The sequence below is a fragment of the Ambystoma mexicanum genome, chromosome 6p (genome assembly GCF_040938575.1).
Source record: "Ambystoma mexicanum isolate Mex_15411 chromosome 6p, UKY_AmexF1_1, whole genome shotgun sequence".
NCBI lineage: Eukaryota > Metazoa > Chordata > Amphibia > Caudata > Ambystomatidae > Ambystoma > Ambystoma mexicanum.
This window is the reverse complement of record NC_090935.1, coordinates 355517629-356604853: the sequence shown is the minus strand read 5'-3', so window position 1 is coordinate 356604853 and position 1087225 is coordinate 355517629. Positions and strand designations below refer to the sequence as shown.

General features: G+C 46.3%; 1 protein-coding gene across 1 annotated transcript; it reads right to left on the bottom strand.

Annotated features, from left to right (window-relative positions):
* Window positions 1-148694: 148694 nt before the first annotated feature.
* IL7R (interleukin 7 receptor) lies at window positions 148695-711714 on the bottom strand. Its single transcript, XM_069627128.1, has 8 exons — window positions 711544-711714; window positions 544706-544853; window positions 447909-448069; window positions 395910-396058; window positions 373562-373730; window positions 219855-219939; window positions 177638-177713; window positions 148695-154001 (listed from the first exon to the last, which is right to left on the bottom strand). Exons 1-8 carry the CDS (start codon window positions 711662-711664, stop codon window positions 153474-153476), a joined length of 1437 nt encoding a protein of 478 aa, XP_069483229.1. The 5' UTR covers window positions 711665-711714; the 3' UTR covers window positions 148695-153473.
* Between the last annotated feature and the right edge of the window lie 375511 nt (window positions 711715-1087225).

Sequence of the window (1087225 nt, the reverse complement as noted above, 5' to 3'; positions counted from 1 at the left end):
AGTTCACAATATCTTTATTCATGGTGCTTTGTCTCTTTGTGTGATGCCCGGGTCGTCATTTCTTCTATCTGTGAGCCTGTCCGGGTCCCTGTGACATCACCATTCGTCTTCCATTAAGACTCTCTTGGTTTCTTCCGAGACAGTATTTAGGCACTCTTCATTTCATCTCATTTGCTGGTAGGGTTTTCTTAATGGATACCTTACTGTCCATGGTTGTCTGGGTATCGGTACTTCAATAGGCGTTGCTCTTCTAATAGGTACTGGGCAGAGCCCTACTGCGGCTCTCTGCTGTTTTATCTGCTCGTCATACGTCACATATTTTGGTGTGAATGTTCCTGGTACTTCAAAATGGGCGACTGGAGTGCAAGCTTTATTTGGGACCTCCTCTACACTCCCCCCTCTGGGCGATTCATCGACCACTTTCACCTCTGTCTTTGGATCCATCTTACTCGGTTCTTCTGTATTTATCTTCACTCCATCACCTGGGCTCATTCCTTCTTCATCTTCTGGATCTATACATGATGGTTTGAAGAAGTGTCTTTTTGAAGTCCATATGTTTTTTACTCCTTTCAGGCTTCCTGCTGTTCTTACATGTTCGTCTTTATTCCATGTCATTAGTTGACATCGTTCATTTGGGCTACAGTAAATCCATCATCCCACAGAATTTCTGTGCTTCCTAGGATAGAGAAACTTTGTTTCTTCTGGTACATGAATGCTGGCCTTCACAAAGTCTCTTATTTCTTCATCAGTCAGGTCTTCCATCCTGGCTTGACATCAATCATGATCTTAATCCCTAGGGCTTTTTTTGCAGTCTTCTGGCATTGAGAGATTAGTATCTTGATAACACAAAATACTAGCAATATCATCACTAACAGGGCTCCCAAGAACTTGAATGCATCTGCCATCCATTGCGGGACCCACGAGAATAGTGATCCAAACCAGCTGTCATCGTCAACTTCATCCGTTTCATCGATCATCTGGTTCTGCAGGTTTGTCAGCATATCTATGGCTTCCGTTAAAGTTCCATTCTCCTTATCGTGAGAAGGTATAAATGTGCAACATGATTCTCCAATTTTTGCCCAAACTCCTCCGTCCATAGCTGATACAATTCCTTTGCTAGACTATGGGAAAAATCAAATGAAATAACACCTCAGTAAGTCCTTTTACTGTGCATGTTCAAAGTAAGTAAGCTCCGAGTCCACTGCTCGGATTTGTTTCAGTCCTGAGGACATATTGTATGCTGGTCAATTATGAAGAATAAGGACAAAATAACAACAAATGCAATAAGTGAAGCCCTTGACACTGGTTCCTCATCTGTCCCTCGACGGAAGGTTTTTAGAATCTCCTCAGATAGTTCTGCTGATGGTTAGAGTTCCACTTGGAGCACAATTCCATGCAAGAGCATGCCCATTTGTGCAACATTAGCTGGATCTCTGATGAATTTGAGGACGTCAACATCGATCGGTCTCCCCACTAGCTCTGGAAAGTCAGTGACTAGATGAAAGAGTACATTGTGAGCTAACCTGCTGTCTTCTGGTGACAAGGCCATCCGTCCTGTTTTGCTGAGGTTCAGGATTGTATACTCTCTCCTTAATGTAAACAATGTCTGCGCTGTCCGTTCGCGTGGAGTGTAATTAAGATCAAACTTTTATTTAGGAGTTGGCTTAAGAGTTCTGTATTTGTTGGATCTCGAACAAATGTGAGTGTGTCTGTTGTTCTTCCGACAAGATTTGGACAGTCTTCGATTATACGAAAGAACAATTTGTTGATAAGCTCTTTAATTTCCGTCTGTGTTTGAGACATTTGATTCTTTCTCACTGTACTCACGAAGTAAGAGAAATTGTTCGGCAATAACAGTAAGCAATCTCTTTATTGTCTTTTCGTTTTCAGGATCTTGAAGAAAATCAGTGATACTGGTGAGCCTTCCCACAAATGAAGAGTATGATATTTGCACTAGATTAAAATAAGTATCACATCCTTTGTGATGTCATTACTGTGGGACAACAAAAGTGATTCAGAATAGGGTCTCGGTGTGGAATGAGTCGGGATACTGTATTTGTTTCCAATGTAGGTGTCCTTGGTCAAAATTTGACATTCTTTTCTCATCAAGGCTTAAGCAAGCCTCTGTCCAAAGTTCAAAGTCAACAGACTATGTTGTGCCTGATACATGCAATTTTCTTCTTCATCCTGCAACTAGGATGCACAGAGTGTCCGTTTTTATGTCCTTATCCCCTTTTTTGCTTAGAGGAAGTTATGTTATGTTACTTTGCATTTATATAGCACCTTATGTAACATTGGTATGATCTCAAGGCGCTGGTAGGTTGAACGCCCTCGGGAACCGTAGTTCAAGTCAGTAGAGAGAGAGAGAGTCATAAGGTGTGTGTGTACACCGGATATGTGTGCAGCAGGTGTTTTGTTTTTTTGTTTTGTTTTATTCGCATTTATATAGCGCACAACAGTCCGAGGACATCATGGCACTTGTTACAGTACAAAGCTTAGTTACACGGTCATGAATCATACATATGTTACATAGTGAGCAGTTTGAGCAGGATAGCAATATATATACAGGTTTATAATATAGTTATATTACATTTGTGTTTATGTTACAATATACAAGACAGGGGTAAGAGTAGGAGGTTGCGTTACTCGTAGAAGAGAGTGGTCTTGAGGTTGTTGCGGAAGACAGAGATGGAAGTTTCAGCTCTGAGGGTGGCAGTTTTGGTGCAATGTATGAGAAGCCTAGCCCTCCAGCTGTGACTCTCTTGATGCATGGTAAGTGTAGCTGGTTAGTGTACTGAGCTCTGGTGGGGCGAGTGGAAGTGGTTCTTGATATAGCTTCAGCTAAGTAGGTTGGAGCGGTTTTATTAATGCATCTGTGTGTGATGGTGAGGATTTTCAAGGTAATGCAGTCTTTGACCTGAAGCCACCGGGCTTCACGTCTGGCATGAGATATATGGTCTCTTCTAGGGATGCTCAGTGCGGCTCTTAGGGCATTGTTTTAAGTGGTTTGCAGTCTATGAATGTTCTTGGCGGAGGTGCCAGCTAAGAGAGCGTTGCAATAATCGAGTTTGGCGCCTATGGTTGCTCTAGTGTGGCACTCGTATGATAGCTGCTTCTTAGCGGTAGGTGTGGTGGTTGGGAGATCAGGCGTATGTGTTCGTTTTGGCAGGGTGATACCATTCTGATTCTGGCTGCATTAGGCCTGAGGAGAACACATAGGTTGGCCGGTGGGCAACCATCTGTGTTTATTTAGGATGCTGTGGATTATGTGGCAGGTGTTGGTATGAGGACAGCTATACCGAATGTGTCATAGTATCTCTGTGTTCTAGTTGAGTGGTGGTGTATAGAAGAAAGTAAGCATGGTGATGTGATATGGTGGTTTTCAGTAGGTGCTTGTGGTCGAACGCCTTCATGCTCCAAGCATTCCAAGCACTCCAATCATTCTGTGCATTCTAACCGTTCCATGCACTCCAAACGATTCCATGCACTCCAACCGTTCCATGCATTCCAGCTGTTCTTGTACAATGTGCATTCCATGCCCTCTATCTGTTCCATGCATTCCATCCATTGCATGTACTCCCTCAGTTCTATGCATTCCATCCGTTGCAAGTGCTCCCTCAGTTCTATGCATTCCATCCGTCGCATGTACTTCCTTAGTTCTATGCACTCCATCTCTTCAATCAGTTCCATGCACTTCGACCGTTCCATGCACTCCATCGTTCGCACTCTTCATCCGCTCCACACTCTTCATCCGCTCCACACTCTTCATCTGCTCCACACTCTTCATCTGCTCCACACTCTTCATCCGCTTCACATCCTTCTTCCGCTCCGCACCCTTCATCCGCTCCCATGCACTCAATTCGTCCCATGCACTCCATTCATCCCCCGTACGGCATTCGTCTCCCGTATGGCATTCGTCCCACGTACCCCATTCGTCCCACGTACCCCATTCGTCCCACGTACCCCATTCGTCCCACGTACCCCATTCGTCCCAGGCACTTCATCTGCTCCACGCACTTCATCCGTGCCACGCACCCCATCTGTCCCACGCACCCCATCTGTCCCGTGCACCCCATCTGTCCCGCGCACCCCATCTGTCCCGCGCACCCCATCCGTCCCATGCACCCCATCTGTCTCATGCATTCCATCCATCCCATGCATTCCATCCATCCCATGCACTCCATCCATGTCATGCGCTCGATTCGTCTATTCCATTCGTTCCCTTCATTCCATGCACTTTGTCATTTCATGCCATCTATCCGTTCCATGCACCCTATCTATTCCGTGCCCTCCACCCGTATCATGTACTCTTCCTTTCCATCCTCTCGTCCACTTTATTCCACTAGTCTACTTCGTTCCTTTCATCTATTTCATTTATTTCATCTATTTCCTTAATTTTATTGACTTCATAGTTTTCGTCCACTTCACTCGTTCTATTCAGATTATCCGTTTTTAGTTTACATTAGCGGTTATTAGTTTTCGATTACTCACTCGATTCATGCTGCTGGATTGTTATGTATGATAATGCAGCTTTGGGCTAAGGTCATTGATTGCTGTTATCGAGTTTGAGTTAAGAGTCGATTTTAGGGGAAGTGCCCTGTTTTCAGTAATTTGCGGAATGACATGAGGTCCTCGGTGAGTCGGATGTGAGGGGGAAGTGCGTTCCCCAGAGTGGGGGCCAGGGCTGAGAATGATGATCCACCTAACCTGACTGAGTTGGTTTTTGGTATGACTAGGTGGGCGGCAGAGCTTGATCTTAGAGTGCGTTGAGGATGGTAGGGTTTTAGTTTGTTTTGAAGGTATTAAGGTCCGGTTTTATGCATTGCTCAGTGAGAGATGCATAAGGTTTTGAAGGTCACCCTTCGGGCAACCGGAAGCCAGTGCAGAGTTTTGAGCGCTGAGGAGATGTGATCTCTTGAGCCAAGCACTAGTAGCTGTTTGGCTGCAGCGTTTTGTGCTCTTTGCAGTTTATTCAGTTGGTATGCGTGGACTCCGAGGTAGAGGGGGATAGCACAGTCTAGTCTTGACATAACAATTGATTGGACCGCGGAGAGCCTGTTGGGAAAGGAGAGGTATGGAAAAATGTGCCTAAGGGTTTTTAGGTGGTAGTGGCAGGACTTGGAGACATTGTTGACTTGGAGCGAGAGGGCTAGCGCTGAGTCTAGGGTGCATCCAAGGTTTTTTACTGAGTTTGAGGGTGTCTGGGAATTGCCCATGGCGCATGGCCAGGGTAGCGGGTGCGGAAGAAGTTCAGTGTTGCTGCATACCATGATTTCAATTTTGGAGCGGTTTAGCAAGAGGTGGTTTGTGGTCATCCAGTGATCAATGTCAAGGAGGCAGGAAGCGAGGTCGGGTTGGCAGTTGGGTATTGAATTCAGGAGTTTTAGGATTAGTTGTGTGTCATCGGCGTAGTTGTAGCACAGGATAGTGTACGAGCGGATTATTCATGGGAGGGTGGACATATAGGGGTTAAACAGGAGGGCTGATAGGCATGCTCATTGTGGAACTCCAGTGTTGACTGGTCGGGCGTGGGAAGCGTAGGTGGAGAGTAGGGTTATTTGGTTCCTATTGTCAAGGAAGGATGCTATCCATTTGAGAGCGATTCCACGGATTCCCAGGGAGTGGAGGCGGTCAAGGAGGATTGAGTGGTTGATTGTGTTGAAGGCGGCGGAGAGGTCAAGAAGGGTTAGCGCGGCACATCCTGCAGAATCAGCAGTGTTTTTAAGGTCATCCCAGATTGAGGTTAGGGTGGTTTCGGTCCCGTGTCGGGCTCTGAAACCTGATTGAGCGGGGTCTAGGAGATTGTTAGCTTCGACAAAAGCATTTAGTTGGGAGTAGGCGGTTTGGTCATTGAGTTTGGCAAGGAACCTGGTGTTTGAGATGGGGCAGTAGTTTTTGGGCTCGAGGGAAGTTTTTTTTAGAAGAGGCTTGACATGAGCAGTTTTGAATGCATCGGGAAAAATTCCTGAGGCGAGGGAGTCGTTTATGATGGTTCTTGCATGCTCTCCTGCGCAGGTAGATGCGAAAATGTCTTTGAGTGTTGTGGCTGGGCAGGGATCCAGCGGGGATCCGGATGGTTTGCGGGCAGAGAGAAGTTTGAGAAATTGGTCAGTTGATATTGGAATGAAGGAGTTGAAAGTCAGTTGGGTAGGGGTCGCAGGCGGTGTGATGGCTGTAAGGGTGGGTGAAATGCCTGGTGGGAGTAAGAGAGCTAGTTTGTTGGTTAGAGTGTTTGTTCTTTCGAGAGCTGTGGTGTAAAAGTGTAGAGAGAGTGAGTCGCACAGTGATTGTGAGGGGATGGGAAGGGTGGTGGTACATGATGGTTTGGTGAATTTGGCGATGATTCTGTGAAGTTCTTTGCTGGGGTTTTTGCAGTTTAGGATTCGGGAGTTGAAATGGGCTTTTTTAGCTTTCCGGATTTCGGCCTTGTAGTGGCGAAGGTGCCGGACCAAGGTGGATCTGCTCAGGGCTGTTTTGTCTTTCCGCCATTTGCGTTCTAGGGATTTATATACCTGTTTGGTGGTCTGCAGTTCTGGTGAGAACCATCTAGGAAAATGGCCAAGGCGAGGTGATGGTTTGCAAGTGGGATTAGTGAGGTGTTGAGCCATGAGTCAAAGGCGTCAGAGGTTAGGAGTTTATTGGGTAGGCGGGTGGGGGAGGAGTTTGAAGGAGTGCATCTACTAGGTCAGGAAGAATTTTTTGTTTCTTCCAGCATTTGCCTAGATTCAGAGGTTCTGGTTCGGGTAAGGGGTGCGGGTTGGGTGAGCGAATGGCAAAAGAGACAATGAAGTGATCGGACCAGATGATCGGGGTGGAAGGATTTAGATGTATCAGGTTGTGGGAGCTGAAGATGGCATCAAGAGTGTGTCCTTTATAGTGAGTCGGCTCGTTTATGTGGGTATGGAGGTTAATCACGTCTAGGCCATCAACCAGAGAGTGGGTCATAGGGTTGGTGGGGATGTCCAGCCATATGTTGAAGTCCCCTAGAGGGGTCAGGTTGGGATGGTTTAGTTGGAGAGTAGCAATAGAGTCGCAGAGGGTTGTTTGAGAATTTACTATCATAGCCAGGGGGCCTGCAGCTGCAATATTACACACGTCACCCTACACGCATTTCGCGGGGATCATCCCATCTTATCAGGACGCTACTCGATTTAACGAGTAAGAATGACCTCTACCTTTCCACTACTTATCATTGTGCTCCTTACCTGTCGGGTAGCCGCGCATAATTGTCTGAGCTCCTTATTTTTATTGTTACTCTTTAGGCGATATATTTGATTGAGCCAATGCGGCGCCATCTGTTCTCTTTGTGATTTTGGGCACTATTATTCAGGGTACGACCATGCTATTCTCTATTAGGTATGTGCCAGCACTTTATTCATTATTTTATTACTGCCATTTTTCATACACATGATACTTGACATCAGGTTTTTTCTAAATAGGAGTCCATTGCAAACTTGCCAACTTCATTCATTCACGGTAAGCTCTTCTCGGGTTATTATTCCCTTGTACTTGACTACCATCAGGGTTTACTGCTCCCCCACACATGGGCATTCCATCAATCATTTATTTTTGGTACTCCTCCTCACCTGATAGATCACAGGTACATTGATTTCACTTACGGGCTCACTTGCCTTCATATCACTCACCTATTTAGACGTTAGCTCTAATCTCTACGCCTAAAGACTTATATGCTATTATAGCTTTCATTTTTGATTGAGTACTCCGATGTGCGTGATTTTCTTTCTTTCTCCTTCCTTCCTATCCCAGTTTCACCTTCACCTTTCCCAATTCATGTCTTCTTTTTGTGGCCGGTGTTTAATCTGCATGGGGATGACATTGGTGAATGAGGCATATACAGGATACGTCACTTATGTTGATATATATGCATATACAACCATAATCACTATATCAGTATTCATTGCGATTTTGTTTCTCCTTTTTGTGTAGCCTTCACTGCTCCGAAAATTCTGTTCTTCCCTCCCTACCTGACATGGTATGCCTAATTCTTTCTTTACATTTTCATTGGATTTTCACATATTGTCTTTCTGTTAATGTGACATGGAAAATGTCCAATTCTATATGTATTGTTGGTCAATGTTATTATTATTTTTTCTTATTTCTAACCAAATTCAATATTGTTTTGTTAACATGCACTCATGACTCATGCCTATATTCCTCTGAAAGGCACAGGAAACCCCACTCTCCGGAAGAGGGTATTAGCAACAGAAACTAGTCTCAGAAAGAACATCCAGAGGATACAGTTTGAAATTCTCGTATTAAGGATTTTATTAAACCTAATACATTTATTATTGTGTGAGTTTAATCACAATTTTATTTTGCACTCAAGCAATTATTTATTTAACATAGCAGCAAAATTGTTTAAAAACACATCATAATTCCATAAAATTCATACTCTTGAATCATTCACACATTTGTCCTCAGCCATACAACATACATCAGCCCATTCGTACACAACATCAATAAGTACAAGATAAAAACACATAAGAAATATCACAATTCATTCACAATCCAATTATTGTACAAAAAATATTTTGTGAAAAACAACAAACAGCATGACCACAGTGATTCTTGTGGGTGGTCAAAAGTTCGAATAGGCAAAGAATGGAAGATCTTCACAAATAGCCTTATCCACAATTTCTCTACCGGTTTCGACGTGTTAACGTTGTTTGTGTTACGTCTTCATCAGGAGATAGTAATATATTTTCTAAAAGTAGAACAAATATAAAAACATAAATTTCCCTAAAGGAATATATAGACAGTGGTAAAAGAGATGTGAAGAAGTGCAAATGTGTAAATTCACCGTGCTCAAGTTTAGAGTAGAAGAATCTACTGCTGTCCTGCTCATGGCCCCGAATATATATATATATACCTGGGGTAAACAGAAGGCATCATGTAAGGAGTGCTACCAACCGAAATCAGTGTACCCAGGCAGGGCAGGACTAGATCAAGACTCAAAACCAGCCAATTGTGATACAAAAAATTATACTCAACCCACGCACAGAGTGGCAACCCAAGTTGGAAAGTCTATCTAATTTAAAGACAACCCCAAACAAAGACCTTGAAAACACCAATAAGAGTCAATCCGTGGCGTGTATTTGTACAGAACTGAAACCGCTGTCATGAAGATTTGGCAGCCTTCCGATTAGGGATCCTGCTTTTGCAGAAGAATGCACTTGATACTTCAATCTATAGGGTTAAAATAAATTAAGAGAATCAGAAAGCCTCTATCAAAGAGTTGTGGGCCATAACCTACATATGAGGTTGCAAGATCATGCCTATATTCATCATACTATGCTGGACAACTGTTTTGATTATTTTCTTTTGATATCTTATCTAATTCAACATTTGTTATGTTATATTTTCTGTAATGTTTCATACCATTGTCACTTGATATCTAATTTTGATCTTATTACTCAGCCTTGAAGCCGATCTGTGTGTCGAAACACGTGTCGGCTGTTCCTGATCTTATTAAAACATCAAACTATTATTGCAGTTGTTTAATGTAATGGTGTAAAGCGCAATTCCACCCCTTTTTCACAAAATTATAGTACCAGTACCAGCCTGTGTGGATAGGTTGGCGGGAGTAGGACTGCTGCTTGCACCCCACTATGAACATCATTTCTCTTAATTTTGATAAGTGATAGATAGCGCACGGGTACCCTGTTGCGAATCCACAATTCCTGTTCACTGATATTATCCATATATTCCAAGTTCAACTATACCACCGGGTGAGATTATTCAGTTTTAGGTTTAACTAAGCTACAGGGTGATATTTATTCACCTATTCTAAGTTCAATTATACCGCCGGGTGATATTATTCACACTTTCTAAGTTCGATTACACCAGAGGGTGAGATTAATCCCGGTTTTAAAATTCAACTATACTGTAGGGTCAGATTGTTCACAGTTTCTGAATTCAACAATAACACAGGGTGAGATTATTCACAGTTTAAAAGTTCAACTATATGACGGGGTGTGATTTATTTACCGTTTTCATGTTCACTATACCACAGGGTGGAGAATATTCAACAGTTTCTAAGATCAACTATATCGGAGTTACTATATGTACTTTCGGAATGCAACTAGATCATGAACATGCTATTTAAGCAGCCTTTCTAAAAGCAACTAGACCACTGATAAGGTATTGGGTGGACTTTGTGAATGCAATTCCACCACAGATATGTTATTGGGCGGATTCTCTAAATGCAGCTACACCACAGATATGCTATTAGGTGGACTTTCTAGATGCAATTACACCACAGATATGCTATTGGGCGGACTTTCTAAATGCAGCTACACCACAGATATGCTATTTGGCAGACTTTCTAGTGGCAATTACACCACAGATATGCTACTGGGTGGACTTTCTAAATGCAATTACACCACAGATATGCTATTGGGCGGACTTTCTAAATGCAGCTACACCACAGATATGCTATTAGGCAGACTTTCTAAATGCAACTACACCACAGATATGCTATTAGGCAGACTCTCTAAATGCAACTACACCACAGATATGTTATTAGGCACACTTTCTAAATGCAATTAAACCATAGATATGTTATTAGGCAGATTTTCTTAATGCAAACTAGACCAAAGATGTGCTATTAGGCAGGCTTTCAATGTCCAATTTAAGCCACAATTTGCAAAAAGTTATTTGTCTTTATTTGGCTGGTCATGTGTCCTTCTTCCTCGTCATGGATCTCGTCGGCACGTGCTGTGGTTTTTCCCCGTCGCTAATCGATTCCTTTTGTTGGGGTGCAGGCAGGGGCCGGCCTCCTCCAATGTAGGGTTTGATATTGTCCAGAAAAATCCAAGCTCTCCTGCCTTGTAGTTTCACTGCGTGTGGAGTGCAGTCCTCCACTGTGAAGGGACCATTAAATCTTGGCTTGTCCCACTTTTTCCTTGTATGGTTCCTTACAAGGACCGTGTCTCCAGGGAAGATGGATGGTATATAAAGTCCTTGAGCTGCGTCTGTAGTAGTATCTCCTTCTGTGTTCTGTGCTGCCCTGAACCCCTTTCGCCGTCGCTGCAGCTGGTCTGAAATTACAGTAAGGCAAGATGTCATGCAGTTCAGGTAGTTTTGCATTTCAGACCCTAAAATTTCTCCTGTTGATTGGGCATCACATCTAGCTCTATCTCGGGATCTCAAGGGAGTTCTCATTCTTCTTCCTGTCACTATCTCGTGTGGCGTAAGATAATGGTCAGAACCGGGTTGGTTCCTAAGTGCATACAGTGCCAAAGGAAGTCAGTGCAACCATCCCTTTCTTAGAGTCAGCTTCAATTTGGCTAGCCTTTGCTTTAACAAACAGTTGAGCTTCTCACAGATTCCGTTACCTTGCAGATGAAATGCCAATGCAAACTTGTGCTTTATTCCAAGCAGCAAGCTAATCTGTTTGAATGTCTCGTTTACAAAGTGAGCTCCATTATCTGATCTCATGACTTCACACACCCCCCACCTGGGGAACACCTCTCTCACAAAAAATGTGGCCGCACAGGTGTGTACAGGGACCTGCCTCAATCCATATAGAGAATGCACACACCACAACAATTAAGTATCTATACCCATTACATACACCAAGTGCTGAAAAGGCCCATTTGGCCTTGGGATGACTCCTCTCATTACTTTTAATGTGTGCCCAGCTGTGAATTGTTGGCATAGTATACAATTTATTATAAAAAATACAACTTGCTTGGCTAAATTCAGTATGAACCAGTCTTCTGCAAGTGTTGCTGCAAAATTTTCTTTTGTCATGTGCGCCTGATAATGTAACTGCTCCAGCGCTATTTTTAATAGGGCTACAGGCATCCTGGTTGGTGCTGTATTGTCGGCACAAGCTGTCAGAGGGGTTTAAAGAACACCCTCGACGTTTCCAAAGGTTCTTTTCTTCCTGTGGTGCCTCCCCTTGGAGTTCCATTAGCTGTGTTTGCCCCGAATTACTGTAACTTTCAGGTGCAATCCGTGTAACCATCATTCGCTCATTGGCAGGGATAACTTCCACTTCCATGATCATTTCACTTTTGGATGCCATATGCTTGGCTCCCGTGTCTGCTGCTTGATTTCCACGTGCGATAAAGGGCCTCATTACACGGAAGGCAGTGAACCATGGCGCTATTAGCGCCATGGTTCATGGCGGTAAAATACCGGCACCGCCTTGGTGGAAAGGGGAATTACCGCCCCATTCCAAGGTTGGCGGGGCGGTAATTCCCCCTTCCACCATTGCCCTTCCCCATTCCCATTTTTGCCCCATAGGGCTCTATGGGAATGGGGAAGGCGTTAATTACGGTGCCGCAAATTGCGGTACCGTAATTAGCTCCACTGGTCTCTTTGCGGGTTGGTTTTTAACGCCTGCAAAAAGCAGGCGTTAAATTCCCCAACCCGCAAAGGGACCTCGTAGTAAGGCGGTAAGGATTTACCGGTACCGGTAAAAAACTGGAACCGGAAAACCCTTACCGCCAACCGTGTAATGAGGCCCAAAATCTGTCCCCTTCGTGTGGGCGGCACATTTATGACTGCTATTCCTACTGGGAGCTGTAGTGCCTTGATCAGCCTGTCCAATAAGGCTGCGTGTTGCACTGGTGTGCCATCTGCTCGGAGTTAGCCCCTCTTTTTCCAGTGCGCTAAGCCTGCGTGCACTGTTGATGTCACATAGGCGAAGTCACTGTACACCGTTACTTCCTGGTCTGCGTGATTCTCAATGGCGAGTATCAATGCCAATAATTCTGCAGCCTGTGCTGAATTGTGGGATGGTATTCATGCGCTAATAATTACTCAGAATTCTCCATTTGCTGTGTGCTTCATTACAGCAACGCCTGTATGTCTTTGTCCATCACTTTGATCAATCCTCGAAGAACCGTCAATAAAGACGATCTCTCCTTCTGCCAAGGCATTTTCTTTCACGCTGGGAATTTCATCATAGAATTCTTCATAGTTCGCACACTCATGTATTGGCTCTCCTTCAGTGACTGGCTCTGCTATAAACGTAGCTGGGTTCACTATCTTACATCGGACTACCTTAATCGAGGGATTTGATATGATCACTTCATAAGCAGAAACTCTCTGAGATGTCAATGTGCCCTTCGGTTTCTCTAGAATGGCAAATAGCTAGTGCTCAATGTACAGTGGAGCATCCCATCCCAATGATTGTAGCCTTCACTATGGCGAACGCTGCGGCAGCTAAACTTTGTTCACACAGGAAATGACCTCTCATTACTGGGTCCAAATTTCCACTGTAGTAAGCCTGGGGCTTGTACCCCAATGTGGTTCTCTGCGTGAGTACTGCCGTCATAACGCTGCCATTCGTGTGTGAAAACAGGTAAAATTCCTCTGCATAATTGGGAATCCCTAGAACTGGTGTTGTGCAAATGGCTTTTTTGAGTTCAGCAAATCCTTTCTGCATGGTCTCAGACCATTCGATCTTTTCTTTCGTTACTTGGACCTTCTTTAGGGCCTGAAGTAAAGGCTTAGTGTAAGAGCTATATTCGAAGACCCATGCTCTGGCATAGTTGCATAGGCCTAAAAAGCTCATCATCTGTTTTATCGTGTGTGGCTTAGCCGTGTTCAGTATGGCTTCAGCCCTTTCTGGGGTCACTCTCTTTCCCTCATGTGAGATCAGCTGGCCTATGTACAACACTTCTTGTTGACCATATTGTAACTTCTCCTTATCAACCTTATATCCTTTATCAGCCAGTATAGTCAATAGCTGAACGGAATCGTGCCTGCATTGCTCTTCTGTTGTACTGCAAATTAAGATGTCATCCACATATTGCAGGACGACACTTTTTAGTGCAATATTGCTCAAGTTAATCTGCAGGACTCTGTTAAAATCATTGGAGACTCACAATACCCCTGGGGTAGCCTTGTGCTTTTCAGATGCATCTTTCTGAATGTAAATGACGTCAGATCTTGTGAGTCGCAGTGCAACGGGATGGAGAAAAGTGCATTTTTCAAGTCAATCACTGTGAAATATTATGCCTCAACGGGTATATTACATAAAATTGTAGCTGGGTTAGGGACTAGAGGGAACTCAGCCTCAACAATATCATTTATTGTCCTCAGATCTTGGATTAAACACCAAGACCCTCCCTTTGATTTTTTGATTGGATAAACTGCGGTATTGCATGACGACTCTGACGTCTCTAAGATGCCTTGCTCCATCATTGCAGTAATTGTCTTAAAAATACCGTCATCTGCCTCTCTGGACATGGGATATTGTCGGGCTTTTGGTAGACTTGCTCCTGGTTTCAGTTTAATTTTCACTTCTCAAACCCCTTTCAAGAGGCCTACATCATAGGGGCCTGTGGTCCATATTGAGACAGGCACCTGGGCCATGTCGTCATCAAAATATTCAGGACGGTTTTGTGCCAACATCATTCTCTGAGGCACTTCTCTTTTGATCATTTTTACCCAAAAGGTAAGACTCACTTCCACCATTGTCTCGCCCCCATCTTCTTGTTCTTCAAACAAGTCATCATCGGTGACGTCAGTCAATCGATATCCTTCTTCAATGGTGATTACTGCACACCATTGTCGGCCCTCGTCATCATAACCATCAATCAAGGCCATTCTCCCTCGTACTGCAGCTGTGTGTTTCATCAAGGGAAATACTTGTCCCTTTTCCTCGTGCATCGGTATTCTTGGTCTAAATAAGAACTCATCTGGGGTTCTCATGATTCTGTCTGCAAGACCTGGCTGTCCTGCCATAAGCACACGCATACCATATGAGAATAGTTCTGGCTCTAATGGTATAGCCCTCATGGCTGTGTGTCCCTCGGATGCTCTGATTATTTTGCATACGTTTGAATAGTGCATTCCTGGAGTTGAGCATACTATGGCCTCCTCTGTGAACGAGATTGTCATGTTTAACTTTGTCATTAAATCTCGACCCAAAATGTTTACTGGGGTCTGACGTGAATATAGTAAAGGCACATTCATTTCACATTCTCCTATAGAGACTGGAAGTGCATTTGTGAAGGGAACACGACTTGTAGCTCCTGTGAAACTCTGAGTATTTATGGCCTCACCAGACAATGAAAACTTGCCTTCACGTATGCACGAGCGTGTTGCACGCATGTCAACTAGGAAGGAATATTCTTTATTCCCTATAATGACATCCACCCTAGGTTCCCTGTGAGGGTCTGGTGTCACTGATAGGATAGAACACATCAGGGTTCCCAGTGAGCTGTCCTAGTCCATATACAAATTTGGCCCACTGTGTGCTGGTGGATTTCCCCCATTCCCATTGTTACTTCCCATTCCAGGGTTCGTGGTCTGCCCTATGCTCATTGTCTGTGACAGTTGCATCAGTGCCTGTTGGGATTGTCCTTGTGGAAAATTCCCCATGTTCTGAGGTTGAACACCTTGTTGTGCTCCTGGTGCTTGTTGTTGCACCGTGTGATTTTGTGCAACACCCTGCTGTAAAACTGCAGGTGGATTCGCCATCCCTGCTCCTGTCCATTGGCCGTTCTGCATCATGCCTTGGTTTCTGCATGTGCACGCTAAATGCCCTGTCATCCCACACAACCAACATACTGGCAGTGGTCGGATCATTTGCCCATTTCACATATCTTGATTGCCATTTTGCAAATTCTGGAATCCTCCTTGGTTATTCTGAAAGCCTCCCTGATTGCTCTGCCATCCTCTTCCTCTAAATCCTCTTCCCCGTGGGTAAAACCCAGTACTGCCCTGATTATTCTGCTGTGGATTAGTCACCTGCTGCATGCTCCATTCAGCTGCGCTAGTTATCATGGCTCCTTCAAGAGCATATTTTGACCATTTCTTCTGCACCAATTTCGCTTCCTCACCCTTTCGTGCAGCTTCCTTTTTGTGATTCTTTTCTTGCAGCAGTCTGCAATAGTGTGCGATGGTCAGCTGTATTTCTTCCCAAGGTTTAGCCTTGATTCCTACCAATTTCTTGAGCTGTTTCTGTACCGGCTCTGGCAGCCCTTGGCACAATATATGGTAGAACACAGGTATAGATTTCATCCAAGAGTCTCGAGTACCCATGCGTCTTGAAAATTCTGTATGTAAATTAACTGATCCTCAGACTTCTTCATTTTTTGTGTCATTATAGCTCCCATATCGGAAGTGTCTGGGTAAAGCACTTGTAGCGCTTTCCATACTGCGGCTCTACAATTGTTAAATGGAGCTCCGTCATGCGCGGTGTTAAGTGTGGTTACACCAGGGTAGCCTGCTCGTGTCCACACATCGTCTGCTCTCTCACCAAGTATGGCAATTAGGAGACCTTTGATGTCCCCTATAGCTAGCGTGTCTCCTCCTGTCATTTTTTCCAACTCGTGTATCCAGTTTCCGGCTCCCAATGTCAGCATTGGAAGCTTATTCTTCAAATGTTCTCGATCATGTGTGGCCATGGAATATATTGTGGTCTTACTCTCCTTTCTCGAGTAACAGAAATTGGGAGGCATAGTTCTCTGTCTCTCTTCCCTCATGGTTCTTCTATCTATGGCAGGGGTAATATTTCTGCATCGTCGCCTGCCTGGTAGGGACCTAAGTCTGTCCACATAGGGTGGTGAAGACACCCCCCTCTGACCGTGAGATACTTCTTCATGTTGGTCTGACTGCGTGGCTGACTCTGATGCCCTCGGTGCAGACTCACTAGTGTCTGACCATCTTATTCCTTTTTCCCTTGGGAGTCATCTTTCACTTCGTCTCTCCTCCTCATTTTCCTTGCGCTCTTCCCTTTCTGAGTCAGACATTGTCTGTGCCCAACTCGTGCCACTTCTCGTGTCTTCTTTGTTCCTACTTATTTCTAGCCTATCCAGGGATAGCTCTCTATTCCCTCTACTTCGGGAGACATCCTCAGTGTCATACAGCTGGGTGCTCTCCAGGTGCTCGTCTTCCCTCTCCCTTTGGGGTATTTGTTCTAGCCCCATTTCATCATATATTCTATCGATTGTTTCTCTGATGCTTCTGGTGTCGAAGTCATCCTCAATATTCGCCTAGACGTGCCTGGTACTGAATCGTACACAGGAAAGAATTCTTCTATATCTTCCCAATCTCCTACAGGATCAGGTTTTTTAACCTCTCTCCCCAGATATTCAAGATCGCGTGCTCTCTGTCTTCGCTTACGTTCTACATCGTCATCGAATTCTTTGAGCTTCCTCGCCTCTTCTCTAACCCTATCTTCTTCCTTTTACTTTTCATTCCTAGGTTCATCTGCCCTTTGGATTTCCTCATCTCTTCATCTCTTTATTGTTTTCTCTCGTATTCTTTGTTCTTCCTCTAACCTTTGCTGTTCCTGTCTGTCTTGATCATTGGCTGTTCTTGGTTTGCGATGGAGCTGTCTTTCTTGCTCTTCGTGATATAGTTGTACTCGCCTTTGTCTGTCTTTCTTTCTTATTCTTTCATATCTTAACTCCTTCTCTTTCCCCTTTCTCTGTACATCATCTAACCTCTCCTTTTGTTTTGTGTCATCAATGCCTTTGCCATCAAGTTTCAATAAAATGTGCCCTCCCATCCATTCGTCTTTTGCAAATGCTATCTCATCAGTTCTGTCTTCGTTTCCCTTCTCTCTCTTTGTCGAGAGATGCGCTTGTCTGTGCTTGATTCCTTATTTTGTCATCACGTCTCCCCTTGTCCCTTGGGACTATGGAGGTAATATCCTAATCCTTATCTTTCCCTTGATTCTCGTCACTACTTTGCATAGGTGACTCATATGCAGGGTTGCAATACCCCGTGGCTGCTTTAAGTTCTCTCAGCGGGTGTAATCCCTCGTCTTTACTTTCTTCAGCTTTTGGTTCGGATGGGGGGGGTGGCGCGGTAGGCATTTTACCCCCCTCTGTGCATACATTAAGTATCCAATCTATTGGCGGCTCCTCTCCCTTCTCTTGTTCATACATTTTTCAAAGTTCTAAAATAGCTAGGCGTTTGTCTAACTTTTTGCCCGTGTAGGTGGCATGCAAATATGTCGTCATATGTTGCAAGACAGCTTTAGATAAGGACCCACCTTGTGGCCATGGCATAAACATTTTGTGGGCGGTTCCCTTAACCCACTTGTCGACGAGGAGAGGTAATTACTGACGGGCCCATTGGTCAGCACTCACCCTCGAAGACTAGTAATACAAGATAGCTGCACCATGCGAGGACAGAGTGCAGGATTCACATACTCTGGCAAGAATCAATAATCAGGACTCAGTAAATTGGCAAAGGGAAGTCTGTTTAATGATACATACATCACCTTATGGAAATCAACAGCATCACAAACACCTTCCTCACCCCGACTTCCCCGAACTTTAGTCAAACAGCCTCTTTTATGGGCAAAACCCGTCATCATTGACGTCTAATTGTACAAAAATTCATCATGCAATACAATTGGTTGGGAAAGGTAACTTAAGTATAGGTGCTATATCTGTATATGGAAATATAGCATGCGGATTGGTTAACTCTTATCTGGTGGGCGTCTAAGCCCATCCCTATACAACACACGTGATTGACGTCACTACAAGTACGACATCTCATTTGTTACAGTGCCTATAGGACCCTAGATTACATGGTCCCTTCTGATTGGGCAAGTTACACCCCTAAACATAAATCCCCACTTTTAATTAGCAGCATGCAGAATGGACACCCATGTGCCTGGTGTCCCAAGTTTCCCCCTTCCTCCCTTCCATCAATCAGTGGTTTAGGGCTATGTGTCAATTAGTTGGCTGGTTATGGCCTCGGATCTGTAGTCTCTTATCAGGACAAGTTATGGCACCCTGGAGTTCTGGATGACATCAGGCGGGGGTACATCTTCGTGCCTGTCTGGTCACGTGCTAGTGCACCGTGAATCTGCTTCAGTTTCCAAACTTTTGTGCATTTAATTCTGTGTGCGCTTAGCCACCTGCATGGACCTCTCTTAACTTGACCTTCACGGGCGGGCTGGTATGCTCTGAAGTTGGAGCCTCGTGAGCTCATGCTCACCTCCCCTTCTCTGGTTGACCTCGATTTCCCCGGCATGAGCCATCCTTTGTTAAGTTTCGATCCCGCTCCTTTCCTCAGCTTGAGCCTGGATATGAAACTTGGCCAGTCAGGCCTTGGCCGCCTGGGAGTTCTTCTGTTTATGCAAAATGGAGTCGCACGTGTTCATTGTGCTGTATTGAGATAGATGTATACAGTTGGCGCTTGCCGCTCTAACTTCTACTAATCATTGCAAGCAGAATCGATTTCTTAGCATCTTGCGTTTCAAGCTTATTTACACATATTCAACAGGGTGGATGCTTCCGTCTTGTCTCATGGCACCATTCTCATACGTTTTTCACAGTATCTCTCCCCTTTTTCCATTACAATTGTCCTCGAAGTTATCAGTACTGGCATGTAAACTTTCAGTACTCCTTCAGTTCATTCTTGGAGTTGCTCTGGTCCTCGTCTCATCTCCACTGGCCTTCCATATGACTTTCAGAGTCTCTTCATGGACCGTGTAGTAGGCAATCTTCATCGTTCCGTATCAATGGCTGGTTTGGTTGTCTGGTTGGGTACCGTGCTGCCCAGGGTTGCCTGGTTATGGGTATTTCAACAGGTACTGATCTTCTAATGTACACAGGGCAGAGGACCATGGCAGCTCTTTGTTGGTTCAGCTGCTCCTCGTACGTCACATACCTTGGCGAGTACTTTACTGGCACCTCAAAGCGAGGGGCAGGGGTGCAGGCCACGTCTGTGGTGTCCTCTACATACTTTGTACTATATTTCTTCAGTTTGGGTGCGTGTTTCGGCAACTGTTTGCATAAGTGTGTCAATAGAGTTATGTCTTCCATGCTTAAATCTGTTCTCTTTCCTCGTATATAACACTTGTCAACACTTTCGCGTGACTTAAACAGTTCCAAATAAGACCGAGCACTGACACCGCAAGCTCCAATCCCGATTTTTCACAAGATGTTATACCTTCTATTTTACTCAAAAAACATCAATTCATATGCGATATTATCTCAGCTATTCAATCGCGTAGAATTGAAATCAGTTTTCTCAAGGAACATTTTTCTATGTATGACGTCACAACAAAAAACATGTAAGGCAGACGCTTAACAGACTAGACGAACACCAGCTGGTCACAGGTATCTCTGCCTCTAATCATTACCCCTTCATGGAGCTTAAACGTACCCCTTTCACAGCGTCTTTAATCACAGTGGTAGTCTATTTGTTCCCCTTTCTTTGGGACTGACTATGGGTACATGTTTCTTCTAGCCGCTTGTATTAAAGGCGTAGGAATAAGGCGAATCCTCTCACTTCTCGGGCGTCTTCCCCAGTAACCTCTCTCTTCTCGGGTGTCCTCCCCGGTAATCTTTATTTACTTATTTATTTAATTATACTCAAGTCATTATACCCATATATATACATATATTATATATATATATATATATATATATATACATTCTTCTCTACTTCTAACTATATTTTGTTTTCCCACCTCCCTCTGTTACCTTTTCCCTTTACTTGTTCTAAAGCATGCACTTTTGCCAAAACACTCAATCTTTTTTTACTCACCGTTCTCATATTTCCTCTCTGGACCCTCGGGATCACCGCCTTCGTTACCGCCTTCTTCGGCTTTTCACCCGCTCAGCTGCCTGTAGGAATGGGAAGGGATAATGTTGGGAACACGGGTCCCTTCAGACCCTGGTCTGCATTTTTTTCTAACCCTACCACTGTCTACGGGGAGCTTGACTGTCTACTCGACCGAATGGCAAAGGACTCGTGATATTGCCGAAGACCTAAAGTTACTTTATGTCGACGGTGAATGGGTGTCTTATCCTAATCAATAATCGATAACCATCAATCTCTTCTACCAAGTGTACTCCAGAGACCCCCGGTCGGCCCATAGAGCCGAGGTTTGCTCCGAAGTACTTTGAGACAAGATAGCTGCACCCTTGAGATGGATGGGGGTGCAGATGTATTACTCCAACACCAATCAATAAGGACAACTCAATGGTCTGGCAAAGGGAGTCCGTTTAATGACAAGTACAAAAAACGGGGAGTCTTGGAAATCAGCAGTGATGCGATCGTCCTTCTCGCTTCAACTCCAACGAACTTCATACAAGTTGTAACATTTATACTCAAAACTTGTCATAAATGACTTGTAACACTAAAAAGTTAACATGTAATTCGATTGGTTAGGAAAAGGTAACTTTAATATAGGTACTATATCTGTATATGGTAACGGAGTGAGGGGATTGGGTAAACACTGTCAGGTGGGCATCTAAGCCCTGCCTTCAAAAATTACTACTGAAAACGTCACAACAAGTACGACGTCTCATTGGTTCTACTAACTATAGGACCCTAGATTATTTGGTCCGTTGTGATTGGGTTGGCACCAACCCCATACATTTTCTTCCAATTCGCTTAGCAGCACGCATAATGGTCAGCCAGGTGCAGAGTGACCCTTAGTTACCCGGCCTTTCTCCAATTAAGGTTACAATCAATCATCGCTTCAGCAACTATGTGTCAATTATTTCACTGTGGTTGGCCTCGAAACTGCATCTTCTGTCTGGAAAAGTTCTGATATCTCTGCCTGGGCGGATGCCAAGCGTAGGTGTGAACCCATTCGCTCTTCTCGCTCAGCTGGTCACATGCTTCCCACACCATGAATTTGTCTAGTTTCTCTCAATTTGTGTATTTGATTCTTATTTAGCTTGCCACCTGCCTACGCCTCCTTATCTTGACCTTTCAGAGACAGGATATTCTGTTCTTAAGTTTCAATTATATGTAGCTACTGTTCGTTCCTTCTATTGGTATGACCTTGGCTCTCCTGGCAGGAGTTGTATCTGCCGAGTTTCGATTCAGCTGTCTCTTCTCGTTTTGCTAGAATAGGAATCTGTGCTCATTCAGCCTTTAGTAAACTGAGTTGATTCTGCTTTGTTTGCAAAGTGGAATATACTTATATTAAAGTACTTAGTTTGAGGTAGATTTATGTATAATGGCGCTTGCCGCACTATTCTGTAGGTTTAGAGATTGTGCATCGACCTCTAGTAAAATATCCTGAACGAGACAGAGGGGTCCCGTCTCTTCATGATTCAATCTGGGATTCGGTCAGGAAGTCTTCAAGAAAAAGGAGGGTCTTTAAGAATGTTCTGAAGTGCAGCCACCTTGTCCTGTGAGGTCAGTCCAGAGTTTGGGACCCATGAGCCTCTTTTTTTACTTCCACTGCGAGTGCCGTTTGATCAAATCACCTGAACACGCCCTCTCTTTGCCAACCTAAGGTTCCATTTGGCTGACATTGGTGGATTTCTGAGATCAGTTATTTCAGTCCCTTCCCCAAGAGAGCATGTTCAGTGCTGCACCTAATCTTAAACTGCACTCTGGCTTCTATTGTGAGCCAGTGGAAGGCTTCCAGTCCAGTCATGACTTGATGTGGCCTATTTATATGAGAGAACTGTGGACATCATGGTTCGTCTGTTTTAAACCAATTCAAAGTGATTCAGGGATATCTTTCAGAAGACAAGCATATCGTGTGTTTCAGTTGTACAGTCTCACAAATAGCACAGATCTAGTCGAAGAGATGTAGCTTTTTTGGCAGCATGTAGAGCTAATGGTGGCTATTTCTTATGATGACTTTTATTTTAAGGCAGCATTTCATTCTTGAGTCAAAAGCTATCTCCAAGTTCCTTTTGACGTCCACTGGTGGGGTGCATTGACTTTCAGAAATGTGGGTCACCTGAACATCTGTTTTTCTTCCATTGAGACAAGTTCAATGAAGACCATCCAATCATGGATTTGTTGATGGAGCACTGAAATGTTGTGGTTGCTTTCCTTGTATCATGTAGTCAGATCAGAATTTGTATCTCGTTGGTATACCATTGGAGCAAGGATTTGAACATTTTCCGTATTAAAGGCATTGGCCTTATGTGGCCGTGGGTATAGCTACAATACTTGCTGTCCCCCCCTCTTCCCCTTTGGTAGGTGACAGGATTTTGTTGAAGATGGACCATGTACATGGAAGGCCATGTCTGTTTAAGGACAGATGCAAGCATGTCAATGTTGACCCAGAAATCTTCATGGTATTTTTTAGCGTGTATAGGATGATGTGGTAGTTGACTGTGCCAGGAGGAATGATTTTGTGGCTCTCTGAGCCTTCCACAGCAGGGAGATTTATTTGGAAAGATCATCTTATCAATGATCATTTGCTGGTCCATCCAGAACTGTTATGCGATGGGACTTTGGTCATCATTATTTCTTGTATCCAGCGCGTGCACATGATTATAAGTAAGGCCCTTGCCCTTTGAGCGCAAGAGACCTCGAGGCTCTCCTCTGGCATGGATATCACTCATACAGTACTCAGCTGGTTCACTTCCTCCTCACAAACCAACAGTGTGTCCTAATGACATTGTCTATCCCCTGCACACTCCAGGTTTCCATCCTAATACCCAACTTATACATGCAAATGTCATATGGAGCCCCTAGGATTTCTGCGTTCCAAGAAAATCATTACTCTTCATAAATGTGCCAGTAACATTCTTGGAAGTGCCATCAGTCTCAGCCACCAACCATCGTGACATATATGTCTACACAGTATCTTAAAATCAATCCTAAGAATACACAATTCATCCTGATTAAAGCCAAATACCAGCCCCTAATAAAAAAAGATGCATTACCCTCCACTCTCTCTTCCATGGCTGAGTTTCTGCAAGTAAGCATAGACCAGACGTGTTATCCAAATTACACAAACAACAAATAAAAGGGAGCTTTGGTAACAGCTTTCTCTCCCCTTTGAAGTGTCAGCTAATTTCTCCCCTTAAAAATATCACTCCATGCTTCGAGCCCTGGTCTGACACTGATGTCAGCAATGTCCTCCCAATTGGTGTCCCCAACTATATTATTGCTTCCCTAAAGCCCACTTGGTCTGAGACCAGTGCAAACTCAATTGTGCCACCCCCATGCTCTCCCTTATCGCTATATTACATTTCTAGTTCTTGTGCATTATCTTCAAAGCCCTGCATACTAGGGCGTTCGAGCACAGCAATCAGATGTAGTCACAGACTCCTCAAGCTCTGCAACCCCTGTGACATTATCCCGTAAAATAAATCGGCACCACATTTGAAATTTGCTGCATTTGGCGGTAGATACAGGCAGTGTTGTCTTGTGAATGGTACCCAGGTTGCCTCCATGGTGGGGATCGGAGGGATTCTCATAGACCAAGCTCAAAGCATTGGGCACATCCTTCTTAAGCGGTTCCTGATGCTGTCGCTCAGGAGGGGCCATGGCTATGGTGCCGGGCGGACCAAGGTCCCCGAGCAGGCCCCCCTCCTCTGCTTCGGGGAGCAGATGTCATCCATGCAGATGGCTCCGGTGCAGGTGTAGGATTGGAGCTGGTGGAAGGCAGCGATCTGAGCTCCCTCATTGATTGTGCAGTGCTGTAGGGTTTGCACGGATCAAGACATCACAGGGCATGATACAGATACACGGCTGTGTCCTGCAACTCAATATAGCAGGAAAGGAAGGCGTGCTTGAATTTAGGTCTGGCCCATATCATGTTAATGTAAAAGGTATTTGTACAGTGCAGCATCACCACCGGAGTGGTCCCCAGGCACTCTAGCGGATCTGAAAAGGAGGGTGTGAAAAAAGGGGGAGTGGGTGGGTTAGTAGAGTGTAGTGGGAATAGTAAAGTGAGAGTTGTGATGTCCTGTTGGCAGCTTAACTTCAGTTTGCACCGTTCGCCGAGCTTAAGTGTGGTTTTCGGGTCTGTGCGAATTCCCACCTGCTGCTGTGCCGGATTATGTGTTGTTAGTCTGTTGTTGTAATGTGATGAAGTACCTACAGACTGCTGTGCAGAGAGGTGGTTGTGTGAGTTTCTGTATGAGAAGTGTATGCAGAAAGTTGAGGTTTTAGAGTTGCGTTAGAAGGTTTTCCTTACATCTTTGTCTATGATAGTGGGAGAAAAGGCCTAGATTTCACAAAACGGTAGAGAGTGAGAAAATACACCTAGATTTGAGATTCCTAGATGTTAATGTTAAATGATATTTATATTGTGCAATATCACCACCGGAGGGGTCCCCTGGCGTATCTGAAATCGAAAGAGGTCGGGCGAGTCAGCAGAACCGAGCAGGAGAACAGCAATATGCCGGGATGCACAACCAGCAGCATCAGTTCGGTCCACACCGCTCAATGAGCTCAAGTGTGCCTTTTCACAGTCGGTTGCCGTCACGTGCCGCTGTGCGACACCATGTGTGGTTTGTTTTGTTTTTGCAGTGTTGTAAAGTGCATGCGGTTTGTTGTGTTTGGAGGAATGGTTGTGTTTGGTTTGAGTATGATAGGTGTATGCAGAGTTGCTTGATGTTTAGTAGTGTTGGTTAATGGCATCACTATCTCGATGTGGCGCATGTTAAACTTCCCAATTCTATCTAGATGCGACTCGTGCAAATCTTCACAGTTCTCTAGATGCGGCTAATGCTAATCTTCACAGTTCTATCAAGATGTGGCACATGCTAATCAGCAAAATTCTATCTAGACATGAGTCATGCTAATCTCCAAAATTCTATCTAGACATGAGTCATGCTAATTGCCACAATTTTATCTAGATGTGAGGCATGCTAATCTTCACAATTCTATCTAGATGTGACTCATGCTAATCTTCACAGTTCTATCTAGATGTGATGCATGCTAATCTCCAAAATTCTATCTAGATGTGACGCATGCTAATTTTCACAATTCTATCTAGATGTGACAAAAGGTTATCTTCACAATTCTACCTAGATGTGACGCATGCTACTCTTCACAATTCTATCTAGATGTGATGCAAGGTTATCGTCGCAGTTCTATCTAGATGTGACGCATGCTAATCATCACAATTCTATCTGGATGTGACACATGCTAATCTTCACAGTTCTATCTAGCTGTGACGCATGCTAATCTTTAAAATTCGATCTAGATGTGACGCATGCTAATCTTCACATTCTATCTAGATGTGACGGAAGGTTATCTTCAGAATTATATCTAGATGTGATGCATGCTAATCTCCAATTCTATCTAGATGCGTGTCATGCTAAACTCCACAATTCTATCTAGATGTGATGCATGCTAACTTCCAAAATTCTATCTGGATGTGAGTCATGCTAATCTCCACAATTCTATCTAGATGTGACGCATGCTAATCTTCACAATTCTATCTAGATGTGACGCAAGGTTATCTTCACAGTTCTATCTAGATGAGATGAGTGATGATCTTTGAAATTCTTTGTGGATGTGGTGCATTTTAGTCAATTCACAATACTATCCCATCCCTACATACGTGCCATATGTTGATGGTGTGTTGAAACATCGGGCCCAGGTCCTGTGTGGGGTGGTGGAGTCTATCATATTGTGGTTTGGGTTTTGAAATGGTTAATGATGGTACACAGTTGGGTGTGCGGGGTGGAGGAAGGGTCAGTGTGCTCTGGTGTTTCATCTCTGCAATGGTTTGCACTCGTTTTTGGGTTCTGGTTGGGCGACAGATACACCACGTTCAATGGCTGTATGGTGTAGGGGGGACTGTTGGGATGTAAGGGTTGTGAGTTATGTTTAACACATGAAGATATTTCATTTCAAATGGTGCAATACACTTTGACATACGCTCTGATCTGGCCGTGTTTATTTTGACTGAAATGGCCCAATGAGTGTAGGTACTGACAACACGTTTCACTGCATGTACTGTAATGCCAATGGGCTTTGTGACAAAATTAAGTGGGAACCGTGCTGCAGCACATCAATAGGCAGAAGCAAGCATGTGTATTTATCCAGGAAACTCACAAGTGTGCATTTTTCTTGAGAATCAACTAGAGTAGGGTTGTTCATGCCAGATTCACGAGAGGTTCCAGGGTGGGTTATGATTATGGTCCGGAATGGTATTCCATTTGACTTTAAGACAGTGGTTCAGGACACTGGGGGAAGGTGTGTGCTAGTGATTTGGAAACTATGCTCCCCACCACCTGGGATGTGACTCTGCTAGAACTTCATAGTTAGTTACCCATGCACATGTTGGATCTTTGGATGGTGGGTGGATATTTTATCGATATAAGGGATAGGCTGAACAAGTTCCCCGACACAATAGGCGGGGTCCAGACCAAGCTCAGTATCTTGACAAACGCACTAGGCTTAATAGATGGATGGCGACCAAATCCACCCCGCCGGTTGAACTATTCCTTTTATTATGGAGCACTTCTTTCCCTGTTGCGAATTGATTATTTTGTGTGCCAAATACAGATGCATCGCATTCTTCTACTGTGCAATATCTTCCACGAGGATATCTAACTATTTCCCACTGTTGCTGTCTGTGAGCTGCTGGAGTTTGAACCCACATTACTTGGGGGCTCCAGAGGTGATGAGACAGCTCAAGGAGAAAACCTCAGATTACTTTGCGGATAAATTCCTCCTCAGTTGATGACCCGAGTGGTCTTTGAGATCAAGGCGGTGCTGCATGCAGAATCGGTCTCGGTGCTTGCCGCCAGGGAATGGGATAGGGTGGGTACTTTCGTACAGCTGGAAATGGATCTGCTAATGTTGGAGCAAGATTTCATATGTATACAAAATAAAACTTTGATTTTCCATTTTACTGTAATGGTTTGGCTATAACTCCTGACTCTCCATAAACTACGGATGTTCTCTACCTACCTACCAAACTAAGGTGCTCGTCATTTGTCAGTGAAAGTCCTAAATCAGATTCAGTCCACTGTCAAAAACAAATCTATCCTGACCCTACCACTATTAGAACAACAAAAGCACAGAAGAATGACTCCCTTCACCTCTAAACTGGGTTTTCCCCAATTCAAGTAATATAGGATTCGTAGGTAACTCGTAGGGTTCGTAGGTAATTCGTAGGTACCACCACTCTCAACAAATCATATAGTTCAGTATACTGGATACTTCCAGGTTTCATTGATTTGCTCTGCTTGCTTTCTCTTTTTCTTTCTCGTTACTCTCTTTGGCTCTGATTCTACTATTTGTTATGAATTTACTTTCACAGGATGCATCAGCACTTTTGTCTGTATTTTCACTTCAGTTCCTCCAGGCACTTATTGTCCAAGTTTTACCTTTACTGGGAGGAATATGACCATTCCAGTAATGATTCTCATTCTCTTTAAATGGTCCCAATGCTTTGTCTTGACTGGGATGAGTATGAGAGTTCCAGTACTAATTCTCCCCTTCTTTATAGATTGCCAATTGTCTTGACTGGAACAAGTAAGAGCGTTCGAGTAATTATTCTTGCTTCGAGTAGGATTGTTATTTGTACTCTCTTCGGTCCTCATCCCGGGTCTTCCGTTTTCCCTGTTAACTATATTCTGTGGGGATAATGCCACCAGGTTCCTCAATGGAATGGGGCTTTCTTCTTCTTGTGTCAGCCTACTAGCCTTTCCCGGCATATCATGGGCAGCTTCTCTGCTCCTCTGACGATGCCTCGAGCCTTCGACTGTTCTGCAACTGTGATACCGGTGTCATTTATGGACCTACATGTCCACTGTGTCTCGTTAGTGGTCCCACCACCACTTTTCCTCCTCTCCGACTCAGAACGTTATTGAGCACATCCTCTCTCCGGTTTGGTGTTCTGCGCCTTTTCCTTTTCCCAATGCTTGCGGTCATCGGCTTTACCTGCTTCTCTCTTTCATGTCGGACGCTGCGTGTCCAGAGCTCCTTCAGCGGGTCTCAGCCAGCAGATTTGAAACTCCCAGGCTATCTCTTGTTTCAGGACCCCGCCTCTTAGTTTGATGATGTTCTTAGTGGGTTTTCCTGGTTCATTGTCAGTCCTTTTCTTACAGATTTATACTCTCTCTGTTTCCAATTATGACCTTCATCCCAGTTTTGTTTAAGTTTCCTTTCATAGACATTAAGGAGGTATATGGTTGAAAATAACAAATCTTGACTTGTTCTTCATAACTTCCTTCATAAGATGTTATTGAAGACGGAGTACTGGTACGGTGGTGAGGGAGTTCCTCCAGGATTGGGAGAGCTTGTCCCCAGCGGGGAGTGTAACGCTCACCTGGCTCCCACGGAGGCGCTGGTCTGGTCTGGGTTGCTGTGGCCTCTTCAAGCGTGATGCGCAGAATTCGGACCACCGATTGAACAGGACCCCCAAATCTTGCTTGTCTGGCCCGTAGGAATATCCTTCTGCAGATGAGAAAGGGGATTAACTGTCTGCTGAATAATGTGCTTGCTCCCCCATTTCCCCCTTCGTTCTTCTCTGACTTCCTTCAAAACCCCCGGTTTAAGCTCACCTTATGGTTTGGAAGGATGAACTCTCCATCCTGCTTCTGGTGCAGGGGCACGCGTTCGTCCAGTTACTTCACTGGTTTTCAGAATGGCGCTGGCAAATCCACTTGACTTTACTGAGCGATATGCCGTAAGTATGAAGATGCAAAAGTTCAAGTGTGAGCCTCCTTTTATGTTGTCTTTTTCTGTCCTTTATTTCAGGTGCAGAACAAAGCCGATGCGTTGAGGGGTTAGATTGCCGGGGTAAAAACAGGTGAGTTAGTGATGAGGGCGACCCCTCTAAATGCCTTTATAATTCCCCAGTAATGTCTTTTGTCCTTTCCCCATAGGGGCCGGGGTGCGGTACGTGCCAGAGATGTGGCGCCGACCCGAGATGTGGAATGGTTCACCAAGAATAGCCGGTAAGTAATATGGCTGAAAACTCGGCTTTCCTCTTGTGGTCCCTTGCTCACCTTTTGTCTCTTCTTCTCTCCCTTAGGTGCTGTGCAGAGATGTGGCGACCGGCACTGAGAGCCGCAATGGAGCCGGGTGGCGTCTCGGGAAAAGGTGAGTGAAGCGTGGCGCTGCAGCGAGCAACGCAGTGCTTTTAAATGGAAGTCTTCCTTCAGGAATGCTGGCGTGAAGATTCCGGATGCAGGTAAGAAGGTTGAAATAGTTCTTGGTTTTCACCTTTCTCTTCTCTTATTCCCTTACAGGTGTTCCAGGTTCGAGGCGGGCGTGGCTGGAGTCCAGGTGCAGGAGCAGACACGGTGAGCGTTCAGCTGCTGGGATGCAGAACAACGCGAAGCACGTGTGGCTGTCCGGGCGTGGCTTAAATAGCCTTGGAAGAAGTTCCAGGTGAGTATTCTTCCACAGCCCCACCCAAGTAACAAAATAGTTTTTTCAGAAAAATAGTCCCTCCTAAGCCTCATTTGGCTTGGTTCTTCATGCAGCATGGTCTGCATCAGGTGAGTGTGTAGCATGGTCTGCTTCAGGTAAGTGCACCAAACACTTCCCCTTATGAGCCTGGCGCCAACGGCGCCAGGACAGAGTCCAAAGAGCCCCTATAAAGGGCCGCTGGGCTTTTACCCGGGGGCGTGATGCCTGCTCCCGGGGGTGCTGGGCCTGGCCTGGTGCTCCGGGGGTAGGCATCATGACAGGGAGTCTCTCCCCGTGAGGTCCCACTTGCCTATACCTCTAGGCAGGCTATTGCATAACAGGCTCACCACCCTAGCCTCACAGGGAAAGGCTCCCCCCTGGGGAGAAGTAACCAAATCCCGTAATTCATCACACACCGGCGAACTGTGCCTGCTATCGGCTGATCTCCCTATCAATATTGAAACAAAAGTATCATAACTTATCGTAAAAATCGTAACCCTCACTGATACACCCCGACTAGAGCAGCGTCTTGCGAAATCAGGCTGCCCGAGCTCAACATAGACTGGGTGGGACATATTCCGGACCCTCTCGCAGTGGTGGCAATTGATTTTGAAAACTCTGTTTACTGGGTGTTTACCAGTGCCAATGCTGACTAAAGTGGGTGTTGGACCAATATTTGTTCAGTGGGTTAAACTGTTATATGAGCTCCCAATGGCGGCGACACAGGTTAATGGGTGGACCTCTCATTATTTCCTGTTGGAGAGGGTCATGCGGCAGGGGTTTCCTCTCTCTCCATTGCTTTTTATTTTGGCCATGGATCCATTGCGATTTGGCTGTGTGCTGATCCCCTTTTGAACAGGTTTGTGTGGCTGTCCGGGAGGCAGGACCGGGTGTCGTTATATGCTAATGATTCGTTAGTGTTTTTGGGGGAACCACGTATATCCTGCCCAAGAGTTATGCATTTTTTGCAGATCTATTGTCTCCATGTCAATTGGAATAAGTCCATTTTATTCTCAGTCCAGGGAGGTGTAAGGGTGCAGAAGAAGACACGGGACACAAATGTGGCATGCTTGTTGGTACAGACTTTTATTTAACAGAAAATAAGGAAGATCCCTGTCTGTCCTTATAACTAAAAGGGGTTTCCCTGCCTAAAACAAAACTAAGGATGGCGTCCGATTGTCCTTCGTCCCAAACCTATTTCCGTCCCTTACACTTCAAAAGAAATCTATAAAGTAGGCTGCACCCTGACTCCAACAGGTGGACTCTTCTTCGGGATGACTTTAAGCAGTTCATGAATAATGGGGGAATATCGTTCTTCCCTTAGCCTTCACTAGGCTTCTCTGTATTATTCCACACAGATGGAGAGGTTTCTCTCTTCCTCAGACCTTCTCAGGTGATTTGCTTATAGTTCCAAAAATAAGATTGGGAAGGTATCTCCCTTCCCCAAGCCTTTTTTAGACTCTCTTTCGATAATATCATTATTGTCTAAATTTCTACCAAAGAATATATCTTCCTTCCTCTGGTCTTCTCCTATGTTGTGCCAAAGGATCTCTTTCTCTTCCTCTGGTCTTCTCTTGCACTATTGACTGGATTTCTGCCAAAGGATATAGTTTCCTTCCTCTGGTCTTCTAATAACTTGGGCCAAAGGATCTCTTTCTTTTCCCCTTATCTTCTTTTGACTTTTGTTAGAGAATCTTTCCCTTCTTGTTTGTTCCTCTTCTGTCTTTTGTCAAAAGGCACCCTTCTCATCCCTTGGCATAACTAATCAAATCCCGGGGTACCCTTTCCCCAGCCGCCCTTGCTTCTACCCAAACTTGGAGGCTGGCCAGCAACTCATGTTTATTAATCCTATTACTATGGGGATGGCACCTCTTTTGACATAGGACACGTAGGACATCCTTGCTCATGCCTTTCACCGTCTGTGTCAAGATTCATGGTTACTAACAAATACCTAACAGTGTTCTTAACGTAAACTGCAACTGTACATTTATCACTGGGTGACTAAGCTGCGTGCAAGGCTCCAACTAGATCGGACCGTCTGCCACCAATGTGACAATTTCTAACCATCAATCGGCATCTTTAATACACCAGAATGAATCTGAACAGATTGGAATAAACAAGCATACAATTAAAATTAGAAAACTCCTTGTCAAATTTTGGTAACGTGGATGGAATGGCCGGCTTACCTCCTCCAAAGGTTGGGATCATTGGCTAGTTGCAACACAGCGAAAATACAATTACTGTCCAATGATAAAAGGAGTGTCCAGTGAAAGTTGGATACAAATATCTACTTTATTATTATCATAGCAGACAGTCTAACAGCGCTATGAAATACAGCCCACCCTGTAAACGAATGCAGGGGACAGACAGTTTCAAAGAAGGAAAAAGGATTCACTCTGGATACTGACTGGCAGATAGTTGGTATGGTTAATAATCACAATACTTTGTTAAGCTTTTTTGGCTTTAGCACAAAGGTGTAAAAGGGTCTTAACATTTCTCTCGTGGCCTTTTTCTAAGGACCAGGGGGACAGAACCACAATGTACGTTTTGCTGTAGGAGTTCTTTGTGCTAGACTGGGTTGAGGAGGTTTCATAGCGCTTGCAGGCTTCTGTGACAGAGTTCGATACAGGAATCAGCTGCTGGTATCAGGCGGAAAAACGGTTCGGTGAGCGAAGCTGGATGACGGCTGCAGACTGGCCTTGATGGTTGCTCAGAGTCAAGAATCGTCTCAGTGCTAATCAGCGATGCTAAAGCACTGGTCGAGAAGTCTTGGGTATCTTTAAGCAACAACTGTCATTGTTGCAGTATGTTGCGGTTCGAGGAGCTCGACTGGCTTACAAATGTACTTTAAGGTGGATGGCGATAGATGCTGGTCGAGGCACTGCTCCCAGCTTCTTTAAGGGCTTGTATCGTCCTTTAAGGTGGGCGGCCCACAGCTGTGGATTGTGTTGCTGGCAGCTGCCTTGTCCTTGATTTTAGGTTCAGAAACCTTCTGGCACTTCCTATCCATGACGCTTTCTGCAGAGCCTAGCAGGGCAAGCTATGTGCTGGCTGGGTACCGGTTCTGGAGTAGCTGGAGGTTCTCTGAGTTCGTTTATCCCTCTGTTCCCTGGGGGAAGTTTATGAGATGGATCTTGCTTCCCTCTTTGGATATCCTGGTCTTCCTTCACTGGCTCAAGATGTAAGGCAGACTGTACCTTCAGCCAGGGTCCAAAGTTGAGTTATTCTTTCTTACTTCTTGTGAAGCTTTCAGATGATCTGCCAAAATAGTGCTCAGCCCTCTTTTAAAGCCAAGTTGGCCAGAGTGATTGGTGTAGGCTAGGCCTACCTTAGTGAACCAATCCTGGGGTCCCTACCAACAATATTCTGTATGTGTGAGGTCATTACCAGAGTGCTTTGCAACAAGAAAGGTAAAGGGATAAAAACAGGAATAAGGTGTGTCCCAGAACGAATATGGCGGAACCCTTCTCTCAGAAGAAAGAGCTCTGGGCTTACTCTCTTGTGCTACTAAGTCCCATCCATCTTCCTGTCTGTCTCTCTGGTTAATTGTCCTCCCTGTGTGGTCCATGTTAAAGCGGCAGGTTTCCCTTGAAGCTGCTGAGAGACCAAACTCTTTGGTTCCTGCAAACCACATTTTCATTCCTTATGAATGGGGTCCCCCTGGCGGGTTGGCCTACTGTAAAATCATACCCAGACATGACAGTTCACTGCCATCAACTCTGAGAGGCATGAGTTGGCTTCAGGTTGACACAGTTACATGTAAAAGGTTTTTGGGTTTCCTGTCTCCTTTGTTATCCTCTGCAGCCATGCCCCGTGTGGACCTGTTTGAAGTACCTCCTATTGGTATGATCATCGCTGCCACCAGCTGCAGGGCCTAACAAAAGAGCAGGACAGTTGCATGGAGCCTTTGTCAGCTAATCAGGCTGACCAGGGCAGGGGGAAAGTTGGTCCTCCACCTTCTTCGGATGACATTGTGCCCAACTTGGCTGTCACATTCCAACTAAATATGACAGGGGCGGACTGTGCCGGCAGGTGGTGCCCAGCCCGGAATGCACAGATCTTTGCTTTTGTTGCGGTGTGAGCATACGAAAATGTGGCTGGATTAGCCACACGCATTTTCCCGAGTTCAGTCTACTATCATTCCATTTAATTAAAACATTTTTTTAAAAAAGGCCATTCAAGCCCATGCCCACCATGCGGATGGTCGAATTCCTCACACTTGGTATTTTCCTGTTATGTGGGTCCCCGACCTTCTCAGCTTTGCAGTGTCTCTTACTCAAGCCTGGTTCTCTAACCTGCCAGGCCTTATTTCGCATGTACACATCTCTCGGTTTCTCAGTGTTCGGGTCCCACAGCCCATTCTCAGTTTTGTAATGTCTCTTAATTAGGCCCTGCTCACTATCCTGCCAGGCCTCTCTTCGGGTCTCTCACTGGTAGTCTCTCACCGAATAGGAAGATGATACTGCACTTCCTCCCAACCACAGCCTCAGTGGTCTCCCAGTGCCTTCCCAGACCTCCTCTGTGTACCTTTCAACCTTCCTCAACGGTTCCAGTATTCGGCAACACTGGCAAGCTTCTCCGACTTCCCCTGTGCTCTCGCTGTCGTCTCGCCGCTTTTAGCGGCTTTGACACACTGGTTTCTCCCTAAACGTCGGGTCCCCCTGGACCACTCAGATGTCTGTGTTCCTGCCCCCGGACGTTGGGTTCCTCCAGTCTTCGCGTAAGTCTTGGCTCTTCTCCACCTTCTTGTTCTTTGCCTTCTTGTTCCAGGCATTCAGGTTTGCAGCGTGTCCACTTCGCGCAGCTTCGCTTCCCAGCGCTTCGCTCCCCAGCACGATGCTCCTCTGGGGCCGGACTGACACTGAGGCGAGTTCTTCGTCAGTTTTTATGGCAGCTTGACTCTCGAGTCTCAAATAGCTAGCATGTTTGTATTGGTTCTGTATAGGGCCTTCATTGCCCTGTTCTCCCTTGTGTCAGTACTTTTGTTATCATCCATATTCTCTTTTCCTTCACTCTTCCTCATCACAGTTTCATCTACCTGATATACAGGGTTGCTTAGCATGAGTTAACTAGCAGAAGAAAGAGGAGACACAGAGGGTTGGGGGGGGGGCTTGGGCCCTATTCATGCTGTTCAATGAACATTGTCTGGAGGTATGGTGGTTAACATACCACGTTCTCCCTCGATAGTCTTCACCTCTCCCGCAGCGGGGGTCCCATCCCATGGGATCCTCCCACTGAGTACTACGCCCAGGGGGACTATATGGTAGATGCCTCAGCTCTCTGGCCCTCCAGGGAAGAAGTGAAGACATTGGGGAGTTCATCATAGAGGCCATAAGGCGATAACGTGGGATTGCAGAATGCTTGTGGCCATGAAGTCATTAAATACTTGGACATCCAAATATGTTGAGATCCAAAGTCTTTTTTCAAATATAACTTGTTGCCGATCAGGGACAGGTGCTGCGCAGACACCAAGTTTTGACTGGCTTTCCCCCTTAAGCTGCTTGGATGCGCGGCTACGTTTAAAATGATGACCCTCCCTAGATACCTGTATGTCCTCCAGTACACCGGAGTGGCGATATCACAGGGCGAATTTCATAAGTTTGAGCAGGCTTTGAGGCAGCTGCTTTGGTGCTTGTCACAGCCCAGGAAGGCAAGCCATCCAGTACATCCACCATTGGTTAGCCCTCTAAGCCCTACGGTCGATAGGGGGCCTGCGCTGTCTGTAAATGTACCAGTAGCTACAAGCCCTGAGACACCTTTAATTCTACCATTCCCTGTTCCTCAAGGGAGGGACATATTAAAACCTGTTCAACCTGAGCATATTGCACCCTCCCAATGGCCTGTGCTTATGGCCAATATTGCTAACAAGCTTATCCTTTGTAAGGAACCTTTCGATCTTGGTCTCTTGGTGGACGCCATAAATGATTGGGTAGCGGCTCTACGGCCTTCGAAGGTAAACTCGGCCTCTCAGACCCAATGGCCTCTTAGGGGGGGTCTCTCCCACGTGAGCCCGAGGGCAAATACTGTCTGTCAAACATCTACACAAAAGAAAATGATTGACCAAGCCATGCAAACGGAGGTATGCACCAATGACACTTTGGGATCCGTTGGGCCACCTCTGCTAGATAAGGAAAGAGCAAAACCCGCCACCGTAGACTCTACACAGGAGATTCATCCACTTTCATCTTCACAGGAGCCAAGTGGTGACCCTAAAGTGGTTACTCAGCCCATAGCCATGAATGCCAAACTGAGAAGGATATCTTCACGCAATCTACAAATAAAAAAATTTACAAATGCCATCATCAAGAAATTAGAACCTCTCTGACTTTATAATGGATAAGAGAAACGTTATTATCACCAATATTAAAAAAAACTAAAGAAAAGGAGTCTAGAGAATCGTTGCAACATAAGATTCTTGCTTGGCTGCGCCAGAAAACGGGCCCAGGTGTAGTCAGACTCAATTATTTACTGATCATTAAAAGGATAGACCTGAGCGACTGGTGCTCACAGCCCAATAGTGACTGTATTTTAGTGGGCTGTGGGATGAGCTCTCTACCCGCCTATCCTAGACGCTGCAAATACTTGCCTAAAGGGTCATCGAACTGTAATTTAATTCTCTAATTTCAGCTCATGGTACTAGCCATATGTATGATCGTTTGGTTTATTCTCTTCTACCTTGAGCTTTTCTGTTACTGTTGTATATTTGTATCTTTGTCTTTTGAGGTCTACGCCCTCAAGCCTTTGGGTTAATAGGTGCGCAAAATAAATAATAAACATAAACAGAGACATAAACATACCCTCTATACCTGCGTGTGGGAGGGCAGTATGGTCTTACCGAATCTCCCAAAATATGAGTGGGCCTCCCAGTTGTTGGTCGCCAATATCTTCACGTTGATGCATTGTAGTCGCATATTGGTGTAGAACTAGACTGACGGCCCATGCTGACCTCCTTCAGGCACTGTATAATACTGCCTTTTTTGCACGAATACACATTGCCTGAAGACAGGTGATTTGGGTCAGGGAAGCTGCCACCAGAGCAGTGGGGCGGGCAGGGAAAGTTACCATGAAGGCCTCCCTCTGGAACAATAGGAATTTGCCAAAATACAGAACCTGGCATTTGGAATGGTCTGGGTGAGGAAGAATGTAGGGGTGTGCTGGCGGATGGACAAATGCTAACCTTTGCAGAAATGCAACACATGTTTCAGTTGAGATTAATTTCCTTATCTCAGATTCAGACATGCTATGCAGGTACAATTTACTAGTGGGAATTATGAGTGCCCTGAAGCGAACCCCTTGGAGGCTAACATGGAATTAATACCAAAAAAGGCAATTTCGATCCTGTATCAGGTGGTAAGCAACTTTATCCGCCCCCCTGTCACTAGGTTTGTACAGAAACGAGAAGGAGATGTCGGTCCCATTGATGCTAAGGATTGGCAGGAAGATCTGATGGCACCACAGGAGGTGGCAATCCCAGCCAGATTCTGGTTGGTTCAGTTTCAAATCCTACACAGGGTTTATTATGCTAGCGATGCGCTGTTCAAATGGAGTCGGTCTGGGAGCCCCTATTGTTTACGCTGTAATGGGACAGTTGGCACCTTTTATCACACATTTTGGTTATGCCCGAAAATGTGTACATTTGGGCCATCAGTGCAAAGGCGCATATCTCGAAGGATTGGTCAGCTAATGCCGGATGATCTGAAATTCGCCTTACTGGACATATGGGGAGAATCATCCTTTTCCCGATAGGAAAAGCTTTTCATTGCAAATGCGATGATTGTGGCCAAGCGCAATATTGCAATACATTGGTGGGCAAAGGAATTGCCTAGGATTGCCCAGTGGGAACGGGACCTAGATGATTGCATCTCTATAGAAGGATTCATATATAGGACCTTGGGGGTGGGGGTACACGCATAAATTAATTAGGATTTGACATCAATGGGGGAATCATGATTCATTTACTTGTACCATTGTACTGGATTATAGGGGCCTTGCTCGATTTTCTTATACCACTGCAAGGTCTGTGTGTCCAGGTTACTAACGGTTTTATGTGTTTGGTGTCGGGTAACAACGTTACCTATGTTACCTTAAAAATCAATAAAATAGAATTGTTAAAAAAAGCCCTACATACCAGCAACCGTTATTATCTGAGCGAGAAGCTGTCCATAATCTGAGAATTTTGCACAACGCGCAGCTCCAATGTGATGACTCAAGAGACAAACAAGTCAGACAAAGATAAGACCAAGAAAAAGCCCTTCATTGCCCTTGGTCCTGCATTCTGAAACTCTCGGCCATCCCACCTGAGTCTCGCTCCCTCTCTACAAACATTACCCTCAGCCCGGATTACCAATGCCTCTAACCCATATGCTTGTATCGCTTATTATCAGTGGTCAAAGTAAGTGGGAGCAAGGCTCCTCTGCTTTTTTGTTTTTAAATTGTACTGTTCCTATACTTTTATTTTAAAAAGAAACCGCTCTGAATGGTTTAGTCTTAAAATAGAAGTGTAGGAAGAAGATGAAACTTGGACAGCACGGAACATTCCTTTAAACAGCACATGTGTTTGTTTGTGGATTTGGATTGTGCGTGAGAGGGGGCGTGGTGATGGGGTTTGCGGGGCGCAGGGGCAGGCCAGCAGGGAACATGATTCCATTACTTCTTTTCATACACTTCGATCACAGCTTTTATCGCCCTCCTCTCCTCGTCAATATATTGATCGCCGTAACACCTGTAGACTGCCCAGTGTGATGCCCGCGAGGGCTGGAGGGGCTAGGCCTCACTGCGTGGCGCGCGCTGCGCAGACAAATGGACGCTGACACTTTTGGCAGTGGTGTCAGAGCGGGAACTGCCTTTCAGCGGGCTCCGCGCTCGTTTTTATTGACGTGTCCACGTGACCGTGGTCACGTGGACATCACATCCCTCACCAACTTTTAGATTACTGTTTAAACATGAAAGAAAAAGAGCATTTGCTTTGACATGGTCGCAAACACATTGACGGGTTCTCACTGGCCTCTTCACTGTTCGCCACCTCTTGCGTGTGGGAGGAGGGTCACTGGCCTCGTTGTATGCTCAGACCCTTGACTCTGCTTTCCTCCTCCTGTGTTAAGGTTAGTCTCTAGTCCCTCACCCAGGTCGAACGTATACGCCGTTGAGGACGTAGCCTTTTAGCTTCGTTGACGGTACTGGGTGCCTGCGGAGTGCATACCGCTCACTCCTTTCTCGTTGATGGGTGTGAGGTGTGGCCTGACTTCTCTCTTTTCCTGCTGGAGAGGGTGGAGATTCCGGGCTTTGTTCTTCTCTCTGACTTTCTTGGGGTTTATCTGTTTGTGTGGGTTGGTCTCTTCTTGTGCTGTTCCTTCCTTGTCCTTCTTCCCACATCATCGGCAGGACTTTCTGGAAATGTGAGGCGTTCCTCAAGACTGACTCTTACCCCCGCGTGGCTGATACTAGGCCATGCTCTCGCCGGGACACTGTCCACGGTTCTGATTCATAGGGCATTGACATCTTTCCTTTCCTGTTCCGGGTCCTCACCAGTACTGTGTCGCCGACTTGAATGTCACTGGCCACTGCTCCCCTGGACAGGTCCTATCTGGCATTGTGTAGCCACCGTTTTGTCTCTGTTTTCCCAGTCAGCCGAGGTCGGCTTCCAGGAGTGGTGCATGGGCAAACCCCCTTGAATGGGGACCTGGAACATCAGGTCTGCTGGGCTGATGTGTGTCGATGAGTGTGGCGTGAGCCTATATGTGCGTAGGAACCTGTAGAGTTCAGGGAGCTAACTGCGGCCTTTGTTCTTCGCAATTCGAATGGTCTTGTTGATGGACACCATGAATCGCTCCGTGTCTCTGTTTGCTTGTGGCCAGTAGGGCGTGATGTGGTGGTGGCGTATTCCTATCTCCTCCGTGAAGCGCCGGAACTCCTTGCTGGTGAATGGCGGGCTGTTGTCGCTGCGGATCGCCGACGGAACGCCATGTGTCGCAAACATTTTTTCTAGGGCCGTGGTGACCGCTTCCACCTCTGTGGAGTGGACAGGTTCCACTTTGGGGTACCTTGTGTGCTCATCGATCGCCACCAACAGGTAGGTTTCATTGGCGACAGTGCAAAAATCGATGCAGATGGAGTCCCACCTGCGGGTGCTCCGCGGCAAGCATTCCATTGGCTCTGGTGGTCCAGGGCGACGTGACGACCGGCAGGCTTTGCAGGCTTCTAGCAGAGCTAGTACTTTACGCTGCATGTGGGGCAGCCAGGTACGTGATTTAAGGTATGCTAGAGTTTTTACGACCCCCTGGTGTCCTTCGTTCACCAACTGGATTGCTCTTTCATGCAAAGATACAGGAAGTACCATCCTGTGTCCTTTCAGTATCAGTCCCTCTTCTGAAATGGACAACTCGTGACGAATCCCGAACAGCACGTGTAACAGTTCTTGGGCTGACTGTGTTCTCCCAGAGACAGCCGACAGAAAGGTTTTCCATTCTCCTGTCAGGATGGCTGTCTTTGCAAGTTGTAGGCATGTGTCGCTCTCTGTCTCCGACTGGATTTCCTCCAGCGTCATTGTCCTCGGTCCGGCAAACTCAACGATGTGGCAAACATATTCTTCCGCGATCTTTGCCGCCTCTCGCTCCGACGCCGTGGCTGGTCGTGGGTGGCGTGACAAGTAGTCTGCGGGGTTGTCGGCTCCTGCACGATACTGCACATGTAGGTCAAACTGTTGTACTTGCAGTAGCCATCTTTCAATCCTTGCGGGTGGGTGTGGTGCTGAGCCACTAAAAATGGGGATGAGGGGTTTGTGGTCTGTGAGTACTTTTATTGGGTGTCCAAGAATATACACATGAAAGTGCCTACACCCCCAGACAATGGCCAATGCTTCCCTCTCGATGTGAGCATAATTTCTCTCAGCTGACGTGAGCGCTCTTCTTGCGAATGCAATAGTGTACACTGTTCCATTTTTGTCTTTCTGTGTCAGCACCGCTCCTAGCCCCACGGGGCTGGCGTCCACAAGCAGTTCTGTGGAGCGGTTAATGTCAACAAATGCCATGGTGGCGTCACCGGAAAGTGAGTCTTTAATCTTCTGGAATGCCTGGTCCTCCCGGATGCCCCACTGCCACGTGACCTTGGCTTTCATGAGCTCCCGCAGTGGAGCGGCAGTCATGGCGAGATCGGGGATGAACCGGCCACAGTAGGTCGCTATGCCTAAGAAGCTTCTCACTTCAGAGGCGGTTGTGGGGGCATTAGCATTTTTGAAGTCACTAACTTTACTGGGGTCTGGGGAGACGCCTTGTTCATTAAACACATAGCTGAAAAAACCAATCGACTTCTTGGCAAATTCGCATTTTTCCTCATGAAGCGTAAGTCCTGATTCTTCCAGGCGTTGCAATGTCGCCGCCAGCCGGGCCAGGTGTTCTTCCTCTGTTCTTCCATACACCAGGATGTCGTCACTGATATTTGTGACCCCTGGCAGGTCCTGGAGCACTCGGCGGATTTCATTTTGGAAAACTTCCGCTGCTGAGGAGATTCCAAAGTTGAGGCGATGGTACCTCCGGATCCCCAGGTGAGATGAGAATGTGGAAGGGGAATGTGGAAGGGGACCCTCCTGTGTCTCACTGCTCTGGGTTCAACCGTCGGGTAGATGTGGCGCTTCACCGACTGGCCTTTGAGGCATCCAATGCCAGTGAAGATTTTCTTATGCTTTCTGAGGAGCCGCTCGATGTTCCCCGGCTGGACTGCCAGGTTGAAGTGTATGACCTCGAGGCGGTCGGCCGTAGTGCAGCTGAGCAGAGTTTCGATGCCGGCATCCACAACGTAGATCCGGGTCTTGCAGCTGATGTCACGATGTGAGAGTGTTGTTTTGAAGTATCCCACCACTGGGAGGGGCTTCTTGAACCCGTAAGCGTAGAGCAGGACTGAACGCCGCCGAAGTGTCGGCCGAGGCTCGAATTTGTTGAACCTGGACACTAGCATGACGTCACGGTGGCCCCGGTGTCTATCATCATGGTGACCGGGACGTCTCCAACGAGTACTGTGCATCGGCGAGACTTGGCTTTGTTGCGTTCGTTGTTGCCCCCTGGCTTCACAGCTGAGATCATGTGCACCTTTTCTCCTCTCCGGTGAAGGGACCGTTTGGTGTAGTTTGGAGACATTTCTCTGCTGTACTGACTCTCTTCGCTGCTGCTCGCGCTGTCTGTTTCCTCACCACCAATGGCCCGGGCGCGCCCGCTCCTGCTGTATCGGGCCCTCTCTTTCGGTCTTCTTTGGCGGTGCTGTTGTCTCTCCGGGTGCCGGGCAGGGCCCCGGTTTCCTTCATTGTCCCAGTGTCGCACGGTGGTTTCTTTGCGGTTAGCGTCCCTGGGCCGTCTGGAGCTTAGGCACACCGCTGCGTAATGATTTACTTTCCCACACTTGTGGCACGTGGTGCCATACGCCGGGCATGGTTCTCCCCGGCCATGTCGTCCCCCGCTCCACATGCAGCCCTTCGGTCTCGTGCTGGGTGGTCCTTCTCGTGGCTTGTGTTGCCGCGGGGCATTGACTGTTGGGGTGTTATCTATCGACAGGTCTGTATCTAAAGGCAGGCGACTTATGATCTGCTCCATTTCCGCTGCATGTTCATCGGTCCGTTCTCGTAAGCGTCCCATGGCCAGGATGGTGTCAAGGGGGAGGTCTTCTTAGGCGAGGACAGCGCGCCTTAGCTTCTCTGAGGACAACCCGTGAATGACTTGTTGCCTTACTGCAAACTCTTCGTCTGGGAAGTCACACGACAGAGCCATTTCTCTCAGCCGACTGTGGAAGTCATCTATGCTCTCCTGTGGTCGTTGTCTGGCCTGGCTCATTTTGAATCTCTCAAAATCGTGGCTGGCTTTTGGCTTGAATTTTCTCGTGAGGACCTCCTTGGCGGTCACGTAGTCATCGTCTGTCCCTCGGTTTGGCAAGGCGTTGAAGATGCGGAGGGCCATGGTGCCTAAGTTGAGCATGAGGAATGCTCTCTTCATCTCGTCATCTTCGATCTTGCGGGTGTGTAGGGAGAGCTCAAACTGTTGTAGCCACAGCTCCCACCGGAGGCCAGTGCAGGCGCCAAAGGGCTGAAAGGGTTGCATGAACATGCCCAGTCTTTGCAGCGTTGTGATGTCGTCCGTCATGGTAACTCTCGCCTGGTTCTGCGCTTGTAGATGGGTGCCGCCACTCGTCTTTGACGCTTGTGACTCCGTGGGTCCTCTTGCTCTTGCTGGGTGCGGTCAGTATACTGTACTGCAGCAGTGGTTCAGTGGTGTGTCTTGCCTCCGGCTGTTTGTGGGACGTGTCTCTGGTGAGCTTTCCTTTCCTCTCTTCTGGGTTTCGCTCTTGTGGCTGTCTGCTGGCTTGGACTGTAGCTTCCAAGGTTGTCACCGTTGTTGGGGGTGTTAACCCTTGTGTGTCAGCCTTTTGGATGAATGGTTGTGCACATGTGAGTGTGGCTGGCTGTCTCCTCGTATCGCTCGGCCCACCTTGGTGTAGCGACCCCCTTTGAGATGCTGCTGAGTCACTGGGGGGGTGTGGTGTGGCCTTCACGATCGTATGCTGCTGCTCGTTTCTTGTGCAGGTTGGGCCATGCAGGGTCTCTTCCTGTGTAGCAGCGTGGGGCGGGCGCGTGGCGCTTGCGGCTTGGGCCCCCCCTTGCACCCTCCTCTTTGTGATTGTGACTACAGGTAGGGCGCCGCACTTACTTGATGGCCTGCAACGGCAGGCGGCAACAGCAGGCGTGTGGGTGTTTATTTTTTTTCTCCTGCGCTCCCCGGCTTCACTGCCCGGCGCAAGTGTCTCAGCGAGCCTGGGCTGCCGGGGGAGCGTGTTTCCCCCTGCCTTCTTCCTGGCAGGTCTGCGAGATCCCGCCTCGTCGCCAGTGTGATGCCCGCGAGGGCTGGAGGGGCTAGGCCTCATTGCGTGGCGTGCGCTGCACGGACAAATGGACGCTGACACTGTTGGCAGTGGTGTCATAGCGGGAACTGCCTTTCGGCGGGCTCCGCGCTCGTCTTTATTGACGTGTCCATGTGACCACGGTCACATGGACATCACATCCAGCTCTGACTTCTGATTTGTCCTGAAGTTGGGTCTGTTACTCCCCAAATACAGCTATTCAGTAAAAACATATGTTTAGTGAATTCTGTTATGGCATATAATTGGGCTGGCGAAGGGAACAATGCTTAGAATCAGTTCTGTGGTTATGAAAGTAAAAGTGGCATCCAAGATGAACAATATCCAGAAACTGATGCAATGATTAAACATGACCACAAGAAAGCACTACGTTACCCAGCAGTGCTTGCAGCAAGCCAAAGTGGCCATTTTGTTTTGGAACACAATCATAGTAAAAATGATTTTTAGTAAGCACACACATCAAGGTATACAACAGATGGTTATAACAAAAAATCGTATCTAAAGTAAGTTACAAGAAAATAAGTAAATGAAAGAAAAAAGGCCATTAGTCCAACCATACTCCCGGGATCCATTCTAGTGTACACATGGCATCTCTGTTATTCCTCCTCCAGTGAATATGTTCCTCGTTTGCTGGAAATAATAAAATCCCATTCTGTCCACAAGATTACGACAGAGATGCAATTGCAGCTATTTATGAACTCTATCCATGTGAGTGTTGTTTTCACTTTTTGCTACACGCAAGCAACTATCTCTGGGGTGATTTTGGTAACAGTAAATATTGTGGTGTTATGTACCTGTTCCACGGGCAACACCAAGGGTAACGGGTCGCGGCCCCAGTTAATGGCCCGAGCGAAGCGAGGGCCATTAACTTTGGCCCAGGGCTGTACCCCCCACTGTTGCCCATGGAATGGGTGCATAAATCCCTTAGCACCCCGGGTTACCAAAGTGGCAGCTCCCGGTGCTAAAAAAAAAGAATTTTCATTCCTACAATGGGACGCCACGCACGTCCCGTTGTAGGAAGGAAGATCCTTTACCAACATGGCCACCATGGAAAGGGAAGGCAGGGCTCCATACAGATCCCCTCTTTCCCTTTCCATGGCGGCCGTGTGAACCTGAGAGGAAGGTCTGGCTGCAGTGGCAAGAGCCGCCGCAGCCAAAATAAGATAAGTGGGGGCCAGGGGGTTAATAAATAAAATAAAATGGGTCCGTAGGGTGAGGGGAAGATGGCGGAGGGGAGAGGCAGCCGTCAGGCAGATTAGAACACGGGCTTGTACCGGCTGTTTCCAGCCCACGTTCCTAGCCACCTGATTGGCTGGCTCCCCCGCCTGGGGTGCTAATGCTAACACCAAATACAATTAAGTTTATTGTTAGGGGAATACCATATTGTATAAATTGTAAAACCACTGGGAGATTTGTTTTAGCCAAAATGTGATTATGCTCCAGCAATTGGATGATAAACATTCATCTGTGGGAACACATTTCACATTTTGCACCCAGTGCAAATTTCCAGCATGCTAATCTGGAGTGTTAATCCAATGCGAAGCACAATAGGTCCTTCCTAGCATTTAATATTCTGCTCCTGATTTTATTAAAAGTAATAATATAGGTCAACAGTGAGATACATTGTTTTTATGTAATGGAGATATTTTTCAGGAGGGATCAAGCTCACATGTTAAGCGCTCAACTCTGGCATGGGACGGGCCGACACTCAGCCCTTCATCCCACCGAGTTCGATACATTAACTTCGATAACAATACCAGTTAGCGCTTAGAAGCAAATAGTCGTTCTACATAAAGTGCTATGTAAAAACCTCATGATTTTATTATATCAGGCACCCTCCCATTAAGCACTTGACCAACAGATCCGTTGGAATTTTCCAGCAGAGCATTGTAAAAATGTGAGGTATCGGCAGACTTAATATGGGAGATTAGCATTCAGTATGAAACATTACATATCAGTCATGTGTTGTGGTGAGTCTGTGGTGAGTCTGTTATGGAAGGGAGATGTTGAGTGTGATGAGTCTGGTATGAAAGGGAGATGTTGTAATGTTGTATTGTCTTGCCACTGGCCTGGATGCTTGCTGTAGAATGTTGGTGCATGAATGCAGCTCAGGAGAATGTTGGGTGGATCTGTGTGTGAATGTTCTGTGAGTGTCAGTTGGGGGCCTGAGCTGGGTTGAATGGATGGCCGGTGGGTCTGCTCCTTTGTGAGTGATGTTTATACCTTCCCATGTCCCTGTCAATGTCCACGCGCGCTGTAACTATAACAAGAGTAACTGGAGCAATGTACAGATTGTACATATGTAAAATAAAGCCTTGCCTGGAAATAACTTAAGTCTCCACAGCTGGTCTGTGTGTCCGGTGTGACTAATAAGAGACATCTCTACATCATGGGAGCTTTTCTGGCATACTGTGTCCTGGTATATCCTTTCTGGTTCGGTTTTTCTAAACCTACAGGTAATATGTATATCCCCAGTCATCTTTCCACAAATGCAGAAGAATCATTGCTAGGAACGGCTGGACTGGCTGAATAAAAGTGAGAAATGCACTTCTGTCAATATATGTATTGAACCTTCTTATTTGTGGTCGTTGTCCGGTATATCTGTCACTGCAACCCGTTGGTCGCTGTGGCACCGATGGTAGAGAGGAACTCGACCGTTCCATCATGCTGTTTTACAGCCGAATGCAGCAGTCTAGGTGATTTCAAGATGGCCGCTTGCATTGCAGCGTTTCCATTTGTACCGGCAAACTCACAAAGCGCATTGCGTGGAACCCTCTTTGCTCCCGCTTTCAGGGTAAGATGCTGTGTTTTCTTTCGTTTCTCTTTCTCCTTGCTTTCCTTGCATCCCTCTTGATTCTCTCTTCAGCTATTTCCCGCTTGCCTCCGCTTTGGCACGTGCTTTTCTCTTGCGCTTCTGGATCTTGTCACTATACCTTTTGAGATTTCCCAGCTATGTGACAATCAGCTACCATTTACAGCGCAGATGCTGTCGGTGTCTTTGGGATTTCACCAGTCCTTCTTCTTCAAGACCTATAATTGCCTCCCACTACATACTGAGGGGTTTTATGCATTTGGGCTTTTCCCTCAACAATCTGGACAAATGCTACCTGTCTGCCACTTTGCCCTTCGTGTTTCCACCTACAGGAGGTCATAGTGGTGGCAGGTTAGGATAGGCCTTATCTCTACAAGGATAGACTCTCTGACAAGGCAAAGAGCAAAAAGGCAACACTCAAGACTTCTTGCAGAGGATCCGACTCATCAGACTCAGGTCCGAATTTCCTTCTGATCAGCAATTGGTCCTACTCAGCCATCTCAAATTCCATCTAATAGTAATGATTGTATTTGCATTATTGCACGGTTAGTGTGAGATGTTCCCGTTCCATGCTCCATTTTCCCTCATGAATGCAGTCTGGTTTACGTGCCTACCTACAACTGTCCTATCTTCGTTAAAGCACTCAAGGGTAGAGACGCTCCATGCACTGCTGTTGTACAGTTTTTGAAATGGAAACCATTATCTAGTTCTCAAGCACAGTGAAAGCTTTGTTAACAGGCGCATCACATTGCTAACCTAAAAAACCTATAGTAATGTCTACAGGAAAGAAAATGCCAGATAACCTTTTTTGTAGCTGTACAACAGCAGCATTCCAAGAAGCGGGGTTACCTGGACATTTTGCTTTGTTATCTGGGTCAGAAAACCGACATTTGGTTAAGCAGCATTTTGATTGTCTGGCACCATAATCTAGATTTTGCTGTAAATACAAATACAAAAAATACAGATCACTTTCCTCCATATGATATTTAAACGAAACAGCATGAAAAAGTGAATATGATGGAACAGGCACTATTTCAAGCACATTTTATTTCGTTTTGCACAAGTGAGGGACAGGCAAATAGATGATACACAGGTTTCTGTAGTGATTACTGCAGGGAGAGGAAGTGAATTTGTTAAGGCAGTCTTGAAGGCCTGGAACGAAGAGAAGTTCTTGATCACAGGAGTAAGGGAGGTCCAGTGGAGAGGGGCAAGGAGGTTAAAGGGATTATTGTAGGAGGAAGTGCAGGGCAGGGAAGGGACTGACAGTTGGAGGAGTTGGTGGGATTGCAGTGTGCGACGTGGAGGGCAGCGGTTGATCGAGTTGTTTAAGGATTTTTTTTTTTTATAAAACATTTTATTTTCATTTAGTCATAACATAGACATGATAGGCCAAAACCAAAAGAGAGGCGCAAAATAAAGAAAAGAGAAAGGAGAAAAGAGAAAAAAGAGGCAGCTACATCAGATGAGGCCCACATGACCCATTCAGCAGTAGTAGTATATCATTACCGTTCACAGGGGACACACCTGCAATTCACAGTGTGAATATTCAAAAGGGCATCTCTCAAGGCCACACGCCTCAAGGCCCTCCCTCCTCCCATGCCGCCCATATTTTAGAGGCTTTGTTGGGACAGCCTCTTGCATTATAGACCCGTCTTTCAAACATAGCACATGTGTCCATGTCTATCGCCCATTGCTCCATCGTCGGAGATTCGGGGACTCCCCATTTTTGTGCAATGTTCCGCTTCATCAGGGCCGTCGCCGTATGCAATAAGAGTTCTCCCCATTTATTCAGTTCATACTCCCCTGGCGCTCCCAGGATTAGGACCTTCGGGTCAAGTTCTATTGAAGTGGAGAGTATCCGGGTCAGTTCCCGACAACAGGCCCCCCAGAAAGTTCGGATGCGGGGACAGGACCACAGAATGTGAAAGAAGGTCCCCTCCTCGTTCCCACATCTAAGGCAATTCGGGTTTGTTGCCCTCTTCCATCCAAACAGTGCAGTTCTAGGATAATACACTCTATGTAGTATTTTAAGTTGCACTAGTCTGAGTCTCGAGGAGATGGCAGTTTCCCTGGGGTGCATTAGTACCCGTATCCAGTCCTCAGGGTCAATGTTCCCTACATCTGTTTCCCACTTGGCCTTTAAGCTGATCAATTCAGGAGTCGCAAAGGATGTAATGGCATTGTAAAGAATGGATGTGCATTTGGAGGGGATGTATTCAGGTAGAATGTTACGTTCTATAGGTGAGTACTCCGGTATGCTGTCGTCCAGCGCTATGTGGACTCTTAGGGCATGGGACATTTGCATATGGTGGTATCTTTCGGTGTCAGGGAGTCGAAATCTGTGCTGCAGGACCGCAAACGGGGCAAGATTCTCACCGCTAAGAACATCTCCCACTTTCTGTATCCCAGCTCTCACCCAGCACGGCCAAGGTTCGAACCTCGCCATTTCCCTCAGGTTGGCATTTCTCCATAGGGGTTGCGCCGCTGATATCTTGTTCCCCCATCCCACAAAGTTGTGCACTTGCCTCCAAGTGGTAGTGATCTGTGCCCTCATCGTTAGTGGGGAGGATCTAGGGGGGGTGTCGTACAGTAGCTGTAGTGGATCGGTGTCATGCATGGTTGCCACATCGGCCTTAATGTGGGGTAGTTCCCGGTCCCCATGCAGTAGGTCATTGACCACCACTAATTGTGAGGCCCAATAGTAGGTCTGAAGGCGGGGCACTCCGATCCCACCCTCCCAGATCGACCTCTGAAGTGTAGCCAGGGCTATGCGCGCTTGTCCACCACCCCACAAGAGCTCCCTAAGGAGAGTTTCCACCCGGCCAAATTCGGCCCCCGAGATCTGCAAAGGGGCGTTCTGAAGGACGTAAAGGAATCGCGGAAGAGCCAACATTTTAAAGAGAGCGGCTCTACCCATGAGGGTCAGGGGAAGAAGCTTCCAGTGCTGTACATCATTAGAGAATCGATCCAGGATTGGCCTGAGGTTATGCCTGCTATAGCCAGTTAGGTCCGATGTGATCCAAATCCCAAGGTATCGGAAACCAAGCTGTTCTATTTGATAAGGGCATTCCTGTGGGTCGGGCTGTTCTCCTCCCTTCACTGGGAAGAAAACAGATTTCTTCCAGTTGATCCTTAGACCGCTAAATCTCCCATATCGGACAAGAATCTGGGTCACTATGGGGCAAGCTCGGGCAGGGTCTCCCAGGTATAACAGGAGGTCGTCCGCATATAAAGATATCCGGTCCTCATGTCCCTCTGGCCATCTGAATCCCATCCAGGCTGTGCTCTGGCGAAGCCATATAGCCAATGGTTCTATCGCCAGGGCGAAGAGAAGGGGGGAGAGGGGGGACCCCTGCCGCGTGCCACGTCCCAGTCGAAAGGGGCGAGAGGTCCACCCATTCACCTTGACCTCCGCCCATATATTTGTATACAACAATTTCACCCATCCCATGAACTCCTCCCCAAAGCCCATACGTGCCATGATCTCCCAGAGGCTATCCCATCGGACCGAGTCGAAAGCCTTCTCAAAGTCAACTGCCAGAAGGGCAAGCGGAATGTCAATGGCGGGAGCCCTCTCTAACGCTAAATGGAGTCGACGCAGATTCATTCGGGTCGATTTGTGTGGCATGAAGCCACATTGGTCCGGGTGTATTAGGGTATCGGCCACTGATTGTAACCTATTGGCCAGGAGCTTGGCGAGGACCTTAGCCTCACCATTGATTAACGAGATCGGCCTATAGGAGGCACAGTGTTCCTGGGGCTTGCTCGGTTTGGGGATGACCACGATGGTGGCCTTGCACAGATCCTGCGGGAGAGCGCCCTGTTCCCGGGCTGACAATAACATTTTATGGAGAGATGACGCTATGCTGACCCCTCCCAGTTTCTGCCACGTCTCCACCGGAAACCCGTTCGGGCCTGGCGTCTTCCCGGTCTGCAGCTGGGCTAGTGCGTCAGCCACCTCGGTCTCTGAGAGATCAGAGTCCAGCCTCACCCTTTGTTGTACTGAGAGAGTCGGGAATGGGATGTCATTTAGAAGGGACGGGTCCAGCCGCGAGGTCGGAGCCCGATAAAGTGTTTCATAAAATTGGGCGAAAGCCTCAGCTATCTCTGCATCCGACTGAAACCTTTCACCCCGTGAGTTGACAATCTCACGAACACATCGTTGTCCCTCATCTCTCCTCTCCAACCAGGCTAGCAGTCGGCCAGCTTTGTCTCCGTGCTCATAAATTCTGGCTCTGGAGTCCCAATGGGCTTGTTTAGCATTATCTAATAGGAGGTTTCGGAGCCGCTCGGTGGCTCGTTTAAGGGAGAGCTGGGTCTGCGGGGATGGGTCAAGGGTGTGCTTATTCTCACATTGGGCCAGTTCACCCTCCGCCTCTGTTACTTCCCGGAGCCTCTCTCGCCTATTATTTGCCACCCAGGAGATTAAGGCACCCCGCAAAACGGTCTTATAGGCCTCCCAAACCACCACTGGATCCTGTTCTCCGTTGTCATTAATTTCAAAATACTCGGTAGAAACTTCAGTGAGGTGATCAACAAGTTCAGGGGAACCCAGATAGTAAGTATTCAGTCTCCATGTCCTAGGGGGGGAAACACCCCGCGTGCGGATCTCCACCAGCAGAGGCGAGTGGTCTGAGATGCCCCGGGGAAGGAATTCCGCCGCCGTTGCCTTATAGAGATCTGTATGTGGAACAAAGAGATAATCAATTCTGGAGAGGGAACCGTGGGCACCAGAGTGGAAGGAGTATCCCCTGACGTCCGGGTGCAGTTCCCGCCATACATCACCCACGGCCCAAGGCAGAAGCAAAGGTAGAGAGCTTTGTGGGGGTGTCCGGGTTGCGATGTCTGAGATGTGTACGTTCAGTGGAATTGCACATGACATCATTAAAGTCTCCACCCAGAAACAGCTCTGAGGGCAGTCAATTCGTCCAGTAGCTCCTGCCCCAGTCCGGGCGGGGAGTACACCGAGACGAAGGCGACCCTTACGTTCCCAAGCGTACCAAGGATCAGCACATAGCGGCCCTGTGGGTCTTGCTCTAAGCACTGGAGGGTGAAAGGGACACGTTTATGTATGAGGATGAGAGTGCCCCTGGATCCCATTGTATATCCCGCATGGAAGGCAGCCCTGTAGTTTGTGCGTTAGAAATGCAAACATTTCGAACCCGCCAAGTGGGTTTCGGATAGCAGGGCCACATCGGGGGAGTGTCTACTGAGAATATGTTTAATCAAGCGCCTCTTGATCGCCGAGCCCATCCCATTTACGTTCCAGGTGAGCACCTTGAGAGACTTGGGATGTTCAGTCGGAGTCGACTGGGGTTGTAAAGGTGCCATCTAAGGACTCACACAAGAGATTGACCAGGTGTATTCCGAGGAGGGCATCCCCGTCAACAGTGGTGTATCGCAGTATGTGCCATGAATACTGAGTGATGTGCTGCCTGAACCATTTGTAGCCTCGTGTTGCCGTGAACTTCAACTTCAACAAACCTCGGAGCTTGCGGAGACGCGTTGCTCCCGGGGTAACAGTGAACCCATTGAAACTTTCCTTTCCCACCCCCACCCCATACTCCACCCCAACACGAAGTACCTGTCGCCCCAACATCGCTGACCCTCAACAACGTAAGGTGACAGCCTTACAAACCCTTGTACAGATTAACACTAGAAGAAGTTAACGAATGGAGGGGGGGAGGCCCCCGTTGCTTTCCCCACTTGCAACGGAAGAAGTGCCCCCGCAGACCGCACTATTAATGACCTAGACAACTTATAGCAGTGCTGTGGTACTCTCCCACACCCCCTGCAACATCAATTTGGGCGTGCTCCCGCTTGTGGGGGCAGACCCCTCCGTAAGGAGCAATCCTGTTCAATCTCCGGCCGCCGCCGGTTGGTTTGGTGAGGGTGGTTGACCCGGATCCGGAGGATGTGGAGGATGTGCCGGTGGTGGTCTAGGATTTCTGTCCCTGTTGGGCCGGGGCGCCGACCAGTCCCCCATCTATGTGCTGCTCTGCCCAACGCCAGGCCTCCCTTGGGTCGTTGAAGTGGACTGTTGTACCCCTGTAATATATTTTCAGCTGGGCCGGGAAGAGCAGGCCGTACTTGACTCCCATCGCTTGCAGCTGTCGCTTCAGCTTCTCAAAGGATTGCCTCGCTTTCTGGACCTCACGGGTATAGTCCGGAAAGAAGGCTATCTTGGACCCGTTGAATGTGGTCGTGCCCTTGGTTCGTGCGAGGTGCAGCAGCGCGTCTCGGTCTCGGTAGTTCAGTAGCTTTGCTATCACCGTTCGCGGTGGAGCACCAGGCACTGGTCTGCCAGTGGGCATTCGGTGTGCCCTCTCTACAGAGAAGAATTTAGAAAAGGATCGTTGGTCGAACAGGTCCATCAGCCATTGCTCCAAGAAAAGCTCCATACAGGGGCCTTCAGCTTTCTCGGGGATACCGAGGATGCGGATATTATTGCGCCTGGATCTGCCCTCCCCTTCTTCGACTTTGGCTTCCAGAGTTTTAAGTTTGGCGGTGACTCCTTGGAGCTGTTGTTGTATTACTTGCAACCCGTCCTCCGTGTTGGAGATGCGCTGCTCCGCCTCCCCAGTGCGTGCCGATAGTTTCTGCAGGTCATGTCGGAGGAGGGACACGTCGAGACTGATTCCGTCCATCTTTTGCTCCATCGATGAGCGGGAGTCCGCTATAGCTGCCATGACATCCCTTAGGGAGAGCCCAGATGCAGAGTCCTCTTCGACCGACGGCAGCAGTGGAGTGTCAGGAGGTTGCGATGGGGGAACCGTATATTGGTCGATTTTGTTTTGCGTGGCCGGTCTTCTAATCTTGTCTTTCCCCATGGTCACTGCCTCACGGGCGCCCTCTTGCACACTGGTTCAGCCCCACCAGGACAGTTGCGCTGGGTTATGAGCGCTGCCCACACCTTCTGTGGACGCGGGCAGCCCCCCCGACCGAGGCGGGTGGGGGGAAGGGAAGGGCGTAGAGAGCCGGGTGGCAAACTCGTGTCAGTGGATGTGTTGGCCCGACCACCGGCGCTAGGGGGTTGTTATACCCCGTTGGGATGGAGGCCGCGTATCGGCGTATCCCCACCTTCTGTTATTAGATCCTCGGTGCTTGTAGTTCCAGGGGGGGCAGGAGAGACCCGAATGGCCCCTTCGGCTGCAGCAGAAACCCCCAGCCGTCTCTCCAGGCGTTGCCCGGCGGCGCGCCCCAGGGCCGCCTTCTCCCTCAACGTTATCACCTAGTATCTCCCAGGGGTCGGGGGGAGCAAACAAAGCCTCGCGGAGGAGTGGGCCCCGCCGGATGGTTCAGCCCGCGCAGCGGGCCAGCAGGTTTCAAGATGTCTGCTCTCGGGGGGGAGTTGTGTCCGGTGCTCGTGCCGGCTTCTCAGGATGAAGTCGGGTTTCGGGATTCCCAGCGAATTTGGGGTCTCCCGAGCAGGCGGGATGAGTCTCGCGCAGGGACCCCCCAGCAACAGCAGCAGGCACTCACTGGCGGGGCCGCCTCGGCAGTGCACGGAACTCCCTCGCAGCGTTCAGCTGTCCGCTCCTTTCTTCGATCGGGCGGGCGGCTCCCCTCACAGGTTCCCTCGGGGGGCTCGCCTGCGCCTCCAACCCGCACAGGCACTCTGGCTCTTCGTCCCCGCCGGCTACGGAGATGCAGAGATGACCCGCTCCTCACCCAGAGCGCACCCCGGCGGCCATCTTGTTTCCTCCGCGGGCCGCACCGGCGTTCCCCACATTCGCTGCTGTCTCCGCAGTTCCTGGGTGTTTCGGGCTGGAAATCGCCCCAGATGCGCTCCAGGGTATCGGGCACTGGGGGGGCTTATCTTGGGGGTCCCCCAAGCACTGCAAATGGTCGAATGTAGCAGGATGTTGGGCCGCGGTCGCGGGAGCTCGGGGAGCACACGTCTACTGCATCGCGCAGTTGGCCACGCCCCCATGAGTTGTTTAAGGATTAAGGAGGGACAACTCATGTGCACCTTTGAAAACAAGATGGAATTTGAGGGAGGATCTTTGCTTCATGGAGAGCCATTCCACACATAGTAATTGGGTGGAGGTGGGAGAGGAGCAAGCGAGGTTCAATTGGCTATGGGTTGTAAAGTTCAGGAGGTAGCGTGGAGGAGTCCAATAGGCAGCCTGGAGCAGTAGTCCAGCTTACCAAGAACAAGAGTAGAAATCAAGGTTTTGGTGTTTTGAAAGGTGAAGAGGAGCCTGGTCTTGTGCATTTTCAAGAAGGTGATGTGGGCCATAGGGCCAAAATAGGTGAAGAACTGGATGGCTTTGAAAAATGACCCCGATGTGAGCCTTGTGGCTACAGTAAGGAGTTCAGGGGCTAGCACATGGAAAAAGGAGATGGGGGTGGGGGGAGCCAGTGGAAGCTGGGAAGAAGATGCCCTGTTTCTGGAAAGCTGAGCATTATGCATCAATGCGCCTTTCAGTAGCGGAAAGATATGAGAGGACAGTTCATTGTTTTGAAGGAGCAATAGAAGACGATTGATGTCACCTGAGCCAATAGATGCAAGCAGAATCCAAAGTGGGAGATCAGTTTGTGGACCAAGGAGGTGTAGGGATTAAAGATAAGAGGAATAAAGATGGATCAGGAACGTACTCCCACAGGGAAGAGGTGACAGTGTTCCAGGAGATGGAGAAGGAGCAGTCAGAGGTAACAGGGAGGCGATCTAGGTGAGAGCAGTGTCCTTGAACGCAATGTCAGAGAGAATGAGCGAGAGAGAGCAGACATGAGTGGGATGATCAACAGTGTGGAAGGAAACTGATAGACTGAGGAGCATAAGGATGGAAAAAGGTTGAAAGTGATTAGCATATGTGAGGAAGTTTAACACATGGGGGAGTATAATTTCAATGGAGGGACTGCTTTAGAACCCAGATTGAAGGTGGTCACACAGTGCATGGAATTCCAGGTAGAAAGAGATGAGGTTGAACACCCACTGCACATTATATAATTTTGGAGTAGTGAGGGGCAAGGCAGACTGGTTGATAGTTTGCTGGGTTGTCTAGTAGATTGGGCTAGGATGTGGCTACCTTATAGCAGGTTGAGAAGATCCCAGAGGCAAGTAATTTGTTAAGCAAGGGAGAGAGAAAGGAGCAGGCAAATGAGCTGTAAATGCTTAAATCTGTCTTAACCACAGATAAAAAAACAATCTATACTGCAGAACAGTCCCATTTGATTTTATATGTACATATTGAGGGTTTAGATGTGACCCCTCCAGGCAAACCTACTGCTGCCAAGTTGGTTCCTTCACAGCTCAGCAAACCTCCTTTCGGCATGATGGGGAAAGCCCACCGTAACTTGAAATGAGTTAATTGTAGCTAGCAGCATTTAAAAAAGTGGAATATTGAAACGGGATTATAAACCTGAAGTGGCAATCCAGATAACTAAAAGCTTCAACTGTTTGGAAAATGCTAATTTTAAGGAGTGGTTCCATGGATAGTGCATGGCGCCCTTCCAGTGGAGTCACCTAAGAAGGGCATCGGCATCGGAGTTCTTAGGGTCTTGCCAAGAAGAGAGGCACAAATTACCTCCCTGATAATTTCAGGGCAGGATTAGAAAATTTGCCAAACATGAAATATATACAATGCAATAACACACATGTGATATGGCTTCATTCGGACCCTGGCGTTAACCAAGGCGCTATTAGCGCCTTGGTTGACGCCGTTATTTTCCGACTCCGCCATGGTGAATCCAGCTCGACTTGTTGCTTGTAGCCCAATGTTACAGTGGGACACCTAGGAGAAAGGTCACTGCGGAACAAAATTAGGTTGGTTTAGGTATGAACAGCTAAATGTTGCTTTGCGGTTTTCATGTGGGCAGATCGTAAAGTGATGGGGTGAGGTAAGCCGCTTGATATTGTTGCGGTGTAGTACTTTGGGATGTGGCCTGGGTGTTCCTGGGTGTGCGCTTGCATTGTTTGCATCTAGTCAATATCTGTTACTGTGTGTTTGAATGTTATGTTATTGCATGGAGTGCAGCATTGAGCAAGGAGGTGGAGGCTGTGGAATGGTGTTTACGTGCCGGTTGTTGCAGGGCAGAACCTAACTTACTGCACCACAACTCTGTATTTAATCAACCTCTAGGCACAGAGTGCCGCTTGGAGTGCGTGTTGAGTGTGAGCAGTCAGCAGCAGTCTACGGAAGGGAGTGATGTGTGTCTTTGGAGCAGAGGAGTAGTGTGATTACTGTGCCTCTGGTGCACAGTTATCTCCAACAATGTATGCTCTGAGAAGTCGACTGGCTTTGGAGTCGCAAGGAACATCATTCCTACCAGTGCTACCTTTTGCTTTTCTGGATGCCCAAATGGTGTCTATGTTGTCAACTTCAAGGTTAGCAGAAGGTGGTTCAGACCGTGACATCAGTGGAAGTAACAGACGCTAAATCTGTAAGTCAAGCTGCCACTGGCCTTTTGGAAATGAGTACACCTCAAATAAAGGTGTTGGGAGAGGCCTTTAGTTTACTGAGTTATAACTCTATTTTAGAAGTGATTGAGAGCAAGATACTCCATGAGAATAAGCCTGGATCACTTAGGGAAAGGGTGCTATACCCGCATCAACTATCAGCTAATGCTGCACCTGGGTATGATGTTATAGCAGGAGAGGTTTCTCACAGTAACTGTCATGTTTATCACCTTCTCCTTCGCTTTATGCTTCGGAGAGTTTGAAGCCCTTTGATCCCTCTTCTTATTCGTATCAACTCACGCCTCGCCAGCCCATTGGTAATGATTTAAATGCACTTGGCATGTCCTCGTACTGCAGCTCAGTTATGTATGCCTTACATTTTCCATGAACATCATTGATCAAGTTATATGAAATTATCGGAGCAGACTTTAAGTGGCAGGAGCACACGCTTACTGCCATTGTAGCAAAATGTACCTTTCGTAGAAGGCTACATATATGCTAAATCTTTTTTTTTGTTTATAAGATTTTATTTTATTGAAAGCATGATAGGAAATCAACAATCTCGATGATAGTAAGAGGCAAATAACTACAGTGGTTAGAGAATATAAATGAGAATGTATATAATCGCAACTATTTAATGGTGAAGGAAAAATTCAATTGAAATAGATACTTAAAGAGAAAAGGAGAGAGAAAAGAAAAAAGGAGAGAGAAATATATATATATTTCTGAGGCTTGTGGAATCTGCTTAGATCACATGCTGTGCATAGGCCGACATCTAGTGGAAGCTGCGGAGTATTACAGTTTGTTTTTCGAAAGTCGAAAATGGGCGTCGACACAGGCGTGCCAGTAATACTATCCCTAGTGTGACGTCCACTGTACCCAAGATCCCTCACGCGTGTAGGATCCTCAGATTGTTTTTTTCCGCCATACTGGTCGGAAGCATCTTGCTCAACCTCGACGACGGCTGGAGAAGTCATCGACCGTCGACTGCTGCACGACGGATCTGGGCCTCGGTAGGCCGCTGGCCTCGGCCCGGGCCTAGTAGGCCGCTGGCCTCGGCCCTTACAAGTAGGGAGAGTGGGGGGTGGTACATACTCTTCACTCTTGATATATAGTTACATTTATATATATATTCCTACACTTAGCAGCCCGCTGCCTTAAGGTGCGTATGGAGGGTACCCCTTTTCAATTCTGCCCCAAGTGCAATCGCAAATACCCTTGGGTCGACAGGCACGCCACGTGCAATCTCTGCTTGCCGAGGGATCACCCCGAAGCGAACTGCAGAGCGTGTAGTAGGTTTAAACCTAAGACACTTAAGGACCGTTCGACAAAGCGTTGGGCCCACCACGCCAGGCAGGAGGCCATGGCAGCGGAGGGCGCCTTCAGCGATGGCAGCGACGCCGTACTTTCGGACGGCGAGGGCATTACGGCGTCGAAAGACAGCCGACGAGCGCAGGTCCCCGACCTCGGAAGGTCGTCCGGCAAGGCGGCTATGGGGAAGACCCCCGGCGACGCAAGCGCTACACACCTAACACACACTAAACACACTAAGACCAACCGGACCTCGACGACGTCGACTTCCCGGAAAGAGGCACAAAAAGAACGGTCCGACTCGGTGTCCTCTGGGCGCTCTCGATCGAGATCGCCTCACGACGCAAGGCAATCATCCACTCTTGCCAAAAGTGCCTCGCTACACACACTAACGGAAGTTCGATCGTCGGGAGACGAAGACGACTTCCACCCCCAGGCCGCGCTCCAAGATACCGTGACCGCGGTTAACATCAGTGAGAAAACATTTTTCCACGCACGGAGAAGGGGGGAAACAGCGGAAAGCACAGCCTTCCACCCCTGTAAAGCCTAAGCAGACAAGCAAACACAAGTCTACCCTTGAAAATAAATCACCTGCTAAAGTAATACCCTGTTCCAGGGAATGGTCCAGTGAAGACATAGACAGGGTTATGTCTAGGATGTCTTCCTTGGCTGATTTTTATGATAAGAACCCAGAACACTTTCTTTCATATAACCCAGAACACTTTCTTTCATATAACCCTCAAGGGGCCACACCCTCAGGCTCCTCCGATCCTATCCCGCTAAGTAAAGAGCCCCGGGTCGAAAGACCTGAACCCTTCAAGGTTCAGCCTTACTCCACTCCATATTCTACTCCACTCCCCAGTTATCAGGGACAAGTTTTCCCTGAAGAGGACCAGGAGTTTGCATTTATGGAAGAACAAACCGGAACAGATTACTATGCAGAGGATGAGGACCTGGAGGAGGGAGAAGATGAGCAGGAAATTTACAGAGTAGATTCCCCAGTACAAAGCGAAGCCCCAGTTACTGACTCTCCAGTTGATAACCAGCCCCTCCTTAACGAGGTTCTCGCTCGAGCAGCGGAACACTTCCACATCGACACCCACGGTGTACAGGAGGAAAGGGACTTCGCGGAGGAGTTTGTAGGAGAGAGAAGACCGGTCGCTCAGACCATCCCTATCCTCAAATCCATCCAACGAAGAATAGATCCTTCCCTGGTGAATCCTAACCTCACCAGAGCTGTCAACCCCAGAATTGAAAAGATTTTCCGGGCAGCCCAGTCTGACCCTCTGTATATAAAGGGACATCTTAAACCAGATTCCCTAGTGGTGACCAACACTAGAAAGAGGGCTGGCACGCCCTTATCTTCATCAGAAGCTCCTCCCGACAAGGAGAGCAAAAAACTTTACGGGTTTGGCAGAAAGGTAGCCTCAACGTCCGCCTACCAAGCAAGGATTGCGAATTCCACCACCCTGTTGGCTAGTTACAATTGCCATCAATGGGAAGAAGTCGCGGCGCTCATTGCCTCTGCTCCAGAACCATTAAAGGGCCAGCTGGCTCGGATCTCGGCAGAGGGGAGAGCCGTGTCTGGTTGCATTTTAAAAGCAACTTTCGACGCCGCTGACAACGCAGGGAGATTGATAGCAGAAGGTACTGTTATCAAGAGACATGCGTGGTTACGGCAGTCGGGATTCAAGACAGAAACCCAGGCTTCTTTAATAGACAAGCCAGTGGAACCCGACCTATTGTTTGGGAAAGCGGTCGAAGACGCACTTAAAAATGCCAAAGATGAATATGAGACTCTCAACAACCAGCAGTCTACCCAGAGTTACGGCAGGGGTAACAAGAGAGGTCGTGGAAGAGGCAGAGGCAGCCCCAACAAGGGCGGGGGCACGCCTCCACCAAAACAGTGACGCTCAGTTCAGGGTCCCTTGCCACGCAACCCCAGTAGGGGGACGCATTTCCACCTTCACCCAGGCTTGGGAAGGGATCACCTCAGACAGATGGGTGCTGTCAACAGTATCCGCAGGATATTGTATAGAACTACTGCAGCGTCCCCGGAATCATCCTCCACGACAAAGAGTGCACTCCCTAGAGCATCAAAGGATCCTTCTCGAGGAGATCGCCATTCTGCTAGAAAAGGACGCGATAGAACTCGTCCCAGGACACCAGGTAAACAAGGGTATCTATTCAACTTACTTCCTTGTGCCAAAGAAAGATTTGACAATGCGCCCAGTATTGGACTTACGGCCTGCCAACAAATATGTCAAGCCCCAAAAATTCCGTATGACCACGCTACAAGAGGTAATCCCCCTCCTAAAAAAGGGGGATTACATGGCAACCTTGGATATGAAAGATGCTTATTTTCATATTTCCATGCTCCCAGCGCACAAAAAGTACTTGCGCTTCAAGGTGGACAGTCGCCACTACCAATTCAAGGTACTGCCCTTCGGGATAGCTTCAGCACCAAGGGTATTCACCAAGGTACTGGCGGTGGCGGCTGCACACCTACGCAGGGAAGCAATCCCGGTGTACCCTTATCTGGACGACTGGCTCATAACGGGGGAAACCCCAGGAATTTGCAGGTCAAACATTCAGAGGACTATCGACCTCCTCCACGAATTAGGCTTCTCCATCAACGAGAAAAAGTCAAGTCTGGTGCCAAGCACCTCAAAACAGTTTCTAGGAGCTATCCTAGATACTCAGAAAGGATTGACCTTCCCTTCGGAAGAGAGAATTCGGAATATACTTCTACAAATTCCGCATTATCAGTCAGGTCAACAGATAACAGTACGCAAAGCTATGCGGTTACTGGGCATGATGGCGTCATGCATTTACCTGGTCCCCCACGCGCGTCTGCGCATGCGTCCCATGCAGGAATGGTTGGCGAAACAGTGGTCTCAGGCAAGTGGTCATTGGGACGATCTAGTGGTCGTTTCGCCAACACTCGTACAGAGCCTACACTGGTGGACAAGAGAGAATCTCGCAAAGGGGAAACCCTTTTACGATCCCGAAGTACAAGCCGTGGTGACTACAGATGCATGCCTGACTGGGTGGGGAGCTCACCATCTCCACCACACAGCTCAGGGTCTCTGGTCTCACTCAGTAGCCAAGAACCACATCAATCTGCTAGAGCTTCTGGCAGTATTCCGAGCGCTAAGGGCGTTCGAGCCCCATCTACTGAACTTGTCGGTGCAGATCAGGACGGACAGCACGACAGCCATGTTCTATCTGAACAAGCAAGGGGGGACTCGTTCGCCAAATCTGTCCAAGCTTGCCCAGAAAATATGGATATGGGCACTCAGACGGAACATCTTCCTGTCATCGCAACATGTTCCAGGGGAGCTCAATTCCCTAGCGGATGCTCTAAGCAGAAACTCCCTCCCAGAAGAACACGAATGGGTCCTTCACAGAGACGTAGTAGAAGATCTCTTCTCTCAGTGGGGTTTCCCCACTATAGACCTATTCGCCACAAGCGAAAACAAACAATGCCCAGGATTTGCATCCAGGTTCCCCCAGCCGGACTCCCAAGGGAATGCCCTGTGGATGAACTGGTCAGGGATGTTTGCGTACGCTTTTCCACCAACTCCTCTCATCAGGAAGGTGGTGTACAAGATGAACAAGGAATCTATGACGCTCATCCTAGTTGCTCCCATGTGGGCGAGACAACCATGGTTTCCACACCTACGCAGGATGGCGGTGTGCGAACCCATCAGACTCCCAGCCTGGTACAACCTACTGTCCCAGCAACAGGGTCAAACAGTGCATCAGGAACCCAACTCTATGAACCTAGCAGCATGGCTCCTGAAGTCATAGAGTTTGGACATCTCAAATTACCACAGAGGTGTATGGACATTCTAAAGGAGTCCAGGAAACCAAATACAAGGCACTGTTACTTTGATAAGTGGAAAAGATTCGTTATCTGGTGCCAGAATAAACAAATCAACCCGGTTGATTGCACTCCTTCCAACGTTGTGACATACATGCTCCACCTGCTGGATGCAGGGTTGGTTTTTAACTCGCTGAAAGTACACCTGGCAGCCCTCTCGGCTTACACCACATCCCATAACAAGGTCTCGTGGTGGAAAGTACCAGTGGTTAAAGCCTTCATGGAAGGAGTAAAGAGACTTCACCCTCCTATTTCGAACCCACCGCCAGGATGGGACCTCAACGTGGTGCTAGCTAAGCTCATGGGACCCCCATTCGAACCCATGCATAAAAGTAGTCTCAAACACCTGACTTATAAAACGGCCTTCTTAGTAGCCATTACCTCCATAAGAAGGGTCAGTGAAATTCAGGCTCTGTCAGTGCAGGATCCTTTCTTTACTATCCACAAGGACAAACTGGTTTTACGCACACACCCTAGGTTCTCACCTAAATTCATATCCAAGTTCCATGTAAACCAGTCCATCGAGCTTCCGGCTTTCTTCCAAAACCCGCAAAGCTCGGCTGAGGTGAAACTACACACCCTAGATGTGCGTAGGGCGGTCCTATACTATGTAAATAAAACCAGACCGCTAAGGAAAACAGATCAACTGTTTGTCTCCGTAGCTACAGGCAGAGAGGGGGATCGCGTCTCTAAGGGCGCTATCTCGAAGTGGATTATCAACTGTATACAGCTGTGTTACTCTCTTTCTGACAAGACTCTGCCTTTTACGCCAAGGGCCCACTCTACTAGAGGCATTGGTGCCACTCTGGCTTTCATTGCAAATGTTCCCCTCGACACCATTTGCAAAGCGGCTACTTGGAGCTCTATTCACACTTTTACTCAGCATTACTGCATTGACACTCATTCCAAGACAGATACACAAGTGGGACAAGCGGTTCTAAGACACCTGTTTGCTCATGACCCTTCTCACATCCCACCTCCTTCTTCTGGTACTGCTCGCTAATCTATGCACAGCATGTGATCTAAGCAGATTCCACAAGCCTCAGAAGGGATACATTACTCACCGTAATCGTATTTCTGATGCTTGTATCTGCTTAGATTCACATGCGACCCACCCTTCCTCCCCTCCGAGAGAAGGCGCATGATTACTTGTAGTCTTACCTTTTCTGTCTATCTGCTTGGATTATCTGTACTCACGCTACTCCTCATGCTTCCTCATGTCAGAAAAAATACAATCTGAGGATCCTACACGCGTGAGGGATCTTGGGTACAGTGGACGTCACACTAGGGATAGTATTACTGGCACGCCTGTGTCGACGCCCATTTTCGACTTTCGAAAAACAAACTGTAATACTCCGCAGCTTCCACTAGATGTCGGCCTATGCACAGCATGTGAATCTAAGCAGATACAAGCATCAGAAATACGATTACGGTGAGTAATGTATCCCATATATATATATATATATATATATATATATATATATATGTACATGAAGTGACGGGATGAGGAAAAGAACAGACTGAAATGCTCAACATAGATACTTCTGGTAATGAAATGTAAAGGTTAAGCATTTGCATCATTGAAATAGTGAACAAAATATTGCCATTTCTGTTCATGTTTAACAGAGCGTGAGGGTGAGTTAGCATTACATTTTTCTATTCTATGTACATCACATATATTGTTCCATCATCCATTGATAGAGTTCTTTGTAAAATATTTCCAGTTGGATGCAATTGAGCAAATTGCAAAGAGTATGACTAGGTCAAAAATGTCAAATTATGTTTTAAATTTCCCAGAATTAATTGCTAAACTTCCCAATAAAATGTTACTGAAATATAGGGGAATTGACATTTTGAAGATGTGTTGCAGAAAGGTCAAAAATTGGTTCCAAATGGATTTTAAAAAGGAACATTAAAAAAAGATATGACTAAAGATTCCAGTGGTTGATCGACAAGACCAGCACAAATCATCATTAGATTACTTGGATATAATGGGCCTGATTCATGGAACGTTTTCCTATGGGATTGCACCATTATAAAACACTTCCATGAATCCCAATGAGTTTTTTGTGTGTAATAAATTCTCTATGAGTAAAGAAATATAACGTTTGGGTTAGGTTTGCTGAGGGAGATAACATTTAATGTTTGTCCAAATTTTAGATCATAATTCAAATTCAAAGTGCAAACCACAGTCTTCTTCCCATTGCAGGTCAGATGTCCACTTAGTATCAGGGAATCTTTCTCCTCTTCATATTTTATAGAAGCAAGTGGCTTTGACGATATCCAGAGTTTCAATGAGACATAGGCCCTCATTCTGACTCAGGCGTTAAGGGGTTTACGGCGCCGTAAACGGCGCCGACCCTTAACGCCTGATTACAAGGTTCCCTTTGCGGGATGGCTTTTAACGGCTGCTTTTTTGCAGCCGTTAAAATCCATGCCGCAAAGGGACCTTGGCGATAATTACGGCACCGTAATTTACGGTGCCGTACTTATCGCCTTTCCCCATTCCCATTATGCCCTATGGGGCGAAAATGGGAATGGGGAAGGGTAAAATGGGAAATGGGGATTTACCGCCCCACTCACCTTGGAAACGTAGTTTACGCCATGGTGGTAAGGGTACGACCCAGGCGGTAACTTACCGCCTGGGTCGTAATGAGGGCCATAGTCTAATAGGATCGGCTACTAGTTCATCCAAATCATTTCTACTTCTAGCCTCAAGACGCACATTAATAAGGCTGAGATATTGATTAAGAGGAAGTCTTGGAAATTAAAACTTAGATTTAAAGTAAGGATATCACCACCTATGGCTATTTGATCAATAAACTTAATGCCTTTCTCAATCCAAGTCTATTGTTTATAGTTATATTTTTATTAAACCAAATACAAGGAGAAAAGATCTTTGGAGGTTTATTAACATGGTGAAATAAGAAATCTTTTAAGTACAAGTTAGTGTAACATATTGCTTTGGAAAAGCTCATTTTGGAGCCGTTAAAGAGGTATATGACATCTTTGATGTCAAATGGAAACACTAAAGCTCTTTCAACAACCAACCAAGCAGGATGATTTAGGGTATCATTAGAAGAAAATCAGTCCTTGGCAAGTTTTAAAACAAAGGTTTTATGATAATTCTTAAAGTCGGGAAACCCAACACCAGTCCAATGATATGAGTATTTGAGCTTCTTATAAGCAATCCCTTTCCTTTTCTTATCACCCCATAGGAAGTTAATGCGTATCTTGTTAATAGATTTAATTAGGAGGCTAGTAGAGGGATATGAAGCATTTGCAAATTGTAAAGAATCACTGGCAACAGCATCATGTTAATGGTCTCCAATCTTCCCCACCATTTTAAATATAGGGGGTAAAATGAGGTTATTGAACTATTTAGTTTTGATATTTGGTTTTGTGAATTAATTTTGACCATTTGAGCAAGTGAAGGGGCAATTGAAATACCTAGATATTTAATTGAAATTGGATTCCAGCTGAGACCAAGGTGAATACAATCTTTTTTCATGCAATAAATGTTAAGCAGAAGAATTTCAGATTTATCTTTATTTAGCTTATATCCTGAAAAGTGAGAGAATAGGTCAATAGTCTCAAGTAGATGAGGAAGAGTTGTTTGGATTTTCTAGGAAGATTAATATAGCATCAGCATATGCAGAAGGTTTGAATAAGGAGCTACCACAACTAAACCCTTCTATTTCTTTATTTCTGCGTATTAATTATAATAGGGGTTCAAGAGCTAGGACAAATAAAATAGGGGAGAGGAGTAACCTTGTCTTGTACCTCTATGAAGGGAGAAGCATGTGGAGAATTGGCCACTTATAAGGATGAGTGCTTTGGGATCAGAATATAAGGGTTTAATCAACTGAACATATCTATCTCCAATTCCATGCATTTCAAGACCTGGAATAGAAGTCCCATTCAACGCGGTCGAAGGCTTTTTCCGCAACTGTCATGTAGGAATTTATTGGATGGTTCTTTTTATTTATGCAATGGATGAGATTCCTAAAAAAAGTCTAGTATTAGCAGAGATAAATCTCCCTTTAACAAAACCAACCTGATCAAATTTGACTAACTTAAACATAAAAGATTCTATTCTGTTATTTAAGATTTTTGCAAAGATTGTACAATCAGAATTAATCAGTGAAAGTGGCCTATTTTCTTTTTCTTTTACATTTCTAAAGTGCATTAAGCCCGGAGGCATAGAGGCGATGTTACAATCAGCTAGAACAGAATATGAAGCTGATGTACAGTCCAGTTAGATGGATATAGTGTTTGGCTGGCCCAATGATAGGGTGTATTTGTGGCCAAGTGTTGTTAGTGGAATAGAAGAGTTTTCAGCAATCTACGAAAGGTCCAGTAGGATTGTTCGGCTCTCATGGCAGGAGGGAGAAGGGTCCACTGTTTGGCAGCCATTGGGGGGGGGAGAAAGCTGGAGCCTCCCATGTTTGCTTGTTTGAATTTGGGTTGGGCAAGGCAGTGTGTGTAGCCCATTCTCGTAGGTCTAGAGGAGTCCACTTTTGCACATTTCTGGGATAGGTGGGGGGCATTATTGAAAAGGCACCTGTGGGTGATGGACAGGGTTTTGAAGAAAATCCGTTCATGAATTGGGAGCCAGTGTTTTTTTTGTTCTTTCAACTGAAATATGTTCCAGTTTAGGGATGTTTAGTGCAGCTCTTAGTGCGTTAATTCGTATAACCTGCATTTTTTTGATGTTGCTGTTCAAGTTGCCTGCGAAAAGGGCATTACAGTAGTCAAGTTTTGAGCCAATAGTGGCCCTGGCGAAGGTGAAGCAGCTGCCCGGTGAGAGAAAAGGCCATGCTGCATTGATTAGTTTAATAGAGTAGTAAAACTGCTATAGTTTTTGGGTTGTTTGCTATCCATATTGTGTTTAGGAAAAATAACTAGGAGTGCTTCGTTAAAGGAACCTTCTGATGTACCCACTTTAGAGAAGAATTTATATAGTGTTTCTAGTTTTGGTGAAAGAGCGGGAGAAAAGTGTGAAAAGAAGTCCATAGAGAAGCCATCAGGCCCAGGAGCTTTACCCTTCTTAAGGTCTTTAATAGCTTTGGTAATTTCATTAATGTGAAGACTGCTTAGATCAATATTTGTTGTATGAATGTTTTTTTTTTAAACCTCTCTTTATTAGTTTTCCAGTTGTATACCAAATAACGGCTCAGGCAATGTCGATACAACTCTTCAAACAGAAGATCAAAAATGACAAGCAACAACACCCCATCTAGGAACAAACCCCCCCTTTTATCCTCCACCCACCCCTTCAACTCCCACCAGGTCGCTAATGCATTCAACAGAACATATCCAACAGACAAGAGTTTCATCTAGAATACAATGACCAAGACTATCTTCATAAAGACAATGAGCCTGATATTAATAGGCCAGCAACTGGCGAAGATGCTGACCAAGGTTATAAAGTCTATGTTCTTCGACTCCGTTCTTGGGTGTCTTCCTCATTATCCTGCGCCAGGAGGGCACTCACAGAGACCAACTCGCGAGCCATATAGCTCCTAAAAGAGTGCCAGTAGTCCTTGGGTCTACTATTAAAGGAGAGCGTTTGGTTGTATTGCGACTCTCTACGCTCATACATCGACATGCAGTTCACCCATTGATGCATTGACGGGACCCTAGCTGACCCCCATGCCCGTGCCACCAGAGTCTTGGCAACCACCCAAGCCATCCCAAACAGTTTTCTGTCACTGCTTGCAGGTAGATCTATCCACGATAGCACCCACGTTTCCGGAGTGAAAGGGATCATGGTCTCCAACACCCACCCATCACCTCAGCGACAGCACCCCAGAAAGTCTGGACATGGGAACAGGACCAAGCTACATGGTAAAAATCTGCGGGGGACAGATGACATCTCTTGTACTCCGAGGACCGAAGGGGAAACAGTTTATGCAAAGACAGAGGAGAATAATACAGTTGATGCAAGAATTTAAAGTGAATAAATCGAAACCTGGTGTTACTAGAAATCAACTTAGTCTGAGCAAGTATGCCTTCCTACTGATCGTCAGGTAGAGAACGAGCCATACAAGCTTCTCATTTAGACCGACAGGAGGTAGAGGAGCCCCCAAGCTCCCGAACCAGACAATACAGGGAAGAGACCACTTTTCTAGAAGAGGGAGGGGCCACAATATACTCTAAGATGGGGCAGGTCTCTGGTGCATCCGGGAAGCCAGTCCATTTCGATTTCAGTACCTCGCAAAGGCAGAAATATAACAACTGGGTAACCAGAGTCCAGTCACCTCTCACCTTAAGGTTTTCCCAAGTTATGAATTTCCCTTGTGGTGCCACATCGCCCAGGTTATGAATGTGTAGACTCTGAAAATGCTGAATAAAGATGTGTTCAAATGTAAGCGGGATCCCACGAACCCTATATATGGCCATCTTGGGTGAATACCACGAGCCCATCCCCACCAACTTCGCCAAGCTGTCCCAGGCCCTGAGCGTAATCTCCAATGGCTGAACCTCTGCCCTCAAATGGCGCTCACAAACAGCCCAAAGGTAACCTCTAAGGTCCTCCATTTGAGCGATTGACCTCTCAACTGCGAGTGTGGCAGGTCGTTCGTTGGGGACCACCACCAAATCGAGTACTGGATCTGTGCCACTAGGAAATAAAGGTACAGGTTAGGGACATCAAAACCCCCTGGGCATATGAACTGTACATTGAGCGCAGGGAAATGCGGGATCGTTTCCCTGCCCAGAGCAATCTAGTCAGCATAGACCCCACTCGATTCCAGAATGATACCGGGGGCCATACCAGAACTTTATTAAAAACATGCAATAGTTTCGGTAAGTCAATCATTTTGATAAGGGAGATGCGGGCCACCTGGGAGATGGGAAGCCGAACCCAAGAATCCACCCGGTGTTCCAGATGTTGCAAGGTAGAAACATCATTTTCCTGATACAAAAGTGCAGGGGAAGTGGAAACCCTGATACCCAAATAACGGATCCCCTGTGGACACCATGCGAAGGCCTCTCCCACATCTTGAGGGGTAACTCCCGGTGTAAGTGGGAGTACCTCCGACTTGGACCAGTTTATCTGTAGCCCAGACAGGGCACCAAACGCAACTATCTCCTCCATCACGGGTTGCAAGTTTATTCGCGGATGTTTTATGTATAAAAGCATGTCATCTGCGTAGAGTGAGATGATAGATGCATGTGACCGGAGTATCATACCGCGATGAGAGTGGAATTCTCTCAATACACAGGCCACCGGCTCAATAGCCAGGGCAAACAGGTGAGGGGAAAAGGGACAGCCCTGTCTGGTGCCCCAGGAGGGATAGATGGGGGCGGATTGAACCCCGCTCGTGTAGACCCGTGTCTGCGGAGCCGCATATAGAAGGTGAATCCAGGCTAGATACGTAGAGCCGATACACGAGCGGCGCAAGACCTCGAACAGGAAAGGCCACTCCACAGAATCAAATGCCTTCTCTGCGTCCAAGGCTACCACCGCAATCGGGACCTCTGGGTTCACATTGTGCATCATAGTAAATAATCTACGCAGATTGTTCTGAGTGGATCGTCCAGGAATAAAACCGGCCTGGTCGGGAAGGATTAGTGCTGACACGTGAGGGAGAAGCTGATCTGCAAGTAATTTAGCGATGATTTTTTTATCAGTGTTTATCAATGAAAGTGGGCGATAAGAGGGGCATCGCCTAGGGTCTTTATTGGGCTTAAGTAATACCGTGGCCAGGGCAGTACGTGTAGATTCCGGGAGTACCCCGGAGGATGCAGCCTCCTCAAACATTTTACATAGGTGAGGGATGAGCAAATCCGGGTAAGCTTTGTATAATTCAGCTGATATCCCATCCGTTCCCGGGGATTTCCCATTCGGAAGAGACATAATCACTCCGCGAAATTCCTCTGCCGAGGGGGCGTTCATTAAGAAGCCCACCAATCTTAGGATCTAGCCAACCCAGGGCGACCCTGTCGAGAAAGTCAGTGATCTCGTCATGCCCAGCTGAACCAGTAGCGGTATATAACTGCTCATAGTATTGACGAAATACCTAATTTATCTCAAGCACATCCCTGACCAGCGAGCCACCCTGAGATTCCACCTCTAGAATAGGTTCCAAACGATTCTCCTGTCTGACCGCCCAGGCTAGGGTCCTACTCGGACGATCCCCCTCCCTGTATCTCGCTGCGGCCACAGGGTCGCCCAGGAATCTCTCCTCGTCATCCATCAGGGCCCGAGCCTCCCGCCTCCTCGCTGCAAGAGTACTTTGCAGGTTTGGTGAATCTGCGTACCTTGAAGGAGCTCCAGATCCCTAATTTCCCTCTCCTTGCGTGCCAATGCACCATGAATACTCTTCAGTACCCCCCCCTGCGACATGCACCAACCTCGCAGAAACACCTTAAAAGTTTCCCAAACCACCCTCGGACTGGGAACTGACTCAGCATTAAATTGAAAAAACTCTGTGATGGCCTGGCGAAGCTCCTCCCGGAACACCAAGTCTTCCAACGCTCGGGCGCGAAACCTCCAGCGAAGCAGCCTAGGATAAGATGTGGGTCCCTTAAATTTTACCAGCACTGGGGAATGGTCCGAAAGGGTACGCAGGAGAATATTCGCCCTCACCACCCCGCGGGCCAAGCCTGGGGACATAAACACATAATGAATTCTGGACAAGCTCCTGTGTACAGTAGAGTGAAAAGTGAATTCCCGAGCATCAGGGTGACACCGTCGCCACACGTCAAACAAGGGGTAATCTACTATAATGGATTGCCATTTTCGCACAGCGTGGGGAACCGACCGTTGAGTCGATGCAGACCTGTCCCACGTTAAAGTCCCCTGCCCACACTATCTGTTCACCCGGGAATAGCCGTAGATGCTCCAAACACGTTTGAAAGAAATCGGGAGAGTCGTAGTTAGGGCCATAGATGTTAATAAATGGTTTATAGTGATAATTTCAAAAACAATAATGTCGAAAGTCATTATTTCGAGAAAAAAAATGTCGAAAAAAAAAGCTGCATTTTTTTTTAATACGTTTTTTTTTTTAAATGGGGGGGTTCCCCCCACACCCCTTTTTTAATTTTTTGTTTGTTTTACCCATTTTTTTTTTTACTCCCGGACCCCAAAATAAATATATAATTAAAAAAAACGGAATTCGACATTTTTTTTCCACATTATTTTTTCGACATTTTTGTCATTCGACATTATTTTTTCGAAATTATGACTGACTACCTTAATAAATATCATAGGATGGTTCGCGATCTCCCCAGCCACCAGCAAAAATCGTCCCTCCTCGACCGCCACTTGTTTGTGAAATTTAAATCTTAAGGAGCGATGAATGTAAGTAGCGATTCCCCGGGAATGCGTGGAGAAAGAAGAGCCATACCTATGTATTCCCCAGCCGGAAAGGGCAGGGAGCTTGGAACCCCTTCCCAGGTGCGTCTCTTGTAAACATAACATGTTAATCTGATGATTCCTGGCAAAGTTGGATATGAGTCGCACCTTTTTCGCATTCGTGAGGCCCCGAATATTCCATGTAAGCAGAGTTATGTCCAAGAGGACAGGGGTAACCGGCCCCGAGGGAGAACTCATGTCAACCACCAATGGGCAAATGTCAAAGGAGCTGCAGTCGCCAAAATATTAAACGGGGCACAGCCACGGGAAGACCCTGTCTGTCCGGACACAACCAGAGAGTCAACCCCACCAACAAGAGGGCACACCCCTCCCAATCTTTGTGTGATGAATATACCAAGGCGACCACACCGGAGCCATGAGGGAGCCCCAGTGGTTGTGTAATCAGGTCAAAGTTAATTACTTGATAAGTAATACCACCAAATGACTTCCTGCTGGATTCTCCGTCTGTGCATACAATAATCTGGGAAACCGCCCCCACCCAAACAACACCCACACAATGCCAACAAAAGAACAAACCAAACCCCAATCCCCACCCTCCACCCACGCCAGAAACCCCAATCTACTGGCCCCCTCATCCCACCCACCACCCTAAACCCCACAAACAATATGCCAGTCCAGGCTAAGTGGCCACTGGGCTCAGGGGGAAGCTGGCAAGCTGGCGGCATCTGCGGCTCATAAAGCTTGGAGGCTCACTACCCTGGTTACACGTCACATTTCGATCACCCACCATGAGACAAGGTTAGATGGTACAGTCACAACTCAAAGTTATGTTTATATAGCCATCTCACAGGACCCGCCATGCATCCTTGAGCGGCCCCATAAGCACACCAATTTGCTCTCATTCAAGGGGACATCGGAGCAGGAGGCACGGGGTCCGGAATGTTCGAGGCGAACCTCTCGGCCGCCTCAGGGTTAATGAAGAAGGACACCTTACCCTCATGCACCACCCGAAGTTTAGCAGGATACATCATAACATAGCGGACCCCCTTCTTCCGCAACATGGCCTTCACACTTAGAAATGTTTTCCTCTGATCCTGCACTTGCTGGCTAAAGTCAGGAAATAATCGAATTGTTGATGAACCCCATTGTAGGATCTTCTTTTCCCTGGCCACGCGTAACAGGGTATCCCAATCCCTGTAGCTGAAGATTCGGGCTACAATTGCCCTTTCTGGGGCCCCCGGTGGCGGCCTGGCCGCCAATGAACGATGGGCCCTCTCAACCATAAACATGTTTGAAAGCGGCGGATCGTCCAAAACCTCCTTCAGAAGCTGTTCAACAAAAGTTCCATGTTGTCAATACGAGTGGACTCAGCCACCCCAGTAATTCGTATATTGTTCCTCCTTGATCTTCCTTCCAAGTCATCATTCTTTGCCGTTATTTTCTTAACAGCTTGTTGCAAAGAGGTCACCTTTCTTTGGAGAACGGAGATCTTGTCCTCCCCATCCCCAATCCTCAGCCCCGCCTCGGCCATCCGACCGCACAGCTTCTCGATTTGTATCGCCGATACATCCACCTTACAGGTGAGAGCATCGATCTTAGCTCCCAGACGGTCCGTACTCCCCTTAAGAGCCAGTAGGGTTTGATTTAAGGCAGACATGTCAATATGAGCAGCCCCAGACTCCTCTCCCTGGCCGGCCGGTACTATGCCCATCCTAGGGGGATAAAGGGGCACCACAAACAGCGGTCGCTCCCGAGCTGCACCGGCCCCAGACACAGGGAGGGTATACTCTATAAAACCAGATATTGCCAGACTTAAGGGCGTAAAAGCTCAACTTGAGGGCAAAGGTCCCAGCTCCCCCCGCAGCTACAAAGACAATCGCGAGCTGCGCCCCACCCTGCCGGTATATCGCCCAGACAGGTGGGGGGGGGGGGTGGTGCCAACAAACAGCCCGCAGACTGTCCGGCAGGAGTCCAATCCGGAGGTGTTGCAGAGAGTACAGAGGCCAACACCCAAAAAACAAAAAAAACAAAAAAGGGGGGACCTCCACGGAGAAGGGCGCACTCCACTACACTCCAAAGAGGGGGGCCAGGAGGGTATCCAGCCACGTCTTCTCAGAGTCGAATTGCACTTTAGGGAATGTCATTTGCCATCAGTCCCAACAATCCTGAGACTGCGCCACAGTTCACTGGAAACCACCACCAATAGCACATAAGTGCCCACAGTCCCACGCTGCTATGAGGGAGCTCCCAAAGCACAGGCGCGGGGTATTCACCAGGGGGCCACTCCACTCACCTCCATGGGGGGCCACAACCCCCAACCCCCACCGCCTCCAACACACCAGGCAGGCGATCCACCGACTGCCAAGCCCGCGGCTCCAAGCCGGGGTGCCAGCGCCACGGAGCGGACATCAGAGCCGGCACCCGGCCTTAAGAAGGGAAGGAGCAGGCACCGCGGGACATGTCCTCCTGCCCGAGCACCGTCCCCCCCCCAAGCCGCGGCCACAGCATTCCCAGCAGCGGCCGTGGCAGCCCAATACACAGGGCTCCACGAGGCGGGGGGAGGGGCACACCGGGTCCACACGGCTGAAGCGGCCCAGGGCTTCAAGGCCTGGCACTGCGATCCTCCGTCCGCCACAGCCCCCGAGCCGCGGTCCACGTCTTACCAGGGTGCTCTCCCACGAATAGAAACAGGATCAGAGTCTCCACCACAAGTATATCGGCTCCGGTGAGCGAAGGATCCTCAGCCCCCAAGCAGACGGCTCTCAGGCCGCGGCCATCAACGATGCCGCGCAACAGGGCCCCCCCCCGTATGATTGTTTTTTAAATGATCGAAAAGAACATTAAAGTCAATATTAGAGTGATTGTGTTCTGAGGAATAAAGTTTTCTATACAAATTGGTAAATACATTCATAATATCTGTAACAGAAGTTACCACTTTGCCTTGTTCATATTTAACAGCAGAGATCCTGGTTCTTTCTTTCTTTTTTGGTTCTGAGATATGAAGCAAGAGCTTTGCCTGCGTTATTAAATGATTGGTAGATTTTGGATTTAAATTTCAGCAGGACCCCAGAGGCTAGTTCCTTTTTTGTTAATAGTCAAACGAAAAGCAAGAATTTGTCGAAAGAGAGTGTCACCTAACACCTTCCTGTATTCTAGTCCATTTATTCTGTAGCAATTCTGGTACCTCTTATCACGTTTTCTTAGAACTTTTCGTGCTCTATCCTGAGGCCTCACAGCCTGCTTCATCATACCTTTCCCCCCCAAGTGACTGTTCGACTTGGCCCCAGCTGAAGCTCCCTGTGTCATCCCCAGCACCCTCAACCCCTCCTCCACCTGTGAGACAATTTTTTCCTCACTCATTGCCCAATACGGAACTGCAGCCTTGTCGGGTAGAGCCACCTATACCTCATTTTCCGCTTATTCAGTTCCTCTGTAAGTGGTCTAAATGTTCTGCTTCTCGCTAGTGTGGTTTGAGACAAGTCATCGTACAGTTGGATTTCACAGTTCCGTACATAGATCTTTCCCTTCTTCCTTGCAGCTCCCATTAGCTGTACTTTGTCTTTGTGCTTATGCAACTTCACCAGGATATCTCTGGGCCTCACTCCTGGATCCACCCTTCGAATGTCCGCTTTGTGCGCTCTGTCGGTCTCCATGTTATGAGCATGGTCCTCCTCCACCAGGGTTTCAAGGTGTTCTCGGACACAGGCTTCCAAGCCTGTCCCTTCCACTCCCTCCCTCAGGCCTTTAATGTGCACATTGTCCCGCCGGGACCTATTTTCCAAGTCCTCGCATTTTTCTTGTAGGGTTCTAAGGCGTTCCTCCGTGCCCTGGAGTTGCTGAGACCATTCTTGCCCTCTTGCATCCAGTTCTGTTGCATGCTTTTCCATTTCTAGCACCCTTTCCCCCAATGAGTCCTTCCTGTTATTTGCGATGGCCTATGAGAGTTCCTCCCTAATGCTTGCTCCTACTGCCTTGACCGTCTCCGTGAGCTCCCCCTTGAATTGAGCGAGCACTGATAGTCGATCCTCCTTGGTTAGCGCCATTTCCCCGTCCGTTCCACCTGGAGCCCTTCCGAAGGTGACTTTGGATTGGATGTGCCCCTTGTGTTGTCCTTCCTTTTCCCGCTCTCCTGGGTGTGTGCTCTTCTTCTTAGGGCCCATCAGCATTCCATCCCTCCATTCCCATGTGCTCCCTTTCCCCGCACTTCTCATTGTTGGGCTCCTCCTTTACGCTCTCTCCCAACTTCTTTGTGCGACTCTGCGCTGCCTCCTGCACTCTGCTCCTTGGCTCTCTGTAGGGATTAGAATGCCGGTATCTGGTGCTCCCAGCTTCGCCCGCCCGGCTGGGTCCTCCTTTAACCCCCCGTGGGAGCCTTTTCCACCGCAGACCCCGTACCTCTAGCGGATCCTTACCGCTCTTCTGAGGCTTTCTCCTGCTGTCTAGGGGTGCTCCCCGCTCTCATTCCTTGCAGCGTGCCACCTCTGAGGTGCCCACTTTTCCACCTCTCACAATGGGCAGAGCCTTGCTATTGTCCACCTCCAGGTAAGGGCTCCTCTCCACCGCCCCACAGCCCCTCAGCGCTCTATGCCTTCAATCTTCCTGCCCGGCCTGCAGAGCTATGTTTGCTACAGTAGGGCCAATGGCTGTGTCTCAGCCCACTCTCCGCCGGCAGTAGGTTCCACTGGTCCCCCCCAGGGGAGCCCCTTTATGGTGCTCAGCTCCTCTCCCAATGCGCGGGCTCCCCTCCTCGTGAGCAGGGTGAGGCGCCTGCCCAGCACATGGGGTAGCCTCTCCGATCTCCCCAGGGGATCCCCTTCCAGATTGGGCCCCTCTCTCCCTTGCCTCCTCAGGAGTATAGTCCAGGAGGTTGGGATTTCTGTCCCACCTGTTCCTCCTTTCCAAGATCACCCGCCGCAGCACTCAGCTCCTCCTCACCTGGTGCCCGGAGGTGTCGTCTCATGGCCCGCTCTCTGCCTCATTGGAAGGAGCGCCTGCGGCTCCTCATTCCTCTCCCTCCTTTGCTGGTGTTCGGGCCCCTGCCGTTGGAGTGCCGCTCTGCTCTGCTTCCTCCAGCGCTCCCCCAAGGCCACTTTACCGGCCCCTCACCTCACCCGCACACCACTTCCTGCCATCTCTCCCCACAGCACTCCTGTCCTCCGTGGTGCTCTCCCACGAAGCCGCAGGCCTGGGCAGTATGTGGGTCGGGCCACCCCCATTTGCCAGGATTCTCCACTCCGCCCCTCTCACACTCCTGCCAGGACCCCCTGGTTGGATCCCACCGCCTCACGGCCTCTCTGTGTCACTCCTCTTGAGTCGGCCGCCTCTCCTGCTGACAATTGGGTCCGCCCACCATTTTCTGCAGCTGGCTACCGCGGCTCCCGCACTTCACTCGCCCCTGCCCTCGTGCCTTCCCCGGGACGATGCACTCTCCCGGTGGTGTTTCCCTTCTTTCCTGCTCCACTCTGCCGCAAAAATAAATGTGCTTGGTGATTTTAGAACTGCTTTCACAGTGGTTCGGGACAGAGCTCTGCAGTTCCACAACCGCTTAGCACGCCATCTTGGCCACGCCCCGCCATGTCATACATTTTAAGGTCATAGTTTAAAAAGAGACAACAATAAACAATTTTACAGTGAATACATACTAGACCTTTGCTTCAAACCTAGAAACTTCACTTAAAACCAATAAGAAATAAGTAAAAGAAAAAAGATCATGGGATTTGTACTATTAAAGAAGAAAGAAAAAAGAAAAAAAGTAGTAAAATAAAGAGTGTAAGGAATATAAAAAGTGGAAGCATTGTAACCACTACCAACAGGGTGTCATGAAAACAAAGAGATAAAAAATGGTATTGCTCAAAATGAATCCATCCTTCAGGTATTGAAAAATCAGGTGAGATAAAAAACAAAAACAGAATGATCAGAGTTGCAATGTCAGGTGCATAAAAGGTGTGTAGGCGCATCCAAAAGTGGAACAAAAGGGAGGTCAGACAAGAGTTGTTGCCCGATCCAACAATAGTTATTAAAGTTGTCAGTTCGTGAGGCAAAATGCTTAGAGCATATTCTTAACGAGATTAGAAAAACAAACAACGGTGAAAACTAAACTAGAACAGGCAATATATCAAGTTTGGGTAGTGGTCCCAGTATCCGTTGCTTCAGTGTTTTGAAGTCTTATGAAATTCTTTCAGTTGGGTCATGGAATGACAACATTTTGCCATTGATGGTAACTTTAAAAGTACAGGGGCGGATTAGGCCAAATCTCGCATTAAGTTGTTTGAGTGCATGGCAATAAGAAAGTAATTCCTTTCTTCTTTGAGCTGTGATTTTTGATACATCCTGTGAAATGAAAATCATGTGTCCATTCCATACCAGGTGGTCGATTCTTTTCGTCTTTTCTAGAATCAATTGATGCTGCGTATATTCAAGAAGCAGATAAATAATTGTTCTAGGTGCATTTCTCTTGTGTGAGTCTGTTTTCTTGGGCCCAATTCCGACAACTCTTTCTGTATTGTGGACAATGGATGTATGTAAGTTCAGAATGTTGGGCAGATTTGTCTTAAGGAATAGGGCAGCATCTTCACCCTTCACTCCTTCTGTAAATCCCAAAACACGAAGGTTGTTTCTGTGGTTTCTGTTTTCTAAATCTTCATTTTGCTTCTGTAGTGTATGAATTGATTGCCCATGCGGATGACACGAGTGGCAAAATTTTCAGCCGCGCTAATCCTTTTCTCAACCTCTTCAATCCTACTTTTAGAGTTTGCCCATCATTCATCAATTTGCTGGAGTTTAGCATTGGTGTTCTCCATAAATGGTTTGAGTGCTCTTATTTCCAGAATAATTGATTCCATATTGGATTCCAATAGAGTTTGAGCAGGAGGAGGGGAGTCACTTTTTGGCCTTTTTAATGTGGCCACAACTGGCGTCAAAGCTTCTTTAGTGGCAGTGCTTTTTGCTTGATTTCTTTGTGAGGCCATAATGACAAGTAGCCAGAATAAGCAGAAAGGCAAGTGACACACTGAGTGGACTCGAAACTATTTTTCATTCATTATTTTGGCTAAGTCTTAATAGCACAAGGTATCCCATATATGGCGCTTGAGAATAGTAGTAAGTCAGCAACACAGTGTCACAATTGCTCCAGCACCTCTCAGGAGTATCAACAGTAATTAGGATATAACATTTTTTATATGTGTAACTCCCTTACTATTTGGTAATATCTTTGCGAGAGAAAAACATTCATAATGAGAAATATTGTCTCATGAATTCTCTCAGCAGGAGATATGGAGCAACTACCAGCCTCGTGGAATGGAGAAAGTGAAAACTTGCTGCTTTGGGTTTAAAATATATATAAAACAGTACCTTCCAAGACATAGATTGATGCAGTAAATGCCTTTATTGGATACATTGCCAGTGTTGTGGTTGAAAAAGCACTTCTGTGTGAAGGGTTGAGCCAAATGTCTGAAACGACCGGACGCTCCTGAAAGGAAATGCAGCATCGGCGGTAAACCAACTCCGGTGCGTAGAGCCTTTTTTCTCCTCCTTTGCGAAGGTAACGAAGTCAAGCTAAGAGCCGCTCCAGAGCCGACATAAACATTAGAAGAAGGTACGGGGCAAAATTCAAAGTAAATCTTACGGAAAAGCCTCAGGGAATTCATATATTAGGTGAAAGGAGTGGTAACTCTTGATCTAACCCGCCATTCCGTATGGTGCCTGGCCATGCCCCCATATGCTCAATATAATGAGAGATGGGACCAAGACAGAGAAGCCATGGAGAGAAAGGAAAATGAGCTGAATCAAGACTCTGTATTGATGGCAAAAGGTTCCTCAGTGTTAAGCGTGGATGTGAGTACCTTGGTGCAGGAGGTTGTGACTGCCAAGGTGGAGGATAGAAATATATCAAGACTGGTAGCATCAACAAGAATGAAGCAAGGAAACAAAGTAAAGAAATATAGAAAAATGTCAAATCAGGTGCTAAACCGAAGACTAAAGGCTCAAGAAAATGTTGGCAGAAATTGAAGGCCTCATTAGTTAAAATGAATGAAATAAATGAAAATGAGGCTCCAATGGAAAGTAGGCATGTAGATGATGAGGTTCATGTATCTATCAAAGAAGTTGCCATGGAGAAAGTCAATTCAATGACCCAAAAGCAGGGGAAAAAAGGGAAAAATCGAAAAACATAGAAAAATGTTCTAATTTGATTACCTCAATTGAAAGAAGTGGAAAGGGTGGATTTGGATTATGAATTAAGCTTGTTTGATGGAGCACTCTTGTGAATTGATGGATGACCGATCTAATCCTGCTAGTTTGAAAATGACATCACCTCAGAAAGAGGTACCGGGAACATTAACTGGAGGAATTGGGGACACACTAGCTTCATCTAAAGGTCAAGTAATAAAGCCACCCATCCACCCAGCACCAATTTCCTTACTTTAGATGAGAAGAGACACTAATTGCTAGCCAATTGGGGTTTATTAGCTATGGATGAGAAAGACGTGTTGGTTGGAGTGAGTGATGTAAGAGCTATGATGCCTCTAAGGTGGCTTATGCAGGGTCTGCGAAAGCCGAGGCCCAAGTTAGTAGAGTAGTGGGAGTTAATGTGGGTTGTGAAAATAATTATGTTTTGGCCCCTAAGAAGGTATTAGAAGGGGCAAGGACAAAAGTAGAGAATAAAAATCATAGTGGGGTTCAGTTAAATGTACACACATTGGGGTCTTATCACTGTGAGTCTCAGGCCAAAAAGGCTCTGAACAAGAGATCAGTAAGCTCACATGTTGTCTATTTGAAGTGATTATTTAATGATGAGTATAATACACTGTTAAATAGACCTAATGTGCTGGCGCTTTTTGATGAGCTACCACGCTTACATCGGTAGCTTCAAGGGACATAATGCAAGTTGCATTTGTTGATGACCATTATTTGGGATTGGTCAAAATCTATTGTTTCTCTAATATAATAACAACAACCATGTTAGATGAAGCGGAATCATTTTCATCCATGGGATATGATATTTTCTTTGGGGTAAACCACAGAAATCAGAGATGGGATTAAGGGTCTGATGCTATGGCAGTATCAAATGATGGGGTAAACAATTGATTTGAACCATTAACCATCCACATAAGTGTGGAGGAGGGCGCTGAGCATGGTGTAAAGGTGCCATGGGTGGTGAATGTTCGGTTGAAAAAGTTAGAGATTGGTCGACAATAGTTAATGCCCTACATTCAAATAGTTCCTAAAGCAGGTTAGGTAATTGAGATGACGAGATCCATCATTTAAGCTTTATCTCATGGAACTCTAGAAGCCCCTCATATTTTCTGCAGTCCTCTAATAAGGAGATCTTCGGAAATAATGTATCTGCAATTTGCTTGCCGGAAAACCACGTTAGTAGGTGTTCTTATCATTGACGGGTTTATCACCAAGTTTATTAGAGCACAGAAGGGCCCCTTAGGAAGACCTTTCAGTGGCCTTCTGTGTGCTGCTCATGTTAATATTCGAATAACAGTGGAGGATTGGGAGTCTGGAAGACCAGATATTCTAGTGCTTCATTTAAATTGGGACAAAACGAAGCCAGGCACCTTAATAAATAGTTTTTCTGCTGAATATCTATTTGAAACCAGCTAGTGTGAAAGTGTAGAATTCCTTGGCTTCAGTGAATGAGATATTAGAAACGTGACAGGAACATTATGCAGTATACAATATGGTGCGGGGTGACTTCAACAGTGAATGCTTGGATGGCCTTTCTATAGTACCCAGCAACATTCCGAGGTTTGGAGAAAATCAAGAGCAAGAGGCAAATACATTAATGAAACATTGGAGGAATGGTGCATACTACTCATAAATGGTTGTATTAATGGTGATAGGCCTCCACATTACACATGGCAGAGGGAAAATGAACATTCAACCTTGTTTGCATCTATGGACTTGATATGTAAATACAATAGTCTAAGAACCTACAAAAAAACTATTCAGTGAACACTGTCTCTTGAGTTTAGCTACTATCTTCATATCTCATTGAATAAAACTAAGGAGAGATAAAGACTGCAAGGTTGACATTAGGGAAAATAACTATGCGGTAGTGTGGCGGCCCAATTTAGTGAGCATATTCAATGATATAATTGCCTCAAATGTGGAGGTGTCTAAAGGATTAACGCCTACAAAGAGCTTTCCAGACAGATGCCCGGATATATTTATTAAGTAGCTTGTGTGAGGAAAGGAAGGATAAAGGTAAGAATAGTCAAAGGCCACATCTTTACTGTTATGGTGAGGAGGTGAAGATGAGAAAAAGGAGGTTGCGTCAAGAGAGCTGCTGGGACCCGGCAAGGAAGAAGATGAGAATTGCTCAGTTAAAACAAAAATTCAAAAACTGGCTTAAAGCGCATGAATGGTTAATGATGCAGAGAGATGTGAAAAAGATGCTAAGGAACTTGGGTGAAAAAGATGAGAGTATCTGGTCTGTGATAAAACCTGTGATGGGGTAAAACCATTTACCCGCACAGTCAATCTGTATGTAAACCGGTGAACTCTGGTGGCCGTCATGTATGTAATACGAAGGGAATTGAATGGAAAATACCATGTTTAGAGGAGGACATTGTAATGATAACTAAGAAATGTAAAACCTCTGAAGCCTCGGGACTGGATGGGCTGGCCAACATGACCTTTAAGTCATGCCCTGAGTTACGGGCAAATGTTTTATGTGCTCTATTTCAAAACATCCTGCAGGAGAAGCATATCCCAGAGTCATATTATAGGTGTGTTCAAAAAGGGACATAGGCTGAACATGTTGGAATAATGCAATGTGCGAATTTCAATCATGCACTAATTTCAGTGGGGCCACTGATTTCAACAAAGACGGTGTGCACCAGTTTAAAATGTTGTTAAAATGAAAGCATGGGTTATGTGAGTTAGGATATTAGTGTTGATGTGTGGCATTAAGGGTTAACTAAAGAGTTTATTTGGGGTTTAGCATAGCGTGGTGTAGTGTAGTGTGTTAACAACCTTAACCACTAACTACCAACACTGCTAACAATAACTAATTATAATCCTACTGACATTAGTAAGTAGACTGGGGTTAGAGTGGGTTTGCCTAGGTCATATCCCGTGCTGCAGGCTGCAAGTGCATTAATTCACACTGCAATTCTGAACAGCAGTGTGCCTTGCAGACTTTAGATTCAGAGCACATTGGAGATTACTCCTCCTGTAGTTCAGGGAGTCTTGAGTCTATTAAAGACACAAAGGCAAGCATTATGCTTCAACCTCCTTTATTTGTACTCGTCCAGAGGATTTAAATCCCCATAGTTCTTTTAATAATGTTTTTAATTTTAAACTTCAAACAGAAAAAACATCAAAAACTACACATCCCATGAACCCCATTGTCTTTGGTAGTCCCATGCCTATATCCTGCCTCTGGCCTCCATGTGCTACTTTCTGCCCAGGTCCTTTGCTCTGCTTTGATGCCTGCCAACTGACATCCTGAGAAAGGCAAAAAACATTCCAAACAGAAAACAAAAATGCGCACTTGGCTGGGACTGAACCGGTACTCCTCGACAAAGGATCTCCTCATGGCCTGCTCTGGCAACTCCATCCGCGCCACTCCCGATCTCAGACTCTCAGCTATTCTTCTGGTCATCACCTGTCAGAAAAGACATGCATTAGGGAGGGTCATACGATGCAATGTACTATAAACATATGATAGACATTATTTCATAACTGATCACCAATTCGTATGCGTCGCCGGATGGGATAATGCTTGCCACTGTGTCTTTTATATAATCAAGACTCCCTGCGCTACAACAGGGGTCATCTTTATTCTATGTCAAGGCAAGAGTTATGCTTGTTCAAAGCTACTCACTACTGCCACTGCCACACTCACTATTGGCTTAAAATAAAAGTTCTTACATTTGGTGTCGCTGGACCAATCCGCTGCCTTCAATATGTCTTGAAGACTCACTCCGGCTCCAAAAGCTTTAGATGCGTTGAAATCCCTAACTGAATGCGCCCCGATTTGCGCCACATTAATGCCTGCAAAGGACATGATTTCCCGTACTCATCTGGCTATATTCGCTGTTGCCACCGCCTTAAACGGTGTCCTGTGCATAATGAGCAGTTGCAATACTCCTGCTGGTCTCCCTTCATCCGTCCTTGCCTCGTATTCCTTGATACAGTTGGCAACGCACACCTTAAGCTGATCAAGAAAATAGGGATATAAAATAACCAATGAATGTTTCTTGGTCCATTTGCAATGGAAAAGGTTGCTCCCGCCGGAGAGTAGATCTTCCTGTACACTTTTAGAGCTTTTACATCGGACACTCTCCTACAGGACACCAGGCACAGCAGCATCACTAACTTCCCCGAAAGCTGCTGGCCTGACAAATCCTTGTTACGCGCCCAGTTTACAAACAGCCGCAAGACTTTGTTGACGTCCCATAGTTGCGTGTATTTAGGGATGGGGTATGCTCAATTTAATGCCTGCATCAGCCTCACCACTGCAGGGTGTTCTCCCATAGTGTCTCCATCCAACAGATTGGGCCTCATTAGGACCCTGGCGGAGAGGGTGTTACGCCAGCGTAGTGCATGGCGTACCTCTCCGCCATACTACGAGTTCCCGTAGCGCCATGGCGGCCTTTTCCGCCTGGTTTTACCAGGCGGAGAAAACCATGGCGCTACGGGACCTCGTTGTTAATTACGCCACCGTATTTTACGGTGGCGTAATTAACTCCTTCCCCACTCCCATTATACCCTATGGGGCAAAAATGGGAATGGGGAAGGGCAGAATGGGGATTGGGGATTTACCGCTCCGCCGAGGTCGGAATGGGGCGGTAAATCCGCCAACCCCCATGGCGCTATCGGCGGCTTTCCGCCATGCTTCGCGGTGCATTTAGCACCGCGAAGTCCGCCTGGGTCGTAATGAGGCCCATTGTGTCCTGCTCACATTTCTGACCTATAGACTCCTACGGTTCGAAATGTTTTACCACCTCTAGCTAGAGATGCTAGAAAATGTAGCACTTTCACGAAAGGAGCTGAAACGGGATGAAGGTTGTGCTAGTGCACCATTGGCCCCATCTCCCCCATCTTAACTCCTGAGCATAGAGCTGGTCTCAAGTCGAGGGTACACACGGCGGGACAGAGTCCACCCACTTTATTCAGAGGCTAGACTCAGTCCCCCCAGCTAAAATGAGAAACATTGAATGTTCTCTTTGAATTTATGAATTAAAGACAACCTCATGGATCAAACCACAGTCGTCAGGTTTGTAAGTCGGACACTTCACTACTACACTATATAACCAGATGAAGAATAACAAACAATGAAAGGTGAAATTTCGCATTTTGGTACTGCAAATATCAGGGAAAACAATTGTATTGGTTCTTGGAGTTTAAAACATGCACAGCTTTTAACATTTTCAAAAACACTATTAGAAGAAAATATCCTCTCTTGGTTTTGTGTGCGTGCTGATTTTATGAAAGGCAAATTACATTCGTTCTGTGCAATTTGGGTTGTTATGCGAAGCCAATTTAATGAAATGTGCATATTTCCCCTTGATGTGCTGATTTCTGGCGACATCGCATCCCATTGCGTTTGTTGAGGAGTACCCCCACTTACAGTTTTAGGACTTGAGCTCTAGCATAGAGGGAGCCCGGGATTGCTTGATAATCTCTTCAGCTGTACTCGAAATGCCCAGCAGTCTCCATCTGCTCCCGATACCATGCATGCTGGCAGAGTTAGTTGCTCCAACATCGTCAGTGGATGATAATTGCCAGACAGGTCTGACAGGAGATCCACCTTGAGAGGAAGCTCTTGCGGGAAATCCGAAGATTGCTCCATCAGAACTGGAAACTACACTCGCTACTTCCAGTTCAGGGCTATTAGATGGCTTATGCCTTCTCTCTCCTGATCTTCACTATAACCCTGCTAACATCATGAAAGAGGGGAAAGTGTTGTGTACTGAACCCGACCATACTTCCCCTTGTGCTTCTGGGTCCAGTCTCCAGCTGAAAAACATTGGTAACTGTTTGTTCAACCTGGGCGCAAATAGGTTGGTGTCTAGGGGACCCCAGAGGGCTGCAATTCGAGTGAACACCTCTCTGTGAAGCATCCAGGCACTGGAGCTGTGCCAGAGGAATATTGCCAGAAAGTCATCATCAGTTCCACTAATATTCGCGACCATGTGCCCCCAAGGTGATTGATGTATCGGACCGCAGATAAGTTGTCCATTCTGAGCAGGATGCAACACTCTGCCTTGCCCTTGGTAAAGGCTTTTATCGCAAACGGGCCTGCAATCAGTTCTAAGCAATTGATGTAGAGGGCAAGCTCTTCCTGCAACCATCTGCCACATGTCTCCAGATGGCCGTACCTTGGTCCCCAGCCTGCTCTTCTGGCGTTGGCCTCTTTGACGAGCTCTGGGAGGCCTCCAAAGATCACCCACCTTTTCCAGGCTTCCATGTTCTGAAGCTACCACTCTATCTCTAGCCTCCCTTCTTGATTCAGGGGCACCAATTGATGGTACCCCAGGCCTTCTTGCGGGTGGCAAATGTTCAATCTCTGAAGGGCTCTGTAATGCAGGGGGCCTGGGAAGATGGCTTGGATGAAGGCTGCCAGAAGTCTGACAATCCTTGTTAGAGCTCGAAGAGATATTACGGACTTCACTAACTCTGCTTATCAACTCTTTCTTTATTGCTCTCATTTTGGAGCTGGCAGCTCCAGAGTCGCTCTTGTTGTGCCCACTACAAACCCCAGAACTTCTAAGCGCTACCTGGGGACCAGCCCGAATTTCTCTCGATTTATCAGAAAACCTTGTGATGCCAGGAGCTGGGATGCCCACTGCATCTGGATGATAAGCACTCGCTTGTCGTTCACTAACATAAGAATATTGTCTAAGTACATGATCATGCAGGTACCTCTTTCTCTCATGGCTGCCGCCACCAGCCTCATGACCTTCGTGAAAGCACAGGACCCTGAGGCCAGACCCAATCGAAGGCATTTGAATTGATATACCTGTTTGTCCCATGGCAATCGGGATTGTCAGATAGGCATCTTTCAGATCCAACCTCACAAGCCAGGTTCCCTATCAGAGGATTTCTCTGATGTGGTGCACTCCTTCCATCTTAAAGTGGCATTGTGTTATTTTAGATTTATAACTGGTCTCACTTTGTCTTTCCTGTGTACCAGGAACATGTTGCTTATGAAGGCTGTCGCTGCCTCGTTGCTGCACTCTATTTTGCCCTTGCTCACCAATTTCCTTAGCTCTTTTTATAGAAGTTTGTTCTCCTCGTGCACCTGTGTGAATTGCTTTGGTCTGGTGCGCTGTACTGGCAGCGTCACAAACTCTAACTGAAAACCTACTACTGTCTGTAGCAGCCATGAATCACTTGAAAGCATTTGCCAATTTTGAAAGTATAACGGTGTCCTGCCCTTCACTGGAAGATAGGTTATTGCGCTTCTCACCTGACTGAGCTCCTGGGTGGCGATAATAGCCTTGCCTTCTGCCTCCTCGGTTGCCACGTCTTCACGCAGGGAAGAATGCGTCTCTTTGACGGGACTCCCAGTAATGGGCTCTTGGGTTCTGGGGCCTTCTCTGTAAGTGAAAGCGACCGTCCGCATGACTTCTGCTGTGACCTTTCCTGGCAAAAACTCTTGAGGGGAAAATCTCTTTAATGCATGTTTGTGCCTTCTCGAGGGCCGTATACGTGCCCACAATTCTTGCCATTCATTCGCAAAGGCTTTGCCAAATAGAAAACCCTGAGCTGTCTCAACTGCCTCGTAGGATGCCAGATCCCCTAGTTTTTAATCTATTTTCAATAGTAGGCCTCTCCTTCTTTCGGATGACAGGGCGCAGTTTGCATTCCCTAGGATGCATACTGCCTTTAACGTCCACAGGCTCCCTGTTATCATTGGCTCTTTCCACTAGGTCCATGATCTTAGCAATGTGGCCCGCCATCTCCAAGACCTTCTCCTGGCAACACTGCCAGGCCCGTTGCATGCCCTTTCCAAGATCTCTGGAGGCTTTGGATATGAAAGTAATCATTTTCGGGTCTAGTTCTGGTGTTTCTGCCACTTTACCAGGTAGCTCCGGTCGGGGACTCTCTGAGCGCATCCATACTTTCACCTGCTTCTCGATAGGTTTGCATACACTTTGGGTCATGTACGACGCCAATCTCTGTACCAGCAGCAAGTCATTTGATCTTGGGTGCGCGATAGACTCAGGGTCAGACATGTCCCTTAATTCCTGTTTGGGCTCCTCCAAATGCTTCTCTTTGACTTCTGGGAGGATATCAATGTCCCAATACTTTTTTAAAACTAAGTATTAGATCTGTCTATTTTGCAGAGAACATTTGGTCCTGGCTCCAGTGAGTACAACTCACTAGTGCTCAGGTGCCTGAATTGGGCAGGCTGAATGACACGTCCTCTGGGATGGGGGCGGGAGTGGGGCCCTATGGGGATCAGCAAATATTCAGTGATCACAGCTTCAGTTGACTGTTGAGTGCTCACTTCCCCGAGCTGTAGCAGGACTTGCAGTCTGTTCCAGGACTGCCCAGTGCTATATTGCTGCTCTGTGCTGGAGGAGCACCTTTAATGCTCTCTTCTCTGAGCTGGAGCCTATTTATCTGGCTATTTTGAGCTTTTGGTGCTATGCTATGTAATGCTTAGTTACGAGCAGTGCAAGCATACTGCCGCTCTTAGGCTTGTGTATAAAATGTTGTGTTCTCGGCCTGTAGCGCTGTGAACAGCAGGGCTGAGAGGCTCTTACAAGTGGAGAACAGAGCCTGTGTGCCGGGACATTTTCTGCTTGTATCACACAGACAACGCCTTGCTGCTTTCGAAAAAGGCCCCTTTAATTGTGCCTGAGCATGCGTAAGCGCTGTGGCTCCTGCACTTGGCTGTGTCTTCCACTGTCTGGCCGCAATGAAATTGAAATGCTTTGCCTGCCCTCGGGATGATGGAACAATGAGATCACCTCAAAGAGCGCAGCCGGTTGCCCTAGGAGTGAGTTAGATACTCACTGGTCCAGCTGCGCTCTCTAGCATTCAACCTGGAAAGAAAAACTCATGCCTACGTATCGCGACATGCCTAAATATATAAACCCAATAAGTCCAAACTGCCAACAATGCATTTCATACGTTGTGCGGACCTAGCGTTCCAATTATACACATAAATGCATGTTACATTCAATGTAATCATTTAACAAACCGATATTCCCTCAATGAGTGGAGCTAACAGATATCTCAAGAACAGAAAAAGGACCTGGGCTCATGGAGGCCAGAAACAGGATATAGGCATGGGACTACCAGAGACACTGGGGTTCATGGTATGTATAGTTCTGGATGTTTTTTTCTGGTGGAAGTTAAAATAAAATGTTATTAAAAGAAATATGAAGTTTTAAATCTGCTCAAAGAGTAGAATTAAAGGAAGTTTAAGCATAATGCTCGCCTGCGGTCTTGACATAGAATGAGGTGGCAGAATGTGTGCATGAAAGAGCTATTTCATTGTTTGAGCTGGTGCAAGCCAGGAAGCAGAGGATGTCATGTTGCACTTTTTGTCCGGGCTCAATGAAATATTGAACAGGAGTGCTGTCCAAAGGTCATTGTAGAAAAGGCTTGAAAAGGCTTGACAGATACTGGGGGGGGTTGGCCGAAACGCGGGTGGTGATTGACCAGAAGCTTCATTCATGACCTCATGATAGAATGCATGAAAATGGGTGGAAAAAAAAGTAAAGGACCTTTACGAAGATATAGGCAAAGGGGAGTTGAAGGAAAGAGAGCTTAAAAGCTGGGGGGAGGAGTAAGAAAAGGGCGGGCCACAGACCATCCTCAGGCCCACTCACAAGGCCTTTCTTCCTTTCCTGTATGGCGTTTTGGAGAATCAGGGTCGCATGCTATAGGCTCTCTGGCACTCCACTACCATCACTATGCCCTGTGCTGGGAGTCTGCATGGCCACAACATCATCTGCTGTTCTGTTAAGTTAATTTCTGCTGGGCAGGAGTATTACCAGCTGTGGCTCTGTGCCTTTTCCATAATAGCCGCCACCATTTCCATCAGCTTGCAGCTTTTCCTAATACTGCTCCACATGCCTACCTTCCCCAATGTGGATTGGCTGCATTTTAAACTATGTGGTACCATGCACAGGAGATTGCAGGCGAAGCTGGCCCCCTCCTAAGGCCCACTCACAAGGCTTTTGTTTCTTTCCTGTCTGGCCTGTCCAGCTGTGACCAGGGTGACAGCCACCCCCTTCACAATACGATCTCTACCTACCCTTGTACATCTGCTCGCTATCCACGCAGGCACTGCCATGCTCTTACCTAAATGCTACCTACCAGTGCACATAGGCTATACAGGTAAGCGTGGCTGCCGGTAATCGCTTGTCTGCTCACATCGCCCCTCGCTGCTTATTTGTGTATCCATAAAGTTTCCCACAAACTCTGCATTGCCGGCACTTTGTTGTCTGTCTTGTTGTCTGTCTTTTGCCCTCCACTACCATCCACAACGATCTATGCAAAGCGTTGGTTGCTGCAGCCAGATCATGGGCCTCATTATGGAGGCAGCCATGCCCTTATTAAGGGCATGGCTGCCTCCATACTCGTAATGATCTTTCCCCCAGCAAAACATTGCAATAATCCATCCCAGATAGGATGATGGCTCTTGCAATGTTTCACCGTTTTGATCAGATATCAGAGGTCTGATTTTTCTTAAAGGTTTTAGGTAATAATGGGTATTTTGTATTACTCCATTTACTTGAGCCTCTGAACTAATGAAGCAATCCAAATAGGCACCTAATGTTTTTACCTTAGGTAACGTTTTTATGAAGCTTCCATCTAGCTGGAAGTTATCATACCTAGGATCTAATTTACTTCTTATATGAGTAGAGCCAAAGATCAGCAGCTCCATTTTTGTATCATTGAGACACATCCAATGTTTTCGCATCCATTGTTTTATGTGGGATGTATTGACCCACTTCGCTATGCTACGCGGCATCACCCTGCCAGTGATGGGGAAAGAAGCAGCAACAATGGCGGCAAAACCCTTGTGCGCACCAAAGACCGACAAAAACCTACAAAAACCTACAAAAACTGTGTGCTTCAGCACACAAAAAGAGGGATGCACAACCTGCCACCCATGGTGGATGTGCAGTGGGATAGAGCACACCCTGCAAAAATGTGCTAGTGGACTCCATGACCAGCAAACAGAGTACAGAGAGAGAAGGAGAACTTTGCAAGTGAAACCCAAAAATGTGCCTACAATGACATTTGATTTGTTGCTAAAAACTCCTAAATGCTGGTACACAACACTTCTCCACATTCAAAATCTTGCCTGGTGCTAAAATTCATGTATCAAATGAAGCATTGTGAAACATACAGAGTCTGAAAACTGACAGCCTCTATGCCAAAATCTGGGTGCAGTACCCGGGACTACCTGAATGACAGCTGTCAGAGGAGTACTGAGGAACATAAACAGGATTGTTGCCAAAAAGAAATACAGATTTTAGTTGTGTTTTTCCCACAGATTTTAAGGCCAAGAAAGAAATGTATTTATGTTTGATGTAACAAATTTGGTTTGCTGGATTTAAGAAGTTAATTAGCCTGGCCGATGCTGCAAGAACTGGAAAAGCAGGTTTTTCTCCCAAAAGCCTTCCTCTCAGCAGAAACTCACTGGGAGGTGTTAATTGTGGGTTAGAGCAGAATCTTGTCTACAGAAAGCGAAGGAACAATGACAAAGCTTCAGCCCAGGAAACTGGAAGTGTGAAGGGGGTTGTAAATGGCCTCTGGAAGGAACAAACAAGGAGGAGGATGCCCTGGACTGCAGGGAGACAGAAAGGGGCAGACCATCTGTTGCTAAAAATGAACAAAGAACCATTTTAAGAAAGACTCATAACTTGATGTTCAAAATGGTGACAAATACGACAGAGTTGTTAATTTAATTTCTGGCTGCACGTGTGAAGAGGCGGTAGAACTGCGTGACATGTGCTGGACAGGAATGGCAATATATGTGGTTTTGATGCAAAATGTATTCCTGTTAAAATTGTGAAAATGTACACGCATATCCCTATGTTAAACACGCACATTTGTGGAAATTTGCATAATATTTGGAAATTGTGTTCATAGCAAAAAGGGCAAAATTCTGTAGAAAGTGGAGACAAAATCCCACCGCTGCGGCGTTTTGAGGAATAGCTGCTACGTAAAATATGGCATATTTGTGTGTGATTTGTATAAAGGTGACCAATGTAGAAATGTACATTTAGTATCAAATCCGATTTTGAGACCAGTGGCTAAAGGGAGGTCTCTGAAGGCTGTTAAGCAAATTATAAAATGTGACATCATCTGGCCTTGATCCAATCACTCAAATTGCAAGGCGGAGATGAAGTGTGGTCCTATCCCAGCTCACAGGGGCACGCTTAGCTAAGCCGGCCCATACACCCCCTTTGTGAGGTCATTTTAAAGGATAAATAGAGACAGCTGACAACACATAGGGACTCACTGATCCAGCCACTTTCCACTTTCCTGATTCTGGCGAAGCACTCTGATCCAGTATCCTACATCCAGCTTTAAATATTCTTCCAGATCCAGATGCCAAATCTCTTGCCGGCAATAGAGAACTATTGACTTCCAGCAAGGCCCAAATCCTCAAATTTATTCTCTCCACCCAGTAAAGCGCAGTGTGGTGTGACAAGGCCTTTTGAAGCAGTATCCTGAAATTCTCTGGCTTGCCACCACTAGGCTTGCCTGAGGAACTTGCAATCCTGCTGATTAAAATACCCACAGACTAGGAGGGTAGATCCTGTGCAAATCTGGTGACTGGCCTCGCTGATCCAGTACCGTGCCAAATGTGCTGTCTTTCCTAGACCAGACCCAATCCATGACCAGAACTGATGGTCCAATTAAAAAGCTTATCCTGGGAGTATTAATAGGAAGAACGGTGGCCCACAGTATAATTAATTGGCCTTATCCCTATTTCAAACCTATCCTCTCTTTCATTCAGAATCAGTATCGTTAGAACTATCTTTGCGCTGACCCTTTTCTCATCTGAAGAAGTCGAGTTTCCTTAGCAGGCGGGTCGCCCTGATCAAGTGACTGTAAGATCCCTGTGTGGTATTTGCTTCTTCATAGTCATCCCCTAGTGTAATCAAACCCATTTGTCATTTTCAAAAGTGCATTCTGTTCTCCATTCTCGCGCCTATTTTACAAAAACAACCTTTACTAAAACCTTGATAACTCCCTCAATTTTTGTGATAGAAACAAAATACTTGTACCTAACATCCATAGCTATCCATAGAACCCAAAACATTTCAAAACAGTGCGATTCTCCCGTTATCGTGAATATCGCACACAGAAAAGTTTCCCGCGATTTTAAAAATCAGAAAGGTTTACATGTCTGAAATAGCTCTAAACTGCTTCCAACTTGGACTTTAGGATTTCAAATGTTTTCTTTGGACTAAATCATTGCTTGTGCTTGTGTGCAACTGTTAAAAGCGGCTCCCATAAGAATTTAGAACAATTTAAGTATTTTTGACCACATTTGTTGTTTTTGCTCAGTCAATTCTAAAAATAATTTAAAAGCCGTCCTGACAGCTGAAAAGTCAATTTCGTTTTTCTCTTGTGTTGAAGGGGGAAAGTGGGACTGATATTCAGTTTGATTTGTGCTATTCCTGACTACATGCCCTCTCCTCCTGTCTCTTTACATTGCCTATTGGGGGGATGAGGAGTGTTGCAGGGGGAACCTCTAACCATAGTGCTATCTGATCTGACTTGGGTGTGTGCCAGATTGAAATCACTTACATTTACTATTTTCTTTGCTTGTGCTTGTGTGCAACTGTTAAAAGCGGCTCCCATAAGAATTTAGAACAATTTAAGTATTTTTGACCACATTTGTTGTTTTTGCCCAATCAATTCTAAAGATAATTTAAAAGCCGTCCTGACAGCTGAAAAGTCAATTTCATTTTTCTCTTGTGTTGAAGGGGGAAAGTGGGACTGATATTCAGTTTGATTTGTGCTATTCCTGACTACATGCCCTCTCCTCCTGTCTCTTTACATTGCCTATTGGGGGGATGAGGAGTGTTGCAGGGGGAACCTCTAACCATAGTGCTATCTGATCTGACTTGGGTGTGTGCCAGATTGAAATCACTTACATTTACTATTTTCAAAACTGCATTTAGCATAGGGCTATCCTGTTCATAGTCTCCAGTCAGTTCTAGCAAAAGCTGAGTATCATCAGCGTAATCCGTAAACGTGACATTTGCATCCTCCAGCAGTCTGCACAGAGGGTCCATGTACAAGTTAAACAAGGATGGTGATAGGCATGCCCCCTGTGGCACTCCACAAGTAATGGGTGCAAAATCTGATGACATGCCACCCCAGTGGATAGCGGATACTCTGTCCATCAAAAATGATTAAATCCACTCTATTGCTCTAGGTGAACAATTTCGACTTTCTCCAGAGCAGCCTATACAATGTCATGTTCTAGTAAGTTGAAAGCTGCTAATAAGTCCAATAGGACCAGCATACCGCTTTTGCCTGAGTCGACTAAATCTAGCATACTTGATTGCAGATCTAATAAAGCGCTTTCCATGCTATGTTGTGTTCTGAAACCAGATTGTTTAGGGTAAAAACTTTTATTTTGTTCCAGAAGGTTCTGCAATTGTTTGGTCGCTATTTTATCCAATACTTTCAGTAAAATGGTATATTAGTGATTGGAAGCAGATTGGCACTATCTTCCGGACTTATCTATTTGTTTAGATAAGTGGAGTCACAGTTACTTTTTTAAAATGTCTTTAGGCACCATATTGTGGTCGAAAGAAGCATTTATAAAGCAAATCAAAAAGGAACCAAAAATAGTGTTATGTGTAAACATCCACTTAGATGGCATACTGTGATCCCGGAGGCAGCTATTCGTGAGAGAGAGTGTGCATGAGATGAAAGAGTATCCATCCAGGCAGGCAGAATCGTCAGGCACTAAGCTCTTGGTGAGTATAGTTTGAAAAAAATGAGAAAATATAAATTAGAGCAAACTCATGGTCTAATTAATGAAGTGTCAAACTAGACACAAAAGGGGGAAACCCCATGTGTTCTCTAGGCAGTCTGCAGCACTGCTAAAGTTTATCAGTCATACTGTCAAGGTTGTGTATAACAATGCATGTGGTCTGCCAGGTTTGCTAAGGAGTAGCTCGTTTTGCTGGATGCGAAAAAGAAATCATTGCCTTGGGTGGGGAATGTTAAGGAAGTTTATGCCAATATAACTGTGAGTATCAATGAACTGATAAATTATAAAAACAGTGTTTTTGCCAAGCTGTGTTTAGATCTTTCTTCCTGTTTCTTGCATGTGTTCAAGCAGATGCAATCCTGATGTTTTTCCCTGCATTTGTTTTTGTTTTGTTTTACTGAGTGAAGATAAAGTGCCTGAGGGCATAATTGTGGAAGCTGTGTATGGTTTATTATTGTGTGACCTGGTTATTTATGATATATAGAGTAGAAGTGTGGTGCATCCAGTATAGTTGATGTGAAAATGTATTGTGCCCAGCGTAGTGTAAAGCCTGACATTCTGCTAGCCAAAGATCCCAAATTAAAACATAGCAGTAAACAGACAGCCAATGAACTAATTCCCTACACTGTAGCAAACAAGAATCCTAACATCGGACAATGTTGGCTAAGTACATTTGTTAGGCATGGCACTTTATAGTGGGGTGTAAGCGATATTCAATCAACACTACAGCTAAGTCAAAGCCTAGTCTGGGATGCTGAGGAAAACCCTTATTGATGTATTTTTATATCCAGTTCAGTACTCTGGATGACAACCCTTGTATAACACCCCCCTCTTAGAATCCCCCTGACCCCACTGAGCCAAGAAGTAGGTTTGTTTTGCAAATTAAAAGGTTTATTTGAAAATGTAAACAATATATATATATCACACTTCTATAAATAAATTGATAATGGATATTACACTTGTGAATATGAGCAGTAGTCAGCAAGAGGTAACTTATGAATAGCAACAGAAGAATAAGGTGGGAAAGAATGCTTTATATGGTTCAAGGAAATGCAAGGTGGAATAAAATGCAGTACAGAAATAACTTGTTATGATTTTAGCAAAAGGTAATATGATCACTTTTTCTTTTGACAATTCACTCCCCCCCTATGCAATACAAGAAATGGAAGGAGAACACACAGTCTTCAAGAATCCCAACAAATCACACTTTATAATGCAATACACAGTTCCAGTTCCCCCAGCAAGCTTAGAGAAAACAGGGATGAGTTTTAAACACAGGCGAATTACTTTAATGTGGTTTGCAAGGAAGTGAAAAGGTGCTAAAATTGCTTTTATTTCCCTCTAGAGGTTCAGGGTAGGTGATGGCTACTTTATATTAGTTCAGGCTCACTTTAACAATACTCTATGAATGATTAGCGGATTGCAAACGAATTTTAGCAAAGAGAAGCAAAAAGCTGCTGATTTCCACAGATGAAGAAATCGGGCCAAATGACAAATCGCGGTAAATTTCACGAGAGCGAGTAGGAAGTCAGTTCTAGGTTCGTTGGAAAGCCTAGATTCTAAGCTTTCAGAAGAAAGTTAAATCTCGTTCCTAGCACAAACGGTTCCGGAGATACGGATGATTTAATAAAGGTAGATTTTCTGATTTAAAGTAAAACTCAAAATGACAGGTGACAGCTTGCAGCTGCAGAATTGACAGGTGACAGTTGTGCAGCTTTAAAAATGACAGATGACACGATTTCTAGGAGGCTGTTCTAATTAGGTTAAAATAGCTTGAATCAGATTATTTTAACTAAGAGATTGGGTTCTGCACAGTTCTGGTGGTACTCACAATATATTTTGGGCAGGAATGGGCCTCGCCACGGATCTGGTCAGGTTTTGGACTGGACTCGGGTTCTGGTCTCGGCACTTCACAGCGATCTGGGTCAGCTCTCTGGATACAGCGGCCTGTGGTCCTCTGGATCTCTGGTCTGCTTCCGGTCCGGATCAAATGGAATCTGGATGTAACACTGCTTTCTGGGTACTGGCAAAAGTTCTTGGCACAGAATTCAGACAGCTCGCCCGGCTGTGGAATAGTTTGCAAATGATTTTAAGGATGCTGAGGCCTGCTGAGAAGAGTTCTCAGTTTGTGGGTTTAGGCCCTTGCTTTAAGTTCTGAAGTAAATTTCTGGTCTCTGAAGATTGATGAATGTGAAGTCTGGAGTCTCTTGGCAGAGCGTCCTGCAGAAAATGGAATTGAATGTCTCTACCTGTCCCAGCAGTCTCTTTTTATGTGTTTTGGAAAATGGGTGGAGAGGCTAGCATCCCTAAGCCTGCCCCTCTCTTGATTTGATAGGTCAATAGATTCTTTGGTCTCTGATTTGGGAAGGGATAGTGTGTCAGAGTGATGTCATTTTTATGACCTGCAGAAATGACACTCCCCTGGTCAATGTGCACACAAATCTATTCCTGATCCAAATACATATTTCCCAGGTACACAGTTGTTTGACATCACATACACACATCATATATTACTAAAGATAGTCCCTGTCCCAACTCTGGCGTTTCTAGGAGCTTGCATTCAAAAATGGCAACTTATTTTCGATTTTAGTGGGTTTTGCAACATTGGTTTTTCATCAAAAATTATACAAAGGTACATTTCCCTACCTCATATATCCCAGTAACTTTCCATGTCTCTAGCTTAAACACATTGTCTACAATAATCATAATTAGCGGGGTTTTGCCCCAGAACATGGTACAAATTGGAGTTTGCACTCAAATCATGAGGGCATTTTTCAAACTAAGACTCTCAAAGTTGTACATTCCTGTCATTTGGTTACAATAAATTATCACTGTTTCTATAAACTATATATTTGTTGCAATTCAACTCCCCAAAGTGTTTCGGTCCGCCTCTAGAAGTCTGGCTGGGTCAGTGATCGCATGTCTCTCCTTGCTGGCAGAGGGCTGTTGACAGGAAACACTCAAAATTAACATACCCCATTCAACAGAAAGAGCCTTTTGTGTGGGCTCCAGCAAGCTGCCTGGAAGTCTCTCCTCAATCAATCAACAGGGTCATGTGATATCCTGCCTCCTAGTGTGGGAATCTCTGAGGTGTTAAGGTTTCCCAGCCTCTTGGCCTCTGGGAACAGCAGGTGGCTATATTTTCAATTAACCAACAAGCTTTGAAGTCCCTGCTCCTCTTGCAACTCCTAAATACAGTTTCCCTGTTAGCGTTTAGACCGCTAGCGCCACCTTGGGGAATTTGTCGGTACTGCATCCATTTTTGAGTTGTCTTGAATTACTGCATTTCAATAGAATGGTCTTTTGCTTGACAGTATAGGACCCTTGCTTAACATTGTTTTGATGGCATCCTTACAGTAGAGTGGTGATGTGGAACCCCCCACAAGAAGGTTGTATCTTTAGAGTGGTCTTGTGCCAACTGCGCAATTCTCCTATTCTGGCGTGAATGTGGGCGGCGATAGCTCATCCCCACATCCACCCAGTTTATTGACTTAGTTTGTCCTGGGATAGAATAATGGGTGGCGACAGCTCATCCCCACATCTACCCAGTCTATTGATTCAACATGGGTCAAAACCCTTGACAAATCCCCTCGCCCGACTGCGCTTTGATTCAAGTCGAGGGAAAGTCGGGTGCAAAGGAGGTTTTGAGCCCTTGCGCTGGTATGCCCGCATTATCTTTTTCCAATTCTGTAGCTGGCACAGTTCAGCATCTTTTCCTCCACCCAGTTGGATCGATCGGTTCTCCTCGCCGGTCCTGATGGGAATATTGGGCGGTACCCCAGGCCCCTCGGGTCTCTGCTCCCGGTCCCCGGATCGTCCTCCTTGGCCAGACTCCAGGTTTTCTTTCTCCTAGGACGACAAAGGAAAGCGGCAATACCTATTCGTAGACATTTCGTCCCCACCATTGATATAGTGGGGTGGCATATACATTTTATAATCAAAACATTTGCGTTCTTATTTTAACAAAAACAAGATACAATTATAAGACATTTTTTTTTCCAAATCATAATATTTTAGAGACTATATGTGGGATATTTTAGGGTTGGAATTGAATTACTCTGGAGCGGTCCCCTCTGGTGTTGCAGAGGACTCCTCCAGTTGTTGCAGAGTGTGCCTGGGATGGCAACACTTTAGCTGATTTATATGTACCCACTTGTCTTCCCCCTCTGCCGAACTGCCTTTCGGGATGCGGATCTTCCATGTAGGCAAGAATTTTCGCTGTTTGGCCTGGTTCCTTTGAAATTGTATAGATATACCCGATCACCCACCTTATATTCCTTTCGGGTAGTTTTTAAATCATAGTGGGTCTTTATGCTCTCGGCTGATCTTTCTAGATTCCGCTGAGCATAGGCAAAAACATGCTGAAGGTGTTTCCTTAAATTCTCCACATACTCATGAGTTGTGGAGGCATTTATCAACGTTTGCTCTTGGGTTCTGTAGAGCAAATGCTGGGGAAGCACCATCTCGTGTCTGGTCATCAACTCAAATGGTGACATTTTAGTTGCAGATGAAGGGGTAGATCTGATGGCCATTAGGACCAGAGGTAATCGGATATCCCAACTTGGCCCAGAATCTGCCACAAACTTTTTTAATATGTTCACAATGGTTTGGCTGTATCTCTCCACTGCTCCAGAAGAAGCTGGCCTGTAAGCAATGTGTAGCTTCCTTTTAACCCCCAGTATCTCCCACATCTTTGTCATTACTTCACTGGTGAAGTGGCTACCTCTGTCTGACTCATTTCTTTGAGGTAGACCAAAACGGGAAAAGATGTGGTTAATCATCAGGGCAGCTGCTGTTTCTGCCTTGCAGTTTGGGGCTGGGAGACATTCCACCCACTTGGTAAACAAGCATGTAACGGTCAACATATACTTGCTTCCTCTAGACGAGCGAATTACAGGGCCTACAAAGTCGATTTGCAAATCTGACCATGGCAGTGTCATCCGCCTCTTTTGGAGAGGCGCACAGTGTTTGAGGGATGATGGCTGAAATTGTGCACACACAAGACACCCCTTCAAGTATTGTTCGAAGTCCTGCCCCATGTGTGGCCAGTATGCAACCTCTCTTAAGATTTCCAGTGTTGTGTGAAATCCCCTATGACCGGCTGTGGCCGCATCATGGGCGTGACTTAACATCAGGCTTCAGAATGAGGTAGGAACCACCCACTGATCTTGGCCAGCTTGGGATTTCCTTACCAACAGCCCGTCTTGGATCCGGAACATCTTTGGACATTTCATCAACACTCTTAGGTCCTCTTTCCCAATGTAATCGGTATCCGTCAGGGGAAAGTTCTCAGGGTCCTCAATGTGTTGGTAAAACTTACCAATTATTGGATCCCCCTTTTGAGCCGTAATCAAATCAGCATCAGGGGTCTCCTTACTCCATTGTGCAGTTGAAAGATCATTGTGAGCATTCCTCTGGGACCTAGTGATAGCAGTGACCTGGAGTTCCCCCAACAGGGACTCTGTTTCTATTAGATCCCCTTGGATGGCCCCGGTTTTGGCAAGCTAATCAGCTAAGTCATTTCCAGTTGTTTTGTCTGGTCCCTCTACTTTGGAATGACCCTTGATCTTTTTCCAGTAGATGGTCATCCCATTCGATGTGACCAGATCATCAATGTTTTGAATTAACTGAATTAACATGTTTCAAGGGTTTGTTATTAGCACATAACATGCCTCTGGTTTTCCAGTTAACCAGGTGCTCCACAAACCCGTTCTGTACATAATCCGAATCTGTGATTATGACCAGTTCGTGGAGTTGATGTTGGACAGCAGTGAGGATGGCCTGATGCACAGCCATCAATTCTGCCACCTGAATACTTCGGGGACCAATTTTGTATCCAGCGGAGGGTTCTGGAAACTCCTTCACCCATGCATTCCCTACGCCGGCCACCAGTTCTTTCTCCCCGTTGTTGTCAACATGGTAAGAGCATCCATCCACATAGACAGTGGGCATTCCCTCACACTTGTCTTCTTCAAAGACTTTGTGTGGGGAATTGAGGTATACCTCCATGTTGTCCTTGATTTTTAGACTTTCGTCCTCGAGACAGTTTTCTCTGGCACAATCATGCAAGTCAGCCAGACCTTGCACGAGGGGACTCTTCTTGTTTTGGCCATATCTGACCTCTACAGGAAAGCCTTGCATTGACAGAATCCAGGAAGTAATTCGGGAATTACTCACATTTCCGGCCCGGATTCTGTCACTTTGGAGATATTGCAGAGGCTGGTGTGGAGTCTCCACTATGATGTGTTCCGCCTGGATAAACGGGCGGTAATTCTTCAATGCCCACACCGTTGCCAGGAGTGCCTTCTCACAATCGTTGAATTTTTCCTCCACAGAGGATAAAGTTTTGCTTGCATAGGAGATTACTCTATTGACCTTGTCATGCTTTTGGTATAATACTGCCATCAAGCACGTATTAGAGAACCCTGTCTCCAGGAAGAACTCCTTGTTTCTGACAGGGTAAGCTAGGCAAGGCGCTTGTGAGAGGCTTCTTTTGAGTTGTCTTACTGCCTCCACTTTCTTCTCCTAGGGACAGAGACCCTGAGGAGTAATCTCATGCCCCAAGAAATTAACACGGGTTCTACACCACTGTGCTTTCTGAAAGGAAAGTTTTGCTCCGGTGGCCCTCAACTGCGTCAGAACATAACGGATCTCCGCTATGTGTTCCTCCACAGATGAACTTTTGATGAGGACATCATCTACATAAGCCAGGTTACCCCTCGCACCCAGGTCGGGCATGGCCTTATGTAAGAAAATGTTGAATTCATTGCCGGAGTTGTGGTATCCGTAGGGAGTCCGGGTCCATGTGTACTGCTGGCCCCCAAGGGTAAAAGCCAGTTTGTATTGGTCCTCCCTACTGACAGGCACGGTCCAGTATCCATTGGTCAGGTCTATTGCAGTGAATACTTGTGACCCTTGAATCTGGGCCAGCCCTTGGTCAATGTAGGGCAGAGGCCAACGGGAAGTATGGACCCGTTTGTTGAGCTCCCTAAGGTCAGCGCAGAGTCTCCACTGGCCGTTTGGCTTCAATATTCCCAGCACCGGATTATTGAAAGTGCTGTGGACTGAACAGATTATTCCCCAGGACTCAAGGTTCTTAATTATTTCAGTAAGGGACTCCATGGATCCGAGAGGCAAGCAATATTGCTTCACAAACACTGGAGTCATGCCAGGGTCCGTGGGAATTGTTGTTGTGTGGATGTCGGTGCGACCACAGTCATATGAGTCTACCGCAAAGAGATCTTGGAAATCCAAGAAAACTTGTTTCAACTTTTGCTTCTGTTCCAGAGTCACGCAGGCATCAGCTAGGTTGACTCTCTCTTCCACCATCTGCCTGAAGCCTGGAAAGACTTCTGGTTTGGCTATCTCCGCGGCCTCGTCCAGCTGGGTGGAGAAGTCCCTGGTCAGAGTGCTGATTTGGACTGGAGGCTTCAGGTGGGAAAGGCAGCCCTCATGGACCTGGAAAATCACCTCATCCCTCCTGAAGTCAGAGTCACATCTTCCTTACCATAAGGGCAAGAAGTGTACACCAGGAAGTTCCCCCCATGCCGGGTGAAAATCCTGTCTGGTGTTGTATTGTCCTCACTGTCACTGTCAAAACAGTCCTTGGGGATCGGTCCTAACAGTTCATTTCCTAAATCAATGGAGAAATGTCGGTCATCAACCGCCATTCCAATAATGGTGCCTGCGGCTAGAGTAATACTCTTTAAGTCGCTGTTATCCACCTCTATTGGAATGGTGTCATGTTCTATGTTGACTAATGATGTTGGGTTCACCCCTAACCCTTGCTGTTGGAGAGAAGCATTTAGATGAATATAAGCATCAGGGTTTTTCAATTTTTGCCCTCTTTTAACTTTCACTTCCAGGGAGAATTGTCGGGTCCTTTCTGGGATGGCGACTTCCTCTTTAAGCTGAATTTCAACTGCATAAGGTAGCAATTGAGCTGACCTAAATGCTTTTTCTTGATCATCAAAGCCCATGGGATTATCCGCTAATCGGGACCAAGCTTTGAAGTTTATTAGGTCCAAACTAATGGCAAAGCGATTGAGAATGTCACTGCCTAAGTAAAAGGCGGCAGTGACGTCTCGCACGACCCAACAATTATGGACTATGCTCTTGTTGCCAATGGAGATTTTGAGCATACACCTGCTTGGCAGGAGATGTTTGGAATTAGGTGCTTCCAGGTCCATTTCCCATTTGTCTAGCAGTTTGAATGTGGGACTGGCTGGATCTTTTGGGAGTTGGCGGAACATGGCTACGCTGATGAAGCTCTTACCGTTGTTCACACACACTCGAGCGAGAACAGAGTCCTTCCCATCATTTAACTGAACAGGGATGAACAACTGCTCTCCAATTTTCTGAATATCAGCCAGGCTCTGAGCTGATTTCACATCTTCCTGGACTATAGGAGTGAGAGTTTCTGATTGTGGATTAGTAAAGAATTTCAGGGTGTTTCCTTCCAGCGTGGAATACCACCTTAAACTGGAAGGAAGGTTGATTTTCAGAAATAGAGAGGACCCCCATCACCAGTCTGTTGTCCTACTGCTATTACTGTCACGTCTGGAATTTGGTTGTTCTGGAAGTGAAATTCTACTTGGTCAGATTTTTGTTCAACCATGTGGCAGGTGCCGTTTAAACTAACATGGTTGACACTCTGTTTTAATTTAATTGGTCGGCTAGTCTGGGTCCAGAGGACCTTGTTTACGCAATCTATTAGGGGTGACAACCTTCTCAGGAGATCATTCCCTAGTAAACAAGGGGTGCCCTCTGGAGTTACGACTATGACCGGGTGTTTCACCTTGTGTCGCCGAATTTTAATGTCCAGGTCTGCAGTCCCCTCAACGGGAATTTCCTTCCCGTCAAAGTTCTGCAGTTGTCCAGGAAGAGAGGTGAGAGGAATTCGGTAATTCTCCCCCCTTCCTGCATTTAGTTCATCAAAGGCCCTTTTGGACAGAAGGGTAGCTTGGGATCCAGTGTCCACCAGTGCCGAAATTGTACCCTGCCCCTGTACTTGTACCGGGGCATAATATCTTCCCTCCTTCTCCTCAAGGGGGCACAGATAATGCACATTTTTGGACAACTGGTAGGATAACTTTCTGGTTTTGGACATTGCTAGCGAAGAGATTTGGGCAGAATTCTGTGAAGAGCCTGGGGAATCTGAAAGAAAAAGTTGGCAACTGGAAATGGTTTCGGGTTCTGGGCCGCCCCCCCCCCCTTTTTGGAGGCCGTCATCAGGATGGGTTTGACCCATGGGATTTTGGTATTGTCGGTTCTGGGATGAGATGATGGGCGGTGGTAGCTCAGTCTCCACATCTCCCCAGTCTGGATTGGAATCCCTTGGGACCCATTTTTCTTTGGGAGGAGTTCCCCCATCTCTAAAGGAGAAGATCCTTTTCCCAGGATCCTCTGAGGATTCCTCTCCCTCAAATTGGAAGATCTGTACCTCCTCCACAAACTGGGCCTGTTTGGGTATTTTGTTTCTCTTACCCCCCCTCTGCTCCTTTGGAGGCAGACTTTCAGGGGCAGGAGATTTCGTTTCCGGTTCCTGGGTTTGCAGGGGCTGTTTACAAGTGAGGAAGGAAGCTTCCTCCAAGGCTTTACACCCCCCTTCCCCTTGTGCCTCCTCCCTGGGAACCGGAGGGTTATCAGGGTGCTGCCCCCGTCATTGTTCTGGGGCACCGGGTCCAGAGTTTGGGGCATTCTGCGGTGGCATGCTCATCTGAGGGTTCTGTTGAGCCCTCAGTATGTGACCCAGATCCCGTGCCATATTTTGGACCTGGCGCTCAAGTTGTGAAACCCGCTCAGGCTGATATGGGGCTCTATTTTCTCCCCTGGGCTGATCCTGGGAAGGGTAGCTATCCCTTCTCTGGTAGTACCCCTGGTTGGGAAGATTTGGGTACCCCTCCACCCTTGGCCTCCCCTCTCCCGGATTAGGTTGTCTGGGCTCAGGGAATTGGGGAAAGAAGGATGGATGATTTTGGGGCTGGAAATTGGGTGGATACCTGGAGAAAAAGTTCTGCCCAGGATTTGATGAATTTCTGCCCTCCTGGGGTAAGCTAGGAGGGAAGTTCCCCGGGTCAGGTGCTTGGCTGGATCCCCCCCCTTGGGCTGGAGGAGTCCACACATAACCCAGGATTGGTCGGTTTCCCTTGTAGTGGGGACTTACATAGTCAGGGGAGCGGGGGAACCCATTTGTGGGACTACCTCCTCGACTCCCTGTCTGTGACTGTGAATTATTTGGTGTAGGCAGGTTTTTAGGCCCCCCATCTCCAAATCTAAAACGGGGGCAACCTTTACCTCTGCCACCTTGGCAGCAGCAGGGGTGCTGTTGGTTTTGGGTTTTTTTGGCGCATTATTTTTTATTTTCGATGGACTTCTGCACCTCATAGATTCGGGTAGCCTGTTCAATGACCCAGTCTAAAGATCTTTTCTCATGAAAATCTCTCACGAGCTGGGTCATTATGTATTTGGGTAAGGCATGGAAAAACGTATTGATAAATTCTCTGCTATCCGTACGCACCCTTCTGGTGGTCTGCGCAAAAGCACGCTTTAATTCTTGCACAGACTCTTGTGGGGCCTGATCCTCCCCACATTGCAAATTGTAGGCTGCCTTGCGAGCCTCTTGAGAATTTCTGTGCACAGAAAAATGTTTCAAGATGGCCGCCCTGTATGTGGACCACCTTGAATGGTTTTGATCCTCTAGCCCCGCAAAGAAACTGGAGTATTCTGGTGAGAAGGTCCACTTTACATATTGAATACAGCTTTGGCTGTCCTTCAAATGGAAAGTCTCCATCATTTGCTCATAGAGCTCCAAGTGTTCCCAAACAGAATACTTGGCGTTCTTATGATAAAGCGTGATGACACTCCTTATTGCCTTTATTTGTTTCAATGGGTCCTTAAGCAAGGCCCTTTTTGCCTTATTGGCCTTTTTGGTTCGGGTAACCCTGGTCCATTCATCCTCCGACTCAGCAGCGCTGCTCCCAGAGGTGCTCGTCTGATCTTCCAGGTTTTCCCGGATTCTGCGAGCCTGGGAATGGCTGGCAGAATGTGGGGACCTGGTCTCCTGTGTCCTGTGACGCTCAGAGGAGTCTTCAGATCCCTCCTTGCTACCAGGATTTGCTGGGTATCCCCCCACTGACCTAACTGGGCAGAGGTTTTCAGGCTGCCCTTAGTGGGCCTACTCTCCTGGGGTTCCCCACTAAATTGCACTGTGCTTGGCTGCCCATACCCGGATGCCCGCCCCTCCATTCCTGGGTGGTACTGGCCTATGAGCCCCATAGTTTTAGCTGGATAGTAATCTGCCATCCCTGTGGCCCCGTGCTCATGTGTGCCAGGGAACATGGGGGTGGCAGAGTCCAGGGACTGGTAGAGGTGATGGCCTCTGGCACTAGGGCTCCTGAGGTTATGCTCAGGAGTTTCTCTTTCCCAGCGAACCGCATCTCTATCCGCCCCTGTTCCCTGTTGCAATGCAAGAGCCTGCGCTTTCAGTTCCTTAGTTAAGGCCTTACTAGACTCTATCAGTCTCTCCTGCATTGCTACCTGTTGCTGGAGCCTATCATTGTGCTGACAGAGAGCCTAATTTTCTCTCTGTGCCTCCTGATTAGTCTTGGAGTACTGGGCAAGTCTCTGCTGCAGGAGGGTTACCTCCCCAGTCCCATCCCTACTGGCCTCCTCCTTTCTTGCCAGAGCCTCCTCCACCCTCCTGGTGTGATCTAGCAAGCCCTGATGCTCTTTTTGGAGGTCACCCAACCTCTAGAGGGCCAAGTGATTTTCTTTAATTTTTCTTTTTAAATGGCAGACTTCCTGGCCTAAGGTATCCCTTTCCTGACCAAGAGCCTGCATTTGTGACGCCAGGTCGTCCCTCTGCCTTTGAAAGGCACCAGCTTTCTGGCGTTCTTCATCAAACTCTGCCTGGGTATCTAGGTCTTTCAAAATCAATTTATTGCTTTCCGCTTTCTCTGTGTCTAGTTGGATTTGCAGGGTGGCTACCTGCTCTGTGCATGCCCTGTTGAAATTGATCTGTTGCTCCAGCTTTTTCTGGCTCTGCAGTAAGGAGTCCAAACTGTCTTGGTGCTCCTTCTGCAAAGCCAGAATTTTGGTATCCTGGTCTGTCTTTTCCTGTTGCAGTGTATCCATGTCCTCTTTTATTTTAATGATATACTGCCTACTATCATGTTCTGACTCCTGGCTCCTCTGCAGCCTCTGCTCAGAAGAGACCAGGTCAGATTGGGCCTTTTCTAACGCCATCTGTTGCCTATTTGCCAGATCTTGGCCTTCAGCACATTTGTCCTGCATGGCTCCCATATATAGATACAAATATGCCGCTCTCCTGGCAATCTTATTGTGTTCATCTTTGGCCTTAGAAGCCATATATAATTCACTCAGGGCCACATGTAATGGACCCTGATCTCTCCATCTATCCGATCCTGTTTCAGTGACCTGTTGCGCGATTGCCTGCAACCAGACCGTTTGGTCCTTGTGAGTCCACTCACCTCTCACAAATAGCTTATGTAAGAAGTGCTCTCTGGCTATTTTCATATCTACCAAGGTCGTCATTCTGGAATTTTAGTTCCTTCCTGACTTACAGAAGTTTGTATTTTATTTTGCAAAACAGACCGTTTCCTTAGAGCGTTCCTTTGAGGGATGCTTTCACAGTGTAAAACAGCGTGGTGATCTAACCGGATATGTGTATCTGGTCAGTTGGCACACTGTATTAATTTGCACAAGTGGTAAATCTAACCCAGAATATCCCGGCTCCGAGCCCCCACTTTTGTAAGCGATATTCAATCAACACTACAGCTAAGTCAATGCCTAGTCTGGGATGATGAGGAAACCCTTATTGATGTATTTTTATATCTAGTTCAGTACTCTGGATGACAACCCTTGTATAACACCCCCTCTTAGAATCCCCCTGACCCCACTGAGCCAAGAAGTAGGTTTGTTTTGCAAATTAAAAGGTTTAATTGAAAATTTAAACAATATATATATATCCCACTTCTATAAATAAATTGATAATGGATATTACACTTGTGAATATGAGCAGTAGTCAGCAAGAGGTAACTTATGAATATGAACAGAAGAATAAGGTTGGGAAGAATGCTTTATATGGTTCAAGGAAACGCAAGGTGGAATAAAATGCAGTACAGAAATAACTTGTTATGATTTTAGCAAAAGGTAATATGATCACTTTTTCTTTTGACAATTCACTCCCCCCCTATGCAATACAATAAATGGAAGGAGAGCACACAGTCTTCAAGAATCCCAACAAATCACACTTTATAATGCAATACACAGTTCCAGTTCCCCCAGCAAGATTAGAGAAAACAGGGATGAGTTTTAAACACAGGCGAATTACTTTAATGTGGTTTGCAAGGAAGTGAAAAGGTGCTAAAATTGCTTTTAATTCCCTCTAGAGGTTCAGGGTAGGTGATGGCTACTTTATATTAGTTCAGGCTCAGTTTAACAATACTCTATGAATGATTAGCAGATTGCAAACGAATTTTAGCAAAGAGAAGCAAAAAGCTGCTGATTTCCACAGATGAAGAAATCGGGGCAAATCGCAAACCGCGGTAAATTTCACGAGTGCGTGTCTCGCAATTACGGAAGATACGGATGATTTAATAAAGGTAGATTTTCGGATTTAAAGTAAAACTCAAAATGACAGATGACAGCTTGCAGCTGCAGAATTGACAGGTGACAGTTGTGCAGCTTTAAAAATGACAGATGACATGATTTCTAGGAGGCTGTTCTAATTAGGTTAAAATAGCTTGAATTAGATTATTTTAACTAAGAGATTGGGTTCTGCACAGTTCTGGTGGTACTCACAATATATTTTGGGCAGGAATGGGCCTCGCCACGGATCTGGTCAGGTTTTGGACTGGACTCCGGTTCTGGTCTCGGCACTTCACAGCGATCTGGGTCAGCTCTTTGGATAGCGGCCTGTGGTTCTCTGGATCTCTGGTCTGCTTCCGGTCCGGATCAAGTGGATTCTGGATGTAACACTGCTTTCTGGGTACTGGCAAAAGTTCTTGGCACAGAATTCAGACAGCTCGCCCGGCTGTGGAATAGTTTGCAGATGATTTTAAGGATGCTGAGGCCTGCTGAGAAGAGTTCTCAGTTTGTGGGTTTAGGCCCTTGCTTTAAGTTCTGAAGTAAATTTCTGGTCTCTGAAGATTGATGGATGTGAAGTCTGGAGTCTCCTGGCAGAGCGTCCCGCAGAAAATGGAATTGAATGTCTCTACCTGTCCCAGCAGTCTCTTTTTATGTGTTTTGGAAAATGGGTGGAGAGGCTAGCATCCCTAAGCCTGCCCCTCTCTTGATTTGATAGGTCAATAGATTCTTTGGTCCCTGATTTGAGAAGGGATAGTGTGTCAGAGTGATGTCATTTTTATGACCTGCAGAAATGACACTCCCCTGGTCAATGTGCACACAAATCTATTCCTGATCCAAATACATATTTCCCAGGGACACAGTAGTTTGACATCACATAAACCCATCATATATTACTTAATATAGTCCCTGTCCCGACTCTGGCGTTTCTAGGAGCTTGCATTTAAAAATGGCAACTTATTTTCGACTTTAGTAGGTTTTGCAACATTGGTTTTTCATCAAAAATTATACAAAGGTACATTTCCCTTCCTCATATATCCCAGTAACTTTCCATGTCTCTAGCTTAAACACATTGTCTACAATAATCATAATTAGCGGGGTTTTGCCCCAGAACATGGTACAAATTGGAGTTTGGACTCAAATCATGAGGGCATTTTTCAAACTAAGACTCTCAAAGTTGAACATTCCTGTCATTTGGTTACAATAAATTATCACTGTTTCTATAAACTATATATTTGTTGCAATTCAACTCCCCAAAGTGTTTGGGTCCGCCTCCAGAAGTCTGGGTGGGTCAGTGATCACATGTCTCTCCTTTCTGGCAGAGGGCTGTTGACAGGAAACACTCAAAATTAACATACTCCATTCAACAGAAAGAGCCTTTTGTGTGGGCTCCAGCAGGCTGCCTGGAAGTCTCTCATCAATCAATCAACAGGGTCATGTGATATCCTGCCTCCTAGTGTGGGAATCTCTGAGGTGTTAAGGTTTCTCAGCCTCTTGGCCTCTGGGAACAGCAGGTGGCTATATTTTCAATTAACCAACAAGCTTTGAAGTCCCTGCCCCTCTTGCAACTCCTAAATACAGTTTCCCTGTCAGAGTTTAGACCGCTAGCGCCACCTTGGGGAATTTGTCGGTACTGCATCCATTTTTGAGTTGTCTTGAATTACTGCATTTCAATAGAATGGTCTTTTGCTTGACAGTATAGGACCCTTGCTTAACATTGTTTTGATGGCATCCTTACAGTAGAGTGGTGATGTGGAACCCCCCACAAGAAGGTTGTATCTTTAGAGTGGTCTTGTGCCAACTGCGCAATTCTCCTATTCTGGCGTGAATGTGGGCGGCGATAGCTCATCCCCACATCCACCCAGTCTATTGACTTAGTTTGTCCTGGGATAGAATAATGGGCGGCGACAGCTCATTCCCACATCTACCCAGTCTATTGATTCAACATGGGTCAAAACCCTTGACAGGGGTCATTCTGTGCTGTACTGGGCACGCTTTGAATTGTCTTTTGAATCATTGTATTGTGTGTCCGATAACATTGGTACACTGCTGATATGACAGGAATTAAAATAGCTGATCTCAGCGCATATTTATAGAAACCAAGTTTAATGCGTTCCAACTTGGACATCAGAAACTATCTCGGGTTGGCAAGAGCAAGTCGTCTCAGAGCTTGACCAGCAGTTTGCAGAGGGAATGGTATTACAATCATGTCGTTGAGCTATTTCAGACTTTGGACGTTCCTAAAACTCAGTATGTGAGATTTTTCCATCTCACAATGGATGCCAGTTCTGTAGCTTTATACAAGGTTTCAATGAACAGGAGAATTTATCATGGGAAGATTTTGAAAGAGAGATTAGAAAGCACCATATACTATGACAGCGCAGTTAGATGAATTGCCATGCCACTTCTTGTAAAACCTAAAAAGAGCTTTTTCATGTTTTCATGTGGCCTGTGATACAAATTCAGCAGAATTCAAGACCACGTTCTTTTACGGCCTGCAATGATAAGTGGTCTCTCAGCTAGCTTGTGAATTCACTAGAGAAAGAAGCTTGCAGTGGATTCTTGATCAGGCAACCATCATTTTTGAGGTAATTTCACATGACTGTAGAATTAAGGAGTCAAAGCAGCAAAAAACTAAGGAATCTGCCGATGCAGTGTTAGAAATTAAATCTGGGAAACACATGCCATTAGAGACTGCTCAAATAAAGAATGATACACCACATAACCAGAAGGGCATGGCCATGCATGGAAAGGCAGCACCATCCCAGGAATGTATTTCAATTTACAGATCCTAGCCAGAGATACATGTACATTAGTCCTAGCTAATTTGGTAATTCGCTAAAGGTGGGGTTTCGCTATGATATAGTAGGGTCTAATTTCACCCAAACTCAAATATATAACTGGCCATACCAGCATTGGGTGACTAAAGTAGGTTTAACCCTTCTACAATGATATATGGAAACCTGACAAGGACAAGATATGTGGATAGGTTTATGGAAAATGAAAATCAGCAAAGTGAACAGTATCAATCAAATGAGAGGAAAAATGTAACCTATAGTCCTTGCCCCTATGTTCATGCCTCCCCACAGGTAGTCCATGGACAGAGGATGGTCTCCCCACATTTCCAACCTCCTTTGGTTCTTTGGTCCGGGCGTTTAGGGGAAATACTAACAGGAATCAGTCTCCTGAAAGAAACCAAAATAGGCCTGACAGTATGAATCTGACTGGCTTAGGATTCAGACCGGCTTAGGATTCAGAGGGATACTTTTAGGGATCAGGACAGATTCCAATGCTTGGAGGTACAAGTGAAATTGTTAACTGGGCAAATAGGGAGACTATGTCCAGGACAAAAACAGCAGCTAGTCGGAAATGCAGAATGTCACAAGTGTGACATTGCACAAGGTGGTAGCAAATGACTAATCAGTCCGGATTCCTGTACTGAAGGTACAAATGATCCACTATTGTCCGACAAAGTGAATTGCTTAGTGACTTAAAATTAAGAAAACAAGCAGATGATGGTAGCACAGGAAATAAAAACACACACAAGAAAGGAGTCTGGTTTAATTTAGAGTTTAAGCAAACCATTCAGGTGTGTGAAGATGAGATAGAAGGAAAGTGAAATGCAAAGGAGGAACCCAAAGACAATTAAAAAAAATATATGCAACATGAATATGATGAGACATATTTTTTTAAACAAATGATACCCAGTGACCAAGTTAACCATTAATGGTGCACTCAATGCCTCAGCATTAAATGATACCAAGATTAATTAAATAATGGGTGAAACCAGAAAAACAAGTGATAGGTTTGTATTACCTGACCATTCTAATAGTGCTCATATCTCCACAGAAATTAAAGTTACCCAAAAGACATGTGCAGGTGAGTTCCCTGACGAGTATTTTGAGCAACAGCCATTTCAAGAGGCAGATCTGACCAATGGTACAAGAGCAGGTAAGTTTCAAACACAAAATGCTGATGTTCTGCCAGATGATGCTAATGAAAACACAAAACTGTTGTGTGCCAGAGTGGAGGTAAGTGAAGGAAATTAAAATAATATGGAAAAAGCAATAATGGAGTGGGCTGTAAACACAGGTGGCCCTGCTTTACAAGGGGGCAAATCAGTGGCAGATCTCCAAATGAATTTTCAGGACAGAAAAATGAGAGAAATATGACAAATTCATATGTCCTTTTGCTTAGCGAAAAGCCAAGCAGGCCTAAAGAAAATACGCCCTGAGATTAGCAACAATTCACACTTCCTATGCATATTGGAAGAATGTGAAGACAGGTATTATGCCCCCATTACAACTGCAGAGCATTGCAATGTGCTTGCAATGGTGGTTACAGGCGCAAAGGCAAATGTGATGTCAAGGAAACTATTGGACAACATAAATGAAGGAAGACCCCCACAACACATGCTGAAATGGAGACAGATGGATGGCCCTGTGCACAATTTCAATTAGGAAGAAATACTGGTGGAAGGTGCCACTTAAGTTGTCATCAAGGTAGGGAAACATAGGATGAGGCAAGAGGTGGTGATCACGTCCCTAGAGGAATACTCATTCCTATTAGGGACACATTGTCTGAAGAGATAGTCACCCCTCAGTGAGGGGGTAAATGGGGTGCCTTGGTCTTTGGCCAAGAAGCCCTTGAAACCTAAAAAAGCAATGAGCCAGGTTAGCAATGCAAAAGAATGTCACACCATTGCTAGGTCAGAAAGACAAGTATCTTCAGAATGGCTGTATACCTAGTGTCGTTCTCAGTTGCCAGGGCGAAATGCGAGGAGAAAAAGAAAAAAGAGTCATTAGATATTCACTTGGATCCCAAGAAGAACTGGCAAACACAGATAGATGAAAACACATTGCAGTTTTGTCTAAGTGATGAAGACTGTGCACAAAGTGAGGTCTCAGAGTCAGATCAAGAAAAGTATATTTCAACAATTGTAGAAGTATCCATCAAAGGTCAGGCCTGGATACCGGTGCATGTGAATGTGCACCCAGAAATGAGTGAGGCAGTTTTGGCCCTAGAACAGGAAAGGAGTTTCATTAATGAGAAAGTGTTCAAACAGTGAAGAAATACCAAGTTTTAAAAGTACTAATCAGCACATTTGTGGCTTAGATGGCCTTGAATTGGGGCAAAGAATTGTGGGAAGATGCATGCTGAACATCACAATAGGGTCCAAAAGCATACATCACAATATAGGGATTGTAAGCGAACCAAAAGCCAAATTCTATTTGGGAAATGACATCATGCACAGGATGTGTATGGTTCAGATTTCCTGAATCAAAAGGTATGGTCTAGACTATGTGGATCAGCACCTGAATTTGAGGACAGAAGGCAAGCTTACCACTTTGCACAAATAATGCCATATCCAGTTGAGCTGCAAGTGAAGAAGGATGTTACCATCCCTGCATTCCCAAGGCAGTTAACAATGGCATTGAAGTACAGGAAGGGACATAAATTGAAGGAGCCTGATGCATTTTTGTATCTCAATGAATCCATGAGACAGCTGGGGCTAGAAAGTGAATACACACCTTTGGTGGAAGTTGGGAATGGTCCCATTTGAATTCTGGTGAATAACAAAGGATGTCAGGACGTTCACTTGGAAGAAGGTACACCATTAAGTATGGCAGTACAAGAATCACACTAGACCGCAAATTTAAACAACCCAGTCATTGGGAATATTCCTGAAAGTTATGTCACCTAATAGGGTGAACTGTCTGAGTCTTTAGATTCTAAACCAAAAGGGATTTTTGTCACAAGGGCAATTGCATCTTATTTCAGGTGGATGAACATGAGGAGGAAAAACAGCACATTGAAGTAGAGGCTGAAATGCCCAGATACATGATGGTGGCGTCTCTCCAAAGGGATACTGCCACGCAATTAGACGAGAGTTCAGAGGTTCCTCCTTTGGAGGATTATCCAGAATTTTCTAAAATGGTTGAGGAGCAAATTCAGACGGCAAATGCCTGTACCAATGAAGAAGAGAAAGACCAGTATTTATTGAATTTGCCAAAGACGCCGATGATTGTGGCCGTGATGACTTGCGTGTTGCTACACTGCCAGAAGGCTATGGTAGGGAACCTGTATTTGTGTGACAATATAGGCTACCCTTGGCCTGTTTGGAGTCCTTGGCAGAAATAATAAAAGATTTTGAACCCAGAGGAATCATTAGATCATTAGACTCATTTGCAGTATCTCAACACGCACATATTAGGTGTGCTGAATCCCAGTGGCCAATGGCGCTTATGTGCAGACTTGAGAGAACTTGAGAGAACTAAATAAGAGGGTGCCTGTGTCAAGGTGGCTACTTCCATTTATTAATCAAGGCCTTTCAAAGATTCAAGGGTCAAAGATCTTTACTACCTTGGATCTTACTGCAGGGTATTGATGTGTGTTCCTAGCCAAAGATATGCAAAATCTATTTGCCTTTTCGTTTAATGGACTACAATATGCATGTAGTCATACCCCGTTTGGCTTTATCAATAGTGGAAGTGAGTTTGGGATCTTCCTGAACAAAGTGCTTCCAGATGTAGCCGAGAGGGGAACTGTGATCTATGTGGATGATGTCCTGATAAAAATCGAAGACATGAAAAGCCATTTCAATGAGATTAGACATGTGCTGAACCAGTTACAAAAGGCACGGTGGGTGTGCACTCAGCTGGGCTTTTTTTAAAATGTTAAATTAAATTGAATGATGGTAGATCAACCTCTGGAAAATGTGTGGGGCTAATCTGCACACATTTTCCTATGCCCACCGCACGACATACACATAGACCCGTGTACTCTGGGTGGACACAACCTACAGGCGCAGTCCGCCCTGTCATATTTAGTTGAGATCTGACAGGTGTAGTACACAATGCATCTCCAGAAGGGGGAGGACCAAACCTTCCCCCTAACATGGCCAGCCTAATTAACTAACAAAGTGTGCTCTAGCACCCTGAAGTGTCTTTTGTGCTACATGGAATTACAAATAATGATCTAAAACCAAATAATCGGACAGACTCAAGGAATATAGCAAAGTACTTCTTCATTCTCATTTAATAAAGTCGGGAGACCTGATGAACATCGGACTGATGCATGCATACTAACACAGTAGCTTGATTACAGAGAAGTCTTATCCCCCAAGATGCGTCATCTATGACATAATTCTATGTGGCAAAATACAAAACCTACCGAGGGAAGGGATTGGTTAAGGGAACATATCTACGTATAGAACATATATGAATTTGTACATTATTGGCTACCCCTTATCTGAGGGCATGCCTTGAACTACCTCTAAACACGCATAGTACTGATTGTAGTTGACAAAATAACAGTGATTGGTCTATGCAACATTGTATGTTAGGTTGCCCCTCAAACCCACTGATTGGTTGGAATACTATCCCAACCTTGGGCTTTCGGCTCTTTAGCAGGACGCATGTGAAACCAAACTTAGGTGTTTGAATCCCATTAGACTATTCCCCGTTTTCCCAATTAGTTCATCATGTCTCATCGGTCCGGTCGTAAGTCGAAGTCTGCTGTTTGTAGTTGACCTTGAAGCCTGCTCACTGTTCTGGAACATTCAAGGGAGTGTGAGCAGACCACTATCTTTGTCTAAGGCTTAATGAATAGCCCTTGTTCTCTTCTTCAAAATCACATGTTAGCAGACCACAAATTTGTCAATTACGACCTTCTTTTTACTGCTATTTGATTCAATTATGCAGGGTTCACTTGCTCCTCTTGCCTTCTAGAGACTTGCTCACTCTACCTCACATGAACCTTGCACACTTTTAATTGACCAACAGTTGGCTCCTGCTAATTCATCTTCAATCTTTGAGGAACGTCTCACATTCAGAGCTTATCCATGTAACTCCCTTTGTGCTCTGTGCTTATTCCTTAAAATAGCATCCTTAATTCTGGGCCATGCTTTACTCATTGTCGGTTCTGCACACCGAACTATTCTTCCAAGTCTCCTGATTCTACAGCCGGGGTCTGTCTCTGAGGTTGCTTTGGTTGATTTCGATATGAGCCATTGTCCATTTTCCTATTATGGCCACGTTACATATTCCTCTATAGCAAGCCTTTGTATGTTTCCTTTCTACCTTGCGTTCCTTTCTACCTTGTGTTACTGCGTATTTACAGTTATTGGCCAGTATGGTACTTCATCTTCTCTTTATTCATGATTACTTTACCTTTAGGCACATGTTTCTCTTGGTGCTTCTGTTACATTGTTACTCTTAAGTATCTTCATATCGTTTCAGTATAGGTTTATATATCTTCTTCATGACATCACTTTGTTGTCGTCAGATTTCACTTACCGTTCAATGATGTCCAGAGGTGTATGCTGACATCCTTCCATGTAACATCCTTCCACACTTTCAGTGCGAGGGTACATTCTGTATGGCTTTCTGAATTTATAATGTCTCTCATACACTCAATGTGGTATGGGAACAATACAGGGCGACTAATTTACTTGTCTTCTCCGAATATTTCAGAATGATGGCGGTGAGGGGGAAGGGAACTAGTGAGAAAGCATCTACCTGCTCCTCTACAAAAGGCTCCATGGATCTGCCCTGTCCTTTTGTTGAGCCCTGTAACTGGTGGCATCATTCACATACTAATCACAGTTTAATTTAAACAGGCCCAAATGAGACAGGAAACCCCAACATGCTTTCATATTTTTGTGTCAACCTGAAGCCAACTCTCCCCCTCAGTATCGATTGACAGTGAAATGTCATGTCTGGAACTGCATGTTTACAGTAGTCATCCCTGCAGGGGTGTCCCATTGAGAAGGTAGGAGTATGTGGTTTGACAGAGCCAGAAAGTCTTGTCTTGCCACAGCTTCAAGGGAGACCTGCCGCTTCAATCGGGGAACCACAGACGGCTCCATTGACCAGAGGGACACTTTGATCCACAACAGACAGGAAGATGGGTGGGACTTAGTGTTACATGTTTTCACCCCATTACCTTTTCTGTTGCAAAGCACTCTGGTTATGACCTCACACATACAGAAGATTGTTGGTGGGGACCCAGGATTGGTCCATTAAGGTAGGGTTAGCATACACCAATCCCTGTGGTCCAATTTGCTTTAAAAGAGAGTTGCGCCTCTCTTTTGTAGATCATCTGAAGGCTTCACCAGAAGCAGAAGGAATAACTCATCATTGGACCCTTGCTGAAGATACAGTGCTCCTAAGATCCTCCGCCACTGAAGGAAGGCCAGGACCTACAAGAGCAAGATCCCTCCCTTAAACATCTCCCAGGGAACAGAGGGAGATACCAAATCCAGAGGACCCTCCAGCAGCTCCAGAACTGATACCCAGCGATCACACAGCGTACCCTGCTAGGTTCTGAAGCAATTTTCCTAGGTGGGAAGTGTCAGAGAGTCTCTGACCAAACCAAGGACAAGGCAGCTACCTGCAACACTTTCCTCAGCTTTGGGCCATCCGTCTTAAAGGACATCATAAGCTCAGTAAAGAAGCTAGGAGGATGGCATCGACAAGCATTGCTGACATCTGCCTTAAAGGACATCTTCGAGCCAGTCGAGCCCCATGAGCTGCAGCCGACTTCACTACTGACTGCTGTTATGCCGCTCTCTCTAAAGCCGTCTTTGATGCCTCGACCAGTGATTTAGAACTGCCGGCCAGCAGAGACAATGATTCCTGACCCCGAGCTGCCGTGTAGGTGAGCCTGCAGCCATCCATTCCAGCTTTGCTCACCCAATTGCCGCCGCCTGATACCCGCAGCTGTCTCCCATCTTGAACCCTCTCAGAAGCTGCAAAGCACCCTGAAACCGACTCGAGCCGGTCGAGCACCAAGAACTCCTACAGCACAAGGTACATTGTGATTCTGTCCCCCTGGTCCGCCTCTGAATGCCTTTAGTGACATTTTACGACCCATTGTTCCCTTTGTGTTGAAACCAAGTATCCATCAACATTGTGATTAATTAATACACAGACTATCTTCCTGTCAGTATCCAGAGTGCATCCCTTTTCCCTCTTTGAAACTGTCTGTCCTCTGCATTCCTTTATAGGGTGAGTTGTATTTTGTAGCGTGCTAGACACGTCTGTTGTGATAATAATGTAGATATTTTAATGCAACCCTGACTTGACAACCCCTTTTATTATTGGGTAATAATTGTATTTTCGCTGTTTTGCAACTAACCAACGATCTACAACCTTTCGGAGATAAGCCTGCCGTTATGGCTATATTACCAAAATTGGATAAGGAGGTTTATAATGTGTTTTTGTTTCCAATCTGTTTGGATCCCTTCTGGTGTTCTAGAGTTGTGGGGCTGATTGATGGTTTAGAACCCGATATTCATCCACAGACGCTTGTGCCCCAGAAGTTGATTTGTCACAACGAAACAAGGGTTAAACCCATAAAAGAAAAAGGTTGAAGCTATCAAAAAATTAAAAGATCGCACAAATCTGAAGGGTTTGAAGAGTTGATTAGGGATGACAAGCTACAATAGGAAATTCATTGAAGGATATGCAGAAATCACGCAACCATTGAATAAATTACTGAGGCAGGGATTGCCCTGGAAATGGGGAAAGGAACAATCTGAAGTCTTAGCCAAATTTAATGATTGTGTGATAAAGGCACAATGTTTGGCTTATCCAAAGAAGAACCAAGATTTCTCTCTGGAGATAGGTTTCATAGATCAGTGCATGTCAGTGATTTTATATCAAAAGCATGATTCAACTAACAAAACCATTGCGTGTGCTACCAAGGCATTGTCACATTTACAAACAAAATGTAATAAATGTGAAAAAGCCCTTTTGACTACACTGTGGGCTTTACAGCATTTCCGCCCTATTATTCAGGGAGAACAGGTGATTGTTTAAACTAATGATCAGCCCCTGCAATTCTTGCAGATTAAAAGAATCGGTACTAAGTCAGAATATAGTTTTATTTTATTTGACCGCACAGAATGGTCTTTCTAAATCGATCTGCCATGCCCCTGCCGCACACAAGTGCACGCAGTGGCCATCAGGCAGATTTTGTGTGCAAGCATGTGTTTGGAATGGAGCGTGTCGGCCTTGGGTTAAGTCCTGGGTATTTTCATTTGCTTTTCTGATGCAGAGGTTAATAACACGTTTTAAAACAGGAAGTGGAGCAACAATTGTGAATACATCATTCTGCCACGCGCCCCCCATTCTCTAGTCATCTACCTTTTCGCTTTGTACTTTTATCTCGTTGTGCTCGCCATTTTGAGTTTGACAGCTGGTTTCTGTCATGTGAACGTGGGCTGGGCCTGCCAGGCACACTCTGGGCTCTGGATGACATTGCATGAGGGCGCGCACGGCCTGTCAAGACAAACTGGAATGCACTACCCCCTTTAGACATGCTTCACAAACTGTAAGTAGATATTTAATTTATTTTCAAACACATAGAATGAAGAAAAGTGTTTTTAAATATGAAGCACAACTAAAATATACAGTTTCTGAAAATTTACTCAGTACTGAATATCGTTTTTAGATCTGAAGGGTAATGTTGTAAGCAACTCTTCTGAGGAAGTCTGCAACGTTGGCCTCTGAATAGCTTGGCAATATGTTCTGCAGCCTTTTCTCGTGATTGCTATACTTTTTTGTTATGTATGAAGATCCTCCACCTGCAATATTTTACACAAAGTTTCATTCTTTTCTATAACGCCTCATGGTGTATTGCTTCACAAATACGCCATTGATTGGGATTTTGCACAGCGAGAGCCTTAGCGAAACATGAATGCCATCCCTCCACTTTGTTGTTTGTTATTGCTGTGTTTTCTAACACAGATTCACAGCAGTTCCATGTGTCCGGCTTGTACTTTGGCTCACGCCATCTTGTGCGTGTGTTTTTGCCAATCTAAGTAGTGTCCACATTTTCTAAAATACGCTCTAATTAAACCTAATTTGTCTGGAAAAAAAACTGTTTGCACCAAAGAATCGTATATATTCTTCACAGCATCCGGTGGTACGAATGCAACCCCACAAAGCATTTTCATGATAAATTCAAATTCATCATTTGTTGTGTATTCAACCTGAAACCCGTATCTTTGTATTGAACGCCATACAGATTGAGTGAAGTGTAAATATCACCCTTGTATTACAGTGCCTGAGTAAACTGTTTGCAGTCCTTTCATGGCAGAGTCCATTTTCACCCTCTCTGGCTGTTTTAACAATGTTAGAGTTTTTATTCCCTGAAAAAATTCCTCGTATGTTATTTTTAGGTTGTTCGGTAAAAGTGCATAAATTAGTTGGTATGTTTCCTTATGAATTGCTGCATGCACTGTATAAACTTGCTTGAACGGTTTTAGGGCAGGTTTTAAAAGTTCCATCAATTTGCCACACAGCACTCTCACCTAGATATAAACATTTCTCCTTGTACTAGAAATTAATATTTGTCCCATCTTCAGTATTGTTTTGTTTTTGAAGGAAGCTTTCACCGGTCACTGTCAACTGATATTTTTCCGGTATTTCTACATCTACCATGTTGGCAAGTACCTTTGGTAACCCATATGCTGACTGTCTCCTCTTGTTTATTGTCCTTTTCAATAAATACGAATTTGGCTTTCCATCTGCCACGTGTGCTGGCATATTTAAGCTTATCTCAGACAGTATTGTGCTACAGTTTCTTTTTGACTCTAATGCCATTTTTCTTATAGATTTAACATGTTTTTTACTTCAATTTTCACGGTGATTGGAGCCTGGTTGTGGTCTTTTACAAACATTAATTCATTTTCATGTGTCTGTGCTCTTCCCCAATATCCTTTTCTTCTATATTCGGTACATTTCCACCCTTGTATTTCCCCCCGCTCCTTTTCCTTTGAATATATGTTGCCTTCATTTATTAACTGAGGCTTTCCCTTTTGTGAATTAATAAATTGAATTGGCATTGTTCATATTATTTTGATGTGAAAACAATTTAAGGGCTTTTAATAATCTCTTCAGTACATATTTTTCTAAAAGTGTTTAGCAAGAATCTTCTAAACTGACTTTTCTTTTAAAACTGTTCATGGCACTTCAGAATTAGAATGTTGGCTTTTGCAGCATTCTGTGCTCTTCTCATTTTGCTACTCAATGAAACAAATGCTGTCTTCAATTAGCTTCTATCAATGTTTTAGATTGATGGATGTGCTCCATTAAAATATTATGACCTAAACAAATGTGTCCATTCTAAATTGGTCTTTAGTTCATCAGAGCTTTTGATTAGGACTTTTCACATAGAACCAAAGAATCATATCAGGGAACTTGGCCAAGTCAAGAATTACATCATGGACATTGGCATTGCAGGGATTCCCAGTAGAAGTGAGATACGGGCAGAACAAAAGGAAGGCATCCAGTAGCTCAGGGGTTGGCAGATTTGCATGACTGTGCAGCTGTGGGTGCTAGCGAGACAGATTTGACTGAATTTGAACAATCACTGCACAAAGCCTTCGATGAAGAAGTGTGCAGGAATCTCCCAACTGCGTATGTGGATGGGTGTGTATACCATGAAGCAGTGTGATCCTGAAAAGGAATTGGTGGCAGGAATAGGGAATGTGTGAATTAAATGTAATGGTATCCCAAGAGTGAGCATGGGGCTAGGTTCCAAAAGTAGTCAATTGGCAGAATTGGCTGCAATTTACAAAGGAATATCCACAGCAATAGAAAATACTTTTAATGACATAGTTTTGGTTACCGATTATGATTATGCCCGAAACAGTTTTGTAGAATACTTACCGGGGTGGAAGCTGAGAGGAATGGTCACATGTAATGGAAAACTTCTCAAACACAGAAAATGTATTTAGGCCATTGACTATCTTGTTTCAATTAATGAGATGAAAATTAACTGGAGGAAAATTCAAGGTCACTCCAGAATACCAGGGGAAGACAAGGAAGGGAATGGCAAAGCTGATTAATTGGCCAAAATTGGAGCAGTGATGGGGGATATTGTTTCCCATGGAGCATTTGCTCAGTGAGATCCAAGTGGATTTGATAACATGTTCCAAATCTCAATTAGCAAGCGATTAGCCCATGGTGCATTGGAGATTTGATATGCCTAATCAGGATTTTAGCAAAGTACAGAAAGAGGATACAATCATAGGGCTCTTGTACAATAATTTGTTAGATTAAGAGTACCATCCTTTAATAGATGTGGACTGCAAAGTGAGAGAAGAATTGAGGGTGTTCTTAAACAATAAAAAGAGATTTCAATTGGAGGATGGACTATTGGTTCGAGAATCCATTTCAGGTCAGATCCAGTGGGTGGTTCCCATGTCATTTAGGGTGTTGGTGCTACATTATGCTCATGATGCAATAACAGTGGGACACAGAGGTTCACAGATAACATTGGAAATATTGAAAGAATATGCTTATTGGCCACATAAGTCCCAAGATGTAGAGTTGTATACCCGGGGGAGCTTGGTGTGTGCACAGTTTCAGCCTGCCTCCCGAACACATAGAGCACCATTAATGAAAAGAGGTCTGACACTAGCCTGGTCAGATTTGCAGATAGATTTCATTGGCCCGGTCCAAACATCAGCATGGGGAAACAGATACATGTTAACAGTTACCTGTTTAATGTCTAAATGGTTGGAGTACAAAACTGACACCTAACTACAGTACACAAACAGCGGCTACTTTATTGGTGAATCCTATATTTGCTAGGTTTGGTTTACCTCAAAGAATAGAATTTGCTGGTGGTAGTCATTTTACTAGTGCAGTGATAACTAAGATGTGGCAAGATTGGGAGTAAAACGAAAGCAACATATCTTTTATAAAAATTGTATTTGGGTAAAATCTTGAATTAGCAAAAATCAACCTTTTCAATATAAAAAATAAAGAAAAAGAATTATAAGCATACTAACAAAGGATAATACAAACATAAGATATATAATTACATTCTCACAAAAAATAGATTCAATCAATTTCAAAAAAATATTATCCTAAACAGTCCTTAACTTCAATGACTTTAAAATCAAAACAGTATCCATCATTCAATTCAATAGAAAGTTACAATGTTAAAAAGCCTATAATATAGTAGTTTGATTAAATTGAATTCAATGAATTCACACATTTTTTATATCCAAAGGATTTGCTATACAGTTTTTAGTCACATTATTTCCAACCTTAAAATACAGATCAAATCGTTCATCAGTTCAAGTTTGTAAATACATTTAGACAATTGACCAAGCCCCAGACTGCAAATGCAATTTATGTATTCTGTAGGCTCACAATATTTGCAAAAGGACATCATTATCAACTTCACAAGTAGAATACACACACACACTGTCCCAAGTGCAACATTCTGAAAAATGGGAGTCAGGGGCTGTGCAAAAACATATGGTTTCATGTCTCAAGTTCGTCTTGTGCACCACAGTACCTACACTGAGCGGTTGCCTTTAAAACCAGCTCTCAGCGTGCCATATCTTCCCTGGTTGGTAAGATGATAAACCTAAAGCGCCTCAATTTAGCTCTCACAAACCTGTTCGTACATAGCAGAAGATAAGAGGGTGTCATGCCCAGTTTTTTGTGTTTCTTTTGTAAGTGGACAAGAGAGGTGTACTTATGCAGATTTTCAATTGTGACATTCCAATCCGCCTGATATAATACACACTTAACTTAACCCGGCCTAATTAGCAGGTCTTTCTCATTCATTTCTAAGCCTCTAAGTAGAACGTGACAGTATGTAACAAGGTGCCTTATTGTCTCATTCTGAGCTTGAGTGATTACATTTTTCATGTCCCCATAAAGTGACTGTGCAAACGGTTTACAAAATTTAGGAAACATACATGGCAACTTCCAATTCACTCTGGCTTGTGTAATATAATAATGCACAGGTGTAAAACCTGCTCCAAAACCCATATGCATAGCTTGCAAAGGCAGGATAGTGTTTAAAGCTAATAGAGGCATGTATTGAGTGCTTGCAGACCTGCAGTATAAAAGCATCATGGCGCTTACATGCGCAGTCTGGTAATACGTTGACAATTACAGTGTTTAATGACGGCACAATGTGCTCTCCTAACACCCTGTTAATTATTAATAGAAATCCTGTTTACCTTTAATGTAAACAATCATGCAGCAGCAGTAGCGGTGGTTCAAACACTACAAAGCAGCCAGAGTAAACTATTGAAATAAACTCCAGACAATCTGATGCAATTTGGTTCAAAATTATATTTGTTTGTAGATGTTGGCCAACTGGCCTAAATTAAACACACATTGCAACTCCAATGTCCTAGATTAAACATAAAGGGTGACTCTAGTGTCCTCTATAAGCGTCGGCCAACATGTCTAATTTCAACACACAATGTAACTCCAGTGTCCTAGATTAAACACAAAATGTATCTCCAGTGTCCTTTTTATGGTTCAAAACTATGTGTGTTTCTTTCTTTATTTTATTTATTTTGACATTTATAAAGCGCACCGAACCCAGAGGCATCTGGGCACTAGATTACATAGGATTGGTGGTTCCAAAGGTTACATGCATAGGTAGTTAACAGAGGAGAAGAGACTGTAGTTAGTTACATACATGTATGGTAATAAAGTAAGTAGTATACATGAGCATAAAGTCTGCAGTTAGTTTCAACCTAAGTGGTAACAAACAAGAATTTTAGTTGAGAAAGGTTGCCAGGTGCAGAACAAATTGTATGATTTCAATTCCTCTGGATTTCTTGGGAGAAGGGCCAGGTTTTGAGGCCTTTGCGGAAGGACCAGAAGGATGGATCTGACCTTAGAACTAGGGGGAGAGCATTATATTGTTTGGCCGCAATCACAGGGAAACTGCTACCTCCAGCTTTCTGATGCCTGTATCTGGGGATGGCAAGAAGGTGTGAGTAGGCAGGCCACGTAGGTCTGTTAGATTGGGCGTTGGTAATTTGTCTGGATAGATAAGTCGGGGCACTATTAGATAAACATTTGTGGGTTAGAGATAGTGTTTTGAACATGATACGTTCTCGGACCGGGAGCCAGTGGATATTTTGTCTATCTTAGGAGACATGGTCTTTTTTAGGGATTTTGAGTGCTGCTATTACGGCATTATTCTGGAAGATTTGTAGTTTCTTTATATTACAGGAGTTGGAACCTGCAAAGAGGGGAGTTACAGTAGTCAATCCTGGAAAGTTTGAGGGCTCTGGCAAGTGTGATGCAGTTGTCAGTGGTCAAGAAGGGCCTGCAGGCGTTGATCAGTTTAGGGATGTATGCTGCAGCCAATGCGATTGCATTTACTTGTCTCATTAGGGAGAGTGTGGAGTCTATACTCCTAGGGTTTTTACCTATTTGGCAACAGTGATGATGTTTCCATCGATAGTAAAGGATTTGTAGGAGTCAGAGATTTTGTTTAGCCGAGAATGTGCACTAATCCAGAATAGCCCAATTTTCTCATCATTTAGACAAAGTTTGTGTTGTGCAATCCAGGCCTGAATGGTTTGGTAAATTTTGCTCAGTATGATTGAATCTGTGTCATAGTTGCTGATGATTGGTAGGATGATTTGGGTGTCATCCGCGTAGGTGATATAGGTGACACCCAATTTGTCTAGGAGGTCAGAACGTGGCTTGGTGAAGATAATGTAAAGTGTTGGTGAAACACAGGAGCCTTGAGGCACTCCAAAGGTGACTGGGGCTGGGGGTGGCTGCAGCGGTGGTGGAGAACACTTTCATTGTGCGGTTGGACAAGAAGGACTTAATCCATGTTATGGCTTTGGTCGAGAAGTGAGCAGCTAAGGTGACGTGTTGGTAGAGTATTTTGTGATTTACCAAGTCAAAGGCTGCTGAGAGGTCAAGTAAGAGGAGGATGGCCATGTTACCCTCGCCTTTAATTTCATCCATTTGAATCATTAGGTCAGGAAGGGCTGTTTCCATTCCGTGGCTGGGACGAAAGCCTGATTGGCGTACAGTTGGGATAGGGTGGTAGTTGGTGGGAACGTTGGCATCTAGAGGGGGCTTATTGAGGAGCGAGAGTACCCAGGCTTCTTTTAGGTTCTCTTGCACGTTGAGAAAGATTTATTAATCAACACTGTGATGAAGGGGGCAAGCTCTTCTGTGCAGTCTTTTATGAGAGAGGCAGGGTATATGTCTCCTTGAAATCTAGAGGGGTTCAAGCCTTTGATATGGTAGTTTCAATGGTTGGGACCAGTGTGAATTCAAATCAGAGAGTGGTGTTGGGCTGTGTGGGCCGCTGGTCTAGTGGCTGGTTGGCTGATGCGAGTTTAGTTTTATTTGCAGCAATTTTGCTTTGTAGTAAGGAGATTTTGCGAAGTAAGGGCGTTTTGGATATTCCAGCACCATGGGAGGTCTTTAATGCAGTTATCAGCGGGGGGAGCTGGCATTTCGAGTTTGCGCAGTATGGCAAAAAGCTCTCTAGTGCCTTAATTAGCCTTTTCAATCCTCCCATTGTATGTATCATCTTTAGGTTGAAGAATGGCTTGTTTATATTTTTTGGATAGGGCATTGAAGTGCTGTTTGTACTCATCTGAAGGTATTTTCTTTCCAGGTATTCTCAGCCATTATTTTGAGGAGCGTAGGGCTTTGAGACTAGGGATGTACCAAGAGCTTAGTTGGGCTATTGGTTTGGGTTTGCGGTTGCCCAGAGATTCTGCTTTGTTAATGGCTTCTAGGAGAGTTTGATTGTATAGCGTGACCATCTTTGTAGGGTCAGAGTTGGTAGGTGCATAGTCTGTTAAAGTTTGTAGCTGGGGGAGTAGGTTGTCTGGAGTGATGTTGCATGAGTTTCTTGAAAGGGAGGCCCAAACTGGTAGAGTCAGGAAATCTAATTGTGCTATATCATTAATGGTGAATGGGATGACATTGTGGTCTGACCATGGGCAAGGATTGTTAGCTAGATTATTGGTGTTGCAGTTGAAATCTGCTAGCCAATCTAAGAAGCCTTGGGCTTCAATAGTGTTGGTGAAGGCTTGTGCCTGACGATCGGAAAGTTTATTAAAGCCTAGGTTGCTGTCTCCCAAAAGGATGATTTTGGAAGCGGACTTGGTGTTGGTTGAAAGGAGTTGCACAATGTCTTCCTCGAAGCAAAGCAGGGAGCCAGGAGGTCTGTAAATAAAGTGGATAGTGAGGGTGGCTGTAGCTGATAAAGAGATTGTGGTTGAGAGCAATTTGCCTGACGTGATAGTTTGGCCAGGGACTTCTTTGATAGGTAGGTGGTTTTTGCAGATGATAGCTACTCCATCTCCTTTGGATTCCAGTCTGTTGGTCAAGTAGAAATGTTGGCCAACTGGCCTAAATCCAGCAGACGATAACTCCAATAACCATAAAACTCCAATGTCCTAGATTAAACACAAAGTGTGACTATAGTGTCCTTTATAAGCGTTAGCCAACTGACCTAAATTCACCACACAATGTATCTCCAGTGTCCAACATTAACTCATTAGAAAGCATGTGCTAATGTTTCACTCACCAGGGCTTTGCCCAGGTAATATTCATATCAATCGGTCAATGATAATTTCACATTGCAGTTGTAGTTCTATCACCACAGTTTTAGAATACATTAGAGCATGCGATAATGTTTTGCCCAACCTGGCGTGGTCTCCGTAATATTTATAACAATTGGTCAATAGCTGCAGACGTGGGATGATGGAAAACAAAAACAGTGAAGTATAATGCTTCACTGTTTTTGTTTTCCATCATCCCAGTTTCCTAACACATATCTGAGCAATTTTTTAGATCCTACATTCCTCCTTTTAAGACATGTTTGCACATTTAAACAATTATATGTCACATTCTTTATCAGTCTCCTGTCCTCATATGTTTAATATCCATAAGGAACCAGGAGAGAATAACAAATTGTTTAGTGAGAAAGACAAAGGGACAAACAGTTAGTTCTCAATGAAACAGTATTTATGTACCTAAAGATGAATATCAAATTACATTCACTAGAGGATACAAACTAAAACAACTCAGCTGTTCAACACCTCCCAAGTAAGATGGCATATTTCATTAGAGCTCGAATTAGAGCTAAATTCCACCAAATACAGATATTACTGTATCTCTTTCCCAAAGTTCCAATTTGATGTATTAAATAATTGTTCAAATTATTCAAATGTACGTATCTTACCTAGCTAAGATGGTATCACAAAATGTTCTTAACATTCAACTCAGTTAGCATCAATTCTTTGGACAATCACTATTAGTTCATTGTCCTATGATATGGAACAAATCTTAATTAATATGGTTATAAACGAACTTGGTACTTATCACAATTTAAGATTATCCATAAATTATAAAGGGCGTTGGTCTGATTAGTAGTAGAGCATGGCTGATTAACTGTTATAGGGTGGCCAGTATACACCCTTAGTCCACTATGTTCTGCATCACAGTTTCCATGAGATTCTGTGAGAGGGTTCATCTCAAACTTCAAGAGCCAAGAGTTACCTTGTATCTATTTTCACAACTTCTTTTTCAGCACTGATTCTTCTGATGTGTTCACTGAACTTCTAATTTGAGAAATCTAAAATGAATAAGCACTCACCTAAATTCATGGCAATTATCTGTGTCAGGAGGAGCTGCAGCAGTTAGCAAACTAGAAAGCCATCGAGCTCTGTGCACAAGAACCGATGTTTATCAGCAACATGTTCCTGATTCACAGGAAAGAGAAAGTGACACCAGTCATACATCTCAATGGTGCAGGGAGTGTGGTCCAGACGAGAGAAGCATATGCAGTCCCTGATTAGAGGGGTGCCAGCCAGAGAGACCGAGAGAGGCCGGTCTTCAAGCTGAGCTGGGTCCTGGGCATTGGCTAAAAGGAACGTGAGACTGTGCTCTAAGTATCTGTAATCTATAACTTGCATTTCCTTTCCCCTTTATATGCTAAATTGATGTATTTTTTTAAGTTTATATGCTAAGTTTATATGCTTGAATTATTTTCTCTCTGGCATGTGTTCATGGCCGTAGCATGAGACTCAAGCTTTGGTCGAGCAATGCCAGCAGGCCCATTTCATATCTAATAAGCATAGCAGGAATACAATTCAGTAATTTCAGTGCTCTCCCCCACAATGAGCCTTCCAGCACTGCTAATTTCTTCCTCTCCCAGATCCAAGGCTACAAAGTCTCTATTACATTTAATAGTTTGGGCACCAATTTTGCCTCATAAATCTTCACAGCTGGACCTAGGGAGAACTTCCTAAACTTGTTGTTCACCTTCACCAATAAAGATGACAGAGCCATGGTCTTGTTCTTATAGTACTCCCACATGCAATATTTCATCAGCCTGCTGAGCACCGGAAGATATGATATATTTTATTTGTAGCGCATCTAGACACAAGTGTTTCAAGGTGTGCCGAGGCAACGGGGAACAAGGGAGGACAGTACAACAATCTTACTAGGTCAAGTGACATTGAGATTATGCAAGTTCGGGCAGAGGGAAGGTTACAAGTGCAAGGGGAAGGGAAGGAAGAGAGGTGCAAGACATAGGCTCAAGACATAGGAAAATAGTGCAGCCAACAGATGGTGGTGCAGGGGTTAAGTGCAGACAACAAGTGTTGGATAAGTGCAAGTAGGGGGACTGTAAGGATGTAGAAACAGACCCCAAGTGCAAGGTTGCCAGGAGACAGTGCAGGTGTGCAGCTGGGAGGCCAGGGACCTGGGTCAGTGATTCAGAGGGTGGCCAGGTAACTAGTCTATTTTCAGACAAGAGATCAGCATGGAACTGGAAGAAAGAAGGCAGAAGCAAAGAGAAAACTCTTGAGCTGCTTCCGTAACCGGAGATGGTTCTGCTCAAATTTCAGAGAGGCAGGGAGGATATTCCAGAGGGAGGTACTGGTCAAAGAGAGTGATCTGCCCCAAACTCATTGCTTAGAGAAGCAATTGACCCTCAGGGAGTTAGAGGTGGAGGAGAAAAGAGCTAGAGAAGGGAGATACTTCTGAAGAGAAAGCTGGAGGTATTTTGGTCCCAGGCCCCAGAAGTCCTTGTGAATAATGCAATGGTCTTGAATTGTATCCTTGCAGCCACTGGGAGCCAATGGAGAGATTTCTGTGCTGGAGAGATATGATCCTTGGGCTTGAGGCCAAGGACAAGTCTTGCAGTCCTGTTCTAGATGAGCTGCAGGGGATGGAGAGTAGAGGAGGGTAGTTTTAAAAAGAGGCTGTGACAGTAGTCAAGTCTAGAGAGCACCAGAGCTCTGGAGACAGCGAGCTTCTGGGGGAAGGAGAGGAAAGGAAGAATACCTCTGAGGAGGTGCAGTTGGTATTTTGATGTCTTAGAGATGTCGGAAATGTAAGGGGAGAAGGAGAGGGTGGAATCAAAGATAACACTGAGGTTCTTAGCCTCACAGGTGGGAGCAGGAAGAGGGCCAAGCGATACAGGTATTGCTTGAACAACCAGGGAGAAAGGTTAGACCCATGGGGACCACTACATGTGGAGAGAGAGATAGAGGAGAGGAAGGACCCAGGTTGGACCTTGGAGGGTTGGTCAGAGAGGAAATAAGTTAGCCAGGCCAGAGCCTGATCAGTGATACCAAGATTATCACAAGCCGGTTAATTAGGTTATCCACCTGTTTTATTTGTGCTTCATTGATGGACCATTTATGTTTTGATTACACTGTGTTTAGCGGTTAGTTCCAACACGTTAGTTTTCATTGGATTTACTTGAAGCCCATTTTTGCATGCATATTGTGCAAAGGCCTTTAACACTCTCTGGAGTCTCAGCCGTGTACAGTCAAACAATAGATAAACGTCTGCTTAAGACAACCAAGTGTATCTCTCAGTGCCCAAAGGCCACTGGTCTCAGGTCATCATCAATGTTTGCTATAAACAGATTAAAGAGGCAGAGTATCAAAACACAACCCTGCCCCAAATCCAATTTCATGTTGATTTTCCTACTTAAAACCCATTCATATTCAATGTGACTTGGATATTTGATGAGTTATGGAGTTTTATATGGATATTCAGCAGCTCATCCGCTAGACCTCACACCACAACTTGACCCATAGACTTAGGGCCTCATTACGAGGCCGTCGGTAAGGGGTTAACAGCACCGGTAAGGATGCCGGTGCCGTTAACCCCTTACCACCGCATTTCGAGGTCCCTTAGCGGGTCCCAATAAGGCCGGCTGGTTTTACCAGCCGCCCTTTGCGGGAGCCGTTAAGGGACCAGGGAGCTAATAAGGGGGCCGCTATTTGTGGGCCCGTTATTAGCTCCTTCCCCATTCCCATTGAGCCCTATAGGAGCTCGAATGGGAATGGGGAATGGTTTTCAGAATGGGGATTTACTGGGTCCTCCAAGGTTGGATTGACCCGTTAAGTCCCCATTTTGAGAACCCAGACACGACTTTGGAGGCAGCCATGGTGCTAATAGCCCCATGGGTACCTCCAAAGTTGTAATGACCCCCTTCATCTGTCCAGTTGGTCCAAGGATGACGTGAGGTCAACAGACGCCATATAGATAGACTCATATTTTTTGCTCCTGACCAGGTCCTGGAAGCAATGTGACAGGTATCCATTTAAAGTTGTCCCATGCCCCCGTCTGAAACCAGTCTGATTTTTCTGGATGATACATTTCTCCTCCGACCATCTTTCCAACTGAGAAAGGACCAGGGATGCAAATATCATACTATCTGCGTCCATGATCATGATATGCCGAAAGCTACACATCTCCAACTGGCCATCTTCTAGTGGTGGTGTGGAATGTTGCAACTGATCAATAATTGACATTCTGAAAAAATGTGTAGCTGAAGCAGGGTCTAGTTGGGATGTGCGACTCTCTTTGGTATTTATGGCCATTAGGGTGACACCATCAAAGTCTATAACTCTCAGCCCACATGAGATCATGACAGGTAGGAAAATGGTTTTACCCCAACACTTGTGGTATAGGACTAATGAGCAAGTCCTGGTAAATGCATCCACAATTCATGAGTCTGTGGAAGAACTGAGAAAGCATTTGCAGCATGCATTTGAATTTGCACAGCAAAACCTCATTTGTCCTGTGCTTCATGTTCCATTTTTTGTCTTTTTTGCACCTTGATCCTTCGGGCTGCGGCGCTATATTCAGAACTAACTAAATAAATAAATAAACCTGGAAAGGGAAGCTGAGGGTGCCAAATCCGTTCTAACAATTTGAACAATTATGAGCTTGGAGTGGGGGCAGGGGGGAAATGCTGGTTTTACCACCAATAGAAAATCAGTAATTGTAAATCAGTATTTTTCACTTGAGATCTTTAAAATTAGGTCTTTTCACATAGAACCACCAAATCATACTATGACAAGAAATCATCTTTTAGGGAGTATGAAGTAGGTGACCAGGTGTTTAAGTTTAACTTACTTTGCGAAAGGCAAGAATAGAAATGCCAAATTCATGGTGCCCTGGCGTGGTCCATTCAAAATTGTGGGCAAGGTTTCACCCGTTGCCTACAGAATAATGATGATATAAGCAAATCTGGCTGTGGAACAGTTTGTCCAGATTAAACCATTCCACCTGAAACATGAGGGTAAAAGATTAGAACAGCCTGGTGAAACCAGTAGAGAGTAGGATGTGTAACGGTTCCATCAAAAGCAAGGTCAGTATATCAGTGGTAAGTAACTCACACAAGGGATGAAAATAATTCATCGGAGCAGGCGTGTTGGGTGTAGTGTGCATGAAAGTATGAATGAAAGTTGTATATATTCAACAACAAGAAAATTTGTAAATGAGCATGTTTATGGTTGTTTTATATATATATTCAATGAAAAAACTTTGTTAAAGGGACGTTATGGTTAAGTTGCGCTACTAAAAACATACGAAATTCTGTGAAAAAAGTTTCTTAAAGGGACGTTATGGTTCCAAGTAAAATGGAAAACCCCCTGAAATTCACCAGTTATGGTAAGCTAAGCAACCATAACTCGCGCCACCACAGTGCACTGCTAAGACTTACACCCAGGAAATCAAAGATGACATCACAAATGCCATTGATGACATCACTGATGACATCACATGTGCATTAACTTTCATGAAAAGTCTGTACATGGGATTCTTATGGTAATGCTAATAAAAGTAGTGTCAAGGATCATTGGAATCAATATCATGAGGTACATAGTGCATTAGGCAATGAATTAATCCAAATAGCATTGTATTATGAAGTTTTTTCCAATATACTAAGGTACACATGTAGTAACATAGGCATAGTTTGCAGGAGACATGATGGAGATGCAATTTTAAAAATCTTGCCATGTTAAATATTAAAATTATAAATGCTTTCTTATTAGAGTTTTGCATACTGTGAAACATTTAATAAGTACCTAATAAAACCCACTTACTACATTATTGCATTACTGCACACAAAACACAAACAGAAAACTACACATAAAAATATGAGCATATACAGGGAAAGTGAAGTAACCTAACTGATTATCTTCATGCACAGAATTGATTGCTGTGCTTCAAAGCTACTACTTCCCTATGTATAACTAACACATATTGTGACTAGGCCCTAAGGAAAGTAGTGTAGGTGCAATGTGTACATATATGAGCATATCCAGGGAAAGTACAGTAATAAAAAAAACAACAGAACTATAAGGCAGTGTTGATAACCTTACTAATCATCTTCATACATAGAAAGCATTGCTTTTTCCAAGTCTGTGTTTTCTCCTTTGTATATGTTTCATATGCTGTGAGTGGACACTAAGTGAATTACTGTGAGTACATATTTGAAGTATAAGTCTACAAATATAGTACCTTTTAGAATGTTTAGTTCCTGACTGTTACTGGCCTAGATATATCAGTAAAGGTAAAACGAGTGAGCCAGACATGTGATGTCATCAGTGATGTCATCTATGCCATTTGTGATGTCATCTTTGATGTCCAGGGTGTTAGTCTTAGCAGTGCACCATGGTGGCGCGAGTTATGGTTGCTTAGCTTACCAGAACTGGCGAATTTCAGGGGTTTTTCAGTTTTACTTGGAACCATAACGTCCCTTTAACAAAGTTTTTTCACTGAATTTCATAGGTTTTTATTAGTGCAACTTAACCATGACGTCCCTTTAACAAAGTTTTTTCTTTGAATTTCATAGGTTTTTATTAGTGCAACTTAACCATAACGTCCTCTTAAAAAAGTTTTTTGTTGCTTATAAATTTGCTCTTGGATCCCAAAGTTATAAGCCACTGTGGGTGTGATATGCTGCGGTGGTTGTGGCCCGGGCATAGAGTCTTGGGAGCATGGCCATATGCCCATGCTCCCAAGACTCTATGCCCGGGCCACAACCACCGCAGCATATCACACCCATAGAGTCAAACATTTTAACTAAGTCATATGAGCACTTTTAATGTCCGCTAAGTGTTCTTAGAACAGTTTCAACTTACTTATGAACAGTACGGACAGGCATAGCATCCTCAGGACACCCCCATTTTGTTTATTTACGAGCATCCCAGGACACATGATGTGTTCTTAGAACACTTTCTACTTACCTGCGAACAAAATGGACAGGCACACCGTCCTCAGGAGACAGCCGTTTTGTTTATTTTCGAACCTTTCAGGACACCGCGTGTGTTCTTAGAACAGTTTCAAATTGCCTGCAAACAGTTCCGGACAGGCATACAGTCCTCAGGACAACCCCATTTAGTTTATTGACGAACATCCACCGTCCTCAGGACACCCCCATTTTGTTTATTGACGAACATCCCTGGACACATGATGTGTTCTTAGAACAGCTTCAACTTGCCAGAGAACAAAACGGACAGGCATACCGTCCTCAGGACACAACCATAACGTCCCCTTAACAAAGTTTTTTCATTGAATTTCATAGATTTTTATTAGTGCAACTTAACCATAATGTCCCTTTAACACATTTGTTTTTTTCTGAATTTCATAGGGGGTCATTACGACCCAGGCGCTAAGTACGCCAACTTTACCACCATGGTGTAAACTATGTTTACACCATGGTGGATGGCGGATTTACCGCCCCATTCCAAGGTGAGTGGGGCGGTAAATCCCCATTTCCCATTTTCCCTTCCCCATTCCCATTTTTGGCCCAAAGGGGAAAATGGGAGTGGGGAAGGCGCTAATTACGCCACCGTAAATTACGGTGGCGTAATTAGCATCATGGCGGGTTAGCGCCGTGGATTTTAACGGCTGCTAAAAGCAGCCGTTAAAATCAGAATAGGCGTTAAGGGTTAACGACGGCGTTAACCCTTAACGCCTGGGTCGTAATGAGGCCCATAGGTTTTTGTTAGTGCAACATAACCATAACGTCTTTTTCAATGGATGAAGACCACTAGCATCCTAGGTTCTTAAAGTGGGAATGCGGGGTGGTAAAAAAAAGATTTTTCTTCCCAAACCGGTACGCCTGCGCCGTACTGGTGTAGGAAGGTAAATCTTTTACCAAGATGGATGGGAAGGTGGGTGTATAAAAAGAACACAAAAGGGCATTGGCGGGGGGGTGGGAGTGACCAAGAGAGAGACACAGGGCATGAGCGGGGGATGGGGGGAACAGGAGAGAGACACGGGGCATGAGTGGGGGGTGGGGGGAACACGAGGAAGACACGGGGCATAAGCGGGGGTGGGGGGGTACAGGAGGGAGACACGGGGCATGAGCGGAGGCTGGGGGAACAGGAGAGAAACACGGGGAATGAGCAGGGGGTGGGGGGCAACAGGAGAGAGATACAGGGCATTAGCGGGGGCTGGGGGTAACAGGAGAGAGACACGGGGCATGAGCGGGGGGTGGGGGAATGGGAGGAAGACACGGGGCATGAGCAGGGGGTGGGAGGGACAGGAGGGAGACACGGGACATGAGCAGGGGTGGGGGGACGGGAGGGAGACACGGGACATGAGAGGGGGTGGGGGGAACGGGAGGAAGACACGGGCATGAGCAGGGGGGACGGGAGAAAGACACGCGGCATGAGCGGGGGTGGGAGGGACAGGAGGGAGACACGGGACATGAGCGGGGGGTGGGGGGAACGGGAGGAAGACACGGGGCATGAGCAGGGGGTGGGGGGATGGGAGAAAGACACGAGGCATGAGCAGGGGGGTGGGGGGAAGGGGAGGAAGACACGGGGCATGAGCGGGGGGTGGGGGGGTACAGGAGGGAGACACGGGGCATGAGCGGGGGATGGGGGGAACAAGAGGTAGACACAGGGCATGCGCGGTAGGTGGGGGGAACAGGGGAGACACAGGGCATGAGCGGGGGGTGGGGGGTACAGGAGGGAGACACGGGGCATGAGAGGGGGTGGGGAGGACACAGGCACACCACGGGGCATGAGCGGGGGGTGGGGGGACACGGGCACAACACGGGGCATGAGCGGGGAGTGGGGGAGCCACGAGCACAATACAGGGTATGAGCGAGGGTGGGGGGACACGGGCACAACACAGGGCATGAGCGGGGGATGGGGAGACACGGGCACAACACGGGGCATGAGAGGGGGTGGGGAGGACACAGGCACACCACGGGGCATGAGCGGGGGTGGGGGGACACGGGCACAACACGGGGCATGAGCGGGGGTGGGGGGGACACGAGCACAACACGGGGCATGAGCAGGGTGTGGGGGGAACCCAGGCACAACAAGGGGCATGATCGGGGGTGGGGGGGACACAAGCACAACACGGGGCAAGAGCAGGGGGTGGGGAGGACACGGGCACAACATGGGGCATGAGCGGGGGTGGGGGGACACAAGCACAACAAGGGGCATGAGCGGGGAGTGGAGGGGACAGGAGCAGAACATGGGGCATGAGGGGAAGTGGGGGGACACGAGCACAACACGGGGCATGAGCGGGGGGTGGGAGGGACACGGGGACAACACAGGGCATGAGTAGGGGGTGGGGGAGGACACGAGCACAACACGGGGCATAAGCGGGGGTGGAGGGGCACGAGCACAATAAGGGGCATGAGCAGGGGCTGGGGGGGACCCGAGCACAAACGGGGCATGAGCGGGAGTTGGGGGGGGACACAAGCATAAAACGGGGCATGAGCGGGTGGTGGGGGAGGACACGGGCACAACACGGGGCATGAACGGGGTGGGGGGACACGAGCACAAACGGGGCATGAGCGGGGGGTGAGGGGACAGGAGGGAGACACGCAATGCTGCTGGTGTCTTACTGTGCAGGCCGCAGATCCCGCTCTTCGGCCCTCCGCAGGCCTGATGCAAAGATAAACTAAGATGGCGAGCGTCTCTGAAAATAGACGCACTGCACGCTTCACCGCAGCCAATGGAAGAGCACGTCAGATGTCTGCGGACATCACGCAAGCTGCTTGCCCAATCCCTGTCCTGTCCGCGGAGCGAACAGGGAAGTGTGTCCACGGACCGAACACAGATATCATTAATTTTTTCTGACCTACTTTTTGGTCATTTAAAAAAAAACTACTGGCCGGATTTTCACCAAATTTGCAAAAGCACACTTTCGGGACCAAGCCGCTGCTCTTGGTCCAAATTTGCTGAAAATCTGTCCAGCGGTTTGAGCTGTAGGCGTGAGCAAAGTTTTTTTCCCTATGGGAAAAAAAAATTGGGACCACCCTATAACTTTGCCCCCCCTGGACCAAACCTCACCAAACTTTGCAAAAAAAATCAGAGTGGCCCATATACTTGGATTCGTCCAGGGGGAGCGAAGTTAAAAGCCGTCCAAAAAGTGCTCTTCCTATGGAAACAGCAACTTAACCTCACTACTGTGGCCATGTAATATATAACATGGCCTGCGGTAGCGGCCATGTAGTTATGGTTAAGTTGCTAAACCCATAGGAAGAGCACTTTTTGGGTGGCTTATAACTTCGCTCCCCCTGGACGAATCCTCACCGAACTTTGCTGAAAAAATATATGGCCCACTCTGAATATTTATGCAAAGTTTGGTGTGGTTTGGTCAAGGGGGGGCAAAGTTATAGGGGGGTCCCAACATTTCTTTTTTTCCATAGACTGAATGGAGAAAAACTTTGCTCACGCCTACAGCCCAAACCGCTGGACGGATTTTCACCAAATTTGCGGCAGGAGTGGCGGCTTGGTCCCGAAAGCGTGCTGTAAGTACTGTAAGAACATGTGAGAATAGCAACGTCTACACATGTAATACCTTTTGAATTTTAAGATTTTGACTGTCGGTGAATAAACTCACCTGGCCTAGATATGTTAGTGAATATAAAAAGGGGCTAGACATGTGATGTCATCAGTGATGTCGTCAATCATATTTGTGATGTCATCTTTGATGTCATGGGTGTTATTTTTAGCACTGCACGGTGGTGGCGTGAGTTATGGTTGCTTAGCTTACCATAACTGGCAAATTTCAGGGGTTTTTCAGTTTTACTTGTAACCGTAACGTCCCTTTAACAAAGTTTTTTAACTGAATTTGATAGGTTTTTAGTAGCGTATCTTATCCATAACGTCCCCTTAACAAAGTTTTTTCATTGAATATATATATATATATATATATATATATATATATATATATATATATATATATATATATATATTTATATTTCATGTATTTGTTTCCAGGTAATTGGGAAGGGGAGTTGGACATGAAAAGTTATTTTTGCTTAATACTTAACCTGTCTGTCTCTCTCCTCTGGTTTAGACTGCTAGCACGTTTCATTCATGAGCCTTTCCTGAATGAACTGGAGCCCCCTGGATGGATGAACTGGAGCCCCCTAGAAGAACAAGAGTCCTATGGATGACCTGGATGGAGACCCGGGACCAAAAAGGGGGGAGAAGATGGAAAGAGACGGGCAAGATCCAGATGACGAGATGGGCATATACAATTCTGTTATGTGTGCTGTGACATGGACACAGGCCTCTCTGGCAAACAAAGGCAATTTGCAGACTGCCGGGGCCAGCATTTGGCCTGGTGGTAGATAAAGAAGTGCTAACTTTCCATTTTGTTTCTTTCTCTGGAATTTGTGTATGAGATCCTCATTTCTATATTCTCTTTCTTCTGTGCAATTCTTAATATGGACATTTGTCGCAACATTTATTGCAATTCCTTCCTAGGTATGGACATTTGCTGCCTACATGGACATTTGATAGTAATTTTCTGCAATACATGAACAATTGTCACCATGTTTGAAAAAGAAAAATCTCAGTTATTTATGCTTCAATACCAAGCAAGTCTCATGATCACATGGTTAATGACATGAAAATTGGCGAAGGATGGATTCATTTAAATTTCTGCGAAATTGTTGCTGATTTATTGTTAAGTTATAGTCAAGTTTAAAAAAAAAAGAAAAAGGTATTTTTAAAACACAATCTGACAAAGTTGTCCAAGAATCACATGGGTTGGTGAGGTGTAGATAGGACTTATGCTTCTGCAGAGGCCTTTATTTATTCAGGTCTCTACAGAAGAAGGGGGGAAGATGTTGGAATAATGCAGTGCACACATTTCAAAGGTGCACTAATTTCAGTGAGGCCACTGATTTCAACAAAGACCGTGTGCACCAGTTTAATATTATGCTAACATGACAGCATGGGTTATGTGTCTGAGTTAGGATATTAGTACTGATATGTGGCATTGAGGGTACACTAAAGAGGGGGTTGATTTAGGGTTTAGCATAGCATAGTGTAGTGTAGGGTGTTAACAGCCTTAACCACTAACTGCTAACACCACTAACATTAACTAATTATAATTTTACTGACATTAGTAATTAGGCTGGAGTCAGAGTGGGTTTGCTTAGGCAATAGCTTGTGCTGCAGGCTGTAAGTGTATTAATTCACATTGCAATGTTGGCTTAGGAAATAAATACGAAAATTGAAAACTGAACAGCAGTGTGCCTTTGTGACGTTAGATTCAGAGCACAATGAGATGGCAGAATGTGCACTTGAAAGAACGATTTCATTGTTCAAGCTGGTGCAGTACAGGAAGCAGAGGATGTCATGTTGCCCATTTCATCCGGGCTCAATGAAATATTGAACAGGAGTGCTGTCCAAAGGTCATTGTAGAAAAAGCCAGACAAGGTTTGAAAGATACTGGAGGGTGTTGGTTGAAAAGTGGGTGGTGATTGACTAAACGCTTCATTCATGACATCATGATAGAATGCATGAACATGGGTGGAAAAAACAGTATAGGGTCTTTATGAAGATATAGGTAGAGGAGAGGTGAAGGAAAACGAGCTTACAAGCTGGGGGGAAGGAGTAAGTAAAAGGCTGGCCACAGAAGGAGGGAGAATAGAGGGAAGAGAGGAAGAAGACAAACAAAATGTAAGGAAATAGGATGCTGACAGAGTTCAGCTAGGCCGTGAGATGTGTTCACTGCAGTGGAAGGAGATGTAATAAAGTCTCTTATTAGTCACACGGGACACACAGACCAGCTGTGGAGACTGATGTTGTTCCAGGTATGCTTTATTGACATAGTATATACAGTTCCGGTTACTCTTATGTATATACAGTAGTATGGATGATAGGACATAGACAGGGATGGGTAGATACAGTACACAAGAAGGCGAGGACCCACCGGCCATCCACTCACTCCAGCTCAGGCCCCCAACTGACTCACTCGGAACATTCATACACTGATGCACTCAACATTCTCCTGGCTGCATCATACATCACATTCTATTGGCAATCACTCCAGGCCAGTGACAATGTACAGGACTATATATAACATCTCCCTTTCATACCAGATTCAACCACAACATAACATCTCCCTTTCATACCGGAAGTACCCACGCGTGACATCTCCCTTTCATATCAGGTTCATACACACAAACATCACCCTTACATACAGGATGCAGAAAAAACCAGGCAAACACATATCACTCGCCCACTCATAATTCTAACCACAACCAGAATCTCACACAGATAAACTCCATGTAACAGATGGGGTGCTCCTGGCAGCACCGGAGTTCTTAAACTTAAAACTATTACTAAAAGAACAGTAGTAAATACTTAACAATCACTTAAACTTAAAACTATTACTAAAAGAACAGTAGTAAATACTTAAAAATCACTTAAACTTAAAACTACTACTAAAAGAACAGTAGTAAATACTTAACAATGACTAAAGCTAAAGTGCGCACTATATACAGGTTATGTACATCTGCCGGCAATTTCAAACTTTTTCCTGGCACAACCCTTATTCAGTCAGTTGGCCAAACTCTTTTGTGGCGCAACCCTTATTCAGTCAGTTGCCCACTTAAGTATCTCACATTAGAGCGTACGCATATACCGCCATTTTATTTTTATTATGGCTCTAGTGGTAATTTGAAATTCTCACACTAGCTTCAATTATCTCCAAGACTTATTGGTCAGTACACATTAACTGGAATACCCTGCACCGCGACCATGAACTGCAACACGTGCGTCATGGTCGGGATGAGACAATAACAGTGGGCCACAACATTACACAAACTGAGCAAGACAACGTCCCAACGTCAATTGCAGGCTATCTAATGTGTCGTTCATCATCTCTCCAACGGGTAAATCAGACCCTTAACACCATAACCATAGCATAGGTTGTTCAATCACATAAACATTAGTGATGGTGAAAAATTGAGAAAAGAAAAAAAAAAGGCATTCATTATTCTGTGAAAAAGGAAAAAGAAAAAAAAAAACATTCATTATTCACTTCGTGCTTAACAAATCTAAATGGATTTTTCCATTTATACTGCTCATGATTTGCATTATATCCACCATTGTGAACTCTAATTGTGGTGGTGGCTTTTCCAGATACACTAGCAAGATTGCTGCATTACATTACATCACAGCCAGCATTGTCAATTTCAAGATGATTTGCAAAATTCACTTTAGGTATAAGTCTACTATAAGTAGTGGCTTGATCAGGGCCACGCACAAAATGTAGCTAAACCCTAATCAGCAGCAATCACACGTATCATTAATAGTGGCTACAGCAATTGCACGTATCATTAATAGTGGCTAAACCTCTGTGAAAAAGGAAAAAGAAAAAAAAAACTTTATAAATGATCACGTTTGCATTATTGCCAAAAACAATTAAATCCACAATATTGGTGCCGAAGGAAAACATCCTTTCCTGTAGTTTCTTTTACAGATGTGCCGCACCCCCACGTTGTGATGTCAGTTCCGTGGATAAATAAAATAGTGTCTTACAAAAGGTTCCTTTAAGCGCCCAAAACCAATGTTTTGTTAAAGGCACGCACTCAGCATGTCTTTGCTCCATTAATCCAGCTTAACACGTAGAAACGAAGCTGTCACGCATCACAGACTTTCATTGTTCGCATTCCATGGATCACCATCACCCACTGAATTCCAAAACACGTCATCATTCACTTGAAGGGCTGGAAGAGGACAGACCTCGCTGGGCCTCTGATGTTAACTGTCTTTCCGCGCAGCATTTTTTGAAATTCAGGTCAGATCCTAGATGTGATCAAGCCCCAAACTTTATCCACATAACAGGCATTATTCAATACACGCGAAATACTTGGCATATCATAGAAAATGTAATTCATTACGGACTGCGCACTGCCTTTCCGGTATTGATTTCCACAGTTATTATTCCGGGTTTATGGAGCTCTGGGGCCACCTGGTGGGTTGTAGATGTACTGAGTGGTTAAATATTGCAACTGTAAAACGCTCCCAATGAAGCAACTGCATTTCATTGACAGATGCAGTGTTTTCACATAGTTTAACGTACAGCTGAGCAGCAAAAGGTCAATCCTCAACTAGCAGGGCCTTTTTTGTCCCCATTAAGATGTCTGGGGCATATTCCTCCTTTATGTGCACATTTCCATGGGGAACTCTGGGGAAAGTGTTGGTTGCTGGGGACCTCCCTCCCAGAGTCAGTGGCACATTATAAATCTTTAACCCTACACAGCTGGGCAGGATGTTTATTTTTGAGTCTTTGGGGGAACGGTGGGTCACTCTTAGGCTGCTTACCCCCCACAGCTCTCCTTACTGTACATTTTTGTAGCTGCAGCTCCTCAGTTGCACTCTGTCCTTTTAAGTTGCATTTGTCCATATTCCTGGGTTCTTCAACTCTCGTCGCCAATGTAATAAAGTCTCTTATTGGTCACACGGGACACACAGACCAGCTGTGGAGACTGATGTTGTTCCAAGTATGCTTTATTGACATAGTATATAAAGTTCCGGTTACTCTTATGTATATACAGTAGTATGGATGATAGGACATAGACAGGGATGGGTAGATACAGTACACAAGAAGGAGAGGACCCACCGGCCATCCACTCACTCCAGCTCAGGCCCCCAACTGACTCACTCAGAACATTCATACACTGATGCACTCAACATTCTCCTGGCTGCATCATACATCACATTCTATTGGCAATCACTCCAGGCCAGTGACAATGTACAGGACTATATATAACAGGAGACTGGTGAGAGAGCGAGAGAGAGAGAGAGAGAGAGAGAGAGAGAGAGCGAGAGAGCGAGAGAGAGAGAGAGAGAGAGAGAGAGAGAGAGCGAGAGAGAAAGAGAAAGCTGTAATCCCAGAGTCAGCTGTTCGTGTGAGAGATAGAGTGTCAGTGAGATGAAAGAGTTTCTAGCCGGGCTGACAGTATCGCCAGGTACTAAGCTCTTGGCCAGTATAGGTTAAACAAAAAAGAGAAATAATTAATTAGAGCAATCTCATGGTCTAATGCCGACACAAAAGGCGGCACACCCATTTGTTCTCTAGGCAGTTTGCAGCACCGCTAAATTGTATCAGTCATACTTTCAAGGTTGTGTATAACAATGCATGTGGTCTGCCAAGTTTGCTAAGGAGTAGCTAGTTTTGCTGGATGCGAAAGAGACATTATTGCCTTGGGTGGGGAATGTTAAGGAAGTTTATGCCAATATAACTGCAAGTATCAATGCACTGATAAATTATGAAAACTGTATTTTTGCCAAGCTGTGTTTATATCTTTCTTCTTGTTTCTTGCATGCGTTCAACGAGATGCAATGCAGATATTTTTCCCTGCATTTCTTTTTTTTCTGTTTTGCTGAGTGAAGATAAAGTGCCTGAGGACATAATTGTGGAAGTTGTGTGTGGTTTATTATTGTGTGACCTGGTTATTTTACGATATATAGAGTGGGCGTGTGGTGCATCCAGTATAGTCGATGTGAAAACTTAACGTGCCTAGCATAGTATAAAGGATGACATTTTGCTAGCCAAAGATCCCAAATAAAAACATAGCAGTAAACAAGCAGCCAATTAACTAATTCCCTACGCTGTAGCAAATAAGAATAGTAACAAATTCTATCTCCCTTTAGCATGCCTCGAGCAACATTTTTTCAGTCCTAATATCAAAAGAACTTCAACATTGGGCTTCAGCTGTGAAGGAAATTGACAAATTCCAATTAGGATTTCGTACGGATGTGGGCACGTCTCTAAATGATTTTATTCTGTACCTCTGTGCATCGCAGGTGGAGAGGTATAAACAATCGCTACATGTGGCTTATTTGACCTAACGTAGGCATTCGATAAAGTAACTGGGCAGATTTTATGGAGTAAATTATATTTTGCAGGTTGTCCACAATATCTGCTTAGTATAGTCATGGTTTTGGATGCAGAGACCAGGGTAAGAATGTGTCTGACATTCCGAACCTTTCCGCCACGTCTAGGACATGTAAAGGTGCAGTAAATGGCCTATTATCATGATTTGGTGGTCCTAGAAACCTCTATGCGGTTCCAACGGGCACTAAACGTAACAGCAGATCATTTGAAACAGTTAAAGCTTGACAATAATGGACATAAAACAAAAATTCTTATTATGAGCCCAACACACACTAAAAGTGGGAACATTTTAATTGGATGTTGAGCCAAAAAAGAGTTCAAATCACTGAGAATTGTAAATATCTGGGGTTTGATCTATTAGCAAAACATCATGGAAAGACAGAAATAAATCAAAGGATGAGTTCCTCTGTGAAAGTCATGGCTGCACAAATGAAAATGATGGATACACGCTTTGGGCGGTTCTCTATTTTACCTGTTATTAAACTTTATAAGTTGAACATTTTATCAAAACTAACTTATGGTGCTGATCTATTACTGACTGTATTTGTTTGGGAAAAACATAGAGGTGCAATATGGTGCAGTGATTTCAGGCTACCTAAGGGAGTTCCTATGAGTGCAATTAGACACAAACTTAGCCTTCTCTCAATACAGTCTAGGATTGATTGGAACAAAAATTACAGTTTCTACATAGAATCATGAATCCTCATAGGAAGCCCTTATTTGCTTATTTACATGTTCTTTTTTTAGATACATTCTGTAAGGTTTTGAATAATTGTTTAGACGGGTGCGACACCATTCTACAGGTAGTGACTCCATCATTGATGATCTGATCCGGACACCGTTTAAATGTACAACGTAATTGGAGCGTATGGATTGGATTGTAGATAGAGATGGACTTTGGAAATCTAGCTTCTTTTCCATGCAAGAATGGATGTAAAACCTTTTAATATTATCTCACGTTGTCTGATTCGCAGTTTTATTAGGTTTAAATTGAACCTGTTATTAACGAAGGAAGTGAGGGGTGCTAGACAGAAATTACGCTTGAGCATAGGGTCTGCCTTTTTTATTAAATCGTTGGAATCCTTAAAACATTTATTAGTAGAATGCGAAGTCCTATCTTTGATAAGAAAAAAATGGTTACGCAAATTTGTGCATTGGGAGGAAAGATTGTTGACAGATAATTTTTGGTGTCGCATACTGACAGGGCATCAAATTTCGCTCACCATAGTGGTGCTAGCGTTCATTAACGAAATGAATATCCAGGGTTATAATGTGTAAGTAAATGAGAGTATATTTTATATAAGTTGTAAGATGGGATTTAATGAAATAATAACTAGATTTTATCAACGTTGTGTCTTTTTTAAATCAGTTTTTTATGTATGAAGAATTGTATCATTATTGTATTGTCTTATGTGTTCGTTAAAGTATGTAATGCTGATTGATTGTGAAAGGTTTTGATAAACAAAATCACAATAAATAAATAAATTAAAAGGCAGAGCAATATTATTGGGTTTTATATAGGACAACTGTTGCCAATATCATTGCATCTTGGCTACTGTAGGAAAATGTGTTACTGGGATTTATACTGACCTGCACTGCCATTGGTATGCTCTCCAGGCGCTCTGAAAGTGGGGTGGGCTAGGGACGGGAGTGCCAGAGGACAGAAAACACAAGAGCATTTAGCTGTTGTGTTGGGTGCTGAACAGAATTACCCCGAGCTCTGAATGTGCGTCTATTCCTGGGTGTCCAGAGGGGAACCTTGTGTTTTAGAAATGCAAGGAGCACTTGTTGGGACCGATAAGTTGGTTGGAGGAGATTAGCGGTCTGATGGAGGTCTACTGAAAGTGGTGTTCCATGTGTGTGGCTTAGTTATTTGTATTGCGGGATGGAACATCAAAATTGTGCATCTTGGTGCAGGAAGCAGTCAGTCGTGAGTTCAATGGGCACTCAGGCATTCATGTAGAGTGTCTGTGCCGATGTCCTGGTACTTGGCCATGTCTAGCAGGGTACTTGTAAGAAGATATCCTGAGGTACCATGGAATGTGCTTGTGTTCCTAGCAGCATACACTATGGAGAGCTTGGTGCAGAACTCTAATTTGGAGAGTGAGACCTATGGAAACGAGAAGCAGCGGACAACAAGTCGAGCAGGATTGCCGTGGGGCTGCTTGGAGCAAAATGTTACAGTGGGACACCTAGGAGGAAGGTCACAGAAGAACACAATTAGGTTGGTTTAGGTTGTGAGCAGCACAGTATTGCTTTGTGGTTTTCATGTGTGCAGATCGTAAAGTGATGGGGTGAAGCAATCTGCTTGGTATTGCTGTTGGGGTGTACTCCATTGTGATGTGGCCTGGGTGTTCCTGGATGTGGGGCTGCATTGTTTGCATCTAGTCAGTATCTTGTACTGTGCGCTTGAACGTTATGGCAGTGTGGGATGATGTGTGGTGCTTATGTGGAATCTGTGGTTTGTGGTTGGTCTGGTCACTCTGATGTAGTCTTCAGTGGTGTGTTCAGAAGTCTTCAAAATGTGGAATTCCCACTAACTAGTTATAATTCACCCATAGCTAGTAATAGAAAGTGTGCTGTGGGTGCAAAATTGAGGGGGTGAGTGACTATGCCTTGCTAGTAGCTTGCAACTTAAAAGGTTTACCCCTGGTGAGTGGTAATGCAGGCTACGTCGGTTGAATGAGAAGGCCAGTAGGGTACACTGCAGATATGCGAATTCAACTATAATAGTTGAAATAGCAGGGATCAAGGATCACCTTATGGGTCCAGAGGATTATTTAAGGGCGATGACTCTTACCAGGTCAATGAAGGGGTTTATATCCAGGGTTAAGAGAAGTAGAATGGGCTCTCCTGTGGTCCCCCACTATGCATGGTGGAAAATCCCTGCCCACTCCCTTCTTTAGGTTGTGAAGCTCACTCGCTGAGCTTTCTTTCTGTAACATGGGGTGGATTGACAATATTTTCCATTGTCTTTTTAAAATATGTATTGGATAGTTAAAGAGCAGGCTTCAAGGTACCACCTGCATAACAGACCAGACAAGGTGGGCAACACTGTAGTCGATGCTGCATATACCAGACCATGGCCATCCAATGTTGTGCACCCATGCCCCCCCGAGGACAATGGCTTGGATCGCAATGTCGACAGCGACAATGTGATTAGCTCCATGTGCAGAGTGCATGATAAGACAGATTGAACTTTGAAAAGGAATAATGTAGCTATTCATGTCTGTACTTGAAACACAATCTTCGAAGTAGTCATCTCTCTATCTTGCCTTAGTCCTAACACAAATAGTTCAATCCCCAAAATCACCCTACCACCCTCTGTAACTATAGCGGTCCACGGCCAATTCTCCAAACTCATTGCACCTTCTGCATATCCTGAACACACTCCTGTTGCATCTCCAAACACATCCTACCACCCCCTTCGTAACTCAGATTGCACTTAAAGCACACACAACACCTGTTTTTCAACAACAATCCTCTGAGGTCCAGTGTTACTTCCTCTTCTTGCATTTGTGAGTGGTGAGATTTGGAGCCAGTGAAATATATGAATGCCTCCTGGACCTCGCTGGGTACTGTGGGTGGAACTGGGACAAAGAGAAGAAAGCAGCACTTGAGTTGGTAGTACTGTTCCTGCCAACGTAAATTCCCTTTCGTAAGGCATACTCTTGGCCCATGACATGGGATTCTCCTTCCCGGCCTGCCTGTTTGACTCCATAGACTCTGGGTTTGCCTCACTGGCCTTACCCAACTACTGTTGCTTTGCCATTTTTGCTGACCAATCCAATCCAATACCTGGGCAACCAATTGGATGACCTCCCCAGGCACTTCCGCTTTCAAACCCACCTCCTCCTAAAATGATATACCACCATCCAGACTACAAAACCTTTAGTTGTCATAAATCTGGACCCGTTAGAAGCGAGTAGCAAGGGTGAGAATCTCTGCATGCGGTGAGCCGTTGATGTGTGGGTGATCCAGGGTTAGCGTACGGTTGTGTGGTTCCAGTAGATGGTCAGAGTTTCTGCATCTAGTTTGTGGAGATACACACCGGAGGCCTGTTTCTCCTTAGCGTCAGTGCACTACATGCACCACCAAATGGTAGATGAAGGTATCTCCAGTGCGGCACAGTGAGCCCTCGCAACAGTATGAATAATTATAGAAGAAAACACTAGAGGAAATAAGGACATATATAATGATACACAATGCCATATAGTTAAGGCCAGCACCAACTAGTCCAATATTTACATTTATTGCGATACATCTCGTGCAAGCAACCTGCAACTAAAATATATATATTGAACCTCCATAGACTTCAGTTATTGCAAGCACACATGAGTATATTATTCCAAGCAGCACAAAGTGATACAGTTCATGCAAGGGAACACGAGTACAAGTCTAAGGAAAGTCAATATTTAATTGCAAGCTGTCAAGATGAAGATGAGTAACGAAGATCAGTGTTGTACTGCTAATGCTGGCCACTACGGCTACTGTGAATTTCAATGTTATAAGTAATAGGCCCACAGATATAATATGCAATGCAACTCGAGGGGATATAGCGAATGCAAACAATCACTGGTAAACTGTACTATGACACTCGGCGGGATACAATGAATGGAGGACACATCTAGTAGGACTTTAGCAGCCATCCAAAGAGTTTGCAAGGAACTGTGCTTGTCACTAACTGTCAGGGTGATTAGCAGCAGCGCATGACAATCTTGTGTCCTGGTGGCGATGACAAACATGATGGGTTTCACGACAGTGTGATGTTGGCCTTGCTCCTGTTTGAGGAAGTACACATGCTTTCTGTGCTTTTCCATTCTTCAAGGCTGTGCTGTTTTCAGTTTGTAGCATTGTCCAAAATCTGAGATTGGGGGAACATGTATACACTATGGTATGTCAAGCCAGGAGCAGAGAACATGTTGTGTTAGTGTATGCTTGGGAGGCTGTGTGTGTGTGAGGTGTCATGTGCAAGACTGCAAGAGCAGTAGTAATAGCAGCAGTGCAGCAGCAACAGCAGCAGCAGCAGCAGCAGCAATCCTTCATCAGGAAGAAAAGACTGGACGCCTAGTGCCGCTGGTTCTTGTAGTTCCCCAATTCATAGATTATGTGATGAGACACACTGGGCCTCATTACGACCTCGGTGGTAGCCATGCCGCTATTGGCCGCATGGCTGCCACCGAAATCGCGTCCGGTTCTGGGTTCCCAGAATGAGGAATTACCGGGCCATTCCGAGTTCGGAGGGCCCGGTAATTCCTCCTTCTATGAACCCGGACCCGGACCTTCCCCATTCCCATTTCAGCCCCCATAGGGCTGAATGGGAATGGGCGAGGGAGCAAACAATGGGCCGATTACGAGCGGCCGTTGTTTGCTCCCTCCTCCCCTCGCGGGACCCGTTCTGCACGTCTGGTAAAACCAGGGACGGGGACCTCGTAATCAGGCGGGACAGGGTTGACGACGCCGGCACCTATACCGGCGCCGTTAACCCCGTCCCGTCTGGGTTATAATGAGGCCCACTACATTTACAAAGCAAAGTTATGCGCCAAATCACTGGTCATACCATTTCCCCCTGCCCGGATACTCCTGGTCACAAAGAAACACAAGATGTAAAAGCCCCATGCCATCTTGTTGTCACATTTTGAAGAGCTGTGTGCAATAGAAAGGCCTGTTGCCCCTGATGTATCTACTGGCCCTCCACTGATTATATCTCTGAAGGCAGTGCCAGTCTTAGTGGCAGCAGGGTCCCATGCAGAAAAAGAACAATTTGGCAACTCCCTTCCCTCCCGCCGTGCCCCTGGTCAATTGCGGCATGGGGCAGGGGGGCAGGAGGGGGGTTGGATGCGCCAAATGTTTATTTTCGGTGGTGGGAGAAGGCATCCTTTTTAAATTAAATGCGCTCACGGGAGCGGGCTCATTTAACAACAATAGGGTGTACCCTAGTAAGATAATCATCTCCCCACTCCCGTGTGGGAGCAGGGAACTAATCTAATAAAAACTGCCCGTTCCCGTGTCTCAGCAGGTAGGTAATTTTCTCAATAGGGTGCCAGCACCCTGTTGTTAAATGCGCCCGCTCCCGCAAGCGCATTTAATTTCAAGAGGACACGTCTCCCACCATGCCAGCTCGGGGTAGCCCTTAAAAGGCTCCCCCCAGCTGGTGCCCTGCGGGACTAATGGCACCCCGGGCGGTCGCCGGAGCCGCCCTTCCCTAAGACCGTTCTGTCTGGAGACACGCTGTAATGCCCGCAGTGGCATGTAGGCGCATGCTCACACCAGTCCTGTGCCTGAGCGTCTTCTGCTCCTAGAAGCAGGCTTGAGGTACATGCGGAGGTAGTGCTTGTGAAGTCCTCCTTTCCACTGTATTAACATCAGTGTACATTCAAGTAAAGCTGCTGGTATTCACCTGCATAGCTGTGTTATGTGCTACACAATAAGCATTGTCATGGGTGAGTAAACGTTGTGTCTGGATCTATCGCATCTGTATGGAGGAAGCCAATAAAGTGAGTACTGCGGGGATGTGTCTTCACACCTCACGGCTTTGTTGGCAAGAGGTGCTTCAATATGTGGGATGAGCTTGTACATGGTTAGAATTCCTGAAGAGCGAGGACTCTAACCCATAGGGTCCTTGAAGAAAGGTCTTAGGGATCACAAAGAATGTGGCAGTGTACCTGACAGGGGATTGATATGGCATCATATGATAGGTTTTAATACCCAGAGGTTTCTAAGCGCTGACCCGGGGATGGAACCTGTGTTGCTCCGTGCCGTCTTGCTTCCAAGGCAAGCACGTTGCCGCTGAGCTATCCTCCCAAGTGAAGCGTTGAGGAGGAGGGACTTCATTCCAGAACTGTGTTCTGCATAACAATTTTAAATGGCCATTTTCTGGCTGGTGGTAGACCTCTAAGACAGTCATTTTCCAATCCTGCACAGTGCTAAAACATATGTGAACACATGCATAAAGGCTTTCGACATGTTTTAGCATTTCAGTTTTTACCATGCTGAGCTGGGGTGTGGAGCACATATTGCATTAACACCAGCATTTGATTTTAATGCTGGGTTGGAGGCCATAGTTTTAGGGAATCTAGGTTAAATGGCCCCACCATGCATACACGGGTGGAGGCATTTCCGGTCGCTGCTGTGTAATTACCATCAGCTTGAAAATGACCAGGTAAGAGCAGCTTCAACGAGGGAAGGACATCTATGTCATATTTCACTCCTGTTACAAATGGCCGATTTATATAACACTAGCAAAGAGTATGATCACACTCTCATCTATTGTTGAAAATCAATGATCCTGTAGGCCCCTGTTGAGAGTCGCTTATTGTTTAATGTGCTCTGCACTGGGAAGTTAACTGCACTGAGAATGGGCGGGTGTGACTGGCTTACATACTCCAGGGCAGACGTGTAGGGGAGGTGAGAGTTGGCGTGCAGCAGCATGATGGGACCTGCTGTGTGCTGTCCCCCACCTGTTGCCTTATCCTGGCGTGGTGCAGTGGGTTGTGGTACATTGCGAGGCAGATATCTCGGATATGACGTATCCTAGGACATTGAAATGTGGTTTTCAGGGTCCTTTTAGGACCTTGGGTTTTGTTCCTGGCATCGAGACATTTAAAATGAGCTTTGGCCGATTCTACTACAACAACATTTATGATTGCGTTGCAGTGCAAGTATCTCTTAAACGGTGCATGCTAGGTCCTTGAAATGTGGTTTTCAGACCTTGAAGATGTGTTCCTCACGTCCAGACGCTTAGAATTAGCTGTGTCTGGTCCTTCTATGACCACCTTGATGTTTCGCTGCTTCCAGGCAATCGTCTCATGTGTGCAGGGGCTGAAATCTGGGGCTCCGGCTGAGGTATCGACATGTAACGTAGCCAGTGACGTCCGGAGGCTCCTCACAGGTAACTGTGCAAAGTCTGGTGCAGATTGGTGGAATGGAGTGGAGTTATATAAGGAACAAACAAACAGATTTCCCGTTTTATATATATAGATTAGCACAGGGGAGGTGACGTCATCAGGAGTAGGACCCAATCTCACCAAACAGCGAGCTAGGAATGCTGGCCTTACCTCCTGGTCCACTGATCACGATTCCTATTGTGCCGCTCTTGTGCTGGCGCCCCTCCGCACGCTTGCCCAAACCTTCTCCCGTGACCTACTCACCTGCCTCTTCCTGGCCACGCACTCACCTGCTGTAGCTCATGGGCCTCTGAAACAAGCTGCCTCTGGGGTCAGCATCTCATCCGCATGGCCGCCATAAAAGGGAGTGGTTGTTATCTTACGAAATGGCCAATGTGATGTTTAAAAAGAAATGCTATTGGACCCTGGTAAAGGTGGAGGCTTTGACACACAGTAACAGTGCTGGGGCACGTGTAGAGGCCTGGGCGTGGGCACCAAGCTGTTACCAGCAAGTAAGATCCCCCTCCAAGCAGGTTATTGCTTAATTAGAACATTGGAATGTTGACTGTAATAATGCAGTGGCAAAAGGCATTAAAGTATTCGGTTCCAACCTTCAATGGGCATCTTTTGTCTTTTTAATCAGAACATGCTACCCCCACAGAAGCAGTAATACCTCACTTCTATGGCTACTAACAGCAGCTAAGGTCCACAGGCCCTTGTTAAAGTCCTCGCTTTGCTTGAGTGTAATAACTTGGAGAAACTTGTGATGGCCCTCGGAATGCAGCATTTCCGCTTACACAAATGAATAGCATATGACTAGTTGAAGTATTATGCAACATACATGTTGACAAGGTCTGTTCGAGCACCAGTTAGTCCTGTTCGGTCACCTGGCTGTTTAGGCACCGTCAGCAGTAAAATAAGGATTATAATAGAAAAGGCTGTTTTGACTCTTTAGAACCTCTTGGTGCAGCCGGCGTGCTTTTGGTGCATATGTACCAGCGCTATGCATGAACAAGACTTGTATAGGTACATTTTGCCAATAATTGGAAGGGGTACTTTAAGCTCATGACGGATTTCAGGGGACATTCTAAAATCTGTACACACTGACCTCATTGAGGATTGCTAGTGGGTGCAAAAGCCGCCATTGTGACGTATGCTTCTTCTTGGCGTCCAGCCATAGCTGTGTTGTTGAGCCGCACTGGAATTTCCAGGTTTGGATTCAAGTGGCTGGACCTGATCTGACCAGATGCTGTACCAACATCATTCGATGTGCGGATACGGGCAGTGTGACTAACATTCGACTGTGCAACATTGGGGCAGCTACCCCCATGCCCCTGCTTAGGAGAGTGTTCAAGTGCATAGAGTGTGCTTTGAGTACTATCTCCCAGGGTTGCAGTGAGAATGCCAGCTGGCTGAAGCATGCCAGGTGATTTCATAGGCAGCCTCAGGCTGCTGTTAGTCCTGGAACCCGGCTGCACCTCCAGGTCTTGTCCAGTTGAGTTCTCTGCTGGAAGGTCCATGCCTTGGGTATCAATGGGCTCCAGAAGACACTCTCTGCGAACTTTTGCCTGGATTCCATCCACTTTATGAATATGAAGATCTTCAAAGTGATCAGGGTTGAAACTTGCATCAAGGTCCTGTAGAAAAGGAATAATAGATTACATTATTATCACTGATCAAAAGTTGGTGTTTTTAGATTCCTGCATGCATATTACCATCATCGACTTTATTTAATATTTTGACTTCTCTCTGCTGATTCCCAGTGGCAACATTTGGCTCTTGTTTTGGACAACAATTCACATCGGAACTAGCCAGCATAGTCAATGGTGAGGGATCATTGGAGTTGTAGTTCAAAACATCTGGAGAGCCAAAGGTTGCAGACCCCAGATCTAGACCTACTAAATTACACACCACACAATAGGGTCCAAAAGGAGTAGTGCCTGTACTTGAGAGTTTAACTTGGTTCTTTAGGGTGTGGTGCAGCGTGGGGGTAACTCCATCATAGAGAATTTACTGACAGATCTAGGTGTGATAGTGTAATTCACATTCAATTGTGAGTTTAACACCAGAGCTATGGATTGCAAAATAAGTTACATGTACAAAAATGCATATTTAAACAGAGATTTCAGCGTCAAGTGCGCCACATTGTATTTCTGGAGCAATGCACACGTGCACGCAGATCTTTCCGTCCGTTATCAACTAGCAAATCAACTTCTTAAATGCACTATTTCAGCATCAAGTGTGCCACATAGTATTTCTGGAGCAATGCACACGTGCACACAGATCTTTCCGTTATCAACTAGCAAATCAACTTCTCAAATGCACTATGATCTGCTCTATTCCCTGGAAGGACAAGGATGCCACCAGTATCTGTCACACCTGTAGTGGCAACACTCCTGTCGACCTGACAGTATGGGTGATCATGAGAGAAGGGTGCAGCAACATAGCATTAGATAGACTATAACGTGTTGCGTAGGATGGAACCCTGATTCGTGAATGCGCTTGCCACTAAGGGCCAGTTGCAAGCCAAAACGTCAAGTACTGTCTTTGGAGTTCATGGACTCTAGGGTTTAGCAACGTATCCGTGTGTGGATGATAGATTGCAGCCCTTTGAAGCTATCCCGTAGGCATAGTGTGTAGTTTGTTCTTAGAATCCTTCATAGTTACATGCAAGTAGATCAGGTCTCATCATTTAGATCAGGTTTCGAGCAGCATCCACCAAGCTCCCGGGATCAACTGCCCGTTCTTAGGTCTCTCTCAGGCCCCTGTCCCTCGTGAGGTGCCCTCGAGGATCTGGTGCTAGAGTGGAACATTAAGGGGGAGGGGTAGGTTGCTTGGTGCAGTCGGAGAGCAAGCTGCTCTCTTGCTCTTTCTCTCCACCTACGGTGTCATTATTATCAGCAGGGCATTTATTGAGTGCAGACTTCACTTCGAGAAACAAATGGAGCACTTTGCAATCGTAGGGGGAAGAACATGGTGAGTGGAACACAGAAACACGGGAGTGGGGAGCTACTACAGGGGAGGGGGAAGGTGGGCCTTTTTTCATCAAGGGATCTGCAAGCAACCAGGAGAGGAAATAGTGGGGATCACATCACTCAGTCTCAGGAAGGGTAGGCAGTACAGGGTGTGTGGACCTAGGTGTTAGAGAGGAGACATTCCTTGAGAGGGGGGTCCTGAGCTCCTTCCTGAATTGTAGAAGTGGGGGGTGAGGGTGTGAGTCTGATGTTGATGGAGACGAGGGTCTATCTGGTTCTTTTCTTCTGGTATCGGCAGAGTTCAAGTCAGCACATGTCCTTTTTTCGGGTGGATCCCAGGCCTCTGGAGATGCTGAGTTTCCCAGCGAGGTAGCTTGGGGATTTGAGGGCGACAGCCTCGTAGATGATGCAGCAGGATTTGAAGATGATACAGGCTTTCAGCAGGGGCTTACATCACCTACGCTACACATGTCCGCCGCCCCCTTACAACACGTGCCAAGAGGAAGTGGATATGACATCACACCGGCAGCACTGCAGGACATAGTCGCCAACTCCACACCAGGCTGGGGAGTTTTCTGGAGCAGGCACACTGCAGGTGCTGAAGAGAGCCGAGCGTGTTTCCGGATTTGGAGCAGAAAGGAGCCATGACAGGCCAGACTCCAGAGGGAGCAGAGACAAGCCAGTTGCTTAGCCCAGTGAGTTGCACAGGCCCATGAGCACAGGAACCCTGTTAGTCCCACTATGGGGGCAGATAGATTTTCCCAACAAAGCAAAGACGTGGGCGACTGGCGTGCCTGGCAATGCCCCCCAAGAGTGCGGGAGCTGCAGCCAGCACCTCTCCCCAAACACAAGTGCATCGCAGTCTGTTACTTTTTAAAGAAATGAGTATTCGCACACTTTGCTTTGAGTGATTCATTAAACGTTTCAGTGTAATCAGATTCCTCATTTTTTACAGACATATCCTTCTGCCACTGGGAACATGTTGTGCTGCATACCAAGGCACCAGGGCAATAAAGAGAATTGAACACCTCTGCTTTATTCACTGCCCACATCCAGGCATCCACCTGTGCAAGGGAGGTTTGGAAGGGCATGTTTCATTTCTACGCCCTTGCCAGCGGTACGGGACATCTGGTGCATGAGGAAAAATAAGCCGCCTTCATGACATTTATAAAGCGCACAAAGCAGCCCTTGGGCATCGTGGCGCTGTTACATTAGGGCTTACTTAGTTGCATGAAAGTAATGCCTGGACACTGAGGGTCTATGCATCTACAAGCATCCGCCGGACCCTGAAGGAATGCCCCCAGGGGATGCCCCAGTTACAATGGAGAAAGCAGTTGGATTAACACTTTGGGCAAAACCCAATATGGTTTTAAAAGATTAAAGCAAAATTGAGGCATGAAGGGAGTGAAGAGACAGTGGATGACTTAGCTGCGGATTTAAGTGCCATCTTGGCAAAGCACAGCTTTTCAGGGAACGCAGAGGAGATGAAGGTGGCAATGTCCAATCAGGAGATCCAAGAGACACAGTGGCTGGCAAGGAACCCTTCATTAAAGGAAGATCTGTCGGCTGCCAGAAGAATTGAACGGATGACCAAATGGGTGGTGACTTATGTGAACACTAAATCGGCCACATCTGGGGAGGAAGTGGCCAGCTCAGGGGAGGAAGTGGCCAGCTCTGGGGAGGAAGTGGCCAGATCAGTGAACATTGGTAGCGATACAGCCGTGGGGAGAGTGCCCCTCTAAAGGGGAAGGTGGGGGTGCAAGAAAAGCCAACATGTTTTGGATGTGTGGACGTAGCCCCTGTTGCCACCTGAAAGGATTGCCTGGCTGGTAGGAGAGTATGTAGAAAGTGCAGCAGGAGGGGCCAATTTGCCAGGGTATGTAAGCCCAGTTCCAAGGAGGCGAGGAAAGAATCAGTAGGTAGTATTGAGGGGTTGGGAGGGTTCAAGGAGTGTAGCCAGGGTGTGTTGCAGGTGGGAGGAGGAGGCTATAGAGAGCAAATTCGGCAGAGATTGAATTGTGGTCGATTCAGGCTTAGCCTTTACCCTCATTCCACAGCAAATATATGTCCTGAGGGGCCGACAAAGGACTTGCCAGATATTGGACCCATGACATACTGGGGCATCCAAATTGAGACCATTGGGTTTTTTTGTGAGATTCCATTTGAGACGAGGACCATTATGGGCAAAGTGTATGTATGTGCCTACCAAAGGGAATGTTTACTGGGTAGGAGGCATCAGAGTCAGGGCCATCTGAAGCAATTCTGGGGGCCAGGGCACAGAACCCTTTGGGCCCCCCCTCCACTGAACCAAATTAGTGATACTGATGGGGTCCAGAAAATCTGTTGGCACCCCCCTTCATCACTATCACAACCTATAGCTTGGTTTGCTTCCCCCGCAGCGATGACAATAAGCATGGGTACTCCCTTACAGTTTCCTTACCCTCTCCCGACTTACAGTAATCAGAATAAAAAACACGCCTGGCATTTCATGGACATAGACTGAGATAAGAAGGCCATGGTTTCCAAGTAATGTTGCCAACCGAGAAACAAACAAATGGCTGTGGTGTGCAATATATCAATGACCACTATTAATATTAACAATTAAATAATATAGCCAATAAACTATGAGTGAAGTATTTTCTGAAGAGCGTATCTTGAGAACGAAATCACTTGCAATGGCTGAACATTCTACAATGTTTAGGAGAGAGTAATTTTACAGTGTAGGCAATATGAGATTAAATCAGTTTCCAAGGATTAAATAGATTGGTTAAGAGGTGAAGCTGGGATTTAAGCCCAATCTGCAATTTCTGTATTTAAGTACTAATTCTTACCAGAGGCAAGGTGCAATTATTTCTGAATGGTTTCACTTTCATGAAGTAAAAAATCCCATTCTGTAGAACTGACTTCCAAAGTACACAAATCAAATAAACCAAAATGATTTTTTTTAAAAAAGAAAACGATTTAGGAAAAGGCAACGCAAAATGGGAATGATTCTAGTTTCATTGCCTCCATCATCAGGAAAAGTATCTAATGTGAGTTTAAATGTTTTCACCTGGGATTTTATTGTGTTTTTTCAATCTTTAAACACGGCCAAAGTACTGTTCGCTATTTCTGATGTGCAGAAGAACCTTTGAAGTTGTACAAGAAAGCAAACCATTTTCTCTGTGAAATAAGCAGCCCTGCACATCTGCTTGCCAGAAGCCTGTGATATTGGTTGTTTCTCTTGCATGTGTGGCCCCCTCACTCAAATGGTCTACATAAAAAGAGAAATCAGGCAATTGGCTAAACAGTGCCAGCAGCATGTGAAAAGGCAAACCTATACAGTGATATACGATGAGTTGTCAGGGATCACTGTATCGTCTACTGGCAAAGTCAGGCTACGAGGCTGGAAACATTGGTTCCACAGTCTCAAATGTGGCTCCCCACCCACCTCGCTTACCTAATACCTTATTCTTATAACACGAGGCGGACGCTCGGGCTTTACAATCCCTGTCTGGAGGGACCAATTTCTGTGCCTTCATCATGTTGGATGCCATGTTCGCTTACATTGCTTTGCAGCACAATAGGTGTTACTTTCGCTAGAGTATATGCACGCCCTTGCAGGCTTCTGTACTAAGGACACAGGAAAGGTCGAGTCAGCCTCGCTGGAATTTGATCCTGTAATCTGCATATGAACTCAAATCTCTGTAATGAGTGCGTAACACACTGCGCTATCTTCGGAACCATTGTGGCACTCACATTTAGCAATATGCCTTTCAATGTTTGCTATTGCACATGATCAATATATATCCCACAGAAACGTGACAATACTACAGGAGTTGTGCAGTAGTGAACACACACACTATCAATACCACAGCTAACACAGAAAACGCATTACAGGATTAATAGATGAAAGCAGCCTGTCCTTTTCAACAAGAAATTGTGGAGCGTTAGCAGAGCCCCAACAGATTTCTTACGTTTCAACGGGCACTCGCTTCTTTGAATCAGGAAGCCACTTGGGGCTCCCTCCAAGGCGGGGGGGGGGGGGCGGGGAAGGGCGGGCCACATGCCCTTTTGCCCTCCCATGAGAACGTTTCTGAACAGGGTGGTTAGCTATGGAGTTCGAGCCAGTTGTGGCGGTGCAAGTGCAGGGACTCAACATGTCCAGACTGGATGCTAAGAGGGCCGCCAGCATGTCTCCAAACGCATCGCATTTCCAGGTCAAAGGGTTGTATGCATAGCATTGCTTTAAACAGAGGGGCTGTACCCCATAGCCATAAGCTGTGCCCATGACCAGAGGCAATCAAGACGAAGCTGTGTATTGAGCTGAGTAGGCGACGTGAGTGGCTGAAAGCAATTGTTGTGAACACGTGACCAGAAAAGCCAATAAGCAGAGGCATAGATTTCTGTGAACGATTTGGCGATTTGGGCAGACCACCATCCAGTTCCAAATATAAACGAGATGTTCCCAATGATGGGGAATGCAACACTGGTTTGAGTGGCAGCCTATCGCCAGATGCAGCGACATTAGAAGTCGAGGCCTCTCACATCCTTTGCAACCCCACGGGGGAGGGGGGAATCATTAGAACACATACCATGTGTCCTTGCTTTGCCTGCTGAGGTTAGGAATACTGGCAGACAATGTTCAATGGACCACAGAATGGATTACCTGAACCACAGCCTCCAATGAAGTCGTGAACCCCAAACACAAAGGTGAGCCCCCTGTTTTGCACTTCTGAACTGCATCCACAGGTCACCACACCAGGCTAGAAGCTTGTGGACCAAGCGCAAACCAAAGTCAGAGCAACCCCAATGCCAGGGGTCCTAATGGTGATCTTGCCGGATAACATATGGAATGTCTGGGATCCACCAAGACTACCCAGAATGAGCCCAGGACCAGTGCTCCCTTCCTCTGTTTTGGCAGAACCAACTTGGATGAAAGCCTCAACTGTTATGCCTTCCCGCCACCTCAGGTAAGAGGAGGGGACACACCACTGGGTGAGAGGACCATTGAACACAGAAACAACTTGGATGAAAGCCCCAACTGTTATGCTTTCATGACACCACAGGTAAGAAGAGAAGGGGACATACCACTGGGTGTGAGGACCATTGAACACAGAACCAACTTGGATGAAAGCTTCAACTGTTATGCCTTCCTGCCACCTCAGGTAAGAGGAGGGGACACACCACTGGGTGAGAGGACCATTGAACACAGAACCAACTTGGATGAAAGCCTCAACTGTTATGCCTTCCCGCCACCTCAGGTAAGAGGAGGGGACACACCACTGGGTGAGAGGACCATTGAACAATGAGACGAAGCTGAGTTGGCAGCGCTAGAGACCAGCAATTGTGAAAGTATTCAAGTTTGTTGACCAGTGCAAATGTCTTATAGTGCCGAAAGTCCTGATTAGTGCCCCCTCGTCTGCTCTTCATTTTTGGGGCCAGTACCCATGTCATTCGGTGCTACTGTCACTGGAGATGTGTCCGCTCTAGATGAGAACACTTGGATTGCATTTGAGCTTCATCGAGTCATTCACTGTGGCCTCTGGGCGGCACCAAAACTAGAAGAAGCTGAAAAACTGTCTACCGCTGATCACAACATCACACATCACGAGACCAACAGCGCCCCACTCTACCAAGCATTTGACAACCCAACATGGAAACAGCCATAGACCATTGACCTCAAGGTTCCAAGCCCAACATTTAACAGACCAATCCCAGCTAAGACATCAACATTGTCAGTTACCATCTGTATTTGTTGTACATTTGTCTGCATTTGTTTTGTGCTTTTGCTGTTGTCCTGAAAACTCCATATTTCAAGACAGAAATAGATCCTAGACCTACCGCAGCCAAGCATTTATCCTACGCCCGCTGTATATCTGTTCCGTTGTATACCACTGAAAAGTGCTCTCTTAGGCATCTGTAATGTTGTACAACTCTGTAAAGCGCTCTGTTATGTATCTGTATTGGTGTATAGCTCTGTAAAGTGCTCTGTTGCTTCTCAAAGCTATGTCCACGCTCAATAATAACAATAATAATAATAATAATAATAATAATTATAATAATACTGCAGCCAATTGTTTGACGCCCATGTTTGTAAATACCTAAAGAACACTGGCCAAAAGTTGACACCCAAAGCATTTAATAGCTAAGACCTATTCTCATCGAAGACGACCAGACCATGCGGTACAATGTGCACTTGTTGTGTTGCTTAAAACCCACACTCCTCTTCTTTGGTCCTGATTCTGATATAAGGGCCCAGATCTTCATGTGGGAGCAATGCAGAACCGGCTGCCGGGTACCGAGCTTTGTAAATCTGTATGCTGGCTGAGAACCCATCGGCATACTTCTCCATTGACTCCTAAATGTCCCCTGCTCAGTACCATCGCCTGTTGAGCTGGTAGGCCAGTGGTCGAAGTGTACGAAAAGAAGTAGTGGAGCTATGTTATCTGCTGGCCTGACCAAGCTCCTCACAAACCCCATTGCTGCGCAACCCAAACCCCCAAAAAACACGCCTGCTGTTTAAGGAAACGTGCAGTGCACTGCACTGAAGAGCAAGTTTCAACTTCTACCTACACACTTATTTTAAAAAGAAGCCCTTCCGGAACGGTTTCTTTTTTAAATAAAAGTATAGGAATGGTAAAACGTAATTTAAAAAGTAGAGGCGCATCTCTGCCAACCGCTCCCGCTCACTTCGATCACTCCAGTAGGCCCACATGTGTCTATCAAATAGGAAACCCCAGGTAGCTCATTATTCTGGTCAGACAAAGGGAAACCTAACATACGCCCTTAAGATACTCCCAAACGCTTCCTTTTATCTGCACCTTAAAATCCACTTACATTTAAAAGATAGTAAATGATTACATCAGGAGCTTAACAGACACCCCTGAACCTCCATCTGTGCCCTCAGACAGGACAAAGCCTAGTGCTTATATCAAGCAAATGGGTATATCAGTGCAACCTCGCCACATGTGTTTGCATTTAAAGGCCCCTGTGTCATACTCGGCCCACTGGGCTAGCAACCTGGGGTAGCCAGTGTAAAGTTCATCGTGGAACTACCGCCAGGGGGCGAAATGTACTCACATATGCACCTTGACTACAATCAAGAACTTTCCCGAAATATTCCCGGGTGGGAATTTAGAATGGTAAATAACACCAGCCCTAGAATACACGTGGAGCGCTTTTTAGGAGTGAGTAAAATAAAAATCACCTTCCTGGCGCGATTGTCCAGGCAAGAATTTCACATGGAAGGCAAATGGCAGCTTTACATTATGACTTCTGGGTGACACGCTGAATGGCTATGTGATATCTACTGCCCTCATGGTGGCTCTATGGGGGACATTCCATTAAAGAGCCCCGTCTGCCTATGTGAAGAGCAACGCGTAGCCCACATCCAAACACCTGGAGAATAAATCCTAGCAGTGATGGCAGAATGATTCTTTGTGGGGTGACCCATGTTCAGGGCATTATGTTGCCTTTGATGTGCTAGGCTGGCAACCTGGCCTGCAGGCCGCTGGCTCAGTCCAGAGCTGCACTGACTAGCGCCCCCTACAGCAGCAGGGCGCTCCTTAGTAGTTACATGGAGTCTGCAGATGGAGGAAGGGGGACTTTTACTCTGCTCCCATTTGGGAATTCGGGGTGCAGATTGGCATGGCAGGGCAGTCCAGGTCCCTCCCTCTGGTGGAAAGTGAGAGAGGCGAGCTTAAAAGGCGGAGGTAAGAAGAGAACATGTTTTCTAGGTGATGTTTTGGCCTTTAAATCAGAAGCTCGGTTTCCTCCAGGCTCTGAGGCGTATCCATTTTTCTAGGACATCTGGATCTGACAGAGACAAGTTATTGTAATAACTGTGCATGCCATCCGCATACAATGAAAGCAGATATAAAGGGTCATTTTTGAACTTAAGCTCTGTTGCGTCGCTTCAATAAAATTTGCAAAATGGAGCATAACGACAGGCGCAACCGCCTTCACGCCTTGTGTTTGCCCTCGCTTTCCTATGGAATGTGCCTGTGTTTATCAGGTTCTAAAACAGGCAGGTCCTATAGGAGTTCATTATTTTTACGCAGCACAAACATCTCCTGCTGACGCAAAACCATGTGGGATTTAATCCCTAAGGAGGCAGTCATGGCAGAAACGCGAATTCCATTCTGTGCCCCAACTCCACTTCCAAATGGTCTTCACTTTGAAGGCTCAAACCACGTGTGCTTTCAATTCACGCCTTTCGTTTATACACTGGGGACCTAGAAATCGCGCCTCTACTGCGTCCAGAAGATATTCATGAGAGGGTTCAAATGTATGTTAAAAGTTAAGGGGGCAGTCTAAGGACCTTAGGTCTTGTCAGGCATCCAGTGAGGTTCCAAGCACTTGGCTATGACGTGCGAGGTTCTTCCTCTCTCTTGCTGTTATGTGGTGCACCAGCTCTTTTTCAGTGATCGAAGTGAGCGGGAACGGCCGGGAGCGGTGTTCCACTACTTTTATTTTGTTTCTGTTTAACATTCATCTACTTTTCACGACCATATTCACTATTTTGTATAGAGTATTTGTTCATTCATGTCCTTGTGCAAGTGTAGAGCAATGCCTCACATGCAACACCTTGTCACATGTTACACTATGCTCCCGCCTACCCTCTCCCCTTCTGAGACCACAGTTCCGCTACTTTTTTCGGTACACTTCCACCACAGTTTTTCCTCCCAAGTGTCTTGGCCAATGCTGCCAACGGTGCAAGATTTACTGGCAATGGAAATCAGTGGCTGTTCATAGTTGGAGGTGGCAAAGTGTACCTATGGAAATTATCTTTGTTCGCCGTTCAAAACGTTCTACATTTTTGCAGCTTACAGACGTGGTCATGACGTCCCAATGCCAGTTGGTCTGATAGATTTTGACTACATTCACATCCTTGTAAGACTTTATGGGGTCCCTGAATGAACCTCCCCTGAGTTGGTGTTTAGCTGTGACAACCCCATATCTTTAATTCTTCACATCTGGTAAGAACTTATGGGGTCCCTGAATGAACCTTCCCTGAGGTGGTGTTTAGCTGTAGCAACCCTGAGTCTTTACTTCTTCACATCCTGGTAAGAACTTATGGGTCCCTGAATGAACCTTCCCTGAGTTGCTGTTTAACTGTAGAAACCCCTTGTCTTTACTTCTTCACATCCTGGTAAGAACTTATGGGTCCCTGAATGAACCTTCCCTGAGTTGCTGTTTAGCTGTAGAAACCCCTTGTCTTTACTTCTTCACATCCTGGTAGGAACGTATGGGGTCCCTGAATGAACCTTCCCTGAGGTGGTGTTTAGCTGTAGCAACCCCTCATCTTTACTTTTTCACATTCTGGTAAGAACTTATGGGTCCCTGAATGAACCTTCCCTGAGTTGCTGTTTAGCTGTAGAAACCCCTTGTCTTTACTTCTTCACATCCTGGTAAGAACTTATAGGGTCCCTAAATGACCCTTCCCTGAGTTGGTGTTAAGCTTTAGCAACCCCATATCTTTACTTCTTCACATTCTGGTAAGAATTTATGGGTCCCTGAATGAACCTTCCCTGAGTTGCTGTTTAGCTGTAGAAACCCCTTGTCTTTACTTCTTCACATCCTGGTAGGAACTTATGGGGTTCCTGAATGAACATTCCCTGAGGTGGTATTTAGCTGTAGCAACCCCTCATCTTTACTTCTTCACATTCTGGTAAGAACTTATAGGGTCCCACGAATGACCCTTCCCTGAATTGGTGTTGAGCTGTAGCAACCCCTCATCTTTACTTCTTCACATCCTTGTAAGAACTTATGGGGTCCCTGAATGACCCTTCCCTGAGTTGATGTTTAGCTGTAGCAACCCCTCATCGTCACTTCTTCACATTCTCGCAAGAACTTATGGGTCCCTGAATGAACCGCCCCAGAGTTGGTGTTTAGCTGTAGCAACCCTTCGTCTTTACTTCTTCACATCCTTGTAAGAATTTATGGGGTCCCTGAATGAACCTTCCCTGAGTTGGTGTTTAGCTGGTACCGACCCCTCGTCTTTACTTCTTCACATCCTGGTAAGAACTTATGGGGTCCCTGAAAGAACCTTCCCTGAATTGGCGTTGAGCTGGTAGCGACCCCTCGTCTTTACCTCTTCACATCCTGGTAAGAACTTATAGGGTCCCTGAATGAACCTCCCCTGAGTTGGTGTTTAGCTGCTACAACCCCTCGCCTTTACTTCTTCACATCCTGGTAAGAACTTATGGGGTCCCTGAATGAACCTTCCCTGAGGTGGTTTTTAGCTGTAGCAACCCCTCATCTTTACTTCTTCACGCCCTTGTAAGAACTTATAGGGTCCCTGAATGAACCTCCCCTGAATTGGTGTTGAGCTGTAGCAAACCCCTTCTTTACTTCTTCACATCCTTTTAAGAACGTATGGGGTCCCTGAATGAACCTTCCCTGAATTGGTGTTCAGCTGGTAGCAACCCTGAGTCTTTACTTCTTCACATCCTGGTAAGAACTTATGGGGTCCCTGAATGACCCTTCCCTGAGTTGGTGTTTAGCTGGTAGCAACCCCTCATCTTCACTTCTTCACATTCTGGTAAGAACATATGGGTCCCTGAATGAACCTTACCTGAGTTGGTGTTTAGCTGTAGAAATCCCTTGTCTTTACTTCTTCACATCCTGGTAAGAACTTATGGGGTCCCTGAATGACCCTTCCCTGAGTTGGTGTTGAGCTGGTAGCAACCCCTCATCTTTACTTCTTCACATCCTTGTAAGAACTTATGGGTCCCTGAATGAACCTTCCCTGAGTTGGTGTTTAGCTGCTCGCAACCCTTCGTCTTTACTTCTTCAAATCCTTTTAAGAAATTATGGGGTCTCTGAATGAACCACCCCTGAGTTGGTGTTGATCTGTAGCAACCCTTCATCTTTACTTCTTCACATCCTTGTAAGAATTTACGGGGTCCCTGAATGAACCTTCCCTGAGTTGGTGTTTAGCTGCTAGCAACCCCACGTCTTTACTTCTTCACATCCTGGTAGGAACTTATGGGGCCCTTAAATTAACCGTCCCTGCGTTGGTGTTTAGCTGGTAGCAACCCCTCTTCTTTATTTCTTCACATCCTGGTAAGAACTTATGGGGCCCTTGAATTAACCGTCCCTGCGTTGGTGTTTAGCTGGTAGCAACCCCTCGTCTTTACTTCTTCACATCCTGGTAAGAACTTATGGGGTCCCTGAATGAACCTTCCCTGAATTGGTGTTGAGCTGGTAGCAACCCCTCGTCTTTACTTCTTCATATCCTGGTAAAAACTTATGGGGTCCCTGAATGGACCTTCCCTGAGTTGGTGTTTAGCTGGTAACAGCCCCTTGTCTATACTTGTATATTATTTAACACTGTCCTGCGGATTATGAAGTGTCGACAAGCCAGCGCATCCAGTTTCCACTATAATTGTTTTTTACAATATGAAATCAACTTCTGCGATATTGATGCCTGGAAAAGATTACAATTCTTGATGGCGAACCTTTATGGCGTCATGAATGTCTCACCCCCTAATTCACTCCAGTGAAGTGTTCAGATGTTTTGATGACCACCAGTCTGTCTTCTTCCCTGCTTTGGGCAAAGAGTCTGTCCTTCACTCTGTGCTGACGATCCAAGCCTTGCCGCAGAGGGAAACGGGGTCACTGCTTCCATTCTTTGAAGCCTGTCGACAGTTTTCACAATATTGACCAGCCGCCTCTACTACCTAGGATCTCTCAGACATGTATAGCGATTACAACCTTAAGGGGGTTCCCTACTTTTCTGCACATATCACAATAGGTTGTTATCTCTTCCTTCACCTCAGACACAATTCCCATGGCCTGTGGAGTTACACGTAGTCTTTCATGATCCCCCAGCACTCTTTTAATCCGCTTGCCAAGCTCTTCCATTGCTTTGGTTTTAGGTTTTATTCAGATGCGAATATCACCCAGATACTTCTCCATAGGTATGTGGCAAGAGCTCACCTTATGCCAACTCTGTCTATTGGTCGTGGATCAGGGGATGCGCTATCACTTGTTAACGTGGCTGTAACGTAGGTTCTGGTGATGGGTGGTGGCCAGGGCTTGTGCATTTTTAGACCTGGCCATGACCTCCCACCTTGGGTGAAGATTCTTGGATTGGTCAATCTTACTTGGGCTTCAAATTGAGACTCTCACTACTTAGTGAAAGCTTCAGATTTTTCAGAATGCGCACTGCTGCAATGTTGGCGAGTGCACCCCTGTAGGGCCTTGTCACTCCCATATTGTGATAAATGCACTGGTTTCCAATGCAGCAGCCACATCCAGTTTAAATCCCTTTGTATTTCGCAAAGAGGCATCAATGGCCTTTGCCCTCATTATTGTCTGGCCAAAACCAGCAGATGCATCATGGTGGGTGCATGCCGTTCCTCATTTTAGTCACTTTCTCAAAGTCCCTTCTTCCAAGAGCAATAATAAAATGTGGGACCCTCCTTTTGGGTATGGAGCAGCCTCCCTCAGACGATCCAGTTCATCACGTCTCATTTACCCGTCATGGGAATTGAACCATGGCTACTTCTATATTAAATGCACATGGGGAACCAGCATCCAGAGAACCTTGGATACAAGTAAATGCCCTCATTCCCCAGGGGAACCAACATCCAGAGAACTTTGGATACAAGTAAATGCCCTCATTCCCCAGTGGCAACCAGCATCCAGAGAACATCGGATACAAGTAAATGCCCTCATTCCCCAGTGGCAACCAGCATCCAGAGAACCTCGGATACAAGTAAATGCCCTCATTCCCCAGTGGCAACCAGCATCCAGAGAACCTCGGATACAAGTAAATGCCCTCATTCCCCAGTGGCAACCAGCATCCAGAGAACCTCAGATACAAGTAAATGCCCTCATTCCCCAGTGGCAACCAGCATCCAGAGAACGTTGGATACAAGTAAATGCCCTAATTCCCCACTGGCAACCAGCATCCAGAGATCCTCGGATACAAGTAAATGCCCTCATTCCCCAGTGGCAACCAGCATCCAGAGAAGGTTGGATACAAGTAAATGCCCCCATCCCCAGTGGCAACCAGCATCCAGAGAACCTTGGATACAAGTAAATGCCCTCATTCCCCAGTGGCAACCAGCATCCAGAGAACCTCGGATACAAGTAAATGCCCTAATTCCCCAGTGGCAACCAGCATCCAGAGAACCTCGGATACAAGTAAATGCCCTCATTCCCCAGTGGCAACCAGCATCCAGAGAACCTCGGATACAAGTAAATGCCCTCATTCCCCGGGGGAACCAACATCCAGAGAACCTCGGATACAAGTAAATGCCCTCATTCCCCAGTGGCAACCAGCATCCAGAGAACCTTGGATACAAGTAAATGCCCTCATTCCCCAGTGGCAACCAGCATCCAGAGAACCTCAGATACAAGTAAATGCCCTCATTCCCCAGTGGCAACCAGCATCCAGAGAACCTCGGATACAAGTAAATGCTTTAATTCCCCAGTGGCAACCAGCATCCAGAGAACCTCGGATACAAGTAAATGCCCTCATTCCCCGGGGGAACCAACATCCAGAGAACCTCGGATACAAGTAAATGCCCTCATTCCCCAGTGGCAACCAGCATCCAGAGAATCTCGGATACAAGTAAATGCCCTCATTCCCCAGTGGCAATCAGCATCCAGAGAACCTCGGATACAAGTAAATGCCCTCATTCCCCAGTGGCAACCAGCATCCAGAGAACCTCGGATACAAGTAAATGCCCTCATTCCCCAGTGGCAACCAGCATCCAGAGAAGGTTGGATACACGTAAATGCCCCCATTCCCCAGTGGCAACCAGCATCCAGAGAACCTCGGATACAAGTAAATGCCCTAATTCCCCAGTGGCAACCAGCATCCAGAGAACCTCGGATACAAGTAAGTGCCCTCATTCCCCAGTGGCAACCAGCATCCAGAGAACCTCGGATACAAGTAAATGCCCTCATTCCCCGGGGGAACCAACATCCAGAGAACCTCGGATACAAGTAAATGCCCTCATTCCCCAGTGGCAACCAGCATCCAGAGAACCTCGGATACAAGTAAATGCCCTCATTCCCCAGTGGCAACCAGCATCCAGAGAACCTCGGATACAAGTAAATGCCCTCATTCCCCAGTGGCAACCAGCATCCAGAGATCCTCGGATACAAGTAAATGCCCCCATTCCCCAGTGGCAACCAGCATCCAGAGAACCTCGGATACAAGTAAATGCCCCCATTCCCCAGTGGCAACCAGCATCCAGAGAACCTCGGATACAAGTAAATGCCCTAATTCCCCAGTGGCAACCAGCATCCAGAGAACCTCGGATACAAGTAAATGCCCTCATTCCCCAGTGGCAACCAGCATCCAGAGAACCTCGGATACAAGTAAATGCCCTAATTCCCCAGTGGCAACCAGCATCCAGAGAACCTCAGATACAAGTAAATGCCCTAATTCCACAGTGGCAACCAGCATCCAGAGAACCTCGGATACAAGTAAATGCCCTAATTCCCCAGTGGCAACCAGCATCCAGAGAACCTTGGATACAAGTAAAGGCCCTCATTCCCCAGTGGCAACCAGCATCCAGGGAACCTCGGATACAAGTGTGCTCTAGAAATCCAATAAACCGAAAGATTGCAAGAAAAAAAACATAAAACACATGCACAGGTTTCCCATTCCCATCCCCTCTTGCTCAGGCAGAAACCAGAGAAATAATCCCCAGAGAGGTGCTGGCCTCTCAAGAAGTGGAAAGCGCCTTTGCAGGAAGAGTGCAATCCAGGCAGTGAGCAGTGAGGAGTGATATCAAGCCGAAATCCATTCCTACCGCAACATAAGTAAGGATATGTTCAGACTTCGACTCTGCTGGTGCAGCAAGGATAGAAACAGAAGGCAGGCCTTCTCGGTCTACGCCCCAAGAATCTGGAACCTCCTCCCCATCGACATTGCTTCTACAGTCCAGATAAGAGTGTAAGACCTTCCGCCTCAAGGAATGGCTCCTCCCGAACACATAGGTCGATATACCCTCCAGTCCCCACCATACCTGAGTCTTGGTGATCTTCTACTTGCTGCCAATTGGAAGCGCTCCCTTGTTGCTAGCTCCCAGCCCTATGATTTTAAAGCACTCTGTTGCTTCCCAAAGATAGGTCTGCACCCAATAAATACCATAATAATAATAATATTCATCATTACAATTATAATATCAAACAAATAATGGAAACACTTGGCAAAATCATCATCACACACCATTATCTGTTAAAGGCCACGTCGGGCATCTTCCCACACAAAGATTCCGCCTAGGAATCCAATGACTGCTGGAAGAGGCATCTTCCCTAAATTTGATTTCTGGCTCATGGCAGCAGTGATCCAGTAACACAAGGGTAACATTATGACTTCTGGGTGACACGCTGAATGGCTATGTGATATCTACTGCCCTCATGGTGGCTCTATGGGGGACATGGGTGCCACCGTGGTTATTAGCACCTTAGCACTTTCTCATAGCTGTAGGAAAACGTACAGATCCATCAATGTTCCCGTCATCCCAAGCCACTTTAGGTTTTTTCTCCCTGCGGATTGGGTGTGCATGTCATTTTCTATAACGCTCAACGAAGACCCTTCAAGGGGTGCAGGTATTTCTCTTTCCAGTTCAAAAGGCTCTTCTCCACTATTTGAGCATAAGGATCCAGTACCTGGTCCTTTGTCTCCCATTGAGCCGACTGTGAATCACATATTCTTAAACTACTGCTCTTCCATGGACTTCAACTCTTCTATGACTATGGCTTTTCGAGCCAGCAAGCAGACTTCTTGGAAAGTGCATGAAAGCATGTCCCTCATAGTTCTCCACTGCCACTGTGGGAAGTCTGAACAGTTAGCCCCTTAGCTGCTATGCCAAGATTGGCCCCCAATCTATACATTGAAATCTAACAGTTAGGAAGCAATACAGGCAGGTCTTGGCAAGGCTTTACTCCTCTTGTTCTCAGCAAATCCCTAAGGGCTTTCTGGTCAGTAGTAAGCCTAAAATGCGACTTCTTCAGGAGGGTATACACGCATTTCACCGCAGTATTTTTCATCAAGGGTTTTTTCATCGGCGTTTTTATTTCGAAAAAAAACTCATTGTTTTTTTTTCCTTTGGGGGGCTGGTTAAAAAATTAAATATATGGTTGTGGGTGTAAGGGAATAAAAAAAAGGGGTGCTTGAGGGGGTAACCCCCTCCTCAAAAAAAAAATGATGAGTTTTTCGAGAAAAAAAAACACCGATGAAAAAACCTGCTATGAAAAATACCGTGGCAAAATAACGTAGAACCCTCAGGAGTTGCCTGAAGATGTCTGCTTCCCTGGCACAGAGCATTGCCTACTACTCAAGTCACAGAGTTGTTTCTTTACACTTTTTTTAATGCTTTGGTATTCAAACGTAGGTTCCTTAGTCATGGCTTTATCAAAGACTTTTACCACTGAGCAGAACGAGGTGCGTGCAATAATAGAAAAGTGTTCTTCCTTGAAGGAGGAACACTTATCTTAAACTCACTATGTTCTAACAAAGAAAGAATGTTGTTTAGGAACATGAAAACCTCAATGTTTGTAGGTGCCTGATTTACGGCCTGACAATGAGCCTGGTAACCATTAGGAATACTGCGAGGGGATTCTCCTGGCACAGCCCTGTCAACCAGGAGTTCAAATGTGTCGTCAGCATCTACTGCACACATTTCCCCTTGTTTGTTAAGGCATTTCCCAGACTGCAGTACCACTTTGTAATTTACTAAAAGCTTTAGGACACTTTCATGAATTAGAAAAGCAGTAGTCTTTAAAGAAATACTGCTGCACACACTGACCCCATAGTGAGGGATTTCAGCAGCTTTTACAGCTTGAAAGCACGACGCCTCCCCTCCAGTCTTTCCACTCACTTCAGAATGGTGGTGCTGAAAATTGGAGGGCATAATGCTGGCTTTCTACACTGCTTTTAACCCAAGCTCAGCCACTCCACCTACCTTTGGAACAGTCACCCTGCCCCTCTCCGTCTTGAACCAGACCTCCTTAAGTTCTGGAAACTCCTCAAGACCTTCCTTTCTTTTCTCTTCCTCTTTCTCTCCCATGCTAACCTCCTCTGTCCTCCCCTGTTTCCCTCCTCTTCCCAACCTACTCAGCTCACTGACTGGTCGCTTGGTGCACCTCAGAGCAGTACAGATCCCAGGCTCCCCCGCCAGGCCTGCACTTGCCTCCGAGCCTCTGCACTTAGCCGGCACTTGTGCATTATGCTCCACAAGTGAGACAAACACTCTGTACGTAACCCTGTCCCTTGCCAGTCTGGGTGCACTTGTCCTCCGGCTCCTCCCCCTTCCTCGCCCTTCCGGTCTCTGCACACTTCACGACCCTGAATGGACTATGCCTAGCATGTCTGTCTGTACTGTCCTCCCTCTGTTTCCCCTCCCTAACCATGCCTAGTACTGTAGTACATTGTACCATATGTCCCCTCTCTCTTTCCTCACTCTTTCTCACGCACTTACACTAATAGATATGTCTCTGGCGAGGCATACTAGCTATTGTTGTTTGATCATTCGGAATCGTCAAGGCCTAAGAATGACGATTGTAATCCCTTGTTTCCTTTCCCGCCTTGAAGCACTTTGAAGCACTTCACTTGTGTGTAAGCGCTTTACAAATAAACAATTACAAGTACAATTACAATTTTTTGAAATAAACTTTACCTCCTTAAAATTAAACCATAAGCACACAAAGCCTTCAGCACGTACTGTAAAACGTTGGTGTCTTCTTTTAAATCCTAAGGTTCACGTTTTCTTCAAATTATTAATTACATCGCGGGCTGCCAATGTCTGCACTTCTGTACGTTTGGGTCCCCTCCACGCATTTTCAAGATGTGCCAGCCGAAGTGCCAATAAAATGTGTTGAAATAGGTGAAAAAGCCTTAGCACCTTTTGACAACTTTGTTTTACAAAGAGTGTAACTGCCACCCGCCAGGCACCCTTTGTAGGCCTCTGCCTGCTTTTAGATTGCACTGAAACCGGGCAGATTCTATAGGGTTTTACAGAACTATAGGGTTTTACAGAACTATGAAAATGTCATGCTTGCATAAAGCCATTTCGTTTTTGTAGGTGGTGCGGCAATGCACGTGGGAAACCGTCTTTGCATCCACTCTTCCTGCAAAAATATTGAGAATCCCCCTGAGCGTAAAAATAGGTTTTAGTTAGATTTCCTCACTTGCTGCGGTTTTAATATGACAGTATCGCCTGCTTCAAAGGTGGATTTTCTGGTTCGTCCACCTTCTGCCTGTGTATTCTTTGCTTTTGTCTTTTTGTTGGCCTTCTCATTCCCTGATGGGTTTTTTTGCATTTATTTGCAGTGCACATAACCCGTAGTTTTTTTTTCCAAGCGCGGATTTGGGATTCGAACCTGTGTTTGCTCAGCGTGGTCTTGCCTCCAAGGCCCGAGCGTTGCCACAGACCTATCCTCCAGTCCATTTTTGCATCTTCTGGTTCCATCTCTGTTTTTACCCCCAGAAACCCTGACTTTACACAGCGGCTCAGCAGAAGCTCTTCAGGGCTGGTTGCAGTGTGGTCTTGAAGAGTATTTCTGTAGTGTTTTAGCATCATGCAGAGGGCTAGATTAAGGAGTGCATCGTCTGTGCTTCACCTCGGTGTATCGTTCTCTTGATGGATGACATGAACCTTTCTGCCATGCCATTCGCTTGTGGACACAGAGGTGTTCTGTTGCTAGGTATCTGGCTAATCACTTGAATCCAGGGCAGGGAGGATAGCTCAGGGGCAATGTGGTGGTCTAGGTTCGAATCCCGGCCTGCGCTTAGAGACTGGTCTCTGGTATTAGGCGCATAAGTAATAAATAGATGAATGAATTCATGTCTACATAATGGTGGCGTTTTGTCAGATGTCACTGATTCTGGGACACCCCACTCACTGAAATGTTGGGCCAAGATGGTCGTTACTGATGGGTCTGCTGTGGATGAGACCTCTTTCGCTATTGGGATTACGACAAGTAGGTATTTCCCCTTTTGAGTTGGCCCTTGAAATTCAATAGCTGCCTTTTGCCATACATGCCTAGAGAGCGGGGGGCAGGTTAAGTGGCCAGGGAGAGCCATATTTCGTTGTGTATCCTGGATGCACCTGGTGACAATTCCTCTGAGCCTAGTGTTGTGGGTTTTTCGGAAGCCAGTTTGGCGCTTATTTAGCCAACTGACTTTGGCAGCCCAAGATTCCAGATGTATTAAAGACCTTCCCATCCGCATCTATAATGGTAATGGGGCGGTAATTCTTTGGGTCGGTCCGCACACCCCTCTTTAATACCAGTATTATGTATGCATTGTACCAAGAATCTGGCTATCTATTGCTGCTCACAATTTCCCTGAACAAAATAGTTAGTATTGAGGACCATAGTGCTGGGTCCTTCTTAAATAATTAATTCGAAAGATTATTAGGTGCTGGGGACCTTTAGTCACTGGCTTTACAGATAATGCCCATTACTTGGTTCTGATCTATCGCCATTTACCATTTATAAGCTCCAGCCATATCAATGTTAGCCGTCGGCTCTGAGGGGCTGCCATCATAAAAATATAGAGCAGAGAAATGGTCTACCGAGTCCTCCTCATCAACCATTTTTACCTGACTAAGTACCTGCCCACAATTAAGCCTATCAATAAATTCCCAAAAGGCCCCCATGTTTTTATCCGTTAAGATCACCATCATATGTTCAGCATCCCGTTGTAGAATTTCTGGGCTGTGGCTTTGAAAACATTTTTTAAAAGATTTTATATTTCGTTTTAGCCATCTTCTTCAGTCCCATTTTTATCACCTTATCTTGTATGGATTGATCAAAGCGCCTCGGATCTCATAAGCCTTTTAACCTGGGCAATATCTTTGTTGAACGCATGTATTGGAACTGCTCTTTTTTTAAAAGACGATTTAGCACCTATTTTCCTTTCAAAAACAAATCACAGAATATCCACCATCGATTGGTTGAAGTTTTCTAAAAATTACATTTGTATTTAGTGACAGCCATTAATCCTGCCAAGTTTTGATTCATTTTATCAATTGATCCATCATTCCATTTTACGTGTTTTTTTCCTCTATTGCACGTTAAACCTACCAGGAATCCTAGCTCTTCAAATCCTAAGTGGAATTCAAATTCCAAAAACAACATGTGGTGGTCACTCCAATTGGGGGGCAAAACTTCCATAATTTTACAATGTTCAAACAGGAATTGTTCCATAAAGAAACAATCTACCACAGATTCACTGCCTTCCCTATGCCAGGTTACCCTTCTCTGGACATCCCCAGAAATGGCCCCATTTGACATTTGCAAAACCAGAAAGGCCATCATAGTAGACAATTGATCAGCCACACCAGGCTTTTTGCATCATACACAAGTTTAAGAGAGTTAGTTGCACAAGGTCATTGTCGGGATCTATTAAAGGACAGGAGGATTAAGGTGCTCCACTAACAGCACCAGGTCCTTTTCAAAGATGAGTTTTCAATCCATTACGAACGGTTCTAAATCTATCCGAAAAATATCCAACTCACATACACCTTCGTGCCAGTATGTATTTATCAAAAGTATATGTTGGATCATTAAACCACCACTCATTGCTAATTCTACAAACAATGCACCATGTAAGGAGGAAACTAGTTGCTTAACCCCCAACCCCTGGCAATGCTTTCTGGTCACCAAAAGCCCACCCAATGAACGTTCACAACTAGCTTATTTTGCAGGTTCAACAAGAACATTATAACCTCCTTATATAGGGCAATCTATTGGCCCTGTCCCATGCAAAACAATCAAATTATTTCGTCTTAGTTGGCCCATAGCCTCAACATTGTTAAACAGGTGGCCATGACCTCTTGTATCCAAGAGACAACTTTTAAACTGGCGTCAGAGGGGGTACTAAAGTCCCTTCATGCCACCTCTACTCTTGATAGGTCCCTGAATGGCCCCCACCAGCCAGGACAAATCATCCACAGGAGTCTTTTGTACAGTCGGTATGCTGAGAGAATTCCACACTCCTCTGAGAGCCATCTCCAGTGTTTAGTTTAGTTTACTTCTTGTATAGCGCAAAACACCCATAGGCCTCAGTGCGCTGACAAAAACACAAAAACAATAATACAAACATAACATAGAAGTGCATAACATAATCAAGCAAATGGAAAGGCATCATGAAGGAAAAGGCACTGAGGCATAGATAACCATAGAAATCAGTTCCCAATAATTCTTAGCTTAGTAAATGACAACATATTGTGCAGATTTGTATTTTTGTCCAAAAATAAGGCCAAACTACTTAGACCACATCCAATAACAATAAAATCAGTATTATCAAGGGAACACCAATTATCAATCTGTATCCTCTGAAGGACTCTCAGATCTTGAGTTCTAAGATGGTTACTGCCCACTCTTTGATGAAGCCAGGCTAAGATTTTATTTTTGAGTGCCTGCCATCTCCCTGGTCATTTGTACTTTCCTGCCTGTGGGGCATACATCACTGCCCAGGCCAAGCAAACAAACCTTGGTGAGGCCTCCTGCAGGGCAGCCCTTGCGGATGCTAATTGCACTGAAGTTGCTGCATAATGGTTAGAGTGAGCCACAAGAGTAGAAACAGCAGCAGTGCCACCATAGAAACCCTGAATTCTCTGGGTTGCTCATGCAGCATCCTTAGCAGTCCACAGCATGCCTTGAAGGCAAGAGATGTCACCAGGTGTTGCCCTGGACAAGCACCTCGAGACCCAAGTCTGACAGACCAACCCTCCTAAAAAATTAGAAAGGGCTGAGGGCTGCCGTCACTAAGCACAGCAAATCCTGTGGCTGAGTGACAGCCCTCGCTTGCCATTAAGAAGGTGGTGTTTCTTGGAAGCAGGCATTGGGGCACACATGGCTGTGGCATATGCCTATAGTGCACAGGGGTGCAGTTTATGAGCACCTATCATCTTGTTATGCCTTCTCCAATACCATCTCTTTCTGTGCACATTCTAGTGCAATATGCTGTGGTCATAATGCTCGCCTGTGCATGGGCAGAGGAATACTAAGGGTTGTATGTATGGGGCACGGAATTTCAGCTGGTGACGGAACACAAGCCATTAGTAAACCTGCTGAGCCCAGGACGCACTAAGATACTCCACTTCTTCCACCCGATCATGCAGTTGTCATTATCTTAGTCATATTCCAGCTTCCTGAAGCTTCTCAAACACCTTCCTTAACATTTCATCATGTGTCTCAGCATCGTTGGCATACATGAGAAAGTACGAGAGGCTTTACGTACGTAGAGGCTGTGTCACCACACAGTGATATGATTTCGCCTCACTGGCATATGAGCCAAAACTAAAAGATGGTAATAGAGAGCATTAATGGGTGCTGACCTTTTTTTGCTTCTTACATAGGTGCTCCAAAGTACTTTTGTGATCTGGAATATGTGGCCAGACGTAGGGCTTGATTCTGAAATGATAGTCAAATGAGAATAAAACATGAAAACATGCAATTAAAATGCAACAGAACTTTGACAATCAAAGACAGAATAAAGACATAAGTTAGACATCTGTATTATACTAATACATGTATTTTGTTAATCGGTAGTCTCAATCTTTAATATCTTCCAATTATTAGTAGTGTTATGAAGGCGCTGTACAATACACAGACAGAATTGCCAAAGATCACACCTCTTGAACTCCTAAATCTACAACCAGTGTCTTAACCACCAGACTTCCCTCTGTCAACAGACTTGTACTTCTGACTGCAAGACATCACTAAACCACACCCTCTAGTGACTAGGCTACAAACTAGAGCATGTCTTCTCTCAGACGTGTGCATTCTTGCCTTTGTGCCAAATGTCTTATCCAAAGGCAGGCTTTTTACCATCTATTTTCCACAGTGGTATGGGAGATGTAGGGAAATGGGTGACAGAAGAGGTGTTGGGGGTTCCTCCTCATTCAGCATCAATGGTTGCACTAACAAAACAGCCTTGAAAAATGTCCTATCAGACAAAATTGAATCCTTAGCATGCTAAGTATGAGAGATATTCTATCCTCCTTCTCTTTAAATTCTATAAAACAAAGTCGATACCAAAGATAATCTATGGTATTGAAACTATTTTTTGGCTTGACTGTAACGACATGGACTTGCTTGAAGCCTTACTGTGACGATGTGCACTACGTCTCCCACCAGTCTCACTTTAGCCGTGATGCGATATGATCTTGGTTTATTATCTTTAAAGGTGAGATTCATTTGGAATTCCCTCCAGCTGTTTAAAAAAATTCTAACTCCACACCCAGAATTACCATTTGTCAAACTGTACGATATATATCTATAACTCTGTTGCTTCTCAAAGCTTGGCCTACACTCAATAAATACAATAATAATAATAATATATCTAGAAAGCAGAAACGAACATGTCAGAAGATGATGTATGAAGTGTATTGCGATACTGAGTAGTCTAGAATGTACTAAGGAATTGTTCATGCAAAATCCCAATTTACTTAAATGACGACTCCCAAGACTCCCAAGACACCTGTTTAAAGGTGACAATTTCCATCCCGCCCAACATTTTTCCCATTCTTCTCCTTGCACATTTCGAGCTTTCAATAGCATTCTATTTCTTTTGGGTATGTGACTTGCAAGCTCTTTCGTAGTGTATTCCCCTCACTTCGCATTCATGTCCCCACATAAAAGGATCATGTCTCGCTCAGGATGCTCCACCCACCTCACAAACAATCTATCTAAATATTCAAAGGTTCTTTCAGATTTCTCATTCCCAGGTGGGTCATAAACAAATACCACCAATAGACGTGTGCAACAAACGGATTTCTATTGCCAAAACATTACCACCCTCCTCTAAAGGAGTTACAGTCGAGGAGGGTAAGGCATGGGAGATCCCCATCAGTAGACCTCTGAGGGTCTACCCATTGGGCCGTTTGTGGCCTTAATCTGGTAGATCACATACCCATCTAAGACAAAATCTTTCAGCATCCAAGTTTCCTGTAACATAAATATGTTGAAATCTACCATTGATGAAAACGAACGCACCCCCTGAGGAAAAGTGTGAATGGCCCTGATTGTTCCAAGACAAAATCTTAGTTCAATCATGCAGAACCCCCATCCCCGGCATAATACTCTGTAACCACTTCCACTCCTGCTTATTATCAAAACCTTGACACGCAACTTTACTCGGAAGCACAGGCGTGACTTGTTTATCATTTTTGTTAAAATGTTTGCATTTATCACATACACTGTCCCCCGGTTTCAACTCAGTTTCACTGTCCAATTTGTAACCCAGAAATTCCACGAATTCAAATTGTACTCTGATTACGGATGCCGTGGCAGGAGGTGCACAGTGAATTTTTGACATATCGCATAACGTGGGCCTAAGGGTTGCAGAAAGTCTAGATCACTAGAATTCAGGATGCAGAGGGTAGGGATCTTTGTGAACATTTTGAGAAGTGCTGGTCGATTGATGACAGTTCTTTTTTTATAATAGAAGACATCTGGCAAACTGTCACTATACGCTTATCAAGGTACACCCTCAATGGCGGCAAGGATGCTGGAACAATGTTGGCTGGGGTAGAACACAACATTTTTGCGGGTAAATCACCCCTGCCTGCCAAAGAAAGTTCTGGAGCTCGAGATTTATTTAAGTTCTCATTGGTTTGGTCAGGAGCTTCAATCAATTGTTCAATTTCTTGTATAGAAAGATTATCCTTTAGAAGCCAGCTTTTTAATGTGCCCGCGTTTTGTTATCTACGTTTTTTCCTTCGGATTTCTTTCTTTTCATAATTTCTTTGTTCTTTGTGGTGCAACAACTCCAGTGACAATAGTTGAATTCAAGGGTTGATCAATTTCATTGGACTGCAATTTGTCAGGATTTATTGCCTCGTTCACTCCTTCTTGGAGACGCTTTCTTCTACGTCTATCCCAATGGATGGGATAATTAAGGGGGGATAACTCTGCTTGAGGGATTTCAACAATGACTTCCTCTTGAGATTCGATATTAATCGGAGGTGGTTGCAGGTTTTAAATAGACACCTCCTTGATCTCATCATCAGATGTGGGAAGATTACATTTTTCTATCACCCTATCCAGCCCGTTTCCATATTTTTCCACCTCATTGTGAATGCGCCCACAAAGTTTCAGAAGCACCTTCACTGCAAAGTGCACCACATTGTTTTCTGCTGTTTGATTTAAAGAGGTCTCATTGGGAATATTTGAGTGATTGTTAACACCTAACACCTCCAGACTCACTGATGGAGGTGTATCATCCATTACCAAATTAGGAGTTCCTGACAGTCTTTGGGACAATAGGGCACCGGAAAATCACCTCCATCCTTCTGCCTCAATTGACCTCCCACCTACTTGGGAGCCAATGGATGCATTAATAGAGTCTTCCAGAGTTACCACCTTCATGGGTCTCATGGAATTACTCACAAGATAGCACAAGTCCAATAGAGAGTCTATTCCATCAAAGGTGGAATGCAAACGAGTTTTATTTGCAGCTGGCACTTCATGTATATTTATATTTAACTCGCTCTGCCCAGCTGGTGACATCATCTCTGTAGCTGCTTGAAGTGATTGCTTTTGTTTTTACAGGGCCCCTTTTTTAATGAATCCGCCAGTGCTGGAATATTTGCTTCCAAAGCGGGCTCTCCAGGTGTATCATCTATTGTGCCCCCGGTAAAATAATGCAGAGTTTGCAAAAGGTCACTGTGATCAGCCAATTTGGTTAAATGTGCGCTTCTGCTGCACTCTGCGCTGTCAGGCCTGAGAGAAGGGCCGGATCAATTTCAAACCGTGGGCTTAAAAGGGACACGCTTCCATAGTCACCAGGCGGCTTACTGGCCCAAATGCATAATATTAAAGCTCACTTGCAAGCCGGTCACCTTTAAGTACAACGTTTAACTACAACAATGTGTCTTAATAATGCTGTGGGCTCAAAGGGTTAAACTCCCCCCCCCCAGTCACCACACAGTCTGAAGCCTGTGTATCAGAAGCAGCCCCGGTATAACAGGCAAACTATACTTCTATTTTGGGTTCTCGGGTTGCAGTCAGCTTTCAGGGAACACTGGTCAGGAGCTCCTGCACGGCCATCAAGAGTCCGGCCTCTGCGGCATATGCCCCACGAAACACCAAACACTCAATCACACTCCGCCATGCTCCGCTGTGGCCCGAGTGTTTGAATGTTCAGCTCCTCCTCTTCCAACTGCAATGGGGGTAAGACTCTCCACCAGGGTGTAGACTGCAACACCTTCAACACCAAACACTCGATCACACTCCACCATGCTCTGCTGTGGCCGGAGTGTTTAAATGCTTAGCTCCTTCTCTTCCAGCTGCAATGGGGGAAAGACTCTCCACCAGGGTGTAGACTGCTACAACTTCAACACCAAACACTCGATCACACTCCGCCACGCTCCACTGTGGCTGGAGTGTTTGAATGCTCAGCTCCTCCTCTTCCAACGGCAATGGGGGAAAATACTCTCCACCAGGGTGTAGGCTGCCACTAGCCATATGTATGTATATATATATATATATATATATATATATATATATATATATATATATATATATATATATATATATATATATATATATGGCTAGTGGCAGTCTACACCCTGGTGGAGAGTATATATATATATATATATATATATATATATATATAGATAAATACATACAGGGTTGCTGCCACTAACCCTATGCTAATCTTCTCAATAAGCATATTCTCTTTTTTACCACTATCAAATGCCATATATGACAGCACTCTACACCTGGTAATATCAAGTGGCAGTTACTGTTCCCGAACCAAGTGCCATTTACAAATCAGCTTTTCTTTTCTTTAACAAAACACTTGGACACAGTTCTGCTGTAAATGTACATATGCATTTTTTTTTTACTTTCAGCAAAATCCTCCTAAAAATAAACACTTAAATGCACACCATTTTCCATTTCTTATTCCATATCAACATCAAACTTTCCAACCTTTCTCATTACATCCCTTATAGTGCCACAGTTCTCCACCTGCTCTCAAATACGCATATACTGCCAAACGGCCTGAGTCATTAACTTTTTGCACAGTGCAAAGTGATTTTCCACTGCTAAAAAGTAACTTAGCACTGCCAACACAAACACGTATTCATGGTACTGTCCAAAGTGTATTTTCGTACTACAAAGTCAATGCAAACTCACTTAACAATGCACAAATTAAAGGGATGGTCTAGTAAAAAATGTTATTTAAGAACTAGATAGGCAACATAAAAAAAAATACTAGCATTCTCTTTTTTTAAACTTCCTATGTAAAATTTTGAGCTATTCAAGCTCAAAATTCGCAAAAGCAAGCACATGGGCGCACCCATTTTGTGAATTGGAGGCCCTCCTGTGCTGGCTTTTGCTTTTGCGGCACTAATGAAGGAAAAGCCAGCCAGCTGTAGTAAACAAAAGCTACCGCTGGGTGGCTTTCCTTCCATTAGTGCTGTAGGCGGAGGACGGGGACCGGACACCAGAGCAGGAAAGCTGCAGCTGAATCTCGGTAAGTGCTATTTATTTTTTTTTTTTTAAATAAGCACTAGCTGTGTTTTTTTTTTCTAAGTTTTCCGGGCTGGACGAGCCCGAACACATAGTAAGCTAATGATAGTTAGCTTTGTACATAACCTGTATGCATTAGCTAGTAGACGCCAAAGAGGTAGCTATACCTTGTTAGCCGCGATAATGAGAAATTTAGAACAGCACAAATTATACAACACTTATAACACTCATTTTACAGATCCCTACAATCACGCTACAATGCACTTGCATTCACAGTAACAGACCGAAACTAATGTCAATCACACGAGAACGGCGCTGACAGCTTGGCTGCACATTGCGTTTCAGGAGTTGTCATGGAGACATCCCCGCCCCAGGGTAAACACCCAGGGGTGGGGCGCGAAGCGTATGTGCTTTTGATCTATATAATCGCAAAAGACATGTTAGAACGGCTGTCTAATAGCCTGTTTCTTTCACAGAGACATGATTGATGTATGTGTTTCACCATGCACCTGCAACACACGTGGCTGTAGCCGTGAGTGTTGCAAAAATAAAGCCTTTGGGGCTTATTATATTGGACAGAGATAGCGCATTGAAAGCGATCAGGTAGGAGACGTTTCTGTCCTTAAACTGTGTACATAGAGTTTTGTAACGCTGATACTAAATGGCAATTTCTGTTTTTCATTCATTTTTTCTGGTGTACCAATTGAATACTCGTGGGACAAACAAAATGGTATGTGTGAATTTGTTTATGTATTGTATATAAACCATTTAACGTACTTGTATTGACAAATGTATTACTATGCTTAGCTTGATGATGTAATCAAGAGCCTATATACAGACCTGATAAAGGTTCTCACCGAAATGCATTGGCTAAATGTATATTGATGGCAAAATATGATCGCCCAACAGATCACATTTAGAATAAATCTTATTACAAAAACAGGAATGTGAATAAAACATTCCTGGCCAAAACTGCACAGATTTAACTGATGCTTTGATTTTATTAAGAACATTGGACATAAATACTCTGGGAACTTGCCACCCTCTCTAGGGGCCAACTGAGAAGCGGCAGTTATAATAAGGCAAAGTTGCCTTGTTTTCGTTTGTTTGTGGTTTAGCGGGGTTTAAACTGGCAGCTCCAGGTTAAAATTATTGAAAACTAACTGAGAGATGTACACATTGAATAGAAGTGAGTAAACATTGTGGTGCCCACCACTCCGGTATTTTTTCTAACAATATACTTAACACACTTTACTACATCACCCATAACCCACCTCCATTAACGCTTTTCCCCCCAAAAACTTCTACTACCTTAATAAATAACAAACTCTCTTACTAAAAAGTACTTCGCTATTACCACATATACCCACTAAGTTTATTTTACAATTACAGGAAAAAAGAATATTTAACAAAACAGCTACCGAAGAAAGAACACTCTTCACATCCTACAAAGTAAGTACATGAGTATAGCATGGTTACTGGTCTAATTGTAACAATGTACTTTCACTATATACTAGCCTAGAATATTCTGTTCTACTCATCAACAATGTATTTCACTCATACTCATTATATTGCAACATTCACACTCTTTCGATTCCCATCTAAACACTGTTCTTTATTCAAGACGCCCCCCATTCCTTACTTCCTAACAACACAGCTATCCCTCAACATTTTCTACACTACAATTTACTTCCTTATTATTCCATACCCCTATGCACATAGGGTCTTAATTCCAACGTAACAACTTTGAAACTCATTCCGTTCCAAATCACTAACACATATTAGCACACACAGACACACTTCTTCACCCCTTGCCCAATACATCTACACAACCATCATACCAATGTAGTAAATCACACCATTATAACAACCACTGTTTTCCGCAAAACATCATAATGTCTCTACTTATTCCATCACGCCACCACTCCCTTACTCACTAACCCAAGCCTATAACACCTGTAAATTCTCTTACTCTTCATCCTTCTCAACCACACCTATCATCCCACTTCACAATCACACACATGCATAATACATGCATAATACATGCATAAACATTGCACAATTTTCAAAACACAAACTTTCTTTTTTTCCCCAACAGGCAAAACACAACGCCTTACATAAAGCAACTCCATAGAAAACAAAGAAAGAAAAAATAGAGCAGATAAGAATGAAAACAAGACATATAGTCATCTTCCTCTGAAACAATTTATAGAAAACATTAAAACAATACAGTTAGTAAACTCGTTCAACAAAAGTAAACCAGCCACCACTAAAACAAACATCCCTTGTGAAAAATCTAAAAGTAAAAACACATGTACAAACAAAATCAGATCGAGTAATACACTTAACACTATGGGGGTAAGTCATAGAATTCAGCGCACAAGTGGCGCACGCAGCTGGCGCACAGTGTGCGCGTGTGGCAGTCTGCGCCAGCCGCGTGTGCCTAAACCCATTTCGGCACACAGCGTATTCATGGATTTTAACATCCCTAAGCAGCCGTGGCGCAGAGTGGCGCAGCAACCCTGCAGCAGCACCAGTTACGGCCCCAAACCCGCCCCGTGCGCCATGAACAGCGCACAAATCCAATACATGGCGCACAGGCCAGTGGACCAGCATACAGCCCCCCAACCACGAAAACGCATGTAAAACTCCCCGCGCACCCCTCGGAATACATGTACCCCGCTCGCGCTAGGCCAATCGCGTGTAAAACTCCCCGCGCAACCCTCGAAATACACATACCCTGCTCATTCGCGGGAAGTTTCACACGCGGTAGGCCCTGTGCGAGCGGGGCACGTGTATTACTGGGGTTCGCGGGGAGTTTCAAACGCAATTGGCCCTGTGCGAGTGGGGTACGTGTATTACTGGGGTTCGCAGGAACTTTCACACGCGGTAGGCCCTGTGCGAGTGGGGTACGTGTATAACTGGGACTCGCGGGAATTTTCACACGTGGTAGGCCCTGTGCGAGTGGGGTACGTGTATTACTGGGGTTCACGGGAAGTTTCACACGCGATAGGCCCTGTGCGAGTGGGGTACGAGTATTACTGGGGTTCGCGGGAATTTGCACATGTGGTAGGCCCTGTGCGAGTGTGGTACGTGTATTACTGGGGTTGGCGGGAAGTTTCACACGTGATAGGCCCTGTGCGAGTGGGTTACGTGTATAACTGGGGTTCGCTGGAATTTTCACACGCGGTAGGCCCTGTGCGAGTGGGGTACGTGTATTACTGGGGTTCGCGGGAAGTTTCACACGCGATGGGCCCTGTGCGAGTGGGGTACGTGTATTACTGGGGTTCGCGGGAATTTGCACATGTGGTAGGCCCTGTGCGAGTGTGGTACGTGTATTACTGGGGTTTGCGGGAAGTTTCACACGCAATTGGCCCTGTGCGAGTGGGGTACGTGTATAACTGGGGTTCGCGGGAAGTTTCACACGCGATTGGCCCTGTGCGAGTGGTGTACGTGTCCACCATGGGCAAGCCCCCCAGCCAAGCCACATGTCACCTTGCACTAGTGATCACCAACTCATGTCCCCCAGCACCCCCACCCACCCAGCATTGACGGGCACCTGCCAGCAGGCCCCCACTCATGTCCCCCAGCACGCCCAACCCCAGCAGTGAGGGGCACCTGCCAGCAGGCCCCCACTCATGTCCCCCAGCACCTCCACCCCCCAGCAGTGAGGGGCACCTACCAGCAGGCCCCCACTCATGTCCCCCAGCACCCCCACCCCCCATCAGTGAGGGGCACCTGCCAGCAGGCCCCCACTCATGTCCCACTCATGTCCCCCAGCACCCCCACCCCCCAGCAGTGAGGGGCATCTGCCACAGGCCTCCACTCATGTCCCCCAGCACGGCCACCACCCACCAGTGAGGGGCACCTGCCAGAAGGCCCCCACTCATGTCCCCCAGCACCCCCACCCCTCCAGCAGTGAGGGGCACCTGACAGCAGGCCCCCACTCATGTACCCCCGCACCCCCACCTCCCAGCAAGGAGGGGCACCTGCCAGCAGGCCCCTACTCATGTCCCCCAGCACCCCACCCCCCAGCAGTGAGGGGCACCTGTCAGCAGGCCCCCACTCATGTCCCCCAGCACCCCCACCCCCCAGCAGTGAGGGTCACCTGCCAGCAGGCCCCCACTCATGTCCCCCTGCACCCACACCTCCCAGCAAGGAGGGTCACCTGCCAGCAGGCCCCCACTCATGTCCCCCTGCACCCCCACCTCCCAGCAAGGAGGGGCACCTGCCAGCAGGCCCCCACTCATGTCCCCCCCTACATGAAGTAAAGATGCACAATCATGGCCCACTTCTACACCAAAATACCACAGCACACCACCCCATGCTTGAGACGCAATGATTTCCCAATCCACCCCACACTGACATGCCTATCTCAAGACACAAACCAAAAGTCAACTATGTACATCAACACATGTCCGTCACACACACACACACTGGTTGTCATTGATTGTGTAAACCCACATTTTCACATGCATTAACCCAATGAGCGAATCCCACACATGGAACTAAAATATGAAAATGTATTATGTACAAAAATAAAGCAATGAAATGAAAGCATAACAAAATAGCAAACATGAAATGAAAAGCATGTGCAAAAGATAAGTAAATGAAAAGTACAACCAATCCAAAGTAATCCTAAAGAAAAATAGTCAAAACTCTCCCTCCACCAACGCAAATCCAAAGGAAACATAAAAAGAAAAATCCATTGATCCATGGTGAAATCAAAAGAAAAAGTTCAAAATAATCCATTGTCCAACTATGTTCAATCCATTGTCCAAAAGAAAAATCCATTAATCCATGTTCAAAATCAAATAAAATGTTCAAATAAATCCATTGTCCAACTATGTACAATCCATTGTCAAGGGTCCATGAGCCCAAAGAAAGAAATGAAACCTACCTAAGAAACTACCTAATAAAAGAAATATATACAAATGTGTGTGGCATAGTCCATTCACCACAAATCAAAGGAAAAGGAAAAGGTAACCTAACTCTAAAAACTATTTACAATGGCAGCGGGCTAGTCCGACGGCTCACTTTTCGATGTCCCAGGCCAGGGCATCATCGAACTCCCGCTCAATGTTCTGGAGGCGGTCCTCTTCCATGGCCCGGAGGGTTCGCAGGGACGATGACAGCTTGATACGGAGTGATTTGGCACGTGAAAAAATTGCACGTCAGCGTGTAATTGGAGGAAAGGCCCTTAGCGCGTAAGCATGTCAGCACACGTACGCGATTTCATTGGACCAAAGGCCCTTAGCCCGTAAGCGCTTCTGTGACGTTACGCGCGCATGCGTTTCCCTTGTGACGTGGGCATAGTGGTTCAGCGCGCGTGAAAAAACTGCACGTCCGCGTGTGAATGCGTGTAATCCGAGGAAAGGGCCTGTACGCGGGCGTTTCCCTCAGCACGGGTTAAAGGTGAGCGGGGCCAGCAATTTGCTGTACGTGCCTTTCGTGGAGACCGACGTGTGTTGCTGCTTTGTTTTGTTTCGCGCGCCATCACAACTTCATAGCTATCAAGGACGTATCTCTTCTTTTGGCGGGGGTATTGGCTACGTGTGTTTTTCTGCATCGCGCTAGTCAGACGGTTAGTCGCGCACGCTATCTTTCCCACTGCGAGTGCCAATGTGTATCGCACCCGTTTTCAAGGTCATAGTAGCCTGCGTTTCCCACGCGTACGCGTTTTTCGTGTTACTGGGTGCCACCGCGTACTGAGGGAGGTTGATTCCATGCACATAGGCTGCAGGGTTGCGTGCACGGTTTTACTGCAGTTTTGGGGTGCCTGAGCGTTGCGTGACCTGTCACTACATCACTGGGGTTACATACAGCCTTGCAGGTGCAGGGGGGCTGTTAACATCTTGCATCCCACCCCCTTCACCCCAATTGCCCAGGTAAATTGTGGTGTACACCTCCCATTGGCACTACTCCATCTGTGCCGCCGCTACTACATCTGTGCCATGGTTGGGAGGCCACAAAAGGTGAGGGGCGCCTCAGCAGGGCGTCAACCTCGTGGCGGGCGTGGTCAGGGACGTGGCCGGGGTGACCAGGGAGTAGGGGGACTCCAGGGTGGCCGCAGAGGGGGAAGAGGCAGGGGCGCGCCACTTGAGCATGATGTTGTGCCATGTGTCGGTGCAGTCATGCCACCACCCCCTTTGGTTCCGGGAGATGCAGCTTCTGCATCTGTTACTGGCGCTCGTGTGACACGGCAGTCTGTTTCATCGACGGCCACGGGCCCAGGGCAGTGGTTGCTGCAGGTGCAGCTGTGGACACCACCACCCAGGCTCAGGGTCTGCCAGCGCAGGCAGCGTTGGCACTTGAAGAGCCCTTGGAAGATTTCCAACAGGCCAGGAGGGAAACCATAGGGCACGCAGGGCTGCCCTGACCAGACACGTGTCCCTGGGGCAGTTACGTCATCTGCTGCCCCGAACAGCTGGGTTTTGGCAAGTGCAGGGGCAGATGCACCCAACAACACCCTGGTTGTGAGTCTGCTAACTAGGACAGTTGCGGTCAATGACCCTGCCACAGCGGATGTTGCTGCGCAGGGTCCATTAGAGGGCACCCAGCTGCCACTGACACAAGTCACTCCCTTGGCTCAATCCACTGAACCCACTGGCCATACTGATCAGGGCGGCCTTAGCCAGCCAGGGTCTGCGCCACAATCCAAGAGGAGGAAGGTTGCACCTGCAGCACAGGCTGGGACCCCACACACAGCCACAACCTCCTGCACGTCGAGGAAGAAGCCTTTCTGCAACCAGGAACTGGACTTCCTCGTGGACTACGTGCGGGACCACAGCCGTGACATGCTAGTGGGTGCTAATTGTCAGACTACGGCTGCCTACTGTGATACCCACTGGAAGCAAGTTGCGGAACATGTGAGTGCATTCGGCCATGAGGTGCGCACGGCGCAAGAGTGCAAAAACCGTTGGAATGACCTCAAACGCAGCGCTAAGGCTAAGCGTGCCTCAAATTACAACTTGACTCTGGTGACTGGCAGTGGGCCTGCACCAGAGGAGGAAGACCTCACTCCTCATGAGTCACTCGTTGCGGAGTTCATACCATCTGAATCGGTCGAAGGAGTGGGAGAGATGCCGGACTTGATGCCCAGTCCAGTGAGTGTTGATGCGTGTTTGTTGAGGCCGTGTGTGTTTTATTTGTGTGATGTGTTGTGCATGACTGCCACTACATGTCACGTGTACATGGTTCTGATGTGCAAGTAATGCAATGCTTCACTAATGCATGTCTGCTCTGCTGGATGGTGGACATGTGGAGCAGACGGGGACTGTCCGCATCACCACTATTGCACCCTACTCACATGCTGGTTACCAGTATTCCCCTCCAGTCCATGTTCCAGCTCACTGGCCCTTCTGCATTTAGCTTGGGGTGACCTTCCTCTCAGCCCAGGGACAATGTCATAGCATAACTGACGTGCATGTGTCCTTGCCTGCATGCGGGTACTCTATGTAGGCATGTCCCTTGCCCCTCCACCCCCCGCTCTGCACCCCAATTCCACCTTTGCACTGGTCTGCTTCAATATTGCCATTGGGTACTTCCCTGTTCATGCGTCCTGTGAACATGCTAACTTCCAGCGGCCAATTTGCCAGACATATGCTGTGTGGTACATCCTTAGTACTTGATGCAGGGTATCTCACTTGTACTGTGCAGAGGTCAGATGCCCCGCAGGGACATGAGTGCCCATTCATACTCCATGTGCATTCCACGCATGCCCCTATGTGTCCTTGACTGGATGATAACTGTAATACAAGTCATGGGTGACATACATTGCATGGCATTTCATCAGCCTTCCCATGTCCACTGTGGCTCAGTACTGCGTTTCACACATGTTTAGGACCTGACAGTCTGTGTGTGTCACAGGCCTCAGCCTGTTTAATGGCCAATGACTCTGTCCAACTGGTGTAGTGTCTTCTTCACACGTGGATGTACTCCAGAGGTTTCATCATGTGTCCTGCTTACTGTCCCATCATCATTTGCTGTGTTGTCACTTGATTCACATGATGCTGTTGATGCTAGTCAACACTGTCTGTCAATACACAGTTCTATGTTCGGCCTTTTGATACCATGCTAGGCATCCCTGCATTTGCACTTGGTGGGAGGGGTGGTTTGCTTGTAGACATGCTACCCATTGAATGCACATTGCACGTGATGCCTGAAGTTGACCTTGCACTGCCTTCACATTTTATGACACACACATCAGTTCTTGTACATGTAGACAGTGAGTAACGTACATATTTGCTGCACTGCATTGACCCACTTCAGTGCAAACTGACACCTTTTGACATGCCTAATCACAGAAGCAATTTCAAGTTGACCCAGCATGCATGGCAGGTTCTATTTTGTGTGTGACATGTCTGCTTGATGTGTTTGGTGTGTGTGTGTGTGTGTTGTGTGCTTCCAACATGTACGGTGACCTTATTTCTCTATACTTTTCAGATGATGACACAATGGAGCCAGAAGATGGTGTTGTCATGCCAGGCCCAGGGTTGTTATCACTACAGCAACCCGGCACAAGTGGGGGTCGTGGGGTGGTAGGCCACGAAAACCCACATGTGTTACAGTCCATCTTGTCTCTGGCTGGCAATAAGTCCAGCCCTGATGACCACTCTGACGTCCATGTCGAGTTGGACGAGCATCAGGTCCATATGTCAGGGGTAAGTGATTCTGATGTGGGCACTCCTCTGTCCGCGACACCTGCATTGAGGGGTCAGACAGTCTTGGAACCTCCGCCTGTGGTGGATCGGAACGCAGGGTCACCCTCCACACCAGTCACTGATGTGCCTGGGCCATCACGCCGACGGGGGCCTGTAGTCGTGCAGCCACGGGCGGTGCCAACACAACGAGGACACCCAGTCCTTGGGTCCTACAGGGGTCAAGCCCAGCAACGCGGTCGCCGCGCACAACCACAGTATACTGAGTGGAAGCAAGACATGACTGCCAATTCTGAACGGCAGGGGGCAGCAATGGAGAACATCGCTGAGAGCATGGAGCGTGTGGCCCAATCCGTGCTCTCCCCTGCTAAGCAGGTGCTTCTCCAGCAGCAGGAGGCACGGTCCACGGCCCGCTCGCTCAGGCTGGGCATAGCGGCCTCAGACAGGGCACGCCATGCTGAAATGTCGTCTTTGCGTAAAGCAATTGCTGCTCACGCAGAGGCACACATGGAGGCCCTGAGGCAAGAGTATGCTTCCCTCAGATCCACTCTGGGTGTCCTTATGATGTCCCAGAGGGAGCGGGCAGAGGAGAGGTTTGCGCAGCTTGAGCGTACTATCTTGGCTGAGCTACATGCTTGCCGGGAGGTGCAGCAGTTGTCCAGCCAGGGCTTGCAGGAGGAACTCTGTGTTCCACATGCTACCTTGCAAGAGGAAGCACGTGTATCAGGGGAGGTTCTGCATGCAGACCTACGTGTGATCGCCGCACAGAACTAGGCTCACCCGTCCGGCAGACTTGCTGTCGACAAGGTGCAAGCTGCGGATAGGTGTGGTCAGGCTCCTGTGCCACGTCCTCCTTTCCAGGAAGAGCCAGACTCGGACGACAGTCTATCTCCCACATAGGTCGGGCTGTGCAGGTGTTGTGCCCATGGAGGTTTTTTTGTTCCTCAACATCATCGCATGTGGGTGTTGAGCAGCACCCTGTACCTCCACCCTCCTGGGTGCCTCTCCCCTCCCCCGGGTCGAATGTGGCCATTTTTGATTTTTCTTTTAGTTTAGTTAGTTTAGTTTCAATTTGATAGTTTAAAAAGGTAATGTAGGTTTTTTATAGTTAATGTAATTAGTTAATATAGTTTAAAATTGTTTGTCTATTGTGCTTTCATGTGACGGTGTGGTGCTTTGTGGCTTTTGAGAGCATCCACTGTCTGTTCCAGCTGGGCCCTTCAAGCTTGTCTTGTGTATGTGTTTGCAGATTGGGGTCCTTGACTCACATATGCCACTCCTGCTTCCCTTATCCATGGGCTCGCAAGGATGGTTCGGTGTAACAGCCTATTACACAAGGGCTCTTGTCTGTCATATCTGTGGCATGTCTGCTGCTGTGAAACTTGTGTTAACACCCCTAGTGGGGATGATAGGGGTGTTATTGACCACTGTTCTTCATTCGCTAGATGGGGGGTTTCCTGATTGATGTGTACATTCATTGCTATTCATTGTGTAGTATGTTTATTATCTATACTGTACATGTGCTTGTTGCAATTCATGGCGTAGATGGTGTGCTCAACAGTTTGCCTGTGAAAGACGGACTGATGGTGTGATTTGTGATGTACGTCTCTGACATGGTCCAGTCATGTAATGCCTGAAGGGACACACACAGATGATTTTAAAGCATTAATCATGTGTTTCATGCACTTTCTGCAGGGGGATGAACCTCCAGACCACCTTTGCCAGCAGACATGGGCCATTGGACGTCTGGAAGCTGGACACGTTTGGTGGTGCCGACATGCGCATGTGTGTGGAAGCAGAGGCACAGGGATTGTGCTCATGCATCCGAAAACAGCTTACGTGTTTCAAGGGACTCCAGGCAAGGTGAGCAGCACAGGGGGGCCACAACGCAGCAGACCTTCCACCTGGCCAGTTGAACATGCATGCTTAGTAGCAGCACTGACGGTGGGCTTGGACAAATATTGGTGTTGAAGCGCACAATACAGCTGAGATGCGTTGGTGGACTAATGGCTAGTTGATGGGTAAGTTGTCTGGGGCACCTGCAGGGCCAGTGGCACATACCCTCCGGTCCACCATGGTCCATTGAGGCACTTGTATTAGCCATGTAGCATTGCAAGACATGGAAAGAAGCAGCTCACAGGGGCAGAGAGCAAGGGACCGACTTGTGTGCAGTGCATTTCATTACCATGTAGAATTTGACACATGCACTACCTACTTTATTTGGGTCATGGTGGAACACGACTTGTTCTGAAGTCATACCTTGCTATTTGCGTCTGGCTGCTTGCCCAGGGAACATTGCATGTTGTGTGATTCGTGACACATTGGTCTTCCATTTGCAACGCACCCAGCAGCGCATGACTTACTGCATTGACTGTGTATGAACCATCACAGGAGCGATGTTACGTATGGGTACGAAGCATCCACACCAGATTGTTTGTTTGTAGAGTATTTTGTTACTTTGGGGCATATATATGTGGTGGTGTGTTTGTGTGTTATGGGCACGCACAGATTAGTAACTGTGGCTCTCTTTGCAGCATTAAACTGCCCCTGTTACCGGACCTGAGAGTGCGCAGGCAGGAGGCCAGCACTCACCCCAGAGATAAGTTTCTCTTTGTCTTCCATTTGAGTAATTTGTTACTATGTGCATAATGATCAGGTTTGGTGTACTTGTGTATGTGTAAATGTGAGGAGTACAGTTTTGTGCATTTCCTACTTTCCCGTGTGAATCCTACTCCCATCTCCTGCCCCTCATTCCGGTTATCCAGTATAGCAATGCCTGTCCCGACTGCATATCCCTGACCCTCCTTCCCCACCAGGGTCTCAGAGGCCTGTGTGAGTTTGACCTTGCAGGCACCCCGACCACGGTGGGGGTGGTTGGTTTGTGCCACTCCTGCACCTGTACACGGGAGCTGTGACAGTACACATCAGTTTGGGGTGCATTATTCTGTGTTATGTACCACACATGGTACACATCCTGTTGTGACATTGTTTTACTGTGCTACCTTGGTTGTTACGTCATTGTGGTAGTACTTTGGCTTTGTGACGTACTGCTACTTCAAGTCATCTACTGGAGGCTCTTCTGGTTTGTTTTGCTGCCTGCAGGCTTTTTGCTTGGCTTCTGTGTTGGCCTGCTCTCAGTTCTCTTTGATTTGGTGTTTTTGCAAGTCAAGGTGGCCTCTGAGGGTGCTGGACACTTTTTGCACACAAGGTGGGAGATGTTGACAAAGGGTAGGTTGATCCTGTGGCCAGGTGAACTTCAAGGATGAAGGCTACATAACCCAGGTGCTGTTGTTTAGTGGGTCATGGTGATTTGTGAGGGAGGGGGGTGTTTTGTTGTTGACAGTTGCCTTGCCCTACAGTGTGATGCGGACCCTGACATTGTAACTGCGGTATCCTATTTACATGATGTATTCTGCTGATCAGTGCCTGTTCATGTGTTGTGTTTAGCTTTCAGGTGTGAGGGAATAGTTGTGGCTTGACATGCTGGGGTGCACACATGGTGAATGTTCACATGTGATGTGTAGAGGACACTGATGGTCACTTGATTGTACATGCATATATTGAGTGCATGTCCCTACTGACCCACACATTCGTACTATGATCCACTATATGTACAACCACCCTTCCATGTCCACATGTACACTCTGTTTGCCTTCTGGTGCCCACTGTGTCCCTGCAGCACATGATCTATGACCAATTGTGGATCCTGTACATGCGTATTTTGCTTTTTGATGTAGTTTGTCACTTAGATGTGATGCTTAGGGTGTGCGTCACACACAATGGCTGTTCACTATGCTGTGCGCTGAGCAGTGTGTTGCATGAGGTGGACACGGCACACAGAAGGTGCAGTGTTGATTCTGCTATGCACAATGTGCATGTAGGCAGGCATTCATTGTTATGTTGCAACTACAAATGTTGGAATGTATTTGGGTATGAGTTCTTTTGTGTAGGAGGTTGTTGGTCCATCATTTCATCTGATTCCTTGTCAGGCATCATTGTCTTACGCCACTTTACATTTTTCACATGTCAATGTGTACCTTATTGGTACTGTGTTGGTGTATAGCTATTGTTTGCCATGTCCTGTTGTGGTTTGGGAGGGTTTGGGTGACATAACAGTGATAGTCATGGCCTGTTTTGCAGGTCTGTGTGATTCACAACTTGCATGTGTGCCCTGTGGTCACACAGGATTGCTTATGTTTAAGTAGCTAGGAAAGCACACAATGTGGCACTTCCATGGCAACATTCTCAGGGTGGTAAGGTTGTGACAGTTGACTGTCTCTTTGTCATCGTTGATTGTCACCTGGTATGTGCCAGGCCTGTGTGCACTCCGCAGGGGTGGGACTTTAGGTGAAAAATGTGGCCACAAGCTGGGTCCGGGCTTCCTCGCCATGTGCCCAATTGTCAACTTTCAGACTTCAGAACTCTTCTGCCTCTAATTCAGACAATGCCCCCTCCTCCTCACCTGTTTCTTCGGACGTGCTCTCTTGTTGATACTCCGTCTTTCGTCGTCCTCTTCATTTCTTTTTGAAGAGATAGGGTCTTCCCTGGAGCAAAGCCACAACGGAACCCCCTTCAAAAGGGGCGCCAATGGGCCCCTCTCCGGAAAAGCCCTTGGAGAGGAAAAAGCTAGTAAGGCAGAAAAAACCTCTCGGTTCAGATATCTGAAGACTGTGAATAGTTGGTAGTTCCTCCAGCAATCAAGGGCGTCGGATGGTCCAAGCAAAGGCAGAAAGAATCAGGACGCCCGGCTCCGAGAAGGAGAAAAAATAACCGGGATCCTTTAAGGAGCAGAGAAAAAAATAACAACAACAGCTGCCTGAGAGAGAAAGCCGGTTCCGGCGAGTGGAAAGAGAAGACAGAAAGTCTAGGGAACGGCAGGAAGGCAAGGACTGCCGCGAGCAGGTAAGAACTGGCAGAGTAACAAAAACCTGCCGCGGGAAGGGAAGGAAGGCTAGGAATAGCAAGGAGAGGGAAGACAGAAACAGCGTGTTAACCCAAGGCAAGCAAGCAAGCGAATAGGTTGCAATGCGACGCGTCGCAGAAAAGGGGCGGGGTTAAATGCCGGAGGCCCGGCGAGCAAGAGAAAAGAGAACAACTAGACCCACAAACCCGGAAATAGTAAGGATAGAAAAACGGCACCACCTAATGGCCGGAAAACCTCCAAGTCCTCCACAGCCTCCATGCAGGCAGGCGCCCTCGGCGCATGACACCTATCCCCTCCCATGGGCAGCGCCTGTGCCTGTGGTTGGGGATGTGGGGGCACCACCATGTCCACCGGTACGCTCTGCCATGTTGCAACATTGTGCAGGACACATGCTGCCACAATGATCATGCACACTACTGGGGGTGCATAGAGTAGCTGCCTGCCAGAGCGGTCAAGGGAGCGAAAGCGTGACTTGAGCACTCCGAATGTGTGCTCCACTATGGCCCTGGTTGCAATATGGGCCACGTTGTATCTTACCTGGGGTGGTGTGGTGGAGATCCGGATTGGCGTCATCATGTGGTTGCTCAAAGGGTAGGCACTGTCCCCTGGAGAGGTGATGATGGTTGTGATCATTGGGGTTTGTGTATTTGTGTGTGTGTGACATGCATGCATGTACTCACCTAGGAGCCATGTGTCGCCATGCTGCCCAGCTTCCAGGGCCTGGCTCAGGGTGGACATTCTGTATATGAAACTGTCATGGGTGGAGCCAGCGTAGTTTGCATAGACAGAGGTGATGATTCCCTTTGCATCGCATACCACCTGCACGTTGATGGAATGCCAGTGCTTGCGGTTTCGGTAGATGTGCTCAGTGGCCTGAGGTGGACGTAGGGCCACATGGGTGCAATCTATGGCACCGAGCACTTTGGGGAAGTGTGCCACCCTGTAAAAGTCCTGGACAACGGCCTGCTTTTCTGCGGGTGTTCTGGGCATGTATATGTGCCTGCGGACTGAGGGGCGTGCAGTGATGATTGCACCTGGTGTAGGCAGCGTGACTGTGTGGCCTGTGAGACCCCCCACTATGGCAGTAGCATGCTGAAATGACCCAGTGGCCAAAACGTGCAGGACATTGAGCACCTTCTCCAAGGGGCTCAATGCTTGGGAGCAGAGGGTGGGGGATGTAAGGTCATCTTTCCACTCCCTGACCAGGTCTAGGATGATACGAGGTGGAAACCTATACCTGCCGTAGACCTGGTCATCAGGCATCCCAAAAAGGCTTGTCTGGGGTGAAAAAATGCGGGCCCTGGCTATTCTCCTCCTCCTGCGGTGTCCCACGATCAGTGCTGCGACAAATGGGGCATTCATCGTAGCTGTATATACGTGTTTGTTGTTTGCGCGCACTTTTATACTGTGCGCGGGACGCTTCCACCTGCCTTCGTGTGGCGGACGCGTTGACGCCTGTGCACATCTTTTGACGTGCGCGGGTTTCCCGTATTGAAATCCATGAATACGGGTTGTTTGCGTGTGTGTGGGCGTTCCGTGTAGTTCCCTGCAGTACTTCCCCAGTTACGCCTTCTTTTTCACATGTTATTCCTCATTCTGAGTGTTCCGCCCACTGTTCCGCCCACTTTTGTTGTGTGTGCCGCGCTATGTGCGCTTTCCCTGTGTGCGTAGCGCACGCCTTTTGATGACGTGTGCGCCCACGTGCGCAATGCATGGATTTGGCGCACAACCAGTGGAAAAAACGCGCAGCACCTTCCTTGAATCGAACGATTGCGCGTGCGCTTGCTTTCTCACGCTTGCGCCAGCTTGCGCTGGGATTTTCGGCGCACATTTGTTCCATGAATCGGCCCCTAAATCTTCCAATATTAGCATAGCCACAGTAAAGCAATCCAAAAAATGTATTTTACAAAACAAATTCTGCTATAGAGTTCTTAACAATCTTATAAAAACAGCTACAAAGTCCCAATCTACCCTTAAAAACTACCATAGAAAACAAATCCTCCAAGCTCTAATTGACAGCACATTATTTCCAATAAAGAGAAAGTTGTTTGTATTAATATTAAACAGAATAAAACCACTAACTAAATTAATCAAAAAATTACAAAAAGTACTTCTAAACATGCGCAATGTCAACAGAGATACCTTTTCAAATTTCTGTGACGATGAATGGATTCACACAAGCAGCACAGTGCCATGTATCAATGAAGATGCTTATAAACAAGAACAAAGAAAAACAATTGCCATAAACAATAATGGCCACGGCTATGAAATGGTAGGAGACAGCACTATGGCAAAAGAAACCATTATAGAGAAAACTTCCCCAACAAACTTTCAACCCAATGTGCCTTTTGCCCAAACAAACCGTCCAGTATACAAATGGATGGGTAGAACAATATGTATTGTACGACAACAATCCTTCAAATCTTTATGACAATTCCTAAATCACTGTGTGAAATTAAAAGTCAAGAGTAGAAAAAAAACTTTACATAGCATACACTCCTGCCCAGTCTGCATCCACACAGGACTGCGAGGATATTCATTAGCTTGCATTTCAGCACGTTCCATCACATCAAAAATGTTACAAACACACCATTCCAGTATACAAAATCTTTTTGCATAGACTATATAATGCAAAAGGTCCTGCTCTAGAACTGCAAAATGTAAATAGTATTATCCTACATGGCACTGCCAAATAGAACAGATCCAAAATAAATATTTTGGAACTGAAGTTGACTTACAAAATTCAGTAACTTTTGAAAACATTGGCGAAAACCTCACAAACAGCACCCACCTTACAAACACATACAAAAATGAAATAGCTACATTTTAAAACACATCTGCTGAAATACAGACACAGTATGTGTCTGTTTTCGCAGAACATTTCATAAAAAGAGCACCAAAATGGTAGATATGTCCTACAAAATAGAAGACCATGAAGAATCCCAATGGTTCCAAATAGCTTTATATCTAACAGCAGAAAATTAACACAAAATAACTGACCCCCCATAGCTTGCACATACTGCAATGCAAAGCTGGACAATAACCAAATGCCATCATGTGCTATTACTAATAACTTAGTCTCACTTCCAAAAGCTCTCCAAAAATGTAACTTGCATGAGAGCATTATGATCAAACAGTACACCCATTACAAGCTATAATACACCTTTAACTGAAAATGACCAAGTTGCTTCCATCTTAGTTACTTAAAAGCATTAATGGTAAAGCAGTATATTTACCATTAGATCTTAAAGAAAATGTAGAAACTCTAGGAGTACAACGGGCAATAGATCAATCATTAATTGTACTAGTTAATGGTGTACCAACAAAATATTTATTAAAAAAATTGAAACAACTACTCAACTTAAACAAAGTTAGACAAGCACTTCAATACCTTAAAGAAAACAATGAATACTACAAATATATAAACATAGAGGAAAACCTAAAACAAACCACCCAAATAATTCAAGATTCATCAAAACTGCCCAATTTGAACAGGTAGATCCTGTTACTGCAGCCAACATTTTAGACCAGTATACAATTCACCCACTGCACTCCAAAGACACCATAGAAGATACATTATAAACATATTAATTGCGTCAAGCCAAAGGCTCTCCAGTGAGCATATGGGATAAAAGTGTAAAAGCACATTATTTTCCTCTACTCTTTCCTACAGGAAAAGGAAGCAAATATGATGAAAGATCCACATAAATTAGTGCATCAGAATATCGCTCTTTACGAATGTATTCTGAAGACTCCAGATTCAGACAAAATGTAGGATACATTTTCCACCTCCTGTTCGAAAGTGAACTAGCAACGCTATGTTATGGAGTTGCACACAAACAAAAACAACAGCTTCATAAGATAAAAGACAAAGATGAAGTTTTGCAGTCAAGTATCAAAAATCTTTTGGCAAACATGCGTGGTACAAAAGAATACTGGTTCGGACGTCACGCTGATGTAGGTTGTACGCTAAGGAACCCATGCCCACCCACATGGTTTGTTACTTTAAGTTGTGCATTATATGCATGGGATGCCTTGCACGACTTCTTAGGCATTGCAAACCAAAATACAGAGGGAATAGATATAAAAACACCAGGAGAACTCTGTTTTCTTGATCCTGTTAATGTATCAAGGTACATTCACCATCGCTTCATTGCCAAGCTGCACTTCATCTGCAATAAGAATATCCCTCCACTCTGAGAAGTGGAACACTTCTTTTGGAGAAGAGAAAAACAATCCAGAGGAGCACCACACATCCACATGATTTTGTGGATGAAGAATGCTCCCAAATTTGCCCATAACAGTTATGCCACTGTTTTACAATGTATTCAAGAATACACTACCTGTGACATCCCTTCAGAAACCACAGATACTGACCTACATACACAAATCCTATGTTCCAAAAACATAATTGTGGCAAATACCGCCAAAGTTGATGAAAAACCAAAGGTAAATACTATACTAAATGTCACTTTGGTTTTCCTAGACCAGTTTCCATAACAGGACAAGTAAATAGATTAAGGCCTTCTCTTAGACACAATGTAAAAGGAAAATCCCCTAAAAATACATACACATTAAAAGGGACGAAGCATCCAACTACATCAATGATTACAATGCAATCATTGCCCTCTTGTGGAATGCAAATATAGAAATCCAATACATTGCAGAAAATTCCATTGCAGTTGCAAGATATGCCACAGCCTGTCTCACCAAAGCTGAGAAACAAGCTAAAAGACCTCTGGGATGACATATCATCTGACAAAACACTGTCACAAATATTATACAGCTTCAGTATAAAAATGCTCTCCCATAGTGAATGCGGGTGCTCCAAAGCTGCAGACGGTTTAACAGGAACCAGCTTATATGGCAAATATGAACACATTGTCTGGCTAAACCTTGGTCCAGCTTTATCCTGAAAAAGAGTACTAAAATCCTGCCACGAAATAGAAACAATAGCTACAAATGATCCCAACAGCCAGGACATTTTAAAAAATAAAAGAATTGACACACACTACCCAAACAGAAGTACTAGTTTGGAAAACATGTGTCTATATGATATGGTCCAGAACTACTCCTACAAAAGCAATGTCACACCAGATGAGACAACCCTCAAATATTCAGTCTCAGCTTGTGAAGGAAGCCTAGTACAAAATATAAAACACAGCCTAATAAATCATATAAAGTAATCATTTAAATCTCTGAAACATACAGAACTTTATTACATGGCCCTACTACAACTTTATAAACCTTGTAGAAAAGAAGAATTATTAGCTAACCATGATTCATTTGAAGCTGCATTCAAAGCAAATGAAAGCAGTATAACACATTTCAATTTCAAACAATACAAACAAAAACATATCAATCAAAACAATCTGAAGAAGACTTGTCAATGCTCAAATCACAGCTAAATGATGAACAACTCACCATTTATCTAGAAGTCACTGAAGAAATTGAACATGGTTTTACACATGAAACTAAAATGTTTAGCTGTAAACATTATAAACCTCTGCTCCTGCATGTAAGTGGTGAAACTGGTTCTGGAAAAGCATTCTTAATTAATAGAATCAGCACATTTCTACAAAACTTAACAAACAACAACCTTTCAGCTGTTGTAACAGCCCCCACAGGTTTAGCTGCTTACAACATAGGAGGTGTACCTTTACATCAACTACTGCTCCTCCCATTAGAACACCAAAACAAATCATAATATTACAAATGATCAGCAGAAGCTGCCACTGAAGTATGCAGAATTCTGAAACAAAGGAAAGTGCTCCTGATAGATGATATAAGCATGGTTCCAACCTCATGTTGGCTTTAATCCATCTCAGAATGCAAGAAGTCCTAAAACCTGACTACTAAGAACTGTTTGGAAGAAAACACGTCATTGTTAAGACCTCTTACAGTTAACACCAGTAAAAGATGGACCCATTTTTAAATCATTATGACGCAAACAATGCTTTAACACACTTGGCAGCATTGGAAATGTAAATCTCTAGCAACATTTCTGCTATAGAGAACTAACTCAAAATATGCATCAGTCTGCAGATCTCACCTATGCTAACATTTTAAAAAGCATTAGAACTGGTCTGCTTACTAAAGATACAAATTAATCCTAGAAACTAGACTAATCCATGAACTATATGGGCAAAATACATCTGCCCATGATGGAATTGGAACAATCAACTCTAAAAAATATAAAATGCATGTTGTTAATGCTAATCCTTGTAAGCTGTAGTCAATTCAATGATACACTGTTGAAAGAAGAAATGCAACTAATAGTGCATATCAGCTCCACAAACAAACTGGACATGAACAGTACGACACTCCCTATGTGTCAACAAGCAACAGCATGACTAAACAGCTTAGAAAAGGGCATCTCCAACACAGCTGGATTAGAAAAAGTATTAACTCTGTGTCTAAACTGCAGAGTAAGGTTTAGCCAATGGGGCAATTGGTACCATTATTGGCCTCCAAACATATCCAATTGAGAACAGCATTCAGTCTGTCAACATCCACTTTGACAAACTTTCCTAAGTTAAATAAATAGGCCGCAGAATAGCACGTTTTCTTCTTTTCAAAGACATCTATATACAGAGAGAACAATTTTCTCTGTCCCATGTATATGCTGTCACTATTCACAAATCACAAGGTCTAACCCCAGATCATACATTGATTGACATTGGCAGCACAGTCTTCAAAGTCTTCATAGACGGTATGAGTTATGTAGCACATTCACTCTATGGTCTATTCCTAGTTAACTTTGATGCAAATAAAGTCAATGCGGACATTCCTTGTATCCTAGACTACAACACTATGTGCACTGTACACCCCCACCTAGCTATGTACCCTATACATGAAAAAGAAACCTTTAAAAAGAACGGTAATACAAGCAGAACCTATACAAGATCTCTCAGCAATGTTGCTGAAAAAACAGAAAACTGCTAGTATATCAAATAATACAACAAAACTCTATAGTCCAAAAAAAAACTGTACATACATCAGAAGAGAAAAATACTAATGTCTCTTCTCAAAAAACAACTGCAAGCCTATAGAAAGATACAAAATTAGAACTTTCTGGTCCATTTAAATTCAGAAACACAAGTGGAGTAACTTGCTATGTAAATGTAGCAATCAATCATCTCTTCCAATTTCCACCATTTGCACACAACATTTACTTAAACAGCTCCGACCAGTTCTGTTAGAAGTGCCACAAATAATCCTGACAACACTTACAGAGTATCAGGTATAAGGCAACACTTCGACTACTGTGTAGGAATGGCAAAATACACCTTAAACACACAGGAAGATCCACAATCATTCCTAATGTGCTTACTAAAACCACTAGAAACCAAAAGAAATCCCTATGAATGAAATCTTCCAGATTTCATACACGTGGAAACATACATGCACTCTCTGCAACCATGTTTCACGAGAGCACATCCCTAAAGAACATTTTGTGTATGTATCCAAACCAAATTGTGAATCCATTCCATTTCAGCAGCTTCTCTAAAATGCAAATCATAGCATATTATGACCTTTTTGCAATTCAGACAATCGTTCCAGCATACAAATAAACTCACATAGCCAATATGTCATACTAATGCTTCTAAGGTACAATGCAGATGGTACTATAGAGAACTGTAAACTCCCTAGCTTTACAGACGGCCAAGTATCTCTTGGCAAGAAAACCTTCACAATAGTAGGTATAATCTACCACACAGGTGCTACAACCACTTCAGGCAACTATACTGTATATGTAAAAAAAACAAGTGGCTGGTTTGATTGTAACGACACATCTGTTACTCCAAAACATAGATTAGCAGCAAATCTAACAAATGCCTACTTAATATTCCTTCAACACAAATTTGCTCACTAAATTATAGTACAGTATACAGTTAGAATACACCAAAGGGTATCTAACTACATCCATAATACTACAATACTAATCTTAATATCCAAGACACTTAGAATACCCCGATGGGTATCTAATTATTTTAAAATCCCTTTCATTCTAATACACTTCAAATATACCATTATGCTTATTGTTACTGCAATACTTCATATAAGATCCAATAGTTAGAATAGCCCAGCAGATATCTAACTACTTTAAAGATACGCACTTCCAACAAACATTCTACCACACCTACACTCACAACATGTTTCAATACTACCAAACACATGTACTCTGTAACACGTATATTCTTTAAAATGTTGTACTTTTTTTAATCCAGTTTTTTTTCTCCAATGACTATATGATCATTTCAAGTCAATACAAAGGTGTAACACAAACGAATGTTGTACCAAACATAGTACTTACAATGTACTATTTATGAGGGTCTAAAAAGTAAATGTATATTTACAATTGAATGCAAATAAATGTGTTTAACACATTATAAAAATAATTTCCACAGAAAATAATCCAGAGAGTCCAACTTTATTTCCATATGCAACTAAGTATCCATACCCACTGTTATCTTTCATTTTTTTCTTCACGTACAAATTGCATCACCACTATCCTCAATTCTACTGAAATGAAATCATAAATAACATGTACACTTCAATTACATCATCCCACCATATTACTAATGCAGTATACCCCCCTACAGTACCTATAATTACTATAAACATATTACTATAGTGCGTGTGACTAGTGGCCAGAATCTTGGGGTCATAGCCTACAGCCATTCTCCCAAGAATCTGTCCACAGGTCACAACCACCACAATTAAATCAAACCATCTAACAAGTACGCACAGTACACCTTCAAATTGCAAGACTAACCTAGAACCCCCCCAATCCCACTGACGTCCCTGGACATGTGTCTGTGTCCACGTACAAGGACAGAGACTGCGGACATTGCGGCAGCAGCACCGTTTTTTTCACCTATTACAACAGTTCCATGACAGCTTTATTACACACCCCCACCCTTTCAAGGCACTCTTTCAACTACCAAATAGGTTTTCCAGACTTTTTTCTTACAGCATTGCCCACGGACTCGGCGGCACCTACAAACCCTTTTTCACCTATAAAAAAACCACCCTATCAACTTTTTTCCACTCCCCCACCCTTTACAGTCCCTCTTTCGGCCACAAAAATAACCCCAAATGCCGTTTCCAGACCCTTTGCTCAATGTGCTGTTTGCTGTTAGCGGCGGCTGTCCACAGATCCAATATGGCGACTGTTTCAAAAATTCTGATGTACCTTCCGTTTTTGAACATCCAATTAGCGAGTGTCTTTGATGCCTGCGGACATCAAGCCAGCCTCTATTTGGCCCAGACATGTCCACGAACATCGAATCGGGAAATGTGTCTGCCGACCGGACCCAGATATCACACATTTTTGTTACCTACTTTTTGGCCTTAAAAAAAAAAACTACTGGACGAATTTAACCAAATCTACAAAAGCACGCTTTCAGTACCAGGCTGCCGCTACCTGGCACAAATTTAAACAAAATCCATCCAGTGGTTTGGGCTGCACGCATGAGCAAAATGATTTTTTTTTGTCTATGGGGATTTCAAACATTTTGGGACATCCACTATAACTTTATTCCCCCACCCTGGCCCAGACAAAACCGCACCAAACTTTGCAAAATCTTTGAGGTGGCCATATACTTTTTTTTGCAAAGTTTGGCGAACGGTGCCAAAGTTTTAAGCCACCCAAAAAAGTGCTCTTTCTATGAGTTGACCAACTTAACCATAACTACAGAGCCGCCACTGCAGGCCTTTTAATAAAGGTGTGTTGTATACACTTTGAGACATTGTAGCTGTATCAGAGGTAGTAAGCTATTTAATACAATGGGTCTCATTTTGTAAACAATACAAATTGCACGCACAAGAACACCAACGTTGCACTTGTGTGTTATTGGTTCCCTTGATTGCAATTTTTAACTTTTGAAATATTAGTGGAACATGAAAGATTAAAACAGGCAAACTTGCCTTTACTCTTTTATTTGAAACGTATTTTTGTAAAACAAATGTACAGTGCTGCAGCATTTGAAATTGGTTCCTATGGAATTTACCTGCTTTTAACAGGGCTAAATGCTGTCAGATTCCATTTGAATCCATTGTTTTTTTACGCCTGCATGAAAAGCCCATGCAGGCGTACATCCCAGAATCATGTGAAGGAGGAGGAAGAGGAATGCCTGATGCAAAAGGGACATCTCTGTTGTGCAAGATAAAAGTAAGTTTAAAACAGCCTACTCCTTGCTTTTTCACATGACCGCTCAATAATTGACCCCCTAATGTCAGTGCTTTAAGTGGGATAAGAAAATGAAAGGGGAACCAACGCACTGTGATGCAATATCTGGGTGCGGACCCTTAGAAATGTCTAGCGTGGTCTCAGATTCCCAAGTACCTGAATTAAAGCAGTGGCCTAACAGTACCTGGAAGGAACGGGGGTAAAATCAAGTTTAAACAATTAAAATTAGGATATTGAGACATGAAATCAAAATAGATCAGGGAATGTTATAATCCCTCAGTTCTTCTGTCCTATGTATCCGTTTTATTAATTCATTCACCTGACAAGACTTCAATAGAATATGTTGCAAACACCAAACAATGTATTTTCCATATTAAGGTTCACCTTCCATTAGTGCTATACACGAAATAATCTACTTCCAAACAGCTAAGAACAGAGGATACGATTCTAAACATGGCTGATACTGACATCCAGTGGCGACTGCCAGTATTGACAAGCATCTTTAGATTTTCATTTGCTCTCAGTCAAAGCAAGTTGGGGAAGAGATGTTGGTGGGCCCAGGCTCGAGGGCAATTTTTGTAGTCTGCTGGGGCTCAGCCCCGGCTGGCGTTGACCCACTTATGCAAGTTATTTTGAAATAATATTTAACACTTTCACTCAGTGTATTTTCTCTTCTTGCGCGTGCTGAACTATTCTCCCACTGCTATGCTTTGTAATATTAGTTATTACAATTATATGTAACAACACCCAATGATTTGACCTCAGAAAGCTGTGTTGCCATTCCAACACGATTGCAAACCTCTCACAAGCAGAATAAATACATATTGCTGTAGCATTATATTAAAGGCAAACAGCATGCTGCACTATTGCACTATAGTGCCCCCAATCTCTTTTTTATAGAAATGCCTAATGATTCTCTGTGCTGTAGCATTAACACTGCCTCAAGGAATGCCTGGTCAGGTGCTGATAATACCATTACTCACAATACTACTCCAAACCTCTTGCAAAAGTGGCACCCTCTTGCGAAATTGCATTTTCTACCCTACTGCTAAACTATTGGCCTGTCCAATGAACCAACAGAAGGGAGCTAGAACTAAATGAATACATCAAAATGGGGATGGGCACAGAACAGCAGATGCACTGAGCAAAAGCGTATACCTGGATGCTACATGAGTCTACATGAAGAGTAGGCAATGCAATGCACCACTGTGATGGCACAGAACCCTTTCTATGTCTCTCGGATGCAAAGGATGCCCAGCGTCCTCTGACAGTCACCGCCAGTTGCGGATCACATGCCAGTGTAATGGTATGATACACCACAATCACCAGATTACTTTGAAAAGATACCCTTCTATCTGTTTGATACTGTATTGTCTCCAAGCTCTCTGTCCTGTAAGATGGGCCTTTTGGCACTATGAGAAAGCGATCAATACAGGACAGGTGTCTAACCTATACATGCCAGGACTGAAATTCCATGGGGGCACTTGTCAGATTCCGCTGATGCCCACAGCTTTCTATGTGCAGGCGGAGGCAAGTGGCCAGACACCAGTACCACAGTGCCACTAGGGGGTGTATAAAGCCGTCTATCTGAAGCAGTGGACCTTAAACCTAATGCATATTCAACATCTGTAGATTTGCACTAGTCCAGTGAAAAGTGCCTTCACCTCCAGAGGATCAAGATTGTCTATTAGTAAATCCATAATCAAAGGCGCTTCTTGGCTGTAGGTTGTGATGTATGTTTATATAGTGCTCAAGTACTCCAGTGTGGCCTCTTGGCACTGTCCTCCAGGACAGCACTGATGAGGTTATCAGAGGATAGATCTAGTGTACTGAAATAACTTTTAAGGGCTGGTGCGTGTGAAGCTGTAGACCTCCCATTAAGCATTTGAGGCGTTGTTTCCTGTGAAACCATTGATTTCTTCAGGTGTCTGCACAAGACGGTCCTTTGATGGTAACTCAATAACTAGATTGCTGATGCCACGGCAGAGAAAGCCCTGACTCATGCTAACATTGTAAACAGTGATTCCATTCTGTGCAGATTTGGAATGTCTGATGGTGTTGTCTTGAGTTAACCTATCCATGATAAATCATTCTACAGCACCAAGCAAACATTGTGAAGCACGTGACCTCTTCTGGGCCACTCTGACTACAATGGTGTGAATACCTGAATTTCAGTGGCAATACCTGACAATGGTATTAGTACCTGATCATATAATGACAATTCCAATATATGATAGCAATATGTGGCATTAAATTTAATAACTGGGTATACCATCGAAATATCTGGCAAATAGTGGCACTATCTGGCCATAGCCATATCTCTCTCATTTGCGCAAACCTTGTAGACACCATTCCCACAAGTAACTTTATGCCTGTCTTCTCCTTTATCTCAATGCCGAAATTCATTGCCTTGTATGCCCTGACTGTTTGCTCAGATCCATGCACCGCCTGAAACTTGATTCTTGATGTTTTAAACCTGATCACTGATTGTTTTTGCTGCATTTTAGTGCTTTGTTGGATAGTGGAATTAAGATGGGCCGTTAAACCTGCACATTGTTTTCAGCTGCCTTTTTATAGCCCACCCAGCCTAGTACTTAAAATTCTGCTACCTTGTGCATTTCCTGTCAAACCACAGCCTTCATCTGGCCTGCTTGGCTGCTAGGCCACCTGGTGAGTTTATTCATATACCGTGCAGCCACCCTGTCTGTCCCTCCCCGTTCCCCCGCCACTCACATCGCACTTTCTATCACCCCTATCTATTCTAACTGCTACTCTACCACCTATCCTATCCCTCTCATGAAGTCTGGAAGAAAAAAGCTTAAAAAATATCTTGTGGCCTCTAAATCAGGCCTACCTATTGCTGACACCTACATCAATGCTACTTCCGGCAGACTATTACTGACACCCTCTTTTCTGTCCCATCCACAGACCTATGGACTCCCCACATGGTCTCTATCTTCCCTCTCTCCTCTTCACCCATTATTGGTAGCACTAGATGGGAAGTGCTCTTGGCACACTTCTCATCCTCTAGGTGCATCATTAATGTCGATCACAATGGCACTATCATGACCCAAGGCTCTTAACCGACTCTTCTCCATCTTTTTTTTTTTTGTTTTTATTATTTTCAACAAGAAAAGCAGCACATGTACAGATTGTAATCACAATGAGGTGACTTAACAGCAAGAAACATAACACGTGACATTAATGGTAAATCCTTCGGAGGAGGAGGAGGATAGATATGCTGTATCGTGTGACGGTGCGGGGCATGTCTAGGTTCTCCTCGGTTCCTGATTTTATACTTATTCCTCCCATTTTCCCTATATCTTGAGGAACTTCCGGGGGCATCCCCTTGCCGTGTAGAGACTCTTCTTCTTCTTGACCGGTGACTGTCCTCTCTCATTAATGTCCTTCCTTCTCCTGCTCCTTGTCCATCCTCCTCTCTAACCTCTCCACCACCACCAGTGGCAGTACCACACCCCTGTACCCCTCCTCAGAAATCTTTGAAAGGTGGTAATCAGCTTCACTTAGCTACTTTGAACACTCATTCTGCTGTCAAACATCCCTCTGATATCTACCTCCTCCTTGAAGACTTTGACCTCGATGTCCTCACCCTCACCGAAGCAAGTTTCAATGCCAGCTCCGTCATTGCTTTTCACACTCTCCTTCCTGAGAGCTACAAACTCCTCTCCAAACCCAGGTCCAACCTGCCCGGAGGTGGAGTGGCCCTAGTTTTCTCTGAGTGGATCCCTGTTACTATCATACTATCATACCTAATCAATCCTACACTTCTCTCTTATCTCCCCCTCCCCATCTCCCCTCATTGTTCTCTATGATTTCACCTTCACCTTCCTACTCCTCCTCATCCCTCTCCTCTTCTCTCAATCCTCGACTCCTACCTTCTCTCTCCTCTCCCCTCTTCTCCCACTCACTCTTCTGGCTCCACACTAGATCTCATCTTTAATTCTACTTACTCCTCCTCCCCTGTTTCCTCTCTACCCACCTATCTGTATGATCATACTCTGCTTTCCTTCTCCCTTACTCCTTGCTCCCCTCCTCCCACGTCCTTACCCCCCTCCACTTCTTTCACTCGATGTGACCTCCGGAATTTTAACCCTTCAGTCTTCCTTGATACCTGCTCTTCGTCCCTTCTACCCCTCTCCGACTTCTCCTCTCTCCCTGTGGACCTTGCCCTATCCTCTCTGTCCTCCTCTCTCACCTCTAGTCTCGATCAACTCTATCCCCCCTCTTCTTTCCACCCTACTCGTAAGCCTTCTCAACCCTGGCTCTCCCCTCACCTCTTAGCCATGCAGCATCTCCTCCGTTGTCTTGAGCGCTGCTGGCTCAAACCCCCCACTCTCCCTAACCAAACCTACTTTTCTTATCACTCGCTATATGACTCCTAGCTTAATTCAGCTGACCTCTAACCTCCTTCACTCCCAAGCCTCTCATCCTCGTCAAATCTTTCAAACCCTCTCTCGTATCCTCTTCCTGCCCCCTCCTGTCCTCTCTTCTACATCCCCTCTCTCTCCATCTGACTTTGCTAACTTCTTCTCTGGACATTTTCTTTCTCTTTGCAAAAAAATGATCTGCTGTCCTTCTTACTCCCATCCCCCGCCCTCCTTGCACTCCCCCTCGGCTTGCATGTCTGAATATTCTCCTATCACTCCCTCTGACATTTCTCTCCTCCTAACTAAATCCAACCCTACTGCCGCCCCTTCTGATCCCATCCCTACCCTTCTTATTCCCAAGGTTTACCCCCTCTTATTCCCTATCTAACCTCCTTCTTCAATACTTGTCTCTCCACGGCCACCTTCCCTACTGCCTTCAAGCACACTACTATTATCCCTATCCTTAAGAAGCCTTTTGCTAATCCCCTTCTTGCGTCTAGCTTTTGCCCAATCTCACTTCTACCTTTTCTCTCTAAATTACTGGAACGCCTAGCCTACTCTCAACTTTCGACCTTTATCTCTAATCTCTCTCTCTCTCTCCTCCCTCTCAATCTGGCTTCCGCCCCAAACACGCCACTGAATCTACTCTTACCTGTGTCCCTAACTCCCTCCATACTGCTCGCTATGCTAAGCAATCCTCCATCCTCATCCTCCTTGACCTCTCTGCTGCTTTTGATACTGTCGACCACCCCTTACTTCTCAATACTCTTTCCTCCTTTGGCTTCAAAGGCTTAGTCCTTAACTGTCTCTCCTCTTACCTCTCCCACCGCTCATTCGCCGTTTCTTGAGGCGGTTGAATCTTCACCACCCTCCCTCTGGACTACAGCGTTCCCCAAGGCTCCGTCCTCTGACCCTTCTTATTCTCTCTTTATACTTCACTTCTTGCTCCTCTCATCTCCTCTTTCGGAATTTCTCACCATTTCTACGCTGATGACACCCAGCTGTTCCTCTCCTTTTCTTCCTTCTCCCCTGACTTACTGTCATTAAAAACTGGATGTCTTCTTATTATCTCTCTCTTGATACTATCAAGACTGAGGTCGTATTCTTCCCTTCTAACACACTTTTCCTCCCTATACCCCTCCTTCTATTCACTTTCCCCCCTCTAATCTTCCTATTTCGACACATGCCTGGAATCTAGGAATCTACTTTGATTCTTCCCTTTTCTTTACTCAGCATATTTCACTTACTTCTCGCACATGTCGCTACCACCTCTTTAATATCCGTAAAGTCCATTCTTCTCTCACTTTCCATGCTACCAAGCTCTTAATCTCCTTCCTCATCTTTTCTCGCCTTTTCTACTGTTTTTCTCTCTTTTTCAGTCCCCCCACCTCCCATCTTGCCCCCCTTAAATCCCTCTACCACCTTGCCATCCGTACCCTTTGTCTTCTCTAGCCCCATGATTCCATCTCCAACTCACTTTCCAACCTAAGCTGGCTTCCTTTCCACTCTCAACTTAAATTTCACTTCCTTTGTGTTGTCTTTAAATCGCTTCATGACCTTGCTCCTCCATACCTCTCCTCTCTTCTCTCATTCTATACCCCCGTCTCGCTCCCTTCATTCTGCTGAACTCTTCTTACTTTCTGTCCCCCATCGCCTTGTGCCTCTTCTCATTTCCGCTCCTTTCAGCTCCTTGCCCCCCTACATTGGAACTCCCTTAGTTTCACTATCCACTCCATTTTCCATCTATTCCTCCTTCTGTTCCTCCTTGAAAGCGCTCCTCCTCCCTGACACCTTCCCCAATTCACCTTTTCTCCCTCCTCCCAATACCCTCTTCTTTGTTCCTTTATCTTTTACTGTCTCCCCATGATCCCCATCCTCCGTACTACTCCCTTTACTCCCTACTCTCTCTCCCTTTTTTCCTTTCCCTCCCCCTCATTTCCTCTTCCTTCTCAAATGCAAATTGTTCCACATGCTGTTTTTCTGGTTTGACTCATGTATACTGTTATTGCTTCTATGTTCCATGTTTGATGTTTCCTTGTTGTTAAACTGTAAAGCGCTTTGGATTAAAGCGCTATATAAACAATAAAATACAAATACATATTCGTCCAATGAAGCGAGTTTCGGGCGCTGCTTTTGGTTCCACTTTCACCCCCCCCCCCCTCGAACCCCTGCTTCTGACTCTCCCTCTGACTCGGTCCTCACTTACCTTCACCTCTCCATCTCTAACACCCTTGACATTCTTGCCCCTGTCATGAGGATCCGCCTGAAGCCTGCCTCCGAGTGCAACGGTTGGTATGACTCCAATCTTGCTTCTCTGAAACCTAAGTGCAGAGTTGCTGAACGGAAGTGGCAGACCTTGGGTTCATCCTCTGACAAACTAGCCTGTGGCCTGCACTCAAGGCAATATCGTTTTTCTATCCGCTCCAAGAAGCAGGCCCACATCCAAGCCTGCACCGCTGGAGCCACTAACAACACGGCTGAACCTTTCAAAATCTGCAAGGAACTTGCCAATCCAACTGCTATCTCTACCTCTCTTCCTCCTTCCCAGGCTCTCCACACTGCCTTGGCCTCCCATTTCACATGCACAACATAGGACATCCCGTCCTCCCTCTCCACCACCCCCATCTCCACTCCCTCTCCTGCTCCCCTGCCCTTGGCTCCCCTCCCTCCACCCCCCACTCTCCTCCCTCCTGCCCATAGCACCTGATGAGGACTCTAAAGTTGTCCGCTCTATGAAGGTCTCACCCCAACAGGTGCTCCCCTGCTCCTCTAGAACCATTAAGGACAACATCTCCTCTCTCGCCCTGGCTCATGCCGACCTCTGTAAGCACTCCTTCACCGCTGCCTCTTCCCCCCTATCGCTCAAGCAATCCCTCGTGCTCCATCTCCTAAAAGAGCGGTCTGCTGACCCCTCCTGCACAGCTAACTATCACCCCATTTCCACCACCTCCTTCATGGGTAAACTCTTGGAGAAGTTGGTCCTGCCCCATTTGATCCTTCATACTGAACTTGTTGGCTGCCTCCATGACCATTAATCTGGATTCCGGGTATGCAGAGGCATGGAAACTTCTCTCCTGAACACCCGTGAAGACATGCTTGCAAATCTTGACTCTAACTCTCCTGCTGTCCTCATTCTCCTTGTTCTCTCCTCTGCCCTCAATACGGTCAACCATGCTATTCTCATAAAACAGCTCTGTGATACTCTTGGCATCACAGACCGGGCACTGGACTGGCTGACCTCTTTCCTCAGTAACCTCCCTTCCCAGTTGCAACTGGGCCCTCTCTCCTCTGCCATCTCACTTTCTACCTATGGCATCCCCAGGGCTCTATCCTATTAACGTGGCTCTTCAATATCTATCCTACCCCTCTGGCTCACCTGGTTGCCTCTTTCTCTCCTCATTTCCAGTGTTATGCTGATGACACATAGCTTTCCTTCAAACTTCCCTCCACTACCTCCTCTCACATCCCCGATTTTCTGTCCGTCATCCAGGCATGGTGTGCGGCTAACGATCTCTGTCTTAATGCCAGTAAGACTGAGATCCTTCTTATTGGGACACCTGCGCCCTGTTTCCCTCCTACACTCTGGCCACCCTCTTTGGGCCCTCTACCCTCACTGTCTTGTGAGGCCAAAAACCTTGGGGTCATCTTTGACTCCTCTCTCTCCTTCACCCCTCACATCTTGGACCTTGCCAAGAAGGCCCACTTTCAGCTTCACCTCCTTAGAGGCATTCTCCCTTTCCTCCCCTATCTCCGGAAGCTTAATGTCTCCAAAGCTCTGGTCCTCTCTTGCTGGACTACTGCAACAGCTTCTTCCTCAATCTCCCCCTTTCCTCCCTCAGCCCACTTTAGCTAATCCAGAACAGGGCTGCGAGAGTTATCCTTGGCCTCAAGTACAGGGGCCGTATCTCTACAGTCCTAAAATCTCTCCACTGGCTCCCGGTCGTCGTGAGGATTAAATTCAAGACCCTCTGCATCATCTACAAGGCTTTCTTGGGACTGGCACCACGCTATCTCCAACTTTCTCTTCCTAAATACTGCCCTGCTAGAGCCCTCTGCTCCTCTACCTCCAACTCTCTGTATGTCAAACACTTCTCCAAACAGAGAGTGGAGGACAGGTATCTCTCTTCAGCTGGTTCCTCTCTTTGGAACAGCCTCCCTGCCCCACTCAGACTTGAGCCAGTGCTCCTTAAGTTCCGGAAACTCCACAAAACCTGCTTTTCTCTACCTCTTTCCTCTTTCCCATCCCTGCAAATCACCCCACTGCCACTGAGACTGGTTGCCCGGTCCTTCATGAATCTCATAGGTTACCAGGTCCTCTACCCAGTCGACACCAGCTCCCTTCCCCACTCAGCACTGGCCTTGTGGGCCCCCTAGCAGCTGTGCATCCCGCCTTTGGGATTCCTCCGCCCTAGCACTTAGCCAGTGGCCTCCTCCCTTGGCACTATGTGGCACTTCCCTTTCGGGCTCCCACCAGCACTTGCCCATACCTTGCTCCCTTCCCTACCTCCAGTATGTCTCTTCACTGCACTTGCACATCCGAATGTCACAAGGCCTAGTAGGACCACAATTGTATATTTACTGTTTTTGCCATTGTTATTTACCTTTCCTGCTCCCTCCCCAATTGCTCAATAAACAAATAAAAAATATATTGTGGCATGAGAATATCTTTTTTAAAGCCCTTTCTTAGTAAGAAGGACCTGAGCACGGTCAACCTCAAAATTCTATTGGGGATAAGAAGGGTATCGGGTAGTAGAGGATAGTGCTGCTTTGAAACAGCAATGCTTGGGCCTGTCTGGGTTCTGATGGAGAATAATTTTTGTCTTGCTCATCACCCATCTCTTCATCATTATTGCCTGGCCAGTGGATGGGGGTGGCAGAGATGGAGACCTTGGAATTTTAGTCTCCTTTCAAGTACTGTGACTGTTGTTGTTCCCTGATCATTGTTGATCTGCACCCCTTCCTGTTGTGTCTGGAGATGCTGGGTGGAAATGAAAGAGCACCCTCCTCTGTCACACCCAGTGGATGTTCAATGTTGTAGTGCAATACCTGTGCATTTTCTGAGTGACTTGTGGAGGGGGAGAGGAACGTCAGTTGGATGATACCCTCACTTGTCCAAACACAATTCTTGCCTCCCCAATACAAAAAGTAACTGCTGCAGTAGAAATGAAAAGACCACAAGCAACATATTTCTCCCTGCCTCTCACTCAATTGGGTGCTGACAATACATCCAACTTTTGTCACCTGCCACCTCTTTGAATCTCCTCTGCCCCCTCTCACCACTATCTTCCTCAAGCTGCACCCAGGAATTGCTGGCTCGTCCCACTCCTCCTTTCAGGTGTCACCAAATGGCATGTCCCTCATTCACTCAATTCAAGAGATGAACATTGACGGGTTTGTCACCCGCCTCTCTCAATCCCTGCTGCTCTCTCCTAGGAAAATCCAGTGAGCGTGACTCTCCCGTAAGCCGCCCGAGGCTCATTCTGCTCCTTCTCCCAGGAGTCACCCAATGGCGCTTTTCTCATGCACTTGTTTCAAGAGATAGACACTGACTAACTGTATCCCCCATGATTAATCAGAAATGTTCTAATTCTGCCCAATTTGCACTTACATCTTGACACAGTGAAAGACCTGATCCCTTCATTCACTTTTAAGACTAGCAAAAAGGACCCCTAAATAAAAATAATTATCAACCCTTTCAATTATATTCTTCCCCAAACTCCATTGGAAAGGGGATGGGCTTCCTGCCTTTGTCAAAATGCGTAATCCCGGCCTTACTGATATGTATTGTCAAGGGATTTTTCCTAGTATACACCAACTCTGCCGATACTGCTCTTTGATGCTTTAATGGTGTATGATCAAGTAAAATAATATCATCTGCATATCCCATCCAAGGAATATGCTGATTCTCGGAGGGAACATTCTAGCATTTTTCGAAGGCTGAGGGTATAACAGAAATATACATATACATTGAAAAACAAACGTGCTGGTACACGCCCTTGATTCAAACCAATATTAGTATTGATTTCTTGCACTGTCTAATCTTATCTGGACAGAGGTATCAGTATAGAGTTGGTTTCATTTAAAAAAAATGTCCCATTGGGATACGCCATTGTAATAATTCGGACCATAGTTGATCGATGCAGTCAAAGGCAGCGCTGCAATCAATATAGGCAACGTACTAAGGATATCCCAATCCTAATTTGGCTCTTCCCGTAAGAATAGCAATACAAAGATGTTATGAATGGTAGAGCGGCCCTTATGGAAGCCAGTTTGAAATAGGTTTAGAAAATTACTGTTCTCCGGCCAGTGATATAGTTCTGTATAAGAATTGATGCAGAAATCTTGCTATAGAGACCGGACAATGCAAGCACTCAGTAGTTTGCAGGGTTCTCTTTCTCCCCACTCTTACGTATCGGATTAAGACGTAAGACGGACTGTCTCCATGACTTAGAGATAAAATTACTTTTAACCACTGCCAACAAAAATATACAAAATGTATGACCAATGCACAGGATTGCCTTAATTAGTGCTTTAGATACACCATAGAATTTCTCAGCCACATTATTAAGAAATGAACATACTCTTCATTGATATGCGATAAATAAAATTGTATGTGTTCCAACCCTCTTACATTATCTGCTGGCTTGTTATATATATGAAAGCTGTACCTTAACCTACACCACACAACTTCTGAGATGGGATTTATCTGATTCACTGCATATTAAGATGTTTATTTATGATGTACCAACATTTTTGAGTCATTTCTTGCTAATGTTGTTAGCATTATTTGTCAATTCACACTTTTAATAGAAAGAGGGTGTCTCTTCAACCAAATTTGGTATCGCGTTTTATTTTTCTTAATGGAATCCCTTGTTTGAGAACCCTATTTTAATTTATTTCGCAGTTAAATCTTCTCAGGGCCTGTTTACACCCAGCAATGTTTGCATCATATGTAATATTCCATTTAGTCAGGGAAATTGAATTACATGTCTTAGAGTCCAAGAGTCCAAAATGTTTAGTCAAGCTATATTATTACTACTGGGCAGATTATATTTGTAACCACTAGGACGATTAGAGTGGGATCGGGGTTGAAAGCCGGCAATCCAAATGTTCGAGGGAGAAAAGACAGAATATTATTTTACCGAAATAACCTTTCGTCTTTTCTCTGAACATTTACAACTTGGCCCCGGCACCCACACCCACCCCCACATCCCTACTTACCTTGTGTCCCTGCAACACCTGTTCCCTTTCACTTCTGTGATCAGGAACCAGTGCCGCAGGGTCCTTTTTTTTGGGATGGCTGAGTAAGGGTGCGGGGGACACCCCCAAAGCCCCCGCAGCCCCCAGTACCGAATGCTTGATCTAGTCGTACTTTTCCATCGTTGCGAAATTTTTAAACGGCCGAAGCCCCTCCAAATCATGCATTCGGTCAAATATTTTCTGACATTTTGGATGTTTCCATTAGAATGTGGACTCCTATGGACACTGTCAAAGGTTTCCTCTGACCACCCCTATTATATTGAACAGAATAATAAAAACCAATCAAATCTGAACTTACCCAATAACACGGGTATGGTGAAGTATAATGGAACAGCCTCCACGTGCATAGGAATGGCATTTCATGACATCCTCCAAAAAAACTTTCATGAAAAAAACGGTTTTTACCGCTATGATTGAGGGGGCAGTGATTACTGTTGCACTTTTCACAGCCTACACTCTCCACCTCCGGCTGAACATCCTGTGCCCTAATGGAAGGAACTGGTGCAGGGTACTAGAGGAGTTAGGTTCAGGGGACGGTGTAAGCTTCTTCTCGCAGCCACTGGTAAGGAAGGTTAATTGGAAGCCCAATGGTGTTGTTTCACAAATTGCGATGGAGACACTCCTTACGCCTTGAATTATCTAATGCAAATTGAATATGCAAACGTTTTATTAAATATAATTTTGAAAAGGTCTGGGCCACGGGTGTCCCCTCTGAGGTTCATTTTCTAAAGCCATGGCGTGTTTATAATAGAGTACTATTTGTTCGTCTTGCCTTATTTTCGTGATTGTTTGAAGCCAGAGTGAATCATTCAACCTGACCAGGCCACCTGTAGTTTGTCTTCATGGCCAAAAGAGTATTTCCTCATTCCGGAAATGCATCATGCAGATTTCAAAAGGAAAATGTAAACTGCATTTCTATTCCTGTTCGCGGGATGAAAACGCATATGGGACAGCAGCAGTGTACTGTGGTTACATGTGATTTTACCGACGGAAATTGCAGAGTGGTACATTTCATTGCGGCAAAAACACTGAAAAACGTTTTTCCATTTTTATTTGGGAGGTTTGATCCCCCAACATCCTGTTTTTCCACCCTTATAACAGCACCCCAACCCCATCCCAACCCATTTTAACCCCTTACCCCACTACCCTTTATGTCCGTGGTGAAAAGTACCACTCTGTAATGTTTTAGATGAATTGACTGGGTACCTGTACTGTTGTTCTGGGAAAGAAAAACATGCAGAAGGGGTGGGAATCATGCAAAGATTGGACATCTTTAGGAAGGGATGCAGTAGCGTATCCCTTCACTTGTGGAGAAAAAGGTTTTGAAGTTCCCACATTATTTCTAAATTGTGGATGGAGTTAAGATTATGAGGTATTTTTGGCAGTTGTTCTGCCTCATAATTGTGCAGAATGAGCTCCATTTGTTTATTAGTAAATAACAGTGTAGAAAGAAATCCCACTACTTGTAAGGAGTAAGGACTATAAAAGGAGGCGAGAAGCCAAATGACACTGGTTGTCACGGTTACTGCCATGCTAACGACAATACAATAATAAAACCTTCACACATTGCTGCTATTGTTCTCGCTATATCAGACTATTAATAATCATGCAGGTTGGATTAGCCACATGAAAAAATGAACAGCGTACCTGTTTTCCCATAGAACAAAGACGATCACCATAGCAATCAGGATGACCCCCACGGTTGGCATTATGATGGCCGCCAGCGTTAACCCTGGTGAGAAAGTAAACAAACATTTAGGCCACAACCTTTTCTTTAAAACACAAGCTTCCTAATTGTCAAAAGAGTTGGTATGAAAGCTACTCTAGAGACAGCGGTACAGTATCTCGTGGGGCTGCTGGTTTGTGCATAGCGCACACACAATATACCAATGATTAGCCTGGTGGGCAAACTGGCACCTTTCGCTTCATTGCCCAAAAATGGGTAGAATGGGCAGTGAGTTAACAGGTGTTCTCACTTGCTGTGTGTACAGCAAATACTGCACAGCCATGCAGGCAGGGCCATTTTAAGCACTTTTGGGGCCCTGGGCATGGACATCTTTGAGGCCCCTGTAGAGATTTAGCATTGTTATGTTGAGCTGTGTTGCGTGTGCTGTCACGTGCACCCATGCTTATGTCAACATTCTGTGACTGGAGTTCGCGTGAGAGTTGTGACAGCTGGAGTGAGAGGGAGAAGAGGTGGTTGTTCCGGCGGGCTCGCATTAATTAAACTTAAAGAAATCTTACCTCTCATCGTCTCCGGCTCATCATTACAATTGGCGACAAGGAAAATAGACCCCACGGTGAGCCCGCAACGGAGCACGAACCCCGACGAGAGACACGCTGGTGAGCTCCGGTGCCATCTGCGTATCCATAGTGGGCATGGAGCGCAGTGCGAGGTGCCGGTGGAGCCTGCGGACGGCTCCCTCACCAGTGGTACCAACTTCAAGAACTCCGTCCCCGCTCCCCGTCTTCTGACGGCTGCCAGGTGAGAAGGGGCGCTGTGGGATCGGGGAGGAGAGCGGGCAGGAGCCGCTATTGAGCGTGCAGGAGCTGCGATCGTGAGCCTCAATAACGACTCTGCTAATTTCTACGCACTCCACAGGCCAATATTAAACTACAAAAGAAGATAGGATTACACGTCTTTGAAAAATGGCAGCAGCAAGCATGGCTCCACCCCCACGTTTTATAATGGAGGGACAGGTGGGACAGGTGGAAGTAACTGTTTGACACTTATTTAGTGGCAATTGGAGGGGATACATTTGCTGCAGCAAGAAAAGAAGCAATACTTCTGCACAATCTAGGCACGGAAGGTCGTAGCGTATATGACGGTCTTCCACAGCCTCCTCATGAAGGACAAGGAGAAGTAGATCAGTACACCCTAGCTGCGAAAAAACTGGAAATTCATTTTGAGGCGAAGAAAAACATAACCTTTGAGAGACATCCGTTTTTCCAGAGAACACAAGATCCCAGTGAACCAGTGGAGAATTTCATTGCAGCGTTGAGATCTTTGAGTCACACATGTGAATTTGGTCAGTTAACAGATTCGCTAATAAGAGATCAATTAGTAAGGTGCACAAGCAACTTGAAGATACAAGAAAGGTTGTTGACAAAAGATGCATCTCTGGAAGGGGCGGTGGATACTGCGAGAAGTATGGAACAGACCCATAAGTACATGACGACCATGAAAGGTGAAAAGCAAGAAGGTGAAGTGGCAACTGTAGGAGGAGTCAGAAGACCGAATGTGAATAGAGAAAGTAAGTGCTACAAGTGTGGTAGCAATAGGCATATCTCCACTAGTGCATTTTGTCCTGCGAGGAATATATCTTGTTTAAAATGCAAAAAGAAAGGCCATTTTGCAAGAGTCTGTAGAGGATCAAATCAGGTACACAATATTGAACCTGGGACAAGAATGCCAGAACAATAAGAAAGTGAGAGTATATTCCAGAATTTACAAACAAAACATGTCTTGGAGATAGAGGAAGTGTCACACAAAGGGAACTCCCCTACAGATTTTTTCATGATAAATGCTAGAGTTGTAACCCTTAAGGTGGATAGTTGCTCGCCTTGGACTTTAGTATCCAAAAAGACTTATGAGAACTGTCTACAAGGTTCAATCAATGATCTTGAGCAGCACACCATAGAACCATATGCCTATGGCAACGTGAGGATTGAGATTTTGGGAAAATTTCAAGCAACAGTGGAGTACAAAGGAAGAAGATGTGAATCGGATGTATATGTGACGCAGGAAGGATTTTCCCTGTTAGGGTGGAGTGAACAACATAAACTGGGCATACGAATACAAACGAATGCGGAGGAACCAATTACCATTGCAGAAGTTGATGACAAATGGGAAAATAAATTTCCAGAAGTGTTCCAACCAGGTTTGGGGATGCTCAAAGGATTTGAGCATGAAATTCGAGTGAAGGCTGATGCAGTACCTCAGGTGCACAAAGTGAGACCTGTACCTCATGACTTGAGAGAATAATTGAAGGTTGAGATAGAGACCTTGATGCAAGAAGGAATCACAGAACAAAGCGAGAGTTCGGAGTGGTTATCTCCTATAGTAGTGGCAATGAAACCAAATGAACAAATAAGGCTTTGTGTGGACATGAGAGATATAAATAGGAACATACTTGTAGACAGGCATCATCTACCATTAATTGGGGATACGTTATCAACACTTAAAGGAGCTAAGGTCTTTTTGGTGATTGATCTCTCTCAAGCATATCACCAAATTCCACTGAAAGAAGACTGCCAGCATTTAATGGCGTTTATAACACCCTTTGGAACTTTCAAATATTGTAGAATGCCATTTGGGCTGGCTTCGGCAGCTTCGGTGTTTCAGAGAGTGATGGACACCATACTGGAAGGAATAGAGAACATTGTGAAATTTCAAGATGATGTACTTATATATGGAAACAGTGTAACTGAACATGATGAAGTGTTGTCAAAAGTGTTGAGCAGACTGTCTGATGTTGGTTTGACAGTAAGGAGAGACAAGTACAAAATAGGGGTTGATAGAGTGCAATATCTTGGGCATGAAATTGATAAGAGTGGGGTGAGACCAAAGAAATGCTTGGTGGAGGCAGTTAAAAGTGCGTCTGTACCTTCTAATAAGGATCAAGTGAGGTCCTTTTTGGGCCTTGCCGAATATTATCATAAATTCGTCAAGGATTTCACAATGGTCTCCAGCCCATTAAGATTGTTGCTAAAAAAGGGTACCAAATTTGTATGTTCCTCAGAGTGTAGTGCAGCATTTGAAACCATCAAAGATGCCATTAGCAAAGCTCCCTCAATTGGAAAGTTCGATTCATCAGATAAAGCAGTGTTGGTGGTGGATGCTAGTGTGTTGGGGTTAGGAGGGACTTTGGTGCAATATGATGTGGAAAATGAGGAAAGGGTGATTGCTTTTGCATCTAGGGCACTGAGAGGAGCAGAGAGTAAATACTTGAAAGGGAGGCGTTGGCCATGTTCTGGGCCATCACGCATTTTAAAAACTTTTTGTGGGGCAGACGCTTTGTTGTAAGATCTGACCATAAGCCACTGGTGCAATTATTTGAGAGTGGAAGGTGGGCTTTAGGTTCTCACAGGATAAGCAAGTGGGGACTAGGATTAAATGCATATCATTTTTAAATGAGTTTTCTTCCAGGAAAGAAAAAATTAGTAGCGGACTGCCTGTCCAGGTTACCCATGGAGAACAAAACAGTTAACGTGAGTGAAAGTGAAATGGAGGATTCAGTTGTAGCCGAGGTTTTGGGAGCAATTAATGAGGAAATGTGGTCAGAGGGAGAATATTCTGATTTGGAACTTAAATGGGTCAAAGAGTGGACTGTGAAGGGATGGCCTCAAAAGAAAACTTTAGAAAGCAAATTTGATGTTTGGTGGGAGCTTAAAGACGAATTGAACAATTTTGAGAATAAATTTAGTAGAGGCAGATGTTTTGTTCCCCCTGAGTCGATTAGGTTCAATCTTCTGGAGTTGGCTCATGAGGGCCACCCGGGTGAAAATGCCATGAAAAGGAAACTGCGGAAAAGTTATTGGTGGCCAAAAATTAACAGGATGCCTGAGAGATGGGTCAAGGATTGAGTAATATGCCAAGCGTGTGACAAGACCAAGGTGGTGCGAGAGACCCCATTAGTTCCAAATTCTGTTCCAATGCAACCTTGGTCCAAAGTAGCAGTGGATATCATGGGGCCCATCAAAGGGTTGGAAGGAGGTCTAACATTTTTGTTTGTGCTTGTTGATTACCATTCCAAATGGGTTGAGTGGGAAGCGGTCAAGGAAGTCACTGCAGGAGAGGTGATAACAGTTTTGGAAAAAGTATTCCTTAAAGAAGGAGTGCCTACTGAATTGGTATCGGACAATGGTGTTCAATTTGTATCTGAGGCGATGAAGACATTTTTGAGTAGTTACATCATAAAACACATCAAGACAGCATTGTATCATCCCAGAGCGAATGGTCTAGTTGAGAGGGTAAATCGATGGTTAAAAGAAGGTTTACAATTGGCAATGAGAGGGAAGCAACCTTGGAGAGAAGTTTTGAATGTAATGACATGGAGTTATGTTAATACACCACATTCGTTGACAAAGGTTTCTCTGTTTGTGTCCCTCAAAGGGAGGGAACCGGGAACCAGATTGTGTCCAGGTTGGTTAGGTGAAGCTAAGGTAGTTCAAGTGGATAGAGCACAAATAATGAAACTCTTAAAAGCTAGCCAAGAAAAGAATGTAGCAAATTTCAATGTTCGTGAGGGAGTGAGGGAACGCAAATGGAAAGTGGGAGAGGAGGTGTATGTGAAGAACCCCAGGCTAGTAAATAAATGTTTAGAGAGCAAGCATTTAGGGCCTAAAAATATATCTGCTTTCAAGAGGTCTGTAGTAATATTGGATGGAGGGGAAGTGTGGTCAAAAGGAAGGATTGCGAAAGTGCATGGGGTGAATGTGAAAGCAGGGAATGCAGAGAACGATGTGAAAAATGGGAGTGAAAAGGAAGGAGTGAGGAGTGAGAATAAGTTAGGCAATCCTGGTAGGTTATGGACTCAACCTACCTGGTTGAAAGACTATGTATCGTGAACTTATTTTGTTTCTGTTTATTCAATGTTTTGGAGGAAAAAAAAATGTTTTCTCTAAATTTTAATATTTATTTATGCAGAAATTTCTCTCTATTATGTACAATATTGTTATGTGATATGTTCTTTTCCCTTTCTAAGGGGGAAGATATGTAGAGATTTAGCAATGTTATGTTGAGCTGTGTTGCGCGTGCTGTCACGCGTACCCATGCTTATGTCAACATTCTGTGACTGGAGTTTGCGTGAGAGTTGTGACAGTTGGAGTGAGAGGGAGAAGAGGTGGTTGTGCCGGCGGGCTTGCATTAATTAAACTTAAAGAAATCTTACCTCTCATCATCTCCGCCTCATCATTACAGCCCCCCTCCACCAAACCAATGGAATTAAGTGATCAAGAATGTCTGGTCGCACCCCCCCCCCCCCCCCCCCGCCCCTCCTTGCGATCACAACCTATAATGTATAGGTTGATATTCTGCTGCCAGCATTGAAAATAAGCATGTTTACTCCCTTTAAGTCCCCTTGCAATCTTCATTCTTGCTCTAATCAGAATGATAAACGAATAGCATTTCAAGGCCAACATTAACAGTCTACGAAGAGATTACTTCTGTCCTAGTATAGACACAGGATACTTTTTTATCAATTGCATCCAAGAAGGTATGCAGCCTCTAGTATTAATGCAGAACCATATGTAAAAGGTACATGTAACCCAGTATAGACAGAACTCACAATTGCTGCCTCATAGAATGCAAAAAGTGCTCAAGCATGGATAGAGGAAGCCAATTGGAAGGAAAGAGAAAACTAACCATATTGTAGCATTTATAGTGTATGTAGATTAAAGGCTGCCTGGAGGGTGTCTGGATTCAGGCAGACTGATATTAGAAGTGGGGCATGGTTTTCAAATAGTGTTGCCGTTAGAGATCAAAAGAACATGTGCCTGTGGTGTTCAATATATCAATGCTCACTATTATAGTGAAAGCAACACCATCGCCAGTGAAACAAACAGTGTGGCTTTTTTGAAGATCATAGCCTGTGAAGGAAATTATTCCGAAGGGCTGCCAATTTTGAAAGGTTTAGGGACTGTCAATATGCAGAGATTCGGCAATACAAGATTAAATGAGATGCCCAGGATCACACATTGGTATGGGGTGAAGCTGGGATGTGTGCCAACTCTGCAATGTCTGCATTTGAACACTTTCTTTTCCAGTTCTTACCATGAAGTAAAATAATCTCATTTTATAAAACGGACTTGGAAAGTAAACCAATCACATTAGCAAACATGAATGTTTTAAAACAAAATATTATAGAAGGGTGTTTCAAGCAAAATGGGAATGATTCTAGCTTCATTCTCTCCATCATCAAGGGAAGTATATAAGTATCAGCATACCAACTGATGTGATTTAACAGATTTGATCTGTGTTTGTCTTTTGTATTTTAAAGCTTTAAATACTTCATAAACACTGGCTTGTGAAATTTTAATTTATAAATGTGCAGAAAAACCTTTGACTTTTACGAAAAATTAAACAATCTTTTGTGTACAATGAGCAGACTTTAAAATATGCTTGCCCGAGGCCTACAACATCTGGTTCTGCTACTTCTGTCTACCACCCCTTCCACTCAAATGGCCTACATAAGAAAAAAGATCAAATAATAGGCTAAACGATGCCACCAGCATGAGAGAAGGCAAACCTCACAGAAGACAGCGCAGTAATGTAAGAGATATTAGATGATTTGACCAGGATCACCATCGTCTGCTGGCAAAGCCAGGATACAAGCATGAACACTTTGGTTCCACAGTCTTGAATTTGGATACTTATTCAGCTCTTGGACTGACAGTTTATGGATACTTATTCAGCTCTTGGACTGACAGTTTATGCTCATCTTTGGATGTGATTGCCTACGTTTTAAAACACCCCCATCTGAACAAAGCAATTTCTAGACCTTTGCCACAGGGATGACATGTTAGTTTGTATAGCAACCCCTATCTGTTGCAGGTTGCAGATGCATTGCTGATAATAGCACCTGTTTTGCTGCAACACCAAGTACATATGCAGGCATATGCAGTCATAGGAAAGGCTCAGCAAGCCTTGCTGTAATGTGCTATTCTAAACTTACGTATGAACACATATCTCTGCAATGAGTGCTTAACACACTGAGCTAACGTCTGAACCATTGTGGTACTCAACCTATCAATATGAATTTCAGCTTTGGCTATTGCACATGCTCAACATAATTCCACCAGGAAGAAAAGAATGCTACATGTGTGGTGCAGTAGTGAACACACAGACTGTATACCACAGTGAACACAGAAAGCATTACATGATGAATTGATCAAGTCAGAATGTACTTGTCACCAACCAGCAGGCAATAGGATTAGAGCCTCAGCAGCATGCCATAAAATATTCTAACATGTGCTGTTCTGGTAAACAATGGTCTTTAAATCAGGCAGCCTTGTGGGGCCCCCCTTCAAGATGGGTGCCCGGGTAAGTGCCCCTTTTGTCGTCCTATAAAAACGTCTCTGCATGGAGGCACAGTTTAAACAGTAACTTGAGGGCATTGTGCGGCGCAGAAGGACTCGCGTGAGGACATATTGTCATGATTCCTGCCCCTCATGTCCCCAGCCCTCCAAGATGTCAGGCTGGAGCCCGTCCACGATCACCTACATGGCCCTCAAGGGCCTCTCCATCCCTCCAAAGACCCACTTGGAGTCAGACTTGGCGCTTGTGGCACCAGACTCACTCACTCCCATAGGATAACATTGGGGATTGGACTTGTAGTGCATTGATGGGGACAAGATGGATGCCCCCACATATTTCGATTCTCAGAACTGCAACGGCAGTCTAGTCTTTTGGGTGTGGTTCAGCCCAGAGACACCTGGGATACCCAGAGACTATTTAAGCCACGCCCAGGCTGAGAAACATGCTTTGCATTTTCTGCACCTGCAGCGTGACGCTCACTGTGTTCGGATCGGTCTCCAGTAGGCCTGAATCTTTCTTCTGCACTCAGCTCCTGCAAGAACAAGAACACCGTTAGGAACAGCCTTACCTTGCGGCGCTTCTGCCCAGCATTCATCGCTCAATCTTTTCTGCGGGCATCTTCGGCGGAGTCATTCCCATCCCGGCACGCTGCTTCCTAAGGAAAAGGGAAAAGAACAGAAAAAAGGTATTAGTAAGCATTCTGCAAATCTTTGCTTATTTTTCAATACTGTACGAGCTTCAAACACTTACCTGAATCCCAGCCGCTCTGGGGGACCTCTGTCTCCGGTACTTCTCATCCATCTGCAAGAGGGAAAAGACACTCCAGGTTAGCGTGGAAACATCTAGAGGCACCGCATACTGCGTTTACTCACCGCATTTGTTCTTCATAACCGGCATCCACGCTGAAAACGTTGTGGCACCTAAAAGACACAGAAAAAGAACTCAGTTCAATACAAATACGAAAGAGGTGCATTGCGCATTGCGCTCTCACTCACCTTCAGCGCTACTCATCTTAGCAACACGCCACCATGCCCGGACGCCGGCCATCATCTAAGGAAGGAAAGGATTGAAGTTAGAGAACTGTTCAAAAGACTCATTATACTTACCTGTCAGACTCTTGCCAGTGGAGTAGCTAGGCAGCAACGAGCCCGCATCAATCAACGCGCCCCTGCGCTGAAAGCAGGATGGAGAGCACACTATCCAAGAAAACAAGGTGAGCTGTGGATCAAAGGGAAGGTTTGGACCCCGGGGAAGAAGGGGTTCAAGCACACAGAGACAATAGGGAGTTAAACTCTGCCAATCCTGTGTTTCAGGCCCAGTCTCCAGTTGAATAGCCTCCAGGGAAGGGTTCGAGGTCGTAAGAGGTCAGAACAGGCTGAGTGACGTCCCCGTGGATACCAGGTGATCGTTACACATATACGGTTCCTGACAAAGATTGTGTGCAGTGTGACATGTAAATAATCCTATTAGCTGTGCTCTGAAAGTGCTGGCAGAATTGGTTCACGCAGCCTCAAGCCTGACTTTAAAACGGCGTCAGTACACCCCACTCCAAGATGGCAAGCAGTTTGTGTCTCCATGTGTTCTCTGAAAGGAAACACAGCAGCGAGGGAGGGAAAGTACAGGTTTGCCCCTCTGTGTGTTGCATTGACTCCCTTGCGGTCCCTTTTGTGCATACTTCTATTGTGGGATGTTTTTACCCATGCATCCGAGCCCTACCTCAAAACTGTGCAGTACTGACATGGAAAACATCATGATGGCCAGAGCTTCCCAGAAAATGCCCAGGGAAGTGCATGAAGAATAGGCTGCCACTCATTTTTGCCGATGTTATGGGCACAGAAGGGCTCTGCCTAAAACCACCATTGGACTACCCACACAGTAGTCTGAAACCATTGGGAATGGCAATGCTGATTGCCAAAAGCAACCTAGAATTGTGGGGAATTCATTTTCTTAAATCCCAAAAAGGGGTGCAGTACCAGTACTCACCACTATCAGAAAGCCGGCGTTTTAAAACCACCAGATTTTGTTTAAAACTGAATAAATGAACCCAAGGCAAGCCAAAGAAAGACTTACTGAGAGGTGGATACAATCTAAAGTTATATTCTGAACTGACTTGAAGGTTTATAACAAGACTGGCTGAGCTGTGGATTTCAGCAGTTTAAGTAAATTTGGACTGAAAAACCTAAATGTTTAAAAGAAATGAGTGACCTACTTTTGAGTGTCACATAGGTTGCAATTGTTTAAATGTCATAGTTTTAAACTTAGAATCAGCATCCTAGCTGCATATGTAAAAAATTGTCTTGACTTAAACTGGGGAACAAAAGTGACATTAGCTGGGGCCTGGCTTAAGGAACTGAATTCTGCCCACCAGCTACCCCCGACAGGAGTTGAGACTTGCACAACAGCTGTGTTCCCAGGCCTAGCTGCCCTTTTGCTGCTCCCACCAAAAGGGATATGACACTTCTCTGATTGAATTATTTGGGCTCTGCAGGAAATTGAACAAAGCCCTGTCCTGACTCAGGCAAATGTTTTATTACGGGGGCCATAAAAAGTGGCTTCCTCCTGAAGTAAAGGGGAGGAGCACTGCCTGTGAGAGCAAGCTGGCTTGGCAGAACTGGAAAAACCAGAAATTCAACCTTGTGCTGGGGGGAAACCACACCCCTGTAGCCAGAATATGGTTTTAGAAAAAGATGAATAACTCATAGAGCGGACTTGTGAAAATTATTTAAATGATACCATAATTCTTGTGATTTTTCTGCCCACATTTTAAGAGGTTTTTAGAATCGATGGCATGATCTGCGGGCAAACTAGCAGTTAAGAGGGTATTACTTAAAATGTATGCATGTTAAAAATCTGACACTTCATCAATTAATGTCCATACCCCTTGCGCACATGTGTATAAATTTGGGGTAATGTCCGATATTGCGAAACCAGTTAAAAAGTGCAAATGTCGCCATTTCTGAATGCAAGCTCCCAGAAGAGCAGATTTGGACAGGGTATAGCTCCTGTGATATGTGATGGGTGCATGTAATTTTAAACAAATGTGTACCTGTGCAAATATGTTTTTTGGGTCAAAATAGAGATTGTGTGTAATTTGACAGGGTTGGGTTCTCTGTACCATAAACAGACCTCATCATGATGACACTTCATTTCATTCCCCCAATCAAGGGGAAGAGGATGAAGTGGCCAATGACAAGTGGAGAGGGGTAGAGCCTAGTGATGCTGCACACACACCCATTTTCAAAACACATAAAAAGCAGACAGACAGGACAGATAGAGACCTTCAAATCCATTTGCTGCGGGACGTTCTGCCGGGAAAATCCATACTTTACCTCCATCAATCTCTAGAGAAAGCTATGCAGAAAGATCCAGACTTCAAATCCATCAATCTCCAGAATCCAGAGAGAGAGAGAGCTGACCCAGATCACTGTGAAGTGCAGAGACCAGACCAGAGTCCAGTCTAAAACCTGACCAGATCCGTGGCGAGGCCCATTTAATTCAAGAATATAGTGTGAGTACCTAGCAGAACTGTGCAGAACCAATCTCTTAGTTAAAATAATATAATTCAATCTATTTAATCTAAGTAGAACTGTCTCCTAACTGTCACCTGTCATTTGTAAAACTGTCACCTGTCATTTTCTAGTTGCTAGCTGTCACTTGTCTTTTTGAACTTTAAAATTTCAAATCTGAAAAACGACCTTTACCATATCGCTCATATCTCCGTGACCGTTTGTCTTAGAGACTTGCAGTAACTTTCCTCTGAAAGCTGGGAATCATGGCTTTTCTATGAACCTAGAACCGCATTCCTACCCCTGATACTTTTGCCGCAATCGCGAAAAACGCACTCGCGAATTTGCCGCAATTTGCAAATTTCTCAACGTGTGAAAACAGCAGTTTTCTTGCTTTCAGTTGCCAAAAATTCGTTTAACCTGCTAGTTACTCCTAGATCCTTGCTAAAGTGAGCCTGGACTAATATTAACTTGATACCACTCACCCTGAACCTCTAGAGGGAATTAAAAGCATTTTAGCATATTTTTCACTTCATTGCCAGCACATATAAAAGCATTTTGGGCCTGTGTTGTAAACTTCTGTAGTCTAAGCTGCTGGGGTGAACTGAATTACATTTGATTGCATTTCTGAGAACTGTGTGCTTTCCTTCCATTTCCTTGCATTGCATAATGGGGGGAGGGGATTGCCAGAGAAAAGTGATTACATTGTTTTGTTGAACGCATATTGAGTATTTTCTGTACTGCATTTTTCATTCCACCTTGCATCCATTTTAAACCATAAAGTATTGTTGCTATTTTATCCATCCTATAACCACTCATCATTGATTATAAAGAAGTGTGCTAGTGCCAGACTATCCATTATTGATTACTGCTCAGATTCAGTGTGATATTCAATTATTAAATTATAATAAAGTGTGATATATATATATATATATATATATATATATATATATATTGTTTAAGTTATCAAATAAACCGTTTAACTTGCAAAACAGAACTACTTCTTGGCTCAGTGGGCTCAGGGGGATTCCCAGGGAGGGGTGTTATATAGGGGTAGTCATCCAGAACGCATGAACTGGAAATAAAGATATATCAATAAGGGTTTCCATTCAGTATCCCAGACTAGGCATTGACTTAGCTGTAGTGTTGAATTGAATCCTCTTACAAATTGGGGGCTCGTGCCGGACGTTTGGATTAGATTTATCACTTGTGCAGATTAATACAGCGTGCCAGCTGACCAGATACACATATCCGGTCGGATCACACGCTGTGTTACGCTGTAAAGCACTCCTCAAAGGAACGCTCTAAGGAAAAGGTCTGTTTTGCAAAAATAAAATACTAATTTCTGTAAGTCAGGACAGAGACCAATTTCTAGAATGACGACCTTAGTAGACATGAAAATAGCCAGAGAGCACTTCTTACATAAGTTATTTGTGAGAGGTGAGTGGACTCACCAGGACCGCATGGTCTGGTTGCAGGCCATCACGCAACAGGTCACGGAAACAGGGTCAGAAACATGGAGAGATCAGGGTCCCTTACATGTGGCCCTGAGTGAACTATACATGGCTCCTAAAGCTAAGGATGAACAAGACAAGATGGTTAGGATAGCGGCATACCTGTACCTATATATGGGAGACATGCAGGATAAATGTACTGAAAGCCAAGATCTGGCGAATAAGCGACAGATGGCGTTAGAGAAGGTCCAATCTGACCTGGTCTCTTCTGAGCAGAGGCTGCAGGGGAGCCAGGAGTCAGAAAATGAGAGTAGACAGCACATCATTAAAATAAGATGGGATATGGACATCCTGCAACAGGAAAAGGCTGACCAGGATACCAGATGTCTGGCCTTGCAGAAGGAGTACCAAGAAGGTTTGGACTCCCTACTGCAGAGCCAGAAAAAGCTGGAGCAACAGTTAGACTTCAATAGGGCATGTGCTGAGCAGGTAGTCACCCTGCAAAGCCACCTAGATAGGGAGAAGGCAGAGAGCAATAAACTGATTTTGAAAGACCTGGATACCCAGGCAGAATTTGACCAGGAGCGCCAGAAAGCTGGTGCCTTCCAAAGGCAAAGGGACGACCTGGCGGCACAGATGCAGGCTCTTAGTCAGGAAAGGGATACCTTAGGCCAGGAAGTCTGCCACTTAAAAAGAAAAATGTAAGAAAATCACCTGGCCCACCAGGGACTGGGTGACCTCCAAAAAGAACACCAGGACTTGCTAGAGCACACCAGGAGGGTGGAGGAGGCTCTGGCAAGAAAGGAGCAGGCCAATAGGGACACAGCTCAGGAGGTAACCCTCCTGCAGCAAAGACTGGCCCAGTGCTCCAGGACCAATCAGGAAACGCAGAGAGAGAATGAGGCTCTCTGCCAGCACAATGATAGACTCCAACAACAGGTAGCGATGCAAGGGAGACTGATAGAGTCTAGTAAGGCCTTAACTGAGGAACTGAAGGCACAGGCTCTTGCATTGCAACAGGGAGCAGGGGCGGATAGAGATGAGGTTCGCTGGGAAAGAGAAACTCCTGAGCATAACCCCAGGAGCCCTAGTCCCAGAGGCCTTTATTTCTCTCAGTCCCTGGACTCTGCCACCCCCATGTCCCCTGGCGCACATGAGCACAGGGCCACAGGGATGGCAGATTACTATCCAGCCAGAAGCATGGGGCTCATAGGCCAGTACCACCCAGGAATGGAGGGGCGGGCATCCGGGTATGGGCACCCAAGCACAGTGCAATTTAGTGGGGAACCCCAGGAGAGTAGGCCCATTAAGGGCATCCTTAAAACCTCTGCCCAGTTAGGTCAGTGGGGGGTACCCATCAAATCCTGGCAGCAAAGAGGAATCTGAATACTCCTCTGAGCGGTACAGGACACAGGAGACCAGGTCCCCACATTCTGCCAGCCATTCCCAGGCTCGCAGAATCCGGGAAAACCTGGAAGAACATACGGGAACCTCTGGGAGCAGTGCCTCTGAGTCAGAAGATGAATGGACAAGGGTTACCCGAACCAAAAAGGCCAATAAGGCAAAAAGGGCCTTGATTAAGGACCCATTGAAACAGATTAAGGCAATCAGGAGCGTCATCACGCCTTATCATAAGAACGCCAAGTATTCTGTTTGGGAACACTTGGAGCTCTATGAGCAAATGATGGAGACTTTTCATTTGAAGGACAGCCAAAGCTGTATCCAATATGTAAAGTGGACATTCTCCCCAGAGTACTCGAGTTTCTTTGCAGGGCTGGAGGACCAAAATCATTCCAGGTGGTCCACCTATAGGGCGGCCATATTAAAACATTTTTCTGTTCACAGAAATCCCCAAGAGGCTCGCAAGGCAGCCTACAATTTGCAGTGTGGGGAGGATCAGGCCCCACAAGAGTTTGTGCAAGAACTGAAACGTGCCTTTGCGCAGACCACCAGAAGGGTGCGCACGGATAGCAGAGAATTTATTGATACGTTTTTCCATGCCATGCCCAAATACATAATGACCGAGCTTGTGAGAGATTTTCATGAGAAAAGATCTTTAGAATGGGTCATTGAACAAGCCACCCGCATCTACGAGGTGCAGAAACCGGTGGAAAACAAAAACCAGCCCAAAAACCCCAAAACTAACAGTACCCCTGCTGCTGCCAAGGTGGCAGAGGTAAAGGTTGCCCCCGTTTTGGATTTGGAGATGGGGGGGCCTAAAAACCTACCTGCACCTAATAATGCTAGGCCCAGAAGGTCCTCGGACCAGTCACAAACAGGGAGTCAAGGAGGTAGTCCCACAAATGGGGTCCCTCGCTCTCCTGACTATGTAAGTCCCCGTTACAAGGGAAATCGACCCATCCTGGGTTATGTGTGGACTCCTCCAGCCCAAGGGGGGGGATCCAGCCAAGCACCTAACCCAGGGAACTTCCCTCCCAACTTCCCACAGGAGGGCAGAAATTCTCCAAATCCTGGGCAGAACTTTTTCCCCAGGTATCCACCCAATTTCCAGCCCCAAAATCATCCATCCTTCTTTCCCCAATTCCCTGAGCCCAGACAACCTAATCCGGGAGAGGGGAGGCCAAGGGTGGAGGGGTATCCAAATCTTCCCAACCAGGGGTATTACCAAAGAAGGGATAGCTACCCTTCCCGGGATCAGCCCAGGGGAGAAAACAGGGCCCCGTATCAGCCTGAGCGGGTTTCCCAGTTAGAGCGCCAGGTTCAAATCATGGCACGGGATCTGGGTCACATACTGAGGGCGCAGCAGAACCCTCAGATGGGCATGCCGGCACAGAATGCCCCAAACTCTGGACCTGGTGCCCCAGAACAATGATGGGGGCAGCACCCCGATTGTTCACCGGTTCCCAGGGAGGAGGCACAAAAGGAAGGGGGGGTGTAAAGCCTTGGAGGAAGCTTCCTTCCTCACTTGTAAACAGCCCCTGGAAACCCAGGAACCGGAAACAAAATCTCTTGCCCCTGAAAGTCTGCCTCCTAAGGAGCAGAGGGGGGTAGGAGAAACAAAAGACCCAAACAGACTCAGTTTGAGGAGGAGGTACACATCTTCCAATTTGAGGGAGAGGGATCCTCAGAGGATCCTGGGAAAAGGATCTTCTCCTTCAGAGAAGGGGGAACTCCTCCCAAAGAAAAATGGGTCCCAAGGGATTCCAATCCAGACTGGGGAGATGTGGAGACTGAGCTACTGCCGCCCACCATCTCATCCCAGAACCAACAGCAAGAAAATCCCCTGGTTCAAACCCATCCTGGTGACTGCCTCCAAAAAGGGGGGGGCGGCCCGGAACCGGAGCCAGGGGAACCCACAATGGCTCTGATCTCCAGTTGCCAACTTTTTCTTTCAGATTCCCAAGGCTCTCCACAGAAGTCTGCCCAAATTTCTTCTCTTGAGATGTCCAAAACCAGAAAGTTAGCCCACCAGTTGTCCGAAAATGTGCATTATCTGTGCCCCTTTGAGGAGAAGGAGGGAATATACTATGCCCCGGTACAAGTACAGGGGCAGGGTACAATTTTAGCGCTGGTGGACACGGGATCTCAAGCTACCCTTCTGTCCAGAAGGGCCTTTGATGAACTGAATGCAGGAAGGGGAGAGAATTACCAAATTCCTCTCACCTCTCTTCCTGGACAACTGCAGAACTTTGACGGGAAGGAAATTCCCGTTGAGGGGACTGCAGACTTGGACATTAAGATCGGGCGACACAAGGTGAAACACCCGGTCATAGTAGTGACTCCAGAGGGCACCCCTTGTTTACTGGGGAATGACCTCCTGAGGAGGTTGTCACCCTTAATAGATTGCGTAAACAAGGTCCTCTGGACCCAGACTAGCTGACCAATAAAATTAAAACAGAGTGTCAACCATGTTAGTTTAAACGGCACCTGCCACATGGTTGAACAAAAATCTGACCAAGTAGAATTTCACTTCCAGAATAGCCAAATTCCAGACGTGACGGTAATAGCAGTAGGACAACAGACTGGTGATGGAGGGTCCTCTCTATTTCTGAAAATCAACCTTCCTTCCAGTCTAAAGTGGTACTCCACGCTGGAAGGAAACACTCTGAGATTCTATACTAATCCACAATCAGAAATTCCCACTCCTATAGTCCAGAAAGATGTGAAATCAGCTTAGAGCCTGGCTGATATTCAGCAAATTGGAGAGCAGTTGTTCATCCCTGTCCAATTAAATGATGGGAAGGACTCTGTTCTCGCTCGAGTGTGTGTGAACAACGGTAAGAGCTTCATCAGCGAAGCCATGTTCCGCCAACTCCCAAAAGATCCAGCCATTTCCACATTCAAACTGATAGACAAATGGGAAATGGACCTGGAAGCACCCAATTCCAAACATCTCCTGCCAAGCAGGTGTATGCTCAAAATCTCCATTGGCAACAAGAGCATAGTCCATAATTGTTGGGTCGTGTGAGACGTCACTGCCGCCTTTTACTTAGGCAGTGACATTCTCAATCGCTTTGCCATTAGTTTGGACCTAATAAACTTCAAAGCTTGGTCCCGATTAGCGGATAATCCCATGGGCTTTGATGATCCAGAAAAAGCATTTAGGTCAGCTCAATTGCTACCTTATGCAGTTGAAATTCAGATCAAAGAGGAAGTCACCATCCCAGAAAGGACCCGACAATTCTCCCTGGAAGTGAAAGTTAAAAGAGGACAATATTTGCAAAACCCTGATGCTTACATACATCTAAACGCTTCTCTCCAACAGCAAGGGTTGGGGGTAAACCCAACTCCATTAGTCAACATAGAACATGACACCATTCCAATAGAGGTGGATAACAGCGACTTAAAGAGTATTACTCTAGCCGCAGGCACCATTATTGGAATGGCGGTTGATGAACGACATTTTTCCATAGATTTAGGTAATGAACTGTTAGGGCCAATCCCCAAGGACTGCTTTGACAGTGACAGTGAGGACAATACAACACCAGACAGGATTTTTACCCGGCATGGGGGGAACTTCCTGGTGTACACTTCCTGCCCCTTTGGTAAGGAAGATGTGACTTGTGACTTCAGGAGGGATGAGGTGATTTTCCAGGTCCATGAGGGCTGCCTTTCCCACCTGAAGCCTCCGGTCCAAATCAGCACTCTGACCAGGGACTTCTCCACCCAGCTGGAGGAGGCCGCTGAAATAGCCAAACCAGAAGTCTTTCCAGGCTTCAGGCAGATGGTGGAAGAGAGAGTCAACCTAGCTGATGCCTGTATGACTCTGGAACAAAAGCAAAAGTTGAAACAAGTTTTCTTGGATTTCCAAGATCTCTTTGCGGTAGACTCATATGACTGTGGTCGCACTGACATCCACACAACAACAATCCCCACGGACCCTGGCATGACTCCAGTGTTTGTGAAGCAATATCGCTTGCCTCTCGCATCAATGGAGTCCCTTACTGAAATAATTAAGAACCATGAGTCCTGGGGAATAATCCGTCCAGTCCACAGCACCTTCAATAATCCGGTGCTGGGAATATTAAAGCCAAATGGCCAGTGGAGACTCTGCGCCGACCTCAGGGAGCTCAACAAACGGGTCCATACTTCCCGATGGCCTCTGCCCTACATTGACCAAGGGCTGGCCCAGATCCAGGGGTCACAGGTATTCACTGCAATAGACCTGACCAATGGATACTGGACCGTGCCTGTCAGTAGGGAGGACCAATACAAGCTGGCTTTTACCTTTGGGGGCCAGCAGTACACATGGACCCGGACTCCCTTCGGATACCTTAACTCCGGTAATGAGTTCAATATTTTCCTACATAAGGCCATGCCCAACCTGGGTGCGAGGGGTAACCTGGCTTATGTACATGATGTCCTCATCAAAAGTTCATCTGTGGAGGAACACATAGCGGAGATCCGTTATGTTCTGACCCAGTTGAGGGCCGCCGGAGCAAAACTTTCCTTCCAGAAAGCACAGTGGTGTAGAACCCGTGTTAATTTCTTGGGGCATGAGATTACTCCTCAGGGTCTCTGTCCCCAGGAAAAGAAAGTGGAAGCACTTCAGAAACGGAAAGACCCCACAACTCTGCGGGAACTAAGGAGCCTCCTTGGACTGACTAATTACAGCAGAAAGTTCATTGAGGGCTACGCAGAGATCACCAGACCCCTGATTCATCTCCTGAAGGGGGGGGTCAAGTGGGAATGGGGTCCAGAACAAGCCGAGGCAGTAAAACAACTCAAAAGAAGCCTCTCACAAGCGCCTTGCCTAGCTTACCCTGTCAGAAACAAGGAGTTCTTCCTGGAGACGGGGTTCTCTAATACGTGCTTGACAGCAGGATTATACCAAAAGCATGACAAGGTCAATAAAGTAATCTCCTATGCGAGCAAAACTTTATCCTCTGTGGAGGAAAAATTCAACGATTGTGAGAAGGCACTCCTGGCAACGGTGTGGGCATTGAAGAATTACCGCCCGTTTATCCAGGGGGAACACATCATAGTGGAGCCTCCACACCAGCCTCTGCAATATCTCCAAAGTGATAGAATCCGGGCCGGAAATGTGAGTAATTCCCGAATTACTTAGTGGTTTCTGTCAATGCAAGGCTTTCCTGTGGATGTCAGATATGGCCAAAACAAGAAGAGTCCCCTCGCGCAAGGTCTGGCTGACTTGCATGATTGTGCCAGAGAAAACTGTCTCGAGGACGAAAGTCTAAAAATAAAGGACAACATGGAGGCATACCTTAATTCCCCCCACAAAGTCTTTGAAGAAGACAAGTGTGAGGGAATGCCCACTGTCTATGTGGATGGATGCTCTTACCATGTTGACAACAACAGGGAGAAAGAACTGGTGACCGGCGTAGGGAATGCATGGGTGAATGAGTTTCCAGAACCATCCGCTGGATACAAAATTGGTCCCCGAAGTAGTCAGGTGACAGAATTGATGGCTGTGCATCCGGCCATCCTCACTGCTGTCCAGCATCAACTCCACGAACTGGTCATAATCACAGATTCGGATTATGTACAGAACGGGTTCGTGGAGCACCTGGTTAATTGGAAAACCAGAGGCATGTTATGTGCTAATAACAAACCCTTGAAACATGGGAAGTTGATCCAAAACATTGATGATCTGGTCACCTCGAATGAGATGACCATCTATTGGAAAAAGATCAAGGGTCATTCCAAAGTAGAGGGACCAGACAAAACTGGAAATGACTTAGCTGATCAGCTAAACCGGGGCCATCCAAGGGGATCTAATTGAGATTGAGTCCCTGTTGGGGGAAATCCAGGTCACCGCTATCACTAGGTCCCAGACAAATGTTCACAACGACCTTTCAATTGCACAATGGAGTAAGGAGACCCCTGATGCTGATTTGATTACCGCTCAGAAGGGGGATCCAATAATTGGTAAATTTTACCAGCACCTTGAGGACCCTGAGAACTTTCCCCTGACGGATACCGATTACATTGGGAAAGAGGACCTAAGGGTGTTGATGAAATGTCCAAAAATGTTCCGAATCCAAGACGGTTTGCTGGTAAGGAAATCCAAAGCTGGCCACGATCAGTGGGTGGTTCCTACCTCATTCTGAAGCCTGATGTTAAGTCACGCCCATGATGCGGCCACCGCCGGTCATAGGGGGTTTCACACAACACTGGAAATCTTAAGAGAGGTTGCATACTGGCCACACATGGGGCAGGACCTCGACCAATACTTGAAGGGGTGTCTTGTGTGTGCACAATTTCAGCCATCATCCCTCACGCACCGTGCGCCTCTCCAAAAGAGGGGGATGACCCTGCCATGGTCAGATTTACAAATCGACTTTGTAGGCCCCGTGATTCGCTCTGCTAGGGGGAATAAGTACATGTTGACTGTGACATGCTTGTTTACCAAGTGGGTGGAATGTCTCCCAGCCCCAAATTGCAGGGCAGAAACTGCAGCTGCCCTGATGATTAACCACATCTTTTCCCGTTTCGGTCTACCTCAAAGGATTGAGTCAGACAGAGGTAGCCACTTCACCAGTGAAGTAATGACAAAGATGTGGGAGATACTGGGGGTCAAAAGGAAGTTGCATATTGCTTACCGGCCAGCTTCGTCTGGGGCAGTAGAGAGATATAACCGAACCATTGTGAGCATATTAAAGAAGTTTGTGGCAGATTCTGGGCCAAGTTGGGATATCCGATTACCTCTGGTCCTAATGGCCATCAGATCTACCCCTTCATCTGCAACCAAAATGTCACCATTTGAGTTGATGACTGGGCGCAAGATGGTGCTTCCTCAGCATTTGCTCTACAGGACCCAAGAGCAGACACTGATAAATGCCTCCACAACTCATGAGTATGTGGAGAATTTAAGGAAACACCTTCAACATGCTTTTGCTTATGCTCAGCAGAATCTAGAAAGATCAGCTGATAGCATGAAGACCCACTATGACCTGAAAACTTCCAGGAAGGAATATCAGGTGGGGGACCGGGTCTATCTATACAATTTCCAAAGGAACCAGGCCAAACAGCAAAAATTTTTGCCTACATGGAAGGGACCCTTTGAGATTATAGACAAAATCTCCCCTGTGGCCTCCAAGATCCGCATCCCCAAAGGCGGTTTGGCAGAGGGGGAAGACAAGTGGGTCCACATTAACCAGTTGAAGTGTTGCCATCCCAGGCACACTCTGCAACAACTGGAGGAATCCTCTGGAATCCTAGAGGGTACTGTCTCAGATTAATTCAGTTCTAACTTAAAAGATCCTACATATAGCCTATCAAATTCTGTGTTTCTCAAGTTTATGTGTTCCTGTCTCTTAATTTAAAAAAATGTGCATGTTCATATCTGCTGAGTTCTAAAATTTATATGCCACCCCACTATATCAATGGTGGGGGAAAAAGGTCCATGGATAGGTATTGCCGCTCTTCCTTTGTCGTCCTAGGAGAAAGAAAACCTGGAGACGGGCCAAGGAGGACGATCCGGAGACTGGGAGCAGAGACGCAAGGGGCCCGGGGTACCGCCCAATATTCCCATCAGGACCAGCGAGGAGAACCGATCGATCCGACCGGTTGGAGGAAAAGATGCTGAACTGTGCCATCTATTGGAAAAAGATGAGGAAATATCCCAGGTCTTGCGAGTCCCATTAGTGAAACAAAATGGCCATCGCAAGAGGGGGGCTTGTGGGATGTTTTTACCCATGCATCCGAGCCCTACCTCAAAACTGTGCAGTACTGACATGGAAAACATCATGATGGCCAGAGCTTCCCAGAAAATGCCCAGGGAAGTGCATGAAGAATAGGCTGCCACTCATTTTTGCCGATGTTATGGGCACAGAAGGGCACTGCCTAAAACCACCATTGGACTACCCACACAGTAGTCTGAAACCATTGGGAATGGCAATGCTGATTGCCAAAAGCAACCTAGAATTGTGGGGAATTCATTTTCTTAAATCCCAAAAAGGGGTGCAGTACCAGTACTCACCACTATCAGAAAGCCGGCGTTTTAAAACCACCAGATTTTGTTTAAAACTGAATAAATGAACCCAAGGCAAGCCAAAGAAAGACTTACAGAGAGGTGGATACAATCTAAAGTTATATTCTGAAGTGACTTGAAGGTTTATAACAAGACTGGCTGAGCTGTGGATTTCAGCAGTTTAAGTAAATTTGGACTGAAAGACACTAAAAACCTAAATGTTTAAAAGAAATGAGTGACCTACTTTTGAGTGTCACATAGGTTGCAATTGTTTAAATGTCATAGTTTTAAACTTAGAATCAGCATCCTAGCTGCATATGTACACAATTGTCTTGATTTAAACTGGGGAACAAAAGTGACATTAGCTGGGGCCTGGCTTAAGGAACTGAATTCTGCCCACCAGCTACCCCCGACAGGAGTTGAGACTTGCACAACAGCTGTGTTCCCAGGCCTAGCTGCCCTTTTGCTGCTCCCACCAAAAGGGATATGACACTTCTCTGATTGAATTACCTGGGCTCTGCAGGAAATTGAACAAAGCCCTGTCCTGACTCAGGCAAATGTTTTATTACGGGGGCCGTAAAAAGTGGCTTCCTCCTGAAGTAAAGGGGAGGAGCACTGCCTGTGAGAGCAAGCTGGCTTGGCAGAACTGGAAAAAACAGAAATTCAACCTTGTGCTGGGGGGAAACCACACCCCTGTAGCCAGAATATGGTTTTAGAAAAAGATGAATAACTCATAGAGCGGACTTGTGAAAATTATTTAAATGATACCATAATTCTTGTGATTTTTCTGCCCACATTTTAAGAGGTTTTTAGAACCGGTGGCATGATCTGGGGGCAAACTAGCAGTTAAGAGGGTATTACTTAAAATGTATGCATTAATTAATTAATGTCCATACCCCTTGCGCACATGTGTATAAATTTGGGGTAATGTCCGATATTGCGAAACCAGTTAAAAAGTGCAAATGTCGACATTTCTGAATGCAAGCTCCCAGGAAGAGCAGATTTGGACAGGGTATACCTCCTTTTGATATGTGATGGGTGCATGTAATTTTAAACAAATGTGTACCTGTGCAAATATGTTTTTTGGGTCAAAATAGAGATTGTGTGTAATTTGACAGGGGTGGGTTCTCTGTACCATAAACAGACCTCATCATGATGACACTTCATTTCATTCCCCCAATCAAGGGGAAGAGGATGAAGTGGCCAATGACAAGTGGAGAGGGGTAGAGCCTAGTGATGCTGCACACACACCCATCGCTGAGGGAGTCGCAGTCCTTGCAGTCTACCCTCCACTCTGGTCCTGTTTCCAGTCTTTCTACACCCTCCATTGAAGAGGGAAGTGCTACAAAACCACCCTCCAGCCGCGGAGCGGCCGCAGAGCCAGTCGCTGAGGGAGTCGCAGTCCTTGCAGTCTACCCTCCACTCTGGTCCTGTTTCCAGTCTTTCTACACCCTCCATTGAAGAGGGAAGTGCTACAAAACCACCCTCCAGCCGCGGAGCGGCCGCGGAGCCAGTCGCTGAGGGAGTCGCAGTCCTTGCAGTCTACCCTCCACTCTGGTCCTGTTTCCAGTCTTTCTACACCCTCCATTGACGAGGGAAGTGCTACAAAACCACCCTCCAGCCGCGGAGCGGCCGCGGAGCCAGTCGCTGAGGGAGTCGCAGTCCTTGCAGTCTACCCTCCACTCTGGTCCTGTTTCCAGTCTTTCTACACCCTCCATTGAAGAGGGAAGTGCTACAAAACCACCCTCCAGCCGCGGAGCGGCCGCGGAGCCAGTCGCTGAGGGAGTCGCAGTCCTTGCAGTCCCTGCAAGTCCCGGCAATCCCGCATGGAAGAGATGGATCCTGCTATACAGCAGCCAGTCGACTTCCCACAGACCCACTCCAGGGCGGGAGAGGGGAAGAAGAGACTCTTAAGAAGCTCAAAACCACTAATCACTACAAAAGGCAAACTCAATCCAACTCCTGGGGGGCCAAGCGTTCGATCACCCCCCACTTTCCCAAGATCACATGCCCAAAATAGGGCCAACCCCTCGGGGGGGACAACAGCTTGTAAAGCTACTTCTGAGCTCGAGCCCCCTCTACGAGCAGCGGAACTCTTAGAGGGGGGCCTCGGCCCCATGCTCCAAGCCGCAACGGACTCCGCCGATCTCCAACCAACCTTCGCCGTAGCCCTAAATGGACATGACAGCACCGGACTTTCAGGGAGCAACCTAAATTCCGCACCCCTCCACACCCGAATCAGGATGGCTAACCACAGACCTAATGCAGACTGCAAGCCTCTCCAATCGGCCTTGCTCGAGCAGCAGAATTCGCGCATCCCGCCAGCTCGCCCATCGACCGTGGCCCGCCGCCCACTGCCGGCCGAAGGGCTGAGAGGGGAAACGGAAGACGAAGATGGGGAGAGCGGCGTATGCAGCCGCGAGAGTCCAAAACAGGGTGGCCACCTGGAACCCAATATCCCGCCCACAGCACACGACAAGGCAGCTCTTACCTGCCTTCCGGAAAGCCCACCTGCGGTGCCTCCTGCGGAGGCTGGGGGCCCCAAGGTTGAGGAACCGAATGAGCGATGCGTTGACCTGACGGTGCACGAGGAGGAGCTCCCGCTCCAATGTCCGCCCCCCGAGGAGAGCGGACTAGAGAGAGTCGCCATGGGAACGCTCGGGGAGCCACTCGACGAGGCTCCACCAGTGGAGAGACTTGGAACAACATCGGAGAGCCACAGCCGCGGAGAGCCGTGGGAAGCAGGCGGCCCGCCCCCTTCAGCACCAACAGATGAATGGGCAGGCACGGAGACACAAAACAGTCCCGTTCATCCCACAACACCATCGGCAAGAGCGACCACTCCGCGCTTGCAGAAAAATGGGCCGTGGCGCAAAAACAAAAGCCCAAAAAAGAAACAACAAAAAAAAAGAGTGTAACATCTAAAAATAAAGAAACATCTCCTAGTGCCCATCTGCACGAGCTCAACATGAAAAGCTCACAACAACATCAAAGAAAAAATTCCATCTTCTTCAATACAGCAAGAAAGAGGGGATTAGCAAAAACTACAATGTGCAAAATAAACCAGGGCATGTCGGTAAAAGACTTCTTCAACCGTCTGGGAAAAAAAAAAACTCGTCACAGATGACGAAATCTCTGACGCTGAATTACTAGAAGCATTTATAGATCTTGCTCCAACCCCCAAGACGAGAACAACCGAAGAAGACTCTGTGAATAGGAAACCCACAGGGCGAGACAACCCTTGGGCCGCCCTTCAGTGCGAGAATCGGCATCCCACTCCGACTCCCTCCAGCCATGAAACAGGGCTGGGAAATAACCCGAAGGGTCCCATGGCAGTAAGCGCACTAGGCAGTTCTGCCATTCCGGAGCAACAAATCAGCGAAACGAAGGGGCGACCTCGAAATGGCACCCTCGTCCTCACAACCCCTCAAAAAACGAAGATGGCTTTGCCGACTGTGAGCCACGACAATACAAGTGACATACCAGCGGATGACTTGGGATTAGAACTACAGAGCGATAGAACCGCCAGGACTCTAAGCCCATTGAACACAATACAAAGCCCGGACATCTCAGAGTTGATTTGCCCGGGAAATTTGAGTCCAACTATCAGTCCCATTACTAACTCAAAAGGGTCAGAACCAGTAAATAGCAACAAACTTAGAATTGAGCCACAGAAGGAAGCATCGCCCACAAGCCTAGTGGCCGTTTGGACGCAGACTAAGGGAGCAAACTCCTCCACACAGACTTCCCCAAATGATAAACAAAAGAAGCCAGCTCCCCAGAACTTGCCAAATCCACGCCCATATAAAGGTCATAACCTGCCCCAACAACTTTCATTGGACGAGTCCCTCGCTACCCCAAACAAAGCCAGAAGGAGCAGTGAGGCTTCCGCCCCCAGCAAAAACGAGACCCCAGGGAAAAAACACGACACTCTGGCTTTTATGTCAGCAATAACAATAGCGCTCGCCCCCTTCTGTAAACTTTATGAAGCATTGAGTGACTCGCTGCAAGACCAGACAACGCTACTAGCAATGACACACACCAAGCTCCTATTCCTTGAAGGATATATTACAGCACTGGGAACACGCCCACTTGAAATGCCAACGGGAGAACCAGGTCGCTCTTCCCCTTTAAGGGGACAGGAAAAAGAGGGACAAATCTTAAAACCTGCTGTGCTCACTTCAAGAAGAAACAAAGCTACCCAAACTGAACCATGCTGCCACCCGATGTCCATGGGAGAAAATTTGTCTTCTGCCTTAAATCGATCCCGGGAGGGCCACTTTACGCTCTTCTCCGTTTTCTCCTCTAAATCAAAACCTTGCTTGTCTCGGATATCTGCATCAAAAGCCCACAAAGGGCCAGCAGAAGGCACTAACATCTCAAGGGCCACAAAGCCGGACAGTCCATCAAAGTCCAGGTCTTCAACCCTAACATCCCTGAGAGCAGACCAAGAAGAAATAGTCCCAACTCTCAGAGCCCCGCCGAGTCTAACTCGTGAAAAGAGACAGGAAAACCAAGGGGAGAGCGCCCTACAACAGCCCTCTGAAAGCGGAACAAGTCTCAAACCTTCCCGGGCCTATGAAAAAATGTCTGCCATTCAGCCACTAACAAACTCACCGAAATCTGTGGACGACTTCCTAAGAGACAAGACCTCTATGAACATTTCTCAGCACCTTGATTCACCAGATGAAAGCATTCAAATCGATTTAACTACAGACAAAAGAACCCCGTCCCCAAAACGACTGGCGGAGGAAAGTGGTCAAAGAACACCCGGGCATCACCCGCCCTTAAGCAAAGCACTGAGAACAGAGAGAAGAACCCGGGGAGGATCAAAGGAACTGAGTTTTTGGAAACAGCCATTAGGAAAAAAAGCAGTTCTCCCCGCGGAGGTTACAAAAATAACTCGAGGAGTGGGAAATAGCCCAAGGTCTCGCGAACGCCCAGAAGCCCAGAGAAGGCTGACAGAATTCAATTCTCTCATAAGACAGAAAAAACACAGACAAGAGCCAAAAACAACAATCTATAAACTGGAACAGAAACCCGGGAACACCAAGTACATAACCTTGAACAGAAACATGATACTCCGAATCTTCGGCAAGACTAACTCGCTAAAAAGCCTGAGGTCAGACGACCTGGCACTGGTTGAACCGTATCACAAAAAATCAACAGCAAAAGCCTACCTACATCTAAAAGCGTCATTCGTGATTAAAGACCTTGAGGTCACCAGGCGAGAACTACATAAATCCGGAATCAGGATACTAAACTGGTCGGAGTCCAACAGTGAAGCAGCAAGGGAGAGAGAAACAATAAGAAGTCCGCACCCGAATGCCCCAGACCGCTCAGAACCAAAGAGACGGGACCATGAGACCTCGTCCCGCACCCCGCGGTGGAGAAAACAGAAGCGAGTGTCCCCGCTAATCCGACACCAAACTTCAAACTACGAAAGAACTAACTTGGAAAACCGAAGGGAGTACGCATTCCTCGAAACACCTAGGCAAAATCTGAGGAGAGAACTAGTCCGCGAACCTCCATCCTACGCGGAGGGAAGAGAAATTGAATCAAAAGAGGGAACAGAAAAGACGAAGGAGCAACAGTGGCAGACAACCTCTTCTAGTCCTCCCTGCGTCTCTAAAGCATCAGAGAAACCGACCACTCAGAATTTCATCCAACAAAGAACCAGCGCGCATGTTTAATCCCAGGACAGCCAAAGCATAAGGAAGCAACTGTGGTCCTGGCTACCGAAAGCCCTTCTCAAATCACCACAAAAATAGCAACTAGCAGGGCCTAAACAGCCGCCTCGATACACCGTGGACGAAACAAATGAAATCACCCTAAAGCTGGGCTCCTGGAATACATGCGGATTCAAACATCTAACACACAAAGGAGGAATCAACTTAGGGCTGTTTGATATCTTGGCCCTACAAGAAACTTGGCTCACGGAGGTACCGTCCTTGGACGGCTTCGAAATTGTCCTCTCCCCGGCAGTGAAAAGCCGCTTGGGCAGGCCATCGTCTGGAATTTTACTAGCGGTGCGTGCAGGGAGCGGAATCAACATTTCGAAAGTCCTGGAATCATCCAAACACCATCTGGTAGTATCCTTGGAATGGGCAAGCCCCCGCGCGTCAAAAACACATCCAAAAAAAGATCCTCAGAAGGCCAAGCTCGCAGTGATAGTTGTATACTGGAATCCCCTAGTAATCTCTAACGCAAAGTTTCTCAAACTGATTGAAAAATCAATAGACACCCTATTTGTGGAGGAAAACACAGTTCACATAATAATCTGTGGAGACTTAAACGCCAATTGTCTGACCGGAAGGGAACGGTTGAGTGAGTCTAAAAGGAAGAGCTCAAAGGAAGAAAGAGGAGCCCAATGGAACGACCTCATGGCTTCCAGAGGATTCAGCAACATGGCTAAGGACTTCCCTGCTACAAATAGACCTCCGACGTGGAAAAGAATGAAAAAGTCAGCGACAATAGACTACATCTTCACATCTGCAGAAATGCAGAAAGTGATGTCCTCATTCGAGGTGATTAAAACAGAAGCTAGCGACCACAACTTACTACAAGCAACGTGGATCTCAAGTTGCAAAGACAAAAGGAGGTGGAGGCATACGGTAGAAAGTAACAATCAAGGGACCCGTCTAAGGCTAACAGCAGAAAAAATCGACCAACTAACTTTAAAATACTCTTTCTGCAATTCAACAGCAGATTACCAACCGCTGCTCAGCCCTCTCAAAATCCTCTCGAACAAGAAAAAGGAGACGGACTCGGCCAAGTCGCACCAATTTCACAAACAGGTGGCGGCCAGAAGGGCCATAATACGAAAGCTAAAAAGGTGGACGAAAAGAAACAACTCGACAGCACTGCAAGAAGAACTGAAAGAAGAAACGAAAAAATACAAAGCATGGATAAAAAGCCATCGAATAAATCTGTATCAAAAAGACTCTGAAACAATGCTGAAAAAAGGGGCGGGAAAAGATGCTAGAGACTTCTGGAAACTGCTAAATCGAGTGTGCACGACCAACTCAAACACCCCTTGCAACGCAGTAAGCGAAGAAAATTGGATAACGCACTTCACTGATCTGTTTCGAGCACCATCAAAGGCGTACCCTTCAAACCATGATGAAACCGAAACAGAGTGGATTGACGTGTCCGATAAAGAAGACATCCATGATTTGCTGAGAAAACTCAAAGCTTCCAGAGCACCTGGTCCAGACGGGATCACAATCACCGATCTGAAAACATACTCCGAAAACTGGGTGCCTTTCATAAGCCAGGTGCTCAGCAATTGTTCAAATACCAGATCCATCCCGAGGTCCTGGACCTCAGCTATAGTGGTACCCATCTATAAAAAAGGCGAAAAGTCGGACCCACGCAATTATAGGCCAATTGCCTTGCTGGACACAATCGGGAAAATATACGGTTCCCTGCTCCTAAAGAGATTCCAAAACTGGGCAAAGAGCGCCCCCTGCGCCAATCCATTTCAAGCTGGATTAAAAAAAAAAACAATCGGCCACAGTTAACATCATGCTACTTAGCATAATCAAAAGTAAGTCTCTGCAAGGATCCTCGAGAACTTTTCTCGCTTTCATCGACCTATCGCAAGCATTCGATATGGTGGACAGAGAAATGCTATGGGAGAAGTTAAAAACATGGGACTGTCCCCTGAACATCCTTGCTCCAATAAAAGCTCTTCACAAAGGAACAACCATGATGGTCAAATTAGATCATCAGGGCTTACTTTCGGAAGAGATCGCAACCAACCGAGGAGTGAAACAGGGATGCCCGTTGGCCCCCGAATTATTCATAGCTTTTCTGGGAGACATAAAAGAAGCAACCAAGCAGTCTCGATCGTTCCCTCCGAAAATTGGTAATACACCAGTCTCGAGAATGCTATACGCCGATGATATCACCCTGCTGGACAAAACTGAAATTGGTCTACAGAGACAAATGAACGATCTAGCAGAGTACATCAACCAGGCCAACTTAACCATAAACAAAGCAAAAACAAAAGTGCTTATACTGGGAAACAAAACCAAAAAAGCGACAGACTTTACCTGGAACCTTGAAAAAGTCAAAGTGGAAACAGTAAAAAACTTCAGATACCTGGGTGTAATAATAGACAGCACTCCCACGGACTCAGCGATGCAAACAGAACTCTGGAAGAAAGTACGTTCCCTGACCTCCCAAGCTAGAGTGCTGGACAAGAAATTTGGCCGCTTTTCTCGGATTCCGACAATTACCTTCTATAAAGCCAAGGTTGTCCCAGCCCTGACATACGGAGCAGCTGCGATGCCATCGGTCCCAAACACAATATGGAAAAAACTGGAGGGTTACTTCTGGAAATCAGTATTAAATCTGCCAAAATCAACCCAGATGGAGGCAATAAAACGAGAACTTGGCCTCGTCTCACTTGGCACGACAGTGGAATTGGCAAGTGTATCCATGTTCAGAAAAACAATCCTTCCCGACGCACCACCTCTTTACAAACTAATTGACTTAGAGATCAAGAAAGGCGTGTGCAGTATGATTCTGAATTGGGCCTAACTTATAAAATCAAAGCTGACCCAAATTGCGTGCACAAAAGAAGATCTCATCACGAATCCAAATAAGATAAAAAAAAAACTGGAAGAGGCTGACTGGATTAACACCGAAGAGACAGCTAAAAGAAACAAGACCTTGTCCACCTTCCCTCAAGTACCAAAGAAGCTAAATGAGACAACCCAGCTACTCAGAAGATTTCCAAACAAAACTATGAGACACTTTCTTCTAAGAGTTCGCCTAAATCTGTTACACACAAACGAGATTCTGTTTGCAAGAGGACACTCGACCTCCAAAAGCTGTCGTCTATGTAAAGCTGACTCTGAAACAGTAAGACATTTGCTAATGGTATGCCCAGCGATGCACCAGCTTCGTTTACTATATCTTCACCCGCACCTTGAACTATATACTGATAGCGAAGAATAAATATGGTGGAACCGCCTTATCAGTGGACAAAAAACAAACTGGTCGATCGCAACTGCAAAAATCCTACAGAATGCCCTACTGCAGTGCACACGCCACCGACTGCAAGCACATAACTTAAAGAAAAGAAGCCCTTTTTTGTTAAATCCAGATTTTTGATAAACACAAATAAAAAAAAAAATTAAAAAAATAAAAGCAGACAGACAGGACAGATAGAGACCTTCAAATCCATTTGCTGCGGGACGCTCTGCCGGGAAAATCCATACTTTACCTCCATCAATCTCTAGAGAAAGCTGTGAAGAAAGATCCAGACTTCAAATCCATCAATCTCCAGAATCCAGAGAGAGAGAGAGCTGACCCAGATCACTGTGAAGTGCAGAGACCAGACCAGAGTCCAGTCTAAAACCTGACCAGATCCGTGGCGAGGCCCATTTAATTCAAGAATATAGTGTGAGTACCAAGCAGAACTGTGCAGAACCAACCTCTTAGTTAAAATAATATAATTCAATCTATTTAATCTAAGTAGAACTGTCTCCTAACTGTCACCTGTCATTTGTAAAGCTGTCACCTGTCATTTTCTAGTTGCTAGCTGTCACTTGTCTTTTTGAACTTTAAAATTTCAAATCTGAAAAACGACCTTTACCATATCGCTCATATCTCCGTGACCGTTTGTCTTAGAGACTTGCAGTAACGTTCCTCTGAAAGCTGGGAATCGTGGCTTTTCTACAAACCTAGAACCACATTCCTACCCCCGATACTTTTGCCGCCATCGTGAAAAACGCACTTGCGAATTTGCCGCGATTTGCACATTTCTCAACGTGTGAAAACAGCAGTTTTCTTGCTTTCAGTTGCCAAAAATTCGTTTAACCTGCTAGTTACTCCTATATCCTTGCTAAAGTGAGCCTGGACTAATATTAACTTGATACCACTCACCCTGAACCGCTAGAGGGAATTAAAAGCATTTTAGCATATTTTTCACTTCATTGCCAGCACATATAAAAGCATTTTGGGCCTGTGTTGTAAACTTCTGTAGTCTAAGCTGCTGGGGTGAACTGAATTACATTTGATTGCATTTCTGAGAACTGTGTGCTTTCCTTCCATTTCCTTGCATTGCATAAGGGGGGGAGGGGATTGCCAGAGAAAAGTGATTACATTGTTTTGTTGAACGCATATTGAGTATTTTCTGTACTGCATTTTTCATTCCACCTTGCATCCATTTGAAACCATAAAGTGTTGTTGCTATCTTATCCATCCTATAACCACTCATCATTGATTATAAAGAAGTGTGCTAGTGCCAGACTATCCATTATTGATTACTGCTCAGATTCAGTGTGATATTCAATTATTAAATTATAATAAAGTGTGATATATATATATATGGGATACATTACTCACCGTAATCGTATTTCTGATGCTTGTATCTGCTTAGATTCACATGCTGTGCATAGGCCGACATCTAGTGGAAGCTGCGGAGTATTACAGTTTGTTTTTCGAAAGTCGAAAATGGGCGTCGACACAGGCGTGCCAGTAATACTATCCCTAGTGTGACGTCCACTGTACCCAAGATCCCTCACGCGTGTAGGATTCTCAGATTGTATTTTTCTGACATGAGGAAGCATGAGGAGTAGCGTGAGTACAGATAATCCAAGCAGATAGACAGAAAGGTAAGACTACAAGCAATCATGCGCCTTCTCTCGGAGGGGAGGAAGGGTGGGTCGCATGTGAATCTAAGCAGATACAAGCATCAGAAATACGATTACGGTGAGTAATGTATCCCTTCTGAGGCTTGTGGAATCTGCTTAGATCACATGCTGTGCATAGATTAGCGAGCAGTACCAGAAGAAGGAGGTGGGATGTGAGAAGGGTCATGAGCAAACAGGTGTCTTAGAACCGCTTATCCCACTTGTGTATCTGTCTTGGAATGAGTGTCAATGCAGTAATGCTGAGTAAAAGTGTGAATAGAGCTCCAAGTAGCCGCTTTGCAAATGGTGTCGAGGGGAACATTTGCAATGAAAGCCAGAGTGGCACCAATGCCTCTAGTAGAGTGGGCCCTTGGCGTAAAAGGCAGAGTCTTTTCAGAAAGAGAGTAACACAGCTGTATACAGTTGATAATCCACTTCGAGATAGCGCCCTTAGAGACGCGATCCCCCTCTCTGCCTGTAGCTACGGAGACAAACAGTTGATCTGTTTTCCTTAGCGGTCTGGTTTTATTTACATAGTATAGGACCGCCCTACGCACATCTAGGGTGTGTAGTTTCACCTCAGCCGAGCTTTGCGGGTTCTGGAAGAAAGTCGGAAGCTCGATGGACTGGTTTACATGGAACTTGGATATGAATTTAGGTGAGAACCTAGGGTGTGTGCGTAAAACCAGTTTGTCCTTGTGGATAGTAAAGAAAGGATCCTGCACTGACAGAGCCTGAATTTCACTGACCCTTCTTATGGAGGTAATGGCTACTAAGAAGGCCGTTTTATAAGTCAGGTGTTTGAGACTACTTTAATGCATGGGTTCGAATGGGGGTCCCATGAGCTTAGCTAGCACCACGTTGAGGTCCCATCCTGGCGGTGGGTTCGAAATAGGAGGGTGAAGTCTCTTTACTCCTTCCATGAAGGCTTTAACCACTGGTACTTTCCACCACGAGACCTTGTTATGGGATGTGGTGTAAGCCGAGAGGGCTGCCAGGTGTACTTTCAGCGAGTTAAAAACCAACCCTGCATCCAGCAGGTGGAGCATGTATGTCACAACGTTGGAAGGAGTGCAATCAACCGGGTTGATTTGTTTATTCTGGCACCAGATAACAAATCTCTTCCACTTATCAAAGTAACAGTGCCTTGTATTTGGTTTCCTGGACTCCTTTAGAATGTCCATACACCTCTGTGGTAATTTGAGATGTCCAAACTCTATGACTTCAGGAGCCATGCTGCTAGGTTCATAGAGTTGGGTTCCTGATGCACTGTTTGACCCTGTTGCTGGGACAGTAGGTTGTACCAGGCTGGGAGTCTGAAAGGTTCGCACACCGCCATCCTGCGTAGGTGTGGAAACCATGGTTGTCTCGCCCACATGGGAGCAACTAGGATGAGCGTCATCGATTCCTTGTTCATCTTGTACACCACCTTCCTGATGAGAGGAGTTGGTGGAAAAGCGTACGCAAACATCCCTGACCAGTTCATCCACAGGGCATTCCCTTGGGAGTCCGGCTGGGGGAACCTGGATGCAAATCCTGGGCATTGTTTGTTTTCGCTTGTGGCGAATAGGTCTATAGTGGGGAAACCCCACTGAGAGAAGAGATCTTCTACTACGTCTCTGTGAAGGACCCATTCGTGTTCTTCTGGGAGGGAGTCTCTGCTTAGAGCATCCGCTAGGGAATTGAGCTCCCCTGGAACATGTTGCGATGACAGGAAGATGTTCCGTCTGAGTGCCCATATCCATATTTTCTGGGCAAGCTTGGACAGATTTGGCGAACGAGTCCCCCCTTGCTTGTTCAGATAGAACATGGCTGTCGTGCTGTCCGTCCTGATCTGCACCGACAAGTTCAGTAGGTGGGGCTCGAACGCCCTTAGCGCTCGGAATACTGCTAGAAGTTCTAGCATATTGATGTGGTTCTTGGCTACTGAGTGAGACCAGAGACCCTGAGCTGTGTGGTGGAGATGGTGAGCTCCCCACCCAGTCAGGCATGCATCTGTAGTCACCACGGCTTGTACTTCGGGATCGTAAAGGGGTTTCCCCTTTGCGAGATTCTCTCTTGTCCACCAGTGTAGGCTCTGTACGAGTGTTGGCGAAACGACCACTAGATCGTCCCAATGACCACTTGCCTGAGACCACTGTTTCGCCAACCATTCCTGCATGGGACGCATGCGCAGACGCGCGTGGGGGACCAGGTAAATGCATGACGCCATCATGCCCAGTAACCGCATAGCTTTGCGTACTGTTATCTGTTGACCTGACTGATAATGCGGAATTTGCAGAAGTATATTCCGAATTCTCTCTTCCGAAGGGAAGGTCAATCCTTTCTGAGTATCTAGGATAGCTCCTAGAAACTGTTTTGAGGTGCTTGGCACCAGACTTGACTTTTTCTCGTTGATGGAGAAGCCTAATTCGTGGAGGAGGTCGATAGTCCTTTGAATGTTTGACCTGCAAATTCCTGGGGTTTCCCCAGTTATGAGCCAGTCGTCCAGATAAGGGTACACCGGGATTGCTTCCCTGCGTAGGTGTGCAGCCGCCACCGCCAGTACCTTGGTGAATACCCTTGGTGCTGAAGCTATCCCGAAGGGCAGTACCTTGAATTGGTAGTGGCGACTGTCCACCTTGAAGCGCAAGTACTTTCTGTGCGCTGGGAGCATGGAAATATGAAAATAAGCATCTTTCATATCCAAGGTTGCCATGTAATCCCCCTTTTTTAGGAGGGGGATTACCTCTTGTAGCGTGGTCATACGGAATTTTTGGGGCTTGACATACTTGTTGGCGGGCCGTAGGTCCAAAACTGGGCGCATTGTCAAATCTTTCTTTGGCACAAGGAAGTAAGTTGAATAGATACCCTTGTTTACCTGGTGTCCTGGGACGAGTTCTATCGCGTCCTTTTCTAGCAGAATGGCGATCTCCTCGAGAAGGATCTTTTGATGCTCTAGGGAGTGCATTCTTTGTCGTGGAGGATGATTCCGGGGACGCTGCAGTAGTTCTATACAATATCCTGCGGATACTGTTGACAGCACCCATCTGTCTGAGGTGATCCCTTCCCAAGCCTGGGTGAAGGTGGAAATGCGTCCCCCTACTGGGGTTGCGTGGCAAGGGACCCTGAACTGAGCGTCACTGTTTTGGTGGAGGCGTGCCACCTCCCTTGTTGGGGCTGCCTCTGCCTCTTCCACGACCTCTCTTGTTACCCCTGCCGTAACTTTGGGTAGACTGCTGGTTGTTATTCCATTGTGTACCTTGTCCCTGGGCATAGTTGCCTCTTTGTGAATTTTGGCCGCGTGGGCGACGAAAATTACTGTTCCCCCTCTGGTTAGGGGGTTTGTTGGTAAGCTGGCCAAGGGATTTGAGAGTCTCATATTCATCTTTGGCATTTTTAAGTGCGTCTTCGACCGCTTTCCCAAACAATAGGTCGGGTTCCACTGGCTTGTCTATTAAAGAAGCCTGGGTTTCTGTCTTGAATCCCGACTGCCGTAACCACGCATGTCTCTTGATAACAGTACCCTCTGCTATCAATCTCCCTGCGTTGTCAGCGGCGTCGAAAGTTGCTTTTAAAATGCAACCAGACACGGCTCTCCCCTCTGCTGAGATCCGAGCCAGCTGGCCCTTTAACGGTTCTGGAGCAGAGGCAATGAGCGCCGCGACTTCTTCCCATTGATGGCAATTGTAACTAGCCAACAGGGTGGTGGAATTCGCAATCCTTGCTTGGTAGGCGGATGTTGAGGCTACCTTCCTGCCAAACCCGTAAAGTTTTTTGCTCTCCTTATCGGGAGGAGCTTCTGATGAAGATAAGGGCGTGCCAGCCCTTTTTCTAGTGTTGGTCACCACTAGGGAATCTGGTTTAAGATGTCCCCTTATATACAGAGGGTCAGACTGGGCTGCCCGGAAAATCTTTTCAATTCTGGGGTTGACAGCTCTGGTGAGGTTAGGATTCACCAGGGAAGGATCTATTCTTCGTTGGATGGATTTGAGGATAGGGATGGTCTGAGCGACCGGTTTTCTCTCTCCTACAAACTCCTCCGCGAAGTCCCTTTCCTCCTGTACACCGTGGGTGTCGATGTGGAAGTGTTCCGCTGCTCGAGCGAGAACCTCGTTGAGGAGGGGCTGGTTATCAACTGGAGAGTCAGTAACTGGGGTTTCGCTTTGTACTGGGGAATCTACTCTGTAAATTTCCTGCTCATCTTCTCTCTCCTCCAGGTCCTCATCCTCTGCATAGTAATCTGTCCCGGTTTGTTCTTCCATAATTTCAAACTCCTGGTCCTCTTCAGGGAAAACTTGTCCCCGGTAACTGGGGAGTGGAGTAGAATATGGAGTGGAATAAGGCTGAACCTCGAAGGGTTCAGGTCTTTCGACCCGGGGCTTTTTACTTAGCGGGATAGGATCGGAGGAGCCTGAGGGTGTGGCCCCTTGAGGGTTATATGAAAGAAAGTGTTCTGGGTTCTTATCATAAAAATCAGCCAAGGAAGACATCCTAGACATAACCCTGTCTATGTCTTCACTGGACCATTCCCTGGAACAGGGTATTACTTTAGCAGGAGATGATTTATGGGACTTTTCAAGGGTAGACTTGTGTTTACTTGTCTGCCTAGGGTGAGAGGATGGCTTTACAGGGGTGGAAGGCTGTGCTTTCCGCTGTTTCCCCCCCTCCCCGTGCGTGGAAAAATGTTTTCCCTGTCCCTTGGAGGCCCCAGAGATTTTCGACGCCGGGCGCCGAGGGTCTGGAGAGGTATCTGTGTGCTTCCGTGGGGCCTCACTGGTGTTAACCGCGGTCTCGGTATCTTGGAGCGCGGCCTGGGGGTGGAAGTCGTCTTCGTCTCCCGACGATCGAACTTCCGTTAATGTGTGTAGCGAGGCACTCTTGGCAAGAGTGGATGATTGCCTTGCGTCGTGAGGTGATCTCGATCGAGAGCGCCCAGAGGACACCGAGTCGGACCGTTCTTTTTGTGCCTCTTTCCGGGAAGTCGACGTCGTCGAGGTCCGGTTGGTCTTAGTGTGTTTAGTGTGTGTTAGGTGTGTAGCGCTTGCGTCGCCGTGGGTCTTCCCCATAGCCGCCCTGCCGGACGACCTTCTGAGGTCGGGGACCTGCGCTCGCCGGCTGTCTTTCGACGCCGTAATGCCCTCGCCGTCCGAAAGTACGGCGTCGCTGCCATCGCTGAAGGCGCCCTCCGCTGCCATGGCCTCCTGCCTGGCGTGGTGGGCCCAACGCTTTGTCGAACGGTCCTTAAGTGTCTTAGGTTTAAACCTACTACACGCTCTGCAGTTCGCTTCGGGGTGATCCCTCGGCAAGCAGAGATTGCACGTGGCGTGCCTGTCGACCCAAGGGTATTTGCGATTGCACTTGGGGCAGAATTGAAAAGGGGTACCCTCCATACGCACCTTAAGGCAGCGGGCTGCTAAGTGTAGGAATATATAAAATGTAACTATATATCAAGAGTGAAGAGTATGTACCACCCCCCACTCTCCCTACTTGTAAGGGCCGAGGCCAGCGGCCTACTAGGCCCGGGCCGAGGCCAGCGGCCTTCCGAGGCCCAGATCCGTCGTGCAGCAGTCGACGGTCGATGACTTCTCCAGCCGTCGTCGAGGTTGAGGGTCGACGTTGGGGTGGGGAAGGGAATGAATAAGAATTATAATTATAATAACAGCAAAGTATGGCTAAGGCCAGGGAACTCCGCAAGATGCTTCCGACCAGTATGGCGGAAAAAAACAATCTGAGAATCCTACACGCGTGAGGGATCTTGGGTACAGTGGACGTCACACTAGGGATAGTATTACTGGCACGCCTGTGTCGACGCCCATTTTCGACTTTCGAAAAACAAACTGTAATACTCCGCAGCTTCCACTAGATGTCGGCCTATGCACAGCATGTGATCTAAGCAGATTCCACAAGCCTCAGAAATATATATATTGTTTAAATTATCAAATAAACCTTTTAACTTGCAAAACAGAACTACTTCTTGGCTCAGTGGGGTCAGGGGGATTCCCAGGGAGGGGTGTTATATAGGGGTAGTCATCCAGAACGCATGAACTGGACATAAAGATATATCAATAAGGGTTTCCATTCAGTATCCCAGACTAGGCATTGACTTAGCTGTAGTGTTGGATTGAATCCTCTTACTAGATACACATATCCGGTCGGATCAAACGCTGTGTTACGCTGTAAAGCACTCCTCAAAGGAACGCTCTAAGGAAAAGGTCTGTTTTGCAAAAATAAAATACTAATTTCTGTAAGTCAGGACAGAGACCAATTTCTAGAATGACGACCTTAGTAGACATGAAAATAGCCAGAGAGCACTTCTTACATAAGTTATTTGTGAGAGGTGAGTGGACTCACCAGGACCGCATGGTCTGGTTGCAGGCCATCACGCAACAGGTCACGGAAACAGGGTCAGATATATGGAGAGATCAGGGTCCGTTACATGTGGCCCTGAGTGAACTATACATGGCTCCTAAAGCTAAGGATGAACAAGAGAAGATGGTTAGGATAGCGGCATACCTGTACCTATATATGGGAGACATGCAGGATAAATGTACTGAAAGCCAAGATCTGGCGAATAAGCGACAGATGGCGTTAGAGAAGGTCCAATCTGACCTAGTCTCTTCTGAGCAGAGGCTGCAGGGGAGCCAGGAGTCAGAAAATGAGAGTAGACAGCACATCATTAAAATAAAGAGGGATATGGACATCCTGCAACAGGAAAAGGCTGACCAGGATACCAGATTTCTGGCCTTGCAGAAGGAGTACCAAGAAGGTTTGGACTCCCTACTGCAGAGCCAGAAAAAGCTGGAGCAACAGTTAGACTTCAATAGGGCATGTGCTGAGCAGGTAGTCACCCTGCAAAGCCACCTAGATAGGGAGAAGGCAGAGAGCAATAAACTGATTTTGAAAGACCTGGATACCCAGGCAGAATTTGACCAGGAGCGCCAGAAAGCTGGTGCCTTCCAAAGGCAAAGGGACGACCTGGCGGCACAGATGCAGGCTCTTAGTCAGGAAAGGGATACCTTAGGCCAGGAAGTCTGCCACTTAAAAAGAAAAATGGAAGAAAATCACCTGGCCCACCAGGGACTGGGTGACCTCCAAAAAGAACACCAGGACTTGCTAGAGCACACCAGGAGGGTGGAGGAGGCTCTGGCAAGAAAGGAGCAGGCCAATAGGGACACAGCTCAGGAGGTAACCCTCCTGCAGCAAAGACTGGCCCAGTGCTCCAGGACCAATCAGGAAACGCAGAGAGAGAATGAGGCTCTCTGCCAGCACAATGATAGACTCCAACAACAGGTAGCGATGCAAGGGAGACTTATAGAGTCTAGTAAGGCCTTAACTGAGGAACTGAAGGCACAGGCTCTTGCATTGCAACAGGGAGCAGGGGCGGATAGAGATGAGGTTCGCTGGGAAAGAGAAACTCCTGAGCTTAAACCCAGGAGCCCTAGTACCAGAGGCCTTTATTTCTCTCAGTCCCTGGACTCTGCCACCCCCATGTCCCCTGGCGCACATGAGCACAGGGCCACAGGGATGGCAGATTACTATCCAGCCAGAAGCATGGGGCTCATAGGCCAGTACCACCCAGGAATGGAGGGGCGGGCATCCGGGTATGGGCACCCAAGCACAGTGCAATTTAGTGGGGAACCCCAGGAGAGTAGGCCCATTAAGGGCATCCTGATAACCTCTGCCCAGTTAGGTCAGTGGGGGGGTACCCATCAAATCCTGGCAGCAAAGAGGAATCTGAAGACTCCTCTGAGCGGTACAGGACACAGGAGACCAGGTCCCCACATTCTGCCAGCCATTGCCAGGCTCGCAGAATCCGGGAAAACCTGGAAGAACAGACGGGAACCTCTGGGAGCAGTGCCTCTGAGTCAGAAGATGAATGGACAAGGGTTACCCGAACCAAAAAGGCCAATAAGGCAAAAAGGGCCTTGATTAAGGACCCATTGAAACAGATTAAGGCAATCAGGAGCGTCATCACGCCTTATCATAAGAACGCCAAGTATTCTGTTTGGGAACACTTGGAGCTCTATGAGCAAATGATGGAGACTTTTCATTTGAAGGACAGCCAAAGCTGTATCCAATATGTAAAGTGGACATTCTCCCCAGAGTACTCCAGTTTCTTTGCAGGGATGGAGGACCAAAATCATTCCAGGTGGTCCACCTTTAAGGCGGCCATATTAAAACATTTTTCTGTTCACAGAAATTCCCAAGAGGTTCGCAAGGCAGCCTACAATTTGCAGTGTGGGGAGGATCAGGCCCCACAAGAGTTTGTGCAAGAACTGAAACGTGCCTTTGCACAGACCACCAGAAGGGTGCGCACGGATAGCAGAGAATTTATTGATACGTTTTTCCATGCCTTGCCCAAATACATAATGACCCAGCTCGTGAGAGATTTTCATGAGAAAAGATCTTTAGAATGGGTCATTGAACAAGCCACCCGCATCTACGAGGTGCAGAAACCGGTGGAAAACAAAAACCAGCCCAAAAACCCCAAAACTAACAGCACCCCTGCTGCTGCCAAGGTGGCAGAGGTAAAGGTTGCCCCCGTTTTGGATTTGGAGATGGGGGGGGCCTAAAAACCTACCTGCACCTAATAATGCTAGGCCCAGAAGGTCCTCGGGCCAGTCACAAACAGGTAGTCAAGGAGGTAGTCCCCCAAATGGGGTCCCTAGCTCTCCTGACTATGTAAGTCCCCGTTACAAGGGAAATCGACCCATCCTGGGTTATGTGTGGACTCCTCCAGCCCAAGGGGGGGATCCAGCCAAGCACCTAACCCAGGGAACTTCCCTCCCAACTTCCCACAGGAGGGCAGAAATTCTCCAAATCCTGGGCAGAACTTTTTCCCCAGGTATCCACACAATTTCCAGCCCCAAAATCATCCATCCTTCTTTCCCCAATTCCCTGAGCCCAGACAACCTAATCCGGGAGAGGGGAGGCCAAGGGTGGAGGGGTATCCAAATCTTCCCAACCAGGGGTATTACCAAAGAAGGGATAGCTACCCTTCCCGGGATCAGCCCAGGGGAGAAAACAGGGCCCCGTATCAGCCTGAGCGGGTTTCCCAGTTAGAGCGCCAGGTTCAAATCATGGCACGGGATCTGGGTCACATACTGAGGGCGCAGCAGAACCCTCAGATGGGCATGCCGGCACAGAATGCCCCAAACTCTGGACCTGGTGCCCCAGAACAATGACGGGGGCAGCACCCCGATAGCTCACCGGTTCCCAGGGAGGAGGCACAAAAGGAAGGGGAGTGTAAAGCCTGGGAGGAAGCTTCCTTCTTCACTTGTAAACAGCCCCTGGAAACCCAGGAACCGGAAACAAAATCTCTTGCCCCTGAAAGACTGCCTCCTAAGGAGCAGAGGGGGGGGTAGGAGAAACAAAAGACCCAAACAGACTCAGTTTGAGGAGGAGATACAGATCTTCCAATTTGAGGGAGAGGGATCCTCAGAGGATCCTGGGAAAAGGATCTTCTCCTTCAGAGAGGGGGGAACTCCTCCCAAAGAAAAATGGGTCCCAAGGGATTCCAATCCAGACTGGGGAGATGTGGAGACTGAGCTACCGCCGTCCACCATCTCATCCCAGAACCAACAGCAAGAAAATCCCCTGGTTCAAACCCATCCTGGTGACTGCCTCCAAAAAGGGGGGGGCGGCCCGGAACCGGAGCCAGGGGAACCCACAATGGCTCTGATCTCCAGTTGCCAACTTTTTCTTTCAGATTCCCAAGGCTCTCCACAGAAGTCTGCCCAAATTTCTTCTCTTGAGATGCCCAAAACCAGAAAGTTAGCCCACCAGTTGTCCAAAAATGTGCATTATCTGTGCCCCCTTGAGGAGAAGGAGGGAAGATACTATGCCCCGGTACAAGTACAGGGGCAGGGTACAATTTTAGCGCTGGTGGACACGGGATCTCAAGCTACCCTTCTGTCCAGAAGGGCCTTTGATGAACTGAATGCAGGAAGGGGAGAGAATTACCAAATTCCTCTCACCTCTCTTCCTGGACAACTGCAGAACTTTGACGGGAAGGAAATTCCCGTTGAGGGGACTGCAGACTTGGACATTAAGATCGGGCGACACAAGGTGAAACACCCGGTCATAGTAGTGACTCCAGAGGGCACCCCTTGTTTACTGGGGAATGACCTCCTGAGGAGGTTGTCACCCTTAATAGATTGCGTAAACAAGGTCCTCTGGACCCAGACTAGCCGACCAATAAAATTAAAACATAGTGTCAACCATGTTAGTTTAAATGGCACCTGCCACATGGTTGAACAAAAATCTGACCAAGTAGAATTTCACTTCCAGAATAGCCAAATTCCAGACGTGACGGTAATAGCAGTAGGACGACAGACTGGTGATGGAGGGTCCTCTCTATTTCTGAAAATCAACCTTCCTTCCAGTCTAAAGTGGTACTCCACGCTGGAAGGAAACACTCTGAGATTCTATACTAATCCACAATCAGAAACTCCCACTCCTATAGTCCAGAAAGATGTGAAATCAGCTCAGAGCCTGGCTGATATTCAGCAAATTGGAGAGCAGTTGTTCATCCCTGTCCAATTAAATGATGGGAAGGACTCTGTTCTCGCTCGAGTGTGTGTGAACAACGGTAAGAGCTTCATCAGCGAAGCCATGTTCCGCCAACTCCCAAAAGATCCAGCCATTTCCACATTCAAACTGATAGACAAATGGGAAATAGACCTGGAAGCACCCAATTCCAAACATCTCCTGCCAAGCAGGTGTATGCTCAAAATCTCCATTGGCAACAAGAGCATAGTCCATAATTGTTGGGTCGTGCGAGACGTCACTGCCGCCTTTTACTTAGGCAGTGACATTCTCAATCGCTTTGCCATTAGTTTGGACCTAATAAACTTCAAAGCTTGGTCCCGATTAATGGATAATCCCATGGGCTTTGATGATCCAGAAAAAGCATTTAGGTCAGCTCAATTGCTACCTTATGCAGTTGAAATTCAGATCAAAGAGGAAGTCACCATCCCAGAAAGGACCCGACAATTCTCCCTGGAAGTGAAAGTTAAAAGAGGACAATATTTGCAAAACCCTGATGCTTACATACATCTAAACGCTTCTCTCCAACAGCAAGGGTTGGGGGTAAACCCAACTCCATTAGTCAACATAGAACATGACACCATTCCAATAGAGGTGGATAACAGCGACTTAAAGAGTATTACTCTAGCCGCAGGCACCATTATTGGAATGGCGGTTGATGACCGACATTTTTCCATAGATTTAGGTAATGAACTGTTAGGGCCAATCCCCAAGGACTGCTTTGACAGTGACAGTGAGGACAATACAACACCAGACAGGATTTTTACCCAGCATGGGGGGAACTTCCTGGTGTACACTTCCTGCCCCTATGGTAAGAAAGATGTGACTTGTGACTTCAGGAGGGATGAGGTGATTTTCCAGGTCCATGAGGGCTGCCTTTCCCACCTGAAGCCTCCGGTCCAAATCAGCACTCTGACCAGGGACTTCCCCACCCAGCTGGAGGAGGCCGCTGAAATAGCCAAACCAGAAGTCTTTCCAGGCTTCAGGCAGATGGTGGAAGAGAGAGTCAACCTAGCTGATGCCTGTGTGACTCTGGAACAAAAGCAAAAGTTGAAACAAGTTTTCTTGGATTTCCAAGATCTCTTTGCGGTAGACTCATATGACTGTGGTCGCACTGACATCCACACAACAACAATCCCCACGGACCCTGGCATGACTCCAGTGTTTGTGAAGCAATATCGCTTGCCTCTCGCATCAATGGAGTCCCTTACTGAAATAATTAAGAACCTTGAGTCCCGGGGAATAATCCGTCCAGTCCACAGCACCTTCAATAATCCGGTGCTGGGAATATTAAAGCCAAACGGCCAGTGGAGACTCTGCGCCGACCTCAGGGAGCTCAACAAACGGGTCCATACTTCCCGATGGCCTCTGCCCTACATTGACCAAGGGCTGGCCCAGATCCAGGGGTCACAGGTATTCACTGCAATAGACCTGACCAATGGATACTGGACCGTGCCTGTCAGTAGGGAGGACCAATACAAGCTGGCTTTTACCTTTGGGGGCCAGCAGTACACATGGACCCGGACTCCCTTCGGATACCTTAACTCCGGTAATGAGTTCAATATTTTCCTACATAAGGCCATGCCCGACCTGGGTGCGAGGGGTAACCTGGCTTATGTAGATGATGTCCTCATCAAAAGTTCATCTGTGGAGGAACACATAGCGGAGATCCGTTATGTTCTGACCCAGTTGAGGGCCGCCGGAGCAAAACTTTCCTTCCAGAAAGCACAGTGGTGTAGAACCCGTGTTAATTTCTTGGGGCATGAGATTACTCCTCAGGGTCTCTGTCCCCAGGAAAAGAAAGTGGAAGCACTTCAGAAACTGAAAGACCCCACAACTCTGCGGGAACTAAGGAGCCTCCTTGGACTGACTAATTACAGCAGAAAGTTCATTGAGGGCTACACAGAGATCACCAGACCCCTGATTCATCTCCTGAAGGGGGGGGTCAAGTGGGAATGGGGTCCAGAACAAGCCGAGGCAGTAAAACAACTCAAAAGAAGCCTCTCACAAGCGCCTTGCCTAGCTTACCCTGTCAGAAACAAGGAGTTCTTCCTGGAGACGGGGTTCTCTAATATGTGCTTGACGGCAGTATTATACCAAAAGCATGACAAGGTCAATAAAGTAATCTCCTATGCGAGCAAAACTTTATCCTCTGTGGAAGAAAAATTCAACGATTGTGAGAAGGCACTCCTGCCAACGGTGTGGGCATTGAAGAATTACAGCCCGTTTATCCAGGGGGAACACATCATAGTGGAGCCTCCACACCAGCCTCTGCAATATCTCCAAAGTGATAGAATCCGGGCCGGAAATGTGAGTAATTCCCGAATTACTTCCTGGATTCTGTCAATGCAAGGCTTTCCTGTGGAGGTCAGATATGGCCAAAACAAGAAGAGTCCCCTCGCGCAAGGTCTGGCTGACTTGCATGATTGTGCCAGAGAAAACTGTCTCGAGGACGAAAGTCTAAAAATAAAGGACAACATGGAGGCATACCTTAATTCCCCCCACAAAGTCTTTGAAGAAGACAAGTGTGAGGGAATGCCCACTGTCTATGTGGATGGATGCTCTTACCATGTTGACAACAACGGGGAGAAAGAACTGGTGGCCGGCGTAAGGAATGCATGGGTGAATGAGTTTCCAGAACCCTCCGCTGGATACAAAATTGGTCCCCGAAGTAGTCAGGTGGCAGAATTGATGGCTGTGCATCAGGCCATCCTCACTGCTGTCCAGCATCAACTCCACGAACTGGTCATAATCACAGATTCGGATTATGTACGGAACGGGTTCGTGGAGCACCTGGTTAGTTGGAAAACCAGAGGCATGTTATGTGCTAATAACAAACCCTTGAAACATGGGAAGTTGATCCAAAACATTGATGATATGGTCACCTCGAATGAGATGACCATCTATTGGAAAAAGATCAAGGGTCATTCCAAAGTAGAGGGACCAGACAAAACTGGAAATGACTTAGCTGATCAGCTGGCCAAAAACGTGGCCATCCAAGGGGATCTAATTGAGATTGAGTCCCTGTTGGGGGAAATCCAGGTCACCGCTATCACTAGGTCCCAGACAAATGATCACAACGACCTTTCAATTGCACAATGGAGTAAGGAGACCCCTGATGCTGATTTGATTACCGCTCAGAAGGGGGATCCAATAATTGGTAAATTTTACCAGCACCTTGAGGACCCTGAGAACTTTCCCCTGACGGATACCGATTACATTGGGAAAGAGGACCTAAGGGTGTTGATGAAATGTCCAAAAATGTTCCGAATCCAAGACGGTTTGCTGGTAAGGAAATCCAAAGCTGGCCACGATCAGTGGGTGGTTCCTACCTCATTCCGAAGCCTGATGTTAAGTCACGCCCATGATGCGGCCACCGCCGGTCATAGGGGGTTTCACACAACACTGGAAATCTTAAGAGAGGTTGCATACTGGCCACACATGGGGCAGGACCTCGACCAATACTTGAAGGGGTGTCTTGTGTGTGCACAATTTCAGCCATCATCCCTCACGCACCGTGCGCCTCTCCAAAAGAGGGGGATGACCCTGCCATGGTCAGATTTACAAATCGACTTTGTAGGCCCCGTGATTCACTCTGCTAGGGGGAATAAGTACATGTTGACTGTGACATGCTTGTTTACCAAGTGGGTGGAATGTCTCCCAGCCCCAAATTGCAAGGCAGAAACTGCAGCTGCCCTGATGATTAACCACATCTTTTCCCGTTTCGGTCTACCTCAAAGGATTGAGTCAGACAGAGGTAGCCACTTCACCAGTGAAGTAATGACAAAGATGTGGGAGATACTGGGGGTCAAAAGGAAGTTGCATATTGCTTACCGGCCAGCTTCGTCTGGGGCAGTAGAGAGATATAACCGAACCATTGTGAGCATATTAAAGAAGTTTGTGGCAGATTCTGGGCCAAGTTGGGATATCCCATTACCTCTGGTCCTAATGGCCATCAGATCTACCCCTTCATCTGCAACCAAAATGTCACCATTTGAGTTGATGACTGGGCGCAAGATGGTGCTTCTTCAGCATTTGCTCTACAGGACCCAAGAGCAGACACTGATAAATGCCTCCACAACTCATGAGTATGTGGAGAATTTAAGGAAACACCTTCAACATGCTTTTGCTTATGCTCAGCGGAATCTAGAAAGATCAGCTGATAGCATGAAGACCCACTATGACCTGAAAACTTCCAGGAAGGAATATCAGGTGGGGGACCGGGTCTATCTATACAATTTCCAAAGGAACCAGGCCAAACAGCGAAAATGTTTGCCTACATGGAAGGGACCCTTTGAGATTATAGACAAAATCTCCCCTGTGGCCTACAAGATCCGCATCCCCAAAGGCGGTTTGGTAGAGGGGGAAGACAAGTGGGTCCACATTAACCAGTTGAAGTGTTTCCATCCCAGGCACACTCTGCAACAACTGGAGGAATCCTCTGGAATCCTAGAGGGTACTGTCTCAGATTAATTCAGTTCTAACTTAAAAGATCCTACATATAGCCTATCAAATTCTGTGTTTCTCAAGTTTATGTGTTCCTGTCTCTTAATTTAAAAAAATGTGCATGTTCATATCTGCTGAGTTCTAAAATTTATATGCCACCCCACTATATCAATGGTGGGGGAAAAAGGTCCATGAATAGGTATTGCCGCTCTTCCTTTGTCGTCCTACGAGAAAGAAAACCTGGAGACGGGCCAAGGAGGACGATCCGGAGACCGGGAGCAGAGACGCAAGGGGCCCGGGGTACCGCCCAATATTCCCATCAGGACCGGTGAGGAGAACCGATCGATCCGACCGGATGGAGGAAAAGATGCTGAACTGTACCATCTATTGGAAAAAGATGAGGAAACATCCCAGGTCTTGCGAGTCCCATTAGTGAAACAGAATGGCCATCGCAAGAGGGGGGCTTGTGGGATGTTTTTACCCATGCATCCGAGCCCTACCTCAAAACTGTGCAGTACTGACATGGAAAACATCATGATGGCCAGAGCTTCCCAGAAAATGACCAGGGAAGTGCATGAAGAATAGGCTGCCACTCATTTTTGCCAATGTTATGGGCACAGAAGGGCACTGCCTAAAACCACCATTGGACTACCCACACAGTAGTCTGAAACCATTGGGAATGGCAATGCTGATTGCCAAAAGCAACCTAGAATTGTGGGGAATTCATTTTCTTAAATCCCAAAAAGGGGTGCAGTATGAGTACTCACCACTATCAGAAAGCCGGCGTTTTAAAACCACCAGATTTTGTTTAAAACTGAATAAATGAACCCAAGGCAGGCCAAAGAAAGACTTACTGAGAGGTGGATACAATCTAAAGTTATATTCTGAAGTGACTTGAAGGTTTATAACAAGACTGGCTGAGCTGTGGATTTCAGCAGTTTAAGTAAATTTGGACTGAAAGACACTAAAAACCTAAATGTTTAAAAGAAATGAGTGACCTACGTTTGAGTGTCACATAGGTTGCAATTGTTTAAATGTCATAGTTTTAAACTTAGAATCAGCATCCTAGCTGCATATGTAAAAAATTGTCTTGACTTAAACTGGGGAACAAAAGTGACATTAGCTGGGGCCTGGTTTAAGGAACTGAATTCTGCCCACCAGCTACCCCCGACAGGAGTTGAGACTTGCACAACAGCTGTGTTCCCAGGCCTAGCAGCCCTTTTGCTGCTCCCACCAAAAGGGATATGACACTTCTCTGATTGAATTACCTGGGCTCTGCAGGAAATTGAACAAAGCCCTGACTGACTCAGGCAAATGTTTTATTACGGGGGCCGTAAAAAGTGGCTTCCTCATGAAGTAAAGGGGAGGAGCACTGCCTGTGAGAGCAAGCTGGCTTGGCAGAACTGGAAAAACCAGAAATTCAACCTTGTGCTGGGGGGAAACCACACCCCTGTAGCCAGAATATGGTTTTAGAAAAAGATGAATAACTCATAGAGCGGACTTGTGAAAATTATTTAAATGATACCATAATTCTTGTGATTTTTCTGCCCACATTTTAAGAGGTTTTTAGAACCGGTGGCATGATCTGGGGGCAAACTAGCAGTTAAGAGGGTATTACTTACAATGTATGCATGTTAAAAATCTGACACTTCATCAATTAATGTCCATACCCCTTGCGCACATGTGTATAAATTTGGGGTAATGTCCGATATTGCGAAACCAGTTAAAAAGTGCAAATGTCACCATTTCTGAATGCAAGCTCCCAGGAAGAGCAGATTTGGACAGGGTATACCTCCTGTGATATGTGATGGGTGCATGTAATTTTAAACAAATGTGTACCTGTGCAAATATGTTTTTTGGGTCAAAATAGAGATTGTGTGTAATTTGACAGGGGTGGGTTCTCTGTACCATAAACAGACCTCATCATGATGACACTTCATTTCATTCCCCCAATCAAGGGGAAGAGGATGAAGTGGCCAATGACAAGTGGAGAGGGGTAGAGCCTAGTGATGCTGCACACACACCCATTTTCAAAACACATAAAAGCAGACAGATAGGACAGATAGAGACCTTCAAATCCATTTGCTGCGGGACGCTCTGCCGGGAAAATCCATACTTTACCTCCATCAATCTCTAGAGAAAGCTGTGCAGAAAGATCCAGACTTCAAATCCATCAATCTCCAGAATCCAGAGAGAGAGAGAGCTGACCCAGATCACTGTGAAGTGCAGAGACCAGACAAGAGTCCAGTCTAAAACCTGACCAGATCCGTGGCGAGGCCCATTTAATTAAAGAATATAGTGTGAGTACCTAGCAGAACTGTGCAGAACCAATCTCTTAGTTAAAATAATATAATTCAATCTATTTAATCTAAGTAGAACTGTCTCCTAACTGTCACCTGTCATTTGTAAAGCTGTCACCTGTCATTTTCTAGTTGCTAGCTGTCACTTGTCTTTTTGAACTTTAAAATTTCAAATCTGAAAAACGACCTTTACCATATCGCTCATATCTCCGTGACCGTTTGTCTTAGAGACTTGCAGTAACTTTCCTCTGAAAGCTGGGAATCGTGGCTTTCAGAGGAAAAAAAATCGATACTTTTGCCGCAATCGCTAAAAACGCACTCGCGAATTTGCCGCGATTTGCAAATTTCTCAACGTGTGAAAATAGCAGTTTTCTTGCTTTCAGTTGCCAAAAATTCGTTTAACCTGGTAGTTACTCCTAGATCCTTGCAAAAGTGAGCCTGGACTAATATTAACTTGATACCACTCACCCTGAACCTCTAGAGGGAATTAAAAGCATTTTAGCATATTTTTCACTTCATTGCCAGCACATATAAAAGCATTTTGGGCCTGTGTTGTAAACTTCTGTAGTCTAAGCTGCTGGGGTGAACTGAATTACATTTGATTGCATTTCTGAGAACTGTGTGCTTTCCTTCCATTTCCTTGCATTGCATAAGGGGGAGGGGATTGCCAGAGAAAAGTGATTACATTGTTTTGTTGAACGCATATTGAGTATTTTCTGTACTGCATTTTTCATTCCACCTTGCATCCATTTGAAACCATAAAGTATTGTTGCTATCTTATCCATCCTATAACCACTCATCATTGATTATAAAGAAGTGTGCTAGTGCCAGACTATCCATTATTGATTACTGCTCAGATTCAGTGTGATATTCAATTATTAAATTATAATAAAGTGTGATATATATATATATATATATATATTGTTTAAATTATCAAATAAACCTTTTAACTTGCAAAACAGAACTACTTCTTGGCTCAGTGGGCTCAGGGGGATTCCCAGGGGGGGGTGTTATATAGGGGTAGTCATCCAGAACGCATGAACTGGACATAAAGATATATCAAAAAGGGTTTCCATTCAGTATCCCAGACTAGGCATTGACTTAGCTGTAGTGTTGAATTGAATCATCTTACACTATACAGAGAGCATTACAGAGAACAAATGCAAGCGCATAGGGAATACCATCATGTGCGTGGTGGAAAGCCCCATGCAGGGAATATGTGGGGTGCACAGAGGGGTCCAGTGCCCAGGGCCAGATATCTTCCAGGGGCCTAGGGTGGGCTAGAGCGGGGAAGAGTGGGCAGCTGCAAGTGGAAGTGAGATCGGCTTGGGCTGTGAGTGGCCTCTGTGCTACTTTCAGCTTCTCAAAGAAGCATTCCATTATGAAGATTCGCATGGTAAGGGCTGCCACATTGTGGAGTCCCATCTCGGTCAGTTGCTTTTCCAACATTGGAAGGCGTGGGGCAGTGGGTGTTGAGGCAAGGGGACAGATAAGCAGATGCGGGTGGACCTGAAGAGGGGCAGGTAAGCATTGAGATAGCCTGCACCCAAGGTTATCATTTTGGCTAGAGATGTGGGGAGGCACTCTAAAGGGAGTCGGAAAACTCAAATTATCTGTGAGTGTGACGAATCAACTTCCTGGGCACCAGTGGTCCAGGGATGAATATTGGTTTCTAAACCATCAATCAGCCCCACATGTCTAGTACACCAGAAGGGATCTGAACAGATTGCAAACACAAGCACATTATAAACCTCCTTGTCCAATTTTGGTAATGTGGACGGAACAGCAGGCTTATCTCTGTATAGTTACAACACAGTGAATATACAATTATTACCCAATGATAAAAGGCACTGTCCAAACAAGGTTGTATAAACATATCTAGTTTATTATTATCACAACAGGCAGTTCTAGCAACACAACAAAATATAACCCACCCTGTAATGCAGAGGACAGACAGCTTCAAAAACGGAAAAGGGATGAACTCTGGATACTGACAGGAGGGTAGTTGGTATAGTAAATAATCGCAACAGTTCAAGGATACTTGGTTTCAGCACAAAATGAGGTATAGGTCTTAAAATGTCTCTAGGGCCATTCAGAGAAGGACCGGGGGACAGAACAATAATGCACCTTGTGCTGTAGGAGTTCTTGGTGCCTTTGCCGGAGTCGAGTCAGTTTTAGGGCGCTTTGCAGCTTCTGTGACAGAGTTGAAGATGGGCAAACAGCTGCGGCTATCAGGCGACAAACAGTTTTGCGAGCGAAACTGGATGGATGACTGCACGCTAACCTACACAGCGGCTCAAGCTAAGGAATCGTCTCAGTGCTGGTTGGTTGTTCTGAAGCACTGATTGAGGAGTCTTAGAAATCTTTAAGTGACTGTGGCGTAACAACGGTCAGCGTTGCAGTCAGTTGCAGCTCAAGGGACTCCACTGGCATGAACATGTCCTTTATGGCGGACGTTGGTAGATGCTCGTCAATGTATTTCTCCTAAGTTCTTCACTGGACCTGTGTCGCCGTTTAAAGCAGACGTTGATAGATGCTTGTCGATGCACTTCTCCTAGCTTCTTCACTGGGCCTGTGTTGTTCTTTAAGGTGGAAGGCCTAACGCTGAGGAGTGTTTGTTTGTTTGTTTATTTATTTGTAATGCGCACCAGACCCAATGGTATCAGGGCACAGAAGAGCAGGAAGAAACATGAATACTTTCAGCTTGTAGTTACACAGGTTACAACGGATATGTACAGGGATTTGCAGATGTAATACAACACAGATTATGTGTCAGTTAAATACATTCAAAAATAGGTAGCGTTGTAAAAATTACACATTTGCAGGGTTGGAATTCAACATATAATGAGCTATACAATATCTATGTACAATTAGATCTAAGGGTAATGTCATGAATCATGGAGGAGGACGGTCAAGGAGGAGTTATTGGTCCTTATCTCCAAGCCATTTAATGGTGTTATGTCTGAAGTTCAGGAAGGCTTGATCCGCCCTCACAGTGGGGGGGAGGGAGTTCCATAGTTGTGCTGCTTTGAACTGGAAGCTGCTTAACCCAGCTTTTGTCAATTTAAACCTAGCAATGACTAGGCAATTTGCATTCGCTGTCCTGGTGGGACGGTTAGTGGTTTTTCTGATGATTCTCTCCACAAGATAGCGGGGTGCAGCATTGTTCAAACATTTGTGGGTTAGCCAAGTGGTTTTGAGCAGGATTTTGTCGCTGGTGGACAGCCATTTGTTCTGTGTTTTAGCCTCTGAAATATGCTCTTTTCTGGTAATGCTTTGTGCCGTCCTCAGAGCATTGTTCTGGAGGATTTGGATCCTATTAACAGTGTGCTTACTAGCACCCAAGTAGAGGGCATTGCAATAGTCCAATTTGGAAAAAATTAGTGATTGGATCAGTGTAGTACAGCTCTCCTTAGATAAAAAAGGTTTGCCGGCTCTGATCAGCTTGCATGTGTATGCAGTGGCCGAGGCCATGGTATTGACATGTTTAGCAAGTGTGAGGGTGGAGTCAAGGTAGAAACCTAGAGATTTGACCTCTTTAGCCACTTTGATAAGGTTACCATTGATGTTAAAAGAGGTATATTTGTGACCGAGTTTATTGAGGCCGGATGTAGTTCCCAGAATGAGGAGCTCAGTTTTGTCTTTATTTAGGCATAGACTGTGGGCTGCCATCCATGCCTGGATGATGAGGTACATTTTATTTACTAAGGCCACATCCTTGTCAGAATCCCCGGTAAGCGGTATGAGAATCTGAGTGTCATCTGCATAGTTTGTGTAGGTGACACCAAGAAGGTTCCGATCATTGAATAAGGGCTTAGTAAATATATTATACATTGTGGGTGAGACACAGGAGCCCTGCGGTACACCACATGTGATGGGGATAAGGTCTGCCACCGCTGATGGCGAGAAGACCCTCATGGTTTGATTACTCAAGAAGGATTGCGTCCATGCTATGGCATCCTGTGAGAAGTGAGCAGCTGAGTCAAGGTGATTACATAAAACGTTATGGTCTACCAAATCAAAGGCGGCCGAAAGATCCAGGAGAAGTAGCAAACCTGTGATTCCCCTGTCCTTAAGTTCGTCGATCTGGGTTTTGAGATAAATCAACGCAGTTTTGGTGCATGTTGTGTCCTGAAACCACATTGACAGATTCCCAGGAGCTGATTGGACTCTAGATACTCTTGTATCTGGATATATGCCACTCAGTCTAGAATTTTAAGCAAGAAAGGCACTGTTGTAATCGGCCTATAGTTAGTAGGTATGGATGGATCAAGGGATTTTTTGTAGAGGGGAAGGACTCAAGACTCCTTTAAATTGTTGGGGATGGTACCTGATGAGAAAGATGCATTGATAAGCTTGGTTATAAAAGGTGCAAGGTCTCTCGCGGCCCCTTTGATAATTTGGGCTGGGCACATATCTCCCTGGCAGTTTGAGGGTTTAAGGGATAGGATGTTTTTTTCAACCTCAATGGTTGAGACTCTTGCAAAACTGAACCGTTGAGCCGGTTTAGTGGAATGCAAGGGAGTACTGGCAGGAGTGTCTGAGTTGCTCAAGTTGTTTTTTTTGTTGGCAATCTTATTCTGAAGAAGGGAGATTTTGTTGGTTAGGGTATTCTGTATGTTAGTAGACCAGAGTTTGTCCTTAACACAATTGTCTATTACGGGTACAGGGGCTTCCAGTTCTTTTAATATCACAAAAGGTTCCTTGGTGCTTGAGTTCGCTTGAAGAATCCTATTATTATACCTTTCCTGTTTGGTATTATTTCTTTCTTGTATAGAGCCAAGATGTTGATAAGGTTGGTTTTGTTTTCGGCGGTGGGTGGGTGTCTCCAAGTGCCGTCACATTTTCTTTTATTTTGAATTTTTTTAAACTTGTTTATTTTGATCAGCACACAGGAAAACATTACATTACAAACAATTCGGCTCTTAGTGATTTGAGGTATGGAGTAAACCAAGAGTTCAAGTGTGCTTTGGGTTTACTTTTCGTCATTTTGAGTGGGGCGATGATGTCTAGTGCTTTCATCAAGGTATTGTTGTATTGATCCACTAGAGTGGAGAGGCCATAGGATACTGGCAGTGAGTTGAAGACGGGTAGTATTAACGGTAGGAGCTTATCTACCGTTATATTCTTTTTATTCCTCGTGAGGATCGGTGGAGCTACTGAGTTGTTTTTAGCGGTTGGGAGTTTAACTGCGAGCGAGAATGATAAAAGATTGTGGTCCGTCCATGACTGTGGAGTTATGGAGGTGATTAAGGCATTGCAATTGAGTTCTGCCACCCAATCTAGTGTTCTGCCTTCGTTGTGAGTGGGCAGGGTTACTCTTTGGGTAAAGCCAAGTTCAGTGAGTACATTGGCGATAGTGTGTTGCAGGCAGCTGCCTTGTCCTTGGTTTAGGGTTCAGAGACTCTCTGGCACTTCCCACTTGGGAAGGCTGCTGCAGAGCCTAGTAGGGCATGCTGTGTGCTGGCTGGGTACCAGTTCTGGAGCTGCTGGAGGGTCCTCTGGATTTGGTATCTCCCTCTGTTCACTGGGATAAGTTTAGGAGAGGGATCTTGCTTCCCTCTTAGAGGTCCTGGCATTCCTTCACAGCCGGAAGATGTAAGGCAGACGGTACCTTCAGCCAGGGTTGAATGATGAGTTCTTCTTTCTGCTTCTGGTGAAGCTTTCAGGTGATCTGCCAAAAGAGGGGCTTGGCCCTCTTTTAAGGCCAAATGGACCACAGGGGTTGGTGTAGGCTAAGCCTACCTTAATGAAGCAATCCTGGGTCCCCACTAACCATCTCCTGTGTGCGTGAGGTCATAATCAGAGTGCTTCACAACAGAAAAGGTAAAGGGGTGAAAACATGGAATACTAAGGCCCACCCATCTTCCTATCTGTTGTGGATCAAAGGGTCTCTCTGGTTAATGGAGCTCTCTGTGGTCCCTGAATAAAGCAGCAGACCAGACTTTCTGGATCCTGTCAACCATATACTCGTACCCTATGAATGGGGTCCCCCTGCGGGGTGAACTACTGTAAACATGCAGTCCCAGACATGACAGTTCTCTGTCAATCGATGCTGAGGGCGGGTGCTGGCTTCAGGTTGACACAGTGCATATGAAAGGTTGTTGCGGTTTCCTGTCTCCTTTGTTAACCTCTGCAGTCAGGACCCATGTGGGCCTGTTGGAATTACTCTCTGATTAGTATGCAAATGACTGCCACCACATGGGCCAACAAAAGGACAGGGCGGATCCATGGAGCCTTTGTAATTTTTACTCAGGATGGTCATGGCAGGGGGAAGGTTTGGCCCACCTTCTTCAGAAGATGCATCGTGTACGCCGCCTGTCATATCCAACTAAATATGAGTAGACAGGTCTATGTGTATGTCATGCAGTGAGCAGAGGAAAATGTGTGCGGATTAGCCCCACACATTTTCCGGAGGTTGATCTACCATCATAAATAAATAAAATAGATAAAGAAATAAAATATCAATATCATTAAATTTCATTTAAAATATTTAAAAAAGCACAGGCTAGCACACACGCTGTGCAGATGGTTGAATTCCTCACAGTGAGACATATATTGCATTAAAGGTCATGCTAGGAGGAAAATAGTTGGTTTAGTTTTGCTCACCTTGTTACCTGCACCTGGCCTGGACCATAGCAGAACTGCAAAAAGTCTTAAGAGCTCTCAGTCTGAAGTTAACCATTTAAGTCAGTCGTTACAGCATTCTCCTACTCCAGGAAATGTGACATCACCTTTCTCCAGGCTCTAAATACGGGATACGTCATCGGGTGTAGTATTGAAATCTCCTCTCTTGGTAAACTGTTTATTATTTTCTTGACTAATGTACTAAACATCTTGTTTTGAATAATCACATTTTTCAGTTTTCCTGTGCATGTTGGACTGGAACACTATCTTTTTAAATATTATCTATATTAGTTTTAGACTTCTTACACACCATGAAGAAAACATTTATACAGAGAACAATAATAAACCCTGTGCTGGAATCTGTATGACTGCTATACGTTTAAGGCATAGTGCAACAGGAGGCCATAGACGCAGTCACCCAATACAAACCCGTGTGTTACCAATGTATATTTGATGTACTAGTCAAAATTGTGGACACAAGCACTATAACATAACATTAGACTAGGCTTGGTTTGGGGGCCCCTGACTGTATTGGAGGAGTGTCTGCATGTGGTAGGCCTGATGAATGATGTAATAGATAAAAGGCGTATTCCCTTGACCATAAGAAGTTACTTGAATCATCGCAGGGCAGGGACAGTTTTAAGGTTTGACTGATACACAACACACCGAATGTACTTGAAAAAACGTGCCACCACCCAGTGAAGGGACCAGCATGTTGTTTCAGTCCGTTCAACTAGGTGTCTTAGATCCTGCTGGCCTCAACACATGCAATTTGTTTTTCTACTGTTACAGACAGTAAAAAAAACAGATTGAAAAGTGATTGCCATTAAAACCTGGAGCCGCCACGAGTGGTGCCCCTCGCTGTCTCCCACACCCAGCAGGCCTGTCAGTATTTTTTGTGTCTTAGACACAAAAGGTAAGATTTTCTTTAAAGCAACATATGTACTGAACAGTTTATTTTATGAAAGTGTCCTTCTTTAATGACTGATACAGTCCTGAGATTGCTGTTTTGGGAGAAGTGTGGCGGAAACTGAAATGTATGTTGTAGGGACAGTGCGAAACATGTCTTCTATCTGTCCCTAGGCGCCATTTGTATGTGCCTTCATGCATCACTGTTACGTCTGCAGGTTAAGGTAATGTTAAAGACAATATGCGTTCAGTTATGGTTGCAATTGTCGTCTACTCAGCATGACAGTAACTGTAAGTCAGAGGTCTGCATCCTGTGGCCACTCAGATGTTTTGGACTATAGCTCCCATGATCCCTCAACAGTGACTACACTGGCTGAGGATGATAGGAGTTGCAGGACAAAACATATGCGGAGTCAAAGGTAAGTGCTAATCCAATGGCAATACGCATTGTCAACGCCAACAGTTTGGGCTTTTGCGTAGGCATGGGAAAGAAGTTTGACAGGCACAGCCTTAGTGGGGTGTCTAGTCAAATGGTCGACAGACAAATGGTCGACAGTCAAAAGGTCGACACAATTTGGTCGACAGGTCAAATGATCGAATTTTTATTTTAGTTATATTTATTTTTTTAGGTTTTCATTTAGGGAAAAAAAGTGGTTTTAATCAAAAAAAGGGGGTTGGGTGGACCCCCCCAAAAAAAAAAAAATGTGAAAAAAAAAAATAAAATTAGATCATTTGACCTGTCGACCTTTTGGTGTCGACCATTTGTCCTGTCGACCATTTAGATTCGAACATTTGTCCTACAACCCCTTATTGGTATTAACTACCCATTGTTGGTAACAGGTGCAGAATTTTGCGAGTACCTGGGCCTCTAATAGCAGTGCCTGGCAAATGCTTAAAATGTATGCACAAGCCAAAAATGTTGGCCTTGCCAATTATCGTTTTAAACAGGACTTCATTGCCTTCGCCAATGTTTGTTTTAAACAAGACTTCAGTGAAGGACACACAGAGTGCTTATAAATCGAGGGGCTGAAGGCAGGCCTGGTAAGACATTTTTATTACACCAGCAGCATATTTGCAGCTCCAATTAAGTCATTAACTCTCTCACTAAGAGTGCTTTGAACAAACACCAGCAGACACTTTGGGCCTGATTCATGGAATCGGGCCAAGAAAAGGCGCAAGGGCCGCGCACCGAGAAGGAACCTGCACGAGCCGTGGCACAGAAAAGAAAATTGCAGGGCATGCATATTCATGGATTTCAAGAGCCATTACTAGCTGCTGCACAAGCAAAAACAAGCTGTGCGAGGAAAACCCCCAACACGCCCCCACGCACTCCAAAAAGCAAGTAAAAGGATGAACACGGCACAAGCCTCCGCGCCATCCCTGACCCAGCATCCAGCACCCCAGAGAAAACCTGTGACCAAACCTCACTATTCCATGCAGCATCCCATAGAAAACGCGTGACAAAACCACACAAGCCCAGTCCGTACCCCAGCGAAAACGCGTGACAACACCTCTCATTCACAGGCCGCACCCCAGAGAAAACGTTGACCTTCCTCGCAAGCCCAGGCCATACCCCAGCGAAATCACGCGACAACACCTTGCATTCCCAGGCCGCACCCCAGAGAAAACATGTGCCCTCCCTCGTAAGCCCAGGCCGTAACCCAGCGAAATTGCATGAGAACACCTTGCATTCCCAGGCCGCACCCCAAAGAAAACGCATACCTTCCCTACACCCATTAGAAAAATGTGAACTCCCCCCTACACCCTCGGCACCCACCCTGTCCACATACCCCCCTCTGCACATGAACCACTATAGTCCATACACCACCCCAGAACCCCTCACCTGTGACAGCCCCCGCAGGCAGCCCCCGCCAGACTGGACACCAGCCCCCCCACCTGTGACACCCCCCACAGGCAGCCCCCTCCAGATGGAACACTAGCCCCCCTCACCTGAGGCAGCCCTTCCTCACTGGACACCGACCCCCTAACCTGTGACACCTCCCTGCAGGCAGCCCCCCTCCTGACAGTACACCCCCCACAGAAAGCCCCCTTTACAGACTGGACACCAGCCCCCCTCACCTGTTACACCCCGCGCAAGCAGCCTTTGCCAGACTGGACACCAGCCCCCAGCCCCTCTCACCTGTGACACTGCCTGCAGGCAGCCCCCTCTAGATGGGACACCAGCCCCCCACCCCCTCACCTGTGACACCCCCCGCAGGCAGCCCCCCTCTAGATGGGACACCAGCCCCCCTCACCTGAGGCAGCCCCTCCTCACTGGACATCGACGCCCTCACCTTTAACACTTCCCGGCAGGCAGCCCCCTCCATACGGTACATCCCCCTCAGGCAGCCCCCTCCAGACTGGATACCGGGCCCAGCCCCCCTCACCTGCAACACCATTTGCAGGCAGCCCCCTCGAGACTGGACACCGGCACTCAGCCCCCCTCACCTGTGACACCCCCCTCAGGCAGCCTTCACCGGACTGGACACCAGCCCCCAGCCCCTCTCACCTGTGACACCCCCTGCAGCCAGCCCCCTCCAGACTGGACAACAGCCACCCTCACCTGTGACACCCCCTGCAGGCAGCCCCCTCCAAAGTGGACACCCCCCATAGGCAGTACCCTGACAGTGTGACACATCACCACTGCAATGATTGTTGCTCCCCTAAACCACTGTGGTGTGACTGCACCATGAATTTCTACATTAACATGTATCCTGGAAAACCAAACAGCTGCAATAACCAGAGCTCCATCCATGAGTGGAGCATCTGCTCACACACCCTTCTTGGCCTTCATCATCCCCCAACATACACATGTGACAAGTGATTGCTAAAACAGGTACATGCTGGCCGTGCCAAAATGACATGGCATCAAAGCACAGTGACCGAATGTGGGCCCACAACAGAAGCAAACATACCAAAATGATGTGCAAGAACCACAATCAATGAGCAGGTGTGTCACAGCCTGTGCATGAGTGAGCTGGGTGGCAAAATACCTTTCATGGAACTATCACATGACCGGTCTATGCATGGGTAATGGTAGGGCAGTCAGAGAGAGCATGACTCAAAGAGACTGGTGATTTTTGCAGCGAATCAGGAATATAAATTATGTGCCACTACTGCATCCCTGTGTTAGAGGTTGACCAACACCTGAGAGAAGGCATTGGGTGATTGCACATGCTGCTGAAGGTGTATGCATGACATGTGTATTACACAGCATTAACAAAGTTAAGTGCTATGACGGTGACCATGGGATACTCTCACAGTGAGTCCACCTCCCTACACCCCAACCACAGAGATGCCAAACAGAGTGATGCAGCACAGGTCAATGTAAATCCAAATAGACAGTGCACATGCATTTGTCTGATTGACATACCACCACATGTCAGGCACATGTGCATCCTGCCATCTGCAACCATCCTAGCAACAACAATACACAAGCATGCATGCAACAACACACATGACTTGAAATGGAGAGATGCACTGGCTCAAAATAGAAAAAGCAAACAAGCCGACACACAAATGAAATGCAGGAAGTGTGGAATTTATCAAACAGCAAGATAGATATCAAAAAAATCACAAATGAAACTTAAAATTGTCCATGTAAAATTTTACAAAAAAACCCTTTATGTCTAAATAACTATATACAGTACACAAGGGGAAGGAATGTCTGAAAAGCCTGGTGAAAGTAAAAATCAACTAACAGGAACCTACATCTAAATAACTATTTTTTTTATTTTTTTTAGGGGGATTGGGAAATGTCGAAGAATCTGTTCTGGAGTCGCTGCATGTGGGGTGCAAATATCTCCCTAATCCTCGCATTGAATTCACTCCTACTTAATATTCAGGAGGAACTGGAAGCTAAAAATAAGGAATTCAATGAGTAGAGATTAGATTGATCCTATGGTATGTGAAATGATATACGGTATATGAAATGTAATTTGTATATAATACATATGGAATTTGATTTTAAGTCTGGGAACGATTTTAAAAGCTGATAAATGTGTTAAAAATGTTCTGTTCATAAAATTAAATGTATTTTTCTATTTGTTTGGAATGCACTTTATGTTGTATAAGGTTTTATGTAAACTAATCATACAACAATTAAAAAAAAAATAATAAATAAATAACTATATACACAGGAAGCAGGCTACTCCATTTCTTCATCCTCAATCTCGCTCAGTCTCTCCAACACGGCATCATCCAGTGTCACGTCCACATCCCGCAGGCGGGCCTCTGTTGTTGCCTGGAGGGCTTGCAGGGCCTCCAGCATATGTATTTCTATCCCCTCCGCTTCCCTGCAAGTAGCATCGAGGATGGCAGCCCGTCTTCTTGCTCAACGCAGCGCAACCGCTGCCCTGGCCATCAAAACCCTTGCCTCCCGAACCCGCTGCATCTCTGCTCCAAATTGCTTCACATAGTGCCGGAACACTGAAGACATCCTCACCCTGAGGTCCTAGTGTTCCTCCTGCTTCACATCTCGCTCCTCCCCCTTTCGATGGACCCTGAGATAAATAGCCTGCTGCTGCCACAGCGCCCGGTGCCTGCTTTGTCTGTACGCCCTCTGGGCTGATGACGATACTCAGGGGTGTATGGCTTGTGCACTGCTTCTGGGTACCTGCTGTCCCTCCATTGCTGGTGACCCTTTCGGTGCCCGAGTAGGCACTGTGACCACCTCAGACGATTGTCCTTTGACACCCAACTCGGGCAGGGATGTTGGCTCCATCAGACTGAGCAATCTCGGTGGGACTGGTGCAGAGGGGGTTCAGGTGTTATCTGGGCAGGAAAGCGTACCGGAGGACGACTGGTGCACAGAGAAGAAAGACCAGGAGGGGGTTGCATTAGTAAACAGCCCACGCAGCACAAACTGGACCAGGAATGTTGCAAGCCAGCTGAGGAGACAGCATACCTTATCAAGATGACGTGCAAGTATTCTAAGTGTAGCCTTCGCATCATCACGTATGAGCTCTCTACGCCTCGCCACTCTGGCCTGCAGGGGTATCACGTAGTTCTGAATGGCAACAGCAGATGATAATGGGGTGTCGGACTGTGTAGACACAGCTGACACCAGGAGCTGGGCCTGGGGGGAGGCATCCCAGCCGGCGCATACAGCTGCATCCGCTGGCCCAGGGGCAAGATTTTGCACAGGCACCTCCACGGTGGCCTGCACAGCCTCATGCCCCAGGGGCAGGACTACAGTAGGCACACCCACCTCAACACCCTCACCTGACTCCATGGGTTCAACAGCCACATCCTCTCCCTGCCAACCTGCATGACTCAGGGCCGTCTTCCACAATGGATGGCCCCTGTATGGCATCACCTGTCCCCCCACTGCTGAGTAGTCCACTACCACCTTCGCCTTCTTCGACTTACCCCCAGCAGCATTGCCCGATGGTACCAGCGCATCCCCAGCCAGCTCGCTCCCCGAAGTTGTGCTCTCATGGGGGCGTGGGCTGGGCCTTGCGTGTCTGCCTGGTGGAGGCATCTCTGCTGCCATGCTCCACAGCACTGGTTCCCCCCTCTTCATTCGATGAAACTGTGGAAAAGGAGAGACAGAACAGAAACATCAGTTTACTGCACAAATGTGTGCATGGCAATACCAACATTCACATGGACTTGACCAGTCAAGGGAACAACAATCATCCTCAACCTCCACACACATGGACATGCAATCCACATCCATGCACACGCATGCATGCCAATCACTCCAGACATTCACATCAGGCTATGTGCCACATTCACGACCAAACAATTGTGTATGTTACACACACATGCATCATGTACACATACACATGTGAACCATTATGGCCCTTTAATTGAAGTTATTAGATGGATGGGGATGCAGAATTTACTCTTACACCAAATAATAAGACCAACACAGTTGGCAAAGTATCTCTGTTTTAATCTCAATTATCTAAAACAGGGAGCACAATGGACATCAACGGACGTCCCACAGCATAATCTCAAAGCATCACATGAACAAATACACTTTAATAGTAAGATCTCGTCATCAATGACATCATACTACGAGGCGAACTAAGAAAACCTACTTGGAATTGTGGTTGGCTTAAGGGGAACATCTAGGTATACTTTCTATGAGGGATAGGATTGTGATTGGGTCTCTATAGTCAGGTGGACAACTATGCCCATCCCTAGTGCAAGTCATCTTCATTGTCATGAAATATACAACGTCTCATTGGCTCTTAAACTATAGGGCTCTTTGCTATGTGGCCCTCTATAATTGGTTGGCATGCATGTACCCTTCTGGAATATTCCACTCGCTAGCAGCACGCAAGCTGGTACCTCAGGTGTCAGTAGGTGGACTTAACCATGTCCCCCCAATTAGCCTCACATCCATTATCACTTATGCCTTCTGCCAACTGAATTGTCTTTGAACTTGGCTGTGCAAAGTATCACATCTCCTGAGAATAGAAGGGAGTGTGAGCATGTTCTTATCTTCAAGTCTCTGTGTAGCTTCCCCATTTTCTATTTTCATCCAACCCATGTGACAGGAGACCATGTTCGAGCTCCTTTTTCGCATTTAACAATATTAAATGAATAAAACTTGGCACTCATGGCATCTTTCCTTCGCACCTTAACGGGCTCATCTCGCTTCTCACGTCCTCGAAGATAGATAACCAGTTCTTGGCTGCCCCAGCCCTTGACACTGGGTCAGGCAGCCTTTTCGATTCTTCCTCGATCATCAGCTGTGTTTCTCTACTGCGCCACACTTCCAGCCTTTCTCTTCACAGGGTACTGGCTTGCTAAAATGCGATGTCGAATATCCATATTCTATATAATGGCAGCACTGCCTGCAGTCTATTCACTACGTATAGCCAGCCTTCATTATTACTAAGTCTACTTGCGTTACAGCATCTGTACAGTTATAAAACGGTTTGCATTTTCTTCAATGCTCTTCACACATGCAATCTCCATTCTGGATATAAAGGATCTATTGATTCTTTACTTCGTCATCAGATTCTATACAGTCTATTCATCTTCTCTCTTGGCATCTCTTCTTGGTGCGTCCTCTTTACTTCATGTACCGTCACCACCCTTCTCCTTCACTCATATTTACACGTCTTCAGGGATCTCCCCTAGGAGACTGTCAGCTTTTCTGAGATTCGTCAGATAGACTTTTCTTAATGGATACCTTGTCTCAAAGGATTTTCAGGTTAAAGGCATCATTATGGGTGTTGCGCATGTTGCAATTTTCGGTTCCAACATATCGGAAAAATGGGGGTGGGACTTCTGGTAGAGGCATTTGGCTCCTCCTCTACACTCCCCCCTCTGGTTGATTCATCAACCACTCCTCCATCAGTTAACACATCTAGACATCCTCTCTTGAAGAAGTACTTCTTTGGAGTCCATATTTTCATCACTCCTTTCAAAGATCTGGCTGATTTTACATGGTCATCAATGCTCCAGGTCATAAGGCTACATTAGGTTACAGTAAACCTATCATCCCACATACTTCTTGTGGTTCTTCGGATATAAGAACTTTGTTCCCTCAGGTGCTTGAATGCTGGCTTCTATGTATTTTCTGATTTCTTCATCTGTCAATTCCTTGGGTGCAAATGCTGATTTACAATCGATCATGACCTTCATTCCTACTGCCTTCTTCGCTGTGTTCTTACATTGTGTGATTATTATCCTGATCATACAGAATCCAAAAATGATCATTACCAATATTGCTCCAAGAAACTTGAAGATGTTCACCATCCATTGTGGAGTCCATGAGAACATGGATGTAAACAAGCTGTCATCTGCAATGTCTTCTACTTCATTTTCCATTTTGTTGTGCAGGATTGTCAGAAAAGTTATGGCCTCTGTCGAGGTCCCATTCTTGTCATCATGAGATGGTATGAACGTGCAACATGATGGGCCGATTTCCACACAAACACCTCCATCCATTGCTGTAATCATATCAAGGCCATATCTGTTCTGAAGAGTCATCATCCTTATGGCTCTCAATTCTTCCTTGATTGGATGGAATCACTTTATTGTAGTGTTAATCGTCTGCAGGAGCTCCCAGCAAGTGATTTGCAACCACTTTGCATTCACAATTGTCTGGATCCATGGCATAAAGATAGTTGTGAATCTCGCTGAAGTCTGACTGAACAACTTGTGGTCATACGAAATGGCATCATAGGCTTCTATTTATTTAGTTGAAAAGTAATTCTCCCTTCTTGTCCGATTGACAAATCCAAATTATCCCTTCTTTCTCATGTGGGCATCTGCTTTCGGAAACTCTCCAATGTTCAGGTCACTTTTTGGAATCACTAATGCTGGAACATGAATGAGTACTATAGAACACATTGCTCCCCTATCTTTGGGTAGCTTCATATAGGCTCTGGATCCACAGGCCCAATATCGATCCATCAGGAAGGCTGTCCCTGCTCCCATTCTAATAACATCAACTGTAGTCTTGCAACCTTTATTTCTTCACACGTAATTCTATCCCTTTCTTTGAAAGCATAAGGTTGCATTTATCAATGGGACCATCATCGGACCTGATTTATCTTCTACCCATGTCAATTATCTGGCTTGATAGCCCATGATATTAGACACGCACAATTAATTCTCTGTACTTCTAGCAGATATTTTGATTTCAATAGGTGAGCTGTGCAGGTCATCAGGCCTCCTTCCCATCCTTTCGTGGATTTCACTTGTCCATAAACTAAGACCTGTGTTCGTTCCCAACATCCAGACCATCCAGCTACTTCCAGTTTATCATGGCAATTCAATTTCTTCATCTCTGCAACGCTTTATGTTCTCTCTCTCTCTCAGGATATGTAAGCATCTTATTTTTCCATGCAGGTTCGTTTTCCATCTGCATGGTCTTGATATAATCATCCTGGAATGGAAACGACCATTTTGATCTCCATCGCAATGTGGCCCAACAACCTTGGAATTGGCCTCTTGCCATGCATGCTGCAAGGTGACCAAGACATCTGGCATTGTGCTCTGGGATTTCTCTGGCAGTTAAAGTTTGTGATGTATCCATGGCATAGGGTATGAGAGCACAGACATACCAACTCTCTTTGGATGTTCTCTCTCCCACCTGTTTCATGTGCTGATATCACATGTTATTACCCAAGTGTGCTGTACTGTCTAAATATGTCTTCATATCATCATTATCTTCCTCTAAACTTCTCTTGTATCTCCCTCTCAATTTGTCAGCAACCCATGGAAAGAACTCTAAAGCAGCTCTGCTGTGGGGGGATAACACAGAAGGTTTTGATTTCTCAGTGACAGGCAACTCTGCATGAGCTACTGGAGTGAGGAGAATTAAAGGGATTTCTGCTCTGCTTCTTATTTCTTCTAAGTCAGTGCTTGCAAAATAATTGTGAATTATATCGAAAAGAGTTCTCTGCTTGGGGGGATCCATAGGAGTTTCTACCTTTTTTAGAAGTAAACAAATCAAGAGCAGCACCTGAAGTAGCCTTTACCTCAATGGGAATTTTAAGATAGTAAAAAAAAAACAAATTGGAAGAGTAAAAAGGCACAAAGTGTGGTGACCAATACGTATATTATGAACCAACACATTAGTCCCAAACATTTGCGAAATTTTGAAATTCATTGAGCTCGTCCATTTTCTAAAATTGTACCACTTTTAACAATCCTAATTTTGCCTGTATACTACTTTAAGGAAGGAAAACGCCTATTTAATCAGGCACTTCTGGTAAATCAGGTAACTGCAGGATCTGTTTGATTATTGCAACAAGTAGCCTCCTTTTCACAAGGCCATTTTTTGGATCATTCAAAAAAGTGCATATATCAACGCTGCACCCAACAAGAGCAGGATAAGCTCTAAGAATAAAGATAAAAACAGTGAGCAAGAGCCTATCGGCATCGTCTTCTCTCAGAACCATCAACCAAACAGGTACGTAAAATGAATCCGCGTATTGTTCCCTCAGAACAGATCAACAACTTACTAAAGTTCATTTTTTCAAAACTATCCTGTGGCCCAAGAACTGAGTTTCACTCCTGCTATAATATCTATAAAGAGTGTCCGGGGCGAGCCACAGTCCAAATGCAAACTTGGATTTATTCAATCAGCAACCTTATCATCCTTCCTCCTCGTTATCGATGGAGTCTGCACATGCTGAACTTCTATTTCTTGTCTTGCTTCTGAATCGACCGTTAGGGGTACGTCAGTCTCAGCAGTATAGAGTTTGATGTTGTTAAGATGTATCCACGCGCGTCTTCCTTGGACTTTCACCACTGAGGGAGTAACATTCTCCACAATGTAAGGTCCAGCAAATCGCAGCTCATGACACTTTCTAGTAAAGTTACTTATTAGGACGGGTCACCAGCAAATAGTGTTGTACTGGTAATAGTTTCTTTGCAGGTCCGGTTGCTGAATGGTTTTCATCTGTGTTCTGAGACCGACCCCCCTGGTGCTTGAGTTGATCTGAAACGACAGAGATGCTAGCAGTCATACACATCAAATAAGCACGTAACTCATTTCTGCAGTCTTCTTGTCATCACCTCTGCTCCTCGATAGAGGAGACAAAGGCATTCTCATTCACCTCCCGACACTAGCTCGTGAGGCATGAGGTGGTGGCCTGATCCGGGCTGATTCCTTAATGCATACAATGCTAGGCGCAGGCAGTACAGCCATCCCTTCTTTAGAGTCAATTTAAGCTTTGCGATCCTCTCTTTAAGAAGACTGTTGAGTCTCTCACATATCCCATTCACTTGCGGGTGATAAGCAGAAGAAAACTTGTGCTTAACATTCAGTAATAGACTAATCTATTCAAATACTTCATTAACAAAGTTGGTCCCATTTTCAGATCTCAGCACCTCACAGGTGTCCGGACATTTCATCGACAACAATTGGTCGACGTAATTTCGTCGAAAACCAAATGGTCGTTTTTTTTTTAAATTTATATATTTATTTTTAAGGTTGTAGTTTAGGGAAATAAAGGTTTTTTTAGAAAAAAAAGGGGTTATGGGGGCGCCCCCCCAAAAAAAGGGTAAAAATAAAAAATAACAAAACTTCGACTATTTGGTTTTCGACAAAATTGGTTCGACCATTTGTCCAGTCGACCAATTTTTTTCGATGAAATGTCTGGTAACCACCTCACATACTCCCCATCTTGGGAAGATTTCTCATACTAAAAACGTCACTGCGCAAGTGGCATCAGGGTATGTACACAGACCTGCCTCAATCCACCTGGAAAAGGGACACACCACCACTATCATTTACATCTATCCATTACATATCTCATCTCCCTTTTTTCCCAATACTAGACAACCTCTCATAAATGTCAGATCCCTTGATGCACACTCAATCGAGACACACAATTGCATTCTAGAGTTCAAACTTGACTTCTTAGTGATCACCGAAACCTGGCTACATTCTGCCGCAGGTCAACAGATCACGCTTGCCGTCCCCAATGACTACACCCTCCTCAGAGCAGACCGCCCTGACGCCATAGGTGGAGGAGTGGCCATCATCCACAAAACCTCATTACTCTTGAGGGAATGTAAAACAGAAGAACTTAGTAGATATGAAACCCTCTTGAAACCCTCTATGAAAACATCAACTTACTAAGAGTTTACAGAACTCTGAGCGCACCAAATGAACCAGACATAGATCTACCTTTACTAATTACAACCTTACTTAAACCTAAAACAAAATACGTCCCACTAGGTGATCTCAATCTAGGCTACAATTACCCCACTGACAGCAAAGCGGCAGCATGCCAAAAGGCATTCCAAGAGATGCAATTCTCCCAAATAGTAAACACTCCCACCCACTCCAAAGGTAGAATCCTTGACTGGATACTCACCTTAATACCACATTATCCATAACAGATGTCTCAACTTGCACTGGTCCGACCACTGCCTGATTAAATAAACCTAGATACTGACCACTCAACCAAAACCTGTAATCCACTACCCATCCAAGTCAGAAATGCATGCAAGCTCACCCCTGAGAACTTGAACACAGTTCTCAAGAACCTACTGAACTCTAAACCACTAGACAGCATCAATTCAGAGAGTATTGCTATGCACTACCACCAATGCCTACGATTAGCAGTTGATGAAGTAGCCCCACTCAAAACCAAAGTACCCAAACCTAAACGCAGCGCCCCCTGGTTCAACAATGAACTCATAGAACTTAGAAGAGAAAAAAGAGCATTAGAACATCTAACCAGGAAAAACAACTCCCCAGAACTTCAAACCAAATTACAACAAATATCTAAAACCTACAAACTTAGTGTATTCTCGCACAAAGCGGAATCTTTCAACAACCGTATAGCGGCCGCAGCTTCCAATACTAAAGAGTTATTTACTATTATTAGAGAACTCAAATCTCCTACCCACCCCGCCAGCCCCATAATCCCTAGCAAAGCCTGGTGCACCACCATCCAGGACGCGCTATCCTCTAAAGTGACCACACTCCAAAACAAAATAGCCTCACAAAAAAACAACTAGACCTCACCTCCACGCCCCCTACCATCCGACGATGACCACTAGTTCGGAAGTACCAGAATTCCACTTTACACAAGTAACCTCTGAGCAAGTCCTCAAAACTATATCATCACTCAAGCCCTATAATTGCAAAGGTGACAGCACTCCAGCTTAAGTAGTTAAAGACTGCACCTCAACGCTAGCACCCACCATCACTAGCTTTGTGAATGAGTCCTTTAACTCCAGTGAAATACCAGCATCCATCAAAGTAGCATGGGTCAGACCCCTACTCAAAAAACCTTCCCTAGACCCAACTATCCCCACCAACTACAGGCCAATAACAACAGTGCCATTTCTTCACAAAATCATTGACAAAATAGCCTAAACCCAAGTACAATCCCACCTTGAACAAAATCACCTACTAGGGGAAAGACAATCAGGCTTCCACCCCAACCACAGTACTGCGACTGTCCTTCTGGATCTAAAAAACCAGATGGACGCTATCAGGGACTCAGCGCCCTTTGATTTGGTCGATCACGACAAACTATGCCAAACCCAATCCACTAACTTTCATTTCTCCCAGAATGCCACCACCTGGATAAAATCCTTCCTCTCCGAGTGCACTTCAATAGTAACTCCAGGAGAAGTCGCATATAGCTCCTATCCCGGTACCACTAGGAATACCACAAGGCTCCTGTCTCTCTCCAACGTTGTACAACGCCTACACTAAATTACTCTTTGCAGCACTAGATGCTATTGGGGTAATTTATACAAACTTTGCTGATGATACATAGATCCTTATCCCCATCACAGGCAACCTGCAACAGGACACTGCCACCATCAACACCATTTATTCCCATATCCAAAACTAGATGGCTAATAACAGTCTTTGCCTTAATGGAGAAAAAACTGAGATCCTCATAATTGGTTCCCCGACCAGACTCAGTAAACGCCACCCAGACTACACCTCCATAGTGATTGATGGCACACCTATCACCATTTCCCACAAAGTCAAAACACTAGGAGTACACCTCGACCCCAACCTCACCATGAACAATCTCATTAGCGCTCTCACCTCCTCAACAGCCTATACCGCCAAACTCATCACTCTAAGCAGGCCTCTCCTATCTGTGGACAACTGCCTAACTCTTGCTAGAGCCCTCATCCTAACAAAAAAGACTATTGCAACATTTTACCGCTAGGTACCTAAATAAAAAACCTAACCAAACCCCAACTCTTACAAAATAAAGCCCTTCAAGCAGTACTGGGCATCAAGGGAAGAGAACACATCTCGTAACATAGAAGAGATGCACACCGGCTCCCAGTGCACTTAAGAATCCTCCACAAAACACTAACCACCACCCACAAATGCCTATTTGATGCTACCCACACTTACCTCAATAGTTGCATTACACGCAAAACCTTGCTTAGAATACTCATATCCAATGCCAATACTCAGGTACTCATCCCACGCTTCACCACCACAAGAGCAGGTCACGCCAGCTTTCCCATCGCAGCCCCCCACATCTGGAACTCACATCCCCTCACCTGTCTAACGAAATTTCCCTACCGAAGTTTGAAAAACAACTCAAAACATGATTATTCAACAAATACTAAAACTCCAGCACCAGCTCTTTATCGGAGTTGGTCACCCCTCTCAGTACCACTAGATAACTGCAATGTCAAATGATAACCAATCTGTATATATGACTGTATTGCATCTGCAAAACAAAATGTATGTAACCTTGATATGAAAACGAAGATATATGTAACTTACACCGTAATACCCAAGGGGTTGGGCGTATAATCAAATGCAATAAATAAATAAAATAAATTAAATGCTTGCATGTCAACATAATCAAAACGTATATATGAAAAGGACCATTCTGTCGAGGAATCGCTCCTCTGATCATTCGCAGTGTATGCCCAGTGGTAAACATTTGACATACGATGCAGTTTACTACATAAAATGCAACTTGTTCTAGCAGGTTCGGTACAAACCAGTCCTTTGCATTAGTTGCTGCAAGGCTTTCCCTAGATACATGTGAAGGGTAGTTCAGATGTACAAGCGCTACCCTTAAAATTGTTACTGGCATCACCGGTTTTCTAGTGCTGTCTTGCGCCATAATGCTTCTGAGGGGGACAAGGAACACCCCCTTCGTTTCCCCAATTCCTGCTCTTCCTGCGGTGCACTGCCTTGAATTTCTCCATAAATGATTAAACCCTTCATTAACTATCATAATTGTGACTACTCCTCCTTAACATCTAGTATCAAAATTTGAAATAGCTGTGGAATATGCAACCCTTTTGGCTTTTTCCTCTGCAGCTTCATTTCCGCGTGAGATAAAGTCAATTCTCTTGGTATGTGCTGCGCATTTAACTATTGCAATGGCTACTGGGAGTTATAGTGCCTTAATAAGCCTGTCCAATAATGCTGCATGTTGTGAGTGCGATCCGTTCTGAGGTAGCCCCTCCTTTTCCAACGTGCTAGCCCTGCATGAATGGTTGACATCACATATGCGGAGTCATTGTACAATGTCACTTCCCGTTCTGCATGATTTACGAGTGCAACAATAAGCGCTACCAATTCTGCTGCTTGCGCTGAAAAGTGAGACGGTAGCCTTGCACTTGGTACAACTTCAAATACGACATTTTCTCTATGTCTCACTACAGCTACACCAGAATGCCTTTCTCCACTTGTTTGATCAATTCTCAAAGAACCATCAATAAAGAGAATTTCCCCTCCAGATAATGCATTCTCTTTTACGTGTGGTATATCATCACAGAATTTCTCGTAGCTCACGAAATCATGCACATGCTCACCCTCCACCACAGGCTCAGCTACAAATGTGGCAGGGTTCACTATTTTACACCTGACTTTTTAATCGCTGTATTCGATATGACCACTTCATACGCTGAAGCTCTCTGAGATGTCAATGTACCCTTAGGCTTTTCCAAAATGGTAAACAAAGCATGCTCTACAAACAGCATCATAGAACGTCCATTACAATACTGGTAGACTTCTCAATTGCGAACGCGGCTGCTGCCAATTACTGTTCACAAGGAAAGTGTACTTTCATAACTGGATCTAGAATCCCACTGTAATATGCCAGAGGCTAATAACCCAGTGTAGTCCTCTGTGTAAGCACTGCTGTCATGACTGTCCCATTTGTGTGTTAAAACAAAAAAAACTCCTCAGCATAATTGGGAATTCCTAAAACGGGAGCTGTACAAATTGCTTTCTTCAGTTCTTCAAACACTTTCTCCATGTCCTCAGTCCTATTCTTTCCTTCATTCACCTGTGCTTTCTTTTAGAGCCTGTAAAAGGGGTCTTGTGTTCAAACTATAATCAAACACCCATGCTCTAGCATAGTTGCATAGTCCCAGAAACTGTTGCATCTGTTTTACCGTGGGCGGTTTTGCTGTTTTCATAATCGCCTCAGCCCTTTCAGATATAACCCTCTTGCCCTCATGTAAGATCAACTTGCCTATGTACAACATCTCTTCTTGACAACATTGTAACTTCTCCTTGTCTACTTTGTATCCCTTGTCTGCTAGGATAGTCATTAACAGAATCGAGTCTTGTCTGCACTCATCTTCTGTCGTGCTACAAATTAAAATGTCATCTACGTACTGTATCACAATGCTTTTTAAATCAATATTGCCTAGGCTCATCTGGAGGACCCTATTTAAGATAGGCGGGGACTCACAGTACCCTTGGGGCAAACAAGTACTTTTCAAGTCTGGTGAAATGTAACTGACATCATGTCTTGTGAGTCCTTGTGCAACGGGATAGAGAAAAACACATTTTTCAAGTCAATCACCATGAAATATCACGCTTCTACTGTTATGCTACATAATATCATCACCGGATTAGGAACTAAAGGAATCTCTGCCTCTACAATCTGGTTAATCAGTGTCTTGGATAAATGTCCACAACCCCCCCTTTGATTTCTTGGTATGATACACTGCAGTATTGCATGATGATTCTGACGGTACTAGAACGCCTTGTTCCATCAGCTCTTAAATAGTCTTAAAAAATACTTCATCCGCCTCTCGAGACATGACCTGATTGAGGTAAAATTGCTCCTGGCTTCAGCTTTATCTTACCTTCCTCTACCTTCTTCAATAGGCCTACGTCATAGGGGCCTGTAGTGCATAAAGTGCTTGCCATTTTTGCCAAATCCTCATTAAAAAAAGGCTGGTCACAGCCGCATTATCACCATTCACTGTGGGATCACTCTCTTCTCTATTCGGATCCAATATGTAATACTCATCTCAAATATCACTTCATCATCTGCTGGGTTATCTCTAAATGTGTCCTCGTCAGTGACGTCAGTCAGTCTACACCCATTGGCAATCAGATCCCCAATGGCAATCACTGTCCTCCATGGCCTGCCCTCGTCATCTGTTCCTCTGAGCATTGCCATTTCCCCTTGCATTGTGGCTGCATCTAACTATAAGGGAATAGTCTCCCCCCCCTCCTCGTCCATATAAATTCATCAGGTTTCCTCATAATCCATCCCAATGAACTGGGTAGCCATGGTAACAGAATGCTCATCCAAAAAAGGAAAACCTCTGGCGCCATCAGCACTCCCCGAAGAGACATTTGCCCTCTGAATGCCAAGATAAATTCGCCCACATTCATATAGTGTATCCCTGGAGTGGAGCACACTATGCCTTTGTCAGTGAAAGAAATCGTCATGTTAAGTTTCGTCATAAAGTCTTGTCTCAGAATATTAACTGGTGTCTGCCGTGAATACAACAATGGAACAGACATGTCACACTCTCCTATGGAGACTGGCAATTTGTCAGTGAAAGGAACTCAACTCATAGCTCCAGAGAATCCCTGAGCATTCATGGCAATTCCCAACATTGGGTATTTTCTCTCTTGTATGCATGAGCGAGTTGCACCAGTTGTCTACTAAAAAAGAAAAAGATTTGCCTCCTATCGTCACATCAACTCTGGGTTCCTCTTGGGGTCTGGTGTAACTGATAGTACTGAACATGTCAAGTCACCCTGTGAGTTGGAGAGGGTGCTAGAGAGCCGTCCAAGATGGCGGCCTCCCTGTGAGCTCCGTGTAACTCCCTAAAGATCCTGAAGAATCGTGTGTTCCGTGGCATCCAAGCAGTCTGTAAACGGCACCTACTGACAGCCAAAATGTTCCTCCAGGGGCTCCTGCAAGCATTTCACTTGCCCTCCGTGGTTTCGCCCGTGTGCGAAGGTCTGCGAGGCCCTCCACCCCCCAACCCTCCCTTCATCTGCCCGGAGAACGTGGCCTCGCCGTAGCCGTGGGGGACTGCTGCATACAGGAAGCTGAGCCAGCCACCTCAATACGGGGCGAAGCCGTGCCTAGCCGGTGTCCCTGCGGTGCTGTGAGGAGCGAGAGACCGTGTCTCCCCGACGCCCATCGGCGCCGGCCCAGATCGCTCGCCGCGCGCAGCCGGAGCTCCTGGAGGATCAGAGGAGCCGGCGTGAGCACGGCTGCAGCGGCCGATGTGCGATCGGAGGACCGGCGAGGTCGGCTGGTCCCGCGCGAGGCTACGCTGAGATCGGGGCAGTGGACCAGCAGAAAACCAGGTACGCGTGCATGCGTCCCCACCACAGTTGCAGGAGTCCGCGACGGGCCTGTCAGCCCCTGGATCTCCCGCGATTACGGGCCGGCGGTCCCCGCGGCCCTGCAGGCCCTGAAGCCATTCACCCGCCAGAGGGAGATCATCGATCGGCTGATTGCGCAGCGGAGGCCCCAGTATTCTAGCGCCGAGCCCATCCTTGGCTCGTAATCCTGCCCAGGCAACACTGCACACAACTGCAGGCAGCACTACGTACTTACCAGACGTGGGGCCACGTGAGAAGCTCACATTGCAAACCCGTGTGGCTCCGTGCGTATAAGGTGGAGGCCATCCTACAGGGGATTATTCCATTACCCCAAAACAACGAAGATCCCACCTGCATTGCGCACCCAGCACCCAACGAGAGAACTCCGGATCAGATACTTGGCGCAATCATACCTCCAGAACCTGAGTACAGCCTAGGCCAGTCTGCAGCACTACCCAAGGTTTGCGTGAGAGAGAACCAAAAGGCGCAATCACTCTTGATTTACTGACACTCTTCCTAAGGCCGCGACACGTATTGCCTCTCCATCTCATACTGAACACTCTAACGGCAACAAGGTGATAACAATCCTGAGACCCAAGATCCGCAACGCACACCAGAGACCCCCCCAGCCTCCTAGTTACCAGAATACCCTGCGACCCTCCAGCTGTCCATCTCGGGGGTGACGCACGTCGCTCCCCTGGCGCTCCGCCATCCGTATTCAACACAAAGATGGGGAAAAATGACAGATCAAATTTTGAAGGCTGTTCCTCCGCCAAGGTGACCTCCTCAAATAGCAGACCACAATCACCCAATCAAGATCTGCCCCATGAGGCCGGAGAGCCACAAGAACTTGATATCAGAGAAATTCTGTTAGACCTCCAGGCAGGAATAGGAGGCCTAGGCAGCAAACTAGACTCCCTCTGTTCCAAAGTCGACCAACTCCAACATCAGCTTACAAACATGCTGACAGATTAGACACTGTTGAGCAGAGGGTTTCCGACCTTGATGATGGTTCATCGGCCTTAACCTCCAGAGTATCCTCATTAGAAGCACAAGTGAAGGCGGTGAGCGCCAAGAACGAAGCTCTCGAAGGACGCTCCAGACGGAATAATGTAAGGATTGTCGGTGTCAGAGAGCACCAGCCTACCCAAAAAATGGAAGAATACGTAGAGAAGATCTGCACAGATCTATTCGGAACTGAGATCCTATCCAAGCTCTTCGTGGTCGCGAGAGCCTATAGAGTCCCTAATGCAAGACCGGTCCCAGGAACAAACCCTCGGCCTATAATAGCAAAACTGCTCAACTACAGAGACCGTGATGCCATTTTGAGAGCCACCAGAGACAAAGGTGCACTTCAATACGATGGAGACAAGATTAAATTCTTCCCAGATTTCTCCCAAGCAGTTCAGGCGCAAAGGCGATCATTCACAGCAGTAAAACGAAGATTACAAGAGAATCAAATTCAGTACTCCATGCTTTTTCCAGCGAAACTTTGCATACAATACGGAGGCAAAACTCAGTTCTTCAACACGCCGGAGGAGACTAATGAATACCTAGACCGCAATGGCTGCCGACCTGCCCCAAACGATGCGAACCCCCAAAAATGAAACAGGCAGAGAAGAGATCCGCCATAAAAGACCCATTCTATCACTGGTGCAAATAGGAGATATCTCGTTATCACAAGATAACAACATCGCCGCTACGGCACAAACTCACACAGAGGTTGGGAGCCAACCTCCACTTGGAGGGGCCACTAGCGCCCCTAGCACAGCAATGCTGACTGTTTTGTTTACTGGGGAATGTTCACCATGGTCCAGTTGGGAGTTGCCCAGGAAGGGGAAGATGGGTATATCGTGGGCCTGTTGGGGGTTGCCTGCGCAAGGAAGGGATCCAGGAGTTATCAAGTTGTTCTCGCCCTACCAACTACGTTCAAGCACACAACAATTACAGATCCTCACTCCGGAACCTGTGACGCGTAACAGGCCCATCCGCACATTTAAGTTCTATTTGATCCGCATGGTTGAGGCGGCGCCAGTCCCCTCCTTTTTATCGCTGCAATTTGGGTCTACTTAAAACTGCTACTTGGAACATCCGAGGTGGCAACCAATCCTCCAAACTCAGGAAAGTTCTTCAATACTTACGGAGACACAAGGTCACTATTGCTATGCTACAAGAAACCCACCTTACACCATCAGCAGAACAATATTGGGCCCGCTCAAGGGGCTGCCATAGATACTTCTCTTCGTACTCCTCATACGCGAGGGGAGTTGCAATTTTGATCGACAAGAAAGCCAGTTTTAGCCTGATCAGCTTCAAGAAGGACGAGGAGGGCAGGTTCCTGTTAGTAAGAGGTCTACTCGCCGGGAAAGAAATAGTTTTGGTGAACACCTACGCCCCCAATGTCGACGGACCGAATAACTTTAATTGGATTATGTCAAATTTGGGTGCGTACACCTCTGCAACAATCATCTGGGGAGCAGATCTCAATACCCCGCTAGACCCCCAAATCGACAAATTGCATGGTTCAAATAGCAGAATCTCCAAGGGCAGCCGCCAGGTCACAGAGATCTGTCAGGCCTTTGAGCTTTCCGATATCTGGAAACACAATCAACCGAATTCCCAAGACTACACCTTCCACTCAGCGGTCCACAATACCAGTTCCCATATCGATTATCTACTGGTGTCGACCCACAGTCCTTACAGCTGGGGCTCCTGCCAAATTCTGTCACAACCCTCTCTGACCATTCCATGGTTACACTCGACTTTATGATAACCGAGACTCCGAAAACCCTCATGAACTGGAGATTCAAGCCTGGCTCGCTTTCAGATCCAGTCTTCGCAGATGAGCTTCGGCAAGACATCACCACTTTCCTTGAGACAAACCAAGGCTCAGTCAATTCAGCCAGCACGTTATGGGAAATGCTGACATGTTACGTGAGAGGCGTGTGCATGGCCAAGGAAAATGGCATCCTAAAACTGATTAGGTGCGAGGTAACAGAAAGTGAACAACGCATGAAAGACCTTGAACAGAAACAAACAACATCCCCAGATGTGCAGACCCATGCCGACCTAAAGATAGAATCATCAAAATTCCAAGAGACGGCTGAACGCGAGCTGAAATTCTTGGGCCGCGAACACAAGATCAGACAGTATGGGGAGGGACAGAAACCCGGAGCGCTCCTGGCCCCGCGGGTGGAATGCATCCGAGACACGCGTGGAAATCTGGCATACGCTGAAGAAGATATTGTGAGCACTTTCCACAAATTTTATCAAGACCTGTACAGTTCTTGAATCACTAGTAACCCTGTAGAGCTTCAGAACTACCTTAACGATACCGAATTGTACTGGGTAATCCATGAGGTACACGAACCACTGAACGCACCCATCACACAGGAGGAAATCACCGAAACAATAAAATCTCTCCCAAACACTAAGGCACCTGGTCCCGATGGTCTCACAGGCGAATTTTACAAAGCCCATGCATCCACGCTAGCCCCGCTACTCCTCCAAGTATACGAAGAGGCCCTGGAGCGCGGGATCCTTCCACCCACCCTCCGCGAAGCCAATGTAATTCTCATCCACAAATCCGGCAAACCCCAAGATGATTGCGCCTCCTACAGGCCGATCTCATTGATTAACCTCGATAAAAAGATTCTGGCGGAGATCCTTGCTAACCGCCTCCTTCCTCCCATGCCCGCATTGGTCCTGGACGACCAAGCCGGCTTTATTCCAGGTCGCAATACAACATTTGGTATTCGCCGACTGTTTGGAGTCATTGCTGCACTCGACCCCACGCAGCAGGCCATAGCAGTACTGTTAGACGCCGAGAAGGCCTTCGACTCCGTCGAATGGCCATACCTCTTTGCTACGCTCACACAAATGGGTCTGGGTAAACTTTTTATAAGGATGGTCTCATTACTATATAATGACCCCCGCTCTTACATCACCCTTGGCTCTACAAGATCTCCCGGAGTCAGGTTGGAACGTGGCACTAGGCAGGGATGTCCCCTGTCGGCCCTCATTTTTACCTTAGTTATGGAACCACTTGCCTCTAGGCTAAGAACACATCGAATTAATAGAGGCCTCACCCTGGGCCCACATAGATAGATCGTCTCCCTCTATGCTGACGACGTGATGCTTTTCATCAAAGATCCCCAAACTAATCTCAACCCGATCATGCGCGAAGTGATCCGATTTAGCGGCATCTCTGGTCTCAAAATAAACCATTCCAAATCGGTAATATTTCCGCTGACAATAGCTACTCCTATGTTCCGTGACGACCACGGATTTAAGTGGGAAACCACCAGGGTTCGCTACCTTGGCATCCTCATGTCGCTTAGCCATGACGAGATCTTTAAAGATAACTACGGGCAAGTGTTCCAATCCCTCCGTGAGCGCATCCAGAGATGGAAGTCGCTCCCCCTAACACTATGGGGGAGGGTCTTGTTGACTAAGATGATGATTCTCCCCAAACTCCTTTACTTGTTCACGAATATACCCCTAATACTCCCACACACATTTCTTCAGAAAATTAGAAGCTCATCCTGGAACTAATATGGGCGGGCAAACCAGCTAGAGTCGCCTACACAACGCTGACATTACCGGTGTCACAAGGCGGTCTTGCTCTTCCCGATATAGAAAAGTACTACTGGGCCGCTCAAGCTCAATTCTTAAACCACTGGTATGCCACTGAATATGTCCGCCCACATGTACAAGTGGAACGCGCCTTGGCCTCCCCTGACTTCTTAACAGCTGTCATCTTCAGCAATCTTTCAGTTCCATCAACACGCTAAACACAGTCCTATCCTCATATGTCATCTGAAAGAAAATCGCCCGTAAATACGAACTACAGATAAGATAGTCCCTGTTACTACCCATCAAGTTTATCCCTGGCATTCCCCTGACCAACGAAAAAGTATTTTTGATATGGCTGGACAAGACCAACATCCAGTCCTTTGGGGACCTCTTTCCAGATGGTATGTTCATAACCCCACAAATGATCAGAGAGAGGGGTAGCACCACCTCGCTCGATATTTTTCTTTACTTCAGGCTGCGACATACCTTGCAGGCCCACTTCCCAACATTCCCCAAACAACCGCCGACGTGGACCTTGTTACACAATGTGATCCAGGCCGCGGGAGAGGGGCGGTTGGTTTCCACAATTTACAGATGACTGCTCGCTGACACATCTGTGACCGCCGTAAGGGCGAAAAAGAGATGGGAGGCGGCCCTACATGCCACAATACCCGAAGAAGAATGGACCTACATCCTCCGGCAAACCCAAAAAGTAGCCTTAAATACCCGATTTAAGCAGACTCACTTTAATTTCGTGCATCAAACATACTATACTCCCCAGAAGAAACGACGCCACCACCCCAAAGCCTCTGACCAATGGGAAAGGTGTGGCACCCCCTCCGCTGACTTTATTCACCTCGCATGGCACTGCCCGGGAGTAGCCCGTTTTTGGTCCTCAGTTTTACAACATACGAGTGACATAATTGGTGAGGTGCTGGCCCCTGATCCGACCGTTGCTCTCCTGAGTATGACAAAACACCTACAAGCCCCAGTGAGGAAGCTGGCTTCTCTGCTCCTAGTGCTCGCCCGCAGAAGAATAGCCCTGACTTGGGGACGCGGCCCCCTTCCCTTACTCACCGCATGGAAGAAGGACATTCTTTACTGTCAAGACATGGATACTGAGTTTACACGGACCCTTCCCCTGCATGCGCGACCTCCTGATATTTGGGGCCCCTACATCAGTTACTTACTTTCTGCTCCTGATGTTGTAAACTCCCAATCCTAACCCCGCAAATCACAACGCTGATAATTGTCGGACCCCCGTGGTTCACACAAGTACTCAGCGGAACAGTCTGTCTTAAAGAACAAATACGCTGTTGATTACTCGATTCACAGATATTGGATGTGCATTGTATGTGCTACGAACGTACTGTGTTTTTTTTTTCTCTCTGTTAATTGAACCTGTAGACACAGGTCGTTACTGTATGCTTATGTTAAAACCCTAAAATAAAGTTTTTAAAAAAAAGTCACCATGTGAGCTGTCCTATTGTGGATACATGCATATCCCTGTAGCTGTGAAAGGACTTCCTCCCACCACAGTGGCACCTCCTATTCTAGGTGTCACTAACTGCCCTGTGTTTGCGTTCTGTTGTATCTTCATGGGTGTATGCTGTGACTGTCCTTGCAGTGGATTCAACTGTGATTGCTGTGCCTGTTGCATTTGCGTTGCGTGTGCCTGATACACTGTCTGATCTTGGACGACACTGTCCCTATCTTGTGAGCTATATGCTGGAGGATAAGCTGTCCCCCCTATTGAGAATTGCCCATTCTGTACATAGCCTTGGCTTCCACACATGCCCGCAATGTGCCCTGTCATCCCACATGTCCAACATAAGGGAGGAGCTCTTCTGACTAGCCCCCCTTGATTGAATCCTCCTTGCACATTTTGATTACCATTCTGCATATTCTGAAATTCACCCTGGTTATTCTGAAAAACGCCCATTCCTCTGCCTCATGGCCTAAACTCATTCCCTTCGTGGTCCATCTGGCGCTGATTATTCGCTTGCGAAGCACCCACTGCTTGTTCTATTCCCAGTCCTTCTCTGCTTGTCAATACTGCCCCCTCTATGGCATACTTTGACAGTTTCTTCTGAACTAACTTAGCTTCCTCAAGTTTTCTAGCATCTTCCCTCTTTCTGTTTTTCTCCTGCAACAGCCGACAGTGATGCACTATAGGCAACTGCATTTCTAGCCATGGCCTCGCTTCCATTCCCACTAGTTTCTTGAGTTGCCTCTGTACCTGCTCTGGCAACTCCTGACATAAAATGTGGTAAAATACTGCCACTGTTTTTCCCCACGGTTCACGCATTTCAAGAGCCCAGCGCTCCTGAATACTTTGAATGTAAGCAAGTGGTGATCGGCGGACAGAACAAGAAATACTGCGGCCAAACCCCCAGAAAGTAAATAACCAATTGAATGGCATGGATGATGCCAAGGATCTATTAAACCAACCTTCAAACTTGGATTTGGCAGCAAAGCTGGCTGTGGATCTTTCACTTTTGACAGAAAAAATTAACTCACAAAGGGGACTGAGCATATCGATGATAAAAGACCGATTGAATGCCCTTAATAATGATCAAAGCACCATTAGAGCAGTTTCCTCGACACATTTTCACCAGAGCATGGATAGAGATGATCACCAGTGAGGGGAAAAGAATGTGGAACCGACCTCGGATATCGGAGGGGTGTATGCACCTCATAGTGTCAATTGTGCACCAACAAGAGGCTTTATCCCAGAAAAAATCCCATTGGTGGGTGAAATCCCTGAGGCGGTGAATTGCTTCCAAGCCTCTAAAAGCCAGAAGGCATAGCTCATCATTTTCAGACTCAAGTATGATGAGCACCTATAGTGAGGCTGGAAGGGGTGCTCGGCATGGGGGTCCAACGTTTAAAGATGAGCTAGCGAACATTCAAAGCACAGTGATGGCCTCATTGACTGTATCCCTATCGCCTTTCTGTAAGCAGTATAAGTCAATTAATTCCACCCTTAAAGAGCAAGTTGGCCTCATGCACACATTACAGAAAAACCTGGCCAATCTAGATGCCTTTGCAAAAAACTTGAACAAAGGCTTGATAAAGAGGCCGAAACCTCTAACCAGTGGCAGCAAAGGATCTGCGATGTAGCCAGGTGGGAAACAGCAAATAAATCCTTGTTGATGGAGTTGATGGAAGCTATCATAGAGGATGGTAAATGGGTAAGTGCTCATTGGAAACCTTCCCAATATTCTTCCCAGGAGACAAAGTCTGCACCCAAGGCTCTCCAAGTGACCGAGGGCAAGCCTGCCTCGAACGAAAACATGGAGAGCGAGAATGCTATGGTTGGCTTGACGATACCATCTAGCTTAGAGCCAGCCAGGGCAAACACATTCTCAATATTCAACCCTTCCACTCTGGCAGATGGGATTGTCCATGATTGAAAAAGAAAAAATTCTGTTCTGCAACAGAAAAAAACAAAGAACCAAAGACAGGCCCCTAAAAGAAAGATGAATGGGTCTAGAACATTCCTGCGGAATATAAAGGCCTGCTACAACCCACTAAAAGAGCCGTATTGACCTGGTGATGCCAAAAGAAATCCTTCCTAAAGAGGATCCTGGTGAGAATAGTTTGGACCAAAGCCTGCGCTCTATGACTAGTGTAATTTCTATCCAGTCAGACACTTGTCTCAGTGATCTTCTTTACATTTTGGAAAATAAGGAAGATGATGGGTGGAAAAACCTGAGCGACTCTGACTGGAGGGCAATTGAGAAGCAGGAAGCCCTACTTTTGCATACGTTTGGATCCAGAAATCCTGGGGCAAAATCTACGCAACCCAAACCAGCCACCACTCACCTCACCCAGGAAGAAAAACAAAAGGCGGTCGAATTTTAGAGCCGATTGACAACAAATGTCCAAAATACCAAGGTCGGAGGACAGAAGGAATTTGGTAACACTGTGGCGAAATCTATGGAACCGCTAGTGGCCCCCTCTCTCCCTACCATGGAAGAAAAAAGAAAGGCAGTTGAATTAAAGAACCGTTTGGCATCTAAGGGTCAAAATACTAAGGCTGCAGAGCAACAGGAATTTGGCAATACTGACAGATCCCGGAAGAACTTGATGCATGAAGAACTCTCAGATTCCCCAAGAAAAACAGAAGAATTGCTGAAATTAACCTTGGTACGAATTATAACAGATCAGAAAGCTCTAATCCTGAATAGGGGAAATGTTATGAAGCTCCTCCAATGCATCCCAGCACTTAGATTCATCACAACAAATGACATAAGAGTGGTTGAATTTTCATCGGAAGATCGAGAGGATCATGTAATGCTGCAACTAGAATCCTACCTTATGGAGCGAAGTCAACGGCTGCTACCTCTGGGGTATTACATCAGAGAAAGCAGCAGGGAACAGTTTTGGATCACTCAATCTAAGAAACCAGAGTTCCATTTAATTGCTTCTGCACGTAGAAAAACACTGGAAAACAAAAGCGAGGTGGAGTCGCTATTGCCATTAAAAAGCGTGCCTAGGGAATAAATGCTGCCTCTAGTGAAGTTTATAATTAGGAATAAAGACTGTAAAATCCCACAAAAGTCTGATAACGTATCCCACGAAAACACAGGAGTAAACCAGCATGATTGGAGTTGGCTAGTGGGAGCATTAGCCAAACCTGCGAGAGAACAGACTGACAAGAAGGATCCTGCAGACCTTTTGAGAGTGGGATCATGGAACACCAGGGGTTTTGAATTTCTGGTCACAAAAGATTTGAATGTTTTGGGGGGTTATGGCATTATATGCCTCCAGGAGACCTGGTTTAGGGATATGCCGGCATGTGATGGCTACGAGGTCTTAAGGGATCCCTGGGTCGTCCCTTCTCTGGCCTCCTCACTCTAACTAAGAGTAGATCAGGGCTTCAGGGTTTGTCAACACCTCACACCCAACCCAAAAGTCCAAATTCTGTCAGTAGAGAGATCTCATTCAAACAGGATGGCTAACCTCTTACTGATAAATGTTTGTTTATCAGGGAGTCAAAGGATTGCAATCACAGAAGTTTGTGGACCGTATTATGGAGAAGGTTGATGAGGCTTTATCACAGTTTGAAAATCCTGAAATCTTGATTTGCGGTGACTTCAACATCTGGCTGCAATCAAAAGACTGCCTGCCGCTGTGGCTGGAGAGCTTAGATGGGATCATTCGTAGCTGAAGCGGAAACACAAGAACTGTGGATGCTAAATGGGCAAACTAATGGTGACTGCCCAGGCGCTCCACCTGTAGAAATGGAGCCCAGGCTGCATGCCTGGACTACTGCTTTGTTTCATCTAATCTGGGAGGGAGGGTGTCTATGTTTGAGATAATTTCACTACCACAGAATGATCATGACCTATTATCCATCTCCATACAGGTCCCGGTGAACCCACATAACCATAAAGTCATGCTTATGGTCGCGCTAAACGACGGTATGAACAGAGTGAGAATCCCTACATCTAAAGTTCCCCTCTTAACATCTTGGCTCGACCAAGGCATGGTGAGAAATGACAGGTTGGTTGAGTATGAGTGGATCTGGCGTGGTTTTAAACAAAGGGTGGATAAAGGGGGAGAGTCCATCACAGCCCTAAGCATGTCTACAACTATGACCTAGTTAGAACCCATAGGGAGTGTAGGGCGGAGGTGAGAAAAATCAGGCGGATGAAGCCAATAGACTCAGAAAAACTAGTTAAGACACGTACACAGGCCAATAAGAACTGGGCTAAGGCACATAGAGCTGTACTTGCTCAGCATGATGCAGAGTCGATGCTAAGGGCAGTTTGTGGAAAGAATTCCCGAAACATGTGGTAGCTTATCAATAATGGGGGAAACTTCAGGAAAGATCATTTGATGGGTGGTGACACGGAGGAGGGATGGATAAGACGCTATACTGAGTTATTTATGGAAAAGGACGCTCATTGCCTGACCCAAAGGGATGGAGCTTTGGATTTGATGTTATTGAGGCTAGATCCATGATTATGAAGCTCAGCTCATCCCGTGCGGCTGGGCCGGACGGGGAATCCAATAGCATTCTGAAAAGTAATACCGATGCCTCGACGGCGGTTTCTGTGTCCCTGTTTAACCAGGTGATGCTAAATAGATAGGTTCCTGATTAATGGCGTGAGGCCTTGGTTGCCCCGGTGTTCAAGAAGGGTGATAGGGCTGATCCGAAGAATTATCGCCCTATCGCCCTACTCGACTCACTGGGCAAGCTCTTTGCCTCGGTGGTCCTTCGGGATTTAAATGCCTGGGCGACTGGGTTGGGTATACTTGATCCCACACTGACTGGCTTCATTAAAGGTTTGGGGACATCCTTAGATCTATTTGTCCTTAACTTACTGAAGCAAAGGTCGATTTAGAATAAATCCACAATCTATATGGCTTTTCTCGACTTACATCAAGCATTTGATAGGGTCAATTACAATCGTCTGTGGACCAATTTGAAAAACTGGAGCTGCCCGGCTGACATCCTGGAAGCCATCCAGGCTCTATATACAGGAACATCGATACAGATTAGATTGGGAGCAGGGGACTATTGTCTAGACAGATAAAAACATTATGTGGGCTCCAACAAGGCTGTGCGCTGCCCCCCCCCACCCCCTACTATTCAGCCTCTATCTGTCTTACCTTGGGAGCTCACAGGGAGCTATTCAAGCTTTTCTGCCTCAGCTGAATGACTGTGAGCTCCCATGGCTGCTATACGCAAACGATATAGTCTTTCTTGATCAGACGGCCATAGGTCTGCAGCGCAGAATCTCAGCATTTAACGAATACCTAAATGCTAATGGCATGAAAATTAACGTAAAAAAATCTCACGTTCTGATCATGTCATCGGCTAGAAGGAATAAAAGGATGCCTTTCATGTGGAAGGTTGAAGAATGCCGGGTAGAGGTGGTAGAAAAAAATCATATACTTGGGAGTAAAAATAAATAAAAAACATAAATGAAAGTGCCAATCTGGAATGGCTGAGAAATAAACTCAGAAACCTGACCAATCAAGGAATTGCCATCCATAGGCGCTATGGGGCCTTCTCCATGATACCGGTTCTGTCCTTCTATAGGCAAAAGGTTACACAGGTAGTTACATATGGCGCTGAAACGCTGCTCAAACTGAGTGAAAAGGTGTGGCCATTAATGAAAGGCTACTTTTGGCGCAGCATATCAAGACTGCCTAACTCCCTTCCAATTGCTACCATCCGGCATGAATTGCGCCTAACCTCAATGGTATCCATAGCTTGGTGGAAGCCGATCTATTTATATCGAAAATGCATCATAATAGAGGGACCTGTCCCCTTTTCCATTCTGAGACCCTTGGATAGGCCAAATGAGAGGTCTGTGAATTTGTGGTTTGAAATAGCGCAGAGGATACTGACCAACTATGAGGTGGACATTAATCTGCTGAAGGTGAACCCCCTCAAGATCAAGGAGTCAGTTGAGAGATTGGACTGGATTAAAACGAGTGAAGCAAAAACTATTGACCCCTTGATCTTTAGATGGTGGGTAGAAAAAAAGGGGCTAAATGAACTGCCCTCTTATCTTCGAAGGTTTACCTCCGCCTATCATTGGGATCTTCTGTTGCAATGCCGCTTAAATGTTATTCCCACGTGAGAGATACTGTTGAAACACCATCAGATTGAAGTGGAGGATTTTGTTTTAGATTCTGTGGAAACAGGAAACAAGCTGAGTCACTTTTTCACATTGTGATGGAGTGCCCGGGTCTAGTTGAGTTTAGTTCCTTCCATACGGGAGTATACTTGAAAAGGATTGGAACGTTGGGACAGGCTGTTAATGGGGCAAAAGATCGGCCCGTTCTTGGGCACGCTCAAATTTGTGGATTTAATAATCTGCCTGAAGGCTAAACCCACTGATATGGCTGGCTGTAAATTGCAGACAGTAGAGGGGTAAACATGGCATTATTGGGATTAACTGCTATTAGTGGGACTTTGCTTAAGATATCTGGCCATTATTTGCTCTTTGTTCCAATTTGGGGGAGAAATTGGTTATTGATACTGTTTTTTTTTCTTCTTTGCTTTGTGAATATTTCTTAAAATGGCAACATTTCTTTTACTTGGGATGGTGGGAGTTCTATTTGTTTATACTGTTAAAGGTTTATTTTTTTTTACTTTTACCTGTTGTATTAGTTTCAAGCCAATAAAACTTGTTTTTTAAAATAAAAAATTACTGGATTCGTTTCCATTAACTCTTTTGGAATGCGCTCCATATCGCGTTCCCGCTGTCTCCTTTTTCACTCCATTTCTTTGGCTAATTCTCTTCGCTTCCTCCCCTCTCGCCTAACACTTTCCTCTTCTTGTCTTCCCTCCTTTCTCCTTTCTTCTGCTCTTCGTTCTTCTTCTTCCCTTCGTCTCTGCACCCTTTTATCCCTCGATTTCTGTGCTTCCTCCTCTTCTCTCTTCCTTTCTTGTCTATCCAGTTCCTCCACCCTTTCTTCCTTTTTTGCTGTTCTTCTTGATACATCTGTTCTCGCCGCTGTCTACCCTTTCTCTTATGTTCATCCTCTTTCAATCTTCTTTCCCATTCCCTGTCTTTTCTATCCTGTTCATCTTGACTTATTTATTTTATTTATTTATTTTATTTTTTACATTTCTATAACACACAGGCAGCCGCTGGGCATTGCAGGAGCTTAGTTACAAGGGAGTAGTTGCAGGGTTACAGGGTATTAGTAGTATACATAGCAGTTACATGTCATATAATATACATTTTCCTACAGTGTATTAGTAGTATACATAGTACTTACAAATCATACAGTATACATTTTCGTCCAGGTATAATTCCATGCTAGAAGAGTGTGGTTAAAGGTGATCAAGCAAAGATCCACGATTTTACAGCTTTTCGGAATCCTAAGTGAGAGTTTTCAGCTCGCCTGGGTGGTGGAAGGGAATTCCAGTGTTGGCCTGCTAGATAGGGGAAGCTGGCCACTCCTGCTCGGGCTCTTTTAATTTTGGGTAATGTGAGCATGTTTGTGTATGACGTTCTGGTCGGTCTTGTGGATGTGGAGAGGTGTATTCTAGCGGACAGGTATGGGCAGTTAGGTGGATGCACTTGTGGGTCAAGGCTAGGGCTTTAAAGAGTACTCGCTCTTTGATTGGGAGCCAGTATGCTTGCTTCCTAGCGGCAGTGTTGTGCTTCCTTTTGGGAATGCCGATGGCTGCGCGTAGGGAGTTGTTTTGGATAACTTGTAGTTTATCCATGTTTTTTTGGGATGTGCCTAGGAAGAGGGCATTGCAGCAATATAGTCTCGACCCTGTAATGGCTCCAACAATGGTGATGCAGTTGTCCTTGGAGAGGAATGGTCTGACTGAATTTAGAATTTTGGCATGGTAGGCTGCCGATGAGGTGATGGCGTTTACATGCCTAGTCATTGATAGATTGGAGTCAAGATAAACTCCCAGTTTTCACTGAGTCTGTGACTGGGATTCTGATTCCATCAATGTTGAAATGACTGAATTGGGCATCAAGGTTTTTGATCAGTCTGTCCTATCAGGAGCAGCTCGGTTTTGTCTGAGTTTAGACAGAGTCCATTTGTCACCATCCATGCTTGGATGGTGGTGTAGATTTCATTGAGGGTCCTGAAGTCAGTGTCATAGTCGCCTGTCAATGTAAGCAGGATTTGTGTACTGTCTGCGTAGTTGGTGTAGGAGATGCCCAGTTAGTCGAGAATGTAGAAGAGAGGATGTGTAAAGATATTATAGAGGGTGGGCGAGATGCAGGATCTTTGTGGTACGCCGCATAGTATTACGGTGGGCAAGGCAGAGGCTATGTCGGAGAAACTTGCATAGTCCTTCATTGTAGGAAGGATGAGATCCATGGAGTGGCTTCAGTTGAGAACTTGGCTGTGGAGGTTAAGTGGTGGCATAGGATATTGTGATCTACAAGGTCAAATGCTGCTGAGAGATCGATGAGAAGGTGAAGAGCAGGTTTGCCCGAGTATCTTGCATCATCCATCTGGTTTTTCAAATCAAGTAGGGCTGTCTCAGGGCTGTTCCGTGGAGGGAAGCCTGATTGACAAAGCCCAAGGAGTTTGTTGTCCTCAATAAAGTGTTGCACCTGTAGGTAGACAGCTCTGTCCTAAATGTTCAGCAGAAAGGGGACAGTGGTGATGGGCCTATAGCTATTGGGTAAAGTGGGGGTCCAAGGTATTTATTTTTTTATCAGAGGGTGCACCCAGCCTTCCTTGAGGAAGGACAGACCTTTCCCAGTGGCAAAAGAGGCATTGATGAATGCAGTGAGAAATGGGGTGAGGGTGATATCACAGTCCTTGATGATTACAGCAGGGCAGACGGCTCCTTTACAATATGATGGCTTAATGGATTTCATGATGTTGTTCATGTCTTGTTCCTCAATATTTTTGAAAGACAATGAGGTGGCAGTGTCTGCGGTTAGTGACTTTGTGGTGATAGGGGTAGTCATGTTCATCAGGTTCTGTCGGGTTGTCTGGATTTTGGTTTGGAGGGTGTTCCGTTTATTCAACATAGCTGTTTGAATTCTGTCGTACCAGGACTTGTATTTAGTGAGGTTCGGGGGGGAGGTGTTGGAGTTTCTAAGTCTCTGTAGATGGAGAACATCTCTTTGGTGTTGGATTGTGCTTCAAGGATCCTAGTTTTAACTGAGATGGCTTTAGCTTGAATAATGGCTTTTTTGTATTGTTTTGACAGGATTTTGAAATCTAGTTTAGCTGCGTCCGTGTGGGTTGTTTGCTATAGGGATAAGGCTGCCTGTTTCTTAGTCCAGAGTTCCAAGAGGTCGGCGGTGAACCAGGCATTAGTGTGGCTGGTGGGTTTGGCTTTTCGAGCTTTGAGTGGAGCAATTGCTTCAACTGCTGATTTGATAGCTCTAAAATAGCTAGCCTCTTCTCCAATTTCTTCCCTGTGTAGGCAGCGTGTAAGTAAGTTGTCATGTGTTGCAGTACCGCTTTTGACAGCGATCCCCTTTGTGGTCATGGCATGAACATTGTATCTGCTGTGCCCTTTACCCATTCTGCACTATACTGTTTGAGCTTGGGCATATGTTTTGGCAGTGTTTTACCAAATGCATCAGTGGAGTAACTTCTCCCATTGTGAAGAGTCTCAATAGACTGTCAATACTTACCAGCCTTTACACAGATATATTTTAAGAAAAACAACAAATATCTCAAAATATCACATGAAAAAATACACTTTTATAGTAAAACCTCATCATCATTGACGTCATACTACATGGCAAAATAAGAAAACCTACTTGGGATTGTGATTGGCTTAAGGGGAACATCTAGGTATACTTTCTATGAGGGATAGGATTCTGATCGGGTCTCTATAGTCAGGTGGACTACTATGCCCACCCATAGTGCAAGTCATTTTTATCGTCATCAAATACATGATGTCTCATAGAATCTTAAACTATAGGGCTCTTTGGTACGTGGCCCTCTATAATTGGTTGGCATGCTTGTACCCTTCTGGAATATTCCCCTCGCTAGCAGCACGCAAGCTGGTACCCCAGGTGTCAGTGGGTGGACTTGACCATGTCTCCCCACACAATTAGCCTCACATCCGTCATCACTTCTGCTTTCTGCCAATTGCATTGTCTTTGAACTTGGCCTTGCAAAGTATCACTGCTCATGAGAATAGAAGGGGGTGTGAGCATGTTCTTATCTTCAAGTCTCGGTGTACCTTGTGCATATTCTATTTTCATCCACCCCATGCGACAGGAGACCGTGTTTGAGCTCTTTTTTCGCATTTAACAATATTAAATGAATAAAACTTGGCACTCATGGCATCTTTCTTTCACACCTTAACAGGGGCTCCTCTCGCTTCTCACGTCCTTTGTATCTCTTAAAGATAGATGACCAGTTGTTGGCTGCCCCAGCCCTTGACACTGGGCCAGGCAGCCTTCCTCGATCGACAGCTGTTTTTCTCTACTGAGCCACACTTCCAGCCTTTCTCTTCACGGGGTATCGGCTTGCTAAAACGCGATGTTGAATATCCAGATTCTATACAATGGTAGCACTGCCTGCAGTCTACTCACTACGTATAGCCAGCCTTCATGATTACTTGGTCTACTTGCATTACAGCATCTGTACAGTTATAAAATGTCTTGCATTTTCTTCAATGTTCTTCACACATGCGATCTCCATTCTGCACATAAAGGATCCCTGGATTCTTTACTTTGTCATTATATTCTATAAGGTCTATTCATCTTCTCTCTTGGCATCTCTTCTTGGTGCGTCATCTTTACTTCATGTGACATCAACACCCTTCTCTTTCACTCATCTTTACACGTCTTCAGGGATCTCCTATAGAACACTGTCAGCTTTTCTGGGATACGTCAGATAGGGTATTCTCAATGGATACCTTGCCTCAAAGGCTTTTCGTGATATAGGCAACATTATGGGTGTTGAGCATGTCGCAATTTCAAGTTCTCAACATATAGGCAAAATGGGGCGGGGCTTCTGGTAGATGCATTTTGCTCCTCTACACATGTCATGCACACACATCAACAGAGAGTCCACAAGCAATGTTAATGTTAATGTTAAAAGACATTTGTACCGCGCACTATCACCACCGTAGTGGTCCCCTGGCGCTCTGGCGGCTCTGAAAAGGGAGAGGGGGTTGAGTTAGTGGGAGGAAGCAGGGAAAATGCAAGAGAGCAGTGATGTGCGGCCGCAGCCCGGTGGGTCCGTTGGCTGGGCCTGGGGTGTTTGCGGCCGGTAGTCGTCGTGTACTGTTGTGCAAGGCTATGTGTGTTTTGTTTTGTTGTTGCAATGTAGTGAAGTTTGTGCGGTTTGTTGTGCTGTAGGTTTTGGTTGTGTTTGGTTTTGGGTTTGAGAGGTGTCTGCAGAAAGTGAAGTTGTTAGTAGGGTTGGTTAGTTTGCATCTCTATCCTGAATAGAAGCGCTCGGCCCTGTTGCGGCTCTGTCCTGATCTGGGTCTGACTGGTCTACAGGTTCCTTACTCCTCTGGCCCCCATCTCTAACATGCTCTCTCGTGGCTCCCCTTATCCTCCATTTAGACTCTCGTGGCCAGTGCTTCTGCTAATGACAACCTCTCAAGTAGTGTGGGGATTGTCAATGTCTCTATAATTCCACCCCAACGTGGTACTTGGCGGTAATTAAAGTACGGTGTGGGCGAAGGCGTTGGTGGGATTGTCTGGGTCAGTTGACTCAATCTCCGTGTGTGCCGCCTGTGTTCCTGTCTATCCGATGTCACCCATCCAGCTGCCGTGGGCTTTACTCTCCCCGGTCAGGGATGTCCGTGCCTTTTCGGTTTAGTTATCCTTTTTTTCCCAGTTTCGTTTTTCAGGTTTAGTCTGCGGTGTTGTAGAGCCAGGTTTTTAGTGATTTCCTGAATTTTAGGTGATCTTCAGTGTTTCTTATGTGATGATCAATCATATCCTGTCAACTGTTATCCCGCTACATGACTACGTCAGACATCGAAATGCATATGTAGCATCCACCCATGAGTAATGGCCAGTCACACATTCCCATATTTCCCACATATACATCAACATCGCGCATGCACATGATGCAGCCAACACTACCTCAACTGTCACACTTGTCACACCGGCACGTCTCAGACACAAGTAACAAAACAAGTGCACAGTCTCAAAGGCAGTAGTACAACACACAATGCAACTGATGTCTCATTCAATTTACATATGGTCCAATGCACACATGGATAGCAATGTACGGGGCATGCAGGCAGATATCCGTCTCAGAGGCATACTTGCTGCAAGCCTAAGGGGCTCACTGACAATATGCAGCCACATGCACATGCACTGTAGAGCATCGCAAGACATGGATACTCACCAGTCGACTCCAGATGTTGGTGCAACTCGCAGACCTGGGTGTGCTGCGTCGGATACAACTTTGCCCGGACCTGCATGTTGTTATTCGACAGCCGGCACCTGCACGCATGGTGCACCTCCTCGGATGCACCAGTCGTGATGAAGCGCATAGTCTTGCTGCACTTATGCACATTCTTGAAGGTCCAGAATGTCACCGCCTCCCCGTTGATGGCATCCCTTATCCCGTCCCAGATCCGCTGACTTGCTTCGGTTGGCTGAAAAGGGCCTCATAATTCTCCAGGACCGTCTCCACCAGGATGCCAATTTCCCTGGCAGTGAAGTTGACAGCCCTCTGCCTCGCTGCCATGGGGTTGCCACTCTGTTCAGATGACGGGGCTAGCATGGCAACCCCCAAGGCAGGTGTGGGTGGGTAAGGTATTTCTGGAGATGGGCTGCGGAGAGGTGGTGGTGGTATGGCATGGTGGGAGTCCGGTGAATCAGCTGAGGTGAACACAGGGCCAAGGACAGGAGCATTGGCAATAGCTGGACAGCAGGCCCTCAAAAGGCAGGGCAGGTGGGAAGCAGGCACACACACTGGGCAGGCAGCAGCAGATGGCTCGGTAGGAGGCAGCTCAGGGCAGTAGGAGGCAGGTTAAATGACTCGGATCAGGAGCGTGGGTCTTCTGTGTATAATGCATGGGCAGTCATAAACAGAGTGACGGTTACTTTGCGCATTTGAAATGAGCGTGGACACGTGAAATACGAGGAAAGACCCTCAGCCTGTAACTTATGTGACACGCCCTGCACGGTGGTGTTCAGCACACCAGAATCGGCGATAGATAAATATGTGTAGAAGCAATTCCGACTGTGCATGTGAAGTGGAGTAGATGGACAAGTAGAATACTGCTATTTCTGTGGTGCCACGCAATTCTTTCACTTCTGGGACCGTGCAAACTTCTTATTTTGGTGGGGGATTTGCCTCCACGCATATGCGCGTCTACTTTTGTTTCATCAGATGCTAACGGTGTGTCGCATATGCAATTTCCATATTCTGGGTGCCCCTGTGTATCCCGTACCTCAATTCTTACCTTAATTGTAGCATTCCGGGGTTCATGTACGCATTATTTGTGTTGCTGGATGCCACTGCGTATCGCGTACCGTTTCTTTTTTTTCTGAAGCTATCCAGAAGGTCTCGCGTATGCTATTTCCCTTTTTTGGAGTACCTGTGCATTACGCATCCCGTATTTCTGTCACCTGGGAACATTTGAGCCTTGCTGGACCAAAGAAATATGTTTTCCAACATGTACACTGCCCTCTCACTCTAATTGCCTAGGACAATTGCTTGGTGTGCCTTCCATTGTTCACTTACACCTGGAACATGAGTGGCAGGGGTGGGCGGGGTCAGGGTCATGCAGCGGAAGTGGCTGTCCAAGCCCAAAGGGTCCTGGGACATGCAGGGGAAGCTGCTGTCCCAGCCTAAAGGGTCCCGGGACGTGTAGTGGAAGCTGCTGTCCCAGCCCAAAGGTTCCTAGGACGTGCAGTGGAAGCTGCTGTCCCAGCCCAAAAGGGTAAGGGTCGTTCAGCTAAAGCAACAGTCCCAGGCCAAAAGGGTTAGGGCCATGCAGCTACAGCAGCTGGCCCAGCCCCAGTGGGTGATGCCATGCACCAGGCCACTAGTGGTCCAAGCCACACAGGGTCAACGCCAACACCATGTGCCAAGAAGACAAAGACCGAACAGCAGGAACAGAATGAACCCCATGGTGTGGCACAGGACACTGCCACGTTGAGGAAGAGGAACTTTGATGCTGCAGAACTCCAAAACCTCATGGACTATGTGGCAGAGCACCATCATGACATGTGCCTTCAACCAGGGAGCATGCATACACCGTCTCAGCGTATGGTGCATTGGCAGCATGTCATGGATGAGATCAATGCCTTAGGGTATGAGAAGCGTACTGCTGCTCATGTCATGAAACGCTTTAATGACCTTACCCGTCGCACCAAGTCCAAACTGGGTGTCCACCTCGCCTCTGCTATGGCAACTGGAGGGGGGGTCACCAGAGGAGAAGGAGCTCACCCCCGCATGAAGATGCCATGAGCCAATTCATTCTACTGGAGCAGATTCAAGGCATGGGTGGCATGGCAAATTACGAGGGCACGTCCGGTGAGTTACCAAGATTGTGCATCCTGACTAAGTGTAGTGAAAGATAATAAAGATGTATGATTGTGTTGCACTTCTGCCAGCATTTGCATGACTGCCCTGGGCGAACCATGACATGGTCTACTGACTCCTGTCCAGTGTACTCAAGAGTGGATACAACACATGTGTTGTACATCAGTTGCACATGGCCGTGTGACAGTACTCATCCCCCACTAACATGGCCAGCCAAGATCTGCAACATGATACGACACAGTTCCATCTTGTTAGTTGCATCAGTGATGTCAGTCACTCTACCAGCTCTACCAGGCTAGACATGTGCTTGACTCTGAAGCACAAGTTACACTTCATGCACTGCAGGGTGTATAATCTATATTCACACATGTAGGTAGGTGCTTCCATGCTACTTAGACCTTCCAAGGAGACTACCAACACGCCTCACAGCGTGCCAGAAGTGTGTGTGCATTTTCTAGACTGTGCACATCCATGCTGCTGCTATGACAATTACTCTGGAGTTGATTTGCTCAGAGGCCTGATCCCTGTTACCCTCCCACACTCACCACACTCTCCATGGGTCCATGCTCCTGTCCCTCTTGTGGGTCACTGTACCTTCTTCCTATCTCCACTTTACAGATCTTGGCGTTACTCTTACAGTCATACGTCAACTGGGACTTTTTCCTTTTTTCAATACTTGGGAATGTTTCCATTGTGTGCAGTACCTTTGCCACTTCTACACTGGTGTGGCATGTGAAGGATGCGTACTAAGTGTGTCTGCCTGTTGACATGTCACTGGAGCCACATGCCATGGCCATTTCACAGGTATTTGTCAATACTTTGAATGTGCGTGTGCCATAATGTGCTTGCCAAGATCCATGTTTGTTGCCAATGTGTCCACTGGCTGCATGGGCCCGAGCATGTAATGATGTAGCCAGTCTGTATATGCCATGATCAGATGGCTTCTTGCTCATGGTGACATTCCCTGCATTTTGTTGCATGACATCAATGTGATACACATGTTTACTGTTGACACATTTCACATGACTCCTCATGTCTTTTTCTGTCCTTGTGCAAGTGAGGAGACACCAGATGCAGAGGATGAGGAATGGGAGAAAGAAGAGTCTGTGCCGGTCCAGACCACCAGTGGAGGACGGGGCGTGGTAGGCCAGGAGAAACCACTGGTGCTACAGACCATCCTGGGAATGACGGCATAGGACACTGACTCTTTGGACTCCAGTATCTCTGGTGCTGAATCAAATGTGCAGTCCTCAACGCTGGTGGAGGAAAGTGCACCAAGTGTTGGAACAGTTGTGGGCCATGAGTCTGCAGGGGGTCAGGTGCCTTCACAAGGCCAGTCAGTGGTTTCAGGGCTGTTTGTGGTGGTTATGATGCAAGGCCACGCTCCCATTTATTGGTTTCTGGTCCTGGGACAGATGTTGAAGGGAGGGTTGCAGTCTTGCAGCCAGAGACAGTGGCATCACAGCAAGGGCCATGTTTCCTTGGGTCAGGCAGGCATTGGTCCAGCATATGTGGGGGACGTGCAAAGCTTGGGCAGACCGAGTGGGAGCAGCATATGTTGCGTTCCACACACTGACAGGGTGCTGCCTTGGAGAGTTTAGCTCAGGGCATGGATAGGGTGGCCATTTCCATGATCACACCAGCAACACAGGTGGAGCAACAGTCGCAGGTAATGCGGTCCACATGCTGCTCCCACACACTGCACATGGAGGCCAACAGCAGGCCCAGATGGGCAGATCTGAGGTCTATGCAGGCAGGCCTGCTAGCAGAGGGTCGGGCACACAGGGAAGCCCTGAGGCAAGAGTTGTTGTCCCACAGAGCTGCAGTCTGTGAGGAACAGGCAGCCACCAGGAGACTGTTCCAAACAGAGATGCAGACATTGAGGCAGGATGTCTCGGAGGGGATCCGTTCACACAGTGATGTTATGCATGGTGATCTCTAATCCCTCTGTCTGCTGGTGCATGCAGCAGTGTCACGCATGGCCGCTGCCACTGTAGACCAGGACAGGGCACTGTGTGGTCAGCCTCCAGCACCACTACCACCTTCTGAGTAAAACGAGGATGGTGGTGCCAGCTGAGACAAGCCTCCCACCCTCCCCCCTGTCCATGATGGGTATTTTTGATTTTTCCTTTGATTTTCGTGATTTAATTTTTTTTAACTTTTTTGATTTTTCCTTTAAGATTCTTATGTTCACCCCATTCCCAGAATTTGGCTTTTTATTTTTGAGTTGCCCTTTCCTGGTTTTATTTCTTTTATTCTTTTAATTTTGTTCTTGAGATGTGCTGTCAACATCGCAAGGCCATGAGCTTTGCAGTGGTGGACATGCAGGCATGCATAGTGACGTCAACTAGAATGTTTGCATGGTGGTGCACGGGATGGCATGTGCAGGTAATTATGGTTTCTGTGTTCCATGGTACTTCACTATGCCTGTTGTAATGTCTTCTCCCATGTTGTTTCAGTAATCCGTGCTCTGGCAGTGACTGCTGTCCCGGCGGAGATGCCCTGCAGCCTTTGACGTCCATGCTCCCCATGCCCTCAACCGCGCACTGCCCCTCCTGTACCTGATTAGCAGACACAGTTCCGGATGAAGGTAATGCAGGAGTCACACCATGCCGACGCAGTCAGCAGGTAAGCATTACCACTGTCTTACATGTTGAGCACACGTCATTGGTGTGCATGTTTGCTGCATGTCTTACTTACCTTATGTGTGATTTGCATGCTGACATGCCTGTATGGTTATTTAAGTGGTGCTGATGTCACTGTGTTACCTACCTTCGTGAATTCCTCTCTGGCCGCACCTACTGTACTGTAGTGCATGTCATTATCCATCTCCAATCTAGGCAGTGTACTCCTTGATGTGTCATTTCCTTGGCCTTCTTTCTCAGTGTCATTCTCTCTCCCTCACTCTGTGGTGGTACACTGCACTCCTGGGCTGATCACAATCTATGTACTGTCACCCTCTGGCACCCTGTGTTTCTCCTGCAGTGGGTGGTCTTTGCATATTTTATGTAGAAAATGTTGTGTTGTCATGGATGTGCACGTTGTTTCTGTTGTTACTATGCATGTCATTACATTTATGGGAAACGTCTCTCGATGGTGTGCATCGTATGCAAGGCAGGTGGGTACCCTGTACAGGTAAGTGAAGGGCATTAGCAGGCACTTGTGTGGTGTTTGCATGGTAGTCTAGCACTGTCTGTGTTCACTTGGGAGTGACTTGTCTTGTGGGCCACCAGTACTTCTTAATGGGTGCATGTTTCACTGGGTGTGCTTCTGATGATGGCTCTGGGCATGGTGTACTTTCGATGGATTGGGGGGCCGCTGTTTTCACTTCTACATTCCGGGATTTCTAGCTGTGTGTGCCTTTCATGGGTGTTTGCTAGTTGATAGCATGGCCGGATGTTTGTGGCCTGGGACAGGTGTTGCTGGTTGTGATGATGTATGTCTCATGATACTTTTATTATGTGTAATGAGTGACACTTCACATCCCTTGCAATGTCATGGGCTTTATGGATCACAGACACATTTGGCCTGTCTTGATTATGGATCAACCATTACGGCGTTCAGCACAAGTTTAAAGACACAAAGATGTGGGTATTAATGCACATTTTTGGTATGCTATGTTGAGTAGCTGTACATTGGGGTTAGTGGTGTTGGTGCTTTCTCGTGCATGTACAATGCATGCTGCACTATGGTGTTAGCAGCTTCAAGTTCACCGCAGCTGGGCGCATAGTACTGCTGCATTGGATTGAATGCAGTATTTGACTATTTGTATACTGTGACAATGAAGTCAGCATTCAAGATGCTGTTTTGGTTTGGATCCTACATTTAGCATGAATTTATAATTGGTTGCTGTATCACATTGCTTTGTGGCCAGCATTCCATTTGGACATTGGCCTCTGCATTTATGCATCAAGCATGGTCCTTCCCGGAGTGCAAGAAGTGAGTATTTTTGTACTTGCATTCTAGTGGTTTGCCTCACGGCCGCACTCTACAAAATGTGCTTCCAACTTGCCAACCCATCCGCTGTTATCCTCTACACCTATTCCTTCACAGAACCTTTGTAATGCACTTGCATCTCATTAATTTTCTACAAGGCCGAACTTACTAATCTTCCTTGTGACCAGCGCTAACAACACAAACCTCCTCCCTCGGACCCCTCTACCACTGCCCTCCTCATTCCTCATTCTCCTCCTTCGATACTGTCTTCACTGAACAGGTCACCAGAGTTGTAAACTCCATGAAGGTCTCATCCAAACAGGTTGGCCCATGCTCAATCAGACATATCAAGGGAAATCTCTCCTCTATGGTCCGTGCTCTTGCTGATCTCTGGAACCACTCCTTTGCTGCTGTTTCCTTTCCATCCTAACTCAACCACTCCCTTGTGCACCCCATCCTTACAATGCCATCTGCAGAGCCTTCCTGCACAGCCACTGCACCCCCATTTCAATAACCACCTTGCTGGGGAAACTGCTTGAGAAGTTTCACCTCCCCCAAATGGTCACCCATGACTTACTTGATGGCGGTGTACATGTACACCAGTGAGGATTTCAACCTTCCTGAGCCACGGACACTGCTCTCCTGAACACCCATGAAGAATTGTTGGCATCCCTCAATTCATAATCCCCTGCTGTCCTCATCCTCCTTGATATCTCGTCTGAATTTGACACAGTGAATTATTACATCCTCATTAAAATGCTCCATAAGCGGACTTTGGACTGGCTTTGCTCATTCCTAACAAACCATTCATACAAAACAATTCTGTGCACTTTCTTCTACCCTACTTCCTCCTCCAACAGTGGCATCCCGCACGTCTTCATTCTTTTGCCATGTGTCTTTAGCATTTACATTTCCCTGCTGCAACGCTTCATTGCCTCATTCTCCAAGAAATTGAAATGCTACGCTGACGACAAACAACTCTTCTGCAAAGAGTCTACTGACACACTTGCACCTTCATTCACCCGCACCGCCTCTCCACCATCCTGGCATGGTGCACTGCAAATGACCTTGGCTTGTATGCCATCCAAAGTTGAAGTCTCCCTATTGGATCATCTGCAGCCTACTTCTTCAAATCACTGTGTCCTTCCTCCATGGGCTCAACCTCTACCCCCTCATACGAAGCTGGATATCTTAGAGTCAGCTTTGACTCCCCCATTTCATTCATCCCTCATATTCTGCATATTGTCAAGCAGTCCCACTTTCAGCTATTCCTTCTCATAGTACCTGTACCCTTCCACACCTTAGCCCAGTAATTCATTGTTACCTGTACTCTGGTTCTCAGCCGGCTACACTGCTGCAACAGCCTCATCCTTATTGTTCATTGGTCCACCCTGCTGCCCCTCCAGTTTACCTAGATTCGGGCAGCAAGACTTATCATTGTCCTCAGGCACAAAATGCATCTCTTATGCACTACAATGCCTTCAGTGGCTCACAATCTCAGCACGGATTACATTGTAATCCCTGTGTATCATCGCCAGGGTTATCTGTGACCGGTACCACTCTATCTTCAAAGCTTCCTAATCAAATACTGAGCTTCTAGACTACTGTTTACTCTGGCTACACCTTCCTGCATGTGAAGCACTTTGGTATAGGAAGGGCTGTTGGTGTAGCCATTTCCTCTGTGTGCTTCCTTCTGTGTTATAGCCCTGCTCTCCCTCTGTATTTTGAGTAGGACCTCCTTGAGTTCACAAAAAGCTTCAGCTCATTTCTCTTCTCCTCATTCTCTCCCTTTCTTCCGCGCTAATCATACAGTAGCGTGCCTGATGTGCAGGGCCCTTATGTGTCCTTGGGGCCCTGAACCCCCACATGTATCATCATAGTAACTGTGTATATACTGCACTTGCTCACGCTCAGCATCACCACGAGAGGTAGCACTTCCGTTTCTCTTTTAGTTTCTTAGCACTTCACCGCAAGCTGTTCTCCACGGACAATACCGACCCTTTTCGCTTGCCACCCTCACCTGTACACTTGCACATTGTGAACACTCGCAGGGCATAGTGGGTTTGTCTACCTTCCCAGCTATTGACATGATTAGTTTGTAATATTGATTCTAGATTTTAGCTCGGTTAGTAATTGCTTGTATAACTTACCCAGCCCCTGCTCTGTTGCCCTTTGTGCACTTACAAAGATTTGTGGTAATTGTATGAGAGCCTAACAAATGACCTATACATTTGTTTATTAATAATGTGCTCCCATGACTGTGTTCAGTGCAGTGTCCCAACTACGCAGGTGATGGCATGCCTTATCATGTCATTGGTGGTGTCCGCTTTTTGGTGTGATCAATTATTTGCATATGTGATGTCTTAACATTTTCATGCAGCCTGTTTACTGATGTGTGCATTGTGTATGTGACATCATGTAGTGAATGTGGATATGTGACATGCAGATTTGCTGCATGGCATTAGTTGTTTGTCAGTGTGTGGGTTTGGTGTGCTTGATTTGCATGCAGTGTGCAGGTGTTTGTGCAAGTGTGCTGGGGCACATGTTGCTGGTTGTCTTGTGAGTTGTTGTTTGCATGTGTTGTATGTCACTGAGGGGTGCCAGTGGGTCTTACTTTGTGTGGGGCATGTATGTGTTTGCTGCAGTATGTTTCATTTTCTTTTTGGCCTGCAGATCCTTCCATCAGGGAGTGATGGCTATTTCATGGGAGAAAATGTGACTGTCGACTGTATGCCAGGCGGACAGGTAAGATGTTCATTTATATTGATCGTTATGGAAGGTCATCGAACTTGTGGGTCAATACTGCACTTATTTTATACACCCCAAAATAGGGACTTGTTCGTGCGCATCATTCACAATCTGGGAGATGTGTGTCTATATTAACAATTGTGCTTGTTGCAGTTTGTGTACGTGTGAACGGCTGAGGCCATGTATGGCTTGCAGCTCAGACATGTTTCTGTATTTATCGATGCTTACACATTTGACCAGTATGTCACTTACTCAGATCCACCAGAGCAGAAGGGGACCTCTACAGTGGGTATGGTGCAGAGTGCAATTATCATTTTACATTACATATGAGATGGTTTTGGTAATACAGAGGTGATTTAATTGAATAGTTGGCATGGTGGTAGTGGGCTACCCCCTCTTCAATGTGAAATACAAGATGAAATACGTTTTAGTTTTAAGGGATGCACACAATGGAGCACTTCCAAGGGCACTTTCTCAGGGATGTTTTGTGGGCACAGTGGATTGGCCCATTGTCATAATTGAATGGCACCTGGGATGTGCACTCTTCTGGGGGTCGGGGGGATTTGAGGTGACATACGATTGCACACGCTGGGTACGTGCAGCCTCTTCACATGCCCTTTTCCCAACAATACACAAGTGGTGGGTCTGTGGGTGTGGATGAGGTGCCACCACCATGTCCACTGGGACTCCATGCTGTGTTGCAACATTGTGCAGGACACATGCGGCCACAATGATCCTGCAAACTACTAGTGGCGCCTATAACCCACCACCAGAGTGGTCAAGGGAATGGAAACATGACTTGAGCACTCCGAGTGTGCGCTCCACTATGCCCCGAGTTGCAATATGGGCAGTGTTGTATCTTACCTGGGCAGGTGTGTTGGGGTTGCTTATGGGCGTCATCATGTATGTGCTCAGAGGGTAGGCACTGTCCCCTGTAGAGGTGAGAATGGTTGTCATTTGTTGACAGTGTCTATTGGTCTGTGTGCAACATGCAAGCATGTGCATGGCAATTCATTCTCACCAATGAGCCATGTGTTGCCATGCTTCCCAGCTTGTGGGGCCCGGTGTAGAGGGGACTTCCTGAAGATGTAACTATCATGGATGTTGCCAGGATAGTTGGCATAGACTGAAATAATGATGCCCTTGGCATCACAAACAACGTGAACATTGGTGGAGTGCCAATGTTTCCGGTTGTGGTATATGTGCTTGAGGTGGACGGAGAGCAACATGGGTGCAATTAATGGCACCTAGCACTTTTGGAAAGTGTGCCACCCCATAAAATACCTGCACCACCGCTTGCCTTTCTGCAGGTGTTCTGGGCATATAGATATGCCGGCGCACAGAAGGACATGCTGTCATTATTGCCAACACCTGGTGTAGGCAGCATGACTGCGTGGCCTGTGAAATGCCACCCACTATAGCGGTGGTCCGCTGGAATGACCCAGTGGCCAAAAAATGCAGGACAGTGAGCTCCTTTTGCAAGGGGCTCAGTGCTTGGGAGCACAGGGTAGGTGATGTGAGGTCATCTTCCCACTCTGTAACCGGGTCTAGGATGATATGGGGGGAACATATACCTGCCATAGACCTGGTCATCAGGCATCCCAAAAAGGCTGGTCCTTGGGTGGAAGATCCGGGCCCGGGCCATCCTCCTCCTCCTCTTGCGGTGTGCCAGGATTACTGCTGCAATAAATGGTGCATTCATCGTGGCTGTATACGTGCGTTTGTTGATTGTGCATGCTTTGTATCCACTTGTTTGTGTGTGCATTAACATTTATGCCTGCTATCGCGTGGCGTAAGTGTTTCGGGATTTGCTCATAATTTTTGGCACTCCGGCGATCCCAGTTTAATTCCATGAATACGGTTGTTTTGCGCGCTTATGGGGGTGCGATTGTTTGACTGTGGAACGTTCCTCTTAATGGCCACATTTTCGCTTGTTCTTCCTCAATCCAAGTGTTTCGCCCCCTTTTTAGGTGGCTGTGCAGGCCAGGTTGGCTCTTCGCTTGGAGTATCGCACCAGGCCTTTGTGTTGTTGCAGTGATGTGTTGGACCGGCGCGGATTCCTCGGAAGTCCCAAGTAAGCCCCGCACATTATGTTCCATGAATCGACGAACAGGGACTTGTGCGCCATTTTGTGCGCAAATCCATGATTTTCGGTGCAAATAATTCCATGAATCAGGCCCTTTGAGTGCAACGTTTGATGGTTAGGCTTCAATAACGCAAGCTCAAAGATTTTCTTTGAGGCAGTGTTGTGGGCGGGGAGGCGCAGGAACTTAGTGGGATTGGCCATAGGGATTAGCAGGGCCATGGGCAGTCAATGAGTGGGCACATAACCAACAATACCTACAAGCTTTGCATTCCTCCTCATATGCCATTTCTCCCTATCTGTGCTCCAATGCAATAGTTATGGCTTAAATGTGTCACAAACGACACCTAATATCCCAAATTAAAAATGGGGTAATGTCTTCTTGCATATGGTTTTTGATGGAAATGTTTTAAAGTGCCAAAACTGTATCAGGCACTGGGTCAGTGATGTAGCACAAATCTATATTTCATTACTGTGCATCTTTGTTTTCTTTTGTGCACAGAATTATTTTCAACAGTGGAATGCCTGCTGGAAAAGCTTCAGGGGAAGCCAGAGATGTGTTCCCGAAGTTCCTAGGAGCTGCAGAGTTGTTGCAGCGGAAGCTGAGTGTGGCAGGAGCATTCGAGAGGTCTCCATGCAGAGCAGGTCTGCTTACCTCCTGAAGTCAGAGAGACTCCTTCTCCATATGGCTGAGGCGGCAGAGACTAGTTTTTTCCATGATGCCGCACATGTTGAGAGCATTAAGTTGAGGGGGTGACTGAGATAGGGAAGTATAGGTACATTGCATGCAGGGAGGGTAAACAATAGGCATGTGGTTGAATATGTCGACCAGAGGGGGGAATGTAGAGGAGCAGCCTCTCCCCCACTCTGTGGTAACAGACAGGTGACTATGCCATTTAGGTGCTGTGTCCTGCCCCCTGGTCCAATAGTGCAAATATGAGAACAATTGTGCACTCCGACAACTGTATTATCCATACCATAAACAGAAACAGTGAGGCGAAACATGTTGTGGACCAAGGATGATGGAAGTGATGTAATTTCACCTATGACATCATATTGTTGTATAAGAGACAAGGTAAACATTTATTTATTATAGAATAACACAGACATTAGGCCACACTGTGTTTAGATATGCAGGATGTTATTCACACTCAATAGGCATTTGACATCAGAAAACTGGTAGTGCTCAAGTATATGCAGGACAGTAGTTCCCGACAACAGAAATGTGACCGCAGTAAGACGTCCGTTATCTTAAAATGGACTCCACAGTTTGCCTTTCAAATGAATAAAGGCTTTAAGTCTTATAGGAGGTTACAAGTGTTTAGAAATCCTAGAAACAGAGAGTTGGCAAAACCCCAGATAAATGGTTGAGCCTCAGCCAAGGTTGACTGAGAGCAGCTAAAGACAGGTGCAGATCAGTTGTCAACATTTAATAGCAGAATATGTGATTTTCAATTGTGTGACTGATAAAATGAAACTGGCATATAGGCTGAAAGGGTTAAGGCAGGGAAATTAACCAATAGAAAACCAGACAGTTTATTTATGTCTTGAACACAGTGTGCTCAAAAGTCTGAAGACGTGCGCCATTCTAGAATGTATTTTGTTGCGTTTTAGGGTTGTAGCAGCATATTTCTGATGATTCAGAAAATGTGGAAAAAAACAAGTCATGCTAATTAGCATAGGAAGTCAAGTTTCAGGAGGTATTTATGTCCAATAGAAAATAAGTGATGTTAAACCTTTAAGTAAAATGGCCAATCAAAGCCTATTGAAATATAAGGTTCATATAAGCATAACATCATTGTGCAATTTGTTGCTGTTAGGTGTGTGCCTGCTGGACCCTGGACCACCAAGCAGCTGCTCACCATGTACATAATTCACCAGCCAGAAACCTGACATCCATTACCTTGGTCACTGTTGCTACGATGCTTGTTATGTCTCATGCCAGGGAATGTGAATGTTGGGTGGCAGGGATTCCATATGTAGCAGTTTACAGTTGCCCTTCTGGCTAGGGGTTGTCTTATGCTGTGCTTCTTAATAAATCCAGTTTGCAGCATCTCAAGTGTGGACCTTCAGTTACTTACCCATCCACAAACATTGCCTTGAATAAAATTGTGATTTATGCGGTACATAGTTGAGACATTTCCTTTTTCAGCTGTAAGGAGCAGTGATTAAACAAATATACTCCTAGCCGGGTGCCCATATGTCTCTTCTTTGCACAAGAGTATATTTATTTCCAAGGAGGGCTGTGTTATGTTCCGGCCCCGCACGGAGGCAAAACGTAGTAGGCCTCGGGTGTAGGCCTCAGTGACGCAGCTCCAGCCGGAGTGAAAGAAAGACACGACACACGCTGCTAGAGTCTGTGCCCGGAACTGCCTCCCTTGCTCAGGGGCGGGGCTTTTATTAAGACTCCCTACGTCACTGCGTAGCGGGGCGCAGGGCGGATATAACATTCCTCCTTTATTATAAACAAAACACAACAACGGAACACACCCACACAAGTAGGCTTCTACTCATGAGTATAGCAAAATACAAATGCAAATTCCCATTTACAAATTTCAAAGTCCACACTACCACACATAGTCCTTCAGCCGAGATGGCAGTGAGTGGCAGCTCTCAGGCCATATCTTCCACCCCGTGAGGTGGTTTCTACAGTCTCATCAGATCTCTCACCTTCCGCCTCCGGCTCACCCAGGTCCTGTTCGCTCCCCTGCTCCCATGTCCTGTCACCTGCATTTTCTTCGCCTTGGTGATCCTCGGGTCCGTCCTCGATCCGCGGCGACTCCTCGTCTTCTTGGGGACAGTCCCAATCAGTCCAGAGGTTGCGCGGCACCGCCTTGAACCATGACGTGTTGCGCATCACCTGACAAGGCCCCCTTTGTGCAGTTATCATGGTCCCTCGTGTCTCACGGACAGTCCATGTGAGAGTCTCGTAGCGGGAATCCATTTTGGACTTTGTCGGGTTCCGTAACATGACCACCTGGTCGCCCACCTGATGGTCGGATGGTCGCGACCTCCTCTTGGCACTCATGTTGGCATTGGCGTCCCTTCGTCTTCTGTCAGTGCGCCTCTCATCCAGCTCGTCCGGTCCTCTGCTGGGGTGATGTGGGATGGACGACCTGATGACGGTGCCGAACATGAGATCCGCTGGGGGAACGCCTGTTGTGCAGTGCGGGGTGACCCTGTAGTTCCTCAGGAAACGATAGAGGTCGACCTTCCACGGGCTGGCATTTGCCTTTGACAGCCTCAACACCTTGTTAATTGTTCTCATGAATCGTTCTACATCGCCGTTAGCCTGGGGCCACCTGGGCATGATGTGGTGATACCGGGTGTTCAGATCTTGCAAGTACTGTTTGAACTCCACCCCTTGGAAGGGTGCTCCATTGTCACTTTTGATCGTGGTTGGGAGTTCATGTGTCGCGAACATCTTCTCAATGGCCGGGATGACCACTTCCGCTGCCGTGGACTCGACCACTTCAACTTGGGGTATCGGGAGTGGTCATCGATTGCCACCAGGAGGTACAGGCCCTCTCGTAGTTTGCAGAAGTCAATGCTTATTGCGTCCCACCTGCCAGAGCCTCGTTCCGCCGATAGGATGGGTTCCGGATCTGGTGGGGCTCCGGTTATGAGGCACGGCAGGCATGTGTTGACACGTTTTTCCACTTTTTCGCCAATTTGAGGGAACCACACCCAGTGTCGATTGAGAGCCTTCGTTCGAGCCATCCCTTGGTGGCCCTCATGGGCGAGTGCCACTATCCGGTCGTGCAGGCCTGGCGGAATGACGATGCGATTTCCGCGGAGCAGCAGCCCCTGGTCTGTTAGCAACAAGTCTTGGCGGACGGTTGAATGTTCCTGTGAGGAACGCCTTTGCCTCTTCCGTCCTGTTGTGCGTGTTTTTCATAAATGACCTCCAGTCGCCCGAAATGATGGCATCTTTTACCAAATCGCAGCAGGGGTCACTGCATGTTTCCTCCGCGATGTCCTCAATGCTGACCGCCTTCGGCCTCATTGCCCGCACCACCTGGCAGATGTGTTCTTTGGTCTCTTCGGCCACCTGGACTTCCTGTGGCGTTGCCGCTCTCGGGTGCCTGGAGAGGAAGTCTGCCGGGTTGCCACATCCCGGTTGATAAAGGAGCTCAAAATTGTACTGCTGAAGGTGTAGCAGCCATTTGGCTATTCTGGCCGGTGGGTGCGAGGAAGTGCCCATGAAGATGGGTAAGAGGGACTTGTGGTCCGTAATCGCCGTGAACTTGCGGCCATACAGATACAGATGGAAGTGGCGGCACCCCCACAGTACGGCGATCGCCTCCTTCTCGATGTGAGAGTACCTCTGCTCCATCGCTGTGAGAGCACGCGACGCATATGCGATGGGTCTCTTATCGCCTTCGTTGGTAACCTGCATGAGGATGGCCCCCAGGCCGACAGGGCTGGCGTCCACGTAGAGTTGCGTCGGAAGAGCAGTGTCATAGTACGCTATTCTCGTCTCTATGGACAGAGACTCTTTGATGCTCTTGAAGGCATCTTGGCAAGCTTTTCCCCACTCCCACTTCGCGTTGAGCTTTGTGAGTTCACGTAGGGGTTCCGACAATGTGGCCAGGTTTCGGATGAATCTTCCACAGTACGTGGCCATCCCCAGGAAACTGCGGACGTCGGTGGGTGTCTTGGGCGGACTTGCGGCCTGTATGTCAGCGACCTTCTAGGGGTCCGGCGAGATGCCAGAGCTGCTGAACTTGTAGCCAAAAAAAGATATCTCCGTCTTGAAAAACTCGCATTTTTCCTTGTGGATGGTTAGGCCCGCAGCCTCCAAACGGTCCAAGAGCATCTTTAGCCTTCTCAAGTGTTCTCCTTTGTCCTGGGCGCGGATCAGGATGTCGTCACTGACATTGAGGACACCTGGGATGCCCCGGATGACTTCTTGGATGGTCTGTTGGAAGACTTCAGCTGCTGAAGATATGCCGAAGCTTAGCCGCTTGTATCTTCGCAGACCCAAGTGTGTAGAAAAACCTGTTATGTACCGAGAGTCCTTGTGTAGCTTCAGCTGATGGTACCCTGCTTTCAGATCAACTTTTGAGAAGACTCTGGATCCCGTGAGATCAGCCACAATCTCGTCAAGGGTTGGTGTGATATGGCGCTCCCTCTTGATGGCAGTGTTCGGGAGGCGCATGTCTATGCAAATGCGGACCTTCCCTCGTTGTTTGGGTTTTCGTGTGACCACCATCGGGGACACCCATGGTGTCGGCCCTGTCACCTCCTCGATGATACCTGCTTCTTCCAGCGCTTTTAGTTCAATCTCCACCTGCTCGCGCATGTGGAATGGGATCCTCCGATGTCTAACGGCCCTGGCTGGACAGACTTATCAATGTGGAGTTTAATTGTCTTTCCCTTCAGGCACCCAGTCCCGTTCAGCAGGTTCGGATGTCGCGCCAGGAGTTTCTCGACCTCTTGGGCTTCCCCGATCTGATTGACAAACTGTACAAGCCCTAAGTCCTCCGCCGCATCACCGCTCAGAAGGCATTCGATCCCGGCATTCACTACGTAGACTTTTGACGGTAGCCTGTTCTCACCGTGGCTGAGGGTCGTGCAGAATCTGCCAATTATCGGTAGCGGCTTCTTGCAGCCATATGCGAACAGGAGAGTGTCAGTGTTCTTGAGAGATGGTTGCGGCTGCAATGTCTTGAACGTGGATGTGGGCATGATATTCACCGAGGCTCCCGTGTCAATGGTCATCCATATCTGCTGGTTTTGGAGGGTGACCTGGCATTTTCGCCTCCTGAGCCCTTTCTTCTGCGTGCCGCGTCCTCGATCCAGGGCTGACATTAGGTAGACTTTTCTTCCTTTGGTCCTCTGCTCTCTGCCGCAGTCTAGTGGAGTTCCTGTGATGTCATCTCCGTCTTCCTCAGTCGACGAGTTGTTAGCTTCGACGCGCCTCGTGACTCCCTGTTTCTTCTTCTTTGTACCACTCCTCTCCTGAGGGTTCGGCGGAGGCGGTAATGGAGCGCCTGAGGAACGGCACACCTTTGCATAGTGGTCCTTCCTGCCACATGCCCCGCACGTTGTGCCTTGTGCCGGGCAATTTCGCCGTCTGTGACGCGGTCCACCACACCATCCACACTCTGTGGGCCCCGGGATCCGCAGCTGCCATCTGGGCGGTGCGTAGTTACCACCGGATTCATCCCTTGTGGATTGTCTGTTAGTGACCTGGGCCACCATGGATGACGCGAGGGCCGGCTGTAATTTGTGCAGAGTCAAACCCATGTTAGCGGCCCTGGCATGCGCTAGCTCCCTCTGACGACCCAGCTCCAGAATGCGCGTCAAAAAGATGCCCCTCTCACCCAGCACCAACCTCCTTAGTTTCTTGGAATGGATGCCATTGATGAGTTGTCTCCGGATCTCTTGCTCGACATCTGTGAACTCACATGACATTGCTAGCTTCCTGAGCCGGGTGTGAAAAGCATCTCCTCTTCCACCTGAAACGTGGTGCAGAATATGAATGTCTCATAGTCAGGATTGAGTTGCGGGAGAAAGTGAGCCGTCAACGCGTCCTTCAATCGTTGGTAGATGTCCAGGCCATCCGCGATGGTTAGCGCTTTGAAAATGCGTAGCACCTCGTCCCCCACGTTCAAAAGTAGGTGCAATCTCATCTTCCTAGACAAGGTTACGTCCTTGCACTCCATAGCCATCTCAAATTTTTGGAGCCATAGCTGCCAGAGGGGGCCAACCGAGGATGGATCCGTGAACGGATCGAAAGGTTGAATCATCGTGGTTGAGTTGCTCTGTGGGCGAGCTGGCGGTGGCAAGATCGGCAGATTCGCTGTGATTCTGGATGGCGTGCTAGGCCCAGGGGTGGACGTGCCGGTCGCCATGTCGTGTGACGTCGTCCCCTGACAGTCCCTGTTGAGGCCAACCTATGAACCCGTTGGGAATAGGGCCGCTGCCTCTCCTCCACTGTCCACAGCCGTGAACCCACGTGCGCTTTGCGTGTGCGGCAGGCCCACGCGTCGAAGAGCGGTCTCATCGGCTCGCTGGAAAAGTTGTCATTCGTGCGATGCAGGAGGAATGAGATGGTCGGGCGCCGAGCGCTCGTGCTGGTTCCCGTTTCCCTCGTCACCAGTGTTATGTTCCGGCCCTGCACGGAGGGAGAACGTAGTAGGCCTCGGGGGTAGGCCTTAGTGATGCAGCTCCAGCCGGAGCAAAAGAAAGACACGACACAAGCTGCTGAAGTCTGTGCCCAGAACTGCCTCCCTTGCGCGGGGGCGGGGCTTTTATTAAGATGCCCTACGTCACCGTGTAGCGGGGCGGAGGGCGGATACAACTGGCTGAATAGCTGATGGTAGAGAATTATGGTTGGATTTATAGCCTGATTCATGGAATTATTTGGGTGAAAAACGTAGATTTGCAGGCCTTTCTGCCCGAAAATCCCCATACTTCAAACAGGGATTTTCAGACAAAAAGGCGCGCAAATCTGCGTTTTTCATGCAAATAATTCAATTAATCAGGCTCTCACTTTCTTTACACTGCCCCCATGCCAAATAAACAATGACTTTACAGAAGCTCACTTAAAATTCAACGGACCCAAGACCACCTATTGAAGAAAGGAAAAACACCACTAAACCCAGCGCAGGAACCAGCACCAAGGCCTTTCTCAAACCACCACTTCACTACGAAAACGCTCAAAGTTCATCTGTCTTCAACATTGGGATCACATGGAAACTAAAAACCTCTCTCACAAGTCACAACACAGAGTCAGACTAATGAGGGGAATAGAATCTACACTCTCCTCGATCAAGGACAATCCAGAAAACAACACTGATACCAACAAGCCAAGTGTACATATCATCCTAGCAATCTCTGCAGCATTCAACACTATATGCATTCAACGGTATATGCCATGGAATTCAGTTAAAAACGACTGGAGTAGATGAGATTAAAGTTAATTGCACTACTCTGGAATGCATTCCTCAAACACACGTAGACAGCTAACTGCAACAATCAGAGACACCAGACTCTTCATGGACAGCACCCTCACACTCGCAACCCAGGACAAGCCATCATGAAAAGTTGCTTTTACCAACTCTGCAATGTCTGGCACATTATTACATGCTTGACCTTCCTTGACAGACATGGCGGTCATTGGCCTCATTACGACCCAGGCGGTAAGTTACCGCCTGGGCCGTGACTTTACCACCATGGCATAAACTATGTTTACGCCATGGTGGTTGGCGGACTTACCGCCCCATTCCGAGTTTGGCGGGGCGGTAAGTCCCCAATCCCCATTTACCCTTCCCCATTCCCATTTTTGCCCCATAGGGCATAATGGGAGTGGGGAAGGCGTTAATTACGCCACCGTAAATTACGGTGGCGTAATTAACTCCATGGTCCCTTAGCGCCATGGATTTTAACACCTGCTAAAAGCAGGTGTTAAATCCGCCATGGCGCTAAGGGACCTCGTACTCAGGCGGTAAGGGTCGGTGCTGTTTACGGCACCGTAAACCCCTTACCGCCTGAGTTGTAATGAGGCCCATTGCACTTGTACTACCCAGTATAGACCATGCCAACAACCTTTACTTAAGACTCCTTGAATACTTACCCTCAAAGAGCCCAAAATAATATTTCAAGGCCCCCTCTGAGACCCCAAAATGGGGGCACATCACCTCAGCCTTCTGAATACTCGGATGGCTCCCTCTTAAATAATGGATACAATTCAAAACCCTCTGTGTAGCAGAGGCCCTGAATCCACTATGAGGACAATTCTCTGTTATAAGCCAACTAAAGTGCTTCGACCTAGCAACACAGTCTTAGTAATAGTACCAAGATTCAAAGAAAGCATAACAAAGCATCTTCTTTCTCATCTTTAGCAACCAAGTTCTGGAACTCAATTCTGAGCATCTACACACAGATGAAGACCAGCACAAATCCCTCAAAACCTGACTAGTCATAAGACTTGCTTGGACTGCAACTAACACACTAGCACGACAGCTTTAAAACCCAGACCAGATTAAATCATTCTTGGACTAATCTCAATCAGCAGCCATCCCAGATTCAGATCCACTGGAAACAATGGGACATGCAACCCAAAGTACAACTGTTGAAAACATTTTAAAACATACATAAATATTATTCACATGGACCCAAAAAACACGCAGAGCAAATAACGACTGAAAGAGCAATCTTTAAAACCAGGACAAAACATGCACAATGCCTCCATAAAGAAAGATGGTGCTGGAGGCGGTGAATACAACAGCAAGGAGAACAGCCTCAAAAACCAGGATAAAGCAGAGACAGGACTCATTTGGCTTATTCACTAGCATGACATGTGACCATGCATTAGGCAAAGAACTCAGAATTTCAGATCCAATTGGGTCAGTCTCCCTTGTCCTGCCCAGGAAACTGGACCTGGCACAGTAAGAATTCTGCATCCAGATGGACAACAACATGAAATAACTGCCACTCACAGATTAACCACAGACTGGAACTCAAACAATTTAGTGCAGCATTAAAAACGGATAACTGGAGCCCTCATCAATCCCAATTTCCCTCTCCTACCCAACTGTCAGACTCACCTCTACATTCCTTATAGCCTTACACTGTATGCATAGACCACCTTTGCACTTATAAGTGATATACCTTTGAATGCCACATTACCCCCCCCCACACACACACCCTTTAAGCCTTTCTTACATTACTGCCTTCCATTTGCTCTTGGACTGTTCCCGCCGGACAACAACTACCCTTTGTCATTGCAATAAGCCACATAGAATCATACAGACACACAGTACCTCTGGCCAGTAATTATCAACTACTAAAAAACACGTGAGGAGAACCCAAATGTCCACTCCCGGAACGGGGTAGATTCCTTCCTTGGTTTTGTGAATAATAGAATTCTAAATACAGGAAAAGGTAGGAAAACGGAATAGTACCTATTAAACATCACATCTACCTCTATGTTTACAATGCAGTGTGTCAGGGAGTGGAAGCAAATTAACTTCCTAAGATAAAATTGCCCAACTACTGTGGACTTTTTTCCTCCACCAAGGGATCAACTACACTAGGGAGTATTGCTTATACATCAAGTAAATTGTGTTTGAAAGCACCCACAGGGCGACAGGGAGGGAACATGGGGGTGAAAAGAAAATATAACAGTGACAGAGAGAGGCGGTCCAATTAGGCCTTGTGAGCATTCAGTGCGTGCAAATGCAGAGAGAGAAGCGTACAAGGGGGCGAGGGGTAAGGGCTAGGAGTAATAAGGAGGCAAGGGCTATGGAGTAGGTTGCAAGCTGTTAAGTGACTGACCTTTGGTGAGTGGTCGACTGCCAATAAATAAGTGCAGTGCAGGCCTGTGATAGCACAGGCCCAGTGGGCGCCTAAGGCAAGTTCTGGGATGCTGGGAGTGGTCAGGGTCTGAAAGCGATTTGGGTGTGATGCCAGGACCCAGGAGGACACATAAGGACCCTGGTCACCAATTCCAGCCACTGTGGGATTTAGCAGAGGAGGGAGGGGGGAAGGAGGAGGTGAAAATGAAAGTCTTGAGGAGCTTCTGAAATTTGAGGAGATCCGGCTCAAGATGAAGAGGAAGGGGGAGGCGGTTCTTTAATATGGAGCCAGAAAATAAAATGCTATAATGACATACATTCAAACAATAACACAGTTACACAAAAAACTGTCACCATTCTCCGCCCACCCCATCTGCTAATGGCTTGGCACATGGTGGATTACACATCAACGTCATAAAGAGCCCCACTTTTCTTAAGGTTCAGCACACACTGTATTATCCACAGGCCTTACTATGGATGATGACGATCTTGATGAATTCTCAGCAAATAATCCTGATCCTGATGATGATACTGGAATGCAGCAGGTGATCTATGGTGGCCAAAGGGGAGGGCAGTAAAATAGAAAAGTCTTTCTGGGATGGAGGAGGCCTCTTCTATCAGGCTCCTGGTGTTAGAGGTACATATGAATAACCTTTGGGCAGGTTTAAAGTAGATATGATCTTAGGGTCCCCAAATGTCTCTATTAATACGTCACATTGTGGAATGGGGTATGCATTCAATTGTCACAGTTCATTGACTTTTTCGAAAACCGAACAGAATATCCACATCTTGCCATGTGTAGCACATACAAAGGTAAGGATAGGTGATAACCACTAACTGTGGTACTTCTCAATTACCCATAGCTCTAACATTTCCTCTACTTTGTCTCAAATCACTTCTCTCCGGGCCTCTGGCATGTAATAGGGATTTAGTCAGACTATAACTCCTTGGAGTAGGACCATCACTCTGCCTCCTACTTTAAAGTTATCTGTTGCACATTGTGGTCTGCTACCATTTCTTTGTATCTATGAGATCTTTATTCCCTATGCAAGGGAGGCATGGTGCCACAAGTAGACCCCGAAACAAGAATGCAAGTTTCAAAAACCTTTATTTGTATATTTTGAATGAGGGGTTGGGAAAACTCCTAGCTTGTCCCAATACTAAAATGGGAGTAACGTCAACCATAAACTAAAGAAAACGCAGTCATGGTCGGTTTTGTCAAAATAATATTGGCCTTTGCTATAAAAAAAAAAAAAAAACGAATGCCCGCCTTTACTCCGAGATAACAAATGGGTGAAGGGATATGGATTGGGTCAAAAGAAGGTCAGCGTAAAACCAAATGTCAGTGTGGCTGAGCAACCGTCTCTCCCCATGTTTTGCAGCACTTTGTAAGGTGGCACACTTGGCTTGGGTTACACACTCTGGCTCCAGACACATGGATGCAGTTCAAAGATCGTGGACCAGGGCTCGCTTGGTCTACCACGATCAAGTTCCTTTCTTTGGCAGTTCAACAAAAATTACCACAGTTCACAAACACGACTCAGCTTCTTCTCTAGTAGCACAATTTCACCCAGCTCTCCCTCTGCCGTGCACAGACCGCTATATCACAGTTCGTGAGGTTCCCTACCCCAAGCTCTTTGTGCCACATTCACTAGGCTCCCCTCCGTTGGGATCAAGCCTCTCTTTTACTTTTCACCATTTCACCTGGGTCTCCCTCTGCCGGGCGCAAACCTCTTTTTTACTTTTCCTCCTGTTGAAGACTTTCAAATGTGCAATGATTTTTCTAAGACCTCTGCATGACCACTTTGACCTTTCTTCTCATTTGCTTTTCTCGTTATAGCACAAAAGGTCCTTGATTCCTTATAGCTTCACAAACGTACAAAAAGAAAGTTCAACAAAATCTTCACCAAATGACACTTTCATGCAATGCCTTTGGTTACTTGCAGTTTTCACTCTTAGGCTCCCCTCAGTCGGGCACCCAATTTGCTTCCCAATTTCACGATGTATTTCTGGTCTGCGCGATATCGTAAAGACCTTCGATTGTATCGCTTCTTACGGTATAACCACTTTGCTACTTGGTATCGTGCTGCTCCTTTAACCATGAGCAAGAGTCTTTAATCGCTTTCCTCATGGTTGCCGTCCTACACGCAACCTTTGACTGCCACTTTGTTGCCGCTATAATCTTCGTTTCACACAGACCTGTCTTTCAGGGCATTCACTTCACTCACCGGCTGTGTGAACTCCTTGCGTTTGCTTTTGGCTCTGTTCCTGGAGTCAAGGTTTGAAGTTCACAGCTGGTGTTTCGCCTACTCAACTCTGTCGCTCACCAGGGAGTGTGGCTGAAAATCCGAAAACACTATGCCAGCTTTCTCTCTCCTTTCAATCTGCCTTTCATTCGCAACCTTCAGGATCCCAGGGAAGTTCAAGGTTTCTCTCCCCCTTGCTTCCGTCCCTCGGACTGTTGTCCTGCTCCGCCTCTCAACAAAAAATGTCTTTGATTCTTTAATTCTCGACTCCCAGTCCCACAATGCAATAGTCATAATGTTTCTCCTACTTCACCAGCTCCCCCCAAACAGCATCCTGGTGATTGGAGCAGTAGGATCTTTAATTAGGATGTTTCCTAGGTCAGGGTCTCACCACCTGCCCCTCAGTAGTCTGGGCTTCAGTATCTTACCATGGGGAGGAGCTTTGACTTGAGCACTGCCAGCTAACCCCAGCTGCCCCTGTTTTGGCTCCCTGGAGTCAAAGCTCCCTCGCCACACTGCAGCCTCCCCTTTACTCCGAGGCTCAGTGTTCTGGCAGTCCTTCTCCCTCCACGCCCTCCAGGGTTCCTCCAGCTGCTGTTCTCTCCCTCCGGCTTCTGTGCACCATCCAGCATCTCAGCTCGCTCCGAGTGTGCCTGTGTGCTCCACCTTTTATACTGGCTGGGAGGTTTAACAGGAGTCTGGTGTGAGTTATTGCCAGCCCTGCCTGACTCTGCCTGATCTTATTAATGGGACAACATGGAGACTGCCCATAGGAATTCATGATACAATGTTTCCTATGGGTAATCTTCATAGTTCTGGCTTGTCTTCCCTTTGTCTCTGTGATTTTGGTAAAGAACTGCAGGGAGGAATTATGGGAGTTGTAGTGCTCCCCTGTGATTAGGGCAAAATTATGTAAGGTTTTGTCAGGGTCAAGGGGGTAGATGAAGTGTTGCGGATAAATGCGTTTTTTTTGGTGATAATATCCCATAATGACAGAGGGGATGTCAGGCAGAGATGTATTGGAATGGGGGTACCATGTATAGCCCAAGGGCATTCCTCCCACAATCTCCAAGGGTCCCCTTCCCAGGTGATCCTCCCTCGCCAGTCCGCCCCCTAGGCCGGGACCCAAGAGCAATGACCCTTACCTGGCCTCCTGAGTCAGGGATCCCCATGAATAGCATGGGGGAAACATTTCAGGTATCTCACATCCTATGATCTGATTGAAGGTCAGGCTGTGTTTCAAAGTCTATGAATTGGACGATATTTATTTAATTCTCCTCCACACCCTCTTGTAGCGGTATCAAGTGATAAAATCACGGCAAAAATGTCGCTGGTAAAATAAATTGCGGCAAAACTGCTGTGGTTTGACCCGGTAAAGGTGTACTCCATTATACCATTTAATGGGTGTGGGGCATGCGGGGGTGTCCCCCACATTCTTTACATGATTGTTGCGGCAAAACCACAGCATTTTTGCCGCAATATTTTGTATACACGGCCATTTTTGCTACGATTTTAAGACATGGAACCCTTGTAGCATGCCCTGTACTTCTCTGTGATTTTGCCCTTCGCAACCTATCATGCCAAGAAAGCAGTTATGGCTTTTGAACTATGAATAGAGCCCACAGAATGAACATGTCCAATGTTTTCGTGAATTGAATTCACCCTGCTTAAATATTTATTTAAACATTTATTCAAAGGTTTGGCAAGTCTGGCAGTTTGTGGTGAGTAAACAGAGGTGATGAGAGGCTTTATTTTCAGAAGGGCGTTGATGATTTTGTCCATACATTTTGATATGAAGCTTGACCCATGCTCCGTCAAGATTTCTTTCAGGAACCCTATGTGAGAAAAGCATATAAAATGTTTCAAGATGTTCTGTATGGTGTTAGTCCGGAAGGGGACAAACTTGGGGTACAAAGTGGCATAATCTGTGATAACGAGGGTGTATCGATTTTCCCTGTATGAGAGCCCTTCGATCCCACAATATTGATCCGTATTCTGCAGATGGGTTCTGCAATGCCCAGGATTGATTGAAGTGGAGCTCTTGGTCCATTGGCAGCAAATGTTTACTGACAAGTAGTTACAAACCAAGCAGTAGTTTTGCATCTGTCAGAATCCACCGGGTTAATACAATCTGGAGAATACATGGTCTTACATACTTGCCAGATCCAGCTGAGTCACCATGAGATGGGAGTGGACAAGATCCATCACCGTTTGGTGGAAGGGTCAATATGCTCCCTTTAAACATTGCTCTACATGTTATATCAAGCTTTGCCTCTCAATAAAGAAGGGGCCTCATTTTTGTGAGCTTTTCTCATCTGCAATTAAAGTATCATAAGCATTGAGTAGACCAGGAGTCCATCAGTTTGCAGAAAATGTTAATGAAAGGGGTACATTTGATTTACCCACTCGGGATTCCAGAACTGCCTGGGCGGGCTGGTATGTAGACCCAAATCCTTTCTCCTTTCTGCTAGTAACTCTTGGTATTGTTACTTCCAGGAAGTCAGGTTTTCTCAAGATCAGCTGCTCTATGGGCTGACCCACCCCCAATTTATAGGGGTTGTGCCCAAAACTAAGGGTAAGCGTTTTACACTCGGGGGTGGACTGGTCTATGGTGAATTCTGGAGATTTCCTGGTAGGCCTCTGCACCCTTGGCCTCTTTTGTTTGGTAACTTATTTTATTTCACAGTTTTCTCATAGGGAAAGGGTTCGGCTTGCTGAAAATGTGTAATATGGGGCCACTTTGAACATAATTTCCAGGGCCTCGTTTGGTTCTCAGTCCAACCCTGTTTACACTCCCAGTATATTAACCACCTATGATCCCTGCTATCACATCAAAGGCATGGTTAGCTGTCAGCTCTGAGTTTGGTGCTGCCCTTTGATAAGCTCCCATGGGCATATCAACTCTCAAATCATTAAAGATAACAGCCCTTTACCTTGAAGGTATGATCAGCCTCTCTGTGCCGTATAAATAGTATCTCACTGACATTGGGGTAGTTCTATTTCATAGCCCTGTCCTTTCTGACATTCTCACTACATGTATCTGAGGTGCCTACAGGGTTTTGGTTGGGAAAAGCACCTATTGGATCTAGTTTTTTTTTAGACCTCTGGCTGCATCTAACCTAACAGTGTCATAACAGCTTAAAACAATATTAGGGTTATTTTTTTAGTGGAGATAATCGTCTCCATTAGATTCTCAAAACTAAGCAGAGTCTTAGATATATAGCACATAGCCTCTCCTTAGCTCAAACCTGCAGTCACATGGATTTAGCACCCAGTCGTTTCTTTAATCAGGTAACAGCCACAGGGACGTTGTGTCCTGCCAATCCCTTGCCACAATTCTTCTCCACAGGGATATAGTGCCCAGCTCTGGATGTTTAATCAGGTCAGGATTTCTTCCTAATCCAGGGTGACAGTGCTACAGTTCACTGGCAAGATGTGTGCTGCTCTCCTCACTCTCTTACTAAGGGTTATGGTGCCCTTCATACATTCATTTAAGGATATGGTGCCCTTTTCACATTCAATAAGGAACATGATCCCATTCTCACGTTTAAGAAGTGTCCTCTCCTTCACGTGGCCAAGTGTGTCGCATTCTACGGATACCCCTCAGTCTTTGCCACATATGGTGGGTCTGTCTATACCGAAGAACACATACCTCAGAAACTGTCCTTCTCACAGGAATTAGGTCTATCCCTAATCTCTCTCCTTTAGCCTGTGTTCTCTGTTTTCTTTTCTGTATGATTTTGGCTCTGGAGGGACATTCTTTCCACCTTATTCCTGGTCTTCTGTAACTGGCGTGCTTGCTCTTCTTGTTCCTCTCGCTTCCCTACCCCTGAATGCAGCCTTCCCTTCTCCTTGCTTCCTGCTTTTGGATTGGTTCTACTTTGGTATTTTATTCTGGGACTTTGGGTTAGCCTTTGCGTCCCTCTTGGCAGAAGTCCTGCTCTACTTCCATCTTTGCTTTACTTTGTGTATTCAAGCCTCAGCTCACCACAGATTCTTACTGTACACAGCAGACTATGGACTATATGTGCTGTTGGTGACAGCCCATGTGGACTCCTTTTGGGTCACAGAGACCTGTGAGCTCAGGTGGCTAGACTGCTTCCTCTTATCTCTTTCTCCTATGTGCATGTTTGGCCTTGATGTCTGTAGCTGAGGCCTTCACTTGCATATGCGACCCTAGCGAATACCTATTTCCTTAGTATCTTCAGAGAAAGCATAAACAGGCATGTTTGGCTTTCAGTCAATGTTCATGGAGAGATTACGGAATAGTATTCACCCGTAAAGTATAGATTTGTTCCTAGCCAGACAATCAACCTTATCTTGTGATTAAAGCCCATAAAAGCTTGTGCATACAAAATCCAGAAAAACACGAAACCATCTCACAGAAATATAAAATTCAGTTATAAAGAACGGTTCCACACTCCAGGATATGCAGGATCGGCTGTCACAACACTGTAGTTCAGACATGACATAGGAGTGGAAAGGTCTCTGCAGCTGCCATCCTAGGTAGGCTAGATTTCCAATACTGTAGAGTCCCCTCTTGGCCTAACGGCAGAGTCCGGGGCCTCACTTTGTCACAGTGGTCGCCCCACATTTAACTCAGCGTATCAGTTTTTAGGCTTAGGTAAAATCTATTTGTTGGCCAAAAGACATCAGCACAATAGAAGTAACATGAAAACATTATCACACTCTCTAAACCACGGGCACCACAAAGGCTCAGCTGCAGACAAGAGTGAGACCCCTAAAAAATTATTTCCCATCAGTAGCTGATGGGGGGAACTGCTGATGGTGGCAGGGAAGTGTAGAACATTGCTGCCTTACCCGCTTCCTGTGCTAGATCCCTTGTTCCATTGTAGTTAGTTTAAAATAGGCTCCCATTTTCAGGGATTTTCTTAGGAGGCAGAAGAGGCAGAGTCATCCTTCAAGCCGTGAACAACAAGCACTGACTTCCGATGGTGGATTCATCGCGTAAGGTTGAGTCGTAGCCAAGCCCTGGTCCCTCTATTCCATGGCTTCTCTATACTATAATCATGTCTCTGGTGCCTTGATGGGCGAGGGAGTACAGGTTGGCTACCTGAGGCATAGACGGGATTGCCTAACAAATGGGGCATGAAGCTAATGTAGTTGGACCCAACCAAAGGGGATCCCACAGAGGTGGTTTGTTCTGCCCCCGGCTGAGTATGGAGGAGCGACTGAAGTGGGTTCAGTGGGGTTCTCTCCTCGAGAAATGTTTTTAAATTATGAGTTAAATGGTGCATTTTACAGCACACTTTCTGTGACACATTTAGTAAAAAGCCACACAATATATAATCTGTTTTAAGGGTAAAGCTTGAAAAATATACATTGGATGCCAAGTCAGCAACAATGCACAAGAAGCATTTGCCCACTTTATACCAGTATTCTGCAAACGTAAAAACATGTTCATGCTGATTGTGCTTATAAATGCATATACTGGGGTATCTGTATGCCAGTATTCCAACACAAGAACATACTCATGTTTGCTTTGCCCATAATGACAATAATGATAAATAATGAAACCTTGGTCATGGTGTCTCTGTCAATATATGCCAATGTTCCCACATAAGAAAATATTCCTGTTGGCTTTGACCTTAAAAATAAATCCCAGGGTACGAATATGTATCTGTTTTGGCTACACAACCCCCTCCGCCATATAAAATGTCTCACCTAATGCCAGTAAAAATGCCATGCCACTGTAAGAAACCATTTCCTTGTGCGCTGCTAAAATGCAGTAACCATGTGAGAGCAATCATCATGTTGGCGTTGCCTTTAACGCCAGTAACACATGGCATTCCACATTAAGAAAACCTTTCATTGCTGGCTTCACACGTGACCCTCATGTAAGAACACTGATCCTGTTGCCTTTGCCCTAATGTCCTTGCCAGTTACACAATTTCCCCATCTGCATAGGAAAGCTCATCATCCTGCCTGATAGCCGCCACACCCTCCATTGGCTGCGACCTCGCATCTGCGAGGGTTTGCCATCTTGCAGGCCTCCCCTGCACTCCATTCTGCTCTGGAGTGCTGGTGAGTGGTGACCCCTTCTATTGTGTCCTCTGACCCCCTTTACTTTACATTTTTGCCTTGCCTGGTTTTTCTTTTCATCTGCGCTCCTAGCCCTCGTCTACCCCTTCTCTCCCCACTTCCTTGTGTTTTTTCCCCGACCCATAGCCCTCCTCATGCCCTCCATTGGCTTCGACCTTGCTATTGTGAGGGTTTGGTATCTTGCAGCCTCCCCTGCACTCCATTCTGCTCCCGAGTGCTGGTGAGTGATGACCCCTTCTCTTGTGTCCTCTGACCCCCTTTACTTAAATTTTTCCTTGCCTGGTTTTTCTTTTCATCTGTGCTCGTCTACCACCTCTTCTCCATGCTTCCTTGTTGTGCTTTTTCCCACCCCATAGTCCCCCCCGCCCGCCTTTGGCCAGGATCTCCTCATTAGTACAGCCACCCAGGGCAGCCCCGCTGCCTCTGCAGCCCCTGTGGCTATGGGCCCCGAGGCAAAGTGCAGCTCCTGCAGTAGCACCTCCAGATCATGTTTTCCTGTGTTCGCCAGTGGAGCCTGCAGCGCAGCCAACAACCAGCAGCGAGTGAGAGGGGCAAGGTGCGGATAGGGGGAACAGCCATTACTGCTCCCTATTGAACTGCCCCACCTCTCTTATTACTCCTTTTATTAAATGTGTTAGTCTGCTGCACATAGCCTATAATTGCATGTTGTCCATTCTGGCACTTAGGCCCTATCCAAAAAACTTGCACCTATGTGGTTTTGCTTTTTCTGCTGTATGTTGAACCTAGGCTTTTTCCTCTATCCAGGAAACTCACATGTAGGTGTTTTTGCTTTTTCTGCTGTATGTTGAACCTAGTCTTTTCCCCTCTATCAAGGAAACTTGCATCTAGGTGTTTTTGCTTTTTATGCCGTAAGTTGGACTTAGGCTTTTTCCCTCTATCAAGGAAACTTGCATCTAGGTGTTTTTCCTTTTTCTGCTGTATGTTGAAACCTAGGCTTTTCCCTTTATCCTGGACACTTGAATATAGAGGGTTGCATTGCTGTTGTGTTGAAATTGGTGACATTCTTCTTGCTCACCCGCTCTCAAGCCTACCTTGGCCCCCTCTGCGCTCCCCTTCCTTCAATCCTCTTTCCCTCCCTTATCACCTGATGAGGTCTCTATACAAGTTCACTCTATGAAAGTCTCATTCTAACAGGTGCTCCTCTGCACCTTCATATCTAGGACAACATGTCCTCCCTTGCTCCAGCCTTGGCTGGTTCTGCAATCACTCCTTGCCACTGGCTCCCTACTGATACTCCTCAAGCATTCCATTGAGCACCATCTCCTCAAAGGTGCAAGTGAACCTGTTCCCCTACACTAAATGTGCCCTTCTCCTCCCTCCCGCCTGAGCATTACCCTTTCCTCTCCGTCCTGCACTTCTCCTCCTCCCCCCTGTTTTCTGTTACTGCACTTGCACGCTCCGAATTGTCTCACGACCTAGTAGGAACATTATTGCTGTTTTCTTCCCTGTTCATCGCCAACATTAACTTCGCCTCCTCACCCTAATTTCTGTTACTTGTACTTGCATGCTCGAATTGTCTCTAGACCAAGTAGTAACGCTATTGTTGTCTTCTTCCCTGTTCATCCCCGACTTTCACTTCCCCTGCTCCTCTCCCCTCATTTCTGTTACTTTACTTGTACTTGCACGCTCCAAATTGTCTATAGACCTAGTAGGAAGGTTATTGTCTGTCTTCTTCCCTTTTCATCCCCAATCTACACTCCCCCTCCTACACCATCCCTTCTTTTTCTGTTACTGCACTTGCACACTGTGAATTGTCTCACGACCTAATAGGAACCTTATTGTTGTCTACTTCCTTGTTTATCCCCAATCTACACTCCCCTCTTCCCCCTCCCCTCTTTCTGTTAATGCATGTGCACGATCCGAATGTCCCAAGACCTAGTAGAAACGTTATTGTTTTGTTTCCCTGTACCTCGCCCTCCCTTGTCTTGATGCACCTTGAAACACTTTTTTGCTGTATAGGCACATTATAAATACCCAGTAAATAAAATAAATGAATCATGTTGTATTTGCCCCATACCAACAGTAACAAATGGCATGCCATAGTAAGAAAACATGTCCTTGCTAGCTGCACAACAAAGGCCCACCCCTCCCCAATAAGAACACTCATCATCTTGGCTGCGCCTTTAATGCGAGTAAAATATTCCATGCCATAGTATGAAAAGATCCAGACTGCCAGCCCTATTTCAGTACTAGCCTCGCATCCTACACCTCTAGGCAATAGCACCCATCAAGGTGACTTTGCTTTGACCGCAAATGCCAGTAAAACATGCAATGCCCCTGTAAGAAAATGTCCATGCTCCAATGCCCTCTAGTTCCCAGCCATGCATGCACACATTCATACATATTCACCCACCAGTCAGGCACCCATGCAGCTACCCACCAGTCATGCACGCATATCACTTCTCTCTGCCATTTACAGGGGCACCCAGAACATTCACAATGTATTCTTATTCACACGCACACTTGCGCCCATGCACACCTCCTTCATGCATACGTGCGTGCTTACACAGACACCCCCTCACATACATACATATGCACACTCACACAAACACCCTGAGGCATACATGCAATCCTTGCACACACGTATGCACACAGACAAAAAATATTGTTTTGCTTACCTGTTCCCCTCCGGACTCGACATGACAGCGCCTCCTCAGCTGCTTTCCAGGCCTCCAGCTCCAGTGCTCCATGCAGACAGGGACCAGGAAGCAGGGAGAACTTCCTGGTTGCTGACATGAGTAGCAGAGCCGAAAGCTCCCCCTGCTGCTCAGTTGCTGACAGTGACATCTGGAACTGCGCACACAGTGCTTCCGAATTTGGGCGAGCCTTGCACACTCAGGCCCTACCAGGGGTGATGCTAGGTCTGGAAAAGACCCGGGGCTAAGCTAATGTCAGAACTGTTGAGACTGGGGGCTAGCTAGCCTTTTGGTTGTAGCTCCTGAGATTCTATCCAGGGCTACAACCAAAAGACCAGGGGCTATAGCCCCCTTAGCCGCTCCCTAGCAACGCCTCTGGGCTCTACCTTGTTTACACCTCTGCAAGGCACTAAAGTATCACCACTTGTTGATGTGTTGAACTTTAATGCCCGCCCTAAAGAGTAGTTAATTGGGCCAGAAAGGGCTCTGATATGCATCTCTTGCATGCTGTTTCCCCTGGATTGTTGAGAAAAACTAAGCACTTGGACCATTTTAGGTCGTTTGACTGTACAGATGGTTTAGCTCTCATGGTTTGGGTACTGGGTGGAGAGGCTGGCGAGAAAGCATGCGTGTTTCATTGCCCTTTCCTGAGACCTAAACCCGGAGCTGTGAAATGCAGTGCATCATAGATTCCACTACACAAGAATAAGGAAAAAGGGCATGGAAAATATAACTAAATATTGTCAGGAAAGCCTTGGCCAAAGATAGGTTATCAAAAGCAAACGAAGACATCCATGACACATTCTTCAGCTTAACTGCACCGACATTTCAAAGGTAAACAAGTAAATGAATGCTCAAACAAAATGCATGAAGCCGGTCAATAGCACAGCGAGTAGAGAGCTTGCTTTGACATCTGCAGGTTCGAATCCCAGCAGGGCCAAACTCAGCCTTTCATCCTTCCGAGGACGATAAATGAGCACCACACACACACATGCAGGTTCGAATCCCAGCAGGGCCAAACTCAGCCTTTCATCCTTCCGAGGTCGATAAATGAGCACCACACACCTGGGTAATAATAAGCAGCGCTCAGATACGTGAGGGTTTGTAGCACTATATAAATGCTAAATTATTATTATTATCTGCTACACCACACAACTAAGAACACTAGACATTTGCACATTAAACCACTTTAAACACTCAAAACAGTTTCAGGATTACAAAAAATCTTGTAAGAGGTGATTCAGCTATTTAGCACGATTTATGTTTTGATTACACAAATGTTATTTCAATGACACATAATACCACACAATCATAAAAACCATCCAAATAAATAATACAAAAATTCAGACTTTACAAATAAACAACAGCATGACTTTTGCAAAGTCCTCTCTTTTCTCTAACCGCAACACCCTTAATCAGAACACGTAGCAGCAGCCCTAAGCCTTCCGACGGATTTCCATGCATGGCAAAGGTTCTGAGCCACCATAAATTACCACCATTGGGGTAGCTGCATTGTGTTCCAAGCCCATGGATTCATGGAGATATCTAATATGAACTTTTCCAAGCGGCAGATTCCACCAAGCAGACCTGAGTGAGTTGTGTAAAGGGAAAAGAAACAAGAAAGAAGTGCTCCTCCCTCATTGCAGTGGAAGAAAACCAATGCAAATCAAACAGAAAGCGGGTGCTTCTCTGCGATAGACATAGTATCCAGACATTGTTCACGGACACAGTCCAGCTTTATTACTATTTTATTTGCATTTATAAAGCGCACTGACAGCCCAAGGGCATTGAGGCGCTGTTACAAGAGAATGACTTAGTTACAGGTGACGTCATTGCTACTTGTTAAAAGAGGTATAGCAGGTTTGGATTATGTTACATGTTTGGCATAGTACGCTAGGATGCCCGAGGGCCGCCCGACGCTATACAAAACCAAATAAATAAATAAATAAAAATAAATAAATATACAAGACAAGGTTATGTGAATAGGAAGCAGTGATACATGAAGGACAATTCAACACATTTAGAGCCCTATGGGTCGCTACTGGGCGATTTCAGATGAACAGTCATGTTTTGATTTCTTTACAGAAGCCTAAGTGGGTTTCAACTGAAGAGACTGAAAGTTCCTCGGATGTAACAATCACTTCTTCATGAAAACATGTATTAATTTGTCCCCAGAATTTGTCCTTATGCCTCCTTACATCTGCCTTAGTTAATTCTTCAGGTAGGAGCCACATGTGGGCCAAATATAAGGGCATCAGGGCCTACTTAATTGCCTTGAACCACCCCAGATCTTCGTAACAAATCCCTCAGCTACCTCTTTCATATGGTGGGGTCCTCGGAGGCCAACATTCTGACCCAAAACATTAGTGGGCTTAACATTACATCATCATCTATATATATGCTACTACCAACTCTGCACATGTTATCACTGAGGTGGCTGATGGGGGAATATTAACCAGGGTCTAAGTGCCAAGGACGAGTATACTCGTCCTTTTTTACATAGACTTCAATAATAGCCTCCATTTAAGGGGTTAAGAAAGCATTCTCTGCTCTCTGTATCTGGAGTCAAGGGCTACATGCCTAAAGGTCAGCAGCATAGGATACTGCTGGTAAGACCTTGGCTTAATATACCTCAAAGGCAGAAAGGGATTGAATGACTCCCAAAATGGCAGGTCAAACAAAGTATTCCACCCGCAGTACAACAGCTCCCCTTTCCACCTGGAGGGCCCACAAACCATTACCCCAGAAAAGGATACCCAAATAATCAAAATACAGGACTTGCTCAAGGACCGTCACCCGCATGTAATGGATTTTCACAGAGTTTCTTTTTTCAATTATAATTATTTGGGTCTTGGGGACAATAATAGTCTATTGTTTTCTCTGGCAGTATGTTTCAACCCCCACAATAGAGTCATTAGTCGGTTCTCATTGTTAGAGCGAATAACTCTATCATCTTCAAAAAGAAGTATGGAATGTGTCCCCGCTCCAGCCCTGGAGCCAGCAGTGAGCAGGTTCATGAGCATTGGAGCAAGGATATATCTCTGCCATATCCCCTACGATTTCAAAGTCATCAGTGGTTTCCCCATAGTGGCCCATCCTTATTCTTCCCACAGTGTTCGCATCAAGCCCGCTGCCACTAAGGCTTCTAAATACACCCTTTATATCTACAAATTCTAAGTACAGGGATCACTTCAGAAGATGTACAAACCCTGATGGATGGTTTCTGCTCTCTGCGGAACCCACACTGAACCTGGGGCGAGCTACCAAATTTCACTCTCCTGGACCTGAAACCTAGTAGCAAGAACCTTACAAAACATCTTGCCTTCAGAGTCGAGAAGTAATATAGGCCCATAATTAAGTCAATCAACTTTGCTCTTTTTTGAAGATGGCTGTGACGTCTGACTTTTTCCAAGATGGTGCAATCACGGCAGTAGATGTTATTGAGGTGATGTATACAGATGCCGCAAGTCAACCGTTTGTTATATCCGCCCTACGTCCCGCAGCGCGGTGACGTAGGGCAAGTTAATAAAAGCCCCGCCCCCTGAGTGGGAGGTAGTTCCGGGCGAAGCTAAGCCAGCGTGTGTGTGTGTTTCTTGTGAGCTCTCCTGCCTAGGCCGCGCTCCAGGCCATGCGGCCTCTTGGACCGGAGCCAGCCCCTCGTGCTGGGCCTCCGGCAACAGCACGACACAACAATGGCGACGAGGAAGTGAGCGAGCATCCACGCGCTCCAACGCAAGTTCGCACGCGGAGACCACACGGTCGCTCCGTGTACATTTTTGGACACCCGGTGGGGGCCCCCACGACCACGTGACCCCCACCCCCTTCCACACCTCATCCTCAGGGGGTGGAAAAAAAAAAAAGAAAAGTTTTTTTTCACGCATCGTCCCGGTCACCACCAGCACGTCGTCTCCTGCATCAATCCATCGGAGCACATGTGCCGGTAAGACGCTGCCTCACCACAGGGCACGCACGAACCCGAAGGGCAGACACTCGGCGACCGAGCGCACGCAACACCATGGCGACTGGGCTATCTACCCCTGGACATTCCACACCGTCCAGAATGGCGGCAAACCTGTCCATGGCGTCACCACCGCCTCGCACGCAGGGAAGCTCGTCGACGTTGATCCAACCATTCGACCCATTCACAGACCCATCGTCCAGTGGGCCCAGATGGCAGCTATGGCTACAGAAGTTCGAGATGGCCATGGAATGTAAGGATGTCACGTCATCCAGAAAGATGAAGGCTCATCTACTCCTCAGTGTGGGCGACGAGGTGCTGCGCATCTTTAACTCCCTGGATGTGGACGACGGCCAAGATGCATACCAGAGTGCGAAGGACGCTCTAACAGCACATTTTCTCCCGCAACTAAATCCAGACTATGAAACCTTTATATTCTGCACGACTATCCAGGCCACCGACGAGACTCTCGACGCCTACCACACGAGGCTGAGGAAGCTGGCCATGTCGTGTGAGTTTACGAACACTGAAAGGGAGATTAGGAGGCAAATCATAAATGGAATTCACTCGGAGAAGCTGAGGCGTCTCGTGCTCAGTGAAAAGGGCATCCCTCTACAACGCATCCTGGAACTGGGCCGACAGAGGGAGCTTGCCCACTCCAGGGCCGCCAACATGGAAGTGACCCTACAAAAACTCTAGCCGTCACTGTCCACAGCGATGGTTGCTCAAATCTCGGACAGACAATCAACGAGGAGCGAAAATGGCAGCGGTTACACCCAGAACAGGTGGCAGCCTCGAGCACCAGGACCAACCGAATGTGGATGGTGTGGTGGCCAAAGGCACGGAAGGCGAAACTGCCCGGCGCAAGGCACCACGTGCGGAGCATGTGGCCGGAAGGATCACTACGCGAAAGTGTGCAGATCCGTGAAAGCGCCACTGCAACCCCCACAAGGATCCCAGGAGAAAGGGTGATCGAAGAAAAAGAAACAAGCCAGCGCGAGGAGGGTAGCAGTAGTCAACTCCTCGACGGAAGAAGAAGGAGATGACCTCTCAGCCCTACGACAAACAGCAGGCACGGAGAATGAAGGAAAGGGCCGAAAGGTGTACTTAGTATCCACACTAAACCACGGGCCAGCACAGTCAAAAAGAACCGCCAGGCGACGAAAATGCATGGTCAACATACAAGGCCAGGACATACAAATGACCATTGACACGGGGGCCTCGGTAAACGTCATGCCAACCACCGTTTTCCGAACCCTCGCTCCACGACCCGAGCTAAAATCCACAGACACTCGACTATTTGCCTACGGCAGTCGGAAACCTCTACCTGTCATCGGGAGGTTCCGCACCACGCTTGAGCATGGCGAACAGAAGTTGTGGTCGAAGATCTATGTCGTCAAGGCGGGAATTGAAAGCCTGTTGAGCGGAGATGCGGCTGAAGACCTGGGCGTGGTCAAATTCATATGCCACGTTGACGACACATCCGAGGTCGAGAACTTCCTCAGGCAACACCCCATGCTACAGAGGGGGATAGGCTGCCTCAAAGGAAAGACCATCAAACTACACATTGATCAATCAGTGCAACCACGCGCAGTAAGACACCGAAGGACACCCTTCCACATGAGGGAACAAGTCGAGAAGGAGTTAAGGTCACTCGAAGCCGCTGGTATTATTGAAGAAGTCACGGGACCAACACCGTGGGTTTCCCCGATGGTGGTCACCCGGAAACCCAAACAGCCAGGGAAAGTTCGGATCTGCATTGACATGCGCCTGCCCAATGCAGCCATAAAGAGAGAGCGACACATAACGCCGACAATCGATGAAATCATCACTGACCTCACGGGATCGTGTGTGTTCTCGAAGGTAGACCTAAAGGCCTACCACCAGTTGAAGCTACACAGAGAATCGCGCTATATCACCACGTTCTCAACCCACCTAGGCCTGAGGAGGTATAAGCGCCTGAGTTTCGGCATATCGTCGGCCGCGGAGGTCTTTCAACAAACCATCCAGGAGGTCATCAGAGGCATACCAGGGGTATTGAACGTGAGCGATGACATCCTGATACATGCACCGGACACCAAGGAACACATCGTGAGACTGAAGGCACTACTGGGCAGGCTGGAAAGCGCCGGACTCACTATCCATCGTGAGAAGTGCGAATTCCTAAAACCAGAAATAACTTTCTTTGGATACAGGTTCGACCGCACCGGCATATCGCCTGATCCCCAGAAAGTGGCGGACATACAAGCTGCCAGCCCCCCCACGACTCCCACCGAGGTGCGCAGTTTCCTGGGTATGGCCACTTACTGTGGCAGATTCATTCGGAACTTAGCAACCCTATCCGAACCACTGCGGGAGCTAACAAAGGCCAGCACCAAGTGGGACTGGGGACCCGAATGCCAGGAGGCATTTGAGAGCATAAAGGACTCCCTGTCAACGGATACCAAGATGGCCTATTACGACACGGACCTCCCGACAGAGCTATTTGTGGATGCCAGCCCAGTCGGACTCGGAGCAATCCTGATGCAGGTCACGAAGGAGGGTACAAAAAGGTTGATTGCTTATGCATCCAGGGCGCTCACAGCAACGGAACAAAGGTACTCCCACATAGAAAAGGAGGCAATTGCCGTTCTATGGGGGTGTCGACACTTCCACATGTACCTATATGGGCGCAAGTTCACGGCGATCACCGACCACAAGCCCCTGCTACCAATCTTCATTGGGTCATCGGCACACCCACCAGCCAGAATCACCAAGTGGCTGCTACACCTCCAGCAATATGATTTCGAACTTGTCTACCAACCGGGCAGCGGCAACCCCGCTGACTTCCTGTCGAGGCACCCACGACCAGCCACCCAGCAGGAAGTGTTAGTTGCCGAAGAGACGGAGGAGCACATCTGTCAAGTGGTCCACACCATGAGGCCCAAAGCGATAAACATCGAGGACATTACAACAGAAACCCAGAATGACCCATGTTGCGATCTGGTAAAAGATGCCATTTTGTCAGGCAACTGGAAAGACTTCATGTCGCACACACGCAACAGAACCGAGGGGGCCAAGGCGTTCCTAGCAGGTATGTTCACGGTTCGACAAGACCTCTCAATCACTGAGGGAGGACTCCTGCTAAGGGGTGACCGCATCATCATACCCCCAAGGCTGCAAGACAGGATAGTTGCCCTAGCGCATGAAGGACACCAAGGGCTTGCGAGAACAAAGGCACGGATCCGACACAGGGTATGGTTCCCTCAAATTGACGATCGTGTGGAGGACTTAGTAAACACATGTCTGCCCTGCCAAATAACGAGTGGACCCCCAGACCCAGAACCGATCCTATCGGCCGAGCGTGGCCGGGCACGATGGGAAGCGATCAGCATTGACTTTTGCAAAATCAGAGAGGGTCTACATCTACTGGTGGCAATCGATGATCACTCACGATATCCAGAGGTCGAGATACTGGAGTCCACCGCCGCGGAGGTGGTCATCCCGGTGATAGAAAAGATGTTTGCCACCCATGGTCTGCCCACGACCATTAAGAGCGACAATGGGCCCCCATTCACAGGGGAGGAATTCAGGTCATACCTACAGGAACTGGGCATCAAATACCACCATATTATGCCAAGGTGGCCGCAAGCTAATGGGGACGTCGAGTGATTCATGAGGACTATCAACAAGGTACTCCGAGTATCAAAGGCCAACGCCAGCCCGTGGAGGATCGACCTATTCCGGTTCCTAAGGAACTATCGGGTCACCCCCCACAGCACCACGGGCATACCACCTGCTGACCTTATGTTCGGAACCGTCATCAACTCGTCGATTCCTCATCATCCAAGTAGAACCCCTGACGACGTCGACCATGCACGCGTGGAAATGAGGAGAACACGTGCCAATGCTCACATGAGCGCCAAGAGAAGAGCAAGGCCCTCAAACCACAGAGTGGGCGACCAAGTCATCATGTTGCGTAATCCCACGAAATCCAAGATGGACACCAGGTATGATGAACTGCCATGGACCGTCAGCAATCGGCGTGGGACCATGATAACTGTCACACGGGGAGGTCGGGAAGTAACAAGGAACGTGTCCTGGTTCAAGCCCGTGCCCCAGCACCTCTGGACGGATGGCGAAGAACATCACGACGACAACGAGCAACAAAGCAGCGACGTGCCGGCGCAAGACCCCGAGGAAGAATCTGCGGGGGATTGCAGCTGGCAATCACCGAGACTGCCCAGCAGTGAGTACACAGGCAGCGAAGGTGAGCAGACTTACGAACCGAGCGGGGACAGCCCCCAAGCGAAGCGGTACAGTCTGAGAAAGGCCACGAGACCGCCTGCGAGGCTGAATGACTATGTATGCTAATTCCAGCAGCGATGACAGAAGTTTATAGTTGAGCCTGCTGTTCATGTTTATGTTTATGTTGATGTTGTTAGGTCATTTTGAAATAAAGGAGGAATGTTATATCCGCCCTACGTCCCGCAGCGCGGTGACGTAGGGCAAGTTAATAAAAGCCCCGCCCCCTGAGTGGGAGGTAGTTCCGGGCGAAGCTAAGCCAGCGTGTGTGTGTGTTTCTTGTGAGCTCTCCTGCCTAGGACGCGCTCCAGGCCATGCGGCCTCTTGGACCGGAGCCAGCCCCTCGTGCTGGGCCTCCGGCAACAGCACGACATAACACCGTTCTGATAACGGCCTGCTACTCAAAATAATGACCAGATCAAGGTTAGGGTTTCTCAACGCGGGCAGTGGTGCCATTCCTGGCAGAACTCGCCCGCCTTCCGCTGATGTTCAAATATACAGGAAAACGAAACATTTACTTTCAGTCCTGGGATGCCGAGTCTGGCAGAGGAAGTCAGTTTTCAGTGTTGATTATGATGACATAATGACAACACTGAATACAGACTCCCTCTCCCAAACGTGGGTCGCAGAACTGAAGGTAGTATGTTTGTCTTTTTTTATAATTTACTTTAGCCTTTGGCAGCTGCGTGTGTTTACTCATGGGTGCTAAAGGCAGCATTGGGGGAGGAGAGGAGAGCGAGGGAGGCGCAGGGCAAGGGGCATGCAGCACTGGTGGAGCTCAGCACACAGGCTTATAGCAGAGAATACAGCCTGTTGTCTGAGCTCCCTGAGTGGCTAGCACCCCCACCAAGGGTGCTAATGCATGCTACCATGCAACCAGAGTTTGGGGCCGATATAGGTAGCTCTGATGTGCTGGTCGAGTAGTCGCTGCGCAAAAACTCCTGTTCATGGTTCACATCTGTACCCTGCTTCAAGCCTCCAATAGCACTGCATTAAACAGCATACTGAGTTCAAGACTTTGACGGTCATTACGAGGTGGGAGGTAATAAAGCGGTAATCCCGCCTCTGCAGAATTACTGTTACTGCTGTGGTGGGGGGTGGAATTACTGCTGTATTACAACTTGGCGGGAGTGAGTACTTACCATTCATGGTAACAGTAATTCCATCCAGCGGAATTACCGCTGAAATCAAGCCCATGCCGGTAATTCCACCCATATTCTGCCCAATACATCAGCGAAAATAGCATCATCTCTGGAATTGGAAGCACGCCGGCAGCCATTTTGAAAAACTCAATCCACTCAAAATCACCATTAAGGGACTGCCATCCAAGCCCAAAATACACCTCAAACACTCTCATTGTGCTGGCAGGGGAGGTGGGGGGCCATCCAGAGGAGCTATATGGGCCACAGAAACGCAAAACATCCCCCAACGCAAGAATGGTATTTGGACCAGAATAAGGGACAAGTGGCAGCCGTGGGAAATGTCCTACAGGACTGTGCTGAAATAGGTACGCGCTGGAATGACCTAAGAACCAGGGTGCGGATGCTCGTATCCAATCACCGTAGGGACAGCGGCCACTGGTGGAGGAACTGAGGCCCCGCTGCAGCTCAGACCATTGGAGGGAGGAGAGAGTGAAAAGCATCCTCCACATGGCGGGCCTGGAAGGCGTGGGTACAGTATAGGTGGGATCCAGCAGCCAGGAAGACTCTGGTGAGTACATGAGTGAATCATGGGCAACATGCACACCAACTGCAATGCAATGGCAATGGACACACTTGCAGTCCCCCAGCCAATGCAGAAACAACATATGAAACACCCTGGGACAGGACATCAATGGGCATGGTAGGCGTTAATCCCCCCAAAAGGCACACCATTCACAATGATGTGGCCCTCATGTCAGACATACCCAAAAACCATGATACAGAAAGCATCATGGACAGTTACCCATTCACAAGATATATCCCCACTACCTCGTGCCAGCACGTTCAACACCCATGTAAGAACACATCTGCCAAAGTGCAGCCACACACTGCACATATGGCATACATGCAAAAGCTGCAGATGTCTGGGTCAAACACTCAAGAAATGCAACAAAGCAGTAGCAGTAAGGCCCTGTGTGGAGTGCTTCCTACTGAATGTCACACCAACACTCGGCTGGCTAGTAGGGCATCACTCATGTGACAAGAGAAGAGGATATGCATGAAACAACGGACCAGCCCTACATTGGCACACATTCCCTTGCACAGCTGTCAAGTACATGACAGCATAGGCCAGGCAAGGGACACATACCCAACCTTGAGATTCACACTTAAACATGATGCCACTAATCCATCATACTGCATGTTACATGAAAAAGGTCGCCATGGGGTGGTATTTCACCCCATTGTACATTGCATACACTGCATGCGAGCACACCCTTATGTTAAGACAGATTTCTGAACTCTGACCTTGTGGGCAGAATTTCAGAAGGCCAGCCTAATTTCTTGGAACAGGGTAACATTCTGGACAAGCCAGACCAATCAAGGTAGAATTTGCGGCGGTCAAGACTAGGTCTCAGGAGGGGTGAGGGTGACTGAAAGACCTCCATGAGGACACAGAGTAAAGGACACTTATAAATCACTCCCAGTCAGGTGTATATATATTAAAAATACAAATACATGTATACAAGGCCTTTGAGGTTCAACCCACAGTAATAATCACAGTAACACTTTTAAACCAACACAATCCTACTAAAATACATATATACAAGACCAAAGGGGCCGAAAGTATTAATGCACGAAATGGGTCCACAACCTAGAAAATGGAAGGAAGCAGGTAGTGCAAATAGTCTTTAGGAAGCTCTGCAACAAACACAATCGTAACTGAAAGGCAGTCCAGTCCCTAAGAAGAGGGGAGCGGTTATAGGTCAAAGTTTTGACTCAAAAGGGTCGAATAACAAAAGGGTTGAGTCAATTCGACCGGAAAAAAGGTTGAATTTTTTAAGCTTTTTTTTTTGGGGAGGGAGGGTCCCCCCTGCCATGTTCCCGTTTTTGGTGTAAAAACACCTTATTTTACCTATACTAAAGCAAAAAAATATATATATAATTGTAAAAAAAAATGCGATCCTTTTGTTTTCGGTCGAATTGACTCGACCCTTTTGTCATTTGACCCTTTTAAGTCAAAACTTTGACCAGACACCGAGGGGAGCCTATTGCCCAAATGTACTTGCAATGCTGGCACACGCAGTAATGCAGATGGGCAAAATGGGGTATCTTGAAGGGTCTGAAGCAGCTCAGGAAGGTGGGTGAGGTGATGCAAAATAAGTTCCCACTATTCGTGAAAGTTCTCCCCAACAGGGCAGAGCAGGTTCCAAGAATTGGGAATAGTTTGCTAGTTCGCACTAGCAGGTGAAAGGAGAGGGGCCCGCAAGGGCCACTTGTGTGTAAAAATGGATGGATGTGATAGGGGCCACCGGTTAGGATTGCAATTACTCACCGATCCCAGCACACTCCAGACCAAACTTCGGCAGTCGAGTCCACTTCGGTTGCAGGTTCAAATGCATCAATCTCTCGGCTCTGCGGCTTTCAGCGAAAAAGTTACAGCTTCGATTCCCAAACGGGACAGTGGTGATTTTTCTGCTCCTGGTGGATGGACCGGGCCAGTTCTGCCGTAGCAGGCTTAAGGGCACAGAGGAGCACAGCTGCAAAGAGTTTGCAAAGTTTGTCACCACGGCTGGGCGACACAGTATCCGCATGCACTCTGGTTCGGGTGCTCTCTCTTTACTCCAGACCTGGGAATGCCAAGTGTATGAAATTCGGTGTGAGAGTGCCGTGAACACAGAGCTTGCGATGTACCAAGTTTCAAGGGCCTCCTTGAAACAGCGGCAGATTCAGAGCAAAGTTCCTGCGCAAGCTGGTCAGCCCACTGGTTGGCCCAGGGTCACTTGCGAGAAGGCTTACTTGCAGGGTTTGATGAAGATGCAGAGAGTAGTTGGTCCCACTATTCCAATGGGTCAAAGTATCTTTGCAGAGCTTCTAGGACGACCAGATGCAGAGGGGTCTAGCGGGACGACTGCGTGCTCAGGGTACCAAACCTTCCAGTGGGTCACCAGCGGTTCCTCGACTCGGCTACTAAGTTTCAGGATACTTGGAACCTATCCTTCATTCAGTGAGAACTCCAGAGATGGACATGGTATGGGTGATTGGAGCCTTCTCTGTTTCAAAATCTCGTTCACGTCATAACGAAGATGACCCAATGGGAGATCTGCTCGCATACAGGCATACCATACGTGGACCAATCATGGACCACAGTGGTCCCAGGCATTCACAGCATACCAGACTCTCTGGCACCCAGGATGTGTATTGGAACCAGACAGTCCAGCCCACATCCTGGAAGCACACACACAAGGCATGCAGAAGCCCATAAAAGCTTGGCGTTTTGCAGGAGAATGCATGCCGAAATTAGGACTGACCTGGGTTGGCTCTACCTGGGGAAGGTGAAGGGGCAAGATTTCCAAAGGACAGGACAAAGAACCTGGCGTCATGGCCATTTTGGAGCCAGGCCACCTATTTGTGCCAAACGTGGTTAACGCGGTTTACCTTGCTGGGAAGGGTTAAAAAATACATGAAAAGATAAGCTGCCACCAGCCCTGTCCAAGGCACACCTGCACTTCCCCTAAAAAATCCTTCGAGAGTATTTAAGGCCTTTAGAAATGACAGGAATACCCAAGTGCACTATACTGGAAGGTACATTGTGCACTTGCAATATGTTACAGAAAAGTTGCAACATTGACAAGGACTAAGGGAAACAAAGTCTCCGAGTACTGACTGCCTGTAAGGACATGTCAGTTTTCCCATAATAAAGTGAGCAAAAAGTCCAGGGGAGTACAGAAGAAGGCTGTGCTCCTCTGGCAAAGTCAGACTATGGTCTTTAACATCAGCAAAAAGTTGGGGGGTACACAACTGGAGGTAAAATTACACATGAAATGGAAATCTTTCCTAACACCTTACACCTTCCAACAAGGGTAATGATGCACTTTTTTCTGCAGGCAGACAAGACACTGAGGTCCGCATGGAGGGCATTAGTGAGTCCGGCTCACCTGGACCACCAAGTGCAAGGAAGGGAGCAAGCCATGCCATACACAGAGAAGACATTCCCCAGAATGAGACCTCCAGAATGCCCCAGTCAAAGGGCCCTGCTGCCAGCACTTCTGGGAACACAGGTACGCCTGCCACAGTCGTGGCAGTGCAACAGGACAATACAGTGGACACTGGCCCCACACCTGCTGTCACAGCAGCACCTGACACTGGCACCATTTGCTCCTCCTCTCCAGCTGTCCCTGTGAGAGTGATGCCCCAGGGATCATCCCCCTGTCCTATGCGGTCTTCTCCCTTCCCGTTTTCTTCTTGTTGTGCCTTTCATTGGCACTATATGTAGGAAAGTGAATCACAGCCAGATGATGAGGTACCTGTTGAGCAGGAATCTGGCAGCCAAGGAATGCTCCTCCATTTCTCACCAAGGCCAGTGCCACAACACACCATGGATGACATCTGGGAGAGGCTCACGCAGATGGAGCGGTGGCAGAATATGATGGAGTGCATGGCACAGGGGCAACACACTGATACACGGCCAATACATGATGTGGTGCTCCATGTCTCTAGGATGGGTGTCCAGTGCCCTGGACCGACTGTGCCATTGTGCTGCTGCAGGTACTGCAAGTACCACCCTCATGAGCCGTAGGGTACAGGAGTTGTGTGAGCAAATGTCGGTAACCAACAAGAACATCTCCAGGGCCATCCCATTCACCCATCAGAGTGCCCAGGGCAGTGAACCGGGCAGTTCCATTTCAGCCACCCCTAATAAGGGATATGTGGTGAGCACGCCACCACGCGCTCTCAGCGCCACACCTCTCCTGCTGCCACTCCCACAACAAAGGGGGCCAAGAGGAAGAGGCAATGGACATATATGTTACACAGACTGCAAGGGTATTGTGTTGGAGATGAGGTTGTAGGGAGGGTATTGTGTTGGGGATGAGGGTGTGGGGAGGGTATTGAGTTGGGGATGAGGATGCGGGGAGGGTATTGTGTTGGGGATGAGGGCGTGGGGAGGGAGGGTGTGGGGAGGGTATTGTGTTGGGAAATGTAATACTTTAGTAGTAAATACTCGTCAACTGGAAGCATTGCTAGGACATTACTTTTTGTGCTGTGTCTTCTTCTATACATGGCAATGCACAACAGTGAGAAGTATGTGATTATCGATGAGATCTGTAATTAATGCATATTAGCTATTGCCACATTAGGCGTCCATTCTTTCCCTCCTCCCGCTCACTGTGTGGCAGCACCGCACCTGCAGGTAGTAAGTCTTCTGGAGGTGGCATGTCCTAATCAGGCTGCAGGGGACATTTCACCTAAACCAGATGTTGTGCAGTATGGCACAGACAAGAAGTATTTGTCCAACCAACTGTGGCCTGTGCATCCAGGGCACTGCAGTCCAGTGTAGGCACCAGAAATGAGCCTTCAACCGGCCAAATTTCCGCTTGATGCAGAGCCTGGTCTGGACGCGTGCCTCACTATAGTCCAACTTCTATGGTATCTGTGGAGTCCGCACGGGTGCCATCAGCCATGGTAGCTGGAGGTATCCAGGGTCACCAGCAAGGGCAAAGGTCATAGGTGATAGTCAAAGTCCATTGTGGATATGCTACCTTTTACAACAGCTTGTTAATAGATACTCTGTGCATGGATTTCACTATCACAGTACTTGCATGTGGAGTCATTTACTATTTGCTCTGTCGTGAAACAACATGCACACAGCTCATGGGCAACACGTGTCACTTTCAGGGTCTGTGATTGTCATGGCAGGATGCCATGGTGCCTGTGTTGGGCCTGTCCATTAGTCTCATGCATGTGCCTATATGGTTGATCACTCGTACCTCTGCAGGTTTGTGTTGTCTAAGTCTATACCATGATAGCTTTATATACATGGTTACCTGAATACATGTCACTACTAGTGCCAGTGTTGTATTCCTTTGGTTCAGTGTTGAAGTTTGCTGGTCCATGAATATGGAAGTATAATGTTATATTGTGGTTCCTGTGGTAATGTGTGTGAGTTGCTAGCCTGTAGGGGCAATATGCGTTGGCGACTTACTACAGCATTGTCTACCCAGTCTAAGTCTTGTAGGTTGTAGGTTGTCATTTGTGCGATCAGAGGGCATGCCCTGCATGTTCAGGGCCTTTACATGGCATGCTTTTTTCTGTTGTGGCTATGCACGTTCCCCCCTTCACATTGCTTTTCTGTAGTTCTGCGAGATACATTTGTGTGATGGCACTTGTACTTACACAATATAAACATCAGTTGCTTTCTATGCCTCTCCATGTATCCAGGCAGTGCATTATTGCGTAGGCTTATGGTATTGTGGGTGCAACCAGGAAAGCGGGCACAGCAGTGCATGATGTAGAGGTCGGGATCGCAAATCACCTGGATGTTCAGTGAGTGGTAGTACTTCCTGTTCCAGTACACCACTTCATGTACCTGGGGGGGGCTACCAACGCCACATGGGTGCATTCCAGGGCTGCAATGATGTTTGGCGTGTGTGCCACAGCATAAAACAGTGCCTTCATGGAATGCTCCTGTGCCTGAGAGGTTGGTAGAGAGATATACTGTGACACATGGTGCAGGAAGGCTTCCAGCACCTGTCCAGGCACAATTGAAAATGTTGGCTGCAACATGCTGTGCAGCATAGCCACAGAGTGCTGAAAGGTGCCAGTCTCAGGAATTGCAGGACTGACATTAGCTTTAGCAGCGGGGGCACAGCTGTTCTGATGTTAATCCCGCTCTCAATGTTCCCCTGGATTACGGTGAGCAGCTCACCTATGGTCTCCCTATTGAGGCAGTACAGGGTTATTGTTAAAACGGATTTCTGAACTCTGTCCTGGTGGGCAGAGGTTCAGAAGGCTAGTCTAGTTTCTTGGAACAGGGTAACCTCTGGACAAGCCAGACCAATCAAGGTAGCTATGGCAGGCCGTCAAGACAAAGTCTCAGGAGGGGTGAGGGTGACTAAAAGACCTCAATGAGCACACAGAGCAAGGACACTTACAAATTGCTCCCAGACAGGTGTATATACCATAAATATAAACACATTTATTACAAGGCCTTTGTACCTCAACACACAGTAAAAGAATCACAGCAATCCTACTAAACCAACACAACACAATCAATACAAAATATATACAAGACCATTGGGGTTTAAAGGATTAAAGGCACAAAATATTCACAACCTAGAGGGGAAGGAAAATAGGCAGTGCTGATAGTCTTTAGTCCCCTGCAACATCAAACACACACCTAACTAAGAGGCAGTCCAAACCCTAAGAAGAGAGGAGCCTTATGCTCAATAGTACATGTAGTGCAGGTGCACACGGTTGTTCCAATGGGCAAAACGGGGTCTCTTCAGGGGTCTCTAGCAGCTCAGGAAGGTGGGTGAGGCGATGAAGAATAGATTCCCACTATTCGAGGAGGGCCTCCACTTGAAAGCAGAGGTGATTCCAAGGTTCGGGAATAGGTTGCTAGTTCACAGTAGCAGCGGAAAGGAGAGGGACCTCCCAGGGGCCACTCATGCGTAAAAACAGATGAAGGTGCTAGGGGTCACTGGTTAAGGTTAGGGTTACTCACTGGCCCCAGGCACACTCCGGACCAAACTTCGCCAGTTGGGTTCATTGCGGCTGCAGGTTCAAATGTGACAAAAAGGATGTCTCTGTGGCTTTCAGTTCCGGCAATACAGCGAGGATTCCCAAACGGGACAGTGGTGATTTCCCTGCTCCTGATGGATGGATCAGGCCAGTTTCACTGCAGCAGGGTTCAGGGGCAAGAGGGTCACAAATGCAGTGCACCTGCAAAGATCGCTGCCGTCCTGGCGCATTCGTCTCACTTTAGACCTGGGAATGCCAAGTGTTTGAAATTCGGTGTGAGGGTGCCGGGGACACAGAGCTAGCAGTATACATAGTTTCGAGGGTCTCCGCGGATCGACGGCGGAGACAGAGCAAAGGTCCTGCGTAAGCTGGTCAGCCCACTGGTTGGCCCAGGGACACTTCCGAGAAGGCTTACTAGCAGGTTGTATTGAAGGTGCCGAGAATAGTTGGTCCCACTATTCTAATGGGTCAAAGCATCTTCGCAGATCTTCTAGGACGACCAGATGCAGAGGGGTCCCACAGGACAACAGCAGGCTCAGGGTGCCAAACCTTCCAGCGGTTCCTCGTCTCAGCTTCTTAGTTTCAGGATACTTGGATCCTATCCTTCGTTCAGTGAGAACTTCAGAGATCTACATGGTATGGGTGTTTTCGGCCTCCTCTTATCCAAAGTTCCCTTCGTGCCAAAACCGAGAGGACCCAATGGGATATCTGCTCACAAACACACACTCCATACGCGGACCAATCACGGATCACGGTGGTCCCAGGCATTCACAGCACTCCAGACTCTCTGGCACCCAGGATGTGTATTGGGGACAGACACCCCAGCCCTAGAGGCACACACACAAGGCATGCTGAAGCCCGCGAAAGCTTGGCGTTTCACGGGAAACTGCATGATCAAATAAGGACTGACCCGGGTTGGCTCGACCTGGGGAAGGCAAAGGGGCAAGATGGCCAAAGGACAGGACAAAGAACCTTGTGGCATGGCCATTTTGGAGCCAGGCCACCTATTCGTGCCAAACGCGGTTAACGCGGTTTAACTGGCAGGAAAGGGTTAAAATTACTTGAAAAGAAAAGCTGCCACCAGCCCTGTCCATGACACATCTGCACATCTCCAAAAAAAGTCCTAAAAGAGTATTCAGGGTCTTTGTAATTGACTATGAGACCCAAGTGCACTGTACTGTACTGTAAGGTACATTGTGTACTTGTTACATGCTGCAAAAAAGTTGCAACATTGGAAAAGGAATAAGGGAAACAAAGTCTCTCGGTGCTGACTGTCTTAAGGACATGTCATTTTCCCCATAAAAAGTGAGCGAAAGCCCAGAGGAGTGCAGCAGAAGGCTGTGCTCCCCTGGCAAAGTCAGACTAAGGTGTTTAAACAGCAGCAAAAAGTTTGGAGGTGCACAACTGGAGGGAAAATTACATATAAAACTGAAATCTTTCCTAACAGTTATCAGCTGAAGGCCCGTGAGGGTCCAAGTTGAGGGCCTGACCCTAAGTAAGGTTGCTCGCCTTCCATGGCATCTCCTACTCCTCCTCCTCCTCCCCCTCCTCCTCATCTCTGCACCCTGTGCCCTGGGCTGATTTTCCTGCCTCTGTAGGTCTATGCATAGTGTGAGCAGCTGCATATCCCAGGTTTCAATGGCTAGCGGCAGCACAGTGTTGGAAAGTGTGTTCGAGGAAGGCGTGTGCCTTATGTAGCCCTCTTGAGTGGATTGGTTACACCTGTGGCTTAATTTGTGGCACCTATCTGCATTTACCTCCACCTAAAAGTTGGAGGTAACTGGTTCTCTTATCGGTGGTATTACAGCTGAATTCTGGCTGTATTGCCGCCATGTCCCAACTTGTAATACAAGAGTAATACAGCTTTTGTGTTCTCAGCGGTAATTCCACCCACAGTAAATCCGCTGACTGTATTACCATCAGTGCAATTACCGTCAGCGGAATTACCATTGATGGTTTTACTGCTGACTCATAATTCGGGGGAACGGTAAATGTGGCAGAAATTTCGTTACTTCCAATCTTACTGTATACCAACAAACTTGTAATGACCCCCTTTGTCTTGTTTACCTCTACTTCTGTGATCTTGGCACTGCCACATTTGCCTCAATTTGCAACCCTATTTTCTTTCTAGGGACCTCAGATCTTCTAACACCATTCTTCTTGTCACTCTCCACTATTTGTGGTTCACAAAAGAGTGCTAGGACCGAGCCTTCTCCTGTTTCACCCTCTCTACCTGAGAAACACTGTTCCTCACACAGACATTTTCTTACTACACCAAGCTTTTTACTTTCAGCTAGTATGTGGTTATTTATCTACCCAATGACTGCGGATGGCCAGGCTAATTCCTACGACCATGTCCACCCACTACATGGCTCTCCCTGCTGAAAGTACATCCTCCTTGGATCTCTTTGAGATATCTATAACAAGCAGTAAAATGCATCCAACTGTGTGCTGGATGGGGTCTGCCAGTGTTATTTCAATTTCAAAGGAGTCTTTTGAGAGTTAATGGGTCATTTGCAACTGCAAATGAGCTACATGTGTAATGAAAATGTCTTAACCATTTGCCCTCAGCCATTTTGATTAATAAATGGCATGTGTGGCCTTGATCTGTTTCTTGCACTGAAGTGATAAAATACATGCAAAGCCGCCCGTTTTACATTGTGTGCAGGATTAGATAGGTACTTGCTATGCAGTACTATCATATGCCCAGGTACTCACACCATTTTCCACACTGTTGCTATGCTACGGCTGAATAGTACCATTATGGCAGTGCTTGGCAAATGTCTTTTCCATGCCTACAGAAAAGCCCAAACTGTTGGCGTTGCCAATGCTTGTTTCTCCTACCTTTACTTAATATTGACTCTTATCTGATCTGTCTGTATTCTGTCATGGGTCTAGGCACCTAGCAACAAACTTGTTCCACACAGGCAACCTATTTAACAAGAGCAAAATGTTGATTCAAATCAGGAATGGGAGCCTAGAGGAATTCAATCATATATTAATATTTCTCAAAAATATCAATCAGGCAGGGAGAAAAGTCTCTCCCCGCTCCTTGATCCTAACAAGAGAACCCACCCTGCATTTCAGTGTCCCTCCCCTAAACTCCTATTGCGCGAGCTTTGACAGAAATCTACAAATCAATCTGCTTAAGGACTACGAGGTAGTCGGCCCTGCATCTCCAAACCAGTTCTTTCCACTTAACTCACACTCGTTAACCTCTAATAATGAACAATAAATGATAAGTTGCTCACCGTAGTGACTAACGTATTCCTAGTCCATAGTCCCCTTTGCTCAATACTGTATGGGTGTCCCTCGTCTGACCTGGAGCCGGCATCCAAGCAGTAGTGCTTGCAGAAGGCTGAAGGTGTGGCCCATGTAGCCGCCTTGCTGATGACCTGCCACAGAACGTGCCTCTGGAACGCGACTGCCAGCGGCCTTGGCTCTGATAGCATGGACATGAATATTTGCGATGGAGGCTTTGGAAGCCTGATAGCCTGACTTTGACTCACCAAAGGTGACAAAGAGAGTCTCTGACTTGCAGAAGCTCTTGATTCTGTCTAGGTAAAATTTTAGGGAGCACCTAACATCTAAACAGTGCAGTACCCTCGGAGCTTGGTCCTTAGGGTCTGCAAAGAACGTGGGTAGCACTATCTCCTCATTGAGGTGAAACGAGGAGACTACCTTAGGTAAAAAGGTGGAGTAAGATTTAAGCACCACCTTGTCCCTATGAAAAGTAGTGTAAGGCTCTGAAGCCACCAGTGCCTGGATTTCACTGACCCTGCATGCACACGTAAGACCCACCAGGAGGGCTGTCTTAATGGTGACTAGCCTGATGTCAGCAAACAGCATTGGCTCAAATGGTGTATGTTGCAAGGCACCCGAGACTATGTTGAGATCCCACACAGGGTGTGGCTTCTTGATAGGCGGGTAGAGCCTGGTGAGGCCCGCCAGATGTCTTTTAACCACTGGGCTGGAGGATGAAAAGACCCACTCCTCTGAGTTCTGGTAGGCTCTGATGGCTGCCAGATGGGTGCGGCATCTATCTACTTGCACCCCTGAGTGTGCGAGGTGTGCTGAGAAGGCTAGCACATCGTCCAACATGCAGGTCAGCGGATCGACATCCTTTGACTCCAACCAGTGATAAAACCTAGTCCACTTGCTTTTGTACTGTAGCAGCCTGTATTATGTCTAGGTTAGCCTGTGAAAGATGCAAATGCTTTAGTGTGACCTGTTCAGGAACCACTCTGTGAGGGATAACTTCTAGCGGGCGGGGTGGATAACCGTGCCTCCCTGCTGAAATAGTAGGTGAGTGGGACCCAGCGGAGGGTGCATAGGTGGCTGATCCGAAAGACTGAACAGTTCAGACAACCATGACAATAAGGAGCTATTAGAGTAATACTGAGGTGCCGGGTCTCCCTTATCTTGCAGATCACCATGTGTACCAGGGGAGTGGGAGGGAAGGCATATGCGTTCACGTTGTTCCATTGTATCTGTAACACATAGCTGAGAGCGCCCCAGCCCTGTCCTTGCCAGGATGCAAACTGGGGGCACCTCCTGTTGGACCAGGTGGCAAAGTGATCCACCTGAGGATGACCCCATCTGTTGAAGATCCCCTGAAGGACCTGATCCTTCAACTGCCATTCGTAACTGTCCGCACCCAGACTGCTGAGCCTGTCTGCCTCCAGGTGGATTGCTGCCAAGTGCATGTTGTTTACGAGAGCCCACTTCCAAATGTTGACTGCTAGAGTGCAAAGGGGTGGAGACATGGTGCCACCCTGCTTGTTGATGTAATACATGCTGGTGGAGATGTCTATTTGAATGAGGATTGCCTTGCCACTGATCATAGGTAGGAAGGCTTTGAGAGTGATACAGATGGCCATCAACTTGAGCCAGTTGATGTGGGCCTCCTGCTCTTGATGGGACCCAACCCCATGGACACTGTGGCTGTCCAGGGTAGCTCCCCAGCCCTCTAGGGATGAGTCTGGGGTGATAGTAACCTGTGGTGCAGGTTGTCAGAAGGGCCTGCCTATCTGCAAGTTGTAGCCCGATGGTCCACCAGCCTAGGTCCTGGTGGAGATAAAGAGGGATGCTGACCAGCTCCGCCTGGGAACCCTTCTCCTGACTGCAGGATGCTTCGAAGTGTAGCTGCAAGCTCCTCATTTTGAGCCTCGAGTATGGCACTGCAAGGAGACATGCTGCCATGATGCTGAGGACGTGTTGGTACCACCATGCCGCGGTCACTGCTCTGCTGAGAAAAGGCCCTGTGGCCCTCTTGATGGCTGTGATCTTCTCCACCAAGGGAAAAACTCTCTTGGAACTCGTATCCCAGATGAGGCCCAGGAATGTTAGGCTCCAGCTGTAACATTTTTAGATTGATGGAAAATTCTAACTCGTGTAGAGTATTCATGAGGTTGGAGTAGGTGTGGTGGACTTCCTCCGGAGACCCTGCTCTGACAAACCAGTCGTCTTGGTATGGATAGACGTGGTGACCTTGGGCCCAGAGGAGGGCTGCCACTGTGTTCATTAGTCTTGTAAATACCGTGGGTGCTGAATTGAGGCCAAAGGGAAGTACCTTGTATTGGAAATGAAAGCCCATGATCCTGAACCTTAGAAAGGACCGATGGGGCTGCCAGATCGGGACATGTAGCTATGCATCCTTCAGATCCAGGGTGCACATCCAGTCTCCTATGCACAGTGTCTCCTCTGAAAGCTCTGGGGTAAACATCTTGAACTTTTAAAGATGAAGGGAAAGATTCAAGGAGGAAAGGTCCAACACAACTCTCAGGCCCGCCTGGTTCTTCTTGCGTATGGCGAAAATCCATGCGTAGAAGCCCAGACCCCGCTGGGACTTCCTCCACTGCTTGACTCTCTATGAGCGATCGAATTTCCGCCATTGCAGTCCCAATCTGTGGGAGCGGAGGGGAGAAGATAGGGGAAGGAGGGATCGGTAGGCAGTAGCCCGTGGACACTACTGAGAGAATCCTGGGGTCCGCAAACCTTGTGCGTCAGCATTGGGAATGAAAGGCAAGCCTGCCCCCCACCGGAGACACATGGACCGGGATGGGCGTGTCATGCCTTTTTCGGTCGTAAACTGAGGCTGAGAGGGGAGGGGACTGAAAAAAAACCTTGTGCGCAGCCTTGTCTTGTTTGTGTTAGTGTTGGCTCGTAGACCTTTCCGATTGCCTAGACCGTTGTTCCTGGAAGCCCTGGAAACTACCAAAGGACGAGCCTTGTCTGACCGCCGCGTCTGGCTGTATGTTTTAGGGGTGGTCTTAGTGAGGATGGACAAAGATTTGGCAGTCTGTAAACTGTTTTTCTTCTCATCCAGTTCCTCGTCAGTAGTGGAATGGAACAGGTCGCCACCCTCAAAAGGAAGATCCAGTATGTGCTCCTGGACGTCCGGGTTGAACTCTGTCACCGGTAGCCAGGCCGTCCTTCTCATGTCCATAGCGAAGCAAATAGCACAGCCTGAGGTTTCAATGTGCGTCAGCGTGGACTCCATAATGGCATGTGCTACAATTCTGGCCTCTGCCAGCTCTGCCTTGAAGCGTGCCTGGCTCTGTACCGCAAGTTCCAGAAGGAAGTCAGCGATTTCCTGCCAAAGCCTCTGGTGGTTGACAGCGGCGAGCATAGTGTCCTCATTAGACTGACGAAAATGCGGGAGCCTGCGTTGTGGGAGCTGGCAGGGGCAGCTGGGGCTGCAGCATGGGTGGGGTCGCTGGAACCATGGGCGGAGTGGCCGTGGGTGCCGGCGGCATCACTGGAGGGAGCATGTCCCTGATTACATCCATGAGGATAATGCCCATCTGCAGAGACCTCATGAGCGTCATTAACCTTTCAAAAAGCCTGTCTTCACAGGCCGGTGGAGTGCTTGGAGGTGCAGGCATGAGCTGAGACCTGGGCAACACCCTGCCTTACTGTCTGCTGGGTGTTTCTGCCCTGCCACGATGAAGGATATGCAGTAGGCCACGTGCCTGGTGCAGACCAGCCCCATCTGGAAATTCATTCCCCTACCTGTTCCCCAAAGGGGGATGGTGTCGGGCGAGGTGCCATTTTCTCTGGGCCGGAGTCCATTTTGTCAGGCTGCGCCACATGCCTGTGTCGTGGAGTTTGCCACACTGGGCCCAGCCTCTTTCAAGATTCTTGGCGGTGGAGGTTGAGGCCTACCCTGCATCTCCGGACGAGGCCTGGTAGCTTGACTGACCTCGGCTGTGTCGCTGGTAGTGCTGCGTACAAGCACCCCCTCAGACATTTGTCCAGTATTAGGGTGTAGCCCCTCAGGTGTAGACCTGGTAATAGAACCTTGCGGTCCCTCAGTGACGTCACCGTTAGGATCTCGTGACCCCTCGGTCTGCTGGCTGGTAGCTGTAGCAGTCTCAGTATCCAGCCTGGTACGAGAACCTGAAAGCTCCCTCCCGTTGGTGCGCTTCCTATGGAAGGAGTCGCTTTTGCGGGGTGCGGATGAAAAAAGTGCCCCTACCTTGGGCCTGGACTTGTGCTTGACTAATTCCTTTAAGTCCTCCGGAGGAGACCTTCCGAAGAGCTCCCTCCAGAGGCAGAGAACGTGGGGGTTAGATGTAGGGAAGAGCCCCTTGCAGGATAGACACCTGCTGAAGCCCGCTGACGACATGGTGCAGGGAGGAGCATGATGCCGGAGGACAGGGGTATCTGAATACATATAAGAAAGAAGAAGACAAAAAAACACTTCCCTGGGGAAGAGCGTGTGGAATTACTAGGCCGGATGCCTAAGCCAGGAGCGCTGGTGAAAGCGATGTATTCCTGTCGACGTGGAAAAGAGAACTGGGGAGTGGCACTGGTGGGCAGAATCAAGGGAAGCGCATGCTCCCAGGGCCGCGCCCCTGCGCCCCTCTAAATTTAACGGGGAAGACGTTTTTTTTTCTGGCGAAAAAGGTTCCATCTCCCATCCCTAGCAAGGGACGTCCATACAGTATGGCGGAAGGGGACGGGACGTAGGAGTAAGCACTAGGCCTGTTTTCATAGCTAGTCTCAGCCACAGCAAGCCTCCTTCCAACCATCCATATTACCCACTAGCCCCAGCCGAATCCATAACAGTACAGCTGATCACGCACATACACCTACTCTCACAGCCCAGACACTACCAAGGAGGGCAAGTACCAGCTCTCCCAGGTGGCTCAATTACAGCAAGACAAGGAGTAGAAGGGCCAAGCCTGCAAGCTAAACATGTATAAAGCCACTGTCCACTGCATGTCCCCCAAACCACAACTAATCACCTGTATATCTCCCGTTCCCTAAACCTTCCAGGAGAGGAAGTGTAACACTGCACCTCTGGCAGCTACACCTCAAGACATTGCAGCATAGCTGCAAGATGCTTTATCAAAGAAGAGAAGTGCATTTCTGAATGTCCTTCTCGATATCAAAAAGTACCATGGAAAAAATAATCTGAGGAAAAGCCCTGATTGAAATTTCAGGGACAATTCCTTAACTGAAAGAGACAATATGTGACCTCAAAAATGTGCAAAGAAACCCTGACACCCTGGCTACTCCCTCCCCCCTTAATATCTAGGAGCAAGCTCCACTTTGCATATACCGCCCATCAAATATATAACTCATAGTCGCAGACTACTCCTACTACCGAAATCCTGGCAGTAGACCTCTCAGTGATCAGTACAAGTCACCTGACTTTTGTTTGGTCCCTGGTTTACGTCCCGCTTTCTTTACACACTCAAAACCTGGCTGCAATTTGCATGTTCTCATCTTTGAGCTATTGTACAGGCACCCTTCACGGGGAAAGCCGCTGCCATCTGTAAATGTGCTGTTCTTCAAATTGATACAAATACAAATAAATACATATACAATACAATACCCTCATACTAGAGGAACATTTGACAACCATTATTCTCCTCCATTCTCGCTCAGTGCACCCCTGCAGCCAAATACCCGGCACACTCTCCAAGCATTACAACGATGGCATGAACCCAAACCCCTAGAAAGATCAGCTTAGCACCTTCAACACTCTACGGCAACTTTGCATAAATGCACTCGAAAAACAATTAAGTCGATCTCCCATGTGCACCTCCTGTAAACCCGCTGATGTGCAGTGGCTCACCCTCTCAAATTAGCTGATAGTCTCGGTGAACATGACCTAGACATCCTCAGCCTGCCCAAAACATTGCTGCAAGAAGCATCCTAATTCAGGATGCACATTGGTGTATTTGGTATTTTCCATGATCCTGCGCAACCCTGAGCATCTGCCATCATAACTTTACCACAAAAAGAAAAACGAGTTCTCTTGCAAACCAACTCATCGCAAACCCCCTTGCTTTCCAAATGCCTTGTTATACAATTCACGCCGGCCCTCCCCTGCGGAATCCTTGGCAGTAAGCATCATCTACCACTCTGCTAAGAGTGACATATTTGTGTGTAAGAGATGACGAAATCTCTACAACTTTTCTATTCACTGGGGCAATAATTCCTCCTTTCTGAGGTCTTCAAATCCTTCCCCTCCAACTGCGACTTTCCCGACGCTGTGACAACGCGAGATATGAAAGCAGTGGGTGCTCAATGCCACAACAATGCCACACTCCTAGTAAGTTGGTTGCATAGATTTATCGGCAGAATAGGAAACATTGACTAGTTATCGTTTCTCGGTCTTCTTTTTTAGCCCTTCTTAACTCATTGTAAATTGTGTTTACATTGGTTTACAACCTGCTATGCTTGCCGCTTGTAACCTATGATCATGCCTGTAATTACTCTCTGCATTTCTGATCTCCTGAAGTATTGTAAGCCTGTAGTAAGAAAGTATTCTGTAACAGCGCCACGATGCCCGAGGGCCGCTGCGCGCTTTATAGATGCAAAAAAATAAATACAAATAAAATTGGTTCTGATTTTAAATTGTCTTCAATTAAAGTAAAAAGAATTGCACATCACCTCGCTGTGCCATCATCATGAATGACCTCTCTACCAGCCAGCCAACCGAGCAGTTTGGGGAGGGGGGCTTTCTGGGCCAACATGTGCCACTGAAATCAGTGTGCGCCAGGTAGTTTACACCAATGATACATTATGATTCACTGAGTGTTTTCCAATTGGATTGCACCATTATAAAATGCTTCTGTGAATCAGCGGTCTGAGGCGCTTTCAAAAGCACCATTTACCACAAACATTGCTGAAAAATGCTTCCCAGGTACTGCTCAGGCTCAAAATAACAATACGCCCCAGGTACAATGGTGCAATCACGTAGGAAAACGCTCTGTGAATCAGGCCCAGTATGTCGTAAAATAAGGAAATGCAATGTGCGAGCGTGGGCCACTTTTTTGGGGGCGCTGCTCAGTGTTCTGTCCCGTCAGACCATGCGTGCGCGCACCTGCGTCACCCTGCGTGCAGAAGCACGTAGAATGTTTGCTTGCTGCTGATCGCCTGTCTGTGCACATCGCTATCAGAGGTATAACTAACCTGTCTCACGACGGTCTAAACCAAGCTCACGTTCCCTATTAGTGGGTGAACAATCCAACGCTTGGTGAATTCTGCTTCACAATGATAGGAAGAGCCTTAGGGAACAGCGGGCGGGCGACCGCCCTGGGCGCAATTATCCCCCAGGACGCCATTAGCGCCTAAGGGCGCCTGCTGGAGGGGGCAGGGGTGAGCCTCTTTCAAGGGCTACCCCGAGCTGGCGTGGTTGTAGAAGTGTCATTTTGAAATAAATGCACTCGCGGGAGCGGGCGCGATAATTACCACCCTGCTCATCGCAGGAGTGGGCACCATAATCATCTTACTAGGGTGCCACAGCACCCTATTGTTGTTAAAATTGCGCCGGCTCCCGAGAGCGAATTTAATTTTAAAATGACATTTCTCCCACCACAAAAAGAAACATTTGGTGTCTCCACCCATCGGCAAATTATTGTTTTTCTGTCCGGGGCGCTGCTGCCAGTAAGGCCGGCACTGATCGCTATAATGGTATAATGGCTCTTTCTCTTTGGTGATAGTGAAAGTGCAGTGCGCTAGTGCCGCACACGCCGTACATAAAGAAATGAATAAATAAATACCATTTTGTTCCGGCCACGTTGTTTCGAAGTGTTCCGTGTTGCTCCAGGCGCTCCAGTAGCCCTTATAGTAGTCTCCATTTGGTTTGGATCGAACTTTCACCTCGTACTTTGCGCCTCGCTTCAGATCATGCTCCAAAAGACGGACATGTTGAGCCTTTACGTCCTGAAGCTGAACAAGGAAAGATTGGCATTTTTAGACGTCCCAAAATGCTTTCAAAGAATGCGGGCAATGCAAGCAGTCAGCAAGTATTATTGGATGAACACGGGCCGTCGCCTCACATTATTGCCTTTTCACTTTAATATGCTGTTCAGTGACATATTTCTGAAGAAGACCCCATTTTTTCACATCCCATTTCAATAGCTTCCACATCGTTTTCCCACTATTGACAAATATCGCCCAGGTCATCTTAAACAAGCATTGGCAATGCCAATAGTTTTGGCGTTTACTGTAGTTCGTTGCATTTTGCATTTATAGGCACCACGGTGCAAAGAGGAGAGTGCACATTTTCAAAGGAGGATGCGATAAGGGGTGCAGAATGGGAAGGGGAATAGAGCAAAGGAGGAAGCCATTGATGGAGGGTGCCATTGATGATGAGCAAGAGGAAATATGAGCGAGAATGGCTCAGAGGGTGGGTGGGGGTAGAGAGAGTTAGTAGGGTGGGTGGGGGTAGAGAGAGTTGGTAGGCTGGGTGGGGTAGAGAGAGATGAGCATTTAAAGAGAGTTGGGTGGGGTAGGGTTGGTGGGAGTAGAGAGTGGGGGTAGGGCTTGTGGGGGTATAGATAGTAGGGAGGGGGGTGTGAATAGAGAGAGAGTGGGGCAGGATGGGTGGTGAGGGTAGACAGTGGGGGAAGGGGACTAGTGGGGTAGAGAGGGGTTTGGGATGGGTGTGGTTATAGCGAGTGTGGTTAGGGCGGGTGGAGGTAAAGAGAGTGGAAGTAGGGTGGGTGGGTGTGGATAAAAAAGAGTGCGGCTAGGGTAGGTGGGGGGTAGAGAGAGTGGGGCTGTGGTGGGTGGGGATAGAGAGTGGGGCTATGGGATAGAGAGAGTGGTGTTAGGGTCGGTGGTGCTGGATAGAGAGAGTGAGGCTAGGGTGGGTGTGGGTAGGTAGGGAGAGTGGGTCTTTGTCGAGAGATTGGCACTAGGGTGGGTGGGTGTCGTAGTGAAAGTGGGGCTAGGGTGGGTGGATGAGGTAGAGAGAGTGAGGCAAGGGTGGGCGGGTGGGGTAGAGTGTGGGGCTAGGGTGGGTGGAGTAGAGACAGTGGAGTGTGGGTGAGTGGGGGAAGAAAGAATGGGGTTAGAGTGGGTGGGTGGGGGAAGAAAGAATGGGGTAGGGTGGGTGGGTGGGGGAAGAAAGAATGGGGTAGGGTGGGTGGGTGGGGGAAGAAAGAATGGGGTTAGGGTGGGTGGGTGGTGGTAGAAAGAGTGGGGTTAGGGTGGGTGGGTAGGGGTAGAAAGAGTGGGGTTAGGGTGGGTGGGTAGGGGTAGAAGGAGTGGGGTTAGGGTGGGTGGGTGGGGGTAGAGAGAGTGGGGTTAGGGTGGGTGGGGGTAGAGAGAGTAGGGCTAGGGTGGGTGGGTCGGGGTAGAGAGAGAGTGGGGCTAGGGTTGGTGGTAGACAGAGTTGTGCTAGGGTGGGTGGGGGTAAAGAGAGTGGGGGCAGGGTGGGTATGGGATAGAGAGAGTAGGGGATGGAGAGAGTGGGGCTACAGTGGGTGGGGGCAGAGAGAGTGAGGGTAGGGTCTGTGGGGGATAGAGAGGGTGGGGGTAGGGTGGGTGGGGGTAGAGAGAGTTGTGGAAGGGTGGATGAGTGGGGCTAGGGTGGGTGTGGTAAAGCGAGTGGTGGTAAATACAGAGAGTGGGGGTAGGTTGGGTGGGGCAGAGAGAGTGGGGAGACAGTGAGGGTAGAAAGTGTTATTTCAGCACTTGAACTTTTGCAGGATTCCACATAAAAACATCTAAATTGCAAGTTAATCATATGCAATGACAACATTACTTTTGAATGTTTTGCAGGTAATAACTTTTCATCACTTATACAGCAGGAGGAGGTTGGTGGCATCTGCCAGGATTCGTGTATGCAATGGTAGTGAGCAGCGACTTAACTAAGATCAAAGGGGTATTGTTTGACTGGGTAGAGCACCATTGTGGCGAGGGGTTGATCTGGTTGGAAGTCATATTTAGGAAACTTCTCCAGAGTGATGCTGCTTATAGGGTGAACTGGATCCCTTCAATTTTCCAGTAAAGTAAAGCAAGGGCCTTGGAAGCGACCTGATGGAACAGGCTAGGCTCATCTCGGAGGCAAGATAAAATCGGGTTGACTGAAAAGACGGAATAATCCTGCTTTCAACCCAACTTCACAGCTATGGAAAAAACAAAGGCAGCTTGCCAGCCTCGTAAATCAGTGGCTTGCCTGGCTCCATCAGCCTCCCTCTGCTAACAGATCACTCCACTCAGACTTTAAACATAGTCCGACAGGCGCTCATCTGACAAAAAGAATTGGTGCATACAAATGAAAATGTAATGTGCATCTAGTTAAGTGCAGTCATTTTGCTCCTTCTGCAATAGCACGCACAGCTCCCTGGCAACAGCAGCAGGCCTGCAGACGCAAGTGAGAGGGTCATGGCCTGGCTGGTGCTTCGGCTAGTTCATAGCCAAGCATCTGCAAGTTGCCATGCCAACGTCATACACTGGTCCTGAGCTCCCCTTTCTCCTTTTTTTTTTTTTTACGTTTACAGTACCAATGGTTTCGAGGTTAGGTGGCTTACGCCACCAACGCACCAACACCAAAAAGCAATGTAAGCAGATAGCCAGTTCCCTTCTACCATGCATGCCTGCTGCTGCAGCCTGCTACTCCGGATCCCTAATCTGACATATGGATGGATGTGAATTGGGTGTGTACTTAATTATTAATGTTAATCTATTGCGATGAAATACTTAAACAAATGGGGGTCATTACGACCCTGGCGCTAAGGGATTACCGTTACCGGTAATCCCTTAGCGCCCAATTCCCATAACGGTGGCTGGAACCAACCGTTATTGCAGGACCCGCAAAGGGACCCTGGCGATAATTACGGTACCGCAATTTGCGGTACCGTAATTACCGCCTTTCCCCCTTCCCATTATACCCTATGGGGTAAAAATGGGAATAGGGAAAGGGCCATGGTGAAATGGGGAAGTACCACCCCGCCAACCTTGGAATAGGGTGGTACTTCCCCATTTCACCATGGTGGACTCGTTACAATACCGGCAGCAACCATGGTGCTAATAGCGCCATGGTTTAGCGCCGGTATTGTAATGAGGGCCAATGTTTCCATTATTACAATTTTGGAAGCATGCTCCGAAATTAGTATACTCTATATATTTCTGTCTCACATTTTAGATGTCATTCTGAACATTTCTTTGCTTCTGCCATACCTATAGTTCTCTCTATGGCCAAAACCCTCTGTCCAGTAGGGTCTCCGTGGTGAACCCACACAATACTTTTCCATCAATACGTAGATCTCTCTCCTCGGTTGGTGTCTCCCTCTGGAACAGCCTCCCTGCTTTCTCAAACTTGAGCAGGATATTCTCAGGTTCCAGATGCAACTCAAGACCTTCCTTTTCGCCGCTGCTTTCTCTCTCTCTCTCTCTCTCTCTCTCTCTCTCTCTCTCTCTCTCTCTCTCTCTCTCTCTCTTTCTCTCTCTCTCTCGCTCTCTTTCTGGCTGATGTTCTTGCCTGCTGCGTTAACTGGTTACCTGCCTCCCTCCTGACCTTATGTGGACCAGGCTCCTACATGACCAGTAGCCCCATGCACTGCCTTCCGTGCACTAGGGACTGTATCTGCAACCCTACAGTCCCCTTGCTCCTTGCACTTACTTGAACTGGCCACCCCAGTGGCACTTACTTGAGCTTTTCTTATTGCACTCTCCTTTCCCCTCCCCCTGGCACTTCTCTGCCTTCCTCCTGCAATTGCACGATCTGAATGACACAAGGCCTAGCAAGAGCGTTTGTTTTGTTCTCCCTTTGTCTCCACTTCCTTGTCCTGCCTAGAAACACTTGTGTACAGGCGCGTTATAAACGACTTGTATCATATAATATCTGGACTGTGGCTTTGCAGCCTAGGGCTGTCAGCCCAGGGTTGGAGAGTATCACAGTCTGTCTTTAAGCATCCTGGGGATTGTGACATCTCTTGGACTCTGATGTCCGCGCCCACTCCCCCACCCCCACATAGCTCTTCTGGCATTCATTGAATGTAATGATATCTATCATGAATGCATCTGATCTGATATACATATACAACCTTTCTCCCTCCATTTCCCAAAAGCATTGCTACCAAATGCTGGTGCCAAGTGAGAAATGCTGTGAATAGGACTCAATGGGGAAGGGACGGATGATAGACCTGGGGGGGTGCTAAATGATCCCATGCTGCCAGCATGGAATTTGTGGGAGGATTGATGTATGATGCTCAGGGTTTATCAGATTGGGGGAAACATGAAATTCCATACAGTCTTTCACAGTTCATAACCCAATATTTGCATGCAAAGGTCGCTTTATCGCACAATACCCAAAACCATCCTAAATAAAGAAGATAAGGGAAACCAAAGCCATGATCAGATCTCAAAACTGTGCTAATCATTTTTGGGATTGTGGGTGTCTCCCATATCATGTACACTTTGTTTGGTCCACTTGTCGGAGTGCCAGATCTACCTTGTGGGAGGGAGTGGCGAGTGGCTTGAAGAGGTATAGCAGGTGTTGGATGCTATTCATTTTAATCAGATTGATTCGACAACCCATGCGATACAATGTTTCTTCCAGCTGGTCTAGCATGTTAAGGCACTCAGAATTGTAAACTAGGATAATGACATGTTAACACATTTAAGAGGTTAGAGCAGATAGGCACTCCTTAGTAGTCCATCTTTTTGTTTTGTCACCTAAAAAAAAAACATTTCCCAAGTGTTCTCTTTCTATGCAGTTTAAGGATATGTATAAGGCAATGAAAAAGTAGGGGTTGAAAGCCTGAACAGACTATCACTCACAAGCATTGCAAGTTTATATTCACGATGTTCAAAACTTCTACAATTTGTCTATGGGGGTGTCAGAAAATGAAATGTCTCAAAAACTTTTAAACCCTTCCATGGAAAATTGCCACAGTACATTTTTGAGGCATCTGCCGCTGCATGGAAAATATCTGAAGTTTTCATGTATTGCTTCAAATCGGGCCTCATTCCAAGTGGGGCAGTAAGGGATAACGGGCACCGGTAAGGAGACCGGTGTCGGTAATCCCATACCGCCCTACTACGAGTTCCCTTAGCGGGTCCCTCCTTTAATGCCTGGTCTGGCCATGCGTTATGGACAGGACCCGTTAAGGGAAATCAGGGCCAATAATGGTACCGCAAATTGCGGTACCGTTATTAGCTACTTCCCCCTTCCCATTGAGCCCTATGGGGGCTCAAATGGGAATGGGGAATGGTTTTTTCAATGGGGACTTACCGGTCCTGCAAAGGTCAGACTACATCGGTAAATCCCCATTGATCGAGACTGGTGCCGGTACCGTTATTGGAGGCAGTCATGGCGCAAATAACGCCATGACTACCTCCAATCTCAGAATGAGGCTCATTGTGTTTTTAATTGAGTTTTGACCACTTTTTACAATAGGTAAAAGAAACATTTTTCCCGCCTATATTTCCAAATTGTTTCTTTTGATTTTTGAGTTTTTTTGCATGCATCTAGATCTGTGGTCCTTAAAAAAAATTATGAGATGGTTACGTTTATTTATATTTCATGCGTATGTAAAATGAATGCTCATATTGAATACAAACTGTGCATGTTCGTGTAGGAGATGTATATTTTGTACATGTACACTGCTATACATATGAAACCTCACATCAAAAACATATCTGACATTAATGTGAGTTTTTAATATGTATATGAGACATACAGGAGATGTCATTTCGTACATGTATGAAATGTAAACCTCTCATACACCTTCCATACATATACCGAGTCACATAAAAGTCGGACTTCATTTAAATGGGAGTTTTCATACATATAGGAGGCATATAGACACGCACAGAATGAATGTACATCTTCTGTACGAACTGTACATGTACATGCATGAGATGCACATTTCGTACATATGCTCTACTAATCATATGAAAACTCGCATCAAAGTCAAGGCTGACTTTGATGTGCGTTTTCATATGTATAAGAGACCTGTAGGAGAAGTAAATTATATACATGCATGGAATGTAAGTCTTTTAAACACCTCCTCTATGTATAAATACTTGCTCAAATAGTCAGTCAGACATCACTTTAATGCAAGTTTTTCCTATTTATAGGAGGCATATTGGATATGGGCATTTCATATGACTAAAAAGACAGACGTGACATATACGCCATACACCAGACACTTATACAACACTCATAGGCCTTACACCAGAAACACTTATGACACACATTCTTATGCCACACAATTTGACATCAGACAATTCTAAGCTACCCAAGGGTATGTCACAAAGTTACATCTGCACCACATGCTCTTATGCCACACAGTCTTACACCACGTGTACTTACGTCAAGCACACTTATGTAACTTACTCTTACACCACATGCCCTTATAGCAGCTGTTCTTACACCACACACTCTTACACCACAATGTGTGATGGACAATGGTGTATTCATCAAAATACGCGTTGGGTGTGTACATACATCTCAATATTTCAAGCTACACGAAGCATCCTTCAGCTTTTTCAGCCTAAAGGGTTATTGTGCTCAAGCACACATCTATGTGTTGCCTTTATCTTGTCTGCCAAAAACAATGCTGAATCCACTCATGGGAATAAAGGCCCTGGGCTGATACCTGGGAAAGACTAATTGTAACACTCTTGGCCTTGGGGTACTTTAGCTTTTGTGCACAAATTCCTTTCCCTACCTCAGTACTTCTGGATGCATTCCAGTCTGACAACTTGAGTTTTCTAAGGTTGCAAATCGCTTTAGTTGGGCTAGTGGGTTTGCAGTTGGCACCAGTATCTAGGCTAACCTCCCCAGCAGTTGTCTCTCCAACTCCTTCAGGCCTGACCCACATCTCTCTCTGGGCCCAGGTTCATAGTATGCTATTCTAGCCTTTGTTCACAACCTGGCTTGAAGCAGGGTGTGCCCTATTTGGTACAGCCAACTCTGCGTTCTATACTGTTGGCCCAGTTGACTTGTCCATCACAGGTTCTAACTCTCAGCTTATTCTTTCTCCTCATCCCTTGGTACAATGCAACTCTCATGCTGCAAAACCGTCCCATGCTAATCAAACTTCTAGATCCAGAGGTTTGTACCTCCTCTTATAGCTGTGTTCTTGAATCTATTGCCCAGATTCAAAAACAGGGTTAAAGTCCCATATATGTATGCCTCAATTCTACTATAGAGGAAACAATTAGTTATTCAACCTGCAAGTGATGCACTAATTCCCTAGACAATGTGTGGCACTGCCAAACACATCAACAGCTTATGTAAAGTGAATCAGTTTCCACTTATTCATTTAAAATTATTTCATTACAATGTAGTCATTTCCATAGATGCAAAAATGATTTGGGCATATACATATATATGTTAATTATTAACTTTAGTTAAGGCGATCTAATTTGATGCAACAAAACCCTTGAAATTCAGCGGATGTGATGATCATCTTAACTCAGATCCCCCCATTGATGACACCTACGATATAATGATGTGTTATTAATAATATGCCTAAGCCTAAGCCCTTTACATAGTGTATTGCATTGAGGGGGATGACTGAGATAGGGATGCATAGATACACTGCATGCAGGGGTTGGTAAACACTGGGTACATGGTTGGGTAGTGGTTGAATATATTGACCAGAAGGGGGAATGTAGAGGAGGTCTTTACCCCCTCTTATGGTAGACAGGCATATATGGTAATTAAGGACAATATTTCACTCTCCTGTACAACATTGTAGAAATCAGGATTCTTGTCTGTTTAGGAAATTTAAGTTGCCCTTATTTAAAGCAAAAAATACATTGGAAATAGGGAACACTGCACACATTTATTTAGGATAGTATAGGATATAAAAATATGTTTACATTTTGTACAAATAAACATAACATAAGGCATTAGGCCACACTATGTTTACATATGATGAAGGTTATTTACATTCAGTAGACATTCATCATTTTGAAATGGATTCCACAGTTGCCTCACAAACAAATAAAGGCTTTAAGCCTGATAGGAGTTTAAAAGTATTTAGCAACCACAGAAATTAAGTGTTGTGTGCAGAAATTGGAGTGTATTTGAACAGAAGCCAGTATGAGGTGATTCGGCAGTTTAAATGGTAGGAATATAACGTTTCTAACAGTGGTGTCAAAAGGTTCTCGATAATTAAAATTTGGCAGTGGGTAAAAATGTTATAAAAGTGGAATAACCCAATAGAAAGCCGGATAGCTTATCTAATTTCTGGGCACAGTGTGCTAAGGAGTCTGAAGGCCTGCATCACACCAAACTGCTTTTAAACCAGTTCTCAAAGTTGCAAAATGTCTCATGTTTATTGGAAACTTGGGAAAGTACCTACATTTGATAATTTGCATAATGAGTCATGTGATTAAAGCTGCCATTTTCTAATTTGGGAAATAGCAATTCATCTGAAGCAGGACCAATGAAAAATGTATTAAAAGTAAAGGTCCAGATTTGCATATACATATTGTGCAATCCTGTGAAATCCTGTATTTGCTTTAAAAGGTGTGTTTAAAATGAGCAAGCTGTAGTTCCAGCTTTTTTGACTTACCAACTGGGGCTGCTTATGGCTTACAGCTAACTGAAAATAAACCTTGCTGTGTTTACATATCCCTTGTGTAATGAGGTTCTTTTTTTAAATATGACTAAGCTAAGGCCTCCCGCTCAATGTGGATCATGTGGATTATTAGTGTATTTTTAACTTTTAATGACTTTTCCAAAGAATTTCCAGTTTGGAGACCAGACAATATTTCTGGTGACATATCATCCAGATCAGTCTAGCGAAACAAATGTTATTAGCAATAGAATTTTGGGAAACGGCAATGCAAGTAAGATGTATCTTAAGCATAGGTTGGTGACCACCATATTCTATGCATACATTTTAAATTTATAGATAATGGAGAAAAGTGTTCTCAAATAAATTCATGTTTAATATGTCAAAATTGGAATTACAAAACAAACACTTGTGTGCGTAGAATGACTTTCGAGGCAGCCATGAGGATTGTTTGTTTGTTTATTTATTTATATTGCGCACCTAACTCAGAGGTGTCTGGGCGCATTTACATGTTACATAAAGCAAGGAGCATAGGTACAATGAAATAGAAGCAAAGCAATATATACATTACATTATTATGATTAGTGAAGGCACAATCACTCAATATTTACAGTGAATACATTCAAGATATTTACAAGTGTGGTATGTAAATGCGATTAAACATTTTGAGAGAGGAGCCAAGTTTTAGTTTTTTCACTAAAACTGAGGAAGGATGGTTCTACTAATAAGGTTTCATGCAGGGAATTCCAAAGTATGGCTACCAATACAGGAAAGCTACTGCCTCCTACTTTTTTTGAGCTTGTAATTAGGAACTCTGAGGCAGTGTGTGTGAAAGGATATGGTAGGTCGTTCTGATATGTTTTTGAAGAATTTGTCAGCGAAGTATTTGGGTGCTGAGTTGGTTAGGCATTTGTAGGTAAGAGTTAATGATTTGAAGTTAATTCTGTCCTTCACTGATAACCATTTAGTATTCCGTCTGTGAACTGAGGTGTGTTGCGTTCTGGGAATGTTTAGCGCAGTTCTTAATGCATTATTTTGCAGTATTTGTAATTTGCAGATATTATGTTTGCTCGACCCTAGCTATAGGGCGTTACAGTAGTCTATTTTAGATAAAATTAATGCCCTGGCCAGGATAGTACAACTTGTGGTTGCAATGAATGGTTTACAAGAGTTGATGAGCTTGCAGGTGTATGCAGTGGTAGAGGCTGTGGTGTTGACTTGTCTAGTCTAGATAAAAAACCAAGGCTTTTGCCTCCTTAGATACTTTAATGTTGTTTCCGTCAATATTAAAAGAGTTGAATTGGTTACTTAATTTATTTTGCCTTGTCGTAGAGCCAATAAGAAGGAGCTTGGTCTTATGATCATTAAGGCAGAGGCCATGCATGGCCATCCAAGCTTGGATAATAAGGTAGATCTTGTTAAGCAGGGTAGAGTCAGTGTCATGATTACCAGTAATAGGGATGAGAATCTGGGTGTTGTCTGCATAGTTAGTGTAGGAGACACCCAGATTGTCAAAATCGTCAAAAAGAGGCTTGGTGAAAATATTGCACATCGTGTGTGAGACGCAGGAACCCTGCGGTACTCCACAGGTGATGGGTGCAGGCTTAGCTGATGCAGTTGATGAGAAGACTCTGGTAGTTCTGTTATCCAAGAACGATTGTATCCAAGCCGGAGCTTCGGCAGAAAAGTGGGCCGCTGATTTTAAATGATTACATAAGACTTTATGATCCACTAAGTTGAATGCGGCTGAGAGATCCAAGAGAAGGAGGAGGGGAAGTTTCCCTTTGCCCCTGATGTCATTCGTTTGATTTTTCAAGTCTGTTTCTGTACTGTGTTTAGGTCTAAAACCTGACTGACGAAAGCCCAGGAGGTTGTTGGTTTCAAGGTAAGTCTGTGGGCCTCATTAGGACCCTGGCGGAGAGGGTATTACGCCAGCGTAGTGCATGGCGTACCTCTCCGCCATACTACGAGTTCCCGTAGCGCCATGGAGGTTTTCTCCGCCTGGTTTTACCAGCCGGAGAAAACCATGGCGCTACGGGACCTCGTTGTTAATTACGCCACCGTATTTTACGGTGGCGTAATTAACTCCTTCCCCACTCCCATTATACCCTATGGGGCGAAAATGGGAATGGGGAAGGGCAGAATGGGGATTGGGGATTTACCGCTCCGCCGAGGTCGGAATGGGGCGGTAAATCCGCCAACCCCCATGGCGCTATCGGCGGCTTTCCGCCATGCTTCGCGGTGCATTTAGCACCGCGAAGTCCGCCCGGGTCGTAATGAGGCCCTGTATCTGTAAATAAGCCGCCCTATCTAGTATTTTCAGAAGAAACTGAACAGTCGTTATTAGTCTGTAATTGGTCAGGATGTTTGGGTCAAGATTTGTTTTTTTTAATAGTGGGAGGACCCAGGCATCTTTTAAATTGGTCGGGACAGTGCAAGAGTCAGAGGAGGAGTTTATCAAGGTCGTAATGCTGCCTCTTTAATTATTGGTGCTGGGCAGATGTCTCCCTGGCATCTAGAGGGTTTGAGAGAGGATATTATGACCTCAACTTCGTGAATAGAGACTGGGATAAATTGAAAGCATTTAACAGGTTTTGTCTGGGCCATCTGTGATTTCTGCAGGGGGTAGTCTGTAGAGAGATTACATTTTTCAGTTTCCATTTTCTTTTGTAGAAGATCGATTTTATTGAAGAGCACATTTTCAATATTAGTGCACCATGACTTGTCTTTAGTGCAAGTTTCGGTTGGAGGAGTCGGGGACTTTAGCTCTCTTAAGATGGTGAAGAGTTCTTTCGAATTTAAGTTAGCTTTGTTAAGTCTATTGTTTTAAGTGTCTCTTTTGGTTTGAAGGATCTTGGATTTGTATCTAGCTGCAATTTTACAATGTTTATCCTCGTTCTCCACAGTGGGTTTGTTTTTCCATGAAGATTCTGCACTTCTTATTTTGTTACCTAGTGCTTTCAGATTAGGACTGAACCAAGAATTTAGGTGTGCTCGAGGCTTACCTTTGCACAGTTTTAGGGGTGCTATTTTGTTCATTGCTTGTTTGATAGTATGGTTGCATAGTTCTACTAACGCTGACGGGTCAGAACTAGTATATGTGAGGTTGGTAGTAGGTTGGCGTAGCGGTAATAGATTCTCCACCATTATATTATGCTTATTTCTAGTAAGTGCAGGGGGAGCCAAGCGAATCACAGAATTGGATTGAGTACTGTGTTGTAGTATGAAAGAGATCAGGTAATGATCTGGCAAGGCACACAGTTCATTGGATATCATTTTGGTGTCACAGTTGAGATCTACTAGCCAGTCTAATATTCTTACTTTAGTATGTGTTGGTAGGTTGATACGCTGAGGAAAGCCTAGTTTGGCGATGGTATTAGCAAATGCTAAGGCCTTGTCATCTTCTGGGTCATTGAGACCTGGGTTGAAGTCACCTAGTAGTATGATTTGTGAAGTAGGTTTCCTATTAATAGTAAGTAGAGAGGTAATATCTTCCTCAAAGGTTGTGATAGGGCCAGGTGGTCTGTAAATGAGGTGCATGGTTATAGCGCATGACGCAGTAAGAGGGAGTTTGACAGTCAGGAGCTCTCCAGAAGGGAAGATGGGTTGTGGGAGGACCCTTAGTCCTAGTTTAGTTTTAGCAATGAAGGCAATGCCACCTCCCTGGGCATTCTCTCTATCTTGCCTAAGTAGGTTATCAATTTCGGGTAGCGCAAGAGATAAGGGAGGATCAGCCGCTGCATGTAGCCAAGTTTCAGTTATGGCTAGGAAATCCAGTTGGTTAGAGACAATGAGGTCAGCAATGTCTAATGCATGGGCTACCAAGGATCTTGCATTTATCAACGAACCTTTGATATGTGGAGTATCGATAGCAGGTGAGCTAGGTGGATGGCATACCGTTTCTTGTAACGTTTGGTTGTTGGTGGGAATATTGTAGAAACACTTTTGTTTAGTTCTCTTTTGATTTATTTATGTATTATTTTAATTCTTGACAGAGCATCAAATCGCCTGCAGGCCTCACAGCGCACAAAAATGACAACACAAGACAAAAAATCAAACACAATTAAAGTAGCCGGGATCAGAGAAAAGCAAAGCAAGACCTAAGGTGCAGTGAAGAAGTAGGTCTTCAGATTTCTTTTGATGTCAGCCAGGGAGGTAGAGGTTTAAAGGTGTGGGAAGAGGATTTGGCCAGATGAAAGCGGGGCTGACAGAGCCTGGCCTGTTCGATTAACCTAAGCAATCGCCCTGGGACATGTAGTTGAATACATTCTGCAAGATAACTAGGTGCGGTGGCATTCAGACATTTAAACGTGAGTGTGAGAATCTTTAAAGAGACCCTGTGCCTGATAGGGAGCCAGTGTAATTTCTTCGGGGCATCAGTGATGGAGTGCCGCCTTGACAAGCCAAGCACAGCTCTAACAGTGCCGTTTTGGGTGATTTGGCATGTGGAAGTGAAGCAAGTGCAAAGATGGAGCAAATCAGTGGCAGTATGCATGCAGAATTGGCAATAAAGTGGTTCATGGCTAGATAATCAGGTCATAGAGTAGAAGGTGAACGTTCTGTTGGGGAAACCAAAGAGGGCAAGGCATCCGTTCAAAGGAGGATGCCGATAGGTTTCCTCTCAAGAGGAGTGTGTAGCGGGACGTGGATTGGTGCACCGCACACGTTAAGTGTAATAGTGTAACTAAGCATGGACAGTAAACGGTCACGATACAATATCAGTCGACAATAGTGTAGGTCAAGCAAGGGCATTAGGGGTATCCAGATTGGCCGTTAAACATTACAGATATTATACCATCAGGTATTGGCATAGATTGTATAAATAGCAAATTAGTTTGGCGGTCTCACTGGCAATGCTATATAGCTCTATTGGAAGGTAAGAGGTTGCAATGTTGAGTCCACAGTGCACTCAGTCTAGTAAGGATTGTGTATATTCTGGATCTGATAGTACATCGTTAATCGGTAAATAGGTGGTGGCAATGATGAGAGTCGGCGATGAGATAATACATACATATTAGCAATGGCTTACCAGGGCAAACGAGTCAAATAAAATGCATATAACGATAGTAATGTCTAGAAGATGACGGTAGTACAGATCTTCTGTAATACGATGCAAGCAGCATTAAAAATAATTAGCAGTTGGCAAGGTATGGATCGGATCTGGCAGGATGCATTGGGGGAATTGTGACACTCGGATGGTCAGGTTGTTGAACCGTAATTTGCAGTGTCAAGAGTTTAAAGGCTTACCGCAAAGGCTGGTGGGCGTGGAGCATATGGTTTGGCAATTAAACGGCTGCACCCAGCGTACAGCCCACGAAAATGTTCTGTGTAGCTGAGAGAGTCATCTTGGCTCAATACAGTGTTGGGTAAGGCTAGGTACCTTATGCGCGTTGTATGCCAGTTGAGTGAATACCTCAAGGAAGCAGTGGTGTGTGCCCTGCGGCCCGGACAGGCAAAGACAGGCACAGACAGGCCCTTTGGATACAGCCCTTAGGATGTTCAGGCCAGCTTCCGCTTAACAGTGCAGAGTATTGGCCAAAGTAGAATGACACAGCATCGATCAGGCCTCTTACAGAGGCTCGTAGCAGATGGCGGCCATTTTCAAAAGTGCAGCCGGCTACGAACGTACAGATGCAGGTATTCAGACTATTGGCTTCCTGCAATCTCTTTGCAGTAAAGGCAGTGAATACGTGAAGCACATTAACTGTGTGAATAAAGGAATCGTGGTCAGATGAATCTACCTTAATTTCTCGGGTCTGGCAAAGAATGTTCAGTAGTCCCCTTCTTTCTGCATTGAGACGCAGGTCTTGGGGGAGAGGGCTCTCTCGTAGAGATAGATGAACAGAATAGTGCAATGTTGAAGTGCTTCTAAAAAGAAGATCTCAAACAAAAGAAGGTCTCAAACACACCGGGACAATATCCCTATTAAAAGAACTAGGATTTGATCCATGCTGAAGATTTGAAAATTAAAATAAGAAAATCACACTCGAATGTTCAAAATCACACTAGAATGGTCCAAATCACTCACTTTGGATCACAATTTGGTGAAGAAACATTTCCAATGATAATAGTTTAAAGAAAAGCTTTTATCTCACAGTTTTGCCGTCAAGCTATCAGAAATCCCTTTGGCGGGAAGTGCACCAGCCTGGTGGCAAAAGGAAGGTAGACGTAAGAGGCTAGAGGCTGTCAAGGGAGAGGCTTGCTGGAAACGAGCGTGAGGGAAGAAGATTGGGACAGTATAGGGTGTGCATCTTTGCGAAAGGGGAATGAGTAGAATGACCCAGAAGGCATTAGGTTTTCAATTGGATGACTTTGCACTCTTATGCCTCTGATTGTCACATTTTCCCAAAGAAATTCTGTAACTTTATTAATATGGGTCTTAATTTCGGTAAATTTGAAAGTAAAGCATTTGTCGCACACCTTCCCCTTTATCATTAGGTCCCTTTATCCCAGGCTGAAGTCAAATTAGTAGCAGTAAAATAGATCTCAGTGGTTGGCCCATTAATTGAGTCTGGTTGAAAGCATGACATAAGTTAGGATATCTTTTATTCCAGCATTCCCGGGCTGGCTGTGCCTAGGGTCCCAACCTGCAGCACATTAATACAAATGGCTGGGGTGCTTGTGTTCCCTTGCAGAAGGGATGTGATCTAGGAGCTTGGGATGGAATTGTCGCGTTTATGGTGGAATTGAGACTGATTTGATTAGGGATTTTCTCCTTTCTATAATGGCATGGGTAGGCTAAAAAACAATTCAATAGTTGGCTGCCCCTGCATCTAGCAGTGTGCATGACTAATTCAAAGCTTGTCTCTCATTACAGCCTGTTTCAATATTACCCTAATTTGCATGGCTATGTTAAAATGTGGGCCTTGCATCCGCTCTACTTAGGGACAGACCCTACACCTCACTGATGACGCAAAATGAGGCCGCAACTCTGGGGATGCTTGTGGCTCTGTGCAGAAGGGCTCAAAACATAAAACCTCCACTAAAGCCTAGTCGGAAGCCCAGAATCACTCTTCGGCAACTGTTATTTGGATTGCCTTCGCCTCTCATAACATCCCTGTCTCAACCCAACCATGTACCGACCAAGAACTGCCTTGGATTTCTGGACAGCCGTTGTCTGTCCCTTCCTATTCTTCCCCACGTAACTTCTGTAATGCTTACCCATCTCATACTTACCTCACATTCTGCATTCACTGCCTGGAATTCTATCGATCCATTCTTTTCCCAACCTCACCTTCTTTTACCCTAAGGAGACTGGCACATGCACTTTGGGTGCTATCCTGTACCGGTGGTGTCACAACCCGACTTTAGTGCGTCCCTCGTGCCGCCCGGCGTAGCCCTTATACTAACCTTCCCTCCTCCTTCATTTATCCCTCCTTCCCTCCTGGTTTTTGGACTTCTGTTACTCTGAAACAACCACACCATTTGGTAAGCCTTTTCTCCTCCATAGTCCTATTTCTTTTCAGTCCTTACTTGTGTTTTGCCTTCCTGGGGGTTCCCTTGACTAAGTTCTGGTCATTGTGCTTTTCTCCAGTGGCAGAACGTGTGGTAGTGCACGCAGGAGTCATTCCAGATCTTGGTCCCCTCAGCCCTCAGATTAGTGTCTGGCCTTCCACTCCTTCCTGTATTGTGCTGCAAGTATTGTACCATCGTCTCCTAACCCAACTTCTGCTTGTTTATGCAGCTTGCTCTGGCAACACAGGGAATCAGGGTCTCACGCCCTTTTAAGCAATCAACCCATCTGGCCTGGTGTTTCAAACAGGCAGTAGGGTGTATTGCTAGGAATGTTCCCTCGAGTTGAGGGGGTCCAGGTGCCCTTAGGAGGAGAAGAACAAGCCTGAGTGGGTCCTTAACCAAGCACCCGTGAGGTACTCCCGGTGGGTGAATATTCAAGTCTCCTGGTGAGTCTCAATTGTTTCTGGGTGTATTGTTCTAGAGGCACGAAATCTGATATTGCTTACTTAAAGTCAGATTGGAATCCAAGTAGACGCCAAGGGTTTTGACTTCCTGTGAAACTGGGATGGGGTTGCCATCGATAAGGAAGGATTTGTGTTTGCATTGTTTATTTAGATGAGCTTGTGACCTAACCAGGAGCAACTCGGTCTTATCATCATTGAGGCACAGAGTGTTGTGCCATCCCGGCCTGGATAGTGAAGTGGACCGCACCTCAGTTTTTGGTGTCATTCTCGTAGTCTCCTGTGATAGGTAAGAGAATCTGGGTATCGTTTGCATAGTTTGTGTAGGAGATCCCCAGCATGTCTAGGTGGTCAATGGGTGGTTTCATAAAGCCATTATAAAGTGTCGGTGGGACACAAGAGCCCTGAGGGACACCACAAGTAACATGTTCTGGCGGGGCAGTGGCAGGTGAGGAAAACACTCTCATGGTTCTATTGGAACCAGATCAAAAGACCTAATGAGCATGCTGGACCAGAATCCTATATTTGGAATTTACAGATGTGGTAATTGCAAACTATGCCCGCAAATAGCTTATGGTGCCAAAAGCGTTGTCTTACCAAATGGCAAAGAGAAACAAATTGTAACAGAAAATTTATAATATATGGAATAAAATGCGTCTGCAAAAAAAACTTTATATTGGGAGAACAATTAAGACTCTCAATACAAGAGTATTTGAACATCTACGAGCAATTCGGAGCAAGGATCTGAGATACCCTCTAGCTATCTACTTTTGTTTGGAACACCCAGACTCTGAAGTAGAGCAGATGACAATTTACAGGCTAGAACAGATTGCAAACTTACCAAGGGGAGGAAATAAGGAGCTACTGTTGAGACAAAAAGAAGCAAAGTGGATTTGTCTGATGGACACGTGTGACACAGGGTTAAATTCAGATAACAAACTATACAACCGGCTGTAAAAACCATTACCATTTGATTGATGTGGAAATACAGTAATGTCAAATATCTGTTATATGTCAAGAATAAGATAACCAGCACATACATTGTTGCACAAAGTACTAAACTGACAGTTAAGATAGGGAAAGTGAGGTAAAAAGGTTGTGACATCGCTAAACAATTCAATTAAGACAAAATAGTATTGCCCACTTGTATAAAGTCCATATGTTTAAAATATCTTTGAAACCGTGTTTGGGTACCTTTAATTAAGGGCAACCATAGAATAAACAGTAGGAACAGGATAATATCCAGTCCTACACATTTATACTAATCTACTGAAATCAGCCTTGAAATTCGCAGTCTAATGCGTACAAGGCCATCTAGATAACAAATATAAACATTACCTCAAAGATGGCCGCAATGCATCAGCGCAATGACATCATCGTGCACGCGCTAAATAGGCGTGATGACATCACTGCAGTGTCACTCGGCACTATAAATACCTTCAAAAATCATTGGGAATGTATGCAACAGATCAGCTGCATCGTTCCCAAGGACAATGGCATCCTATTCAAAAGAAGGTTGAAAACAACACCCTGAGGTTAGCTGACAAGGTGTAATCCTGTATCTCACCTTTATTTCTTTTCTAAAGCTAAAAAGAGCTACTTTAAAACAAGAGCAATTTGAATTGTTTACCTTTTTTGCAATTTGCCTTTTTTTCATCCTTTTTTTATCTTCACTTAGTCCCAGTGATTGATATGCTCTGGACTATCAACTTTAAGACTCCAACACATTGGAAACTTTTCGATTTGAAGAAATTTAAATAATTTTTGACGAACCTTTGAAGGAATTAAAGCTCTAAAAGGTGAGTGGCCTTTTTACTACTTAAAGGAAAAAATGGCAAATATCCTTTCTAACTAAACCACTCAGTAAGGCAGACAATGCTTCCCATTTATAAAAAAAGTAACACACAAATCTGACGTGGTTTAACTATAGCAGTTGAAGAATATAAAGAGGAGGATGTATCTTCTTAATGTACTTGTCTCTCTTTTCTTTCTCTAATACAATGTATGTTTCCTTTTCTTGTTTGGTAATTGGAGCAGATACCAATGTAACATAAGGTTCATGAATGTTTCCTTTTTATTAGATACTCTCCTGACGAGCCCTCTGAATCTAAGAGGGTGAAACACGTGTAGAGAGTTCACACTGAAAGCTTTGAAATTAAATAACAAATATGAATGTATAAACAAAAAATGGTTTAATTGGACTACTTCGGCCCTCACCTTGAAATTGAATATTTTATCATCAGTATGGAGCAAACAGGATAATAGCAACCTCCAGAAACTCCAGATCCAGATGGTTGCCTCACGCAAGAAGCGGGCGGCCGAGGAAAGTTGTTCGCAGAGGATTTGGTGATATATCAAATCGATGGCAGCTGAGAGATCTAGCAAGAGAAGAAGAGCTATCTTGCCCACATCTTTGAATTCATCCATTTGATTCTTTAGATCCAGTAGCGCTGATCCTAGAAGATTGCTAGATTCTAAGTGTGCCTGTATCTGAAGATAAGCTGCTCTGTCCAAGATTTTGAGGAGAAAGGGGACCATTGTGATGGGATGGTAGTTAGTAGGAGTGTTAGGATCAAGTGTAGGGTTTTTAGTACATCTTTTAAATTAGCTGGCATAGGGTAAGTAGCAAAAGAGGAATTGATGAATGAAGAAATTAAAGGTGCTAGAGCCTCTGCACAGTCTTTGATGACATAGACAGGGCAGATGTCCTCTTGACATCTTGAAGGTTTAATGTCTTTGATAATTTGTATTACTTCATGTTCTGAAACTGGTTTAAAATTTAAACTGTGTGTGATGTGTTGGGAATGCAGTGGCAGGGGATCTGGTGTGGTCATATTGTTTATCTTTTTTGAGATCTTGTTTTGGAGAGATGAGATTTTGTCCAGTCGGGCGGTTTGAATTTTTAGACTCCAGGTGTTGTCTTTCAAGCAATTACCAGGCATTGGGGCTGGGGATTCTAGTTCACGTAATATGGCAAAAAGTTCTCGGTGGAGGAGTTGGCTGTGTTAGTTCTGGCATTGTACGTGAAGCTTTTGGCTTCAAGTATAGCTAGTTTGTAGACTTTCGCTGAGGTGGTGAATCATACTTTGTTAGCGACTATTGGGTCATTTCTCCATGCGGTTTCTGCGCCCGTTTGTTTCTGCAGAGTGCTTTGAGGGCAGGTGTAAACCATGTTTTAAGGTGGGCCGAGGGTTTGGCTTATATTATAATGGTACGTTTCTATAGTTTCTAACGTAATGTATATGAATCAAGAATAAATATTTGTAAATTGCAGGAAAATGATGTGCCTATGAAGTCACCTTATGCCAAGCCTAACCCGATAGTTTTGTAATAAAGCAATCTCGATAAAATACACATCATCACTGCATTGTATAACAGGGCTCTTATAGGTCCTGTTTTTTTAACCAATATACCTAATTTGTTGATTTTGTTCAAAAAAGAAGCTCTTATCATAATGGAACAGCATGCCTAGTACTCTCAACTTGCCGTGAAGGAAATAATGTCATCAATGGCTGCTGTATTGCCTACGCGGTGGCCATCTTAAAGTGGCAAGCCCACTGTTTAAACCAATGATACGCATAATTATCTTAAGGAACATAATGTAGTATGAACATCCTTCTCTGCCGAACACTTACCTTTTTCAACCTATAATCCTGTTGTCAGTACATAATCTAAAATAAATATAGTTAAAGAAATTTCAATCTACGGTAACAAGTACCATATTCATATTGTTACAAACATGTTTGACAAACAGTGAGAGTCACCCACTAATGCAGAGCATTATCAGATTTGAATCGTACCTTAGATACATAGTCATTTTTAAATCGAGCATTGGCTACTTTGAATCTTGGTAAGCTTTATGACATTTGATGCACCATATGTTAAGGGAGAGCATCTTTATTTAGGGTTATTAGATCTCTGATACCTGTTTGGTTACAGAGGTTGGATACTTCTGGCACTCCTTGTGAGCACAGCATACATTAGGTCGGTACTACTTAACGTACTAATTGACGGATTGTAGGTAGTTTGGGGGTAAGGATCATTAGGTGTTTTGTTTATAATTCCTAGGAGAGAAGGTTTTTGATTCCCCTGAAGAAAGATCCGAAACGCGTTGGGAAGAAAGTTTGGATGTGACTAACACTTATTGAGAGCTATTTGTCCATACAAAAATACCTTCTTTACATTTCAAATTATGAAGACACTTTTAGAACGAATTTATGCATTTGTATGAAAAAGGTTTTTGGGAAGAATATATTTTTGATGCATGTAATTTTGCAATTCTAATTTTGGGTAAAATGTATGTTACAGCCTACAATGTCTGCTTGAGAAAAAAAATAGCTCTATGTTAAGAAAATGTGTTTCCATGTTATGACAAACATGGAAACACATGGTTACGTTAATACAAACGATTATGTTTAATTTAAATTGAACTGTACACGAATGCTAGTTATTTATTTCTATGACTTATACGTCAGTTGCCAAAGCAAGTCATTCTGGGCTTCCTACTAGGTTTTAGTGGGTCTTTTTTGTTTTGAGAGTTTGACTTTGGTCGTCTTGGATGGGCCCTTAGCACCTGAAATATGGGAAACATTTTAAATGATAAAATACATGAATAAATTTAGAATTTAGCTGTGCATCCCATATCCACACTAGAAGGGAACCGAGTAGCAGTCAACTCAGACTGCTCCTGTTTGGGGTTGGACTAACTCTGATTTGTGTAGGCATTCTCATATTGTAATGGCAGGGGGGAAATAATAAACAATAGACAGCCATACTTCTCAGAGTGCTTATGATTAATTGAAAGCATCCACCCATCATTTGTTACTTGCTTCATAAGAGAGGTAACACCTGAGCCGGATTTTCCTGCTAGGTTTGAAGGGGAACTCAACATCATGCTAAGGAAGATTACACTTCATTTAATTTAATAATTATATTGTACACAAATGAAAAATATAGATTTCCCGCCCCGGAGCGAGGGTGGGGGGGCATGGGTTTTAACGGCCCACCAGGGCCTCAGCTCGGGCTGCAAGCTGGGGTGTAAACGCTGTTTGCACCCTGGAATTTACCGAGGTGTGGATAGTTTTCTTTTTTTTCATTCGAGGGGAGATCAGCTCATCGCGAGCCCATTCACCGTCGGAAAAAAACATTTTAAAAATAAAAATATCCACCACCATTGGAAAGGAAAAGAGACTAGGTCCCTTTTCAGATGACGGCCATGGAAAAACATGTTCCAAAATGGCTACCTACTCCCTTTTCTATTACAATGGCGGTGGCCAGACGGGAGGAGATCGGGACCAGAGGCTCCGGTCCTGCAGGTAAGTTGGGCTGAGGGACGTGGAATCGGGTGATTTGGGGGATGTAGGGAGGCAACAGGGTGAGGCTCCCTGTTATTTCCCCACATTAGAAAAAAAGCGCCACCAAAGGGCCTTGGGTGGCTGGAACAGCAGCCAGGGATTATGTATTCTCACCTGCTGTTCCAGCCACATGATTGGATGGCTCACCCTCCCCGGGTGCGCATATAAATTAACAACATAGGACAGTGTTATTAAGTTCATGAATATTTTCCTTGACAGACCATCGTTTTGCCTATAAGGTATAATGAGGATGCTTTGTATATAGTTGAGACCTGGCTTTGTCCACATCTGGTTAAAGAAACACCTACTTACAATGGTCCATTCTCCATGTTCCGCGCATAGCGCTATTTGATGGATTAACTTGGTTTTCAGGAATCCATCCTGTTCCACGTACTTGATGATGTACTCTTTTGCTTTTTCTTGATATGTGACGGTTACATTGGTAGGCGCTTCAGGTTTTACTGCAAGGCAGAACAAACATTTTTCAGGCAAGACATTAAATGCTTAAATGTCAAATGGTTGCTAGTATCCAGAAAACAATATCGACAATGTCATCAATAGCACAGCTCTTGGCCTTGGTCAGTCTACTAGATGGAAAATGCATACACTGGCTGGGCTTAGTTGTCCCCATATGACATCAGATTCTAAATTTCTATATGTTTGTATATCTGTAGCATGGACGTTTAACATGAGATGTATATTCTTTTTTAATATTTGAAAGATGCATTTAAGATTATATCTATGTAATCCTTAGGCTCCAAGACTCTACTTCACAAAGAACTGGAAGGTTAAGTGCTTGGGGGAGAAAGCTGCTCACATGTCTATCCCTGCAGGTCTCTCCACGCAATACCCCGTTTCACAAACAGGACTCGCAAGGTGTAGCAGGGACTTTTTGCAGAGGCAAGGGGCCAACAGGCAGCCCCTCCATGCCCATTTAAGTTTTGGGATTCATTGGGCCTCATCACAAGTCTGGCGGTAGCCGTGCCGGTAAAACCGGCAGGCTGCTGCCGCACTTGCAAGATTTTCCAGCGCCTGGCTTGCCGGATTTACCAGGGCATTACAGTCCTGGCGTTCCGGAAAGTCAGGTGCCAGAAAAGGCAAATCCCCATTTGAGTCCCATAGGACTCAATTGGAATGGGAGGCATGGAAGCACCGGCACTGTGTGCAACAGCGCCGGTGCTTCCATGCAAGTCTGCCAGCGGGTGCTGTCCCGCCCACCAGGTCAGACCTGGCTGGCAGGCCGGCAGCCGCTTGCAGCCTCGGAGTGTGCGGATCCGATAACAAGAGTGCCGGTATGCTTACCAGCACCGTTGTTACTGGACCGGCACATTGAAAATGAGGCCCACTATAACTAGGAATTCTTTGGCCACCTTCACACATTTGGGCTCGCATTGGTGACGGGATGGGTGCAAGGAGTGCATCTGCAGTGACAGGCCTTTCATGGGTCCAGCCATTACTTTGAGCGGTGGAAGGGTACAAAGGTAATAGGCAAACCAATGCTAAACACAGACAAATGCTGCCAGGTAACTTGAAAAGACCCCTACCAGTATTTCAGTTTCCCCTACATATGTCTTAAGCATAGGGGAGAGAGCTGCAGCGATACTGCAGATGGAAGTCCATTGCTTTGTCAACCAGGGATGCACTTTGAGTTGACCTGTGGCAGACACACAGAGGATACGACCCCTCGGTGCATATAGCTGGTATGTGCTACTTCACTGAAGAATACTTTATTTGGTTGTGCCAAAACAGTTGCCTATTTAAATGTAATTATCTGAATCCACGTAACCCTCCCTTCCACCCTGCAAGTTCGCATCATACAATCAAGGGGAAAACCATATTTGTGAACTAGGGCCAATGTGTCTTTTGCTGGAACTAACTCCGGTGACCAACATTATTTGCCAAACATGATCAGTTTAGACTTACTTTTATGAGCCTCCAATGAAAAAAACACAAATACATTTACTACACAGAAATGATGCTGCGGTGCACAAATAAAATTAATTCTGCTAAAAATCAATTGTATTGGAAAATATAGAAACATGTTAAACAAAAGCATGTATTTTGAAAACGATTTGTTATAAATTATTACAATATTTTACTGAGAAAATGCATTAAATATATTAAATAATATGGAGGGAATGTCCTTCAGTATATGAAGGGCTTGGTTATAAATGTTGAAACTTTTCATTAAATCATTTTCGGCCAGTTTCTTCAGTCTTAAATGCTTCTAGCTACTAGTTGATCATATTGTGATGCTGGAAATGCATTGGAAGGACGGGGCCTCCATATCCTTGTCCTTTATTCCTTTATTATGTATGTTATGTCTTGTTTTCCGCGCAGGAGTTCATGTGGGACTCCTGGCAGTGCGGCTCTTCCTATTTTTGGTTTGGTGAATAGACCCTTGGGATACCCTTTTGGCACCCATGGGTGGGAGTACAAGTCTGAACTACTAGTGTATGTATTTGGGCACCTGTGTGTGGCCAACAGAGCAGGGTATGGGCTGGTGACAGCGGCATGCTGAATTTGACAGGTGCTCTGAGTATCCTCCATTTTGGGATGCCCCATCTCTGCCACTGGAATCAGTTGATTCCTAATAGGAAACAAGATGGCCCCTGTGGCCTCTTGCTTTCTATTGCCTGTTACCTTGTATTCCCGAAGTCTCTGGAAGCCCTGACTCTGGCCCTTCCCCCTGACTGGCTATTGGGGGGAAGTTCCATATATGGTATTGTGGGGAAGTCCAGGCCAGATAGGCTGGAGCCTTCCCGATGACTGTATGTTGTGGGTACGCCCGTGGTGTGGGACCTGGGTGAATGGAGTGTGTGATGAATACACATTTCATTTTATGGGTGTCTAGTATCTGGTGTTTGACACAAGCCCTACCCAAAACTGGAATGAAAGCAGTATGGAGTACTGAAGGGTTGGGTACTTGTCAGAATCCACATTCTGTGTTGTGAGTGTCTGGATGGAGAAGAATGGTCTGAATGCGCTGTGAGCCTGATTGGCTGCCTGACTGCCTGAATGCCCTTCTGATTGATTGGTTGTCTGAGTGTGACCCAGCAGACTGAATGGGAGACCAAAAGTATATCTGGGGGCCTCTCACTGATAGAAATCGTTCAGAAGCTGAAGTTGAAACTGATGCTTAACCTTGAAGCCCACTGGAAGAAGAAGAACTGCCGCTGCTGTCCTTCGCTAATGTGAAAGCTGCATGACTGTCAAGGTACTGATCCAAGAGAGGACCTAGCTAGGAGACCTCTTCCCGAGCTACAAGGGACCATCGTGCACCAGCTGATCTTTGCCAAAGCTCCCTGGATGTCATACCCTCGAATGGCTGCCGACCGGAGATGGGGACCGCTGTGGAATCACGAAGAGAAGTGCCTGGACATTGAAGTCCACCACCGTCGACGACCACCGTCGAGGACCGCCGTCGCCGACCGGAGCCGCAGTGCTCCTTTGCCTAAGAAAATTGAAACAAGCACTCCCTTGATCATCCTCGTCCACCGCTTTCGTCCTGCTGGTGAAAGTCAAGGCCGGTGTACAGGAAGTCCCAAGTACAGCCCGCACTCCAACCGTCCATTTTGAAGTACCAGGAACTTTCATGCCGAAATATGTGACGTATGATAAGCAAATAAACCAGCAGAGAGCTGCAGTGGGGTTCCGTCCAGTACCCATCAGAAGAACAATGCCTATTGAAGTACCGATACCAAGGAAACCATGGACAGTAACGTACCCATTGAGAAAACCATATCAACAAATGAAACGAAATGAAGATCGTCTGAGTACAGTCCCTGAAGAAACCAAAAAGATCTTAATGGAAGACGAATGGTGACGTCACGAAAACCCGGATTGACTCACATACAGAAGAATTGACGACCAGAGAATGATGTAAAGAGACGAAAACTCCATGTACAAGGGGTATTGTGAATCTAAAGTGAAAGGACAATGTCAAATATAAGAAGCTTAAGCTGGAAGCATGACGAAGATATTTGACCAGTTTACACATGTACATATGCTTGGAACCACAAGAAATCTAAGAAAATCGTACAGCTTGCTATGCTTAGTAGAAAGATGGCAAGCACCACCTATACATATCTACCTCAAACAAAGCACGTTATATAAGTATGCTTCCACTTTGCACAAGAACCAGAATTAACCAAAGGCTACTAAAGGCCACACAAGGAGAACTTCATATTTAGCAAAATTGCAGCAGAAACGAAACTCAGCAAAGGCAAATTTTGCCAAAAAAGCCAACGTCGTATCAGTAGAATAGACAAACTGTAGCTACAATTAATTGAAGCTAAGAACAGAATATCAGGCTTCAGAAAGGTCAAGATAAGAAACTGGAGGCAGGAGTTGGGTGAAACAAAAATTAAATACACAAATTACATGAAGAAGAGGCAAATTCACTGTGTCTGAATCACATGACCAGCCAAGCAAGAAGTGAGACCTTGACACCTACGCATGGCAACATGCCAGGCGAAGATATCAGAACTTTTCCAGACAGGAGATGCAGTCTCGAGGCCAACCACAGTGAAATAATTGACACATGGCCACTAAAGTGATGATTGATTGTAACAATAATTGGAGGAAGGCCGGGGGAGCTAAGGGGCACCCTGCACCTGGCCAGCCATTCTGCATGCTGCTAAGCAAAGTGGAAAAGTATGAGTGAGGTTGGTGCCAACCCTTTTACAGTGGACCAAGTAATCTAGGGTCCAATAGTAAGTAGAATCAATGGGATGTCGTACTTTTAGTGCCGTCTACAGTAGCCATTTTGAAGGTAGGGCTTAGATGTCCCACCTGACAATGTTTACCTAATCCCCTTATCCGTTACCATATACAGATATAGTACTTATATTAAAGTTACCTTTCCAAGACCAATCAAATTGCATGCCAACTTTTAAGCGTTAAACGTCAGTGATGACGAATTTTTAGTATACATGAGGTGTTCTTTATGAAGTTCGTTGGAGTTGTAAAGTGAGAGTTAAGATCAAGCATCTGCTGATATTCATGAGACGCCCCGTTTTTTGTACTTGTCAATAAATGGACTCCCTTTGCCAAACCGATGAGTTGTCATTATTGATTTGGCGTTAGAGAATTAATCTGCACCCCCATCCGTCTCACGGTTGCTACTATCTTGTCTTAAAGTACTTCTGGGCAAACCCCGACTCTATGGGCCGGTTCGTGGTCTCAGAGTACACTTTGTAGCAGAGATCGGAAGGTTATCGATTATTGATTAGATAAGACACCCATTGACCGTCGGAATAAAGTAACTATAGGTCCTCAGCAATCTCACGAGTCCTTTGCCATCCGGCTGAGTAGACCGTGAAGCTCCCTGTAGACAGTGGTTAGTGTAAAAAGTAGAATATGCAGACAGAGGTGTGAAGGGACCTGTGTTTCCCCACATAACCCCTTCCCACTCCAACGGGCAGCTGAGCGGGCGAACGGCAGGAGAGGCGGTGAGGAAGGTGGTGATCCTGAGCATCCAGAGAGGGAATATGCGAAGAGTGAGTGAAAAAGACTAAGGGCCTCATTACACCGATGGCAGTAAGGATTTACCGGTACCGGTAAAATACCGGAACCGGTAAATCCTTACCGCCTTCTACCAGGTCCCTTTGCGGGTTGGGGGAATTAACGCCTGCTTTTTGCAGGCGTTTAAAACCAACCCGCAAAGGGACCCAGGGAGCTAATTACGGTACCGCAATTTGCGGTACCGTAATTAGCGCCTTCCCCATTCCCATTGAGCCCTATGGGGCAAAAATGGGAATGGGGAAGGGCAATGGTGGAAGGGGGAATTACCGCCCCGCCAACCTTGAAATGGGGTGGTAATTTCCCTTTCCGCCAAGGCGGGGCCGGTATTTTACCGGCATGAACCATGGCGCTAATAGCGGCATAGTTCTCCGCCATCCGTGTAATGAGGCCCTAAATGCTTTGGCAAAAAGTGCATGCCTTAGAACAAATGAGGGAAAGGTAACGGAGGGAGGCGGGAAAACAAAATATAGTCAGAAGCAGAGTAGAATATATATATATATATATCCCCATATATTATATATATATATATATGGGGAAGGAAATAGTGACTCAAAAGGTGATTAAAGTAGTAAAAGCGTATACCGGGAGGACATCCGAGAATAGAGAGGATACCGGCGGGGACACCCAAGAAGAGAGAGGATTTGTCTAATTCCTACGCTTAAATATAGCGGCTAGAAGAAACTTGCATCCATAGTCCTGAATAAAAGAGCAACAAATAGGTCACCACAGCTGTTAAAGACGCTCGGCAACGGGATGAGTTTAAACTCCATGTCGGGGTAATATTAAGAGACAGAGGTCTGTGTAACCAGCTGGAGTTTGTTGAGTCTGTGAACATCTGTTTTACGTGTTATTTGTTGTGACATCATAGGACGAAATGTTTCCTTCGAGGAACGAGCATAAACTATTATGCAATTGGATACTTGAAATATTGTAGAATACAACCTGATGTTTATTGAGTAAAATAGAAGATATAAAAATGTGTGGGAAAATGGGTTGGAGCTTTCGACGACGGGTGCTCGCTCGCTCGTACTGTTGAAAGTGTTCAAGTAACGAAAAACATTAACAAGTGTTATATAAAGAGAAAGTAAACAGATTTAGGCATGGAAGACATGACTCCATTAGTACACCTGTTCAAACAGTTGCCAAAACATGCACCTAAGCTGAAAAAGTACAGTTCAGAATGGGTTAAGGGAACCACAAAAAAAAAGTTTATGCCATGGCCCCAAGGTGGATCGTTATGTAAAACGGTCCTACAGCACATGGCGACATATTTGCACGCCACAGGGCAAAAAGTTAGACAAATGCCTAGCTAGTCTAGAGTTGTGGAAAATGTACCAACAGGATAAAGAGGAGGAGCTGCCATTAGATTGGATACTTAACCTATGCACAGTGCGGGGTGAGATGCCCTCAGCGCCACCCGCCCCATCTGAAATGAAAATTGAAGACAGTAAGGATGAAGGGTTATATCCACTAAGATAACTTAAAGCAGCTACAGGGTATAGCAACCTGGCACATGAGTCACCTAGGCAAAGTAGTGATGAAAATCTAGACAAAGATAAAGATAGAGATATCACCTCCAAAGTCCTGAGGGATAAGGAGAGACGCGAGAACGAGAAAAAAGACCAGGCACACGCAAATACATCTCTCGATACAGAGAGAAAGGGCAAAAGATTGAAAGGAATTGAGGATAGAACTGATGAGATAGCATTCACACAGAACGAATGGATGGGAGGTCAGATTTTATTGAAACTTGATGGTAAAGGCATAGATGACGTGAAACAAAAAGAGAAGCTAGATGACTTACAGAGAAAAGAGAAGGAAAAGGAAAAAGTATTGAGAGACTAAAGAATCAGGAAAAAAGACAGGCAGAGACGAGAGCAGTTATATCGCAAAGAGCAAGAAAGGCATCGCGATCATAAACAGAGAACAGCCAATGATCAAGACAGGCAGAAACAGCAAAGGATAGAGGAAGAACAAAGGATATGGGAGAAAAGAATAAAGAGACTAAGGGATGAGGTAATCGATGGGCAAATGAACGTAGAGACACAAAGAAAGAGGAAGAAGATAGGGTCAGAGAAGAAGCGAAGAAGCACAGAGAATTCGATGACGATGTAGAGCGTAGCAAAAATAGAGAGCACGCGATCTTGAATATCTGGAAAGGGAGGTTAAAATACCTGAGCCAGTAGTAGGCTGGGAAGATATAGAAGAATTCTTTCCTGAGTACGATTCAGTACCAGGCACGTCTAAGGCAAATATCGAGGATGACGTCGACACCAGAAGCATCGGAGAGACAATCGATAGAATATATGATGAATTGGGGCTAGAATAAGTACCCCAAGGGGAGGGGGGAGACTAGCGCCTGGAGAGCACTCAGCTTTACGATACTGAGGATGTCTCCCAAAGTAGTGGAAATAGAAAACTGTCCCTAGATAGGTTGGAAATAAGTAGGAACAAAGAGGATGCAAGAAGTTGCACGAGTTGGGTGCAGACAATGTCTGACACCGAAAGAGAGGAGCATGAGGAAAAGGAGGAAGAGAGAAGACGCGAAAAATTATTCTCAGGAGGGAAAGGGATACGATGGTTAGATTCTAGTGGGTCTGCACCGAGGACATCAGAATGAGCAACACAGTCAGACCAACACGAAGAAGTATCTCACAGTCAGAGGGGGGGGTGTCTCCACCACCCTATGTGAGCCGGCTAAGGACATTGCCCGGTAGGCAGCGATGCAGGAATATTACTGCAATAGACAGAAGAACAATGAGAGAAGAGAGAGAGGGCTATGTGTCCAAATTTCCGTTGCTCGAGAAAGGTGGAACAAGACCACAATATATTCCATGGCTGCACATGGATCGGGAAAACATGATATATAAGCTTCCAATGTTGACATCGGGAGCCAGAAAATGGATACACTATATAGAAAAAATGACGGGAGGGAACATGTTAGCTATAGGGGACATCAAAGGTCTTTTAATTGCCATACTTGGTGATAAAGCAGACGATGTGTGGCCACAGGCAGGTTACCCTGGTGTGACCACAGTTAATACCGCGCATGACAGAGCTCCATTTAACAATTGTAGAGCCACGGTATGGAAAGCATTACGATTGCTATATCCAGATACTTCTGATGTGGGAGCTATCATGACTCGGAAAATGAAGGAGTCGGAAGACCTGTTCCTTTATATCTAGAATTTCCAAGACGCATGGGTACTCGAGACTTGTAAATCTTGGGGGAAATCTATCCCCGTGTTCTACCATATATTATGCCAAGGGCTGCCAGATTCGGTACAGAAAGAGCTCAAGAAATTGGTAGGAATCGAGGCCAAACTGTGGTCTGAGATACAGTTGACCAGTTGACCATCGGACACTATTGCAGGCTACTGCAAGAAAAGAATTGCAAAAAAGAGGCTGCATGAAAGGGTGAAGAGGCAAAGTTAGTGCAGAAGAAATTGTCAAAATATGCCCTTGAAGGGGCAATGATAATTAGCTTCAGATGGGTCGAGCATGCAACAAGACAATAATCCATAGCAGAATAATCAGGGCAATACTGGGTTTTACCCCAGGGGAAGAGGATTCAGAGGAAGAGGATGGCAGAGTAATCAGGGAGGTTTTCAGAGTAATCAAGGAGGCTTTCAAACATGCAAATTGGCAAATTGGCAATCAAGATATGTCAAATGGGCAAATAATCTGACCACCACCAGTATGTTGGTTGTGTGGTATGACAGGGCATCTAGCATACACATGCAGAAGTCAAGGCATGATGCAAAATGACCAAGGAACAAGAGCAGGTATGGTGAATCCACCTGTGTTTTTACAGCAGGGAGGAAATGGAGTTGCACAGAATCACATGGTGCAACAACAAACGCCAGGAGCACTGCAAAACTTGCAATCTCAGAATTTGATGAGTTTTCCACAAGGACAGTCTCAACAGTTGCCAATGCTACTGTCACAGACAGTAAGTGCAGGACAGGCTGCGAACCCTTGAATCAGGGGTAACACTGGTGATGGGGGAAGTCCATTTGCACAAGGTGAGACAAAATTATATATCGACTAGGACAGCTCACTGGGAACGCTGATGTGTTCTATCCTATCAGTGACACCAGGCACCAAGGGTGGTGTCACGACCCACTTCCTGAAACCCTCCCGGCAGGCCAATGGGCCAGGAGGGGTCCCGGCTTGGGCCCCCGACAAGCTTAGGCATCCTTTGCCTAGGCCCTCTTGGGGCCAGTCCTGGCGCCTTTGGCGCCAGGCTCATACTTAGTGAAGACTTGTGCTTGGGAACTACTTCATTTCAGTGCCAGTCAACATGGAGGCATCCACATAGCTTGGCTCCTTGGAACCAAGCTATGCGGTATAGTGTTTTCGGTGTGGTAGCCTAGGGACTATTTTACCTGGACTACATTCTTGATGCTATTTAAACCACACCCGACTTGGAGAACATGCTTCGCGTTACTTTGCAATCCTGCAACGTGACGCTCATCGTGTTCAGCTGCATCTGCGAACCTCGAAAGAACAGCATCTGAAAAACAAAAGGACATCGTTAATAGCAGCAGCTTATCTGTGATTCCACCGCTAGCTGCCACCCGCTCCTGCCCTCAGCATCCAAGGAACAGCGAGCCTCCCGGACCGTAGGATATGCAAAAGGAGAGAAACAGGACATTAGACATTTTACAATTGTGCCGGCAGTTTAACTCACGAGTCGCCCATCGACCAGCATCGCCTTGGGACTTCTTGCTCCGGGTGAGCACCGCAACCTACGGGAACAAAAGACAACAGGTTAGCAAAGGCAAGGCATCATAGCGCTGCGCATAGCGCCTACTTACCGCATCAAGGTGCTCTCGAAGCACCATCACCTGCCGGTGAGTCCCAATTCAGCCAACGTTCCACAGCCAACTTCCGCGCACCTAAGGAGAGAGAAAAGACATTATTTAAATTCAAGAAAGGCATACAGTATAACAGTAATAAGACCTGCGTGAAAGACTCTTAAGGGCATGCATCAGTGCAGTAACTTGATTGCACTCGCCAACACAAAGGACAACGCGCCCCTGCCAAGAAGGCAGGGCGGAGAGCACGCCAAAACTCATAACAAGGTGAGGAAAGGTCCGGGGAGGGGCTGCGGGCATACGGGGTGTTGGGAGGCTCTTACCCCAGTTGCCCAGTCTTGAACATTGCCCACCTGTTTTTCAGGCAGAACTTCTCTGCTGATTATACCTGGGAGTGACTGAGAAGGGCACCAGAGTCCCCACAGCTGGGTGGCTTCCCCGTGGATACCAAGTGAGCATAACAGAATGTGAAGCCTGCCAAACCAATCCACCTGGGCGCCATGGAAACATCAGAATTAGACCAATTGGCCCAATTTTTGGGAGAACTTTGTGCCGAGGTTCACTCTGCAAGACAGGAGACTAACGCTCTCCAAAGAGACTTATTGGTGACTAAAGAGCGTACCGAAGATATCAGCAGGCAAGTCTTGCAATCACAAGTGGGTCAGATGCCTCTACCTGGGAACAGCCCACCGATGCAAAATCCTAGCATGTCATCCACTGTCTCTACTCCGGTACAAGTTGTGTTACCAGGTACAGTTCCTTTGGCACCACCGGAGAGGTTTGCTGGTGATCCACGAAAATACACAGCTTTCATGAATCAGTGTCACCTTCATTTTCTTTGCAACCGGGAGCATTCCCAAATGACCAAGCCCGGGTAGCCTTTGTTTTATCATACCTAAGTGGCAGCGCCGCAGATTGGTCGGTACCATTGGTGTCCCATGATGACCCTTTATTACATAACTTTGGGGACTTTCAGAGGGAAATGGAAAAACTCTTTGCTCGCCATACCCGAGAACAAGCTGTGGACAATGAACTCCTTTCCCTCCAACAGGGGAATAAGGATTTGTTAACATACATCGCTACTTTCAACTGATTGGTTTCTGAAGCTAGGTGGCCTGAAAACAAAAGAACCACGTTGTTTCATCGGGGCTTACGAGGTGAATTAAAAGACGTTCTAGCTCAAGTGGTTAATCCTCCCAGAGATTGTTCTGAATTCATAGACTTGGTTGTGCACTGGACCACTGGTTGCAAGACCGAAAAGCAGACCGTTCTAAAATGGACCCTCGACCAGTGTACGTCCGACTAGAGACAATGTAACTCGAGTGCAAGAAAATACTGTAGAGCCCATGCAAATTGGAGGGGTACGACCCCCGCTAACAAAATAAGAGCGAGATAAAAGGAGACAACAACAACTATGTCTGTACTGTGGAAAGTCAGGGCATTTCCTGAAGGACTGCCCAGTGAAACCTCAGAGGAAGATTGTTGGAGCCACGGAAAAAGATGAAGAGAAGGAGTGTCAGTCGGGAAACTACCCAGCTTGGCAAACGGTTAGCTTGTCGAGTGAGGGAAAAGAGCCACCGACCTCACACTTTGCAATTCTGGTGATCTTAATTAATAACCAACGGTCGTCAAGAATGCATACCATTGAAGCATACATCGACAGCGGAGCAGTTGGGAATTATATAGATCAGGACCTGGCTGCAGAGATGGGGCTTGCCCTATGTTCCAAGCCGACTACAGACAAGGTAACCACGGTGGATGGGACAGAAATCGCTTCTGGACCCGTAACCCAGCGCACAGCCGAGATAACCTTGCTGTGCCAGGATGGACATCGGAACTTATTTTGTTCGATCTCATCAAGGCACCTCAATTCCGGCTCATACTAGGGATGCCATGGTTAGTTGCTCACAACCCTTTGATTGACTGGCGGGCAAGAAAATTAACCTTTCCCAGCGACTGCTCTCCAGCCTGTTATTACCAAGAACAGAAACCTGCTTTTGGTATCTCTACGACTCCTGAAGTGGCAACTTTGGGAGTAACTAGTACCTTGCCTGAGGTAAACCGCGATTTCTAGGATGTATTCCAGAAGGACCAAGCAAACACGCTGCCACCGCACAGGCCCTATGACTGCCAGATCGACCTTGTTCCCGGTGCTCGAGTTCCTTGCGGCAGAATCTATGCTCTCACGGAACCCGAAAACCCTCATCTGAAGGCTTATTTAGACCAGTACCTCGCAAATGGATTCATCTGCCCATCCAAGTCCCCTGCAGCTAGTCATTTGATCTTCGTACCGATAAAAGAAGGGGATTTAAGAACCTGTATTGACTACCGCGCATTAAACCAGATCACTGTAAAGAACCGTTACCCCTTGCCGCTCATCCCAGAAATTCTGGACCAGGTCAAAATTGCCCAAATTTACACTAAACTGGACCTTTGAGGAGCATACCACCTGGTGCGGGTCAGAAGCGGAGAGGAATGGAAAACTGCTTTCCGCACCAAATATGGTTTGTTCGAATATCAAGTCATGCCCTTTGGGTTATGCAACGCTCTTGCAGCGTTTCAGTATTTCATGAATGACGTTCTGAGAGGGTTGATTGATGTCTGCGCCCTAGTGTAAATAGATGATATCTTAGTGTACTCATCTTCAAAACAGGATCATATCAAGCACGTCCGTTCAGTCCTCTCCAAGCTCCGGGAACATCGTTTTATGCAAAGCTGGAGAAGTGCTTTTTTCACGTCACCGAAGTTGAGTTTTTGGGTTTTATCCTTACTCCAGGAGGCATCAGAACGGAACTGCATAAAGTGGATGCCGTTTTGAAATGGCCATCACCAACGTCAGTAAAAGGGGAACAGAGCATGTTGGGCTTTGCAAACTTCTATCGCCGGTTCATACCAGACTTCTCACAGGTCGTACACCCGATCACCATATTGCTAACAAAAAATAACAAAAGATTTGCCTGGACCGAAGAAGCAGAGAAAGCTTTTCAGGAACTCAAGAAAAGGTTCACCTCCGCCCCAATCCTGCAACATCCTCGCCCAGATCTTCCTTATATCGCGGAAACAGACGCTTCCAGCATAGTGATGGGAGCTGTCCTCTCACAAAGGGACCCAGTAACAGGCCAGCTACATCCAGTGGCCTTTTGGTCGAAGAAATGTTCTCCCCCGGAGATGTATTATGCCATCACGGACAAAGAACTCGTGGCGATCAAATCCGCCTTTAAGGCCTAGCGGCACTACCTTCTGGGGGCCAGACACACCATTACCGTTATCACGGACCACCGAAACCTGCAATACCTTAAAACAGCTAAAGCCCAGTCTTCACGCCAATTGCGGTGGGCCCTTTTCTTCGCCGAATACGACTATGTCATCTCTTTTTTTTTCGACCAGGGGTCAAGAATGGAAAAGCTGACGCACTCTCTCGTACAGGCACTGATGACTTTATATATACGCCCCCAGATCCAGTCCCCATCATACCGGAAGACAAGCTCTTGGGCCTCACTATGGCCTTACCTCAAGTTGAACTGAGAGACAAGATTCAACGAACCATGAACCCAGATGCCTTCCTCGCATGGCAAGCGCAAGGAGAACAATATTCCATTTAAGATCACTTACCCTTTTTTAAGGATTGGTTGTATGTACCCACCAAAGACTTACAACAACAAATTGTTGCTAGTTATTATGATTCCCTGATCGAAGGGCACCCTGGAATCACCACGACTCTAGCCAAGGTAAAACAGAACTTCTGGTGGCCTGCCTGGCATAAGGATGTCATCCAATATGTTCAGTCCTGCGGCATCTGTGCGCAAAACAAATTGCAAAAACAAAAACCATCCCATCTTCTGCAGCCTTTGGACATTTATCCCACTCCCTGGCACACTCTTTCCCTCGACTTCATCACTGACCTACCTCCCAGTCAAGGGTTTAACACCATCCTGGTAGTCGTGGACTTGTACTCAAAGATGGCACACTTTATTCCGCTCAAAGGCCTCCCTGACGCATCCACTCTAGCCAAAGTGTTCCTGGATGGTATTGTAAAACTACATGGCTTCACATCAGTCCTGATCTCCGATCGAGGTAGCCAGTTCATCTCCAACCTCTGGAAAAAATGTTGTGCAATGGCACAAAATGACGTCCGGCTATCCACTAGCCATCACCCCCAAACAGACGATCAGGCCGAGAGGACCAACCAGACCCTCGAACAATACCTACGGTGCATGTTACACCATGAACTAAGAGACTGATAAGATTTGTTATGGATAGCCGAGTACGCATATAACAACTCCTTGCACTCTTGTACCGGACAAACACCCTTTTATACCCTTTATGGTAGACACCCACGTACCTCAGAACTAGATGTCCCAACAAATTTGGAAATGCCAGCAGTAAAAACTCTTCACACCAACATGACTCAGGCTTTCAAAAATGCCAAAGAACATCTTATTTTCGCCAAAGAAAAACAAAAGCAATTTGCCGACCAACACCGGAAAAAGGCCTCAGACTATCGGGTAGGAGACAAGGTTTGGCTGGCTGCCAGGTTTGTACCCATCAAGGGAACCCAGACTTTTCAACCCAGGTATTTAGGACCTTACACCATCAAGGTAATTATCAATCCAGCGGCCGTCAAACTAGATTTACCACCTAACCTACAGATTCACCCAGTATTTCATGTGTCCCTATTAAAACAGATGCAGCCCTGTACATGGATTGGGACACCACCAAAACCCATACTTATTGACAGAGAACCAGAATTCAAAGTCAGAAGCAACTTGGATTCCAAGTATTTGAGGGGAAGGCTATACTACCTAGTTGATTGGAAAGGATTTGGACCCCAAGACAGATCCTGGGAACCCTGTGAAAACATTCATGCACCATGTCTGATCAGAACATATCATCACAACTTTCCAACTAAACCAGGGCCGGACAGAAGGAACACCTTGAGAGGGGCCTTCGGGGGGAGTGCTGTCACGACCCACTTCCTGAAACCCCCCGGCAGGCCCATGGGCCAGGAGGGGTCTCAGCTCAGGCCCCCAACAAGCTTAGGCATCCTTTGCCTAGGCCCTCTTGGGGCCAGTCCCGGCGCGTTTGGACGCCAGGCTCATACTTAATGAAGACTTGTGCTTGGGAACTACTTTATTTCAGTGCCAGTCAACATGGAGGCATCCACATAGCTTGGCTCCTTGGAACCAAGCTATGCGGTATAGTGTTTTGGGTGTGGTAGCCTAGGGACTATTTTACCTGGACTACATTCTTGATGCTATTTAAACCACACCCGACTTGGAGAACACGCTTCGCGTTACTTTGCAATCCTGCAATGTGACGCTCATCGTGTTCAGCTGCATCTGCGAACCTCGAAAGAACAGCATCTGAAAAACAAAAGGACATCTTTAATAGCAGCAGCTTACCTGTGATTCCACCGCTAGCTGCCATCCGCTCCTGCAATCAGCATCCAAGGAACAGCGAGCCTCCCGGACCGTCGGATCTGCAAAAGGAGAGAAACAGGACATTAGACATTTTACAATTGTGCCGGCAGCTTATCTCACGAGTCGCCCATCGACCAGCATCGCCTTGGGACTTCTTGCTCCGGGTGAGCACCGCAACCTACGGGAACAAAAGACAACAGGTTAGCAAAGGCAAGGCATCATAGCGCTGCGCATAGCGCCTACTTACCGCATCAAGGTGCTCTCGAAGCACCATCACCTGCCGGTGAGTCCCAATTCAGCCAACGTTCCACAGCCAACTTCCGCGCACCTAAGGAGAGAGAAAAGACATTATTTAAATTCAAGAAAGGCATACAGTATAACAGTAATAAGACCTACGTGAAAGACTCTTAAGGGCATGCATCAGTGCAGTAACTTGATTGCACTCGCCAACACAAAGGACAACGCGCCCCTGCCAAGAAGGCAGGCGGAGAGCACGCCAAATCTCATAACAAGGTGAGGAAAGGTCCGGGGAGGGGCTGCGGGCATACGGGGTGTTGGGAGGCTCTTACCCCAGTTGCCCGGTCTTGAACATTGCCCACCTGTTTTTCAGGCAGAACTTCTCTGCTGATTATACCTGGGAGCGACTGAGAAGGGCACCAGAGTCCCCACAGCTGGGTGGCTTCCCCGTGGATACCAAGTGAGCGTAACAGAATGTGAAGCCTGCCAAACCAATCCACCTGGGCGCCATGGAAACATCAGAATTAGACCAATTGGCCCAATTTTTGGGAGAACTTTGTGCCGAGGTTCACTCTGCCAGACAGGAGACTAACGCTCTCCAAAGAGACTTATTGGTGACTAAAGAGCGTACCGAAGATATCAGCAGGCAAGTCTTGCAATCACAAGTGGGTCAGATGCCTCTACCTGGGAACAGCCCACCGATGCAAAATCCTAGCATGTCATCCACTGTCTCTACTCCGGTACAAGTTGTGTTACCAGGTACAGTTCCTTTGGCACCACCGGAGAGGTTTGCTGGTGATCCACGAAAATACGCAGCTTTCATGAATCAGTGTCACCTTCATTTTCTTTGCAACCGGGAGCATTCCCAAATGACCAAGCCCGGGTAGCCTTTGTTTTATCATACCTAAGTGGCAGTGTCCCATGGTGACCCTTTATTACATAACTTTGGGGACTTTCAGAGGGAAATGGAAAAACTCTTTGCTCGCCATACCCGAGAACAAGCTGTGGACAATGAACTCCTTTCCCTCCAACATGGGAATAAGGATTTGTTAACATACATCGCTACTTTCAACTGATTGGTTTCTGAAGCTAGGTGGCCTGAAAACAAAAGAACCACGTTGTTTCATCGGGGCTTACGAGGTGAATTAAAAGACGTTCTAGCTCAAGTGGTTAATCCTCCCAGAGATTGTTCTGAATTCATAGACTTGGTTGTGCACTGGACCACTGGTTGCAAGACCGAAAAGCAGACCGTTCTAAAATGGACCCTCGGCCAGTGTACGTCCGACTAGAGACAATGTAACTCGAGTGCAAGAAAATACTGTAGAGCCCATGCAAATTGGAGGGGTACGACCCCCGCTAACAAAATAAGAGCGAGATAAAAGGAGACAACAACAACTATGTCTGTACTGTGGAAAGTCAGGGCATTTCCTGAAGGACTGCCCAGTGAAACCTCAGAGGAAGATCGTTGGAGCCACGGAAAAAGATGAAGAGAAGGAGTGTCAGTCGGGAAACTACCCAGCTTGGCAAACGGTTAGCTTGTCGAGTGAGGGAAAAGAGCCACCGACCTCACACTTTGCAATTCTGGTGATCTTAATTAATAACCAACGGTCGTCAAGAATGCATACCATTGAAGCATACATCGACAGCGGAGCAGTTGGGAATTATATAGATCAGGACCTGGCTGCAGAGATGGGGCTTGCCCTATGTTCCAAGCCGACTACAGACAAGGTAACCACGGTGGATGGGACAGAAATCGCTTCTGGACCCGTAACCCAGCGCACAGCCGAGATAACCTTGCTGTGCCAGGATGGACATCGGAACTTATTTTGTTCGATCTCATCAAGGCACCTCAATTCCGGCTCATACTAGGGATGCCATGGTTAGTTGCTCACAACCCTTTGATTGACTGGCGGGCAAGAAAATTAACCTTTCCCAGCGACTGCTCTCCAGCCTGTTATTACCAAGAACAGAAACCTGCTTTTGGTATCTCTACGACTCCTGAAGTGGCAACTTTGGGAGTAACTAGTACCTTGCCTGAGGTAAACCGCGATTTCTAGGATGTATTCCAGAAGGACCAAGCAAACACGCTGCCACCGCACAGGCCCTATGACTGCCAGATCGACCTTGTTCCCGGTGCTCGAGTTCCTTGTGGCAGAATCTATGCTCTCACGGAACCCGAAAACCCTCATCTGAAGGCTTATTTAGACCAGTACCTCGCAAATGGATTCATCTGCCCATCCAAGTCCCCTGCAGCTAGTCATTTGTTCTTCGTACCGATAAAAGAAGGGGAGTTAAGAACCTGTATTGACTACCGCGCATTAAACCAGATCACTGTAAAGAACCGTTACCCCTTGCCGCTCATCCCAGAAATTCTGGACCAGGTCAAAATTGCCCAAATTTACACCAAACTGGACCTTTGAGGAGCATACCACCTGGTGCGGGTCAGAAGCGGAGAGGAATGGAAAACTGCTTTCCGCACCAAATATGGTTTGTTCGAATATCAAGTCATGCCCTTTGGGTTATGCAACGCTCTTGCAGCGTTTCAGTATTTCATGAATGACGTTCTGAGAGGGTTGATTGATGTCTGCGCCCTAGTGTACATAGATGATATCTTAGTGTACTCATCTTCAAAACAGGATCATATCAAGCACGTCCGTTCAGTCCTCTCCAAGCTCCGGGAACATTGTTTTATGCAAAGCTGGAGAAGTGCTTTTTTCACGTCACCGAAGTTGAGTTTTTGGGTTTTATCCTTACTCCAGGAGGCATCAGAACGGAACTGCATAAAGTGGATGCCGTCTTGAAATGGCCATCACCAACGTCAGTAAAAGGGGAACAGAGCATGTTGGGCTTTGCAAACTTCTATCGCCGGTTCATACCAGACTTCTCACAGGTCGTACACCCGATCACCATATTGCTAACAAAAAATAACAAAAGATTTGCCTGGACCGAAGAAGCAGAGAAAGCTTTTCAGGAACTCAAGAAAAGGTTCACCTCCGCCCCAATCCTGCAACATCCTCGCCCAGATCTTCCTTATATCGTGGAAACAGACGCTTCCAGCATAGTGATGGGAGCTGTCCTCTCACAAAGGGACCCAGTAACAGGCCAGCTACATCCAGTGGCCTTTTGGTCGAAGAAATGTTCTCCCCCGGAGATGTATTATGCCATCACGGACAAAGAACTCGTGGCGATCAAATCCGCCTTTAAGGCCTAGCGGCACTACCTTCTGGGGGCCAGACACACCATTACCGTTATCACGGACCACCGAAACCTGCAATACCTTAAAACAGCTAAAGCCCAGTCTTCACGCCAATTGCGGTGGGCCCTTTTCTTCGCCGAATACGACTATGTCATCTCTTTTTTTTTCGACCAGGGGTCAAGAATGGAAAAGCTGACGCACTCTCTCGTACAGGCACTGATGACTTTATATATACGCCCCCAGATCCAGTCCCCATCATACCGGAAGACAAGCTCTTGGGCCTCACTATGGCCTTACCTCAAGTTGAACTGAGAGACAAGATTCAACGAACCATGAACCCAGATGCCTTCCTCGCATGGCAAGCGCAAGGAGAACAATATTCCATTTAAGATCACTTACCCTTTTTTAAGGATTGGTTGTATGTACCCACCAAAGACTTACAACAACAAATTGTTGCTAGTTATTATGATTCCCTGATCGAAGGGCACCCTGGAATCACCAAGACTCTAGCCAAGGTAAAACAGAACTTCTGGTGGCCTGCCTGGCATAAGGATGTCATCCAATATGTTCAGTCCTGCGGCATCTGTGCGCAAAACAAATTGCAAAAACAAAAACCATCCCATCTTCTGCAGCCTTTGGACATTTATCCCACTCCCTGGCACACTCTTTCCCTCGACTTCATCACTGACCTACCTCCCAGTCAAGGGTTTAACACCATCCTGGTAGTCGTGGACTTGTACTCAAAGATGGCACACTTTATTCCGCTCAAAGGCCTCCCTGACGCATCCACTCTAGCCAAAGTGTTCCTGGATGGTATTGTAAAACTACATGGCTTCACATCAGTCCTGATCTCCGATCGAGGTAGCCAGTTTATCTCCAACCTCTGGAAAAAATGTTGTGCAATGGCACAAAATGACGTCCGGCTATCCACTAGCCATCACCCCCAAACAGACGATCAGGCCGAGAGGACCAACCAGACCCTCGAACAATACCTACGGTGCATGTTACACCATGAACTAAGAGACTGATAAGATTTGTTATGGATAGCCGAGTACGCATATAACAACTCCTTGCACTCTTGTACCGGACAAACACCCTTTTATACCCTTTATGGTAGACACCCACGTACCTCAGAACTAGATGTCCCAACAAATTTGGAAATGCCAGCAGTAAAAACTCTTCACACCAACATCACTCAGGCTTTAAAAAATGCCAAAGAACATCTTATTTTCGCCAAAGAAAAACAAAAGCAATTTGCCGACCAACACCGGAAAAAGGCCCCAGACTATCGGGTAGGAGACAAGGTTTGGCTGGCTGCCAGGTTTGTACCCATCAAGGGAACCCAGACTTTTCAACCCAGGTATTTAGGACCTTACACCATAATTATCAATCCAGCGGCCGTCAAACTAGATTTACCACCTAACCTACAGATTCACCCAGTATTTCATGTGTCCCTATTAAAACAGATGCAGCCCTGTACATGGATTGGGACACCACCAAAACCCATACTTATTGACAGAGAACCAGAATTCAAAGTCAGAAGCATCTTGGATTCCAAGTATTTGAGGGGAAGGCTATACTACCTAGTTGATTGGAAAGGATTTGGACCCCAAGACAGATCCTGGGAACCCTGTGAAAACATTCATGCACCATGTCTGATCAGAACATATCATCACAACTTTCCAACTAAACCAGGGCCGGACAGAAGGAACACCTTGAGAGGGGCCTTCGGGGGGAGTGCTGTCACGACCCACTTCCTGAAACCCCCCGGCAGGCCCATGGGCCAGGAGGGGTCTCAGCTCAGGCCCCCAACAAGCTTAGGCATCCTTTGCCTAGGCCCTCTTGGGGCCAGTCCCGGCGCGTTTGGACGCCAGGCTCATACTTAATGAAGACTTGTGCTTGGGAACTACTTTATTTCAGTGCCAGTCAACATGGAGGCATCCACATAGCTTGGCTCCTTGGAACCAAGCTATGCGGTATAGTGTTTTGGGTGTGGTAGCCTAGGGACTATTTTACCTGGACTACATTCTTGATGCTATTTAAACCACACCCGACTTGGAGAACACCCTTCGCGTTACTTTGCAATCCTGCAATGTGACGCTCATCGTGTTCAGCTGCATCTGCGAACCTCGAAAGAACAGCATCTGAAAAACAAAAGGACATCTTTAATAGCAGCAGCTTACCTGTGATTCCACCGCTAGCTGCCATCCGCTCCTGCAATCAGCATCCAAGGAACAGCGAGCCTCCCGGACCGTCGGATCTGCAAAAGGAGAGAAACAGGACATTAGACATTTTACAATTGTGCCGGCAGCTTATCTCACGAGTCGCCCATCGACCAGCATCGCCTTGGGACTTCTTGCTCCGGGTGAGCACCGCAACCTACGGGAACAAAAGATGACAGGTTAGCAAAGGCAAGGCATCATAGCGCTGCGCATAGTGCCTACTTACCGCATCAAGGCACTCTCGAAGCACCATCACCTGCCGGTGAGTCCCAATTCAGCCAACGTTCCACAGCGAACTTCCGTGCACCTAAGGAGAGAGAAAAGACATTATTTAAATTCAAGAAATGCATACAGTATAACAGTAATAACACCTACCTGAAAGACTCTAAAGGGCCTGCATCAGTGAAGTAACTAGATCGCACTCGCCCACAAAGGACAACGCGCCCCTGCCAAGAAGGCAGGACAGAGAGCACGCAAAAACCCATAACAAGGTGAGGAAAGGTCCGGGGAGGGGTTGCGGGCATACGGGGTGCTGGGAGGCTCTTACCCCAATTACCCAGTCATGAACATTGCCCACCTGTTTCCAGGCAGAACTTCTCTGCTGATTATACCTGGGAGCGACTGATAAGGGCATCAGAGTCCCCACAGCTGGGTGGCGTCCCCGTGGATACAAGGTGAGCGTAACAGGTGGATGTCGTAATAGGGGATAAAGAATATTTCTTCATAATTGACATGGGTGCAGCACGTTTGTGTATACGGGAGTTTCACTGGAGCTACAAGTCGTGTTCCTTTTACAGACGCACTTCCAGTCTCTATAGGAGAATGTGATATGAATGTACCTCTATTATATTCGTGACAAACCCCAGTAAACATCTTGGGTCGAGATCTAATGACGAAGTTAAACATGACAATCTCAATCATGGAGAAGGGCATAGTATGTTCAACTCCAGGAATGCACTATTTTAATGTATGCTATATTGTTAGAGCATACACAGGACACACAGCTATGAGGGCTGTACCATTAGATCCCAAAATATTTGCGTATGTAATACGTGTGCTAGTGGCAGGGCTGCCAGGCCTTGCTGAGAAAACTATGAGGACCCCAGTTGAATTTCTATTTAGGCCAAGAATACCTATGCAGGAGGAAAAGGGACACGTATTTCCCTTGATGATACACACAGCCATAATACGAGGGAAAATGGATTTGTTTGATGGTTGTGATGAGAAAGGCTAACAATGGTGCCCAGTAATCGCCATTGAAGAAGGGTACAGATTGACTGACGTTACTGATGACAATCTGTTTGACGAGCAAGCAGATAGGTAAGAAACAGCAGTTGAGGTAAACCTCACTGTTTGGGTGAAAATGATCAAAAGAGAAGTGCCTCAGAGAATGATGTTGACACAGAACCATCCTGAATATTTCGAAGACGAAATGGCCCAGGTGCCTGTCTCAGTGTGGACCACAGTCCCCTGTGACGTAAGCTTATTGAAAGGTGTAGGAGAAGTGAAAATGAAACTGAAGGCAGGAGCAATTCTTCTAAAACCACAACAATATCCCATATCCAGGGAGGCAGATGAAGGAATTTATATGACAATTTCGGCTATGATGGAGCAGGGCATCTTAATGAGTCGTCATGCAATACTGCAGTTTATCCTATCAAGAAACCAAAGGGAGGGTCTTGGCGTTTAATTCAATATTTACGCCCAATAAATTATATTGTTGAGGGCGAGTGTTATGCTCACCTGATATCCCCGGCGGCGTCTGGAAGGCTATGAGATCTGGAACCCTGGATGCGCAGTTGCCCAGGGCTGAATAATGAATCTGCAATTACAGAAGGGAGGATTTGTGATAACTGTCTCTAATGGTTGAATCTCCCACCTCCCTCTGACCGATTCCCTTCCCACTGGGTTCTTTTCTCACCTTAGTTATTTGTAGGGTGAGCTATCCGTCCTGCGTTTCTTGTGCAGGGGCACTTGACGTTTGTTGGTGAGCTGCCCGAGTTGCTTCACTGGTGCAGTATGCCTTCCTTGGGCCCAGGCTTGCTGTGACCCCGAATCTGCTGGTAGGGAGGTAGGTTTGTTAATTGTAAGTCTTTGTTCTGTTTATGGTGGGAATTCGTTAATGTCTTTATCTCCTTCTTTTCAGGTGCGAAGGTCTTGATGCTGACGTGCCGGATGGAGAGGCATGTTTTCTAGGTAAGAGAAAGCGCAAAGCGCAGCGCCTTTATTGTCTTTTAAAGCTACCTGTGTTTTCTTCTTCTTCTCCTCACAAGCTGCTGTGGTGCTGCGAGTGGATGAGAGCGCAATGAAAAACAGGCCCCCGGAATCCGTTAAGGTAAGTACAGCGCTGTGCGTTTGGTTAATATTGAAAGCGAACCTGAATATGTCTCTTTTCCTTTGCGGATGTTGCTGTGGTGCTCCGAATGGAAGTGTGGCGTAGCGCGATGGAATTCAGGTAAGACTGATGGAATACAATGTTTTGGAAGCGCACATACTAGTATTGTTCTTCCCTTTCTCGTTATTGCAGGTCGCAATGTTCGAACAGCAGCTGTGGTAGCAGTTCGCCGGAAGTCCTTAAGCTAGTACTCACAGGTGAGTGATGCTTCTTCTTCTCTCGGTTTCCACAGATTGCAGCCCAGTTGAGATGCTGAGTGCTGGATGGTGTTTTCTTAGCTAAAACAGAATAATCTTCTTCTTACTCTTTCAGGATTACAGGAAGATGCTGAAGACCAGGAGCTGGACAGAGTGAGCGTCACACTGCGGGTTGTAGAATAAATCAAAGCCTGTTCTGCAGTCAGGGTGTGGTTTATATAGCCCAGGTAAAGTAGTACCAGGGAAAGTAGTTCCAGGCCTGCCACACCCAAAACACTAGACCACATGGCTTGGTTCTTAGAACTAGACTGTGTGGGTGCTTCCATGTTGGATTTAAAGTCCCATGTACATAAATGGGACCTATTTTGAACAGTCCTTCCTTCCTACATATGAGCCTCCTGCCAAAGGCACCAGGACTGGCTCCAGGAGCCCTTTTGCAGTGGTTTTAAGGCCCTCAGGGTTCTTGTGGGAGTCTGCTTGTGGCACAACTTGTACCCCCTCACAGTGGTCATGACGCAGAGTTCCCTTTAGTCCCTAACCCGACTACGATCCTATGCAATATACCTTTTGAGGCAAAATATTTCATGCCTTTTTCTCAATCCCATTGCACCGAGACTCGCAAGATCTGACGTCATTTACATTCAGAAAAATGCGTCTGAAAAACACAAGGCTACACCAGGGGTACTGTGAGTCTCCTTCTATTTTCAACAGAGTCCTGTAGATGGACCTAAGCAATATTGCATTAGAAAGTGTTTTCTTACAATATGTGGATGACATCTTATTTTGCAGCATGACAGAAGAGAGATGCAGACACGATTCTGTTCAGCTATTAACTATGTGGCTGAAAAAGGATATAAGGTTGACAAAGAGAAGTTACAATATTGTCAACAAGAAGTGCTATACATAGGTCAGCCTGATCTCACATGAGGGGAAAAGGGTTACCCCAGAAAGGGTTGAAGACATACTGAACACGGCTAAGCCACACATGATAAAACCGATGCAGAGCTTTTTAGGTCTTTGCAATTATGTCAGGGCATGGGTCTTTGACTACAGCTCATATACCAAGCCTTTGCTACAGGCCCTAAAGAAGGCACAAGTGATGAAAGAAATAAATGGTCTGAAACCATGGAGGAAGGATTTGCTGAACTCAAGAGAGACATTTGCAGGGCACCAGTTTTAGGGATTCCCAATTATGCAGAGGAATTCTACCTGTTTACACACACGAATGGCAGCCTTATGATGGCAGTGCTCACACAGAGAACCTCATTGGGGTACAAGCCACTGGCGTATTATAGTGGAAATTTGGACCCAGTGATGAGAGGTAATTCTGATGCAAGATAGTGAAACCAGCTATGTTCATAGCAGAACCAGTCACTGAAGGAGAGCCAATACATGACTGTGCAAATTATGAAGAATTCTATGATGAAATTCCCAGAGTAAATGAAAATTCATTGGCAGAAGGAGAATTTGTCTTCGTTGACGGTTCCTTAAGAATCGATAAAAGTGATGGACAAAGATATACAGGCGCTGCTCTGATGAAGCACACAGCAAATGGAGATTTTTCGAAGTGCTTCTTAGTGCATGATTACCATCTCATTATTCAGCACAGGCTGCAGAATTATTAGCGCTGATACTCGCAATTGAGAATCACGCAGACCAGGAAGTAACGGTGTACAGTGACTCTGCCTATGTGAAATCGACAGTGCACGCAGGCCTAGCGCGCAGCAAAAGGAGGGGCTACCTCCGAGCGGATGGCACGCCAGTACAGCACACAGCCTTATTGGACAGGCTGATTAAGGCACTACAACTCCCAGTGGGCATAGCAGTCATGAAATCCGCGCCCACACGAAGGGGACAGATTTCATCTCACGTGGAAATCAAGCAGCAGACACAGAAGCCAAGCGTATGGCATCCAAGAGTGAAACGATCATGGATGTGGAAGTCACAAATGTAAATGAAAAAATGATTGTCGCACAGAGTGAGCCTGAAAGCTACAATAATATGGGACACACACAGTTAATGGAACTCCAAGGGGAGGCACCACAGGAGGAGAAAACCCTTTGGAAGCGGAAAGCAGTAATGCCTATAGCCCTGTTAAAAATAGCACTGGAACAGTTATACTATCCAGCACACATGACAAAAGAGAATCTAGCGGCAACACTTGCTGAAGACTGGTTCATACCGAACTTAGCAGAGCACGTTGCATTTTTTATGGTGAACTGTATAATTTGCCAACGGTTCATGCTGGGCATACACTAAGAGTAATCAGAGGAGTCATCCCAAGGCCCAATGGACCTTTTTAGCACTTGCATGTTGATTACGTTGATATGATTCAAGTATGTAACGGGTACAGGTATCTAATTGTTGTGGTGTGTCCATTCTTTAGATGGATAGAAGCAGGTCCATGTACACACCAAGACTCTACCTGGGCAGCCACATTTCTAGTAAGAGAGGTATTTCCCTGGTGGGGTGTATGTGAAGTCATGAGATCAGATAACGGGACTCACTTTGTAAATGACGTTTTTGAACAGATTACCTTGTTGCTTGGTATAAAGCACAAGTTCTCATTGGTGTATCACTGCAAGGTAACGGAATATGTGAGAAGCTCAATGGCTTATTAAAAAAAGGATAGCCAAGTTGAAGCTTACTCTAAGAAACGGATGGTTACACTGCCTTCCTTTGGCACTGTATGCACTCAGAAACCAAACCGGTTCTGACCATCATCTTACGCCTTACGAAATAGCCACAGGAAGAAGAATGCACACTCCCCTGAAACTCCAAGACAGAGCTAGATGCGATGCTTAGCCAACAAAAGAAATCTTATGGTCTGAAATGCAAAATTACTTGAATTGCATGACATCTTGTCTTACTGTAATTTCAGGCCAGCTGCAGCGACAATGAAAAGGGTGCAGGGCAGCACAGAACACAGAAGGAGATACTACTGCAGACACAGCTTAAGGGCTACGTATTCCATCAATTTTCCCTGAAGACACAGTCCTGGTGAAGAACCACACAAGGAAAAAGTGGGACGAGCCAAGGTTTAACGGTCCCTTTATAGTGGAAGACTGCACTCCCTCTGCAGTGAAACTGCAAGGAAGAAGAGCTTGGATCTTTTTGGGTGACAATAAGCCATAAATCAGAGAATGCCCCCTGCCTGCACCCCACCGCGAAGAGACTACAGACGACGGAGAAGAACCACAGCATGTGCAGACGCGATCCATGACGAGGAAGAAGGACACATGACCAGCAGCAAAGCAATTCAAGGAACTTTTGTGCAAAAGTTGTGGCTTAATTTTGTACACTCCTCTGAGCAAAAAAGGGGATAAGGACATAAAAACGGACACTCTGTGCATCCAATTTGCAGGGTGAAGAAAAAGTTTGCACTTATAAGCCACAACATACTCTGTTGACTTTGAACTTTGGATTGAGGCAAACTGAATCAGTGATTAGAAAAGAATATGCCAAATTTTGATCGAGGACACATAAATTGGAAGAAAATACAGTATCCAGGTTCTTTCCACATAGAAACTTTGTTCGGAATCACTTTTGGTGGCCCACAGTAGCGACATCACCAAAGATGTGTTAACATATTTCGATCTAGTGCTAAGATCTCTACCCGTCACTGGTGGGGAGGCTCACCAGTATCACTGAGTTTCTTCAAGATCCTGAAAATGAAATACTATAAGGAGGCTGCTTACTGTAATTGCCGAGCAGTTCCTCCTACTTCCGGAATATAGCGAGGAAAAACCAAATGTCCCAAGCGGACGAAGAAGCCAATAGGCTTATTAATGTACTGTTCTTTCGCCTAATTGAAGACTGTCCAGATCTTGTCGGAAGAACTATAGATGTATTGGCATTTCTTCGAGAACCAGCAAATACAGAATGTTAAGTATAATCCTGAACAGAATTACTATTCAAGTTGCTCTTCACGCACACTGAAATTGCAGAAACTGTTCACAGTGAGTGAGAGCCAATAGTCCCACCTCAGCAAGGGCAGGACAAATGTCCCTGTCACCAGAAGACAGCAGGCTGGCGAGTAACATTTTCTTTCGCCTAATTGAGGATTTTCCAGAACTTGTGGGGAGACCTGTCGATGTTAACGTCTTCACATTCATCAGAGACCCAGCTAATTCTACGCAGATGAGCATGCTCTTGCATGGTATCGTGATGCAAGTCGAACTTTCTAACCATCAGCAGAACTATCTGAGAAGGTTTTAAACTTTCCGCCGAGGGACAGATCGAGAGAGTAGTGCAAGAGGTTTCACTTTTTGTTACATTGGCAAGGACACAGCATGTCTTTGGGAATGAAGCAGATCAGAGGCACCGATTGGGAACTTGTATATTTGGAACATGCACAGTAAAGAGACTTGCTGTATTATTGCCTGATTTTGACACTTCCCAGCCTAACAAGAAAACTGTGTCCAGACATAATAGACAATCCATTGTTCAGACAAAGGGGGACAATTGTTTAAGTACCTGCAACTCACAGCAGAACCCAGAAATAATATTGTTTAGAAGTTGTATTAAAAGTTAGCATCTTTCAACAGATGATCGAGATGGGGATCCAAAACAGCAACGTCGTCCTCCCTCAGGAGGAAAGACGTCCGTACCTTTCTGGAAGTAAATTCAGTAGATTGACCTACAGGGGAATTATGTATTCATGCATTATATTCATCATTGTTTTACTGTCACTGACAATCAGAACTGCATGTTTTATTGGTGCACAAAGTGTTCCAATCCCAGTGCACCACCTAATGATGCACACAGGAAGCCCACAAAGGCACCCAGACCTTACATAGTCATTCCAGTACCTAGAAGATCTGACGGTGGAATGAATGAACTTGAGATGGATTTGATTACAATGACACACATACACTTATGGTAACAAGCAAATTGAAAAGCCGGGAACAGGGTCGGCAGAGTGTGAATGTAAAAAGGTTACTGACAACCACACGCATGCAAACATTGAATGCACACACACCAGGCCTAGTGTCAATAACTTCAGAGCCACAATCCAAAGCATGGGAGAAGAAGAGACTGCCTACTATGAGAAGTTCCACTACAAGTGAGGTGAAAAGACAAATGGAAAAAGCTGAACTCCTGAAGAGACAAGAGGAGTTGGAGAATAAACCAACAGAGACAACATTAACAAGCACACATGATCCAATGAAGGGCACGAGTACAAGTTCTACACTACAGCCATATACTGGACCTATGTCAGAGTGGATAATATGGGCATTTCTAACCAGAAGAAAAAAGATGCAAGAGGACAAGGAGAGAACTGACAGACGTTTGTCTACTCAAATGGTAGAGATGAGGAAGCCTGCACCATGGACCAGAATACCTGAGAATCCTCCTGCAAGAAGAAGCCATACGGATGCATTCAGGTATGTAGTTATAGTGAACTACATGAAAACCTTAAGGATCAAGAGAAGCATACAAGGAGATGACAGTGAACTAAACGACTATTTGGACAACACAGCACACTTAGAAAACAACATCTGGTACCAGCACATTAAAGAAGTTGGAAGGCGAGTGTTCAGAGGGGGAATGTTTTGTTTGTGCACTCCTACCGTACAGCATGGGGAAGTCCAAGAACTTTGTAGCTGTAGAAATTGATGTCCAGACAGCACACTGTCTTTTACACGTAGCAATGTGCAAGGCAAGAGGCCAGTTCATGGGTAGTGATGCCTCATTGAAATGGGCAACTGAAGCAACCGATCCAAATGAGGACGATTATGTCCAGGACATAAAGACAAGAACCAATGGAAAAACGAAACACATTGTGGTCAGATATGAGAAACCTAGAGTTAAAGGAGCAGATTTCAGAAGAGAAGCAAACCAGAAGCTAAATGTCCATGGGAAAACTCCAGAAGAGGCTTGAAGTTGGAAAAAAGAGGCCAAATGCAGATTTGGGGAACAGTGCTTTCACCAGACGGATGGGGGAAAAGAGTAGTAATTTGTAGAGCCTGGATGGTCATTGGTCAATACGAACCTACCATCAACATAGTGCGAAATGGATGCAAGCCATTGTGGCCAAAGCTTGCAAAACTGCTGACATTGGTCGAAGACAGAGGAGGACCCTTGCAGATAGTGCCACTGCAAAGCCCAAAATTCTGCTTCAGGAATAATGGTACTAGAAAGATGGGAGAAAATCAGACTGTGGACAAGTTTTTGATGCTCCAGGCATGGTGCATGGAACTGCAGTAATTATGGGCCATTACTGGGCATGTGGATCCAAATCATACATCAGACTGCCAAAAAACTGGGGAGGGTTATGCACACTGGTGAATGTCCACGTTCCAGCGTTGGTGATCCCAAAGAGTGACCTGAACATTGACAGTTTCCCGAAAGCAGATGCTCACCTGAGGAAGAAGAGATCTGTGGAACTGCTCGAATGAAAAGATAGAATTACTTTTCTGCCAAAATCAGAAGAAGCTTTTCATGCAATCCCATAAAAACACAAGCTGTTCAGCATCACCTCACCAGTGTCCATGACAATCTTCATGCCAAGATTTCAAGTTGGAGCAAATACTAAATGGTTGCAGATAACCAGATGGGAGCTACTGCAGACCATCAACACAACCATAAAGGGATTCAACGCAATCAAAGAGGAGTTAAGGGCAATCCGACTGATGACTCTCCAGAACAGATATGTACTTGACATGATCACAGCTATGGATGGAAGAGTTTGTGCAAAAATTGGAGAATCATGTTGCACATTTATACCATCTCACGATGAAGAAAATGGAACTCTAAGAGAGGCCAGAGGTATGCTGACAAAGCTATAGAATCAGCGATGGGCATTAATATTATCAGGCACCAATACACCAATGATTATTGCTGTAATCAAGTTTCTAAGGGAAATCCAATAGGATCCTTAGGAAAGCAACATGTGCTGTAATCAACTTCCTAAGGGAAATCCAATGGTTCTTTAGGAAAAGTAACATATGCTTGGATTTATCTATGTTTTTATAGAAATACCTAAATCTGAGATACGTATGTAAAGTTTACCGAAATAAACCAAATACATAATAAAAAAATAAAAAATAAATAAAAAGAATCACATGATTGATGAAACTGACGAAGTTGATGATGACAGCTGGTTTAGATCATTATAATCATGGGTTCCACAAAGGATGGCAGATGCATTCAAGGTCCTAGGAGCCCTGCTAGTGATGATATTGCTAGGATTCTGTGTTATCAAGATAATAATCTCTCAGTGCCAGAAAACTGCGAAAAAAGCCATAGGGATGAAGATCATGATTGATGTCGAGCCAGGATGGAAGCCCAAAGACCTGACTGACGAGGAAATAAGAGACTTTGTGAAGGCCAACATTCATGCACCAGAAGGAACAAAGTTTCTATACCCCCGGAAGCATACAAATTATTTGGGAAGATGGGTTTACTGCAGCCCAAAAGGACAGTGTCAACTGATGATTTAGGAAAAAAGACAAACAAGTGAGAACAGCAGGAAGTTTAAAAGGAGTGATAAAGATATGGACCCCAAAGAGACATTTCTTCAGACCATCATGTATAGACCCAGAAGATGAAGAAAGAATGGTCCCAAGCAATGGAGAAAAGGTGAATACAGAGGAACCAAAGAAGATGGATCCAAAGAAAGAGGTGAAAGTGGTCGATGGAATCGCCCAGAGTGGGGAGTGTAGAGGAGGTCCCAAGTACAGCCCGCATTCCAACCATCCATTTTGAAGTACCAGGAACGTTCACGCCGAAATGTGTGACGTATGATGAGCAAATAAACTAGCAGAGAGCCGTAGTGGGGCTCTGTCCAGCACTCATCAGAAGAACAATGCCTATTGAAGTACCGATACTAAGGAAACCATGGACAGTAAGGTACCCATTGAGAAAACCATACCAACAAATGAAACGAAATGAAGATCGTCTGAGTACAGTACCTGAAGAAACCCAAAAGGTCTTAATGGAGGACGAATGGTGACATCACGAGAACCCAGACTGACTCACATGCAGAAATGACAACCAGAGAATGACATAAAGAGACACAAACTCCATGGACAAGGGGTATCGTAAACCTAAAGTGAAAGGACGATGTCAAATATAAGAAGCTTAAACTGTAAGCATGATGAAGATATTCAACCAGTTTAGACATGTACATGTGCTTGGAACCACAAGAAAGCTAGGAAATGTGTGCAGCTTGCAATGCTTAGTAGAAAGATAGTGCGGCAAGCGCCACCTATACATATCTACCTCAAACGAAGCATGTTATGTAAGTATACTTCCACTTTGCACAAGAAGCAGAATTAACCAAAGGTTACTAAAGGCCACTCGAGGAGAGCTTCATATTTAGCAAAATCGAGAATGAGCGGTAGAAATGAAACTCAGCAAAGGCAAATTGTGTCAAAAAAACCAAGGTCATATCAGTAGAATAAACAAACAGTAGCTACAATTAATTGAAACTAAGAACAGAATATCCTGATTCAGAAAGGTCAAGATAAGAAACTGGAGGTAGGTGGTGGGTGAAACAAAAATCAAATACACGAATTACATGAAGAAGAAGCAAATTCACAGTGTCTGAATCACGTGACCAGCCGAGCAAGAAGAAGTGAGACCTTCACACCTACGCATGGCAGCAGGCCAGACGAAGATATCAGAACTTTTCCAGACATGAGATGCAGTCTCGAGACCAACCACGTGAAATAATTGACAGATGGCCACTAAAGTGATGATTGATTGTAACAATAATTGGAGGAAAGCCGGAGGAGCTAAGGGACACCCTCACCTGGCCGACCATTCTGCGTGCTGCTAAGCAAAGGGGAAAAGTATCAGTGGGGTTGGTGCCAGCCCAATCACAGTGGACCAAGTAATCTAGGGTCCCATAGTTAGTAGAACCAATGGGACATCGTACTTTTAGTGACATCTACAGTAGCCATTTTGAAGGTAGGGCTTAGATGTCCCACCTGACAATGTTTATCCAATCCCCTTACTCCGTTACCATATACAGCTATAGTACCTATATTAAAGTTACCTTTCCTAGACCAATAGAATTGCATGCCAACTTTTAAGCGTTAAACATCAGTGATGACACATTTTTTGTATAAATGATGTGTTCTTTATGAAGTTTGTTGGAGTTTTGAAGCGAGAGAGAAGATCACGCATCCTCTGATATTCATGAGACTCCCCGTTTTTTGTACTTGTCATTAAATGGACTCCCTTTGCCAAACCGTTGAGTTGTCATTATTGATTTGTTGTTAGAGAATTAATCTGCACCCTCATCCATCTCACGGGTGCTGCTATCTTGTCTTAAAGTGCTTCTGGGCAAACCCTGACTCTATGGGCCGGTTGGGGGTCCCGGAGTACACCCCCGACGACCGAGGAGAATTCGCTGGTGGGTTTCCCACCACCGATGACCGCAGAGGCAATGATGACTCAACGCCCTTGCTGGGCCAAAGTTCTTCATTACCTCTCTGCGGCAACAAACACTCGTCATCGAGGTGCACTTCACACCTCTACTTGCAGGACGTTTTCTACCGATCATCAACGAGTACCGCAAGAACCGAAGCTCTGCCGCAACAACAGTATTCACCCTCTTTCTTCACCGACTCTTGATGACCGTGGCTCCTGCCTGAAAGGGAGTGCACTCAAGAAGGGCCTGTCGACGACTCACCGAATAACTCCACGAAACCAGGTACTTTCGGGTTCATGGAACCTTTTAGAAGGACCCAAGACTATATTGAGCATAATTGGACTGGGCATGTCAATATGCTTTATTTACAGGTTGCCCAGGTGGGGGGATCCTCGCACAGAACTATCTCTAGGTAACGGTAGTTAGTATTCTGCCATTGCTTGATTTAACTTGCAGTCTTTCTGTGGTCTATCATTGATTCATCTTACAATCTGATTCGAATGCTATGGTGGGACTGTTAGTTGTGCTCGCATTTCAAAGGAATCAATAGTTAAGAGTCGTACCACGTAGACCTGTATATTTTTGCCATTATAGTATTGCCAGGGTACAAAGTGTGTTATTGTGATTGTTTATGTAACGTGAACCTTATTTATATAAATACTGTGTTTTCACTAACATAGTGTGGACATTCCTTTGTGGGTGCTTGGGACTGCACTGTACTTAAGAACTAACCTGTATGACCTCCTGAGAGCTAAGCCTTGATTGCTCGTCCATTGCTACCAACAATAGAGAATCTTGGCTGTGGTGCTCTGTGCCGCTCCTCTGGCATATAGAGAGCAGGAGTACAGACTCCCCCCTCCAGTGCTTTACACATATGAAAGGAGGATCAAGACAATATTCAAATGTTTGGCTCTATGAAACCTTTCTTTGTTTCTCTGACTGCTTTCTATGTTGTCTATATTTGAATCTACATGCACACAGTGAGGTCTTCATGGTCTCTCCCTTCTATCGTGGTGAGCGACTTGGGGCCCTATTCATAGAAAAAGTGCAAAGACCCCGCAAAGTATAGTGTGCAAAAAACAGCCATGCGCATACTTGCGTGAAAGCATCTTTGCCCGTTTCCACGTATTCGTGGATTTCAAAGCGCAAAGTAACCCAATGTGCAAAGAAAACCGAGTTGCGCCTGGAATACCCAACACGCCACCACGCAAACAAAAACCATTGCCAAAGAAGAACCTTTGCACGTACGTTTGCCCCAGCATCCAGCCACCCGGCGAAACTGCTTGTGGTCCCCCTTAAATCAAGGCTCCACCCCTGGGAAACTGCTTGCGGTCTCCATAAATCAAGGCAGCACCCATGGGAAACTGCAGGCGTGGTCCCCCGTAAGTCAAGGCTGCACCCATGCGAAAGTGCATGCGGTCCTCCCGTAATTCAAGGCTGCACACCAGCAAAACTGCACACAGCCCCCCATAAGTCAAAGCTGCACCCCTTCAAAACTGCGTGCATGGTCCCTCGTAATTAAAAGCTGCACCCGTGTGAAAGTGCGTGTGGTTCCCCCGTAGGTTAAGGCTGCAACCCAGCGAAACTGCATGCGGTCCCCTGAAAGTCAAGGCTGCACCCCTTCAAAACTGCATGCACCCATGCAAAAATGCATGCACGGTCCTCCTGTGAGTCAAGGATGCACCCCAGCAAAAGTGCAGACCATCACTCCTACTCTCAATGCTTGCAAACTGCTGTCCTACACCCCTAAATCATAGCAGCCCCGACAAGTCCCAAAAATGCCCACCTGCCCACCTGACTTCCATCACTACCCCAGGCAGCCCTCTCAAGTCCCGACACCACCCACCAGCCCTCCTGACCTCTGCCACTACCCCAAGGCAGCCCCCTCAAGTACTGACACCACCCACCAAGCCCCACACCTCTACCACTTATCCAGGCAGCCCACTGACAGTACACCCCCCTCTCAACCCTATGACTGCTGCCACAACCCCAAGGCAGCCCCTCAAGTACTGACACCGCCCACCAGCCCCCCTCACCTCTGCCACTACCCCAGGCAGCCCCTTCAAGACCGAACACCATCCACCAGCCTCCATGACCTCCACCACTACCCCAAGGCAGCCCCCTAAAGTAATGATACCAAACACAGGCCCCTCTCACCTCCACCACTACCCCAGGCAGCCCCCTGAAAGTACACTCCTTCCCCCCCAAGCTCTGCTAGTACCCCAGTCGGTGCTGTCAGATGACACTCCCACCGGTCCAATGTTGATCAACAACTCACCTCAGTGACACCAGCGTGTCTCCAATATGAAGTACACCATCCACATATCCTCCTCCAACTTGAACAACTGGGAGCACTGCTGAAGAATCCATGTCCGTAGCTCATCACATGACTCCCTGGTACATCACACTCAGTTGCACATTAACAGGACAGCATAATGTAGCACCAGCTACACTGTTACCACACCATGTACATGTGACATAGTAACGAAATGGAATGCAATGTTAACGTATCATAGTGCCCATGTGCCATTGCAATGGCCCCAAAGTGCTGTAGGTGAATGCCCTTAGAGGACCCAAGTCTGAGACATCACAGATAAGTAATGTGTGTGTGCATATTAGCCTGTACAAAGGAATGAAGGAATGCAGTCAGGTAGGAAGGCAGGGGTGGCAAAGTCCTGCAAGTGACACAAGTTGAACTGGCATGTGGCTGGGTGATGTGAAGGCTGTCAGAGAGTGTGTGAGTCAAGGAGATAGGCAATGTGTACAGCCAGACTTAAAAATCAATAATCAGAGATTTCTGCATTTCAGTGGCAGATGTGCAGCATGATACGAGAGCAGGTTGTGGGTGATTGCAGATGTGTGTCGGTGGGTGCCATGCCTTAGGACGGATACAGCCACCGAATAATGAGTGCCCCGGTGACGAGTGAAGCCCACACATCCACAGTGAGGCCTCAAGCCACGTGACAGTCGTAGTTGAAATGCATTCCAAAAAAATAGAAAAGGGATTTTGCACATTGACAAAAAGAGACGGCAACCAGTGTGTGATCATGATACAGAAACTTGTGTTATAAAATGCACACAACAAAAACAAAACATGGGGAAGGCTAAAATGTCCAGGGCTGAAATGAAAATACAATTCCAAAATGAAACCTAACACTTAGAACTATATACACAGGCAGAAGGCATATATGTCCTTCAGTGCGTCCTCCAGGGCAGAGTCATATTCCTCATCTTCCGCCTGGAGACGGACCTGCGTTCTTTCCTGGAGGTGTTGCAGCCCCTCTATCATCATCCTATCCTCCTCCTCCACATCCCTGCAAGCAGCCTTCAGGATGGATGCCCGCCTCAATGACCGCCTCTCTGACACATCTCTCCTGGTCCTGGCAATCCTTGCCTCCCTAGTCCGCTGCTTCTCTGCCATCAGCTGCCTGTGAACATTTGTCCGGATGCACACCAGCTGCCGGAGCTGCCTCCTCTCATCCTGAAAAAACGTTGATTCATGTCCTGTCTGAATTGCCTCCTCAGTGTTCATTGGCCCTGCATTGATTGCCTCTGGACACTCCTTATCCGCTGCTGCCTGGCAGAGTGCAAGCTGTGCAGGTACACCCACCGTCTGTTTGACACTTGTCGGGGGGGGCACAGCACCTGCATTGGCCAAAAGTGCCAGCTGTCCAGCCACTGCCTCTCCCTGTGTTGGTGCCTGGGCAGGCACAGTGGCCACCTCATGTGGCATACTTGGGACTTCCATCTCGGGGCAGGGACATAGGCACTACTAGACCAGGCAGTGTGGGTGGGATAGGTGCATCAGTGGGCTGTGGTGGAATGTGGCATGGAAGGCTCCCTGGAGGACGACTGTGGCACAGAGGAGGAAGTGGAGGATGTGGCAATTGAACGTGGCAGTGCACAAAGACGACCCAAGAGCAGTTTTCTTGCTAGCTGACCCAGGTATTGGCACATCGACTTGTGATGCTGAGCCAGGTCCACACGAGTAGCTGACACAGAATCACAAAACGATGTCATCCGCCTTGCAAGGCCAGCCAGCAGGGCCTGCACCACATCTTGGTGGGCCCCCGGATCATAAGGAGGGCCTCAGTCTGGGTGGAGGCATCCACAAAGGCGGTCACTTCCTCAGCAGATTGCCCATGGACAGGAGGTTGTGCAGCAACCTCCACGGGGACTGCACATCCTTATGTCCCTGGGCCAGGGGTGCAGCCTGAACACCCTCCTGGATGCCCCCACCTGACCCGTGCGCAGGCTTGCAGTTACCTCCTCCTCCACCTTCACCACCCTGGATGACTCCAGAGAGTCTGCCACCCTCGATGGCCCAGTCTGCCTCTGCACACTGTCCCACACCCACTGAGGAGTCCCCAACCACAATCACCTGCTGGGACTTATCCACTGCAGCCCTGCCTGATGGTACTGGAGCTCCCCCAGCCAATTCTCCCCCAGGACAGGTGGTGCCAATGGGTACTGGCTGGGGTGTGTGCCTGAGTCTGGTGGCCCGGTCCCAGGCATTTTTTTGTTCCACAGCAATGCCTCTGCCTTCTTCATGAGCTGCAGCAACTGTGGAAAATGGGACAAAGAACATTGACATCAGTCATCAGTGTCAATGCATGTGTCGCATACACAACATTAACAGTATAAATCATGCAGCACATGTCAACCAACACAACACACACACACACACACACACACACACACACACACACACACACACACACACACACACACACACACACACACACACACACACACACACACACACACACACACACACACACACACACACACACACACACACACATGTGCATGCCGACTACTAACACATGAGTGTAGGGACAATGATGAATCACAGTCATGACACACGCACATGTCAACACAGCACATTATCGTGCGGCTTCAAACACATTACAAATAACAAGCACTGACACAACAGCAATGCCAAAGTGACACATGTATGACATGCAGTCAGGGGAATGGAAGGTGCACCTGGGGACTTGTCCACCCAATTACAGTTAGCAACATCCATCCCTGACAGCTTGACCTGTAAGCATGCAGCATTTACCAGCACACATTTCTGAAGAACAATTGCTTATGTTGTGTGGCCCAATACATACATATTGCATGAACACACATTAACTTGGCCTTCAGAAGCGGTGGGGTGGCACATCACTTCCCCATCCCATAGAATTCATTGCACCAACTTGACATTCATAGACATCCATGCACATGTGTCACTCTCAGTGGATGTGTGTAGATGGACTCACCAGCAGATTTGCAACACAGAGATGTGTCCTGCATGCATGTCCCTCACGTAGCCACAACATTGTAAGCCGGCATCCGTACTGTCCGTGCGACTGCTCCATAATCTCACATAGAATGTGAACGAGTTCAACAAGTCACCAAAGACAAATAGTGCATATACCAATGCATATACCAGAAACCTATGTCTGCCACCAATACATGCCCAGCATTGGCATGAGGCTGCATGAGGCTGCATTCCCCTGCAACTCACTGAAACATACATGCTGTATTCAGAATGGTGCACCTGCAATCATGTATGCCACACATACACTGTCGAAAGGTGCTCCACATGGGTACTTACCAGCAGCTTCCAGACGTTGTTGTTTTCTACTCGCAGATCTCGGAGTGAAGGTCCGGGCACAACCTCTCAAGGACCCGCAGCTGGTTTTGTGACAACTGGTGGCAGCCTGCATGGTACACCTCCATGCTCTGTCACGAAAGCTGCCCCTGCCTTTGCATGACTACAGGTGTTGAGGTCCTCCCATCGCTTCTTCACGGTCTTCAGTGGACAGTCTGCCACCCCCTCTGCATTGATGGCAGCCGTGATCTCTTCCCAGATCTGGTGACATCCGTCATTACTCACATGCCTTGCAGGGTTGAAGAGGGCATCATAGGCACCCAGGACCCAATCCACTAGGATGTCAACTTCTGTGCTGGTGAAGTTGGCAGCCCTCTGCTGCAGCTGGCTCCTGGATAGGTGCTGTGGTGGAGTTGGTAGGGAAAGGTGGAAGTCCCAAATTCAAGAGGTGGTCACAGGCCCAACACAGGAAAACGGGCAATTGCAGAACAGCTGGCACTCCAAGACCGTGCTGGTAGGCAGCAGGCACTTCGACTCAATCAGGCAGCATCAGATATTGAGTGATTGAGGCAATGCAGGGCCGGAGGAGGCAACAGCAATGGCACGTAGGTGCGTCTCTCATCCGAGGCAGCAGAGAACAGAGTAAAGACCCTAAGCGTGTAATTTACGTGCCACACGCTTCATGCAGCACACCTACACAGCTCACACGGCACACAGCAATGATGGGGATATTAAAGGGGTGTGACATGCATCATTGGTTGTCCTTGAGAAGATACAAAGACGGACGAGTTTCGCAGACATGCATTTGGGGGTCCTATGCAAGCTGTTTTCTTCAAGTAACATGTACCACATTTATTTGGGGGTGGGGGGTTGCCTCTGTGTATAAATGCAGATATTTGTGTCCATTTTGAGGCCTACAGTGTATCGGGAAAGCAATATCTTTGTTTTGGGGTGTCACTTCATATCGTGTCCTGCTTTTTTCTCCTTTTGGGAGCTTTCAAGGTAAAGCACACACAATGTTTGGCTCTTGGGGTACCACTGCGTATCGTGTACCAGTGTTTTTAATTTGTTTAAGCTTTCCAGGTGTCACGTACCTAATGTTTTTATTGTGATGCCTCTGTGTATGCCGTACCACATATTTATGCTTTTGGGGTGCATTGGAGCCTTACTGGACCACCTATCTACGTTGTATGTCCTTCTTATGCACTTATCATTTTTTACCATGTTGGTTTTACACAGCACTTGCCACTTGCTGGCTGCACTACCACTGTTTATTGCCTTTATTTATCCATTTTATTAATATTATTTATTATCATTTATCTGCTTTCTCCTCTGTTCCGCACTCTCCACTTCTTCCTCCCTTCCATGCACTTTTCCCTTTTTTTCCCTTTCCCGTGCAATTGCGCATTCTTAATGTCACTGGGCCTAGTAAGATTGTTATTTTTGTTTCTCCCCTGTTGCCCTCCCTTGCCTCGTTGCGCCCTGAAACACTTGTGTACGAGCGCAATATAAATAAAATATCAATCAAAAGACTGATCCCTTTCTCATTTCGCCCTGCACAGTATATTGGTGTTCATTTCTTTCATCCAGTTTGCCTGCATCATGAGTGGTTGAGCCCCAAAAGGGAAAGGGAAAGGATGGGGAGGTGGTGAGACGTCATCTGTCCCAACCCCAGGAGGGGTTGTGGTGTGCCTTAGCCCACAGGTGACCTGGAGTGGACATGTTCGGGCCTACAGGTAAACCAGCTCAGCAAGGGCCATTAGGTCCAAGCGAGGACGCCCTGCAGAGCAGGAAGATTCTCTACCCCAAGACTCAGCACAGGATAAGGGTCAGCAGAGGAAGAAGCCCTTCACTGATGAGGAGCTTCAGATCCTCGTAGACTATGTGACGGATCAGCATAATGAGATGTACTCTTTTGCCGGCTGCACCTACACTCCTGGACAATGAATGGCACATTGGCAGCATGTGACGGGACTCGTCGGTGCCTGTGGTGTGTAGAGGTGCACTGCTAAACAGTTCCAGAAGCAGATGAACCATCTCACGCGAATGTACCAAGGAGAAGCTGAGTGACTACCTGGCCTCTGCACTGGCCACAGGAGGGGGGGCAGAAGAGGAGGAGCAGCTGACTCCAATTGAAGAGGCTATGAGTCAACTCATTATCAGTGAGCAGCTGCAAGGCGTGGGAGGCGTGTAGACCTATGAGGACATATCTGGTGATTGACATTTGTGAGCATCGTATGTGTGGACAATTATGTTTAACCAACCCATATATGTGTAGTAGTACAGCTGCCTGCTATTGTCAGTGATCCATGGCCAAGGCATGTTTGCTTCGCTGTACACTTATGTCACATGGCCTGCATTAGGGTAGGTGGCTCTGTGGTTCCCATGCATGGCACATGTTTGTATGACAGTAGACATCACTGTTTAATGGACTTCACAGCAGTGCCAGTAATCGTATGCAGGGCTGTCACTAACCAAATATGAGCACAGTGCTACACTCTATAATGTGCCCCCTGACTTTCACATATCATCCCAAAGCCACACCTCTGTGTCCCGCAAAAAACACACCTCCTCAACATTAATGAGCCATTGCCACACTAGAGGGGCCCAGTTAATTTCCATTGTACATCAGGCACATGCAATGTATGATATTGAAAACACAGCAGTTGCTGCTGAGGTGCATGTTTGTTCTGTCACCTCTCACCTGCACCTACGGAACACCTTGTCAGGATAAATTTCCAAGCTGTCTGTACTGGCACACTGTGTTGTGACTAGACTGTTGGGGTCGGAGCTCCCACAGACCACTGCCCTGTGTTTTAGGCGTTGTGTTGAATGCACTTAACTTGTATATTGCATGGTGCAACACCAGTCAAAACATAGGTTGTACAGTCTGATGGTGTGTCATCATTCAAAGGTTGACAGTCATGCACCCTCCTATTGAACTGTCTGAAGACAACCCACGAGAAAGGGTTTGGGGATGAACGACACCAATGTGTACCTATCTGCTTTGGATGTCATTGATGTGAATGTTGTAATTGGCACTTTGATCATGGAGCGCTACATTCAATTCACCAGTCTGACATAAAAAGGCATGTATGTGGGGATCGCTGAATACATGAATGCACATGTCACTGGGCCTAGTAAGATCGTTGTTGTTGTGTTGTGCTCTCCCCTGTTCCCCTTCCTTGCCTAATCGTGCTCTGAAACACTTGTGTACGAGCGCGATACAAATGAAGTATCATATCATATCACATGTCAGCTAATACCATTCATCAGTGATGCACGGCTCAGTGTGCAGTCACGATGTGCGATGCAGGTGTGTCCAGCCATTGTGTGTCTTTTTGCATTGTAATGCACATGTGCATGTTTGTCAAGGTACACATGACTCATAATGTTGTTGTCCATGTGCAGGTGATGATGCATCGGATGCAGAGGAAGAGGAGGAGAAGGACTTGGAGGATGTTTTACGTCAGTCCACCAGTGGAGGCTGTGATGTCCTATGTCATGATCATCCACAGGTTCTATAGACGATGATCAGTCATGTTCTTGACTCTTTGGACTCTTCTGACTCTGCAAGTGACATTCCAGAACCAGGTGTGGATGACTCATTGAGAGACCAGGAGGCTGCCCCAATGGGCAGGTCGGATGGGTCTGTTGAGTCTTCGGTGGTACATCAGGCTTCATGGCTCCAGTCAGTGGTGTGCCCCACGTCCGCTGTGGTTATGGCTGCAAGATAGCTGGGGTAAGGGCTGGGACTGCTGCCCAATGGTGCATTGCAGACCTGCAGCCAATGACAGAGGTCCCACTGCAGCAGGCCTGGACTCCAGAATCCCACCACCGTCAGCCACGCACATGCAGGAGAGAGAATGTGGGAACAGAAAATGTTGCGTGCAGCAATCCAGCATGGTGAAAAGTTGTAGGACATTTCCGGGGACATGCATTGCATGGTCAGGAACATCTCCACACCTGCTGACCGTGATGCACAGCATCTGGCCTCTCAGGGACATCTGCAGCAACTGGTGGCCGGCCTGGAGAAGAAGCTGCATGCTGAGATGCAGTCCTCAAGGCTCTCCCCCAAGCTGGGCCTGGAGGCCAGCATCAACAGCCGATGGGCTGATTTAAATTGTCTGCAGGACTCCCTGCATGCAGCTGCAGTGACACATAGAGATGCCCTGAAGCAGGAGTTGTTGACATCTAGAGACTCCCATTGCCGTGAGATGGAGAGCTTGAGGGCTTCACTGTACAAGGAACTTTCTGCCATGAAATCCCAAATCCACGAAGAGATGGACACCTTGATGCAGATGCTGTCCCAGCAAGTTGATGTGTCACAGGTAAGCGCACATGCAGACCCTGTGGCCATTCGTGAAAAAGCGCCTCATGACCTCACTGCCTTTGGGATGCTGGTGCATGCATCTGTGTCACGGTTGGTCCTAGACAATAAAGAACAGGCTTTGGCACTGCGTGGACAGGATGCACCGCCAGCACCAGCTGATGATCCACTGCAGGGAGACAGTCACAGTCCACCCATGCCACCTCAACCACCTGTGCCGTGATATCTTTAAACCCATGGAGGGATATTTTTTTCTTATTTTTTTCATCAGTGTTGTTTCTTTTTGTCCTCTCACATGGACATGAACGCACACCCTCCCCCGCCCCACTCCAGGGTGGACATTTCCCCTCCAGTCCAAGATGGACATTTTATTTTATTGTTAACCTGTTCGGGAAGGTATTTTTCTCTTTCTTTTTTCAACCATGAGAGATGTGTTGTTGGTCTCTTAAGGGACTTATGAGTGAAGTACTGGGCATGCAGCCATGAACAGTGGTGTCAACTGACATGGTTCACTTGACTGCAACAGGATGACACATAGGTACAGGTAACAATCAGTTAATATACTTTTTGAACATATGTGCAGTTTGAATGATTTGCTCCTATGGCTGGTAAAATGCAATGTCACATGTTGTTGCAGTGATCCTAATTCATCAATTGACTGAACTCCATGAGCGATCCACCCCGCACCCTTTCACCTCCCTGGTCCCCATGCCCTCTGTCAGGCACTGGCCCTCCATTCACAAATGTGGAGGTACAGTTTCCGGTGGAGGTGATGAGGGAATCACATCAGGGCAGCTCTGTCAGCAGGTAAGGTTGATCACTGTCAATCATGTAAATTTATTTTTTAGTGTGCACCACAATCTTTGCATGCATTCTCACCCATTTGATTTTGAGCAGGTGAAGTCATTTTGTCACAGTGAATGTCAGTGCAGATGTGTGTTTGTCCACATGTATGTGTGTCTGTATGGCCCCTTGGACATCCTTGTGTGTGCAATGGTTTTCAAGTATCATTTCCACAAAGGACAGCCGACTCATGGGAATGTGCAGCATTCATCACACTTAAGCCATTGGCAGCATTTGACACATTCTAGAATAACATCCTCATACACAACCTCAATTATCTGTACTTTTGAATTCTACATTATGATTTGTTACCTCTTGCCTCACTGACCGTTATGTCTTCTAACTACCACCCTTCTCCTCCCCCCACACCCATGTGTCCTACAGGGTCCTGCAGGTGTACTCCCTGTCCATACTTCTCTTTGACCTGTGCCAGAGCCCACTCCAAGCACTTATCCGCTCACATGACCTGCCCTGTTACAATCACAGGTCTTACACACGCATCCATTCACAGATCACCAACATCTCAGCTGCTTCCCTTTACGACGGTCCCTCTGAAAATGCAGATCTGGCCATATGCCTCCATGCACTCCACAGGGCAGTTTGGCACACTTGGTGTATCTAGGCATGCACTGGTTTGCACTGGCGGCCTTTACCTGTGTTCCCCATTCAAGTCACTTGTTGTTCATTGTTGTTTTCTGTATGTTCTCTCCTCATGAATGTATTGCATGTATTGCAAATATTCAAATGAGAACTTTGAAGGCCGAAGTGGAGAAGGGTTCCATGTGAACAGCAGTTGAACATGGGTCAGTCGGTCCTAAGAAATGTGCGAGCGCTGTTCGGAAGGGGCAGGCGCGGGAAATCTGGCGTACAGAAGACCGACTCCCTAGCATCGCTCAGGGGGCCCAAGTCCTTCTGATCGAGGCTCACCCCGCGGACCGTGTTAGGCCGGTAGCGGACCCTGGCGCGCCGGGATCGGGTCTTCTCGGAGTCGGGTTGCTTGGGAATGCAGCCAAAAGTGGGTGGTAAACTCCATCTAAGGCTAAATACGGGCACGAGACCGATAGCCAACAAGTCCCGTAAGGGAATGTATTGCATGACTTTATTTCCAGTACTTGTTCTAATCCAGCTCTGTTAGTGGCTGCATAGTGTGTTTGTGTACATCATCCTCTTTCTCAACCTCTGTTAATTTGTTGTCCCTGTAGGTGTTAGCGGTGCACCCAATGATCCCCACCCCATTCCTGGAAATGTTTTGTCCAGGGTGTGTGGTCTGTTGGAGGAGGAACCAACAGCTGGAGATTGATGTCATGTCCATGAATGTGGTGTCCAACAGCGGGTTTGGTATGTGGTGCAGAATCTGGCGTTGTGGTTGAACTGACCTATTTGCGTGGATGTTGCCAACATGGGTCTATTTCTGCTTTACATGCCATGGTATATTGAGCATGTTGTTTTAGTGATGAGAAGCTGAGGATTACCCTTTCACAGGTGGCCTTTGTTTTCCACTCTGCCCTTCTCCCTCACCCCATTGTCTTTCTTTGCCCCCATGTGCTATTTTTCCATCAATGTGCCTCCGAGGCTGCCTTTTTTTCCTGTCTTTCTGTCTCTGTCTTCCTCTCTTCACCCCCTTCTCTCTGCCCTCACCCACTGTAGCAGCGCCCATCCATCCTCTCAGCTCCCCACCAGTCAGACTCCTCCTTGCTCCACAATTCCTCTCTCTCTCTCTTTCTCTCTCCCCACTAAACAGCTACACATTCATCACTTTGTGTCCTGTCTCCCTCTTGTCCTCTGTCATCCTTCACATCAGCACCCACTAACACTTGTAATGCCACTCCCCAGTTCTTCACCTCCTCACTTGGTGTCCCTTTCATGCCCCTGCATCCATGGGTGACCCAAAGGCACACATGACACCTCACGGTGGGTGGGCACAACTTGTGTGCCTGCAATGAATGGCCCGACTTGTGCCCGCATCCCAGGGCTGACCAACAACTGGTTCCAGAGTGTATGTTGTGCTGTGGTTGAAATGTGTTCGCTTCACTGCTAGTGATTTCTCTGTCAATGGCCCTCATTACGACCCTGGCGGAGTGGGTTTACGCCAGCGGTATTCGTGGCGGACCCGTCCGCCCTACTACGAGTTCCCGTAGCGCCATGGAGCCTTTCTCCGCCTGGTTTTTCCGGGCGGAGTAAACCATGGCGCTACGGGACCTTGTTGTTAATTACGCCACCGTACTTTACGGTGGCGTAATTAACGCCTTCCCCACTCCCATTATACCCTATGGGGCAAAAATGGGAATGGGGAAGGGTAAAATGGGGATTGGGGATTTACCGCTCCGCCAAGGTCGGCATGGGGCGGAAAATCCGCCAACCCCCATGGCGGTATCGGCAGCTTTCCGCCGTGCTCCAAGGTGCATTTAGCACCGCGATTTCCGCCAGGGTCGTAATGAGGGCCAATGAGTTTTATGCTGTTAGATTCATTGTTGTTCACAGGTCTGTGATTTCGACTTCGGTCGTTGACACTGGGTGCACCATGGCGGTCGAGCTACCTTGTTCCATGTGGGAGTTATATAGGCTGTCCGGTTTGTTTACTTTCACGCAATGTATGTCTTTGCAAGCTTTTAATGTTGTTTCAGGTGGAATACTATGGATGCAAGACAGGTGAATACCTTGTGCAGGTAACTTCAAGGCACTCAGGGGGGCATATCTTGAGGTGTCATTGGTGGTAGGTAGGCTTTCACTGTGTGGGGTGTTTTTCATTGCATTGGCCTGAGGTGAGCAAGTCCCACTGCATGGGTGTGGTGACGCATGGGGTTGGGAGGCTGGCGAGTCATTGCTTGTATTTTTCTATTTGTCGTGCCTGCCACACAGTATCCCACACGCATCCTTTTCATGGCGTGTATAGCCACACTATAGCATAAAGAAGAAGATCCAAAGGTAGAATCCTCCTGTCCCCTGCACACTCTCAAAAGCTGTACATACAGCCAAATTCAAAGGTAAAGACTTCTGGATCAATAGGTTTATGTTAAAATGAGACAAGAGAATAAGTATATAGTTATTATACAAGAACAAAGATTTAATAACATTTTAAAAAAATGTGTAGCCACTACAAAGTCCATAAACAGCCAACCCGTTTCGAGGTAAAAACCCCTTCTTCAAGAGCAATAACGGACTAGAGAGAAAAAGATGACAAAAGATATCAAATCAGTATTCCATATTTTCTCAACTCAGTATTCCATACTTTTTCAAGGTAATTTAAACACTTCCAAGTAAATTTCACATGTGGATATCCCAGCGTGTTATGAAGTTTATGGGTGAGTATCCCCAACACCAATAGCCTGTTGGATGTGACCCTACACCAAAGTAAGCGAGTTGTGTTACTAGGTATACCCAGAGACTAGGTGCAATGTAAATCCACTGCAAGACCACTTCTTTCATGCACAGCATGCTCTTACAAAAAGGGGGTATGGAATAGTGAGTTGAGAAAGTATGGAATACTTGATATCTTGATTTGATATCTTTTGTCATCTTTTCTTCTCTAGTCCGTTATTGTTCTTGAACAAGGGGTCTTTTTCAGGACTGAGGCATTCTGCAAGGGCAGATGGTTACTGATATTCAAGGGAACAGTGCTGGGGATGCCTGCACGCAACACCTCAGCAGTGTCGGCTTTTTTGGAGACCTACAGAGTGCAGCATGGATTGATTCCTGGGCACAGCTGGTGCAGGCACACAAGGTATAAGGTCTGAGGGGAGATGTGCATCTTTCTTAAAGCGAGATTGCTATTTTCTCAGTTCATATGACTATTTTGATGTAGATGAGTATTGTGTACATGATTTCTGTCGGGAAATGGGGTGGCCAGTCCACCTGTATGTTGTTGTGCAACAAGCATAGGGTGGCCAGGGCAGTGCTCACATGTGTTTCTAACTAATTGCATTTTGCACTGTGCCTTCTTGTGTTCTCATGTGTGTTGCTGGGGGTCTGTGTGCACATTATTTGTTGTGGGGCATGTGAAAGTGGTAAGGGATTTTGTTGATGGTATTGTGTGCTTTGATGTGTGCAACATGTACACTGTTGTTTCAACTTGCTATGACTGTGTCAGTGGTTGGTGTAGTTGATGTTATGACTATGGACACAGACATTATGCCTCTCCCAGACACACGTTCTCAGGCTATTGTTATGGGCATGGCCGATTGCCCCCAATTCATCATTGGTTGGCACCAATGATGTGGTTTCACTGTGTGTGCTCCGCAGGGGCTGTTATTCATGTGACGTACGATTGCACTAGCTGATTGCATGCAGCCTCTCCCTGTGCCCTTTGGCCGACCAATGGCATGGGTGGTGCCTGGGGCTGAGGGAGATGTCCCTCCTGTATCTCTACTGGTATGCCACGCCATGTGGCAACATTGTGCAGGAAGCAAGCTTCCACAATGATTTTGCATACTATTGCTGGGACATATAGCAATGCCACGCCAGAGTGGTGAAGGCAGCGGAAACATGACGTAAGCATTCCGAATGTGCGCTCCACTATGCCGCTAGTGGCTATATGTGCTGCATTGTACCTTACCTCGGCTGATGTGGCAGGATTCCTGAATGGCTTGAGCAGGAATGGTGAGGCACTGTACCCTGCAAATTTGTAGATGGTTGTTATTGGCATTCATTGTCCTGGACAGTTGTTCAGTGTGTAGCGTGACTGCATGCATGTGCGTGACAGTTGATCTGCTGCTACAATGATATTCTGAAGAGCTAGCTGTTGCCAAACATTCCCGATGCCAGGGCACAGTAGAGTGGTGACTGGCGGTAGATGAAGCTGTCATGTGTGCTTCAGGAAAATTGGCATTGACTTTCATGATGACTCCTTTTGCATCACTCCGATTGTAGTAAATGTACTCCATCAATCTGGGGAGGGGCGTGGCGCAAGATGTGTGCAATCAATGGCTCGAGGTACACGTGCAAAGTGTGCTACTGCATAGAATTCCTGGCAAACTCTCTGCCTTTCCTGCAGTGTGCATGGCATGTATATGTGCCTTTGCATGCACGCCCATGATGTGATGCAGGCCAAGACATGGTGTAGACACTGGGATTGCATGGCCTGAGATATATCCCCTACAATGGCATTGGTGCCCTGAAAGGATCCTGTGGCTATGAAATGTAGGGCTGTCAGCACCTTCTCCAAGGGGTGAGTGCATGGGAGCAGATAGTGGGTGATGCAAGGTCTTCCTCCCACTCCCTGACCAGGTCTAGGATGACATGGGGGAACCTGTACCTTGCATACACCTGGTCGTCTGTCATCCCGAACAGCGTGGTCCCTGTTGTGAAACTCGGGGGCTTCCACATCCTCTCCTCCTTTTGTGTCCATGTACGATGACTCCAAGTATACCTGCATTCATCATGGCTGACCGACGTTGGAATGGTGTGCATTGTGTGCTTTATACATGTTGTTTCCTTCGCATTTTGTACTTTGTGTCTACTATCAGATGGCAGTGAGATCACAAGGTTTGCGTGTGACTTTTCCCAATGTGAAGTTGCGCTTTGAAATTCTTTAATTCGGTTATGTTTGTGCTGGGATTGTGCTGGGATGAGCGTGTGATTTCTTTGCATGGCCCGGCTCGGCCCTCAACACGCCCGCATTATTCCTTGTTCTTCCTCATTTTGCTGGGGAATATGCATGTTCCGACCCCTATTTATTTCATTGCATAGGCCTGTACCACACTTTGCGTGGAGTGTCACGCACAGCACTCAACTGCACGCAAAGACGTAACGGACCAGCTGAAAGCCAAGGAAATATCTGAATTCCATGAATCGCTGAAAGGAGTTTTGCACATCACTTTTAGTAGTGCAAAAGCTTCTATGAATCAGGCCTTTGGTATTTATACATTTCCACACTGACACCAACCCTCTGGGGTTTCTTTTGTTGATGATGTTTTATGGATTGTTGAGGCATACGCAAAAACATGTATTCAACGTGTATTTGTAGCAGTGAGCTATTTATGCAACACCTTTTTTCAATAGATGCATACATCATAAGGAGGGAGGGGATAAGGGCCCACATTCCCATTTTGGCATTTATCCCAAAATCGCCCATTGTAAATATCCAGTCCCGGCGCTGTAGAGAAAGTGACGCTTCCAGCAAGGATTTAGCATGGCCATACTCCCAGCATGGAAGGCGTGGGATTTTAACGGAGTAATCACTGCAGGCATGTACAAACTTCTTATCCAAGTTGGGGGCTTAGGAGAGGAGGACGAGCGAGGGGTACAGTTGAGGATAGGGAAGGAGAAGGTCTGTAGTTATGTTTGTTATGCATTTTATATTTAAGAAGTGCCCTTCATGGGCTCACCATTGGTAAGTTTATTGCAACCCCTGGCAACTTTACATCACATGGAATACAGTGGGAGGTTGCTTGTTTGTCGTAGATGTAGTTTTTCTGGGGTGACGTGGAAGTAGGATGAGTGTGGCTATTTCGCGGAATCTAGCTGGTCTGAGCCTTATCAGTTCCAAGGGATGCGTGACTTTCTAGGTTTTAATGAAGAGTTATGTCTTCAGCGCTGACCGGAAGGTGCAGAAATCTTGCAGTGCTCAGATTTCTTTGATCCCTTAGTTGTTAAATCTGGTGTCATGGTTGCGAATGATAGGCTTTAGAACACAGGGCCATTATACTCCTCCTATGAAATCTAGGATATCATTGTAGCAGCAGATTTCAAAACGATTGTGTTGCGATGAAAAACCAGGGTTAACATCACGGGCAAACTAAAACACAGAAGTGATAGATGGTATCGACATCATTAAAGATAGGGACTAACCAGATGCAAATTAGTCTTCATCCTGCGACCACCAAACGTAGAGTCTAGACAGGACTGTTCGGTCATGTGACATATGCAAGAAATACCAGATAGGTCTCAGCCTTGTTGGGTACCATCAATGAGATACAGCTTGGTTCTGTATGACGCAGTGAGCAAGGAACTCACATCCGGCACACATAAAAAGTGATCAGTGGAAGGTTTGCAATTAATTAGTCACCTGGCATTGTTCATGACAGACAGCCTTACACGTTATGTTTTTTTTCTGCCTATCTGTAACAGAAGAAAACTGGCCATATGCAAATCAGTCTTGGTCCTATCGCTCAGCAGGAACTACCAGGCTGCATCTCCTCTGCACAGAAACACAGGCAAGCCAATGTTAAACTTTGACTTTTGGACTATTTCAGTGAAGTTCATCTTGAATCAGTATGAATAAACTAGCCTGGGCTCTAAATCTGCATGTACACTCACTCACCCAGACAAACTAAGACCAAAAAGTGATGGATAGAAGGTTTTGAATTTGGTAAGCTTCCCAGAGCAATCGCAAATGGTTATGAATAATTCAAAGATATTCTATCCAACACACATTGTTGGAAAGTGCCCCTAAAGCTGAGCTGGACTGTCCTTTGGAAGTGGGACCCTACAGAAACTTATGTAATAACTTTCACAGGATATTTGTGACTAATTGCGGGACACCAATTGCAGAGGTGAGCCACACATGAGCAGGCATGCACACACAATTACACACACACACTCACTCTCTCTTTCTCTGGAAATGATGTTACAAGCTTGATTTGCATGCAGTTATGTAATGACACAACATGCTGAAAATGATGATTCGGAAGACCCACCAAAGCACTTGCCAGCAGTTATGATTAGTTTCATTCTACAGTGTTTCAAAGTTGCTCTAACCACATCAACACCCAGATGTGGATCCCAAGCTTGCTGTGTCTATAGTCCAAATGATATGACAATGCTCACAAAACAGTGTGAAACTTAGCACTAGCTATACTAGGACATACATGGGTCCAACTCACAAAATAATATGAAAGTATATTTTTCTAGACCTCATACATGCTCGACAATTCTTGTGGCCATGGGGTTCCTTCACAAAGTATAGAGTCGTCACTAAAATGTAAAATTCATTAGACAAACCCATAATATGATTAGCTTGAAACAATAATAAGGCAAGGATTTGTAAAGGTCAAGACCATTTTCTAGATGGCTACATACAAAAAGCACAGATAATGTTTTAATCCCCTATGCCATTATTTTAGCAAAACAGTTTCATGGGATTTTGGGAAAACGAAAAGGGTCCTGAGGAAAGCATAAGAACTTGGATAATGTAAGCCTCTTACCAATATGTTTTAACTCATAATTTTCACACTGGTCTTCCCTTGTCCTGGTCTGGATGCAAATGTCACAAACGTAGTACAGGCGCAAGTAGGTAGATTTCACTCTGTATTTCAGTTTCTGCTTCATCAGCTGTATGCATGAGTCCTTCGTGGACATACCACAGCTGCAAAATAATGTAATTATTTATTTATATACAGATGGAACAATGCTCTTTTGATCACAAAAGACTACAATGGATGTGTAATCAGATTTGATGGGAAGCAGTGAGCTTCTTACAGTGGGTTGAGTTTGAGGGATATTCTGACCAGGTTGCGGAGGGAAGTAAATGGAACAGTCACAGGACAATACATAAGTGGACATAGATAGATTAAGGACAACCAACATTGGACATTTCTAAGTGCAGGTAGTTGATACGGACAGCTGTGTTCGGGATGTGACAATGATGGTTGAAGAGCTAGAGTGAAGGCAGAGGAAGTGAGGCCCAGAGGCAGATGAGAGGTAGATTAGGAGGGTAACTCAGAGGTGAGGAGGTAGGTGTTTAGTTTGGCTCTGTTCAGATCAGTGTGGACTATTTCTCAGATGTCTGGGGGAAGAAAATTCCATGCAAGTGGATCAAGAAGAGAGAAAGAGTGGAAGCGAGAGGAAGCACAGGGAGGGCGAGGAGCCACAAGGGTAGTCTGGAGGCAGAGCCGAGATTCTGCGAAGGCTTGTAGGGTTAGATTGAGGAGTATAGATACAGTGGTGCCTTACCAATGACAGATTTGTGAACCAAGAGAATACATTTAAATCTGGCCCTATTTTGCATAGTCAGATGTCCAGCCTGGTGACGGTACGAAGAATTAGGTGTGAAGTGAGGGAGTACGAAGAGAGTCCTGCTAGCGAAGTTCATGATCTTGTCGAGATGACAGAAATCATAGCTGGGAAGACCAAAGAGGATGCTGGCACAGTAGTCCCACTTAGAGAAGACAAGAGTGGTTAAGAGATGCTTGGCTTCGTTGAAATGGAGGTGCCTGATTTCCCTAATATTTAGGAGGCTGAGGCGAGCTGCTGTTCCAGTTTTGGAGATGAAAGTAGAGAAGATGTGGCAAGGTTCATAGTTGATGCTGAGGCTTCTAGCCGAGGAAGAGTAGGGGAGAATGTAAGGTGGGAACTGGATAGACAGAGGAAGAGATGAGAGAGAGCTTTTGACAGGGAAGAAAATCATCTCTGTTTTGGTAGAGTTTAACATCAGAGAGTGCAAAGCCATCCAATATTTAATGGCCGTGAGACAGTTGGAAATTTTAATAGAGACATCAGAGGAGAGTTCAGGAAAAGAGAAGAAGATTTGGGTGCCATCTGTGAAGAGTTAGTACGAGAACCCAAAGGAGGAGATTAGCGCCCCAAGTGCAACGGTGTAGAGTGCAAAGATGAGTGGACCCAACACAGAGCCCTGTGGAACACCAACAGCTAGAGGAGTGAGTTGAAAGATGATGTTTCTCCAGGAGAAAGAGAATTGGCAAAGGGCAAGTTAGGATTCAATCCAGGCAAGGGTGTGATCCCTAGAAAAAAAAGAGAATATTAAGGTGATCAGAGTGATCAACAGTGTCAAAGACAGCAGACAGGTCAAGGATAGAGGATCGGTTGGAGTGCTTAGCAGAGGCAATGAAATTGGACACATTCATGACAGCAATTTCTGTGGAGTGACAGAAACCTCTTTCTAGGAGGATGACTAAGGAATTGGTAAAATGGTTGAACACCACCATTTCAAGCACTTTAGATAGGGTGGAAGGAGAGAAACAGGGCAAAGGTTATCCGGTAGGTTCGGGTCATCACCTTGCTTTTTTAGGAGAGGTATGACTGTGGCAGTTTTGAAAATAGAGGGAAAGCAAGCAGAGTCGAAGGACAGGTTGAAGGGGTCAATGCGGTGAGAGGCCACTAAAGTTGCAAGAGACTTGGCTAGCTGAGGAGCAAGAGGGTCTAATGGGGCAATGTTGGACAAGGCGGAGGAATTGGAGTGGATTAATCACCACACAAAGAAATTTTTGATGAATACACACCCGAAGGTACCTCACTTTTATACCCTTCCTAAGATACATAAAGATCTCATCAAACCCCCTGGAAGACCAATCGTAGCAGGGATTAACAGCATACTGGAACCCTTAGGGAAATATGTGGATTACTTCTTACAGCCATTGATTCAAAAAACTAGTACATACATCAAGGACTCTACACATTTTTTACAACTCTTGAATGAAACTGCATTTAATTGCAACAACATATGCTTTACTATCGATGTTAAAAGTCTCTACACATCGATCCCACACGATTTAGGGGGTGAAGCGGTAGAATGGATGCTACTCAATGCTGAAGAGATACCGGCTCAGAAAGAATTTATATTGGTTCTTCTGGAGTTTATCAGTAACAACTCATACTTTCGATATAAAAATGAGTACTATCTCCAAGTGGCTGGGACAGCCATGGGAGCCACCATGGCCCCCTCTTATGCTAATTCATTCATGCATAAATTCGAATCTGAACATATACTACAGAATGAACACTGGTTCCCGAAATTAAGTCTCTGGATCAGGTACATTGACGATATATTTGGAATATGGAAAGATACAGAAGAGGAATACCTAAAGTTCTTCGCACATCTGAACAGTATAGATGCTCGTATCCAATTCACTCAAGAACACTCCCAAACCAACATACACTTCTTGGATGTAGACATTAAGATTACTGACACAGGATATCAGACTACCATTTTTCGAAAACCCACGGATCGTAACAATCTATTACAACGTCTCAGCTTCCATCAACCGAGCCTCATAAAAAATCTTCCATACAGCCAGATGCTCAGGGTAAAAAGATTGGTAAGTGACCCAGAAGACTACAAGCTAGCTATCCGTGAGATGGGGAAAAAGTTTCTGGAAAGAGGATATACAGAAGAGGAAATAAACATAGCGGAATCACGAGTAGCCACACAAAACAGAGAAGAGCTATTGAAAACAAAAACTAGACTGGAATCAGCTCCACCATTAGTATTTGTGTCCAGATACTCACGTCAAAGTAATTGCATTAAGTGCATTATTCAAAAACATTGGAATACTTTACTATGCGATCAGAGAGTTGAACATCTATTTAAAGAAGTACCCACATTTGCTTACCAACGGAGTCAAAACCTAAAAGATAGACTGGTTCATACGAAACCAGCACCAAAAAAGAAGCTTACAGAAAGAATTGGGACGTTTCCGTGTTTAAATTGTAGTAATTGCAGCTATGTGATGAAAGGAGAGACAATAAAACATTCACACACAGGAGAGACAATCAGACTGAGAAATTTTGCTACATGTGATTCAACCAACGTGATTTATGCTATCAAATGTCCGTGTGGACTGTACTATGTGGGTCAGACATTGCGAGTGGCAAAAATTAGGTGGAATGAACACAGATCGTGCATAAGAAACCATAATCTTAACTCAGCAGTGTCAAGACATTGGGATGAAAAGAAACACATCTTGGTCCAAATCCGTTTTGTCATCTTAGAGGTGGTTTCAAAAAGAGACATCCACGAGAATTTCCAAAAAAGGATGGACCAAAGAGAATCCTTTTGGATAGACCGGATGAGCTCCCTCTCTCCAAAGGGGCTCAATGAAGAAATTAACTTTATGTGTTTTTTGTAAAAACAATTTCTTCACTTTCGATTTTTTATCTAAGGAAGATGTAAATATCTGTCATATATCTGTTATCCTTTTGTCACAATTTATATTCTAGTTGCACTATTCCGCTGTTTGCCCTAAATTGCTCTTATGACTTAGTAGCGACAGAAAATATGTTCCGGAGCTTAAATGCTCTAGACTGTCCATCTTTATCTTTTCCATACGTTCAATTGTTAATGCGGACATTATGTCTTACATATAATACTACTACGACAAAATCTCACACATGCTGCTAATTTTCCAATCGCTACAGCTACGGCGCCAATTGACGCTGTAGACAGTTAACTACTTGCACTGTCTCACAGAGCGCTGGTCACCATGGAGACATCCCCGCCCCCGGGCTACCACTCGGGGGTGGGGCGCGAGGCGTACGTGCACCAGGACGGTCCACGACGCCTCGTACCGTCTCCATGGTGACCTTTAAAACGAAAGGTAAACTTGCACGAGCGCGTTCCCGGTAGCTCAGTCTGCAGCTACACGTCGAGCACGGCAGGAGCTGAGTAAGTACAGCAGTACTGATTAGGATTAACATACCCACGAAAGAGATTGAGGATGATTCACATTGTTGTTTAATTTATTCATAGATCTAATTGTACATACGTACAAAGACTCGAGTCCAAAGATCGGCTTGACCGAGGTATGACAAACATATGGAGCTAAAAGAAAATGATAGAATGTTTATTTACTTCAGTCAACTAATTGACATACCGTTTTGTTTTATTTTTTGCTTATTTCTTCTCCAAATGAACATGACTCGTGGATGGGTATGTGACTTTTGAAATAACTCTCTATCAATGTCTGCAATAATTGTTATATTTGTTGTAATCACTATATTTGCATATATATATACTGTCACTAGTTAAGCTAATTTTTGCTATAATACCGCCCTGAAGAAGGATTGTATCCGAAATGCATTGGCACTAAAGTATTATGGGCAATTTGAGATGAGAACTCATTGTGTGATGTATAAGAATTAAAAACTTTTATTGGCGGCAAAATATAGGAATGTGAATTAAACAATTCCTGCCAAAAGGATTTATTGGAACTCTATTACTTACATATCATGAATCAGTGACTGAATATTAGCAACCATATTGGGGCAAACTGAGATGCGCCTTTCTTAACTTAGTGGATACACTTTGTTTCTTGGAAGTTTTTTGATCATTTTGGTCCTAGTGCTACAGGACCTCTTTTTAGATTGGCAGCTCCAGGCGAGAATAAACCAGATAAACTACTAATTATTATATCTATTATTTCTAAAGGACAATCTGTGAACTACAACATGTAGTGCCCTTCTCATCCTCTTTTTCTTGCAAAAGAGGGTTCAGCCATCATCAGTAGACATATCACTTTGTCAATTTTAGTGTGACTAAAGTGGGAGATAGAGGCAGAGGATCATAGCGGAGTATGCAGAGTGTAAAATGTAGAAATTATATGATATGCTATGATAAGTCATCTATAATGCGCCTGTACACAAGTGTTTCTAGGCGCGAAGAAGTGTGAGAAAGGTCACAAGAGAGTCTCTAATTTTGGAAATGTTTGCTGCAAAGTATTCAGCTAGGTCATTAGCTGTGATAGTGGAGTTGATAGTCATTGACTTGGGAGGAGTGAGGAATGAGTTTAGGGTGTCCTGTAGATGGGGAGGGTGGTTGGAGTGAGGGTCAATGAGGGTGAGGTAGAATTTCCTTTTTGCTCCATCAAGAGTGGACTTGAGAGAGTTCAGGGCAGAGAGGTGGAGTGTCCGGTCCTCATGCGCCTCCATTTGGGCAGCAGCCAGCGTATGTCTGCGCAGAGAAGAGAGTATGACTGGGATGACCCATGGTTGAGGATGCTGAGACTCAGGGGTTGAAAGTAAGCAGTGGGAAGCGAGAGGAGAATGAGTCATATAGTATGGATTGGAAGCTGGAGAAGGCAGTGTTGGTGTAAGAGGCATTGGGTGTGAAGAAGGAAAGTGAGAACTGTAGGTCAGAGATGAAGAGTGGAATGACAGAAGGTTTACATTTCCTTTTAGTAATAGGTAAAGCAAGTGGTGAGGAAAGGTCAGCAGATACAAAGGAGATGGTGGTGGAAACAATTGAGTGATCAGATATGGATGGTGTGAGAGTATTATTAGTAGCTGAGAGAGAGGTGGAGATGAATAAGAGATCCAAAGAGTGATCCCCTGTGTGGGTAGGTAGGTTATGGACAGAGTTGAGAGCATGGTACCTAAGAAAAGACTGACGTTCAGATTTCTGATAAGTGGTTGGAGAGGGAAGATGGAAGGTTAAAGTCACCTAAAAGAAAGAGGTGATATTTAGTGGAAAGAGAATCAAGAAGTGGCCCAAGATCATCAAAGAATGGTCCAGTGGGACCAAGAGGGCGATAGATGGAGATGATACACAGTGAGTCACAATGTGGCCCTTGTCCATCAAAAAAGCTCCAATATACAGCTGTGAAGCTTATTAGTGGAAGAGATGCCTTTATTTTCTGAGAGGACTAAATTAACCCTACAGAAACTTATGTAATAACTTTCACGGGATATTTGTGACTAATTGCGGGACACCAATTGCAGAGGTGAGCCACACATGAGCAGGCATGCACACAAAATTACACACACACACTCACTCTCTCTTTCTCTGGAAATGATGTTACATTGCATGTGACCATAATGAAATCCCAACTACTGCCATTACATGACCTGTGTTCCTAAAGGCATCTGAGCCATCGGGAGGGAACCTGTTTTCTTTTTAAAGAAGGGGGCAATCCAGGGATAAACCTTGAAAAGGAACATATGTAGCCCTGTCACTCTTATTATATGCAATCTATTAAGTATGTTGTGCAATACTATTGTGTTTTCATATAACAAGTACATTTATGGGGGTTTTGGTTACAATCCTTAATTTACATTTAAAAGGGGATGTTAAATTGATACGTCACAATCGAGAGCCACCAATCCTTGACCTAAAATGGCAATGTGTACATTCTTTACCTAGCCACGTGAGAGCTGCCTTATCTCGGTTAAATACATACATAAAATTACACAAATCACTTAGACAATGACACATGGACACTGTATATTAGACTAAGGGCCTCATTATAACGCTGGTGGTAGCCGTGCCTGTTAAAGTTGAATTTTTACCGGCACCTGTCAATGAGGAATTACCGGGTAATTCCGGCATTGCCAGACCCGGTAATTCCTGCATTCCTGGGTGCCGGTGCTTGTCAGTCCCCATTCCCATTTGAGCCCCATATGGCTCAATGGGGACATCGGATGCACAGGCACCATTTACACCGGTGCTGGTGCATCCGACTTGCTGTGCTCGTGGGTGCCGCTCTACCCGCCAGGTCAGATCTAGCGGGCTGACCGGTGCCCTGGAGCACAGCTCATAATATGGCGGTCCAGGAACTACGGTACCGGCATGCTTACCAGTACCATAGTTCCCGGACCGCCATGCTTATAATGAGGCCAATAGATTTGATACGATTCTGGTTTTCCAGTTAATCAACAAATGGGATTGAAGTCGAACAAATGAGCGCACTGTAAAATTAGGGTGGAGTCAATCTAACATTTCCTTCTGGTATGCCCTTTTTATATACAATACCACAGAATATGCCAGAGCGATAGTTTCCTTCAACATGGCATAAGGTCTACAGCAGGTGCTATCACCTTATGCAGTGTTGTTTTTATTATGGGGCTTATTACGAGTATGGCGATGCAGCAAAAAAGTGTCAGTAATGGAATTACCGCCACCTTTCCCACTCTGTCACACTACGCATTTGGCCCTGGAGTGGGGCATTTACCTCCAGCATAATGCTGGAGATAAATCCTCCCCCTTTCCACTGACAAATTGGCAAATTCGGTGGAATTACTGTGACAGTAATTCCATCAGCAGTAATTCTGCAGAAATACCCAATGGAGTCCTATGGACTACAAATTCAGGGGACCACCACCACTTGCAATCCAGCAGTAAATCTGCCAGACCAAGTGCCGGCAACGGTAACTCTGTTGGGCGTTGGATTTGGTGATTTACCACCAGAATTCCACCCAACTTGTTGTGAGGCCCATTTGCAATATATGTGTTTTAACCTTGGTTGTGGAAAAAAGCAATGTCAGAGCTAGCAACCTGATAAAGAAACAAATTTGACGGTTTTAAATTTCAATGGTGCCCATTTTATTGCATATCTCTATTAATTTCTGGTAAACATTTGGTTTTAAACATTGCTAGTATGTTGGCATGATAATATTTCTAACTTGGATTTATTTTGTATTTATATTGACGGTTTTATACTGTGTGCCTAATGACAAATATGTCAAGCAAAGGTATTTGATGATATGATATGATATATGTCATTTATTACGTGCCTATACCCAAGTGTTTCTAGGTGCGACAAGATAAGGGGGCGGGGAGACAGAGGGAGGACAAGGCAAACGATCTTACTAGGCCTTTTGTAATTCAGATCGTGCAAGTGCGACATCGTAATGTGCAGGGGGAAGGGAGAGGGGGAAGTGCCAGGGAGAGGGAAAGGGGGAGTGCAATCAGGGCAGCATTGCTCTGAGTGAGTGCAGCCAGGGCAGCGCGGCTCTGGGGAAGTGCAAGGAGGAAGGGGGATGTAGAGGTTACAGTTACAACCCCTAAGTGCACAGTACGCCTGGAGGCAGTGCAGGGGAGACAGATCATGGAGGAGCCTGGTACCCAGTGAGACTCTGGGGGTAGCAAAGCAACGAGTCGGCGCATCAGACAGGTAGGTCAGCAGCGTAGAGGGAGAGAGAAAGCAGAGGAGAAAAGGAAGGTCTTCAGCAGCTTCTGGAACTTCAGCTCGTCTGGCGCAAGTTTGAGAGGGGCAGGAAGGCCATTCCAGAGGGAGGCACCTACAGAGGAAAGTATTCTACCACTCACTCTCTGCCGGAAGAAGCGTCTGTCCCGAAGGGCTCGTGAAGGAAGGTATTTTGGAAGAGCGAGGTGGATTAAGTGCAGGCCCTGGCTCGAGAAAGCCTTGTGGACGATGTTGAGGGTCTTGAACTTGATCCTTGTAGCCACCGGGGGCCAGTGGAGAGATTTTAGGGCTGGAGAGATACAGTCCCTGGGCTTGAGGCCAAGGATAAGTCTCACTGTCCTGTTCTGGATTAGTTGCTGAGGGCGGAGAGTAGAGAAGGAAGATTGAGAAAGAGGCTTTTGCAATAGTCCAGCCTGGAGAGAAACAGGGCTTTGGAGACATTGAGCTTCTGGGGGAAAGTAAGAAAAGGAAGAATACCTCTGAGGAGTTGCAGCTGGTAGTGGGCTTTCTTGGCAAGGTGCGTGATGTGAGGAGAAAAGGAGAGAGTGGAATCGAAGATGACTCTAAGGTTTTTTGCCTCACAGGAAGGCAGAGGAAGAGGGCCCAAGGAGGATGGCCAGCGAGAGAGAGGGAAAGCGGGAGCTGGGGTCCCAATGAGACGGATCTCTGTCTGGCTGGCATTAAGGCAGAGATCTGTTGGAGGCATACCATTCCTGAATCGCGGATAGACAGTCAGGAATGAGTGAGAGATGTGTGGAGGCTGAGGGGAGCTTGAAAGAGACCTGAGTACCATCTGTATAGCAGTGAAAGTTGGAGAAGGTGGAGATCAGGTGGGCCAAAGGGGCCAAGTAGACATTGAAGAACCAGGGATAGAGGTTAGAGCCCTGTGGAACCTGAAAAAAAGAAAAGAAACAGTCCATACCAAATCAATCTCACTCCTACCTCTTCATTTAGGAGTTCTCCCAATAAATTGAAGCTTAATCTCTTATAATCCCTTCGGCTAGTGGGTGTTTTGAAGGGAGAAAGGTATCATTGATACTAGTGCCACAAGCAATGAAAGAATTTAGCAGTGCAGTCACACAACTCAAAGATATGGCTCGTATGTCCCTGGTGTTAAAGAGTGCTGGTTGCTTGCATGACTTGTGCCAATGTGTCACGAATTAAGCACCTTAGAAAAAACTCATGAGAAGCAGAAATGTGCAGAAAGATTTATCAAAATACACACTCACCTGGAGGCCAACTTTTCTTACCAGACGAGAAGTAGTTTGCATGTGTCAAAACGGCCAGCTCTGTCAAGAGCTTTGACACTCTCCTCCCTGATGGCTACAAGATCCTCTCCACACCCAGATCCACTCAGCCTGGAGTGGGTGTAGCCTTGATCTTTCCTGAGTGGATTCCTGACACTAGAATTCCCACTCAGATCTACTCCTCTTTCGAATGCCTCATCTGCAGGCTCTCAATCTCTCCTAGCCACTCTCTTACTGTTGCCACTCTCTACCGGCCCCCTGGTCAAATCACCTCTATTCTCTCTGAGTGGGCTGACCTCTCCTCCTCTCTCCTGGCCTCAACCACTCAACTCCTCCTCCTTGGTGACCTCAACATTCACCTTGATTCTCCCTGTCCCTCAGCTTTGCTCTTTCCCGACCTCTGCGATTCCCTCTCCCTCTCTATCCTTCCCTCTGGCGCAACACACTCTGCAGGGCACACACTTGATGTTTTGATCTCCTCTAGCCTCCCCCTCTCTATCCCTCTCTACAGTAACCTCTCTTGGAGTGACCACTACCTCCTCTCTCATCTCTCTCTCTCTCTTCACCCCAAGCCAAGCCTACCCCAACACTGCCACCTACCTTCCTGGACATCCGGCCCATGAAGTGTGTGTTAGTCGAGGCTTTTGCTTCAACCTCCCCACCCCCACATCCTCTGGCTGACTCACACCCTGACACACTCCTGACACAGCCCTTTCTTTTCTCTATTCTTCTATTTCTGATGCTCTTGCTGCTCTTGCCCCTGTCATGAGGATCCGCCTGAAGTCCAAAGCCAAGTGCAATTCCTGGTATGACTCCGACCTAGCTACACTTAAACGTAAGTGTAGGGCGACTGAAAGAAAATGGAGGGATTCCTGCTCATCCTCTGACAAACGGGCCTGTCGCCTACTCCAAAGGCAATACCGTCTCTCTGTCTGTACCAAGAAGAGAGTCCACATCCAAGCATGACTCTGCGGCATCTAACAGCTCGGCTGAACTCTTTAAAATTTGTAAGGAGCTGGCCAACCCTGCTGCAGTCTCTACCCCTCCCCTTGCCTCTCAGGCTCTTTGCAATGCCCTGGCCTCACACTTTATCTAAAAAACCCAGGACATCCTGTCTCTCCCCTCTCCGTCGGTACTCACACACCCTCCTCCAGCCATCCCCCCACCCTCCTTCTCTTCCTTTCCTCTCTTCTCCCCTGATGATGTCGCTAGACAAGTCCTATCTATGAAAGACTCATCAAAACAGGTTCATCCCTGTTCCTCTAAAACTCTCAAGGACCACATTGATACCCTCGCTCCGGTCCTTGCCGACTTCTGCAAACACTCCTTTGCCTCAGGATCCTTCCCCTTCCCTCTTAAGCACTCCCTTGTGCATCCTCTCCTCAAGAAACCCACAGCGGCTTCAGATCTGGCAGAAGCACGGAAACTGCTCTCCTGAACATCTGTGAAGATCTGCTTTCCAACCTTGACTCTAGCATTCCCTCTGTTCTCATCCTACTCAATCTCTCCTCTGCCTTTGACACATTCAACCTTACCATCCTGCTCAACCGTCTCCGTGATAACCTGGGCATCACCGATCTGGCTCTGGCCTGGCTGACCTCTTTCCTCTCTGATCAACCCTCCCAGATCCAACTTGGGTCCTTCCTATCATCTATCTTGCTCTCCACCTGTGGTGTTCCACAGGGGTCTAACCTCTCACCCTGGCTTTTCAACCAATACCTGGCAACTCTCGCCCGCTGTATTGCCCTTTTCTGCTCAAACTTCCAATGCTACGCGGACGACGCTCAACTCATTTTCAGGCTGCCCTCGGCCACCTCCTCCACCTCTCTCATCACTGATTGCCTAACTGCCATTCAAGATTGGTGTGCCACCAACAATCTTTGTCTGAATGCCAGCAAGACGGAGATCCTCCTCATTCTCCTATCCCCAGCTGCAAGGCCAAGAACCTTGGTGTCACCTTTGATTCCACACTCTCCTTCTCCGCCCACATCGCTGATGTATCAAAAAAGTCAAACTTCCTACCGCACCTCCTCAGAGGTACTCTTCCTTTGCTCTCATTCCCCCAGAAGCTCACTGTCTCCCAAGCACTCGTTCTCTCTAGATTAGACTACTGCAACAGCCTCTTTCTTAATCTACCTGCCTTTACTCTCCGCCCTTTGCAACTTATCTAGAACAGGACTGCAAGACTTGTCCTTGGCCTCAAGCCCTGGGATCGTATCACTCCAGCTCTGAAATCTCTCCATTGGCTCCCAGTGGATGCAAGGATTAAAGTCAAAACCCTCTGCATTGTCCACAAGGCTTTCTGGGCCTGGGTCCAACATACCTTCAGCTATCCCTCTGCAAATACCTCCCATCTAGAGCACTACGCTCCTCTACCTCTAACTCCCTCAGGGTCAGTCGTTTCTCAAAGAAATGAGCTGCGGGTACATCTCTGTCTTCGGCTGGGACCTCCCTCTCGAACAGCCTCCCTGCCACTCTAAAACTAGAGGAGAACCATCTGCGGTTCTGGTGGCACCTCAGGACCTTCCTCTTTGCTTCTTCCTTCTCCTCTTCTCTCCCCTGGTGATTCTACTGTCCCTCGGCACCATGCACCTGGCCACCCTCTGTCCTCCGGGCCCAGGTACCTGCTCATCTTGCCACCCTCACGCACTGCCTCCGGGCCACCCCTTGCACTGGGGTCTGTATCTGTACCCATACAGCCCTCCCCTTTTCTTCCTGCACTTACCAGAACTAACCGGCCTGCAGCCTTAAACTCAGCACTTGCCACTTGGTGGCTGTACTCCCATTGTTTGTTGCCTTTTTATTCATTCATTTATTATTATTTATGTTTTTTCCTCCTCGCTCCGCACTCTCCTTTTTGTTCCCCCTTCCATGCACTTCTACCCTCCCCTGCCCCTCCACCCTGCACTTGCGCGTTCTCAATCTCACTGGGCCTAGCAAGATGGTTGTTTTTGTTCTTCCCTCTTCCCCTTCCCTTGCCTTGTTGCGCTCTGAAACACTTGTGTATGAGCACGATAGAAATAAAATATCAATTTCAAAAACTGGTGAGACCACGTGTAGTGTGGTGTATGAATTCTGACTAAGTCTAGGAAAAAGGGACCCAAATCAATTAATTAGATCCACCTCAATGTGGGGCACATGCAAAAGTAAAGGGGCCTCAAGGTCACCTGAATAAGAGCCATTGTCTTCCTTTAGACTCTTGTGCTTTTGCAGCCCGCCCCACATTGCGGTGGAGGTAACTAATGGTTTTCTGTAGATTTGTCCTCAATTATTTCTTTTCGGATGGCTATCCATTGATAGTGCAATGAGGACTGTACATGACATGTGCATGATGTGTATGTTTTTCACATAACATAGGCTTGCACTATTCACTCACAGCACCAATATTAGGTAAACATCACGTAACATGTAGAGAGAAAACAATCTTCACACTTAGGTGTCTATGCAGCGCAGTCCATCCAAACTTCTTTTCGTATTGTTCAGGATCAGGTCTGTCATGCCCTTATGAATTCTGCCAGGTGGGGATTCAGAAAGATTAGAAACCGCAGTAATGTGGGCCAGAAGGTTTGAGAGGAGAGACAAAGGCAGCATGCTCTTATCAGTTCCTAGTGCCTTACCTGATATCAGTCAGTTCCCGGGTATAAACACGCAGCTTCAGCTCATTTTCCACACACACACCAGGCCCTCCCACCTGGAGCGAGTAAATAATGCAAGCGAATATCCCGATCCTATTCTCAGGTCCTTGGCTATCATAGTTGTACTCAACGAGGTAAACAAGCCATTGATTGCCCTGCTCTACAAAGAGTAGAAAGAAGATGGACGGGAGGTGCTTAATAGGAACCACTAGGAACCGAACCCTGTAAAGATACCACCTACAGAGAGGGCCTGAGAGAAATAGTTAAAACAGCTGCAGAGAATATCATTAAAGACGACAATGGCCACCATTAACCTGATTAGAAAAACGTAGGTTTCCCTCAGTCTTGCTAAGCTACAAAGTAGGAGGGGATCATAGGGAATTTTTGTGAATGTTGACCAGGTAGCTAAGGTGGGGTGGTCCCAAGACCTATCAAGCGACTAAGTAGCTCTACTGTTAACCAGGGAACTCCAAGATGGCTAACAAGTTCTGAATTCTGATGGAGCAACACCCTCTAATGAAATCATGCAGTCGATCTGGGACTATCATATCATGGCCAGCAAAATCAGAAATGTTTAGTTGAATTAGGAGAAACCCATGACAAATATCATACTAGATTAAAGATGCTGACTAGTAAGTGATTATAGGACCAGGCTCCGAAGGAGGTGTTGAATAGTGTAGCCTGTAGCGCCATTAGAGCCTAGCAGTGTAGGGGTTACCAGGTGCTTGTGGGAGGTTGGGGGCTCATGCACAGGAAAACCGGTTTATTTAATATTACTGGCATGCTAACACATAAATACACTCACAATATAAACAGTTTACATGTGGCTTATCAAAGAATATACTCTTTATTGTGCCATGTTGACTTCTGCAGCTTACCAGACAATGGTATGTTCTGCATTCTGTGCGCCCCTCTGGAGGTTGAAGACATGGAATTGCCCCAGCAATCAGGGCTGGACTGGGAACCAAAAGACGCCATGGAAATAATTTTCAAAGTGGCCCCAAATTACACATTTTCAGCAATCCTAACACTTTCCCATGAAAAAATGTGGAAATACAATAATTCATCATACAAACGCGACCCAGGGTTCAGACGCCTATGAGGAAATCTCCAGAGTTCCCTATAGGCCAGTCCACTCAATGGCTGCAGAAAGAAGCGGGTGGAAAGGGGAAAGAAAACAGTCAGGACATGGGCGATCACCAGGAGGCGGTTGGGGAAGATGAGGGGAGCCTCACGCCACATGGATGCGGGATGTTCTGTGCCAGCAAGTGACTCAGGAGGTCAATGAGTGTGGGCATAGAGCAAACCCATGCTGTGAAGGTGGAGCAGAGGATGAGCGTGGCGAAGCTGGCATCTGAGGGTCGCACTCCAGTGCACCAGTGATGAGCTGTAACGGCATGCAAGGGTGGCCCCTGGCTGGAAGGAGGACAGCAGTGTACTGCAGCCTGCAAAGGCACTCAAGGTTGCCAGGTACACCGATGACTGTTGACTGGTGTATGGCTTCCTGGCCAAGGTAGGATGTGGCCTGGGCAGGGACATGGGCAGCTGGTGGGGGCGGTGAACATGCTCCTTGATAGCAGCCTGCGTCGGAATTGAGGGAGCGGCGCAGGGAGTCCCATCAGCTTTATGCAGCGCACAACTGGGTGTGGATGACCAGCTAACATGCGTGATGGTGCAGGCTCATTCCCTCCACTGTGCTGCGTGCACTGTTGTGGAGGGAGGAGGAACTTCCCATATAAGAGTGCTCCACGGCCGTCAACAGTCGCAAGCAAAAAGGTAAAGAGATATGGGCCTCATTACAAGGTTGGAGGTAGCCTTGCCGGGAAAACTACCAAGGCTACCTCCAAACTTGCAAGAAAGTCCGGCACCCGCAAATGGGCATTTACCGGGGTATTCCGCCCACGCCGGACCCGGTAATTGCCCTTTCGCGGGTGCCGGAATCGGATGATCCCATTTCCCATTTCAGCACCATAGGGCTCAATGGGAATGGGGATGCATGTAGCACCAGCACGGTTCCTTACCGTGCCGGTGTTACAGGCGCGCGGGTCCCTTTCATTCTGCCAGGTCAGACCTGGCGGAATGAAAGGTACCCGTGAGCACAACTTGCAGGTTGCCGGTCCAGATACAAAGGTACCGATAACCTTACCGGACCGGCAAACTCGTAATGAGGCCCTAGTCTAGTTGAATGGCGTAACACAAGCAGGAGGCTGCTCAATGGATAGCGCACAGCTGGCAGGCTTTTGCAACAGAATGGCGACAGGATACAATATAAAGGTTCTCTGCAGCAGCCTGGATGGCTGCCTTGCCATAGCCTTTTCTACAATGTTCTTCCCTTTAAACAGTTTTTCACCTCTCTCCAACCATACATACAGCAAGTTGTAGCACGATTGATTAGTCCCATATTGGAGGAGGGAATGAAAAGGGCCAGTGGCCATCAAGGGCTCACAACCTATGCCTCAAGGGGTTGCTTCGACCCCCAAATGGGAATAAATGTCATTCCAAAGTAGGAATCCACTTCCACCTTTAACTCAAGATTTCCACCCCTGTCAACGCCCTGAGTCTTAGTACAAACCCCACATTGAATCCAAGCTACACGATACCCGAGAAGAAAAACCTTTAAAATATGTTCCTGTCCTGCCAGAAAACAAATTCTTCTAAAGGTCTCTCCTGCAGATGACTAGGACACATCGCTAAGTACTAACCCCAATTAGAATACAAATGTATGGGCACCAGTTACATGAGACAAGTAGATACAATACGGTGGAAGAAGGATAATGATGGGGCTATAGTGTTAAATGTTAGCCCAGTGATCTCTGTGGAAGTACAGGACAAGGCGATAGAAGCATTGGTAGACTTTGGTAGCTGGCAAACAGCTGATCAGTTGGACTTGGTCTCCCCTGACTCAATAATCCTGAATACAAATGTCCAGATTATTTGTATATACAGGGATCAGGAAAGCTATTCCGAAGGTTTACCTAGATATAGACGCCAATGGAGTAACTGTTGCGGTCCGAGTAGTTATCATGGTGTAGCTACTAAGAACACCCCTGTGTCATGACCTCAAAACGAAAACTGCAGCAGATCTCCTAAACCCCACAAGCCTTTGTGCAAGTTTTTCATTTTACCCAATCTACCGTCCACTGTGTCACTGTCCCACCAGATACCTAGGCCAGGCTCTCATTCAAGGGGGCCCTGTTGGTACAGGGTGGAAGTAGGTGCAATAATGGGAGATTCAAATCCTTCTTTTTTGTGGATGCGAGGAATCCCAAGATAGGCTTCTGTGTCGAGTATCAACCTGCGAAAGCCAGTTTCTCCTCAACTATTAAAAACATGCTTGTTAAATAAAATCATCTAAAAGTCCCTACGAGATTTTGTTATGGATGTTAGGAATTTCATCATAACCAATATAGAGAAACCACGGGGGGAAGAACCAGGAGAGGACTTGAGGAGCAAGGTCTTGGCTTTGCTTTGGCAAAGAAGTGGGCGGGGATTGGTCAGATGTGAAAATCCTGCAAAGGCTGGAATATAACAAGTGGTGCGCACTAGAAGACAGAACCTGTGTATTAGTGGGATGTGGGCCAGTAATCTCCCTGTTTTTGTTAGCAAATGCAAGTACCCAAAGGCACATCGAACTTGAATCTCATTGTGAACTAGCTTTGAGTGATCAATGTTATGCCTGGAATGTAGATACTAATGATAATTGCCACTCTACTCTATTTTCTCGTCCACTCCAGTGTTATTTATATTTTTACGTTGTAAGTAATGTTTTGTTAGCGCTCCGATGCTTGCGGGCTCCAGCGCTATATAAATAAATAAATAAATAAATAAACAAACAAAATACAAAATACCAATGGAAATGTCCCAACATCTCAGAGCACTCTGTTGTCTCTCACTAGAAAGGAATCTTTTTGAAACAAATGCAACTAAGACATGTCTGGGGGGATAGGTAAATCCACAGTTGTCCAGGATCTACTATGGGAGCAATGACCCCCTCTGTAGGAAGAGTTAGAGAAAATCAGTGCTGTTGAGATAAAAAAAAAAAGTCAGTGCAACATCTCAGGAGATAATGCTTTTTCCTCTTGGAGATATGTAGAAAAGACCAGGCCTTTAATCCCTTGTATGCTGCAGCAGAAACACTATTTGTAACTAATCCTCAAAGGGGAAATAAGGGGGAGGGACACAGCAGAGCCTCTGGACAAGCAAATAGGACATGGGGAAGAATTAAGGAAATAAGGGAATAATCATTGACAAACCGAGAAGACAGGGAATATCCAATCAGAACAACTATTTTATTGTATTCTGTTGTATTTGGTTATCTATATAGCGCTCTTTCCCCATTTGTATGGCTTCAATGCGCTTTGTGATTGGAACGCCTTCGGTGACCGCAGTCAATGTGGTGGAGATTCTAAGAGTTTAGATTAAGAGATGCTTGTGTTACGTGTTTTACAATCAGAGTCAAAGGTCCTCATACCGATCTGGAAGCAAAGAGCAGAGTGACGCAGTACCAGAGGAAGACCCGGGGACTGGTGGAGAGCAGAGATAGAGGGATAGAGACACCTTTCAGTCCGTATCTCAGACACTGGGAGATATCGTAGTGAGAGAAAGAGGTGAGGAGTTTCTCAAAGAATTAAAAACACTGACGTAAGGACCTTTGACCAGGACGGTGACCCATGTATGGTGGGTAACAATTTCACAGTCTGACAACAACTCTAAGTAGGGGAAGAAATACTTGATTCCAGGAGTGTGGTATGGTACAGCTATTGGGACAGAAGGGTGACCAGCAACTAAAGGGTGAGAATATCCGAGGATGACATGTAACCAAAGTCAAGAGGGCAAAGGTAATCGCTGGTAGGAGAAGCTAGGAAGCATACTAACTGCTGCATTCCTGAAACCGTGGGTGACCATAAGGGGTTCTAGGTGTTATAGCCCTGAGACTGTGCACTCAATAAGTCTGCTGGACGCTATTCCCGTGAGACTGTATACTAGGTACTGAACACTGGGGAGGATCAATACTTCCAAAATGTGGCCCGGAGATCTAATTGAGTTAAAACATCCTAACACCTTTAGTACTTGTTTCCTACGTAGTTTATAGGACGGACCCCCAGTCTTATAAAATTACACCCACCCATAATGTTATTCTTGAGAAAATTGTTAGATGTCACTTGTGGGTTCTGTTAATCCTTGTCATGCTGTGATTGTGATAAAGAAGTATGCTGGTCGCTGGGCCCTTTAGACAGGCTTAAGCAAAGGGCTCCTAAAGGAAACCAGTACCCCTATTGTGAGAACCTTTTAGTTTGACCTTCAACACCTTTTGCTTAGTCCCAAGATAGGAATGACCTTTTTATTTCATAGTAGATAAACCCCCGATCCCAGATGTGTTTACACCAACCTCTGTTTACATTAAAATAGAGTAATCATTTGAGGTAAGGAAGTCAAGAAACATTTTCCATTTCAATTTATACTTGTGATGTAGTGTTGGGGTTGAAGCTGTGCATGCCTCCAATCTATGTATATTGCATGTGGAGTTCCACCATATTTTGTGATAAATTAGTTCCGAAGTTTCTTCCAGGTGGTTTTGATAACTTGAATTGCAATTACAATAAATCAATCAAATAAATGAGAAGTGTGGGAGTCTAGGTGATGTAGAAAGACAGCCCTACCTAAATATAAGATCTTAAATTGTTAAGGTTTGTCTAACTTAAAGATACATTTAATTCACCATACATTGTTCCAAAGTTTTTCAGTATATTTACAATCCAAAAACATATGTTTGAAATATCTTTCACAATCACAACAGTTCCAACATTTATTATCCAAGGATATCTTACACTCAAAAGAGCATGGCAGGGGTAATAAAAATTCTATGACGGAAAAAGAAAAGAGTTTGGGTTAAATTGGCTGAAACTGTTATGGTTGATGGTTTTTTCCAAGAAGACGGGTAGGCATAGCCTTCAAACGTTACTGAACAGTCTTGTTGCCATCCTTGCTGAGTTTTCCATTGGAGATTTTCAGTTCAGTCATTAGTAATTGCTTTATAAAAAAGGGAGGCTGAAAACTGATAGTTGTGCATATGATTTAGTCTAACAATATTGATTTGCCCGGAGAATTCCATCAGAAGCTGCAAGTTATCTATGATAGCATTCATTAGTAGTGAATATTGGTGAAAGAAGGACTTAGGTGTGACGAATTTCACCCTGGATTCATTGAAAGTTAGAAGGGTACCTTGATTAAAAAGTTGATGTACATATTTGATTCCTTTTAAAATCCAACTTTTACAAAAAAATTGTTTTACACTTCAGTTGGATGAGGGTATTTAACCAAATGAACTGTGATGCACCTTTCAAGGAAATAGTTGCGATGAGATACATTCTAATCTGTTTAGCTGACATGAACATTTGTGTATTTAATAATTCTATTTGTTGTAGTAGATATGTGACATTCAGATAAAGATTAGGGCCAAAACATAGTAGATTTAGCTCGACCCATGTGGAGGTGTCAAAATATTCAGCTTGACAAAACCAGCTTTGTGCTTGCTTTAGTATAAAGGCAGAATGATATTTAGTAAAAGAGGGAAATCCTACCCCTCCACACATAACTCTCTTTAGTTTACTAAGGGAGATTCTGTGTTTTTTCTTGCCTCACAAAAATTTGGCGAGGCAAGCATCAATATCTTTAAGGAATTTACTTAGAATTTAGAGAGGAAGCATGAATGAAATGTATGAAATAATCATGGAAATCATAATTTTGATGGATTGGAGGCAGTTCTAACAGATAGATATCACAGGGACCACCAGGAATCTAAGAGACTTTTAATTTTGGTTAATACGATATTCATATTTTCTTTAACGATATCTTTAACGGACGAAAACATTTGCAGTCCTAGATATTTGATTTTCTTGGACCCACATCTCATTCCAAATGGCAGGCCAAGATGTTTAGTACAATGAATATTCAGGGGAAGAATTTGCGACTTATCCATGTTTCATTTATACCCTTATTCTAGTGAAAAACATGATATTGTGTCAAGTATATTGGCTAAATGTGTTTCAGGATTCTTGAGGAGAAGGATATCATCATCGGCATAGGCTGCCAATTTAACCTGCACGTCACCAAACGTTATTACCTGGATATGTGGGTGAAGTCTAATAGTTTCTAAAAATGGTTCAAGGGCTAAAATAAATAATAGAGGAGAAAGAGGACCTCCTTGCCGTGTACCTCTACCTAGAGGGAAAAAAAGGGAGGCATCTGACTATTTATGAATGTAGTGGATTTTGGGATTTGAATAAATAACATGAATCATGGATATAAATGTTTCGTAAAGGCCATGCCATTGCAATGCATCAAACAAGTAATCCCATTCCACTCTATCAAATGCTTTTTCAGCATCCAATTCAACAGCTGCATAGGGATCGTTTGAGAGTGTTATAACATTCAAAGCATCCAAAAAGATCCTAATGTTAGATGCCAAGAGTCTTCCTTTAACATGGCCTACGTGATCTTGTTTAATAAATGTAGACACAAAGGGAAGAAGTCTATTTGCCAAGATGTTTGCCAAGATCTTTCAGTCATTATTAATTAGGGAGATTGGTCTGTAGCTTTGTGGTAATTCAGGACCTTTTTTAAGTTTAGGGAATGCTAGAAACATGGCTTCTGTGAAGGAGCCTTCAGATTTTGAGTTTGAGTTAAAGTGATAGAAACGTTTGCATAGTTTGGGGGTAAGTATTGATTCAAAATGAGAGTAAAAGTCAATGGAGAAAAGCCATTGGGTCCTAGCGCCTTGCCTTTTTTAAGCCCCTGTATTGTCTTGATCATTTCATATTGTGTTATGGGTAAGTAAAGAGAGTCAACATTAATAGCCGGATAAGTTGAGCGTGTAATATTTTGTAGGAAGGAAGAAATGTTAGGATTATTGGAAGTGGACTTGGAGGAATATAATTGATGATAGAATGTGCTAAATACATTGATGATCTCTTTATCTACATATTTTCTAGTACCATGAGAGTCTTTCTTTACAGTGATTCTGCTTCTTTCTTTTTTGATTTTGAGATAGGAAGCTAGGGATTTACTGATTTTATTGGAGAATTGAGACATTTTTATTTATATTTTAACAGGTTAGCACATGAGTATTCAGAGGTAAGTTTGTTATATTTAATTCTTAGCTGTACTATATTGAAATGAGTTTCCTTAGAAGATTCAGAGATATATCGTTTTTCAAGGATTTTTTAAATTTGGAAAGATCTCTTCGGATTTGTGTTTCAAAGCCTTCTTTTTCCTTGTCACAAAGGAGATTATTTCACCTCTCAGTTCTGCTTAATATCAGTCCCAATTATTAGGTATAGAGGTATCCAATGCTTTGTTAATCTGAAAATAATTATTGTGAGCATTGTCAGGAAGGAGCACATTTTTCCTCTTTTAATAAGGCCAAATTAAATCTCTGTCTATTTGATTTAGAAGTAGTATGGGTGTCATTAAGTTTAATATGAATAGGGGCGTGATCAGATAGGGATATACATTCTATAGAGGAGTTAATTAGGCTGGCAGCTAGGGAGTTAGCTAGAAATATGTAGTCAATTCTAGAAAAAGAGTCATTGGGACTAGAATCAAAAGTATACTCCATGTCCGACGGGTGTTGCAGGCGACAGGCGACAGGCGTCAGCAAGGCCTAATTCAGAGATAAACTTTAGTTATTGGTTGCGAGATTTTGAATTTTTAAAAGGAGATTTAGACTTTCTGTCCAGAAATGGATGCACTATTCAATAAGATTTTGTACATTTGAGTGAAGCAAACATTCCTTTTGTTGTTTCAGGAAAACAGGATCTGATGCATTATGACCATAAACATTCAGAATTGAGTAATAAGTGGAGTGAAAAGTGAAGATTCAAAAGAACCCATCTACCTGAGTCATCGGAGTCTGAGTTAATAATCTTGCAAAGTTTTTATTTATCATAATAATGACTACATTTTTATTACCCTGTGCCGCACTTGCAAAATCCTTACCCACCCAAACTTTCTTAAGCTTAATAGCTTCTAATGTTAAGAGGTGTGTTTCTTGAATGCAAGTAATGGAAGGCTTATTTTTTTTTAGATTTGAAAATACCTTTTGTCTTTTGATAGGACTGTGAAGACCTTTAACATTCCAAGATGATACGTTTATAGACATAGGGATTCAGATGTAAAACCATATGAACCTTGAAAAGAGATTAGTCGAGTGACGGGATAATGTGAATATAAGGATTTCCAAACTGTTTTGATATAATGTTCAGCAATTATAAATAGTGTGATACCCGTGGGGGAAAACCAACAGGAAAGGAGATACAAATGGAAAAGGGGATGACAAACAAGGACATGAAGATGAGTAAAAGTCGATCATAGCTCTTGATGTGCAAAAACAAAAAGGCTAACTGGAAACAGCCAAAACATCTCATGTCGAAAGCACAGAACAGTAATGAAGGTGGGGTGTCCAGCAAGACCAGACCATTGAGGGCAGCACACCTGCGTAGGTAAGCTAAGAAGAGACGAAATGTTTAGAAGACTTTACGTTGCATTATATAGGGACAGACCAGCAGTATCCATTTCATCCACACTTTGAGATTGAATGAATTGTCTTAGGTCTCCAGGATTATCGAAATAGGTGGTATGACCCTTAAAGGTCACCTTTAAGGACGCAGGATGAACCATTCCTTATCTGCATTAAGTTGTTTCCAAGTGAGATGTTTAGTCATCTTGACCTTTTTCATTATGAGCTGCACATGTTTAAAATCCAGGAGAGCATAAATAAGTGTTCTTGAGGCCTTTGTAGGATTAGTCTGAAGTTATAACCGGCCGATCCTGTCAGCGCTTTGAATGTTAAGTTTCAGTGAAGGAGGGAGGCCAAAAAGTCTAGATAGCATATTAGTAAGGAAAAGAATGGCATCCTCTCCTTCAGTTCCTTCTGGAAGACCCACAATGCAAATATGATTTCTTCTGTTTCTGTTTTGCAGGGTTTCTGAATGTTTTTGAAGTGCTCTAACCGATTTTATCTAAGTTTCAAACTCTATTTGTGATGTCTTCCGGATTACTCACTCTACACTCCACTTCAGAGATCCTAGAGTGAAAGGCTGACCATTTATCGTCCAGATATTGCAATGTATTGTTAGTTGGCTCCATAAATGGTTTTAAAGCTCTTATTTCAGTCAAAATGGCTAACATGGCTGGGTCCATACCTTCTTCATTGGGAGTGGGTGTATCACCTTTTTGCCTTTTTAACGTGCTGGCAGTAGTTGAGGTGGTGTCCTTAGCCATATTTTTCTTAGATGATGCCATATTTATTTAAAAGAGGTATTTTGTAGATGACAAACTAGATAGCTTCTGTCTCCCTCTTAATGTTATACAGCCTCTATCAAAAAGTAAGAACTTAAAATAGAAGCCTTCAAAATTGCTTAAATGCAGAAAAGTACAGTTTTTATGCAATTTTTGTAAGAATAATGCTGTGAGTTCACAAGGTACAAGAAAGGAGGGTAGTTATTTAGAACATATAGGCTTTCTGAAAGTCACAAAATACCTGGAACACTAACATGAATTAGTGTTTCCACCAGCAGGCGGTGCATACATTGCACGTTACCCGGAGCACCTGACAGGATTTTCTGAATCGCTGCAACGGCAACTCACTTCTTCACGGCCTCAGCTCCCTCTCTCCACGAATTGCAGCTCCCCAGAACAACAATTTTGCTGTTTTTGGGCTCACCTTACTCCACAATGTCCCGAAAAAGTGAAAGGTAGGAGAAAAATTACTATTCACCTGTCCATTAATATATCAATTTAGATGCGAGGAGTGGAGCTGAGGAACTAGCCCGCCATTCCGCTCAGCGGCAAGCCACCCACCCCATTCCCTTCCTTTTTTATTGCCAACTGTTTCCATGAGAGCTGCCCAAGAATTTTTTTTAATGGCCATTTCTTTTTTACCCTAATCCATAGCACTCAGGGGAGAGCATCTGTCCAGTCAATTGGTTGAAACACAGGTGGAGTCTATCAATGACCATACATGTTCTCTAAGGTACATGATTGCCTCTCCTGGGTGCCCAGCTTTTTTTCCAGCCCCTCCCATCAACCTTCCCTCTCCTCCAAATGCCTTCTCCTAGGCTGGTATGCCTGTACTGGCCCTGACTCACCCCATCTCACCATGGAGGTTAATACTATAATTGGGCTTTCTCTGTGGCTTGGAACAGCACAGGTTAAACACACTCGCCTCTAATGAGTTTAAAGAACCTATGATAAGCCTACAAGGACAAACGAAAGCCAGCACTGCTACAATTCTTTGGGACACATGTAATCTTCTGCCATTCCTGCATCATTTGAATTTTTGAGAGATTAAGACCAGCAGATTCTGGTATTTAACTGAATTGATGCAAACTTGAATAGTGGGTTGACATGCAGAATGTGTCATGACATGTCTGCCTGCCTCCAGGGATTTACGAGTAATCACAATGGATGCTAACCTAATGGAATGGCCTAAAGGAATGGAGGGGGCGACCTGGAGAGGATGACCTTTCAGAATCATGTTATTCAAGCTCTTTTGACACACAGGAAGTCAGGACCAGGAAGCCAGGAAATTCAGGGGGTGTTGGCAGCCATCATCAGGGCTCCTTAAGGCTTGCAGCCAGACAATGGAGTGTAAATAAAGGGTGTGCCTCGGGACAGCCAATAAAGTGGCCAAAGCCAATATCAACAGGCTACATGTGACATGGTCATGCCTGCTCTGCACTACTTTTCATCTACATTGCAGAGAACCACCTTTAGGACCTCTGACATATCAGGATATCAAAACTCTGCAGTGGAGGACTTGATCACAGTGTTCCTGTGATCAATCGATTTTCCTAAGTGTTTCAAATATTGGGGAATTTGTGAAGACACCCTGGATGGCTCTATTGGCATCAGAGGCCAACTTCTTCCTTTCTTGATATTCCTCCCTCCACCCATGAACATCATTTTTTTGGTTGGTGGATGGTCCTTCAGAACCTTGGCCGAGAGATGCATTCTGGCGAAAGTCCTCAGAAGGCTTAAGTTACTTACCTGTAACTATTGTTCTTCAGCATGGGTCTGGCTTGGACTCATATGCTCATGAAAATTCCCAGGTTGGGAACCCTCGGTAAAAGAAAAAACAGTTTAACTTTCACTTTAAAACTGTATTTCTCCTCTAAACCAATCACTGGCCTCTGGATCATGCTGCTCACATCCAATGACAGTTCTCTCCCTAAACCCCACCTATTGCAGCCATCTTCAGATTTAGTATACATGTTAAAGTGGTAGTTTGACCAGGAAGAACCACAGATGGGCCTGAGGGAGAGTTTGCATGTGAATCCATGCCAGACCCATGCTGGAGAACAATAGTTACAGTTAAGTAACTTAAACCTTCTCCAGCATGGGCTCTGGCATGGATTCACATGCTCATGAATAACAAATACACAGAAGTGCAACAACAACCCCGGGAGGGGGCAAGGCTCAACAGAAGCAATTAACATTTACCCCTGGAACAGACTCACCGCAAGTGAACAGGTTGCGTGACCAACTCTGGACTCCTCCCTGGAATCCCTGTCGAGGCAGTAGCACTTTGTGAAGGCATGCATGGACCTCCATGTTGCAGCCCTGCAGATGTTGAGCAGAGGCACACCAGAAAGGAACGCTATCGTTGCAGCGATCACTCTGGTGGAGTGGGCTCTTGGACGGCCCGGCAGAAGCTGGTTCACCAGCCGATGACAGTGCATGAGGCAGCCGAGAGCTATCTTGAGATGGAAGCCTTGGACAAGTCCTTCTCATGTTTCACAGGTCCTACATTCACAACCAATTGAGAAGTCTTCCGAGAACTCTTTGCTCGTGCCACGTAGAACTTCAAGGCACGAGCAATGTCCAGTGAAAGAAAGGTCCTCTCTGCCAAAGACGAAGGATTAGGGAAGCAAACAGGCAACACCAAAGGCCCATTGAGGAGGAATTCCAATGGACCTTCAGCATTAAAGTGGGTTACGTACCCAGTACCACCCTTGGTTCATGGAAAGACATTTACGGCTGCTTGAAGGATAGGGCTTGGATCTCACACACTCATCTGGCTGAGGTGATGGCCACAAGGAATGGCGTCTTCCATGAGAGAACATTGAGTGGGCCTTGATGCATAGGTTCGAAAGGTGCCCCCATGGGTCTTGTCAGGACCACGTTGAATTCCAATGCCGGGTCAGGATCAAGATCAAGAAAAAAAAAATGAGAATCTCCTTGACGAGTCTGTGGGAACACAGCGAGAATCTTCCCGGGGATCTGGTGTAGCTTGAGATGGCTGCCAGGTGTACCTTGATGGATCTGTGAGCCAGCCCAGATTTTGCCAGGGAAAGCAATTATGGAAGAATCTGTGGGGCCGTGATCTTCAGGCAGGTAATCTTCTGTGACCAGCACCACGTAGCAAAACACTTTCACTTATGGCCATAGCACTTCAGATTCAATGAAGCCCTGGCATTGGCGAGGGCCTCCCTGCAGCCCGCTGGCAGCTCATAAACTCCAAACTCCAATGCTGCAAGAGTCATGCCTTCAGGTTCAGAGATCTTGGGTCTTGATGAAGGATTGCACCTCCCTCCCTGGTGAGCAGATCCAGAAGTACCAGCAACTTGACTGGAGGCAACACTGACAGGCTGAGTAGGTCCAGATACCAAATCTGCCTCGGCCATGCAGGGGCGATGAGTATCATCTCGCACCTACACTGTCTGAGTGTGTTGATCACACGTAGCAGGAGAGGAAACAGGGAAAAGGTGTACAGAAACAGACCTTCCCAGGGGAAGGAGAACGCGTCCCCCATGCTCCTCGGTTGGTGGAATCTGATGGAAAACTTCTGTCATTTTGAGTTAACCGCGTGGCAAAAACATCGAGTGGAGGTCTGCCCCTTTTGACGAACAGACGATCCACCTAATCTTGACGAAGTGCCCGCCCGTGGCAGGAGCGCAGCTCCCTGCTGAGGGAGTCGGCAATGGTGTTCTTGATGCTTGCCAGGTGGAACGGGACGAGCAACATCCCCTGTCCGATGGCTCAATGCCACAAGTTCTGAGCGTCCTTGGAGAGCGCTTGGGATCGAGTGCCACCCTGCTTCCTGATGTAGAACATGGTGGTGGTGTTGTCCATGAAGAACCTCACCAACTTGCCTCTCAGAGATGCTAGGAAAGACTGGAGGGCCCAGAACACTGCCCATAGCTCCAGGATGTTGATGCGCAGGGGATTCACTTTAGAGGAAGCAAGACGATTGTATCTCCAATGTCTTGTACCTGCTACTATCTATGGGTTGGAAAGACTGACTATGGTAGATTTTAAATGGTTACATCGTATTGAGGGCACATTCTGGAAAAAGATGCTGAGGTTGCCCTCATGTGTTCCCATGGCAACCATCAGACTTGAACTTGGGCTGATCTCTCTAGAGTCAATGGTTTTGAAGACACGGGCACTGTTATACTTACAAACCAAGACCAGTGCTGAATCTCATTTTCTGTCTAAACTTGGGCGTGCAACCGTCAGCAGTGAAGCTAGACTGGTTCATGAATCCAGCATTGATGACGTTTTTGCTAAGGTGGGGTGGTTGCTGACTGGCACTTAGGGCCACATGAACTGAAAAAAGATGTGAACAGGAAAATGGATCTGTGGGATTGGTGGGAAAACTTTGCTCTGCACTACTATGGCTGAACTCTCCTCGCCGACCAAACGGAAATAACCCATATGCCACCATTTACATCAAACCCAAATAATATCACCTGTTTTGTACCACAAGGCTCAAGCTCTCCCCACTCCTCTACGATATTTATATGACCCCCCTAATGAAGCTTATTCAAACCCATGGGGACTGACAGTCTACAACTACACAGATGACACCTAACTCATCTTCAAGATTATGAACAATGACTCTGAGAACACCCTCAATAAATGCATCACCGACATAAACACCTGGATGATTAACAACAACCTCAAGCTAAACCCAACTAAAACAGAAATAATGATCTCCCCACAAGAAGACGGTCCAACACAGACATACCTCACCTGGCCCCCGAGCATTAGAACCCAATCGGAGAAGTCAACAGTGATAAAAAATCTAGGTGTCCTCATGGACAACGGTCTTACAACAAGTCAACACAATAGCAAACAAATGTTTGTACCGCTTGTGATTAATAAAAAAGATCCTCCCCTATCACAATTTCGCACACAGAACCCTTTCAATCATCTCTTTGACATAATCCAGAATAGACTATGCAAATAGTCTTTATCTGGGAATGCTCTAACGCCTCACCAACAAAACTGCAACGCATCCAAACTGCTGCAGCAAGACTACTCCTGAGACTAAATAGAAGAGACCACATCACACCGGCCCTAAGAAGTCTACACTGGCTACCATTAAAGAAACACATCAACTTCAAAGTCCCTATGAATTGTCCATAAATCATTACATGGACAAGGAGCCAAATTAAACCAAGCAAAAATCACCCAGTACCAACCGAGAAGAGAATTAAGATCTAGCACTAGCACTGAAACAAGACACTATGAGAAAAGAACATCCGCATGAACCGCCTTCTCCCATCTGGTAGCCAAACATGAAACTCGATCCCAAAAGAAATGAGAATGTACGACCACCTAACTTTTAGGAAACTACCAAAAACCTGGCTATTTAATTCTCCAAGAAAAACATAGGACAACTATAAAACAACCACTTTTATGAGCAGACTGTCTAACTCATAAAATGCCTGCAGCTACAAACAATAAACCGGAAGCAAGGTAACAAAGGATAAATACAGAATGAAAAACAATTACATAACTACAAATAACCAGAGACCATACAATACCAACTAAACAAATCTCTCTTCCATACATCCCCCACCTACAACACACACACAGAGGGCTAGTGAATCAACTCACCAAAACATGCATCCCTCTCTAACCAAGCTACCAACCCAATACCCTCTGATAACAAATAACTCAAACACTGGACACCACCATTGCGGACACAACACGCCAAGTGTACAAAACAAAACCCAACTAGAAACTTCACACGCAAACACACCAGTTGCTCCCGATTCTACACGCATCAACAAATGGGCACAACATGTATCTTATACTTCTTTCCCTCACTAACCAACCCAATCCACATAAGTGCCTGGAGACTATGAAAACGGCAGCAGTGGCCAGTATAAAACAACTTAACATAACATAAGATAGCATAACATTCTGCCTCTGCCTCCCATTCTGTCTGTCCCTAATAGCCTCTCCCTCCTGTTCTGTGCTGCCCTCTTATTCTGCCCTAGTCTGCCTCCTCATTCTGCCTATCCATCCTATTCCTCTCTTCCTCCTGTTCTGTGTCTCACTTTTATTCTGTCCTAGTCTGTCCTTTGCATTCTGTCCGTAATAGCCTGTCTCCCCCTCCTAGTCTGTCCTGTTCTGTCTTTCCTTTCCAGCCTGTCCTATCCTGTCTCTTCCTCCTAGTCTGCCCTATTTTTTCTCTCCCTCTTAGAATGTCTTTCTTTCTGAGTCTTTATCTTCCTCGTAGTCTATCCTATTCTCTCTCTATTTATGAGTCAGTGGGCCTCATTACGAGGTAGGAGGTAGCCATGGTGCTATTAGCACCATGGGTACCCCCTTACCGCATTCCGGGTCCGGGTTCCTGAAATAGGGATTTACCGGGTCATTCAACCTTGGAGGACTCGGTAAGTTCCCATTCCGGGAACCATTCCCCATTCCCATTCGAGCCCCCATAGGCCTCAATGGGAATGGGGATGGAGCTAATAACGGTACCGCAATTTGCAGTACCGTTATTAGCTCTGAAGTCCCTTAACGGGTCCCTTCCATAACGCCTGGTCAAACCAGGCTTTAAGGAAGGGACCCGCTAAGGGACTTCGGAATAGGGTGGTAAGGGATTACCGGCACCGGCGTCCTTACCGGTGCCAGTAATCCCTTACCACCTACCTCGTAATGAGACCCAGTGTCTCTCCTCTTAGTCTGTCCTATTCTGTCTCTACTTCCAAGTCTGTGTCTCCCTCTTAGTCTGTCCTATTCTATCTCTCCCTTCTGGTCAGTATCTCCCTCCTGGGCTGTCCTATTCTGTCTATCCCCTAGTCTGTTTTATTCTCTTAGTCTGCTTTATTCTGTCTCTCCGTCCTGTTTTGTGTCTCCCTATTCTGACTCTTCCTCCTAGTCTGTCCTAGTCCTTCTCCTCCCTCCTATTCTGTCCCTCGCTCCTACTTCCTAGTCTGTCCTCTTCTGTCTGTCTCTCTATCTCTCTCTCTCTCTCTTACTCCTCCTAGTCTGTCCTCTTCTGTCTCGTATTCCTTACCTAGACCCACTTCTGTGGCTCTCCCTCCTGTTCTCTTGCAATCTCGTTTTTCCTCCTGCTCTGCCTTGTTTCCTCTTGTCCCTATTGCTCCTATTCTTCCGCTCTGGCTCCTGTGCTCCTGGCATTCTCGTTTCATAGCATAGAAGCTCTGGCATGCTGTGCTCATTACTTGAAAGGCGCTCCTGACGCAGAGGCCACTGAGTGGCTCTTAAGTGTTATTCAAGCAGTTGGACTTGCGCCCCTCCTCCCAGGCATGGTGTCAAGCCCCACCAGGGAGGCACGCCCAACAGTTTGAAGAACACTTTGCTAGGTCATGGCTGAAGCTGTCAACTACATTATTCAGAATGTTCTGCAAGCAGGTGCTGCCTTTCTCACGGAAACTGGAGGGTGCGGCTCACTATAGAAACCATAGTGCCCCTTACTCACCATTGTATGCATTAAGGTAGACTAAGGGCCTCATTGTAGATATATAGGTAAACAATAAAAACTAGTTGAATTTTTAATTCCTCACATGTTTAAAATACCTCCTAATTTCAGGTTGGAAGTGCATTGGGTGTGTTTGTTTGTTTATTTGTTTATTCATTTGTTATGCGCACCAGACTCGTAAGTAAAAGGGCGCAGCAGTATGGAAATGCAAAGCTTACAAGGTTGCGACATGATCACAAGATACAATATTTACATGCTTACAAGATATACACAATGTACAAAATAATGGCAAAGAATAACAATGGCCTATATAGTTACAGGAATAAACAATAAACACTGTACAAAGATATATATTACAGAAATATGGCCCTACGTATATCACTTAGGCTCACAAGTAGACTAGATTGCACACATGAAGACTGGATTGCACATGGTCTTCAAATGTGACGCCGTAGTACACTATTACTGCAGGTAAGAAGTCTCTTCAGAGGTAGGCAATTCCACAACAGGTGCAGGGGAACTAAGGGTCAGTGGAAATAATGTATTTTATTGCATTTTTTCTGAAATGTAGGTAGGGTTGGTCAGCTCTCAGATCTTGAGGCAGTGAGTTCCAGAATTTAGCAGCCTTTACAGTAAAACTGTTGCCACCAATAGTAGTAAGCTTGTATTTAGGTATGGTCAGACAATTAGCATTCCCAGTTCTGATATGTCAGAGAGGTTTTTCTCTGGAATGTATCTGTAAGGTAGCTGGGGGCTGCGTTATGCGTTGTATGGCCTTGGGTAGATACAAAATACTGCATGGTATGATATGATGTGGCATTTATAACGTGCCTATACACAAGTGTTTCAAGGCGTGAAAATAACCAATATTTATCACACACAAAATTCTTTTTGTTGACTCCATGTTATAATTATTCCATGTGAGTACAGATTGGGATTTTTTGTATTTTTTTAAATATTTTTTTATAATGCACCTAATACCACCTGAGTTCTGTTTCTGACTGGATGCCTCATTTTAGTAACTATGTATTCCTGCTATTGATCCAAATACCTTTAAAAATATAGGACCATTCTTAGGTACTGTTTCTGGACAAATAGAAATGTATTCTTCCAAAATAGTGTTTCCTTGAGCCTCTTAACACTTACAAAGTGATGCACTAGGTTCTATCTTCTAGGTTCTAGTAGGATCATTCATAGACGTCTTTCAGGGAGCGGCTATTTCTAAATGTCTGCTTTAGCCCCTCATTACCACCCCACCCCACACACACAGACACGCTTGGTTTTACCACCTCCTGCAGCCACTGCGGGGTGGCTCAGGATCCTCAAGGACACATTAAACAATTGCAGATAACCAGCACAACAGCCACTGCGGGGTGGCTCAGGATCCTCAAGGACATGTTAAACAATTGCAGATAACTGGCACAGCAGCCACTGCTGGGTGGCTCAGGATCCTCAAGGACACGTTAAACAATTGCAGATAATCGGCACAACAGACACTGCTGGGTGGCTCAGGATCCAGATGGACATATAAAACAATTGCAGCTAACCAGCAGAATCAGCGATACCTCACTTCTCTAGTAATTCAAATAACGCACCCCACTTTAAGCCTCTCTACCGTTCCTCTCCTCTCTTTACCCTAATTCAACCTCTCCTGTAATATGAATACCAAGGGAAACCTTTCAAAATACTCTCTCTGCCATGTACAATTTACCTTTTCCGTCACTAAATTTTCTCTGTTTGACCAACACATCTCTTCTCCTCCTCCTTCTCTCATGTCTCTCGCCCTTCTGGCCGAGGAGGTGGCATTGGTCACTTCTACCATCCTAAATGTCTTTCCTCCACCTCCACTCTGTCTCTTCCTACCTTCCCTTCATTTGAATATCTGTTCAAATCCTTTACTTCCCCTCACGCTATTTCCTTTATAATTATCTACAGACCTCCTGGCCCACTCTCTTCCTTATATGATGACCTAGACCACCTCCTCTCTCTCATCTCTCCCTCACCCTCTCCCCTCACAGTACTCAGTGATTTCAACCTTCACCTTTGCACTTCCTCTCAACCTTCCCCTCTCCTCTCCATTCTTGACTCCTATCTCCTCTCTCCCCTCCCTACTCCTCCTACACACTCTTCTGGCTCCACTCTTGACCTTATCTTTACCTCAACCTCCTCCTTCTCACCTGCTTCTTCCTTTCCCAACTATCTTTCTGATCATGCTTTACTCTCCTTCTCCCTTACTCCTCCTCTCCTTTCGCCCACTCCCTCTTCTTCACCCATTTCCTTCTCTCGATGGGATCTCCGTAACTTTAGCCCTTCTCTCTTTTTGATACCTACTCTTCTTCCCTTCCTCCTCTCTCCGACTTCTCTTCTCTCTCGGCCAATGACGCCCTATCTCTTTGTCCTCATCTATCTCCTCCACTCTCAATCAACCCCACCAACTTTCCTCCTTCCGCCCTTCTCGCAAACCTTCTCAACCTTGGCTTTCCCCTCAGCTTCTGTCCATGCGTCGTCTCCTCCATCGCCTTGAACGACGCTGGCTTAAATCCCGCTCTCTGTCTAATCAAACCTCCTATTTCTCATACCATTCTCTTTATGACTCTTGTCTCATCTCAGCTAAACATTCCTACTCCTCTAACCTTCTCCATTCTCAAGCCTCTAACCCTCGTCGTATTTTTCAAACCCTTTCTCGTCTTCTCTCCCCTGCCTACGCCTGATCCCTCAGCTACTTCTCCTCTCTCTCCTTAACACTTTGCTGATGTCTTCTCTTCCAAAATTCTTTCCTTACGCCAAAACATTCTCCTCTCCCCTTCCTATTCCCCTCCTTCCCGTTCTCTCTCCTCCCCTTCCACTTCCATGTCTGACTTCTCTCCTGTCACTCCGTCTAGTGTTTCCCTTCTCCTATCCAAAACTCATCCTACTGCTTCCCCCTCTGATCCCCACCCCACCCTCCTTATTCCTAAGATCTACCCGCTTCTCATTCTCTACATAACCTCCTTCTTTAACATCTGTCTATCCTCTGATACCTTCTCTTTTGCCTTCAAATACACTACTATTATCCCTATCCTGAAGAAACCGTCTGCTAACCCCCTTCTTGCATCCAACTTCTATCCAATTTTGCTTCTTCCATTCCTCTCTAAGCTTCGTCAATGCCTAGTCTACTCTCAACTCTCAGCTTTTGTTTCCAGCCATTCTCTCCTTCCCCCCTCTCAATTGGGATTCCACCCTAAACACCCCACTGAGACTGCTCTCAAATATGTCTCCAACTCCTTCTTGACTGCTCGCTGCACTAAGCAATCCTCTGTCCTCATCCTCCTTTCTGCTGCCTTTGATACCGTCGATCACTCCTTACTCCTCAATATTCTTTCTTCCTTTGGCTTCAAAGGCTCTGTCCTCAATTGGCTCTCCTCCTATTTCTCTAAACGTTCTTTTGCTGTTTCCTGGGGCTGTCGTACCTCCTCCACTATCCCCTTGGACTGCAGTGTTCCCCAAGGCTCTGTACTCGACCCTTTCCTTTTCTCACTTTACACCTCCCTTCTTGCACCCATTATCTCTTCATTCAGTATTTCTCACCATTTCTACGCAGACGATACCCAGCTTTTCCTCTCCTTCTCTTCTTTCACTCCTGACCTCAATCTCAATTTATCTTCCTGCCTTACTGCTTTCACAAACAGGATGTCTTCCCACTTTCTCTCCCTCAACACTGATAAGACTTAAGTCCTATTCTTTCCTTCTAATACACGTCCCCCTCCCCCTCCTTTCATCCGCTTCCCCCCCTTCTAATCTCCCCAGCTCTGCTCATGCTCTCAATCTAGGTCTCCACTTCGACTCCTTCCTCTCTGTTTCCCAACATATTTCTCTTACCTCTCGTGCCTGTCGCTACCATCTCTTCAATATTCGCAAGATCCGTTCCTCCCTCACCTTCTATACTACTAAACTCTTAATCTCTTCCCTCATCTTCTCTCGTCTTTTCTATTGTTCATCTCTCCTCTTTGGACTCCCTGCCTGGCTGCCTCTCATCTTGCTCCCCTCAAATCCCTCTACCATTCAGCTATCCGTACCCTTTGTCTTCTTGCTGCTCACGACTCCATATCCTCCTCGCTTTCATACCTTGACTGGCTTCCCTTTCACTCCCAACTTAAATTCCAATTCCTCTGTCTCGTTTTTAAATCTCCCCATGACCTCGACTTCCTATCTTTATCCTCTCCTCTCATTCTCAACTCCCTCCCGATCCCCCCGATCTGCTGATCTCTTCCTACTCACTATTCCGCCGTCCCCATGCACCTCTTCGCATTTTGGTTCCTTTTAGCTCCTGGCCCCCCCTACACAGGAACTTTCTTCCTCTTTCTATCTGCTTCATTCCCACCTACTCCTCCTTCCGCGCCTCCTTGAAATCTCTTCTTCTCCATTCCCCACCCTGACCTCATTCCTTACCTTCACTTCTCTCTCACTTCCCTCATTTTTCCCTCCTACTCACCTTTCCTACCCTCTCCATTCCCTCTTATGCCTCCTCCTGCCCCCCTGAAACTTCATCTATATTCCCGTCTTGACTCCCTCTTCTCTTCCCTTACTCCTCCCCCATCCCTTCACCTGTTCACTGACCTAGGTAACTTGTGCTACATACTGTTTCATTGGTTTGTCTCATGTTGTAATTATGCTTCTAATGTATTATTCTTTGTACTCTTGTTGTTATAATGTAAAGCACTTTGGCGTAAAGCGCTATATAAACTTAATAACTACAAATACAAATACATCTACACCTGCTCCAATGAGCATCACTCTAAAGCTGTCTTCTGATGCCTGGGCTGAGTAACATTTACTCTACTCACTGGCATCTGCATGTGAACATACACAATCACTGTTTATTGTAATCAACTCTTCCACTTTAGAGGACATCACCATGCCCACCTAGTTATGGGCACGGCCTGCTCACTGCATGCTTTGGCTGAATAAACATAAGGCAGTTAATGTAGATTGTGTCCTCTTCTGGTATTACATGACATGCCCACTATAGGAACATTGCTTTTAATAATGTTCCATAACTGGTTGAATACAGAGTTTGCATCCAGCATCAGGGGCGAAGAGATCCCTACTCGGCCACTCGGCATTGTAACTAGACCATTTGCTTTGCAGGAACCTTCAGCGGAAGCAGCTGCATTGTCGGCCATGTTATTCCCTTTTTTAAAAGAACTGATTCGCCCAAATTCTCTATCAAATCTTGTGGGCATTACGAATGTAGCCACCCTAAATTAAAAGCTCCTTGAGTTTGAGCCTTAAAAATCTTAATTTACATTCTTGAAAGGTTTGGTAATCAATAACCGAATTTCCCAAAACTTTGATTGGACTTTGACAATTCTTTAACAATCTAACAATGTTTAGATATTAATGTCAACTGTTTGCTCATAGTTAAACCAGTGGACCCGATGAAGGTTTGATCAATAGATCTAGGCTGTTTACAACGATATATGCGTGCAGGACTTTTCTGACACCCTGACTACTGTATGAAACCTGTGCATGCCAATTACTAATCAAACTCCAATTAACTTTTCAATGATAACTTGATATGATATGATATGCTATTTATAACGTGCTTAATACACAGTGGCAGGGGAGTTGCTAGGTCTGGAAAAGACCCGGGGCTAAGCTGATGTCGGAACTGTTGGGACTGGGGGCTAGCTAGTATTTTGGCTGTAGCTCCTGGGATTCTATCCGTGGCTACAACCAAAAGATCAGGGGCTATAGCCCCCCCCCTAGCAACGCCCCTGCACAGTGGTTTCTAAGCACAGACCTGGGGATCGAACATGTGTTGCTCCGTGTCGTCTTGCTTCCAACTCGAGCACGTTGCGTTTCAGCTATCCTCCCGATAGCTCAGTGGCAACGTTACATCATAGGCAGCGTTACATCATAGTCATCGTGACACATAGTTCCTCCCAATTATTTGTATAAATATGGAAAAAGAACAGGCCATTTTAGTTAACAAGCCAAACCTGCCAAAGGGTCACCTAATAGCAATCCCCGGATGTTCAGCGCCAATTCAGAGCCACAGAGTGATGCATTGTGGTCATGCAAATTAACTGAATAGCTTGCATTTCTAGCTCTCTGTGAGATAATTGTTATTAACGGAAATGGCCTATTCCACTCTCACATTACAGATAGACGGGGCTTTTTTCTTGTATTTTCTAAAGCCACCATAATATTGATGAGGTTTGGTAAACATGGCCCAATGCCCCTTTCGCCAGGATGCCAAGCTGCACCACCCAGATTGTCACGCAATTAGGATGAAATGGTATTTGACTGCATCCTGAAGCGCTGTCAATTGTTTCACAAGGAGGAAAAAATGAAAGCGTTTCAGCTAATTTACATACCCATTATGCTTTACTCTACGGTTGTGAACTGACAGTGAATTTGGAGGCAGGGCTAGTAGTCGGCACTTTGGCATATGTTGCAAGTTTACTAAAGTAGCCTATACGTCTGTGAATACGGATGATACCTAGTTGGTTTCATTTTAAGGGATTGTCACCGCTCTCACTGTACCTCGATCACTCATCACTACACCCCCTCTGCGCCTCATAGCAATGCATTGCAACTGTGTTTTCTATGGAATGTCACTAACATTTGCATGTCTTTAACACTGCGACCCAGCTTTTATCACCACAGCTGTCTTGCGGTAATATGCTTATATTTCTATGTATTTATACATAAACACATTGAATACCAGCGCTCTTTTCATGGTAAAAGAGCACACACTAGATATCAGATTTGACGGGAAGCAGTGAGCTACTTACAAAGGAGTAATATTCTGACCAGGTTTTGGTGGGAGTAAATGGAACAGTCACCAGCGACAATATATGGAAATAGAAAGATACACGAGCAGCGGTTAAGTTTGAATGCTTTTGTGGCATAAACTATAGCACATGCCCCTGCGGTTGATGCATGGAACCTCCAGAGATTTTTATTTTCTCAACCATGTGTCACCATGGAAATACGTAAGACTCTCTCACCTGCATTGCAGATCAAATCCGCCTTCCAAACTTCCTTTAAGAAACTTTCCTTTCAAAGATACTGAGCTTTGCAAAACACACTTTGGTCATGATTTACAGAGGCGTGCAGTGGAGAAAATCCGGCGAGGGCTGTGAACATCTCAGATTTGCACCTCATACCTTATTCCTGACTCCCAAACCTTACAAATGAAGCAGATATGAGTGGTCCTAAGGCACCTTTGAGCTGATCTTTGTGAAAATAATTTCCACATGAGCATCTCAAAGATGCTCCCGGCATATCAATATTTGCTCCAGTTTTTGAATCAGAGCTAAGATAGCAGGTGCAAATCTGAGCTTCTCACTGGCATCCCCTGCTTTGCTATTGTTTGAATGCGTCCAAATTTAATATTTTAGCCTGTGGAGCAAGACCTCAAAAATATGCTACAGGGTTTGTAAATCATAAAATCAAATGCCCGCTCTATAGAATGTGAGTAGATAGTGTAGAAAAGTAGCTTCTGTACTCTTGTAGGTTTAATCACTTCGGTTTTATTCTTAGTTACATGGAAGCTGTTACATTAAGAACTCTTTACGGACACCACTGAGTCCCATCACCCAGGCAGGCTAACCACTAACTGGCACACACGCACACACACGCGCACACACAAACACACATGCACACGCACACGCGCACGCGCACACACACGCACGCGCACACACACACACACACGTTGAGAGGCAGATGAATATGTTATCCATATCTTCTGCCCCCCCAGCTCAATATTGCTACTCACTAAAATAACTGTACCGCCATTATCCCAGGCAAGTACAGCAGGGGATGGACACAATCTAAGCTGAAGATGGCACGAGTAAAACCAAACCAATGTTATGACAATCCATGTGCATGCATTAGACATGAAGCAAATGTGCACTCAACATGAATAACGCAAACACTAGGTAACACATGCATTTAGACATGCAAATTATTAACATAGCATCCATACAACATGAAGAATACTAACATAATCAATGTATAAGCTGAATGCAACATGAACGACACACAAACATAGCTCACTAACATAGAAACGCGACAGTAATGGGCAGCCTTCTTTTCCAAAATGGAAACTACAGCACACTTCTAAGTAAATGAAAGGCCTCAAGGCTTCAGGAGAACTCAAAATGCTGAAATAACAAAATACAGATCCCTGCAGAGCCCAGACAGTAGCTAGCAAACCAAGCCAAGGTTAGCATGAATAAGGGAGGTTAGGAACGCAAGAGAGAAAACATGATGTAACGATTCCCAAGATGCAAGCCACATATTCTCAGATTAATTAAGAGCACAATCAGCCTTTGTAAGCCAGGTGCAGGACAACTATAAGCCAAAAGACTCCATGAAGAATAACTCAAGAGTGTCTCCAGTGGCAAGAAAAAACATAACACTCACATTTATATTAATTAAATTCCAAATAAATGCAGGGTGAAATAATTCCAAATGTGGTCCCCTCACACATGACCCATAAATAAAGAACACTGTCTATTTATCAGCAAGGAACACAGATAAATCACCTGCCTTACTCCTTACATGTATCTTCAGACACGAGACGCAGCACAAGGCCAAATACAAAGAGATCACCCTGGCTCATGGCCTAGAAATGAGGGATGGTATCTTCTTTAATTGAAAGGAAAGCAGTTTGTGGACCTCTCTCTCCGTACTTCTATCTGGCTCATGTCTTGATGACCTGTCAGTTGTCCAAGATGGATCATTAGAAAGCCAACCAATCAAAACCCCTAGTGCTAGGCCGCCCATTACGTATTATACCAACCAATAGTTCATTTTAGAGATTATGTCTTTTTACTGTCATCAATTTCGAGGTGGTCTCAGGAGAAGCCATCAGGCAAGCATTACCCAATCTCAAATGTAACCCCTATAGAATGTATATGTAGTCACCACTATTAACAAATCCCTGTATCCCATAGGTACTGGTAACTAAGATTTCAGTATGATGTCAGTTATGACAAATATTGAATATATAAACTGCTGTTTTTCATAAGGATGTTGAGAGTGTCAATTATGTTATTCTTGTATGCTGTCTGTGCTTTCTTTGGATCATAATAAAGCTTGGTTTTTCAGTTCACTTTGTCTATTTCCGTAATTGAGTCCGGTTTGATCTGGCTCCAGAACCTCTGTGTAATATGGAACTTCCCAAGCCGTCTTAACACACAGATACCCTCTTGTGCCTGGAAAGAAGTTGTGAAGAAGCCAACAAAGACGCTACCTTGGTGCATGCTATGCCTATATCTAAGTGTCGCCCACACAAGGAGGTAACAGGTCTCTCCAGATCTGCCTATACACAAAGTGCTAGCGCGAACAAGAAGCATCTTTTCCTGTGTGAGCAGTTTCTGGTATCCATGCTGGCAGAGGTTCCTCGCAGTGGTGGACATAACCCTCAAGGCCCACTTGCAAATAAAGCTAGTGTTGACAACCCTTGTGAGCTGGCACTTCTAACTGCACTGGGATCAATGGCAAATGCTATCCAGGATGGATTGGCTCATAGGGCAATGCCATCAAGAAGAGAGAAAGTGCCAGCTGTTCAGAAGCTCAGCATTATTAAGTTGGGGAGTGAGCCAGGTAGGCACAGGAGGCAGCTAGGAGGGAATATTGATAAGAGGCTATTCTGACAAACCATTATTTGAAATGTCTGACAATAGGGTCTGGCATTTGTACTGGATCTGTCAATCAACCAAAGACTCCTCACCACCATCACCCCCCAGGTTCCAAGTTCCCCTTGCTTTGCGTGGAAACCACTCACTCTACCATGCTCTGTTGATTGCTGATGAAATATAATTCCCTAGCATACTCCCATGCACTTCATCAACAACACACAGCGAACCCGGAAACACTGACAGTATTTTTTAATGTAGGGGAAACAGAGAATGTTATGGGGAATGGGCATGATGTCCCTTGGATGCTTGCACTCCTAGTCACATTCCTATGGTTCCTATTCGGTAATACAGACGTAGCTAGTGCTGGGGGGCGTGGCCAAGCACCGACGAGGATGGCTATGTACTTTCCGAGCTGCCGCACTGGTGGCGTTACATCTTAATGTAACGCACTTTTGTGTATAAGCCTGCACATATAAAATAATGATGAGTGTACCTGCTTCGTCCCTGGTGGTCTGTGGTGATTTCCCCAGCTGAATTTGGGTGAGGAAGCTCCTTTCAGCAGCTCCGTAGGCAAGGCCCACAGCAGCATCATCTCGTAGCAACAGTGCCGTAGTTTCCTGTCAGCTGCTCGGATCGGACGCGAGGCGTGCAGTGTTCTATAATACGGTATCACGTTTTCACCACAAAACAGGCCTTCTTACTGAATGCAACCAAATGGTGGGGTTTTCACTGAATTCTAAGCAGAAAATGCATTGTATGAGCCTTACCATTATTTTATGGTCCAAAGAAGCTGTGGCCTCATATTTAGTGATACTAGAAGACTAGTGGCCTGTAACCTGTTGCATTTTTACAAAGATATTCAATATCATGCTGCACATTTAATAGAGTAGCAAGCAGCATATTAAGCTTTTGCCTTGTGAACTGATTTCTAAAGTATACTTAAGCAAGCCTGCAGCATAGGCACAAAGACTTTTACCATAGACAGACTTGCCAGGCCACGGTACCTGCATCTCATATTTTAAATCTAAATCTGGCATTAAAAAAGGTTAAATTAAGAATTTTCCTTCATCTCCATCAAAAACCCTTATAAGGCAGAAGAGTGAGCCACCTACGCCGAGGGAAGAATCACTTGACCCAACCATGCAGGCTATCCTTACTGAAATGAGGGCCTTGTGACCTTTTATGGGCGCCACAAATACCAAGCTGCAAATGCTTGATGACAGATGGTCTTGAAACAAGGATAATGGAAGTTGAAAGAAGAGTTAGTGACTCAGAAGATGTTATAAGCAAAAACAAATACTTGATACAGTTAAATCTCAGCAAAAACAAACAGAACATATGGAAAACCGCAATAGAAGAAATAACCTGCGTGTTGCGGGTCTTCCAGATGGTATTGAGGGAGATAATGCAATTCTTTTCCTCAACAACATCCTTACTAAGCGTCTGGACTTACCAACATCGGTACAACTTAATATTGAAAGAGCCCACTGTGTTGGTCCAATCAACTCGGCTCACACCTCGAGTCATTCTTTCAGAACCCTCATATTTGCATTACTAGACTACTCACATGTTATGTTTATCTTGAAAAAAACCAAAATGTATTATTAAACAACTTTTCTGGAATGGCGAAAATGTCTTCATCACCCAGGATGTCTCTAACATCGCAGCCGCAAGAAGAAAAGAACTTCTGGCACTCAGGACGGCCTTGAAGCAGTTGAACGCAAGATGCGTTTTGGTTCCCAGCGACACTTAAAGTGATCCTTCATGGTCATACCACTGCTTTTCAAAATCCTATGGAGTTGAGACACTTCATCCAAAACCAAAAGAAGGAAGAAATGGACACGTCTAGACCTCCAATCTGATGCAGAACACATTTTTATGATAAAATGGCTGTATGCAATTTTTTCTTCTCCTTTTAGCCACTGGAGCGGGATGCAGGGGTAGCCGTCTTTTTGTGGCGCTCCATCCAACCTCCTTTTTTCTTGTTGCTCAACATGGATTGGTGCCACATCTTTTTTTGATATCCTTTATTTGTTTGCTTATATATCATCCATGTAGATTTTGTTTGTACACCCATCTTCCTCCTGTGCCTCCTCCCTTTTGTTCTTTCCATATGTACTTGTGTATCCAATCTCTCATGCAAGGAAGCTTCTTATTAGGATATCTGTATTGTTCTACTGTAAATAATGACTTTCAATGTTACTTCTTGGAATGTTAAAGGTCTATATAACCCTGTTAAGAGACAGAAAATATTATCACACCTAAACAGTACTAAGCAATCGATCCCCTGTATCCAGGAATCACACCTCTCACATGTAGAACCTGCCAAGCTATAACGTCATTGGGTGGGTCATGTTTTTTCTAGCACAGCTAATGGGAAAAAGAATAGAGTTATTAATTTGGTCAACAAGAGTTTCAACTGTAAGATAATAGCGGATGAATCTGATGACATTGGTAGATGGGTTTCAGTTACAATATTAGTCGACTCTATGGAGTATACCATCTTAAATGTCTATGGTCCAACTTCGCCTGATCCCTCATTCTGGACACAATTTAAAAATCACTAATGTCGGTCAAATCCTAATAACCTCATCATATGTGGCGACTGTAACGACATTATGGTTCGTCCTTAGATAGAAAATCCAATTCAAAAACACAAAATCTCAAATGCAATTTACGAATAGCGTCTTAGAGTTAGGCCTAGCTGATGCCTGGCGGATTACACACCCTTCTGATCGAGAATATACTTTGTTTTCTAACCCCCACAAACCCCAATCAAGATTAGATTACATATTAATTCCAAAATCCTTAACAATTTGTCTCATAGATGCCAAAATTGAATGCATAACACTATCTGGCCATGCTCCAGTGCACATCCAATTAGCAATTTTGCAAAATACATGCAAGTCCAGTAGATGGAGATTCAATTCGGCCCTCTAAAAGGATTAATTATTTACACCTTTCATCACCCAACAGCATCAGAACTTCCTTCTAGAAAACAAAGGTCAAGATACATCGGTCACTAACAATTGTGATGCGTACAAAGCGGTTCGCAGAGGATGTATCATATCCTTTGCTGCAAATAAAAAAAAGAAAAACAAGAATCAGAAAATATTCTTAAACAACTCAACATCCTGGAGTCTCAATATACACACACTAACTCAGAAATAACTCTAAATGATATTATGAAACTCAGACTACAATACAATAAGCTGGTTATGCAATACTCCTGTGCTAATCTCTTGAAATACAAAGAAAAAATCTATTAATTTTCCAATAGGGCAAGCAAGTCTCTAGCATCATATTTGAAGATTAAATGGGAAATAACCAGAATTGCAGTTATTAAGGACAAGTCAGGAAATATACAGGCTGATTCATGGAATTAATGTGCGCCGAAAATCACAGCGAAAGCGTGCGAATAGCAGCGCAAGTGCAAAAATCGCAGCGCAAGCGTGTGAAAGCCGCGCATATCGATTCATGGAAGTCCGTGCCTGTGTAAATCCTGGGATGTGCTCTAAAATCGTGCGTGGCGCGCGCGGGCGCACACGTCATCAAACGCATAGTGCGGCGCACACAATAAAAGTGGGCGGAACGCGGGGCGCAACACGCGGAATGGGGAACAATGTGTGAAAATGTGGGCGTTACGGGGGAAGTACAGGAGGTAAATGCGCGGAACACCCACACGGGCGCCTACAACACGTATTCATGGAATCAAACAGGGGAAACGCGTGCGCCAAAAAAGACGCGCTAATCCGGAAACACGTATGCCAGCAGGAAGCAGGCATACGCGGCCCTGTGCAGCCTAAAAGTGCGCACAAACAACAAACAAGCTCAGACGCTATGATGAATATACCGTTCCTCGCAGGGACACAGCAGGAGGAGGAGGATAGCCAGGCCCAGAATTTTTACACCCAGGACCAGCCTTTTTGGGATGCCTGATGACCAGGTGTATGGGAGGTACAGGTTTCCATCACACATAATACTCGACCTGGTGAGTGAGTGGGAGGATGACCTCACATCACCCACCCTGTGCTCCCAAGCACTGAACCACTTGGAAAAGGTGCTCAATGTACTGCACTTCTTGGCCACTGGTTCATTTCAGCGGACAAGTGCCATAGTGGGGGGGTGTCACAGGCCACGCAGTCATGCTGCCTACACCAGGTGTTGGCCATCATGACTGCACGCCCCTCAGTCCTCAGGCACATATACATGCTCAGAACACCTGTAGAAAGGCAGGCTGCCGTCCAGGACTTTTATGGGGTGGCACACTTCCCCAAAATGCTAGGTGCCATTGATTGCACCCATGTGGCTCTACGTCCACCCAGGGCAACTGAGCACATCTATAGAAACCGCAAGCACTGGCATTCCATCAACGTGCAGGTAGTATGTGATGCCAAGGGAACCATCACCTCAGTATATGCCAACTAACCAGGGTCCACCCATGATAGTTTCATTTTCAGAATGTCACCCCTAAACCGGGACCCAGAAGCTGGGCGGCATGGAGATACATGGCTGCTTGGTGAGTATAAATGCCTCTGCACATGCATGCATGTCAGATACTGAGTAATGTCACAACCCCACTAATGATAACCATCATCACCTCCCCATGGGACAGTGCCTACCCTCTGAGCACCCACATGATGACGCCAATTCTGTCAGGTGTATCGACCCATGTTCAAGTTATTATGCTGCAACATTTGGTGCTGTGGGCTTAGAAAATCCAAGATGGCTGAAAAGCCCACATTTGCACCAGAATCCAGGAAAGCCGCGCAGTTTTTGCACACACCAAAATGGTCACCTGACCTGCCACCCACCAATGTGAGCGTGATGGCCCAGAAGCGCCATGAGCGAAATCAGTGAAAAGAAATATGGTGCTGTTCAAAATCTGTTTTAATTAATGTCAAAAATCACTAAAATCATGGTCACAAAACCACCAGACAAAAAATCCAACTTCTGGTTGGGTGTTCTACATTACTCTACTGCAGAATACACATGAATACAATGTTAGCAAGGATCATATGCTATCAAGCAAAATCCCCTTTTTGAAATGTATTAATTTAAGACAGCTCCCAAAAATGGGTGCAGTACCGGCACTTGACACTAACCGGTTCTAGCGATCTAAACTCTGACAGGAGGCCGGTATTTCAGGAGCTGAAAAGGAACCTGAGTTAGCTGGAAACTTCAAAGCCTTGCTGATCAATGGGAAGCCTTCACACCTCAGAACTCCTCACAAGAAGGCAGTCTGATTCAATTAAAAGTTCAAGAGGCCTCTGTCCATGGGAATCCTAGACACCTGCTCTTACCAGCAACAGTACAGGAGATTACATGGTCGTGTTAATCAGATGCAGAGTGGGACCCTGGTCTGCTGACCTCAGTCAACACAATAGACTCTTTCTACTGAATAGGATATGCTGATTTGAGGTGTAATTGTCAACAGTTGCTCTGGGGGAAGGAAAGACATTTGATCTCTGAGTCAAGCCAAGTTCCCAGGGGCGGGGACAAGCAAATGGGTGTACTGAATTGAGAGCAAATGTATGTTTTAGATTCTTAATATGAGAAATGTACCCACAATTTGAGACTAAGCTCAACTCTGTGGTATGTTCTGGGGGGTAGTAGCGGAAAATAGGGTATTACTCCAAATATCTGTATGTTAAAAATCTGACACTTCATCATCTGATGCCCATATTCCTTGCACACATTTGTGTAAATTCTGGAAAAGTTTAGAGATTGTGTTCTGGATGAAAAGGGCAGAATTCTGTCAGAAGTGGACACCACATCTTACAAAGACAGGGATCGGATGGTTTGGCGCTACAGAAAATATGTTAACTGGACATATAATATTAGAAAAATTGTACATAGATAAATATGCATTTAAGTCAAAAATAGATTTGTGTGCAAAGTGACAAGGGGAGTGTTCTTTCTGTATGCCATAAAAATGATGCCTGATGACAACAGGATGACTCACAACTCAGTTATCCAGTTAAAGGACAGAAAATCCTCTAGTCTATCAGGATCCTTAGTGGGTTGGGCATAGAAAGTTAGCCTTCCCACCCATTTTCAAAAGACATAAAAAGAGCCACTGAGACCTAGGTGGGGGCAGCTCTTTCCACTTTCTTGCGAAGCACTTTGACGGACGACTTCAAATTCAGGCAATATCCAGAGACCAGAACTTAGAAAACCAGCCTCCAGATCCCAGAACTTTGAAGCAGAAGGCATACTGAAAGCTAAAAGTATTCTCAGTTGGCCTTAAAATTTTGCAAACTGATTTACCCCAGACTTCCAAGGGGCACATCAGAATAAAACAGCCGGGCTGTGCTGTTTGATTCTAGCCAAGAACTTTTGGCAGACCCAGACCCAGAGAGCAGTGCTTTATCCAGAACTGCAGACCAGACCGCTGTGCAGTGCCAAGAACTTTTGCCAGAACCAGAGATCCAGACCAGCAGAGCAGAGAGAGCCACAGCTAAACCTGTTGACCAGATCTGTGACGAGGCCCATTCTTTCCAAAATTAGGAGCGAGTATCCAGCCAGAGCTGTGCAAAACCAATCTCTTAGTTTAAAATAATCTAATTCAAACCATTTCCACCTATTTAGAACTGCATAGAAATCGTGTGTCCATTCTGTGATTTCAAACCTGTGAAAGTGTCATTTGTCATTTGAATCTTACTTTATTTCTGAGAATCTACCTCCACCAAATTGTCTGTGTCTTTTGAACCACCGTCTTAGGAGCGAGATTTAACTTTCATTTTAAAGCTAAGAACCTAAGCTTTCCAACAAGCCCCAAACCGACTTTCTACATCTTATAGTTTTTCCGTAATCGCAATAAAAGCACTCGGAAAAAGTGCTGCGAATTGCAATTTGACTCAATTTCTCCACCTGTCAAAAATCGCTGTCTTTTGCTTGCAACTGCTGAAATTCGTTTTCAATCTGATATTCATTCCTGATTAATTGCTAGTGTTGACCTGAGCTAATTCAAAGTAGCTGTCACCTACCCTGAATCTCCTATAGGGAATTAAAATCATTTTTAGCATATTTTTCACTTCGTTGCAAATCACATCTAAAAGTATTTCTGCCTGTTTTAAGCATACCGGTTGCTCTAAGCTTGCTAGGGGGGAACTGGAATTTGTATTGCATTTGATTGTATTCATGAAAACTGTGTGCTCTCCTTAACATCTCCTTATATTGCATAGGGGGGGAGTGAATTGTCAAATGAAAAAGTGATCATATTATCTCTTGTTGAAACCATATCAGTTTATTTCTGTGCTGCATTATTTCCAGCATTGCTTTTCCTTGAAACCATAAAAGTATTCTCCGCTACCTTATCCTTTCTATTCTAATTCCTCACTGATTGAAAAGAGTGTGCAATTGTAACATTACCCATTGTTGATCAACATTATATTCATAAGTGTGCTATCAAATATTAAATTATTCATAAAAGTGTGATATATATATTGTTTAATTTTTCAAATAAATCTTTTAATTTGCAAAACAAACCTACTTCTTGGCTCAGTGAGGTCAGGGGGATTCAAAGAGAGGGGCGTTATACAAGGGTTTATCATCCAGATCTTTGAACTTGTCATAAAAATATATAAATAAGGGCTTCCCTTGGGCATCCCAGACTAGGCATTGATTTAGTTGGAGTGCTGAATTGAAGTCACTTAACAATTCGGAACCCCACCACACCACCTGAGGTAAGATACAACACAGCCCATATTGCAACCCGGGGCATAGTGGAGCGCACATTCGGAGTGATCAAGTCACGCTTTTGCTCCCTGGACCGCTCTGGTGGGCAGCTGCTATACCTCATCCCCAACCACATGCACGGCCGCTGCGCATGGGAGGTGAAAGGGCACGTGGTGAGGCAGCCCGTACCCAGCTGGTGGCTAATTACTTCACATAAAATCCTACCCCCGTGGAGTGCACACAGCCCTGGCACATACCAGCTGACAATCAATGATGATGACATAAGGGACAGTCAACTATCACAACCATACCAACCTGAGATTGGTCATCTGGAAGTGTTACATTGTATGCATCGCTACCTACTTAAAGACAACCAATGCTGTGTGGAAAAAAAAAACACATCCATGTCACCCAACCCCTGCCCATCTCAGCTACCCAGCACACCATGGCATGTCATGCAATATGAAAGCAACAAAATGAATGCACAACACATGACACCAGTGTCACAAAGTGCACTGTTCCAAATGTAAACAGGCCACAGACAATATGCTCCCAGTAATCAATAAGAAACAGCACACATGAACAAATACTTACCAGCAACACAGAACAGCAACACAGGATGAATCAGTGTCAAAATACGACAGTACAAAATCAAATTAGTGCAAGTCTCACAACCTGACTAAGGCAGCACATCGACCCCTTCCAACTGCAGAGTGTTGCTGTCAGGCAAATGTGTCAGTGTACTGCATACAACATGAACTGCATCTGCAAAGGAGACGGCCTTGTGAAGACATGAAGAAGGTACATGTGAATAAGGAGAAATTCATGGATGCACAAGCACATATCAATACACCATGCAGTTTTCAATCCAACAACAATCCCCACTAGGGATGTCCACACAGTTTTGACTACAGACTGCCCACACAGCTCATGGGAGCCCAATGTCACTGTGTAAATAACTGTCACTTGGTCACACCCTTTGCAAGCCCATGGAAAGGGGAAGCAGGAGGGGTGTGTGTGTCAGGAACCCAAGCATCTAACCCAAACAGAGGACAAGCCTGCGTGTGCCCAGCTGGAATACACAGTGGATGCCCACGGGAGCCACACAAGGCAACACACTTTAAAACATTTTTTTAAAAAATACATATATCAAAAATGGCCATGTGTGGACCAGGGGGGGGGGAGGGAGGCCACCCAGGAGGTTCGAGGACAGGGTGCACACCAACACCCACATGCGTGGATGTTGCAAAAAAAAAATACCTCCATGGGCTCATGGCCTGCACGGCTATGCAATTGTGGGAGAACTGCTGTTGCTCTCTTCACCCTCTGTTGCTACATCAGGAGGTGGCTGTGCTATGGGAGGCAGCCCACGTAAAGCCCTGGTATGGTCCTCCATGGCAGCAAGCATGCGGGCATGGAAGGTTTCGTTCTGGAGGATGATGGTGCGGAGATCCCCATGCAGCACCTCACGGGTGGCCTGCATTTCTACCCGCATTGCCCTGCATGATGCCCAGATCTACGCACGTGTTGCCTTGGGCTCTGCCGAGAGTGAACATGTGAGCTGCTCCAGCTGCTGTTGTGACCTAAAATTTCGGGAGGCCTCAAGTTCACCCAGAGTCTCCCTGAGGAAATGGAGTTCTAACCTCAGGGCTTCCCTCTGGCCCTGTGACTCTACAGATATGGCTTCGCGCAGAGTCTCCAGTGCCGCCCGTCGGTCCCTGTTGGACGCCAACATGTCTTCCCTGTGTGATTGGCAAATGGAGTCTGTTGCCTGCTGTTGTTGCTCCATCTGCCTTTCAGGGGGGAGAATGGAAGTGGCCACCCTCTCCATTGCCTGAGCCATCATTTCAACCGATGCTCCCTGTTGTGCTGCTATACTGTACATGGAGTTTTCCCATACAGTATTGCCTGGTGGCATACGGCCACCACGTAGGCGGGCACCACACCTGTTTGGGGCAAGGCGAACTGCACCTTGCTGTGCTGGCACTGCCTGAGGCTGCAGGATTGCATTCCCCCTCTGATCTGCTGGCCCAGGAACAGGATCAGATGTTGTTGAGCGTGACCCTGCATCTGTAACTGCCAAAGATGGAGTTACCAACACTGACATCCCCATAGAGGGGTCTCCCCCTGGTGCAGGTGGGTTGGTCAGAACAGCATCCCTCCCAGTAACACTCACCTGCGACGCCACATATGTCTCACTCTCCGATTCAGCACCTGAATCATAGAGGTCTGGGGGGGTGCTCCCAGAGACACCCCTGGACAGTATGGTCTGCAGGAGGATTGGGTTTTCACCCACCACCACCCCACGTCCTCCACTGGTGCCCGGTTGTGGCTGAGATTCCTCCTGGGTCTGCACCATCTCCTCCACCTCAACAGCATCAAATGTGTCATCACCTGCAAAAACATGAAAGACAACAAATGGAAACAGGAATGAGCACCATAGCACACACATAGGCCTGACAAGCCAGAGATCTAGTACATGAATTACACATGTCCCACATGACTATAACCCTGGCATGCATTAACTGTCAATGAGTTCGAAGGGGAGGCAAAAAGCAGACACTGAGGACTCCAAGATGGAAAAGCAACACATGTGTGTAACGCTCACCTGATTCTCGCAGAGGCGCCGGTCTTGACTGGGCGACTACCGTATCTTCAAAGGTGATGTGTAGCACCCGGTTGGCTCTTTGGGCTGGACCTCTGTGCACTGTGTGCCTGACGTGTAGAGTAAGATGTCTGCAGATAGAAAATATGGGGTTAATGAACTGGGGTTATTGGGGTGTCCCTATCTCTTTCCTCTTCTCCTCTCCTGTAGACCCCAAAGGTTAACGCTCTCACCTTAGGTAAGTGAATGTCGAGCTCTCCATCTGCCTCGGGGCAGGGTGCTGTAGCCAATTTCTTCACTGGATAGGTAGCGCAGGCCTCTTGACTTCAGAGGACTGCTGTCCGTCGTTTACTGCACGAACGGTAAGTTTCGAGTCATTCAAATGTCTTTTTAAAGTCTTTAGTAATGATGTCTCTTGTTTTGCAGGGTTCCGGTGATGGCGGATGACGGGCTGAAGTGATTTGAAGATGGAGCCCGTGTGATGGATAGAAGCGCCTGGAAGCACGTGAGTAAGCGCTTGTTGCCTGCTTCACGATGCGCTCTAACTGTCTTTTTATTTTGCAGGTACGAGTTCGGAGCGGCTGCAGGGTGCCGGAATACCCACTGGATTAGATGTGGAAAGGAGTAATGGCACGTGAGTATTAAAGTTCCCCAATGTCTTTAAACGCACCTTGTTTTGTCTTTCAGATGCGGATGCAGCGCCGAAGGCCTCCGGAGCGTGCGAAGAGTTGGTAAGCTTTTGTCTTTCAGATGCCGGAATGCAGTATGAAGACCTCCGGAGCGCACGAAGAGTAGGTAAGCCTTTGCCTTTCCGATGCCGGAATGCTAACCTGTTCTTTCTTGTCTTTATAGGTGTTGCTGAAGACTGGATTCAGGATGGTAAGCCTTTGCCTTTCAGATGCCGGAATGCTAACCTGTTCTTTCTTGTCTTTATGGGTGTTGCTGAAGACTGGATTCAGGATGGTAAGCCTTTTTCCTTAGGCCCAGGACTGGATGCAGAAGACACGATGAGCGTCCTGCTGCAGAGGGTGCAGAATAACGCAAAGCAAGATTCATCCACTGGGTGTGGTTTAAATAGCCTCCTGTAGTGCTTAGGTGTCTCCTTCCACAGCCACGCCTAAGTAAGAAAAGAGTTCCTGGTAAGAAAAGAGTTCCTGCCTTCCAGAAGAGTTCCAGTGTTCTAAATCTAGGGAGTGGCTCCAGCCCCACCCAACAGGAAAAGTAGTTCCAAACAGAAGAGGATCAGAGGCTCAACTGGCAGGCAAGTAAGCAGCATGGTCTGCTGCAGGTAAGTCCACCCAAGCATTATGAGCCCGGCGCTTCCAGCGCTGGGACTGGGCATATTTATGAGCCTGGTGCCACTGGCGCCAGGACTGGGTCCAATAGGCCCCAATTGGGACTGGTTGGCACTCGGAACCTGGGTTATGGATCTGCTTCCAAGGGAGTTGGGAAAACCCTGACCTTTTGGAAGCAGAGATCATGACAATGTGCTGCATGCTGGATAGCACTGGCATCACACATTAGCCTGTGAGTGGCATGGCCAATCCACATACATGACACATGCCAGCACACAGATGGCACATAGCATAGCCATGGTACATTTGATAAGTACAGCCATATGTTAGTGAATGAGTACTGTCACCCATCCATGTGAGATGGACATGATGAGATGAAAAATTCCAAATAGTGTGACAAAATATGCATGTTTCACACACTGCAACACATCCAGTGTACAATTATACAGTGATGGCAGGCAGATGGATACATCAATGGTTGGTCACTTCAACATGACAGGAAACGGCAATCATGTTCCACATTCAAGCAGGCCCCAAAAATGTATGTGAGCAGGCCCTTACTTAATCAGCCTGTATGGTCAAATCATTCCCATAACAAGGTAATAAATGTTGGCCATTGTGGGGTGTAATAAATGACAGAAGCATGTCACATATGTGGCATTAGGGCTGAAAAATGTGTTGCAAAAATGGGAGGATTGAAACAATCAGGCTGAATGAACACTGAAAATTCTGAACAATGTTGTCGCAAGATGACAGTTCAAGGGCAACTGCAGTAATGTGGTGCTAATTGGCTACTGTGGCCAGAAGGGATACTGTCATACCCAAATCCAAGGCCGGTAAATGGTTTGAAGGAAGCACATGGGTGACCCATACCATTCAGGACTACACACCCTCACCTGGCACTCAATCAGAACACGTCACCCAAGCAACATACACATGGATTACACAAACATGCATGGGCACTCACCGGACAATGCTTCATAATCTGGTAGGTCTCCCACGCCTTGGATCTGTTCCTCTGTGACGAAGGTTCCAGCAACAGACTCATGTTCAGTGAGTTGGTCGTCCTCTGGTGGAGACCCACCGCCAGTCACCAGAGTAGAGGTATGATTTGAAGCCAGCTTGTTCTTTGCTCTGCGTTTCAGGTCATTCCACTGCTTGTAGCAATCATCAGCTGTGCGCCTCACAAATCCAAGGGCACTAATGTGGTCCCTGATGGTCTGCCAGTGGGCCCTACGTTGACCAGGCGTAGACATGCACCCTGCAGTCACCACCATTTCGTGGATATGCGCCAACACATAGGCCACAAGTGCATCAAGTTTGGCGTCATTAAAGCTAGGCTTCCTTGACGTGCCGGAGTGTGTAGCCGTGTCTGGGGTCTCAGCCTGTAGTGCTAGAGCACCCTTCTTCTTCTTCTTGAAGGTGGTGCGGATCCTGAGTGGCTTACGCCGCTCTGGACAGTAGGGGCAGAAGCGGCGGTGGACTGGGTACTTGAAGCCTGTAAAGACACAATGACCAAAGGTCTTGGTGCAGGCATTGGCTGCAGGGTGATGTTGGTAGGACCAACGTCGGTGTGATGGACCTGGACCGACACTGTCCCGGCTGGGAGACTCGGAGCTGGGGTGGATTGAGCTGCAGCTGCCCCTGCAGCCTCCCCACCCTAGCTACTTGGGGCAGCAGATGACATTGCTGCCCCAGATCCACGTGGCCTGGTGACAGCAACTTTCACCACCACACGTGGCTTAGACTTGGTGACCTGGAAGTCAGCCTGGGAGTCATCCTGTGCCGGTTCAGTTGACAAAATGGGCCGGTCCATCAAGGGCTGAGCTGGGATGGTGTCAGCTACGGTTCCCACAACCATTGGGGGGCCCATAGGTGGCCCCGATTGGTCCTCCACACACAGGGCTCTAGGGGCACCATGCAAATCCTGGCCACGTCCCCTACCGCGCCCATCACGCCCACCTCTTTGAGATCGGCCACCTTTGCCTCCCTTACTGCTTGGTCGCCTCCCAACCATGGCACTGATGTTGTTGTGCGTATGGGAGCTGCAGTAAACAATTGTCCTGGGCAATTGGGGTGAAAGGGGTAGGGTACTAGATGGAATGTGTACCCTAGTGCTCTAGCAAGGCTGTCTGTGACCCCTGGGGGAAGATGACGGATCACGCAACGCACAGGCACCCCAAAATCAAAAGTACACGTGCACGCAACCCCTGGTAGACCACGTGCGTGGAAAAATGAACCCGCACTACGCTGTGGCACCCAGAAACACAAAAATAAGCATACGCGTGTTACACGCAGCCTACAATGACCTTTGAAGGGGTAAACAACACACGGGGGCAACCACAGTTGGAAAATTTGTGCGCGACTCACCATCTGCCTTGAAAAAGAACATGAAAAAGATGCGCATGTGCGCGTTGGCAACACCCCTGCCAAAAGAAGAAAAGAACACAGTCTGAGGAAACAGGGAGTACGAACTGGAAACGTTAAAAAGTAATCGCGTGTGAACCGACAAGAAGTACAAGAATCACCCGCTCGTTCTCCACAAAAAGCACGTACAAGAAAATAGCGTGATACTTGTACCATTTAAGCCAGCCCACACGTGCAACGTCACTTACGCGCTTACGCGCTAAGGCCCTTTCCTCCAATAGCACGGTGACGTGCAGTTTTCTCACGTGCTGATTCACTATGCACCCGTGTTGTGGGAAACGCCTGCGTGCGTAACGTCACTTACGTGCTTACGTGCTAAGGGCCTTTCCTCGGATTTAATGCTGACGTGCACTTTTTTCACATGCCAAATCACTCTGTATCAAGCTGGCCACGCGAAAACACACGGAAGACCACGCTCCTGCCCAAAAGGCCATTTTCCTGCCCCCAAGAGCCCTGAGCACGCTCCCACCTGCCATCTGCTGCTGCCTACCTACTGCCACGTGCCCTGCAATTTGGTGCCTGCACGTCAGCCATCTACAGGGGTCCAGTTGCTGTGTCCACCCCTGCTGGAAAAGAAGACTCCCGACTGGGATACCATCCCCAGGACCGAGTTGCCCACCCACGCCTGCCTCGGGGGTTGCCATGTCAGGCCAAACACCATCCGAGACCACTGGCGACCTCCAGCCAGAGAGGCAGAGGGCCACCAGCTTCAGTGAGAAGGAAGTTGGTGTCCTGATGGAGCATGTCCTGGGGCATTATGATGCCCTCTTCACACCATCCGAAGGACGGAGGAGGATCTGGATGGACATCGTGGGTGCCATCAACGCGGAGGGGGTGGTACCCCGAGACCTGAGACAGGTTCAGAAGCGCTGGGAGGACTACAAGTCCAGGACCCTCAGGAAGGCCCGGCAGAGGATAGAGCGGGGCGCCAGGGCCAGCTTACCAACCAGCAGATGAGGGTCCTGGAGCACATTCGCCCAGTGCTTTACCACCAGATCCTCAGGATGCAGGCCCATCTGGAGTCGAGCGGTAAGTGGACATGCATTGCTGTGTGAAATAGGGCATGTTGCAGTGTGCTGGCAGTCAGCTACTTGCCTCTATGTGTAACATAGTCCATATATGGATGTGTGTGAGCCGGGAAATCATGGTACTGCATGTGTGACCAGTAATGCGTGAACCAGATGGATGGTGCATGTGTTCCAATGAGACATGGGGAGCTGCATGCGGAATGCACACATGAATGCATGCCAGTCCCTGTTTTTGGACATGGGTGGTGGGTGAGAGATGGGTGCTACTCTCATGTACATGTATGGTGTGCATGTCTGTGTGTCTGAGAAGCGCGTGTGTGACTTTGAAACGACATGGATGCATGACACATGTCTGTGACGATGTGTAGAGTCACTCATGCAGTCTGGTCACTGTTGTATCCACTGTGTCTGTGGTGTACGAGCCATGATGCATGACCCTCCGGTGATGTGTGTGCATGGGGTCAGTGTGAGCCATTATGCATGCAAGTTTTAAGGCAACATTTTGGTTAAAAGAGGCCCTTGTACATGGATGCTGATGTTGATTGCAGGCGCCGCGCCTGTTTCTGCATGTGTGTTGCGTGCATTCACCCATGTGTTGTGGAGGGACAGGATGGAAGTGACATTTGACAGTGCCGCTCATGTGTTATTGCTTCCTGTCTAGGGGAATATTGTACTGTACCCTGATGCTTGTGTTCTATGTCTCCCTCTACGCAGCGTCGAGCGAAGAAGAGGGTGGAGACGGCGCTGTGCAGCCAAGCGGCGGGGATGCCTCCACCGGGCGGCGACGCAAGGCCCGGCCACCCTCCCAGGAATTGCCATCATCCGGGAACGAGGGGACTGGTGCCGCGTCTGTCACTACGGCTCTAGTGGAAGGGCCGGGTGAGCCCCCACAGGGGCTTGCAATGGCAGAAGATGGTGCAGAGACATCCAGGTTGGTGGTCTCCACAGAGGAGGAGGAGCCCGCTACTGAGCTGCACATGGGGCCTGGTGGGGGTAGTACCACTGGTGTAAGTGGTGCAGTCCAGGGCCAGGGTCAGGAGGTAGCACAGGTCACTGCGGAGGGGCCTGTGCATGTCGCTGTCCTTGACCCTCTGACTGCACCACCATGCACCAGCAGGGATGCACCGTCCCAGGCCCGTCCGCAGGTAGGGGGGAGGCCCACGTCATCTGCCTCTCCACTACCTGCAGATGAGGGGTCCCATGACCATATGGGCGCCGTCCTGATTGGTGTCGCGTTGCGCACGCGTGACATTCGTGATGACGTGCGTGCTTCCTGGGGGGAGGCCGCACGCCATCACGAAGAGCAGCATCATGACGTGGCACTGTTGGGAGGGGCCCTGGTCGGTGGGTTCCTACATGTGTCGCGCGCTCTGGCGGACCTCTCCTCCTCTGTGGAGACTATGCGCCAGTCGTTCTCCCTGCCGTCTTCCGGCCCAGATTCCACCTGGCCTGACCAACACAGCCAGCTTGGTGGAGATCCCATCCCTGCCACAGTCGGGAGTCGGCGGTCCAGCAGGGGTGGACACCAAAACAACTGGAGACCAGCAGATGGAGGATGTGCAGGCATCATCGGACAGGGCACATGGACAGCAGCGGCAGCAGCAGGCTCTAGGTGGAGCAATGATGGCTCGGGGCCATCGACATCAGAGGGGGAGGCATCGACCAGAGGGCAGGAGGACCCTGGAATGGGTATGTCTTCCGTGTGGCAGCGGTTGGGCCGGCATATAGATGCGGAGCCGCGGCGGGCAGAAGAGGCACGGCTCACAATGGTCAGGGCTGAGAACTCCATGCAGAGGGCACTGAGGTGGGCTGAGTGCCTCGAGGCTATTCGTAGGGATTTGGAGTCCAACATGGCATCGTCCCTGCGAACCCTCAGGGCCATGGAGGAGGACCGCCTCCAGGACATTGACCAGAAGTTTGATGATGCCCTGGCCCGGGACATCAGAAAGTGAGCCGTCGGACTAGCCTGCCACCATTGTAAATAGTTTTTAGTGTTAGGTTTCCTTTTCGTTTTCATTTCTTTTGGGGTGATTGGACTATGCCCCACACTTTACTATATAGTTCTTTTCTTAGGTAGTTTTTTAGATAGGTTTCATTTCTTTCGTTGGGCTCATGGACCCTTTCAAAATTGATTGTACATAGTTGGACTTTGGATTTATGTGGGCATTTTCTTTGAATTTCACAATGGGGCAATGGATTTTAATTTTTACGTTTCCTTTGGATTTGTTTTGGTGGACAATGATTTTGGACCATTTTTCTTCTGGATTTAATTGGATTGCATCTACATTTAATTTTTCATATTTTTGGACATGCATTTCATTTCATTTTTGTTTTATTTTTTTGACTTTCATTTCATTACATTGATTTTGTTAATAATACATTTTGATATTTTAATTCCATGTGTGGGATTCGCTCATTGGGTTCATGCATGTCAAATTGTGGTTTTGCACAATCTATGGCAAACAGTGTGTGTGTGTGTGTGACCGACATGTGTTGATGTACATGGTTGACTTTTGATTTGTGTCGTGATATAAGCATGTCGGTGTGTGGTGGATTGGTGAAATCACTGCATGTCAAGAGCGGGGTGGCGTGCTGTGGAATTGTGGTGCACATGAGGGCCATGATTGTGCAGCTTCCTTTAGTGTTGCAGGGGGACATGAGTCGGGGCCTGCTGGCAGGTGCCCCTCGATGCTGGGTGGATGGGTGTGCTGGGGGACATGAGTCGGGGCCTGCAGGCATGTGCCCCTCAATGCTGGGTGGATGGGGTGCTGGGGGACATGAGTCGGGGCCTGCTGGCAGGTGCCTCTCAATGCTGGGTGGATGGGGTGCTGGAGGACATGAGTCGGGGCCTGCTGGCAGGTGCCCCTCAATGCTGGGTGGATGGGAGTGCTGGGGGACATGAGTCGTGGCCTGCTGGCAGGTGCCCCTCAATGCTGGGTGGATGGGGTGCTGGGGACATGAGTCGGGGCCTCCTGGCAGGTGCCCCTCAATGCTGGGTGGATGGGGGTGCTGGGGGACATAAGTCAGTGCTCACTTGTGCATGGTGACATGTGGGCTGGCTGGGGGGCTTCAGCAGGGTGGATGGGCTGCCTGTGGGGCATGGCCAGGGGTGCAGTGTGTACCCCTGTGTTGGGGTCTGACTGCCGGCCCTGGGGAGGGGGGAGAGGGCACACCTGGGAGGACACACACTGCCAATTTGTTGGAGCACCCCCGAAATCCACGTACCCCGCTCGCACAGGGCCAACCGCGTGTGAAAGTTCCCGTGCACCCCCGAAATACACGGACCCCCCTCGCACAGGGCCAATCACGTGTGAAACTTTCCGCGCACCCCAGAAATACACGTACCCCGCTCGCACAGGGCCAACCGCGTGTGAAAGTTCTCGTGCACCCCCGAAATACACGGACCCCCCTCGCACAGGGCCAATCACGTGTGAAACTTTCCGCGCACCCCAGAAATACACGTACCCCGCCGCTCGCACAGGGCCAATCGCGTTAAAACTTTCCCGCGCATCCCGGAAATACATGTACCCTGCACCTCGCACAGGGCCAATCGCGTGTGAAACTTCCCGCGCACCCCCGAAATACACGTACCCCACCGCTCACACAGGGCCAATCATGTGTGAAACTTCCTGCACATCCCGGAAATACATGTACCCCGCCGCTCGCACAGGGCCAATCCCGTGTGAAACTGCTCGTGCACCCCCGAAATACACGTACCCCACTCGCAGAGGGCCAATCGCATGTGAAACTTCCCGCGCACCCCGGAAATACACGTACCCTGCTTGCACAGGGCCAATCGCGTGTGAAACTTCCTTCGCACCCCCGAAATACACATACCCCGCTCGCAGAGGGCCAATCGCGTGTGAAATTTCCCGTACAACCCAGAAATACAAGTACCCCGCCGCTCGCACAGGGCCAATCGTGTGTGAAACTTCCCGTGCACCCCCGAAATACACGTACCCCGCCACTCGCACAGGGCCAATCTCGTTTGAAACTTCCCACGCACCCCGAAATACACGTACCCCACTCGCACAGGGCCAATCGCATGTGAAACTTCCCACGCACCCCGGAAATACACGTACCCCGCTCGTAGTGGTCCAATCGCGTGTGAAACTTCCCGCGCACCCCCGAAATACACATACCCCACCCGCAGAGGGCCAATCGCATGTGAAACTTCCCGCGCACCCCTGAAATACATGTACCCCGCTCGCAGAGGGCCAATCGCGTGTGAAACTTCCCGCGCACCCCCGAAATACACGTACCCCGCTCGCACAGGGCCAATCACGTGTGAAACTTCCCACGCACCCCCAAAATACACGTACCCCGCTCGCAGATGGCCAATCGCGTGTGAAACTTCCCGCGCACCCTGGAAATACACGTACCCCGCCATTCGCACAGGGCCAATCGTGTGTGAAACTTCCCGCGCACCCCCGAAATACACATACCCCGTCGTTCGCATAGGGCCAATCGCGTGTGAAACTTCCCGCGCACCCCGGAAATACACGTACCCCGCTGCTCGCACAGGGCCAACTGCATGTGAAACTTCCTGCGCACCCCGGAAATACACGTACCCCGCTGCTCGCACAGGGCCAATCGTGTGTGAAACCTCCCGCGCACCCCCGAAATACATGTACCCCGCTCGCAGAGGGTCAATCGCGTGTGAAACTTCCCGCGCACTGCCGAAATACACGTACCCCGCTCGCACAAGGCCAATCACGTGTGAAACTTCCTGCACACCCCAGAAATACACGTACCCTGCTCGCAGAGGGCCAATCGCATGTGAAACTTCCCGCGCACCCCTGAAATACACGTACCCTGCTCGCACAGGGCCAATCGCGTGTGAAACTTCCTGCGCACCCTGGAAATACACCTACCCCGCTCGCACAGGGCCAATCACGTGTGAAACTTCCTGTGCACCCCGATCACACGTACCCCGTTTGCAGAGGGCCAATCGCATGTAAAACTCCCACACAGCGCGGTACGTGTATTCGGAGGAGTGCGCAGGTATTTTTACAGACTTTTTCATGGTTGGGGGGCTGTATGCTGGTCCACTGGCCTGTGCGCCATGTACAGGATTTGTGCGCTGTTCATGGCGCACAGGGAAGGGTTGGGGGCATAACTGGCGCTGCTGCAGGGTCGCTGCACCACTCTGTGCCACGGCTGGTTTTCGATGTTAAAATCCATGAATACGCTGTGTGCGGAAATGGATTTTGGCGCACGCGGCTCGTACACCAGCCGCGTGCGCCACTTGTGCGCTGAATTCTATGAATTACCCCCATAGTCTTTTCAGACAAAGAAATTATGAAGGTCTTCTCTAACTTTTACCATGAGTTATACACGTCTGAATATCCTCCTAATACAAATATTCAGAAATGTTTTCATAATATTCCCCATAATTTGTACCCCGCAGTTAACTTACAAACTCTAGATGCCCCTATTTGCTCTAGTGAAATTCATAAAGCAATAAAAGATCTTAAAAAAGGTAAAGCTCTGGGTCCTGATGGTTTTGCGGCATATTTTTTTTGCGCACTTTAATAATCTGTTGGTATCCAAACTTAATTAGCTTTTCTCTCAATTTACTCTAAATAATAAAGCGTTAGGTTTGTGTTCAGAAGCCATACTCATCGTTTTTTGTTAGCCCAATAAAGAACCTGAAATGCCTCAAAGCTATAGACCTATATCACTGATTAATGCAGACTGTAAAATGTTTGCTAAAATCTTAGCAAATAGACTTCTATCCCTATTACCCAAGCTAATGAAACCAGACAAAGTAGGCTATATCAAAGGCAGACTAGCTTCTTCAAATATAAGACTATTTTTGAATATCCTGGATATGATTCATGGCTCCACAGATCTGTATGCTGCAGTAGCTATAGATGCTGAAAAAGCCTTTCATCAGGTTGAATGAAACTATGAGGGTAATTCATAGAAATTCGCACAAAAGTGGCGCACGCGGCTGGCGCACAGCGTGCCCGTGCGAATGTCTGCGCCAGCCGCGTGCGCTAAAATCGATTTCCGCGCACAGCGTATTCATGGATTTTCGCATCCAAAACCAGCCGTGGCGCAGCGATTCTGCAGCAGCGCCAGTTACGCCCCCAAGAACGCCCTCGCGCAAGGAAAAGCCTCCAAAATCCCCAAATAATCGCAAAGGGCTGCGCTAACCCTGGACCAGTTCACAGGGCTGGCAAACAGCAAACGCCAAGCGGGGAACGTGTATTTCAGTGGTTCGCGGGAAGTTCCACACGCGATTGTCCTGTGTACGTGTGCATCAGGGGTGCGTGGGAAGTAACACACGCAAAAGCAGCGGGGTACGTGTATTTCAGGGGTGCGCGGGAAGTATCACACGCAAAAGCAGCAGGATACGTGTATTTCAGGGGTGCGCGGGAAGTATCACACGCAAAAGCAGCAGGGTACGTGTATCTCAGGGGTGCGCCGCGGGAAGTATCACACGCGATTCCATCAGGTTACGTGTATTCCAGGGGTGCGTGGGAAGTATCACACGCAAAAACAGCAGGGTATGTGTATTTCAGGGGTGCGCGGGAAGCATCACACGCAAAAGCAGCAGGGTACGTGTATCTCAGGGGTGCGCGGGAAGTATCACAAGTGATTCTATCAGGGTATGTGTATTCCAGGGGTACGCGGGAAGTATCACACGCAAAAACAGCAGGGTACGTGTATTCCAGGGGTGCACGGGATGTATCACACACAAAAGCAGCAGGGTACGTGTATGTCAGGGGTGCGTGGGAAGTATCACACGCGATTCCATCAGGGTACATGTATTCCAGGGGTGCGCGGGAAGTATCACACGCAAAAACAGCAGGGTACGTGTATTTCAGGGGTGCACGGGAAGTATCACACGCAAAAGCAGCAGGGTATGTGTATTTCAGGGGTGCGCGGGAAGTATCACACGCAAAATCAGCAGGGTACGTGTATTTCAGGGGTGCGCAGGGAGTATCACATGTGATTCCATCAGGGTACGTGTATTACAGGGGTGTGCAGGGAGCACCACATGTGAATTGCATGTGTGGGTCCTCCCAGGTGTTCCCTCTACACCCTCCACGGCCCCTGCAGGTGGCCCACACCACAGGGGCCTACCCTGCACATGTCCTGCAGGCACCCCATCCACCATGGCCATGCCCCCAGCCAACCCACATGTCACCTTGCACTACTGCCCACAAACGCATGTCCCCCTGCACCCCCAGCCACCAAGGGCAGCCTCCACCAGGCCCCCACTCATGTCTACCACCACCCCCACCCCCCAGCAGTGCAGGGGCAGCCTCCACCAGGCCCCACCCATGTCTAACACCACCCCCACCCCCCAGCCACCAGGGGCAGCCTCCACCAGGCCCCCACTCATGTCTCCCTGTCCAACTCATGTCTCCCTGTACCCCACCCCCCAGCCACCAGGGGCAGCCTCCACCAGGCCCCCACAGGGGCCTACCCTGCACATGTCCTGCAGGCACCCCATCCACCATGACCATGCCCCCAGCCAACCCACATGTCACCTTGCACTACTGCCCACAAACGCATGTCCCCCTGCACCCCCAGCCACCAGGGGCAGCCTCCACCAGGCCCCCACTCATGTCTCCCATCACCCCCACCCCCTAGCAGTGCAGGGGCAGCCTTCACCAGGCCCCCACCCATGTCTCCCATCACCCCCACCCCCTAGCAGTGCAGGGGCAGCCTTCACCAGGCCCCCACTCATGTCCAACTCATGTCTCCCTGCACCCCCACCCCCCAGCCACCAGGGGCAGCCTCCACCAGGCCCCCACTCATGTCTCCCATCTCCCCCACCTCCCAGCAGTGCAGGGGCAGCCTCCACCAGGCTCCCACACATGTACCCCTGCACCCCCAGCCACCAGGGGCAGCCTCCACCAGGCACCCACCCATGTCTACCATCACCCCCACCCCCCAGCAGTGCAGGGGCAGCCTCCACCAGGCCCCCACTCATGTCTCCCATCACCCCCAACCCCCAGCCGTGCAGGGGCAGCCTCCACCAGGCCCCCACTCATGTCCAACTCATGTCTCCCTGCACCCCCACCCCCCCAGCCACCACCAGGCCCCCACTCATGTCTACCACCACCCCCAACCCCCAGCAGTGCAGGGGCAGCCTCCACCAGGCCCCCACCCATGTCTACCACCACCCCCACCCCCCAGCAGTGCAGGGGCAGCCTCCACCAGGCCCCCACTCATGTCTCCCATCACCCCCACCCCCCAAAGGTGCAGGGGCAGCCTGCACCAGGCCCCCACTCATGTCCAACTCATGTCTCCCTGCCCCCCCACCCCCCAGCCACCAGGGGCAGCCTCCACCAGGCCCCCACTCATGTCTACCACCACACCCACCCCCCAGCCACCAGGGGCAGCCTCCACCAGGCCCCCACTCATGTCTACCACCACACCCACCCCCCAGCAGTGTAGGGGCAGCCTCCACCAGGCCCCCACCCATGTCTACCACCACCTCTACCCTCCAGCAGTGCAGGGGCAGCCTCCACCAGGCCCCCACTCATGTCTCCCATCACCCCCACCCCCCAGCAGTGCAGGGGAAGCCTCCACCAGGCCGCCACTCATGTCCAACTCATGTCCCCCATCACCCCCACCCCCCAGCCACCAGGGGCAGCCTCCACCAGGCCTTCACCCATGTTTACCACCATCCCCACCCCCCAGCAGTGCAGGGGCAGCCTCCACCAGGCCCCCACTCATGTCTCCCATCACCCCCACCCCCCAGCAGTGCAGGGGCAGCCTCCACCAGGCCCCCACTCATGTCTCCCTGCACCCCCACCCCCAGCCACCAGGGGCAGCCTCCACCAGGCCCCCACTCATGTCTCTCATCACCCCCACCCCCCAGCAGTGCAGGGGCAGCCTCCACCAGGCCCCCACTCATGTCCGACTCATGCCTCCCTGCACCCCCACCCCCCAGCCACGAGGGGCAGCCTCCACCAGGCCCCCACTCTTGTCCAACTCATGTCTCCCTGCACCCCCACCCCCCCAGCCACCAGGGGCAGCCTCCAGCAGGCCCCCACTCATGTCTCCCATCACCCCCACCCCCCAGCAATGCAGGGGCAGCCTCCACCAGGGCCCCACCCATGTCCAACTCATGTCTCCCTGCACCCCCACCCCCCAGCCACCAGGGGCAGCCTCCACCAGGCCCCCGCTCATGTCTACCACCTCCCCCACCCCCCAGCAGTGCATGGGCAGCCTCCACCAGGCCCCCACTCATGTCTACCACCACCACCACCCCCCAGCAGTGCAGGGGCAGCCTCCACCAGGACCCCACTCATGTCTCCCATCACCCCCACCCCCCAGCAGTGCAGGGGCAGCCTCCACCAGGCCCCCACTCATGTCTCCCAGCCAACATTTCACCACAATGTAGATCCCTGGCCCTTATGGTCAGCCTCCAAATGGCAAACACCCACCCGAGTATTGCATCCACCCACTTAGAAATGGCAAAAACATGACAGAAGCCCAATTGCAAGTTTGGAAATGAACACATGTCCCTCACATACACCCAATGGGTGTCAGTGAATGTCAAAACCCATATCATGATGTGCATAAAACCAATGAGATGATACTACACATTGAACTTTGACGAAAAAATATGTATTAAAAGCAACATAAATTGAATAAAAAATAAACAAACAATAATAGAAATTTTAAAAAAAAACAACAGCAGGTCCGTGAAATAATGCTAAACCACAAATCATAATGCAAAGGAAAGGTGTCCAAAGTCACAGTCCACAAAAGTAAATCCAATGGGAAATTAAAATCGAAAACCATTGCTCCATGGCGAAATCATAATAAAAATTGAAAATCCAAAAGTCAACTATGTACAGATGAACTATCCAGGGTCCATGATCCTAACCGAAGAAATGAAACCTATCTAATAACACTACCTAAAAAAAATAACTATATACAAAAATGTGGCCCATTGTCCAAAAGGTCCAAAAAAAAAGCTAAACCAAAGGAAACCTAACACTAACTATATAACTATTTACAAGGGCAGCGGGCTAGTCCGACGGCTCACTTCGGGATGTTCCGGGCCAGGGCATCATCGAACTCCTGCTCAATGTCCCGGAGGCGCTCCTCCTCCATGGCCCCGAGGGTCCGCAGGGCCGTCCACATGTTCCCTCTAAACTCCCTGCAGATTGCCTCGAGGCACTCGGCATGCCTCAGGGCCCTCTGCATGGAGTTCTCTGCCTTGACCATCGTGAGCCGTGCCTCTTCCGCCCGCTGCCGCTCCGCATCTATGGCGTGGCCCAACTGCTGCCACACGGAAGACACTTCCCGTCCTGGGTCCTCCTGCCCTCCGGCCGATGCCTGCCCCTCCGATGTGGAAGGCCCCGATCCATCATAGCTCGCGCCACGTTGCTGCTGCTGCGCCTCTGCCCGTGCACTGCCTCCTGCTGCCTGCACATCCTCCGCTGGCTGGGGTGCAGTCGTTGATGTGGCCAACCCTGCTGGACGTCCGACTCCCGACTGTGGCAGGGATGCCTCCTCCACCAGCCTGGCCGCACCGTCAGAGGCAGCTCCACAGGGCACCCAGGTGACTGATGGGTGGGAAGATGGCACGGAGGACGACTGGCACATAGGGGGTTCAGTTGAGGAGGGGGTCTGAGCAAGCCCCATCAAACGGAGGAATCCAGCCTGGGTGACCTGTCCCAGGAGGCCGACGTGGTCAACGAGCCATTCGAGATGACGTGCAGTCTCCTCATTAAAAGACTGCAGGTCACCTCGCATGGCCCGTTGACGCAACGCCACACCAGTCAGGACAGGCTCAACCCGGACCCGGATAGCCACGTCCGCAGGCAGAGGAAGGCCAGTTGTCGTTAGCTCATCCCCTGCCTGAAAACGGGTCTGGACGTAGGCATCCCTGCTGGAGCAAGATGATGCAGTGACAGGATCAGGGACAGGATTGCACACAGGCACCTCCGCGGCGACCTGTGCTGCCTCCTGTCCCTGGTCCTGCACTGCACCACTAGCACCAGTGGAATCCCCACCTCCAGACCCCCTCTCTGTTGCTTGCACGCCTCCTCCTCCACCAAACCCCCCACCAACCTGGATGACACCGTGCAATCTTCACCCAATGGGCCCTGTGGGGGCCCAGCTGCCCCTTCCGCTGCCGAGGAGTCCAACTCCGACCTCTGCCTCTTGGACCTCCCCCCGGCAGCTGCGGCCTGGGACGCGGCACCGGACTCCTCACTCCCCGACGAGATCACAACCTGGGAGGGGAGCCAGGCCTTGCATCTCCGGCTGGCGGTGCGATCCCCGCCGCTGCGCTCCACAGCACCTTCTCCGCCCTCTTCATCAGTTGACGCTGCAGACAGGGAGAAATAAAACACAGGCATCAGGGCACTGTACAATGGACACATACACACATGACAGTTGCACATGAGTGGCATTGGCAAACCTCAGACATGGCATCACAATCGGCAACACACGTCATTTCAACTTGCACACATGAGCCATACCACAGCCACATCGCAACTGCCAGCACCATCCATACACATACAACAGCATGAGCAGGCAAAGGTGAGCCAGACATCACATGCAACACAGGGAGTGCACTACACATGCACGCACACCACCACACTTGCATGCATGTGTACACCTCAGCCAACTGTCGCAGTGTTCCGATGGGCATCCATGTCACATCTGCCAATCAGGCTTCCACATCCCGCTGTCACATGCAGCCATGTTGCCTCACTGTTGCACCCTTGTCAAATACACACACATTCACATGTACACAGTGCTGATACATGCAGCTGAAAACAACATAAATGCGTGACATCACGAACATGCCCACTTACATACACATTCATCCAAACATGTGTGCCCACACAACTGCATTTGGCCTGCAAGCCTACACACACAAGCACCATCCATGTCTCACACATAACAGCCCTCGCATGTGTTAGCCTCACGGTCCTGTACACCCCCACCCATACTCGGCCCCATACAAACAGATGTGCAACCGGCACACTACTGGCACATCACTACACGCACAGCTTACAATCATGATGCATGTACACTTACCGCTCGACTCCAGACGGGTCTGCCTCTCAAGGACCTGGACGTGGAGCGCTGGGGATATGCGTTCCAGGACCCTCATCTGACCTTCCGACAAGTGGCTCCGGCGCCCCTTAGCATCCTCTGCCTTCAAGAGGCGCCGGGCCTTGTTCAGGGTCCTGGACCTGAAGTCCTCCCAGCGCTTCTTGACATGTTGGAAGTGGCGGACTGTCACCCCCTCCGCGTTGATGGCAGTCACGATGTCCGTCCAGATCTGAGTCCGTCCTTCCTTGTCGGCGCGCACACTTCCGTAGAGGGCATCATACTGCCGCCCCAGGACTAGCTCCACCAGGACACCAACTTCCCTGGCACTGAAGCTGGTGCCCCTCTGCCTCTCTGGCCAGGGGTTGTCAGTAGTGCCAGATGTTGCAGTGCCTGACATGACAACCCCAGAGGCAGGAGTGGGTGGGCAACTGGGTCCTGGGGCTGGGCTGTGGAGCGATGGAATCCCAGTCGGGAGTCTTCGGTTCCAGCAGGGGTGGTCACAGCAACAGCACCCCTGGCTGATGTGCAGGCAGCAAATGGCAGGGCACGTGGGCAGCAGGCAGCAGCAGATGGCAGCTGGGAGCGTGCTTGGTGCTCTGGGGGGCAGTAATTCGGCCTTCTGGGCAGGAGAGTGGTCTTCCGTCTGCTTACGCGTGGCCACCTTGATATGGAGTGATTTGGCACGTGAAAATCCTGCAGGTCTGCGTGTAAATCGAGGAAAGGCCCTTAGCGTGTATGCACGTCAGCACACATATGCGATTTCATTGGACCAAATGCTCTTAGCGCGTAAGCGCGTCTGTGACGTGACGCGCGCGGGTGTTTCCCTCATTACACGTGATGACAGAGCACACGTGGATTTCCACCAATTGTGTTTGAAACTTTCTGCGCACCCCAGAAATACACATACCCAGGCCAATCGCGTGTACTCTCAATTCCCTCTGATTACACGCGATGACACTCGGACGTGCAGTTTTACCACGTGTGCTCGCATATGCGATTTCATTGGCCCAAAGGCCACCATGCGCAGCTGTGACATCACGCGCATGGCTGTAGAGAATGGCACGTGTAAAAATGAAGAGATACACGTCCGAGTGTCAAAGCGCGTAATTGGTGGAAATGGCCTCATCGAGTATGCGCGTCTGTGACGTGTGTATAAAAGGTACGTGTAGAACGCCATTTCCTTGTACGTGCTTTTCATGGAGAGCGAGTGGGTGAAATCTGTACTTCTTGTCGGTTCACACGCGATTTACTTCACGGCGTTTCCAGTTCGTACTCCCTGTTACCTCTGACAGCTTTTTCTCTTTTCCTCTTTTTCCTGGGCCTGTTTCCTCAAACAGCATTCCCATCTACTGTTGTCCTGTCTCCTCAGACAGCGTACAATTCTTCTTTTGGCGGGGGTGTTGCCAACGCGCACACGCGCATATTTTTCATACTTTTGTTCCTGGCAGACAGTGAGTCGCGCACGTATTTAACATCTGTGCTTGCCCCGTGTGTCGCGTACCCCTTCAGAGGTCATTCTAGGCTGCGTGTGACACGCATACGTTCATTCTTGTGTTTCTGGGTGCCAAAGCATAGTGCAGGTTTATTTTTCCACGCACATGGTCTAGGAGGGGATGCGTGCACCTTACTTCCCTTTTTTGGGGTGCCTGTCCGTTGCGTGACCCGTCATCTTTCCCCAGGGGTGACATACAGCCTTGCTAGAGCACTAGGGTACGATTATCATCTGGTACCCAACCCCTTTGACCCCCAATTGCCCAGGACAATAGTTCACATCGACTCCCATACGCACAATAAAATCAGTGCCATGGCTGGGAGGCAACCAAGTCGTAAGGGTGGCAAAGGTGGCCCAGCCCCAAGTGGTGGCCGTGGTGGATCCAGTCGGGGACGTGGCCGTGACTTGCATGGTGCCCCTCGCCCCCCATGTGTGGAGGAGCAGTCAGGGACACCCATGCCCCCCCCTGGTTGAGGTTAACGTGGCTGACACCATCCATGCTCAGCCCTTGTTGGACCAGCCCACTGTGGAACCAGACCTGGCACAGGGTGACTCCATGGCTGACTTCCAGGTCAGCAGGTCTAGGCCACGTGCGCCGGTGAACGTTGGTGTCATCAGGCCACGTGGATCAGGGGCAGCTAGGTCATCTGCTGCCCCACGTAGGCAGGCTGGGGAGGCTGCAGGGGCAGCTGCGGCTCCATCCACCCCACCTCTCACACACCCAGCCAGGACAGTGTCGGTCCAAGTCCATTATGCTGACATTCCCCCTGACACCATCACACTTGAGCTAATGCCTGCACCAACTCCCATGCTGAGTGTGCAATCCCACGCTCCTGCCCCTAGTGTCCAGAGCGGCGTAGGACACTCAGGATCCCCACCACCTTCCAAGCGGAAGAGGAAGAGTGCTCGTCCAGTAGAGGCTGATGCCCCAGACATGGCTACACAGTCCGGCCCGTCAAGGAAGCCCAGCTTCAATGAGGACGAACTGAATGCACTTGTAGAGTATGTGTCCGCACATGACCGCAAAATGGTGATTGTTGCAGGATCCAAGACCACACCTGCACAACGTCAGGCACACTGACAGACCATTGCGGACATCATAAGTGCCCTTGGAATCGTGAGGCGCACAGCTAATGAATGCTACAAGCGCTGGAATGACCTGAAGCGCAGGGCAAAGAATAAGCTGGCCTCAAGTCATGCCGCAACTCTAGTGACTGGCGGTGGGTCTCCAGCAGACGACATAGAACTCACTCCACATGACCAGGTTGCTGGGACCTACGTCACGGAGGAACAGATCCAAGGCGTGGGAGAACTGGCAGATTACGAGGCATTGTCCGGTGAGTGCACATGCATGAGTGTGTCATCCATGTGCATGGTGTGTGTGGGAGGGCGTCTGTTTGGGTGCCAGCTGAGGGTGTGTGTGCCTGAGTGGTTCGTGTCACCCATGTGCCTCTTCCTATACATTCTTGGCACCAGCATTTGGGTATAGCAGCATCCCTTCTGCCAACATTAGACATCCAGCCCAACACCACGCCAGTTGCCCTTGGAGTGTCATCTTGCCACAACATTGTTGCTTATTTACCTCTGTTTATTCAGGCAGATTGTTTGCATACCACCACTTTTACTCGGGATTTCTCAGTCCTATTGTCACATGTATGACATGTCTATGGTACAGTGGACTGGCTTAGTTTCCTGGACATGATTAGTTTAGTCATGTCCCTGTGCTATAGGACCATTTTGGACTGGCAGCTGCAGGTTAAACATTTGAACCATTTCAATGAAAAAATCAATTATATGAGCAAACTGGACTGAGTGAACAATTGGTGACCTCCTCTCCCTCTTCACTTCATGGCTAGGGTACATGCCATCTATGGCATGTGTATTTGACCTACCAATCACTGGCCAATGTGTGATGCCACTGCTAGGCAGCATGCAGCAAATTGGTGTCATCAATGTGTGCCATCTGCCTCCCCATCACACGCAGTGACGGTGCATGCATGGGAGGGTTTTAGTCATGTGGGACATGTGTCAATCAAGTACTATTTCTGTAGCCTCTCAGCCCTAATTGTGTGCCATAGTGCTAATGACTGTTTCCATTTGTTTTCTTTTATGTCTTTGCAGGGGATGACGCACTTGATACTGCTGGGGTTGTGGAGATGGTGCAGACCCAGGAGGGGTCTGAGGGCCGACCGACCACCAGTGAGGGACGTGGTGTAGTGGTGGGTGAGAACCCACAACTGCTGCAGGTCGTGCTCTCAAGGGGTGTCTCTGGCTGCACCTCCCCCGAGCTGTATTCAGGTGTCGATTCGGATGAGACCTATGTGCCGTTGCAGGTGAGTGTTCCTGGGAGGGTTTCTGTTCTGTCCGACCCACCTGCACCAGGGTTAGAACCCTCAATGGGGATGTCAGTGTTGGCAGGTACGCCTTTGGTGGTTACGGATGCAGGGTCACACTCCGCGACATCTGATCCTGTTCCTGGGCCAGCAGATCAGAGGGGGAATGCAGTCCTGCAGCCTCAGGCAGTGCCGGCACAGCAATGCGCAGTTCGCCTTGCCCCAGACAGGTGTGGTGCCCGCCGACGTGGTGGCCGTCAGCCACCTGGCAATACCGCATGGGAGCAATCCATATACGGTATGGCAACCCAACAGGCAGCATCATCAGAGATGATGGCTCAGGCCATGGATAGGGTGGCCACTTCCATTGTCCCCCCCGAAAGGCTGATGGAGCGACTACAGCAGGCAACCGACTCCATCTGCCAGTCACACAGGGAGGACATGTTGGCGTCCGAGAGGGACAGGCGGGCGGCACTGGCGACTCTGCCGGAAGCCATCTCCATAGAGTCCCAGGGCCACAGGGAAGCCCTGAGGGTGGAACTCCTTCACCTCAGGACGACTCTTGTTGAGCTTGAGGCTTCAACAAACAGAAGGACAGAACAGCAGCTGGAGCGTCTCACCCGTACGCTCTCAGCTGAGATGCAGGCAACTAGGGCGGATGTCCGGGCATCCCGTGAGTTGTTGCATGGGGACCTCAGCACACTTATCCTCCAGAACGAGACCTACCACACCCGCATGCTTGCAGCCATGGAGGAACAGACTAGGGCTTTGCGTGGGCTGCCTCCCATAGTGCCACCACCTCCTGATGCAGCTGCAGAGGGTGAGGAGAGCGACAGCAGTGATACAGATGCTTGGGTTTTTGTCACACACACCCCTCCTGCTTCCCGTTTCCATGGGCTTGCAAAGGGTGTGCCCAAGTGACATTGACGTACATGGTGACATTGGACTCCCATGAGCTGTGTGGGCAGTCTGTAGTCAATACTGTGTATACATTCATAGTGCATATTGTTGTTGTATTGTACACTGCATGGTGTATTGATATGTGCCTCTGCATCCATCTCATCCTCCATATTTGCAGGTCCATTCCTCATGTCTTCACAATGCGGTCCACCTTGGAACTGGAGTCCATGTTGTAAGCAGTGCACCTACACTCTTGCGTGGCGCTAACACTGTATACTTGGAAGTGTTCGGAGGGCTGTCATCATCAGGTAGTGAGGCTAGCAAATTTTTAAGTCTGTAATGTCATGTTTAAGGTAGGTTGGAGGTTTTGTAGGTGATTGGTATTCTTGGTAAGTATTTGGTAATGTGGGTTGCAGGTCCTGCATTACTGTGAGCATTTCATGTGTGGACATGTTTCCATTAGGGACACTGTAGCTGGTGACACTTGGGGCAATTTGTGGGGATTAATTTCTTTCCTCTCACATTGCATGACATGCCATGGTGTGTTGTGTGGCCGGGTTGGGTGACATGGCACTGTTTTCATGTAGTATTTTGCGAGTGGGTATTCATTTCTGCAGCATGGAAGTGTCTTTTGATGACACTGCATTGGTGGTGTTTGTGTAGGTAGGGATGCACACATTGTGACACTTCCACATGAACAATCTCAGGCTGCTATGGTTCTGACAGTTGACTGTCCCTTTGTTCGTCTTAATTGTCAGGTCGAGTCATCATTGCTTATCAGATGGTATGTGCCAGACCTGTGTGCACTCCACTGGGGTGTGATTTCTATGTGAAGTAATTAGCCACCAGCAGCGTACGGGCTGCCTCACCCCGTGCCCTCTCCCCTCCCATGCGCAGCGGACGTGCATGTGGTTGGGGATGTGGGGGCACCACCATGTCCACAGCCACGTCCAGGCGTGTTGCAACATTGTGCAGGACACATGCTGCCACTATGATCCTGCACACTACTGGGGGCGCATATAACAGCTGCCCGCCAGAACGGTCAAGGGAGCGAAAGCGTGCCCCGGGTTGCAATATGGGCTGTGTTGTATCTTACCTCTGGAGGCGTGATGGGGTTCCGAATTGGCGTCATCATGTGGGTGCTCAGAGGGTAGGCACTGTCCCCTGGTGAGGAGGTGATGGGTATCATTAGTGGGGTAGTGACATAACTCTGCATCTGACATGCATGCATGTGCAGTGGCATTCATACTCACCAAGCAGCCATGTATCGCCATGCCGCCCAGCTTCGAGGTCCCGGCTTAGGGTAGACATTCGGTAAATGAAGCTGTCGTGGGTGGACCCTGGATAGTTGGCATATACTGAGGTGATGATTCCATTAGCATTACATACTACCTGCACGTTGATGGAATGCCAGCGCTTGTGGTTCCTATAGATCTGCTCAGGCTCAGATGCCCTGGGGGGACGTAGTGCCACATGGGTGCAGTCAATGGCACCTAGCACTTTTGGGAATTGTGCCACACCGTAGAATTCGAGGGTGGCAGCCTGCCTTTCTGCAGGTGTCCTGGGCAGGTATATGTGCCTACGGACTGATGGGCGTGCAGTGATGATGTTCAAGACCTGGTGTAGGCAGCGTGACTGCGTGGCCTGTGACACCCCATCCACTATGACAATTGTCCGCTTAAATGATCCTGTGGCCAAGAAGTGCATTACATTGAGGACCTTCTCCAGGGGGCTGAGTGCTTGGGAGCACAGGGTGGGTGATGTGAGGTCATCCTCCCACTCACTGACCAGGTCTAGTATTATGTGTGGTGGAAACCTGTACCTCCCATACACCTGGTCATCAGGCATCTCAAAAAGGCTGGTTCTGGGAGTGAAAATTTGGGCCCTCACTATCCTCCTCCTCCTCCTTTGGAAACCCACGGCCACTGCTGCTAGGAACGGTATATTCATCCTGGCGTATGAGCTTGTTTGTTGTTTGCGCGCACTTTTATGCTGCGCGGGTCGACATACGCCTGGTTCATGCTGGCGTACGTGTTTCAGGATTGGACCATTTATTTTTCGGCACGTCGTAGGTGAACGTGTGAATCTTCCCGCCCACCCCTGGAATACATGTACCCCACTCTCACAGGCCCAGTCGCGTGTGGAACCTCCCGCGCACCCAGTAGTACACGTACCCAGGCCAATCGCGTGTGGAACTTCCCGCGCACCACGTCGTACACGTACCCAGGCCAATCGCGTTTGGAACTTCCCGCACACCCCGTAGTACAGGTACCCAGGCGAATCGCGTGTGGAACCTCCCGCGCACTCCGTAGTACACGTCCCCAGGCCAATCGCGTGTGGAAGTTCACGCGCACCCCGAAGTACATGTACCCAGGCAAATCGCACGGCTGGGGGGTGGGGGTGATGGGAGACATGAGTGGGGGCCTGGCGGAGGCTGCCCCTGCACTGCTGGGGGGAGGGGGTGGTGGTAGACATGGGTGGGGGCCTGGTGGAAGCTGCCCCTGGTCGCTGGGGGGTGGGGGTGATGGGAGACATGAGTGGGGGCCTGGTGGAGGCTGCCCCTGCACTGCTGGGGGATGGGGGTGCAGGGAGACATGAGTGGGGGCCTGGTGGAGGCTGCCCCTGCACTGCTGGGGGGTTGGGGTGATGGGAGACATGAGTGGGGGCCTGGTGGAGGCTGCCCCTGCACTGCTGGGGGGTGGGGGTGCAGGGAGACATGAGTGGGGGCCTGGTGGAGGCTGCCCCTGCACTGCTGGGGGGTGGGGGTGATGGGAGACATGAGTGGGGGCCTGGTGGAGGCTGCCCCTGGTGGCTGGGGGGTGGGGTTGATGGGAGACATGAGTGGGGGCCTGGTGGAGGCTGCCCCTGGTGGCTGGGGGGTGGGGGTGCAGGGGGACATGTGTGGGAGCCTGGTGGAGGCTGCCCCTGCACTGCTGGGGGGTGGGGGTGGTGGTAGACATGAGTGGGGGCCTGGTGGAGGCTGCCCCTGCACTGCTGGGGGGTGGGGGTGGTGGTAGACATGGGTGGGGGCCTGGTGGAGGCTGCCCCTGGTGGCTGGGGGGTGGAGGTGATGGGAGACATGAGTGGGGGCCTGGTGGAGGCTGCCCCTGGTGGCTGGGGGGTGGGGTGATGGGAGACATGAGTGGGGGCCTGGTGGAGGCTGGCCCTGCACTGCTGGGGGGTGGGGGTGCAGGGAGACATGAGTGGGGGCCTGGTGGAGGCTGTCCCTGCACTGCTGGGGGGTGGGGGTGATGGGAGACATACGTGGGGGCCTGGTGGAGGCTGCCCCTGCACTGCTGGGGGTGGGGGTGATGGGAGACATAAGTGGGGGCCTGGTGGAGGCTGCCCCTGCACTGCTGGGGGGTGGGGTGGTGGTAGACATGGGTGGGGGCCTGGTGGAAGCTGCCCCTGGTGGCTGGGGGGTGGGGGTGATGGGAGACATGAGTGGGGGCCTGGTGGAGGCTGCCCCTGCACTGCTGGGGGGTGGGGGTGATGGGAGACATGAGTGGGGGCCTGGTGGAGGCTGCCCCTGCACTGTTGGGGGGTGAGGGTGCAGGGAGACATGAGTGGGGGCCTGGTGGAGGCTGCCCCTGGTGGCTGGGGGGTGGGGTGATGGGAGACATGAGTGGGGGCCTGGTGGAGGCTGCCCTGCACTGCTGGGGGTGGGGGTGCAGGGAGACATGAGTGGGGGCCTGGTGGAGGCTGCCCCTGCACTGCTGGGGGGTGGGGGTGATGGGAGACATGAGTGGGGGCCTGGTGGAGGCTGCCCCTGCACTGCTGGGGGGTGGGGGTGATGGGAGACATGAGTGGGGGCCTGGTGGAGGCTGCCCCTGCTGGCTGGGGGGTGGGGTGATGGGAGACATGAGTGGGGGCCTGGTGGAGGCTGCCCCTGGTGGCTGGGGGGTGGGGGTGCAGGGGGACATGAGTGGGGGCCTGGTGGAGGCTACCCCTGCACTGCTGGGGGGTGGGGTGGTTGTAGACATGGGTGGGGGCCTGGTGGAGGCTGCCCCTGGTGGCTGGGGTGTGGGGGTGGTGGTAGACGTGAGGTTGGGCCTGGTGGAGGCTGCCAATGGTGGCTGGGGGGTTGGGGGTGATGGGAGACATGAGTGGGGGCCTGGTGGAGGCTGCCCCTGGTGGCTGGGGGGTGGGGGTGATGGGAGACATGAGTGGGGGCCTGGTTGAGGCTGCCCCTGGTGGCTGGGGGGTGGGGGTGATGGGAGACATGAGTGGGGGCCTGGTGGAGGCTGCCCCTGCACTGCTGGGGGGTGGGGGTGATGGAAAACATGAGTGGGGGCCTGGTGGAGGCTGCCCCTGGTGGCTGGGGGGTGGGGGTGGTGGTAGACATGAGTGGGGGCCTGGTGGAGGCTGCCCCTGCACTGGTGGGGGTTGGGGGTGATGGGAGACATGAGTGGGGGCCTGGTGGAGGCTGCCCCTGGTGGCTGGGGGGTGGGGTGGTGGTAGACATTAGTGGGGGCCTGGTGGAGGCTGCCCCTGCACTGCTGGGGGGTGGGGGTGATGGGAGACATGAGTGGGGGCCTGGTGGAGGCTGCCCTGCACTGCTGGGGGTGGGGGTGGTGGTAGACATGGGTGGGGGCCTTGTGGAGGCTGCCCCTGCACTGCTGGGGGGTGGGGGTGGTGGTAGACATGAGTGGGGGCCTGGTGGAGGCTGCCCCTGGCGGCTGGGGGGTGGGGGTGGTGGTAGACATGAGTGGGGGCCTGGTGGAGGCTGCCCCTGGTGGCTGGGGGGTGGGGGTTGCAGGGAGACATGAGTTGGACATGAGTGGGGGCCTGGTGGAGGCTTCCCCTGCACTGCTGGGGGTTGGGGGTGATGGGAGACATAAGTGGGGGCCTGGTGGAGGGTGCCCCTGGTGGCTGGGGGTGGGGGTGCAGGGGGACATGTGTGGGAGCCTGGTGGAGGCTGCTCCTGCACTGCTTGAGGGTGTTGGTGGTGGTAGACATGAGTGGGGCCTGGTGGAGGCTGTCCCTGCACTGCTGGGGGGTGGGGGTGGTGGTAGACATGGGTGGGGGCCTGGTGGAGGCTGCCCCTGGTGGCTGGGGGGTGGGGTGGTGGTAGACGTGAGTGGGGGCCTGGTGGAGGCTGCCAATGGTGGCTGGGGGGGTGGGGGTGATGGGAGACATGAGTGGGGGCTTGGTGGAGGCTGCCCCTGGTGGCTGGGGGGTGGGGGTGATGGGAGACATGAGTGGGGGCCTGGTGGAGGCTGCCCCTGGTGGCTGGGGGGTGGGGGTGATGGGAGACATGAGTGGGGGCCTGGTGGAGGCTGCCCCTGCACTGCTGGGGGGTGGGGGTGATGGGAAACCTGAGTGGGGGCCTGGTGGAGGCTGCCACTGGTGGCTGGGGGTGGGGGTTGTGGTAGACATGAATGGGGGCCTGGTGGAGGCTGCCCCTGCACTGGTGGGGGGTGGGGGTGATGGGAGACAGGAGTGGGGGCCTGGTGGAGGCTGCCCCTGGTGGCTGGGGGTGGGGGTGGTGGTAGACATTAGTGGGGGCCTGGTGGAGGCTACCCCTGCACTGCTGGGGAGTGGGGGTGATGGGAGACATGAGTGGGGGCCTGGTGGAGGCTGCCCTGCACTGCTGGGGGTGGGGGTGGTGGTAGACATGGGTGGGGGCCTTGTGGAGGCTGCCCCTGCACTGCTGGGGGGTGGGGGTGGTGGTAGACATGAGTGGGGGCCTGGTGGAGGCTGCCCCTGGTGGCTGGGGGGTGGGGGTGGTGGTAGACATGAGTGGGGGCCTGGTGGAGGCTGCCCCTGGTGGCTGGGGGGTGGGGGTTGCAGGGAGACATGAGTTGGACATGAGTGGGGGCCTGGTGGAGGCTGCCCCTGCACTGCTGGGGGTGGGGGTGATGGGAGACATAAGTGGGGGTCTGGTGGAGGCTGCCCCTGCACTGCTGGGGGTGGGGGTGATGGGAGACATAAGTGGGGGCCTGGTGGAGGCTGCCCCTGCACTGCTGGGGGTTGGGGGTGGTGGTAGACATGGGTGGGGGCGTGGTGGAGGCTGCCCCTGGTGGCTGGAGGGTGGGGGTGGTGGTAGACATGGGTGGGGGCCTGGTGGAGGCTGCCCCTGGTGGTTGGGGGGTGGGGGTGATGGGAGACATGAGTGGGGGTCTGGTGGAGGCTGCCCCTGGTGGCTGGGGGGTGGGGGTGATGGGAGACATGAGTGGGGGCCTGGTGGAGGCTGTCCCTGGTGGCTGGGGGGTGGGGGTGCAGGGGGACATGTGTGGGAGCCTGGTGGAGGCTGCCACTGCACTGCTGGGGGGTGGGGGTGATGGGAGACATGAGTGGGGGCTTGGTGGAGGCTGCCCCTGGGGGCTGGGGGGTGGGGGTGGTGGTAGACATGAGCGGGGGCCTGATGGAGGCTGCCCCAGCACTGTTGGGGGGTGGGGGTGATGGGAGACATGAGTGGGGGCCTGGTGGAGGCTGCCCCTGCACTGCTGGGGGGTGGGGGTGGTGGTAGACATGGGTGGAGGCCTGGTGGAGGCTGCCCCTGCACTGCTAGGGGGTGGGGGTGGTGGTAGACATGAGTGGAGGCCTGGTGGAGGCTGCCCCTGGTGGCTGGGGGGTGGGGGTGGTGGTAGACATGAGTGGGGGCCTGGTGGAGGCTGCCCCTGGTGGGTGGGGGGTGGGGTGTCAGGGAGACGTGAGTTGGACATGAGTGGGGGCCTGGTGGAGGCTACCCCGCACTGCTGGGGGGTGGGGGTGATGGGAGACATGAGTGGGGGCCTGGTGGAGGCTGCCCCTGCACTGCTGGGGGGTGGGGTGGTAGTAGACATGGGTGGGGGCCTGGTGGAGGCTGCCCCTGCACTTCTGGGGGGCGGGGGTGATGGGAGACATGAGTGGGGGCCTGGTGGAGGCTTCCCATGCACTGCTAGGGGGTGGGGGTGGTGGTAGACATGGGTGGGGGCCTGGTGGAGGCTGCCCCTGCACTGCTGGGGGGTGGGGGTGGTGGTAGACATGAGTGGGGTCCTGGTGGAGGCTACCCCTGGTGGCTGGGGGTGGGGGTGGAGGGAGACATGAGTTGGACATGAGTGGGGGCCTGGTGGAGGCTGCATCTGCACTGCTGGGGGGTGGGGGTGATGGGAGGCATGAGTGGGGGCCTGGTGGAGGCTGTCCCTGCACTGCTGGGCGGTGGGGGTGATGGTAGACATGGGTGGGGGCCTGGTGGAGGCTGCCCCTGGTGGCTAGGGGTGCAGGGGGACATGTGTGGGAGCCTGGTGGAGGCTGCCCCTGCACTGCTGGGGGGTGGGGGTGATGGGAGACATGAGTGGGGGCCTGGTGGAGGCTGCCCCTGGTGGCTGGGGGGTGGGGGTGATGGGAGACATGAGTGGGGGCCTGGTGGAGGCTGCCCCTGCACTGCTGGGGGGTGGGGGAGCAGGGAGACATGAGTGAGGGCCTGGTGGAGGCTGCCCCTGCACTGCTGGGGGGTGGGGTGATGGGAGACATGAGTGGGGGCCTGGTGGAGGCTGCCCCTGGTGGCTGGGGGGTGGGGGTGATAGGAGACATGAGTGGGGGCCTGGTGGAGGCTGGCCCTGGTGGCTGGGGGTGGGGGTGCAGGGGGACATGTGTGGGAGCCTGGTGGAGGCTGCCCCTGCACTGCTGGGGGGTGGGGGTGATGGGAGACATGAGTGGGGGCCTGGTGGAGGCTGCCCCTGGTGGCTGGAGGGTGGGGGTGCAAGGGGACATGTGTGGGAGCCTGGTGGAGGCTGCCACTGCACTGCTGGGGGGTGGGGGTGATGGGAGACATGAGTGGGGGCTTGGTGGAGGCTGCCCCTGGTGGCTGGGGGGTGGGGGTGGTGGTAGACATGAGCGGGAGCCTGGTGGAGGCTGCCCCTGCACTGTTGGGGGTGGGGGTGATGGGAGACATGAGTGGGGGCCTGGTGGAGGCTGCCCCTGCACTGCTGGTGGGTGGGGTTGGTGGTAGACATGGGTGGGGGCCTGGTGGAGGCTGCCCCTGCACTGCTAGGGGGTAGGGGTGGTGGCAGACATGAGTGGGGGCCTGGTGGAGGCTCCCCCTGCACTGCTGGGGGGTGGGGTGGTGGTAGACATGGGTGGGGGCCTGGTGGAGGCTGCCCCTGCACTGCTGGGGGGTGGGGGTGATGGGAGACATGAGTGGGGGCCTGGTGGAGGCTGCCCCTGGTGGCTGGGGGTGGGGGTGCAGGGAGACATGAGTTGGACATGAGTGGGGGCCTGGTGGAGGCTACCCCTGCACTGCTGGAGGGTGGGTGTGATGGGAGACATGAGTGGGGGCCTGGTGGAGGCTCCCCCTGCACTGCTGGGGGGTGGGGTGGTGGTAGACATGGGTGGGGGCCTGGTGGAGGCTGCCCCTGCACTGCTGGGGGGTGGGGGTGATGGGAGACATGAGTGGGGGCCTGGTGGAGGCTTCCCCTGCACTGCTGGGGGGTGGGGGTGGTGGTAGACATGAGTGGGGTCCTGGTGGAGGCTGCCCCTGGTAGCTGGGGGGTGGGGGTGCAGGGAGACATGAGTTGGACATGAGTGGGGGCCTGCTGGAGGCTGCCCCTGCACTGCTGGGGGGTGGGGGTGATGGGAGACATGAGTGGGGGCCTGGTGTAGGCTGCCCTGCACTGCTGGGGGGTGGGGGTGATGGTAGACATTGGTGGGGGCCTGGTGGAGGCTGCCCCTGGTGGCTAGGGGTTCAGGGGGACATGTGTGGGAGCCTGGTGGAGGCTGCCCCTGCACTGCTGGGGGGTGGGGGTGATGGGAGACATGAGTGGGGGCCTGGTGGAGGCTGCCCCTGGTGGCTGTGGGGTGGGGGTGATGGGAGACATGAGTGGGGGCCTGGTGGAGGCTGCCCCTGCACTGCTGGGGGGTGGGGTGGTGGTAGACATGGGTGGGGGCCTGGTGGAGGCTGCCCCTGGTGGCTGGGGGGTGGTGGTAGACGTGAGTGGGGGCCTGGTGGAGGCTGCCCCTGGTGGCTGGGGGTGGGGGTGCAGGGGGACATGTGTGGGAACCTGGTGGAGGGTGCCCCTGCACTGCTGGGGGGTGGGGGTGATGGGAGACATGAGTGGGGGCCTGGTGGAGGCTGCCCCTGGTGGCTGGGGGGAGGGGGTGGTGGTAGACATGAGTGGGAGCCTGGTGGAGGCTGCCCCTGCACTGCTGGGGGGTGGGGGTGTTGGTAGACATGGGTTGGGGCCTGGTGGAGGCTACCCCTGGTGGCTGGGGGGTGGGGGTGGTGGTAGACGTGAGTGGGGGCCTGGTGGAGGCTGCCCCTGGTGGCTGGGGGGTGGGGGTGATGGGAGACATGAGTGGGGGCCTGGTGGAGGCTGCCCCTGGTGGCTGCGGGGTGGGGGTGATGGGAGACATGAGTGGGGGCCTGGTGGAGGCTGCCACTGCACTGCTGGGGGGTGGGGGTGGTGGTAGGCATAAGTGGGGGCCTGGTGGAGGCTGCCCCTGCACTGCTGGGGGGTGGGCGTGGTGGTAGACATGGGTGGGGGCCTGGTGGAGGCTGCCCCTGGTGGCTGGGGGGTGGGGGTGGTGGTAGACGTGAGTGGGGGCCTGGGGGAGGCTGCCCCTGGTGGCTGGGGGTGGGGGTGATGGGAGACATGAGTGGGGGCCTGGTGGAGGCTGCCCCTGGTGGCTGGGGGGTGGGGGTGATGGGAGACATGAGTGGGGGCCTGGTGGAAGCTGCCCCTGGTGGCTGGAGGGTGGGGGTGCAGGGGGACATGTGTGGGAGCCTGGTGGAGGCTGCCACTGCACTGCTGGGGGGTGGGGGTGATGGGAGACATGAGTGGGGGCTTGGTGGAGGCTGCCCCTGGTGGCTGGGGGGTGGGGGTGGTGGTAGACATGAGCGGGAGCCTGGTGGAGGCTGCCCCTGCACTGTTGGGGGTGGGGGTGATGGGAGACATGAGTGGGGGCCTGGTGGAGGCTGCCCCTGCACTGCTGGTGGGTGGGGTTGGTGGTAGACATGGGTGAGGGCCTGGTGGAGGCTGCCCCTGCACTGCTAGGGGGTAGGGGTGGTGGTAGACATGAGTGGGGGCCTGGTGGAGGCTCCCCCTGCACTGCTGGGGGGTGGGGTGGTGGTAGACATGGGTGGGGGCCTGGTGGAGGCTGCCCCTGCACTGCTGGGGGGTGGGGGTGATGGGAGACATGAGTGGGGGCCTGGTGGAGGCTGCCCCTGGTGGCTGGGGGGTGGGGGTGCAGGGAGACATGAGTTGGACATGAGTGGGGGCCTGGTGGAGGCTACCCCTGCACTGCTGGAGGGTGGGTGTGATGGGAGACATGAGTGGGGGCCTGGTGGAGGCTCCCCCTGCACTGCTGGGGGGTGGGGTGGTGGTAGACATGGGTGGGGGCCTGGTGGAGGCTGCCCCTGCACTGCTGGGGGGTGGGGGTGATGGGAGACATGAGTGGGGGCCTGGTGGAGGCTTCCCCTGCACTGCTGGGGGGTGGGGGTGGTGGTAGACATGAGTGGGGTCCTGGTGGAGGCTGCCCCTGGTAGCTGGGGGGTGGGGGTGCAGGGAGACATGAGTTGGACATGAGTGGGGGCCTGGTGGAGGCTGCCCCTGCACTGCTGGGGGTGGGGGTGATGGGAGACATGAGTGGGGGCCTGGTGTAGGCTGCCCTGCACTGCTGGGGGGTGGGGGTGATGGTAGACATTGGTGGGGGCCTGGTGGAGGCTGCCCCTGGTGGCTAGGGGTTCAGGGGGACATGTGTGGGAGCCTGGTGGAGGCTGCCCCTGCACTGCTGGGGGGTGGGGGTGATGGGAGACATGAGTGGGGGCCTGGTGGAGGCTGCCCCTGGTGGCTGTGGGGTGGGGGTGATGGGAGACATGAGTGGGGGCCTGGTGGAGGCTGCCCCTGCACTGCTGGGGGGTGGGGGAGCAGGGAGACATGAGTGAGGGCCTGGTGGAGGCTGCCCCTGCACTGCTGGGGGGTGGGGTGATGGGAGACATGAGTGGGGGCCTGGTGGAGGCTGCCCCTAGTGGCTGGGGGGTGGGGGTGATGGGAGACATGAGTGGGGGCCTGGTGGAGGCTGCCCCTGGTGGCTGGGGGTGGGGGTGCAGGGGGACATGTGTGGGAGCCTGGTGGAGGGTGCCCCTGCACTGCTGGGGGGTGGGGGTGATGGGAGACATGAGTGGGGGCCTGGTGGAGGCTGCCCCTGGTGGCTGGGGGGTGGGGGTGGTGGTAGACATGAGTGGGAGCCTGGTGGAGGCTGCCCCTGCACTGCTGGGGGGTGGGGGTGGTGGTAGACATGGGTGGGGGCCTGGTGGAGGCTACCCCTGGTGGCTGGGGGTGGGGGTGGTGGTAGACGTGAGTGGGGGCCTGGTGGAGGCTGCCCCTGGTGGCTGGGGGGTGGGGGTGATGGGAGACATGAGTGGGGGCCTGGTGGAGGCTGCCCCTGGTGGCTGCGGGGTGGGGGTGATGGGAGACATGAGTGGGGGCCTGGTGGAGGCTGCCACTGCACTGCTGGGGGGTGGGGGTGGTGGTAGGCATAAGTGGGGGCCTGGTGGAGGCTGCCCCTGCACTGCTGGGGGGTGGGCGTGGTGGTAGACATGGGTGGGGGCCTGGTGGAGGCTGCCCCTGGTGGCTGGGGGGTGGGGGTGGTGGTAGACGTGAGTGGGGGCCTGGGGGAGGCTGCCCCTGGTGGCTGGGGGTGGGGGTGATGGGAGACATGAGTGGGGGCCTGGTGGAGGCTGCCCCTGGTGGCTGGGGGGTGGGGGTGATGGGAGACATGAGTGGGGGCCTGGTGGAAGCTGCCCCTGGTGGCTGGAGGGTGGGGGTGCCGGGGGACATGTGTGGGAGCCTGGTGGATGCTGCTCCTGCACTGTTGGGGGGTGGGGGTGATGGGAGACATGAGTGGGGGCCTGGTGGAGGCTGCCCCTGCACTGCTGGGGGGTGGGGGTGATGGGAGACATGAGTGGGGTCCTGGTGGAGGCAGCCCTGCACTGCTGGGGGTGGGGGTGGTGGTAAACATGAGGGGGGGCCTGGTGGAGGTTGCCCCTGGTGGCTGGGGGGTGGGGGTGCAGGGAGACATGAGTTGGACATGAGTGGGGGCCTGGTGGAGGCTGCCCCTGGTGGCTGGGGGGTGGGGGTGATGGGAGACATGAGTGGGGGCCTGGTGGAGGCTGCCCCTGCACTGCTGAGGGGTGGGGGTGATGGGAGACATGAGTGGGGGCCTGGTGGAGGCTGCCCCTGGTGGCTGGGGGGTGGGGGTGATGGGAGACATGAGTGGGGGCCTGGTGGAGGCTGCCCCTGCACTGCTGAGGGGTGGGGGTGATGGGAGACATGAGTGGGGGCCTGGTGGAGGCTGCCCCTGGTGGCTGGGGGGTGGGGGTGGTGGTAGACATGAGTGGGAGCCTGGTGGAGGCTGCCCCTGCACTGCTGAGGGGTGGGGGTGGTGGTAGACATGGGTGGGGGCCTGGTGGAGGCTGCCCCTGGTGGCTGGGGGGTGGGGGTGGTGGTAGACGTGAGTGGGGGCCTGGTGGAGGCTGCCCCTGGTGGCTGGGGGGTAGGGGTGATGGGAGACATGAGTGGGGGCCTGGTGGAGGCTGCCCCTGGTGGCTGCGGGGTGGGGGTGATGGGAGACATGAGTGGGGGCCTGGTGGAGGCTGCCCCTGCACTGCTGGGGGGTGGGGGTGGTGGTAGGCATAAGTGGGGGCCTGGTGGAGGCTGCCCCTGCACTGCTGGGGGGTGGGCGTGGTGGTAGACATGGGTGGGGGCCTGGTGGAGGCTGCCCCTGGTGGCTGGGGGGTGGGGGTGGTGGTAGACGTGAGTGGGGGCCTGGGGGAGGCTGCCCCTGGTGGCTGGGGGGTGGGGGTGATGGGAGACATGAGTGGGGGCCTGGTGGAGGCTGCCCCTGGTGGCTGGGGGGTGGGGGTGATGGGAGACATGAGTGGGGGCCTGGTGGATGCTGCTCCTGCACTGTTGGGGGGTGGGGGTGATGGGAGACATGAGTGGGGGCCTGGTGGAGGCTGCCCCTGCACTGCTGGGGGGTGGGGGTGATGGGAGACATGAGTGGGGGCCTGGTGGAGGCAGCCCTGCACTGCTGGGGGTGGGGGTGGTGGTAAACATGAGTGGGGGCCTGGTGGAGGCTGCCCCTGGTGGCTGGGGGGTGGGGGTGCAGGGAGACATGAGTTGGACATGAGTGGGGGCCTGGTGGAGGCTGCCCCTGCACTGCAGGGGCGTGGGGGTGATGGGAGACATGAGTGGGGGGCTGGTGGAGGCTGCCCCTGCACTGCTGGGGGGTGAGGGTGATGGTAGACATGGGTGGGGGCCTGGTGGAGGCTGCCCCTGCACTGCTGGGGGGTGGGGTGATGGGAGACATGAGTGGGGGCCTGGTGGAGGCTGCCCCTGGTGGCTGGGGGGTGGGGGTGCAGTGAGACATGAGTTGGACATGAGTGGGGGCCTGGTGGAGGCTGCCCCTGCACTGCTGGGGGGTGGGGGTGTTGGGGGGCATGAGTGGGGGCCAGGTGGAGGCAGCCCTGCACTGCTGGGGGGTGGGGGTGGTGGTAGGCATAAGTGGGGGCCTGGTGGAGGCTGCCCCTGCACTGCTGGGGGGTGGGCGTGGTGGTAGACATGGGTGGGGGCCTGGTGGAGGCTGCCCCTGGTGGCTGGGGGGTGGGGGTGGTGGTAGACGTGAGTGGGGGCCTGGTGGAGGCTGCCCCTGCACTGCTGGGGGGTGGGCGTGGTGGTAGACATGGGTGGGGGCCTGGTGGAGGCTGCCCCTGGTGGCTGGGGGGTGGGGGTGGTGGTAGACGTGAGTGGGGGCCTGGGGGAGGCTGCCCCTGGTGGCTGGGGGGTGGGGGTGATGGGAGACATGAGTGGGGGCCTGGTGGAGGCTGCCCCTGGTGGCTGGGGGGTGGGGGTGATGGGAGACATGAGTGGGGGCCTGGTGGAGGCTGCCCCTGCACTGCTGGGGGGTGGGGGTGGTGGTAGGCATAAGTGGGGGCCTGGTGGAGGCTGCCCCTGCACTGCTGGGGGGTGGGCGTGGTGGTAGACATGGGTGGGGGCCTGGTGGAGGCTGCCCCTGGTGGCTGGGGGGTGGGGGTGGTGGTAGACGTGAGTGGGGGCCTGGGGGAGGCTGCCCCTGGTGGCTGGGGGGTGGGGGTGATGGGAGACATGAGTGGGGGCCTGGTGGAGGCTGCCCCTGGTGGCTGGGGGGTGGGGGTGATGGGAGACATGAGTGGGGGCCTGGTGGATGCTGCTCCTGCACTGTTGGGGGGTGGGGGTGATGGGAGACATGAGTGGGGGCCTGGTGGAGGCTGCCCCTGCACTGCTGGGGGGTGGGGGTGATGGGAGACATGAGTGGGGGCCTGGTGGAGGCTGCCACTGCACTGCTGGGGGGTGGGCGTGGTGGTAGACATGGGTGGGGGCCTGGTGGAGGCTGCCCCTGGTGGCTGGAGGGTGGGGGTGGTGGTAGACGTGAGTGGGGGCCTGGGGGAGGCTGCCCCTGGTGGCTGGGGGTGGGGGTGATGGGAGACATGAGTGGGGGCCTGGTGGAGGCTGCCCCTGGTGGCTGGGGGGTGGGGGTGATGGGAGAGATGAGTGGGGCCTGGTGGAAGCTGCCCCTGGTGGCTGGGGGGTGGGGGTGCCGGGGGACATGTGTGGGAGCCTGGTGGATGCTGCTCCTGCACTGTTGGGGGGTGGGGGTGATGGGAGACATGAGTGGGGGCCTGGTGGAGGCAGCCCTGCACTGCTGGGGGTGGGGGTGGTGGTAAACATGAGTGGGGGCCTGGTGGAGGCTGCCCCTGGTGGCTGGGGGGTGGGGGTGCAGGGAGACATGAGTTGGACATGAGTGGGGGCCTGGTGGAGGCTGCCCCTGGTGGCTGGGGGGTGGGGGTGATGGGAGACATGAGTGGGGGCCTGGTGGAGGCTGCCCCTGGTGGCTGGGGGTGGGGGTGCAGGGGGACATGTGTGGGAGCCTGGTGGAGGCTGCCCCTGCACTGCTGGGGGGTGGGGGTGATGGGAGACATGAGTGGGGGCCTGGTGGAGGCTGCCCCTGGTGGCTGGGGGGTGGGGGTGGTGGTAGACATGAGTGGGAGCCTGGTGGAGGCTGCCCCTGCACTGCTGGGGGCTGGGGGTGATGGGAGACATGAGTGGGGGCCTGGTGGAGGCTGCCCCTGCACTGCTGGGGGGTGGGGGTGATGGGAGACATGAGTGGGGGCCTGGTGGAGGCAGCCCTGCACTGCTGGGGGTGGGGGTGGTGGTAAACATGAGTGGGGGCCTGGTGGAGGCTGCCCCTGGTGGCTGGGGGGTGGGGGTGCAGGGAGACATGAGTTGGACATGAGTGGGGGCCTGGTGGAGGCTGCCCCTGGTGGCTGGGGGGTGGGGGTGATGGGAGACATGAGTGGGGGCCTGGTGGAAGCTGCCCCTGGTGGCTGGGGGTGGGGGGGTGGGGGTGCAGGGGGACATGTGTGGGAGCCTGGTGGAGGCTGCCCCTGCACTGCTGGGGGGTGGGGGTGATGGGAGACATGAGTGGGGGCCTGGTGGAGGCTGCCCCTGGTGGCTGGGGGGTGGGGGTGGTGGTAGACATGAGTGGGAGCCTGGTGGAGGCTGCCCCTGCACTGCTGGGGGGTGGGGTGGTGGTAGACATGGGTGGGGGCCTGGTGGAGGCTGCCCCTGGTGGCTGGGGGGTGGTGGTAGACGTGAGTGGGGGCCTGGTGGAGGCTGCCCCTGGTGGCTGGGGGGTAGGGGTGATGGGAGACATGAGTGTGGGCCTGGTGGAGGCTGCCCCTGGTGGCTGCGGGGTGGGGGTGATGGGAGACATGAGTGGGGGCCTGGTGGAGGCTGCCCCTGCACTGCTGGGGGGTGGGGGTGGTGGTAGGCATAAGTGGGGGCCTGGTGGAGGCTGCCCCTGCACTGCTGGGGGGTGGGCGTGGTGGTAGACATGGGTGGGGGCCTGGTGGAGGCTGCCCCTGGTGGCTGGGGGGGTGGGGGTGGTGGTAGACGTGAGTGGGGGCCTGGGGGAGGCTGCCCCTGGTGGCTGGGGTGTGGGGGTGATGGGAGACATGAGTGGGGGCCTGGTGGAGGCTGCCCGTGCACTGCTGGGGCGTCGGGGTGATGGGAGACATGAGTGGGGCCTGGTGGAGGCTGCCCCTGCACTGCTGGGGGATGAGGGTGATGGTAGACATGGGTGGGGGCCTGGTGGAGGCTGCCCCTGGTGGCTGGGGGGTGGGAGTGCAGTGAGACATGAGTTGGACATGAGTGGGGGCCTGGTGGAGGCTGCCCCTGCACTGCTGGGGGGTGGGGGTGATGGGAGACAAGAGTGGGGGCCTGGTGGAGGCTGCCCCTGCACTGCTGGGGGGTGGGGGTGATGGGAGACATGAGGGGGGCCTGGTGGAGGCTGCCCCTGCACTGCTGGTGGGTGGGGGTGGTGGTAGACATGGGTGAGGGCCTGGTGGAGGCTGCCCCTGGTGGCTGGGGGGGTGGGGGTGCAGGGAGACATGAGTTGGACATGAGTGGTGGCCTGGTGGAGGCTGCCCCTGCACTGCTGGGGGGTGGGGGTGATGGGAGACATACGCGGGGGCCTGGTGGAGGCTGCCCCTGCACTGCTGGGGGTTGGGGGTGATGGGAGACATGATTGGGGGCCTGGTGGAGGCTGCCCCTGGTGGCTGGGGGGTGGGGGTGATGGGAGACATGAGTGGGGGCCTGGTGGAGGCTGCCTCTGCACTGCTGGGGGTGGGGGTGATGGGAGACATGAGTGGGGGCCTGGTGGAGGCTGCCCCTGCACTGCTGGGGGTGGGGGAGCAGGGAGACATGAGTGAGGGCCTGGTAGAGGCTGCCCCTGCACTGCTGGGGGTGGGGTGATGGGAGACATGAGTGGGGGCCTGGTGGAGGCTGCCCTGGTGGCTGGGAGTGGGGGTGCAGGGGGACATGTGTGGGAGCCTCGTGGAGGCTGCCCCTGCACTGCTGTGGGGTGGGGGTGATGGTAGACATGAGTGGGGGCCTGGTGGAGGCTGCCCCTGGTGGCTGGGGGGTGGGCGTGGTGGTAGACATGAGTGGGAGCCTGGTGGAGGCTGCCCCTGCACTGCTGGGGGGTGGGGGTGGTGGTAGACATGGGTGGGGGCCTGGTGGAGGCTGCCCCTGGTGGCTGGGGGGTGGGGGTGGTGGTAGACGTGAGTGGGGGCCTGGTGGAGGCTGCCCCTGGTTGCTGGGGGGTGGGGGTGATGGGAGACATGAGTGGGGGCCTGGTGGAGGCTGCCCCTGGTGGCTGGGGGGTGGGGGTGATGGGAGACATGAGTGGGGGCCTGGTGGAGGCTGCCCCTGCTCTGCTGGGGGGTGGGGGTGGTGGTAGGCATAAGTGGGGGCCTGGTGGAGGCTGCCCCTGCACTGCTGGGGGGTGGGCGTGGTGGTAGACATGGGTGGGGGCCTGGTGGAGGCTGCCCCTGGTTGCTGGGGGGTGGGGGTGATGGGAGACATGAGTGGGGGCCTGGTGGAGGCTGCCCCTGGTGGCTGGGGGGTGGGGGTGATGGGAGACATGAGTGGGGGCCTGGTGGAGGCTGCCCTGCACTGCTGGGGGTGGTGGTAGGCGTAAGTGGGGGCCTGGTTGAGGCTGCCCCTGCACTGCTGGGGGGTGGGTGTGGTGGTAGACATGGGTGGGGGCCTGGTGGAGGCTGCCCCTGGTGGCTGGGGGGTGGGGGTGGTGGTAGATGTGAGTGGGGGCCTGGTGGAGGCTGCCCCTGCACTGCTGGGGGGTGGGGGTGATGGGAGACATGAGTGGGGGCCTGGTGGAGGCTGCCCCTGCACTGCTTGGGGGTGGGGGTGATGGGAGACATGAGTGGGGGCCTGGTGGAGGCAGCCCTGCACTGCTGGGGGGTGTGGTGGTGGTAGACATGGGTGGGGGGCTGGTGGAGGCTGCCCCTGCACTGCCGTGGGTGGGGGTGGTGGTAAACATGAGTGGGGGCCTGGTGGAGGCTGCCCGTGGTGGCTGGGGGTGGGGGTGCAGGGAGACATGTGTTGGACATGAGTGGGGGCCTGGTGGTGGCGGCCCCTGCACTGCAGGGGCGTGGGGGTGATGGGAGACATGAGTGGGGGCCTGGTGGAGGCTGCCCCTGCACTGCTGGGGGGTGAGGGTGATGGTAGACATGGGTGGGGGCCTGGTGGAGGCTGCCCCTGCACTGCTTGGGGGGTGGGGTGATGGGAGACATGAGTGGGGGCCTGGTGGAGGCTGCCCCTGGTGGCTGGGGGGTGGGTTGCAGTGAGACATGAGTTGGACATGAGTGGGGGCCTGGTGGAGGCTGCCCCTGCACTGCTGGGGGGTGGGGGTGATGGGAGACATGAGTGGGGGCCTGGTGGAGGCAGCCCTGCACTGCTGGGGGGTGGGGGTGGTGGTAGACATGGGTGGGGGCCTGGTGGAGGCTGCCCCTGCACTGCTGGGGGTGGGGGTGGTGGTAAACATGAGTGGGGGCCTGGAGGAGGCTGCCCCTGGTGGCTGGGGGGTGGGGGTGCAGGGAGACATGAGTTGGACATGAGTGGGGGCCTGGTGGAGGCTGCCCCTGCACTGCTGGGGGGTGGGGGTGATGGGAGACATGAGTGGTGGCCTGGTGGAGGCTGCCCCTGCACTGCTGGTGGGTGGGGGTGGTGGTAGACATGGGTGGGGGCCTGGTGGAGGCTGCCCCTGGGGGGGGTGGGGGTGCAGGGAGACATGAGTTGGACATGAGTGGGGGCCTGGTGGAGGCTGCCCCTGCACTGCTGGGGGGTGGGGTGATGGGAGACATAAGTGGGGGCCTGGTGGAGGCTGCCCCTGCACTGCTGAGGGGTGGGGGTGATGGGAGACATGAGTGGGGGCCTGGTGGAGGCTGCCCCTGCACTGCTGGGGGGTAGGGGTGCAGGGAGACATGAGTGGGGGCCTGGTGGAGGCTGCCCCTGCACTGCTGGGGGGTGGGGGTGATGGGAGACATGAGTGGGGGTCTGGTGGAGGCTGCACCTGGTGGCTGGGGGGTGGGGGTGGTGGTAGACATGAGTGGGGGCCTGGTGGAGGCTGTCCCTGCACTGCTGGGGGGTGGGGGTGGTGGTATACATGGGTGGGGGCCTGGTGGAGGCTGCCCCTGGTGGCTGGGGGGTGGCGGTGATAGGGGACATGAGTGGGGGCCTGGTGGAGGCTGCCCCTGCACTGCTGGGGGGTGGGGGTGGTGGGAGACATGAGTGGGGGCCTGGTGGAGGCTGCCCCTTGTGGCTGGGGGTTGGGGTGATGGGAGACATGTGTTGGTGATCAGTAGTGCAAGGTGACATGTGGGTTGGCTGGTGGGCATGGCCATGATGGATGGGTTGCCTGTGGGACATGAGCAGGGGTGCAGGGTAGTACCCTGTGGTGTGGGCTGCCTGCAGGGGCCATGGAGGGTGTAGAGGGAACACCTGGGAGGACCCACATGGCAAAATCACGTGTAGCATTCCCCGGCACCACCGAAATACACATACCCTGCTGAAATTGCGTGTGAATCTTCCCGCGTACCTCGGACTACACGTACCCAGGCCAATCGCGTGTGGAACTTCCCGCGCACCCCGAAGTACACGTACCCAGGTCAATCGCGTGTGGAACTTCCCGCGCACCCCGAAGTACACCTACCCAGGCCAATCGCGTGTGGAACTTCCCGCGCACCCCGTAGTACACGTACCCAAGCTAATCGCGTGTGGAACTTCCCGCGCACCCCAAAGAACACGTACCCATGCCAATCGCGTGTGGAACTTCCCGCGCACCCAGGAACACGCGCACATACTATTTTTCACACAGCGGGTGTCTGTGTTTGTCGATGCCCCTTTGCACCTCATTTTTCCTAGAGGGCCACTGTATGGCCCATTCATCATGGCTGTATATGGGTGCTTTTTGTTAGCGCACATTTTGGCGCACATTTTTTTTAGTCGCAGGGGCGCTACCGCCTGCTTTCTTGTGGCGTACTTGTTTGGCCCTGTGCGCGTCTTTGACCGTGCGCTGGTTTGCCCTATTCGATTCCATGAATACGGGTTGTAGGCGAGCGTGTGGGCGTTCCGCGCACTTGCCTCCTGTACTTCCCCCGTGACGCCCATATTTTCACCCGTTGTTCCCCATTCCGAGTGTTACGCCCCGTGTTCCACCTACTTTTGTGATGTGCGCCACGCTATGTGCGATTTCGCAGTGGCCGTGGCGCACGCTGTTGGATGACCTGTGCGCCGGCGTGCGCGCCGCACATTTTTAGCGCACATCGAATGTTTTTCTCGCGCACGGACTTCCATGAATGGATGTTGCCTGGTTTCCCTGCGATTTTCGCACTTGCACTGCGATTTTCACACTTTTACTGCGATTCGCACGTTTTGGCACCTCTGCGCGGTAATTTTCGGCGCACATTATTTCCATGAATCGACCCCTATATGTTTGAGGCTCTGAAGTGGCATGGCTTTGAAACCCCTTTTCTCTCCATGATTAAAATACTCTATTAAAATCCTAAAACAGCTATCTTTATTAATGGCTAACTGTCCCCATATTACCCCAATTCAGGGGCACTCGCCAAGGATGCCCCCTATCCCCACTCCTTTTCATATTAGTTCTTGAGCCCCTTCTTGAAGGAATTAGACAAAATAAGTACATAAAAAGTATACAGAGTGGTGACACACAGATCAAATCTGCAGCATACACAGATGATGTGTTATTATTCCTTAAACATCCAGACAAGTCCTTGCCACATCTTCTAAACCTCATCTCCCAATTCTCCTTAGCATTAGGATATAACATTAACACAGACAAATCAGAAACCCTACCTCTTAATGTACACTGTACTATGCAAATAACAAGGGGGGTCCTGGGAGACTCTATGCCAGACATGAGTCCTGGTTTACAAGAGCCTTACCCAGAGTCATTAGTTCACAATCTTTCACAGAGGAGAAATATCCTAAGCATATCAGTCTTTGTCCTGCCCTGTCATCAGGAGGGTGTAGCTGTGCCTACTGATGAGCTCCAACCAGACCGAAACACGTGTCTGGGGTTGCTGGTGATACTCTTGTTCAGAGGAGAATTGCCTAGCATTTCGGTGCTGGACTGCCCCAGGGCAGGACAAAGGCCCTCATTACAACCTTGGCGGAGGACCATGGTGCTATTAGCACCATGGTCCATGCCGCTAAGGTTACGATTCCGCGATGGTGGATGGCGGAATTACCGCCCCATTCCAAGGTGAGTGGGGCAGTAATTCCCCATTCACCATTTGCCCTTCCCCATTCCCATTTTTGCCCCCATAGGCCATAATGGGAATGGGGAAGGCGCTAATTACGGCACCGTGAATTACGGTGCTGTAATTAGCTCCAAAGTCCCTTTGCGGGTTGGATTTTTAACGCCTGCTAAAACCAGGTGTTAAACACCAACCCGCAAAGGGACACTTGTAATCAGGCGTTAAGGGTTAACGGCACCGATGGCGCCGTTAAACCCTTAACGCCTGCGTTGTAATGAGGGCCAAAGACTGATATGTTTGGGATATTTCTTCTCTGTGAAAGATAGTGAGCTAAAGAATATGGGTAAGCCTCTTGTAACCAGGACTAATGTCTGGCAGAGCGACTTCCCAGGACCCCCCTTGTTAATTTGCATTTTTAAATAACTTTGGGTCTCACTCTAAGTTACTAGGGGAATACAGACGTGGACCCCTTGCTCACTATTTTTAGAGAGGCACAGCTCCACCCTATTGATGAGGTCCAACCAGACCGAAACACGTGTCTGGGGTTGCTGTTGGTACTCTTGTTCAGAGGAGAATTGCCTAGCACTTCGATGCTGGACTGCCCCAGGGCAGGACAAAGACTGATATGGTTGGGATATTTCTTCTATGTGAAAAATAGTGAGCTAAAGAATCTGGGTAAGTCTCTCATAACCAGGACTAATGTCTGGCAGAGGGACTCCCAGGACCCCCCCTTGTTAATTTGCATATTTAAGTAATTTTGGGTCTCACTCTAAGCTACTAGGGGAATCCAGACGTGGACCCCTTGCTCACTATTCTTAGAGAGGCACAGCTCCACCCTACTGATGAGGTCCAACCAGACCGAAACACGTGTCTGGGGTTGGTGTTGGTACTCTTGTTCAGAGGAGAATTTCCTAGCATTTCGGTGCTGGACTGCCTCAGGGCAGGACAAAGACTGATATGTTTGGGATATTTCTTCTCTGTGAAAGATAGTGAGCTAAAGAATCTGAGTAAGTCTCTCATAACCAGGACTAATGTCTAGCAGAGGGACTCCCAGGACCCCCCTTGTTAATTTGTACATTGTACTATACATCTTATTTTCAGTCCTCTGGCATGACCTGCTGTCTTAATGGCATCAAACATCTCGGCATTAATTTCTCTGCCTCTATTAAAAATATTACCAAATGTAATACATAATCTATTCTATGTAAAATAAATGAACTGACAAACTCGTGGTCCCTCCTTTACTTGGTGGGGTACACTCAAATCTATTAAAATGATGATGTCTCCAATCATTCTATACTCTCTTTCTATGCTACCAATTCCCCTTCTTTCATTCTTTTTTAAATCTATAGATTCCTGTTTGGCTAAATTATTCTGGGGGAGAAAGAGACACAGAACTTCTCTATATAAACTCAAGAAATTACTGGTATCTGGGGGTGTTGGATTTCCAGATTTAAAAAAAGATCACATTACTTTTACTCTTAAACAGGAATAGATATGGTTCTCCTCTGAGCGATCGAATGATGTGCCCCACTGGTTGTGTCTAGAGAGAGCCATGGTCCACCCTGTAGATCTTGACGATTGCCACCTTATCAAGACCAAAATCAGATTTATCAAATGTACCACTACTATCGTATCTGCTCAATATCTTAGAACATATTTGTTTTCAAACACCCTCAAGCCCTCCCAGTATATCTCGTCATACATATGGTTTAACCCGTTAATTAAAATTAAAAAGAGGTCAATTTTTGGGAAACCATGGCTCTCTCTTGGTATTAAATATATAAATCAATTATTTGTACAAGATAGTCCTATTTCTTTTCATCAATTTGCAACCCAGTTTCATGCTCCGATTTCCTTTTTGCACCAATTCGTATTCATCATTGATGCAATGATGGATAACTATAATTCAATGATTAGTACAGATATTTTTCTTAATTCTGTGGGGTTACAATTATTGCAAAATTCTAATATCTCTGGCTCCATGTTTTATAAATCCTTCGTTGAGAACTCCTATATGGAAAAAGTGGAGGATGGCTACGTGGCGTGGCAGCACGACTGTGCTCTCCTGGACAATCCGCTACAATGGCCTAAATTATGGTATGACATGTCCAAAGTCACCTACAAACCCTATTTTTCTTCCATCACAGAGTCTTTGTTACCCCCTCGTCGCTATTTAAATGTGGCCTTATACAAAACGATAACTGCTGGAGCTGCCTGCAACCTCTAGGATCATTTAGGCATATGAGGCTAGAATGTAAATTTGTTCACTCTTTTTGGCTTAAAATATGGAAGGTTCTGAAAGATATCTTCAAAATGCAATACGAATTTCAACCAGAGGTTCTCATTTTGGGAAGTGTTTCTTTTAATGATGACATTACTGTAAAAAGATTGCTACTTGCTTGTCCTATTTATGTTAATAGCCATCAAAACCCTAACATCTAACTGGAAAAACTTGGATACGTTGAATCACAAAATGTGGTGGAACTCAGTTTCTAACATCCATAGATTGAAGAGGTGTAACACCACCACCCTGTCTCTATTATCTGAACATGAACTCAAATGGAAACAGTTCACTGAATTCTTAACTTGTCAAAATCCTGTATGATGGTCTTCTTGCTATACCAATGTTTGCACTAGGTCCCCACTCTCCTTCCCCTTACTTCCACCCTTCCTTGCGTTCATGTGCTGTTATTTTTCTGTTCTTAGTGTATGTCGTGTCTCCCCCACCCTTATTCACAACAGAAGTTCTCATTCTCATGCTTCTTGTTCTCATACTAGGCCTCTGATTGGTTTTTATTATCGTTTGATTATACCTTTGATATTCCCTTGCTCATTGCTATATTACAACTCCTTTTGTTGCCTTGTATTTTTTCCAATTAAGAATACAATCTTAAAACACAAAAAGACGTGGCTAGTGCTGGCCTGCAGGAGGCTCTGTAGAGGTCAAAGACCATCGATTAGGGGGGAGGGGGTTCTATGCACACAACTGCGTAGGAATGGACATCCACTGATTACATATTACACACAATGGACACATGAAAACAATTCAAATATTGAAAGATGGCCAAGCTGTAGTGTATATGCTCTGATCAATATGTCACTTATATACATCCCGGCGGTGCAATATAGTTACATGTTATATACATCATTATTTCTTGTGAAGGATTCTTACCAGGCTCTGAAGGTTAGGTTGGAGTGGTGAGCCTCGTAGTTCTTGAAAAAGCAAGTCAGCTCATGAGCGGGTGAAACAGGTGGCAATGGCAACACCTTCAGAAAGCATTCATATCCCTGGCTGTCAGTCTCAAGGTCTTCCGGTTGCCCTAGGAAGCAATGCATAGAACATGAACATTTTACTGAGGAACTAAATATTCTAGGGGGGGGGGGGGGGAGTATTCACGCAAAAGCACTTTCAACTCTACGCACACGAACACATTAGTGATGCCCTGGCGATACAGAAGGCCCAAGGCTCGACCCCCCTCCACGCCCCTCTGGCATTAAAATAACCACAAGGAAACGGAGAGATTAATACACTTCCCTAACACTGAGATTAGGGAGTCGCGGGAAGATGCCAGGCCCGCCCACCCTTCTGCAACTGCTTGCACACTCCTTCCCATGGAAACATAGGCTGGTCAGCACAATTCAAATAGTAATTACTGAATTCATGAATTCATCTTTTATAATACATAAGCACTTAATACGGAAGACCAGTCTCTGAGCACGGGGCCTGGACTCGAACCTGTGTTGCTCTGCGTTGTCTTGCTTCCAAGACAAACGGGTTGCCCATTTAGGGCTCCCTGTTATCCGTTTTGCTGATTTTTATGTGCAAAGATGGAAATCAATGGGCTTGATTAACAAAAGCATTTCTCCTATTTAAAAAGGTGCTGGGAATTAGGTCCAATGTGTTTTCTGGTGGTACTAGCAACAAGAGAAAGAAGGGGAAAAGAGGTGCCCATTTCTATGAGCGATGACTGACAGGTGGATGGCATTGCATGGACGTTGTGGAGCAAGGAGCTGATGCCTCTGTTTGATGCTTTTTAAATTGCCGTTAAGACGTGTCTTACGTCATCAGGAGACACGTGCAGCAATGTAGTAAAAAAAGGTGGTGGATTTCACGTGGAAAAAATACAGCAGCATGAGTGCAGAGCATGTTTGTGTCTGTTTTCATTTGAGTGGATGTGTAAAAAATACTAGGTGCAGTTTGTCTTGGAGAGCAAAAATGCATGAAGGAAATACAGATTAAATGAGACAACAAATGATTGAAAATCAATATGAATAAATACAGATGAAAATGGCGAAAAAATAAATACCATATATGATCTGTAGGCGTGGACATCCCAAGGTCCCTATTTAACCTCCCCCAGAATCATCTCGCTCCATCAAGAGCGCTGACAGGAAACTCCAGGCTTCCAAAAACAACACACGCACTTCCCACTTCTTCATCAGCGATGCTCTTTGTAGATCTTGGGCCAGCAAGCAGCAGAGGGCTCGTGTCGTGACTTGGTCACCTGCTTTGTATGAATGTTTGCATGAGATGTGAGGTAGTATGGAACGTGGAACCCTGGGACTCCAGGTGTGACAGTTAGTGGACCCGCGTATGGGAGCTCAGACAAGAAACATGTGTTTACCATTATCTCCTGCCCTACCTTCTAACTGAATCCTGTAACAATAGAGAAAGCTTCCAATATTCTACCTACCTGGGTCCAGACTCCTTTCTGCGTGGTTTCTGCCTAACTGTGGCCCAAGTACTTCAGCTCACATTAGGTGCCTTGCAAATGACAAAAAGGTAATTGTACAACCCTAAGATTTGGTGGCGAATGATTTGTTCCCTCGGACTTTTAAGTCAGTAATATTTCTCTCGGTTAATAGTAGAAGTGGCAATATATATGATTCTTTGGATTGGATTGATAGAGCATTGTTGATGGCTATCAAGCATAAAATGAAGGCGTGGAAATCTAGAAAAAAATCACACTATGAAAATTGGATATCAGATATGCGAACACTTTAATGGTACGAAAAAACACAAGCTCTGAAGGGTGATACAGAGATTGAATATGATGAAATGTGGGGATCATTTAATAGTTTGTTTATTAAAGTGTAGGACTTGCTCTGTAGGTGTGACAATGATATCGGTGGTTGGGTGGTGGGGGGTGTTTGTTTTGTCTACTGTGTTGTTTCTGCTATGGCTTATAGATGAAATGTGATGTGGGGGTGGGTATTTTATGGTAATGTAATATGGCAATTGGTAGTGGCATGTGCTATGTAGAAATCGATTCTATGGTAGTACCTGCAAATCTATTCTCACATCTATGTTCTTATGTTTTATAATTTTGTGTAAATATGTTAAATAAAGTTTGGAAACCTCTGTGAATCCATCATTTTTCTAATGTAGTTTATTCCTCTTGAAATCTGGAGAGAAAGGCTCCTAGACATAGTAGACAAAGAGTTCTTTGCCTTGCCCATCTCTTTGCTGGGTTGCAGGAATATCTTGTGGAAATATATGTTCTGTTGTGCTCTTTTCCTCTGTATTTTTGTAGATAATCCCAGATTGATTTCTGGCATAAATTGTGTACTTTGCAAGTCTCTTTATAAAGCGCGCATAACCAATTTAGCTTTCGGAAAACAGATAAGCACAGAGCATCGTCAATGGTGTCAAACTGGAAACTCGGGGAACAGGACTAAGAAACCTAGACACAAATACTGACTGCGTCACTTGACAAACCTGCTGCAAATCGGTTTACATCGTTGTGACTATTTTTGCCTATATCCTCAACTCTGGAGCCTTTGAAAGTGATTCACTTGACAGTGGTGATCATTACAAGGTGGGCGGTAAGGGAAACTGGGCACCGGTAAGGAGACCGGTGCCGGTAATCCCTTACCGCCTTATTACAAGGTCCCTTGGCGGGACCGTAAGGAACGTGTGGTCTGACTACACGTCCCTTACGGGTCCCGCTAAGGGACCAGGGTGCTAATAACGGGTTTGCAGGTCTCAAGCCCGTTATTAGCGCCCTCCCCATTCCCATTGAGCCCTATAGGGGCTCAAATGGGAATTGGGAATGGTTAGTTCAATGGGGATTTACCGGTCCCGCCAGGGTCGGACTACACCGGTAAGTCCCCATTGAACAACACCGGACTCAGACCCGTTATTGGTGGCAGTGATGGCGCAAACAGCGCCATGACTACCACCAATCTCAGAATGAGGCCCAGTGTCCTCTAAAATAAAACCGCTCATGAATAACTGAAGAGATTGCAGTGAGGCATGTGTGAAAGGTGGACACCAGTGGAAATAAAGCCCCCTACCACTGTATTTTAAGTGAAGGCCCCCATCCACTTTAGACTGAGTCGAGGGAAGTGTCTTTTAAAGAGCATTTAAAAGGGCATTTTGAATTAAAATCCGTACGAGAGCACTTTCTATGTACAAGTGTGTGTAGCTCAGGATGCAGTGGTAGGCAACAGGGGCATGATGGGATGGAGAGAAAGCGTATAGTCGTATCCTTTCGATGGAAGGAGGCAGCAAATAGATAAAAGATGCAGGGAGACATGGCAGACAGGGTGGATACAAAGGATTTCTTGGTTGGTCACCCTTGTAAATGCTGACAGTACTGAAGTGAGAGAATGCCATTGACACTGCTCTGGCGTCACTCTGCGTCACTCTGCGTCACTGTGCGCTCAGAATCATCTCCCTGTTGGGGAAATGTCCTTATTCACAAATGCCAGTCCACCTCTGAGGGTGGTACAGTGAGGGTCAGGAAAACAACTGGCAAAAAGCAAAGTAACGAGAGGAAGGGGGGTCAGAAAGACTGATGCAATAGATGGAAAGCAAAGCACTGTGGGAGGAGGGAATCAAAAGGGATGGACAAGGCATGATGAAGGTGAGGTGTTTTTTAACCTTGGTTATCTTAAACTGAAGAAAAGGGGCGACTTCCAGTTTGAAGATTACAAATAATTCTTAATTACCCTGGGCTTCTCGTTCCGACTTCACCCTATCAGTCTTTCTGAAAACTCAGTTTTGAAGAAAAGTCTTCTCAATGGTTAAAATCAGGGATGTCATTTTACCAAAATGCCAGGGGTAGCAGAAGGGATATCACACGACCCTTGACCTCTGATGACATCACACACCAAAGTGACATCACGGAAAGCGATAGAACGCAAGCTTTCACCCCCTGACAAAACTGGAAGTGGCATCACATAGCATTGTTCCTAAGTACACTATGGTTACAATATTACTGTAATGTGATATACATCACATACAAGAATGGACCACCATATCTATCATTAATATCAGTGTGTATAGGCACATATTACCAAATTACTGTGAATGCAAGCAGACGTCCAAGGCCTAATGATAATAATGTGTTATTATTTAGCACTTATGCTTAAGCGCTTTAGTTTATGAAGAACACATATCCATACAATATCACCCAACCTGTGTTGGTACTCATTTATCAACCTCAGAAGGATGAAAGTCTAAGTGGGCCTTGCAACCTGCAGATCACACACACACATCGCAGCAGCGAGTGCTCAACCCACTGAGCTATCTTACGGGCTATAGTAAAATGAGCAATTACATGTATAAATGTTCTCAAAGACAGAAAGCAAATTACACTCTGTAGTGGATACCATTAAACTGGTAACTGAGATTTAACAGCAGGCCAGTTCATCTGCAGGTCTGGTGCAAAATTGGCTATATGTCAAGCCTGCGTGGATCTACTTTCCAGGCTTCAGAGCTTGGCAAAATACATACCATTGGGAGGGTTCATAACTGTGTATTAAAGAATTTAGAGTAGCGCAGGGAAAGCAGTGCACTCACATGGCATCCCGTACTCTGGGCAATTGTTACCTCACTTGTTACCTCATACATGCAAACAAACATCCCAAACAGCATTGCAGGGAAGATAGACACATTACAACAAAGCATTAATTATGGCATAATGAAATCAAGGGCCACTTTATGTGTTATGGGCAAATATTTCTACACTGTACACAAGCTTTAAGGGACAAGGATTTTGTCAAGTGACCGAGGACACCGAGATGGAATGTCTTGTGATGATGTAACAGAGACAGAGGCAGAAAAAAACATGTTATAACTGCAACTTGCGAAAAACAAAATACATAGTCCAAAATGGATGCTTATTCTACTTTAAATGCTTTTTTGAGGTTTTTGTCTGCATTGTGGATTTGATGTGTTTAAGAACAGACTAAATCAGTGACTCACGCCCTGAAGTGTGCCTGAAAAAAACCTTTAATGAGTCCCCTGTTTTTTTAAAAAGAGGCCACAGCCAGGAGCTTCAATGTAAAAAAAAAAAGAAAAAAAAGAAAACCAAGATTGTTTTAATTTCTTTTAGGGGTAGCAAGGGAGACCACAGGGGTAGCAAGGAAGACCTCCGAGGTCGCAGTTGCGACCCCTGGCATCCCCCAAATTACGTCCCAGTTTAAAACGCAAAATTCTGCTACACCAAATGTCAAAAAAAGAGTGGGTACATGATGAATTATTCTGCCCACTCCTTCCCACAAAGCATGCTATACCATGAGTTAGTCCCCTTGAATGAATGGGCCAAGTGCAGCTCTTAATAAGCCTGTCATGAGCCCATTTCTATTTGTAGGTTATTGCTTAGCAAATAATAATAATAAACATTAAACTCTTTGTCAAGTCACTTAGACCACAGAGGCTTCAATAAAACACAATTTAGATATTACTTAATGTATTGATTTAAAAACAGCTTAATTCAACTTAGTAGTCTAAATATTAGCATTAGCATTCAGTAAAATCATATTATGTCATTCATCAATGCTTCGCTAAATAATTATCATCAATGTTCTGTATTTCACTAAATGCTAGCATTGATTTCTAAAACAATGGTATTGCAATTTTGAATCACCTCAATAAAACATTCTTGCTAGTTGCTACAAAACACCTCAGTTGCTTCTAAAATGAAAAATATTCCTCAAAACGTAGTGCAGCAACAAAATGTGTGTTGTGCTCAGTCCAGATTCCCCAACTAGTCGTCTTATTAATATGTCTATGAATATAGTTAAGTATTTTGTGTAGGCATTACGCTACTTGTCTCATAGTTCACCTTGGAGAACACTTGTAATAATTAAAACGGGCTCCTCTGATTCAGACTTAGAAAATAAGAATTGTTTTGTGGTTTTATTTTTCAAAGCTCACTACTCTTATTTTTAAATGCAGATGGGTCCTTCATTTTTTACACCTCTACAGCTGTAAGTGAGCTAATTTCAAAACATAGGAGATTCAAATCTTTTATGCTTTGCCTTTCAAAGTCTTTGTAATAAAAATGAGAAGCTATAAATGTTTCTAATGGGCCTCGTGTGACATACAGAATGTGTAGATGGAAGGACTCTCCCTGAAGCCGCTAGCTGCTGTAATCTATAATCTGTCTCAGCTGCTCTTCTAAAGGACCTCTCTGCCTGCCAGGGCACCGAGGAATCTCGAGTCTTTTTTCTTCTGCTTTCTTATCAGGGTCCGCTTTGTGACTTATATAGGTTATATCGCTATACCATCTGTTTGAGGGAAAAGTTTTTTGACTATTAGTTTAAAAACATATCTCTAATCTCTTATCACGATTTTGTTTTGGATTATAGAAGCGTGTTCACTCATATACATTTTATTTGAAACACATTTCTACTGTGCATCATTTTGATTTGTGATATTTTATTGTGAACAGGTTGGATGCTCAGTTCAAAACATCTATCCTTGTAAACTCTGGTAATTTATCCCTTTAAGGGCTATCGGATTTAAAACATATTTTTATCATGTTAAAGAATTTGGCAAAGCAACATTCAATTGCATTGCTTTTCTAAAGCGCATTCGTACATGCAAATCAATGTGATGGCTTTTGCCTTTTTCACTTGATTAAAAATCTTCGACCTGCCTGTGAGGAGTGCATGCAGTGTTTCCCCACCACTGTGGGTTCGTTTATAGTTAAACTGTGGCCTTCGAGTCTCTGAGGCATGAGGAGAAAGCAACGGAATGTTGCAGGCCCCATCTCCTTCGATGACAGCTTTATATTAGCATGTCAAGTTTTAGTACCGCCAAGCGCTATGAAAAGTGACATTGATATTAACCCTTTGTTTCCCATGGGCCAAATGTATCCAACGGGTTTTGTTCATTTATTCATGTGAAGTGTGCACCAGTCCACATATATACCCCATAGTCAGTCACCACCCAGATACTTCCTATGCCACGTTGATTTATCAAAGGCGGTATATGTAGGGACATCAATGGCTTGTATTTATCACAAGAATAGGCTAATTCATGACAAAAGGAAAGACAACAATAGCAGGAAAAAAGATTGGGGAGAATACAATAAAACGTGGAAAGAGAAGAACATACTGTAGAGATTAGACCATAGAATTAAAGGGAAAAAAAACATATCTGAGAACAGAATAGTCAGAAAATAATGTACACAAAATTGAAAAATAATGAAAATATATTAGACACGAAAATAAGGAAGAAATGGAAAGAAACACATATCTCAGGAGAGGAAGCTATCAAACTGAGCAAAGCTAGGAAAGAATTGATAACAATAAAAGGGGACAATATATTGTATCATAATGAAAAAATGAAAGAAAGCAGATATGAGAAGAGAGATGAGGGAATAGAAGGGGATATGGCAGAGTTGAGAAACGACTTGATGAAAATAAATGATCAAATGATTGTTTTACAGGCAAGGCTACCTCCATACCGGCAAGAAAATCCGGCACCCGCGAATGAGCAATTACTGGGGTATTCCGGCCCCGCTGGACCCGGTAATTGCCCTGTCGTGGGTGCCGGTATATCCCCATTCCCATTTCAGCCCCATAGGGCTCAATGGGGATGCCTGTAGCACCAGCACCGTTCATAACGGTGCCATTGCTACAGGCTTGCTGTGCTCGCGGGTGACTTTCATTCTGCCAGGGCAGACCTGGCGGAATGAAAAGCACCTGCGGCACAACTCGGAATTTGCCGGTCCGGTAACAACCGGCAACCTCATAATGAGGCCCAATGTCATGAAAAGGAGTGAAAAGATGAAAACACACTGTAGAAGGACACAGGAAAAGCACTGCATGAGAGACGGACGAATTGAAGGGAACCACCGGATAGTGGAAGAGAAAAGAAGGGGAATATGAGATGTGAGAAGAAGGACTACAAGGGCACAACAAAGAAATACCTGTGAGTAGAGAGAATGACTTGAAGAAGAGGCATGAAGGACGATAGGGAGGGAGGAAGTAAGGGAACATGATAGAAGAGAAAGAAATGGAAAGGTTTGTCTCACAGAGGGTGGGAAATTGTAACTAATGTGATAGAGAAAGACTGATGATGCAGAGCAAGGAATAGAAATGCAGAGGTTATCAGAAGAAGAATGAACAAAGGGAATCAGAAGGTGCCAGAGAAGTTACATTTAGGGAAATATAGCATAAGAGGAAACAAAATGATTAGTGTGAAAAGAAAGTAACATATGAGAGAGGAGGAAAGAGTTAATATCAGAGGCAGGAAAGAAAAAGATATTAGAACAAATTAAAGAAATATAAAAAAAAGTAGAAGATTTAAGAGGGGACAGGACTAGAAGGGAAACCGAGGACACGGGGGAGGCCAGCAAGACAACACATGTGTACGCGGCCTTCCACCAGGCTCATAATCATGTGACCAGCTCTGCCTCCTCCTGCTTTTCCAGCCAAATGATGACTACTTAGGGACTTGCTTGGTCTTTTCCCTTCCCTGCAGTGCTCCTACACCAGGTTCAGATGAGACTCCCTGGTTACGTGACCGGCTCCCCCTCCTCCAGATTTTCCCACCAAACAGTGACTGCTTGAGGGCTTGCTTTGTATCCCTCCCTTGCAATGCTCCTGCACCAGGCACAGAAGAGGCTCTGCCTCCTCTAGTTATTCCAGCCAAACGGTGGATACTTACGGGCTATGTATTTTTCCCTCCCTTACAATGCTCTTCTTGCAAGCCCAAAGGAGTGCCCTTGCCCACTGGACCAGCTCTGCCTCCTCCAGCTTACCAGCCGCCAGTACCACCTACTCTTTCTTATATATAGCATCCTCAACCCCGGAGTCCTCAGCTACGGACAAGGACAAGGACATTGGGGGTCATTACGAGATGGGCGGTAGCCATGGTGCTATTAGCACAATGGCTGCCTCCCATACCGTGTCCGTGTCCGGTCTTGTTTAATGGGGACTTACCAGTCCATTCTGACCCTCGAGGGACCGGTAAGTCCCCATTGAACAAACCATTCCCCATTCCCATTTGAGCCCCATAGGGCTCAATGGGAATGGGGAGGGCGCTAATAACGGGCTCGTGAATAGCAAGCCTGGCATTAGCGCCCTGGTCCCTTAGCGTGACCCATAAAGGACGTATGGTCCGACTACACGTCCCTTACGGTTCCCGCTAAGGGACCTCGGAATTGGGCGGTAGGGGATTACCGGCACCGGTCTCTTTACCGGTGCCTGTAATCCCTTACCGCCCACCTCGGAATGACCCCCATTGTCCGTTTGTGCCTATTATGGCCTGGAATGAGCCAAGGGCTTGTACTCCCTACTGTTGGGATGCATGTCTAATGTCCCAACCGTGGGAAGAGGTTTAGAATGCGCAAATTCTATTAGTCATGAGAGTGGAGTGGTTTTGAGCCAGTAACCACTATTTTGTATCCATCATTGTAGCCGCCATTTCAGTTTAGCTATGCAAACTACTCATGTTATGGGAAGGAGTGTTGTAGATGTAAGGTGGAGCAGCAACAGTGTTGCAGAATAGAAGGTAGACCCAGAGGCAGTGGGGAAGGCCGCAGCTCAGCAAGGTGTGGGGTGATAGGTGATAGGTTTGGGGTGATGCACATAGTAGAGTATAGAATGTGTGATACTGTTCATTTAGGATATTTTTGATTAAGTGCCAAGGAGGAGTATGCTCCTCCTTTTTGCATAGACTTACATAATAGCCTGGCACTTAAGGGGTTAATAGGTGACCAGACTAAGTGGGCAGTAAATGTTTATATAGGAGCAGCAGATGGTGAGTGACTGCGATAGTCAGAGTGCAGCCATCTTGAAGTAGACCACAATGGAAGTGCAGCGTTGAACAACAAAGAATATAAGAGGACATATGTGAAGTTGGTGTATAGTTCTGTTCAACTAAAAATATTTCTCCTTCCCCCGGTGAGTGTGCAGATGGCGAAGGTTGGCACTAATAAGTCAGGCGCCAAGCTAAGATCAAGATGTACAGCCAAAAAGCAAGCTGAGGACAAGATATATTTTAATTAGTGTGAGCTATGTGTGCTAGATTAGCTAGACACCTGCAAGGAGAACAGGGTTTACTAACCTGCCACTACAGAGGCAATGTTGGAGTAGGATGCCCAAGTGAGACCCTACTGACCCCAATGAAAAGTGGCCATTCTATGTGAACTTCAGGCAGTACATTGCCTTTAACAAATAAATAAGTGAAATTAATTCCATAGAGCAGTGCATGAGCATGTTTTTTATAAAGCAATCTGGGTCCGCACACAGATAGGGAGGATAGCCTTCCAGGACAGAGATACCTTCCAGGATGGGAGTCGCATTAGGTTTTTGACAATGAGTGAATTTACGAGGTTAAAGAGATCGTCTGGGTGTGCAGATGTGCCCGGTCTTATGATGAAGCCTTTGTTTTATTAAGGGAATGTCTCAAGGAGGTGCACATCAAACACCGTCCAAGTTGCCTTGATCCATCAGATGAATAACTAATTGCAATTTACTACTTGACCTGAGAAACCAATCATAGTGGAGTAATACATGTTGATGACATAATGAAGTCATTTTTTGGGAGTGTGCTTTGTGATTAGAAGTAGCCAAAAGTAACAATATATAGATAATGTTTAGGGTCTTTGTATAGGGGTTGACCAATGAGGACCGTGGGACAAATTGTGTATCTGATATGCAAAATAGTGGTTTTGGGTATATTAAACTGTAACTTTGTTGGTTCATTCCAAGGGTTGTCTAACTCTCCCAGCCATATTTCATGTAATAAAAACATGTTTTTCTTGCAAGACGTGCACTCTTATTGCCACTTGGATTATTGGTTATCAATCAGGTTGCGGGTTTACCCTACACTACCTTTTTTTTTATAACATCAGGAAAACATTAGAATGTGTCTCCAATGGTCACATGCCATTGCCACACTCACAAGAGCCCATGACCATCAACAATTATTGAACCCCCACTCCACAAATACCCATGTTGCTAATTAACACTCACTCAGAAAGCCCTCCACACCAGCATCACTGATCACATTTTCCACACAAACTCCATGGAATTTTTCTCACCAAAAAAAGTGTTCCCTTACAGTTCTTCACGTGTGTTTGGTGTCCTCACCCCACTCGGGTACAGCATTAAATATACCCACCACATGGATACAGTGTGGCAGTTATGCACAAATCCAATTGGTCCTGCACCATGCGCAACTGGGTGCCTATGAACTCCATGGAGCACCTCACTTGCCGCTTTAAACTATCACACAGACTGACACTTTTTATCTCAACTATCACCCAATTCACCATTCCATGTGGATATCTTGATCTCATTACTTCAGTGTCAATCACATAATCAACAAACATCTTCCTTGCTGATCGTTACTTATGAGGGTCCCAAGGCATCAAACGCATCAGGGATGCTCGCCATCATCTCACAGAATCCATGTACATAACCCAACATGTACAGAACCCCACCCACATCAGGGAATGCATACTCACCCTTGACTTCACTGCGTCTCCCATGGTAAAATGCCTCGACTTGATCCCACTGGACAGGGTGGGGGACATATCCTTCTCACATTCCTGAGTGGAGGGTAGTGGAGGGTAGTGCAGTACCATTTATCCCCTCCACCTTCTAGTGAACACAGTGGACTTAACGAGTCTGCAAAAGGGGCCCACCTACTTGACATCAGTGTACTCTTTTTTTTAAAAAAAAAAGGTAAATAACACAGGTCATGGACCACTTGTGTGCAAACAGGTAACTCCGTGCAATGTTAGTCATTTGCACTATTAAGTGTAAAGCAAAGGTGTAAAACAATGGTGTAAAATGCAGGTGTAATTGTCTGTAAGCTTTTGTTTATGCACTTCATAGTGCAAATTGAGAAATCACTGCCTGACATTTATGCCTGGCATTCATCTCTTACAATTATGGCATCCACCGGCTATCCAGCTGCTTTCAACTGGTTTAAAAAGCAGGTAGAATCCATAGGAATCAAAAGCATTTACAACAGCGTGAAAATGTCATTCTGGGGTAAATGCTTGTGCATTTGTAGGGCGGCAAGGACGGGGTGGCAAAAATGGCAATTATGTTGCCTTTCCGTGCTTTGACTTACAAATAAATGAACATGTAGAGAAGAGTATAAATTATGTGTAAAATGTTTATGGGTGCTTTTTGTGTATGCTTTTTAGTCTAGTTAACATCAATTATGACCCCCTCATTGCGTGCCTCAAACCTACCCCAATGAGTCAGCGACGGTTATCCCTTGCTTGCCTTTTTGCTGAGATTGACAACACATCAGCAGCCCATATTATGCCAATTATGGCAGTGTTTTAGGCAAATCTAAATGGAAAAAGACAAAGGGGCATACACTGCCCTGTCTTCTGGTAATCTTCCCAGCCATGTTAAAACTAGCCCAAAAAGGGGGGAAGCAGTATATCTGTGATGAAAATGAGAGCAGCTTGGACATCAGTGGGCGTAGCATCATGGAAGTTATTGGTAGTGATACTGCTAGCTTATAGGGTTTGTGGAACATCATCCAATTTGATATATTGAGAAGTTCGGAATAGATTGTGGCTGCAGCTTCATTAGCGTGCTTTACAGTGATGGGACACGACTAGATTGTGTTTGCAACTTCATAAAAATTCTTTACAGTGACCATAATGGCACAAATTGCTTTCCACTAGGAATTCTGGCATTTATTATGGACCCGGCTTCATTAAATGATTTTCACTGGGAATGCTGGTATATTTCATGGGTGCAGCTGCATACAAAGTACTTACAATGGCAGGCTGACATATGATGTGAAGCCAGGCATCATGAAAATGTCAAATGCTACTGTTTACTGCTGGTGGCGTGCCATGAAGGAGTTTTCTTCACGTGTTACCCTTGGGAACCAATTGTAAATTGTATGACTTTTAATGCATTATTCTCAATAAATGTGCTTTAAAACACACCACTTCAAAGGACTATTTTAAAGGTTTTCTCATCAGAAGCCCCATTACTTAGGGATCACTTGCTATGCGCGTTTACATGTGCTGATCTGTAGAAAATGTTAGTGCCCCTGCACTAATGATGATCACCTGCCGCCACTGACTTTGAATAGTTTGCAAGGCCAGTTCCCCCTGAGGAGCTTTCCTACCTGCTGGCACCCAAAGCTGCCTCTGCTACTACAATGTGCATTATATTGTTGCTGGCGGCACACAATAAAGGCTCGAACGTGTAGGTGCCAGGGGCTAGGTGCCACCCCTCTGGTTTCTATGTTAGGTGCACAATGTAAGATTTGATTCAAATCCTTACATCTTTCACCAAGTGCAGTCTGCGCCATGCCGCTCCGGCAGCATGATCATCATAATCAGTAGGCATGAGGGGCGGCCCAGGTCAGCGTGGCAGTCTGTGGCACATAATACACTTCTGCAAGGAGCTTTGAGGTTGGGGCCCCAGTAGAGCTTGCAGGGGGGGTTCCCTCATTTTTGTCTTTCACTACTGAGGTTGGATCATAACAGCAAGCCACAGGAACCGCTTCACATGGCCCCGGTCTAAGGAGGAGCTTGTGCAATACAATTTGGGTTTATAGTTTGGGAAATTAGACTAAACATTCTCTACCATTTTCATTTTATTAGGGGAATAACTGAAACTCCCCCACCCTAGGGTGCGCTTCGTCCCCCCCAATCCCTGGAATGTCAGCGTCCACTATGGCTCTGGGCCTCCTGCATGCTAGATGGCTTTCTTACAGGGAGCATGTAACAATGCCCATATCTGATTTGTGCTGCTGTTTATGCTGTTATGCAGCACTGCAAATATTAAGATACTGATATCTAATGTAATGCTATTCTAATTATAAACCTTGGAAGGATGAAAGGCGGAGTCGACCCTGCCTGAATTCAAACTTCTGACAAACAGGTTGAACTAAAATCCAAGCATCAAGCCCTTCACTCAGTGACATGGATTGCAGCTTCACTCAGTGGCATGGATTGCAGCTTCACTCAGTGGCATGATTGCGGCTTCACTCAGTGGCATGGATTGCGGCTTCACTCAGTGGCATGGATTGCAGCTTCACTCAGTGGCATGGATTGCGGCTTCACTCAGTGGCATGGATTGCAGCTTCACTCAGTGGCATGGATTGCAGCTTCACTCAGTGACATGGATTTCGGCTTCACTCAGTGGCATGGATTGCGGCTTAACTCAGTGACATGATTGCGGCTTCACTCAGTGACATGGATTGCAGCTTCACTCAGTGGCATGGTTTGCAGCTTCACTCAGTGACAGGATTGCAGCTTCACTCAGTGGCATGGATTGCGGCTTCACTCAGTGACATGATTGCGGCTTCACTCAGTGGCATGGATTGCGGCTTCACTCAGTGGCATGGATTGCGGCTTCAATCAGTGGCATGGATTGCAGCTTCACTCAGTGGCATGGATTGCAGCTTCACTCAGTGGCATGGATTGCGGCTTCACTCAGTGGCATGGATTGCGGCTTCACTCAGTGGCATGGATTGCGGCTGTGTACCCCTTTAATGCTGAAGGAAGGATCGTAAACAGAAGCTGACATACAATAGTTATTGCATAGCTAGTAACGAAATGTCACAGAATGTGACCCTTTATTTGCTTACGAAATATGATTGGCTAGCCGATTTTTTGCCAGCAATGTAACATGAAATGTGCTGCCACTTAAAAAAAAAAGGTTTAGCATTTTCTTGTAACCTATCTTTAAACTTCAGTAACCCTTGTTGATTTGGGTGGGATTAGCAGTTGGTTTGCTGACACCTTAATAGTCAAACGTCTCCCATCTAAACGAGGCACAAAATGTGACGCTGCCTTACTTTCCTGTTCATGTTTCCCAGCGCATACAAATTACTACCATCTCATGGATTGCTCAGCTAGACTGAGCTGTGATTCCATTGAGAGCTCGCTGACTTCCTAACAATGGACATAGACAATCTTGGAGGAAGAAATGCAAATATAGATGAAACTAATACAGGCATGGCCAGACTTCTTTGTGCAGATTTTGGAGACCTGCATCTTCTGCCTGTCGGGCCCTGAAGGAATTGCAGGACATATGATTGACCTATTCTTCATTTCACCTGACACCCTGAACGCAGGGTCTCCATGCCTTTCACGTTGTCTGACTATTTTGCAACGACATGCATACCCTCAGCCCCCACTTTGGACAAATATGCAAAACATTATCACTGCTGGAAGAAGCAATAGCTACTATTGCTCAGAGCATCCCTTACCCCAACATGATAAAGTAAGCTATTGCTCTCACTACTTAGAGATTCTCTACCCCAACAAATTAAAGTAAACTATTGCTCTCAATACTTAGAGATTCTCTTACAACAACAGGATAGAGTAAACTATTGCTCTCACTACTTAGAGATTGTCTTACAACAACAGGATAAAGTAAGGTATTGCTCTCAATACTTTGAGATTCTCTTACCCCTACAGGATAAAGTAAACTATTGCTCTCAATACATAGGGATTATCTTACAACAACAGGATAAAGTAACCAATTGCACTCAATACATAGAGATTCTAGTTACACCAACAGGATAAACTAAGCTATTGCTCTCAAAACTTAGAGATTCTCTTACACCAAGGATAAAGTAAGCTATTGCACTCAATACTTAGAGATTCTCTTACACCAACAGGATAAACTAAGCTATTGCTCTCAAAACTTAGAGATTATTTTACCACAACAGATTAAAGTAAATTATTGCTCTCAATATGTAGAGATTTTCTTACACCAACAGGATAAAGTAAGCTTTTGCTGTCAATATTTAGAGATTCTCTTACCCCAACAGAATATAGTAAGCTATCACTACAATCACTGAGATCATCTCTTACACCTAAAGAATAAAGTAAGCTTTAGCGACAATCTCTTATGGTTTCCTTTCCCTAACAGAATAAAGTAAGTTATGTGACCAAACCCCAGCCTAAAGTCTACTCCCATGTGGCCAGGGAAAGGCAGCCGCTGACGGATCCTAATCCTGGGGGTAGTATCAGGGGGAAGGATCACATGGGAGGAGATGGCTATCTGGGGGAAGTAGTGACTCCTCTAGGAGATACACAGTATTCATCTTCTTCTGAGGATGAATGTGAAATCCTCCCCAGATACCTAATGGAATGCTATCAAGGTACCAGTCCCTCCATTATTAATGCCCAAAGAATCATCTGTCATTAAAAGTAATTTAAACAGAATCAAGTTGAGGCCTCAAAGGTTCAGGAATGAAAGGTGAGAACCTTGAATTGTCATAATTCTGCCTTAATGACAATTCATCACCCTAATATGGAATTACAAACTCTTTTACACAACCTCTTCTCATTCTAACAACTCTCAGTTCATAGAGCAGCATGGATTAACTGAAAGTAACATGGAACAAACTAATGTTTCACATTGTTCCATAGACTTCAGTGCCGATAATGCTAAAAGTACTGGGACGAGGAAGAAGAGCTCTGAGGCAATGAGGATTCAGAATAGTGAATATTCAAAGGTGCAGTCTAGTTGCTGCCACTCAAAGCACCCGAGTGGGAAATTCAAAACCCAAGAAGAGGCACAGCTAGGTAATGAAGGTGAAGCAGAGGAATAAGTGCCAGGAGCATTGGAAGGCCGTGCAGGAGGCGTAGCTGAGGACGCTGAAGCCATCCGAGATGCAGGATCTACCACAGAAAGAAGCCCACCAGCAGAAGTCACCATGAAGGGTAAAATTGAGCAGAAGCAGAATTGCAGAGTATGCACAGAGAAAAGCACCATACTAAGAAAAAGTCCAGCTGAGGAGAAGTGTTTCCAGCACAGCGTATGGCAGGCCGGTGAAGTCGCAGAAGATCAACAGAGCTGTCATCGCTCCCAAAGACCGACTGCAACTTACCAGAGGCACGCAGAAGCGGGAAAGTAAGCAGACTGAACACTGAAGGACTGCGGCAGAGCCAGACAGAAAGAGGGAGCCACCGAAGAGAGAATCAGTGAGTTGGCTAAGTGTGAATTCTGACCCCAGTGCACTCCAAACAAGAAAGGTGTTACAATGCAACAATTTTGAATACCGAACAATTGATAAAACAAACATTGAAATATGCATGGATGTGTACATCACTCCACCTCCTCGGCCAGGAAACTCTCTCCCCCAGCATGCTCCCATCGAGCGTTGCTATTGGTTGGGAAGCACTTCATCTATTCACATGGAAATGATCCGGATGTCAACGCTGGAGCAACCCAACATCGAAGGACGACTTAAAAGGCCCAATTCCCTGTCTGGGCCTGTCCGGGCATGCACTGCACTTTGGGATTCGATTCTCCCCTGTGCAGCCTTTTTCACTGCTGCCCCAGGCACTGATTCTGAAATGCTCCCTGAAGATCCTTGGCCACAGCCACCGTCTCTCACACCAGCTTGTAGTGTAAGGTAAACCACTCCCCTTGTGGACCTTACACCATGCATTGTATCCATTATATGCTTGTTCTCCTATTCCCCCACTATACCCTGTAATCCACCCTACCACGATAATCTATCCATCATCTTGGTAGCCCACTACCCTCTAAGCATTGGTATCTTATCCTTACCAAAGGCATCGTATCAGACCCATGTTGTGCTCATCATCAACCCTCTCTCTCTTCCACCACCCACCCACCTCCTATTTGAAGCTCTGTACTCTAACTCATGCTATGGCATTCTCCCTACCTGATATGTCACTGCTACTTCGCGCAGAGCCTAATGTAATGACTCCTACCTGATATGGTCTGGCACCCTCGCGAGGCCCATCCTGTATCCAAATGCAATAAAAGGTAAGTTACTTCATGTCTTTGTCTTGCAGGCAGCACTTTTTATGTCTGTAACATGCCAACCTTGACTTTCAGCCCTGTGCTGTTAATACACCAATTATGTCTGTAACATGCCTAACTTGCCCTGCAGCCCTGTGCTGTTTTCATCAACCAATTATGTCTGTACCAGGCCGAACTTGACTTGCAGCCCTGTGCTGTTTTAATCAACCTATTATGTCTGTAACATGCCGAACTTGACCAGCGGCCCTGTGCTGTTTTAATCCACCTATCATGTCTGGAACATGCTGGACTTGACTTGCAGCCATGTGCTGTTATTCATTCATGTGCCTCCACACCTGATGGAGCCCCCACACTTTGTGGCGTGGTTCAGTTAGGCCATGTTAATAAGAACCGCTTGTTTTAACCTGCATTTGTGATTTTGCACTCCTAAGAAATCTGAATTTGCTGTTACCGCCCTGATGCCTGAGAGTGTGGTGCGCTGCTTTAAATGCAAAAATAAAATAAATAAATAAGGCTCCCCTCAAAAGTGTTCTTGATTTTGATTTAAGATCTCTTAAATCCTCTATTTCTAAAAACAACATTATAGTAATATAGCTGCATTGTAATGACTGCAGCATTTTTCACCAATGATACAACAACAATCAATGAAGACATGTCGGTAAAGAATTGATGAAGTCACATGTCCCACAGTTTTCAGCAAATATGTAGAATGCAAACCTCCCTTCAAATTACAGGCACAGATAGCCGTGGAGTGCAACAGAGCTATCTGCAGATCTCACACACAGACACACACATATACACACACACAAACACATAGCAGTGGAGGGCGACTGAGCTATCATCAGATCACACACAAACACACACACGTAGCTGTGGAGTGTGACAGAGCTACCCTCAGATAAAACAGCAGTGGAGTGTGGCAGATCTAGGTTCAGATCACACACACACACACCATACACACATACCCCACTGATAATACTGTCATAATGTTGGTACAATGTTCCTTACAGTGAATATGTCTCTGGCATAGCGGAGTGAAATGATCCTGTAAAAGTGTTGGCCCGACACTGCCGTGCTCAAGAGATTTGCAGATTTAACCTTTCTTCAAACTGATGTTTTCATCTGAAAAATGGAGCTTAGGTCCTAAATATGTCAAGAATCGACCATCGTTTCTTTATCCTGACATTATTGAACTCAAGAGTAAATACTGGCTGAGAAATTAACAATACTCTCACCTTTGTGTACAACTCTACCTCCAAACTGCCACCACCTGGAACTCCCTTCCACAGAACATCTGCTGCAATGAGGGCTACATCTCTTCAGAAAGGCCCTGAAAACCTGGCTATTCCCTCCAGCAACTTGAAGATCCTCCATTTCTCACACTCACCTCACGATACCTAGGCCTTTTCACAGTCCGTGCCTAAATAGTATGTTTGTTTGTTTTATTATTTATAATGCGCGAGCGTACCCGGGGGTATCAGGGCGCAGACTTACAAGAATTTTCGAAGCTTGGTTACACTACACGAGGAAAATACATAATACAAATATAGGTGCACAAATGTTATATACAATATATACAAATCAACAGTAGGCCAGCAGGCCGTAATGTAATATACAGATAAGCAAGAGGCACACGTGGTTACGATGTGTGCGTGTAGCGCTGGACACTACCTGGTTTTAGTGGGTCTCCAGTTTCAGCCAGGAGATTAACTTGGAACGGAAGTTCTGATAAGGCAAGTCTGCTCTGAGGTTTGGAGGCAGGGAGTTCCAGAACTTGGCAGCTTTTACCGGGAAGCTGTTGCCTCCTATAGTGGGCCGTTTGTAGTGGGGGACAGATAAGCAATCTTTGTATGCGGTTCTGATGGGTCTTGAGGAGGATAGTTTGTGGAACCTGTTGATCAGGTAGGTTGGGGCTGCGTTGTTGAGAGACTTGTGGGTGAGGGATGCCGTTTTTAAGAGAATTTTATCTCTGGTGGGGAGCCAATTGTTCTGTTGGCTGAATCCTGTAATGTGTTCTCTTCTGGAGATGCCCAGAGCTGCTCTGAGAGCGTTGTTCTGAAGGGTTTGCAGTTTATTGGTGATGGCGTTGGTGGATCCTAGGTAGAGGGCGTTACAATAGTCAAGGCGAGACAGTATGAGGGCTCTGGCGAGTGTCAGACAACTAGTGTCGGACAGGAAAGGTTTGGCTGCACGGATTAATTTGCACGTGTAAGCCGTGGAGGATGCAAGGGAGCTCACTTGTCTTTTGAGGGAAAAATTGGAGTCTAGATAGAATCCCAATGTTTTGACCTCCAGTCCGACTTTGATGTTGTTCCCGTCAATCATGAAGGATTTATAAGCCGGGCCAAGTTTCTTCATACTGATTGTGGTGCCTAAGATGATGAGTTCTGTTTTATCATCATTCAGGCATAGTCCATGAGTAGCCATCCATGCCTGGATGATGATGTACACCCTATTTAACAAGGCCAAATCCTTTCCATAATCTCCTGAAAGCGGAAGGAGGATCTGAGTATCATCTGCATAGTTAGTGTAGGTGATACCAAGATGATCCAAATCATCGAAAAGGGGCTTGGTAAATATGTTATATAATGTGGGGGAGACACAAGAGCCCTGAGGAACACCACAGGTGATGGGTATAGGGTCTGCTGCCGCCGTGGGAGAGAAGACCCTCATAGTCCTGCCGATAAGGAAGGATGTGATCCAGGTGATGGCCTCGCTGGAGAAATGAGCCGAGGAGTGGAGGTGTGAGCAAAGGACGGAGTGATCGACCAGATCGAAGGCTGCAGATAGGTCGAGGAGGAGGAGTAGGGCGGCTTGTCCGTTGTCTCTGAGCGAATCGATCTGCGCTTTCAAGTCAATAAGGGCGGTTTCAGTCCCGTGTTGGGGACGGAATCCAGATTGTCTAGAGCCTAAGAGGTTGTGTTCTTCCAAGTGCTTCTGTATTTGTACATAGGCAACCTTGTCCAGAATTTTTAGTAGAAAGGGAACAGTAGTTATGGGTCGGTAGTTTGTGGGTGTGGCTGGGTCGAGTGTAGGTTTTTTCAGTAGAGGTAGTACCCAGGATTGTTTTAGGTTAGTAGGGATGGAGCCAGTGGCAAAGGAGGCATTGATCAATTTTGTAATGAAAGGGGAGAGGTCGCGGGCAGCATCTTTAATGAGCTGTGCAGGGCATAGATCTCCCTGGCAGTTAGACGGTTTCAAGGACAGGATAATTTTTTCGACTTCCAGTATGTTGACTTTGGTGAATTGGAAGCGGGCTAGGTCAGTGGGTGTGGGTTTGTCCGGAATTATTGAGTTGAGGGTGTCATTCAGGGATGCTCTTTTGCTAGTGATTTTACTTTGAAGAGTCGCAATCTTGTTGGCTAGGGCACTTTGAATTTCTGAGCACCAGTTTTTATCTTTGGTGCACGTGTCAAGGGGTGCTATGGGGGTTTCTATTTCTTTGAGGATGGAGAAAAGTTCTTTCATGTTAGATTTCGCTTGGGATATACGAGAGTCAAAGGAGGCTCGTTTGGCCAGGTAGATTTCTTTTTTGTAAAGTGCGGCTAGTTTGGAGAGTTTTAGTTTATTAGAGACTGAAGGGGATTTTTTCCAGATGGCCTCGCAGTTTCTTTTTTGCTGTCTTAGTTTTTTGAGGAATGGTGAGTACCATTTGTTGAGGTGCGTTTTCGGTTTACTGGATCTCAGTTTAAGGGGGGCGATGCGGTCCAGTGAGGTGGCCATAATCTTGTTATATTCTTCAACTAAGGACTCAGGGTCCAAGTTATCAGGAAGTGAGTTGAGAATGGGGAGGAGGTCAGGGATAAGTCTTTCTACTGTCATGTTCTTCTTGTTTCTAGTGAGAGTGGGTGGGGCCTTGATGGTGGGCGGGGGTGGGGGTCTGTCGGTGGAGAGCATGAATGATACCAAGTGGTGGTCGGTCCAGGCTTGGGGTGAGATATTAGTGATGTTCACTAGGCAGTTATGGTCGGCCACCCAGTCAAGTGTTCTACCTTTCGTGTGCGTAGGTGTCATACATCTTTGCACAAAGCCTAATTCAGTAAGAGTATTAGCTATGGTACTAGCGGAATGGTCTTCTAAGTCATTGTAGCCCAAGTTAAAGTCTCCTAAGGTGAGGGCTTGAGTGGAGCTTTTGAGGTTGCTGGATAGGATGGAGTTAAGGTCTTCATCGAAGGTGCCGATGGGGCCTGGCGGACGGTAGATCAGGTAGATGTTAAGAGTTTGGGAGTTAGTGAGTGGTATTTTGACTGCTAGTGATTCGCAAGAGAGGGCGTCGGTCGAGGTGGTTAGTCTCATGGTAAGACTGCACTTGTGGATAAAGGCGACACCACCTCCTCTAGAGTTAGGGCGGTCTTGTCTCAGGATAGAATAGTTATCTGGGACTGCCAACATAAGCATAGGGCCTGCTGCTGGGTGTAGCCAGGTCTCAGTGATGGCGAGGAAGTCAAGGTTTTCGGTGAGTATTAGGTCTGCAATTTCTGTAGCATGAGCTACTAGCGACCTGGCATTGATCAAGGCTCCCTTGATATTGGGGCTAGCTTTGGTTTTAGAGATGGTAGCTATATTTTTTGAGGTAGTAGTATGGCGCTTGTCTTGTGTAAGTTTAGGGGTACCCTGGTTGCGGGAGTTCTGAAGGGTTTGTAGTGGGTTACTGGGTTGTGTGGAGGTAATAGGTCGCGGTGGCAGCGATCTAGAGTTATGTGTAGTGGACAGTGAGCGGGCAAGTGGTTCATGGATTTTGGCTAGTCTAGCTCTAAGTCCTAAGTTCCTTTCTGTGGTGGTGCGAGGGTGACTGGAAGATAGTGTCTGAGAGGCGTTTAAATCTGAGTAAGGTACTTGGTTGTTACGCCTGGGTAGGGCTGGCATGTTGGGTAGGTGTGGAGCCATCTTGGTCGGAAATGTGGTATTGAGGCTGGTCATGACGTAGGCAAGCAAGATGGAGGTGAGTAGATACATGCTAAATGGTGGGGTCGAGAATGTTATGGAAACGCTGAGTAATACCTGGTTAAGGTGACCGTGGTTGGGATGGTCTATGTAGCCCCTAGATAAAGGTAGTTGATAGGGTTGTGATGCCGGGGGTCTGGCCGTCGGCAGGCACTGGCGTGTAACAGGTATGAAATAGGCACCCGCCTTGTTTCAATAGTGTGGTCTAAATGCGACCATAGGCCCAACACAGTAGTGTGGTCTAAATATGACCATAAGGCACAACACAGTAGTGTGGTCTAAATACGACCATAAGGCACAACACAGTGGTGTAGTCTAAATACGACCATAAGGCACAACACAGTAGTGTGGTCTAAATACGACCATGAGGCACAACACAGTAGTGTGGTCACTATGCGACCATAAGGCACAACTCAGTAGTGTGGTCTAAATACGACCATAGGCACAACACAGTAGTGTGGTCTAAATACGACCATAAGGCAACACAATAGTGTGGTCACTATGCGACCATAAGGCACAACACAGTAGTGTAGTCTAAATACGACCATAAGGCACAACACAGTAGTGTGGTCTAAATACGACCATAAGGCACAACACAATAGTGTAGTCTAAATACGACCATAAGGCACAACACAGTAGTGTGGTCTAGATACGACCATAAGGCACAACACAGTAGTGTGGTCTAGATACGACCATAAGGCACAACACAATAGTGTGGTCTAAATACGACCATAAGGCACAACACAGTAGTGTGGTCTAGATACGACCATAAGGCACAACACAGTAGTGTGGTTTAGATACGACCATAAGGCACAACACAATAGTGTGGTCTAAATACGACCATAAGGCACAACACAGTAGTGAGGTCACTATGCGACCATAGGGCACAACACAGTAGTGTGGTCACTGTGCGACCATAAGGCACAACACAGTAGTGTGGTCTAAATACGACCATAAGGCACAACACAGTAGTGTGGTCTAAATACGACCAGAGGGTGTGTGACTGGTAGTAGTGACCATAGACCATCTCAGTAGAGGTGGCTAAAAGTACATGCATGCAGTAATGTCCCGGTACTTGCAGGAACTTACAGTACGTTCTCCTTATGCGAGAGGGTTCTGGTGGAGGGTAGGGTGTAAGTTGAGCCGAGTTGATGGCCACTCCGCGCTGCCATGCGCGTAACAGGCGCAGAACAGGCCTTTGTATGGCCTTGGGATTGGCCGCCGGCGATTCCGCCTGCCGGCGGTTCTTTCGAATCAAATCGAGGTTCAGCCTCGATATCGTGCCGCGATGCGCCCGGCATGGGCGAGTCAGGCACTTCTTCAGGACAGGGTCAGGCAGGCCCTGCACAGTGGCACGCTCCGTACCTGGGTCCTGCTGTGGATCCTCTGCTGGGCTGTGGGGCTGGGGGGGCTCCTGTTCTACAGAGCAAGGTAAAGTACTATTCTAGGAGCAGACTGAAGGGCCCAGATCACTCAGCAACACCAAAGGCAATGCTCCTACTGAGCCCCAAGGTATATAGTCATGCAACACTTCGGTGGACACTAGCCGCAGACACAGCCACCTACTCGCAACACCAAAGGCAAAGATCCTACTGAGCCTCAAGGTACGAAGTCAAGCACCGGTTTGGTACACCAGCAGGAGGCAGGGCCACCCACTCGCACGCATTCGCCTCCATACACCAGACTAGTACATGAAGCACACCAACTCTTCCAACAGAATGCAGCTACGACCTCCAACAAAATTCTGTCTAGCTGGACACATAACGAGCACTCGCACACTCTCTTGACCACCTCCCAGCACCCATCCACATGCCTGACCATCATGGGTAGCTTACTGGGGCACGCTCAGCCCACCATCTCCCCATCTCGGCCTAATGTGCAAACACATTCTATTTTTTCTGACAATTTCCCATAAATTGGACTCCGGCCCCCTGAAGGCTTCACCCCCACAAGTGTGTTGAGGCCATACTAATGGGATAAAGGCGCTATATAAAAAAGGACTAACTACTACTACTACTACTGCAGGCAGTACCCAACTAGTGCACCCTGTTCTAAGAACACATCCCCTGCCCTAAAAGTGCAAATCAAGACACTGGGTGCCCTAGATGGTTACCGGATGTTTGCACCACGCAGATAACTGTACCCATATGAACCTAGTCTAAGAAAAGGCATAACCGCACTTATATTACACTGCTCAAAATATTTTGCTGTGCAAGCATTCACTCATATTTAGGGAAAGATTGCATTAATAAGGAGTTGTCTGTTTCATTAGATAATCATAGTTTACCCATCCATTAACTAAGCTTATTTGATAGTCTTCCTAGTAAAATCCAAGATACCAATAAATAATAAAATGTTCTTCTACGAAGTTAAAAACAATTGATCTATATCAAAGGGAAGAATACCTTGACGAAGACTTCGTACATCAAATACAAATACATTGCATAGTTGTCGCTATACAAAAGTGCAATTACAGTAATCAAATATCAACACTGCACAACAAATAACACATGTAATATTCATTCAATGGAGTGTGTGCACACAAACACACATACACACATACTTACAAATCACATAAAAAGTACTTTCAATCAAGGGAAAGTCGGTTCAATTTCCAATACAGCTGTTCTAATCTAAAAGAAAACTTGTTTAATTAATCCAGCAGCAAAATGTTGCCACTCTTACAGCCCACGAGGCTGTCTGTTCATCACAAATTAACCATCGTTTATCCCATTCCCAAAGCACAACACATGCTGCACAAAGAAGTGGTGTATGGATGAAGAAGTGAAAAAGAAGAACTCACACACACAACAACCCATAGTAAAGAATGCCAACATACAAATAAGCAATTTGTAAGCACAAAAAAAAAATCACCAAGTATCTTTAATTTTGAATGCAACCCTTTTTAAACAATTTTGAATATACCTTCGGTGATACACTTGGAAATCACATTGTTTTTAAGAAAAAGAAGGAACATAATCAAATCAAACATGCAAAAGGTACAACACTGATCATTCAACCAATCACCCAATAAATTGGCTATTTAAAGAAATGTGTCTCTGTGTGACTGAAGAAAAAATGTAATAGATGGACATACAAGAGGGAGACCCAAACCAACCGCCACAGGGGTAAAGAGACCCCGTCTTCACCATATGACTTGCTGTGTAACTAAAGAAGATATAAAATAGATGGACGTACAAGAGGGAGGCACAAACCAACTACAACCTTGTTAAGGAGACTGCGTCCCTTGAAATAGGACTGTGTGACTAAAGAAGAGAGGTCATGGACGGACATACAAGAGGGAGACACAGACCAACCACAACAGGCATAAGGAGACCATGTTCCTTGAAATGTGTCGCTGAAGAAGAAAGATAATAGATGATATAATAGTATGGCATGAAGATGCACATTTCCCTAAAACAGATGAAGAAGCTGCCCCGAAACATGCAATGCCAAACTGTGTATAAACAGTAACTTTAAAAAGAACAGAGTTTGCAGCAGCGAACCAGGCAAAGTCCTAGCCTCCGTCAGTGACAGACGTTCACTCCACTGCAACATAGTGTAACAAAGTTACAGTAAAATATCAGCAGCTCAAATGGCGTGAGCTTTGCACATACAAGAGCGAACACGAGTACACTGGGATCCTGGAACAGTTTAACATGGGGTTCACCTCAGAAGGGACAGAAAGAATGTGAGAACATATGACATATGAACTGGTACTGATCTCCTTCTCCTCTTGTGGCTTTATTGTGCCTTTTATTGTGTGCATTTAGACTTCTTTTACATGGTATATTAATTGTGCATTTCCCTATTGTGCACGCTATATGGCATTTCAGTTACTATTTAGAGGTCTTGTGACCTAGAGGTATATTTTGCACCCACATGCTTACACAGCATGAGTCGCGTGCCGCTGGGATATCATCTCCCATCGGTCACGTGATCATGCTCAGACAGGCATGCATAGTTTCACTGCGTCCTGCTGGGATAACTGACTCGCATCAGCGCAAAGCCTGTTATTGTCTGCTGCTGCCTGCTGGTGTGTTCGATGCAGTGCGCTGGCTTCATGGGACTTGCCTTGCTGTGTGCCAGGATGGTATTACTACATTTATTACTTCTTTGGTATCTTTCTTTTCTCCTTGATAGCTGTGTATATTCTGCATAGCACGTTTTTGTTATTGTTGTCTCGCAGGGTTGTCCCTGCATAGTGATATCATGTTTGCATACTTGGTACTCTATTTTGTAGGCCCATCTACTAATTGTGATTCTATCCAGAAATAAATTCCCTGCATCCCCTCCTCATCCTCCATTTACACCCTAAACTGCCTGAACCCATTGGATCTTGGGAGTTATTTTGACTTCCAATTGCACTGCATCCCAGTCAGTCCTATACTGATCCCCCTGTAAATATATTTATATGTCTAGTAGTCCTCTTACTACGCCCTTTTCCTGTTCCTTCTCATGTGCTCTACAAAGGTCACTATTAAATACTGAATCTATTAAATGCCATGCCTTGTAAGTTCATGATTTTATGTTATCATATAGTATAGATATTTTAGCAGTTTCTGAGACATGGCTTAATGACTACTCACATCCCACTACCGCAACTGCTTTGCCGGATGAATATTCTAGTTTAGTTTAGTTTAGTTTCTTTATTTATACCGCGTGCCGAATCCTGGGGTAACCGGGCGCTGGAGACTTAGAGAAGGTTACAACATAGTAAAAACATACAATACAGACTGAGATATAACAACAGTAAGTGCAGTAGACCGGGTTACATGATGGTCGACAAAGGATATAAGGAGAAGAAGTACATTAAGCAGAATTATTGTTGGAAAGCCATGTTTTTGTTTTGGCTCTAAAAGTCCAAAAGGAGCTTTCTGCTCTAAGGTTCAACGGCATAGCGTTCCATTGTTTGGCAGGTAGGTCCGGGAAGCTGGAGCCACCTGCTTTTTTTTAGGGAGAATTTGGGAACGGATAGGCAGTGTGAATATGGCGTTCTAGTTGGTCTGGTTGATGTGTGATTGTGGAACTTGTCTGCCAGGTATTGGGTGCGTCATTGGAGCGGCATTTATTTATTTATTTTACATTTATAAAGCGCTCACACAGCCCGCAGGCATCGAGGCGCTGTTACAGGGATTGTTTTTTTTGTTTTTTTTCTTAGTTGCGTAATTGTGTTTTTTTTTTTTTTGTCTTAGTTGCGTATTTATAACGCGCTTAAACACCCAGAGGTTTTTAAGCGCGGACCCGGGGATCGAACCTGTTGTTGCTTCGTGTCGTCTTGCTTCCAAGACGAGCACACTGCCGCTGAGCTATCCTCCCGGGACAATGATGAGGGATCTGAGAGTGAGTCTGTCTCGTACAGGGAGCCAGTGTGCATCTTGTCTGATGCTGGAGATGTGGGCATGTCGTGGGATACACAGGGCGGTTCTGAGGGCATTATTTTAAAGTACCTGTAGTTTGTTCAGATTGCGTTCTGTCGTGCCGAGAAAGAGAGTATTACAGTAGTCAATTTTTGAGAGAACTAGCACTCTGGCTAGTGTAATGCAACTGGAAGGTGATAGGAAGGGTTTGCAGGCGTTGATAAGCTTATTTGTGTAAGCTGTGGGTGAGGCTGTGGCGTTCACCTGTCTTTGAGCGAGAGAGTAGAGTCTAGGTAGACCCCAAGGGTTTTAATTTCTTTGGCTACTGTGATTAGGTTGCCGTCTATGTTGATAGAAGAGTAACGGGGGTCTAGTTTGTTTAGCCGTGGTTGGGAGCCGACAAGGAGGGGCTCTGTTTTCTCGTCGTTGAGGCATAGACCGTGCTCTGCCATCCAGGCTTGGATCTCCAAGTAGAGGTTGTTGATCCTGGTGGAGTCCTCATCATAGCACCCTGATAGGGTGATGAGAACCTGGGTATCGTCAGCATAGTTTGTATATGTGACACCCAGGTTATCTAGGCGGTCAAACAATAGCTTAGTGAAGATATTGTAAAGGGTCAGTGAGATGCACAAGCCTTGAGGGACGCCACAGGTGATGGGGATGGGGAGTGCTGAAGCCCCCGGGGAGAAGACCCAGGTGGTTCGGTTGGCTAGGAAGGACTGGACCCAGGCAGTCGCCTGGTTAGAGAAGGCCACTGAGGTCGTCAGATGTTCCGTGAGGATCTGATGGTCGACGAGGTTGAAGGCTGCTGATAGATCTAGCAGTAAGAGAATGGCTAGATTACCCTTGTCCTTTGCCTCATCCATCTGGATTTTTAGGTCCAGTAGGGCTGACTCTGTTCCATGCCTTGGCCTGAAGCCGGATTGTCTGAGGCCCAGGAGGTTGTTGTCTTCCAGGTGCCTCTGAATTTGCAGGTAGTGTAAGTGACTCCAATCAAGCAATCCCACTAAGTCAGTGCCTTGTCTGGGATGCCCAAGGGAAGCCCTTATTTATATATTTTTATGGCAAGTTATAATCTGGATGATGAACCCTTGTATAACACCCCTCTCTTAGAATCCCCCTTGACCCCACTGAGCCAAGAAGTAGGCTTGTTTTGCAAATTTAAAATGTTTATTTGAAAAATTAACACTATATATATATATCACACTTCTATAAATAAATTGATGATGGATAGTACACTTGTGAATATGAGCAGTAATCAGCAATAGGTAATCCTACAATAGCACAGTTCTTGGTTACTTATGAATCGGAAAAGAAGAATAAGGTGGCAGAGAATGCTTTATATGGTTCAAGGAAAGGCAAGGTGAGACAGAATACAACACAGCAATAACCTTGAGATGATTTCAACCAAAAGATAATATGATCACTTTTTCTTGAACAATTCTCTCCCCCCCTATGCAATGTAAGGAGATGAAAAGGAGAGCATACAGTTCTCAGGAATGCAAACAATATAATTCAGTTCCCCCCTAACAAGCTTAGAGGAAAACAGGTAGAAGTTTGAAACACCTGCCCAAAATGCTTTGAATGTGATGACAATGAAGTGAGAAATGTGCTAAAAATGCTTTTAATTCCCTCTAGAGGTTCAGGGTGGGTGATATCTAGTTTATATTAGTTCAGGCTCACTTTAGCAATGCTTTATGAGTAACTAGCAGGTTAAAACGAATTTTAGCAAAGGAAAGCAAGGAGCTGCTGATTTTTACACGTGGCTGAAATTGTGCAAAATGTCAAATCGTGGCAAATTAGTCGCGCGCGTCGAGCGTAATTACGGAGGCACTATAAAATGACAGTTAAATTTCGTTCCTAGGAAAAACAGTTCCAGAGATACGGACGATTTTGTGAAGGTAGTTTTTCGGATTTGAAATTTAAAAGTTCAAAATGACAGGTGACAGTTTTCAGCTTTAAAAAGGACAGAATGACACACACGATTCCTATGAGGTAGTTCTAAATAGGTTAAAATAGTTTTAATTAGATTATTTTAAACTAAGAGATTAGTCTGGCACAGTCCTAGAGTACTCACACTATCTTTTGGACAGGAATGGGCCTCGTCACAGATCTGGTCAACAGGTTGAATGGGACTTCTGGCGGTTCTGCTCACGGCGTCTGGTCTCTGGTTCTCTCTGGTTCCGGATACATCACTGCTTTCTGGATACTGCTACAGGTTCTTGCAAAAGTTCTTGGCAAAAAATTCAAACAGCTCGCCCGGCTGTTGAATAGTTTGGTTGGTTTTGAGGCCTGCTCAAGAGGATTCAGCTTGTGGATTCAGGCCTCTCTGCTACAAATTCTGGAGTTAATTTCTGGTCTCTGGAGATTGATGGATTTGAAGTCTGGATCTCTGGATGTGAAGTCTGAAGTCTCCCGTCAAAGCGTCCCGCAAGAAAGTGGAAAGTGAATGTCCCCACCTGTCCTGCACTGTCTGCTTTTATGTGTTTAGAAAGTGGGTGTGTGTGTGGCATAACTGAGCCTGCCCCTCTCTACTTGTCATTGGCCCAATTCTCCCCTCTCCCATGATTGGGGGAAGGAAATGGATTGTCATCATGATGAGGTCTGTTTATGGGTCAGAGGATCCTCCCCTGGTCAATTTGCCCACAAATCTATATTTGATTCAAATACATATTTCCCAGATACACAAGTGGTTGACATTACATGTACATATTACAGATGAATTAAGACAGGTCTCTGTTCAAGCGTCATGTTCCTGCGAGCTGGGATTCAGAAATGACAACATTTTGCGCTTTTTGGTCGGTTTACCAATATCGGACATTTACCAAAAATTACACAAATGTGCGCAAGGAGTATGGACATTAATTGATGAAGTGTCAGATTTGTAACATGCAGACATTTGGAGTAAGACCCTATTTTCCGCTAGCAACCCCCCAGAATACACCACAGGGTCCTAACACCTCTTAAAACGTGCACAGAAAAATCACAAGAATAATGATATTACTTCTATAATTCTGACAAGTCCGTACTATGAATTATCCATCTTTTTTAAAATTATGCTCTGGCCCAAAGGGTTGTGGTTTCCTCCAAGAACATGGTGGAGTTTCTGGTTTGTCCACTTCCCCCAAGCTCAGCTTGCGAGCAGAGGCACTGCCCCTCCCATTTCCTTCCAAGAGGAAGCCATTTTACGACCCCCCTAATATAACATTTGCCTGAGTCCAGGACAGGGCTTTGTTCAATTTCCTGCAGTCTGCAGGTACCCCTCCCTTAATTCAATCAGAGAGGTGTGATCTCCTTTTGGTGGGGGAAGCAGGATGCAGCCAGGCCTGGGAAGAGTTGTTGAGCCAGTTCAACTCCTGTCGGGGTTAGTTGTCAGGCAGAATTCAATTTCTTTAAGCCAAGCTTCAGCTAAATGTCCTGTTTGTTCCCAGTTTAAATCAAACTTACAATTTTCGCACATGCAGCTAGAATGCTGATTCTAAGTTCAAAACTATGACATTTCAACAGTTGCAAACTATGTTACACTCAAAAGTAGGTCACTCATTTAATTTAAACATTTCAATTTTAGTGGTTTTCAATCCAATTTCAATTAAGCTGCTGACATCCACAGCTCAGCCAGTTTTGTTATAAACATTGTTTTGGGCTCTTCATCTTCCCAGATTTTGTATGCACACAACATTTCATTCTGCCAGATGTCTGCTGGTGTTCAGTAAGATTTTTGAATATCCTGCAATGTTTGAAATAGGCACTTTGAGCTTGCATTCAGGAAAACAAAGGTGATTTTTAGGCGCTTTTGGTCTAACACCACTGTTATTTTTCCTTTGACACCACCTTTCACCCCTAGCGCTTCCGGTCCATCATGCTGGCACTGGTGGGTGGCAGGTTAGACAACCATTTTGGTGTGCGCACAACCGCGCTGTTTTCCTGGTTCTGGGATGGAATGATGGGCGGCGACAGCTCATCCCACATCCACCCAGTCTATTGATTTAGTTTTGTTCTGGGATAGAATGATGGGCGGCGACAGCTCATCCCCACATCTACCCCGTCTAATAATTCAACATGGGTCAAAACCCTTGACAAACGCCCCAGCCCGACTGCACTTTGAATTTGAGTCGAGGGGGAGTCGGGTGCAAAGAATGTTTTGATCCACACGCTGGTATGTCCGCATCATCTTCTCCCAATTCTGTAGATGGCACAGTTCTGCATCTTTTCCTCCATCCGGTTGGATCGATCGGTTCTCCTCGCCGGTCCTGATGGGAATATTGGGCGGTACCCCGGGCCCCTCGGATCTTTGCTCCCGGTCCCTGGGTCGTTCTCCTTGGTCAGTCTCCATGGTTTCATCTCTCCTAGGATGATAAAGGAAAGCGGCAATACACATTCCTAGACATTTTTACACCAATATTAATGGTGTGGCGAACATATACATTTTATAAATCAGAAGATATGAACATATACATTTTTTTTTTTAAATTAGGAGACAAGAACATATATATTCAAGAATCACAGAATTTTATATGTTATATGTGGAATATTTTAGGATGGGAACTGAATTAATCTGGAGCGGCCCCCTCTGGGATTCCAGAGGATTCCTCCAGTTGTTGCTGAGTGTGCCTGGGATGGCAACACTTCAGCTGATTAATATGGACCCACTTATCTTCCCCTTCTGCCAAATTACCTTTGGGGATGCGGATTTTGTAGGCAACAGGGGAGATCTTGTCTATAATTTCAAAGGGTCCCTTCCATGTAGGCAAACATTTTCGTTGTTTGGCCTGGTTCCTTTGGATATTGTATAGATAGACCCGGTCTCCAACATCATATACCTTCCTGGTGGTTTTCAAATCATTGTGCGTTTTCATACTCTCAGCTGATCTTTCTAGAGTCTGCTGAGCATAGGCAAAAGCATGTTGGAGGTGTTTCCTTAAATTCTCCACATACTCATGAGTTGTGGAGACATTTATCAGTGTCTGCTCTTGGGTCCTGTAGAGCAAATGCTGAGGAAGCACCATCTTGCGTCCAGTCATCAACTCAAATGGCGACATTTTAGTTGCAGATGAAGGGGTAGATCTGATGGCCATTAGGACCAGAGGTAATCGGATATCCCAACTTGGCCCAGAATCTGCCACAAACTTTTTTAAGATGCTCACAATGGTCCGGTTGTAGCGTTCTACTGCCCCAGAAGAAGCTGGCCGGTAAGCAATATGTAACTTCCTTTTGACCCCCAGTATCTCCCACATCTTTGTCATTACCTCGCTGGTGAAATGGCTACCTCTGTCTGACTCAATCCTTTGAGGTAGACCAAAACGGGAAAAGATGTGGTTAATCATCAGGGCAGCTGCTGTTTCTGCCTTGCAATTTGGGGCTGGGAGACATTCCACCCACTTGGTAAACAAGCATGTGACCGTCAACATGTACTTATTCCCCCTAGCGGAGCGAATCACGGAGCCTACAAAGTCGATTTGTAAATCTGACCATGGCAGTGTCATTCCCCTCTTTTGGAGAGGCGCCTGGTGTGTGAGGGATGTTGGCTGAAATTGTGCACACACAAGGCACCCCTTCAAGTATTGGTTGAGGTCCTGGCCCATGTGTGGCCAGTATGCAACCTCTCTTAAGATTTCCAGTGTTGTGTGGAACCCCCTATGACCGGCGGTGGCCGCATCATGGGCGTGACTTAACATCAGGCTTCGGAATGAGGTAGGGACCACCCACTGATCATGGCCAGCTTGGGATTTCCTTACCAACAAACCGTCTTGGATTCGGAACCTTTTTGGACATTTCATCAACACTCTTAGGTCCTCTTTCCCAATGTAATCGGTATCCGTCAGGGGAAAGTTCTCAGGGTCCTCAATGTGTTGGTAAAACTTACCAATTATTGGATCCCCCTTTTGAGCCGTAATCAAATCAGCATCAGGGGTCTCCTTACTCCATTGTGCAGTTGAAAGATCATTGTGAGCATTTGTCTGGGACCTAGTGATAGCAGTGACCTGGATTTCCCCCAACAGGGACTCTATTTCTATTAGATCCCCTTGGATGGCCCCGATTTTGGCCAGCTGGTCAGCTAAGTCATTTCCAGTTTTGTCTGGTCCCTCTACTTTGGAATGACCCTTGATCTTTTTCCAGTAGATGGTCATCCCATTCGATGTGACCAGATCATCAATGTTTTGGATTAACTTCCCATGTTTCAAGGGTTTGTTATTAGCACATAACATGCCTCTGGTTTTCCAATTAACCAGGTGCTCCATGAACCCGTTCCGTACATAATCCGAATCTGTGATTATGAGCAGTTCGTGGAGTTGATATTGGACAGCAGTGAGGATGGCCTGATGAACAGCCATCAACTCTGCCACCTGACTACTTCGGGGACCAATTTTGTATCTTTGACCTTGTTTACACAATCTATTAGGGGTGACAACCTTCTCAGGAGGTCATTCCCTAGTAAACAAGGGGTGCCCTCTGGAGTCACTACTATGACCGGGTGTTTCACCTTGTGTCGCCCAATTTTAATGTCCAACTCTGTAGTCCCCTCGAAGGGAATTTCCTTCCCGTCAAAGTTCTGCAGTTGTCCAGGAAGAGAGGTGAGAGGAATGCGGTAATTCTCCCCCCTTCCTGCATTTAGTTCATCAAAGGCCCTTTTGGACAGAAGGGTAGCTTGGGATCCAGTGTCCACCAGTGCCAAAATTGTACCCTGCCCCTGTACTTGTACCGGGGCATAGTATCTTCCCTCCTTCTCCTCAAGGGGGCACAGATAATGCACATTTTTGGACAACTGGTGGGCTAATTTTCTGGTTTTTGACATGGCGAGAGAAGAGATTTGGGCAGAATTCTGTGGAGAGCCTGGGGAATCTGAAAGAAAAAGTTGGCAACTGGAAATGGTTTCGGGTTCTGGGCCGTCCCCCCCCTTTTTGGAGGCAGTCATCAGGATGGGTTTGACCCATGGGATTTTGGTATTGTTGGTTCTGGGATAGAATGATGGGCGGCGACAGCTCAATCCCCACATCTACCCAGTCTGTTGATTCGGTTTTAGGCTCCCCTGGTTCCGGTTCTGGGCCGCCCCTGCCTTTTGGGAGGCAGTCACCAGGATGGGTTTGAACCAGGGGTTTTTGGTTTTGTTGGTTCTGGGATAGGATGATGGGCGGCGACAGCTCAATCCCCACATCTGCCCAGTCTGGATTGGAATCTCTTGGGACCCATTTTTCCTTGGGAGGAGTTCCCCCATCTCTGAAGGAGAAGATCCTTTTCCCAGGATCCTCTGACGATCCCTCTCCCTCAAATTGGAAGACCTGTACCTCCTCCACAAAATGGGTCTGTTTGGGTCCTTTGTTTCTCCTAACTCCTCTCTGCTCCTTGGGTGGCAGACTTTCAGGGGTAGGAGATTTTGTTTCTGGTTTCTGGTTTTCCAGGGGCTGTTTACAAGATGGGAAGGAAGCTTCCTCCAAGGCTTTACACCCCCCTTCCCCTTGTGCCTCCTCCCTGGGAACTGGTGGGTTATCGGGGTGCTGCCCTGTCATTGTTTTGGAGCACCATGCCCAGAGTTTGGGGCATTCTGCGGTGGCATGCTCATCTGAGGGTTCCGTTGAGCCCTCAGTATGTGACCCAGATCCCATGCCATATTTGGACCTGGTGCTCAAGTTGTGAAACCCGCTCAGGCTGATACGGGGCTCTATTTTCTCCCCTGGGCTGATCCCGGGAAGGGTAGCTATCCCTTCTCTGGTAATACCCTAGATTGGGAAGATTTGGGTACCCCTCCACCCTTGGCCTCCCCTCTCCTGGAGTAGGTTGTCTGGGCTCAGGGAATTGGGGAAAGAAGGATGGATGATTTTGGGGCTGGAAATTGGGTGGATACCTGGGAAAGAAGTTCTGCCCAGGATTTGGTGAATTTCTGCCCTCCTGGGGGAAGTTAGGAGGGAAGTTCCCTGGGTCAGGTGCTTGGCTGCATCCCCCCCCCCCCCTTGGGCTGGAGGTGTCATGATGCCTACCTCCAAGGAGCCAGGTCCGACCCAGCAACCCCAGAGGCAGGTATCATTTCCCCCAGGGGAGTGCCAGCGGGCCCAAGCTGGGGCCCTTTGGACACAGTCCTGGCGCCTTAGGTGCCAGGCTCATGTTGGACCTCTGTCCTGGCGCCTTAGGCGCCAGGCTCATAAAGCTAGACATGTGTTCAAGGGTTTTAATGTGCACTTACCTGATGCAGACCATGCTGCCACATCCAGGCCCTCTTGAGGCCTGAATAGGAACTACTTTACCTGTGGGACTACTTTCCACCCGGGTGTGGTCAGGGAAGGATACATACCTGATCGGAGGAAGGATACACACTTGGAACTTCTTCCAAAGCTATTTAAACCACACCCGATCAGCAATTCACGCTTTGCGTTGTTCTGCTCCTCGCAGCTGGACGCTCACCGTGTCAGCTCCTGCATCTGGACTTCAGCCACGCCTGTCAGCATCCTGGGTCACCTGCAAAGGGAGACAAGAGACCTACCAGCTAATCTGCACCACGGAGACATCACCGACGATCCTGAAAGGGAAGACATCATTTTTAAAAGCATTTCGTTACGATCGCTGCAGCGCTGCATTTCACTCACCTTTCCTGGGTTCCTCCATCTTCAGCAGCGATCATCCGGATACACAGCCACTTCCCAGAGCCTAGAGAAAAAGACAAGAATAAGAGGTGAGAGAAGGAAGGGAATAGGAAAAGCTCAGTTTCCTTCTAAGACTTACCTGTTGGGTCATTCCCATTTCATTTCGGGTCTTGCTGCTTCCAAGCAGGGCCCCGGCCCCTGTGGGGAAAAAAGACAAAGACATTAGATGAGCGAATGCAAAAACATTACCTGAGCGCTCATCTAGGACTTACCAGATCTTTACTGGAACTGCACGTTTCACTTCGGGTGGCGCCATATCTCCGGCATTCCGAACCCCGGCCCCTATGGGGAAAAGACATCAACATCAGCGCTTTGTTGCAAGAAGTCTCCAAAGGAATCTTCATTCATCACCTGAAAAAAGACAATGAACATTATTATTTAAAGCTTGAACTTTTGAACTTGCAACAGAACTTTTACAGCGCCTTACCAGTATAATCAAGCTTACCTGAACTCCCATCCAACCTCAATCCAGTGAAGTAACTGGGTTCAACGCGCCCCTGCGTCAGAAGCAGGATGGAGAGCTTGTCCTTTCAGACCCTAAGGTGAGACTTCACGGGGAATCGTGGAAGGGTATCGTGGAGGGTTGGAAGAGAGTGGGAGGCTTGAGCATAACTCAGTCAGTAGGTAATACTTCCTTTTCACGCACAGGGGAATATTCCTGCGAGCCGGAGAAGCCAGAGTAGAGGGCCCTTCCTGTCCATCTTCAGAGTCCTGCGCTTCACCATTGAAGAAGCATCAGCACTCGAAGCCAGACCTGCGCCTCCGTGGGAATCAGGTGAGCATTACAGAACGCAAAGCCTACCCACAATTTCCCACCCGGGCGCTATGGAGACTTCCGAGACTGACCAGCTGGCCCAGCTTTTGGGGGAGTTACGGGCAGAGGTGCACTCAGCCCGCGAGGAGACTAACGCTCTCAAAAGAGAACTGATCTTATCTAAGGAAAGAACTGATGACCTAGCCAAAAGGTTATTACAGGCCCATGCAGGGCACACTCCTTTACCTAATTCCGGAGACATTTCCACATCAATGGGTTTGAGTAACCCGGTACAAATTAATCTACCTGGACACATGACTTTGGCCCCGCCTGAACGTTTTGCGGGGGATCCCAAGAAATATGCCGTCTTTATGAACCAATGTCGTTTACACTTTCTATGCAGACCCGGAGCCTTCCCTAACGACCAGACCAAGGTAGCCTTTATACTATCTTACCTCACTGGCAGTGCTGCCGATTGGTCTATTCCATTGGTAAATCAGGATGATCCCGTTCTCCAGAATTTTCAGGGCTTCCAGGCCAGCATGGAAAGATTGTTCGCTCGACACTCTCAAGGACAGGCCCTTGATAACGAACTGCTATCCTTACGACAAGGTAATCAGGATCTTCTGTCCTACATAGCCACCTTTAACAGACTGGTTGTGGAAACTGGAGAGCTTAAGGATGTTCTAGCTCAGATAGTAAACCCACCCCAGGTCTGCGCAGACTACATTGACTTGGTGGTTCAACTTGATCACAGACTTCAAAATAGAAAAGCAGATCGGTTCAAGTATGAAAACCGAGCACCGATCAAAACCCACGCTACCTCCAAGAGTACCGACGTATCTGAACCTATGCAAATCGGTGGTGTTAAAGGACCATTAACGCAGAAAGAACGAGAGAGAAGGCAGCAAATGCAACTTTGTCTGTATTGCGGGACTTCCGGTCACTTTCTTCGAAATTGTCCAGTTAAACCACTTAAGAAGGTGGTTGGAGCTACTGATAACGAATTAGTGACACCTGATTCGGGAAACGACCTAGCCCGGCAAGCGTAGGGGTCCGCTTGCCGAGCTTGAAAACTAACTCTTTGACCTCGCATTTCGTCATGCCAATGGTGCTCGTGGACCCAAAACAGCCTCAGCAGTTGCATGCTATAAAAGCATACATCGACAGTGGAGCTATTGGAAATTACATAGACCGTGAATTGGCTTCCAGGATTAAGCTTCCTCTCCGCCCGAAAGTAACCCAAGATGTCATTACTACAGTAGATGGAACCGAAATAGCCTCAGGGCCTGTAACGCATTCCACTGTTGAAGTGACACTGGTGGGTCAGGATGGACATCGGGAAGCAATCGTGTTTGATGTGATCAAGGCCCCACAATTTCAAGTAATTCTTGAAATTCCTTGGTTAGAAACACATAATCCCAGAATTGACTGGCGAGCAAAGAAGATAAGTTTTCCTGATTGTGAACCAACTTGTTATCCAAGAAATCCAGCTATGGGTCTAGCCACAGCAACTTCCACCCCTGTACAGCTACTGCCAGAATACCAAGAATTCCAAGACGTTTTTCAGAAAGAACAGGCCAACACGTTACCTTCCCATCGGTCTTATGATTGCCAGATCGATCTGGTACCCAATGCTCAACTACCTTGTAGTAGGATTTATGCTCTTACGGAACCTGAGAACCTGCATTTGCGTCAGTATTTAGATCAGTACCTAGCCAATGGTTTTATTCGCCCGTCCAAGTCTCCTGTCTCTTCAGCTCTGTTCTTCGTGCCAAAAAAAGAAGGCGACCTTAGAACGTGTATAGCCTATCGCGCCCTAAATCAAATAACGATTAAGAATCGTTATCCTCTGCCCTTGATCCCTGAGCTTATCCACCAGGTGAAAGACGCTTGTGTGTACACCAAGTTAGATCTCCGAGGAGCTTATCACCTGGTGCGCATAAAAGAAGGCGACGAATGGAAGACTGCATTCTGCACCAAATTTGGGCTCTTCGAATATCAGGTGATGCCCTTCGGTTTGTGAAATGCACCTGCCGCCTTTCAGTACTTTATGAATGATGTTCTTCGGGAACTTATCGATGTCTGCGTCATTGTTTACATTGACGACATCCTGGTGTACTCTTCTTCAGAATCTGATCACAGAAAACATGTTAGGGCAGTTCTTGAGAAACTGCGCCAGCACAGACTATTTGCAAAACTCGAAAAATGCGTTTTTCATACCACAGAAGTTGAGTTTCTCGGATTCATCCTGACACCTCAAGGAGTCCGAATGGACTCGCGAAAGGTGGACGCCATCCTCAAATGGCCATCTCCAAGCTCGGTGAAGGGAGTTCAGCGCATGCTCGGCTTTGCCAATTTCTATCGAAGATTCATTCCGGAATTTTCCTGAACAGTCCAACCCATCACCACTCTCCTAAAGAAAAACAAACGCTTCGAATGGACTCTTGAGGCCGAACAAGCCTTCCAGGACCTGAAAACCAAATTCACCTCTGCACCTGTATTGAAGCACCCGCACCCAGATCTCCCGTACATAGTGGAAACCGATGCTTCCTGTTCGGCCATGGGAGCTGTCCTGTCGCAAAGAGACCCAAAAACTAACCAACTACACCCAGTGGCCTTTTGGTCCAGAAAATGTTCTCCTCCTGAAATCAACTACGCAATTACCGATAAAGAGTTACTGGCCATCAAATCTGCTTTCAAGGCTTGGCGTCACTACCTTCTCGGGGCAAGACACACCATCACCGTAATTACGGACCACAGAAACTCATACTATTTAAAGATGGCCAAAGCTCAATCTTCACGACAACTCCGATGGGCTCTATTCTTTGCGGAATTTGATTTTGTAATTACCTATCGCCCTGGCTGCAAGAATGGAAAAGCAGACGCCTTATCCCGGATTGGCATGGAAGAACCTAATTCGAGCTTAGAACCTGTGCCCATCATACCTGAGCAAAGAATCTTAGGCTTAACTTCATTGCAATCTATTGAGGATATCCAAACGCAAGTAAAACAACTTCTAGACTCTTCAACCTTACTGGAATGGAGTCAAAAGGGTCCTCATTACACCGTTAAGGATGACTTACCCTACTTCCAGGAGCGGTTGTTTCTGCCAAGTAAAGATTTGCAAGAACTTGTTATTGCCCATCATCATGAATCTTTAATGGAAGGACACCCTGGTATCGCTAAAACGGAGGAAAAAATCAAACGCCACTTCTGGTGGCCTTCTTGGAGAAAAGACATAAAGTCTTTTGTACTGTCTTGTGGAATTTGCGCCCAAAACAAGGCCTACTTCAACCCTTGGATATTCCACCGGCACCATGGCACACCCTGTCAATGGACTTTATAACAGATCTGCCTCCTTGTGCTGGTTACAACACAATCCTTGTAATTGTGGACCTATTCTCCAAAATGGCCCACTTTATCCCTTTAAAGGGTTTGCCTTCAGCTTCCACCTTGGCCAAGGAATTCCTGGAGAATATAGTTTGCATACATGGTTTCCCTTCCATTTTAGTCTCGGATCGTGGAAGTCAATTTATCTCACATTTTTGGAAGAAGTGTTGCCAACTAGCACAAATAGATGTGTGGTTATCCACCAGCCACCACCCCCAGACCGACGGACAAACCGAGAGAACCAATCAGACTCTCGAGCAATATCTTCGGTGCATGTTACACCAATCCGAGTTTAAATTGAAAGACATCCTTTGGATTGCAGAATATGCATACAACAATTCAGTGCATTCTGGAACCGGACAAACCCCCTTTTATACTTTGTATGGTCACCATCCTCGGACCTCTGATCTAGATCCACCTCTGACCCTGGAAATGCCCGCATTAAATCATCTGCATTCCACAATAACCCGAGCCTTCAAAGAAGCTGCAACTCATTTACAGCAAGCCAAGAAAAAGTATAAAGAAAACGCTGATTTGCACAGAAGTAAAACTCCTCCTTACCAAGTAGGAGACCAGGTATGGCTAGCAACTAAACATTTACCCCTCAAGGGCCCGCGAACCTTCAATCCCAGATTCATAGGACCTTATCCCATCAAAGCTATAATCAACCCAGTGGCCTTTAAACTGGATCTACCGTCCAACATGCGTATTCATCCAGTTTTTCATGCATCACTTTTGAAGCCAGTACAACCAGGAACCCGATTGTCCAAGCCTCCAGATCCAGTTCAAATTGAAGGGGAATTAGAATTCGAAGTTAAAGACATTTTAGGCTCCAAGGTGGTAAAGTCGAAACTCTTCTATCTTGTTGACTGGAAGGGATATGGACCTCAGGAGAGATCGTGGGAGCCTAGTAACCATGTCCACGCACCTCGATTAGTACAAAGGTTTCACCGGAGATTTCCGAACAAGCCCAAACCCCCGGAGGGAAGAACCTTGGGAGGGGCCTTGAGGGGGGGTACTGTCATGATGCCTACCTCCATGGAGCCAGGTCCGACCCAGCAACCCCAGAGGCAGGTATCATTTCCCCCAGGGGCGTGCCAGCGGGCCCAAGCTGGGGCCCTTTGGACGCAGTCCTGGCGCCTTAGGTGCCCGGCTCATGTTGGACCTCTGTCCTGGCTCCTTAGGCGCCAGGCTCATAAAGCTAGACATGTGTTCAAGTGTTTTAATGTGCACTTACCTGATGCAGACCATGCTGCCACATCCAGGCCCTCTTGAGGCCTGAATAGGAACTACTTTACCTGTGGGACTACTTTCCACCCGGGTGTGGTCGGGGAAGGATACATACCTGATCAGAGGAAGGATACACACTTGGAACTTCTTCCAAAGCTATTTAAACCACACCCGATCAGCAACTCACGCTTCGCGTTGTTCTGCTCCTCGCAGCTGGACGCTCACCGTGTCAGCTCCTGCATCTGGACTTCAGCCACGCCTGTCAGCATCCTGGGTCACCTGCAAAGGGAGACAAGAGACCTACCAGCTAATCTGCACCACGGAGTCATCACCGACGATCCTGAAAGGGAAGACATCATTTTTAAAAGCATTTCGTTACGATCGCTGCAGCGCTGCATTTCACTCACCTTTCCTGGGGTCCTCCATCTTCAGCAGCGATCATCCGGATACACAGCCACTTCCCAGAGCCTAGAGAAAAAGACAAGAATAAGAGGTGAGAGAAGGAAGGGAATAGGAAAAGCTCAGTTTCCTTCTAAGACTTACCTGTTGGGTCATTCCCATTTCATTTCGGGTCTTGCTGCTTCCAAGCAGGACCCCGGCCCCTATGGGGAAAAAAGACAAGGGCCCTCATTACGACCCTGGCGGAAATCGAAAAAGATGGCGGAAATGCAATACCGCCATCGAATAGCGCTCGGTGCGATTATGACCCGTCACCGTAAAGTACGATGCCATTAGCGACACCGTAGTGAACGCCAACGCTAACTGCACCAAGTACGCGCACGCGCGCCATGCCAAACCGTAATTACCACCATGGCGCAACGGTACGCGAATTCTGACCCTAGCGGACATGTACCTAACGCCATCAAGCATGGCGGAAAGTACCATTCCGCCATGGTGAGAAGTACGGCATCGCGAATCAACCGTAAACGGCCCTACTAAGTGCCTGTACACCACTCCCTGGCCACATTGCACAACTCCTCGTAGGTGCAATGAAGTCACACAATGCAACCAGTGAAATGTACAAGTCACCCATGCATGCCAACGAACAAATGAATCCAGGGGCTCCAAGTGCCTTGTGAGTGGGCATCCATATTTGCCATGGCACCATAGCCACACTGATGCAGCACAGGCATGTGAAGGTTCAAGTACAGCAACATGAGCAGAAAAATGAGACAAACAAAAACAGGCCCCCCCATCGACTGACACCAGTGTAAGGCAACATTCAAAGCAGTATCCTGAGTGAGACTGCACCAGCCCTGTACTCCTGCCAGTAAACAAACCAACCATCAGCATAAGCATGTACCACACAAGTTGGCAGAGTGACAGAGCAGCCAGGCTCATCTCAAGAGGGGCCAATGGGAGCTGCAGGGCACAGATGGCACGAATACAGTAGCTATTCCAATGGACATGACCTCAGTCTCCCTCCAAGAAACGCACGCAAACACAGGCACCTGTGACCAGCCATAGTCTGATAATCACATCATTCCACCAATCCACCTGGCTGACCGGCATCTGTTACACAAAAGCTAATCCCCCGCCCCTGAGCATGACATCATTAAAACAGTCATAATGGCAGGCCCCATCCCTGACCTTACTGGGCTTCGTAGGCAAACGCAGCCAGTACAGTACCACGCAACTATACTCAGAAGCCGGAACCCAATGCAGATCTCCTCACAATACACCGCTCCACAAATAGGAATATGCTACATTACTTGCAAAGAATAACGCTACACGGTTAATATCAGAATAGAAATTTAATGCACCACAAAATCACCAAGCCCATACAGCCATTAGGTCATGAACTCCAAAATACATTTCAGTATTGTGGGCTGCATCCGCAATAAATGACCAGCTTCTGCTTGTGTGACGCCCTGTTCCTTCATGGTACACAGGGGCTACATTCACGTTCAAGAAGGCAACATGGAAGCGCCTAGAACCGCAGGGCCGTCCCATTAGGTAGGCACTAGTCCAGCTGAAAGGTCGAAATGTTGCTCCTAGCCACTAGTACTGCGTAAGGGCATGTGGCCCATTGGCGATCGTCCCATAAGATCGTAATGGTGCTCCACTGATTAACTCGAAGCAGCAGGTGTCGGGAGTAAAAGCCTTCTGCAGGAGTGGCATACAGATGGCAGCGGCAAAAGGGGAGGAGATACCTGTCACCCAAATGAAATGAAAAATAATAGTATGGCCATCAGAACTTGATTTGTATTACTCACTTCAATGATCACACTAAACCTACAGCCATATGCATGCTAGCCCACTCAAAAGGATTATTCCCACCCAAAATATCACTTGCGAATCACAACTATAAAAATCGAGGTGAAAACACTATTACAAACGAGTGTTTGTGTGCATGCGTCTGTTAAGACAGAATCCATTAGATGGGATTAGTAACGTGCATAGACACAAGTGTTTGAAGGCGCGTCGAGACAGGGAGGGTTCAACAAGGGCAGAAAGACGATGGTCCCACTATGGCAGCTCTGCATCACATAGCGCAGGGGAGGTGGATAGATTCCAAAAAGCCCTGTACATGGCAAACTCTCCATGAAATCATCTGTCCATGCATCCATACATCATTCCCTCATCCCGGTATGAAAACGCCTGATTATTTACTCACATAACATGTGAAATTTCCATTGAGTCTGTGCGTAATGCAGTCTGCAAAATCCACTGTGCTTCAGGCCGGAATTCCAGTGTTGTGAAGTAACATGTATTTGGGAACGTCCGGCCTTATCGTCCACTACGCTATTGCGCATCCCATACTATTCATATCAATCATAGCATTCTCGCCATGGCCCCTGTCCCAAGGACATTAAACAATAGAACCTTATATCTGCAGTCAGACCTGTGGGCGTCTCCTCGCCGCTAGCTGAAAACCGAAAGCGCTGTCCTTCGAATTCCTCATTTGCAACATCACGTCGAAAAGGCATCTGTGACCGCTTGAAATCACAAATTCATCCATGTAGTGCGGCAGTGTGTGAAAATGGCAACTGGCTTCACTCAGAAATGGGACGCCCCGCCCGTCGGTGAACCTCGGTACAGTGCTGCATGAGGGTCCACCGTTAATCGAGTACTACATTCCACTGACCCTTCACAAGTTTGTTCGCGACTGTAAAGATAGTATGTGAAACAATGGGACCATAGCAGAATGAACATATGAACCAATATTTCACTGCCATCAGGATTAAATACATGATTGTAATAGCAAGATGCCATGCGTCGAATTGCAGCGTTGTGTGCGGGACGTGCTCGCCCAAAGGGGATTGCAGCTTGCACAGGTGGAATGAATCACCACAGGTGGAGGCAATACAGCTTGAAAACACAAATTGCACACCCAACCCCCTCCCACAACCACACCCACTCCAAAATGCTACCGGCAGGACTAGCGATGTTGGCCCTGGGGGACCTGATAGCACTGCAAGTACTCCAACTTCAAGAAGAAGACGAACACCAACTACTACAACAACCGGCCGCACAGAGGAGACGCAGGAGGAGGAGGAGGGCAAGGCAGGGCCAGCAAGGCCCGCCAGCACAGCCACTACCACCACGCAGGCAGCTCGCAATCCCACGCCTCCGAGCACATCCGTTCAACCTCACGGATGAGCAGATCCACACCCTCTACCGTTTGGACCGGGACACCATAACCGCCATTGTGGACATGACACAGGCTGACCTTGTCTGCATGATAGATAGCCCAACCGCCATCCCACCCCTACTGAAGGTGGTGTCTGTACTCCACTTCCTGGCCACAGGCACCTACCAGCACACAGTCGGACAGTTGCATGGCATTTCACAGCCAGTGTTCTCACGGACACTATTGCAAGTGCTCGATGCCCTCCTGAAGCACGCAGACGACTACATCTCTCTACCACGCTCGGAGCAGGAAATTACGAACACAAAAGTGGGATTCCATGCACTTGGCGGCATACCGGGTTGCATTGGTGCCATCGACTGCACCCATGTGGAACTGGTCGTCCCACATGCCATGGAGGCCCAGTACCGCAACCGAAAACAATTTCATTCTCTTAATGTACAAATGGTGTGTGACTCCAACAGGATCATTACACATTGTTGTGCCCGATTTCCTGGATCAACCCATGATTCCATGGTCTTGAGGAACTCTACAATACCACGCTACATGGAGCGACACGCAGGGAACAGATCCTGGCTACTCGGTGAGTCTCATTTCATGCATGATAATGTGGGGTATGTGATGCGGCAATGACCTGGCAGGAAGGGGGGTGGGGGGTGCGTACGTAGCAATGTCATTCCACAAACATCCTTTATTGTCCACATACAGGTGATGCCGGGTATCCACTGAAGAGATGGCTCCTTACACCACTCCGGAACCCACAGAACCAGCATGAGGAGGACTACAACCATGCCCACTCACGTACCCGTGTAGTCATAGAACAGGCATTCGGCCTACTGAAGACTCGTTTCCGCTGCCTCAGCAGGTCTGGCGGGGCACTCCTGTACCGCCATGAGAAGGTTGCAAAGATGGTCATGGCATGTGTCATGCTACACAACATGTGCGTACGTAGAAATGTGCCCAGGCCCCCTGACGCAGAACTGCAAGCACCTGAAGATGGTCATGATGAGGGTGGGGATGTGGCAGCACCTCAAGGAGTCTGCGAGGCACAGGAGGGCCGTGACATTCGTCAGATTCTCATTGATTCATGCTTCTAGCACTCACGCCTGGTGGCTGATACATGGACACAGGACTTGTGGCACTGTGTGTGTCTGGAACATGCACAATATGGACTGTACGCCTATGAAGGCCTCGTACACAAAGATCAATGTCCACACATCTCATTGGATGATCGTGCATTGTTTATAGCATATGTGAAATTATGTTACACACCCCATCGACCCGCCACCCAAGTGAGCCCAACACACCCCCTCCACCCTCCTACCTCCCCCCCGAACACCAGTGTCCGAAGATGCTCATTGTCAGTGGGCAGATGCTATTGCAAGCCCCCTCTCCGGGTATCAGGGGCACCCCTGCCTGTGGAGCGCAGGTTCCTCCCAGATCTACGTTGGGGGCTGCCCTGGACGGAACTTGCAACGGATGATGTCTCTGCCTGCTCACGTCCATGCATGTCCCTAAGGGTTTGTGAGAGCTCAGTGAGCACACGGCGCACAGCGGCAAGTTCAGCACATACGTCTTTGGACGGCGCATGCAGTTCCCCCCTCAGGCTCTCGGTGCTTCTCTCCATTTGTACTCTCAGGCTCTCGGTGCTTCTCTCCATTTGTACTCTCAGGCTCTCGGTGCTTCTCTCCATTTCTGCCCTAAGTGTCTCAGTTGATGTTTCTATGGCTGCCTTAGTACCCCCACATTCATCAGCATGGTCCTTGAGGAGCGTGGCCAGTTGCTGCTGTTGCACGATCACCTGGTCGAGGGACTGTTGCCTCTGCTGTGCCATGGCCATTTGCGGTGGTGTCACAGAGGGGCTGGTCACCTCATGTTGCCTTGCCACAGGGCTTGTGGGGGATGGCCAGTCGTCGTCTTGTGGGTGCCCCTGCGTGGTATCCTCATGGTGTACGGGATGAAACAAACAGGGGGATTGAGACAGGTCATGGATGGATCTTACTTCGACATCCCCGTTTTCTGTGTCGGAGCATGCTGCCATTAATGCAGTGTCACCTATGGTGCTGCTGCCACCAGAAGCAGTGCCTTCTGTGGCATCCATTGGGGGGACCTGTGGTGGTGCTGTTGTGGGCATGCTGGCTGTAGGGGTGCCTGTTGAAGTTCCCTCCTGTGTGCTGCCACTTGATTTGTGCTGCTGCCGTGTCTTGATGCGTGCAGCTGAGGTGGAGGGTCTTTGGCCGTTGGTCTTGGCCCTCTTTGCAGGTGTGCTGGTAGGGGTGTCCTGGAGCTCGTCGTTTGAATCGGACCCTTTGGTGGAGTAAAGGAGGGCGAGCGTTATTAATGGGTCTGTTGAAATTGGAATGGCAATGTATCACATGCATTGGGGTGGTACCTGAGGGTGATTTGGGTCGGGGCCTTGGAGGTGGTTTCATTTTTGTGTGGATTGAGGATGCAGTTGTTTTGCAGCCTGCAGTTAGGGTGTGCCTGCTACATGTGTAGAGGGTGTTTTTAGGATTTTTAATTATTTATGTATTTAATGTGAGTTTTAAAGTGCGCTATCAGGCCAATGTATGTGGACGTTCTCCTGGACATGTGTTACTGTTGCACTATGTGGACACATGGTACTTCACATGATTGGACATTGTGGATTTAGCATTGTTTTATTTGGCCCACCTACCGGATTCTTCGGATGTCTGCACTCCTTTCTCCATCCCTCCGACTCCCTCTATACTCTCCATTCCAATGGTGGAGGCACAGATTTCTTCCCAGGGGGTCAACTTGATGGGTGATTCCGATCCTCTCCCGGTAGCTGTGGCAATGTTTCGGTTGGCAGAAAGTATGCTCCGGACGCGTATCTGCAAGTCGTCCCATCGCTTTCTGCATTGCTGTGGGTTGCGGGGTGCGGTCCCCACCGCACTTACCCGCTGTGCCACCAGGGCCCATATGGCCTTCTTGTTCGCAAGTGCCGTCCTGGTCATTTGCGTCGAGAAGACGACGGCAGCATTCTCCTGGAGGGTCTCTGTGAGCACGGTGAGTTCCTCACGGGAGAAGTGGACCTGCCGCTTGCGGTCGCACGCTTTTTTCGCTACTTTTCCCATTTCTATTGCTTTCACTAGGGTGGATGACGGGTTGGGATGTGTCTCAGAGTAGTATTTTTAATGGTTGTGTGGGAATTCTGATTTTATAGGTGTACGGCGTGCTGTTTCCCGTTCCGGGACCATGTTTTTACTTCCGTTTCCGTATATTTACGGTCACCGTACTTTCCGATTGCCGCTCATTACGGTGACCGCTAAGATGGGTGGCGGAATTGCACCTAGGGCGCCGTACGACAGCGGTGAGGGGCGTTTTGGGGACATTTCCGCCATCGCGGACTTTGCACTTCCGCCATGGCGTAGTGCTCGTGCCGGATGGGTCGGAATTAGCCGCACTTTGCTCCGTCGTGCAATGGCGGAAACGCTATTTACGCTATGGCGGTCAGGTCAGTCACTTTCCGCCAGGGTCGTAATGAGGGCCAAAGACATTAGATGAGCGAATGCAAAAACATTACCTGAGCACTCATCTAGGACTTACCAGATCTTTACTGGAACTGCACGTTTCACTTCGGGTGGCGCCATATCTCCGGCATTCCGAACCCCGGCCCCTATGGGGAAAAGACATCAACATCAGCGCTTTGTTGCAAGAAGTCTCCAAAGGAATCTTCATTCATCACCTGAAAAAAGACAATGAACATTATTATTTAAAGCTTGAACTTTTGAACTTGCAACAGAACCTTTACAGCGCCTTACCAGTAATCAAGCTTACCTGAACTCCCATCCAACCTCAATCCAGTGAAGTAACTGGGTTCAACGCGCCCCTGCGTCAGAAGCAGGATGGAGAGCTTGTCCTTTCAGACCCTAAGGTGAGACTTCACGGGGAATCGTGAAAGGGTATCGTGGAGGGTTGGAAGAGAGTGGGAGGCTTGAGCATAACTCAGTCAGTAGGTAATACTCCCTTTTCACGCACAGGGGAATATTCCTGCGAGCAGGAGAAGCCAGAGTAGAGGGCCCTTCCTGTCCATCTTCAGAGTCCTGCGCTTCACCATTGAAGAAGCATCAGCACTCGAAGCCAGACCTGCGCCTCCGTGGGAATCAGGTGAGCGTTACAGGAGGAGTCCACCCATAACCCAGGATGGGTCGGTTTCCCTTGTAGTGGGGACTTACATAATTAGGGGGGCGGGGGACCCCATATGTGGGACTTCCTCCTCGACTCCCTGTCTGTGACTGGCCCGATGGCCTTCTGGGCTGTGAATTATTTGGTGCAGGCAGGTTTTTAGGCCCCCCATCTCCAAATCTAAAACGGGGGCAACCTTTACCTCCGCCACCTTGGCAGCAGCAGGGGTGCTGTTGGTTTTGGGGTTTTTCTGCGCATTACTTTTATTTTCTATGGGCTTCTGCACCTCATAGATCCGGGTAGCCTGTTCAATGACCCAGTCTAGTGACCTCTTCTCGTGAAAATCTCTCACTAGCTGGGTCATGATGTATTTGGGCAAGGCATGGAAAAAAGTATTGACAAATTCTCTGCTGTCCGTGCGCACCCTTCTGGTGGTCTGCGCAAAGGCACGCTTCAATTCTTGCACAAATTCTTGTGGGGCCTGATCCTCCCCACATTGCAAATTGTAGGCTGCCTTGCGAGCCTCTTGAGGATTTCTATGAACAGAAAGATGTTTCAAGATGGCCGCCCTATATGCGGACCATCTTGAATGGTTTTGGTCCTCCAGCCCTGCAAAGAAACTGGAGTATTCTGGGGAGAATGTCCATTTGACGTACTGGATGCAGCTACTGCTGTTCTTCAAATGGAAAGTCTCCATCATTTTCTCATAGAGCTCCAAGTGTTCCCAAACAGAATACTTGGCGTTCTTATGATAAGGCGTGATGACACTCCTTATTGCCTTTATTTGTTTCAATGGGTCCTTAAGCAAGGCCCTTTTTGCCTTATTGGCCTTTTTGGTTCGGGTCACCCTGGTCCATTCATCCTCTGACTCCGAAGCACTGCTCCCAGAGGTGCCCGTCTGATCTTCCAGGTTTTCCCGGATTCTGCAAGCCTGGGAACAGCTGGCAGAATGTGGGGACCTGGTCTCCTGTGTCCTGTGCCGCTCAGAGGAATCTTCAGATCCCTCCTTGCTATCAGGATTTGATGGGTACCCCTCCCCCCAGTGACCTAACTGGGCAGAGGTTTTTAGGATGTCCTTAGGGGGCCTAATTTCCTGGGGTTCCCCAATAAATTGCACTGTACTTAGGTGCCCATACCCGGATGCCCGCCCATCCATTCTGGGTGGTACTGGCCTATGAGCCCCATCCTTTTGGCTGGATAGTAATCTGCCATCTCTGTGGCCCTGTGCTCATGTGCGCCAGGGGACATGGGGGTGGCAGAGTCCAGGGACTGAGAGAGATGAAGGCCTCTGGTTCTAGGGCTCCTGAGGTTATGCTCAGGCGTTTCCCTTTCCCAGCGAACCTCATCTCTATCAGCCCCTGCTCCCTGTTGCAATGCAAGAGCCTGCGCTTTCAGTTCCTCAGTTAAGGCCTTACTAGACTCTATCAGTCTCTCCTGCATGGCTACCTGTTGCTGGAGCATATCATTGTGCTGACAGAGAGCCTCATTCTCTCTCTGTGCCTCCTGATTGGTCCTGGAAAACTGGGCCAGTCTTTGCTGCAGGAGGGTTACCTCCTGAGTCCCATCCCTACTGGCCTGCTCCTTTCTTGCCAGAGCATCTTCTACCCACCTGGTGTGCTCTAGCAAGTCGTGATGCTCTTTTTGCAGGTCACCCAGCCCCTGGAGGGCCAGGTGATTTTCTTCAATTTTTTCTTTTATTTGGCAGACTTCCTGGCCTAAGGTGTCCCTTTCCTGACTAAGAGTCTGCATCTGTGCCGCCAGCTCGTCCCTTTGTCTTTGGAAGGCACCAGCTTTCTGGCGCTCCTGATCAAACTCTGCCTGGGTATCCAGGTCTTTCAGAAGCAATTTATTGCTTTCCTCTTTCTCTCTGTCTAATCGAATTTGCAGGGTGGCTACCTGCTCTGTGCATGCCCTGTTGAAGTCCAGTTGTTGCTCCAGCTTTTTCTGGCTCTGCAGTAGGGAGCCCAAACCTTCTTGGTACTCCTTCTGCAAGGCCAGAAATCTGGTATCCTGGTCAGCCTTTTCCTGTTGCAGCATATCCATATCCTCCTTTATTTTAGTGATGTACTGTCTGCTGTAATTTTCTGACTCCTGGCTCCTGAGCAGCTTCTGCTCAGAAGAGTCCAGATCAGATTGGGCCTTCTCTAACCCAATCTGTCGACTATTTGCCAGATCTTGGCCTTAAGCACATTTATCCTGCATGGCTCCCATATATAGATACAAATATGCCGCTATCCTAACAATCTTATTGTGTTCATCTGTGGCTTTAGGGGCCATATATAGTTCACTCAGGGCCACATGTAATGGACCCTGATTTATGCAAATATCTGACCCTGTTTCAGTGACCTGTTGCGCGATTGCCTGCAACCAGACCGTTTGGTCCTGTTGAGTCCACTCACCTCTCACAAATAGCTTATGTAAGAAGTGCTCAAAGGCTATTTTGATGTCTACCAGTGTCGTCTTTCTGGAGATTTGAGTTCCTTCCTGACTTACCGAAGTTTGTATTTTATTTTGCAAAACAGACCTTCTCCTTAGAGCGTCCCTTTGAGGAGTGCTTTACAGTGTACCACAGCGTGGTGATCCGACCGGATGTATGTATCCCATCAGTTGGCACACTGTATTAAGCTGCACAAGTGGTAAATCTAATCCAGAATCCCCGGCTACGAGCCCCCACTTTGTAAGTGACTCCAATAAAGCAATCCCACTAAGTCAGTGCCTTGTCTGGGATGCCCAAGGGAAGCCCTTATTTATATATTTTTATGGCAAGTTATAATCTGGATGATGAACCCTTGTATAACACCCCTCTCTTAGAATCCCCCTTGACCCCACTGAGCCAAGAAGTAGGCTTTATTTGCAAATTTAAAAGGTTTATTTGAAAAATTAACAATATATATATATATCACACTTCTATAAATAAATTGATAATGGATAGTACACTTGTGAATATGAGCAGTAATCAGCAATAGGTAATCCTACAGTAGCACAGTTCTTGGTTACTTATGAATAGGAAAAGAAGAATGAGGTGGCAGAGAATGCTTTATATGGTTCAAGGAAAGGCAAGGTGAGACAGAATACAACACAGCAATAACCTTGAGGTGATTTCAACCAAAAGATAATATGATCACTTTTTCTTGAACAATGCACTCCCCCCCTATGCAATGTAAGGAGATGAAAAGGAGAGCATACAGTTCTCAGGAATGCAAACAATATAATTCAGTTCCCCCCTAGCAAGCTTAGAGGAAAACAGGTAGAAGTTTGAAACACCGGCCCAAAATGCTTTGAATGTGATGACAATGAAGTGAGAAATGTGCTAAAAATGCTTTTAATTCCCTCTAGAGGTTCAGGGTGGGTGATATCTAGTTTATATTAGTTCAGGCTCACTTTAGCAATGCTCTATGAGTAACTAGCAGGTTAAAACAAATTTTAGCAAAGGAAAGCAAGGAGCTGCTGATTTTTACACGTGGCTGAAATTGTGCAAAATGTAAAATCGCGGCAAATTAGTCGCGCGCATCGAGCATAATAACAGAGGCACTATAAGGAGTAGAAGGTCGGTTCTAGGTTCATTGGAAAGCTCAGATCCTAAGCTTTAAAATGACAGTTAAATTCCGTTCGTAGGACAAACGGTTCCAGAGATACGGACAATTTTGTGAAGGTAGTTTTTCGGATTTGAAATTTAAAAGTTCAAAATGACAGGTGACAGTTTTCAGCTTTAAAAAGGACAGAATGACACACACGATTCCTATGAGGTAGTTCTAAATAGGTTAATATAGTTTTAATTAGATTATTTTAAACTAAGAGATTAGTCTGGCACAGTCCTAGAGTACTCACACTATCTTTTGGACAGGAATGGGCCTCATCACGGATCTGGTCAACAGGTTGAACGGGACTTCTGGCGGTCCTGCTCACAGCATCTGGTCTCTGGTTCCGGATACAGCACTGCTTTCTGGATACTGCTACAGGTTCTTGCAAAAGTTCTTGGCAAAGAATTCAAACAGCTCGCCCGGCTGTTGAATAGTTTGGTTGGTTTTGAGGCCTGCTGAAGAGGATTCAGCTTGTGGATTCAGGCCTCTCTGCTACAAATTCTGGAGTTAATTTCTGGTCTCTGGAGATTGATGGATTTGAAGCCTGGATCTCTGGATGTGAAGTCTGAAGTCTCCCGGCAAAGCGTCCCGCAAGAAAGTGGAAAGTGAATGTCCCCACCTGTCCTGCACTGTCTGCTTTTATGTGTTTAGAAAGTGGGTGTGTGCGTGGCATAACTGAGCCTGCCCCTCTCTACTTGTCATTGGCCCAATTCTCCCCTCTCCCATGATTGGGGGAAGGAAATGGATTGTCATCATGATGAGGTCTGTTTATGGGTCAGAGGATCCTGCCCTGGTCAATTTGCCCACAAATCTATATTTGATTCAAATACATATTTCCCAGATACACAAGTGGTTGACATTACATGTACATATTACAGATGAATTAAGACAGGTCTCTGTTCAAGCCCCATGTTCCTGCGAGCTGGGATTCAGAAATGACAACATTTTGCACTTTTTGGTCGGTTTACCAATATCGGACATTTACCAAAAATTACACAAATGTGCGCAAGGAGTATGGACATTAATTGATGAAGTGTCAGATTTTTAACATTCAGACATTTGGAGTAAGACCCTATTTTCCGCTAGCAACCCCCCAGAATACACCACAGGGTCCTAACACCTCTTAAAACATGCACAGAAAAATCACAAGAATAATGATATTACTTATATAATTCTGACAAGTCCATACTATGAATTATCCATCTTTTTTAAAATTATGCTCTGGCCCAACGGGGTGTGGTTTCCCCCAAGCACATGGTGGAGTTTCTGGTTTGTCCACTTCCCCCAAACTCAGCTTGCTAGCAGAGGCACTGCCCCTCCCATTTCCTTCTAAGAGGAAGCCATTTTACGACCCCCCTAATATAACATTTGCCTGAGTCCAGTACAGGGCTTTGTTCAATTTCCTGCAGTCTGCAGGTACCCCTCCCTTAATTCAATCAGAGAGGTGTGATCTCCTTTTGGTGGGGGCAGCAGGATGCAGCCAGGCCTGGGAAGAGTTGTTGAGCCAGTTCAACTCCTGTCGGGGGTAGTTGTCAGGCAGAATTCAATTTCTTTAAGCCAAGCTTCAGCTAAATGTCCTGTTTGTTCCCAGTTTAAAGCAAACTTACAATTTTCGCACATGCAGCTAGAATGCTGATTCTAAGTTCACAACTATGACATTTCAACAGTTGCAAACTATGTTACACTCAAAAGTAGGTCACTCATTTAATTTAAACATTTCGATTTTAGTGGTTTTAAATCCAATTTCAATTAAGCTGCTGACATCCACAGCTCAGCCAGTTTTGTTATAAACATTGTTTTGGGCTCTTCATCTTCCCAGATTTTGTATGCACACAACATTTCATTCTGCCAGATGTCTGCTGGTGTTCAGTAAGATTTTTGAATATCCTGCAATGTTTGAAATAGGCACTTTGAGCTTGCATTCAGGAAAACAAAGGTGATTTTAAGGCGCTTTTGGTCTAACACCACTGTTATTTTTCCTTTGACACCACCTTTCACCCCTAGCGCTTCCGGTCCATCATGCTGGCACTGGTGGGTGGCAGGTTAGACAACCATTTTGGTGTGCGGTTTTCCTGGTTCTGGGATGGAATGATGGGCGGCGACAGCTCATCCCCACATCCACCCAGTCTATTGATTTAGTTTTGTTCTGGGATATAATGATGGGCGGCGACAGCTCATCCCCACATCTACCCCGTCTAATAATTCAACATGGGTCAAAACCCTTGACAGTAGGCCACTCTGTCTAAGATCTTTAGGATGTAGGGGACGGTGGTGATTGGCCTGTAGTTGGTTTTGTTATTGGGGTCTAGGTTAGGTTTTTTTAGTAGTGGCATGACCCAGGCCTCCTTAAGGCTGCTAGGGACTGAGCTTGATTTGAAGGATGCGTTGATATGGGCTGTTATGAAAGGGGCCAGATTGTTGGCGCCTTCCTGGATGATGGGAGCTGGGCATGAGTCCCCTTGGCATCTGGAGGGTTTGAGGCCTTTGATGATGCTTTCTACTTCTTTAGTGGATATTGGGGAGAAGGAGAAAGGGTGGCAAGTGGGTGTTTTGGGGGTGAGGGATGGTGGATGGTTTGTTTTTTTTGGATAGGCTGAGCTTTTTCTGTTCGATTTTGGATTGTAACGTGGTGATTTTGTCTGCTAGGGCTTTTTGGATCCTCTCACACAGTCTGCATCTTTCACGCAGGTTTCTGCCAGTGTAGGGGGGATTCGAGTTCCCTAAGGATGTTGAAGAGCTCTTTTGTTTTGGATTTACGCTCTCAATTCTGTTGTCATATGTCTCTTTTTTGGCCTTGAGGATGGCAGTTTTGTAGGTGGTGGCTGCTATCGTGAGTTGTGTTTTGTTGGATTGGTTTGGTGTTTTTCTCCAGGTGGCTTCTGCAGCTCGTTTGGAGTTACGGAGGATTTTTAGCTCCGGTGTGAACAATTTGTTCATGTGGGCTGCCGGTTTGGCTTTGGTGAGTTTGATGGGAGCGATGATATCTACTGCTGATTCTAGCGTTTTGTTGTAGAGGTCAGCAAGTTTCTCCGCATCTAGGTTGGCGTAGTTTGCGGGGGTAAGGATGTTGTGTATGAGTGGGCGGAGGTTTTGCAAGGTGATGTTGCGGTTATTCCTGGTGAGGGTTTGTAGGATGATGATGGTGGGAGTGTTTGGTTGTGACTTCCCTTGGATGGAGAAGGAGATGGCGTGGTGGTCAGACCAAGCAATTTGCTCATTTTTAAGGATGGCCGTGGAGCAGTTGAGATCCGCTAACCAGTCCAGGGTTCTACCTTTACTGTGGGCAGGGGCTGTGATTCTGAGCTTGAACCCTAGTTGGGAGATTGTGTTTTCCAAGGAGAGCGCATTGGCATCATGTGGATCGCCGAGACCAAGGTTGAGGTCGCCTAGTAGGATGATTTGAGATCATGTTTTGGTATTGGTGGTCAGGAGGTCAGATATCTCTTCCTCAAATGTGGCGATGGGGACTGAGGGTCTGGAGAGGAGGTGCAATAGTACGGTTTGTGTAGCAGAGAGTTGAAGCTTGGCTAACAGAAGTTCTGCAGACCGGAAGCTCGGTGGTGGGGTTAATCTAAGGCCAAGTGATGTTTTGGCGATGAAGGCTACTCCTCCTCCTTTACCTATGTCCCAGTCTTTCCTCAGTATTGAGTAACATTCTGGGATGGCGAGGGATAGAGCTGGGTCTGCTGCTTGGTGCAGCCAGGTTTCAGTGATAGCCAGAAAGTGCAGGTTTTTGGCGGAGATGAAGTCTGCAATATATCTAGCGCATAGGCGACCAGGAAGCGGGCATTGATGAGGGCGCCCTTGATCAGAGGTGCCCCGAGGGGGCTGTTTGGGTGTTGTTCAAAATTTGTGCGATGTTAGCTTGAGCTTGGTTGTGCGTGAAATTAGGGGAGTAACTTTTGGTGGGTGTCTTGGGGGTTATGAACCGAGAGCCGAGTCTCAGATCTCTGTCTTTCAATGAGCATGGGTTCCAAGGAGTGGGTGGAGCAGCAAATTGGCGGATCCATTCTATGGGGCTGAGGGCGCCGTTTGGCTGGTCAATATGTTTGGCCTCGAAAAAACCCATAGTCGAGGTGTGTGAGGGATGTTGGGCTAGGGGTGATTGTGGTCGGGGTTTAGGGAGGGGTGGTATTGTTGAGGTGGAGCAAGGCGAGTGTAGCCGTTAAGGTAAGAGTGGTTAAGTAGAGGTTTGCCATGGGTGTTCAGTGTGAGACCCGGGATGTAGTTGGGTGAGGTTGACTTGGTGGCAATAGAATAGTTTGAGGTGGAGAGAGAGCAGGCTGGGTCAAGATAGGCAAAAAGGGCAAATAGTCAAAATCAGAACAAGGTACAATGGGCAGCAGGTAGGCGTGTTCAAAGTAAGGCACAGTGGTCAACAGAATAGGCACAGTGGTCAACAGGATAAGGCACAGTGGTCAACAGGATAAGGCACAGTGGTCAACAGGATAGGCACAGTGGTCAACAGGATAAGGCACAGTGGTCAACAGGATAAGGCACAGTGGTCAACAGGATAGGCACAGTGGTCAACAGGATAGGCACAGTGGTCAACAGGATAGGCACAGTGGTCAACAGGATAAGGCACAGTGGTCATCAGGATAGGCACAGTGGTCAATAGAATAGGCACAGTGGTCAACAGAATAGGCACAGTCGTCAACAGGATAAGTCATAGTGGTCAACAGGATAAGGCACAGTGGCTAGCAAGTAGGCACGTTCAAAATTCATGCTTAGGTTGCGGCAGTACAAAAGAAGGTGCATGATAAGATGCAACAATAAGTACAGGGTAGGCAGTGTGCATTGGGAAGGCTAGTTCAGCGTGAAGCGCATAGTGAGAAGCCGTGGCAGGGAGTCATGGTAGGCTGCATGTGGAAAGCAGCGGTGCGTGCATGTATACCTCATGGGCAACATGGACGCAGTAGGAGAGTTAAAATTGGGAGCAGTTCTCGGGCAACAGACAAACAGACTTAAACAATGTTGGCCGGTGCACCGGTCGGGGACAAAGGACTCAAGGCGTGGCGGGGTTATGGGAGTAGGCCTTTTTGCTCAATCATGAGGATGGGAGGAATTGTACTCACGTATGCGATGGCGGTCGCCAAGGGCGCCCCGGGGCGAACAGGGTTTAACAGGGCCTTGTGCTGAGGGCCTTCTGCGGTAGGGCCGGCGTCCGCCTGCCGGCGGCTCAGATTGGATAAAGTAGAAGTTTGTTGCTTGGTTACGCCAGTAAACAAAGGCGTGTCCTCGATTGGCGGCCATTTTCCAATGATCAGTTGTAACTCGCACCACGTGGGTGATGGCGGATTCGCCTCAGGTATTAGCGGTTTCGAGCTATTAGTGCTGCTGCCTCCAGGATGCAGGGAGGGTGCAATGAAGCTGGGAATTAGCAGGGTATGCAGGTGGGCAAACACGGAGTGCGTTCTGCAGTCGATGCCAGCAGGGTGCGGGCTTGAGGACCAAGTTGCTGCTTGTAGGGAGCAGCTGAGCTGGACATTCTATTCTACTTTCTCACAGAAATTCAGGGAAAGGCAGAGGAGTGAGCATTATTTTTCAAAACAACTTATTGCCAACCGCTGTCCCGTGCCCAGAGCTCCCCGGTTGTGAAATACTTGTGGTGGTGTTCAACAAGAGTGCTTGTAGAACCATGTATGTTACGGATATTTATTGCCCACCTTCTTGTAGCTCTTTCTTTCTCCAATTTTTCTTGGAGATAATCCTGTCTTTTATGAAAATAATCTCCTCATTGCTTATAGAAGGGGACCTCCATTTTGGTTTAATGATAATAAGACTCCTCAGGCAATAGAGCTATAAAACACCTGTACTGAACAAGACTTCTTTTTTATGCATACCTCTCCTACTCACAATCGAGGCCACACTTTAGATTAGGTAATCCCTGGAATTTTACGTCAATTAGTCCTGTAATTCTCCTAGACTGAGACCATGCTGCTATTCTCTTTTGTATTCCCCAACTGTCAGTAAAACAGACCGCAGGTGGCCAGCGGGTGGATAGCACATATCATGAAAGATATAAACTCTCTGTCAGCTCACTTGATCTAGTATTTCATGCTGTATCAAGTACCTGGGATAATTATTCTCGCACTGAGTACCTACTGGACCATTTTAATGCCCAGATTACAGAATGTATGTGTTCCATTGGTCCTTGAACAACTAAACTAATTAAGGCCAAGCATTTCAGTAAGAAATTGTTTTCTCCCGAATTGGAGGCCTTAAAAAAGACTCATATGCTTAGAACACAAATTGGTAAGCAACCAAAACTCAATAATAAGAATCCCAAACAAGTTAGAATTGTGTATGAATTAGTCATTGTTGAGGCTAAAAAACATGTGTAAGCTCATTCTATAGAATCTATAGCTAATTCTCAGAACACTTTATTTAAAATCTTCAATAATCTGAAAAACATTGTATCTCCTGCATTTTGAGTGATTAATTCTCCTTGTTGGCCTGATAAAATTCAGACGTTCTTCAGAGATAAAATCTTGAAAATTAGATATTTTATTAAATCCTGTTTTCATGTGACTAGTTCTTTGCAAGAACCCTGTAATCAATTATATATTACCATTCATATTGTTGAAGACACAAAAATGTATGACTCATCTCCTTTCCATTTTCACTCAGTCTCTAAGTCAGATATTGAGAATATCCTTACTTTACTTTAACCAATAACTTGCTCAGGTGACTCCTGTCCAGCTTCAAATGCTCAACATCCCTTTGACATTTGCTCTGCTGTATTGTATACTTATCTTTTAACAAGCGTTTGGTCGCAACTATTCTTAAACGGGCTTGGGTCATGCCTATTTCTTGAAAAAGCCTTCCTTGACTACTCAAGATTGTGCCAACCACCGCCCGATCACAATCTTACCATTTTTGCTGAAGATTTCAGATCATTCTACTTCATTCCAATTTAAAGGAAATTTGGAATCATTCCAAGTTCTGGGTGATCGTCAATCTGGCTTCCTCCTGTACAGGGGTACTGAAATCACCCTCTTAGATATTAAAGATTCCCTTTTGCAAATAATGGATTGTGCCTATGTCGGAGATCTGATGCTCCTCGACATTTCTGCGGAATTTGATGTTATTTATCGATCAATATTGTTCCAGCACTTCCAGAAGGTGGTTGGGGCATAGGATTCAGCTGTGAAATGATTTCATCATTCTTAAATAATCACACATCATGCGTCAAAGTGAGCCCCTATATATTAAGTTCATAACCAGTGGAAGATAGGGTCCCTCAGGAATCGGTGTATCTCTGATTCTATTCAGTATATGTATGTGACGCCTGTACACAAACATTAGACCAATCTGGGGGCAGTGTTCCAGAATTGCACAGATGATCCGTAGTTGGTCTTCTGCTTGGATCGGTATCCAGCAACCAACTGTACGCATGTTCAGTGCATTTTTAAATGCATTGAACGTTGGATGGCCCAAAACTAGCTTGGGCTGAATAAAGACCAGACGGAAATCCTGTTTGTTGCCTCTGCTCCCCACTTTCTGAATCATTGCTAACCTACCCCGATTTTGGACTACTATCAAACTACGAACCAAGGTCAGACCCATGAGAATTACATTTGATTCAACTCTCTCCATGGTACCTCAAATGAATCTTATTCTGAAAAAGCTTCATCAAGTTTGGCCTCTGCTCTCAGCACATCACTGCTGTGTCCTGGCCAGAGCTTTAGTGGGATCCCGATTAGACTACTACAACTCTCTATGTGTAGGGGCTTTTCTGTCCTCTACTAATAAGTTTCAGTTCTGCAGAATTCTATGGCCAGGATTGTTACCAATGCGGCCAGATTGGCAGATATTACACCTGTTCTTCTGAGACTCCATTGGTCGCCAGTTTGGAGCAGAATTTCTTTTAAATTGCTCACCTTAGCTCATAAAACTCTCTATGGATTGTCTCCTCTTTATATTAAGCAATACTTTATGTGGGTGTCTTCTTCCAGATCACAACGTTATTCGTATTGTAATTTAATCTTTTTGCATCCTACTAAATGGGTCAGAGCATTTGGCAGATCCAGTGTTGCTCTGATTGACAAGTTGTGGAATCGTCTCCCATTAGACTTCCGGAAAACAGACAGTCTTATAGTAATTCGTAGAAAATTGAAATCTTTTCTGTTCTAAATTCACATTTGTTGTTACGAATTTAATGGCTGCTGTTGGGACGAGCACTGTGACATTTTTTGGTGGTAGTGCCTCGCCTAGCATAAAATAGAAAAAATAGAAATAGAGAGACCCCCAGAGAATGTTCAAGGGAACACTATGGTGTGCAGTCGTTTTTATCTGCCCTATCTCCCTGTTAGGCGGAAACCTGTGCAGTTCCCTTAGGGACCACTGCAAAAGATTTAAGACAACAGGTGTTAGCAGTAAACCCACTTGGTAGCAGTCTGTACCACCTAGATTTACCTGGTAGCTGTGGCTGAGCAGTCAGACTTTCCTCAAGAAGAGTTAGGCAGTATGCAAAGTATACTCAATAGGCACTCAGATACAATAATACAAGCAAACACTGACCAGAGCTTTGGTATCAAAGTATATAATTATTTATTTATAAACACACAGTTGAAACACTCCAGCACTCTTATTGTAAAATATTCTAAACACGGTTACTATTATGATATATACACCCCTTCTTCCCTTATTAGAAAATCACAGTAAGACACCACTTATTTTCATACAGAGGTGAGCGCCTAACTAGATTGCACTCTACTAAGGTTGTGAAAAAGGGAGGGAAAAAGACAGAATAAGCAGGATTACACCACTCTACGATTCAGGAACACTATTAGCAAGGCAGAGAGCAAAATGTCACTGGTAAGCCAAAGTCCAAAGGCTGGGCCCACTCTAAGAGAGAGCAGAGCACCAATGCGCCCAAGATCACACAGTTACACTAGGCTTAGAAAGTCTTGCAGAGGGTTCAGAAAAGAGTTTAGAGAGGCTTAGAAAAGTTTAGCCAGGGTGTCCAAGGCTAACCCAGGTTCGAAAGCCGGGGGCTAAATCTACCCCGTACAGTCGGTTGCAAGGGAAGCCAGGCGGGACACGGTACCTTAAGTGGGAAGGATCCTCCAGCGGTGGCAGTAGTTCCTGGTAGTGGTTGCAAGTTGCGGCGTCATCCAGGGGAAGAGAAGATTTCGACGTGGAGGAAAGATGCAGGTCGTTGCACTACCAGGGCAGAAACCAGCCGTGGAGTTTTCCGGTAAACGGTGGTACCTTTATCTCGCGGTCGTGGTAAAACGTGGTATCCCGGTTGCCGGGGTGCTTAGCATGGGCAAGGCGGCCACGAGATACGTCGGGAAAGCGAAAAGACGGTGAAACTGGTTATCCCCACCAGTCAAAGGAAGAAGACTCTCCGGCGGGAGATCTCCTCTGTCGTTGGGAAAAGTGGTGAGACGGTCCAGCAAGGCTCCACCGGTTGTGGTGTCGTGGCAGGTCGGCTCAGCTTCTCCCTCGTCGGATTCTTAGGTCCTGTGGTGACTTCTGAAGTTCTAAAAGCCCTGCTTTTATGCAGCAAACCCCCATTCGCTCAGCCTAGCTGTCACTCAAACATGCTAAGTGGTGAGCCGGCCGGCTCACCACTTGGGCCAATCAGGACGGAGTGCGACTTGAGTTGCCTAGGCAACTCAGTCCAGGGTGCCTAAATTCCCCTCCACCCCTCCTAAGTACCCCAGACATAGTGGCACCACTTTGGAGGGCTTCTGTGGAGAAGCCCGCCAAAAAGTGGAACAAAGGGCTCGACTTGGGTTGGAGCCACAGAAGAGAACACAAACGCCATTTTAGAATCAAGCTTCTGTCTATCAGTAATGTGTCGCAAGGTACTGTGACCTGGAGGGTGCCTTGTTGGTTGCATGGAAGTCTTGCAAACAAAAACAAGCTAGCATTACAATCCTTAGCATTCAATGAATTTATCACTATTAAACCAGCGGATAAGGGCGGAGCAACGGTCATAATGGACACCGCCGCCTATGACCAAATGGTTCAGAATCTCTTACAAGATGACTCAAGCTACAAACAACTAGGAGTTGACCCCACAGAGGCAATTAGACAATTAACAATACCAATCTTGGAAAAAGCAAGCGCCGAAGAAGTGATCAGTAACCAAGAATATGACTTCCTTAACGCGAGAACTCCAAGAAAACCGGCATTCTATGCACTTCCAAAAGTGCACAAAGGAATTACTCCGCCACCAGGAAGACCCATAGTCTTCGGCATTGACTTAATTTTAGGGCCATTGTCACAATTCGTGGATTTTTTCTAAAAACCTGAAGTAACCAAAATGAGGTCAAACCTGAAAGGCACGACAGCAGTCATCAAACTGTTACAAGACTGACCTTTCAACTCAACTCACAAACTACTAGTAACATTGGACATTGAATCACTACACACCAGAATCCCACCGATGGCAACTCTAAGAGTCATAGAGAAGATACTACAAGAAAGAGTACCACCACTCCCGATTCCGGTAACTTTTGTGATGCAACTAGCTGAGATTGCACTGACAAAAAATGTCTTCATTTACAATAACATCTACTATGAACAAGTATCAGGAATGGCGATAGGGGCCACCTTCGCCCCGAGCCTTGCCAACCTCTATGTTGCAAACTTTGAGGAAGAAAGGATCTATCACCCCAACAATCCTTGGCTGAACAAAATAAACCTCTGGTCAAGGTATATTGTTTTTTGGTTTTTTTTTAGAACTATTTTATTAAGAATTCAGGATTTGCAAATAGATATCTCAGTAAACATGCATCACACTAAATTACATGAATCAACAATCGGTAATTTTGGAAAGGAAGGAAGAGAGAAAAAAAAAGGGTACATAATGTCATTTCAGATACACAAGAAGGAACAGGTGACACATGTCATCAACAAATCATCGAGCGCACAAAATTACAAAACAGTTGAAGCACAATGCAATACATTATAAATCAAATAAGTAATGAAAAAAAAAGAATACTTATCTACATGTAACAGTATGGCCCAGATTATCACTTAGACTAAATCTGCATTCAAGAAGGCCCCACAGATCTTCTCAAAAGTGGACCTCTTCTTATGCACAGACTAGATGACATTTTCAATTTTGCAAATATGAAACATCTCCTCCAGCCAACTGTTGACGGACAGATAATCAATAGATTTCCAGTTTCGCAGAATTAACTTCTTTGCGACCATTGCCCCTCTCAGAAACCATGTGATCTGTTGATTATTCAAAGAGTCCAAACGAGAGGTTTCTCCCAATATCACAGTCTCAAAATCATAGTCCAGATTCTCATCCAGCACTTTGTTCATTGTAGATGTGATCCCACTCCAGAAGTGTCTCACTTTCTGACACTCCCATAACATATGTTCCATCGTGCCTTGAACGTGACCACAACCCCAACAACAGTCCGATATTGCCAAATTCCATTCATTCATTCATCCTCACTGGTGTCCAAAACACTCTATTCAAGATCATAACTTGACAAGTTCTTTCACCCACATTCAAGGACATCTTTGGGATATTTCCACATATAACACTCCATCTATCCGGTGTCATCTCTTCCCCCAGACACCTAGACCAGACACACCGGATTCAATCATTTCCTCTCAAAAAGTCTTTCAGAAAATTATACATTCTAGACGCTGAGTGCTCACCTTCGCCAATCTTCTTAATCATGGACAATATTTCAGATTTGATCATGGATGGACCGTTCATAGCTCTTTTCAACTTTCTGTATTCTCCATATGTGCATCCAGACAGATCATATTCGAGTTTCAATTCACGAAACGACTTCCATCTTACTCCATCAAATAAGTCCCCAATCCTACTAATGCCTGCAGCGTGCCAATCTGGCCAGTATATGACTTTATTGTTCACTTTGATCGCCGGATTCAGCCAGATGGAGGAAAATTCAGATTTGCCTGGAGATACCTTTGTTGCCACTTCATAAGACTTCCAAGTGGTTCTGAGAAAATTCGTTAAAACAGAATTTCCATTCCGTTCCAACGGGACCGTGGAGAGAAGGACTCCCGAATCTAGAGGGCCAGAGCCCCTGGCCTCTGCCTTGGCCCATTCATCACCCTGTTCCTGTAAAAATGGCATGACATGACGTAAGGAAAACGCCTGATGATACAGCTCAAAAACTGGAACATTCAATCCTCCCCTGTCACCATGCAATTGCAGTTTCCAGAGTTTTAATCTTGGCTGTTTCCTATTCCATAAGAAGGTTTGCAAGATATTGTCCACCTTTCCTCAATCATGTTTACTGACAGGAAGAGGAAGCATGCTCAATATGTAATTCAATTTGGGGGCCAGAGCCATTTTAATTGCATTCACCTTGCCACCAATGGATAGGTTCAGTTCATTCCAGCGGTCCACTTCCGCTATCATCCTCTGCGTCACCATTTCCAGGTTTAGATTCATCATCTCTTTCATATTCATTGAAACCCAGATCCCTAGATACTTCATCTGTGTAGGACACCATCTGAAGTCCATATCTCTTAGCAGCGCACTTCTAGTCAGGTGCGAACATGGCAGAGCCTCTGACTTAGACCAATTGATTTTGTAATTAGATACAAGGCTGAAATTTTCAAGCAAGAGCATTAACTCAAGGACTGAAGAATCAAGGTCCTGGATGACCAACAATAAGTCATCTGCATAAAGCCACGATTTCTGGAAAACACCACTGTAGTTAACTCCCATAATTTTGTCATTGGATCTAATGGCCCCAGCTAAGGGTTCCATTGATATTACAAAGAGAAGAGGAGACAAGGGGCAACCCTGCCTTGTTCCCCGTTTCAGTTTGAATTTCCCAGATATCACTCCATTTGTGTTGACCTCAGCAGTAGGCTCTGCATAAAGTATTTTGATCCATCTCATAAATTCCATGCCAAAGTTCATCCTCTCCATAGTATCAAACAAGAAGCTCCAATTCACCCTATCAAGGGCCTTTTCAGTGTCAAGAGATAAAGCCACTGAATCCAATTCAAGCTTCCGGCACTGTTCCAGGGTGAGCAGGAGATGCCTCATATTCGAGGCAGGAGCTCTACCTTTGATAAAGTCAGCTTGGTTTCGATGAATCAACTCTGGGAGCAACTTCTCCAGCCTGTTAGCCAGGATTTTTGAAAGTATTTTAGCATCACAATTTATTAGGCTGATTGGTCTGTAGCTGCTTGTGTCCAATTCTGGGCGACCTTGTTTGTCTATAAGAGAGATTGTAGCATGTCTTAAAGAAGGAGGCAAGATCCCATTCAATTTGCTATTCACAAAGACCTCTCGCAAAAATGATAACACCTTTTCAGGCATTACGCGATAGAATTCAATTGGAAGACTGTCAGGTCCAGGGCATTTCCCTAAGCTCAGCCCCCATATTGCTTTTCTCAACTCATCCAGGGAAATCTCAGAATCCAAAAAGTCTTTATCGGCATCTGATCATTTTTTGATCTGTATAGATCCAAAAAACTGGTATAAACGATTCATGTCCATTTGAGATTGGTCATTGTAAAGGTCTTTGTAAAAGCGTGCAAAAGCGTCATTGATTGCAACAGGATCACTGGTCACACCTTTGTCCCCTCTAATGGCAACTATTGACCTATTAGCTTCCCTCAACCTCAGCCTGTGAGCCAATATTCTACTACATTTTTCCCCCCCTTTAATATCTACATTTGGACCTAAATATTGCAAACTCAGCCTTTTCGCTCAAAATCTTGTTCAATTCATATTTCATTTTCATCAACTGAACAGATTTCCCTGCTTCATAATTACACATTAGGTCCTTTTCGAGATATTTGATAGATGTCTCTAAATCCTTAGTCCGCTCATCCCACTTCTTTTTTCTTATGCCAGACAGTCTCATGGACACACCACGCATTACACACTTGAAGGCTTCCCAAGCAGTGTCCATTCCAACTTCACCATTCACATTAGTTTCAATATATCCCACAGCTTCGTCCACCAACAGATCCCGAAGTTCATCCTCTTTCAAAAACATGGTGTTTAGTCTCCAAACCTTAGATCTATTACTTGTGGTACCGAGAGACAGGTCCAATGAAGTGTGTGCATGGTCAGAAATGATGATGGAGCCTATTTCACAACTAACTACATTCTGAGTAACCCGACCTGATGTTATCATGTTATCTATATGTGAGTAAATGTTATGAGCACTAGAATGAAAGGTATATTCCCTCCCAGTGGGATGTTGCAACCTCCACACGTCAGACAAGCCAAAATCACTCAGCAGATGCAGAGCCTCCCTATCTATTTTCCTGCCATCCCTACACATACGTCCGTTTCTGTCAAGAGCAGGATCAATCACCATGTTAAAATCCCTACTCACAATCATATCTTTCACCCTCGTGTTCAACAGATGTCTGCCCAAACCATTGAAAAATACCCTACTGTTTATATTTGGTGCATAGATGTTACAAATGGTGAATTCTAAGTTTTGAATCTGTATATTGGTCATCAGCCATCGACCATCCTTGTCTGATTTGGAGCTGACCACTTTCCCTTGGAATTTTTTTTTAAACAAGGTCGACACCCCTCTTTAGCTCGAACTGAAAACAGAATGGAACATCTGTCCCGTCCAACATCTCTCAAACCTAGTGGCCTCCCCCATTGACAGATGTGTCTCCTGTAGTAATATAATGTCAGACTTAAGATACCTCAAATGAGCTAAAACTTTCTTTCTTTTAATGGGATTTTTTAGCCCATTAACGTTCCAAGATACTACTCTTATAAAGTCCTTAGAAGATCCACTTTGATCTGCCATTATAGACCAACTGGAATTAAGCCCATACAACTCAATAGGAAAAAGGAAAAGAATAGTGCGGTAAAAAGAAAAACAAACAAAAAAAAAAAGGAATTTAAAGAGACCAATCACGTAACTCAACAAATAAAGAAAGAAAAGAAAAACAATGTATGCAAAACTATTTCTAAAGAAACCACTACACGGAGCTGTACTGAGATTAAAACAAGTAAAAGAACTGTGTTTCCCTTTCCTGCAAGGAGCAAAGACTCCCTATAATCCAAAACCAATGAAACAATCCGATAAAATTATAACCCCCTATCTTGAAAACGTAATAACCAACTAGCAACCCTAAAGCAAGAAATAGAGCGCCATGCATAAACACCCATATTTAAAATTCCGGCAAATAGCTGCGCTAGCCGCAATGCACATCACAATTAAACCCAAACCGCGGAGACCCAAAAAAAATAAAAAATAAAAAATTAAGTGCAAATGTGTGTACTCCATGAACCTTCACAAAAACACAAATCATTCATATTCAATCTTGAAAATAGAAGCACCCCAAACAAGGCCTAACACCCCTGACTCCTTAATTGCTGTGTAAAATAACTATGGTAATAGCAGGAGAGTCTCCCCTCAATGTGCCAAATTTAGAAAGACACCACACCCCCATAACAACGCGCCGGGAAACAGCACAAGAAATAAACAATTCACTGTATATTCGGAGTTAACCTGAGGAGCAGGCATTGTTCATGTACGATTACTCCCACTCTTCTAAATCACTGAAAATAATGAACTTGGGCCCTCTCGGAGTCATTAGTTGTACACACCATCACCTGATCGAATAAATCACCCCGTGTGACACCATCCAGTACAATAATGATTAATGTAGCAGGTATATGAATCGAAACCGGCATTGTAACATCTATAAGACCCTCCAAAATTATGTGTAATTATCTTAGATTCAGGAAAAAGCTATTAAAGTGCAGTTCCACCACAACTGCCAAGTAGAACCATAACGCAGTCATGAACTCAATCCGTGTGTAAAAATTCACTAGGTAACGTATTTCCTGCCCATGAGCCGCAAGCAAAACAAGAAATCAATGTATATAAAAAAAACCCTAAAGAAGGAAGAAAGAAAATCAGGTACACATGGCCAGAAACAACATCGGCACATCTAAGCACCCAAAAGCACTTCCGCAGCATCCTCAACATACGCTGTGCAAGTCCCGGTAAACAAACACCATGAAACATATCTCCCATAACGAATAAACGCCCAAGATAGTATGAGCAACAATAGTTTTGGAGATATAACAACCCACTTAATTCCTAGAGTGATATGTCATGTCCAGCACGCAACCCACTTTCAACATAGCTATAATTATCTACGTAAAACATTTCCGAAAGTTGCAATACGAATTAAAATTGAAAACCCATTTAAGTGCCATGGTCGGCCTGCAATGCACACTATCTCGTAATAAATCCTCGCACCCAATGTGTTGATACTCCTAAAAAATCTAGCCAGGCTAAATGCAACGGCATCAGCAGAAAGATATAATAGTGCTAAGTACTGTTTCAGCTATAGAGAGAGGACTGCGTTAGACATAGGAGAACAGGACTCAATACCATAATGCAGTGCTTCCGTGCAGGGCCTTATAACATCCAAGCGAAAGCAAATGTATAGCGATATTCAGTATATTTGAGGTTAACATAACCTGCGATGAGCCCTATTAAGACATGAATAAGAAAGCAATGTTGATAACAGCGCACCCTCGACTGGACCTGGCATAAGACTAGGGAACTTGAATATTATATTATATTATATTATATAGGTTAGAAACTCAGGTTGAATGCCCCGAACGAGCCCCATTACCACATACCTTCCGACCCCACACCTTACATTGTTCCGGACACAACTGCAGGCAAGATCGTATTACACTCAACACGTTAAGGTGTCCATTCACGCAATTTAAGAGAAAAGGACCTAGAGTTCCTCGTGACTAGAACAAAACAAAACAACCCCAGCATTACGAGCACATGCGCAAGCATTCTAAAACGTTATATAACGGTAACTAGATATTGGGTGAAAATGTATTTAAATTCAGGTTATAATTAAAAAACAAATATAATATTCAACATAGCAATAAGATCAAGCGGATATGTAGCATAACATAACACTAAGCAAACAAACAAAGCATGGCTCTCCCAATATAATGCAAACACAACCGCTTATTCAAAATGAACATGCACACCTCCAAACTAACCCTTTCTAGCTGTCATTAGGACCAATATAAGCCACTTCAGGATCTTCTGTTGCTTTCACACCCGATGGAAAGTATATTTTAAATATTGCAGGTGTGACCAGAATAGCCTTTATCTCTCTTTCCTTTGCCAGTTTCTTGACTTCCTGGAATGTTTTCCTCTTCTCCACCAAATCCTTAGGGTAATCCGGAAATATAGCCAATTCTGAGGAATGATAGACCACCTGGCCCCTGTCTCTGGCAGATTTAAGTACTCTTTCCTTAGCACTTGCTTTGTTAAACACCATAAGAATTTGTCTTGGCTTAGCATTGGTTAGCTTTCCAACTCTAAAGGCACAATCCAAATCTCCTGGTGAGAGTGTACCTGGGCCATAAGCTTCAGACAAGATTTTAACCAGGGAATTCTCCAACTGACCATCTGCAACAGCCTCCTCTGGAAGCCCCATAAGCCTAAAATTATGGTCCCTGGACTTAGATCCAGCATCATATTTCTAAGCTTCAAGTCCTCCATTTCTTTTTTTATTCCGTTATACGCTCTGTAACTTCCAGAGATCTCAGAAGAAAATCCAGCCGAATCCTTTTCAAGTTGCCCAACCCTAATATCCAGGCTGGAAACTTTCCCATTAAGATCCGCCCTCATCTTCCCTAGCTCCTGAGACACCTTTAGCAGCAACAAATAGATGTCCTGGATACTGGGAGTTTCCACCATGTCAGCTTTGGTCTTCTTGGAGGCAGGGTTCTCGAGGGAATCAATCTTTTTCTTTGAGTTCATGGTATCAGTATATAATCAATTATCGGGGAGTCAGGAGCTCCAGCTTCAGCCTGCTGCCTGCTCAGCCAGCATTCCGGAATCTCCTGGTCAAGGTATATTGACGACATACTACTCATTTTCACAGGCAACGAAACAGACCTTGTCTCGTTTATGGAATGGCTCAATATGCAAAATCCCTTCCTCAGATTTTCTGAAACACACAGTACTGTCTCAGTACATTTTCTGGATCTTACTCTGAAGATAAACAACAAAACCATCACGAGCACTGTTTATAATAAGCCTACAGATAGGAACTTGCTACTCACCTACAAGAGTTACCACCCTCCAAGTCTAAAAAAAAAAAACTACCTTTTGGCCAGTTCTTTCAATACCGTCGAAACTGCACACAAGTCACAGACTACAATCATCAGTCATCAGCCCTGGCCACAAAATTGAGAGAGAGGGGCTACCCAAAACAGCTAGTAAAACAAGCTAGGAAAAGGGCTAGAAACATCCCTAGAGAAACGACTCTGGAACACCACAAAAAGCAAAACGACTCTGCCGAGCAAATCACAGCTGTGCTAAGCTTCTCACCCCTCACTAATACAATCAAGAAGGAGGTCCTTAGACTCTGGCCCATCCTGAATGTCGGCACCCAAGGACTGGATACTCCCAGATTTGCCATTAAACGACAGAAGAACCTGAGGGATTCCCTTGTGCATTCATACAAGGACACTACACCCAGACCCAACACCCTCTGGGGTACAACCCAAGCAACTGGCCACACACCCAGTGGATCATGTAGTGCATGCTCTAGCACAAAAAGGTCAATCAGCATTGAGATTGGCTGGCATTTTCCCTGGACACAGAAGAACTTTACCAACTGCAATAGCTGCAATGTAATCTACATTATAACATGTCCCTGTACCAAGCGCTATGCAGGAATGACAATGAGACCTATCAGAATACGTCTTGCTGAACATAGATCATGCATACGAACTAAAAAGACAAGTGCACCAATGGTGGAACATTTCTTGAACACCGACACAACCCTACGGATTTCACCTGGTCCATCATCGAGAAGATGGCAGTACCCACTAGGGGCAGGAGTATCCATGACCTCCTCTACAGAAGAGAACAACTTTGGATCTTCCGTTTGCAAACTGACAAGACTGGTCTCAATGAACCAACCAGTTGGCAAACACTTTCCACAATGTGAACAACAACAGTACCAGTTGGTCATCCCTTATAGTGTGGCACCCAGCTGCCCGGAATCTATCCTGGATGAAAAGCCCATTCTTTGTACTTTGCGTGTCTTGTGTGTGTCCTGTGGCATTGGTAACGACCAGAATCACATAAAACTACTGGGAGTATATGGCAAATAGATGTACTTTGAGGCCCTGCCAGCCACCCATCCTGCTGTATACCACATGATTAACAAATTGCATAAATGTACCTACATGTAATCTGTTGCAAGCATGGAAACACATGTTTACGTTATGTAAATAATTTGAATGTGTGTTTACTGCTTCTGGTGTATGATTAAGTTGCTTTATGTTGCTTTGATTAGAGTATATTTAGCTAATGCAGTGAAATTGATTGATTTTCTTTTAACCTGAAGAAATTAATTTGTAAAATACTAAAAGTATATGTATTTTTTTGTAAAGGTTTATAAATAAACCAAAACAAATAAAAAAAATAAATAAAAAAAACACATGTTCTTGGCACTGTACTGTTTCTCAAAGCATAACGCGAGTGTGCCAATATGGATGACTGATGCGAACTTTGTAATACGGGCTGTGGTAGTAGCTGTTGCCTCTTTGGTACGATCACACACAATGTTACTATGTGCCATAACATCATTCGGAATCACTTAATTCCATTCACCAACCAGGCACCCTCCAGGTCACAGTACCTTGCGACACATTACTGATAGACAGAAGCGCTTTTCATTAGAATCAAATGAAGAGCCTGACCCAAAAATGGCTGCCTGAGGACACTCCCAGACGGCCATGTTTTGGTACGCGCATGCCCCACGCAGCGGCGTCATGAGAACCATAAACAAGGAGATCTGGCTAGCCGCGGCGTAGAGAACTCCTCGCGCGCGGCCCGCCAGACCTCTTTCGGATGAAAGCAGGAGGTAAGTCCCTGCTCTAGAGAGCATTCCTGCATGCGCTCGAAGCCTACACTTCGCGTAGCAGGCGCAGATGCAATACGCTCGGCCTCAGCAAAGACAATTACGGGACCGAGTGAGCGGATCCCATCGGATGTTGGACATTTGCTGTGGGAATTGGAACGCCTTCATGCGGCCACCCGCACAGTAAACCACTAGCAATTTTTGGTTAATTAACAAGTTTTCAATGAGTGAACAAAATGCCAGTATGCATGGCGTTATTGCTTACAGTTGCATTTATAGGCGCTCCAACCCAGTATTTATAACTGTGTTTGGCCCCTAGGTCACAGGCTGCCTCACCCTTCCGTGCCCAGAACCACTGACTACATGGAAAGGGTAAGCCTCCCCTTCCATTTTGTGCACAATCAATGTACAGTGTGTAGTACTAGGACTATGTGCAAGATTAATTAGGTGGGAATGAATCTATCAAGTAATTTCCCCCCTCTTTTCTCCCCCCCTTCTTGTCACCCCTACAGGGAGAGGACATTGAATAATGCAGACCACGCTGCCATTGTAAATTAGGAGGCACCCAACTTGATGTCCCCCTAAGCCCTGAGGAATGTGGTCTAACCACTTGTAGACCACAGAAACCGGTCAGCTATTGGGAGACCTAACCTAGTGCCCGAGAAAAGAAGCACAGGCAGAGTCTTCCACATTAGGACCCTGGAGAAATAAACATTAAGGGCCCTACAAGATTCTTCAACGTAACTTTGTAAAAGAGGAACACACTGGAGAATACAATGTACTCCCTCCAGTCTTTTGAGAAACACACTCGTACCTGCCTGATGGAGAAAACCTATTAAAATTTCCAGAATTTTATCAGAACAGTGGCAGACACATAGACAGCCCAGAGTGGCTCAACATGTGTTTTTAGCATGCTAGAGTGCACCCACTTGCACATTGTAAGCCTAGGAATAGATATGTACTTACCCTAACCCACCCTAATAAAGAAACTGTGCGTTCCTGAGTGTGATCATAGTATTGGGCAACCCACAGTAGGAATACCCACAACAGTCCCTTGTGTTTTGTATTGCCTTTTACACAGCCATGACAACAATTTGCTCGGTTTGTCTCCCTCAGCGTGTGCTCTGGTGTACTTGACCATGTAATCGAATTTAGACACCCTGCCCCAAGCTTCCTGGCAGCTACTTCTGGCTTCCGCTAGTTTCAGCTCATTGACACAGAGTCCCGACACCCTGGCCTCCTTTTGACGGATATCCTCCTCCAGCCTCTCCGCCTCCTCTTTGAGTGTCCTCCAAATACCACCCGCACTAGCAATAGCCTCCACCCTCACCACCACGTTCATCGCCTCCCACAAAGTACTCCAATCTTCCACGCTGCCCACATTTCACGCCAGATACTCCTCCATCTTAATCCTAAGCCCCTCTTTGAAAACTTGATCTGTTAAGGCGTCGAATGACATACACCAATACGGTATGGGGGGCACGGACCCAGTCATTTCCACTCCAGCAACTATGGAGAGTGGTATGATATTGTCCTGCCCAGGTACTGTGCTGAGTCTATATCTCTCAGATGTGAACTACCCACAAAGAAGTAGTCTATCCTGGTATATAGACTGTGGGGTGAGGAGTAGTAAGAGTAGAATTTGTCACTAGGATGTAGTTCCCTCCACACATCTACAGGATTCATATTGTGCAGTGCTGCATTAAGTGCAAAGAGTGCCTGCCCAATGCTGTTGGCAGGCGGGAGTGACCGATCCAAGCCCAGAACTCTGACACAATTAAAGTCACCACCATAAATTAAAAAGCTTTACCGGTATGGTGCTATTTAAGCACATAGCATGTGCAGGTGCGATGGGATACCATGGTTGGGAAAGTAGGAGTTAATTACACATACCTCCACATTTTATACCTCCACATTTTCTACGTGGCCCCTCAGGATTAAGTACCTCCCTTCCATGTCTGCTTCCACCCCCAGCAAATGAAATGGCACAGCAACGTTAATCCACATGTATACCCCTCTAGCACATTTGTAGTAAGCCGCCCCATATCCCTGTCCCCCCCAAGTGTTCCTGTACTTTTGCCATTTTGCTTTTCATGAGGTGTGTTTCTTGTATTAGTGCTATGGCCACCTTTTTCCTGTTGAGGAAGGATTTCACGCGATTCTTGTGCAAGTACGTACCCAGCCCCCGTACATTGCACGTTAGTACTTTAATGTTAGATGCCATTGCCATGCATAGCGACTCCCTTCCATCCTCCAGTATCTGGCCCCCAGTCACACCTTACCCTCCCCACCACCCCCTTGCACCTTCACCACTTCCTTATTCTCCCCCTTAGGGCTGCACTGTTATAGAAACATTCTTTTCCGGTTACACTCATGCCTGAAGAAAATAAAAACTTCCAAACAACAAATAGAACGTAACATTTGCACCCAGCAGCTGATTCCCGCTTACAGTGCTCAGACGCCCCCATGTCCTCGTAGCCCATCCAGGCCATTGCGTGTGAGAAAAATAGATGTCAGAAACAGGACAACACCAACATGACCTTCAAACCCAAGGCAGGTGGCAAACCATCGCCCCTGTCCTGGCTATATCAGCGGCAGTAGTTTCAACTATCTTGTGACTAATCACAGGAACCAATGACAACAATGTCAGCAACTGCAGGGTATCCCCATTCCCACCTCCCACTTGAGGCAGTACTCTTTTCATGTGACAGGGTCTTCACCTCCATCCAGGCTGTTGTGTTCCAGCCACATAGTGACTGCAGATGGGGTCTCAAGCAAAATTGCCCTGTCTTTATAGATCACCTTAAGTCTGGACGGATACATGAGTATGTATTTGATATTTAGTTGACGCAACTTAGCTTTAATCGGCACATAAGAGTTTCTGGCTCGCTGGACCACCAGCGTATAAAATGGGTCTAGTGCTATTTTTGGGTTGTCTCTTTGTATTGCCCCTCTTTCTCAAGAGTATTTCAATATTACCTATCTGTCCTGGAAGTTCAGAATTTTTGCAATCATTGGGCGAGGATGCGACCCGGTGAGAGGTCGTTTCTGCAGAGAACGATGTGCCTGTTCCACCACAAATCCTTGTGAGAGGTTGCCAGTGCCCACTTCCTGTATTAACAAGTTTTCCACATATCTTGGGGGGGTCTGGCCCTCCAGTCCTTCAGGAATACCCAGCAATCGAACATTATTCCATCGAGCCCTCCCCTCCGCGTCTTCAGACCCGAGTTCCAGCACAGCGTTCCTTCTTTCCAGTTCCTTTAGCCTTATTTCCAGGTCTCTGGTAGTCTCGTTAGTCTCCTTCAGGGTGGCTTCTGCCGTTGTTACCCTCGGCGCTAGGTTGTTTACATCTTGTCTCATTAACTGCATATCGACTTTGACCTCATCAATTCTTGTCTCTAGAGACGACCAAAGCGCCGCTCTTGCTGTAAGCACCGGAATGTCTTTGGTGCCAGGTTCTGGTGTCCCATCCGCCGTCTGCGCTGTAGCACTGTTCTGTGGCATTTCACGTGACCTGGTTGTGTTGCCAAAGGAGTCCATGATTGTGGTTTTTTTCTTCCCTTTAGGTGGGGACATGGCACAGTTTCTGGCTTGGGTCCACAGTCTCAATGCAGTCACACAAAGTAGTGATGCTCTATGCAGTGCCTTCTTAGTTGCCCAAGCAAGCAGTAACTCCCACTTACTGTGCGCCCTTGTTAGTTCTGTGCAACAAATTACTATCTTCAGTGCCTTCAGGTGTCCTTTCTTGCAGTGTGTTCGTACACCAGCACTGCACCACTGTGGGCACCACTCCGACCAGCACCCTCCAAATGGAGTTGATCCCAAAGACAGGAGCAGTACTCCAACAGTCAATGGGGGAGAGTTCCTTTTCCGGCGCTGTGAGCCCCACCTGGTCGCCCAGGCAAGCCCTTGCTAGTTGCCCATGATCTAGTCAGGCTACAGTAATGTTAACTGGATTCACTCCCTCCTTTCAAGTCCTGAAGCTCAGCCAGCCCTGTTCGCCTGCACTCTGCCGTTCTCACCTCCTGCTTCAATGTTGCTTGAATCAGAGTTTATGGTAGTGCCCCCAGACTGGCTCGCCGATTTCCCAGTGCTCTCACCAAGTCAGCCGGTACTGTGGGCTTGTGTGACTATTATGCCTCTTTTCCACTGCGCTGTTCCTAAGGATCTATGGACCTCGTGCTGCGTGTTTTGGGTGCGATTTACTTGTTTAAGGGGCTATGTTCACACACCTGTGGGGGCCGCCACCTCCGATTCGTCCTGCGGTACTCTTCGTTGCTTTCCGGGATGTCCGCATTGTGCCACGCGTTCCCAGTGACACACGTTGGCAGCCCCCGATCTGCCAGTGCAGCAGATGTTGTTGCGCCTCTCCCCAGCCAACGGACAGATTCGACCTCGCCCATTCCCCCCCAAGGATCCGGCAATACCACAGCTGTGTCAGGTATTGCCGTCTTCTCCGCTTCGGTTCTCGCTGATCCGCCACTGCTCTGCATACAATCAGAGCTGTATGCCGGTACACCACCCAGCCAGCACTTGCATACTACTCTGTCTCGTTGTTGTTCCTTGCCATCTAGGGGATTGCTTGCTTCAAGTTCGCCCAGGCACAACTCTTCTCACGGCCGCAGTCTCCGTATGCCATACCATTGGTCGCAGCTCCTCCTCCCCTTTAGGCGCCAGCACTCGCATACTACTCTGTCTCGTTGTTGTTCCTTGCCATCTAGGGGATCGCTTGCTTCAAGTTCGCCCAGGCACAACTCTTCTCACGGCCGCAGTCTCTGTATGCCATACCATTGGTCGCAGCTCCTCCTCCCCTTCAGGCGCCAGCCGAGGTCACGTCTGCCATCTTTGTTGCGCAGGGCTGTCCTCTTGAGACTGTCTGTTTACACTCAAATCTGCTCCGATTTCCGCCGCCAACCTTCCGCAACGCTGGAGAAACGCTTCCCATAACTACAGACTGCACAAAGAAAAACTCTGCATATCAGGATCTTTGTTAGGATCGTGACGGGAGCTCCTTTCAACCTCTACCTTACTCTACCTTACTTCATGGGCTCAGACCCCGCCCCACCGCGGTGACCACCATCCAAAATAACTTACCGACCCGTGTCCAGTCCTGAGAGGGGTCTTGCATTAAGTTTTGCTGCAATCTTCCATTGAGAGTCCTTGCAATAGTGAAAGACACCAACCGGAGATCAGCTAGAACCTGCAAACCCTGTGAATCGATGACCCTCTTCCTTTGTCCTGCCAAGCCTGGGAAAGAATCGAAGTACGGGGGTAAATTACAGAGCGTTTTACCAACCCCTATGCTCCCATTATAAGTCAATGGGCCTATAATAAACCTTAATTCTAACACGTTTGGCGTTGTCATTGCTTGCTTGCGCAACACCTCTGAAAGTTGGGGCTACTTTTGGTAATTAGTTTTATTTGAACTCTAACCCTAAGAACCCTACCCTGGAACCCAGAGACCCTTACTGCACTGTTTCCTGTTACATAACTTCTGCAGAACTTTTACCTGAACTATTGGGCAAAAGGCCCCAGACAATTTAGGGCTGGACAATTTTAGTTAGGGATCAATCTCTGTGGACTTATATCAGTGCTTAATATAACCATACCTTTTCTTTGCAGGAGTTTGTGTTGAATAGTATGCCCTTTTTACAAGTTGATGTATAGATGTATATATGTTTATAAATCTTGTGTGATAACCCTATTTGCTAGTACTCATTTATCATAGATTGTTTTGGACAATAAATAATACATTTTTTTTATACATCCTGTCTAAGTGTAATTTGTGATTCCCATTGTGTGACCTCATTGTGGACCCTTTTCAAGCTCCCCACCTCTGAAGATCTTAGCCTAGACCGCCTATCACTGCTACCCAAAATGGTTTGGCTACAGCTTCCCAGAGGTGCCCCTGTCACAATGCAGGTTGGCCTTCTATACATCTGTCACCAGGCCAGAGTATAGAAAATCAGTCGTAACAGTTAATATGCTCCGTAATGGAAAAGAAAAGGGAAGCGTACAGGTCCGAGCAAGTGAAATTTGAACAGTGCTCTGGTGTCACTGCTCTGGACATAGAGCCCCTGCTGCCCAGTTAAGATCGCAGGCCCAACGACGGTGAGCTTGAAATTGAAAAATGGAAAGCAGAAGGGAAGAAGTATTTGTTTGTTTGTTTTATTTGTAATGCGCGCCAGACCCAAGGGTAACCGGGCGCAGTGAGGAGAATATGCAAAGCTTACAATGTTATGTAAAATTACAGTGTTACATAAAATTACCATGTTACAAAATATACAGTGGTAGAGGGATAAATATGTACAGTCTTAACAGGAGGTAGATCAGAACAAGAGATTGAGGAATTGCTATACAGTGAGGCAGTCAGTTATATACAGTGTTAGTATGAATATTTACACATGTGGTATATCTTAGTAATGCATATATACCTTCAGATGAAGTAACGTGATACAAGTATCTAGCAGTACATTACATATTTTTGTCATTGAGGCGTTTAATAAGATTCGATCTGAAGTGTGAAAAAGATGGTTGGTCTGATCTCAGATTGTGTGACAGGGCATTCCACCATTTAGCAGCAAGTACGGGAAAACTGGTACCACCAATTTTAGCGAGTTTAAATCTCGGGGTTACCAAGCAGTTGGAATTAGGGGTTCTTGTTAGTACTTGTGCCCCCTCTGCTATCAGCAGTGTCCTGCCCATAACTCCTGCCTCGGTGAGACTTCCATGTCCTGCTGTCTGCCCCTACCATTAATGGACCAGGCCGATGTGGCTCCTGGTAGAGCGGTTGTTTGCGCCATCCCCAAACAGTGATCCATGGCCACTGGCGAGGTAAAAGGAAGGGCTCAGAGCGACAAGAAGTACAATAAGTAATGCCCTTGCGGATCCTGGGCCGCAGACAGTGAATAACATATGCTCTGGTTTGAAGCAAAGGAAAAGAACCTTGAGTCTGTGAAGTGGACACCCGTGGCGCACAGCCTCCATCTTGGGCTGAATATGCAACAGTGAATCCTTGCTGCTGGAGACTGTGGGGCGCCCACGTCTGCCCACTGGGGCAGAGCGCTGTCCACTGGTGCACCACTCATGCACATCCCATGGCAGAATTAGGCTGAACGAATGCTCGCCAGCACTTGGCAGCAAGAAAACCTCTGGTCAAAGAAGAGCTGGAAACAAGACAGACGGCATCACTGCAGGATTAGGTACCAGTGTACTCATAAGAAGAGTAAATACACTGCCACGTTCCCTGTATGTGAATTCTGGCCAACCATGGGTCTGCTGAAGCAGTGGTGCAATACTGCTTCCACCTCACAGAGCGAGTAGCTACCTCTGACAATCCGCATGGCAATTGCAGTGTGAACTCGATCTTGGATTGGGTCAGAAGGGAGGCCTCAGGACTGGGTCAGAAGGGAGCCCTCAGGAGCAGACTGTATAAGTGGGGACACACCTATCTGCCATTTCACGTTGACAGGAAGTAAGAGTTCGCTCTTGGGCCCCAGCATGTTTTGCCTCAGTTGACAATAGATGCACCTAGCAAACACTCCAGTACGACAGTATTGGCCTAAATACAGTGTCTCCCGAATATCATGTGGACTGGGTTTTGTCTCTGTCACGTACTGTACCTAGCCCGGCAAGGAAGAAACAACCGTTCTGTGCCATAGCACCTACGCACGGGAGTGGAAGGTTCCAAATGGGAAGACACAAGTTATCAAAAGCCAACCAACTGATGACTGCCAAATATTGTACACCTGTATGGGGTTTTTGACTCACTGTCATTCTGTTCCATTCAAACACCTGGTGACGAGAGTACGAATGTGATGGCGGCAAGGAGAAGACTTGAGCAGTAGAGCGTTGGTCCTTGCCAATATGAAAGACAGTACCAAGGAATTCCTTGCAAGCACCAGGTCCTGCATGTCCCTTCGGTGTTAATTGTAGCAGCATAAATGACAGTCCATTGAGATCCAGCAACTCCCCAGAATCCCTCCAAGCAGCAGAGGATACAAGTGCAAATAGGAACTGTGTCCTGAAAAGGAAGGAAGGTATTGAACAGCAACATGTCCAAGGCTGAAACACATGAGGGTTGCAGCTCAAGGTTGAGTGCTTGTGCACCCTCTGCCTGGGGGAGGGAAAGACTGAGGGCGACCTCCTCCAGGGGAAGATATGTAATTCCTGCCTGTGGGAGTGTGGCCCTAACACCAAGTCAACAGGGTCTCGCTGCCCCACAACCGCTGCAAGGATGCGACTCCTGCTCACTGCGTGGCGCGTCTTCTCCGAAGGTGGCCTGCCATTTGTGTCACCACTGATTTTTGGTAAGGCCCTCCACCGAGAAGGTGCTTGTGCGCCTAGAAAAAGGGGGTGGGTAACATGCTGCCACCCCATTCACTGCCAACATGCAAAGGCATTCCCACCTGTGGAGCCTGAATGTGGTGCAGCCTAGACTCCTTACTTCCAGTGTCTTGCTGGCTGCCCCGACATTGAGGGACTAAGCCGATGTGGCCCCTGATACTACCAGGTGCAGCATTGGTCTCCTGCAGTCCTGCAAATGCTCAAACAGGACTCAGTAAAGGTGTTTAGATGCTGTGAGCCTGCATGTAAATTGTATGATTAAAGTGGTACCAGTTAGAATGGATGCGAAGCTGTGCTCCCGCAGTTTGTGGGCATGCTCTATGGTGCCAGCAGCTAACAATGGCTTCGTTCAGTGGTTTAAGTTTCAACTTGCCCAATGTTAATTGTGGTAGAACTGCTAACATATCACCACCAGTTTGCCAACCATGACTGCCATCCACTAAATGTGTATAGAGTGTTCGATATGTGTCATATGTCTGCGACTACCTGAGTCCCTATGTATGTATTATTGCTTTAACCTGCAATTCCCAAGTGGTTGAAGTATGGTCGTTTTGTAAGGGGGGGTGTCTGTTTATACTCAGTCACGTGTTTTGTTTGTTAAGTAAAAGGAGGAGTGCTATGTGGAAACCTCCCAATGTGTGTTGCCCTTTTAAGATGGGCATGACTGTGTCATGACCCGAGCTAATAAAGGGAGCTCCAGCAGGCATAATGGCTGCAGACTCTAAGAATGGAACGACTGAGTATGTGTCTCATTTCAGGCCCGCACTGTGTGAGCACAAGGCCTGCAGGCCAGGGTGCCGTGGGGCCCTCTTGCCAGCATGGTTGTCGGGGTCCGCACAGGCCTGGCATGGTCTTCCCTGCCTCTCCATAAAACCGGGTGATCCCCGGCAACCATCAGAGGCGCTGTGCCTCCAACTCGGGTGCTGCTGTCCCCAGTGCCAACGTGGCTTGCTCAAGTGGCCTCACCAGCCCCCATAACAGAGGCCTACTAAGCTGCTTAGCTCAAGGGACTCATTGCATTTGCGTCGAAACTGATCATCCCTTGGGAAAGCTGGACATCTAGAAGCAGTCCAGCCCTGCACCTAGAAATCTCCAGTGCTAAGAAAATTCAAACCCAAATGGGGGCTTGTTTGTGCTTCATTCCATGGACATAATTATAGGGAGGGACAGAGGGGACAAGTCCCTCCCAACTTTTGTGGCCTGCCAAGTTGTCCCCCCCATCTTTTGGCAGGGGTAGTGGGGGCCACATTGCAGCTGCAGCATCAATTAAGTAATTGCACAGTGCGAGCCTGGCTGGGGTGCCCAGCCAGGCTCGTGCTGCCCATTACATAAAGCAGGCAGCAGGGATTCCCTGCACGGCTCAGTCCCCCACCCCGAGTGGTGGCCTGACTCACAGTCAGCAGCCACTGCCAGGGTGCTGGACTAGGTGGTATTCATAGTATTCATCCATGTTCACATTTAGTGTGTTAAATAAAAAATAAAAAAAATTGGGGGATAATGTCACATTTCACTTGCATCATATAAAGCAAGCCTTTGTCAAACGATGCAAAAGGTTACCATATTGCCTTACCTTTGTTATGATTCAGTCTTCACAGACAGCCTACGAGCCATTCTTTAGAATTTTGTGGAATTGCATTCTGGTATTTGTAGTCTTCGAGATGCGGTGAAAATAACGCAACATTTGTACTCTTATTGTTTGACATATTTCAATAAGGATACTTATTAGTACTTTAATTATGATGTGTGTACTTTTCAGGTCCGATTTATAAAACAGAGTATTGTTGAAAGCCAAACGTTGTGGTGAGGCGGGGATAGGATTAGAGAGCACATTTGTTGTGATGATCTACCAGGTCCATGTATGTGGGAAGAGATGTTCTCCCTGTTCCTGTGTTGATTTTCAGGGTACAAGTTGAGATTACATGTGGGTTGACAGCATCCGCTCACTTTTTCACAGTGTCGATTCCATCCCCCTTGGGTGTTTTTGAGGCCAGCATGCAAAAAAGCTTGTTTGCCCAAGTTTTTGCCTACCAGGATTTGAACCCACAAAACCACACGAAAGTGTCTTCAAAGCACATGTCTTGTATTGGTATTTTGCTTTCCATAAAATATTTCAATATAGATTTTTGGGTTAAAAGGGTGCACACCTTTTATACTTTGCAGCAGTGTTCTGGGAAAATCTCCTCTATCTAGTTTTTTTTTTCTCGAGTATATTGATTCATTTTGTGAACGACAATGCTCATTTCTATTTTGAATTGTCTTCTAGTAGGAAAGGCAAGTTGAATTAAATTTGCGTATTACACTTTAGGATACGTTCAGTCCCTGTGCGCATGTTAATGATCCCCCACACTTTTTTCTGGACTTGAGCCCTATTGATAACATTTGAAGACCTGTAGAATTGCTTACTCCGACTGCCTCAGCACCTTTCCGGTAAATAGGCTTTGTTACGATTGCACTATCCTGCAGCAAAAGCACTTTGCCCTGTTAAGCCCAGGGCCAATCCCTGCCCTTACATCTTTGGAACGTGCAGTCGCATTCGGTATGTTTGGATTACTTACCAGTGATCTTCATTTCTCTTTGCCCTGCTCTTCCTCATCACAGTATCATCTTTTGAGGCTCCCATCCCTGCAAAATAAGCCTCACTCCTGATATTGCTACAACCGTAATATTAACAATTCAAATTCAGATATTGAACGTCAGTTTATTTGATGCCTTTGGATATTAATGACACATTTTGTGACATCATTTTCTGTGACGGCCCCGCAAATCCTAAAACCGGCCCTGACTGCGTAATAACACTGTAGTGTGGGGCTAACTTTAAGAGACTGAGGGAGTCGCCAGAAGAGGGGCAAATTTTGTGGTGCATCTTCATATTCTAATGAGACTATTCTAGTCAGCTTAAATGTTGAAAGCTGTTGACTTTCTGTGTCAGAAACACAAATTTAAGAACTGTGAGAATGAGCTGCCTTCTGTCTCCCTTGCCCTGCTCACTCCCATGTCATGCAAGTCACCCATCATGATTTCATTGCGAACAATGAAATGCATTAAATTAATTGCCAGGCCCTTGTTAAAAGTGCACTCACCCTGCCCCCCCCCTACATCCACCAAGCACTGTTTTTCAGGTCCTGTCCTGCCGTGGCAATGTAGTTCAGCCAGGTCAAGTCAGTGTAGCCCAACATTTCGGGTGTGTTGACTTTTGTGTCTGAATGAATGATAAATAATGCATTGTTTGTATGTTCTGGGTGGAATGAAGTTTGTGAAAGCTATGTTGTGTCACTGGGTGGGTGGCTGGCAGGCAGGAATGAAGATGTGTGTGGACCCATTAGAACATGATGGTTGGGGGCCCCCTGCTTAGAGCGAAAACAGTTTGAGGCACCCGTAGTTGTATCTTGATATAATGCTGTTTCCCTGATGCACCGGTTCTTCCTGCGCTTTTGTCATGTGCCTTTATGTTTGTCCACTGTGTTTTTGTTTGTGCGCCCTGATGCCTTCGGGCTTCAGCGCCCTATAAATCAATAAAAAAAAAAAGATATAATAATTGCAATGGTGACAGAGAGAAGGTTAATAGCTGCCAATTATCTCAAGGCGGCCAGCCCTCAGGGAGCTTAAACACTAAATTCCCACTGAAGAGCTCTAAAGACTTCTTTGTCAGCAGGTGGCTGATGTGGAGGAACCAGTGTTAGAAGGCAATGAGGGGATAACACTTCAATGTATCCTGTGGGAAGAGAAAATGCACTTTGTAATGCGAGCGCTGCAAAGTGCACATTTTAAGCCCCAGAACGAAAATATAGAGAATTTACTATATATTGCTGTGTTACAAGACTGCTGAGTGCTGACCGGCAACATGGGGGCAAGTACTAGGGGCCACCCCTGAGGTTCAAGGCCACTTCTATTTGAAAAGGTTGAAAGGCCCTGATGCCGTCCATGGTGAATGGGTATGAATTTTAAATGTGTGTGTGTATGTATGTATGTATGTATATGTGTGCACGAGAGGCGCTTGGCAAGTGCAGCATTTGTTTATGGGCCTTGAGAAGGCAAATATGAAATATTACATGGCTAGACTCAGACTGGCATTTTGGGGCAGCCAGTCTAGCCCTTTCTTACTCTGACGTGACTTTATTCTGGGCATCTTGACAAAGCAAGCATGGTATGTGTTATTAATTGGCTAAACTAGCATTTTTTACTGTGGTCAATGCAGTGAATTCTAAAGACACACTGTGGTGTTATAACTTTCAGGAGACTGGCGTGTTTTTAGAATTTAATTTTAAAGCTAAAATAAATTCAATAAACATAACATAACATAAAGATACACCACCAGTCTTAGGCAAGTTATGACAGAGCATCGGCAAGGGACTCTTGTGGTGATGTAGTTTAGCGTTATCCCTCAGAGCCACCATCCATCCTTCCTCCACCCCACCCCTTTCGTTCAGTTGTCATGTCCCCCCCCCAACATTTTCAGTGAAGTTACTCCACTGCTTCATTCCCTGATTGTGGAACAGCCTGGGGGTTCTCACAAGATGGGCCCCACTCGTATGCCTGTTAAGTGAGAGCTGAAAGTATTTTTGGTCCCTAGAACGAAAAACGGATCCACACGAGGTTGTAGAGGTATAGATATAGCGATGAGTTTACTTATGCAATGTTTACTCCCGAGTCTACATGTTTGACTACATTACATTCCTGTGCAATGATGGCAAGGGATGCTTTTGGCATTTCTTTTTGTTTGCAGAAAAGCACTCTGCAAAACATTTTTGGTACCGTCTACGCGCTGCCCATCCCCCAAATAAATAAATAAAAATACTAATGTATATGCTGCCCAGAATCCAATTGCAGCACAACTCCAGCAGCTGACAATGGTCATTGTTCCTCTTCATAGGGAGCAAGAGGTTCTGAAAGAGACATTCCTACGAAAATAGGAAGCTAGAAAAGTAGGTACTTTTCCGAGTCAACCTCAGTGTCTGACGTCTGTATTGCCAAATGGAGTCTAGTGCATGCCAAGTTCTTAGTAACATGGCAGCTCAGGCTGCAGTTTCCTCTGATAGATTACGCTGGCGTCTGCGTCAGCCACGGGTCACGGGTCTGTGACTGCGTGTCGCTTTCAATATGAGGCCACGACGTACACACATGGTATCTCTGTTTGCTTGGATCCTTCTTCTAACCACATGCAGGGAACTCTTGACATTGGGGTTACCTAAGATGGAGGAAACGGAGATTTGTACTGGTTCATGTGTAAAAGTGCATGCTTGTTTATTTGGAGGTGATAATATTTTAATATGATTTCATTCCAAGGAAGTGATTGCGTTTGTATACCCTTTTCACCCAACCTGCACATCTGCACATTATCGATTTTTACGGAGCCAAATTAAACATTTTATAATTCTTTCGATTGATTTGCATTGTTCCATGTAAAATGGATTGTATTTAAATGCATTTTATTCTGCATTCAATTGTATGTGTTAATTTACCTGAAATAAACAACACTGATGATGACTAATAACAAATGGAAAACTCATCTCCCTTTGCAAGGTGGAAAGAATGGCTTAAACTTTATAATGAAAGGGATGTTAATCAAACATTCCAGAAGGTTCTCAACCATAAAATCTATTAAAACGTGAAAAAATGAACACATCCGTTGAACCTGTTGATTCGTCCACCTGCGCATACATGGAATATTCTAGCAATGCGAGAGATTTCAATTTTTTATTTTGCTTTTCATGTTCCTCCTGAATTCCAATAAAGAATCATTGTAGGCCCTGCTCACCCCGGCACTTAAGTTGTCACTGACCAAGCAAATTCGGGTTCACGTGATTATCACTGAGCGGCAGTTTATACAGTGCTTTTTGCTGATCAGCCAAATTCCCAAACCTTCCCCCCACCCAGACCTGGCTGTCACCTTTTTTAATTTGAATGTGACCGTTTCCGGTTACTGCCAATTGGCTTGAGGGCGTTTCCATCAATTGTTCCATAGCGCTTTACTGGCTTTAGATGGATCATTGTTAAGGCATCTTTCAACTGCATCTCTCCCTAGTATTAGAAGAATGTGCACAGGTATGAAGTCGATGACACGCCACTGATACCTCAATGATCCCGGGCCTATCTGTAGAGGAAGATGATGGTTACTCATTGTGTGGCCCTCCCAGTGCTTTGTACTACAACTCCCATCGTCCCTCACCATCGGGAAGGCTGCCTAGGGATAATGGGTGTTGAAGTCCAAAACATCTGCAGGGCAACATAATCAACAAGCATGACTTGAAGGCATGGCTGCATTCTCCTGAAATGTACACAAAGACGACTCCTTTTAGACTATTAGAAGGGATTTTAAATTTGTATTTATTGTGCTTTTGTTTATATAAACCTTTAAAAAACCATTAAAACAATCAGAGGTTAAAATAGCATATACAATAAAATAAAATATAATTACATTTCCACATTGCTAATTCATAGCGTACATTAATTACTCCAAATCATTGCGCAGAATAACCCCAGTCTACCTATTTTAGGGCAATACTTGGTTATGGTGTCTAACTATACTAGCGAGAGAGATATCTGAGTTTCATCAAACAAGCGAGACCAAAAAAAAGGGAAGACAAGAAAGCCTCATTGTGGAGGAATCACCCTGGTATCCCGACGGTTCGGACGTACAAGTATTATATGATTTCGAGGATCCACCTGACCAGGGTTCTTACAGAATCTACGCAATGACTTGCTTCTAGAGCGGCATCTGAGATCCCTCCCGCGGGAAGTATGTTTAAGAGAAACCTCAAAAAGGTATCATGCCAACGGGCATCACGAAATTTACATAAAGAAGAGGGATATTACTCACTTTATTCTCATCTCCCTCCTGCTGACTCTTTATAGAATTTATGAACCCATTATAGTGTCCCTGATCTCAATCCAATCCTGTTGCCACAGTGTGACAGAGTGTCATATGGTGAGGGTGTAGAAGCCCTGGCTCTTTTATTTTTATTCAATTAATAAACTGATACAGGTAATTCCATCTCAGGAAGGGAAATCTGCTAATCAGATCTCCTTTTGAAATGAAATGAAATGATATTTTATTTATATCGCGCTCGTACACAAGTGTTTCAGAGCGCGATTTTCATAAACTTCATGCAAAAAGCATAGTGTACACCTGTGCCCGGCTGGATCAGTAGCCTGATCTGCAACGCCTGCTCTCCAGTGTCACGAATAGGTTCGTGGGTCACATGTGCCCGTTTGACACCTGCAGTGCCAACCAAGCCACTTCAGCTCAAAACATGCACCGTTGTTCCCGTAATCACATCATTATGAGAGTTACTATCCTGGTGGCAATTGGAAACTTTAAACATAAATCATACCTGATTTTAAGGTATCCGGCTAGTATCTCTCATAATTATTCAAGCCATTGTAAATTGATATTGCACATGTGTCAGCTCTGTTAGCTCAGCCCAGCTGTGGAAGGAGTATGTGTATACTGGCCAGACAGCCTGGTCCTGCCAAATGACAGCACAGGAGAATAGATGGCTATGCCTCTCCATTGATCCTTTTGTGAGGTCGGGTAACACCTCTCTGCAGTGAGCCAGCCTCCCAGCAGGAGCTCAGAACAGCTAGAGGAAGATTCCACCATCTTGTTTTCTCTCTTTATATCTCTTTCTTCTTGTCCCTTCTATTTCCATTGGCACAAAACACGTAAGGTGTGATGTCTGAAGGCAAAGCCCACTTGTCTCAAGAACAGGGATTGGGTCCCTTGAAGCAGGCTTGTTTTGTCCAATCACCTGCGTACCTTTACCTTTAAAAGAAGCAATCTCACACTCCTTTGATTCACTTTGAAACAAACCCCCAAGGAAGACATTTTTGGACCTCTCTTGGGAGAGTTGACTTTCTAAAGCCCTCCACCACTGAGGTGAAGAGTGTCCAGGGCAGTGGTATTCTCTGTTCCATACCCATCCCCAGGACACATTGAGGGTGACCCGCTGCTGGAACAAGACACGCATCTCTGCCAGTCACACTGCTGCCCAGGACCTCATGCTGGTGAAGGACGCATGAAAGTGTGCACCAGCCTCCCTTGCAATGGGAGCCCGAGAATAAGGGCTGCACTAGTCCCTGAGACCCCAGAGTGGCTCACAGCACCTGAGAGCCAAGACAGCCAGGATTCCGCATTTCCTGTCATCAAACCTCTGCGAGCTTTGATTCAAACCAACTCAACCACATCGAACCTTCGGGACTTTCTGGGTCTGCCTTTTCCACTCACCCAATCTTTAAACCGCTGAACTGCATGTATTCACCAGTTTGTTGTTGCAGCACGCTTACTGAGAGTGCCGTTGCCTCCGCTCGAACTCAAAGCTCCTTATTGCACCTGCCTCTTTTGAAACAATGTTCAACACGCCAGCATCTTCGCTTGGCAAACTGACCCTGGTGGCCAATCCAACCGTGACATAAGACGAGGCATCGAACCGCCCAACTCAAACTTTGCATCCAGTCACCTACATCTTCGTTGTTGAATGGGCCCTGGTGCCCTCACAATCCTCACTTCCTCGAGTGCCTCATTGAGAGCACTGCATAGAACATCACTTACAGTCACCAGCATCTTTATAATCGCACAGGCTGTCAAACCGGCCCTGGTGGCTCTCACGATCCGCCCTTCTTCAAGCATCGCCTTGAACCGCAATGAACTTCAGTTTGACCACTACTTGACAAAGCTCCCTGCCTAGAACAACAGGACCACTGCACTCAAGTCACTTTAAACTGCACGAGCAGCGCCAGAATCCTAGTTTGCCTTTGTTGAACTCCCAAGACCAGCCAAAGGTACGATTGATGGGTAACTGTCCACCTGAGCAATGTTTGGACCTTACACACTGTTTAAGTCACCATGCATCCCTTTCTACTCAAGTACTTCCCCTTCCTGCAATCACTGCGGTTAATTACTGCCTTTTCTCCCCCTGCTTCATTACTCAGAGTGCTGCATCTTCTAGCCTTACATAGTCTCTGTGCTTTCCACAGTGGTGGGTTTGTAGAGTGTTTTTCTATCTAGTTTTCTTATAGATGGTGTGTTTAATTATATAGAACATTGATTGGACATTTCCTCTATTTTGTGCTGTTCTACCTTGCTGTTTGGGTTGCTACTGGATCACATTCACACTCCTTTTGGGAGTATAGCCTTCATTCGGCCCACAATACCACAAAAGGCAACTCAGATAAATCTCTTAACTGTTCATATTTTACCTTCATGATTGGGAATATTGTTGGATTGCAGAAGTTTGAAGGTGGAGTAAGTGGTTTCCCCTCTACTCCCCCATGTCGCCCTCACAGTTTCTTCTTTACCAAAAGCGGATTCGTGCCCAGGGAGTCTAGTATACTTCTGCACGTCCCTAAGAGCTCTGTTAGCCCAATACTGGAGCCTAATTGATCACTTTTCTGGAGGGACTAAGGTTTTGAGAAAAAAAGATAAGAGGCTCCAGCGGGTTAACAGAAGTCCGAATAATATATATCCTTTTTTTTTAAAAATGCAATGGTTTCTTCATTCATGCTATAGCTTAATGTCTCTTCCAGTCAGAATTTCACAGGTAATTATGTAACTAGCATTACTGTGGTGCGTCAGTTTCTTGCCAGAAAATGGGAAATTGGGCTATAAGCAACCCTACAATGGAAAGACATAATGAACTCACAGACACCTCCAGAAACATGTTTTAAAACATAGGCAGCACGGGAAATAAGCATTAATAAACCTATAGGCCTAGCCTGGTTAACACTTTTCAAATATGGTGGCAGGATTGTAGACACTTTTTTCCTTTAATGTCCTCCTCCATTTTAAAAATAGCATTTGCTCCATTTGTTTAGTAACCAGGGGGTTGTTCAAAACAGCTAACTAATGCCCACAACCATGGAGGGACTATCCCTACATATTATTTGAAAAGTGCTAATAAACATTTAATTAGGAACTCTCATGGACCCATATAAATCATTGTTTCTTTTAATTCTATGGGCCTGCATTAATTCGCAAAACAATATTTTGTAAAAATATTTAGGCTCCTAGAGAGGTGCCTAACGCCCGCAAGAGTGTGGCCCTTTTTATCTTTGTTTGGTCTTGGAGTGGTCAACAGCAGGACGGCAAAGAGGAGGACGGGAAAAACAAAATGGAAGATGCAATTGTCCAAAGAGATGCACTTTCTGCGTCACAGGGCAGCCGACTGACACTAGAGTTCCAGTGGCACCCCCAGACATTTTTAATTGGGGTGGCCTGATGAGGTCACTAGAAATCTTGGGGTGGCACACCAAAACAAACACCTAAGAGGCAAGCGGGCCGGTGGGGGTCCAATATTTTTATACGGGTGGCTTTGGCCCCCCTTTGGGCACGCCTTGGTGGCTCCTCTGCAGAGTTCCTCCAAGATAAACCGTCAATAGTTCTGGGATCGAGGTAAAGCTCTCTCGTGAAAACTAGGAGCACCTTGAATGAAGGAAGCATGCGACTGTAGCGTTGTGTTCTCTGTTCAAGATTGAATATGTTGCACACAACCCAGTTTACTCTGAAGGCCGGAACAGTCCTTTATTAAAAACATTGTGTTTGAACATAACGAAAAGCCTTTTGTTTTAGTTAATACATATTTGTCATGTTATCAGATGCATGTATGTAGTAGTATTCGTGTTCCTAAAGTATAGGGCTGTGTAGTATGACTGGCTGCATGTGTTCCTATGCAATCATATATAATGGCCAGATAATAAATCCAAGGGACATGTTGTGTTAAGCCTGCACTGGCAGAAAATGCAATCTAAATGCCCACTTTGTTGCGTCTTTTTCAACCAGCCCTACTGCATAAGTTAGTCACATCATACCAGTGGTCTGGTTCTTTCTCACTGTGCCAGGTCTCGTTTCATGAGGTATTGTACCACAACTGGCACCAAAAATGCCTTCCAAAGCAAGCATAAGAGGAACATGCCAAATCACAGTACACCACCTGGAAGACCATCTCTAAAGGGAGGCGCGTGTTCACCACTGCGTTATGCAAGGAACCGCCCGCACAAAGCATAAAAGCCAACTTTAAAGGGAGGCTCGTGTTCACCATTGCGTTATGCAAGGAACCGCCCGCACAAAGCATAAAAGCCAACTTTAAAGGGAGGCGCGTGTTCACCATTGCGTTATGCAAGGAACCGCCCGCACAAAGCATGTAAGCCAACTCTAAAGGGAGGCGCGTGTTCCCCATTGCGTTATGCAAGGAACCACCCGCACAAAGCATAAAAGCCAACTTTAAAGGGAGGCGCGTGTACACCATTGCGTTATGCAAGGAACCGCCCGCACAAAGCATGAAAGCCAGCTCTAAAGGGAGGCGCGTGTTCCCCATTGCGTTATGCAAGGAACCGCCCGCACAAAGCATGAAAGCCAGCTCTAAAGGGAGGCGCGTGTTCACCATTGCGTCATGCAAGGAACCGCCCGCACAAAGCATGAAAGCCAACTCTAAAGGGAGGCGCGTGTTCACCATTGCGTCATGCAAGGAACCGCCCGCACAAAGCATGAAAGCCAGCTCTAAAGGGAGGCGCGTGTTCCCCATTGCGTTATGCAAGGAACCACCCGCACAAAGCATAAAAGCCAACTCTAAAGGGAGGCGCGTGTTCCCCATTGCGTTATGCAAGGAACCGCCCGCACAAAGCATGAAAGCCAGCTCTAAAGGGAGGCGCGTGTTCCCCATTGCGTTATGCAAGGAACCACCTGCACAAAGCATAAAAGCCAACTCTAAAGGGAAGCGTGTGCTCACCACTGCGTTATGCAAGGAACCGCCCGCACAAAGCATGAAAGCCAACTCTAAAGGGAGGCGCGTGTTCACCATTGCGTTATGCAAGGAACCGTCCGCACAAACCATGAAAGCCAACTCTAAAGGGAGGCGCGTGTTCACCTTTGCGTTATGCAAGGAACCGCCCGCACAAAGCATAAAAGCCAACTCTAAAGGGAGGCGCGTGTTCACCATTGCGTTATGCAAGGAACCGCCCGCACAAAGCATAAAAGCCAACTCTAAAGGGAGGCGCGTGTTCACCATTGCGTTATGCAAGGAACCGCCCGCACAAAGCATAAAAGCCAACTCTAAAGGGAGGCGCATGTTCCCCATTGCGCTATGCAAGGAACCGCCTGCTCAAAGCATAAAAGCCAAGAGCTAAAGAACTTGAGGTCCAAAGAAAAGGTCATATGAAAAAAGATACAATATTGGCAAAATTCTGAAGAAAAAAAAAGGCTATGGATAAACATATGAGCAAACAAGATACACGTCAAAGTAACTGTTTCAAATTGTTAGTGTGTTGGCCACTCTAGCAATCAGTTGTAATAAAGGTCCATCGTGACTGGGATCAAGGGCTAGGCTGGGCAGAGGTTGGGCCTTCAACAAAAGGCTACAAAAAAGTATTATCACTCAATTTGAGACTGGTTGCGGGCAATGGCCCCAACGGTTTACAACATTAAACTGGCTTAGCATAGCCTTCAGTGAACCAATCTTGAAATAATGAAGATGCACTAAAAAGCACTGCCAGAAGCCAAACCAGGCTGTGTGGTTACTGGATAAATGCCACAGGTGTGCGTGTCTGCCTGGAGCTGCTCACAGGCAGGAGCAGGCAAGTGGCAGGACGGTATCATTACAGGGTTGCATGAACTTGAAACTGACTAGGGGCTTTGGGATTTCCCAAGTATACCTCCATTCACAGGAGTTGGTATGACTCTCTGTTCCCTACCTGATCGATCGTGATCTACTTTATGTATATGAGTACACATAGCAGGACCAGCGGTGGAAGCCGACTAAGAGCGGGGTCTGCTGAGAAAGACATGTATGCATTTGCTCGACAACAATCTGGACTGCAGGAGACAAAGAACATTTCAAGATATCGTATCCAGCAACTAGAGACTAACAGCAGTTGGCGTTACCGTGAATACTTGTCTTGATTCATACCCTCCCATTGTAGTTTCCCTTGGGCTGTTCTTCTTTTGTATGCAATGTTCTCCTCTCTAGCTGGTCCGTATGTTTTGGAATTGTCAACTACTGAATACCTGCAGTCATTGCTCCTCTGCTGCACTGCTGAAAATATATGCCCATACATCCACAAAGATATGTCTTGCTTGTGTGCTCCAACAACTAGCACTCTTTATCAAGAGCAAGCACATCTTTGACTTCTCCAATCAGGCTTCAGACAGGGCACTGAAACTGCTTTGATTGCCATTTGGGAAGACCTGTTACACCAATCAGATCAAGGCCACCTATCGTTAATGGCCATGCTGGACTTGTCCGCCGCCTTTGATATGGTGGACTACTCTATTCTCCTAGCCAGACTCTCTCATATTGCTAGTATTTAAGGAGCAGCACTAGAGCCATTACATAGCTTTCTTGTCGTCAGATCACTGTGAAATCCAGACCCTTTTCCTCCACCTATCACCTGTGGTGTCCCTCAGGACTCTTCCCTTTCTCCACTTCTTTTCAATATCTATATTCTCCCACTCATGTCCATTATTCAGAGTGTTATTGTTTAATGTCATTCCTATGCAGACAACATTCAAATCTATGTCAAGGTTTCAGACCCCAAAAACACCTTCAGCCAACTCCAGATGAGTCTTGCCCGAATCAAGGCCTGGCTTGCAAGGATTAATCTCCAGCTCGACTCATCAAAACAGAGCGGATGCTCTTGTGCCCTAAACATCTGAGTGATCCTTATTGACAACATTTGTCATCATCGCCGTTTGGTCTCCCGACTACCCTAGCTACTAAGGTAAAAAAAATCTCTGGCTCATTCTAGACTCCGAGATGTCTCCAGGCAATCACATCAACACGCGTTTTTTAGGTGCACTTTCTTGAGCATTTGTCTTCTCCGGCGTGTTCTTCCTTATCTCACATAGACCGACTGTAAGCCAGTGTTTGGAGCACTGCTTAATTCTCGGTTTGATTACACAAATGCCATTCATGTGGTTCTACCCAAATACCTGCTTCTCTGCCTACAGATGACCCAAAAAGCAGCAATTTGCCTAATTCTTAAACTGCCAACACATTTTCCAACATCTGCCACCATGCACAGCCTCCACTGGCTCCCTATGCAATCCCCAATTCTTTTGAAGATTTTGTGGCTGGTATTTAAATGTGTGCTGGCCCCATCCAACCTTGCTCAATGTATTCAATTGTACCAACCATCTTGTCCCCTCAAATCCTCAAACTCCCTTTTACTTACCATCCCCATAGGTTGCTGCTCTACTAAAGGCGACGGGTGCTTTTCTGTGCTCGACCCAAAACTCTGGAACAAACTCTGCCTCTTGCTTCGGTCTCTGGACTCCTTGGCTTCTTTTTGGAAACACTTAAAAATCTTCCTTTTCTCCTAACTGAACCCCCTAGCAGGATCATAAGTTCAGGACTCTGCTCAACACCCTTATGAGAACGCCACGGTCATTTCACCTGCGCCCAGATGCAATTGACCCTACCTGGGACAAGTTTCGGTTCTATGAAATGTAAATAAATAAATAAACGGAACTTTTACCTCCAGACAAAGGAATGCAGTCTAACGTGTTGTGGCATGGCGCATCAGGCTTGAATGCAGCTGAGGGAAATGCGGTCTCCGCCTCTGAACCCTTGCTTCTGAGACGTACACTCAGCTGCCCCTGCCTGCAGTACAAGCGTGACGACCTGGTCCAATCCGCCGTAAGACAAGCACACTTCCTTAGGATATTCGTGCACACAGCTGTTTCTGCCCGAAATATACGCATGATCATCTGATAAAACATACGGCAACACAATCAAACATCCATGCGGTTGTCAGTACGTTCATACACACAGCTGTCCTGGATTGGAAACGTTGCACATGTAGTGACAACCTGGAACTGCTAGGGCTTGCTGGAAGGCAGGAAAGCAGAGCCCTTGTCTGCCTGCCTTGTAGCAACTGCTTTCACTAAAACATTATTCCCATCTACTCTTGGTACCCTGGTCATCTGTTGAGCATGATTTGACTGAGAGGTGAGGCCTGCTCCACTATGTCGATCCCTGGCCCTAAGAAGGCCCTCCTGACATGCCCACAAAGGGCCTACTTAACATAGCACTTGCTATCAGAGAGGCTTGTGGGATTGCACACGTCGGTGTAGACTAGTCCATCCATCTCAGTTAACCAAACAGAGCAGAAGAATGAAGTCTCACACCTGCCCCTTTGGATGGTCCCGTGAACATCAGAAAGGTTGACCCCACACAGCAGTAGCTGACCTTTCCTTGCAATCCAGTGAATTAACTCATATTACTCTTTATCCAGCTGTCCACCTTTAACGGGTCTGTAATTTACACACTTAACTGAAGATGTTCCGTCACTCCGTGCCTGTTGCTGATGCCACTCACTGTGCCTCGGGGTGACCGATCATGTGCAGAATGTGTGTTGCTCTTCTTTCAGCCTGTATTACAGAGCAATTCTAACCCCTATAATTCAGCCTTTCTTTCCACACCATGAAGACTGCTCCCTCACCCCACCATCTTCTACTTACCCTCTCTTGTCACGGTTCCCTCCCTCCTCAGTCCCCTACCCTAATCGCCTTAACCTCCACCGCCGCCATGGAAATGGAAGAGGGGCTCCACACGGAGCCCCGTCCTCCAGCTCCACAGCAACCATTTTACATAAGTTTGTGTATGAATGGACGGTAGGACGCGAGTGTGTGCTGCTCATTCATACAAAATTCATTGCTGTCAGCCACCTGGCTTTGCATATTAGAAACCGTAAATGCTCATAGCTATGGGTGGTTAACGGCGCAGGGGCCATCGTTAAGGCCCTCCCTAAACTTGGGCCTGTAACTTGGGTCAGGTGTTAATGGTGAAATAGCTACTTGGTCCAGGGTCCTCAAATTCATGAATGTTGATATTTAAACTATGTGTAGTTGTAAAACACAGAGTGCAAAACTGTTTTAACGATTTTGGGATGAAAAATATCAAGAAACACATCCCAGTCCAAACACCACACAGCCCTCTGGCAGCTCTGTTTAGAGATATTTCACAGAAAGCATAGATGGGCAAAACCAGAATGTAAATTCGCCCCAGCAATGGCTCCCTTTTTAGCTCCACAGATAACACCTAAAAGTTCATATCAAAGTTCTAATCTTAAGGCACTGTTAACAGTGATTTTCCTGCCAAACTGAGACATCTGTGAGCAATCATCTAAAGTCACTGGCACCCACGACCATGGAAAGATCATGGCAGTAAGTGGGATGCATGACAAACTCTTCACATGCTCTATGAAGGAAGATGGGTATTTTCATTTCTTTTCTCACTGTATTTCAGTATATACTCTGTATTAGCACCCACGGGCAGGCCCGGCTTAAGAAGTGCGCGAGCCCATTTCAACATGATGGTTCGGGGTCACTGCTTGCATAGAGCAGAAAAACGTCTCGGGCACCCGTGGGGTGCATACATGATAATGGAGACAAATACAGCCAAGGGTTAATAACTGCTGATTATCACGAGACAGGCAGCCAGCAGGCAGCTGACACACTAAATGCCCAGTGATTATCACCTCGTTGTCTTATAACAACGGGTCCTCCAAATCAGCCTCTTGCTGACAAAGAAGAATGTATAGCTTTTCAGTGAGCATTTAGTGCTTCAGCTCCCTGCTGGCTGGCCATCCATTGATATTCGGCGGCTATTAACGCCAGGGTGTATTTCTTTGCTTTAAATGTGCACTTTGCAGCCACTTCTAAGTGACGGCCTGAAGGGCTCCTGCAAATGAAGACAGTGACACAAGAGCTGCAAAGTGAACATTTAAAGCTCTAGAACGCAAATAATATAGAAAGGGACCCATTGTCGTATTATAAGGCTGCTGACTGGCAACATGGGAGCAGTTGCTGGAAGCCCCCCTGAGGCCCCTTTCATTTGAAAATGTTGAAAGCCCTAGACGCCGTCCCTGCTCACGGGAGAAGAGCAAACCAATCAAGTGGCCAGGAATACAAACTTTTCTGTATGTTAAGCCTGTGGTGAATGCCGGGCACCAGCGTCTCACCTGCAGGCTGCGTTTGTTTTGCTCACATTGTTCCCCGCACTGCCCAGACACTGTCCCTGTTACCCCTTCACACACTGCCTGCCCTCGACTGCCTCCTTGCCCATCACTTTGCACCCCATACCTCCTCTTACCTGACGTATTCTTCCCTTGCTGATCCGTCTGCCTCAAATGCCGCAAAGGATATAGAAAAGAAACTCCTTTTCTATGTCCTTGGCGTCCGTTTTGTAGTACCTTTGTTCAAGGGAATTTTGAGTGCACAACCTGTGCAAGTCCAAATTCCCTTACCAATCCCCAGCTTGCATGCCCGCGGTGCTAATAGCTTAGCGTGGGCATCCCAGTGCCTTGTCCTCCCCCCTCCTCCATTCCCTGGCCCCTCACTCCCTCCCCCTCTCCTCCCCTTATGCAACCCGGCTTATGTCATACATCACATGTTGGAAAAAACAACTCACTTTGTAAAGTTGGAAGATTAAAATGCCTCAGCAGCTTTATTTTGCATAAAGTCTTGGAGTTATCTTACAGGCGATCTGTAATTCACCACCACAGGTATACTACTCTGTGTGCAGCCACCTAGGTATCCCTTGCCCTCCCCCCCTCTCCCTTACCGTCCTCGTCCGGTGGACGCCTCAGGTTGAGCCCGGCCCTTGCTAATAACCTCTCTCTACCCCCGGCCATTTGTAGATTTCCCATGACTGCGGTTTTTCATATGCCCCCCTTTTGCTCTAGGTCTTTGTTGGGAATGCCCTGCCCCCCCCTCCTACCCTGACACTTACCCCGTGTCCTGGGTCTAGATAAAACCGGCAGCCACGCTGTGCCTCGCTAGTGTTCAGGTTCCTATACCGGCACCACCACAAGTGCCCCAACGTTACACATATCCCACATCCGTTGTTAAGGCCGACACCGCCCTCCGGTGCCGGCCCACACCTTTCTGCCTGCCTATATGTTCATCACTTTGCGATGCCTGTCTATTTTGAGTCGTTTCTACTCTACTCTGTCACCCCCTTCGTACCCCAATTGCCGCTTGTACTGGAAGCCCAATCCTATCTATGCTGCCCCCCATGCCTCCCTTCCGTCTTGCCGAGCCCCTAAGAACTTCTCAGTCCCTCTCCCCCAAGGCCTCCCTGTGAAGTTTGACCCAGTGCCCCCCTGCCAGCGTAATATCTCTTCCGGGTACCCTATCCCTTCTCCTTCCTTCCTTTCCAAAGCTTGCTCCTCGACTCACCAGGTCCCCAGTTTTTTGGGTCCCGCCAAACCCCCCATCCCTGTCGTTTCTGCCCCTCCATATCCTAGCTCCATTTCCCCCCAGAGGCAGACTTCCCAGCCCTGTTCTTCCGTACCCCGTCTCCTGTCCCCCCAGCTTTTGGTCCTTGCCCCCCCCTTTCCTTGGGACTGGCTTCCTCCCCCCTGTTCCCTCTATTCGCCTTGCCGCCCTGTCTTGGATCCCCCACCACCCTCCCCCTCATGCCCCCCTCCTTCCGTGAAGACTTCCCCTTGCTGTTATTTTGTCACCGTTACCTGACCCCCCCGTAGTCTCCTCTTGTTCCCCCCCGACCGACTTCCCTTGATGGCCTTGTTTGTGAGTTTGTTATTTGTCCCCCCCCCCCCGCAATTTTGGGCTTGGAATTGGCTCCCAAGTCCCCTACGTCCCTCCCCTTTTTCCTAGGGCCTCCCCCGAGCCTATTACTCTTGGGGTGCCGTAAATCTAATCTGTTGGCTAATCATTCCCCTATGGGTCTGCCAGTACTTCGGTAAAGGGATTGACCTGTGACACCTCCAAGACTCCCTGCTGGCTGCCGGCGGCGGAGAGTTCCCTCCAGCCTGCACAGGGCACTCCCCTCCTAGTATTCGTTTTGCTTTAGCATGCCCCCGCGCCTCCACTTCTGCTCATTCGTGTGGATGTTTGGGAGATGGGGGGTGGTAAGAGGAGGAATTGCCTCCCCTTTACCCTCTAGCCCCCACCCACGCCCTTTCGATCTGTACCCCATCACATGCATCATTTGCACTCTAACCCTTGCCACCCCCAATTCGCGGTGTCCGGTACTGCCTCCCTTGCTCCCCGTTGCACCGGACTGAGCACCACACTCCCCAGCAACTCTCTGCTCAGGGTGGGGGGGGGCTCAAAGCGAATGTGTGATGCTTCGTGTTACCATCCGGGGCCTGCTGCCCAGGTCCCTCATAGGGATGTAACGGTATAACGTTAAAGATACTGTGAACCCCTTAATTGAACAATAATAACCGTCACGTTGATTATACCGTTCATACCGTTAAGTGAGCTTTTCAATCTGATTTGGAAAGGCTTCAGTAAGCAAGTGCTGCCCAGTCTTGTCTTCCCCTGTTGGATGTGCCGTCTACCAAGTAGTTTCAGTTGGCGCAGTTTATGCTATTCCATACACCACCCGTGCCGGACACAAAATCAATATGTTAGCAATAGGAGGAATAAATACCGTGCCAAGAAGGAAAATGGTTTTTCTTTGGGTTGGCGGCTTTGGGGATTATATATTTGTAATGGATAATGTTTTTTAAACATAGGAATGGGGGATTTCCCTGGTTCTATCATTGAATTTACATGTAATAAGTCACACCGCGAAAATCACTCATCTCTGTGGGTATTCCCTGCTGCCATACCAAAGGGTAACATGTTCGTGATTACTGAACACCTTATGTCCCGTAAGTAAACTAAAGCCTGTAACGTAAAGAGAGACTGCATGTGTGTGTATGCACGCAAGCGTGTACCATCATCAGTCTCCATTGATCTGTGGTATATAGGTTACCAAGAGGGCAACATGTTCACCTTCCCCCATAGCCCGTGCCATTTTGGGTTTGTCATGCTATCTCAATTCAATGAAATGTGCATATTTCACATTGAGGTGCTAATTAATGGCGATGTCGCATTCCCTGTATTTGTTGCATGGGGGCAGCGCTATGGCCAGCGGGCAAAAGGGTGAATGCTATAACGTGGTTTGGCCCAACGCGGTGCCCAACCAGCGCAGGGCATAAAGCAAAACTCCTAATAAAGCCTTAACGTCCCCCTGCACTTCAGTATCTGATTTGCCCATCCAGAGTGACCCCATTAGACATTCCTTAAACTTGTGACATGATACTCCAACTCTCTACGTTGCCACGTGTAAACACCATTTAGCAAGCCCATGCATTCGATATCCACCATACCGTTCCTACTAAACCCGGAGCCGTTTGAAATGTGCCGCTCCATAGCTGTGGTAATGCACAACCAATCCCCTTGTTGAACGAAACTTGGAAACCCTAACAGTGGTAAGGGAACTGCATGCACTACTATCCCACCTAAACTTATCCCATGCATGCCGATTTCCGCAACTTTATAACTGAACCTGGCAATCGCTGCCCATACAAAGCTTGGCCTCTTTCGTGTGTGCATAATGGTGACCTACTACTTTACGAGCCGTAGAGCTCAGCATTGGTAGCGGTGAATGATGTACGTAGCAACCCCCTGTTACACCTCCTGCTTGCAGACCTGCCGCTGTGCACCCACCATGAATCGTTTTACCAAAAGGTGCGTTGCCACCCATAACACATTCGTGCCTCAGGGAGCGTTGTGAATGCCATAACGCTGCCTAAACCGACCAACCCCAACTCCCTCCTTCCCCCCTTTACCCTGAACGTGCAGCCATTGGACACGAGGTTTGTTGCGGGTGGGCTTTGTTGACCCTTGCATACCACGGTCCTCTCCTTTCCCCGTTCCCTACCCGTGGCGTGGAGGCCATAAATACACGGAAAAACCTGCTGCATTACATTTTTACATTTGAGGAAAACCTTCTGCCTATCGTTGAACTTACTAACACGTGGCGCGGCAGCCATCGAAATAGAACCCACATGCTGTCTTCCTTTTTTACATTAGATACAAACATGCTGCTTTTACTCGAGCCTATGAAAACGTGGCGCAGCACCCGTAAAACAAAGAAATGCAGGCCGCCCCTACTCCACATTACTACACGTGGCGCGGTGGCCATCACTTTTGGGAAACCACCTGCCTTTGCTTAAACAATTCACGTGGCGCGGCGGCCATCAAAATAGAAACCGCATGCTGCATTCCTCCAACACAAACATACTGCCTTTGCTTAAACAACACGTGGCGCGGCGGCCATCGAAATAGAAAGAACATGCTGCATTCCTCCACTCACAATTAAAATAACTGCATATAAAGGCCCGCCTGCACGTACAGCCTGTGCAGCGTGTTCCTGACTCTGGGGGGCCGTGTGATGCCCACACCCACAACATACTGTTGCCACTACTTTAATAACTACGGCGGGCGTCCTCGGAACGAAACTGCCTAAACAATTGCTCCCCACTCGTTTTATCACCCACATGCTCCTACAAAACATTATCCGTAATAAAACCCGCCAATGATGCACAGCGGTCTTCGACAAACACGCAGCAATCTTGTGTCCTGAGGGCAGCGAATTGCAAATGCATGGCCCCTTCACAAAACAGGTGTGCCGCGGGGGCCAACCCCTCCGAACCTTTTGCCTGTATGCATGCGGCCAACACGTCGTGACCTTAAAATTGACAGCTGATAACATAACTGCGGCACAGCGACCGCCCTATGCCCGCAAAGTTGCACGGTGGTACCTAAACACTTCGCCAAACCGCGTGTGACTTACGCGCCAACCAATCCTAAATTCATCCCGTTTCCATCCTATTTACCAACGATGGCCCATCTCGGCCACATGCAAACTTTGCCTGTATCCATCCGTTTTTTTTTTTTGGTTAACTTCCATTTTAACCCCCCACCCCCCAACTCACCGCCGCTCTTAACTACACGCATTTGAAACCCCCTCCCCGCAACCCACCGCCGCCATTACATATGCGGTGCAGAGCTTTACAATGCTGCCCCCTGTTCTCCCCGGTTTCCTTCAATTTGATCCCACCGCCGCCTTTTGCTACGCGGTGCATTTTGCAAACTGACCCACTGTTCTACCCAATTCCATTACCACTTGGACATAATGGCCCATCTGGTCCGCTTTTTAACTTCGAATGCTGTAAGTTGAGCGCGTGCGTCTCCCATGCTTTTCCACGGACCAGCCGTATGCTCACGCTGGGTCATTCCCACTGCCTGCTCGGTTCCCACCTTAAGCGACACTGGGTACCCCAACAAACCCCTTCCCCTACTTCGCCGCCCCCTTACTACCTCACCCATTAACGGGGACAACCATGTCTAACAAAGCAACGAGCACGCCATACTGGATTCCCAACACTATATGGTGCATAGTTGAAAAGAACTTAGACTCACCCTGAGACTCTGCCCTTTGTGCATCGCGCCATACTAACCCCTGTAACACAACATGGCCATGCGCCGAAAACCGGCGACGGAACAAACAAAGCATTTCAAATGCGATTCCATCGCTTCACATTTTTCTGTGAAGACAAGCAATTAACTGGCCATCACTTCAAATTCCGGTAACTCCTGGTAATGGTGATGGCTGCCAACTATCTACTTCCCAAATAATGCCTCCTGAAAAACCCCTTCAGTAAATGCGATACCAGCCCTGTACCGTGTATCCCTGAGCTTATTCAGCATCCAGTTTCACCGTCCCAGCAGCCCTGCTGCCACCCCCCGGCAGGACAGCCAAACGGTGGCATACATAAATGAAATAGGCATTCCCCTTTAGGACCAGCCCCCGAGGCACCTTGGCCAACCATGAGCTCATCGCTACTCCCCCTATGTTATGTAAGCGCTTTGAAACGCATTGTGTACAGGCGCTATATAAATAAACTATCCTATCGTCTATGACTCCAATATCCCCCACGGTACGGCGGCCACTCCCCCACCTTTTCCTTACTAAAGTTTCTCCAAACAAAACATGCATATTGTACCCAGCAGTGTTCGTTCGACACACCAATAGTACACAATGCCCCCCCTGTCCATCCACGCCCTAAGGAAAGTAACGTAACCATCAGTATTGGGCCTTAGCATTTTGATGTTCCCCGCACCTCCTTGCAAAACCTACTCTAACACCCTGGTCCCTGCCACCCCCCCCCCTGAGCTGTATTACTCGGCCCACCATCGTCCACACCATGTTCGTGCTGCTAACTCCTGTCCCCTCACCGAGCCAACCTGTCTCCTTCATGTCCCACCAACTAACCGTGTCCCGTTATGCTGTCTCTGCAAAACGCGCATCCCTCTTTTGGACGTTATTTCCCCCACGTCTTGGTAACAAGTTTAAACTTACCTCGCATGACGCAGGGTTGCACATTATTTCTCCCTCATTCCTTTACATCTCATTTTTCCTTCCCACAGTCTTTTCCCTACGTCGTTGGCATGCCGTCATTACCCACGCGGGCGCCCATACCAACTCTTGGCCTCTCTACCGCACCCCTGCCTTTCCCACTTCTGCCGCGTTCCCCCTGCCCCTCGCTCGCCACTACTCAGACCCCCCCACCTTACACGCATGCCGAGTACCGGCCTCCCCCACACCTATACCGCGCATAGGCTCCCTGTAACGCCCGACTACTCGCCACCTTTGAACCCGCTCCCTCCTTTCTCTTCTACCCTTACCAGACTCGCGGGACTGGAACTTGGATTCGCAGGACTGCAGGAACGCTGGACTCTTAGGACCGGAACACTGGACCAAACCCTTCTTCCTTCTGGGGGCAGGAAGGAGGAACAAAGTTAACAAAACCACGATCCGGTGAGGCAGGAAACCGAGGGAGAATGTGATGGTGTCTAGAAAAGACTGTGCCTTTATGGGGCCTGCTTCTCCCTCGGTTCCCTGCCGCGCCCATCACGTTTTGCGCGCTCCCGTCCGCTTCTGGGGGCGGGCTAACGTGTTCCTCCCCCCCATCCCTGCCCCCTGACCTGTTTGAGTCGTGGGGGGAGGAGGTAGGCTGGGCAACCCCCACTAAGGGGCGGCGCCCGCCATGCCACCTTCGCTGGCACGTTCGCCCGCCAATATGCACTGCGGTGGGTGGCTATGGCCGGTAATGTTTCCAGGGCCCGTGCCATTCATTACCCGTCGGTAATTCCCCCATCTTATTTATTTATTTATTTATTTATTTGTTGTGATATAGTTCACTAGGAACTTTTCACATTAAAACAACTCATATTACACTTTCAATACATATTTTTCATCCCCCACCTTTGTTCCATATGGCGAAGGAATTCACACCTTTGGCCCCAAACCTCAACATCCCGTACGTACATGTATATTTCTGTGTTTCTATGCACATGAAAGGAAGAATATGCAGACACATGTGATCTCATTTCAGGCATGAAGAATAGCCCAAGCCAGTTGCATTCCTTTTCCTTTAGCATGCGACAGATTGGATGCACTTTCACAGTTGTGTCCCCCATTCTTTTGCATTTGTGGCAATTCTTTGATTGCAGAATGTTTCTACATCCTTGCATCACTTGTACTTCACGGTGTTCAGTGCACTGAAACACACAAATGCCAACAGATTGCGTGTGGTGTCTGTCATCTCTCTGCATCCGTGCATGAAACCAAGAACATCCCCTAGTTATCATGCCCGCATTCCCTACTTCACGGAAAGGGTGCAAAGTACTCAGTGTACTCCTAACCCTTTCCCCTCTGCAGCCCTGCTTATTGCTCGGGGGAAACCTGCTCCTCAAGAGGAAAGAGCCCTGGCAAGGGACGTGTTGCTAAATCCCGACCTGGATCACATTTGCATAAAGGATAGAATGCGTTTCTCCCACTCTCAGTATTTATATCCGACACACAACGCAACCCGACACACTGATGTATTTGGGTCATGAAATGTCCAAGCTTTGTTAGGCACACTGCCCCTCACATAATGTCACCGGATGTGTTATTTTTAGGGCATGGCTTGTTGGCCTCCTGCTGGTGGCCCCTGAAGCGGCACCCTAGAAATGCCTTGTGGTAGCAGTGTCTTATTGTAGCAGTCCCCGTGTTGCCTTGGATGCAATACACAAATCAATCCCTGTTGAGCCTTGAGGTGTCTCGGATACATTTGTATTGATTGAATTTATAACGTGCTTTTGCCAAAGTGCCTTTGCAAACTAGATGGGTGCGGTACATTTTAACAAAGCAAGCTTTGGGACAAAAATCATCATATGATTATGAGGCAGAAAGTGAAGCCAAGAGGTGGGCCTTCAAGCGGGTACGAAAGATCTCATAGGTAGTGGAGTAACGAATGGGGATAGGAAGAGAATTTCAATGAAATGGAGCAAGAAGAGAAAAAGAGCAACAACGCGAAGACACACAAGGGGATCTAGGGACAGCAAGGCGATAGGTAGACTGGGAACGGAAAGCACAAGCAGGAGAGTAAAAGGACACAAGAGAAGAAAGATAAGGAGGAGCAAGACCATGAAGGCATTTAAAAACAATAGAAAGCAAATTAAAAAAAGGCAAGATTCAAATGGCGGAATGGACGATGTTAAAACTGAGGAAGAGATCGAAGAGCAAAGAGAAAGACCAAAAAGTAAACGAATAGCGAGTTATAAATAGAACAATGAGGGGTAAGGTGAGATGCAGGAAGTCTGATCAGGAGAGAACACCAGTCAATACGAGAGAAAATTAAAGCAGAAATAAGACGTTTAGTAGCAGTAAAAGAAAGAAATGGACGGACACGACGACGATTGAAAAGAATAAAGCGACAGTTACGAGCAGTAAGAGAAATATGAGAAGAGAAAGCGAGGAGTCAAAGAGCACGCCAAGATTCCGAGCAGATAAAGCAAAATGTAGTTGAGAAGGGGGTAAAGAAAGAGGGGAAGAAGGAGCAGGAGAAGGAGGGAAGAAAAGAACCTCGGTTTTAGATGAGTTAAGATGAAGAAAGTGAGAAGCCATCCACATTTGGATGGAAGATAGACAGGCAGAAACTTGAGAGTGAAGAGAGACAGAAAACTCAGAAGAGGAGAACAAGATGTCAGAGTTGTCAGCATAAAAGTGACAGGAGAGATCAAAGGAAGCAATGAGCGAAGAGGAATGAAGAGTGTACAATGAGAACAGAAGGGGACAAGGACAGAGCCTTGGGGAACACCGTAAAGAAGTGAAAGTGGGGAAGAAATATGGCCGGGCCAGGACACAGAATAAGGTGTGCCTCTCCTACCGTCCATCGTCCAATGTGGGGACGCCTCTTCAACCTTCATCTCCCTCATCCTCTGTGTGGGAACCACTCTGCACCCCCTGGTCTTCCACCAGCCCCAATCCATTCCCTCCCCCATCTCAGCCCCCTTCCCCTTGCCTAACCCTGCCTCCACTCACCTTGGCATCCAAACCAATCCTTCTCCACCCTACCTACCCAGGATCTTCCCTCCTCCCCTCCCAACCTTTCCTGTTACACCGCTGCCTCCTCCTGACCCTGCTAAGGCATGCCCCATTAGTGTATGGAATATTTCCTGGTAGGCAGCCATTCAGCAAAGGTGGCCTGTTGGGAAATGGATTTCATGGAAGGAGGGCAGAACAACACAAAGAGACCCAATATCAGTAGTCTAATTGGACCCACCCCCTGTGCTCTTATAAGACTCCTAACAAAAGGCAACTCATATCCCAGCTGTATGAAAAAACCTAATTTACACCCATGAGAGTCAAGTGGCCAGTGCACTACTAATCATATGTTGTATGGACCTCAAAGTCCACCGAACCCTGTCCGTCTGTGGGAGTAGATCAGACTTTGGCCAATGCATTACAAGAGCATGATACTTCCCAAACCTATAAAGTTTAGACGGATTGGAAATCATTTGCTATTTCGAGGTGAGATGCTGCAACAGGAGTTCAACATAGATCAGGACATTATATATATAAAAGTAAACAATATTCTGAACAACATTCACTTTTATGCACTTAGGTTTGAGTTTACCACAAGTAAAGTCTCCTAGATGACATCAAGGAAAAGTCAAAGAGTTCTACCTGGTATAGGGATATATCAAAAGCAACGCAGAGAGCAGGAGCTCGTACAGATTATGGCCATGGAAATAGTGTAGTGTAATTTGCTGATACAGTATAAAGTATACATGTAATCATGTAAATTATGAAATCCGACAACCAATGACCTTTTCAGCATTAAGACAGGTAATCACATTTCCTCTTCCATAGGGGTCTTCACCACCTTCAAATGGTATTTGGAGATTGTGTGGCCGCGTTCAACCCGCTCTGGGTTAACTCAACTAGTTGGGGATCAGCCTGACAGCGATAATCCCAAAAAGAACTGTAGTGACCAGATATCCTTCCCCGCCCACTCTCCTTCAATGAGAGGAGTGTGCCTGTGAACACACCCCCACAAGAAGTAGGACTACCGTTGTGTCGGAGTCCTGTTTGTGTTTACTGTAGTCCTACTTCTATGTCTATGGCCTGTCCCGTGTTTTTATTTATTTTTATCTGGTCTCCCTACAACCATTGCATTGTCTATGTACCAGCTCTTTCTGTGTTAAATAATTGAACCAATTCTTTATTTTACATATTTTGAATTATATTACTGCAAAGTTGTGCAATTTATTTCTGCTATTTTTTACTATTCATTATGAATGATTAGAGAAATTCAGTTTTGTGACTGATATAATTTTATTGTCTATATTAAGTTTAAAAAGAGGTGCCTGTAGGTGCTACACATGCTGTGATCTTGGTCATAAATCACCATGCCCTTCCCGGACAACCCCTTTCTCAACCCACCGCCAGCACCCCTTCCTCCACTCCCTCTTCTTCAACAATTCTCATCTCGACCCGTCCTGTACTTCCAACCAAATCCAACCAAATCTCTTGCATCCTTATCAATGCCATGTCAGTCTCTAAAAACAAATTTAGCATCTTTGACCTTATCTCAGATGAAAACCCAGACATCGTTTTCATCACAGAGACCTGGTTTGCTGATGATTACAAACCCATTGCACAGGGGGTCTTTCCACCCAACTACAACCTGATTGTTTGGAACAGATCAAAAAGAGGTGGGGGACTAGCAATTCCACACAAACACCAATTTCCCCTGCTTATCAAGGACACCTCATCTGGCACCACAGACTGTGAATCTTTTCTTGTAAAACTCCAACTGTCACCCTCCACCTTGCACAGCTTCCAACTCATTTACAGACCCACAGGCTAGAACAAAAGCTTTGCAGATACACTGAGCAACGCTCTTGCAACTATCTTCAATCTAGATCCAGCACTCACCATCGTAGGCGATTTCAACATCTGGTTTGACTCCCCTTCTTACATAATGCCTTTCTGCACCCACCCACACTGGAGGCCACACCTCGATGTGGTCTTCAGTGCCACAAACATCATATCCACACTGCCTCCACGCCTCCTTACATGGACAGATCACTCAGCAATTTTCTTCTCCATACCATTCTTAACTGCCAGCGGTACCCAATGCCACGCCCGGCCACCACCAATCTCCACACCTCTCACCCCACTCTAGAACAAAGTCGTTATCACCCCGCATCTAGCCAACTCTCTCAACTCACTTCCAGCACTCTCCCTCCAGTAAGGCCCCCCTCATCAAACTCTTCGACCACTGCCTCTCCAATGCCCTCACACCCCTCACACGAACAAAATGGCCCTCTCAGATATCAGGCCCCACACCAAGGTGGTACACCCCCAACCTCAAATCACTAAAAAACATCAAGTACCATCTGGAAAGGACCTGGAGAACCAACCCAGCCACCCAAAAATAAACTGCCCAAAGCAAGACTAACAATGGCCGACAGATCGGAAATCATAAAAACCAAGAAAGCATTCTATGAGAACAGAATCTTGAACTCTCGCCACCCAAGCAAGGAACTGCATAGAATCATTTCTGAATATAATTCTCCAGGTTGCTCTACCCCCACCCAAGTCCCAATCTCTATGCAATGCCTTATCAGAACACTTCCACAACATAGCTATCAGCAGACACTCTGCCATCATCTCTAAATTCGAAATAATGCCTCCGCCCATTCCCCATCCACTGCCCATTACCCATCCAAACCCCCTACCAATGCAAACCGTTGCCTCTTTCTCTCTAATCCCGCACCAGGAGTTTCACTCCTAGCACCAGGCTCCCCGTCAGGTTCCCCTGAAGATCCTTGCCCATCCAACCTCCTTAAAAACATCCTAACTTCAACTTGTGCACGCTCAATCCTTAACCACTCCCTAATATCTGTAACCTTCCCGGGAGCCTTAAAAACATCCTACATCAAACCCCTCCTCAAAAAACCTACACTCGACCAACTCCTCCCCCAGAACTAACAGCACATTTCCAACACCTGCTTCATGGCTGAATTCATGGACCGAATAGCATACAAGCAACTGGGCCATTTCATTGCTGCCACCAACCTCCTTGACCCTGCCCATTCTGGATTCAGCTTATACATAAGGTTTGTTCCCACCAGGCTTCATTCTAAAAGCTTAGGTATTTAGATTATATGTAAGCTCTTGCTTTACCCAGACCAATAAGTAGCTCTGCTATCAATTTGAAGATTTAATTAATACATCTTCATATGTCATATATTGAATAAATCAAAACCAAATTTATTAGAATCATTACTACATCAGAAAAATATACAGCTATTCAATATAAAATAGCTTCAAAAGGTCCCAAAGGACAACATTATAATACATATAATCAAATGCCAAACACACAGACATTTATTGCTCAGACAAATTGATAACTTATCTACACAACCCAGGTCTACGTTGTGAGAAACCTGAAGGTGTCTCACTTACTAGTCCCCGGGGATCTGACATCCAGGTGGCCAGGACACGAACATTGCTATTGGACCCAGTTCCTGGGAGTGGACTACTGAGGGAGGATCACCTGGATTAGGGTCTTTGGGGAGTGGAAGTGAGACACTGATGGGTGAGACGCAGTATCCCCCTTTTTATACCTTTTCCCCATCATAGCCCCTTGGGTACTCGAACACTCTACCCCCACCCCCTTTTCCGACACAAACAATTTCACACATCACAAAAGACGATGGACAAACACCAAAGCCATTTACCGGACATGTCCCAATGCCAGGGTCAGGAAAAATCAGGCAACTGACCAAAATCACACACACCTGATGGCCCTTTCCCTTCCCCACAGGGATAGAAGGTGGAGCACCAGAGCACAATACGAGCAAGGCAGACCACACAACGTGAGAGCTCACTCAGCACAGCCGTTCAAGAGGAGGAGAAAAACAAACCAAGAGGGTGACAAGGAAAGAAGCGACCTTGCCCTATCCAAGCCAGGCCAGGGAAACCTCCACAGAAGGAATCGTAAGACCGCGAACAATAGCCAGCGTGTGTTGCAGCAGATGTCAACGGTACACAAGGCCCTCCTCTGCTGATAACCAAGCCGAGGGGAGACGCTTGCAACCGTTGTACTGGCCTTGACTCCAGAGACAAGAAAAAACCAAGCGGTTCATCACAGCCGGTGAGTCGAGGGGAGAGCTGATAAGAAACCAAACTGTGTTTGAACAAAAGTAGCAAAACGGCTAATTGAAGAAAGTACACAGAACTGTTTGTTCGATATGAGAGGGGAAAACCATCTAAAGAGGAGTCAGACACCACATGGGTGTTCACTTGAGAAACCTATAGTTGAAACTACCATTACCAGAAGGCCTTGGAAATGATGTGAGAAGAGGGTCAAAGTGGTCATACGGGGGTCTAGTAAAATCCTCTGTACAGTCGAAAGTCTTTGATCGACAAATGAAGGTAAAGCTAATGGAAGTGAATCCTGCATCGTAAGAATCGTTCAAGGAAAGATGTGAATTGCAAAGGTTGGCAAGAGTGAACCCGATGGAGGGATGCCGATGAACAGGGGGCAAAGTCTGAAGTCCAAATGTACAGTGTGTTGACAAAAGTGAACCTGACCGAGGGATGTCCACAGAGAACTGTTTAAAAAGACATTAAGATTCATGAACAGCACAGATGAGATTGTGTTGAAAGCCGTAGTGAACCTGACGGAGGGAAGCTGACATTCGAGAGGAGTCTGAGCCCAGAAGAGGGGGATGTAGGGGTGAAGAACTATCACTCTAAAGACAAGTAGAAAATAACTTTTGTTTTGTTGTTTTGAATATATCAGGCCCTCGGAAGCAAGAGATTGAAACACTAACGGTCCCGATATCGCTAGGAACTTTCTGGAGATTTGAGCCCGGAAGAGGGGGGTCCAGGGGTGAAAAGACATCACCGAACTTGCAAGCAGAAAGGAACTTCTTTTTATTATTTTGGAACACATCTGATCTTTGGAGGCAAGAGACGTTTTGTAGAAAAGAGACTTAACCACTGAAGGCCCTGATAGTTGAGAGCGAAACTGTTAGCTCGTGCTGGGAAAGCTCGAGCGCGTGCTGTGCTCCGGAGTCCCACTTTGTCTAATGCTCAAAACGTGGGGTAGGGAGACCCCGACTACCGCATCCTGACTTATTATTTGTGAACACTTATTTCTTTTCTGTGAACCCTATCCCACACTCTTTGTTTGTATTTAGCGTAAGGATTGGCTATAGACTTTTCTTAGCATAGGCCCTTTATTTTGACAAGACACCAATAGGACTGCCTTATTATTATTTGATGGTCGTAGCTTGCTCCCATCTTAGATTTAGGTTTAGATTAAGAATTTTTCTAACCCGCATATACAGTTTAAACAATCTTGAACTGTGATCCCTGGTGTCTGTCTTTACTGTTGCCACCATGAGTTCCTTACAACGTCCATGATAGCACCTATAGCCCACATATGTTCATGTTTTCACAATGAATATGACACAAATATAGGTCTCAATGTTTTACACTTTGCATTAAGTCCATCTGTATGCTTATGTGGAATACCTCTCTATTATATTCAATTGGAACCAATTTTTATTTATTATATATAGCATTTCATATTTTCAGTAGAAGCTAGATCCATAACATATTCGGTGCGTAGAGGATGTTTCGGATGCGTTATGAAATTGACCACCTTCGTCAGGACCCCAGGGGTATGGAGCTCAAAAACAGAGACATTCTGAAAATCAGAACCCAATGAACTGTCAAGAATCAGCCATTTTTGTAAGTGGCAGAATATCAGCCAGCTATGAGCCCAGGCCCCCGCAGATTATCCTCAACTCACGTAAATATGCTGGCGTGATGGCGAAAGAACAGTAAATGATTGCCATCCAGTTGTAGATATGTGGGTTCCCATATATCTATGAGTACAAAATTCGTCAACGAACTCCTACCTCTTTGAATGTCTTAGCTAGGCCAGTATCGCAGCAAAAAATCTACTCTGCGCATCGCCAAGCACAGGCATATCTCTGACAGCTAACAATCAGGCTTCAGACCATTCTGAGGAATGGAGTCCTCCCTAGTGTCCATTTGGGATGACCTAAAAAGAACGCCGGACGTGGAAGGATGCGCTGTACTCATTCCTCTTGACCTCTCTGCCGCCTTCGATACCGTTAACCACCATTCTTCTAGACAGACTACACTCTTTAGGAATCAAAGACATTGTCCTCACGTGGATGTCCTCTTTCATCTCTAATTGCTTGCAAATCATGCTCCTCCACTCTTCCACCTCTGCATAATGCCCAATGCCGAAAGGGGTCAAACAAGGAGCATCCCTATCTCCCGTCCTCTTCAACATCTAGCTGAACCCACACCCTGTACGCATACACTCCCACAATCTCACCTGCTACAACTACGCAGACAATACCCAGATCATCCTCAAAATCCCCAAATCACCAGGCTCCAACCACGCTGATCTGTCATCATGCCTCTCGGATATTGACTACTGAATGATGACCAACCACATCATCCTCAATCCTGGGAAAACAGAAATCCTAGTATGTGGCCTCACTCCCTAGCCTGACCCCTCCCCTGGCAACCTCCACCTCGGTAGAAAACCTTGGATGCACACTGGACACGGATTTATCCATCTCCCAACACACCAACTCTGTATCCAGAACCTGTTTCTTTCACCTGCGCATCATCAGCTGTATCTTCCCATACCTCACCTATCCTCACCATTTCTCTGCCATCATCTCAATCATCCTCTCCCACTTAGACTATGCAAACTGCCTTTATCTAGGTGCACCAACGTTTCACGTAGGGAAACTTTAAAGAATCCAAAACGTTGCAACCCACCTGCTTATTAGCCTGCCAGAGAACACATCAGCCCTACACTAAGAGTCCTCCACTGGCTCCCTATTGGTCAACGTGCTACCTCTAAAGCCATGTGCATCACTCAACGTGCCATCCACAACACTGGTCCAGGAATTCCTCCAAGACAAACTCACTCGCTAATACCCCTCGAGGTCACTCATATCCGGTACAGCATCTCTCCTAGTTGTCCCACACTACAACGGCATCAGACTTGGTGGTTCATCCTTCTCTGTTCAAGCTCCAATCATCTGGAACTCTCTGACCCTCCACATCCGCAACATTGATAATCACTTGGCATTCAGAAAGGCCCTCAAAACCTGGCTCTTTCCTTCCTCCTCTTGAAACCTTCTCGGACACTATACTGTTGATACGCGCACAGAAGCACTGGCCCAAACCTGACAACACACCTATCCACCCAAACCACCATGATGCCAGCATTTCTCTCATTAGCACACTATGATAAACTTGCCCGCCACCATACCCCCAGACGTTTGTACATCACTCTGCCATCCCTCCGGGCCCCTCTCCCACTGCTCAGGCTCTCAATATAGGGAGACCACAGCTGGCAAGACCAGCCAATCGTGTTGGACCTAGGAAAATGACATTGATGATGAAATCTGTCCGAGTTTAGGCTATGTATACTTTGCACCACTTCTGTGGACACAGGCGCAAGGCACGGCCACACCTCCATGCACTATAGAATGAAACTATGGCTATGCAAATCCGATCTAAGCTTGCATAGGCGTCCACACTGAAACCCCTGACGTACCTCAACACCAAAATTTGGTCTAGCTAGACACACGTTGAGTCTCCGGCACTAGCATTCTATTCAAAACCACCAACAGCACCCGCCCATGTGCCTGACCTCCGGGTTGCTTACTGGAGCCTAACCCACCCACTTAATTCCTAACCTGTCAAAATGAACACACGCATCTTAAAGATGGCTCTTAGAATCTCCCATACATGGACTTCGGTCTCTGCGGGCGTTCCAACCACAAAGAGCATTGAGGCCATACAAATGGGGAAAGGGCGCTATATAAAAGACGAATACAATACAGTACAATTCAATAAATTAGTGATAGGGTCAGCAGTGTGTTCATTATGATTGCTCGTTTACAAACAAAGGTGGCTAATTTATTAGTTAGAAAAATAATTTACAAACTTCAGAACTCAGACCATCATGCCCGCAGCCTTTATCTTCTGGTAGGGTCAGTATGGCCTTCACAAAAACAGAATTTCATTTTGTGAGTTGAGCCATTCAGCAACACCAGGGTCCATTCTTCATGTCCTATCGCCAAGTGTTGCGTTTTCTGGTGAGCTGTAGTGCTTGGTCCCTGCACTGTGTTTTCGGTGATGACAAGCTACCTGATTCATCCTGGTCCATCCTTCTTCTGGGAGCAGAATTCACCTTCAAAGCATCCTCAGAACTCAAGGCTGTGCTTCCTTCATAGAACTACTTGGGTTCAGGAGTGGAGTCCAATCACCCAAAGTCAAGTACCTATGCATTTTAGTTGTGTTATGTTATTTGTATAGCGCCTACTGCCATTGATGTGGCCTCGAAACGCTGTGGTGGATGAACACCCTTTGGAAAATCGTAGTCAGAGCAAGAATGTAAATGGAAGGAGCGGTACAATGTTTGCGTACATTTATTGCCAAATTGGTGATAAGCAGAGAATGCAATAAGTGTAGTAGCAACAATTAGTGTCCATTTTATAGAGATCAGTGCAATAATCAAAGAGCCTAATTATGCATACATGTGCTTGCTTCCTGGTTTCAATAATGGCTCAGAGGCATATGAATGCCTAATAGGCAAGCAACATGCTCACAAATTGAAATACATTGAGGAGGTAGGCTTGAGTGTGTGTCATGATGAAAATCCAACAATCTGTGTTCAGTGCCTTAAGGTGTATGAATGCAGGATGAAGGAATGAGCAAAGAAGCTAGAGTGTACACTAATCAAGTAACAGACGGAGCGAAGTAGCCAATCACAAGAATGAATAGCAGTATGATTAGAGTATGACTGGCTACATAACCCCACCCCCCTCGAGCTCGCACTCCTTCCAGTGTCCCTGACTCTCCCTAGCTATCCATCACCACTGCTATCCCTCTTATCCCTCTATGGCCTGTCAGTCAGAGAGATTGTCGCTTGAGCCCGACTCTCCATGCAAGGCGAGATGGGGCAGCTGGGCACCCACAGATTCTGTGGTTACACCAGCCCGTAACCATGTGTACAAGGACCTCTTTGGCTATATATGGCAAACGTTTGTAGATTGAGCATTTCATCATTCCATTTCTGTCAATGTGGTTCATGGCTTGTGGTGATGGGGTTATTTGAACACACATAGCAAAGACATCTCAAACAGCATGATACCAACTATCCCTATGGGAACATTGAGGGTGCCCACAAGGTGAAATGTAGCAATTGGGGGGCTGTCGGCACAGTTGTTTATAGTATCAGAGAAACATTCTTAGACCGGGACAAGCAGGTCGGGGGGCAGAGGAGTGTTGCAGAGGTCTTCCGTGCATGTCAGAGAATGGAAGAGAGAGGAGGATATAGGCGTCTCCTCTCATTGAAGGGTGCCAGGGGTACCTAGTGGAATGGGCCCCATCGGTGGGTTGCACGAAATGTCAGTGAGCTGGAAAAAAGGCAAGCAGAAAAATGACCCTGAAAAGGAGGGATGTGGACCCCTTTCTGCCTGGGCTGGGAGGCATACCAGGGTGGGAACTAGAGCCAATTCTACTCCAGGGGGGACGGTGGCAGTTACGAGGGCTCCAGTCCAATGTCGCTTCCCCATGTGCCATTGTGATTGATAATAGTAGTACTCTTGATCACCTCCTAACACTGTTTCCAAATGCAGGCCAGACTTGGTCAGTTTATTTCTAGAGATCTCTAAGAACCAGCAGCCCCAGCGGCAGACCATAGAGAGAGCATCCCACCAAAGCTGTTCAAGGGACACCGAGGGTCTGATTCATAACTTGGCGCAGTGAACGTGCTAAACAGCACGATTCACATCACCAAATGAGGACACCCAGGCTCCACCAGTATTCTCGAGTGGACCTGGCCGTCCTCGTACTGCACGACAGTGCACCTTCAGGATTGCACCTGTTTTAGTTATAATGGGCACAATCCTGAAATCTCTGCAGGATTTTTTTTTTAAACATTTTTTGTTCTGTCAAAAAGAATTCATTTTCAGAATAACAAATAAGAACAAAATATAGCATTTATCTATCAAACACGCACATAGTCAATCAAAGTCAAAACATATTAAATAATTCATAACAAACTGGTTCTAAATATCATTTATAAGAGAAAGAATAGAGGTGCATGAAGGGGAGAAAAGAAGAAGAAAAGGAAGGAAGGAAAAAGAAAGAAAACAGTGAAGCCAAGCACTGAAAATGACATTTGCAATAAACTATGCAACAGACACAAGAACATTACAAAACCATTCCAAGAAACTATAAGTAACTATACATAACAGTAATATTCAAAGCTAGGGATGCATTGTTCCCGAATTAAAGTTCAGATTCATCCATAGACATCAAGAAAACAGCTCCAAATGTCCCAAAATTTGTCAATTTCATCTGTGTTTTTGTAAATGGCATTTTCATACGTTGAAACAGTAAGATGCTCCTTCACCCAATCATCAATATTAAAAGAATTACTTGATTTCCATGACTTCAATATTAATTCTTTAGCAAACATGCATGCGCACAGTAACCAAATTATCCTTCCAAAGTCAATGTCATCCAGCAAAGAAACATTGCCTAGAATTAATAAAGAAGCATTCATGGGAATCGCAATGTTTAAGACTAAACTTAATCTTTCACAAACCCTTTCCCAGAACTGCATTGTTTTGGGACGAGACCAAATCAAGTGACTGAGGGAACCTCTTGAGCACTTTACATTTCCAGCAGAGATCGTTGTCCAAAAGTTGTCTTCTGAACAACTTCTCCGGTGTTCAATAGGCCCTAAACAGTAATTTTGTTTGAGAAGCTCTGAGGCCCCAATCCAAACTCACCAGACAAGTGTTTTCACAGCACCTCCGCCAACATCTCAAGCCAACATCTTCCCCTAATTCCTCTGCCAAAATCGCTGGTAATCTTGGATCTCCTTTTCGATTAGCTATTATGATTCCGTACATGGTAGAAGCAGGGTGTGGTGCACTCGATCATATCTCTAGAGCTGCCCAATCGGTACTCTGAATATTCAATTGTGGCACCTCAACACAAGCCGAGATAATAATCTTTAGTTTCCTATATTCAGTAAACGAGCATTCTGCCATTTCATATATCTGGCCAAGTTGAGTGTATGGTATCCAACTGCCTCCTTCAAACAAATCTTTAAAGTATGTTATACCAGCCACAAACCATTCTGTCCAAAAGAGGGTCTTACCCTGGTATTTCAATGCTGGGTTATTCCATATGGAGGCATCTGGGTGCAAATAGGGATCAGCACTCATACAACTTGAAAGCTCACACCAGCAGTCTTGCAAGAATGAAGTGAGTGCGCTGGTCTTTTTTGATTTACATCTCTTAGTAGTTAGCAGGACTTTATGGTCTATTTGGGAAATCGCACCACACTCCCACAATAAGAATTCAGATTGTTCAGACCGCTCATTGTTCGAGTCAGCAACCCTGCACAAGTGGCGAGTGGAGAATGATAAATGGTAGTCTAGTAAGTTAGGCAAGTTCATTCCCCCCAATTTTAATGGGAGTTGAAGTTTCCAAATTGCGAGCCTTGGAGGCTTCCCATTCCAAATAAAGTTTTGCATAAGTCTATTGACCTCTTTGAAAATGTTTCTTGGTATCTTAATAGGGAGCATGGATAAGATGTAATTTATCTGAGGTGCCAGAATCATTTTTATACAGTTTATTCTGTCCCAGGTTGACAACTTCAAAAGACCCCACCTTTCCAAATCTGAGTCTTGGGAGGTTCCATGCAAAATGTATGGTTGGTAACTTCACTATATCCGCTCCAATCCAGATGCCAAGATATTTCATCTTTTCCGCACACCATCTAAATTGAAATTGAGCACATGCATGCCGTTGACACAGATTATTGATCGGTAGGATTTTGGATTTACTCCAATTAATCTTATACCCTGATATTGTGGAGAAATATTGAATATCTCGCATCAAGTAAGAAATTACAACAGCAGGGTCAGGAAGGGCAATCAATAAATAGTCTGCGTACAGCCAAATCAAGTTATTCCGGCCATTTCCAATTATAGGTTGAAGGTTTATATCCGCTCGTAAGCATACTGCAAGTGGCTCCATAGACAAAATGAACAGGTGAGGCGAGAGTGGGCAGCCCTGTCTTGTACCTCAATGAAGTCCAAAAGTATCAGAAATAAGTCCATTCGTCAGCACACTTGCAGAAGGGATGTTGTATAATAGCTTAACCGAGCGTTGGAAATCTTGCCCAAAGTTCATTTTTTCCAGGCACATGAACAAAAATTCCCACACCACACGATCAAATGCCTTTTCAGCATCAAGTGAGATTACCGCATTGGCAACAGGCTGATTGCGTCCCTTCTCAACGGTCAACAGCAGGCGTCTCATGTTGTCCACCACCGCCCTACCAGAGACAAAACCTACTTGATTTTCATGTATCAGAATTGAAATGACCTTTTCTAGTCGAACAGCCAGGAGTTTAGCCAATATTTTGTAGTCACAATTTATCAGACTGATCGGCCGATAATTTTCGCACCTGGTAGCAGATCTATCCTTTTTTTTCAGTACCGTAATTAATGCATGTCTCATTGTATCTGGTAGTGAACCAGACTTAAAAGCATCATTAAAAACTTCACACAAAAGCTGTAGTGCAGAATCGGGGAGGGCTTTATAGAATTCATTAGGTAGTCCATCTATGCCAGGTGACTTACCTACAGGCAGCTTTGAAATCGCCTGTTGAATATCATCCACTTCCACCCTTCCCTCAAGGCTTGCCGCCTCATCAGTTGTCAAACGAGAGAAAATATGCGAGTCAAGGAAACTCTCAATTTCTACCTTTTCACAAGCTAATTCAGAGTCATAGAGTTTTTCATAGAAGCCACCGAATAAATAGTTAATACCTTTTTGCTGCGTCTCCAATGTGTTATTCAAATCTCTGATCGCAGTAATAAAGCGATCGCTTTCAGCTATCTTCAGCCTATGTGCTAGTAATTTATATGCTTTCTCACCATTCTCAAAGTAATTAATCTTTTGCCTGAATAGGGCATAGTCGACCTGACTGGAAATGAGTTTGTTCAGTTCATATTTAGCTAGTCTCAATTCAGATTTTGTTATTTCATCTTTGCTCGCCGCAAAAAGAATATCTAGGAGCTTTGCTTCAGAAGAGAGTCTTTGGATTTCTTTTGTTTTCAGCTTTCTCTCTTTTCCAGTTTTTGAAATCAGCACTCCACGAACAAAGCATGTCAGTGCCTCCCAGACTGTCGAGATTTGGTCATCGGCAGTTTTATTGATTTGGATGAAGCTATCAATTTCCTCTACCATCTCCTTCCTGATCTGGTAATTCTTTAGAATATTAGAGTTCATTCTCCACCTTGAGGATTTAACTAGAGAGTGCTGCAAAGACAATCACAATGACACAGGTGCTTGATCTGACAGGGCACTGAGCCCAATAGCTGTATCATAGCAACTTGAATTCACCCGTCCAGAGGTCAAGAAGAAATCAATCTGAGAATATGTATCATGACACTGAAAATGAAAGCTATAATCCCTTTCTGACGGGTGCTCCAGTCAGATGTCAGCCAGGTTGAACTCCCTTATTAAACTTATTAAACTCTCCAAAGATCGTTTGCATTTGTTCAGAGTTCTGATATAATCCCCATTTGATCGGTCCAAAGCTGTGTCCATCACCTGATTGAAATCACCTCCTATTAAAATTGAGTCCATGTTGAAACTTTGAAGCAACTGAGCCACATTATGAAAGAATATGGGAGCATCCAAATTTGGTGCATATATATTGCATAGAAGAATGTCCACACCTTGAATTCTTACCAATACACAAATAGCTCTTCCTTCTTTATCTCCTTTGCTTGTAATGACTGATATAGGCAGATTTTTGCTATAAGTATTGAAACACCTCTCTTGCTGGATGAGCGTTTAGAGAAGAAAGTATCCCCCACCCATCCCCTTTTTCGTTTTTCAGCCTCAGGATCTTCCAAATGCATCTCTTGGAGGAAAGCAATGTCGCATGAGTTTGAACGTAGATGAGACAATATTTTGGTCCTTTTCACCACATTATTGAGACTGTTAACATTCCATGAGATGACATTTAGATGGTTCACAATTTTAGTGCCCATGTTACAGTTCTTATTTTGATTCATGATATAACATATGCAATCACAGTCAAAGAATAGGATAGGGAGAAAGAACAGAAGAAAGAAAAGATCAAAGATAGAGCACATGCCCCAACAGGGAATTAGACCACTAGGATATACCAGTAACGGTTACAAGTAGATGGCTCACTGTACAGATGCAGCAGCAAGGCAACAAGTAAGTATAATGTCACAAAAAACACTAAACTTTAAAAAAACACCAATCCCAAATCTCCCATCACCCCCTAAATTTTCCTACAACGCCTATCCTAAGACACAACTCTATAACGTCTGCATGTAATAAGGCCAACCTATTCACATGTATAAACAATGAACCTGGATCACTAATCTTGGAAACTACTTCCTCCTAAAATATCATTTGTGTCCCTCATGCCAAAGTTCCGGGAAGATAAACGAATAGGTTTGCCCAGAAACAATCTTTTAAGATCTTGGTCATTCAAACCCGTAGCACATATACACATCATCCTAAACACGTATGTGAGAGTGTCCACCTTTTCTGTAATTATAAGGATTACTAGATACACTTTATTTTGCCTACGGTAGTTTCCGAATAATAACTCCCATGAAAACACAGATCCCCTAGAAAGCCCATCAACCTCCCACCAATGAGCATATTGTGCATTACAGTATATAACCCATATCTGTTGCAGGAACATAACAATTAGAGAATCCAATATTTCTGTACACACAGTTTCATAAAAACCATACTAATCGGAAGCTTAGTATATAAAGTCACCATTCTTCATCTCTTATCATAAGCATCAGTTTGCACTTACAAGTTATAACATACCCCTATCCTCACAATAAATCTGCACACTGGGCCCTGCCGAGTCACCTACATCTCTGATAAAATTGCAGAATTAGGCCTAAATTCCCAGCGCACAAAAAAATATTACCCAGAACTAGTGACCAGTCCATTGCCCATTCTGGATTAAGAGCACATTAACAGCAATAACAGGTCATGGATTCTAAGCTTCCCAGGCAACAATATGATATCCAAAAGTGGGGTGGGATGAGCTCAGAACTAATTAGTTGTTGTAGTCAAAGCCACAATGAGTCCACCTGCACCAAAAATCATTTGGGCACTCTGTTTCCATGAAAACACCCATGCACATTGGCATAGAGTACTAAACAGAGGAATTTCTGGGATGCCGGCGCCATTGATTGTGCAAGGGGCTGATGCACATCTGACGTCATTTTTCAAAAATGCTGCAGAGAACACAGGTGTATATGAACACTTTCCTATACATCAAAGTAAGCAGCTTCAACGTTGCTGAATACACAAAACAAGTCTTCTTGTGGCACTCCTCCAGTATAATGGCACCAAAATGGTACCGTATATGTGCATGATTTTAGCGCATATATAAAACTGGAGCAGTGCCACAGGAATACCCTTCTAAAAAGCCAGGTAACCCATCCTAGCAACATCACATGTATTCTGAAAGTGGCGCATTCCTTCCGACTTCGGAAGAATGCGCCACCTAACAGAATAGGTCTTAAGTACCGAAAAGGTTGTTAACCCTTTTAACCACCTTTTTGGTACTTAAGACCAGGTCGAGAATCTGGCCCCGGGTATCAGCATACCCCAACTAACAGCTTAACCACGTAGAACGTCTGTGCAACATGAAAGAAGAGACCAGAGTGTATGCAAAAGACTGCCATCTGCTACCCATCTATGACGCTCACCTGCATCAGAGCCACAAATTGCAATGTGAAAGGGCTATCAGCCACGCAAACCAAACTTGCGGTTTGCCAGGTTATGGAGCCCCAGAGCAGCCATTTAACTTACACCTTAAGGACTTGGGCCCTCACACGAACTGGAATTATGTTTATAGCAGGCTGCCATTAATGACAATGATGGCCTGCATGACAGAAAGGGGTAGGGCTTAGACCCCCTTTTAAGTATTTTGATATTTGTAACACCTCCCAGGTGGGGACGACAGGGAGACATTGGCCCAGGGAACAAGAATGAGAGAGCCAATAGAGTCTGGAGTGGGAGGATATAAGGGACAACAGGAATGGGAAGTTGTGGTTTGTCTGGGTGAGGTCAGAGGAGGAGGAAGTGCCAGACCAAGAAACCAGAGGGAGGAAGGATGATGGAAAGGAGGCAGTCTGTAGCAAACGTGATGTTTTGGCTGGTGAAAGAAAGTGGTACTGTGTCTGTGCTGCGAGTGTGTGTGAAGTGTGTGTGAGTGGAAGTGGTACTAGGAGAGTAGGACGTGAGTGAGAGGTGACTGAGAAGGTGAAAGGATGGTGATTGAGAAGAAGGTGGAGTAGGTAGTACTGTAGAGGTGGGGTAGTAGGAGGCGCAGTAGTCATAATGTGAAGGTGGCAGTAGTAGGAGGAGGAGTGCAGTGGAGGGGCAGTAGGAGGAGTAGGATTAGTAGTGCTGTGGAGGGGGAATCAGTAGGAGGAGGAAGAGTAGTGGTGGAGAGGTGGGAGCAGTGGTAGAGTAGCAGGAGGAAAGGTTGGAGGTAGATCATAGTGAGAGGAACATTGGAGAGAGCGGGAGTAGAAGGGGAGCAAAGGAAGGGAGTAGAGTAGTGAAGCATTGAAGCTAGGTGAGTGACCAGAGTGATTGGAGGGCACCTTCCACTGTGGTCCCAGATTGGCGTCACCTAGATTTTTTCCTGAGGAAGTCTAGATAGATAAGGGGTTTGCCTTCAGGACATCACCTATAAGCATATAGCTTTTAGATAGTAGGAGTTACTCATCATTTGCTCCAGTCCAGGGCTGAGGGAAGCCTGCATTAAGGTGGGATCGCCCATCCCTAGGTTAGAGAAAGGTAAGGCCAGTAGGCCTATTGGAAATAAAAAAGAAAACCCTTGAACTTCATCTGGCAGTTGGTGTGTTCTTGAGGCCATCTGGGACCATGTATTGTGGTACATTGTATCCCAAAGCTATGTTTGCGCTCAATCACTACCCAAAATGAACTAAATTATGTAAGTGGTGTCGTACCTAGCTGGCAAGATAACTCAGCAGGTTGAGCGTTCGCTGTTGCATTCAATGGGTGTCCCGCAGGTCGTAGGTTTAAATCCCAACTAAGCTTTTCATCCTTCCAAGGTCGATAAATGAGTACCAACTTCTGTTGGGATAATTATTGTATGTATAACATGTTCTATGTGCAGCGCTTTGGCATAAGCGCTATATAACAAATCATTATCATGAATAAATCATTATATTTTGTCCATCATAAAATCATTTGCAGACGTGGCCAGTGTGTCTTTCCCACCCTTGACCTTGTGCACTGGAATGAGCATGAGCAATACAGCTCAACGCTTTCCCAGTGGGTTCTTTCAGTCTTCTCTTATTTCCCAAAATATAATTTTTCTCCACAGAATGTCTTTAACGATGTATGAGTGTATATTTAGTTAATAAATATTAAACATTAACTGTATACAGCATATCATACGGCGATCTAGCACTCGCTCTCTCGCTGTGTGTCTCTCTATGCTCTCTCCCTCTTTCTCTGTCTCTCAATCTCTCTCCCTCTTTCTCCCTCTCTGGGGGGCGGGTAAGTTACATTGTCAGGTGAACATTTGCTAAAGTCGCTCCAGCTGCTGCTGACAGCAAAGGGACTAGGGATCAAGCACAGATATCCTGAAGGGAAGAAGGGTGCTGTGTTTTTATGGTTACAAGTTAAATGAGAGCAGCCGGGGCAGAGACATCTCCAGAGATGGAGACCGGCCTGATGTTTGGAAACATACATTATCATAGCATAACATGAATGCTATCATCACACTGAGGACACATTGCCTGCTCAGGGGGGTGTGGATGGGCTCTGCAGGCGGTGCTGTGGTGATGACAGTTTTTGTCAGGGCTGCTGTGTCTACAACTGTATTTGTTGTTGTCTACTTTTTATTTGTTAATGTTTGTGTATAGTGTAATAAATGCATGAGTTCCTAGCACTACCAACCGACCAGTGGACAGGCTTAAAAATTAAACAATGCTTTGGGCTCCTTGAAGAAAACTTTGAAAATTGAGCATAACCCCTTCGAAGAAGGAAGGAAATTTTGAGAGGCAGCATGGTATGTATTCTCACATTGTGTATATCGGTTCCAAGGGGGTGGGCACGATTTATAAAAGCTTGGTCAATTTAATTAATTGTGCCCAGGTGTTTCACAAGTGTACACAACCAAGCCCCACTGGTAACACAATCACAATCATGAACCTATTTCTGCACAAAGGTGAACTGGGCCAGAAGACGCATGGCCCAGGGGGAGGACCAATGGCTCCATAAAAGCTTCAGGGTGCATACTCTCTGCGTTGGCATTAGGAGTTGGTAAGAGAGGCGCAGAGGATGCAGTGGAGAGAATCTGGTGGTGGAAAGCAGAAAGGGGGGCTGGTGGCAGGAGGAAGGGGCAAGAACGGGGAGATAATGCAGGAGGACGTTTTGAGACAACATCTAAGAGGTAGACTCCCTTTATGAGAAGAAAGTAGGAAGAAAGATCGCAGAAGAGGTTGCACAGCATGGCAAGAAGGAGATTGGCAGGAGCTCTGATGAGCAGGTTTGCAAGAGTTACAAGGTGGGTGGTGGAAAGGACATCAGAGAAGAGGTTTGCCGGGGGAGGCAGGAAAGATGTGTGAAGAGTGGTGAGAAAAGAGGGATACGAGGGAGCACTAAGGTGGAGGGGAGGTGCAATGTTAGAGGAGAGTACATTGGAGGAGGTGGTAGAAAGACAAGAGAAGAAACCAATAGAGTTTGTAGACAGCTCTCAGGAGGTACAGTAGGAGATACGGGCGTTAGGAGGAAGAAAGTGGATAGGACATAGAGGTTCCCTTAGACATAAGATTGCTGTGAAACATTGAGCAGCTAGATGAGTTATGGGCTTTGGGAAACTTCGATAGCATCCGGGTACAGAGAGCAAGAGAACAAAACTTTAAAGAAGGTAAGGTTAGATTGAGATAATCAAAAAAGGAGCATTGAATTCTTACAGATGAGGTAACCACCAGAAATCAATTATTGGTAAGAAGTAAGATCACTGGTGCTTTTTTAACGATTTCTCCTTTTTCCTTCTCTAAATAAAGTTGACATCAGGCTTTATTGGAACTGACAATAGGATTCCCCTTTGTATCCCCCAGATAAGCCACCACCAATAGCTGCACCAGTGAGTGACTGATTTAAACTGATTACTTTATATCAACTTCACATTAGCGGTAAGAGTGTTTGGTAATGGACAACACACTCTTGAGTAGACATTTTCTATCACTGTCACTCCTCCCAGTTTCTCTTTGCAGGCACAACATCATCTTCACCTTTCATTTTAGATTCCTCTGAAGAATGTCCCATACAAACATGGGGACTGGAACATGTCAGGTTTTTTGAAGAACTGCATTTTTTACTAATTGAAACAGTAACAATTGGGAAAATAAACAGGATCAAACAGCCTTCTTTTATATTTTTTAACCTGTACATCGGCCACTGCTGTGCCCGCTACCCTGGTTCCACCCACGATGCCATGGTCCTACGGAACAGCACACTACCAGGATACACAGAGAGGCACAGAGGACAAGGCACCTGAATAGTGGGTGAGTAGAAAAGCTGTGAAGCACATGCCCAAATGGGGGAGTACAAATAACTACGCAAAGGATGGCATGACAAGCAATTGCGAATTCTGTACTTGACCACCTCCCACACCAACGTCACAGTACAGGGCAGGGAGCATGCACATGTCGGACTTACCTGCATCCAGAAGCTAATGTACACATACAGTAGCAACTATAAACACCAACATGACTACAGGTACCACAATGCAACATGCAGTTACCAAAGCAATGGTGAAAAATGCCCACATCGCCTCACACAAGAACAACCCTGCCAGTACCACAGTCATGTGAACATATATATCCAGCCCACAATGGCGAACCGGCAGACCCAGATGCCCAGGGAGGGCCCATGGGAAACCTAGCATTCCAGATGCAGGGGTGAAATACACTGCCACATGACAGCCACCATATCAGCTGCTCGTCTCACCGACATACAGCTCACGTAACATATGCTGCAAGGGAACAGGGTGCATGTGAAGCAGAAACATTGCATGACACAAGTGACACAGCATGCACAAATATAGAATCGGCATATGACATGAAAAGAAGGCCCATTTGCATGCATACATTGTCCATTGCCCTGATATTGTGTAAGCCCACCCCCACAACTTACACCGTGACTAATGACTGTGCCTTCCCCCAAGTAGGTGACGCCAGATACCCACAGCTGCCCTGGCTAAAGCCCATATGTGTGACCAACAAACACGGCAGGATTATGCCCACAATCACAATCACAGCAAGACCAATGGGTGTGGATCGAGCATACCTTTGGCTTCCTGAAGGCACATTTTAGGTGCCTCGACCGTACCAGTGGAGCCCTGAGGTATATTCCAGTGAAAGTGGGTAAAATTGTGCGTGTGTGTGCCATGCTGCACAATATCTGCCTTGAGAGGAATGTCCCACTACCCGCTGGCATGGACATGAGGATGCAGTGCCTGTGGCAGAGGCAAATGCACACATTGGCAGAGATAATGAGATGGATGGGAGATTGGCCCGCCAGGGACTGATAGACAATTTATTTGGACACTTTAACATGGCACAAGCCATGCACGACTGTGTGACACTTGTTGCTATCAATAAACATGACAAAGGCAGAATCAGGAATGTCCTCACATTGATGAAGTTGAACAATTTTAATGTAATGAAGTTCCCCAACTAACCCCCTCCCCCCACCAATTCACCAGCACTCTATCCCCCCTCCTGCCTCCCCATCAACTCTTCAGCACACTATCCGAACTCCCACCTCCCTGCATCAACTCCCTAGCACACTAACCCCCCTTCCCCCACTAACTCCCCAGCACACTATCCCCCATCCCGCCTCCCCCAACCAAATCCCCTGCACACTATTAACCCTCCCGCCTCCCACACCAACTCCCCAGCATGGCCACTCATGGCAATTAGCGTCTCAGAGTCCTTCACAACTGTGACCTCTTTCCCCCCCTGCCAGCCCCCAGTGATTTTGGGCACAGAAAGTGCTGTGACTGATGCCTCGGGGTTCTCTGCTGTGACCCCTCTGTGGGTGTGGTTGAAGTGGAAGGGATGGAGCCTGTCCCTAGGTTTTGTTGGCATTGCACCTCTGTGCTCTTCCGGATGACCTCTGCCAGTGCAGAGACACCTTCAGTCATCTTCCTGACCCTCTGGGCATACAGTGTCAGGGTGGCCATGCTGGCAGTTGTCTCGGCCCTGTTCTGCGATGGCCCGCACAATCCTGTGGGTGGCCCCTTGAATGCTGTCGCTAATGGCCTGCAGGTATTTGGAGTGTGTGTGGCCAGTTGCCTCCATCTCCCGCTGTCTGCGCTCCATATCCTCAAGCCTCATTAACAGCATGCTGCGTGTCGGTGTGTGCTTTGTGGGAGAGGAGCTCTGCACTGGCCCTGGGCTGCATTTAGGGGAGCCACAACGTCCGGCTCAGGTGACTGTGCACGAAAGTGGCGGCCAGGGCTGCCTTGGGCCTGTGCATACTGGCGGCATGGAGGGCTATCCAGGGGGTGTGGACACTGGGGGCATGGAGGGCTATCCAGGGAGTTTGGACGCTGGTGGTGTGAAGGGCTCTCTGGGGTCTATGGCCCTTCCGCAGGTGGCGACACCGGGCTGGTGTCCCACTGAGACTGCTCAGTCACCCTGCCAGCAGGTGTGGCCTCGGTGTGTGTGCCTTCAGCTGTGGGTGCAGTGAGCCTGTGCTTTGTTGTTGTGTTACACGGCAGGACATCCATCTCATTGTAGCCCGAGCGGCCCTTTGTGGGGTGGTGGTGGCAGTCCTTGAGGGCCAAGATGGGCCAGCAAATTCCTCCTCCTCTGATGTCTCTGTCGATGCATGATTGCCTTTAGAGGACATAGGAAATGCTGCCGTATATGGTTCTCCAATGTGTGCTGGCATCAAGACACATTTTCTATGGTACAGAGTGGGACCCCACACATATGGGCATGGTTGGTCAGGGGGTATTGCATGTGGGCGCAGCATCATGGGGTTGCTTGTAGCAATGAGTGTGTGACACATGGCCAGTTGGGTTTTGGACTGTGTGTGGGGAGGGCAGGGTATCCATGCTGGGACAGCTGACATCTGGCATGCATGCTTGTGGACCTTCATGCCTCCACATCTCCTCCCGAGATGGCACTCACATGGTGGGGATGGGGGTGGTGGCTTAGTTCATGGCACTGTCATGGCTCCATGGGGCACTGCTGTGCAGCCAGCAAGGCTGCACTATGGTGCACAGTGATTGGGAGGCTGAGCACATGTTGTGCGGGGAATGTGCAATTCCCTGTGGCTTGTCTGCCATGCCAACATGGGGCAGGCCACCTGGGCCCACAACATGCTGGTGTGACTGCTGCACGGGGTTGTGATTACTCATGCACCTCAATCCAGCTGGCACATGGTGCACCAGTGCATGTGTGGTGCGCATGGCATTTGGTTGGGTCACTTGCCACACCTTCCCGCTGTTGTGACATTCAGGGGCGCCCTGGGTACCCTGCCCAATGGCTGATGTGGAGTATTGGCTAATGTGCCACCCCTCGCTCCACCCTGTAGTCATGCCCAGCTTCTGGGCCTGCTGATCTGTGTTCCTGTCCACTGGGGCATCTCATGATGGGCTGTCATTTGTGCATGCACTTGTGTTGGGGGGAGTGTTGACTCACCTCCTAGCTGCTAGCACTCGCCTCCGCACTGCTGACTCCCTCTATCCCTTAGATGTCCAGCACCATACTGCATTTCTCCTCCCAGTCGGAGAGGAACAGCGGCTCCACAGTGCCTCATCCAGTCGCCAGAAACTCCTGGCGGTGTTGTGAGTGCAGTCCCTGCACCCTGACCATCAGGTTGTTCATCTGCTGTCACCTTCTGGCAGATGGCATTCCAGATGGCTGTCTTGCGCTGTCCAGTGGTCTTCCGCTGCCGACCACCATAAAGTTCCTCACAGTGGGCAATGACCTCATCTGTGAGGACCCTCACTAAATTTAGGTTTGCACAGGCGATGTTCTGCCACCCTGCCTCTTATCTTCTCCTGGGACATTCTTGCTTCTTTACAAGACCGGATGGCTGCATGAAATGGAGATATTTAATGGAGTGTGTTTTTCTGAATGTCCGCCACAATGCTTCCCGTTCCGACGATGACGCTATTTCTCTCGGCGCTAATAGCGCCAGGATAGCCGGCGGTGGTGCTATTAGAGCCGGTTTCTCTGCGGTAACCCTTATTTTGGGCCAGGTTCCACCGGGTGCTGATAGCGTTACCGCTGGAGTCGGGGGATGCGTTCATGCCACGTTGTGATACCACTGCACAACCCAGCGCTAATGATATTTCCGCTCGGCAGAAATCGTGCCAGATTACTGCCAGACTTGTGACGAGGCCCTAATGCTCTTAAAGAAGACTGGTTCTCATTTTCAGTTATACAATGCAGGATACGTTTCTTGTTGGCTTTGCGGTACAGTGGGTATTTCAAAAGGAAATACTTCACACCTTCAACAATGTTTTGGCGAAAATGACACTTATTAGATGAAATTTGGAGACTATTGTCAGGTAAAAGAGGCCAAGGGGAGGCTGTTCAAAAGAGGCCCCTGGGGCGGCTGCACCATGTTTATCTGAGGAGGAATTGTATTCATGTCTGGCATTTCTACAGAGTGACCCAGAGTGCATTCTGGGAAATGTTCTGCAGTGAATTATGCAAATGTGGTCCTTTGTATCTATGCACATTGTGGGGGAGCCGCCGCTGTGGCATGCATTTCGTGTCCATAGGAATATGGCATGTTATGAAGGAATCTGAGTTGCTATGTTTTGCATGTGATCTGCACCTGGGTATAGGATGGCTACACCTGGCAGAGAAGGCTGGACCTGTACAAAGGCACATTGCATATGGGAGCATACGGGTACACTTGGGCAACTGAGGCTGCACTTAAAAATAAAATTTACTATAAAATACTAGAACAATTGAATAATTCCCAATTTTTAAAAGCTTAGTTTGCTGAGAATACGCACTTTTTTTTATCTCCCAAATGTACATTCTTCTTGGAAGGGTTCTCACTCAGATTAAAACCAATGATCTGTTTCTTTGGGGAGCACCAAGGTATTTTTTAAGGTTGCATGCTGGCCACTGATTGGTTGGTCGTACTGTGTTCTGGTTATGGCATGCAGAAACACTAATAATCCCAAAACAGAAAATAATCACATTTCATGTATAGGCCCTTCCCTTTAGCCTGTGCGTTGGTCACTTACAAATTCTGTCAGAAACCCATCACCTCCTGCAGAGTCTATGCACGTCTGCCTAACATCCACCTGTGTGGACAATGCGCCCTCTGTGTGATGGTGACATTCCTGCAGGACACACGCTATTGCAGTGCATGTCTCCAAATATCAGACAGTTCCTCAGCTTCTGGAGAGAGAGAGAGAGAGAGAGAGAGAGAGATTGTGAGAGAAAGAGAGAGAAAGAGAGAGAGAGAGAGAGAGAGAGAGAGAGAGAGAGAGAGAGAGCGAGAGAGAGAGCACCAGCTCAGCATGTGATATGGCAGGTAGAGGTAGTAACAACATTATAATGCACTACGCCTGTGCGATTCAGGCTCTGTAAGAACTGCTGTTTCTACTGTATTAATCCGTTCAAATTGACTCACTTTCTCAACCAGGGTAGGATAAGATGTGAAGTCATCGCTGCTGGCATTCACACGTGATCCTTAGAAAAACCTTGATGGGTGCAAACCAAATCCTGTGCTATGTAATTAGGCAGTGGACTGCAGGCAAGCCCCGAACTTCTGCAGCTGGTGCATTTACCCCGTTATCTGTCTCATGTGATTGTCACCTCTGATTTATTAAATAAAAAAAAACACACTTTTCTGCAGCAGGCACATTAAGTGCTGGTATATCCCATCCTATCGCAGCCTAGGTACTGCATGTTGCATAAGCATCTCTGTTGCAGGTGCATCTAGTCGTTCATCCTATGATCAGAACCTTTGACCTGAAACATACACATCTATCTCAGCAGCACATGTGAGCTATATTACTGACATCGAGACCTAGAGGTGACAACTACTCTGCAGTAGGTGCGTTAACCTCACTGGGCTATTTTACAGGGATTGTAGCTTAAGATTGGATGGTTCCACTTCAGAGATAGGAGGCTTATTAACTAATTTAATTAGCAGATTGGGGTATAGGAGGGGGTGCAGTGATTTGGCGCTGGGGTATACACAAACGCGCGCACACATACATATCTCGGAATCAGTAAGGTTACCTTCTGAGCTCCCATACATCTGCCCAGCAAATGCACACAGACACACACACGTTTTAGGATCGGGGCTGTGGCCTGCCTGAGACAGACGACTCCCAGCCCCTCACTGGTGCATTAGTCCGCTGAGGTTTACTGCTAAGCTTGAAGCGTGTGAACTGCATGGTAAGACTCAGATCTCCGCAGCTGTGGGTGTTGGAGTGGGGGGGGGGGGCGGAGCGGCATGAAGTTAAACGTGTTCAATGGAGACTTGTAACATCCCCTTTCCCAGACTTGAATGTCCATGAGGGGTTAGAGAATGTTACGTGTAAGACGAAGTCAATTAGTATTTAAAGGGTGCCACAAAAGAGAGGGCTGTTTAAGCAGGGATTTTTTATCATGCGGTTCTAGTGTTCTTACGTCCAGGTCAGGGGAGGTCAAAATCTGCTCTAGTCCAGTGCTGCCCCTGGAGGGTGGTCTATGTTTGTTTGTTTGTTTTATTTCTAATGCATCCAGACCCATAGGTAGAAGGGCGCAGCAGGTAGGATAATGCGAAGCTTACATCGTTACAGATTATACAGGATACAGTGAAAGTTATACATATTATACAAGATACAGTAATGGATATTATAGATATTATGCAAGTTATACAAATTATAAAGGATACAGTAATAGTATACAAATGTGCAGGACCATCGTCGTGCAAGTCGATGAGTTCCATAGAGGATGGTACGCATAATGTCGTAAGACAGAGGAGAGGTCCAAATGTCGTAAGACATGTCGTAAGACAGAGGAGAGGGCCAGTGTCAGGTCTGAGAATACTATAAACCTATGTCTAGTGGTCGTTGGAGATAAGATATTGGATGGCATTCCTTCTGAATAGTGGGTACAGCTGATCTGCTCTTAGATTGTTAGGTAATAGATTCCAGGTTTTGGCCGCCTTCACAGGGAAACTATTCCCACCGACCGTGGTTAGTTTAAATCTAGGTACTACCAGACAGTTAGAATTAGTAGCTCTCATTGGTCTGATGGAGGTTTTTTTTGTATTTTGTTCGTGAGGTAGCTTGGGGCAGCGTTGTTAAGAGCTTTGTGTGTCAAGGAGATAATTTTTAATTGAATTTTGTGGTTTGTAGATAGCCATTTGTGTTGACGTCTAATGGTGGAAATGTGTGCCCTTTTATTTATGCCCAGTGCGGCTCGCAAAGCATTGTTTTGGAGTGTTTGTAGTTTCTGGATGGTTGATTTGTTGGCGCAACTGTAAAGGGCATTACAGTAGTCGATCCTGGAGAGGATAAGTGTCCTAGCCAAGATCATGCAACTGTTGTTAGAGAGGAAAGGCTTGCCTGCTCTTATCAGTTTGCAGGTGTAGGCGGTGGTGGAAGCCAAGGATTTAAGTTGTTTATCGAATGATAGTGTAGAATCCAAGTAGAAACCGAGGGTTTTTACTTCCTTGGAGACCCTGATGAGGTTTCCATCAATATTGAAGGAAGAGAATTCCTGACTTAATTTTTTGGTGTTCATAAGTGTTCCCAGGATTATCAACTCGGTCTTGTCGTCGTTCAAGCACAGGCCATGTGTGGCGGTCCATGCTTGAACAATGAGATATACCCTGTTCACCAATTCCGAGTCCTTCCTATGATCCCCAGAAAGCGGGAGGAGAATCTGTGTATCATCTGCATAGTTAGTGTAGGTGATACCCAGAAGGTCCAGATCATCGAACAAAGGTTTGGTGAAGATATTGTATAGGGTAGGCGAGACACAGAAACCCTGGGGAACGCCACATGATATCGGGGTAGGGTCAGCTGCGGCCGAAAATACTCTCATAGTTCTTTCGCTTAGGAAAGATTCTAGCCACTTGATGGCCTCAGGAGAGAAGTGGGCAGCAGAATCCAGGTGTTTACAGAGTACCTTGTGATCGACCAAGTCGAATGCTGCTGAGAGATCAAGTAGGAGCAGGAGTACTGTTCCTCCTCCATCTCTCAGCTCGTCGACCTGAGTCTTTAAATCAATCAAGGCGGTTTCCGTTCCATGAAGTGGACGGAAACCAGATTGTCTTGCTCCTAGAAGCTTATACAAGTCAAGGTGTTTTTGTATCTGAATATAGGCGGCTTTGTCCAGTATTTTGAGGAGGAATGGCACAGTGGTAATAGGGCGATAGTTGGTTGGGATAAGTGGGTCTAAGGTCTGTTTTTTGAGAAGTGGGAGCACCCAGGAATGTTTTAAGTTGGCTGGGATAGTGCCTGATGTGAAGGAGGCATTGATTAATTTAGAAATAAATGGTGAGAGGTCTCTAGCAGCGTCTTTTATTAACTGTGCTGGGCAGGTATCGCCCTTGCAGTTAGATGGTTTGAGTGAAAGAATGATTTTTTCTACTTCTAGTGGGGAGGTTTTTGAAAAGTGAAATTTGTTGTTTGCCTCTGGTGAGATGCTTTGTGTAGAGGTGTTAGGGGAGTGCTGAAGATTAAGCATATCTTTTTTTTGTTGTATTTTGGTTTGAAGTGTATTGATTTTATTTGCTAGTGCATTTTGAATGTCTGTGCACCAGGTCTTATCCTTGGTGACTAAGTCTGGTGTGACTATTGGTGACTCTCGTTCTTTCAGTATGGCGAAGAGTTCTCTCATGCTAGAATTAGAGTTAGTTATACGTTCATCATAGGAATTCTTTTTGGCAAGGTTCACTTCTTTTTTAAAGTGAGAGGAGATAGAGGATAGTTTTACTTTATTTTCGATAGAGGGACATAGTCTCCAGGAATTTTCACTTTTTCTTTTTAGGAGTCGTAAATCTCTTAATTGGGGCGTGAACCATTTGTTAAGGTGTGCTTTAGGTTTGCTTTTTCTACGTTTGAGCGGGACGATTTTGTCCAGTGTGCTGAGCATAATCTTGTTATATTCTTCAACTAGAGTACTGGGGTCTATGTATGTAAATGGAGCCCCAGCATGAGGTGAGCACTTATGGCAGGTTGATGAGCATAATCGCTGCCCCGTAAAAGAGCCTTGTTGTTTACCGCACTATGCCACTACAGCCTGATTGCAGCATTTGTTCGAGGGTCACCAGTGAAAACCGGGACAGTAGCCAGCCATTGTAACGCCCACCTGGTTCCCACGGGGGCGCTGATCTAGTCTGGATTACTGCGGCCTCTTCTAGCGTGATGCGCAGGACCCGGAACACCGATTGGACAGGACCTCCAAATCGTGCTTCCTTGGCCCGTAGGAATATCCTTCTTATGGTTTGGAAGGTTGAACTCTCCATCCTGCTTCTGGTGCAGGGGCGCGCGTTCGTCCAATTACTTCACTGATTTTCAGAATGGCGCTGGCAAAATCCATTTGACTTTCCTGAGCGATGCGCCGTAAGTATGAAAGTTCAAAGTTCAAGTGAGGCCCACACACTGTATTGGTTAGAACACAGTCTTTATATAATCAATATTCAAAATCAACAATGGCAAATATATACAATTCTAAAGTGGTACCACCCTTTGTATTAGATCTCATTAAAGTGCATCAACAATACTGTAACAATGTCACACAGATCAATAGAGTGAAACCAGCAATAGAGATAGGAGAGAAAATAAGATGGTTGAGCAATAGGCAGAATACTGGCCTCTATCACTAGACACAGTTCTGTGTGGAGATCCCCCCACCTGGGCAACCTGTAAAATAAAGATATAGCACAAGCCCAGTCCATATATTGTTCTGCAAGTCGTATTCCCTCCTATAATGTTTTTACCCCCCAATGTACCTGGTGGAGTCGAGTTCTTAGAAGAGGCGTCGACAGATCCTTCTTGAGCGACCCCCTTTCAAGCGGGAGTCACGGATCGTCGAGAGGCGTCGAGAAGCGTCGAGGAACTCGGCGTTCGGCGGCGGGGAATCGACGGCCCTTCTTGAATGCCTTCCCTTTCAAGCGGGAGACACGGGGCGTCGAACGTCCGTCGACAAACAGGGTAGAACGGCGTCGATGAGGCGGCAGCTTCGTCCGAGCAGTGCTCGTCGGCGTCGGAGCGTCGGCGTCCTGCAGGGCAGAGGCGTGCGGGGCACCTCGGTGACAATAGTTCTGGACCGCAAAGATTGTGGAGACGGAGGCCCAGCAAGGGCGTCGAGTCGTTCGAGTCTTTGTGGTCTTCGGGTGGCGGGAAACCCACCGGCAGGTTTCTCCTCGGCGCGTTGGTCGTCCTCGACTCTCTCCGGCAGGATAAAGCGGTCGACGGTGCGGGTGAGGGAGTCCTTCGATTCGAATGTTCTTAGGCAAAGGAGCGGGCGGCTCTGGTCGTTGGCGGCACGGCGTCAAGTGGTTCCCACGGCTGGGCAACACAACTTCGACGGGCCTCCAGCGGTTACACAAACCTGCGAACCCTGGTCGACGGCAATGGACTTCGACGGCGGCGATGTCCGGGTGCTTCACTTCGATCTCCTCGGCGGTCCCGTCTCGGGTCGGCAGCCTTTCGAGGGTCTGTCTTCCAGGGCGCTTCGGCGAAGATGGAGCGGTGCTCGATGGTCCCTCGGAGCACGGGAAGAGGGCGCCTTACCAGGTCCTCTCTCGGGTTAGTCTTCGACGATTTCGGCAGCCTTCGGATCGGTCGAAGCAAATGCAACAGCAAGTCTTCTTCTTCCAGCTGGACGTCGAGGATCAGCAGTTCCAGTTACTCTTAGAGTGGAGACTCAACTCCAGAACGCTTCTGAACGCTTCTGAACGCTCCTGAACAATTACCAGTGGTGAGAGGTCCCCAGATATACTATTCTGTCTCTCATCCACACTGCTGGCACACACTCAGCAGCCAATCATACAGAAGGGCATTCATGCAGTCAGTCAGCCAATCAGGCACACAGTGCATTCAGGCCACACTCCTCCCTTTCAGACACTCACAACAAGGAATGTGGATTGGGACAAGTACCCAGCCATTCAACACTACACACTGCATTCAGGCCAGTTTCGGGCAGGGCTGTCTCAGTCTTTGTCTCTCATGCCAGAAACCAGACAACCACAACAAGGAGTGTATATTGGTCACACACTCCATTCACCCAGGTCCCACCCACAGGAGGTACCCACAACATACAGTCACTGGGGAGGCTCCAGCCAGTCTAGCTGGGCCTTCACAACAACACCATATATGGAACTTCCACCCAACAGCCAGTAAGGGGGAAGGGACAGAGTCAGGGCTTCCCAGGACTTTGGGAAAACAAGGTAACAGGCAATAGAGAGCAAGAGGCCACAGGGACCATCTTGTTTCCTATCAGGAATCAACTGATCCCAATGGCAGGGCCTGGGTATCCCAAAATGGAGGACACCCAGAGCACCTGTCAAATTCAGCATGGAGCTGCCACCAGCCCATACCCTGCTCTGTGGGCCACCCACAGGTGCCCAAAAACATACACTAGGGGTACAGGGTTGTACCCCTAACCATGGGTGCCATAAGGGTATCCCATGGGTCTATTCACCAAACCAAAAGAGAGAGCTGCACTGCCAGGGGTCCCACATGGACTCCTGGGCAGACAACATGACAGAACACACGATAAAAAGCAGTAAAGGACAAGGATTCAGAGGCCCTGTCCCTCTGATGCATTTCCAGCATCACAGTCTGTCCTTTATTTCAGGTGCAGAATGAAGGCGATGCGTCGAGGGGTTAACCTGCCGAGGTGAGTAGTAATGAGGACGATCCCTCTAGATGTCCTTATCATCGCTCTGAAATGTCTCTAGTCCTTTTCCCCATAGGGGCCGGGGTACGGTACCTGCCAACGGGGCGGCGCCGACCCGAAATGTGGAAGAAAAGCCGGTAAGTATTATGGCTGTTAATCAGGCTTTCCTTCTGTGTGTCCTTCTGCTCACCTTTTGTTACTTCCTCTCTCCCCTAGGTGCAGAGATGTGGCGTCCGATGATGACAGCCGCGATGGAGCCGGGAGATGTCTCGAGGACAGGACAGGTGAGTGAAGCGTGGCGCTGCAGCGAGCAACGCGATGCTTTTAAATTGAAGTCTTCCTTCAGGGATGCTGGCGAGAAGATTCCGGATGCAGGTAAGAAGCTTGAAATAATCCTTGGTTTTCACCTTTCTCTTCTCTTCCTTCCTTGCAGGTCTTCCAGGTTCAAGACGGGCATGGCTGTAGTCCAGGAGCAGGAGCAGACACGGTGAGCGTTAAGCTGCAGGAAGCAGAACAACGCGAAGCATGAGCTGCTATCTGGGCGTGGCTTAAATAGGCTCCAAAGAAGTCCCAGGTATGTATCCATCCCCAACTAGGTATGTATACTTCCCTGGCCACGCCCGAGTGAAAAAATAGTCCCTATGAAAAAATAGTCCCTTTCAGGTCACAGGGAGGCCTGAAGCGCGCAGCATGGTCTGCATCAGGTAAGTGCACAAAACACCTCCCTTTATGAGCCTGGCGCCTATGGCGCCAGGACTGATGTCCAACATGAGCCTGGCGCCAAAGGCGCCAGGACTGAGTCCAAAGAGTCCCTATAAGGGGCCGCTGGGCTTTTACCCGAGGGCATGATGCCTGCTTCCGGGGGTGGTGGGCCTGGCCTGATGCTACGGGGTAGGCATCATGACAGCACTCCCCCCCAAGGCCCCTCCCAAGGTCGTTCCTTCTGGAGGTTTCGGTTTGTTTGGGAAATTCCGATGGAACCTTTTTACCAGCCGAGGTGCATGTACGTGATCACTGGGTTCCCAAGACCTTTCCTGAGGCCTGTACCCTTTCCAATCAATTAGATAGAAAAGCTTTGATTTTAAGATTTTGGAATCCAAAATGTTCTTTACTTCGAATTCTGGCTCTCCAGCTATCAGGATTGGGTCTGGTGGCTTTATTAATCTGGTTCCTGGTTGTACTGGTTTCAAAAGTGACACATGAAAAACGGGGTGAATCCGCATGTTGGCTGGTAGATCGAGCTTGACTGCTACTGGGTTAATTATAGCTTTGATTGAGTAAGGGCCTAAATACCTTGGATTAAAAGTTCGAGGTCCCTTGAGCGATAAGTGTTTGGTGGCCAACCATACTTGATCCCCAATTTGGTACGGAGGCGCCTCCTTTCGATGTAGATCCGCATTCTTTTTGTATTTCTCTTTCACATGTTGCAAATGTGCAGTTGCATCCTTGAAGGCTTGAGTTATCGTAGAATGCAAATGATCCACTGCGGGCATTTCAAGGCTCGAAGGTGAGTCCAAGTCTGAAGTACGAGGGTGATGTCCATATAGGGTAAAAAAGGGGGTTTGACCCGTTCCAGAGTGTATCGAGTTATTATAAGCATATTCAGCCACCCACAGAATATCATTCCAATTACCCTCCGATTGGTGCAACATACATCGTAGAAATTGTTCAAGGGTCTGGTTCGTTCTCTCCGTCTGACCATCGGTCTGTGGGTGGTGGCTGGTCGAGAGTCTTACGTCGATTTGTGCCAGCAGACAACACTTTTTCCAAAAATGAGAAATAAACTGGCTTCCCCGATCGGAGACTAGTATGGACGGGAATCCATGCAAACGGATGATATTCTCGAGGAGTTCCTTGGCAAGAACAAAGGCTGAAGGTAATCCTTTCAGCGGAATAAAGTGGGCCATTTTGGAAAATAAATCCACCACGACCAGAATAGTATTGTAACCATTACAAGAGGGCAGGTCCGTGATAAAATCTAGTGACAGGGTGTGCCAAGGTGCTGGTGGAATGTCTAAGGGCTGAAGAAGACCGGCGGGTCTTGTCTTTTGACCTTTGTTTTGGGCACAAACTCCACAGGACATCACGAAAGATTTAATATCCTTTCGCCAGGAAGGCCACCAGAATTGTCGTCTAACCTTTTCCTCAGTTTTGGCAATGCCAGGATGTCCTTCCATCAGAGTGTCATGATGACGGGAAATAACCAGTTCTTGCAATTCCTTTTCTGGCAAAAATAAGCGTCCTTGGAAGTAAGGTAAGCCATCCTTGACTGAAAAGTTAGACCCCTTTTTGATCCAATCCTGCAAGGCTGAAGAGTCCAGGACTTGTTTTACTCGTGCTTGAATGTCTTCAAGGGTTTGTAAAGTGGTTATTCCCAAAATTCTTTGTTCGGGAATTATCGGCACAGGTTCTGAGTTTGTGTCTATTTCTTCCATTCCAATCCGGGATAGAGCATCCGCCTTACCATTCTTAGAACCGGGGCGGTAGGTGATTACAAAATCAAACTCAGCAAAGAACAAAGCCCATCGGAGCTGTCGAGACGATTGGGCCTTGGCAGTTTTTAAATATTGTAAATTTCGGTGATCAGTGATCACGGTGATGGTATGCCGGGCGCCGAGGAGATAATGCCGCCAAGCCTTAAAGGCAGACTTAATGGCTAATAGTTCCTTATCGGTAATCGCATAATTTATCTCCGGCGGTGAGAACTTTCTGGACCAAAATGCTACGGGGTGCAGTTGGTTGGTTTCAGGGTCTCTCTGAGACAGGACAGCTCCCATGGCTAAGCTGGGTGCGTCGGTTTCGACTATATATGGGAGATCAGGACGCGGGTGCTTCAAAATAGGTGCGGACGTGAACTTAGCTTTCAACTCCTGAAAGGCCTGTTCGGCTTCCTCGGTCCATTCAAAACGTTTATTTTTTCGCAAGAGTGCAGTGATGGGTTGCACCACACGTGAAAACTCCGGGATAAACCTGCGATAAAAGTTGGCAAAACCAAGCATCATTTGGACACCTTTCACTGAACTATGTGATGGCCATTTGAGGATGGCATCCACTTTCCGTGAATCCATTCGGACCCCTTTAGGTGTCAGGATGAATCCGAGAAACTCAACCTCGGTGGTATGGAAAACACATTTTTCCAGCTTGGCAAACAGTTTGTGCTGGCGCAGTTTCTCTAGGACGGCCCTGACATGTTTTCTGTGATCAGATTCCGAAGAGGAGTACACAAGAATGTCATTGATATACACGATAACACAGACATCGATGAGTTCCCGAAGGACATCATTCATGAAGAATTGGAAGGCAGCAGGCGCGTTGCACAACCCGAAAGGCATCACCTGGTATTCGAATAGTCCATATTTTGTACGGAAGGCCGTTTTCCATTTGTCGCCTTCTTTTACTCGTACCAGATGATAAGCCCCCCGGAGATCTAACTTGGTGTATACGCAAGCGTCCTTCACCTGGTCAAGGAGTTCAGGGATCAGAGGCAGAGGGTAACGATTTTTAACAGTTATCTGGTTCAATGCGCGGTAATCGATACAAGTCCTAAGGTCGCCCTCTTTTTTAGGCACGAAGAACAAAGCTGAAGATGCCGGGGACTTTGACGGGCGAATGAAACCATTGGCGAGGTATTGATCTAAATATTGTCTCAAATGCAGATTCTCAGGTTCAGTAAGGGCATAAATCCTGCTACAAAGGGGTTGTGCACCGGGCACCAGATCGATTTGGCAATCGTACGATTTGTGGGGAGGTAACGTGTTGGCCTGTTCCTTTTGGAAGACGTCCTGAAAGTCTTGGTACTCTGGAGGTAGTTGCACGGGGACAAAGGTTACTGATGCAAGATTAATCTTTGGATTTTCTGGGTAGCAGGTTTGTGCACAATCCGGGAAGGTTATGCTCTTCGCTCGCCAATCAATTCGAGGATTATGTGTCTCTAACCAAGGGACTCCGATAATAAGCTGAAACTGTGGAGCCTTGATCACATCAAACACAACTGCCTCCCGATGGCCATCCGGACCTACAAGTGTCACCTCAGCTGTGGAATGTGTTACCGGTCCAGAGGCAATTTCGGTTCCATCTACAGTGGTGATGACATCTTTGCTGGTTTTAGGACGCAGAGGGAGGTTCATCCTAGAGACCAATTCTCGATCCACATAGTTTCCTATAGCCCCGCTATCGATGTATGCCTTTATAGCATGCAACCGTTTTGGCTGTTCCGGATCTATGAGGACCATTGGCACAATGAAATGCGAGGTCTGAGAGTTCGTTTTCAAGCTCGGCAAGCGGACCCCTACGCTTGCCGGGCGCGGTTGTTTCCCGATACAGAGTTTCCATGGATTTTATCAGCGGCTCCTACCACCTTCTTGGGCGGCTTAACCGGGCAATCTCGTAGAAAGTGTCCTGAGGACCCACAATAAAGGCATAATTGCATCTGTCGTCTTCTTTCCCGTTCTTTTTGAGTTAGGGGTCCTTTAACTCCTCCGATTTGCATAGGCTCCGAGGCATCAGCCCCTTTGGGGTTAGCGTGGGTTTTGGCCCACACCCGGTTTTCAAACTTGGACCGATCTGCTTTTCTGTTTTGCAGCCTGTGATCCAACTGGACCACTAAGTGTAAATATTCAGTGCATTCTTGGGGCGGATTTACAACTTGTGCCAGGACATCTTTAAGTTCTCCGCGTAGACCTCGATAAAATAACGTGATTCTTTTATCCTCTGGCCAACCAGTTTCCACAATTAGTCTATTGAAGGTTGCAATGTAGGATAGAAGGTCTTGATTGCCCTGTCGCAGAGATAGAAGTTCGTCATCCAGAGCCTGTCCCTGGGAATGTCGAGCAAATAACCTTTCCATGCTTGTTTGAAATCCTTGAAAATCACGAAGAATCGGGTCATCTTGAGTTACCAGTGTGACTGACCAATCGGCAGCACAGCCGCTGAGATATGACAACACAAAGGCTACCTTGGTCTGATCATTAGGGAAGGCCCCGGGTTTGCATAGGAAGTGCAAACGACACTGATTCATGAATACGGCGAATCGTTTGGGGTCCCCAGCAAAGTGTTCGGGTGGGGCCAGCGTCATGTTTACAGGTAGATTAATCAGCACAGGGTTACTGGAAACCACAGGAGTGGGGTTCCCCCCGGAACCGGGTAAAGGAGTTTGTCCAGCTTGACCTTGCAAAAGCTGTCTAGCCAGGTCATCAGTCCTTTCCCTTGTTACAATCACTTCTCTTCTGAGGGCATTAGTCTCTTGACGAGCGGCGTGTACCTCGGCCCGTAATTCCCCCAGTAGTTGGGCCAGTTGGTCAGTCTCAGAAGTTTCCATAGCGCCTGGGTGGGAATTTGTAGGGAGGCTTCGCGTTCTGTAACGCCCACCTGGTTCCCACGGGGGCGCTGATCTAGTCTGGATTACTGCGGCCTCTTCTAGCGTGATGCGCAGGACCCGGAACACCGATTGGACAGGACCTCCAAATCGTGCTTCCTTGGCCCGTAGGAATATCCTTCTTATGGTTTGGAAGGTTGAACTCTCCATCCTGCTTCTGGTGCAGTGGCGCGCGTTCGTCCAGTTACTTCACTGATTTTCAGAATGGCGCTGGCAAAATCCACTTGACTTTCCTGAGCGATGCGCCGTAAGTATGAAAGTTCAAAGTTCAAGTGAGGCCCCCTTTATGCTGTCTTTCTCACCTGTGATCTGTCCTTTATTTCAGGTGCAGAATGAAGGCGATGCGTCGAGGGGTTAACCTGCCGAGGTGAGTAGTAATGAGGACGATCCCTCTAGATGTCCTTATCATTCCTCTGAAATGTCTCTAGTCCTTTTCCCCATAGGGGCCGGGGTACGGTACCTACCAACGGGGCGGCGCCGAACCGAAATGTGGAAGAAAAGCCGGTAAGTATTATGGCTGTTAATCAGGCTTTCCTTCTGTGTGTCCTTCTGCTCACCTTTTGTTTCTTCCTCTCTCCCCTAGGTGCAGAGATGTGGCGTCCGATGCTGACAGCCGCGATGGAGCCGGGAGATGTCTCGAGGACAGGACAGGTGAGTGAAGGGTGGCGCTGAAGCGAGCAACGCGATGCTTTTAAATTGAAGTCTTCCTTCAGGGATGCTGGCGAGAAGATTCTGGATGCAGGTAAGAAGCTTGAAATAATCCTTGGTTTTCACCTTTCTCTTCTCTTCCTTCCTTGCAGGTCTTCCAGGTTCAAGACGGGCGTGGCTGTAGTCCAGGAGCAGGAGCAGACACGGTGAGCGTTAAGCTGCAGGAAGCAGAACAACGCGAAGCATGAGCTGCTGTCTGGGCGTGGCTTAAATAGCCTCCAAAGAAGTCCCAGGTATGTATCCTTCCCCAACTAGGTATGTATCCTTCCCTGGCCACGCCCGAGTGAAAAAATAGTCCCTATGAAAAAATAGTCCCTTTCAGGTCTCAGGGAGGCCTGAAGCGCGCAGCATGGTCTGCATCAGGTAAGTGCACAAAACACCTCCCTTTATGAGCCTGGCGCCTGTGGCGCCAGGACTGATGTCCAACATGAGCCTGGCGCCAGGCGCCAGGACTGAGTCCAAAGAGTCCCTATAAGGGGCCGCTGGGCTTTTACCCGAGGGCATGATGCCTGCTTCCGGGGGTGGTGGGCCTGGCCTGATGCTCCGGGGGTAGGCATCATGACAGCCATCCCCAAATCCCGCGATGGTGTTTCAAAACTCAACAATGTCTCCGGACGCCGAGATCAAGGGCAAAACATCAGGGCTGTCCCGGCAAAACCAAGTTGTCTGGTCACCCTACTAGGTATCCTACCTTCACCTGGCGAAGTCATCCTTATCAGTGCTGGAAATTGACATTTCCTGTGGGAACTCCCTCTATAACGGTACTTGGGGGTGGGGGAACGCGGATTGTCAGCGATTTGGGCGGGAATGAGGGGTGGAGCTAGGTGTTTAAAAATGTGTGCGCTCCAAACATAAAACAAAGTTCATTTTGGGAACATAAGAATAACCATCAATTTATCAAATATGTCTGTTAAAATAATTGAAATGTGCTTTCCTTCTGAGCATGCAATGCAAACTGGGTATGGTGCTCATTTAATCTATCAGAATATCCACCCTGACAGTCAAATGTGTGCAAAGCATAAGACATATAGACACTGCAGCTTTGTGTGGTGGGTTGTATTTACAGGAATGTTAAATAAAGTACTTACGGTACCAACTCAGAGTCCGCAGGCAACCAATGCAGTTAAGCTCACTTTCTTGGGAATATGCCTGGTGATGTGGCTTCCCACACCAAAGTCTCAAGAACAACCAACAGCCAATGGGTGGACTGTTCAATTATGCTAGCATCATTCATTAAAACTTTCCCAGCTTAGCGCTGGTGGATGGAGGCTGCAGCCTCTCAGCAGGAGGAGTGCCGGGGCACGCCCTTCCTTGCTCCGGTGCGCTCCTTGCTCCGCGGTCACTTCCCTCCTCGAGCGCGCTTCCCGCGTGTCTTCTCGCAAGACTCCGGGCGCAGAGATCTTGTGGGATGGATTCCCCACAGGAGGCAGTCTGATTCCAAATAAAAAAGGAGACAGAGGACAGTGCAGGCTCCTCCTTCAATATGTAAGGAAGACTGGGAAGTGGAAGGAGATTTAGAAATGGTGCTCGGCTGACACCGGAGAAAAATAGCAAACATCATCTATAAACATGGCAATCTCCGGCCTTTAGGAGCCACCCCAAGAATAAGAAGAAGGCCATTTCTTTGTCTGAGTTTGAGCTGTCCTGGTGACCAATGGGCGACTTTCATATGCGGTTTGTAAAGTCGTTGCAAGCGTTCAGGGGCAGTCCAGACAGAGAGTTTCCTCAACTTGGGGGAGTTTGGCCTCTGGAAAGGTGCTCCAGAATGACACATTTTGCAAGAGCACAGCCCCGCCATGTTCCGGCCCATTTCCTGCCCTGATTATGGGAAACACATTGCCACTTTGTAGGCCAGCTCATCAGCTATCAGTGGTCTGTGCCCTGATAGCAGCCGATGCATTACCCCCTCGATCTAATGATTTTTCAAGATTCAAGCCTGGCGCCTGCAGGTCACAAACTCACATATCTGTTTGTTGTGTATTTAGTTATTGAAAAGAGGTACTTACAAAGGGCGTACTGAGGACTGGAAAAGTGCCTTTGCTGGGTGTGTATTGGGGGAGAAGCTGGAAACATACATTGAGACACTACAGGACGGACTTTAGATGTAGATTCAGTATTTGCAGATATGCAGTTATGTAATCTAGCGGTATCTGTGGTTGGCGGTCATTGTGCGGCACTGATGAAACTATAACACTCTGGGGCTTCCACCTGGTTCAGGAGGTGGTCCTTCAACCCACCTGGAAGGCAGTCACTGTTGGAATTTCCTTCATTTCAGTGGGTAGAGAACTCCAATGACAGGGAACCTTGAGAGTGAATAGTGAAAGTGTGAGGTAACACAGGGGAGATAGAGGATGCTTAGGGTGAGGAGACCTTGGGAGCGTAGAGTGGATGAGATGAGTATCGGAAGATGGATTTAGACAGGTATGGGAGGGGCTAGCCCAGGAACGGATTTCATGAATATGGACAGGTTTTGCAGGGGTAGCCACTCCATGTGAAGGTGGTGCATGGAGGTGGCCAAGGATCCAGAGAGGTTGTACAGGGTACGGCAAGCTAAGTTCGATACCTTGGTCAGAGGACCTAAGGAGCAGAGGGGGAGTCCCACGAGGAGTCCACAGCAATAGTCCAGCCTGTTGAGGACAAGTGTTTTGGTAGAGAGAAAGTTGAGGTCAGGCAATGTTTATGGCTTTTAACAGGACTTAAAGCTATTTGACCACATGACAAACTCTTTGTTTTGAGTGTGAGGGTGAGTATGGTGGCAATCTTTCCGTGGGGCTGGAGGAGAGTAATAATAGCAATTTATTGAGAACCCATTACAAAGTGTATGCTTTACTGGAACCAGAAAAAGTAAGTGTAACTTCCCCGAAGAGGTAGCATTTCATCAACCTCATAAGGATGAAAGGCTGATTTGGCTGCATCAGGATTTGAACTTGTGATTTGCATATTGTAACTCGGGATATCCTTTGACCAATGAAGAGCAATAATCGACAATCAGTAGGACAATCCTAGCTTTTCAGCCTGTGCTCCTCGCCCTGCCGCCTGCCACACCCATTCAGTGGTCCTAGCACAGGGAAGGCCACTGGTCCACTCCTTATTGGACATTACTATCACAGATAATGTTGGAGTTTATCAGGGACGTCATTTCACCAAAATAACAGGGGTAGAGGAAGTGACATCAAACGACCCTGACCTCTGATGTCATTACAGGAAGTGATGTCCTTTAACCCCACCCCAAAGTAATATCACTGTAAGCAACGGAACACAACCTTTCACTTCTTGACAAAACAGCAAGTGGCATCACATAGTATTTTTCCTAAGAACACTACGAAAAATATGGTAATAATATCACTGTAATGTGATATACATTTCATACAAGAATGGATCACCATGTGTATTGTTAAAATCAGTGTGCATAGGCCCGTATTACCAAATTACTGTGAATGCAAGCAGCCATCCAAGGCCAAATTATAATGATGTGTTATTATGTATCACTTACGCTTAAGTGCTTTATATAGAACAAATATACAAACAATATTACCCAACCTGTGTTGGTACTCATTTAACAACCTCAGAAGGATGAAAAGCTGAGTTGGCCTTGCCGGGATTTGAACCTGCAGATCACACACACATTGCACCAGTGAGTGCTCAACCCACTGTACTATCTTACCAGCTATAGCTATCTTACTGGCTATGGTAACATGAGCAATTACATGTATGAATGTTCTCAAAGTCAGAAAGCAAATTACAGTGCACTATGTAGTGGATACCATTAAACTAGTAACTGAGATTTAACAGCAGGCCAGTTCATCTGCAGGTCTGGTGCAAAGTTGGCCATATGTGAAGCCTGTGTGGATCTACTTTTCAGGCTTCAGAGGATGGCAAAATGCATACCATTGGGAGGGTTCATAACTGTGTATACAAAAATTTAGAGTAGCGCGGGGAAAGCAGCACACTCACCCAGCATCCCATACTCTGGGCACTCGTTATCTCATACATGCAAACAATCATCCTGAACAGCATAACAGGGAGATAGGAAAGAGAGACACATTGCAACAAAGCATTCATTGTGGCACAATGAAATCAAGGGTCACTTTATGTGCTATGGTCAAACCAAACATTTCAACACTGTAGACATGCTTTTAGGCACAAGGATTTGGTCAAGTGAAAGAGGAAACCGAGATAGAATGTCTTGTGATGATCATAACAGAGACAACGTAAAAAACATGCTATAAATGCAACTCGCGAAAAGCAAAATACATAGTCCAAAACGGATGCTCATTCACATAGCCGAGCCGGAGCTTGCGCCACTTTCGGGCGCTGCAGAGAAGCAGACCGCCCCCCCCTCATCAAGCAGCCCTCCGTGATGCTGAGGTAAGCCTGAGGCTTATTGTAATCAACCTCCGGCATACCCGCGTCCCGCTGCCCACATGCGCGTCGAGCCCGTAGCCCCGCGTTATAATTCTTCCAAATTACTTGGCTGGGTGTCCAACCCCAATTTTTGCTGAAAGAACGCCTCTTCTCACCAAAATTGCCCAACTAACCACGAGGCTTTCACCTTCCAAGATGGCCGCCGCCATACTCACCTAACCTGCCTGGCCCCAGGCCCCTGACGCCGCCTGCATCCATTAGCCATTAGAGTATTTGAGCACCCTATCAGAGAGTGCCGGCAGGCGAAGCCGGCACTCCCCCAAGGCACTCACTAAGGCTCCTGACCTGAGCCTGACCAGAGGCTGCCAGAGCCCAGGCCCCAAATCTCCATTTGAGTGCACCTTCGCCCCTGCCATGACAAGCGCTGCCATTACGACCACTTTAATGTCCCCTGTGCCCGATGCAACCCGACATCACGACACGTGACTCTATGATATGCATACCTGATGGGACAACTCGAAACTTTCTGTAGTCTCTAACGGCACACTTGTGATGTAATAGCTCCTGAGCGACCGTTAGATACGTGTACCTTCACTTTTCCCTACTCCTATACCCTAGCCTCACTGTAGGCCATCCATATCCTAATACCACTTTCAACGGCTCCCACCAGACCCCATTGGCCACTATCCCGCTAGATACATATCCACAGTACTCTATTTAGCTGGGCTATTTGCCACATTGCTCGCCACTTGAACCAAATCCATGATGCCCTTTTCTAACCTATGGCCTAATATTCAAAGCCTGACTGAATTTCTCTACCATCCCGCCCCAGTTGTATCACAATGCCATAATAGTCAGAAAGTGCTTCTGTCCTTTCCAGGTACTACCCATCTATATAGCTTAGCCAAATGCACTGCCTCATCTCTTGTTGTCGCCTCACTGCATTTTAGCCGAGAGTGTCTTCTCAAATCTAGGTATTGCCCCACTGCATTCTAGCCTAGAGTATATTCTCTATTCTAGGTACTGCCCCACTGCATTTTAGCCAAGAGTGTATTCTCAACTCTAGTTGTTGCCTCACGGCATTTTAGCCTAAGAATGTACTCTCAAACCTAAGTACTGCCCCACTGCATTTTAGCCAAGAGTGTATTCTTAATTCTAGTTGCTGCCCCACTGAATTTTAGCCAAGAGTGTATTCGCAATTCTAGTTGCTGCCTCACTGCATTTTAGCCTAATAATGTATTCGCAATTCTAGTTGTTGCCTCACTGCATTTTAGCCTAAGAATGTATTCTCAAATCTAGGTATTGCCCCACTGCATTTTAGCCAAGAGTGTATTCTCAAATCTAGTTGCTGCCCCTTTGCATTTTAGCCTAAGAGTGTACATCCAAATCTAGCTGTTGCCTCACTGCATTTTAGCCTAAGAGTGTATTGGACTCGCACTGTGCAACCTTGTGGCCAGACAATGATCACCTGGTTCACTCTCACCATGTTCCCCTTTTGTGTCATGCAGGATAATGTACCTTGTAGCGGCAATAACTTCATAGCCTTCAAGGATGGCCTAGCCAATCTCGGATGTCCTAGACACTACTTCATCCCTTGCCCCACACCCTTCCTACCATCCCGGCCACCCTTCCCACCAAGCTGCTACTCTCACCATACCTCCTCCAAAGACAACGGCCTCCCAGCCAACAGTATCTCTAATAAATTTCTCAATCAATGCAGACCCAGTGCTCCAGGCAGCGTCTCTCCCATTACCAAGCCCAACTATACCAAACGCTATACTAAGCCCCCCACTCCGAAGGCCCCAGAACCCTTATGCTCAGCTAACCGCAACCTTACAGCACGTAACAATAGACTAGGCACTAGGCTCCCCCCTAAAATTAGTAGGCACTCTGCCAACCTCAACACCAAAACCAATAAGAAACCGAAGGCCCTTAATAAGCCCGAACCACGGCCCCTAAAAGGAGCCTTACTCAATGTCAGATCCCTGGCGGCACACACTACAGATATTGCCGACACCATTTTAACTAATGATCTCGACTTCCTCGCCTTAACAGAAACTTGGTTACATGAGGCGTCAGGACCATATTTATCGCTAGCTATCCCTGTCAACTATTCCATCCTCAGAGCTGACAGACCTAATGGTAGGGGAGGTGGCGTAGCGATCATCTCTAAATCACCACTAGGTTGCAGATTAGTCTCCTCCTTATCACTTAAATCTTGTGAGCCACTCACAGTCAAGTTACAAACCTCTCCCACAAGTACAACCACACTTCACCTTATATATAGACCCCCAGGCCCATCTGGAGTCTTTGAAGAAGACATCACGTCGCTCATTGCTGAAAATTCCAAGCCTCTAGCACAAACTATTATCTTTGGTGACTTCAATCTTGGCTATAACAACCCTAACGACGCCCCAGCTACATCATTAGCACGGCTTCACTCAACTCAGTATCTTACCCACTCACCAGAAAGGCAGAATTATCGACTGGGTAGCAACTCTCAACTGCAACACCACCTGTAAGGACCCCCAACCTCTCACATGGACAGATCATTACCTCATCCCTCTCGAAATCAACATCAATCATGTAGCTCCTAAAAAGTGCCCCATGGCACCAGCCTGCCCGACCAGAAACAAACATAACATTACTATGAGGCCCTATTACCCCATGTCCTACCCACCCTAAACGCACTACTGGCTAATGCCGATCTAAACCTACTGGTTGACACCTTCAACGACTCCATGGCCAATGCTATTGATACCATTGCCCCTTTGAAACTACGCAAAAGTAAACCAACAGCCCACTTGAACTCGTGGTACACCCCTGAACTTAAATTACTCAGGAAACAGAAAGCCAAATTAGAACTCATATGGAAAACTAACCCATCAGCAGAAAATGAATCCAATTTTAGGAATAAATCCGCCTTATATAAAAGGGAGATAATTCGCAAAAAAAAAGATGCCTATAACGTTAGGATAGATCAGGCAGGTTCCTCCACCAAAGAACTATTTAAAATACTAAAGGAAGTAGAAAATCCCAATCCACCATTAGACACCTGCACGAAAGACAAACCCTGGTGCACCAGTATCCAGAACGCCCTTAACATCAAAATCACAGGACTCCAAGCCAAAATTGAGGACAAACAACTCTTCAGCAGCAAGTCTACCAGCCCAAGCTCACCTACACCTATCAATGCTAATGTAGGCCTCACTTTTAAGAAAGTTACATCAGAAGTCCAAAAAATCATCACCTCCCTAAAACCCTCTAATTGCAAAAGGGACAGCTGTCCTGCCCAGATAATAAAAGACGCAGCCAGAGACCTCTCCCCATTTATCACTATACTTACTAACCTTTCCTTCGCTAATAACTCAGTCCCCAACAACCTAAAACAATCCTGGGTTCTCCCTCTCCTAAAAAAACAATCACTTGACCCAGCCATACCCACTAATTATAGACCCATCACCACAGTCCCATTCCTGCTAAAAATCTTGGTCAGAGTCGCTTTCCTCCAATTCAAGAGTATCTAGAATCCAACCAACTTCTAGGTATACGTCAATCTGGCTTTAGACCTCAACATGGAACAGAAACCACCCTTGTTGACCTCAAAAGTCAGATTGATGAAATCAAAGAAAAAGGTAATGCCGCTATTCTACTCCTATTAGACCTCTCAGCGGCCTTCGATTTAGTCGATCACAAAATCCTCTGCAGCCACCTATCTATCGCAGCCCACTTTTCCCCTTCCGCCAACTCATGGATACAATCCTTCCTGGCGAACAGAACTAAGAGTTTTCTCAACAACAGCAGCAGCGGACCCCATCCCCATCACATGCAGAGTCCCACAAGGCTCCTGTGTCTCCCCCACTTTGTATAACATATTTACAAAGCCGCTATTCGACTAACTGGACCGTCTGGGTGTCACCTACACCAACTATGGAGACTACACCCAGATACTCCTCACCATCTCAGGCAACTACAACGCGGACGTCACCCGGATTAACAAAATCTTCTCTATCATTCAGGCATGGATGGCCACCCAAAGCCTTTTCCTGAATGATGAGAAGACGGAGCTTCTCATTGTCGACTCTCCCAGCAACTTGTCTAAACTCAGTCCTTGCTACAACAACATTATTATCGATGGCAACACCATCCCTATTGTTAAAAGTGTGAAAACCCTAGGCTTTTACCTTGATGCCAACACCAACCTCATCAAACAAATCAATATGACCGCCTCAGCCACCGCCTACACTGGCAAGCTGATTAGGGCTAGCAGACCTTTCCTATCTTCTAATAGCTGCCTCACACTTGCCAGAGCCCTCATACAGTCCAAACTGGACTATTGGTACAGCCTATACCTAGGCGCCAACCAATCAATAATCAACAAACTCCAGGTCCTCCAAAACAATGCACTACGTGCAGCACTCAACATCCCAAGACGAGAGCACATTTCCACAACTAGGAAAGCGTGTAAATGTCTCTACATACAACAAAAAATTGATCTTAAAACTATTTGCCTCACATACAAGGCCTTAAACCACCTAGCCCCACCGTATCTCACTAACAAATTCACCATGAAATCCGTCACCAGAACCATGACATCATCCAACTCCTTATTCCTGTTAGTGCCTAGATTTACACTAAAAATAATAGGAGGCGCTAGCTTCACAGTGTTTGCCTCCCATCTTTGGAACACCTTACCACTTAACATTAAAACCATTGAGTCCTTTCCGATCTTTAAGAAACATGTTATTGGATGGTTACTGAATAAAGAGTAGCATTTACCTCCTCTTTTAAATATCTGTGAACTTGCCGATTGGTTTAATATGCTTGTAAATTATGTAAATTGTTGTACATTGTAAATGTATACTTCATTCTTTGTAACTGCTTCCTTAAGCGCCCTTCTACCTATGGGTCTGGGGCGCTATATAAATAAATAAAACAAACAAACAAACTCTAAATGCTTTTTGTACGTTTTTGTCTGCATTGTGAATTTGAGATGTTTAAGAACAGACTAAATCATTAACTCACCACCTGAAGTGTGCCTGAAATAAACATTTCTGCCTTCTTCCTTACCAGAAGCATACTTACAGCCCCTTTATAAGTGTGGTTGTAACAGTAAAACGTTTGAATGGGTCGTAATGTAAACAAGATATGCAAAAGCATTTAGTTTACGTCACAAACCATTTTCATTCATTTGCATGGCAGAGAGGAGGGCTGGGCCGTAACTTAGAATTCCACCGCCCCCTTCCTCTCTGCAAAACAAATACACCAGAATTTGCATCAGCATGCATTTTCATGCCGGCGCAAATGATAGGGATTTTATTGTGAGGCAGACCACAGACAACCAGACCAAGAAAAAACAATCCTCTAAGGAAAAGGGCTCAGTGCGCCGCTTTGCAAGGAAAACAAGTTTATTTTGTACACAAAACGGAAAAAGGTTACAGAGGGTGACGTAGAACCCTACTTCCACAAAGCTTACTGTTAGTTCAAAGCAGTCACTGCGTTTATAAGGAGAAGAATCATCATTTGTCATGTAAGCAACATGCAGTGTTAACCCCCCAACCTCATTGGCTACAACCTATATACATACTACCAGTCCCTTATAGTCCATTGACCGATTGGCCACATCTTGATCTACCCCTGCCCTCTAGCACGTGGTCTTCTATCCCATCACCTTGGTTCCCTGCTACCTGATTGGCAGGTTGCTTGATATGTTACTCTCCCCATGGGCCTAGTCACATGATGTGCACCTGGCCGTTAACATGAGCTTAGTGGATTCCTTTGACGTCAAATTGGCCCTTCAGAATAAAGGAGTGCTTCCCTGGATCCCAGAAACATGGGTGCCCACCACCATACCCCCTCGTAGAATTAGATTTGTTAGCATCACCCCTTTCTCCGCACAGTACAAATAATGTGATGTTTCACGCCTTGCTCCCCCCTTATCAGCTGCCCCACCCCAGAGTTCTCCTGGGCCTCTCAAGGACCACACTAATCAGCTGAATTCTTGTGGATTTAGGTGTTCTGTTTGTGGGCATATGGTAGTTGAAATAGGATGGCCATTATTCTGGGGGGGGGCAGCTGTGCCCTAAATCTAGTCCATGCCTTTGGCAGCTCAAGACCTCTTCCCCAGCTCCAATGGGTTTATCCTATGAACAGGTGCAGCCCTGCCCATGCTCGGGCATTCGCATTACTTTCTGGGTTTGCAGGCCTGGAACACGATACAACTGTATTTTATCTATCAGGCCTAAAGGCCTCAAAGTTCAGTTTCCCTGCTGGGGCTCGAGATGCGGAGGTGATTCAGAACGTATTGCCATGATGTGCTGCTATTTCATCATGGCCTGCGGCAGATTAGGCCTCACTCTAAATATAGTGGTTCTCCAGAATTTGTCGCATCGGGGAGCAGGGCTGATGCTTACATTGTTATTCATTACATTTCAACTATTGTACTCTATTATCACACACGCCCTGTAGCTGGGCCTACCTACTCTCCCACAACTGTTAAAGACCGCTGCATGTGTAGGACCTATTTTGCATGTTTCATCCCCCTCCAGCCGCGCACGTTCATTTTCTCGTGCACTAATATATATTCCTCAACCTAAATCATTTGGGTGGGCATGGGAGCTGGACTTGCATCCCAACACTATGGAGTCAGTTGTTTTTTGCACCAGTAAAAACAGGCAAACTCCCTAAAAATCTATTGTAAATGCTGCCTGCCATGCTTACATGGCAGGGGGCGTTTTCTCAATTTACACAGAGGAATGCAAAAGGAGGGGCGTACAAGCGTTTACGCCACCTTTTTACACTCCCCTTTTACCCTCAGCCATGTAAATGAGGAAAATGACACAGCGGGAACCTGTAATGCTAAAAAGGAAACGTAACAAGTCCCTGTTGTGTTGTTACAGAGACTTCCAACATGGGCCCTATGGTATTTATTTTAAATATCATCTATGAGTTGAGGTTGTGTGGGATAATTACGGCATGGTGTACATGGACATAATGTCATGGGGTAAACATGAGATATTGACCCCATGCAGTGCTTTTTATGTACTCCACGGTGTATTTAGCCCAGACCATTACCTCTTGTGATTGTTGTACCGTGCTGTGTTCATTTGTAGCTCACAGTTGGTCACAATTTGTTTGCATGACAACATAGCATTTTGCAGTATGCCTCTCTGGTGCAGTGTTTCTTGGGGTGAGGTCTGACAGGAGGACTTGTGCAGCTTTGTCACGTCATCCTTTTGGGACTTGTAATGGTGCAAGTGGTCCTACGTGCGCTGTAGCAAAATGTGTTATGAAACATGTAGAACTGTGTGCAGTACAAAGTGGGCCATTTACACCTGCATGTCTTCATGGAGCACACACTCTGACCCGTGTCTGCGTCTTACTTGTACAACCCACAGTGGTGGTGAATATTGCCATTTGCACCCCCGGGGTAACATATGGGATGCTAGTGACTTTATTTTTGGGCAATACAGAGGGCATTGGCGATGCCAAATGTTTGGGCTTTTATGTAGGCATGGGAAAGGCACTTGCCAGGCACAGCCGTAGCAGTATTAACTACTCATTATTGGTAGCAGGTGCAAAATGGTGCAAGTACCTGGGCATCTAATAGCAGTGCCTGGCAAAAGCTTCAAACGTATGCACGAGCCAGAAATGTTGGATTTGCCAATGCTTGTTAAACAGGACTCCACTGGCTTGGCCAATGCTTGCTTTTAACAGAACATCAGTGAAGGACATGCAGAGTGCTTATAAATTGAGTGAAGGCAGGTCTGGTAAGACATTTTTATTACATCAGTTGCATGTTTACAATAGCAAGTAAGTCATCAACTCTCAGAAGGGTACTTTGAACAAACACTGACAGGCATTTTGAGTGCAACGTTTGATGGTAAGGCTTGGTTAAAGTGATCTCAAAGAATTCCCAGGAGGCAGTGTTTTAGGTGGGAAGGGGCACAATTCCTCTTATAAAATCATAAAACGTAACTATATAAAATATTAAATTACAATCATTTCCATTCAGAAAATCTGTTCAAAGACAATCAATTCTTTTATACCTAAATACCCAAATGTACTTCCTCATATATTGACAACGTATAACTTCCAGGCTATTGCAATACATCAACAAATGCTTGATGCTCTCGAGCGTACACTCTTCACATAATCGACAGCATCTTGACGACCTACTCAAAGTCCTTCAAGCACCAATGAGTTCGAGAGTTTCCACTATATTGAATTTGAGACAGATGTAGCTTATCACAATACAACTATGGGGGTAGGTCTCGATGTATTTGGGATAATTACGTCTTCCTAAGTAGTATTTCAAATGCATCCCACTATTCACTTTGGATGCTAAGCAAACAATCACTTGCTCCATATCATAGCTATTGACCACCCTTTTCACCAGCCCCTTAAATTTACTGCAAGTGAGGTCAAAGGAATGTAAGCCAAACATTATTGTCCAGTGCTTTATAGTTAATTTGATGCCTTCTGTGGAGCCACTTCTATACTTAATGGAGAGATGGAACTCTCTGAGGCTATTCTACCCCATGCCATTTGTATCCCCACAGACAATAGCTTATAACCAAATAATATTATTTTATCTAGTGTTGATTCTATACTGATCAAATTGTATTTCAAGTAAATATATTCTATCGGGAGACTGACCGGGAGTCTGAGGAGTTGTTTCAGACATTTACCTTGAAAGACTTTTATTGTTTGTGTAAATTGCAGACCACACATTTCAACTCCATAAAATAGTAGTGGCCTCACCTTCGATAGACATATTATTAGTAAGCTTTGCAGCGATTGACCTCTACTTTCTCAGCAAATGAATTCAGGGCCCCACCTGTTGATTAGCCGTATTGCTCACAAATTCGCAGTGTTCACTCCATTTTAATTTTTCATCAAAAACAACTCCCAGATACTTGTATTTAGCACCCTGTTCTATTTTATTGTTATTGATCTCCCAGCAGTAGGTCTTCTCAGCACCTCTTCTAGGTTTGAAAACCATAGTTTTTTATTTGTCTGCATTTATTATTAATCCATTGATTTCAGACTACACCCCTAACGCATCTGATTTAACTTGTAGACCCCAGGGGTGTAGTCAAGTATCAACAGGTCATCAGCATATCAAACCCATGATATCGCAGAACTACCAAATTTGATTGATTCAGTGCCAGGTGCAGCAACAGCCCCTTTCAAATCGGCCATATATAAATTGAGTAAAGTGGGCACAAGAATACAACCTTGTGTAATGCCCCAGGTCGTATTTAACTACCAGTGGGATCGAGTCTGATTCTCACACGAGTATCGGAATATGATCTCATAATCATGGATAAAAGGCCATGTGGGATATCCCAAGCAGCTAATTTTGCCCATAGTCACTGCCTCGACATGGTGTGAAATGCTGCACTAAAATCAATATAGGCAGCATATTCCAGCAGCTCTCTCTTCCGCCAAGTATATTCAAATAGTGAGGCAAAGATGTATAAATTATGAGTTGTACTTAAACCTATTCTAAAACTAGTTTGATTAGGTGAAATAATATCATTAGTTTTGCTGCAAGCCATATGTTCTTGTGATAGAACCTTGGCAACATTTTTAGCCGGGATGTCCAACATCACCAGGAGACGATAATTGGATGGGATAACTTTACAAGCTTTTTTATTCACAGGTATAGGAATACTGTCCTTCCAAAGAAACCAGAATTTGATCTGTGCGACTAATACACAAGAAAAAGTCAGAAAGGGCAGTAATCCAAAGCAAGGAATTCATCTTTAGCAGTGTGTTACATGTGCCGTCTGGACCTACATCTTGAGAATGTTTCACCCTCCAAATAATATTTTAAGCTCTAAAAAGGGAAACAATAACCAACAATACCTACAAGCTTTGCATTCCTCCCCATATGCCACTTCTCCCTAAATGTACATCAATTCAATCGTTTTGGCTTATAGATGTCGCAACCGACAACTAATAGCCCAAACTAAAAATGGTGTAATGTCTACTTGCACACGGCTTTTGATGGACGGGGTTTAAGGTGCCTGAGTGGAAAACTGTATCAGGCACTGTGTCAGTGATGTAGCACAAATGTATATTTCTCTATTGTGCATCTTCGGTTTCATTTGTGCACACAACTTCATGATAGATCTGTACATAATCTGTTGCATCCACATGTGTACCACAGGTGAGTGACCCAGCATCTCAAGTATTTGATTACATGTTGTATTCCGCTTCAAAACCGACTGCAAATCATGAGGCTTTTTATTCAATTTCTCAAAGAAAATGAGCTATAAAACGGACCAATTCTATCCATTTTTTTAAAACCCTGCAATTGTTGATAACCCTCCCAAACTCTCTTGTTGGGTTCAGGGATCCATGCTGTGCTTGCTCGCTCACAGGATTCAGGGAAAATATTTTTGCCTCCCCACTTTAAATGGTGAGTATCTACCACTGAGCACCACCAGCAGGCCATTGTTCTCAGGGCCGCAGACATTTTTGTAACTCTGAACAACAGGCTAAAAATGTCACAAAGAGCCTTTTAAATTAATCTTAATCAGATAACAATAGCTTAAGTATTTAACTGAAGTGCAGCATGCCATCAAAACCGTAGGGAACAAATAAAACATTCCAGTTAAACAAGGCTAAGGCATAATGTGGTCTTGTAATTAGGACTTGAATTGTCTTTGTGAATTATTTGCTGGATTTAGTATGGTGCTTAGTATTAGGGATCACCTTGTTTCCAAGATTCATTTTGACAAAATAAATGAACTGAGAGCACTCTCTGAGATAAAGCAATTGTCCAGGATTTAAGCAAGTGGGGAAGCCAGGATTATAAAGCATGTCACTTAGTTGCAAAGTCCACAACAAGCTTGCTAGGCCATGGGTTTGAAGGCATTGTGACACTAGGTATACACCTTGAGCTTTATGAGGCCAACGGCTCTAATACGGGGACTCTAATAGGACCACATTTTCTATTTTTCCAGTTGATATTTAAATGTTTTGGGGTTCTAAAGTAGAGTACATGTATGTGTGAATATACTGCATGGGGTAAATGTCTGGTATTTATCCCAGGCAATATTTTCTATGTACCCTTTGTTGTAAATACCCCACGTGTTTCCAACGTATGAATAGGTTGTATTTCAAAAATAGCGGGTATTAAAAATACACTTCGTTTTTACAATTACCTCCAAACCTGTAATGAAGCCCAAAATACCTTAAACTGTCCTTGCACTAGATGACTTATTATATTTCAGTAAGCGACCTCACACACCTCCCCCACTGTTGCATGTGATAAGGCAATTACAAGTCACAGAGGGCTTTCCTTATAAGGTCAGGGAACTCTGAGGTGACTTTACATACTTTTCTGCATCAGTGAGTACTTAATTTCTACCACAAGATTCAGAGTAGTCCCCAATTCCCACACCCCTCCTTTAATACTTGATGCCATTGGACCCTCAACGCCAATAGATGTCCTTGAGCAGTCATATAGAAATATGTGAACCAGTATATCGGAACTATATCAACAAATATGCAACCTGTAATTTGTGGCCCACTAATATTTTAAGCAGTTTAACACAAATCTGTTTCATCGCCAGCTGCTCACCTTTTTTTAAATGTATGTCTATATGCACATGACTATTTGTGTAAAACTGCAGCAGTGCACTAAATGCACAAGGTGGCATATACATGTGTTCTTATTAGTTAATGACTGAACTTCAGCAAGAAAATGTACATGCCAATCTGAAAAAACAAGAGTATTATTTCAATTCACTATTAATTGTCAGTTGCTGCTCATTGTGGCAGCTTGAAAGGTGATGCCAGAACTCCTCTCCTCGCAGGTCCCTTTACCTTGTACTAGGAGAAACCTCCTAGCTAGCTGGTGTAACAGCCTCCTTCCAAGTTTGTCAAGAGTTGCAACATTCCTCCTCCTGCTGCTGAGAAAAATCAAAGTCCATAAAAACAAGCTTTGCCAACGCCATCAGTTTTAGGATTGAGTAGGCATGGGATGGGATAGGCATTTGCCAGGCACTGCCATAATGTTATTACATAGTCATAAGCCGGTACCAGTTGTAAAATGATGCAAGTACCTGGCATATGATAGCAGTGCCTGACAGGTATCTACCTTATACCTACGCACAAGCTACAAATTATGTTTTTTGCTATGCTTGGTTTTAACAGGAGTTCAGTGGAAGGAACAGATGCAAGGATACAAGTTCTGTTATAAATCAAGTGTTTGAAGGCTCTCTTTTTTAAAATATTCGCATTACAGCAGTAGTATATTTACATCTCCAATTAAGCAATTTGTTCTAAGAAGGCTGTTTTGAAATAACACTGTCGGGCTATTTACAGCACGCTGTTTGATGTACTGCATGATAGAGCTAGCTCAAAGATTAGTTGTTGGTAGGGAATGGCAGGTTGGGGTGGGAATGGCTCTAGGGTTTAGCATGGCCATGGCTAATCAATGGGTGAGTAAATAAACAATGTCCACAAGTTGTGTGTCCCACCTCACATCCCATCCGCTTCTTATATATTCCAATGCCATAACTTGGGCGTGTAGGTGGTGCATCAGCACCACCTAATAGCCAAAACTAATATGTGGGGTGACACATTAGCATAAGGACTGTACAATACCCCTGGAAGAGACATGGGAGGACATGAACACACAGCAACATAATACCAGTCCCTTTTAACATAGGTGTGCACTCAGTCGAAGCGATTAATTCACTTGATTGGCAGAAGAACATGTTTCTATTCTGCTACAGAGTAACAATCTACTTGTAGTATTAGTTTCCTTTGATAGGAGTATAAGTACTAGAATGCAAAGTGTTGTAAACTTCATAAACAAAGCTACCTGAACACATTACGTCTGAAAAAGAGAAACTTGAGATCTCTGCAAACTGGCTACTACCTAAAAGATTTAAAGACACTCCAAAGAAGCCTGGAGCGTAGCCCCTGTTTTTAATCATTCCTAATCCTCAGGATGCAGCTTGCTGTTATTCCTGATGAGATTAAATCTGCGTTTCAACAGCAGTCAAACCAAGTTATCATACAAATGAAATATACCTCTTGGAACCATCATTCACTTATTTCATTTCGTTTTTTTTTTTTATTCAGGTAAATATTGAGAAGCCGGTTGTGGGCAGTGTGAGGTTTGCCTTTGTTATGCATGCGCGCAGATGACAAAAACACTGCAAAATAAACAGGAACCGGATAATAACAAGCAAGTGCAACCCAGCAGGAGTCTGCGTTGGGGTGCAGAGCTCCACAGGCTCTCACTCCAGACTTCTTCGGTCCTAGGGAGACTCGTCTCCTCTTTAAAATAGAAAACTGTGCCCGGAATTTTCCACCAAAGGTGCCATGTCAATCGCAAACGCTGTGCTACAGCAAACCCCAGTAACATAACATAGAACCCCACTGTTCGAGGTGACAGTTTAACATTCATCTGCATGTTGCTGCAGAGCACCCCAAACTACTAGTACAAGCCCCATAAATTACATAAACACCCTCTGTTGTCTCAAGATGCTAGTGCCAAGTAGCAGATGTGCAAGGTGTTCTACATAGCTTTACTTAAACATAAACCTTTATGCCTTATTACACCATGTGTATGGCATGCTACCAGTTTCCTGCATGGAAGTTTAAAACATATGCAGAAGCCAAAAGGTTGGCTTTGCCAATGTTTGTTTTTAACAGGATTTCAGTGAAGGACATGCAGAGTGCTTATACACCAAGTGGCTGAAGGCAGGCCTAGTAAGACAGTGTGTTTACAACTTCAATTCATCCATTCACTCTCAGAAGACTGCTTGGGCAAACACTGGCAGGCACATTGAATATAAAGTCTGATGGAAGGGCTTGATTAAAGAGAGCTCAAAGAGTTCCCATGAGGAGGCGTTTTGGGTGGGCAGAGGCAGGAATGGGTGGGAATGTCCATAGGGATTAGCATGACCATGGGCAGGTAAGGGTGGGCACTTAACCAAGTAACACTTACAGACTCTGTGTCCCTCCTCAAGTCATTCCGGGCAGGTCCTCCTTTTGTTCCCAGTCCACCCCTATTACTCCCTATCTGTACTCCAATGCAACAGTTTTGATTTTTATAGCCCAAACAAAAATGTAAACACACTAACTGACCGCCGTATAAAGGCAAAGGGAGCTTGTGGAGTCCCTTTTCTGTTCCGATGGTTGGGCCCGAGTCCAGTGATGACATGTGGAGCTGGTAGCGTTCTGCCGCAGGAAGAGAAGGAGGCGGTGGGAGTCAGTGAGCGGAATCGAGGGTGAGGCAGGGGCTGGCAGGTGACTGGAGGACAGTGGAAGTTTGCGGGGGGAGCAACCATAGAACGTGAGCTTTCACTGGTGAATAAAACCTGTGTTACAATCTGATTGGGTAGAGCATCTTCCCCTGGGTGCTAACAGGATTATGAGTAAGACCGAGAGCGTGCAGCCCTCCCCTCCATTTCTAAGACTAAGGATGGCGCTACAGAAACTTTCCTCCTCTGCAAAAATTGCCCTGATGAAAACATATAATCTCTGAATGTTTTTTTTGCACGAGTGCAATGTCTGCCCTAGTCCTAATCCGTTTGCCTTAGTGCAAAAATGCATTGACAGAATCATTGTTTTCGCACCAGGTCGATTTCTGCTCAATTGCTAATCGCACTTGCACCGACCGATGCATAGTTTCTGTTAACCCCCTTAAGTGGTTTTCTTGCCATTCTCCGCCCCATCACCGCCAGCCTGAGGTTTCTGTTAGGGGGTCACCAGTCTAATGTTCGCTAACCTCAGGCTCTTAATCATGAGGTAACGCTGCATAAAGCGGCACGGACTGAGCTCATTCATTTATGGGAGCGATGCCCAACTCTGGCCCTGATTTGCAAAGCTTTTTTTCAATGGGATTGTGCTAATGTGAAACGCTTTCGTGAATTAGGCCCTCCTGTCTTAAACCAGATCCACTGAGAAAGAAATGTCACGCAAAACACCTAATATTGTAATTTTGGGCTGGTCTCTGCTTTGGAACTGCGGAATGGAACTGGAGAAGCTGGTGAGGTAGCTCAGTGAGTCAGTGATTCGGCAGCAGCAACATGGCCGACTCAACCCTTCATCCTTGCGAGGTTTATAAATGGAGTACCATGAAACAGGCTAATCATAAAACACCTACGATTACAGCGCCTCGAAGTGGGAGGACCACGGCATGAAGCTCTAGGTGAAAAGTTGATCTTATTATTTGGCGCAGCAGCAACTCTGCCATATCGCTGCCGGAATAGACCCACCTGTGGAACAACACGATTGGTGGTGTGGAACTTGATTGGCAATTCAGCGCTGTCGCTGTGCTGTGCAACAGAAAACATCCTCACACTTCTGAGTGACAAACGACAGGTTCATTGGGCAGGAGTGAGTTTAAACTTGAGCCCTTGGGAACAGTGAGCCCTGTCAGAGCCACCATACTGGTTACTGAAACGCGATAGCGCCAGCATCCGCTTATGGACCGCGCACTGGCAGCGCGCCTTCAGTATTTTTTAAGTTTTATTGTTCCTATACTTTTATTTTCAAAAGATACCGTTCCGGAAGGGTTTACTTTTAAAGTAAAAGTGTAGGAAGAAACGAACGTCCCCTTAAACAGCACGTGTGCTTGTTTGGGGGTTTGGATGGCGCGTGGGAGGGGCCGTGGCGATGGGGTTTTTGGGGTGCAAGGGCAGGCCAGCAGGGACCCTCGACAGCTGATATGCAGTCAGTCTGACATGTCCCCAAAATGAGCAGTCCAGGTCATACCCCCACCCCACATCCTCCGCAACTAGCCGCCGAAGAGGCCGGCGCTCTTTCCGGGGTTCAGTAATGCAGGCGCGAAGCATAGCATGTTTGCAATGTTTTAATTGCATAATATGGTTTACGACCTTCACCTTTGATACAAGCAAAGAATAGAACAAACAATGAAGTACTTGCAGTTGTGCAGTTTTTGGAATGCGGCCCACAACGGCGTAGAGTTGGGTTTGCGAAGTCCCTTAGCAGAGCTACCGGGTTCGGGCGTCGTGGCCACTGTCAATTGTTCGACTGTGAGTCGCAATCACATGGCACCATCCGTAGTCATAACTCGGCGAATACAACGTGAATATTAATCAGTGCGCAGGTTTATTTCCTATGCAGCATCAAAGACCATTGCGCAGGTGAACATGAAACATGCGACGGCCTTCCGCGCAAATGAGTTTGGCGTGAGCACCTGTAGGCAGCTCAGTACATGGATGGAGTCTGGGGTGTCGGGAATCCGTCTGCCAGCATAACCCACGCCTGCTGCTACTTAACAGCAGTACGGTGAACGTGCTTGAGAGAGCCAGGGTCCTTCGTGCCTGCTTTAAGCAGAAACGTGCCAGGAAATATTGCACTACCCTGTGCCGGTGCAGAGTCTGGGAACCCCTCTGGGTTAGCTTTGTGTTGCAGTATCCGTGAGAGGTGGTAGCACTGTTGTCTGGTTATCTCGAGCTTTCATCTGACTGCAGCATAATGTCAAGTGTAAGATCCCCCTCCCTCTCTTTGCCGTGTGATGGCCTCCCACAGGCATGCACCCATTTAAGGGGGAAAAGCATCCTCTTGGAAAGAGCGGTTACTCTTGAGGGGAAGGGCCGCGTGAGAGCCTGGTATCATTGGGTGCCTTTTTCTCGCCTAATTCAGGCGGGTGCATCTGGAAGAAGATGGCTGTGTCCTGCGGCACCTAATATAAAAGGGCCCGAGTCGGACATCATGCCGTTTAAGTAGTGCCGTAACCTGGCCTATGCAACGCTCCTACAGTCACCGAGGAATAACAAGAATGCCGCCGGATTGCAGACACTTGGCACTGGTGAAAGTGGAAGTTTGCAAGGCATTAAGGTTGAGCAGGGGTTGAAACTTAAGAAATTTCGCAGGGTTGCCCCATGTCCAGTCACAGTCAAGTGTTTAAGCCTTCAGGTATCCGCCCCCTCCCTCCTCACCCCCGTAGACAAGACTCCCAACCACAATAATACCTTCCTCCAAACCTAAACAAGCGCATCTGTGGCCAAAACACAAAAACAGCCCAAACCAAAGACTTTCTTTATTATGATGTTTACTAATTATGCAATGGCTCAGAAAACCTCTGGACTCCATTCCCTGGAAGAGTCTAAATAATGGCGCTATTTTGAGATAATACTCAATCAAGACACATCTCTGACTGCTCTACCTTGGTACATCAAAAAACATAACTGCAACTCGATATATTGCAACGGAACGTTCCCTCAAATCAGGGCCCACGTTAAGATAATGTTTGAGGGCCCTCTGCCTCCAGGTGACAGTGTCTGCAGCACCTTGCGGTGCTTAAATAATTATCAAAAGAAAGTGGGGGGAGGTCTTAAAAGCTGATCAAACCCATACGTGCGCCGCAAAGTGGACATTTAGGCGCTGATTTAGAAGACGCCGTTCTTTCATAAGACTGCCAAAATGGGGGCGGCTGTTCGGGCCCATTTCAACCGAAACAATTGAAAGACCCCGACGCCTTACCTGCCTGAAATGAAAATAAGCAGACACTGCGGTCATGGGCAGTAACTTACCTTCTGGTCCAGAGCCACTCTCGCCGTGTGTGGAGTGTAACAGAAGCAGCAGCAGCAGGGGGACAGAGGTCAGACGGGCCATTGTATCTGGGCGCGTGCATGCGGGCGTGCGTGCGTGCATGCGTGCCAAAGCTCAGACGTGCTCTGATGGAAGGAAGCTTTCTCTGAGACCTTAGTCTGCAGTTCCTGCGCACCGCTGCCAGGCAGCCGCGAGGGGAAGTGCGAGCACACAGAACATGACATCAAAGGCGGCAGGGGCGGAGAGAACAAGGAAGGCGGAATGAACATCTTCTGAAAAGGGCACCTTTCCGAAAACGCTCTCAAACTCCTGTAGCAGAACATGACAGGAATATCGTTTTCAAACATTAACATAGTGTCTAGATCTGTCTCTCCCCTCATCTTCCTTACGTCTTTATTTCATTCTTTTTTTATTACATTCTTTTTCGAGTGTTTAATTTTTAGTATGTACTTTTTTGCTATCCTTTCTGTTTTCTATTTTTATATCCGGTTGTCTCTTTTTCTTTGGGTTCTTTTGATTATTCTTTGTTACTTTCAGTTTTTTTCATCTTTTCCTATAATTTTCTTTTCATTATTTCTTTCTCTTTTCTAGTGTTTATTTTATACTTTTTATTTATCTTTATCTTATCTTTTTTTTGGTTCTTTCGATTAGTCTCTGTTTCTTTCAGTGTTTCTTCTCACTGCCTACGAATGTTCATTTTTCATTAGCCTTTTCTTTCAATCTTTTGATTGTACAGATTCCCTTTTTCCTTCATCAGGCATTCATATTTTTCTTTCTTTCTTTCTTTCTTTCTTTCTTTCTTTCTTTCTTTCTTTCTTTCTTTCTTTCTTTCTTTCTTTCTTTCTTTCTTTCTTTCTTTCTCATTCAATTGATTGTTTAATTGTAATTTTCCTGATTTCATCTCTCACTGGTATGTATTTTTTCTTTCTTTCTTCGTTTCTTTGTTATTCTCTGTCTTTCTTTTCCTTGTCATTTCTTCTCTCTTTCTTTTTCATTAATTTTCTTTCACTTGTAAATATCTTTGTTTCTTTTAGTTTCTTTGAAAATTTTATTTGTGTCTCTTTCTTTCAATAACAGTACATATTTTTCTATTTGTCATTATCTTATCTTTTTATATGGTTCTTCTGATTGGTATTAGTTTCTTTCAATTCTTCTCACTGACTTCTTTCTTTCTCGTTCAAATGTCTCTTTAATAGTATTTTTTCTGTTTTCATCCCTCTTACTATTATTTGTCCTTCTTTCTTTGTTTCTTATTCTGTCTTTCTTTTCCTTGTTGTTTCTTCTCTCTTTTTCATCCACTTATCTTTTATTTGTACATGGTTTCCTTTTTTTTTCTGTCTACTCGTTTTAATTTTAACTTTTCTCTTTTTTCTTCCCACTTCATGGGCTTTTCTTTCTTTCTTTCTTTCTTTCTTTCTTTCTTTCTTTCTTTCTTTCTTTCTTTCTATTTTTTCTTCTTTCTTTGTTTCTTTCTTTGTTTCTTTATTTGTTATTCTCTGTCTTTCTTTTCTTTGTCCTTCCGTCTGTTTCATTTTTTTTATTTTAATTGTACATGTTTCTTTCTTTCTTTTAGTCGCTCTTTTCATACTATTTTTGTTTCTTTCTATAATAGTTTATCTTTCTTTATTTGTCTTTATCTTATCTTTTTGAGTGGTTCTTCTGATTGATCTTATTTTCTTTCAACTTCTCTTCTAACTGATTTCTTTCTTTCTCGTTCAACTGTCGTTTTAATTGTAATTTTTTGGTTTTCATCTCTCTTACTAGTATTTTTTCTTCTTTCTTTGTTTCTTTACTTCTTATTCTGTCTTTCTTTCCCTTGTTATTCCTTCTTTCTTGCTTTTTCATTCAATTTTACCTTTTATCTTTTTCTTTCCTCTTCATGGGGATTTCTATTGTTTTTTCTTTTTTTCTTTCACTTTTAAATTTGATTTTTGTTTTCTTTTTCTTTTTTTCTATAATTCATTTTTTTCTATTTGTCTTTATCTTATCTTGTATGTGGTCTTTCTTTCTTTCTTTCTTTCTTTCTTTCTTTCTTTCTTTCTTTCTTTCTTTCTTTCTTTCTTTCTTTTTTTCTTTCTTTCTTTCTTTCTCTCCTTCTTTCCTTCTTCCTTTCTTTCTCTCAGTTATCTTTTTATTGTACATTTTCTCTTTTTCTTTTTTCTACCTAGCAATGTTTGACTCCTTCCTTCCTTCCTTCCTTCCTTCCTTCCTTCCTTCCTTCCTTCCTTCCTTCCTTCCTTCCTTCCTTCCTTCCTTCCTTCCTTCCTTCCTTCCTTCCTTCCTTCCTTCCTTCCTTCCTTCCTTCCTTCCTTCCTTCCTTCTTGTGCCTTTCCTCTTTTTTCTTCCCGTTTCCTTCCTTCCTTCCTTCCTTCCTTCCTTCCTTCCTTCCTTCCTTCCTTCCTTCCTTCCTTCCTTCCTTCCTTCCTTCCTTCCTTCCTTCCTTCCTTCCTTCCTTCCTTCCTTCCTTTCTCCCTCCCTCCCTCCCTCCCTCCCTCCCTCCCTCCCTTCCTTCCTTCCTTCCTTCCTTCCTTCCTTCCTTCCTTCCTTCCTTCCTTCCTTCCTTCCTTCCTTCCTTCCTTCCTTCCTTCCTTCCTTCCTTCCTTCCTTCCTTCCTTCTCTCAATTATCTTTTAATTGTACGTTTTCTCTCTGTCTTCTGTCTACCTATCATTGTTTGACGCCTTCCTTCCTTCCTTCCTTCCTTCCTTCCTTCCTTCCTTCCTTCCTTCCTTCCTTCCTTCCTTCCTTCCTTCCTTCCTTCCTTCCTTCCTTCCTTCCTTCCTTCCTTCCTTCCTTCCTCCTTGTGCCTTTTATTTTTCTTTTTTTTATTGTGCATTTAGTCACGTAGAAAAAAGAAATTACTTTTTACACATTACATCATTTTTTGGAAATATAAATGAATTCATACTAATAAAAATATTGTACAAAAAGACAAAATCATGTACAATTAATCAATACAATTAAATAAAACAAGTTATATCACAGAGAAAATAAGGTCGACACAATGAAAGATTAACTAAGGGTAGTTTGGGAATAGATGACATTTCCTGTTAGCATCCACATAATTCGAAACATAGAAGCAAACTCGTGACGTGACATCAACATTTCAAAACAATCATCATAAATTAATCTTGATGAAATTCAACTCATTTAGGAGTTTTAGCAGTGCAATTGACAATGCAATTTGTTTACCTGCAGATAAACTTCGCCAAAAATCTTGTGTGGTAATGCGTGAGATGTCATGCACAAAGTTTGCAAAATATTTCTGCCTCAGAACTAGAGTGAAAGAACAAACTGCCAAAATATGTTTCAAATCTTGTGCCAGAGCTTCTCCATATAAATTGCAGTTCCAGCAAAGGGATCTAGTTTGATCCATATGCGGTTCGTCTCATTGGTCTTTATTAAGTTTAGAGAAAACCGTAGTATTTCTTGCCGCCAACCTCGATTTGGAAATCGTCTAATATAAGGGAGAACATATGAACAAGGCTTTGCACTCAAGGGAAACAATTAAATGCTTTTTAGATTGTTTAAAGAAGTTCTGGTTTTGATCCAATCGTACTTCATTAATAAACGCTTGGCTTTGTTAGGGTTCTCGATCAGAATCTGTTGTGTGCACTCACACTGTGCAAGTTTATTTTCTGCATCTTCTCGGAAAGCAAATAGAAAATAATTGGAGCCTCTGTTGGTAAGACCGTGTATATCTAGGTAGAAGCAGTGGTCCAAAGGAACAAGGATTGATCTATAAGCTGCTAACACTTTCCAACAATATTATGAATGAAGTGAGTGTAAACCAAGTTAATATCTTAGACGTGCAACGGGGAGCAACTGAGGAAGAGTTAAAGTTTGTCTCCACAGTCGTGCCTCCAAGCGATCCCCTTTGATAGCACAAGGAGTGCATTCCATTCCATACAAGCAAGAGGGAATGATTTCCTTTTGAATAGCTTAATTAATGGCACCAATGAGAATCGACAATATGAGCTTAGCATTTTTTTAATTGGCACATGTATTGATGTTAAAGCGTGTAATGATGCATTAGCTCTAAGAGTGAAACCCAAGTATTTTACCTTCTTAACTACCTGTTTTTCCTGTTTTTCGATTCTCCATAGAGATTTTGTTTTTCTGTTTAATGGGGACCCATAGATAATGATGTTGGATTTGGTCGAGTTGAGTCAACCCTAAAGAAGTGTTATCTATGAGGACTATGTCATCAGCATAAGCCAACAAGAGTACTTTAGATTTTACAATTACAGGTGAAGCAAAAGTGTGTTTTAGTACACTCAGGGCAAGATCAGCAAGGTATAAGTTGAATAAAAACGCTGATAAAATGCACTCTTGCCTAAAGCCAATGTCGACAGGTATAGTATGTGATAGATCGGATGGAATTTTTCTCATGAAGATCAATGATTATTTGCAATAGGCCTGATAGAATATGCCACGATTGCAATTTTTTCCATAGTTTAGTACTATTGCCTAAGTCAAAAGCCTTTAACAAATCAATCAACGCTATGTACGTGGAAAGAGAATGCTTTTTTTACTTTGGGCTTGCAAAGTACTGAGAGTTAGGCCATTCAAAATTGTTGAAAGCCCTTTGCGGAATCCTACTTGATATTTAGATAGGATCTGATGGCCATCTGCCCATTTTTCCAAATCCTGTAGAACCAAGCGTCTAATGATTTTAGAATCACAATCCATTAGAGCAATAGGGCGATAGTTTGCAGGGTCTAAATTTATTGCAGTTTTTATGGATTGGGATGATTATAGCTCTTGTTCAAGATATGGGTATTTCTTCAGTTTCTACTATTTTTTTTTTAAATAGTGGTGAAGATTGTAGGCCAAGTTGTTTGATTGGACCTAAACATCTCATTGGTTAGACAGTTGGGTCCAGCTGCACGTGACTTTGAGGACAAAGAGATAAAGCTTAAAACGTCACTTTCTTCTATGTGTAGTGTCTATTCTGTATTATTATCTATAAAAAAGTCAGTGGACATGTATGATGTCTGTTGTTCATTGAAATACGTTTCTCATATGGCGGCAGACAGAACAATTGTTTGACGGGCAGTTTGGGAGGAGTGTTGATTATTTATCAGTGCCCAGAATTTTTTTGTTTGTGATGGTAAAAGTATCTCTAACATATTTTGTCCATCTTTGATATGACGCAGTTGTCTATGCCCATGTGACCGGTGTTTGTAGGCATTCAGCAATTTGTACTTTTCAACAATGAAGATGCATCGCTTTTAGCTTGCAAATACTTTTCTTAAGATGTTTCTTATGCAAGTGAGTTACTTCATCAAAAGTGTTTGTGTGAGGTTTACTAGGCAAATTTGTTTAAGATTGAGGGGGGTTTAACTCCCATATGAATTTTATAAAGCTGCCAGTTGAGCCTGTTGAACTGTTGGTTCAACCCATAATTGACTAGATATTACAGTTTGTATTTAACATCTGACCCCTATTTTGAAAGGACAAAATGTGAGTTCCTTGAGTGTTAGTCTGGACGCTGTGATCATATTTCTGTGTAGTTTCATGGTTTTCTGTATGGAAGGAAACCTGCAGTGAGTTATGATCACTTTGAGAAAGAGGGACAACTTTAAATATTCGACATATAGCAAATAAGTCAGAGGACGCTATGATGTAATCTATCATTGACAAACATTTACCATTTGTCCAAGTTACTGCTGGTGGATAGTCAGAATTAACATTACCATTCAAGAAAGCAAGATCGTAGATCAAAAATAATTGTTCCCACCATTCACCATTAATGTTACTGATCGCTGAATGAGAGAAGCGCCAGGCGTAAGGTTTACATGTGGCATTGAGGTCGCCACCAATTAGTATTAAATCATCGGGATATTGAACATTACTATCAGTGAGAATGGTAGATAATCCTTCAAGAAACACTGGAAGATCAATGACAGCTGGATTCCAATAAACATTTATCAACAACAACCCTCTTGTCACATCCCCGCATTTAAGATTACAACGTGATCCTAGAATTCCCTGTATGTCGTCTCTTATACATTGAACGTAACAAAATGTGGAAATGTGAACTACCGTCAACAGACCGCCAGAAGAGTGTCCTCTTTTCTGGCATGTGCATATTGATGGAATATAGCAAAGCCGTCTAAATAGAATGGCCAGATGAGCCAAGTTTCTTGCAGAAAAATTACATCACATTTTTTACAGAGAATATCAGTGTTCATCCTATGTTGAAATGATGATGGACCATGGGAATTCCAGCTCACTAAGCTGAGAGTGGCATCGATTTACAGATGACAATCAGATGCGGTAAGACACTAAAAAAGACTTGGGTTATGATGTCTGGCAGCAGGGACAGTAGCTGGGAATTAGCCTTGTCTGTGTGGAAGTCACTGATTCCTTGCGATCGAATAGCTGCAAGTTCTAATTGCTGTGGACTTGGTGAATTCGCTGTTTCGGTAATATGGACGTTGTTCACTGTTGATCCTTGCTGGACAAGATGTGCTAGTTTTGGTTTTTGAGCGAAAATAGTAACCCCTGTATTTTTAAAGGTTGTCGCACATGATAGTAGTGCCTGGGTGCCTTCAGAGGATTTCAGAATTGTGCCTTTTCTATTTATTCTTTTTTCTAACCCTCTTCCCACATACATCGTTACACCTAAAGTATGCAAGTACTCCCTCCCCACTGTAAATATTTCTGGTTAAGTGTCCAGTCTTACTTGTATGTATCTCATCAATATATGCCCATAATATTATATTGCAATCCTTGATATACATTTTCTAAATTGTCATTTCATAAAGGTGTTCAAAGCATTGTTAACATTTCTTCATCAGTATTATAATGGCTGTATTTCTGAATTCCACACTGGAACACATGTAGTTCATGGAACACATTCCATCCAAGCTTGGTACCTTTGCAGTGGAAATTAATGTGGCTTCTCGTTGTCTCATTTTGTGTTCTTTTTCTTCTTCTCTCTCATCCATCCATATTTCTTTTCAACCTTTAAAAATGTATTTATTGGTATCTTTGGTTTACAAAACCTTTATACGTTTACATGCATACACATATAACTATACATATAAAAGCTATCAATACATTCATGTAGACATTAACCTCATTAAAAGATAAAAAAAAGTTACACATTCAATTCATATCTCTTATTAAAGAAAATTAGAAAACAAATAATGTATTATGATAATATAAACATTTTCTTTTCTCACCTAGAATTTCATAAATTATTTTAATAACACGAATCAGTGCAAATATACTATTCCTAGAAACACCAAATAGGAGAATTACACCGTCATTTTTGTTTGCGCAATACTTCTTAATCTTTATATATAAAGCTGAATGTATGTGTGTATGCTTGACCGGCTATACAAATCCACACCATTGAACGGTTCGATGTATTAAAATAGGGGCAAAAATGGCCGTGAATCAATATCAAGAGCTTCTGAAGCACAACAACAAAAAGCAGCACGACCTACCAACCAGAGGACAAGAGCAAATTTCTCCAGGGCTAATGAGATGCCAGTGCAACCTGAAGCAAGACTTGCCGACAAGAGGACAAGAGCAACATTCTACAGGGCACATGAGACACCACTCGATCAGGACACGGGCAACGCTAGTCAATTATAAATTCCTATGGATGTAACAAACGTAAATTCTGGGTCTTGCCACAATTCATAATTAAATGTTTCCAAGTTCCTAAAACTGATTGGTTCTTGCACAGTCAACAGTTTCTTTCACCTATCGGAATGCCCCTCCAAGGGCCCCAAATGTCCAACATTTGAAGCTGATTGAACCTAAATCGCTCATTCCTCTGTGAAAAGTGGCTGGAAGGGATTTTATGTACTCAAGAATAGTATCATATATCCTTATTGTCTTTAATGGAGGGATACATGTCTAGTGTCTCACTTTACATCACCCAATCTTTCTCTCTTATCTTTGCTTTCTCTTTGAGGAGATTAACTGCCAATAACCTTATTGGCATGGATGTGGAACATGGATCTTCAACTCACAGCGTGCAACTATAATGACAAGCTGCAAATGTGTATGGAATTGCTCTCTCTAAAGGGAAATTGGTAAGGAACTGTCTCTCACAAAAATCCCTTTGATACTAGAATTAGGGAATAAAAAAAAGAACAGAATATTATTCCGTGAAGAAAAGAGGAAGATTGTGGCCCGATATAAAAAAGAACTCAAATTAATTAGAAGAGAAACCAAGATCATGAGAAACCAGGAATTGGTGATGCCACTGGTTAAGAAAGACGCAGGGAAGGTCTGGTCTATCATGGGGGGATTAACACAAAAAAACACTAGTACCATAGAAGAATTCCAAATTTCCGGTGCAGATCTGGAAACAACACCTAAAAGAAAAATATGCCTTGTCTAAAAACCAACCTCAAATTGATCTAGAGAGCAGTGGGTCTTCTACAGAAAAGAAGTGCCCATGGGATCGGGGTGATGTTGTCTGGGCACTAGGCAGAAGAGCCACGTCCTCTAGGGCCCCAGGTCCAGACAACATTCCTCTGGTCATTATTAAAGAAAATTGTGAAATATGGGCTTCTCCCTTGTGGGACTTGTTTCAACACATCTAGTCCTCAGGTGAGGTTCCAGAGAGGTAGAAACAAGTCCATTACATTTTAGGCCCATAGCGCTGTTAGATTCCTCAAGTAAGATATTCGGAACACTGCTGTTAAGAGATCTTAAAAGGGAGATCACAAAACATCGACTTCTTTCTGACTGACAAATTGGCTTTCGAGCGGGGATGGGTACCCCACTCAATGCCTTTACTCTGGCCCACATGAGATCAGCAGTTAAGAACAACTCTATAACTACCATACACATGGCCTCAATCGACATGACCAGTGCATTCGATACAGTTAGTCGTGGTCGATTGTGGATAAAGCTTCAACAAGCAGGGGTTCCTGTTACTTTAGTAAATAGGCTGGCTCTGTTATACATGAACACTTGGGTAAGAGTGAGGTTGGAAAGTGGGGGTCTACGACTGATCTTGTTATGACGCATGTGTGGCTAAGACAGGGATGTGTTGTGGCCCCCACCCTTTACAACCTGTACACAGCAGACGTAGCAAAAGTATGTCAAGAGAGGGCACAAACTGAGCTTAGTACAGTTATGATTTGTGTTGCAATTTTACCACCAACTGAAGGCCCATACATGACATCAAAGTACGGAAGTTGCTCAGCATTCCCTCCGACATGGAAATGTTGCGCATTGGTAACAAAAGGTTGGGGACTCCAGAACTAGGCGTACCATCTTCATTAGTCACAACTCTCATTACATACATATCATGCAGCCCATAAGACAGATCGTGAAATGGGGTGATCAGCAGAGGGCTCAACACAATTCACAGGCCAATGCTGCATACAGGCACGTAATAGAACAGGCTGGTCGAATGGAAGAAATCCTATCTGAGAACATCGTGGCTCACAGCAAGTGATGGAGCAGGTGAAGGATGGGAACAGCAGGCTGGTGGAAACTAGTTAACGAGTTCATGTATGTGTGCGGAGGCTCAAGTCTCAGGATGGAAGAGAGGAACTGGACGATGCCCACGTATTGCCACTTAAACAAAGTATGCCATACATTGTGGACGACTCAGGCGGCCCAGCCATGCCTAACCCACGAGCCATGTAAGATGGTGTAGATTTTGGGGGTTATTATGGGGTACGATGAGGTGTCTACAAACGTAATGGTACTGCCACATTGCATGATTACAGTATGCTGATGTTACTAATGTCCAATCATGATGACCTTGCAACCGACACAGAGTAGCATGTAATTGTATGTGATTTGGCTCAGTTAATGTGCACAGGCTGCATTTACATGTGTGTTCCTTTTCTGAAGACCAGCAGCGTTCACATGTCCATGCTGCACTTGTCCATGAGCCGGTCTACCATCCTCTTCTAGCTCTTCCTCCAGGGGTATCCGTGGAAGTACAGAAATGTTGCGGAGTATGACATGTGGCAGTGCAAGGCGACACACAACACATGCTTGTACATTACAACTCCCACAGAGGCATGCCTGTATCAAACTTGAGATTTGACCCATTGACCTCTCTATGACACACTGGCCCTCATTACGACCCTGGCGGAAATCGGAAAACGATGGCGGAAATGCAATACCGCCATCGAATAGCGCTCGGTGCGACTATGACCCGTCACCGCAAAGTACGATGCCATTAGCGACACCGTAGTGAACGCCAACGCTAACTGCACCAAGCACGCGCGCGCGCCATGCCAAACCGTAAACACCACCATGGCACAACGGTACGCCAATTCCGACCCCAGCGGACATGTACCTAACGCCATCAAGCATGGCGGAATGCACCATTCCGCCATGGTGAGAAGTACGGCATCGCGAATCAACCGTAAACGGCCCCACTGACTGCCCGTACACCGCTCCCTGCCCACAAAGTACAACTCCCCGTAGGTGCAACGAAGCCACATGCAACCAGTGAAATGCACAAGTCACCCATGCATGCCAACGAACAAATGAACCTCAAGAGGGGCCAATGGGAGCTGCAGGGCACAGATGGCACGAATACAGAAGCCATCCCAATGGACATGACCACAGTCCCCCACCAAGAAACGCACGCAAACACAGGCACCTGTGACCAGCAACATTCAGAAAATCACAACATTCCACCAGTCCACCTGGCTGACCGGCATCTGTCACACAAAACCCAATCCCCCGCCCCTGAGCATGACAACATTCAAACTGTCATATTGGCAGCCCCCATCCCTGACCTCACGGGCTTCGTAGGCAAACGCGCCCAGTACAGGACCACGCAACAAAACTCCGAAGCTGGAACCCAATGCAGATCCCCTCACAATACATCGCTCCCCAAATAGGAATATGCCACATCACTTGCAAAGAAGAACGCTACACGGCCCATATCAGAATAGAATTTTAATGCACATCAATATCACCAAGCCCATACAGCCATCAGGCCATGAACTCCAAAACACATTTCACCATTGTGGGCTGCATCCGCAAGAAATGACCAGCCACCACTTGTGTGACGCCCTGTTCCCTCATGGTACACAGAGCCACATTCACGTACGAAAAGGCAACATGGAAGCGCACAGAACCGCAGGGCCGTCCCAATGGGGAGGCACTAGTCCAGCTGAAAGGCCGAAATGTTGCTCCGAGCCACCAGTACTGCGTAAGGGCATGTGGCCCATTGGCGATCGTCCCATAAGATCGTAATGCTGCTCCACTGATTAACACGAAGCAGCAGGTGTCGGGAGTAAAACCCATCTGCAGGAGTGGCATACAGATGGCAGTGGCAAAAGGGGAGGAGATACCTGTCAACCAAAAGAAAAGAAAAAGAATAGAATGGCCATCAGAACTACATTCGAACAACTCACTTCAATGATCACACTAAATCCACAGCCATATGCATGCTAGCCCACTCCAAAGGATCATCACCACCCCAAAACCACTTGCGAATCATAACTATCTATATCGAGGTGAAAACACCATCACAAACGAGTGTACCTGTGCATGCGTCTGTGAAAACAGAATCCTTCAGATGGGATTGGTAACGTGCATGGACACAAGTGTCTGAAGGCGCGTCGAGACAGGGAGGGCTCAACAAGGCCAGATAGACGATGGTCCCACTATGGCAGCCCTGCATCACATAGCGCAGGGGGGGCGGACAGATCCCAAGAAGCCCTGTACATGGCAAACTCTGTATCAAATCACCTGCCCATGCATCCATTCATCATTCCCTCATCCCGTAATGAAAACGCCTGAATATTTACTCACATAACATTAGAAATATCCATTGAGTCTGTGCGTTATGCAGCCTGCAAAATCCACAGTGCCCCAGCCCGTAATTCCAGTCTAGTGAAGTAACATGTATTTGGGAACGTCCTGCCTTATCGTCCACTACGCAATTGCGCATCCCATACTATTCATATCAATCATAGCATTCTCGCCATGGCCCCTGTCCCAAGGACATTGAACAATAGAACGTTATATTTGCAGTCAGACCTGTGGGCATCTCCTCGCCGCTAGCTGAAAACCGAAAGCGCCGCCCTTCGAATTCCTCATTTGCAACATCACGTCGAAGAGGCATCTGTGGCCGTTTGAAAACACTAATTAATCCATCGAGTGCGGCTGTGTGTGAAAATGGCAACTGCCTTCACCCACGAATGGATGGGACGCCCCGCCCGTCGTTGCAACTCGGTACAGTGATGAATGAGGGCCCACCGTTACTCGAGTACTACGTTCCACTGACCCTTCACAACTCTGTTCGCGACTGCACAGATAGTATGTGAAACAATGGGACCACAGCAGAATGAACATATCAACCAATGTTACACGGCCATCGGGTACAAATACAAGATTGCAATAGCAAGATGCCATTCCACGAATTGCAGCGTTGTGCGCGGGACGTGCTCGGCCAAAGGGGAGAGCAGTTTGCACAGGTGGAATGAATCACCACAGGTGGAGGCCATTCAGCCTGGAAACACATAAATTGCACAGCCAGTCTCCTCCCACAACCACACCGAAATGCTACCGGCAGGACTCGCGATGTTGGCCCTGGGGGACCTGATAGCACTGCAAGTACTCCAACTCCAAGAAGAAGACGAACACCAACTACAACCGGCCGCACGGAGGAGACGCAGGAGGAGGAGGAGGCCAAGGCAGGGCCAGCAAGGGCCGCCAGCACAGCCACTACCACCACGCAGGCAGCCCGCAATCCCACGCCTCCGAGCACATCCGTTCAACCTCACTGATGAGCAGATCCACACCCTCTACCGTCTGGACCGGGACACCATAACCGCCATTGTGGACATGACACAGGCTGACCTTGTCAGCATGATAGATAGCCCAACCGCCATCCCACCCCTACTGAAGGTGGTGTCTGTACTCCACTTCCTGGCCACAGGCACCTACCAGCACACAGTCGGACAGTTGCATGGCATTTCTCAGCCACTGTTCTCACGGACACTATTGCAAGTGCTCGATGCCCTCCTGAAGCACGCAGACGACTACATCTCCCTACCACGCTCGGAGCTGGAAATTACCAACACAAAAGTGGGATTCCATGCACTTGCCGGCATACCGGGTTGCATTGGTGCCATCGACTGCACCCATGTGGAATTGGTCGTCCCACATGCCATGGAGGCCCAGTACCGCAACCGAAAACAATTTCATTCTCTGAATGTACAAATGGTGTGTGACTCCAACAGGATCATTACACATTGTTGTGCCCGATTCCCTGGATCAACCCATGATTCTATGGTCTTGAGGAACTCTACAATACCACGCTACATGGAGCGACACGCAGGGAACAGATCCTGGCTACTCGGTGAGTCTCATTTCATGCATGATAATGTGGGGTATGTGATTCGGCAATGACCTGGCAGGAAGGGGGGGGGGGTGTGCGTACGTAGCAATGGCATTCCACATCATACGTTTCTCGTCCACATACAGGTGATGCTGGATATCCACTGAAGAGATGGCTCCTCACACCAGTCCGGAACCCACGGGACCAGCATGAGGAGGACTACAACCATGCCCACTCACGTACCCGTGTAGTCATTGAACAGGCATTCGGCCTACTGAAGGGTCGTTTCCGCTGCCTCAGCAGGTCTGGCGGGGCACTCCTGTACCGCCATGAGAAGGTTGCAAAGATGGTCATGGCATGTGTCATGCTCCACAACATGTGCGTACGTAGAAATGTGCCCATGCCCCCTGACGCAGAACTGCAAGCACCTGATGATGGTCATGATGAGGGTGGGGATGTGGCAGCACCTCAAGGAGTCTGCGAGGCACCGGAGGCCCGTGACATTCGTCAGCATCTCATTGATGTATGCTTCTAGCACTCACGCCTGGTGGCTGATACATGGACACGGGACTCGTGGCACTGTGTGTGTCTGGGACATGCACAATATGGACTGTATGCCTATGATGGCCTAGTACACAAAGATCAATGTCCACACATCTCATTGGTTGATCGTGCACTTTTTATGGCATATGTGATATCATGTTGTACACCCTATCGACCCGCCACCCAAGTGAGCCCAACACACCCCCTCCACCCTCCCACCTCCCCCCCCAACACCAGTGTCCAAAGATGCTCATCGTCAGTGGGCAGTCGCTATTGCAAGCCCCCTCTGCGGGTATCAGGGGCACCCCTGCCTGTGGAGCGCAGGTTCCTCCCAGATCTATGTTGGGGGCTGCCCTGGACGGAACTTGCAACGGATGATGTCTCTGCCTGCTCACGTCCATGCATGTCCCTAAGGGTTTGCGAGAGCTCAGTGAGCACACGGCGCACTGCGGCAAGTTCACCACATACGTCTTTGGACGTCGCATGCAGTTCCCCCCTCAGGCTCTCGGTGCTTCTCTCCATTTGGACTCTCAGGCTCTCGGTGCTACTCTCCATTTGTGCCCTTAGTGTCTCTGTACCTCTCTCCATTTCTGCCCTAAGTGTCTCAGTTGATGTTTCTATGTCTGCCTTAGTGCCCCCACATTCATCGGCATGGTCCTTGAGGAGCGTGGCCAGTTGCTGCTGTTGCACTATTAACTGGTCGAGGGACTGTTGCCTCTGCTGGGCCATGGCCATTTGCGGGGGTGTCACAGAGGGGCTGTTGTCCTTATGTTGCCCTGCCACAGGGCTTGTGGGGGATGGCCAGTCGTCGTCTTGTGGGTGCCCCTGCGTGGTATCCTCATGTAGTACGGGATGGGACAGACAGGGGGATTGGGACAGGTCATGGATGGATCTGACTTCGACATCCCCGTCTTCTGTGTCGGAGCATGCTGCCATCAATGGGGTGTCACCTATGGTGCTGCTGCCACCGGAGGCAGTGCCTTCTGTGGCATCCGTTGGGGGGACCTGTGGTGGTGGTGTTGTGGGCATGCTGGCTGCTGGGGTGCCTGTTGATGTTCCCTCCTCTGTGCTGCCACCTGATTTGTGCTGCTGCCGTGTCTTGATGCGTGCAGCTGAGGTGGAGGGTCTTTGGCCGTTGGTCTTGGCCCTCTTTGCAGGTGTGCTGGTAGGGGTGTCCTGCAGCTCGTCGTTTGGATCGGACCCTGTGGTGGAGTAAAGGAGGGCGAGGGTTATTGGTGGGTCTGTGGGAATTGGAATGGCATTGTATCACATGCATTGGGGTGGTACCTGAGGGTGATTTGGGTCGGGGCCTTGGAGGTGCTTCCATTTGTGTGTGGAGTGAGGGTGCAGTTGTTTGGCAGCCTGCAGTTAGGGTGTGCCTGCTGCACGTGTAGTGCGTGTTTTAGGGGTTTTTAATTATTTATGTATTTATTGTGGGTTTTAACGTGCGCTATCAGGACGATGTGTGTGGACGTTCTCCTGGACATGTGTTTCTGTTGCACTATGGGGACACATGGTGCTTCACATGGATGGACTTTGTGGTTTTGGCATTGTTTCATTAGGCCCACCTACCTGATTCTTCGGATGTCTGCACTCCTTTCTCCATCCCTCCGACTCCCTCTATGCTCTCCATTCCGATGGTGGAGGCACAGATTTCTTCCCAGGGGGTCAGCTTGATGGGTGATTCCGACCCTCCCCCGGTGGCTGTGGCAATGTTGCGGTTGGCAGAGAGTATGCTGCGGACGCGTATCCGCAGGTCGTCCCATCGCTTACGGCATTGCTGTGGGGTGCGGGGTGCGGTCCCCACCGCACTTACCCGCTGTGCCACCAGAGCCCATATGGCCTTCTTGTTTGCGAGTGCCGTCCTGGTCATTTGCGTGGAGAAGACGACGGCAGCATTCTCCTGGAGGGTCTCTGTTAGCACGGTGAGTTCCTCACGGGAGAAGTGGACCTGCCGCTTGCGGTCGCACGCTTTCTTCGCTACTTTTCCCATTTTTCTTGGTTTCGCTAGGGTGGATGACGGGTTGGGTTGTGTCTCAGGGTAGTGATTTTAGTGGTTGTGTGGTTTTAGTGGTTTTATAGGTGTACGGCGGGTTGTTTCCCGTTCCGGGCCCGTGTTTTAACTTCCGTTTCCGTATATTTCCGGTCACCGTACTTTACGGTAGGCGCACACTGCGGTGTCCGCTGTGATGGGTGGCGGTATTGCACCTAGGGCGCCGTACGGCGGCGGTGTGGGCCGTTTTGGGTTCATTTCCGCCATCGCGGACTTTGCACTTCCGCCATGCCGTGGTGCTCGTGCCCGATGGGTCGGAATGGGCCGCACTTTGCTCCTTCTTGCAATGGCGGAAACGCTATTTACGCTGTGGCGGTCCGGTCAGTCACTTTCCGCCAGGGTCGTAATGAGGGCCACTGTGTCCTTACATGGCCCCGCTGTATCGCATTTCAGAGGTGGTCTGAGGTACAAGGATTGATGTCATCAGGGAGGGTCGCAGGGGATATCCACTCCCACCTGTTTGGTGAAACATTAACAACGGTAATCTCTAGAGTCGAAGATAGTTTACTTGCAGGCATTATGCAAGTACAGACATGACATATTATAGTGTTAACATGTCACAGGAGTCGGCCTGTCAGTATAACCTAGCACCCACAGTGGTTGTCTGTGGTTGCTCTTGGGGACATCGTCTGTGACACCCAGATCTCCTGGGTTTGCAAGGGTCATGTTTGCCCCTGGATGAGATACTCTGTGTAGTGACATTTGAAAGGTGCAACATATTTATGTTCTTAAGGTACATGTGTGTGTAGCCTCTGCCTGGCAGACCCTTTCGTGTGAGCCATACAAGTAGCATGGGCAGTTTTTGGAATAGCTTCATTGTCCCTGAGGACCCTTAGCCCCCCTCCTCCCCCGCCCCACTGGCAGCCAGCCCATCTCCCATGCATTTACCCAACCATCTATCGTATTTTCCATATACATATGTTTCAGTCCCAGTGTCCTATGGAACATGGGCTGTGCCTTCCATACTATAATGCTCACTAAGCAACCATCATTGTCCATATTGCCCATTCACAACTTTCTAATCTCTGCATTTCTGGAACCCACATGATTTATTAGAGGATTCTGGCATTCCCATGTTGGCATTGGTAAACAACAGCTGAGAGTCACAGATGGTCTGGGTATTAACGCTATGTTGGCCAAATTTGTTTATGTAGACATCTTGAAACATGTGGGTTTTTTGGTGGTTCCCATATTGGAAAGTTGCCTCCATCCACCACTCCAATGGTGCTGAGAATATCACACATGGTATGGAAGCCATCCTTGAAGACCCGCTGTTCTTTCCATGTGTGGGGAACACGCACCCGCTGTTTCAGTAAAATGCCATCCACAAGCTGGTGGAATATCTTGCTGCAGGTGGTGTGTGAGATTCCTGCACAGTGTGCACCTGTACTATGGAAGAGGTGCCTGGAGTGATGTACTAACGTGAGGTGCCTGGAGTGATGTACTAACGTGAGGTGCCTGGAGTGATGTACTAACGTGAGGTGCCTGGAGTGATTTTTGCACCATATACTTGTACTACTAACCCTCATTCAATGAACTGCGCTGTTTAAAACAGTTTGCTTTTTCTTCGGTGAGCCCAATCTGGGCTTAAATGTGAGTTTTTAAAAGGTTCAACTATTGTCTTCCTTTCTACGAACCCCACAGTTTTTTATATATGTGTCTAAATCTATGATTAAACTGAATCACCATAAAATTATCTCGTAATCAATGTGTGACCTACATCAGCTAGTATTTGTATAAACTAGCGACCTGCCTCCTTCTAGCCTACCACTATTGCACGGTTGTAAAAGGGGTAGCTGTTGACTCTTCTCCTTCCTACTACGTAATAGTGTCTTCTTGAGTCAAGCCGTCCTCAAACGAAAAAAAAGGCCTCACTTTGCCCCCCCTTTCTCTTAGTTTACAATATGAAACAAGGACAGATGTAGCCTAAATTCATCTTAAGTGCACATTTGTTATGAAATACATTTTGGAGAAAAAAACAGAATTATTACAATCCGGCTGCATGGTTTATCAGGAGAGAAAGAAAATAAAAGATGCATTACTGGAATTTGAGCAACATCCTGATTCTCAAGTTAAACAGTTGACTGCGCCAAGATATGTAAAGGCAAGGAATGGTAACACTAGAACCCTACAAGACAGACTTAGAAATCTCTCTATGCTGCAACAGCATGCTAACTGGGCCTGGGTGCTTGATACAATCAAACGAGAGCTTGCAAAGCAACTGTATGGTGAAGGGGAACACTGACTTGGGAAAATCTCAATGGAACAGTCTGGAATAAGAACTATATATTTAAAACAGGAGACATTATTAACCTCCAAGAAATATAGTTGACAAATTCACTCGGGCTTGATGGCTTTAAAATACCCCAACAATTTGCACAAAAAGCTGGGAAGGTGCTACGGGCAGAAGGACTGTTAATTGCACTTAGAACCTCTAAATTTCACTCTATAATCATCATCTCTGAGAGTACACTGGGCATTTCGGCTATCTCAGGGACAAATAAAATGGTTGGAAAATAAACAACATCTTTATCTTAAATCTATATTGGAATATGAAAACTGTGGGCATAGATGATTTTTCGGAATGCTTAGGAAAATGACTGATAGGTGGGGAAACGCATGTGATTTTAGCAGGTGACCTCAACTCGCGTTGTGTATTGGATCACTCTATTGGGAGAAGTTCCCATTCTAGGGTCACTAAAAAATGTATACATTTTCTCGAAGAATGGGATATGCTAATAGCAAATGGAAATGTCGAGGGTGACATAGGGCTAATGCCAACATGGAAAAGAGGGTCTCAGACGTCACATATTGATTATCTCATCTTATCACGATCAATGCTTAAACGCTGTATATGATTTAAGATTGAGTATACGAATTTAAGTGACCATAACATACTCATGGCTGCATTTGAACCATATAAACTACAGACAAATTCTAACCAACTTTAAAATGTTGTAGTTTGTAGTGGTGAAAAATCGAATAAAAACGTTTAGTAGAAGAGGGGCAAGTTTTACAAGGAAATTGGAAGACTATATTAGTCAAGGCACCAAAAAAAGAAATCTATCTAGGTTGCACGAGATTTCATTTGGGAAAGGGAAATGCCTAGAATGCTGAGGACTGCAAAAACTACCCATGTTCATTGTTTCGATATAGTGGTATGGGAACACAAGATAAAACATAAAGCTGATCTTAAACAGTTAAGTCGAGAGGGCCATGACCCAGAAATACATCAGGAAAAAAACAGGATCCAATACGACACCATAAAAATTGGCTCCAAAATCATAAATTCCAGATGGTACAACAAGATAGTGAAGAAATGCTAAAATCCCTCATACAAGGGAATACAAGAAATTATTGGTTAATTATAAATAATGCGAGAGTTGGTCAAACTGAATTACAATGCACTGGAGTTACTGAAACAGAGTGGGGTACATGTTGGGCAGAGATGTATCATATAGCCCAGGAAAGGAGCAATCATTATATGACAACTGACCCATGGTAGGTAAATTTTGAACAATGGGATATTAAATGTTTTATCTTGAAATCCTCATCCTCTAATGCTGCTGGGCTTAATGGGCTGTCTAACTCAGTGTTTAAATTGAATGCCGATTTGTGGTCATTAATACTGACACCACTGTTTACAGATATCTGTCGAACCTGCAAAATGCTGAAGTCTTGGAAAGAGTCTATTATTATTCTGGTGTTTAAAAAGGGCAATTGTTCCAATCCGAACAACTACTGGCCTAATGCCCTTTTGGCCTGCGATAGCAAAATCTTTGCAGCTCTAATCTTGGAAAAACTGGAAATACGGATTGCTGGACCTAGACTCCACTGTGGTTTTGGAAAGGGGTTATCCACCACTTTGAATGGGTTGATACTATCCATCATTAAAGATGGCACTAGGCAAACTGGTAGGGGTACATTAGGTAAAGTATATGTTTCCATCATATACTTCTCCAAGGCCTTCGACCTGGTAAATCGTGAACTGCTGTGGCGAAAGCTGAGAAAGTGGGAGACACCTATCTCCCTGCTGGCTATCTTAGAATATATACATGAGGACACATCAGTCAGGGTTAGGATAGATGCAAAGGGTACCCTTACAGATACCTTTCCTACTGTTACGAAATCCCCTCGCCTCGGTGCCTCCGCCGTATGGCAACGCTGGAGGTTACCATGGAGACGGGGACTCCCATTCTCACAGTCCCGATTCCGTGGAAGTCATGTGACTTCACTGTCACGTTTACGGTGGGATAGGCTCCGCCCCCCTACACCTAAGAGGTGTTCAAAAGAAGCCCGCGGAGACCAGAACGCTGCTTCTAATTAGCATTACTTTACCGGGCTTACTTACCTTGTGCTGATCTGTATATTGACCTTGGAATTCCTTCATCGACCCTTCTTTGCCTGTTCCTTGGATTTGTCGACTCGGCTTCTTCGACAGTGGTCTCGTCCGTCTGACGAAGCCCTTGCCTCCGGGCCCCATTCTACACTTACCTTCCGCTGGCTCCGCAGTGTATTTCCTTATCACTGCAATCCCTTCCAGCCTTGTGCAAGCGGTGCTGTGAACTCCCAGCCGCCAAGACCCTACAGCCTTGCGCAAGCAGCGCTGTGAACTCCCAGCCGCCCAGAAATCCCTATTCATCACGTTTCATAGCTGCCTAAGAAGAACTGCTGCCTTTCATCCCTAAAGTAAGACTGTTCTTTCTTTATCTATCTCCTTTGTCAGTACTGTTGTATATTCTTGGCTTGCGCATTTTTCTCAGGATTGAGATTTGAGTTACTGTGCCTGCCCTGCTTTCCTTTGGATCAACTTAACTGGAATACTTCAACATCATAAGTGATTACTGTGCACCTGAACGCTATCCTGACCCAGTGCACCATCCCGTACCTAGTTGCGCCCCTCGTGCCGTTCGGGGTAGTATCCCATACTAATTACCTATTTTTATTTTATCCTGACATTGATTTTCCTATCTCTAACTCTCTCCTATTAGGTAGTTGCCTTTCGACTACTCTTCTTGATACCTTTGCCAAGCCTTATCAAGCCTCCCTTTCAGGTATTGTTCTCTCTTGCAAACACCGTACTTGTGTTGTGTTACCCAATCATTGCCTTGTAACAGTGTTTCCTTTTTTCCACAGCTTGGTATAGCGGTGTGGGTATCCCCGCTCTTTTGGGTAACCAATTCCTTTGCTTGTTTTAACTCTAACAACAAAGGGGTGTGTTGCATTAAAGAGCTCCTCAGGTTGAGGAGGTCTGGTTCTGGAGAGTTCAATATCTTGAACATACCAGCTTAGACTGAAGGCTTACCGGAGCTGCTCCCTCTACCCTAGTGTCCAAAGGTCGAGCAACGCCCCGACCTGTTCAACTAGCGGTGAGTAACACCTACATCCAAAGGGCTGCGACAGGGCAGTACACTGGCCCTGTTTCTATGCAATATGTACCTGGCAGACCTGGATGAGTTACTGGGTAGTGCTGCACTGAGTAGTCCTCTAATTCGAGGACAAGGTATCAGCTGGTTATCATATGCTGATGATGTGGCCCTTTTGGACAGTTCTCCAATAGGATTACAAAGATTGTTGAGAGCAATGAGCACCTATGTAAAGATGAATTACTTGATCATAACCAAAGAAAATGTCATATCATCACCTTTAGCAACTGCAGGAAGGAAACCAGTAAGGTGAAGTGGTCTATTGACAATGTCTACATAGAAACAAGGAAAGAAGTGGTTTATTTAGGATTTAACCTAAGTAAATAGTTTAATAAACAGGTGACAGATTAAAATATTGAAGAAAAATATAGACCAACTAATATCCCAAATGAAGCAAATTAATGTTAGATTCTGCAAACGTTCAATTAAACTTTTGATAAACTTCTATGTTGGTAAAGTCATTGTGAAGATTTTGTATGGCATGGAAATAGACCCAACAGCATAGGATATCTCATGGGAAAGATTGGAGGGCCGACTCTGGAAAAGGGTCCTGGGTCTGCCATCCTCTCTTCCCATTGCCTCATTGCGCTTTGAATTGGGTTTACTGTCACTTTGCTACTGGTTCAACTGGTGAGTAATATCTATGTTTGGGAAAATCCTGTTGCAAAAATCGAACTCCTTGGATGTAAATTTAAAAGATCGTATGAACAAAAAAGCATACCCCTTTTTTAATGTAATAGAGTCATATTCCGATAAACTGTTGTACGATTTGGATAATGATCGAGCAGAATAAGTGATCAATCCGCTAAAAGTAAAGAAAACACTTAAAGAAAATGATTGGATTGCCACTATAACTCAAACAAGAGGTTACAAAATATATTCAACCTTCCACTTAGTAGAGAAACCACTGGGGGACCTGCCAAAATACTGTATTCAACATACAAGATAACAATATCTAAGATTTCACTTAAATCTCCTGCCCACAGGGGAGGTAAAATATGCCTGTTCGAAAAGGGATATCAATGATAATAATAGGTGTATTCATTCTAATGATCCAGGAGAAGTTGAAACTTTGCAGCATTTATTGGTGGAATGCCCTAACCTGGCCGAAAGGAGGGCAAAGCATCTGGTTGTTTCTTCACTAATCATAATCAATATGTTATTTGGGATGATATGCGGAATCATATAAGCGCAGGAACTGAATTATTTCTAACCTATGCTGTGGTTTAAATACTGGATGATTTAGGTTTGCTCAAAAGAACTGATGATTTTAAAAATTAATTGTAGAAGGTATCATTAATTTATTCCTTTTAGTGTAGTAATATTTTAGCTATGTTGAATATTGTGTATTGTAAGTTAAAGAGTATTGAGCACTTGTCTATATATCATGTTGTTATGATTTTTCTTTTTTAATTCTCTTTCTTATTTTCTTTTTCTATATATATGTTTGATATGTTTTAATAATGTGTGAAAGATTAAATGTTTTGATCAATATACAATTAAAAAAATAGATAACTGCTGTTTATGCTGTTTATTGGAAGCGGCACCTGTTGTTGACACCGAGGAGGTGTGGCTTGACATCCAATATCAATAAATCAAATATCATATAGAAGTGCGGCATTTGCCCATTATGATAGCAAAACTTTGTGCACCGAAGATTGTTACTAAAAAGCTGCTATGGACAGGGTGGCCAGAAGCAAGAAGGCCATGTGCCAGGCCACTGCAGTAGTGGCAGATGCGGTGGATGAAGTGGCTGAGGTGATGGATGCTGCTGCTGTAGTAATTCCTAGTCATTCAGCACTGGCCACTGAAGGCGCTGAAGGCGTCAGCTCAGATCCAAAAGAGAGGGCCAGCATGGAGGAGGTGATGAAGATAAGTAGAGTGCAGAGTATACCTCCAAGGAAGGACGCAACGTCAGGGCATCTACCATGTATAATTTCAACCTCCGACACACAACTAAACATGATGTCTTTCTGACCTGACACACAATCAAGGGCATGATACCGGCTCTGCTCATGAGGGCACTATTGCAACAATACCTTAATTAATGGTTGAGCAAGATAATGCACTGCCCAATGTGGAGCAAGACCCTGCAGCTGTAGCGGCAGGTGTTGGTGGTCACTCGGATAGGTCCGTTTTGGCAGCGCTAGTGTGCTCAATTGATCGGTACTATGCGGAGAACAGCCTGCAGCAGAGAAGTAGGCAGACACAGGAGCGGGTGGAGTAGGCACAGATTTCTCAGAGATTAATATTGACATGCTTGACCTGGATACTAGTTCCACACTGCAGCGGATGCTGACTAATACCCTGGGTGGCCTGACAGATGATGGGGGCAGCAAGATGGAAAGAAGCCAGTGGGGGAGAAAACACTTTAAAGACCTCCCGGCTATTGCAACGCTAATCAGGGATATCTTCTGTAATCACCCTATGCAGGCGCACACAGAGGGTGGAGTGAGATGACCAACATTGGGGCCACTTTTGGGATATTCATCTCGATCCGAGTCTGAAGACACATAGTTGGCCGGTCAGATGGTATAGGCGAGGAGGATGCATCATGTCCATCTGTTCTGTCTCATCCAACTTTCTATTCTGGCTCCCAGAAATTTTCTACTCTGGCTCCCAGAAATCTGTGCACCTATGGACCCTCATGGACCCAGCCTTACTCTAGCAGGCGAAAAACTTGAAATTCTGAGCATGAGCGCAAACATGGACAACATGCTATACTAAGCTAGGCACGTAACCAGACTTTTAGATGCCTACTTGAAGCTGAAAGATATATACAGGCAGCTTCTGGATCGGTTTGAAAGGGATGCTGAAAAATTGGATGTATGTCTGGAAGTTATTAGCACATTGGCAAAATGCATCACAAATATATTGGCAAGGCATAGTGCCACTACCAAGGGGGCCCTGGCAGGGCTTGACTATGGTGGCAACATCTGCCCAAAGCTACTGTGGACAACCTAAAGACTCAGTCAGTGGCCGCACCAATGACAGAGCAAGAAGTGGGCTTAGGGAAACACAGAGATGGAGAAGGAGTAATTTAGGAGCAACCCCAGAAACTCCCAAAGGACAATATAAACATCCCACTGCATTCCAGAAAATTGGATGGGGTTAATAATAGAGCAATCAACCAACCAAAAGTGACTGTAAGTAAGGGTGAAAGGCTGGTTCAAGAAGGGACTATGACTCAAAGTTATATCGCTCAGAAGGAACCCACCTGTGGTGTTGAAAAGGGTTACTAAAGAGGATCTGTTATTTTAAGGGCCTCACAGACAGTAATAAAATGTTTACAAAAGAGCATTGTTGAAAGCTTAATCAGAGGCCTTAGGTGTGAATAACATCTCGCTTAATGTGTTTCCGAACAGATTGCATGTTTTCGAGGGTACAATGTTCATTTTTGCTTTGTGAATTCAAACTTTCGCATGTGTATATTAAACTGTCGAGATGCCCTACACAAGGCAGAAATATGTCACCTGCATGATTCCTGGTATTCCTGGAATGTAGAGGGTGGCACTCTAGACGAGTTGCAACAAGCGACTGAGAGTGTTGGGTTGAGCGAGCAAAAAGAAATGCCTGTTGATCAGAGTCGACCAATTATTGACTTGACAAGACTAGAACTAGAGCGGAGGCTCAGGCAGGCTCCCATTGGGGATTATCAAGTCTCTAAGCAGGCAGGTGAGAAGATTTATGCATTTGCGACACAGACTCCACCACTGAAGCAACTCTAGGGGAGCATGAGCCCAAAGAGAAGAAGAAGAATAGAGTTGGGATAATGGGACTCTATGGGGAAGGGGCATGTCATGGCCACAGGACAAGGGCCAATATCTTTACCATCCAATGGGTCCAAATGGACCCAGTCCTGGCGCCTTTGGCACCAGGCTCATAAAAGAGTGTGCTTTGCACACTCTGTGCCTAGGGCACGTGCATCCAGGCCAGGCGTGGCCATTAGAGAACATTGGGGAGCACGTGCAAGAACCTCGGAGTGGCAAGGTGGAGCCACAAGGTGTGGCCAAAGGGAGGGGCCGGGACCAAGCTATTTAAGCCAGCCCCGCCTGCATACAGGTGCTTCGCGTTTGTCTGCTTTCAGCAGCGTAACACTCACAGCCGCCTGCAGTATTCTTACCTGTTTCCAGCTCATCAAGTCGACGTGAATCTCGCCTGGCTCCAGTCCATCTTCTTCAGCGCTGGATTTACCTGCTTCCAGCTACACCATCGCCCGATGCGCATCTTACCTGGCTCCAGCTACACCATTGCTGAATGCGCATCTTACCTGTCTCCTGCAATCCCATCGCATGCAGCGCATCGCATCTTACCTGACTCCTATTGTCATCGGAGTTGGAGCGCATCCTCACCTGTTCCGGACGTCCAGCTATGCGGAAACTCTTCTTCCCGTCCATCACCTTCACGGAGCCATCCATCCAGCAATCGCTGACAGATCTTCGGATAGCTGTTTCTCGCTTGACATCGCCAGGCCATCCCTGCAAGAGAAAAGGACATACAAGGTTAGAAACTGCATAAATAACTTACGCTTGGCCGCGCTACACCTGAGCCTTGCGTTCAACCATTAAAATCAACTTACCTTTTATTTGAGAGCTTCGATATTCCCCTTCGCACTATTTGGACTCGCTCTAAACACTGCAACTCTGCATAGCCATCTTCACACCTATTGGGGAGAGAAAAGACATTGCAAGAATTTACGTACAATAATCATTGTTAAGAACATATACCTTCAAAGTGGTTCGGTCGCAGCCGGTCTTTGCCGCCACATCCACGGACCAGTGAAGCAACTAGGTCCACGTCAGGTGCCCCTGCTGATGAGAAGCAGGACGGAGAGCTCATCCTCACAAGAAATCAGGTGAGCCTATATGGGTAAACGCTTGCCCATCTCATTCTGGAACGAAGGATTTGAGGGAAATCACGATAAAACCACACCATTCTCATTGCCTCTCGTACTCTCTCAGGGGCTATACCAACAACTAGAGTGACCTACATTGCAGCAGCTGGGGGAGAGAACCGATCCAGGGGAGCCAAGTCCAGGCAGGGCTCCAACCATGCCCCAACGTCCCCGTAGAGACCAGGTGAGCGTAACAGGGCCTCGACCCAAGACAGCCTGTTTATAGATGGTTTTCAATAATTCTAGATTCCGGCACAAAAGAATACAAGGGGCCGGTCTTAAGGGGGGGTGGCAATTTTTGTCAAGTCCCTGTATGAATTCCATCACATTGACCTAGATGCCAAAACCTGTTGTTTGCAGGTAGTAAAAGTTTACCTAAATGCTAATGTGAACATCATCCTGGTTAACTTTTATAACAGCGCACGTGAATCTAACAAGGTGCAGTGCCTGATTCAACTGAAGCTATGTTTTGATGATTACGTTTGTGATCTGGGTTATGGATCATATATGGTGCTGCTAGCTGTGGATTTTAATGTAAAATGTGGAAAAGGGCCCCCACTAGACCTACTGGATAATACAGAGAATCTCTTGCTGGGAGTTGCCGACTCAGAATTGATGGATCACAGAACATTTGGGGGTGGGCTTAGGTTAACATCCTGGTTGTACCAATGAGACCTGAGATCAACTAATGGTCGTACTAAGGGTGATAGACCAGGAAAAGCAACCTTTAGAGGGACTAACGGATGGATACACAACAATTGATTACTGTTGTTTCTCAATCCATTTTTGGAATAGGATTACAGATTTCTATATTCTAGAGGATGTGCTAAGTGATCACCACCCTTTAGTATTGGAGCTTGTGGCCATCATTGTGGAAGAGAACAGGACTGTAGAGAAGCAGATGTACAGGTCATCTATAGTGCCCACCCCTCACCTCTGTCATATTGGAAGAACAAGAAGAAGACACTGTGCATGACACCAGGTATCATCCCAATACGGCAACGACGATATGAGAGACGTTATGCGCTCAGACAACCGTATCGAATATACCCTCGAACTGACGTGGTAGAAGGAGGCCTGCATACACCATTGAACGTTGAAATGTAAAGTGATGTCATCAAGAGAAGACACAAGGACACACTGAAACGATATGCGAATACTTACAGAATGAAGATGTAACTGACTTAACAAAGTGAACATTTATGCGAATATGAAGAAATCATATACACTGAGAAGATAAATGAGAAAAGATGCAGTAGATGTATATATGCAGAAATTAAACGTAGATGAGATATATCGAAGATTGCTGCAGTAGAACATATAACACGGGTAAAGCAGCAATGATGAGAAAATGGATGTCAAGAAGCCTGAAGGAGAAAGACCAAGGCTGCAGAGCTGACAGGCACTGGAAAACAACTTTGTGCAAGGAACAAAGGGTATTTGCTTGGCTTAGGATCAAGGATGCCACAGCAAGAAACAACTGCGAGGCACAAAAGGAGTCAAAGAGGATAAGCTACATATGCACAACATATTTCACTTAGATTAAGCAAAGGAGTGAACATTTGGAAGTAGCAAGTATTGAACAAAGATGCAGAAAGCATATGCAAGCAGAGCAACCAAGTCTCCAGAGGCCAATAGGAGTAATAGCACCCAGTATAATCAAATCAAATAGCACTAAATAGGAGGTTAGAATGGACATAATCGTGGTCTCCTCACATGTGGTTTAAGACCAGGAAACACAGCCTATTCATTAAGCTGCAGACGAACATAGCAATGTACCTTCACTCCCTTTAAAGTTCAGAGGAAGAGAACAGTCAGCAAGTTCAACTACAAAGAAGAAGCCTTCGCTTAGCTTAGGGTCTATCTGATGAGAGATGGTAGGCTAATTGGCCAAGTGGGCAGTTGCCTGACGCTGTTCCCAGCATCTGGGTTTCATTTTGCTTACGTACTACTAGTGAGTCGAATGTCCAAGGTTAGGAGAGAATGCCAACCAATCATGAGGGCCTATGTAATGATGGACTATACATTGTTGCAGAAGCCAATCCAATGATGTTAGTCTGCTAGTATCTGTATTACACATAGTTAGAGGTAGTTCAAGACGTGCCTACCAGATAAGGGGCAGCCAAAGATGTTACTAACACCTAAACGAACTATAGGTATATATGTTCCCTTAACCAACCCCTTCCGTCCGATAGGTTTTTATTGTTTGCCACGCAGGATGATGTCATAGCTGATGTTCATTGAGGTATAAAGCTTTTGTGTAAGGGAAATGTATTCGAGAGCGTGTGAGCTTCCATCTGCTTGTTCATCAAGTTTTCCTACTTTATTAAGATGATAAAAGAGTAGTATTTTGTCATAATTTTTTAATCTGTCCGGTTATTTGGGCCAGAGATCATTTATTGGTAATCCCATCTGTCACTTGGAACGCTCCAGGTGCTATCGCACATTTTGGTAGCAGACTCTCGGATTCAGATCCAGACTCTCAGATTTTTACGTCTTCGACCATTAGCAAGAAGATTGCAGAGTTTCCGGTGGAGAGCAGAGCAAAACACACTTGTGAAAATGAGACGGTTGGCAGGTGCCCCTTTGACAAAAATCCTGTCCGGTCCCCACTGGCGTCCCATGGACCGATACGAACTGGTCGATTGGGGAAGAGTCGATACTGAGGGACTCAAACTGAGCAACGGATGTAAGTAGAGCATTGAAAGTGGCAAATACAAGAGGAGGAATTGTATTGTAAGTGTAAATATATATAGTAACATGATTTGTTTTAAGAGAGAGAGAGAGAGATACCTCGATCCCTAGTCCCAAGGGGACAGAAGAGCAAGCATTACTCTCCCAAAGAGGGTATTTTTTAGGGATTCCTGGGGCAAGGCCAATGTGAAGAATGTGTGTCACACTCCAAAATGAGGTAAACTGGAGATGATATACCTTTACTAGAGAGAGTAAGAGAAGACGATTGTAGAAAATTATGGTTCACATTTGTTTGAGGTTATACAAATGTCAGCTGTGAGACAGGCATGGTATAAAGAAAGACACACACTCAAAGATCTTAGTTTCAAAACCTTTATTTACTAAAGTTCCTGGGTTGGTGTAATGGCTAACTGGCCCTAACACTAAAGAGATGGTTCCCTTAACAGATGTTTCTAAGGGCAGTTGAAGTCTTAAAGTCCAAAGTAAAATCTGTCTGTGTCTAAACCTATGCTTGCCCTCACTCTTTGACAAAATGTGTTAGGAAGTCTCTTAAAAGAAAAAGATAGTGGTTCAACAGAAAATAGGAAACCAAGGTTAGTTTCAGGTGGTCTTCTCATCAGGTGCAGGTTGGTCAGTTTCACAAAAATGAGTTCAATCAAAACAGAGCTGTTCATAAAACCTTCGCCACAAAGCCCTTGCAACACCCTCAAATACCTTCAATGTCTTTGTGTTCCTTGAGGTTCCCTTCCCCAAGTTTCAACGTGTTCAAGTTCCAAACACCACAAAAAGAAATATAACACAGTTCCTTTTGAAGCTTCTCTGGGTTCCCTTCCCCAAGCTTAGGCCTGTTTTCGGTTTCAAATAAAAATTCAACTTGTTAGAATGTACCTTTCCTTTTAAACACAGTTCTCTCATACACACTTCACTTATGGGAAACAATCAGAGACTTTCGAAACCGCCTGGTTCTTTACTCCTCAAAGGCGTGACCACTCCGATCTGTAACCCCTTTATTCCTTGCTCTAACTTCTTTAGCCTTTCACCTGTAGGTGCTTCCTGCAACCCTTCTTGTTCTCCTTTGTGTCTTTTGCTTCCTATCTTGTGTACCCTTGCATCTTCCTTACTTTCGTGTATACACTTGTACCTTTCTTGCTTTCTCGTGCACACTTGCACAGCCTCTCTCTTGCTTTCACCTTTTCTGTGCCCCTGCCACTTTCCTTTTCCTTCCTGTGCCTCGTTCATGGTTCTCTTGTCCTTTCGGTGCCCACTTGCACCCTCCTTTTCGTTGCGGGCTACTTGCACCCTTTTTCCACACCTTTCTGTTCTCCCAGTGGTCTATCACACCTTCCCTTTTCTTGCTGCTTTCTCAGCGCTTCTTTATACACATTCCGCTTTTCACTTTCAATTCCAAGTCTTTCTCACTCTTTTCCAATCGCTTTCAGCTTCAAAATCTTTTTACTTTCTGCCGCTTGCTTTTCCCTCTGTGCCGCTTTATATTCTGTGCCTTTCTCCCGCTCCGCTACAGTCACACACACACTCCCGAGTTTATTTCTCACTGCTTTCACAAAACACACCGGGCAGCATCGCATTGACCGGTGGTGTCTTCAGGATACACAGGGTTGAGGTCAGGGTCTCACCACCTGCCCCTCAGATACCCTTGGGGCCAGCACAGGTCCCAAGGGAACGAGCACTTTCCTGGATGCCGCCAGCAGGATGCAAGCAGCCTCACTCCGGCTCCTTGGAGACACGGCTCCCTCGCCATGCTGCAGCCCCTCACAGACACCAGGCCAGCATATCGGCACGCCGTTCTCCTCCAGGCCTCAGCTCCTGTCAGTCTCTGCTCCTTGGCTCCTCTGGTCCAGACAGCATCCCCAGCTTGCTAATTCTCTTGAAAAGGACAACACCTTTTATAGTTGTGAAAACAGTCAAGTGGAGTCAGGTGTGAGTGATAATTAGCAAATGCCTGACTCTGCCTGAGTCTATAAGTGGTCTATAAGTGGGACAGTTTAAGTTCTTTCTATTGTCGGCTTCCCTTACTTCCCCCATGTTGGTTCTATGGGCAATCTTTACTGCTCCCAGTTGCCTATTCCTCATCTCAGTATTGGTTGGAAATGGGAAGGGGGAGATGGGGTGAGATTGAAAATACCCCATGAAGGGGAGAGTAGGTAGGTATTACTCGGACTGGGGGAATACCATGTCTCACCCTTGGGTATCCTCCTCCCAATCCCTTGTGACTTCCACTCAGTTGATGCTCACTTGTTTGTCCACCCCCAGGGTCAGGATCCAAAAGCGATGGCCCTTCCCTGGCCACCTGAATGGAAGATCCTGAGGGAATAGGTGGGAGAATACCATCAGGCTTCTCACACAGAGTAACACTTTTGATTTGTTTAAACTAAGAAACATAAAATGATAGTAATTATCTAGCTGGTTATCAGAGTCTAAAAATAAGCGATTTACGTCAAGAATGGGAGAATAACAGTTTAGGAAAAATAGTAAGTGAAATAGGATTCCTAGAGTGTCAATAATAAAACAGCAGGACAGCAAGAATCGGTAGAACTATAAACCAAGGAATAAGGTGAACATTATTTTATATGCTTGAAAATTGGTTAAAGAATTGTGTTTTGGGTAATGGGCGGCGATGGTGCTTGTCCGAATTGACTGCTGTGATATAATTAATTAAAGTAATAACAGAAAAAAAGGTTCATAAGTATTGACAGTTAAAAACGACTTGACATTATGGGGTACACTCCCTTACTACACTTGTGCAAAACATTACCGAGAAACACACCCAAGATTAGGAAAAACCATGCTGAATGGGTAAAAGGCATGGCTGACAAACTGTTCATGCCTTGGTCTCAAGAAGGTTCGCTATCAAGAACAATATTGCAACACGTGACAACATGTTTAAATGCTGCATAGACAGGGAAGAAGAGTTACAGAAACGATTAGCCATTTTAGAACTATGGAAAATGTATCAGAGCGAGAAAGAAGACCCACCCAAAAAGGAGTGTTTGCTTAATAAGCAAGAAGGGGAGGGCACAACGTCCTCAGCAGGAAGGGGAGGGCACAACGTCCTCAGCTCCTCTTTCTCCTTCTGAAAACAACAATACAGACACTGAGAAACAGGTATTCTATCCTTTAAAGGAGTTAAAAGCAGCGGCGCGGTAGGTGAATCCAACATACGCGCCCCCGCTTATAGTAGTGAGGATAGTATAGAAGAGAGCAAGATTAAAAAATGTAGATATATGTCAGCATGCGATGAACATAAAGAGCGTGATGAAAGAAGGTACAGACAGATAGAGATAGTAGAAGAAGCCAAGAGACAAAAAGAAGGGAAGGACAAAGCCAATGAAGTGACAATAGTACAGAACGAGTGTACGTGAGGACAGATGTCAGATATTACTCAAATTAGACGGTAAGGGTATTGATGATGTTAGAGAAAAAGAAGAAAGAGAGGAACGGGAAGAGAAGGAAAAGGAATGAGAAAGGGCATACAAAGAGGAGAAGGAAAAGAGAGGAAGCGAAAGGAAGAATGAACGAGGTATGAGGAACAGAAGAAAGAGAGAGAGAATAGGAGAAGAAACATGAATAAATAGAAACAAAGATTGAAAGAACATAGGTTGCAAAAACGGCGAGGGGAAGAAGAGAAAAGGGAGATGAGAAGAAGGGGAGAAGAATTGAGAAGGAGTAGGGGACAATGGGATGACGAAATAGATCACATTGTTAACAGATGCATAAAACCAATTGAAGCACGAGAACGATGGGAAGAAGAGAGAGGGTCAGAACAGCCCTGCAGGGAGCTACAAGGGATACCGAGAATACAGATAGGGGATGATGAGCATGAGGTAGAAGGCATAGAGAAAAGGATTGGGGATTTATATAGGCAAATGTGGGAGAAAGATGGTTACAAGACCAAAGGAGTATCGAAGGATCACCACCGAAAGAAGCAGGAGGAAGATTGGATGACATAATGATGGACGAGCATAGAACGCTGTCCTTAAGTAGACTAGATCTTGATGACGAGGAAAGGGACAACAGTCATACCAGCTGGGGGATAATGATGTCAGATGAAGAAAGGGAAGAAAATGAAAGTGTGCGAAGAGAAGGTGAATGTGTTTTTTCGGTAGATCCAAATATAGAAAATGTGGTAAAGTGGTCAGATTTATAAGACCCAAAAGAAAAAAAACAGAACTGACACCATGTTCTGAATGACCACAAGAACGGCCCGCCCCTTATGCAATTAGATTCAGTTAATTGCCAGGACGAAGATGAACAGGCAAAACTAGCCCCACCTCGAAGACAAGAAATGTAGTTGGGTATGATTGTGGACCAGAATTCACACAATCCCCATTATTAGAGAAAGGGGGAGGACAGCCACAAAATATACCGTGGCCACAAATGGACAAAGATCATTTTAAATGTATATTATCTCGGTTATGATATGATATGGCATTTATAATGCGCCTATACACAAGTGTTTCAATGCACAACGAGGCAAGGGAGGGGAAACAGAGGGAAGACAGATACAGCAATCCTACTAGGCCGGGTGACATTCAGATCGCACAAGTGCAGGGGAGGGGAGAAAGGGGAAAAAGTGCAGGGGGTTAAGGATTTCAATCAGGAGACGCACACCTTAGTCTCGGCTCGGTATTCAGCGTGCAATTGAAATGCTTATGTCAGATTAGATTCAATATTTGAGAGATACACCACTCATATCACACCCCCTTTTTAAATACCCCGAGTCACAATGGACCAGGAACCAGGCTGGTTGATAAAATATAATGCTTATTTATTTATTTGAAAATTAAAAGAATCATAACATTTTTAATATGGGGCAGCAATCACCAATGGGATGATAAGAACAATAAGAATATAAGCAATGCACTCAGTTTAACTTTCTACTGAATCAACTACAAAACACTAGGGAATAGAAGCACTTTTTGATTTTAGGTAAAATAGCATTTGAGTTAGAATTTCCCCCTGCAAGGTTCCCTCCACAAATAATCAATATTAAGTGGATACACAGTATCAGCAGGTAATCAGGAATGACAAATGGAAAACAGAATTAAAATTCGACTTTTCCTCCGAAAACAAGAGAGAAAAACGGATTTTAAACCCAGGCAATGCTAAAAATGGCACTCGGAAATGGATGAATATATGAATGAATGTGTATAAAACTCTTGAAACCAAAACAATTCTTTATTGGAGCAACACTGGAGAGATACTAGTAATCACAAGCAATGGATTGAGCAAAAGCATACAGTTCGAAATTGAATGGAAGATTGAAAACAGTTTATGAGCAAAATGACACGTTGGAAATTTAACACACTTTTGCGATTCCCGCCTGAATTTACCAAAATGGTTTTTAATAAAAATGGGTAAAATAGTGGAAATGGTGTTGGGGTGTAGCTACGGATCATAGGCACAATATGAAAGTGAAATGAGGTCTCTAGCTGTTAAATTGAGTGAGTTATGCAAGATCCAGTGAGGTGCGTTTTTGAGAAAATGAAGGCGCGAAAAAGGCAAAGAAATCAGTTATGACAAGGACAGTTTTACTCTGCACTAGAGCATTCAGGCTAGGCTACCAGATTGTGACACAGTAAGCTCCGGAGTTGACTCGCGAGGTCAACCCTATCACCTCTGCGCCCGCCCTGGCAACTCAGCCCGATCACTCAAACTGGATTAATAATTTAGGATTTTACAAGATAAAATGATTAAAGATGTTGGCGCTAGCACAAGGTATCAAAGTAGGGTTTCAAGAATGTTTTTTGACAATATTACATGTTATCAGGATAAGGATGGAATGACTTAGAGATTGGGATGGAACAAATCAAGACAAGTTAGGCTATAGTTTTCTATGGTTCCTCTTGATACTCCACAGTCCACTTTTTAGTTTTTGGATTTTGGACAGTCAGTGCTCGGGATCACCACATGGATCTGGTCTAACACAGGACAGCCGAACAAAATCAGCGGGCATGAACAGCTGGGCATGGACTGGATACCAAAGGATAGTTCCTCTGGACTGGCAATTCTGGTTACTGGATACTATAGGTCATCAGGGTAGCAGGATGGCAGCAGCATGCAGTGAGTGGAAGCCAGGTTAATTCAGGATGCTTCCCAAAACACCACAGCGTTTCCCTTGGGTATTGGGATTATTTTAGAATTGAGGCCTAGCTGAAGAAAAATCAGCAATGCTTGGCCTTGTGGTTGGGATCTGGAGTTTAGATGGATAAATGCAAGGAACAGACAGGAACAGGACGCTGGCGTAGGAAATCAGGAATCGGTGTGTGTCTGTGTCTTGTCAGGGACCCTTATTTATACTGGCAAATGACATCATCAAGGTAGAGGCTGGGCAGGGTTAACTACGCCCAACTCTAAACTACTTGGATTGGGCAGGGGAGCTAGTCTCTACCTCGCTCTCAGTTGGTTGGATTTCTAAGGGAATGATGTCAGGTTTATGAGGTGAGGTTTACAATGTCCCAACACTCCCACATTTACTTTACTTAAAATCCGATTTTGCCAAAAACATACATTTCTTCACTTGCAATCTCTTGGCAAATTATACACATAGTTCACATATTCTGTGCCTCACATTTCAGTCCAATCCCCAGGTCTGTGCAACCTTGTTTCGCCTTTCTGACACATTTTTGTTGTTTTACACATTAAAAAATGGGCCTAAAATTTGACAATTTTATACACAAATGCGAATTGTCCCCAGGGATGTATGTACAAAATCTTATGTTTGCCACATAAATACTTTCCTTAGACTCTTTCATATTTCGTAACTTCTGTACCCCATGCGACAATGAGTACTACCAAGTTTTAAAAGATGGCCCACAAGATTATATTAACAAACTGCAAACATTTACATTTCTACTAATTCTTGCTACAGAAATAGAAAGTTTTTAAAGTTTCTTTATAACATAGTCTGTGGCACCAAAAGGCAGTCCCTTTGTTACTTGATCCTGTTTTTTTTTCTTCCTTCAACTGCAAGCAGCTGTCATTTTCTTCTAGGCAAGGGGGTTTCCAGTCTTAATTGAAGGTTTTATTACCCCTTCACACTTGACAGGTGAGTGTCCCAGTATTGCTATTGTCCCAGCCTGGAGCACAGACAAATGTCTGATGAGCATGTGAACTTTCATTGTCCGGTCCCATACAAAGTTTTTCAAGCTGGCACTTTGCACCTATGTGTCCTGGATTTAGGGTGTATCTCCCTTCCTTTGGGAGGTTTCATAGCTGGCAACTGGAAAAACAGGTTTTTCTCAGAGCTTGCAGCTCCAGCCTATGTGTTTTAAACTGTTTAATTTCTTACTTTGGGTCTTGAATTAAACACACCTATGACATATGATATCCAATGTGTGTATTATCACCACTAACATAATTCCTTTACATTGCTAAGTAAGCAGGCTTTCATCAACAATTGAGTTTTAAACAGGTCATTTTTTTCTCTTCAGTCAGCACAGCCCATTTTTCCACATGTGTTAAAAACTGCTATCATTTATTTCTTTAATTCGGTTTGCAGCTCCTCAGATTGCCACTGTCTTTGCAGCTGTAGTCCTTTTCCTTGCAGCCGGACTCTTATCTCAAGTATAGATACATTTATCCTTGATCTGGCTCAGAGAGTAAAAAGTTTCTTTGAACTGCTGTGCCTGGATACATTTTGTCAAGAAATAAACGCGTGTTTTCCGTGCGGGTGAAAAGAACGTTGCTTGTTGATTTCTTTCAAATCTACTTTGACTGGACCTGTCATTCAGGAATTAGACCCGGTTTTTCTGAGGCACATTGATTTATCCTGGGCCTGGCAGGGCCGTTTTCATCACAGTGGTTTCAGAATGTATGGATGGAAATAGCATAACACCGCATTTTGAAAGGATGAAGACAAGTTTCATTCTGAAGGGGAATTTTTGGCTTTTGCAGCAATGCAGTGCTGCCGGTTCACTTGATTTCATCTATATGTCTCGGAACACACTGGCATACTTTTTCAGTGTGTCCCCTTGTTCCATTTTGCCTGAAGTGTGTGAGGCAAGATGGTGCAGCCATTTTTTTTGTTTGCCAAAACACAGTTTTTGAGGTCCTGGAGCGCACAGGAGCCAGCGCAGCCAGGTCACTGTTTCTTGCGCAAATGCAGCTTAGTGATGTGAGGCAATGCTGTCGAGTGGGTCAATATATCCCACAAGGGGGAAAGGGGAGGGGCAGTGCAGTACATGGGATAACAGTAAATAAATCAAGAAAATAAATAATAAATAAAAGTGCGGCCAGCTGGTGGCAAGTGCATGGGTAAGTGCAGACATCAGGTGTCACGTGCTAGAAGGGGCTGTAAGGATACAGAAACAGTCCCCGAGTGTAAGGGTTTCCAGGGGGGCAGTGCAGGTGTGCAACTGGCAGGGACAGGACCTGGGCCAGAGATCAGAAGGGTAGCTAGGTAACCAGTGCAGTTTCCGAATCCCGGAGATCAGCAGGGGAGAGGAGGAGAGAAAGCTGAAGCAAAGAGGAAGGTCTTGAGGTGCTTCCAGAACCGCAGATGGTTCTCCTCAAGTTTCAGAGAGGCAGGGAGGTTGTTCCAGAGGGAGGCCCCAGCAGAAGAAAGAGATCTACCACCAACTCGCTGTTTGGAGAAGCGACTAACCCTGAGGGAGTTGGAGACGGATGAGCGAAGAGCTCGAGAAGGAAGATATTTAGGAAGAGAGAGTTGAAGGTATTGAGACCCCAGGCCCCAGAAGGCCTTGTGGACAACACAGAGGGTTTTGAACAGAATCCTCGCCACCACTAGGAGCCAGTGCAGAGATTTCAGTCCTGGAGAGATACTATCCCTTGGGTGAGGCCAAGGACAAATCTTGCAGTCCTGTTTTGGATGAGTTGCAGAGGGCAGAGAGTAGAGGCAGGCAGATTTAGAAAGAGGCTGATGCAGTAGTCCAGCCTAGAGAGAACCAGAGCTCTGGAGACGGTGAGCTTCTGGGGGAAAAAGAGGAAAGGATGAATACCTTTGAGGAGGTGCAGCTGATAGTGTGACTTCTTAGAGATGTCAGAGATATGAGGAGAGAAGGAAAGTGTAGAGTCGAAGATGACCACAAGGTTTTTAGCCTCACAGGTGGAAGCAGGACGAGGCCCAAGAGAGGCTGGCCAGAGAGTGACAGGAAAGGAGGGAGCAGGTGTGCCGATGAGGAGAATCTCAGTCTTACTGGCATTAAGGCAGAGATCATTGGCGGCACACCACTCCTGGATGGTGAACAGACAGTCAGAGATGAGAGAAGGAGAAGAGGTGGCAGAAGGGAGCCTGAAAATGAGTTTAGCGTCATCCACATAGCACTGAAACTTGGGGCATAGAGCGGCAATGCGGTGGGCAAGAAGTGCCAGGTATTGGTTGAACAGCTAGGGAGAGAGGTTAGACCCCTGGGGAACACCACAGGTAGAGATAGAGAGAGGTTGACTGCAGGTGCGGGTAAATGGATGTATGAGTTAGAAAAGAATGACAGCAGGAATGACGTTAGCAGTGGGTGACATAATAGGCCTACTAGCAGCTATTCTAGGAGAGAGAGCTGACAATATTTGAATACAAGCAGGATATGAGAGTGTGACAGCACAAAACACGACACACAATTAACATTTTCAGAACAGACGTATGGAGAGTGCTTAGAGTACAATATCCTGACACATCAGACATGGGTGCGATTATGACAAGGAAAATGGGTGAGGACGAAGATACTTTTGCTTTTATTCAAGAGGTTCAAGAACGTTGGCAGATGAGGGAACTGTGGGATAAAACAGTAGCATTATTCTATCATATTTTATATTGGGGTGGGGGCTTCCCGAGCCAGGGCAACGACAGATGAAGAATCAGGTAGGGATGGAAGTCATGGCCAGAAATACAGTTGACTATCGTACATCATTGTTGATTATTACAAGAGAAGAATAAGAAAAAGCTGAGAATAGAAAGCAGGAGGTAGCAAAGTTAGTTCAGAAGAAATTGACAACATTTGCCATATAAGGAGCAGTATTGACAAGTGGTGAAGGTGTGGAAACACAGGAGTTACAGCCAGCACATCCAAGCAATGTAGGGTACCCTATAGATCAAGGTGGGTACACTTTTTGGCCAACAGGTAGAGGGAATGGACCTAGAGGAAGGGGAGGCGGATTTTCAAAAACCTCAAGCGGGAGGAGAATTTAATGGAGGACAGTGGCAACAATGTTGGAATTGCGGGGAGAACAGGACATATGGCTCGAATGTGTAGAAGTAGAGGGAACATGCAGCAGAACTGGTAAGCTCCAAGAGAGGGAATGAGATTTTCTCCGCAATATAATACAGAACTGCAGGAGTATCATGCCCCAGATCACACGCAGAAACAGACACATGCGCCACAAATACAGCGAGCGCATCAAGTTCCGTTGCAATCAAAGGCACCACAAGGGCAATCACAGCAAGCGTCTATGCAAACACAAGCACAGACCGAGCAAGTACAGACCTAACAAGCAATGGTGCCACAATGAAATGTGAATACAGGAGCCCCACAAGCATTCACACCCAGGATAGGGAGTGTGACAGTAGAGTAGTGTGAGGGAACCCTTTTACAGGTACAGGGATTAATGTAAATCCACAATAAGAAAGCCCACAGATCGACCTGATGTGTTCAGTACTAGCAGTGACGGAGGATCAGGTTAATTAAAGGAGGCAAGACATTTTCGTTTCTTGTAGACACTGGAGCTAATTGTTCCTGTGTTCAAGAGGGAAAGTACCCAATGTCTGGCATTGCCATGAATGCGCAGGGATTCTTTGGGCCTATGAGTTTAGTTCCTTTTACTGATGAATTACCAATTTCTATAGAAGAACATCATGTGTCTATGCCACTATTGTATTCTCGGCAGATACCAGTTGACATATTAAGACATGACTTGATGACAAAATATAACATGATGATATCTTTCACTGATAAAGGGATAGTGTTTTCAGATGTATGTGAAAATGTCAAAGGGGAAAGGCCTGCGGCAGGAAAAAATGAAGTTTATTTAAACGTATTTCCCTTTTGACATGTTCACGTATGTCCCTCTCCCTCATTAATTCACTCCCCCCTTACTTACCTCACAGCGGCACACTTTGTAGTGTGCCGCTGATTCCCCTTTCTCCCTGCAACAGCAGTTCCTTCCACTTGCGTGGACTTGAACCAGCGCTGCAGGGTCCTTTTTTTCCATTTTGTTATTTTCCACAAAGCGAGGGACACTCCGCAAACCCTGATCCCAGTACAGGGAACAAGGGTGCGGGGGACACACCCGCAGCCACCGCTACTCTTGTTCACTGTAATGGGAACCTATGACATCATTCTTAGGCTATTTTGGCTGTACATAATTTTCTAACAGCCGAAATTGAACAATTATGCCATAGGTTCTATGTTATTCTACATTTTCTGCAGATACCAGTGTGTTCCACTTCAGGGATACATTATATGTGTGTAAGAGTAAATATTTTGTTGACATGGCTTCCTGGATTGATAGGTAAACTGTTGGGAATACCTGATGAATTTTTGTTTAGGTCAGAAATACCTATGGTTGATGAGGAAGGACGGATTTTCCCCATATAGTTGGAGGAAGTGATGGTGAGAGAGGAAAGGGTGATTATTCATGGGACAGATGATGAGGGAAGAGCATGGGGAACAGTAATATCCCTTGATGAAGGATACAGACTAACAGACTTGACAGATGGGGAGCTGTTTAGAGACAAGAATTCAGACAATGAGTTAGTATTTTTCACAAGTCTCACTCATTGGATTAAAGTTGAGAATAGAGAAATACCACAGAGAATGGCATTGGTAAAAAAGAAACCACCATTTTTCCAGGAAGATTTAGAAAAGGTGCCAAACATCTTATTGACCAACAGTCCATATAACGTGGATCTATTGAGTGGAGCATGTACAGTTAAAATTAAGCTCAAGCAGGAGCAATTTTGCCACAACCAAAGCAGTACCCCATGTCCAGAGAAGCGGATGAAGGTATATTTCATACCATTTCCACTTTAGTACAACAGGGAATATTGGTACCATCAGAATCTCCATGTAACACAGCTGTGTACCCAGTGAAGAAATCAACAGGGGGGTCATGGAGATTTATTCATGATATACATCCCCTAAACAATATTGTTGAAGCAGGGTTTCCTCTGGTTCCAAATCCAGCTACGATATTATGCAACATTCTAGCTACAGCCAAATATTTTACAGTAATAGATTTAAAGAACGCTTTCTTTTCAATTCCTCTTCATGAGAACTCCCAAGATTTTACCTCATTTTCGTATACAAGCCAGCGTTGGAAACTTACAAGATTTCCTCAGGGGTACGGTGAGTCCCCGTCGATCTTTAATAGGGAACTTCATATGGACCTAGGTAACGTACAACTTGAGAGCACAATAATTTAGTACGTAGAGGATATATTAGTGTGCAGCAAGACAGAAGAAAAATGCAGAAAAGATTCAGTTCAACTAATGACCATATTAGCAGAGAAAGGATATAAGGTAGACAAAGAGAAATTACAATATTGCCAGGAAGAGGTCCTGTATATAGGACAGCTAATCTCTCAAGAAGGGAGAAAAGTGAGACCTGAGGGAACAGAAGCAATCGCGAAGACTCCAAAACCTGCGACAGTGAGGGAAATGCAACCGTCTATGTAATTATTGCAGGGCCTGAGTTTTTGATTATAGTATGTATGTTCAGCCACTTTTAAAAGGACTTAAGGAAGCACAGACGATTAGGACATGGACATAAACCATTTGCCTACTATAGAGGGATTTTAGACCGTGTAATGAAAGGACATTATCCTTGCAAATATTAGCTGCTGCTGCCTCCATGCTTGAAAAAGTTGCGAGTATTACAATGGGGTGCTCAATGACGTTATTCGTCGAGCATTCATTATTCGCCATTTTAGAGAAACCCAAAAGTACATTGGCTACACAAAGAGCATCAGGATATGAAGTAATTATTTCAAACCCAGCGATCACAATTGTTAGATGTAGAGTAGTGAATCCAGTGACCTTCATAGCAGAGCCAGTAGGGAAGGAGGTCTATGTACATGACTGCAAAACATACACTGAGCTTTATGACAATATTCCCCATGTTAGAGAAAATGCTCTTGGAGGGGTGGCCGTTGCCACTTCTCAGCCTTATCCACTCCCATGGCTTCATGTGCTATTCCTATGCTGACGATACACAGATCATCCTCCGTCTGGATCTTTCTCGACCAGACACAGCTGCTCGGTTTAGGGGTTGGGTGGATGGCTGAGAACCTGCTAAAGTTGAACAGCTCCTCTCATCCTCTGTCCTTTTGGACTCCTGATTTCTGGCCCTCTATTCTTGGTCCCTTCCCTTACCTTCTCCTTTAACTTCAGTGAATGATTTGGGGGTAAAAATATTTGCCTCTCTATCGATGTGCAACCAGGTGGCCTCCATCTGTCAAACTGTACATTTCAAGCTTAACGTCCTTTGTAAGGTTCTGCCCTAGGATGTGTAAAGGCCCCTGTTTTGTTTTCTCTGTACACCAACAAGCAAAGGGAGGCATTGATGCGGGCTAGCACGGATGTGCCGAAATTGAATGGGAAGTCTTACCAGGATCTTGTCATGGCATATACAGACTTCATCAGATCATTAGATTTTAAAGTTAATGCTGCCAAATCCACTGTCATGTCGTGCTACCTGTTCAGGAAGAGCCCGAAAAGGACACCATCGCTTACGAATGGTGTAATAATTCTGAGAATGTTATCCTTTGACTTTCTGGGTATACATCTTACTCCCAATCTGAAACCAGCGGCTCATATTGAGAAACAAGGGGTCAGGTTTAAGCAAGCTCTTGGGGGAGGGGGGCGTTCAGAGATTTATGTCAATGTCTAGTATCCAGCCACCAGACCTGATGAAGACAGTGTACACTAGCAAAGCAAAATCAGATGCAAAATATGGAGCCTCTTTTTGGGGCTATGGCAACACACAAAGCATCCAAGTTTCCACAAATTTATTTTTTAAACTAACTCCCGGCCTTCCTCAATCAGCCCCAAACTATGGTGTCCACACTGAGGTAGGCATGCTGTTCTAGGGTGATGAAATGGTGCTGGAACCAATCTTGCATTGGCTCAGACTATGGGCGAACCCGAAGTCCAGTGTAACACATTAATTAATTAAATATTTGTTGGCCAGAGGGGGATTTCAGACAGTTCCATGGGTGTCACATGTGAGGAAGTGGCAAGTGGCTGGTAAAATTAAATGCTGAGCACCATCTGACCAACCCCACGCTCATCACTGAAGCTGCTCCGACACAGCTCAATCATCAGATGGTAACCTCTAGAGCTGAGAGAGAATTTATGGAAATACGAAATGGCACACGTAGAAATGTGACCATTATTTCAATTGTTGCAATTCCAAATTATTTATTATGGGGCAAATAATCCTGTAGAGAGAAACCTCTTGACTAGAGCACGATTTCATTGCCTTCCTATGAGACCTACGCTGTAGCACTGGTCAGGGTGCGGGGAAGGCAAAGTGTGCCCCTTTGGCTGTGAGGCAGAGGAGGATATTCTGCATTTTGTGCTCTTTTGTCTAGTATTTAAAGAAATCAGAGCAAGAACACTGGTCCCAGCTCTTAATGATAGACATTTTGCACAATGTCGACCTGCCTTGTCATATCCTCTTTTGGCAGAGCCTGTATGCGAGCTGGTTGCTGCTGTCATTTCTAAGCAAGCGCTCGCTCAAAGGACAACTGAGTTATCTATTATTTCTATTTGATGTATGTCCCGTGCTTGTCTGGCTCATAATGACAAATAGCGCAGACACATATGACTGTGTGAAAGTCAAAGAAACCGAATGAGATGGACATTTTTTTGCATATTCAAGCTGTTGACTTTTATGTTTTTTGTACTGATTATCTATGTATAGTTTTAATCCTTCAGAACCAGTATTTATGAACAGGTTTTGTATCCTAGTATCCATGTAATTTATAATAATGTTATTGAGATTTACAATGTTATTAATGTTGTATGTATGTTTTTATGCTTTTATGGCTACATTGCCGAAATAAAGTGATATGATTGTGATAACTTTGAAATCCAAGGTCTCTCTGAAAACTGAAATTCAGGGGGAGGATAGTGCCACAGACTGTAGCCTCCACACCGCTGGCAATGACAACAAGATGACTCAGTCACTCACCACCATTGGAGGGTTCAATGAATATTGCGATTAAAAGGGAGATGGTATGCAGTCAGTGCGTTCTCAACATGCTGAGGAGGAAGGGAAGGAAGACCATTTAAACGTAGATACTTCTGTGTTTAAATGTTAGGCCATTGTTCCCTTTGTTTTTGAAATTCAAATCTGGATGTTCTAAATCTATTGGATGTGCTTTCCACCTTTATTTGAAAGTCAATCTGTGTGCCTTTGCAGATACTGCTGTGTTTAATTGTTAGGCCTTTTTGCTTTATTTTTCAAATTCAAATCTGGGCGTTCTAAATCTATTGGATGTGCTTAAAACATAGGCCTTTCCACCTCTATTTGAACATCAAATATGAGTGCTTTTGTAAATACTGCTGTGTTTAATTGCTAGGCATTTATTTTCCCTCTGCCTTCTTATCTCGCTTCCTGGTGTCGTGCTCTCTGCTGTTTAATGTAACCTAGCCCCTATCCCTCCTGAAACGCGACCTACTGTTATTTGATTTGCCTTCACTTCATTTTCTGCTAGGCCGCCCGATGACCCCCTTGTGAATTTTGCAGTCCCTATGTCTGCCCCCCCCCCCTGCATCCATGGTGCTCTCCATCTCTCCTATCTACTCTAACTGTTATTCTAAGACCTATCCTACTCCTGGTCTCCAACCCAGGCCTGCCCATCTCTGACACCTACGTCAATGCTTCCTCCAGGCCGACTATCACTGACATCCTATTTGTCGCCCCCTCTCCAGACCTATGCACTCCCCATATGGTCTCTATCCTGTCCCCTGTCTCTTCTTCACCCATTAATGGTAGAACCAAATGGAAAGTTCTCTTTGCCCGCTTCCAATCCTCTAGGTGCATTATTAATGTCTATCAGAATGGCACTGTCATGGCCCAGGGCTCTCAGCCCAATCTCTTCCTTCTTGATAGGCGTCTTCTGTCTCTCATCAACGTCCTTCCTTCACCTGTCATTCCTCCTTCTGCCACGCATTTTCCCCTTCTCGACCACCGACAGTTGTACCACATCCCTGTACCCCTATTTGCAAAACCTTCAAAGGGGCAATCAGCTTCACTTAGCTACTCTGAATGCCCACTCTGCCAGTAAACACTCCTCTGATATTGGTCTCCTTCTTGAACACTTTGGCCCTCATTACAACTGAGGTGCTAAGTGCACCAACTTTACCACCATGGTGTAAACTACGTTTACACCATGGTGGATGGCGGATTTACCGCCCCATTACAAGGTGAGTGGGGCGGTAAATCCCCATTTCCCATTTTCCCTTCCCCATTCCCATTTTTGCCCCATAGGGCATAATGGGAGTGGGGAAGGCGCTAATTACGGCACCGTAAATTACGGTGCCGTAATTAGCACCAAGGTGCCTTAGCACCATGGAACTTAACGTCTGCAAAAAGCAGGCGTTAAGGTGGGAATCAGGCGTTAAGGGTTAACGGTGGCGTTAACCCTTAACGCCTGAGTTGTAATGAGGGCCTTTGACCTTGACGTTTTCCCCCTCACCGAGACGTGGTTCAATGCCAGCTATGTCACTGCTTTCGACACTCTTTGACCTGAGGACTACAAGATTTTCTCCGAACCCAGGCCCAACCGGTCTGGAGGTGGAGTTGCCTTGATATACCCTGAATTGATCCCTGCCACAATCATACCCACCTCAGTCCTATTCCTCCTTTGAATACCTCGTCTGCAGGCTTGGTGTTTCTCCTACCCCCCTGCTTACTCTCACCACCAGCTACAGGCTGTTGGCCTGCTCTCCCTCTTCCTCTAGAATGGGCTGACCTCACCCCTTCTCTCATGACCTCTACCTCCAAGCTTCTCTTCCTCAGAGACTTCAACACTCAATTTGACTCTTCTGATGTGGCCACTATACTCTTCTGTGACCTATGTGACTCTCTTTCCCTCAACATTCTTCCCTGTGGTCTGACCCACTCAGCCGGGCACACCTTGTATGCTCTCATCTCATCATACATCCCTATATCTAACCCTCTCACCAAACCTCTCTGCTGGTCTGACCATGCCCTCCTCTCCTCTCACCTGAAGCTCTTGGGCTCCCTGGCCAAGCCACTGCCTGCAGTGCCAGACTCCTTCTCCGTCATTCGACTGAAGCGTAAATCAATTGCTACTTTTGCCACCATTTTCATCCCCCTTCTACCCCCCTCCGACCCCTGCTATTAATTCTCCCACTTAGACCAGCCATCGATAACCTCAACCTCTCCATCTCCAATACCCTTGACACCCTTGACCCTTTCATGAGGATCCGTATGAAGCCTGCTTCCAAGTGCAAAAGCTAGTATGATTCCGACCTAGTATCAATCGAAAGCAATGAGGATTATCCATAAGAACAACATGGAGAGACAAAGCGAGACCTACTACATAGCACCATTAGGCTGTCCCACTAATAGCGTGAGGCAAGGTCAGGCCCTTTACTACAACTGTGCACACCTGACTCCACTTGACTCTCCACTACACCATAAAAGATGTGGTTCTGCCAGAAGCAATGGGAGAGCTGGGGTTGCTGGATGGAACGTAGAGGCCAAGGAGCAGAAGGCTGTAGAGAGAGGAGCCCAGAAGATCCAGCGGAGTGCGGGACGCCGAGATGCTCGCCCCGTGTGTCAGAGGGGCTACAGTGTGGTGATAGAGCTGTGTCTCGAAGGAGCCGCATTGGGAAAAATTGCAGGCTGTTGACCGTGTCCAGGTCAGTGCTTGTTTCCCTGAGACATGTGCCAGTCCCAGGGGTGTCGGAGGGGCAGGTGGTAAAACCCTGACCTCATTCCAAGACCCTGGAGAACTGCTCACCAGCACCGTGCTACTTTGGTAAGTTTCACAAATTGGAGAGAGGGAGAAACTGAGCAGAATCAGTGGAAGGGGGCAAGCAGTCTGACAATTGAAAGTGCGCAAAGCAAAGCGAGAGAAAGTGCTCTAGCGGCACAGAAACCAAAAAGACAGAAAGAGCAAGAGAAAGTACGCTAGTGGCACAGAAACCAAAGCGATAGAAAGAAAGTGAACCGAAAGCAAATAGTGGGTGCGAACAACTCGAAACGAAAAAGACAGAAACAGAACGGAAAGGACAAGAGAGGGTGTGAGCGACCCGAAAATGCATAAAAGGGTGCGAGCGACCGGAAACCCAAAAGTGTTTGTATGAAGCACAGGAATGGGAAATTAAGATGCAAGAATGCATGAAACTGTAATGAGAAGTGTGCAAGAAGCACAGCAAGGTGTAAGGAAGGTGCAAGTGTGCACGACAAGAAAAATAGGTGCAAGAAGCACAGTGCGAACGAGGTACAGAAGGAAAAAGGTGCTAGAAGAAAGGTGCAGGGAATAAATAGAGTGGCTAGAAGTTAGAGTGGTTGCGCCTGGGAGGAGCAAAGAGCCTGGCGTAATCGAAAGTCTCTGCTACTACCCCGATGAAAGAACCATACATTGAAAGGGGCATCCTGACAAGGAGAAGTTACTTTTTGTGTAAAGACCAAAGGGGCCTAAGCTTGGGGACGGGAACTCTGAGAGGCCCACAGAGACATTGTGAACTGTACAGGAAAGGCCTAGGCTTGGGGAAGGGAACCCTGAGAAGCTTGACAGGGACTGTCTTTTTGTTTGGAACTGGAAGAATCAAAGCTTGGGGAAGGGAACCCCAAGAGACCATGGGAACTTTATTGACTTGATGCAAAAGCCCTATGTGGAAGGTTCCGAGGGCAACCCCTTTGAGTTTAACTATTTTTGAAACTGGCAGAACTACACCTATTGGTAGGGCTAACTGAAACTAGCTGTGGTTTATATTTCCTTCTGAGAAACCATTTTTCTTATAAGAAAACCCCCTATCACATTTGGTCTAAGAGTGAGCGCAAGCATAGGTTTGCACACAGGCGAATTTTGGTTTTGGACTTACGGACATTGACAGCCCTTAGAGTCATCAGTTGAAGGAACAACCCCCTTAGGGTTAGGGCCAGGTAGACATTACACCAACTCCATAAAGTTTGACAATAAAGATTTTCAAACTGTTACTTTTGAGTTTGTGTCTCTCTTGATACCATGCCTGTCTCACACACACCATACTGAATCTGTTGGCTGTCTCCATGACCACCAGTTTGGCTTCATAGCCTCCAGAGGCACGGAAACTGCTCTCCTAAACACCTGTGAAGACCTGCTCTCAAACCTCTACTCCAACTCTCCCTCTGTTCTCATTCTCCGGGATCTGTCCTTTGCCTTTTACATGGTCAATCATGCCACCCTAATAAAGCGGCTCCATGACACCCTTGGTATCACAGACCTGGTTCTGGATTGGATGACATCCTTCCTTTCTAATCGACCTTCCCAGGTGCAACTGGGCCCTTTCCTCTCCTCCATCTCACTCTCTACCTGCAACATCTCTCAGGGCTCTATCCTATCACTGTGTCTCGTCCACATCTTCCTTGCTCACTTGATTTCCGCCTTCCACCTTCATTTCCAGTGTTATGCTGATGACACCCAGCTCTCTGTCAAGCTGCCCTCCACTGCCTCCTCTTCCTCCTCTCTCATTCTTGACTGTCTGACTGCTATTCAGGCATGGTGCACGGCTAATGCTCTCTGTTCAATGCCAGTAAGACCGAGATCCTTCTCATTGGGACCCCTGCTCCCTGCTTCCCTCCCACTTTCTGGTTGCCCTGGTTCCCCTCCCCTCACCATCCTATGAGGCACAAAACCTTGGGGTCATCTTTGACACCTCTCTTTCCTTTTCTCCTCACATCGGGGACCACTTTCAGCTTCACCTCCTCAGAGGCGTTCTCCCCTTCCTACCTAACCCCAGAAACTCAATGTCTCCAGAGCTCGCTAGGCTGGACTACTTCAATAGCCTATTCCTCCATCTGCCTCTTTCCTCTCTTTGCCCCTTCAACCAATCCAGAACAGGACTGCAAGACTTATCCTTGGCATCAAGCCCAGGGACCACATCTCTCCCGCCCTTAGATGTCTCCATTGACTCCTGGTGGCTGGTAGGATCAAATTCAAGTCCCTCTGCATCATCCACAAGGCCTTCTGGGGCCTGGGACCCTGCTACATTCAACTCTCTCCCCCTAACTACCTCCCTGCTGGAGCCCTTCATTCCTCTAGCTCCAGCTCTATGCGGCTCAGACATTCTTCCAAGCAGAGAGTGGGGGGTAAATCTCTCTCTTCGGCATGTACCTCCCTTTGGAATTGCCTCTCTGCCCCTCTCAGACTTGAGCCGGACCTCCTTAAGTTCCGGAACCTTCTCAATACACTGCTTTTCTTTTCCTCCTTCCCCCTCCCTTGCTTATTGCCCCCCCCTGCCTGCTGCGACTGGCAGCCTGCTCACCTATGAGTCACACAGTGCTCCAGACCTTCCTTGACCAGTCTTCACCAGCACCCACCTAACCAGCACTGCTCTTCTGGGCCCCTTTCCCTGACCAGCCTGGTGAGACAGGCACCCCTCCTGGGTCTGGTCCACCTCCCTCCCTCGCATTTAGACGGTGGTCCACCCCCAGCATACCCTGGCACTTGCCACCCTTCCCATCCCTGGGCTTCCCTAGCACTTGCCTAGCCCCTGGACCCTTCCTACTTTCCACTCCCCCTCGCCCCTGCATCTTATGCCCCTGCATGTATGCCCCCCACCATCCTCCGCCACCCTGCACTCCGTGCTTCCGCATGATCTGAATGTCAAAAGGCCTAGTAGGACCGTTACTGTTGTTTTATATCCCCTGTCCCACCATACCCCTTGTTTGCCTTGTGGGCTCTGGAAACACTTTTTGTTGTATAGTTTGCCTTATCAATATTTAATTAATAAATCAAATAAATAAATATCTTCTGCAGACTGTTGATAATGATAAGAACAGAACATTTTCCAGGGTATGCTATGAGTATTGAGCAAGTAGTAGAAGGCCACAGTGGCAGTGCAAAATGCACTTCTGATAAATGCACACAAGCAGCTGGAGACTACATAGGACGTGGGTGTTATGTTGCTGGAGTAAATCACAATGTACATGCAATCAGGAACAGGCACCTGCAGGGGCAGACTAAGGTATGTTGGACAGTTAACAGCTTGACATAGAGATGATATGGTGCAAACCCTAAATCACTAGACAGTAATGAACACCAAACTATGGCAACACATGACGAACAATCAGCAAAAGGCAACTCAGTGCCAAGTGACCATGTTGCAGCAGCTTCAGAGTGTGATTCCAATGACGCTGCGGTGACTGTGACAGTGTTTGCCATATGCCATTTAACTTTCGCTGAGTACAGTTTGCTGGATTATGAAGTCAGTGATTGAATACATCACTTTGCAGTTCCACGTCTTCGTGTGTATCTCATAGAGTGTCACTGGTGGTGGCCATGTCAAGAGAATACCTAGCCAGGCCAGTGGTTCCTGCTCGGTCATTTGGAGGACACCATAGGCCATAGACAACTGTACTCTCTCTAAACCGCTCCTTCGAGACCCATATCGTTCCTCAGACCTGCCTTGCTCCACTTGAACTATTTGGTCCCACCATGCTGTATATCCGGAAAGTATACTGTCGTTGCCTGCCAGGTACTTATGTATGTGACAGCGAGCCTCTTACACCATGTCCCATTGTACATTTTGCCATTCCTCAGGAGGATGTGCCAACTCGATGTCAATTTGCCACCTTTTGTAGTTTTGAACCAACATTAAATGCATGTATTTTTTTTTTCATTCTTTGTTTTTTTTTTTACTTGTTTATTTATAGTTTATCCAAACAAAAACAAAAATACATCAATAATGAAGCATCATAGTACAAACGAAGAACAATAATGCAAACAATATATGAATACAGAAGAAGAAGAAAAGGAAAACAAAATAAAATAAAATGAAACCATTATTATTTACATTCCTCTTGCAAATACAGGACCATAAACATATCCCTTGCTAATAAAGATCTAAGAATGCATCCCACACTTTAGCATGAGGCCGCAATTTCCTCAACCGCCTATACATCACCCTCTCAATATTCGCCAATGAATTCATCTCATCAATCCATCCCTCTGCTGTTGGTGGAATCCGGGATTTCCAGCCCCTCAATATCAATTTCTTGGACACCGAAGCTCCCCTGAACAAAAATTTCTTCTCCGACACAGAAAGATCTTCAAGCAAAGCACAAGAGCCCAAAATCATTGTCTTAAAATCCAAATCAATTTCGCAATTCAGAACTCGCAAGCACATATCACAAACCTCATGCCAAAAGCCCTGTACCCTGACACAATACCAGAGCATATGTTCAAGTGTGCCAACATCCAAACCACAACACCAACATACATCTGAATCAGACATGCCCCTCTTTTTGAGTTTCTCCGGACACCAAAACACTCTGTTGAGAACCTTAATTTGCCTGGATCGCTCACATAAATTGACCGAGCAAAGCTGTACATTACCACACATCTCATTCCACATATCAATGGTAATCTCACAACCTAATCGCCTACTCCATTCAGCCACCAGTCCAGTATTGTCTTTGTAACTTGCAACCATCCGGCGATACATTTTACTCGCCACCAAATGATTATCCACCGCCAAGTTCTCCAAAACTTCAAGTTCACAAACCTCAATCTCACCAATGCATCTTTCCAATTTTCTGTAATCCGCAATGCATACATTCTCAATATCATAATCCGTACATAACAGATCAAAATCAATCAATTTCCCACCTCTGTATATATCCTTAATCCAATGAACACCGCCAAGAAACCACTCCGGCCAAAAAATAGGTTTGCCAGCTTCGGTAATGGATTTATTAAACCAAATTGATGCCGAAGGAGAAGTCTGAGCAGAATAGCCACACATTTCATGAATGCCCTTCCATACACTCTGCAAAAAACCAATCAATGGAGGCATCCTACCACCTTTGCAAACTGCCGTAAGTATCGCTCGCGGGGCAAGAGGACCTAAAACACCAGCCTCCGCCACCGCCCAAGTACTTGGAGAAACATCCAAAAAAGGAATCAGAAATTGACAAGAGAAGGCAAGATGATACGCCCTAAAATTAGGAACCCTCAGGCCCTCTCTATCAGCAGGGAGTTGTAACTTCCACAGCTTAAGCACAGGTGGCTTCCCATCCCAAAGGAAGGTTTGTATAGAAACATCAATCATTCTCCAATAGCTTGCGCCAATCCTCATAGGGAGCATACTCAAAATATAGTTAATTTTGGGGGCTGCCACCATCTTCAAGGCGTTCACCTTGCCCCACAATGACAAACGCAAAGCCGACCACCTTAACGTGGATGTCTTCAGCTCACGACAGGCCTCCCCTAGATTTGCTTCCACCATATCTTGCACCTCCGGAGTCAGCCAAAGCCCCAAATATTTCATTTTATGGACGCACCATTGAAAACCAAACCCAGTCACCAAAGGTCTAACACAACTCCTCGTAATAGGCAAAGCCTTAGATTTCGACCAATTGATCAAATAACCAGACGCAACATGGAACCTGGTCAAAACATTCATCAATGCCGGCAAAGAGACCTCCAAATTCTTCAAAACCAATAAAAGATCCTCAGCATAAAACCAAAATTTCTGCTCAATTCCATTAAAAGGCACGCCATCCAGTGTTAAATCACTCCGCAAAGCAATTGCAAGTGGCTCGATAGCCAACACAAATAATAAGGGCGAAAGCGGACAACCTTGCCTAGTGCCTCTCCAAAGATTAAAAGTGCCAGACAACAAACCGTTCGTCTTAACATTAGCCGTAGGCCGAGCATACAAAAGCGAGACCCATGAAATAAATTCATCACCCAAATTCATCGCTCTCAGCACAGCGAACATATATTTCCAATTGACACGGTCAAAAGCTTTTTCAGCGTCCAAAGAAAACACAGCCACATCATCATCCAGTTCCTGGGCCCTAGACATGGTCAACAAAAGATTTCGAATATTGCTAGAAGTCCTATGATTCTGAATAAAGCCAGATTGACCTGGGTGAACAAGCTTCTGAATCAAAACCTCAATGCGCAACGCGAGGACCTTAGCCAAAATTTTGTTATCTGTATTTATTAGGCTTATTGGCCTGTAACTGGAAGGCAAAGCACAATCCTTACCCTTCTTAAGGAAAACAGAAATGGTGGCATGATTAGTAGATTCTGGAAGTAACCCCTCCTCCCTGGATTCAACAAACATGTCTCTCAGAAGCTCCAACACCGATTCTGGAAGAATCTTATAAAACTCGGCCGGTAAACCATCAGGACCTGGTGTCTTCCCAGAGTTCAATTTTGCAATAGCAATCCTAATTTCATCAACATCAATCGGCCGACTCAAAGCAGTCACATCAATATCCGTAATCTTTGGAATAGTCAAACTATCCAAAAAGCCGCCACCATAGCCATCAACACTGGCCTCATTCTCGTACAGCTTCACGTAGAAATCTCTGAAAACAGAATTAATCTTGCAGGGATCAAAAGTGACCGACCCATCTTTTGCCTTTATAGAATGAATGGCTCTCTCGGAAATCTGTTGCCTTAATCTGTAAGCGAGCCACCTGACGCACTTCTCGCCTTTCTCAAAATAAGCACTTCTGAGTTTATATAAATCCTTTTCAGCTCTAGCGCATAAGACATCATTCAATTCTTTCTTTAATCTCTTCAATTCCCCTTTTTCATCAATATCACCTGGATCATGAATCAGGTCAGCCATCACTTCAACAATACGGGCATCAGTTTCCGTCTGTACTTTAGATAACCTTCTCCTCCTCCCACAGGATAAACCCAAAACAATACCCCTCATTGTACATTTGAAGGCCTCCCAAATAACCTTCTTACTAATAACATCAGAAGAATTCTCAGTCACAAAACATTCAGCCTCAGTTCTAATCTTCTCAAGAATAGACTCATCCTGTAATATAGAAGTATTCATCTTCCATTGAAAAGTTATGCAGGGTGTAAAATTCCAAGATAGATCCAAAAAAATAGGTGCGTGGTCAGTAATTGCAATGCAGCCAATCCGACTAGCCAATAGATTGGTAATTGCATCACCAGCAATAAAAAACATATCAATCCTTGAATAAGTTGCATGTGCTCCAGAGTAGAACGTAAATACTTTGGTGTCCGGGTGTTGCATCCTCCAGCAATCCTTCAGATCAAAATCCTCAAGCAATGTCCGAAAAGAGCCAAAATGCCCATCCCTCCTCTGTACAACAGGGCAGCCAGTGCTGTCCAAGGATGGATTAACCACCAGATTAAAGTCCCCACCCAAAACAATATTAGCTGAATTTAAATCAAGCACCAGTTGTGACACTTCCCCAAAAAAAGAGCCATTGTCCACCGAAGGAGCATAAATATTACATAGGACATGTTGAACACCCTGTATTTCCACCAGAATAGCCACTGCCCGTCCTTCCCGATCACAAGAGGTCTTCAAAACCTTGACAGGAGAATCTTTCCGTAAAAGAATAGCCACCGCCCTGGACTTAGAGGAATAACAAAAAACAGCAACCTCACCCAGCCACCTTTTACGCAACACCCCCACATCCTCCATTAAAAGATGGGTTTCCTGTAAAAAAAAACATCACACATCATATCCCTTAAGCTGTTCATAATCTTCTGTCGTTTTAGAGGATTATTCAACCCATTAACATTCCAAGAGGAAATCCTAAACTGAGAATCCCCAGGACCAGACATGACAGAAAAAGCAAAAGGACTATAACAATGAAGAGCCAAAAAAATTAAAACAATAAAAAGAAGAAAAGAAACACCCCCAAACCCCTGCAACAGAATAAGGACGCCAATGCTGAAGAAGCACAGGAGACCATCCCAATACCCCCGGCACCCCCCTAAATCCAAGGTAATCACAACCCACTGGATTATATAGTGGATCATAAATCAAGCCAAACCTACATTACAAGGTTAGTAACTGAATTCACATAACAGAGGAAAATGACCATTCGCCATATTCCAAACCCCCAGAAATAAAAGGAACACTAAACCAATATAAAAGGGGGGGACAGAAAGCTCACAATCCCCGTAACAATAGAATAAAGATGATAAAAGAAAAAAAAAAACCAACACATGAAAGACACGAAGCATCAACACAGCGCAGGCATAAGGCTATCAAAAAAAACCCTAAGTAAAAATGAGAAAAAACATCAACACGCCTGAGAAAGAGGCGTAGAAAAATGGACAAAAACACATTCCCATCCAATTTGCTACTAGAACCAAAACAGAAGAACCACTGAACTATTTAAAGGATGGCAAGCGCCACAGTCACATGCATCAGCCCTAACCAAGAAAAAGGCAAAGACATCTTCACTTCAACCCCTGGCAATAGTATCCCAACCACCACCCCAGCAATGCCCAGAAGTACAGTAATCAATGCATAATGTGTGAACAGTATCAACAACAGCCTAAATAAAACAGTAAAAACAAAAGATGTTAACCAAGCAGGCCACGACCGTGAGTCCTCATTATCTCCATGAGGTAAAATACGGATGGTTGAATTTGTATATAGGCATGGGCTTCCACACTAGAGCCTGTTTGGGATGGTGCCCCTGACCAATCCATATAGGCAGGCGAGCAAAGAAGGGCGTAAACCCCCATGATAGAACAAGGGTCCCAGCTATATGGCCATGCACAAAAATTGGCGTCGTTTGCAGCTCTCTGCCGGGAGTCATCCAAAAGCACATCAAAAACCATGTGCCATTCCTGATGAGAAGTAAGAAACGTAAGGTAATCCTGAGCACAGGCCACCAGGAGACCCGTACACATAGAGTTAATAGAGGCAATAAATCACCAGACAAATGCGAACGAACGCTGCCTGGCATTGCCGCTGCAAGGTGTGACAAAAAACATCTGTGCATGAAATTTAATGCAAATTTAAAGGTGAAAAATTGTTTCTCACACGTGTTACAACAGATATAGCATCTTCAGTAAGTGCAAGATTTCAAAACACAGTGTTTAAACTCAGGGACCTGGCATAGGTACGGCCGCTCCCACCACCAATCTTGAACGACTGTAGCTGATGTTTCTGGAGAGGCTCGAGGATCGTTAATTGGAATGTACAAGCAACATGTCCTAAAGCAACAGAGTGGAGCCCATGGAACACCATTTTGGAATTAAATGGGGTATGCAACATGTTTGCTTCAAAGAACTCAAAAGCACACAATGCACAGACCTATTCCACTAATGGTACAGCTCATGTCTCCACTGAGCCTGAAAACCCGACGTGTTTGGACACAAATGAATTACCACTGAATTGCTGATTAGAGCTGAACGCCAACAACCAAATCTGAACCAAACGGTATGTATTTAGGTAGACGAATGTGAAATGAATGTGGTTTGAGTCCATTTCAGTTTTAGTTGAAGCACATCCCTGGGCATTCTTTTACCTAGACCATGCAGCTTTTCCAAAATTGTTTTCTTGTATGCTGTGATGACAAGGGGTTTGCCTACTTTGTCTGGTAGTCAGGATGTCATCGTGGAGCATTTCGTAGGTGCCATGGTTCAGAATCTGCTCGCACACATTGATGAGTATTAGAGGCACCAGCTCAACATAAAATCCCCACATCCAAGCCAGTGGAACTTACCCTGCATGTTGACACAGCAGATGAAAAAAAAAAACAAACCCATGCGCCTCAAGAAAGGTGATGCATGCATGCCAACACGGCGCCAATCACCGGTGACAATCCGAATCCGTGACTCCAGATTCAATAAGCTCACCAGTCGTCCAGTAGTCCGCATCCGACATTCAGGAAACACCTGCAAAGCCCTCGTCACTACGAGCGGCAGGCGGGCGGGCGAAGCAGGGCGCTCCAGCAATCACCCACCCACGTTAGCCTCCGTATTGTCATTAAATGCATGTATTATGCGCTTGTCGCCCAAACTGACTTAAAAGGGGTCAGCAAATGTTTTGGACTACAACTTCCACCAGTCCTAGCCAGCATAGTAAATGGTGAGGCATCATGGGAACGTTCGACCACAACATCTAGAGATCCACAGGTTGAAGATCAATGAACCATAAGTGTATCCTATGTTTGAATGGACCCTAAGATTTTCTGTTACTGGGACATGCTACAATTCTCTTTATTACGGTGTTTGCTTATACTACAAGTCTCTGTTAACACTCTCTATTAGGGTGCTTGCTCATAGTACATTGCCTCAGCTAAGTTTGATTCATGTAACTGGCTGCAGCAGCGCCCTGGTTTGGGCCCTTTACAAATATAAAAAATAAAATAAATAATAATAATAAAAAAATACAATTCTCTGCATTAAGATGTTTATATTTATACTACAATTGCCTGTATTACGATGTTTGCGTATACTACAATTCTCTGCATTAGATGTTGGCTTTCACTACATTTCTCTGCGTGAAGATGTGCATTTCCTGTTTTTTACGTGTATGTTCAGCGGCAGGGTTGGAAAGGAAGGTCTGTGCGTTTGACCTTGGAGGACATGAGAGTGGCCGCACGGCGTTTTCCACTGGGATCTCATACTAGCGTGAAGAGCCTCTTCCCTTGCCTCCTGTACATGGCCCTGGTGGTCATGAGGAGTTTGGGGCGCACGGAGCTCAACGATTTTTAGGATAGGATTATTTTTCCTGCAGGTAGGCCAGTGGCTGGTAGTTTGCCTATTTGAATGTTGCTGTTTTCTCATTTATTTCAGGAGCAAGCACACTTTTTCAAGTACACGAGAGATTCCAACATTTATTTACCCCAAGGAATGGTTTGAATGAAGTGCGGTATTTTGGTGGCAGACGCCTATTGCTATTTGCTTACTGTGGTTAGGCCGCGCCACCTCAGGTAGCTGAAGCACAGAGGTAGGGAGTGACTCATAGACCCGGGCTGTTGCTTATCTGCTTCTCACAGCAGCCTGCGTTGAACTCATCGCCGACCCGCTGCGCTCTGCAGCCGCATCCCCAGGCCGCTTCCTTCGGGTGTCGCAGTGCAAGGAAGGCGCATGAAAGGAAACCGCACGCTTGTTGTAGTCTAGGTTGAAACGAGGCCCACAGATTGCCTACACCACAGGATGCTTGCACCCCGCTGCTTTTAAGTGATGCAAAAACAAGCAACCAAAACAAGTGCTTATCAGATGCGCTATAAATACCAGCTGTGAGACGTGAGAAAGTGGAAGGTGAGTGGCTCGATAAATGGTCTGTGAGGAACCTTTTCACCTGGGTTGCCAGATTTAAGTAAGTTAAAAGGTAAACAACTATGCGAGAAATTGCCTACTGAGAAGGAACAGGCTAATTCTTCGTTCTGTGGAGTGGCTGCCTCTCAGGGGGACCTCAATAGCATGCATGCACTCTCGGCCACGCCAGAGGAGTCTATACATTTCATTCGCATTTGGGGAAGGGTACTGCGCCAATCAGGTGGCTGCAAGAGCAGGCGGGAATACAGTGTGTACCACCCTCTTCTTACAGCCAACGGAGGCATTTCCCCAGGTGGTGCCATCTTGATTGGGGGGAGGCAACAAGGAGCCTTTCCCTGTTGCCTCCCCATGTCCTCTTGTCTCCCACTGCAATTATCACCCTTTCACCACCCCCTGCCCCACCCCACTTACCTGCTGGACCAGAGCTTTGTGCTCTAGTCCCGTAGCTCCTCCCGTCTCTGGCCACCATGGAAATGGAAAAGAGGCCTAGTACCTTTTGAATGGAGGCGCCATCTTTTGTATTTCGCTCGGGAGATAGCATGGAACTCACCGCCCCAGAAAAATTAATATTTGTGAATAACAATCATGCCACAGCCGGGGGCGTACATTGCCAGTAATGGTCCCCAGCCCTTGCCACGGCCTGCCTTGGCTCGGGCTGCCGACTGGGGTGTGATTGCTACGGTAGGATCCTGACTGGCAAATGCGAGATAAATCTGCCCTAGACAGCAGTAACAACCGCAAGCCCAGGCCCCTGTGACTGCATCAGTGGGCATGGTCATTGAGGTGCTTCTCTAGGCACAGAGTGCAAAGATTCCAGATCTGCATGTCCTAACCACATAGTGTGAAATCCTACATGGGAAATCCCCTACAGAGGATGACCAAAACCGTCTCTTTCTGTAAATTTAATTTACATAATCAGCAATTATCTTGATTCTTTCATATGTTGGGATTTGATTTAATTTGAATCGTAGGTATACATCCCGCAATTTGGTACAAGGAAACCGCAGAATGTATGACCTGCGAGGCAACCTCTTTGATGCAAACTTAGCAGCTTCCCCATAAAACTTCATTTCAGAAATGGACTCAACAGTAGGGGTGTCACGATATTAGTTTTATGGCGGTACGATAACCTTCTTGCCAAATGACGGTATATCATGGTTATCGTGGTATAGCAGGTGGAGTTAACTAATCTTAACAATTATTTTCTTAAAAAGGTCATAAATTGTCAGATTTATCATCACAAACAAAACCTGGCACCCAGCGCCAGAATTGGGCTTTTCAACATACTTTCCACTGAAATGCCACCCCTTGCTTCCACCAAACAACACAAACACACGTGTGTAGAGGAGGAGAGGGGGGGACCCTGCTGCGACTGGTAAAGCAAACTTAATAGCTTTTCATAAGTGATCATTTAGGCTTTTAGCTCCCCCACTGGCTACTGGTGAAGATGAACGTGTTGCCATCTTGATAATCTGCATGCCACAGATCAATGGAGGCTGATTGTAGTATGCGCTTGTGTGCATACACACACATGCACATGCACTCTCTCTCTTTACGTTACAGCCTTTAGTTTACCCGCGGGCCAAAAGGTGTTCAGTAATCAAGGACATGTTACCCTTTGGTATGGCAGCAGGGAATACCCGCAGAGATGAGTGAATTTCGCGCTGTGACTTATTATATGTAAATTCAATGATAGAATCAGGGAAATCCCCCATTGTCATATGTTTAGAAAACATTATCCATTATAAATATATAAACCCCAAAGCCGCCAACCCAAAGTAAATCATTTTCCTTCTTGGCACTGTATTTATTCTTCCTATTGCTAACATATTGATTTTGTGTCAGCCACATGTGGTCTACGGAATGGCATTATAAACTGCTCCAACTGAAACTACTTGTACCAAGAACTTTTTTTACATTGCCTTTTGCATTTGAAGTTCTTTAACTTACCATTAAGTCAATGCTTTTTAGTTAACTTACGAATACGCAGGCAGGATTTTCCAGTTGTAGCAAGGTAGCATTTTGAAACTTGTCTCTGCACAGATTTAGCTGATCCTCCAGGAATCTAAGGTGGCTGCAGAATTGGTCTTTCATGGCGCTCACTCGTTGATCGCCTTGAATGAAAGAGTGACTAGTGGAAGTGTTATAATGCATATTTTGAGCAATGAGCTTGCTGCTCAGTTCCAGGTCATCGCCTTGAAAATTGGCCTCGACTTGCATTTTTTTGGAACCACATGGCATGGGCATCATGATCCCTTGCTGTGACAAAAAGTTTGTTTTGACAACTCTGTATCCCATTAAAGGGAGAAAAGTCACTCATGTGCGGTCTGAAAGCCCATGTCATTGTGTTTCTTTTGTCAAAATGTTATAGCCGACACAGACACACCGAAAGGTTGCATAGTGATCTAATCACTATAGCTTGTTTACCATCTGCCCGGTGTTTTATGAAGGTATGATGTCGGAGTTACCACTGACCATGTAATCCTAAAGGGGCAGCGTTCAGTGGGTGCTGTTCATTTCTTTCTTGATTCTTGCAATACATGTTCATATACCTTCTTAAAGATAGTGGTAAAAAAAAACTTTGAAAATGACAAAGATAAAATAAATAGCAGCACAAATATGGCCTAGACCACCACCTCACCAGAGCCCCATCATTACCGTTTTCCCCAGGTCTGAGTGCATTAGTAACCTGGTTATGCAAGTTCAGAGGGAGGAATGCTTTCATGGGTGGTGTCACAAATTGAGAATAGAGATAAGAAATATTTCACCCCCATTGCTCTGGATACTTCAAATTGAATGTAGAATCTGTCCTGGCTGCTTGAGTCCAGTGCCATATGCAGAAGACGGGTATGTGAAGGATCAAGCGAAGGAACAACACTAGTGCCAATGTACAAATCTACACAAAGGACAGGGGGCAGTTTATTTACTAGCAGAAAGCACTGAAAGGCCCAGTGTTCACACAGTCTACAGCAGGGTCGGACTGGGGCATAAAATTGTCTCGGGCACCAACATAAAAGTGGCCCACAGTTACAAATGGGAATTCGTTCCCTTTGGAACACTGTTTGGATAGTACCTAAGGGGGACATTTTTGATAAAATGTGATGCAAATTGTACATTTAAAAGAATATTTATTCAGCAACAATGGTTAAAACTATTAGCCTCATAGTGAAGTCACTCATCAAACTGGCCCACTTTGGCCAAACAAGTGCCCCACTTTGACCTAAAAAACTGGCCCACCCAAGCATTTTGCGTTTTTGGTTCGGCCATGGGCCTATTGCCCTAACGGCCAGTCCATGTCTGGTCTACAGAGCTAAAGTTGTTTGTGGACATTCATCAGAAGGGCATCCAGTTAATTCCCCCTTTCAATTCTGGGATGTGTAGTTCCCCATCTTTCAAATTGGTGGGAAAACTACAAATCCCAGAATTCTAAGCTAAAACAGAACTGGATGGCTATCCGATCCATGACCATGAGAAACTTAAGTTCCTTGAATCTAAACCTTGGGGAGAGTAATTCGATATGCATGACTCCACTGGCCGTCCTTTTTTTCTTTTTACAATTTGCACAGCCAGAGCAAGAGCTGTTCCAATGTGTGTTTGCTCAGTGCAGTAGGACCTTAACTTACTGAACTAATGGCACATGATGCCGGGCCAGGCTGATTCGATACATTTCTGCTCCTGTTGGGTGAGTGGTTGCTAAGCAAATTGCTCCTGGCTCCACTGTTTTGCAAGTCACTGAAAGTTTTATTACATTTGTTTACATACAAACAAAATGAAAAATAAAATGATCACTTTCAGTTCAGGCCCTCAGCTCACCCTCGTGATGTCCCTGTCGTCTTGCTAATTGCAAATTGAAAATCGGAAAATCACCATAGAAGATCTGACCTGTAGTGCGTAGCAGCATAACTGTGTGAAAAGGTTTAAAATCGGTATGCTGCCTTTAAAATAAATAATGCCTGAAACAAAATAACTTTGTTCTAGTTTGCCCATGAAATCCAGGTCTGCTGGAGTCTATGAACTGGAGTCTCAGGTCTGCATATAGACGCAGTCAATCAGCTCATCGTTACCATCTTTGAATGGGGAACACAAAGGTTCAGTCATTGGGCCGCTTTCAACACAGTTTGCGCAGTTGTCTGATCTTTGACCCGAGTCTACTGATCACAGAGAAAGAGCGGTCACAGCAGCAAAACTGCATTTACTAATGTGGCCTCACTTTCCCCATGCTCTTGTCTGCCAAACAAGGCCCACTTGGCAGACAGCACATCCAACAATGCAAGACCAAGACTGCGCAGCACTTGCTTATTGCACCCTTTCCAAATCAGATTGAAAAGCACACTTAACGGTATAAATGGTATTCGGTATAAACAATGTGACGGTTATTATTGTTCAATTAAGCTGTTCACGGTATCTTTAATGGTATACCGTTATACCGTTACATCCCTACTCAACAGTATTGCATGAATCATGTTCGAATAGGCATTTTTTGACATATAGTAGATGAAATTCTAAATCATCTGGAGTAAGCCCAATTGCAGTTAGCAGATCAACCATACAATCATAATACTTTGCCATTGAAGGCGGATTGCGCGCCGTAATCATTCTTCCCAAGTTTTCATACAATGAATTATCAGGTGGGAACAACATTTTTACTAAATTAGCCAACAATCGCCAGTGGAATCTTGTGGACAGGGAAGTGAGACCTAGTTCCTGTCTAATAAGTGCATTTGGCAAGGATTTCGCTAGTCGTAATGTTTTTTTCCAAAGTCCCCTCTGCAATTGGTCTAGGACATTGTCAATATTTGATATACACATATCTAGTCCATACAAGATTATAGCTTTAACTTTAAGTGTATAAAATGTAAGCAAAGGACCCGTTGAGTATTTGCAATACTTAGTGTAGACAATGCGCATTTGGGTGTATAATGCTTTCGCCTTTTTATTGAGACCATCCTTCCACATTTTGGCAGAATTGGCATTCACCAAATCATAGCCCAAATAGTCCTTTAGACACAAGCGGAACAAAGTATAGGAAGAGAGGGATTGAAGGTTACAAGGATGCTTGTTTCAGTAATCAGTGGCAAGGAGTGAAAAAGAGTGGAAAGAGTGACCACATAGAGGACGTGGGACTGAGAGGAAGAATGAGGATTAAGAGTGAAGGGTTCAGGAAGGGGAATAAAAGGCGATCAAGGCAGTAAGATAAGAGAACGCCATATCATGAAGACATTTAAAAACAACAGAGAGAAAATGAAAGAGCAGACGTGATTCAACGGAGAGCAATTGAAGTGACCAAAGAGCAGATGTGATAGAGTCCCAAGGGGGGAGGCGGAAAAGAAGACATAGAAGAGTTATAGAGTGAAGAGGAGCAAGCTGACGAGCAAGAAGTCCAAGACAAAGAGTAGAACAATAGAAAAGGCAAGGGAAGATGAAAGAAGAGACAAGAATGTTAGTGCTATGGCAAAAAAATAGGACAAGCTCATTGAACATTATATAGATGCAACTTTGAAAGTGACAGGAGCGCGCTACTGAAGGAATATGTAGTTAAAACAATAAAGAAGAGTCAAAGATAACAGGATTTCGGATGGTGGAAGAAATTGGAAGAGAAGGAGGGAATGAAATAAAGGAGGGTGGGAAGGGGGGAGAAATAGCAACAGCAGGAAAGCACTTACATTTTGGAAGGGTTAAGGTGGAGATAGTGCTTCGACATCCATGATTGGATAGCAGAAAGACAAGCAGAGAGGGTAGAATGATTAGTTTCAGGGAGAGAAGAGAAGAAAAGAAAGAGCTAATAGTCATATACATATAAGTAGTGAGAAAGTATAAAGGAAGATATAATGGTGGAAAGAGGAAGAGTATATAAAGAAAAGAAATAAGACCAAGAATCGAACCTTGTGGGACACCGTAATGCAAGGGAAGAGTAGAAGCAGAAGGACCAAACCACAGGACTGGATAGGTGTGGTTATTAAGATAATAGCAGAACCAGTCAAACACAGAACCCTGAAAGACAAGATGAGACAGAGAACAAGGAAGAATAGAGTAACCCATGGTGTCAAATGTTGCTGAAAGGTCAAGCAAGATGTGCAACAAAGGCGTAGCGAGCAGAGAGTTAGAAGTTAGAAACAGAAAGGAGGGCATGTTCAGTTGAGTAGAAGGAACACAATCCAGACTGATAAAGAGGAAGGAGAACAGAATGGGTTTTGTGGACTGAAACCTAATTTTACACACCACATTCAATAGTTAGGAAAGGGATGGAAGAAGAGAAATAGGACGATATTCAGATGGCAAAGAAAGGGCTAAGTGATGGTCTCATTGGAATCGGTAAGATAGAGGCATCTTTAAAAATAGAAGGAAAAGTAGAGCTGAAAAAGGAAGAGTTACAGAGCGGAGTGAGATGAGAATTTAAGAAGAGGATGGACTTTGGTAATTAAAGAGGAAGGCAGAGGATCAGACAGGGCAGCAGTGTGGCGAGCTTTAGACAGCAGGATTGTAATGTGCACGTCAGAAAGAGGATTTAAAAGACATTGGGGCTCATTCCGATGACGTGCTGCTGAGGCTCTAAACATATTGCCTGTCGGTTGTTCTGCCTTGATCAATTCAACATGTAATGCTGTCTTTGTTCACTGCGGTATACATAGTCAGTGTGCTCCCTACTGCAAAACTCTTGTAGCATTCCTTCCTTCCTGTGGGAATTATGTTGATCATGTGCAATAGCCAAAGGTCTAATGCATATTGATGATAGTTCAGAAGTTAGCGCAGTGTGTTAAGCCCTCATTGCAGAGCTATGTGTTTATGTGCAAGGTTAGAATAGCACATTCCAGCAGGGCTTGCCAAGCCTTTCCTATGACCGAAGTTTATAAACGTGCCTGCATATGTTCTTGGTTTTGCAGCACAACAGGTGTTTTTATCAGCAATGTACCTACACCAAATCGGGGTTGCTATTCAAACTAACATGCCATTGGATGATGGTCTAGAAATTTGTTCAAATGGGGTGTTGTAAAACCTAGGCAATCACCTCCAATGATGAGCATAAACTGTTAGTCCAAGAGGTGAATAAGTATCCAAATTCAAGACTGTGCAACCAAAGCGCTCATGCTTGTATCCTGGATTTGCCAGCAGACGATACAGTGATCCTGGTCAAATCATCTGGTGGCATCGTTTAGCCCATTAGTTGATCTTTCTTCTTATGGAGGCCATTTAAGTGGAAGGTGTGGTAGACAGAACATAGCGGACCAGAAGTTGTAGGCCTCGGGCAAGCATTTTTTAAGGTCTGCTCATTTGACATAAACAACGGTTTGCTTTTTTTGTAAATGTCAAAGGTTTTTCTGCAGGTTTATAAATGACAATTTCACAAGCCAGTGTTTTGGAAGCATTTAAAGCTTTAAAACACAAAAGACAAACCCAGATTAAATCTGTTAAATCACATCGATTGATATGCTGGTACTTATATACTTCCCTTGATGATGGAGAGAACGAAGCTAGAATCATTTCCATTTTGCATAACACCCTTCTATAACATTTTGTTTAAAAGAATTGTCTTGTTTTGTAATGTGATTTGTGTACTTTACAAGCCAGTTTTTATAAAATGAGATTATTTTAGTTCATGGTAAGAACTGGACAAGAAATTTCAGAGTTGGCACAAATTCCAGCTTCACCCCTTAACCAATGTGTGATCTTGGGCATCTCATTTAATATTGTATTGCCTAACCTCTGCAAATTGCCAGTCTCTAAACCTTTCAAAATTGTCAGCCCTTCAGAGTGATATCCTTCTCAGGGTATGATCTTCAAAAAAGCCCCACTCATGGTTTCACTGGCTATAGTGTTGCTTCCACTATAACAGTGAGCATTGACATAGTGCACACCACAGGCATTTGTTCATTGGATCTCTAATGGCAGCACTATTTGTAAACCATGTACCACTTCTAATCTCAGTCGGTCTGAATACAAACACCTTCCTTGTGGCTTCTAATCTGCATCCACTATCCATGCTATGTAGGTGCAGCTTTCTCCTTCATTCCAATTAATCTCCTGTATCCATGCTTGAGCACTTTTGCATTCTGTGAAGCAGCTAATGTGAGTCTCTGTCTATTCTGGGTTACATGTACCTTTTACATACGGTACTGCATTAATACTATAGGCTGTATTAGTTCCCGGATGCTATTGATAAAAAGCCTCCCGTATCTATACTAGAACGAAAGTAACCTCATCGTAGACTGCTAATCCTGGCCTTCAAATGCTATTTGTTTATCATTCTAATTAGAGCAAGAATTAAGTGGTTAAGGGGACTTAAAGGGAGTAAACTTGCTTACCTTTGCATGCTGCGAGGCAGCATATCAATTTATAGATTGTGATTAAGACAAAAGGGTAAATGGAAGGGTACGACCAGATGTTCTTGATCACTTAATTCCTTTGGTTTGGTGGAGGGGGCCCCAAAGATGTCTGTGCCCAGGGCCCCAAACGTGCTTAAGATGGCCCTGACCCTGCGTGAGGGGTTTCCTAGGCAAAGAGCAAAGTTTTCATATGTTTGGGGAAAGACCAGTAAGATTACTTAGATCCCAAGGTCAGTGGTAGTGTGTTCCAATGTTTAGCTGCAATGACTGGGAAACTAGTTCCGCTGGCTCTAGCCAGTTTGAATCTTGGTGTGATGAGGTTGCTTCAGCATAGGGAGACCCTCCTGTTGGATTGCTTGGATGATTCAGCATAGATAGGCCCTCCTGTGGAATTGCCCGGGTGCTTCAGCATAGGAAGACCCTCCTGTGGCATTGCTCGGCTGCTTCAGCATAGGTAGACCCACCTGTGGCATTGTTAAGATAGGTAGACCCTCCTGTAGCATTGCTCGGGTGCTTCAGCATAGGTAGATCCTCCTGTGGCATTACTCGGATGCTTTTGCATAGGTAGCCCCTCCTGTGGCATTGCTCGAGTGCTTCAGCAAAGGTAGAGCCTTCCGTGGCATTGCTCGTGTGCTTCAGCATAGGAAGACCCTCCAGTGGCATTGCTCGGGTGCTTCAGCATAGGTAGACCCTCCTGTGGCATTGCTTGGATGCTTCATCTTTGGGAGGCCCTCCTGTGGCATTTCTCGGGTGCTTCAGTATAGGTATCCCCTCGTCTGGCATTGCTCGGGTGATTCAGCATAGGTAGACCCTACTGTGGCATTGCTCGGCTGCTTCAGCATAGGTAGGCCCTCCGGTGGTATTGTTCGGGTGCTTCAGCAAAGGAACAGCCTCCTGTGGCATTGCTCAGGTGCATCAGCATTGCTTGGATGCTTCAGTATAGGTAGACCGTCCTGTGTATTTGCTCGGAGGCTTCAGCATAGGTAGACCCTCATGTAGCATTACTCCGGTGCTTCATAGAAATACTCTCTTGTGGCATTGCTCGGTGCTTCAGCAAAGTTAGACCCTCCTGTGGCATTGCTCGGGTGGTTCAGCCGAGGTAGACACTCCTGTGTCATTGCTCGGGTGATTCAGCATAGGTAGAGCATCCTGTGGCATTGCTTGTATACTTCAGCATAGGTAGACACTCCTTTGCTATAGCTCGGGTGTTCAGCATAGGTTATCCCTCCTGTGGCATCGCTCAGATGCTTCACCATAGGTAGACCCTCCTGTGGCATTGCTTGGGTGATTCAGCATAGGCAGACCCTCCTGTGGCATTGCTCGGATACTTCAGCATAGGTAGACCCTCCTGTGCCATTGCTCAGTTGCATTTGCGTAGGTAGACCCTTCTGTGGCATTGCTCGGGTGCTTCAACATAGATAGACCCTCCTGTGGCATTGCTCGGGTGCTTCAGCATAGTATGACCCTCCTGTGGCATTGCTTGGGTGCTTCAGCATAGGTAGATCCTGCTGTGGCATTGCTCGGGTGCTTCAGCATAGGTTATCCCTCCTGTGGCATTGCTCAGATGCTTCACCACAGGTAGACCTTCCTGTGGCATTGCTCGGGTGATTCATCATAGGTAGACCCTGCTGTGGCATTGCTCGGGTGCTTCTGCATAGGTAGACCGTCCTGTGGCATTGCTCAGATGTTTCAGCATATGTAGGCCTTCCTGTGGCATTGCTTGGGTGCTTCAGCATAGGTAGATCCTCCTGTGGCATTGCTCGGGTGCTTCAGCATAGGTAGATCCTACTGTGGCATTGCTCGGATGCTTTAGCATAGAATGACCATCCTGTGGCACTACTCCGATGCTTCAGCGTAGGTCGACCCTCCTGTGGCATTGCTCGGGTGCTTCAGCAAAGGTAGAGAGTCCTGTGGCATTGCTCGGGTGCTTCAGCATAGGTAGACCCTCCTGTGGCATTGCTTGGATGCTTCATCTTCAGGCGGCTCTCCTGTGGCATTGCTCGGGTGCTTCAGCATAGGTAGACCCTGCTGCGGCATTGCTCGGGTTCTTCAGCATAGGTAGATCCTCCTGTGGCATTGCTGGTATACTTCAGCATAGGTAGACCCTCCTCTGGCATCTGGCATTGCTCGGGTTCTTCAGCAAAGGTAGATCTTCCTGTAGCTTTGCTGGTATACGTCAGCATAGGCAGACCCTCCTCTGGCATTGCTTTGGTGCTTCAGCATAGGTAGACACTCCTTTGCTATTGCTCAGGTGTTCAGCATAGGTTATCCCTCCTGTGGCATCACTCAGATGCTTCACCATAGGTAGACCCTCCTGTGGCATTGCTTGGGTGATTCAGCATAGGCAGACCCACCTGTGGCATTGCTCGGATACTTCAGCATAGGTAGACCCTGCTGTGGCATTGCTCAGGAGCTTCTGCATAGGTAGACCCTCTTGTGGCATTGCTCAGATGCTTCAGAATAGGTAGGCCCTCCTGTGGCATTGCTCGGGTGCTTCAGCATAGGTAGACCCTCCTGTGGCATTGCTCAATTGCATCTGCGTAGGTAGACCCTTCTGTGGCATTGCTCGGGTGCTTCAACATAGATAGACCCTCCTGTGGCAATGCTCGGGTGCTTCAGCATAGTTTGACCCTCCTGTGGCATTGCTTGGGTGCTTCAGCATAGGTTATCCCTCCTGTGGCATCGCTCAGATGATTCACCATAGGTAGACCCTTCTGTGGCATTGCTTGGGTGATTCAGCATAGGCAGACCCTCCTGTGGCATTGCTCGGATACTTCAGCATATGTAGACCATGCTGTGGCAATGCTCGGGTGTTTCAGCATAGTTTGACCCTCCTGTGGCATTGCTCGGGTGTTCAGCATAGGTTATCCCTCCTGTGGCATCGCTCAGATGCTTCACCATAGGTAGACCCTCCCGTGGCATTGCTTGGGTGATTCAGCATAGGTAGACCCTCTTGTGGCATTGCTCGGATACTTCAGCATAGGTAGACCCTGCTGTGGCATTGCCCGGGTGCTTCTGCATAGGTAGACCCTCCTGTGGCATTGCTCAGATACTTCAGAATTGGTAGGCCCTCCTGTGACATTGCTCGGGTGCTTCAGTACAGGTAGACCCTCCTGTGGCATTGCTCAACTGCATCTGCGTAGGTAGACCCTTCTGTGGCAGTGCTCGGGTGCTTCAACATAGATAGACCCTCCTGTGGCATTGCTCAGATACTTCAGCATAGGTAGACCCTGCTATGGCATTGCTCGGGTGCTTCTGCATAGGAAGACCCTCCTGTGGCATTGCTCAGATGTTTCAGCATAGGTAGGCCCTCCTGTGGCATTGCTTGGGTGCTTCAGCATAGGTAGATCCTCCTGTGGCATTGCTCGGTTGTTTCAGCATAGGTAGGTCCTACTGTGGCATTGCTCGGATGCTTTAGCATAGAATGACCATCCTGTGGCACTACTCCGGTGCTTCAGCATAGGTCGACCCTCATGTGGCATTGCTCGGGTGCTTCAGCAAAGGTAGAGAGTCCTGTGGCATTGCTCGGGTGCTTCAGCATAGCTAGACCCTCCTGTGGCATTGCTTGGATGCTTCATCTTCAGGAGGCTCTCCTGTGGCATTGCTGTAGTGCTTCAGCATAGGTAGACACTCATTTGCTATTGCTCAGGTTTTCAGCATAGGTTATCCCTCCTGTGGCATCGCTCAGATGCTTCACCATAGGTAGACCCTCCTGTGGCATTGCTTGGGTGATTCAGCATAGGCAGACCCTCCTGTGGCATTGCTCGGATACTTCAGCATAGGCAGACCCTGCTGTGGCAATGCTCGGGTGTTTCAGCATAGTTTGACCCTCCTGTGGCATTGCTCGGGTGTTCAGCATAGGTTATCCCTCCTGTGGCATCGCTCAGATGCTTCACTATAGGTAGACCCTCCTGTGGCATTGCTTGGGTGATTCAGCATAGGCAGACCCTCCTGTGGCATTGCTCGGATACTTCAGCATAGGTAGACCCTGCTGTGGCATTGCTCGGATGCTTCTGCATAGGTAGGCATCCTGTGGCATTGCTCAGATGCTTCAGAATAGGTCGGCCCTCCTGTGACATTGCTCGGGTTCTTCAGTATAGGTAGACCCTCCTGTGGCATTGCTCAATTGCATCTGCGTAGGTAGACCCTTCTGTTGCATTGCTCGGGTGCTTCAACATAGATAAACCCTCCTGTGGCATTGCTCAGATACTTCAGCATAGGTAGACCCTGCTGTGGCATTGCTCGGGTGCTTCTGCATAGGTAGACCCTCCTGTGGCATTGCTTGGGTGCTTCAGCATAGGTAGATCCTCCTGTGGCATTGCTCGGGTGCTTCAGCATAGGTAGATCCTACTGTGGCATTGCTCAGATGCTTTAGCATAGAATGACCATCCTGTGGCACTACTCCAGTGCTTCAGCGTAGGTCGACCCTCCTGTGGCATTGCTCGGGTACTTCAGCAAAGGTAGAGAGTCCTGTGGCATTGCTCGGGTGCTTCAGCATCAGTAGACCCTCCTGTGGCATTGCTCGGGTGCTTCAGCATAGATAGACTGTCCTGTGGCATTGCTCAGATACTTCAGCATAGGTAGACCCTGCTGTGGCATTGCTCGGGTGCTTCTGCATAGGTAGACCCTCCTGTGGCATTGCTCAGATGTTTCAACATAGGTAGGCCCTCCTGTGGCATTGCTCGGGTGCTTCAGCATAGGTAGACCCGCCTGTGGCATTGCTCAGATGCTTCAGCATAGGTAGACCCTCCTGTGGCATTTCTCGTGAGCTTCAGGATAGGTAGACCCTCCTCTGGCATTGCTCAATTGCATCAGCGTAGGTAGACCTTCATATGGCATTGCTCGGGTGCTTCAACATAGGTAGACCCTTCTGTGGCATTGCTCGGGTGCTTCAACATAGGTAGACCCTCCTGTGGCATTGCTCGGGTGATTTAGCATAGTTTGACCCTCCTGTGGCATTGCTTGGGTGCTTCAGCATAGGTAAATCCTCCTGTGGCATTGCTCGGGTACTTCAGCATAGGTAGATCCTACTGTGGCATTGCTCAGATGCTTTAGCATAGAATGACCATCCTGTGGCACTACTCCAGTGCTTCAGCGTAGGTCGACCCTCCTGTGGCATTGCTCGGGTACTTCAGCAAAGGTAGAGAGTCCTGTGGCATTGCTCGGGTGCTTCAGCATCGGTAGACCCTCCTGTGGCATTGCTTGGATGCTTCATCTTCAGGAGGCTCTCCTGTGGCATTGCTCGGGTGCTTCAGCATAGGTAGAAACTCCTGTGGCAATGCTCGGGTGATTCAGCATAGGTAGAGCATCCTGTGGCATTGCTTGTATACTTCAGCATAGGTAGACACTCCTTTGCTATTGCTCGGGTGTTCAGCATAGGTTATCCCTCCTGTGGCATCGCTCAGATGCTTCACCATAGGTAGACCCTCCTGTGCCATTGCTCAGTTGCATTTGCGTAGGTAGACCCTTCTGTGGCATTGCTCGGGTGCTTCAACATAGATAGACCCTCCTGTGGCATTGCTCGGGTGCTTCAGCATAGTATGACCCTCCTGTGGCATTGCTCGGGTGATTCAGCATAGGCAGACCCTCCTGTGGCATTGCTCGGATACTTCAGCATAGGTAGACCCTCCTGTGCCATTGCTCAGTTGCATTTGCGTAGGTAGACCCTTCTGTGGCATTGCTCGGGTGCTTCAACATAGATTGACCCTCCTGTGGCATTGCTCGGGTGCTTCAGCATAGTATGACCCTCCTGTGGCATTGCTTGGGTGCTTCAGCATAGGTAGATCCTGTTGTGGCATTGCTCGGGTGCTTCAGCATAGGTTATCCCTCCTGTGGCATTGCTCAGATGCTTCACCATAGGTAGACCTTCCTGTGGCATTGCTCGGGTGATTCATCATAGGTAGACCCTGCTGTGGCATTGCTCGGGTGCTTCTGCATAGGTAGACCGTCCTGTGGCATTGCTCAGATGTTTCAGCATATGTAGGCCTTCCTGTGGCATTGCTTGGGTGCTTCAGCATAGGTAGATCCTCCTGTGGCATTGCTCGGGTGCTTCAGCATAGGTAGATCCTACTGTGGCATTGCTCAGATGCTTTAGCATAGAATGACCATCCTGTGGCACTACTCCGATGCTTCAGCGTAGGTCGACCCTCCTGTGGCATTGCTCAGGTGCTTCAGCAAAGGTAGAGAGTCCTGTGGCATTGCTCGGGTGCTTCAGCATAGGTAGACCCTCCTGTGGCATTGCTTGGATGCTTCATCTTCAGGCGGCTCTCCTGTGGCATTGCTCGGGTGCTTCAGCATAGGTAGACACTCCTGTGGCAATGCTTGGGTGCTTCAGCATAGGTAGATCCTCCTGTGCCATTGCTCGGGTGCTTCTGCATAGGTAGACCCTCCTGTGACATTGCTCAGATGCCTTAGCATAGAATGACCCTCCTGTAGCATTGCTCCGTTGCTTCAGCATAGGTAGACCCTGCTGCGGCATTGCTCGGGTTCTTCAGCATAGGTAGATCCTCCTGTGGCATTGCTGGTATACTTCAGCATAGGTAGACCCTCCTCTGGCATCTGGCATTGCTCGGGTTCTTCAGCAAAGGTAGATCTTCCTGTAGCTCTGCTGGTATACGTCAGCATAGGCAGACCCTCCTCTGGCATTGCTTTGGTGCTTCAGCATAGGTAGACACTCCTTTGCTATTGCTCAGGTGTTCAGCATAGGTTATCCCTCCTGTGGCATTGCTCAGATGCTTCACCATAGGTAGACCCTCCTGTGGCATTGCTTGGGTGATTCAGCATAGGCAGACCCACCTGTGGCATTGCTCGGATACTTCTGCATAGGTAGACCCTGCTGTGGCATTGCTCAGGAGCTTCTGCATAGGTAGACCCTCCTGTGGCATTGCTCAATTGCATCTGCGTAGGTAGACCCTTCTGTGGCATTGCTCGGGTGCTTCAACATAGATAGACCCTCCTGTGGCAATGCTCGGGTGCTTCAGCATAGTTTGACCCTCCTGTGGCATTGCTTGGGTGCTTCAGCATAGGTTATCCCTCCTGTGGCATCGCTCAGATGCTTCACCATAGGTAGACCCTTCTGTGGCATTGCTTGGGTGATTCAGCATAGGCAGACCCTCCTGTGGCATTGCTCGGATACTTCAGCATATGTAGACCATGCTGTGGCAATGCTCGGGTGTTTCAGCATAGTTTGACCCTCCTGTGGCATTGCTCGGGTGTTCAGCATAGGTTATCCCTCCTGTGGCATCGCTCAGATGCTTCACCATAGGTAGACCCTCCCGTGGCATTGCTTGGGTGATTCAGCATAGGTAGACCCTCCTGTGGCATTGCTCGGATACTTCAGCATAGGTAGACCCTGCTGTGGCATTGCCCGGGTGCTTCTGCATAGGTAGACCCTCCTGTGGCATTGCTCAGATACTTCAGAATAGGTAGGCCCTCCTGTGACATTGCTCGGGTGCTTCAGTATAGGTAGACCCTCCTGTGGCATTGCTCAACTGCATCTGCGTAGGTAGACCCTTCTGTGGCAGTGCTCGGGTGCTTCAACATAGACAGACCCTCCTGTGGCATTGCTCAGATACTTCAGCATAGGTAGACCCTGCTATGGCATTGCTCGGGTGCTTCTGCATAGGAAGACCCTCCTGTGGCATTGCTCAGATGTTTCAGCATAGGTAGGCCCTCCTGTGGCATTGCTTGGGTGCTTCAGCATAGGTAGATCCTCCTGTGGCATCGCTCGGGTGTTTCAGCATAGGTAGGTCCTACTGTGGCATTGCTCGGATGCTTTAGCATAGAATGACCATCCTGTGGCACTACTCCGGTGCTTCAGCATAGGTCGACCCTCATGTGGCATTGCTCGGGTGCTTCAGCAAAGGTAGAGAGTCCTGTGGCATTGCTTGGGTGCTTCAGCATAGCTAGACCCTCCTGTGGCATTGCTTGGATGCTTCATCTTCAGGAGGCTCTCCTGTGGCATTGCTGTAGTGCTTCAGCATAGGTAGACACTCATTTGCTATTGCTCAGGTTTTCAGCATAGGTTATCCCTCCTGTGGCATCGCTCAGATGCTTCACCATAGGTAGACCCTCCTGTGGCATTGCTTGGGTGATTCAGCATAGGCAGACCCTCCTGTGGCATTGCTCGGATACTTCAGCATAGGCAGACCCTGCTGTGGCAATGCTCGGGTGTTTCAGCATAGTTTGACCCTCCTGTGGCATTGCTCGGGTGTTCAGCATAGGTTATCCCTCCTGTGGCATCGCTCAGATGCTTCACTATAGGTAGACCCTCCTGTGGCATTGCTTGGGTGATTCAGCATAGGCAGACCCTCCTGTGGCATTGCTCGGATACTTCAGCATAGGTAGACCCTGCTGTGGCATTGCTCGGATGCTTCTGCATAGGTAGGCCTTCTGTGGCATTGCTCAGATGCTTCAGAATAGGTCGGCCCTCCTGTGACATTGCTCGGGTTCTTCAGTATAGGTAGACCCTCCTGTGGCATTGCTCAATTGCATCTGCATAGGTAGACCCTTCTGTTGCATTGCTCGGGTGCTTCAACATAGATAAACCCTCCTGTGGCATTGCTCAGATACTTCAGCATAGGTAGACCCTGCTGTGGCATTGCTCGGGTGCTTCTGCATAGGTAGACCCTCCTGTGGCATTGCTTGGGTGCTTCAGCATAGGTAGATCCTCCTGTGGCATTGCTCGGGTGCTTCAGCATAGGTAGATCCTACTGTGGCATTGCTCAGATGCTTTAGCATAAAATGACCATCCTGTGGCACTACTCCAGTGCTTCAGCGTAGGTCGACCCTCCTGTGGCATTGCTCGGGTACTTCAGCAAAGGTAGAGAGTCCTGTGGCATTGCTCGGGTGCTTCAGCATCAGTAGACCCTCCTGTGGCATTGCTCGGGTGCTTCAGCATAGATAGACCCTCCTGTGGCATTGCTCAGATACTTCAGCATAGGTAGACCCTGCTGTGGCATTGCTCGGGTGCTTCTGCATAGGTAGACCCTCCTGTGGCATTGCTCAGATGTTTCAACATAGGTAGGCCCTCCTGTGGCATTGCTCGGGTGCTTCAGCATAGGTAGACCCGCCTGTGGCATTGCTCAGATGCTTCAGCATAGGTAGACCCTCCTGTGGCATTTCTCGTGAGCTTCAGGATAGGTAGACCTTCCTCTGGCATTGCTCAATTGCATCAGCGTAGGTAGACCTTCATATGGCATTGCTCGGGTGCTTCAACATAGGTAGACCCTTCTGTGGCATTGCTCGGGTGCTTCAACATAGGTAGACCCTCCTGTGGCATTGCTCGGGTGATTTAGCATAGTTTGACCCTCCTGTGGCATTGCTTGGGTGCTTCAGCATAGGTAAATCCTCCTGTGGCATTGCTCGGGTACTTCAGCATAGGTAGATCCTACTGTGGCATTGCTCAGATGCTTTAGCATAGAATGACCATCCTGTGGCACTACTCCAGTGCTTCAGCATAGGTAGACCCTGCTGTGGCATTGCTCGGGTGCTTCTGCATAGGTAGACCCTCATTTGGCATTGCTCGGGTGCTTCAACATAGGTAGACCCTCCTGTGGCATTGCTCAGGTGCTTCAGCATAGGTAGACCCTTCTGTGGCATTGCTCGGGTGCTTCAACATAGGTAGACCCTCCTGTGGCATTGCTTGGGTGTTTCAGCATAGGTAGATCCTACTGTGGCATTGCTCGGATGCTTTAGCATAGAATGACCATCCAGTGGCACTACTCCGGTGCTTCAGCGTAGGTCGACCCTCCTGTGGCATTGCTTGGGTGCTTCAGCAAAGGTAGAGTGTCCTGTGGCATTGCTCGGGTGCTTCAGCATAGGTAGACCCTCCTGTGGCATTGCTTGTATGCTTCATCTTCAGGAGGCTCTCTTGTGGCCTTGCTCGGGTGCTTCAGCATAGGTAGACACTCTTGTGGCAGTGCTTGGGCAGACCCTCCTCTGACATTGCTTTAGTGCTTCAGCATAGGTAGACACTCCTTTGCTATTGCTCAGGTGTTCAGCATAGGTTATCCCTCCTGTGGCATCGCTCAGATGCTTCACCATAGGTAGACCCTCCTGTGGCATTGCTCTGGTGATTCAGCATAGGCAGACTCCCCAGTGGCATTGTTCGGATGCTTCAGCATAGATAGACCCTGCTGTGGCATTGCTCGGGTGCTTCTGCATAGGTAGACCCTCCTATGGCATTGCTCAGATGTTTCAGCATAGGTAGACCCTGCTGTGGCATTGCCCGGGTGCTTGAGCATAGGTAGACCCTCCTGCAGCATTGCTTGGGTTCTTCAACATAGGTAGATCCTCCTGTGGCATTGCTGGTATACTTCAGCATAGGTAGACCCTCCTCTGGCATTGCTTTGGTGCTTCAGCATAGGTAGTCACTCCTTTGCTATTGCTCAGGTGTTCAGCATAGGTTATCCCTCCTGTGGCAGCGCTCAGATGCTTCACCATAGGTAAACCCTCCTGTGGCATTGCTTGGGTGATTCAGCATAGGCAGACCCTCCTGTGGCATTGCTCAGATGCTTCACCATAGGTAGACTGTGCTGTGGCATTGCTCAGGTGCTTCTGCATAGGTAGACCCTCCTGTGGCATTGCTCAGATTATTCAGAATAGGTAGGCCCTCCTGTGGCATTGCTCAGGTGCTTCAGCATAGCTAGACCCTCCTGTGGCATTGCTCAATTGCATCTGCGTAGGTAGACCCTTCTGTGGCATTGCTCGGGTGCTTCATCATAGATAGACCCTCCTGTGGCATTGCTCGGGTGCTTCAGCATAGTTTGACCCTCCTGTGGCATTGCTTGGGTGCTTCAGCATAGGTTATCCCTCCTGTGGCATTGCTCAGATGCTTCACCATAGGTAGACCCTCCTGAGGCATTCCTTGGGTGATTCAGCATAGGCAGACCCTCCTGTGGCATTGCTCGGATACTTCAGCATAGGTAGACCCTGCTGTGGCATTGCTCGGGTGCTTCAGCATAGTTTGACCCTCCTGTGGCATTGCTCAGGTGTTCAGCATAGGTTATCCCTCCTGTGGCATCGCTCAGATGCTTCACCATAGGTAGACCCTCCTGTGGCTTGCTTGGGTGATTTAGCATAGGCAGTCCCTCCTGTGGCATTGCTCAAATACTTCAGCATAGGTAGACCGTGCTGTGGCATTGCTCGGGTGCTTCTGCATAGGTAGACCCTCCTGTGGCATTGCTCAGATGCTTCGGAATAGGTAGGCCCTCCTGTGGCATTGCTCGGGTGCTTCAGCACAGGTAGACCCTCCTGTGGCATTGCTCAATTGCATCTGCGTAGGTAGACCCTTCTGTGGCATTGCTCGGGTGCTTCAACATAGATAGACCCTCCTGTAGCATTGCTCGGGTGCTTTAGCATAGTTTGACCCTCCTGTGGAATTGCTTGGTTGCTTCAGCATAGGTAGATTCTCCTGTGGCATTGCTCAGATGCTTCAGAATTGGTAGGCCCTCCTGTGGCATTGCTCGGGTGCTTCAGCATAGGTAGACCCTCCTGTGGCATTGCTCAATTGCATCTGCGTAGGTAGACCCTTCTGTGGCATTGCTCGGGTGCTTCAACATAGATAGACCCTCCTGTGGCATTGCTCGGGTGCTTCAGCATAGTTTGACCCAACTGTGGCATTGCTCGGGTGCTTCAACATAGGTAGACCCTCCTGTGGCATTGCTCGGGTGATTTAGCATAGTTTGACCCTCCTGTGGCATTGCTTGGGTGCTTCAGCATAGGTAAATCCTCCTGTGGCATTGCTCGGGTACTTCATCATAGGTAGATCCTACTGTGGCATTGCTCAGATGCTTTAGCATAGAATGACCATCCTGTGGCACTACTCCAGTGCTTCAGCATAGGTAGACCCTGCTGTGGCATTGCTCGGGTGCTTCTGCATAGGTAGACCCTCATTTGGCATTGCTCGGGTGCTTCAACATAGGTAGACCCTCCTGTGGCATTGCTCAGGTGCTTCAGCATAGGTAGACCCTTCTGTGGCATTGCTCGGGTGCTTCAACATAGGTAGACCCTCCTGTGGCATTGCTTGGGTGTTTCAGCATAGGTAGATCCTACTGTGGCATTGCTCGGATGCTTTAGCATAGAATGACCATCCAGTGGCACTACTCCGGTGCTTAGGTCGACCCTCCTGTGGCATTGCTTGGGTGCTTCAGCAAAGGTAGAGTGTCCTGTGGCATTGCTCGGGTGCTTCAGCATAGGTAGACCCTCCTGTGGCATTGCTTGTATGCTTCATCTTCAGGAGGCTCTCTTGTGGCCTTGCTCGGGTGCTTCAGCATAGGTAGACACTCTTGTGGCAGTGCTTGGGCAGACCCTCCTCTGACATTGCTTTAGTGCTTCAGCATAGGTAGACACTCCTTTGCTATTGCTCAGGTGTTCAGCATAGGTTATCCCTCCTGTGGCATCGCTCAGATGCTTCACCATAGGTAGACCCTCCTGTGGCATTGCTCTGGTGATTCAGCATAGGCAGACTCTCCAGTGGCATTGTTTGGATGCTTCAGCATAGATAGACCCTGCTGTGGCATTGCTCGGGTGCTTCTGCATAGGTAGACCCTCCTTTGGCATTGCTCAGATGTTTCAGCATAGGTAGACCCTGCTGTGGCATTGCCCGGGTGCTTGAGCATAGGTAGACCCTCCTGCAGCATTGCTCGGGTTCGTCAACATAGGTAGATCCTCCTGTGGCATTGCTGGTATACTTCAGCATAGGTAGACCCTCCTCTGGCATTGCTTTGGTGCTTCAGCATAGGTAGTCACTCCTTTGCTATTGCTCAGGTGTTCAGCATAGGTTATCCCTCCTGTGGCAGCGCTCAGATGCTTCACCATAGGTAAACCCTCCTGTGGCATTGCTTGGGTGATTCAGCATAGGCAGACCCTCCTGTGGCATTGCTCAGATGCTTCACCATAGGTAGACTGTGCTGTGGCATTGCTCAGGTGCTTCTGCATAGGTAGACCCTCCTGTGGCATTGCTCAGATTATTCAGAATAGGTAGGCCCTCCTGTGGCATTGCTCAGGTGCTTCAGCATAGGTAGACCCTCCTGTGGCATTGCTCAATTGCATCTGCGTAGGTAGACCCTTCTGTGGCATTGCTCGGGTGCTTCATCATAGATAGACCCTCCTGTGGCATTGCTCGGGTGCTTCAGCATAGTTTGACCCTCCTGTGGCATTGCTTGGGTGCTTCAGCATAGGTTATCCCTCCTGTGGCATTGCTCAGATGCTTCACCATAGGTAGACCCTCCTGAGGCATTCCTTGGGTGATTCAGCATAGGCAGACCCTCCTGTGGCATTGCTCGGATACTTCAGCATAGGTAGACCCTGCTGTGGCATTGCTCGGGTGCTTCAGCATAGTTTGACCCTCCTGTGGCATTGCTCAGGTGTTCAGCATAGGTTATCCCTCCTGTGGCATCGCTCAGATGCTTCACCATAGGTAGACCCTCCTGTGGCTTGCTTGGGTGATTTAGCATAGGCAGTCCCTCCTGTGGCATTGCTCAAATACTTCAGCATAGGTAGACCGTGCTGTGGCATTGCTCGGGTGCTTCTGCATAGGTAGACCCTCCTGTGGCATTGCTCAGATGCTTCGGAATAGGTAGGCCCTCCTGTGGCATTGCTCGGGTGCTTCAGCACAGGTAGACCCTCCTGTGGCATTGCTCAATTGCATCTGCGTAGGTAGACCCTTCTGTGGCATTGCTCGGGTGCTTCAACATAGATAGACCCTCCTGTAGCATTGCTCGGGTGCTTTAGCATAGTTTGACCCTCCTGTGGAATTGCTTGGTTGCTTCAGCATAGGTAGATTCTCCTGTGGCATTGCTCAGATGCTTCAGAATTGGTAGGCCCTCCTGTGGCATTGCTCGGGTGCTTCAGCATAGGTAGACCCTCCTGTGGCATTGCTCAATTGCATCTGCGTAGGTAGACCCTTCTGTGGCATTGCTCGGGTGCTTCAACATAGATAGACCCTCCTGTGGCATTGCTCGGGTGCTTCAGCATAGTTTGACCCACCTGTGGAATTGCTTGGGTGCTTCAGCATAGGTAGATCCTCCTGTGGCATTGCTTGTGTGCTTCAGCATAGGTTATCCCTCCTGTGGCATCACTCAGATGCTTCACCATAGGTAGACCTTCCTGTGGCATTGCTCGGGTGATTCATCATAGGGAGACCCTCCTGTGGCATTGCTCAGATACTTCAGCATAGGTAGACCCTACTGTGGCATTGCTCGGGTGCTTCTGCATAGGTAGACCCTCCTGTGGCATTGCTCAGATACTTCAGCGTAGGTAGGCCCTCCTGTGGCATTGCTCGGGTGCTTCAGCATAGGTAGACCCTCCTGTGGCATTGCTCGGATACTTCAGCATAGGTAGACCCTCCTGTGGCATTTCTCGGGAGCTTTAGCATAGGTAGACCCTACAGTGGGATTACTCAATTGCATCAGTGTAGGCAGACACTCATATGGCATTTCTGGGGTGATTCAGCATAGGTAGACGCTCCTGTGGCATTGCTCGGATGCTTCAGCCTAGGTAGACCCTCTTGTGGCATTGCTCGGGTGCTTCAGCAAAGGTACACCCACCTGTGGCATTGCTCAGGCGCTTCAGCATTGCATGGATGCTTCAGCATAGGTAGACCGTCCTGTGGCATTGCTCGGATGCTTCGCCATAGGTAGACCCTCCTGTAGCATTGCTCAGATACTTCAGCGTAGGTAGGCCCTCCTGTGGCATTGCTCGGGTGCTTCAGCATAGGTAGACCCTCCTGTGGCATTGCTCGGATACTTCAGCATAGGTAGACCCTCCTGTGGCATTTCTCGGGAGCTTCAGCATAGGTAGACCCTCCTGTGGCATTGCTCAGATACTTCAGCGTAGGTAGGCCCTCCTGTTGCATTGCTCGGGTGCTTCAGCATAGGTATACCCTCCTGTGGCATTGCTCGGATACTTCAGCATAGGTAGACCCTCCTGTGGCATTTCTCGGGAGCTTCAGCATAGGTAGACCCTCCTGTGGCATTTCTCGGGAGCTTCAGCATAGGTAGACCCTCATATGACATTGCTTGGATGCTTCATCTTCAGGAGGCTCTCTTGTGGCCTCGCTCTGGTGCTTCAGCATAGGTAGACACTCCTGTGGCAATGCTTGGGTGCTTCAGCATAGGTAGATCCTCCTGTGGCATTGTTCGGGTGCTTCTGCATAGGTAGACCCTCCTGTGGCATTGCTCAGACGCTTTAGCATAGAATGACCCGCCTGTAGCATTGCTCCGGTGCTTCAGCATAGGTAGACTCTCCTGCGGCATTGCTCGGGTTCTTCAGCAAAGGTAGAGCCTCCTGTGGCATTGCTCGGGTTCTTCAGCATAGGCAGACCCTCATGTGGCATTGCTTGGATGCTTCATCTTCTGAAGGCCCTCCTGTGGCATTGCTCGGGTGCTTCAGCATATGTAGATCCTCCTGTGGCATTGCACGGGTGTTTCAGCATAGGTAGACCCTCCTGTGGCATTGCTCAGATGCTTTAGCATAGAATGACCCGCCTGTAGCATTGCTCCGGTGCTTCAGCATAGGTAGACTCTCCTGCGGCATTGCTCGGGTTCTTCAGCAAAGGTAGAGCCTCCTGTGGCATTGCTCGGGTTCTTCAGCATAGGCAGACCCTCATGTGGCATTGCTTGGATGCTTCATCTTCTGAAGGCCCTCCTGTGGCATTGCTCGGGTGCTTCAGCATATGTAGACCCTCCTGTGGCATTGCTCGGGTGGTTCAGTATAGGTAGCCCCTCCTGTGGCATTGCTCAGGTGATTTAGCATAGGTAGACCGTACAGTGGGATTACTCAATTGCATCAGTGTAGGCAGACACTCATATGGCATTTCTGGGGTGATTCAGCATAGGTAGACGCTCCTGTGGCATTGCTCGGATGCTTCAGCCTAGGTAGACCCTCTTGTGGCATTGCTCGGGTGCTTCAGCAAAGGTACACCCACCTGTGGCATTGCTTAGGCGCTTCAGCATTGCATGGATGCTTCAGCATAGGTAGACCGTCCTGTGGCATTGCTCGGATGCTTCGCCATAGGTAGACCCTCCTGTAGCATTACTCGGGTGCTTCAGCATAGGTAGACCCTCCTGTGGCTTTGCTTGGGTCCTTCATAGAAAGACTCTCCTGTGGCATTGCTCGGTGTTTCAGCAAAGTTATACCCTCTTGTGGCATTGCTCAGGTGGTTCAGCATAGGTAGACCCTCCTGTGGCATTGTTCGGGAGCTTCAGCATAGGTAGGCCCTCCTCTGGCATTGCTCAGATGCTTCAGCATAGGTAGAACCTCCTATGGCATCACTCGTATGCTTCAGCATAGGTAGACCCTCCTCTGGCATTGCTTTGCTGCTTCAGCATAGGTAGACCCTCCTGTGCCTTTGCTCGGGTTCTTCAGCATAGTTAGACCTTCCTTTGGTATTGCTTGGGTGTTCATCATAGGTTATCCTTCCTGTGGCATTGCTCGGATGCTTCAGCATAGGTAGACCCTCCTATGGCATTTCTCGGGTGAATAAGCATAGGCAGACCCTCCTGTGGTATTGCTCGGATGCTTCAGCATAGGTAGACCCTTTTGTGGCATTGCTCGGGTGCTTCTGCATAGGTAGCCCCTCCTGTGGCATTGCTCGGGTGCTTCTGCATAGGTAGACCCTCCTGTGGCATTGCTCAGATGCTTCAGCATAGATAGACCATCCTGTGGCATTGTTCAGATGCTTCAGCATAGGTAGACATTCCTGTGGCATTGTGCGGGTGCTTAAGCGTATGTAGACCTCAGCAATGCCACAGGATTGTCTACAGGAGTGTAAAGAGGAGCAGAACCAAGACAGAGTCTTGCGGAACACCAACAGTCAGAGGAGTGAGTTGAGAGGTGTAGTTGCTCCAGGAGAAAGAGAACTACAATGTGCAAGGTATGATTCAATAAAGGCAAGGGCATGATCTTGAATCCAAAGAAGAAAGAGAGTATTAAGGAAAATAGAGTGATCAGCAGTGTCAAAGGCCACAGACAGGTAAAGGAGAATTAGGATAGAGGATAAGTTTGAATGATTAGCAGAGGCGATGAAGTTGAACCCCTTCAGGAGAGTAGTATCCACATAGTGACAGGGGCGAAAACGTGCTTGTAGGGGGTATGGAAGGTTGTGGATGTCTAAGAAATTGGTAAGAACACAACCCTTTGAAGCACTTTAGATTATTGCAGGAGAGGCACAGGGTGAAAGTTAGCCAGTAGGTTCAGGTCAACCGCTTGCTTTTTTAGGAGGCGGATGACCGTGGCTGTTTTGAAAACAGAGGGAAAGCAAGCAGAGTCAAATGACAGGTTGAACAGTTCAGCGAGGTGAGAGGCCACTGTAATGGCAATAGGCTTGACTAGCTGAGGACCAAGAGGGTCCGATGCGGAACAAGAGGGTTTAGCCTTCATCAATAAAGATAACACTTTGTCAGCATTAGTGTGACTAAAGTGGTGATGGAGACAGAGGTGGTCAGTCATAATGTCGAAAAAAAAATGTCGACAGACAAAAATGTCGACAAAAAAATGTCGAGAAAAAAAAATGTCGACTTTCGTTTTTTTAAATTATATATTTATTTTAGGGGTTCGGGAGTTTAAAAAAGGGAAAAATTAAAAAAAAAATTAAAAAAGGGGGGTTGGGGGGGAACCCCCCCATTTAAAAAAAAAATGCATTGAAAAAAAAAGTCGACATTTTTTTTTTCGACATTATTTTTTCGACATTTTGACTGTCGACATTTTTGTTGTCGACATTATGACTATAAACCGGAGACAGAGTATGATGGTAGAGTAGGCAAAGTGTGAAATGTAGGAGGAGGGTGTGTGAGGAAAGTCAGGAGAGAGTCTCTAATTTGGTAATTTCTGCATCAATGTATTCAGCTAGGTCATTAGCTGTGAGAGTGGAGTTGACAGCCATAGATTTAGGAGGAGTGATGAGTGAGATTAGGGTGTCCTGTAGCCGGCTATGATAGTTGGGCAGAGAGTCAATGAGGGTTAGGTAGCATTCCCTTTTAGCCCTATCAAGAGTGGACTTGAGAGAGTTCATGGCAGAGTGGTCGAGTTGCAGGTCCTCATTTGAGTGGGTACGCCTCCATTTTTGCATGCAGCTGACGCATGTCTGTGCGGAGAGAGCATATGAATGGGGTGACCCATGGCTGAGGATGCTGAGACTTAAGGGTGAAAGTGAGGAGTGGGAAGTGAGAGGAGAATGAATCATATAGTAGGGATTGGAAACTGGAAATAGCAGTGTTAGTGGAAGAGGTATTGGGTGTGAAGGAGGAGAGTGAGAACTGTAGGTCGGAGAGAAAGGGGGAATGGCAGAAGGTTTAAATTTCTTTTTAGTAATAGATAAAGCAAGTGGTGAGGAAAGATAAGAGGGTGGAAGGGAGATTTTGGTGGAAACAATTGAGTGATCAGATATGAATGGTGTGACAGTACTATTAGTGGCAGAGAGAGAGGTGGTGGTTATAGGTTATGGATAGAGTGGAGAACGTGGTCACTAAGAAAAGACTGAAGTTCAGATTTCTAAGAAGTGGTTGGAGAAGGAACGTTAAAGTCACCTAAGAGAATGAGGTGATGTTTAGTGGAAAGAGAATCAAGGAATTACCCAAGTTCATCAAAGAATGGTCCAGTGGGACTAGGATGGCGATAGATGGAGATGATGTGAACTGAGTGAGGCAGAGCAATAGTAGAGATGGTAAATTCAAAAGAGGTGGGAGAGGGTGTGGCATTGGATATTTGTGAGGCACTGAGGTGGGATTAGAGTAGATGTCCTCCACCTCCACCTCTGCCAGTTAGTCCAGGAGAGTTGTGTAGGGCTGCCAGAGTAGCAGTGGCAGATGGAGAAATCCAGGTTTCAGTGATAGGAAGAATATCTAGGGGGGAGAGCTGGAGTGAAAGTAGTCAGTGATAAAGGAAGTTTTGTTGCATTCAGACTGAGCATTCCAGAGTGCAATGTTCAGTGTATGAGCTAAGGAAGAGAAGAGAAGCTGAGTCTCAGAGGAAGAGAGGTGAGGTGGGTAGGTGTTAGAGGAGGTATGGTTAGCTTGTCGGCTTTATTTGTTTGTAGGAGGTGGAAAAGAAATGGAGCAGTGGGAGATTCGAGTTGTGAAGTTGTAGCGTAATCAGACAAAGGGTAGGAAGTGGTGAGTAGGAGGAGCAGCAGGCTGAGCAGGAGTGAATGCATTATAGGTTAGTAGTAAAGTGTGGAGAGATAGCCAATTAATTAGGACGCTTTGGGTATTCAATGGTGCAACAGGGGGAAAGGGATGACACATACTCTTGTCACCTGATAGCCTGGTCCATCAGTGGTTGGTCCCTCTGATATTGTCCCTGCTATTGCTGGGATGAGGCGATTTCTTCCTGATTGGTGTTGTGGCTTTCGGCTGTAGATGGGTTTGGTCCAAAATGGCCACTGGAAGTGATGTCAAAGATCCAAAATGGCCACAGTAAGTGATGTCACAGATCCAAAACGGCCAACGGAAGTGATGTCAGTGACCAATCCAAGATGGCCGCTGGCAGTCAACTTCCAGACAGAAAGTGAAGTCAAAAACCAGAGGGAATGACATACGTTCTTGTCACCTGATTGCCTAGTCCATTAGTGGATGGTCTCTCTGATATTGTCCCTGTTATTGCTGGGAACGGGCTATTTCCTCCTAATTGGCGTTGCCAGAGGAGCCTCTTGTGGTTTACGGCTGTGAATGGGTTTGGTCCAAATAGGTCACAGGAAGTGATGTCGAGGATCCAAGATGGCCACTGGAAGGGATGTCATGGATCCAAAATGACCGCCGCAAGTGATGTCAGTGACCAATTCAAGATGGCAGCTGGCAGTCAAGTTCCAGACAGAAAGTGAAGTGAAAAACCAGAAGAAATGACACACACTCTTGTCTCCTGATCGCCTAGTCCATCAGTCATTGGTCTCTCTGATATTGTCCCTGCTGCTGCTGGTATGAGGTGATTTCTTCCTGATTGGTGTTGCCAGAGGAGCCTCTTGTGGCCTTCAGCTGTAGATGGGTTTGGTACAAAATGGCCACAGGAAGTGATGTCAGTGATCCAAGATGGTGACAGGAAGTGATGTCACAGATCCAAAATGGCAATGTTGCTAGGATTAGTTGATTTCTCCCTGATTGGTGTTGCCACAGAAGCCTCTTGTGGCTTTTGGCTGTAGATGGGTTTGGTCCAAAACCTTGTCCCCTAATTTTACTTGACTAGTGAGGAATCCTCTCTCTTGTCATATCCGGATTTGGCCTGCAAAGTTCCTTTAGGAGGGATGTTTTGTGTTTTCTCCAGTCTGTTATTTTGACCAGGTTTGTTGTTTCTGGAGGGGTTTTTCAGTGTTTTGCTGTGATTTGCAGTCTGGTTTTTGTGCTGATCTGCAGGTGGGGCTCCCTGGCTTTGTGTTGTGGTACTTTGCTTGTTTCTGGCTTTCTTTCTCCCCCCACCGACGCCATGGCCACTGGCTAAGGCAGTCAGGTGTCCCCCTGCCTTCTCCCATCCACCTTCATCCATTCTCTGTCCCTCCTTCCCTGCCACCTATTTGGTTCTCATTGGTCTGTGCCACCTCACGTGACCGAAACAGCTGCACTTCTGAGGCCCTCCCAGGGCAGCCTGGCCCAGGAAACCGGCGGGGCTCAGGGCAGAAGGCAGCACCCCTATGGGCGGCTCTTGTACTCTGTTTGGCCATGGACAACCCACAGGGCACCCTACAGCGGCAGCTAGGGTGGGGCGGCGCAGGGGGTGCCCTGCCACTTCTTAATTTCCACCATCATATTATAACACTGTGTAGATTACCTATTGCACCTCCTAGATAGCACGATGGATGTACTGGGAGTTATCTGTGTATTGCATGTAGCTGTATTTTGGGGTAGGAAATGTGTTGCACATAGTTGGGTTTTTGACGGCAGACAATGTGTTGCACTCATACATTACCCTGTGCATTATGCACAGAAGATTTATGATGATATCCCAACCACAGCACTCAGAGGATTATAGGGAGAACCTGTCCAATGCGCCTCGAGGATTTATGAGAACAGACAGTTTCTGCACAGAGAAAATGTACTAGGATCGCCCCCTTTTGTGCTTAATAGATTAATCAGAATAGTATGCCTGCTGCTTTTAGACTTGGTATTGGACATGGAAGTTTGTTGATATTAGCCCATCTTTACTCTTAGAATACTTGTGAGGATAGCCAAGGGCTTGCACAAAGATATGCGGTTAGCCTGATATTATATGACAAGACTGGAGGCGAGCATTATGCTTGACTTCTTTATTACTACTACTCTTCAACAGTTCAACAAACTTATATATTTAACAACACAAAAGTTAAAAGTGCTCCACTGTAACTTTTTCCAACTTAAAACTACAATCCCCATAGTCTCTGTAGTCCAACTCTCTCTCAGCCGTTCTATGACGCACTTCCTGTCCTTGGGCTCCACCTCTTCCTTTACTGCTCTTCAAGCAGATAAGTACCATTTCTAGTCCTCTCCGTATGTCACATGTATATTTGATTAAAAGTTTGACTGAGGAGAGTGAAGTAATGAAAGTACAGTTAATTACATAGAACAATGACAGTATGACAAATAGAATTTGGTAGTCTACCGTAGTACTGGGGGCGTAGCAAGTTAACTTCGTATGCCACGGAGACAACGGACCCCAGAGCAAGCGTTGCAGGTAAGCAGGAGCTTCTGGAGCTTAGAGGCGAGCAGCCCTGTGCCGCATTTCTGGCACCGCAGGGGCCCAGCTCGGCCACGCGGCTTGAGTTATCTCGTTTTCGGGAAACTCCAGCAGGAGGAAGAGCTCTACAGCTCACGGCACTCCAGCCCCCACCCTCGCGAGGGCGGAGCTTGAGGGCACGTGTGCAAACACTGAGGCGCATGCCTCACAGTTCCATGCAACAAAGGAGGTAGAGGACACCGGGCACGGCTGTGTTTTTCAGAACGGCACACTGTACAGGTGCCTTAAATAACAAACAATAAGCAAACAAGTATCACTGGAGCAGCGGAAAGCTTGCGAAGCGCAGCGCACTGCACACAACACGTGCAAGAACACGCAGCAGCTCGCAACACGGAGGGGCTCTCCCTCCACATGATCATAGCAACAGGAAGCAGCACAAAGAAAGCAAGTGTTCTCACACACAGCCCATTGAAGGGCCAGCTGGACAGCCTGGTGTAGTCACAAAAAAAAAAAAAGACATTTGGCTACATAAAATAAACAAAATAAACCGAGAATATATATTCCAAGCATCACAGGAGCAATGGGCATGCTAAGATACCTGGCTAAGGTATACAGGCACACAGCACCAACTTATAATGCCGGAATTCGAGTGGAGTGAAGAGGAGCAGCAGCTAGACCTCGCTGCCAGCTTCAAAGAGGTGCTAGGAAGCTCACTTGTAGATGCAGTGGCTCAAGGGGTAAGACCCCTGCAAGAGAGACTGGAGACGCTGGAAGCCATGCCCACACAGCCCAGTGAAAGCACCAGCGATAAAGAGCGCACGCCCACAGGACCCTCAAGATCAGGGTCTATGGGGAGTAAACAGGCCCGCAAGAGGAAAGCCACTGACGACCCCCAGGGCCCTTCAGACGGGGCGAAAGAAAAGGCCCCAGAGGTTGTTGAGGCCTTTACTAAGCTCAAGGAAGCTTATTTACAGTGTCAGACAGTGCCAGACCTCATGACCCCCACTCCTGGGGATGATAATGCAGGAGATGACCCAGGCTCGAAAGAGGAGCCATCAGGAGACCTTGCCCCACAAGAGGGTGACGAGATGTCAGAGGAGGAAGACGTAAAGCCCAGTGGAGGTAAAAGAGCTAAACACCTCATCGAAATGGAGGAGGACATGTTTGATCCTGAGAGCATCAGGAACCCAAGGTCCACAGAGAGGCAACCCTCCCCGAGGGTAACACAATACATGACAAGTAGACTCCGTAAGGCCCTCGATAAGGAAGTGAGGCAGCGGCTACGAGCGGAATGTCCGCGTCCAGACCTCCCAGGAAAGATGGCATAGACCCCCGAACTGGACCCCAAGATGCTAACTTTTGTAGCGAAAACCAGCAAGGTACCCCGCAAGGGAATCGACAGATCATGGAGAAGTTGCCAGGAAAAGGTTCGAGATTTAGCCGGGCCCCTCGCTAAGATCATGGACCTAGCAGAAAGGGCGAAAGACACAGGGGAGGAAGTGGACTCCGACACGCTAGCCGGCTGGGCGCAGAGAGCAGTATGCCTTCTAGGTAACGTAAACTGCACTATAGCATCAGAAAGAAGAAGAGGCCTGCTCCTGAAGCTCGACTAGAAACTGAACGATTTAGCATCCTACGAGGCCAGAGAAGCGGTACAAGGGCTCCTCTTTGGGGAGACCTTTGGGAAAAAGATCGGCCGATTCGCGCACATATATCTCGCTAGCGAAAGCGCAGGCATCCATCCGAAAGATCTTCCCGAGCAGAATTATTGGTGGGACCGGCCGCTTCAAGGGTCGTGCAGCCGGTCGAGGCCAGCAAAGAAGTAGGTCCCCTAACCCCAGCGCACAATACTGGGAAAATAAACAGCAGGACTCGTTCTTCCCTGCCAGAATACATTTCCCCACAGGTCACAGACCCAGAGGTTCGGGACGAGGCCAAGGATTCACCTCAGGTGAGAGCAGTAGTATACCCTCCGGTGGGAGGGAGAGCGCGTATGTTCTGGAGAAATTTGCGCGCGCTTTCCAGCAACACTTGGATATTGCAGACCGTCAGAGGTCTGCAACTAGACTTTGTAGAAGCACCGTCCCAACAGTGTTGGCCACACCAGCAATGATTAGCACTAGCAGAGCAGAAATGCCTAGACAGCGAGCTAGCGCAGCTAGAACAGAAAGGGTCGATAAAAAAATGCACAGCGACCCCCAGGTTCGTGAGCAATATGTTCCTATTACGCAGGAAGGAGAAAGTACGTCCAGTTATAAATCTCAAGGAGCTGAATGGGTGGATTGTGTACCGACACATCAAGATGGAGGGCATCCATCAGCTCAGAGACTCCCTGAGGGAGGGGGACTGGCTGACATGTTTAGATCTAAAAGATGCATACCTTACGGTCGCTATACAGGAGGAATACAGACGTCCCTAGCTTTTCGCTGGAACAAGCAGGTCTGGCAATTCAAAACAATGACCTTTGGTCTTGCCTGCGCTCCCTGGGCATTCAAAAACTGATGAAGCCAGTAGCTGCAGCAATTCGAGAGAAGGGCATCAGGCTGATAATTTACCTAGACGATCTACTGCTCCTAGCAAAAGACCGAGAGGCGTTAGTCTATCAGACGAGTTGGGTGCAAAATCTGCTACTGTCACTGGGGTTTCTAGTGAATGTAAAAAAGTCAGATACCACGCCAGCACAGAGACTAGATTTTCTAGTATTTGTGCTAGACACCAAGAAAGCTACATTAGAACTCCCTGCTTGAAAGATAAGAGATATCAAGAGAGAGATCAGAGCGTGCTTAAGCAAACAGCAAATCTCGCTCAGGGAGTTAGCAAGGATAGTAGGATTGTTAGCGGCATCCATTCAAGCCATATTCCCAGAACCTTTGCACTACCAAGCCCTCCAGAGGCTGAAGATAAGGCACCTACAGCAAGGGCTGAGGTACCACCAAGTAGTTCCACTGGACCAGGAATCCATTTCAGAACTGGAATGGTGGTTGAAGAACATGGACGTCTGGAATGGTGACCGACCAGATTTAGTGATGGAATCGGACGCCAGCTGAAAAGGCTGGGGGGCGAGATTTGGGACCCTAGAGACCCGAGGGAAATGGAGCGAGGAAGAGCTTCACCTTCATATAAACTGCCTAGAGCTACTAGCATGATCTTTCGCATCCAATGCTTTTACAAGAGGAAAGATGAAATCGCGTGTTCTGCTGAAAATGGACAACATATCAGCAATCTGCTACATAAATCATCTAGGAGGAACGAAGTCCAAATTGTTGACGGAGCTAGCAAAGGATTTGTGGCATTTCTGCCTGCAATCGGAAACATCGGTAATGGCAGAATACCTGCCCGGAACCTTGAATGTAGTAGCGGACTGGAACTCACGGTACCTTACAGACTCCAGCGACTGGAGACTGGATTCAGCAGTGTTTCAGATTCTGAACATGAGATGGGGCCCAGTGCGCATAGATCTCTTTGCGTCCAGGCTCAATGCGCAAGTAAAGGAGTACTTCAGTTGGAGACTAGACCCGGGAGCACAGGGGACCAAGGCTTTTCTGCAGGATTGGTATGATGGCCCACATTATGCATTTCCCCCCTTCGCGATGTTGATCAGAGTTCTAGCGAAATGTCGGATGAAGAAGTCGGAATTGGTATTAGTAGCGCCATTATGGAAATCACAGGTGTGGTTCCCGACGCTGATGGAACTGTCAATAGACCTCCCGAGAGTCCTCCCCGTGAGCAACTGCTCGCGGACCCAGCTGGGTTGTGTCATCCTCTGAGAGTGAGAGGGACACTCCTGCTAGTCGCGTGCTGGATATCAGGAGACGCTGGGCGCTGCCAGGAATTTCGACGGAATCAGCAGAATTTATTGCAGAATCTTGAGCACCTTCCACTAGGAGGTGCTATGATGCGGCTTGGGCCAAGTGGACTAACTGGTGTAAAGGGAGAAGTTTTCATCCCGTTTCAGCTCCTGTAGTAGCAATTCTAAATTTTCTAGCGCATTTATTGCAAGACGGTAAAGCATTTCATACAAAAGGAGTGTACAGATCAGCAATTTCGGCAGGGTACCTACCAATAGAGGGAATTCCAGCTGGGGAGCATCCAGTTGTAGTACGACTCATCAAAGGAGCAAAATACAAAGTACCACCAGAACCAAAGTATGATTCTATGTGGGATGTGACAACGGTTCTCCGCTTATCCGCTTATTAGAGGACTGGCCATCAAATAGATACCTATCTCTGAAACAGCTGTCAGGCAAACTAGCCATGCTGCTATGTCTTGTAGCTTGCAAAAGAGTAGCAGATGTTAGAACATTAGAGATTAATAGAAGATCTTTTGGTCCGGAAGGTGTAACATTCTCAATAGCTAAGAGGACTAAGACAAGGACTACGACAGTCCATTACCCCTATTTTCCAAGGAAAGCTAATTGGTGTGTAGCAGAATGTATTAAAGAATATGAGAGGAGGACAGCAGAAAATAGGCTGGCGGGTACGACGCAGGTATTAATAGCACATAGGAAACCTTTTCACGCAGTTGCGACAGCCACTACTGCAAGATGGGTGAAGGAAGTGATGCTCTCAGCAGGTGTGAATGTGGGAATGTATGGAGCACATTCAGTGAGAGGTGCGATGGCATCCAAGGCCTTCATGACAGGAGTACCACTGAGAGAGATTATGTTGGCTGCAGATTGGTCGAGTGATCGTGTATTTAAAGAATTTCACTTTAAACCTACTGAGAGTTTAGCAAGAACAGTATTCGGGAAGCTTTGAACAAGCATAATGCTCACCTCCAGTCTTGTCATAGAATAAAGATCACCCCTGCTAACTGCACAGGGAGTATTAATTCTATTAAAGACTAGAAGGCGAGCATTAAATTCCCACACGTTCATGTAGTGTCTAACAAATAATGTATTGTATGGATTAAGTCACGTACATGGCCACCACCCTGAATGTCTCTATTATGTGTTTCATAGGAGATGAGCAGAAGAATAGCTGAAGGCAGGAGAACGGAACAAGTTAGCCTGAAGAACCGAGAGGTCGTCGGCTGTTAAGAGTACAAGTTTCAGAGTCTTCACACAGTTGGATCTTAAAGACAGTTCAGAGCACGTAAAACCAGAGGAGGAGCCCAAGGACAGGAAGTGTGTCATAGAGTGGCCGAGAGAGAGTTGGATTACAGAGACTATGGGGATTGTAGTTTTAAGCTGGAAAAAGTTACAGTGGAGCACTTTTAACTTTTGTGTTGTTAAATATATGTTTGTTGAACTGCTGAAGAGTAGTAGTAATAAAGAAGTGAAGCATAATGCTCGTCTCCTAGTCTTTAATAGAACTAATACTCCCTGCGCAGCAAGCAGGGGTAATCTTTATTGCACTTAGAACACTAGCACATGTAGGTAGCACATGTGTTTCACTTAGAAGAAATTGTGTAAGTTAATACATGTATTGCACATGAAAACTGTGAAGGTTATTCCAGGCTTTAGAGATGTATTGCATTTAGACGATATTTGGCATCATTACAAGTCCGGCGGTAACCGCGCCAGTAAAACCGGCAGGTTGCTGCCGGACATGCACATTTTTCCGGCACCTGACCTGCCAGAAACACCGGGTCATTACAGCCATGAAGTCAGGCACTGGAAAATGTAATTCCCCATTCCCATTTCAGTCCCATAGCACTCAATGGGAATGGGGACCATGGAAGCACCGGCACCGGTAGTAATGGTGCCGGTGCTTCTGTAAAACTATGCGGGCGGCACGGCATCCGCCCACAGACTTGTAGTGTGCCTGTCCAGTAACAATGGTGCCGGTAGGCTTACCAGCACCATTGTTAAAGGACCGCCACACTTGTATTGAGGCTCATTGAGTAGGTTTAGCACATGCAGTGTACTTAGAAGAACTGTGAAAGTTATCAAATGCATTGCACATGAAACTGTCAAGATAAGCACATATGTCTGCCCTTAGAAGATATTTGGCCTCATTACAAGCATGTGGTTCAGAAAAAACGGTGCGGGTAAGCTTACCAGCACTGTTGTTTCTGGACCGGCATACTATAGGTCTGCCTGCCGGAGCCGCCGCGCCCAGCAAGTCTGACCCTGCTGGACACAGCGGCCACGGTAGCCAGACCATCACGGATAATAATACCGGCATGGTTACCGCCGGACCCATCATTAGGCCGATTGTGCAAGTTACCACATGCATTGCACTTGGTTGCACCTGAAAACAAGTGAAGGCTAGCACATGCGTTGCACTTACAAGAATCTGGGTAGGTTAGCACATTCATTGTACTTGAAGAACGGCGAAGGCTGGCACATCTATTGCACCTGAGGAATTGTGAGGGCTGACACAGGAATTGCGCTTATAAGAATTGTGTGGGTTGGCGGTTTTATTGCATTTGAGAAACTGTGAAAGCTAGCACATGTACTGCGCTGAGAAGAAATTGTGAAGGCTAACACATGTACTGGTCTGGGTTTAAATTGTGAAGGCTAGCACATGTATTTAGATGGACTTGTGAGAGTGGGCAATGTATTGCACTTGGACAAACATTCTGAGGGTGGCCAAAGTATTGCCCTTGGATGGATTTTCTGAGGGCAAGCAATGAATTGCACTAAATGGGCCTGTAAGGGTGGACAATGTATTGCACTTAGATGGACATCTGAGGGTGGGCAACGTATTGCACTTAGATGGATTTCCTGAGCGTTGGCAACATACTGAACTTAGATGGACTTTCTGACGGTAGGCAATGAATTGCATGTAAATAGACTTCTGAGGGTGGGCAATGTGTTGCACTTGGATGGTTTCTGAGCATGGGCCATGCATTGCACTAAGATGGATTGTCTGAGAGTAGGTGATGGTTTGCATGTAGATGGATTGTCTGAGGGTAGGCAATGTATTGCATTTAGATGGATTGTCTGAGGGTAGGCAATGTACTTCATTTAGATGGACTTCTGAGGGTGAGCAATATATTGCACTTAGATGGATTGACTAGGTTTGGGCAATGTATTTCCCTTAGGTAGACATTCTGTGGGTGGGCAATGGGGAAAGATGGGGGGTAGGTAATAGTTGCACCTGGCAAACCTACTGACCCAAGCTGACTTAAACTAGATGTATTTCAACACAGTGTATGTTTTTAATACAGGGGTAATTCAACACAGTGTATGATTTGAATTTGGGTGCATTTCAACACAGTGCATGCTTTGAAACATGGCGAATTTTCAACACAGGGTATGCTTTGAATGCAGGTGTATTTTCAACACAGCGTTTGCTTTGAATCTGGGTGTATTTTCAACATAGGGTATGCTTTGAATATAGGTGTATTTCAACACAGCGTATGCTTTGAATCTAGGTGTATTCCTGACAGTCTGTACTCACTAACTCTACTAAAAACTCAATATTCTGCATACTCACTCTCAAACTATAACAAACACACCTCTACCTCTACCACACCACAAACTGCACACAATCCACAACACCCAACTTGAAACCAAACACAAGTACATGCAAAGCACCCATGCACACTCACACCTCAATACCACCAATACCACATGATGCTTACCAACCGAAAATGCACCAAAGGTCAGTGACTGTTTTTTTTTGGACTGAAGCTGCCAACAGCACATCGAAGCTCTCTTGCTCTTTCCTTTCTCAATCTCACTAACAAACCCCCACCCTAACACTCCTCACATTGCAGATCCCTCAGGGTGTAAAAAGACCAACTAAGTGGCAGCCGTGTGCAGTACAAAACCAACAACATAACATAACATTTATTACAGCATGGGAAAAGATTGTGAATAATTTGCCATTCCATCATGTTGGATTTGCTATTATTTTGCTTTCTATAGGCAGGTCAATTACCATTGTTCATAAGTCATAAACTGCCTTAATCAAAAGGAGGTGTTATTGCCATTATTTATAAATATTCCTTGATCATGCCAAATTTTGAACAATTAAGCTGAGATAAACCATCCCAGATTGGACTGACTAATATCATGTTATCGCCAAACCTATCTTTTAAAATGTTATTATGCTATCGCCCCCCCAGGATTTTGAAAATATTTTCTTGGATCAGTCAAATGTGTTTCTCTCATCTTCAGCATCAGCATTAAATTACCCTCGACTGATGATTGCAGATGATTGCAGGAGAATTAAACATTTGGCTAGAATCTACAGATAATTTCCTGGCAACCAGATTAACAGACGTTTTAATGAGCCATGTTTTAATAGGCCCAACCATTACCCCATCTCATCAAAAGGGGAACTGCCTTGATATTCTGGCAGTGAGAGGATCTGGATTTACCATGATCGACACTACCCCCGTATCATGGTCAGATCATTTTGTAAGGGTCTGTTCGTTGAATTTACTTGAAACTAAGAAAGGCAAAGAGAACTCTGCAACAGGATCCTGGTTTTGGGCTGAATCACATTTCAGCAGAGAAGATCACCCTAGACCTTGCCATTGACCCGGATGGGTTATTGACCCAGGAGTCCTCTAAACAGGTTCAACAAACTGGAGGACCTATGCAATCAATTTGCCCAAATAAAATTTAAACAGCCTAAGAAAAATAACAGAATCTGGTTTACGTTTCATATTAAGGATTTAATCAAAGCCTATAGATTAATGGAAGAAAAGTGTAGGAAACATGGACATCCAGCAGATAAAACAGCAGCTAAAGCTGCTATAAAAGGAATATAAAAAGGCAATTTGAATAGCTAATTCTTTGGCTATTCAAAAACAAAAAGATTGAACTAGCTCTAAACAGGCCAAAAGAAATGTTTGCAACAGTAAAGACATTTCTTAATCCTCTAAGTAATTTTGTGAGTCCTGCTCCATCTAAGATAACGGCTGAGAATTTTAATGATTTACTTCTATGGACGATTGAAACCATTGAACAAGAAATCAATCAAAAGCATTCCCATTTCCCCCACTGCCCATTGAGAATGCCCCTGTACACTAAAGACATTTCTCAATCCTCTAAGTAATTTTGTGAGTCCTGCTCCATCTAAGATAAAGGCTGAGAATTTTAATGATTTACATCTATGGAAGATTGAAACCGTTGACCAAGAGATCAATCAAAAGTATTCACATTTCCCCCACCACCCATTGAGAATGCCCCTGTAGTTAAATCCTTTGAATTTTCTGAAGTGTCCTCAGATATAATATATTAACTATTCTTGAAACTCAAACCAACTGTGCAATCATTTGATTGAGTCCCTGTGTATGTCGCAAGCAACAATGCCTTACACTTGAAAGATTTATGATGGCATTCGTCAACTTTTCGCTGGATAATGGATGTATCTCATCTACACTAAAATTATCACATTAACACCAATGCTAAGGAAATCTACATTAGATCCAGAAATTCTCCAGAATTATCGGCCAGTGGCAGGATTGTAGGTCGTAACACATCAACTACAAATCCATATAGAGATATACCAAATTCTGGTACCAAATACCAATATGGATTCCGTCCCATACACAGACCCAAGACAGCACTGGTTACCATATGGGATGAAGTTTTAAAAAATGCACATGAAGGAGCAATGACTTTCCTAATCATGCTAGACATTTCTGTGGCTGTTGATACAGTGGATTTCATCATTATGTTATCCAGACTCACCACAGTTGTAGGTATATCTGAACATGCACTGGCTTGACTTTGGACCTTTTTGATGCAACATCACCAATGTGTTAAACTGAATAACCATGTGTCGAAGGACGCCCCAGTGCATTGTGAGTTCTGAATGGATCTTCATTGTCTCTTATCTTGTTTAATATTTATATCTAGCCCCTGATGAACATCCTATCCAAATTTGAGTTGTCATAACATTCCTATGCAAGTGACATACAGAGATGTCTGAGAGCTACTGATCCTGCTGTTTACCCCTCAACTATTATAAAAGGCACGGATGTGTGTGCAAAATGGATGACACTCAATTAATTGCTATTGAACCCCACAAGAACAGAAATAATATTTTTGTGCCCTCAACGATTGTCTAATCACCTTCCCAGTATTGTTCTCTCTCCTTCATTGTTTGGTTTACCAAACCGCTTTGTTTCTAAAGTAAAACACATAGTTTTCTACTGTAATCCAACTTGGGCTGTGACTACCAGGTTGGTACTATAGTTTGTTCAATTTATTACACTCTTTGACTATTGTGACCAGTCCTTCCCTATCTGGCGCCGCCAGATATCTCAGTAGTGGTAGGATCATTGGTAAACTCAAAGTTGGATTATGCCAATGGTATTCTGATGGGTATCCTGAAGTATCAGCTGCAGCGACTACAGGTTGCACAGAATGCGGCAGTTAGGCTGGTTTTCAGAACATCCAAATGTACTCCTGTCTCTAACCTCAGTTGCTCCTTACGATTTTTAACAGTGGATCAAAGGATTCATTTTAAGGTTCTATGCTTGGAAATTACTTGTGGCCCTACGTTCTTAGGGTCAAAAGACAATTTTCAGTATATGTCCCACGTCTTTGGAATTCACTGCCCCTGGAAATAAGAAACAAATCCCCTCTTTAATTCTTTTGCGGAAAGCTCTCAAAACCTTTCACTTCCAGTGGCATAGCCTTGGGGATGTACCAATTAAACTATGAACTCTATAAGATCTCTGCCTAAATGCAGCTCGCCCTGCCGTGAGCGTGTTATAAATAAATGCAAAATTAAATGAAAAAATAAAAATCCAATGCCTGAGCAAGAGTAAGTAGTGTTATATCTAGTTTATAGCCGCTACAGGTTCCTAGAATGTTATTATGTTCCATGTATTTCTTCCAGTCATCCAACACAGTTTTACAGCCCTTAGACCCAGCATTAGGATGGTAAACAGCAAGGTCGGGTGGGGTTACTTCAGCTTTGGGTCTTTATACTATTCACTTGTAAAACCAAATGTTTCCCTTTTTCTATGTGAGAGAATTGACAACGGGAGGTAGAAGATGAGTTGATTCTGGATCCAGTATTCTGCTAGATTATTATTTCATTTTTCAATTTTGATTTTTAGTCACCCAAATGTCAGTATATGTGTTTGGAAATAAAAGTGTCAGGTTGCGATAATAACCTGTCCTGACTTGTCCGTATGATTTATACTGGAGATAGTGGATGTGTGATATATGATTCTAGGAGGCACATGTCGCTTGGCTAAATCATGATCGGTGGTGGCACTATAATATGTATACAGGAAGTGCTTTCCTGTGATACAGGAATCTTCCAGTTTACAGACTGTGGCTCAAGAGCTCAGGTACCCTGAGTGCACGACCCCTGTGACAGGCTAGCACCTCGATTCTGATCATAGCCAGAGGGAACTTCTTTCTTGTTAAAGAGACACTTCACAAGTGAAAAATCACGGGTTTCAGTTGTGCCAGTGACACTCACGTAAATCATCCAACAGGGGGTAAGACAGGGCTGTGCCCTGGTACCCTTTCTGTTCAATTTGTATGTCCAAGAAATAGTTCATACATTGATAGAAGGGTGCCAGGAGATTGCCCTAAAATGGCAGAGGACAAGTATCCCACACTATTTGATGTGGTTGATGCAGTCCTTCTTGCAACAACTCTACAAGGCCTGGACCAAGCCCTGAAAAGTTTTGCAATTAAATGCAAGGATTTGCAACTGAATCTGAACATAGAAAAGTCTATGGTTCTTGTTTTCAAACAGTGCTTTTCTAAAACTAGGCAACTTGCGCTAAAAGTGGATGGAGTACAGCTCGATCAGGTGAAATATTTTGATTATCCTTGAGTAAGATTTCAAGAATTTGAAGGATGGGTTGCTCAGGTGGCCTGTGCTGCTGTTACATTAGAACATTTTGCGGGTCAATTAAGGCTTTCCATGGTAGCCATGGGCGTGGTGCAATCTCCCCTGCCATGGACATCCATGAAAAGCAGGCCCTCCATCCGGCAATGTATGGGGCAGAAATTTGGGGCTATGCTAATATTGTTAAACTTACTATCAGTGAGCAAACGTTCCTGAAAAAACGGACCCTTCTCTCAATCAGTGCTCCTTCTGATCTTGTCCTAATGGAACTAGATGTTATGCTTGTGGGTGGGCAGGCTGGTCTTTTGGATAAGAATATGGAAACAAGCATGGTGGGAGAAATCCTGTAAGGCCTTGTGTCATGTTATGACCCTGGGTGGGGGGAAATCTATTCAGTGGCTTTGCCATGTAAAAACGTCTCTCCACCTCCTGGCACCAGTATATGGAATCCCCCAGAGAATATGTGTAGTAACATGAAGCTGGCTATTAAGGCACGGGCAGGACTACGAGCGCGCGATCCGCTAAAGGTGGATGCGCTGAAGTTAAAAACGGTCCTTGGTTATATCAAATGTTGTCTGCCCCGGGAATATTTGGATATTACTCAGCATTTGAAAAATCCTTGTACCTGTGACTGAGAATAGGTATCCTTCCAGTAGCCGCACTTACGCAATCTTGTAACGGAAGGAAGCAAGATATGTACCCAATGTATGGTTCAGTAAAGGAGACTCTATCACATTTTTTGTTGTTTTGTATAAATACAATGTATCTTAGACATACATATCTGATTCCACTAATCAAGGAGGCAGGGATAAGAGATGCTTGTGCAGCAATCCAGTACCTAAAACAGAATCTTCAATCAAAGGTAGTCTTCACCACTGCCCGCTTTATCCATAGGTCATAGTTGCTAAGATCAAAGTTTATTGATCAACTAATTATTGTTTAACCTGACTCTAGAGTAATTGTTATTTCGAGGCTGAAAGAGATTCTTGTTTTTTAACTGTTCGTTGATTTTTGAATTTGTTTTTTATGGCTTGTTAATCTATTGAATTTTGATGTATGCTTATAATGTGTATTGATTTGAAGGTATGCAAAACCGAATAAAAGTCTGTAAAAGAAAGAAAGAATGTAAATCATCCAAGGAAGAAACGGAAGGTTGAGATTAACCGGTGTAAACAAACAAAATTCGGTTTTGAAACCATTTTGTTTTATGAATTAAGTTGACATCCGCTATTCAATACCTTGAAGGCAGCTCTAGAGATTGATGATGTCTTCTTTGGATTCTGTGATTACAGTGTTGTATATTCTGCATATTGAGGCATGGGAGCAGCCATTCTGGCCATCAGATCTCCCAATAGCTCAATATCCATTTTAAATGACGTGGGCAACAGTATCAACTCCTGAGACATCCTGAAAAGGCAAAGTTGGGGTATGAGCGTCCTGATCCGTATGGGCCAAGCTGATAAACCTCAAGTGGAAAGGATCTAAAGCAGTTCAGAAATCTTTCCCACTGTCGTCCAATGGCTTAGGATATACAGAAAGGTTTCATCAATGAATGTGTTGTATGCCTCACAGAGATCTAGTACAGCTAGCAAAAGGCATTCCACCAAAAATCACACGATGGGCATTGTGTACTATCTGAAAAGTGGCCCTCTCGGCACTGCAGCCTGTCCTAAATCTAGATGGACAAGTTGAGAGACAGTTGTTCTTTAATATGAAAAGGTCCTAAACTATACTCATAAAAGATAAAACTGTCATAGGGCGATGCTTGAGAGGCAGTCCGCATCAAGGGACGGCTTCCTCAGTAGAAGGGTGGTATTGACTGTTTTCAAAATCTTTTGAAACAACCTAGAGATAGCAAAGAATGGGCAGGAACAAGAGAACAAAATAAATCATTGCTTTCCCTCAGGTGCTCGGTAGAGAACAACAGCAAATGTGGCAGGTCTCATTGAACATAGAGTGAATGGGCCAGAAGGAGACAAATTTTTAAAAGGCCTTCTAAGAGGTGAGGGATTTTCTGCTAAAAGCACTGTGCTCTTGGATGCTCCAAATATCCTGAGGTTTGCTGGCAAAAAAATCTGACAAATTGCCACCATGCCCAGATATCACCCAATCAAGTACCCACAATCTATCCAGATCTTGGAGCTAATGATATGCCTAGAAGGATGGTGTCGCTATACAAAACATCGAGTGACATTTTGCAGATTGCCAAAGACGCCCAGAACTTCCTTCAGTGGTACATGACCACACTTTGCTACTACCAATGCATATGCAGTTTCCTCTGTGCCATGACAAATTAAAACCTATATATATATGGCTTTTTGCATGCTGACAGACATCTCTCTTTTGGGTGTCACATGATATATCTTGCTAAACACTGGCAAATACTGAACATCATGTCTTTGATGTGATGCTTCTCCAAACAGCACATTCTGCACACCGTAGAGCAACTCTCGCTCACTCCTGCATGACGTACACACCTGAACATGAGGTCCAAAGCATTCTAGATTCCGGACATAGCGGTTGTAGATTAGAGTATCTCATTCCCTGGACTATAGGTCTTGGGTCCCTAGGGATGCCATGCTGAAAAATCATGCAGTAAGTCAGTTCAGTTTCAAGTTTATTTGATGGTAATACATCAATCATATACAGACCTAAAACACAATTAATAAAATCTTGCAAGACAAGTTAAAATATAGTTACAAAGCTTCAACTAAAGAACAATTTACCTAGATAGCATATTTGTCATAAAACAGTAATTTCTGGCAATACAAACAAACATTAAAACAGTATTTAAAAAAAATGTTATCCTTCACTTATTAAATATAAAACATTGATAAAGGCCTGATATACGACATATTTTAATAAATCCTGCCAGAGTCCTTCAAGATACTTCCGCTTAGACCCCCTGTCATGCGCCATACTTCCTGGCGCCTGTGGCCTCGCATCCGACTAGGAGGCCATTGATGTACCATCACGTACGCGGGTTTTGGGCAGCAGCGGTCTAGTTTTTTCTCTGCTTGCTGCTTCGGAGCTTATTAGTCACGCCCGGTCTTTCGCACATTGCATTGCAACCCTTTAAGGTCAGCCGTGCCCTTCTGCGCTTACCGCTTGGTGCTACAATGCTTGTGTGCTTCATTCTTTTCCGTTCTGTTCTTTCTCCTTGGAACGCTTCTGTTTCTCTGTTTTCCTGTGTTTTTTCGTTAGCCGCCTCGCGGCTTTGCCCGTTACGGCGCTTTGGCGTCTCCCCCTTCATCTCTCTACTTCTTTTGTGTTTGAGCTCTGTCTTCCTTCCTTCTTTGCTCTATGGCTGCTTCCACCTCAGTTTTGCGCTGGGGTTTTGTTACTACTACATTGGATTTCTTTGTTTACTTACCTCCTTCCTGCAAGATTTGCACTTCTTCCCAGTGCCCACATTCCTAACTTGCTGATACTTCTGACAACCGGCAGAGCCCATCTTCCACCTAGGATCCTGTCAAGCAGCATTTCTTTGGTTTTTTTTACACCACTCCTGGCTTTTTCCCCATTTCTGTCCCTCTCAGGGAAGGGGTCACAAGGCGGGCTCTCTGACAAGCCTTCACTGTGGCTTCTCTTCGAGGGAGACTCCGTCCTCAAGAAAAAGATAAGAAAGACTACCGAGCCCGAAGACCACTGAACCCTATTGACATGCACGCCATTCTATCAGGTGAGGAGGAGGACGGGTAGGGAGCTGGGAGAGTTAAAGTTGAACAGAGTGCAGAGGCTGACAGTTTGCAAGGCCTAGAACCAGAGATGACCACCCCAGAACAGTTGCAGGAGCTGGTAGCGGCTATCCAGAATCTCTTCCTTGAAATGCAAAACCTCAAAGCTGAAAACAATGTATTAAAGCAGATGGTAACAGCCCGAGAACCGCAATCCAATGAATTGCCCCCGATAGCTCTCTCCTCGGGCAAATTCGATGGTGCCCCTAAAAGACTTAAAGAATTTCTGGTTCCCTGCAAGATTTTCTTTACGTTCAGAACACACACCTACGCCACAGACCATTTCAAAGTGGGATTTCTGATTACAAACATGTCAGGGAACACATTGGCATGGGTTACCCCCTTGGTCACTTTGGCTGATCCTGTGCTCCAAGATTATGGGCGTTCATTCAACTCCTGACACGTAACTTTGAAAGACCAGAAATAGCTCTTGCGGCTTGTGAAGACCTGTTAGACATCCGCCAAGGGCAGATGGATGTTCTAACCTACACCTCTTCCTTCATAAGACTGGCTACAGAGACAGGTGGTCGGAACAGTCCCATTCCGTACTTTTCAGACGCAGACTTTGAGAAAACCTGAAAGATGAGCTAGCAAGATCCATGCGTCCAGCTTCTCTTACAGAATTGATGGCCGCGTACCTTCAAATTGAATTCAGGATGCAAGAGAGAAGACATGAGAAACGCTGCTTTCGCCCTTCTTTCACAGGAAGCACTTCTCCTCCTCGGTCGCCTGTCACCAAACAGACCAACGAGCCCATGCAAATTGGTGCTGCCCATCGCTCTCTTAGGCCTGAAGAAAGAAAAAGGAGAGATCAAGGCCTTTGTGCATACTGTGGGTCAGACAAACATCAGATCCGGAACTGCACGGAGATCCTCTCCCGGCAGTCGGAAAACAAAAACCCCTGATCCTAGAAGAGACGGGATATCGAGGGGTCTCTATGTTTTGCTTTCCATTGGTCCTAACGACATAGCCGGTCAAGTGGCACAGCGAGTAGAGCGCTCGCTTTGACATCAGTGCAGAGCCTGCGAACGCAGGTTCGAACCCCGGCAGCGCCAAACTCAGCGTTTCATCCTTCCGAGGTCGATAAATGAGCACCACACACCGTGGGTAATAATAAGCAGTGCTCAGATACCTGAGGGTTCGTAGCGCTATATAAATGCCAAATTATTATTATTTATTATTATGATTGAAGATTCCCGACTGATGGTGCTCAGTGTTCATTGAAAAGTCGATGTACGTCAGGTTGAAGCATTAGCCTTGCTGGACTGCGGTGCCGCCGGCAATTTTGTGGATACGCTATGGGTGGAAAAGGTTGGCCTATGAAGCATGGACCGCAAGGAGGACCAAAAAGTGACAACAGACAACAGAGACCTTACGACTAACCATCCAACAACATACCGAAGACATCAAATTTGACATTGTACGTGCAGCTCATTTCCCTCTAATTTTGGGCATCACCTGGTTGCGCAAACACAACACACGCATAAATTGGGCAGCTAATCAACTAGGGTTTGACTTCATATTGCCTAAAGAATTGCCTACACAGTGTACAGTATCAAGAAGCTAAAGCATTTCCAAGTACCCTTAACACTGCTGTAGGAATACATTCCATCCCAGCTCTCCTGGCAGAGTACGAAATAATGTTTGCAGAAGAGACTCCATTGGCATTACCTCCTCATAGACCCGAAGACTGCTCCATAGTCAGGGCTGGACTGCCCCACCGGGACACCGGGACATCCCCGGTAGGCCTCTGGCCGCATAGGGCCTCTTTGGTGCGCAAGGATACACGTGGTGTGAATCCGCCTGGGTGGTTTCTCTTGAATTGGCTGCCGCAGGCACTGCAATTTTTGTTTTTTGTCTTCAATGCAGGACTGACGACTCACACGTTAGCTGGAGGGCCTGGGCACCGGGGAACCGCACGTGCCCTGCACACACATTGCGCAGGTCAAGTGCAAGGTCAGGTTGCAGACAGCAGCCGTCCCTACAGGCGTGAGGCCTTCGGCTGGAGACTCGAAGGTAAGCAGACGCTTTTAATGAAAGCAGTGCAATGTGCCACAAAATACACAGGTCCCATGGGCTACCATGGAGGGGTGCAATGTTACCCTGAATTTGCATGTTTAGCTTTATAGATATGTTAAACTCAATTTGCTTTTAATAGCACTTATTTAGTGGCTGAGGTGGGGGAGGGGAAGCGTCCGCCAAAGCCGTGGCAGAATAGCAGAGCCTGAGCACGATGAAAGAACTCAGGGTGATTTGCTGCACAGGGTAACAGGGAAAGATATGGTGCTTTCGGCTGCATTGGTAAATACACAGGTGGCTGTAAAGGGTGGAGTGCCAGTTTAGGGAGTGTTGGCCAACACTTGTGTACATGTAGATGACCGACTGCACCGCACACTGGCTCTTTTCAGGTCATTGGTATATTCCCAGCATAGCCTGTGCACCCACCACGGGATGCAGGAACAGTCCTCAGCAGGCCCCCCCCACAAGAGTACCTCGAGATAAGATGTCATGTCATGCGGGTCCTTGGGTACAGTGGGACCCCGAGGAATTCGAAGGATGGCCAGAGGGGGGACGCGCTAGAGGTGTCCCGTACGAAGCAGGCTTGGTGTGGTTTGGGGAGCACACCTCCCACTGATATGTTGCAGTGCCCATCATTAACCCCATGCCGCCACATGCTCCAAACAGAAAAGAACCACGCACAGTAAATTCACAAAACATCCGATTGCCATTTTCCATGAAGGCGAAATGCCTCTCGGCGTGCATTTAAAAAAAAAAAAATCGGTGGTTCTGTTCATTTTAAAAATATGCGTGAGGTCCACAGGGTGTTGCACTGCACACTGCAGCACTGCAGTCTGCCCAGAAAGCCAGTGCCCGAGACAGCAGCTTAAGCAGGGACACAGATTTCGGGCTGGCGGAGGGGGGAAGGGGGAGAAGATACCCAACCAGTGTTGTGCAGAGAAAAGGGACACGGGCCCTTTAAGAAAAGGAGAGGGACAGAGGGAAAGGGGGCGGGGCAAGGGGAAGGGGAAAGCGGGAAAGTCAAGGGGTCGGCAGTTACCGTTTAATAAAGGAGTTGTAAAGATGCACACCCGTGTCGCTGCGTAATTTGTAGGCCGGTGGCCTCACAACAACTGGCGACGAAGACAGACGGACCACGCACACGAAGAAGACTGCCAGGCAGAGAGAACGCGAGGCAAGGAGGAGCCAACGCGCCCGAAGAAGGCATCCGGAGTAGCGGAAGGACCCGACGCCGAGGACCGAACGCGAGGTGTGGAGGAGCCTACGCGCACGAAGAGAGCAGAGAGCAGCCGGAGTTGCACAAGAGCCGAGGAGGAGCCCTGCAGCCCGTGGAGGAAAGGAAAGGAGACGCGCACCGCCGAAAGCGAGGAAGAGCGAAGACATTATTTTACACACAGCACAGAAATAATATAGAGATTGAGAACTGTGAAGGGTTTCCAGCCAGGGAAAGGCTAGTGGTGGGATGATCTGGTGAAGAGCAGAGTCACGCCCTTTTAAGGCAGTCTATCTGTAGAACTGGGAGTCACTGGGTAATCCTGCAGTCAGAAGTGGAAGCGATGTAAGCAGAAATGGTCCGAGTGCAGCAGCAAAGGGCGAACAATGAAGTGGCATAATGCTTTACAGTTATTTTTAACAAACACTGACATATTTCGAAGGTAATGTGTTTATGCCCTTAATTTACGGATTTTGAAGACTGGAATCCCTATTCATGTGTGCACGAATCTCTACACACAAAGGCAAAACACGCACAAACACACACACACACACACACATGCGCCCACATGCAAAACATAAACGTGATTATCAGTGTGCATGATTTTGTGTGGAGAGTTCATGTACTTTTCTCTGCAGGCACCAAAGTTATGTGTCTCAAACAATTATCTGGTTAATCATAACTGCACACGTCCTATCACCATTTCTGTAATATTACCGTGTTACGGTTGCATGACACTTTACATAGGAAAATAAGAAAACGAACACTCATACCATGATGGTTCATGGACATTTTCATGTGAAAAATGAATGTGTCCATTTTAATTTTCTAGAATTCTAACATACAGCTCTATCCCTTTCCTGGAACCGGTGCACACCAAAGTCATTTAAACAGCACTGCCAATGCCAACAGTTTTGGCTTTTGTGTAGGTATGGGAAGACACTCAACAGGCACAGCAGTAGTGGTATATTATCTACCCATTGTTGGTAGAAGGTGCAAAAGCTGCGAGTACCTGGGCATCTAATGGCAGTGCCTGACAGAAGCGTAAAACGCATGCCCTACCAAAGATGTTGGGTTTTCCAATGCTTGTTTTGAACAGGACTTCAGTGGCTTTGCCAATGCTTGTTTTCAACAGAACTTCAGTGAAGGACACGCAGAGTGCTTATAAATCGAGTCCCAAAGGCAGGCCTGGTAAGTCATTTTGACTACACCAGTGGCGTGTTTACAGCTCTAATTAATTCATTAAAACTCAGAAGACTGCTTTGAACAAACACTGGCAGGCACTTTGAATGTAAAGTCTGATGGAAGGGTTTGAAGAAAGCGAGCTCAAAGAGTTCCCACAAGGAGGTGTTTTGGACAGGCAGAGGCAGGAATGGGTGGGAATGTCCATAGGGATAAGTGTTACCATGGGCAGGCAATGGGTGGGCACATAACCAAACAACACCTACAGACTATCACCTTGATTCATGGAATTATTTGCATGTAAAACAGGGATTTGCGTGCCATTCTTCTCGCAAATCCCTATTTGATGAATGGGGATTTGCTGGCAGAATGGCACACACATCACCAGGGGTGGACGGGCTTTGAAAATTGTTTCCAGGGCCTCTTTTGGTTCCCAGTCCACCCCTGTCCATAGACCTGGTGTCTAATGCATTGGTCCCATTCGGAAGAATGTTCGCGTTGTCCCAAAAGGAGAAGGAAGCACTCCGGAAGTACTTAGATGATAACTTACACAATGGACTTATTAGGCCCTCAAAATCACCAGCAGGAGCCCCGCTATTCTTTACACCCAAACGGGATTCTTTTGACCTCCATCCATGCATTGACTTGAGGGGTCTCAACAAAGTAACAGTGAGGGGTCGTTATCCCATGCCCCTTATTCCAGATTTTTTGGAAGCAGTACAAGCAGCTAATGTTTTCTCCAAACTAGACTTACACAGTGCTTATCATTTACTAAGAATCCGTTCCGGTGATGAGTGCAAGACAGCGTTCTGAACCCCCTTCAGATTATTTGAGTATCATGTTATGCCTTTTGGGCTGGTTAATGCCCCTGCCGTTTTCCAAAGATTTATGGACCACATTTTTTCTGACCTTATGTTTCTCACTATAGTAGTATATCTGAATGATATCTTGTTTTTTTCTTGGAGTATGCAAAAACATCTTGTACACCTCGAAGAAGTCCTGGACCGCCTCAGAAAGCATCGACTACTGGCTAAAGGGAGAAATGTGTCTTCAGCGTTTTATTGCTGGATTCTCCGAAGTAGTGCTACCCATAACCAATCTTCTTAAGAAATCGTCTTCACCTTTTCATTGGAGACCACAAGCGGAAGGCAGCTGTCAGCATCTCAAACATCCATTCTGCAGTGCTTACATCCTATAACACCCGGACCAAATGAAACCATTCATCCTGGAGAAGGAAGCCTTGTGGCCGCCATAGGAGCAGTTCTCCTCCTACAAAAGCAAGATCATGAAGAACATCCCATTGCTTACCTATCAAAGACTCTGACCAATAGTCAAGGTAACTACTCAGTCATCGAAAGGGAACTTCTTGCCATGAAGATGGCATGCAAAGAATGGAGGCATTTGCTACAAGGTGCTGAACATCCATTTACCATTAGAACAGACCACAAGAACCTACAGGTCCTTCAGACCATGGATTGTGTCAATTCCCGGCAAGCCCGTTGGGCCCAGTTTTTTCCGCAATATGATTTCCAAATCACTTACATTCCCGGCAGTCAGAACACTGGGGCGTTTGCCCTATCTAGGAAATCTAGCGATTTAGGACCACACTTTCACTCCCCAGAAAGACTGTTTCCTAGGAACAGGTTCAAAAGTAACATCTCTGCCTTTCTCCAACAGGTTAAGAACCCCCTAGTCCTGCACGGTAATCAAGCTCAAGACAAGAGGTTAACCAAACGAGACAGCCTTTTGTTCCATGACCATCGCTTGTACCTGCCCTCTGTGGCACTTCGCCAAAAGGTCTTGTCATGGTGTCATGACCACAAGACGGCCGGACACAGAGGTCAGGCTGGTACTTTGGATCTAATTAAAAGGGTATTCGACTGGCCAGGTCTTTCCTCAGGCATGAATCAGTACATACAATCTTGTGGAGTCTGTAACAGGAGCAAATACAGTACTTCACGACCAGTGGGTTTGTTAGAACAGGGTACTTTCCCTGACCGTCCATGGAGTCATATCTTCACAGATTTTATAGTGGATTTACCGGTATTGCAAGGCTGCTCCTGTGTAATGGTCACAATAGACTCTCTGTCAAAAATGGCACATTTCTTCCCCCTACCTGGGTTACCCACTGCAGCAGGAATGGCGGAAGTATTCGTCAAGGACATATTCCGACTACACGGACTTCCGGACAAGATAACATCCAATCATGGTAGTCAATACGTCTCCAAGTTCTTTTGTCAGAACCTAGGCATAGAAAGGGTTTTGTCATCGGGTTGCCACCCTCAATCCAATGGACAAACAGAACAATTGAACTGTACACTGGAGCAATCTCTTTGTAGTTATACCACCTCAGAACAGGACAACTGGGTATCTTTGCTACCCACAGCAGAGTTTTCCTACAGCAACGCACAACATTCTTCCATTGGATTCACACCGTTTTACTGTACCTACGGGTATCATCCCCGTTCCATCGTTCCACAAATCCCCCTACAGTCTACCCTGCCAGCTGTGGAAGAAATCTTATGTAAGGTGCAAGAAGCCCACAATACCACTAATCTGAGCTTGTCGGACAGTCTCCGTACTTACAAAACGCAGGCCGACAAGCATCGACAAGAGGTTCAGGACTGGAAGGTGGGCTCCGAGGTGTGGCTTTCCACTAAATACTTGCCTCGCTTGACTCATCCCTCTAAACTTTCTCCCTGCTCCATTGGCCCTTATCTCATCTCAGCCAGGATTAATCCTGTGGCTTTTCTCCTTAAACTACCCTATAGTTTGAGACAAGTCCACCCTGTTTTTCATTCTTCCCTACTCAAAGGGTCAGATCCAACTCATCCCCTTAAACCGGTCCCTTTACAAGCCCCTTCTGACTCAGGTGAAGATTATGAGGTGTCACAATTACGTGATTCTCGATACAGAAGGGGTCGCCTTGAGTACCTCGTACATTGGAAAGGATTCACTAGTGCAGAGGACTCATGGGAAGCACTTTCACATATCCGAGCTCCTATTCTACGTCGGAAGTTCCACCGGACTCATCCTGGTAAGCTGGGGGGTTGTATACATGGAAGGTGGCATACTGTCATGCGCCGTACTTCCTGGCGCCTGTGGCTATGCATCCGACTAGGAGGCCATTGATGTACCATCACGTACACGCGTTCGGGCAGCAGCGGTCTAGTTTTTTCTCCGCTTGCTGCTTTGGAGCTTATTAGCCACACCCGGTCTTTCCAACATTGCGTTGCAACCCTTTACAGTCAGCCATGCTCTTCTGCGCTTACCGCTTGTTGCTACAATGCTTGTGTGCGTCATTCTTTTCCATTCTTTCTCCTCAGAACAGTTCTGTTTCTCTGTTTTCCTTTGTTTTTGTGTTAGCCGCCTCACAGCTTTACCCGGTCCGGCGCTTCGGCGTCTCCCCCTTTATCACTTTACTTCTTTTGTGTTCGAGCTCTGTCTTCCTTCCTCTCTCTTCTCTGCTCTCTGGCTGCTTTCACCTCAGTTTTGCGCTGGGGTTTTGTTACTACTACTTTGGATTTCTTTGTTTACTTACCTCCTTCCCGCAAGATTATGCACCTCTTCCCAGCGCTCACATTCCTAACTTGCTGATACTTCTGACAACAGGCAGAGCCCATCTTCCACCTAGGATCCTGCCAAGCAGCATTTCTTTGGGGTTTTCTTACGCCACTCCTGGCTTTTTCCCCATTTCTGTCACTCTCAGGAAGGTGTCACAAGGCGGGCTCTCTGACAAGACTTCCATGTGGCTTCTCTTCGAGGGAGACTCCGTCCTCAAGCAAAAGATAAGAAAGACTACCAAGCCCGAAGACCACTGAACCCTATTGACACGGACGCCATTCTATCAGGTGAAGAGGAGGAGGAGGAGGAGGCAACTGGGAGAGTTAAAGTCGAACAGAGTGCCGAGGCTGACACCCGCTTAGGCCCAAAGCTCATAACCAGATACAATGCCCAAGAAATGATTTTCTCTTGCAGCAAGAGACAATGAAGGAGGGTTGGGCTAAACTGCGTAAATCCTGTGTCTCTTAACACTAGTGTTATAGTTCTTTGCCTTATACAATTATAGGCCGGACAAAGGAGGAGAAAGTTGCCCAAGGTTTCCACAGTCATGAGACAAAAGGGGTACCCACCAGCTTCAGATCTGGCCCCCTTCCAGATACATGAAACGAGTTAAGCTTGTTGAGATAATATCTCATAAGCAATAGGTTTCTGCGCTGTGACAAATATGGGCTTCTATCCAGGTAGGGTTCCAATCTATTGGTAGATGCGATTATCATATGAGCTCAATTTGCATTTTTGCCCATATCAATCACTTTGCTTGTCTCTTTTAGCTTATTTAGTAACAGGGCTTTCACCCTCCCTTCACAGTATTTATCCAGTAACAGTGGCCTCTCAAACTAATGCAAAGCACATGGGATATCCATCATATTTTTCTGCCCTCATCCCCGGTGTTGAAGGTTATCAGAGATCATTTCTCTGGAAAGGGAGGTACGTGGATTAACCCATGTACCAACCCAAAATACTGCTATGCTATGTGGGCTGCCCCTCTAGCGCCCCTGCGAGGGCCGGGCCAGCCTCTCATGATGAGTCTGGTCCCTCTTATTCCATCTCATGCTGGCTTCAGAGCCTAGCCTTTCTTTGCCTTTGTTATTCTGAATACAGAGCTGGACTCTGTTCCTTTCTCGTTTAACATTTGCTGCAAAGCCTGATCTATTTGATTCTCCCATATGTTACTAGGACGGCAGAGCATCGGTCCTCTGCCCTGTTACATTATTCAAAGAGCCCCTCTGGCCTTTCTTTGCCTCTCCCTTTTCTCACTGCTTGCTTGCTTAATACATACCCCTTGCCTGAACACTCAACATATTCTCCCTAACACAGCAATGGCAGCTGCAGTCTGTCTTAACTTCTATTTGTTCCATATCTTGAATTGGCCTCTTATTTCCGCTTTTCTGTCTGCAGCGGAAAGGCATTCGCCAGTCACTGCCATGATGGTACCTGGCCATAAAGGGGGCAACAGCCAGCCAATATTGGAAGAACATGGCCAAATTATGCCAGAGGCTGGCAACTGCCTTCCTAATGCCTACACAAGAGACAACTCTTGCCTTTGTTTCTAACAGTAATTCAGTGGATGAAGAAATGCGAGAACACACATATTGCTTATAAATGAAGGGGATGATGTCACACTTGGTTAAGGCATTTTGATCACACCAGGAGCTAATTTCCAGCTGCAATTAAGCGATTAACTTTTAAACTTCTGGTTTTAAATAACGTATCACCTGGAAAGCACAGAGGTTGCTCAACGGGGTTCCTGGCTGGAGCACGAGGGGTACCCTACTCGTGGGAATGGATGATTGGAGGGCATTCTTGCCCTGGTCTGGAGCCTGGCCCCTACAGCCATGATGGGGGAGGGGCCTATTACTTTTGGTTGTACGTACCCTTTGAGGGTGGGCAGACATTGCCTCCTGCTTTAGCCCATTAACAGCTCTGCTTTGCAACTTTATCACACATACCTGTCAGGTGGCATGTAACTCAATGCTACTAATGTTATCAGCCTCAGAACTCTGGATTCCTTTGCCACATCAACTAGGGTACAGGTTTGATACCTGAGACTTACCCATGTCTGAGTGGGTATCTGTCGCCATGTGGGGAAGACACACGCAGAAAGAGCAGGGCACAGTGGCCTTGTGGGTTTTTCACACTTCTTCCTTTCTTCTTTCACACTTTGAAAAAATCACCCAAAGAGCGGAATTGGCCATTTGAAATACCTCTGTCGACTTATTATCGCGCAAGCCACACTGATGGGTTTAAGCACCTGCTTAACGCGAGATGGCAATTAAGGGCATTTGCCAACGCACTCAAGAAGCACAGGACACCCTCTTACCAGCGACATGCCATGCTCACTCATTCTGATCACGAATTTCCATTTATCTGGGGTCATGTTAAATGTATTTATTTATTTATTACATGTGTAGCATCACGCAAAACCCCCAAGCATCAAGGCGCAAAGTAAACTGCATGGAGTGGACCACTTCCATTGGTGCACATTTTTACTTTTCCACCACAAAATGGAAGATTTTAGTGTAAAAGTCAGGTGAAATCACATTGCTTTTCCACTTTGGAAGAGTGTAAATACCTCACACAATTAGCGATTGCTAGCAGAATTGACAATGGCTTCCTCTGTACTCCGCCCGCTTTTACCAGGTTTCATTTCCAAGTAGATCCCAGAGGAATCCCTTTCCTTATTTCCAGCATGAGAATCCATGCTGGCAGTAAGGCCGCATTTGACTGGTGGAGCGGGAAATACAGGGGGTCCTGATATGTCCACTCGGCTCCCGAACTCAACCCACAAAATGCACGAAAATCTGGCTAATTAGAAAAAGCAACAGTAATAGTGTTTTCCACCACTTTTTCTGAATCAATTGACCTGGAAAATGCTGTGTTGCATCGGAAGCTGAATGCATTCACTCTGCCTATTATCCCACCGGAAGATTAAGCCTGGAAGTGAACACAGGTGTTAAATATTCCTGTGCACAATCTGCATTTGGAGCATTAACTAACTGAGCTACCATACAAATGATATCTCCTCTGGGGCTTTACTGTCTTAACCCCTTAACTGCCATGGGTATTTCCCTGCAGTGCCAAGGCCTTTTTTGGTGATTTCGGTATGTCGCCATTAAATCCCTTGTAACTTCTTTGTTACATGAGATATCTCGGCCAAAGTTGTCCCCTTTTTTCGCACATGTAGGTGGTCGTAACGCCACCCAGGAATCCTAGTTTGCTGTAGTGGGGTAAGAGAAAATAACCAAAAAGGAGAACATTTGTTTTTTTTCTCAGAAAAGGCCAATAAAATGTTGTACAAGGAAGCCTGTGGTGTTTTCCTTGTAAGAGCTAGGAACAAATGGTTTGCTGTGCTGGATTCGCCTTTTTCCAGGCTTTCAAGAACAGATTGAGTGGAAACCAAAATAACATATTTTGATATGCTAATCAGCCGTTTTGTGAGAGGTAGGCGAATTTGGCGTTTTTTTGTCCGATAGGACATGCGTGGATGGAATGGAAGGAAACGGTAGGAAAGCTGAATGGGAAGCCAGAAAGGCATACATTTCTGAAAAGTAGACAATACTAAAAGTTTAGGAAGGGGTGATTTGCGCAGGCAAGGCAACAACTATGTAGGGAAAGATTCCATAGTTTGGGGGGATATCGGGGAAAATGGCAGAAAAAAACCCACAATTTCCACACATTTCACTCTGGTCACCCACTGAAACACACAGCCAACAACACATGGCCTACCTTCCCGCGTTTCCACAGGTTTCCCGACAAAAACGGTACCTCACATGTGTGGGTGCACCTACCTGGGTGCAAAGGGAAAAGCCTAAAACACTGATAAACCCAAGTCTTTTCGCATAGCATATTTTCAGGTTTGCTCATGTGGACAACCTACAGATTTGGGCCTAGGGTGTCAAAGCCATGAAGGAAAACAGGAACCCCATGCATTTCCGAAATTAAGACAACCGTGGGAATCCACAGAGGTCTGACTTGCGTGAATCGCCCCATCATTTATGACCCACAATCCCAGACAAATTCAGAAATTTGGTGGAAAAAACACAATTTTCACTTTGTCTGGGATTGTGGGTAATACATTCTGGGGCGATTCACGCAAGTGAGACCTCTGTGGATTCCCACAGAGGTCTCAACAAACAACTTGTTTCTGTGGTCTCCCAAAACAAGTTATCATCATTTTATTTTTGTTTTTGTTTTGCCTCTTTCCTAGGGGCGGATTGTGCTAGCAATCTGCCCCCAGGGAGGGCTACATGAGATGCCCCCATCCATTTGGGGTGGGGTGGAGAGGGCCACCCCCTTTCCACTAAAAACATCTATGGTGGTTCAGTGGCCCCCCACACCCACCCAAAACAAGTTATAATTTGTTTTATTTTTCTTTTGCCCCTTTCCTAGGGGCAGATGGGCACATGTGTGTGGCCATCTGCCCCCGGGGGGGCAAACCGTACTGCCCCAGGCTTGGGGGGTGGCTCTGCCAATATTTGCAGTGGCCTACCCCCCACCCAAAATGAATGGGGAATCTCATGTACCCCTTCCTAGGGGCAGAAATCTGCCACCAGGGAAGGCTACATAAGGTGCCCCATCCACTTAGGGTGGGGGAGAGGGCCACCCACCCTTTCAAACCCAAAAAATCCTGGTGGTCTAGTGGGCCCTCCACCCCCACCCAAAACAAGTTATAATATATATATATATATTTCTTTTGCCCTTTTGTAGGGGCAGATGGGTGACATCTGCCCCCAGAGGGGGTGGCAAAACGTACTGCCCCAGGCTTGGGTGGCCGGGTGGCTCTGCCAATATTTGCAGTGGGCTCTCCCCCCCACCCCAAATGGATGGAGGGCATCTCATGTACCCCTTCCTAGAGGAAGAAATCTGTCCCCAGGGAGGGCTACATAAGGTGCCCCCCATCCACTTAGGGTAGGGGAAGAGGGCCACCCCATTGTAAAAATCCCTGGTCACTAGCGGTCCCACCAACACCCACCCCACCCACCCAAAACTATGTTTTAAAAGAAAACATATTTTCTTTTGTTTGTCCCCCTTCCCTGGGGGCAGATGATCACCCATCTGCCACCAGGGTATTTCCCCCATGCTTTGGGGGCTAGGGGGGAGAGGGCAGTTTATATAATAAGCAGCCCCTCCCCTCACTTCAAAAACAGATCCCTGCACAACACACCAAACACATATTGTGGGGGGGATAAATGACATTACACCCCCCCACTTGAACTTGTGGGGGGGATTTGTCCCCCCTGTCCGCCCATGTCCTACGCCCATGATTCACACTGCCCAAAAACCCAGGGGTTACCTTACATTATTACATCCTGCAATGAGCAAAGACATGTACTTTAAACAACAGATATATGTAGCACATTAAAAAATTAAATATGTATACAAATTCTGTACTTAAGAAACCAGAAGTACAATTTCATAGGTTTCACAACATAATGGAATGCACCAAGCACAAAGGTGAACTGTACATCTAAATATATTACCTCAGTGCAATCTTGTATACACACTCACAAGCAGCTCCAAGCTACTCAGAAGAAACCGTTACAAAAAGTAGTAAGTACAATATATTTCTTTCTGTAACATTACAGTGTGTTGTATGTACATGACTTGTAAGAAATAGCCGTATTGTTTTCTTTAAACAGAAATAGCAAGCACCCTGGAGTGGTTGGAAGAACATTTCCCCATGATGAAATGAGTGAAGGAAACAACTCTAATGGTACAGAACACAATCTTTAAACCAGAAAAAGTGATGTAAATTGTTTGACATGTCACTAAAACATGATTTTCTTTTTAACATTACATAGTGCAAATGAAGAAAGTGCCCCTGCATTACTATTAAATGACCAGGAGGTTGGGCACAGATGGCCCTTAACTCCAAATGCAGAAAATGAACTGGTATACCTATCTGCAAAAATTGATGAATTGAACAATAATTTTGTACAGTTACAAAATTCCCCCTGTCGCAAGCAATAATCTCCTTCAAATTCCTTAAATCAAAGACGCTACAATGAAACCTCAATCCCTTCCTACCTTCATGAATAGTCCCATTTAGAGTCCGCGGACAGCTCGACTGTCTGGGCTGTCCGTAATCAAAATGGAGGTGTCCCCGAACATTGCGCCTGTCTGGAGATGATCACAAAGTCGTGGCACACTTTTAAATAGTTTGGGTAACCCAACCCTTCCTACGGGCTCCTGGGGGCATGCATGCCTGATCGCGCTGTGACCTCGAACATTGCAACTGTCTGGAGTTGTCTGCAAAGTCATGTTGCACTTTTATTTAGTTTGGGGACCTCGCCATTGTCCTGCGGACACCAGGATGCATGCACACCTGATCTCGCTGTGCCCCCAAACACCACGCCTGTCTGGAGCTGTCTGTTTGCATGTGTTGCACTTGTAATTAGTTTGGGAGCAGCCAACCCTGTCCTACGGACACTGGCAAGCATGCACACACTGTATCCCATGCAATGGTCTCAGGGGGGATAGCTCAGGGGTGACATGCTTGCCTTGAAAGCAAGACAACACGCAGCAACACAGGTTCGATCCCCGGGTCTGCGCTTAGAAACCTCTGGGTATTAAGCATGTTATAAATAACCAATCACATCAATCATATATCATATGTGTCCGCAGGACAGCCCTTCATGTCTGTGGTCATCCGGGACGTCATCATGTGACTGCACCTGAGCTGCGCATTCGGAGTATCCGCTGACACTGTCCATACCCCCAGACAGTTAAAATCAGTGTTTTTGGCCAATCCAGGGTGTTTAAAGCCGAAACTTCACCCTTACAGAGGTCCTAGACCATGTCCTGGTTGATCTAGTGACTTTTTTAAAACTTTTTGAGCCCTAACTGTGGATCAACTGTCCGCGGACAGTCGCACGGTCTGCGGACAGCCCCTCTAAAGGGACCCACCCACTACTGCTCCTCATTGTGTTTCTGGCTGTCCAGGAGTGAGCACCTGCTGCTAATTGGGATATTGCTGTTTCTGCTTTTGTGCTTCTGTACAGAATGGCATCCATGGCTACTGCAGCTGCCCCACCACCACCACCACCATCTGGAGGGCCTCGAGAGGGGAACAGGCGTGTTGATACAGAGGGGGATCAAGAGGAGGAAGAGGATAAGGTAGTGGAAATCCCTCTCACCAGCTCTAAGTGTGAATCTTAGGTGTGGAGGCTGTTTACCGCTGTTGGGAGGGGTACCTAAGGCGCGCACGGACAAGGTTAGATGCACTGAGTGCAAAGTCTTACTCAGTCATGGAAAACCAGGTCTGTACAGCTACAAAACCACCTCCATGCGGCGACACCTATGTTTGAATCACAAGGGAGCAGTGCGAAAGGTCGTACCTTTTGAAGGGGCGAGTAGGTTGACATCCACTGTCACATCCTCATCATCCGCTCCTGCCATCACAAGAGACACTCCTGTGGGGCAGAGGATCCCTGCGGAAGACTCGCAGGCCATACATGACACCGTCGACCCTTACCTTTTGAGGGTCACAGTGTGTTATATTTACTGTGACACACCGCTCTGTAGGGAGGAGCAGTTTCGAAGTGCTTTCGAGGCTGCTGTCCGGGATCACGGGAAACACTGTCCCCTACCTAATTAAGGCCCACCCAACATCTTCCTCTCTCCACCTGCCCCTTCCTCCCTGTGGTTGGTGCCCCCTCCCTGCCCTCTCTTCCCTTCCCTCCCTTGTGCCTCCTGTGAAAAAAAGCCAAACAAATATAAAAAACGAAAAATAAAAAAATAGAAGGTTTTTTCAGAACAACCTTTCACAGTTCAAAAATAGAAATACCAAAAAAAGGTGCTGGCCCCCACGCAGCTTCCGAAGTCTGCGGACAGCACTGCAGTCCGCTGACATCCAAAAAATGTGGCTGGTGGTGGCATCAAAAACATTGAACTCGTTTACGTGGGAAAGTGTTGGCTCTGAAAATAACCTTTTCTATGAAACTTTTTTTCAATTTTTAAAGTAAACTAAACAACATATTCTACTGAAATAAACTTGTTCGTGCAACTTGCAAAACAATAGGCATTTTGTTTTCGCCATCCTTCCATGCATTTATTCTTTGACCTACTGCAAAATGCTTTCTGTATTTACAAAAAGTGCTATAAAGCATTTTGAATATTTTGCAGGAAAAGCTGATTACCATCATCAGTAAGATGTATGCCATCACTGCGAAAAAATATTGGTAATATCAAATTTAATATTTTCATTATTGAAAGACGTCATGCTAACATCTGCCGAAAATGCACAGACAGCCTTGTTGACATTGCGCCTCCCCTTCTCCATTTGTGAACTAAAGGAACTGGCGCGCAGCCACATCTGTCTCTGGGCACTGCGAGACAAAATTACTCAGGAGTTTGGGAACATTTCCATTAGTTTGGCAAATGTCTCCTTCATTGCAAACTGCAGTGAAATTCCAGTCACATGGCCTAAACTGTTCCCTCTACAATGAACAATGATAATGTCTGGATGTTGGAGCGTGACCAAATTAACACAAAATGGGAGCAAGTCCAACGACTTCATGCTGCGCACTCCATAAGATTTCACATCAACATGATGAAATCCAAGATGTTCAGCCACTTCACACTGCTTTGCATACACCTGCAACCAATGGATCGACGAGTCCCCCAAAATCCACTCCTCTCAGAAAACAGACCTTCTGCCACACTCTCCCCTTGTCTACTGCACCCAGGAAACCTAATTGGCTAATGCTCTGAACTGCACAGTCCCATTTCCATGCTTGGCATCCTCAAAAGCCCCGGAGGAGGCATGTGCTGTCCACAGACTACCGTGGTGTCTGTGGACAGATCGTCCAAATCGCGGGAGTGGGGAGAGAATTTAAACCCCAGGTAAGGTATTTACTCTTTAGTAGTAGCTCTGAAAAGAACTTTCTTTTTGTGGGGGTGGGGGATTTTCATATTTCTTTTTCTACTCACATGCACTGTACATCATTTTACAAGAACCTTTTAAGTGCATTCTGAATATTAGCTAGAAAGATTTAATTGCCACAATCCGTTCAAGTGATGCCATCACAAAAAACTTGCTGTGACCACAAAAGTGATGGGTGGAAGGTTTCAAATGAAACTGAACCACTGGCAATTGCTCTGGGCAACCTTCCACACCACCGTTCTTTAGCCCGTCTGCGCCATTGCAAAAGGGGTCCAGCCATGTGCAAATCAGTCAGCTGCCGCCACCAATGGTAGCTGCCCAGCCCGAACTGCCAGGCCAGGTCCCCTCTGCACCGAAAACCAAGCAACCCCAGACATGTTTCCGCCTTGTTGGACCTCCTCAGTGAGGTGCAGCCTGGTTCCCTATGGTGCAGCGAGCAAGGGACCGACGTCTGGGCATACCCTCTCTCACATGGAGAGACAAACTGTGACCACAAAAGTGATGGGTGGAAGGTTTCGAATGATCTGAACCACTGGCAATTGCTCTGGGCAACCTTCCACACCACCGTTTTTGTAGCCCGTCTGCGCCATTGCAAAAGGGGTCCAGCCATGTGCAAATCAGTCAGCTGCCGCCACCAATGGTAGCAGCCCAGCCCGAACTGCCAGGCCAGGTCCCCTCTGCACAGAAAACCAAGCAACCCCAGACATGTTTCGGCTTTGTTGGACCTCCTCAGTGAGGTGCGGCCTGGTTCCCTATGGCGCAGCGAGCAAGGGACCCACGTCTGGGCATACCCTCTCTCACATGGAGAGACAAACTGTGACCACAAAAGTGATGGGTGGAAGGTTTCTTATGAATCTGAACCACTGGCAATTGCTCTGGGCAACCTTCCACACCACCATTCTTTAGCCCGTCTGCGCCATTGCAAAAGGGTCCAGCCATGTGCAAATCAGTCAGCTGCCACCACCAATGGTAGCAGCCCAGCTCGAACTGCCAGGCCAGGTCACCTCTGCACAGAAAACCAAGCAACCCCAGACATGTTTTGGCCTTGTTGGACCTCCTCAGTGAGGTGCAGCCTGGTTCCCTATGGCTCAGCGAGCAAGGGACCCACGTCTGGGCATACCCTCTCTCACATGGAGTGACAAACTGTGACCACAAAAGTGATGGGTGGAAGTTTTCGAATGAATCTGCACCACTGGCAATTGCTCTGGGCAACCTTCCACACCACCGTTTTTTAGCCCGTCTGCGCCATTGCAAAAGGGGTCCAGCAATGTGCAAATCAGCCAGCTCCCGCCACCAATGGTAGCAGCCCAGCCCGAACTGCCAGGCCAGGTCCCCTCTGCACCGAATACCAAGCAACCCCAGACATGTTTCGGCCTTGTTGGACCTCCTCAGTGAGGTGCAGTCTGGTTCCCTATGGTGCAGTGAGCAATGGACCCACGTCTGGGCATACCCTCTCACATGGAGGGACAAACTATGACCACAAAAGTGATGGGTGGAAGGTTTCGAATGAATCTGAAGCACTGGCAATTGCTCTGGGCAACCTTACACACCACCGTTTTTAAGCCCGTCTGCGCCATTGCAAAAGGGGTCCAGCCATGTGCAAATCAGTCAGCTGCCGCCACCAATGGTAGCAGCCCAGCCCGAACTGCCAGGCCCCCTCTGCACAGAAAACCAAGCAACCCCAGACATGTTCCGGCCTTGTTGGACCTCCTCAGTGAGGTGCAGCCTGGGTCCCTATGGTGCAGCGAGCAAGGGACCGACGTCTGGGCATACCCTCTCTCACATGGAGAGACAAACTGTGACCACAAAAGTGATGGGTGGAAGGTTTCGAATGAATCTGAACCACTGGCAATTGCTCTGGGCAACCTTCCACACCACTGTTTTTGTAGCCCGTCTGCGCCATTGCAAAAGGGATCCAGCCATGTGCAAATCAGTCAGCTGCCGCCACCAATAGTAGCAGCCCAGCACGAACTGCCAGGCCAGGTCCCCTCTGCACAGAAAACCAAGCAACCCCAGACATGTTTCAGCCTTGTTGGACCTCTTCAGTGAGGTGCAGCCTGGTTCCCTATGGCGCAGCGAGCAAGGGACCCACGTCTGGGCATACCCTCTCACATGGAGTGACAAACTGTGACCACAAAAGTGATGGGTGGAAGGTTTTGAATGAATCTGAACCACTGGCAACTTTCACACCACCGTTTTTTAGCCCGTCTGCGCCATTGCAAAAGGGGTCCAGCCATGTGCAAATCAGTCATCTGCCGCCACCAATAGTAGCATCCCAGCCCAAACTGCCAGGCCAGGTCCCCTCTGCACCGAAAACCAAGCAACCCCAGACATGTTTCGGCCTTGTTGGACCTCCTCAGTGAGGTGCAGCCTGGTTCTCTATGGCGCAGCGAGCAAGGGACCCACGTCTGGGCATACCCTCTCACATGGAGTGACAAACTGTGACCACAAAAGTGATGGGTGGAAGGTTTCGAATGAATCTGAACCACTGGCAATTACTCTGGGCAACCTTCCACACCACCATTTTTTAGCCCGACTGCGCCATTGCAAAAGGGGTCCAGCCATGTGCAAATCAGTCAGCTGCCGCCACCAATGGTAGCAGCCCAGCCCAAACTGCCAGGCCAGGTCCCCTCTGCACAGAAAACCAAGCAACCCCAGACATGTTTCGGCCTTGTTGGACCTCCTCCAGAACATTGTCATTTGGGAATGATGACATCCCAACGCTGCACAAAAAAGAAGATGTTCCTTTGTTGACAAGATGCCTTCCAGTGGCTTGTTGAGGACAGAAGACATTGGGGCAGATCCACAGTTCCACAGTGCCCTAGGTGGTATATGGGAAAATATCACCTTTGCACATGGAAATAGCTCCATTAGTGCCTTCAGCAATTCCTTCACTGCATCCTGCAAACTTATTGCACTAATGTACCCCAAATGCAGTCCTCCATAATGCACTACAATCACATCTGGAGTATTGAAAACAGATATATTTTTACAAAGTGCAAATACAGCTTTCAAGTTTCACCCAGGCACACCACACCACACCACGCAGCCTCCACTCCCTTCAATCCAAGGTTGGCAGAAATGCCACATATTTCTGTTTACCTCTACAAATTAATCATAAAACAATCTCCCAACATCCACTCACTGGGTGTCTCCATCTCTGCAACCAAAGCCATCTTCACTACACACAGCAATGAAAAAAAACGATTACCCTCTCTTCCTATAAAGCACAACCTGAACACCTTATTGGCTAGTCCCCACAGTCCCCTTTCCATGCCAAGCATCCTGAAAAGACCTGGATGTAGCACGCCCTGCCTGCGGACTACTGCGGTGTCTGCGGACCCCATAACACAGGGCAGTCCTTCTTCCCTTTCCACTTCAATCTTTGCAGTACTTCCTCATTGGCTAATCCCAAGCAGTAACACACCCATCCACCAATCACATCCAAGAACTCTACATCTAACTCTGTCATCTCAGTACAACACTTCAGATGTACTGTTCAACACTCAGAGTACAGGTCTCCTGTTAATTCCAAGCACCTGCATCAAAAACTACAGTAAAACTCTCCAAGATTTCTACTTGCAGATGCATCCACATCTGCATCTATCAACACAAAGTACAGGTATGCCTATATTCTTAAAATTACATTTCCAACTCTTTCACAAATGCATATCAACAGGGTTCCTACCACTTACCCTGCATTAGCCTACTCAATAATCATACTGTCATTTGTCCCACCTCCTGACATCAAATGGCACTCACGATTTCAAAACAAATATTTGCAATTTCATCAGCACTCTGTGTCTTTTTTGTGAAAGAAAAGAAAACCATATTTGAAACATTTTCACAGCATGTTTAAGTGCCAGATCCTGTGCAAAACTTCAATATTTTAGCATGCCCATATCACCCATTCTAATGCACAAACTGTTATTTTCTTCTTTCATTCTCTCACTTTTAAAACCACTTCTCCTGCTAACAAAGCTGCACTAAAACTCCCACAATGCACATTCAAAGCGAAAACTACATGTATGTTTCTAAAGCATGGCATGTACATGGAATGAAAAATTGCAAAATCCAATGCATTTAAAACTATTCATTACAGCACCATTTCAAGTAAAACAAATAAATGCATGTGTACATTTAAAACAGTGCTGTATGTAATTTTTAATAAATACATGAAACAAAATGGAAACGATTCCTCCAACCTATTGCAATTACACTCAGTGTGTGCAATTTCATTAACTTTCCCACACATGCATACTTGCTACCTAACATTCTCCTTTCTAATCTGTACATGCTTCGTGCATCTCGATTTTTCTCTGCATACTGGGACTTGCAGTGCACCATTTCTAATACAAATAGTGCAACAACAACTCCCACACTTTCAAAACTTCAGCCCCACAACGCATACTTATCACAGGACCACCAGCCCCATTACCTACGCTGCCGGTACTCCCATGTCCTCATTCCCATACAGTGCTATGCAACTCCACAGGAAAATAGACTATCATTTCCCACCACCTGATTTTCCAGGCTAACATGACCTGTAATGTGCTAGTGACACTGGGAAGCTAGCTCCCAAACAATTATTAGGGATCTGGTGGTGACCCGTCTGCAGAAATGGCAGTGTTACAACCATACTCGTAATCACGTCCAATGTTACTAACTCTTCTTCCCAACAACTCCTCCTACATTGCAAAATAATGTCTTCTTGTAGTACAATTACTTTGCCATTATCATACATACCCACTAATTTCTTCTTTCCCAATTTCAGTGAAGAACAACCTCCTGAAAGACAACAACGTCTCTCCTGGAAGCCAACAACCTGAAGAAAACTATTCTTTACATGCTACAAAGTAAGTGCACTAGTGTAGTAGTATTCCTTCTGTTACTCATAAAGTACAGTATAGCCATATACTAGGCTACAAAATTCTTTCCAAACCAACCGCATTTACTTCACTCTTACTCATTGCACCTCAGCAGGCACACTCTTTGTATTCTCATCTGAACATCAGCATCATAACACCAACTATTATCGTGAAAACATTGCAATGTCCTTACTTATTCATGCACAGTACACTATCTTACGCACTAAACCAAACCCTTCACACAGCCACTCTTACAACCTTCCCAACCAGAACTAACAGCCCATTGCACAATCACACAGCTCTCTATTTATGTCTGCCCTCATATTTACACACTCATTCACAATTCACGCGAATACATTCCACAACTTTCAAACCCACACTTCCCTTTTTCCTCCAACAGACAGAACAGAATTCCTACTAAAAAGCAACTCCATAGAAAACAAAGAAAAAATAGAACAGATAAAACTAAACGCATGCAGAATACTCATCCACCTCTAGTGGAATTTATAGCAAATGTTTACACAAAACTGCTAATACAGTCAGTCAACAAAACTGAACCAGCTAGCAGTAAAAGAAACTAGGGCCCCTCTTCCAAAAAGTAAAAATAAAAATAAATGTATAAAGAAGAATAAAACTGTGTTAGCACTACATCTACCAATGTTAACGTAGCCAAAGTTAAGCATTCCCAAAAATTATTTTACAAAAAGTGTTCCACTGTAGAGTACTTAAAAATCTTATAAAAACAGCCGAATAGTCACGCTCAACCCCTAAAAATTACAGCAGAAGACTAATCCTGGACGCTCTCATTGACAGCGCAATGCTCCTCAAAAGAAAAATGTTTATATTAATTTTAACCAGAATAAAACCACTAACAAAATTAATTGGTAAACTATAAAAAGTACTTCTAAACATGATCATTGTCAACATAAATACCTTTGCAAACTTCTGTGCAGGTGAATGGATTCACACAAGCAGCACAGAACCATATTACAATGAAGAAGCATACAAATATGAGCAGAAAAACACAATTGACATACATAGTAGTGGCCAAGTGTGTGAAATGGTAGACAACGCCATTATGGTACAAGAAACCCTCATTGAAAAAATGTCCCCAATAAACTTACAATCAACTCTTCATTCCACCGAACCAATCCGTCCAGTCTACAAATGGGTCTGCACCTCAATGTATAACATACAGAAACAATCCTTCAAATATTTACACCAATTCCTCAATCACTATGTGCAAATAAAAGAGAACATTAGAATAAAAACTTTGAAAACCATGGACTCCTGTCCAGTGCACAATTACACTGGACTACGAGGACATTTATTAGCCTGCATATCAGAACCTGCTTGCAAAAGCACCTTCTACCACATCAAAATGTTAGCAACACACCATTCCACTCTACAGAACCTTCTCCAGAGACTCTACTATGCAAAACATCCTACTTTAGTACTGCAACATTTTAATAACATTCTCCTATATGGCACAGCCAAAGAACTCATTCAACAAATAGACCATATCCAAAGTAAATATTTTGGAAGTTAAGATCACTTAGAAAATCCAGTAACTTTAGAGAAGAGTAGCGCAAACCTTACAAATGCCAATCTTCTAATAAACACGTACAAAAAAGAAATAGCAAAGTTTAAAAACACCAAACCAAGTATGTGTGTGTTGTCGCAGAACACTTTATAAAAAGAGCACCAAAACTGTAGATATAACTTACAAAATAGAAGACAATTAGGAATCCCAATGGTTCCAATTAGCTCTATATCTTAAAACAGAAAACAAATACAAAATGACTAACCCCTCAATGCTTTGCACATACTGCAATACAAAGCTTGATAATAACCTAATGTCTTCACGGGATATCACTAATAACTTGGAAAATTCCCACTTCCAAAACCTCTCCAACAGCTTTATTTGTATGAGAGCATTATAATCCAAACAGTACACCCATTTCAAGCTATAATACGCCTTTAACCCAAAACAGCCAAATTGCCTCCTTCTGAATTACTAAAAGGCATTCATGGAAAAGTAGTTTATTTGCCATTAGATCTTAAAGAAAATGTAGACACACTAGGAGTGCAACGGCCAATAGATCAATCTTTGATTATCCTAGTGAATGTTGTACCAACGAAAGACAAAACAATTTTGCAACAATTAGTAGACTTGAACAAAGTTAGAAAAGCCCTAAATATCTTAAAGAGAACAATGAGTACTACAAAGATATAAACATTGAACAAAACCTAAGGGAAACCACCAAAATAATTCAGGATTCCTCACCAACTGGACAATTTGAACATACAGATCCTATTATGGCATCCAATATTTTAGACCAGTATACAATTCACCCACTACACTCCAAAGACACCATAGACAATGCACTAGAAACATATCAAATGCGTCAAGCCAAAGGATCTCCAATCAGCATATGGGAAAAAAGTGCAGAAGTGCAAGCCTTTCCTCTACGCTTACCTACAGAAAAAGGGGAAAGATATGATGAAAGATGCACACAAATAACAGGATCAGAATACCGCTCATTACAAATGTATTCTAAAGACCCCAGATTCAGACAAAATGTTAAATACATATTCCACCTCCTGTTCGAAAGTGAACTAGCAACTCTATGTTACGGAGTTGCTCACACATTGAAAACAGGTTGTAATTTTTTAAACATGCTGCTACACAACTACTTCAAAAGATAAATGACAAAGATAAATTGTTGCAGTCAAGTATCACAAATCTCTTGGCAAACATGCGGGGTACAAAAGAATACTGGTCTGATGTCACGCTGATGTATGGTGTATGCTAAGGAACCTTGGCCCACCCACATGGTTTGTCACTTTAAGTTGTGCAGAATATGCATGGGAGGACTTGCACAATTTCCTAAGGGTGACCGGTCAAAGGTTCGAATCCAAAAGGATCAAATGCCAAAGGGTCCAGTCAATAGGACCTAAAACCAAAGGGTTAAAAATTTTTTTAAAATATATATTTTTTTGTTGTTTTCCATATAAATAAAAAGTGATGTTGACCATAAAAAAGGCGGTTTGCGGGGGGACCACAAAAAATAAAAAAAATAAAAGAATTGACCCTTTTGTTTTCGGTCCTTTTGATTCGACCCTTTTGTCATTCGATCCTTTTGATTCGATACTTTGACCTAGAACCCTTCCTAAGCATAGCAAACCAAAACAAAGAAGGGATAGACATAAAGGCACCAGGAGAACTTCTCTCTTGACCCTGTAAATGTATCAAGATACTTTCACCACCGCTTTATTGCCATGCTTCACTTCCTCTGAATTAAACATATTACCCCCCTCGGAGAAGTGGAACACTTCTTTTGAAGAAAGAAAACAGAGGAGCATCAAACATCCACATGCTTTTGTGGATACAAGATGCTCCTAAATCTGGTCATGACAGTGATCCCACTGTTTTGCAGTTTATTCACAAATATATAACCTTCACCATTCCTTCAGAAACCACACATAATGAGCTACATACACACATGTTACCCTTCCAAAAACATAAGTGTGGAAAATACTGCCGGCGCAGATATAAAAACAAAGGTAAATACTACACCAAACGCCGCTATGGTTTCCCTAGACAAGTTTCAGCAAAAGGACAAGTAAACAGATTCATGTCTTCTGTTAGACACAGTGTGAAAGACAAATCGCCTAAAAACACATACTGCATTAAAAGAAATGAAGCTTCAAAATTCATCAATGAATACAATGCAATCACTGCCCTCTTGTGGAATGCAAACATAGATTTGCAATATATTGCAGACAATTCCACTGCTGTTGCAAGATATGTCATAGTTTACGTAACCAAAGCTGAGAAAACAGAGCTAAAATATCTCTGGGATGACATATCATCTGTCACAAAAATGGTACAGCTTTGGCATAAAAATGCGCTCCCATAAAGAATGTGGATGCTACGAAGCTGCAGACCGTTTAACAGGCACAGCCTTATTTGGCAAATATGAACACATGGTCTGGCTAAGCCTTGGTCCTGCAGCATCCAGAAAAAGAGTGCACATAGAAACAATAGCCAAAAAAGTATCCCAACATCCAGGACATTTTGAAAAACTATTTATTAGACACATACTAACCAAACAGAAGTACTGCTTTGGAAAACATGTGCCTATACCACATAGGCCAAAATTTCTCCTACAAGAATAATGTTAAACCAGATGAAAAAAGTGGAAAATACATGGTCTCAACTTATGAAGGGAGTCTCGTCAAACTTACCAAACCCATCCTAATTAATCATATGAAGTTATCATTTAAAACTCCTCAACATAGATAACTTTACTACGTGTCCCTACTCCAACTTTTTAAACCATGGCGAAAAGAAGATGATGTATTGGGTAACCGTGACTCATTTGAAGCTGCCTTCAATACAAATGAATGCAGTATAACAGATGTCAATTTCAAGCAATACAAAAACATGTTGGACAATGAACGCCAATAAGAGGAAAAAGTGCAAGCACAACTAAATGAAGACACTCCTGAGGGCAGTCAACCTTCTATTACAGGAAGCCAAGAACCACTTGGAGAGCCACTCATAGTAAATGAAGCAGAATTAGCCATGACTGAAGTAGAAAACACCATGTATCAATATGAGCAATCAGAAGAAAACTTGGCAGTGCTGAAATCGCAACTACACGATGAGTAACTTAGCATTTTCCTAGAAGTGACTAAAGAAATTGCACATGGTTTGCAGCATGAAAGTAAAATGTGTAGCTGTAAAAATTATAAACCTGTACTCCTCTATGTAAGCGGTGAACCTGATTCAGGCAAAACATTCTTAATAAAAATCATCAGCAAATTCCTACAAAAATTAGCAAACAACAACATTTCAGCTGTTGTAACAGCCCCCACAGGTTTAGCTGCCTACGACATAGGAGGTGTTTCTTTACACCAAGCACTGCTCCTTCCAGTAGAACATCAAAACAAATTAGAGTACTACAAACTATCAACAGAAGCTGCTACTGAACTATGCAGAATTCTGAAACAAATGAAAATAAATGCTCCTACTAGATGAGGTGAGCATGGTCGGCAACCTAATGTTGGCTTTAATTCACCTCAGATTATAAGTCCTTAAAACGGACTACGAAGAACTCTTTGGAGGAAAACTCATTATTGTTTTTGGAGATCTCCTACAATTAACACCATTGAAAGGTGAACCTATTTTTAAAATGTTAGGACACAGACAATGCTTCAACACACTTGGAAGCATAGGAAATGTAAATCTCTGGCAAAATTTCCAATACAGAGAACTAACTCACAACATGTGTCAGTCTGCAGACCTCACCTATGCTAACATTTTAAAAAGCATTAGGCCCGGTCTTCTTTCTGAATATGCACAATCTATCTTAAATAGTAGACCCACCCATGAGCTATATATGCATGACACATCTGCTTCTGATGTCATGGAACAATTCACACAAATACATGGAAAATGTATGTCCTTAATGCCAACCCTAGCAAGGTGTACACAATTCAATGAGACAATGTTAAAAGAAATGTAACAAATAGTGCATATTAGCTCCATAGACAAACTTGAAGTGCACAGCACGACACTCCCTATGTGTCAAAAAGCAACAGCATGACTAAATAGCTTAGAAAAATGTATCCACAACACAGCTGGTTTGGAGAAAATGTTAACATTGTGTTTAATCTGCATAGTATTATTGAAATGTAACATTAACGTGGAGCACGGTTTAGTGAATGGAGCAATTGGTACAGTTGTTGACTTCCAGATGTATCCACATGACAATATTCAGTTTGTCAACATCCACTTTGACAAACTTTCAGAAGTTAAAAGGATAGGATGCTCAACAGCATGAGTCCTTCTTTTCATAGACATGTATGTAGGCAGAGAACAATTCTCTCTATCACTTGCATATGCAGTCACTATTCACAAATCACAAGGTCTAACCCTAGATCAAGCATTGGTTGATATTGGCAGCACAGTCTTTAAAGAAGGAATGAGTTATGTAGCACTGTCACGTCTATGTACACTCGAAGGACTATATCTTGGCAATTTTGATGCAAAGAAAGTCAAGTCTGACATTCCTTGCATCGTAGAGTACAACAGACTTTGTGCACTCTGCACACCCCATCTCGATATGTACTTCATTCATGAAAAGGTAAACTTTAAAAAAGAAAACAAATGCAAACAGAACTTATAAGAGATCTCCCAGCAGTAGCACCAAGGAAACTAAAAACAACTGCTACTTCATCAAGAAGTACAACCACAAAATGATCTAGTGCAAACGCATGTGCACATTCATCAGCAGAAAGAAAGAGAAATATGTTTCCTAAAAAAACAAGTGGAGGTCCAGCAAATGACACAAAGACAGAACTTTCTGGTCCATTTAAATATTCCAACACAAGTAGTGTAAACTGCTATGCAAATGTAGCAATCAATTTTATTTTCCAATTGCCACCAATTGTTCAAAACATTTACTTGAACGGCTCAGACCAGTTGTGTTTGCAAATGCTCATCCTTCATAGAAATGCAACAAATAATTCTGACAACACTTACAGTGTCTCAGGAATAAGGCAGGAATTGGACTATTGTACAGGAATGGTAAGATTCACCAGAAGATCCACTAGAATTTCTAAGGTACTTACTGCAAGTAATAGAGAACAAACATATACCTATAAATGAAATCTTCCAGATTTCATACACATAGAAGCATACATGTACTCTCTGCAACCATGTTGCACAAGAGCAGGTCCCTAATGACCGATTTGTGAATGTGACTATACCTAATTGTGAATTCATTCCATTTCATCAGACGGTGCAAAATGCAATTAATGGCATATTATGCACTGTTTGCAATTCAGACAATCATTCCACCTGACACATAAACTCACATAGCCAATATGTAATAGTAATGTTTTTAAGGTACCACCTAGATGGTACCAAAAACAACTGCAAGCTTGCTAGCTTCACACACGGGCAAGTATCTCTTGGCAAGAAAGCCTTCATAACAGTAGGCAAAATATACCACACTGGTGCCATAACCACCGCAGGTCACTACATCAAAAAAGATGTGGTTGGCTTGAATGTAATGACACTTCCATTACTCTAAAACATAGATTACCAGCAAATCTAACAAATCCCTACTTAATATTCCTTAAACCTAAATGTACTCACTGACCCGTAAAACTATCATAAGTTATAGCACTTTAGACACCAAAAGGTATCTAACTGCTTCAAAAAATACCCTTCAGAACTGTAAACTATAAACAGTTAGAATACACAAACTGGTATCTAAAAAGTTTCAATATGCCAACAGATATAAATTGAGTACATCTTTGGTAATGTTGTAGATTTTTGCCCCAATGACTCAATAATTCTGAAAACAGAAACAACTGTGCAAAACCCACACTAATGTTGTTTCACTTATAGTACTTAAAATGTACTGATTATGAGGGTCTACAAAGTTTAGTCACTAACCTGGAAAATTATCAACAGTTAGAGTATGCCACCTGGTATCTAACTGCAGCCATACTACTCCAATATTACTTGTGAATGGCAAAATAGCTAGAATACACCAACAGGAAAACAAGTGCTTCAAAACACACCCTTCAAAACTGCAAAACTATAAACAGTTAGAATATGCCATCTGGTATCTAACTTCAGCCGTACCACCAGCATTTTCGAAAAGCAAAACACTAACACCATTACAATTCTTCCTACTGGAGCATGGCTTGTAACAACAAATACACTCATTTGTGCACCTTAAACATTCCTTTAAGTACTGCAGACTTCAAACAAACATAGTGTGACACATAACACCAAATAAATGTACTAGTTTTGTTTAATGCTACATGGATTTTTTCCCCAAAGACCCAATGATTATGCAAACAAAAACAGCAACTGTGCGAAACAAACAGTAATGTTGTTTGAAGCATAGTTCTAGGAATGTACTAATGATGAGGGTCTAAAAAGTATATGACTATGTGAGATTGTATGCAATGCGACATTGTTAACTATTCTACCTAACAGATTATGCTATGACAGAAGAAAAGATTTCTCCTGCATTACCATGTACAACAAAGTCAACCTGTACCCCTAATCGTACATCAATCAAAAGTACCAGTTCCACTTCAATGGTATTGTGTCACCATGTTACAAAAACTATACCCGGTCTACACACTATGTATATTTACTATACACATCTTATTATAATGGTTGTTTCCAATGGCCGAATTCCATTTCTATACACATATTATTACAATGGTTGTGGCCAGTGGCCAGATTCTTGGAAGCATGGCCGTATTATGCTGTGATGGTTGAGGCCAGTGCTTAGATTCTTAGGCGCATGGCCTACAGCCTATGGCCATGCACCCAAGAATCTAGGCACTGGGCACAACCACCACAGCATAATACGGCCATGCGCCCAAGAATCTGGCCACTGGACAGAAACCACTACACCACAACTTGCCCTTAACTTCCCAATTCAAATGACATCTGCAGACATCATAATAGACCGCCAACACTATTTTTCGTCAATATCGCCATACCATCTAGATTCCACTCCCCTACTCTAACAAGCTCTCTTGTAGTCACCAAATAACCCCAAACGTGTTTCTCCAACTGCCCACCGAACACTTACTATTACAATGGTTGTGGCCAGATTTATGGTTGCATGCCCATATATCATACTGTGGTGGTTGTGTCAGTGCCTAGATTCTCGGGTGCATGGCCTATTTTTAACCCATGCAAGCATACTCATATCATCTACATTCCACTCCCCTACCCTAATAAAGCCTGCCTGTAGTCACCGGATAAGCTGGCCGCCCAAGACCCTGTCCGCGGACTACCACAGTGTCCGTCGACTGCCATGCCCTGTACGCTCTTCTTCCACCTAAAGAAATAGCCCCTTATCATCTTTCTTTCACTCCCCCACTCTTCCCAGCCCCTCTTTCCAACACCAAATGAACCAAAACATGTTTCCCAGCCCTGTTCCCCACCGCGCTGTCTGCGGACAGACGCGGATATGCATGATAGAACATGGCGAAAGTTTTGGAAAAATCTGATGCACATCACGCTTTTCACTAATCAATCAGCGAGCTTGTCATATGTCCGCCGACATCACACCACCCTCTGTACCAATCGGAAGCCTGTCCAAGGAGCGAACAGGGAAGTGAGTGTGCGGACCGAACCCAGATATCACTAATTTATTTGTACCCACATTTCGCACGTTTATAGAAAAGACGGATTTACACCAAATGTACAAAAGCATGCTTTCGGGACAAAGCCGCTGCTCCTGCCACGAATTTGGTGAAAATCCATCCAGTGGTTTGTGCTGTAGGCATGAGAAAAAAAATGTTTCCATTCCGTCTATGGAAAAAGAAAACTTTTGGGACCCCCCTATAACTATGCCCCTACTTAACAAAACCTCACCAAACTGCCAGGAAAATTCAGACCGGCCATATACTTTATTTGCAAGGTTTGGTAAGGATTCGTCCAGGGGGAGCCGATGCTGCCCAAAAAGTGTTCTTCCAATGAGTTGGGCAACTTAACCATAACCACAGGGCAGCTACCGCAAACCCTTTAATATATATATTCACAACACCAAGAAGGTTATGGTGGGTCAAAAAAGGTTTGATAGAAGTAGGAAAGTTCATTTGAACCAAGTCACACATTCCATTATCCACCTTGTAGCCATTGCTGGAAGTTCACCTCCAGTTCTGAGCCACAACATCAAGACATTGTGGGTATGCAAATTGCCTCAAATGCAAACCTTATTCGCCAGGAAATTGTCTTTGTCTATGAGGGCAGTGCTATATTACACATAGCTTTATTAACCCAAGACAGACGTTTTTCAAGGTTGTCAGGACAACTACTTACCTGGTTTGCATTTGAGTTAATTTGCATACCCACAATGCCTTGCTGTTGTGGCTCAGTACTGGAGGTGAACTTCCAGTGATGGCTACCAGGTGGCGTTGTGGAATGTGTGACTTGGCTCAAATGAATGTTCCTACTTTTTTTCAAACCTTTTTTCACCCAAGTATTGTTGTATGATCAACACAGGTGTGCCCGCTTCCATGCACCGCGCCGCGTACATCTGCCAGGCCCCCAAACAGTGAGTGCGCCAGGCCTCTTTCGCCGCACCAGCTGGAACGTTTACTCTTGGCAGCTTTGGCAACAGACAAGGTGGCGAGAGATGAGGGCGAGCGACCTTCAACTATTAACCTGCCCACATTAGACCTCGCGAGGAGTAGGCATGACAGGAATGCTTTGAATTAATCAACCAACCACCCACACTGGGATTATATGAAAACAAGTTTGATGTTTTCCTGACCCGCATGGATCATCGTTTAAAATTAAATTAAACAAATTCTATTACTGAGTTTGATTGTCTGTCCCCATTGATGGGAGGCTACAACTTTTGACTTTCCGGTAAATTCGGCCAGATTCATTCATTGTGATTTGTTTTCGGCACGGCCTAGATATATTCCTGGACTAATCCACAGGACACAGGGATCAACCGTTTGGTTGAGACAATGGTGTGACGATTGGCTTTGGCCTTAAAGTATTCACTGTTGGTTTTTATTATTGCCTCACAAACTGCACATATCAACCACCAAGTGGCAACTATTCTCAAGGGAGTGCGCTGTCCTGACAAAGATGGGCATCAACTGTGGTACAGCTAGATGCTCCATACCATCGAAACTCTTATTAACAATTTGTGTCAGATGTATTGTTGTGAATTTTGTTGTCTTGACACTTTAGTAGTCGACGTACGGCACCCCATTGTCAGCTCCTGTTTATATTACCATTTGCTGATTGTATATCTTTGCTTCTATAGTCAAGTTATCCGCCGACGTGTCTTAGACTGCCGGATCCCCCAATTGAGTGATCCCCTTCACTCTCTCTGGGTTTCAGGCAGCCCAGTCGCGTTCTAGCGGTATGGACAGGTTAGACCGTCCCTCCTTTAGATAAGCACTTTACTGTGATGCACTTTATCTTTATACAACAAAACAAGTTAATAGTCAATTATATAGATTTAATATGTATTTTTGAAAATTGATATGATAATAAAATGATTACAGTTTTTTTAAACTCATTGGGCCTCATTACACGGATGGCGGTAAGGGAATAACGATACTGGTAAGGGATTACCAGTATCGCTAAATACCCTTGCCAATTACGACCCGGATAACCGCTATTAGCGGCACCGCTAAGAACGGTGCCACTAATAGCGGCTAGTCCGTGGGCGCGCAGCCCCTCATGTCGGAAATAGCGGCATGGTGCTAATAGCATACCATCACAAGCCATGCGGACATGCTAATAGCAGCATGGATTTGTCCAAAAAGCCCATACTGGCATGGCGTAAATACCGGGATCGCAAACCACCCGTTAAGAGACATGAGGAGTGTTCCCACCTGCCACAGGTGGCCACAATCAGCACAGGTGGAGGCAATGGTGGGGCAGCACAAAAGGAGCACACCACACCCCTTCTCACACCCCTTCCCACACCAAGATGGTTCCTATACTAGCAGCATTACATGGGCTGGAGGACATGATTGCATTGCAGCACCAACAACAACAGGCAGCACAGAGGAGATGCAGGAGGAGGAGGAGGGCGAGACAGGCCCAGCAAGCCCCACCAGTGCACCTAGTAATACCACAGAGGCACCCACCAATCCCCAGGATTCGAGCCAATCCATTCAACCTAACCCCTGAGCAGATACACACCCTGTACCGTCTGGACCGGGATACCATCGTGGACCTGATACACAACGACATTGTGAGCCTCATAGACATCCGTACTGCCATCCCCCTTCTACTGAAGGTGGTAACTGTGCTCCACTTCCTGGCCACAGGCACCTACCAGCATACGGTAGGGCAGATGCTTGGCATATCACAACCAGTATTCTCACGCACGCTGACCCAGGTGCTCGATGCCCTCCTGAAGCACACAAGTGAACACATATCCCTGCCATGGACTGCCCAGGAGATTTCCAACACCAAAGTTGGTTTCTATTCACTGGCTGGCATCCCAAGTTGCATCGGGGCCATCGACTGTACCCATGTGGAATTGGTGGTCCCACATCACAATGAAGTAGTCTACCGAAAAAGAAAGCAATTCCACTCCATCAATGTCCAAATTGTATGTGACTCAAACAAGATAATCACACATTGTTGTGCCCGATATCCCGGATTAACCCATGATTCAACGGTCCTGCGGAACTCAACGATAGCACTCTACATGGAGCGACATGCTGAACAACGTTCGTGGCTACTTGGTGAGTAGCAGGCCAAGCACATGGCAGTGAGATGTGGGGTGTGATTGGGGGGGGGGATGCATATGTATACTCCAAGTGGGTGTGATTAGGGGGGGGAGAGATGCATACTCCAACTGGGTGTGATTGGGGGGGAGAGATGCATACCTCAACTGGGTGTGGACTGTCGTATGTAGAATAAATGGACATACAGATGTACGCCAATGCCCACCAAGGCAGGCCACAATGGACCGGAAACAAAACCACATGCAATTTTGAAGCTGCACAACATTGAAATTAATCCAATATGGCAAACATGACACATCTATCCACATGCACATTGCACATCATACCATACCCCATATGACACAAATCAGCAACATGGAGCCAATATGCCAAATGGAAATGTGCGCTGAACAACATCACAACAGATATGCGCCCTTGAGTGCATGCAAAGGGATCACCTGTAGCCATTGTACTGAACCACACCCGTACACCACTCCTGAAGTACCGCTTCACAGCATGGCGACATCGATTTCAGAATGGCAGTACACTAACAGTGTGGTATAAACGTTGCCTGGGCCCAGGAACACTTAAGACCTGTCCTCACCCAGGACATGGCAATAACTGCCAGAGGCATGCATGGTGCATGCCCACTTGCAAGGACTAGCTCACCTTCTCACATTGCAGTTACACAGATCGTCTCCATGCATGCTGGGATTCGTGGATGCCAATCACAATGCAATATAGATTTGTGTGAAATGTACAGGTTGCACTTGATGTGAACAGTAACATGTCCCCATTGTTGCACCCATGCAGGTGATGCTGGCTACCCCCTGAGGAGGTTGCTCCTTACCCCTGTACAGAACCCACAGAACAGGCACGAAGAGGAATACAATCGTGCACATACCCGTACCCGCGTGGCAATTGAGCAGACATTTGGCCTTTTGAAGACACGGTTCTGGTGCCTCAGCAGGTCGGGTGGGGCAGTCCTGTACGGCCATGAGAAGGTGGCCAAGATCACCATGGCATGTGTGATGCTGCGCAATATGTGTATCAGACGGAATGTGCCAATGCCCCCTGACATTGAAATGCAACCACCTGATGAGGATGGTGATGGGGATGAGGAGGGAGGAGATGGGGCTGCAGGTCATGCAGGAGGTGATGCCCAGGAGGGACGCGATGTGCGTCAGCATCTGATCAACCAAATATTCTGAATCACATGGTCCTACTCTGTTGAATGGATGTGGGTATTTTTCCACTGGGTTCTGTGGTGAAGCGCACACTGGGCCCTGTCCCTCAATAAAGCTCACATACTCATTGATAAGGTCCAAGCCTGTGTTTAAACTTGTCACCAGTGTGTTTAATATATTAAGAGGTGAAGAAGTGCATGGACCCAACTACGCAAACACCCTTTCCGCCCTCCCCCCACAACACTCCCAAAACACCCTTACCCCCCCCCCACAACACTCCCAAAACACCCTTACCCCCCTTGCCCCACAACACTCCCAAAACACCCTTTCCCCCTACCCCCACAACACTCCCAAAACACCCTTTCTCCCCCTCCCCCCACAACACTCCCAAAACACCCTTTCCCACCTCCCCCCACAACAACCACATGTATGGCTGGTACAACATTGCTGTCTTGCTGTACATGTGCCAGCTACATCGGGCTGGCCCTAGTTCCCGTCCCCACCACCACCATTAGGGGGTTAGGAGGGAAGGTGCCGCATGGATCGCAAGGACCGGCGCCGGAGGCTCGTCTGCCTTGAGCTGGCAGAGGAGGAGGTGCAGGGTTGTTCTTATGGCGTGGGGGGTACTGCCTGTCCATAGCATCAGCTATGCGGGTGAGGACCTGCCTCACTAGTGCCATCACCTCAAAGAGCCTGTTGGTGCAGGCTTCCATGCCCTGTCTTATCTCCCTCGCATTCTCCCTGCACTCCTCCCTCAAACGTGCTGCCTCATCAACATGCTGGCCAACCAGTGCTGTTATGTCCTCCTGCCACTGCCTGATGATGGCCATGTCATGGCCGCTGAGTCCTGCTCGTGGGGTGCATGGCGCGCCTTGATCTATGGGTAGGGCATCAGGTGAGGACACCGGTGGGCTCCAGCACCCTGCCGCGATTTCATCGCCAGACTGGGCATGGCTGCTGGATTGTGATGTTGGCTGTGGGCTTGGTACTTTCGATTGGTGGGGGCTGGGAGTGTGCACTTGCATGGCCAAGTCACAGGTGTCCTCCACATCGGACAGCGGTGCGGTGGCTGCAGCCTCGCCAATTGAACTGTTGGCAGCAGACAGTGGCCCCTTCGTGGGTGGTTCGTGCATTGGGGGGATCACTGGAGTGGGTGCAGCAATTATTTCAGCCGTAGGTTCACATCTTGGTGATGTGTGGTTTGCTGTGTTTGGCTCTCTGCAGGAGCGCACTCCTCCCTGTGCCCCTCGATGTGCTGGCGGTGTTCCCTGACTCCTTTCCCCTGGCTTGTTTCTTGGCAGGGGGAGTCTGTGTCGCAGTGTCCTGCTCATCGCTGTCAGTCTGTGAGCCTGTGGGGGACAAAGAGGGGGTGGCATTGGTGATGGGTCAACGTGCTTCATGCAGATGTTGTACATCATGCTGTTCTATGCATTGATACTTCATTTGTGGGCATTCAGGTTGTAGGACTGTTGGGTGGGTCATTCATGCATGGGTCTGGGTGGCACGTGTCTGTAGTGATGCATGCATTTGTGTGTGTTGGGATGTGACCCTCACATGGGCAGGGTTGTGTGCATGTATGTTTGTGGCAACATCCATGAGCTGATTTAGGGCTCACATTTGGGGGGGTACCTCTACTTTCACAGTGCAGTGTTTTATGTGGACACTCACCTCCATCTGATGTTGTGGGCGCACCACACTCCATTTCGCCGACTCCCTCTATGGATTCAACATCTATGGTGCTCGCGCAGGTCTCCTCCCACTCCCTCAGTTTGATAGGTGAATCTCCACCACCTCCTGTGGCCATGGCCAGGTTCCGATTGGCAGCCAGTATGCTGCGGACACGAAAGCGGAGAACATCCCACCGCTTCCTGCAATGTTTCACTGTGCGGGTGGTGGTGCCCACCGCACTGACATTCTGGGCCACCTCTGCCCAGATGGCCTTCTTTTTGGTTAGGGTCTCACGCTTCATGTCATTTGCGAACACCACATCCGCGTTGGCGGCAAGCGTATCCGTGAGCATGATGAGCTCCTCATTGGTGAATTTCTCCTTCCGCTGCCGATCCACTCCTTATTTAATTGCCTTGGGCATTGTCAGGGGGTCTTGGATGGTTTTGTATGGCACTGGTGTGGATGCAGGTCTGGGGGCAGAGGATGGCAATGGATTGTGTTTTTAAAGATGGCCGCCGTGCTCTTTCCCGTTCCTGTGCGATGACGCTATTTCCGGTTCCGCAAAATTAGCGGTCACCACTAATTCCGTGTTGCAGGAGGTCGGAAGTGATATCAGCGCTTTCATCAGTGCCGCTAAGGGTCTGTACGGGTCTTTAGCGGCATGGCGGTAGGGACATTACCGGCATGGCGCTATGCTCGTGTCCGCGTACTCGTAATGGTACGCAATTAGCGCCCTACCGTGTAATGAGGCCCATTATGTCTCTTCTGGGTTGATCTGTAGTGTATGTTCTGGTTTAATTTTTGCCATTTCTGATTGGTTTTGCCTTGCTTATTAATCATTGTTCCGCTTGCCACACAACCTCTGTCTGACTATTGTTTATTGCTTCCCCTCTGTCAGCGATGAAGGTGTTACCCATCCTCTGTGTTATTGCTGTGTGATCAAGCCATCAGTAGGTGGTGTAACGCGTTACATGCAGACTGTGCTGCCCATAATTTTGACTATGTTTAATGAATAAACTGTTAATTTTCCTGGGCATTCTTTGGCGCAAGAGTGTGGTCCAGGACACCCACACGGTGTTCTTACTTTTTGGAAATATATATATGGCGGTCCTGTATTTATGGTTAAGTTGCTCAACTCACAGAAAGAGCACTTTTGGGGTGGCCTATAAGCTTGTCCCTCCTGGACAAATCCTCACCAAACTTTGTAAAGTATATGGCCCCCTCAGAATGATTTTGTGGGTTTGGTGAGGTTTTGTTCAGAGGGGAAAAGTTAATGGGGGGCCCAAAATGTAGAAATCCTCATAGACGCAATAGAAACAAAATATTGCTTGCGCCTACAGCCCAAACCACTGGACATATTCTTACCAAATTTGCGCTTGGTGCAGTGGCTTGGCCCGGAAAGCGTGAATCTCTGGTTCTTTGTCTGTGAAATAAACAGCATAATTTGTTAAGTAGGATACTTTAGAAGTGTTCATGGCATACAATTTTACATATACATTTACTGTTTTGACCCTCATAAACAGTGCATAAATCGTTCATTAGGGTTGTGCTCTTGTGAAACATGGTTGCAGAGAGTGCATGTATGTTTCCACGTGAATGAAATCTGGAAGATGTGATTTATAGGGATGTTTTTGGTTTCTAGAACTTGTGAATTCTTGTGGCTCTTCCTGTGTGTTTATGGTGCACAGTAGTCCAATACGTCCTAGGTTTGGTACAACATTAGTGAGTGCTACATTGTTGTTGTATTGACATGAAATAATCATTGGTTCCTTAGGAAAAAAAATATGTGTGCTGTAATTAAGAGAATGTTTAAAGTAGTTAGATACCTGTTGGCGTATTCTAACTATATTGGACCTTACAAGAAGTTTTGCAGTAAGAATAACTATGGTGGTATATTTAAAGTGTATTGCAATGAAGGGTATTTTAGAAGTAGTTAGATACCTGTTGGCGTATTCGAACTATATTGGACCTTACAAGAAGTTTTGCAGTAAGAATAAATATGGTGGTATATTTAAAGTGTATTGCAATGAAGGGTATTTTAGAAGTAGTTAGATACCTGTTGGCGTATTCTATCTGTTTATTGCACTATAGTTTAGTGAGTAAATTTGGGGTGAAGGAATATTAAGTAGGCATTTGTTAGATTTGGTGCTAACGTTGGCGTATTGTAATGATATTGGATTTTACAAGAAGTATTGCGGTAACAAGAACTGTAATGGCATGTTTGAAGTGTATTTCAATGAAGGGTAATTTATAAGTAGTTAGATACCTGTTGTTGTATTCTAACTATCTTGGTTTTTATAAGAACTATTGTAGTATTATGGAAGTAGTTAGACATCCCTTGGCGTATTAAACTATTTATTGTGCTACAGTTTAGTGACAAAATTTGGGTTGAAGGAATATTAAGTAGGCATTTGTTAACATATGTTTTGGCGTATTGGAGGGGCTGTTACATTCAAACCAACCACTTCTGTTATTGACATATGCAGTATAGTGTCCTGAAGTGGTTGTAGCACCAGTGTGGTAGATTATGCCCCCATTTGTGAAGGATTTTTTGCCAAGAGATACTTGGCCGTGTGTGGAGTTATTAAGCATACAGTTGTTTTTGGTACCATCTGCATGCATCTTAGAAGCATTAGTATTGCCACGTGAGTTTATTTGTATGTTGGAACGATTGTCTGAATTACAAAAAGGGCATAATATGCTATGATTTACATTCTACAGAAGCTGGTGAAATGGAATGAATTCACAATTTGGTATGCATACATATACAGATTGTTCATTAGGGTTGTGCTCTTGTGAAACATGGTTGCAGAGAGTGCATGTATGTTTCCACGTGTATGAAATCTGGAAGATTTGATTTATAGGGATGTTTTTGGTTTCTAGTACTTGTGAATTCTTGTGGCTCTTCCTGTCTGTTTATGGTGCACAGTAGTCCAATTCTTGCCTTATACCTGAGACACTGTAGGTGCTGTCAGGATTATTTTTGGCATTTCTATGAAGGGCGAGCATTTGCAAACTCAACTGGTCTGAGTCGTTTAAGTAAATGTTGTGAACAATTGGTGGCAATTGGAAGAGAAGATTGATTGCTACATTTGCATAGCAATTTACTCCAGTTGTGTTGCTGAATTTAAATTGACATGAAAGTTGTGCCCCTGTTTCCTTTGATGGGCCTGCAGTTGTTTTTTGCGAAGAGACCTTTATCTCTTTGTATTCTGATGGACGTGCAGTTTATTTTGGACTAGACAGTTTTGTGGTTGTGTTATTTGATGGAGTAGCAGTTGTTCTTTGTTTTTTTAGCGGTGTTGTTGGGAGATCTGTTACAGATTCTGTTTGTATTTGTTTTCTTTTTAAAGGTTTTCTTTTTTGAGGTACAGGATGCATGGGTACATATCTAGAAGGGGGTGTACAGTGCACATAGCCTGCTGTATTCTCGGATGGAAGGAATGTCAGCGTTGACTTTGTTTGAATCAAAGGTAACTAGGAATAGTCCATTGAGTGTATACAGACATGAAAGTGCTACGTAACTCATACCTTCTTTAAAGACTGTGCTGCAAATGTCAATTAATGCGTGATCTAGGGTTAGACCTTGCAATTTCTTTATAGTAACAGCATATGCAAGATATAGAGAGTATTGTTCTCTGCGTACTTACATGTCTTTGAAAAGAAGGAAATGTGCTAATGTGCATCCTATTTATTTTAACTTATACTTGTCAAAGTGGATGCTGACAAACTGAATGTTGTTGTCATGTGGATATGTTTGGAAGTCAACAATTACCAATTGCTCCTTTGACTAAAACTTGTTCTACATCAAGGTTACATTTTAGAATGACTCTGCAGTTTAGACATGGCTTGATACTTTTTCTAATGCAGTTGTGTTGAAAATACATTTTTCTAAACTATTTAGTCATGCTATTGCTTGTTGACACATAGGGAGTGTCATGCCGTGCTCTTCTAGTTTGTCTGTGGAGCTGATATTCAGTATGGGTTGCATTTCCTTTTTCAACATTGTATCGTGAATTTACTACAGCTTGCTAGGGTTATCATTAAGGACATGCATTTTATATTTTGTTGAGTTAATTGTTCCATAACATCAGGAGAAGATGTGTTTTACCTGATTTGGGCAAAATGACCGAATCCAATTTACCTACCCCACCAAAAGACCGGATATACATACAAGAAAAAGTTCAAACTACCAAAAGTTAAAACTTTATGGGGTATGTATATTAAGAATTTTTGTGGGGTAGGTAAATAAAAGAAATACAAAGGCTGCAAGGGCTGCAGGGATGACCACTGCAACACCTGGCTCACTATACACTATATATAGCTTTTTTTGTCTATGTGCGCGCAAGGTGAGTGGAAACACACATTATCTGGCCTGAAGCCTTGTACCTTGTTTTTGTACTTTATTCCGGGCTCTGTGGCCCTTGGTGATTTCCTCTGCCTACCCCCAAAACCCGCTCCCACTTCCTGATTTGCCGTAACCCTCCCGATCCCACCCCTCCCACACCCTTCCTGATTGGCTATCCCTTTCTTCTCTGCAGGCCTAGTGCCCAGCAGCACCCCATGGTCACTTTGTTGTCTGCCTGCGCGCGAGGTGAATGGAAACACACATTATCTGGCCTGAAGCCTTGTACCTTGTTTTTTTACTTTATTCCGAGCTCCGTAGCCCTTGGTGATTCCCTCTGCCAACCCCCAACACCCACTCCCACTTCCTGATTTGCTGTAACCCTCCCGCGTCCCACCCAGCCAACACCCTCCCTCATTGGCTATCCCTCCATGCTTTGCAGGCCTAGTGCCCAGCAACACCACGTGGTCGCTTCTTTGTCTGCGTGCGCGTGAGGTGAGTGGAAACACACATTATCTGGCCTGAAGCCTTGTACCTTGTTTTTTTACTTTATTCTAGGCTCCATAGCCCTTGGTGATTCCCTCTACCTAACCCCAACACCCGCTCCCACTTCCTGATTTGCCGTAACCCTCCTGCCTCCCACCCCACCCACACCCTCCTTGATTAGTTTGATCACTGGTCTTAACTGACCACTCCAGGGCAGCCCCTGCGGCTAAGGGCCCCAAGGCAAAAGGCAGATCCTACAAAGACGGCTCCATATCGTGTCTGCAGGTGTCAGCAGGGGAAGCCAGTGGCCAGCCATCAACCGGCAACTACTAGGACTAGTACGGTAGGAGTGGCCTAGGTGGGGAGTAGAGCAATTACTCTACCCTGGAAGCCTAGCCACTTAGCAAACCAATCTTAAAGACTGTGATTATCTTCCACTGCCTCCCTGTTCCCACTCTGTCAATTCTAGCTGTGTTTAGGACTGTACTCAACTGCTCCGTTAGGCGTAGGCCTCTCTCCCACTATACAAGACTCTCCCTCTTCCACTCCTAGATAGCACACCCTTAAAACTACTGTACTGCGCTCTACCTGCCAAGGTTTACTGTGTTGTACTCTGCCTCATAAGACTGTGTCACATCTAGATATTGTGCCCAAGAGATATTGGTGCATACCAGCCTCTTAGCCTATCAAATCTAGACAGTGCACTGAATGATTTACTATGTTACTTTCTGCCTCTTAGGACTGTGTCACATCTAGATAGTGTGCTGAAAGTTCACTGAGTTGTATTCTACCTCTTAAGACTGTGTCACATCTAGATAGTACGCTAAAAAAGATTACCGTGTTGTACTCTGCCTCAGAGATATTGTTGCATACCAGCCTTTTAGCCTATCAATACTAGACAGTGCACTGAATAATTTACTGTGTTATATTCTGCTCTTAAGACTTTGCCACATCCAGCTAGTGAGATGAAAGTGTACAGTGTTAAGACTGTGTCACATCTAGATAGTGCACTCAAAGATTGCTGTGTTGTACTCTGCCTCTTAAGACTGTGTCACATCGAGATTGTGCACTGAAAGTTTACTTAGTTGTACTCTCCCTCCTACCTAAGATTACTGTATTGTACTCTGCCTCTTAAGACTATGTCACATCTAGATTGTGCGCTGAAAAGTTAACTTAATTGTATTTTACCTCTTAAGACTGTGTCACATCTAGATAGTCCGCTGAAAGTTTATTGTGTTGTACACTGCCTCTTAAGACTGTGTCACATTTAAATATTGTGCCCAAGAGATATTTTGCATACCACTCTCTTAGCCTATCAAATCTAGACAGTGAACTGAATAATTTACTATGTTACTTTCTGCCTCTTAAGACTGTGTCACGTCTAGATAGTGTGCTGAAAGTTCACTCAGTTGTACTCTGCCTCTAAGGGATATTGTTGCATACCAGCCTCTTAGCCTATCAAATCTAGACAGTGCACTGAATAATTTACTGTGTTATATTCTGCCTCTTAAGACTTTGCCACATCCAGGTAGTGCGCTGAAAGTTTACTGTGTTGTACTCATCCTCTTAAGACTGTCACATCTAGACATTTTACCCAAATAATATTGTGTTGCATTCCACCCTCTTAGCCTATCTCAAATCTAGATAGTGCACTGAAAGCTTACTGTGTTAAATTCTGCCTCTTAAGACTACGTCACATCAAGATAATACGCTGAAAGGTTTATTGAGTTGTATTCTACCTCTTAAGACTGTGTCACATCTAGAAAGTATGCTTAAAGTTTACTGTATTGTACTCTGCCTCTTAAGACTGTCACATCTAGACATTGTGCCCAAGTAATATTGTGTTGTATTCCACCCTCTTAGCCTATCTCAAATCAAGATAGTGCACTGAAAGATTACTGTGTTGAACTCTACCTCGTAAGGCTGTGTCACATCTAGATGGCGACTCCGTCTCGCAAGTATTCACCTCCCACACCAGTCCAGATCCGTAGAATCCCCCGCTCCCTCCCTCCAGTCCCCACAGCTCACCAGCCGCACTCAAGCACTGACTTTCTCGAGCCCCCCTTCACTCCTTCCCTGAGCACATCCATAGAATTCCCACATCCCAATCGCCTACCACCACCCCACATACAACTCCAAATTCAGAGCTGCACTCTGGCACGCCAAACACCTCCCTCCTCAGAAGCCCATTCCCCCCTCCCCTTCCCACCCAAACTCATCGCTCCCCACCACCCCTCTGACCGCCTTTGAGAACTCCCCATTACACCACGCCATGACACCCTGCCTCCTATGAATCTCTAAAATCAGAGCCGCACTGTGGCGTGCCAACCACCCCCCTCCTCAGAAGCCAAATCACCCCCTCCCTTCTCACCCAAACTCATCGGTCCCCATCTCCCTCTGACCGCCATTGAGAACTCCCTAATGCCCCTCGCCATGACACCCCACCCCTAACAAACTCCCAAGCCAGAGGAGCCCGCTGGTGCTCCAAACAGCTCAAACCTTCTCTTTCTTCCGCCCTCCCTCCTACCATCCAGCGATCATCCCTCCCATCCTTTTGCGCCAGCATACCTAAGAGTTCCTATCCCCTAACCCATCTCAGAACTATACAACCCTCCCGCACACAACCCCCTCCTCCCTCCGCAGCCCCCCTTAACCTCCCTTCGACACCAACCAACAATCCCCCCCACCATATCCCTTCCCCTCTCTAAAAGCAGCACGTCTCGCTCTCACAAGAATAGTAGCTTCATCTCCATCACCCTCCGACCCTCCCACCCTCCCTCACACCCATACTGCACTGAAACCCTTGGAAATTAGAAAACAAGCCTGGTGCCCCTCCATGACTGTCTACTCCTCACCACTTTTACCTCTACCCAGCCCCCCAATCTCTCCCTCCCCGTCCCCACTGCACTCCACCCTGCCCTCGCCCTGCTTTCACTGCCTCTCTCTCGACTTCTCTCCCCACACACCAGACTCCCCAATCCTACGAGACTCACTCGAGACTCTCCCCTCAAATCCCCCCTCACCCACTGACCATCTGTCTACTCACCCGCCCCTCCTCAACTCTGCCCACTCCCCCCACATAACCTCCTCCGCCCGCCTACTCTTCCCTGCCTCCACCCACATACCCCCACCATTCGTCACCCTGAGCCCGCTGACACCAGGGATGTCATTTCACCAAAATGCCAGGGGTAGCGGAAGTGACATCACAATGCCATGCCCCATGAGTGACATTACAGGAAGTGATGTCATTTAATCACGCCCCCATGGGACATCACAAGTTTGGAGGCGTGAAACAACAGAAAGGGACGAGCTCAACAAAGGTTAAAGAGAAGAAAATGGCAGTTGTGTGCAGTAAAAGAAATGTGAGAGGAAAAATAGAAAAGAGTCGAATAAAATGCCTAGATAATGGCTGAAGAAGAGGAGAGCTTGGACGGAGGAAAGGAAAGAGACGAAGGAGGGGAAAGAGGATGGGGGAGATGGAGGAAAAAAGAGTATCTCTGTTTTAGACGGGTTAAGATGGAGAAAGTGGGAAGGCATAGCAGGATTGTATAGCAAAAGCAGTGGTCGAAGTGGGCGGGAGCGTTCCGGAGCAGTGCTCCTCTACTTCTTTTAATGAAGTTTTACCGTTCCTATACGTTTATTTTAAAAAGAAACCATTCCGGAATGGTTTCATTTTAAAATAAAAGTGTAGTAAGCAGCTGAAACTTGCACTTTCCCTTAAACTGCAGGCGCATGCGTTTGGGGGTTTGTTTTGTGCATGGGAGGGGGGTGGCGAAGGGGTTTGCGGGGAGCGGTGCAGACTAGTAGGGAACATAGCTCCACTACTTCTTTTCGTACACTTCGACAACTGAGCGAAAGACATGCAGAGACTTGCGAGTGAAGGCAGTCAGTGAATTCAGAAAAGGGAAAGTAAACGTGAGAGTCGTCTGTGTAGAAATGACAGGATAGGTTAAAAGATGAGATAAGTGAAGAGACAGGAACAGTATAGATGGAAAAAAGTAGAGGGCCAAGGACTGACCCTGAAGGAACACTGTGGAGGACGGGAGTAGAGAGACTGCCGGCCAAGGAAACAGAACAGAAATGACCCGTGAGATAAGATTACAACCAGGAATGGACAGAGCCAGAGCCAGAGCTGCCCAGAGAAGAAAGTAAGGTGGGGGGTCCACAGTGTCAAAGGCTGCCAGCCAAGGACAGGAGAACAAGGGTAGAAGAAAGTTTTTTGTGGCGTGCCGAGAGAAGGGAGTCTAAAACATGTAAGAAATTAATTTCAGTGAAGTGGGCAGGACGAAAACCGGACTGGCGTGGAGGGAAAAGAGAGTGCAGTTGTAAATAGAAAGGTACCTTTCAGTAGACAATGCTCACCCGAAGTTAAGATAAGAAAGGGAGGCGACAGATAGGTGGAAATTAGAGGAAAGCCAGGCATCAAGAGTGGGTTTTTTCAGAATGGTAATGATAGTGGCATGCTTAAAAGTGGGGGGGAAGAAAGACAAAGAAAGAGAGAGGTTGATAAGAGTAGTAAGATTGGCAAGGCTCTGAGGGTAGACAGAAGGAATGAGTGCAGAGGGGAGAGGGACAGAAGGTGAGGCCACAGGATGGACACGAGTTAGAAAGTGACCTGAGAGGAGAAAAGACAGAAAGAGGCAGGTGGGAGGGCGGGAGAAAGGGCCAGGGTAGCAACCTTAGAGGTCATTTAATGAGCAAGGTCAGAGGCAGCTAAGGCAGAAGAAGTAGTGGATCAGGTGGGCGTGGATGGTGAGAAAGCGAAAAGGGGAGTGAAGAAAAGTATTGTTTCATGCGTCAAGAAGAAAGGAGGTAGAAAGTTAGATAAATAGGTATAGGTAGGCTCATGGGGATAGATAGGAGAGAGGTAGAGAGATAGAGAGAGGCGCAGAGAGAGGTGCGAGGATAGATTGCTGTTGTGCAGACAGTATTGGGTTCAAAGTTCAAATTTCACAGAAATACAGGATTGGTGTGAATACGCATTTCAACATTTGTAAACATTGCATGTTATTTGGAAAAATTCATAACGCGAAAGCAGATCGTCATACACGCTACTAAAACACCTGCCTTACTCGCCTCCTGGTTTATGTTTCCGATACATGGTACCTTTTTGATTATTTAGCTACGATGTTTCGAAGCTTCCAATACGGGCAGGCATTGGCATCGAAGGCCCACGTGTGTCGATTGATCTGCCGAGGATCAGCTAGTCTGCTAAAGTACTTAACCCACTGAGCAGCTTTCTTACAAGTGCCTGGCTAGGCTGGGCGTTATATTTCCAAATAATGGCACAATCGCTGTCGGGTTTTACTTCTGACCTGCATGGCACAGGCTGGTGGAAATGGGTCTCGTTTCCGGACACGGAAGGGCCTGAGGGGAGGGCGGCTTAGCCAGCCTGAACTGAAGGTGTCCTACATGGGACTGTGCCTCTGAAAAGCTGGCATTGATGGGGATAGAGTCGGTAAGTAGCTTAACAGAAAACATGCGAGGAAATAGTCCAATAACTAAGGCAAACAACGCTCTGTTAAAAAGAAGCGTTTCCGTTGCACTGGCCTCGAGGACACTTCTAAACGAGGCAGTGGTTGGTTCCTGTGGCCATTCCATCCATGGCCTCTTTTCTGACACTTGGTTTAGAAACAGAAGTCCAGAAATCCTTTTTCTAAGTGTTAACCAGCACATTCATTACACACACACGTGTTCTTATCAAAACGTTTTGGCAGTAGGTCTGTGCCATGATCACCTTAATCGTGGCCAGTCGATTGCCAGCTTAGCAACGTGCAGGCATGGGGAGGGGTTCTATAAAAACTGTCCGCCGAGCGATTTAATTTATAAAAATAACCTGGAGTGGTGATATAACCTGGACTGCCAGGCCGCAGGCAGGCGCAGCGAATGTGAGCCACACTGGCAAACACACAATGAGGACCCATCAGCAAACGTGCCCCCCGCCCAGCAGAGCACACTCACCACCACCCCTCACTTAGTCAGGGACGTCATTTCATCAAAATGCCAGGGGTAGCGGAAGTGACATCACATGTCCCTTGACCCCCTGATGACATCACAGGAAGTGATGTCATTTGACCCCTACCCAAAGTGATATGTTGGAAGCGATGGAACACAACCTTTCACCCGTTGACAAACCAGTAAGTGGCATCGCATACCATTGTACACTAGGAAAAATATGGTTACAATATCACTATATCACTGTGATGTACATTTCATTCCTGAATGGATCGCCATATGTATCGTTAAGATCAGTGTATATAGGCCCATATTACCAAATTACTGTGATTGCAAGCAGACGTCCATGACCAAATGATAATGATGGATTATTATATAGCACTTACGCTTAAGCGCTTTACATAGAAGACATATAAACCCACTATCACCCAACCTGTGTTGGTACCCATTTATCGACCTCAGAAGGATGAAAGGCTGAGTTGAGGCGTTTGAGAACAGACTAAATCAGTGACTGAAGTGTGCCTGAAATAAACCTTTAATGAGGCTAGCAATTATTGTATAGAATTCCAGAAAGACACATTTTTTGCCATTCCTATTCTTTCTTATTTAGGTTCAGTGCTGAAAGTGTTAGACTTGTGGCCTCATTTTCTTATTTTTCTTCTTTTTTAAGGGGCCTGAACAAGAAAGCTAGCCACTCCAGAATTAAAGAGAGACATGGTGCTGGCCACAGCCCAGGAACTTGCATTGCAAAAAAAAAGAAGAAAAAAAAATTTTTTTTTTTTTTTTAGGGGTTGCATGGGAGACCACAGAGGTCGCAAGGGAGACCTCAGGGGTCGCACTTGCGACCTCTGGCGACCCCCAAATGACGTCCCTGCACTTAGTCTTACTGTGTTTTAGGAGCTCGCTCTGACGGCACGCAGCCACAAGACGAGGACAGGAAAATCACAGGTGCTGCTGGAACCCAGGCACACTGCACCATGTGCTTGATAGCTGTGGCCATGCCCCCTGCATTCTCCGAGTGGAGAAAACCCAGAGGTCGTAGAAGATTGACAGGGGTCGCCAGCCAATTAGCAGAGATTGCTCTTGCGACCTCTGGCGACCCCTGAATGACGTCCCTGGCTGACACCCTACCTCCCCACTACCCTTCCTCTTCCTGCCTCATTGACCTTGAGTGCGCCACCCCTCCCGTCCCCCCACTACTCCCACGCACCTCCAACTCACACCCCAACAGCTTCCATGACCAAACCCCACTCCGAAGTCAAGTCCATCCTTTTTAATGCCTGCGAGAAACAGGCACACCATCTTTGACCTCCTCTCCTCTGACAAACCATACATTGGGCCTCATTATGAGTTTCGCGGTAAAAAAAAACTAAATTACCTGCATGCCGCTGCTACCAAGTGTGGTAAGCGCTGCTGCCGGAATCAACATTTGATTCCGAGTCAGCGTGCCCAGAGAAGCAACGTCATCATGCCCGAACGGGAAATGCTGTGGCGGCCATCTTTAAAAACACAATCCATTGCAATCCTCGCCCCGACAAGAGTGGAAAAGAGCTGCAGAGTACCAAGGCCCATAGAAGACCCCATGTCAGGGACACGTGGGACAGTTCGTCGCAGAAAACCACGGTTCAGCGAGCCTGAATTAAATATGCTTGCGGACACTTTTGTCGAGAATGCCAATGAAGTGTTTGGAGGAGACTTGCGCAAGCCAGCCCAGAACAGGAAAAAGGCCTTATGGACCGAAGTGGCCTCCAAAGTGTCAGCAGTGGGCACAACACTCAGGACCATTAAAGACTGCAGAAAAAGGTGGGATGATTTGCGGCTCCGTGTAAGGAACCTCCTTGCAGCAGAGCGCAGCCAGGGTCAGGCCACAGGAGGCAGACCACATTCACCTTTGAAATTGCAGCCATGGGAGGAAAGATGTGCGTCAGTAATCAACAAGGACAGCATTGAGGGGGTTGGAGATGCGGACCACGGAGCATCAACATCTGGAGATGCCGGTGAGTGACCATGACCAACATCCCAAAACCCAGATATGTGCCCCCAATGTCATTTGTGCTTTCTGTATGACATGTCAGTGCCACCAGATATCTGTCGCACTGCCACACACCAACTAGACCATTGCATGCAAACACCCCCCTACCAGGAAGACTGGCAACAAAACCTACAGGCACACTCCACATGTCCCCTGCAATGCACACAGAACCACCATCAGCATGCGCAGACATACATCACTGACCACAACATGCCGTCTGCGCCATGCCAACACATGGTCCAATTGACCACATCCCAAGACGCATGCATCATTGCCACCAATCACCAACATGCCACCCCCATTCCCCTTCCCGCAGACACAACATCATTGCCTCTACGTACACTAGCATACCACATCCCCATCACAGGCAGACTACACATGGACACGCCACCCATGCCAGTACACACCAGTACCACACACGACATGCATAGCTCAATCCAAGACCACACAGCAAAACGTCCCTGCACAGCTCCACCCCCACTCATGTGTGAAGCATGCCACGGACTTCACCGTGAGCATGACGATGCACATCACTGTGAATGTACCAAGTTTGATGCATGTCACATGGATTGCCACACAACAGTAATGGGCAGTAATGGGCTACTGCACTGGCCCCACAGGCACCTCATCAGAAAGCGAGGGCGAGCCCACCACAATGGCGACAACCACCACTGCACGTGAACGGAGGAAGAAATCCACCCCCAGCAGCCAGAATGCCAGAACCAGCAGCAACAGACCAGAGCATACAGCCTCAACCGCCCATCCCTCCCGCCACCACCATACACCTGCCAGCCAGAAGAGGAAGCCCAAAACACTTTCCGTCAGTCATCCCCAGCTAACAACAGCAGCAGTGGCCGACCAGGTATGTCATCCAAGAACACCTGCTAGCGCCTCAAGCCGTTGAAACGGCGTCACCAGACATGAACATGTCTGAAGACCTGCATTTCCCAGGCCTGAGCATGCCTGCAGAGCCACTATCCCCAGTCCCAGGCATGCCTGACCTTCAGGACTCATCAACACACACCCATCTGCCAAACATGTAAAGTCCAATGCCTGATGCACGGGCACGCGATGCCGTAGAGGCCACTGGGCCCGGAACCAATGGCAATGTCCCCCAGGATGAGGAGCTTGTATTTAGTCCATCAGGTCCCTACAGCCCACCAATCATGCCACTGCCAGGACTCCGCCACATCCGTGATATTGACTACCGCCTCACCCGGAGGGAGGAGCGGCAGGAAGGCTTGCATGCCCTTGTAAGCTATTACCTCACTGAAGCCGATCTCACCAGGCAGACAAAGCAGGACCAAACACGCAACACTTCACGCATGCTAGCCCGGGCAATGGAGGCTGTTTCCCAACTGGCCCGAAGATTGCAGGAGGGGAATGAGGTCATGTCCTCGATGGCTGAATTCATCAATTTTCTGGTCACTGCTATTGCCGAACAATGGCATATCATCACGCCACCGGTGGATACTGCTAGTACTACACCAAGCACATCAACCCAGGGGAGCCCCGTGCGGCACTCACAGAGACTTATCCATGTGCAGGGGCCTGAACCACATGCACCTAAGAGGGGCCGCAAATAGGCCTTGGACACCAGTGCGTGGCTGGAAGTAGTTGTTGGGGAAGGGATGTTGGGGTAATGGTGGAGGCGACAGTGGACTTGGGAGTGGGGTTTGCAGGGTGGGTGGGATGGGATCTGGGTTACTGGGGGCGGGTGTGTTGGGGCATTGGTTGTGGGGACGTTAGGGTTTTGGGAGTGTGTACATTTACACGGTGATAGATGTATGTTGAAACAATGTTATGGTGTACATAGTTCAGCAGACATTAATACACTGGTGTTGCAAAGAAACATTTGCCTGGACATTCTTTCTTGCGTGTGTAGGTTATTTTATGATGCACAGTGCCCGTCACCCAGTGTGACCCACGCCCATTCCCATCTCTCCATGATTACATCAAAAATTATTTGCAACCAATGCTTGTCGTGTGGCCTGTCCATCATGACCATGGTGTTGCTGAGGGATTCCATCATCATCATCATCATTATCCTCCGGTGGCATCATATCCATGACCGGTGGCAGGAGTACATTACGACGGATGCACATGTTGTGCAACATTGCAGAAACCATCACAATTCCCCCCACCCTCTCAGGACCATAGATAAGAGCACCCGAAGACCTGCTAAGGCAGCAGAACTGGCTCTTCAGCAGTCAAAATGTCTGTTCGATAGTCACACAAGTCCGTGCATGTGAGCGATTGTAGGCCTCTTCATGTCTGTTGCATGGATGCCTGATTGGGGTCAGCAGCCAGCCCATCAGGGGATACCAGGCATCACCTGCATGTGAGCAAGAGAAAGGGTACCTGTGATGATTTGGTTCATTTGATGTTGTCACAGGCTGTACGATGTTGACCACAATGATGGACAGAGACAATTGATGACAGGACAATGCATGATTCTCATCATCTGTTGCCCGCAAGATGTACCTAGGCCTGCTATTTCGTTGGGTTGGTTGCTGCAGTTTCTGACACACGTCACGTCGAATGGGCACCTGCACAGGCACAATTAATGTCAGGCTGATACTGTGGCCTCACCTTCAAGGTATCAGTTGACATTGTGGGAAGAGTGTGCATTCTCAGGGTGGAATCACACATATGCAGTGTCTCATCATAGGGATATGGGGCTTGCAACCTCATGTGTGTGTTCATGGTGTGTATGTTGGGAAGGCTGCGGTAGGTAGGTCCACTTCCACTTAGGACTGTGGGTTCCTTTGGCCTACCCACTCCCTCTGCACTTCTTTCCCTTCCTGGTTGTGTCTATGTGTTTCGGCTGGGTTCACAGTGCATTCATTCATGCAGTGTGCACTTGTGATCCAAGATGAAGCAATGATGTGCTATGTACAAACACCCCACTTGGCCCACCCAGCAGGCAGGTACCCAGTGCTGGCAACAAAGCCCCCCCATCATTGCCCCACATGGCCCACCCAGCAGGCAGGTTCCCAGTGCTGGCAACATAGCCCCCCCCAATCATCAACATGTATGACCCTGTGGTCAGACTCACCCAACAGCCATGTATGAGGTCCGGCATGTCGATCCATGTAGCGGGGTAGCGTAGAGTTCTGCAGGACCATTGCGTTGTGTGTGGAGCCTGGGTATCTTGCAGAGCAGTGTGTTATTATTTGGCTGGCATCACACACCATCTGTGCATTCAACGAATGGTACTGCTTTCTGTTGTGGTACACCACCTCAAAGGCATGCCGCACCACCAGCTCAACATGTGTGCAGTTTATCGCACCAATGACGTTGGGCATGCCTGCTATTGCATGGAATGCAACTTTGGTCACATTGACCTCTGCTGCAGTCTGTGGCATGCTTATGTGGTCACGTACATGTTTGAGGAGTGCTTCGAGTACCTGGGTGAGCACACGGGAGAAGCAGGATTGTGATATCCCGTGCAGTTGGCCCACTGTGTGCTGATAGGTTCCTGTTGCCAAGAAGTGGAGCACACACACTACCTTCAGCAGGGGGGGAGGGGGTAGCTGTCCGGATGTTGATGACGCTCACAAGGTCATTGTGTATGAGGTCCGCTAGTGTGGTGATGGTGTCCCTGTCCAGGCGGTATAGGGTGTGGATCTGTGCAGGGGTTAGGTTGAATGGGCTGGGCCATTTCCGGGGAATTGGTGGCAGCCTGTGGGGCACAATGGCCTGCACACTGGGTAGGTGCTGTCCCCTTCTCACGCTCCTTCTCCTCCTGCACATTCGATGCATGGCCTGGCTCACTGACTTCTCATAGTGTAGCTGCTCATGCATGTACTCCTGCTCCAGCAGGGCTAGTGCTAGTGGCAGCATTTTTGCTCTGGGAGGGGTGTGGTGTGTGGGTGTGCTGCCTTTATGCTGTGCCTGGATTGGTATGGTCTCCACCTGTGTTGATTGTGGCCTCCTGTGGTAGGTTTCTGCACACCAGGTTCCTGTTAACGCAAGTCCCGCTATGCCAGTGTTAACGGCATCCTTTTGGGTGTTGTTACCGGTATGTGCATGCCTGTATTTACATGTCAGTGCACCTCTGAATGTGCACTTGTCTGTGGCATGCCGGTGTCACTGACACGGCTGGCATGTGTCAGGGCCGATACCAGCAAGGGGGAAGCCGATCACGGAGGGTCCATGCTGGTGCCGGTGGCACCGCCTTCACGGGTCACAATGCTCCAGTCCGGTAAATGATGCTGGTATTCCCTTACCAGTATCGTTATTACTGGGCCGGCAACCTTGTAATGAGGCCCATAGTCTTTATCACCGAAACCTGGCTCTCTGACGTCTTTGCCCCTGTCGCACATGAGGTATTCCCCCCCCCCGGCTACTCCGTCATCCTGCTCAACAGATCCTCAAGAGGAGGCAGCGTGGCAGTCCTCTTCAAATCTCACTTCTCTGTCTCACTCATTCTCAGACATGCGTTCCTTCATGCAAATTCCTTCTTATTAAACTCTCACTACCTCTGACTTTCTCCCACAGCTTCTTAATCATTTACAGACCTCCTGGTTACGACAGACATTTCACATCCAACCTCTGTGACTTTGTAGCCACCATTCAAGTAAACCACCCCTCCCTGACTCTCCTAGGAGACTTCAATATCTGGTTGGACATTCCAACCAACCCCATGACCCATTCACTGGTCGGCAGTCTTGATGCGCTCAACCTCTCCCTTCATATGAACAGTCCAACCCACTCTAAACGGCACACCCTAGATGCTATCTTCAGCTCCCATGACCTGATACATCTAGCCCCATCCTTACTACTCAGCTGGTCCAACCACTTTGTCGTCCCTTTCTCCATCCTCTCCCTGCTCATCCCCCCACACCGCAGCCGGCCCACTGCAAATGCTGGAAAAAACTGAAGAACGTTCCTGACCTAGCCAAAAACATTCTTCTTAAACCCCCTGCAGCCCCCCCGACAGATCCTTAACCATGAACTCCTTTGACACATGGCTCAATGAATCACTAATTCCTCTCACCCCCTCGCGCCCTTCTTGCTCACACATCAGACCATTTCCCAAATGGTTTACTCCCGAACTGAGGATGCCAAAAAACTAAATAAATCTTTGAAACGCAAATGGCGAGCAGAAAAAACTAGTCTCAGCAGATCCACTTTCGACTTGCACCATCGCAACTACAAGACAGAAATACGGAAAGCCAAAAAAGCCTACTACAACAATCGGATTCTCAACTGTGAAAACTACAGCAAAGAACTCCCACAGAATCATATCTGAATTTGTCAACCCGACTTGCACCTCTTCCCAATCTGCCCAACACAATCACTCTGTGACTCTCTCTCCCTCCACTTCTACACCACCGCTCTTGACAGGATGACTTCCCTTAACAACAAACTGCCCCCCCAACTACTGACCAATCCAACAACCCCCCACAGCGCCATCCCCCACCTTACCCACCTTTGACTCCTTCAAACCGATCTCCAGAGAAGAATTTCTTGACCTTCTATCTGCTAGCAAACCATCTGGTTTCCCTCTAGACCCCTGCCCCGCCTCAGTCCTCAAAGAAATATTCTCATCCACCTGTGCAGGAGAACATGCAAGAACCATTCTAAATGACTCCCTCAGCTCTGGAATCTTTCCAGATGCCTTCAAAAGTGCACATGTCAAGCCTCTTCTAAAAAAAAATCCCTTGATCCCCTTGACCTCAAAAACTACAGACCCATCTCGAACACCAGATTCCTTGCAAAATTCATCGACCGAACAGCATATTCCCAACTAAACGCCTTTGTCGAATCCAACAACCTCCTTGACCCCGTCCAATCTGGCTTCAGACCGCGACATGGAACCGAAACCACTCTGGCCTCAATCTGGGATGATCTTGAGATCACTGCAGACACTGCATGATGCGTAGCACTAATTCTCCTCGACCTGTCTGTAGCATTCAACATGATTAACCACTCAATACTCCTCGACCATCTCCACTCCCTTGGAATCCTTGGAACTGCTCTTATATGGAATGCCTCCTTCCTCAACTACAGAAAACAACCCTCCTCTCCCCTTTTGTCTCAGCTGCTCGCTCAGTTAATACTGGAGTACCGTAAGGCACATGTCTATCTGCCCTCCTATTCAACCTCTATACGTCCACCCTTCCTGGAATCTTCTGCCTGCACAACATCTTGTGCTACAACTACGCTGATGATACCCAAATCATCCTTAAAATCCACAACTCAGACCCCAACTCCCAGCCCGACCTCGCAGCCTGCCTCCTTGATATCGACCGTTGGATGACCATAAACCACCTCCTCTTAAACCCCACTAAAACCGAAATCATGGTGGCGGCAACAACCTCGTCCACTTCGCTTGCCCCCTTCCATGGGCCATACCCCACCCCCACCGTCACAGTAAAAATCTTGGGTGCACTATGGACTCTGACCTAACCCTCTCCCGACAGGTCAACAACATATCTAAATGTCACTACAGCTAAAAATTCTCATGCACATTTTTCCCTACCTCTTCTTCCCAAACAGACTTGCTTCTGTTATGTCTATTGTAATGTCAAGACTGCACTATGCCAAATCCCTATACCTAGGAGTCCCGGCATAACACCTTAATGAACTCCAAAGTGCGCAAAACACTGCTGCTAAACTGCTCCTCGCCCTGGGTCCAAGAGGCAACACCTCTCCTGTTCTCAGAACCCTACACTGGCTCCCAGTCGGACGAAGGCACACTTTCAAGACCCTGTGCATCACCCATCGTGCAGTGCACAAGACCGGCCCACTATATCTGCAAGATAAGATAAAACCTTACCTCCCACCTTGCACCATAAGATCAAGCTCTGTCCTCCTTTTAGTGATCCCAACGACTTACTCCGTCAGGATTGATGGATCCTTTTTCTCAGCATTGGCCCCCGACTCTGTGGAACTCGCTTCCACCACACATCCGACACACCCAAGACTATATGACATTCAGCAAATTACTAAAAACATGGCTCATTCCATAACGCCATCAACAACTTTAATGATGCATCTGAACTCCCAACATCCCAAATACACAATGGGACTCACAACCTTGTCTTCAATGAATACGCCCAGTGATTGGGCTATAGACAATCGTATATGTACACTGAACAATGATCTTTAGATCCTACCCACAGGATAGAATGGATGGATGGATGGATGGAATGGATGGATGGAATGGTGTGGATGGATGGAGTGGATGGATGGAGTGTATGGATGGAATGGATGAAATGGATACAACAGATGGATGTAATGGATGGAGGGAATGGATGGAAGGGACGGATGGAATGGATGGAAAGGATGGATGGAATTGGTGGATGGAATAAATGGAAAGGATTGATGAATGGAATGGACGGATGGAATGGATGGATGGAATGAATAGAAGAAAAGGATGGACGCATGTGACGCAAATGGATGAAATGGATGGCATAGATGCATGTATATGCAATGGATGGATGGAATGGATGGAATGGAGTGGATGGAATGGAGTGGATGGGATGGATGTATAGATGGATGGATGGAATGGATGGTTGCAATGGATGGAACTGATGAAATGGACGGATGGAATGGATAGAGGGAATATATAGATGGAGTGGATAGATGGAATGGATGGAATGGATGAAATTAATAGAATGGATAGAATGGATGGAGTGGATGAAATGGAATGGATGGATAGGATGCATGGAATTGAATGGATAGATGGAATGGATAGAATGGATAGAATGGATGGAATGGATGGAATGGATATAATGGATAAAATGGATAGAATGGATGAAATGGATAGAATGGATGAAATGGATGGAATGGATGAGATAGAATGGATGGATGGAACGGATGGATGGAATGGATGGAATAAATGGAATAGATGGACGCATGTGGAATTAATGGATGGAATGGATGGCATGGATGCATGTGGAATACATGGAATATATGTATATGGAATTGATGGATGGAATGGGTATGGGATAGAAGTGACAAATGAATAGATGAAGAAATGGAAGAAATGAATGGATGCACTGATGGAAGGGATTGACGGAATGAATGGATGACGAAATGGAAGAAATGGATTGATGCATCAATGAAATAGATGGATGGATGGAATGAATGGATAAAGAAATTGAAGAAATGGATGGATGCATTGATTGTATGGATGGATTGAATGGATGGGATGGATGGAATTACCCTACCCTCTAGTTCCCGTGTGTGCCCACAGTGCACGTGTCTCTGTGTAGCTTGCTTTCTTGTTCCCATGCTTTTGTCATATATACCTATGTTCCCTCCTATCGCTGTAAGCCCAGCCTCCTGTCACAATATGTCCATAAGTTGCTGTGCTCCCTGCCAGCCTGTTCCCGTGATGTCGCTATGTATCCCAATATAGTACCTCAACCCTCTCGTCACATGTGTGCCCACCGTGCCCGTTTGTTACTTTGTACCCTGCTTTCTTATCCCCCATGTTGTTACTGTAAATCTGTATGCCCCAACCTGTCACCATACGCCCAGCCTACTGTCACTGTGTGTCCATATGTCGATGTGTTCCCTGCCATCCTGTTCACGTGCCTGGTCTCGGGCGCTTTAAAAGAGGAACCATCTGTCATGCTCCCCTTCTATGTGCGATTGTGGGACCGATGGCGACGTGGCCGCCATGGATTTGCTCCATCATGTTAGACCGTAACGCATTGCAGCGGTCTAGTGTTTCTTTCCATAATGGCCGCCGCCAGCTTTTCAGGGGCTCTCAGCCAGCGGCGATCGCGTTGCAACTGTGTGTTCTTTTCTCCACTTTGTTGTCAGCGCTGGCAGTTTATTTCCCTTGGCTCTGCTGAGCCCTGCTATCCCTCTGTCCTCCAGCCCTCCTCCTCAGGTACTGTATTCTGTTTCTCCTTACCTCTCTTTACTGGCTTTCCTCCGCAACTCTTCCTTTCTGGCGTTTCTCTGTTCGCCCTGCTTCCGTCTCATTCCTTGTTCTCTGGGTTTCATTACACGCTTGTTTCTTTTCCTCCGCTCTCTGATTGCCTTTGGACATTGCTTATCCGGATTTCCTGCAAACATCATACTTCTTGCTTCTACCCATACTTTGTTGGATGTACCTATCATCGGATCGGCCACTTACCTGTAAACCAGAAGAATCATCACGTCTGTCATTCGGAAGGCACTTCGGGGTTTTCTGCCTGAGCGGCTTTTTCCCCTTTCGGCGGCTGCGGATCCGGGGACTCTGGTTTCCGGATATTTCCGGGAACCATAGTGGCGTCGTTCCACGGTCGGCCACATCTACATAAAAAGAAATCTACAGTCCGAGAAAGGAAGAAGAAGTCACCCAAGACCGAATCCTCAGGTGAGGAAGAGTGTGAGTGTTCAGAATCAGACTTTGAAGTTGATAGACCTGACACCATCATATCATATCTCATCACTACACCTACTCTCTACTATACACCATCACACAGTTAGAACACAGCTATACCCCTGATAAATCCGGCCTAGCTGTTCACTTCTGAACACTATCCCATGAACAGCTTCCCACCCTAATAAAACGCAGCTATCCCATGACATTCCAGCCTAATTGCTCATATAAGCTTCCTTCAGGCCTAATGCAGCCAAATACAGTCTGGATGTCCACCCACCAGACTGCACACATTTCAACTAATATCTTCAACACCACACCCAACGCTAGGATGCAGCTACCATCAAGCTATTACATCAGCTGCACACATAATTGGTGCACCCATGCACCCTATGACACCATCTCTCTCTACTGACCTGAACTGCAGTTCCCAAGGACGTTCAACCTACCAGTGCTTTGAGATCATACCAATGATATATAGAGCGATATATAAGTGCCAAATAACATAACATAACAAGTAACATAACATACAGCATAATGAGCAGGGGTTGTGGGGGACACCCCTGCTGCTGACCCGAGTGAAAAAAAGGACCTTGCGGTGCTGGTTCCCAATCACGGAAGTGGAAGGGAACTGGTGTTGCAGGGACCAGCGAGACTGAAGGAAAGATAAGTATGGGGTGGCGGTGTGGGTGGGGGTGGAGGGTGAAAGGGGATTAAGGTTTCTTTAGATTTGGAGTTGTTTTACCTTGAATGACCGAATGGGAAATGTACGAGCAATTGTGCATTAGATACATTTCTCATTCAGTAATTTCAGTCACGGTTATTACTGCCATGGTAAAACAACCCCAATTTGTTTTTTGCCCATATAGCTCATGGATTACTCTAATATTTAAGATGGATTTTGCATCTTTAGTAAGCAGACCAGTTCTAATGCTTTTAAAAATGTTAGCATTGGTGAGATCTGCAGACTGACGCGTGTTTTGAGCTAGTCATCTGTAGCGAAAATGTTGCCAGAGATTTCCAATGCTCCTGAGTGTGTTATGGCATTGTTTGTGTCCTGATGTTTTGAACATAGGTTGACATTTTACTGGTGTTAACTGTAGGAGGTCTCCAAAAACAATAACAGGTTTTCATCCAAACAGTTCTTCGTAGTCGATTTTTAGGACTTCCTGCATTCTGAGATGAATTAAAGCCAACATGAGGTTCGAAACCATCCTTACCTCTTCTATCAGGAGCACTTTCATTTGTTTCAGAATTCTATGTACTTCACTAGCAGCTTCTGCTGATCATTGGAAGTATTGTTTTGGTGTTTACTGGGAGGAGCAGTAGTTGGTGTAAACTTACACAGCCCATGTTGTAGGCAGCTAAACCTCTGGGGGCTGTTACAATAGATGAAAGGTTGTTGTTTGTTAAGTCTTGTAGAAAGTTGCTGATTATTTTATTTAAGAACGTTTTACCAGAACCAGCTTCACCACTTACATAGAGGAGCACAGGTTTATCATTTTTACAGCTAAACGTTTTAGTTTCATGTTTAAACCCATGTTCAATTTCTTCAGTGACTTCTAGATAAATTGTGAGTTGTTCATCATTTAGCAGTGATTGGAACACTGACAAGTCTTCTTCAGATTGTTTAGATTGTTACATGGTATTTTCTACCTCAGTCATGGCTATGTCTGCTTCATTTAAACTGAGTGGTTCTCCAAGTGATTCTTGGCTTCCTGTAAGGGAAGGTTGACTGCCCTCAGGAGTATCTTTATCTAGTAGAATTTCAATTTCTTCCACTTGTTGACGGTCATGGTCCAATATGTCCTTGTATTGTATGAAATTGACAATTGTTATACTGCTTTGAATGTAGCTTCAAATTAGTCACTCTACCTAATAATTCTTCTTCTTTTCTTCAAGATTTGAAAAGTTGCACTAGGGCCATGTAATAAAGTTATCTAAGTTGCAGAGATTTAAATGATAACTTTATATGATTAATTAGGCTGGGTTGGTAAGTTTCAAAACTTCCTTCACAAGTTGAGAGTGAATATTTGCTAGTTGTCTTATTTGCTGTCACATTGTTTTTGCAGGAGTAGTTTTTACCTATGTCGTACAGGCACATGTTTTGCAAAGCAGTTCTTCTGTCTGGGTAGTATGTGCCAATTAAAATGATTTTAAAATGTTCTGGGTGTTGGAACTATTTGTGGCTATTGTTTCTATCTCTTGGTAAGATTTTAGTGCTCTTTTTTGGGATGACACAGGACCAGAGTTTAGCCAGACAATGTGTTCAAATTTGCCATATAAAGCTGTACCTGTTAAACAGTCTGCAGCTTCATAGCACCCGCATTCTCTATGGGAGAGCATTTTTATACCAAAGCTGTACAATTTCTGTGACAGTGTTGTGTCAGATGATATGTCCCAGAAGTCTTTTAGCTCTGTTGTCTCAGCTTTGGTGAGATATGCAGTGACATATCTTGCAACTGCAGTGGAATTGTCTGCAATGCATTGTATGTCTATATTCTACAAGAGGGCAATGATTGCGTTGCAATCATTGATGTACTTGGATGCTTCCCCCGTTTAATGTTGTATGTGTGTTTAGGGGATTTATCTTTTGCACTGTGTCTAACAGAAGAGATCAAGCTATTTACCGGTACATTTTTGAAAACTGGTCTAGGGTAGCCCAAGCGACATTTGGTGTAATATGTACCTTTCTCTTTATATCTACTTTGGCCGTATCTGTCACACTTATGTTTTTGGAAGCATAAGATTTGTGTACACAGGTCACTATGTGTGGTTTCTGAAGGGATGTCGCAGGTAATGTATTTTTCAATAAACTGTAAAACAGTGGGATCACTGTTCTGGCCACATTTGGGAGCTTTGTGGTGCTCCTCTGGGTTGATATCCTTTTCTCCAAAATAAGTCTTCCACTTCTCTGAGTGGAGGGGTAGTTTTATTGCAGATAAAATGCAGCATGGCAATGAAAGGATGGTGAAAGTACCTTGATATATTGATAGGGTCCAGAGAAGAGAGTTCTCCTTGCGTTTTTATATCTATTCCCTCTTTATTTTGGTTTGCAGTGCGTAAAAAGTCATGCAAGTCGTCCCATGCATATTCTGCACGACTTAAAGTAACAAGCCATGTGGGAGGGCCTAGGTTCCTCAGCATACAACGCACATCTGCGTGATGTTGGAACCAGTATTCTTTTGTACCATGCATGTTTGCCAAGAGACTTGTGATACTTGACTGCAAAATGTGATCTTTGTCTTTTATCTTTTCAAGCAGTTGGGTAGCAGGCATGTTTAAAAAATTAGAGCCTGTTTTTAATGTGTGTGCAACTGCATAACATATAGTTGAAAGTTCACTTTCAAACACAAGGTGGAAAATGTATTCTATATTTTGTCTGAATCTGGGGTCTTCAGAATACATTTGTAAATAGCAATATTCTGATGGAGTACTTTGTATGGATACTTGATCATATCTTCTTCCTTTGCCTGTAGGAAAAAGTAGAGGAAACAAACAAGCTTCTATACATTGTTCCCATATGCTCATTGGAGATCCTTGGGCTTGACGCATTTGATATGTTTCTAATGCATCTTCTATGGTATCTTTGGAGTGCAGTGGGTGAACTGTATACTGGTCTAAAATATTGCCTGTAGTAACAGGATCTACACATTGAAATTGGCCAGTTGGTGTTGAATCTTGTATTATTTGGGTGGTTTGTTTTACATTTTCTTCTATGTTTATATCTTTGTACTATTGATTGTAGGGCTTTTCTAGTCGACTAGTTGTTGCCAAATTATTTTGTCTTTTGTTGGTACACCATTAACTAGAACTATCAATGATTGACCTATTGGCCATCGTACTTCTAGAGTGTCTACCTTTTCTTTAAGATCTATTGGCAAATATACTACTTTCCCACAAATACCTTTCAGTAACTCAGATGGAGGCAATTTGTCATTTTCGGTTGAAGGTATATTATAGCTTGAAATGGGTGTACTGTTGGGATTATAATGCCCCCATACAAGTTAAGTTGTTGAAGAGGTTTTGAAAGTCAGACGATTTCTAAGTTGTTAGAAATAGCATGTGATGACATTTGGTTATTGTCAAGCTTTGTATTGCTGTACAAGAAAACTATTGAGGGGTTAGTCATTTTGTATTTATTTTCTATTGTTAGATATAAAGTGTTATGTAGTGGCTGTCTGTGTAATGCTGTCTTGCTGTGAGCCTGTGATGTCACATGGAATGTTACTGTGTGGATGGTGTAGTGTTTATCTGAAGGTTCCATACTGAGGCAGTTAGAGCTCCCCTGCCTGGGTGATGGGGCCAGTGCTGATATAGTCCATACTCTCATGTATTTATCCTTCCTGTAACTGTGTCTTTAAATCCTGTAATAAACCTAAGAAGTAACTAAGAAAGTCTGGAAGTCACTTCATAACAATGGCGATGAGGATGTCTTTCAAGAAGAACCTGCGCACATAAGAAGAAGTTGAAGTCTGAAGGAGCCTGCTGCGGGGGGTGCAGGAGAGAGGAGGACTAAGTGGAGGTCAGCACTGCCCCCACAAACAAGTAAGAGACCCATCACCCAGGGCTAAGTTGGGGAGGAGCAAGGAAGTCCCACTACAGGCGCTCTATCATATAAGTGGAGCCCCATGTCCTGAAGGACCAGCCGCTCAGAAGCTGGAGAGAAGAGCTGGGTCCAGGGGCTGAGGAAGAGAGCCCACATAGGGGGATCAAGAGCGCATGTTGGAGACAAAGCTGGGTTCCAGGGGCTGGCTGAAAGGAGAAGCTGGGCCATCATGGGATGCCCTAGAAAGCTTAGTCTCTAGGGTGAAGAAGTTTTAATGAAGCCTCTATCAATCAGTATGGAGTAGAGCATACCACCTGCAAAAGAAAGCTGCTTATTTTCAGATAAGAAAATGAAGAATATAGCTAACTCGGCAGTCTGAGGCTTGTATGGGTGCCCCACAGAAGGGTGTTGTATTGTGGGAAAATGGTGATTACTCATACTAGGAGCGCCAGTGTGTGCAGGAAGTTTTAAAGTTACCTCCATTGTCTCAGGGATCTGAGTCGGCCGGCCACAGCGAATTCCAGGCAGGGTGACGGTTGGCTGGAGGAGGTCCGTACTGCTTCACAGCAGAGATGAGACTGGTGATGTCACCCGGGTTACAGGGGGAGCTGGTGATGAAAAGAACAATGAAGCCGAAGGTTCCGTATGCAACTGGCGAGCGTAGCTTAGGACAGCTACGTAAGAAATTCGCCAGCAGATGATACGCGGCAGCCAGAAGTGAGGAGCTTCAAGCGTAGAGGAAAGGACCCGTTTAGAAATGGACGGCGTGACGCCTCACGTGGCAGCGTTCAGGACGAATTGTAACCAATCTGTTTCCATGTGTGTGTGGAAGACGCGCACAAAATACGTGGCGGTTAATGGAGGCATTCAGCGTGTGTTCCGTGTGAGGGAGGACTTGCGGCATAAGGTGCGCGGCGTGGCGGCGGGTCTTGCTGTCGTCTGGAGTGATCTAGCAGCCGCTGGGAATACGTCGGAAGATTTTATAGTACACGACAGATCAAGCCGCACTGCCTCACTCTACGGGACGTTGGGGAGCAACTAACGGGTGAGCTAGGATAACAGGTCTACTGTATTGGAAGAGTGTCTCACCCAGCAATCTGATTTTCCAAGCAACAATTATAGGCTTGCAGATGCAGCGAGGAAAGCATGGCGAGTGATAATGTTGAAGCGCTGCCCCACAAACAAGTGAAATGTGGTTTAGCATCGAACCTGCATGAGTTGTAGCTTTTATTTTTAGTGAGCTGTGCCATATGGTGTGAGATAATAGTTACAATTGGAGGATTTGCAGGTTAAGGGTGTTCAACCATGGACTCCTAGGAAGTTTATGCTATTTTAACATGCAGTTTGAAGTGTGCCGTGTTAAAACCTAAGTGTGTAGTGATGGATGTGTGCTGGCAGTGCTAACGAAAGAATGAGCTAGCATAACATTTTGAGGATTTTCAGGCATGTTAGTCGCTCTATAGCAACATGGACTTTTAGGTTAATGTGGTCAATTTAAGGGTCATAATAGGACCATCGACTTGTAGGAAGACACAAGTCAGATTAGGGTCATAACCTGGCCATGGACCTTTAGGACGAAAAAGTTAAAACGTTTGTTGTTCTACAGTTTTAATTTGCATTTACATTATACTACAGTCATAACAATTCATTTAAAAGCTATGTAATTCAAAATGTTGTGTGCCTTGGTTAAGGTTGACTGTGTAATGGATGCACAGAGAAGGGCGTGAAGGTAATATGAGGCAGGTTGCCACGCAGAGGTAGCGCCTTTGGTGTGAGTGACGCTGTGGTTATAATGAGAGGTAGCGACTCTGTTGTATGTGACGCTCTGGTTAAAATGAGAGGTAGCGCCTCTGGTGTGTGTGACGCTATAGTTATAGTGAGAGGTAGCGCCTCTGTTGTGTCTGTGTCACGATTGGTATTAACATGGGGTAGCGCCTCTGGTCTGAGTGACATTGTAGTAGTACCTGGAGGTAGCGCCTCTGGTACATGGGTCACGAGTGAGAGAGGTAGCGACTCTGGTGAGTGTGGCTCAAAAAGGGTATATGAGGGAGGTAGCGCCTCCGGGTAAATGTGACTAAACAAGTACTGAAGTGAGATAGCACCCCTGTTGAGCTTGTCAACAGGGTGTTTGATGGAGGTAGCGCCTCCGGTTCGTATGCGAAGAAGTGTCTTATATGCGAAGAATTGTATTGAAGAGAGGTAGCGCATCTGGTGAGCATGGACCCTAGTGTACGCAAGGGAGGTAGCGCCTCCAGCATGTGGAACATTCTGATGTGCGAGAGGTAGCGCCTCTGCCATTTTGGGTTGGGGCTGGTAACATTATAGATTAGTGTCGCGTTGGATGGTTACCTACGTAACATAGTAGATTAGAGTCGCGTTGGATTGTTACCAGAAATAATTAAAGGAGGTAGCGCTTTCGTTGTTTTTGATATTTTCCTATATTTTGCTGTGCCAAAGACAGCGTTTTCCCCAGACAGTCTGTTTGGCTTAGTACTCTTGCAATGCTGTTTAGGCTCATCAGTGGTCGAAATGCCTGGTACGCGGATGGACCTGGGATGTCTGGCCAGCGTCTCATGTGATCTGTGGTATTTGGTTGTTTCGACTAATCTGGTTACATCTGATAGGCTTCCTCTATTTGGAAATTTTTATTGTTTTGTTTCTGTGTGTGGGTTTTTGGTAAGGCAAGGAGATGTGTTGTGTAATGACCTTCTGTGTGTATGTCCGGTAAGGAAAGGAGATGTGTTGTGTAGTGACCTTCTGTGTGTGTGTCTGGTAAGGAAAGGAGATGTGTTATGTAGTGGCTGTCTGTGTAATGCTGTCTTGCTGTGAGCCTGTGATGTCACATGGAATGTTACTGTGTGGATGGTGTAGTGTTTATCTGAAGGTTCCATACTGAGGCAGTTAGAGCTCCCCTGCCTGGGTGATGGGGCCAGTGCTGATATAGTCCATACTCTCATGTATTTATCCTTCCTGTAACTGTGTCTTTAAATCCTGTAATAAACCTAAGAAGTAACTAAGAAAGTCTGGAAGTCACTTCATAACATAAAGCTAATTGGAACCATTGGGATTCCTCACTGTGTTCTATTTTGTAGGCCATATCTACTATTTGTGTGTTCTTTTTATAAAACGTTCTGCAACAACAGACACATACTTGGTCTGGTATTTCAGCAGATTTATTTTGAAACGTAGCTATTTCTCTTTTGTATGTGTTTATTAGGAGGTTGGTGTTACTGAATTTTCCAAGTCAGCTTCAGTTCCAGAATATTTACTTTGGATGTGCTCTATTTCTCGAAGGAGTTCTTCGGCTGTTCCATGTAGGAGAATTATATTAAAATGGCCAGATGGCCAGGCCAAAGGAAGAAGGCACAGTTCCATGCCCAGAAATAAATACACCAATAACACAAATATGGAGACCACTTTGAATAGAGTGCACCATGCTGGAGGAGACACAGGGGCAGATTCTGCCATTTTTGGGGACCTCACCTGGGTAGTTCATGGTTTGTAAAGTTTTCATTTCACTTTTATTCACAAAGTGATTGAGGAATTGTTGTAAATATTTGAAGGATTGTTGACTACGTTACATATTGAGCTATATGTCTATTTATACACTGGATGTATTTTTGGGTGAAAGGAACATTTGGTTGAAAGTTTGTTGGGGATGTTTTTTCTATAGGGGTTTCTTTTGCCATAATGGTGTCTCCTACATTTTATACCCTCGGCCATTACTGTCTATGACAATTGGGGTTTTTTGTTCTTGTTTATAAGCCTTTTCATTGAAATATGGTTATGTGTTGCCTGTGTGAATCCATTCACCTTCACAGAAGTTTGAAAAGGTATCTATATTGACATTGCACAAGTTCAGAAGTATTTTTTGTAATTTATTGATTAATTTAGTTAGTGGTTTAATTCTGTTTGAAATCAATATAAACAACATAACATTCTTTTTTAGTAGAAATGCGCTGTCAATTAGAGCTTCAAGGATTAATCTTCTGGGGTCATTTTTAAGGGTAGATCATGGCCTTTTAGCTGTCTTTATAAGAATTTGAAGAACTCTACAGTAGAATATTTTCTGTAAAATATTTTTTGGGGATTTTGGGAATGCTTTACTGTGGCTACGTTAACATTGGTAGATACCGTGTTAGGTTCATTATTAGGTCTGCTTTTGTTTGTAAATTTGTTTTACTTAACATTTTTGCAAGAGGGGCCTTACATTTTTAGTGGTAGCTGGTTTTATTTTGTTGAGTGTGGTTACTAGATGTTTTGTTTTAATGTTTTCTATACATTATTTTAAAGGTGGATGACTATATGGCTTGCTTTTATTCTTATCTGCTCCATTCTTTCTTTGTTTTCTACAGAGTTGCTTTTTAGTAGGCATTTTGTTCTGTCTGTTGGGAAAAAAGAGAGTTTGCATTTGAAAGTTGTGGAATGTATATGCATACAGTGTGCATGGGTGCGTGGGTGTGATTGTAGAGATGAATAGAGTGCAGTGTGATTGTGTAGGGGGATCATAGGAGTAGTTGGGAAGGTTGTAAGAGTAAGAGTCTGTAGAGGTGTGATGGGCTTGGGTTAGTGAGTAAGGGAGTGGTAGTGTGATTGAATAAGTTGGGACATTGTGATATTTTGAGAAAAACAGTGGGTGTTTTAATGGTGGTGTTTAGATGTAAGAGTGTTAATGTAATATAATGAGTAAGAGTGAAATAAATGTTGATTTGAAAAGAATACTCTTGGCTAATATACAGTGAAAGTACATTGCTACAACTAGAGCGATATACATGCTTTATTAATGTACTTACTATGTAGGATGTGAAGAATGTTCTTTTGTTCTGCAGTTGTCTTCGGCAATCTTCTTTCATGTAATTGTAAAAAAAAGGTTGTGGGTATATGTCATATTGGTGAAGTACTTTTAGTAATGGAGGTTGTTATTTATAAAGGTAGGAGGAGTTGTTGGGAAAAAGAGTTAATGAAGTTGTGTTACGGTTGGTGTACCAAAGTGTGTTAACTATGTTGTTAGAAGAATATGAGTATGAGTAGTACTGTTTTACACATTAGAATAAACAGGGAAAAATAGGTGTGAGAAAAAGTTGCATATCTAGTAAATCTTTGTGCTGATGATTTTAATGAAAGAAGTGCTGTGTTTTTGGTATCATGTATTTGTAATGTGTTGCAGTGTTTTTAAAGAATAGGGAAAGTGTGGCCTAGTGGTAATGCAATGGTGGATTGTTGTTGCATCAGCCTTTGGTGTCTTATAGTAGAGGTTGGGAAAGAAGAGTACTTTATACATAAAGTAAAGTGTTGTATATAGATACTTTGGTGGTGTACAGATATGTGTGAGCAGGTGGAGAATGGTGGCAGTGTCAGGGATGTAATCAGTGAGGTTGGAAAGTGTGACATTTATATGGGATGAAAAATGGAAAATGCTAACAGGTTTAAAAAATATATTTTTAGGACACTTTTCATGAAAGTTAAAAAATGCATATGTGCATTTATAGCATCACTGTCTGTAACTTGTTTGTAAAAGGAGAGAACAGCAGATGGAAAGGATTTGTAGAACATGTTTAAGTGGCACTTGGTGTGTGAAGGTTTAGTATGTTGGCAGTACATGCATATTTGCCAACATGATCCATTCCAATATGTAGGTGCATATTAAGTCTTGTTTTTTGTTTTTGCATTGTGGGAGTTGTAGTTGAACTTTTCTTTGCATTAGAAAACCTGGACTATACATCCTACAATTGAGAGAACAAACTAGGACTGGATAACCACCTACAGATTGGAACGGGTCATGTTAGCAAGTATGCATGTACTGCCAAGATAATAAACTTGCAAACACTAAGTGGCACTTAGAAATGTTGTACACGTTTTGTATCTGCTTTATTTTTGTTTTATAAAGAAGTTACACACAGTGCTGCTATAAATGCATATATGCATTTCTTAAGTTTAATGAAAATGCTCCTAAAAAGAAATATTTTAAAGGCAAAGCATTTTCCATTTTTTATTCCATACAAATGTCACACTTTCGAATCTTCCAGTCCAGTCTGGTTTTTTGTTGTTGCATTCTAGGCCTTGTAGTCTGAGTTGTGTAATGGAAGAATTGGTGTTACAAGTCACAGAATGCAAATAAAAAAACAGAGTCTTGATAAGCACCTATAGATTGGAATGGGTCATGTTGGCCAGTATGCATGTACTGCCAGCATACTAAACCTCCAACCAACAAGTGCCATTTAATAATGTTGTTCAAATCTTTTGAATCTGCTTTTCTGTTCTTTTAGAAAAATGTTACACACGGTGCTTCTATAAATGCACATATGCATTTTGTTACTTTCATGAAAATGCTCCTAAAAATAATTATTTTAAATGCACAGCATTGTGAGTACCTTCCACTTGATGTGAGCAGGTGCCGAATGCTGCAATACATGGCATTTGCTAGAGTGGTTAAAAAGAGAACTTTTTACAGGGGAAGCTTTTTACAGGGGAAGTGTCAGAAACCATGTATATATACATTTGCGAAAGGGTTAACAAAATACTTTAAAAAAAATAGAAGATTACCTGTATTATGTCTTGTTAGATGCAGATGTTGTTGAACCTGCAAATAGAAATCTTGGACAGTTTTACAGTAGTTTTTGATGCAGGTGGCTGTGAGGAACAGGAGACATGTACTCTGAGATTTCAAGAGTACATCTAAAGTGCTAAACTGAGATGGCAGTGTTACATGTAGTGTTTTTGTATGTGATTGGTGGATGGAAGTGTGACTATTTGAAAGCTGTTAATGAGGGAGTGTTACCAACGTGAAAGTAGAAAAGGTAGACCGCACATGCCATCTGGCCTGGCATGGAAAGGGGTCTGCGGAGACTGGAGACAGATGTGGATTTCCACAGACATCGGGGGATCAGCCAATCAGGTTTCCTGGGTGTGGTGTACAAGAAGAGAGGGTAGCAGGAGTTTCGTTTGGTGAGTTCACTCAAGATCGCTATGGCTATGTCTTTGATGAAGCAGAGTGTATGGATTCTGTGAGACTCTTGGATCCATTGGCTGAAGGTGTATTCTGAGCAGTGTGGATTGTCAGAGAATCCTGGATTAGATGAATTTCAAATGTCATGGTGTGGAGTTCGAGGAATGAAGTGGGCGGAATTCCTCCCATTTTGTGAGAATAGAGTTCACTTGAAGCATTCCGACATCATTGTAGTTCACTGTGGAAGCAACAGTTTGGGCTATGTTACCGGAATTTCACTACAGTTTGCAATGAAGGATACATTTGGAAAGTTGATGGAACTGTTTCGACATTTGAAAATATTTTTTACTCAGATAGCTCAGAGACAAATGTGGATGCTATGAAATTTATTTTATCCACAAATTGAGAATGCAAGACGCAACGTGAGCAAAGTTGTATGTGCTTTTTTGCGGGATGTTGGCATGATATCTTTTCATAATTAATATCTCACATTTGATATTGTCAACATTTTTCTGAAGAGATGGAGTGCATCTGGCTGATGTGGACAATCCGATTTCTCTTGAAAACTTTCAAAATGCATTGAAACAGTTTGTGTGAGCACATAAAATATGGATTCAAGCACCTTTTGTGAAGAATTAAGTTCAGTAGAACATTTGTTAGTTTAGTACATAAATCCAAATAATCAAAAAATATGCAAAAGCCAAAAAGAGACAAAAAGGTTCTTTTAAGAGCCACCATTTATGAATGAAAATCAATTTTAATTATTTGTATCCCCCACACCTGCACACCTGGAATGTTCCAGGTGTCCACAGACTATGCAGGCAGAAAAGTGTCCTCTAATATTTTTTCAAGTTCTATTTTTTAACTGTGAAAGGGGACCCCTAAAGGCACCATTTTTTGTTTTTTGTTATTTCGTATTTTTTTGGCTTTTTTGTTTTTTACAGGAGAGGCCAGGTAAAGTGGGGGTGGGAAGGCAGGCAAGGGAGGGAAGGGGCACCAACCACAAAGACGGAGGGGCAAGTGGACAGGGGAAGATGTTGGGCGGGCCTTAAATTTAAGGTAGGTGGCAGTGTTTCTCATGCTCCTTGAGCGCGGCCTAGAAAGCACTACGAAACTGCTCCCCCCCTGCAGATCAGTGCATTGCGGTAAAATCATAGTACTGTGGTCCTCGAAAGGTAAGGGTCAACAGCATTCTGTATAGCCTGCGAGGCGGACGCCGGCATCCTCTGCCTCACAGGGGTAGCCTCTGTGGTGGCAGGAGCAGTCGAGGACGATGGGGTAGAGGCCATCAACCTGCTTCTCCCTGAGAAAGGAACCGCCTTCTCAGAGCACCTCACTGGTTAGATGTCATTAATGACATTTGTGATTTCAGTCATATTTGGTGTCCTAGGTGTTAGTCTTAGCAGTGCATGGTGGTGGCGCAAGTTGTGGTTGCTTAGCTTACCATAACTGGTGTATTTCAAGGGTTTTTCGGTTTTACTTGTAACCATAACATCCCTTTGACAAAGTGTTTTCACTGAATTTCATAGGTTTTATTAGTGCAACTTAACCATAACGTCCCTTTAACAATGTTTTTTTCAGTGAATATATATGTATATACATTTGACAGAAGAGTGAAAGTCTGCTGCTGGTGAAGCTCCTTTGTCTCTTGTTTGAAAAAGCCCAATAAATATGCAGTTCTGCAGTGCACCAACGACGCCCACCCCCCCTTGTGAGCCTGATTACTTACCCATGTATTTAGATATGTTTAGGTTGTGCAAATGTAACTACACAAACATATTCATACTTTCTCTCTGTTTAAGAATGGTTCAAAGTGGAAAATTGGCACCTTCAGTTCCTGGCTCTACTTGTTCAGGTTCTTTCCCTATTCAGGGGACCCAACCCTGATTTCAATCCTGTATATTGTAAACCTTTGACCTTTATTCATGTTTTTATGTTACGTTAATCAATCTTGTAAAGCGTGCGTACACCCAAGGCATCATGGCAATGAAAGAGATCCAGTGAGACACAATCGAAGAAAGGGACGATCACAGTTACTGGAATCAAAAGGTTTTCAGAAGACGACGAAAGGACAGATGGTCTGACATACTTTGAAGTTCCAAAGGAAGCCTATTCCATAGATAGGCGGAGGCGACAGAGAAAACTGCCGCCTAACCTATCTGAGTGAATTACTTGCACTAATATCCGGAAATCCAAAGAAGAGCGGAGTGGGCGTTCCAGCACAAAGTGACAGAATTCATGCTGCAAATAATCAGACCCTTGGCTATTAAAGCACAGTGGACTAAGCACAATGCCTTACACTCCACTCATTGAGCCATGTATCTCAAATCTTAGATTTTATATTATCCTTCTGAAATTTCAGATGTTTCATTGCCTCAGTACACCTTTCCACTGTGAAATGTAGCAGTACTGCCCACATAATTCTCGCCTACGGCAACAATGACTCCTCTTGTAATGTCTGTGAAGATATGAAGCCGGTAAGATGTCTCATTGAGTTATTGCTGCTGAGGTATGTGCATAACCTGCTGCTGTGAATATTGCTAGTACTAATTTCACCTTTCACCCTCTCGAGGTCGAGACATTGAGTACTATTAATTTGTAGAATAGCAACACTTGTCATTTACATCTCTACAAAAGAGCAGAAATGTCAGAGCAAGTGCCATGCTATTATATATATATTTGGAGCTCACATACATTTCTAAAGAGATGGGAATTCGAGACACAATTCTCTTTTTTAAATTCCGGTTTTGCAGAAGCTTTGGTAGCACTCAGACTTAAAAATATATCAGAGCATTCCTTTTCTATGCCCATCGAAATTAGACATACTTGGGATTTCAGTGCTCGGCTGTCTTTGCGGTGAGGACTAGATTGATATGCAAAGGTGTATTTCTCTTCGGGCATGGCATAATGAGTTGAAACATGATTGTATAGCTCAATGCGCGTGCACCATCCATATCATAGACTACTTGATCTTGTTGGTTCTCTGTAGAGGAACTCTCACATTATTGGCAAATGTTTAAATTCTTCGGGGTCACCAAGTTAGAAGGATCGCTCAGACATGATCTGCTTGCACTTTGTACTCAGCAAGATGTTGCCTCTCGCCCAAGCCTCAAGTGCTGTGCCTGGACTTGCTGTTGCCACTCTTGTTCAGAGAAGAATTGCCTGGCATTTTGGTGCTGGACTTTACTTGGGGTGGATTGACTGACTGATCTACAAATGGACATGTGTCCTATGGCGTGGCACAGTGGGCAGATACCTGATACAGGGCCCCTATGAGTGGATACCATCCCTTAATAGGTTATTTGTCAGTGTTGGTTCTCAGCAGGGGGGCTCTCGCACTTTTGGAAAGTGCTTTGATGACAATTGGGCTTGTATTTGGTACACCATTTACATGAGCACAATAAAAAATAAACTGCATTACCACCCAGATGGCCAGGCCAAAGGAAGAAGGCACAGTTCGACGCCCAGAAATACATATACCAATAAAACAAATATGGAGGTCACTTTGAATAGAGTGCACCATGCTGGAGGAGACAGAGGGGCAGATCCTGACATTTTTTGGGACCTCACCTGGGGCTTTCAGGCCACATTTGGGGAGACATCTGGAACATTGAATGCCATTCTGCAGATTATCACTTGGAGTATTGTGTTGAGGTTTGTGTGCTACACCTGGACCTTTGGGGCCAGGTTGTGAAGACAACAACGTAATATTATGCCCTGATCAAGAGGCCACATTTTGCGGATGGTGTGCCCTGCAGTAAGGTTCACCAGCAGCAGGTGGAAGGTGCAGACTATCATTTTCTCTAACTGCATACTCATGTACTGTCCTGGCCCCCATTCCAGGATGTTATTGGGGTGTAATATGTGTGCACAATGTGTTGTAATATTTGTAAGACATTCACCCAAACCACCAACCCACACCGCCACTGCCGGAGCCAAACCACTGCTCTCCGACCCATACCACCACACTGCAACACACTGTATCTCGCTCCACATAGCCCTAGAAACCCTTCGGCAAGGCAAACCTGCTACACAAAACACATCTTCCCTGCATAGATCACAAAAGTGTATCACTACAAAAGTCATCCAAGCAAACTAAGGCACCCACAAGCCAAGGCACATATTCAAACACACATCCACCTATTAACCAATGTATCTATTCAACCACACACACTTAGGAGCATGCATAATTCATACAGAAGAAACCTAAATATATGAATTTCGAATATGTAGAAATCCAAATGAGGCCTAGAGCTACATCTAGCAAATAGAGCAGTCTTTGAACTTCTGAGCCTTTATTCAGTTCTGGGGTAAACCTAGTGCACTACCAGTCTTCACCAAAGCAATATCACAAGCATAAGAAGTGCGCAACTGCACTTCAACAAACAAATGTCACATTCACTGCAAGAGCAGGAATCCCGTTCAACCAAAATGTATACACCTGTAGTTACTACACTCCCTGATTCATGGAATTATTTGCATGTAAAACAGGGATTTACGTGCCATTCTGCCCGCAAATCTCTGTGTAAGCGACTCCAACCCTGCAGGCTCATTGGCTTTGTTAATGCTTGCTAATTAAGACAGCAATACTTTTGGACTCTTCCACAGCAAAGTAGTTCTCTAAACAATAAAGACTGAAATGACCAGAAGAATTGAGGCCAGTGGCACACTAATAAATAGGAAATGCACGACCCAGCCGTGTAACAAATAACACAATAAAGTACAATAGAATCACATCCCTTTTTAAGCTCATACTAATTGCTCAGTCAACAAACAATAAAAGAATAGAATGCGGTATCTTAACAACCCTTAAAAAGCTCTGCAAAGTATATTGCCTGCTATTTATTTATATTAAGGGAAACATGTAGTATTCTTCTTGCCTTCTCTTTTGTGATATGAAACGTTTCATACCTTGCAGGCTTAGGCCGCTGAAGGCCTAGGTCTCTTAACAAAAAGATCTGAAGTCAGGAAGTGGCTTGGAGTAAACGGGTTGCAGAATTCTCTTTGCCTAGCAACACAAACCCAGATGAGAACTCTGGAAGATTTGAGAGATATAGGTAGTTTCTGACGGCTAGTTTCAACATGTCATAGTCTTACCTCGGCTTAGACCTTTGCGTGAATGTATTGCTCACTGGTGCACAAGCTTATTTTCTTATTTTTTTAAGGCCCCCTCAACTATGCCAGACTTTCAGCCGTGTTCTGTGTATTTGGGTAAAAGTCTGCGGTTTATTTGAGTCAGCGATGGCCGATGCATGTCAAGAGCGAGATATCACATAGCAAGGCATATCACATCAAGGACAAGTAGAAGCGGCATTGAGGCCTTGTCTCTGTCCCGGCTCCCAGGTCTCATTTCAATGTTGCCTATCTCTCGAATGTTGAGTTCGCCACAGGTCGACAATACTTTAAGTCATTTTCTGCCACTGCTAAATTGTAATCGTCTTATTTAGAAAGAGGGGTAGTAGAAAGGTGTTTATGTTTTGGAGAATTGGTTTCAAAAACCCACAAATTTGCTATATTGACACAAAGTGGATTTGCTTCAGTTTCTAGTTGATTTCAATGAGCAATTGGAGACTAACTTAGTTATTTTGGCAACTAATTTATTATGTTTATACAAAATTGCTCCTTTAAGCAAATACATTTGTTTTTGTAAAACAAAAAGGTTGTATTCACACATAGAAAAAGAGCAAACATATTTGATAAAATGGATGTTCCAGCAAAGCAGAGCAAATTTCGTGCACAACTTGATTTTTGGGTGAACTAAAATTGCCAATTTTTGTTGAAAATTACAATTGCTATGATTCATCCTACATGTACTCATTTATCCTGGCTTATATCTTAGTGATGGTCAAACTGCTCTATATATACAATTCAGGGACCTGCCATTAATCAAGTTATCAAAACCTGTTTTGTACTATTCTTACAAAAGTGAATAACAACTATGTGCAAATGTTAAAAAACATAATTTCACATAGTGTACATTTTCTATCATACATCAATATTTCCATCTCCATTTCTATTTGATATATTTTGCAATATTATATCAGCGAAGTATTACTACAGATATTATTATAACTATGTAGTAATACATATATGTTGTATGTTTCTCACAGCCAACATGTTTCTGTCCTGCTTCCCTCAACATGTAAGACTTTCTTAAGGGGTAACTCCTTTTTTTCAATAAGCAAAATGTACAATATGTGTAACCTTTTTTCATATTTGCACATAATTGTTTTCTCTTTTTAAGAATAATAAAGAAATTGGGATAACTTGATTGAGCAAAAGTTGTTTTTTTGCATTTCATACACTGAATAGTTTGAGGGGTTCTACATGGTTCCAACATGTCATCTTTGCATGTTGCAAATTTGATCGAGATGGGTTCACTTTCGAGTCACTTTCTTTGTGACATGTTCCCCTCTACAATCCATGCACCCGACAAGAGTCCTATATATGTAAGTATATGGTTGACTTAATGAAACAGACGCGACCAAACTTACAATGTGCAATAATACCACAATGTAACCACTGCTGAATATTTGAAGATCACTAAGAAATGAGACAGAGTAACTTTGTAAGCTACAATTTTATAGTCCTAGGAAATTGTGACTGTGATAAAATAAGGGGGTTTCTCTTAAGTTCCAATGGTATTATTTATCCTCAACATTAATTCATATGTCATATAATCACTTAAGGATACCACACGCAGATACTTGTAATGGTGTAACTTGTAGTTTACCAGTTCGAGGTGGTTGCTACTCAATAAAACAAGGCACATTCTACTTAGCTGATTATATGGTGTGAAGTATTTTTAACCAAACTCCCTTGCCTAACCGCCAGACACATTCTGGATGCCTTCCTCTCTGGAGACATCCCTATCTCTAACCCGGTCACCACCCCCCTCTCCTGGTCTGACCACTTTCTCCTCTCCTCCCACTAGGGGCCCCCCGGTCTTCTGTCCAAGCCGCCTTCCGCACTGCCAGCCCCCTTCGCAGTCATTCGATCGCTGAAGCGAGTGTCAGTCACTGCTTTTGCCTTCACTTTCATCCCCCCCTCTCACTCCTGCTTCTGACTATCCTTCAGACTCTGTCCTTGCTAACCTTCACCTCTCCATCTGTAATACCCTTGACATCCTTGCCCCTGTCATGAGGATCCACCTGAAGCCTGCCTCCAAGTGCAATGGCTGGTATGACTCCAATCTAGCCTCTCTGAAACAGAAGTGCAGAGTTGCTGAACGGAAGCGGCAGACCTTGGGTCCATCATCTGATATACCTGCCTGTTGCCTGCTCCAAAGGCAATATTGTTTTCTATCTGCTCCAAGAAGTGGGTCCACATCCAAGCCTACATTTATGGAGCCAGTAACAACACAGCTTAACTTTTCAAAATCTGAAAGGAACTCGCCAATCCAACTGCAGTCTCCACCTCTATCCTTCCTTCAGAGGCTCTGTGCCGCTATTTGGCCTTCCATTTCACTTCTAAAACACAGGACATCCTGTCCTCACTCTCCACCATCCCCATCCCCACTTCTGCTCCCGCCCCATGCCTCCCTTGGCTCCCCTCCCTTTACCCCCATACTCTCCTCCCTCCTGCCCATTGCACCTGATCTGATGAGGTCTCTAAAATTGTCCACTCTATGAAGGTCTCATCCAAACAGGTACTCCCCTGCTCTTCTAGAACCATTAAGGACAACATCTCCTGTCTCAAGCTGGCTCTTGCCGACTTCTGTAACCCTCATTTGCCACTGGCTACTTTCTCTCTATCCCTTAAGCACTCCCTTGTGCACCCTCTCCTAAAAAACCTTCTTCTGACCACTCCTGCCTGATTATCTATCGCCCTAACTCCACCGCACCCTTCATAGGTAAACTCTTGGAGAAGTTGGTCCCCCTTCAATTGATCCTTCATACTGAACTTGTTGGCTGCATCCATGACCATCATTCTTTATTCTGTACATCAAGAGGCACTGAACCTGCTCTCCTGCACACACGAGAAGACTTGCTCGCCATTCTTGACTCTATATCTCTCCTGCTGTTCTCATTCTCTTCAATCTCCCCTCTGCCTTTGACACAGTGACCCATTCTATCCTTATAAAACAGCTCCGTTATACCGTTATACCCTCAGCATAACGGACCGGGCACTGGATTGGCTGACATCCTTCTTCAATAAACGCCCTTTCCAGTTGCAACTGAGCCCTTTCTCCTCCACCACCTCATTCTCTACCTGCAGCATAGTCCAGGGCTCTATCTAATCACCATGACTCTTCAATATCTACTTCGCCCCTCTTGCTCACCTGATCTTCTCCTTCTCTCCTCATTTCCAGTGTTATGCTGATGATACACAGCCTTCCTTCAAACTTCCCTATACTACCTCCTCTTCCTCCTCTCTCATCCCGATTGACCACCATCCAGGCATGGTATGGGGCTAACAATCTCTGCCTTAATGCCAGTAAGATGGAGAACCTTCTCTTTGGGACACCTGCACCCTGTTTCCCTCCTACCCTCTGGGCGCCCTCCTTGGGCCCTCTACCTTCACCATCCTGTGAGGCCAAAAACCTTGGGGTCATCTTCGACTCTTCTCTTTCCTTCACTCCTCACATGTTGGATCTTGCCAAGATGGCCCACTTCTAGCTTCACCTCCTTAGAGGCAGTCTCCCTTTCCTTATCTTTCCCCAGAAGCTCAAAGTCTCCAGAGCTCAGGTCCTCTCTAGGGTACACTGCAGCAACAGCCTCTTCATCAATCTCTGCCTTTCCTCCCTATGCCCCCTTCAGCTAATCCAGAATAGGGCTGCAACACTTATCCTTAGCCTCAAGCCAAGGGATCGTATCTTTCCAGCCCTAAAATCTCTCCACTGGCTCCCAGTGGCTGTGAGGATCAAATTCAAGACCCTCTGCTCCATCCACAAGGCTTTCTGGGGCCTGGGGCCTGGGACCACGCTACATATAACTTTCTCTCCCTAAATATTTCCCTACCAGATATCTGCTCCTCTAACCCTAACTCTCTGCTTGTCAAATGCTTCTTCAAGCAGAGAGTGGGGGGCAGGTCTCTCTCTTCAGCCGGTGGCTCTTTTTGGAATAGCCTCCCTACCCCTCTCAGACTTGTGCCAGACTTCCTTAAATTCCAGAAACTTCTCAAAACTCTGCATTTCTCAATCTCTTTCCCTCCTTCCCTCTCTCCCTCCCCTGCTAATCACCCCACTGCCGCTGAGACAGCCCTTGGGCTTCATCTGATCTGCCTTCCCTATCTTTTGCACTTCTCTTCACTGCACTTGCACGTCCGAATGTCACAAGCCTAGTAGGACCACAATTGTATATATACTGTTGCCATTGTTATTCACTCCCTTCTTGCCTCCCCACCTTGCCTCGTGGCAGCTGAAAACAACATTGGTTGTAAAGGCGCCTAACAAATGCTCAATAAATAAAATACAATTTTGAAAAATCATTTCATTTTGGGAGAACTGGAAATTTCTTGAGGCTACCTGACTAGGTGGTTCCTGTGTCACATTTAAGTCAATAATGTAGCACCACCACCCCCTTATGGAGATTCGCGCAATTTAAGGAGCGCAGGTGGAAATACAATAAAAGAAATAGAGATGGGCAGATGAAAAGGAAAAGGCAGAGGTCAAGGAAGTTGAACTTAGCAGAATCCAACATCCAAGATGCAGACGCACTCCCAGAAATAAACAGAGATAATGCAATCTAAACTGGAGCTGGAGTAACCACTATACGTCTATCGGATAAATGGGTTATGAAATACCACTTACAAAATGTTTTGTCTTTTGTGCCCAATAGCAACTGTGATTTAGTGTCTGTTATGATTGATATTTTCAAATTCTGCTTGACATTACATCTGTGGAAAACGTTTGGTATAAGTAAGATTGATAGAGATGTTACACCTGGAGAAACGGAACATGTAAACAACTTGGAGGCAGAAATGCTCCTCTCAGGAAAAATGTAACTTTGAATCAGATTTAGCAAATCCTTTGAGTCTATCTTTATAAACTGCTTGTTTTGACCAAGGCCACACTGTTTCTACTGGTTTTAAACCATTTATCATGTTTACTCCACGATGCATCAATGATAATTAAAGATTCTGAGATTCTAATGAAGAGAGATATTTCAACAATTTAATTGGTTTGAGAAAAATTTACCAGTCAACTTACCTCTTAACCAATTGTCAACACTTTAAAAAGTTGGTGAACCTTCTGATAAAGGTGGGAATATTGTCATTTGGATTACACACGATCATGGAAAAGAAGCCAATCATCAATTGAGAGTCTGATCTTGTTATAAAATCTTACCTAAAGATCTCACTGTCAAACTTAATTTAAAGCTAAAAGGCACATTGTTTGTCTAATTTAGTGCTCGTATACTCTATGAAGATGAATTTCCTTTATCTATGTCAAATTTCAGTCACACCTAGCCTATATATACTATAATGCATGCATCTAAGACTGCACGATTAGTTCACCCTATTTTTAGCTGTATTGGCTCGCTTACTGAGCCGGTGTCAGGATTTTGTTGATTTATTTGTTATTACCAGTTATTAGTGTTTTACCTTCCTATATCCAACATACTAGAACAGCTATTAAAAGGTTGGTTGCCATCCCCTAGGAGTTGAATATTCTCCTAGTAATTTTGGACGCATCATCCTTTTATATTTCAATTAATCATGAGGGTGGTATAAGAGTTTCTTAATACATTTTCAGAGAGAGACCTGTATGCCTGTTTCTCAAATGCTGGTAGATGTGATTGAATCTGTCTTGAAAACTAATTATTTTTGTAAAATTATCTTTTCTACCAGCCAATTTATGGCACTGTGATGGGCACTAAATGTGATCTTTGTACGCAAGTGTACTTATCGTATCAGGAAGATAAATATCTATCAAAATACAGCTAACAAATGGAATGGCAATATTTTCCTGTGGATAAGAACGTAAAGTGATCAATTAACATTCTTAAATGTATAAATGAGAATTATTTAAATTTTATTCCTACACCTAACACAAAGAAGATTGCATTTTTGGATCTTAACACCATTGTTAAGGATTTCAATCAGGCGACACACACCTTGGTCTCAGCCTAGCATGTAGCGCACAACTGAAAGGCTTTTTTCTTTATTTTATGCAGATTCAATTTGAGATGGTACACAACTCATCTCACACCCCCTTTTTCAAATGCCCCAAGTCACAATGGACCATGAACCAGGCCAGTTGGTGAAAACGCAATATTTTATTTATTTTTAAAATTCAAAAGAAATCATACCATTTTTAATATGGGGCAGCAATCACCAAGGGGGTGATAATTATAATGAAAATGGAAGCAATGTACTTGGTTAACCTTCGCCTAGAACATATACAAAGCACAAGTGAATAGGAGCACTTTTAGAATTAGGATAGATAGCACCCAAGTTAAGTTTTCCCCCTGCAATGTTCCCTCAACCCCCACATAATCTAATTCTGAGTGGATAGAAAGAAGCAGCAGGTAGTCAGGGATAAAAGACAGTAAACAGAATCAAAATCCGACCTTCCCTCACAGAATAAGAGCTTTAAACTCTTTGCAAAGACATAAAATGACACTCAGATTTTGTCAAATAATTAGTTATATGTGTGTTTATCACAGTATTGGGTATGTTATCTCACTATCAACCATAAGGTAAGGTATCACAAAAGCATACAGTTCACAAAACAGATGGAAATTGAAAACCCAGTGCAGCCAGATTCACACATGGAAAAGTTGAATTTTGTGAATTTGCAGTTTTAAATGTAAAAACGGTTTAAAAAAACTAATGGATGAAAATACTGAATCCAGATGCGGATTTTTAGTAGGGATAGAGATACACAACACAGAGACAATATGGAAGTGAAACGAGGTCTCTAGCTGGTGAATTGAGAGAGATTTGGAAGGTAGAGGTTCCTTTTTAGGAACATAGAGCAGTGAAAAAGAGAAATCTTTTTTTTTTAATTTGTTTATTTATAAATCAACACACAGGAGCTTATACATACACATTACTTATATCTTCTCAAAACATATAGATCACAGAATCCCCTCCCCCCACCCCCAATGTTCCACGGTGGGCACCATTCTCGGGTCTCATTCGGCCTGGTCCGGTGGCAGCGACGGATCATCCATAGAATAAAGGGCTCTGGCAATCAGGCGTGGTTTAAATGAAGTCAGGGCCGGGAAGTTCTGATCATAATCTAGCACCGGTGCCCAAATGTCCATAAATCGATGAAGCAGTCCTGCTTTAGCTGCCGTGACCTTCTCAGCTATCAGAATATCCCAGAGTTTGACCCAGCAGAGGTTCATCAAGGGTCCTTCTGCGGATTTCCAAGTGCGGGCCACCGTGATTTTGGCTGCCATCAAAAACTACCCTGATCGCGGGTATATGTCTGGCAGCGGGATCCCCAGGAGGACTTGCTCAGGGGTTAGTGGAATGGTCACCTGAGTGACGTCCTTTATAGTGGCTAGGGAGTGAGACCAGAACTCCTGTACTCTGGGGAAGGTCCACCACATATGGAATTATGATCCGGGGAGGCCGCAGAGATGCCAGCATTGAGGATCCAGGGCCTGTTGGAAGTGATGGAGGCGTGGGGGGGTAATACCATCGCAGAAGCAGTTTATGGGCGCACTCCCGGTTGGTGATGCAGCGGGATGCTGTGCGCATTCTAGACCAGATGTCCACCCACGTGTGATCTTCTATGGCATGCCCAAGTTCCATCTCCCATTGGGACATATGGGAGGGCTTGGAATGGAAAGGGTCATCTTGTAGCAGTTTATAAAGGGTTGAGATCTTCCCCTGGGCCGGCAGGTCGTTCACTGTTAGCTCCAGTGGAGTAAGGGGTTTTGTGGCCGCTGCTCGGGTCCGGGAGTGCGTGCACCAGTGCCTGAGTTGGGCGTAGGAGTATCTGTCTGTCTCTGCTAGCTGGAGTGCCAATTTATATCGTTCAAAGGTTAGGGGGGAGTCCACATCAAAGAGTCTTTCAAGGCCTCCTGCGACCCAGTTCCTAAAGTTCCTTGGATGGGCTCCAGGGGAGAAAGCTAGGTTGAGGAAGATTGGAGAGAATGCACTCAGGTCTCCTGGAATGCCACGATGCCTGCGGGCCCACTCCCAAGCCTTTATCGATTGTTTTGTGGCAGTCAGTACTCCCGGCCAGCTCCGGTGTGAGGCGGAAGGGAGAAACGGGAGGAAGGGGAGGAGGAGAGGGAGGCAGGATTGCTTAATCTCCACCCATTTTGGCCACCCTGTGGTGAGCCCCCAAGCTTGTAGGTGGGCTAGCTGTGCTGCCATTTGGTATTTTCGGAGGTTGGGGACCCCCAATCCACCCAGTCAAGTGCTGGCCATAATCGATCTTCGCGGAATTACGTACTTCCTTCCCTTTCCAGATGAAGTCAACCATCTTCCTTTGGAGCCGCTGTAGGGGGGGAGCGGAATTTGGCCTGGGAGGAAGGCGCAGGCATAGAGGAAGCGAGGGAGTAGGTTCATTTTACATGTCGTGATGCGGCCTCGCAGGGAGATTTCTTGCGATTGCCAGTGGGTCAGGTCCTTCTCCAGTTCCTCTAAGAGCGGCGGAAAGTTAGCCTGATAGACCTTCATTGGGTGAGCGAGGATCCGGACCCCCAGGTACGGGATCGAGTGGGTGCTCCATTGGATCGGGCCTCGTTCCTCTAAGGCCTCACGTTCGGCTGGGGTCAGGCCCACTCTGAGTGCTGCTGACTTTTTGAAATTAATGGCGAATCCCGATAGCCTCCCGAAGTCGTGGATTTCAGCCAGGGCCGTTCTCATGGACCCTTCGATTTTCGTGATGGTTAGCAGAACATCGTCTGCGTAGAGGGCAACTTTATGTTGCTCGGAGCCAATCTTCAGGCCACTGATCCGGGGGTTTTTGTGAATTCGCCGAGCCACCGGCTCCATGGCCAGAGCAAAGAGCAGCGGGGATAATGGGCATCCCTGCCTCGTCCCGCATGTGAGATGGATTGGGACCGATAGGCAGCCGTTGACTCTTAGCCTGGTTTTAGGGGCTTGGTAGTTCGTGAAGATCATCTTCCCGAAGGTCGGGCCAAAGCCAAAAGCCTCTAGGGTGAGGTGCAGATAACACCAGTCCACCCTGTCGAAGGCCTTAGTGGCGTCTAGCGCCAGTAGGGCCAGTTGTTGGGAGTCCCGATTGGCGATCTCTATTAGGTCCAGTGCCCTGCGGATGTTATCTTTTGTCGACCCGTAGTTTATATACCCTGTTTGATCTGGGTCTATGATGCTCAGAAGGATAGGTGCAAGACGGTTGGCCAGGATCTTAGAGTATATATTGGTGTCCAAATTCAACAGAGAGATGGGTCTATACGAGCTGATATCTTGGGGGTCCTTTCCCGGCTTGAGGATGAGGACAGTGATGGATTCCTGCATCATTGGGATGATCGTCCCAGTGGCCACAAATGAGTTGAAGAGGCGGGCCGGGGGGGCCGGAAGAGTTTGTAGAAGCGGGTGGAGAATCCGTCCGGGCATGGGGCTCTGGTTTTCAAGCTTTTGATGGCTGCCTCCACTTCCTTGGTTGTAATGGGTGCTTCGAGTTCTTCCCTGGCCGCCGGGGTCAGATGCGGGGTGGCCGCCTCTTGGATGTATGCGCGCTGCTCACCCGGGACCTTGGGGGCTGCAGTCATTAGTTATGAGCGGTGGGCGGCCGCCAGGCGTAGTTTTGCTTTGTTCGTTTAGTGGATCGCCTCCTGCGGGTAGCGAAGGCCCAGGATGGTATTTCTGCTCTTCTCCTTGGCCAGCTTGTTAACCAGCAGTTTGTTGACCTTATTGTTATGGACATAATACCATTGCTTGGTTCTAGTTAGTAGGCTTGCTGTGGCGTCAGCGTAGTGCGCTTCGAGCCTCTTCCTTGCCATTTGCAGGACCCTGTAGGATTTAGGGGCCCAACCCTTTCTTTTGTGGGTGGCTTCAGCTTCACGGACTTCGGCTTCCAGGGCGGCTTGGGTCGCCTGCTTTCTTTTGTGAAATGCGGCGCCTTGGGCAATCAATTCCCCTCTGAGCACTGCTTTCATGGCATCCCATGTGTTGGCCGGGGAAGTATCCTTGTCACGGTTTTCTGGAAAGAAGTTTTTTATTGCTCTGGCGATTGAGTCTCTCACTGCCATGTCCCCCAGAATAGGGTCATATAGGCTCCACTGGCGGCGAGGAGGGGGTTCTGGGTCATGGGACCGCAGGGTTAGTGTGACTGGAGCGTGATCCGAGAGGATCCGGGGGCCAATCGCCACATCGTCCGTGAAGGTCAGGATCTGCGGGGAGGTCAGGAGCAGGTGAATCCTGGAGAATGTGCGATGCACGTACGAGTAGAAAGTGAAATCTTTCTCATCCGGGGACAATACCCTCCAGGAGTCCACAACGTTCAGCGTGCGGAACAGGTGGAGCAGGCCAGTGGCCAACTTCAGATCTCTGGATGTCGGGAGATGGGATTTGTCCTTAAGGGGATCTGGGACCCCGTTGAAGTCCCCTCCCATGACAACCTGCCCCTCAATGAATGGGAGGAGAGAGTCTTCCAGGTCTTGGTAGAAGCCTTCTTGGTGTTCGTTCGGAGCATAGGCCGAAATTAGGGTGTAAAGTTGACCAAGGACGATGCATTTTATCGCGATGAAGCGACCATCCTGACATCGTAGCGAGTCCAGGATCTGGGGACTCAGATCTTTCGCGAATAGGATAGCGGTGCCTCCCTTCTTAGTTCCACAGGAAGCGAAGAATTATAGCGGAAAGAGTCTATTTCGCAAGCGAGAGAAGTACGATGGGATTAAGTGAGTTTCTTGCAGGAAAGCGATCGAGGTCCCGTCATTCTGTAGCCTTTGCAAAATGGATTTTCTCTTCGGGGGGGGAGTTCAAGCCCCTAATGTTCAGGGTGGTGAACTTAAGTTTTAGATGTGGCAGCTGGCTCAAGGGATCCACTTGCTGTGGGGGGGATCAAGTCAGCCATGGCTGTGAGAGCATAGCTATTTCAAGTTCTCCTGTGGTTCAAGGTTTTAAAACTGGTCTCCAACGGGAGATATGAGCATTCAACAACTGCCTCCAATGGGAGGTCTAAACTGTGACCAGGGGGCCCATTATAAACTATCGGCACGGCCCCTGGCCGCCCAGGCTATCGTTCAACAGAACCAACATGGTTGAAAGTTTCTCCAAGGGTAAGGTGGTGGCATTCTCCTTGGAGGAGGGTGTGGACCGCATGGGGTCCGCGGTGAGCTCAAAAAGTTTGGGTGGTTCCAATGGTACGTGTTCTGTGTGGGCGTCCTCGCACGTCACTTGGGTTTGCGGTTTCTCTGCACTCGGGACCAGGGGGCCCGATTCGGCTTTGGGGAGGTAGTGTTCGAGGCCGGGCTCGTGCGGCCCGGGAAGGATGGGCCTGAGGTCCCGGGGGAGTCTGGACGGATAATCGATGCTGCGTCGTCGAGGTGGCTGATGGTGCGGGAGGTGCCTTTATACGAGTATTGTAGCGTTGTGGGGAAGAGCCACCGGTAGCGGATCTGCTGGTCTCGGAGGAAGAGCTAGAGTGGATGAAGCATCTTGCGCTTCTGGAGAGTTAGAGGGGAGAGGTCCTGGAAGATCTGTAGAAGGACGCCCTGGAAAGAGAGCTCATCCTTTGATCGGCCCATTGCTGTGATGGCCTCCTTAGTGGTGTAGAAGTGGACTCTTGTAATTACGTCCGGAGGGGGTCTGTGTTCACTCCCCGGCAGGGGCGCAATCTATGGGTTCGATCAAGTAGAAGTTGGGTCTCGTCCAGATCCGGCAATAGAGACTGGAAGAAGGTGCTTACATATTCAGGGAACTCCTTGTCAAGGATTGATGAAGGCACCCCTCGGATGCGAAGGTTGTGGCGGCGGGAGCGGTTTTCCATGTCTTCCTGTTTAAATTTGAGAATTTTGGTTCTTTCCATTAACGTCTGGACGGTGCGCTGCATCTCCGTTAGTGAGTTGGAGTGATTTATGGCCAGGTCCTCGGCCTCCCCCATCCTCTGCTCAATACTATTGACCCTTTGGTCAGTTTGTTCCAATTTAGCAGTGAGTTCCGTCATGCAGATTCTGAATTCTGATTTGATGTCCGACATGAAGGCCTGCAGGTCGTCTTTGGTTGTGAGCATCCCTTTGTTGTCGGTCGCCTTCTGAGGTGTAAGTTTAGGGGGGTCTGCTTTCTTTCCTTTTTCCAAAGCCTGTAGCATGGTGGAAATGTCAGCTGATTTGGAGGACTTCAATGCTTTGCACATGGCTTTGGAGTGAGGGGGCACGCTCCGGGGGCCCGGGCTGGGATCCGCATGCCACAGGGACCAGGAAAGGTGGAAGCCGAGGCAAGCGGGGATGGAGTGGGCTGGAGCGCCCCAGGAGGTTGAGTAGGTAGGAAGAGCCTCCAGGCCTTCAGGAGGCATTGTAGTTCGTCATGATGGAGCGGCCTCACAGTGCGAGGTGGCCACGGGTCTTCAGGTGGCCCTCTACGGCAGAGACCAGGATGCAGTTGGCGGTAGCAGGCACTCCGCGGCTGGCGTCGAAGGGAAGTGACAAAAAGAAGAAAAGTGTCCACGGGCTGTGGAACACTCACGTCCCCTGTACACTCGGGATATTGCCAGTGGCAATCAGTAGTTCAAAAAAGTCTAAATCATGTTCTCTGGGATCTATTTCAATGTTCAATTTATAAATTGCTTGCAACGCAATGGGAAGATAAGAGTACAACTAGATAAATACATAAGTAGCTGGCTAGTTCATCACTGAAAAGTGGTATACTCAAAAGATCATAGTCACTTAAATTCTTGTTTAATGTACTTGGTTAGTAATCCTCAAATCGCTTGATTGTTGATTTTAAAAAAACAAAATTTTATGAATGCATGCCAGTCTATATTCAACAATATTATCAGTTGTTGGTCATCATATAGTGCCATGTATTTAATCAAAAAGTATATACATTTTAAATACAGTAGAGGCCTAACTACTGTCTGGCTAGCTCAACGCGTTTCAGGAAATAATATCCCTTCTTCAGGAGCTCAATATTCTCTATTATGATAAAACAGGGTTCCTTTTTCATAATTTCCTAGTTTCTCAATTAAAGTTCTTCCGGACACAACGTTTCCCTTGAAGCAGAAAAGATAGGGATATTTTTTTAGAACAATGTATCTCAAATTTTCATAGCAAAAGTTGCATATTTAAACCAAAGGTGACTCTACCTCTCATTGGTGCCCCTTTAGTGTATTTCTGGAAGGAGTATTCAGTGTTGCAAAAATGGGGAATCACCGGAATCCGGCAAACAGATTTTCAACCAAATTTGGGGAATGCTAAAAAAAAACACAAAGCTATATATACTAAATTAGTATGGTGTCATTAAAAAAAACACACTCTAGATGAGTCATTAGGGACTAGCAATAATCAATTATTTTTCTAAATAATTTAGGCTCACAATTACCGGAGCTGTAAATAACATAACATAATGTGGGAGTGTTATTCTAATCTCCACTTACCAATTGAATGGTATAAAGGTCCAATGTGCAGTAAGTAACTCCCGTGATGGTGAGTGGTCCGTTCTTCACAGGTAAGTGCAGGGCATGCAAGGCTTGGGTCATGCCCTGAAAGGACAGAGGGAAGTTCTGTCAGAGGGTGGTAGTGTCAGACCTATAAGGTACTGAAGTACAGCTGGACAAATGGAGAATGCTGAATCAAAAAATGGTCCTACGGGACTCCTTACCTCTCAGTAACAAGTAGATTCTCCTGGCCGGCATCCGCTGGTGATGCCGGATGCGGGATACCCATTTTACAAATACGTGAGCGGTGGCGACGCGCATCAGCGCGGTGACGTCAGATGTAAACATCTGACGTCATCACGCGGCGCGCATCCCGCATTGCGTCACAGACACCAAAAAGTGCCTGCCGGTGCGAGTATGGACGCACTAATTCTGCAATGTTTGGGGACTAGGTTTTCTAAATGGGGTAAGAACTTACATAGTGCTGAGTACCATGTCACAATAGTGAATAGGGAGTGTCATTTAGTGTGAATAATAATGGATGCGGTCATAATGGAGCAATTCCAAATGATGCATAATGCAAGTTTGTACACAAGGGGCACCTCTGCTCACAATCTTCCCATATTCATTTTAGCTAGTGTAGTGTCTTAACTATAGTCTGTATCACTATGGTATAGTTACAATTATCACGTGAGTAAAGTAAACTGAACTAGCTTGAGTCTGAGTATAATGTGACTAGTTAGATATGTTTACATACATATTCACAGGGCCACTTCTTCTGAACTTTTAGTCCGTACATCAGATTTCACAATAAGGTCACATTAGTGAGTGTGTAGAATAAATTAAACAATCTCATACAATCAGATTTTTCTGAGGAGTATGTACATACTGATTAACATTGATACAGGTGGAGTAATTCGACACAGATAGACCCATCGAAAAAGGTTCTCACATTTTTAGGCAAAAGCTGACAGTATGTAAAAGATCACATTCGTAGGTACTCGCTAACAATGAGCATATATTCTGATGTTGCGGGCCTCAAAAGGCTAGGCCACCCCCAGCAGGGGAGACCTCCAAAAGACAGCTGAAGGCAAATGGAGCCAGCGGGGAAAAAAGAGAGAGTCCCCAAAGCCCTTGATGCAGGAGAAAGCAGGGCCTGCCATGTCTGTTGGAGGGCAACAGGGCTCACCTGGGTGGCGCGCGGTCCCCTCGCGAGGGCTGCGCTATGAATGGTAGGCAGGGGGCCCTTTTCCAGGAGGGCGCATAGCAAATTCAGCTCCTCGGCTCAGACTCCCGGAGGCCCGGTGCGTCGATTAGGCTGGTGGCGGGCTCACTGAGGCATCGGGCAGGGTCCAATGACGGGCAGTAGCCTGAGCTCCCGGGCGGGCGGGGGCAGGGGCCGTCAGCGCCCCCCTAAAGCACGCTGGAGAGGTTCCAATTTCTGATGTCTGCCGCACGCCGGGGAAAAGGGTGCCGAAGCGCGGGCTCAGGGGAGCGGCTGCCATCGTGGTTGCGGTGCCAGCCGACAGAGGAGCGTTTCTTTTGCTGCGTTTACAGTGATCCTGGGGGCGTTAAGCTCCCAGGTTGCAGGCGATGGAGCTGGGGATGTTGCGCTGCATTAGTATATCGGTGTTCATGGTGGGCATAGCAGGAACCAGGAGAAAATAGCTTTTAGCCGCAGGCCCATGTGAAGGCCATTAGTGGAGCTGCCTCATCGCTGGCGCTCAAGGCCACGCCCCGAGAAATCAGTTTTCAAACGAAAGGCAAATTTTAATTAACGCCACCCGTGAATATCAAAGTTACGCTGCAGTTGTAACCCTTCACGCAGTGTACCCCTTTTCTTTAGGGAAAATAAATTAATTTAATCAAAATATTGCTAATGGCCTATGATCTATGCAAGATAGAATTAATAGAGAGATGGCGCTAGCACTTAAAAAGTCAAGAACAGGGTGCACAGAGAATTCTAACAGTTTTGACAAGTTACCAGGGTATAATAGGATTGCTTAGAGTGTGTAATATAGACAGAAGGGGCAAGATGAGGTAGACTATGTGTGATGGGATGTGGATACTCAAGTCGGCTCTTAAATTTGGGATGAGGCAGTCAACCGGGTTCTGGACTCTCCTGGCAGAAGATAGCTGGGCAATGGTCTGGTCACAGCACAGCACCGCCTCAGCGGGATGGAGCGGGTAAGCAAGGCAAGCAGTTAGTGGACAAAAAGCTGGCCTGGTTTCAGAATGCTTCCCAAAAGAATACAGCAGCTTCTCCCTTTGGGTATTGGGATTTTTAGTGGAGTTTCAGGATTGAGGCCTTACTTTGATGGTCAGCAATTCTTTGGCCTGGCAGTGAAGTCTGGATTTAGCTCTGCTCCAGCTTTACAGTCTGATCTGGAATCAGCAAGATGAATGGAGCAGATCAGGAACGCAGCCGCTGGAAATTCAGGGGAGAGTGTGTCTGGAGTTCTGGCAACCACCCTTTATATAGAGCATGGTGACATCACAGAATTATTGGTAGGCAGAACTGAGCTAGGCCTACCTCCCAGAAGCGGATAGGACAATCAATGTTGGTTGCCTCCTCGAGGAGGAATCCCAGTTTATGAGGTTACATTTTATGAGGTGAAAAGCCTTCCCACAGTACTTTTTGCCAAAACTTAGTCATAATATAATTTACGCATTTGTACAGTTGAAGCCTCTTAACAAATTACATAAGCAGGTTACATATTTTATGCAGAACATGCCAGTCCAACTCTGCAGTCTGTAAAACATTGTTTCGTCCGTTTAACAGTTTTTGGCATTTTTAGTGACAAATCTTCGGTCTAAAATTCCATAGCTTTATACATGGGTTTGGATTATCATTAGGCATGTCAGTATTAAAATTTTCAATGGCATCACTGGAATCATTTTTTTCTCTTCAGCTACCTCCAACTGTCACCTCCCCCAGAAGGAGGATGGGGATTTCCCAGCTTGATTGAAGGTTTATTGCCCCTTATCCACTTCACACTTTGGTGTCCCAGAATTTCTATTGAAAGAGGCCCCTGTCCAGATTGAAGTCTGATTAGTATGTGAAGTTTCTTTGTCCTGGTCAGTCACAGTTTTCCAACCGAGCAATTATCACTTTCGTGTCCTGGAAGATTATGGTGGCTCCATTTGGGGGAAGCCTTAGGTTAGCCAGCAGGGAAAAACCTATTTGTGCAGCTTGCACTATCCAGCCCCTGCAGTTTAACAGTTTTATTTTCCTTTTATTTTGTCCTCAACCAAACAAGCCTGTTGGATAAAGCATCCCCTATGTATTCCACAGCAACAAACACCCTTTACATTGCTAGGCACAGACAAGTTTTTGTTCAACATGGTACTTTTTGAAACAGGCATTTTTTCTGGTTTACACAAGCCCATTTTTGACACTTGGTAAATGTTGCCTGGAGTTCTCCTCCATCTACTTCCCAATGTTGTTCAGTAGCTGTAGCCAGCTTATTTTACACAACAGTCTGTACAAGGTAAAGGTCTCCAGAAATTGACATGTGCACAGAGCTATGGTTTCTTTTGCAGGGGTTATTTTTGACCCTTTGTAGCACAAAGTCAAGCGCTTTTCCGTATGGCTGAAGGAAAGTTTTTGTTATTTTCTTAGCCTTGGTCTGACACAGCCTGACATTCAGTGGTCATGCTTTCTTCTGCTGCAGCACAGTGGGGATATGAATGGGCATGGCAGGGCCTTATTAATAACAGTAGTTTGATGAGGAATCAGAGGAAAAGTGCATCAAAACGGCTTCAGATTTAACTGGAAATAGTTCCCTTTTTCAAAAAGGCTTGCAGCAAAGCAGCACTGCTTTTTCACTCCCTTTTCTTTGGTATATGTCAGAACATAATGGCAGGCTTTGTCAGTATGCCCCCTTGTTCCCTCCTGCCCCATATGTGCTTGGCAAGATGGTGCAGCCACCTTTTTGTTGTTGCAAAATGCAGTTTGCCATGAGGCAATGGTGCTCACAGGAGCCAGTGCAGCCATTTTGCTGCTTCTGCTGAAGTGCAACTTTGTAATGGATGTGAGTACTGCTGAGTGCGTCAAAGTAGCCCACACCATGGTGAATGAATCAGCTTTATAGACAAGTATGTTCCATAAGCCAAAAGCTGGTAATTCCATTTTACAAGCAAGCTCTGGTTAGCCTGCTGGAAATGTAACATTCTCTACCCTAATATGATTAAAGTTCAAAATAATGTATTCCCGTAAGACATATTTTTAATTGCATGTCAAGCAAATGAAGCAAAGATTGAAGAAACAAAGATAAAACATAATATGTTGGGCACAGGAGAACACAAAAGGTCTGATATTACTAGGATTGATTTATTAAAAAGTAGATATGAAGAGTAATAAAAATGCAACTATAAGATTTATTGGAATTTTTGGAAGACAAATACAATTTTAGAAATTAGCCGATAACACTGGCATGTGTTAAAACAGGAGTCTGTATTGTAACCTTAATTCGGAATACCCCCTAAAATTTCTTTCATGATGTCAATATTGATAACATTGCTAATGCCATCTGTGGTATCATCTTTGTGCTCATGGGCTAAGCAATGGGGGACTCCAAGTTAAGGCTGTTGTCACTTCCAATGCCTTCGAATTTCCTGGGTTTGGTTGTGATACATTGTTTCACAGTGACTGTCTCTTGAATAAAGGTTTTTTACTGAATTTCGAGTGTTTTATTATGCAACATCTTAGTCCACTTGTAGCAGTAAATAACCATAGCCAGTGCCCACTGCCTTTTGTTGTGGCCATTGGCCTCTTTGCATTAAGGTATAGGACAGTGGCCTATTTGCCACGACCTCCAGCCACAGTCAGTGTCCCTTTAGTAGCAAATACCCAAAGTGCACTGGCCATGGCTTTCAGTTGTGGCTCCTGCTACTTTCCACCAGTTATTGTAAGTTACCACGGGCTGCTTGCCATGCCAAAACATTTGTGCACCTATTAAGGTAAAAGGCTGTGGCTCCATGAATATGGCATTCAGCCATCGCAATTGCCCCCTTTAGTAGTAAATAACCATGGCCCACTAGTCATGCCCCTCATTCATGGGCCAACTATGGTAAAGGAATGTGATTCACCGGGCACTATACTCTCTTTAGGGTAAATGAACATTTCCGCTTGACACTAGGTACCATTTAGTGTACAAGAACAGTGACCACTGTGCTTCCTTTCTTGTCCCTTCAGTCCTGCAAGATTTTGTCCCCGAATAATTTTCCATGGGAATATTCTTTGAGACACTTGCACAGCTGTTCATTACCATGAGAATGCTTTTCACGAGGATGTGAATTCTTCTCATTTTATAAGTTCATTAGGTAGGTTCACATCAACAAATAAATACACATGACAGTTGATTAGACCAGTCAAACTAAAACAAAGATGAGACACAACAATTGATAAAAATACATCTATCTAAAAGGACAAAACAGCCCCTGGTCAAACGTCTCGCAGAAAGAAGAAAACACTATGAAATTAAAATCTCTTCCTAAGCCACCTTCAATTCTCCCTAGCCAGCTCCCTGCATCCCTCTTCAGTCACCCGCTCCAAGCCTTTCTCTTACTATCATTTTGGCCTCGTTTCTTTCTGTGAGACACTTCATATTCCCGTGATAATGATGTGGTAATCCTATGAAATCTCAGCAGAAAAACAAAAATGATTGGGCTGAAAAAGGCATCTCAAGTTCTCCTCAAAATGTCCAACTCACCTGCTGGTCCTCTTTCACTCTCCCACATTCTTCCTGATGTTAAACCTCCCATTTGCCTCCTCCAAAATAATTTTGAGACTTTTCCTTTTCCTGCAACTTTAGGATTATCACAGGAACCTCTTGCATTGGGAAAAATAAGTAGCAGCTTTTCATTTCTGATAAGCTCAGCATTGTTATGCACCATAGTCTATTTGGGAAAGCTTTTGTGGCCTGAAGGCACCCCCCATCCCACACACAGACCCTTGCATCATTTTTTTTAAAGTAGTGGACAGATTTACTCCAAACTACAAAAAGGCACATTTGCACTGATTTGTGCCCAACTTGTTTCTGATGTAGGGTAAATGCATTGAGCTGTTCTCACTGTACCGTCTTAAAAACTGCACCTTTTTGCCAACAAGTAAATGTATGGGATTGATTGAAAAACAGTTTTTATTTTCGACGTTTAATAACTTCTGAACCATTGGATGAATTTACCCCCAAATCTTCCCATCGGCAGGACCCGGGCAAGATTTTCTTTGTTTCCGATTTCAGACTGATATGCCAGTGAGTCCGAAGCTATGAACAATGGATTTCCTGCAAAGGTCACTGGGTCACAGGTTTCACCTTAACTATAGTGTGACGTCTGCAGCCTTGTAATGTGTACGCAAATAATGAATCTGTATTTCCAGTGTGCTTTCACAGGCAGAGCTTGGTGGATTTTAGTGTTTTTAACCTTTACTGGGTGTTTTGATAAAGACTCTATTTTCATAGAACATTGCTTGAATATTACAGGATATTAAATTATTTCTGGTAGTTACCATACTATGTGTATTGTATATAATGTACTATATACTCAATACGTACTATGCGCACCAGGTGTGCAGTTATAATGTCGACTGCAAAATGTCGAAACAAAAATGTCGAAAAAAACAAAATGTTGAAATAAAAATCGAATGTGCTTTTTTTTATTTGTATGTTTTTTTGGGTTGAGCTATTAAAAATAAATAGGGGGTTGGGGGGGAACCCCCCATTAAAAAATAAAAATAAAAAAAACATTAAAAATTGTTTTTTTTCAACATTATTTTTTTCAACATTTTTGTTTTCGACATTTTCACTATAAACCTGCGCACCATATGTATTTAGTATGTTCTGCCATGTTACTGAACTATGATTAAATCTGTATAGAAAATGGAGCTGCACTAATTTGAAATCACGGCCAAAAGATAATAGTGCGACAATTAGAGGCCTAGCTAGGGCTGAGGGGGCTATAGCCCCAGGTCTTTTGGCTGTAGCCCCAGATAGAAGCTCAGGAGCTACAACCATAAGGCTAGCTAGCCCCAAGTCCCCATCGTCCCACCATTAGAATAGCCCCAGATCTTTTCCAGAGCTAGCAACACCTCTGGGGACAATTACTACCAACAATGGTAAATGTATAGCCGTGAAGAGGTGTGCAATCCCTGCTTGTGAGAGGAGAGTCTGTTCTTGAGCTCTATTCCTGGAGGAGGGCCATTTGCCTACAAATACTGTTAATCATTGTGGAGCTGTGCAGAGGTGTGCAGTCCCTGCTTGTGAGAGGAGAGTCTGTTCCTGAGCTCTATTCCTGGAGGAGGTGCTTTTGCCTACAAATCCCCTTAATCAGTGCAGAGAGCGCACAGAGACGTGCAGAGGTGTGCTGTCCCTGCATGTGAGAGAAGAGTCTGTTCTTGAGCTCTATTTCTGGAGGAGGCGTGTTTGCCTAAAAATACCCTTAATCAGCATGGAGTGTGTACAGAGCCATGCAGGGGTGTTCAGTCCCTGCTTGTGAGAGGAGAGTCTGTTCTTGTGCTCTATTCCTGGAGGAGGTGTGTTTGCCTACAAATACTCTTAATCAGCATGGAGCACGCACAGCGCCGTGCAGAGGTGTGCAATCCCTGCAGACCATGCAGGCCGAGCAGCAGGAGCCCTGAGAAGACCAGAGAGACAGTGGAGGTCGGACTGCTGTAAGGGGAAAATCCTTATCCCCCATCTCAAGAGGGACTTGGGGACAATCCAGGAGACTCCCAGAAGGTAAGACCCGCTCTCAGCAAGCAGTGGTTTATACGGCTCATACGACTCATACAGGGAGCATGGATAAGGGGCTAGCTTATTCATCTTTTGTTAATCGGTCTCCTGGACCCTTAACCTCCCCATAATCAATACACCTCAAACGATCAAAATACCAAGGCATTGGCAGTATGACCCCCAACAGGTCCATGCACCAGACGGCAGGCGAAGCATCGAGAGAAAATGGCCAGTCACAGGTCCAGTCAAAGCTCCCCATTCTTGCCCCCGTTCCCGGTCCCGCCTTCATTTTGTATGTGCCCCCCCCCTGTGATGGCACCTGTTACAGCTGGAGCCCTTACATTGGAAACCTCACTACAGCATCCTTCTTCGGGCTCGAATGATGACATGAGGCAAGGGCCATGCTTGCCCCTGGGGACAAGGCCAGTAACATATGCAATCCACTTAAATAAACACAGCCTGTCCTGCCCTGCCCATTGGAACCTGTACATCACTCTGTGAATGGAATTAATCTGAGACTCACAGGTTTGATGGGTGTAACCTCAATGGAGGATTCAGTCTGTGAGGAGGACTATTCATATTTGGAGTCTGTTTTCAATAGGCCACATCTGAGTCTACACGGTTACCAGTGTCCCCTGTACCTGCTTTGTCACTTGGCATGCTTTTAGAATGGCAACATACTGCTCTATTGACGCGGCTGGCACAGGATATAGCTGACCTAAATTCCATACACTCTCACTAAAGAAAGCTCAGTGACTTTGCTAATGTCAACACCTCATCACCGGCGCCCCTCGGAATACAGCAGGGGCATAGCCCCAAGGGCCAGTACGTCCATGGAGCCTAGTGGGGAGTCTGAGCTTCCATATCACGTAACAAGAGAAGAAGCGAAAGAGACGACTCGTATCCTTGAAACGACTTCAAATTGAAGAGCAGATGGAGGGGAATGCCTCTAGGCCATATGAAACACAAAGTCTACCTATAGATACACCACAGGACTCGATGTCAGTGTCATAAGCCTCTACCGACTCTCATTTAAATCATTCCTCATTGGGAAGGGGACAAGTCCATATACACCAAGCACGGACCACAGGAGGGGGGTCCACGTTCAACTTCAGAACTTGGTTATGGCCGCCCTGACGGTGGCGGTCAGCTACTTTTTGAAGCTGTATGAGAACCTGTACCATACAGTAAAAGATCAGGCCACCCTATTGGCGATGTCCCATACAAAACTTACATTCTTGGAATCGTTTTTCGGATCAGTACAATCAAGGCTTGATAAAGAGGCAGTGATGAGAGCTCAGTGGCAAGCAAGGCTTTTTGACCTAGCAAGGGGAGAAGTGGCAAAGAAAACAATGCTGATGATGTCAATTCTGGAGCAAATTAAATGGTAAATGTACCAGAATGGAACACAGGAACCATTCCCGGTGAACTATGATGTTCTAGGTGAGAGAAATCACACAGAGTTCCACCAATGTGCCCCAAATGAAGCTAGGGGCTCTGGGATCTGCGCCAACCCTGCTGTAATGTCACTGATCTGAGGGCGTGCTAGAAGATCAACAACCAAAGGCAATTGGAGCGTGCATATGCCGGCCCCAGGAGGGATGGATACAGGCCCAGAGTCAAGACTGGGACAGACTCACAGACAGTGCACAGAGACTTTGGGAAAAGCTCCTGCCCTGGATTACTCTAAAGATTCAGCATTGGGAAACCAAACTGTCACCAAGACAGTTGAGGAGAAAACACTTTTTTCAGTTTGACACTCCCACACTCGCAGAAGGCTACGAAAGTTCATGTTGGGACCCAGCCTGCTCTAAACAACTCAAAGGGCATGGGAAGGGAAATCATAGAACATCAAGAAGTACCGGATGAAGATATACTCCCTCTGATGAACCTCTCGATATATTCAGATGAAATGGTCATAGAGGAGGAAGATATGGTCAATAAAACCTATAATGAAGAGTCCCCCTGCTAATAGCGCACGGAGCTCTTGCTTCTATTAAAGACAAGGAGGCGAGCATTAAGCTTCATCTTCTCTTTAATCTACGTCCAGCAGTTTCAACAAAATAAATTAAAAAAAATTCAAAATAACACATGTTTTTTCTTCAAAAAACTTCTAGTCCCATCATTCCTTTTAGTCCCAGCTCTTGTCCCTGTGACCTAGTCCTTCCTGTTCCCATGATCCTCCTCTTCTTTGACTGCTTTTAACTGCAATCCTCTGTAACTTCCATTGCCAACGGGCCAACTAAACTTTGCAACTTCCTGCTTTAAGTGGAATCGATCCCTCGCTTCAGAACCTGCGACCTTGTTCCGATCTACTCCTTCTTTCTCGGATCTTTTTAGCCGTTCTTTTGCTCATCACCTAGTGTCAGAAATAATAATAGGCATATGTTAGGGCCGGGAATACACACCCTATTCTGGGAGGAAATGATCATCATGGTTACTTGCAATACATTACATTATTGACTTCATTATCTATTTTCATTTCCTGTGTATTTGGGTTGGGAATTTAATGCTCGCCTCCTTGTCTTTAATAGAATCTAGAGCTCCCTGCGCTATTAGCAGGGGGAATCTTCATTCTATGTCCATACGGAGGCGAGCATTAAGCTTGTTCAAAGCTTCTTACTACTGCTTCCGCTATCGTGTTGATTGGTCTAAAATAGAACGTCCTGAACGTTGTATCACTAGTCCAATCTGCTACTTTCATGATGTCCTGCAAAGCTCGCCTTGTCCTAACGCTTTTGAGGCCATCGCTCCTCTGACTGAATGCGCTCCAAACTTAGTCATGTCAATGCCCGCTAGGCTCATGATGTCTCTGACCCATCGTGCTATAGTGGCTGTTGCCACTCCTTTGCGCGCTATTAGCAATTGTGTTGTCCCTACTAGCCTCAGTTCTGCTGTTCTACACTCGTACTCCTTTATGCACGTGGCTACGCACCACTTCGGGTGGTCTTGCATGTATGGGTATGTGATTGTAGAAGAATCTGTTTTTGTTCTTCTGGCCAGGTTAAATGTTACTCCTTCTGGCCCATATGTCTTTCTATTCACTTCCAGTGCCTTGACGTCTGCCACTCTCCTGCATGATACCGTGCACAGTAGCATAGCTAATTTTCCCGACAACTGTCCTAGCGACAGGTATCTGTTACTGGGCCAATCTGCTAGTAGTTTCAATACTACCGATACGTCCCATAGCACTTTGTACTTCGGCTGAGGTGGCTTCCTAAATCTTATTCCTTTCATGAGTTTTATCACAGCTACGTTCTCTCCTACCGGATTTCCTTCTAAAGGCAGGTGTCCCACTGAAATTGTGGACCTATAGACACCTATTGTTCTATATGCTTTGCCATCTTGTAGGAATTCCGCTAGGAAATTCAGTATGTCGACTAGAGGGGCAGAAACTGCACCATGTCGACCACTTATTCCAAGCTGCGTCGTAGCTCCTTCTAGTTGAAGGTGCCCATGATTTGGCGATGAGGCTTGCAGATTGTGCCGAAATTCCTGAGAGATTCCAGCGTCTCCTGCTATTTTACAAGCCATCAATGGTAGCATCCCATTCACTCTCAGAGGGTGATATGACCCAACCGGGTCGGTGAGCAGGCTCACTCCTTGGGGTAGCAGTCTCGGGTAGTCTGTTATCAGTTCCATGAGTGCTGTAAACCATACTTGTGATTTCCATATCAGAACCACTACTATCAGGCTTGCTGCTTCTCTGTGCACTTTCGCCAGTACCCCGCTCAACATTATGAATGGCAGGGAAGCGTAGAGTGCCTGCTCTCTCCAGTCTTGCAGGAAGGCATCCACTCCGGCTGCTACTCGGTCCAATCTCCAGCTGAAGAACCTTTCTTTCTGTGCGTTCAGTCTGGACGCAAACAGATCTGTGTGAATCGGTCCTCAACGTTCTTCCAGCCGCCGGAATATCTCCCAATCCAGCATCCAATCGCTGGAGTCTGAGAGGTACCTGGAGTTCCAGTCTGCTATTACATTGAGCGACCCTGGTAGGTATTCGGCTACTACAGAGATCCCTGATTCCAGGCAGGAGTTCCAAAAATCCTTGGCTATTTCCGCCAATAACTTGGATCTCGTCCCTCCTAAGTGATTAATGTACTTGACTGCCGAAATGTTGTCCATTTTCAACAGAATACACAAATTCACTTTTCCTTTTGTAAAAGCCTTGATCGCAAAGGATCCTGCTAACAATTCCAGACAGGTGATGTGTAGTTGGAGTTCTTCTGAGCTCCACCTCCCTCCTGTCTGGACATCTCTGCATCGGGCTCCCCAGCCTGCTCTGCTGGCGTCCAATTCTAGTATCAGGTCTGGACGGTCACCGAAAATGGCTCTCCCGTTCCATGCTTCCATGTTTGCCAGCCACCACTCCAGCTCTGTTCTGGATTCTTGATCGATGTGTATTAGCTGATGATACTGAAGACCCTGTTGAAGTAGTCTTATTTTTAGCCTTTGCAGAGCTCGATAGTGTAGTGGCCCTGGGAATATCGCTTGTATCGAAGCGGCTAGTAAGCCTACTACTCGTGCTATTGTGCAGAGTGGTATGACTGTTTTGCTGAGACATGTTCTTATCTCTCTTTTTATGTCTCTTATCTTTCTGTTTGGGATTTCTGGGGTTGCTGCTCTGGTGTTTAATATAAACCCTAGGAATCCTAACCTCCTGGCTGGTTTCATCTCTGACTTCTCCTGATTCACTAGGAATCCCAGGAATGTCAGGAGCTTCACTACCCAGTCGGACTGGTAGAGAAGTGTTTCTCTGCAGCTGGCCATCAGTAGGATGTCGTCTAGTTATATAATTATTCGAATCCCTTTCTCCCTGATCGCTGCTGCTACTGGTTTCATGAATGCCCATGGCGCTGATGCCGGACCAAATGGCATCCTGGCAAATTGCAATAATTGCCCGTCCCAGTCGAACGCTAGGAAGGGGCGAAAATCTCTTTGTACTGGTATCGTCAGGTAGGCATCTTTCAGATCTATCCTCACTAGCCAGTCGTCTTGCCGGAGTGTGTCTCTGAGTTGATGGTTCCCTTCCATTTTGAAATGGTTGTAGACTACCCATCTGTTCATATTAGTTAGGTTTATTACTGGTCTTACTTTGTCCTTTCGGTGAACTAAAAACATGTTGCTCACAAATTTTGGGTGTGTCTCGCATGGCTCGATCGCCTGCTTCTCTGCTAGACTCTGTAGTTCTGCGTGTAATAGTTCTTCCTCTACTTGTGTCGCGGCTAGAAGACGGGGTGTTTGACATTGGGCGGGAATCTCTATGAACTCTATTTGCATGCTTTTCGCTGTCTGCAGAACACAGGCGTCGATTGAAAGCGTATGCCAATTCTCCCAGAATACCGCTGTCCTCCCCCCAACTGGTGGGCACATAAAAACTCTCACCTGTGGGGAACCTGTGTCCTCTCCCCTGTCCTGTACTTCACCTTCCTCTAGGGAAGCGACCTCTTGGCGGGAAGAATGAGTCTGGTTGTCTGTTCTCCCAGTAGGTATTTCTATTTCCTTGAGGCCTTCTGAACGCTTGATAGCGACCGGTCGCTCGGCCTCTGGACCGACCGGTCCCGCCAAAAACTCTCCCGGGGAAGATTTTCTTAATGGACGCTTGGGCCTTCTCTAGGGAGGTGTAAGTTCCCACAAATCTCCCCATTTCTTTGCCAAAGGTTTCTCCGAACAGGAGTCCTTGCGCCGCCTCACCTGCCTCATATGACAATAAATCTCCCAATTTTTGATCGATCTTGAGCCCTCTCCTGCGTTCAGACGAAATTGCGCAATTAGCATTGCCTAAAAGGCATACGGCCCTATGTGCCCAGTTTGCTAGGACTCCTGGGTCCACTTCTTCTCCAGTGTCCTTTACTCGTTCGGCTAGGTCCATAATCTTTGCTAATGGTCCAGCGATGTCGAGAACTTTCTCTTGACAGTTTTTCCAAGAGTTTCCTTGGGTCTCTGTTCGATTTTGAGACGAAAGATAGCATTTTAGGGTCCAATTCTGGGGCGTCTGCAACTTTGCCTGGTAATTCCGGTCTCGGACACTATGCTCTCATCCTCTGTCTGACTTCTTTCTCTAGCGCTTTTCGCAATCTTTGCGTCATGTATTTCGCTACTCTTGGTGAGGGCACTCATTCGTGTTTGTTTCTTTGTTTGTTTATTATATTTCTATAGCGCTCCGGACCCGGGAGGGCGCTTAGTACGGTACATGGTAATAATCAGTACTAGTAGTAGATCAACAAATATACATACTAAATATACATATATATATATATACAGAATATACAGACAGTAGAGGTAATAGCAACCAATAATGACAGAAATGAGACATGTGCAATATGTACAATTTATAGCTGAGGTCTAACTTGAAAGTTGACTTTTTGTCTGAAGCCACCCACTGGCAAGCTTCCTGAACGATTGGAAGGATTTGGACGACTTAATATTCAGTGGCAGGGAGTTCCAGAGTTGGGAGGCGAGGACAGTGAAGCTCGAACCTCCGGCTTTTTTAGAGGTAAATCTAGGTACTGTGAGACATAGGGTATTGGAAGATCTCGTAGTTCTAGGGGAAGATGTCAGAGTGAATTTGTTAGTAAGGTAGGGAGGGGCTAGCTGGTTGAGGGCTTTGTAGGTAAGGCAGAAGGTTTTTAGATCAATTTTATGTTGGATGGTGAGTCATTTGCATGAGGTTCTAGTGGCAGAGCTGTGCTCACGTCTGGGAATGTTTAGTGCTGCCCGTAGCGCATTATTTTGTAGGACTTGGAGTTTGCTAATTATCGCTTTATTGGCACCTAGGTAGAGGCTATTACAGTAGTCTAACTTAGATTGTATAAGAGCTCTAGCTAGTGTGAGGCAACTGTTAGAGGAAAGAAATGGCCTACAAGCTCTAATTAGTTTTCTTGTATAGGCAGTGGCTGAAGCGGTCGAGTTGACTTGTTTGGCGAGGTTGGTATTAGCATCGAGGTAAAAGCCAAGTGTTTTTACATTTTTGGCAACCGGGATAGTATTACCATCGATTATGATGTTGGAATAGTTGGGACTTAGTTTTTGTAAGTTGTTGGGTGAACCAACAATGAGCAGTTCAGTCTTCTCGTCATTCAGGCAGAGGCCATGTGTGGCCATCCATGCCTGAATGACAGAGAAGATTTCATTGATCCTAGTTACATCAGTTTTGTAGTTGCCCGAGATAGTGAGGAGTATCTGGGTGTCATCAGCGTAGTTTGTGTAGGTGACACCCAGACGGTCCAGTTTATCAAAGAGGGGCTTTGTGAAAATATTGTATAAGGTCGGTGAAACACATGAACCTTGTGGGACGCCGCAAGTAATGGGGATAGGGTCTGCTGATGCCACCGGAGAGAAGACTCTCATGGTTCTATTGGCCAGGAAGGACTGTATCCACGCGACAGCAGAGGGGGAGAAGTGAGCGGCAGAGGAGAGGTGATTGCAGAGAATCTTATGGTCAACCAGGTCGAAGGCGGCTGAGAGATCTAAAAGAAGTAGGATGGCAGCCTTGCCCTCATCTTTAATTTCGTCAATCTGGCTTTTAAGATCAACAAGGGCCGTTTCTGTTCCATGCTGAGGCCGGAAGCCAGACTGACACAATCCAAGCAATTGGTTAGATCTAGGTGATCTAGGATTTCTGATGTCTTCAGGATTGAACATGTCAGACATCTCTTCCTCTTCGAGGTTATTAAGCTTTCTCAGCCTTTTCTTTGGCAGAGGTTGGCTTCCATCGTCCCCTTCGTTATCTGCCTCCTCCTGTGAGGATGTTGGGGATTCTGGTGGTTCCTCTTCAGGGAAACCTTCTTCTATATTGCCCATATTATCGTCCCCTGGGTAGGGGGTCTCGAGGTTCGGCACCTGTGATTTTTTCATGAACGCTTCTCTTAGTTTGAAGCCTCTCTTAGTCTGAAGCCTCCGGGGCCATTGAACCTGCCCCTTTAATTTGGCCCGGGGAGTCAGAAGAGTCTTTGCTCTTCTGGGCTTTGTTACACCCCTGGGGGTCCTTTGTCGTGACCCTAGTGGACGTGCTTTCTTCGGTTGTCTTTTTTTCTGGCTCAAATACAGTTCTATAGTATGGTGTCTTTCTTGTAGGGGTCTGACTCCCTGAGTCCCTGCTTCTGTGAGTGAATCACCCAGCACTTCTTTAAAGCTATAGGCTAAGTCTTCTTGATAGACTGCCTCCTGTTCTTCCTCACTCCACTCAAAATTAGACATGTTAGTGCTGTAGGGTGTCTTGCTAATACCTTTGCAGATGTAGTGGCACGTCCACTGATCCACTCTTGTGAGGCTGCACCCTGTCTGCACTGAATACTAAGATGTGCAGTGTCTTCTAGGGACTCTTCTTATATCCCTCGTGTATAATACACTCTTTACTGATTGTAAATACAAAATAGCGCGTTCCCAGAGTTTATTCAGAACTCCTCAAGAGGTTATTTCTGCTCCGTAACGTTGCGTCTGTTATATGCTTCTTAATTGAAGCTTCACTACGGAGCTTTCCTACTTGGCTCCACCCCCCAAAGGCTGGGGGCTCCTCGAGGCGAGCCCTTCGCTCTTATTGCCTCTTGTCATTTGTTAGGTACTCCCTCTCCCGGGAGAGGCTGCTCTCTGATGCAAGCTGCACTGCTCGCTCGCCTCCTCCCCCCCAAAGGTGGGGGCTCTTGATTTGATGCGTATGCGGCTGGGACGAGAAGCTCCATCTCGCGTCGCACTCCTCCTACCCAGAGGTGGGGGCTGCTTCCTCTCGAACTATGCAATCGGGAAAAGGATTTCCCGCTCACGTGTGACTCCGCCTCCACGAGGGTGGGGGCTTAACCGCTCACAGGTGCGAACGAAGCGCTGCGGGTACAGTGAACGTTGTGAGGGGATCGGCGAGCCCCTGATGTGCCGAGTAGTGCAGCACGGGGCCGCCGACTCCTCACACTAGAATAGTTTTCAAAATCTATGACGTGCTGCGCTGCGCTCTTCTGGGGCCCATCCACTGTCCCCTAAAATCAGTCAACCATGCCATCAATTGTTCAAAACATAAAATATTACAGAGCTCATAACAAAATGCACTTATCTGTGGAGAGCAGGAAAGGAAGAGGAGGATCATGAAGGACTAGGTCACAGGGACAAGAGCTGGGACTACAAGGAATGATGGGACTTGAAGTTTTTTGAAAAACATAAATTTGGAAAAAAAAATTCCATTATTTGGAAAAAATGTGTATTTATTTTGTTGAAACTGCTGGAAAGTAGATTAAAGAGAAGATGAAGCTTAATGCTCGCCTCCGTCTTGACATAGAATCTGGGTGAGAATGAAGTTGTCTGGGTGAGTCTGCCACATATAAAAGGAGATAAGGAAGAATTAGTGGCTCCTCGAGTCAGTGCAAAAGTGGGGATGGACGATTTGACCCCATTTTGCAATATGGAGCAAAGAAGACTTTCACTGCAAGACAGGAAAAAAGACTCTAGCACTAAGCACCTCCTGATGGACACTCTCCCTAAAGAAACTGATTACAAAAGAAGGAAGAACATCTTACCCAGAGCCCAGGTCACTCTGAGCCTGCAAGCCTCCATTGAGCATCTGATTCCAGAAAGAGATGGCTTGATTATGAACAGGAACCATTTTCTAAAACTCCTCCATTGTTCGGCCAAGCTTAGATTCATTGGCCCAGAAGACATCAAGTTAGTGGAATTTGTTAAAGAAAGCCTTCTTGATTGGGGATTCTCCATCTTTGCTCTGTGTGTGGTGAGGAATTGCTTGGTGGAAGCTGGCCCTGATTTTCTCCCATTGGACTTTGAGCCAGGGGCAGACTGGCTTATCGGACGTTCTTCCACCGGCAGAATGAAAATTAAGTTGTGAATGGCCTTGGGCCAGTTTTATGAGCTATCCTGGGGCCTGTTTGCATGTCATTAATATCTATAGGTAAGGTTTTGACTTAATAAGAAGTCAGTGACTCACGTTGCCTGCCGGCTGCTGTGGCTCATGGATGGATTCATCATTTCATGCTTACATTCATGCTTACATGCTTACATTCAAAGAAAGTAACACTTAATTCCTAAGTGTTCACTTTGCTTTGATGAATGCAACACAAAAGCATGAGGCTGTGCTTCTGGCAGGGCCCAGGCGGGCAAAACCAGCCATCTGCCAGCATGGCTCTGCCAGCCAGGTGACAGCAGCGCTCGGGCCGCACTCTCCCTGTCTCATCACATCATCAAGCACAAATGGTGGGGAGTGGGTGGGTCGTGAGCTACATGAGACTGAGCTCGTGCCTTGGTACACGTGTTTGCTTTTGCAGGCCTGCCTGGGATGACTCCTGAACCTTGAGGGGCAGAGGCCTGCATGTGACTGGCTGTTGCTACAGCCGGTAGCCAATCATGCAGCATGACACATCATCATGCACATTAGTGTATTGGTGGTGCGGCCACTCAGATTTAGAGGAAGCCGGAAGATGTGTTGAGGGTGCACTGTGAGTGTGAGCATGCCTAGGCACCAGGCACAGACAAGGACGAGGAAATTCGAACTGCCTGGCCCAGCCCAAGGAGACTGTCTCTGGAGACAGAATTTGTGAGTGTGGGCCAGCGTGCTGAGCCAGTAAATAAAGTAAGTAATTAAATAAAAACATAATATTGAAGGGGCCGCTGTGCCCAAGGTGGGTGGGACGGGAGACAGAATGCTGAAAGTGAACTGTGTTTGTACTGTGGTTGGTGAAAGATCTCCAGCCAGAGCCAGTGAGACAGGAGGGAGGAATGTGAAAGGGGCAGATGGGGAAGGCTATTAGGCATGGTGCACTGACTTGTGTAATTCCTCACTGTGATCCAGCCACCAGAAATATTGGGTGCACGACTAGGAAGGAAACCAATGCAGGGACATGGCATGTTAACAGTAGAGATATTCAGCATGAAACAGTTTGCTGCTACACACTGGCACTGCCATGTCTATCAGTACCATCAGATTTAGTTAATTATGTGATGTGTAAGGAACGATTGTAGCCGCATGTGCAGTGCAACTCAAAGTTTGCAAACAAGGGCTTTCCATTTGTTCAGTGCTTGTGCGCATCATGGAAAGGCAGATGGGACTGATGCAAGTTCCTGGAAGTGTTTGACGATTCAGGGAGAGTGTGGCTTGATGCTTGAGGTGGATTGATAAGAGCATGGTTTGTTGTTGCTGTGAAAGAGGAAGCACGGTGGAAGGACTTGGACTCGGTCGGATTTGCAGTCTTTTGAAGCGCTTTCACTTCGATCTTCTGTTCTTGCCTGCTGTGCTGTGCGTCTGCTGGGAGGACGTCTTACTCAGTAACACTCGGATTGCCTGGACCAAGAAAATAGAAAAAGGTTGTGCACTAGGTTTTGCTCGCCTCCTACCGAGCACGTCCTGCACTGTTTCCATATAACACCACGTCATAGCGCACCCGCGCATGCACCCGGCAAGTACTACAAGTACTGTTTGCTGTGCCGGCAGACTGCGCTTGGAAAGACTTGGACTCGGTCGGATTTGCCGTCTTTTGAAGCGCTTTCACTTCGATCTTCTGTTCTTGCCTGCTGTGCTGTGCGTCCGCTGGGAGGACGTCTTACTCAGCAACACTAAGATTGCCTGGACCAAGAAAATAGAAAAAGGTGACTGTCTCGTGCACGTTGCGCACATTAACCTAGTGTACAGGTTGTGCACGTTGTGCATAACGAGTAACCCCATAGTGCCTACATCTATCACAGCCATCATTTCCAGCAGCACATTAATATGTTCTTGTTTTTTTCTTTATTTATTTGAAGGTCGTGCACTAGGTTTTGCTCCGCCTCCTACCGACCACGTCCTGCACTGTTTCCATATAACCCCACGTCATAGCGCACCTGCGCGCACACCCGGCAAGTCCTACAAGTACTGTTTGCTGTGCCGGCAGACTGCGCGTGGAAGGACTTGGACTCGGTCGGATTTGCAGTCTTTTGAAGCGCTTTCACTTCGATCTTCTGTTCTTGCCTGCTGTGCTGTGCGTCCGCTGGGAGGACGTCGTACTCAGTAACACTCAGATTGCCTGGACCAAGAAAATAGAAAAAGGTGACCGTCTTGTGCACGTTGCGCACATTAACTTAGTGTACACGTTGTGCACATTGTGCATAACGAGTAACCCCATAGTGCCTACATCTACCACAGCCATCATTTCCAGCAGCAAATTAATATGTTCTTGTTTTTTTCTTTATTTATTTGAAGGTCGTGCACTAGTTTTTGCTCCTCCTCCTACCGAGCACGTCCTGCACTGTTTCCATATAACCCCACGTCATAGCGCACCCGCGCACGCACCCGGCAAGTACTACAAGTACTGTTTGCTGTTCGCGGGTCGCGGGGTCCTAGGTTATCAATTCCTAGGGTATTTTTATGTTCACAAGTGCGCAAGTGGGGTAACGTGGTTCCTTTTTCATTTATTTACTAATTGTAAATCCTTTTCTTTTCTTGTTTTTTTTTTTATCTTCAAATTTTATTTATTTATTTAGTTTTACTGCCTCCTTATTTCATTATTGAATGCTCCCCTATACCCTGACCACCAGCATGCCACCCATTTTGGAAACACGAGCAAAACGGGTTGATTTGGGGCGCAATAATGCACTGAGAAAAGCCCTCCTTCAAACTCGGTTTACGACCCTACTACCAAGTGTTGGTCGCACATCTACTCAGCGCTCAGTTTCAGTCTCTGATGATATTAGACTGTGCCCAAGCGAGAAAACAATACCTGAGGGCGAGGGAAATGTTGGTCAGTTGCTCCCCACAAACCAAATTGATTCTATAGGGGCTTGCACGATAGTACAGCCACCTGGCCCTAAGAACCTTGATCCCTCTAACACAACAGCCTCCGATCTCACACATAATGAAAGTAGTTTGCATGGTGCCCCCACAGACACCACGTTAATAGCGGCCTGTCTTGCTGGAGACTTACGGCCTTCGCCATCCCTTTTACCAGGGGATAAAAAGCCTCAACCAGTACTATGCTCTGTTTTACCTCAACAAAAACTGAGACAAGCGCATGCACACCTGACAATGATTGGAGAAATTGAGGAGGAGGACATTGAATTCATGAATCTTACTAACCAAACTGATGAACTATGTACTGAAGTGTTGTATATTGTTTGTATATTGTATATGCTCAAATACTGGTGATTTAATTCAGCTTGAACCAGGTAATAAAAGCCACTCTAGCGCAAATTGTGAAACCTTATCACCAGTGCTGTCCCACGGCGAAACACCTATAGTGGAGTTGGAGAAATTGAGGAGGAGGACATTGAATTCATGAATCTTACTAACCAAACTGATGAACTATGTACTGAAGTGTTGTATATTGTTGTATATTGTATATGCTCAAATACTGGTGATTTAATTCAGCTTGAACCAGGTAATAAAAGCCACTCTAGCGCAAATTGTGAAACCTTATCACCAGTGCTGTCCCACGGCGAAACACCTATAGTGGAGCCAACAGCTTCACCTATAAAGGACACAAACCATCCCATAGAGTCTATTGATGAATCAGTTTCATTCATAACACCTACACCGAGACAGCCACGTTTTGATCAGGGTGGTTGGGTGTCCGACTTCTTTTTGAACCCAGTTTATAAGGAAAGGTGTTCTTTTCCGGAAGCTCCGGCCCTGAACAACACACTGGCTGCTATGAATACAGCCTTGTTGGCTGTGGCGAAATTATACGAGGGGCTGGATTTGAAAGTTTCTAAGCAGACTACTTGTATTGAACAACTGCTCTCATTACATTAAAAAATCAAGTTCCAATCTAAACCACCCTCTCGAGCTTGTGAGCTATTGAGCCCTGAACTGTATCAAGCGGCTTATACGCAAACATCTGAAACCGACTACACCACCTTCCTAACTATGCAGTCGAATACAAGACCTAACAAGTCTCCTGTGCTGGTGAGAGAACAATGTCCTACTGTCATGGGGGCCTTAAATTCTACTGTTAACTCCTCTGAGACATCAGAAGACGCAGCCATCGCCGCTGTGGTGGTGCCAACTGGTCCCATTGTCACAGCCTTCCCTGTGGCTGCTATCAACTCTAAGGAAAACTGGCCTTTGCAAGTCTTAGCCCCAACTAATGTATTTGAGGTATTTAGCATGCCAGCTGCTAAATTTAGCAGCTCACGACCAAGCAAAAAGAGGAAAGTGCAAATAGCTAAATCCAAAATACATAGCCCGAAACCACCAGTGGGTCAAAACGGAAAAATCTAATGGACTCGTCCTTGGATCAGGCGCATGTATCTCCTTCTGAATCTAGTACCCATGCTCCAGATGTAGTCCCAACGGCCGTGGCGATGGTGCCGCACAAACCACTGAACGATCTAGTGCAGATGGTAGAATGCAGTAATGAACAACAAGTACCTCAGACAAAAGTCTCAGAGGTAACTTCCCCATTGTCCGCTGCAGTTGCTGTAACAGCTTTAACTGAGTCCCAGAACCCAACCTCTACTGCCCAGGGTTTACCTATCCTGTTTGCGATCCAGACACAAATACAGAGATCCATTGACTCATACTTGAAGATTTTACCAAATCAGTCCCTGCAGGTGGTAAGGGACGAACAAGGTGATATTCATCAACCAATGTCTTCGGATTGTCAGGCTGACCTTCAGCTCCTACAATCCGATACCTTACAAAATATCCAAGTGCCTGTTCATACAGTCCAGAGTTCAGTGAACACTGATGCCCCCCCGAAAGGTGATGGCACCACAAACACCTTACAGGATGAATTCAGAGCCTCAGTGGAGGCGTATCTGGCATTGAATTCTGGAGTCAACTCACAGCCAACCCATGTACAACCGCCAATGTCATCTCTCCCAGTGCCAATCTCAAAGTTGCCACCAGTCTCTCGACAAGAGATACGGGATGAAATCAAAGCGTCCATTGAAGCCTTCGTTCGGCAGTCAAATGAGACTAATCAATATATAATGGCAGAAAAAGGGTTTCCCTCACTCAAACCCTTATTAAAGGGGCCACAGCTAACCGCCTCTAATTACCAGGAAAGGGAGGCATGATCCCCAGTAAGATTACCAATGCAGACAAGAGAACGATCCGCTCAGACTAAGGCAAAGCAAGAACAATCTCACCATCGCTTTATTATTAAATGTCGAGATACACCATTCAAGTCTTATGATCTAAACCGGTCTAGTATACTTAACATCTGTGCAGAAATTCCAGCCCTATCTGCCATTTCATCACTGGATATCGAGCAGATCGAGTTTATATATCATACTGATTTGTCAATAGCTCGATTATATATCCGATCATCCTTGGTGGCTGAGACCTTTTGGCAGGCCAGAATGGTTTTGTTTGATTTAGGGTTCAGTCTAACGCAAGAAACCCTGCCTGGTCCACCAATGTTACAGGGCCACATGTCTCGTATTTTTACATCAGCCTCTAACAGTTTATTCCACCAAGAGTTGGCGGATCATAACAGGCCTGTATAACTATGCCCAGATATAAAAACCTTAAGTGTGGTCTCCTGGAACACCCGAGGGCATAGCCACCTTAATTCCACTACCATTGGGGATCTGGTTGATATTGACATTATTGCCCTCCAGGAAACCTGGCTCTTGCTGCCACCAATATGGGACTCACATGCCATATTGTTTACATCAGCAGAAAAAGGTTTGTTTGGTAGGCCAAAGGGTGGGCTCTTAACAGCAGTGAAAAAGAAATGTGGGCTGAAATTGACCACTTATAAGTGTCCAACTCCATCATTTCAAGTGGCAAAGCTAACTAACAACCATCAAAAAATAGCAATTGTCAATATTTATTGGTGTTCCAACACGTTGAAATCAGCTTGTGAAAATATTAGATGCATTGGCCCTAGAGGTCGGATTAAAGTACATTTTAATACTAGGCGATCTTAATTTGCATCTCATTACAGAGGGAGACTTTGCACTGACAGGAGATGAGTTGATATGGTCTAAAATTATGGCTGAGCGCAATTTCCTGATGCTAAATGGAAATGTGAGGGGTGACTGCCCCGGCCAGGCCACCTGGCAACAAGGCGCTCAGCATGCCATAATAGACTATATTTAGACCAATGCAAAAGCATTTAGTTCTGTCCAAAAGTTGGAGGTTATTCAGACAGATTTGAGTGATCATCACAAACTAAAATTATCCGTGCAGATTGGACAAACAAAAATGACACAGTGGACGAATGCAAACATAACAGATGTTGTAGTGAATAGTGAGAGAAACAGATTGAACTGGGACAGAGAGAAATTAAGAAGCCTGGATCATAATCTCAGGAAAATGTATCAAAGTCATGGTTTTTTGGAAAAAGATTATACAGCTGCCATGCAGATGTTTAAACGGGTTGTCAGTGGTAACGGGTTGACTAAACAACAACATATTCATGTCTATGATTCGGAGATAAAATATCAAAAAACTGAGCTAAGATATGAAATTCGACAGTTACTAAAGTTAAATTAAACTGATTCTGCTAAAAGAAAATCAGATCAGCGAAGCAGAGATACAAAAAATGGCTCAAAATAAGAAGAGCTAAGCTTTACGACCAGGAGGGGGCATCCATGCTGAAGCAACTCGTATCGAAATCAACAGCTGGTATCTGGGCCTACTTATTCACACCTCCGACTCACCTCATATCGTTGCCCAGATAAACTCGATATCATCTGAGACATGGCAGATGTATTTTCAAAAATGATATCTCTCTCCTTTCCCTGGCATGCGATTGTGTTTCGATTTGATCACAGTACCTGGAGAATTCCCATTTGATATTGATGATATAAAACTCTGCATTAAAAAACTGAGTTCCTCCTGCGCAATGGGTCCTGATGGCCTGCATAATGCTATGTTGAAAAAGCATTTTAATGAATGGGCAAGTATTCTCCATCGTATCATTACTCAAGTACTTAAATCTGGCTTTATTCCCGAGACTTGGAAAAAGTCCATCATTCTTCCCATCTTTAAAAAAGGTAATCGAGAGAATCCTAGGTCCTATAGGCCAATAGCGTTATTGGACTGCCCGGGTAAACTGTTTGCCAGGCTGCTCTTAAAAATATTCAATAACTGGCTACAGGATAAAAATCTTCGAGACCCATTCCATACAGGGTTCCTGCAGGGTACAGGTACTGGAGTAACCATCATCACTTTATCAAGTCTCATTCAAAGAGTCTATCAACAGCCCTTGTATCTCGCATTTATTGATTTTAAAATGGATTTTGATGCTGTTCCGAGAGAGCTTCTGTACAAAAAATTGGCTGATGCTGGCTGCCCATGGAACATTCTGAAATGGATCATACAATTGCACACTAATACCTCGATCCAGGTCAGACTGACCAATGGCGGACTGTTAACATCTCCGATTGCAACTGCCAGAGGCTTAAAACAGGGTTGTTTACTAGCATCAGCATTATTTAATTTTTTTATTTCCAACATTCACCAAACCTTTGCTAAATTGATATCTGACTCTCCCAAAATCATGGGGGTTCAAATACAATGGTTATTATATGCCGATGACATGGTGCTAATGTCACATACACCTAAAGGCTTGCAAAATCTATTGGGTGCCTTGGATCTATATACCAAAACAAACGGCATAACCATTAACATTGCAAAGACAAATATAATTCAATTTGGTACTAGAAAAAAAAGTCTTGCCCAGTTACATTGGCCTCTGCAAAATTGCAAGATCACTGTCACCAATGTTTATGTGTAAATGGATATGATTATATCCAATCAGTGCGCACCTGATCAGTACAACAAACAAGGGTTCCATAAATTACAAATGTTTATCTCACAAGCACGTATCATTAAAGCGAGATACTGTACATTTTCCATCTTACCAATACTCACCTACTTCAAATCAAAAGTTGTGCCTGTCATTCTGTATGGTTCAGAGACCCAGAAAATAATGTCATACTCTTACTGGGCCCTCAGGGAAGGTCGATTCTGGAGGCAAGTTCTAAATTTGCCAAACTCGCAACCTCTAGCACTTTTAAGATATGAATTGGGCCTAATTTCGGTTTATGCAGTTTACAAATGGAAATTGTGTGCACTGTATCGTAAATGTCTATTCAATCAATTTACAAAAGGGATTACTAACATCATTTCCACATATTCATTGAGTTCAATGGATATTTTTCCAAAAGTATGCAGTTTAAAAATTCAATCCATACTAGAAAAAGCCCAGATAGACTCAACCTTGTTAATGGAAAACCCAAATAAAGCGAAAGTAAAAATCTGGGAAGCAGACTGGATCCACACACGTCTTGCATGTGCCAACTATAAAAATTTTGAGGAATATCCATTTGAACTGAAGCGTTACACTACTGTGGCAGATTACATGGTGAGATCACCTAGCCCTAGCTATTGAAATGGATTTATGAGATTCAGGCTAAACCTGTGGTTGACAAATGACGTGTTGAACAGACGTAGCAATGTTGGTTTTGTTCTGCCTTGTCGGTTCTGTAAACAGCAGGCGGAAACTCTTAAGCACCTATGTTCAGAATGTGATAAATTACAACTGGTCCGTTGTGTTCATTTTAAGCCTTTATTCAGGGACCAACAAGTCTTGACCTCAAAAAATGTATGGGATCTATTATTCTATGCCAAAAGAAAGACAGTAATATATGCTGTTGTTAACTATTTGCACCAACTACAAATAGCAAAATATGCAGCGACAAAATGATGATTGTTTTGATGTTTTATTATGATGATTTGGATTTGTTTGTAATTTTGGAAGTTTAATGTGAGTTTTTCTTCTCCTTTTAATATGTTAATACTCAACTACTTTATTTATTGTATCATATTTAATTATGTATGTATTTTAAGTTGAAAGGTCTCGAATTTCTTTCGGTGACCAAAACAACTGTTAAATAAAAAAAAAATGAAGCACAGTTTCCCAAGCCTGTGTGGTTTCAAGCCCACCACAACCAATTATTCCTCCAAGTGTGTGGTCAGGCACAGTCTGCCTGGCCATGGAGAAGGCAGCAGCCCACTTTGTAGGTTTGGAGGCCCTGTGTTTCTTGAGCTGTTTCGTGATTGCTCCGTTCGTCACACACTGCAGTGCCTTTAGGGACAGTGTACCCGGCTTCTAGTAACCTATCCAGAAGTTTGATTTGTGGGCAGACGGAAGAAATCTCCACTGGCCACATACATATATTTTTTGCAAGGGGGTCTGACTGCACTATGAATGGAGTCAGACTCGGAAATCCCACCTGTTCGTACTTTTCCCACTTCACTGCAATGCCAGGGATCCAGGCCTTCTGCCTCAGCCTTGCAAGCCATCGTAAATCGACATTACATTTCAAGACTACTTCCCCCAGAATGCATTAGATTTTGAAATTACTGCCCACATGCGGATACATGAAGGTCACTGTGACACAGAGCCATTTGGTCGGCACAGTTACAAACCGAATTAATTTGTTCACAAAAGTTGTAGATTCGAATAGTAAATCACAACACATCGTAAAAAAAACGTCGCTAGCGGCAGCGTGTTTCAAAAGGTGGATTTTCCAAATTTTAAGTCTGAAATGTTCTGCTGGACGAGGAGGGTAGGACTTTAAGATTTTGCCCACCTTTAATGGAGCCGAAAGAAATGGCCATGGCACCTCTTAGCACTATTACTTTAAGTTTTACACCCGCATTCTCAGCTGCACCCTTTTTTTTTCTTTAAATGTATTGTGCATTAGTCACTAAAGGACTTATTACACATATTCCATACATAAAAGTTGACATTACTATAAACACTTTAACAAGTTGTTTATTTATAATTGAAAACAAATTATCTAAAGCATATAATAACAATATTGAACAATACCTTCTATTCTCACTAGACAACCACAAAATTGAGTCTCTCTAACGAATAAGCATGTATCAAAACATCACATATTAAGAATCATGATGACATTTTTATGAAGTTTAATTCATTTAAGAATTTTAACAAGGCGATTGATAAAGGGATCTCTTTCCCAGAAAATATCCTATGCCAAAAATCATGAGTGAGAAGTCAAGATGGATCCTGTACAAAGTGGGCAAAATATTTTACTCGCTGCACAAAGGTTGCAGAACAAGATATGAGTAGATGGTATGAGTCTTGTATGAAACCTTTGCCACAGAGGGTACATTCAGAGGCTGCCGCGTCAAGTTTTTGCCAAATACATACCATTTCATTGTTTTTAAGCAGGTTGAGTCGAAAGCGTAACAGTTCTGCACGCCATGAAGGATTAGGAAAATGCTAATATATGGAAGCACGTACTTGCTCGATTTTTAGCACAGAGTATAGCTTTTAGTGTGTTTCAAACTGCTAATCAATCCAGTCTGTACGCAGCAGGGCACTTTTGACCTTATCTGGATTAGTTTTCAATATATTGCCATTACTATCACAATTCTGAAGAATTGATTCAGCATCAGTATGCAACGATGACAAATAAAAGTTCTGATGTGCAGCGAGATCAGTGTTAATATCTACATATAATGACTGATCATGAGGTATGAAAATAAGTCTGTAAAGAGCAAGAACCTTCCAGTGATAGTATGCTTGTAAAAAATGAAGGTGTAACTCGTACCTTAATTTTGCGATAGGTAGAGATGATGGTAGATATAGAAAGTTCTTCTATATTCGGCCTTCAAGCCGGTCCCAGTTAACTTTATTGGCACGGGGATGACATTCCATGCCATATCAAATTGAGAGGAGAATCTTGCCCATAAAAAATCGAATTAGGGGCAAGAGGGAAAATCTACAAAATCAGTGAAATAATTTGTTCATTTGACATGTAAATTGTAGAGCCTTACCCTCCAGCTCCCTTGTAAGATCCATAAACCTGACAAGGTTAAGATCCAGATACGGAGAGACGACTGGATCAATACTATTGAAAAAAGAACTATGTATGGGCTACCACTCCCTTTGACCCTTGAACGCAAGTGTATTAACCAACTCCCCAGATATCTTGCGAAATTCCCGAGTCATAAATACAGAAACGTCTTCATGAGGTTAAGACTAAACATTCTCCCAACGAGAGAGGTCCTTTGTGTGAGAAAGCATCTTGAGAACTCTACCCGTCTTGTGGATTCTGCAAGGGATGAGACAGGGGGGAGACAACAAAACACCTATTAACAGAGTCTGGTGAGTTGGTCACGGTCAGAAGGAAATATATGAGTGCGGTGGCATCTTGATGCAGGACTTTAACTGTGGCGGAGTGGTAGCAAATGTTTACATCGGGCGAAACAATGATCTTGGCAGCAATGAAATTTCCGGAGGAAGTGTTGGAACTTTAAATTGCATATTGCGACATATGGGGGTTGTTTTAATGGTCCTTGAGAAGGGAAGGAAGAAATGCGATGAGGTTACTGTGAAAAGGGTTGATTGGGAGGGGTGTATTGAAATGGAATGAAATCATGAATGTTTTGTAATAAACCAAACATGTTCAATAAAAAAATGTTTTTAAAAAATGTATATGAATGTATAATACACAATTGTTTATATATTGAGGCCCATTATTAGAAAATGTGCCATGCGAGTAAAGAAAGAAACATGAGGACTAAGCCTAGTTTATGTTTAAAAAAATTATGGTTAAAAGCTTGGGAGTTAGAGAAATGAGCATTACCTAGGTGAAAACGTAACAGGGAACACAATTCGAAGTATATAACAGAAGAAACGAAGGAAGGACTTGAAACACTTGTGTATAGGCGCGTTATAAATGCCATTTCATATCATACCATATGGACAGATGAATGGTGTATGGGACCCTTTCCAGGCCAGAGGGTTGAAGCTGGCAATGATGTGAGCCTTATTTGTAAGCAGACAGGCAACGCTGCAGGTGAGAATAATGCAAGTATGTTAATATATGTCTGGTAAGGTGAAATAAAACACAGATAGGAAGACGTTCTACGTCGTCGCTATTACTATTACACATGTTGTTTTGAGCCAGAGAGCACACATGAGTCTATGCAATAAGCGGCCGTGATATGAAGGGATAATGTATGAAAAGTGAGTGAAACTCCAAACGGGTGTGAGATTGAGTAGGCCAATAATAAAATAAAAATAGTATGATGTGAACAGATGCTATAGCAAATATGTCTGCTAAGAGAGGCAATGAAAACTCACCTTCGCAATAAGAGAGAGAGAGAGAGAGAGACGGTCAACCAAAGCGAATTACAGCAGAGTGACCAGTTCACCCCTAGAATTGAGAGCGGTACAAGAGGAAACAGTCTTTAATAAATATCTGCATACTGGTGCCTGAGCCACCAACTATCCTGGTAATGTAATTTTTCTAATTCTATATTTAAGGAAGTGCTCTAAACTAATATATGGGGCTGCATGGTGTGAGAAGATGCTGCACGAGAATCTCCCTTAAACCTGCAGATGTGATTTAAACAGGTGATTGCTCCCGCAAGGTTGAAACATTTCATAAATACTAGTTGTACCCGCGTATCATACCCTAATCAAGCCCTCTCTCTCTCTCTCTCTCTCTCTCTCTCCCTCTCTCCCTCTCTCTCTCTCTCTGTCTGTCTCTCTGTCTCTCTCTCTCTCTCTCCCTCTTTCTCTTTGCAAAGAGGTTGTTTAAAAAAGGTAATTACTTAATTGTACTAACATTGCAAATCATGTACATTTAGTTCTATTAGCCACTTCTAGCTTATATTGTAGTCCTACTAAGAATGTAACACTTGTCTTAATGAGCAAACACATTATTTGAACCTTGAATAACCATAGAGTTTATTTTCTGATAGAAGTTTATCATTCCAAGATAAACAATCTCATGCAATACTATTGTACTATTTTGAAATACCCCTATAACCAAGGGGAAGGAGACAAGTAGCACCAGAGAGGGTTCCAGATGCTCTCCATAAATTCAAAGAGCATTTTGGGGACATAAGAATGAACACAGACCTTTAAACTTGTCAAATATGTGATAAAGAGTTGTGTATTCAAATCACTAGAGACAGAACGGCACACTGGACCTTTGGCTGTTTTAATTTTCCACAACACTCACCATAACATTACAATGTTGGTAACACTGAAGCGTATCTACATTGAACCAGACATCTCTAGAACTTGGGAGTGGGAATACAATGTCTTAGTGAAACATTTCCTTTTCCAGCTCTGAATTTTAGCTGGGTCTCAAAGCAGAGCAGAATCATCAGCAGAATTGGCAATATGTGTTTGTTTCTAAGTATGTATGGCACCCACAGTAGTTTGAACATGAGAAGTGTACACTGCTTATGTAGTCTTTATAGTTTTGCGTGTGAGAAATGTTTGTATTTTTGTACTATTTACAATTATATTGAAATAAAGATATGTGCTTTTTTATATGAGGATAGTTCATTTGTTATGGCATGAAAAGAGGTTAAGATGTTATTTGAAGAAGGAATGGTGCCTTTTATGTATTAAATTATATAAATATTTATAAATAGTGGTATCGGGAGAGTCATTCCCTTTAAGATCTGATTCCCTGTAATCAGAGTTATCTACTTTTGTTCTGTTTGATCTTTATGATTGAAACACATCCAGCCAAGAACGGGCACGCTATCACCTCTGCAATAAGCCTGGGGTTAACCACACTTTTTTGCAGCTGCATTTTGCACCTTAATGCTACTGTAGGCTATTGTTTGCTTTCACAATAATAAGTAATTACATTTGAAATAAATAAACGAATGGAGGCGATGTGGTTCAATATCTGCTTTGCTGACATTGCAACCCGGTCACCAGGGTCCGAATCCACACTTTTGCAATTGATGAGAAGTGCTGGGATTTTGGTTCAATAAATGAGTCATGTCCCCATTTCACACTGACAGGACTTTCCAGAGAACACTAGGCAATGTGCAGATATACACATACTTTTATACTCCATACACTTCACGGAGGCTTTTACAATCTTTAGGGAATGCCAAAGGTGTCCTTTTTGAGAGTGCTAAATTTAAGGGAAGTTTGTTGGCATAGTACCGTGTACCAGCATTGGCAATGCTAATTCAAGATTTAACTAGCTCACAGAGCAGCAGGACTGGTGGATTATTATGTTTAATATTTGGAACAAAGGTACACATGTACACATAATTATAGATGGGCAGAATTCTCTAATTTTCCCGTCATCTCACTTTATTTAGCTGTATAGCTTTGGCCATATATGTGCGTCACATGTCTAAGCAGTCAAATGTTGTTCTCTGACGGTAACTGTAGACATTAAACAATAATTATGTTGTCTCCTATAAGAAAAATGATAGTAAATTCAGGTGAGCTTAATTTCACAAATATATATATGGCCCTAATTACTAGCGGTGTCTTTTGTGTTAAGTTACGAGAAAAGTCATTTAGTCGCACATGCAGTTTAAGTTACGTCCAAATTGCCAAATTGACCAAGTCATACACGGAAAACTAGTGGGTAAAACATCTTGCACAAACTAAGCGGTAAATTGCACCTGATTGACCAATAAAAAGCACACATGTCCAAAAATACCCCAAACAACTTCCGTCAGTGGAACCAATGCCAGTATTAGTGAATGTTGCATGGCACCCTCCTGGGAGCATGGTAGCTCCCAGGATGTTTTAATGGGTCACGTGGCCGTAGCCACGTGACCAACCTAATAAAAGGGACGGGCCGTTTCCGGCTCGTCAGTCACGACTAAACTGACTCCGGTGTCGTTCCTATGCCGCGCCCTTCTGGTGCCATACCGCATGCTGCAGGCCCGAGGACGGGGCCCAGCACGAGGACGAAGGGAAGGGGCCCCACGTGCCTCGAAGGATGAGGAGGGGCTTCCCCACCGCCTGCAGGAAGCAAGCGGCATCCGCCGCATGGGGAGGGCTCGGTTGGCCGCCCTGTGATGCCCCCACCCCACCGTCGTGGGGAAAGAAGTGATGCGGCAGGAGGAGGAGGAGCCACTCCCCCCACCCGTGTGGAGGGGAATTGATCTGCGGCATTGGCCGCGTTGTGAGGGCGGTGGTGGCCGCGTGTGCTGCCCCCGCTCCCATCTGATGGGGAGGACTGCCCGCGGCCTCGGCCGCAGTACACAAAGGCTGCCAGGCGGGCCGCGAGTGTGTGAGGTGAGCGGCCGGCCCCTCCCCCACCCCGGGTGAAGAGCAGCGAGGTTCGCTGCAGTGTGAAAAAAAAAAGCAAAAGTGCGAGCAAAAAGTAAAGGATGCCCGAGGCGGTCTCAACGCCACAAACAAGATAGGCGTGGCCCAAGCCAACCGGGCCCTGCAAAAAAAATAATCAAAAGTGAACATGAGGTCCACGGCGGCCCGAGAGAAAAAGGGGTGTGTCACACCGAGACCCGGGCCCGCTTGGGTGAGAAGCAAGGAAACGGCCCGCGGTGGTCCCATGACAAACAAAGGAGGTGCACGTGGCCTAATTGAACAGGGCCCGCGGCGGTTGAAAAAAAAATTGACAAGGAAAAGACCAAAGGAAGCGTATGGGCGCACAGTGGGACTGTGTGTGTGGGAGCAGTGGTCTACCCACAAGCAATAGCAGGAAGGAGAAGGAGGCATTGAGGAGCACCCAGTGTCCCCTGTTGCAGTAGAGGAGGGGCTGTCTGGCACTCCCCATCCCACCGGGTCTTTGCCTCCAGATGTTGTTGGCCCTGAAAGAGGGTGTGGCCTGCAGACTCCAAGCAGGAACAGGCTAGGGCCAATGGGCTCAACGTCGAGTCGCCACCCCAGAGCCAAGTGGTGATGACTCCCAAGATGAGAAAAGGGGGGATGCAGCTCTGTGAGTGCTTGTGCACCTTCCCATACGACAGAAACTCCTGACTGGGGGAGCGGAAGAGGATAAGTGGCCCAGAAACCCAGTCAACAGTGTCGCCCTGCCAGCGGGCCCGAGGTGGAAGGGGGAGTGAAAGGAGCAGGTTTCTGTCGTCCTGCCGCCAACTTGAGACAAGACCCTAATGGTAGCTAGATGATTGCACCGTTTCAGGGCCGACACCCCCGCACCCGGGAACACCAGCGGTGAGCATACCCCATCGATGGACGGGCGAGCTAAGAGCATAGAACCAATTCAAGCTGGTTGGTCGATTTTTCTATGAAACAGAGTTGGATGCAGGGAGAAGTGTTGGGAGTGTTGTAAATTAACCCATGAAGTTGATGGTGCCAGTAAGAACAATTAACGTTAATGTATGAAAAATGTGTATTTTATGTACAAATCGCATTTCCTTCTCCCTAGATTGGATCTCGCTAGATCAATATATGGTACAATCATATTGTCCATTTCAATGTAACACTAACCACAGCTCAGATCTTTACATGGGTTACCTTGAGGAACTTGGGAATTAGTGCACTACGTACAGAGTCCTATGTCTGGTCTGATCATTTCTCTATACACTTCCAAATCATTTTGCCTGGGAAATCAGCCTTGCAGACCAACCCGGTAAACCGTGTTATTACAAAGAATCTTAAAAAAATCATTAACTAAGACCTGTGAATATGTCTTGGGAGCATCATGAGTAACACCACACATCTTGATACTCTTGATGTCTTAGCTGTCAGATATAATCATGATTTGTTAGAGTTGTTAAATAGAGTGGCACCTGTAAAAACCAAGAGGGTGATGGACCGGATGACCCATCATAGTTGGTTCTCTCACAATCTTATAAAACTTAAACAAGAAAAACAAGCTGCGGAACGTTCCTGGAATAAGGAAGGACAGAGGAAAATAAGGTTGTTTGGAAGAATCTGGAAACACAATAAAAAACAAAGATAGTGGAAGCTAAAAAAAAATCTTTAATAATGAAATAGAGAAAGCACTGAATAATACTAGAACATTTTTTGAAGTTTTAAAAATATGGAAAAACCACACCACAAACCGGATATCGCGTCCCCTAGAACATAAGACTGTGTTAAATTATAACAGGCCTTCAAGGATAAGATTACTTTTGCTCGAACAAGGATTACTTTAGAGTTTAGCTCAACCATGCATCAGGGAAAAGTCCTGACATCTTTTGCTGAGGATCACCTGTTGTTAATTTTAGATCAATTGTGGTATTAGACATGGAAAAGACGCTAATTAAGATTTGTCCCACATCATGTAAAGACAATACAATCCCCAAATTGTATTGGATAATATTGATTCTTTTGCTCGTTTCCATACCCGGTTCACGAATGCTACTTTTAAGTATGGAACTTTCCAGACAGTATTAAGAAGGTTGTTGTCACTCCCATGCTGTACAAGGCGGATCTGGATCGAAAAGATATGCTCAACTTTAGACCCATTAGCAACATTCGATTACTCTTAAACGTTGTTGATCAGGTTGCTACTACTCAGTTTCAAGTCCTCTTGGAGAGGGCTAATATTTTACACCTTAGACAGTCTGGGTTCAGATCCTGTCACAGGACGGAGAGCGCTCTGCTGAATTTACAAACCCAGATGCTTGATACCATGGACAGTAGCAAAACTAGGCTGCTGATGTTGCCTGAGCTATCAGCAGCCTTTGTTCTCCTGGACCATGAGAACCTCTTAGATAGCCTTGCATCCGTGGGGCAGTGTTCTCTGTCCGCAGTGAAATGGATTGAATCATTTCTTTCAAACAGAATGTCGAATGTCTGCTGGGGCCAGGCTTCTTCCCCATTTCAACCATCTCTTTGTGGAGTTCCCCAGGGAGCGTGCTTATCGCTGGCGCTCTTTAATGTTTATGTATGTCTATTATGTGACATTTTGGATGGAGTGGGCATAAGATTCACAAATTATGCAGATGATTCACAGTTGGTGGTGGATCTTAGCGGGGACTACATAAGAGACTCTAGACATATTCAAGACACCTATCCCTTAGTGAAAAGATGGATTACAGCTAATTGGCTTTGATTAAATAGTGGAAAGACTGGGATTTTAATATTCGGTTCATCGCAAGCAAGAGCTAAACTAGATGTAAACTATGCTCAATTTACCATTGATAACCATCGCATCACAGCTCAGGGGGAAGTCAAAACCCTAGGAGTTGTGTTAGACTACTCATTGGGCGCTGAGGCACAAGCTGACAGTGTGATTAAAAGAACACAATATCACCTCAAGCTTTTACGCCTAGTGAAACCATTTGTTACTGGCATAAATTGTGAAACCTTGGTTCGAGCTATCATTCTGCCCCAAATTGATTATTATAATCCCCTCTTGGGGGCAGCTGGTAAAAAAGAGTGTACAAAAACTCCAGATTCTTCAAAATGGCACAGTACGGATCATCAAAAATCAAATCACGGAAACCAGAAGAGAGCTACATTGGCTGCCAGTGGAATCTAGACTCAAGTTTAAAATCCTGACACTAGTACATAAATGCCTTTTCGGGACAGCTCCACAGTATCTTAAAGAAAGCATTACCTTGCAGCCACAGTGGCGGACCACTAGATCGGGCCACACCCTCCTGGATTGTCTGCACAAGAGCTACGAGAGTAATAGGAGGAGGGTGCTCATTTTTCTTCTTAGTGTTGTGTTGGCGCCCTAAAGCCTGCGGGCTTTGGCGCGGTATAAACATAAACATAAGCATAAACATGAGATGAGTCCCAAGTCACTTATTTTTAACTAGACCAACTGGTATCATCATTCACCTTCTAAATATTAAAGCCCTTTCCATCTGTTCTCTACGGAGAGGTACAATGTTTCTAAAGGCACTTGAATATATTTATATTACTTCTAAAACAAACCAAGATGCTTAAAACAATGACTCAATCTTGTGCATCTAAAAATTTGAAGTAAGGCAAAGTGCAATGCCACAGGATCAGAACTCACACTATTCGGTCAAGCAAAACACAATTCATTTCAAAGAATAAAGCAACAACGACATTTAGGGGAGCCTCAGAGACCACAAGCCCCAAACCCTAGAATGGCATCAGCAGCCCGGTGCTGTGGGCTAGCAGTCTAGTAATAATGTTTATCATTTAAAATTTCCCTCCAACGAAGCTCCGAGTGTCAGCCGAATCTTCCCAGCTTCTGGCGTCTGGACAGGAATTACCTCCCATTCTCCTTAGGATAATGGTAAATAATATTGGCCAGTACCCCCCCCCCCCCACCCCAGACCACCTAGCAGAATTATCAGAATGGTTCCAAGATTTACCTATCTAACATGACCCTGCTGCCCCTGCTCAAGGCTTTCAATGTCCTGAGGTTGGTTTTTGTTAGCTCCCAAGCAGGTTGCTGTGTATTTTGCTAAATTTGCTAAATAGAAAATTGAGTGGACCCCTGGTTTCACAGCCTACTCATATGACTATAAGTTTGCATAGGGATAAATGTACTGGACTGCTCAATCCAACTACACTGCATTTGTGATTTCATCTTTGATGTCATTGGTGTTAGTCCTTGCAGTGCACAGTGGTAGCGTGAGTTACGGTTGCATACCGTATCATAACTTGCAAATTTCTGGTGTTTTTAAGTTTTACCTGTGACCATAACGTCGCTGTAGCAACGTTTTTCCATTGAATTTCATAGGATTTTTAGTAGTGCAACTTAACCATAACGTCCCTTTAATAACGTTTTTTGTTAGTGAATTTCATACGTTTTTACTAGGGCACTTTAACCATAACGTTCGTATTTTAAAGTTTTTTCAGGGAAGGTGATAGGGTTTGAGTTGCACAAGTGAACCATAACGTCCCTGTAATAATTTGTCTTTCACTGAACTGCATTTGTTTTTTACAGGATACTCTTAGTTTGTAAAGATGTACTGTACAACATACTGAAGCCGGTGGCTCTATAGTAATAGGCACAAATGTTGGGAACACTGCGTCTGTTTGCGGACATCGGGTAGAGTCCAACATGCCCAGAAAGGGAGGGGTGGTCATTAAAAGTGGCAACATTCAGCAAAGACAAAAAACATATACAAACAGCAACAAGTGCATGAATAGGAAGGGAAAATGCCATAGCTGTACAAAATCTGCACTTTCGCAACAAAGTGCACAAAAACATAGGGTATGCAGCATAATGGAAAGCACCAACAAGAGAAGTGACTTTTGCCTTCATCAATGTTACTACACACCTTTTGCACAATCAAACGAAGAGGCAGAGGAGCAGATGACAACTACTGAGAACAGAACGTCAGAGCAACGTGGTAAGTACACAAAAGTTTATTTTGTAATTGCACTGGTCTGGTAGTGTACACTAGTAGCAAAGCATGATGTTTTCTGTTTGTGCGCAGCAATGGCTTCCACCCTAAAATGGCTGGAGGAGAATTTTCCGCATGAAGACATGAGTGATGACGATAGGCCCATTGTTACCCGCCGCACTGTGAAAAGGGAAAGAGTTACTGCAAGGACAAGCCCCCTTGAATGGCTGGAGGAGAATGTCCTGCATGACCAAATGAGTGAGCATCGTAACCCCATAGGTAGGGAACGTGGTGACAAGATTAACACAATCACAATGTAATACTTCATGTGAATTAACCACATTTGTTGTCTTTTAACAGAACATACCGCAATGCAAAGCAGTACACCAGAAGCAGCACCTTTTCCACAGGAACATACGACCACTGAAACTGAAGTAAACGCTGGGCATTTACAAGTTGACCGCCTGGATGCCAAAATCGATCAGTTGCTCCTCCAATTTGCCACCCTGAGAAATTTTGTAGAAGAACATATAATGATAAGATATCACTATCCCACTTGCACATGCCTGCCTTCCCCATTTCCCAGCCCCCCTTTCCCGCAAATTGAGTGTCATGAGAGACGCTTCAATGAGACCTCAATCCCTTCTTCCCCTCACAAGCAGCTTGTTGAAATGGGAAAATCCCCAATATATGTATCTGTTTCTTGTCCCCCTTCCCTTTCCGAATAGTCGCTATGAATGTGTGCTAATAAAGATTTGTATGTTAATTTGTACTGATTGTGTATGTCCCTTTTTTTGTTTAACAAGGCCATTGTAAGTGTGAAGGGCACAGCACTAGTGGGGATGATTGCAAGTGAGAAAAATGGAGGAGGAGGACGACCGTCGCACCTGGGTGCCCTATGCGCAATCACAATAAAACCATCCGTAGGATGCCACTACGGGCCGCATGTTTGCATGCACACAACCACCTGTAAATCGTTGCAGGAGCATCCGTTTATCTGTGGCACAACTGGGCACATGCGTATATCGTCCTGTGATGCCTGGTAACACTGTCCCTGGTGAACATACGCAAATAAACGTGTGATGTAGTTGTACTAGCTGAAAGCGTGCACCCACGCCCTGGGAGTATTTTTGCATGTAAACATTCCACCTACTGTATCGTGCTCACAGCAAGCATACGTAGAAATGTGCAATGTGCATGTGCCATATGTTTAAGTAGTCTGGGATGGCAAGAGTATCGGTAGGAGAGCTATGCACATGACCACAAGGTATAACATCCAATATACGTCCGGCAGACAATGGCAACAGATCAATAGTGCGTGTGGTCCCTTATTCGGCGGACACAACCCAGATCCTTACACATCGAAAGAGGAAATTTTTCTGCAATGTATGTAGTATTACAGTGACAATGCACCCTTACAGATATACTCCACTCTTCCTTCTACATGCAGATATTGTAGGGAAAGAGTTAGTTCCATTTTGCCGTGTCACGTGCTCCACATCAGCCCTGTAAAAGGGCACACCCCACAAGTGCTCAGTTTGGCTTTCTACAGAAGAGCACTGGTGCACATTGGTTGAGACAGAAATAGCTTTCTCACCAATTGTATGCCTGCAAATTACGTCTCCATGCAATGGCCACCAGAGCTTCTGCTACTATCTCTGACTCCGGAGCACCCACACCCTCACCACCAACACCTCCAGAAAACCTGGCTTGTACAGCTATAGCACCACCTCCATGCGGCGGCACCTGAAAGTGAACCACCAGGCAGCTATGCGGAGGGTTGTCCCCTTCCAAGCAGGCAGTAGGTTATTGTCCTCTACAGCATCCTCCACATCTGCTCCTGCCACCACTAGGGACATTGCAGTGGGCCACTGCGTCCCGCAAGCAGCCTTGGATGACATACGCAGTGCAACAGACCCCTACCTTTCAAAGGTCACTGTATTGTGAATATACTGCGACGCAGTACTGTTTAGGGGAGAACATTTATGAAGTGCTTTTGAGGCTTTGGTCCGGGGGCATAACAAACACTGCCCCCTACCCAAGTAAGGTGCACCGCATATCCTCTGCTCTCCACGTATGATTTCTTATGCTTGTGGTTGGTACCCTTTGGCAAATCTCCCTTCTTCTGCTGGCTTTTCTGGCATGTCTCATAACAACAGGAAAAATGCTACACAGCCAGAAGGTGGAGCAAACAAAAAGGTTCTTTTCAGAGCCACCTTGCACTTTTCAAAAATAGAAGTTGAATGCAAGCATGCAGGCGGTTATGCTGCCTCTAACCGCTGCATACAGAGATGGCAACAATGGGCAGCGGGACAACGTCAAAGCATTGTACGCATTCGCTAAAAGAAGTGGTGGCTCTTAAAAGAGCCTTTTTGTGCTGTTTGTATTTTCAACGTTAAAAGTAGTGAACAACCACAGGGAAAATGCTTCCTACACTTGCAGGAAGCGCTGCACAGAATTTTGGATATGACACAGAAAGATCTCATTGCCAACATGAGTCAGATGAACTCCATCTGAACGAAAAATGTTTCTACTACAAAACATAATGTTTTCATTGTGGAAGGAGAACATGTCAATGTCGCACAAAAAAGCGCAAACTGCCTTGTTCACATTGCGCTGCGCTTTCTACATTTGTGGCCCACAGAAGGAAGAACGCAGCCACATCTGTCTCTGGCCAATGCGAGAAAAAATTATGTGTGATTTGGGAAACATTTCCATGAGTTGCCGAAATGTTTCCTTCATTGAAAACTGCAGTGAAATGCCGGTAAAGCACCCCAAACTGTTTCCTCCATAATAAAAACAATAATGTCTGGATGAGCAAGCGTCACCAAACTGGCACAAAGAGGACCCACATGGAACCACTGCATCCCACGTACTGCGTACCAGTGCACATTGACATTATGGAAACCAAGGTGTGCGCCTAGTGCACAACCTTCTGCGTAAACCTATAACCAATGTATCCACGAGTCGCCCAACAGCCATATAGTCCGCCTACTGAACAACACACCTGTCCCCATAGCAATGTCCACTCCTATTGGCAAACAGACGTCTGGCACAATCTTTTGCTACACACACACACCCACAAATTCATATTGACCAATCCCAACTCCTGCACAGCCCATTTCCATTGCAGCCACCCTGAAAAGACCCTGATATAGCACATGTGCACCCCCAAAAGGCACGGCTTTCGCCAACATATTGCCCTGTATACGGGGCTGCACAAACCCATTTTAAGTGTCACAGAAAGTGGGCGTATTCGGAGAAGTTGAGCAAAGTATTTTTTTTCTAATTTTGCTAAAGGGACGTGTAAAGAAACACCTTTTTGTGTGCTCCTTTTTAGGGGTTGCTCTCGGCTTGTCCTCCGTACATTACTATATGTGTGTCTGCCGCATACATTGTACATAGTGCAAAAGATTACTAATTGCAATAGGGGGGAAAAGAATTCACTGCCACTGACAAACGTCACACTACAAACACATTACAAAGGACAGCATGTAGCATGTGAGATTTCCCAACTACCGCAGTAAAGCAGGGCCAGTCCTTCTTCCCTTTCAAGTACTCTTTCAGCAGTTCTCCCTGATTGGCTACTGTTAAAGTATTACATACGCATCCACGAATTACATCCAAGAACTGTGCAGGTAATGCTATCACATCTATTGAAAAGTGCATAACAGCTGTTAAACATGCAGAGGTGAAATATCATGTAAATCAAAAGCACCTGCACGAGAAAGTACTGTACAACGACCTACGTGGTCTGCACCCACAAACATCAGCATTGCTACCCATCACCACACCCAGTAGGTATTACTATTTTTTCTACAGAACAGAACACGCGTAGCAACAGTGTACCTAGGAGTAAATCTCCATAACGTACTCAAAATTTGTACTGTTATGTCTCCCATCACCTACCATTAAATCAATCCTATGGTGTTAGGTGGTGCCAAAGGTTCCATTTGCCCAAAACAGGCATTGTATTGTGAAAAAGTATACTCTGTTCTTTTGTTCCATCATTTTTACAATGCTTTAACTCATTAAAACACCTCCTAGGAAATATGTACAAATCGCACAAAAAACTATCAGGCAGCCTTTCCGACCAAACTATGCAAAGTGCATACATTTCAAGCATAAAAACAGTTTCTGCCCGCACATTATACATAACAACAGCAGTTAAGCAATAAAAGAAGTTATCGCCACATTCACGACAATAACATTTGTAAATGTGCATAATGAAATTAAAACCCAAAAGCCATGCCTTCACCCATGTACTAAGCACACATATGCAAAGAACGGCATGCAAATGGACACCCAAAAGCATTGTGCTTTGCACTCTCTACATCTTTCCACACCTTTTGTCTCATCCTTCTACAATGTGCAGTGAATTTTTGAAGTAAATAGGCTTACACTAATACACACACGTTTTTCTTAACAAGTAATACACTTAACACCCAAATATCCCACCTACTCCCTTAACAAGCATGCTTATGCTCCCAATCGCCCTTCATATTGTACACCTTCCATTTATAGGCACACAACTTCATCTTCCTGCCAAGACATCCCCCTATAGATTTGAATAATGTAATTTACAAATGTAAGCACTATGTCATTAGCCAACATATTTTCTTACCATCTTCTTATACAGGAGCAGATCCCACCTGTCTCTGGAAAGCCACTGGAGTGTGCCCTTCAAAATACAGCCTACAATAAACCGACTATCTGCAATCAACAAAGTACAATATCAGCATACTCTTGTATGTCTTACTAAACGAGTGCACTACTATTGTACTGTAGAATAAAGATATGTGCCCATCCAGCAGTATGTACTTTGTTGTTACTGATCACACCTCTACAGGTGCTAATTGTTTGTTATGTTGCGCCCATTAGAATAATGCCCACATACTAACATAGTGTCCCCAACCTAACCTTACACACCACTGCACAGCCACACATTTGCAGTTAAATAGCTGCCTACCCTCCCATTCAACCACTGACGCACATTGCACATATATGCATGTGCACACCCACACTTCCTTTTCTTCGCCAACAGCTACTACACAACGCCTACCAAATGGCAATTCCATACAAAGCAACACAGAAATAGAGCCACGCAATGTACAAACACAGAAAGTAGCCATCCACTGCAATCTCAATGTGAACAGAAAGGTGAAGGAGAAGAGGTAATTCAATCATTAAGGAAAAAGGATGCATCTCCGGTAAAGACAGTTTAGGTGATCTGGCAAAATGTGAGAATGTAAAGAAAACCACTAAATGCAGTGCAATGCACACTACTGCTAAGAGAGCACGTACACATGGTAATGTAATCACAAGCAAGCATTCTAAAAAAGTAATTTTACAAAAAAGGTTCCACCACAGAGTCCTTCAGAACCTTACAAGTAGAGGGCAGAAATCACGATCAACCCTCAAAACCTATCGCAGAAAAGTCATCCTAGAAACTCTTGTAGACAGTGCTATAAAAGTGAAGCGGAAATTGTTTATAGTAATTTTGAAGAGAATGAAACCACTGACAAGATTAATTGGTAAATTGCAAGCACTACTTCGAAACAAACGCAATGTGAACATAGATACCTTTGGCCACATCTGTACAGTTGAGTGGAGTCACACCACCAACACAGAGCCCTACTTCAATGAAGAATAATACATACCATAACAAACTAAACAAATTGCCTGACATCAGAGTGGACGAGGGTATGAAAAGATACACAATACCATAATGGAAGAGGAAACCCTGCTTTCAGAAATATCCCCATCAAACTTAGATGCCACTCTCCAATACACCAACCCAATATGCCTCACCTACAAATGGCCTTGCACATCAATGTGCAACGTTCGCCAATGCCTAATAAAACATTTTCAGCAATTCCTCAATCAGTATATCAAAGGCAATGACAAAAGAAAAATGAAAATACTACAAACTATGGACTCCTGTCCAGTGCGCAACTACACTGGAATACAAGGACATTCCCTAGCCTGTATTTCTGGACCAGCTTGCAAAAGCATCTTCCACCGTATTAAAATGTTAGCAACCCACTATTCAACAGTCAGATATCTAGATTACAAACTGTACTATGCAAAAACTCCAGCTTTAGCACTCCAACATTTAAATGATATTCTCCTACACGGAACAGCCAAACAAGTGCTCGATGAAATTGAGCACATCCAAAGAAAATACTGTGGAACTGAAGAGCACTTACACACACTAACATTTTCAGACAGCAGTACTGACAAAAGTGCAGCTATCAAATTTTTATATCACACATACAGAAATTATGTAAGTACACCTTTACATCACATGGCATTATGATTAACATTTATTAACGTGCTCCTCAGTATGCATATTTAAACATTTACTCTACCACTCACTTTCTCTCCGTACATTACACGTACCTTTGTGACGGCAGTAAAAAAACGCTGTTACACTGCCATGTCTCCACCATTCCCAGTAAATTGCAACTGTCATTGTACTTTCTTTTGCTGCCATTCTTCCTCACCCCCTCCAAATGCAGACATACAAGACAAGACGAACATGGAACGCAAGTCGTACACTAAAGAACCACACCTTCTGCGCACTCGTACACTGCTATATTCCCTGATCTGCCCTTTGTATGCCCTTTCACACAATTACCATGTCTACACACCCTCAGTGTACTGAATGTTATAACGGCCACAGGTGCATGCAGCTCCTCCATTCTCCAGCAATCCGAGGTGACCGCCATTAGGTTTCTTGTTGTATTACTTTCTTTGCAGAAACACAGACACATTGTGCTGTGGGTCCAACTACACTAGCTACCACTGTCAACATTTGTAAAAAGGAAACACATGAAAACAGCATCTAGTCCCAAACGTTTTCAAGAAATGTTCTTTTGTGCAGCCATACAATCACAATATTACCTGCAAACCAGAGACCAAGGCAGTGGGTTAACATATGACGCTACACACTAACACACAGTTCATGGTCCATAAGGCAGGCAGCTATTACTACATTAGTCTTCCAGCAAAGTTTTGTCCTGTAAACTGCAACTAATACCCTCTACTTACATCTACTCTTATTCCTCTTTCTACTCAGATATCTTGCACCTTATTGCACGTGCCATGCCTTCCACATTCCAATAGACAGCTGGTGGACCAACCATTGGAAGATTACCATAAGCAATTTCTTTTCCATCATTATTACCTGGGCTGACCGATATGGCCTGGTATGTCCACTTACGGTTCCTGCTATATAAACCAACCTGCAAACCTTTATTCTGTAAGGCATCCCAGAGGCACCAGATGCTACCTTCTCTACCTTTCAAAGAAAATGTATTCTTCCATACCTGGGCTGACCGATATGGCCCGGTATGTCCACTTACGGTTCCTGCTATATAAACCAACCTGCAAACCTTTATTCTGTAAGGCATCCCAGAGGCACCAGATGCTACCTTCTCTACCTTTCAAAGAAAATGTATTCTTCCATACGGGCCACCAAGCACCACTGCGTAGTCATTTTCCCACTTTGCTAGACGAGAACAGAAGTACAGAATTGCACAGACGGTATTTTAGATTCGTGGTCTACAACCTAATGTTGGCTTTGATTCATCTCAGATTGCAAGAAGTACTCAAAACAGACTATGAAGAACTCTTTGGAGGAAAACATGTCCTTGTTTTCGGAGATCTCTTTCAATTGACACCAGTCAAAGGTGAACCTATCTTCAAAACCTTAGGACACAAACAGTACCGTAAAGACAAACTGGGCGTACACGGTATGACAATACCTATGTGTCAACAAGGCATAGCACAACTATAAGCCTTGGAGAATTCCATCTCTAACACAGCTGGTTTGGAGAACATTTTAACATTATGTGTCAACTGTAGAGTTATGCCAAAGTGTAACAATGAAGTAGAGCAAGGTTTAGTTAATGGAGCACTTGGTAGAGTTGTTAGCTTCCAGACATACCCATGGGACAAAAGCATTCAGTTTGTAAACATCAAGTTTGATAAACTTTCAGAAATCAAAAATATAGGACGCACAACTGCGAGATTCCTTCTTTTCAAAGACATGTATGTACGCAGATAACAGTTTTCTCTCTCGCTAGCCTATTTAGTAACTATGCATAAATCGCAAGGTCTAACCTTAGACCAAGTATTGATTGATATTGGCAAACAGCCTTCAAAGAAGGCATGAGTTACGTAGCACTGTCACGGCTACATACACTGGAAGGACTGTATGATATAATATGATATGGCATTTGTAACGCGCCTATACACAAGTGTTTCAAGGCGCGACGAGGCAGGGAGGGGGGAACAAGGGGAAGACAGACAACGATCCTACTAGGCCAGGTGTCATTCAGACCGCGCAAGTGCAGGGGTAGGGGGAAGGGAAAAAGTGCAAGGGGAAGGAGGGGGGAGTGCAGTACAAATAAGTAGAATAGAAATAAAATAATAAATAAATAGGGCCAGCTGGTGGCAAGTGCAAAGGTAAGTGCAGACAAGTGCTGGGGGGGGGGGGCTGTAGTGATACAGAGACAGTCCCGCAGTGCAGGGGTTGCCAGGGAGGCAGTGCAAGTGAAGAGTGACTGGACCCAGGACCGAGGTCGGTGAGAGTGGCCCAGTTGCAGAATCAGTGCAGTTTTGGTGAAGAATTTAGCATGGGAGAGGGAGAGAGAAAGCAGAAGTGAAGAGGAAGGTTTTGAGGTGCTTCCGGAACCGGAGATGGTTCTCCTCAAGTTTCAGGGAGGCAGGAAGGCTGTTCCAGAGGGAGGCCCCTGCCGCGGAGAGAGATCTACCCCCAGCTTGTCGCTTTGAGAAGCGGCTTACCCTGAGGGAGTTGGAGACGGATGAGCGTAGGGCTCGGGAAGGAAGATATTTAGGAAGAGAGAGTTGAAGGTATTTAGGCCCCAGGCCACAGAAGGCCTTGTGGACAATGCAGAGGGTTTTGAACTTAATCCTCGCAGCCACTGGGAGCCAGTGTAGAGATTTCAGTCCTGGAGAGATACGGTCCCTGGGCTTGAGGCCAAGGACAAGTCTCGCAGTTCTGTTCTGGATGAGTTGCAGAGGGCGGAGAGTGGAGGCAGGCAGATTAAGATAGAGGCTGTTACAGTAGTCCAGCTTCGAGAGAACCAGGGCTCGGGAGACAGTGAGCTTCTGGGGGAAGGAGGGGAAGGGAAGAATACCTCTGAGGAGGTGCAGCTGTTAATGTGACTTCTTAGAGACGTCAGACATATGAGGAGAGAAGGAGAGTGTGGAGTCGAAGATGACCCCAAGGTTTTTTGCCTTGCAGGTAGGAGCAGGAAGAGGGCCAAGAGAGGCCGGCCAGAGAGCTGCAGGGAAGGAGGGAGTGGGTGTGCCGATGAGAAGGATCTCAGTCTTACTAGAATTAAGGCAGAGGTCATTGGCAGCACACCATTCCTGGATAGCAGACAGACAGTCAGAGATGAGGGAGGGAGAGTAGGAGGCCGAGGGTAGCCTGAAAATGAGCTGGGTATCGTCCGCATAGCACTGAAAGTTGGGGCAGAGGGCCGCGATGCGGTGGGCAAGGAGTGCCAGATACTGGTTGAACAGCCAGGGAGAGAGATTAGATCCCTGGGGAACGCCACAGGTGGAGAAAAAGATGTCAGAGAGGAAGGACCCAAGTTGGACCTAGGAGGGTTGATTGGAAAGGAAAGAGGTCAGCCACGCCAGAGCCTGACCAGTGATACCCAGGTTATCACGGAGACGGTTGAGCAGGATGGCATGGTTGACAGTGTCAAAGGCAGAAGAGAGATCAAGCAGAATGAGAACACATGGAGTGTTGGAGTCGAGGTTCAAGAGCAGGTCCTCACGGATGTTCAGAAGAGCAGTTTCCGTGCTTCTGGCCGCTCTGAAGCCAGATTGATGGTCACGGAGACTATCAACAGCTTCAGCATGGAGGTTAAGCTGGAAGATGGCCAGTTTCTCCAGGTGCTTGCCCAGGAAGGGAGTGATGGAGATTGGGCGATAGATAGCCAGACAGGAGGGGTCGGCAGAGGGTTTCTTAAGGAGAGGGTGCACAAGGGAGTGCTTGAGAGGGGATGGGAAGACTCCAGAGGCGAAGGAGTGGTTGCAAAAGTCAGCCAGGGCAGGAGCCAGGGAGTCGATTTGGTCCTTGATACTTTTGGAGGAACAGGGGTGAATCTGTTTAGACAAGACTTTCATAGATCAGACTTGTCTGGAAACCTCGTCAGCAGAAAAAAGGGGAAAGGCAGAGAAGGAGGGAGGAGGGGTGGCTGCAGAAGGGCCAGAGGAAGAGCAGGGAAGAGAGGGGGGGAGGTGATAGGAGGAGAGTGAGGACAGGATGTCCTGAGTTTTAGAGATGAAGTGGGAGGCCAGTGCAGTGCAGAGGGCCTGGGAGGGGACAGGAGAGGTAGAGACTGCAGCAGGGTTGGCAAGCTCCTTGCAGATTTTAAAGAGTTCAGCCGAGTTGTTAGATGCCGCAGAGATGCGGGCTTGGATAAGGGCTCTCTTCTTGGTGAGAACAGAGAGACGGTATTGCCTTTGGAGCAGGCGGCAGGCCAGTTTGTCAGAGGATGAACATGAAGCACGCCATTTCCTCTCTGCCACCCTGCACTTGCGTTTAAGGGTGACGAGATCCGAATCATACCAGGAGTTACATTTGGCTTTGGGCTTCAGGCAGATTTTCATGACAGGGGCAAGGATATCAAGAGTATCAGATATAGCAGAGTGGAGCAAGGAGAGGGCTGTGTCAGGGTGGGAGTCAGCCGAAGGGGGAGGGGTGGCGAGAAGGTGGCAGCGAAAGCCGCAACTGACACGCGCTTCATGGGTCGGATGACCGAGAAGGTGGGTGGCAATGATGAGGGTGGCTTTGCCTGTGGGGTAGGGAGGGTGAGGTGGGAGGATAGGAGAAAGTGATCACTCCAGGAGAGAGGAGTGGAGAGAGGGACAGAGAGGGGAAGGTCAGAAGAGATCAGAGCATCAAGAGTGTTCCCTGCAGAATGAGTAGGCCCAGACGGGAGAATAGAGAGTGAGAGAGAGTCGCAGAGGTCACGAAAGAGTCCAGTGGGGGGACAGGAGGTATCTAGGTGGATGTTGAAGTCACCAAGAAAGAGGAGTTGAGTGGTAGAGGACAGGAGTGAGGAGGAGAGGTCAGCCCACTCAGAGAGGAAGGAGGAAATTCGACCAGGTGGCCGATAGATAGTAGCCACGGTAAGGGAATGGCTAGGAGAGAGAGAGAGTCGGCAGACAAGACATTCAAAAGAGGAGTAGGTCTGCGTAGGAGTGACAGTGGCAGTGTATCTAGTTAATTTTGATGCAACTGGAGTCAGTGCAGAAATTCCTTGCATAATAGAGTACAATAGACTGCGTGCACTGTACACACCTAATAATGTACCCTATTCCTCAAAAACCAAAAGGTTTGAAAAGAAGGCTCATTCCATTAGAAGTACTAAATGATTTTGCCAAACTACCATCAAAGAAATTGAAAGAATCTCATACTACAGCAACTACCAAAAGCACATACAAAAGGAGTAAAATAGAAAAGCCACACCCAACTCCAGCCACAAAACAAAATGCCTCTGCAAAGAAACCACATACCCTTACATCAAAGGGCTCAGACACAGAGGTACCTAGACCATTCAAATGTTCCAATACAACAGGTGTTAATTGCTATGCAAATGTAACAATCAATGTTCTATTCAGATGCCAGCAGTTGTTGAAAACATGTATTTAAATGGCATAGACCAGTTGTGTTTGCAATGCTCGTCTTTCACAGAAATGCAGTAAGTAATCCTGACACCATTTACAGTGTCTCAGGAATAAGGCAAGAATTGAACTACAGTGCTGGAATGGTGAAATTCACTTTAAACCGACAAGAAGATCCACAGGAATTTCTAATGAACTTACTACAAATACTGGAAAGAAAAAACATACTTATAAATGAAATCATTCACATTTCCTACATGTGGAAACCTACATGCACTCTTTGCAACCATGCCATTGAGGAGCAAGTCCCTAACAAATTCTTCATGTATGTATCAATACCTAACTGTGACTCCATTCCATTTCAGCAACTGGTGAAAAATGCAAACCATAGCATGTAGTGTACGTTGTGCATTTCTGGTATTCGTTCAATGCTACATATACACTCACATAGTCAATATGTGATATTAATGCTCTTAAGATACAATGCCTTGAGGGGGAAGCATGTTTAGCTCCAAGGTCAGATATTGTATAGAAGTCTAGCAAAAAAAAGATACATAACTTACACTGCAGTTCCTCTGTCCATGTGCGCCAAAGGTAGTCTGCAACGATCCCATAAACCGTACACTGCAATTTCATGCCTACCCAATAGAAGCATAGAATTTGCTGAAATTATGTAAGTACACCTTTACATCACATGTGTATTACGATTAACATGCTCCTCAGTATGCATATTTAAACATTTACTCTACCGCTCACTTTCTCTCTGTACATTACACGTACCTTTGTGACTGCAGTAAAAAAAATGTCTCCACCATTTCCAGTAAATTGCAACTGTCATTATACTTTCTTTTGCTGCCATTCTTCCTCACCCCCTTCAAATGCAGACGTACAAGACAAGACGAACATGGAACGCAAGTCGTACACTAAAGCAACACACCTTCTGCGCACTTGTACACTGCTACATTCCCTGTTCTGCCCTTTGTATGCCCTTTCACACAATTACTACATCTACGCACCCTCAGTGTACGAACCTTATATCGGTCACAGGTGCACTCAGAGGTTAACCGGCACACAAACATCTACAGCTCATATTTCATTGACACACTTCTTACCAAAGCAGCTCCTCCATTCTCCAGCAATCCGAGGTGACCCCCATTAGGTTTCTTGTTGTATTACTTTTTTTGCAGACACAAAGACACATTGTGCCGTGGGTCCAACTACACTTGCTACCACTGTCAACTTTTGTAAAAAGGAAACACACGAAAACAGCATCTAGTCCTAAATGGTTCCAAGACATTTTCTTGTGTGCAGCCGTACAATCACAGTATTACCTACAAACCAGAGACCAAGGCAGTGGGTTAACATATGACGCTATGCACTAACACACAGTTCATAGTCCATCAGGCAGGCAGCTACATTATCCTTCCTGCAAAGTTTTGTCCTGTACGCTGCAACGAATACCCCCTACTTACATCTACTCTTATTCCTATTTCTACTCAGATATCTTGCACCTTAGTGCGCGTGCCACGCCTTCCACATTGAAATAGACGGCTGGTGGACCAACCATTGGAAGATTACCATAAGCAATTTCTTTTCCATCATTATTATCTGGGCCGACCGATATGGCCCGGTATGTCCACTTGCGGTTTCTGCTATTCGAACCAACCTGCAAACCTTTAATCTGTAAGGCATCCCAGAGGCACCAGATGCTACCTTCTCTACCTTTCAAAGAAAATGTATTCTTCCACACGAGCCAACAAGCACCACTGCGTACTCCTTTTCCCACTTTGCTAGACCAGAACAGAAGAACAGAATTCCACAGACAGCATTGGTCATTGGATTTTGTTTGCAAAATAAAAGAGCGGTGAATGCAGTTGTCGTTTACATTCTGTGGCAAAATAAAGCACTTCCAACCACTCATTGTATTGTTACTAAAGCACAGAATGTTCTGGAACCGTATACTCTATGTGTGCATGTCCGCTTTTGCTTTTGTTTATGTTGTTCCTCTCCAGAGCTAGGTGCTCACATGACAGAGTGTGCTACACTTGGCACGCACAGAAAATAAATACCTGTAGTGCACACCATGAGGAACGACTGTCAACAAGTAAAGTCACTGATGCCAGTGACTGCTATGATGGTGTATGCGGCACACAGGCAGAGCTAACAGAAGCGATGCACACATTAAAATTCCAAACACTAAAAGCTCCAACCGCTTCCGTTACCCATCTCAGCAAGTACACCAAACAAAGGTAACAGTCAGATAGCCTCCCATCCTGTATATGGCTGGACTTAACAGTGTTTATGATGTTGTAGGCTGCAAATGTATGTGTGTTGGACTGTACATTATCCATACTTTACATGTGTAATGCTTATTAACTCATGTCATGTTGCACTACCTTCCTTCGCTCTCAAAGTACAGGGTATTATGAGAGGAATAACACACTGTACATTAATGCTGGCATCTCAGTCCGTTAATGGCAACAGGGCCAATGATGTACACCATATTCAAGTGTAGTCACTTCACGCCACCTCTACTGGTGTGCCAACTGCAAAATTTCCTCCACAATCATGCTGTGACAGTGAGCACCCACAGGAAACATACATATTTCCAACTGTGTACACTGGACTTACATATCAGTATAAGAACTGACCCAAAGAAGGCAACATTCTGAAATCTACTTCCTAACAATGTCCACATTGTTACGTCAAAGGCCCGTAGCCATCCATACACGGCAATAGGCGCTTGCCACTCCCAACACAACATGGTACACCGATTACAATAATCCCTATATCATCTGCAATTCAATCCCCATCCCCAATAGCCTCTGAAGGTTGTTGCCTGCGCACATGCCCCTACAACGCATTATATGTTAGTATCTGCGTACATGGGCCATGTCGCAAACAGTACACAGTAAAACAATCCTTTCATGTCCCACTTTCTTACTACACTCCCTGAAGCGAGGATCTGTTCACGGCCACACAACGCTACATTCTCCAACCTACTTCCAACCAGTGGCAATTCAATCCCCATCCCCAATAGCCTCTGAAGGTTGTTGCCTGCGCACATGCCCCTACAACGCATTATATGTTAGTATCTGCGTACATGGGCCATGTCGCAAACAGTACACAGTAAAACAATCCTTTCATGTCCCACTTTCTTGCTACACTCCCTGAAGCGAGGATCTGTTCACGGCCACACAACGCTACATTCTCCAACCTACTTCCAACCAGTGGCCAAACTGTTATATCCAAGAGCCCTAGCCATGCACACAATCCAGTACACCTTTCCAGGCACGACACACCATAATACATCAACTGTAAATACCCTCATATTACCTCCAATTCACTCCCCATCCCCAATGCACTCTACCTAGACTCAATGTATTTGTATTTGTATTTATTAACTTTTATATAGTGCTTTACGCCAAAGCGCTTTACATTAAACAACAGGAATACATGAGAAGCAGTAGAATAAAATGCATGATTCAAATAAACAAGAACACTATGAAGAACAATTTGCTGAGTTTGATTAGGTAGAAACCTGGAGTGGGGAGGGATATTGGAGGGAGTAGAGAGTGCAGTTAGGGGGAAGATTGAAGAAGGTGAGATTTTAGGAAGGAGCGAAAGGAGGAGTAGGAGGAGATGGAACAGATGGGGAGAGGTAAGGAGTTCCAATGAAGTGGGGCGAGGAGCAGAAAAGAACGGAAGCGAGAAGGAGAACCAGGTGGGGGGACTGAGAGAAGGAAGAGGTCAACAGAACGGAGGGGGTGAGGGGCAGAGTAGAAAGAGAGGAGGGAGGAAAGGTAGGGAGGGGCAAGATCATGAAGTGATTTAAAGATGAGACAAAGGAAATTGAATTTAAGTTGAGAGTGGAAGGAGAGCCAGCCAAGTGAGGAGAGCAAAGAGGAGATGGAGTCGAAAGAAGAGAGGGAGCAAAGAGGGCAGATAGCAGAGTGATAGAGGGATTTGAGGGGAGCAAGATGAGAGACTGGGAGACCGAATAGGAGGGCTGAGCAGTAGAGGAGACAGGAGAAGATAAGGGAGGAAATTAGGAGTTTGGAGGCGTGGAAGGTGAGAGAGGAACGGAATTTACAGATGGTATAAAGATGGAAGTAGCAGGCGCAGGCAGTGAGAGAGATATGGTGGGTAAAGGAAAGGTAGGAGTCAAAGTGGAGGCCAAGATTGCGGGCAGAGATAGAAAGATTAGTGGGGGGAAGAGGATGGAAGGTGGGGGTTAGTGGGATGAAGAGTGTTGGCAGGGAAGAAAAAGATTTCAGTTTTGTCAGAGTTTAAAGTGAGAAAGTGGGAGGACATCCCTATTTTGATAGCGCTAAAACAGGAGGAGATTTTAAGGTGAATGTCAGGGGTGAAGGAGGAGAAAGAGAGGAAGAGTTGGGTGTCATCGGCGTAAAAGTGATGAGGGATGCTGAAGGAAGAGATGATTGGGGCAAGAAGAGAGGTATAGAGTGAGAAGAGAAGGGGGCCAAGTACAGGGCCTTGTGGAACACCAAAATCAAGAGAGTGAGTAGGGGAGGAATGGCTGCCCCAGGAGACGGCAAAGGAGAAATTGGAGAGGTAGGAGGAAAACCAATTAAGACCAGAGCCTTTGAGACCATATGAGGATAGCGTGTTAAGGAGTAAAAGGTGATCAATGGTGCCAAAGGCAGCAGAGAGGTCAAGGAGTATAAGAATAGAAGATTGTTTAGAGTAGTGAGCAGTGAGAAGGGAATTTAGAACAGAGGTAAGAGCCGTCTCGGTGGAATGCAAAGGGTCGAAAACCAGATTGAGTAGGGGGGAGGAGTTTAGAGACAAAAGCTGAGAGTTGGGAGAGGACAAGTCATTCGAGAAGCTTAGAGAGGAAAGGTAAAAGAGAGATGGGGTGAAAGTTGGAAGCTTGGAGAGTGTTAGCTGAGGGTTTTTGCAGGATGGGGATGATGTTGGCGTGTTTGTAGGGTGTAGGAAAGGTAGCAGTGGAGAGGCATAGTTTGAAGAAAGAGGTGAGGTAAGGTATTAGAAGAGGGTAGACTTTGGGAATAAGAGGAGTGGGTAAAGAATCAGAAGGGGCGGAGGTGGGGTGAGTTTTGGACAAGAGGAGGGAGATGTCAGCATTAGAGACAGGGGTGAAGTTGGACAAGAAGGAGGAAAGGGTGGATTGAGATGGAGTGGGGGGAGAGTAGCAGGGGGAGAGTAGAATATTTTGGCGTAAGGCTAGGATTTTAGAGGAGAAGAAGTCAGCAAAATCAGAGGGAGAGAGAGGAGAATTAGTAGAGTGGTAAGGGGTGGAGGGAAAGAAGACAAGTAAGGGTTTGGAAGATTCGTCTGGGATGAGAAGCTTGAGAATGGAGAAGGTTAGAGAAGTAGGAACGTTTGGCTTTATAAAGGAGTCATACAGGGAATGATAAGAGAAGTATGAGGATTGGTTGGCTGGCGAATGAATTTTAACCCAGCGTCGTCGTCGGAGATGAAGGCGCATAGACAGAAGGTTGGAGGAAAGCCTGGGTTGGGCAGACTTACGAGAGGGGCTGAAGGGGAAGGAAGGGTGAAGATGGTCAAGACTGTGGGAGAGAGAGGAGGATAGAGTAGAAAGAGCATCATTAGATGAGGGAGAGGAAAACTGAGAGAGGGGGGATAGAGAAGGAACAGGATTCAATTAAGTCAGTAGGGTTAAAGTTACTGAGGTCTCGTCTGCAGAAAGAGAAAGAAGAGGAGGGGGTGGAGAGGGGCAGACGGGGGAGTGAGGGAGAAGGAGAGAAGGGCATGGTGAGATAGGTATGTAGGGAGAGTAGAGACAGACGAGGGGGAGAAGGAAGAGATGAATAGGAGATCGAGAGTGGAGCCAGAAGAGTGAGTAGGAGAGGTAGGAAGGGGGGAAAGGAAATAGGAGTCGACTATGGAAAAAAGGGGGGAAAAATCAATAGACCCATGCATGGAAACATGTGACCACTTACCTTTTCTGTCGACAGGTACATATCGGTACAGTAATGAACCCAATCAAGACAACTTGTTACCTACTTCCAAGCAATGTCCACCCTGTTGTGTCCAAGACCCCACCCATACACACAAGCCAGTATGGGTTTTGCAGGCACAATACAACATAGCACTCCCACTCCAAATATCCTCATATTGTCTCCAATGCACTCCCCATCCTCAATGGAGTCTGCCAGCACTCACCAAAAAGTCACAGTCACCTCTGCAACTGCCCACCAATAAAGTATATATAAGTACCTGCATACAAATTCTTTCCATGTGCCAATGTCTGACTGCCCTCCCTAAAGCAAGGATGTGCCTAAGCCCTAAGCTCTTGGGTACATAGGCAGAGGCCTACGGCCTCCACCCATGCACCCAATAGCCTACTCCTTCAACACACACAGTAAAATGCAAATGAGGCATGCATGGTACCATGTGGCCACGTACCTTTCCTGGCTACCGGTACGTATGGGTACACAAACAAACTCCTGTGGCCAGCATGGAAACATGTGACCACTAACCTTTTCTGTCCACAATTACATATAGCTACACTAACAGACCCAAACAAGGCAACATTCTCACACCTACTTCCAACCAGTGCCTACACTGTTACGGCCAAGGGCCGTAGCCATGCACACAAGGCAGTAGGGCCTTTGCAGTCACAACACAACATAGTACACCGACTGCAAATATCCTCATATTATCTCCAATGCACTCCCCATCCACTATACATTCTGCCTACACTGACCAACATATGATAGTCCCCTGTGCACCTAACCACCAATGCAGTGTATGTCAGTTGCTGCGGGAATGGCCATATCGCAACAGTGTGCTGCCACACAATCCTTCCATTTCTCCATGTCGTTATGGCCTCCCTTGCAGCAACAGTGTGACCAAACTCTCCAGCATACCTAACCGCTAAGTGCCTCACTGCTCTCCCATGCATGGAGGCATTACATTGCGGGGATGGTGCCCAAGCCCTAGGCTCTTTCTACATGCCATGCCCATGCAGTAAAAAGGCAACACCTTACCCACAACCACTACAAGCCAATCAGACAAGCATGGGAACGAATCCCCACAAACCCACTGCCGTAAAACAACGCAAACGCACTAAGTCAAGTTAACCACTGACAGCCGTAGCCTACAGCACAAAACATTGCAAATAACTTTGCCTCGCCCTCTTTCACCCATCTGATCCTGCAAAGCATGTTTTCCAACGCCTTTCGGCATGATACTATGCTCCGATACATCATGGCGGCGTTTCCAAAACCTTTGACGCACAGCACACTTCCCTCCAGCCAACCACCGGCCACATCCCCTGTTCTCCAACAGCACGGTGTATACCACAGACCAATGACACTTCGGTCCGCGGAGCGAACAGGGAAATGGGTACGCGGAGCGGACCCAGATATCACTAATTTTTTGGGACGTACATTACAGTATTTTGCAAAAAAAGTACTGGTCCGATTTCCACCAAACACACAAAAGCACGCTTTCTGACCCAAGCCCCCACTCCTGCTGCAAATTTGATGAAAATCCATCCAGCCGTTCGGGCTGTAGCCGTGTGCAAAGTTTTTCCCCATTCAGTCTATGGAAAAAAATATATATTTGGGACCCCCCTTATAACTTTGCCCCTCCTGCATGAAACCTCACCCAACTTGGTGACAGAATTCAGAGCTAGTCATTTACTTTTTCTGCAAAGTTTGGTGAAGATTCTTCCAGGGGGAGCGAAGTTATAAGACGCCCGAAAAAGTGCTCTTCCTATGGGTTTAGCAACTTAACCATAACGACAGGATGATATAGGAATCTATTTGCTTATCTCATTCAAGACACTATATACTACCTGGCCTTTTAAAGCCAACGCTAAAATAGCTCTTCTATGATGAGGTGTCATTCTGAAATGAGATGGTGTCGTAACCATTCCTCATATCCTCTGCAGAGCCCATGACCAGAGGTGGAGGGACAGGTGTGGCATGAGGAGACACAAAAGCGGCAGCAGACAGGGTATGCAGTGCCATGTAGCCCCATAGGGAGTACTGTCGCTCTGTCTGCTGCCAATCATGTGCCTCCTCTGGCTCCACCTGCCCCCCACTGCTCGTCTTTGTGTCCCCAGCCTGCTGCACGAGGCTAGCTCCCCTTTTTGTACTGCTTCACACCTTTGTTCCGCTGTGAGACCTGCCCCCCTTACGGACCTTGGGCCAGCACAAGTGCGCAGGAGGTGTACCCTCCTGATGCCCTCTGGGGGGCATGCTCGTGTCCCGCATCACCTGCAGGAAATGTCCCACACTGCCCATTGCGTTGAATGGACCATCTGTGCTGGCTGCAGCTCACCCACTTATGGAGGCAACTGCGTCTGCCCCAGTGACCGCTGCCACTGCATCTTTAGGGCACCAGCCGGATGCCACATTAACTCAGGTCCCTACACCTGGAGCTGGCAATATGGACTTCAACCAACTGTTGCTGGGGGTCCTGATGTGCATCAGGGTGGGTTTGCAGGAGGCGAAAGAGGAGGTGAGAGAAGCAGGAGAGTGACAGTTGGTGGAACAGAGGATCATGTGGGAGGAGGTTGCAGGGCTGAGGGCTTTCAAAGATGCTGTCTGTGGTATTGAAAAACATCTGTCACTGACACAGACAGCCCCTTCATATCACAGGTACTCTGTGCTCTTTGCCACTTTCACTACTCCTACGCCCAATGGTAGCCAGTGGGGACACACAGCGGGCAACTCCTTCTCATTTTCTTCCATCTCACCAAGCCAGGATGAGAAGGTTGAGGTGGTGGTCATAGGGGACAGTGATTCCAAGGGGTCAGACGGCGACCTATAAATATATGTCCACTAACGTATTCATTATCAAATTAAATTAAACTAAGTCAGCATAAAAACAATTAGACTGCAATATATAACCTTCATGCATGGTTAGTTACTCCAAAATAAGAAACTTGTACCCAAACACCTTGTGAAGCCATTCCAACATGACCAAAATGTGACTTGCCAAAATAAAAGTATAAGTGTGTCTTAAATCGTATTAGTGCTTTGTTAAACAGTGTTACTATAATCGGTGCTTACCCCATGTACACTCCCTATATCTCTTAAATTTGAGATCTCAATGTCAAATGATCACACTTGATCTTATGTTGAAAATTCAGAGTTCCAATCCTATATAGAGAAAATCTTGAATTATTACACTTCAGTATGTAGAACTGAAATGCCATAAACTATATTCAGAAATGATTGGAAATGCTCATCCACCTGCACGGATGAGTCTATTGAGTCAAATGAGTATTGGAAATTCCCGTAGTGTTATAATTGTGAGTTCTAGGCTCCAAAATTCAAAAATCACCTACAAAAAACACAATGGGCATAACTTAGTACAAGTATCTATGAGTCCCATCGCTTTTACTTCATTCACTTTCTCTGGTAATCTCAGTAATAGGCTCTGTAAGTAATGTTCTGCAATAGTGACACACTGTTTATTGAAGCCCATCTCAACTGATTAGTGGAGAGTGAGCCGTACAGTGGATGACTCATTAACACTTGTGTTGAGGGAGGGAGTCCTTCGGCAGATTATTATGTATATGTGTTCCATGTGCTCTCCTGCCAGTGTTTTACACAAAAAGAGTCTAGAAGGGGTTTTCCTTGGACATCTGGCTGCTCTTCTTTAGGATACTTAGAAGAAGAGAGGTGGACAGTTGTGGCACACCCTAGTAGCAAAGATATAGATAGGTCTATGGGATGATTAGGAAAAGTGGTGAGCAAGTAAGGTAGTGGCTTTGAGGTGCAGAGGAGAGAGAAGCAACCTTGACACCTAGATTGCACAAAATATTGAGAATCAAAAAAAGTTCCCAATTTGGGATCTCACGTCCCCTGCACACTTTCTTGTATCTGGAATACCAGACCAATGCTTCGTTTTTGGTTATACAGTATTTCAAATAATATTACCAAGGAGGATTTATAATATTTAGATTTAAAAAAACACAAATGTTAAAGAAATCAACATTCAATCAGATGGGGTCACAAGAACCAATCTTCATTTTATTCATGATGTTGAAGCTGTGGAAGGCCCAACGCGTTTGAGTGGTTCAACACTCTTCATCAGGGGCAGATCAAATTTCTAGAAAAAGATATGTACAATATTTACAACCATTTTCTGTGACACACATTGTTTTAAAGCCACAGTTTTTTAGATCCCTAATTAATAGATTAATTCAGACCTCATGGAATGTCAGTATTAAGAAAAACAGTTCTTCGTCAAACCGGTAATGAAAAACCTAACATCATCATTTGGGACATAATGTACACAGGTTATAGTGTCATTTCCATACAAAACAACTTTAATGTAGTAGTAGTGCTTTATCAGAATCTCCCTAGGACATACATCATGAAACTCACTTTGTTAGTAAATAAACAATGAAAGGATAAGGTAAAGATAGGACTAATACGAGAATTGAAGAGCAGAGAATAGACAATCTACAGAACTGACCTTGTGGCTATTTCAAAAGCATTTCATCAAAAGGAGAAAGGTCTCCGGTTTAAGCGGGAAATCTGGTTTGCCAAGTTTAAGCACTGTGTCCTATCTGAAAGAAAGGGGTGGACGTAAGTATCGACTATTACGAACGATGTATGTCTGGAAGTAAAGAGGGATAACAAAAATGACACTTACTAATATCTGCAGGGTGGAATTATAACAGAACAAGGTCCATCAAGAGGATGATTATAGAGGGGGATTCTTCACTGGCTAATCCCATCTAGAAGGACTCCAGTGCTTGACAGGTATGTATGCAGCAAACAGGTTCTACGGGTCGCTAACATAAAAGAAAGGAAGGAAGCAAAATAAATGCCTTTAAAATGGCCAGGTACTATTAAATGTGTTAGCCAGCAGGGATGGCTGAGAAAAAGGGTTGAATTACTCTTACCTTCATCTGACAACGTTGCAGCATGGAGGCAGGAAAACCGAAGTTCATCCGACTCCATCTGCAACGTCATCAGAGTATATATGGCGAATAGCTGCATGATGTCATCACGCGCATGCGCGTGCAACGCCACTACAATCCTCCCAAAAACATTAAAAAAATAGAGAGCTTTGGAACTTAGTAAGTCTTAACGTGTAGCCCAATGTTAAGATGGTGTATAGTCCAACTAGACGTATTGGGTATTATGAGTGATTGGAGAATAAGCGCCCGTGTCTGTTTACACCGTGACGTCATCACTTCAGCGTGTGCATGATGTCACATGTAAACAAACAAATGTCAAAGCCAGTAGAAAGGACCCGGAGACTGGGGATGGTCCATATTCCAGTGTTATAACAACCAGATGTGGACAACAGCCTGGAACTGTCCACAGGTGTGTAGAATCGGTAAGAGTAAGGCCGTGAGGCTAAAAAAGCTGAGGGGTCTTCAGTGGAGGAAAGTGCCAAGTGTCGATACCCACATGCTCCTATACGTTATCTAGGACCTATTGGCTAGCCTTATTAGCAAAATTACTAAAGTGGTGCGTTCGAAAGAGTATTTACAGGAATGTCATAGGAATACCCTATGGTATAGAGCCTTCATAAAACTAACGGCCCAAATGCTAAACAGGCCCGAGGGGTCTTAACCAAAGTAAATAGGTAAAGGAAATATGCTAAAGGTTCGTCACCCAGGTCCTCACACAAATGGTTAGTCTCAATTTACAGGTCAAGATCCTGATGATCCTGAGGTCAAGTGATGGTGATGGCCACTAAAAGTGGCATCCCCGATACGGGTGCGGTTACATGCAACTTGCAACTTGCTTGTTGTAATCTTAGGACTATAGAAGTATAATCCATGCTAGTATCAGTGTGTGTGTGCTTACAGTCCGAGGGGGACTATCATTACATTATTACATAAACTAATGTATTTTGTTCAAAGAGGAAAGAACAGCGAGAATATGCTAGTAATAGATTCAAAATGGTTAGTGACAGTATATACATAACACATATAGCTAAACTAACACCTTAGAAATGTATATGCCTAGCCAGAATCAACAATAGGCTCTTGGCAGGAATCACATGATCGACTAATTTCAAAAGCGATTAGATTTTCATCTACTACTCATGCAAGATTACTTACTGCCCACACCCCGTGCACAATCTGATGGCTTGACTAATGCCATTTTATCAGTTACATCAATGTAAAAACATGTTTTCAAGAGAAGAGGAAGTGAAGACAGTTTTACTAATAGCGTGTTCGTTTTAGGTTTAGATGAAGGGACCTAAGTAATAATCTTTATTCAGGCCAAGGGGGGACATAGCATCAAGTTTATGTATCCAAAAAAGTTCCTTTTGGGCAGGTATTTTGGGTAAATCACCTCCCCTTGGAGTTCCAGTATTGCAAATCGCATCTGTGAAATGTTGTGGTTGTTGTCCCTGAAATGGCGAAATACGGGTGATTTCAGGTTTTTTGTTCTGATCTGTGACTTGTGTTCCGTCCATCTTTCTTTTGCTCTCCTGCTTGGCTTTCCCACATAATATTTACCACATGGGCATCTGATGGTATAGATTACATTTTTAGAGTTGCAAGTTGCATAGCTTTTAAGGGGGATCTTCTTGCCATTGTTTGGATGCCTGATGTGATTCCCTTTTATAATGTTGGAGCAATGTTGACAGTTTAGGCAAGGGAAAGTCCCACTCTTTTGGGTCGATTTTTTGGGTCTTTCTGCTTTAATCAGAGTGTCTCTGAAATTCCTCCCTCTTTTGTAAGCCAGCATTGGAGGTGATGGAAAGAGGTGTTTAAGATTAGGATCTGATTTAATTAGGTCCCAATTTTTAGTAATGATCTTTTTTTTTGTTTTTTAAACTTTTGTTTATTGGCAGAAGGTTAAGACAGGTACAGCACAAATTACATAGCAATAAGCTAACAACATAGCCGCACAAACGGTAGCACAACATGACTAAATTAAACATCTCAGGTTAAGGACGGTTGATGTCTCGGAGAGGCGCCAATTAGAAAAAGAGTAGGGAGAGTTACACTTCACATGGCGTGTCGGGCTGTACTGGTGGGGGAGTAGACCTCCATTCCACTTCGTCTCTATTGTTCAGGTAGCTACAGAATTCCGACCAAACGTTTTTGGGGCGTGATGAGATCAGCAGGGATCCAATGTATTCTTCTTTGCACACAGCCACATCATAAGGGTTGGGGGATTATGGCGCTTCCAGCATTGCAATATACATCTTTTGGCCGCAATAGCACTCACATTTAAGAATTTTGACATTTTCCTTACATTCTCCCCCTCCCAGATACCAAACAACAGGGCTAGTGGGTCCATATTCACCGGGGAACCAATTATTTCGGAGAGCGCCTCCGTCACAGCCACCCAGAACGTGTTGAGTGCGGCGCAGGACCAGAACATGTGTATGTGATCTGCTTCACAGGATTTGCATATAGGGCATACATGAGTCTGGGTACGTGTAAATGTCGACACTCTGTACGGTGTATAATAGAGCCTGTTGAGGAGCTTGAATTGTATGCAGCGGAATATGGCGCTAAGGGAGACCTTACGCGCGTGTGCGCACATTTTGCCCCATAGATCGTCTGTCATTTCCGTTCCAAGCTCCCTAGCCCAGGCTTCACGTGGTTTGAGAGACTTATCCACTGTTTTCTCCAGCTGCATTTTGTACAAATTGGATATTATACCCTTGGCGCCTCTGGAGTTTGCTATATATTGTATTTCGGGTGAGTTTGGGGGCTTGTTTGGGTATGACGGCCACATAGCTCGTACTGCTGCTCTAAGCCTGTAATACTGCAGCATCTCAAGCGAAGAATCGGAATGTTGCGGGCGCCATGTTTGAGGGCTGACAAACGTACCATCAGGGAAGAGGTCAGCAAGGGCTCGATAGCCCAGATTTTCCCAGTGTCATACGAGGTGTTGGCCGTGTGTGGGGGGTGTCCGAGAAATTGCCACAAGGGAAGCCACTTATAGTATGGGTGTTGCTCCTGCTCAGAGCCCAGGATACCCTTCCAAGCCCTGATCGTGGTGGCCACCGGGTCTGCCTGGGCATCTGTTTGCAATGTGCGGTGCAGTAGCAGGGTCATGATATTAGTCCCACCGCCCGCCAGTTTCTCAAGTTCTACATGCAGGGGTGGATTCTGGAACGTGTACCAATGAGAGGCGTGTTGGGCCTGTGCCGCGTTCCAGTACAGATGGAGGTCCGGGGCTGTGAACCCCCCTTTATCATAGGGTAACCTCATATGTTGCCACTTCTTGCGGACCGAACCTGGATGCCAGAGAAATTGTGCGCACTCCGAGTGGAGCCTCTTAAAGTATTGCATCCCGGGCCAGACTGGTACATTAGTGAAGACGTACAGGAGCTTGGGGACCACAATCATCTTTATTAGAGAGAGTCTGCCCGCCAGGGATAGCGGTAGATTGCGCCATTTGGAGAACTTGGAGACGACGAGCTGAGCCATGGCCTCGTAATTGTCTGTCAATAGGGAGGATCTGGTTAACGACACCTGTACCCCGAGATACCTAACTCCACCCGGGGACCAACGTGGGGGGTACTCACATGCAGGTTGTTGAGTTGCTACAGCGAGAGGGAAAATTTCAGATTTAGAATAGTTGATTGTGAAACCTGAGTATGTGCCTATCTTGGTAATGTCACGGATGATCGGGTCCAGATATGTGGAGGGGTTTCTGACATACAAGAGCACGTCATCCGCTTAAAGTGAGATGATTTCCGGTGTGTCCAGTAACCAAATGTCTTTATTGATGTTACGCCCTCTTACATGGTCAGCCATGGGTTCGATAGCGAGCGCAAAAAGGAGGGGTCAGAATGGGCATCCCTGGCGAGTACCCCAGTGTAGCGTGAAGGGAGAGGAGGGAACAGAATTTACAAGGACCCTAGCTAGTGGATCCGTGTATAAGAGTTTTATGTAAGAGATCATATTTGGCCCCACTCCCATTTTCTCCAGCACGGCCCACAGATATTGCCATGAGACGATATCAAAAGCCTTTTGGGCATCTAGTGTTACCAACCACAGCATCAGCGTTCGGGTCAATTCTGGACATCACATTAAACAGGCGGCGGATGTTGAGTGCCGTGGATCGACCGGGAATGAAACCACTCTGGTCTGCATGGACCATGTGGGACATGAAAGGGAGAAACCTGTTTGCGATTATCTTAGCATAGATTTTTGTGTCAGTGTTAAGGGATAGGGGCCTGTAGGACCCACATTCATCCGGGGGTTTTCCAGGTTTGGGGAGGACTGTTATTAAGGCTTCCCTTAAGGAAGGGGGCAGGATGTTTAATCAAAGTGATTCGGCCCAGACCCCGTGTTGAGCAGGCGCCAATATAGCCACGTGCTCCTGGTAGAACTCAGAGGTGAGCCCATCCGGGCCAGGCACCTTGTTTTTGGGAAAGTCTGATTTCACCTGGACAATCTCATCCAAGGTGAACAAAGCGTCCAGTCGCTCCCTGGTGTCCTGGGAGATAAGAGTCATAGGAATGCTTTCCAGCAGGTCGTCCAGGTCCTGGGCTGAGTGTTCAGGCTGGGGACCATATAGATTGGTATAAAAGCTAGCGAATGTGTCTAGTACGGACTGGTCTGACCAGTGCCTCAGCCCATTCTCATCTATAATGCTATCAATGCGGGTCTTACCACCCTCTGCACACACCAGCTTAGCCAAGGTTCTACCCGGTCTGTCCCCCTCCCCATATTTACAGGCAGCAACAGGGCGAGCATAGTATTGCACCTCTCTCATGGCATGTGACTCAAACTGTTCCAGCTCTGATCTGATCGCAGGTAGGGTTGCTGGGGTCGGAGTGGAGAGATACTCCTGTTCTAGGGCTTTAAGCTTAGTTTCAGAATTGGTTAGGGCTTGCCTTATAGCCTTCAGGACTCCAGCTTCCCTAGAGATGCACATCCCTCTGATGTAAACCTTAAATGCCTCCCACCTGATCCCTTCGGGTGTTTCAGATGCCCTGTTATTTTCAAAGAATGTGGTAATGTCTGCTAGGATCTCAGCTTTGAATACAATATCAGATAGGGCGGTGGATTTAAAGCACCAGGCGGGTCGCAACACCTTTGTGTCGCCGAGTTGGATCTGTAGGAGCACGGGGGGATGGTCAGATAGCGTGCGTACGAGGATTGTGACATCTGAGACCCTACCCACAAATTTGCCAGACAAGAGGAACAAATCTATTCTTGAGGAACTGTCATGTACCGTTGAATAGAAAGTATAGTCCCTTTCATGGGGGTGCAGCATTCTCCATATATCGTGTAAATTCAGAGAGTCCATGTGTATGAGGAGACGCTTGGCCGCTCGCGTTGTGGCTCTGCGAGTGGTCTTTGTTCTGTATAGTACATTGTCAAGTATCAGATTCATGTCCCCCCCAAATTATAGGGACGTCTATATATCTCACGAGAATGGCGGTCACATCGTCAATAAACTCGGGGGAGTCAGTATTGGGCGCGTATAAATTGACCAGTAAGCATTCTTCGTGAGCCAAAGTGCAGTGTAGAATCACATATCTGCCTTCCGTGTCGATATGGGAAGTGCGTACTATGAAGTGTACCGACTTATGGATAAGGGTCAGGACGCCCCTAGCTTGGGTGGAATATTGGGTATAGTATCTATTGAGGCCCCAGGTCTGTGCTATGTTAGACGAAAGGTGTTTAAGGGCTTGTGTCTCCTGTAATAGGAGGACATTAACCCCATGCCTTTGTGCGTAAGCCGCGATCCTACGAGACTTTGTGAAATTTGTCAGGCCCCGAACATTCCATGTCATCATTTTGATCGCCATACCGACAACTTACGGGAGATCCCAAGCAAAGGATCTGCCTCTGATAAACGCTGTGAGTGCTGCCCTAGCAAAAGAGTGCCTTCTTTTAGAACCGGCCTCAACCTTCCCGCCATTTTGAATATAACCTACCCCAACTTCTTCACCCCCCGCCCTCACCGCCCTGTCCCAACCAGCAGTGTGTAGATACCCACGCTTAGAGTGAACAACTACGTGCCAACCACAACTCGGCAACGCTTGGGAAAACGCCCAACCGGGGCTAAAGGACAAACATTTAGACTCAAAAGGAATTGCAGCTGCAGTGGGGGCTGCCGCTGCCGTTCCACCCACCAGTAGTAATACGAGTTTCGATAAAACAACATAAATCTGAAGATCAGCTGATGAAAGTAAGGTTACAAAGCGAGGATGCATCTATTCAACGGTATCAAGTTCATATTCCCAAGAGGAGAGCATGCCTCCAGTACTAGTCGTTGTGCATCGGTTCCTCGGGGGGATCTGCCAGTGTGATCTGCGCCTCGATGAACTTATCAGCCCCGTCCGGGACCGTGAAGAAGTAGAGTTTGTTGCGATGGGTGAATTTTAGGCGGGCAGGGAAAAGCATTGCATACTCGATCTTCCTATCTCTTAGCATTTTCTTCACCCCACTGAATCGGCGTCTCTCCATCTGCACCACTACCGGAAAATCAGGGAAGATCCTGATTATTTGCGAATCCAGCCTTAATTCGCCTTTCTCCCTGGCCAATCGGAGTATGTGATCCCTGTCCTTATAGCTGAGCAGTTTTGCTATTATTGGTCTGGGGAAGTCTCCTGGCTTAGGCCGAGGAGCCAATGAGCGATGAGCTCTTTCAAACGTGAAGAATGGTGAGAGATCAGGGTCATCTCGGAGGTCTTTGATGAGTTTTTCGCCCGCCAGCTCCATGCGCTCTTTAAGTGCAGATTCGGGATCCCCAATTATGCGAATGTTATTTATTCGCGACCTCGATTCGAGGTCGTCGCATTTAGCTTTGACCTGTTTCATGTCTCGGATAAGCTCTGACACTGTGTTTTGTAGGGTGTGCACATTGTCCTCATTGGTACCCGTCCTCTGCTCCACTTCGGTAATCCTGGCCCCGTGATGGTCAAGCTTAGCCCTTAATGAAGCCACATTCACGTTGATGTCATCCAGCTTTTCATGAAAGGCTGCTAAGTTTTTGGCTATGGATTCCATCATTGCGGCCAAGTCCGGCTGCAGAGGGTCCGGCAGGAGGTCGCCCTCCTCCTGCGCTGCAGAGGACGACGCCTGGTCTCCCTTAGGCGTCGCCTTGGTAAACTTGTCCATGGCACCCACCTTGACAGCCCCACGCGCTCTGTTGGACATTGCTACGGATGGGAACCGCAACTGACTCGATGAGGTAGGTGTTGGACAGAGGCCGGGACCTCGCAGCGGGAAAGATAGGAGGTTAGCGGGGGCAGCGTCTAGATATAGCACGTTCGGTGGGGCTGGTATTGTCGCAGCCTAATAGAGGGAGCTAGTATGTGACACAACGTTGATGAGGAAGCAGCAGTGGCCAGCACCTAGCCCGGTGGCCCATACAGTACCAAACTTCGCCGATGCCTTGCAGCCGCCACAGCCATCGCAGGGGGAGCAGGCCGGGGGAAGGACCGGAAGGGTCGGTATGAGCAGTGTCACTTTGGAGTATGCCTGGGTACGCCAGGCGATGCGCCGTTAGTGAGGCAGGTAGGATTCCTCCCTGGATTAATCGGGTAACACTGTCCTCATTTGCGTGCGTTGAGAAAGTAAGGTGCCTCCCCTTTCTTTAGCACCCTGAGAGTTCCAGGTGTGTGGTGCGAGACCCCCCCCGCACGTGAGTATATGGAGCCGCCAGGACGGCCAAGGAGTGACAGTTAATCTAGTTCCAACGCGTAAAGCGCAGGCCTCACAGCCCTCGCGGGTAAAGAGAGTTGGGGGGAGGAAAAGCGGGCTTATATGCAGGCAGTCTCCCTGGGTATAGACAAGTAGCAGGGAGAGAGGAGGCCTCCAGCAGGATGAGGCAGGGTGTTATGTCCCAGCTTGCAGCACCCACCTCACAGCCTTTTGGGTGGCTAACCTGTGTGCTCCTAGCGCAAATCAGCACATGCAGAGAGCAATGGTGCATCCACCGGAATCTGGTCTTGCTCCAAGCCCTGCGACGACTGGAGGCTGCGGCATCCGCTGGTCGGCGTCACCCTCTCCACATATGAGGGCCCCTCTTCGGTTCAGTATGCCTCAGCCCAATACAGGAGCCCCCGGGGGGCAGAGTCAGCCGGGCCCCAGCGGGCCAGAGAGCCCAATTCCAATCCCACAAGCGGCCCCAGGGGGGCAACTCCGCATCCCGCGGCCACTATCAATCTTCAGATGGTAAGTCCGTCAGGCAGGGAAATCCAGCCGGCAGGCCCACAGGCCGGCGAGAGAGTCAGCCGCGGCCCTGGCACACCGTCCAGGCGGCACCCGATTTCACAGGCGGGGGGGCGCGTACATGTGTACATGGGCGCAGGTGCTTCAGCCCGGCTCCCGTTCGTTGGATCAGTTCTCCGCCCCGCACAGCCAGTCGGCCGCCGGCCAGCAGCACCGGGCAGGCCAGGGGCACATCCGCGGCCGAGGCGCCGGGTGACCCAGGCTCGCGCCCCAGCCGGCGCAATCAAGGAGGGCGCTCACGAGACACGGAGCGCCGCAGGCAGAGCGCAGGTGGCAGTGCCCGGGAAACCAGAAAGGCAGCGCCTCCGGGCGGGGGAGAACCCACGGCAAGGGCGGTCCCGCAGGGAGGCAGGCCCCACCACAGGCCCAGGCGTCCAATACACGGGCTGCAGGTTACGATTTCGCTCCAAATTTCGGCCACAGATAGAGGAGAGCTCCAGCAGCAGAATCGCGGCACCAGCGTTGGGGAATGATGAGGATCAGCGCCGATGCAGCAGAGAATCTGGTGGGCAAGAACGGAGCTCCCAGACTAGGCAGCCATCTTCCTTGGCTGCTCAACAGCGCCCCCAGTAATGATATTTTTTACCTGAAAACTTTGTGCCGAGTATCTTAGCGTATAGATGAGGTTAGATTTTGGCTGTCTTGGTTGTTTGGTTAGTAGTACTTCATGAGGGTTAGTTTCCGTCCTTGCGATTGCTTTTGTCACCACATCCTCCGGAAATCCTCTTTCCAAAAATCTTGATCTCATTGTATCGAACTCTATTTGGAGTTTTGCTGTGTTGGAAGTAATTCGTTTAGCACGTAAAAGTTGACTATATGGAAGGTTTTCTTTTAGATGTTTCGGATGGAAGCTATTAAAGTGTAGGGAGTTGTTCACATCCGTTGGTTTCCTGTACATCGATGTCACCAGTTCCATGTCTCTCCACTGAACCGTAATGTCTAAAAAGTTCACCTCTGGTCTTCCAATTTCCATGGTAAATTTTATTTGTGGATTACACTGGTTGATACATTGCCAGAAGTCAGTGAGCTCCTGTTCTGTGCTGTTCCAAATGCCAAAGACGTCATCGATGTATCTTGTCCAGCAATGTATCTTGTTTTTCCAATGTGGGTGATCCAGGACGTAGGTTTTCTCAAAGTAAAACATAAAAATGTTAGCGTATGAAAGGGCCACAGCAGAGCCCATAGAAGTTCCCGAGATCTGTAGATAGTACTGGTCATCAAATCTGAAGTAGTTGTTATATAGTATTAAATTGATGAGTTCAATTGCAAACGTTTTCTGAATCCGGATGTCATCATGTTTTAAAAGGAACCATTCTAGAGCAGCTGTGCCTTCGTCTTGTGGAATCGAAGTGTATAGACTGCATACGTCCATGGAAAATATTTGTGGGCTCGTGAAGGTGGATGGCGGAATTACCGCCCCATTCCAAGGTGAGTGGGGCGGTAATTCCCCATTTGCCCTTCCCCATTCCCATTTTTGCCCCCATAGGGCATAATGGGAATGGGGAAGGTGCCAATTAAGGCACCTTAAATTACGGTGCCGTAATTAGCTCCAAAGTCCCTTTGCGGGTTGGATTTTTAACGCCTGCTATAAGCAGGCGTTAAACACCAACCCGCAAAGGGACACTTGTAATCAGGCGTTAAGGGTTAACGGCACCGACGGCGTCGTTAAACCCTTAACGCCTGAGGTGTAATGAGGGCCAATGTCCACAGGTTATAGTGTCATTTTCATACAAAAGCAACTTTAATGTAGTAGTGCTTTATTAGAATCTCCCTAGGACATACATCATGAAACTCACTTTGTTAGTAAATAAACAATGAAAGGATAAGGTAAAGATAGGACTAACACGAGACTTGAAGAGCAGAGAATAGACAATCGACAGAACTGACCTTGTGACTATTTCAAAAGCATTTCATCAAAAGGAGAAAGGTCTCCGGTTTAAGCGGGAAATCTGGTTTGCCAAGTTTAAGCACTGTGTCCTATCTGAAAGAAAGGGGTGGACGTAAGTATCGACTATTATGAACGATGTATGTCTCAAACTATTGAATAACAGACAAACGTATCTTCCATTGGACAATGACCCAACCAACGACATAAGGACTGTCATTAAACAGGCAGTCGAAAAAAAGTAAGCTCAATAGACTGGATCTCGGACAAAACTGAAGAATTTCTAATCAAAACAAACCCAATAATTCCTGTGTTCTATGGATTACCAAAAATCCACAAAGACTGTAAAGACCCTCCATTTAGACCAATTTTCGCAGGTACAGACAGCATTTTCCAACCTCTGGCTGTATTCCTCGACACGCACTCCAACCTTTGGTACAGAAAATACCAACGTACCTTAAAGACACTATACACTTTCTCCAGACAATCAAAGTGTCTATTTCAAGAGCATGTGTAGGGTGAGTGGGATGATAGAGAGAGTGGGGGTAGGGTGGGTGGGGGTACAGAGAGCGGGGGCTGGGTGGGTGTGTGGGATTAGAGAGAGTGGAGATAGCGTGGCTTGCTGTCGATAGAGAGAGCACGGGTAGGGTGAGTGGGTGGGGGAATAGAGAGTTGGGGTAAGGTGGGGGTAGAGAAAATTGTGCTAGGGTTGGGATAGAGAAAGTGGGGTAGGGTGGGTGGGGCTAGATAGAGCAGGGGTAGGGTGAGTTTGTGGGGTTAGAGAGTGGGGGTACGGTGAGTGCCTTTAGAGATATAAGTGGTTGGTAGAGAGAGCAGTAGTAGGTTGGCTGGGGTTAGAGTGAGCTGTGCTAGGGCGGATGGGTGCTTATAGAGAGAGCAGCGTAGTGAGGGTCAACATAGCGGGCGCAGGTGTCGAGTGAGTGCGGGTCTAGAGAAAGTAGGGGTAGAGTGGTTGTGTCAGGGTACAGCAATCCGGTGTAGGGTGGGTGTGTTGGTTTAGAGAGAGAGATTGGGGATCGGGTGGGTTGATGGGGTAGATAGAGTGGGTGTAGGGTGAGTAGGATTAGATAGAGTGGGGGTAGGGTAGGTGCGGGAGACTGAGGTGTGGTACAGTGGGTGGGTGGTGTTAGAGAGATCCGGGGTAGGGAGGGTGTGTGGGGTTGCAGAGAGTTTGTAGAGAGAGCAGAGGTTGGGTGGTTGGGCATAGAAAGAGCAGGGGTATGGTAGAGTGAGTGAGGGTAAGGTGAGTGGGTGGGTGTAGTGAGAGCACGATAGGGGTAGAGTTTTTTAGAGTGCTTTGGTAGGGTGGGTGAGTGGGCATAGAGAGAGCAGGTCTAGGGTGGGTGGGTGGACGCACAGAGTGCAGGTGCATGATGAGTGTGGGGTTAGAGTGGTAATATGGTGGCTGGTGGGGGTAGAGAGAGTAGAGGTAGGGCTGGTGGTGGTACAGAGAGTAGGGGTAGGTTGTGTGTGTGCGGTTAGAGAGAGTCGGGAATAGGGTGGGTAGATGCATGTAGAGAGAGTGGGGCAGGGTGGGTGTAAGAGAGCAGGGGTATGGTGGGTGGAGGTCTAGAGAGTGGGGGTAGGCTGGGGGTAGAGAAAGGCTATGTAGAGTAGTATGAAGAGAGGGGGGTGGGTGGTTGGGGGTAGAGAGAGAGGGGAGTAGGGTGGATAGAGGCCTATACAGAGAGTGGGGCAGGTTGGGTGAGTGTAGGAGAGCAGGGGTAGGCTGGGTGGGGGTAGAGAGCAGTGGTAGCACGGGTGGCTGGGCATAGTGGGGGTATAAGGAGTGGGGGTAGGGTCAGAATAGACAGAGTAGAAGTATGGTCAGGGTAGGGAGAGTGGGGTTAAGGTAGGTGGGGGTCCGGAGAGTAGGGAAAGGGAGGGTGCGGGTGATAGAGATAGTGCAGGTAGAGGGGCTGGGGTGGAGAGTGTGAGTGTAGTGTGGGTGGGGGTAGAGAAAGTGTGGGTAGAGAGACTGGGAATAGGGTAGGTTGGTGGGTATAGAGAGAGTGGGGGAAGGATAGGTGGTTTGTGGTAGAGAGATTGGGCATAGGGTGGGATTGTGGGGTAGAGATAGTGGGGGTAGGGTGAGTTGGGTTAGAGAGAGTGGGGATAGGATGGCTGGGTTCAGGTAGAGAGGGTGTGGGTAGAGAGAGTGGGGGTAGGGTGCGTGGATGGGGTAGAGAGAGCTGGATCAGGGTGGGAGGTTAGTGATAGAGTGAGCAGGTATAGGGTGGGTGGGGTAGAGAGAGCAGGTGTAGGGTGGGCAGGTGAGGCTAGAGAGAATGGGGTAGGGTAGGAAGGTAGAGTTCAGAGAGCAGGGATAAAGTGGTTGGGGATAGAAAGATCAAGGCCTGATAGAGAGAGCAGGGGTTGATATAGAGATCAGGGTTTGGGTGCAGATAGACAGAGCAGGCTTTGGGATAAGAGCGAGTGGGGATAGGGTGAATGGGGTAGAGAGAGCAGGGGTAGGGTGGGTGGAGGATGAGAGTGCGGGGGTAGGCTGGGGTAGAGAGAGTGAATGTAGAGTAGTGTGGAGAGAGTAGAGGTGGGTGGTTGGGGGTAGAGAGAGAGAGGGGGTTGGGTGGGGGTTGAGCGAATGGGGTTAGGGTGGGTGTGGGTAGAGAGAGTGGGGGTTTCACTGGGTGGAGGTAGAGATAGTGGGTTTATGTAGAGAGAGTGTGGGTAGGTTGTTGGGTGGTGGAAGAAACCATGGGGGTAAACAGAATGGGGTAGAGATGGTGGGTGTGGTTAGAGAGACTGTGGGTAGGGTGGGTGTAGAGACAGTGGGGACAGGGAGTCCCTTTGGCACAGTGCATGCTCCCTTCTCACGATAGCTCTGAGACTTGCAAGTAAAGGAAACTACCTCCAGTGAGCCAGGTTTGAAGGGTGGGAAGGGGCATAGACACAGCAGGGGAAGGGCCAATCACTCCCTGTGCCTGGTTTTAGAAGCTGCAGATGCCCTTGTCAAAATGTCCCATAGCAGCAAACAGATGTTTCTTATGGGGTGAATGACCTTCACAGTTAGATGGCTCTGAGTTTTGACATCATCAACAATTGCGTAATTAAATACTGTCCTTGGACAAAAAAGCTTTTCGGTGCAGCTATTCTAGACAAGTACGGTCCATGAAAGCTTTCTCCAAACAGGTTGACCATGCCCTCCTAAAACCATCAAGGACAACATTGATTTGCTTGCTCCAGCCTTGGCCGACTTCTGAAACCTCTTTCACCACTGGTGTTTTCCCCACTTCTCTCAAGAACTCTCTTGTGCAACCTTTGCTCAAAAAACACTCTGCTGACCATACTATCCCCCGCAAACTATCGCACGATCTCTATCACTCCTTTCCTGGGCAAACTCTTGGAGAAATTGTCTATCTCTTAGCTTACCCTCCACACTGAATCTGTTGGTTTGTTCCCCATGACCATCAGTCCTTTAGAGCATCCAGAGGCACGGAAACTGTTCTTCTGAACACCGGTGAAGACCTGCTCTTTAATCTTGACTCTAACTCTCCTTCTGTCCTCATTCTTCTTGATCTCTCTTCTGCCTTTGACACGGTAAACCACAACATCCTGATCTCCTGTCTCCGTGATAGCCTGGGCATTACAGATCTGGGCTTGGAGTGGCTTGCCTCTGTTCCCTCTGACCATGCTTCCCAGGTGGAACACGGGTCCTTTCTCTCCTCTATCACTCTCCCTACTTGTGGTGTACCCCAGGGATCTAACCTATCCCCTTGGTTGTTCAATGTCTACATGGCCCCTCTGGCTCACAGGATCTCTACCTTCACATCTAACTTTCAGTGCTATGCGGATGACACACAGCTCTCTTTCCAGCTACCCTCAGCCTCTTCCTCCTCCTTGCTCATTCCTGACTGTCTGTCCGTAATTAGTCTTGGCGTGCTGCTAATGATCTTTGCCTCAATACCAGTAAGACAGAGATCATCCTCATCGGAACCCTTGCTCCCGTTTTACCAATTTCTCACTGGCCGGCCTCCCTTGGCCCTGCGTCCCCATCTCTGGGTCATTTTTGACTCCACATTCTCCTTCTCTTCTCACATCTGGGACATCTCCAAAAGGTCCCAATACCAGCTGCATCTCCTCAGAGGTATTCTACCTTTTCTCACTTTCCCCAAAGGCTCACAGTCTCCAGAGCACTGGTTCTCTCCAGTCTGGACTACTGCAACAGCCTTTTTCTTAATCTTCCTACTTCTACTCTACGTCCGCTACAACTCATCCAGAACAGAACTTCAAGACTTATCGTTGGCCTCAAGCCCAAGAACTGCATCTTTCCGGTGCTGAAATCCCTCCACTGGCTCCCCGTGGCTGCTAGGATCAAGTTCAAGACCCTCTGCATAGTCCACACGGTTTCTTAGGGTCGGGGGCCCACACTATCCACAATTCTGTCTTCCTAAATGCTCTCCTTCTAGAGCCCTCCACTCATCCTCCTCCAACTCTTTGCGGGTGAGCCATTTTTCAAAGTGCAGATTTGGGGGTAGATCTTTATCCTCTACTGGTGCCTACCACTGGAACAGCTCCCTGCCTCTCTCCGCCTTCAGCTGGAGCTCCTTAAATTCTGAAAACTCCTGAAGACCTTCCTCTTCTCTTCCTCTTTCTCTCTCCCTCTCCCCTGCTAACCTCCTCTCTTTTTCTTCCTGCCTCACTCCTCCTTCTATTCCCTAACTCTGTTCAGTTTTTGCTGACTGGTCGCCTGATTCACCTCCAGAGCCTGACAGGCCCCAGGCTCCCCGCCAGTCTTTTGCACTTGTCTCCGGCCCTCTGAACTATACTCAGCACTACTGCGCTTTCAGCATATGTTTCATGAGAGGGGTAACCTCTCTGCACTTAACCCAAGGCCCTACTGTACTGGGCGCACTTGTCTTCCCCCTGCCCCACACTTCCGTCTGTACACTTACATGACCTGAATTTACTAGGCTAGTAAGTTCTGTCCTGTCCTCGTTTGTCTCCCTTCCCTAGTTTGATTGTGCCTGAAACACTTCATGCACTTGCACTAGAAGAAAGGCCGTCAGGCCTAGTACGTTAATTATTACTGTATCCCCTTGCTCCCTTGCCGCTTTGAAGTGCTTTGAAGCACTTCACTTGTGTATAAGCACTGTATAAATAAACAATTACAATTACAATTACAATTACATGAAAACAGCCCATTCAGCCATGCTGCTACCTATCCCCGAATTCCCATAACAGAATAAGAATCAATGATCTCCATTCAGTGCTTTCTGTTTTGAGGTGAAGAAACCAAACAAAGGGCCAACTCATGCATATCCTCTGCGCTATAATGGGATGGCAACGGAGAGCACACAGACACAGCTTTAACGATAGAGCAGTAGAAAAGATGTTGAGAGGCAATATTTAAGCAGGATAAAGAGTAAATTGTCTTACCTTTTGCTGGAACCACTCATCAGCACTCGAAAGCACCCATTGCAGCGTGCCTGCTCCCACGGGATGAAATAATCCTGCTTTCAACCCAACTTCACAGCGATGCAAAAGACAACTCAAAGGCAGCTCGCCTGCCTCGTAAATCAGAGGCTTGCCGGGCTGCCTCAGTCTGGCCTGTAAACATATCACTCTGCTGGGAATTTAAACATTGCCCGACAGGAGTTCATCTGACAAAAAACATTGATGCATACAAATGAAAATGTAATGAGCATCTAGTTGTGTCCAGCCATTTTGGTCCTACTTCGGTAGCATACACAGCTCCCTGGCGAAAGCAGAAGTCCCGCAGATGCAAACAAAAGGGTCAAGGCCAATCTGGTGCTTCAGCCATTTCACAGCCAAGCATCGGGAAGATGCAATGCCAACTCCATACACTGCTCCTGAGCTCCCCTTTCTCCTTTTTTTCATGCATTTACCGTACCAATGGTTTAGTGATTAGGTGGCTTGCGCCACCAAAACCCGAAACCAAAATGTTGAAGAAAGGAGAGAAAGGAGCAGAAAATGGCAGAAAGTAGCGAAAATGGAGGCAATGGTCTGCAAGGATGAAAAAAGGAGGAAGAAAGGAGAGGAGAGAAAGGGGCAGAACAATGGCAGAAAGTGGTGAAAATGGAGACAGAGGCCTGGAAAGATGACAAAGGGAGGAAGAAAAGGGAGAAAGGAGCAGAAAATAGCAGAAAGTAGTGCAAATGGAGGCAGAGGCCTGCAAGGATGACAACAGGATGACAAAAGGAGAGAAAGGGGCAGATAAATGGCAGAAAGTGGTGAAAATAGAGACAGAGCCCTTAGGAAAGTAGTGTAGGAAATATGAGAAGGTAAGGTCTACAAACATAGTACCTTTTCAATGTTTACTTCCTGACTGTCAGTGAAGAAAACCACCTGCCCTACATGTGTCAGTGAACAAAAAAAGAGGGAGCCAGACATGTGATGCCATCAGTGATGTCATCAATGACATTTGTGATGTCATCTTTGATGTTATGGGTGTTAGTCTTAGCAGTGCACAGCGGAGACGCGAGTTATGGTTGCTTAGCTTACCATAACTGGCGAATTTCTGGCGGTTTCAGTTTTACTTGTAAGCATAGTATGGATAGGTTGTTAGTGCAAAGTAACTGTAACATTCCTGTAACAACAGTTTTTGGACTGAAGTTGCTAGATTGTTCTCAGGGCAACTGAAGAATAACGTCCCTTCACCAACGTTTTTTCACTGAATTTGATAGGTTTTTAGTAGGCCACTGTAACCAGAACATTGCTTTAGCATAGTGTTTTCTGTAAAGATGATAGGTTTTTGGTACTGCAACTGCACCATAATGTCCCGTTAACAGCGGTTTGTCACCGATTCCTTGGCTGCCATCATGATGAACTTGTGGAAAGGCTAAATTCTCTGGTGTATGTATCCATTTGTGCTACCCCTTCCTTTGCCTAATAGTGTTGGTGTATCTTAGTAATTACAGATGTATGTGGTAAGTGTTGGTGAGTGAGTGATTTTCTTTTTGTGCTAACATTGCATGGTGAATCTGTGTCACACAGTACTGTCCGAGGTGACTGCAGGTGAGCAATATGGACGTTTCCTAGGGAGACTGCACCTGGATGGCGTATGTGCAATCACACTGCAGGTATCCATAGGACTCTATTAGTGGTCACATGGCCACATCTTCTAATGCACTTTTAATTAATTGTGGGAGCGCACGTTTATCCATTGTACAGCTATATCCATGCGTAGGGCATCCTCTGTGTGCTGGTAACACCGCCCCTGTCACCAGCCCTACGGATTCATGCGGCAGGCTATTGCATTTCAAGTAGTCCTGCCGACTACGTGGGTGGCTGTGCAAACCTACCAATGTATGGCTGCAGCATGCCTGTCTGTATGAGGCCCACTGGTAAACAAGGAACAGCAACCTCCAGTGTAAGGTGAGCATGTTAAATGTTGAATTAATTTGATTGATGTGCTGCTTGCCTTTCCATGACCCATGAAACAGACACACTGTCCTAGCACTGAGCACTGTGACGGAAAGTGTCAAGGGGTCGCATGCAGGTCGTACAGTTGGAGGAAACATGTAACTGCAGGTGTGATAGTTTGTAGTGAGTATGCAAAATGGCAAAGCTGGTGCGGCTTGGTCACGCACACACTAGTACATGTAAAGGCAAGTAAGCAAACAGCAGAATCTTCAGAGCGTAGACAATGTCAGTGGTGGTTAGAAAAGTACTGTAGCCGCATGGGTCGCGCTGATTAATTATCTTCCTGCTCCACGGAATGAAGCAGTGTTTCGCGTTGTTGTAAGCATTCTTGTATTTCAGAATTTATGCATCTCGGTGAATGCTAGACCTACGGCTAAGGGTGTAGCATGAAGTGTTTGTACTGCATGTGACGACAACTGAAATGCAAGCACAAAGCACCAGTGGGCAGGGTACTGCCCTTCCAACAATGGAGTAGGGTCATTTCATGTACAGCATTTTCCACATCTGCTGCAGCCAACAACAGGGGCACTCCTGTATGGCAGCAGAGTTCTAAAACATCCTTGCAGTCCATATGCCGCGCTACAGACCCTTAGCCGGCAAAGGGCATTGTGTTGTGTATATACTGCAACGTGCTTCTCTACAGAGGAAAGGTACTTGGAAGTGCGTGGCAAGGGTCAGTCCGGGAGCATGATAATGACTGGCACCTATGCAGGTGAGGGCCACCCAATATTTCACTCTCTCTGCACGTCCCCTATGTTATCCATGCAGGTGCTGCCCCTTCCGTACCAGGCCTTGCCTGCCGTTGCTTCTGTGGCGTGTGTTAGAAGACCAAAATAAATAGAAATGAACTGGGAAAAGAAAAAAGGGAAATAAAGAAAGCTCCTTTCAGAGTTGAACAATGGAATTGCCAATGAACGGATGGAGGGTGCGGTGACCACATACGCTCCACACAATGTGCGCAAAACAAAGGGAGGCATGGCACTGTGGAAAACACGGTAGTGGAATTGGGTAGAAAGGGGCTCACTGTAGAAGAGGTTTCTTTACGTGTTGCAGAGTGTTGTTAAGAGTTTAAGTGTGCAACACTTACTACAAAAATTCTTACACTACTTTCAAGAAGGGCAGCAAGGCAATTTGGATAGGGCGTGCAGAAATCGGGATGGCAGGAATAGTGAGATGAACATTGTTGGTGGGGAAAACTCTTCATGCAGTGCAACGTCATATTCCCATTTTTGAAGTACGCCACTGGCACATGTCGTACAAAGGCACAAATAGACTTGTTCACAATGTACCACGCTTTCTCCATTTGTGGCCCAAATGAACAATAACGCAGCCACGTTGGTGTCTGCGTAATGTGATAGAAAGTTATGCAGACGATCAGAAACAGACGCATGACCTGGGCAAGTGCCTCCTTCATCGCAAACGGCACTGAAACTCGTGTAACATACTGTGCAATTTTCCCTCCGCAATGAAGAACAATAATGTCGGCATGATCGCGCGTCACCAAAGTGTCACACAGACAAACCAAAATCAGTCACTTCATTGTAGGTACTCCATAGCAGTATACATCAACATGATAGAATCCAAAATGAGCAGCCACTGCACAGTGTTTTCCATTCACTTTCAATCAATGTTTTTAGAACTCCCCCAAAAACCATACACTGTGGCTCGTGAAACACACAGCCATAACCACACCTTCTGCATTTCTGTTGACAAATACACTGTGTACCACAGTTTGTGCATACAAACCACACCCAAAAACCTTATTGACCAATCCCGTAGCCTCTACAGGTCCATTTCTATGACTGTCTTCTGCAAAAGGGGCATATGTAACACGTGTAACCCTGGAACTATTGCGATGTCCACTGACTTTTCGTGCTGTGCGCGTGCGGGAGTGGGGGAATACATTTCAACCAGGGTGGGGACGTCATTAGTTGTGGCGGCTCTGAGAAGAGCGTTTTTTTTTGTTTTTTTTAAAGGTGCTTCCATAGAGACACCTTTTTTTGCGTTTTTTATGAGTATTTTTGTGTTTTGTAGGTCAGCTCACATTCTTACAATAGGGTCTTTAGTGCAGCCTGTAGGTTGTGAAACTAAATATCATTGCCACTGGTCGACAAAGACATGCCATTTGCTTTGAAAAGGTGTATATAGCGAGAACCAATGTTCTCATTCGCAGAGGAGAACATTCCAGCAACACTCAAGAAGTCACACATGCTTCTGTTGATGAGACCCCTTCTGACCACTGGCTGGTGACAGGAATCATTGGAATAGTCCCATACTATTCTCGGTGGTAGACCGGGTCTTCTCTTCGGGGGCTTCAGCCCACCCCAGCCCATCCTATGCGGCGTTCCATAAGGCTTGGGCGTCTCGCCGACCTTATACAATATCTTCACAAAGCTATTGTTCGATTGCCTTGATAACCTGGGTGTCACGTACACAAATTATGCTGACGATACCCAGGTTCTCATCACACTATCAGACTGCTATGAGGAGGACTCCACACGGATTAACAACCTCTACCTGGAGATCCAAGCCTGGATGGCAGAACACGGCTTATGCCTCAATGACAAGAAAACTGAGCTCCTTCTTGTCGGCTCCCAACCACAGCTAAACAAACTGGACCCCTGTTAAGCTTCTATCAACATAGACGGTAACCTAATCACTGTGGCCAAAGAAATTTAAACTCTTGGGGTCTATCTAGATTCCACGCTATCGCTCAAAAAAGTAAATGCCACAGCCTCCACCACAGCTTATACAAATAAGCTCATCAATGCCTGCAAACCCTTCCTCTCACCCTGCAGGTGCATCTCACTAGCCAGAGCGCTAGTGCTCAAAAAATTGACAACTGTAATACTCTCTTTCTTGGCTCCTCAGAATGCAACTTAAACAAACTGCAGGTGCTTCAGAACAATGCCCTCAGAGCCGCTCTGAGTATCCCACAACACTCACACATCTCGAGCATCAGATAATATGCCCATTGGCCACCTGTACAAGACAGAATCTTCCTCAGATCCTTCATCATTGTCCAGAAATGCTTCTCCAATGACGCCCCCAAATACCTGGCAGACAAGTTCTCCAAACACACCTCATTCAGACCAACCAGAAAGTTGTACTCACACTGCCTATCCATCCCCAAATTCTCCCTGAAAAAAGCAGGCGGATCCAGCTTCCCGGTCCTAGCAGCGAAACAATGGACCAGTATACCGCTGAACCTCAGAGCAGAACCTTCCTTCTGGACCTTCAGAGCAAAAACAAAGGCATGGCTCACCAAAAAGAACTCCACCACTGTCTGACACACTTATTAATGTACTCGTTCCTTCGTCGACCACCGTGTAACCCGGTCAACTGCACTTATTGTTATTATCATGCATGATTACACTCTTGTATGTATATACTCTGTTGTAACCTCCTCTAAGTCTCCAGCGCCCTGTTACCTCAGGGTTCGGTGTGCGGTATAAATAAAGAAACTAAACTAAACTAAACTAAACATGAGAAAAGCACCTTGGCAGTGGGAAAAATGCACTTCACTGCTTTCCTCAACTTCTTCAGTTGACGCTACCTGCGGGAACAAACCATGGAACCCAAATGCAACGCTCCATGGTGCATGACCACGCCATGTACAGTTGTAAAAGTGGCCACTAGTCGACATTCTGCAAGCAGACCACGAAAGAGCACACATCGCCACAGCACCACAAAGCCTACACTCCCATCAAATTGAAATTGCCATAAAAGCCTTTTTCGATGGCATACTGGAACAGATCTTTCACAAAGGCATCACTGACTATCAAAACTCTCCATCTCTGCCTGCCACCCTCATTACACAGAGTAAGCAAAAAGAAAATGTTGCTGCCCTTTCCCGTGACGCACACCCTGAGTACCTGATTGGACAATTCCCACAGTCCCATTTCCATTGGCCAGCAGGGTGAGACGTGCAGAATGTGGCACGCACGCATCTCCAAGTATCGTGCGGGCCGTGCGGCAGTACAGCAGGAGCAGTCCTTCACTTTCCACTATTTTTTGTCCATCGCTACCTCATTGGGTATTGTGAAATAGTCACACATGCATCCACCAATGGCATCCAAGACGTTAGCATCTAACACTGTCACTTCTGTACAACACTGCATATGTACCGTTGCACATTGAGCCTCCAAGAGGTGTGTCATTGGAAAGCACGTCCAGTGGAAAGGTCAGTAAAAGAATGCTAGATTTGTGCATCAACATTCATCCACATGAGCACCCATAACCACAAAGTGGAGGTATGAAAACTGTTTCTGCAGTATGTTTACAACTCTGTCATAAGAGCCTGTGCACACGGTATCTGTCAGTGAGCGTCCATTACGTTCTTAAAAAGGTTACTGTTTTTTTCTCCCATCTACTATCGTCAAGTGGCACTTCAATTGTATATGCTTGCAACATTTCCATTTACCCGTATCACCCATTGTAATATCGAAAAAGGAACTCTCTTCTTTCCTTGCGACAAAACTACGATTTTGTTTCCCCACTAACACATCTCCTACATATATCGTAAAAATATGCCACCAAAACCATAACTGAATGCATGTTACCAACCTAAAGCAATGTCCGAAAAGCTCACTTTCTCCACAGCTGTGGATCGCTGTAGGCTACACTATTGCAACAACCTCGTTCTACATCTGCCTGCTTATACTCTCTGCCCTCTGCAACTCATCCAGAAGAAGTCTGCACTCCTTGTGCTTGGCCTCAAGCCCAGGGATCATATCTCTCCGGGACTGAAATGTCTGCATTGGCTCCAAGTAGCAGCGAAGAATAAGGTCAAAATCCTCTGCATTATGCACAAGGCCTTCTGGGCCATGGGGCCTCAATACCTGCAACTGTCACTTCCTATATTTCTCCATGCTCGATCGCTTCCCTCATCCGCCTCCAACTCCCTCAGGGTCACTCGTTTCAGCAACCAATCCGTTGATGGTAGATCTCTTTCTTCGGCTGGGGGCTCCCTCTGCAACAGCCTCCCTGCATCCCTGAAAGGTGAGGAGAAGCATCGCTGGTTCCGGAAGCACCTCAATACCTTTCTCTTTGCCTCTGTTTTTTCTCCTATCCCCTGCTGACTTTGTGGCTGAAACTAATTCTGCACTGGTTACCTGGCCACCCTCTGATCTCGGGCCCAGGCATCCTCCCTCTGCTAGTCGCACCCATGCACTGGTTTTCTGGCAAACCACGCACTTGGGGACTGTTTTCTGTATCCCTAGCAGTTCCACCACCACCTGATGTCTGCACTTATCCTAGCACTTTGCACCATCAGGCCGTATTTTTACTTATTGTCATTGTTTCTTCTTCCCATGTACTGCATTTTCTTCTCCCCCTCCCCATGCCCTTTGGCAATCTGAGTGACACCTGGCGTAGTAGGTTTGTTGTGTCTGTTTCCCCTGTGATCCACCGCCCTTGCCTCGGGGCACCTTCAAAAACATGTGTTTATGCAAAGTACAAATGGCATATCATACAATATCACATTGTATGATATTATACACACATTGCATGCATGACAACAGGATACCTGCCACTTACCTTGTACATGTTACAAAAAATAAATCTGCAGTACCCCACTTACTGCAAACTTATAACAACTTATTGCAGAAAAACAACACTAAGGGCCTCATTACACGGAAGGCGGTGAGCTATGGCGCTATTAGTGCCATGGCTCATGCCGGTAAAATACCAGCACCGCCTTGGCGGAAAGGGGATTTACCGCCCCATTCCAAGGTTGGAGGGGCGGTAAATCCCCCTTCCGCCATTGCCCTTCCCCATTTCCATTTCTGCCCCATAGGGCTCTATGGGAATGGGGAAGGCGCTAATTACGAAACCGCAATTTTGCGGTGTCGTAATTAGCTCCAAGGTCCCTTAGCGGGTTGGTTTTTAACGCCTGCAAAAAGCAGGCGTTAAAGCACCAACCCGCTAAGGGACCTCGTAGTAAGGCGGTAATGGTTAACGGTCACCGTTACCATTACCGCCTTCCGTGTAATGAGGCCCTAAGTGTATGTTAGCAACTGCAAACAAGTACATACTGTGTATGCATACAAACAGGATGCCTGCCCCTTAGCTTGCACACTTCCACCATAGTCTTCTGCATTTCTCTGTACAAAGAGACCTTCTGCCACAGTTTTTCCATACTCACCACAACCAGAAACCTTATAGAGTAATTCCTTTGCCTCCACAGTCTAATGTCCATGGCTACCATCCTGAAAAGGGGTGGATGTGGCACATTTAATCCTGAAACGACAGCTTTCATGCTAGCAAGAGAGGGGGTAGAGGGTAAGAAGTGTGAAACAGGTTAGGGGATTAGGTCTTTATTGTTCCATTGGAAAATAGTTTTTTTTTACGTGCTTACAAAGAACTTTTTTTGTTTTTGCTCTTTATTTGACTTTCTCTTTTGGTTGTCTCCTTACATTGTCACAGTATTGTCTTCAACCCATTTTGCACATTGTAAAACAAAACTGCATTGCCAATGTTGTTAAAAATAAATTCCATTTGCATGGAACCAGTGCAAATTTCGCTCATTAATTATGTCGTAGTCGGTGGAGAACATCCCAGCAGTGGACATAAATTGACAAAAGCTTCTGTTCCAAACACCTTCCGACCTCTGGATGGGGACAAATTACACTGGCATGGTCCCATGCTCCTCTTGGTGGTATGCTTGAGAATACTACCTTGGTAGTGGGAATAATCTACATCACTTCTTCCATCAACTTCTTTAGGCGACGGAGAAAACGTCCACACGACATGTACCCCAAATGTACAGCTGCATAATGCAGTACAACAACATCAACAGTGCCGAGAAAGGCCACATATCTGCAAAGGTCAACTAGACCGCCAAAATGGCCCTCATAGACAGTGCCCCAGAAAGCCTCCAGTCCCTCCAATGCAAAATTAGCAGCCATGCCTCTTTGTGCAACATACATGTACAGATCTTGCACAAAGGTATCACCCACTATTAGGACTCTGCGCCTTTCCATTTCTGCCTGCCACCGTCACTGCACAGACTGATGGGGAAAAATAGTACTGGCCCTTCCTGTGTGCCACACCATCGAAACATGATTGGCTAATTCCCACAGTTCCACTTCCATTCCCACCACGCTTAAAAGGGCAGGCTGTGGCACGTGCGCTTTCTCATTTACTGTGGGGGCTGCGCTCCAGTACAGCAGGATAAGTCCTTCTTCCCTTTCCACTCCAACTATGCATCCAAGGCGCTAGGCCCTCACCACAGATAACACACCATAGTACACCTTATATTTAAGTGCTGATGTCATGTGCACATCACTCCCCATCCGCAATGGAGCCTGCCAGCTTTCACTCTAGCCACATGTTTGCATGTATGGCTGCATAACGTTGTGTTGGATGTGCTGAATGCTCTGCAGGTGCCTGTGTACATTGGCCATATTTTACATGTGTGGTGCTGAGCACTTTCTTTCATGCCACAATATCTTACAGCACTTCCTAAATCAAGGGTTTTATAAGGGCAAAAACACAGCACATGGAAATGGTCACATGTGGCTCCCTAATTGTGCAACCGTGCAATGATGTACACCATATGCTAATCTACGCATAGCAGCTCACTTCTGCTGTTCTACCAAGTCTACAATGTCCGCAACAACCATTGTGTAAAAGTCACCAACTTCAAATACATGCAGCGTTACAACTGCATGCCTGCATTGCGTTGTGGTGGCTGTGGTGAAGGGCTAGGCTGTTGGGTGCATGGCCTTCATCCTACGGTCTTTGGCCTTGCACCCAACAGTCTAGGTCTTGGCCACACCCTCCACAACATAACATAGCCATGCAGGCGAACATGTAGCCAGCTTCCAGAATTCACAAAAGTAACATAGGCACCAGCACTTCTACCCAACCACCACCCCATAATGCAGCGATGCATGCTAACATGTTCCAGTTACCATAATCCACACACATACCACATTGGTTTGCATCCCTACCCACTTCCATTCACAAAGCATTCTATTACTGCCAACCAAACAGCACATTCTTGACAACATTGGTCCTGCTTCCAACACTCTAGTAAGATCATAGAACCATTACTGCATAGTGCACAACAACACTTACTAATCTGCACAATGCAGACTACTGAAGCACATACAAGAACCCGTTCAACCGTACCCTCTTCTATATGGACACTAATCCAACACTGGAACCTGTGGACATGGTACACAGCTGCTCACTGCTGCATTTCCACCCATGCCACCTCAACTGTAACAAGGAACTGCATACAAGCAATAGTGCAGAGTGCAGTACAACACTTACTAATGTGCTCAATGCAAACTACCCAAGCACATATTGCATCCACTTCAACCATACCCTCTTCGATATAGACAGTATTCCAACACTGCACCCACTAGACATGCTCCAGCACTGCCCACTGCAGCATCTGCAGCCATGCAGTGACAACTGTAAGATGTTCTAACAATCACCACACTAATGCAACCAACATTGTATGCAATGTAGCCAAACCAAACACACAAAGCAACACTGCCAAACCTACTTGCAACCAGTCGACATACTTGTCGGTACAAGCACTTCAGCCGTGCATGCGATGCAACATTTGAAGGGTCTTATAAAGTGCAAACCCTGACAAACGCAAATGGTCACATGTGCCTCCCTAATGTGCCACACGTCCAATGACCTACACCATAGGCTAATGTAAGCATAGCAGTTCCCTTCTGCTGTTCTAACAAGTGTGCAATGTCTTCCACAACTATTGTGTAAAGGTCCACACCTTCGAAGACATGCAAGGTTAGAACGGCATTGCTGCATTATGTTGTGGTGGGTGTGGTGAAGACCTAGGCCTAGACTGTTGGGTGCATGGTCTACGGCCTACAGCCTTCTGCCATGCATCCAACAGTCTAGGCCTTGGCCACACCCACCACAACATAATAGAGCCATGCAGGCAACCATGTAGCCTTACATGGCAACACATCTGCAGTCATGCACTGACAACTGTAAGATGTTCTAATAATCACCACACCCATGTAACCAACATTGTATGCAATGTTGGCAAACCACACACACAAAGCAAAAATGCCAAACCTACTTGCAACCAGTCAACATACTTTTCGCTGGAAGGACTCCAGCTGTTCATGCAATGCAACATTTGAAGGGTTGTGTAAAGTGCAATCCCTGGCAAATGCAAATGGTCTTTGTGCCTCCCTAATGTGCAACACGTGCAATGACTTACACCATAGGCTAATGTATGCATAGCAACTCAATGCATCCAACAGTCTAGGCTGTTGACACACCCACCACAACATAATAGAGCCATGCAGGCGACCATGTAGCCATGTGCTAGAATTCACAAAGGCAACATAGAGACCAGCACTTCTACCGCACCGATGTACCATAAAGCTGGGATGCACGGACACATGTTCCACTTACCATAATGCAGAAACATACCAGTGTTTGGCACCGCTACCCACTTTCTTGCACAAAGCAGTGTATTAATGCTAACCAAACAACAAACCTTCACACCATTTCTTCTGCTCCCAACACTACTATGTACATAGAAGCAATACTGCATAGTGCACTACAACACTTAGTAATCTGTGCAATGCAGATTACGCAAGCACATATAAGAACCAGTCTAACCGTACCCTCTTCTATATGGACAGTATTGCAACCCTGCACCTAGTGGACAAAATGCAGGACTCCTCACTGCAGCATTTTCACCCATACACTAACAGCTGTAGGACGTTCTAACAATCGCCACACCCATGCAAACAAGAATCTATGCAATGCAGCCAAACCACACACACAAACCAACAATGCCCCACCTACTTGCAACCAGTGGACATGCCTTTCCAACCAGTGGGCATATTTTTCTGTGCAAGGGCTCCAGCCATGCATCGAAGGAGCTACGGACTTACCATACACAACACACCATAGTACACGCTGTTTTAATGTTCTTGTCATGTGGCATGCACTCCCCTTCTGCAAGTCAGCCTGCCACCACTCCTCACAGAAAGAGATCGCCGCTGTAGCTGTCATGCCATAACGAAGACTGTCTGCAATCACCACACAAGGTTGTTGCCTGGTGAAGTAATCGCGAATTGGCGTAGTATGCACAGATACCGCTGACACACCACTGTCTTCTTCTAATGAGATATATCACTCCCACACCCTTTCCATACCTTCTTCCCACCATCAGATGCTGTAAATTATGTTTTCCAAGCCCTTTCGCCGCCGCATTGTTCTCGGACACAACATGCCGGCGGTATAGAAAACTTATGATGCACATCACGTCACCGAACACTGCAGTGCAATGACATTTTTGACCGTGCAGTGACCAGGGAAATGGGACGCTGGAGCGGAGCCAGATATGACTAAATTTAATGGGCACACTGGTACATAGAAGAGCCCCAGCCATGCACACAATGCCATAAGGGCTTGGCACACACACCACAACACTCTCCTCCGATACACCATGGAAGCGTTTCCCAAAAACGTTGATGCACAGCACACTTCCCTCCAGCCAACCACCACCCGTGTCCAAAGTTCGCTGACAGAACGGCGTACTGAAGCCAATGAGACATCTGTCCGCGGAGCGAACAGGCAAATGGGTCCACAGAGCTGCGCCAGAGATCACACATTTTTTGAGAGATACATTTCAGTTCTTTGCAACAAAAGTACTGGTCGGATTTCCACCACAGACACAAAAGCACGCTTTCTATCCCAAGCTCCCGCTCCTACCGCAAATTTGGTGCAAATCCATCCAGCAGTTCGACCTGTAGCCATGCACAATGTTTTTCCCCATTCAGTCTATGGAAAAGAAATGTGGGACCCCCCTATAACTTTGCCCCCCCTGCACGAAACCTCACCGAAAGAATTCAGATGGGGACATACACTTTTTTTTGCAAAGTTTGATGAGGATTCCTCCAGGGAGAGCGAAGTTATAAGCCGCCAAAAAAAGTGGTCTTCCTATGGATTTAGCAACTTAACCTTAACTACACGGCTGCTACTGCGGGCCGTGTAATATTTGTAAGGTGCCTATACAACAAATGGTGTTTCACGGTGCCACAAGTCAAAAAAGGGGCTGGGGGTGGACAAGGGAGAAAGATAACAAAAATTGTCCTACTAGACCTTGTGATATTCGGATCATGCAAGTGCAGTAACAAGAAGTGCGAGATAGAAGGGGGTAGCGTTGTGGATGAGTCCTGGCATGCCTGTACCTGTCCATGTCCCAGACATTATTCCTGATATGGCTAATTAACAGTGTTCTAGAGGTAACCATAGATATATTGATTTATAAAAGACCCAGCCGCTAAAATAATTTAAACTCTGCCTGTGAAAGATACTCTTCCCAAAGAATCCTGGCTAACTCCTCAATGTCCAGTCACGGTTTCAAAACGTGCAAAACAACCTTCTAACCTTGAAGGCTTTTTAATCAATACTTATGGATATAAGCACAGTCTTTATCGGAGCTCTTATGTTAGATTTGATCCTAAACATGCTTGTTGTCCCAAAAACATGGCTCTATGATGGAATTGCTCACATACTAACTGACAATCTCCCCATTACTAAAAGCAATACTGCAGAACCACCAGTACCAAAATGATGGTGTCACCAGAATACCACTGTCCACACGTGCTTCATATTAAATGTCAAATGACATGTAATACCCCCTGGAATATCATACCTTTGTTAAGGAGACAATCACAGGATACAGACTTTATCAATGTGTTCACGCATCTAGCTCCAATTCCAATACCAACCTCCCAAAATATCAATATTAGATGTGGTATTAATGTCTGGTTAGGGCAAATACGCTCCCCTAAAACCAATACAACTGAACTCCTACTAGTTTTGTTAGATGATCTGGGTTTCTCTCAGGTTGTCAATTCATCTACTAATGTTCTCGCCCACACTCTGGATGGCTTCTTTGTAGCATTCTCTGATTTCACTGCTGGCTCTCTTCAGGCCTTGTTTGTTAAAGGATCGCCTACAAATTCCTAAAATAGCCTTAAATAAACCCACCCAACAGCACATGATGACAACCAACCTAAGAAAAACACTTAAGCAAACAGTGTTAACCGAACTGATGCTGCCAACAGCACATCACAGCTCTCTTGCTCTTCTCCCGCTCAGTTCTACTAAACCACTCCACCCTCTTTCCCTTTCACATCCGCCAGAGTGCCAGTGGACCATTCCGGTGGTGATAGTGTGTGGTATAAATATCCTGTAACATTAATCAGGACCAGAATGCTCTTAATCCCGCAGACTTTCTCGATTCCACTATTGGGGGATGTAAAAATGCCCAGTGGGTCTTGCTTGCATCGTTTAAGATTATCAATATTATTCATAGCTTCTTGCAATAATAGATAACGTTTTGAGCTGCTTTCTAAATGACTGATGGTCTTTTTTTTTACCTGACATATACCGCAACGAATTCCGTTGACTGACAGTCAGGCAGAAAAAGATATGCCCTCAATTTTAGTAACTGAACTTCAGGTAGACTAGCAAGTTACTCTTTGCTGAACAGGGGGAATAGTCTATATTTTATGAACATTTTTATAAGGAATTCTCAGCCTTTGTGACGCAGAGCATTATGAAGCAGAAAAAAACCGCCTTGAATGTAATCCTTTCAGCAACTGGAAGCCAATTCAGTTGTTGAAGAGTGACCGATGTATGGGCTCTCCATAGAAATTTCAATAACCTTCTGAATCCACTGAAGTCTTACAGTTAAATATTTGGGAAGACCCGAATAGAGCCAATGAAGTAACGAAATTGAGATGCTGCAAATACATTTGTCAACTGAACATGACTGAACTAAAGGGACATATTTTCTCAGTGTCTACACATCTGATACATTTTCCAAATGCACATCTATGTTATGTTATGTTACGAAAATGTATAAAGCGCACAGCCCCCCGAAGGTATCATGGAGCTGCAGAGGGAGAGGGGCGATCAACATTCAGATTAGGACCAATAATCTTCTAAACGCCAGATGATTTGGCATATCTGTTAACGAAAATGGAAGAACATTCCATAATTGAACCGCGGCAACTGAAAAGTACGGCCACCAATGCGAGAACGGCAAAAGGACGGAACGTACACCAGACCAGCCGAAGCCGATCAAAGTGCTCGATTAGGCAGATAACGGGAAAATTTTGCCTGTAAATATTCAGCCCCTAGATCGTGCAAGCCAAGATGGACCAGGCAAAGTGCCTTGAACTTAATGCGCTGGGTACAAGCAACCAGTGCAAAGAACGCAGAACTGGAGAAATATGAGCCCCATAAGGGGATCCCATAGCCACAGGCGCAGCCACAAATTCTGCAGACGCTGCAGCTGCTGAATGATGCCCTTAGGCTGAGCCAAGTATAGGGCCTTGCCATGGGAGCAACCAGAGGTGACCTCAGATTCATAGGTAGAAAAGGAAGCACCTTTTTTATACCGCCGATACTTGGGCCTCCATAGAAAGGGTGGCAAAGATAACCACTTATAGATTCTTCACTCTAACAACCGGGACAGGGAGAGGACCAGAGAGAGAGGCCAAAAGGAAGACACCCAGAGTGAGGGATCAGGGGGGTCCCAACACCACCACCAACACCTCTGTTTTGTCTCCATTCAGCTTTAGCGAATTGTGGTTCATCCAATCTCCCACGGCAGACAGGCACCGATGCAGGCACAATGACATCTCAGCCTGCTCAAGATCTAAGCAAATCAGGATCTGAGTGTCATCGACATATGAATAGCACCTGAGACTTAAGGAGTGGATGAGACCCACAAGTGGCCAAATATAGATGTTTAAAAGAATGGGAGACAAAGCGGAACACTGCGCCACCCCACATGCCAGAAGACAAGAACGAGAGACAAAAGGAGGGAGTGAAAGTATTTGTGTTCTGGCAGCCAGAAAGGAAGCAAACCAGGCTAACACTTGACCAGAAATTCCCGCCTGGGCTCAGCGGGCCAGCAGGGTGGGATGGGCTATGGTATCAAAAGCCGCTGAAAGATCGTGTAGAATCAGTGTCCCTCTCCCCTAGCCATGTCATCCTGGACCAACAGCAGAACACTTTCTGTTCCCCCAGCCAGGATGACAACCCCACTGAGCGGGGTCAAAAAGAAGTGAAGACTCCATAAAAGATGACAGGAGTGGTGAAATCAAGGACTCCAAGATCTTCATCGAAAAAGGCTGGAGTGAGATAGGGAAAAAAATTGGAGGAGAGTGTGGAATCCAGCCATGGCTTTTTCAGAAGGGGAATCACTTTCACCTTCAGCTCCTGGGGAATATCGCCCATCTGGTAGGGGACATTAATGGCCACTGTGATCTCACTCAACAAATCCGAAGAAATATCCTTAATTGATTCCAGTGGGACTACGTTAGTCTGAGCCACAGACTTAATTTGACAAAAACGCGGCACAAATCTCTGTCTCATCAAATAGATGAAAGGGAGACTATCGTGCGGACGCCGTCAGGCCATTTAGAGCTAATGATTCGCTTTCTGTGACAGAACCCATTGCTGCCTCCGATATACTGGCTCAACTGGTCTCAATTTTGGTGGTAAAAAACTGAGACCGTGACTCGCAGAGTTCCTGAAAAGGACTCACTAACGGCACAAGTTACGCCAAGGACGACAATGATTTCAGCACCACGAAGGGGGCTCCAGGTTACCCAGGACAGAACTTAATTTTCTGTGCCAGATAAGATTTCTTTGCTGCCATAGCCGCGGAATTGACTGCAGCACAGACGTTATGCTGAGCTCTTAGATCGGGATCAAAGGCTATCCACTATTTTCGCTCTGCCTCTCTTAGTTCAAGTCGGGCTAATTTAAGCTGTTCCGAGAACCAAGGTTCAGACGGTAGCCTCTGTGGCTGAATTATCCTTGCGGGGGTCACCTCATCAGCTGCTTCTTGCAATGAATGAGATAGCACATAGAGCACGACCTCAGGGGCCGCACTACATTGAGCTCTAACTGAAGATGAAAGGTTCTGAAGATCCGCCGAGCGCCAGCAATCTCTAATTCTTTATGTCATGCACACATCCACAAATAGGCACACAGAGAGGTACAGAAGCATAGAGATAGGCACATCCATCGTCAAGTAGAGGCACAGATAGTTGCCCTGTGTCTCCTAGCAAACACTGAATCACACACACATGCTGACCCAGGCAAAGTAGAGAAAAAGGAAGATAGGCACAAACACAACATGCCTAATGGGAGCACGTAAACCATGCACGTACGCAGAGGCTCACCAAACCCACACATATTAAGTCATGCTCATATGCACATCAGCCCAAACGTGCCAACCCATTTGTTGCAAATACCCCATTGCCCGTCAGCCTGATTTTGGTGGCACTCTTGTGTACCCTGTGTTGTTGGTCATGGGGTGGGCCTGGAAGATGGGCAATAGGCAATTTGTCTGGTGGGGTAGCCGAGAAAAGGCTGAGCCTTCTGTGAAGACTTGATGGCACCCCTAATTATGCAAACTAGGCAAAGTCTGGAGGCCACCAGCCTGGTTGAGAGTCTGCTGCTTCAATATGGCAGGCAACTCACTTTAAAGCTGATGTGATGCAGCAGCGCCCATGTGTATGATTCTGCAATTAAAGTGCTGCTCACCAAGCGACTGTCCGAGTCTATATGGAAACAGGCACGGTCACCCTGACTTTTAAAGTCACCTAGATTGGGCTGAGAAAATGGCCCACAAAGGCCAAGGCAGCAGCGCACAGACAGGTGTCATTTTAGAATCACAGGCGGGTTAAAAAAGAGGTAGGAGCCATGGTCCAGTTTAGCACTCCTGGCCATTAAGTAAATCCCCCTTGCTGGTAAGGCCCATTGATAACCCATAAACAAAGCCTGAGGGAACTTACACTCAGTCAACGAGTGATGAGATCTCTAGAAGTTTCAATAAGCCTTGCTGAAGAAATAAGAGAATAAGGTAACGCTAAAGAGCTGACACAATCCCTTCAGTGAGAAGCCAAAAAAACCCTGTGTACTTACAAACTTAGCAATCCTTTCTAAGCAGGGATTTGGGTGTTGAGGAGTATGTCATAGGACGTGCGTATGATGCAAGGGAAATCAGGGCATGCTGTCATGGGAAACCAGGTGTCTTCTCCTTATTACCCAATAAGGAGATACCTAAACAATTCTATGTTGGAGGAAGTCGTGCCACCACTCCATCTGCTGCATGATGATCATTGTTCATGTTTTATACACAGTATTAAGGTGGCAGAGTGTCATATGTCAGTGTCTTGCTCACTGTGCCATGGTTCTCTTTGCACATTGCCAGAGTACTGCTCAATGTTAGTAGATTGCTCCCGTAATAGAGCTAGGGCGCTCAGTGGCAATGTGCGCTTGCTCTTTGTGCCTCATGCCGGTCTCTTTTAGGTTCCATGTGATAATATCCCTGCAAAAATATCGCCATACAAAAATGTTGCCATATTTGTCCGGCGATATTACCCCATGGAACCTGCAGGGGACACCCCCGCAGCCCCCATATATTTTTAAAGGGAGCGGGGGACACCCCCGCAACCTCCCCACCCATTTGCCCCATAAATTATCCCCACCAAAAATAACACCTATGGCCGTTCCCGACGACCATATGTACGTCGATATTTTTGGTGGGGATAATATTACCTGATACCCTCTTTTATATCTATTAAAGCAAGCGCAGTGCTGCAAAGATATTTAAAAAACTGATTGTAAATCTTGCAAGAAATTGTTCTCTTTGATGCATTCTGAAACTTGACTATCAGCGTTAGCGAAAATGGCTCTTACTGCTAATTTACCTATATATTTGTGGACCCCCCCAAACTTTTTGCTTTTGTAGCAGCATCCTGACCTGACTTTTGCCAGTGGATCACATCCTTCAGCTGCACTTCACTTGGCTTTCGCTCATCGTTATGGGGAAATTGACACGTCCTTCAGGGTGGAACATGCAATAAGGGCCTTGTGTTTTCGGGCCCTAGTCATCCCCTTGGGATTTTTTGGTGACTGGACAATGTGCTTAGGAGTGGACTATTGGCAGCAGAAGCTTTTTCATATACTTTTATGACTTTTTACGGAGCCATATCACGCTCACCCCGTTTGGCTCAGGACTGTGGCTAGTGTCCATCATGGCCGTGCCATGAGTTCTTTTGTCACTCCTTTGGCCATTTTGTCCGTTGGCCTTCCCCCTGGTCTTTGTGGCCTGGTAATTCCTTATTTGGGCATGCATGTGCCTACAAAAGCTGCATCTTTCGAGAGATACTGCAGGTCACGTGTATAGGTACCCAAGAAGTGGGCTGGGATGGTCTGGTCCCAATCCACAGTACTGGTGCCAGGATGTCTGGTGTGCACGAGGGCATGAGAGCTGCAGTGGTCCCTGATTTGACCACTGCTGGCGTGCATGAGTGGGGCAGATCCCCTCATTGGCCAGTTGGGTGCGAGCACAAACTGGACTTGTATGAGGAGGGGTCCTGATGCAGCCCCGCATATCAGCAATAGGTCCGAAACAACATATAGACGGAGCTATGTATCCTGAAGAGCCGAGCAGATACAAGGACAATCCGAAATGGTGCAGAAGAAGGTTGCCAACCAGAGCACGCTGCTGTCCTGGTAGAGCCCTGCTTTGTATTTGATCTCCGAAGACCTGCAAAGGTGCTTTAGACCCTTGGAGTGGAGGGACCAATCATGCTGGACGTCTCCTGGCAGCCCTGCAAAAGAGCCTGTTTCGAAGGGTCCCCGGGCCATCCAGTGTAATGTCCAGCTCGAACATTGGCATCCAAACAGGAGCGTTGATTTGTCGAGTTTTGACTCCACCTTTGGAGGAATCCTAAAATGCACTGCATGGCATCTTCTTGCCGAATTCCGTCATCCCAGCTGCTTTGGGCCACGAGAGGGGAGTGTGGATCAGACTGCGAGAGATGGGTGCCCCTGCATCACTGTTCAACAGTGACGGTCATTGTTGGTGACTTTACTGCCTTTCTTCAAGTGCCGTGAGACCAACCACATCAGTGTTTTCTTTGTCCTGCAATGAGAGATACAGCTCCTGGTGTAAACCGGACCAGCATCTGCACCCACAACATCTGAGCACTTTGACGCCAAACCAAGGGTGAGAAATCCTACTCCAACGATCCTCTCCAGACCTGCCAAGTTTGGATCCAGAGTGAGCTAAGGGTGGTGAGTAATCAAACCACTTATCGGTAAAGCACTTATCGGTTGCCCCTAGCTCATCCATTGCATTTTTATGCACACAGGATCTCTTGTGGTCCGTGCCTTGGGGAGCCTTTGTTTCCTAAAGCCTTCCAAAAGTTGGGAATAGCTTTGTTTTCTACAGTATATCCTCCTCTGACTATGTGAACCTGATTTCTACACTTAAGAATCCTCTCTCTAACTTTGTGGCCTCCTTGAAGATTGTACTTTGTGTCTTTACGCATGACCAAGCACTTTTACATGCACATCTAACATTGCGCACAAGGATCCAATCTTCATAGGGCTGGACTTATAAAGTTACGGTCATTCATCTCTGAAGTATGTCATTTTGATAAAGTTTCCCTTTCCTTTCTCCTTACAGGTTTTAGTGGTATTCTGCACTTTACTCCATTGACCAAAAGTGACTGTAAAAATATTTTACATAGTGTGTGTTTGAGTGGTGATATTACTGTGTTTTCCATTATTCACTTGTGTTTGTTCTTGAGCTTAGTACATTGTATATTTTCATATACTACTGTTTAAGGGTAATCCTTGGTGTCTTACTGTGTGTGCTCATCAAAAACCTCAGATCACCCCAAATCCTCCTGTGAGTTAACCTTGACTGCAAATTAGTCTGGCTATCTTTCCAGAAGTGTCCCCTATTTCACAAACAATGGTGGCCTTCTAAACTTCTGTTCACCAGAGCAGAGTTTAGAAATCTATTCTAACAATCAGCAATCTTGTCCTAAATCTTCAGTAGAAAAGGTACATTGGCAAACGGTCTGTAGTTAGAGCATAGGGACTGGTTCCAAAAGTGGAAGTAATCCAAATATGTTTGAGGTCCTGTGGGATCAGATTTTCTGCAATAGAGAAAATAAAGCATTGGTAAATTAATTCAGTGTAGAGTTTTACCCAAATCAATATATTGCCCTCTGTGCACATTAGTAGGTCAGATTTGTTATTTTAGCACAGATGACTTGTATCCAAACTGTTTACTGTAAAACAAATGTCATGGCTTGCATTTATAATTAGGAAACGCTAGGTATTATCGTCTATTATTATTATTGATTTTTTTAAAAACTTTATTTAAAGCACTTGACATTACAAAGAAGAGCGAGTATAAAACCGCACTCAGCAATCACAGTGATAATACAGACATTTGGTGCACAGCAACAACGATAATGTAGAATAGACATTGCGTTTGGTCATACAAAGAGTATTCAAGTAAACAGCAAATAGTGCATAATTCAGGTAGAGCTGTTGATGGGAGAAGCAGAAATTGACGAACCATCACCATCATTGGCGGAAATAGAGAAGATGTAGGAACGGAACGGGGACCAGCCATTTCTGGGGTTGGACATTGGGGGTAGCTGGGTCACCCAGGCCTCCTCTGTATCTGAGGTCCAGGTCACAGCGGCAAGCCATTGTGAATGCGTGGGGGCACGGGGCCTGAGCCAGCATAGTAGGATACAACGAGTTGCAAGAAGCATGGAGAGTCCCGCCAATCTCCTAGAGTCACGACCAAGGCCAGGAAAGTCATGAAATAGACATCCTAGTGGGGACGGGGTGATATCGTGATCTAGGATATCAGATATTGTGGCGCAAATCTCCCCCCAAAATTGGGCAAGGGCTGGGCAGGACCAGAGCATGTGGATGTAGGTTGCCTCATCGAAGCCGCACCTGGGGCACCTAGGGGAGTGATCTGGTGATATGTGGTGTAACCTGATTGGAGTGTAGTGGAACCTGTGTAAGATTTTGAATTGAATACGTTTGAAGCGGGAATTAAATGACACTTTATGGGTACGAGCACACATACGTTTCCAGCATTGATCAGTGATGTCGATCTTCAGGTCCTCTGCCCAAAAGCGTTTGAGTTTGTCAAATGGTGGGGTAGACTTAGCTTGTAGTAGAGCATAATCTTCCCCCTAGAGGTACTAGTGTTCATGAGTTCAGCAAGAATAGGAGCATCAGGGGGTATAGAGGGATAACTCGGGTAGCACATCTTAAGGAACAGACAGGGGACTGAGTAATGAAGCAAGATAGATGACCTCAGCCATAAGGCCTCAGGTAAGTCTGCCCACTCCAAGAAGTTGCCTTGATCAAAAACATCACGGATGGCTTCGAACCCTGATTCAGCCCAGAGGAGCGCTATAGGGGATGGAATGGAGAGGGCACCCAAGAGGAAATTCCAGAGAGGTAGACAGCCATGAAATGGATGAGACAGGTTTGTCAACGACCACATTTTAGATAGAGCCCGGAAAGTGCTGCCTACCGGATCTAAAGGACTGCAAATAAGATTTGGGGGAGAAAGAACCAGGGAGCGAATGTCCCGTCCACTAACCGCTCGTTGTTCTAGCCTAACATGTGGAGGAGGATTTATAGTATTAAACCAGTGTGACACGAATTGCGCTTGGGCGACCAGCCAATATTTCTCAAAGTTGGGAGCCCAAAGCCACCACTATCCATTGGGGTAGCTTGTGTGTCTAGTTTGAGGTGAACTGCTCCGGAGTGCCATAGCAACATGTTAATAGTGTGGTTCAGAGATTGGAAAAATTCTCTACCGGGGCAGAGAGGGAGGTTGAGAAAGCAGTAGAGGAGTTGAGGAAGCACAATCATCTTTAAAATACCACCCCTGCCAGCTAGAGAGATTGGAAGTTTTGCCCATCCCGAACATTTCTTAGTGAGTGAGGTCAAGTAGTTCTGAAAGTTGGACTCAAATACTAACTCGGTTTGCCGGGCGACGACTGCCCAGAGGTAGATAATTTCAGATTGTGCCCAGGCAAACCCCATGAGGTGGGGTGGAGGGATGGTAGCGTCAGTGAGGGGAAAAAGTGTGGATTTGGAGCAGTTTATCTTGAGACCCCTTATAAATCCAAAGAGGACAACGTCTTCTAAGATTGGGACGATTGTGGTCCAGTGTGTTGTGGTCTGGTTGTGTTCTGGTGAGCGAATAAATAATAAAGAGTCATCTGAGTATAAGGAGATAATGTCCGGTGCACCCAGCAATCTCAGACCCCGGTGTGAATCAACTTGTCGTATCCTGTCTACTAGAGGCTCAATGGCAATGGCGAAGATCAGGGTGGAGAAAGGGCACCCCCGCCTCGTGCTTCTGGCAATGTGAAAGGGTAGTGAACATCTGTCCTTGGTACGGACCCTGGCCATCAGATCTGAGTATAATAATGTAACCCATGACAGAAAGTCGGGTCCGAAATTACATTTAACGAGCACCCGCCAGAGATAATCCCATGAAACAGAATGGAAAGCTTTCTGCATTTCCAGGGCTGCCGCTACTGCCTGAGTGTTGGGGTCAATTCTGTCAATGATGTTAAATAGTCGACGTAGGTTGAGAGATGTAGATCTACCAGGGATAAATCCCGACTGATCTGAATGAATAATGTGGGACATGTAGGGGGTAAGGCGCAGGCCTAAGATCTTAGCATAAATCTTAATGTCACAGTTAATGAGGGAAAGAGGGCGATAAGATCTGCATTGGGTAGGGGATTTGCTGGGTTTAAGTAGGACCACTATAATGGCCTCTCGAAGGGAGGGTGGTAGTATACCCACTTCGCAGGACTCCTCCCAGAGTGCCAGAAGTTGGGGGATTAGCCGCGATTTGTATTGCTTATAAAATTCAATCGGGAGGCCATCAGAACCAGGGGCTTTCCGGAGGCCAGGGAATCAATGGCTTTGGATATTTCCTCAGCTGTGACTGGTGCTTCAAGATCGTTACGAGTTTTGGTGGAAAGGACGGAATGGGGGGAGACTGTCCAAGAAAGCGTACACTTCAGAAATAGGGGCGACATCCACATCTATGAATTTCCTCTCTTGCTCAGCCTGCATAGGGAATGTATCCCATTCTGCACCAATATTGGAAAGAAACTCAGGGGACTGTGTCTGAGCATATTGGGTCTCAAGGGAGGAGAGCACAGATTCACTCTTCGATATGTTTCTCCGGATCACCCTAAGGATTCCAGATTCTTTGGAGATGGCAATGCCCCTAATGTAGGCTTTAAAAGATTCCCAGAGGGTAGCCTGCGTGCGGACAGACCCGGTATTAAGTGTAAAAAAAATCATCTATAGCTGATTGCAGGTCTAAGTTGAATGCTAGGTCTGATAAGGACTGTGGTTTCAGCCTCCATGAACGGGTTTTACCTCGGGCAAAGTCCCAATCGAGGGAAAATATCACCGGGGAGTGGTCTGAGTATGTCCGGGGTAGGATTGACATATGTGTGATGTTCCTAATGAGTATGTCAGAAGTGAGCCATCTATCTATCCTGGAATTCGAATCATGCACCGAGGAATAGAATTAATATATACGGGAATCAGTGTCACACTTACCTCTGGTGCCCTGCAGGAGTGCCTGGTCTGGACTGTACTGCAGAGTTGGCCCCGTACTGGTCCCCTTCACCTGTGAGGGTGGGAGGGGCCTGGGTGTGTTCGGGTCGAGTGTCGCTGGTGTTCTGAGGGGTGTTGTGGAAACCTAAGGGGCAAACAGAGGGTAAGTCTACTCTGTTAAAATGACTTCAATGTTCACCCTCTCCTCTCTCCTTCCCCTAATCCCCTTGAAAGGCGAGGCTGGCTGGAGCGTGTGGATGCGGCTCACCTGTGGTTCTGTGTCTGCAAGCGCGGCTCCGCAGGTGGGTCCCGAAGAGGGAGCTGAAGTGGATGAGAGACTCTTTCCCAGGCGTGATGACTCTGCTAATTGTCTTATGTTCTTTCTCTCTCCCCAGGTGTTGGACTTCAGCGCCGAACCGGTAGCGGAGCCCTGAAGATGTATCACTCGTTCCTGGATACAGGTAAGTTCTCAAGTTCTTAGACGTGGGTTTGGTTCTGATGGGGGGAGAACGGAAGGCGGCTGCTAACCCTATTGCGTGCTTTCGTACACGGCAGGAGCTGGGGGCCTGGAAGACCACGGGCGGGAGCAAGTCCGTGCAGGATGCGAGGAGGAAGGAGTGCCGCAGAGCGGCGTTGAACGGGATGCCGAAGGCTGTAGACCAACACTGAAGACCAGGATACTGAAGGTTGCTGAAGGATGCCAAAGAACCGAAGGATGCTGAAGGACCGTAGGATGCTGAAGGACCGAAGGATGCTGAAGGACCGAAGGATGCTGAAGGTTCAAAGGATGCTGAGGGACCGAAGGATGCTGAAGGTTCGAAGGATGCTGAAAGACCGAAGGATGCTGAAAGACCTAAGGATGCTGAAGGAGTCCCAACTGGATGCAGAAGAATGCTCTCAGCCAAGGAGCTCAATGCAGGAAGATGTTTGAGCGCAGGAGCGGTAAGCAAAACACTACTCTTGTTAGGAGCAGAAGAAACGCTAAGCACAGGGTGCGGTCTTGGGCGCGGCTTTATCGTCCTGTGCCACACCCTGCCGGAGCTGGATGCGTAAGGGCGTTGGCTTTGTGCACGTGCCAGGTAAATTGCAGCACATGCTGGACTCGCACGTGCTCAGTGCTTCTTGGCTTGTGATGGGCGGTGTCCTTGTCTTCAGCTCGTTCTTGTGGGCCGTAGCTAGGTCACGCCCACCCACACGCTCACGCCAGCCAGCCACCATCCTGTCCATCTTTTCCCTATTGTATGGGAGGGGGGCTCCTTCCCCCTGTTAGCCCGCCACCCCTGGGCCCGTGACGGGATTGTGACAATCGGGGTGTATGAGTCTCCATGTGTCCGATAGTGATAGCTCAGATAGAGCACCCAATATTAGTTTAGCTGCACTGGAAAGTTGGCGGGCCGAGACCTTGATATATCCCAATCAACATCAAGTATCCTATTGAGATCCCCAGCCCAGAGTATCGGAACAAGAGGGAATCCAGCAAGTAGGGAAATCAGGTGTGTGTAGAATTCAGGATCATCAGTATTGGGCCCATACACATTGAGAAGAACAACTTCTTTGTTCTGTAGTGTACCGTAGAGCAAGACGTACCGTCCCAATGGGTCTTTGTGAGATATGATGTGCTGGAACTTAACGCTCCTATGAATCATAATCATGACACCCCTGTTCTGGGTGGATTAACTCGTGTGGTACCTCTGGGGACCCCAATTCTTGGCAAACCTGATGCACCCCTCAGATCTAGCGTGCTTCTCCTGTAGAAAAAGAATTTTGACCCTGTGGCGTTCCACATATAACTGTAGATTCTGCATCTTCTTGTAATTCCCGCGCCACTCACATTCCAGCTAATGCAGACCAAATCATGATCAGCCATCAGGGAAGCCAAGAGTCATGGAAAATAATAGATATTGAGTCAGACGTCTATGAATGGAATGAGTACACTGTGTTATGAGCACATACTCCCACCTGCATGTCAAGCATTTTTTGTTATAACACCCCCCACCTCTCCCCTCCCACATCCCTCTCCCAATCAGAGCGGTGAAAGCCCAACTCCCAACAAACGAAAACAAAAACAACGTCATCAGCGCCTGGGGGGTTGTGCACAGGTTGGGTGGCGATGCTTCCGTGCCGGGGAACAGGATAAGGATCAAATTCGCACTTTTGATTAGTGATAACAAAAGACAAGCAGTCCAAGTACAATAATGCAGACAAACCAGAGGCATATAGTAGTGTATAGACGACATGTGAGTCAGTACAAGGAATTCCCAGCATATGCAGTGGTGAAACAAATACGTGGAGAGGCGAAACAATGTAATCTAAATGTAACAGGGTAGGAATAAATAATCAGCACAGGGCTGATTCAAGGGTCCCCCCGCCATGAGGCCATGGGGGGCAGCAAAGGACCTGCGTGATACACATGTCAATCTTCGTGAAATGGAGCGTGGTCGTTCGCATAGATAAAATCAGCCCGGGAAATGATCGTCGATAAATTTGGAGGCCTCCTCAGGGATGGTAAAGAAGAAAACTTGGTTGGAGTGCTCAACTCTGAGTTTGGCTGGATATAGCATCGAGTATTTGACCCAAGATCACGCAGCCGCCTCTTGGCTGCAAGAAAGGATTTCCGCTCCTGCTGAACCGTCAACGAGAAATCCAGGTACAGGTGAATCCTGGAGGATCCCAGGAAGAGGTCTCCCCTTCGCCCTCGCAGCCTTGAGCATGGCATCATGGTCACAGTAGTTTAAAACTTGTGCTATAATAGGGTGCAGTGGTGCACCAGGCTTCGGTTTGGCCGTGACAGCGCGGTGAGCCCTCTCAATCGCAAATTGTGGGGAGAACTTTGGAGAGTCAAGGAGCATCTGCAAGGTTTGTTCAACAAAGTCTTCCATGGTCCCCTCAATCCTGTACTCAGGGACTCTGATGAGACGAATATTGTTGCGCCTCGATCGTGATTCGAGGTCCTCTGCTCGAAGGATACCCAAGTCGTCCTCCATCACGCCCACTCTTGTTTCGACCTCCGTGACTCGGATGTCAGTCTTTTCCATGTGGGCTTTAATTGAGGAGATGGTACCATTCATGTCGTCCAGTTTGGAATGTAGGGTGATGAACCCTTCACGCATAAATTCCATCATCGATTGAGAATCAGTGGACTCAGGAGGATCCAATGGGGTCCGTTCTCGTTCTGAGGTGTCAACAGCAGGTTTGGTTGGTGCTTTAGGAACATATTGATGGAGCTCTGTTTTTTTCCTGCTCCTTTTGCCATGATTCTAGGGGAGACCAACGTTGAAGGCCAAACAGACTGAGCAGGGCACAGCCGAATGATCAGGTTCTCCGTCCGGGATAAGTGGTAGTGGTGAGTCGAGCAGTTTAATCCAGGTGGTAGGTGGACATTGGATGCAGGAGAGCGTGTGAAATGTCAGTGTGCCAGTGATAGGTAGCTGTGGGCACAGCTTCACTGCTTTGTGTAACATAAGTCACAGGTGTGGTATCTAGTAGTTTCACACGCGGTCCAGAATAACAACCCCAAGAAAAATGGGGGTATAGGGAAGGAGGTGTTGGGCGCCTCCCAGGACCGCCTGGAAAGCAGACCGCAGTGAGACCAATCGAGTGGGAGCTGTAAGATATACAGATCAGCGCTTCCTATGAGCATGCACCAGTTCACTTACCATGTACATCAGATATTGTATCGAGATCTTGCAGAGCGAAAAACAGTGAGCTGTGCAATAACTGCAGTAGGTGTGCACTAGGAAGGGCAAGAGTAGGATTTGGCAGAGTCACAGAGCGTAGGTAGGACTCCAGTTACACTGTGAGATAGGTGAGGCAAATGGACAAAGCGTTGATCCCACCTGCATAGGAGCCGTGGGGGAGCTCAATCGGGGTCTGTGTCAGTTAATGGAGCAAAGGATTGATGGAAACCTCAAGCACAGCGGTGCTTGCTTCAGCTGGCTTCGAGCGCCTTCCTATGGCTTGTGAGCTCCCTCGTATCGCCAATGGTGCGACGGCCTCCACAGACACCAAAAGCGGCAGAGCAACAAAGGGGGGGCAGCACGCCCAACAGGAGGCCCGCCGGGCAAAGTGGCGAGTAGCCCCGCAGTGTGGCTCCGTAGTCAGCCGCTGCTCACGGACTCACCGTGAAGACTTTGTGGAGGCTCCTGCCTCAGGGAAGGATGTAGGGTCGTGCCCGAGCTCCGCCGGGTCCGCAGAAGCAGCCGCCAGGTGAACGCCGGCCGGGCAGGACAGGCAGGCAGTGGAGTCGGCGCCTGCTCCGGCGGGCAGGACACCAAGAGTTGTGCGGATAGTCACGCAAATGGCCCCCAGATGACCAGCTATGCTCTCCGGCGGAGGGTAGGATCTGTAGTAGCTCCAGTTGAGCTCCGGATGGTAGTTGGGCAGGGTGGGCAGCAACCAGGCAATGAAGGTACTGGCCACCCACCAATGTCTGCGGAAGGGCGTTGGAGATTACCCCATAGTAGTACACGGGGGAAGAAGGATGCTCGTTACTGTGGCACCCCTCCCCATTTGCAGGCCTCTCGGCTGTGGCATTTCTGTACGCAGAGGGGCGGCGTCTCTGAAGCCAGGGACTGGGAAGGCACGGCACCACTTCCCGGTACTGACGAAGGCAGTAAAATTTCCAGCTCTAGACCCAGTTATGGTCTTCAATTTGGATGATGGGTGGAGGGGGGTCCCAGCAAGAAACCACCAGCCTGAATCTCTCAGCAAACGTTGTGCGGCCGCAGTTATTTATGAGGATGTGGTCCCCGGATGGAGCTCACTCAGTTAATAGCCATGCTCCTCCAAGCGCAACAGCGCCCCCCCTTATCGTCTATTATTTGAGATGAAAAACAAGGTGTGAAAACAAATGAAATCTGTGTCATCAAATAATCCCCAAATGAAATGATTGTTCTAAAGAAGTGCACCTAAAAAGAAACTGTGAAATGCTTTGGTGGGGGATATCTAAAGTGCACCAAACAACTGAGGTATGCAGGCCTGGTGATCTCCAGATGGAGATTATCCATAGGGTGATATGTACTTTGCTCATTTTAAACAATAAGCCAAGCAAGTTGGAAAGCTTCAATCTCCAGATATATTTGAGATGTACTTTTGCATGCTGTTGAAATGAGAAAATAACATCATAAACTCTCCTAAAAATAAATGAGTGGAGGCAGATGCACATACAATGTAACTGAATGTAAGGGAAACCCAGCTCAGTCCATGATGTGCAGGTTGATACGAAGATATGTGAGAACTTTTCCAGTGGGCAATAACAGTAAGTTGTCAGCATTCACAACCTGTCAGACCTTTGGAAAGTCTTCAAAATACAGATGTTTAAGTGTGAGTGCTTCATTCCCAGGGTACTTAGAAGCAAACAAACAAATACTACATGAGCATAAAAAGGATTTTCATTATAACTTACTAGCTGTCCCCGGCCACGCGTTGCTGTGGCTCAGTCTGGTTAAATGGAAAAGAAAGAAAAGAGAAAGCGCACGTTTCTAATATGTTTAATTTCACACTGCTTGTGGGTAGTTTTTAATGGCTCTGGCGGGTCTCCAAGTTGAGGCAGTTTATTTTTCAGGCGGCGCAACACATTCCTTTCGTTTCTCCATTAAATTTCAGAGCCTTGCAATAAGTACACAATTCAGTCATGGTGCCGATGAGAAAATGCTGGCTCAAACTATAATCATCAGCTGGGTTGTACTGGAATGCAAGGCGATTGTAATCACGTGATTGCTGAGCACGCAGTCGTGTTTGACACTGATCTGCTGTTTCTCGTTGACGTCTTTTAGTCACTCTCAGCCTGTCGCATTCATTCTGTTGAGAACGAAGCAGATCTGAAGCTGCAGAACGCGAGTGCCGTGCTCGCAACCTTGCATCCTGAAGTCTGGCTGCAAGTCGCTCTGCTGCTTCCTCGGCACGTATTTGAGCCATTCTAAATCAGAAACATTGAAATGGAATCTTAAATGTTTAGTATAGCGTGTGTTGCTTTTACGTCCAACAGATGGTGCTGTTTTTCAGTAAAATATTTAGCACAGCGTGTGTTGCTTTTACGTCCAACAGATGGTGCTGTTCTTCAGAAAAAGCATGTTTCTACCTGTCACAGGTGTGACATCTATGTATAGTAGGTATATAAAAGCAAGCGCTTATTCGAACATTGTGTCAAAACTTCAAAGCAATCGGTGAAGACCTTTCGGAGATTTAAGATTTTGAACAAACAAACATTTACATTTTTATTTATATAGATACGCTTGGGAGATCCACCATCTACCCGTGATTGCTCCTTAAATGGAAAGGGTTAGTCACTTTATTGCCAAATGGATAACTGATCAGTTTATCTTAAATGAAACAGACTTTTAACTTGTGTTTATTAGCAGTGTTCCAGGGATGAGGCTGCCAGTATAAAGAAATAAATGCAATCACATACTTTAAACTGAGTACCAGAAGCATTTCGAATTGTTCACAATCAGATACAAACCGACCAAGTGTATATCTGTAAACAGGAGATACCTGACTCTCCTAAAATATCAGTTATTTACAAATTCTAGATAGTTTTGACAAATTAGAAATGCTTTGCTACATTTGACTGTGTTCTTTCTACAGCAATAATTTTGATAATTCAATACAACCTATGTGTATAAATTCCGTGTTACTATTTTTCAGATTCTGAAGTGTTTACAAATCATGGTTATTTAATGTTATCTTTATTTTAACAAAACTGCCCTCTTGGTGATGTCATCATTCCAAAGATGAGGACGATTGAACACATGCGCCACTGGGAAGGGTAAGTTTCAAACTGAGCGAAATACACCGACTATAAACAATTCTCACACTCCTAGCAAATCAGGTGGTAGGTGTGAACTTCTTAACATGGCATGGAGTCTCAGGAGAAATTACAATTATTTAACCAGTGCTCTACATCACAATTAAGTTATTAACATTCTGTCAGAAATTCAAGTCAAATGCCTTGCCGCAGGCAATGATTTTTTCAACACACGCTTCCGTCGAACCCTTCTATCTTATGTGAATGTACACCCTTATTGGAAAAATAATCTCTAGGGGAAATATAAACCCTTCTTGTTCCCTCCAGACCTATGTCCAGCTAAGGTAATACAATTTATTTTCCCTAACATAGCAGCCAGAATTAGAACCATCATTTACACTTCTATAAGCCATGGACACTTTCCAAGGCCTTTCACACATGCCTCAGTACTTTCACTTTAAAAAAGGAAAGGAGCAAATCCTCTGGACCTTGCTTTTAATGGTAAAATCTGTGCGTCATTCATCACTTTACACATGAAAAAAACACATGGAATCTGATAAAATTCTTGAAGCTCGGCAGGCATCAATGCTGAATGCATTCAAGAAGTAGTGATCACTGCAATTGTGGATTTTATTTATTTATTTATTGGATATTTGTTTCAAGGCGCCAAAGATGAAATCAGAAGGTTATTTTATGGCCATAATATTGATGTCATTATGGCTTTCACTGCATACGTGGGTGGTGGGCTGTCTTTTGCTTGGACCTCAGCGAGGGCCGTGGGCCGTTGCCACCCATGTCTGCACCCCTGCCATGCGGGTGAAAGCCAAATGCACCCCAGGGTTCATCACGGTGCAATTGTTTTTCTTCCATCAGAAGATTGGATGCTTGTGCATGTGAGGTTCGTTGGTTTTGGGGGGTGGGTGGGGAGGGTGGGCCGTCAAAAGGGAGAGGTACACTGTTGCCTCTCTGCTTAAAACAAAGGGTGCCACCCAGGCAAGGGCCTTGGGTGGCTGAAAAGCAGGCAGAGAATGTATATTCTCGCCCACTGTTCCAGCCATCTGATTGGCCAATGGCCCTTGCCCGGGTGCAGCATCCTTTGACACTGTAAATCACATCTTGTCCTGTGTTAACCGCTACATTTCAGCTCACTTGGTCCAGTTAGTTCTGGATAAAAAGCTTCCTGCAGAACAAATCACAACCAGTGGCCATGGATTATTTTGAATCTCCCATCTCAAAGATTCTCTGTGGCATTCCTCAACAAGCTGCCACCTCATCGGTGTTATTTAAACCCTCACAAAAAATATCCATACATTTGTTTTGGATATTTATACATATGCTTAGAACATCCAAATTCTATTGCGCTTCATGGTGTCGGATGTTCTGACCCACTAGGCCCTGCCTGCAACATCACTGTGTGCTGCTTTCATCAGAAACAACAGGAGGGCCGCTAAAAAGCCCTGTGCGCGCTTAAAAATCTTTGAGAAGTGCGCAAGGGAAACCGGAAAAATAGGCCGCCAATCTATATTGCCTATGTCAGTGGTAAAACAGGAAACCATACTGCCAAAACCTGTCATTGGGCTGCCCACATAGTGAAATGGAATTACCTGAAAAGGCAGTGCAGCATTGCCAGGAAAACCCAGAAGTGCTTTAAAATCCGTTTTTCTTGGCTGTTAAATTTGCAAAATAATGATTCTCAAACAGCAGAGAAGATCCAACATCCTTGTGGGGTGTTCACCATCACCTTATTTAAGGAATCCCCATAAGCACAATGTCAGGAGAAGCACATTTCATCACAAAAATAACCCCATTCAAAAAGGTGCTTGCCTGGAAAAATATGTCAGAATATGGGCGCAGTACCGCCGCTCGCCTGTGTCAGAGCTGTCATTTACTTATGCTGTTAGTTTAAACTTGTACATTAAGATCAAATTGTGGAAAAGAAGAGACTTGCCATCAAAAGCAATATAGGTTGCTACAATTCAATTTCTAAGTTTTAAAAAGACTATAATTAAGAGATCTGTGTGTATATTTGTTGAAAATGTAAAGTTTATTTAGAAAAGACAATTTTAAACTAAGTGTTTTAAAGTGAAGGATGCCAGCCAGAGAGGACTTCAAAAGCACATTCCACAGTTTTCCCAAACAAAGGTGCCTTCCCTTTTGCTCTCTACCCAGGAACTTTCAGTTAGATGCTAATTAAAGGTGAGGAGATTTTGCTCTGCTTCTCTGGGAAGAGACAATAGGCTTACTGTGTCAATCTGGAAAAATGAATACCCTTCATTTGAATGATAGACGTAACTTGATGGCCGTGGGCCAACCGTCTTATGCACCAAATTATAGAAATATAAACTGCTATGCTTGACCGATGAGCGGCCATTTTAAATGTAGAAAGAATCGCCATTTTGCTTGTTAACCATTGCTCATTGCTTTCTGTCTAAAAACTGCCTTGCAGCTTGCAATTCTTGCGAATTCTGCCTACTCTGCTCAACTGTTAACATTGTTGTCTGAATATGAAAGGACAAGGTCGCGGGACTGAAGAGTTTGCTGAAACTCCTCATGAGTAGCCCAGAGAGGAATGCCCACGCTCCCTCTCTGTAGCCTTAGCAGGAAGCTGCAGGGCATTTAATCACTTCACAGCTGCCAGCCAGTCTCGTACGATGGTAGAATATGTTAGAATAATACAGTTAAAGGCTTGAATTATGCTTCTCTTACGGCCCCCCTTCGCAAAACCCTTTAGAACGTGTCGGCTCCCAGGACACGAATAGTACCTCATAGATAGCAAAGCTTGGAATGTGGCTCTTCCCCCGTGTACAGATTGCTTCCAAGAACAGAACCACCGTGTTCTAAAAGATGCCTCCGCACTTTCTAAATTGCACATTGTTACTAGAATAGACATCGAAAGCATTATAATCGTCATACTCGTCGGATATGTAATCGTCATCCCGAGTTCAAAGGAACTTAATACAGAGGGGTGTTGAACATGACTTTGCTGATTGTATGATATGCATTTTGTATATATGTAACTGATGTACGTAATTCGCTCTCTTGCGTCCCTCGAGGTCTAGGAAACTCACGTCGCGGTGCGTGAGATCAGAATTGGCCAATTGATACTATCTTTTGCTTGCAATAAACCCTAGCATTGGGAATTTGAAACCTTGTGTCTGGCGTATCTTTTCGTGTATGGTCATTGCCTTATTTCCATAGCACGAGGGACCCCTAGGGGCCCCTTTCAACCGGACTGAAAGGGAATGCAAATTCAGGTGTCAACAGAAACCAACTGCCAGCAGGAAGAGAGCCCTGGACTGCTCTGGGCCCAGTAAAAACCATGGGAGCGGGACCAGACAGATTTGTGTATCTTGAACTACAAGAAAATATCTTTTTGAAAAAGACTCATAGAAAACTGTGCAAAATGTGTACAAATCTGTAATTCATAGGTTGTTAATATGAAAATGCTGCTCACAGTTTGAGACTACTCTGAACTCTGTGCGATGTTCAGAGACAGGACTACCAAAAATTTGATGTTGTAACAATTGTGATAATGCTAGAAATATGAAACTTCACAGGATTATGCCCAGATGTGATGCGCATATATGTAGAAACATGTGGACAGATCTGACACTGGGTGCCCAACCAAAAGCGCGAAAAACTGTCAATTTTGAACCGAAGCTCTCACTAAGATGGGACTCGGATGGATACGTGCTCTACTAAATCTGTGATGTAAATATGTATTATTAGCAAATTGGTGATATTGTAAATATGATTTATGTGAAAAATAGATTTACTGTACTGAAACAAAGGGGAGGTACTTCCTGGATTGTAAAATGCCACATCATCATGAAACCATGTGTTCCTTCTCAAATCAGGAGAGAGGGTGTGCCTAGAATAATTTAGCCTACCCACACCTTAGGGAAATACATAAATAGGGACAGTTTAGGACCTAGACACACAGACAGATTCATCCATCAACTGATTTACTGGCGAAGCACTCTGCAGGAGAAACCCAGATCCAAGACTCCAGAACTTTGAAAGCAGAGAGGCCCAAATCCAAAGCTGAACCCTTCTCAGCTTGGCCTTTAAAATCTTGAAACCTGATTTTAACCCCAGACTTCCAAGGGGAACAACACCAAATAGAACAGCCGGGCTGTGCCGTTTCTGCTTTCTTGCCAATAATTCTTGCTAGAACCCAGAGATCCATACCAGTAGAGCAGAGCTGTAACCTGATAGCTACAACCCAGAACCAACCCGTCAGATCCATTCCAGAGGCCATGCAGTGTCTGAGTGCCGTGTGAGTGCAGAACCGTGCGCCTGAATCCTGTCCGGTGGGATAGCAGAATTCCAGTCAAAAACCTTTGACCAGATCTTTGACGGGCCTATTCCAAACCATAGTTGTGAATATCTATAGCATAGAATTGTCCATAGCCAATCTCTTATCCTTAAGTAAACCAATCCAAAACCATTCTATCATTTCCAGAACTGCATTGTAGAATCTCTTTTGTCTTTTCTGAATCTTTCCCTCATCCATATAGTCCTTTGTTAATTGTAGTGATAATATCATCTTTGCGCTAATACATTTGCTGAAGAAAGACAAGCGTCTCGGTAGGTAGAAACCATCCGGGGCGTCACTGGATTGGTTCTGTGCTGTCGTGTAGTTTGTGGCTTCATAGACTCCCTAGTGTAAAGAAATTCTTGATTGTAATTTCAAAAGCGCATCTTTCATTTGTAAATCTTGATTCTTCTGAGAAAAACCGACCTCTACTAAAACCTCTGTAACTTTTAAGTGTCAAATTGAAGCTAACATCCTCAGCTTTCAAACGAACCCAAAACCGCATTCCGTTTTCCAGCAATCGCGTTTCTTGCGCGGGGAAAAGTTTGCAGCAAATTTGCATTTGGCTCAATTTCATCACGTGTAAAACAGCTATTCTTTGCATCTGACCTCAGAATTCAGTTTTCAATCTGCTAGTTATCCAATCATCATTGCTAGTGTTTATCTGGAACTATACAAAGCGGCTCCCATTAGTTTTGAATCCAATTTATAGAATTAAATCAATTTTTCAGTATTTTTCCCATTCATTCCAAACCACATTCAAAAGCATCTGACCTATTATGAAATCATTCCTGTTTCTCTCTATGCTCGCTGGGGGGAATTGGGATTGAAACTGTATTTGTTGTGATTGTATTCCTGAAACCTGTGTTCTCCCCTTCCATCTCTTCATCTTCAATATTAGGGGGTTTGAGTACGGTACAGGGGGGAAAAAGAGCGAATTTGCATTGTTTCCCTATCCATATTAAGTATTATTATGTGCTGCATTATTATTTTTCTTATCCATATTCATTCTGATTAAAGAGATTGTTGATTGTTGTGACATCACCCAATGGTGATCATTGTATAAATATTATTAGTGTGATATATATTGTTCAAATTCATAAACGTGTGATATATATCTATTGTTCAAATTCATAAAAATAAATCTTTTTCTTTGCAAAACAGCCTGCTTCCTGGTTCAGTGAGACTGGGGGGATTCAAAGAGAGGGGCGTGATATAAGGGTACATCATTCAGAAATAAAAGAACTTATAGACAAAAATATATAATTAATGGTTTCAATTGGGCATTCCCACGCTAGGCATTGACTTACGTGAAGTGCTGGGCTGAAATCACTTACAATGGGGTGTCATCATCATTGTCACCTGATTCATCTTTCTCTATGGGCCTGTCTGCTGTTAAGTAGCTGGATGGATCTAAGCTGCGTACAATTCAATGTGATCCAAATAGAGTTCCTTATATGTAGATCCCATCTGTTTGACAGAAATTCAACTTTTTGCCTGATGTTTGGGGCAACCCGTGTATAATTCAGTCATTACAATTGGTGGTTAAATGTACCTGGCCCCTCAGGTACACAAGGTGGTTGGCACCTGTTTTGGGCAAATTCACAACTCAATTTACTTTTCTTCAGTCATCAACTTGGGTGAACAGATGTGGAACAACTCAAATTGAATTCTACAACTGGATCTTTTTGGGTATTCCTAAATATTTACTTGTAAAACTGCAGAGGATTCGCAATTCACTAGCCAGTGTTCCATTGAATCTTCCCTGGAAAGCCCACATCTGGGATACTCTTAAACAATTGCAGTTGCTGGAAAGGTACAATGCAAGGCTCTTTGATTCATGCATAATGCACGACATTACAAGGTCCTAGGTTCTCTTAAAAAAGACATTTAAAAACCGCCCTACTCCCTAAATTCTGCAGATGCTAGCCCTATGAACTTTCAACAATTAAAATGAAGGGGGGCAGATATTTCTCTGGCCAGGCAATCAGTCAATGGAATTTGTTACCAGAATCTCTCAGTAAAGAAGACAATCATCAGTCATTTAAAAAGCCATTAAACACGTTCTGCTTCATTAAAATGCTATGAATAATCGTGAATCCTGCATTTCCTTGACTCTTTTTCCTTTCACTAGTCTGATTAGAGTTTAGCTTGCTTATGCATGTCAAGTTCACTAAAATATAAAATTAAAACATAACTATTGCACATTTTTTCAAAAGGAAAGTAGTCGGGGGCCTTTAAACAGCTTAACCCTGTATGGGTAGGGAGTGAATGGGAAGCATCTGCAGGAGAAGGCATCTAGTGCTTAGAGACAAAGATAAAGCACCTCCAGGTGGGTTTGGTTCCCGGGAATCACAGGCCTCCTTATTGATGTCCAGATTTTGAAGCAATATTTAACTGAGGGAGTCATGCAGAATGCACAGGATGTGCAGACCCCTGCTGTTCTATAATCCCTAAACAAATTCCATAAGTAAGTGAACTGATGCCCTTCAAGAATACTAAAAATGTAAATCTGTAGAGAAATCCAAATATGGTGCAGAGGACATTTACCCCTTCTAATTAGAAAATAATAAATTAATTACCATAGAAATTACAATGGCTAATAGATCTCACTGAATCTGTGATTTCAGACTGGTTAATAAACTTCACAGATGAAAAGTGGGATTAGAAAGCCCTGAGACCCAGTAAAAGCCTTACTTAAAACAAAAGTCCTGAATAAGCAGATATTGCATAGCTCATAGAAGAAAGAGCTAAATAAGGGTTTGTGGTATTGCTAATCCTCCCCTCTGCCCCATAGCACCTCAACTAAGCTTTAAATCACAGTGGTGGGGCCATGTAGGGAGAGCATAGACAACTGCTAATTGCTAGACCACATAAAAAACACAATGAAATCTGAATCAAAATAGTGTCTTTCAGTGTGACAACCAGGTTCATACAACTGTAGTCTATTGCTTCCCCGGTAGGGAACTAAGAGTGGTGTGATTCCAGTTGGTGCTGCGGGCCTCAGGTCACAGTGCTGTCGAAAAAAATTCAAATGTGTTTTTTTATGTGTATGTTTTTTTGGGGTCTAGCTAGTAAAAATAAACAGGGGGTGGGGCGAACCCCCCCCCATTAAAAAATAAAATAAAAAAAACACGTTCGAAATTTTTTTTTCAACATTTTTGCAGTCGACATTTTTGCAGTCGACATTTTCACTATAAACCCTTTGCATGATAACTAACTCCCACTGGACAGAGGTATCTGAATCATGAAACAAACACAAGCAAAGAAGTTTTTTCAGCACACAAGGAAGCACGCTGCCACCTGAAACTGACAGCAAGGGAGTTCTGGGCGAGGCGAGCACAGGGCAGAGAAAAAACAGTGCAGGAACAGGGAGACAACTCGCTGAGTGGATGATATGACGGGGCACACCAAATGGAAAGGGAATCAAAAGAGGCTAGCTGGACATGACTACAATGGTGTTGCCAACCGGCAGTCCTACTGTGAATCTGGCTAAAATATCCAAGATGGCTGCCTGACCCAGAAAAGCTTCTCTTGAACTTCCTGTTCCCCTTTCATCATTTTGTCTGCATCTTGGGGTGTTGTTTGCTTTCCCATGTTCTCCTTTCATTCCACCTGAGACACCATATTCCCGTACCATGCTTCCATATCTCAAACAACCCCAATGCTCTAACCATGTTCCTCATGTCCCCATACTCAACAGAGTGAGTCATATTCTCCTTTTCAATAAATAAAGCTGTTTTCAATAAGTTAGCAATTGAGTCCAAAAGTGAGCAATTTACTGATTCTTTACTACTTTCACTTTTTCAAAGCTTTTTATTCTGCAACATTCCAAAAGGAACATGATATATCTTGTCTCAGTATTTTCAAATGCAAACTGATCGAAATGCTGTTGGGATTTTTTCCTATGCCATTTAAAAGGTGCGCCTAATTGGCCTATGTGTTATTCAGAATGATCATTCACCTGTTGACTGAAAGGTGCTCTGGGCCTCATTACAACTCAGGCGTTAAGGGTTAACGCCACCGTTAACCCTTAACGCCTGATTCTGATTTTAACGCCTGCTTTTAGCAGGCGTTAAAATCCATGGCGCTAACCTGCCATGGTGCTAATTACGCCGCCGTAATTTACGGCGGCGTAATTAGCGCCTTCCCCACTCCCATTATGCCCTATGGGGCAAAAATGGGAATAGGGAAGGAAAATGGGAAATGGGGATTTACCGCCCCACTCACCTTGGAATGGGGTGGTAAATCCGCCATCCACCATGGTGTAAACAGAGTTTACACCATGGTGGTAAAGTTGGTGCACTTAGCACCAAGGTTGTAATATATCCTCAAGGATCTTGCTAGACCCTGTCAGGATTTGTGTCTATGTCATGTAAAGTGTGAGCCTAATTAGTAAAATTGTTATTCTATTCATTAAAAGGTGGGTGTTTGTTTTGAATAGCTATGCCATTTAAAAATGTTATTGTTTATTTAGAGAGTAGAAGCGTAACTCCAGACTGATGGGGTTGCTCTTATGTGAACTCTATTGAGAGCCTGTAATCGTTAATTGGGTTTCAGGTGTTTTCTTTGTATAGAAATTTTGGAATTATCTGTGAATTACTGCCTGCCATATTTTAAATAAAACAACGTACTGTAACAGCACTGCTTGCTTCTTGTCCTAGAGTGTGGAAGTCAAATTGCCATACTTATGGCCATTATTATTAGAGTAGCTGTTCCCGGCATAACATACACTGTTCTAGCATATCTTGAATGTCAATATTGGTCGGTAATTCATAGGGTCCCTTCTGTTCCCCTTAGAATTACCACTGATTATTTCCAGGAAGGGGGCATAGGTCCCTGTGACTTATTAATGGTCATTGAAAAGGCTAAACGTATCAGATGGAATGCGAGGTATGCACGGTATAAGAACATTATCTAGGTTCCATCGATCACACAGGCCTATATGATGAGTCTTTATGGACGGGTAATTGTCAACCTTGTTCCATTGCAGAGTCCCTCTGATGCCATAAGATTGTGTAGCAGCATAATGACAGCATATACTTTCAGTTTTAGCTTGCGAGAAGGCAGAAGCGGGTAATTAACTATTAATTGAAACTGGAACCTCTGTGCCCTGTGTAAAGAGAAGTGTGGGTGGAAAGAAGTAACTTCCAATTGGTTGTGATAGTGTACATCACCTACTTTCAATTTTAGCTTGTGAGAAGTCACTCATCCTACAGCGTTTCGCTCATAAGAGATTGAAACGTTGAGCCGGTAATTGACTGTTCATTGACGCTGGAACTGCTCTGCCCTGCTTGAAGAGAAGTGGGGGTGGAAAGAAGTAACTTCCAAATGTTTCCAATAGAGGAATTTGAAGGTGACTGCCTAGAACATCCTCATTCTGTTTGTTGTAGTGGTAGCTGGTGCTGAAGTGGGTGCACTTTGCCATTTGGACAGCAAAGGGCAACACCTGACACTGATACATTGCATCAGTTGATTCCAGAAACATACCTAAGTGATTTATAAAATTAAACGGCGAGAGAAACCGCCATTGCGGCGAATAGCACTCCTGTAATTTTCCTTGAGGAGGTTGCAAATCCAAAAAACCAAAGCATGGGTTTGATGCAAAATATCAAACTTTATTTGTCAAAAACGAAGGTTCTGCTTCTCCACAAACAAGTGTTTTACCTCCCCATAAAAGTCCATGTCAGCAAAGGATGGCAGTCTGACGCGTTTTGTCATTGTCGCGTGGCTTGATCACAGTAGCTGAACCATTACCAAACCCTGGTTTAAAAACATGCTCACACGTGATAAAAACAAACAAGGTGACTTCTGCTTTTACTTTTGCCAAACCAGTGCTGCAATTTTGGCTTGGGATAACTAGTTCCAATGTTTCGAAGATATATAAATACGATCTCTCTGTATCCCATAAACCGCCATATAAGGAACCATGCAAGACTACAAAAAGCTTAAAACATGATAAAAAGATGAATGCATAATAAGTTTGGAACCATCCAACCATTGCTGTTACAATAATAGAAATATTACACAGATTAATTGTTGCAGCTCTGTTAATATTCATCGATGATGATACATAACTGCATTGTATTAGAGTCTGATATGCCTCTGATAGTGAACATCCAGAGTGCACAACCCCCCATTACAATATTGTTCGGTGTACTTCCGCTTTGAAAGAACCTGCAAAATATATTGTCAAACCATATTTTGAAAAAAAAAATGTAACATGTATACTGTATCATGATTCAACAAGAGTGGCTTGCATTGGAATTCATTATAAACCCTCTAGCGAGCGTTCAAAGTGCATAGTGCGTAGCGCAAAAGCTTTTGGGTATACGCGTGCGTATCAACAAATAAAGTGCAAAGATTTAAAGTGCATGGTGCTTGTGTAATGTGGGGTTCCTCATAGCACATTACATTGGAGTCCCATCTCGGGTTCCATGTGTTAATATCCCCGCAAAAATATCGCCATACAAAAATATCACCATATTTTTGCGGCGATATTAAGGCATGGAGCCTGCGGGGGACGCCCCTGCAAACCCTGTATTATTATAAAAGGAGCGGGGGGCACCCCGCAACCTCTGCTCCCAAAAAACCCTAATATTATCCCCACTAAAAATATCGCCTATGGCCGTTCCCGACGACCATATATACGGCAATATTTTTGGTGGTAATAATATTACCTGATACCCTATTTCGATACTGTGGCCCAGCATAATAGTCCTTCATGTATCAGAGCTGATCACAAATAAAGTGCAAAGTGTATACTGCACATATACAAGCATCATGTTGTTGAAGCAAATAGAGTGCATAGTTTAAAGTGATTGAGGCATCTGCCATGTCGGCTTACCGATACCCCATTGCATTGGAATCCCATTCTGAACCATTGCCACGAAAATAAAGTGCATAATACTAAAGCACATTCAAATTACGTTATTTGAGAAAGATTGATAACCTGATCCCACTTAACCCGTGTTGATAACTTGTCAGGTAGGTGTTACATTTCGGTTTGCCCACCAGTTATATGCATGAATTAAATGCCAAATGCTTAAAGCACAAAAGATAGTGCCATGATGCTAACAATTACAAAGAAATGTGATGCACATTTGCAATTGATTCCCATTCTGAATCATTGCCGCAGAGATCAAATGCATAGTGCATAATATTGAGGCATATTTGAACTAAGTTATTTGATGCAGATAGGGAACCGGATCGACCCTGACCCGTATTGATGACTTGTCCGGTTTGTTTTGGATATCAGTTCAACCAGTTATGTGCATGAATTACATGCCAAATGCACAGCAGGTAGTATCATGATACTAACAACTGCCATGAAATGAGATGCGGATAACTATAGTTATTACATAGTGCTATACAACTGGCGAAATGTATACAGCTTGTATCGGTTCTGTCCTGGACCTCAACATCTAGTTGCCAAAATTGACCATCTGTGTACTCAATTTCTGTGTACTCAATTTTTGATGCCTATACAAGCACCCGTATACACGCTGCACTGTATTGATTGTATTCAGTTTAGCTCAGCAGATGTGTTCTATAAAGTGCAAATTCACATCCTGTACCCAAAGGGGGCAGGACAAAAACAAGATAATAAAAGGAGCAGAAAAGCATACACAAGGAAGGAAAGCAAATGAACCAAGTCCAAAAAATCCCAAAGAGCACATTGAGGAAGGTGGTAACCCCTGCAGTCTGTACCCGACCACTGTTTCTGAAAAACTGAAAACCAAAATCACATATAATAAAAAAGGAGGAGAGGAAGGAAGAAAGAAAAAAAAGTTAAAAAAAGAAGGAGAAAGGAAAAGAACGAAGAGTCAAGATAATCAACCAAAAAATATTTTTCAAAGTGTCAATACATGTCTTAGTGGTTAAAAATTGCTTGACAAAAACCTGCTTGATTTGGCAATCACCCACGCTCATGGATGTATTTTGTGTCTTGCTTATCCAACCCCAAGAACGCGTAGAGTTCTTCATCCACATTATGGCCTCCAGGATACTTGCTTTCATAGTGATGAACCGGGTCTCTTCTTGTTACAATAGACGCTTGGTATTCCCTCCACTTAGTCCTTCATCTACTTTGTATATACCAAAGAAGATTAGATCTTTTGGGCACCATCATGGATTTCTGAGAAATGTTTGGCCATAGGGTATGTGCTGTCCTTGTTTTTTTATAGCTCTGACGTGTTGTCAAATGAGTATTTTCAATCTGCACTTGGTGCTCCCAATGTACCATTTTAGACATGGACAATCCAACACATAAACTACAAACTCAGACTCGCAAGTTTGTAGTTGACAGAGTTGCCCATAATAGGATGGATGTATGTATTGCAGTTCAGGGCATATTTGCAAATTTTGCATTGCATACACTTGAAAAAGCCTTTTCCACTTTTAATCCCATGGTATCTGGTGTCATGAAACTGTTGCCCAATATATATAAATGTATATAGATTACCCTTGTTGAAATAAACAAGTTCTTGCTTTGAATGTTCATTATGGGTCTCCCTCTTCAGACTGAGACCCCCTTTTTATCACAATGTTCACACTTGGTCTCCCTTGTTCGGGCTCAGACCATTGATCTCCCTCATGTGGGCTTGGATCTTCTTGATATGGATCTCCCTCATTCAGGAACAGATCCTCTTGATATGAATCTTCCTCATTCAGGCTCGGATCCTCTTCATATGGATCTCCCTAGTTCAAGCTCGGAACCTACATTCTTGATATCAAAATCAAACACTTTCAAATGTGCAATGGGTTTTGGTAAAACCGTCGCGGGACCACTTCGATTCATTTCACACACTTGTTCTCATCAATCTTCTACTTTCGTTTCTCTTGGCGGTATACCTTACAGAGACGTTCAATTGAGCATGTTCATGGCGCCGGGCCACTCTCTCAACGGTACCATGTCTTTCCTTCTCAAGTTCAAATATTCATCAGCAGTTTAGCATTTAAAAATGTTTGGTACAGCGCTTTGTTGTACAATGTTGCCGCTTGCAACCTTGACTTCAACACAGACCGGTCTTGCATTGGTCTCCCCAAATCACTGGCTGTGTTGAACTTTCTGGTGCTTCTTTGTTCTTGGAGCCAAGGACGATACCACAGCGGCGGCTGCTGCTGCTCCTCCCCGCCTTTATCTGTTATGTGGGAGGGCCATTGGTCTCTCTGACACACAATTCACGATTCTTCAGTCTGGTATCGTGGCCTTACCCATTCTGACTTCAAGGTTTCTTGAAAGAAACGGCATCTTGCCAAAAAGGTCAAAGGAAATTGCCTTCTTACAAACCCTTCTTGGTTTGCTGTCTTTCTCCCCTTGGACAGCTGCTGACTGAAAACTGCTGTACCTCTGTGTGCTTTGCCTCACTCAGAGTGGGCAGGCAGTCGTGCTCAGTCTACTATCTATGTGGGAAGTTTAATGGAAGTCAGGTGTGATCGATTGTCAGCAATTGCCTGACCTCACCTGACAACATTAGCAGGGAATGTCAGATACACTGCTCGGTGTGAGTCTGATTTTTCCCAGAGCGGGCTGTCCGTGTCAAAGTGATAGAGAAGGGAAAGGGTTAGGGGGATCATTCCCACATATCCTACTTGGTAGGATGGGGTAAAGGTGTTGCTGGGGGAGAGAACCACGTCTCGCCATCAGGTGTCCCACTCCCACTCCTCGAAGACCCCTCACCCAGGTGACCCTCCCGCACTGGTCCACCCCCAGGGTCTGATTCCAAAGGCAATGGCCGTGCCCTGACCACCTGAGAGAGAGATCCATGGGGACAAGCGGGTGAGAGACCTTCTGGTTTCACACATACAACAGACACTAACTTCAGCAGTGGTGGCACAGCTGTCCAGATGTTGATCCTGTTTCCTATGTCGTCCTGTATTTTTTTCTTTTTCTTTATTAAAAAAGTATTCAGTTTATTATAAACTTTTACCTGAAAACAATGTAACTTATATGCTTTATCAGCAATTTATTAATCATTCATTTGTCTTTAGAGTGTGAGCGACATAAAGAACCTCAAATTTCTTCAGAGAGTTTGGGTGAATCTACAATATTTCTTTTATGAAATTAATTACAGAAAAGACCTGCTTAAAGTCATGTCCTCCATGAAAACGTTCCCGACACGCTTCTGCAGATAGATGTGATATTTCATATTTAGGTCACCCATGTGTTTAGTTCTTTCAGATCTTAAGCTAGGACAAAGAGCGTCAGGTGCTGTAAAGATTCTTTGTTCTCCTTGCAGAATCTACAAACGGCATTGTTTATTTCGGTGTCATGTCTTGCCAAAAGAATTTCTCTTGTCGGGAGGGTGTTCAACCAGAATCTTAGAAGTAGATTTCTGTGGTGTGCACTCAAGGAATTTTATTACATACTCTGGATTGTATTGTGGTGAGCAGTTCTGTTATGGTCTCCCTGTTGAGGTGGTACAGGGTGTATTTGTGCTTTGTGTGGCTGGAGCAGTTAGCACCGGCTGTAATAGCGGCTGTAATAGCGCCGGCTGATTTTACAGTCGGCAGTATTTGCGCCGGCTCATGATCCGGCTGAGTGGTATTGGCAGCGCTAATTCCATTACCGCTACTTTTTATGGTTACTGCCAAACCTGTGATGAGGCCCCAAGTGATTAATACTTTGTCCATCTTCTGCATTTTCCTCCTCTACATACAGTGTTGGTGTATTAGCTTATGGTGCATTACCGTGTTTTGTTTCCAAAGCCTTTTAATGTTTATGGAATGTACAATGTAGAATGCAATGGGGAAAATGCAGGTTCAGGAATGTTAGAGGGTGAGAACTGTTATCTTGCTGAGAGAGCCGGTGGGCCTTAGCATAGCTCTTAAATAAACCTTATCCAGCTCCAAAATGGTATTGAGGGCCTCATCTATTCAATGGCGACGAGGATCGGATAAGTGAGCGTCAGCCGACTGAGTAGCCGCTTACTCATAGTGAAGTTTCAAAACTACTTTCTCTTGGCACTTTGCATAATTGACCGGAATTGGACAGTGCACAGAGGACTACAGAGGATTAAAGAAATTGTGCATCACCATACGTTTCTATTAACGTGAATTGGACTTTTCGTTCCTGTGAATTGGACTTTTCGTTCCTGAGAGGGTTCGGTTATACACCATGAGTGAACAAAAGTAAGTCTGCTGTAACGTGAGTCAAAAATATTGTGGCATTGTACATTGTCTCCATTTACAGCGTGTTTGAATTGGAACAGTGAAATTGAAACTATATTTGGACCCTAGAGTGAAAATGTACTGCTTTATCATTTCGGCACCATTTAAACACGCTAAGCTCAAACGGACTGACTCACCGGCACAATGCTAACTTCCTTGTGTCTCCTTTGCAACGCAAATACTCATTCGCGTAAGAGGAGAGGACCTGAGTGAGTAGACCAACTTGCCACTATATTGTTGTGATTCATTCAAGTTGTTACCTAGCAACATTAATAGAAGCCGTTGTAACCCAAAGCATATAACGAATGTTACGGCGCAACATGTCTATATTGGCAAATGTAGCGCTGGGAGAGTAATTCACAATATATACAGTACAGATAGACGAATAATATATATTAATTCTACGACTGAAGCATATGATGGAAAACAGAGCAAAAGTCAATGAGTACTATGACAAAGTAATTGTGACATTACAAGTGAACTAATTACTGATAAAGCTACAGCACAACATTCAAAAAGCATTATTATTTACTGTGAGAAGGTGAAGCAGAATAAGGAAAAGAAGTACAAAGCTTTTGAAATTTGCATCAAAATGACATCAAAATATCAATATCAAACGGTAACTGATACAATTCAATAAGGCAAGAGTTCAAAGATATTCATACATAAAGCACAGTGAAAAAAGGAATTCATTATATATTTACATTGTCTCCATGCATCTACTGTGCTATTGCATACAAAAAAAAAATAGCAGTAACTCTACTTCCATAGTACGCCCAAATCTGTGTTCTACAAGTACAACAAGCAAGGGATACCACCTCCACATTGCTTTTTAGACACTAAGGGAGAACCAACATTACCATGGAAAAGATGGAAAAAAAGTTTTGAGCACTATGTGCTAGCTGCCCATGGTTTAAATTTTTCCAATTAAAGAAAGAAATGTCTTTTGATACATTCTTTGGGCAATTATGGACAAGAACAGTTTGAAAATGTGCCTGTTTTGTCTGATGCATAAGCAGAAGGTCTCACTGAATATGAAAAATGCATCAAAATGCTTGATTTGCATTATGAAAAGTCGATGAGCATTGTTCTTGAGCGCTACCACTTTGGAAAAAGAAAACAAGAAAATGGAGAATCAGTAGAACAATATATTACTGCATTATGAGGTTTGGCATCCTCATGTGAGTTTGGAATAAATTTGGATGAGAGATTGCGGGAGCAGTTTATGTTGAAGTGTTGTGATGGAAAACGGAGGGGGGCATTGTGGTCGAAAGGCAACCCATCTCTGGAAGAAGTTCTTAGGGTTGCGAAGGAAGTAGAGCACACCATTAAGTGTGTAAGAGAGCTTGAGAAGAGGAGAGAATCTAAAGACAAGAAAGTTGAAGATTCACAAACATTGGATGTGTTATTAATTCAAAATAAGAACTCTACCTAGAAAAAACAAAATGGGAAGACTACAATCCATGAAAAGAAGAAATGAGTAAAGTTCAAGGAAAGAAAATAATTCCTAGACCGCAAAAGATGCTTTTGCTGTAACAGTGCACAACATTTGGTGAGTAGTGAGGATTGTCCGGCCATCAAGGAAGTTTGTAGGAGATGCAACAGGAAGGGTCATCTCACCAAATACTGCAGAACAAAACAAGAAAACATAGACTGCATTGAGGAGTTGTGCGATGAAATGGAAGAATGCACTTTCTCAATTGAAGACTCTAATGTCAATCAGATTGATAATGATGTAGATTTAGAAAATCCCATGGCAACCCTAAAGATGAAAGGTGTAGACCTCAACATGGTTATTGATTCCAGAGGTAAATACACTCTTTTGTCAAAAGTACTATTTGAAGAGAAATTTGAGAATGGAATCAGCTTAACAGAAGTAGATATCACCAAACCTGTTGCCTATGGTGGCAGGCTCATTGAGCTTGAAGGTTGGTTTTGGTCTGCATTTAAATTTAAGGATCGAACAGTGGAAGGAAAAAGTATGTTTCAAAAAGAGGAAGATTGCCTTTACTCAGGTGGTCACATCAGAGGAGACTGAAGATAAGACTTGATCCCAATACTGAAGAGAGTGTATATGCTGTGGGGCAAGACAATGAGTTAGCATCATTCGAACCGCACTGTTTTTTTCGTGAAGAATTAGGTTCTTTGAAAAACTTCTATCACAGAATTCAGATGAAAACGGATGCAGTTCCAGTTGTCCAAAAAGTTAGGCCTGTTCCTTTGGCTGTCAGGTCTGCAGTAAAGGAAGAGTTGGAGAAGATGGAAAAACAAGGATTTATAGAAAGAGTACAATCTTCAGAATGGGTGTCACCTTTGGTAATTGTACATAAGCCAAATGGTAAATTGAGGTTGTGCATAGACCTTAGGTGTGTCAATAGGTGTGTAATTCCTAATAGGCATCCACTGCCCAATATTACAGAAATGCTGGGTACTATCAAAGATGTCAAGATAATGAGTACTCTTGATTTGAAATCTGCGTATCATCAGATAAAACTTCATCCCAGTTAAAAGAATCTCAAAGCTTTTATCACTGCAGAAGGGTTATTACAATGTAAATGGATGCCTTTTGGTCTTACATCTGCTGCAGCAGTGTTTCAGAGGGTAATGTACCAGTTGTTTCACCATATGAAAGGGATTTTATGCTTTCATGATGATGTTCTTGTGTATGGGAAAGACCAGGTAGAACATGAAAGCAGAATCCACAAGGTTTTAGACATTTTTAAGGAGGCTGGACTCACGCTCAGTAAAGACAAATGCAAATTCAACAAGTCCAGTATACAGTATTTAGGACATGAGATTTCTGGCGAAGGTATTAAACCAAAGTTAGATTTGGTAAATGCTATTAATAATTTTCCCAGTCCCACGACAGAGTATTATGCCTGATTCATTCCGGATTTAGCGAGTAAAACATTTAATATAAGTAAATTGGTGAAGAAGAATGTGAAGTTTGAGTGGAATGAACAGTGTGAAAATGAGTTTGATAAAGTTAAGAGGGAGTTGAACAATGCACCTACGTTGAAATAATTTAACCCCAATAAGAAAAGTGTCATCACCACTAATGCCAGCAAATGTGGTTTGGGTGCTGTGTTGGTACAGGCTGAAGGGGGAGTTGAGTACCCTGTTGCATTCATTTCAAGGGTGTTCAGAGAGGCGGAATGTAACTTTTCTAGTATTGAGGAGGAGCTTTGGTGATTAAATGGTCTGTTGAAAAGTTCTGCACATTCATTTGGGGAATAAAGTTTGTGGTGAGATCGTATCATAAGCCACTTAAGGAACTCCTAATGACAAAAGAGTTTCCTCTAGAATTAGGAAGTTGGTAGCAGGACTACAAGAATATAATTTTGAAGTGCAATACATACCTGGTGTTAAGAACAAATCAGCGGATTGTCTGTCCAGATTAACCAATGTTATTGATGACAGTGATGTGGATGAGAATGATGTCAATCAAGAAATAGTGTCTGAAGAGGAATGGTCACAAGCGATGTTGTCTGATGAGATAATACAAAAAGTCAAAGGGCAGCTTTTACAGGGTATGAAAGGTAATGAGATTAGGGAAGGAGAAATTCCAGAAGCAGTCAGACAAATATTTGATGAGTTACATGTCAAGAAGGACTAAGTCATGAGAGGAGATAAAGTTTAACCACCTGTAGGGGTGAGAAAAAAGATTTTGCAATTGGCACATGAGGGACACCAATGAATGATAAAGACCAAACAAATGGTCAGGCAAGATTTCTGGTGGCCTGGTATGGATTTGGCAGTAGAAAGATGTATTAGAGATTGTTGTGTGTGAGGACTCTACCAAAGAGTATATGTCAAGGCAAGAACCGATGACCATCATGTCGATTCCTAGTATACCATGGGAACGTGTACGGTTGGAAATTGTGGGTCCTGTGAAGAGTGAAGGGACTTGTAAGTATTGCATTATACTTATAGATATGTTATCCAGATGGGTCGAGATCAAGTGGTTAAAGAATATATGTTCAAGAGACATCATTTCTTTTATCTATGCCATTTTTAAAAGGGAAGGATATCCAACCACATTTGTTACAGATAATGGGGTACAACTGGTATCTGAGGAAATGAAATTGTTTTTCACACAGAATGGTGTTGAGCATAAAACAAGTTCTCTTTACCACCCCCAGACCAATGGTATAGTGGAGAGGTTTAATAAAGTGATATGAAACAGCATCAGAGGGCTTTAGCTAATAATGGTGACTGGAAGGAAGCTGTAGAGGAGACCATTGTAGCCCATAGATTTTGTTAGACAGAAACCTGTGCAGTTCCCTTGGGGAACACTGCAAAAGATTTAAGACTACAGGTATAGCAGTAAACCCACTTGGTAGCAGTCTGCACCACCCAGATTTACCTGGTAGCTGTGGCTGAGCAGTCAGACTTCCCTCAAGAAGAGTTAGGCAGTATGTAAAGTATACACAATATGTACTCAGACACAATAGCACAAGCAAACACTGACCAGAGCTTGGTTTCAAAAGTATATAGTTATTTATTTTCAAGAACACATAAGTTGAAAACACTCTAGCAAAATATAGTAAAACACTCTAAACACAGTTATATGGAAAGCAGTCTCAATCCTTATTCCTATCTAGACAACTCTAAGTTAACACCACATAATTCAAACAGAGGTGAGCGCTTAACGTTAGATGACACTCTAGTAGGTAAAAAGAAGGGAGAAGGAGCAGAATTAGGATAAACACACCACTCTAAGGTTAAGAACACTTTTTGTAAGCTCAAAGAAGCACAAAGTCACAGGTGAGCAAAAGTCACTAAGCAGGGCCCACTCTTAGAGCAGACAGAGCGAAAACGTGCCCAAGATCACACAGTTGGTAGGGATTCAGAGTCTTGCAAGAGAGTTCGGAAAAGAGTTAGAGAGGCTTAGAAAGTTTAGCCAAAGTGTCCCAGGCAATCCCAGGATCGAAAGCCGGGGGCTAAAACTACCCCGTACAGTCGGTGGCAAGGGAAGCCAGGCGGAACACGGTACCTTAACGGAAAGGATCCTCCAGCGGGGGCAGTGGTTCCAGGCAGTGGCAGCAAGGCTCGACGTCGGTCAGGGGAGAAGAAGATCTCGCTGAAGAGCAGAAGAAGAAGGTCGTTGCACTGCCCGGGAAGAAACCAGCCGCGGAGTCCTCCGGTTAAAGGGTTGTACCGACTTTCGCGGTTGGGGTAAAAGTGGTGGGTATTCCGGTTGCCGGGGTGCTTGGCACTGGCAAGGCGGCCACGAGATACCTCGAAGAGCGGAAAGAAGGTGAAAACTGGTTGTCCCCACCAGTCAAGGGAAGGAGCCACTCCGTTAAGAGTTCTCCTCGGTCGTCGGGAAAAGTGGTGAGATGGTTCAGCAGGGCTCCACCGGCGGTGTCGTCGTAGCAGATCAGCTCAGCTCGTCCCTCGTCGGATTCTTAGGTCCTGTGGCGACTTCTGAAGTTCCAGTCCCCAAAGCCCTGCTTTTATGCAGCAAACCCCCATTCACCCAGCCTAGCTGTCACTCAAACATGCTAAGTGGTGAGCCGGCCGGCTCACCACTTGGGCCAATCAGGACGGAGTGCGACTTGAGTTACCTAGGTAACCCAGTCCAGGGTGCCTAAATCCCCCTCCACCCCTCCTAAGTACCCCAGACAGAGTGGCACCACTTTGGAGGGCTTCTGTGGAGAAGCCCGCCAAAAGTGGGACAAAGGGCTCCACTTTGGGTCAGAGTTACAGAGGCGAATGCCAACGCCATTTTAGCATCAAGTTTTGGCAAAAAATCCCAACCGGAGTTATAATAATAAATATATAAACCGGCGGTATGTTTAAGGCTACCGTAAATAAATAATTAAATGTGTTAGCCTAAAACAATGGGAAATCCCATAGGAAAATATTCGCGGTCAAATATAAAACGTAGTTTCCACTGCCACCAGCCAAAACTCGATCAGGGGGGACGGAGACGTGCCCCCTCGACTAACAGACCCTGGGGCAATCGAATTGCCCCAGCCAGTACGTCCACAATATGATGGTTTGTACTGGTTCTGTTCAGGATTCAAGACTAGCAAAGTCTTTGGTGACTTTACATGCCCTGGGAGACAGTAGTCAGTCCCAGGGTATGGAGTCTATGTTGGGGAGTCCCTAGGACACCCCTGGGTCACGGCACAGAGGGTGCTGTGTAACCCACATCACAAAAATACATGAGGCCCTATGGAGTAAAAGACCCCATAGCCCATTCAACACAAGGTTTAACCAAGAAAACACACTTCAACATGCCCAAGAGTGAGGGTAAAAGAGTCTCACTCTTGGCAGGAGAAAAAAATAAACCCCAGAAATCCAGCAAAGCTGCTGGGGGACTCACTAGGTAGGGAAATTCAGCCTAAACAGAGAATTCTCCCTAACACTCGCCCCCCCCAGACTAAGGGACAGGAGGATTTAATCCACTCCTGGATGAACCTCATACCTCTAGTCGATGATATACATCCTAGAGAGTCCATCAGCATTTTGATGGTGACACCCTGACCTGTGCTCAATGGTGAAATCAAACCCTTGCAGGCAGATTGACCATCTCAATAGTTTTGGATTTTCCCCTTTCATTTGCATTAACCATCTCAAGGGTTGGTGGTCAGTCTGAATAACAAAAGTAGAACCATACAAGTATGGCCTAAACTTCTTCAGTGCCCACACAATAGTAAAGCATTCTCTTTCGATAGTTGCCCACCTTGTCTCAGGATCCTTCAGTTTGCTACTGATGAAGCAAATGGGGTGCTCCCTACCCTTCTCATCCAGTTGGCTTAGAACTGCACCTATACCTACATTGGAAGCATCAGTTTGTACAATGAAAGTTTGGTGGTAGTAAGGAGCTCTTAACACTGGAGCTTGGCAAAGAGCTCTCTTCAGTTTTTCAAAGGCCTGATTGCACTCCTCATTCCATTTTACCTTTTTAGGGAATTTGGGAGAGGAGATTACATTCAGTGGAGAAGCTATGGTCCCATAGTTCTCAATGAAATTCCTGTAATACCCAGTGAGGCCTAGGAAAGCTCTCACTTGGGTTTGAGTAGTTGGTGTTGTCCAATTTTGCACAGCTTCAATCTTGCTGAGCAAAGGCCTTATTTCTCCACCTCCTACCTCATGTCCAAGGTAGACCACCTTACTTTGACCGATCTGGCACTTACTGGCTTTGACTGTCAAATGGGCCTGTTCAAGGGCCTGCAACACATGTCCTAGGTGGTTCACATGCTCCTCCCAGGAGTGGCTGAAGACTGCAATGTCATCCAAGTATGCCATGCAGAAGTCTTCCATCCCAGATAGAACTTGGTTCACCATCCTTTGGAATGTGGCAGGTGCATTTTTTAGTCCAAAAGGCATGACCTTAAACTGGTACAAGCCAACTGGGGTTGAAAATGCAGTTTTCTCCTTGGCATGGTCTGTCAGGGCTATTTGCCAATAGCCTGACGTCAGGTCAAATGTGCTGAGGTACTTGGCTGCACCAAGTTTATCCACCAACTCATCTGTCCTGGGCAAAGGGTGGGCATCAGTCTTGGTGACTGCATTTAGAGCTCTATAGTCCACACAGAATCTCAAGTCTTTGGATCCTGCCTTTGGTACTAACACAACTGGGCTAGACCATGGACTAGTAGAGGGCTCTATTACCCCGAGATCAAGCATCTTCTTGACCTCTCCTTTGATGTGGGTTCTGATATGTTCTGACATTCTGTATCCTCTGCTTTTGACTGGCAGACAGTCACCAGTGAGTATCTCATGCTGGCCCCAAGGGGTCAAGCCTGGTGACAGTGAGAACAGGGAGGCAAACTGATTTAACATAGATTTGCACTCCTCTTGTTGCTCAGGTGTCAGGTCTGAAGAGCGATTGACTCCTTCAACTTTTTCATCTAAAGGCACACCTCTGAGGAGATCAGGGAGAGATTCACTCTCTTCTTCCTCTGCAGCTGAAGCTAGAAGCAAGGCTCCTACATCAGGTCTGGAGATGTATGCTTTTAGTCGGTTGGTGTGGAAGACTCTAGGAGCTTCCCTGGGTCTGCCCAGATCCACCAGATAGTTGACCTCTCCAAGTTTTCCCACAATCTTGAAGGGTCCCATCCATTTGTCTTGCAAGGCCCTCTGCCTTGTTGGGAGCATAACTAGAACTAGCTGGTCTTGAGTAAACTCAACCATGTTAGCCTTCTGGTCGTGCCAATGTTTGACCAGAGCTTGACCAGCTTTCAAGTTGTCACTTGCTTCTGCCATCATGTGTGACATTCTCCTCCGGAGACCTATCACATAGTCAGTCACTCTGACTGGCTTGAGGGGAGGAGCACCTTCCAATCCCTCCTTAATCAGGGCCAATGGACCTCTGACTGGATGGCCATAGAGAAGCTCAAAGGGAGAATAACCTACTCCCTCCTGAGGGACTTCTCTATAAGCAAAGAGAAGGCATGGCAGTAGAAGGTCCCACTTTTTCTTAAGGGGTTCTTCTAAAGCACCTATCATGCTCTTCATGGTTCTGTTAAACCTTTCAACCAACCCGTTTGTCTGAGGGTGGTATGCGGTTGAGAACTTGTAGGTAACTCCACAGGTTTTCCACATGGCTTTCATGTAGTGGGACATAAAGTTTGACCCCCTGTCAGAGATTACCTCCTTAGGAAACCCAACCCTGGTAAAAATACCAAGGAGGGCCTTAGCCACAGCCGGAGCTGTAACAGTCCTCATAGGAATTGCCTCAGGGTACCTAGTAGCATGGTCTACTACAACAAGGATAAACCTGTTGCCTGAGGAGGTTGGGGGATCAAGGGGACCAACAATGTCAATCCCTACCCTCTCAAATGGGACTCCCACAACTGGGAGGGGCACTAAAGGTGCCACATTCTTGGAACCAACCTTACCAGAAGTCTGGCAGGTGTGGCAGCTCTTACAATATCTATCTATTTCAGCCCCCATCTTTGGCCAATAAAAGTAGAGAGAGAGCCTTTCCTTGGTCTTCTTGAAACTCAAGTGACCAGCCAAAGGTATCTCATGGGCTAGTTGTAAGAACTGTTGTCTGTTCTCTTGTGGGACTACAAGGCGTTTGTAGTCTCCAGGTTCAGACTCAGTCGGTTCACTGTAGAAGAGGCCATCTTCCCAGTGTAACCTATACTTCCCAGGCTCTTGCCCATCAGCCTGAGAAGCTGCCTGGTGGCGGAGACCTTCCAGAGTTGGACATTCTCTTTGCCCCTTACGAAAAGCTGCCCTGCTAGGCCCACCTTCTGCCAGTAAAGACTGCAGCTCAGGATGGTCCTCAGGGTCCAAATCTCCAATAAGGTTGGGGCCTCCTTCTAGCTCTTCCTCAGAGTCTAGCTCAACCACACAGGGTTGTACCTCCCTCTCAGCCTCAGCTGGAGGTGGAGTTACAGGTGTAACTTTGGACAACCTAGGGGAAGTCCTGGTTGGAAGCACTGGAGTGCTTGCTGCTGGCTTTTTCCTAGGAGTCTTGGGTTGCCCCTTTGCTCCTGATCTGGTAGTTACTGCAGTAAGTTGCTCCAGTGGGAGAGGAGTGATTTCTGTCATCATCTCCTGAGATAACCCTCGCAGGGTTTTCTCTCTTGCAGGTTTTGTGAGCTCCTGTAACCTTTTGCTAGGTGGTCTGGGGGTATGTGACACAACTCCAAGAGCTTTGAGGTCATTACCCAACAGAACCCTACCTGGCACTTCACATTGTACACTGACAGGTATTTTTACAGCCATATCATTACATTGGATGAGAACTGGTAACTGGGGACACATCTGCACAGGCCCACCAGCTAACTTGGTGAGGCATTTGGGTGCCTTAGCAACATCCTCTGCCTTGAAAAATGATTCATCCACCACAGTTATGCTGGCTCCAGTGTCCCTAATGGCAGGAGTCTCCTGACCATTCACCTGGACACTGTCCTTATAATACTCTTTAGTATTATCTGGGATAGAGTTATAGACATCTAAATTCTGTTGTTCCCACAACCCCAGAGAGACTAAAGAAACACTAGCTGAGACTCCAGTGGGTTCATCAGCTAGTAATAGAAAGTTTCCACTTGCCATATGTACTTCCTCTTCTGGAGCGAAGGCTAAGGAGGCAAGCTGGACCCCTGAAGGTTTACCCTTACATCTGGGATCTCCTTTCACATGGTCAGTAGCCTTACAAACAAAGCATGAGCCAAAGGCTCGCTGGAATGGAGGCTTGTTCTGACCTCCTTCTGGTCTGGGACCAGAAGGTACACTAGCCTGATTTGGTTTCCCTTGGGGCTTACCCTTATAGTTTTGTTTGGGGCCCTCTTTGGAATTTGTAGTATTAGAATTCTCTTTGGAGTCCTTTTTAGGCTGTTTCTCCCCATCCTTCTTCTGAGTTACCCCAGAATCCTTGTGAGTGGCCCTGTTGGCAACCCACAAGTCAGCAGCCTTAGCTAGCTTCCGGGAATCTAATTCCCTGGAATCAGCCAAGTGTTGTCTGAGCTCAGGAGAGCAGGCATCATAAATAGTCTCCAACATAAACAAATTCTTCATACCTTCATAAGTGTTCACCTTGTAACCCTTAATCCATCCCTCTAAGTTTTTCAACCCTTCACTCACCCAGGTAGCCCAAGGGGTACCATCATGCTTTTTGAGGCTCCTAAACCTCTTAAGATACTGGGAAGGGGTCTTCCCAAATCTAGCTATCAAAGCTAGTTTCACACATTCATAATCCTTCCTATCCTCCTCCCCCATCTCCATTACCACATCAGTTGCAACAGGGGGAAGCCTAGAGAACAACCAGGTGAGTAAGTCATTTCCTGTGATGTTCTGGAGCCCATGATTATATTCAAACAGAGACAACCAATCCAACACATCCAACTTAGGCTCATACATACCAACCAATTCTTTAGGCATCCGGGGTCTTTTAGGACTGGAACTTCTAGAGGAGCCAGAGAGAGAAGCATTCTCAACAGATAATTTCTTCATTTCTAAGTCATACTTGAGCTCCATTTCCCTTAGCCTTAGTTCTTTGTCAGTTTGAGCATTAAGTTTCTTATACTCCAATTCTAGTTTCATTTTCTCCAGTTCAAAGTACTGAGGACTAAATGGGGGACCTGGTAAAGGTCCAGTAGGTACAGCAGGTAGAGCAGGCAGAGGCCTAGGGGGGACAGTCACAACAGCCTCACCCTCCTCTTCTGACTCTTCCTCAGAATCATCAACATTTTGCTCCATGTTAATTTCAATACTGTCATCTACAGTTACTGGAGTGGTAGGTTCCTCTGAACCATCACCCAGACTTTGGTTAGCTAATAATCTTTCAATCAGCTCCATTTTCTTGCCCTTAGTCAGGAGATCCTTATGTTTACAGAGCACTCTTAAACAATCAGCAGTTTTGGCTGCAAGGGACTCTTGACTATAGCTTTCTATAACTGACATGTTAGAGGATCACTTTTACAGTGCTAAGCTTTGTGGTTAGTTGCACTAAGGTATCTAAAGCACAATAAAATGTATACTCAATACAAATCCCACCGCTGTACACCAGTGTTAGACAGAAACCTGTGCAGTTCCCTTGGGGAACACTGCAAAAGATTTAAGACTACAGGTATAGCAGTAAACCCACTTGGTAGCAGTCTGCACCACCCAGATTTACCTGGTAGCTGTGGCTGAGCAGTCAGACTTCCCTCAAGAAGAGTTAGGCAGTATGTAAAGTATACACAATATGTACTCAGACACAATAGCACAAGCAAACACTGACCAGAGCTTGGTTTCAAAAGTATATAGTTATTTATTTTCAAGAACACATAAGTTGAAAACACTCTAGCAAAATATAGTAAAACACTCTAAACACAGTTATATGGAAAGCAGTCTCAATCCTTATTCCTATCTAGACAACTCTAAGTTAACACCACATAATTCAAACAGAGGTGAGCGCTTAACGTTAGATGACACTCTAGTAGGTAAAAAGAAGGGAGAAGGAGCAGAATTAGGATAAACACACCACTCTAAGGTTAAGAACACTTTTTGTAAGCTCAAAGAAGCACAAAGTCACAGGTGAGCAAAAGTCACTAAGCAGGGCCCACTCTTAGAGCAGACAGAGCGAAAACGTGCCCAAGATCACACAGTTGGTAGGGATTCAGAGTCTTGCAAGAGAGTTCGGAAAAGAGTTAGAGAGGCTTAGAAAGTTTAGCCAAAGTGTCCCAGGCAATCCCAGGATCGAAAGCCGGGGGCTAAAACTACCCCGTACAGTCGGTGGCAAGGGAAGCCAGGCGGAACACGGTACCTTAACGGAAAGGATCCTCCAGCGGGGGCAGTGGTTCCAGGCAGTGGCAGCAAGGCTCGACGTCGGTCAGGGGAGAAGAAGATCTCGCTGAAGAGCAGAAGAAGAAGGTCGTTGCACTGCCCGGGAAGAAACCAGCCGCGGAGTCCTCCGGTTAAAGGGTTGTACCGACTTTCGCGGTTGGGGTAAAAGTGGTGGGTATTCCGGTTGCCGGGGTGCTTGGCACTGGCAAGGCGGCCACGAGATACCTCGAAGAGCGGAAAGAAGGTGAAAACTGGTTGTCCCCACCAGTCAAGGGAAGGAGCCACTCCGTTAAGAGTTCTCCTCGGTCGTCGGGAAAAGTGGTGAGATGGTTCAGCAGGGCTCCACCGGCGGTGTCGTCGTAGCAGATCAGCTCAGCTCGTCCCTCGTCGGATTCTTAGGTCCTGTGGCGACTTCTGAAGTTCCAGTCCCCAAAGCCCTGCTTTTATGCAGCAAACCCCCATTCACCCAGCCTAGCTGTCACTCAAACATGCTAAGTGGTGAGCCGGCCGGCTCACCACTTGGGCCAATCAGGACGGAGTGCGACTTGAGTTACCTAGGTAACCCAGTCCAGGGTGCCTAAATCCCCCTCCACCCCTCCTAAGTACCCCAGACAGAGTGGCACCACTTTGGAGGGCTTCTGTGGAGAAGCCCGCCAAAAGTGGGACAAAGGGCTCCACTTTGGGTCAGAGTTACAGAGGCGAATGCCAACGCCATTTTAGCATCAAGTTTTGGCAAAAAATCCCAACCGGAGTTATAATAATAAATATATAAACCGGCGGTATGTTTAAGGCTACCGTAAATAAATAATTAAATGTGTTAGCCTAAAACAATGGGAAATCCCATAGGAAAATATTCGCGGTCGAATATAAAACGTAGTTTCCACTGCCACCAGCCAAAACTCGATCAGGGGGGACGGAGACGTGCCCCCTCGACTAACAGACCCTGGGGCAATCGAATTGCCCCAGCCAGTACGTCCACAATATGATGGTTTGTACTGGTTCTGTTCAGGATTCAAGACTAGCAAAGTCTTTGGTGACTTTACATGCCCTGGGAGACAGTAGTCAGTCCCAGGGTATGGAGTCTATGTTGGGGAGTCCCTAGGACACCCCTGGGTCACGGCACAGAGGGTGCTCTGTAACCCACATCACAAAAATACATGAGGCCCTATGGAGTAAAAGACCCCATAGCCCATTCAACACAAGGTTTAACCAAGAAAACACACTTCAACATGCCCAAGAGTGAGGGTAAAAGAGTCTCACTCTTGGCAGGAGAAAAAAATAAACCCCAGAAATCCAGCAAAGCTGCTGGGGGACTCACTAGGTAGGGAAATTCAGCCTAAACAGAGAATTCTCCCTAACAGATTTACACTGCATACCACCACAGGTATATCCGTTTGTCCCCCTTGGTTGGGCAGGGCCCAACTGAGGAATGTAAACTTCAAGAAAGTTGAAAACAGAATTTTACATACACAATGGAGAAATAAAATGTACTTTGATACTAGAAAGGCTGTTAAGGGTTGTGATGTGAATGTGGGTGACTGGATTCACATTAAGACTCCTCAGACATCTATTGGTGGTCACTGCAAATGGTTGGAACCTACACTAGTAGTAAGGAGGTTTCAAGGATCTGTAAAAGTAGCTGATGGAAAGGTTTGGAATGTAAACAGGATTTGTAAGTGTTATAATAAAGGGTCATGTGGTTCTGAACTAAACAAAGAGATTTGGACTTTTGACAGAACAACATGGATGGAACACAGGAGAAAGTTGTTGTACGTACTAACCGTATATGTGCTAAACCTGCATATCTAAAGGACTATGTTAGCTAAGTATTTTCTTAAAAATCATGTTGTTCTACGTATAAGTTTTCAAAACATAACTGATATATGTATATAGCAATGTCATGTTTTAGGTACTGCAAGGTTTAAAATGTCATTTGTAAATTTGTAAATTTTATACCATGATTTGCAAGTTGTTCTTACTTTTGTATATTTGTTTGCTTATTTGTTGTAGGAAGAGAGGTGTGTATTATCTTATGGTGCATTACCGTGTTTTGTTTCCAAAGCCTTTTAATGTTTATGGAATGTAGAATGTAGAATGCAATGGGGAAAATGCAGGTTCAGGAATGTTACAGGGTCAGAACTGTTATCTTGCTGAGAGAGCCGGTGGGCCTTAGCATAGCTCTTAAATAAACCTTATCCAGCTCCCAAATGGTATTGAGGGCCTCATCTTTTCAGTTGGTTCATTGTCTTCCGTCAGGGTAGTCTTAGGCAATAGGTGTGTACTTTTGTGGCACTGATCAAGGTGTGGTGCCGCTGGTGCAGGCGTTGAATTGTGTGATGTCAAGGTATGTTCCAGATGGATGATTGATGGGGCAGCAGAGCTTCTGCTCGGGCTATTCTGGAACTCGCTTTACAGTTGGCAACATGAGAATGGGTAGAATTAGCACTGCTAGGATGTGTATTAGTGGGTGCAGACATTGTGTCAGTTTTCAAAGGTGTGACTAATGCATGTCCTTGTGTGGAAGGCCAGCCTATTTGCGACTCCACTATTTATTATTTTAATTTCGTTTAGCGATTTCTATAGCGCCAAATTGCGTTGTAACTGCTTCAAAGTGCAGGGAAGGGCAGAATTCTACTCAGGATTGCAGTGTAAAGCACATCCTTTGATGTGAATCACACAGATACAAGGGTCGGGGACAGCACATGGGCCTTTTAACCTTTCTGCTGAAATGGTCCTCGAGCCTCAGATGGGCCCGAGCTGCTGCCCCTAAATTGGCAATGTTATCATGAAGCAAAATACATCTTTTGTTGTGAACATTAAAGGCATTCTTTGCCGCACGCATGTTACAGGCTGCCTGCCTTCTGCTGGCACCCTGAGGCTTCCCTTGAAGTATCCTTGTTGACTTTGTACTATGGGTTTCTACTACATTAGCACCTTGCTGACTGGCCATTCAGGGGTTCAGAAATCTGCCCCATGATAATGTGCAGCTACTCGTCCCCTCCCTCTATTGCCTTATCTAGGATTCTTCACAGAAGGAAGCAGTAAAAAAGCGTTCATGGTATGCACATGTCTCCATTCTAATCTCCGCACCCCACAGCTGCCTGTCCCAGGCTTTCCCAGCGGTAGACAGGGACCCACAAACATCATTTTGAAATGGGCCCCACAAGCCCACACCCAGCTTCAGCTGGCGCTGACAAGGGGAGGATTATTATATCAGACAGCAATACTGGCAATGGTATTTTAATCAATACTATTAAGTGACGGTACAATATGTGTTTTGAACTTACATAACTTGCATTTGTGACTTTTGAAGTTACCACTGACATGTCCACGTTCCCTTGCAGTCTGTGGCATCGCATTAAAGGATGTGCAATATTCATAGTGCATTATGGTGCTGGCGAGACACGCTTGCCATAGTGCAATACGTGCAGGATGATACAGGGTGCAGTGCTATGCTTCCGATTGAAGAAGGGATCATTCAGGCTGCCATGGTGAATAAGTGAAACACAGGCTCTCACGTTCTCCATCGAAGGCAACAGAGTCATTTAAAGGGACAGTGAGGAATTATTCAAACTTGCATTCTGTAAGGACATCTTTGCAAGCAACATTTCTTATAATTATGTGCCAATTTGAGCTACTACGCATTGAGTCCATTACCATACGCGGGCAAGTTATGGAGGAGTAATAAGGTACAGAGGGGCAGGTCTGAGAGCAGCCACAGACTGGGCACAGAGACACAGAGGCTGATGTGGGGGAGGACATTGTGATGATTTGACTTCTGCCCTGCAGGAGTATAAGGATGAGTAGCGGCTAAAATGCCCACTCAGCCCTCACACTTCCACAAATCAAAAACCAACACAGTCAAAAAGGTAAAACAGGCACAGTCAAGAGATACACCTCCTTCGCCTTTTATGGTAACGTGGGCCGAGGGAAAGCTATACTCTTAAGAGGGGTGTGAATGTGGTTCAGTAGCAACCCAAACAGCGAAGTATTACAGTCCAAAATAAAGGAATGTCTAATCAATGTTCCATAAAAATACATACACTTTAATTAAACACACCATGTTCAGTAATAACTAACTAGAAAAACACTACACGAAACCCTCCCCTGAGGAAAGAACACAGAAAAAGGAAGATAGTAGATGATGCACTGTGGGTAGTGAAGCAGTGGTGAAAGGCACGCAAACTTACAATGTAATAGTAGTAGTTTGTCATTTATAATGTGCCTTTATCCCATAGTATGGCCTCAAAGCGCATGTGGCGGGAACACCCTTGCTAGACTGAAGTCCAAGCTGTGCGAAAATTGTCAGAGAGGATATAATGCGTGGTCGAAAGGAAGTTGGGTGCGGTGGTCAGGTTCCAGTTGTCTGCCCATTTTGATGGGGCATTAGGGTGGGCGCTGTGAGGGGGTAGGGAGAGTGTGTGCGAGTACAGGAGACTTGTTATGTGTTTAGCTATACCACATTTTTGTCTCTGATGGCAGAGATGTTGTGTGTTGTGTTTTAGAATGGTGTGTGGAGGTGGATGCCTGTGGGTGGGCGGCCGTGCCTGTGGCTAGAGTCCACCTAAATGGTGTGTTAATACGTACCTTTGTGCCAGACTTGGAACTTTGCTTTTGATGTGACCATGGAATCTGATTGTCTGGTATGTCCCAAGTTATACTTTACCCTGTTCTGTGTACGTCCTGCAGAGGCAGACAGTGTCACGGTCTAGGTGTCATGAAGGATTTGTGATTGTGGGGAAAAAGAGTTGAAAGTGGCCTAATCAGTCTCTAGGATTTAGAAATGGACCAAGAGGACAGTTAGCAGTCAATAGTACCTTCTTTGCAGTTCTTGGTGGTTCAGTAGCATTAAACCAGGCTCCTTTGCTCTAATAGCAGTGTCAGCTCAGGTCGAGGATGCAGCAGTCGTGATGGACCAGCAGTAAACTGGTGTCAAGTCAGGGTTGAATGGAAGGTGGCTGCAGTCTCGAATCGTCTACTCGTGCTGTGCGTTTTGGACAGCCGCTAGGTTGAGTCAGTGGTCAAAGTTCATCGTCAGTGAGCTGGTACCAGGATGCGCCGGTGATTGGATTCTATGCAGAGGATTGGAGGTCCCTGTTTGGAGAACACCAGGGTTGGGTTGATTGAATTACAGGAGTGGCAATGAAGAAGCAGGTGTTTCGGATGGTGGCTTGCGGAAGGCAAGGCAGTAGTTTGTGGTTTGAGCCGTGGCAACAGCACACTTTTGCTGGCGCTGCAGTGGTGAACAGAGTCGAACAGCGGACATCAGTTCAGAGAACAAGACTGCACCGAATGGTCCTGCTAAATTGCTCGGCATCGAACGAGCTTGAGTCACGGCTCGGATCGGGTCATTGTCGACAACAGGAGTCGAGCCTGTTCTCACTTCCAGGTGCTGTGAGTTCTACTCCAGGGTCTCAACGGCCAAGTTCAGTCACTTTCTCTGACTCCAGAAAACGGGGGAGGCTGACACACACCTTCAGGGAACCTGCAACACAGTGAGGTCCTAGGCAAAGAGGCTAGAAGGTAACTGACAAAGAGGCAGGCTTATGGTCCAGCAGCAGAATTCAACCCCAATGGTCCCTGTGGATGCATAGAGGACATAACTGATCTCTGCCTTTGAAAACCTGCCTTCACCTCGCAACTGGAGGACCATAGAGAGGACTTTTCTCTCAGCAGGGTCCAACAACATCTTCTCAAGTGATGATCCAAAGATGCTTCAAGATGATTCCCAAGAGGACTTGAAGAATTTGTGGACGACTCCTTCTTTTAGAGGCAAACGTCCCCAGGTGATTGGACTAAAGATAGCATGCTTTAGGGGCCAATTCCTTGCTCTTGAAATGTGTGGTCTTTGCCTTTATGATGCCACTCTCAAAGTGCTCTGCTCCAGAGGAAGTGGAGGGGACAGGAAAGAGAAGGAGAGGAAGGGAGAATCAAGATGGTAGAACCCTCCCAAAACTGTACAGATCCCTCTCTGGCTATCCTAGCGCCACGCCCTCCCCTTCTCAATAGAATGAAAGGTCTTCAGCCGGTCAAATAGCACAGTGAGTAGAGCGCTCGCTTTGGTATCCGTGCAGAGCCTGCTGATGCAGGTTCGAATCCCAGCAGGGTCAAACTCGGCTTTTCATCCTTCCGAGGTTGATAAATGAGCACCACACACTCTGGGTAATAATAAGCAGTGCTCATATACCTGAGGGTTTGTAGCGCTATATAAATGCTAAATTATTATTATTATAAAGACAGCACCCTGGTTTGAGTCCTGGCTCTCTGTGAATGGGTGTGCCTCCTGGTTTCTGCTCCCAGGCCTGCATCCTGTGGAGTGACTTTCCTGGGGGGAAAGGGTGTTTTCTGCCCTTGCAAAGGAACACACAGAAGCAATCCCCGAGGCTAGAGTCCTGTTAGTGGACAGGGGTTGATCTTGTCTGGGAGGAACACACATAATCCTTCAACAGCTGAACTAGTCGCACACGGTGCTGATGCATGCGTGAAATCAAACTGGACGTGGCTGTAACAATTATGAGAATACCAACCACCATAAGCTAACACCGGTTAGGCTTATGTTTAAAGAGTTTTCTGCCACCAAGAGGTAGACCCATAATTATAGGGCTTTAGCAACATAGGTGCGTATTATAAATTCAGACTTGGATGCCACTGCAGATGTGCCCTCTGAACATGTGCCGTGGCACTGGTAGAGCAGATACTGTGAAACAGTTTACTGATGCAGCACGGCACAGGTACACACTATACGTTTGACATGGAGCTTGTGACAGGGGAATTTGATGAACAGATTTTCCTTTTAGAGATGGAATTACCTGCATCACTTTATTACTTAAAAAAAATGAAAAGAGCCAGGGTTTTCACACCCTTTGCCAGATGGCAATTCATCACAGGCATTAACAAATGCTCGACGCTCCATGTTAATTTCAGACATGAAACTCAAAGGAACAGAGCAAAGCTTGATGGAATGGTGTGGCTAAAGGGTAGAGAGACCTAAGAACACTTGAACTCGAACCCTTGGAGGGCGCTCATGCTCTCATTATGAGAGAGTATTGTGGTAACAGTGAAAGCAAGAGTTTCCACCGGATATGCTGCCAAATTAAGAAATATTGGTTGTTAATCCACTGTCATAAATGTACCATGCAATCCCAGACTCATAAAATATGAATCTTAGAATGCAAGGTGATTTTTAACATAAATCAATACACAGGTATAAACGGATCTATGTGATATTAACAAAAACAATAACACCGAAACACATCGAAAGTGATTTGCATTTTGTTTTAAAGGCACTAAACACCCTCCCGAACATATTTTAGGACTGGTGCAATTATATAATCAAAATTAAGTTCTAGATATTTGAGGAAAGTTTTGGATAGGGCCTTTAAAAAAAAATATCAAAATCATTTTGTTTTCATTTTCGTTAATATCACTGGATACAAATGCGGTCCGCACAGTGTATTTCTGTATTTGAAGGTTATGCATGATTACAATGTATAGGTTTTCATTAGGCCTGTGAAAAGCCTCATCACAAAATGAGGCTATCGCCCACTTTAGGCATGATAGCAGATCAAACACAGTGGAAAGAAAGGACCAGAGAGAAATGCAATGTAATTTAAAAAGATAGTCAAGGTTCAATCTTGCAACAGTCATCTCCAGAGATTGACTTCCAGTGTCCCACTCATTCCTGGGTATCTTTCTGGAAACTCAAGATAAAGAGATGATTCTAGAGGAATGCATCCATTACAGAGAAAGATTAACCGCTCCTGGAAATCTTACAGACCAGAACATCCTGTGGCATATGCAGACCCGCATAGCAGACATTGCTAGTTGAGGGCCTTAGGTGTCAATGTGGATTAAAGGCAATATGCGCTCCGGCTAACCTAGGCTAGACAAGCAACTGGCCAACACAGGCCTAGACAAAGTCAAACTAAAGATCAGTGGAGGGGTTCCAGCTATGCAGTGGCTTTGTCTTTATAATAGCACCCCAACAGTGCGTCATGGTGAACTGGGTTTCTCATTGAATGTGTAAGGTTATTTCTGAGCTTTAGGTAAATGGGGATACAATATTCTATCCTGGACTCAGCCATCAAATGTGGTAATGCAGAGAAAGGGAGTGACACCATTATATCCTGGACTTGCTCATCAAATGGGATAGTGTGGGTAAAGGGTGTCACAATATTCTATCCTGGACTCAGTCATCAAATGGGCTCTTGCCCAGTTACAGCAGGAATGCTGTAAAAACACATAAGCAACAACACACCCTGCAAATTAAGAGGCAGTCTAAGTAGACTAAACATTGATGCTGGGTAAACCTTTCTACTCAGGAGACATATGTTGCTAGTGCCATCATATTACAATCTCATTGTGATTGCTCTGTGCATTGCATCCTTTTGAATCCAAACATTTACAATTGGAGGTAACAGCGGCTCTCGTGTCTGAGTGGACTTCATGGCGACAAAATCCAATTTGTCTTGGTAAACTCTTCGTGCTGATGGCTGCTTAGCATTAGCCTGATTTGGAAGAGCAACACTTGTCACTGTAAACAGTCTTTGTGGTTTTTGACCTTAGGAAACAAAAGAAAAAAAAAACATTATTTTATAATTTAATATTTAATTAATTAATTTTGTGGCTAGGATTTCCCATGGAATAACAGATACAGAAAATATATATTTTCAAATGCACCATCATATAAGTTCATTGGGTGAATACTATATGTGGGATATAGCATTACAATTATTCATTAAAATATGGTTGACCTAGTTTTGCCTCCAGGCTTCTTTTAGGCTGATCATGCTGACCTATGGTACTCAGCTATGGAGAAACTAGCATGATTACTTACCAGTAATAGCAATTACTTCCTTGTCACAATCCGTGCAGATTTGAGGAGAGGCCTCTACCTTTTGCCTCTTTTCCAACAATACTCACAGTGGGTATCTAGAGCATATCCGATCTCTTTCTAGTATTTTTCTTACACATTCTATGGATGATACAGAGATGGCCAATATTTTGAATACCAGGGATACTGGAGCAGATACGGCATGGCACGTCTTCCTCTAGCACTTGGCCTCCTTACCTGCCTTCTTTCAATTCTTCCAAGGGCAGGTATTGCTGGTGTGCCTAACTGTGCCATGTTGGCTGTTCTCATGGTATTTAAGATCAGGCAGGGAGTTGTGTCACAATCTCATTAATGCTGGTGGTGCTGCAGTCACATTCAGAGTCCAGAACGCACTACGGGTTGACATGGAGGCAGCAGGAGATATGTAGTATTCTAATGCCTAATGCCATGTTATTGTTAGAAGTGCCGCGGCTCCCCGCCTGTGCATGTGAGAGATTGTTGGGTTAGAGCGTGAGGGCGTGAAGGGAGGCTCGAGAGCGACGGTTGAGAAGGATGTCGAGCGTTTGATGTGGTTGCAGTGCGGGGCGCCGGCTTGTATGTTTGTTCAATAAAGTAAATCTCAATTACTTACTGTGTCGAGCATACTTCAAGATACGCACTCAGAGAAGCTGCATTATGTTGAGTTCATCAGCGATCCTGGTATTGGTGTACTTAAAGCAGCAATGTGTGTTGTTCTGGTGGTAGATGAGGAAGGGTTGCAGCAATGATTTCCCTAGCAGTAGCATTTGCTTTCTGAGAGTTACAAGAGGAGCTTAAAGAGGAGCAGGGGTCTGTCCGTAGAGGTGTGACAAAGTAATATTGGACAGACCAATTGGGGAGGACTAGATGATTATCTAGGCCCAGGGAAGCCATCCGCTATGTAATGCAAGCTCTGGGCGCAATAGATAGGGGAGTCAAAACAGTCCCACCACACTCCACGCCATCCAAACAGATGGTAGGAAATGTCTTCTACCACAACTCCAATATGCAAAAAAGACTTGCCTCAATTCTCTGGGAAAGAGGGGGCACAGAACAACCTGACCGGGATCTGAGTCATCAACAAACCGGGGTGAGATGTAGACCCCTTTCTCACCAAACAAACTTCCAGGTCACTTGGAGAACAGCCATTTAAAAGTCCTCTCCTCTGAGAGAAAAAAACAAATACTCCCTCTCATTCAAATGTCTGCAAGCAACCCCTAGATCTCCTGGGCCAATCTGGAAGCAGGCACCTGGGACAGGCAGTATAAAAGATGCTCTTTTTTCTCAGTCTGCATGAGGGGAAGGAGTAGTGTAGACATGTCTTGCAGAGCTGTGATGTAGGAAGGCCCAGGAGATTTGAGAAGAACGAGTAGGGGCCTGGAGAGTCTACAGAGACAAGGAATATTACCCCACACAGTGTGAGAAGGTCTCCATATCCCTTGCACAGAAAGGGGAGCAAGAAAAAGGTTGGGTTGTAGAGGGAAAAGATTGCAGAGGAAGTGAGCAAAGACTTGGGAGATAGAGGTTGGCTTTAGAGGAGAGCAAGTGGGTAGTGAGATAGAGAGCCAAAGAGCAAAAGAGAGAGGGAGAAAGAGAGAGCCAGATGAAGGGCAAGGATAGAAGAAGACATGCCTCTAAACATCTTCACCTTCTCTCTGTTCCCAAACCCTGTGTGCCTCGTCCCATTCTCTTCCGTGGTGCTTTGAAAAATCATTTACTTGTATAACCCTGAAGTGTGCTTTCTGTTAAAGTTGTATTTGCCATATTACAATTTATTATACATTCCCTGACAAATGTAAAGAACCTATTAAGCACAGCTGCACCTCTGGGAGAGAGTTGCGTGGGCATATATCTGGCAGTGCAGCCCAAAGACAGAGAGCTCACTATAACCGCACGCCAGTCACCACATTGGTGGGTAAAGTTCAAGGCGGCAGATTCATATGTATGCAAGTGTTACTGTCAACCAATGAGATTGCTTCAAGGATGTAGCATGCAGAAGGCAATCGCTACTTCTTAACCATTTTTGTATAAACACCTCCAACATATCACATGGCCATGCAGAGGCCACTTAATATCATTCGAAGTTGCAGTATTGCATTCATACCAGCATACTCACAAACAGGCAAGTGTTAACCTCTGCCAGGAAGAGAGTGGAAAGAATTTATTTTATGAATTATGTATGCTTATGCTCCTTCTGTGGTGCAATATTTGCCAGAGCAGTGGTTGCTTATAGTATCTCCGCTCTACTAACTATGCTACCCTCTCAAAGCACTTTGCCAACCAACTGGGCAAAAGGTCTGGGATACCCTCAATCATCAGGCTTCGGATTGTCTTCAGCACAGTGTCATTTGTCTTCGAAGACGCCCCTCTCCTCTCTACTACGTGTCTACTCACCATGCACGCATCGGGCATGCAAGACACTATATCTTTCAGATCCCTTGGATGGATTTTGTTTTATAGATTTTGATGGGTAGTCTGGATGGATAAACAGCAGCACAAATAATGTACTGTACCCTGAATCTCACCCAACACTGTAGGTGAACTCTCTCAGTCTTTGCGGCGAGGCAGGCCAATCTAACCAAATATCTTCCTCATCCCCCTGCTGTTAGGACATGCACAAGTGGCTTGTGGTCATATTTAAGCAATAAACCACGAGGTGGCCAGCTTTACCACAGTTAATGGCCCACGGCCTAAGTTAGGGGGCCAAGTGAATCAAGGACACTGCAACATTGCATTGCGGTAAATCTCTTTACCTCAGGGGTGTATAGAAACACTTGTGTACAGGCGCGTTGTCAATGACTTATCATATCATTATCATAGGTATTAGCACCCCAGCATGTTTTCCAGGGTGCTAATAGATTTTTATGTTAAGTTGTGAAATGGCACAGTGGCCATTTTACAAGTTCAAAAGAATCTACAATTCATAATGGCCACTGAGGAAAACATGAGAGGGCAGCTACTCCTAGTCCTTTCTCCCTTTCCATGGTGGCCAGCAGGACAGGCTGGAAGTGTGACAGGAAGAGTTGTGGAGCTAGAAGTGGACAGGAACAGTGTGCTAACAATTGCAAAAGGTAAAGGTAGGTAAGGGGGGCAGTGAAGAATAGGCATTGGTGAAGGGGGGACTTGGGAGGGTGACATTACGCACATCAGGGGGATTGGCATGTAGGCTGATACTATGAGGTAAATACAATATGCTTTGCCCCTTGAATGGCCAGGAGGCCATCTTACATCACCTTCTGAGTATTATTTCAATGTAAACCGTGCATCCCTTAGAAAGTGCCTGAAATCCTTAGTTGTGCACTCTGATCCTAATGCTTCTTGCTGTGTTATAGAGTGAGAAGTGAGTGCTATGGAGAAATGTATTGCTAAAGCATCTCAAGGAATCAAATTGGCCATGCCTTTGCTACTAACATTTATTTCAAAGGTAGTTTCCCTCTTGGTGTCAAAAGGGGGCTATGTGGGCCTTTGGGTTACATTTGAATACATGGAGCTACTTTAGAGCCAGTGCTGCCTATTAGCACTAGAGTAGATGTTACAATTCTAACTCCAACTGCCTCAATGGGAAGCCACATTGACACCCCATGCATCATTCCCCCACATCCATCCAGCTCCAACATTCTTGGCTCTCACGAAGGAAGACCCATTTAATTTCGACTCAAGGAAAAGTAGGGAGATATCTCTTAAATTTGAGAAACAAAACTCTAAACCACCAAGAAACCAAAAACACCGAAACCACTACCATAGCAAGGTGAAACATACACCAAAACCACTATCATAGCAAGGTGAAACATAACTCCTCATGCCACTATCAATTCACAAAACGAACCAACAAAAACGTCAATAATGCACCGATACGATTCAAGGTCAAACCCTGCACTAACCCTCCCTCAAATCTCTAACTTAATAGAATCTTAAATGAACGTAGAGAACATAGTTGTCATGAAGGCTGAATGCTCATTAAGCACCTGTTTTCAGAAGTATTTCCAAAAATACACACTATATTACAACAAAGAAACAAAGACTGAAAAGCACAAATGGGGACATTACATACACACACGTCAAATGTACAGACAGGAGAACTAGTGATAGGATTATAGCTGAAAAAGAAGGTGAGGTGCTGTATTGTTAAGGGAAGCCAGGAATCAAGGTTGTCCAAAGCAACTTTTAATGTTTACGAATTGAAAATTTGAGTTTCTCAATAAAATAGGGTTCTCTTGGGAAGTGGTAAGAATTAAAATTGAGGCGAAACAAGTGCTGTGTATCAAGGAAATGAAGAAAAAAGTTGTGCGTTCGGATTGGCACAATAATATCAATACATTGCGGGAAAAGAAATCAGCTACATGCATTCTTTTAGTACATTTCCAGATACATTGATGACATCGGTATTTCTTTGTTGTCCATTTAACTTCTTAGAGACAATGGAAGTAATATGTTCGAGGAATAAGACCCCCATTGTCGTAAGGAGGTGTAGACTGTGTAAAGCACAAAGGATCATTGAAACCACCAAACACTGGATTTCTGAATTGTGGGGTTGTTATGTTAATTCATTTCTCTCTTTTTAGCTTTTAGGTTTGATAGAATGAATCAGTTTTGTTTTGTTTTCCTTTTTGTTAGTTTCTGTCATTTTATGTTGCAAGTGTTCTGAAATCTTCGTATGTTGTCCCCCACTCTGCCCTAATAGGAGAACTGGAAAGGTGGTTGGACGCACACCAATTCCCCTCTGACCAGGAATCTCTGTATGGGCGGTCATAAACTATGGCCAGTGGCCCAAAAGGCGATTTAAGATTAGATTGCAGCTGTCATAGGGGTTTGTGCTGGGCATCCCTTCTCTATTCATGGGGATTCTCCATGGTAAATGGGGCGCGCCCCTCAGACTGTCCCCCACAGTTTACCCGGTGTGCATTTTCCAGTCCAGTATTATTGATTATGCATTTGTGACTAATAATGACCCTGTGGTCATCGATATGGGTATCCGATCGCGTGACGAGAGCTATCATTTCCCCATCATCTTATTATTAGATCTGGTGTTTCCGAAACTATTGCGTGTGAAACACTGGGTCTATAGGGGTCTATAAGGGTGAACAGGGTTGGGACCAGGGTCAATTGGAACCCCACAGGTATTGAAGCCGAACGAGTCACCGCACAAATGGTTCTTCTGAATTTCTTTGCTCACGCTCAGGACAGTGATCTGGCAGAGGACCTGAAGGCAATTAAACATTTTGGAGGAGATTGTGGAAATCTTGGCGGGTGTTCCAACATCTAAGACAAGGTATTCTCGGCGAGCAGCCAGGCTATCACCACCACATAGACACCCATTTCATAAGTCTATTCGAGACCAAAAAAAGTCCATGAGAAAAGAACTGAGGTCTATATTAAAAGAAGTTGCCGACCCCTCAGCCCTTGTAATTAGAAGGAGGGGGATCAGGTCTTCTTATTCCAAGTGGCTTTGGATGCATATCTATCACAAAGAATGTCAAATGGGGACGATTTAGTAGTAATCTCCACTTGAAATTAAACCGAAAAATTCTGGGAGATAGTCAATGGCCAAGATACTCCTAATCTAGCTCTCAATGAAGTACAGGAATCTGAATGGATTGTCTATATTTCTTCGACCTTGGGACAGTCCAAGCGGATCTGATCGATTGCTCCAAGTGACACAGCCATTGGATGCTTGAGAAGAGTGTACAGGAGGTTACAGGGATCATCGGGGCAAGCAAACCTTCTAGAGCCCATGGGCCCGATGGTCTATGCAATCTCGTAATTAAGGTGGATATAGCCTTATGGGCTAGTGCCCTCCATCAGCTATTTAGCTGTATTTCTGTCACTCAGGTGGTCCCCCGTTCATGGCAGGATAGTGTTTTGGTTCCAGTGCACAAGAAGGGCGCTCGTAGTGACCCAAGCAACTATCAGTTTCTGGCCATGCTGGATGTTTCATCCAAGGTATTCACTCGGATTCTGTTGGATGAGCTGACTGTGTGGGCAGAGGTCAATGATATTATTCCCTGGAATCAGACCGGTTTTAGGAAGGGATGCTCCATGTTGGTAAATATACTTGCTCTGACCTCTGTTGTGGAACAGGACAGCTGATCCACAATTGCCCAATTTACGCAGAGTTTATAGATTACAGCGCTGCTTTCGACACAGTAGACAGAATCAGGCTGTTGGGGAAGCTTGTGGATTGGGGATCCCACCAGGCTTTCTAAAAATGATTGCATTACTCCTTACCAATACACGTGTCAAAGTAAGGCTGATGGCCAATGGCGGCACCTCTGCTTTGATTTCAATGAAGGTGGGCATGAAACAGGGTTGCCTCCTGGCCCTGATTCTTTTCAATCTTTATTTTACGGACATGGGCCGTGCACTTGTTGACCCAAAAACTCCCCCTCCGAAGCTAGGGGATACGGTTGCACTATGGATGGGCTATGTGGATGACATTGTGATCCTGGATCCAACTCATTTAGAATAATCCTCCCTGGCGAACAGAGTGTTGCTGCATTTATGATTAACATAATACCACCATAACAATGTACTGTCAGATAAGAAGTTACAACATATGTCTACAAATATTAGAAGATGCAACATAAGATAAATCCCAAATATATAAAAACGCTGCGATGTATGAAAAGACATACACAAAAGTGGAATAATCAGCAAAGCGGCAACCCATACGCTTCTAGCAGTATACAGCCCTCTACGATGAAAGAATAAAAAGCCATTTTTCCACTCTTATAAATAAAATGAGGGCAAGAAAGTGGAAATTTCTCGGCCTGAGTGTAAAAAAAGAATCATATATATAACACATGGCATTACGTGTTGGTGCTTACATAATGCGACTAAATAGGCAGCGGTAAGATTAAAACATGGCGTTTCTCCTTAGACACAAAAAGAAACATGGAGGAAAAATGCATTGTAGTTGTTACAGCGCATATCACGTAGTGCAAGCTCAGATGCTCACATGACATCAAATAAATACTAATGCGGAAATCGTGCCCCCTTTCTAACATTAAGGCAATTAAACATTTCAAACTCGGTTAGAGAAAATAGGGCTAACATATGCAAACAATCTGAACTGAATACAACCTACAATGTCAGGTTAGTAGTCAATAAAAATGCAAAAGGAAAATTGTTCTTTCAAAATAAACTGAAGTAATGTAAACATGGAAGTAAAAACAACATAGTCTTATCACAGGCAGATTGCATCAGGAAGATATTTGCATAGTCAAGACAGAAAGAATTCATGACAGCCATGCCAAAGTCTGAATGTTTTTTGCTAATCATGTTAGTGTTCACCATTATGAGATAACATACAAAATGTAAGATCACATGCACCATATCCTTTTTTAATTATCTGTTTTATGCATTATTTAGTGAAAAAGACACAGAGTTATCTAAAAGGGTTCAGTGATTGAGTCACATACACTAAGAAATCTGTTTGGCCTAAAGAAGGCCTAATAATATACAGAGAAAAGGTGTTAGAGATAACACCTAATAGAGAAAAAGGCCAAAACATATGTTGACCATCCATGAGGCCTAACAAACGAACCTCATCATTTTGGAGAACATAGCGGTAGACTCTCCACATTTAACAACTGTTTTTTGTGACTTACATATGATGACAATACAAGAAGCATGTTAAAAACTTGACTGTTTCACTAGTTTGTTTATTGTCCCATATGACGAATTCTAGAGAGGTGTTTTACACGTCATATTAAGGACATCAAGTCACGTCCGAACACAACCTTGAAGAAATCTTTTTTGATTAAAAAAAGCTGATTATTTGGTTTTTGTAAACAATATAACAACTTGTTTTTACTTGTGTTCAAAAAGTATTGAATCAACTATTTTTCTAAGAAAATTGTGTTGTAAGGAAGCTGTATGCTGAGATACCAAAACTCATAACGGTTAACCAGTGGTGAACAAACCCGATCAAACGGACAAAGGGAGGAGTAATCAGTCTTCGCTCTCTTTACATCTAACACTAGGTAGTCTGCAATCTTCCCTAGTCAACCTTGACTCCTACTCGACCCTGAATTCCCTAAAAGGAAAAATCAATAAAACTAAGATTGTGGTATTTGAAACATCCCACAGACATGGGGTCAGAATAAGGTGGAACATGAGGGGAGTGGTGGTTGAGGTTGTTTCTCAATATGTATATCTGGGTGTGTCCCATCTTTGTGGTCTTAAGGTGAGTACGGTGTTCATAGTGGAGGCTATATGTTCATTTGCCCGAAGGGGTGGAGGTTACTCTCTGGGGATACTGCTCAAGCTGTTTGCTTCCAAAGGTTGTGCCAATCCTCTGCTATGTAGCAGAGGCCTGGGGCCTGGCTACCTTGGACGCAATTGCTAAGATCAAGGCTGGGTTGCTAAAGCGTCTGCTAAGACTTCCATACTTTATCTCGGTAGAGATGATTGCTTTAGAATTTGAACTCACTATGATCCAAGAGCATATTGCTCTCAGCAGCCTGCTGCTGTACTGCAAAATTGCACATGCACAAGCCAATACCTTGATGGTGACACTGTTCAAGGCTCTTGTCACAAAGGTGAGGAACTCAATATTGGGCAGAATGTTGAGCATGGTTGACCGGTGGTTTGGGAGCAACCGGAAGAGCATGCTGACGTTAAGTGTAACCCAATATAAAAACATAATAAGAGGGAAACTGGTCTCCCTTAAACGCAAGCAAATGGTTGTCTCTCTGGCCGCCAAATCCACTGCTGCCAGTATCTTTCCATATATTCTTGAACGACAACTGGTGCCCTCCTATATCAGCAATTGTTTGGGGAACTCTTTGTGTGGGACTATCTCTGTCTTAAGTGCAAATTAGTACGTACTCTTGAAATTGTCAGGCGATGGTCTGATACTACTAGGGGGGGCAGATGTTGCTGGCTCTGCGGTAATAATGTGGTGGAGACGGTTCAACATCTCTTGACAAACTGTGAAGCACTGGCTGTGCTCCGTGACAGGGCCCTTAGGGCATCAGGACTAGAACCTCGTATACCATCTACGGTTCTATGGGGCCTCTTTATGTCTGGCTCCCATGAGGGGTTGTCTTTCTTACTAAATTGTGGAGAGAGGTACATGGGATTTTCGAAATTTTAGCAGTTTGAAAGTGCCTATGCTATATTGTTTTCTCTGGAGGGTGACAATTTGATTTTTTTCTATTTCTGATGTTGTAAAAAAAAGTTACCTGTGATACTCAAATAAAAAAAATGTAAAAGAAACTTTGTATTAATTTTTTTGTATGAATTGTATACAAAAGTTGCATTGTTTTAATCTGTCGTTCCTTTTTATTGTTTTTGTGAAAAGTCAAATACTGACTGATCCACAATACATATTAAAACGTTGTTTAAAAAATAATTGGGCAGATTACTAATTTCTTCTAGTTTTTTTTTGGGAACAATATTTTGTAGGTCGTGAAGTGGTGTTACCTTTACCATTAGCACCAAGTAAGATTTTATTAGATATTTTAAAGTCTGTAAAATGATTAATGAAATGTGCTACATATATGTAATCTTTCTCTTTAAGGTTTTATGTAAGCAAAATAGAGTTGTAATAATAATAATAATAATAATAATAATATTAATTCAAGCATTGGCAAAGCCAATAGTTTTGTCGTTTGGATTAGCACTCTATATGCATTTCTCAGGTATTATCATCCTATGCTCACCTACGTGCGTCTTTTGGCAGCCATTGGCCACATATGTCCAAGCACTTGCATCATCACCAGGAATTGACTTAAAAAGTCCAGATACAGGTCAGTGATTTGTGCATGAGGACAGTGGCATGTGTGATGCTATAAGGGAGGGGATAGTGTGTGTTTGAGCACTGCGTGTGTAGGGGTGTAGTGTGTGGTCGCAATGTTAGTGTTATTGAGCAGTGAGTGTGTGGGCAGTGTATGTGTGGCAACTGTGGGGGAAGTGTGTGGGATCAATGGGTGTGAGGGGACAGAGGATTTTTATTAATTCATATTTTCTTATTATTATTTTATATTTTTTTATTTCCCATTCATATCACACATATCCCCAGAAACCTCGGCGGAAGCCCGCATCTCGGCGCATATGAATTTAAAGTAACAAAAAGGGGAGAAGAATTATTTGAAGAGATACCTTTTTAACTTTTTTCTAAACAGCAAAAGCAAATCTAACTTTTGGATATCCTCGGGTGGGCGGGGTGGGGGGTGTACTTAACAGTTTGGGACCTAATACTGAGAATGATCTGTCACCTTGCGAATGGAAGCTTGAGCAGGGAACCCGACAGTACATGATTTTCTTCAGAGAGAAGAGATTTTGGGGGACGATACAAAGAGATTTTTGAGCAAAGATAGGTTGAAGCTAAGTCATGGATTCATGGATATGTCAAAGGAGTTTGAAAGTGATCCTTTGCTGAATTGGTAACCAATGAAGTTTTCTACGGTACGTTCACACCAGGACAGAGTTAGAGAGATTAAAAACCAACAGCACAGCAGCATTTTGAATCAGTTGTATCTTATGCAACAGAGTATTAGAAGTGCCAGTATGCATGACATATATCTGCCATAAGAAAGCAATTACATTGCTCGGGTGAAGTTTCAAATTCTCACTTTAACACACAAATGTCTGTATGGCAATGCCACTGATTATCTTAAACAAAAGTTGACCTTACATGAACCCTTAGAGACTCCAAGGTCATCTGGCTACTGGCTGCTCTCGTGTCCAAAAACAAAACCAGTCAAGAGTGATGGCAGATCATTTCCGTCATTAGTACCTAAGGCATGGAACTCCTTACCTTTAAAACATCGGCAGGAAATTGATCTGCTCTTGTTTCGGAAACATCTGAAAAGATTGCAAGCTGTTTTGTCTGATGTCTTGGTGTGCACACTGAAGCCGGTGGGGTGTAGGCACATTAGAAATTAATAAATAAATAAAATAAAGAAATGGTATTTTCATAATGGGAATGTATAAGTGTGCCCACTACCAGGGATATAGAATCGAATTGGAGAGTCCTTCTTAGCAGCCGTAGTAGGTGGTGTGGGAGGCAGTGTGTGTGTGTGTGTGTGTGTGTGTGTGAATGTTTATGGAGAAGTGTATGTGTAAGGGAGGTATATGTGTAGGGGAAGTGAACATGTGGGGGCAGTGTGTGCATGGTGCAGTGTTTACAGATGTATAGGGGACGTGTGTGGGGGGCCAGTGTCTTGGTGTGCACACTGAAGCCGGTGGGGTGTAGGCACATTAGAAATTAATAAATAAATAAAATAAAGAAATGGTATTTTCATAATGGGAATGTATAAGTGTGCCCACTACCAGGGATATAGAATCGAATTGGAGAGTCCTTCTTAGCAGCCGTAGTAGGTGGTGTGGGAGGCAGTGTGTGTGTGTGTGTGTGAATGTTTATGGAGAAGTGTATGTGTAAGGGAGGTATATGTGTAGGGGAAGTGAACATGTGGGGGCAGTGTGTGCATGGTGCAGTGTTTACAGATGTATAGGGGACGTGTGTGGGGGGCCAGTGTCTTGGTGTGCACACTGAAGCCGGTGGGGTGTAGGCACATTAGAAATTAATAAATAAATAAAATAAAGAAATGGTATTTTCATAATGGGAATGTATAAGTGTGCCCACTACCAGGGATATAGAATCGAATTGGAGAGTCCTTCTTAGCAGCCGTAGTAGGTGGTGTGGGAGGCAGTGTGTGTGTGTGTGTGTGTGAATGTTTATGGAGAAGTGTATGTGTAAGGGAGGTATATGTGTAGGGGAAGTGAACATGTGGGGGCAGTGTGTGCATGGTGCAGTGTTTACAGATGTATAGGGGACGTGTGTGGGGGGCCAGTGTCTTGGTGTGCACACTGAAGCCGGTGGGGTGTAGGCACATTAGAAATTAATAAATAAATAAAATAAAGAAATGGTATTTTCATAATGGGAATGTATAAGTGTGCCCACTACCAGGGATATAGAATCGAATTGGAGAGTCCTTCTTAGCAGCCGTAGTAGGTGGTGTGGGAGGCAGTGTGTGTGTGTGTGTGTGTGTGTGAATGTTTATGGAGAAGTGTATGTGTAAGGGAGGTATATGTGTAGGGGAAGTGAACATGTGGGGCAGTGTGTGCATGGTGCAGTGTTTACAGATGTATAGGGGACGTGTGTGGGGGCCAGTGTTGGTTTGGAGTGGCAGTGTATTTGTAGGTGTGTGGGGGCAGTGCTAGAGTATGGTGACAGTGTAGCGAGGGATTTCACATAGGCCTTAGCATGGTCATGGCCATTGATGGGGAGGATTAATAGCCAAACAACATCTGCAGGCTGTGTGTCCCTCCTCAAATGCCATCTCCCATATATCTGCCAGTCCCATAGGCTAGCGTCACCTAATAGCCAAAACCTAAACATAGTGTAAGTAGATGTGTGTCAGTCCGAGATCGATAAAAAAAGAGTAACCCTGAGTTGGGTTATAGTAACACCTGTTACTACAGTACTTTTTGCACAAACTGATAACGCATTATAAAACAGTATTTATGGTGCAACAAACAAGTGTCATTAGACACACAATGTACTGCTGTGTCGTTGCACAACGCCCTATCCACACTTTAATGTCAACGGTAAATGTGATTCGTTTGTCTAAACCTGTAAAAAAATGTGCTGTGATCTCAGTTGTCTCTCATCATGAACCCACGTCATTATTAATATTATTTCCCAGTGAAGTCATTGTTCAATGAATACCAAAAGTCGGAACATCACTTTAAGGGGCCGATTCACCGAACAAACGTGCGCTGAAAATCCCAGCGCAAGCTGGCGCAAGGTGGCGCAAGCGTGAGAAAGCAAGCGTGCATGCGATTCAAGGAAGGCGCTGTGCGTGTTTTCCACTGGTTGTGCGCCAAATCAGTGCGTGGCGCACACGGGCGCACACGTCATTGCAACAACCCGAACGCTGTGCGCGACGTGCACTGGGACAGCACACAACATCCGCGTACACACCAAAAAGGGGGCGGGACACAGGGCGTAACGCACGGAATGGGGAACAAGGCGTGAAAGAGAAGGCGTAACTGTGGAAGTACTGCAGGGAAATACACGGAACGCCCACACGCACGTGAACAACTCGTATTCATGAATTTGAATATGGGAAACAAGCGCACGCTAAAAGACGCGCACAGGCGTCAACACGTCCACCACAGGAAGGCAGGAGTAAGCGTCCCCGCGCCAAGTATAAAAGCGCATACAAACAACAAACACGTACATACCGCTATGATGAATGCCCCATTTGTCACAGCACTGATCGTGGGACACCGCAGGAGGAGGAGAATAGTCAGGGCCCGATATTTTTTCCCCCCGGACTAGCCTTTTTGGGATGCCTGACGACCAGGTCTACGGCAGGTATAGGTTTCCACCTAGTACCATCCTAGACCTGGTCAGGGAGTGGGAAGATGACCTTACATCCTCCACCCTCTGCTCCCAAGCATTGAGCCCCTTGGAGAAGGTGCTAAATGTCCTGCATTTTTTGGCCACTGGGTCATTTCAGAAGACTACTGCCATAGTGGGGGAGGGGGTCTCACAGGCCACGCAGCCATGCTACCTACACCAGGTGTTGGCAATCATGACTGCGTGCCCCTCAGTCCGCAGGCACATATACATGCCCAGAACACCTGCAGAAAGGTAGGCCGTTGTCCAGGACTTTTACAGGGTGGCACACTTCCCCAAAGTCCTCGGTGCCATAGATTGCACCCATGTGGCCCTACGTCCACCTAGGGCCACTGAGCACATCTGGTATTCCATCAATGTGCAGGTATGCGATGCCAAGGGAATCATCACCTCTGTCTATGCAAACTACCCTGGCTCCACCCATGACAGTTTCTTATGCAGAATGTCCGCCCTGAGCCGGGCCATGGAAGCTCGGCAGCATGGCGACACATGGCTCCTAGGTGAGTACAAATGCCCGTGCACATGCATGCATGTCGCACACAGACAAATACACAAACCCCAATAGTCACAACCATTATCACCTCTCCAGGGGACAGTGCCTACCTCCTGAGCAATCACATGATGACGCCAATCCGGAACCCCACCACCCCACCCCAGGTAAGATACAACGCTGCCCATATTGCAACCAGGGCCATAGTGGAGCGCACATTCGGAGTGCTCAAGTCACACTTCCGCTCCCTTGACCGCTGTGGCGGGCAGCTACTCTATGCACCCCCAGTAGTGTGCAGGATCATTGTGGCAGCATGTGTCCTGCACAATGTTGCAACACGCCAGGGCATACCGGTGGACCTGGTGGTGCCCCCACATCCCCAACCACAGACACAGGCGCTGCCCATGGGAGGGGATAGGGCACGTGGCGAGGCAGCCTGGACCCAGCTTGTGGCCATATTTTTCACCTAAACACCCACCCTTCGGAGTGCACACAGGCCTGGCACATACCAGGTGACAATCGATGATGACAAAGAGACAGTGAACTGTCACAACCTTACCACCCTGAGAATGTTGCCATGGAAGTGCCACATTGTGTGCATCCCTAGCTATTCAAACCTAACCAATCCTGTGTGACCAGAAGGTACACATGTAAGGTGTGTATCACACAGACCTGCAAAACAGGCCATGACAATCACTGGTATGTCACCCAAAGCCACCAAACCCACAACATGACATGGCAAGCAATAGCAAAACACCAATACAGTAACAATAATGTACACATTGACATGTGAAAAATGCAAAGTGGCGTCAGACAATGATGCCTGACATGGAATCAGATGAAATGACTGACCAACAACATCCCACACAAAGCAAGTCATGCCCAAATGCATAACAACAGTTGTAGCTTGAACATAACAATGAATGCCTGTTCACATGCACATTGTACACGGCAAAATCAACACTGCATAATACGTGTGCTGTGTCCATCTCCTGCAACACACTGCTCAGCACAGAGCATAGTGACCAGCCATTGTGTGTGACGCACACCCTGACCTTCACATGAAAACGACAAACTAAATAAAAAAACAAATCACGCATGTACAGGATCCACAAATGGTCATAGATCATGTGCTGCAGGGACACAGTGGACCCCAGAAGGCAAACTGAGTGCACATGTGGACATGGCAGGGTGGTTGCACATGTTGTGGATCATAGTGCGAGTGCGTGTGTCAGTAGGGACATGCACTCAATACATGCATGTGCAATCAAGTGACCATCAGTGTCCTCATCACATATGAACATTGCCTATGTGTACACCCCAGCATGTCAAACCACAACTATATCCTCACACCTGAAAGGTAAACACAACACATGAACAGCTATTGATCAGCAGAATACATCATGTACATAGGATACCACAATTACAATGTCAGGGTGCCCATCACACTGTGGGGCAAGGCAACTGTCCAACAAAAAAATACCCCCCCTCCCTCACATATCACCATGACCCACTGAACAACTGCGCATGGGGTATGTAGCCTTCATCCTTGAAGTTCACCTGGCCACAGGATCACCCTTCCCTTTTGTCTCCATCTTCCACCTTGCGTGTAAAAAGTGTCCAGCACCCTCAGAGGCCACCTTGACTTGCAAAAACACCAAATCAAAGAGAACTCAAAGAAGGCAAACACGGAAGCCAAGCAAAAAGCCTGCAGGCAGCAAAACAAACCAGAAGAGCCTCCAGTAGATGACTTGAAGTAGCACTATGTCACAAAGCACAAGTACTAGCACAATGATGGAACAACCAAGGTAGCACAGTAAAACAATGTCACAACAGGATGTGTACCATGTTTGGTACATAATATAGAATGATGCACCATGAACTGATGTGTACTGTCACAGCTCCTGTGTACAGGCACAGGAGTGGCACGAACCAACCACCCCCACCGTGGTCTGGGTGCCTGCAAGGTCAAACTCACACAGGCCTCTGAGACCCTGGTGGGGAAGGAGGGTCAGGGATATGCAGTCGGGACAGGCATTGGTATACTGGATAACCGGAATGAGGGGCAGGAGAGGGGAGTAGGATTGACAAGGGAAAGTAGGGAATGTACGAAAATATAATAATCACATTAACACATACACATTCAGACCAAATGTGTACATCATGCACATAGTACCAAATTACTCAAATTGAAGTCAAAGAGAAACTTATCTCTTTGGTGAGTGCTGGACTCCTGCCTGCGCACTCTCAGGTCCGGTAACATGAGCAGTTCAATGATGCAAAGAGAGCCAGAGTCACTAATCTGTGCGTGCCCATAACACACACACACACACCACCATGCATACCCCAAAGTAACAAAATACTCTACAAACAAACTATCTGGTTTGGTGCTTCGTACCCATATGTAAGATTCCCCCTGTGATGGTTCATACACAGTCAATGCAGTAAGTCATGCACCAGTGGGTGCGTGGCAAATGGAAGACCAATTTGTCAAGATTCACACAACATCCAATGTTCCCTGGGTAAGCAGCCAGACGCATTTAGCAAGGTTCGACTTCAGTACAAGTCGTGTTCCAGCGTAACCTAAATAAAGTAGGTAGTGCATGTGGCAATTTCAACATGAAAATTAAATGCACTGCACACAAGTCTGTCCCTCGCTGTCTGTCCCTGTGAGCTGCTTCTTTCCCTGTCTTGGAACGCTACATGGCTAATACAACTGCCTCAATGGACCATGGTGGCCCGGAGGATATGTGCCCCTGCATGTGCCCCTGACAACTTTCCCATCAGCTAGCCATTAGTCCACCAACGCATCTTAGCTGTACTGTGCGCTTCAACACCAATATCTGTCCAAGCTCACCGTCAGTGGTGCTACTAATCATGCATGTGCAACTGGCCTAGTGGAAGGTTGGCTGCGGTGTGGCCCCCTTGTGCTGCTCACCTTGCCTGGAGTTCCTTGAAACACGTCAGCTTCTGTAGGATGTGTGAGCGCAATCCCTGTGGCTCAGCCTGCGCACACATGCGCATGTCTGCACCACCGAACGTGGCCAGCTTCCAGACGTCCAATGGGCCATGTCTACTGGGAAAGGTGGTCTGGAGGCTCAACCCCTGCAGAAAGGGCAGAAAACACATGATTAATGCATGAAATTTCCCTGTGTGTGTCTCCTCAGGCATGTCATGACTGGACCATGTCAGAGACGTACATCAGAAATTACTCCATCGGTGCGACTTTCACAGGCAAAGTGTGTTAGCCACTGTCTACAGCATGAATTGCATCAAGCACATGTACAGCAAAGATAAGAAACATACTACACAATGTATAGCAATTAATGCACACATGAATCATGAAACCACCCATCTAGCAAAGGAAGAACTGTGGTCAATATCACCCCTATCATCCCCACTAGGGGTGTCAACACAAGTGGTACAGCTGCAGACATGCCACAGATATGATAGTCCAAAGCCCTTGTGTAATAGGCTGTAACACCGAACCATCCTTGCGAGCCCATGGATAAGGGAAGCAGGAGTGGCATATGTGAGTCAGGACCCCAAGCTGCAAACACATACATGAGACAAGCTTGAAGGGACCAACTGGAACAGACAGTGGATGCTTTCAAAAGCCACAAAGCACTACACCGTCACATGAAAGCACAATAGACAAGCAATTGTAAACTATATTAACTAATTAAACTAACTATAAAAAAAAACCTACATTACCTAATTAAACTAACTATCAAATTGAAAGTTAACTAACTAAACTAAAAGAAAAATCAAAAATGGCCACATATGACCCAGAGGGGGAGGTACCCAGGAGGGGGGAGGTACAGGGTGCTGCTCAACACCAACATGCGATGATGTTGAGGAAAAAAGTCTGCCGGACGGGTGAGCCTGGTTCTGTGTGGCGATGACACGTAGGTCTTCATGCAGAACCTCCCGTGATATGCGTGCTTCCTCTTGCAAGGTAACACGTGTAACACTGAGTTCTTCCTGCAAGGCCTGGCTGGACAACTGATGCACCTCCCAGCAAGCACGTAGCTCAGCCGAGATGGTACGCTCAAGCTGCTCAAACCTCTCCGCTGACCGCGCCCTCTGGGACATCAAGAGGACACCCAGAATGGATCTGAGGGACTCATACTCAGAGCCTCCATTTGTGCCTCTGCATGAGCAGCAATTGCTTCACGCAGAGACAACATTTCAGCATGGCGTGCCCTGTCTAAGGCCGCCATGCCCAGCCTGAGTGAGCGGGCCATGGACCGTGCCGCCCGCTGCTGGAGATGCACCTGCCTAGCAGGGGGAAGCAGGGATTGGGCCACACGCTCCATGCTCACAGCGATGTTCTCCATTGCTGCCCCCTGGCGTTCAGAATTGGCAGTCATGTCTTGCTCCCACTCAGTATAGCTGCGGGACCCAAGGACCGGGTGTCCTCGTTGTGTTGGCACCGCCCGCGGCTGCGCGACTACATGCCCCCGTCGAAGTGATGGCCCAGGCACATCAGCGACTGGTGTGGAGGGTGACCCTGCGTCCCGATCCACCACAGGCGGAGGTTCCAACACTGTCTGCCCCTCAGTGCAGGTGTCGCGGACAGAGGAGTGCCCACATCAGAATCACTCACCCCTGACATATGGACCTGATGCACATCCAACTCGACATGGACGTCAGAGTGGTCATCAGGGCTGGACTCATTGCCAGCCACGGACAAGGTGGTCTGTAGCACATGTGGGTTTTCATGGCCTACCACCCCATGACCCCCACTTGTGCTGGGTTGCTGTAGTGATAACAATCCTGTGCCTGGCATGACAACACCATCCTCTGGCTCCATTGCGTCATCATCTGAAAAGTAGAGAGAAAACAGTCACTACACGTGTTAGAAGCACACAACACACACACACATAGACATCACTCAGACACCAAACACATCAAGCAGACATGTCACACACAAAAGAGAACCTGCCATGCATGCTGGGTCAACTTGACATTGCTTCTGTGATTAGGCATGTAGAAGGGTGTTATACCGCTCAGAAGTGGGTCGATGCAGTGCAGAAAATGTGTACGTTACTCACTGTCTACATGTACAAGTACTTCATGATGTGTATCAGAAAATGTGAAGGCAGTGCAAGGTCAACTTCAGGAATCACGTGCAATGTGCATGCATTGGGTAGCATGGCTACAAGCAAACCACCCCTTCCCCCAATGGAAATGCAGGGATGCCTGGCATGGTATCAAAAGGATGACCATAGACCTGTGTATTGACAGACAGTGTTGAGTAGCATCAATTGCATCATGTGTGTCAGATGATGATGGGACAGTAAGCAGGACACATGATGAAACCTCTGGAGTACACCCACGTGTGAAGAAGACACTACACCAGTTGGACAGAGTCATTGGGCATGAAACAGGCAGAGGGCTGTGACCAACACAGACTGTCACATCCTAAACATGTGTGGGACGCAGGACTGAGCCACAGTGGCCATGGGAAGGCTGATGAAATGCCATGCAATGTAGGTCACCCTGGACACGTACTACAATGATCATCCAGTCAAGGACACATAGGGGCATGCATGGAATGCACATGGGGCATGAATGGCCATTCATGTCCCTACAGAGCATCTGGCATCTGCACAGTCCAAGTGACACACCCTGCATCAAGTACAAAGGATGTACCACACAGCATATGTCTGGCAGGTTGGCTGGTGGAAGTTAGCATGTAGACAGGGCGCATGAACAGGCAAGTACTTAACAGCAAAATTGATGCAGACCAGTGCAAAGGTGAAATTGGAGTGCAGAGGGGGGTGGAGGGGCAAGGGAGCATGCCTACGTGGAGTACCCGCATGCAGGCAAAGGACACATGCACGTCAGTCATGCTATGACATAGTCCCAGGGCTGAGAGGAAGGTCACCCAAGGCTACATGCAGAAGGGCCAGTGAGCTGGAACATGGACCGGAGGGGCATCCTGGTGACCAACATGTGAGTAGGGTGCAATAGTGGTGATGCAGACAGTCCCCGTCTGCTCCACATGTCCACCATCCTGTAGAGCAGCCATGCATCAGTGAAGCATTGCATTACTTGCACATCAGAACCATGTACACATGACATGTAATGGCAGTCATGCACAACACATCACACAAGTGAAACACACATGTCCTCAACAAACACGCAGCAACACTCACTGGACTGGGCATCAAAGTCCGGCATCTCTCCCACTCCTTCGACCGATTCAGGTGGTATGAACTCCGCAACGAGTGACTCATACGGAGTGAGTTCTTCCTCCTCAGGTGCAGGCCCACTGCCAGTCACCAGAGTCAAGTTGTAATTTAAGGCACGCTTAGCCTTAGCGCTGCGTTTGAGGTCATTCCAACGCTTTTTGCACTCTTGCGCCGTGCGCACCTCATGGCCGAATGCACTCACATGTTCCGCAACTTGCTTCCAGTGGGTATCATGGTGGGCAGCCGTAGTCTGACAATTAGGCCCCACTAGCATGTCACGGCTGTGGTCCCGCACGTTGTCCACGAGGAAGTCCAGTTCCTTGTTGCAGAACAGCTTCTTCCTTGACATGCAGGAGGTCGTGGCTGTGTGTGGAGTCCCAGCCTGTGCTGCAGGTGCAACCTTCCTCCTCTTGGATTGTGGCGCAGACCCTGGCTGGCAAATGCCGCCCTGATCAGTATGGCCAGTGGCACCGGTGGATTGAGCCAAGGGAGTGGCAGGTGGAGGGACGACCAAAGGCCTGACTTGCGTCAGTGGCAGCTGGGTGCCCTCTAATTGACCCTGCGCAGCAACATCCGCTGTGGCAGGGTCATTGACCGCGACTGTCCTGGTTGGTAGACTCACAACCGGGGTGTTGTTGCTGCATCTGGCCCTGCACTTGCCAGCAGCAGATGACATTACTGCCCCCGGGACACGTGTCTCGGTCAGGGCAGCCCTGCGTGCACCTACGGTTTGCCTCCTGCCCTGTTGGAAATCTTCCAAGGACTCTTCAAGTGCCAACGCAGCCTGCGTTGGCAGACCCTGAGCCTGGGTGTTGGTGCCCACAGCTGCACCTGCAGCTACCACTACCCTTGGGCCTGTGGCAGTCGATGAAACGGACTGCCGGGTCACATGGGTGCCAGTGCCAGATGCAGAAGCTGCATCTCCCGGAACCACAGTGGGTGGTGGCATGACTGCACCGACACATGGCACATTTTCGTTTTGCTTTATTTTGGGGTGATTGGACCTGCCCCACACTTTTGTATATAGTTATTTCTTAGGTAGTTTGTTTGATGGGTTTCATTTCTTTCGTTGGGCTCATGGACCCTTTGAACAATAATTGTACATAGTTGAATATTGGATTTGTGGGAACTTATTTTTTTTTATTCACCATGGATCAATGGATTTTACATTTTACGTTTCCTTTGAATTAACTTTGGTGGACGGAGAGTTTGGACGAATATTCTTTTGGATTTCCTTGGATTGGTTCTACATTTCATTTTAGTATGTTTTGGACATGCATTTCATTTCATGTTTGACTTTTTTTTATGCTTTCTTTTTATTTTATTTTTGTTCATAATACATTTTCATATTTTACTTCCATGTGTGGTATTCGCTCATTGGGTTCATGCATGTCAAAATGTGGGTTTACACAATCAATGGCACCCAGTGTGTGTGTGTGTGACGGACATGTGTTGATGTACATAGTTGACTTTTGGTTTGTGTCATGAGATAGACATGTCAGTGTGGGGTGGATTGGGAAATTCATTGCATCTCAAGACTGGCGTGGCGTGCTGTGGGATTTTGGTGGACATGAGGGCCATGATTGTGCATCTTTATGACCTGTTGGCGGGGGACATGAGTTGGGGCCTGCTGGCAGGTGCCCATCACTGCTGGGTGGGGGTGTTGCAGGGGGACATGAGTCAGGGCCTGCTGGCAGGTGCATGTCATTGCTTGGTGGGTGGTGCAGGGGGACATGAGTCGGGGCCTGCTGGCAGGTGCTTCTCACTGCTGGGTGGGGGAGGGTGCAGGGGGACATGAGTCAGGGCCTGCTGGCAGGTGCCTGTCACTGCTGGGTGGGGGGGTGCAGGGAGGCATGAGTCGGGGCCTGCTGGCAGATGCCCGTCACTGCTGGGGGGTGCAGGGGGACATGAGTCGGGGCCTGCTGGCAGGTGCCTGTCATTGCTGGGTGGGGGTGGTGCAGGGGGACATGAGTCGGGCCTGCTGGCAGGTGCCCGTCACTGCTGGGTGGGGGGAGCAGGGGGTCATGAGTGGGGGCCTGCTGACAGGTGCCCGATACTGCTGAGTGGGGGTTGCAGGGGGACATGAGTCGGGGCCTGCTGGCAGGTGCCCCTCACTGCTGGGTGGGGGGGTGGAGGGGGACATGAGTCGGTGCTCACTTCTGCATGGTGACATGTGGGCTGGCTGGCGGCATGGCCAGGGATGTAGGGTAGTTCCCTGTGATGTGGGCTGCCTGCAGGCCCTGGGGAGGGTGGTGAGGGTTCACCTGGGAGGACACACACTGCCAATTCTCGTTGGGGCACCCCAGCAATACACACACCCTGCTCGCACACGGCCTATCACGTGTGAAACTCCCCGCGAACCCCAGTAATACACGTAACCTGCTCGCACAGGGCCTATTGCGTGTGAAACTCCCCGCGAACCCCAGTAATACACGTAACCTGCTCGCACAGGGCCTATCGCGTGTGTAACTCCCTGCGAACCCCAGTCATACACGTACCCCGCTCGCCCAAGGCCTATCGCGTGTGTAACTTCCCGCGAACCCCAGTAATACACGTACCCTGCTCGCACAGGGCCTATCGTGTGTGATACTGCCCACAAACCCCAGTAATACACGAACCCTGCTCGCACAGGGCCTATCGCGTGTGAAACTCCCCGCAAACCCAGTAATACATGTAGCCTGCTCGCATGTGAAACTCCCCGCGAAGCCCAGTCATACACGTAGCCCGCTCGTCCAGGGCCTATCGCGTGTGTAACTCCCCGTGAACCCCAGTCATACACATACCCTCGCACAGGGCCTATCGTGTGTGAAACTCCCCGCGAACCCCAGTAATACACGTACCCTGCTTGCACAGGGCCTATCGTGTGTGAAACTCCCCGCGAACCCCAGTAATACACGTACCCTGCTCGCACGGGGCCTATCGCGTGTGATACTCCCCACGAGCCCCAGTAATACACGGACCCTACTCGCACAGGGCCTATCGCGTGTGAAACTCCCCGCAAACCCCAGCAATACACGTACCCTGCTCGCACAGGGCCTATCGCGTGTGATACTCCCCACGAACCCCAGTAATGCATGTACCCTGCTCGCACAGGGCCTTTTGTGTGTGATTCTCCCCGCGCAGTGGGGTACATGTATTTGGAGAGGTGCGTGGGGAGTTTTACAGACGTTTTCGTGGTTGGGGGGTTGTATGCTGGTCCACTGTGCGCCACGGCTGGTTATGGATGTTAAGATCCATGAATACGCTGTGTGCAGAAATGGATTTTGGCGCACGCCGCTGGCGCAGACTGCCATACGCGCACTCTGTGCACCAGCCACATGCACCACTTGTGCGCTGAATTCTATGAATTACCCCCTCAATAACAAACCAGTTCATAAATAGGGTAGTAGTCCACTAAATATTTCAAAGTTAATACTTCAGAGTCTTCAGGCAGTTTGTGGAAACATGGGCTGCAGTTTCTAGATCTTTAAAACTCAGGGCTCTGTGTTTCAGGTTTAAACTAATGATAGACGCCCACATTCCTACTCTTGAGCTCCTGACTTCTGTCTTCTACCTCCAACCACCCACGTTCCCCACTGTAATGCTCTATACGTACCTGCCTCTACTCCCACTCTACTCTCACTCTCCAGACCAGCTATCCCCTCTTCTGCCGTTCTCCCATGGTCGCCAATGGAAATGGAAAAGGGGTGTATAGAGCCCACCCCCACCATTTCCAGGCAAGGCTTTACTTCTTTCCTTTTTGAGTGAAAAAAACATAACCCTCTACTTCAAATAAAGGTTGCCATCATAGTCTAGATATTATCTGGGGTGGAAAGAACCACAATGCCTCCCTTGGCATGCTATACTTGGATGGCAATGGCCGGACACACTTGTTAAAGGCTTTTGCTTCCTCCTGGACCCCTTCAGCTAGACCAGAAGTCATCCAGGGAGGGCAGTGAGGCGAATGGCTACCTAGGTAAAGAGAGATCCTGTTATTCCCAGCCATTACATTGCCCCTGGTTGATACCAGAGTCTGCACTATGAGGCATTTGCAAGTCCACAAACAGCAAGAATCTGAACAATGACGTGGCCCTCCTTCATGTCTCCAAATGGGAAAGCCATTGAACATATAAGAGACTTATAGAAACACACCACCACATGGTAACTTGGACATCAGTAATGCATTGTGAATATTGGTCTATATCAGAAACTGCATGGACCTGTAATCGATCCTGTTGACTGGGAGACCGCCACCTGTGATGAACAGACTACATGTTGCCCTTCCACATGTTGCTTCAGGGAAAGGCTCAGCCAGGTGGCCGCTTTATGCAAGGTTTGAACACATAGGCCTTCCATCGTAGGTTTCAACAATGTATTCTAACTTTTTAAGAACATTATTGGTGCATGTTATTGCTAGCAAAACATGGGTTCCCTTAAAGGCCATCTGTCAAGGTGTAGTTTAATTCCCAAGCAAACTGTAGTCTTTTCCTCTGTAACTGACATTGAGGTTTGACCCTACAGTCAAATCTGAGGACGAAACTTTGAGTAATACTCCCACACACCAAAATAATGAAAGCAGCTCCCATTTCATGGTTGGCGCTGACCCAGGTCATTGCAGCTGCTGTCCCCACCCATCAGAGTGCGCCCTAAGTACTCTACTTCATTATTCAACAATCAGAAATTCTCAGATTTTAAAGTTAGCCCATATTTTCACAGAATATCTGAGATCTTTTCAAGCAAAATAGCATGATAATATATATCAATCGAGAAAACCAGGATGTTGGTCTGGAAGTACTTTACATCCTGCATCCCTTTGAAGAGGTCACTCATAGGCCTCTAAAAATGATGCCACTGAGGCCGAACCAAAGGGCATCAAACGGAACTGTTAGAGCCCAAATGGAGTTATGACCAAAAGACTCAGATGAAACTATATCCGGTGGTAGGACAAAAAAGGCCCAAGGTGGGTAAGAGAATGGCTACCCATATGCATGGAATCATCTGGCCTATGTGAGGGAGTGACGGCAATCTAACTCAAAGTCACAGTTTCTGCCCTGCAAGTCTATAAGTATGAACATCATTTCATTATGTTTGACCAACAGAGCTATGGGCACCAGCCAATATGTTTCTGGATGTATTACTTTTTAAATGTTTTTAACAATTATTCAGGCTTCCAATGCAACCTGATTAGCAGGTTCCTGAGAGAGTTTTCTGCCCAGTGCTTTATCAGTTTATAATTTGATGCTTTCTTGCTAAACGCCCATACTTGCTATTACGTCTTGAAAACATCAGGAACCTTTCTGATAACTGCCTTGCCAATGCCTTCTTGAAATTGTGAGGGTCAGAAATGAGAGGCAGACACAAAGTTGTAATGTTTTCAACAACATACATCCTTATTAAAATAAAGGGGTTGGATAAAGGCCTTTCTGGCCCTATCCTAAAGAGAGTTTCCCTGCCTAGGAAACTAAAACTAAAGACCAGTCTTTGTCTCGTTATCAAAATCATAAAACTGTCCTTGTGTCCAAAACTTATCTGACCCTCACACTAAAAATTAACCATCCAAGGTGTAACGTAGGAGTCTCTGTTTTTGATTTAGCAAAAAGTGTGTAAAATACCAAATAGATAAATTTAACAAATAATCCAGGAACCCAGGTATTGATTCCCTTCCCCTGGATTATTTCAGGTAGGATAGCAAAAGTGTCCTTTTCAAACATTGACTCTGTAAGGATGGCAAAAGTGTCTCTTATGCACAACAACTTCTTAAAGTGATCTCCTGGTAGACTCCCCTGCTAGGAATCCTTCAGTGGTTCTTTAGATGCCCTGGTGTACTCTCCTACCAGGTATATTTTCACAATGTCTTTTTCCTTCATATATTTTATATGGATTACCTGGTATACTTTCCTGCCAGGAATCCTTCTCTCGGTCTTACAGATACCTGGTATACTCTACTTCCAGGCTATCTTTCTACCAAAATCTTACTGCCTGAAGTGTTTCTTTCACCAGGACTTCTTACAATGTTCTCTTTCTCTTTAAGTATAACACACTTCTTTACTGTTAATACTTCCTTGGCTTTCGATACTACTTGTTCCAACTTCCCCCATATAGACAGCTCATATATGGACACCTGTTCTATGTCTGTCTATTAATGTATTCACTAGTATTAATTTGCGTGTGGCAACACTTTTTCCAATTTTCCCCAAATTGACATCTCATAGATGGACACTTTTACAGATTTTGCCTTTCAACTTCTTCATTAATGTTCATCTGCTTGTGATAATATTTACTCCAACTATCCCCATATTGACTTCTCATATATGAGGATTTGTGTAAATTATGCCTTTCTAATTTTCTTGGCCGGCATTCAAAATAAGTTTTCAATTGTTCATATGCCTGTCGGCACGTCCCGGGGTCCCCAACACCTATTGGCATACTCACCTGTATCTGGTGGCGTTTCCGACCTGTGGCACTCTACTGCTGTGAAGATTTCACTCTGGGAAGGCTTCTCCTGGTTTGCAGACCCTTATTCAGTTCTCTCGCCGGCTCTGCATTCATTTGGCAATAGAATTGCTGGTGTTCAGTAAGACCGCTTCCCCAACATCTTTGCTGTCACTGTCGGCTCTTTAGCAGTCCTTCCACAGCATCTGCTGTGCTTCTCCCGGTCTCATGTCTCTCTGGTACGTTGCACTCATGAACAGTTACTTGGAAGTGCCTGTTTGCCTCAGCACGGCCCGTTTCCATGCTTCTGCTTCTGCCTTCGGTTTTGCTTCACGATTGGCCTGCTCTGCATCTCTCTTCTCCTATGCTTAATTGAAGGTGTTCATCATTTTTAAATGTCCTGTGCAGCTGATTTCCATTGCCACAACTAGTCTGCACGTTTAGCTTGGTGTTTCCTTCAACCCACATTAATTTATTCTTCCTCTTTCTCGTCTCAGTACTTGGGGCTTTATGGGAGTTGAAGTCAATAGACGTTTTAAACCTTATAAAGCAATATTGTTTTGGATCTTTGTTTAAATCAAACACATCAGAGACAGGAGATGTCAAGGGAGCACTATGTGTAATTGTTTTCTGCTCAGATTAACAATAAGACATCAGCTTTTTAGCTGTTATAGTGTTTTCTTCAAAAGGGGAGGGAGAATAGTGTGTGTCTCCTAAGGGAGTCATCACTTCCTTCCAGTGGCTATCCCCTCCCACATGCAACCATCAATTGCTGGGATGTTCCTTGAAGAAGAGAGTCTTGAGGCCTTTCCTGTAGTGTAAGATGGAGGGGGTCAGTCTTATCTGCATCAGTAACATGTTCAAACAGGAAAAGGCCTGTTTCCTGATGTGTTGCCTCTTGCAGCTCTTTATTTCCAGCTTGGCATTGTTGTGACTTCTAGTGGTGCACTGATCTCCCATGATGGTGAGTTTTTCGGCCGGGTAGAGTATCATTTTGTCTGTGACTGCTTTTTAGGTAATGCAGGCTGTCTTGAACATGGTGCGACCTTGAAGGCGTAGCCAGTGCAGCTCCTTCAGGATGGTGGAGGAGTGGTCAAAGGTTCTTGTTCCTTTATTGAGGCATGCTACACTATTGCATGCTGGGCTGCTTTCAGAGGGACCAAGGTTTCATCTTGGAGAACTGGGCATAGGGTGCTGCCGTCACCCAGGTTGGCGATGACTAGAAGTGGAATGACTGTTCTGAAACTCAGGGAAGGAATGAAAGGCTTGGTGTTATGTCTTACCTATCCTGTTTCATTAGCTGTTTCCTAAGTATATGTGAGCCTGTGCCTGGAATGCTTGTATTATAGTGTTCCATCTAGAATGTTTTGGTGTGAGTGCCAAGGTTCTCCCTGTTCAGTTGGAAAATGAGCTGAACAGAGGGGGGACCGGTAGTGCTTCCCTCCCTTATGTATCCTGCCTGTAACCTATTACCTGTGACTTATGTACCATGAACCCACTAAAGTCTCTTAACCCAACCTGGTCTCCTGGCTCATCATTGCAACCCCTCAACTTGCGTTGTAACACTGGCGACAAGGATTTTGGTGATTGAGGTGTACCTGGGGCTGAAAAGCAGCAAGAAAGGACAGAAAAGAAGCAAACTTGTGCCAGAAGGAATATGGTGCACAGGAAGTTGCCCACCAAAAAGGAGTGAGGAACCAGAAGCATCCACCGCCCCCCCAGCCCCCGGACCCAAGGTGAGCGCGCCCCATGTCCTGCATGACTGATTAGTGAGGGACATTTATAGTGATTTTGGGGGGCAGCACTGCTCACTTTCATTTGTTCTGCATCTGCCACAGCAAGGGCTTCTTAATATATGAAGGCATAGGCGCATTTTTAGTTTGGCGCTTCACAAGAAGTCAATGGCGTATTATTGGCAGAGCAAGGGGTCGGGGGAACAAAAGAGAGACTCTGCTTATCAGCAGTGCAAATGGCTCCAGCGAGAGAGCGCATAGAAGTAGCCGGGCATTTGACAGTACGCCCACGTTCATAAGACTTTTACAAGCTGCGTTTGAACATGCTGTAAAAAGGAGCGGCTGCAAGTCATATTAACACTGAGTAGGAGTTAAAGGCGCAGCTGGATTGACTGTTCATTACCTTCTGCATTACTGGAACGTTACATGTACTGCAATGACTGGAGGATGCATTTCAAGGCTATCAAAATGAAAGCGGCAGGCATTTATTTTCTATTAGCATTTCCATTTTGTCTGATCGGATCTTCAGGAAAGTATTTCTGCCTTTCGATTTTCTTGAACGTGTAATGTGCGAACTCAAAATGTTTTGCCTTATGTACATTGCAATTCTTTTTTTGTGACATTGCCATTTTATTGAGCTGATATTTAAGAGTTGAAAGCAACATGCAATGTACCCATGCAAGGTTTCTTTATATTGTAAATGCAAAGGCCATCACATGCTAAAATGTTGTTTGGAAAATGAAAATGAAGGCAATGCATCACTTTGGGAATGTGATATATGAAAACATGGGTCACATTTTGCAGGCATTGTGGTGTAGTTTTTATGGTTTGTTGTATGGCATTCTATAACATACTTCTGGGAAAGGAGTTTCCTGTTTTTTGTGCCAATAGCGTTGGCAGGAGTGTTGATTTACAGTGGCCATGTGCTGTGGGTCTCTTTATTGGTGTGAATATAGTTATTGGTGTGTGCCAAACTGTAAGCATGAGTGTTACCCAAGGGTGGGCAATTGAATTATTTTTTGGAGCCATATGGTGGCTATGAGCCAATAAGCAGTGTTTTATTATGGTGCCAATGTGTTTTGTTTGGCAAGTGTTTTAGTAATTGCATTGGACCTAAAGTTATGGTGCCAATGTTGGTTATTGGCAATTTTTAATTGGAAATGGCTATGGCACCAATGTTTTTAGCAGGTTTTAAGTGGTAATGGAATGGCATTAATGCAACCAAAAGAAATGGCAGGTAATAAAATGTATAGTGTAGTTTGCAGTAACTAACCCACAGCTACATATCAACAAAGACTCTGCAGGCATAACATTTTGAATTTTTATTGCGGCGCACCTAATTTTCGGATTATCAAAATTTGTTATGCTGAATTCATCTTGTTGTTTTTTTTGTGGATATTGTGAGTGCCATAGAACTACTGCATTTCTTTGATATGTTCACCGTGACAATGTTTTTATTAACCTAACAATTTTTCCACAGGTATATGTCAAAACTGAACTTTGCAAGCATGATTTTTGGGACTCGCTATGGTGGTGTAACTTAAAACGTTTTATATTCCCAAAATTTTTCAAGCTGAATTTGTTCATTAGTTTATTTAACAAACTGTGTAGGTTATTAATAAGTCAGCTGTGTGATTGTGGTTGTGTGAACGTCTGTTTGCCAGTATGAGAGCATGGTTTGCTCATTGTCTAGTAATAGGTTAGCTCCTTGACCTTTAAGCATGCCTATGTTTAATATGCTTAGTTGTGGCGAGCATTCTCTTGTTCAGGTAGTGAACTTACATAGGTTCAAATGTTAATGTGCTCAGTGGTGAGCATTGGTGTTTCAAGGCTAGTAGCTAGGTTACAGGCCTGGTTTTATGTTGGCACATTTTTGTGTCAATGTGTTAGTTAGTTAATGATTGATCATTTGGTTGGGTATCAACATTGGTGCTATTTGTCACCGTTAATGTGGTTGGTGCTCAGCAGGATGTTATGTGGAGGCAATTTGTGTCTCTAAATTATATGCATTAGGCAGATAGAGGGTATTAACCCTGTAGTTTCTTTCAGGAAGCTTTTGATGTTGTAACAGGGTTAATGATATGATGTAGGTGGTCAGGTTTGTTTATTAGATTGTGGGTTGGTTCCCTGTAGCCGAGTTCCATAAATGGCCATTATGGTTCTGGCGAGTGTCTTGTAGTGGATTAGCTATTTTTAGCTATATCATGGAATTGGAAGGGAATAGCATATGACTATTAGTGGTTTGCTGGATGGGATATGGAAGGATAGTTGTTTTTTAGATATATTGTCCATTTATGACTTTTCCTTCTGTTTCCTTCCTTCATTGTATTGTCATGTAAGGGGGAAGATGTGTTATGTCTTACCTATCCTGGTTCATTAGCTGTTTCCTAAGTATATGTGAGCCTGTGCCTGGAATGCTTGTATTATAGTGTTCCATCTAGAATGTTTTGGTGTGAGTGCCAAGGTTCTCCCTGTTCAGTTGGAAAATGTGCTGAACAGAGGGGGGACCGGTGGATGCTTCCCTCCCTTATGTACTTATCCTGCCTGTAACTTATTACCTGTGACTTATGTATCACGAACCCACTAAAGTCTCTTAACCCAACCTGGTCTCCTGCCTCATCATTGCAACCCCTCAACTTGCGTTGTAACACTTGGCTTTGCAGATAAACACAAGTTGGTATCATTCTGCTTCGGTCTCCTTGGCAATGTATCTATTTAATGAGTGTTAAATGTCAGAGTAGGGAGATCCTGCATTGAGTGAGAATTGTGCATGAATCTATTGAGCTTCTTGTCAGACATCCAATTCTAGACTTGCCTGAGATTGCCTAGGAGAATTAATTTGGTCATTGCTGGGTTGAGCTTCAGGTAGGGGATTGACATCTAGACTTGGATGAGGGATAGACAGTGCTTGAATGGATGATATCATTCATGCAATTGCTCTTTAGGTAAATATGTAAATATGTATGTTATCTGAGTATTGGTGTATCTTGATCTTTGTGGTGGCAAAGCCTCTCAGGGTTTATTGGAAACCCTGAGAGTTTCCAATAGCGATGGAAGACAACAGGGTACAGGATGGAGCCTTTTGGAACTCCTTAGAGAACTCCATAGGTTACTGGGCAATGATAGGCCCTGTTGGACCCATCTGGATGAGTTGGTCTCCAATGGAGAAATATAATTCAAGACGCTGCAGGACTGTTCAATAGCAACCCATGTGTGTGACAATGATATTTAAAAAGGGCTTCGTGGTCAATGGATATAAAGGTGGCAGATATGTTGAGTAGGAAGAGTGAGGAGGGGTCCTCTTTGCCCATGATTTGCATAGTGTCATTGATAACATTGGTGGTGGGGTCTCTGTGCTGCATTATAGTCAGAAACCTGATTGTTAATCCTATAAGAGATTAGGTGGAGTAATCCTTTTGTGCAACTGGATGGTGATGGTCTTCTTAATCACTTTTCTAACCAAGTGTACATGAGGGATGGGCTGACTGTGGGTTTCTTCAGCAGGAGGAGGATAGTTCCCTTATTTGGTTACTTAGGATGGTGCCTTATGTGAACGAAGTGTTGATGATGTTGAGAAGTGGCGTGAGTGCTTCATCTTTGATGGCCTTCAAAATGAAGACTAGGGTATTGCATCGTAACTGGTGGTGGGTCTGCGAATTGTGAAAGTACTGGTCAGGTCTTCTGGAGCAATTGTCCTGAATTCAGTCTACATTGATATGTTGCAGGCTCTTATGGGTGGAATATCTGTGGTGTGTTTGGAGAACTCAATGGTGTGCCTCATCTTGCTTATCTTGTCTGTAAAGGAGTTGTTGATGGCGTTGCATTTGCCAGTGTTTTAGGCTATTGCAAGTTCAGACAGGGGATTGATGCAGTACTTCATAGCTATACAGATTGCTCCCATGATGCTTCCATGCTGCTTGTTGTGTAATAGTTTGTGGTGGTTGCGGTGATGGGTGTGCTGAATGTAGGGCTTTCAGTTTAATGAAGTCTTCTTCTTGTTGGGATTTTCTCCAGCACTTTTCTTGTCAGTGTATGATACACTTTCTCTCGATGTGTACCTGTGTGTATCAAGGTGTGAAGGGCTTATCTTTGTTGAGTTCAAGTTTCAGTGGTGTATTGGTGTTGGTGGTCTCAGTGTAGTGGAGCGCACTGAGCGGGGCGTTGATATTCTCTAAGGGGGTGGAGCCATTTTGTATTCTAATTCTGCTTGTAAAGGGAGCAAGTTAAAAGCCTTTATCACAGAAATGATGTATTCATCTCGTACAGTTCCTAGTATACGCTGGTCTCAGCATGAAGCTTATCTTATTTGGAAACCACCTTCCTTATCAGGAAGCTAATTAAGAGTCACAGAAACTAGACTTTGTCATTTTGAGGAATTTCTAAAAATGGGCTCGTTATGATGACTATTTTCTGATTACTTTTTTGTTTTACAAATTGCTTTGTTTTCTTTGTTCGAACCATCAATGTACCCTCACTCAATCACCACCTTATAATTTCCTTTTTCTGCTTTTCTCAAAGTGGTCTTCACTTTTCTCTTTTATCTATATTTTAACATTTTAGCTTTTATAGTTTTCCCCCTCCCTATAAACCTGAGTCAGGAGAAACCTGACCTATTCATTCAGATATGTCTTTTTATATATTGTATATAGTTGTATATAATGCGATGTCAAAAGTCCCTAGTGGACGCCCCCATGTAAAGATGGAAGTAATGTATTACCTGTCTATTAACTGTATTAACATATGCTCATGCTTTTGTACAAACGTAACCATGTACACTTTTGCAACACCAACTGTAAGAAAAGCTCCCAGATACCCTTGGGTTAGACGCGCTATATAAATAACAAAAATAAATAAATAAACAACCCCTTTGTTTTCCTCCATAAGGCTTCTTTCCGAACCACTTTGGTGTTATCCACCCAGGGTGGTAAATGTGATTTCTACCCTGAGAATGTAGTTGCAATTTAGATGTGTTGACAACTTGTTTTCTTGCAAGTTTCAGTGTAGTTGGGGATTCAGCAGGAAACACATACATTTGTCTTTGCATCCAAGGTAGGAGGAAAGAGGAATATTTTTAGATGAGACAAAATTACAGCCTATCTGGGTTTGCACTTTAAACAGTGGACAGCTGGAAACCTGCATAAATGCTTCCAGTAGATTTTATCAAGAGGGAAGGGATAGGTTATCGGTTCACAACTTTTGTCACTTGTTAGTAGTAAGTAGTAGGTGAAATCAGCCCTCCACTATTCCACTATCAATCATTTGCAGCCAGGGAAGGACCATCAGTCAATCAGGTGGCTGGAAGAGCAAGCAAGAATAGACATTCTCTGTCTGCTGCTTCCAGCCCCCCGAGGCCCTTCGCTGGGTGGCGCCATTTCTTTTGGCTGGACCGGAGCCTTGTGCTCCGTCCCTGGCGCTCCTCTCGTCTCCCAGCCACCATAGACATAGAAAGGGGACTTTGTCTCTTTTCCACATGGCGGCAACCATCATTTTTCCTTTTTTTTCCTTCTCTCGTGAGACTGGCTACGCAAGGAAAAAAAAATTCACACCCCAGATAAACCCCAGTGTGCGAATGGCTTTCACGACCTCGATGGGGACCGGAAATGGCCGGTAACGGACCACAGCCCGACCTGATGCCCTTGCTTCACTCGGGCATACCTTCACTCGTGCTGGCAGGCCGCTACCAGCCAGGTCTGTCCCCTGCCGGGGCCATGAAAACCATATGATTACTTTCAAAGATCCTATGATAGTCAAACAGAGTCTGCGAATTGAATTCTCCTTTATCTTTGTATTGTTGTTGTTGTTTTTAATTTGATAATTATTATTATGGAGTTTAGCCTGCCCAGCATGGCAGACAGACAGCGCTCTTATTTTTAAGTATCATGGCTACCTTGGGTCCGAGATACTTTGGTAATGGTGATTTGTTTTTATACTGGCTGTGTATTTTATGTTAGAATTTTGCCACGTCAAGCTTGAATAGTTGAAAAGTGATTCGAGAAGGTGCAGGGGCATTTTGAGCAGAAATGCCTTGTGTGGTCGCTTAAAGGCCATGAAGAATTTCTCAATTGTCTTAAGAAACGGGGTGCGATATGAACAAATATGCCATCAGCTGAGAGCTTCCGCTCTCTTCTTCTGTGGTTATTTGTGGCCCTCCCATTGAATTTCCAAGCGGATCCCGCGCCTAGACCAGGTGCAATCAACCCAATCAGGCCCTATGTGTACAGGCGCGTGACTCGTGCACCTACACCTCAGTTTTCAGAGTGGCAGTTCTGGCGCGGGCATCCAGCCTTTACTGGGTAAAAGGTGGAATATAAATATGGGATGAACGGCTCTGGCGTGTCTGCGGCAGCAGCAATTCCACCAACCCTCCAGTGCATCAGTGCAGCCACTACTGGCCTTTGGTCGCTCAATCAATATCAAGTAGACTGTTGGAAAAACATGAACCTCTATTTTGTGAGTATGGCCCCGTGCATTTTGACGCATCCCTTGTATTGCTGTTACTTGAGAGCACTAATATACACTCCATACACAAACAAGCATTGGCAATGCCAACAGTTTAGGCTTGTGTGTAGGCATGGGAAAGACGCTTGCCAGGTGTTGCCCAATCGGTTTTAACTGGCCATTGGTGGTAGAAGGTGTTAAAGGAGGCGAGTACCTGGGCATCTAATAGCGGTGCCTGGCAAATGCCTAATACTTATACAATAGCCGAAACAGTTGGCTTTGCCAATCTTGTTTTAAACAGGACTTCAGTGAAGGACATGCATAGTGCTTACAAAGGGAGTGGCTCGAGGCAGACCTGGTTAGAGACATTGGTTGTGTACACTAGTACCACCTTCAAAGCTCATATTAAGCCATTAACCCTCAGAAGACTTATTTGATGAAACAACACAGGCAGGCACTTGAGTGCACAGTTTGATGGTAAGGCTTGAGTAAAGCGTTCTCAAACTCCCATGAGGTGGCGTTTTGGCAGGGAGGGGCAGGAACTGGGTGGGAATGGCCACAGGGATTAGCATGGCAATGGCCAGTCAATGGATTGTCAAATTACCAAACTACGCCTGCAGGTTGTGTGTCCCTCCTCATATGCCATTTGCCTTTATCTGTACTATAATTCAATAGTTCTACTTATGCACCGCCTAATAGCCCAAACTAACTAGAGCATTTAAAATAACATTGGCCTGCAAGTCGTAACAAATGAGGGCATGTGACAATTCAAATATTTACGTTTATAGAGATAATTCAGTTAGAAAGACCACAAAAGCAAGCTGTCCTGTTGGCATCTCATCTGGAAGGGTTGGCAGTGAGTGCTGACTGGCACCAACAAATGGCCCCTAGCGATGGCATTTTAACATTGGCAAGTACATTCCACAGTGGCGGATAGGAAGGAGGGTGTCGTGCTCACGTTGCTTGGTGAAGGCATGTGTGCAGTGAAAAAAGAATTTCCACTCTGTGGTTTTCGTAAAAAGATGCTGCTTGATCGCTCACATCTCCTGCGACCACCAAAGGTTTTTTGTACACTCAAAGTTTGTACGAGAAACTGATGCTAATCCATGCCAAAAGGAAGTGTGGCAGGTAGAGTGACCGCCAAACACGTACACCGTGTTTTCTATATGGGACAAGCGCCAACACTAATGACAACCCAAACATGCAGAAACAGGTGTTAATATCATAAACTCATTGCAAGGGGTTTAAAGAGTATGCAAACCTTAAACTTTAAAATGATCTAATTTACTGAGGAGAGGAAACTTTGTCCCTGATCTGGCAATGATATGCATTGCTCCGAGCCACAACATTGGGTGTTTACTGTATTGCGTTGTATGGGCCAATTTCACACCTATAACATTTCACACTGGACGATTGTTCACTTCGCAAAAAAAAGTGCATGAGTGCTCCACGCTACAATGAATAAGGCAAGTTAATCTGAATCAGTGCCCCCTTTTCAACGACAGACTAGTGGGGGTTCTATACGCGATTGCTCAGAGCTGTGTATTGTCAACATTCCGAACTTCAATGTTCAACTCTTGGAGGACAATCTATAGCTTGACCCGCATATGACAGAAGGGACTATCAAATAACGACTGGAGATCTAAAACCCTAAAAGTAACCATCATTTAGATGTAAGGGGAGTAGAAAATAAGGTCCTAGTTGTAGGATCTACACCATGGCCAATACAATCTTCCAGGGTGATACTTCCTCACTCCATGGGAAAGCATGGATCCTGCGTCTCTCTTCAGGTCCTAAATCCTACAGACATTAGAGGACACTGTAGATTTTCTAGTATTTATTCTTTATGTGGGCCGCTTTGATCAATTTGTAACCTGGTCAACAAGTCGTGTCATCTGTTTTTTCTTGTATGTATTTGTAACAAAATAAGTATGCTCAAGCGCCCAGATACCTCCGGGTTTGGTGCGCTCTACAAATAATAAACTTAACTTGTATATGATTAATAGGAATCCCATAAACTTCTGCTGTTTGTTCATTATTGTAGGTAGATTATTCCTTTGCTACAAAAACCTCTTCTTCACATCCATCATCATTTTCTAAATTGGCGAGTGCAATTCTATAAATGTTGGAACACACAACTTAATCAACTTGAATCCAGGTAGAATCGAGGAAAGACTTATTACAAAGCTTGCCCTGAGAGATGATGTGTGGTCTTCATAACATCAGCACCCCATTGGTTGCCTTCTGCTAAATTGACTGTATAATGTATAGCTCGTTCAGCATCGAAATAAAGGGGCCATCTTATCTTGGAAATAGATTGTTAAAAGATCAGCCAAGGAGGCGTTTTCACTCATTGGTCATTCATTCTAGTGTGGTGGGGAGATTAAAAGAAGAAGAAATGTGAGCAGAGACTCCTGTCTGTCAGACGACCAACACTTTGGAACGCCTTACTTACTGGAAATTGCAGCAGTCAGCAGCATGTGTCAATATGGCAACAACTGAACGCACATCTGGAAGGTGATTCTATGGAGAACGCCTCTTATCAACCACCATAAACCATCAGCGACTATTGTCCTCTGTGAGCTCTGGGGCTACTCTTTTAAAGCTTTTAAAGCTTGTACAACATCCCATTAATGGCACATAACATAATGCTTAATATTACATTTGCCTAAAGCACACCTAATTATATGGATGGGCGTTTTTGAGCTGTGGAATGCCGAAATCCAATTAAGTTTTCTGGGTATCAATAACATGTGCAAATAATCTCCTTTGAAATGCAATATTTGTAAATGTTGCAGTCATTCGTATTGCCATTACCTCTATTTCTTAAACCCAAGAGCACAACGTTAAAGTGGGCCTATTATAAGATCAAAGAGTCAAATTTTACATCTGAGCGATTATGCTTAAACATGAAGACTGATATTTTCAAGCTATCTCTTCCAATAAATCTAGTGAATGCATCTCCACTAAATAGAGTAGCTCGGGCCCCTTAAGGTGTGCAAACATTCCCCCCATCTTGCTGTTACCAACTGCTGTTACTTGTGGTGTGGTGGGAGTGAACTAACAGGTAGTCTGCTGGTCACATGAGTAGGCCCTGCCACTCAGTTGTCCCGCCCACCACCAGTCTTTGTGCCTTCAATGCCTCTACTTTAGCACTCTAGGCCAGCTCCAGGGTTACAATATTGATTAGGCTGCTGGTCATGTGACCATGCCCTCCCACTAAGTTGCTATGCCCACCACCAGTTTTTGCAGCTTCAAAGCATCCACTTAAGGACTCTTGGCCAGCTCCAGGCAGACAGCATTGAGTAGGCTGCTGGTCACGTGACCCGGCCATGCCACTCAGTTGTTCTGCACACCACCAATTTAATCAGTCCTCCTTAAGCTTCCTCATCGCTGGCGTCCTGAGCAAAGGACGGGCAAAAATGAGTACCTCATCTGGTTGTGCCTGTTCGGGCCTGATAGTGCCAAGGGTCTGACCCGTGTAGGGGAGGACTGGTCCAGGAGACCCCTCTCGCCTGCGTTTCTTCCCCAGGTGAGGGCTATGGCCCATTGGGCGTTCCCTCATGCCACCCGGGCCCAGGTGGTGGAGGGCTCACCCACTGGAGACATTGCCCACATGTATCGAATGCCCACATGTATTGATTACAACACAAATTTAGTTAGGCCCAAAAACCATTCTTTGCCCGGTAAAGATGGTGTGAGCTCAGCGCACTGTAGCGCGGCCCCCACCCTTGGAGAACATCCCTGTTGCCGCAGCACCCTGGCAGATCCGCTGCGAGCACGTTCCCACAAACAAGACGGACATGAGCTAGCGCAATACGCTAACATTGTAACAGTTCACCTCCCGCAGTGTACCATCACTATCAGCATGACCCGGCCAGCAGGCCTGAACAATGAAATGAACAGCAAAATGGTCCTCTGATGGCAGACAGTCTTTACATATATATGTATAAATGAATGTCAAGTCCTCTTGCATTATTTCTTTCTTCCACAAAATATACACGCCTGTGGAATGTATTAAAATGAGAGAGTATGCTCCCATGATATAGGCTATGGCGAGCCCGCACCATTGCAGGTGGATGCTAATGATAAAGGGACGCTCCAGGGATCTGTTTGTTGCGTGTATCACTGGGCAGCCTACCTCACATGGTTTCGCACCATAACTAAAACTAATGCTGCTAGAGTACGCGAGAAAGCGGATGCAACTATACTATGAACTCATGTCAAGAATGCGCAAGAGTGCACTTATCATGTGTGAATGTCTGAGCCCCTCATATGCTACCACCGTCACGTACAGGGGCGGATCGTTTTCTATGTACTCCACTGATCTAACCACTACCTCATTTACTGCAAATGTATATGCATGTAACTAAAACACTGTAGCTGCTAGAATATAATGTACAAAAATGGTGCTCGGACTGGGTATAATCGAAACGCACCCAGCAAAGGTTAAATGCATGTTTTGAAGTGATTTTAAATAGGTATTATAGAAAGTATTCAAATGTTTGCGATGTCTTTACCTATATTCGGCAACACACGAGGGAGATACCTTTGTGAAAGCGTACAAGGTCTCGATGTATCCCCCTCCCTCCCTCAGAAGGCTGCCAAGACATGAGAACAGAGCCCCGCTCTGCGCTATCACGCCTCCCCCGACCTGACTGGAGCCGCTTCAAAGACTTGTAACCCCACTGCAGCACCCAAGGCCGCGGCCAGCCACCTGCATTATTTACAGCACAGCAGTAAACCTTAGTTTAAACTCAAGCGCCCCCTTGTAAACCCCACAACCCACCGGACTGTCTCAGACTTATGGCCCTGTGCAATCAGGACACCCAACACTTTGACGACACACAGCGAAACATCCATAACCACTTCTAACAAGACAGAAAG

Coding starts and splice junctions, on each gene's coding strand:
- IL7R (XM_069627128.1), bottom strand. CDS start 711,664: ATGCACGCACGCACGCCCGCATGCACGCGCCCAGATACAATGGCCCGT. Junction 373,731..395,909: donor AACATGGAGAATGGACCATT/GTAAGTAGGTGT, acceptor TTCCTTGTTCAG/CTTCAGGACGTAAAGGCTCA. Junction 177,714..219,854: donor TTTGTTCTATGGGAAAACAG/GTACGCTGTTCA, acceptor CTATCATTTCAG/AATCAAGCCCTACGTCTGGC.